At 41.7% G+C, this 1071191-nt stretch overlaps 6 protein-coding genes and 2 long non-coding RNA genes across 19 annotated transcripts; 5 read left to right on the forward strand and 3 right to left on the reverse strand.

Annotated features, from left to right (window-relative positions):
- Positions 1-32270: 32270 nt before the first annotated feature.
- Positions 32271-60001, reverse strand: MTMR6 (myotubularin related protein 6). The gene is made up of 14 exons (XM_067562888.1): positions 59925-60001; positions 53687-53803; positions 50468-50630; positions 49205-49362; positions 47460-47588; positions 46193-46327; positions 44417-44549; positions 42788-42897; positions 39843-39968; positions 38210-38259; positions 36368-36568; positions 35245-35379; positions 35027-35153; positions 32271-33473 (listed from the first exon to the last, which is right to left on the reverse strand). Exons 1-14 carry the CDS (start codon positions 59946-59948, stop codon positions 33213-33215), a joined length of 1869 nt encoding a protein of 622 aa, XP_067418989.1. The 5' UTR covers positions 59949-60001; the 3' UTR covers positions 32271-33212.
- Positions 60002-69043: 9042 nt separating this feature from the next.
- On the forward strand, positions 69044-126318 carry NUP58 (nucleoporin 58). 3 transcript variants are annotated; one of them, XM_067562889.1, is made up of 16 exons: positions 69044-69339; positions 71019-71158; positions 73043-73078; positions 78408-78560; positions 79735-79866; positions 81360-81470; positions 83545-83569; positions 84328-84393; positions 84786-84960; positions 94623-94702; positions 95310-95428; positions 96369-96451; positions 99082-99283; positions 104976-105074; positions 108362-108457; positions 124199-126318. In XM_067562889.1, exons 1-16 carry the CDS (start codon positions 69227-69229, stop codon positions 124366-124368), a joined length of 1800 nt encoding a protein of 599 aa, XP_067418990.1. In that variant the 5' UTR covers positions 69044-69226; the 3' UTR covers positions 124369-126318. The 3 variants fall into 3 exon arrangements, with proteins under 3 accessions (XP_067418990.1, XP_067418991.1, XP_067418992.1); XM_067562890.1 differs by lacking the exon at positions 108362-108457; XM_067562891.1 differs by lacking the exons at positions 104976-105074; positions 108362-108457.
- A 21111-nt stretch (positions 126319-147429) lies between these two features.
- SHISA2 (shisa family member 2) lies at positions 147430-155454 on the forward strand. Its single transcript, XM_067562892.1, has 2 exons — positions 147430-148913; positions 151455-155454. The coding sequence occupies exons 1-2, from the start codon at positions 148610-148612 to the stop codon at positions 152006-152008; spliced, it is 858 nt and encodes a 285-aa protein (XP_067418993.1). The 5' UTR covers positions 147430-148609; the 3' UTR covers positions 152009-155454.
- Positions 155455-182160: 26706 nt separating this feature from the next.
- Positions 182161-705525, reverse strand: ATP8A2 (ATPase phospholipid transporting 8A2). Of its 2 annotated transcripts, XM_067562893.1 has the most exons (36): positions 705389-705504; positions 671442-671541; positions 670331-670429; positions 666940-666985; positions 663079-663119; positions 660602-660675; positions 656233-656302; positions 653394-653521; positions 651623-651734; positions 650146-650311; positions 643165-643292; positions 635619-635696; positions 632823-632911; positions 631655-631699; positions 629198-629273; positions 616579-616684; positions 614951-615033; positions 612885-612934; positions 609216-609285; positions 607078-607162; positions 604666-604805; positions 603595-603733; positions 582585-582649; positions 495636-495808; positions 378961-379144; positions 374420-374530; positions 321719-321793; positions 310748-310870; positions 309486-309564; positions 305384-305445; positions 304995-305051; positions 299755-299862; positions 214752-214840; positions 207683-207787; positions 193298-193389; positions 182161-183560 (listed from the first exon to the last, which is right to left on the reverse strand). In XM_067562893.1, the coding sequence occupies exons 1-36, from the start codon at positions 705487-705489 to the stop codon at positions 183463-183465; spliced, it is 3447 nt and encodes a 1148-aa protein (XP_067418994.1). In that variant the 5' UTR covers positions 705490-705504; the 3' UTR covers positions 182161-183462. The 2 variants fall into 2 exon arrangements, with proteins under 2 accessions (XP_067418994.1, XP_067418995.1); XM_067562894.1 differs by lacking the exon at positions 321719-321793 and having other exon boundaries at positions 705389-705525.
- Positions 705526-748917: 43392 nt separating this feature from the next.
- On the forward strand, positions 748918-751780 carry LOC137162811 (uncharacterized). The gene is made up of 3 exons (XR_010922507.1): positions 748918-749021; positions 749861-750045; positions 750832-751780. It is a non-coding gene; the product is annotated as an uncharacterized lncRNA (long non-coding RNA).
- Positions 751781-760326: 8546 nt separating this feature from the next.
- Positions 760327-769311, forward strand: LOC137162810 (uncharacterized). The gene is made up of 5 exons (XR_010922506.1): positions 760327-760533; positions 760621-760715; positions 767008-767298; positions 767616-767749; positions 769175-769311. It is a non-coding gene; the product is annotated as an uncharacterized lncRNA (long non-coding RNA).
- Positions 769312-785556: 16245 nt separating this feature from the next.
- On the reverse strand, positions 785557-826909 carry RNF6 (ring finger protein 6). Of its 4 annotated transcripts, XR_010922584.1 has the most exons (11): positions 826789-826831; positions 825505-825561; positions 824681-824802; positions 823056-823090; positions 818753-819214; positions 812144-812356; positions 811352-811459; positions 808386-808504; positions 802320-802418; positions 789041-789149; positions 785557-785790 (listed from the first exon to the last, which is right to left on the reverse strand). XR_010922584.1 is itself a non-coding variant. In XM_067562895.1 (8 exons), exons 6-8 carry the CDS (start codon positions 812334-812336, stop codon positions 806739-806741), a joined length of 2067 nt encoding a protein of 688 aa, XP_067418996.1. In that variant the 5' UTR covers positions 812337-812356; positions 818753-819214; positions 823056-823090; positions 824681-824802; positions 825505-825561; positions 826789-826831; the 3' UTR covers positions 805538-806738. The 4 variants fall into 4 exon arrangements, 3 of the variants coding, with proteins under 3 accessions (XP_067418996.1, XP_067418997.1, XP_067418998.1); XM_067562895.1 differs by lacking the exons at positions 785557-785790; positions 789041-789149; positions 802320-802418 and having other exon boundaries at positions 805538-808504; XM_067562896.1 differs by lacking the exons at positions 785557-785790; positions 789041-789149; positions 802320-802418; positions 825505-825561 and having other exon boundaries at positions 805538-808504; positions 826789-826909.
- A 6968-nt stretch (positions 826910-833877) lies between these two features.
- CDK8 (cyclin dependent kinase 8) lies at positions 833878-1005507 on the forward strand. 6 transcript variants are annotated; one of them, XM_067562900.1, is made up of 14 exons: positions 834280-834404; positions 847257-847371; positions 900521-900596; positions 916524-916634; positions 919343-919483; positions 966522-966579; positions 969490-969621; positions 979133-979276; positions 982389-982458; positions 983605-983677; positions 998036-998133; positions 999419-999497; positions 999619-999777; positions 1004227-1005507. In XM_067562900.1, the coding sequence occupies exons 3-14, from the start codon at positions 900573-900575 to the stop codon at positions 1004350-1004352; spliced, it is 1215 nt and encodes a 404-aa protein (XP_067419001.1). In that variant the 5' UTR covers positions 834280-834404; positions 847257-847371; positions 900521-900572; the 3' UTR covers positions 1004353-1005507. The 6 variants fall into 6 exon arrangements, with proteins under 6 accessions (XP_067419000.1, XP_067418999.1, XP_067419001.1 ...); XM_067562899.1 differs by lacking the exon at positions 847257-847371 and having other exon boundaries at positions 833878-834404; positions 999622-999777; XM_067562898.1 differs by lacking the exon at positions 847257-847371 and having other exon boundaries at positions 833881-834404.
- The last annotated feature ends 65684 nt before the right edge of the window (positions 1005508-1071191 follow it).

Here is a 1071191-nt window from a genome sequence, read left to right on the forward strand (position 1 = left end):
GAATTTATTTGACTTGGTTAATGAAATTTGTGTTTTGTTGCTTCCCCAATGTGATCTTGTGTATTTACATGGTAAGTTCTCCAACTCTCTCTTAACAGGAAACACTGAACAAAACAGATAAATGTCAAGGCTTTTGATTTATATTCCCATTTTTCCCACTGATGATATGCGACGTTAGGCAAACCACTTAACTTTCCCATGCCTCAGTTTCTCCAGCTGTAAAATAGAATAGTAACAATGCTTAATTAATGCTTGCAAAGGATTTTAAATTCTTTATGTTAAAAGGTGTTATACAAGTGATGAGTGTAATTAGTATGAAAACACTTTACGCAGACAAACTTTACTGAAATTGTGTGTATAGATTTTTTTTGCATTTTCCTTTAGCATTTCTGAAAACTCAGCCTGCCTGAAAGAGACAGCACCCATGTTGTTCTCAGAATTGTTGCAGTCTATTACAGAAGGACACATGCAGCCAGTGCTTTCTCCTGGAAGTATATTTTTGTTCTTTCTTGTTGCCATTTCTTTAATCTAAAACAAAAGCCATTTTAGACTGAAGTGTGTGTGTGTGTGTATATATATATTTCTCTCTCTTTAATGAGCATGTATTTCCCACTCTGTGTTTGCAAATATAATACCTGCTGTTGCCACAACTTTCATATTCTGAAGGTTTGATATGACAACCAGCTCATTTGTTCACTGATTTATATGTGATTAGTTAGGGCTCAGAATATTCTATAAACAAGCTGTGAAATGGAAAATAATCCTCATTATGAAACTCAATTTACTGGTATGTTTTTTCTTCATAAAAAGAGCTAGGACACAGGCATCCATTCTTAATTTATTGTTATCTTAACCCTACATGTTGTCCCTCTGTTCCAATTACTCCCTCAAATACTCTCTACCTATATCTATTCAAAAGGCTGGGCAAACAGAAGGAAAACTGTTCAAAGCACTCAGAAATGGGTTGGATTTTCTTTCTGCATTATTAGCCATCTGGGAAGGGTCACCCCTAGAAAAATCTCCCCTCTGTCACAGGGTCTCCTGCATGCCCTTCACTTCCATTGAAGTAAAAGAAAAAGCTGCATGCTTGCTCTGCTGCTGATTTTCTTCTTTCCACCCCAGCTCCCAGCTTCAGTGTGCTCTGTCTGGGCTGCTGCTTTGATGTTGCATCAGGCAGCTTTGAAACAGTAAATTCAAGACGGAATTAAGTCCAGCCAAGGGTAAAACATACAGCGGATACAGCCGAGTTATATCGGCACATGATATGACTACTTGTGGACATTGCACAAATGTTTGGGATTCTGAATGAGAGGACCAAATTCTGCTGGTCTTACTCTCATGGGTAGTCTCATGAAAGCCAATGGGTAAGATAAGCAGGATTTGGCCATTTTGTAAGTTGGCTTTCATAGTTATGGCTCTCTAATAAAATGATGTTTGTGTATCCCAGATGAAACCTGAATGAGTAGTATCGTTTTGACTATGGATTGATATTTATTTGGCTTCCCCTACTATAGGAGTTAATTTAGTTTACCCCCAGATATACTCACAGTGGCTCTTACACTGTGTTCATTTTCCTTGTTTCCCTCTGCTGACTTTGGTTTTCCCACACTGACTTTGCCCTGTTTTTGACTTACAGTTTTGGGCTGTTTAGTTCTCATAGCTCAAATGAGTCAGAAACAGCCCTGCCAGAGTTGTAGTCATATGTTATTTTTGAGCAATGGAGGATTGAGAGAAAACCATGGATTGTGTGTGTATGTCAGTAAGGAAGCTTAAATTGAGGATGAGATGTGAGCACTGGTGAGGTACACAAAAGGAATAAGTGCAGCAGATTTCTGGGTGAAATCTGTTTAGTGTTCATGCAAAAGGTTGGGGAGAGGGAGATTTTCTGAAGCACAAATAGAAGTTAGTCTTTAGATACCAAGCTCCTATTGATTTCCATTGTGAAATGGATGCCCAACTATCCTTTGTACTTTTGAAAAATCTCCCCCTAAATTCTGGAGGTACTGGAAGAGGAGAGAGATCCAAAGGAGACAGACAGAAGGGAAGTGACTGTAACGAATGTCATCCAGTGCTAACATGAGGGTCCGTAACCTCTAGAAACATAAAACACCTGGTTCTCCACTGCCTTGCACCTTGTGTCATCATTCACAGCTGTACAAAGTGGATATAAGACACAATGGTCCTGAGTCCCCTCACATTTACCCTGTTACAAATCAATAGTAACCCTAATGAAGTCACTAGAGTCACACAGGTGTAAAACTGGGGGTGAGATCACAACCAGATCCTATCAGTTCAGTGTGGTAGCATTTTACACAGGTACAATCAACTACATGGGACACAAGGCAATGGAGAATCAGCCACCAGTATGTGGAAATGTGATATTGATCATTGATATGGTTAGAGAAAAGAGGGTGCTAGACAGGATAGTTTTAACTATGTTGTGAAATGGAGAAGCTATAAATCTTACTAAATGCTGGTTATTACTCCATAACACCTTTTGTTTGTTTTTTCACAGACAGTAAAAAAATAGGTCACTATTTTATTTGCCAGGGGCTATGATTAAGGACATTAAGGAAAGGTTGTACGGTGTATGCTAAGCTGTTCATAAGGCTGCTGAGGATTCAACATTCAGGACACAAAGGGAAAAAAGACCGGAGTGTTGAACATGAAGTGTAGGTATCTCATCTGTATGCTGAAAGACGAGGAGATGTTATGTAGACTGAGATGTCAGATTTGCTGAATACGTGAGCAGAGTTCTAGGGAGACATGATTTGTTAATTAGATGGTATCAAACTGAAGATGTCAGACACACAAACTGGAGGATGAAGTAGAAGGGGATGGGCTGCCACAGAAGACAAGAGGAGGCAATAGACCTTTGCTAACTTTAAACAAATGTGGTCTGATTTGAGGTGTTAGGCACTCACAAATTCTATTGAAGTCAATAGGATGTCAGTGCATTTGGAAATCAGGCCAATCAGCTCTTTAAAATAATGAATGGAGCGTTCAGAGAACAGCCTCTATAAATTCATATTCATTGGGTGTAACAAGCATTGTCTTATCCTCAATACATGGGGCATTTTGCCTATATCGCTCCACACACTGAAATGATAATTATACACACTAAACAGTTCAGGCATTTCTATTCCAAGAAGAAAGGAGGGAACATTATTTAAGATTAGTCCTGTTAAAATTGGCAGGAAAATAAGACAATGGAAAAATGCTCATTCACTATGCCAAATGAGGAGATTAAGGAGATTTTCACTGAAGATAAATCAGTTAGTTAATTAATGTATGCACAAATTATACAGTGCATCTGCACAGTGCATGGAGAACTTGTACACAACTCTCATTAGCATAAATAGGAATTACATAGGTAAATGAAAGATGGTTATAGAAATCTGGGAAGTTCATTCTTCTCTCCCCCCAGTAAATATTTTTTTATGAATTTGGTTCTTATAAAGGTGAGCGAACAGTAGCCTTGGCTAGAAACACTGAGCCACAGCTGTGCAAGCTTCCCCACATAGGTTTGTCAACAGATCTCTGCATCATCCCTGCTCTTCCAGATGGGGCCTCTCATGGCCACAGGCTGCCAATTGTGTCAAAAAGAGAGTGAAGCTTGTGTGAATGGTCAGTAGGCGGGGAGGTCAAAATAGAAATGAGTTTGGTGGTCTAAGTGAGGATTTAAAGATTAGAAGTTCTTAAAATGCATAATGCCTCAGGACCAGACAAGGAAGTGAGGACAAAGACTGGAGAATATTTAACTGAGATTTATTTTTTTTAAATCCCATTTGTTTCACTATTTCAAGAAAGACTCCTGGAAGCTGGGGAATGGCTAATCTTTTGCTGAAAGGCGTTTGGGATATACCCGAATTTAATTAACCAGTTTAATTGCATATAACTGGCTGGCATTGTTTGCCTGAATTTCCTTTCCCTATTAGCTGGTATTGATGCTGCTGGGTTATTCTAAATAGGTTCACAGAGGAAGATGGCTTGTTGCTTCAGTTGGATGCGTGTATGTGAGAGAGAGCTGTGATATCAATATTATTAAAAACAAACCTTTCAAAATGGTCAGGAGCAGATCAGGGAGCTCCAATCTCCTCCACTATCAGATGGTCTTCCCTTTTGTCTACGTAGAAAGTTCCTCATGAATCAATAGTAAATATATGTCCCTCAGATTAGTTGTATACAGTGTTAGTGTAGCCATGTCAGTCCTAGGATATTAGAGAGACAAGGCAGGTGAGGTACTATCTTTTATTGGACCAACAGAAGTTGGTGAGAGAGATAAGCTTTCAAGCTTACACAGAGCTCTTCTGCAGGTCTGGGAAACTAGCTCAGAGTGTTACAACTAAATACAAGGTGGAACTGATTGTTTAGCATAAGTAGTTAACACATATTTCAATGGACCATTCAAACTGAGATGGCCTGTTAACATCCCTCCAGTCATAAGGAGCAAAGACGTAGGGGGAGGGAAGAAAGCAGCTAGGGCAAAAGGAGCAAAATGCAAGTGCACCACGAAACCATGATATACCGGAGATATATCGATGTTATTTTTATCCTTTGGACAGATGGCTTAAACTCCCACACAGACTTCCACCAGAACTTCAACAGCCACCATCCCTCCATTAAACTCTCTCTGGAACACTCTCACACAAGCATCAACTTCCTGGACACCACAATCAGCTTCAGCAATGGAAACCTACAGACAGCTAGCTATATGCAAGAAATCCATGGATCACCACACCTATCTTCACAGATCCAATAACCATCCCGAATATACCAAGAAATCTATTATCTACAGCCAGGCATTCATAACTTTTCTAGACACTAAAAATCATGGACAAATAGACACACTAGATTTATGGCTTATTACAATGATCTATAACCTACTAACAATGTCCGTCTCCCCCAGCTGCTTTCCACCTTCCCCCAATGCCTTTGCTCCTTATGACTGGAGGGGTGTTAATGGACCACTAACGGAATGGTCCCTTGAAATATGTGTTAACTACTTATGCTAAACCATGTGTTTGACCTTGTATTGACCTTGTGAAACTCTGAGTTAGTTTCTGAGACCTGAAGAAGAGCTCCATGTAAGTTCGAAAGCTTGTCTCTCTCACCAACAGAAGCTGGTGCAATAAAAGATATAACCTCATGCATCTTGTCCCTCAAAATAGCAGCAGCTCCCATGTATAGTGTCAGAGGTAGTGAAAGAAGCCTCAGTACCTACTACAACAAAGGATGAGACAATCAAACTTCCAGAGGTCAAAGGCATAAGTCATCCTTCAGTAGTTAACATACGGTTGAAAGTGATGTTAAACAGATTCATGACAAGTTTTTCCCTCTCATCAATTGGTGTTTAATTTTGACATTTAGGTGTTTTTGTTTTTTCTGCCTAGATCTCTGAATGGAACAATCTAAATCTTTCTTGATTAAAAAAAAACAACTTACTGTGTTAAAAATAATTAATTGGCTTTCCAGCCACGTTCATTTTTTCATTTTATGTTAGGTAGTTTTTATTGCATAAGACAGAAACTTTCACTGGAAGAGAAAGGACCAGTAAATATTTCATCTTTATTGTTTTTCTTACTGATTAGTTTCAGCTGGTACATGTAATACCTTAGAACATAAACTGACTTTTTCCCTATAATCTCCTTTAAGACATAATGCAACACAACAAATTCACAGCTACTCCTAGTAAGAAATAGTGCTCCAACATTTCTAAATTCTGATTGTGTAGATATGGAAACAATAGTCTGCCAGGTGCATAGTACTGTTCCCAGTTAATCTACATAAATGCTTTAATTCCACAGGAATAATATTCATTGTGAATGTTATGTTTTCATTTAATAATTTTTAATTATCCAAACTGTACTATAGCACTGCCTACCCCCATCAAAATCAGGACCGGTCTGGTATGAGCACTGTACACAAACATGAAAGGTAATCCCAGCTCTGAAGAGCTTTCAGTCTAAACAAACAAGACAAATAATAGGTGGCAGATATGAAATATCATCCCCATTTTACACATGGGGATGTGAGGCATGTCACTTAAAGCCTGTAGCTGGCCTAGCAATTTAAATAGATCTTTTGAGTCCAGTGCCTTAGCCATGAGACCATTCTCCCTCATACAATTATAGAAAAGAATTAAAGATGATAAAGGACTATAGAATTAACTCTTGCTATAATCTGGGAACTACTATATTGCTGCTGAAAGAACCTGCAAATCTTCCTCTAAGCCAGACATTACATGATAATATAACAGCTTTCCGGAGAGCAGGGGTTACTAATAAAGTATACTCAATCTAAAGGCTCTGATATAAAGGAATATTTATGAACTACTTAAGACACTTTGTTGAAAGTGAGGCACATAGGTCATAAGCATTGTCATCATCTGCTTTATTAGACCGGCCATATATCGTGCTACATAAAGAGGAAATACCACTTTGTGTACTGTTCATTACATTATTCCACAATTATCTTGAAGCGAGTCTCTTTCATGATAGCCACAAATGAGGCTGAAATTAATGTATAACAAATTAAAATCTCATGTACCTTGCATTATTGCTGATCATCAAAGAAATGTTGATTTATATCTGCATGCTTCAGAATCTGTACGTGGACAGCAAAGAGGGTTGTTTCTTATTTGCTCAAGGGAATAAAAATCACCCTCATTTTCTATAGCAGAAGAGGCCTTTTCATAGCTGAGGGAACACAAGAATACATCAGGAGCTTATTATATATTCTAATGGATTCAGCACCTCAACGGAGTCTCATTTAGCTGCTCTATTACAAAATACAAACCCTGCTTTTCCACTTCCCAGTGGAATTTATTTAAATACCAGAGTAATTTCCTAGACACGGATCTTGTTTGTATTAAGTCACATTTATCTTGGCAACTTGCTGAAAATACTAAAGTGCCAGGTCTCACTGGCAGACCCCAAACCCCTCCACAGGCAAGAAGTTTGCCAAAAGATTGCTGAGGGTGTGACAGGGTCCCATCCCAGAGCAGACCTCCTCATGGCACAACGTGGCCCTGGAGCACTGGACAGGGCAGCCTGCCCTCAGTTTCCTCCTGGTTCTCCCTATAACTCATTCATAGCCCAGAATACTTACAGTAACATTCCACTTCTTGAGGTCCAATTTGTAAAGTCTTTATAAAATGCAGACTTCTTTGGCCCTTCAGGTCCAAATTCTTCTCCTGTGGGGCTTCTGATTCACCCTTGTTCCAAAACTTTGGGTGCCCAGTTTCCTTCCAGTTTCCTCTGACTCAGGAAACTTTCCTTGTCCCACTGTAGACCCTGGCCTGTCTGGAAAGTTCTTCCGACAAAGGTATCAAGGGTATTTAGGCACCTAAATCCCATTGAAATCAATGGGGATGAAACTTAAATACCTCTAAGGATCTGGGCCCTCCTGCCACGGTCTCAGAACTCCTTCCCCTTGATTAAGAGCTTTGTACAGTGTTTTCACTCCTGGGTGGGGGAGGGTCCTCTCATGGCCCTCTGGTCTGGAGTTATATGGAGGTCTCAGCTGGCTCTTGGTAACCATTGCCAGGTAGGATTTCTGCCACTCTGGACACTGGTGTCTGCAGGGCTGGAATTGCCTGACCCACGCACTAGCTCCCACAGCAGTTCAAAAACTCTCTTATTGTAGAGTGGGAGTTAATCAGAAACTCCCTGAGCTGTTCTGCCTCTCTCTCACCTTCAGTTTAAACTGAAACTAAACCTTCTCTCTCAGTCAAGCTGTACCCTCCCACTGAGGGACTGAGAAGCCCCAGCTCATCATTGGCCCAGCAAATTGTTTGGCCATATCACCCCATGCGGAAGCCTCCCTGTTGTAGGACCAGGAGTTACTAATCCATTCTGCTCCACCCCTCACTCCAGTAATGCAGTGAAATGGTGTCAGAGGATTCTGCTAGCCGTTATTGTTGTAGTCTATATAGTAGGACCTCCTAAAGGCTCATTGCAGAGTTCTCGGAGCTGGCAAACTCCAAGCTGGGGATGGGGTGGTTACACAACTTTAGGATGCTCTCCCGAAGAAAGACCCAAAAGAAAGGTGATCGTGTGGTCCCCCAGTCCCAATACATGCAGCAGTTCCACCAAGCACCCAGGAATGAAAGCTGCATTTACATGCCCTTGAACTAGCAAGGGCAAATGGAGCCCTAGGCATATACAGTCTTACAACACAACTTTTAAAATCAGTTATAAGTAACTTGTTAAGTGAATGGCTATTACCGCTCTCAGTGGATGTGAACCAGCAGTACAGGACACAGCCCAACCATTTTAATCTTGAGAGCCAGATTCTCCATCACACTGCACCTCCTGTAGTCATTTACACCACTGCAAATGACTTTTACACCCATGTTCAGGATCTGTGAATCAGAAAATCAAGGTAGATTCTTTATAGACTAAAATCCAAAATGGCTTTTTGAAGTGTCAGTTACAGTAACTGAATCTAAATTGGACATCAGTTTTTACCTAGATACAAAAAGTCAAACTCTCAGACTTTGACCCCCAAAATTTGGAATTTAGGAACAACCAACCTGCAGTTATTGGTGGGAATGTGGATAAATTCCTAGAACAGATGGGTTATGATTTGTTTCAAATTTTGAACTTGTTTTCAAATCCTTTGTTTTAATCTGTTTTCTCTCTTTTGATAACTGCCACTGAGTGCCTCAATGAACTCTAAAAATTGGGATTTTGCCATCAGCAAAATGGAAATTTAATCTCAGATGTTTATTAAAAATATCCTCCTGTGGTTGCTGTATGAACTGGAGGGAGTTCAATCAATTGTATTGCTCCAGTTGCTCCACCACATATACAAATTATTGCCTAGATACACTCAAATGTAAGTTTCAAAATGTACTGCACATATGAATTATTCCCTTTTCTTCTGTGTAAATTTTTTGTGTGGTAGTGGGTGTTTTGAAATAAACAAGCCACATTTTTGCACAGTACCATGGAGTAGACCTCAGAGCAATAACATTAAATTAAGAATGGAAAAGTTTAAGATGAATTTCAGGAAAAAATAGTGATAGCAAAATTTACATATTAGGGCATAGAACAGTCTCCCAAAAGAAGTGATGAATGCTCCATCAAATTGAATATTTAAAATAAAATTTGACAAAAAACACAAGTTAATCTACAATAGGGAACAACTTTAATCTGGCCCCCTTATATATGTGCATTATGATACAGTCTTTAATTACAGAACCACCTACTAGTTTTTCCAGGGTAACCCTGCCTCATTCAGTGCACAGAACGTACTCCTCATTGTTCATGTGGCTCTAGGCCTTATTTACTCTATACTATTCAAAGCCTGCTCTGAAGACGGAATTATTAATTTCCTCATGGGTTTTTCTATGACGCGCATCGCTATAGTACCTGAGTGCTTCACAAACATGAATGAATTTATTTCACGCCACTTCTGTGAGGTGAGGTAGTGTGTCACAGGCTGGCTGGCCCACTAAGGCAAGCCAGGCTCAGCCTTGTCTGTGACCAGACAGCTATCACCCCCAGCTGAATGTGATGGAGACTTAATGATAGTGGCTGATGCCAGCTGCAGGTAAGCAGAGAGATGACTACACAAACAGAGCTGTGAACTCAGTCTGGGGGAGAAGAGAAGACCCAAAAGAGAGTCCATCCTCACTGGGAAGGGTCTGGTGAAGCAAAGGTATGCTGAAGAGACACACAGGAAGCAGTCAGGTTCCTTTCGGGGGCCCTTAGAGACATAGGCATTGGAAGTAGGGGTGCTGCTGCTGCATCCCCTGACTTGAAGTGGTTTTCATTATATACAGGGTGTACAGTTTGTTTCAATGGCTCTCTGCACCTCTACTATAGAAATTGTTCCAGCTCCTCTGCTTAGATAGGACTTGTAAGGAGCAGCAAGATCCCTGAAGGAAGCTGTCAGAGTTCCTGGGGAGAGAAGATAGTGGGAGAAACTTTCTGGGAGGAAGCAGCTTAGAAGAATTTGCCATGGCCCAGGAGTAGGGGCAAACTGCAGAGAACATCAGTGTAGCCCAAGAGGGGCAGAAGAATTATTGGTTTGGATATTTATCTGGATTTACAGCTGGACTTTTGTTGCCCCTGAAGGGGGCTGAACTTAGGAGGTGGGTTGGCCATAGGACTGGCACACAGAAGACCTAGACAGAGACAAGCGAGGGACAAGGACCAAAGAAGTGGCTCTAGTGGGGTATTAGAAGGGAAGCCCCCCTACAACAACCTCCTGCTCTGATGCCAGGGAGTACTACAGCACTGAGTGCAACTGCTTATATGGGGTGGTATTTCCATTTTACAGATGGGGGATCTGAGGCACATACAGATTAAGGTCTAAAGTATGCACTAATTTGGGGTATGCAATTTGAGACAAGTAGGACCTGATTTTTCACTTAGCACTTTATATTCAAAACACAGCTTCCCCGTTGACCTCAGTTGCAGCTGTGAATACTCAGTGTCATTCTCCCACTCTCAGACCAAGCCCAAATCTACCCCCAATAAGTGCCCTAAAACATCCCAAATAAAATAGTGAGATATGCATAAAAATAGAAGGGTGTAGGAGGAGATTTTTCCCAGAAAGAAAAAGTGGGATGGGATATAGCTCACTGGAATGTAATGTTTCTGTTCCACAGAATAATTCTAGTGTAAGAGTGATTTGATTTATTGGTACTTTAAACATTACAGTTGAAAAGTGATATTCCAGCAGCAGCGTAACTATACTATGTATGTATCCTCAGGCTTTTTCCACAGCTCTTTTCGCAGTTAGGACAGTACTTGAAAGCTCATCTGACCATGACAACAGTGCGTGTGCCTTCAATTACACTGTCATTTGAGCGGCAGTAGAATAAGAAACTAAGTACAGTACAATAAAGCCCCCACCCCAAGTCAGACTACCAGCAAATATATTCCTTTACTATGTCATTTTAAAGAGTGGCTAGCAGTACTGTATGTTCCAGTAATGATGTAAATCTAGTTAGCAGATCTGACAGTGATACCTGTTTTAAAAACTTGGATTGCACTCATGTAAGTTTCATTCCTTTGTAAAGATGTTTCTACAAATGTAAAAGTTCTCTTTTTCACTTCTGCTCCACTTAGATTTATGATAAGAAAACCAAGGCACATAGAAAAGTGATATTCAATACAGTTAATGCCACTTTAATTCATTAAATACACTGATCCTCCTACAATCAGTGTTGAGAAGTGAGAGCAGATCCAGGTTTTTTTTTTAGCCTGAGCAGGCATATAAAAGAAAAACAAGACAGCATGGTCTCAACCAACCTTCTATGAATTAGAATATTCCAACTGAGACTGTACAGTGAAAATACGGTGCAGTGTCTTTAGTTTAAGAAAGCATCTGTCCAAGAACAGAATCTAACAGAAATATAGCTAACCAAAAAAATATAAACTTGAAAAACAAGTCAATAAAAAAATCACTCCTCTCACCCAAAAGGAGTAGTACCCCATAGCAACACATCTCATCTACCTATCACTATGTACATTTTATTACCAATATCTGGTAGCGACAAAGTCTTGTTTTGGCAATGTTGTAAGATGGCATTTGGTCATTTCCATGATTAAATTCCTATACTAACATGGAGCTATGGTTGGGAGTATGTATCTGTAATTTAGAGTAAAACATTACTGGGATGTTTTCATTATCCCCAAAACAATGGTTGTAACTTGGTTTCATTCCTATTGAGAACAAGGAGAAATCACAGTCATTCTGCAAGAGAGCAGTTCTTCACTTGATTGTCTGTAGAAGATCATTATTTGTCAGGCCTCAGTGAAAGAGAATGTCAATTATAAAAACAAGGCCAACAAATTGCTATTAATCCTATTTTAAAAAATAACACCTAAGATATAGCTAATGCATGAGTCTTAACCATATAGGAAGTTTTGAGTTTGTGTTTTGTTATTAAAATCATTGGAACAAAAATATGGTCTCATAACGAGTGCTAAATTTCTTAACGCACCTATGTAAACTAATTGTAACTGACAAACAAGTTACAAGATTTACTTAAATTCTCAAATTCTTTCTGTCCCCAAAGAGGAAGTACTGCAATACTGGGGAGGATATACAACCAAGGGAATCCTTACTTTAAGTACAAAACTCAATGTAACCTCTGTGGATCCACAAGCAGCTCTTCCATAAATTGGGGCTGGAGTTACCATTGAAAAGTTATATAATGAGATGAGCGTGATGAGATTAAAAGGAGACAAGACTTAACCATGACTAGATGTCCTTACCAAGTTGGCATGGACTCACTCGACAATACAGCTGAGGTGCTGTTAAATGGCCTAATCCCTCCAGAGACTGGGCATCTTCAACTCTCATTGACTTTTCCTGCAGATCAAAGTTGCTCAGCACTTTGGGGCCGTGACTAAGTCCCCCATGAAAGTCCCAGTCCTCTAAGGAAGACAGTATATCAGCCTCTATTACACCCCTTTGGGTCACACTAAGGAAACCCCATTTCCAGTTATGCTAGTGAAGCTGCAAGGGGACTACTCAACTAAAAACGTCAAAGATTGAGTTTCAGGCACCTTGGAAGCAAATCAGAGTATTTTTATGAATCCCTTTCACTTGTACCATATTCACAATTACAAACAGGGCCATTACATCGGTTCATTTAATCTAGTGCATATCTTAGTCTATAGCAAGTCTCCCTCTCCTGGAATTTCATCCAAAAGCAGGGGCTCCCCCAGCTAAGTTAAAGAAGAATCTCCAACAGCTGGCACTCATCCTGGCCCTTCTATCCTCTTTGTGGGCCTCTCACCACTCCAAGGCAAGACCATCACAATTTCCTGCAGATTGAGTCTGAGTAGCAAAATTTCAGCTCACTAATTTCAATATTAGTTTTAATTAAAATAAATTCCAGCAGCACTTTAGTAATCATAGGACCAATGGATCAGTGTTTAATCAGTGCCTTGCCAGACTCACCATATTCACAAAACTTTCAAGAGTGCTTTTCCAGCACTTGTCAGGACCTAGCAAACAGTCCTTGCTAGAAAGGAGTCTGGTTTTTTAGCTTTTTTGCAGTCCCATCACAGCAAACATCTCCAACCTTTTTGACCCTGATGGGACCTAGGACAAATGTGGTGTACTATTTGTGGAAACACTGATTGTTTCACTGTTTTTCAGACTCCTTTTAGGGGCTCTGGAGATGACTAACTCCCTGTACTCCATTGCTCCCTCACTTGCCTCTACAACTATTCTGGTAACTCCCTTTTCCTGGCTCAGCTGTCTCATACCTCACAGAAAGTGTCATGCATTCCCTCACAAGTATTATTGCTTGTCAAGCTATTCAAAATTCAGGTGGTTAGAGAGCAAGGCAGCCAAGGAAGCAGAGATGGATTGAAACTAGGAAATCAGAAAACCTTAGCCACTGGGAAGAATATGGGGTCTGAATGAAGTCTTCAGAAAGGAGATCCTACTTTTCTGAGCACAGGGCTACACTGTGATAACCATTCTATTTGGGTGAGGGATTATACTCTATGGGCCAAATCCTCCACCCTATGTAAGGGTCATGCAAGGCACTGAAGTAGCTGAGCAGAATTTTACCAGTGCCCTCTATCTATGTATTAGGCCAGTGTTTCTCAACCTGGGGGTCGCGACCCCTCAAGAGAGTGGTGGGATGGATTTGGGGGAGTTGCAAGTGAAGGTAAAAAAAAGTGTGCCAGATCAAAGTTTATTTTTACACAGAAACAAACTAAGTTCACTTTTTACAAATTACGAGTCTTACGGAGTCCTTCAATGAGACACTTGTGCTTGTTTTGTACCAGCTAATTTTTTTATGTTGGGTTGAATTGAGAAAACACTCACTCAGCAGCAGGTTTTTCTTATTTTGTTTTGTTTCTATCACAGCCATTGATGAGAATCCCAATTCACATAAGTATGACGTTGCGAACAGGATTAAATCTTTCCAAGCTTCAGTTACAAGTTCGGGATACTCACGTTTCTGCGCCATCCAAAACGTGCACACGTCTTCTGGAGGAAATGAACACTAAAGCATTTTATTAGATGAAAGCTTGATTCCTTTATCTTCCAGGCATCCTGTAAGTTCGGCAGATTTGACTACTCTTTTGTTGAATGGATTAATTATCTATCTCTTGCCAAGTTCTTCAGTGTCAGGCGGGAACTAATCTTGGAGCTGCTTTTTAAGTTCAAGCATATGTTCAAATCATAATGTTTTTAATTGTTTAATGTCCACACTCTTGTCATCAGCAATCAATTTCATGAATTTGAAATTCAGAGGAAATTACTTGAAGTTTCCACTCTGAAGCCAAGCAGACCAGGCTCCAAGCTTCTTTCCAAAGCCTCTCACTTTGTCTCCCAACACAATTATGTTTTTGTATCATCCTTGAAAACTCATATTCGACTCATTCGTATGACTGAAGACATCTGCTAAGTAAGTCAACTGAAGAAGCCATGATGGGTCGCTGAACGATATAGCAAAAGGAGATCCTTGATCCTGTAGAAACATAAGTACTTCAGCTCACAACTCAAAAGATCTGCTTAACACTTTTCCCCAAGAGAACCACCTCACATCAGTGTGCAAGAGAAGACTTTTATGAAGTGCGTCCATTTCATCACATAAAGCTGCAAACATGCAAGCTAAGAAGGGCTGGCTCTTTATGAAATTCACAACTTTTACAGACTCATCAAGCACCTGATGCTGCAAAAGGAATGCCTTCTGAGTTGCAAGTGCTTGCCAATGTAAGAAGCAATAGATCCAAATTGCATGCAGCATAATTCTTTTTGCAACAAGCCTGCTGTTCTTGCCAGTCCATTGCTTTGGCACAGTCATTGCATACAGCAATACATTTTCCCCCAATAGATATCAAAATATTCGGCAGTTTCAATAAACATATTAAATAGACATTCACCAATCACATGGCTAGGCAGCGCTTTACAGAAGAGCATGTTTTCTTCAGCTGTAGCAACTGAATTATATTAAATGAAAGCTAAGAACTATGCTGAGCCTGAAACATCTCTTGATTCATCAAACTGAACAGCTAGGAATTCACACCATTTTAACTTTTCTTTCAACTACTCACAAAGGTCATCAGCCATTTCATTAATACGCCTCAAAACTGTATTGTCTGATAAAGGAATAGCTTTAAGCCTATTTACCTCTTCATGGCCAAGCATGCTTGTAACATTCATCTAATGCTGCAGGAAATATGAGATTCTCAGCTATTGTGTGCTTTACATGTTTGGGCAATACGAAGTGACACGAGATATGAAGCTTCAAGAGCATTCTTACTGGCATTACTTGTATTCGACATTAGTATTTGCTGGCTATTCAAGCTGTTCAGTTTTCTCTTAAAGAACTCAAGAGGCTTGTTCTTTAACTGTGTTACTTTCCAAATGTCAAATTGATTTTGAAGTTTTCAGCACTTAGCACTTCACCACACACAAGGGAGATTTATTTTCGATTACTGTAAAATCATACATTAAATAGCTGCAATAGTATTTTCTGCACTTTGCCTTCTTCACTCCTTCATTCTGTGAAGTATTTGGCTGAGATCTCTTTAAAAGTGTATTCATTGCACAAAAAGACCTCGCTGTAAAATGCACATACACATTTCCTAGCCGTGAAGAACAGCAACACTATCTGGACAGGAAGCAACAGCCAAGTCAAGTGGTTGGGTGAAGCCTGCTACTATTAATGGCACAGCATATTTTTTGGGGTAAGAAAAGTATAGGAACTGAAATTACTCACTATATTTGCGTAGGTTTGAAGTATTAGTTTATCAGTGCCAGTGGGCCTGTATTATTCATAATTTAATTAATGATATTTAAGGTAGGAGATAGAAATTTTTTCAAGTCTTAATGGGGGGGGGGAGAGGAGTCACAATTTTTTAAGTCCAAAGAGGATCACCAGCACAAAAAGGTTGAGAAACACTGTATTGGGCCAAACCAAACCCAGGCCTTCATGTCCCTGCACTTTGGGGGTGTTCTTAATCTGAATTCAAAATCTGCAGTTCGTAAAGAAAACTAGATCGGGTGGAAGCAAAAATCTTTTCGCATCTCAAAAAAGATATTTCCACCTCCATCTGATTCTCATTTTGTCTGAACTCATTTGCCAATTCCTAATTAGTAGTGCTAAACATTTCCAGGTGAATTATGCTCAGAGCACATATAATTCTGAATAACTACATTGCAGGAGGTTGGACTAAATGACCTCCTGAAATCCCTTCCAACCCTAATCTTCTATGATTCAGTGACAGACCAAGACCACCACCTCTATATTCAAGGGTCAGATCATGCACTGCACTTTCCTTCTGCTTTCAACACTGGATACTATACCAACGTGTATCCTATGTTATCTTTATCAGCAGGTCAGTGCTGGCTATCATGCCTTCAAAAAAGTGTGCTGCCAAATCTAACCATCCAGATTGAGATCTTGCATGGGATTTTCTCCAGGTTACCTCTCATCATTAAGGTTAATGATACAGTGCTATAAGTGTGCATGGCACTGTACAGACACAGCTCCCTGCCCTGTGGAGTTTGCAGTCTAGATTACACAAGGAGGAATGATACTGAACAAAGAGCTAGAAGGATCTTTGTGGGGATTATATACCCTCCTTGCAAGTCCCTCCCACTCCAACCTGCAGAATCAGAGAAGATTAGGGTTGGAAGGTGTGACCCTTCCCTTGCCCAGGGCAGCCACCTGATGATGCCAAGGTCAGGGCAGGCTGCCAACGGAGAGCAGATTCTCCCAGCGCTGGTGGGAGACACTGAAGTCAGGCTTCCCAACCAGCCACAAACTGCGCTTCTGAATCCCCACAGAAGCCAGTACACAAATGCACACAGCCCCCTTTACTGCATTTCAGCCTCTGGCTCCCAGTCAGCCACTAGGTCCAGTAAAGAGAAGTTATTTAAACTCTATTCTCTTTACTAAAAAGGTTCCCTCTGACCCCAAAGGGTCAGCCACAGTACCAGACCAATATAAGTTTGGATCTTACCGAAAATACCACGCTGTCAGCCAATCCTTTAGTAAATAAAACTAAAGGTTTATTGTAAACAGAAAGAAATAAACCATAAGAGAAATGCTAAAGGGTCAAAGCAAAGCAAATACAATCATTTGTATGCAAGTCCATATACATCAACTTTCTGGGAGAATTGTGGAGTTGCAAGCTTGAACAATTCCTCTGATATACATCCAACACTTGGATAGGTCTAAGTCCTTCGGTTCAGTTGCAAAATGAATTGATCCAGAGGCAGGTATGTGTCTGTAGCTGAACAGGAACAAAGACAAAATGGTTTCTGTGGCTTAGCCTTATATACCCTCTGGCCTTGGCCATGCGGTCTTGTGGAATGTTACAAGAACTAAATGGAGTCCAGAGTCACATGGGCCAATCCTGGTAACTCTTCAAGTATGCCTTTAGTTTCTTCCTGGGCCCCTTGCATCTGTGAGTGTCTTCATGGGCCATTAAACGGGCTATCGTCCGGCCGCCATGCTATCTGGGGTGCTGCCCAGGCAGCACAATTTGAAATACAGATATCTCAAATATATCTATAAACTTCCATTTCACATATTACACATGAACCTAAGTATTATCATCTGACTTAGCATATTATAACCTTTCGAACAGCCCCTGACATGGCATATCTCACATGAATTATTATGATTTTGACACACTGATGTTAACCAATATGACAAATGCTCTGCCGCCCCACCCCCATCTACCCAGCATGACACCCCCAATGAAAGACTGGTGTAGAAAGGAGTAATCAGAGCTCCTGAATACACCTCAAGGTCCCCCTTATTCAGACAGAATGACAGAAGGTATCTCAGGAGGTCATCTAGTCCAACTCCCTGCTCAAAGTACGACCAAGCCCAACTAAATCGTCCCGGCCAGGGCTTTGTCAATCTGGACCTTAAAAACCTCTAAGGACAGAGATGTAGTTTAGAATGTCCTGTCTCCACAGGAGAAGGAAGACAGAGAGTATTCTCTTGTGCTTCCTGTTAGCTAGTATGGAGACAGGGCACTCTAGAGAGCATACTCAGGAATGCTTGGAAGAAACAGCAGGAGGGGAGATGGGCATTATCTATCTATAAAAGCATGAGTTCATTGTCACTTTGATTTGTTAAAAAAAATTAATAGAAAAAAAACCCAGGAGAATTTAACTATTCCACCTGTGAATACTTTCACCATCATCCTCAGATTCCCAGGCAACAACCTCCTCTCTAAATAAATAAATAAAAATCCAGGATTTTAAACCATTCCCCACCCCCTTATGCACCCTACTAATCCAAAAACACTAGCAGTTCAAATTTAACGAGCCCCTAAACAACCCTCATCCATCCCCCATCCCTGAATTCCCATTGATCAACCCCACTCCAGCAACCAACCCACCAGGCAAAATTCATCCTCTGAGCATCCAGGGTGGGATTCACAAAGGGGATTTAGGGGCCTAACTCCTGTTTTAGGCACTTCGGTCCAAAATTTAGATTCTCAAACTCCCCACTCAACTTCCATCTGACACTGTAGACACCTGAACTCCCTAGATGCTTAGGTTTTCACTGGTAAAGTGCCCATGGTGCCTAAATTTCTGCTGGTAGGCATGTGCATAGCCACCCCAGTCCTGACACCGCTGAGCAGTTTGGCTCCTAACTCACCTACTAAGTCCTAGCAGGAATCACAAACCAGGCATTCCCCCTGCCTCTCTCATCAGCAGGGCCTGATCTGGTAGACATGCTCAGAGTCTGCCTAAGAGCCTGTCTACCTAATCAGGCTGCACACAAAACACAGCTGTTGGTGCCACCTCACCCCTTTTTTATGCAGTATTTTAGTGGCTAGAGCACACATCCAAGATGTAGGGGACCCACTTTCAAGTCTCCTTTCAGCTTGACATAGAGCAAGGACTTGGACTTGGGGCACTCACCTAGGTTGTTCCTAAATGTGTAACTTCATATTCGGTTAAGTTAAAAAAACATTGAATGGGCCCAGGTTACCAATTCATCTAGATAGCTCTATATGCCTGCCTTATCCTCATCCTTATTTACCACTCCACCAATCTTTGTGTTGTCCACAAATTTTATCAGACTGGTTTTATATTTACATCCAGATCACTGATGAAATGTTGAATAGCATCTGGCCTACCACCGATCCATGCAGAACCCTACTAGTAACATCCGCATTCAATGATGATTCCCTATTGATAACTGCTTTTTGAGATCTGTCAGTAAACCAGTCCTTAATCCATTTATCATGTGCTTTGCTGATACTCTAGAATGCCAATTTTGTAATCAGAATGTTGTGTGGTATTAAATCAAACACCTTACCAAAGTTTAAGTATATTTAATCTATGCAGTTACCTTTATCAACGAAACTTGTATTCTTATCAAAAGGACAAAATCAGGTTTGACAGGACCTATTTTCCATAAAACTATGTTGACCATCTGGCATTAATTATATTCCTACCTTTAATTCTTTAACAATTGAATTCCTATCAGTTTTTCCATTAGTTCTCCCACATTTGATGTCAGGCTAACCAGGCTAGAGTTACCCAAGTCATTCCACTTGCCTTTATTGAATATTGGCACAAGATTAGCACTCACTTAGTCATCTGGAATTTCCTTGGTATTCCAAGATTTGTTAAACATGAACATCAGTGGACTGGAGATAGTCTCAGCCAACTCTGAATTACACTGACCTGTGTTGTTCTGACAGCATGGGGAGGTCTGAAGAAGCAAATCAGAGATCTGATCCTCACCTGCATGTGTTCTTCATGAAATCCACATTATTGGAAAGCTGAAACTGAACACAAGCCTTCCAGCAAATGAGATACCGATGGCCCATTGTACAGAATATAATGTATAGTGCGACAAGAGCAGGATTCTCATTCACAGATTTTGTTTTTTAAAGTGAGACCAAGTGCCCCAGCTTTTAATTAGTAGAATGAAAAACTGATACATCCCACAGCTGCAACTCCTCTGGCTGTAATTTTATAAAATCTTACAAATTAAGCAGCGGTTATACCTGGATGGGAGAACCCCAAAGAAAATCCAGTACTGCAGGAAAAGTTATGATTCATTAAGTGATAACTTGGACAGAGTATGTACTCAAACATGCCACTTTGTGGACAATTTACGGTGCTGGCAACTTGGGCTTAAAAACAACAAAGCACTTTTTTCTATATTGGTAGGTGTTAATTTTGAAGTAGATATAGTACGTGTGACTTCCTGCCTTCATTATTGTATAGTGTTACTGGGCACTTCTGAACAGTTTGCATTGTTCAGTGGTGAGAGAAATAATTGCTGCATGGACAGTTTGCAAAGCACTTCAGGATCCTTCAAAATGAAAAACTGCTAAAATCAAAGAGATTTTATCAGCAAGGTGCATAATGATGGCATGAGTGCTAGATTTGCTTGCAAACATGCTTTTTCAATATAGCTGTTATTGGATAAAACTTTCACAATGTCAATTCCTCATGTAAGTTCTTTGCGACAGGAAGCATTCTTTTGTTCTGAGTTGGTACAACAGATACGACCCTGGGACCCTGGTCTATAACTGGGGCTCCTTGGTGCTACCAAAATCCAAATAAATAATACCAGTAAATATATTAAATATACATGATGTTAAGGGAAAGTATGGCCCAGTAGATATGGCATCAGTTTCTGAATCAGGAAACTTGGTTCTATTCCCATCTCTGGCATTGACTAGCTTTGTGACCTCTGGCAAGTTACTTAACCACCACTTTTGTTCTTAGTTCCCTCTGTAAACTGACACTGATAGTACTTACCCACCCTTCTGTACAGCACTTTGAGATCGGTAGCTTAAAAGTGCTACATATCATCATCACTAAAACAGGATGTCAAGCTGTTCCCCATGGCTTGTTATTAGGCTTTACTTCCATCCTCATTTTAAAAACCATTTTTAGATACCATTGTGATTACCATTCTGTCTGAGAACTGGCATTTAGCAAGCAGAGCCAACTAAGAAATAATGTTTCCAATGAATTTGAACATTTATTTTAATTGTTTAAAAGACCAATTGGGTTAACACTCTTGGGAATATCTTAGTAAAGAAACACGCATGCTGCTAACATAACGAACTTGCTGCAGGTATATTTTGAGACAACACTGGTGGGTGTTTATATATATTTATGACTGCATGTAATACTTTTCATGCTGCTTATGAAACAGAATTCCTGAATAAAAATCCTCCCTTATGTATAAATAGAAGCCATTTTTCCTTCACTAAACATTTACTTTTCAGCATGCCTTCATACAAGCTGTCAACAGTCTCCTTTGAAATCCCTTCCTACACTCATAATGAGCATTTAAAGTCATTCACATAAATATTTTAAGTACTAACTGGTCCATTTTTCTTGTTCATATGCAGTCCTTACAGCATTCAAGATCTTAAAATAACCAGTTATTAAACATCCTACACCAGCCTGATAATTACACATTAACTCCTCTCTGTGATCTCTCTGTTAAGTTTACTGCAGACCAATGCTGCATTTACCTGTGGGCCAGATGAGCCAAGGAATGGGGTCACAGTAAATGAGTTTGCTGTATCCAGAAGCAGTCAAGAAACAAAACAAATATTCCATTTACACAGTAAAATCTCCTCTTCCACCACTGCATAATTAAAGTAATAACACAATACTGAAACAGATTAAAAGCTAAATAATATGGGACCAAAGTAAGGGAAGAGGAAGGTGTGATGCTGTGTGATTGAATATGACCATTTATATCACTGACATTGCCACTGTTATACAACTGCAACAAATCTTGTAAAGTATATCATGTAAGCTGCAATGCTGTGTTCCTGGGTAATGCCCACCAGATAAAATTTACATTAGAACCAGATAGCCATGTGTTACTAGCCCATTAAGGACACTTTATTCTAACAATGGGCCATAGAAGAAACTCATCCCAGCCATATAGCTCTTCCTGAGGACACCTCAGGCTCCGAGGGGCCAATGCCCCCCCATGAGTCATCAAAGCATGTAAGGACATGTGATATACTCATGCGACCCTGGATGCCATCTTGGGACAGTAACTTTCCACAAACAGAGGCTGTGAGCTTTGTTTGAGACAGTAAAATTCCATTCACATAGCAAAGGATTTAAAGACTTCTGGGATATCTCCATTTTTGCCTCTTTCCTGCTCTGATTCTCTGGACTGTGGATTTACAACTAAAAGGAACATTTTCAGCTATGGACTGAGGACCTGCCAATCTTTCGAAAGTTACCAGCTAACAGTTTATTCCATCACTGCTACAAACCTGAGATAAGGACTTATACGTACAAATACTTGCAATGAACTATTAACCATTATTAACTGCCTTCTTTTCTTATTAAACCTTTAGATTTTGTTATTAAAGGATTGACATCTGCGTGATTATTGGGTAAGATCTGAGTTATATATTGACCTGGCTAAGTGGCTGATGTCATGGGATTAGCAGGACCCTATATCTAATGAAATTGGTTTTCAGCGACCACCCATCTTAAAGCCTAGTGTCTTGGTATAATCTAATGATAGAATAAACACCAGACTTGAGGTGAATCTGCCCTATTTCTCAGCAATTTGTCCTGAATTTGACATTTGCAGCTGTGACCCACTGAAGCACAGTGACGGAAGAATCATAGATTAACAGTGGAAATGGCTCTGACATGTGTTAGAGGCACAAGGTGAGTGAGGGAATATCTTGTATTGGACCAACTTCTGCTGGTGAGACACAAACTTTTGAGCCACACAGAGCTCTTCTTCAGGTCTGAAGAGCTCTGCGTGGCTCAAAAGCTTCTCTCTCTCTCACCAACAGAAGTTGGTCCAGTACAAGATATTACCTCACCACCTTGTCTCTCTCAGATCCTGGGACCAACATGGCTATAACTACACTGCTTCTAACAAGCGTTCCTAGATGCTTTTCCAAAGCAGGCAGAGAGGGAGGGAGGTGATGCAGATGGCCCCCAGGGCAGGGTGTTCCAAACTCTATTAGACTCTACAGCAAATGTACAATCACACTCTGACCTAACCAGGATAGCAGAACTCAATGATGATAGCGGGTAGCAAAGCAAGAATAGCACAAAGACAAGGCTCTAGGAAGTAGTCTGCAACACAGCCAGGGCTTACACTGGTTCAGACTTGTACAAAAACAGGGCCATCTTAAAAATCAAGTCTGCCATATTACATATGGGCAGCTAGTTTTCCCACAGGGAGTGCAGAAAGAACACAGGATGGGTGGAATGTTGTTATGACTGCTCAATCCTGTGAGAATATCCATTGAATTCTACATGAGCTGCATGTGGTATCAAAGCCCTGAAAGTGAGTTGCAGCATCAGACCTCATGGGCACAAGGTACCACTGCGGAACAGGTGGGGCAGAAGGGATGTGTAGATTTTCATAAAATGTCTCTCTCCATTGTTGTCTTGATGGAATTGGGGCATGTGTTTTATGTCCCACTCATGGTGTCCAAATGTATTCACACACCTGGTTGAAATTTGGTCTTTTTACCATATTTAGCACAGATGCCCTAGGCAATTTCAGGTATGGGACATGTATATTATTTCCTAAAGGTAGGCAGTTTGCAGCTCAGGCAATCATTCTAGTCTTGGTCCAGGCCAATCAAATAAACTAATCCAGCCCAGACCAAAATGAAACAAATATTGGAAATGTTTTTCCTTTCCCATCATTTGCATAGTTAGCATTGGACTATAACAGTGAAATACAGCATTAATTTTGAAGTGAGAACTATTTCTCCACATCTGAGTAGAGAAACTTCGCTGGATAACCACTAAAACCAATTTCCCCTCCATGCATTATTGAATTTGATCCAATTGTAGATAAATGTACTGATGCAATAGTCTGTTCCCAGATCAAGACTAGTGGACATGTGCTTTAACTCCAGAAATCAATGAATGTGCTCATTTATTTTACTATTCGGTTCGGTTCCCCAGTTACTGTTGCTACACAGAGAATTCAATCAATGCCTATTACATTTATTTTGTAACCTTCAGTAGAAACTATTAAGTTTTTATTTTTAAAATGAGTCGCCATAGCATTATCTCCTGCAAAGCAGGATGGGACATGATAGACAAGCTTAGGAATTAGCATTTTCCTGGGACTCTACCACAACAAAACTGCCACCCTACAATCTGTCAATCCAAGGGTGAGGCAGGGGAAATGCTCAAATAAGTATTTTATAACAAAACACCACCTTTAATGCTTCAAAACTGGCCATAGAAAATCTCTTTGTGACCCATCTATGCTGCAACTATGATGCTGACTATGGGCTGGTTAAAACAGAGTTCAATTTTGTATTATAGCTTAGGACATTAATTGTGTCACTAAAGCCTTGGATTCTTCAAGGCTGCAGCATATTAGGTTCCCCGTCTGCACTACAAAAATCAAATCACGTTGTAAATAGGTCCCTTAGGGATGTAGATGGGGTTTAAGAAAGAGGGAATTATATGGGCTATGAGCAAATGCAAACAGCTGCTACTGCCAGAAGTCTGTCTGAGCACTGCCAAACAAATAAAATGGTTATCAAGTGTGGAGTTGCACTTAAATTGCCTCAACAACAAAAAACCACCACATTCAACTATGTTCACAAAATGGACAACAAAATTTGCACTTCTATATAGCCTCAAAGCCCTGTACAAACATTTAATGAACTAATTCTCACAACACTGGAAGTAAATATTCTAAGGAGCAAGGCTTACACTTTCAGAAGTGGCCTCTGACAAGCAAACTCTAGGTGTCTAAATTTGAAATTTGAAACAGAGAAAATTCAGGCTCAATTGATACACAGAGTCACAGTGTGATGTTTGGTATGCAGGTAGAAGCTGTCCCTTTCTGACCTTGTGTTTGACTCGCTAGATTAAACTGCTTCTCCATAGTCGACTTGATCAAGATCACACTACCAATCTGTGACAGACCCGGTAATACAAATGTGGTCTCCAGAAGCGAAAAGTTATTGAGAACTGGCCAATATAATGAATGGGTAGCCTACATGATGGTTTATGTTCTAATGTTCTCTATCAGCATCTGGTACAAGATTTTTCCATTAAAAAGTACTTTTTAATCAACAATTAAAAAGGGATATTCACCACCAGTATGGGTGTAGATCTGGAAGTAAATTAACTCAATCCCAGTCAGATTTAAAGATACATTTTTTAAAATTATTTTAGACCTTGTTTGTGATTTTCAAAACATGTACAAATAAAATACTCATAACAAAATTCTGCTTGCTAAAATGTTTCCAGTGGTCTACATCAAAGCATGATTCCAGGACAGATGTATAAGTGACTTTTATAGGATGTGATACATAGAGCAATAAATGGTTAAAGTAGCCAGTCTGTTTGCATGGGACGCTACATATGAAAACAGTTTTCTTCTCAATCACACACAGTATTTGTTGAATATTTTCTCTTTAATTAGTTGTGTCTAAAATTAAAGTGTGTTTTATTCAAGAGAAAGTCTAGAGGCATTAGCGCCTTTAAACTCCAAGCCCTGAATAGAAAGGACAAACTAAAGCAATGTTTTTCAAGTTCATGGTTCAGAGTAAGATCCCTGAGGACTGGAAAATAGAAATGAAGTCAAGTTTTCTTAGAGGGGAACATGTTTGTTAAAGAAGTTACAAGCCAACTGTTGAAAAGGATCAGACAGATAAAGCAAACAAGCAAGTCTGAGTTGCTGTTCTTGAAGAATGTAAGTGCTTTTACCAAGAAAATAAAACAAAACATTTACCAACATTATGTGCTGGGAGGGGAGGGAGAAGATCCATATGGAGATACGGGGTGGGGGGGGTAAATACAAATCATGTGGCTGGAAACTTAGCTCAAGATTAGAATACATTATATAAAAGGCACCTTTGTCAAAATGGAAAAGGCTTTTACAGCAGGTATCAAAATTGTAATCCCCAGTGCTTATAAATGTTGCAGAAGTGACCAGGATAGTGAAACAAAGCAAGATTTCAGAAAATACTATACTTGATTTTGAATGCTGCCACCACCAGAAAAATACCAAAAGATTTAAGTCATTTTCTACCTGAAGCTAGTAGATAAAGTAGGTCCATATAAACTTGGAATATAAAGTACTCAACCTCGAGGATTCCTGAAATGCTCTGGAGTCCAGTTTGGACCTCAAAAGTGTTGTCTTAACCCATTCTCTTCCACCCCCAGCTATAGGTTGTGGTGGATGTTTAAGTAGTGTTGTCCCTTGCTCACATTACAAGTAAGGTCCCAGCATATTCCTGCTCCCTTATTATGTGACTAGGGGGTGTAACAAGTGCCCTGGACAAGCCTCTTTATTTAAGTCTGGTCTTCTATGAAGAGGTGATGGCTCTGTGGATGTGGGAAAAGCAGTGGACGTGATATACCTTGACTTTAGCAAAGCTTTTGATACAGTCTCTCACAGCATTCTTATCAGCAAGTTAAAGTATAGGTTGGATGAATGGTCTATAAAATGGATAGAGAGCTGGCTAGATCATCAGGCTCAACAGGTAGTGATCAATGGTTCCATGTCTAGCTGGCAGTCAGTCACAAGCAAAGTGCCCCAGGGGTCGGTCCTGGGGCTGGTTTTGTTCAAGGTCTTCATTAATGATCTGGAGAATGGGGTAGACTGCATTCTCAGCAAGTTTGCAGATGACACTAAGCTAGGGGGAGTGATAGATACCCTGGAAGGTAGGGATACGATACAGAGTGACCTAAACAAATTGGAGGATTAGGCCAAAATAAATCGGATGAGGTTCAACAAGGACAAGTGCAGAGTCCTCCACTTAGGACAGAAGAATCCCACTCACTGCTACAGACTAGGGACCGACAAGGTAGGCAGCAGTTCTGCAGAAAAGGACTTGGGGGTTACAGTAGATAAGAAGCTGGATGAGTCAGCAGTGCACCCTGGTTGCCAAGAAGGCTAACAGCATATTGGGCTGCATTAGTAGAAGCATTCCTCGCAGATAGAGTGAAGTGATTATTCCCCTCCATTCGGCATTGGTGAGGCCGCATTTGGAGTTCTGTGTCCAGTTTTGAGCCCTCCACTACAAAAGGGATGTGGACAAGTTGGGGAGAGTCCAGCGGAGGGCAACAAAAATGATTAGGGGGCTGGAGCACAAGATTTATGAGGAGAGGCTGAGGGAACTAGGCTTGTTCAGTCTGCAAAAGAGAAGAATGAGGGGGGATTTGATAGCAGCCTTTAACTACCTGAAAGGGGGTTCCAGGGAGGATGGAGCTAGACTGTTCTCAGTGGTGGCAGATGACAGAACAAGGAGCAACGGTCTCAAGTTGCAGTGGGGAAGGTCTAGGTTGGACATTAGGAAAAAGTTTTTCACTAGGAGGGTGGTGAAGCACTGGAATGGGTTACCTAGGGAGATGGTGGAATCTGCATCTTAATAGGTTTTTAAGCAGCTGCTTGACAAAGCCCTGGCTGGGATGATTTAGCTGAGGTTAGTCCTGATCTGAGCAGGGGGTTGGACTAGATCAGTGTTTCTCAATTGGTGTTCTGTTAGGGTGTTCTGTTAGGGTTCCGCGAGTAGCTGTTCTCCGCGCCGCCGAAAAAGGGAAGATGTCCCAGATTTTTCAGCGGAGGGTATCGAGTGTAAGTGTAATTTAATTGAGAAACGCTGACCTAGTTGTTTGTATATAATTTGCTTATTTCGATGTTTTTTTGGCCCCGTATGTAAAAATACTGTTAAGTGTTTGGGGGGTTCCGCAATTATTTATCGAGTTCAAAAGGGTTCCGTGGCCAAATTTAATTGAGAAACACTGGACTAGATGACTTCCTGAGGTCCCTTCCAACTCTAATATTCTATGATTCTACACACAAAAGTGCCATGGATTTAACTAAAGTGATGTTGCACTGATTTAACTAAACTGGTGCAGCTCTGTGTGTAGATCCTAACTGAACAGTCAAGCTACAAAGATAAAGCCAGGCTTAAACATATTAGAGTGCCCACACAGTTTAAATCGGTGCAATTGTGTGTTTAGAGAAGCCTTCAGATTGCTAGAGGATACAACTGCAGTGCTTCTGTGCCAAGCCCCAATGGGATGCCTGTTGTGTTTGAATGATACACAAGTACTGAGCACTGCAGTAAGTTATGCTTGGGCAACATTCTACTCCCTCTTTTACCAGTCATGTTATGGGTCAAGGTAGGATTCAGCAAGACATTAGGACCCAGCCCCGAAAGCTGAAATAAAGCAAGAAGAACACTCTTGGTCCACGATCTTCCATTTGTGCAAATCTGAATGACAGCATAGAAGTTCCTTAAAGCCCCATCTGCCTAAGCACTCAGACCATGACAGCGCTTTAGTCACGTTAACATTCAAGAGAGCAACTATCCACTTTTAAAATAAAAATCTGAATAATTTAATAGAAACCCCATGTGTTTTTTTCCTATGCGTAGCTCTGCTGCTCATCCTATTCTTGTTCTGTGGCGCGGTCCAGTCCCACACTTAGGACCAGTCCCACACTTTCCAAAAGCATTCACTTAAAAAAAACAACACAAAACAAAAAGAAAAAGAAAAACAAAAAACAAAAAACAACACACCAAGCACATGGCATTTCTTCAGATTATTTATGGCACTTTTCGTAAAAGGATAGTGAATGAGGCTTGGTATCCTGGCCTCATTCCCTCTCTTGATAAGACAGCTGTGGGGTCTTTTGTTAAGTCCATAATGGATGATCAGTTGTTGGAATGTACCAGGGTCAGAGTAATGAGTTATCTCAGAGCTTTACAGATGTGAGTACTACTGTGAGAATGTGATAAAAAGGCCTTTGAAAATTGCTGCAGAAAGGATACATAGCCTTTTCTTACAATTGCTTTCTACCATGTAGTATCTTGTGCAGTTAAAACAATAACGTATCTCCTGCTTTAATTTTAGTTTTTCATCTGAAAAGACATTTACATTAGGATGATTGTTCTATAGAAAATACAGGGATGAGCAGCTTGGTAGAAGGTTTGCTTTTGTATATTTTTCTCTGTAAATTGACATGCTAGACTTCAGGCTGCTTTTCCCCCTAGATTTAGGTCACTAGTAATTGGACATGTGTGGAAAATGCACAAGCTCAGCTCAGTGTTGCTTAATTAATTTCTTAGTATGCGGATTTGGCAGCTGTCCTACAAAACAGAACAGTTGGATATTTAAAATGGCAATAAAAAGGACACCACCACTACAATTAACTCCCCCCATAAACCCAGCTCTTTTTGTACAACTACATCTTGCACCCAAGATCACTTTAAAGTTAAACCCAGTTTTTCATGACAGAAAGCATTTCCTTTAAGGGATTTTCAAAGTGGAATTTTTAAGTAACAAGCGTTAACAGAAAGGACGCTACAGGTCAGTCACTCTCAGTTCATCTATCATTATTCTACAAACAGCCAAAAAGTGTGACCCAAAATTTAAAAAAATTAAAAACCACCACACTCCACTTCTTAGAGAGTCCTTATTAATCACTTCCCAAATTGGAACACAGACTTGACAGACTCCAGTTGCAGTAGCTCTATGACAGATGAAGCAGGACCTGCCAGAGTACCCTTACAGTTCATGGGACATGTTAAAGCATGCATCTGAATTGCTCTGTGCACCAACCCATAGGACCAGAGACCAAAAAAGGAGAGATCCAGGGCTCTCTATTCTGAAGTGTATTATGATCATTTCCTGTTGGAGCAGCACTTCTACATAAGCAACTCTTAAATACTGTAGGGGTACGTCTACACTAACGGCAGCAAAGTCACTGCCGTCTGGATCAATTGAGTGGTCAGTGAAGACCTGCTCAATCGATCCAGAAGCCACCAGAAGTCAATGCAGTAAAACCACCCCCTCAAGTGGCGTAGTGCTGCGTCGACGAGAACGCAGTTCCCGTCAGCACAGTATAGTGAAGATGTCATGAAGAAGGGAAGCACAGCAGTCAATGGGAGTTACGCAAGCTACTCTGTGTAGCTTGCGTAACACTCCTGCCGACTGCTGCCAAATCACCAGGTAAGTGTAAACAAGGGCTAGGATCGTTAAAAATCCTTTCCCCTGATCCCTCCAAGAGACTTCCACCATAGCTCTTCACACCACCAGTTCCCTTAATTCCTTTGCTAACCTTCCTGAAGGACAGACACTGCATAGCCCCACCAGGCTAACTATCTAGATCATGGGAGTAGTGCCAAGGTCATACTGCAGTTTACTTTGTCATATTCTGCTTACTTCACCACAGGTACTACGTGCTTTAGGTGGTTTTGGCACAAATGTTCATGATGAGAGGTGGAGGAGACAGCTGCCTCCCTCCATGAGCTTCTTCATTGGTGACTCTGGAGGCTGAACTGGCAGGCCTTCAGAAGAGCTATCTGGACTGAGCAACAAGCCTCTGTTCAAAACGGCATCATAAAATTCTATTCATCTACTCATTTGAGGACAGCCATTTTTGTTTTGGACAGGAAAGTAAAATATCATTAGTCTTCATCAAGAAAGTGGTCAAGCATGTTTTGTGCCTGAGTATATGTATTTTTAAATGATATTTTAAAGGCTGGCTAAAGATGCCTAACACAACATCTAAAATACAGTGGGATATACCAATCCCTTCAGTTCCAGAAGGAGCCGCTTCAACAACAAAAGGGCAAGAATTGGTAACAGGCTGATTTTAGCTTCACCAAAAGGAAACAGGTTTGCTCCATGACAGCCATATCAGTATACGTGTATTTAAAGATCCTAAGGAAAACAAAAACAAAAAACAAACAAAACCACCTCTCATCCCACAATACTTTGCAAAACAAAAAAGATTAGTAAAATATAACCTTTAGAGTCCATTAACTCTAAACAATAACTATGAAAAGCAATGTATGTGGCACACCACCATAAAAGCTAAAAGTAAAGAAAAACACTTACCCTGGTTATTTTCTAGGTCTCTGTTTTGTGAATGTGATAAGAAACAAGGTTAATACAGGAGATCTCCTGTAATGGGAAACTACAAATCCAAGAGGCTATAGCAAATGGGGCTGACCAATAAGGCACAAAAGCCTTCCTTTACACATTGCATCTAACAAACTCAACCAATGCTTGAAATGGGGGTGAGGGGGGAAATGCAATCTTTATGCAGAGGGATGAATAATTTTTTTCCCTTTTACTGATAAATGATGGACATCAGGAAGGTATGTGAGTGATAAAGAGATTCTGACAAATCTTCATTTACATGCCAAGTTTTCGGGGTTTTTTTTTAATGCAGTGAGTGACATGGGCAGCTGATTAATACTCTGGCTAGACGCACAGGCAGACACTGTCACATTTCCCCCATACAGCTTTGCCAATGCTATTTGATCATGATCTGCATTGTCCTTGTTATTACAGTCCTGGATCTCATTTGGAGTGGAGAGAGAGACTGCCAATTGTGGCAAGTTGTGTGTGATGTACTGGCAATTTTAACAAAATAGACTTTTGGAATTAGGATAAGACTAAACTCATTTTCAATTATAGCCAAAAGGGATTTGAACCCAGAAGTACAAAGCTAGTGGCATTAACCTGCTATGCCATCTAGGGAGTTTAATACCCTGGCTTTGTACGTTTATACCTCTAAAGACCTGGCACTCACATTTCTTTTACTACAGTTTTCAAAGTTAATTACCTCTCCTGACCTGGGCAGTAGAAACAATTGAGAAAGTGTTGCAAACAACAGAGCAATAGACCCAGGCAAAGCCTCTTAATTCAGTGGAAGTTAACATGAAAGGCAATCTAGGGACACATTTTATTCTACCTATGCGAGAAACACAGTACATTCCTTCTTACCAACCTTCCTGTTAACTAAAGTTCAGTTATGTCCCAAGGCTTGTATCCTCTGGATGAAACTGTTAAGTGGCTTTCCAAAGCAAGTGGCTTCAAAAGAGACTGTGCTCCAAATGCCATGACCTCTTTAAAGCCAGCTGGTTTGTGAACCTGGCACTTTCTCCTGTGCTCCTTACTCATGGGCCAAGAGCACAGCTTTCTGACTTTCCCTCCATAATCATCCAAAACTGAATATCTGCAGATTTAGGATAAGTGGGATTGTGTCATCTTGTAAAGTTAAGTCTCATTAAAAGGGACTCTCACTAATTAAAAAAACCTGATTGAAATGAAAGACAATTTAATACAAAAATATCTCAATTTCTCATGAGATACGTATGCCGGAATACTGATAAAAATCAGCCATTTTGTTTAAAAACTATGGAGATTGCTAAGTGCTGCTCCTGGAACTTTCCCTTTTGCCACTGAGATCCAGAGAATTTTATGCAGTTGCAAACTCCATAACAGGAGTAATAGCTAAACAGCCTGAAAAGAACATGACTATTTTTCAGTTATTAGCAAAGTGCTAGTTTAATAAAACTTCTCCAAATTTTTAATCCTTTGTACTGGTGCCCACGTTACAAACTTTGCCACAAACCAACATTTTAAAAACTGTACACATGAATCAGTTTCAATTATGCTGTGTCAATCCATTAATCCTCTAGGCTGACAAAAATTAGCTAATCTATTATATTATAAACAATAAAGGAATAGGAAATATAAGAATAATATTCAGTTGTTACTGATGTAAGAGTTAACATTCTTATAACTTCATTTACTAATAGCATAACTGTTTAGGCTTTTTACATTTCCTAAATCTGATCCCATTTTAAGGAGCAAGAACCATTCAAGCAAATACAAATGTAAACAGAGTCATATTACAAGCTGCAATAGTCAAGGACAAGAAGGCAATCCGTCTGACAAATTTAAGGCCAGCTATTTCTAGTTTGAAATATACTGTACTTTTTCATGGCACTTAAAACACCAAAGTTAGCAGTGTAAGACAAATTAAATAGGAGTATACATATTTATACTGTATACTATATATACATACTTAACTGGTTTCTAAAATAGAATGTTCATCAAGTTTTTCTGCCCAGCTAAAATTAGGTTTGAAAGACCATTTGTGTTTGGCTGCCATGCACACATCTTAAAGTAATGTCACTGTTTTACTTAGTCTAGTGCAAACTGTGACTTATTAAATCCAAAACAGACTGCTCCTTAATTTGTTAAGTCACTAAGGATCACTGAATGCCCAGTTTTTTTCTTAAATATAACTAAATTCAATTATTTCTCAAGAGAACAGCAAACATTTTCCTTAACAATTAGCATGCTGTTCTACTTTACAGAAACAAAGCTCACCATTATACAAATCAGTTTTTGGTCATGCAGCAACAAACCATCTTCACAATAATCTGTCTTGTATTTCAGTCACTAGAAAAAAAATGAACCATTCAAGGTTTCAACTAACAGGTCATCCTGGTCACTCCATACTCCAAGCTGACAACAGCAGGCTCAGTTTTTGACAACTCCTCCATATATTCACTGTAGCGATTGTCTGCTGTGTTGCTGCCCTCTATAGTTCGAATGGAGTCATTCATAGGTAACAGAGACTGATCCTTCTTAAAGCACAGAGAAGACTTAAGTGCTGGTGATGCAGGATGGACAGACTGCAATGGTTCTTTAGTGAGGAGTGCTTCTGATTGCCTGGTTCTCTGTTTCATTTTCTGAAATATAACAAGATCCATTAAAATTTTTGTTCTTAGTACCCATCATCTCCTGGGATAAAAATAAAAGCCAAGCTAATTAGACCACTTTCAACACACTTGTCCAAAGCCATATCCTGACGGGTGGGTTTGGCCTTTTGAACAATATCAGAAGAGAACAACTCCCAGCTACACAGAACAGAATTTTAAAAGTAGCTAGAGACAGATTAGGTATTTAGCAGGCTTTTTACACAAAAAACCAAAAACCCACACTTCTCAACATTCAATCCAAGAATTGGGTCATATAAGGAAGCCAAACACTCCCTTTCAGAGCAGAGTATTATAAATAATTAAAAAGGGTCAAGAGTCAGATGAAAGTTTCCATGCAACTATGGATAATTACAAAAAACCCAAGGTGTTAGAAGACAGAATATCAAAAATTTTAGATTCTCAAATACTTTAACACATTAAATTACAGGTTTTAAAAAGGAGGTTTTCAGATCACTTAATTTGGATCTGTGACATTATGATGGGATTAGCCTAACAGAATCCCTCATTTCCCACCCTTGCAGACACAGGAGGAGAGAAACTTCAATTTAGCATTTCAAGATTTTTGCCACAAACAACAAAACTGATTTGTTCACTTTAAAATGTCATTAACCCTCCAAAGTTCTCTAATTTCAAGTTTTCAGCAGCTTAATTGATCTCTATAAAAAAATTGAGTAAAATACAACTTTCAATCAACTCTAAATCTTGCTTCACGAGTTTGTACTAGAATAAGTGACAATATTGCCGTTACAGTAGACTTGCCAAATACCAAATTACAGGGCTGCACAAAAGGCGAGATAGTGATGGTCACACACTAGTCCTGTTGTGGCCTGTGGTAGGTTGACCCATCTCCAGTTGGATCTAGTCCTTACAAATCCTAGTTGTATTTTGAAGAGATCTTTCCAGAGACACCCTTCCCCCCAAGTCTTCATGTTACTGTTATGATGGATATGGAGGAACTAAAGAAGAGAAAGACCAATAAAAGACAGGGGGTTGGGCCTGATATAGATTATCCGGTTGCAAGATCAGGAGAGAATGGTGTACAGGGGAGAGAAGGAAAGGAGCCTGGATCACATTAACAATGGTTCGGGTAATTAAAAAAGACTTCTGTCCTCCTTGGTTGGTATTAGAGAGAAAGAGTGCACAATTGTAACATTGGGTGTCTAGCCATATAATATATAGCTACTTGGGAGATAATTTAACCAGTATTAAACAAAAACACTGCTCTTCCGGTGTGAAGCTTTTCCTGCTACCAAAGACAATACACAGTACAACAGGAGGATAGAATGATTTCAGTTTAAGAGCAAAATATTTCAAGTCTACATAATCCAGTATGACTACACAATGCCAGACACAACAAAAAAATCAATGCAAACTAAACTTTACTTTAAAACAACCTACACATAATAAGTGCTGTGTCATACAACAATGAAACTGATAGCCTTAATATAAGATTAAGAAAATGAATTTGTCCTTCAGGTTACAGCTCAGAGTAAAGTTTATTTCTTAAGTTTCACAATACTCACAGCTTCCAGTTCTTTGAAGTCTTTCTCCAGTTCTTTATTTTGTTCACTCATGGTCATGATGAGATTAAATACAGATTGCCTGGGGTGCATAGTTCGGTCAAACTGATGGTACATATTTCTCCAAAATCTGTGTGTACCAAAATAAAAACAAAAAAACACTTAACAAGCAAGTCTAACAATGAAAGTGAAGCAAAGATAACGTACCTAATTAAACTTACTTAAAATTGAAGGACACTGTGTTAGGCTCCAAGAGGGCAAGTTTCTGAGAAAAGCCTGGATTGTATAGAGGATTTAGATACTTCTTTTGTTCATCCAGAAGGAACGGCCATAAAGAATAAGTCTTCTCTTTCAATCTTAAGGTAAACAGAAATAAAAGTCAAGAGACTAACTGTAAGTGAAAAGCAGTAATACTAGCTCTCAGTCTTACAGTTCACATCAGTCAAAACAATAAATCCAAACTAGATTGTTGCTTTTCACCCCCAAAATTGGCAGACATGTAGTCATGAATTTAGAATGAGATAGACTACCCAGTTCTATCCATCAATCCAGCTTATGAATTTATAAAAGTTTCCTTTCATCCTGGTGGGCAAGTATCAAATATTCTTGGCGTAACGGAATTTCTGAAACAGTTCTCATGTCACCAGCTACTTCAAGAACATTTTAACTTGCTGTATACAATATAGATAATAAATCTGAGCCTGATTATTTTTGCCAGCACCACATTCTCTGAGACTTACAGTAACACGATACACTCTGTAAAATAAGCTTCCCCCCTTTTAAAAGAAGATTTCTGTCATATCAACTGATATGATATCACTGATATCAACACCTCAGTTTTAGCCATATCCCAGGAATAAACAAAAATACTCATTTTATTATTGGATTTAGAGCTAAATACTGCTTTAGGAAACAATGCTTTGCATAATTGCACTAAGGGCTCTGAAGTCAAAAAACACAAAAAACTTGGGCACTTCACATTACTTAACAAAACATCAGAATTATTCCTCAAATTTTATGAAACAGAAGCAGAATGGACTCTAACTTAAATTCCCCCCTCAAACTTAAATCATTTTTGGAAAAAATGTTGGGCTAGGAAGTCTAAAAAAAATGCCTTGATTTTCTCCTTTATGAAATATGGTTATATGATTTTTTTTCTTCAAAATTAGGAAGAAGATTTTTAGTATCAGAAAGCGTGAGAATCATTGCTGCTTTCCAATGCAGTTGAGCTACTTTTTCCCCATTACAGATCATGTCTCATTGCTTTTATTGAGAGGCCCAGCTGAAGATTTATAGAAGTTCTTAGTTTACTGGATGAAGAACATTTGCAATAAGTCAGCTTACTTTAGTTCTTCTCGCTCTTTTTGGCAGTTTCCAAGGAAGTTTCCAAACTGGCATGAATGGACGTGTTCATGGATCTGAAGGAGAAAAGCTTCATTGTATTCAAAGGCTTGTGGAAATTGCTCTGTGAGATGCCACACACCTTCCAAAAACTGAGTGAACACTGGAGAGATTTCCTTTGGGTCACCATCCAATTGACCACATCTACAAAAAGTTCCACAAAGACAGAGAAATCCAGAAGTTGTTTTTTAAATGTGAAAAAGCTTTAAAAAAAAACAAAACCTCCATAAAATCCCCTGCATTTATTTTAACTGGACAGTCAGGAAGTAAATTCATTTCAATAGGTACATATTTAAGATCTGTAGCACAACTCCATTCCAGACATGATGTGGAAGGGCACTTCAGGACAACACACCATGGTCTTAGACCTATAAGGCTAGAACAGTACAGCCACAAAAGAAGTTTCACCACAAACCTGAGACAATTTTGTTTTCAGTTTTTAATTTAATAAATGGGCTCAGTTTATGCATCTCAAGAGAAACTAGCCTGGTTTTAGAGGGGAAAATGGTGTCTTAAATTTGGCTTCTAAATCCATGTTGAGATAATCCTTCTGCTTCATCCTGAGTTTTCAGCATCACATTATACACATACAATTATATTTGTAGTGAATAATATATAACAGGAGGCTAGTTAAGTAGCACATTAACATCTCTTATTGTAATAGGCCTCAGTACTGCACATTCAGAATCTACCAACGTGAAATAATTGGCACTCATCACTATCTTGCTAGGGTGCATCTACACTGCATCTGGGAGTGAGCTTCCCAGCCAGGCTCCACTGACATGTGCTAGTGGGGCCCGTGCTAGTATGCTAAAAATAGCTGTGTAGCCGGTGCTTTAACATTGTGGCTCAGGCTCTGAAGCCTAGGGTGGTTACGGAGGTTTCAGAGCATGAACTCCAACCCAAGCCACAACATCAAAGCACAGGGCCCAATAGCACAAGGCAATGGACTGGCTGGGAGGCTCACTCCCAGATGCAGTGTAGACATACCAGAAGTTTACTATTTGAACTACCACTGCAAGCAGTACTTTGCTCCAAAGCACTAAGGATAAAAGATGACCAAAAAGATTCGGGAATTTACAGAACTGATAGTAAGTTATTAAAATGTATACTATAGACATTTCTATGGAGCTCATCACTAGAATATCTGAGTACTAACAGAAATCATTTTAAGTGGTATTTTCAAATTCATTCATATATTTTTAAAGAAAACACATTGCAACAAACTCATCAGCTTCCTTAACCTACAGCACAAACTTAGTTTCATATACTCTGAATGGCTGAAGAAAAGTTATGAATCAGTGCTGCAGTCTCCACACACAGGCAGCTCCAAGCCATTGAGCTCAATGAGATTTAGGTGCCCAATGACTGCAGGATTCACAATCATAGGGCAACCCAGTGATAGCAAATGAGGCTTTTAGAGTGTCTAACTTTTATCTGTTTTCTCTATTGTCATCCAGTTCTTGGTAGCCCTGAAGCTTACACTTGCCACATGGAAACAATTTTCCCATGGGCACTTGACTAAGCAGCAGGAAACAAAAACACAGTTGCAGAGCTGGGTTACTCAGCATCACAGAACTCTACCAATACTGCAAACAGAATTAAAGTATTAAATATTCTTTTACTTACTAGGTCCCATAAAACACAGATGTGCATCAATGAAATATTAATATAGAATGTTAAGCCCTATTTAATAGCATATGTAAAACTCAGCTGACTGTGTGATACCTTTGCACTAACTGGCAAATCTGTAAAATTCTGCTTTAGTTGAAAAATGTTGTCTACCTGTCAGAAAATTTGTGTCCAAAAGAGATCCAGTCCTTCTCTATCAAAACCTAGAAGAAAGAGGCATCAGATGAAAAGAAATTATGAACTTTTATATCTGTGCATTTTTCCTGACAGACCATTTATCTATATACTTTGTTTTGGTTTGAATTTTTCACTGTGTGTTACTGCACTTTGCATTACTTTGCATTTCTTTTGGTTTCTTGACATAGTCTTCAATACCTACAAGTATTCTCTCAAAGTGCAGCTGAACTAGAACATTTGTAACAATTCTGAAAGCTTTGTTTACTTTACATTTTTTTTAAAAATGTTTAATTGTTAGTTGACAACTGTCTGCCAGACAGACATTACAGTGGCTATGTTAAACCAACTCCACTTTTTAGAGTAAAATAGAGCCTCATTAATTCACATATATGACTGGGAGACAGATTGATAATGACGGACTTTTGCAAATTGGTGAGTAGGTGAACAAAAATGCAAGATGAATGCATTACCATATGTACTTTGCCAACAGTAATTGTAATTTATAATGTATAACAGTATCATAGTAAAATGTAATTAATCACATTTCATAATAAAATCTTGGTAACATTAGGAATGTAGCAACTGCTCCCCATCAGATCAGACTGACATCCTGCCTCATGGTGGCCAGTACCAAATACTTCAGACAAAAAAAACCAAACCACTATACCATAATTGTGCTTTATGAAATAATACATCCATTGCAGAAGTTCCTCCCTAGCCCCAAGCATTTATTAGCAGTTTTATATCCCCCACCTTTTCATCCTTACTAACTGACTACAGATGTTCACATTAGCCATATAAATAGCTATTCCTTTTCTGAATCTGACTGAACTCTTGGCCTTAGTGATATTTGTGGCTGAGTTCCACATATTATTCATGTTCTACTAATTTTAAAAGTTGACTTTTCAAATTCACTGTATCCCCTGTATTAAGAGCACATAAATAGGAGTGTGATTTTTCCTACTCTTTTTTTATGCCCTCGTTGCATCTCCTCTCTAGATCGTCCGTATCTTGTCATTCATATTGCAGTCTCTCCATGCATCTAATCATGTGTCACTCATTTAATCTTTTTTGAGAAAGAGCGACCAGAACTGAACAGTGTTCAAAGTCATCTCACTACAGTATCTGCTACAAAAATCTATGCTGAAAGATCCCAACAATTTTTTGGCCAGATTTTAAAGCATATGATTTAGTGTGCTGCGGATTAGCAAATTACTACTATAGTTTAAGCACTTTAGAATTGTTACATTTAATAGGTAATACTTTGGAATCCTGGTGACTATACTTCAATTCCTCGATATTTATTTTTCTTGCAGGTGCCTAAAGGTTCCCTGTAGTGTTGCTGTTTATAATTAGGTTCAGTACATAATTACTTTAAATACACACTTGAATGCACAGAAATCTTAGTTCTTTTCTGTACAGTTTAATGCATTTCTAAAGAAGAGACATATGCCCTTAAACAAAATAGTGAGTGAATAGCAATCTAATTTTTTTGTTTTGTTTTTTTACAAAAAGCATCAGTTTATGCTGTTACAGTGCACACTGGTATTCTTAGATTTAGGGTGTGAAAATAAAAAGAGACTATCCAGCTACACGAGTAGATGCTCACCATGAATCCTTTGATTGTTCTATAATACGAATCCAACAAGAGAGAGCCAAGGGAACAAACTTGGGAAGTCCTGTCCCAGCCATCTGAGCAATGAACTAGCACAGTAGCATTTTCAACTGCTATTGCCTGTGAAGTGAAAAACAGAGCCTAGTAATGTGTTTCAGAAAGAGGTATGTTCCTAGGTAAATTCAAAACCTCATTTTATTCCAAACCTACAGCACAGTCCATTTTTAATGACAGCACTTGAAGCTCATCTGGCAATACATACAGAAATTATTGCGTGTGTGTAAAAGTGCTGTATTCCATCAAAGCTGGAATCTCCCCTTTGCAATGCTATAATGCTCCCCATAAAGATCACAAGGTCCAGTTTCCTGCTTGCTCATGGAAGGGATCTGAACTACTAAGGTGATTTCTCATTTTATTTCCCTATCTTCCACCATTTCCAAGAAGAAGGTAAAGTACCCAACAGCATCTACAGTGTCAATGGGCTGCTAGGAAAAAGCCTTACTACACGCCCCAGAAATCAAAAGCAAATAAGGGCTACTGGGCATTTTTTTTAAAAGCCCAGTGTCTACTCCACCCCTCAAGAATTTGGAAGCATGGGGAGCAACAGGCTTGGACTCAGGACACTACAGGCTATGTTGGTATAATTTATGTTGCTCAAGGGTGTGAATAAGTTACCCCCTTGAGCAACATAAGTTGCACTGACCTAAGCGCCAGCGTACACAGTACTGTGTCGGTGGGAAAGCTTCTCCTGCCAACATAGCTACCGCCTCTCATGGAGGTGGTTTTATTGTGCCGACAGGAGAGCTCCTTCCCATCAGCAGAGTATTCTTCACCAGATGCAGTGCAGCTGCATTGCTGCAGCATTTCTAGTGTAGACTACCATCAGTCAAATAGGAATTTACACCTCATTCATCTAATAATTTGCAGGTCACATTTAAGAGATATGCCAGCTTTTTAACCTTGAAGAGCCCCAAGCCTCAAGTACAACTTCAGTTAGTAGAAAGTTTTGAGGCAAGAATTAGTGCTTCACAAAATATAAAGGTTTTTCTACTTTTTATGAGCCTGGTATATATGTGATTGTGCCAGATTCACAAGCACTGAGATGTTTTTCCACAAAGCTCTATAAGCAGTATCCCATGGTAGAAATATTTGATTCCAAAATGACAAAAAAAAAAAAAGTATACATATAGTGATTTCATCCACAGATGAAGACGTGCATGTTAGATTTAGCAAATAAGAGACAAAACAGCATATGGTAAAGAGTGCCTCGAGGTCATAAAAGTTGCAAGGCAAATCCGCTTCAAAAAAGTACCAGTGTGATGGGGCATCTGCTCCACACTGGCAGAGAAAGTATTAATAGAGCCCTGGGAGGCTGAGCAGGAAGCAGCCAATAGGAGTGGGGCTGCGAGGAACAGCCAATCATGGCCAGGCAGAGCCATATAAAAGGGAGCTGCAGGCACAGAAGTTCAGTGGCTGCTGGGAGCCCAGGGAGTAAGGACTGTGTCCCTGGCAGACTGAGAGAGCTGTAAGCACCTTGGATAGAGCAGTGGTTGGCTCCTTGGACTGTGCAGTTGAGGCCCTGAGATAAGCGTGAAGAAGGTGCTGGGGCAATGGGGAAGTGGCCCACGGAAAAAAAGCAGCACTGACAGCTGTTACAGCGGCATAGTGGGCAGGCCAGAGTCCCCCTACTCACCACTGGGGAAGTGGCTGGACTATTGGAGAGAGATTTCCCCCAGCCCCAGAAGGCAGGGGGGGAAAACATAGATGATGACTTAGGAAGAGGGCTGAGTAGAGAAGAGGACGCTGCAATCTCGGGAGCTGAGAGAGGAGCCATAGGTGGAAGCAGAGACAGAGTGCCAGCATACAGACCACGGACATCAGCATCACCTTGGAGCTAATCCCCAGCATGAGAAGGAGGAGGCGTGAGTCTGGCGATGAGGTCTGCACCCAGTGACAAGTATATTAAGAGCCTTAACACACCAACATCCCTACTTACAAATTGATACCCCTTTTAAAATGTGACCTGCAAATATTTAGATGTTAAAGAGAGCAGCATACATATAGATGTGTTCTAATAAACAAGGTCATTCAACATACAACCACTTGAACCTGCCTTTTCCCACCCACTAATTCAGGTCCCCCAAAAGTCACAATCAGCTATCTACTCCATGTCACCCTAACATGTTGTTCTGTGACAAAGTTACCACAGAACATCACATGTAGCAGCCTATGAATGAGTTAGGGTTTTAATTATTATATGATGTGGATTTGCAGAGACTTTATATCTCAAGAGATATAACAAAAATAGTTGTTTTAAAACTGCAAACTATGCCATATAATACAAAAGTTGCTTTCCCTATAGGTGAGTGCCAGTACAGTTCTTTGCTAGCTGCGTGTCAGAGTATGTGGGGGGACTGAGTAGGAACTGGCTGATTTGACTCTGAAAAGACTTAAACTAAAAGGAAAAAAAGAAGTAAAGTTAGAGTTACAGGACTGGTCCCCTGCTCGCCCCTAGTATGTGGGGCACTGGTCCCCTATTCGCCCCTACTATGTGGGGCACTCAGAACACTTCCTCCATCCCCCTCTTCAAATATTTGCAGGTCAAGTAATCTCTAAACTACAGCTACTTAACACAAAACTTGGGCAACCTAACATCTTTCCTCACACTGATAGGTGGGGCAGCCTTCAAAGAAACCTAAGATATTAGAAGGTACATGTTCTCTCTAAATACACAAAAACATGTGTGCATGCTGATGTAGTTGGTGTGTAGTTCTGCTTCAAATAGGTTAGAAATAATTAAGATTAATAAGGAAGCAAAACATCAACCACTGATATTATAGCAGCAGCCTCCGCCAGTTTACAACACACAGAATGAGAGGTATGGTTCTGCCAGTCACAAATCACCATCCCTCCCCCAGAGAAAGGAACATATGAATTACTTTGGCTAAGACGATAGCAGCATCCAACACAGCTTTGATATGACGTAGCCAGCCTGAGTTCTCCAAACCAGACAAGAAATTGTTGACAGACAGAGCTTTTGTACCATTGACTGAAAAAGAAAGAAAAAAGGCATTAGAAGTTTCCATGGAGCTGTAGCTCTCTAGGTGGAGAAAAATAAAATAATTACAGAATAGGTTGATATTCCCCCAAGTTTAAAAATCTATTTGAATTATTATTTTCTTTTGGTAAAAGTGTCAGATTCCTAATGTTTCAGAAATGCAAATACAAGTAATAAATAAAAAAATTCTTCATCTAAAATAGATTTTACAAGTATTTGATCACAAGTTACAGAAGTGAAGAGATACTAGTCACCAGTGTGGTCAAAAAGGTAACGACAACATTCAAGGAAATGGGATTAGTGGCTCCCTGTAGGAAGAGCTACTTAACCTCACAGAGGAAGAATAGCACGCCACAATCCCAATAGGCTATCAGAAATATTTACCCAGGGAGTAACTCACATAACCAGACAATATTTACAGTACTGAACACTTTTTTAATAATAAAGTAAATGTAGTGCTTGTACAGTGTGAGGAACTGAGAACCTTGAAGAGTGAAGCCCTTCGTGTATCTGCAGAACAGATGCATTGCTGCTTCCTTACTGTAAGCTCCACCATACTGGCTCATTAACATACCTCTGATGTGATACTGGCGACAGTGGGGAAGGGAAATGAAGGGGAAATCATTAATAGGAGAGGATAGTTCACCCTCATTCTAATTTCTCCCTCACCCTCTGAAAGTATCAACAAGAGTGCTTCATTGCTGTTGAATGTGAAGGGTTTTTGTGATGTGGACAATTGTTAGTCCACAAGAAAAGGTTACTTGGTGCCCTAAGTCCTATCAGACGGTAATAGTTTTTGGCCTGTAATACACTTTGAAACACACATATTGGTAGCTTGGCAGTCAGAGTAATATGTCTTGAACCAGGTCATGTAAACCAAAATAGTTTTGCACTATTGATCCTTGCTGATTGAAAGGTCTGGACATCAAAAAAGATGAAACCGCTATCCACTTGGCTTACACAGGATCACGACCATGTGAGCTAAGAGACGTTTTAGTAGAAAGCGAGTGAAGATTCAACACAGTTAGTGCAAAAAACAAAATCCTTTTAGAACTGCTCTGTTTTCTGAGAGTGAAAGGACATATTATAGCATTCAGATGTCAATGTTTTATTTGTGAGTGCAATTGAGATTTCAACATCTAAGTCCTATTGAAAAAAAATCATGGGTAATGAATGTTATAAACCCTAATGGCTTTCTCCTGTAAATCATCTGACATGCTAACAGAATTTGCCCACTTCCACTCAAGGTAAAGGAAAATATATTACATGTTAAACTAAGACAAATTACTGACAATTCATCAGAGCTCATTGGCCCAGGAATTGTGATTAAAACCAGCACCTGCCCATCAGAAGTCCATAACAAACACTAAATTCAGTGCTCTCAATAACAACATTTGGAAGTTCCTTGGTGTTTTGCACAGATTAATAGTAAAAGACCAATGACCTGAGAAGGTCACTTATGCTATTTTTAATCATACTCTGTTACAGCAGAGTTAGAACAAAAACATACCTTCTAAAAGTTTCTGCAGGCTGGATCTCATTACGTGAATATTTTCAATTCCAACAAACTGGAATCTAATGTTAGCATAGTTGTCTTCATTTTCATAGCCTTTACCTGCTGCTCTGTTTGCCATTGCATTGAGCTTAGTGAAAGAAAATGCAAATATTTTACACCAAAAATTGTAAAATCAAAATACGGATTAAGTAACCAAGGAACTTCAGCATGACACAGTTAAAAAACACAAAACTAAAACATGCATACCATAAGCATCCTTATGGATATCAGATTTGTGGCAGACTAATTTGAAAATATTACTCTGACATGAGAATGACAAGGTGGGAGGGATGTGATATATAGAAGATTATGTAGAGTGAAAACAAGCAGATCAAGTTGAGAGCTGACAATTCTGAATACCATATATCCCAATTCTCCTTTCCCTAAACCATAATCACTTATTTGAAAGACGCCACACACTACTTAGCCTAAAAGAAGAGTCACTACTATAAAGTATTAGGATGCCTGAAACATGTAATTTGAAGGAAACATTATTTAGGATATTGATATCTACAAAATTATGAGGTACCAAAAACAAATGAAACTGAGCCAGCCCAGTTGAATCTAAAAAGCAAGTACTTTTTCTGGAAGCTCCTTCTTGTGTTCCAGCATCAAAACTTTAATTGTAGAACATTAAACTTCTACTCCTTATGGTCACAAAGAAATTTAAAAATAAGAACTTTTGAGTGGAAACAACAAATATATCTGCCAAAGTCTGCAGAAAGCCTGAAACAATGGCTCCAGTAAGTATCAGCTGCACCACTCTATTCAATGGAGAGCTAATGCTGAGCCCTAATTAGTGAATTGTTAATGTCTGGTCAATTTTTTATTGCTGACCAAAACATTCAAAAACAAAGAGGGAGATCTACAGGCTACTTTAAGTGGCATCTCACTCTGGTATCACACGTGTGCAGCTTGGTTATTACAGAGTTTAGGAAATCACCACAACCCAATATGCCCACCCCCCCACAATCTGACAATTGACCAAAGTAGTAAAAATGTAGTAACGTGAAACCACTCATTAAAATGTGGTATCTGAACAAACTCAAGGGCTTGAACATGATCCTGCAGATGCTCTCTCTGTTTTACAATTTCTGTCACTTAATCTCTCCATGCTCACTATAATTCAATCAGTGCATGCTTGGGTTTTTAAAAACAGACTCCAGCTCTGCATCCAATCTATAATAATGTTATGCATTTCATCCCAGTTAGAGAGATAAAAGAGGTCTCAAAACTCAGGGTCCAAAAAATGGGTGCCTAAATTTGATTACTAAATTTATTTTAGGCACCTAAATAAGTAACCTAATTTTCAAAAGTGCTGAATACCCAACAGCTCCCATTGACTTAAATGGGAGTTGCTGGGTGCTCAGCACCTTTAAAAATAACATCTATTGCTTGAATATGGAGTCTTACACTTTAGGCACCCATTTTTTAAAATCTTCACCCAAGTTCCTAGGTGAAATGTGTATTTAATTTTGGTTAGCTGCCTGAAGAAGAAGAGCTACCAAACTCATCTCACATAGACCATGCAACATCATATGAAACAGTAATACTTTTGGTCATTGACCTGGGACAATTCTGAATCCATGATCTAGAGATTAAACAGCCTGATACAGTATATTCCCAACACCCGAGCCATACAGTATCCTCATAGCCCTTCCTAATGTATAAAGTGATCAAGAAAATGAAGTTAAGCTGACGACTAAAATTCTTCCTGATAAAGGTACGTACCTTAGGTCTGGTGTCCATGACATACATGTAGTGATGAGCAGGATTGGCTTCACTGATTGCTTGCAGCATGTGTTCATCCTCTAGACACCTGGCACTGAAACCTGAGAGAGGTTGACTGCATCTGCAAATGGCAGCCTAGTACAGAGAACAAAGAACCGGAAAGCAGCAGCATATTAAACATCTCTAGAAGAATGCTGCAGACACATGTCTTCTATAAGGCTGAAATGTTACAGTGACTCCTTTCATTCTATACATTACGAAGTGAAAGATAAGATGAAGAACTAATGCAAAGATGCTCTGACTTTTTACAAATCAAAGTACCATTTTATAGTAGACCTTAAATTTAAGTCCCTGACTACTGTTCATGGACATTGAAGATATGCTCAAAGATCTTAGATATCCCAGTTTACTGGCTAAAAAAAAAAAAATTAAGTTTATAAAACACACAGTGCCCTTTTTCCTTAAAATAAATGCTTCTCATGTCTCTACACTCTCAGGATGTTTTGAATTATTCCTCTCCCTAAATACAAGATGAAGTCATATTTGTAATGAAGATAGTCATTTTGTGCTTTTCTACACATCACTTTATCTCCAGCCTGGCCAATATTAAAACCGTAGCAGCACTCTCCTTGACAGCAGTGTTCCCTGAAGGGTTTAGCACACATTTCCTAAGAGGTAACACACACAAATGTATCCACAGAGTGGATGTAACAGGCAGTCATCTATGTGTAGCTTAATACTTTGTAATGTATGAATAATACTTAATAACGGCCCTTCAGAAACTGCTGAACTCACAGGAGCAGTTGACAGAATTGCTATTTCCTCAAATATACATCAGAGTTGAGATGGACTATTGCTACTCCATACAAACACCCCTCTATGGAATCTCACAGGGCTCAATTTTCTTTCTTCCTGCCCTCCAACCCTGTTCAACAAATTACCACAGTTTATAGCACTGTGGAACAAAAGGATTTTATTCTTGACATTCCAACAAGTACAAAAACAGAGATTTGTTAGTCAGCTGATTTTAAAGGACCTATTTTTTGGAAGCTTTTTAGAGATTCAATTGTCTAGAGAAGAATTTTACAGTTGGGCAAGCATGACCTAAGCATCTTGTTAGCCATCACCAGTGCTTGAGATTAAGCAACTAGGAATGTTCTATGGACTTGGGTTATTACACACTTACCTTTTTATCTTTCCTGGACCAGCGACATCTGTTGAGAAATAGTTTTTAACCCACTTGCATTGAAAGGAAATCAGACTGTACCTCTTTATCTCTATGATAATATGACAACACCGGGAATCTTCCTTTGCTTCTAAATTTGGAGCTACCAACAATTACGGGCTTGCTTGCAGTTTTGGGAACATAAAGTTCTCTAGGATAGGTTTCACAAATCTGTAAGACACAATATATGTAAATGTTTCATCTATAGACTATATCAAATCTGGTACAAGACTTCTAACAGGGGGCTGTCCTTGCATGAATCATGATAGCTCTGTGGGTAAGAAAGTGGTTAGTCAGAACAGGGCTAGACAACGCAGACATAAAAACACCTGCAGCATCTGACATACACAAATATGCCCACCAGGGATGTAAAATAACAAACCGGTAATTATTAGTCACACTATTTACAAATTGTGTTAATCATTTAACCGTTCACTGCATGGGGAGGCTGTGCACGTGGGGGGTGAGTGGGGACAGGGTGTTGCAGGAAGGGATGATGGGGGCGGGAGGGCAACTGGAACTTGCAGATGTGCAGGGGTCCTAGGGAGAGCCCTGGCAGCTCAGGAGTTTGGTGCCAGCGGTGGCGCCAGCTGAGCAGGCAGCAGAGTGAGTGAGTAAGCTGGGAGGCAGCAGCTGAGGTGAAGGGTCTGGGGGCTGGTTCGGGAAAGGGTCGGGTAGGCACAGGGAGTGTCCCCAGTCCTGGGGCTGGGTGCAGAAGTGCTTTATTGTCCCCTCCTGAGGGCTGGGGGGACAGCGGGCCCCGTGCACCCAGGGCAAAGAGTGGGAAGCCAGGGCGGAGGCACCTCCTCACGCCAGCCAGCACAGCTAAGGCCCCATCCCTCCTTGCCCCCGGCACCCACCTCGCCAGACAAAGCCCACCCCGGCAGTTGTAGCGTGGCCCAGGCAGGGCAGAAAATGCCTGCCCTCCGCACCCCCGTGTGTTGCTGCACTGGCTGAACAGCCCCTCCACTCCCCGAAACACAGCGGAGAAGCACTGGCCGCAGGCATGCACTCTGGGGACCCCCTCACCCTTCCCCAGGTGGTGCAGCGTCCGCACAACATATTCAGCAGAGGGGATCCCGCTGTCCTCCTCCCACGCTACAATCCAGGCCGGCACCACTCACCGGGGAAGCACACAGCATATTGGAGCTAGGGATGTAAAATATTATATCATTTAAATGTTTAGTTAAACAATATTTTACATCTCTAATGCTCACAATCCTTCCTAATGTACACCCACCAGAAGTGATACATGGATTAAAGGATATGAAAGAATGATGAAATCAAGCTCATAAGCTATGGAAGGGGACTAAGACAGCAGCATACAGTTTTATCAAAATTGAGACCACATAGAATAATTCTGCAGCAGAAGTAGTAGTATAGAGAGATCATACCCCTTGCACCTATACCCAACTTCACTAATGCAAGGGCAGGCTACTTCCCCACTGAAAGAGTAGTTCTGCTGCTCCTTTACAAGAGGATTTCCATGGCTAAATTTCAAAACAGGATTGTCATTGAGGGAAAATGAGAAAAAAACATGATACCCAAAGACTATCCAAACATCAAAAAACCCAAAAGGGGAGGGAGAAGGTGTTTCAGCTTGTCACAAGGAGGCTCTCCCATTAGCCACATCCTTTCACTTTATGCAGCAAATTCAGTATTCAAAGGCTGTGTGGTTTGCAAGGCACTGCAGGTATTGTGTTGGACCGGAATCAGAAGTTATAAAATAAAACAAGCACAAAGCAAACATTTTCCTCCAGTGCAACAGATTCTCCATCATCCCTTACCTTATAATCACGATTTGCATCAGACAACTGCCAGCTGGAATTTGGCACTCCCATCCGCTTGTATTCTTCTGCTAGGTCAATGAGCTGCCAGTCTTGCAGCCGCTTAGACTCATTTTGTTTTGGATTGTAAGAAAAGGCATACAGTTCATCGTAGCTTGCTAAAGGCAACAGAAAATAAGATATTATGGATAGATTCAGATCCCAGTGTCTTTTTAGGCAGAAAGACATCATCTGATGATTATCCTTGTAGTTCTGTAACTGGGCAAGATATTTTATAAATATTCATGGTGGGTAAACTTTTAAAAAATGCCTAAGTCACTTAGACTATGCCACTTAGGTGCTTTTGAAATATTTTACTCAGTATGTAACTTCTGCCCCAAAGAGTTTACAATTTGAAGTCAGATAGACACAATACAGTTAAACTGACAAAGAGGGGTGAATGGACGTTAGCACAAGTAAGCTTGGTGGGATGTAGGTTTTTTGAACAACAAGGAAGTTCCCAGTCATATATCAACTGGGACATATTCAAGGTTTAAGGGACAACAATAAGAGTAGTACAATGTTAGGAGTGGATTAGAGACAAAGGGTAGTCAGTAGAAAGCTTGGTAGGAGCTCAAAGAATGGGAAGAAGTTTAAAAGATGAAGGCAGAAATTAATGCAAAATTGAGGTCCGAAATTGTGGCAGTCTTAAGAAGCCAAAAAAATCATACATGTTTTCTAGTGGAACAAGACAACTTTTTGATAATGATTGATTTAATATTTAGAACTTTTATAGACAAAAAAAATAGCAGAAGTTTTTGGAGAGACCAGATATGAAGATGACGAAATCAGTTATAAAACTGCAAGGATCCCTATCATGTTATTCTCAAAATGTCATAATTGGTTTTGAAAGTGTATCCAATTTGTTGCTAGTTTCATAAAGCTTCACTGTATACTGAATACTGTGGAACTTAACATTTACTGAAAAGAGATTAAAAATATTTTTGTTCACACCAACAGTGACTCCTATAAATGCAGGGTTTCACAATCACTTAAGATCTCATCTTCTCCCATACCCATTTATCAGCACACTCAAAACTACACGTAGGAGTAACAGTTACCAAAACTATGCACAGCAGATCAATGGCATCTTCTGTGTTTATGCAGCTCAATCTCAGAGACTTTCCAGAAGCCTCATGTTTAATAACAGAAATAGCACAAAGCCCAGAGCTGTTTTGTGGCTCAAATACATGCTTCAAGTTCTTGTGCACTTGGAAGTCATACCTGGTCTTGACAGCTGCAGCAAAGAATTGTAAATGTCATGACAATCCCTTTCTCTGGGAACAATAAAGTGAACTACCCTGAAGTTCTTGCACTGGATCACAAGCGGGCAGCCTGAAGTAGTCAAAGCAAGCTTCTCCACAGCAGCAATATGATGATGTAATATCTATGGCACAGAAGAATTCATAATTCAACTCTCACTATAAAGGTGTTGATCAACAGCACTTGAAAATATACTCTTGAAAACAAAGTATTTTGTTAAATATAGCTCAGAAAACTACTTAAAAATCCTTATATAATAGGTTTAATTTGTTAAAGAAATCCCTCACACTGGCATTTTGGTCAGGCTATCCTAACCATTTATTTGAAACTATACTCCTTCTCTTCCCCCAAACTTCAGAGGATTATCAGTATGTCAGACTTTAACTGAATCCCTTTCTTTACACAAAGTGCAGAGGTAAATCTTCAAAAAGGCAGGTCAATCACTTTCTATAAAGCTATACTGGCTGACAAGCTGTATTCATTTAGATGCTGAGAAGATATTTGGTTGGTTGTTTTTAAATGTCTGGAAGTGCTCTTAAGTTTAAAACATCAAAAAGAGCAACCAAACAAAACAGTAAAAAGTATAAAAAATTATTTTAATTAACATCTTAACTAGAGATGATTGGAAATTTTTCATCAGAATGATTTTCTGATAAAGTATCTTTTTTGCAAAAGTGAAATTTTTGCCAAAGATTTTTCACTTTTCTGTCAGGAAAATCAAAATGAGCATTCCCCAGCTGCCTGTCTGGAAGGCTCTTGTCAATTTCACTTTCCCTCTGTAGGCTGTGAAATTGACAGAAGTTTTCCAGGAGGACTGCTTCCCTTGAACACCCTGGCTTTCTGCCTTTTCAACCCCAGAGCTGGAGGGGGTGAGGGAGAGACAGGGAGGCTAAGCACCCTGCTCTCTGACAGCAGGCCTTAGAGGCTCTTGTCAATTTCATTTTCTGCCAGAGCATTCCAGGTGGCAGCTGAGAAAGTTTGTTTTTTTTGTTGTTTTTTTTTTTTTTTTTTTGGGGGGGGGGGGGGGGAGAGAAAGAGTTAATCAGTTTTGGTTCTCCAGAAACAGAACTTTTTCTTAATCCTTGTTTGTGGGGGAAAAAATACAGCATTTCATCCCAGTTCAGGAGGAAAACATTTTCTAAAATGTGAACTCTTTTGCAGGAAGGGATTTCCACTATCCGCCAGTTCTAGTCTTAACACAACTCAGTTTACTGTCCTCACAATTTTAGTTTTAAGCAGCTGGACAACTACTTGATATGCAGAAGATGAACTTTCTAATCAAGGGTCTGAAGTTTAAGTTACATTTATGCCTATAACTGGTCTGTTAGTGTTCTTTACTTTAGACATCAGTTCCTAGAATCAGCCTCTCAGTACCCAGACAGGCGTGAGCTAGGAGTACTATGGAGGCAGCATAATCTGCTCATAGGGAGGGGGATGAAAAGAAAAGGCTCTCTCATGAATTATTCTACAGCTACCCATCTGGCTGATCCAGATGTTATACTCAAACTCCAAAGTCAGTTTCATACAACTTCTCCCCCACCAAATTACCACCTCAACCATAATACATGTCTTTTGAAGGAAGAAAGAATTAACATAGGAATTTTAAAGTTATTTTATACAGACATGTAACATGATAGACCAAATATGGAAAAATGCATACGTGATTTAATAGCTGTTTCCCTATGCAGGAAAGCCACAGATGCACTCTGCTTCATCTGAACCACAGAAAGGAGTATATTGTTCAGTCACCTTACTAACACAGTTCTTTTCTCCTCTTAAGACTCAACTAAAATCAGATAGGAGTTTGAGAAAGCATTTTGCAAGGAATTTTGAGAGGAAGGGACTTGATTTCAACAAGAGAATCTTATACAGTGGAACCCTGTTTATCCAGTCTAATTCGGACAGGGGTCAGATAGGCTTATCAAAAATCCAGATAATCCGGAGAATAGGTGAAGAGCTTCAGTCCTGGGTGGCGGGGCTCAAACTTCAGCAGGAGCCTGAGCCCACATGCCCAGGCTGTCAGCCCCAATTCAGTTAACAGAGAGAGCTGGATAATGGAGGCTTGGATAAACAGGGTTCTTACAATGATAAAGGTGCTCTTAGATGAAAAGTTCCAGAGGGGTAGCCGTGTTAGTCTGTATACAGCAAAAACAACGAGAGTCCTGTAGCACCTTAAAGACTAACAAATTTCTGCGGGCATAAGCTTTTGTGGGTTGCAGCCCATGAAAGCTTATGCCTGCAGAAATTTGTTAGCCTTTAAGGTGCTACAGGACTCTCGTCGTTGGTGCTCTTAGAGATACTCTTTCTATAAACTTAGTTCAATACAAGTTGCACTGTGGATATAACAGGATTGACTTCAAGGACATTAAAATGAAATAATGCACAATGGGAACAAACAGTGCTTTTGAATAACAAAATATTTTTTACATATAGAGCACCCTTCACCCTGAAGGATTCCAAAGCTTTTTACAAAACTATACACTGTATCCACAGAAACACTGAAATACAGAATCCTCCGAGACAGAGGGCAGCAACTAGCCAAGCAGTAACCAGGATACAGGACTAAGGTCATAGCCGAGATGTTCATACCTTTTTGGAAAACCTGAACAATCTTCAGTGTTCATGTAGAATTGAGACCCTTGGGTTTTGTAGTCTCATTTAAGGATACCAGGATTTGAACCTGGAGTTCAAGGAAATCTAGATATGTTAAACCTGATGCTTAGATCACTAACCAATCTCCTTCCATCTCAGAAAACCAAAGAAGTAGAGATCTAACCAAAGTCACCATATGCACACTAATGTAGAACTAATTGACCTGACCATCTCTGAACAGATGAGGAATGGGAATGACTTGATTTGCAGAGATGCTAAGTACCCACAGCTCCCACCTTTGAAAAAATCAGGCAGCTATTTAAGTGCTTAAACAGTATGGATTTACTTTAGGCATCCAGGTTTGAAAATATTAGTGATCTAGACAAGAAGCGGCACTTAAGCCCGGTCACTGGTGAACAGTAACACATAGTTTGTGCATCTATTACTTAGTGTTTGTGTGTATCATGAAGTAGGGAAAAAATATTTGAGAAATTATACCTGGTTAATTTAATTTTACGGAAACGAAAAAACACCTTCGGAGAAACTGTGCATTTTCAGGCTATACACTAGTGCATTTGATATACTTACCCAAGTCTCCTTCTGGCTAACATCTATAAACAACAGATGAGTTGCTGTAAGGTACAGAGTTCCCGTTAATGATTTGTTGCTGGTGCTGAAACGGTCTATTAATTTCACTTGCTCTACCTGTAAGAAGAAAAGAACCAAACATTTTATAGGAAGTAAAAAATGACTGAACATCAGGGGAAAAATCCTTTCCTGACAGTGAGATCTATCAGCCTATGGAATAATCTTGTAAGTGGTGGAAGCTCATATGTGTTGCATATTTAAAACTACACAGGACATATACTAGGAAGTGAGCAATAGCGAACCAACCTGATTTGCCAGGAAGACCAACTAGATGAATGGGATTATCTAGATTAAGACAATGCCCAATAAAAGACACAAGACTAGGATCATAAATAGATTCAGTTCACATCTGTAAAGTTAAAACTTATCAAATAAAGAGTCACCTTCTGTTCTGCTATTTGTCAAGGATTGTTTTCCGCTGGTGTCCACCAGCGCACTTAAGAACAGTTTTGACAGCAAGAGGTATAATTTGCAAAAGTAGAAAACACGTAGCATCCAAGTCTATCTGAAGAGTAGTAGCAAATCCCCAGAACAGTAATAAGTATATTACCCTGTTATTTAGAAGTCTCAAGTATTGAATTAATGTATTTTTCTTCTCAGAGGTTTTCTGTATCTTGGTCAGAGCCCATGGGCCAACTTGTTCCAAGTTCATTTTTACCCCTGCTTTGAACTGTTCCCAGCCTCCAAAACATAGGTCATGGTGTAATGACTTGCTCTCTGATGGCTCAACTGGAAACTCCCAGTAAAATGGAAACAAGTGCTACTATCAGCAAAAAGACATTCTTCTAAAATGGCAGAGTTGTTGTTTTTAGAACAGAAAGCCCTTGCAGTGAGAGATCTCTCACACTTGCACCCAACCAACCTTCTTCCCATCCTTAACCCCAATAAAGGAATATTTCAGAAAAAGGGGTTTTAGGTGGCACATAATTCAGCTGGAGTGAACAAAGCTCTTTACAAACTCCACAGAGTTTGTTTTACATGAAACAAAAAATATTATATGATCCTATATGTGAAACAACACAAAAGGACTGCAGTGAAAGGCTGGTCTGTGCAATCCTCATTATTTCTTGGCAGGACTGTCTCATTAGTGCCAAGTTAGAGCTCTGTTGCCCAATGCTGCTTCTATTAAAGTCAATAGCACAACTTCCAATAATTTCTATGGCAGCAGGATCAGCACCCCCAAGAGAGGTAGCTGTGACAGTATAGAGCCCTGGATCAGCACTGCAGGCATCTGCAGTTCTTAGATACTACCATGATAATTCAGGCACAGATAACTGTATCTAGCTGACCCCAAATAGGAACGGATTTGGTTATTAAACCACTAAAGCAATTTTTTAAAAAGTCAAATGCAATGGGAAGGATGGGTTGTGTGCATATTGTTCTAATGAAGCATTAACAGTGTGTCACACCTCAAGGGGGAAAAATTAAAACAACAAGCCATAGTTTTCTTAGTTTCATAGAGAATGGGATTTTAAAAAGGAGACAATATAAAAGATGGCTTGCACTTTCAAAATAGATAAGATTATAACAAATCTACTAAGAATAAATAGCAAAGAAAATAAAAGGGGGCATCACTGTAAGTAGTTTGGAAGCCATATTTTGACAAAAGATAACCTTGTCTCTAAGAATTTGAGGGAGCTTTCAATAGCAAGATGTAAAACAGAAACCCCAACAATAAAAAACATATTTACAGTGAACAGAGTCACAGGAGGGGACAGGGTAATTGACTGGTAGTGATGATCAAAGACTGTCTAACAAAGGAGATGTCTGAACATTCTCTAATAAGGTGGTTAGTACACTATAAAAGAAAAACAATCTTAAGTCTTGCCTTGAAAGTGTTTAAAGATGATTAAACTCTGAGGAGTAACTAAAATGGGTATGATGTCATTCCAGGTTTATTGTCTCACCGTGACTCCCATCAAATTTGCTCAGGTTACAAACAAACATATTTCTCACCCCCAACACTCCTACTAAATACCATGACTGCAAACTCATCCTGAGAGCCAACAGCCATGCTGTATTCCTTCTGATAGGTCTTTTACTGGTAATACTTTTTTTCAATTGGAATTTAGTTAGAAATATTGATGATCTTTGAACCGGAACTGAATCCAGCTCAGTCTCCCATAGCTGTATTGGTTCTGCAGTAGTAAATAACAAAAAGTAATTCAATTGAATTATTTCACTAAAATAAGATGAGTTGGAAAGCACATAAGAAACAGATCTGTTGATAGAGTGGTACTTTTTCCTTGTTTGTTTTAAACAGTTTCTTTTCTGACCATAACCACACTATTTCTTTAGTCTTTGGGCTTAAAAAAACCAAAGATCGATAACTGTCACTCCTGTACAAGGCACGTATCTAAGTATATTACAGAAGCTTGGCCAGACACTTGTAGGGCTCATTTTAGATTTGTTTTAAAAAGTTAAGAGCACCATAAAATGGAAAGTCTGTCCACAGTCTGAACACAGCTATACGTATAGCTTTATAGATTAAAGAGTCAGTGATAAGAAGCAGATTAGATGCATTCATCAAGAGTTCTCATTGGTAGAATACTTGGCCCAAACAGTCACTGGTCTTTAAATATTCTCTGGCTGTGTGCTGGCTTGGGCCCCAGAGCACTGCCGTGTGTCACTGGGCACTAAAGGCAGCACTACCAGAGGAATGGAGGCAGCAGTACAGGGACTGGGCTCCCCTATCCCAACTTCACATAGCATTAATTTCACTTGCACTGTCCTTTAGCTTTATTTTGCATGTTTAGTTCAAATAGGAACAATGGATAAAATTTTCAAAAGCATGTAAGGTATTTAAGAGCTTAAATCCCATTTTCAAATGCAATTTAAAGCACATCCAAACCTAAATCTCATTGGAAGACAATGGGATTTACATTCCCAAATCAATTAAGTGCTTTTGAAAACTGCACCCAATATGTGCTGTGACAGCAATGAACACTAAGAGCAACTCCACAGTTCCTAAAAGAATTTACAGTTACAAACTCAATCTACTACAAGATAGCCTCTTTACCGGGGCTGGAAATGGAAGAAACCACATGAATACCTCTTCAGGTTAATGTTCTCACTGCCAGTCCATTGGTCTAGAACTGTATGTCACTGCATAATTGCCCCTAAACTCCCTCTAAATTCTGCCTTCAAGCCAGGATTCCATCTGCAGCATCCATAATTTGTTTAGGCACTTATTATACTATCCACATAGTGGGGGGAAAAGAAAAAAAACTTCAAAGAACAGTCAGATTAAAAAAGTAAATATGCCTCCCATAACAAAGTCCAACCCAAACTATTATGCAGAAGGGATTTGCAAGATACTTTCAAACTTTGATGCAGGCTATTTATATTTTAATTGCCCCACTTCCCATGACTGATCTTCTTACATTTATTACCAATTTGGAACATGCCTGCTTTCCCCCACTCCCACACACATTATATCCTCCAAAGTTTATCTGAAAAAAACCCCAAACAAACCACACACACCAAAGCAAGCACATTGGTGGACATGTTTCATAACTGAACAGAGTCCTTTCAAAACCAATTTTGGTCATTCCCGCCAATTAAATCTCACATTTTAACATGAATTATTTTAGCAGGAATTATTTCAAAATACTAGACTCTGATCAAGCACCCTTTAAATGATGTCCTGATTTTTTTAAAATTCCTTTAAAAAAATTCTGTTTCTCTCTTCATCTGATTAGATTTACAGATAAAGGTTTTTTGACGAGAGAGAAACTGAGGCGCATTTCCTGCAATTGACACTGCACTATCAAATCTTGTGTCCACATTGAGCCTCATTGATTCCAATGGGATTGGGCCTACACAGATCCAGGTGAAGGTTTGGTACTAAAATAACTATTTGGAAATCAGTAAAACTGGCTAAATCAGAATTTGCTGTCAAATGTAAAGTTAAAAGTGTGTTTACATATATATACATTCTAAATTGCTACTTTCATTTTCAGGCTTTAAAATTAATTATAGTAAATACAAAATTCTCAGACATGACTTTCAAATTGACAGTGTTCCTGTCAGTCTGTTCACTGGTCTCCAATGTTAGTTTTGTGTAGCATACACCATGTAATAAACTAACTCTTAACTTATGTAGCTGAGTTGGCAAGTAGCTAACTGATCAGATTCTCTCCAGCCATAATGAGTTTTATACTGATGCCTAAAGAAAATTAAAAACTAATAACTTGCTCCCTTAATTAGATATTGGCTATAACTACAGCACTTTAAAACTGGAATATGACATCATCTCCTTTCTCCATAGGTCTATAAATCCAATTTATGGTAAAACTGCCAGATTATTAAATGAGTAGCTTCTGGGGAACAGCAGATAATGTAGAGTCTTCAGCAGCCTTTGCAGACAACAGCATCCAGTAAGAAGAGAGGGAGTGTTGAACTGCAACTCATTCTCATGTCAGAAAACACCAGACACCACAGAAACACAGACATCAAGTAGTTCCAACCCAGGATCATGTTTGCTTCTGCTTGTTCTTGCTTCTTTACAGTAACATGTAAAATGGGCCTAAAATAAACAAAACTTTCAAAACTACCTTGCTTCTTTTCTTTGCCATAGGAAAAATATCAGCAATGTCAACTCTGGTCATAGTGTTTTTTCTGTCACAGAGGATGCATTCTATTAGTGCTCAGACAAACTGAAGGAGGCAGGGGTGATGAATCTTTAACAAAGGCATCTTTTCTCAAAAATATTACATACTGAAGTTAGAAAATAGATGCACACAAGTTTTAAACAGTTACTAAAAATCCTCCTTCTCACTCATCCTTCATTCTTTTGGTACATGATATCAGTGAAGTAGTTTTCCAGACATGATGTCCCTAGTGTAGACAGGGGCTATTTTCAAAACATTTCCCACTATTGATAATAGCAGTTCATGTCAATTTGTGCTTGCAGGGTTAGAAACACCAGGGTAGACTAGAAGTCAACACTGCATTCTCATTAACTTTGCTCAGAACAGGTCTAACTGACATGGTAAAGATTCTGGCAGTCTGTCTACACAAGGGCCCTGATCTAGCATAGGTAGTCCTTTATGCCCATGTAAAGCTCTACTGAAGTCAATTGGACTCTGCACTGATGCAGGGATCAGCTTTTGAAGGATGACTGCCTATGGTTCCCAGTGGATCTAGAACACATCTGACAGAGCCTGTAAAGAATTAAAAATGGGTTCAACTCCAGTTTTTTCCCCTTTGCAGGTCATCTTTACAGAGGCATCATCAATTTAAATATTACACTTTTATATGATTTTTTTCCCAGATATTCATATAAAGTAAAACATAACACCAGAAGGGGGAAGAGGGTTTCCATTTCTCTGCTTGTTCACTTTGTGCATCTGACGACATGTTGTGCACAATCACTTTCATCATTTCCTCTGCATGACTTCTGTTTGGGTCTTTCACCCATTAAGAAAACATTTTTTAAAAAAATAAGATTTGATTGTAAAACAGGAGCTGGCAGAGAAACACACTCCAGGGAAACTACTGACAACTATTTTTAACTCCATTCGAACATGATTAGACTTCCAGCTGACAGGTCCCTTTAATGCTGTGCACACTGAATATTTTCCATTGGTGGGGATACATCCTGCCCTGGCTGGGGAAGAGAGGGGATGACTTGATCTGGAACGTCTGCTGCATCGTGTGACCCTTCCCATCAGAAACCGTGTCAGCGCAGAGGCGGGGGGAGACACAGGCACGGAGGGGAGGCGGCGGCGGCTTTGCAGAGCCAGGCTTGCATCACCATCCGTCCACTCCCTGTTTTGGTTGCATTTCACGAACCTGCTGCACCGCGCCGGCCGCGACAGGGGAAAGGAACCGGCCAGCAGAGAGCAGCCCCGGCCCCCTGTGCCAGTACCCACGGTCCCCCACAGTCCTCCCGAGTCCCAAGACAGCAGAGACCCACCCACCAGCCAGCCAAGGACTAGGAGCGGAGCGGGGCCGGACGGCTTCAGTTCACCACCCCCCGCCCTCGCTGGAGTATCTCCCCCAGGGTCCCCTCCCCTCTCACCCCGCCGCGCCTCCCCCACAACCGAACTGCCCCAACCCCTACGGCCCGCCCCCGCCCTGCAGCGCCCTCCCACACCGGCCCCCATAGTCTCCCCTGTCCGCAGAGGCGGCCCCGATCCAGCGCGGGGAGGGGCCGGGCCGGGCCGGCGGGTACCTTGGTGGTGCGGATGTGCTCCATGCTAGCTGCCCGGGCCGCTCCCAGCTGCGGCTGCCACTGCCGCCACGCTCGTGTGAGGCCCCGCCCCGCCCCGCCCCGCCGGAGCCGCAGTCCGTCACCTGGAGACACTTCCTGGAGCGGAGGGGTGGGGGGGGCTGCGAGAAAGAAGAGTCGGCGTCGGGAGCGGCCCAGAACGAGCCGGGAAGAGCTCGCGCAGCGCCCCCTGCCGGCTGGGAGACTCGTCCGGCGCTTACAACCTCCCTACCCAAGGGCTGCGGGTAGGAAGGTGGATACAACGGGTGTGGAATGAACTGAACCCGCCGCCGTGCTTTAAAGGCCGACCGCATCCCAATGCCTGTGACCCCAGCCCTGCCCAGCAGCAGCAGCACCACCTCAGGCACAGGGGGAGCCATCCCCGCCTGTCATTCCCTCCCGGGCAGCTAGCAGAGGGGGGGAGGATAGATTAGCGCCCTGGGCAGGGACGCCAGGCAGTGCATTCACAACTATGCAGGGCCAGGCCCAGCCTCTAGTAAACCCCACTTCAGACTGGGGTCACTAACAGACCTGATCCCCAACATACATTAGCCACCTAGGTGAAATAACCCAGCCTGACAGAGGCTAGCACCAGGTCAAGAAAGATGTCTGGTTCCTCAACTCTTGAGTAAAGGGGCGGAGTAGGCAATGCTCAAGGGCTAAGAACTATAAGGCTAAGACTAACACTACAAATAATACTAAGTATAAACGAAGAACAAAATCTTAACACGAACTAAAAGGAGCTTCAAGCTTCCTTCGATTGTCCCAATTAATACGATTTGCCCCTTCTCATACCCTGAGCACTATGGGTCCTCCTTCTAAGTCCAAACTTGGATTCTTCACCCCCAAATTATTAGGATACACTTATTCTATAGACTGGCAGGTTTGTGCGTATTCATGACATATCCTCATCCTTTCCAGATGGTTCCAGACTGTTCATTTATCTCACCTTTGTTATTTCTGGCTCTTTTGTGGGTTCTGTGGTGCATCTGTGAAGTTTACTTGGGACATAACCTGAGACAGCGCCCCCTGTTTTGATGCCTCCTGACTTATCTAGGACAAAGGTTATAACCATATATGTCTTATCCTTTAACTCATCATTACTTATCTGGGCCAAAGGTCCTGACCATATGTATGCTAACTGCCTTAGCTTTCATATAGGATGTGGCCTGTAGGGTACCTTGCATTACAGCTAAAATACTTTAATATAAATCTATGACTCTATTATAATCAAACAACCATACTTAAATCTATAATATATGCAAGCAAGCAGGCTAGTCTTATAGGCTACAGTACACAAAATGTACTATACCCATATATATACAAACAATATAGAAATATATATTTTTGATGCTTTGGAAGATGTGAGGGGAAGAGCCACCAGTGGGTTTCCCCAAAGATCCTCTTAACTTAAAGGAATATATGGGCCATCAGCAGCCTCCTTCTGAAGATCCCACTATCTCTGCAAGAGGTTGTTAAGGTTGCCAATGTCATCCATCTTACAGATCTTTTTGTGCATACTGAGAGAAGAGGGACACTGGACAAAAGGGACATCATCATCTCTTTGGAAGGAAGACTGATCTACTGCTGTGCATTCTGTAAAAGTCCCGGCATCCCCAAGGGGAAGTGACCTGCCAGAAATCTCCTCCAGAGTTCCTGCTTCAGGAGGAGGAACCAGGCTATCAACAGTTGTCCACCAAAGATCGTGCTGCTCTGTTTGGGGGCCAGGACACCAGAAACTACTAAAATGTACTTGTTTAGGGATTTTCACCAGTTCACTAGTAGTCATCCAGCTACTGAACACAGCAGCTACCTAAGCTCTTTCCATACTGTGGTTGAAACCAAGGACCTCCTGGGTCCTCAAGTCCCATCCCCTGCTATCAGAGGCAACCCCAACATAATCCCCATCATAAATTTATCAAGCTACATTTTAGGACTAGTCAGGTTGTTTTTGCCCCCACTACTACAACTGGAATGCTGTCATAGAACGTACTCCTCTGATGGTTAGAAACCTTCTAATCTCTGGCCTAAATTTATTCAAGGCCAGTTTATACCTATTTGTCCTTGTGTCAACATTGTCCTTTATCATAAATAGCTCTTCTCCCACTCCCTGGTCCCTTCCTTCCCTCCTTTTCCTATTTAGGAAGCTCTTTTCCTATTTTATTACTATAACCATCTCCCTCTAATATGTTATGCCTATGCAGTATTGTCTGGTAATGTACTATTTGATCTTGCAGCTTTGATGAGTTGTAAAACTGCATAATTGCATAATTTTATTGGAGAGCATGTGAAGTGTGCTGTGTTAGGAAACATACACCAGCTAGAAGTCATTTACTTGTTTGTATTTTTCATTGTTTCTTTCTTTATAACAATTAATCACAAAAATAGCTCTTCTCCCTCCCTGGTGTTTACTCCCTGATGCATTTACAGAAAGCAATCAGATTTCCTCTCAACCTTCATTTTGCTAAACAAGCCAAATGCTTTTAGTCTCCTATTGTAAAATACACTCTCCATTTCCCTGATCATCCTAACAGCCCTTCTCTACAACCTTCACCTTTGTTGAATTCTGAATTCACCTCTGAATTCACCTTTGTTGAACATGAGTCGTCAGAACTGTACACAGTATTCCAGGTGAGGTTGTTGGAATTATTAATATTTATGCAGGGTATTACCACAACACTAATTTAACCATAAATTCCTTTATTAAATCCAAAGGCCAAATGGTATTCATACAATTGCTCTAAACAAGCCTAAATAATGAGCAATTTACTACTCCCAATGCAGTAACAAAACATTTATAAGCATTTGATCAAGATACAAATGGGCTAAATCCAGTGGTGCTTAGACCCATTTTCGTCAGCTCTAACGTGGTCAGGCAGGTATTAGCAATGGGCCCTTTAAGAGTTTACTTTTTATACCCTTCAACAAGCGATGTCATTGCCAATTACTGACTTCACCTAAAAACCATTTTGAGACAGTTCACCCTTATTTCCAGTTTTAATCCAGATAAAATGTACAACCTTCCTTGTGCCCTAGGCCTTTCCTCCTCTTCTTCTTGCAGACTAGCAGTTTTTCCATTGCACCTGGATTCACAGAGGCTTTAACACTGGTGTGTGGGTTGGGAAGGGCCATTTTGGCTCATTTTAAAACAGATTCTCTTTGTTTTATTTAAAACCATCTGCAGTCATCCCTGTCATTCAGAGGCCTTCTTTTTAGAAACTTCCCCTTATCTGATCAGTTATTCTTTGAACCAGACTTCCTCCCTACTTCATTCCTTCTGGCCTTATAACTCATTATTTTCAAGGTCTTCCATTCTACTTTCCTAGTCGGGGCCTTTCTTTACAACACATATATATATATTTCCTTGACCAAACTTAAACTAACTCTCATTATATATACATTTATATTTATCCAGCAGAGTTCTGACCAGTGCCTTGAGCAATGGCATTAATACTTCCCTATCTCTACTGGATATACCTAACCTGATACATCCTTGGATTATATTTCTTTTTCACAACTGCATTACATTGGTAGTTCATATGTGATCAATTTATACACTTAGCTCTTTCTCCTCTGTTATTTCCAACTGATGAAGCCACAGCTTATATCAGAATGTCTTGTTATTAGTCTCTAAGTGCAATGTCCTTTCACTTTATACTATTTAATTTCATCCCCTTTCTATTACTCCACTCCTTAAGGTCATCCAATTTTTCCTGTATAATACTCCAATTCTCTGTATTGACAATGATTCCCAACTTTATGTCATCAGCAAATTTTATGAGCGTACTCCTACTTTTGTGCCAAAGTCATTAATTAAAACACAAATAAGATCAGTCTCAAAATAAATCTTTGAGGAAATCCACTAGTAACTTCCCTCCTATCTGATAGTTCTCTTTTCTGCACAGCCATTGTCATCCCCGTTAGCCAGTTCCTAACCCACATTACAATTCTTGTTCTAATCCCCATCTTCTCCATTTTAACTAATAATTTCCCACGTAGCGCCATATCTAATGCTTGAAGTCCAGATAGATCAGATCAACTGCATTTCATAGAATCATAGAATATTAGAGTTGGAAGGGACCTCAGGAGGTCATCTAGTCCAACCCCCTGCTCAAGGCAGAACTAACCTCAGCTAAATCATCCCAGCCAGGGCTTTGTCAAGCCGCAGCTTAAAAACCTCTAAAGATGGAGGTTCCACCACTTCCCTAGGTAACCCATTCCAGTGCTTCACCCCCTCCTAGTGAAAAACATTTTCCTAATATCCAACCTAGACCTTCCCCACTGCAACTTGAGACCATTGCTCCTTGTTCTGTCATCTACTACCATTGAGAACAGCTTAGCTCCATCCTCCCTGGAACCCCCTTTCAAGTAGTTAAAGCTTGCTTTCAAATCCCCCCTCATTCTTCTCTTTTGCAGACTAAACAAGCCCAATTCCCTCAGCCTCTCCTCATAAGTCTTGTGCTCCAGCCCCCTAATCATTTTTGTTGCCCTCTGCTGGACTCTCCCCAACTTGTCCACATCCTTTTTGTAGTGGGGGACCCAAAACTGGACACAATACTCCAAATGCGGCCTCACCAATGCCGAATAGAGGGAAATAATCACTTCCCTCGATCTGTTGGCAATACTCCTACTAATGCAGCGCAATATACTATTAGCCTTCTTGGCAACCAGGGCACACTGCTGACTCATATCCAGCTTCTTATCCACTATAGCCCCCAGGTCCTTTTCTGCAGAACTGCTGCCTAGCTCGTCAGTCCCCAGTCTGTAGCTGTGCATGAGATTCTTCCGTCCTACATGGAGGACTCTGCACTTGTCCTTGTTGAACCTCATCAGATTTATTTTGGCCCAATCCTCCAATTTGTCTAGGTCCCTCAGAATCCTATCCCTACCTTCCAGGGTATCTACCACTCCCCCTAGCTTAGTGTCATTAGCAAACTTGCTGAGGGTGTAATCTACCCCATCCTCCAGATCATTAATGAAGATGTTGAACAAAACAGGCCCCAGGACTGACCCCTGAGGCACTCCGCTTGTGACCGGCTGCCAGCTAGACATGGAGCCATTGATCACTACCCGTTGAGCCTGATGATCTAGCCAGTTCTCTATCCATTTTATAGACCATTCATCCAACCTATACTTCTTTAACTTGCTGATAAGAATACAGTGGGAGACTGTATCAAAAGCTTTGTTAAAGTCAAGATATCTCATGTCCACCGCTTTCCCCTCATCTACAGAACCAGTCACCTCTTCATAGAAGGCAATCAGGTTGGTCAGGCATGACTTGCCCTTGATGAATCCATGTTGACTGTTCCTGATCACCTTTCTCTCTTCCAAGTGTCTTAAAATGGATTCCTTGAGGACCTGCTCCATGATTTTTCCAGGGATTGAGGTGAGGCTGACCGGTCTGTAGTTCCCTGGATCCTCTTTTTTCCCTTTTTTGAAGATGGGCAATATATTTGTCTTTTTCCAATCATCAGGGACCTCCCCCAGTTGCCACGAACTTTCAAAGATAATAGCCAATGGCTCTGAAATCACATCAGCTAACTCCCTCAGCACCCCAGGATGCATTGCATCTGGCCCCATGGACTTGTGTATGTCCAATCTTTCTAATAGTCTTGAACTTGTTCCTTCAGCACTGAGGGATGTTCACCTCCTCCCCATTCTGTGCTGCCCAGTGTAGTAGTCTGGGAGCTGACATTGTCTGTGAAGACACAGGCAAAAAAAGCATTGATTATCTCAGCTTTCTCCACATCCTCTGTCACTAGGTTGCCTCCCCCAATCTGTAAGGGCCCACACTTTCTCTAATCTTCCTCTTGTTGGTAACATACCTGTAGAAACCTTTCTTGTTTCCTTTCACGTCCCTTGCTAGCTGCAGCTCCAATTGCACTTTGGCCTTCCTGATTTAATTCCTGCATGTTCGAGCAGTATTTTTATAATCCTCCCTAGTCATCTGACCAAGCTTCCACTTCTTGTAAGCTTCTTTTTTTGCATTTAAGCTCACCAAAAACTTTTTTGTTAAGCCAAGCTGGACGCCTACCATATTTGCTATTCTTTCTTCACATCGGGATGGTTTGTTCCTGCACCCTCAATAAGGTTTCTTTAAAATACAGCCATCTCTTGGATTCCTTTCCCCCTCATATTAGTCTCCCAGGGGATCCTGCCCATCAGCTTCCTGAGGGAGTCAAAGTCTGCTTTTCTGAAGTCTATGGTCTGTATCCTGCTGTTCTCCTTTCTTCCTTTTGTCAGGATCCTGAACTCGACCATCTCATGGTCACTGCTGCCTAGGTTGCCACCCACTTCTACTTCCCCTACCAAATCTTTCCTGTTTGTGAGCAGCAGGTCAAGAGGAGCACATCCCCTAGTTGGTTGCTCCAGCACTTGCACCAGGAAGTTATCCGCAACACTCTCCAAAAACTCCCTGGATTTTTTGTGCTCTGCTGTATTGCTCTTCCAGCAGATGTCAGGGTGATTGAAGTCTCCCATGAGAAACAGGTCCTGTGAACTGAAAACTTTCCCAAGTTGACTGAAGAAAGCCTCATATACTTCATCCTCCTGGGCTGGTGGTCTATAACAGACACCCACCACGACATCACCCTTATTGTTCTTGCTTCCCATGTCTAAAAGATCAGTTATCTTATCATAGAAAGGTATTAGGTTAGTCTGGCACAATCTACCTTCAGGAAACCCATGTTTCATTGTATCCCATTTTCCATTTACCTCTATGTCTTTAATTATTGTTTCTATCAAAATTTGTTCAATGCCTTGCATACTAAGGTCAGACTGATGCATCTGTAGTTGCCTGGATCAGTTTTTACCCCTTTCTTAAATATAGGTACAATGTTTGTTATTCTCCAGTCATACAGCACCATCCTTGATTTGACAGATTTATTAAAATCATTGCTACTGGACTTTCCATTTCATGTACCAGTTCTTTCCATATTCCGGGATGGAGATTGTTCAGTTTTCCTGACTTGAGCACGTTAAGTTTTGCTTCTGTGCAGTTTTCCTGACCAGTGTGCACTGGATTTTCCCTCTGAGGATCATTATTATAAAATTGTACTACAGATTATTTGGAATGCCTATATTGGTGTCTATAGCAGGATTTCTCAACCTTTTTGATACCAGGGACTGGCTTGCTGCCTTCCTAAATTGTGTCAGGGAGATCTCACTAGTCAAGAAAACAGTTCTAGATTACAGCCATGTCCAAGTCTGGTGATTGCTAGCACAGTAAATCATAGCGCAGCTAGAACTTTAACATGAAGCTTCCCTGAAATTTGGATTTTGTGCTGATATGCTGCTTACTGACTGGTCAGTACAAATGCAATGTTTGTGACATCATGATCCAGTTGCTGAGTCAACAAGTGAATTTCAAACAACAGAGATGCTTGGAGGCATCATCATGTCATCTAGACCAAGCAAGGAAAACAAGAGGTAAAGGTTAAAAGGCTGACGGGACAACACAGAACCTTTACAAAACAGCTAGCCTTGTCAAAATCCAGGCAGATAAGAATTCCATCTGCACTACTTGTGGTGACGACTGGGTCACATCAGTTGTCATGTCAAGAAAGAAAGATCTTTTTTGTCTGGGGTTATTTTGTAAGAGTGTTCCTCACACTGATTCCACGACTAGGTAAGAAACATTGCTTCAAAATCCATTATCATGAAGAACTTAACATAAGGCCAGGGCATTTTGCCTTCTTGTGACACTGACCAGTCTTGTTCAGGCCTCTTCGGTTAGATGCCCTATGGAGGGTCATAATAAGGGAGAACACTCTATTGAGCTTAGATATTGGACAGCATCTAGGTAAAGGAAAAGGCTACCTTCTTTGTCCATAGGTAGTCTCTTGGATTCCAGAGGTTATGGAGCTACAGGCAGAGCCCCTGAAAGCTGGTGTCTCAGGGACCATAAAAAGGCTCTCCCTCAAGCATTCAGGTGTAAATATAAACACAGGCCAAACAAAACCCAACCTAGCGTAATAACCTAGTACTCTCTGCTTTGCACCACATAAAGACTTTGCAGCAGACAGGGAATCTTCAGCTGTTTGTTTGATGCATGTTTAAGCCCCCTTTCCACAAGAATTCAGCAATTCTAGCCAAGGATCTGGCTTCTGCCTTGTATGCCTATAGAATCTCAGCCCTAACATTGCATTAATGTATTTTTTTTTCAAAGGGAACATGGTTGTTGATTGCACAGTACTTTTTTCAATGTGTAATTTTTGCAATAATTCATATTATGGACCTATAGATGTACATGATCAAAAACTAATATACATACATGTACATATGTGGAGCACCATGTCTGTGAACTATGAAAAAATGGATACCTCCGCTCTGGGCTCCAATACTGGAAGTAGGCATCTCTGTGTTTACAGGATTAGAGTGATTGTTAAGGCTGCAATCTAAGGCTGACTTTCACTCCCATTGTAACTCAAAGTAATAAATAAATATTGTTTTCAACATCTGAAAGTTTGCTGTAAGGTGAATTTTCATATGTAGACTTTTGCATGAACTGCAAGATTATTATGGAGTGGTTTAGGCCCAGGCCCCAATCCTGCAAACACTTATGCATGTGCATAACTGTAAACTTGGGACTAGTTCCAATTGGCTTCAGTGGAACTCCTCCTATGCTGAGAACCTGTGCGGTCCGGATTGGGACCGCCTCGGCCTGAGTACAAGGACAGGATAGCAGCACCGCTGCTATTAGTAGGATTAAGATTCCGGAAACCCGGGGACAGAAGAAACCAAGGTGCCAGTCACACCCTGGAACATTGTCACAGCAGTGCCTGATTCTGGCATCGCGCTTGTGAGAACCCCTGGCGCAAATCAGGGCATCCTCACCGGGATGCTGCAAAATCCGCGGGGGAGGGCGGCGATCTTCCCCCACCCCCCGCACTATTACCCCTAGGGCAGAATAGCGCTGGGGGGGGGGTGGAGCCCCGGCGGCCGGGAGCGAGGAGAACAACAGCTGCCTGCCCGCGTTACTGTCCCTTTAAGGGGAGGGGAGGAGTCAGCGGCGCGCGGGTCGGTTCCTGCCGCTATCCCGTGATGCATTGCGGCAGGGGCGGCTGACGGACGGGGCCGCTGCGTGCGCGCGGGACAATAGGGAGCTCGTGGCCGCGCCTACCCCACGCGCTGCTGCTGCTGCCGCCGCCCCTTCCCCCCCCACCGGTCTGAAGAGCGCGGCGCGCCCGGCGGGAGCGATGCGGCGCTGAGCAGGAGGCGGAGGACGCACAGGCCGCCGCGCCCCGCGCAGGGCCCCGCTCGCCGCCATGTCTGCGGGATTCTCCTTCGGGGCCGGCACGCTGGGCTCCGCCGCCGCCGCTGCTGGGGCGGGAGGCGGCGGCGGCGGCGGGGGCTTCTCCTTTGGAGCCAGCCAGGCGAGGTAACTGCGCCCTCCGGTCGGGTCCCCGGCTGGGTCCCGCCCTGCCCAGGCCCGGTCCTTGTCTGCCCGTCCCCTGCCTCCCTCCCCGGCCGCGTCCCTGGGTCGGAGCCGGCGGCCGGCACGTGTGTGACTGGGGAGCTCGGGGGCGTTTCTCCACCCGCTGCGGCAGCGCGCTCGGGAGCAAACCCGCAGCTCGGGGCTTGGATGGGCTGAAACGCCCCTTTCTGCCCAGTCGCCGTCAGGGTCCGCCTGGGCCCGAGACACTAACGGGCCTCCATCGAAAGTGGTGTCTGCAAGCGCGAGTGTGGTGCTGCATTGGGGGGGGTGGAGGGGTGACGTGCTGTTTGTGTTGTGTTGTGTGTGGCGAGGGCCCGTCCAGCCGTGTGCCCCAGCATTTACAAAGGGCTCCATGGGGATCACTAACCTAAGTGTTGTAGCACCTTAAAGACTAACACATTTCTGCGGGCATAAGCTTTCTTGGGCTGCAACCCACTTCCTCAGATGCATGAAGTGGAAATCACAGATAGAGGCTATATAAGTGTATGTGCATTGCCAGAAAGCCCCTTTCTGCGTCTACTGCGTACCCTGCTACCACACCAAACAAACAAATCCTCCTCCCAAAGGCCTAGGTTTGGCATTTAAAATCCAAGATCTGAATTTTATGCTTCTCCAGACTGAAAATAAATATTGCATGTTTTTAAAGAGAGTTGAATTATTAGTCTGATGGGTCTCCACAGGTGCCACGTGCAGTAGAAATGAGGGGTTGGCTATGGAAAGGTTTATACCTGCAATTGGAAACCTTGTTTTGTTTTGTTATGAACTGGTGCAGCTTCATTCCCTCCGGTTTAGAGAACATTACAGCTTATGTTGCTGGGAATGCAGGTGGAGCTGGACTGCTACAGAAATGTGTTTCCAGACCATCCTGGTGTAGACAAGGATTCAGTGAGAACATGATAGTCAAATTTCGTTATTAATATGCTTAAATTGTGTGGGACACCAAAAAAACTGTCAGAAGGTAGCACTGTAGAACCAAACAGTGCTACCTTCTCACAGTTTTTTTGATATCCCGTACAATTTAAGCATATTAATAATAATCACTCATGTCCCAGCTAGTGCTCCAAAGATGTAACACGTCATTATATGCTATTAATGATGTATTGAAATAGCCTGTGCTTACTGGTGCTTTTGACATCTACTACTGCAGTTTATTATTTTACAAGAAGGATTTTTTGCTCATCAGAATACACTGTCTAAAGTATAAATAGTGTAAAAAAAAAAAAAAAAAACCAAAAAAACACACTTGGTATTTTGTTATGCTTATTAGGGCCTGATTTTCAGACTGAGGCTTTGTTGACTCTGAATATTCCCACAAGTGGTGATGTGCAGTAAATTGTCAGAAAAAACATGAATGAAATACAAGTACAGTTCATAGTGGAATTGGACTTGCAGAGATGGAGACTTAATTTAGAAGTGAGGTCGTTTGAGTTTAAGAATCCATGAATGATGATAAATTGAAAGTAAATTCACACTTGTGGTGAAAAGAGAGCTGAGTGTGTTGATGGCTGAGATTTGTTCGTTGTGCTTGGGGAAGAACGGATGATGAAATAATTACAAACATGAACTTGTGAAATGGGTTAGTTTGCAAAATAATTGATGCTAATAGTTTTATTTTGTAATAGCTCAACAGGAGGGCTTAATTTTGGAACCTTGGGCTCCTCAACTGCTACAGCAACTACATCAGCTCCATCAGTAGGCTTTGCAAGTGGACTCTTTGGTTCAAAATCTACGACTGGGCTTGCTCTAGGTGGCATTAATACAGGTAGGAAATGCATTCCTTTAATATAATAGAAATTTGGATAATCACTAAGGGTACAATTCTGTCATGGAGGTCACGGATTCTGTTACTTTCCAGGACCTCCAGGACTACTACTTGGGTGGGGCGGGGCTGGAGCAGCAGCAGCCAGTCCCAGGAGCAGTGGAGAGCGGGGCTGGAGCAGCTGCAAGCACCAGCAATGCTTTTTGTCCCACCTCCATTAGGGTATTTTTAGTAAAAGTCTGAGACAGGTCACAGGCTTCCATGAATTTTTGTTTCCTGCCATCTGTCCCTGACTTTTACTAAAAATACCCATGACAGAATCTTCACCTTAATAATCACTGAGTGTATCATGAATTAGTAAATGAACAAACACAAAAAGGAAGACTAATGCATTGCGAAGTGTGCTGAAATTATTTTAACTGTAGCTTTATACATTGCTAGCAGATATGATCTCTTTGTAAAAATGAGATCTTAGTAATGCATTACAGCATTAAAACCTGATACAGAAAACCCTGATAACTGAACCTTTAACAGATTAATGTACTTGCAATTCGAAATTTGTATCTGGTCTTATGTATGAATTTTGTATAAAGTTGGAATTTTATACCATGAAATACTGATTTTTATGAAGGCTTTGGTCATTCCCTGAAGATTTCCCTAAAATGAGGGTTTGCCTGCATATCTCCTGGAGATTGGGAGAGGCCACTAAAATTTTGTGTGGATTATAGCATGAAGTTGAGTGCAATATGGGGTTCAATGCAGTGTGGGTTTAAGGTTATGCTGTACTTAGCTTTTAAGAATTTTCTGAAAATCATTGCTAAGAGATGCTATAAACAAATTCATTTTCTATTATATTGTTATTTGCAATGCTATAGTTCTTATAAGCACTTCAAATTAGCCATTAATAATTGGGCCCAAATGTCCTTTTGAAGCTTGGGCAGTTGTGTATGCTTTCTCAGACAAAAAAGATCTTTTCAGTCATGTACAAGCAATTCTGTAGGTAGTTTAACAGGGATACAGAAGAAAAATTGTACCATTTTCAAGTCAGGCCTTGCACGTATACAATAGCTAATATTAGTGAATTGTACATTGGCTCTATTGGTTATAGAGAATGCTCTCTCTTTCATACACTAATGTGACTGGCTAAAGTTATCTCTTACAGGGAGTATTTGTAGCATTGTTACATCATTAGATATAGATTGCTTTATCTCCTTAGCTTGCTTCTGTTTGAGTGATCCATTAGTTATATTCCTGTCATTGATTTAGAGGTAAGTTTCTTAGAAGCTGAAATGGCATAGCTTTGTAATGAGTGATCAATTATGATTTTAAATTTCTATGGTGAAGAAACTAATTTGAGACCCAAGATTCTGACTAGACCTTGGACTCTGTAATCATCTCCACTATAACACAAAACCACACTATTGTGCATAGTGGCATTCCTGACAGGATGTAAATATGGAATTAAGCCATTTAAACTCTTCAGTGTTTTTAGTGGCTTTCAATTAATTTAAATTGTAGTGTACTGCTTAACTGGTATTTTCATTGCATACTTACTATTGTGTTGAAGAGACATTGGTCAAATGAATTATGTACGTTTTTTACAAGTTAATTGTACTTTGCCAGGCAGATTTGTACTGCTGATGCTAATTTGAAACCTATGATTATTTTGTGTTTAAGGGTCTAAACCAGGGTAAATCTTATGTTCAAAAATACTTTACAAAACTTATTCCAATTTATCTTGTATCATTGTAGAGACTGTGGCGTTGTATAATTTTAGCATTTTACTGGTACTAATAAACCATAAACAGCCACTTAATTCTGTGTATACAAAGCTTGGTAAAATATGGTTTAAATGACAATGGATTTTTATTCTGTTTTTCTTGGCAGGAACAGCTACAACTATTGCAACAGGATTAACACTGGGTAAGAGCCACATATTTAGAAGCTGTTAGTATTTGCAGACAAGTAAATGTGCTCTAGACCAGTATTCTTGTACTGTAAGCATTTGCTGAGGCAGAGACCTGCTGGTCACATGGCATGGATTCTCCTCATATTAAAGACAGCTAAAAGTACATTGATACTTCTCCATGTAAGGAATTATTGTAGTTGCCACAGGTTTAATGCCACCACTGATGGGAAGTCAGGTACACATTATTACGAGGAAATTATTGGATCTTTCTATGGTAGCATGCTTAGAGTAGTTTTGAAGGATTGCTATTCTATTGTTTGAGACTAATGAGGCCGTGGAACATATATGTGGTTTTGGAAACAAAATGCACTGAACTGAAGAACATGAGTGCTTTGTCTAATTCAGATTTGCTTACCCTTAAATTTCTGGAGGGTGCTGAGCTTTAAGGGCCATGTTTAATGATGTTCCAGATACATATATATTTTAAATTGAACATTTTCTGGGAAGCATCCATGTTTTTACACTGAGATTCTTTTAGCAGTGGTCTCTTCCTATGCCAAAGTTTTTCAACCTCTAAGATGACAATATCCACTCTAGTGTTCTGCATCAGAACTGCTATCTCTACACAGTTGAGGGAGTACGTAACCCTTTCACTACCTAAAATTGTTGACTTCCTGTATGAATAAACCATTTATTGTCTAATGCAGTGTTTCTCAACCTTTTAAGTAGCAAGTACCCCCTAACTTCTGAAAATGTTAATAAGTACCCCAGCACTCCATTTTCCACTCTGAGAAATACAATCTTTTCCCCCTTTACCACTGGATGACTATATTTCTCATAAAGCAGGAGAATTCTGAGTTCTGCAGTTCAGTGTGACAAATCACAAAAACCCCTGCTGTTTCTCCCCTCCTTCCTCCATATAGGAGCAAAGGTCAACACCAGCCAATCAGTATGGCCTGATTGCAGGGTCATGTGGTGTTCTCACACAGGCGGGCACTTGTGAGGTATGAGCAGGCACAAGTGGCCCACCAGTGTGGATAGCGGCGCTCCCCATGGCCGTCCTTGGGGCCGGGGCCTGGGGTAAATCACACTGCGTGGGCTGCTCTTAAGATTTTTATACTGGTAAAATCTGGGGCTGTCATAGTTGTCAATTTCACTGTTCAGTTAGAGCAGTCAAATTGACAAGTAAGCCTGTGGGTAGAGTCTGGCTCCAGGACCGGGCAAGTGGCTGGGCTCTCCGCCTGGCTTTCTGGGCACCGGACTTTGAACTGGGAAGGAGAGCTGCCACCTGGGCAAGATGAAGGTGACTGCACTTGGCTGCCAGCCCTGGAGGTGCACAACTGTGACACCTGCTCCGAGCTGGGGTGGAAGAGGCTTCCGTGCAGGCTAGGACCCAGGGATGTGGGCAGACAACAGGCAGCTGCTGTCCATCTTCAAGCCAGAGTGTGGGAGGCTGTCTCTCAGCTCAGAGCCGGGGCATGGGTGGCAGCCCCCCAGCTGTGAGCCCAGCTTGTAGGGTGCAGGAGGCTGCCGCTGAGCTCCCACCTGGGAGCTGGGACGGGGCAGGATGCGGGCGGTGCCACCTGGCTTTCTGAAAAGCCAGTGGCTGCTGTCCAAGCTGGGTTGCTGCCACCTCCCGGTGTCCCCGGATGCCGGGCGGCTGCTTTCGGTGGTTTTTTCACTGCGTACCCCCTGCCTGTGTTTTCTGTACCCCCAGGGGTACACATACCACAGGTTGAGAAACTACGGTCTAATGTTTGTGAGTGCACATAGGCAATATGGGTCATGCACAAAGAGAGCATGGTCTCATTCCGTGTTCCTTCATTCACAATGTCAAGATCCATTTGGCTGTGGGAGGTGGAAAACTGTCTTTTGGCTTTCATTCAGTATTAAAATACTGTAAAATGTGTTAGCTTGTTCACCTCAAGTAATGTTACTGTCTTAGGTGGTGAACTTGCATTGGTGAACTCAAATCAACAAATATCGTTATCATTTGTGTCAGGTTGGGGCCCATTGTTCTAGGCACGGTACACTTTCTGCCCCAAAGAGCTTATTGTCTAAATAGACAACATAGACAAAGGGTGGGAAAGAAAAGGTGAAATTACACTGGATTTAAAGTTGGTAGGTTCGTACCCCCATGTGGAGTCTCCAATAGACAGACAAGTGGATTTGTTGTAAAGAAAGAACTTTGCTGCCTGCCCCTTCACTTGAGTGAGCCTGATATAGGCAGAATTGTTCTTTAACTCCTTCTTATGGATGGAGAAAAAGCGTTGAGCTGGAAGGAGCCTTTGGAAGATACTTCTACTTTCATTGTTTCTCTGATGCTTCTTTAAATATTCATATTTTTCATCTGTGGCTATGATGTATGCAGGTGTAAATGTACCTGTTTCTGAAAAGCAGACAGCAAAGCAAAACAGCTCCTGGCCCAAAACAACAGGCTTTTCTAGGGGAAATTGAAATAAGCTATGCTACCATTGCAAGGCAGCATAAAACAGGGTACAAGATCTAATACAGCATCAGACGGTTTTGAGGCTGTTCTGTGAACATGTAAAATGAAAGCGGTGAAGAGAAGGGCTAGAAGGATGATCTGAGGAATGGAAAACCTGTCATATGAGAGGACACTCAGAGCTTGGCTTGTTTAGCCTAACCAAAAGAAGGCTGGTGGGAGATACGCTTGCTCTCTATAAATACATTGGAGGGATAAATACCAGGGAGGGAGAGGAATTATTTAAGTTCGGCACCAATGTGGACACTAGAACAAATGGATACAAACTGGCCGTCAGAAAGTTTAGACTTGAAATTAGACAAAGGTTTCTAACCATCAGGAGAGTGAAGTTCTGGAACAGCCTTCCAAAGGGAGCAGTGGAGGCAAGAAACCTAGTTGGCTTTGAGTCTGAGCTTGATAAGTTTATGCAGAGGATGGTATGATGAGACAGCCTAATTTGGCAATTGACTGATCTTTGATTTCTAGCAGTAAATATGCCCAATGGCCTGTGATGGGATGGATTCTGAGTTACTACAGAGAATTCTTTCTTGGTGTCTGGCTGGTGAGTCTTGCCCACGTGCTCAGGGTTTAACTGATCACCATATTTGGGGTCAAGAAGGAATTTTCCCCATGGGCAGGTTGGCATAGGCCCTGGGGTTTTTTCACCTTCCTCTGCAGCATGGGACATGGGTCACTTGCTGGTGAGTTCTCTGTACCTTGAAGTCTTTAAATCATATTTGAGAACTTCAGTAACTCAGTCTTAGGTTAAGGGTCTATTACAGGAATGGGTGGGTGAAGTTCTGTGGCTTGCCTTTTGCAGGAGGTCAGACTAGATGATCATAATGGTCCCTTCTGACCTTTATAGTCTGAGTAATTGAGAAAGATAGAACAAATCCAGGGAAAATCACCCCAGAACACATTGCGTGACCCCTAGAACACCTGTTTGGAAGTGGTATCCTCTCCTGTACAGGCAAATAGTCACTCGTTTCATTGGGCAAAAGAGCAGTTACCCAGATTAGCTTTCTTAGTCCTGGTCAAACATTCTCTATGCCTTCTTACCATTAGAGTTTCTATACAAAAAACACAATTAAGGAGAGAGCTGTCATGATTCTGGTGGCATCATACTGGCTGCAGAGAGTATGATTGTCAGACCTAACAACATGATACAAGAACCTGGTATGACAAGCACGAATGTCCCTGCTGTCCAAAAGGGCCTATATACATAGGGTCCCATCATGCTGTCTAATAAAGCTGGGTGCCTGGCATTTGGAAAGAAGCAACTGAAGGAATTATATTTGGGCAGGAAATCTCTATTCTTATAGCTTCAAAATAAATTCACCAATTTAGTGAACTCCATAATCTGACTAAAACATAAGAGCTGGTGTATAGTAAGTAGTTACACCAAGTTCGACAAATATAGGGAACCTACTAGAGTTCCATAAACACTTTCACTATGAGTTTAAAGGTGCCCAAGTGAAGGCACACATTAAATATATCCCATTTAGGAGGTGGCCAGAGGGAAGTGATGCCATCTAGATACCAAAATTTCTTCAGTCAGCCTCTCAGGTAAACCTCATTAGAACCTTGACCTAGTGCTGTATGCCCTACATGACAACCTTTGCGGAACACTTTGTGGACCTTACTTACCAAGTCATTCTTTCAGCCAGGCAAATATTACATTTGGGAGGTTAGTCTGTGAAAGACAGGCACTGTGTTTTTCATGCTAGTAATTTTTTAGTGTGATCTTGACATTCATCCTTAAAGTCTGCTTCTTGTGTTATTCTACTACAATACACGCATACAATCTGCATGACCAATGGAAGAACTATGGCACATCTTTTCATTCTCCATAGGCTTTAATATCCTGATATTCATAAAGCACTAAAACATATAGACAAAACTGAAGCATTCAGGAAATTAAGCTAATTATGCATTCTAACTGTAAGGGACAATAAGACATACAAGACAAAGAACTTATCTTCTCTGTGTTGAGCACACTTGAAAAGGTGTAGCAGTTTCCTAGGTGGATTCATAAATTAAAGAAATCTGCCACATAGATTCCTGGCCTTCTTTGTATTCTTTAACAAAATATGTCAAAGCTGGTGTACAGGTCTCACTCAGTGCAGTATTTGGGATTATGATGGTGCAGGATATAATGAATAAGTCTGTCAGTAAATCAAGGCAATCTATTGCATATTTGAGTTTGCTTATATGTTAGATTAATTTCTCTTTGTAGCTACACACTGATGGATTACCATTGTGGGATTTGGTAGACCTTCCTTTTATGAAGAATAGGAAAATTTCCTTTCTTCAAGTAGTAATGACCACAGATCCAAACCATCCTGATTTGAGAGAGAGATCACTACTCAAGAGAGAAATGAATAACATAGTTCTTGTACTCTGCTGTAGCTATAGTCATAATTTGTTTTACTCTCAATTTAATGTAGGACACAGTTTTCATTATAGCACTGGCAGTTGTAAGCTAGTTCTTTCTTCAGCAGAAGGATTTATTCCTTCAGCCAGTGACTGAAAGGTCTTGGTTTTGACTGTAAAGATACAAATAAACAAGGCCAACTGTAAAATCTGTGGACCTTATTTGAAGAGAGGAAATGTTGTGATAAGCTTCTGTACATAATATTGTTTTTGTGTAGAAAGGAACCAAACCAAAATGTGGGATGCCTTCTAGGTTCTTGTCATAGCATTTTCATTAATATTTTAATTGGTAAAATTCATTTTGAGGGTGATATTTTTACTTCAAAATTTGGTGTTTTAGAATGCATGACAGCTGAGGGGGAAAATGTTAACATGAGCATTTACGCTTCAGGAAAATGTCTTAAGAGTTGTGTTCATTATTGTAGGAGCTCCTGCCACTACATCAGCCTCTACCACAGGTTTTGGTTTAGGGTTCAACAAACCTGCAGGATCAGCCACACCATTTGCTTTGCCTATTACTTCTACCTCAGCAGGAGGCCTCTCGCTTTCTTCTGCTCTTACATCAACTCCTGCAGCAGGTAAGGATATACTATTTTCCTCTCAGTGCTGCATTTTGCATTCAAACATATCAAAGTGCTTTACAAGCACTCTGAAATAGATGGGCATCCTTACTACTAATATGGTCATTGCCTGCCTTTTATATGAGACTAATCTGACAGACAGAATTTAAGTGACAGGTTGAGCTTCACTGATGTTAATGTTAGGAGTCCTAGCATAGTTAGGCATGCAGCTACTATCTTTGTTCTAAGCCCAGTGTTGATTAAATGTACTCAGTTTCTTTTAAGCACTGCACTATCTGGTAGTGATAGGTGATGGCTTGTCTACCCCAGGGTTCCCAATGTTGCCACCACTAATGGATGTCAACTGGTATTGGCAGTGGTGGGAGATGTTCTTTAAAATATTTCCTAAGTGTGGAAAGGGCCATCATAATGTTGAAAATGGTTAATGTCTAGTGTCAGTGAGACAAATGGTTTTGGTACTGCTAAAGAATGATGCACAATATGTACCTAAGGCATCCCGTTCTTGACATACTAATATATGCATGACACCTTCTCCAGATGTGCAGTCTACACAATCATATTCAAGTTTTCATTGAAAAGCCAGCTACATCAGCTAACTGTGTGTATACCAAAACTATGCAGCACACTTTCCCACATTCTCATTAGTTCAGATGCCACAGTATTTCACCTCTTATTCTCTGCCTGCCCAAAAAACTCAAATCATCCATTCAGGTAGAAGCTTTAAAATCACAATTACTATGAAAAGTAAAGTCACTATTACTACTATGTGAGAGACTTTGATGTTCAGCTGGACCTAGCCATCCTTACCTGCGTACAGATCGAAGACCAAGATTCCACTTAGTTTGCAGCAGCCAGTATCCAAATTCTGTGGTAGATCAGTAGACTCTGCAGCGTTCTAGTGGAGAGTCTTAAAATTCTTTGGCAGCTTCAGATAAACTTGAATACAGGAAGTTTTGGTTGAATTAAATTTTTAAATGAAAACTACAGTCAGTACAGTTGCCCTTGTTGATGGTGATATTAAATTTAGATTATTGCTGCAGATTTTCATTCCACGTTAACTCTCCATTGTGATTAATAAAGCAGTTCATGCCTCTGAGCAATTGTTTTAGGCTGTCTGCAGATTGTATAGTCTGTGTATTAAGGATGGCTTCATTTTTTCTTTTAATTTCAGGTTCTACTGGCTTTACGTTAAATTTGGGTGCGACAGCTGCCCCAACTACAACTGCATCCACCGGCCTGACACTGGGAGGAGCCTTAGCTGGTTTGGGAGGTACACTCTTCCAGAATGCAGGCACAGCAACAGGTGAAAATTAGTTTCTTTTCCCACTTCTGTTTCACAATGCTGAAACACAGGTAATACTCTGTGGCTACTGTAAAACTTAAATAATCCTCTCTGAACTTTTTCTGTTTCCCTGAATGTTACTAGTCTTAGCAAGTTATAAAATACCAGACAATACAACTGCCTTCTAAACAGTCTATCTCTTCCTCTATAAAATTATTTGATTTTGGGAGTTTTCTGCGAGAATATAAGTACATAAAGTATATATACTCCTTCCATGAAGCAGTTGCATAGCTGCCATAGCAGTGTTGTGATCATAAATGGAAAGGGAGGTGTTTTCAGAAATAATCTCTTCATTAAGATGTGGTTTGCACTATGAAATGCCTTGAGAACCCTTGGTATAAAATGGTCAGTGGCCCATTGTTTTACCAGTGATTTTTGAGAGTGAATTTAGCAAACCTTTTGAGCTCCAGTAGTGTAACTTTAAATCTCCGTTGTTAGATGGGAACTCCCTCCGGCCCCAGTGCTCAGGGACAATACCTTAGAGAGAAATGTAATACATATCTTCTGCTGCTAAGAGCGAGGGTGCTGTTCCTGGATCCAGTGTGGGGTGGAGTGAGGAGCACTCCAATCTTTCATGTTGGCCTTAGGTGTCTAAAACATATGATATTTTTCCTCTTATTATATTGCAGTAGTGCCCTGTGACCTTAGCCAAACTCAGGCCTTCATTGTGTAGGGCTGTAAAAACAGAGAAACTCATTTTCTTTACTCTTGAAAAACTTTGTGTAGTTGCTATATGGAATAGAGAGCTTTACTTTCTCCCTTTTGCTGACATGTGGAGGTGAGATCTCTTCATACCGTTTCCTAGCTACTGGGAGAAATGTCTCAAATCATTTCTTTCCCTAAAAACTTCTAGAAAAGATGGTGAGAGATTCCCACTGTCCACCCTCCTGTTCACGCTCCCCCAAAATAACCCTAATACTCAGCTATGGGAAGTGGCTAGTTGCCAAGTGACATTTTATAAGAATTTTGTTCACTGCTTCTCGAGTGCTGGAGGGCAGCCTCCATGAAACTGACAAGATCTTGTAAACTCTGATCTGTTGCTGTCAGTTGGCTACTGGCCATATGCAAGACTAATGGCTCAAATTTTCAGTGCTGGCTTCTTGCTATCTTGTATATAAACTGCCATTACATGGATATTGAGCACTACTTTCACTGTGTGGAAGTATTGTTTAAAATAGTATATTAATCCTCAGTGAGGCAATATGATACAATATGCAGTGATAATGCAACTGATGAGGTATGTAAAGGTGTTAAAATTAGAGATTTAGAACATTTAGCTTATTGAAGAAATTGTTTTTCTTCTTCCCTTTTGTGTTATTTTCCCCCAAACTTCTTGACCCAAATCTACCTAAACAAACCCTGAAAACAAGATGGCATAAATAAATCTAATCGCAATATATTGAAGTTAAAATACTAAATAGGTATTACTGAAACATTTTTTGGGTTACTTGTAGGACTTGGACAGAATGCTTTGAGTTTGACTCTGGGGACGACTTCAGCTCCTTCAACTACTGTTAATGAAGGTCTTGGTGGCATAGATTTTAGTAGTTCTTCAGACAAAAAGAGTAAGTTGTTGATACAATATTGCCTTTCTGAAGTGTTTATGAAAAATTGGAAAATGCTTACTATAAAATTTGTTTGAAAGCACATAATTGAAATGCTAGAGAGGAGGGAAGCATTGATAGCTTGGTTCTTCTGACTCTTTAAAGGGTCACAGTAAAAATGAAGCATTTTAAAAAGTCTTTACTAATCTTAAAACAACCTTTGTTTGTTAAAGCTAAAAGAGAAATTATGCAGTATAGTTGTAGCCGTGTTGGTCCCAGCATGCTAGAGAGACAAGGTGGGTGAGGTAATACGTTTTATTGGACCAACTTCTTTTGGTGATGAACCATTCAAGGTAGCATGGCCTGTTAACCTCTGCAATCATAGGACAAAAAGAGGGGGTTAGTTGGTTCAGATTATTGTAATAATTCACAAATCTAGTATCTGTTCAGTCCATGATTTTTAGAGTCTAGCAAAGTAATGAATTTAAGCTCCCTGGCTCATTTTTTGTACAGTTCCTTATAATATGTGCTAACTATATATGCTAAACAATCGGTTACATCTTGCAATTTGCTGTGACCCTGGGAGTGCCTTTCCAAGAAGACGTGAAGAGCTCTGGGTGGCTCAAAAGCTTGTGTCTCACCAACAGAAATTGGTCCAATACAAAATATTACCTCACCCACTTTGTTTCCCTAAAAGAAAAATAGTAATTTTACTCTTTGCACTTCTCTAACTGGGGCAATTTGATCAAATGTTAAGCTATTTTAACTTTTAGATTCTTCTGAATAAAGTACAGAGCAACAATATTTTGTTGCAAACTTGGCGTAATGCAATGCCTTTGGATGGCTTGTCAGCAGCAGGGATCAAACCTGGGACCTCTAGATCTAAAAGCATGAGTCTCTACAAGTCTGTTATTTCAAAGGCTATGGCAGGCTTGCAAATGTCTACATATATCCTGACCACCTGTGAGGGGGAGGGGGAACAGAGCCTGACAATAAGTGTGAGTTACAAAATCAAAGAATTTGTTTGAAAGCAACTTTTTTCCATTGCAATTAATTTAAAAAATGCCAGAAGCATGTCTAATCATGGGCCTATTTATCTAACTTTCTCCTTCAAAATTGATTAAAATAGTCTGTAAATCTTCTTACTGTTTTTATACTATTTACTTTTTAAATAAATAACCCCTTAATAAAATATTACATCAAAAGCAATTACAGAAAAGTACTTTTGTGGTTACAGTACACTTTTTGCCAAAGTATTTAAATTAGTAAGTAACAATGAGTGTGTTGTTATGGGCATACATTAAGGGGGTTTGGGCTTCCACTTCCAGTGTCAGAGGCTAGCTTAACTAGTTATTCCCAGAGTTTTAAAACAGAGATGATGCATTTTCTTCAGTGTCAGCGTTATGGTTGAGTGATCTCTTCATTTGGGGGATGAGGAAGGGAGAGTGAGCAGTTGTTGTTCAGAGCAGGAGTTTTATATTGTTGAGGCAGTGCTCTGGAATACTGGTGGAGGATACGTATTGCATGTTTTACACCCTGCTAAAGAAGTGTACTGGTACTGTGAGGGATGTGGAGGAGGCCTATCACTTAAAAGCCATATAAATATCTAATAATTCTGAGGCACTCAGATATTATGGTAATAGAGTTCATCCTCTCAGCACCACTGTGTGGTTGGGAAGTATCTCCTTTTTATCGATGGGGAACTGAGGCACAGAGACTAAGTAACTTGCCCAAAGTCACATAGGAGGTCTGTGTTGGAGTGAAGAATTGGACCATAGGGCACTAGTTTGGGACTCTGGAAGCTACCTGCTGAACCATCCTTCCTGTTCAGGAGATACTTGTCTGTAAACTGCCATGCACCCCAGTGATGCTATCTAAATAAGATATAGACTGTAAGTGGGGAAAATAGAAACCCATTATGAAGGAGAAGGGGGAGGATCAATTAAAATCTTCTTCCAACTGGGGCTGACCTAATACCCTGAGTCAATATGCACTTGAATGAGTGATAGTTGTCAGTCCTTCCCCCAAAAAACTTCTTAAGGTTTATTTTGTTTGATAGTTGTTCAGACTACCAATTCTTATCTGTACCTTCTAGGTGACAAAACAGGAACAAGACCAGAGTAAGTATGTTTAGCATTCCTCTTTACATTCTACAGATTCTTAGAAAATAGTGAAGCTTTAAAATGTTTCTTCCATTTAGTGTGTGTTTCCTATTACTTTGCCCTTTAAAAATGCCTATATACTGGGAAGATGTAATTATCATTGTTATATAGGTTATGGGAGTTGACCGTGTTTCGATGAAATTTTATAGGACTCAAGTAAGTGGAGAAGGGATCACTGTCCCATAAACCACAGAATGTAGATCCATTGTTCCTGGTTATCACTAATTAGTTTGCAATAGTATGAAAAATGTGCTAAATGCTTTCCGAACACGGGGAGGGGGGGCATAGTCTCTGTCTTGAGGAGCATACAACCTTCAATTTGCTTAGTTTAGCTTCATGTAGAAGATGTATTTAGTAGCTGGGTTTCAGAACAGAGAGATGGGACTCCTGTAGTCCATTCCTGGCTCTGTTGCAGACTCACTGTGGTTTTTGGAAAATCTCATCTTACCCATTTTACAAATTGGTAAATTAAACACTTGCATAATAGTGAAAAAGTTGGTTCAATAAGATATTACCTCATCCATCTTGTCTCCATGAAGAATTAATAAGTTGGTGCATTTCATCTCAATTGGTTTTATAAAAGATAGCATTCATAAATTAAATTCAAACTTGCAAAGCAGAATGAATCTTTACAGATCTTTCACTCTGTTTAGTAAAGGGGTAAAGTTGTTTAGAAGTACTGTGTGTCTATGAATGCCTATGTTATCTTTTGGCAGAGATAGTAAAGCACTAAAGGATGAAAATCTACCTCTAATAATCTGTCAAGATGTAGAAAATCTTCAGTAAGTATTTTCCTTATACTAGTTGGGATAACCAAATAATTATACATTGTCATGCTTTGAAGCAACAAGTGTTTTAATCACATTTTTAAAAATTGTTTTAGATAGTGAGGGTACACTGCTTCACTTTCGAAGATACAGGATAACCCATCTAAATAACTTCAGTTGAAGCTCCAATTTTAGAATGTTGGGATAAAGGTGGTGATGAGGGAATTATAGCATACAGTAATTCTGTGAAAGAGGCAAGAGCTAAAATTATCACTCAATATTGGTGGTTTGGAATTTTGTGAAGATCAGTTTTATTTTTATTAAAACAATACTCTTAAGAGGTAGAATATTTGTGTGCTTTAAGTGTAACAAGTTAAACTTTTTTTTTTTTTTTTTTTCCCCCCCAGAAAATTTGTGAAGGAACAAAAACAAGTGCAGGAAGAAATTAGTAGAATGTCTTCCAAAGCAATGCTTAAAGTACAGGAAGATATTAAAGCTTTGAAACAGCTTTTGTCAGTCGCTGCCAGTGGGCTACAGAGAAACACTCTTAATATTGACAAATTGAAAATGGAAACTGCCCAGGTATATGTTGACAAATGAGTATCATTTTATTATCTCAAATCAGTAAGCATATGGTTTTACATAAGGTCAGAGGCTTTCAATGCTGTCAGTCACTAACAGGAGCTCAAATTACTTGTATATTGACCAGTAAATAATCATACAGGTGAAAGTTGGGTCACGTCTCATAAATCTTACAGGTATGTCCACACAGCAAAGAAAAACCCTTGGCTGGCCCGTGCCAGCTGACTTGAGCTTGCCAGGCTTAGTCTGTGGGGCTGTTTCATTGCTGTGTAGATTTCTGGGCCGAGGGATCCTGCAGGGTGGGAGGGTTCCAGGACTCCAGTCTGAGCCTGGAAGTCTACACAGCAATGAAACAGCCCTGCAGCCTGAGCCCCACGAACCCAAGTCAGCTGGCATGGGGTAGCCACAGGTTTTTCTTTGCTGTGTAGCTGTGCCTTGAGACTCCCAAGAGAAGACCACTTAAAACAGAAATCTTATTACTTCTATAGTCAGATTTAGGTATATTAACTCCAAAATCAGTACAGCAGCAGTAAAAATTGAATTTTCATTATTAAAAGCCTGACACTTAAGTCTGGATCAAGTTTGTGTCATCTTTACTCCTTATATTGCTACCTGTGAAATATTTCTACAGGACAGTGCCTCTTAGTAAAGAAGCAGATTAGAGATCATGCTCTCATTATCCTAAATGGAAGCAAACAAAATGAACTGAATCTGCATTTTCTTCCTTTCACTCCCATATTCTTAATTTGACATGATTTTCATAAAATCTAATCACTATAAATGTTACTTTAATAAATTTGGCATTTTCAAATCAGTCTAGAACGACAATTACATTATCTCCAGTTTGTTAGCAGTCATGAGTAGCAAGAGCTAAGTCTTTCTTGCTGTCAAGTTAGTGTGTGGTCTGCTCAGTCCCTGTTAGCAATGTCTGTTGTTTTCAGTCACTTTGAAGGTTCTAGGTCAGGGGTGTCAAACTTGCTGACAGTGACGGGCCAAATTCGCAGAACCTGTACTTCAAAGGGGCCATGCAATACCCTCCACTGAAAAATTCGGGCCATCTTGGTGCGATTTCACGGTGGACCCTGCTGCCGGACTGACTGCATTGCCGCTTTAAGGGATTTCTAGGAGCAATACCCTCCGCCGAAAAATTCAGGGTGTCTTCTGCTTTTCGGCAGTAGGCTTCTGCAGAGGAAGGTATTGCCACTTTAAGACTCTCTTAAAGTGGCAATGCCCTCTGCCCAGAAATCTCTTAAAGTGGAAATGCAGAGAAACTTTCAGCAGCAGCACTACTTACTTTAATTGCCCAAACGCGGGCCAGATCAAAAAGGTTCATGGGACAGATGCAGCCCGGGGGCCGTATGTTTGACACCTCTGTTCTAGGTGTAGGAAAACAATGAAGTGAACAAATGAAAGTGTTTAGGTCGTTTTCACTGTGTCTGACAATTGGTAGTGTTTTGTACTACTTGAATTTGTTATGTAGCTAACTCTAAGTGGGATGTTTATCAGTCTAGTTCTTCATCTGGATGGATAAAAGCAAGGCAAATGCTGCTTGCCTCCAAAGCACTTTATTAAATTCAGAATTAAAGGACCTGTAGCACTTCATTTTCCACCACACTCTTCAGGATTTTGCTTTCTTAAGTTACATTCCAGTTAGTAGTAGCAATCATTTAAATCAGCCTGTGTACCAGATGACAGGAAGATAGCTAATGTAATGCTGACTTTTTATTTATTTATTTATTAAAAGGCTCCGGAGGAAATACCAGCAATTACAGGCCGGTAAACCTAATTTCAGTATCTGGCAAATTTGTTCAAACTGTAACAGAAATATCAGTTGTATAGATGAACGCAATATATTGGGGAAGAGTCAATATGGCTTTTGTAAAGGCAAATGGCCAATCTATTAGATGCGTGGCCAATGTATTAGAGATTTTTTGAGTGTGCCAACAAACGTGGACAAGGTTGATGCAGTGGATATAGTGTACTTGAACTTTTAGGATGCCTTTGATAAGGTCCCTCACATAAGGCTCTTAAGCAAAGTAAGCAGTCATGGGATTAGAGGGAAGATTGTTTCCTGTATCAGTAAGTGGTTAAAAGATAGGAAACAAAGGGTAGAAATAAATGGTCAGTTTTCAGACTGGAGAGAGGTATATAGCTGAGTCATCTTCCTCCTCCCCTCCCCCTCCTCCCCTCCCCCCCACACACACAACGAGGATCTGTAATGGGACCGGTGCTGTTCAACATAGAATCAGAGTTGGAAGGGACCTCAGGAGGTCATGTAGGCCTGGTCTAAACTGGTGGCTTAATTCACATTAAAGTCCCTTAATTCGAATTAATTACTTCCACGTCTACACTTGCGCATTTTTAATTCGAATTGAGCCTTTAAAATCAAAGTAATAAAACCACCTCTGCAAGTGGATTAGCGCCTGAAGCGCATCAGTTAATTCGCATTAGTGTGAGTGTGGATGCAATGGGACTTAATTCGAATTAATCGGCCTCCAGACTGTATCCCATAATGCCCCATTTCAGTACCCTCCCCCAAAGCAGCCCCGGGAAGATTTAAATCTTCATTTCCTGCGGTGAATGGGTTTAAAATCCAAGCTGTCCCTTTCCCCCCCCCCCCACCACCACCACCACACACACACACACAACAAGCCCTTTGCAGTTTGTCTCTTTAAGGGATTGAAAGATTTCACCACCCACCCTACTCCCGGAGTGGTGAATGTCTTTTAAATGGCAGCAGTGAGAGGAAATTCTTTGCTACATCATTTCAGTGGCCAATCATGGAAATTGATACTTTCTTAAGAGTTTATTCACAGTGCTACATTTGGATACATTATATCATGCTTTCCATCAGTGAAATGGAAATATTTGTATCACTGTATTAATATTCTAACTGACTCCTTTGTTATTTATCTTACATTCTACAGACACCTGTAGAATCAAAATCAAAGGCAAGCAATATACAGGGGATGGTAGGGGGAGCATAAAAGGCAAACAGCATACAGTTCTAAAGTAATCCAGGATAAGCTGTGATATATTTGTCACAGTCAAAATGAGAGCATAGTTCAGCTGGCTCCATGTGCCTGCAGCAATGGCGATGGGGGGAGTGAAAAAACAGCATGAAAATCTTTTTCCTGTTTGGGGGTGGGGGAAGAGGGTGGGGGAAGCAGCACTGCATCCTGGGATGATGCCTCTATGGTTAGTTGCACTGTGGGATAGCTTTCCACATTGTGCTGCTTTCTAATTCGAATTAAGGCTGGCCAGTGTGGACGCAAGAAACCAGCACAAACACTGTAGTGTGGACAGTCTGCAGTGCTTTCTATAAATCGCTTTCTGTAATTCGAATTAAGCTAATTCGAATTAGTGCTGCAATGTAGACATAGCCTTAGACCAACCCCCTGCACAAAGCAGGACTAACCTCAGCTAAATCATCCCAGCCAGGGCTTTGTCAAGCCTCAGCTTAAATGCCTCTAAAGATGGAGGTTCCACCACTTCCCTAGGTAACCCATTCCAGTGCTTCACCACCCTCCTAGTGAAAAACTTTTTCCTAATATCCAACCTAGACCTTCCCCACTGCAACTTGAGACCATTGCTCCTTGTTCTGTCATCTACTACCATTGAGAACAGCTTAGCTCCATCCTCCCTGGAACCCCCTTTCAAGTAGTTAAAGCTTGCTTTCAAATCCCCCCTCATTCTTCTCTTTTGCAGACTAAACAAGCCCAGTTCCCTCAATGTCTCCTCATAAGTCTTGTGCTCCAGCCCCCTAATCATTTTTGTTGCCCTCTGCTGTACTATCTCCAACTTGTCCACATCCCTTTTGTAGTGGGGGGGCCCAAACCTGAACACAATACTCCAAATGCGGCCTCACCAATGCTGAATAGAAGGGAATAATCACTTCCCTTGATCTGCTGGCAATGCTCCTACTAATGCAGCCCAATATGCTATTAGCCTTCTTGGCAACCAGGACACATTGCTGACTCATATCCTGTTTCTTATCCACTCTTACCCCCAGGTCCTTTTCTGCAGAACTGCTGCCTAGCTCGTCGGTCCCCAGTCTGTAGCTGTACATGGGATTCTTCCGTCCTAAGTGCAGGACTCTGCACTTGTCTTTGTTGAACCTCATCAGATTTCCTTTGGCCCAATCCTCCAATTTGTCTATGTCCCTCTGTATCCTATTCCTACCTTCTAGGGTATCTACCACTCCCCCTAGCTTAGTGTCCTCTGCAAACTTGCTGACGGTACAATCTACCCCATCCTCCAGATCATTAATGAAGATGTTGAACAAAAACATATTCATAAATGTCATCTCACTGTTCACCCCTTTCTCCAAATCAAAGTTTGCAGATGATACAAAATTACACAGTCAGCTTTGAACTTAACTCTCTTGAGAAGATGTACAAAGGGGTTTCACAAAATTGGATGATTAAACAACAAAATGACAGATGAAATTCAGTGTTGATAAATATGAAGTAATGCACAGTGGGGGGTGGGAGAAAATTCCCAACTGTACATACTAAATGATGGGGTCTTAATTAGCTGTTTCCAGTCAAGAAAGATATTTTGGAGTCATCGTGGGTAGTTCTCTGAAAACATCTGCTCAATGTGCAGTAGTAGTCATAAAAGCTAACTGAATGTTAGGAACCTTTAGGAAAGGGATAGATAAGACTAAAAATATCATAATGCCACTATATAGATTCACGATGCACCCACACCACTTCTGGTAGCCCCGTCACAAAAAAGATACCTTGGAATTGGAAAAAATACAAAGAGAAGCAACAAAAATGATTAGGGGAATGGAACAACTGCCATATTAGGAGAAATTAAAGACTGGGACTGTTCAGCTTGTAAAAGAGACCACTGAGGGGGGATATTATAAAGTCTATAAAATCGTGAATGATGTGGAGAAAGTGAATAGGCAAGTGTTAATTACGCCTTCACATAACACAAGAAGAACCGGGGTCACCCAAAGAATTTAATAGGCAAGAAGTTTAAAACAAAAGGAAATATGTTGTTGCACAGTCAACCTGGGATCCTTGTCGTCATGGGATGTTGTAAAGGCCAGAAAGTTCTGGGTTCAAAAAAGAATTAGATAAGTTCCTGTAGGATAGGTCCATCAATGACTATTAGCCAAGATGGTCAGGGATGCAACCCCATGCTCTTGGTGTCCGTAAGCCTCTGGCTGCCAGAAGTGGGGACTAGATGGTGGGATGAATTACTCAATAATTGTCCTGTTTTGTTCATTCCCTGTAAGGCATTGGCATTGGCCACTGTCAGAAGACATGATACTGGGCTAGATGGACCGTTGGTCTGATGCAGTATGGCTGTTCTTATGAAACCAGTCTACATGCAATTTATACTCTAAAATGAAAATGTTGGCAATCCTATGTTTTGTAATAAAGTACTTCAAGTTTAAAATAATTGGTTACTAGAAGTTGAGCGACGTGTTCCCATGGAAGAATACAGTAAATACAATTTTTTTCTTCTGCTTCCACAAGGATGTGTTTTCATATGTTGACTAGCCAACATAGCTAAGAATAAACAAATAAGAACTAGATAATGAGAAATTCTTAATACTACAGCCAAATCACAGAAAAGTGTATCTTGTGATTTTAATACTCTGGGAAGGCTGTGAGGAAGGCTTTAGTGGAAATATTAATTAAAAAACAAACAAACCAACACTGTCAACTGTTGGCTATGATCTTTTAAAAATAGACAATGAGGTAATCTGTTCTCTTGTTTCTTTTAGGTGTGCTATTTCCTCCCATTCCCCTAACATTCCCTATTTATTATTAAAGTCTAGGAAAAAAATCTAAAATTATTTTTGGTGAAGTAGAAATTAAAGTTGAGTGAGATAGTTTAGTACAGCATTTTCTAAACTTTTGAAAACTGAATCTCCTTTCAGGAAAGTGAAACCAATTGTTCCCTCTTCAATTTTGCTATGTAATGTGTTCGACTCAGACACAGAAGGGACCAATATGATCATCTGGTCTGACCTCCTGCACAACGCAGGCCCCAGAACCTCACCCATCCACCCCTGTAATAGACTCCTGACCTATAACTGAGTTATTAAAGTCCTCAAATCATGGCTTAAAGACTTTAAGGTACAGAGAATCCATCAGTCTATGCTATAGAGGAAGGTGAAAAAAACCCAGAGCCTTTGCCAATCTGCCCAGGGGGAAAATTCCTTCCTGACCCCAAATATGGCGATCAGTTAAACCGTGAGCATGTGGGCAAGACTCACCAACCAGACACCCAAGAAAGAATTCTCTGTAATAACTCAGGACCCACCCCATCTAACATCCCTTCACAGGCCATTGGTATATCTACCACCAGTAGTCAAATATCAGTAAATTGCCAAATGAGGCTGTCCTATCATACCATCTCCTTCATAAATGTATCAAGCTCAGTTTTGAAGCCAGCTAGATTTTTTCTTTTTTGGCCCCCACTGCTCCCCTTGGAAGGCTATTCCAGAACTTCACTCCTCTAATGGTTAGAAACCTCCGTCTAATTTTAAGTCTAAACTTCCTGATAGCCAGTTTATATCCACTATTTCTTGTCTCCACGTTGGCACTGAACTTTAATTCCTCTCCCTCTCTGGTATTTATCCTTCTGATGTATTTATAGAGAGCAATCCTATCTCCACTCAACCTTCTTTTGGTTAGGCTAAACAAGCCACGCTCTTTGAGTCTCCTCTCATACGGCAGGTTTTCCATTCCATGGATCATCCTAGTAGCCCTTCTCTGCACCTGTTCCAGTTTGAATTCATCTTTCTTAAACATTGGGGACCAGAACTGCACACTATTCCAGATGAGATCTCACCAGCACCTTGTTATAACGGTACTAACACCTCCCTATCTCTTTTGGAAATACCTCGTGTGATGCGTCCAAGGACTGCATTAGCTTTTTTTCATGGCCACATCACGTTGGCGGCTCATGGTCATCCTGTGATCAACCAGTACGCCAAGGTCTTTCTCCTCTGTCACTTCCAACTGATGTGTCCCCAGCTTTAATAGCAGAAATTCTTGTTATTAGTCTCTAAATGCATGACCTTGCACTTTCCACTATTAAATTTCATCTTATTTGTATTACTCTAGCTTACAAGGTCATCCAGATTTTCCTGTATGATATCCCAATCCTTCTCTGATCAGCAGTACCTCCTAACTTTGTGTCATCTGCAAACTTTATTAGTACATTCCCACTTTTTGTGCCAAGGTCAGTAATAAAAATGTTAAATAAGACTGGTCCCAAGATCGATCCCTGAGGAACTCCACTAGTGAATTCCCTCCAGCCTGACAGTTCACCTTTCAGTATGACCTGTTGTAGTCTCCCCTTTAACCAGTTCCTTATGCACCTTTCAATTTTCAAATTAATCACCATCTTTTCCAATTTAACTAATAATTCTCCATATAGAAACGTATCAAATGCCTTACTGAAATGTAGGTAAATTAGATCCACTGCATTCCTTTTGTCTAAGAAGTCTGTTATCTTCTCAAAGACGGAGATCAGGTTGGTCTGGCACAATCTACCTTTTGTAAAGCGATGTTGTATTTTATCCCAATTACCGTTAACCTTGATATCCTTAACTTCTTTCTCTTTCAGTTTTTTTTCCAAGACCTTGCGTACTACAGAGGTCAAACTAACAGGCCTGTAGTTATCTGGATCACTTTTTTCCCCTTTTTTAAAAATAGAAACTTAGCAATTCTCCAGTCGTACAGTACAGCCCCTGAGTTTGCAGATTCATTAAAAATCCTTGCTAATTGGCTTGCAATTTCATGTGCTACTTCCTTTAATATTCTTGGATGGAGATTATCCGGCCCAGCCTGACACTGGGTGCCGCACCCCCTGATTTGGTCCCATTAAGCTGTTGGCTTTTGGCTTCTACCTCAGATGTGGTAATTTTTACCTCCATATCCTCATTCCCATTAGCTACCCTACCTCTATCCCCAAGCTCATCCTTCGCCTCATTAAAAACAGAGGCGAAGTATTTGTTTAGATATTTGGCCATGCCTAGATTATCTTTAACTTCCACCCCATCCTCAATGCTTAGCGGTCCCACTTCTTCCTTCTTTGTTTTCTTCCTATTTATATGGATACAGAACCTTTTACTATTGGTTTTAATTCCCTTTGCAAGGTCTATCTCTAAAGGAGTGGTTCTCAACCTGTTTATCGTTGTGGGCCACACATGCAGCTCTCTGTGTAATGTGGGCAGCATCAATGCAATATATGTACCACCCTGCCTGCTGTGCCTGTCTGGTCTGGCCCATTTCCCTTGATGCCTGCTCCCAGACAGTCAGGAGCAGGGGTGATCCCACCCATTGAGCCCGGGTGGGGGGATCATATCTGAGAATCTGCCCATGGGACAAATGTCCATCCCACACCAGCTCTTCCCTCACAGACAGGACTTTCAGGGCAGCCTCCTGCTCTGGCTGTGAACTCCAGGTCTGGAAATGGCCAGCAGGTGACAGGCAGGCGGGCGCTGGCTGCTGCAGGCAATCCAGGGCATGCTATGGCCTGGAGCATGCTCATCTCCCCCCGCCCTCTCCCCAGAAGTGATAAGTAGCTGTGGTTAATGGGGGGCACATGCCCCCCATTTTGCCAAACACCTTGGATGTGGACACCCAAAACCAAGGAAGCAGCGTTCCCCCTGGCGGTGACACTTAGTCATGCCCTTCTCTTCCCCCTACCTTATCCCATCCTTCTTCCTTCCCCTGAGCCGCTGCCGCCCCCCCCAAGGCATTCACTGCTGTATAGAAACAGGACCCAGCACATATAGAAGAGGACGATGACATGCACTAGGACCTAGGAGGCACTGCCCCGGAGCTGCCAGCCTCAGTCAGTGAGAGGGGCCGAGCCAGCACAGCATGGGAAGCATAGACGCCTCCCCCACCCCCCGCCATGACATGCTGAGTGGAGCAAGCCCTGCTTGGAGCTCTCAGAAATCAGAGGTGGGGGATAGTGAGGGGGCAGTGCCCCTTCCCCCTGCCCCCCAAAACTGCACCCATGGCTGGTGCAGTTTGATGACCTGGCGCCTCCCCCGCCTGTGGCAACCAGACTTTGAGTGTCCGGTCAACACTGCTGACTGGACACTGTTGGGTTCCCTTTTCTCCCGGACTTTACAGTTAAAAATTGGACACCTGGCAACCCTATACAGTGCATTTCTGCAGCACAGGGAGGGAGAAAGCAGTAGGCTACTGGCTGAACTCCTTCCCTGCCACCAGGGGCTGCTTCGCCCTCCCTGCTGGTTGAGAGCGCTCCAGCAGGGCTCATGGTGAAGTCTCAAGCCAGTCTCACCTCTGCTGGGACCTGGGAGTGATGCAATCAGTGCAGCAAACTCCTGAATTTTTTTTGCATACACCCGGGTTGCTGCTGTGTGCTATTGGGGCCACAAGCAGGCCGCTGGTTGAGAATCACTGTATTAAAGACCTGTCCATCTTAATATATATGTTTTTGACATCCCCGTCCCCTAGCATTCCATGCTTTGAAAATACCTTGGTTAGCAGATTTACATGTGGGTCCCTGAAAGTTTAACATTAATTAAACCCTATATGCTAAAAATGCACGCAAGGAAAGAGCTCTCTGTGAACAAGTAGTAATGTTGGATTTTTTTCCTTCAGGATTCACCTTTCTTGTAGAATATTTATTCACTTCTTTCACTTATTTAGGAACTAAAGAATGCAGAAATAGCATTAAGAACACAGAAAACTCCTCCTGGTCTTCAGCATGAAAATACTGCCCCAGCAGAGTAAGTTACTGTATATAACAAACTTGAATTTACCATCAAAAATACATTAATAACTGTCTTATAAATAGACTTGTACATTGCAATGTGTAATCTATTACTCAGCTCATAAATATTCTTATCCGATGCCTCTAACTATACTGATAAAAGCATAACACGTTAAATAACTAAACTCACCAACTGACCCAATGTCAGAGGATTCAAACATGGCATCTGACCAGGGTCCTCTAATCAGGTATCCTATTCCCTACGTTGACCAACAGTGTAGAGGAAATGGTCTTTTTTCAGTACTCTTTATCTCCCTTTAAAATGTGAACTGTAAACACTTCTATAAATGCTAACCTGTTTTAGCTTTTTGTTCTATAATTCTTTATTGCATGTCCTGCAAGCTTTACTGAACAAATATAACAGTAAAAAATCAATCTTAGCAGATTCATACATTCTTTCTCTATCATTGGAAGAAGAGTAATATAAACTATACCTAACTGGAGTACTGACCACTGCTTAAAATGATACTGATAAGTCCTACAGTTGGTGTAGACCTAAGAAGGAAAAATGAAGTTACAAAGGAGGGAAGTTCAACAAGTGCAATCTGATTCTTATATTGTAGCTACTTCAGGATCTTGGTTGAACAGTTTGAAGTACAGCTGCAGCAGTACAGACAGCAAATTGAGGAACTGGAAAATCATCTTGCCACACAAGCAAACAATTCACATATAACTCCACAAGGTACAAATTTCAATTTTAATATTTTTTTACAGAAATCCTTAAATATTGAGTATGTGTAGGAAATGCACATTAGTTACTTTAATCTTCAACTATCAGGTTAGTTGAACTATTAGTTAACTTTCAGAAATCATCGTTCATATGCATATTGAAGTCACCCAGTAAAGTAAGTTTTAAAGGGACTTAAGCACCAGCTCAGACAACTTTGACAGGAAGTCTGGGGCCTGAATTCCCACTTTAATCCTATTTTAGGATTTGCACCAGATGAATACACTCAAAGCAATTTAGTATTTAGGAAGATACCTGCATCTGAAGTGTTATGCAAAAAGCACAGCTCTCCTACCTATCTGACCTTTTTGGAGTATTGAGAAGAGTGCCACTGTGGACAGAGCTAGATTAACAATGGTCCAGTGGTGTCATCTAGTCATGTCTTGAAATATATACAGAATTCAGGGCCTCCACTGTGGCTACATCATGGATGATTGGCTTTTACTAAAAGCCAACTTTGAATATTCAGAGACATGAAATTTTGGGGTTTTTAGATAAGCATTCACAAATACAAGAAAATTTGGCTCATTTTGCTATATCTTGTACTAGTACTGACAAGACATACTCGTCCAATAGAGCTAAAAATGACTTCAAAGCACTAGAAAATATTGCAGGAAATAGTCCTGTACAATTGGCAGGAAAAATAACGCTTGTATTTGCCATTTTCTGTTTACACTTATAGGCTCCTCATTGACTAGAGAACATTACTTTATTCCCACACAGCTCCTTTTGTTTTACAGGAAAAGTAGTGCTTTTTTCTTCATATATTTTCAGCAAATTACCTAACCTAACCGTATTGGTGGTTTTACCGTTGTTGCAATATAAATACTAAATCAATTCATCTCAATATTGTAGTAAGACTATGAATTTATTTGCTGATCTACATGTTTTACAGATTTGTCTATGGCTATGCAGAAAATTTATCAAACATTTGTTGCTCTAGCTGCACAACTTCAATCAATACATGAAAATGTAAAGGTAGGTTATACTTCAAGTTTAATATTCCATGTGTATTTCATTACTCAAAACCACTGCAGACTTCTTCTTTCTGTTTTTAAACAGTTGATTTAAACTATTCATTTAAGCCTCTTAAAGTGATGCTCCTAAAGGAAAAAGCTCATTGTCTGATGTGGGAGATGCAGCATATCTTGTTTAAGCAGTGGGATGGCTTGGCTTCAACTATTTGTTATAAACATAGCATAAGCAGTGACCACTGTATTTAAGGTTGCATAATAATTCCCATTTTAATCCCTTGTCTTTTCAATTGCTTATAACTTTCTAAAATTTTCAGCTTTTGGGGGGGCTGACATTTTCCATACTTACTCTTTGCCCAATAAATCTTTTTTGACAATTCAAGCAAAAATTAGTTAGTCGTTTGAGTAAGAGCAGAATCAGGGGAAGATATAGATTTCTAGTTATAAAGTAATGTTGCAAAATAGCCCTTGAATATTCTGGTGAAAACAGCATTCTGGCTTCCTTATTTGTTTCCTCTCCCCAGTGCTCTTGTAATTTCATTTAGATATGGTATACGTACTACTATGAAAAAGGACTATAGTAGTAGAACATCAGGAAAGAATTCCATGCTTATATTTTCTTAAACTTTCACAGATTTGAACAGAACTGTAGGCTTTGGCCTACGATGCGCAATGATAATCTGGATGTGTTGATGAAACTTTTTGTTCATAAAAAGCCTGTGCTTTTTACACCAGTGGCCTTCCTGGCTGGTAAAGACCTGTAAGGAAGTTCTGGGTTTGTTGCTGGTTGAGATTCATTGGTGTCTTTAAGGAGGGTTCTAATACAGTCTCTGCAAAAAGCAACAAAAATTATATGGCCTATTCTCTACAGATCTAAAAATCTTTTTTCTGGGTGAGATTGAGAAGTCTGCAGTAAGACCATTCTCGCTTTGTGTAAAGTCCTCAAATTTCCCATATCCTTGTGATGAATTGGGGCCATGTCTGTACAACTTCTGAATTCGCTGAAATTTTGAACTCATGTGCATGTCAGCTGTAAATTCCATTTTGAACATTTGAACATGCAGCCCTTTATCTTCTCTATGATCTGTTTGCCTGCATGTTGGGTTGAGGTTCTGGAGGCCAGTGGTAAAAGCATAACAAAAATAGTCATTGGGCTGAATTGCTCTTAACTGAAATATAATTGCTTTAGACAATAGGCTCCTACCCAGAAGAACTTGTTTGTCAAAGGAAATGTTGCCATGGCAATGAAATCCAGTGGCAGGGGTTTGTGGTCATGTGGGGGTACTGCAGGGATATCATGTGATAGAGGAGGGGCTAAAAGATTTAAAAGGGCAGAAGCTGGTCTGCTCAGGAGCTATTTTCTCTAGTCCATGAGGGAGAGACCACCCAGCATGTAGCAGCCTCATGGGGCAGAGGTTCTGCCTGCTTTCTTGAGCCCAGATTGCCTGAAGGACTCAGGACAACCCACTGGACTCTGACCCTAGCCCAAAGAATGCGCTACAGTGGTGAGGAAGCTGAGCCAGGGACGTGTGTGTAATTTTCTTTGTTTGTATGATCTGTACTCTCCTGTGCTTTGTATGATTAAGTAATAGAGTGTAAAGGTAGGTATGAGAGAGAGAGTATCTGTGTGAAGCAGTTACATGCTCCTGAGAGAGTTAAACTGCAACAAAAAATTCCCCACTTTTGCAAGGACTGGAGGGGAGAGAGAACGACTTCTATCTGTACGAGCACTAAGATACTATGATGATGGGGGATTTTTTTTTTTTTTTTAAATTGGGTAAAATGTGACTTTTGTTTTACATATAATCCCCTTCAGTAAAGTATCCAGTACAGTATTGTCTAACATCTGACCTGCTTGAGCTATTTGATTTATGTAAAATCTAGACTTTCCTTTTAGATTTTAAAATCAAAATATTTTCATGTTCATAGTTGCAAAGGTAATTTTCCAAATGTAAACCAGTGCATGTCTTCCAAAACAGACTGGAACAAGACTTAGCTGTGCACTTTTCTACTGTACCATTACTCTTAATTTGGGGAAGTAAAGCCTAAAACGTCAGCATTAATTACCTAGTTGCAGATAAAATGAGGTAGAGGTGGGAGTGAATCTCAGCAGGGTTAGGAAATGGGAGATGCTGTATTTCTTCTTAGGAAAGACCTAGACAGGTAAGAGGGAGAAAATCAAAGAGCAAGATGGGGAAAGAATGGAAGCAACAGATGGTTCTAAAGTTCAGCATGTTTTCCCCCTGGATGATACTGAATGCTAAAATAAGATATTTCAGTTTTGTTATTGCATAAAGATTAATTCTACCCCTAAAACCAAATCCTCTGCTGATGTAAATCAAGTGGAGCTATATGAATTTACACCAGTTGAGGATTTGGCCTTGATATGTGTGAAAGCCTATGAGTGACATCAGTGGGGGATAGCTCCAGATTGATGATCGTATGTAGTAATAAATAGAAAATTAATTCAATCCTCTCCAAACAACGAGTTTGACATCCCTAAACTAATATGAAAAATGTTTCCTTACCAGTTAAATACATTTTTAATATAAGTAACTCGCCCCATGACTAAACTAGTCAGTTCTTACCTCAGATGTACTGAACTAAAATGCCTTCCCTCTCCTTCTCTTTCAGATGCTCAAAGATCAATACCTTGGCTACAGGAAAACCTTTCTGGGAGATGCTATGGATGTGTTTGAGGCAAGACGGGCAGAAGCTAAGAAGTGGCAGAGTGCCCCACGTGTTACTACTGGACCAACCCCTTTCAGCAACATACCAAATGCAGCAGCCGTTGCCATGGCTGCCACACTTACTCAGCAGCAACAGCCTGCTACAGGTCTGAATGCATTCAAGTTATAGATTATTAGAGTTACAACAATAGTCAGTTTGTGTAAACTTTTATATAAGGTCTTCCTTTGTGTTAGCTTAAAAATAAAAAAAAATTGTAAGTTATCAATACATAGCTAATAGAAAATGCAGGGTAGACTTTAGCAATAATTATACACCAGATAGATAAATATTTAATCTTGTGAATTTATTTGTATTGGTGATATTTACTGTATTCCTCTAATTACCCCTTGGAATGTGAGTCTTCATTCTTAAATGACATCTCTGAATATGCGTAATAGAGCATCTTTCCAAAATTGTATGATTGTATAGTGAACTATTTTCAAATTCTGGGGAGGTGGTAATGAATCCAAATGCATATTCCATTTTTCTTATGTAAAATGAATGATGCATTTTATATAGCACTTTGAAATTGTAAATTGAAATATGCTACAGAACAGAGAGGATAATGGAGCTTAAGTATGTAGACTAGAAGGAAAGAATACTTGGCCCATTGCTTCTTGTTTTTTCTAACTTCTTTGGAAGGATGGTACTAAAGCAGTTGCTTAACAGACCATCTGCTGTTGTCACTGAACAAGAACAGAAAAGGTGAGTGTGAGTGAGTGTGAATGAGTGAAACATACATATCAAGGAAAGCTAAGACCAAAATGGAGAAGGTTTTGGCCCAATGTACACATGAGGTGTCTGGGCGGGAAAGGAAGCCATTTAGGCTGTTTTACTTGACATTGGCAAAGTGCATGCCTAGTCATAGTAACCAAAATTTTCAAAGATGGGTGCCTGAAGATAGGCACCTTAATAAAAGTGGCCTGATTGTTTTAGAAAGAAAGAAAAGAAAAAAAAAAGTGTCCACCTCATATTTGTCACACTTGAAAAATCCAGCCATGTTAATGGAAGATGCATGTACTTTTGACAAATTGGGCACTTTTGTTAAGGTGCCTGAACACAGATTTAGGTGTCTAACTTCAGACAGCCAGTTTGCAAATTTTGGCTATATCTTTATTTTACCACTTTATTTCCTCCTGAAATGTTCTTCTTCCTAGATGTGCTAATCACGTCAGCACCTTTTTCCCCTTGTCTGCACTCTGCCTTTGCTTTCTTTGCCCACAAAGCCTTCAGTGTTGGCATCTGGCCAAACAGAGGAATATATGGCTTTGCCCAGAGAGCCTTTCAAAAATCGTTTGAAGGGATTGCTCTCAAGTAATGAGGCACTCCCTCCCTTATCTGTAGGTAGAAAGCTCTGTATACTTCCAGCCCTGTCCCCTCTAAGGAGTGAGGAACCAGGTCCAATTACATTTAAGCCAGAATACATGCATCACAACAAAAGGGAAATAATGATTGATCTAAATTTCCACTGTAATCCACCAAGAGTGTTTATACTGGCTGGCTATCACTTAAACTTGTGGAATTGTTCTCTAGATGCATTGACACATACAGTAAACTTTGTTTAAGCATATAACAATCTGAAATGACTTCCAATTATCTTTTTTTTTTAAATAGAGAGGGATGTGTGGGTTGTGCAGTCCTAATAGTTACCAAAAACTGCACTTCTCCACTCATCCTTTTCCTGTCATTTGTTTAGGATCTTTTCACTAGTCATTAGAGGATTAATTGTGCATGGTAGTCACACTACTTAAGATGTCCTAATCAGTGTGTTCTTATCAGCTCTGGTGAGGGATTTGAATATCTTTTCTCTGCTCCAGAGACAGAAGAACTACCAATTAAGCTATCACATCAATGTCATCTATAGCAATTTTTCAGCATGAATGTCCTTTCAGCAGTATGGGTGAGAGCATTGAAAAGTTGAGCTATTCCAACACCATATGATAAAGCAATTTCTATTTTAAGAGGTACCCTGTAACTTTTTTGCGATTAGTAACAAAGTCTCTCAGCTCATATTTTGTTGGGTATCTTGGAAATGCTAAGTATGCCAACTGCAGATGGACTGAAGCCATCAACCTTTTTCAAATATGCCACCAAAGAGGAGTAGGTGGCAGTGACTTTAGGTTACCACTAATGAGGTCAGACTATTATCAAATGCAGTCATTGTCTCCCCATAAAACACACTATAGAGGATGTGGCTATAAACATTTGAAGTGAATAGATGCTTAGCTCACTCTTTGAGGAATAGCAGCAGAGGAAAAGATGTCATTTGGCCATCTGCTGCAATAAGATCCCAGTCTTTCAAAGATTTAAGCATTCACTTAACTTTACACACCACAAGTAATCTCATTGACTTCAGTGACTACCCACAGTGCATAAAGTTGAGCAAATGCCTAAATTTTTGCAATTTTGGGGCCCGAAAGAGCAGGAATATAAGGGATGAGAGGAGGCCATTACAAGTAAGAGAGGTGTGTGTGAGTGTGTGAGAGAGAGAATACCTAATCTACTGTTCTTCCCTATGATCTCTTCACAAAGACTTGTGTAAAACAAGAAAATTAATCTGGGCTTTTAAAGTTTGGCTAAAAAAGTAGTAATATACAGTATTCTAAACTTTAATAGGAGGGGATTTTGTTCTTATGTCTAAAAATATATTTGATGTTTACATAGTATAAGGCTGTTCCTTAAAGTTAATTTAGATTTAGCAAGCTACTCTTCTTTCTCCGAAGGAAGGCAGAGGCCATAATTTATTTTTAGTTCACATTCAGAAGTCAAGATTTAGAGTTAACAAAACTATGCTTAAGCCATGTCTGCACTAAATTTCTCTTAATTTCACACTGTTACTCTTAGTGCAGCATTGCTGTTGGTGGAGTGCTGGTTGTGCTAGTTAGACCAACAGCAAGAGCTTTTACTACCACCTTTCATAGACGTCCAATGAGCAGTCTTTAACAGCATGGTAGTTAAAATGCTAGGGAGAGTTTACTCTTAGTGCTACCCGTGGCAGTAGTAATTGTGAGACAAGTCAAGGGAAAATAAAGCCTAATGTTATTACAGCCTTACAAGGAACAGGGTGGAACTGATCTAACATTCTTCTGGTAAGACTAAGTTTGCTTAACCAAAGGAATAATTTCCTTCATTCCCCCTTCAGTTCTCAAAATCCACTTAATTATTCTTGATTTAGCTGGGGGGAAACTAAATTTCACATTGAGAAGTCAAAACTTAAGTGATAATGGGATACTTTAATAAAATTTTTACAGCACTTAAAATCTCATTGTATAATTTGATCTTGACATAGGTAAAATGTCAGTGTATTACTCGGTCAGAATGAAATCAGAGTTGTGACACTAAACTTGGTCTTGTTTGAACCAATTATGTGGTGAATTTTGTAAAATGTCACTTAAAAATTAAACTGAGGTATCACTTTGGTAGGGAATCTTGTTGGCCTACTGTCTAACTGAGTTCTTAGTAGTGAGTCTTATTTATTAAACTAAATATGCTCTACAGGGCAAAAAATAGCAGGTTTTAAAATATTGTTGAAATAATTGTTTTAAGGATTTGTCTCATAACTTATAATAGCCAAAAGTGATAATCTTTGCTAGTACTTTTAGCATGGAGGATCTTTATCACTAGTCTTTTGCTATTGAAAATTATGTGTTTACCTAATAATAGGTTTATAAATTATGACAATGCCTTCAGAATTTTATGGTACAAACTGAACAAATATATCACAGGCCTGTTCAATGAAAAGCTTGTCTGTCAGCTTTAGGAATGAAATCCTGTTTTATATAACTTGAATATAGGTGTTTGAGAATAACACTGTTTTACTGATCTAAAAAGCATGTTGCATTTGAAAACAAGCTTGTCTTGGGGGACTGTGGTGTCTTCATTCTATTCTAAGGTCTTCCACCAACAGTGCCTCCTATTAAGGTAGAAAATTGATGCACTCCCTTTAAATGAGAAGGAACTGGACACATTTTCCTGTTTTTTAGTTTGAGGTCTAACTGACGTGTTTTTGTTTGTTAAAATTTCCTTTGTACTGATAACATTTCTATATGAGCTGCTAGGTAGATATTTCAGTATTTAAAATAAACTGGATGTAAACAAATTTGTTGAATTAAACTCAAACTTTTATTTTCAAAAAATACTTTAAGGGCCCTAGCTGGTATGAAAATACAGTGCATACTTCTTACTTAGAACAATGACAGAGCCTGACTTCCCAAATAGATACTAATCAGACTGAAAATTCACAGCTTTAGTTGCCCTTATAACATTTAGTTTAACACTACTTGGAGTACAGACCTTATTCTGCATTGGATCACTTAAGGGCTTTGATGTGTTCCTTGCAAAAGTGTTACCACTTCATACAGTGCCTTCTACTTAATTCAAACACTAGTTGATTCTCCATTTGATTTTATCAATCTCAGAACCAAATAATTTGTATTGAAAATACTACCAGACTTTTTTCTCTCTTTTAAATCGCTTTCGATGGAAATCTCTGGTTATAGGAACTTTAAACTAAAAGTAAGGCAAAAATTCTGAATAAGAACTCAAAGACGACAAAAAAACAAAATGACTACTAGAACTCACTTATTCCGACATTGTTGTAAAATATACTACCATGTACACTGCATTCTGTGCTATGTATGCTGGTGACCATTGGCTTACAGTATTGCTATTTTAAATTTATAAGAATGTCCTTAACTTGGGTTAAGAGGTAGGCACTGTATATTTTATCTTGACAACCCCTTCATCTTTCTAACTAATGCACTTATGACTGTGTTTGAAAAAGACAGGAATATGAAGATTGAACTGTGAAAACTGTCGTCATTTTTATAAATTATTTATCGGAGTTAATGCCTTTTAGATTTTTGTAATGTCTTAGTAACAGGAGGGTCTAGCAAGCTGATTCTATCCTCCACAAGAAAAACATACTAAGGCTATAAATTTAAGCTTGGCAGACTGAAAATGGGTTTTTTGATAATCCTGCATTTTAGTGTGAACGTGCAGGGTAATTGCTGTCTCTCAAATTTTTTAAATGATGGGACAAACTTCTGAATTTGAAATTTTGAATGTATCTAATTAGTTAAGGTACACAAAATTGTGCCTTTGTAAATGTTTATTTAAACAGGTGGTTGGAATGGTGTAATGTAGCAAAGCTTAACAGAACTCAGTTATTTTGTGTGGAAAAAATTTGAATTGTCATGTTGTGTAATTGACTTGCTTTAAAATGAACAATAAATTTAATAAAATAAAGTCATTGTCTTGTTTTTTATCTACTTAATGTTTAAATTTGGAAAAATACTCAAATGAGTAGCTTTGAAGGTTTCTAGTTATTAAATATATTGACTATTGGTAACATGATGGTTTTTAGTCATGTTAGTGTTTATTTTCTTTTAGTTGGAACTTGATATTAACAAAGTGTTAATGGTTTTAAAAAAGATTCTCCCTCTGCTTTCATTAAAATGTGTGGCAAAATATTGTCACATTTAAGTGTAGTTCTTAAAAGATTTTAATTATTGAAATAGGTTTATACGGTTAAACTGAATTTGTAATAAAAATACTTCACTCTATTATTGTAACTAGCTAGTTTTAGATAGCTTCACCTTACATTGTGTTCAGTATTTTCTTAGATTACCAGGTGGACATAGAGGCAATTTGGGGAGGAATTTTGAAGAGGTAAAGATTTGGGGGCTTTAATAGAATTTGTTAAAAGCAATAATGTTCACTTTAATCAAATAATTACATAAAGGATCTCTTTATCGTGAAAGAGTAAGGCAAGTTTGTTTTCATTTTTTTTATACCAGGGCCACAGCCGTCTCTGGGAGTTAGTTTTGGAACGCCATTCGGCTCAGGTATTGGCACTGGCTTGCAATCAAGTGGCTTAGGTTCTTCAAACCTTGGAGGTACACTTTAACTTTTCTAATGTTTCATTGACTTATTATACAACACATCTGAATTATTACAAACCTTAAACGTCACTAAGAGGATGATCTGTTCCAGAAGTAAATCTTCAGTTTGGCAAAAGTAAGGAGTTTGGAAGGGAAAGTCATTCTTTTTATAGAGCCAAGATTAAGATAAGGCACAAAGGTTAAATTTAGTGTTGACATTGGCAGTGAATCCAAAGATGCAAGGGAGATGGGCATAAAATAAGCATGTTGGGGTTGATTTTTTTGAAACCAGGAAAGTGTGTTATGTACAAGTTTTTTGTAACTAGGAGTTGAATTTATTTCTTGTTTACTCAGGGCTTTAAAAGTCGGTACCCAGAGTCTTAAGGACAATCACATCTGATTTGAAATAGCAGCTAGGAGAAAATTTCTCCTGTGTATAGTTGAGTTCTAACTCTTAAACAAGCTGAAATGTGTTCTGTCAGTTCAAGGCTTTAATAAGAAACTATACTGGAAAGCATCTAATTTGCATTTGTTCTGGGAACCTATTTGTCAAAGCATAATTATGTTCTGCTACATAGCTTTCTAGTACAGACTCAAGCTCTGTAAAGTGTTTTGGTCTCAATGCTGAGATTCAAAGTACATTTTTGTCAAGCTGTTCAACTTCTGAAAATGAGAAAAATCCTCTTGTGCAAATCAAAACTTTTTTGATTGACTGGAGGGAGGGGGAGAAGGAGGAGAACCTCAAGGAGAGGAGCTGTGCCTTTAAAAGTTGGTGAAAAGACCTTAAAATTTAATGAAGATTGCTTTCTCACTTGAAACATAGGATTGTTATCAACAGCTGAACAGTTAACTAAAAAGTGATGATCAACATGTAAACTTCACAAAACTCTATAGATATTAAAATTCACTTGCTGCTAATGTTATCTAGTACAGCGTATGTATAGTAGTTTGAGAAAAATCTTTAAAATGAGCCATTTAGTTTTTTAACATGAACAACTTGACTTATCCTTGGAATTAATTACATTATTTATAAATTCCCAAATGGTCCTTATCAGCCAAATTGCAAATTTGACAGTCTATGAAATAGATTTTCTGTTTGCCTAAAGCAGGAAAAATAACTAATATTCATGAGTGGACTAAAAGAAGAATATATTTAAATTACTTGTTTTGGGTAGCTCCCATAACGTTAGGTGCTGTATAAACAGAAAGGGAACGCCCGATCCCTTCCTCAAACAGCTTGTAAACTACACTTTTTTCAGATACACTCTTTAGACATTTTGCTGAGGCAAGTTGCAGAAAAATAAGAAGTAGGAATCAGTTACAGGTTAGATCTTAAAGTCTTATTTTTTTATGCTTTTTTTTAGTAGTCCTTGGCTTAAGGAGGCAATTTTTTAATAGCTTTTTGCCATAATTGTATATTACCTTGTAAAAATCCCAACTGCTTTTGTTTGGGTTTCTAATCTATTCTGCAACATATTGACTTATGAAAGATGGTGAAGAATAATTTAATAAAGAGAACCTAGTGTAGCAGCGGGAGGAAAGAAAAAACATCCTGAAATGGGGTTTCTGGAAACAAATGGACAAAGTGAACACTCCAAGGATTCAGAAAATTAAATACTTTAAATCAAGTAAAGTAATCATAATGGGTTTTTAGACACACACTCTCCAAATTACATTCTTCACTGGCAAAACTTCTTCATTTGCTTGGCATTTTACTGATCATGTTCACAAGTTAGCTTAACAGTTGCATTTATAGTTAGTATTCCTGGTGTGTAGATGCATGCTCCTTCATGAATTAAAACAATTTTCCTGTACTAATGGCACTGACACCTACCTGGTAACCCGTTTATATTTAGATTAGACAAAGACCTGGGAAATGTTATTCCACTGAGCAATCTTACACTCATACAATATTTGACATTTGTTCACCTGGAAGATGAGATATTTCTTTGGTGTGAAAGTCCTCTTGTCTATAGAATCAATATTTTTAAACCTTACATGTCCCAAATTACTACAGTTATAAAACTTAAAATTTGTATTTGTAAATTAAGACTAGTAGATTTTAGTTCTGCTAAAAATATGAATATTTTTCATAGCATTTTAACTAAATTTTGATGAGTATAATTTAACAAGTTTGAACCTTATTCTTTTATGTAATTGTTAAATCTTTTTAAAAATACATTCAGTAGCTTTAACTGATTATTTTTAATCTTTCCTATCCCATCACTTCTTCCTCAGACGTCAGATATGTGCTTACTTTCCCCGTATATGTTTATAGTGGCCAATATTTTAAAAATTACATTCTAAACAAATTTGAATGGTCTGTTCTCAGAATATAAACATCTCAGAACTACTAAATCAAATTGCTCCTACGTTCATTGTGATTACATAACTATAGAATAAAAGATGACTGCCTTTTTTCTGCAAGGATATAGTTTTGAGTGGTTCTGATTAAATCCTATTTCATAAAAACTTAGTAGTTATAAGGTCCTAACAGCCAGGTGACCAAACTAATTTCATTTATTTGTTTTCCTATTACAGTGGTATACCACTGAGTGCTAGAGACTTTATTATCTTTATTAGAGATTTTTACCTCATACTTTTAGTCTCAACTAAAGTCTTGTCTACACAAGGAAGTTGCAATGAACGTGTGGCTTATTTTGATTTAGCTTAAACTGATCCCTAATCAATTTAAGCTTAATTGAAATAAGTAGGGTTTAAACCAAAGTAAGTGTCCATGTGACCTTTGGCATCCATTTAACTAAATTTGGTTTTAAACAACACCTTTAGTTAAAATAGGGCAACCATGTAGACATGGCCTAAGGTTACTGGAGCTACAATTCCTAGGTTAGTCATGTAACTTGTCTGAATTTGATCTGTTGGTGGTGGAGTGACATGATGTCATTGAACTCCCTGTTTGTATTTTAATAGCTATAGAATAACATGTCTGTGACCACAGACATTTCCATTTAACTGCAGTCCTTGTTTATAGCTTCATACTTATAATTCAGTATCTTATTTTTAAATAAAACTACTAATAGTTTTCTCAGCTGCTTTTTTTGTTTGAGCAGTACTAGAGGTGGGTGTGGGTTTTTTTTGTTTTGTTTTTGTTTTTTGCAGGATACAGGTAGTGCTACTCTAAATGCAGGACACTTTCAGTAGTGATACAGATTTACTGAAAATAATTCTTAGGATTAAATATTCTTTTAAATTACATGTTTAAAAACTATGCATTTTAAATTGCAGTGTCATGTGTTACCAGTTTTTTATGTTATTGCATGTCTTTACTACTATTCCACTAGGATTTGGAAGTACCTCTGCTTTTGGAAGTACTGCCACAGGCACCCCATCGTTTGGATTTGGACCTACAAATAAACCCTCAGGAAGTCTTAGTGCAGGTTTGCTTTTCTCTGAATTCAAATTTGTCTTAAAAGTACAAGTGCATAATCTAATTTCAGGTTTCACTTTAAAAACAAAAAACAAAACAAAAAAAAACCTCATTGGAAGAAAAAATCATGTATATGCTTAAAGTTGCCTTTACAATAAAACTGTTGAAAAATGTTATTTTAACTAAAGAAATATTTGCTTATACTAAACTGATTTTTCGAAAAAGAAATTAAAATACCCCTTATTGGATGCTGTCTCCCTAAGAGAAAACTGTTGATATCAATAAATGATAGCTCCCATTTTACTAATTTACAGTAAAACACAAAAATCAGATCAAGTGTTGTATGAGTCACATGAGACACAGCTCAGTATTTGAATACAAGGGAAAAGTAAGGAGACTTTCTAAGATTATTTTAAGTTTTTTGTTGTTTTCTAAAATGTGTTCTGCTTAATTTACCAATAGTTAAATGTTCTTATTTTTTTAGTCAGAATTTACTTTACAATAACTTTAAGGATACTTTTGCAAAATTAAATGCCTGCATTTTGTATGCAGAAAGACAAATTATACATGCAGTTGACAGTTTGTACATCAATAATTCACATATACAAATTAAGGTCTTTATTTTGGACACTTGTCTCATTCTGAGGCCTCTCATGTAGTTCAGCATTTGTATACGTTTTTTTCTCATACTGCTGTCCGTTTGACAACTTCCTACTTACTACTCATTCCATTCTTCTTCTTCTTCTTCTTCTTCTTCTGTTAGTGATAAAAGGGAAATAGTCTTGGACCCATTGTTCCCAGCTTTGGGTATTTGAAATCTGATTCTTGAATTTGGCCCCCATCTCTAATTTTGTAATTGGTTTTAGTTATTAGAACATATATTTATCATAACTTTTGTTTACTAGACAATTTAAGTAGATGCCGGTCTTCCAGGATTGGTTCATGGCAGTAATTTTTTTTAACTTTTGTTTTTCTAATTACAACTGTTTCTAAAAACTAAAGGTTTTCAGTAACAATGAAATAATGTTGCTGTGGAGTCCTGGCTTATTATCATTTATTTAATACATCAAATACATACTGCATTAATTTTAGTTAGTGTAGCATTCATACTTTTTCTTTTTGTTGATGATTCTTCTTTCAAATGAGGCCTGAAGAATGCTTTAGTTTAAAACAGCACAAATGTGCTGCACAAACAAAACAGCACAAAATGAAAATGTTTTCTTGATTTGTATGGCTAATGGCTCATGAATGCTTAAGGCTCTGGTAAAGTACATGTTGTGTCTGTTGGTAGAATCTGCATATTGCAAAACTGAAACTCTAGCATTCTTCTTGTTTAGTAACAAATGCATATTACATAATGCTTCAATGTGTGTACATTTTTAATAACATAATTTTCTTGCATTCCTGCTGCTTGAACTATATTAAGCCAAAATAAGATATTTACTAATTTTTCATATATTAATGATGACACTGTCAAGTTCTTTTACAAGTGATTGGACTTGTGCATTCCACTCTAGGTGTGTGCATGCCTGAGCACAGTCGCTGGAAACTTTTCCCTCAGTGGTAGCCATCAGGGTGGCTTGAGTACCCTCTGGTGCTGCACATCTATAGCTCTGGTATAAAGTGCCCAACTGACCCTTCACCCCCCCTCAGTTCCTTCTTACCACATGTGACAGTTGCTGAAACTGCTATCCTTGCTTTGGCAAGCTCTGTGGTGGTCTTTTGTATATTTGTACATAGTTAGTTGTAATTAGTTTTAGTCAGTTTTAGTGAAATTTTGTAACTTTGTGATTTAGTGGAGGAGTTGTCCGTTCCTCAGTACAGAGGCTTGCCTCGGTCACCAGGCTTCAAGCCCTGTGCCTCCTGCAACAAGGCTATGCCCCTGAACAACCTGCACTCACACTGGCTGAAATGTCTGGGGGAAGCTTGCATTGGGAGCTGCTGCCAGATCTGCAGAGACTTTAAGCCTCGCATAAAGAAGGACTGGAAGGTCAGGCTGAAGTTTTTGCTCCTGAAAGCAGCACTGAGACCAGCCTGGTTCAGATCGAGGTCTGACTTGGCACCAGTAAGGAGTGCTTCTCTTATCATACCAGAGTCCCAGCACTGATCACCATTCCCGGTGCCTAGGAAAAGGCACAAGAAATAGTTAGCTGAAAGGGGATGATCCCTGGCATCGAAGATAACCGAGCCTGAAGATCAAAGTAGAGTGCAATCAAAATCAGAGCAAAAAGACAGAACTGTCTTTGTACCGCAGAAGTTGGCACTGTTGACTACGCAGGCACCATTGAGTTCAGTATTGGATTGGATGAGCCATCTACATCTGTGACACAGCACAATACTGACACTATCTTGGTACCAGCCATGCCCGAGGCATTTGCCACTGCCAGAAACCTTTTATTGCCATTGGGACTGGAATCAATGGCAGTACGGGAGTCAGCAGTATTAGTGCTGGTGGTCAGGAGGGAACCCATTGGTTCCACTCATCATTTGGTACCATGCCCTTTGGTACCATCAAAGGGAAACTGCTATGCTGCCCTCAGTGGAAGCATCTCCATCACATCACCAATCTGGTCTGCACCATTGTGGTCACTGGACAAAATCTCTTACTGTCTTCTGAATCTGTGGTTGAGCCTTACTTCTCCAGTTGAGGAGGAGTCATTCCCAGTACTTCCCCAGGCACCTCCTACCCTTTTGTGGACTTAGGCATAGAGGTACCATCAAGTTCATGGCCAGGAGTTCACTCGGGACCTTTGCTGGTCCAGGGGCCGTTTTGGAACCAGTTTCCAGAGAATATTCCAGGCATGCTTATTCAGTGGCATGGAAAGAAGGGCACCACCATTTTATTGGGCAGCACCTGGTCTGGACTCTGGTACTGAGCCCGGTACTGAGCTACAGGAGCCAACTCAACAGGATCCTGCTGAGGCAGAAAGGAAGTGTTCACAGCCCATGCTGGCCTTCTCCTTCCCTGACTAGGCTGTTTCAGGGGTGGGTGTGTCACCTGCCCGATGATGATAAGGCTCACCAAGAGTTGTTGAAGAGGGTGGCTTTAAATCTGGGCATATAGGTGGAGATAATGAGTCCTACCATAGCCTAGTCAACATTTTAGCCACTGCAGGCCTATCAAAAGTAGCCCTGCCTCTCAATGAGGCCCTTATGGACTCTGTTAAAAACTTGCAGCAGACCCCCGTATCCCTTCCCCCATCTCAAAGGGCTGAGAAATCATGGTTTCTGCCCAGGGTTATGAGTTCTTGTACACCCATCTACCTGGGATCCCTGGTGGTACTGCTGCCAATGAGAGAGAGAAAGGCAAGGTCATCAGGATGCGACTCCAAGAACTGGACTTGTTCAATAGGAAACTTTATTCTACCAGAGGGTTACATCTCAGAATTACAAACCAGCCGGCATGAATTTAACACATGGGACTCCATGCAGAAGTTCAGGGACTGGCTCTCATGAAAGGCCCAGGAAGATTTCTCTTTGGTGGTGGACAAGGGAGAATCGGTAGCGAGGGCCTCATTGCAAGCTGCTTTGGATGCAGATGAGTTGGCAGCCAGGTCCATGGCTTCAGCAGTGGACATGTTCAGGAATTCATAGCTATAGTCCTTGGATCTCCCACAGGAAGTCCAGCAAACCTATCAGGACCTACCTTTCAAAGGAGCTTCGTTCTTTTCAGAACACACTAATGCAAAGTTTCAGGGTTAAGACTCCAGGGAAACCCTTAAATCTCTTGGATTATACACCCCAGCACCTTCAAGGAAGCACTACAGGCCCCAACAGCCCACTCGGTACTTTGCCCCAGCTGTCCATCAGGATTCGCAGCAAAAAAGAAGCTGGGGTTTTACACATAAGTCACTGCTCCCTTCTACCTCGACATCAATGCCTATCCCACCCAGACATCCGAAGGGTTCTAAGCAGGCTTTTTGGCAGGACACTCAAGGACACCATATCCGTTCCCATTATTCTCCTTTGTTTACAAACCGCCTCTCCCACTTCCATAGTGCATGGTCCCATATCACCTCGGACTGTTGGGTGTTGAGCATGGTGGAAGTGGGATACACCCTCCGTTTATTTCTACCCCTCCTTCCCTGTCCTTCATGGACCCCTCTCACAAAGAAGTTCTGGCCCAAGAGGTTCATTCTCTCCTTTGGGTGGGAGCTGTGAAAGAAGTTCCACAGAACTGAAGAGGGGAAGGGGTTCTTCTTCCGTTATTTCCTCATCCCAAAAGCCAAGGGAGGTCTCAGACTGATTCTAGATCTGTGTCAGCTCAACGGCTATCTCAAGGAAATTAAGTTCCATGTAATCACCCTGGCATCCATTCTCCCCTCTCTGGAACAAAGGGGACTGGTAAGCCACCTTCAATTTAAGGTCATAGAAGATTCCTCATATTCGTTGTGAACTATTCACACTACCAATTCATGGTCCTCCCATTCAGCCTGTCTGCAGCTCCACAGGTGTTTACAAAATGTGCGACAGTCTTCCAGAGGAGGTTAGGGGTGCAGGTCTGCCCTTGTCTAGACCCTTGGCTAGTCAAGGGCCAGTCCACGGCTCAAGTAGCGTCCAGTGTTCGGCTCATCCAATCAGTGTTCAAGGCTCTAATGTTCAAGGGGTCAATGCCTCTCCCCCCTCAGCTACAGCTGGGAGCAGGGCCATGGTCACAGCTGGGAGCGGGGCCATGGTCACAGCTGGGAGCGGGGCCATGGTCACAGCTGGGAGCAGGGCCATGGTCACAGCTGGGAGCGGGGCCATGGTCACAGCTGGGAGCAGGACTGACCCCTGAGTCAGGAGCAACAGCCAGGGGCTGAGGCCGAGACAGGGAGCAGGGCTGCGGTGGTTGGGGGCTGAGCGGCCATGGGCTGAGGCCATGAGTGGGGCTGCAGGGGCTGAGGCCTGGAGCGGGGACAGGTGAGCCAAGCCAGGGAACCGCAGCCAGGGGTGGGACCAGGAGCCATGTTTGGGAGGTGGGGCTGAAACAGATTTTGGGGCAGAGCGAGGTGGGGTGGTGCTCCCTTCCTGCCCCCCATGGGGGCTGGCCCGGACCCTGCTGCACCCCCTCTAACATCCCTGTGTTCCCTGGGTGTGCCCCATAAGTTGAACACCTCTGGTCTAAGCCTTCTGATAAATATAGAGAAGTCGACCCTTATTCTGGCACAGAGGATAGAGTTTTTTGGAGTGGTGTTCGACTTTTACTCAGACCAGAGCTTACCGCCAAGAAGGTCATTTGAAGACCATCTCATCGCAGATAATGCACCATCTGGACTCTATACTTTGTAGTATCTCCTCAGATCCTTGTCTCCCTCAATTGGTGGTTGGATCCGTTTGCTGTTTATATGAGTGTTCCCTTTATACGGCCTCAACCATCAATGACCCTGGTCTCAGATGCATCAGCACTAGGTGGGGAACTCACGTGGGCCCCTCAGAACTCAAGGCCTTTGGTCTCCAGAGGAACTTTCACTCCACATCAATGTCCAGGCAGTCAGAGCAGTTCCCTGGCTTGTCAGGCCTTCCTGCCACATATTACAAGCAGAAACTTGTTTGTTCTTCTGGACATCACTGCAGCCATGTTTTATCTCAACAGGTAAGGAAGAGCTTACTATGTCAGGAAGAGATTCAGCTATGGGAACTTTGCATAGCCCACCCAATCAACCTCAAGGCCTCGTCCCTTCTGGGAATGCAAAACAAGCTGGTAGATCGCCTCAGCCGGACTTTGTCCAGTCACCGCAACTGGTACTTTCACCCAGATGTGGTGAGAGATGTTTTCCAGCCCCGGAGGATTCCCCAGAAAGACCTATTTGCAATCCGGTACAACAGAAAGTATCACCAATTCTACTTCCTATGCAGCCATAGTCCGGGTTCTTCAGGAATGCCTTTCTGCTACCATGGATGGGACATATTTACTACGCTTTTTCCCCATGTCCTGCTCGTGCACAGAGTACTACTAAAGATCAAGCAGGACCAGGCCTGGGTTGTTCTTAAAGCCCCAGCATGGTCCTGTCAACACTGATTCTCCACTCTGCTTAGCTTTTCAGTGGCAACCCCAATCCTACTTCCGTTACACCCGAACCTGATCTCTCAGGACCACGGTCAGCTGCTCCACCTGAACCTGAGCTCCCTGCACCTAATAGCCTGGAAGCTCCATGGTTAAATCCCAGAGAACAGGCTTGCTCGGAGCACGTTCATCAGGTCCTATTAGGTAATAGGAAGCCCTCCACCAGGGCTACTTATCTTTCAAAGCAGTTGTGTGTGTGGGCATTCCAATGTGGAGTCTCACCCACATGGTCATCCTTACAAGAAATACTCGAGTATCAAGGCTTTGCTGTCTCCTCTGTTAAGGTTCATCGTGCAGCAGTATTGGCTTTCCACCTCTGGGTGGATAACTGGTCCATATTTTCAAATGACATGTCTGTCCAATATCTCAAGGGCCTAGAAAGCTTATACCTGCATGGCAATCTACCTACTTGTCTTCTACCCAAAGCCACATGCAAATACAGAGGAACAACATCTTCACTCATTGAACGTTAGACGAGCCCTAGCTTTCTACATGGGTAGACTGTCCGAATGCTTTAGTCCTTTCTAAATCTTCTTAGCTGTAGCTGACAGGATGAAGGGTCTCCCAGTCTCTCTTCACAGACCTTCATCCTGAATTATTACCTCATTGATTTGTATTTGTTATGATCAGGCAAATCTTCTGCTATCAGCTAACCTGACTGCTCATTCCACGAGGTCGAAAGCATCATCATCAGCATTCCTAGCACAGATCCAGATTGAGGATATTTGTAAAGCAGCAACCTGGCCATCGGTACACACGTACTCCTCTCATTACGCTGTCACTCAACGGTCCAGAAGTGATGCCAAATTTAGTCAAGCTGTCCTGCAGTCAGTGTATCCATGAACTCCAATCCTTCCACCTATTCAGCTCTTTGGGAGTCACCAAGAGTGGAATGCATGTGTGCAATCATTCAAAGAAGAAAAAGCTATTACTAACTTTCTGTAACTGTTGTTCAACATGTGCATTCCACAACCCACCTTCCTGCCCGTCTACATTGGAGTTTCCCAGAAAAAAGGAATTGGGCCTGTGCGGGCTTGGCTGGGAGCATTATACCAATGCTATAGGTGCGTGGCACCTCAAGGCGCTCAAGCTGCCCCAACAGATACCACTGAGGGAAAAATTTCCAGCAACTGTACTCAGGGCACATACACACCTGGAGTGGAATGGACATGTGCAACACATCTTGAAGAACAACAGTTACAGAAGGTTAGTAACCGGTTTTTTGTTGTTGGTTTTTTTTTTTTTTTTTTTTTCAATTGAAGTACTATGAAGTAGAGAATTTGCTTAATCTTTATAAGCAACTTTGTTCCTCTAGTATTAAACATTTTTAAATGAATGGTAGAGAAGGCTTAAGGTATGCAATACTTTAAGTTTTGTGTTTACGAAGTGACTGTGTTCATTAAAACCCTGATTTGGCAAGGAATTGAAACATATGCCTAACTGTAAGCATGTGCTCAAAAGCGTCTCTGAATTGGGATATTGATAAGAAAATGTTATGAATCACTTAAATGATATTGTTTAGCTTTGAAGTGTGGTTTTAAATTGAAGATACTATGGAAATCAAACCTTTGATAGTCTATAAATACATTCATTAATCCTTGCCTGTGTGTGTGCATTTCTGTGTCAATGGTCTCTGGATTGAATATGATTTTATAGTATAGATTTACTTTATGGAGTAATTGGGCTTGGATACACTTACTTAAAGAAAAAATTCAACCTGTCATTTAAAACAGTCCTCTTCCCGAAGCACTGTTTACAGTAGCTCAGCACTGAGACCATTGTTTTGTAGAACCTTGTGATTGTCTTTGATAATGAGAATTGTATTTTGTTTCTGCAGCATGCATGCATGCACCATTATTACAGCTCTAAGGTTTAGATCTGACTCTTCTTCCCTTAAGTGTATTACCATAAATTTCTTGTCTGCCCATCTCTCTACAATTCACAGATAATTCCCAACTTTTGATCTATCCTATGTCCAATTTTTTAATTGTAGCATTTACACTGTTTGTCAGAATAAAAAACTTAGTCCCCAAGTTGATCCTTTTTGGGCCCCAATAACAACCTTCCCTCACCTTTTTCTTTTTTTAAAGATACATTGTTTAATAATTATTCACTGCTTCCAATAGCAGCCAACTTTTTATCCATACAACAGTATTTCTAGTAATGCAGCTTCTTCTTAACTTATTTACATTTTATGTGGTATTGTATCAACAGATTCTTCTTTAAGTATGTGTCCATGTGAATCCTACTTCGTGCATGTATGCACTTGATGTGCACGAGATCAAAGCTTTGGAATAGTCATATCCATTAAGCTATTCCTGTACTACGCATATCCTCCTGCCCTCCATCTCAGGGCATAAAGGGCAGAGCAGCTGCAACCATTCTTCAGTTTCTTCTTACTGTCCCGGCAATGAGATGGAAGAAATGGTGTCTGCCCGCTGCTACTTAGTGATTATTCCCTTCAAATTCCCCCTCTTTTCTTTTTTACAGTTGTCAAAAAGGGAAGAGGGGAAAAAAAGCAACTAACTTTTTTCTGTCCACTTTGTGCTTAAAGTGGCAGATTCAAAGCCCTCAGGCTTCAGAGCATGCCCACCTTGTGAAACTCATTCCACTTACAGATGGCCAGAACCGCTGTCTTTTTTTGTCTTTGTGGGAGCCATGTTCCAGGCTGCTGCTTGGTATACTCTTCCTTTTTGACCAAGATAAGAAAATCCAGGGACAGTTGGCTAAAGTTATACCTCCTTGAACAATCAATGAGAGGGACTTCAGACCCTGAGAAGAGATTGGTTCAATCTTGGGGTTGATCCTTGTTCCTAAGGTCCACTCATCCAGTGCCCCTGCCAGCAGCACTCAGAACCCAAGGTCAGTACTGGCAAGAAGTACACAGCACTGTCAGGTGAAGATCTGGGACTGTTGAAGACTGCCTCACTACTGGTTACCACCCTGCACTGAAGACTGGTATTGCCTTCTCTAGACAATGAATATCTAAATAGAAGAATAAACATTACTCCCTGCACCAATCCCCCTCTCTCCACAAGAAGTTCAAAAACTCATTCACTGGGAATGGAGGACTATGCACAGGGACAAATGACACCAACTCAATATCTGGCTTAGTACTGAAACGACACAGGGCGCCTTCCATGCTGACAACCATTGACTCTGGCACTCACAATAAAAACCTTAATGATACAAACCAGTTTAATGTTAAAGGTAGCAGCTAAGTCTCTGGCACCACATTCAACATTGATGTCACTGTAGTCGGCACTGGTACTGACTTCTCAAGATCATGCCACCTCTAGAGAAAGTTTTCTCTTCATCTCCTTCGCTGGGAGACACTTTCCACTGTCTAGCAGTTTGTCACATAGATCGGGAGAAGGCCTTGGTCTACAAACCAGGGACACTCACTTCAGAGCCTTGACTCATCAACCTCAGGCTTGGCAATGGCCTGGTCAACCTTACCAGAGCTAGTTGAGATCCCTGTTGGCCCTATTGGGCATACTGGGGACATCCATCTAGAGTATCCAGCAGCTGGTCTCCATCTTACCACTCAAGAAAACACAGGTGGTCTTGCTGCCTTTCTTTACCAGTTGCCACACCCTCCATTTGTAGACAGAGCGGAGCAAGAACAGCATTCAAAGGAAGTCCAGAGCAGTCTTTTTGGTTCCTGATGATTTTAGAATCTTCCAAAGGCTGCTGTCTCATACAGCTGAGATCCTTGAAGTAGAGACTTTAATAATTGAAGAAAAAGTTCACAAGCTTTCTGATATGCTGCATTTTATCTGCTCTTGCCAGAATAACACTGCCAATTAACGAGGGCATCTTAGAACCTGCTAAGACTGTGTCACTTTGCTTCAAACTGTTTAAAAATGGAAAAGGAGTATCAGTTACCCCAAACTGGGTTTGAGCAATTTTATCCCCACCAAATCCCAGGTTCATTAATGGTCTCTGCAGCCCACAAGAAATCTAAACAGTCTAAAAGTCCTCCAAAAGACAAAAACCCAGAGAAATTAAACCTCTTTGGAATAAAGGCTCATTTGTCAACTTCACTTCAGCTACAAATATGAACCTATCACCTTGTTTGCAAAACCCTGTCCCAAGTCAGATACGTGTATCCCCTTTGTGGCCAAACTTCTGATGACTCCAGAGAAGAGTTGAAAGCCATCATTGCTGAAGGTCACCAGTGATGGATGCATTACACTCCCTAAAGGACTCCAGAGTCATCTTTTGCTCAGTGAGTATCCTATACCTCAGCCACAAATGACAGGCTCTTTAAGATATCAAGGGCAATCCAGATAAAAGCCTTACTTACCCTCAGTAACTGTCTTCCAAGTATCCACCCAGTAAGAAGCCACAGTTCTCTGAGGAGCTCAGCTTTCTTGGTCTTTGATCAGTCTTCATCTGCTTCCAGACAGCAGATTTTACACGAGGGTTGAGACCCACAAGAGAATCATACAAGAGCCATCCCTAGATCTTGCCTTCAGATACTGGCTTGCTTTCTTCCATCAGACTTGTACTGCAACAACAACTGATTGATGGGTGCTGGAAGTGGTCTCATGATTCTTTCGTCCAATTTGATTCCTTGCCCCACTACTCTTCCCCATTCCTTTTCATGGATCCTTCTTACAAAAAGCTAAAATGTGGCTTCATTGCTTTGCCTGCGAGCCAAAAGAGGAGGTACCTCTAGAGTAAAGGAGAAAAGGTTTCTTGCTCCTGATGTTTCCTTGTTTCAAAACAAAAAGGATGTCTTTGTTCTATTCTAGACCCAAGAAGACTGAACAATATATTCACTGTCTCAGATTTAGGATAGTAATACTTAACTTCATCATCCCTTCCCTAGACTAAAAATGGATTTGTCTCAAAACTGGCTCTCAACCCTCCAAGATTCATCCTTCCACATTGTGATTCATCGGGCCCATAGGAAATATCCAAAATTTGCAGTAAGTCCCAGTCATTACCAATAGAATGTTCTACCGTTTGGTCTTTCCACAGCAGTGAGTTTTTACCAAGTGCCTGGGAATGGTGGCAGCACATCTGAGGAGGCATTCACATCTTCTTATATCTAGATGATTGGTTGATCAAAGGCAGGTCTCATCAGGAAGTCACCACAGCCTGGATCTATGTCCTTCCCCTTTTCAGACAGTTGGGCCTCATGGAGAATTATGGGAAGTACTCTTATCCCATCACAGACAATAAAATTTACAGGTGCCTTAGTCAATTATAAATCATTAAAAGCACATCTTCCAACAACAGAGTTCTGTCTATCCAAATTATCATTACCAGTATCAATGCAAGTCTATCAACAGCAATAAGAAATTGCCTCAAACTTGGCCATATATCAGTTTAGCATGTATGAGACACCACTAGCCAGGTTTTACCTATGTCCATTACAAGGCTGGCTGAAGTCTGTGTTATCGCCCCATGATAAATCAAATGAGTATGTAAATTGTGGTCCCAGCTCACATTGTATTAGTACTGAACTGAAGGTCAGACCTTAAGAACATTCCACCATGCTCCTACAAAGACGCTGATCGCAGATGCGTCAAAAACAGGTGGGGACACAAGTCTTGGCCACTTTCAGATACAAGGAACTTGGTCCCTAAAAAAGTGTGATTCCACACACATGCATTCTAGAATTACAAGCAATCAGATTAGCTTGCATTGCATTTGTATCTGTTCTACAGAATTCCACAGTTCAGGTTCTCAAAGACTGTACATCAACAATATACATAAGCAAGCAAAGAGGTGCTTGCTGTTCACTCCTGTGGCAGGAGGTGTAGTGAAAGTTATGGACATAGTACCAACAAGGGATAACCCAAGTAGCTCTTCATCTTCCAGGAGTTGGCAATGATTTCAGAGACCTCCTAATCAGCCAATCCATTAAAATCCACAAATGGTCTCTGAAGAACTCATCATGCCAATATTTCACTAATGGGGATACCCCATTATAGACTTGTCACCAAGCAACACACTGTATCTAGCCTTTTCCTCCAAGGGGACATGAGCCCAGGATTCTTGTAAGACACTTTTCTCATACCATACGATCAAAGACTCACCTTTGATTATATTCTGTATTTGAAACACTTTGGACTCTTAGTTCAATTAAGGCCCATCTTACAATGATCTTGCCATTCTCCAGTACAGTCATGTTTACTTTCTCTCTCTGAATGCTTTCCACATCACCACCTGTCAAAATGCCCTTTGATTGCCATTTCATCAGCCAAGAGAGTAGGCAAAATAAACTTTCATGGTCAGCCCTCCTTACACAACATTAAACAGAGGTTAGATGGTGTTGAGGATTTCTCCCAGATTTATTCTCAAAGTTGTGTCAGACTTTCATTTGAATCAATCTGTTAATCTTTCCATTTTCTTTTCTTTCCAAAAGCCATTGTTGGCCATTCAGGAAGTGAAGAAACTCAATACCTTGGATGTTTCAAGGGCAGTGTTTATATTATCGTGATAGGAAAAAGTTCTTTGGGTAGACTCCCCAATATTTTTTTGTTGCCATAAGAGCACTTTTGTAAGAGGTAAACTACTTCTTCACAGAGGATATCTAAATGGATTAACCGGTTTATTTCATTCTCTCATGTGGCTGATATACCTCTTCCTCTAAATATCACAGCTCATTTCACTAGAGCACATGCTGCATCTTCTGCATTCTTCAGAAACATCTGAAACCTGCAAGACAACTATTTGTGTAGTCCCTTTACTTTTGTTATGCTACTATGCCATTGACCTGGTCACAAGATCAAATGACACATCTGACAGGAAAGTGATACAATTACTTTTTAGTCAGAGTTCAGTCAGAACTCCCCTATCTCACCTTCCGGACGGGACACCTAAAGTGAGATCCACGCGGACACATACTTGAAGAAATAAGGGTTACTTACCCTACAGTAACTGGATTATTTGTGTTGGTGTCATCCATGTACATCCCAGGACCTGCCCTTCATCGCCACTCTTAAGAGTCCTTATTACCTAATTCTGAAAGAATCCCAGGTAATGGCAACTATGGGTGGCTGCTTTGCCTATGATGCTCTTGGATGGGGGGCATGAGGACATTGCACATTGTAGCGTTGCTCAACAAGCATTGCTATTCAGAGATTGTGATCTCATGTCCAGAAAGCATATGCTCATCCTAGAGTGGGATCGACATGCCTGACATCTCAAAGAACTACGGTTACTATAAAGTAAGTAACCATTCTTTTCTTAAAAGAAAGATCAGTTGTGCGCACAATGAAGGTTTTCCCCCAAATCTGTAATTATAGCAGAAAGAGAGCTATCTGGTTCATCTGATAAGGTTTTTAATACATTTTGCATATGGCTTAATCCTTTTGGCAATGTTAAATCAAATAAAAGTTTTACTGAACACATTATTAAATTCTAATCATATTCATGACATTTCCTTGGTTATACTTATAATTGATATGAGAAAGCAGTTGAATTAGGGATTAGTACTTCACTAGATCTGACTTTCCATATATGCAGAGATGTTTAAGGCCAGAAGGGACCATTATGATCACCTAGTCTGCCCTCCTGTATAAGAATTTCTGCATCAAGAAGCAAGTAAATGAAATATTGGAACATATGGAAATTTAAAAAATAAAATCATAGTCAAGAGAAGTATCTCAAGAGTGAGGATCTGCATTGCCCAGGGGTAGTCAATAGGTGGCCCGTGGTCCAAATCTGGACTGCTGGAGGCATTTCACTGAACAGCGGAAGGTGTGCCAAGCTCGGGGCTTCAGCCCCGCCTGAGGTGTGCCTGGGATTCAGTTACCTGTCAGCCCACCTTGTCTGCATGCAGCCAGTCACTCCTGTACCTGCACTAGCCTCTTCTCATGCATGAACTGCCCATGGCTCCCCAGAGTTTCATGGTCCGTTCAAAAGCCTCAGGCGGCCTGGATTTGGCCCACGGTTCACCTACCGACTACCCCTGCAATAGGCCCTGGGTACATTACACAGCATTGTATGTGTTCGTTGAACAGGGGCACTTGCAATGAGAAAATTGTTTCTCTGGAGTCCAAACCTTAACCATACCTTGACCAAGAAATTTGGACTTTGACCAAAAAAAAAAAAAATAGACTATTGAAATAGGCAATAACTGAATTATAATAATGGGTTACAATCAAGGTGCGAGATATGAGTTTTACTTTTGTGTCACTCTTGAAGAGGCCAGTATAGCATTTGTATCTATGTATATTTCTCTTTGGCAAGAAGCACCCAGGTGATGCACAAAGGTCCAAACTGAGGTGTTCACACTGTTGGTTATGCACAAGTCTTAAAGTGCTGTGGGATTCATTCCTTTAGTGTAAATAACTTGGAACTGGGTTTCATGATGCTTTATTTCTGATGTAAATAACTTTCAATAATAGAAGGGAGAGGACATCAAATTTGTGTGGAACATAGATAAGTTTGGGATTCAAATGAGGAATACTTTGGAGGTAAATTAGGGTGTATGTCTTTCCAAGCCTATAAACATTTTTTTTATATCACTGTAGCAGAGATACTGAATTTGATTAAGGAGATGCTTTCATTTTATGGCTCTGTTTTATACTTTTAACTAGAGCTAGTTGAACTACTTATCAGAAATAATGTTCGTTAAGGGTTTAGCTCCTTTTCTGCCTGTGACTAGCTTGTGAACCAATCCTAATTTATGTTAATGTGTCAATTATTTGTGTTCAGGATAAAAATCATTTATTTGTGATTGTTAAATAGTTTAGATCACATTCATTAACGTGACCAATCACACACAATAATAGTCTCCCTGAAAGTTGTTAAACAGGAGAAGGATGAATTATGAATTGCAGTTACACATCTATGCTAACCTTTCAGAAACTCTTAGAATTCTCTGACACTGATAAATATCCAGACAAATCCGAGTGAACTGAACTTGGTGTTTTTATTTGCTAATTATTGCAAAACCATTTGTGTTTGACCAGTTCTATTTTGTAGACTCCTGAACAAAAGTACCTTTTGTGGATGAAATTTCTCATGTTCATTTTCAATCTAAAGGAATATTGGTGGAATTTGTTTACTTTAGCAAAATCTGAGCTATTCGTTTTTTCCAAAGCTCACTCATTTCAAATGCTGTCTTTTGTGCACTAATTCAAAAGGGCTTTTTTAAAATCCTAAAACTTGGCATGGGTTTTTAGTGTTTGCTTATTTTCCATTCAGGTTAGGCTCTGTGTCACATGTATTAGGAATATAGTGTGGTCTAGTTAAAAGGGTGCAAGACTGGGAGCTCTCTTCCAGCTATGCCAGTGATCTGCTGTGATACCCATAGGCCAGTCACTTCCCCTCTCTGTGCCTCTGCTTCTCCCACACTTTGTTTGGCTTGTTTATGTAGATTGTAAGCACTCAGAGACCGGACTGTGTCCGCACAATTCCTTGCACAGTAGGGCCCCAGTCTCAGTTGGGACCTCTAGGTACTACTGTGATATAAATTATAACAATAAAAATAACTATTACGCTATAAGGTATAGTAACTTACAAGTCTTGAGGCATACAGTGCTTGCACTCTAACCTCTGATTCAGTGTAGCAAATCCAAAACACTGTATTAGCAATGTGACATAGTATTGTGGGTCCATTTTGATATCTTATTACTGGTCATTCGGTAAGTAGCTGTCCCCCATACGTTGGAGGGAAGCAAATCTGAAGTTATGATTTAACTGACTTCTGATTCAAAATATTTTTTCCTCCCTTATAAGGCTTTGGCAGCTCAAGTACATCTGGGTTTAACTTCAGCAATCCTGGCATCACAGCATCGGCTGGCTTGACATTCGGGGTGTCTAATCCTGCGTCTACAGGTTTTGGGACAGGAGGGCAACTTCTTCAGCTGAAGAAACCTCCAGCTGGAAACAAGAGAGGGAAAAGATAGACACAGTTGGGGAAGGGAGAAGTGAATCAGCTTTGTTCATCCTAAAAGTCTATTTTTCTAAATGGATGCAGTAATTAAATTGCATCCCAGGAGATTTATAACATTTTGCTACTTTTCCCAATTCTGGAATATGAAATGTAATCATACTGAACAACTATTTTCCTGTGAATAGAAGCCCATTTATGTATTTTTATTTTGGTCCTAGTTATAGAGATGATCTATACTGCATTATTAAAGAATCTTGTAAAACCATCTATTTATCCTAATGTTAGTAGCAGAATATTTTTTGTTAATAAGCTTTATACCATATGAATATATACATATTTGGTTTTTTGTACAGATAAAATATATTCTAGTACAAATACTAGAGTTCATATCTTCTGTTCCTGGATATGGCCTTTAAATCTACTTCAGGGTGTTTCGTTGTGTATATGTATGTAAATATATATATATATATACACACACACAGTACAGTGCACACATTTGTGTGTATGTATTTGTATATATAATAAAAACATGTGAACTCTGCCCCATAGACAAAACTCTCCAAGTTCCTTTGCTTTGTGTGTTCCCTTCTCCATGTTTTAGGCTCCCACATCTTGATGCTCAGCTGTAATATTTTTGCAGCTTTTTTTTTTTTTTTTTTTTAAAGACCAGCTAAAATACTGTTCACTATCTCATAATCCTGGTAAATAGCGCTTAATTGTCAGTTTGTCCTCAACGTTTTCCTTTCCTTAGTTAGCAATCACTCCAAAGAAGAATCTGGAGAGACTTTCAAACCAAGGTGTTGTCTCAGCTGATGTTCCCAAACTGGTCTTTCCTGGTTTTTTGCTTCATTTCTGAGGCTGCTATGTGCTTCAGGAGCAAGTTCAGGATTCCAGGAGATAGCTTGGGGGCAGAGCTGTGAAGCCAGTGGTCTCTTCTCTCTGCAGGTGGTTGATACAGACTGTGCCACTCCTAATGAAAATTGTAGCTAACCATTCCAAAACAGAGTTGATTCACATAGGGCTACTAGCATTGACTCCAAAAATAGTTGCTTACCTGCCCTTAACACCTGTAGCTGATAAGGAATAGAGCAAAACAAATATACTTTGAAGGTAAGCTATTGTAACAATAGAAATAGCACCAGTCTTACAGGTTCAGCAAACTTCATATTATGGTATGTTAGCCCATTGGGCTGCATCTCCAGCTTAGAGTGTGTTAAAACAGAAACAGCAGAAAAACCTCTTACAGAGGGACTGCCTTATGTGAGATAAATACGTCATTCTGATTATCTGATCTTTGCAAATAAAGGGTGTGTATATGGAGTTTTGGCGATAAGTGTAGCTTTTTATATAGAGGATGTTTTGTATATAATGTGCATTCAAGTGAATATTCACAGTCACTTTCACCAAGGCACCTTTTTTCTAAAACCGGTATTATGCATAATTTTCTAGTATGAAGTCAGTTGCTTTCAATTGTAAAAGTGTTGTCATGTACCGTTTTATATGTTCTGGAAGTAATGTCTGCATACCGCAATGACTGGTCTTTGGCAAACATGGGGTTTTCTCTTGTTTGTGTTCAGAAATAAGGATATCAGTTTTGAGCACTGAACTTTTCACTTTTGTACACTTGTATGTTACTGCATCTAAGAGGTGAGCCTTTTTTTGGGGGGGGTGTAAGGGGGCGAAATTAATAGTGTGAGTTTTTTGTTTTGTTTTTTAAGACAATTAAAAGCTTAAAGTCCATTTCAACCTAAACCTTTTTCAAAACTTGCATTGGGCTGCAGTCAAAATCCTGATATTTGTATTTCTTTGTTACTGCTTTTTTTTAAAAAGTGAAATTTAAAATGTTGAACCATTGGACTTTCTTGTAATGTATTAATTTGTGAAACTAATTTTTTAAAATGTGTGCTGTCTTTGTCCACATGTGCAACCTACCATTGTGCAAAACAATAAAAAATTAATGCTGTGATCCTGGTCATAATTATTAGTCTGTCTATTTGCAGAATCTGGTCCTATCACCTTAGTTCTCGTGTATGTCATATTTACAAAAAAAATCTGGTGCAAAATCATGTTGATTTATTTTGAATAGTGTATACTTGCTCTTACTAAAAATAGTTTTGATCTCTAAATTAAAATCTTACGACTTTTATCCATAATCTCTTACCTTCTGCTATATTATGTGAACCTGGATGGTACTGGAAGAGCACACATTGTGCTGCATTATCTTCTTATGGTGGGTTTTGCACTATGTTTAATTTCAGAGCAAAGCATTAATTTGTAGTCTGCAATAATTTTCCACCATAAATCTTTTGTCAGCATAGTTTAAAAAACAAAATAACAAAAAAAAACTTGCAGCAAAACATCTCACTTCATGTAAAGAGTAAAAAACCAACTCATGCTGAATGAATGTTGTTAGAGAACTCTTTCACAGCAATAACTTAACTGTAAAATTACCTTTTAAGTGGAAAAGGGAGATATGGTTGAATGATAGATGGCAAGTTGAAGTGCACAATCTTTGGAGTCAAAAGGGCTATGTAAATGTTTAAATGTATTTTTCAGTCCATGCAGATCATTGCAGTTCTGTAATTTGGCCACATTTTTCACAGATCAGTATGGCTGCAAATGAAAGCTATAGAATTTTTGGACCACACTATGCAAATAAATTGCATCATTGGCTACATTACCACATTTGCTACTAACATATCACTCAACAAGCAGCTGTGCCTGAGTGTCTTAAAATTAAATAAAGTTTGAACATTTGTTGTAATCAATTTCTTTATAAAAAAAAAAAAAAAAAAGCCTACCAGAGGTAGGGAATATATATAACTTTAACTGATTGAGATCTCTGACTATATAGGGCTTGATTTGCATTTACATCAAGGCTCCTTTACAACCACTTTAAAGCCCATTTACACTACCAGAGACAACCATTTATTTTCATGTAGCTCTTGTTACCATATAGTTAGCCGCCATAGATTAATAGAGCTACCACTAGACTGGCCACCTACTCAGTGTCCTGCAACCCTTCCATACTCCGTTTCTATCCCCCGTCCAGTTACCTGCAAGTCCTGCACCATGCCTGCCAAAGAGCTTTCTTACAAACTCTCCTGTTCGCTTGTGCTCCTTCCAAGCTGGCTTTTTCCACCCTACCAGTTTTTGTGCTCCCTTGGAATTGGGGTAGAAGAGGTTGGAAGGAGTGAGGTAGCCAGATGGGGCTCTGCACATCTTCCTTCCCACAGGGCCCTTTAGGAGCTAAGTCCAACCCTTTACATATACATGTAAATTAAATATTTATAAAAAAACTAAAGTTGTGTTTTGAAACTAAATTACTTTCATATTATGTTTTTTAAAATGAGGTTAGGTTATGATGATTACCACAGTAGCTTTACTTTTTTATGCTTGTTTCATCAGGGACAACTCTTGTGCTGTTAATTTATTCTCAACCTTTCATCATCACCACCCTAGCAATATAAATAATCCAGCATCAATAATGCTAGCTTTACCTAGGATTAGTTCTAATATCTCTATATTGAATGGCTAAATAGGAGCATTGAGAGAAGCAGCTTCTAGGTTTTTACCTGGGAATTAAGGGCATTTACCTCCCCAGTGTATTTCTATCTGTATTTATAGAGTGGGAATCATCATGACTTGGATCATGCATTATATGCAGACCCAACATAGAATAAGAGCCAGCCTAGCCCTTCTCTTCCAAAGCTCCACTTCAAATTGATAAGAACCAAAGAATTCACCACTGGGACCAGATCATTTGGTTTTTTTTGGTGGGGGGGGGGGGAGGGAGTTAGTTAATCATAGTTGAGGAATGCAAAGCAAGTGATAGATATCCTTATTCTGGGACCATTTTTTCTATGAAGATCTTAGGAACTGCCTTCAAGGTTTGCAGCAGTTTTGCAGTAGAATACTTCTTTCACCAGGTGGCAGTAGCCTACTATTTTTCACTGCCAAAGATGTCATTTTAAAGCCCTGTATGGCTTAAGGTTAAGATTTTGTCATGGTTATTTTTAGTAAATGTCAGGGCCAGGTCACGGGCAGTAAACAAAAATTCATGGAAGCCTGTGACCAGTCCCTGACTTTTACTAAAAGTAACTGTGACAGAATGGGGCTGATGGGAGGTGTGGGCGGGGGAGAGCCCAAGCCCTGCTGTGTGTGGAGGGGTGGGTCTCAGCTGTTGTGGCTGACAGTTCCAAGGTCTCCCCACAGCAGCTGGGAGCTCTGGGGCTGGCAGCTCAGAGTTCTGGGGCCCTGCAGCGGCTGGGAGCTGCGGGGAGGACCCCTCACCACCAATGGCAGCTTGGAGCTCCAGGTTCTTCCCCCCCACTTTGGCCCACAGCAGCTGAGAGCTCGCGGTCTGCTGGCTCAAAACTGTGGGTCTCCCACTGCCTGCAGTGGCTGAGGGTTGGGGAGGGCCCCTGTCGCTAGTGGTGGCTCAGAGCTCCAGGGCCAGCTGATAGCTCCAGTCCTGCTGCCTTGGGACTGAAGTAGAAAATGTCACAGAGCTCTCAAAGCAACAGAATCCATGACCTCCATGATCTAATCTTATTCTTAAGAATTATTGCTGCCACATAGTACATTAATTTTTGTTTGCAGATCATTTACGCAAATTGTTTCTTTAAATAGTTTTATTGTACAATGGAATTCTGGTAATTTTCTACCAGTCATGGAGGCCTGAATCAAGCTGCCTATCTGAATCCAGTATGGGCTGCCTTTTACTGAGAGAGCCCTCTCCCTGCCCCACCTCTAAAAGTTCAACCCTGTTAGCCAATCACAATTACTATGAAAGGGCACAGAGAGAGACACTGTTTGGATGTATAATTTAGAGACCTGAGACAATATATTTGAGAGCTTTTTAGTGATCAACAGCACAAATCCCATTGACTTTCAGTTGAACTTGTGCTCCTAAGTCACTTAGAGGCAAAATTTTCAAAAGAGCCTATCTATGAAACGCAGCCTACCATTTTGAGGTAGTTTTAATCATTTTCCAAAGATCAAAGCAATACAGGTATGTTTTTCCTGTGTTGGCTTTTATGATTTGTAGATTCCTGTTGGACTTGAAGGCGGTATTTATGCAGTATTTCTAGAAAGGTTTTTGGTTGAGAAATTTACAGGCAAGTCTGTAACGTGCTCTGGTGTTGATACTGTTCTCTGACCAACCACAAGAATTTTTTTCTACTATTGTACTAAAATCTCACAATCTGAATTGTTTTCTTTTTTTCTTTTCACCTCAGGCATCCCTGTACGGCTTTTACTTGGACAGCACAAGCACAGCAACATCTTAGAAAGTAGTGAAATTACATCCAGACTCCAGTTCTGATCAGGGACTAGTATCTATCTGATGTGCAAGAAACTCCCTGTTTCTTACATCTGTATGTCTAATATAGCATTGTATTGTGACAGCAAGACCTGCTTCTGAATTGCTTATCCTTTATAATGGTTATGAAAGCAAGCAAGGATGAATGGATTTTGATGACTCATTATAGTATTAACCCTAATTAAGCAGGAAAGGAAACAAGGACCCAGACAGCACTTTTTCAAGAATTAAATAGCTAGTAAATAAAACTATTAAAACACTGAAAAATTACATATCCTGGAGATTATAAGTAATTGGGTAAATTCCAAACATTGTAAAACTGCAGTTTGAATAATTCACAATTGGATAGGATCCCTAATAATAAAATTGGCCAAAGGTTACAAGCCTGAGTGCCCAAAGCTAGCTCCGTGTTTCGATGCCTAAGTAAAAGGTGCCTGACTTTGAGCGATGTGGAGTCCGTCTAGCTGTCATTGACATCAGTGGGATTTGTTGGGTAGAAATCAGGTCACCTTCAGTGCCTAAATATGGATTTAGGACTCAAATTTAGGCATTCATGTTTGAAAGTTTTTGCTACTACCATTAACATCAAAATAAGGATACATTCTCTGTAGGGAGCTTTATTAAAGGTGGACTTTCTAAGCTTTGGTATCTATACTGTTGTTTTCTGCCACTATTGCAAATGTGGACCATGGCCCTGCCATTGGATCTGTAAGGGCAGAGCCTGGTTCCTGCATGGAATCCCAGTGAATTAACATCAGCGGGCTTCTGTGAGAGCACAAGGGTCTGTCCACCCTGATCCAATTGCAGGGTTTCACTTAATGTTCTGTTTAAATTATCAAAACAGTCTTTAATGGCTGCATTTCACATTTAGAACCTCAAGATTATCAGCTACTCTCACTGGTAAAGCCCTGGATGGATACAAAATTGTATCCACATCTGATCCACAAAAATGATCCGCAGATATCCATGGATTTGCAGGGCTTTAAATATAAAATTTGGATCCGCATCCATACACGATCTGCATAAATGGTCCGTGGATATCCGCATCCAATGTGAATGTCTGCGGATATGAAGCAGATATCTGTGGATTTGCAAGGTTACTCATTGGAACTGAAGCATGAGATAGGAAAACATTTCTGCCTAGAACTATAAGCCTCTGCTAACTGTATAGGCCGATATTTACAAACGAGTGCTTAAAGTTAGGCATGTGGTAGAGATTTTCAAAAGCACTGAAGGAATTGAGCACATGGCCTATTGACTTTCAGTGATGCTTATGCTCCTCAGTTTCGTAGGTGTTTTTGAAAGTCTCTTCCTAATTCCTTACCTAAGCACCTACAAAAGGGTACTGAGTGCCTTTGAAAATCAGGCTACTTTTTAAGTATTAGCTTAATTTTAGGACCCCAGATTTTAAAATTCTGGCATGTACGTCCGATAGCTTGTATGTATTCAAAAGTAATTTTTAGTTTCTAAATATACCACCCATACAATATTCTCATTCCTGGTCTCACCCTAACGGAAGACAGATGGAACTGATCCTACTTTAAATGTTTTTTGATCTTTAAATACAGCAGAATTAGATAGGGAGAGAGACCAGGAGTGAGAATTCTGCAAGGTGATCACCTTGGAGAAGCAGAATTACAGGTAAGTAACTTTCCCTTATGGACACATTTATTCTTCGGTGTAATGCTGGCTAATTTATTAAATAATTGTATCTGGCAGGGAGCTTTTAAATTAGTTAGAAGCAGAGGTAAATTTCTGTGGTGTTAATTGCAAACATTTTAAGGCACAGTTCATATTAGTTTATTACCTGTACTGTATCTATTCTGTGGGTAGATTACTTTATTTTTCAGTGCCCTCAATTTGACACTTTCCATAAATACTGTGGTCACTTAAAACAAATTACTGACCTTATTTTTTCCTCTCCAGGTCCCTAATCACATCTGCAATCCATGATATAATGATTGCCATTGAAAATTAATTAATGCATTATAGGGATAGAGTTAAAGCTAACATGCCAGGTATTAAAATGTAATATCTCCATTGCAATAATAAATAAAATAAAATTTAGTTCCCCTAGAAATGACTTTCTTCACAAAAATTGTTTTAAATGTATTAATAGCTGCACTTTCTCAGTGGATTTTTTTAAAAACCAGTTAATATTACTGCCCCACCTCACCTTTATCTCCATTTCACAGTTGGGTCAATTTAGGCAGAGAGAGCGAGATTAAGGGCCAAGGGTGTAATCCTGTCCTATTGAAGTCAGTGGCAAAACTCGTATTGACTTAAGTGAGGCCAGGATTTTGTAAATTTGCAAAAGAGCCTTTAACTTTGGATACCTCAATTACGGGTTTCCTGACTTTAGAAATCTTGTGCCTGACTTTGAGAAGTAATGAGCACCTGTTGCTCCCATTAACTTTGGAGTGGAAGGTGCACATATGAAAATCAAACTATAGATGTGTGAAGTTGAGCTCTTAAAAACTGATGCATCCTGTAATGAAGTCAGGCTGGACAGCTGCAAGAGGGTGGTTGTATTGGGTTCTGGAATGTGAGCAGGCTTGTGCTTGAAGGCCTGTCGCCCAGCCTAAGGGGACGAGCTACTGAGCCCGGGCTCAAATAATTACAGGGGGGCAACAAAAGGAACAGGAACAGGTGTGAGGGTCAAAGGGAACCTGAAGGGGGACGCTGAGCAGAGAACCTCGGACAGCGCTTACTGCTCCTCAAAGGTGTCTAGGGAGCCATTGGATGTGGCCCAGAGGAACTCTGCCCGGATACGTGAACAGAGAGAGGAATGGAAATAGGCCCCACGGTCGCAGAACACCCCCTTGGCCAACATCCTCTCCCTGCAGATATGTTAGCCCTAGAATGAGAGAGGCCCTTTTTCCTACAAACTGAGCAGGGGTTACCTCAGGTCAATTAGGGACACCTGAGTCCAATTAAGGGCTGCCTGAAACCTTTTAAAACCCCTCCTCGGGGGAGAGGGGAGACAAGCTGCTGCAAGGTTAGTGGCAGCAAGGAGATAGGCTTCTCCAGTGGGGCGGCTGCTCTTCTCCCCTTAGGGGAAGCAACTAAAACTGAGTGTCTGTTTAGGGGAAGGACTGACACTCCTCCCCCACAGTGAGGGGGCAGGGAATGTTATCCCCCTTTGTTTTGTCTTTGCAAATTTGTTTCTTTTCTTTGGTGGAGGAACCCTTCTTAGGCCTGCCTCGAGACCTACCTTGAAAACACTGTCCAAGGCGCGGCTGATTTACCACAGGCCCCATCACTGCCAGAGGGGAAAGTTTCAGTCTGGCGAGATGGAGGAGGTGTCTTGCCACTTATGGTGTCAGGTGGGATTTGTTGGCTCTGCAAACCATCCTGGAGCAAGGTAAATCATCCCCAGAATGGATGACATACTGAAGGGCACTGGTGCAGGCCACAGCAACACACGAGGCTACCCAGGTCCAGATGGTTGCCCAACAGAAGTTGGTATGTCTACAGCAGGAAATGAGTCAACTGCTGATGAGCCGGGCAGCCCTGAACTAAGCCACCCTGCAGAAGTTTGTGAGATCACAGTTGTTTGACCTGATCCATCTAACGCAGAAGTGGCTGTACCCCAAGATCCACAGAATAGAGAAGATTATAGAAGTCATAGTGTTGGACAGGTTCATGAGTGGATTACCATCAGACCTATAAGGATGGGTCAGCCAGAATGATCCCTCTTCTTATGATGATTTAGTCGCCCTCATATCGAAGTAGTTAATGGCCAACGAACTTTCTCAGACTACCGACGAAGAGATGCGCTGTATCAAGAGGCCATTCTCCGCCCTGAAGGCCCGGACTTCTGAAGCGTCTGGCAGAACTCTGCTGGGGAGAAAGGATGCTGAAGACTAGCCTGAGGCTGCAAAAGGAATTAGGGAAGTGGGAAAAGAGAGTTGTGTGGTAAGACCCAATAGCCCAAAGAATAGGGGGATGGCCCGAATGGGATATAGGTGTGGGGAAGGTAGGGACTATAGCAGCTCAATGTCCTAATATTGAGGAGCCCATGTAGTGCAGTCTGGGTGATCATGAAGATGCATGTGGCTTGATCAACCTCGTGGGAGTCCCGATGACCCCACATAGTACACAGAGCCGGTTGTGATGAGTGGCATAAAGACCATTGCATTAGTAGACTCTGGAAGTGCCGACACGCTGGTCTCAGAGAAACTAGTGACTTGTTTATAGCCACACAGTAAGTCAGTGGAAAAGTCAGGAATAAAACCCAGGTGTTAGAGTCCCCAGTTCTAACCACGAGGTTGGAATCTTCCCAATTTAAATTCAAATTATTCTTAATTTATTGATAACATAAAAATATGTTAAATCTATAGGACCAGATTCTCAACTACAACTGAGGGATGCACAGTGCAACTCAGGAGATGGAGTGTGCTCCCTGTTGTTGGGCTGGATCTGCACTTGTCTAGCTCTCCAACATAAATTAGTGCACCCTCAAAGTTGCTCTAAATGTATGCCAGCTGCCAGTGGCTAAAGGGGCAATAGTGTAGCTGAAGTGTTCAGCAAGACATAGGCAGGGCCCAAGCATAATTTTTTCAGGCCCAGTACAAACTTGTAACATGGGCCCCCCTCCCACACACATACCACAATCCCTTATCCTGTAGATACAATCTCATGAGCCACGAAAAAAGTTTGAACTCTGAAATTACTGTTACATGTTCTACATTTCTGAAAAGTGCCCCTCCCCCCCTTTGCTATTTTTGTTTAACATAATACCCAGCCTGAGAGTCCTACAAGTTTGCTGACTATTTTGTAGCTTTTTGGTCATTATAAAGGTATTATATCCTGTCAATGTCTTGATTTTTTTATTTTAAGGGACCAATGTGACTGCGAACATTTTATAATGAGGCCAATTAACTTTAAAGCTTTATTTTTCTGGCCTTTTCATTTCAAAATCATGAATTAGCCCCCCAAAGCTGTAATCTCAAGAGTTCCAAGAAAGTTACCATTGTGTGGGTCACTTATCAGATTATCATCTCTTTGGAATGCTAAACCTCGGGAAGCAAAAAATAAGGTAACATCCAACAATCTTTCCAATATTTCTTTCTTCCATCTTGTAGCGTCTGTTAATATTTGTTTTTGAATCTCACTGTCCACTCCATGTCCACCTGATAGTGACAGCTGTAATTGATTCCACTGGCAGTAGCAAGTTTTATGTTCTATGCTCTTTTCACGTTCAGGAAGTTTAGTATATAGTTTATGCCATTTTTTCACAATTGGTAAATACCCTTCATTTTTTGCCAGCACACTGCGTTGTTTAAGCCTCCCTTCAGGAAACGGCTGACATGGAAAACAATACAGTGCTTGGTTGGTAGCACTCCAGACAAGCCAGTCTCTTGGTATCTTTTCTGTCTCATTGGAAGTCTCACATTTGAGAAGAAATTCAGGAAAATTATGCCTATCAACATCTTTTGGCATTGACTTTGCTAGCTTCCGGATTTCTTCAAAAGTCAGGACATCAGATAGAACAATTTTTTATGGATAGAATCTGTTATGTTTTCAGGCCACAAGCCTGGATCTTTGAAAATACAAGAATCAGATAGTGTAGCACTACTCTTTCCTGCTTCTTGTAAACCTTCTGAATGTGGTGGTGCTAATGTGACACTACCTAACTATCTTCAAGCATTAGATTGGAGTCACGATGCATATTCTGGCAGCTTTCCTTTGTCATCAATTGCCAGTGTCACAGATAGTCTTTATATTGAAATCATTTTCATCTTGATTTTGTTCATCTGCTTCCATAGTTAGTATATTGCCTGACTGCAGAAAGGCCTTGTCTGATTTGAAAAACTGGAGGATAGATTGGTGTCCTTTAGCTTCTTTTAGTTCCCTTTCTTTTACCTCCTTACATTTCTGGCTGCCTGATTTGTATTTATAGCTACCACCAGACATGGCAGTATGGGGTGTGTGTGTGACTGTGAGTGAATTAGACAATTATCACACATATTTTGGGCCTGCAAATCCTACCAGAAGAAGCAGCAGCACTGGCTCCCCCTGTCTTATGGTGCAGTGCTTTGCTTTGCCCTTCCCACCAGCTGTCCCTTCCTCCTGCCTATGCACAAGGAACTTTGGGACTGGTAGTTCTTGATCTTGATGTGCTAGACCATGTCACAGAGAGGAGCACAAATCTCTCTGTGTCTCAGTCTCAAACAACAAGTCCTAGGTTTAGCTGCACAAGCACACACTCTATTCTAGAGAAGGGCCTGGGCTGGGCCAGCCGGCCCAACAGCTCACTGTTCAGAATGTTGCTTGAGACTGCTCTAACGCTGCTTCTGATTGGCTCCAGCAAATCTCACAAGATCTGGACGATAGATATATAGATACAAGGAAATAAGTTTCTATAAATATCCTCAGGCATGATCTACAATTTAGCTTCAATTTTTCCTCATGGTAATGGGGGTTGCAGCCTGGGCCGGGCTCCCCAGGGCCTCTGGGCCTGGGTAAAGTGTACCCTCCCCCCCATGTGGGGGCCCTGGACATGGGGAGCCCATGGCCATGCCTGCCTTCCTTCCAGAAGTGCCTCCTATGCCAGCAACAGGGAGGTCGTAGGGGCTATGTTGATTTTGTGCCGCCGCAGGCTTCCCTTACACTGGGATGATTCTCTGTGGCCTGCTATGCCAGCTTTAGGGCATCCACCAGCAATATGACACAAAGCGGCTGCATGCCACATCTGAGGATGGACTGTAGAATGAAAGTCTGTATTCTAAAAAGTAACTCCTTTGTTCTCTCTTAAAGCTTACGGTTAGTAGAGCACAGCTCCCAGATATGTTGCTTTCTTTTCAGAGTCAGCAACAACACCTAAGATGGTTCTAATTTAGCACTCGCAGGGAACAGAACAAAATGCAAGGGATAAGAGACAGCGCAAGGAATGCCCAGTTTTATTGAGATGTAAATTAGTTTTAGCAATATGTATTATTCAAATCCATTTCAAATAAGAAAAGCCTAACTGGCTGATTGCATATTTTACCTTTAGCAGTGGCTGCAGACTGAAACCATTGGCTGTTGGGAAGAAATAATCAAAACATAAATATTGTAGAGAAACAATTATTATTATAATGCTGCTGTTGCTAGTTCCTGTTGTGCCTATTGTTGTGGCAGACAGAGATTAAACCACAAGTGGAGAATTCAGCAAAGCAGTCTGTGCTCAGCACCTTTGGCAATCGAGCCAAGAGCAGACCTTGGCTACAGTAGGAATGAAACCCAATTTCTGCCATAAGCGTGCAGCCCCCAAGGCTAAAATTCCCATTGATTAGAGTGGGAGCAGAGTGAACCTGCCATGAGCACTTTTGAAAAATCCCACTCCTAGGGCAGATTTTTACACCAGCACAGTTTAGCCTGGTTTACAGCAGGGATACTCTACCAGGGCAAATCGCAGCTTTCTTGGCTATATTTGAGATTTGCAACTGGTGGCTAAAATCATACAAAGGGCCATAGGCTCTGACCATTAGCATCCTGCAGCCATTCTTATTTGCCATGATGGGCTGCAGGGTGAGGCCTGGTAGTTGAGAGTATTATCATCAGTGAAGGTCGGTTGCTGTGCAGGTCAGCAAACTCCCCATTAGCTTTAATCTAGCTCTAGCTGCTTCAGGTAGCAGTATGAATGCGGTCATGATGGTGCGAGCTGGCCACCCCAGTACAAGCCTGCTGGGGATGCTGGGTCCCACAGGAACGGTGCTCTGGAACCACTTGGGGTGAAGCCAGACAGGACTCTAGTGGAGTGGTTCTCCCCTCAGGGCTCCTTACCAGTGCAGCCGCCTCCCAATCTGGCCTCGCAGCGTTCAGCACCCTTGTTCCATCGTGAGCTCCCTCCATGAGTCCCCCTGGATGGGATGCCTGGGGAGCCCTTATGTGCCCCCCTCACCCCCCACCCCAAAGGGGCCATGCACCTAGCCTTGCAGTCAGAAGCGATTCACAGCCAGTGTGGAAATCAAACATCATTAGCTCTCAGGAACACAGTGTAGAACAGACTTTGTTAGCAGATGAATCAGAAAGTTACAGCAATGACCATCTGGGGAAGTTCCAGAGCCCCATTCTTGGGCTCTGCTCCCGGAGGTCCCCCACAGGGGACTGACCCTTCCTCCACCAGCCTCAGACACGCCTCCTTGCACCTCCCCAGTCTTTTGTCTCTTTTTCAGACAGGGTGGTTACCTCTCCTTGTTTCTGTCTGCTGCAACCTGTCGCCCAACAGAAGAGGAGTCCTGACCATTGTCTGTGTACATGCAGTTAGAGGAAGGCCATCTGCCTTCTAGTTGTCTCTGCAATGATCACACATCCTGGTCCCATCACCGAAATACATGAGTAACACAGGGGAAACTGAGGCACATGCACAGTATTCAGAGAAAACTTTAAAAATAACTCCACTTTGTCACATCTCTCCCCCCTTCGAGACTGAACTGAGTGGGGTCACTTCAGCCGATGACAAGTTCAGGCCCCCCTCTCCAGGCCAAAGCGTCAGCTATAACATTGGCACTCCCCTTAACGTGGACCACCTTCATATCATAATCCTGGAGGATCAGACTCCATCTCAGGAGCTTGGCATTAGCCCCCCTCATTTGGTGTTGCCACATCAGAGGTGAGTGTTCCGTATATACAGTGAAGCGCTGATCAAACAGGTATGGCTGCAGTTTCTTAAGAGCCCACACCATGGCCAGCCACGCCTTCTCTATGGTAGCATAGTTCTGCTCCCAGGCAGTATCTTCTTGCTCAGGTGTGTTCTTGGGTAGCTAGCCCATGCCAGCGTCTGTGCTGCTACATCTTCACTGCTATTGTTACCCGCCCTAGTTCCTAGGCTACGTATGGCTCGCTGTGCTGCAATCACACCCCAGACTGCAATGTAAATATACTCTCTGAGAACTGGGACTTGGTGCTACTGCCTTTTTTAAAAAACAGTTTTGTGCTCTTCCTTATTTGTAATAATGTCTGTTTGGAAGCTTAAAAATGGTTTCCCTACTAATTTTGTTCTTTTCAGTTTAAGAATATCACTCTCCTCCCCACCCACCTTATTTCTAGTGCAACAGCATCCAGCGTGACTGTTGGCTTCTTTATTTATGCACCTATTTTACTTCAGTGTTTGTTAGCTAGATATGGCTTCAGAGCCAGCAGGGGGAGTGCAAGAGCAGAAAAAGTCTAGTTAAATTCAGTTGATCATTCAGATAGTTAGCAATGGAATTCCAGCTCCAATTCAAATAGTGATGTTAAAAAACTCCATTATGGAATGGTGGATTTCTTTTTAAAGTCAACATTGAGAATGCAAGGAATATTCCTTGCAAGATTATACCATTTTTAAGGTAAATCAAATTTGGGTCTATGCTATTGATATTAAGTAAAATAGCAGTGCTGAGAACGCAAGGCATTTTTGTCTGTTTCAGCTAATATTTTCTTCTATTAACGTTAGGTAGATGACCATATATGCGGGATTTTTGTTTGCTTTCAAAGTAAAATAATGGAAGTGATTTGATTTAGCAGAGAGTTACCCCGTAATAAAAGCTGTGTTAATCGGTGGTACTCCGCTTTACACTGCTGAAGAGATACTTGGCCTTCCAGGAGAGCTAATTGCAGCAGGAAGTTCTGATGTTGCATAGTGATATTTGCGTCAAGATGTTATACTGTAAATCCTCAACATCATTGTCTCATGTTGTAATGTTTCAGTGTAAGCATGGGTAAGACACTGAACTGTAATTATTTTGTAGCCCCCACTCAATACATTTGATACAAAGATATTGACTGTGATCTCACATCAATGTAAAATTGAATGCATATCTCTGCTTGAAACTAGAGAGGAAGGCTTGTGTCCAGTGGATAGAGCATTAGCCTAGACCTTGGGAGACCCACATTCAATTCCTTGCTCTGCCACAAACTTCCTCCGTGACTGAGCAAGTCACTTAGGGCTAGGTCCACAAAGGGATTTAGGTGCCTAACTGTAATTTAAGGAGCCTAAATCCAAAATTTAGATGTTCAAAAACCTCTCCTCATTTGCCATTTAACCCTGTAGGCACCTACATTTCTGACAGTAAAGTCCCCTATAATTTCTACTAGTGCACATAGAACCATAGCAATGTAGGGCTGTAAGGACCTGACCAGATCCTCTAGTCCATCCATCCATGTGCTAAGACAGGAGACTATCGCTGAGAGGTATCTGTCTAATGTGTTCTTAAAAGCCTCCAGTGAGAGGGATTCCACAACCTCCTCAGGTAATGTGTTCCAGTGCTTAACTATCCTTAGAGTTAGAAAGCTTTTTTAATATCTAACCTAAATCTCCCTTGCTGCAAGCTAAGCTGATTATTTCTTGTCCTGCCCTTGGTAGACATGAAAACATTTGATCACTATCCTCTTTGTAACACCCTTTTACATATTTGAAGACTGTTGTATCCTTCTCCAGTCTTCTCTTGACTAAATATGCCCAATTCTTTCAACTTTTCCTCATAGGTCATGCTTTCTAAATCTCTTATTTTTATAGCTTTCCTCGGGACTCTCTCCACTTCCTTCACATCTTTCTTCAAGTGTGGTGCCCGAAACTGGATACAGTACTCCAGCTGAGCCTCTCCAGGGCCCAGTAAGGACTGGAACCTGGGTTTCCCAATCAAGTGTGCTAACCGGCAGGCTATAGAGTCATTCTTGCTCTTTCTTTAATCCAATGAATATTTAAGTATTTCATACAAAGTGGAGCAGCTTCAAGAGTTCAAATTCCTGCTCTGAATCAGGCAGAGTGGGGATCTGAACCTGCCTCTCCCACATCCCAGATGAATGCTCTAATAACCAGTGAGTTATTGAGTATAAGGGAATGAAGGATAGCAGCACCTCATCCTCCTTGGGGTGGCTTAGGCACCTAACTCTGGAAAAGGCCTCCCAAGCAGAGATGGGTGCATCCCTTTGACTCAGGCATCTCATTCCCCTTGAGGGTCAGGGTTCTAGGCCACCCATTTCCTATTGGCTAATTTAGGCAGCTCCCACTGAACATTCTGGCCTCTGCAAATCTGATTCTGAGGCATCTAACACTCCCTGCGCCTTGTCTAGGGAGGCTAGCCCCCTAACACTCAGTTGGAGATTCCACTTGGCAGCAGGGTACCTAATTTTAGCACTGAGCCTAACTCATCTGTGTGGACCTAGCCTCAGCTCCCCATTTGTAAAGTGGAGATAATTCCCCCCTCACAGGGGTGTTGTGAGGAGAAATCCATTAAAGATTGTGAGGTGCTCACCAGAGTATGATAATGGGGGCTTTGATAGGTAGAAAGTGTAAAAATTATTTACAGTACTTTTGTTAATGTGCTTTTTTTTGTTGGCTGAGGAACACAGCAAATTAATTATTAGAGCCAAATGAAACCTCTTTTGTATAATAGTAGAGAACCTAATTGTGCAGTCTCTTTGGACTGTAGAAATAGGCACCTACTTAGTAATTTTTCCTCTTCTCCATTAGAGTCTAAAAGATGCTCAGATGGCTCCCTAATTTACTGTTGTTTAGAATCATTCGATATAGCAGAAATAGTTATTGGATTAGGAAGGTGCAACTCTCCTACTTTGAAAACAAACATTTTAACTCTGCTTGTCTGTTCTTACACTGTAGCAGGCGTCTGCTGTGTCCTCAGTTACTAAGAGCACTTTAAATCAATGCACTGTGACTCAGTCGTGAAGCACATAACTATGAGCTTTATTAATCACATCTACACTGTCTGTGTATTTACAACCCACTAACAAATTGCCAGAGCCCTGTCCCAACATGCACTGGTCTCAGCGCAGAAATTGGAAAGGATTCTTTGGGGTACAGTCCTTTCCTTAGTTGTTCCAAAGTCATCTTCCTGAATCTAGAAGGAGATATCTCCAAGAGTTTACAGAGACCATTGTCCTATCACATCATTCTCTTCAACTTACATTTCTTAAGCCCCTTATTTGATACTGGAGATGTCTGCATTTACTGTGATAAGGGAATGCCACTACTAACTACTGGGTGTCACTCTTCTGTCGCACATATACACATGATGTGCTGTTTTATTAGAAGCTGAGCATTAGTATGTTATGCTGATCTCTGCCCATTTCAGCCCTTGAAAATAGAAGAGCACCATTATTGTTATCTCTGGACTCACAATAACTTTGTCTCTCCATATTGTTTTACAGCCTGTTGACTTTTTGTGGGATTTGTTTTGGATCATTTAGTTTTGAATCTTTTCCAGCCAATTTGAATCAATCAAAATGCAAGAAAACATTCAGTTGTGTAACAAAAAATGTATATATTTAAAATACACCTTTGCAGAGAGCCCATGCTCTGCTTATTAGAATGCTGTTCTATCCCCTATATGAACCCCCTAGCAGCAGTTAGGGCTTGTCTACACACACACCAGTTGTCAGGCTTTAAATATACCAGTATAGTTAAAGCAGTACAACCTCCAAATGAGGATGTAGTTATGTCATAAAGGTACTTTATATCAGTATAGTTATTCCCATACAGGAAGGAGAATAAGCTATGCCAGTGTAAGACACCTTCATCCTGGCATAACTGTGTCCACACTAGGAATTGTACCAGTATAGCTATTTAGGTAAAAATGATACCCTTGCCTGAAATAATTATCCATATGAACACTCTATACCAGTTCTTAGTAACTCTATTCTTCAGACAAACTTCACATAGGGGGCAGCAACTCCTTGTGATATCAGTGTTAAAGTACAGTTCTATTTTGAAAAGTGACTTTGGAAAATGAATGCTTGTTGCCTCAATGATTTTCATGTCTAATCTGCTCAGTTCACAAGTAAAAATAAAAATACTTTTCTCACTGCCATCCCTGCCAACTCAACCTGTAATCTGAAAGCCAAACTGGATTCTTTCTGCCTCATGCATCACCAACAACAAATATTCAGCAAGAGGAATTTAGTTAATAATTGTGTTGATAATGTCCAAACTGGAACAGAACCTAGCTGTTGTGTTAAACATTGCCCTGAGTTTTTTTTAATTGTCCACATAAAGATATGGCAATTAATAATACCTTCCTCTTGTTCAGCTAGTAGTGGGTGAAAGGTGTCAGGATTGTTGTTTTACCCTATAAATGTGTTCTGAAGCATGGTATTGAAAAAAAGCAGAGGGCAAAGAAATATGCTGAGTTTGAACTAAAAGATTTTTAAGGCTTCTGGTGAGATTACAAATTTGTTTTAAGAACAGAATATACTCTGGAGAAGAGAGGAAGAGGCATATATGGACTATATGAAATTTGTCTTGAATAGATCAAATTTGATGGGTATAAGGCTGACACCTATTTTGATATTTCTTTTCTATGGAGCACTTGGCAATTTACTGAGAGTGAACTTTAAGTGTGGGAGAGAGAGCATCATTAGCAGCAAAACCACATTGATCAGCGTCCCCACGTACTGGATCGTACGGATCACGCTATTGGGCTTTCCTTTTTCTGATCCCAAAAGATGTTCTGACCAGACCAGACGAGAACGTAGAACCAGATGACCCTACCACTAGCATGGCTGTGTCCTGAGCAGCTTCTAAGATGTAACCCAAAGGTTTTTGTTCCCTTGTTATCGATTTCTAGCCTCATTTATTCATTCTATTTTTCTGATTTTTGCTTCCTGTCTAATAACAGTCTGGCTTATCCAACCAGGAAAATTATATTTTTATGATACTTCCCTTGCACCAGTTTTGCAAGCTAAAAGCAATGTTGTGTGCTGTACTCTTGGTTTTCCTGCAAATAAACAGCAGGTACTGGAGACAAAAGTTGCATTTTCCTGTCTTCTCTCCCCTTTGTCTGTGTGTTCATCATGTTTTGTCTTAAGAAGAAACAGGATTGGATTTGGGATGAGATTTTTAAAAGACTCTAAGCAACTCAAAGAGCACAAATGCCACTGATTTTTAAAGGGACTTTGTGCTTCTAAGTCACTTGGATACATTTGAAAATTCTACCTTTAAACAACAGAACCTGATAGGTACCATCTAAAATCGACTCCCTTTTTTCTCAGCAAGGACATTTAATAGAATTGGAAAGCTATTTAGCTACAGTAGTCCTCTTGGAAGGATTCCCATTGTCTTCTGTGGGCATTGGATCAGGCCCAAAACTCATCCTTCGTGTCTTTAATGTTTTTATTCGTAGAGTGTGTTTGGTACTCTTCATCTCCCAAATGCTTTTATAGCCATTAAGGAGTTTATTCCTCCCCGTCAGGTAAAATGGTATTATTCTTCTCATTTTTACAGACTGAAGCTAGTATAGGCTTGAACTTGCAAAGTGGTGAGCACCTAATGGATCAAACTCAAAGTGGTTTGCCAAAGGTCAGTACCAGTATAACAGCCAAGATTAGAACTCAAGAGGTCCTACGACTTAGTCATGTTTGGACCACTAGAGCCATCTCTACACGTGATTTGAAGCTGGAAAATACTTATTGTTTTGCTATGACTAAAGATTATCACCATGAATGTACAGGGGCTTAATTCCCTAAGAACAAGTAGAAATTTATGCAACAAAATTATATTACTGCTATTTAAAGAGATGCACCTTACTGATCATCAACATGACAAACTAGTTAAGAGGATGAGCTGGAGAAATATTTTACTCGCCATATATGTGAGAGTGAAGGGGTGTTACGGTTCTTATTAAGAAGAGACTATAATTTCAACTTGGATTAAAGACAGTGGACATGCAGGGAGAAGGTAAATGAATTCAGGGCATGACAGATGCTATTCTCTCACTCCCGGCTGTCAGGATGACATTGGCACCAGTTACTGATATGAACCCTCAGATCTTGAGTCTGTCTCTAGACAGTTCACCTTCCCTTACTGTGCCTCAAGGCTAGTTATCTTGCATTAGCTCCACTGTAGTCTTTCACACACAGTTGACCTGGGTAATGCTGACTCTGACTGATGTGGACTGCTTGTGTAAAGAGGAAAGCAGTGTCTCTCACTAGAGAGTGCAAATGCTAAAGAATTTATTAAGAGCTACAGGGATGTGCTGATCAGTCTTTGAGATAAAACTAACAACCCTCATAATTGAAATCCACACAAATTTTTTCTCTTTCAGCTGTACAATTTTAATGCAATTTGGTTACTACGGATGACCATAGAATCTGTCCTACAGGCACTGCAATTCTACCAAATAACTACCAGCGCTTTGCAAATGTTGACTGATGCATAATACCCCAGTGAGGTAGGTTAGGGATAGGGCAACTTCTGGAGTGGAGCATTGCTATTTAAGAGAACACAGCAATACTAAACAGTGGGGCAGGAAGTAAGGAAGAATACTGTAGCCAACGGACACCTCAGAAGTAATGTGGGTAGATGGGATGTAACTACCTGAAGTGGAATTTGATTAGGACACTAGGACTAACACTCATATGGGAGGGTGCATGAGAACTGTTGAAAGTGAATGGAGACCTGAAGGACAGAGGGACTGAAAATGGAGAGAATAAAGCTAGTATGGTACCTTGTTTGATAGTTAGAGAAAAATAACTTTAGCTGGAAAAGTACTAAGAAAAGGGGAGACTTGAAATTGCTCAATATCTGAGAGATATGTATAAAACTTTGCAATCAACTTCATTGTAGTGAGATTGCAGACCCATAGGAAGACTTCAAAAAGAACTAAAATGATCACAGTTGATTTATTTCTTTCCTTCCAATAAAGAAAATATTTTTTACTTAAACTAAGGTCATCTCATAATCAAAATGCAGACTGATAATATTCACGCCAATATTCTAAAAAAATGAAAGAATTAACTTCATGGTACATTGTGTTTTCTGATATGTTACCCATGATGTGATCCTAGTGGCTGATCTCCTGACTGCAGCTGACTCTGGTTTAAACAGGTAGTGATTTTGTCTGTTACAATTGAAAGATAAAATAAATATCTGATTATATTATTTGCATCTCTTTCATTTTGTTAAAAAGCTTATAACTGTTATTTGAGCTCTTTCCACTAAAGCTCCAGTCACAGAAACTGCTGTGCAGGGATGGACCATTTACCACATGCTGAGCATCTGGCAGCACTGGGGCCTAACTACAACAATCTTCATCACAATTCTTTCTTTTCAGGGATTACTTATTACTTTTTGTCATGTATTCCTTGAGACTTCATTTGAAAACCACAAGGACAAATAACATAGAAAACTCAAAGTGTACTTTTGGGGCATAAAAAAAAAAAGAAAAGAAAAATCATCATAATACAGTCATACCCAGATAAAAATATAGATTTTTTGCCATAAAGATTTCCTTCCATCTGAAACTTGTTTTACACTCTCACCTGAGGAACAAGTGTCTTTAAAATTGAGGGTAGAAACCACTGAATATGAGGGAAATTACCAATGTCAGGTGCTGTTTTGTATGACTGCAGTTAACTCCTTATGAACTAATAAACCCTCTGAAATACAAAGTACACCTTCTTTAAAGCTTCTCTAGGTATGCTGCATCTCAAGTTGTCATCTGCTCAGTTTGTGCAGGGTTGTACTGGATGGCTCAGTTTTTGGATGGGAAGACTTCCAGAAAAAAATGACAAACTAAAATAAAAAGATGCTTAGAAAATAGTATAAGTGTTTTGGTAGGTGGCATTTCTCCTGTATTAGCACTGGACTGAAGTCCCTGCATAGTATTATGGGGTATTGTAGTGTTCATCTTTCAAAGGAAACATAAAACTGGCACCTCCACTACTTTTGTTCATTAGAAGTTCCATGGCACTTTTTGCAAGAATAGGAGTATCAGTCCCAGTTTCCCAGCCAAATTCCAATGTAATTTTCATTCTACCTATTTAAATTTTCCTGCAGTTTCAACCTGTTAATGGTTGTATTTTATGCAGTGTTGTATACTTGCCAGCAGTTGTCCTGTTGCACCACAAAGGTGGCTGTTTTTCAGAAGTAAAGTTTGGAAAGCATTTTGAAAAGGGATAATTCTCATCACACACACTTAGCTGTGGCCGGATGGAGATATTACAGTTAATTGTGGAAATAACATGCAGGCTGAGATGTTATGGTTATGGTCCATTGTGTTAATGCTCATATAGCTCCTGTGAGATTTTTAATAAAAATAACAAGGAAATAAAACAAAAAGGTAAAAAATACTTCAGTAAACAACAAAAGCTGATTTTCTTTGACTCCTGCCTAAGGCCCGTAAGTTATGAGAGGACAGGCAGGTAGCAACATGCACTGATGAGCGCTCTGCAGTAGGTAGACACAAAGGCTGGGTAAGTACAGTGCCACTCTTTGAGTTTTACACTGTCACTTTCCCTCTTCTCAGACTTTTACATTCATTTTAAGCTTTTGTGGGGGCTTAGTGTAAATGCCATTTGCTTTAAAAGCAGATTCTCGTTTAACTACGTGAGCTAGTTTCTTCCCAAACCAGAAGCCGCTAATGTCTTTTTCAGCTAGGCTGGGAGGCAGTTATCTTCCCATGGATTTTGCTGCCTCGTTTTTAACCTTATTTTCGCTTGCTCTGGGGTGGCCTGGCACTGAAGTGCTCTCCGGTTTAGCAGACCTGCCAGAGACCCTGCCTTGCAAATTCAGCTCGGTTCCCCCAGCCGCTCGCTTTCCCTCATCAGATGGACCACGTCTGAGGTGAACTAGGAAAATCAAACACCGCTGTCTCCCCCAGCCTCCCCCCCACCGCCCCGCGCCCCCTTTCAGGAGGATAAGGCGAGGGGGTGGCTGTGATAAGACGCATGCGCGCCTAGGGGCTGTTGAGTGCCTATAATAACGCTGAGAAAGCAAGTGCAGGCGAGACGACCGAGCCCCAGTGGCTGCTTGTCTCGCCAGCAGAGAGCGACACGCGCACGGCCCGGGCGCCGGCGGCTGCCGCTTGGGCCTCTCTGCAGCGCCGCCTGAGGAGCGAGGCCGGGGGCAGGGCGCCGCGGGGGTGGCGAGCCAGGAGGCAGCCCCGCGCCCCCGACCAGCCTGCAGCCGGGAGGGCGCCGCGCGCTCGCAGCTCCCGCGGCCGGCGGCTCCGCGCTGCGCCCAGGGGGGGTGTCGCCGCGCAGCGGAGGGATGTAACTTTGTGGTGCCAAGGCGGCGGCTCGGGCGGACGCGGCTCGGTGAAGGAGGAGTCGGACCAGGGAGCCGCGCGGGCCGGGGTCGGGGAGGAGACCGAGACCGGCGACGTTCCCCACTTCGGATGTGGCTTCGAATCATGAGAGGAAAGTTTGAGCGGGATGTCCGGGCCGAGGAAGCGGAGTAAGAGCCGCCGCCCGTGCAGCGTGGCTGCCCCCGCGGGGCCCGGCTCGGCTGGGGAGCCCGGGGCAGCCTTCCGCGCCCCCGCGGGCTCGGTTGTGTGATCCGGGCGGGCGGACTGAACTCTGCAGCGCGCCGCCTGGGACAGTCCCGCCCCCGATGCCCTTGGAATTGCCTGCAGCTTCTCTGCCCCTCCGGCGTGCGGATCAGCCGGGCCGGCGCGGCGCCTCGGGCTGGGGGGAGCTGCCCCTGCCCCGCCCGCGCTCCCGCCAGCTCTTGCCGCTGGCCGCTCCCATCACCGCCCAGTCGCAGCCGCACCGAGGGAGGCCGCCGGCGGTAGCGATGGCGAGGGAAGCCCTGGCTCTGTGAAGCGCTTCGCCGGAGTCGCTACCCCCGCAGCTGAGCGCAGGAGAGGGGCAGGGGCCCGCCGCGGTGACCGCAACTCCGGCCGCTGCCTCCCCGCCCTTGGCGGTGGATTTCCTCCGGGCTGAGCAAGGCGGGAGCTCAGAGCGCGCCGGGCACTTCGGGGGGCGCCTGTGTGACTCCCCCCTTCCTGGCGTGGGACTGGCTGGAGAGCCCCGGGGTCTCCCCCCCTCGTCCGGCTGCTTCACCCCGCTCCGCAGATCCGTGTTAGTAGGAGACACCCCCCCCCCTGTAGTGGGTGCTGCGTGCCTACCCCGTGGGGAGGGCGCTAGCAGAGGAGCCCGCTGAGGACTCCCCTCCCCCCCCCGTGTCTGCCGGGCGCTGCTGCCCCCGACGCCGCCGCTGAGCGGTGCCATGTGGAGCGGGCGCTGCTGGCTGCTGTTGGCGGCGCTGGGCTGGCTGCTGCCGGCGGGGGCCGGGGCCAGCGGCGAGTACTGCCACGGCTGGTTGGACGCGCAGGGCGCCTGGCGGGACGGCTTCCAGTGCCCGGAGCGCTTCGACGGCGGGGACGCCACCATCTGCTGCGGCAGCTGCGCCTTGCGCTACTGCTGCTCCAGCGCCGAGGCCAGGCTGGACCAGGGCGTGTGCGACAACGACCGGCAGCAGGGGGGAGGCGAGCTGGGCCGGCCAGACAAGGACGGCCCGGATGGCGCAGCAGGTACACGGCTCCCCTCACCCGGGACAGGGGGGCGCTTCAGGCGGGAGGTCGTCGGCCCCCTGCGCCGCCCCGCATTGCAAAAGGCCCCGGTGGGAGGAGAGATCCCGCTCCCCCCCGCCCGGGCGCCTTGGCGGCTCTCTGCAGCATGGCCATCCCGACGCGCTGGGCGGGGAGTTGGACAGCTGGGCGCCAGGGGCGGGTGGCAACCAGGGGACCTCGCCGGCCCAGCAGGGAGTTCAGCCCCTTTTGGGACGGTACTTATGGGACAGTCAGGCGCAGCCATTCAGCCCCCCAACCTCCCGAACGCCCTCGGAAAAGGAGGCTCTGGCACTGCCAGCCCAGAGCGCCCTCAGCCAGCCTGACTGCCAAGCTGCTTGGGGTCATAGTGGCTTCAGGCTCTCCCTTCACAGAGCTTATCAGTGGTGACCTGGCTGAACAATGTGAAGTCTGAGAGCACCTGCGGTCGAAAGAAAGGGCTAAGAAATGCCGATCTAGGGCACCTAGCCCGTCTGCCTGCCCCGGGCATGCAGGGTTTGTCAGCCTATTGTCTGGTGAGCTGGGTACAAGCCATGTGGGTAGAGAGAAACTTCTTGGGAGCAGGGTTTAAATGACAAACATTCCTACATCTCTGACACATCGTTTAACAGGAGGGAGCTGCACCAACCCCTCATTTTCAGCCCTGCCTAGGACTGCTGAGCCGATAACTGCTACCTGGGATCTTGTTAATAGACCTGTAGGGAGTTTTGCCATTGACTTCACAGGGACCAGGATTTGGCTAGTAATGGTGAATCCACACCTAATAATTATGGGTTATGCCCCTTAGTTTTATAGCACACACGTCCTATTACTAATACTTCTGGCAGTAGGATCAGTTTAAAAGTGAGGCCAAAAAACCAGAAAATTTTGCTGCTGTAAATGTAAATCAAAATGTAAACCCCTTTTTATAACAACAGAAAGACATACACACAAATATCGTTAGTGTGTTGTTAGAAGCATAATAAAAGTAGGACAAAAATACAAATGTCAAATCTTTGGGCACTAAATGAGAAACTCTTCAATTAGTCCATCATTTGCAACTATTAAAATTGGAAACATGGAAAAAGTTAAGTTACTGTCATGGAGTCTGGATGCTTTACAAATGACAAAACCTTTGATAGTCTTTTAAGTTTTACTGCACTTATTTAAATGTTCCAGACAACACTACTTGTTTCCCAAATGTCTCGAACAAGTTATGTCAGACCTGTATAGTAGCAGTATACCTAATCATTCCTTCAGCCTTGTTTGCAATTCCAATTAAAAAAGGGGAAAGAAGCTTTGAAAGGGAACAATTGTTTCAGGAAAAGAAATGTATTACATGAAATTTCAAAATGACTTTTAACCAGTCACCATAGTCTAAGTGTATAATTTCTTCATGCCTAGATACCACCTTTTAAGACTATATTTATGATTAAATGTCAAGGATGAACTTGAGTCTTTCTGCCTCTGTTTGAGAAAAGCCTCAGTTGCTCTCTTGCACATTTGCTGCCATGCACAAATACTGAACACACTGGAACTAGCCCGAAGTGATGTTATAATTAGGACAGACTTGGAAAACTTGTGTGTTGCAGACTGTAGCAACTGCAGGCACCTGTTAACGGGCTACAGGATTTGCCCAATGCAGAAATAAAGTTATACTAGAAACTGTTAAAAGGTGTTAAAATTACAAAAAAAAAAAAAAAAGAAAAGGCGGGGGATTGTATGTATGTAAGTTATTCTAATATTAGCTATTCCAGTTTCAGTGAAGTTATGACTCCATTTACACATGACTTTTTCTAAAAAATAAGTTTTTAGATTTATTTGCTTCTCACCACGATCTGTGAGCTGTCAGTGGTTTTTATGCATGCACTTGTTAGCCTTTGAGAAGTACAGCCTTGTTCTCTTGACCTTGTGTCCTGCACATCTCATTAGTAATGGCTCCAGTAGAGTTGGTTGCTATGGTCAGGTAATGCCATCTCAAATACTTGAGTCTTGGTCTGACAGATTAAATGGAAAGGATGAGTCCAACTAGTTGGCTGGGCTTTCAAAAGTGCAAGGGAGATTTGGCCCCCGTTATTGTAGCATCTCACTGTCTTTAAGACAACCTGTGAGAAAGTAGAGTAGCGCAGTGAGGCACAGAGAGACTAAGTGAATTTCCTGAGATCGCACAGGAAGTATATGGTAAAACAAACAAATGAACTTGGTCATGTAAGTCCCCCTACTAACCTAACCTCTGGGCCATCCTTTCTCTCTGGACATAGCTCCAATTTAAGCTCCTTTGAAAATCCCAACCATTAGTTTTTGCTGCAGCTGTATTTTCTTTAGTCCTTTTTAATTTTTATTAAAAATAGCAAGTGGCATGTTTAGTTTCCAGAATACTTTCTCCCTGGAGGACTTGAATATATTAATGCTGTGTGTTAGAAAGAAATAAGTAGTGGATCCTCTTGTTCTTTTGTTTAACTTTTGTTTTTTAGGTTTGGCCTTTGTAGCAATTCCTAATAACAGTGTTTTTGTTTCTTTTTGTAGTGCCCATTTATGTGCCATTTCTTATAGTTGGATCTGTTTTTGTTGCCTTTATCATCTTGGGGTCTCTAGTGGCAGCTTGTTGCTGCAGATGCCTGCGACCCAAGCAGGAGCCACAGCAGAGCCGAGCGCCTGGAGGTAATCGGCTGATGGAGACTATTCCCATGATTCCAAGTGCCAGTACCTCTCGTGGTTCCTCTTCTCGTCAATCAAGTACTGCTGCCAGCTCCAGTTCCAGTGCCAATTCAGGTGCCAGAGCCCCCCCTACCAGGTCACAGACCAACTGCTGTTTGCCAGAAGGGACCATGAATAATGTCTACGTCAACATGCCTACTAATTTCTCAGTACTGAACTGCCAGCAGGCTACCCAGATTGTGCCACACCAAGGGCAGTATCTGCACCCACAGTATGTAGGTTATGCTGTTCAACATGACTCTATGCCTATCACCCCGGTGCCACCTTTCCTGGATGGTCTGCAAAGTGGATACAGGCAGATTCAGTCTCCCTATCCCCATGCCAGTAGTGAACAGAAGATGTACCCAGCAGTGACTGTGTAATTTAAAAAAAAAAAAAAAAAAACCAACAGATTTTTAACACCTAAGCCAAGCAGAGGAGAAATACTTTTGGAATGAAGCTTATAGAACATCATTTGTAAATAGTTTTGAAAGATTCGTGCATGTCAGACAGTGTTTATAAACCATTTCTTCACATTGGATTCAGTTGCCAAAAACTATATGATGATATTTTTGAATGACTATTTCCAGATATGCTTCCATTCCAGTTCATGATTAACAGTGGCAAAGGATTATGCTGAAGATGCATATGCATTTCAGATAACCATGTGTGCAAGATAAATGCCTGAGCCATTAAGTGCCCATCAGGTATGGTCAAAAGTATTTGGTTACTTGATAGTTTTGTTACACTGTATAAGATCACAGTATTTAAGAAACCTCTTTTCTTCTCTCCCCCAACTCCTTTACCACATTTCATATTGCTTTACAGACAATCACATTGACAATGGAAGACTAAACAGTGCAATCATGTAAGTTAGAAATTTGCTACCATGTCCTATGATTTCTTACCCACCTTAGGTTCAAGGTGGAATGATGTGTTTTTCACAGGATTATTTTCTTTGTCCATTTATATTTATGTAGGAATTAGAAGTGTGCAAAATATTCAGCTCTAACTTCCAGTGCACTTGGAATCATTCTCTGTGTGAGTTTGACTCATATTCAGGAACCAATTGGGGTTTGCACAATCCTTGTTTATCTCAGTGAATGTTAATAAAAACAGATATGAGATTCTTGCTTTGATCAAAATCTTTGATACTGCTGTTGTCCTGTGCATTTCAAGTTTAAACTGTGCTTGCAGAGAAAGGTCATGTAGTATCTTCAAATATGGCTACTAATCCCACTTCCTGTGAAACATAAACCTGTGTGAATGTACACAAACTTGTCAAACCCACATCTCGCCCATGGGTTTGTAATGCAATTCAGCCATGGGAAAATGGGATTCATTCTAACCAAAACCTTTCTGAACACCCACGGCCTGCTGACCAGTTCTGATGGCAAAATATTGTCAATCCAAATTGAACTTGGAAGGATTTGCACAACTAGGAGTCAGTTTCTGCAAGTACTATTTATTTGCATTGAAAGTAAGAAGAAAAAATAAATAAAAAACCCCCAAAACACTCAAGTCCTAATAGGTTTTCATTTTGTGTAATTGCTTTATAAATGAAATATTTCTGCACAACGTAGAAATCTTTAGACCTTCAAACAGATGGCATGTTGCAGAGGGTGACTTTGAACTAAAACTTTTGATTCCATTTGTGATCAGATAGATAATCTCCTGAGTTTAAAGAAGCAACCAATATACAAGGAATAATCTGTTTGTGTTAATTGTAACATGAATTTAATCCTTTTTAAAAAAAAACAAACCCAACATTGTCTTTAAGACTTTTTAAAATCTTTTAAAAATAAATCTGTGCATTTCAACCAATTTGTTCTTTAGGTATGGAATGTCAGTATATTATTGAGGGCATACTGAAAACATTAAATTACTTTAAGCAGATTAGAACTGAAAAAAGGTTTCTTATTGTCTGAGACTGTATTATTATGTTGCAATGAATCTGATGCTAACAATTTTGTTACATGGACTATATGCCACCTCTAATAGTTTATTTGTAAACACACAACACAAAAAAGCAAAAGGAAGAGATGTTCTTTTCCACTGAAATAAGAAAACAAGTAGGTATTTTACATCAACTCTGCTACTCGTGGCTGATCCCATAACAATAGTACAGTATGTATAACTTTTAAAAAAGAGGCGTCCTTGAAGCCGCTCTATTTCTTTTGACTAGACAAGACTGGGTCTGATCTTGAGAAGTGCTGGATACCTCCTACAAAGCATTGAAGCCCAGATTTTTAAAGGTAATTAGATACTGCTCTGCTCAACAGTGCAAGTCTTAAGGATATTAGGCACCTAGTGGGATTTTCAAAAACACCTACGCACCGAATTCCTATGGGAAATAGGCATCTAAATACTCTTGAGGAACTGGGTGTTCCTTCGGCCTTTCAGTGCTGAGCAGAGCAATGTCTAAATACCTGTAAAGAACTAGCTGTTGTTGGCTGCAAGAGGCGTTAAAGGTTCTCAGCACCTCACAAGATCAGCTCCATTGTTTCGTTTCCAGAATACAGGTTCGCACAATCTGGTATTAGCTTTTTCAACTGTGAATAAAGTTAGCTCTCTATTTCTCTCTCTCAGAATGCCCTGCATTCATTGCACATGCCCTGTGAAGGACACCTGCTCTGATTTATGAAATTCAGGTGAATTTCTTTGTACATTGTTTACTTGTTTTAAAAATATTAATAAGTTAAATTGAAGTATGTAGAAATTAATTTACAGCTGTTGGGGAAAAAACCCCCAAGTTGTAATAAAAGGAAGTTTGTGAGATGTGGTGTTTTATATCTCGTGTATAATAATGTAAAATCAATGTTAATGTTTGGTAAAGTTTTTAAATCTCCTAAAGGGCACTTGACATAAAGTGTTTCTGACAAGTGAAGAAAAAACCCTTTGCTTCTTAATAAATATTTTATGGTGTGATTTATTTTTTTATTGCGGTCAAACTAAACATTCTTCCGTTGTTGACATAGTATTCTGCATTAAACACAACTATATAGCTCTCTAATCATGTACCTGAATAGCTAAATGCTGCATATTTTAGCAAAAAATAAGATTAGATCCTTAGATTTGATTTAAAAGAGTAAAAAAAGTGTTAGGGCTAGAAAATGCCATTCTTCCTCATGCTCGCACCTTAAAGACACCCAAGCTATAACTGAATTGATGTGGCAGAATCTGGTCCATAATACATGCATTCTGTTACAGAGCAGCTTTAAATCTGAGAGAACCTCCGACCCCAGGTAGTCTATAGAACCTATAAATCAAAGGACAGTTTTTGGGCTTTGAATTAATTTGAAAATAGTGCTCTCTTGCCCTCAGCATGTGAGTAGTCCTTCTGGTTTCAGTTGGTCTGCTCAGATACTTAAACTTAAGCACTTGCATAAGTACGTTCTTGAACTGGGGCTTGAGCTGCCTGTTGTGGAATGGTATTGCAAGTCTAAAAATCTTTCATGTTATAATCTACACCTGGCAGTATCACACACTGGACCAGTCCTGCCCCTGTTGAATTCACTGGGCTTTTTGCCATTAACTATATCTGTAGCTGAAACAGAGCCAGTACTTTCCTCTCAACGGGGGAAAAAAGTGTTATAAAGTGATATCTTCAGTTGACATTTTGACGGATTCTTAAACTTAGTACTTGTTTGCATGCCCAGTCATGATGAAGAGACAATAGCTGTTGGTGATATTAATCCTATAATAATGGTAGTTTTTGAGATTATTTAAATCTACAGATTTTCATTAAAATGACATGTAAAGTAATCATGTGTAAATGATGCAGGAGTGCCCACAATTCTTTTCTGTAATTTACCAGCTCGGAGTTAAAGGGTGGAATTACAACACTACCTGGTTCTTGATGGTCTAAAGTTACCAAAAGGTGGAATAAAAAAGCTTTAACTTTTGGTTATTACAGTGGAAATGTTTTTAAAGATGACTTTTTAAAAATTATATGTTAATACTTCATGGTAAAATTTTATGCCTTCCCCCCCTTCCTTCTAAATTTAGATGAAGCTTTTCACTCAAATCAGTAATCCTTTGCCAGTTAAAATATTTTTTCCTAAATAAAACAAAAACTCCACTGTGATAAAGTGGAACATTTCAGTACAGTGGTACTCCAATGTCTGAGACTAAAACTAGGATTTTGAATTCCTGGTGCTTGCTACTTCATTCAGTTTCCAAATGTTGGTTACACTGGCAGAGACATTATTGACATTTTTGGGAAGAAGCAGGGCAGAAGTTCTGCTGGAAGCAAAGGAGGAAAAAACAATTAATAGGAGATTGGACCCTGTCACTTATAACTGCTTTTTACTCAGAAATGGGAAAGAACAACCTGGGAAAATTTACACAACCTTGGTTGAGTGGGGTTAAAACATACCTGAAATATAAAAGCATTCAGAATTCCTCGGGGCATGTAGGTACAGGGGTAAAAACATTGTGCCTAAGGCAGTGTTTCTCAATTATATTTCGCCACGGCACCCTGCGCGGCCATGCGATACCCTCCGCCGACAAGTCCAGGAAATCTTCCCCTTTTCGGTGGTGCAGTGTAGGCTGGTTTCAGCGGTGCGCTCTGTAAGCAGTTTTCGGCGGCGCAATCAGCTGTTCGGCGGCGTGTGATTTGTGTTGGTTTCGGCGGCGCGGTTCCGCTTTTTCGCGGAACTCTTCAACTCAGCCCACGGAACCCCACAGTTCTGCGGAACACTATTTGAGAAACACTGGCCTAAGGTGTTACAAAAAGCTGGGAGGGAGTGGTTCATGGTTTTTTGGGACCATGCTAGCTTGGAGAATGCCCAGTAGTAAGGTTGAATACTTTCCATCATGACTTTTTCTATAGAAAACTGGGTTTTTGACTAAACAAAAACATCTGATTTCTTTGGAAATTTTTAATTCTTCATTTAAAAAAAAAAGTGCCTGAAAGCCAAAATATTCCATTTTTGGCCAAAAAACTTTTTGGTATTCAAATTCCGGCTGAAAAAAATCAAAATGTTTCATGAAATTTTTTGTTTTGTTTTTTTCACAATTTTCTCCGGAAAAAGAAATCCCTTATTTTTAACTGACTCTACCCAGAACAACAAAGTAGAAACCAATTAACATTTAAATAATTTTTCTGATGTGTAAATAGGATCTTTTCTTGCAGGTAAGAAGTGATAGCGGAGCAGATGTAAAGTGTTTTCAGAATGAGGAGGAGTGGGAGCACAAATTATTACACTTTTTACTGAAGTTGGAGAGGTAAGGGAGACAACTTCATTTAATAGTGCTAAGCTGGGTTTGTTTACTGATTTAGAGCATATTAGATATTTATGTAGTAAGAGTTTGTGGGATGTTTCTAGTACAGCTCAGAAATAAAAGCCTTTGCAACATGGTAACTTGAAAGAATTTAGAGGATTATAGTAGCTATCAGATATAGATGCAACACATTTCTAGGAATGCACGTATGTGTGTGTGTGTGTGATATTTCCACACACACACACTGCTCTGTTTAGCTAACACCGTCATATGTAAATATGTAACAGTAGTAAAATATCTCAGCTTTGTGTGTTGTTTTAACCATGTTGCTCCCTTTACCTCTAGCAAGCCAAGCATCGCAAATCATATTCACACTGAAGGCTGTGACAAAAACCAACAGGGACTAATGCTCTGTCTTTCTCTCTTGTAGGCCTGTGATGGTGCGGATAGACTCCACACTAAATCAGAGCAAGATGTGGAGGAATTCTGGACTAGTGAGGTCCTGTTCCTCAGCAACTGTAGGGCATGCTCCAGCTGGAGGGACAGTTTAAAAGGACTCTGGTAGCCCAGGCGAAGGGAGATATAGGCTGCAGCAGGAAGGGAGGCTGATGCTTGGAGCTGTAGGACAAGTGATTACAGCTTTGCTAAGGCTGCTCTGGAAGCACCGATCCATATCCCTCCTGGATGTTTTGGAGTTGGGAACCCACAAGAGGCTCTGAACAATGGGACATTGTCCCCCTGGCAGACTGAGCTGATACTGCTAAAACTGTGACCATGACCTAAATGGGGGAGTGATAGCCTGGTAGGAATTGACTGGGGAGAGAAAGGGGGAATAGGGGTGGACCAACAAATGGTCTGGACAATGCAACAACCCCTTAGGGCCCTGTGTCAGGATCCGGTGGAGTGGGAGGGCCTGGGTCCCCCTACCCTACTCCTTTTCTTCCCCCCAGGGGAGAAGAAGGAACACACAGGAAGGACTAAGGCCTGCCAATGACCTGTCAGGGTCACCCCCTCCAGAACAAACAGACTGAAGAGAACTGGGGAGCCACTAGGCCAGCTGGTTATCAGACTGACCAGCTACAAGGCCCAGTCCAATTCCTACTGAAGTCAATGGAAAGATTCCTATTGGGTTGAAATGGGCCCATCGTAAAGATAAAGTGGGCCCATTGGCTTGACTTAAGGTTGAAACATAAGCCCTTAACTTCAAATGTTACAGATTGATGTCTGGTTTACCTATTTTGTGTTGAGAAAGAATAAATGATTAGACTTTAAATACAACAGCTATTCTAAACCAACTGTAAAGTAGCCACACAGACTCATAAAAAAATCAAGAGATGGTAAAGACCATTAGCTCGTTTTTTCCCTCCTCCTGCCAGTGCAAGATTGCTCCCTACAGTGTATGCCAAAGCATTTGGTTTGGTCTAGTTTTAAATGACTCACTGTTCAGGAAACGTTCTCTGAAAAGCAGGCTGCACTTTTGTTTGTTCAGTTTGACCTCATTACTCAGTTTCACCTTCTGAGACCACCCTAAATAATTCCTCTTTCTTTTATATTTACACCCTTCAGATTTATGTCCTCACTTAGTCATAGCTCCCAGAGCTATGCTGACTTAATTCTTTTAATCCTTTCTTTGTAAATAAATTGCTACTAATTTATGTTGCTTTTCTCTGAAATTTTCTGTGGCATGACCTGCTTTCTGGGAGTGCAGAGATACCAGGTACTATAAACAGTATTCTAGATGTGGTCTCCCCAGAGATGCACAGGAAGGGACTTTCACTTGGTTGATCTATGGCATGATGCCTCTTTATATTCAGTCTAGAATTGTTTTGGCTTTTTGAACTGCTACATATCATTGCAAATTCATATAGTAATATTTTGGTATAGCCTCTTGAAGGATCTTAAAGCATTTTGCAATCGTTAATGAAGTGACCTTATAATACCCAATGGTATAGTTAAATACTAAAGCAGCATTGTGAAGATGTTAGGGATTCCGCATATGCACCTGACACAAAGCCACAAAAGCAAAGAAATCAAGAGTTACACCACCTAACAGCACATATTCTCTATTCCACCACTCACAGGCCCACACCTGACCATACCCCAACAACTGTACACCACAGACACATACCACAGCCTTAACTCTGTCCCCCTTTTGCCTTTCTGCACATACCACTTTACTAGATTGTTTGTCAACCTTAGCAGTGATGGCTATTTGGTGTAGTGATTGCATCGAGAGAGGGTAGTTTGTTAAAAGGTATGTCAAGGACAGTGAAAGGGGGTGCTGGAAGGCTGCCCCTCAGGGGGTTACTAGACACATGGGGAGAGTGAATAAAACAAAGATCTAGGCCCTACAACTCTCTCAGAGCCAGTGGGTCTATGCCTCCCAACTCGACCAGCAGGTCCAAATTTATTTTAAGGACCCTTGGAGGTTTGTCCCTTTATGGCATCTGTCAGCTGTGGACTCATATGCAAGGAAATTGTAGACAGTTTAAGATAAAAAATAACAGTTTATTTAACAATAAACATGGACACAAACCAGATACCCAATGGGCCTAAAGCCAGGGACCCAAACCAGAGTGTCCAAGGGAAAAGGTAGAGATAATAGTAATCAACAATTAATGTTCATAACTCACGCCCTTTGGACATTTTCAACAGAGGTGGATGACACAGGATGACGGGTGAACACAGGACTGGATACAGGAGACAACCAGGAACAGATGACAGGAACCACAGCAGGTGACGGAGGAGATGGGAACAGGCGATAGGAACAGGAACACATAAGCAGGTAAGGCCACTCTCTCTCAGTCCGACTTAACAGGGAAAAACACGGGCTGCCACTTGGAAGGACAGCACCTGGTTTGGGCTGCCCATAGTCTTATATACCAACAGCTCATCCAATAGGGTAGCTCCATTTTCCCACTTAGTGCACTTGGCACTCAAGTTTGCACACGGCACCTTAGCATGGTGCACATGGCACCACACATTTTGCACATGTTACCAAATGTTTGCACTCAACACTACATCCATTCATAACGATAGTTCCTACTCCATATTTACAAATGTTTCCCGCCATCCACTAAGCACATGCTATGCCCTGTATCATGTCTCCTAAAAAATAATAAAAATCTAAAATAGGGGCAGCAGGGGGGGGCTGAGTTATGGTTGTGGTGTGTGATCTGTGGTGTATGGTAGTTGTGGTATGGTCAGGTGTGGGCTTGTGCGTGGAGGAAAGGAGGGTATGTACTGTTAGGTGGCGTAACTCTTGATTTCTTTGCTTTTGGGGCTTGTGTCAGGTGTGCTTGTGTGCACCAACACTATCTGCTTCACAACAAAGATTTTGTGTGTGTGTGTGTTAATTTCCTAGACTTTTTAAAGGCTTAATTATTGGTGGTATTTTTAGTGGGAGTGGAAGTGATGTTAAAAATGATTTTATCTATCAGGAGCTACATATAAATCCTTCTTTCCTGGAATAAAATCTGGCAGAAAAATACAGCTCTTCACACATCAGTTGGGCTGGCATGTGCACAGCATGCCTGCCACCAGTCAACCAATCAGGCGTGCAAGCACACAGTCTCAATTAATCAGAAGTAGAGCATATAAACTTTCAGTTATAATCACAGAATATGAAAAGACAGAGGTTGAAAGGGACCTCATCTAGTCCAACCCCACTGCTCAAAGCAGGACAAACCCCAACTAAATCATTCCAGCCAGGCCTTTGTCAAGCTGCACTATAAAAATCTCTAAGAATGGTGATTCCACCACCTCTAGGTCACGCATTCCAGTGCTTCAGCTCTCTCCTAGTGAAAAAGCTGTTCCTAATATCCAACCTAGACCTCCCCCACAGCAACTTGAGACCATTGCTCCTTGTTCTGTCATCTGCCACCACTGAGAACAGCCTAGTTCCATCCGCCCTAGAACCCCCTTTCAGGTAGTTAAAGGCTGTTATCAAATGCCCCCTCATTATTCTCTTCTGTAGACTAAACAAGCCTAGTTCCCTCAACCTCTCCTCATAAGTCTCGTGCTCCAGCCCCCTAATCATTTTCATTGCCCTCCGCTGGACTCTTTCCAATATGTCCACATCCTTTCTGTAGTGGGGGGCCCAAAACTGGACACACTACTCCAAATGAGGCCTCACCAGTGATTAATAGAGGGGAATAATCAATTTCCTCGATCTGTGAATAACAGCTAAAAAGCTAAGAATGCTAAAATCCAACATAAAAGAGAACCTCCCCATTGGACCAGATCTGGTCACCTGTCGATGAAGTTTTGCATAGATACAGAACACTTGTTAAGAGATATCAGACAGCAGTGAAAAATGGGTCTGCCAAGAACAAATTTCAGCCAGAACCCAACACAAAGACTAGCTATTAAAAATGTATCTTGAGAAATAAAAAACTACATAGAAAATTCAAAAGACATAAAAACTAAACCTGTGTGATATTTCACATTGATTAGCCACTTACTTTTACAGAAGAAGAAGAATATATGCCCCATTTTAAGCCTATATAATAATACAACTATGCAGTTGTTATCAGACATCTCCATATGTTTCATGGGAAACTGAGGCTCAAAGACACTAGGTATATTGCTTAAGGTTTCTCCAAGAAGCCTGTTGGAGAGTCAGGAATAAGCCAGATTTCCACTTCGAGGCATGTACTCTAACCACAGCATCCCTGTACCTTTCAAAATAGCCAGTTTGCTGTTCACTCTGAGGGTGTGTCTACACTATGGAGCCTATAGCAGCCTACACTGGCAGAAAGGGTTTTTCTGTCTCAGTAAGAACGCCACCTCCCAGAGCGATGGTAGCTATGTTCATGGAAGCATTCTTTGTCGACCTAGCTGCACCTAAACCAGGGGTTAGGTTAGCATAGGTATGTCGCTCAAGGATGTGAATTTTTCTGTTGTAGCTATGTTGGATCTATGTTTTTAAGTGTAGACCATGCTTTAGTTCTTTTTCAGAATTCCTGCTGTCCAAGTATCTTCCTCCCACTGAATATTTGTTATTAAATATTACTCCCCATGTGTATTCACTTGTATTTTTCCAAGCTGAATCTCAGTATTTCTGGTTCAGAGTTCTCACTTCCCTGTAGGTCCCTTTGTATTATTTCTCTGTCCTCGACGGGAATTGCAACACTTCTCTGTTCAGCATCACTTGCCAATTGAATACTGTGCTATTTAACCCTTCCTCTAGATCACTACAGTTCTGTGCCTAATAAAACCAGGCCTACCACCTGTCACTCTGCTAACTGCCCACCCTCACACAATTTGGCATGGTGCTGTTGGTCAATGACTGCTGTTTACAATCCTTCAGTCTGTTTTCAATCCATGTGACAGTGCTTCTGCCTAAGGCAAATGGAAATAATTGTTCAAGTACAATTGTGTGAGGCACTGTATCAAATGTCTGACAGCAGAGACTCATTGATGCACACTTACAGGGAAGCCCCATTGTAGGCTAGGAAGGTCTGTGATTTGGGAAGTGTTGGATTGAGGCTAGGGGGTCATGCCATTTGGGGGACCGCCCCGTCACCCCGGATCCCAGGAATGGCAGCAGCCAGGGCTTAAATTCAGCTGGAGCTGCCCAGAGTGGAGGTTGGATAAATATTTTCAACCCCACTGGAGTTTTCATAGCATGTTGGAGGGGTGGGGGGGGTGGAGGGCTCCAGGATATACTCTATGAGAATTTAAGCCCTGGCTGTGGCCCTGACCCAGGCAATTTACTGTGCTCTTCCTTCTCTGGCATTCTGGTGCTGAGTGGGGAGGAAGCTGAGTCACTGAAGCTGCTGATGGAACTCAGCAGCCACAATGAAGTTATCAGGAATGAGAGAGGCCATTAGAACGGCGGCCTCCATTGCCCCTCCTCCTCTTCAACAGCAGCTCTTAAGGGAGCCACCAGCATCTGGGATCTCCAGGCCATTCAGGCCAGCTGTGGAGGTCAAGTAAAACTGGCCACCACTTACTCCACACAGAAGGGAGAGGCTATCCTCACCTCTGAGCCCTCTTAAGCTTCATTAAGAGGGGAAGGTGAGGTGGCATAAATGGGTTAAGGTCCTTCCCCTCAGGCAAGGGGTGATAGCCATCTTTATAATATAATATAATATAATTAATTATAATTAATATATAAAAGAGTCATAGAGTTTAAGGCTAGAAGTGACCACCAGATCATCTATCTGACCTTCTATATATTACAGGCCACCAACACCCACACACTAAACCCAACAACCAAAATTAGACCAAAGTATCACAGCCCACAAGAGCCTAAATTATTATGTGCCACAGGTTGAGAATAGGAGGGACCGAGGTGCACCACAATTCCCACAATGGCAGAGAAATGATTATGTGAGAAATACTCAGATAATCATGCCATATGACTTGCCCCCACACAGTGCAGAGGAAGGCGAAACCCAGTCCCCCAAGGTCACTGCCAATCTGACCTGGGGAGGAAATTCCTTCTTGACCCCCTGTAACATTCCGCCGGTGCAATCTGGACTGGTGAAGTGCTGTGTCACCCTAACCTCCCATTCCTGGAGCCTGTTTTACTCTGCTCTGCTGTGAGAACCCCCACTCCTGGGCTGTTCACGCACAATCTCCAGCATGTAAACTGCTCCCAACTAAGTGAGTGAGTACTTCTAGCCAGCCCCTCTTTGGATTATGCAACAGAATGACCCCAGCTATTACCCCCAGTCCCTGATGAAAATCTAGGAACCTCTGTTTTACGATGTTCAGTTATGGCCACTGAACAATGTAAACTCATATAAGTTCATCCGTTTAACAAAGAAGTTGATATGCACCAGCCTCATTACGCCAAGTGGAGTCTCCAACACACTTCAAACCAAAGGCAATGCTTTAGGTAAAACAAACAAACAAATGTATTAACTACAGAAGGACTTTAAGTGATTATAAGTCCAAAGCATAACAAGTCAAATTTGGTCAAGAGAAACACAAGCAAAACACATTCTAAACTAAGCTTAACACTTTCAGCAACCTTACCAACGTGGGTGATTCTCACCACAGGCTGGCTGGTTCCCCTTCAGCCAGACTCTCCCCTTTGGTCAGCACTCCAGTTGCTTGGTAATGTTTGTAGATGGAGGTGCTAGAGAGAGAGCATGTGGCAGATGTCTCCCTTTTTCATAAAGTTCCTTCTCCCCTCTGGGTCTTGGCCCCCCGCCACCCCCCGCTAAGGTCAGGTGACAAACAATGTCCTTATATGGACTCATCCATGTCCTGAGTCACTGAGCATCACCTCCTCCTGGTTCCAAGCTGGCCAAGGGAAGGGAGGTGACTCACTTGAGAGTCCAATTGATCCTCTGTTGATGCCCAGGCCGGTTCTTTGTTCCTGGAAAGCTGAGCTGGGTTGGTCCTATTCACTCCTTGATGAGGTGTGAACTGCTCCTCTGCTCCTGGAACATCTTGTCTGGATATGTTTCAAGTCATGAGGACACATCTTTGGGACTATTACATAGTGAAGTCTCCTATATTGCAACAAACATGTTACTATAACAATAATTACCAGTACATCATGAGCATTCCAAAGACATCTGCCATGACATACTTTGCATTAGACAATACACCATTACACTATAAGAGTGACAATGGGGTGCAAGACGTCACCCCCCACATACGGTGATGAGTTAGACCCTGAGCATGTGAGTAAGAACCAGCCAGCCACATGAGAGAGAGAATGGTCAGTGCCACCTTAGAACCCTGGCCCATGCCGTACAATGTCCTGTCTCCAAGTGTGGCCATCTCTGATGCTTCAGAGGAAGGAGACAATAATAATAACAAAATACACCCTCCATGGGTGTTCTGAATGACAGAGAAAGGCAGTGGCTGCCTTCAAAGCAGCATCTCTTAAGGAAACAAATGAGGCAGCAGAGATGGCCTTTTCTATTCCTGTGAGGAGCCTGATCCCTTCAGCTCAGCAGTGGCAGTAAGGTAAGTAATCTCATCTCAGGACTTCAACCAGTGGCAGGGCAGGGTTGGAGTGACATGTCACTCTTCCATTGGCCCACAGAGAGCATGGAGGCACGTGAACTGTCCTAGTTCCTAGACCAGCCATAGAATTCTGTTGAATTTATGTTAAAGGAAACTGCAAACCTGAAAATCTGTTTCCACTGCAGACTTACCACAGCATGGATTAGTGAGGTGTTAATGTACATCCACTGCCTTCCCTGCACCCACAGATCTTGTAATTTGATCACAAAAAAAGCTATCATGTTTGCCTGTCTCAATTTGTTCTTTATATCCAGAAAATCTCCCACACACTGATCCCGGGCTTCTTTTCATGTTGCTTGTTAGTGGTGCTTAGGGGCATGCACTCCTTATGTCCTTCTGCTCCTCTACACTGGCTTGTTTGTAGATGTTGTCTCTGAGCATCGTTTATTTTCTTCTTAAGCTCTTGTTTTCCCATGTTAACCAGACACTTGCTTCCACAGGGTCCTTTGGACATTTGTCTGTTTTGCATTACATAAAACTTTCCAGATCGTTCTCCTTAGAAAGCAAGGGAGCTAGCTACAGAGCTGGATGCACTGCAGCTCAGCTGAGGGGTTCTGCTGATATATGCATCTCTTTCATGTAGCTGCTCCATTAACTAACCCTAAATTAAACAAATGAGGCAGGGGTATTGGTTGGTCATGTCCTGCTTTGGGGACATATGGAAGCTGCCTAAAAAGCGTGGTCTCCTGTACAGGTTTCACTTCATTGTAAAAGTACATGCAGCCATTCAATACATTAAAATTGTACTTTTTACTGTCAAGATTTTCCAGATTTTATTAGCCAAAAACTAACAGCAAAAAGGCAAAGTTTCACTTGCAATGGCAGAAAACTTAGCAAGTGTGTCCCTGGCTTAGTCTCCTGCTACTTCTACTTTCCATTTAAAAAAGATTTTCCGTCTGTACTATCACCACAGCTGACGAATAGCCAAGAGACAAAGTGCCTGCAGGACTGTGCTGGAGTGGCCAGAGGCATTGGTTAATTTTATTTACTCTTAGTATTTGCCAGTTCCCTTCAGGCTTCTTGATTATGTTTTCCAATGTTCAGACAACATTCCTAACAGCAACTTTTAGGATGTTGCCTGCTAAAGCTTTTTGCATGGTCCAGTGGCTAAAGGTGACCTTCAAACGAAAAAGTTTTTTTTCCCTTTTTTGCTTCTTTAGAATGTGTAATGAAGGAAGGCCTGCAAGGAAAGCTGTTGTTTTAAAAAAAAAAAAAAAATCTAATTTTTTGTACATCAGGTTTTTTCTACCCCATTTTTCATGGGTGCCCGGAATACTAGTAGGATAACATCAGCAGGCAAAGAAAGTGAAGCTTGGTTACATAAAATGGTAGGTTTATTTTATTCAGATTTAAAGATCTGTGTTTTGTTTTGTTTTTAGTTCCTATTTAATCCAGGTGCCCAACAGAGTGGGAATAAAAGTCCTCTTTGTTAAAGAAGATACTTCTTCAATTAAAGGCTGAGAAAACTCACTCCTTTTCTCTGGGCTCCAAGGAAATCTTCAGCAAAACTAAGGAAGTAAAGACTTGTATCTCTAAGGTAAAAACCAAGTAGAAAAATAAATATTAAAAAACCAAAACACCAACCAACCTTTCAGGCCCTTCTGTATAGTTACTAAAGAAACATGTAAGAGCACAACCCCAATTATTTTTCCTTTGTAGGTCACCTTCAAAACACTGCAATGGGAATAAAGAAATCTGTCTTTCATACCTGGCTGTCTGACTTTAGGCAAATCACTTCACCTTACTGGACCTGTGTTTGCCCATCCATAAAACAGTGATGAAAATGCTTATCTGCTTCCCAAGATGTTAGGAGGCTTACTTCATTAATGTTTGTCAAGTGCTTTGAGATCTGAGGGACGGAACTAGTGAAGTGTTTGAGATTGTTAGACACAGAGCCAAATTCACCTGGGCAACAAACTCCATTGACATCAATGGAATTGTGCCCACTTACGCCAGGGTTGAAGCTGGCCGATAATTTACAGGATGTAATTGAGGGGACTGATTTATTTTGAAGTCACTAATAAGATTTATTACCCTAAAGGTAAATATTGTCTTAAGCAGCTGCTAATTCCCTCAGTATTTACTCTGAGAGAATGACTCTTATTGACTTGAAACACTAGACTGTGTATTGTTCTGCACCTTCAGTTCCAGAAGATAATAGCTTGATTCTTCTCTCACTTGCACCAGTGCAATTCAAGAGCAACTCTGTTAAAGTCAATGGAATTTTAAAGGTGTAAATATAGTATAAGGTCAGAATTAGGCTTTAAGTTTTAAAGTTAAATAGCCACCTTCCCTAGGTATACATAATATTATATATTCATTGTATATATATATATATATATATACATATTCATTTTCAATGGCATAGGCACAAGATATTCCAAGAGATTATGAATCAGGCATAATGACCTGCAATGGTGATGCCATTTGGTATCAAGCTGTCCTTCAGCTTGTCCTATCAGCTGCATTCAGATATTGGTCTTTGCGTCTAAATTAATTGAAAAGTAGGATCACATTAATTTTTTTCAGGGCTAAAATACTAAATTAATTTGCTTGGAGTTAGCTTCTTTTCAAGAGTAGCAAGGGTTTTTTCAGCCCAATTATAAATCCAATATATATATATTTCTTTTTTAAAAGTTCCTTTTCCGCCAATGTCCTTCCTCCCTTAAAAGATTTGCAGGCAGTTGCTGTTCTCCACGCTGAGGTCTTGTCTACACTTGAAACGCTACAGCAGCACAACTGCAGCTGTGCCTCTGTAGCACTTCAGTGTAGACCAGGGGTCGGCAATCTATGGCACGCATGCCAAAGGTGGCGCATGAAATGATTTTGAGCGGCACTCACACTCACACTGGGCCCAACTCACGTGGGAGGGGGTGGGACTTGGGGGGGGGAAGCGGCCACCACGTGGCGCTGCTTGGGACTGGGAGCGGCTCCTAGCCGGGTGGGGAGGAGGGAAGGGGCTGGGCTGGAAGCAGGGAATGAAAATTTGGCACACCACTAACGAAAGATTGCTGCCCCCAGTATAGACACTACCTATGCCAATGGGAGGGTTTTCCAGTCGGCATAGTTAATCCACTTCTCAGAGAGGCAGTAGGTAGGTTGACCTAGCGCTGTCTACAGGGGTGTTAGGTCAGCGTAACTATGTCGCTCGGGGGTGTGGATTTTTCACATCCCTGAATGAAGTAGCTGGATTGACCTAAGGGATTGTCTACACTTGCGCTTATGCCGGCAAAACTTTGTTGCTCTGGGTTGTGAAAAATCCACCCCTCCGAGCAACATAAATTTTGCTGACATAAGCACGAGTGTGGACAGCACTATGTCGCAGGGGATGCTCTCTGCTGACATAGAGGCCGCTGCTTGTTTTGGTTGTTTAATTGTATCAATTGGCGAGCTCTCTCCTGCTGATGTAACATGGCTATACTCGCATGTATTCCGGCAAAATTTATATCATTTGGGTGGTGTTTTTTTCACACCCCTGAGCAACAAAGTTTTGCCAGCATAACTGCGAGTGTAGACAAACGTTTTAGTGTAAACCAGGCCCGAGTGACAGAGGGAGGAATAGTTAGCTCAACAGCTTTGTTGGAGACTAATGAACTGTTCTCATTCAATTGACAGTGGGAGCCAACACTCACCATTCAAGATCCATTTGTAGATCAATTCCAGCAGTTCCCCACGACTGCAGTTTGCCCGGTAGGTAGCTCCATGTGCAGTTATGTGTTAGATGTTACAAAAGAATCTTTAATCAGATAAATGTAATTTATGCACAACAGGCTACTTTGGAATTTGGAAGAAAAAGCTGCTTGACATCAGGGGTGATCTGTCTACATCATAAAATGATAACCTCAATCACTGGATTGCAACCCAGCAGCATTCAGAAAAACAACCCCAACAGAAGCCCACAGAGCAGACCAATTTTGGGGGCTGGTCATTCAAATACTATACACAACATTTCCAAAGGTGCCCAAGTCCCATCTTCTAAAATTATTCAGGGCCTGAGTTCACACACAGTGGTGCAGCTGCACTGCTGTAGTGCTTTAGGCCTTGTCTACACTGGCATTTATGCCGGCAAAACGTTACCCCCGAGTGACATAAATTTTGCTGACATAAGCGACTCTCCTGCCGGCATAGCTACTGCTGCTCATTTAGGTGGTTTTATGATGTCAGCAGGATGCAAACACATAAGCACTCTTACAGCGGCACAGCTATAAATGGATACAGCTGTGCTGCTGTTAGTTTTAAGTGTAAACTAGCCCTTAGTGAAGACGCTACTAAGGCCTGGTCTACACTACAGAGTTTCGTCGACCAAAGTCAACTTTTGGTGACAAAACAGTGGTGGTGTACACACTACAGTGCTCCCCCCACAGACAAAACTCCCGGCTTTGCCGACAAAATAAAGCCACCTCGATGAGAGGTGTAGAGCTTTGTGTGGCAAAGTCAGCGCGACAGAGCGTCAGTGCAGAAGCTGTGTGCCGTAACTGGGCCCCAGGAGCTAACCCACAATGCCCAATGTGACCGCTCCGCTCACCGTTTTGAACTCCGCTGCCCTACATCCAGCAAATAGGCATGCGTCCCTCCCCTTTCAAAGCCCCAGGAAGTTTTGAAATTGCTCAGCCTGGAGAGCTCACACAGCTAAGCATGCTGGCTCCCGGCAGCAAACGCACTTCTGCCTGCCTACTGTGGGGTGGGTGGGAATCTCCTGGGTCTGTGGGAGAACGCAGGGGGAATCAATCCTGCTCCCCAGAACTAAGACTGCAGCGGCTGGCAGGCAGGGTGGGCTGCTGCTGGGGGCAAGGGGAGAGAGACTCCTGATATGCTGTGCAGAACCAGGGTGGGAGGCGAGGGCTGATGTCAGGGTGTCCCCGTCCCCTTGCCGGTGTACCAGTCTCCCCCGAGCTGGAGTTGGGGGGACACCAGCTGTCTGTGCACCAGCTTCTGCCTCAGGATTGGTTGCTTCCAGTTGCTGTCTGTACTTAAAGGGCCAGCATGCAGACACAGTCTCTGTCCTTCAACACACACACTGTCTCTCGCTCTCACACACACTCACTCCCTGTCACATGCTCTCCCCTCTGCCTCACACACGTCTGTGGGCTTCTCGTGTTGGTGTTCAGCAATGTCACTTTGGCTGACAGGGCAGTAGAAAAGCGGCTGTCAATCTAGCAGGATGCCCATGGAACGATGGGATTCAGAAACCTTCCTCGTGATGCTGGGCCTGTACCGTGAGGCATTGCAAACCCTTCCCAAATCACCCTGCGTGCAGTTGCACAGTGGGTTATCCCCCCACTCACACACGGAGCATAGTGAGGACATGCAACAGCCATTTAATTACAACGGTGGTTATATGCTGGCATAATTTGTGTCGCCAAAACTCTGTCGTGTAGACAAGGCCTAAATCAATGGGAGAGTTTCGCCTATCAGCATAGTTAATCCACCTCCCCAAGAGGTGGTAGTTAAGTTGATGGGAGAAGTTGTTCCCTCAGCATAGCACTGTCTGTACAGGGGGTTAGGGCGGTATAACTACATCACTCAGAGGCGGGGATTTTTCACACTGCTGCATGACATACGTATACTGATATAGGTCTGTAGTGTAGCCCTGGCTTTAGGCGATGTCTACACGACAGAGCTATGCTGATAGCCCTCTTCTGTCAGCATAGCGGTGTCTGCACTGGGGGTTTTGCTGACATAACTATGTTTTTCACTGACACAGCTATGCTGGTATAAGTTTTAAATGTGGGCTAGGCTCAGGCACGTATGCCCAAATTCTTAAAGGTATTTCTCACCTAAATCACTTTTGAAAATGAGATTTGGGCGCCTAAATCAGTTGAACATTTCAACACTGAATGCAGCAACACCTCAATACCATTCAAAACCTGTGCCTTAGGGCTTAAGTCTACGTTCCTAGCTCCCGTTGAAATCAATGGACATCTAGGTGCTAGGCATTTTTGAAAATCCCGGTAGGTGCCTGTTTGCATCTTTAGGTGCTGAAGTATCTTTAAAAATCTGGTCCTCAGGCGCCTAAGTCTTGTTTATTTTTAATAACACTTAGGCCTGGTATACCCTTAAAAGTTAGATTGACCTAGCTATGTCACCCAGGGCTGTGAGAAATGTAGTACCCTGTGCAACGTAATTAGGTCTACCTAACCCCCTATCTAGACACAGCTAAGTTGACCAAAGCCCTATCTACTGCCACTCAGAGAGGTGGATTAACTCCATCGACAGATCAGCCACTAACGTTGATATAGGAAGCGTCTACGCTATAGTTCTACAGTGGCGTAGCTGTGATGCCATAGCATAGCTGTACCCTTAGGCGTCTATGTCATTTAGGTGCCCTTGGCAATTTTACCTTACTTTCTTGTGTTACATTTGGCTGTAGTTCCTTTGTTTCTGTCAACTGTGTAGCATTATGGAACCCACCACCTCTTGCAAATCTTGTTGGTTTGCATTCAATATTCCCACCATGTTTTAGTGCAAAGCAGAAGGAAGGGAGAAGACTGTATCCAGCTAAAAGTCTCTGAGAAGACAAGGTTATAGGATGGTAAGATACAGTAGAAATGGATATCAGTGGCAAGGATTTTTGTTTCTGAAATCTTCTTCCTTAACATGCCTAAACTGGATGTTTCTAAGTCATACTTTTTTCATGCGCATGTTTGAGGTTGAGCATGAAGCTGAGGGTGTCGTTTTTGATTCCATTTCGGTCTGGTATGAGGCATTGCGAAACACCAGCAATGAGACTTAACAGCTGCTCCAGCAAATATTTGGCTCCAAGATGTGAATATTCAACACTGACAAACTTGCAAGTGGAGCAGTTTAGGAAATGAGCAGAGAGTCTCAGCTGATAAAAGTTGAAAAGTGAAGAAAATATCCACTCGATTTACCATTTCAGCTTAAAATTTTTTTTATTTAGTTTCTTAAAAGTGGCACTTCTGGACTAATACCCCATGTGAGAAATGGAAATGCAAAGAATAGGGTTTACTAAGAATCAAGCTTTAACAGCAACCTTGTTCAAGTTTTGCTATTAATACTGTGTATTATTAATAATAACTGAGCTGGCACCCAGATGCATGCCAGCCATTTTACAGATAGTAAGCGTGAGGAGATCCCTGCTTGAAAGGTTTACAATCTAAACAGACTACATGCATTGGCGGGCGGGGGGGGACGGGGACGGGGACACAGAGGGCATGTACTAAAAAGCAGTGTGAATGAATCAGAGCTGAGCACATGACTTTAGTGCTGTAACTTCTGTTTAGTGTTTTTCTATGTTTGTTTCTTTGAGCGGGAAAGCAGGGGCTAGAGTATTTGGCCTCTTGAATAAAAATATTTTAAAGCAGTGTGTTCCACACTGGGGTTGTGGGCCTGGTGTGGAGGGGAGGCCTCTGAGGCAGGTGGAGAGTAAGCCTGCCCTGTACTCACCCCACAGCAGCAGTTCCTGTCCCACTAGGCTGGGCCCAGCTCCCCTCTCCAGGTGTTGCAACCTGGCACATGAGGGCCCAGTGTCACTCAAGTTTGACCTGGCCACTCTTCCATGAAGGGGTGGAGAGGCCAAACCTGAGTGGCACTGTGATCACTGTGCCCCAGGTCACAATGCCCGGTGTGGGAAGCTGGATTCAGTCCCACAGGTCAGCGGCGACCACTATTGGGTGAGGGTGGGGTGGGCTTGCTCTCCACCTCCCCTCCTCAAAGGCTTCCCTTCTGCCTGGGACTGGGGTTAGGGTTGTGGTGCAAGGGTGCTACTGTGGGTGGTCAGTGCCCCTCAGTGGGGTGAGAAGGATGAGGTGCCAGCAGTGGAGAAGGATGCCAGTCTATGATCTTGGGGGCTCCCCCATGAATTTGGATGTGAGGTGGGTCACAAAGAAGACAAAATGCAATTTGGTGGGTCACTTTAAGCAGTGGTTCCCAAAGTTTTTACCAAAGTGCTTTAGAAGGTGACCTGGGGAATTGGTCTTGTGTCCTTTTTTGCTTCTTTATAAAGAAGTCCAGAGAGATTGTGGTTTCTTTTTTAAATCTGCTGAGGTTTTGGGTTTTTTTTTTTAAATTAAAATTGTACATTTTTGCCAACCCTGGGAAAATCTATCGTGACTAGAGCATTATTTACATCATGACATTCCATGTGACTGAACGCTGAGCAAGTCAGAGGGGCAGGGGATTTTTAGTCAGACTCTTTACAAATCTTTTGTTTTGTTTTTGTGAACACCTATTTTCACTCTGCTGTTAAATTATAGTTGGGCGGTAGCATGACTTGTTAAAAATCAAACACCATCACCCTTCTAGGAAGGGTTGAGAGCTCACAATGTGCACTCATGGAGCCCTCCCCAAGGAGCCCTTTATTAAAACTTGGGACATTCTGGTCTTCACTGCAAAGTTAACTCAACCGTTGACTCTAACTCAAATCCATCTACACACACAAACCCTTAACTGAAGTGCGCTGGTGCTTTTAACTCACACTGGCTGGCCCGTCCGGGGTGGGCGGTGGGGAAAGGAGAGGTTTACAAGCTAAAGGTTAAACAACGAGAGTTCTGTGGCACTTTAAAGACTAACAAATTTAATATTTGCAGGCATAAGCTTTTGAGAGACTTCAGCTCTCTTCTTCAGATGCAGTAATACAGAAAATAGGTTGTTAGCACAACTCATCCACTGCTAACACAACCACTCTGCTGTGTGGATGCAGGCTAGTGCTACTGAAGTGCTGAAAGTCCTTCACTGCCGTCCCACAGTTCCCTCTGTGCGTCCAGAAAGGCTAGACAAGTTTCCCCACAATTCACTGAAAAAAAATGCATGGTGTGGCTCAGCTTACTGCAGCACAAAGAACCATGGGATAGGCCCCCAGAAGCCTTACTAGTGCCACATACAAGTGAGCGCAGTGCTGGTGCACTGGACTCAGCAGCAAGAGCGTTACTTCATTGCATGCCCACTCTCACACACGTTAGGCTAACTCGAGTGCAGACAATTTGAGTTAATGGTGCACTGAAGTCACACCTGCGGAAGACCAGCCTTGATAGTCCTGAGCAGAAAAAAACAACAAATTGTAGCTGGAAAGACCCGCTCTGGCCTTCTTTCCACATCATAAAAAAGCAAGAAAGGGCACAAGCCCAATGTTTAAAAGTCCTTTGCAACTCCACTGGTGGGAAGAGACTGAAGGAGGCATTAGGCTTTAGTTTTCCCCTTGCTGGTGCATGGCTGTCATGCCGGCTTCTCCGTGTGGGTTTGCATATTCTGATAGGCCAATAGAGTTCCTGTTCGTCACAGACACAGCTGTCCTTTAGTCAATGAAAGCAAATGCAGTGGTATGAGAAAACATCAGGGCTCCACCTCATTTTGTAAAAGGCAGGTTTGCCCTCTGGCTACATGCAGAGGCCATTTGAATAACAGGTGCAAGCTGGAAAGGAAGTCTGTGCCATTCTTATTTTAATTAGCTAATGCTGACTTTGGGGCCTGATTCCCCCTCACACTGAAACAAGCAGGAGTTTTGTCATTGATGTCAATGGAAGCAGGAGCAGCCCTTAAAAATCACCCAGTAAGTAATTAACGAGAGAGAACACAGCGGATTTGTGGATTAAAACGTGATTGCATTTAATACGGAACTTCTTTGCTGTAACACTCAGAGTGGAGAGGAACCAAAAAATAAAAATATCCCCCAATTCATTAATGTGCTGTAATAAAAGGTGTATTGGAAATCTTTGTATACATACACCAATCAACAATATTGTTCAAAGCTACACATTTGTGAAGTTTTCCAAACCGTCTAACTGCACAAGTAAATGACCTTCATTTGTATTCACTTTGGGAGGGAAACAAACTCCGCTGTAATGCACTGCTGTATTTAAACTACCAGAGGACATTAATAGAATGTGAAAATGGTACCACTTCTAGAAGGAAAAAAACCCACACATCAGCATAGCTCCTGTTTCTCTGCTGGGAGCCAATTAAACATTCCCCCACAGCGTTGCTCCACTCTGCATATCCAGCTTAAAACCTGCCCATCTGAAACAATGTTTAAGCAATTCGAGCACAGATATGACAGACGAAGACACATGCCTTTGCTCACTGATGAAAAAGATGGTGTTAAGGATCCTGTCACTCAAATGGCTGAATATTTGACCTCCAGGAACAATGGGCTACAGGTAGGTTGCAGAGAGACAGGATATGGTTTCAAACAGAATGGAATATCCCCCCTTCTTTCGCTCTCTCTCTCACACACACACACACACACACACCGCCTCTGTACAAGTGTCATGAGGCCTAATAGACTGGAAAAGCTGTTCAGAGTTATCCTCATCTCTTTTAAAACAGGATTCCAGCTCATGCAAAACAATTAGTCAAATACCTGCTGCTGGTGAAAGCTGTAAACATTCACACCCATTTCCTGAACAAAGATACAGAGCAGCGGGGGAAAACAAGTGCACAAAACAGCTGCTGAATTCTGTGTTTTCTCACCATCCCTGCAGATGTTTTGGAATTGCTTCATTAATGCCAAAATGATGCTTGGCACAGGGTCTCAATGAAACCACCCAGCCAGGTAATCAGGCTTTAAAACAATCACACCCCAGTGTTAATGTTGGCTTTTTTCCCCTTTATCTTCATCACTTTATAGTTGTAAGTTTGCTGCTGATGCCCTTGGCCAAGTAGACTGACAGACTGCCTTAAGTACACCTCTATCATTGACACCTGGGTTTTCACAGGAGTCTCCATAGTCAGGCAGCGCCATATGGAGGCTGTCACTTGTCTGCCTTTTATTTCCAGCTTTCTTCCATAAAATCCCCTCTGGCCTGACATTATTGTCTAGCTAGCAAACCTGTTCCCTCCTGCCTCCCAGAGACAGCCCTGTAACACAGCTATAGCTTCCAGGCTCTGCTTAGGTGATCTGCAAGTGTCTCTCCCGGGCATAGGTAGGGCTTCAGCATTAACTTGGGTGGTTGGACAAACTCCAGTGTGGCCGTTTTTGACTGAGTCCACAGTGGGGCTGGACTTGCTCATACGCGGGGCACGTCCCATGGTCCTTAGCGCTGCTATAAACTGAGCTGTTTTATGAACCTTTCCCAGAAAACTGTGAGAACGCTTCTTGTTCGGCCTTCTGGGCAGGTGGTTTGGGGGAAGCGGATTGTGAGTAAGTTTTGGCAGCCGCAATTGGCCTGTGTCCACAGTGCCAAAACCCACCATGTCAGAGGCCAAGTTGATGCTGCAGTGAAGACAGATCTCTGTTGGCTTCATTATGCCATCGCTCAGGTGTGTGCAACTGTTTGGTGTCCACAGTAGAAACACAGGCCAAGAAACTGTTCTGTGCCCTATCCGGTCCCAGTGAATGGTGAGATTTAAATTCCCAGGTAGAACCAAGGGGAGGATTTCATGTGCTGGGGGGTGGGGGTGGCTGGTTGAGGCTACTGCTGCAGTGAGGGGGTGCTGGTGGTGCTCCGGCATGGCGCTCCGCTTCCTTTCCCCAGCCCATCTGCACAGTGCTCAGCTCTGGAGCGCCATTTGTTCACGAGGCAGTGAAGCCAGCTCCACAGCCTCTGGGAGCAGCACATCCCCATCCCAGAGCTAGCACTGTGTACCTGTGGAAATGAGCAGAAGGGAATGAGGGTGTCCTTGTGACTGTTGGAGGCAGGCGGGAGGGACTCACTCCTCCCCTTGCTCCCATCTGCAATAATCTGCCCATTTTTTCAGACTCTTGACCAAGTCGGGGAATGTGCCCCAGTGGGTCCTCCTGGCTGCCATCTTGAGAGCACACTATGGGCTGAGAGACACTGAGGCTGGAACCTGTTAGGTGTGACGCATGGGTGGTGGGTAAAGCTTCCCTTCGGGGACGCTAGCTCCCTGTCCTGCCTCTTCCGCCCACGGCCCCTGTCCACGCTCCACCCCCGCTCAGCCCTGGAGGGACAATGCTCAAGGATAAGCTTTGTCTAACTACGGGCACATGTAAGGAACTGGGTAGTGTGCTGGGCTTGATCCTGCAAGAGGCAGAGTCCGCTAGTCCTGATCCAATGATGCAAAGGTTCTCAACCCTTTTCTTTCTCAGGACCGCCTCCCCCAACATGCTCCAGGGCCTGGGGGGGGGGGAGGGACAGACTCAGGGCTCCAGCCGCTAGGTGGGGGAGGGGGGGGTCCCTCTGACATAGGCATAGTTTGACTTCTATTTTGGGGGTGTGGTGTGTGTGCAGGACCTGGTGGGTCTTGGGCCAGGAGCACAATGGGGCCTGGGGAGGGAGCGCCACCTCCATTTCCCGCCCCCCCCCCGACTCACCTCAGCAGGCCACCCAGTTTGTTGGGGGGGGGTGCACCAAAAATTGTAACTCTAAGTGGGGGGCAGGGGGATAGACTCAGCTCAAAAAGTTGCAGGGAGAGAGAGCGGTAGCTAGGAGCTGTGCGTCAGGAGGAAGAGGGGGAGGCGCTCCCCCCATGATCACTGCGTCACGAGGGCTCTGCTGCACCCAAAGCTGGGTTCCCCCCCCGGCCCAGGCAGCACTTACCAGCAATCAGAGGGGCCTAGGAGCTGAGGAGCAGTCGCAGCCCCGAACAGCAGGAGAAGGGGAAGCGCAGGGCTGGGTCCTCCATAGCACCAGCCAGAGGAGCAGCCACCCCGCACTGCCTGACTCCAGCTTCTGGCCTGGCCAGGGGACGGGGCCTTGGGAGAGGGGGGCACTGGAGGAGCGAGGGAGTGTGAAGCTACCCCTGAGCCTGCCTCATTATGGACAAGGCACTGCAGTTTGGGAGGGCAATGTCCCCCGTGTGCCCAACTCTGCCCAGGGGCTCGGGGCTTCCGCCCCACGGGGAGCGCCAGGTCTTTGGGCTTTAGCCCGTGGGAGCACCAAGGCTTGAGCCCCACGGCGGCACCGAAACTCAGGGCGCTGGGATTCAGCCCCGTGGCTCCCGCCTTTAGCCCTGTGGGGGGATGCTGAGGCTCGGGGCTCCAGACTTTAGCCGTGGGGACCCCCGGTTCCCCTGAAACAACTCTCAGCCCCTGGCCCTCCAGGTGAGAACCACTGCAGTGATGTACTCACAGAGGTGCTGAACTTAAATATAGTCCACTGAAGACAATGGAATTGCTCACATGCTTGAAAGTTAAGCTAGTGCATTTCTGAATCCGAGTCAGAATGCTCAGCGCGTTCAGGAGTGAGCCCTTCCACTGCTTTCCATACTGGCTAGACTCAGATCTGCCTCATTGTAAATCAGAAAAAAGCCCTATTCTGCTGATGGTGAGTCTCAAGGAATTAGGGTTCCCGGAGCAGGATGGTCTAGCTCCGCTCTTTCTGTGAACACTCACGTGATCATGGTTTGCAGCATAGTAACAATCCAATTTCTACGTGGCCACAGACTTATTCAAACTCAGTATATCATAAGCCAGTTACCTGATGGTTCACTGACTCCCAGGAGCTGCCTTCCAGCTAAGCTCACTTTGGAAAGCCCATATTTCAAGAAGCTAAATATGGTTCTTGGTCAAAGGGCGCTTGAGGGAAGTGAGTGAGGGGCTAGCAGGCTAACGAACAATTTAGGCACTGACTCCATTGGCTTAAGGACCCACAAAAAAAAAAAAAAAAAAAAAAAAAAAGGTGTGCACCGCACCCATGAGTCACAGCATGGGCAGAAGGTATAAGAGGTTTGGAGAGGCTAAGACAAATGGGCAAGAAATGTCAGATGCAGTGTACCTCCCTTTGGGGGACCGCCAGCCTACCGCCTTTGAAGTGCCACCCCTGCCCAGAAGCTCCCGAGACATGGGGGAAATCCACCGGCACCTGGACCATGGCCCTGCCCACGCTCTGCCCTGTGGCCTTGCTCCCACTCGGCCTTCTTTCCCCAAGGCCCCATCCTTGAGCTGTCTCTTCCCTCCCTTACTGCACCCTTCCTCCCTAGATAGCCCCCCCCTCCCCCCACTCATGTCTCTCCACCCCAATTGCTCGCCTTTAAGGCACGAGGGGACAGAGAGCAGGAGCAAAAACAAAGGTCAGTGCCTCACTGCTTTGCATTCATTCCTTGGGCAAGGGCATATGCGCTCTTGTAGGGTGGTCCTTGCACTACACAAGGGGGACTGAACTGATGGAGCACTGTTAATAAACCCAGCAGTCATTTTCATAATTAGCAGCCAGTCTCTTCCCATCTCTGACTTTGACTTTGAAAAAGGCTGTTGTGCACAATAGTAGTTGTTAGTGAGGATTGGGATCCAGCATCTGGCGTTGCATTTACAACCCTTCTTTATTTGCACATAAGCGTGAGGGGTACTGCCCTGCTTAGAGCTTTTTCTCAAGCACTGTATGTATTATTTTTAGGGTCATCAGCAGATGACGGCCTCATTACATCAGCTGAGTTTTAAACTACTGCGCAAATTACCTCAGGCCGTTGACCTCGCACAAAGAGTCAAAACTAGGCTAAAACATTTTGCTATGCTTCAAGACTAGGAGAGTGCTCAGCTAAAGCCACAGGGTTTCTTGGGCGTTAACTCCCAATAAAGTAAATGTTTCCCGTTAAATCCCTGAGTGCTAGGCATAAGGACAAGAGCACATTCTCCAGAGCAGTTTAAAAATGAAAATAAAAGGCTTATTAGTGCCATCCATGTCAGTGATAAAGCCATGGCTGCTTGCAGACTGTACACCAAAACTTCACTGCTTCATGTTGAAGAACCAATGCAAATTACTGCATTTTGTGAATTAGCCAGTAAGGGAAAAATTAACCCCTGTGAATAGGGCCAGCACCAGACTTACGCCCCACTTAATTCTTGTGCTGGCCTTTGGTACAGGGCTGAATTTCACCCTAAGTAAATAAGCACGAAGCAGGCACCACAACACAGACTTTTCACTGATTTTGCCCACCTTAGTTTAGCTTTCATTATTTATGATAATTGATAGGCTCCTAGCACATGTTGTTATATGTGCTGTAAAAATAATGTAATCGGAGATGTCACTGCAGCATCTGCTATTAGCTGAGAGGTGGAGAGAGATTGCACATTTTTGGAAAACATTAAAAAGTGTGTGGTCGAGTGACTTAGTGAGGTTTGACTGTTATCTTTATTTACAGCCCAGATAGTTTAACACCACACACATTTTTAGATACATTAGCAACTTAGTTTGACTCGGCTACTTTCGTTAGTTATTGCTTGTTCCTCCTTGACAAGGTATTACTGATTTCTCCTGCTTGGTCCCTACAGCAAGCCATGCAGCTCTGTCAAGGAAAATAAAAAGTCAACAGACGTCTCAGCAGTGCTCGGCTCAAATCCTAGTTCACCGGTTTTAATTTGTTACTAGGCACTTTGTTAAAGAAACAGTATTTTCCATGCACCCACCCCTGGATCATGTATTATACTGAGCCGAAGGGACAAATGATGTCTGTTGTTAATGAAGGCCAATAGGCAGAGACACATCAGCTGTTCCACAGAACTGGCAGATTGGTCAATGCAGAGAGCTGCCAGCAAATCCATTTTCTGGTCAGCATTGAAGCGTTAATACAGACTGTCAAGCCAAAATCTTTAGCTTATTCTGCTCTGCTACCCTGTCTAGTTGATAACATTTTCACAGTGCGGTTTCAAAGGTTGCTTCTGCTGCTATAAGCAGCTCTGCGATTGAACATGGAATTTTGTTGATACAGAGCTGCTGCCCTTCTCTTTTTTGCTGATACATGCTGGAATACACCTAATCATTGTCCACAAAGGCAAGGAACTAAAACAGCCAGGCTATAGCTTACTACAATAGATCAGTGCTTGTAATGACTCCAAAGGACAGAAAGAATGCCAGGTCTTGACCTGGGTGGGTTCTACAGGATTAATGCAGATCCACATTAAGGTCCTACAGTGCTGATAAAATTTGACCTACCAGTGCCCATGTCACATACTGTATAGCTGTGTGACCAGGCTCATGTATAGTTTCCACTGAGCTGACATCAACACATGTATCTCAGTTCAATCCACTATTCACTCTGGGGTGGGTTTGTGTGTGACACTCGCTGACCTCCATTTAGAGCTAGGTCAAAATGATACAGCCCCTAGTCTGTGCTAGTAAAATAAATCACACCAGCTGACAGCTGCTCCTCCACAGCAGCCTCATTTTGCCACACCAAACTTTCTTGCACTAAGCAAATAACTGAAGAGAGTAGAGGTCATTCTGTGCGCCCCTCAGTGTGCATGCTTAACTTGCATCGTTGTTTGTAAGATGTTTATGTACTTTTTCATGCACTTTTAAAAAACCCTCTGACAGTACTTAACTATTAACATTTGAGATGCGGTTTGGAGTACAAAGGCTTAATTGATCTCATTTTTGTCCCTCTAGGAAATTAATTTTATTAGGTGGCACTGGAAAACGCAGAAACAGCAGCTTTGTCCAAGTACAGCCTGACCTCATGTAATTCCTAAGTAGGACAAGTTTCTGAATAAAAGAAAATGTTTAATGTGGTAGATTGGCACAAAAAGGGTCTAATACTCCTGAGATCAGGTTTTTGTCTTTTGTTTGTTTATTCTCCCTCTCTGGCACTCTCTCCTTTATGCCTCATCCATCTCTCTCTCACCCACACATACACTTGGACCCTTGACATTCATGCCTGTGGCAAATTACTTGCAAGTTTCCCTCATTGCATAATTCTCTCATTAGCACCACAACTAGAAGGTGATGACTTTTCCCTCCAAATCATCACCCTAATCCAAGACCAATCCTGCCTGGTGCTGTAGGATCAGAAAATTTACTGTCCCACATGAGAGAATTCTAGGCTGTAGGGGTAGCTCTGGGAATTGAACCGTGGTGTTCATGTGCTGGAGATCAGTCAAGATCCTTAAGTCAGTGAGCCAGGCTAGTGTTTTTCTTTTGCTTGCTGAGCATAAATATTCATATTTGAATTACTTTCACATAGACTTAAATCAATAAACGTTCTGGATGATGGTCAGTAGGGCAAAAAACAGTGTCAGCTTTTTAAGTGCACATGTATAGTATATACAATCACCGAGAAAGTTGGCTGAACACAAACTGCACAGCAATATTTACTTTATGCTGTTCAAAAACATGGTTTGGTGACAAAAATTAATAGAACTCATCTGGAGGACAGTGTTAGCTTTCTAAGAGCTCGATTCAGCTCTTACTTCTGCCCCACTTCTTCCAGATTTCAGCATAATTCCAACATACGCAATAGCATGCCTGTTCCATTCAGAAAGTAAGCCGGTAAAACCAGCATTCCTTCCAGCTTGCTGGATTCAGAACGTATCTCAGGAAATCTGGGGAGTACGCCATTGGATCAGATCTAGGAACGGAGCTGGCCCAACTGAACCCACAAAGAGCAGGTCGTCTCTTTCCATCGTGTCTAGTAATGCTTTTATGTGACAACATTAACTGGTGCACTCATTCCTCACTAACTCTAATAAATAACTCTAAAGCAGCTGTGGCAGTGCTCTGGGGTCAGCTTTTCAAAGGGATGAAATGTCCTCAAACAATTTCTCCAAAGCATTGGGCAGAAAGAGGCTTTTCTTTACCATCTTGTTTGAGTTTCCAAGTCAGCTTTTTTTGGGTAGGAATTCCTTTCAGACTCCATTGCCATAGAGGATTTAGTAATGCTAACTGATCTTTTCCACAGCAGTTCGCTTCTTGCACATACATTATGCACATCTTGTCACGTGACAGTCCAAGATGTACTCTCATCCCATGCGTTCACATAGAATATAATAGCAGAGGATGTAAAGGCACCATATTTTCAGACATTAGAAAGGAGAATGTGAACATCAGCATTGGGAGACAATGTTGAAGCAGTTTCTGGCCCTGCCCACTTCCTATGAATCCCAAGAGTCTTTGCACTACCCAACTCATTGCTGGAGGTTGCTTCTTTGTTGCAAAATAACATGGAAGATACAACAAACATTTCAGTTCTTGATGTTTTGTAATATAGTTTAAAAAGGGATGTCTCCCACCCAGATTTGATTTAAGTACAACGCACAAACCCGTTGGAAAAGAGTTGTATATTTTTGGATGTGCCTTGTGCAGAATGCCATGCAAACAAAGCCCCTGTCCTGCCATGCAATCTGAGGGACTTATAGATACTGTCCATGTGAATAGATTTTTTTTAAAGCTAAGATAAAGCCCTAAAGAATCCTGTAAAAGGATGTGAAATATTTTATATACTTAATTGCCATCCTGTGTTAATTTGTCATGACTAGGTAGACAAAATAAGCACTTAGCTTTACCTACCATATACTGCGTTGTTTTGTTCAATCAAAAAGTTTATGCCAAATTTGTCCATTTAAAAATTCAATCAACTAAAGTAAACAGTGAATGTAACAGAGTAAGGCTTACATTCAGCTCTGTGTACTTAATCGATGCATAACAAAACAGGAAATGTCAGTACCCCTAGTCCAATTAAGCAAGGCCAATTTCTCATGGGACATAAATTCTTTACTTTTCTCCCAGAACAATTTATGCTGATGTTTTAAATAGTGGTAAAACATAATGTTTTTAATTTCACACCTCACATAGCACAGTCAAATGCTTCATAACAACATAAACAAAAGTTAGGCAGAGCACTGCGATTGATTTAAAACAATGATTTCCCCACAATGTGTGCTCAAGGTCTGCAGGGGGAATACATAACAAACTTGTTGGCTAAGGCCACAGAAATGAGTGTTTCGTTGTTTTGGTGGCCGCTGCCAACCTTCGTCAAGGAAAGAATTGTGTTATTCTACGCCAGCTCTCTGTTTGGTAGTGTCGTAGGAGCGAACGACTTCAGACTGAGAAACAACTCCGTGTTCTTCTTGAGAAAATGCATACCCATCTGAAAAAAAAAGCACAAAGAGTTAAAGACGATAATCTAGTTTTTAATCCCAGTTAGACATTACTATCTATTACAGGCGCTGCATGGGAAGAGCACATTTGGTTTTACCAGCGAATTAGGTTTCTGTGTCGTGTCTCCCCTATTCTGGAACATGTCACCACCGATGTGATTTAGGAAGGACAATCTGCTTTAGAGCAGCCAACTCTAACCAGGCAATAACTCTCTTCATATGACAATCTAATTAATAATCTACATCTGTAAAATGGGGTGAATGATTCTGACCTCTTTTGTTTGAAAAGCATTATATCAGAGCCTAGGTATTAATTATTACTGAGAACAAGACAATGAGTCGGCTTGTTGGCAGAGAATTTGTAAAGACTTCACAGAAACAGAATCCACTGGTAAGTACAAATTTGCTTTTCTGCTCAAGTCTCCCACTGTCTGTAGTATCATACCTAGAACTTGAGAAATCCAGACTGTGTGAGATGCTAAATCCGAGTGGGGCTTATGATTAGTGGTCCCAGAGGACTGCACCTAGCATATTATAGCCAGCTGCAACATCTGTGGACTCTCCTTCATTTACCCTAGAGAGATGGGTGACTGTATATTTACAGGTGACAGCCTGGCAAACCTTACTGATTTTTTTCAGTCAAGAGGTTAATGTATCCTGAGTAAAGCAAGCTTTAATATTCTGGGGGTAAGTCTCCTAGATGCATATTCTTTTGGCTAGCAGAGAATGGGAATCCTTCTGACAAAACAAACTTGATTTTTTTTTAAACTCTCAAGTTCTGTCAACAGGGCTCTGACAACACCTGGAAAATGCCAAATTACTGGTAGCGTAAAAGGGAAGGCTAAAGAATTGCCTCCTGTGAAACTTGGACCTATTTTAAAACTAGCCTTGCCTCTGTGGAATATTATGAATGGGAATTTGCAGCACAGTGCAGCAATCTCCTTGACACAATGGGCACAGGCAATGGACACTAAAGAAGACAACCTTAATTGAAAATCAGAACAGTTACATACAATGAGGAGTACAAAAGGTGGGCTGCACATTCTATTTAGAACCAGATTCAGGTGCCACATGAGGAAGTTAGGTCTAAATCTAGTGGATATGTTTCCTACTGCCTGCAAGAATTCAGAGCTAGAGCATGAGTCCGAACTGGGTAGCCCACAACTGCCTCAGAGTGGCTTCCCAAGCAGAATCTTCAGAGTTCTGAGAGCCCATTCCCCAACTACTCCAGCCTGAAAGGCGTAATTAAATCCTGACAATGACGTACCGGGGGTCTCCGGAGTCCTGGGGGCCAAGCCTGCATTTGCCTGCATTCTGCCTCATGTGCCTCCCCTGTGCAGGGCAGGAGGGGTCCCTGACTCCCACCAGATGGCGCTACCCGCAAGCTGCCCCCGGGGGTCTGTACCTCTGTGGGGGTGCGGCTTACCTCCTCCTGCATGGGGCACATTCTGGTGCTCACCCACTTCTCCCGCTCCAGCCTTGCAGACCGGCGCCAGCTTGGGTGGCCTCACCCCCCAGCAAGCGGGTAGCCGGGGAGGGAGCTCCTCTTGGTCAGCCACAGCTCCCCGCCCACCTCTGGGCTCCATCCAGCCACCCCTCAGAGCCCCCTGCGACTCCCACCCCCTGTGCGTCATGAAGGGCTGGCCTGGTGCCCCCCCAGACCGGCATCTGGGGACTTGGCCCTCCCACCCCCCTCTGTACACCACTGAATCCTGGGCAAGAGGGAGTTGAAGACAGTGTAGGTGGAGCAGGAAATGGAGTTTACTTACTATAAGTGATGGTTCTTCAAGACATGTGGTCCCTATCTTTATTCCTCACATGGGTGCTCATGTGCGCCATGTGCCCGAGTCCAGAAATTCTTCAAAGCTGTGTCCATTGACCCGCACATGCACAGAAGCCTGCCGCATGCTCCCAGCCCAGGGTATAGGAGGCAGTGCGGGTGGACGCCTCTCCAGTTCCTCTTCTTACTGCAATCCAACATGATCCAACGCAGAGGGGAAGGAGGGCGGGTAGTGGAATGCAGCTAGGGACCACACATCTTGAAGAACCTCCAGTTACAGCAAGGGTTGGTCTACACTACAGTTAGATCGACATAAGGTAGCTCACGTCGACCTAACTATGTAAGTGTCTACACAAGAATTGTGCTCCAACCGATGTTAAGTTGCCCGCTACATTGACCTAATAACTCTACCTCTGGGAGAGGTGCAGCGCTTCGGCCGATATAGTGAGGACTATGCAGCGTCTGTGTAGATGCTGCGTTACTTACATCACTTGTTGGCTGTCAGCCCTGCACGGGGCTCATAGCTGGAGCCTTGCTGGGCTGACGGCTTCTGCTGGAGCTGACAGCTTGTAGCTCTGCTGCCAGGGCTGACAGCCTGGAGCCATGTTGCTGCCTTCCGGTGAGGGATTGGGCATGGGGAAGGAGTATTTGAGGTTGTCCATTTAGGAGATTCTCTCCATACCATTCATTATTCTATAGACCTCTGTCATAACTCATCTTCATCATCACTTTTCTGTGAAGAACAGTCCCAGTCTTTTTAATCTCTCTTCTCATGAAAGCTGTTTCATACCCTTTAATCATTTTCATTGCCCTTCTCTGAATCTTTTCCAGGTCTACTATATCCTTTTTGAGAGGGGCGACCAGAATCTAGCAGAAATATTTATTCCAGAATTTGTTTTTTTATTTACATTAAGTTTGAGAATAGACCTCTTCACATTGGGGTAATTCCTTGATCCAGGTCCAGTATGATAATATGACTCAGACCTGCACTGTGCTTTAACATAAGCATGGCTACATGCTAATGACATGATGTACAGAATACAAGGCGGGCTTCTCTGTCTGTAGCTGACGGTGCACAGACTAATTTACAAAGTTCAAAACAGCTTTTAGCAAAGAATACAGGATTTACAAAACATGTTTACAAGGGCGGATTCACACTTGCAAACAAATGCTTTAAGTGGGCTTGTTCTACTTTAAGGGCCATAATCCTGCAATCTTTAGGCAAAAATCTCAGTGAAATCAATGGAAAGTCAGCTTGGATAAAGACTGCAAGATTGGCCTTAAATAACTGAAGGCAGTGGCCCATATCCTCCTCCAAATTAGGGCAGCTTTGCATTGCGCCCTGGAGCTGTCTTCATCAACTGCAGGATTATCCCATATAGCAGGATCCTCAGCTGGTATCCAGTTGTTATAGCTACTGCCAAGCCCCTTCACGCCCAAGGCAATTATCTCTCAAAACCCTAGGACTATTTAAATGACATTGAATAGGGCCTCTAGTTACTTTTCAATACCTGACTTTTTAAGATGTGTATTAATATGGATATGGAACCAATGGCAACAAAGTCCTATCCTGCTGCAAAGTCAGACAATACAGGACAAAAGAGATGCCCATTTAAACTGTTTCATGGGAGGTTAATGCTTGTGGGATAACACCTTGCCTTGGGAACTCCCTTTACTGTGTTTAAGAGAACAAATGGTAGACATCATAGGGCCCTTGAGCCACTCATTGGCATGTCAGTCTTTCTGTGTGCAGTGCAGAGCATGGGCAGGGCATATCCCCTAGTATTGCTGATATTGCTGATATTAGCATGACTTTTTTATATTGCTAATATATAATATATATTTTTTATATTGCTGATATTAGCATGACTTTTGTCTACATGACACGTTTGGCAGTGTGTAGGGTACAGGCTGCACTCACACTGCAGCGTGCGGCTGCATGTCAGTGAAGGGCTCTGGCAGCAAGGAAAGGTTTAAACAGCTCCCTGCTGCAGGAGGCTTTCACGGCAGCGAGAACAGGCTCTGATAGGGAGACGTAGATGGGAAAGGCTGGGCAGGGTCCCAGAACCTGGGCTCCAGTTCAAGCCCGAACATCTCCACTGCAATTAACCAGCCCCAGAGCCTGAGTCCCATGAGCCCGATCCAGCTGACACGGGCCAGCCATGGGCGTTGAACTGCAGTGTAGACATAGCTTAGGAGGCACGGCTCAGGAAAGTCACGCACAGTATTTACACAAGCACACCCTTCAGGTGTGTCTTTACTCGCCATGCTTCACCATCTGCACTGCTATTTATACCTGTGCTGCGTGGGTAGGGCGCTACACAGATGTACACACTACATGCCACCGAAAGAAGTGTGCAGTGTAGACGCACTTATTCTTTCTGCTCAGCCTGGGCTCAACATTTGACAGTTTACTTTTACTGTTGATCTCAATAAGAGATGCTTATTTCACACTATGCAGTTCTTTAATCAACTAGTTAAAACTGTTCAGGCAGCTAATTATGCCTCTTGCAGAATCAGAATGTGATTAAATGCTGTTGGTTCTCACAGACCTGGCTAATTGGATCTTTCCACTATTTTCAGACACCACGCGAAACAATAAAAGTTTCCATGTACCAGTTACAATGGGACTTTTCGAAAGTCTGACCTTGTCCCCAGCTCTGGCTTTTAAAACCAACCCTATCATTCTGGGTCAGGAACAAGGCTCTCATTGTTCAGATCTTTTCCAGCAATCCTAGCAGAGTGCTTCTTTGGAATTTTCAGAGCAGAATCTAGTCTATACTGTTTCAGAAGTCAGACCCATCATATTCCACACTCTGAGCCTTTCAATTATTTGAGACGCTAGGTCAGGAGGATTTTAAACTATCTGATGGCTTGGTTCATTTGGTAGGAAGAGGGGTTCACATTCTAATCAAATATAAAGTTTCACAGATTCCGGATATTATCAGGCTACCTATTGAATTTTAAAAGCATCTTGTTTGTTAGCTTTCACGTTCTGCTGTTAGGAGATCAGAATCTAGTCTCCCATTACTAGGTTTCTAGTTTAACGGTATCTTTTTCAGTATACTCAGCTGATTATTTTGTTCTATACAATGCTGTATTAGAGACATAAAGAACTGTAGTCCACATATAGATCCCATATGTGTTCCTTGTGGATGCAGGGGTCCACCCACATATAACATCTTGCAGAATCAGAGCCTGAGGAAGTCCTGAGTGATCTGTTTATTTCAGGAAATCCATTAAGGAAGTTGCATTGTTATGTATTTAAGGGGTTTACTTTAGTGACCACTGCTCCTCACGCTCTCTTATTTGACTGTTGAGCTTAGGTCAATTGGAAAAGGATGTTTGTGCTGAGAGTTCATGGATTTGTTTGGCCAACAGCTGGGGGCAAAGCAGCTCTCAGTGGAAGCCTATCAACTCTGGAACTTGCTTCCATGCTTTGGTCTGACATACCCCAATAGTACGGACTTTCAGAGAATGTTGCAAAGCCTCTCTCCAGTTACTGTTAAACACATGTAATGTCTCATCAATGGACATTCTTCACATACCTCTTTGGGTCTGTCTACACTGGGAAAATGAGTAGTGTTTTAAATCATGTTAAGTAGAACATTTTAATTAACCTGTACTAAAACACCACTTTTTCCCCAATGCTGACAAATTGTATATTTTAAAAAGGACCCAAGAGGGAAAAAAATGATGAATGTTCAGGTTTCTGTCCCTTTAGAAACCAAACTATTCACATTCAGGAAGCATGGAACCAGATATAACATCATTTAAGCCAATCTTCCTCTTGTTATTCCTTTTCTTTTGAAGTTAATTTTAAAAGATCACAACAGCTTCATATTCAACAAATACATATACATACGTCTTTGCTGTATGGAATTTGGTCAGAAAAAGTGCTGAAGCCTTGATACCCAAAGAAAGAAGGTAATGGATTAATTAAAAAAAAAATCCCATGAAGTAACCTGATAATTTTTCGATCAACATGTATCAAGAGGAAAATAACGGGAAGGCAGCCTCTTTCAGGACACAATAAATGGCAGGATTAGTGCCTTCAGCATGAACACCTTATTATTATTTATTATTCTCCGACCCCCATGCTGTGAAACCAACTTGAGATGACAGCTGCTGTTTCTCTATTGATTAATAAAGTGTAAAACGTACTCTCTCTGTTAAGATTTACTCGGCGCAGTTACCTTACACTGTCAAAGGCAGGGGCTATTTCCTCTGCCAGCATAGGAAATCTGGGCCAAATTCTATAATCCCTAGTCAGGCACAGATCCTCTTGATTTTAGTGGGAGCTCTGCTGGGGGAAGGATTAAGGAAAGCAGGATTCAGCCCTCTATTTTTAAGTACGTGCTAGGTCAAACGACAGCCTAATATTGACAGGAGGTAGACGAGGAGTGTTTTGAATTATGTCAGCCAGCACACTTGTGCGATCATATGGAATGATCCATGTCGCCTCCAGGGGTTGAGGGGACAGTAGTTCAGTGGATTCCCTGAGCATGTGGGGAGTGCCGCCTCTAACACTGTTCTCCCTTTTTTCTCTAGAAGCTGCTTGGGGGGATTCTGAGGGAGTTGGGGATGGGGGGAGGAGGGGGAGGGAAGGTAACCTGGAATTAGGGAGGAGAGCTACTTTTCGCAGCTGTGGGGCCTCCATGAGTTCTTGGGTAACTGGCCAGGAGACAATCCTCCACACTGTTATCAAAGCTACAAGAGAGTTGTGCTACCTGGGGGTCAGAAGAGGGCCAGAAGAGGCAGGGGCCAGAGTGGGTGAAGGCTCAGGAGCCCCGTGGAAAGCCCTGTTACCAGCAGATTCCCTGTAATCCATGAGTTTTAGGAGCCAAATACTTCTCCTTCCACGGAAAGGCAAATCCCCCTACACACACTTGAGAGAATGATAATAAGCAACATTTGTGAGAGGAACTTTGCAGCATTTCCTGCTCTTTCTGAAAGCTATTCCCACTTGTGGCCAAGCTCTCCTCTTAATTAGGGGGATTTGGTGCTTTTCTTATTGCTGGGGTTTTAGAAAGCAGATGGGAATGGGAAATCCATCCACAAAGGTTATGCTGAGCTCACCAGCACTGATTTCATACAGGTGTCTCAGACAGGAACTGCATCAGTTCCTAGAGGCTAATGCTGTAATCACTGCACCATCTACTCATTCCCACTAAATCTTTTCGGGCTGCAGAAATCTTCAGCACATAAGCTTGACAAAAGGCACAAAGCTCTTCTACTAAAAGCCACAGGATAATGAAATCCTAACTGGCATTTGCATCAAAATCTGAAGCTGAGTGGAGAATCTTAGTTAATTTTCATAAATCTTTCAGAAAGCTGCGTCAGTCAGAAAAGAACAATGTGAATCTTGAGAGCATAGTTAAACTATAAAACATTTCTGGCCTTTTATCTGATGCTTCCAATTCGTGAAAACAAACCCATGGCCATAAACAAAGAAAAATGGCCATTAGAGGCTAAAACATCCAAGCTTCCTCCACCCGCCCCAAAGCCATTAGAAGTAGCCCCAAAATTATTGTTTTTGTGTGTGTTATCCTAGAGCTAATGTCATTCCCATGTGCTTTGAGACCAAAGGGTTTTAATGCAGCTTTATAGCAGGGAATCTTGGACCAGTTTTTGGCCACCCCCCCGCTACCCCCCAAAAAAAGTTACAGTATTGATTCTGGAGTTACTTTACAACTTCTGATGGGAAATTGCCCTTATTCTCCCCCTCTCATTAACAGGGCAACAGGTTTGTCTCAGCCTTGTGCACCAGAACAAAATTAATGATCTTTGCTGTTTTAAATGCAACTGTCCCAGCCGGAATTGAAGTCACATGATCAAGTTTTGGGATAGGCTGAACTCTTGGGGTGGGAATTTGGAAGCCCAGTGGAATCACATAAATGGCTCTACAGAGCCAGATTCAAAATACATAACCACCACGACAAACCTACAGCCTTATCCATCAACTGCTTGCTTTGACAATTTTCAGTATTTATACAACATTTGTGCAATTTAGTTCCGTGAAAACAGCACTCATGTTCACATGGCCTTGCACATTTAGCAGCTGTGCAACGTTTGAAAACAGTGTTTGACAAGGGATGACAGAAGTTTTAGAGAATCATGGATCTGCCATAAAAGCCTCTTTTAGTCTTAACAACTTCACAATGAAAATTTACATTCATGTGAAAAACAAACATATGATTGGAACTTGTCCTGGCTGGACTGTCTCCTTTAGCACTTAATCATTTGTATTTATGCGGCGCCAGTTAACTGAATCAAAGTTTATTTTGATATCTTATTCTTGTTTCCCAAAAGCATATTAGTCTATTAAAAACACAAAGGATGCATTCTAAAAATTGTGAGCATGTAATTCAGATCTGACGGGTAACACAAGCATGCCAATTTTCTGCACTGTCTGCAGGTTGGTTGGTTGGTAGGTTTCCCTTAGCAGGTTTCCCTGATTCTTTTTACAGGCTCGTTCTGCCAGTCACCTCCTCTGGAATTGCTTCAAAGAGTGATGCATGCATGTGTGTCTCCATAGGTGCATGAAAGAGAGATCTAAAACCTGCACCCTTTACATCTGAACACAAAGAACCAAATCCCGTAAGCAGAGCACAGCCAAGCTGAGCATGTCTGTGGGGGTAAAGGAGAAAATGAATCCTTTCTTTCCAGGCCTCACAATGGCAGTGGAGCTGGTCTGCAGAAGTTACTGCACCCTCAAGGCTGCTCTAGCCCCTGCAGTCAGTGCACTTTCCCCTCTGTGGAGAATGACTAGTGGATCTGAACAGTAAGGGATCCATCAGCCTTGCTCCTGTCCTGCCCTGAATCTCTCCTGGGGTTCTGTAGAGGATCCTGGCACCCCAGGTATGGGATCCTCGAATCCTACCCCTATATCTGCAGCAGAAACACACCAGTTCTACTGGGTGAGGGCCTTCTGAATGGTTATGGTTCTGCTGAAGAAATGGGTACAGAGAAGAGATGAAATTTAGCTGTACCCCAACTGCTGAAATCCTGACAAGATCCAGATCTCACCTTCAAAAGCTCTCATCATGTTAAATGGATGATATGGAGTCAAATCCTTTTGTTTTAGTGCTGTCCTGCAACCAGCACCATTGCAGCTGATGGGACTATTTCCCTTAGTAAGGTGAGCATGTTGTTGATCAATAATTTGACTGTAAAAGACAATCCACCCCCATCACTAGCAAGTCCAAATTTTTCTCTCAACTCTTATTGGCTCTTGGTTCCTTGGGGTTTCTGGTCTGTGGAGTTCTCACATTCTTTTTAATGCTGGGGAAGCCCTGATGAAAATCCAAAGGCAGCAAATAGAGGTGCCAAAGACACAAGGCCTGTCTCATGGCTGTATGCAGTAGAAAAAAGTGATGATCTCAGACTCAGTGACGGATGCTGTTCCTTTCCTTTAGCGGCAGCAGGAAGGCTGGGGTTGCACTTAGCTTCCCCAGAAAAAGCAAAGAAGAGGAGTATGAGAATGGTAGCTAAGAAGACCACCGCCTGCTTATTAAAAACATGTAGAACTTTTCTCAAATGGCACCAGTGAGCTATTTCTGTATTTTAAAAACCACAGTTAATAGCTGATATTCGAAAACAGTCACCATTTAAAGCAGAGCTCTATTTCAACATTTTTTTGCCCTGTTAAGCTTTTGATTTTATAAGATGTTGAGAATATCAGGATTTTAAATTTAAGGAATTTCTGCATTGGGATTTTGTCACTGGGTCACTTGATTGGGTTCTAGGGAATTATCTACATGCAAACTCTACAAGCCTGGGGCCAAATACACTAATTCCCTTTCCAAATGCATGGCTCTTGATTGGCAGTTTAGCCTCTATACCAGATTATCTCTACCTAAAATGTAATTTAAAAAATCATCGTATTCCCCTTCATTCTTCTGGGACAGACTGTTGAGAAACACACACGTCTGGTCCATTACTTACGTGATACACCTTGCTGAACAGAATGAGCTCGGAAAAGGCTCGGAGGAGTTTTTCTGCCGAGCCTTTTTAACAAATGATCACGTTCGTTCACGCTGGAAAAAACAAACAAACACAGTGAGTCCCTAGATAATTTCACTGCATCTCAAGTGTATTTAACTAAGTACCTTTGCTTTTGAAATAAAACAGTTACACTGTGAAAAAAACAATTATTTTAAATTTCTTTACAATGGACACCACCATCAGGGTTCTAGGATGACAGAACTCCTTCTTTTTAAGGCATACTTGTATACGTGTACACCTACTCTATCTTTCTCTGTGGTGCCCATCATTGTGGTATCTGGGTGCCCGATATCTTGACCTTGGACATAACTGTACTGAACATGGCATCCCATTTTAGTTGAGATATATAATAAAAACTTCCTTCATGTGATGTGCCCAATTCTTGGCTCCCAGAACCTGCCTCAGAGAGAAGGAGCAATGTGTTTTTACTTAAGTGTAAGTTAGAGGCTTCTATCATACCTGTAGCATAGCTTGAAACAACCATAGAAGAACCACACCATAATTCTTTCATGAATACAGCTCAGTTTTTTTCCCAGTGGAAAGTAAAAATTACATCCAGTTTTTGACAAAACAACAATAAAAACAACAACATTAAAAAAAAGGTCTTCAGTTTCCATAATTCAATTCTAGTCCTGTGTAGTCTAAAATTAGTTTTTTAAAAGTTATTCACTTTTTACACATGCAAATACAAACTAGTGGAGAAAAACAAACACACTGACCAACCAAAAGAGACAGAGATGAGGGAATAGCTACAGTGAATCTGTTTAAAGTTATATGTGGGATTAATAGCTACTATTTACCACGGATATTTTCATGAACCTATTGTTAATTTCAGTGTGAGTTTTGTGCACGGAATAAAAGGAAAATACTGACCCTGTGGCCCTTATCCAGCAGAACACTTAAACATGTACATAACTTTAAGCACATGAGTAGTTTCATTGACATCAGTGGGATTTCTTACAAATCTAAAATTATGCACGTTTATGTGTTTTGCTGGACTAGGGCCTTAATGATATATTAAATATATCACAACATATATTTCTTCTCCTTTCACACCTCCACTGACTTTAGAGACTGACACTGGTTACACAGAGATCAGAATCAGGCCACGTATACTAATGAATGTGCAAACATATCTGGAGTGAGGACCTAGGTATCTTTTCTTCATGACACTTTGGATTTCACATTCATGAAGTATGTGAAATTTGGACTCCAAGGAGCACTGCTGCGACTGCTGTATACAAGTCTATTGCTGATTTAGCAGACTCCTCTCTTTCACTGAAGTAGTTAACTAGTTTAAACAAGAAGATGCCAGCCAGAATTTCTGAATTGTCTGCAATGTGCAATGCAACTTTGTCGACTTTCATGCCACCTAGAATTTCATTAGATTCATCTCAAGAGTCAAATCCTTTCACACCTGCCTTAACAGTGGGGACATCCATAGAGGACAAGGGAATAATCCTTCCCCTCAAGTCACTTTGTGGCCACTGCTTCAGTCATGTGACGTGGGGGTCAAATAGCAACTGGATCGTTTCCTAAATCCCTACAGTGTAAAGAGGGCTCAGACTCCAGTACGTAGGATCTCAGACTCCTCCTCTTGAACAGTGGAATTACCCATGATGCATTACAAGACAGTCCTCTGCATCCACAAAGGAGGAGGCAGGATTGGTTTCCAAGGACAGAAGACTGTGCAATGTATGAATATTAGTCTTGATCTCACTTTCTTTTCCCTGAGGGGGGGATGGAGAATGCTACAGAGGCAAGATGCTCAGCCCCTGTGGGGAAAGTGAGCCAAGTATCTCCTTCTCTGGAGTCCCCTCTGGCAGCTGAATGGAGCTTTGACAATGGGCAAAAAAGTGAGGCACCTCCAGCCATTTTCTGTCAGATGGAAAGTTCCAGCATCATGAGGCTTTGAAGAGAGGAGGCAAAGAGGAAAAAGAGAAAATATAGGGGGAAACCTTGGGGCTGTAAGAACTCTTGAAATTACAGCTCCCCTGAGAAGGGCATTGTTTGAAGTACTTCTTTAGACAATGCAGTCAACCTGTGGAACTCACTGCCAGATGTTGTGAAGTCAGAACTATAACAGGGGTTCAAAAAAGAATTAGAAAGTTCATGTAGGACAGGGCCATCAATGGCTATTAGCCAAAATGGTCAGGGACACAAACCCATGCTCTGGGTGTCCATAGCCTCTGACTGCCAGAAGCTGGGAGTGGATGACAGGGGATAGACCCCTTGATGATTGCCTGTTCTGTTCATTCCCTCCAAAGCATCTGGCGTTGGCCACTGTCAGAAGACAGGATACTGGGCTAGATGGACCATTGGTCTGACCCAATATGGCTGTTCTGATTTATTTTTTCCTACTGCTCACACATTAGATGTATTTAAACTATAGGTTTTCTATGTCTCTATCAGTGCCTCACCATTATCAAGTACAGCAAGCACTGAGCAAAGCTAGCATGAGGGCAAAATACTTTCTGCACTGCCCTTTGTTTGAATAAAAATGTTTTCTTATGTCAGACTGGAAATAAGGTGCAAATTTTTAAGTGACAATAATTAGCCATTGGAACAACTTATCAAGGGCTGTGGTGGATTTCCTATCATTGGCAATTTTTAAATCAAGACAATGTTTTTCTAAAAGATATGCTCTAGTTCAAACAGGAATTATTTCTGGGAAGTTCTCTGGCTGGTATTGTTCAGGACAGACACAGTGATCCCTTCTGGCCTTAGATTCTATGAATTAACAATAAAGGATATATTATATAGGTATTTTCCCACACTGGCAGCCTGAAATGGTCAAGACAACCTATTAGGTCTTTACCATTTCCAATTTCTACGACTCTTCTTGGACTGTATCAATAACATTGCCCTTTTTTGTTAACTCTAATAAGGAATTGAAAGGACAGACGTAAGGTGATATGTTATCATTTCAAATGGTGACGTTTTCTATCCCATGCACAAAATCATTCTTGCATCCTGGGTCTTAATTGTTCTAAGATGTCAGCTAAGACACTAATTAACTGTGCTAAAAAGTTTTTTTTGGTCCCTTTTTTTCCTCCAACAAAAGCAAAGAGGAACTAAGTCTGGGCAACAAACATCTGGCTTTACACATTCAAATGAGGAGCATCAAAACAAGCAGAATAATTCACAGCTGACCACAAGGTCCCGCTGGCTCATTTGTTTGAGTAATTAAAAAAAGATGAGCTTCACCACCAATTAACCTATTGAGCACTAATTAGCGTTAATGAGGATTTGAGGTATTTGGTAAAGCTTGACCCAGATTGTCCTCCAGAGTTCACTAATTGGCTGGTGGCAAAAGCAGGGCTAACAAAGAAGTGAAGGTTAAAGTGGCTGCAGATGTCTCACTTAAAACAGAATTTCCCTGGAAAATATACACACCAGTTGGGTTAAAAAATTTTTTTTTTCAGAATTGCATTTTAAAATTTATTCTCAGTTGTAATTTGTTAGCAGAGCTGCAGAATATAGGCAGGTTATTTATAATGGACAAGATGATTTGGAATTTTTTTCTTAATTTTCTGTGCCTGAATTATTTAAAAATTTTAGACCAATACAAACACGATTATACAAGATGTTTTGCTTGTTCCTGCCCCTGTTGTATCCTGCAGGAAGAAATGTAATATTAGCAATTAAAGTATTGACAGAGCCATAAAATCTGCAAACAAATTGTAAAAATTAAAAAATGTGTGTGTGTACTGGCTGCTATCCCTCTTCCCTGTGAATATATAGTAAATACAAGGCAGAACTTGCAGAAGTATGACCCCACAGACTCCTAAACCTCATAAAATATAGAGGATTACACACAGAAGTTTGAGCCAACAGGACAGGAAAATGAACAGCTGTTTTTCCTGTCACTTGAATAATTTTGAATCCCATTACCCTTCTATCTGCAGGTGCAGCATCACAATTTCTTCTATTCAATGCAGTAGCAACATTTAAATCATGGTAAGGCTGAGATATAAACCAGAAAAACCTCATAGTTCAAGCTGAAATTCATCCCCCTTTAAATGGACTAGTAAATGGGCCCTGATTTAGTATGTTTCTTTCTGCTGTCACGCATCTTGTTACATATCTTCCTTGTAACTCTCCTAAAGCCAGTGGTGGTACACTAGTGCAAAGCAGGCGTGAGAAGAGAATCAGATCCCCTTGACTTTAGTTAACCGAAGACTTTCTTGTGAGTCCCATAGTTTCCCTTTGTATATTTTCTAAAGTTCAAAAGTAATTTGAAAAGTATCTAGTCATTTCTGTTGCTATAAACTTTTGCTATAGGTTGCATGATTTTGGGGGAGACAAATTAAACCCCTTCTAACCAATAATTTAGCCAGGATTTTGTTGTTTCTATGTTGACATCAATTCTGTCACTGACAAATAATATTTCAATACATTATTAAGAGAAGGAGAAAAGAACAAAGCCTCAATTTGAAAAACTCAAGTTTTACCTCCAGCTTTGGTCCCCTCTAACATTATTTACATGTAGATTATTGTTTTTCATAGGTCCTCTTCCTCCCCTGAAGCAGCTCATTTTCTAAGAGCAATTTCTACTAAAGGTTAATCAGAGGATTAGACATAGTGAATTTTACAGAAGCATGACCATGGAACAGGGGGTTGGTTAATAGAGTCCTATCTGGCTGTTAGAATATACCAATTATTTTGGAGGATTCTTTCACTTCTTCAACACACTCATCCCCTCACTCCCACCCCTCTAATCTATATATGGTTTTGCTATGTCATCCAGCACCTACCGCTGGATCATATCCCCATTCAGAGCCCATCAACACAGCTTCATAACTGGATATAGGAGACTGAGTCACACGAGGGTCCCTCCCACATATATCCCTGATGTTTGAGTGCACTCCCTTTAGGCCATAAACGCTAATTTAAGTTGTTTTCCTTTTATAGAATCATAGAATATTACAGTTGGAGGGACCACAGGAGGTCATCTAGTCCAACCCCCTGCTCAAAGCAGGACTAACCTCAGCTAAATCATCCCAGCCCGGGCTTTGTTAAGCTACAGCTTAAAAAACCTCTAAAGATGAAGATTCCACCACCTCCCTAGGTAACCCATTCCAGTGCTTCACCATCCTCCTAGTGAAAACGTTTTTCCTAATATCCAACTTAGACCTCCCCCACAGCAACTTGAGACCATTGCTCCTTGTTTTGTCATCTACTACCATTGAGAACAGCCTAGCTCCATCCTCCCTGGAACCCCCTTTCAGGTAGTTAAATGCTGCTATCAAATCCCCCCTCATTCTTCTCTTCTGCAGGCTTGTTTAGTCTAGTTCCCTCAGCCTCTCCTCGTAAGTCTTGTGCCCAGCCCCCTAATCATTTTTGTTGCCCTCCGCTGGACTCTCTCCAACTTGTCCACATCCTTTTTGTAGTGGGGGGCCCAAAACTGGACACAATACTCCAAATGCAGCCTCACCAATGCCAAATAGAGGGGAATAATCACTTCCCTCAATCTGCTAAGAAAGATTTTTAATAAAGATTAAAAATCATTTTGCTGAGTTTTTTTTAAAAACAGTGTGTTATTTGAGGGGAACAGTTAAGATGGAGCTATGCATTAGCAAGAGAAGGCTGAAGAAATGGGGCCTAAAGTGATGTCAGCATGAGTAGAATGAAAAGTAAGATTCTCATGGATTGGGAATCTAGTTAGGTTAAGCAAATAATGTAAAATTATTTCAAAGTGAAATTTACCCTGGTACTCAGGACTCACCAAGACCCTGTGCATTAATTAAGTCCCACTTAAGCCAACAACACAGATCTTAAGAGGAGTTGTAAATGGTTCTCATTTGTGAGAGAGCCCTGTACAGGCATGAATTTCACTCTCAGTGAATAGGTGAATGGGTATTCGAGTACTGATGAGCTGGGTTTTTGGGGTGTCAAGAAAGACAATTACCCTTACATGTCATGATGAAACACACAAGTAGCCAGGGGCTTGTGTTGGTTTGTCTCTCAGTCACAGTATGAAGGGGAGGTGTTGTTTTTGCTTATCTGGCATCAGGCTGATGGAATGTTTTACTCTGTGAGATCAATCAGGGTAGGAGGTTTTTTAATTTTAAAAGCAAGCAAACAGACTTTACTGATAATGAAGCCACTATGTAATCAGCAGAGATCTCCAGAGAGCTTCTTAAGGAAGTCATCTATGGCAGGGGTGTTTAATACCAATACTTGAAGTGTATAAACAGTAATACGAAATCAGCCTTTTCTTTGCAAAGTCAGCATCTAGGCACATATTCAATAAGTCACTCAAGTAGGGAAACTGAAATAAAAAAAATCCAAGAGTTTTCTGTTTCTTCCTGTAAATATGTAATGAATCATCAACAAATATTAAGGACCAGATTATGGTTGGGGCACAAAGTGCAACTGGGGAGTGAAGGGAAGTCATGCCCTAGATCAGTATATGAGTGATCTAGAAGCTGGGCATTTTTTCTTCTTTACAATTCTAGTAGATTTTTCAAGATTCTCTGAGAATTGAATGACTAGTTAATTGAGACACAAAACAAATATTTATCAGTAGTCTGAGAGTCTGCGTTTAACAGACTGATTGTAGTTTTGTCCTCTCCCTCTTTCTATGTAAATTAGAGACAATGACAGTGGAATAGTTAGGTTTCTAGATGTTAAACATATGATGCCTGGGTCAGCTCAGTTCACATATAGCTTTAACATCTGTTTATCCTCATTGGACGTTACAAAGGTTCAGAATATCACACAATTTACATGATGGTGTCGCAGTAGCAATGCTATTGTTATGGTTTATGAAATAGCTTGGTAGCAGGAGGCCTTTGTTTCACTGTATTTCATATGCTTGACAGTTCCTTTTGCATTATACATAACAGTTCACACAGAAATTGTATTATATGGAACTTTGGACCAAATTCTTCTCTCTTTTCTAGCCATGCAACCACACTCAGGACAGTCAGCAAGGTTGCATGAGTATAAGTGAGGCAGAATTTATCCCACTGCTTCCATCCCAAAGGCTTCATTTTTTGGCTTCAAATTATGCCTTGATGAAGATAATACTTTCCTACTCATGGCCTTGAAAAGGCCACTTGGACCATCCAGTCTGACCTTCATTTTGCAGGTTGTTAGAACTGGAATTGTTTTGTAACTTAATTATAAAGGGTATTGCCAAGCATCTGCTCTAATACATGTAAATTACCCACCTAGGAAAAAGAAATAGTCGGCACAGATATAAAACTAGGTATGGTGAGCTGAAAAGCAATAAGTCTGAGATAGTCATAGCACCTTTCATTCCAAAATGCGTCAAATATTTTATATACTCATGTGTGTGCGCATAGGTTTGCGCATGTGTATTACTATTTAACTGTCCCAAAACTTCATCAACAGAGTTAAGATTTCCCAGTGCTGCTTCAGCTAAACTGAAACCTTTGAAAATCAGGAAATGAAGTGTGATTTATATTGCTTTCCAACCATCCTCACTTTAGTATCTGTGCTGTTTATTTCTTCTCCTTAAGTGCATCACTTTGCACTTACTATAGTGGGTGCTGGCAGTATCCTTTATAGATAAGGTTGCAATACAGTTCCAATTATAACATTCTTTTCCTACACATTCATACTTTTCGGACACAGTCACCTTTGAGGTTGAAATTTTCCATGCTTGGTCTCTGCCCAAAGGTGATTTGTTATTGGAAAGTATGAGCAAGATCCATTCAGTCATTTTTAACTTTGGCAAGGGTAGGAAATATACTTTTCTTATGTTAACTGCCTCCCACTCCCAATAATCTCTTTTCCCAGATTTATTTTTGGGAAAGCCAGACCACTGTAAAAATGGCTGAATTCTGAAACTTTGTCTGGACAGAGTTCTCAAGGCAGGCTAGGACATTTGCCTGGTTTGGAAAAAAATAACTAGTTTGATTAAGTTCTATGACTGTTTGGTAACTGCCTACTGAGTATGTATACAGTGTCGTTGTAGCCATGTGGGTCCCAGGATATGAGAAAGACAAGGTGGGTGGAAAGCTTGTCTCTCTCATCAACAGAAGTTAGTCCAATAAAAGATATTCCCTCACCCCCTTGCTGCTCTACTGAGTATGTAGAATTTTCTATTTAGCCTTCCCTTGTTAAATGCAACCCTTAATATATTACTTTTTGTTACTAATGTATATCATAAAACAAAGGATGCAAATTCCTTTCCCTCTCTCCTGGGGGTGGGGGTGGGAAAAGGAGGAACTTAGGCCAAAGATACTGCTCAAGCCATTAGGCTGGAGCTGTTGTGATGGAGCAGTTCTCCTGCTGTGCAGCCTGGAGGGAGGATTCCTTCCCCTTCCCCCGGCAAGATCCCTAGAGCCTACCCCAGTAACTCAGGATTAAGCACTGAGGAGAAGACTAGCCCCTTAATCAGTACCAATTCTCATTTTGTTATGTTCCCACTTTTCCATTTCAATTTGCAGCTTAATTTTGTCTTCTGTGTTTGTTCCTCCTTCAGCTCTGAGGTAGTCAGCAGATTTGATCAAAGCGTTAAACCTCATGCTTTAACTGTATTTGGTTTTGGGTTTTTTAGGATAATTATTTGATAGGAATGATCAGGATGTGATGTGAACCTACTTCTCTGTAGAGGGATCAAGTGCAATTCTATTAGTTTCATCTATAAGCTTGATCTAGCAAATTGTTACTTGGAAAAAACTGATTACTGTGTTTATCTTTGCAAGTGCTATTGCTGATTTGCTGGGATGCTTCCCAACTGAGAGCAGCATCAAGGCCTATGATTCTAAATGCCTCATGCAGCGGGGTTGAAGCACCAGAAACTAATAATACATATTAAAATGAGGAAAAACCTGTCATATCTCTTTACCTACATCCAGATAAAATAGGATAGCATAAAATAAAACAAAATGAATCATTTTCCATGTAGTATGGATGAACATTTACCAAATGGAATGTGAAAGAATTGATATATATATATACGAGAGAGAAAGCGCAAAAGTGTTGATATAATTTTGTATGTATGTTGCTAGTAAAAAGAATCTAATATCTTTTTAGTAGAAAAAAACCATAAATATGCCAGTCACTTTGTTGTATACATTGATGGAGAAATCTTGTCTTTCCTTCCCTGAAATGGTTTGAAGAACATCTGGAAAAATTGATAAAAACCTAAACCTCAAAAAGAAAATATACCTCTCTCAACTGCAACCTAATTTTATGCTCAGCTGCACTAGATGGGCCAGAGTCCGATCTCAGTCATGTAAATCTTGAGTAAAACCACAGACATCAACATGTAAATGAGATCAGAATTTGGCATACAGTATACGATGCAGTTTACCAGCTTACAAGACAGGAGTGTGTTTGTGTTTAATAAGGCGAAGACCATTCAGTGGTACCTGCTGATCTGAAGTGCCTTATTGAAATGGCCTCCCTCTCTCTCTCAGTTGTATGCTAACTGAAATGCATCAATATAAAACGACAAAAAGCTAGTACTCGGAAATATAATGAGCCCAAACCTTGATGTTAATGGAAAAATTCTCACTGACTTCAATGGCAGCAGGACCAAGCCCTTAATTTATGTAGAGGCTTGTTTTAAAATATGGTTTAGCAATTCTATTTTTGCCTCTGTGAGGCTGGTAGGTCGACACATTAGGCTACAGCACACAGTTAGGGGACTGAGTCAGATTTCCCTGACTCTACTCTCTCTTCTCTCAAGGGGCCTATTGAGCGAGCAAGTCTTCATGAGTTCCTGTGTCAGCTGACTGAGCACTGATGGGGTCCTACGGCTATGAAATGACTAAAGAGGCATCTGCGTTCATGGACCAAGTAAAGCAGAAGAGAAGATAAACAAGATAGCTTGCTCTAAGAAGAGAAGATTAGTCCGTTTTACCAAAGCAACAGAAGAATTTGGACTCAGCCAAAAGCACTTACATGAAAGAGAATCTCAACCACAACGTGGCTATTTGTTGGGCAGAGACACTACAGAGAATGTGAGGATCTGCTCTTTAAACTGAACTAAAAGTCAGTGTTGGTTTTTCTTACCTGATGATAAAAGTAGCTGTCTTTTAATGTGACTTTAAAGAGAGTTTAAATGATAGAGCCAAAGAAACAAAGTGTATTGAAAAATCCTGCAGAAAACTACACTCACAGAACAGGGCTACACTGAGTTGGTTCAGAAAACTGATGTTACCTATTTCTGTTACTTTACACAGGGCAAAGGTAATGTTGCATCACAAAGCACAGTTCCAAATGATTTCGGGAAATTCTTTCACTTTTCTAAATGATGTGGACACCTTGCAGTTACAACACAGACAAGCCCTTCAGATCCTTGTAAAGGAGGAGTAAACTGTTAAAACAGGAATGCTATTCAGTATAAAATAAAAATCTAACTCCTCAATAAATAATCCCCAAAAAGAGTTCTCTGTTCAGTTCTGAGACATAGAAACCCTCTTAAATAGCAAAATTCACCTTCACAAAGCAAAGTACTGCACTGCTTTATTAACTACTATGATTGGATATTGTGATAATAAACGGACATGGATTTTCAAGCTAAAGGTCATTTTGGTTCCTAATCAGTCTTTCCTCACACTAATCTCCCACTGATTTCAAGGAGAGGTTAGAGTGAGAAAAAACTAAATAAGACCTTCTAGATTTGGCCCTTTATGAGCCATGATTTGGATATTAAAAAGTTTTAATTAAAAATGTCTCCCCAGTTATTTTCAGAGTCACTCATGTATGTGTACTCGTAAAAAATGTGTTTGTTTTCTTCATGCAAATCTCACATAGCTCCTTTGGTCAGGTGTCTCCCCCATGTCCGTGTTTGCTTTGGCATGTAAATTGCCCCCTCATCTCTCCAAGTTCATGTAAATGTAGTGCTAAATCCTGCCCTTTGTTACATGAGTGAGCCAGGGAGACTGTTTTGTTCCGGGACCAAAGCTCACTCAGATTGCAACTGCACTGGATTCCAGCCCAGCAGTTTCTTGAGTGACAAATTAGGGAGTAGCTAATGAGCCTCCGGATCCTCCACAGGTAGCTTGCTGACTTGGGGGCATGGCAAAGCATCCACCCCCACTGCATGCCCAGAGGGCTGTGAGGGCTAGGATGCAGAATATGTTGTGCTCCTTCCCCTGAGCTGTCTACTTCCCTGCACAGGCAGAATGGCTCACTGAACCACAATGCTGCCCTTAATATTAGGTCATGAATAAAAGTGATTTAGTCTCTAAACTAATCAGATGGGGTTAAGATTAAGACGCGTTTAATTTAATCAGTGAAGGGGAGATTGTTTCTTTTTCATTCACCTTAAAAATTACGACTGCAAGTCTGCTTGGTACCAAATGGAGTCACTAGGGACACAGATATTCTGATTTTTGACACACGTGCAAGGCTTGCACTGACGACAGTCAGAGCCTAGTGCTCCTACCCAAGGGCAAAGTGTGGCCCATGGGCCTACCCTACCCAGCTTTTATAAACTCAAACAAACCAACTGCAAACCAGAAGATCATTTGTGCCCCACGGTGTAATGCCATGGCTTTGGAATCCCTGAAAGCTGAAAAGTTTGTAACATCCAGAACTTGCACCTCATTCTTGCATAAGTGTTCATAAGTCTCTCTCTTATCTTTAATTGGGTGTGAAGTATTTTCTGATACTTTTCTGTGGAAGACACTATACAAAAATAGTGTACACCGCATGGAACAGGAAAGCAGATCCTGATGACAGCCAGCTTATCTTCCAGCACTGCCTGAACAAAGCAAACATCTAGTGGCTATGTTTTCAGAAATACTTCCTACCAGGGCTAACATTTACTTAGAGGGAACTGGCAGTCCTGCGCAGTTTTAATATAGCTTTACCCATCCCACCAGAAACAAGTGGACTCTAGTTACTCACTTTCCTTCCTAGGTAGTTTCAGGGTAAACAGAAATTCATAGCCATCAGCGGGGGCACCCAGCAGGAGCAAGCAAAAGAGCACACATCACAGCATTCCTGATTCTCAGCAACCCACAAGAAATTAAAAAAACTCCAAAATGTATAGCCAAATGAGATAGACTGCAGCTCAGGAAAATTCCCAGTAAGCCACTTGCCCATCCCCCACCCTTCCCAAAGAACCAGCACATGATTTCAAGCAGGTGTGAAAGAGCCAGGAGACAAACAAAGGAGATAAAAGACATAACAATTCCGAGAAGCACTCAGGAGGCCACATCATAAGCATGACACACCAACCTCTAGCAGACTGAGGCACTCCCCCATTATCTACTTCACAGATGGACCACCCAGAAAATCTGGGAGCAATTAGAAGGGAGAAAAACATGCACTGGGAGGGAGGAATGGGAAGGAAGGCAAGGAGGATTCTTTACATCATCTCCATGCAAGCGTTTTGAGAATGAAGTGAATCTTACATGGAGAAGGAATGCAGATGAAAGTGTTTGCAGTGAGAATGCAATAAAATAAAAGGCTAAGAAATCATGCAACATCTGAATGAATTACAACACAGATGTTAAATTTACAGAAAGCCACAACAATGTGTAAACATAAATGGGGAAGCCGATCAAGTTTTAGGAGACACATGTGCATATAAACAGTTTAAACTACAACTGCCTCTTGATGACTATTAGTGGTATTTCATCCTGGTTTCACAACCCAGAGATGCATTATGCAAAGACAACAGTTTTACTTTCCTCGCTGTAGTGGTGTCAATTACAGACAGTTAATACTGTCAGTGAAATGCAAACAAACTTAAATACAGAAATACAACTGCATGTTCTGTACAAATACATGAATCATCCCAACAGAAGATTCCTTAACTAACAGTTTAGGAGTCTCTAGATCTGAACGTCTGGGAGCTGGCGACTGTGTGTTCTCAGAGGAGTGCTTTGGACCCAATTTGTTTCCATTGGTCCAAAAGGATTTGAGAGCATTTTCAGTGGTGCTAAGTACCTTCAGCTCTCATTGACTTCAAGGTGTCTGCTCAGCCCCACGAAAATTAGGCCATTTTTATTTAGGCATCTAATTTTAGGCCCTCACGTTTCAAAATTGTGGTCTGAGCCTTTTATTTTTGTTGACTTTGCTCATTAAAGTTGCTTATTCATTTTAAATGATTCTAGGTGCAACCAAGCATCTTTGCATGTGGATGCAATTTATAAATAAAACCATACATTTATAGTACTCAAAAGCCATAAGGCAGAAAGTGACTCACTGTTAATTAAAATGACCCCTACACATTTTGGGTTTTCTTTTTTTGTTTTGTACTCTTTTTCCTTGGATCTTGATCCCTGAGAGTGAGATCTGGGCACTAAGGGCATATTATACAAACATATTAAAATTCATACTAGGGAATCTCTAAAGCTTTTTAGTGTATTAGTCCTGGTAGCAAATTCACTTCTTGGCAACTTGTGACTTGGCAGGCACTATCTATAAAGAAATTAAGCTGCAAATTTATTATCCAGCTTGCCACAGCAGCAGCTACAATATGGCAATTAGTTTACCTTAGAATAGACATCAAAGACTCAAAGGATGACCTTGCCCTGGAAGAATGAAATCTTTTTAAAAGCCCCATTCCACTCAGTTTGCTAGTTTATAAGGTTTGCTAAAATCCAGTTTAATGATCATGTAGTTTCTTAGCAGGTCATATGGTGCCATATTGTTTAAGGAACACAAGAATTAGTTATAAACCCTTTTTGAACTCAGGAAGCTTTCTGATTTGCTGAGCCAGAGCCACTTTCTAAAGAGGTAAATGAAACTGTCTGAAGCAAAAGCTTCACTATGATTTTCTTTAGCTGCTTTCACACCATACAAAAGTTCCCACACAACATATACGCTCCCTTACAATGAAGCATTTAATAACAGCAATACGTTCAGTCCATATGGTGTGGCTAGAAGGGAGAAGCACAAGAGACTATGCTGAGAAGCCTGTAATCACAGCCCTATAAATTACAGATGAAAAATGAGAGCACAAAAGCTGCGAGGTGAGACTAAGTGGGCCAGGTAGCAACGCAGAGCTTATTTTCCCTTTTCCATTCTTCCTTTTAATGCTGGCCTAAAACTCTTCATGTCCTGAGTCATAGTCAACATTTTTTCTCATCTGACATCAGCCAATATACAACAAACTTAGTTTTAAAATGGCCTGGCCTGGCAGCTAAGTGGTAGCGGAACATGCCATCATGAAGGAGATTTGAGCTGGAGTCTCAGATTTGGCCTCATGCAGCAACAAGACAGGAGAGATGAAGTGGAAAAGATGGATTTAAAAAAAGAAATGGGTGAATAAAAAAGAGGGGGATAGTTAGGACCCCATCTAGAATTAGGTATGAATTAAAAAAGAAACTTGGGAGGTGAAGGAAGAGAAATGTCTGTTCTTTAAATTAGGATGGATTGCCCCACCTCTTTCCATTACTATCACGAAGCATAGCTTTTCCCAGTTCTTTGGATTTAGTTTCCAACTCCTGAACCTGCTCCAGCAAAGTTTTATGGTAGGTATGCTTGGCCCTGTATCACAAGGAAAAGACAAAAAAAACAAAAACAAATAACACATAAACATTCAGATGGCTGTAAAAGACCAAATTTCCTTCTCAGACAAAAAAGGCACAAAGCCTTTGCTTTGGAAAGATTTGGGAAATAGGGCAATGCAAGAGTGTACAAGCATGGCAATTAGTCCAGATTCAAAATGTCAGGGTAATGTTACATGAAAAGGGCAGAACTGAAAGACTATAAACTCAGTATAGTTAGTCTGCTTTAACTGCACACTCTGTCTGTGTTAAACTGTGCAGAACTGCTGGACTACAGAGACCTGACACCACTGCCATGGGACTGCTCAAGACCCGGTCATTCAAACAAAAGAGCAGGGTTTTAATGAATATTCATAGAAGTAAAACATGATTCCATTTTGTCCTTTGAGCCATATATCGCGGTGCACTGATTGCAGTCTTAGACAATCATTGCCATTCAAACCTTCTAATTTTCATTTATGAGTATTTCCAATTTAGCTAGACTTGTAAAGATGCTTCCTTCTCCACTCAGCTTCCAAAAATAAAGTAACAGGGCTGGCAGTGTCCTATTTTCTTAGTTTTGGCATGCAAAGAACAATTTAGTTTTGTACCACTGGCACAACTAAATTTACACAGGCAATGCTTGTGTCTCTGGAGGAAAGAAACTTGGGCCTTGTTTCAGGTTTCACATCATCATTCACGGACTTCAGTGGCATCACTCCTGAATTATGCTAGTGTAAGTGAGGGGAGAATCTAGCCCTCTATCTGCATATTCACAAAGTAATTTTAAATTATCTAGGAATATCTTTCTTAAATGGACAGTTTCAGCCTCCTCATTTATGTCACTTAACAGAGGAAGAGTATCCCATGAGATAATATTGATTTACATGTGACTGCAAAATGGACTGGAAACAAAATGGAGTCGTGTTACGTGAGACACCAGTATAGACTTGAAAAGATAAAGTATTTGCCTCTCAGTATTAAAATGATATGTTCCAATTCCAGAAATGGCAAAGACATCCTAGGCAGACAGAGAAATGTAATTTCACACAATAATCCAAAATGCAATTTTAATGTCTCTATTCTGGGGAGGTATTGACTGATGTACACATCATTAAAAATGTTATCAAGATACATTCGTATTATTAATTCCATAATATTCATTATTCCTCCTCCTAAAAACCACCATTACTGTGGACACAAAGTCCTTGCTGATATTACAGGTACTGTTATTTATTTACTTATTTTTAAGGACAGCATTTTCAAAAGTGACTTGTAATTTTGCAGACCCAATTTTAGACACCCACAGCTTGACTAAGCATTCACAGCTCTCAGTAACATAAATGGTGCAGGATCAGGCCCCAAGTGTCAAAAGTGGAGGCACCCCAAATTAATGGCCACTTTTGTAAATGTGGATCTACACATTCAGCTGAACATAAAAGAAAAGGCAGCTAGAGAACGAAGGGTTAGAGAGGAGGAATCTGAGAGGCTGTAAGGAAAAGGAGACTCACATAGTATTAAAGAATACATGCCTACCAACATACATCAGCAATATGCTTAAAAACAGAAATAAATACACACAAATCAAATGAAGAGAGGTAGCCCAGATATATACTGATGGGGAATGAAAATAGAGTAACAGGACATTTAAAAATGTCTATAGTTTCATGAATATTAGAACTGCACAAAAATTAATTAGATTCAAGTTACTGTAGCTACTTGGACTAATGATTAGACTCATCCTCCTCTTTGAGAACTGGAAGTTTAGACAGTTTTTAGGAGATAAAGCCTGCTTTAAGCTTTGGGCTATTAACTCTTATAATCTTTCCAATTGACTTTGCTTTCACATTCCTCTTAATTTGACGAAATACGTTAAAACATTGACCTTGAATTTATACTCTGCCTTTAAAAGAGACGATATCGAGTACTGTGGACTTGAGGAGTTTTAAAGTCTGAATAAGTTTGGAATTAAAAAATCCTTCAGAAACTGTTTTCAAATAGAGGGAAATCTGGAAAAGTACACATTATCCAATCTCTCCTAAGACTCCATGTTCATCTTCAAGTTTCCAGGCAGCATAAGAGATTAGAGAGATGCTTTTCTTTTCCATTCCCAGAGTGAATACTGAATCCAGAATGTAAACATAACAGGATCTCAGCAACAGAGAGTCCAATTAGTGAAGTACAGCAAAAGCAAGCAATGCATTGAGAAATTTCACCCATGTGGATAAAATATTGTTGCCTTGCCATCTAGGAGCATCAAAGTTACTTTTAAGTAATACAAAATGATGGACTATGTGGGTACTGCATCCTGGCTGGATATCTAGAAAGTACTGATACCAAGCCATGTCATTGTCATATTATTGGATAACTTCTTGGAGTAAGGACCTCATTAAAAGAGACAGTAATGTTGGGTAATTTAGTATTTGTAAAAGAGGCTAACGATAATTTATCCATGTGTTTCTAAACAATAGTTGCTACAAAATGAAACTCATTCTTCAAGGCCTTACCCTGCTCCCACTGGAGTCAATGGCAAACTTCCCATGGACTTCAGTGGGGGCAGGAACAGGCACTTTCCCCAACTGCTTTGTTTCAGAATGGCAGAAATTAACTTTTGAAACAGGAAAAGAAAGGGCCGGGTCCTAGCTGTGCCTCACACTTCACAAAATATCCTAGATCTGTGATCATTTCTCATTAACATGAAATCCCCTGTTCTATATTATTGGTTAGAAGGAAGTGGAAGTGCTGTAGAAAGACAGATTTTCCTCAAGAAAACCTGTCTCATACCCATAGTAGAACAGAAAAGCATGGAGGGGTTAACTGCGCCTTTTAGACATCCCCCATGCTGGGGGTGGTGCAGAGCCTCGTTACCATAGGGGAAGAGCTGAGAGGAATTTTGGCGGCATGTGCCTGCAGATGCACCCCGGTGATGGGTGTTTCATATTCTCTTTCTGAACACCATGCCAGTTCTGCCATGGCCACCACCTTCCTCCTTTCTGAGGCGTTTTGTGCCCCAGGGGCTCATAGAGCATTTTGTGCATCCCAGGAATTTTATCTGTGCCCAGCTGTGGCAGCACAGGGCTGCAAGGAAGGAGGATGTGGAGGGCTCTTTAGGGCCTCCCCTCATCTTCTCCATTGGCAGAGCAGATGGGCACAACCTGGCCTTTAGAAGGCCTAGATCTTTTATGCATTTCAAGATTTATTAATTATCGGGTGACGCCTGGAAACTCTGACAACATCACTATGAGACACGTTTCAAGAGCAATATTAATCACTTTGGTCCCCTTGTCCCAATTCACTACAACAAATTGTTTCATCGGATAATATGAGCCAGATTCTGCCACCCTAACTACAGAGCAGCACTTACTCCCACAAGTAGTCCCATTGACTTCAGTGGACCACTCAACTTAGGCTACATATACACTACGGCTTCCGTCACTATAAGTTATGTTGCTCAGGGGTGTGAATAAGCCAGCCCTCTGAGCAATGTAAGTTACAGCGACTTACGCGCCTATGTGGACAGCACTGTCAGCGGGAGAGCTTCTCCTGCCGACGTAGTTACTGCCACTTGCGGGGGCTGGAGTAATTAAGTCGACGGGAGAGCTCTCGCCCCTGTAAACGCTGTAGTGTAACTGTACCCTTAGTAAGTGCTTCTTATTGGAAGAGTTGCAGAAATGGGCTTTTGTAAGAAAGAAACAACCCCTGTATATTTTCCAAAGTTGAAATTAGGAAATTGGGGCCAGAGTTAACAATGTGGTATTGGAGCCAAGTACTTAATAGTAAGCTTCCTCTTCTTTCTGAAAAGAAAGGAAAGTTTTCCACATTTTACTGGTTCAGTAAAGGGGTTTCAGGCACAGAGCTGCAGGGAACATGGGAGATAAGAGGTATGTTGACAACTGTAGGCTACATAACAAAGGAAATATAAAACTAGCTGAACTTGCCAACATTACAAATTTCTAGAATGGGATATAGTGTCCCAGTTTAGAAATAAAAAGAAGTGCCTGGGTCTGGAAATATACTTGTTCTTGTCCCTTTCAGTATTCTACCAGATGTAATCTGTACTCTGCACTTACTCCATTCTGGCAGCATTCCGTATTGAAATTTAGCATATGTCTTTTGGGTCACAGGAATGCCCTTTCTGTGGACATATGCTTCATGTCCTAAAGGAAATGAAAGGGGTAAATTCCATAACCATGAAAAGCCAGAGCTTCTGGAATTTTATGTCTGACAATGGATTCTGCTGAATTATAGACAGCAGCATGTAGCCACTGCTGCAGAAAAATGCTGTCTTAGTTCTTCTGATTTCCAGGGGCTTTGGTCATATCTCAAATTTTGCATGGCAAGTCTCTTGGAAAGGAAACAGACCTTTACTCCTTACATATGGTAGTGCTGATAGCTGTGTCATTTAATTTATTCTAGTTTAAATGTTAATGGTGTTAATTTTACAGTGACGACTAAAATATCTCGTTTGGGAGAACAGATTTCTTGCTGAACATTGATAGGGGTCTCCTGTTTAAAATCTATTGGACAATACCCAGTAAATCAATCTATATTTATCTAGTGAGCTTCACAATCTATGTACAATCCTGGTATGAACCAGTGAAAAGACACTGTTGCTGAAATCTCACTAAGAAATATTAAAAAAAAGAATTATTCAGACTGTCAGGAACAGACATTTTAATGACTAATAGTTTCTCACAATCAGCTCTTTACGAGATTTTACAACTTTTTAGTCATTATTACTGAACACTGATGAGAAAAGAAGGCAACTTGAGGAGACAAGTTTGACCCGCACTAACCATCTAGACAAACATTTTCAAAATCAGATGGCTAACGTTAGACACCTACATCCATATTTAAGCCCTATTCCTGCAAACAGTTACACATATATGTACCTTTAATCACAAGAATAGTCCCACTGACTTCAAAGTAGGTAAAGTTAAGTAATGCATAATAACTCTGTGCAGGACTGGGGCCTTAGTCACACTAATTAACTGAGGTGAAAATCAGGCCACTTAGAAGCCTTACTTTAGGTTACCCAAGTTTGACATTGTGGCCTCAGTAATTGTTGGACTTGTTCTATTATTTTCAACAAAGAAGTCTCACTGAATACAACAAAACACTGTAGTACAAAACACTGTAGTCCTTGCATCCGATGAAGTGGATTTCTGCTCACGAAAGCTATGCCTAAATAAATTTGTTAGTCTTTAAGGTGCCACAGGACTCTTGCTGTTTTACTGTAGTACAGTGGCCATATTAAATCATATCAGGCTCCAATGGAAATGTTACATTACTGATGTTAAAGCTACGGATTGCAATGCAGCTCATGAAAGTTAACCCAATGAACTTTAATGGAGGGAAGGGAAATATTTTAAAAAATTGTTACTGATTTTTGTTAGGAAAGTACAACAATTTAATTTTGCTGTACTATCGAGCCAGAAAAACAAATGTACACCATCTATACATGTAGCCTGACTTATCCTTTTATGCTGACATTTGAGATGTGTGTGTGTGTTTTGGGGAGGTTGTCTTACTTTCTACTGTATTTTCTTGATTACTTCTGTCCTTCTGCTCTTTCTCTAAAGAAGAGACTACCCCAGCTGGCCGAGAATTTGATCCAGGGTGGACAGATTACAGGTTCTGAGGCTTTCACCTTATGGCTTTGTGACAAATCACATATTAACCTTGCTATCCTCCTACTCCATTCTAGGGTGACCAGATGTCCCGATATTATCGAGACTGTCTCAATATTAGGGGATGTATCTTATATAGGCAACTGTACACCCCCACCTAAAAAAAAAAAGTGTCCGAATTTTTCTAACTTGCTATCTATCTGGTCACCTTACTCCACTTCAGTGAAGATCTGCAATACTACTGCCAATCCTGGAAAATCCCTGGGCCTTCCTCTGTAGAAGGTAGTGAAACATGGCAGTACCTTTAATGTGGAACATAATGGTAATGCTTTCTTCAGATCATCACTCTTCTTCTTCAAAGAGAAAGGCACAGCTAATACAGTGATACAAAACTCTCTCTATTCTGAGTACATGAGAATCACTTACTTTAGGCTGAATATCAAGAAAAAAATTTCTGACTGTTAAAATCTGTTAGGTCACTTTTCCAAGACAAGGAGTGGAAACCTTATGGGTTGAGACATTTAAAACTAAACTAGACAAAACACCAATAATTCTACAATAAAGAACAATCCTTCTTTGCAAGGAGTTGGAGTAGATGATGAAGTCTGTCTCTTTTATCTCTAAGTTCTGTGAGACTTACTTTCCTCAATGCTTCCAACTCAGGAAGCATATGCTTTTCAGCTGAACTTGATCTTCCTTGTGTGAGAGAAGGAGTCATTAGGACTTTCCTCCAGCAGTCAAGTCTCAGCACTATCATCCTCTGTGCCAAGTGTGTCCAGAAAGCCTCACTGTGGAAGGAGAGGCCTAAGAGTAGCTGACAAGCCATAGGGCAAACAGGCTTAAAATGAAATGGCCAGACAAAGTACAAAATAATTACCTATACAGAAAGAGACTGTTTTTCTGTCTACAAATTAATGTACGATTACGCTCTACTTTATGGATACTAGTCAAAACGAATAAAGTTTTGTCTCCCACTAATGCAGACAGGACATCTTTGGGGCCTGAATCAATTGGCCCACAGTAAGAAGCATACAATGCAAATAATCACAAGAAGAAAGAACTTTCTTGACCATAGTAAAGCATGTACCCTTGGAAACACTTCACTTCATGGATATCTTGGCTATTAATCCATTTATATTGCTTGTGTTATTACAGATGATGAAATCACACAGCTTTGAGACAGATGCTGTAAGTACTTCCGCAGAAATGTCACCATAATTTAGCATTCAGATAAAGTGTTGGTACTTGTGCGATTGAAAAAAACTGAACTGAATGAACTATACACTAAGATTGATTTCTGCAACAAATATAATTAGTTGTATCTTTTAAACTTACGCTCTCCATGCCACGTCTTTAATAAGGCATGCAGTGGGCACCAGAAATAAACCAAGCCAGAAGTATCCACATCTCAGCACCATTCCTGCCTATGAAGAAACAGAAATAATTAAGGCATGAATCATCTTCCTATCATAGTGAGTAGGTGGTGGGTTGAAAAGAACAGGTAGATGACATTATTAAATAGGCATACAGGACCGGATCCAAAGCCTATTGAAGTCAGTGGAAAGAATCTCATTGACTTTGCTGGGATTTGGATCAGGCCTATAATAAATAAATGGTAATGATACTTTATACTGGTATCATCTCTTTTATTCCAAAGGATGTCAGAATGTTTTACATATACACACACAAATCATACCTTATTGCTATGCCCTCTGTTGATACAAATCTGTGACTCCACATATCCACACATGAATATAGCCACATATCCAGAGCCATGTGATGTATACATTTAGCATGTACTGTCAACCACTTTTCTTGTCCGCTGCCTACTAATCCCTTCAGGACTCATTTGAACATTCCAGACCTCTCAGCAGCTTCAAATAGCCGTCATTTAAAAAATTCATCAGTCTGCCACAGAAATGTGTCAGCCTTCTCCCACTTAAATATGGAATTTCCTCCCAAAATTTCTCCTACCTGAGATCCAGGATGGGCAAAGTTCACGTCTATCCCTGTTACAAATTTTCCACACACTTTGGAACGTCTAATATCTCACATCCTTGCAGGGTTAGGAACAAAAGCTTTATCATTTGGACAGAATTATTTCTAGAATTCAGTGGAGCCCAGCACTCACATCTAGCCCTGGAAGGCCCCAAGGTAAATTTACTTGAAGGCATAACAGTGCTATTTATAGAAAATTTATGTTAGGCAATTTTTAGAGGGGTTTTTTATGTCTCCCCTCTGAACCAGGTACATTTAGACTAATGGTAACCAGGGGACCTCACTACAGGGGGAGGGATAAAAAAAATAGCTCCTATAAAAATGTTTAACTAAATTTTGTTTTCTAGAAATGTGACATATATAGGGAATGTGATGGTGAGGTGTTCTGTGAATGCTTCTTTGGGATGAACTGTGTAACTCATTTATTCTGTCAGTGTTCGTGAATGATGTTTCTGTGCCATATTTAATCTTATAAATTTTTATTCCACATTATCTTGTATTCCATGCAAAGTACACACACACACCCAAAGACACACATCCTCTTAATTATATACATCTTTAAGGCATCCAAAGGCACCTGTCAGGATAGGATCTTGATTTTCACAGATTCACACAAATGGATCAGCTGGCCCACCAATGAAAGGCAGGGATATTTGATTTAACAGTGCAACACCACTGCTCAACAATTTTGGAAAGATGTGAAAAAGAACATTGTGGGGAATTTCAGGGGAATTTAGGTAGACAGAGAGAGTGAACGTAGGTACCCATAGAGTGTAAAAAGAATATACACACTTTTGAATTTGAATATAAACACAAATTTGAATTTGTGATAAGTACTGCAGGATTTTCAATTACACATGGTGGTGAGGACCTTCACATTTTACACTTCAGGAGAAAAAAGCCCTCACATCATGCAGAGGCACTGCTTCAGTATTGATTCAGCCACATGTTCAACTGCCAGTACATCTTCCTGCAACATCGGGAGTTCTCCTTGGTCTCTCATTATTCGATTTGTTTATAAGTACCCATATCACAGTGAAATTCCTCTGCCCCTATCACTTTGTCACTGATCCTAACTTCATACATCCTAGCCTCTCATACAATTGCGTGCATGCCACATAGTCCCCTCTGCTTGGTACAACCTCTATGAGCCTGTCTGTAAGGCCCCTTCCTTGTCCACATTTACGTTCCTCCTGGGGTACATCTACATTGAAATAAAAAGCCCTCAGCACAGCTTTGGCTGGCCCAGGTCAGCTGATTCAGGCTTGTGGGCTTTTTATTGCAGTGCAGACATCCCCCTAAATACCCATTTCTGCCATTCTGTTGATTAAATGGAATCAAGTGAATCAAGTTAACTTATATATACATCATCTATTGTTGTTCTCCTTCTCCTAAACCAGTGATCCCCAAACTTTTGGGGTTGTGTCCCCCCTTACCTGGTCCATGCCCCCCTAGGAGCCATAGTTGGGAGCCCAGGGCTGGGATGGGGGCTGGAGCTGCAGCCCCGGGGCCTAGGCCTGGGAACGGGGCCACAGGTGCTGGGCCACAGACAGGTCCGGGAGCCAGGGCCTGGGCTGGAAGCAGGGTCGCAGCCGGGGGTGGAGGGGTCTGGAGCAAAGAGGGGAGTAGTGCTTCCTCCCTGCCCTTGTGGGGGCTGGCCCAGGCCCCACCGAGCCCCCCTGAAGGTTCCTCCATGGCCCCCTAGGGGGTGCACCCCATAGTTTGGCGACTTTTGCCCTAAACTCTATTTGTCTGTCTGTCCTTAGGCTGCACGCACCTCAGAGAAGGGATCAACTTCTCTTAAAGATTTGGAAAACACCAAGCATGTTGTGGGCACTCCCATAAACAATCAATAAACAACAGCATTGTTAGGATCTTCTACAAAGTGAGATAAGAGACCGAACTGTGCTCTGCCATTAGAGAAGTTGCAAATTGACAAACCAAAAACTGATAAAAACAATAACAGAAATATTGTGTATCATAGTAAAGACACCTAAGGTTTCATAGTTGTCACCATCCAGCACACCAGCTACTAGGAATTTCATGGCAGTAGTGGAGATAGCACTCAGATCCAACTTCACCAACAGCACAGCACCCAACCACTTCAGCAAGAGGTTATACCCACTAGTTATCAGAAGTAGAGCCAGTAAAAAAACAGGGGTGAAATATCACAATTATTTTTCTTGAAATTCAAAAATTGAACCATTTTGACCAGCTCTGCCTACCTGCATAGACCTCATGATACACAATTGGGTGGCTTTTGTTCTGTGGGCAATGGTAAACATCAGTTTGTACTTAGATGCTAAAGAGATTTGCATATTAGAAATACTGAACAGGGAAGTTAAAAAATAGCATAATAGGGATTTTATTTAAACCGGAACAAATGAAACCAGATTCCACCTACTTAATATAACATTAAATAGATGAAGAATATATATAATGAAAAAAATTATAATGATTCAAATAACACTCACAAAAATGACTTACTGCTAAGTGTACTTAACTAAATATAACCATTCTAAAAATAAATATATCTATATCTCTCTGTGTATACACAGGCTTATCTTATAGGTTATTATTTTTATTTAGTTCAAGGTTTCCCTTTCCCCAGATATCTCACTGGGTTCTGTCTAATGCCCGAGTCAGCCAAGAGCCTCTCATGACTTCCTGAAGAGATGGACTCAACTGCCATGAAGCTTGCTCACAGATCCTCTGGAGCTGACAGATCCTGTTCTGAATCTCTGGGACCGCGTGAATCAATGACAGGAGATAACTGGAACCAGTGATCAGGAAAAAAGAGGAACTTATGCTTAGGAATACGCCATCAAACATGGCCTGACAACTAGCCAACTATGAATTACAGAGACGTTCTTCTGCACATCCGTCTGTCCTGCTCAATTTCAGTCTTTCAATTTAGGCCTGGTCTACACTGTCGGTGGCAGTCGACGGGAGATACGCAAGCTATGTAGTGTAGCTTTATGCAGGGCTGGATTTACAGCGTTGACGGGAGAGCACTTCCGGGAATGACTGAGTAGGTCTCCGCTACCCGCTCAGTTGATCTCGCGGCATCAATCTGGCAGTGCCGACACACCTAGAGAAGTATAGACATACCCTTACTTTTGATTTCTCTCAGTCCCAGTTTCCTTCCATTCCTCTCTCTGTCCTTTCCCTCTTCCTATTTCTCTCAGCTGACACACAGACTCTCTGTTTCTCCCTGTCTCTCTATCTGGCTCCTCACTGCCTGCCTTTGTCCCTCCACCACCCCCTTCTTCTCCTCCAACAATCACTTCACTCTGAGGGGAAGGGCCACATCCTCTCACTTTCTCAGAGGGAGGAGCTACCTCCTCTCCATAGAAAAATGACAGTACATTCATCCTAAACACACCCTAAATCATATAGCCTCATACAGGGGGAAGTCCCTTTACTATATTTACATCATGAAGGATTTGAGAGTCCAACTCCCATTCATAGTCCTGGGAGAAATGTCTCCAGAGCATATCAGCTGTGATGTTCTGACTTCCAAGAAGGTAAATGGCTGAGATCTGAACCTGATAGGTCATAAACCAGTTTCATAACTTACAGTTTCAGCATACAGGAAGGGAGATCTTGCTCCTCTCTGTTTCTTGATATGGAACATGCAAGCAACATTGTCCTTCATGATCCTGCTTGACTTTCCCTTGGTGCGGGGTAGGAACTGAAAGCAGGCATTCCTGACTGCCCTGCCTTCATTATATTCTGCCTTTATTATATTTAGCATTATTATTATATTCAAGGAACCGGTAGACCTGTCTCCTGTGAGACATTATCTTTGGCTGTTAGCATAAGGCTTGAGGCCTATGAACTTTGTCACAGACAAATGAGCTAATGGTCACCCTTGAGTTTTGGGGAACTGGAAATAGAGTATGAGAGGGAATTTTGTCCATAATGACATCAGCCAAACATGGAAACATGAGCTAATACCAGCTTCTGGAAAGTTTTTGAAAGAATATCCAATCACAAGAATGCCATGGCAACTAATTGTGGTATATGATAATAAGTTGAGATTATTAATATACTAACCTATAGAAGAAGAACACCCCAACATTAGTAGGGGGAGGAAATATAAATAAGAAAGAAGGGAGAAACCCCTACTGAATATGCATTAGATGTAGCAGTGTCAGCGTAACATATTATGAAAGTTGCATCCCAACCTGTGGGCAGGTGAAGAGAAATTTGTAGCCCTTGGGAGGTGCCAGAATGATGGCCGCTGGTGATGATGAGGAAGGTGATGATGATGAGGAAGACGTTACCAAGGCAGGTGATGGAATCTCCATCCTTAGAGGTTTTTAAGATCCGGCTTGAAAAAGCCCTTGCTGGGATGATTTAGTTGGGTTGGTCCTGCTTTGAGCAGGGGGTTGGACTAGATGACCTCTTGAGGTCCCTTCCAACCCTAATCTTCTATGATTTTAAGAGAATAGCTCAAGTGTGGGCATGTCCCTCACATCCTCTGCAGTGCAGACTGATGCAAAGAATTCATTTAGCTTTTCCACAATGGCCTTGTCTTCCCTGAGTGCTCCTTTAACATCTCAATCATCCAGAGGCCCACTGATTGTTTGGCAAACTTCCTGCTTCTGATGTACTTAAAAAAATTTTGCTGTTGGTTTTTGTGTCTTTCTTTTGCCAGTTGCTCTTCATATTTCTTTTTTGGCCTTCCTAATTATACTTTTACACTTGACTTGCCAGAGTTTATGCTCCTTTCTATCTTCCTCAGTAGGATGTGACTTCTGATTTTTAAAGGATGTCTTTTTGTCTGTAACTGCCTCTTTTTTTAGGGTTTTGCAATGAAGATGCTCACACCTTGGCTAGGTAAACCTGGGTGCTCAGACCAGGGTGCCAATTACCCAGGTTAACTGTTCAGTGTAGACATACCTCAGTTTCTCTGTGACTTTGTTTCCTATCTGCAGTAACTCATATGGGTGTTGTGAGGATAAATCCATTGATAATCGTGAGGTGCTCACATGCTACAAAGATGAGAGCCACCTTCCACACAGATAAGTGTGATGATTTTGCAAACCAACATGAACGGCTTTACAAAGCGCTGCATGGTTTAATTTAGTGAACTATACAGCTAGTAAGAATTTCGGATTTGATTTCAAGCAAAGGGAATTAATGGTAGCTTATGTACAAGTGAGCATGACTTGATCACATTTCTAATATGCAAGCAGAATAAAATCCAGACCAGTAATATATATACTTGGTGCTTAAAAAGAGCCAATTTCACAAAGCTGAAAACAATTATAAGCCAAATCAGCTGGGAGAATTTAATACGAAAAATGTGAATGATAATTGGGCATTGTTTAAAAACACTTCACTAGATGCCCAAAAATCTGGAATCCCATAATTGAGGAAGAAGGCCGTATTGGTTAAAAAACTACTTTGTTTAGAAAGGAACTGAAAGCAATGATAAAAAAATAATATATAACAAATGGAAGAAAGAGGAGGTTGATAGCAATGAATATAAGTCAGAAGTTAGGAATTGTAGAAAATTGATAAGAGTAGCCAAGGGACACCAGGAGAATTTTCTGGCCAGCAGAGTTGAGGACAATAATTAATTTTTAAAGTATATTAGGAACAAAAAGAATCGTGAGAATGGTATTAGTCCATTAGTATCTGAAAATCGTGGAATTATCAATAATAATGCAGAAAAGGCAGAAGTATTCAATAAATATTTCTGTTCTATATTCGGGGAAAAACATATGATGTAGTCTCATCATATGATGATAACACTCTTTCCATTACATTAGTATCTCAGTAGGATGTTAAACATTAACTATTAAAATTAGACATTTTTAAATCAGAAAGCCCAGATAATTTGCATCTAAGAATTTCAAAAGAGCTAGCTGAGGAGCTCTCTGGACTGTTAATGTTGATTTTCAATAAGTCTTGGAACACTAGGGAAGTTCCAGAAGACTGGAAGGAAGCTAATGTTGTGCCAATATTTAAAAAGTATAAACAGTATGAGCCGGTATTTATAGGCCTGTCATTCTGACATTGATCTAAGGAAAGATAATGGAGAAGCTGATAGAAGAGTCAATTAATAAAGAATTAAAGAAGGGTAATATAATTAATGCCAGTCAACATGGATTTATGGAAAATAGATCTTGTCAAACTAACTTGATATCTTTTTTTGATGATATTACAAGTTTGGTTGTATGTCTACACTGGACAGTTAACCCGCGTGATTTGCACCCTGAGCATATAGCAGCCAGTGAAATAAGTTGTGGGAGCAGGACTGCAGAATCCCCCTCTGGAAAAGGGGGGAACATGGACTGTGGCTTGGCCGGAGGGCTGAGCCTCAAAGACGGCGGAGAGCCCTGATGACAACAAGAAGGGAAGAGTGACGGAGCACAGGCCACGGATTCCCAGAACATCAGCAGGAGGCACCCGTTGGGCGGTGAGTGACAGACAGTCCATCACACCCATTTGCATACAAAGTCAAATGTTAATGAAGAGATGTGAAATCAACAGGAAATAAAAGCCATAGGGAGTTATTCCATCTATGGTACAGACAATAAACTTTGGTGGTATTTTTTAAGGCAAAGGAGACACCCCATTATCCTGCACGCAGGAAGTAAATGGACGGCTTATTTACATTTATGAAAACAGGATCTCAGAAAACGCTGCAGAGGACTTTAGGTGAGATAAACTTTCTTTAGACAGGAGGTTAAGCTGTTAGTGAAGTTTAGTTGCTAGAAAGCATATTATGATTTGTTTTATATGTAAGTGAAGTATACTTACTGTAACTGGAGGTTCTTCGCGATGTGTGGTCCCTATCTGTATTCCAAATGTTCCAAATATGGATGCGCATGTGCACCATGCACTGGAACTGTTCATAGTAGTGTTCATCGACCCTCATGTGTGTTGTGCATTGGCCACGTGGTGTGTTTGAGGTCTTATGAGGCTGTGCGGGTTGACACCTCTCCAGGTCCCTCCTACCAATAGGCACGGAGCCTGTAGCAGAGGGGGAAGGAGGGTGGGACTGGAATCCAGATAGGAACCACACATCTTCAAGAACCTCCAGTTACAGCAAATAACCTTCATTTCTTCTTCGAGTGCTGGTCCCTATGTGGATTCCAAATGTGGGTAGTGTTGTGAGCAGTACTCAGGATGGAGGTGGGAGTGAGGGCTCACCAGAAGTGAGTTTCAAGGACTACATGGCCAACTGCCGCATCCGCTGCTGCCGATGGGGCTATAGCGTAGTGAGTGGTGAAAGTGTGGATAGAGAACCATGTCCTGCCACGGAACATCTGTGAGGAGGGCGGACGTGGTTGCTTGAGCCTATGTGGAATGAGAAGCGATTCCAGGAGGCGGAGAGACTTGAGAATGGCAGTAGCACTTCTCGATGCAATGAGAAATCCACTTGGAAAGATATTGAGAAGAAAGGGCGTGGCCCCTGCAACTTTCTGTAATGGCGAGAAAAAGCTTGGACGAGGTAAAAAAGTTGCGCGTGCTCTGGAGGTAGAAAGCCAGCGCACGACGGACGTCAAGGGAGTGCAGAGTGCACTCTTTCTGTGAGGTATGCAGTTTTGCATAGAAGGTTGGGAGATGAATGGATTTGTTGAGATGAAACAGAGAGAACTTGAGATGGAGTCGTAAGGACACCTTGTCCTTATGGAAGACTGTGAAGGACAGGTCCGCCATCATAGTTGCTAGTTCACTAACCTGTCGAGTGGATATGATTGCTACCAAAATTATCTACATGGAAAGGTGGGCAAGGGAGCAACTAGGTAGTGGTTCGAAGGGCAGCTTGGTGAGTGTCAAGAGGATCAGGTTCAGGTTCCAGGCATGCCGGTGAGTTTTCGGACCAATGGGAAGGTGTTAAGGAGACCATGGAGGAAATGGGTTGAGGTAGGGTGGCTAAAGACAGAGAACCCATCCACTGTTGGAAGGAAGGTGCTATGTACCGCTAGGTGGACCCAGATGGAAGAATGTACAAGACCTGACTGTCGAAGGTGAAGAAGGGGAGGGAAGGGGAAGGTTGATGGGAAATGTCAGTTATGAGTATAACTGTCTGTTATGGCTAAAAAGATTGAGGGGGAGGGAGGGGCGGTGGGAGTGATGGGCCATCCACACAGTGAAGCGTTTCCACTTTGCCTGATAACATGCTCTAGTGGATGGGTGCCTGCTATGTGAAAGGATGTTGTGTACTGGTGTTGAGAACACGTTGTCTACTTTTGAGCCACATCCAAATACCAGGCCATATGGTGAAGTGGTTCTCAATTGGGGTGTCGGAGCAGGGCGTGTTGCTGGGTAAGAGAATCTGGGAGAAGAGGAAGGCGAATTGGCGGGTAAACCAAGAGAGAAAGCGGATAGCTGAACCAGTACTGGAGAAGCCAGAAGGGGAGGATAAGGACTGCATGATCTTGTTGTATTTTGTGGAGAATCTGTGAAGGAGTGATATAGGTGGGAAGGCATATCGGAAGTCAGGCGACCAAGGGAGGTGAAGCACATCCCCCTGAAAGCCTCATCCGAAAGTGCCCCTGGAGCAGAAAAGGAGGAGCTTGCAGTTGGCAGGAGTCGCAAAGAGGTCCCAGTGTGGTGTGCTCCACTTGAGGAAAATGGACCGGAGAGTGGGGTCATGGAGCTCCCACTCATGGTTGTTGTGGAAGGAGTGACTGAGAGCGTCTGCAAGGGTATCGTCAGTGCCCGGAAGATGGATCATATGAAGCGTTATGTCATGCCTGAGGTACCAGTTCCACAAATTAATGGCTTCCACGCAAAGGGTTGGGGACTAGGCTCTGCCCTGTTTGTTTATGTAGATGACGGCCATCATGTTGTCTGAGAGGAACTGCACATGACAGGATTGGAGGAAGGGTAGGAACACCTGACAAGTGAGGTGGACTGCTCATAATTCCAGGACACTGATGTGCAACCTGGCCTCTCTGGGAGACCATAGTCCTTGGGTAGCCATCCAGATGAGCGTCCCAGCCTACAAGCGAAGCATCCATGGTGAGGGTGGTACTGGACATGAAAGGATTGAAGGGAGTGCTGGCCAGCACCTTGGTTGGGTCGCACCACCATGCAAATCAAGACTGGGGGGAGGGGGGAGAAGTACTCTTTCGTGGAGGTGGTCTACTTGTGGGTCATAGATGGTACACAATTGGAGACATAGCATGTGCAGGCATGCATGCGGGGTGACAGAGGTGAAGGCCTTCATATGGCCCAGGAGGGAGAGGCACTGTTGGAGAAGTGTGCAAGGGCGGTGGCGGAGTTGTGCAATGAGGGAAGTGAGGGCTGTGAAGCGGTCCGATGGCAGAAAAGCTTGTGCTGCAAATGAGTTTAGCTGAGCTCCTATGAAAGTAAGCTTGCGGGTAGGTCCGAAGGTTGACTTGACCTCATTGACGCAGATCCCCAGACCCACGAGGAGGATTTGTAGTTGCAGATGATAGTCAGGAGACATTCCTGGGATGATGTGACTAGTAGCTAGTTGTCCAGAAATGGGAACGAGTGGCTGAGACATCTCAAATAGACCGCGAAGACCTTCATGAAGATGTGTGGAGCAGTGGTTATTCTGAATGGCAGAACTCAGAACTGACAGTGTGAGTAGCTTACCATGAAGCAAAAGAATTTGCAATGGGTGGGATGTATGTCTACATGAAAATAGGCATCTTTCACATAGACAGCCGCGAACCAGGCTTCAGGGAGAAGGAGAGGACAATTTGGGGAAGGGTGGCCATGCGGAATCGGAATTTGTGAATTAAGTGGTTCAGAGCCTCAAGGTCTAAAATGGGGCAACTGGCTGCCCCTTTCTTTGATATGAGAAAATAGGGGAAGTAAAAAACACGGCCATGATATTGACGTGGAACGTTTTCTATTGAGGCTTTTTGGAGGAGGGAGTTTGCTTCCTCTTGGAGGAGATTGTATTGTGATGGGTTTCCCATTGCCTGTAGTGGTAATGAGAGGGAAAGGAAAGAAACTCTATGAAATACTTCTGGTTTATGATATCCAACACCCAGTGATCGGTGGTAAACTTGCTCCAGTTGAGGACGAATTGAGCAAGACAGACTCCAAAGATAACCAGACTGCATGATAAGGGGAGGGTGGTTCGTGGGTCTCGTGAGAGGAGTCAAAATGGGTGCTTGGATGGGTGTTGCGGAAAAGAAGAGGAAGTAGACGAGGTACTGGTAGTAGTGTATTGTGGCCGTTGCAAGCATTGATGTTGACACGATTGATCCTGCTGGCATGGGGGTAAGGTTGGTTGGCAGGGCGGGAAGGGCACCGGGAGCAGAAAGAGGACCAATACTGGCAGAGAGTTGGGGCTGGTGTATAAAGGCCCAATGACTGCAGAGTGGCGTGAGAGTGCTAAGCGAGTGTAGACTCATCAGTTTTATCACTAAAGAGTTTTTGGTTATCAAGCATGTTCTGGACCTCCTCTGGGATCCCCATTATCTGTAACCAAGAGTCCCTGCATAGTACCATCCCCAAGGCCAAGGAGCTGGATGCTGTGTCTGCCACATCTACTGTGGACTGGGGGGTGACTTTGGCCACCAACCTGCCTTCCTCGACCAGAGATTAAAACTTGGCCTGTTTATCCTCCAGGAGAGAGACCTGAAACTCTGCCAGTTTGGCATATGTTCGGAAGTCATATTTCATCAGTATAGCCTGGTAACTGGCTATGCGGAATTGCAGGCCCGCTGAGGTGTAGACCTTACAGCCAAATAGGTCAAGTTTCTTGACTGCATGATCTGAAGGGGTGGACTTGAAGTACTGTTGTCTAGCATGCTCTGTTGACACCTGAACCACTAACAAATTTGGTGGTGGTGTGTAAACAGAAAGTCCATATCAACTGCCCAAACTGGTTGAAGACGCACACTGTGTATGGTATGGGAAGAACGGTGCGCGAGGGTCCTGTCGGCTATAGGATATCCAGGAACTCAGGCTGGGTGTCCTTTACGTATTCTGCTGGTAGGTTAAGGTCCTTCACCATATCCTGAAGCAGGTCTTGGTATTGACCATGGTCATCTGGGGGAGAAAGGGATGGCAGAAGAAGTGCCTCGTCCAGGGAAGAAGATGCTTTCGTAGGGATTGGTGGTTCCATTGGTTCCGGTGGTGCCGACGGTGTGGCATTTTGGGGTTCCTCATAAACCGAGAGAGGAGCTGCATAAACTGGGGAAAGGCAACGATGAGGCGGTGCCAGTGCACCACAGCCATTATAAGGGTCACAATGGTGCCAGTAGGTCTAAGCATACGGATCTGCCAGAGTCAGTGGAGCACGATGGTACTGGAACCATGCATCAGTGGGAGGTCTATATGCTGGTGCATAGGGCAGATACCATTGTTCCAGACTGTAGGATTGTGCTGGTGAAAAGGCGGGCTCCTGTTCCGAATCCCACTCTAAGTTGGAAGGTTGGTCTGGAAATGGCAATGCCATTGGGATGGCTAGAACTGACAAGGAGCAGCTTTGCAAAGACATGCTCGTTTGCTGCTCTGACTGTGCAAAGAGAAGTGGCTCGGGGCAGTGGCTTAACAGAAGTGGTTCATCTTCTGGTGATGGAGGGCATATGGTTTATGGCAATCTGGAATGCGATGGAGAACTGGCATACAGAAGAAGAAGCCTGGTTGTAGGTGTCAATGGAGATAGGCGGCCAGGTGTGCGTGGCACCTGGTGTGGGATTCTCAACAGCCCTGGAAGTGTGGATGGAGCCAGGGGAAGAGGCAGCGGTTCCGCAATGGAAGTCGAGAATGATGCTGGTTGGTCTCTAAGGTGTTTAGACTTGTGTTCTGTCCAAGACTTTTTGAGTGGAGGGACAGCCAAGTCTTTGCGCAACTTCTCACCCAACCTGGCGTGGTTTGGGGAGGCAACACAGCATTTTGAAGCAGTCCCTCTTGAGGAGCCACCCTTGTAGTCATGCGTGTGCTTCTTATGAGTGTGGTGCTGCTTCGATGAGGCTCCCAGGACGGAGCCGGCGAAGCACTCAACGCTCCAGTGGATCCACCGGTGTGCCAGCTAAGTGCACATGTGGGCGCATTCTCTTCCTCCAAGAGATGTCTGTGGAATCAGAGTTCCCGAGCCTCATGAGTCTGCAGTGGGACGGAACAACAGATGGAGCAGCAGGCGACAACGTGGGTTCACCCAAGCAATAATGGCAAAAATACTGTTTGTCGCTCACAGAGGAGCATGGACATGACACACAGCTTTTAAAGCCGGCTTGCCAGGGCAGAGTTCCCTGAGCAGATGGGATGCCTCGCAGGGGTAAATGGATAACTACTACTAAATTCTTAATTGCTGACTACTAAAACTACACTTAACTGTGTAACTATATACAACAATGCTAAGAAGGCTACTAATGTGGAGATAGGAAGAGAGTTCTGACTCTGGTGATGCAGTAGTAAGAGGGAACTAAAGAGGCATCGACCAACACAGCCTCTTAAGACCTCAGACGCCCACTGTGGCCGACGCACGAAGCACATGCAGGTCGAGGAACACTGCTACAAACAGCTCCAGCTCCGGCACACTCACACAAATACTAGGCCTGCTGTCCCCAGAGGAAGCAGGCCTGGTATTTCTGTGAATGGTCAGTGAACAAGGGAATGCTTAGAGAGGGCTCAGGGGCCGCTCACTAACATGCATGGAGGAAGCGAAGCCTGCAGGGGCCTGGAAGGTAGTGCTTGTGTTGCCAGAGGCTGGTGGATTTAGGGAGCTGATTCACAACAGGCACAGATAAGGCTGGTTCATTCTAAGGCAGGTGAGGTGCCACACAACCCTGGCTTCCCCTGGGAGCGTCACACCAGTGCCTGCGGGAGCACAAACTATACTAGCCACAGTCACATTACAAATTGGTTCTCAAACATGACTGTATTTAAGAATTGTTTTCTACTATTATTGTAGTTAGCTCCATGATGGACAGATTTACTAGCTTCAGGGCTGACAGGTTTGATGGGTACATTTACTAGCTCCTCTCTCAAACAGATGTGTAAGCAGAGTATGTCCCTGTAGACTCACTGGCTAGGGTTAGTAATGAAGCAGTAAAAAATACGAGGCAGGGTACCTGATTTTCCTCCTCCTTACACCAGTGTAAATCAGAAGTGATGCCATTGAAATCAGTGGAGTTAGGGTGGGCCACAGTGTTTCAGAGTCTGAAACAAATATGTGCAACTTTTTCAGTAACATAAGAGCTTCAATTATAAAATGACACAGATGAAGAAAATGATCTCTGGCTGGCTGGCTGCTTTTACACGACACACCAGTCCCTGCTCCATAGAGTACTAGTTCTGATTGAGCTAGCGTACCAAAGATAGAGTGTAGCTGGGGTGGCACGAGGGGTTAGCTGTCCTACCTACATACCTGTCCCAGATGTTAGGCATGTCTTCTGGATGGCTAACCCCTCTCACCACTTGAATCACTGTGGTTATCCTCTATTTTTAGCACACTAGCTCAATCAGAGCTAGCGCAAGTATGTCTCCTTGAGCTGGAATTTATTTCTCCAGCTCCAAGTATAGACATACCCTAAGCCACATTAACATCCCCTTCCTCCAATGTAACCACACATCCATGAGAGCAGGAAAGTAATAGGGGAAAATATCTGTAAGATTTTTCTCTGCTATTTTTTCTTTTAATTTTGCCAATTATAACTAAAACACCACAGTAGGCTAAAACAAGTAGGATTTTTTTCCCATCTCGGGCTTTTTTCTTTATCCCCAAGGGCTCCTTTCTTCATTGCTGTGGATTTTGTTTTCCATTTATAAAGCTACATAACAGGCATGGAGCATACCCCCGTCTAATTCTTGTGATAAAGAGGTAATGTTGTAATTGGCCCACCTATGGGTGATTCTCATATGAAACACTGCAGGGAGAGGGGTTCTGAACAGGACCAGGAGAAAGCTAGAAAGGGGAACAATATTACTAGTGTTATCAAGTCTCATGATTTTCTCTCAAGTCTCATGATACTTGTGGTTTTCATAAAGCCCCAGCTCCTGTATGCATGTGATTAGATGAGAATCTCAGTCTTTCTTTTAAAAAGTGAGTTTTTAGCTCTCCTGGCTAGAGGAAAGCTAGAAAACATAACAAATGCACCCTAATGGCTCAAAAACCAGAAAGCAAATAAAAAACACCCACAATTATTATTTAATAAAATTTCATGAACTCATGACTTGTTGGGGCCTGAGTCATGATTTTTGAATTCATGTGTCTGGCAACAGTGCAATACAAAGAGCAATTAAGAAATCTCAGATATCGTCAGGAAAAACACACAGACACAGGCCTCATTTACACTAGTGAAATGCCAATTAAATAGTTACTTCTGATTTATACCAGGGTGAGAGCAGAATGAGGCCTTTAGATCTTCTCTTTCCTCTTATTCCATTATTATGACATATTTTTCACAGTGGTAGGCTATATTTTACTGACATAACATCATTTTTATTTTATTTTTAGCTGCAATTTAAATATCAAGTATTAATTTTAAAATCACAGTATCTTGGATATACATTGTTGGGTAAATGCACCTCTGTTTTGTGTTAACTAGACACATCCTCATGCATGATTACACAAGAAAATACAGACACTGCTAAGTCTCACTTTTAAATTAATAAAAGGCTTGGTCTACACTGAGAAGCTAGGTCAACGGAAGCCGCCTTCTGTCGACTGTATAATGTATGCATCTCCACTGCCAGTTCCGTTCTGCCAACTTTACTCGCTGGAAACATCGACTTAATAAAACCACCTCCACGAGATGCGTAGCACTAAAATCGAAGTGGATGCGTCTAATGAGCAGCAGTGTAGGTGGAGCATTGCGTAAATCGACATCATTAGCCTCCGGGAGGTGTCCCACAGTGATCCGCTGTGATTGCTCCGGACATCGTTTTTAACTCGGCTGCACTGCGGCCATGTACACAGGAAATAGCCCCTCCCCTGGTCAAGCCCCAGGAAATTCTGAATTCTGATTTCCTGTTTGGTCAATGTGGAGAGTTCGCCAACACAACTGATTATGGTGACTGCAAGCCCCAAACGCACTCCAGCCTGGAGTAGACCCGAGGTGTTGGATCTCATCCTTCTGTGGGGAGAAGAGTCTGTTCTGGCTCAGCTCTGATCCAGCAGAAGAAATGTTGATATCTACAAAAAGATATTGTGGGGCATGTTGGAGAAGGGGCGCAACAAGGACACACAGCAGTGCTGCATTAAAATCAAAGAGCTGAGGCAGGCGTATCAAAAACACAGGAGATGAACAGTCTTTCTGGCTCGTCACCAAAGACATGCCGCTTCTACAAGGAGTGGAATGCGAATCCCGGTGGTGACTCCCCCACTGCCTTGTTTGTTCTATGGCTTGTAGCAGGGCAGCTTGAGTAACGTCACAATTTTCCATGCTGCAGCTCCTCTCTCGGCCTTGGAAATACTGCAGGATAAGTCATGAGGTGTTTGTGATGCTCACAATGATAGTGCAGAGCTGAGCGGGTTCCAAGAGTCTCCAGCAATGGCGTTCGCACGGCAGAGCCGGAGTTTCGAAAAAAGGCATAAAAAGGTGTTTGTCTCTTTGTTGTTGACATCAAGAGAGGGAAAGGGGGCAGGGGGAGGGAGGACATTGCATCATGGGAGGCCAAAGACTCACAAAAGCCCCTGCAGCTAGTTGTACTGTGGGATAGATATCCATGGTGCATTGTTCTGCTTATCGATACAAGTGCGGCTGGTGGGGACGCATTCCCCCGACACAATGAGTGTGGTGTGATCACGCCCGACCAACTTCATTAATTCGGCAGGTGAATGTCGACTGAAATTAAATCGACTTCACTTCGCAGCGTAGCCCTACCCTGAGATACAGAAGCTGCTCTGTGTTACTTTCCTATTATTACTCAAATGGCATAGAATTAAGAATGTTAATCAGATTGTGTTTTAATTTGATTTCATGATTCATTGATAGCATACACAACAATGTAATCTGATGCAGAGAATACAATGTAGAAACAAAACAATTAGTTTACAAAGTCATTGAGAGGACACTGCTAGGTTACAATCACTTTCTTCTTTCGCTTGGACTCATTAGCAGTGATCAGCAGTTCAGACCCATATGGCATGTGTGATTGGCACAACTTTTACAAACCAGCTGACTAGGCCTGACATTCTTGATTTGAAATCAGAGTTTTCCTTCCCCGATGTGAACTGCCAGTTAACAAGCCCCACCTGCCTGACAGAGGCACAGAGAGGTGAAGTGATTTGCCAAAGTACACCCAGCAGGTCAGTGCCAAAACCAGGACTAGACTGCAGGTATCCTGAGTTCCAGTCCTGTACCACACTGCCTCCTGCAGGAGACAACCATGCCTACAGTACAATCACATTCCATGTAAACTGGCATCAGTGATTTTTCAAAGATTTCTTTGCAGCATGTCTCTTGAGTATATTACAAGAGACCCTTCTCCCTACACTGGATGAGAATCCACCATGTTTCTAGGTAAACTGGCCCAACCTCACTGTTAAAAATTGGCACCTTATTTCTAGTCCAAATTTGTCTGGCTTCAGCTTCCAACTATTGTATCTCATTATGCCTTTTATAGAAAGACTAAAGAATCCACCTATTGTTAGGTATTTCTTTCTGATGTAGGTACTTGTAGACCGTGATCAACTAATCTCTTAACTGTCTCTTGGATAAACTATAAGGCAGGTTTTCCAGACCATGACTCATTCTTGTAGCTGTTTTCTAAAACTTTTCCAATTTTTCAACCCTTTTCAATTCTTTTTATCATCAATACTAAAATTATAATAATGCAGACACAAATACAAAGAACATTTTGCAAATCGGAAACAGTAATTTTGATACAACTGACAATGAGGCAGAGACACTTGTCTTGTTCACACTTTTGTTTGCACACTTGGGTATGAACTGCTACATTGCATATGATAGTTACACCATATATTGTGCATCTTCTGTTAGAAGCCACCTTCAGTTAGTAACTATTCTTGTTTGGTATCCACACACACCTTTTTCTAAGCAGTTTTTAATAGTAGCCACTCCTGCATAGTAGCTGCCCTTGTTTAATAGCTGGGTCTTTATCATCTAAGCTGCAGGGGAAAAATTAAATTTTACAGAACCTATCTTTGAATTAAAGGCTCAGAGGGAGTAATTATGTTTGGCAGAAACCATTGCTGCCCAATGAAGATATACGCTACAGCAATACAAACCACTACATATGCACAAATGCTCTGACTTACAATTACAGAGGGAGCCCATAACCTTCTCATTTCCTGACTTTTGTATGTATATATTTTCAACTGTATCACTGCATTAATATTTTTTTTATGCAGCGCAAATCTGTGTTTCAGGATGTCGTCCCTTCCCCACCTCCCCCCAGGCCGAATGAGTTTAGTTGTATTAGTGAGTGATAATATGATTTACAGGGAAGAGCATAAGGTTTGTAGCCAGGAACTGAGTTACAGTCCCAGCTCTTCCATTGATTCATTATGTGGCACTGGACATCCTACCTAACTTCTTTGCCTCTACATCCCTTTATCTGTGAAATGGGGGAGATAAATACTTCTCAATCTTACACAAAAGTGTTGTGAAAATGAACTTGTTATAATATTTGCATAGTGCTTTGAAAATTTAATTTGCTACATCAGTGCTAAGCAATATCATTTCCCCAGTTTCCTAAAATTCATTTTTTGGTATTCTACCCTTTTCTTTAATATCTTTAAGTCCATTTTTATTTTTCCCCTCTCTTCCAAAGTCTTTTCCATTCACCGTACTATTGTATCATCTCTATATTTAAATGTATGTGCTTTTGTACTGATTAAAATGTTTTCCATAGATTCCAAGAACAGAAGGACCATTGTGATCATCTAGTCTGAGCTCCTGTAGAACACAGGCCATAGAACTTCCCGAAATAATACCTAGAGCAGATCTTTTAGAAAAGCATCCAATCTTGATTTAAAAATTGTCTGTGATGGAGAAGCCTCTATGCCCCTTGATGTTCCAATGGCTAATAACTCTCACTGTTAAAATTTTAAATCTTATTTCCAGTCTGAATTTGTCTAGTTTCAACTTCAAACCATTGGATCGTGTTATACGTTTCTCTGCCAGATTGATGATCTTATTCTTAAAAATCTGTTCCTCATGTAGATACTTATAGACTGTAATCACTTCATACCTTAACCTTCTCTTTCCTAAGCGAAAATGATTGAGCTCTTTCAGTCTATCAATATAAGGCATGTTTTCTAATCCTTTTATCATTCTCATGGCTCTTCTCTGAAACCTTTCCAATTTATCAACAACCTTCTTAAACTGTGGACATCAGAACCGGACACAGTATTCCAGCAGTGATCGTATCAGAGGCAAACACAGAGGTAAAATAATCTCTCTATTCTTATTTGAGATTCCCCTATTTATGGATCCCAGGTCGCATTAGACATTTTGGCCACAGCATTATCTTGGGAGATCACATTCAGCTGATTATCCACCACAACCCTCAAATCTTTTTCAGAGTCACTGCTTCCCAGGATAGAGTCTGTAAGCATGGCCTAGATTCTTTGTTTCTAGAAATACATTTACATTTAGATATATTAAAACACATATTGTTTACTTGTGCCCTATTTACTAAGCATTCCAGATCACTCGGAATCAGTGGTCTCTCCAGTTCATTATTTTCCACTCCCCCGACTGTTGGGCTTCATCAGCAACAATTTTACATTTTCTTCCAGGTCATTGATAAAAATGTTAAATAGTGTGGGGCCAAGGTCCGATCCCTGAGGGACCCACCGTAAACATATCAGCTTGATGATGATTGCCTGTTTACAATTACATTTTGAGACGTGTACTTAGCCAGTTTTTAATGCATTTTGTGTGTGCCAAGTTAATTTTATATTGTTCTAGTTTTTTAATCAAAATGTTTTGTGGTGCCAAGTCAAAAGTCTTATAGAAGTCTAAGTATTTTACGTCAAAACTATTACCTGTACCAACCAAACTTGTAATCTCATAAAAAAAATCAAGTTAATTTGACAGTATCTATTTTCCATAAACCCATGTTGATTTGCACTAATTACATTACCCTCCTTTAATGCTTTATTAACTAAGTCCTGTTTCAGTTCTCCATTGTCTTGCCTGCTACTGATGTCAGGCTGACAGGCTATAATTACCCAGAAAATCTTGGTTATCATTTGTATAACATCACTACCTGTGCAACCCAATTTCACTGAATTTATCTATAAAAGTGGCACTGTGTCTAATACTTTATTGAAGTACAAATAGTGTATGGGCACTCTTCCAGTGCAAACTAGTCTTGTATTTAGATTGAAAATTGTGATCTAGGATCCTATATTACAGCCCTTATATAGCAGAGATCTGGGATGAAATACTGACTCCCCAGAAGTTAATGGCAAAATTTCCAACGTTGATCCTTCAATTTGCCCAGTATAAGCTATTTTTAATGATGCAATTGCTCTCTAGGGCCTTGAACCTGTAATTTAGGCAGTGTGTGCAGATACCTGAGTTTGCACAGAGCCCCACTGAGGTCTTTGGACCATGCATATGCACAGAGATCCACCTGCATAGAACAAGTTGCAGGATCAGGGCCTAAGGCCCAGACCCACAATTGTACTTAGGTACTCAAGTCCCAGTTTTAGGATCCACAAACCTCCCACTTAACTCTGTAGGTGCCTAAACTCACGTGGCACATACATTTTCACTGTAAACATTCCCTAAGCGGCTACATTTCACTCATGGGCATGCACACTTCTGCCTCACTCTAGGCATCCCAATGCTTATCTCCCATCTAAGCCCCAGAGCTATTAATGAATTAGACAAAATAGGTATTTGCCTGCCTGGTATAAAATAGGTATTTGCCTGCAGGGCCTGATCTTCTAGGCATGCTCAGAGGCTGCCGACTGGATCGGGTCTCATTCAAAATCTAGTAGAAGTAAATGGTGCCACCCACCTAATAACTTCTAGTCCAGTGGTTAGAGCACTCGTGTGGGAGACCCAGGTTCAATCCCCTCCCCCCCGCCTCAGGAGGAGAAAGGATTTGAAGAGCGGTATCCCCCATTCGCAGGTATGTGCTCTAACCACTGAGCTACAGGGTATTCTGATGTGGGGAATCCCTCAGTCTCTCCTGTTGAAGCTGTTCCACTTCATATAACTCTTTCAAGAGTCATTGGAGCACAGGGCCTGGGTCTCCCACCTCCTGGGTGGGGTGTACGAACTACTAAACTGTTGAGTCATCTTCACTCTCTCTGTGGTTCCCAAAGTGGAACAGCTTCAACAAAAGAGATTGAGGTCATCTCACACCTGAATATCACCCAGCTCAGTTGTTACAGCACTCTCCTGAGCGAGAGGATTTGAACAAGAGTCTCCCTTCTCTCTTTCAGGCAGAGAAGGAAATTGAACCTGGGTCTCCTACATCTGATGTGAATGCTGTAACCACTGGGTTAAAAGTTACAAGGTGAGTGGCAGCAGCACCTCTTTCTTAAGGCTATTTTGTGTGCAACCAGGCAGGTACCTAATTTATTCTTATAAGAAATGACATAGACACCTCAGCTGCCTGACTTCTGGAGAGGGGTTCCCGGCTGTGGGAGCTAGCAGAGATAGGCACCTAAATCCATGCTGCAGGGAAATGCCTATCTGTCTGAGAGGAGTGGGATTTAGGAGACACCCCTTTTGTCAATCTCTCCCATCGGCTAGCTCAGGTGGCTCCCCGCCTAGAGCTGGCTTTTGTAGATTGCTTTCTAAAGTACCTATCTCTTGCCATTGTACCGAGAGTCTAGGTGCCTAACTCAGACCTCATGGATCGCAGTGTTGTTCCCATGATTTTCTGAAAGTTAGACATTGCAATAGTGACCATTGTAATGCCTCCATTCCTTTGAAGATCCAGGCCTAAGTGTATAGAGATATTTTTGCCTCCCATATGCTGCATTATTTTTCTGAGGATTGAGATTACATTTCCAGGATAATAACCCGAAGGATACTATTCTCTGTTTGTTAAAGGTCAGGGCTTCCCTAATTGTTCATTACTTTCTGACAGTGATTGATAATCATAGAATCATAGGGCTGGGAGGGACCTCGAGAGGTCGTCTAATCCAGTCCCCTGCACTCATGGCAGGACTAAGTAATGGCACAGCATACATCTCTTTTAATATCCATAAGGCTCTGAGATATATATTATTTTGACCTGCTAATTTGGGCCTAATCCTTGAAGTTGCTCAGCAGCCTCAACTCCTACTGCAGCCAATGGGACTTGACACAACTCTGTACTTCAGACGAGGTGCTTAGCATCTTGCAGGACTGGGTCCTATATACTTAATTTTCTAAGCAGTTCTTTACCAGTTATTGATCCTTGTGATCTAGATCATCATTAATATAATAGCCATTTCCTTGCACCATATATTTCTTCGTTAACTCAGTCACTATAAAATTCTCATTAGTTTGCCCACCCTCTTCATTTACCAATGGATCTACAATGTCTCTACTATTTTATTTGACCTTTTCCTACTGCTGCTAACCCAGAAAAAACTTAATTTGTTCTGTTGGCTCCCTTCTCTCTCTCTCCTGATTGACTCCCTTCTCTCTCTCTTTAACATTGTGCCAAATGTACGATCATTGTGAGTGCAACTCCACTGACATCAATGGAAGTTGTACCTACTTATGCCAGAAGTGAATTTTTGCCTTGTGGACAGTCTTCTTGCTTGATTCCCTCCCCATAGGTCCATGTTTATTCTTTGCTTGAGCAGTCCCTTGCAAAGCCACCTTGGCTTTTTTGCTTCTTGCAATTTTCTTGGAAGATCTTTATTTATAAAGTAAATACACAGAAGACTCTCCTTTCCCAGATGTTTTGTCATATGCTTTAGTTTTTCCTAAATACACCTTCAAAAATGGCAGTCCAATAATTTACAGTTTGCTGTGTGATGTGCACCAATAACTTATGATAGTCACAGCTGGAGAGAGTTATTCTAAACCAATAAATAGGTAAATAAAATAAAAACAATAAAAAATTAACTTCCCTCTAAATCCAGCCCATGGTTAGACCCCTCATGGGCTTGCTGTGATATGGTCATATGTGGTGTCTGTAAAGTACATCTGGTTCCCTATAGCAAAACCCCTATGTTTCTCATGGTCCCATTGATCTGCTACCCTCCCAACTGTTTCATGGTTTGCTGATTTCTGAGCTGCCCAGCTTCTTGCTGCATCTGATACCCAACAGAGGAGAGACTGGGAGATCAATGAAACAGCTAAGCAAAGAGATGCCCAAGGAAATGATCTGCTAATCATAAAACAGCTATGAAGGTGTGTGTGTATATATATATATATATATATATATATATATATATATATATAAAGAAGGCTACGAGGCCTACTCAAAGTTGAAGAAGCTCTCCTGGGTATCCAATCCCTCTACCTGGAAATGTTCTTTGCTTTCTTAAAACCTTCCCTCCTTCCTAGAAAGTCCACCAAGGTGGGAGTTACAAAACCTATACTTTTGGAGGTTGAAAGCTATTGTGGCTCTAAATAATGAATATTTTCAAGCCTCGGTTAAGAAGAATATTACAGAAATATGATAAGATTTTTGCTCAACTTAGCTTTATTTTACTGTATTGATTTATGTTTTCCATTTAATTAAAGCTATTAGGAAAACATTTCTTTTGCGTTCTGATATGCAACTCCACTGAGGCCTATTTCACAGAACTCCCCCGTGAAGGTTCAGCAGGCCCTATCAGTGTCTCCACAATGAATTGTTTCCGCAAACACACAGGCCTAAAGCCTCTCTCAATCCTTCCCCATAATCCCTAACATCTGTTCTGTGTCCAATCCAGGCCAACTGTGGGAATCTGCAAGTATCTGCTGTCAGCATTAGCACAGATGAGTAAACATACAAGCGCCTGTGTCAGACTGCCATGTGATTTCAGCTGAAAACACGGGACAAAAAGCAAGTTTCCCATTTAAACCATTTGTAATGTAAAGGAAACACCTGTTAAGAAACTATCCAAAATAAATTTGCCATGAGTCTTAAAAAAAAAAGTGTGATTGACAACAGCAGTTCAAGATACAACAGTAGAAGTCAAAGCACTGTTACAAACTTTCGGCTGTAAGTAATACAAAGGCAGCTATCTTCTATCCCAATGATAACAGTTGCTACTTCATTTCTCATCTTTCATTTAAAGGGACATCAGAATGTTGGCAAGCCCAAATTTGACCTAGCATTCCCCCCTCTCCCTTAACTGTATGTAATATCCATGTAATGCTCTGTGTGTGTGTGTGTATGTTTTTAACTTCAAAACAAATGTTTCAGTGCTATTACTCTTTAAAGTAATTAATGCCAGCAGTCCAGCACCCGTGAGCAATTTTAAAAAAACCAGCATTGGCAAAAAGGAGTATGATGAAGGAGTTCACGCTTGTAAGGTGTTGGCAGCAGTAAGAACAAAGAGTATTTTCAAAATTATTTACAAAGATGTCTCATGAGAATGTTTTTTTAAATATACAAAGATTAAAGGGGTGGGACTTTCAAAACCATCAAAATGACATAGAAGCACAAGTCCCATTGGGCTCAGAACTAGTGTTTAAATGTCTAGTGTTTAACTAGTGTTTAAGTGTCTAACTCCTATTGGTTTCATTAGAAGTTGGGTGCCTAAATACCTTTGAAGATCTGAACCTTGGTTCTTTTGAAAATCCCACCCTTAATCTTTGTATATTAAAAATATTGTATTTTAAAAAATATTTTCTCCTTTGAAGATTCCTGGAGATCTAAGGGGCTGTATCTTGCTTTCCTAGTCATTTCTCTTTAATGATCAAACTGCAGATGGTTTGCTAATGACACATTACAGTACAGTTAGGATGGGTTTTCAAATTGGTTTTATGTAATTTAGGAGCACAAGTCCCACTGACTTTCAATTAGAAAACTGGTAATTAAAATATTAGTAACAGTTTCTATTTCTATAACACTTTATATCTGAGGATCTCAAAGCACTGTTCTACCATTCATTAACTGGTACATTACACCAGGCCTGTGAGGTAGGCAAGTATTATTATTCCCATTTTACAGATGGAGAAATTAATGTACCCAGCAGCTAAGCACTTTGCCCATGGTCACATAGTAGTTCTGGAATGAAGACAGCTACAGACATCAGATGTCCAGGCCCTCAGTCATCTATTTTACCAACAATATTTATTTCTCAACACAATTCTAGTAAACTGCATCTAATCTGTGCACTCTTCCAAGGTGCTGGACATACACAAGGTTTTTTGGAATCTTGAGTGATGTTAAAATGAAAACCTTTGATTAACTAAAAATGATGATGGTGTGTCTGATTTACTCTTTTTTTCCTGGCTGCTGCTAACTGGCAAAGACTATAAGACATGTGCACGTCAGGAACAGGGATTTGCCTTTCTTAACTAATCTTTCACCAACGCTAGACAGCTGCCTGTCTCAGTGACACTTCAGTCAACATCAGGAGATCTTCAAAGCTTTTAGTTTTGCTTAGTAGACAGCTTACCTAAACAAAATTGATAGCACAGCAAAATCCATTTCAATCAAGAACTAAAAGGGAGAGTGTGTAGATAGATCTCAGTTTGGGCACTATCTATACTGCTGCTTAAAGAACAACTCACTACAGGAAAGTAAATGTCCCAGTGGCAAACGTCAGGGTGGAAGTCCCTCAAAATTCACAATCTTTCAGCTCACAGACTCACATGTTATGGCCATGCTGAATGCTTGCATTAGAAGTGAAGCTTTACCAAAAAAAAAAAAAAAAAAGCTCAGTGAGCTAATTCTATTTTACAAAGCACAGACGCCAGTGGAGCTGCAGAGCTATACTCTATGGTAATGCTCAAAAGGATATCAGTGCATCTGCACTTTTTGTGAGCACGCTTTTTCTTGTTAAGGGCATGTCAGATGAAGAACGTGGACTGAGCCCAAGAAACAAAATCTAAAATCCTTTCCTTCTCCGGAGAGCAGCCAACAGACAGAGAGAAGGGATGGGAGAGAGCTGGACTGAGCAGGAGACTGCACACAAAACAAATCCCACAACCATACATAATTGAATAATCCAGATTTTGACTTATTCAGGTTTTATGAGAATAAAAACAGCATTTTATATGCTTATTTTTGCTCTCCTTTAACTTTAATTAGAGTTGCCCTAGGCTCACAAGCCTATCGAATTTGGGGAACTTTTTTTTAAGTAAGGCAGCTGCTAGCTCTGGTGAGTTTTCCCACTAGGTCTATCCTTAAAGTTTGCCCCAAGCTTTATCCGTTTTTATTGTTTACCACAGGCTTATAAGCAATATGGAAATAAAATAAACCAGGGGAAATGATTCTTTTTTTTACTTGTTGAAAAATTTTAGCCACGAAATACATTCAGTCTCCTTTGTAGACTTCTCCTATGATGTTCAAAATTAACTGAGGTAAGAGTCTCGGTTTTTTTAACTGTATGTTGTGATATCCTGTTTCATCCTTAGATCCGACATCAGTTTTTCTGAAGGACTTTTGGCTCACACAGTAAGCCCATTTGCTACAGGCAACCAAGGCATTATCAAAGCCTTCATTACACTTGTCAAGTTGGAGCGATTCTGCAACTGACAGGAAAAATGTGGGTTTACAATACCAACAAATGCATCCAATATCTTCCTCCAATTTTTAGAAGGGTTAGACATTCACCAAGAGAAATAATCCAGAATGTTTATGTAAAAAGATATAAAATCGTTAAGTCTTTAGGAAATTTTGTTGAGGTGAAAATGTTGCAAAAAACTGAATACCAACAAGATAATACTGAACAAAGGGAGTAATTCTGCTATTGCACCAAAAGGCATACATACAGTGCAAAGTTATCTATGAAGCAGAGAAAAGGCAAATTACATAAATATGATTCTGAATCAAACCAAACCCCTGAAGCAGAGATGATTCCAAACTTTATCTTGTGCTTTTGTTACATTCTACGTTGTAAGAATCAACCCAAGAAAGAAAGAAAAAACATTTATCTGAGGGCACTGCAGTATGGAAAAGAAGGAAATAGCTCATGGAAGATTTCAAGTACCAATTCCCTATTAAAGGTTAAAATTCATTCAGATTGGACATGATCCTAAAGCTCTAGGGATTTACACATCCCTGCCTCAATTCAAGTAACTAATAACCAATCAGTAGTTTAGATAAGACCCTATAAATATTTAAAAATTTTAATCTTTTGAGTGCCAAGAATAACATTTCTCATCTTGTCCTCGCCTTTCCCACAGTGACAATGATGAGATTTCTCATCTGGCATTGCTGGCACCAAAATGCTATCAGAGCGTTTTAGTAGTGGCAGTCAGTTAACTTAGAAAGTTACTTCTAATTGATCCATTTCCTTCTCAGATAAAAAAACCTGTAAACAAATACTTTTCTTAAGAAGGACTTTGTTAAAAAAAAAAAGAAAAAGAAAGGGGCTGTTTGACTAATCCTAGTCATGGCTGTGTCAAAGGTTTTATTATAAATACTGTTTTTAGGGCCTTAACTGGACAATGTAAAATTAAATATAATGGCCAAATCCATCAGTGGTTTAAAACTTCAGTGGGTTGAATTTGGCCCATCATATTTGTAAAGGCTAAACTTACCTCCCTGAATAACTAAAAGCACCTTATACAGTACTAGTAAAGCTGAACTAATGTTGAAAATATAATGCTTTTTACCATCTATTTTGTTTTAATATTTTTTCCATTTCACTGAGCCTTGGATCAGGAAGATAGATTAGCCTGTTTTCCTTTTATTTCTAGTCAGTTTCAATGCCTGGTTCTCATACACTAGCACAAAGCTGCGATGTTTGGGTTACAATACTGCACCAAAAAATGAAAAAAAAACCCCAAAACATTTTCACTGATTTCTTTTAAATCATGAAAACATTTCTATTTATATTAATTTTTGCAATCCTCAGCCTCCTACACTTTAAAACACAAATGTCATATTAAACTCCATGACAAATATTCCTCACTGGCTGACACTGGATATAGGGGAATTTAATATCAGTCTTTGTTTGAGATAAGCAACAAAATAATGTGGGAGACTTGGGTTCAAATCCCTGTTCCAAATCAGGCAGAGCAGGGATTAAACCGTTGTGTCCCACATCCTAAGCAAGTGCTCTAACTATCAGACTATTGGCTATTCCACGGGCTCTTGTCCTGCATTTTTCACAAAAATATTCCCAGAGGTTTCAGTTTTATCCTTATGCAGAATGGTTAAAAAAAAAAAAAAAATTGAAATCACAAAATTTTTCCCAAGATGGGAACAGTGTTTCCTGCCCAGCTCTAATATTCACATAATGCTTCAACAGAGAAATCAAGTTATTTAAGAAAAAGAACATTAAGAGTTCTTTCTCACTGTCTGTTGCTATGGTTATTATGACAGATCCATGGGACTTACATATTCATTTTCTCTGACAAATATAGGCATGTACAGTCTATTGCAACAAGTATCATGACCATACAGTTACTGAAAATGAGCCTGTGCCCATATACAGCTCGTTTTTGCCTATTATGTTCTTTGCATTTGTCCAGTCCAGGATGGGCATTCTAGCCATCTTTACTCTGACAATTTTAAATGTAGGTATCAAGTTACTAGTCTGGTAGTGAAAATGCAAATTAAACAAATGATGTAATGGTAGTGGCTATGCTGTTAAACTTCTGGGCATGCTCAGATGAACTAGGTCTTTTCCCTAAGCCCGAGAAGACATAAGTTTGAGCAGAGTACTTGAACGGTTAATAAAAGGCTGAGAAAAATGGTTTTGAGAGCTTTACTAAAGACTGCAACAAAATATTAACCACTAAGACTAGCATTATCTGACAAATACAAAATCTTGGTGAACCAAACAGCAGGCTCCAAACATCTTATCCAAACCAAGTATGAACAAGAAATATAATAGCTGCTGCTAAAACAAGAGGTTGGCTTAATTTTAATCTCTGCAACATGTGGTGTGGCATGGTAAATGAAGAGGTAGAAGATAAAAAAGCCAAACCAGATCAAATCCACAAAATTAAGCCCCAAATATGACTAATCACCAATAGAGAAAGCTTTTGAAGTATGAAAAGGAAAATGAAGATAGAACGAGAGCTGGCAGATCCCAGGGCCCACAGAGCAGCCTGTGGGTGAGAAAATCTAGCAATAAAATCCAGTGCCATTATACTAAGTAATAGATATATTTCTGTAGGGTTATAGTGATAAAGGGATATAACTAAATATAATTAAATGGAAGTTGGGCTATGTCGCACCCAGAAAACTTCATATAGATACAATAAACTTAATGGGTTTATACTTACAGTTAATTTAATGTTGTGGTTTATAGGATTTTTTCCCCCCAAACCTGCAAATGTATGCAGAATTGATTACATGCTGGTCTCACCATCTGTGGTAGCAGATATTACAGACTGTGATATCATACCCCAAGTATGGACAAACTGCACAATGATTATAACTCTATGTAAAATCACCAATGATGGTCTTAAAGAAAAGACTTAGAGGCTAAATAACTCCCTAATTAAACATTCAGATACTATGGATGCTATCAAAACAAAAACTAAGTTCTATTTTGATACTAATGATAAAGGTCAAACATCTAAAAACATTGTCTGGGATGCATATAAAATTGTAATAAGACGGAAATTAATTAGTCTAGCATCCCAGAGGAAAAAACAAAAGAGAAACAGAATAAGCAAAATTAACACAGGAGATTGGAAAACTGCAAGCTTTGCATAAAACAGATGGTCTAGAAGCATATTTAAATGCTTCTCCTTTCTCAGAGAGCAATTAAATACTATACTTAAAGAGAAAACCGAAAAAGCCCTCAGTTGGCTGAAACAGAAGTGCTATGAGAGGAGGATAAAAGTAATAAACTCCTCATCTATATTAGGAAAAGAGAAGGAAGAGAGTCAAATACAGGTAATAAAAAATGCAAAAACAGAAGTAAAATTTAAGACCAGAAAAATTGTTGTAGCATTCATGAGGTTTCATCCAGAGATGGATATAGTAGTAATACCAAGGCCACAAAAAGACAAGCTGCTATGTGGCTCATACAGGACAATCTTGCTTATAATGTAGATAAGAAAATATTTTAGGAGACTCCAGAAGAATAGAAGCAGTCCTTCCTCAGTTACCACACATTGATTAAACAGATTTCATGATTAATACACAACAGATTGACAACATTAGGCGAATCATAGGAGTAATTCATAATATGAAGAATAAACAAAAATAAAGGTTTATTGCAATCCTTGGGTGCCAATAATGCTTTTGATAAAGTAGAGTGGCCTTTCCTAAAAACACTACTATCAGAGATGGGGTTTGGAGGCAATATGAAAACTTGGATAAATATAATTATATGACTGTCCTTCCCCTAGGAAAAAAGTTAATGGGGTACACTCCAGAGGACTTCAACTACAAAGAGGAATTAGATATGGCTGTCTTTTATCTCCATTGTTCTTGACCCGCTTTACTGAACCCTAGCATGTCCACACACACACACAAACAAAGGTCAGAACAACAGGAGTTACAATTAATAAAATGAAACATAATTGTGCTGTGTGCAGACAATGTGATACTAACAGTTACCGATCCAATACAATCTATGACTTACATTCTGAAATAAATTAATGAGTTCAGTGATATATCAGGCTTAAAGTTAATTATACTAAATCTGAAATATTAACTATAGGGCTGGAGAAATCTCTGCAAGGTATATTTGAGTTTGTGTGGTCTAAACAAATAAAATACTGAGAGTCCATATTGCTTCCAACTTCAACTGGCTACATGAAATAAATTTCCCACCTATTATTTCAAACCTGAAAAATGATTTGTTGAATTGGAAAAAGTGATATTTGTCTTGGCTTAGTCATATAGTAGGGGTTAAAATGAACTGGCTGCCAAAAATTAATTTCCTATTTCAGGACCTATCAACATGGATATCAAAAAAGAACTCTAGAGGAAATTTCAAACAAGAATTATTAGATTTGAATGGAACAATAAGTTCCCAAGAGTAAATAAGAAAACTCTCTACAGATCCATCCTGGAAGAGGGATTGGCAGCTCCAAATGTACTAAATTATTATTGGCCAGCTCAGATAAGATCACTATCAACTTGGTATCACAGTGACTCCAGTAAACATGGGATGGAACTTGAATAGCAGGATTTTAAATATAAATTTAATGCATTGATATTTTTACCTAAAATACTTAGACCAACAAAAAGGAAAACAACAACCTATATTTCAGTATGGGACTTCAAATATGGAATTCCATACAGCTAGGAGGTAGCTCCTTTTCATCCCTGATTACAGCATTAGAGACATTACAAAATTTCAATCAGGCATATCTAATCCAGTATATAATGCAAGGGAGGGAAACGGTATACAACCATTGGGTAGCTATTCTGTAATGATAAAATTATGGAAACTTACAATATCAAAGAACACATAGGGAATATTAATATACCTGTTTTGACTTATTTGCAACAAAAGCATTCTATTAAATCCCATGTAGCAAGACCAAGCTTCAGGAGACCATTAACAAGGTTAGAAATACTAGTTATGGGAAAGGCTAAGACATGACTGATCTCCATGTGGTATAATGAATTGTTACTAATGGATCTAGAAGTTAAGACTATCCTTATGGCTAGGGAAAAAGGAAAAAATTGGAAAAGAACCTAAAACAGATTTCAATTTTGACCAAAGCGAAAATATCTGGAGGAAGCCCAAAACCTCATCTATAGAACCATAGCAGGATAGGACTGGAAAGGATCTCGAATAGTCTTCTAGTCAAGTCCCTTGCATTCAAGACAGGACTAAGTATTATCTAGATCATCCCTGGCAGGTGTTTGCCCGACCTGCTCTTAAAATTCTCCAATGACGGAGATTCCACAACCTCCCTACTCAATTTATTCCAGTGCTTGACTACGCTGACGGGTGGGACATTTTTCCAATGTCCAACCTAAACCTCCCTTGCTGAAATTTAAGTCCATTGCTTCTTGTCCTATCCACAGAGGTTAACGAGAATAATTTTTCTCCTTCTTCCTAGTGATAATCTTTTAATGTACTTGAAAACTGTTATCATGCCCCTCTCAGTCTTCTCTTCTCCAGACTAAAAAGCCAGTTTTTTCAATCTTCCCTCATAGATCATACTTTCTAGATCTTTAATAATTTTTGTTGCTCTTCTCTGGACTTTCTTCAATTTGTCCACATCTTTCCTGAAACGTGGCACCCAGAACTGGACACAATACTCCAGTTGAGGTCTAATCAGCATGGAGTAGAGTGGAGGAATTACTTCTCATGTCTTACTTACAACACTCCTGCTAATACATCCCAGAATCATGTTTGCTTTTTTTGCAACAACGTTACACTGTTGACTCATATTTAGCTTGTGATCCACTATGACTAGGGGCCTACCAAATTCACGGTCCATTTTTGGTCAATGTTATGGCTAAGGGGTTTTTAAAAATTAGTCAATTTCATGTTTTCAGATGTTTACATCTGAAATTTCATAGTGTTGTAATGGTGGGGGTCCCAACACAAAAGGCAGTCAGGTTGTGGGGATCGCAAGGCTATTGTGGGGGAGGGGTCATGGGATTGCCACCCTTACTTCTGCCATGCTGATGCAGGGGCACTACCTTCAGAGCTGAGCAGCCAGAGAGGAAGGCTGCTGGCCGGGCACCCAGCTCTAAATCCAGTGCCATCACCAGCAGCAGCACAGAAGTGAGGGTTGCAGGGTATGGGGTTTTATATATATATATATATATATATCTATATATATATATATATATCTGTTTTTCCCGGCAGTCTTCCGCGTGAATGGGGTGCTGACATCTGGACTGCAGCCTTCCCATGTGTGGGGGGGGTGGTGGTGACAGCTGGAGCTGCAGCCTCCCTGTGTGGTGTGGTGGTGGTGACAACTGGATCCGCAGCCTCTCTGCACGGGGGGAAAAGAGGGCAGTGTATGACAGCTAGAGCCGCAGCCTGTCCTCATGGAGGATTGACATCTGGAGCCTCAGCCTCCTTGTGCCCGGGGGGTGCGGCAGCTGGAGCTGCAGCTTCTCCACATGGGAGGAAACAGCTGGAGCCATAGCCATCTGCTCAGGTTGGGGGGCTGATATCTGGAGCTGCAGAGCTTTCTGCAGCTGGGGGGAGGTTCCTGGAGGTGGATCTGACCCGCCCCAGGAGTGGCTCCTGCAGGGGAAGAGGAAGTGCCATCCCTCCCCATCCCCAGCCAGGACTAGCAGCTGGAGCCCCGCACAAGGTAGGAGCCCCCAGCTGGGTGCCAGATTTCACGAGGAAGATCAGATTTCACAGTCTGTGATGGGGTTTTTTCACAGCTGTGAATTCGGTAAGGCTCTAACTATGGCCCCCAGATCCCTTTCCGCAGTAACCCTTCTCAAGCAGTCATTTCCCATTTTGTATGTGTGCAACTGATTGTTCCTTCCTAAGTGCAGTACTTCGCATTTGTCCTTACTGGAACACTTCCATAAAAAATAATTAACCTGTGGAACTCATTGTCACAAGACATCACAGAGGCCAAAAGCTTAGCAGGTATTCAAAAAAAGGAATATTCAATTATAGATCATTAGAACATCCATAGGTACATTAGAAAGAATAGGGGTTGTCAAACTTCTTAATAGGGAGGACTATGTTTTAGCAGATTGACTGTCTCCTGGATGCTCCCCCTTCAATTTGCATCTGCACAACTATGCAGTCGCTTTCAAGGCAATGTAATATGAGGAAAGTATTTCCTCATATTTCTTGATGTATTTTTAGCTGCTTTTATTGCAATTTAGCAGCTGGAAACAAGAAGGCAAGACAGCATCATGTGACCAAATAGCTCTCTGTGGCCACCAGCAAATGCTCCATCAATCATAGCTTGGGAATCTGTAAAAGAGGAAGGAGGGGGAATTTTTTTTTTCCAGACAGCTATAAAGCCTCATGTCTCAGGGCACAAGCCAACCTCTAACTGACAGGGGTTGGGAAGAAACTTCCCCTATGAGCAAGTTATTCCATAATTGTCTGATACAAGGCTTCTCTCACACATCTGGTACTAGCCACTGTCAAAGATGGGACACAGAATTAGATGTATGACAGGTCTGACCTAGTATGGCAATTCCTTCAACTTTACTAGTGACAAAACTACCTTGATAGTGTCCTATCCATGATGAACTATTAGCTGTTTGGACAAACAGTAACCAAGGATTCTCCTGCCCTCCTGGCCTGGCCTGTTGTGGTGACCAGAGAAAATCAACTGTTCTGGACTGTGTCTGTGAATATGTTAGAGATGTTACTGTAGCTTTGTTTTGCAGGTTTGTGAGGATACAGAAGAAAACAGCACTGCATAGTTTTTGATGGAAATTTAAGCTGTGCTGGTGATGTTACCAAACTGTTGTAATCTTTGACTTAAAGTTATGTGTTTCCATATATTAACATACTTTCCACACTTGCTGACATCTGACCAAATAAGCTATGAAATAAATATTTTCCACACTGTAAATATAGTACATATTTCTCATGCTCAGAGATACATCACATAATCAATCCACAGGGTGTGAGCCAGTTTCTGCGACTAAACCTTTCATGGTACTGCTTGGCTTGTGGGCAAGTGAGCAAATTAAATAAATTTTGCAGACAGACAGTTTACTTTCCTTTCAGTTTATATTTCTTTTGTACACATAAAATTTGTTTAAACTATTTTTTTTTTTTAAATAAGCAGCATCTACAGTAAAACAGAGTAACTAAAACATCATTCTGCCTCCAGAGGAAGGATTGCAATAATAAAGGATGCTTCCTCCTTTTTATCTGTGTGCACTACTCTGTAAATATTGATAGCCTGTACAGCCCACAGAGGTTGGTGAGCTAAGGTGGTAGTATAAAGGATGCCCTGCAAAATATTTTTTTAAAATTGCTTGGTTTGTTTCTTTATGTTGTATAAAGAAAGCCTGCACTTAAAAAAAATTCACATTTTAAAAGTAACAGTAACGTCATTGTCTGTTCTTCCCTAGTTTTAGTAGATACTTGGATGTTTATTGTAGTGAATCTTTAACAAAGACATCCTTTCTTCAAAGAGTTCATTATGCGATGGAATTAAATAGGTGTTAAAAACAAACAGAAAAAGCTTTAAACAGTCTGATTAAAAATCCCTTCTACTCCTGTTTGCTCAGCTTTCTTTCTCTTAGTTTGCCATCATTTCATTTGTTCTCCAGTCATCACAGAATCTACCAGGGTAGACACGATGTGTATTTATAATATAAAAACAAACAGAAACCATTTTTAATACAAAAAACCTTTCAGACCTTCTTTTTTCATCACAGAGAACCAACAAATGGCATGAGCCAAATTCTTTTTCCTTTGCAGGTTATCTTTAAAACAAAATGGAAGAAGTAAAGAATGCTAATCAGTTAATATCTACATTGGGGGGAAAAATCAGTTTTGTGTTATAATGGGTGCCAGTAGCAATTATTATAGGCTGCAAAACCATTTCAGTTCTAGTTCCCTTTCTTATCATACTCACCCATTGTAACACAAAACTGATTAAACTTACAAGGTTAAACTTGTAACCACACCAGTTTGAAAGAGGCTACCACAAAAGTAGCTGAAGTTTGAAACTTGGCCTGGGAGTTGTCCTCAGTGAGAACTGGCATATTGATGTGACTTGGGGAAAAAAAAGTTGTTGAGTTTATTACTATTTGAAAATTGGCCGGAAGAAACTGTATATTGATAGGCAGGAGTGGGGCTTTCCTGTGCCCCACCTGCTTAAGTATAATCAAAAGACAGCAACATTCCAGGAGTGCTATAAACCATAAATGCAAACCAACTGCAGCATACAACACTATGAAGTAATATCAGAACAACAGAGTTAATCCTTTAACTGAGGTTATGAAATACCCTTCTGCAGCCTTCCAGGGCAGAGCAAGTATTCAATCTATCTGGAATTCACATCCTGAGAAGTTGCCTCAGCCAGAGTTAACAAATGTCCCAGTTTTACTATAATAGTCCCAGTTTCACTGGAAACTGCAAGGCAGCATTATTAAATTCTCATGACCCCACTCCCTAAAAGCAACAAGGAAAATGTTTCCCTGAAGGAGAAATAATGATGATTGTAGAGTTATTGTGCAACATCTGAAGGAAAATAAAAGGAAAATAAAAGAGGCAAAGGATCTGTGATGAAAAATTCTTAATAAAATTACTCTTAATTTTAGCAACTTAGAATCATAGAACCATAGAAGATTAAGGTTGGAAGGAACCTCAGGAGGTCATTTAGTCCAACCTCCTACTCAAAGCAGGACCAACACCAATTAAATCATCCCAGCCAGGGCTTTATCAAGCCGCACCTTAAAAACCTCTAAGGATGGAGATTCCACCAACTCCCTAGGTAACCCATTCCAGTGCTTCACCACCCTCCTAGTGAAAAAGTTTTTCCTAATATCCAACTTAGACCTCTCCCATTGCAACTTGAGACCATTGCTCCTTGTTCTGTCATTTACTACCACTGAGAGCAGCCTAGCTCCATCCTCCCTGGAATGCTCTTTCAGGTAATTAAAGGCTGCTATCAAATCCCCCCTCATTCTTCTCTTCTGAAGACTAAACAAGCCTAGTTCCCTCAGCCTCTCCTCTTAAGTCATGTGATCCAGCCCCCTAATAATTTTTCTTGTCCTCTGCTGGACTCTCTCCAATTTGTCCACATCCTTCCTGTAGTGGGGGACCCAAAACTGGACACAACACTCCAAATGAGGCCTCCTCAATGCCAAATAGAGGGGAATAATCATTGCTCTCTATCTGCTGGCAATGCTCCTACTAATGCAGCCCAATGTGACGTTCACCTTCTTGGCAATTAGGGCACTCGATTAGACCTTTGGGCCATGCCTCCTGGTATCTTTCCTCTCACAGTGGTCACTATTAGAGGTGGGGAAATTTTTTCAGACAAATAGTTTAATTTGCTGAAAAATGCTGTTTCAGTCTACCCAAATCTATTCGTGAATTCGACATGAATTCACAAATAGTTTGGGCTAAAATATTTTTCAGGATAGATTCACACGGGGACACAGGCACCATTCGGGGAGGAAGAGGAGGAGGTGCCAGTGCCCCTTCCCACCAACTTGTAACCATTAGTCTACTGGCTGGAGCACTGACCTGGGATATTGGAGACCCAGCTTCAAATCCCAGCCCTGTTTTACAATTTATGCCTCTCCCAGTTGAGTGTTCTAATGACAAGGCTATTCTGGGATGGGTATCTCAGCTGCTGAAACTATTCCACTTTGCACAAACAATTAAATAGTCATTGGAATAGGGACTTGACATTGGCTCTCTTACATCCCAGTGGAGTGCCCTAACCACCTATGAACTCATTCACACACATTGCCTAGAGTCCCATGACTAGCCAAGTATTTAATGCAAAGTCAAACAGCTTCAAAAGGGGAGACTGAAAAATCTCTATGCTGGAATACCCTATAGGCTGGTGGTTAGGGACTATCTAGAAGGGGAAAGACTGGTGTTCAGATACATGTTCTAGAGCAGGGATTCTCAGATGAATACCCTAACTAATGGCTTAATGGGGTATGGCCCCCTCCTGCTCCAGCAATTTTGTGAATCTAGCTCTTTAAAAATGTAAAATGTAAATTTTGTATAAATGGGTGGGAGATGGTGTGTGTGTGTAGGTGGCCTCTGAACGCCCTAAACCATGCCTTAAACCATGATATTTGATTACCTTATCTTAGTTTGCACGGCTACAAACATTTAATGGTTATACAATTACCTAGTGGATGGCCTCCTGCTGCAGAGAATTACTCAGGATGATTACACACTCTAAAGAAGCAAGGTTCTTTTATTAGATCTAAACTTACTACCCATTAATTTCACCAAGTAGCCCCTTGTTCCTGCAGTACTGGACAGGATACAAAGGTAGCACTGGTCAATTTTCCCTGTGCTTTTCAACATTTTGAAATGTTTCAGTCGAGTCCCCTTGAAATCTTCTTCATTCCAGGCTAAATAATCCTTATCTCCCAAACAATCCTTCAATCCCCCAGATCCAGCTACCATGTTTATGGTACAAATCCCAAGTCTACTTCTCCACCTTGGATCTGTCTACTTTTGTTCAATCTCACATCTCTGCCTGCCCGTCCAACATCTCATCCTGGAAGTCTCATTGCCAACTGCTCATCATACTTCTCTCCCAAACATCTCTGCCACCCATGACATCACCACCACTCTCTCTGTCACACAGGTTCATAAATATGATGTGACCTTTGCCTCTGCTCTCTCCTTCATGAAAATCCACTCCTTGGGGTTTTCTCTCTATACCGTTCGCAAAATCCATCTTTTCCTGCTTGATGCAATTCTTGTCCATACCCAGGTAATTTCTCATTATTTTAGCCTCCTACTTTAGCCTCTACTTCTTAAACTTCTGCACTGGCTCCACATTTTCTTCCACATTTTCATCCTTCATCCCAAGCTCTCAGCCTTACCTTTAAAGCACTGTACTGTTGTGTTCAGGCCCACTTCCCTGACCTCATCTCATCCTGCTCCCTTTGTTTCCAATTGCTTGAGCAGTTTTTAATTGACACTAGGATTTTGTCCTGCATCACATGGTTATTTATTTTCCTTAATAGTGTTCTATGAAGGTCCTTTTCTTCAGGTGCTTTAGGAAAATCCAAGGAATTTATGCCAGCCAGGCATAATGGAAGTTATCTTCCATTAACTTTTTCAAGAACTCCATAGTTTAGAAAGCTACAGTTTCCCTTACCAAAGCCATGTTGAGTTGTCTTATATTACACTTAACTTATTATCCACCTACTCTGCTCATACTTATACCTTGAGGATCAAATGTTTCTCTCAGTTATGCCAGTGTATATCTGAAGTAATTTCTGGATTTTCTGGAAAGCCGATAGAGTTATGCTGGATTTTCGCAGGTGTAACTAATAGCAGAATTTGGCCCTCAGTCTGTTTCCCGAAGAACTGAGGTTAGGTTCACTGGTTTCTAATTCTTGGGCACTAACTTGGCTACTTTTATGCTGATAGGCACCACATTAATGACTAAACTTTTTAAGAACACTTGCTGTTTTAAAAAGCATAGGGTAGGATTTTCAAAAGAGTCTTAGCATTGGTCTAATTCTGCTCCCACTGAAGTCACTGGCAGCTTTACCACTAACTTCACTGGGAGTAGAGTTAGGCTACTGTGGAGTGCTTTTAAAAATCCCACTCATATTGTGCCACCCTGTCAATATCTCCACTATCTCAATGCCTTGGTGATTTACTAAACTTGAACTTTGCAAGTGTCTCCAAACTTCCTCCTTAGACATTTCAAGATTTGTTAAGGTCACACAGTAATTTTGATGAAAAATGGCCTTGGAATAATAGTTTTCCCATCATCCTCTGTGAAGAAAATAGATGTAAAAATATTCATAGCTTTTCCATCTCATCATCTTCTTTAACTTCCCTCATCTCTTGATGCTCTAAAGGGCCTACCCTTCCAGTCACACATGAAAGAGAGACAATGATCAGCAGAGCACACAAGAAGAAAGATACACTTCATAATATAGTTCTTCATTATCTATTGTGAGCGACATCTCATTTGGCATCAGATGGGAGGGGCTTGGTTTATTGGCAAGGCTTGGATATACCACCACTTCCCCCCAGCTCTGAGCCCTATGGAGAGGGGAAAGGGGTCAGACAGAGCCAAGAGGGAGACAGGAATGAATGAGGTGGAAGAACCATGAAAAATGAAGGAATAGGGAGCAAAAGAGAGTGTGACGGAGTCAGGAGGATGCAAATCAGGGAATGGGCAGGATGACAAGAAGGTAGGGCACAGACAATGGGGAAAAGGAGATCAAGAGGGTGAGAGGTCAGCCGTGCAGGGGGAGAGGAGAAACAGAGACGCCATTGTTCAGGCAGGCTAAAAATACCTAACAGCAAAAATACAAGAACATTTCCGCTTTGTAGTGCCTATTAAATGCTTAAAATGCAAGCGCTTCTATGGGTTTTGCCCCTTGATTCCCTCTGGGGTTCTTGGCAGTGTCTAGAACCCCAACCATGATTTGTCCCACAAGGTCTCTCTGAAAACTTCTAAGGTACATAAGGTACTAGGTCAGAAACTTGGGTCACGCTGTACAAATCTGGAGAGCTTCACTGGGGCCTGGTGACATCTTAAAAGCAGGACTGAAACTTGATTCATAGGTAAGAAAATAACTACACTGGTGATCATGTGACAAAAAGTGTAATCAGCTTCCCATACCATGTGTGCTGCTGTGGTGAAAGCCTTTCTTCATATGAATGACTCCTCAGAGGGAAACAAAGGGAACTTAAAAAGAAAAAGCTTGGGCTTTTTACAGAGAATTCATCCTCAGACCTGCTGAGCTCTCACTCTCTGGAAACCTGACCAAATTCAGAATATTTCTAAGACTGGCACCGGGGAGCCGATTGCAGGAATAGAACGGAGCAAATTTAAATGAAAGAGTTTAAGATGATTTATGTGAAATTAATCTGTAACATTTTCTCTCCATTCATGCTCACCTTATCAGCAAATTACTCAAATACTTCCTCTGCTATGCTAAATCTCTGTTGGATGGCCATAGTTCTTGTTAAAAACCATGCAAAACAGAAAATATCTACATAAAAATATCTGCCAGTGTGCTACTCCCTTAGATTGAACAAAGACAGGTGTATTTTTGTACAAAAGGCTGAACAAAAATAATAATGTTAATATTCTTACAATACACTTATGTATGGTATCCTTACAAATAATATTCTCTTATTACAGAGAATAATGAATGGAATGAAATGAAATTCAGTGCAAGAAAATAATTCCTTCAGGTTTTTATGGTGACCTTATAAACAAGAGAGAAATTATTGTTATTCTTATATCATCTAACCCACATCAATATCTTTTTGCTTTGTGCATTTTTTTGCAGGTCTGACCTTAGTGATCATGAAAGTGATGAACTAAAAAGGACTGGTTAGATCCAAGAAGAGTTTGGCAGGTGCAGGCTTCTCCACATAGCTGTGCCCACACACCTCAAGCCAAACCTGAAGTATCCTGACCTACAGGGATGAGAACTCTATTATAAATGAAACTGCAAACACATTTCCCCTGGGGACATGCTGTATGCAAAGCTTGTTTGCATGATCAGAGGGGGAAGGGAAGGGATTTTCCATGTCTGCATATGTTTTCCATATATATCTGCCAATAGTTGCTAAATTATCCCTAGAGCCTAACCTGAGTATTGGTATAACTACTCTGTTGTACATCATATTTTCTTTATAGATGCTGAGTAAAATGTGCAGGTTATGGGCTAAAGTCTGGCCTCTGAGTAATTCCACTGACATCAACTGCGTAACTAACACCCTTTGGACAGTAGTGTAACTGAACAGAATTGGCCTCTTATGCTTGCAACCTCTCTTGGGAAATAAGAGTCAAAAGAAAACATAAATATTAGAGAAGTAGATAATATAAAGTGGTTTAGGATTAGTTTCTTTAAACAGGTTAGTGGAAATTTTATTTATGTTAATGACTCAGTATTCCTAAAATTAATAATTTACAGTAATAAAATGTGAGATATCAGGAGACCGGTGTAGGGAAGAGACAAATATATATAAAAAGAAGGCTGTCACCAGAAACACCCCACCACGCACACATACTTCTTCACGTACAGAAGCAAAAATTTTTAAAAAAATCAAAAACTCCAGTACAACGAAACTAACAGCACTGTCTACTGTACGAATGACAGAGCCTCTGTTTGTAAGCTGCCAAACTACTAACTCAATCTCTTTTATTTCCTGCTTTGTCATTCTGTGGATAAGTCTAAAAGCTTTCAGTGCATTTCTTCCCAGTTAAACTCAAATTAGTCCCCTCTACTGGACTCCTACTGGGATGCCTTGGTACATCACAGAACCCTCACTGAGAAAATCTCTTTTCAGTCCAGCAAATCACCTCAGTACCTGCTACTCTGACAAGGCCTGTGCCATTATTTATTACATAATAAGCTCTTGCTGTTGAGGGTCAATTATTCCACTGACGAGGCATTACAATAATTCTTCGTAATTAAAAGAAGTACTTATGTGAATCTGGATGCATATTGAAAGAAACATTAGTTCTTTTGTTATCTTGGCAAGTCCATTGTTCCTAGCCAGGCCCAACCAATTAGCATCTTTTGCCAATCCCTGTCAGCTGGGGTTTGGAAAGAGTGAAAAGAGGGTCACTCAGATGCTAATTTAGATACAATTGTGACAGCACAGTTTAGAGGGAGTTGCTCCAAAGGCGCCATCAGGGTTTAATGAAGCAAACAGCTTGGGTCCCAGTGACCCTGCAGGGGTAATTAAAAAAGACTGCTCTGTGTTGCTGTGCCAAGTAGGAGAGTGGCATCATGAAGCCCTTCCACAAAAACATTTTTAAAGGACATATAATCATCCATTTAATCTGCTCATTAAACAAGCCTCTCATGCGGACTTAACATGAATTAACACTTTCTAAACGGCGAAATTTGACATAAAGCAGACGGTTCAAATGATTCTAAAGGTCATGATTCAAAATGGTTTTTCATTATTATTATAAGCTCAGTTAATGCTAACATATTAATATTTAGGGATATCCACATTTAAGGAAGCCCATCACTTTAACACTGCTTTTATACAAAAATACAAACAGCCAGTTTTGAAAAGCGAAGCGTGTGTGCTATTGGCATTGGTTTTGTTCACACACAAGGACCCTGATTTTGGGTAGACCCTTACTCGTGCACTATATGCACATCATCCCACTTAAGTGAGTGGGCCACATTCTGAGTGGTGTCTGGCATCTGCATTTCCCACTGGACTTCTCCGGGAATTGTGGGTGCTCAGCGCCTTTCAGGATTTGGCCCAACAATGTTACTCTTATGAGCATGTGCAGGATCAGTCTCTAAAACTTAAGCAATAATATAATTCTTTACATTATAGTCTATCTAACTATTTATAGAGAGACACCTCTCCACCAAGAACTTTCCCTGTTCCTGCCCAGCAGGAGGCCGCCAGGCTTTGAAGGGCTAGAATCCCCTGATTGCCACCATGTCCCCACTCCTGGCACAGGCAGCAGCAAAGCACCTCCCACTGCTTCACAAGAGAATGACATCAGAGATTTTAAAAAATCCCTCCCCATTCAGGTCTGGAAACTGTCAAGAACAGACTGAAATGAAAGAGGTGTAGCCTATAGGGCATTGGACAAGGAGTCAATAGACCAGAGTTCTGTTCCTGACTATGCCACTAACATCCTGTGTCACCTTGGGCAAGTCATTTCACTTCTCTATGCTTCTGTTTCCCCTTCCACACTTTGTCTATATCTTGTCTATTTAGCCTGTAAGGCAGGGACTGTCTCTCACTATGTTTGAATAGTGCCTATCACAACAAAGCCTTGATCTCACTTGTGGTCTATAGGCACTATTGTAATACAAATAAGCAAGAAGAAGAAAAAAGGAGGGGGGAAGAAAATGGAGTAGGGGAAGAAGAATGGGGGGAGAGGAAACGCCACCTGCCTTCCACCATCACATTTCAAAATTGAAAAGCTGATCTCCACCAGCTGTGTCTTTTTCCAGGACTTTGTATAAAGAGTCCACAGAGGGCAAGCAATTATGCTGCTCCCTGGATATTTAGCACCCTGCTACATTCCATGCAAAGCAGCCTCCCCCAGCATCAGTCCCAGAGTACTAACTAGAAGAATGAAACATCACAAAATGTCAGCTTGCACCTAGAAAGAAAACCATGGGATATCTACATCCACGCAGCACACTCAGCTTATAAACCTCCCCTCATAGCCACTAACCTGATCTCAAACACCTGCTGTTCAATACTAGATCTCTGGTCCACAAGCAATTCATCATCCACAACCCGATGAAAAACTGCAAGCCCAGTGCTAGCCCACCTTTTCTTTCTAGATATATGACATGCACCACACCTGCCAGAATGCACCTATTCTTCGAGATGTGTGTATCCCTATGGGTGCGCCACTGTAGGTGTATCTGTGTCCCTGCGCGGCTGATAGAGACCTTCGGTAGCAGTGTCCATTGGGCCCGTACATGCGCTGTGTCTCCTCTTGCTGTACCATGAGGCTAGCCAGCGTGTGCAGACTAACCGTCCTCAGTTCCTTCTCTACTGCAGAGTTATAAACGAGAACTCTGAATTAGAGGGGAGGAGGGCGGATTGTGGAGCACCCATAGGGGCACACATCTCAAAGAACCACAGTTACTGCACAAGGTGAGTAAACCTCTCTTCTTCTTCTTCTTCTTCGTCTTCGTCTTCGTCTTTGAGTTGTGTCCCTATGGGTGCTCCACTGTAGGTAACTCCTGAGCAGTACCACTTCTGCAGGGCTGGGACTTCGGAGTCAGGTCAGTGACAGATCACAGTACAGTGGAGACAAAGATGACATCGGAGGCAGAGTCCCCAGTGCTTGCACAGTGATCTGCGAAAGGGTGGACTGATGCCCACCTCGCCACTCTGCTGATCTCTGAGACAGGGACATCTTTAAAGAAGGCAATAGATGAGGAGATCGATCTTCTGGAGTGCGTACGGATCAAGTCTGGAGGGGTCATGTTACAGATCTGGTAGCACTGTCTGATGCAATTCGAGACCCATTTAGAGAGTCTTTGGGCATATATTGCTGAGCCTTTACATTTTTCTACCATAAAGAAGAACAGCCTTGGGAACTTCCTAAAGGCTTTTGTCCTATCAAGATAGAATGCTAGGGCTCTCCTAACATCTAAGGTATGTAGTATGGCCTCCCTAATGTCTTGGTGAGGCTTGAGGTAGAAGATAGGAAGGTGAATTGACTGATTCATGTGAAAGGAGGAGGTTACCTTAAGGATGAATTTAAGAGGAGGTCTGAGTGTAACCTTATCTGGGAAGAACACTATTTAAGGGGGATGCGCCATCAGAGCTACTATCTCAACTATTCTTCTAGCCAAGGTAATTGCTATCAGAAAAGATGTTTTCATTGACAGATATGTTAGTGAACAGGTGGCCATAGGTTCGAAGGGGGGGCCTGGTCAGCCCTTTAAGCAGCAGGTTTAAGTCCCATGAAGGAGTCGGAAGTTGAGGTTGAGGGAAGAGGTTTGTTAAACCCTTAAGGAATCTTTCGGTGGTTGGGTGCAATAGTACTGAGTACCCTTCTGTCGGATGGTGAAACGCTGGGATGGCTACGAGGCGGACTCTGAAAGAGCTTAGAGATAACTCTGATTTTTTAAGGGTCAGGGCATATTCCAAAATATGTTGAAGAGTTGTTGACATAGGAGAGCTTTGTTGGGACTTGCACCAAATTTGAAATCTGGACCATTTTTGTAGGTAAATGCATCATGTGGAGGATTTTCTACTGTGTAATAGAACCTCTTGTACTTCCTTCAAGTGTGAGCTTTCTAAATGCTGGAACCACGTAGGAGCCATGCTTTCAGGCAGAGAATCCCCAATTTGGGATGTAGGGTACGTCCTTTGTCCTGTGAGAGGAGGTGTGGAGAGGTTGGGAGATCGGCAGGCACATTGCGAGCTAAATCAGGTAAGGGTACCAGGTCTGTCTTGTTCTTTGGCTAAGCTAAGGCCTTGTTCTTTGGCTAAGCAGCAGCAGCCACAATCGGAAAGACAGCAGCCATAACTAAGCTGCAGGTAGTCATATCCTCACCCGATCTAAATTACGTCAAAACCAATGTAATATTGGGCTGTTAAGAAGGTGCTACTATCCTAATAGTATCTACCACCACCAGATAAAGAAACAGACTACTGCACTGCACAGCACAGAACGGGGAAGAGATCAGCAGCCCTCAGTGGTGAAAGAACAGGTTCAGGACTATTTAGAAAAGCTGGACATACACAAGTCCATGGGGACGGATGCAGTGCATCTGAGGGTGCTGAAGGAGTTGGCTGATGAATGGACTATAAGGTGGATAGAAAGCTAGCTAGATCATCAGGCTCAACGGGTAATGATCAATGGCTCGATGTCTTGTTTTGTTCAACATCTTCATTAATGATCTGGAGGATGGAGTGGATTGCACCTGCAGCAACTCTGTCTTTGACATACACCTCCCCTAAACACTTTAAACAACTGGCATGGGGATCATTAAGTGGAAAAGGCTTGAAACAAACAGAACACGGTTTGAAGCACAGGGACCAGGGTACGCCTCATCTCTGGGCAAACATTTCTGAAGGGACCACTATACCTAACTTATTCAACTATAAACTAAATACAAGAACTATATACAACAGTTACCAAGAGACAGTCACTAATGTACTTGCAATCGGAAGAGAGAAAAGGCGTTCCAGCAACCATCACAGGTGGAAAGAAGGAACTGAGGGGGTGCAGGGCCGGTGGCGCCTTATATACTGGTGCATGAGGCCAAGGCTAGAGAGAGTGACAGACCAGGCCCTATGGATACCACTAAGGCAAAAATCTCTGGCAGCCATGCACCTGGGCATGCACACACCTAACATAGAATCAACATGAGCCAGCACTCGAAGAACAGAAGGAACAGCAAGAGAAGAGAGAGGGAGAAGGAAATAAATTATCATTAAAAATAATTATATCCCTAAACTGCCGAAGAGGAAGTAGGGAGGAAAATTAGACAATTAGACCACTGGTCTACTGTGAGTTTGTTTATTATCTCTTGGGAGGCATTCAGATATTATGGTGATGGTCACCACTATATGAACATATATATACACGTGTGTATAAATAAAATAAATAAAATACCCCATATGTTGTATTATACTAATGAACAGTATCCCAAGCAGCTTGGCAATAAATGGGGAGTATTTTATTAATAAAATTCTGATTCTGATTGTTAGTATTAAATTGTAGTTTGGTACCACTGTTTGGAAATAGCTTTGTTTAGCTTTTATTTTTTTAACTATAGATTCCCACTGTGCCCCTACCACCCAGTACATTTCTTAACACACTTGAGGCAGTAATTTAATAGCTGGGCTAGTTACAACTAAACTTTTAGCTCTATTTAAAACCGCAAAAACAATGTGTTCTTTCTCTTGGGAGGGCTACACTACCATTTGGTCATATAGCAACACATTTTGGACATACTTCTAAAGTAGCTGCCTGCATCATGAAGATTTATGATTGCAAGGGGGATGAGGGTACAATTCCCTGAAAAACATTGAAAGCTATGTCCATATGGGAAAAAAGTTCACACATGTAACTTCCTAAACAATTCTATGGTTCAAGAAGGGGGTGAAATTTTGTCATGGAACTTAGGTTTTTCTCAATTATAGGTATATGCTGCAAATGGCTCTGTAATTGTACTGTGATATACAATACTATTAGCAGTGTTTACCTCCAGTGCTTCACCAGCATATGTGATAGTTATTCCAGACATTCCAACCCTTCCTTTTTGAGTTTTAGGGTAATTTCAGGACGCTTTTTTTTGGCCCTAAAAATCTTTATTTATGTTTTAAAAATCTAATAATCTTAGATGTCTCATCAATACAAGAAATGCTAAAATCAAATACAGATACATAATAAATAGTAAAAGATTATCATGAGAAAATATTTTAGTAATGCCATTCTAGTTTCTAAAGTCATATGAGCCTGACTCTACTCTGGAATTTTAACAGTTTTATTACAAAATAAAGTGTGCTGAATGTCTTTTTTTAACAGAATGACTTTTAATCAGTAATCCATATTTCATTCAAAAATGGATTGCAGTATCAAACATATGAATTACTAATATGAACACATTAACTTACTAAAGCTATTCTTTGGGTAAAACCCATTATGTACACTATTTTCTAATAATAATTAGAGAGTATATTCCAGCTCATATCACCTTAGTAACTATATTTACAAACATATCAATAAGGTGCACATCTCATTATGTTCCTAACAAAGAATGACTATCCATGACATATCTGTTCAGTCAATAAAAGAGTTCTTTTATTTAGCCATTAAGGTGGTAGAAGGCCTAAAAAACGATTGGGTTCTTCATGTTTTCAAGCACATGATCTCACTACAATGGCTAAATGAAATTTAAAAGCAGACTGAACAGGGATAAAACTAGATTAAAAACTCACTCTCAGAATGTTTATTTCCCTTTAGCTACACAACAGGGTCAACTGGCATTTGAAATGTTTTCTTTATTTAGAGCTTGTAGCCTGAACAATAAGCCATGACAGCTCTGGCTCAGCCCTCTTGAGGCTTGTACCAAGTGAAGCCTAAACTCACCATTCAGCAACTGCATCAGCCATGGGATGTCTGGAATTTGTTGTGTGCACTCATCCTTAAAATGGAACAGCTGTTGTGAAAGGCCGTTACAAGACACCTATAGGGGCATAAGGCTCCAGTGACACCCTTATCTACAACTTGATATGAAGAGCATTTGCTGCTACACCGCTCCCATCTCCAGGTGTAAAGTTACAAGATATACAGTCCCAGAATACTCAGCTTAGTAAAGTGGAAATAAGTAAAGTTTCAGTGTTTCTTTTGGTGCCAATAACTGTGCAAGATTTCTGAACAGATTAAATTGTCTATAGTAATTATTTAGTACAATACATCAGTACGCCCATTTTACAAACACAGGTCTGTAAACTGACTGCATTGTTCCCGCACATGCCTGTAAATGCCACAAAACAGCCACGCTCCTTGGGCCAAGTCCTGCTTGTCTTACTCTGTCAGTCTGACTGATTACAATGGGACTGCTCCCATGAGTGAGGCAAGCAGGATTTGGCAGAGAACAATAGCAATATAGTAAATAGCTCACAGGAGAACGAAACTGCCAGAAAGTATATTTTTGTAAAAACAACGAGAGTCCTGTAGCACTTTAAAGACTAACTATTTTAATTTCTGCATGCATATGGTTTCATGGGCTGCAACCCACTTTGTCAGATGCAAGAAATAGAAATCAGAGAGGGGGTATCTATATACATCCAAGGGTAAGGAATAACAATGGGGAGAGTAAGTGTTAGCAAAGTCCATTCAGTTAGAGTAGATGAGGCCTATTCACAACCATTGATTAGAAGGTGAGAATGTGTGAACAGTGACAATTACTTCATATTTGTATAATTTTATTAGCAAAACAAAAGAGGAGAAACGATCAGCGGTATAAGGACCCAAAGTCCTGAGCATGCTCCCACTGGAGACAATGGCAGATTTCCTACTGATTTAATTGACTGCAGGATCAAGATCTAATGTCAAAAACCTAACAGATCAATTGTCAGAGAGGAGGCTCTTGCTTTCAGGCACATTTTGTATCTGCAAAATTTGTAGATCAATCAATTGAATTGTGGGCATGAATAAGATTATTTATACCTCTAAATAGCAGACAGTTGGTGCCTAAACCAGGCTAAAAATAGAATCCTAAATGTTTGGCCCAGCAAGTTCTCTTTTTACCCTTTCTACAGTATAAATTTTAACCAAGTTTGTACCCAGTTAGGGACATGATTGACTCTAAACATTTTTGTCCCTCCCACCCCACATTATTAATATTCAGTTAATAGCTATGGAAGCTAATCACTGTACCATTCTGTCCAAAGACCTGGTCTGGCATCTAGGAGTCTTCTTTTAACCAAGTCATAACATTGCTATTTTGATATGTGGCTGAGACCCCGTAAATGTGCCTGGGTTGATTGAGATGATTGATCCTTCTCCTTCTCAGCTCTTTGTAAGCTACAACCTTCCCAGAGTGCACTGTCCAACATGCTGCTGCTGCTCTATGTACATGTCCTCGGTGACCCTATCCCCTGTTGAGGCACTATACAATAGCTGCCCACATTTTTCCAGAATGCACTAAGGCAAGCACATTCAGGAAGCCTGGTAGGTTTGCATGCCCCACAAACATAGACAGCACATGGAAAATGCTGCTAAGTGGACATAATTCAACATCATTTGTTGCAACTGGGTCAGCTGAGAGCATCAGGACCAGATTGGATAAACACAATTGCACATATAGAGGGCCCACCTCTTTGCTTTATTGTTATAATCTTCAAACGTCTCCAAAGTGATTTATTGTAGGGAGCAAGTAGAGAAATTCTCACTATAAAGTATCTGTTTGTTGTCTCTTGTGGCTTATAAAAGCCTTGGCCTCAGAGTCAGTTGGATGGGACTCTACACCAGCTGCACCATCTGGATTCATTCCAGATGCTTCAATCCTGAGGGAGGCAGAATGTCCCCAGAAGCCAGGGCTGGGCTTACAGGTGGGTGATGTGGGCACCTGCCCAGGGGCCGTGGTCAGGTGGGCACCATGATCAAAAGGCAAGGAGCAGGGCAGGCCTGGGGTGCGAGGCCGCGGAAGGGAGCTTTGGGACAATGGGGGTGGGAGGCAGCAGGGCCCAGGAGTGATGGAGCCTGGGGAAGCAGCGGGTGCCAGCAGCGATGAGGGGATGGGTGGGGAGTCAGGGGCAATGGGGGAATGGGCGGATGGCCTGGGGAGTTAGCAGGGGCTGGGAAGTGGGTGTGGAGCCCAGGGAGGCAGCAGGGGCAGGGGTGATGAGGGGAGGAGTCTGGGGAAGCAGCAGGGGTCGGGGCGCCAAAATACAAGTTTGCCCAGGGCGCTATTTTCCCTTAGGCTGGCCCTGCCAGGAGTGCTGAGAGAGTGCAGAGTAGCAGCTTCTACACCCTTTGAAAGGGTGCAGCATGTGCTCTCCATGACAATCCAGCAGCTGATATAGAAGAGGGACAGAGACAAGACTTTACTCCAGCCCATTTGGAAAGTCTAGTTATGCTTGTGAAGCTCTTACTCTCCCAACCGCCTCCTTGGTTCCTTCAAGATCCACGTAACATCTCAGTTATATTATTACTTTGAGATAGTCTCTGTCAGTGTCCAGGCATTTCAGCCTCTAATTCTAAGAGGTCTCTTGGGGACTTCTCCATTGCTCACAGTTAGCTCACTCACAAACCTTTATAATGGCCTCAGCTCCATCTCCCTGTTAACAAAAATGGCTTACAAGTCCCCAGCTGCTCATTCAGCCCCAACATATTGAAATCGAAGGACTTCACATCTCTCATGACACAGGATCCTACAGACAGTTCCCATTTTCAATCACTCACCACCACTCTATCCAGAATTTGTTGTTTCTGTAATCATATTGGAATCAGTCCCTGGGAACCCCACTGTTATCTTCTTTTATCCAGTTCTATGATCCAGCAATACATTGTTCAATAATAATACTGCTTCCTTTGATTTGTACTGGATTTTATCCCTTTGTTGATGCTTCCTGGTATTATTCATTTATTTTTAAATGCAGAGCTATGGTTTCAAATGCATACAGTAACCCTCAATCTTATTCCTGGTCAGTGAACTTCATGACTGTTTCATTTATGTATTTTCTATTTTTTCATAGTTACCACTAGATCTATTGTTTTACATCTGTTTGCATTAAAGTGCATTTTCCATTTAGTGATCTAATCACTTAAAAAACCTCAAATCCCTCTGAATCTGACTGCATAAATTCTGAAGTATTTGTCATTCTGTACCTCCAACTTTGGTATCATCAGAATATGATCTTACATTTGATATTCTCATCCAAATTATTTATATATGTATTATTAAAAAGTGTACTCCCCTAGAGTATGCCACTGGTAACCTATTTCCAGCAAAAGAACCTACCATTTGCAGACATTTGCTGCATCCCGTTTTGAGCTAGTTTTCAAGCCAACACGCTTTTTTCACTCTCTCTACCATGATTCTTTGGCTTAACCAGTAAGCTTGGCTGTGAAACCTTATCAGTTGTTTAATTGAAAATGCCAGTAATACATCCTCTAAAATTCCCTTGTCATCGGTGGCAGTACAAGGAGTATCTATTTACTCCATATAATGGCAAATAAAACACTAGCATGGTGCATCTGGAAATTCTGAATTCCAGTTGCAAAAATATATTTGTTTTCACAGATGGTCCTGATTTTCTATTAAAAAGTCTTTGTTTTTCTCCTCCTTGACTTAAACAGCAATAAAAGAATACATACAAACAACAGCCCTTCAAGTCTAATTAAAAAAAATGATATAGACATTTAAATAATTATTTCTTGTCCATTTTGTCTCACTTTTCCTGCTTTTTGGTCCTTTGTCACTTTTTTCTTTCAGAGTCATCTCCAGTTTCTATTTCAGACAGCTGAGAGGTAGGAAGGGAAATGGTTTTAAAGATCAAAATTAAACAAACCTGACTGCACACTTCAAATTTGCCATGGGACTCAATTATTTCTATTAGAAGCCCTTATTTTTCACAAGTAAGAAGTTATTTTCCTCAGCATCCTAATAATTATTTCTTATAATTTTGCAAATGCTGTTTCCTGAGGGTTTACTAGTTAACTCTTTCACTTTCAGAAACAATGATACAGACATGCCAAAAATAGGATTCCAGTGAAATGGAGACCTGATGCTTTCCATTTCGCTCCGGAAAAAACAGGACATAGAGTGCTTTGAAATTTACAGATAGAAAGTGCCCTAGACAAGCTCAATATCGTTATTCAGTCTATCCATAATACTTCACAATGGAATCACTTAAAGTGGACTCAAGTCTCCCTACACTAACAAGTTCACTGATGAGAGAAATTCACCCAGTTGCAGAGGGCTCATACAGAGATGTGCCAGGCCAGTGTAACAGCTGTGTGGGCAGGGTCTCTGCATCCCTGCATACTTATCTTTGCAACAGCCCTACATAGACCAGTGTGGAGTGACAATGGGGATAAGCTGGGGGTAAGGCCAAAGTATCTCCACCTGGATTGATCCAGGACTCTAATACAATGGACCTGATCCAGTAAAGTGCTGCATGCTCTGAACTGCCATTGCACCAGGCAGGAGTTGCTCAGCACCTTTCAGAATTGGGCCAATCCTGCATATATGGGGCCTAAATCTTCAAGGTGCTGAGCTTCCTCAACTCCCCCTGACTTGGAGGATTGGGACTAGCATGTATAGGAAGCCTGACTCCTGTTACAGCTCAAAGACTAAAAGTAGTGCCTTAGGAGGGGGGCAGATGGGGTGGAATGGAAGGCTGTAGTGGAGCTCTAGCCATTTCACACACGAGGTTCTGCATCTTGGCAGGGAGTTAGACTAGATGACCCTTGCAGTCCCTTTTAACCCTATGGTTCTATGTTTTTATTACAGTGGGGTCGTGTAATTTACTATAGCGGGATCGTGTACAGTGGGGTCGTGTAGACAAGTCATGGATCGAAGGGTAGATCTCACTTTCCCAGTCCACCCACGCTTCCCTCACGTAAAGCCTGATTACTTGCCCTTTATACACAACAGGAGGTTTGTCATAACTGGAATTCCAATTAACACATTCACAGACTCAGAAATGTAGGGCTGGAAGGGATCTCAAAAGGTCATCAAGCCCATCTCTCGGCGCTGAGGCAGGACCAAGTATACCTAGAGTAGACCATCCCAAACAGGTGTTTGTCTAACCTGTTCTTAAAATGACAGGGATTCTACAATCTCCCTATTGTAATGGATTGGAACAATTTTTTACTTTCTTTCCCTGCTACTGTAAGGAGAATTTCATTGTATCAAAGCTCGCTATAAGCTGGTTTCATTTCATTTTTTATTTGCTAGATAAAATTTGTATCTTTTAACTTAATAGTCCCTTATTATGGATGACTCAGCAAAATACCTGAGCAGAAGCTTCCTTGCAATGGCAGAGACTTTCAGCTATACCCTGACCTTAATACACTAGATTTTGATTTTTTAGTGTGTGGGTTATTTTGTTTTGTTTGGTGCTTTGTTTTGAGGTTCTTTTCCATTTTGGAAGGAGATATGTATTAGACAATGCAAAAGTATCTGGAAAGTTAGAATGTAGGACAGGGTATGGAGCTGAATGGGTTAGCTGCTAAGCAATCAATAGGCCTGTGTCCTTTACAATATGCCAGTTAAATCTTTTCATTGTCAGCTCTTTGCATTTATTCAGAGGATAGTTATAACAAGAGTCTTCAGATGACTTTAATTATATTTTGCCTGCAGTAGCATCAGGCAGAAATAAGGTTATGGGATAATTTTTTAGTAGAAGCATGATCATTTTCTAAGTACATTGGAAAATATTCTCAGTTTTTTCAAAGAAAAAAATGATAAAACTAAGCATATGATGTTTTTCTGAGAAGATCCTTGAAAGAAAGAGTAACACAAAATTAATGTAGACCAGGGTGTACTGATTTAAATCAAAATAATTTAATCATGCTTTGCCTTTGAGCTTTTTAGTTGTTTTCCTAAAGGAAGGTTGATTCTTGTTAGTGGGTAACCATGAAAACATTATGATTTGCAACTAAATATAGCCTTTACACTAAATGTGGTTCTTCTTTTTGCTAATCAGGAGGACACACTATATCTACACACATTTATTTAAGCACTTACATAACTTAACAAATGTTTATTCAGATTAGTAACTTTTACATATTTTAATGTTTGAAAATGGTGAATGATGCATTTCTTATTTACTAAGTGATTAATTTTTTATTTAGAGAGACAAGGTGGGTGAAGTAATATTTTTCATTGGACCAACTTCTGTTTGAAATAGATTGATCCACTGGAGATACATTATCGTTTTCCTGTTTGAGTTCATTCAAGAGCATAGCGATTGCCTGGTTTCACCCACACAGTTGTTATTGAGGCATTTAGGATATGTCTACACAGGAACTAGATGCCTGTGGCTGGCCCCTGACAGCCAACTTGGGCTTTCAGGGCTCTGGCTGCGGGGCTGTTTCACTGCTGTGTAAACTTCTCAGCTTGAGCTAGAGCCCAGGCTCTAGTACCCTGCGAGATGGGAGGGCGCCAGAGGTCAGGCTGCAGTCCACGCCAGAAGTCACCACAGCAGTGAAACAGCCCCACAGCCCGAGCTCCGCAAACCCAAGTCAGCTGGTACAGGCCAGCTATGGGTGTCTAATTGCTGTGTAGACATACCCGCTAGTACACTGGATGAGGTACACCACATGTTGTGATAAGCATGTGTGGATCCCAGGGATCTCAAAAGCTGTGTTGGGGGGGAGGGGGGAAGGTGTCTGTTGATCATTGTAGCAGGGGAGATATGTCTGCAGGTTTTCCATCTGTTATTCTGGCAGGGTCTGATGCTGCTTTGAACTGGGGTGCCCTGGTCTGTGGGAATCTTGCTTCTGGTGATGAGCTTGAGAGGTTGGGGGGTTGTTAGAAGGCCAGAAGAGGGGGTTCAGGAAAGATTTCTTTCAGGATGGGTTCCCTGTTAAGTATGGTTTGTAGCTGCTTGATGATAATATGTATGGGTTCCAGTGTGGAGTGTCAGGTGACAACAAGGCATGTGCGTCGGAGGGGATTTTATTTCCGTTGAAGTGTTGTTGAAGCTGATTGTGGTGTCCAGGAAGTTGATGCTAGTGTGGGAGTGTTCCAGAAAGTTTAATGGATGGGTGTTGGTTGCTGAAGTTGTGGTGGAAATCTATGAGGGAGTTTAAGGCCAGGTCTACATTGTAAATTTACATTGATATAACTATGTCACTCAGGAAAGTGAAAAACCCACACCCCTGAGCGATTCAGTTATAGTGACCTAAGCCCTGGCGTAGACAGCTCTATATCAACGGAAATGCTTCTCCCATCAACACAGCTACTACCTCTCGGAGAGGTGGATTAACTATGCTGACAGGAGAAGCTCTCCTGTCGGCATAGTAGTGTCTTCATTGAAGCACTACAGTGGTGCAGGTGCACAGGTACAACTGCGTTGCTGCATCATTTAAAGTGTAGACCTGCACTTGGTCATCTCTCCAGAGAATGAAAATATTACTTATGTATTGCAGATATATCATTGGTTTCATGGTGCATTTGTCCAGAAATTCTGCTTCCAGGTAGCCCATGAAGAGGTTGCCGTATTGGGAAGCCAACCGAGTAACCCTGGCTGTTCCTATGGTTTGGACAAAGTGTTTGTTGTACAATGTAAAATTGTTATGAGTGAAGATGAAAGGATAAGTTTGACAATGTGTTTGGGGTGGATATCTGAGGGTTGTCCATTGTATTGTAAATATTTGAGACAGGCAGCTATAAAGTCATCATGAGGGAAGTTGGTGTATAGAGAAGTGACATCCATGGTGGCAAGGATGGTGTTCTGAGGGAGGTTGTTAATATCGTGGAGTTTGTGGAGGAAGTCGGTTGTGTCCTGGAGGAAGCTGGCCCTGTGTGTGGTGAGTGGATAGAGGATAGCGTCAGGAGACCGGGTGGTAGGCGATCAGGCCTAGTGGTCGGAGCAGGAGTCAGGCCTAGTAGACAGAGTGCAAATGCCAATGCCAGGGGTCAAGATAGGGCCAAAACCAGGAAGCAGGGATGAAGATCAGAACTGGAATCAGAGTCCAAATGCCAGAGCAGAGATGAGACAGAGCTGGAGTTGAAACAGAGTTAGAGTCACGAATCAGAGCCAAGCATCGGAACTGGATTATCAGGAGCCAGGGAGGGCAGGAGCAGGGCTCGGCCAGGATGGGAACAAGACTGGGTGCAGGCAGGATCTGGGCTGGAGCTGTGGAGGGGCAAAGCAGGAGCAGGGCTTGGTGAGAGATGAGCACAGGGAGGCAGAGAGTCCATAAGCGTGTGTGTTGAGCAGCCAACGAGCTACTGCTGTTGCTGAGGTTAAGAATGGGCCTGCTAGTTTCCTCAACTAATCAGGCAGGGCTGACATCAGGCAGCCTAGCAGGGTGGTTTGGGTGTCAAGAGTACTGAGTAGGTGCAGCTGAAGGGCTTTACTCTTGACAGATAGTTTCTATGAGTCCCGATATTCCTTCAGTGAGAGTGTTGATGGGTCTGCCTGGGTTCCCTTGTTCGTGTATCTTGGGAAGCATGTAGAAGGTCCTTGGGGGTGGGTTCATGGGAAATAAGTTTGTAGAGTTGCTCTTGGAGTTGTTTGGGGAAGGATTTGATGATATCCTAAATTCCTGGGTAAATTGTGGTGCAGGGTCTTCTTTGAGTTCTTTATAGTAGGTGATGTTGGAGAGTTGGCCTTGTTAATGTAGGCATCACGGTTGAGGATTTATGGCTAATTACAACAATCTGTAACCCACTGACCACCCCTTTTTGACCTATGGCTACAGGGGTGTTAACTGGCCACTTCACTTTGAATGGTCCCTAAGAATATGTGCTAACTACTTATGCTAATCTATCTGTTTGGCCATGTATTTAGCTATGACGCTTTGAGTACCTTTCCCAGACCTGAAGAAGAGCTGCTTGTAGCTCGAAGGCTTATCTCTCTGACTAACAGAAGTTGGTCCAAGAAAAGATAGTACCTCACGCACCCTGCCTCTCTAATATTCTGGGACCAAAATGGCTACAACACTGCACACAATTTTTTACTTGTGAACTGTATCAAGCTCTATCTGGCCAGAAACTCAAATTCAATTAAAAATGCACAAAGCCAGCATTTAAAAAAAAAAATTAAATAAAATTCCTTAAAATTACTGGATACATAAGAAAAAAGTTTATGAAAACATATTTTACATTTAAAACTAACTGGTTTATTAAAAAAGAAAGTATTATGGGTCAATTAATTCAACTGATTGCTTCTGTGACCACATAGTAAAAACACAGCAAAGCTGACAGTGTCTGTTCAGAAGAGGCCAAAGACTGGATAACAACAGGGAAGCCACACACAAAGCCAGTGCTATACTGAGAGCTGCAGAGGGAAGCTTGCCTGGTGCCTGCATACACAAAGTCTGGCAGCATACCATGTAGATACGTATCTACATGCCTAGATCAAAAATCTAATGGCTGTATTCAATTAAAAATAGGTCTGATTTCATTAACACGTGTGGTTTCTTTTTTCTTTGACTAAATCTCATGTCTAAGGACTAGACTCTTGGGTCTGGCCAAAATGTGCAGTATGCAAATCAGGGGGTTCAACAAAGGTGGCTGAAGATTCTGCTTTGCACTGTTCTGACTCTTGTGCTGCTCTGTCCATGGCTGAACCTCCCCCCACTCCCCACGCACGTGCGCGTGTGCACACACACACCTGATGGCTACTCCAATTTACTCTTGCCTAAAACAGTGACAAGGGGCTGAGAATGCTTTTCAAGGTCAGCGTAATGTAGGGGCATTGTGATCACACACCCTTTTCTGCACCCTCCTCACCACTACACCAGTAGCAGGGAAGGTGTGTGAAGTATGAGCCATTACCGTGCACGTAGTTTGGGGGAGGTGGGGAGACTGTCCCTCTCAAACTACAAGCCTCTGGCAGGCATGAAATTTACCCCTCTACGTGCAGGGATGCTATTTAGGGAGGGCGGAGAGGGGAGTGTGCCTGCCTGCCCCAATTTACATACCAGAGGTCTGCTTGTGGTGCATACCCCAGGTGTAGGTGGAGCTCTTAGCTGCAGTGCAGTGCAGCCACGTCCTTCCTCCAGGAGCTGGAGTTCTTCTGATCAGTTTCCTCCACTGTGCTAGCTTACCCACCCCACCCCCTCATCTGCCTACACCAATCTGAGACTATTCAGACTATCTTCCTAACCAATAGAAGTGGGGCAGTGAGCAGGGCCTCGGGGGGTGGGACAGGCAAGGAGGTGGTCAGTCTGGTGGGGAGGGGGGTGCACAAGGTCCCCAGTGGTAGTGGGGGTAGCATAGGGTACCCATGGTGGGATGGGTAGGAGGGGGGAGCACAGGGGTCCCTATGGTGGTGGGGCAAGGACAAAGCAGAGGGTCCCCAGGCACCATACAAACCATTAAGAAGGTCCAATTCCTGCCCCACAGATCTCAATCTAACCCTTATAATTCCATATGGCAGGCATCCAGTATTATTATTCCCATGTTACAGCAATGAGGTACAGTCTCCAAACACAGAATGGCACTTTAAAAAAACATGTATACAAACTAACTAGTCAACAAGATTCAGGCTTTTTCCTCAACTTTAAAATGTGGAGTTTTCTTGGTGTTTGGTTTTAAATATTCTCCTTTGAGAACAGCACCTCAGTCACTGCAGTGTTATGTTTAAGAGCTTTCTGGAAAATAACTAGCCTTTAAACAGAAATGAAAGTGACTAGAAAGTGTCAGTTTCACTTCTGTTTAAAGTCAGTTTCTAGTCTATTATTATTTGTAGTAGGGTAACATCCCCAGAGCCCCAAGCAGGTGCAGTGTAAACTCATGGTGCCTTGGCCTGATAGGATGTTTCCAAAAGTTAAATGATCTATTCCAAGCTTGGTGAACTGCAAAAAGTAACTAGACTAAATGATAGAAAGTAATCTAGATTTTTCTACAATTGTTTCAATTGTTGTATTCAAGAGTTAGTAACAAAGTAAGAACATACATTAAAATTTTAAACCTAACCAGTGTCTCTTAAGGGACTTGCCACAAGATGTCAGAACATGTTAGTATTAGAGCTGAGTGGGTCAAATATTTATTTAATTTTCTTTCTTTATTGTGACAGGGCCAGACCTGATGGCTACAGGAGAGTAGTAGAGGAGGTCTATATTAGCCCCAGAATGAACAAATCCCTGTTCCCTGGGTGATCCAGCTGGGGCTACTCCAGGGCACTTAGGCCAGTTAGGCCAACTGAGGCCAATCAAAGAGCTTGCCCCAGCAGTTAAAAGCCTCCCTGTTAGGCAGCTGGAAGGGAGTTAGGAGAAGAAGCAGAGTGGAGAAGAACTGCTACAGGACTTGGAGCAACCATTGCCACATATTACAACCCCAAAGGTACCAGAGACAATAGGGAGGCACCTGTCTGGCTATGGCCAGGGACCCAAGTCACAGGCCTGAGGGAGAACCCCTCCCCACCCAGTTCCAGGAAGCAGACTGTGAGCAGTGGGGCCAAAGACAGGTGACCCAGGGAAGGGAGTAAGTCATGGACTGGGCAGTTTGAAGACTACTCCACACAGGGTCTCTGGGTTGGGGCCTGGGGCTGCCCCTGCTCCCACCCAGGCATGCCATAGTTGTAGCCGAAGAGGGCACAGTACCCACGAGAGGGCTAAACTAGCTGCCTGCGCCACATTATATAGGAATTACATACTGTGCTCCTGTCAGCTAATAAGTTATCATCTGCAAAAAAGCTAGAGTTTTTGAGTGCCTGTGTAGCCCCTGGAATCATGGTTAAAGTTGCCCCACCACCACCTCCAAAATCTGAAATGGCCCCCCTTCCTGTGCACAACCCACTGGCCTGAGTGGAGCTGCCCTCCTCCCCTGCAAATATAGAAGTCAAACTATGCCCATGGCCATTAAATGAACTGTGTATCACTATAGGCTCACCTTGATGCTGAGTTGGGTTGGTTAAACTGGTTTACAGTGGGACTATACCAGTAACATTTCACATAGTTACTCCTGTATTGAGCTCAATAACTTGCGTCTGGCTAAAGCATATCTTTCAGAAAGTCAACTAGTCTTGATTTGAAGACATCATGAGAATCCACTACTTCCCCTGGTAGTTTGTTAATCACCCTCACTGTTAAACATCTGTGTCAAATTTCTAATTTGAACTTGTCTGGCTTTAACTTTCAGCCACTGGTTCTTGTTATGCCTTGCTCTGCTAAAGAGCCCTTTAGTACCCACTATTTTGTCCCTATGAAGGTACTTACTCACTGTAATCAAGTCACTCATCAATCTTCTTTCCGAAAAGTTAAATGGATTGAGCTCTTTAGGTCAGTCACTGTAAAGCATTTTTATAGCCCTCTTTTGTGGCTCTTTTCTGCACCCTCTCCAACTTTTCAAATTTTAAAATAACTTTAAAAATGTGGATGCCGGAAGTGGATGTAATATTCCAGTATCAATTAAATTTCTGCCCTCTAACACAAGTAAGATCACTTCCCTATTCTTACTCACTACTCCTGATTATGCACCCACAGCCCACATTAGCCCTATTTTTGCCACAGCATCACATTGGGATCTTATGTTCAGTTGTTTACTTTCTAGGACAGAACCCCCCATTCTATAAGTATGGTCCACACTCCTTGTTCCTAGATGTATGACATTACACTTATCTGTATTAAAATCCATTGTGTTTGAATGGGGCCTGCATATCAAGCAATCCAGCTCACTGTGACTACCCCCATCTTCAACATTTTTACTATTCTGTCAATTTTTGTTTCATCTGCAAATTATATTAGCAATGATATGTTTACTACCATATCATTGATGAAAATATTGTATAGCATCAGCCTAATACCGACCCCTATGGAACCACACCAGCAACACCCCCATTTGATGATGATTCCCCATTGATGACTATTTTTTTTAAGGTCTATTAGTTCTTAATCCATTTAAAACTTGCTTTATTGATATCAAATAGTTCTTATTGTATTGTTTAATCAGAATGTTGTGCAATACTGTCAAACACCTGCTTGTTTCAATTCCTGGATCGAGGAGGAATGCATAGACTAGTGATTACAAGTAGCATAGCCAACTATAAACACAACCTGTTTGGGTCATCTGGGAGGGTCGGGGGTAATCCAGGACCTCTGGATGGAAAAGGCAAAACCTTGGTGACTTGAGTTTATGGTATGTTAGCATGAAAGCAGTAGTGGAGTCTTAACTCGTTATGTGTTCTAGCCACTAGAGGTTGACACAAATCTATATGTGTTAGTGTGGGTTACACAAGCACATAATTTGGCATATTCCATCTAAAAGGCAGTATGACAAAGAGCTGAAACTTGGGTCTGTTGTATTAGAAACCTGGTTTCCATTCCCAGCTTTGCTTAGTCTTCTTGTGCAAGCTCTGTTACCTTATGTGTACAATGTGTTCCCTCCCCAAAGTGGCAGTGGTTAATACAGGCTGAGAAGAGCACAGAAATATTAATAGGAGTCCGTGGAAGAGATGGGGCTACAACTAACGGTATTTTGGCTTGAAGCTCAGTACAATTTCACTTACGCTGTAGGGCAATGCGTGGGGAGGCTCTCTTTTTTTCCTCAATCATGAGAAGGCAGGATTTTATTGCAATTTCACAAGAGCATCTGCAGCGGAGGCCAAATTCACATTGTTTCCAATAAATTTGTGAGAGTTGGGAACATTGAAATGGATGCAGTGCACAAGGAGAAGCCTGTGGAGGGATATGAGAAGTGGTATTGTCTGGTCAATAGGCTGGGAAGATCGTATTAACTGCTGTATCTTGGGAAGACTGAAGGAGAATGACTTAAGAACTAGGGATACCAGACAGGAGGAGGTGGAGTAATTGAGGGGGAGATGATTAGCACAGAATGAGCATATTTTTAAAGCAGCAGATGCTGGATCATATGAAAAATATTTTTCTGCTGACAAAGGACTAAGGTATTTAGGCCCCAGTGGGATTTTCAAAAGTACCTAAGACATTAGACATTTAACTCTCATGGAAAGTCAATATAAATTAGTGTGACAGACTGTATACCTGTATTCACCCTTTGCACACTATTGTTGTAATCTTTGTACCAAGTATGCCCTGTGAATTTTCAAATGAAACCTCACAATTTGCCGGGCATTTTTGTAGTCATAAAATGTGTGGCAACAATGTATGTGAAGTTTTAAGATTGCACTGTATGGTGTCACTAACACAGGTTCCAAGTCCGGGGAATGGCCAAACCAGTTCCTCAAAGGGCAAGCTGATGCCTCAGCCAGGTGTAAACAAGGTCCATGGGCCATTACCTGCTAAGTGGCCATTCTCTGGGAGGAAAGGGGGCATGGGTGAAAAACTTACATTTTAGCAAAGAAACAGCATGGAATTCCCATCCACATAGCCTGCCTGTCGCCATACTCCCAGCTCAAAGGGGGGAGAGGATTATAAAAAGGAAGAGGAGACACCACAAGAGCACTCCTTTCTTTTTCTTTCTTTCTTTCTGCCCTTGTATTCACAGTACCTGAAGGACAAAGGAAGCAGCATTGGACTGGGGGAGGGGTCCTGATCTACGAGTTTGGCCAGTAATCTGCTAAAGCATGTGGCGGTGTGGTGAGAAAACCTAGCTTCGAATTTAACATAGATTTAAGTTAGGCATGAGTCAAGTTTTATCTTTATTTTACTTGTAACCATTTCTGACTTATGCCTCATTACTTGTACTCACTTCAAATCTCTCTCTGTAGTTAATAAAATTGTTTTATTTAATCCAATGTGTTTGAACTGAAGTGTCTGGGAAACTCCATTTGGGGTAACTGAACATGTGCATATCATTTCAATTAATTAAACGATGGACTTTATATACACTTGTATTGTTGGGAGACGGCTGGACAGTACAGGATATACAGAAAATCTGGGCCTGGGGTGGGTTGGGGTCACCCTGCAATATAACCAAGGCTGATAAGAGCCAGTTGGCTGGCTGGCTGGCTGGCTGCAGATCACACACAAACAAGCTGGGCATGACTTACATGCTAGAGGCTGTTTGTGAGCAGTCCAGGACTGAAGGCTACAGCAGCAAAGCAGTGTAAAGGGCACCCCGGGTTAGAGGGCAGGTGGACACAGCTACTTGCCAGTCTGGATTGTGCCCTGGGTATGCCACTGAGTTAAGTGCCTCACTCACTTAAGTGCTTTTGGAAATTCCACTAGGGGCTTCTCTGCATCGTTAGGTGCTAGCTACCTTTGTACATCTAGCTCAATGTTACCACAAATCACTGGGTCTAAGAGGGCAAATTAAGGTCAGTCCCTGCCTCTGAATCCACTTGCCTTTGTAGGCTTAAGTTCTATTACTACCACTAAACACTGACAATAAGTTTGGCACTGTACAAGACACAAATTACAGACAGTAAAAATCCAAACTACAATGATGTAAGTGATACAAAGGCAGTCTCGACTGCACACTTGGATGTTAGAAAGGTCCAGCACGTGACAGCTAGCTTGATTTAAAAACTGACCGGGGGATATGAGTGAGCTTGTCTTTAGGGGATGATGAGGCTAAGCCTCACCCCTAATGTCACAACAGTGTTGTGTGGCTGATGTCCTGTAGGGTGCAGTAGCACCAACTGTCACTGGAGGCCTCCTGGTGGGTATTAGGAGGCTAAAGTCTGTAAAATCCATTAATCTCCTTAGATAGAGGGTTCTATAGTAGTGTAAGGTAATATTAATGTGTACATGCCCATTAATGTATTTCACATAAGCCACCGAATGGCTGCCAGATGGTAGTTGCTATCCCCTAGATCTGGATTCAAACTCATTACCCTAAAGCATATCGACCAATGCCCCTTATTTTTCTTGTTTTTATTTTCCACATCAGTATCTTCTGCACTTTCCATAAAGAGGCATTCATATAGGTGTACAAGGAGTACTGTATGCTGCATGTTCTACTAGCATGCTGAACTTAATACCCTGTCTATAAAAAGGCATGATCCTAGACTTGCAGTGGAGACAAGACGTCCAAAGGGGTAGCCAATGAAATGGTACTAAAAGGGATTACAAATAAAATCCAAAAGAAGTGCTCAGACAGAGCAAAATGCTCTCTTCAAAAGATATTTACTAACTTCTGGACTGGAACCTGATTCAGTTTAAAAAAAAAAAAAAAAAAAAAAAAACCCTCACAATGCTATCTTTTCTCTTCTCCTCTTTTGATTGTGCGGTTAATAACAATTTGGAAAACTTTCTGGGCATTCCTGAGTGGTTACAGATATGTACGGATGCACACTGCAGTCCACTTCATCAAGAGGATGATATAACACTGCATGCCAGTTTCAAAAGTAGCTCACTTAATATTGAACTGGCAGAGATGACTGTCTCAGCCCCACTGTGCACTCGTTTAAATTGATGGGATTATAACAGCAGCTGGCAGCATTTTGTTCCAAGAAAGCCCACAGCATTATCCAGTCTTGATTTTCCCCTTCCTCTTTGGAAGCATTTGATCCATAATCTTTTAACCCTTTTGATGTACTTATCACTCCACTATATATATATATATATATATATATATATATATATATATACACTAAATAAATAAATAAATACAATTTGATACTAAACTATATGGATGAGATTGTTTAAAAAGTGACACCTGGGGCCACATGCAGTTGCATGTCTAGTTTTCATATGTAACTGCAGTCAATGTGTGCAAATCAAATATTTGCACCAAAAAATGTCCAACTATGTATCATATGGAAATATGAAATTTGTATTTACATTTGCCATTAAAATACAATTAAGTGTTATAGATAAGCACTCAAATTCAAGAAATGACTAAATTAGGGTGATACATCTTAACTCTGGCCCTTTGTGGTTATGCATGTCTGTTAGAATAGAGTAGTAGCCATACCCTGTTATATGCTCTCCTAACAGAGTAACACAACTCCTGCCCCCAAAGAGCTCATAATCTCATAAAACCATCAACAGACTGAGAGACAGTATGGTCTAGTGGACAGAGCACTGGATTGGGAGTCAAAAGATCTCACTTCTTTTTCCTGGTCTTCTATGGTCCTGTGTTGGGACCTTGGACAAATCACCTCAACTAGCAGTCATGGTTTTAGGATAACTATATCTGTATTTCCCCCTCTGTGGTCCCTTGAGAGCGCCCACTTACAGATTCTGACTCCCAACCAACATCTCTCTCCTTACTGACCGGGGCTTTAAGGCTGCACAGCTGCCTGCCTTACATTGCAATAGCCCCAGCAAGCCAGTCTGTCTAACAGCGAGTACCTGAGCTTTGCTTTCTTGCTGAGTACTATGGACCATGTATCACCAGCATCTACAAGTTATCTCACAGCTCTCTCTATGCAAGTACATTTACTTTTAAGACAAAAGCATTTCAGAGAAAACTCATACAAAACCCAACAAATAGATTTAAATGTACACCAACCATACCAGGAGTCACTCAACAGTCTCATGGGGCCCTAGAAACCAAAGTCTTTCCAACCCTTCTGCTAGGATTGGGGCCTCCTTGGACAGAAAGTCCTGTTTGTTGAATCAGAAAAAAGGCCCAGAAACAGTTTAAATGCACCTTTTTAAAGCCACAAGCCCTTTCTTTGTGTTCCTAGTCTCGAGTCTAAACCAATATATGTGAGCCACCCTTGGGGGTGGTACCTCTCTGGAGGTGTTTCCAGAGTCAGTGATTCACCTTAATCAACCCTCCACTGTTTTAGTTCCCAAAGGAGCTGTGGTAACTTTCCCCTATGAAGTAGAACACAGTCATACTTGCAATCCCTGGCCCACTTAATACAGCCTCTTCCCCCAAAGATACAGCATGCAGTTACAATATCTGTCATATGGGGTACCTCAGTGTCTCTTTGTCTCTGTCTTTTCTAATCAGATTGTAAGCTCTTCAAGGCAGGGAGTATGTCTCACTGTGTGTGCTGCCTCAGTTAGTAGGATGGGGCCCTGATCTCGGTTAGGTCCCTGAGGATCTACTGTAATACAAATAGCAAAAGTAACTGATACTGTTATCACTGGCAGAGCAGAAGGGGCATAGTTTGAGACAAGAGCAGATAAGAAGAGAATGTCGGAGCTGTGAAGGGCCTTAAACTTGATTCAATTGAAAATGGATAGACAGATGGACTCAAAGAGGGGGATGAACTTAACCCCCACGTTTGTAAGGACTGGAAGGGGAGATGTGAGCATCAAGAAAACCAAGCAGGAGGGTTACTGTGTTCAGATAACAAAGATTGTGGCTGTATGTGTGGGTGGGGGGAGAGGTCATATTTCAGAAGAGTTTAGGAGAAAAAATGGCAAGATTTTGACACAGTCACAACCTACAGGGCAAAGGAAAAGACATGAGCTTGAGTGACCAGGAAGATAGTGGTGTTGTGAAATGAGCCATATGATAATGGGAGTGGAGACAGCTCAGGATCAGAGGTAACAAGTTCAGTTTTGGCCACGTTAAGTTTAAGATGACAGCGATATATTCAGAAGGAAGCACCAGAGACACAGGCCACGAGGTGGGACTCAGGAACGGTCAGGAATGGAGCAGTAGATTTGTGAGTCTGGTGGTTGAACCATGTGAGTGGATGAGATCACGCAAGGAGATGATGTGAAGAGGAGGAGCCAAATATAGGGGTTTGAGAGTTCCCTGAAGAGGAGTGGGACCCGCCAAAAAGTGGTCAGAGAGAAGATGAGCTCAAGAGCAGATGGCGTAACGAAAGCAAGGTAGGGAATGATTTCAAGGAGGGTATGATTAACAGTGTCAAAAAGGGCACAGAAGTCAAGAAGCACGGAGCCAGGGGGGAGAGGAAGGCAAGGAAGGTTAGGAGGCAGTAGAGGTTTCTGGACCAGGTGGAAGCACTGGAGGAGAGTGTTGTCAACAGGAAAGAAGTACTAGAGGGAATTAAGAGGAGAAGGAGGGAGCATCAGATCTTGTCACTCTTATGAAAAGTTGGTAAGAACTTATATAGAGAGGGATGAGGGTGTGGGAGTCCAAAGTGGCAAAGAGGTGACTGAATTTGTGAGTAGGGGAGTCAATAAGGATGGAAAAGTAGTGCTGGTTGTGCAGGAATATTGCAGAACCAGAGAAAGAGAATATGATAGCTCTGATTCAGCAATGAGGTCCACGGACAGCAGTGCAGGACCAGGCCCTGAATTTATCATGGAGGAAGTCTACTGCCTGCATTTCCATGCTATCTTTAATTATGTGATCATACACCATTTCTCAGATGATATACCATAACATGCAGTTTTCTACAACCTGAGATTCATGTGTAGCCTCTCGTGATTTTTTTCATTCTTGTCTATTTACACTATTCTCACTGTCAGAATGGTCCAGTATATTTTTACTGAGTTAGACGTCTTATATTAAATATTCTCTTCTCTCTTAGGTACGTATTTTAATAATTTAGGCAGCACTTCTGGACTGCATAATTTCTTTAAATTCATGGGATGATGCAGTTAACTACAAAGCTAATTCAGCTGCAAATTTAGGTGGCTGTAAAATGACAGCAAATTTTCACCATTGTCCTTTAATCTATGTTATGTTGTATATTAATGTTACCATGTATTTTTCATATAAAAGATATCAAGGGATTCCTTGTCTGGCATACACTGCAGTCAATAGCACTGTAAGGTATTAATCTGAAGTATTACACTGTATCCAATGTTGATTGTAGAAGAAATTGTATGACATTACAATGTATTATTTGAGAGGTAGTATATGATCAAGTTACAGACTATATCATAAGGCATATACATAGAGACAGATTTAAGGTGGTGCATGCAAATTCATACAGCCTGAGACCTAGAATGGGTAATATTCAGTCTTGCACCAGGGACAGATTTAATACCTTCCCCTGGTCCAGGACTGAATATTATTTGGTATCTCATGACTTTGCAGAGCTAGAAATGGGAAATTTAAACCATTAGACTGGGGGAAGAGTCCCATCCTTCTAACAGGACACACAGTCCTGAAAGGTTTCCAGATATTAGAACTTACATTCATGTCATTATGATGTGTGGAAAAGCTATTTTTGCTTAGTTTTAGAGGTTTGTGAAATATACTAGTCACCTCCATCTCCCTCTGAGCACTGCACAATTGGTCTTCTGGTAACAAAAGCCTCTGTCTTTACAGGCAGACAGATACAAAACCCATGCCTAATAAAAACGTTTCTTTAAAAATTTTGCAAAAACTTCTGTAACATATGTGGCACATACAGAATATCTGATGATGTGGGCTGGTTAAAGGTTGTTTCAGCTTAAGTGTGAGATCAGCTGCTGGGAATCTCCCCTTTCTCCAATGCTATAAACTCCTGTTTCTAGCTCTACAGTCAAGAGATATCAGACCTCACACCTGTCATGGCCCACGACTGAACAAAGCCTGTTCTGGGACTCTGTCCAGTGTAATTTTGGGCAGGACATTTCACATTTGGGAGCAATGGTGGGGAGGGGGCATTCTTCTCTGGTAGGTTGATTCTAGAAAAATAGCATTTGAAAGCTGGTCATGGATTTTGAACATTACAATAAGTCCTGGCAGGGATAAATTAAAAGGCAGAGGGGAAAGTGTGATGGCCAGTGCATGCTAAATTCAACTTATTAAATGGCTCTGCAAATTCTTACACAATTATCATCACATATGTGGCATATTGATATAGACACATATCGATTTTTAAAATCACAGTTTTTTCATTTAAAAAACTAAAAACATCTCAATGCTACACTTCCAAGCTGTGGCAAAAAGATTTGAAAGTTTAAAACTGTTGTAACAGATTACACAAAAGGCCAACAGTAGTGAAACAGGAAAAGATGGCTCTGGCTCAGTTATGTATTCTACTGTGATAAAATTCTTTTTAGCGAGGCTGTGACTCTTGTCCTAGCTGAGTCCCTTTGGTGGAAAATAGAACATAATGCAAAGAACTGGCTGAAATCTACTGTTCAGGGTATTCCCTGCGGTGTTGGCTCTAGGTCAAAATTGTACCTGGGCTACAGTAATACTCCTTAGCTGCACAGGCGCTCATTAATTAAGGGCACTTTGGAAAATGCCCTTCACTTGTGTGCTGTGACCACTGGCCTTCTCACAGAATTTCAGGTTTCTCCCCACAGTCCTGCTACTCTTTTGAAGCCCTGCTGGAATGTGTGCTGCACTGAGGTTGCTTTCTGTAGATTGCATAGAGACTAGGAAGGAAGCCGGGGTGTAACTACCACTGCTGCGGCACTTGGGAGCCCTGCAAAGCGTCTGTGCCAGAGAAAAGGAGCCAAACTCAAGCCACGCGTGCTGCTCCTCACCCTGTCTCTCATGGGCAAGTGAGGGATAACTCCAAAAGGAGGTGTACGTGAGGGGGAAGGTGGGGTGAATTCCACAGCATGCTTGTGTGAGGAGGAAAAAGCCCCCAGCGGTGTGAGTATGGGTGAGAGAGAGAAAAAGAGGATGAAGAACCCAATGGTGTGTGTCAGAGGAAGAGAATAGTGAATGCCCAAGCTCTGTGAGAGGAGGAAAGGGACAGAAGTGAACATGTAAGGAGGAAAGGGGGGATTAACCCCCAAAGGTAAAGGTGGAGTGGTGTGTGTGGGGAGCAGGTGGTGGGGGGTGATGATTGTAGTACATATTTTACAATGGGGCAATCTCTTTTCTGTGCCATTTACAGGAGGGGAACGAACATAAGGCAGCATGAAAATTATAACTAAATTTTATTGCAGACAAGGCTAATGGCAACCCTAAATGCCAGAGTACTTGTATGAATTTGAGATGTCTCACTGCACTGCTGCTCAGAGGAAGGAACGCTCTGTCTTGTGAAGAACAGGGTAAAGAATTATTAAAATTAAAATTCTCCCATATTGGTAAAGCCAGCCAGAGGGTACTGAACAAGAGGTAGCTATTGAAGAACAGCAGGTGTGCACAGACCTTGCAATTATTCTACCGCTAAATCTCCCATTAGGTGTTGTTACAAGCTAGTAGTGTTGAAGGGGAGCTGGGCTGAAAGGAGGAAAGAAACTGGATATAAACAATAGCTTAAATAAAGGAGAGTGAGAAATGAAATTGTAGGCAACTTGCTTTGAGTTTTGACACACTCATCTAGATCCTAGATCTTTCCATCCTAGGATAAAAGAAACTTATGACAAATTTGACATTAAAGTTTCTCAAGAATTAGTAAACTCTCTGTTGTGTACAGGCCTGACACATTCATGCCACTTTCAACAATGTTAATGGGAGTTTTGTGTATGCATCAAAACACACGTATGTAACAAGTTGGGCCCATTTTCTCAGCTCTCAGCATTAGCAGCTTCCACCTCCATGCACTCATTAGTGCTCCAGCTTCCACTGAGCAAAATCCTGGCTCTGTTCAAGAACTCAAGCCTCTTTTCTTATAGTGAGAAGGAGAACACTGATAATGTTGCATAAGGTGGTAAATAGCTTTCCTGTTGCCGCTCTTATGTTTCCACTATACAGTAGAAGAAAAATATAAGCAATTATGAAATTTAAAACAAGGTCACCCTAAGACTCTATGGAATTCACTGATCTGCTATTCATGACTTTACATGTGCATAGGATCTTTGTATCATACCCAACAAGAAATATTATTGAAAAGTTGTACTGCATGCATGTTTCAAAGTGTTACATAGGAGGCCTACTTTAATTTTTAAAAGTGCCTGAATTACATTATAGATGAATGAATTCTTACACTACATTCTTACATTATATTATTGGAACATTTGATTTAAAATAAATGGATAACATACACACACAGAGGATATATGTTTTTATATAGGTATAAAAATAGATACCAACAAGACACATATGTACTAAACAATCCAAGTAATAGTACATATTTATTAATACTAACAGTGATAAACTCATCTTTTATGTCTATTAGTCTTCCTACCCACTTCGTCCTGTTTTAACTTCACTGTCATGACACATGTTTGTTTGGCCCCATCCTGCAAATACCTACACACATGCTTAACTTTAAGCATGCAAATATGCTCACTGAAGTCAATGGAACTACACACATGCTTAAAGTTAACAGTTGACTGTTTGCAGGATGGGAGCCTTATGCTACAAGTTATTCAAGGGAGGGACCTTGTCTTTTATATGTTTGTAAAGCACCTACTGTGTTTCAGGTGTTATATAAATTATAAATAGTAACTAATGACCTATAATATCCCCTTTAAAAATGCATTCTTAGCTTTGAGTCTTAGAAGAGCAAGAGCATCAAAAATATTTTATTTATAGTCTCCATAGCTTAAAGCCAGCCAAAACAAAGGTTTGTTTTATTTATTTCTTTTATAAAACTCATCTTGGGGTTGAGAACTTGTAGGCCAAGCTCAGGCCCTGAATAATTTTGAACAATAACGTGTTGATAAATAAAGTGTGCATACAAAGATCATGGTACAGTAAGTCACAAGGCACATCCCACTTGTTTTTGGTTGCAGCCCAGTCCTCCTTCCCTCATCACTATTGTCCATTAAGCAGTAGAGATGCTGGCTGCCCAGATTCCCAGCCCCTCAGGCCCTACCTCAGGAGGCACAGCGACCCTGATGACCCTTGTGATGCTGCTCCGCCTCACCAACATGGGGCCAGAGGACAATCCGGAGGCTTCTTAATAACTTTTGAGCATGTTGCCTTAGCTGCAGGGTGGATCCCGATCTAATCCCTGTCCTGCAATCTGAGCGGAGTTTGTGGATCCCCCGTGCCTATGCAAAGCAATCAAAGACTCTCATGGGTGCAGGGATCCTCCTAGATGGATCTAATTTCAGGAACAGGGACACATTGTAAATTCTTTGGGGAGGGGACATGGTTCTCTTGTTTAACTATAAAACAACCCATGTAAATTGATGCTATGTAAATAATAAAATAATGATAATGATTTATAATCCTACAAACAGAGACTTCTAGGAAAATACCAACTGATAATTAACTATAATGGCACTGCATAGGTACTGCTATAATACATTGTTAAAGGATTACAGTCCAGGTACCATACAGTCATTTGGAACTCAAACAATGCTTGTAATACAGGGGAAATCAGGTAAGCCCAGTGTTTTTCAATAATTTAGTTCTGGTCTATGCTATTTTGCCTCCAGTTCTACATGTCTGGCACTCAGCACAGTTTTCAAATCTGCTTAAAATGATTACATCTTTTCAGTAAGTATCTCTATGATTGTTTCTTCTCCTGGCTGCATAGCTGTCTGCCTGTAATTTCTCAAAGAGAGCCAGGTTTTCATGTCCATTGGCCCCTACATTCCTGCCAAAGCCCTGCAGAAATGAGAGCTGCTGCAGCTGCCGGGGTTTATTTACACACATTCCTGCCTCAAATTGAATTAATGAGCATAATTTAACTCAGGCAATGTCCTCTCTGGCTCTTGTTTCTCTTTGCCCCACTTGACATTTTGTTCTCTCTCTCTCACAACTGCTAATGTAGTCTTAAGGGGTAGTCTAACGTGACACTGGTGTAACGTTGTAATTACAAATGCACTGCAAGACCCACTTGAGTCACATAAAATAAGTTTACGGAGCTCTGCTGAGGGTATGTTTTATGAAACATCTAGGAGTCCCTTAATGAATACCCAGATGGCTAACTAGAATGTACCTGCTCTATCTGATCAGTGTTTCCTGGTTTAATGATTAGCTTCCATCAAGCTAATCAATTAGATATAAAATATCAACTCCTGTCATCTTGGAAGGCATCCTGGTCCAGCACAACACACCTATCAAATATAATTAAGCTTCTGGTGCACTTGATAAATCCTCTCCATGTACATCTCTCAGTCCATTCCGTTCTCTAAACAAGCATTTGAAACCCTAGATTCAGGATTTTGAGACTCAACTTTGCATGAGCAAACCAAGTGGATTCAGCAAGGACTTGGTTATATGTGTGATGTCTGTTTATTGCACTGAACACACCTATGAGGAATTTCCTGCATGTGATGTCAAAGGAAGAGTGCAAGACAGTTTCTCTGAATTCTTTACAATGAAATCAACGGATCTCCTGTGTATTATCACACTGTACCTTTGCTTGAAACCTTGGAACAAAGTCAGTGTGATTCTACCAAGGGAGGAAGGGAGAAGGAGAAAAGAAATTGTTCTTATAAAGAGCAGTGTACTAGCTGATGTCAACATTTCACAGACTATACTCATCATGGACAAGAATGCTCCAGTAATATGCTTAAACTTTAGATCCAGAAAGAAAACACTTGCTCAGCACATGGCAGTTTGGCAGCTGAGCCCCCTGAGAAGAGAATGCCAAATGGGTCCAATCATGCTGAATCATGTAGAGGCTTTTCTTTCCCCCACACCATATTACTATGACCATTAAACAAATTTCACAGAGATCTCCATACAATCAAACGATGCGTTTAAAGCATGGAAAACACTGGGGGGCCCTGAGTCTGCACCCTAATTCATAACAAATATCATTGACCCATTCAAGTGGTCCTAATAAAGTCAAAGGGATTGCCTGAGTGAGAAAGAGCTGCTAACCATAACTAGGGGTTTGCAAACTCTGGGCCTGGTGAGCATATCTTTGGGACACTCTTGAAAGGCTCTGTTAGAAAACTTGGTTCCAGATGGAAACGAGGAGAGGTGTTTAAGATGGATTACAGTACACTTTTTCCACTTCAATGCACACAATATATAATAGTGTTACCCCTTTTGATTTCAGCAGTTAGCAAAAATTTGGGGTCTTGCAGGTTGTTTCTATTAGCAGGAGAAACGGATGATAGAGTCAGGTATTTCTTTGTTGCAATCCAGTTTATTTACATAAAGTCCTAGTTCCCTGAACACAGTAAGAACAAGCAACAGGAGACAGTTTCTTTGTTCACATTTCCAAATCTCTTTCCCAGGCAGCACTTTACCCAAAACCTATCTGTTTTCTCAGTTTTTTCTCAGGGTCACACTATAAGTCCTTCACTGGCTGTCTTTGGCTTTCTGCTGCCCTCTCTCTCTCTCTCTCTCTCTCTCACATACACACAGCTGCAATCCAGACAATCCCCTGCCCCTTATGTTTTTTGCTGGACCCCAGGGAATACCCCTCAGACTGCATGACTCAACTCCTACTCCAGCCTGGCTTGTGGCCTGTGTTTTGGGAGGAGGCCCATATTGTTTAGATATCTATTTTATAAAGCAGCTCAATTGCTTTTTACATTTATCCTGAATGAAGAGCAGTTGTTCATCCACCAGCTTCAATGAGCTTTTGCCCAATCACTCCCCCATCACAACAATAGCATTTCTCCCAAGTAGAAGAGGAAAACAATTTGACAGAGCCAGGTTTTAATTTTCTGTTATTCTACCAGATGTGACCTCGGTACTTCACATGCCCACATTTTTTATCTATGTGGAGTTTTACACAGTCATACGGAAAATTAATCAATCTATCTATCTATCCATAAAAAAACTAAACAGGGTTTTCAGTATCTTCACCAATGTTTCATCTAACATTTACATCATTATATTGTTGAAAAACCTGCCTTGAATCTTTAGTGAATGCAGCTTCTGTGCAAGCAATGTTCAATATGGTTATTCTTCATGTTTCATTGAAATCATGTAGTGCAGAAACTGAAAAATATTTTTCTTAGTTCATCCCTTTATTACAAAACAAACTCAAATCACTAGAGCAATGATGTTTCCTTCATGTGACAAAATGACATATGTCAGATACATCAGGCTGCTCCATTTTTATATATACATGTATCTATCTATCTATCTATCGTATTATAAAACAAACTAACAGCATCAACAGAAATGTATTGGCCACTGATGTTTATTTGTGTTACACATTTAAAGGAATTTTACTGCTGAATTGTTTGTTTGCAAAAATGGATGCAATGTGGAAATAAGCGTCCTTCATGTCGAGGGTGGTGTACCAGTCACCTGGATCCAGAGAGGGGATGATGGAGGCCAAGGAGACCATGCAGATCTTCAGCTTCTTCATGAATTTGTTGAGGTTTCACAGTTGCATAATTGGTCTGAAACCTCCATTGGCTTTCAGGATTAGGTAATAGTGTCAGTAGAACCCCAGGCCCCTCAGCTCCAGTGGAACCTCTTCCACTGCTTCCACCCTTAGGAGCAACTGCAACTCTTGGGGTAGAAGCTGCTTGTGAGAAGGATCCCTGCAAAGGGTCAGGGAGGGGGTGGAAAGGAGAGGAACAACAAAACTGAAGGAGGTATCCCAGTGCTATTGTATGTAATACCCATTGGTCTGAGGTAATACGGGCCCAGGCCCAACAGCAGTGGGATAATCAGTCCACAAAAAACAGGGAATTTGGATCCACAAACTGTCCTGGCATGCCGTCTCTGGGCATCCCATCAAAAAGGCTGCTTTGACCCCGCCGACTGTCTGGGGGGTGTAGGCGCGGATGCAGACAAAGACTGTGGTGGAGGCCTCCTCCTACAGCCCCTGCTTCTCCTCCTGCTATAGTCTTGTAAATCAGGCGTCAGGAAGAAGCAAGCCATTGGCTGGGGCCTATAGTGCTTCCTCGCAGGGGTTGGTGTGTGAAGACCTAAGGACTTAAGTGTGGCCCTTGAGTCCTTCAAACTGTGTAGTTTGGAGTCTGTCTGCTCAGCATAGCCCCAAAAAGGTCTGCAATGTTTGTTGGACCTGACAATTGAAGCCATGAGCTTCTCTGCATAGTCACAACATGAAGCCATGGATTGGACTGCCAAGTCCACCACATCCAGGGCTGCCTGCAGGGATGCCTTTGCTATGGCCTTGCCTTCCTCTACAAGAGCCTCAAACTCTATTGTGGATTCCTGCGGTAGCAACTTCTTAAATTTTTGCATAGAGTCCCAGGAATTGAAATCGTACCTGCTCCGGAGTGCCTGATGATTGGCAGTCTTGAGCTGGAGACCCCATGAAATAGACCTTCTTCCCAGAAAGATCTAACTTATTGGCATCCTTGGCTTTGGGTGTTGGTCCCTGTCTGCCCTGCCTTTCTTGCTCGTTGACTGCCTACACCACCAAAGAGCCCTGTGGTGGGTGAGTGTACAGGAACTCAAACCCTTTAGCCGGGACAAAGTATTTCCTTTCGGTTTTCTTTGCTGTCAGCTGAAGGGATGCTGGGGTCTGCCAGAATACCCTGATGGGGTCCATGATGGCATCATTCAGGGGCAATGCCAATCTTGCAGGCTCTGTTGCTATCAAAAGGTCTATAGGGGAATGGGAGGACTCTCTGATTTCCTCCACCTTGATGCCCAGGTTCTGATCTACCCTCCTTGGAGCTCTTGATGTGCCCTGTAATCCTTCTGTGAGGGCGCCATGTCAATTCCCACAATGCCTCATCTGGGGAAGAGGCAGAGGATGCATGGGCCGGCAGCGGGCCCTGCTCTTCGCCCTCGGTGCCAACTCTTGATACACGGCACCAACCTCTGTACCGGAGCCTGTATCATGTTCTGGGGGTGGTGGAGGTGGTCTGTGCTCTGAAGCCAACAAATATGACCTTCTGGAATGGGAACCTGGCTGTGATGGGAAAACCCAGGAGTTCCGGAAAGGCCACTGTACAGGGAACTGCCCTAGTGGCACGCCACAGGTGGGACTCCCTGGCTCGGGTCCACAGCGGGACAGTGCCAGCTGAAATGGCTGTTTTGGCTCCTTTGTGAGACATAAGACTCTGCCTCCAACATCGGTCACACCCTGGCTGTGTCCCTCTGTCCCGCTGACCTTGGTGTTGGCGACGGTGAACAGTTCCAAGGATCTTTCGTTGGCATGTCTTTCTTCGGCACTGGGGATGTTTGACGGTGCTGCAGATCCTTAGATGACTCGTTTCAGTGCCGGAGATGGGGAACAACAGCGGGTGTCTCTAAGTGTAACTGGGGTGCTCCTTATTGAGGCTGAGGTGCTCGGTGCCAAGTCCGAGTGACGCGGCTCAGAGGGAGGTTGGAGTGCTGCCTCCAGGAGGACAGACCGGAGTCTAATGTGTCTATCCTTTTTGCTGTGGGTCTTGAAGTCCCTACAAATCCTGCAATGCTCCTGCATGTGAGCTTCCCCCTGACACTTGAGGCAGCTGGAATGGGGGTCAATCACAGACATAGGCTTGTGACAAGACTCAAGGCTTAAAACCCAGAGACCAAGGGATGCCCTGGTGCCAGGCAGGCTAACCCCGCTTAAGGAGTGTCACTAACTCTTAACCAACTATTAATAACCAAAATCTAACTACTAAATTCAATGAACTATATACAATAAGACAGAAAAGTCCCCTGAGGAACACTTGCAGAAGCAAGAACAAGTTGTCATTCCAGTGACCATCACGGGTGGGAAGAAGGAACTGAGGGGACAGTGGGTTGACAGAGTCCTTTATACTGGTGCTATTAGAGCATGACTCCAGGGGGCACGAGAGCAGACCCAACAGATACCACTGAGGGAAAAACTTTCCAGCGACATTGCTCGGGGTGAGCACATGCCTACCCTGGAACGGACATGAGCAAGCACTTGAAGAAGAACTAAACTTTTTCTGACTGTCTATTCTCTAGTGCAGTGGTTATCAATCTGTGGTCTACAGACCCCCTTATGTCTAAGGAATCCACAAAAAGCTGTCGTTACCATTGAACAATGGTTTTCAATCTGTGGTCCACAGTCTATGTCTAAGATTTCCAAAGGGCTCCACACCTCCATTCAAAATTCAAAATGAAAAAAAGGTTGAAAACCACTGCTCTAGTGCAGTCTTCTCACCACTAGCCAATAGCAGCTACAGTTTATTTGTTTAGAATCCTCCTTACATGTAGATTGATGAAAATAGATCATAATGGCTCCTCATGAAAAATTCTAAGAAACTGAAAAGTGGCAAAATCAAAACTGATAAAAGAAAATGCTTTTTCACACAATGAACAATTTTTCACAAACCACACATTAGCCCATGGAATTAATCACCACAAAATGTCATTGAGTTTGGCGGGATTCATAAAAAACTGGACAGCTGATATCTGGAGTTATAGTATTAAATATTAAACAAACAAGAGTTTTGGAAGGGCTGTTTAAATCTTCTTGCTTCAGGGCATAAACCACGCACTAACTATTGGGGATTAGGCAGAAATTTCCATGGGGACAACTGCCTACTGCAGTAGTGTTTGCATCTTCTTCAGAAGCGGTTGGATCTGGGTCATTCTTTGATATAGGATACTAGACTAGCTGGACCATTGCCGGGCAATTCCTGTGTTCCTAAGTTCCTTTCCTGTCATGATGGTTCAAAATGCTGACAGTTTTTGTAGGCAATAGTGTCAATGCACATTGCCTTCAGTACACTACAATACAGTAACTACTTTTCTAAGTTTAAAAGGTCAGTTGGTTTTAATTAAGAAAACACTTAATAGGACACCTTCAAACCAACTTTCGAAGAACATGCAATAAGCTTGGCAGCTGACAAAGAGAAACTTCTAAAAACAAGCATAAATAATCTGGAGAAATCTAAAAAGGACTTTAAGTAACCTCATATTCCAAACTGTGAATAATGATGTGATTTTTAGCATATTCCTTTACCATAGGACTATAATTTATTTCTCAGGGAAAGGGCTGGTTTCTCTGTTTTCATGAACAGAGCTATATACTACTTTGAAGGCAACAAATCCGGATATTCTGCCAATTATCTATAGGTGTAAAAGATCTTTATGTATGCTGCTTTTCAAATTAAGTTACTGTTATCTGGTTTCTAACCATAGTTTGGCCAAACAATGTGGACAGGGCCAGTCCATATTGGAACAATGTTAAAAACCATGGTAAAAGCCCCACTGGCTTGCCAGACTCTGTTAGAAATAGATTTACCTGCAATCAAGTTACATTTTATTAATTGCATGTCTGTTTAATATGCTAATCCTGTAGCTAGAGTTCTTGCAAATGAGATCCTTGATTTGGGACTTTGTAAGCTCCCTTTCTTCCATATTATTTTTCATAGCTCCAATTAGCCATTTCCATCAAATATTCTAATGACCTTAAACACATCAAAATAGGAGAAAGATACTCTATATTCCCTGTATACTAGCAACATATTGATTTACATAATTGGTCTGAAATCTTCCCTTCATTATCTTTTTCTACGGTTCCTCTTTGTCATGACACTAACATTTATTTAAAAAAAAAAAAAACAACCCTTTCTATCCTGCTGAACTTTTTCAAATTTTATTTTTAAGAAAAGTTGCTTCTGGTAGAGCAAGTGAGCCACATTTTCAAAAAGTGGCCTTTGATTTTGCACTTGTGAAATTGAGCAAGGAAAATTTGCACAAGTAAAATTCAAAGGCTGGTTAAGACTGACTTAATATTTGGCTGTATATTGCCAGTTCTGAGACCAACGTGAATTTTTATGGCCAAGGTTTAAACCCGTGAAAACAGGGGTTTATATGGGAAATGCTGACACAACCTTTGGTACAGCTGCATGAATATAACAGCTTTAGATCTCCACAAGGATTAAATTCATATGAGTAACAAATTTATTGTACAACTTTAAGAAATAGCCAGGAGAGATTTGCTGATGAGTTGCCAATGGGAGAGAGGTGTTCCTGTTTATAGGAAGCATCTTCAAGGTGTGCATGTTTATTCAGATAATTTCATATTCAGAATATGGCCTTTAAAAAAGATATTGCAGTGTCATTTTATTGATCTCTTTTGTTTTTGGCCTGTCCTGCGGCATGACAACATCAGAGATCTACAATGGCATATTCGTTTATGAAAGTCATTAATGGATCACAAAAATAACTAAACCATTTCCTAAGCAGATGTTTAAAAGAAGCATGCATACTTCATTACTCTACTTTAATTTGTCTGCTCAAAGCACAGGCCAAAGCTCTACAAAAAAAGTAAGTTACAAAACCCCATCAAGTGCAATGGAGACCTTTGCACATAATTATAAAAACAAACAAGATCAGCAGGCATGTGGACTTCAGTCTGCAGGCAGAAGTCTGATTTCTGACTAACATCTGAATGAAGAGTTTCCACAGACTGAAACAATGACACCACAATGTAATGTGCGAGTGATTGTAGACAAACAAACCACAATCAGAACAACCCATTTTCTAACCAGCACCAAACTCTGGAAACGAGAAGCCAAAAGTACAACAGAAACCTCTGGAAAAAATGTAAAAACTGAAAAGAGAAAAGTAAAAATACCCGTGAAAATAGGAAAATATACACTGAGCTGTAGATGTTGTCAACAGTTGAGTTAAGAATTAAAAGAGTAGTAATGTGAAGCCTGTTTAACACGAACACTGAAATATAGCAGATTATACTGCACTGGAAAAAGGATTGCTCTTTTGTGCAGGCTCCTCTTCTCACACTCCTTAACATGAATACAACAAACTCCCTCCAAATAGCCAGGAGATATAATCAGACTAGATTTTAGCCAGATGACTGGTCACATGACCAATGGGTTCTTCTAAAACTGTACAGTCCTGGCCAGCCAAACCATTTTTTTTGACAAAAGTTAGAGGACTGATGAAAGAGCTGGAGATAGGTATGTCATGCTCAGAGATCATGAACAGGAAAGGAAAAGAAGCTCCTTGCAAAGCAGAAGAACCTCTTTTGGCATGAATAAATAGATCTACCAAAGCAGCACCACGGAGGTGAGGAGTCTTCACTATTGATTCAAAACACATTCCTAATAGCACTCAAAGTAAAAACAGAGATGCTGTGATGGGGCGTCCATCCCACACAGGACTGGAAGGGGTTAAGGTGGCCTGGTAGGCCTATTAACTCCACAGGCTGCACCTGGTGGGAGAGCCAGGGAGCAGGGAATTGATTCCAAGCAGGTGCAGCTGTGCAGGTATAGGTGGGGCCTATAAAGACAGGAAGCTGGTAATAGACAGGGGCTACTGTTGAGAAAGGGTATTCACACCCTGGGAGGGGGAGGAAGGTTTGGAGCTAGTACTCCCTGGGAGGGGGGTACCAGAAGAGAAGGAAGCTCCAAGGAAGGAGCACTGAGGGCTGGAAGAGTAAAGCCCAAAACTGCTGGGTTGCAGGTCCCTGGACTGGAACCTGGAATAGAAGACAGGCCAGGGTTCCCTTACCAGCCACTGAAGGAGTGGCGCCCGAGGTAGTGAATGGGAAGAACTTGAAGGTACTTTGTCAACTTTGGCCCTTCCAACCACTGGGACGGCAAAAGGCCTTAAATGTGGAAGACATAAGTAATGTTGACCTGTAATCAAAATATTGTGGTCTAAGTCAAAACAATACCGAAATCATAAGTTTTAGACATGACTGCATACAATGTCACCTGGCAAAAAAAAAACCTCACTGTCACTAAGCGCCTAACACTTCAAACAAACCACAGCAGAGGAATTTTTTATTTTATTTAAGAAAAACAAGAATAAACAAAAATGGACAATGAGGTTTATGTATGATACAAATTACCTCTGAGTCTCAGGAACAAAATAAATGAGGCAAAGACCCATACAAGATGCTTATATAGAGAGGGGGGAAACAGGAACTGTCAGACCAGAACAGATCAACAATATCCTGTCTCTAACAATGGTTAATTCCAGATGCTTCAGAGAAAAGCATAAACCTCCCATAAAGCATTTAACAATACAATATTATAACATAGGAAGAGAGGGTAGGGGGATTAGTTTTCAGCCCAGCTGCTACTCAGATTAAGACATGAGGCTTGATATATTTTGATGATAGTGAGTGCAATCACATAAGTTATTCTTATTTACATAGGGCCAATGCCTGCCTTGACTTTATGTCTGGGACTCAATGAGGCGAGAAGGGCAAAAGCAGTCTTCTTTCACCCCACCCCCATTTATGTGGCCCAGGTAAGGGACAGGCAGAATAAAAAGGGGTAGAAAATAGGCTATGTATGGCCATACACCCTGATGCACTAGCCAACAGATTAGGCTGGCCACACAGAGTATTTAGCTCAAAAAGGAGTTCAGTAGAAGACAAGCCGCCTCAGCATATCTGGGAACGTATAGTATTCTCCCTGGGAGAACATGTCTCTGTAACAGACCTTTCTTAATGGCACCATCAAGCCTGTAATATGTACATTATAATGTACATATTCATATATTGATGTACAAAGCTACTGGTTTCAATGTTACCTTGAAGCAATGAGTTCCACATACTAAAAAGGAGGAGGCTCAGACAGGTACTCAGTGCGTGCAGTATGCTGTTTGCAGAAATTTTCATTATAAAAATAGCTAGTCCAAACTGGCACATGTGCACAACTCAGACCATGCAGAGGCAAGGATTGTAGATCCCTTTCTTTCCTCGATAAAACTTCCCTGTGCAAACACCAACCAAACAGAAAACCCAAAGAGGCTCAAGAAAACAAGGGGACCATGCTGAGGACACTCCTGTCATACATAAATCTAATTGGAGGTGTAGATTTGGAGGTGTAGATTTCCATTGCTACTTCTAGTACTGTTTAGGGAAAGAATGTGTGGGTTTAAAAAAAGACAACCAAAAAGCTACCAAAAATTTCCTACTTAATTTCCAAAGTGTCAAATGTCTTTTGTTATTGGAAAATTTCCATTAAGTTCCACTGGGATTTCATCACTGCTTTGACTTCTTATTACTATGTTTCATTTATTGTATTATGAAATGTATTAAGTGAAACAAAAGAAATATGTTGTCTCTGACAGCAGAGAATAACACTTTAATTCCAGTAGTTACTTCCCTTTGCCTCAAGGAAAAACCTGCATTTTTTCCTCATGTGAGAATGCTCCAAACATAATGTACAAGAGAAAGAAATACTTAGTCATTAATAATAAACCCCAGAAGAAACAATACATCTTTTCAGATGCTTAAATATCTGAGACCCTCCATGCAGATATTTGGTGAATCGATGGAATAAAATGCTTTGCACGTCATGTATATCTTACTTGTGGTGGGAAGCGCTTGTTGTTACAGGCACTAGCTAAGCATTATAGCCATAAGGAACTAGGTTGCTTTCAAGTGCTATAGTATAGCATTTTGTGTAGTAGAAGTGCTTAATGATTTTTGAAAATGAATTTATTTAAATAACTAGAAACACTCTAATGAAGGAGAGATTCAAAAACAAACCATGAACTCTTCACTGTGTCACTTTGCTTTTAACATATCTTGATTACTTACAATTGGAAAAAGGAAAAGAGCTTGAAGAAAGGAATAACGTAAATAGTCTGGAGAAGAGAGGCAATCCATTTTACAGACTGTAGTCTAGCTTGGTCCCAAGCTCATTTGACCATTGTTTGGTATTATGCAGCAAATTATTTCTCGAGAGCTGCTGTACAAGTTAATGTAAGTTCTATAGAAGTTTCCTCTACCTTAAGGGTCCTCCATCATTTTCAAAAACTCTCCCCTCTCCTCCCCTCAAAGTATATAAACCAGGGAGCAAAAATATGATGATACTACAATAGAATGGTACAGTTTAAACTAATTTTTATGCTGAAACGGTATATTATATTACACATAACTCCCTTTCCCCCAAAGGCTCTTGTACTCTTGCTAAGATGATGAACAACTCCATAATGTCTTTGATAGCTGATTACTGATCCAGGAACAGCTATGCAAGTATTGGACTACATTAATGCTCTCACTCAATCACTCACAATGTAAATGTTGTGCTTTCCATGAGAATAATCTACAGTATTGTTTTACCCTCAGCAAGATAATAATGTCATATCTCAAGACATCATTTGTTCTGGAAAACCAAAGAGTATAAAATAACATGGCTTAAGTACAAAAACATTTTCTAGAAAGTACTCAGGCAAAAAAAAAAATGCTATTTAACATCAGTCACTTTGCTCTGGGGCTTATGAGTTACACTGTGGTTAACATCCACTCCAGTCATTGGTGCTTTTTGGGGGTTTTTGTTTGTTTGTTTGTTATTGCAATAAAAAAAAGTTCTAAAGACCACTGTATTCTAGAACTGAACTCTATAGTCTGAACCATCTAATACATGGGACTAGTTTACCTTAACATTTGTTCATTAATAGGAACATTAAGAGTCTGCGGTTATGGACTGCAAACACGATTCATGGCTGCGTATGAGACAATCAAATTTCAGCCTAATTTATGGAAATGTGAATTAGAGCTGCTCATACAAATATGCACTGTGAAACACACTGAGGACATTATGAAATACTATCAAAGGAATTCGGTGTTGTCTCTGTCAGTCATATGATGGCTGACCCCATCCTGTCAGCTGTCATTCTCTCTCCTTGCTTTAGAAAGCTGTCCATTACAATCTACTATAATCTCCATTATCCTCTGCATTGTACCACAATATAATGAAATATTTATTAGACCAGAACCACACTGAAGCAGAATGATGCCAGAATTAGTCTGGTTTACTATATGAAATTATGTGATAAGTAACCTTACAAAGCATTAATTAAGTTCTTGGGTGCTTTGCTTTTCTTATTTTCTGATGTGCAAAGATGACATTTTATAAAAATTAATGTGCTTAGTTTCACTATTATAACCATTCTCATTTTGCTTTTTCCTCTTTCCTATACACACAATAGCATATTTACAACTTTAAAGGTAACTCCAAACTTCCTGGAAGAGCATCTTTTCAAGTAACTGACTCTGATGGCATTGGAGTGTGCTTGGAGTAGATTTTACTGTATATTTACTAACCCCTCATTTCCTAGGAATCTTCTATTCTAAATACTCTGACTGGGCTCTTAGGGAGTTTTGACAGGCTCATTTTTCTCTCTGTTCACCACAGATTGAAAAAATGACACCGAAGGGTGAATTTCACCACCTGCAAGAACTGACATTGAAGGAACAAATCCAGAACTCCACTAACATTGTCAAGGGACCTATAACGTATAAGCTTCCCTTCTATTTCTGACCATCCCATAAATTGTTTTCAGGAATATTCTCTGTTCACTTTTAACAAGTCAGGGGAAAGGAATAGTAGAAAGCCAAGTATACGAACAGAGGAAGTACACAACCCAAATTTTTTAAAATATCAAATTTTTCTCTGGCATTTTGTCAAACTTTTGTTACCAAGAAAATCTCCCAACAGCAGTGTTAATGACAAGCCTAGCCCCATTCCCATCCAAGTCAGTGGGAAAACTCCAGAGAGTATCTACAGCATGTGCAGTGAATAACATTGTGAATAACTTTGAGAACCAAGCTCTTAGGTCTTAATTACTATTGTAAAACTTCAACACTTGTAGAAATGTTTTACACAAAGCTTATGTGCACTCACTGCAGGCATTTCCTTTCCAAGCATCATCCTGTTGCTGTATTGGCACTGCAGGTAATATTACTTTCCAAAGGCACTGAAGACAAAATGCTGCAGTTAGAAAACACACTCACCAATCTTTCCCATATCCAAGCATGAAAACTAACCTGTCCAAGCATGTCTGGTGCAATGGGTATGGCAGGCCATATGGCAGAGTAGACTCCGAAGAACACCAACCAGAGTAGCATGCTTCCCCAAACAGCCAGGTGACTAAACTGTAGAAGTGAAAAAAAACAAAACACAATACAGCTCTCTTTCCACTTAATATCCACACTTTTATTTTTCTCCTAAGAGTCTTTTTCTGTCCAGATCTCTGTCAGTCTCTCTCACAGCTGTCTACTGTACTTGGTTTTAGGCCAGTGGCACAGATTGGTTTAAACAGCACAGAAAGCTCCACTCTTTAATCTTTTCTCCATGACACAGCAGATAGACAGCCTTTTCAGCCAGTCTGTCTTACTTATAGCTTCAGAAACACAGATTTTCCTTAGAACGCTGATGTGGCTCTCTGACTCCTGGTTCCTGTTTTACTCATGCTGCGTTACATGATGCACTAACGTGGAAGTTTTCAAAGGTATGGCTTAGAGATCACACCCACAAAAATTTTATGCTATTGCATGTATATATATATATAAGCCATGTGCATCACTAACATACCCATCACTGTAAGAATCAAATAGTGTGTTATACACAATGACTACAAGAATAATCACCATCTATTATGTACTGATTATTTTTAAAATGTGTACTAGGTGATTTATGGATATGCAAGACAATCCATGCCCTGAAAAGTCTACAGTCTAAACAACTAAATGGAACGGATGAGGAAAAAGGAAGCAACATAACTGCAAAGTGAGCAAGGAGTTGTGTTGCATATGTTGAATACAAAGTGTGAGGTCATAAATGACTGTATTCTGTACATACACACTATTGCCAGAGGGTTTTGAAACTTGAGGTGGAAAGCTGAGTTTACCTTTAATATTGAAAGAGTGAATGCTATTTTATTTGGGCTCACACACATCATCGTCATTGGATTTCTATAAAAGGAGAGAATGTTATCTAGCAGTTAGAGAACGGGAACTATAAGCCAGGACTCCTAGCTTCTGCTGCAGAAACTGTCACTGATTTTGCATGGTGGCAAATCACTTCAACTTCCGGTGCTGCAATTTACTCATCTGTCAAACAAGTAAAATAATTCCTGCTTTACATGGGTATTGTAAGGCTTAATTAATGCTAGAAAAGTGCTGTGGGGTCCTGAAGAAAGGTACTACAGATGCAGAGTATTGTTCTTAATAATAAATACATATATATATTTTTAAATGCCGATCACAGACATATATTGAACTTCCTGATTATGTGTTGAGAGAATCTTACTAATCCATATTCTGAGATATGAATGTTGATCATCTTTCATCATGGATCATCAAGTCATTTAACAAGGTCCCATCTTATCAGTTTGCATTCTCATGCATGTATATTTTGACAGCTTGTAGATGATTAAATATCAAAACCAATAAAGGAAGTTTAAAAATATTTAGAATACATACTAAACCAGAATTTTTAAACTAATAATTTTAATAATAACAATCTTACTACTAACAACTCTTGGCATTTACATGGCTAAATGTGTTAAAATTGCTTTATAATATGAACATATTAATCCTCAAAACAGCCTGATGGGGGTGATTTGGAAATATTAGTCCCTCAATTTTACAGATGGCAACATGCGAGGCAGAACGCTGGAATGATTTATTTGCTTCAGGCAAAGTCTAGAACTCAAAACCGTTCCACACCCTCACCTGTGTTCATTCCTCCAGACCACATCGCCTCCTAGAGAGGCTGCTTGTAAATAAGTCATTTTATTTCCTATTTTAAAAGTATTTCTTACAATTTTTAATGTTTATTTCATTTGAAATGAATGTAAGTAATACAGGGGCTGTTGTTTCTGTTAGCGCCACGAGGAACCGCTTAACAACTCACTATGAGTTCAATCTTACAAGGTACTAGTGTCCTCTTCTCCCACTGCCTTCAGTTCTGATTGAGAAAAGCACTTAAAACACGTGCTTAGGTCCTCTCCTAAATAGGGATGGAGTTAAGCACATACTTAAGTGCTCTCCTGAATCACAGCCTTCAGTGGTAGCTGAGGGCGCTGAACACCTCCTAGCGTTCAGCTCTTACAGAGTTGCTGCAGGAATTCATATTTCAAGGAAAAATGGGATGGCATGAGGAAAAACCTGTAAAAAGTCATATTTTCAGAACAGACTACTGCTCCCTCTGAGCTGCAGCAATTTCAAGCAATAAGCCAGCAGACTCAGCACGCTTCAGGTTGAAGCTTCTGCTACAAGTCGCTAGAGTCGCTAAGATTAAAAGAGACAAAGATAAACAAAGGAAGACCTATAGGCCCTTTTTTTTGGCTTTTTAATAGGTGTGTTTATACAGAATGAGGGTGAAATAGCATCTTCCTCTACCTTGGCTCTACCCTCTCTTCAATACCTTCACTAGATACCTCTCTAATTCTGCAACAGCTTTAAGCTCTGCAGACTTACTTTCATGGCATGATGCTGCCCCTACTTACATCTCTTCTCTCATGTCCACCCCATTTTCCTTCTTGTGGTCATTTTAAATCACTTCTCCCACCCTCTCAGATGTATTCTTTTCCAGTTTTCAGCCTTGTGCCTTCTTTCATGATCCTGATGCTTGGAACAGCCTCCTACTCCACGAATGCCATGTGTCCTTTCTCTCCTGCTTGCAATAATTCCTTAAACACAACTTGTGTGTTGCCTCACATTGTTGCTTTCACACCAGTATGAACTGGCTGATTTTTCTGATTCACACAGGTGTTAACCAGAAGTAACTGATGAAGATATAAAATCGATGTAAATCAAGGGAAAATCAGGCGCATAGTGTCTTCAGTTTTCTCATGTTATTCTGTGTATCCTATCAATCTAAATTAATTTGTAATTCTTCTGAGGCAGGAAGCTAAGCTACTGTAAGTGTTTTGTGAAAAGCCTTTTGTAATGCTACAAATATACTATATACAACAATAAGTCATTCTGAACTATGCCACTCTAAAGTTTTAACTTTACATCATGGAACTGCCATTGGTCATACCATTCCCTCTATCCTGCTTACTGGGTAAGTCAGGATAAGAACTTCTGTGCATCTGTGTTAGTTCTTTATTTAGAGCTTTCAGGTGTACCTATCACATTCTCTCATGTGGCCAAGTGTATCTCTCACTCTTGAGAATAAACCTGCATGTAACCAATCCACTCGATGATGGAGAAGAAGCTTAGAGTCATACATTTAATACTCTTCAAGTAATATGAATGTTCTTCATGCATTGATTCACTCACAGCTGAAACAATAAGTATTACCAACACAAGGCTTCCAAGGAGAAACAAATCACCATGGGGCCCAAGCAAGCGAGTGAGGAGTTAGAAGGAACTTTTCTTTATATTATTTTTATATCAGAAAAACTCATGCGACTAATTTATAAAAGAAAGGAGTTTCCCTGTGTTTCTGACAGGGAAGATTTTTTGCACATGCTGACATTTTATTAATAAAATTCTAGTATTAAAAAAATGGGATTTATTGACCTGTATAAGTGCATTTTTTGGCTAAATTCAGAAAGCAGGAAGGTCAGTAATTGGTATCTTTTCAGTCACATGGGGATAATTATTCAGGGAAGAGGGATAAGAAACATCAACTTATTCTGAATGTAACAGGATTTGAAGAGGCCCCATATGGCTAGGGAGCAGATTTGGATATGTCAACTTACAGTGTATGTGGGGTTCATTTGTTTTTAATAAATGATTTTATATTTCAAAATGGCACTGAACTACACATCATAAAAAAATCTCTGAACAAACAACCACAGAAATAGCACAAATGTTCTTTGATATGTTTCCCATGAAGGAATGAGGCACCACTTTCAAAATAATAAAGTAAAACAAAATAATCCACTTTTTCATCTTCAAAACGTTGGACAAACATTAGCTAACTAATTCTCATGAGTCCTCGGTAAGGTATGTAAGTATTATTACATTTTAAAGCTGGAGGAGTGGAGGCGGTGAGATTAAAGGACTTGGCCAAGTCCATTAAGGGAGTCAGTGGGGTCCTGATGGGATACGAATGCAGGAGCCCCTGGATCACATGCTTGTGCTCAGAATATTAGACCACATCACTCCATTTTTTCTAGTAATTCCACTGGGTTAAATCTTTATTGTTACAATGCAAATAAGAATAAATGATTTGTGAGGCACTTTACAGACATAATAGTCCCTATTCCAAAGAGTTTAGTATAGTTAACAGATACAAAAAGAAAATTATTTGCAGCTGAACTATATATAGTATGTAGAGTACTCTGTGGCCTACATTTTCAAGTGATTAATGATTTTGGAAGCCTTGATTCTTACGTATCCAACTTGAGACACCTCAAACTCCTATAAGATGTTTCAAATTGGATGCCCAAAAATTGAAGCGCCCAAAAATCACTAGTCATTTTGGAAAAGTTAAGTCTTAATATTTCTGAAAAGTTCTGTTAAGGAGGCATCAAGGTAAAAAATCATTGGATTTCTAGGAGGCTGTTACCCTAGATCTGCCACCTATGGCATGCTTACCCATTAGACAGCAAGTAATAGCCAACCATTGCAGTGAAATACTTAAGAATCTGAGGTTCAGAGAATGTGTACGGTTTTCAATTATCCTTAAATCTAACACAATTCTCTGGTTCAGAAAATGCAACTGTGTTTGGAAACACAGAGAGAACAAGTATATAAAAGACTCGATGGACTTGAAAGATAAAGAATTGCCAAAAGAAGGGTCTGACCGAAAGCCAACTGAAGTCAATGGAGGTCAAGCCCTAATTTCATACTGATTGCTGGACATCTTTTGTTTGGTACTGTATGCATTACTTTCAAGGTGGCTATGTAGTGGATCAGGTAATGGAAAAAACGTAAATTACAGGCCAATTCACTAATTTTTACAGTGTTACTCTAATGATGGCCATATCCAATACATTATATTCAGACTATTTACAGGAGCCAGGCAAGTAGAACATTTTTCTCCTTCCCCAGTTCAAGGTTTTGATGGCATGTCCTTGTTATTATACTATGCACCTGCCATCTGGAGTTATCGCCTAACACAAACATACTCTAAGAAGTGAAAAGCAAGGAAAATACTGATGTAACTCCAGATGTGAGATAATTCTAACCCAGAAGAAAACACACCTCCATTTCTTCCACTTCAAACCTAAATACAAAAAATATTCATTTCTATATTAAAATATAACATACAATGGGAAGAAAGATGTGGGCAAGAAAGATATAAAAAAAGATTGAGGAACACTTACTTTAGTCCATGCTGTGGTTTCTAAACCAGCTTTCAAACAAACAGTAACCACAACATACTGTGGAAAGAAAGAAATGGAGGAAATAGATTATATTCAGTATGTATATCCCACTCCTAGCTGTTTAAACCTTCCCCCTTCTAAAATAACAATACTTTTATTTATATGCAGGCTTTTGAATACCTAAAAGTATAATTTTTAGGCAACATCATTCAGTACATTTCTGAAGGAGGGAATGAAAAGAAAAAGACAAAACATTTACACACACACAGAGACACAAACAGGGTCTAATTCTGATCTCACTCATATATCTACTGATTTATACCAGTGTCTGATTGGAAGCAACTCTTCTATTCAGGAAAATGGCTAAGATATAAATGCTAAGAACTTACTGTATAAACAATGTTTCCAACAAATAAATAGTCTGATCCTTGGCCATTTGTGAACACTGCATCTGAAAGAGAGATAACAAAGCTTATCATCATATTTGATAATCAGTGTATCAACTGAATCAAATAAAAGGGGAGATTTTCAAAGGCAAAGCTTTTCAATAACGTGCTTGGAAAAATCTCTCCCAAATTTGTCTTTGTAGAGTGCCTTTCATACCCTAAGCTTCTCAAAGCACTTTAAAAACCAATACGTTAGAAACCGGTGATGTGATGTGTTAGCCAGGGCTTCAACCATTATATGCTCAGAAGTATCACAGTCACAACCTCGGTTGTTAAAAGCTGTTTTAGTGAGAGAATGAACACTAACAAACAAATTGTCTAGAAGAGCTGCAGAATTTTCTGTGTCACTCTGTGCTGCTTAAAGATGCCTCTAATATTTTTTTTAATTTGATATTCCTTGGAAGTAACGCAGTTTTTAAACATCAGGTGATTTATAGCCAAATGAGGTTGGTATAAAAAAAAAAAGCAGCAGCAAGAGATCTGTAGTGGATAGTGGATACATGTAATGCCTAAAACCTCTTAACGGGTGTTAATGTATCAACTGACTGGCATTCAGTCTTAGACACACCCTTTCTCCTGTCAGAAAGCGTGCAGAAGGGTGAGCACATGTTGATCTATCATCTGAAAGTGCCAGCCTTGGCAATACTTCAAATATCCATTTAGTCATTCTTAGCACTTGCCAACTTAAAATAGAGGCCCATGAAAAAACATGACAGCCACACGAATGCCAAATGAACTCATAGTCACTGGAACCTTGAAGCATTACCAAAGCAGGATCACCATTTATGTTTTTATAGGTTTCAAGATGTCTGCTAGAGAAGTATACAACACTGGAGTTAAAACAGACCTATAATAAAACCTTGGGCCTGATCCTATAAACACTTATTGTCTTGGCCTAGTGCTTATGACCTTGAGCGATTTCACTTTATTGACTTTATGTGCAGGACTGGACATCATATCAGTAAACTGGGATCATTTACTGATATGGCTTGTAGTCTTAGATTGATCATGGATCTTCATTCAAGCACCAGCAGCAGCTCTTTTCTGCTTCCTGACAGAGTTCTGCTGATGCAGTTCTGTCCTGCTCTTCAACAGCCTCAATTTCCAAACCTTGGCCCACTCCCGAGTAGCAGCTGGCAATCATGCCTACTTTAATTATTCCAAATTTTAGTTAGGTAGAGAAAAGTCCATTGAAGGCCTGTTTTCACTTGTGAACTAAACAGCATTTGAACTTAGATATTTGTAGGTAAAAAGACATTTGCAACCACCTGTTATCCAATCAGAGTAGTTACACTGACTACCTAATTTGGATTTGCTGCTCAATCATTGCATGGAAGTGGTACTGGACAAATGATGGGGATCAGAACTGTAACTTACTTCCCCCCCTCTGAATCCTTTAGCCTAGGACTTGCCAGTTTGGCATCCCTGGCTGCTGAGAGAGAGAAAAGGTATTTACTGAAAGTGCTGTGTGATTTCAAACTGCTTCCTAGCCAGTATGGATGGGAGCTTGTTTGGTTTCTTGTCTCCTTAACTCTTCTTACTGAATACAGTGGTCCTGATCTCAACTGCCTTTCATGTTGTGTAGTCCTTGACACCAGTGTAAGCTGGCTGTAAAATGTAGCAAATCAGAATGGGAGGACTCTAACTCCACTTTGTGATACCTTTGCACTGGTGTTAATGAAAACAAAGGCGCAGAGCAATGGAGAATAAGGTCTATTATCTCTAGTGCATCTTCTTGATGGCAAGAGCTGCTTGTTTTAGTGTCTGATTGTTTAGGTTTGTAGTGAAATTTGTCTGTGTATGGCAGTGGTCCCCAAACTTTTTGGGTCACACCTTCCCTTTACCTGGTCCACATCCTACCCCCTCCCCCCCTCCACCCTGGAGCTACAGTCGGGAGCCGGGGCCGGGGCCAGAGCTGTGGTCGGGGGGCTGCAATTAGGGCTGGGAGCTGGGGCCTGAGCTGAAGTTGGGCTGGGGCTGCGGTGGGCGCCGTAACTGCAGCCCTGGGGCCGGGAGCAGGGCCAGGAATGAGGCCAGGCCACAGCTAGGAGTGGGGCCAGGAATGGGGTCGGAGCCTAGGTCAGGAGTGGGGCTTGGGACCTCAGGGTCCATGAGTTGGGACCTGGAGCCAGGAACAGGCCGGAAGCCAGGGCCAGCCAGGAGCAGAGTTGGGGCCTTGGCTGTGGCCTGGAGTCGGGGTTGGCCAGGAGTGGGAATGGAGCCAGGGATGGCCAGGAGCAGGCCTAGAGCCAGGAATAGAGCTGGGAGCTGGGGCTGGCCTGGAGTACGGTTGGGGCTAGGGACCTGGCCCGGGGCCACAGCCATGAGTGGGGCCAGGTCCAGAGCTGCAGTCCTGGGGCCGGTGCCATGGCCAGGAATGGGACTGGGAGCCAGGGCTTCAGCTGGGGGTGGGGCCAAAGTGAAAATGGGGGCATAGTGGGACTGGGTGGCGCTTCCTCACCGCCCCCCGGGGGGGCTGATCAAGGCCCCACCACGCTCCCCCAAAGGTTCCTCCACACGCCCTTGGGGGAGTGTGCCCCACAGTTTGGGGACCTCTGGTGTATGGCCATTTTGGTTGTCAGGGATCTAGTGTAAGCTCGCCCAGTTACTTTGACTATATGCTACTTATTGTCTACTGCCATGAGAAACCATTAAGTTCAGATATTAGTTTTCTATGTAATATTCTAACATTATAGTGCATTTCATGACCTCACTCTTTGGGAACTCAGTGGCCCTGCAGTGAAAGACCTTTCTCTTAATAAGAAAGAACCTGAAGAGGTTCAGCAAAAATCTACCTGGAAGGCTATACAAGCACCCATTCACTGAACATATGCACTCTGTATTTTAAGGAACTCAAGAGGGTAGAGAACATCCCAGTGTGAATGAAATATTTTTATCTGAAGCTTTAAAAACACTTTTTACTCAAACAAAATAAAGTTGGAAACTTTATATTCATCCCTCTTTGAAGAATAAAAGGAACTGTCTGTTCTCACATTTAGCATAATTTTTCAGAGATGAAATTATTAATATTGGAGAAGAATGTGCATCCTAATCTATTTCAGTTGTTGACACCTAAAAGGCACTTTAAGAGGATATTTTTATTTAAAATAATATTTAGGGACAGATCAAGAAGTTAAGGAAATATATATATAAACAAACAAATGTTCCTTATTTGTAACCTATGGACATTTCAATCTAAAACTGAACTTAGAGAGGACCTGTTTAATTTAACCCAATAATAGCACAGATTGTTATTCATGATAAGATATGAGTAATCCTATCTCTTGAGTCAAGTAATAAGTAGATAGATTGCAAGGGTTTGTACTGTTCATGTACAAGATATACAACTGGCCAGGTACAGGGTGGGATTTCTTGTCTTTCTGTAAAGTACCAGGCAGTTGCCATTGGCAATTGCAGGATACCAGATTTGAGGATGTCACGGTCTCATTTGATAGAAACATTAGGAAAACAAGATTTGCCGTATCTCTGGACCTGATCCAGCTTCCGTTGAAGTCAACGAAAGCCTTTCCATCAACTTCAGTGGGACTTGTCTGGTAGACTCCAGGAATTATCCTGTATTTTTTAGGCAATTTGGGAAGAGACTACTGTAGAATTTAAATGGCCTGACAAAATATAAAGCAAAAGGTTACCCTAGTAAGGATATAAAAGTCATTACATGAACACTATACAAGCATGAGAGTTGGGGAATGAAAATATTAGAAAAGGAAAGAAAACTGAAGATATTTTTTGTGCATGAACCTGTTTTTTATCAGAATCTTCAGAGGACATAAATATGTGACTGAAGGAGGCTTACTAAAAATTAAGTATGGAAGTCACTATAAAGAAGATATCCATGTCAAATGCAAGGAGAGTGGCTTCCAAAGATCAGCACTGATAAATGGTCAAGCCTAGAAGCTATAACCTGCACAACAGTCTACCCTCATTCGTTTTCTTAGAACCTGCTGCAACCTCCAGCTCTGGAAACACATTGGCACCGGGAAGACTGAACACTACTTGCTGACATTTGAAATAATGAAGCAGTTACCATGTTCCAGCGTTTTCAGTGGAAACCAGAAAAGAATGATGGAGTGGATCAAGGCGTTGATGCAGTGACCCCAGAAAACCTGAGGGAAAACAAACCAAGAAAGTCAGGAGTCCGCCAAAACTCTTGATCTCTCTCTAACTCCCAACAAATGCTTCATTGTGAAGTTTACTGGCAGTGTGTAACGTTTCTCCTAAGCTGCAATACTTGAACTTTTCTAAATGTATTGCCTCATCCACTTTTTACGTAATTTCTGTGCTACAACTGGACAACACTGCATCAATTGAAGGATTTTTTAAAATACAGTATGTCAGATTATACTAGGGCAAACATATTATCACCTAAAATCATCACCAAAATATAAAGAGCGGGTGGATTCACCTCAGTTTAATCATTCAAGTTATCATGATGATAGACAGGACTACCAGTACAATGAAATAGTTACTTTATTTTCTTTTAATGGACAAATGTACTTTTTTGTACCCCACAATGTTCCACATAAAAGTCTTTTGTTTCTCCTGTGTCAGAGGTTTGCGTATTCTGCAGTTTTGTTCTTTGAAATCTTAGAAACCCTCTGACAAAACAAATCCAGAACCTTGCTTTGTTTCAAGAGTATATTTAATTACTCATAAAAAACCAAACAGAACCCCAAATGCTGAAGTTTCTTAGCATGAAGAGGTCAGTAAATCAATGAAACAGAAAATGTAGAATATTCTCCAAAATATGAAAAGAAAATACGAAAGTGTAATTTTATCTGCATATTTCTCAAACCTCTGCAATGACAGGAAGAATAAAGTCATCCTAACCTAAGATAAATTTCAAAAGGGTGCTTAGCAAGCCTAATAAGTAGGACTATGGCAGCATTTCAATATGAAACTCAAAACCAGGCACAGCTCCATCTAGGTTCTTTGAAAGTTGCAGACAGGCCATATATTGCTAGGTAGAGTTAGCTATGAGTTGCAAATTTCATATTCAGATATGGATCCTAGTCTGAATTTCCTCAAAATTTGGATGGACTTCAGGACTATTATTCTAGTTCAGCCCTCTCTTCTAATCAGTATTCAGAAACAGCAAATTATTTTAAAAAGAACACAAAATTCATGGAAAGACTAGGAAGCAAGAACAACCCTGATTTCAATGTAGTTATGCTGGCATAAAACTGAAGTAAAACTGAATGAGGCCTTTTAAAAAAACATAGGACTTGAAAATATAATGTTAGTATTTTTCTTTTTAAAACATTTAAAAAACAAAACATTTCCTGTTACCCTCGTGTTGAACCCATCTGCATTCTGAGTAATTTTGTAGAGCTGGGGAAATCTAAGCATGCTGTCTTGAGTACATGATCGTTCAAAAATTCCCAGAGTGAAGGGTGGCAATGCTGTGAAAATCTACAAAGAAAACAAACACTAATTAAAAAACACCTGTTAACTTTATAAGTAGGTCCAAGATAATGTTTGAGATCTAGGGTGAAATTCTGGTGCCACTGAAGTCAATGGCAACACTCCCATTGAGTTCAGTCAGGACAGAACCTCACCCCGCGAGTGTAATTTGATGTACTTTTCAGTCAACTTCAAACCTGAGATTTAGTGATTCATAACTCTCATTATTGATTGTACTTAACTGAATCACAAAAAGAAGCCATAAAGGGTAATTCTTACTCTTACTGTTAACTAATAAGCTTAAAAGAAACAAGCTGAGCATCAGTATTTCATGTCATATTATTAGCCAACTAATCTAGTTACATTAAAATGTAACTAAAACCTGAAAAAGAAAGGCTGGCATGTACTTTATAGATAGGATGTGAGGTAAGTTGGTTCAAACATAGCTGCAAATGGAAAAGTGATAAAGTACTTCATTTGTTTTACAAAAGCAAAGGTTATAACGTCATTAGTACAAATAAATGTAGAAATTAGATGAAAACCTCTCCTAAAAAACAAAGAACATTCTGGATTCTGTTATTTCTGGCATTCTTTAGTCTCTAAGCAAAGACCTTGATAGGAGTATGCCAACTCAAACTGAATTCAGACAAGAAAGAAGTGATCTACTAGGTCAGAGGAACATCTAGAGAAATAAACAGAGACCAGTATTTTGTTTCTCTTTCTTTTCTGCTTTTTCAGGTGAGTTTTTGGAGGGAAGATCTATTTAGGAGATTTTTGGAGTTCAGAACTTTGTCTAGTAATTACTGTTCTGCATGTATATACTTTTGTTATAGTAGCTGCAGAAAATGTTTACACTGTCAATGAAATCATAGAATCATTAGAAGATTAGGGTTGGTATGGACTTCAGGGGCTCATCTAGCCCAACTCCCCGCTCAGAGCAGGACCAACCCCAACTAAACCATCCCAGCAAGGCTTTGTCAAGTCGGGCCTTAAAAACCTGTAAGGATGGAGATTCCACCACTTCCCTAGGTAATCCATTCCACTGCTTCACCATCCTCCTAGTGAAAATGTTTTTCCTAATATCCAACCTAGACCTCCCCAACTGCAACTTGAGACCATTGTTCCTTGTTCTGTCATCTGCCACCACTGAGAACAGCCTAGCTCCAGCCTCTTTGGAACCCCCCTTCAGGTAGTTAAAGGCTACCATCAAATCTCTGCCCACCCGCCACCTTCTCTTCTGCAGACTAAGTAAGCTCAGTTCCCTCAGCCTCTCCTTATAAGTCACGTGCACCAGCCCCCTAATCATTTTCATTGCCCTCTGTTGGACTCTTTCCAATTTGTCCACATCCCTTCTGTAGTGGGGGGCCCAAAACTGGACACAGTACTAGAGATGTGGCCTCACCAGTGCTGAATAGAGGGGAATAATCACTTCCCTCGATCTGCTGGCGATGCTCCTACTAATGCAGCCTTCTTGGCAACAAGACCATGCTGTTGACTCATATCCAGCTGCTTGTTCACTGTAACCCCAAGATGGTTTTCTGCAAAACTGCTGCTGAGCCAGTCGATCCCCAGTCTGTAGCAGTACATGGGATTCTTCCATCCTAAGTGCAGGACTCTGAACTTGTCCTTGTTGAATCTTATCACATTTCTTTTGGCCAAATCCTCCAATTTGTTTAGGTCAGTCTGTATCCTATCCCTACCCTCCAGCCTATCTACCACTCCCCCCAACTTAGCGTCATTCACAAGCTTGCTGAGGGTGCAATCCACCCCATCATCCAGATCATTAATGAGGAATTGGAAGTCCTGGTACAGTCAAAAAACTATGATATGATTGGAATAATGGAGACTTAGTGGGGTAACTCACACGACTGGAGCGCTGTCAAGGATGGGTATAAACTGTTCAGGAAGAACAGGCAGGGGCGAAAGGGTGGAGGAGTTGCACTTTATGTAAGAGAGCACTATCATTGCTCTGAGCTCCAGCATGAAACTGGAGATAAGCCAGTTGAGAGTCTCTGGGTAAAGCTTAGAAACAAGAACAATAAGGATAACGTCGTGGTGGGTGTCTGTTATAGACCATCAGACCAGGAAGACAAGGTAGATGAGGCTTTCTTAAGTCAACTAGGGAAAGTTTCCAGTTCACAGGACCTGGTTCTCATGGGGGACTTCAATCACCCTGACATCTGCTGGAAGAGCAATACAGCAGAACACAAACAATCCAGGAAGCTTTTGGAGCGTGTTGCGGACAACTTCCTGGTGCAAGTGCTGGAGCAACCAACTAGGGGCCATGCTCCTCTTGACAGGCTGCTCACAAACCGGGAAGATTTGGTAGGGGAAGTAGAAGTGGGTGACAACCTAGGCAGCAGTGACCATGAGATGGTTGAGTTCAGGATCCTGACAAAAGGAAGAAAGGAGAACAGCAGGATACGGACCACGAACTTCAGAAAAGCGGACTTTGACTCCCTCAGGGAGCTGATGGGCAGGATCCCCTGGGAGGCTAATATGAGGGGGAAAGGAATCCAAGAGAGCTGGCTGTATTTTAAAGAAACCTTATTGAGGGCGCAGGAACAAACCATCCCGATATGCAGAAAGAATAGCAAATATGGTAGGCGCCCAGCTTGGCTTAACAAAGAAGTCTTTGGCGAACTTAAACACAAAAAAGAAGCTTACAAGAAGTGGAAGCTTGGTCAGATGACTAGGGAGGATTATAAAAATACTGCTCGAACATGCAGGAATGAAATCAGGAAGGCCAAAGCGCAATTGGAGTTGCAGCTAGCAAGGGACGTGAAAGGGAACAAGAAAGGTTTCTACAGTTATGTGACCAACAAGAGGAAGATTAGAGAAAGTGTGGGCCCCTTACAGAATGGGGGAGGCAACCTAGTGACAGAGGATGTGGAGAACGCTGAGGTACTCGATGTCTTTTTTGCCTCTGTCTTCACAGGCAAGGTCAGCTCCCAGACTACTGCACTGGGCAGCACAGAACGGGGAGGAGGTGAACATGCCGCAGTGCTGAAGGAACAGGTTCAGGACTATTTAGAAAGATTGGACATACACAAGTCCATGGGGCCAGATGCAATGCACTTGAGGGTGCTGAGGGAGTTGGCCGATGTGATTTCAGAGCCATTGGCTATTATCTTTGAAAGCTCATGGCAACTGGGGGAGGTCCCTGATGATTGGAAAAAGGCAAATATAGTGCGCATCTTCATGAAAGGGAAAACAGAGGATCCAGGGAACTACAGACCGGTCAGCCTCACCTCAATCCCTGGAAAAATCATGGAGCAGGTCCTCAAGGAATCCATTTTAAGGCACTTGGAAGAGAGGAAAGTGATCAGGAACAGTCAACATGGATTCACCAAGGACAAGTCATGCCTGACCAACCTGATTGCCTTCTATGAAGAGGTTACTGGCTCTGTGGATGTGGGGAAAGCGGTGGACATGATATACTTTGACTTTAGCAAAGTTTTTGATACAGTCTCCCACAGTATTTTTATCAGTAAGTTAAAGAAGTATGGGTTGGATGAATGCACTATAAAATGGATAGAAAGCTGGCTAGATCATTGGGCTCAACGGGTAGTGATCATTTCTGTGTGATCTGGAAAAAGTCAGTTAGGGTACATCTGCAGTGCAATTAAACATCTGTGGCTGGCCAGTGCCAGCTGACTTGGGCTTGCGGGGCTCAGGATACAGGGCTGTTTAATTGCAGTGTAGACTTTGGGCATGGGATAGAGACCGGGCTCTGAGACCCTATGAGGGGGTGGGTCTCAAAGCCGGGGCTCTAGCCCAAACTGGAAAATCTACACAATTAAACAGCCCCGTAGTCAAATTAGTTGCATATGTTTAACTGCAGTGTAGACATGCCTCTAGGGTCAGATCTTAAAGGTATTTAGGCCTAGGAGGCCAGACTAGATGATCTGGTGGTCCCTTCTGGTCTTAAACTCTATGATTCTGTGACCTAAAAATGCAGATAACCCAGTGGGGCTTTCGAAAATGCCAAGGTTCTTAACTTCCACTGGAAGTTAGGCACCTAGTGGGATTTTTTTAAAATAGCTAATTCCTGATAATGGGAGTTAGGTACCTAGGAGGTTTTTAAAATCCACCATGGCAGCTATCTGCATCTTTAGGCACCTAAATACCTTTCAAAATCCAGCCCTTCAGATTTCTGTGCCTCAATTCTCCAACTCTAAAATGGAACAACAGTGCATGAGGTGATGAGTCATCCCTGACCTAGAGCCTGATTAAACCACATTAGAATGGCCACACTGGGAGTGACCAATGGTCCATCTAGCTCAGTATACTGTTTTATGACAGTGGCCAGTGCCAGGTGCTTCAGAGGGAGTGAGCAAAACAGGACTATTTATCAAGTGATCCACCCTTTATTGTCCAGTCCCACCTTCTGGCAATCAGAGGTTTGAGTCCCTGACCCTCTTGACTAATAGTCACTAATCCTCCATGAACGTAACTAATTCTTTTCTGAACCCAGTTATACTTTTGGCCTTCAGGACAACCCCTGGCAACAAGTTCCACATCTTGATTATGTGCTGTGTGAAGAAGTACTTCATTGTGTTTATTTTAAATCTGCTGCTTATTAATTTCATTGGGTGACCTCTGGTTCTTGTGTTATGTGAAGGGGTAAATAACACTTCCCTACTGATTTTCTCCAGACCATTCATGATTTTATAGAATTCAACCATATCCCCCAGGTCATTCCTGTGCTAGGCTTCAGCCAATCCATAATCCAGGAGCCAGTCTGGTGATTGTCAGGGCAGATATACAAGCCTCACAGGAAAAACAGCAGTTCAGTCTGCCCAACATCAGTTCATGGCTTGGAAGTCTCCCCTGCCTGAAAATGGTGACTGACTCCCCATGCCTTAGCCTGCTCCAGCCCCGCCCTTGCTCCAGACTAGCTCCTAGACCTACTTTTGCTTTGTTTTTAACCTGCTCTTGACTCCTGAGTCTGGCTCCGACCTTTGGCTCCGGTTCCTAGCCTGGCTGACATCGCACTGACCAGTAGGCCCAACTGCCTCTGCTCCAGCCACTAGGCCTGACCCTCCACATCTCAGTTTCTAAGTTTGGGCAGACTGCCCTATCAGGCCCAGTAGCCAACATGGATTTGCTATGCTTGCAAGTGCCCCTTACAATCAAAATGAAATCTCTAGGCCCTCCTGCCATTCAGATGGAAAAGCTAGTTCAAGCCCACAGAACCAACTGGCCTAGCTACAATGGGAAAATGCCTTCCTGCACTCACATGTTCCAGCAGCCCTGGGCTCCTCCGCACCCTTAGTCATGATAGCCCAAGACCTAGGCCTGAGGATCCTGCTAGCAGGGAGATCTGATAGGAACTATCAGAACTTTTGGGAGTTTCTCAATCAATGTCACCTATTGCTCCTGTTGTACCCAGTGAGGTACTTGAATGACCGAACCAAATGACCAACTGTGCTGGTGAGGAGGATGAAAGTCTTGGGGAAGGAGAACATCAAGCTGGAGCAGAGGAAAACGATTCTGTAGCTAGGACCCTCCTTCCAGGTGATGTCACGGTGTCCTCTCAACTGAGGGTACCTCTCTGGAGGAGGGATCCCTGTTATAAGTAAGACACAGATAACTGTAATGAGGGATTCAATTATTAGACATGTAGATAATTGGTTTGTAATGACTGGGATATCTGCAGGGTGAATTGCCTGCTGGGTGTGAAGATTTCAGACCTCTCGACACCAAGACAGACTTATGGGCAGTGCTGGGGAGAAGCCAGTGGTCGCGGTACATGTAGGTTCCAGTGACATAAGGAAAAGTATAAGAGAGGTTCTGGAGGTCAAATTTAGGCTGCTAGGTAAGAAACTGAAGTCCAGGATGGGCTCCACCTAAATCAAAACGGAACCAGATTGCTGGTATGTAAAATTAAAAAGGTCACAGAGGAATTTTTCAACTAGGGGTGGAGGAAAGCTGACAGGTGAAGAGGAGCACATGGTTCAGACAGACACATCCCTTAGGGGAGGATTTATTAAAGGGAATACTCTATATCCTGGTAAAGAGGAGAGGATAGTAGCTGATAAAGTAGAGGTAGGAACTGAAGAGAAAGAAATAAAAAAGAGTCCCATTCAATTACATCACATGAAGGCAAGCAACTAAATACTGCCAAATTTTATAAGTGCTTGCATACAAATGCAAGAAGTCTAAATGCTAAGATGGGTGAACTTAACTGCCTTGTATTAAATGAGGATATTGATATAATATGTATCACAGAAATTTGGTGGAAAAATGATAATCAATCAATGACACATGGTCATATGAGGATATAAGATGTATAGGAATGACAGAGTAAGTTGCATTGGTCGGGGAGTGGCACTATGTGACAAAAAGCATAGAGTTCAAATATAGTAAAAATCTTACAGTGAATCAATCTGTACTACAGAATCTATATGTACAGACATTCTGTGCTTGAATAATAAGAGTATAGCATAGGAATACTTGACCAGAACAGTTACTATAATTATGAAATGCTCAGGGATATTAGAGGAGCTACAAAAACAGAAAACTCAGTAATAATTGGGGGATTTCAATTGTCCTCATATTGACTGGAAACATGTCTAGATACCAATAATGACTGCTTCTTGGAGCAGCGAGTCCTGGAACCCACAAGGAGAGAGGCAATTCTTAATTTAGTCCTAAGTGGAGCACAGGATCTGGTCCAAGAGGTGAATATAGCTGAAGCACTCAGTAATAGGGACCATAATATACATTAAATTCACATCCTTTTAGGGGGGAAATACCAGAGCAGCAGAATTTAACTTCAAAAGGGGAACTACACAAAAATAATGAGTTTAGTTAAGTGGAAATTAAAAGGAACAGTCACAAGAGTGATAGCCTGCAAGCTGCACACAAACTTTAAAAAACATCATGATAGAGGCTCAAACTATACATATACCCCTATCCCCTGCCAAAAAAAAGTAAGAGGACCAAAAAAACACCACCAAGACTAAACAAAGTAAAAGAGGCAGTTAAAAACAAAAAGACAGCCTTTGAAGTTAAATCCTTGTGAGGAAAATAGAAAGGAACAAATTCTGGCAAGCCAAGTGTAAAAGTATAATTAGGCAGGCTGAAAAAGAATTTGAAGAGCAACTGGCAAAAGACACTAAAACTAACAGTAACACTTTTTAAAGGACATCAGAAGCAGGAAGCCTGCCAAACATTCAGTGGGACCACGGGATGATCGAGGTGCTAAAGGAGCACTCAGGAAAGACAAGGCCGTTGCGGAGAGGCTAAATTAATTCTTGGAACTCTCCCCTGCCTGATAGTGGTGACCAGACTCCAACAAGCCTTAGCCTGCTCCAGCCCTGCCCTGACTCCAGCCTAGCTCCCAAGCCTAGCCTACCTCTGGCTTCAGATCCTGGCCCAGGTGCCACCACACCAAGCACTACTCCTGACTGTCAATGCTTTAACCACTAGGTCCGACCTTCCACATCCTGGATTTTGACAAATAGAACCTCACTGTGGTGTTGTGAGGAAAAATACATTAAAGATTGCAAGGTGTTTAGACACTGTGGTTATGGGGAGCATATAAGTACCTTAGATAGAGTAGATATGGTCTCTTATGTACCAAAGAGTTTGAAATCTAATTAAAGACAAGACTCAGCTGAGTGGAGGAGGGAAGCAGGGAATGTAACTGTAACATGGTCACATAGTTCCCTAAGCTAATAATGTACAGCACCCAATTCTTCTGAAGCGTTTAAAGTATTGAGTATTTTTAATGATCACTTTTTAAAATTCCCTATTAAGCCACAGTCCTATTGTGCAGTTCCCTTAATATTTGCTTCCACCACTACCCCGGCTGAAAAAGGTGACCCAGATTTTGCCTACTGTTTGATTTATTTATTTTGAAGGGCTTTATACGGTCTATCCTAAGCACCCCTCTATCTAGCACTGTTAGTGCCTTTTAAAAACTACAAACTCTCCCCCATTCTCCTTAGGACAACACCCCCCTTCACATTTTTATTTATTTATTTCCATTTCTAGAAATCATTAAAAAAAATCCCTCTAGGGTTATCCCACTCTCCTTGCTGCATCCAAGAGCAGAGATGGGTCAATGCAGCAGTAAACTACAAGAAGGGAGAAAATCCTATTCCCCTGATCAGTTAATTACCCCCACCTCCCGCACACAACAGCCAATCTCCCAACACCACGGAACAGCTCTGAGAGAACAGAATTGCTGACATGATTGGGTTCTTGATGCTGCTGGGAGCAGGGGGCTTCTCAGGGCATGTGCCCTCAAAGTTTTGGCTCTGTGGGGTTGGGAGTTAGATTGGCTCAGCTAGCACCCATGCCCAACACCTTGTGCTACTGACAGCGGTGGCTGTGGGCATTGATGCTGGGCCTCTCCTTTTGGAAAGATGCTGTGGTCTTCTCAAAGGAACACTCACCTCCAGAAATACTGTGTGGAGCTCAAACCCCCATTGTGTTCCTGAGATGAGAGAGATTGCTAGGGACATGTTCCTTCACATCCTGGCCCATGTCAGAGGGGAGAAAATGAAAAGGGAGATTCTTAAGCACCTTCGGCAAGTCACTTTGCGCTTAATTCTACAACCTTTACTCACAATGAATGCATGTGAGCAGTTTCATTGATGTCAAAAGGATGACTACCATGACTAACTGCTAACCAATGTGGGTAAGTGTTGCAGAATTGGACCCTTCATCAATCACTCTGTGCCTTAGCCTCCTCATCTGTACCATCGTTGTGACAATCATGCCTACTTTCCAGGGGTCCTGAGAGACTTAATTCATTAATATTTCTTAAGTGTGTTGAAAGCCTGGGATGGAAGACACTATACATTCAAAGTATTATTATAATGTAGCCTAAAACTATATTCTCCCTCCCTCACCTTCATTCATCTTCTACGCTGACAGTTTCATGCTAGGGAATTCATTTCTAATCCAATTCTCTACAGTTTGACTATCATTTAGGTAACAACCTCTGATTAGATGCAGTTTTATTTGTCTTTATTTATTTATCTTTACAAAATCTTTTGTTTGCATGTTGGGCTGTGATTTCTGCCAGCAATGTATACTACATCTGGAGAGTGCAGGTGAAGATTCAGCTCTACATAGGAGTGGATATTAGCAGGGATCAGTAATTGCAAGCACATTTTCTGCTTGAATGATGTAATCTTTTAAATTAGTCATAAAGCAACAGGCCAGACGGCTGCAATGGAAGCATCCTTATATGGGAGATGAAAGCTAAAACTAAGGCCACTAGACTAACGTGCTCCATGAAGATTCCACGCTATAGGATGGATTTAGGGTGTCTCCAGGAATTTCTGGTATTTCCCAAGTTTTCTGCAGTATTTAAGGTTTCATTTAAAAAAAACATCTTTTAGCTCATCTGGTTGTGAAGATAACCTTACAAGGTGAACCAATGCAATGCCAGAATTCTGATTCTACCAATCTTACCCACTCTAAGTAATATTGTAATGGGACTACTTATGAAGAAGTAAAGGATTATTCAGCATTGGTAAGAGTGGCAGAATTGGGTCCCCTCAATGATCTCCTAAAGCCTAATCCCTTTGAGTTACTGAACACCTTCAGCACTCTGCAGGATTCGATCGTTAGTGCTTCTGGAATATACAGACATAATGAAACAATAGCTTTAAGATTATACTGAACTGCCTTATTCATCTGAAGAGAACTAACCAAAATGTTATTTCTGAGACCTAATAACTAATTAAAGGCAACATGGTTAACTACTTCTTCATTGCTTTCAGCAGCAGTAGCCAGTTAAAGTGCTTTAATTCAAGGTAGCTGGATTCATCTGAAAAGAAATAATGTTAAAAGATATATAGATACAAATATGTAATGAAAGTGATAGAGGGGGGTGCTTTAAGAAAACTGCAAGATATCTGGGTGAAGCGCATGCAAAGCACTGAGAGACTGTAAAATCTCTGGCCTAAAATCTCCAGAGAGGAAAATAAGATCTCATTCGACATTGGGTTGTGTGGGATTATAATTATTATTATATTTTTTAAATTTTAAAACAAGTCCTGGTAAAATAAAAAGTAAACCTCACTAAAACCATTAATTAATTATATAAATAGTTTATTTGGTGACTTTTTGAGTTTTCACATATTTGGAATAAATTTGTTTAAAAATATCCCAAAGATTTCCAAAAAAAACTCACAACTCACAGCACACAATGGGAAATTTCACACATGTTTGCAGAAGTTCCTGCAGCTTCCCACTTGCCTTAGTCAAGGCTTGTGGGTCCAGGCACCAGACTAGATGTAAATAATAATGTCGCCAGTAGATGTCAATTAATTGATAGACCAAGTTTCCATAAGACCCAGGAACAGAATAAATCTTTAGTATTAATTGTGGAAGATAAATGCCTAAAAACAGCCTCCCTTATAAGAAAATGATGAGGGGCTTTAGGAGCTACCATAATACAATAATGAATAAAGGACAAAAAGTCCAAAATCATGATACAACATAAATATTTATATTTATGTTGACTAGGAAAAAAGCAGAAAAATAAAAATCTTTAAATATAAAAAATAGTCCTAGATACTTTCTGAATAGAAAGCAATGAACAATTTGAATTGCCTAAACATACAGACATTTAATGAGAGCATATTATTAAGATAAATGTGCTCATATTTTCAAGGCACTATTCCAAATATATTTGCTGTGATTAAAAATAAACCTTCAGGGTCTTTTGCATCTACAGTCCAGGGTAGATCAACAAAAGGCCCTAAAAATGTATTTGTACTTCATGATATGTATGCAGATGGATGGCTGAGATAAACTGCACAGACATAAACAACAATGGAATGTCACTGAGGTTCTGCATGCCATCAAGCAGAGACGTGGAATACTTACCACATTGTACAGGCCGATGCACCATCGCTCAAATAATATCTGCCCAGAAAATCCATTAACAAATGCAAACCAAAGCTGAAACAGAAGAAAGTTACACAAAACTTTAGATCAATATTGCTCTAAATGTTTCCATATATTGAAGAGGACAGAAGGGCGTGGAATGTGGACCACCATCTGGAGACAGCTGCTTAGTGTGCTCTAAAAATAATTATCAGCAGTGTCACACAGTTGTTCTCTTTTAAAGTCCTGTATTTTAAATAGTGCTACAGTACTGCTTATTTATATTAGATCACTAAGGTGATGGAGCAATTTGTAGTATTAGCATCATTACACTTAAAAAAAAAAGATTCCTAAAACTATTTAAAGACACTTTACTACTGACAAATTGTTAACATACTCAAAGTTAGAAGCTAACCTGGTTTCCATCACAGCCTGGCAAGTGTTAGAAATTTCATGGTAATCATGTTCTGAAGTTTTGTTTGTAATGTCCCATTTGACACAATCTGGATAAAAACAGCACCGCTGTAATTCTAGGAAAATCTTAGAAACTATTGCAACCAGAATGCTATGCTGCTTTGCAAGTTCTACCTAGAAATGATGAGGCGCCAGCTTCCTTGACTTTACTTCTTATATTGCTTAACCAACTTCTTGACGTGTTTAAGCACACATACCAGGTGCAATGCACAGTGCAGATGAGGGGAGAGAAAAGAGAGAGATGAAGCAGCATTCAAATCCCCTAATTTCCATAAGCAACACCTCCATTCCAACAGGACATCCACTAGACAATATCCTCCTGGCCTCACCTCGAGAACCCACCCTGCACAAAACCAGCAGAAACCTGCCTCTCCAATAGCACCCCGGCATCAGAACCCAGCCACTGATTTCTTGACTAAAGGATTGTGGTAGAATTGCAAACGATTGAGATGAGAAATCATAGCTGGTTTGGGGGTCTCAGATGGAAAAAGTCTGAGAACCTCTTCTCTTGAGATGAAACAAGTACGGCTAATTTACTGAAACATATTCCCAGATCTTTGGCAATGGTGATCCAGGAATTTGTGACCTTCAGGCTTCTTTTCTATAATTCACTTTAGTTTTGAACCAAAATGCTGACCCCAGAGACAATCAGTTCAGAATATAGCAGTCCATCTGTCTACTCAGCAACAACAGCCCAATATTCAGCTCAGTTTTCTGGAACCCCAATGAACGGAGTCAACTTCAAGGGTTTGGTTGCAAGACTCAAAGCTCTCCATGACACTGGCCCAAGCTACTTAAGGAATCATCACTGACTCTGAGACCTCCCATGGCAGCTACAGTGCTGTGTGAAAAGGGAAATGTCAGCCCCTTGGGCATAGGTGAGACAGGGCTTTTTCTGTAGCTGGCCCTTGACTAAGACACTCATTTTGGACAAAAGAAAAAAAAACTGCATAGCTCATTTCTTTGATTTAGATTTCCCACAATAAAAGAATTCTTACCAGTAAAGTGAGGAAAGAAAACATAAAATCCTGTGGAATATTTAACTTACATGATACTACGATACAATGAAGAGCAACACAGGATAGACAGACAGACGAACAAAAAGTAACAGCTTTACCTTCTGAAGAACAGCACCTCACCTCTATTACCAACTGCTTCTTACCTAGCAATACTGGTCCATGCAAGACTTTTTAAAATCTTCACTGAAAGGTTTACATAGTATCACTTAGTAGACAAGTTAGTAGAAAACTGAGGTGGGGTGTTTCTGACTCTTCCAACCCTTGAAAAGGTTGGCTCTGACTTTGCTATACAAATATAATTTGTAGCATTTTATTAAGTTTCTTGGACTTACGTTATCAGTTGCAGGTGCTGGAAGTTTTATGAGAAAAATCAAAATCTTTTCAAACCTCATCCAAGCCTAAAAAGCATCTTTTATTGAAATAATCATGTGTTGGATAATCAAATGCACTTGTTTCAAGGGAAATACTATTTAGATGGGCAAGAACGAACAAAAACACAGATTAAAAAAATATTTTGGTACTTTAAAGTCCAAACTTGACTGAATTTTCCTTTTAGCAGGATCCACACAGGTAAAACTGAATCAAAATGAGAACATGCTGTATTTTCAATGCTTACACAAACTTACTTGCATTACACTCTTTCTAAACATGAGCCGGAGTTGTATGCTTATGACACACTATAAAATAATGGTCATGCTTGTCTTTTGCAGGGTTTCACACTAGCAAATGCCAATCAACACAACGAAGAATTCATGGTCCATTTCCTTAATATCTTATGTCAAGGACCACATATCATGGAGTCTCAGTGTAAAATAATATACACATATATTTATTCTGAAGCTGACATAAGCCATACATTGTCACGTGTAGTTTGTTAAATACTATTTGTTTTTACAGACTATGTATTACTTTTTGAGGTTATGGAAAAAAATCCTCCTTCTTAATGTTCTTGTTAACAAGAAATACTAAATACAGCTGAAGCCGTGCAAGCTACAACTAGCCATGCTTGACTCAGACTTGGTGAGTCGCTAGGAAAACTTGCCAAGTCTGCCTGGATTGCCAAGCTCCTGGGGTTTGCAGTGCTTGGGTATAGTCCTGCTATGAGCAAATGGACCCAATGTTATTAAATGGCTTTTCTGAATGGGAAAAGAACCGTTCTTTTCAATTTAACTGTTGCCTGACTGCCAAAAAAAGTTGAAACACATTATTTATAATTCAGCTATAAAAAAAATACATTCAAGGAACACAAGAAGTCTGACTTTAATGCAAGGAAATTCAGACCTAAGACTGAAAATCCAGGCTGACACACTATTATTACCTTACCTTATTATGACTAATATTGCAGAGATCTGAGATCTCTAGGTAATGTTACGTATCATATTTTCTGCAATACCCAAAAATGAAGCGTGTTTGGAAAAATGGAGCACATTAAAGACAAAGACACAGTATATATTTTCAGGCTGCATCTTCATATGTAATGACTCTCACTTTTGAAAAACTCTGTGCCAACTGTACGTGGGCACTTGCACACTAAAAAGTTGGACCAACTCTTCATTGTACCATTGACAGATGGTAACAACTTTGTCAATACTGATTTGAGCTGGATGCAAGCTGGTGATTTAAAGGGGAAAAGCTCAATATTCCATTACCAATATCCGGAGCCACACAGTCCATCCAGTTGCTTGGGAGTGTATTTTAAGGCTTGGTCTACACTTACCTCTGCGATTCGGCGGCAGTCAACGGGAGTTACGCAAAGTATGCAAAGACTGCTGTGCTTCTCTTCTGCGCACCGTCTTCACTGCACTGCGCCGATGGGAACTGCGTTCCCATTGACGCAGCACTATGCCACTTGCGGGAGTGGATTAATAACATCGATTTCTGAATCAACTGAGCGGGTCTTCACTGACCGTTCAGTCAATCCAGATAAGTCAATCTGATGGTGGCATCTTTGTCGCCGTCAGTGTAGACATAGCCCAAGAAAAGAGCAAGTGATATTTTCAGAAAATGTTCTCACTCCAGTAAGTTTGAAGGCAATTCAAATTGCATTTTATTGCCTTATATGCATAATTATTACTTCAACATTAATGCTTGAAATAGTAGGAACTAATTTATTTAAGCGCTTTAAGGCAAGGGGATAGCAAATCATCTATTCTAAATGTGTATATTTATGATGTCTTGATAATAGACAGCTTAACGAGTACTAGAAATGTTTTCCCAATCCTGCTAAAGGGCATGGAAAGCTAATATAGTCAAGGTATCAACAATTGCTACAGGCACCAATTACAGCCAGATGCCTTTACCATATAGAGATGAGTAAAATTCTCAAAATATCCTCTCTTAACACACACATTTTGCATGCTCTTACCAAATAAGCTCATTTACAGTTTGCCTAATAAAGCAGGTTTATGTATCTCATATGCAATTCATTAATAATGTATCCTGATTAAAATCCTCTTTGTTCCAGATGTATCTCTCAATGCAAGGCTCTAATTCCTGCTCAAGTGTGCACAGCCCTATTATAATCCCTTCATTAGAGTATGTATGGCACCAATTTTATAATATAAGTCTTTTTAATGCGAGCTGACAGTGTAGGCATGGCTTCCTGAGATTCACTTGAATTGCCAAGGAATATTTTCTTGCTATTTTTCTTTGCTTCTTAACTGTTAAAAAGAGAAATAAAATTGTTTTTCTTTCAACAGTTGTTAAACAATTTTTTTCTGACCCAACCCACGCTAAGCAGATATCATTTAAAATTAAAGCCATCTCTAACTTTTTCTGCCAATTTCCCAATTATTCCAAGTTTTAATCTGCTTTTTTCTTATATATGACTAGGAATTATACAGCAAGAGTTGGTCAGATAAATAACTTATAAGGATATAGAAGCAATCTCAATAGTAGATATTTCTTAATTTTTAACACTAATATATTAAAAAATATCCTGAACAGATATTATTCCTTCTATTGCTGACTTAATTTTAAGACTATAGTTGATATCTTAGTATACTGGAATACAGAGATGCACCATTTTGGTGTTTCATCCCTCTCTGCTTATACAGAGAGAGACACTCAGAAATCTACTATTTTTCTCTCAATCATATTGCTTATATGCCTTCTCTTCTAAACATGAGCACTGAACACTGTAAATATCTGGGTCCCTCTCATCATGGAAGACATGCACTCACCAGCAAAACCCAACAGAAGTCAATGGGAGTTATGTCTCACATGCAAGGCAAGCCCCTGAAGGATCTGTTACTCACCTGTGCTATTACGACTCAGTTGGCCTCATTATCATCATATTGTTAGAGTGCCTAAAAGCACGGTCAGGATCAGGGCCTCATTGTATTGGGCACAGTATGAAAACATGAGACATGGAATGGTATTTGGGATACGTACTGCTAGAGAATCCTTTTCTGTGGTGAAATCTGCTTAGGGGTCTTGCGGCATTGCATTGCTAAGTGGAGGAAGAAAATAACAGTAGGGGAAATCTGATATAGTTCAACATCTGTGAGAAATCCTCTAAGAAATGTTACTTACTGTAACTGTGGTTCTTCAAGATGTGATGTAGATATATATTCCACTTAGGTGTGTGTGTGCCCAGCGTACCAGAACTGGAGAATTTTGCCTAGCAGTACCCATAGGGCTGGTTCACACTGACGGCGCGGTACGGCGGCATTCGACGGGAGTTACGCAAACTACACAGAGTAGTTTGTGTAACTGATGTCGACTGCTCAGCTTCCCTTCTGCGTGTTGTTCACACTGTGCTGAGCCGACAGGAACAGCGTTCCCGTCAACTCAGCGCTACTTGAGGGGGTGGACTCACTCAGTCGATTTCCTGATCGATTGAGCAGGTCTCACTGACCGCTCAATCGAACCTGAAAGATCGATCTGGCGGTGGCGATTTTGCCTCTGTCAGTGTAAACGTAGCCACAGAGGGGAGGCACTTGTGCCTTATGACTGGAGCCCTTCCCCAAACTATCTGAGGCAGTGCCGCCCTGATCCCCCTCAGTTCAGTCACGTCAATAGCCCAGGGACCAGACTCTGATGCAGAAGGGATGGAGGGTGGGTCATGCAACATACATCTGCATCACATCTCGAAGAAGCCGAGTTACAGTAAGTAACTGTTTCTTCTTCTTTGAGTAGATGCATCCATGTATTCCACTTAGGTGACTCACAACCAGTACCCCAGGGAGCGAGGCTCAGTGTCTATTTAAACAAGCACCGCAGAACCACTTTCCCAACGTTTGCATCTTGCTCTGGATGCCGCAGTAATGGCATAATGGTTCGTAAACATATGTATCGATGACCATGTGGCAGCCCTGCAAATATCCAACACTGAGATGTCACTTAACAATGCTACTGACATAGCTTGAGCACTCATAGAATGAGCCTGCATGAGAGGGCATAGTTGAAGCTACTTCATTTGCAATCTGGATGCAGGAATTTATCAACTTGAGAGTGTCTGCGAGGAGACTGCTTGTCCCTTCATATGGTCTGTATATGACATAGATGAGGTGAAGCCCAAAAGGGTTTAGTTCTCTCCAGATAAAAGGCCAGACATCTTCTGACATCCAGTGTGTGAAGATGTTGCTCCCCTGGCAATGAACGCAGCTTAGAGAAAACAGAGGCATGTATTTTTAAATGAAACTGAAAGACCACTTTAGACACAAATTTAGGTGCAATTGCAGCATCACATTGTCTTTGAAGAATTATGTGTAGGGAAACACTGCCATCAAATGCAACCCATGCTCCATACACTCTCCTTGCAGATGTTATCGCCATGAAGATTGTGTTATTGACATAAGAAAGGAATGGGCCAGATGCCAGAGTATCGAACTGAGATCCCATGAGAGCTGCTAAGACCATGCTGAGGTCTCACAAGGGAACTGGTTCCCACCCCAGCGGATGGAGACCAAGGTTTCCTTTGAAGAATCTTGTCACCATGGTATTGGAAAATGGAAAACACTGATCTTCCATGAATGGGTAGATGAAAGGCTGAGATCAGTGCTAGGTGTGCCCTCAACAAGCTAAGCGTAACGCCTAACAATTGAAGATGCAGCAAATTCTCCAAGATGTCTTGGATACTAGTCAGGGTTGGCTGAACTCCAAAGGCCAATAACCACATTGAAAAAAATACTTCTGCTCTACTGAATGGGCCACCCAGGGAGAGGTTTTCTGCTACTGAATAGGACCTGAAGAACAGCCAACGAGCATTGCTCTTCCTCCTCATTCAATCATAGAACAGCTATGCTGTGAGATGCAGAGAGCTGAGTGCGGGATGCAGAGTGCAACCGAGATTCTGTGTGAGCAGGTCAGAGTGAAGAGGAAGGGATATAGGAGGCTGAATTGACAGAGAGAGAAGGTCATAAAACAAGTACTGCCTCGGCTATGCTGGGGCAATGAGGATAAGCTTGGCCCAATCCGTTTTCACCTTGAGGATGACCTGTGGAATTGTTGAGATAGGAGGAAAAGCATACAGGAGAGCCAACTGCCTGCTGAGATGGAAGATGTCAGTCAGGGAGTGTGGACTGAGGCCCCCTCAAGAGCAGAACAGGTGGTACCCTGTAGTGAACAGGTCAATGACTGGGATGTCCCATGTTGCAAAAAAAGATGACTTGCAGAACACTGGGTTTCAGCGACCACTCGTGATTCAAGGAAAAATTCCTGATGAGATGGTCTGTGAGATGTGATCAGCTATTGGAGTGAGACTCTAATTGATGCAGAACTGCCATAACCTGATCTCCTCTTGGTGGAGCACCCTGGAGAGTGCTCCCCCTTGTCTATTCACATAATATATTGTGGTGGTATTTTTGGTAAGTTTATGAACTACCAAATCCTTGATATGGTCTAGGAAAATGAGACAAGCATTGTAGATGGCCCAAACCTCCAAGACATTGATATGCAGTGGAGTATCCTACTCTGACCACAGGCCTTGAACCTTCAGCAACCCCAAATGTTTTGCCCCACCTATCAGGGAGGCGTCAGCAACAACAGCCCTGGTTGATAAGAGCCAGATGAAGGGAATGACTTGACACACATTTCCCTGAACTGTCCACTGCTGCAAGGAGTACAGGATTGACAGAAAGAGGTGGACCAACTTGTCCAGGAGGTGAAGGGCTGGATGGTAAACAGTCCTGAGCCACATTTGCAAAGGGTGAAGGCACAACCATGCAAACTAACCATCTGCATGCATGCAAACATGGGGCCTAAGACACATCCAAACTGTGGTGGAAAGTTGAGACTGCAGACCGAGACAAAGGTGGCGAATTGTCTGGAAATGGTCCATCAGCAGAAATGCTCTCAAACTCAGTGTCTATTAGGAACCCAATGAACTCTATCTTCTGAGTGGGAACCAATGTTGACTTTCCTGTGGTTAGAATGAGACTGAGACAGTCGAGAAAGCACAGTGTAATGTGTATATGAGAAAGGATTTCCTCCCTGGACTGGCCCCTGAGCAGCCAATCATACAGATATGGGAAGACATGGATTCTCTTCTTCATGAGGCATGCTTTCACCATGGCCATACATTTGCTAAAAATCCTATAGGTGGAAGTCAGCCCAAAAGGAAGGATTGTGTACTGAAAATGGCAGTGAAATTTTTCAGCTGAATAGTTCGTCCACTGAAAAATGCAGTTTGTTCAACCTCAAAATATTTGTGAATTTGACACTGAAACTTTGACACTACTCAGAAATATGAATGACAACAAATTTCTAATATGAATGCCAACGAATAGTCAATGCTAAGGAAACCATGTCTGAATGATTCTGTTGCCTGGTGGCTAGGGCACTCACCTTGTCTATAGCAGACCCAAGTTCAAGTTCCTACTCAGATGACTACTTACTTATTTATATACAGTGAAACAGATTCCACAGAAGCTACCACCCACCCGCGCTGGGCTCCGCACCTCTCCCACCCCCCTTGCGCAGAACTGAGCCCAGATGCTTCTCGCCCACCGGTGCTGGGCTCTGTGCCTCCCCCTGCTCCCGGGGAGCGGAGCCCAGCTGTGACTACCCCCATGCTAGGCTCTGCGCTTCCCCGCCAGCCAGAGCTGCCCAACTGCTCTCACTGGTGGGGATCCAGCCTAGCTGCGGCTACCCACCCCGGCACTGGGCTCTGTGCCTCCCTCACCCACCTTGTGAGCCTCCTTCGCCCACCTGAGCCCAGCGGCAGCTCGCCCCCCAGCGCTTGGCTCCGCACCTCTCCCCATTCCTGCCTCGGTGTCGAAGCAGGATGCATGGCCTATTTGATCAGGTGCTGTATCAGGCGAAGGTCCCTAGCCACTCGAGTCCATATCATAAACGATCTATAGCTCAAACATCGCTCCTTAATGTAGGCCTCATACAACCACAGGAAGCACCGCGTATGGGGATTGTTGTTGGGGATTGCTCCCCAACACAATGTACAATACTAAAACTCCAGTTAGGGCATCACAGGGGAATATTTACCTAAATGCAACTAACACTAATCTAAGGGTACTACTAACTATATACATCTAGAAAAAATGCTCAACTAGTGAGAGAATATGAGGTTAAGACCACACAGAGCTCCCACGAGCCGTAAGAAGGAACTGAGGGAGGTCAGGATGGCACCACCTAATATAGCCAGGGGAGGAGCTGTGGCAGCAAGGCATGAGCACAGCCCCTCTATATGTATTGCTAGGCAAAATTCTACGCTAGGCAAACACACACTTAAGCGTAATACACGGCTGCATTTACTCAAAGAAGAACTATTGGTGATCAGAGACAGCATTTAGTGGATGAGTCAGACAAAACAAATACATTGATAAAATAATAAAGAAGCCACTTTTCTATCAAAACACTCTGCATGTCCAAATCCCGAAGAGGGCCAATTCATGCCTTTGTTCTTCTGCACCAAGTAAACTGAATTCTATGGAGTTTACTGGTAACATCTGTCAGATAAGATACTAAAAACATAGGTCCTTTGTGTTCTGAATGGCTGTCAAAGACCCTAAGACATGTTTTGTAAAAGGATGGATTTGGCCTAGTGTCCTTGGGCAAAATTTTCCCATTGGGAAGCATGCCAGTTGGTGGCTGCCAGCCAGCCAGATATAACTGCAATTAGAGATGGGCAAATCATTGATTTTTCTGTTTGCTGGCAGTTCTTGGGGGAAAAAAATGTGTTCAGGTGGAACTGAATCCAAAAATCAGTTTCAGGTTGAACAAATCAATCAGAAAACACATTGTTCTGGGAGGCAGTGGACTCCATTATAATTTTCAGCCCAGTGCTGAGGGCACTTACCTGGAATGTAGAAGAACTCATTTCAATCCCCCTCTCTCCCACCGATGTGGAAAAGGCATTTGAACTTGGATCTCCTACACAGCAAGATAGAGCCCTAGCCAATGGGCTATTCTAATATAGGCCTCTCTCAATTTCCTGAGGAAGCTGTTTCACTATACATAAATAAGTAAATAGTTACAGCAGGATCTTTGAATGTGGGACTCCTATAGATAAGGTGAGGTACAGAATCATTTGTTAACAATCTACAGCTTGAACATCACTCTTTGATGTAGGCCTCAGACAACCACAGGAAGCACTGCGTGTGCGGATCAGAATCATTAAGACATGCTTTTTTTAGCCCAATGACTATTCATTGGCATTCATAGTGGCAATTTGTAGTCATTCATATTTGTGAATAGTGTCAAAGTCTCAGTGTCAAATTCACAAATAGTTTTAGGTTGACCAAACCGCATTTTTTGGTGAATAAATTAGCTGAAAAATTTCACTCTGAAATTAGCAATTAGGTGGTGAGAGAATTATTTCTCATATGTATGCAAGCATATATTTGTATGCACCTGTATACGTCCTAAAGTGCTTTGGGATATTTTGGGATGAAAAGTGACCTTTAAATGCAAGATTAATATTAATTTAATATGTCTAGACCAAAAATCAACAAAGACGACAAACTGTTGTATTTTTTGCATAACTTTAAATCTAGGCAATACATTATATTAATGGAGACTGATGTTTAATTTTTAACTTTATAAATAAATACAAACTACTGGTATCATTTCAGGCAACTCACTGAGGAATCTGATAGCAAGCGAAAGTCTGCTGCAGTCCAGCCACCCATTTCATCTAAACAGAACTCTTAAATCATATCTCTCTTCTGCTTTATTTGCAGAAGTCCCTCACATTACTGTTATAAATCCAAATTCACAGCATTCATTTTTCTTGTCATCATATAAAGGAATCCTTCAGTAGTGCTGTTGAGTTAAGTCTATAGGAGCAGTTCTGTAGCAAGGTCATGTTAGGTCTGGAACAGTTGTCCCCTCAGGATTACCTATTATGGCAAAGTGAACTGTCAGTTCCCCCTTGCAAGTCTCAGCTTTTTTTTTTATTAAATAAAATAAAGTAAAATTCAATTTGTATAAGACCTTGGATTTAGGAACTTTTACAGAAAATTTATATAAAGTTACTTTGACAGCTTGGAACCAGTGAAAATAGCAAAATTAGCAACAGATAAGCCAAACCACTACAGTGAGCCGCAGTTAGGCTCTTCTGTCACACTTGACAATAATAAACCCTACAGTGGTAATCTCAAGAACAGCCTATAATTCTCATTACCTACAGTTCTATTAACATCACAACATCGAAACTCAACAGTCTGGTTCAGAACCACAAGGACACACAATCTGATTTAAAGGATCACTAGCAACTCTTTTATCTACTATGTTGTAGTTTTGTTTATGAATACAGTACAATTTTCTTGGTAGCTGGAATGTAGTACAGTACAGGCAAGTCTCTCCTTTGTAACAGTTGTTTAAGAACTGGCAATTTCTTCCCTACCAGCACCAAAGCTCATTCATGAAATGCACCTCTTTCCTGCTCTCCCCACACTCCTCCCCATCTGAAAAATATTCCAATGCAACGCTGGTAAAATACACTTATGTATATTTGAATATACACTGGCAAACCTAAAAGGATAGATCCTAAACAAATCTTCTGCCAAAATACACAGTACACTGAAAGCACATGTAGTTATTTCACTGGCAAAATATTTATTAATGTACTTTTCACTATACAAATTTATCCGTTTGAACTTGTTTTTGGAAAATGATTAGCTTTTTTTTGCTGCAACATATAAAAGGAAATTCTTAGTGGCCTGAACATTCCTTTTTATGTGTGTGGTGTTTTCCAAAGGAATTGAGTTAAATAAATTAGGCAAAATTCTTCAGAGAAACAAAAGAAGAAAGCTAGAAGTTCAGATACATGATAAACACATTCACACACTTCCTGAACTCACTGAAACCTGGCAGATTTGTGCTGAATGTGGGTTTTGGAGGAGAATATTCAGTATAGTATACTCTAAGCAAAGAAAATAGTATAGGTGCTGTTTAATATTTTTAAATGAATAAATTCCATCAAGAAGTCAGGGCTAATTATTAACTAATTACAGAATGACATAATATTAATTTCCTACAGCCAGTTGTCCTAGTCTCACAGCATTTTTCAAGCAAGTTTTTACCATATTTTTAGTTTACTTATGCAAAAGCCTCTGCATATGTGCTGTGTGTGTAGAATCTGTCAGTCAGAGGGAGAAATACCTCACAGTAAATGACCAACAAATTGCCTTAGAACCTAGGTCAGGAATATGCCCTCTGGTTTCCATAGCTTTTCACCAGGTTCTGTAGGAATATATTAGACTGAGTGATTATTCATAATGAAAACCTGAGATGGCATCTGAGTTTAGAAGGAATAGGCTATTCAGAGAATGTTATTACCTAATCTCAAATCTCAGTAATTACTGTGACTGAGAATAAAGAGTCATTTAATGTTCTTTTTTTAGGTGATACCACGATATAAAGCAAAAATCAGCCAACAGATGCTTACTTTTGATTTGATTTTAATTTTGGCACATGCACCTATAACTAGATGGATGTATATCTATCTGTGTATGAACTATTAAATATCCAGAGCTATATTAAAAAGGTAAACTAAAAAAGATTTGTGTGCTATGGTGAATTTATATACTGGATAGTGTGTTACATATGGATTGGAACACGTACAAAGCGCTAGATTCTGGCCACCCCTTAAAACTACTCTCTGCCTTTGTGAGGCCTGAATAAGTGTTTCCAGAATTGCACCCCTGCAGTTGAGGAAGATCAGAAATGGCCCCCATGGAACGAACAGTCCCCTTAAGGATGCAAGGAGGGGTAGGTAGCTGTAGCTCAGTTTTCCCACCTGCTAGCCCGCTGAGCTGATTGATAGTGCTGAAGAGCCAGGAGGAGATGGGAAACATGCTACACCTCTTAAAAGGTACATAGGGAGCTCTACAAGACATTCTGGTTCTCTGAAGAAGTGCTCTCAACAGGGTGGTGTGCCTCCACAGCACCCCCAATGCAAGGCTGTACCTTTAAAGCATTATCCAGCCCAAAATGTTCCCACAAATTTTAGCCCTTATTGGTGAAAGAAATACCACATACAATTTTACTTTAGTGTTAGGGAATAGTCAGATATATTCATGTTACATTATCATCATGTTTCCAGCTGGAGTCTGCAGATGAGTTCTGCCACTTTGCTGCTAAACATAATCACAATAAATTATTTTTCACTGATGCTTCAAATCAAATACAGTAAATTTACAGAAAATACAGATTTACAGAGAATGTTTCTAGCGCTGCACAATTTTACCAGCACTCTGCAGTGTTGCCTACTTTGGAATCCCCTGTTATGAAACCTTATGTGCTAACGATGTGTAAGCATACTTTGATATCTTAGAAAATGTCCAGTCTGAGTGGAAACAATCAGAATAGCAAGCCCAATAACACTAATTATTAGTATGTTTATACAGGGGGGAAAAAGAGACTCGCATTTCACTTTGGTGGCACTACCCACACAGTTGTAACTTCTATGAGTACTAGGCAATTAATAATGCACTTACTGAACCCTCATAAGACCCTCCTAAACTTAAAATCAAAAGATGTTTAAATTTAAAATAACAAAATAATTACAGTTAAATTACAATTACATACCTTTATCATACATTACTTCCAGATGAATACTCAAATTAATAATTAATAACATAAATATAGCCATTGTAATATAAATAAATAATTATTGACTTTATTTTGAAGTGCAATTTGATATTTTGCTGTAATTGATTGTATTCAGGTTTTCTTAAATTAAAATGTCCAATTTGTTAGGAAAACAGATCTAATTACAAGTGTATGCAATGTAGTTGTAGCCATGTTGGGGCCAGGACATTAGAGAGACAAGGTGGGTGAGGTAATATCTTTTATTGAACCAACTTTTGTTGGTGTGAGAGAGAAAGAAGATTTTGAGCCACAGAGAGCTCACCAATAAAAGTTGGTCCAATAAAAGATATTTACCCATCTTGTCTTATTAAAATTGTGTATTTGTACACAATATGAATGATGTCTACAAACATACAATGTGTGTATGTATGTATTATTGAGGGTGAAGATACCCTTTGAAAGCTAGTATTGGCATGCTGGATTTCAGAGGTCAGATCTAAGCCAATCTCAGCCAGATCTTTAAACAAAGCAGCAATAAAAGAAATATTTTCTTTGTATGTTTATGCTTATTAGCAAGATTTGTTACATATACATTGACCTCTGAATTTGTCCCTAAAGTAAGCACAGTGATATTTTAGTTGATTTAACTTTCACCTTCTTTTTCACCTTTCTTTTCTTCAATGAGTATTTCACACCAACTTAAACTACCTTTGACTGAGGCCTGTTCTACACTGACAATGTAGGTCAATAGAATGCGGCTTCCATCGACCACATAAAGTTTGCGTCTCCACTGGCATGTCAGTTCTGCCGACCTAAATCGCGGTAAAATGCGACTTAATAAAACCACCTCTGCAAGTGGCATAGCACTGAAGTCGAATTGTATGGATTGAATGAGCGTCAGTGCAGGCAGAGCGCAACCTAAATTGACATCATTAGACTTCCAGGAGGTATCCCATCATGCTCTGCTGTGACCAGTCTGGACATTCACACTCTGCTGCACTGCAGCCACATGTACAGGAAACAACCTCTCCCCATAAACCCTGGGAAATTTTGAATTCCCATTTACTGTTTGGGCAGCATGGAGAGAGCTTTTTAGCTGAACTGCTCATGGCGACTGCATGTCCCAAATGTCCTCCAGCCTGGAGTCGACCTGAGGTCTTGGATCTCATCAGCCTGTGGGGCGAAGAATCTGTTTTGGCTCAGCAAAAGAAATTTGAATATCTATGAGGAGATATCGGGTGGTATAGTGGAGAAGGGCCACAACAGGGACACACAGCAGTGCAGCATTAAAATCAAAGAGCTGAGGCAGGCATATCAGAAAAATAGGGAGGCAAACAGTCGTTCTGGCTCATCACCAAAGACATGCTGCTTTTATGAGCAGTTGCATGTGATTCTCGGTGGTGACCCCACCACTGTACCATCACACACATTCTACGGAGGAATCTCAGTCCAGGATGAATGAGGAAGACTCTGTGGATGATGATAATGAGGAGAACAGGGGGCAGGAGTGGGTATCCATTCTCCCTGAGAGCTAGGACCTGTTTGTTACCCCAGAGCAGCCTAGCTGGTGCAGGACAGTGTGACTGACCGAGATGCCAGGGAAGGCACATCTGGTGAATGTGAATAGCAAATCATATTTCTGTGGTTATGGCCCCAGTCCAGCTTCTTATTTTCTGCGAAAAAAGGAGTCTGTGTGTTTGTGGGGATGGGCTTCCTAGGTGCTGACCCACTAAGCAGAGGGTTACCCCACAGAACAGACTATTTATGTGCACAGGGATGCTCCAAAAATCCTCCATGGATATCTCCAGGAAACGTTCATGAAAGTACTCTACAATCCTTTGCAGAAGGTTTCTGGGGAAGGCAACCTTATTTCTTCCGCCACAGTAGGACACTTTCCCCCACCACTCTGTTATTAAATGAGCAGGCATCATTGTGGTACACAGCATAGCAGCATAAGGACCAGGCATGTACCCAGATGCTTGCAGCAAAACTTCCCTTTCTACCTGTGTTACCCTCAGAAGACTGATATCACCCATGGTCACCTAGGGAAGATGGCGCAAATTTACAGTACCCAACCAATATAGTCACTGTGTGTTATTCCCCTGACATGGACGGTGTCCTGGGCCCCAATACAGACAATTCCTAGCCAGGACATTGTTGTCCTGGGTATTAGGGGTCCAAGAATGGGTGCCCCTAAGTTTTCTCCAATGACATTTCACCCACACCCTCCTCCAATCCTTTTGGACCACCTCCTCTCAAACCGGTCTTTGGGATGGTAAAGGGGAGCTCAATGATCATGCTCCATGGTTAAGTGTGGATTGGGGAATTTAGTGCTACAGAGACTTCCCTATAATGGATGCAAGGGCCCCTTACCTACCATGGCTGGAACGCCACTCTGACCCATGCAATACATGCAGATTGGTATGCAGGTCTGGCAGTGCCTTGTGAATATGAAGGGGAGTTCTTTTTACCTTGTAACATTGCTTTTCGTCCATGGGACCAGCTAACAATGGAAACTTTGTGCTTTGCTTGCCTTACAGTGGACAGCTCGGCCTTCACCCCAGTTTCTACTCCTGCAGAGCGCCTTTCCCAGATTAGAAGGCGAAAAAAAAATTGGGATGACATGTTCAATGAACTAATAAAAGCCTCCACGACTGCTGACACAGAACTCAGAGCCTGGAGGATGTCATTGTCAGAAAAACTGAACATGGACATGGAAAACAGAAAATCAGCCCAGGAGCAGGAGCATGCAACACAACAAGAGATGTTGCATATTATGAGGGACCTGACATGCTGACATATTGAGGCATCTGGTAGAGCTCCAAGAAGAGCCGTGGCAGGACAGACTCCCTTTAAAACCCCTCCAAAACGCTCAGCTGACAAGTTGTTTCCCAGCCTCCATCTCCCAGTGCTGTAGGAGGAGGTTGAGCAGGGTGCAGTACATACTCCTTTCCACACCAGTGGAGGGGAGCAGAAAGAGGCAATGGACCCTTTAAGAACTGGGAATGTGCATGCTTTGCTGTTTGCACAGTCACACTTTGCACTGGATCCCCTAACAGCCTTATGAGAATGTTAAACTATCTTTCTTTCCCCCCATTTTAACAGATCACCAATAAAACTTTACTGCTTTAAAAACATTATTCTTTATTCATTGAGAGCTCGTGGATTGTCGGTAGGAGATGAGGGGGGGAACAATGGTGCGAGGATGGGGGATGGGAAGGGAAGGCACAGGACTGATAGAGACGTACATTACTGTGGCTCATTGCAAAAATGGGTTTCAATGCTTCCCTGAGGCGCAGCACTCCGTGGTGGCTCTCAGCATTGCACTGGGATCTGGCTGCTCAAAATTAGCAGCCATCCTATCAGCCTCCACAACCCAACCCAGCGGGAACTTTTCCCCCTTTCTTTCACACACATTATGGAGCACACAGCAGGCAGAGATAACAGTTGGGATGTTGCATTCACTGAGGTCTAATCTAGTGAGTAAATTGCGCCATTGGGCCTTTAAACGGCCAAATGCACATTCCACCACCTTTCTACACTTGCTGAGCCTATTATTGAAACGCTTCTTCTCGCTGTCCAGGTGCCCGCTGTAGGGCTTCATTAGCCAGGGGAGCAAGAGGTAGGCAGTATCTCCCAGGATCACTATTGGCATTTTAACATCACCAACATTTATTTTTTGGTCAGGAAAGAAAGTGCCCACCCGCATCTTTTTTAACACACGTGGGTTCCTAAAGATGTGTGCATCATGCACCTTGCCAGATCACCCCACACTGATGTCGGTGAAGCATTACCTGTCATCCATGAGAGCCTGAAATATCATTGAGAAGTATCCCTTTCAGTTTATGTACTCTGAGGCAAGGTGGTCCAGTGTTAAGATAGGGATATGTGTGCCATCAATCGCCCCGCCACACTTTGGGAACCCCATTGCAGCAAACCCGTCCATTCTGTCCTGCACGTTTCCCAAAGTCACTACCCTTCTTAGCAGAAGTCTATTAATGGTCCTGGACACTTGCATCACAGCAGCTCCAATGGTGGATTTACCGACTCCGAATTGATTCTCAACTGACCGGTAGCAGTCTGGGGTTGTTAGCTTCCACACAGAGATGGCCACTCACTTCTCCACTGTCCAAGCAGGTCTCAAACAAGTATTCATGTGTTTCAGGGCTGGGGACAGCTCTGCGCAAAGTTCAAGGAAAGTGGCCTTTTGCATACGAAAGTTCTGCAGCCACTGCTCATTATCCCACACCTTCATAATGATGTGATCCCACCAGTCAGTGCTTGTTTCCCAGGACTAAAAGTGGCGCTCCACCAACTGAAGATGATGCATGACAGCACGCAGGAAACGGGAATTGTTTTGTTCTGTGATTTGTAGCAGGGCGGCTTCAGTAACTTTGCAATTTTCTGCGCTGCGGCTCCTGTCTTGGCCTTGAATAAGGCAGGATAAGTCGTGAGGTGTTTGTGATGCTCACAATGATTGTGCACAGCTGAGCGGGCTCCATGCCTCTCCGGCAATGGCATGCACACAGGAGAGACAGAATTGGAAAAATGGCATGAAAAAATATGCATCTGTTTGTTTTGGACAAGAGGGGAGGGAACACGTTGCATCATGGCAGGATGACAACCTTCCCAAAAGGCACTGCGGGTAGTTGCACTGTGGGATAGCTACCCACGGTGCACTGCTTTGATTATCAATGCAAGCACAGCTGTTGTGGACGCAAACCCCTGATGCAATGTGCGTGGTGTGATCACGCTCCTCCAACTTCATAAGTTCGGCGGGTGAAAATTGACTGAAATTAAATCGACTTCACTCCACAGTGTAGACATACCCTTATTTACACTCAGGGATTAATTAAGCTCTCAGAGATGCATAAACATTGCCCACTAGCTAACCAGAGTTATGCAGGTTTATGTGCGTGGGAGGCTGGGATGGGGGGCGAGTCAGCTCTTAATACTCAAATCATCATACCCATGTGGAACTTATTATTTAAATATTTATATTACAGTAGCACCCAAAGATCCCGATCAGGTTCAGGATGACAAGCTCTGCACCAAAGAAACTAAGAGTTTGCAACCTAAGGATTTACAACCTTTACTCACTTGTACATCACTTCTGAAATTGGTTCCCCTAGTTTAAATCAGTGGCGAGAGGGGAGGAGTGTAGTAACCAAAAGCAATTCACTGCGCCATTTTACACATCACCTTTTCACTTAACTCATATTCTGCAGTTACATAATTCTGTTGTTCTTATTAAGGCACTGAGAGCTTGTATCTCATACTTACGTTTTTTATACATGTTACATAATACAGCAATGCATGCCTGTTGGAAATTGCAGTCAGCACTGTCTATGCTTCCACCAGCAGGCCAGAGCCCCACCTTCTAAAATGGCAGATGACTTTTGGTCTCTGCAGGCACCTGCCACATCCTTACATAACACTGACAGCTGCTCCATACAATTATGACATCCCATATATTTTATAATGTGGAAATCCAGATAAGGTTAGAATTTACATCAAGAAATAAAGGCTATTAAAAAAAACAAACCCATTTTGAATGGGAAATGGTGGCAACTTCCAAGATAACTGCATTACCCACTTGACTGAAGCAGAAGTGCTGAACGAAAGAGAACACACTTTTACATAGCCCCATTCATACCCAAAGGTATCACCAAATGTATTTCGACAATGAATAAGAAAACAATAGCAGATGAAAGGTCCTGTAAAGAACAGGGTTTACAACAATGGACTCTATCCTTTTACATTATTTGCTAGCAGACTGGTGAGGTAACTGATTTGGCTGCATCCCTCTTTGTGCATACTGGATTGAGCTGGTTTTTGTTTATCCATGCTGATAAATAATAGTGTTGCAAGGCAGTCATTTATATAATGTCATAGGCTTACACAGGGCTTCATACACACAGAGACATGCTGTCCTGAAATGAAGAAAGCACAGGCTACCAGTCAGAAGTCAAACCACAGACAGCCATCCAATACTGAGATCCCTTGAGCCCACCATTTAACAAGACAAAGAAAAGTTTACATGAAGCGAGACACAGAGGAGGCAGAATACAAAACATGGAACCTCAAGTCTAGGGAAAGACTCCAGACTATGCTATTCCTGTGATAGAATCAGAAAAAGTGTTGCAGTCCATAAAATCAATTCACTTACAAATTGCTTCTGAAACCTGGGAATACCCACCGAGAATACCACTTCTCTAGGAAGAAGAGCAACAGAGGAGTAACTCAGAGAGACATTATGGACCAAATTATGCCTCTCCAGTGGCTGAGCCACGTTCAGGATGGGGAGGGAGTACACTTCTGGAGAACATATTCCTGGAGGCATTCTATTGTGAAAACTTCTTGTGGGTGCCGAGAAGAGGAAAGTTAGACATGCCTCTTGCTACACTTTTAAAGAGGTGTAGCAAGTGCTCCCCACAGTACAGTGGGAGCATAAGTTCATGGCTCCACCTGAGTCTCATCCAGAAAAATTCCCTCTGAGGCTGGTCAGCACCAAAGGCAGCACTAGTTTACCTTCCCACACTGGAGTGTTGAGTGACAGCTTATGATTGTTCTGTGCAAGTGCTTCACAAGGGAGAGAAAGGGCTTCTTACATTCTCTTCCCCCCCTACCATTTCTGTGCAGGAGAAGGAATACCACAGCCATTAGCTAACTTCGCAAAAGACTAAAATTCTGTTGACCCAAAAGATTTCAGGGAAACAATTTAATGTCCAAGCCAAAATAAAAACCAGGGCCTTTTCCAGCAAATAGAAGGGCAACGTAGCATGTAGCAGGAACAGGAGTGACTTAGCCAGACCCTTGGGAAAATACAAGGAGGAAAAAAAAAAGAAAAAAGTCTGTCAGTTGAATTTGGATAAGTGACGAAACAAACAACCAAGAGAGAAAGGAGCTGCACTGGGGGAAAGCACCAGAATACATCAGATGGAACTTAGCTAATGTGTCCTACCACAGTGGTAGTTGAAGAAGCCCATCAAAATTCTAGTTACATAATCAAGAAAGAAACTGGAAATGCTACTCCTAGAGTTCACGTAGAATTGCTCTTACTAAACCAGCTTTTATGCAGCATAGAAAAATACTACAGTCATGCACAAACAGCCTTGGACGTTGAAGGTTATTTTATTCTTGCGGTCAAACCCTCATTCCAGTCTTTCATTACCAGGACTGGCAGAGGCAGGGAAAACTGTGAAAAAACAGAACCTAACGCATCACTAGGGAGGGCTGAGGGAATGCCTTACATCCCCATTGAAATGACCCCTCTAGATGATTAACAAGCAGTAGTATGGGATTGGAAAAGGAGCTCCATTAGCACCAGGTAGATCAGAGGGTTAATGGTGCCATAAATGTAAGAGACAGCCAAGGTGGCACTACATCTGATAACAGCTTACAAATATCTGACAGGAACCAACAGCAAGGAGGGAGAAGAATTATAGAGTGGTACAAAAGATAGAAATAGGAGATATGAGATGAAGTTAAGAAAGTAAGTTTAGGCTAAACATCATGAAAATTTCTCTCACAGGAACTTTTATGCTGTGAAGTGTCTCTCAAGGAGAGCACTGGAAGCCTAGGGACAAATGAAGCTAGCACACAAAACTACATTGGATGGGGGATGGATTGAACAACCTAACAGGTATTCTCCATCTCTGACTCATTGATCCTTATAGATGGAGATATAAAGTGGACAGAACTGAGGCACTGTAAAGACTTATAATGGGACGTGGAGGACTAACTGTAAATAAAGAACCTCATTACTGCGAGATGGACAATTAGTCAACACATAGGGGTTTTTCCGCAATTATTTCAAATAGTGCCAAGGAATCATTATATTTCCAGATAGAACTGGTTTAATTATTTTATCTGATAATACCTTTAGTATTGTAGCATAAATACTGGGTATAAACCCAAATCCTGGATTTTAAACTAATTTAGTTAAGCCAGTGGGAAAGGTTGTGTGGACTATTATTTCAATATCAAACAGTTTCATTTTTAACCAAAATAAGAGTGTTCATAGAGCCTTTTGAACCAGTTTCACTAAATCGATTTAAAATCCTATCTTAAACCACTGTAACTTTCCCATGTAAACAAACACCGAGTATGGCAGGCAAGTGAACATCTGTTCACATTTGTTCTGGACCAATACAGAAAGAGAAAAGAGGTCAGAAGGAGCCTTTGCTCTGCTGCTTGGGAACTTCAGCCTAGAGATTAAAAAAGTGGGGAAAATGCTCTATTATTTTTTAATTATATACTCAGTTTAAAATATTAGAAAGCATTTAAATCCTCTTTATCCTAGTCTCTGCTCCAGTCACTTAATACAAATAAACAATGGACAACACTGAATATGTAGGTTCCAATAACATCTTGGGGACAAATAGAACTTGGTTTCCATGAAACTGTATCCAGTACTTATATGTGGGTTATTTCACCCTTTGTAATTTCCATCCATACATTTGAGGAAAATTAAACTATCAAATACAGTTAACAGTTTTCATCTCTCTAAAATTTTTTGCTCCAGTCTAGCTAAATTTCTCCTAATCCCTAAAGGCACTAGCCAATTCACTTTTGCTGTCACTGTACTAACTACTCAGATAATTTAAAAAAGATGTCAAGCGCTTGCTTGCATTAGTCATCTTGTCAGTCAAATGTTTTCCTTCTGCCACTGATGTAAATAACATGCAGGGTGTGACCTCTAGCCTTTGAGTTGCCAAATATATGGTATAGCTAATCTCAGGACTTCAGTAGGCTGAAAGTTCACTGCAAGAAACTGACCCTAGAGAGTTGAATCCTTAGATCCTTCACTTCATTCCCATGGAGCTATTCTCCACCTTATTTGTCTTATTAATGACATGCTCTAAAATTCCACAAGTTCCTTTTGTTCAGATACTATAATGTCCTATTTGAGAGCTACTAAATATTTTTATAGAAGGAAAGAATGATACAGATCACTCCTTTTCTGACAATTTAAGAAATATTTTCGAGAATGAAAGTTATAGTAGCTGTATTGTAATTGTTTTATTGATAGCAAAGGTATTTGTATATTCATGGTCAGCTCTCTGTTGTGGCCAAAATATTTTGCATGTTGTCAGTGTAAACAGCATGCATCTTTTTAAACTACATTTAAAATACTTCTTTCCATAGGAAAAAAGTGCAAACATTTTACGTCTCCAGATTGCAAGCTCGGATACCTAAGATGTAGACTAAATGATTTAAAAAAATAAAAACCTTATTACATTATGTAAAAGTTTCTAATTTCAGTCCTTTTGTTATTGGTACATTGTAATGAATGTTGACACTTGAAGATTAAAAGTGATGTATTTCCAAAATTACTCTTGCATAACTTCTTTCATAAAATAGGGTATCTATCTATCTAATCTATCTATCTTTTGTTTATCTATGTTAAGTATCTTTAGAACAGATTAACTGCATGGCAAATAAAAGAGATAACTGAATTTCATTCAGGAAGCTCATTGTGCGAAACAGAAGATTTCATAAAAATAAGATATCAACTAGTGATTATTCTTGTGGACAAATCTACAGTTTAAATTGAGAAAAAGTTGTCATACCAAAAACACTTTTTTTTGTTAAAAAAGTAACTTGTTTCCAAAATTACTGGAAGAATATGAAAAAATGAATTTTATTAGTTGTACTTTTAATGTGCATACTTAAAAATGAGGTCACTCTTTCTTTGGAAATATAACATGCAGTCTATGAACAAGTTTCCTTTATCTCATTATGGCCATTCAGACTTTTAAAGGCAAAAATTAAAAACATATTTAAAGGTCATTTCCACTGTAGCATGATGGCTTCTGCTCTGAGTGCTAAATGAAGAGCAACTACAAATAATTTCACTATTTTACAAAGATTAATCGTGTATCTTTCAGTAAAGCTGGACTCTGTAAAATTACTAATACCTCGGCTAGTTTAAAACCAGAAGTATTTCAACCAGAAGAAAGCTTGCTGCAAGCTATTTTTGTGTGACTGACAATGTTCCTGTCATGCCTTCCTGCCAGTGGCCATTACAGAAATATTCCTTGTTTAGATTGCTGTATGCCTTGCAATCAGGTTGTCAGAACCATAAATACTACAGTCAAACCAGCTACATCTCAGCATTCCAAGAAGCCACAAAAAAGAAACTGGCAAAATGGAGTGAGAAATTCTTCTTTTCACAACCTTTCTTGTATTTTTACAGGAATCCTCCACATATCTGAGCCATTTTATTTTATATTTTGCAGAAACGACACAGATCTCTCTCTCAGAGTTGATAAATGATTTATTGGGTGGTAACATTTCAGTTTTCGCCTTCTTCAGTCCACAATATAATAGTGACTGTTTTTCTTATATTTCTGGAATTCTTAAAATACACTGTACCAACAGAGAAGGCAATTGTAGCATAAGAAGGTAAATTTAACTCACTTGAGAAAGCCCTAATATAAGAAAGAAATAATTTGCCTTCCTTGATAGCCAAAAATTATATTCATTTAACTTACTTAAAGTTGCCACCAACACTGCCTCCATCCAGGATACCATAATACAACAGATACTATGACACAATGGATAGGACACCAGATTGGGGCCTTGTTTTCACTGCTAAAAAAAGTGTATTTTATACCACAGGGTAACTAACACACCTGAGCTGTCCTGCGGTAAGAATGCAGTGAAGACAAGGCACTCTAGTTTTACCACAAAGACAAATAGACAAGGTCAACGCTGGAGAGGGGTGAGGGGTATAATGATGACCTCACCTAGTTTACCTCACGTAAAAACAAAGTGCCTTGTTTTCACTGTGTTTTTATCTTGGGAATGTTCATGAATGTTAGTCACCCAAATGTTTAAAAAATAAATTTTTTTTTAGCAGGGATGACAAAGCCCGGGACTCACTAATGGTTTCTACTGAACTGCTATGGGACTTTGGGTAAGTCACTTAACGTCTCTGTATCTCTGTTTTCCCATCTGTAAAATGGGAGATAATCATTCTTAACTCATCTTTATAAAGTGCTTTGAGATCTATTGATGAAACTTTTCTGAAGTGCTAAATATTACTCTTAACTTTGCAAAAAGGTAGTTTTCTAATTCAGTTAATTATATTATTGTATTAACTGCATGCATCACAGGTTATCACCGGAAAACTGAACAGAGGACCAGATGTCTGGTTTAATACCATTTATATCCCCTGAATTTTCAAAACATTGCATGGGGTTTCAGCTGCATGACTCCAATTGACTTTAATGGGAGTCATGCAGCTATATCTGTGAGTGTCACTTTGAAAATATAGAGGTGCTGTATTTGTTTTTGTTTTACTGATGCACTTTGTGGAGTGAGTTGAAGCTACTTTTTCCTCTCAATCTTTTTTCTAAACATCTACACTTCAAATTATCACCATGTTTGCCATAGAAAGATAGCTGAAAGAACTTCAGTAGTTTTCAATCCAGTCAGTTATATGTCCAAATGCCCTTGAACATTCAACAAACTTCTGGTGATGCCATAATTTTTTTTAAATTAGCAGAATTGAAAAAAAAACCCAATCCTTAACATTTTTAGTACAGGACGCATATGTGCTCAATTTAACAGTCTGCAGCACAGTACTAGATGGTTGGAACAGGTTTCTCCAAATCACATTACCAAACTACTGTGCATGATTATCTGGATTACAACTCTATATCAGCATATCATACTCATTATGACTGATTACCTCTTACTGTAAACCACTTTAATACCCAGATGTGATTACAAGGAGTATAGGTGATTCAGGTCTGAATCAAAACTTCAGAATGTATAATGAAGTATACACCACACTGTAGCCAGGAGGGTTGGTCCCCCGCTGAGGAGGACCCAGAGAGGGAGCCAGACCCACCCTGGCTGACAGAGGCCTGCCCCAGGAGAAACCCCGACCGGAAGCAAGGGGGCGGGTCTAGGCCTTTAAAGGCCCCAGTGGCCCCACCTGACTGGAAGCAGGGGGGCGGAGCTAGGCCTTTAAGAGCCAGGCCGGTGAGCTCAGTTGGGGAGAAATGGCCGAAGGGGAAGGATGTGTCTCCTCCTAAGCTCCTAGCTAAGGCTGGGCTGGGGAGCTGTGCTGAGAGGGAGCGACCGGCCTTAAACCCAGCCTGGGGATTGACAGAGGCCTCCCCCAGGTACCCTACGGCCTGGGAGTTGGAGGAGGGCCCACCAGAGGCCCCCACGGCCTGGGAGCCAGAAGAAGGCCCAACGGGGCTCCCGGCTGACTACGAGCCTGAAGAGAACCCCCCGGAGACACCCGGGGCCTGGGAGCCGGAGGTGGATCTGCCAGAGCAATACCGAGCCTGGGACCCCGAGAACCTACCGGCCCTGCCCAAGGCCTGGGGACCGCAGGACCTGGAAGAGCTACCCTCCGAAGATGAGCCCATGGAGCTGCCTGAGCTGCCGCCTGTGGACGAGGAGGGCCTAGCAGGTCTACCACAACTCAGCGACCCAGAGGAGGCAGGTACCGGGGGTTTCGAGGAGGAAGAAGCCCAGGGATAGCCGCACGTTAGCGGCTGAGTCAGGGGCAACCCGGGCGGCGTGTTGCAGCCGGAGCCCCGCCGACCCCGTGGCAACCGCCGTTGCCACTACCAGGGCCCTGGGCTGGGACGCAGTGGAGACGGGCGGCCCTGCGTCCCCCTCCCCCCTTCCCTGTCCTCCGTGAGAAACCCTTCCCTGCCGTGCCGTTCCAGAGAGTGGCTTGCTTGCCTTGCCCGCCCGGCCTGAGGGCCTGGCCCTAGACTGCTTGCCCTGAGAAGGGCACAAGACTGCTCCCGGTGAGAGGTAGCCGGGAGGGGTGGTCCCCCTCTGAGGAGGACCCAGAGAGGGAGCCAGACCCGGACGCTGCTCCCCGATCCCAGGGGCACGTCCACACACGCACATACAAAAGCTGTTTAGGAAAGCATTGTGATAACTTCAGTAATTTAAAGAGGGGGCAAGTAACACACACACACACAAAAGGAAATATATATATGTACACCTATTTATAAACATGTGCCACATACAATAGCCAATTAGTCTGGACTCTATTTAAAGACCTATTTAGCAGTTTCTGTACTGAAGTAACTGCAGAAAATTTTAAGAATACATTCTTAGCTTTCTCTCTCATCTTTAAAAGAAGATGTTAAAAAGATTTCTTCTCATTCTCTTAAAAAGGGAGGAGTAATCTTTCCCTTTCAAAACATCTGAATCTCACATGGTCTGAAAAGCCCACATAGTCAGATAGCGATTAGCAACAATACCTTCCGCTCCAAACCACAACTCAGAACGAAAGAGGCTGGACTTGAATTTAGTCCTGGAATACTACAATAATTCTGTAGGGATAGCCAAAGAGTCATTATGCCTGAAAAGGAACAAAGGGATAGAAAGTGCTTATATGCTACACTTACCTACTCTCAGTGCTTACTATGCAGAAAAACGTAAAACAGATTAGATTGAGAGAAAAGAAAGTGGGGGCTGCACAGATCCAGGAGCTATTCATACAAGGTAACAGTGAAACATTGATATGGCAACAAAACTTCCTTCCATGCCAAGCTGCTATGAGTGACTTTAATAAAACACAAAACAAAAACAAAAAAACAAACAACCGCGCCCCCCCCCCCCCCCACCCCCCTCCAATTCCACACAAAGTGATCCTTCCTTTAGCAGGAGAGCACAAAGATGAGATGGGTGGGAGAATTATTTTGAATGGATGTGCACTGCTGTTGCTAACTATACTGCTCATAATTATTATAGTGATAATTAATGGATGTCACAAGTTACAGTCAAATGCCCTGCTGCAGTTTCTGAAGAGTCTCATGATTCTGAGAGTAAGTAAAGCAATAAGAGTTTGCCACTATCGAGAATGAGACAATATGCTGCATCCCTGTAGGGTTTAGCCATCACATCAGTTTCGTCTCACATTTCCTGCATTTCTTAAGAACCATGGACTCAAAAGGGACTCAGTTCTAACTAAAAATACACACACGACACATCCTCTGTCACTCTGCTGACAACCTGTCATCCTGAAGGCACTCCCCAGCTGTCAGTTTTGAATGGTATTAAAAAGGAATTGGCTAAATGCTCTGTGCATGGGCATACACAGCAGGATAAGATCTTCTCACATTCAAATACATTAGTTTGCATGCTTTGTTGTTGAAGAAAAGTTTCTTTAAAGACAAATATTTAAGAATGGGGTAGAAACAGAAAAGGGCTCTACATTTTCTTAGACTGTAAGCTTTTTGAGGCATTAACTACATCTTACAGTGTGTGAACTGCACCTAGCACATTGCAGATGCTAGTGGAAAACAAACAAAGTAATAAAAACATTGTCTTCCTGCATTAGCTTGCACTGCATTTCAGTAGAGATTGTTCAGCAACATTCCCAAGATTTTTTTGCAGCTCTTTGTTATAGTTACAATTTTTTTATTTTATGTCTAGAACAGATATGGGCTAAAAAAAGAACCACATTTCTGAGCACTCTTGAAACTGGGAACTGCAGCATGGGACTTTGCACTATCTCTACAATGGGACCAAACCAGAATTAGGGCCAAGTTTTTCGAAAGTGACTAGTAATTTTGTATGCCTCAGTTTGAGTCACCAACTTAAGACACGTTAAAGGGGCCTGATTTTCAGAGGGAGAATGCTCATTTTGTGAAAATCAAGTCCCTTGAAGGTTCTCAAGTTGAAAACTAGAAAACGGAATCATGTAAAGGCACTTGTTTCATTTGAAAATCTGGACTTAAGTACCTAAACATTCCTCACCATGGAGAAATTTTGTCTGGGTCTGAATTTCATGGCTCAGACCTACCTCTCATCTGAGAGGAATCTCTCTATTTATTCAAGGTATAAACGACATATTACATTATCTAATGTAACTATCCAGGCACTTATACAATGCTCATCACACATTTAAGCAGTTGTATTTATGTAATGTACAAAAAAAAGACCAGTACATTGGGCATTAGGGAATACATTTTGGAGCAGAGTGGTCATCCTTACAGTATTCCATGGTTTGAATGGTGGGCATAGCCTGAGGTTTCTATGTTGTGCCAGCTGTCATGAGCAGAGTACTGTCAATTTTAGACATGCTGGAGATTCCTGGGTTGCGTACTAAGTCTAGGTCTCCAATGCTTTCAGCAGGAAGTATTAAATAGAACTGTCAAGAAATCAGCTAGTGGGCTTCTCATATGAACAGCTGGACTTCTTCAAGGCTTGACAGGAGCATTAGCAGCACTTGCTTATAACTTGTGACTCCAAGTCAGAGAGTTAGTCCTCTCAGTAACTTTATCTTGGCTGCCACAGATCTATCAAAGAGTGAGACAGTGATGGCACTAGCTATCATTTTCAGCATACACTAGTGGATCCGGAACACAGCTTTCATAGACAGGGCCCCCGTAAAGAACTTGACTTGTTTCTGATCTCCTTCGCTAGTTGTAAGAATGAAGATGAACACAAATAAACTCCCAGTACATGTGTAAATTAGCAGTAGAGGACAAACTATTTAAGAGTTTTGTTAATTGTGACTGTAGTCTCTTAAGCAACACTTGCCCAGATGATGCTATCCTGGTTCCTATAGTGGTAGGGTATGAATCCCTATTAGTATGCATTGCAGTGACTACTGAACAGCTTTCACGATATCAGCTGCAGGCATTGTTAGGTCATTTATATTTACACACAGTATCTCCTGGCACAGCCATTTGCAGATGGTTGGCAGGGGACCATTTCTAAGGTTAATAAGCCACATCATTCTGTGATTCTGTCAGTTGAGCTCAAGGAAGACCTCAGGGTATGGAAGTGATTCCTGGATCCCAATAATGGGGTGCAACTGCAGCATTCTGACGGTGCAGCCTTTTGATTTGTATCTCATTTCTGCTAAAGTATGTGGATGATTTTATTTATTTTGAAGGGTCTTGATGTCTAGCCTAGTGGTCTCAGTCATGGACACAATGGGTAGAATTTTGGGGGAAAAAATTGGTTTTGTTTTTGTTTTTAGAATTTATCACTTTATAGCAATTTTGGTTTGAGGGCATTTGCAAGTAAATAAACAGACTGTTTTACTCAAGCAAACATACATAACTTAGTTCAAAGAAAGTCTCTAGTCACAAATGGAAGACTGCTTCATGCCTACAGGACGTACAATGGATGCGTATATGAGGCATATGCGTATTTCTTTTAAAAGCTCCATACTAGCAACTATAGTTGTGTGGTGACTGCAGAATTTTCTGTTTCAGTATTTAAACAGAGTATATTCCAAGGTCACTCTCTCCTTGTTCAGGAGTTGCTGTATGTGTGTACAAGATTTAGAGAAGCCCTAGTGGAAGTAATAGGTGAGAGAAAAGAACTTTTCTATATGTTAAGGCTACAGGCTGGCACAGCAAGAATGCCTTTTAAGGCACAATATGATTTTTATTTGTTTGAAGGTTACAATATGTTATTACCTATAAGCCCTGTTACTGAAGTTAAAGCAATAACCTGTTCGTAATAAAATTGGGGTTGCAGTCAATTAATAGGTATCTTAATCTGCCTCTTTTTGTCTTATATAAACTAGACAGAAGCCTGATTGGCTACTATCAATTAGACTTGGTAAAAAGCATACAGAACTTAATAAATCAAGGTCACTAAAAGTTGCCTATTGCACAGATTCCTGCCAAGCACATTCTACATATAGATCCTTAGACCCAGATTTTTAAAGGTATTCAGGAGTTGCTGCGCTCAGTGTTGTAACACCTTATGATTTAGGGACCTAAATATTGTCAAAAGTGATTTAAGCACTCAGGAGCCTCAATCCCAGCAAGTGTCAATAGGATTTTGGCTCACTAGTTAGGTCTGGGCCTAAGTGACTGTTTATGGATACAGTTTAAGGTTCCAGAACTGCAGTTGTAATGTATGATTCCATTGCCCTGAATGTAATCTGAGTTATTGTAGTTGTCATTGCTGTGAAGGCTACTGTGAAAATAATGCTTGGCTAAATTATTAACACTCTTCTGAGGCAAGGGAGATGGACCAGCATGAAGGGCCAAAATCTGTTCTCAGTTACACCACCTACTTCCAGGGAGTTACTCTGGATATAAATGGTGTCATTGGAAGTAGAGTTTGGCTCTAAGAATGGTTGAATGAAGAAGGATTTGGAAGATGACTGGAGGCCACCTAATGTGCAAGCTATGGCTGGCCATTTTATTGTGAATGCACCAAGTCACAGGACAAGCTGAGGCACCTCGTGCCTAGCCAGCTCCAGACTGCCTTTCTAAGGGCTGTTCTGTGGGAAGTTTAAGAGTGGTTACAGTAAGGGCGGGCACTTGGGGCATACGTTCTAACATACAGGTAAGGCCTTTCTCAATGCTATCAGTACTAATTTGAGGCCATTTTTCCACTTTCTCTAAGAAAGGAGTATGATTCATCATTCTTGCTCTTAATGTTTAATTACAGCTTTAAGTGGTAACATTATGTACCAAAAGCTACAGAAACTTACTAACTCTGTTGTGTGCCAGAGATTAGGCTTCCCACTTCTGTTATGAACAAATCTCAACTGTCCCTACAAGATGAATGGTACAGTAACCTAGACTTATTCAAGAGCTGGTATGAGATACACGTTTCCATTACCACTGACATATACAAAGTCTCTAACACACTGTAATAAGGTAACGACAAAAAGACAAGTTTTGGTACAAGACTTAGCATTGGCCAATACAAATATTTTAAAATTAATTTCAAGGTAAAATACTAACACCATTATATTAGGGAAATGGTTAAAAATGGGTTTCCTGGAGCAAAAGAATTTGTCATTCCAGAAAAAAAGGAATAATAAAGCAAGATGGTTTCTCTTAATTCCTTATTTATTTTATGTGCCATTTATTTTCTTACATGTAGTTGCAAAGCCAGCTGAGCTGTAACCCTATGAACACATTCTTAGAAATTACTCTATTGCAAAAGTCTAGAATTAGGTGTAGGGTTAGATCCTGCCTTTTGTTTATGGGACATAACAACCACAAACGCAACACTGAGCACATTATCAACTGAGCACATTATCACAGATCATATCCTTTATAACTTTTAATAATGATAAACTCTCCTAACTTATCTCAAGATGAGAGATACATTAATGTAGCTAGTAAACCCCAAGTATGTAGCCTCTGCATTGTATAAAAAAAAACAAAACCAAAACACAAATACAAATCTCAAAATAATCTGGGAAACAGGCTTAGCCCAGAGTATCATTGAGAGCAAAACACCTCCTGTGTGCAGCAATGTATCAAGGACGCAGATGGATAAAGGGTATGAATAAATCAGCACAAAATTCTGCACAGGAAATACTTGAGCTCTTAAATGTTTTGGATGAAATTAATTCCCACTGACCATTGCTAGATATGTAATATGAGAATTAATAGCTTAACATAACTGCCCTAAAATTAGAGCAGTTTGGAATACTGTTGAGAAATCTATTACATCTCATTGTGTTTTGGTACTGGTGCTATTTTTGTCCATTTTCACCCCTACAAAACAGACAGAACTTTTAAAGAGAATTATGACTGGTAAAATGTTTGTTACCGCCTACTTGGAAACTGAACTTCTCTCTTTAGTGTACATTAGGCAGTTGCTTTACTGATGCCTGAAAATGTTAACAAAATGACACAAATTCCAACTTATTTACACAGTGTTGTAGCCGTGTTGGTACCAGGATATTAGAGAGACAAGGTGGGTGAAGTAATACATGGTACTGGAATAACTTTTCTTGGTGACAGAGACAAGCTTTTGAGCTTATGTAGAACTCTTCTTCAGTCTGGGAAACTTACTCAAATTCAAACTTACACATTTGATGTAATATGGAGCCTTGACTGGTTATTGAAAAACACCACAGATGCCATAGAGAAATTCTATATTTCTAGGATAATGGACTAGCCTATCTATATCTAACCCAGTGAGAGTTAAGTCATCTCAGATATTACAGTAATGGGCACTTTAGCAATGCTTAGATACTAGATCAGGGGAAGTCAACTATTTTTTGTTAAGGTTCAAATTTCTTGGTCCAGGTATAGTCAAGGTTCAGACTCCAGAGAGAAATTAAAAAAACCCAAACAATAATGATAAGAAGTAAATAAAAAGATTTTGGGGTCCGTTCCAAAGAGTCTGGCGGTCTGGATTTGGCCTGTGGTCTGCCTATTGACAACCCCTGTACTAGACAGACAGACCTACCTATCTCTCAGGGTATGTCTACACAGCAATGGAAGCCCAGGCTTGAGGCTGGGTTCAGGCCTAACCCCCCTTGCGTCCACAAACTAATTGTGTTAACCTAGGGCTCAAACCTAGGGTCCCAGAGCCCTGCAGGACTGGAGGATTCGAGCCAGTGTTAATCTGCGACCTAGGGTCCAAACCCTATTGCTTTCCTGTGTGCACGTGGCCCTGGCTTGACTTGGATCCCAGAAGTCCTCCATATGTATCCCAGAGTTCCTTGGGGCAACTTCCTTAGTTCTCTCTATGCCAACAATCTGTGGTGCAGTCAATTGCATTGTACTGCAAACAGAAGCCACACCTTTTGCAAACAGCAGGAGCTCAGATCTGCGTTAACCCCTTGTCTACAGTAAACCAGTCTGCAAGCACAGTATCAGAGAGCAAGCAGGGTTTTCAATGGAGACTGATCAGAAAGAGAGCTGCTGCCTGGTCACAAGAGCACAGCCAGATGTTGGTGCATGCTACCCGGGCACCCCTGCACACGCAGCACCAGGGAAGTCAGGGGGGTTCCAGGAGCAAGGGCCAGAGAGTGGAGTGGGACTAAGTGGCTACCTTGCAGGGAGTGGAAGTGGCAGAGCTCCCAGCTCAGCGTGGCCAGTGGAGAATGATCCCCAACACCCTGGCCACTCCCCCTCACTGCAGGGCAGCTGCTTGGTCCCCCCTCCTCTCTCTGGCAGCCCTGCCCTCCCTGGAGCTGCGTGTGCAGAGGTGCCCAGGCAGTGTGCATTGTGAGGGCAGTGAGTGGGAGCCAGCCCCAAAACTTACCCACAGCCTCCTAGGGATCCCTTATCCTAGTCTTCCGGGGTGCGGCAGAGGCAAGGATGAGGGATTCCTGTGGGGTGCTGGAGCACGCTGCATCTCAAGCCCTGAGGATGCACATCACCGCTCCGCAGCCAGCAGCAGCCAGGCTGGGGCATGTGTTTTTCCTCTGAAACCTACATTTTATGTCAAACTTGAAAATAGACAAAAATAAATAAAAAGCCAACCAAACAAAAACACCTTCATTGAACAGCCCATTTTAAACAAAGCTTCATTTTAATAGTTTGACAGCGCTGGAGACGGATGTCCTAATTATCCTCAGAACAGGTGCACATGGGCATTTTCCTGCCAGTGGGACTCATCTTAGAGGTGGAGAGCCCAATCCTCAGGTTGGATGGTAATTCAGTATAAAGTCTTCTCAAACTGCAGTCATTCTCCTGAGACAGTCACCAAAGGAGCTAATTCTGCAGTGTATGTGCTCATGTGTTCCTCAATGGCACCCGAGTCCCATCAATAGCATTGTCACAGGTAGGAAATGGGTGGGCCATTGAGTTTTCCCACAGTACAACATATTCATAAGGCTAGCCTGTTGACACTGGGATGGGTGGGGGAAGCTAGGCACTCTGGGATAGATTACTTTGATTTGGGTCTGTGCACTGCAGTTAGGGTGACCAGATGTCCCAATTTTATAGGGACCGTCCCGAAATTCGGGGCTTTGTCTTCTATGGGTGCCTATTACTCCCCACCCCCGTCCTGATTTTTCACACTTGCTGTCTGGTCACCCTAACTGCAGTGTGGATGCCAGAGCCTGAGGTTTGAGCACAGGTCAGAAAATTCTTAACCTTGGTTTAAAGTGCCATGTAGGTGCTCAACCTCAGGGTTCCCAGATAAGGGTCCTCTGACTTGAGTCCCCCTAACCCTAGGCTTACATTGCTGTGTAGACATACCCTCAGGGATCACCCTAGTGTAGACTAGATGGATAGGTTAATTTTTATGGGTACATTTTAGATCATCTTGATTTTTTTTAAAAAAAAGGATAGATTTGCTTTTTATTAAAGAAGGTGATTATTCTACCCTTATTTCTGATTAACATATGTCATTTCAATTTTTATTTTATTTCTGAAAAACCAACACCATAAAGGTTTACCAAATCCTGTGATCAGATGCATGTGCACAGCTCCCACTGACATCAAGGGCATGACTATAACTAGGTTTTAACTGGGTGCTTAAGAGGAGCTGAGGGTGCCTAGCACCTACCTGCACAGGGGCCAGTCACGTCATTGGTCCTTGCATTTAGGGAGTGCAAAGACTTCAAAAGGATGCCACTGCTGTTGGATTTAGCCCCTCTAGAAGGGGAGGGGACTTTGGCCCTCATTTCTGCACTAGTCCCAACAGAATTAGTTACGTACTGAGGGAAATGGACACTGCACTCGATAAAATAGCACCTTAAAGATTTGATCCCTTGATACTCAATAAAGAAATATGAAACTATTGATACCTACCAGTATTTTTGATTTATGAATTAAACAGGGACTATCTAAATAGAACAGAAAAGAATTTACTTTGACATTCTATAGAGTATCATTCTTCATATCCTGCTAAATGTAGGTAGTTAGCCATGGAAATCCATTTTGGGGTGGGCTACATAACCACATCAGGAATTACCTGTGACCATCCCAAAAGAAATGTGTTCATTTGTGTGCCAGGCAGGTAAAACTCTGTCTTGGCCTGTTCACTAGAATTATTTAATAATTGCTTCTTTTTAACCTGTGATAGTCACAGCACAGATATATGCTGCTCTGCAGATTCCTGCCTACCACAATGACGTCTAGCTATTTCTCTGAAGGGGGCATATAATATTTATTTAAAGTTACAGCTATCTTCATTATTTTTAATATGACAGCAGTTGTTGGCCAGGAGATGCTGTTTTTGTATTATTAAAGCTACAGTGCTGCACCTTGGCTTGGAAAAGGGAAATCAAATCAGATATCTGATCACAGACGCAAGATTAATTCATGTTATTCACTGTAAAACAGTTCTATATTTATTGCTGATGTGCTGCTATAATAGAAAGCTGTAAATGCACTTCTTCACAGGGAAAAAGAGACAGCACTAACCTATGTACCTAATAGACTGTCAATGGTCTGGTAGAAAAAAAATCTGGAATCCTTTGCTGGCAGGTTTTTACTTTGGCTACTCTCAGAAAAACTAAGCGCCAGCAAAACAAATACAAGGCAACATCCCAACATTCTTACTAACGCTAAACTCCCATTAACGTCAGTCAGAGTTATGAGTAATGACCACAGGTACTGACCCACGCTGAATTTCTGAAAAACAGTGCTCTTAGGAGAAAACGACTCCCTGACCCTACAACCTACTTTAGGGAGATAAAAATTGTCATAAAATGAGAGAACTTTTACCATATTTAGGTCAAAGCAAAAATTAAACCGTCATGGCAGGAATACCTTCATATTTTTGTGCACTTTTCTCACTCAAGGTGAACGTGCTTCTGTGAGTAAGTGGAAGAAAACTAAATTATGGGACTGAATAACAATGCCATGAACCAGAGAGAGATTCCTGGGACCAGGAATTTTTGAGCCAGCTAGAGACTCCAGCTAGCAGGAGCAGAAGCAGCCAAAGCAGGGACCTCTGGACATTCAAAGAACTTCCTAGAGTTTTAGTGGACTTTATCTACCCTGTGCTGATTATGGCCATTTGCTACAACAACCCCTCCGGCCTTAGCAGCTTCACTCCACACTTGCCGCTCTTGCTCTCTTTTTCCTCTCCACCCGCCACCCGCCCTCCTCACCCCCCTTCCCTTCCCTTTTCATTTAGCTGTCTCCTCCTAAGTAAACCTTACATACTCACACACCCAGAAATGGAAGTAACCTGATGTTTGTTGCCATCACAGTGTTTACTCTACTTGTTTTATACCCATGTGTGTTATATACACATCATGTGTCTGTCTTGTCTATTTAGATTATAAATTTGCCAGGGTAGGGATCATCACTGTACAGTGCCTAGCACAATGAGGTCCCAATCTTGTCTGGACCTTGGACACTACCCTAATAAACATGACTAATGAACAATGAACTAGAGAATCTATTTAAGTTTCAGAAACTGGAACTTAACGTTCCCATAAAGTTAGTATTTGGCCAGTTTCTACATAATACATAGATGCTGCAACAGAGAAAATATATTTTACTACAGTTCCCCAACTGGACCCCTATTCCATTACACGGGCTGTGAAAAAACGAATGCCAATTCACCCATTTCATCTACTTCCAGACTCTTGGCCATTTCTGTAGTCACGTGGGCAAAAACCTGCTCTAATAGTACTTGTCATACTGCACAGAGTTTGGGGATTTGCCTTCTTTTGGAACAAACCTCACATACAGATTTTGCAAACTTCACACGTGCACAAAAAACAGTTATTGCTCTCACAACTGTAACTTGGCTGCATTCCTCCTACAAAATCTATGTTACTATATAGGCTTCCTGTATGCAAATGCAGCTTAATTATAGTTGCTGTGGAAACCACACCTTTCTTGACTTAGAGGATTTAAATTTTCAATCATAACACTGCATCAAAAATAAAGAAAAAGACGGAAGAGTGCAAAAGGAAGACATTGTTTAATCAGGTGTCTACCCTACCCATGGACCCGCAGATGCTAACAGGTACACAATGTTTCTCAGTGGTGTAAAACCATATGTAGTTTATGACTTTTTTTTTAAATGAATGCCAGTTGAAGCAAAGCAGAGACTGCTGACTAGTCAGGCTAGAAATTCTTTGGCAACTAAAGGCTGGTGATGTCACGGTATTGTTAGCAAAGTCCATCTCCTCTTTGAGTTTACTATCACGACTGATCCAACAGGAACTGTCATCACCAATAAAAATAACAAATGACCCTCTCAGTATTAAGGACTTGTACTTTAACCACCACTAAACTGACTACATGTATTGGTATTACTGACTTGAACTATACTTGTTTGACTTGTTCACACTGACCCGCTGACTGAGAAATAGAGTCTGAGGTTTCTGGGTGAGTATATATGGTATCAGAATAAACAAAACAAATAGAAACTAAATTTTTGAAGCCCCCCGAAAAGGCTTTAACCCAATGTCATTAAAATAAAATACCAAATTACCACCACTTCACCCCACTTCCTGATCTTCCAGCCTCTTGACTGTTTCTACAGGTATGTGGGAAAAAGTCAATGGGAATATACAGTACACTGCACCCTCACTATCATGTCCTTCGTAATAACGAACCTCTGGCTATAATGAACCTGGTCCCGGAATCCCACCTCCAGCTGCAGTGGTGAGGGCTGGAGAAGCCGGCAGCCACCTCCCCTGCCTTCTGTGCAGCGGCACTCTTTCAGTATAACAAACCCCTGGCTATAATGAACAAATGGCTTGGAACCCGACGGGTTTGTTAAAGCAAGGGTGTACTGTACTGGAATAAAGAAAACAGGTGAGAGGAAACATTTACTCTTTCTTTTAGGGCCAGATCCTGCTCCTAATGATGTCAGTGGCAAAGCTCCCATTGAGTTTGATGTGCAGGACAGGTTTTTAAGTCAAAGGACACTAAAAATAGGTCAAAAACACTAGTCTGAATCTGAACCAGATCCAAACTTTTCCAAAGTATGAATATGTACGAATCTGGGGTTTTGGCTTGGTCCTACCTCTGGGGACTTCATGAAAGTTACCTATACTGTACTTGGAATCATAGAATCATAGAGTTGGAAGGGACCTCAGGAGATCATCTAGTCCAATCCCCTGCTCAAAGCAGGACTAACCAGGACTAACCTCAACTAAATAATCCCAGCCAGGGCTTTGTCAAACTGCAGCTTAAAAACCTCCAAAGATGGAGATTCCACCACCTCTCTAGGTAACCCATTCCAGTGCTTCACCACCCTCCTAGTGTAAAACTTTTTCCTAATGTCCAATCTAGACCTCCCCAACTGCAACTTGAGACCGTTGCTCCTTGTACTGTCATCTGCCACCACTGAGAACAGCCTAGCTCCATCCTCCCTGGAACCCCCTTTCAGGTAGTTAAAGGCTGGTATCAAATCCCCCCTCATTCTTCTCTTCTGCAGGCTTGTTTAGTCTAGTTCCCTCAGCCTCTCCTCATAAATCTTGTGCTCCAGCCCCCTAATCATTTTTGTTGCCCTCCGCTGGACTCGCTTCAACTTCTCCACATCCTTTTTGTAGTGGGGGGCCCAAAACTGGACACAATACTCCAAATGCAACCTCACCAATGCCGAATAGAGGGGAATAATCACTTCCCTCGATCTGTTGGCAATGCCCTATTATGAGGAGAGGCTAAGAAAACTGGGCTTGTTTAGTCTGCAAAAGAGAAGAATGAGGGGGGATTTGATAGCAGCCCTTTAACTACCTGAAAGGGGGTTCCAGGGAGGATGGGGCTAGGCTGTTCTCGGTGGTGGCAGATGACAGAACAAGGAGCAACTGTCTCAAGTTGCAGTTGGGGAGGTCTAGGTTGGACATTAGGAAAAATTTTTCACTAGGAGGGTGGTGAAGCACTGGACTGGGTTACCTAGGGAGGTGGTGGAATCTCCATCTTTAGAGGTTTTTAAGTTGAGGCTTGACAAAGCCCTGGCTGGGATGATATAGCTGAGGTTAGTCCTGCTTTGAGCAGGGGGTTGGACTAGATGACCTCCTGAGGTCCCTTCCAACCCTAATATTCTATGATTCTATGATTATAATCAATATATCATTGACATTAATGAAACAGAGCCATGTGTATAAGAGGGCTATCAGAATTCTTAATGTTTAGGGGAAGAGCTGGAGTGGTATCCTGGTTTATCTGCAATGTGTTTTATAAATTTGTTTTGTGAGGCATTGTTTCCATATGTTGTCTCTAATTTTTGTACTTTGTTACTTGTATTTGCACTTTATTAAAGATTTTAAGATAATATTAAAGAGCAGTTTGTTGCTTTTAAAGATAATTAGATGAACTCTAGCCTGTTTATAAGCCCTGATTCTGCAAGGGGCTGAGCCCCACATAGGAGGCGCTGGACACCCTCAGCGCACACTAAATGCAAGGAGTGCCCAGTGCCTCACAAGATCAAGTGACCTGTCTAGTTCCCAAAGCTCCTATCTTCAGAATAAATGCAGATTTGGGGCTAGCTCCTTGGTCTCACTACAACTACTTTGCATAGTTCTGGCAGTGAAAAGCATTCATAATTCCATTTTAACTGGCTAGTGCAGGATTTGCCCAGATTGGAAATATGCCTTGAAGATGCAGAGCTGTCATTGATCCCTACTTCCCTGCCCAATCTCAGTTCCTTGCATGGGTGTCCCTATGTCCCAGCACTCTTTGGCTGCTGAAGTAGCTGGTTAGGGCAACAGGTTGCCAGCATAGCTTAAAGCAACCCTAAGACTGCTCTAACTTACAGTGGGGACCTGTCTGGTGTGCAGTTGGTCCCAGTATGAAAGAGGAGGATTGTAAAGGTGGCATAAGCCATCTTTTCCCCCTCACCCTTGTAAGCTGAAGCAAACACAGCTCCACCCAGGGAGCTAATATGAAAACTGTACACTGAAACCCATACCCCAAATTCTGCCTCTGTACATATGTTATGTATTTTCTTCTAAATTCCGTAATACATGTAGAAACTGGGTTATCAATGCCTATTATAAATCCCCAAATAAAATAAATCTCTCCAGTGGTTAATTAGTGAGACTGGGTAGAAGTCTTTTATTGTAGTGTTCAATCAAGTGAATTGGAAAAACTGTTTTTCAGTGGTACAGAAAAGCTATCAGTATTTGCTCAGCAGGTTAATTCACTGTCCTACCCACTTTGTGTCATGATCCTGACAGGTCTCACAAGCTAAGCTGGGCCTTATAAATTCACTACTTGGATGGGAGATATATAAAGAACTCCTAGATACAGTAAGTCTTGTTGGCCAGCTAAAGAGCCAGGTTTTTTGCCTCTGAGTCCTAATCATATCATTAAAAATCTATTGTCACTTTCTATCTATTACAAAGATTAAGGCATCGGCATGCCTGCTATATTCCAACATTCACAACTGCAGTTTGCTTTCCAACGTTTCCTCTATGGTTTCTGATGGATAACAAACTCTTAATTTATGTTCTAACATTCTTGAGCCTGGGCCAGTATATCTGTCTAGAAAATTGGTATAATACCTATTTATTGTACTTTGCAGAGGTGTTGTGAGAAAGTTTGTAAAGCACTTGGAGAACTTTCAATGAAAGGTACAATGCTCGAGAAGTTCAAAATGTATTATTAGATGGTCAGTATTCAAGTAACATCAATGGGCTGATCCTGCAATATCTTATTACAGGCCATACAGCTTCCAACCAGGAGTAGTCCCAATGACTTCAATTCAGACACCAATGAAATGCAACCACAGGTGGGCTGAAATATCATACAGCACTACTCCATCACACAATTTTTTAGGGAATAAATTAAGACTATTTTGTCCAAAGAAGCTGCAAAGAGAAGCAGAGTAGGATTACTTAGTTTGCTGTATACATTGGCTTCAATGAGACTGCTCATGGCAGCATTACACTCATGGGTGTATATATTTCCAGGACTGGTTCCCAAGACACATTTCACACAAGACACAGAATATGCATTTGAGTCAGGAAAGAAAATTGGGGCAGTCCTTATTGACCTGACAACAGCCTACAACACTGTGTGGCATGCTGGACTGCATGCCAAGTTGCTGCAAGTCATTCCTTGTAGGCTGATGGTGCAGTTCATCCAAGAAATTATTAGTAACCAAAGCTTCATCCTGCATGTCAGAGAGAAATGAGGTGCCTTAAATGTCTTCCTAACAGCCTTCCACAAGGGTCAACTGACAAGTATGTGTATGTTGATTACATCTGTATTGCTGACACTGGAAAAAACTTCCACAGGATTGAAGTGAATTCTCAATGAAGACATGGATATTTTGACCATTTTCTTCCAGCAATGGAGACTAATTCTCAATGAAACCAATAAAGAGGCAACTATTTTCCACCTAAACAATCATCTTGCCAGTCAACCCAACCGTGTCCAAGAAAGACCACTGCCACTCCATCCAGTTGTCACATACTTAGGAGTAAAACTTGACAGTAACCTGACATCCAGGTAAAGCAGGTAACACCTGAAAATGAAGAGCTCTTCCTATACCACCTGGATACAAAACTATCGGACACCTCCTGGGAAGCAGACCCTTCTGTCCTTCATACATCTCTATTGGCCCTGGTGTTTGCTCCAACTGAATACCTCTCTGAGGTCTAGGGGTGCAGCCACCACACTCAGCTCATTGACATGGAGCTGAATTCAGCCACTTGTATTATTAGTGGCTGTTTTAACTATACACCAACCTCCAGTCTGTATGTGCTAGCACATATAGCTCTCCCACACCTCTGATGATATGCCATTACAGTTAAGTCTGTTTAGAGAACTGCAGACCGATGAAACCAACCTATTACATCTCTGGATGACTGATGCCCCGTTTTCACACTGGGAACAAACACTGCGCTGACTTGCAGGTCTATTCCTATTCAGGGGAGGAATCGCACTCTGTGGAGGTGGTTAAACCATGGCTGATCTCTTGACACCTCTGCAACAGCAGCTCATACACCCTTGGACAAGAGCGCTACTGGCCTTTTACCATGCACAGATGATCAGCGCCACCAGGGAGCCGAATATTATGTCCTTACAGAGTGGAAGCTTTGGTGGAGAAAAAGAGTCTAACATGCTAAGTAAATCCAGGAATCCATCACTGCACCTTCCTTCTTGTCCAACTGATCGCAGATCCTGGACCAGCTCTACAGGCTACTTTCTGATTAGATCAGAGTTGCTGCAACCATGCACCAGCAGGGCCTGGGCTCCTTCCTGTGCTGTGACTGCAGAGCAACATCATAGACAATAACTCATATGGCAGAAGAGTGCCCAACCTGGCATCTGGAGGGCTGTCTACATTGCTTAGCCTTCTCAGAGTCCATCCTCAGGTCATGGAACCTAGACACTGAGCTCTGACATCTGCATACAAGAGACCCTCTTATCATCATTGTTAAAAAACCCACTTTATTAAAAAGTCAAACATAGAAAATTGCTTCAAAACCCATATTTAGTCTTAGTTTTGTATTTAAATGCTACCTCTGCTCCTGTATGTTTAACTCTCCCATCCATGTAAACGGCAGCTGATGCAACACATTGAGCCAATAAATGTAATGAAAATAGCTGGATTTTTTTTCCCCCTAAAGAGCTAAAATCTTCCAACTTTCACTGAATTTTAAAACACATATGCTTACATGGCAGTTTTTCATATCTTGGATTCAACAAAGAGCTTCTAAACTTAAGTAAAATCACACACTAATTGATCCACTATGCCAGCGAGTCCTTTTGGCAGGAGTCTGTCACCAAATGCTCTGTCAGACAGTAATTTCATGGACAGTGGTTTACATTACAACTTTCCGAGGGAAGGAAGTTACTTTACAAATACATTTTTAAAATAACTATGCTAACTAATGAATCACAGAGTGAAAAAAGACATTCCCCCTCCCCTCCCAAATACCAATCTCATTGCTTGAATCTACGGTAAGAAGGAAAAACACTGGTGTAAAAACACTTCCTCATGAACAAGAACCATACAAGAGCATCTGGTTGTGCTCTGAGTTACTTCAGTGTAAATCAGGAATAACTCTACTACAATCAATGGAGTTCTACCACTATAAACCTGGTGTAAATGAAACTGATGTTTGGGCCAAAGGATATATTTGTAACAGGCTATATTACTAGACATAGCACTGGATTTTAAAGTAGCTTTGTTACAATTAGCCCCTGTCACAGGGTGGCTGGCCCTGGTAAATGAAGTAGGTCCAGCTCACCTGTGCCAGAACAAGTGCTCCCATTTGGCCAGTTAAGGGGGTGGAAAAACCCCTGGTGTCTATGGAGTACAAGGGAGGACCTGAAGGGGGAGACACAGCAACACAGAGTGCTCTTCACTCGTCTCTGGAGCGCCTCCTTCTGGCTGCATCTGGGGATTAGCTCTGCCAGGTCAATGCCCGTTCCTGTAGTTAATCACTCTCTCAGTCTGGCTATCTTGGGACTCTCCTGCTCCTGCTTTGTGGCTTAGCCCTCCAGCCAGGTCACTATAGTTCTCCTGTCCAGGGAGTGGGTGTGTATCCAAGTGTCCGGGGACCCACTGACCCAGGAATTCTCCCCTTTCACCACCCCTAACTGTGCCACTTCCCCAGTGGCTGGTAGGGGAACCCAGGCCCGCCCTTGACACTGGGTTCCAGCCCAGGGACCCCACTACTAGCAGCCAAGGTCTCCACAGTCCTATCCCTTAATGATGTATCCCTGGGCTACTTCCTACTTTGCCTTATCTTAGCCCAACAGCAACTGCCGCCAGCCAGCCAGCCAGTCAGTCAGTCAGTCAGTCAGCCAGCCAGCCCCCCTCTCTCTGTAGCCCCCTTCTGCTCTCAGCCACTAAGATTTATATAGGCCCCCATTTCTGTCCAGCTGCGCTTTCTCTTCAATTAACTCTCACTGCTCCCTGGCTCCTCCTCCAGGTGCAGCCTATGCAATTAATGAGCCCACCTAGCCACCTTAACCTCTTGGGGACTTGTGAGAAGTGGATACCCCATCACACTCTGGGAGGGGAAACCAGTAAGCCAGGGTCTGGGTTTGTCAGGAGAAGAGGAGGCAGCGAGCACAGCCAAAGCTGGGAGACTGATTGTGGTTCTTGGGAGAAGGCAGAAGGCAGGAGAGCAGCAAGAGGGGTTTGTTGGCTGCCAGCCCCAACCCAGAGACCCAAATGCAGAGGGCTGAAGCCAAGGAGTAGCAGAGGCAGTGCCCTGCTGTCTCTAAACAGGACAGTCAGAGTCAAAGGACAGAGGGAGCTGAAGGTAGGAGAGCAATGGAGGAGCTTACCTGCTGACATCCCCAGGGCTGGAAAGCTGAACCCAAATGAACAGTGAGAGGGCCCGGGGGAGTGAAAGCTGATGTCCTGGTGGGGATGATCTCCTGGCAGGGAGGCTATGGGGTTCCCATTTGGAAGGACAGAGTTGCATTCCAGCTAGAAGGGCTGGACTGGAAGTCCTAGCAGAGGGACGGAAGAGGTCCAACAAGGAGCCTCAGTGGGGCGGAAGACACCAGAGTGTGGTATGGGAGGACTCCCCACAGACAGCCTGGTGGGGTGCCCACTGGGAAGAGCAGGGTATTAAGGACTATATACATGGGGTTTGGAAAATGGACTATGTTTATGACTTGTTAGAGAATATTTGAACTATGTTTTGGTAATAAACTATGTTGAAGGACCACAGAATAAGCTTGCATGCAGCAATTGGAGACTCTGAAAAGGGAAACTGAGGCATGTGTGCCTGTCATGCCATGGCCTGCCACAGAGGGCACTTTAGGCTGGGCCATCCTATGACAATCCCTTTGGTGTAGTAGGATGGGTGTAGCTAAATTCAGCATGGACTCATTGAATACAGGTTATTCCCTGATCAGGCTTATTTACATTTTCTAATGTTGATACGAATTTACTATCGATTGTCCTCTGCATCCTTAGTAATTCCACTATAGTCACTGAATTTACATTGGTATAAGTGAGAGCAGATTCTACCCCCTCTTCCTTTTGTTTTTACTGAAAAAAGAAGATAAGCTAAAATTATTGAATTGTTTAAAAATAATTCTAAATGAACAAAAATAGTTTTAAATTAACTGTAACTTGTAGTGTCAGGAAACAAAACCCAGACTGGAGTCAGTTATAATGTGACCTGAAATTTAAAAATATACTTTTGCTATATACTAAAGGCCCGATTCTGATCTCATTTTCACACATATCAGAACATTGTCATTAATTTTTTAACATAACAAAAGCACACCATTTCTACATGACTGGGCTTCACTTCTCTTCAGGATGATTCTTCATGATCAGAGTTTATCTAGTCTCCATAATATGTTCTTCCTTTCCAACATTAAAATGCATTTCCATTGGTGACAAGGATTAATAAGAGGCTGGAAATGTGTATTTATTTACTATACAGAATTCCTGCTTTGATAAAGCCACAGCTGAAGAGATTACCAATATATTTCATACACAATGAAAACACCAATTTTACAGGACAGCATCAACATTTTTCTTTTCTTATTAGCCTCCATGTGGGAATCTATGCATTTCATACAGAATAAAGCAAAAACTTCACACAAAAGACCCACTCATCGTATTTGTCACATTCACCATGTTCTACCATGGTATAAAAAATCTAAGGGATCTTTTAGCTCCTGGCATAATACCTCCCACAAATAAAATATCAGAAGAGATTCTTTACTGCAATCCTTTTGCAATACGTTCTGGTACTTGCAGATGTTGCACGAGACACTCAGAGATTTTGGGACCTAGCCATGAAGTCTAATTTGTCATTCATAATAATGGTACTTTGTTGAAGAATTATCAACTATGCCTTCTGTAGGACGTATTACAGAGTATGTTCAGAAGAAACAAACAAGCAAGCAAGCAAAAAAGGTATGTGTTTGATCACTGATCATTTTCTATGATTAGTGGTAGAACATTTGAAAAATATTAAATACATCCATCTAGCACTTGAGGCAAAATCCTTTAATAAAGATGGACTCTCTAATGATTCATGTGCAGCATACATTACTGCAAGGAAAGGAAAAAGAGTATGGATTTATCTTGGTGACTGACTCCTTCAAAACTAGTGGGATTAACACACTAAATTAGGAATCCAAAAACAAGAAGTCAATCATGGATTAAAATTGAGGAAGGAACTAGTTTAAGAGCAATTCAAACAATTTATTTACACAATGGGGGGTTGAAATATGGAATAAACTGTCAGCACCAGCAATAGCGACTAGCAGTTGTAAACTGGTTCAAGAGGAATTTGGATACATTTTCAAAGAAAGAAAAAACAAAGGGTATATAGTCACTTCCTAGCTATCTTTGGAATAGGGTTATGTGATATGCATAAACCATATCTTGTTTTATTTGAAACAACAATTTGGCAGGCCATTTTAAGGATCTGCTTTATGGCCTCCATAATAATTAATAATATTTTTCCTGAATTGGAGTATATACAATACATATTTTCTGGGTATTTGTTTGGCTGTGTTTTATGCTGACCTAGATCGTCCAGCAAATATTTTCTGTTACTGTTACTCATGAGTATGAAACTGATAAAAAGGTTCCACACAGAAAAGGAAGATTCTGAAATAAGGGTTCTTTTTCTGAAAAAAAGTATAAAAATACAAACTACTGAATTTTATCTATATAGGTTCTTCTACTGCATCCATCACCTTGGTATCTGAGCTCCTTATGAGGATATGCTGCTCTAGTTAAAGTCTGATTCATATTTATTTGGATGGCTTACTAATATAGCCAGGACCCTGAGCTGTATAGTGCAATTATCCATTGAGAATAACTTCTTTTCAACACATGGCCGTTTATCTAAATGAAGACATTTAGAGGCCAGATTTTCAAAACCCCCAAAAGTCCAAAGATGTATGCAAAAAATGTGTGTGTATGATTTATGCCTAATTAGTAGGCAGAACTGCTGCTACGACTATATGCGCCGACTGTGTATTTGCACATTCAAATACCTATTTCAATTTCCAATCTGGCTATATGCATGGGTAAATAACTAATTTCTATGCCCAATCATGATAAGAAACTCAATTGCCTGCACACCTTTGTGCGTAGCCCTATGTTTTTAGAGATTTTGAAAGTCTGGCCCTATAATTGCATAGCCTGAGTATATCGGTATTTTGGATTCCTGATAAAATTATATATTATATTATAGTCCTGGTAATTTTATTATATTATATTATAATAAATTATTATATTAACTATTATAAACTATTATAAACAATTATATTATATTATATTAGTCCTGCTTTGAGCAGGGGGTTGGACTAGATGACCTCCTGAGGTCCCTTCCAACTCTATGATTCTATGATTATTTAGAAAACAATTTGCTACAAAACAGCTTCCTATAATGTCAGTTACTACACCTAGCACCTGGAAGTGTCAGACCTGGGTATGTCTTATGGATATGCTGAATCCTCTCCGCCATTTTAGATTCCAACGATGAAATCCTTATGGCTGCTTCTGATAAAAATGAAGTTTTTAAAGTATTTTTACGTCAAAAACAGCATTTTAAAAACAAAATGAAGCTCTAACTATTTCAAAAGTGGTTTCAGGCAACATTTTCTATTGGACAAGTCCAAAATGGTGGTCACAAGGAGCATATGGAGGACTTTACAGGTCACGCATAACCCAGTCTTGTGAGACTCACAAATATGATACATTTTTTAAAGTATGTTTATCTAAGCAGTAATAAGTCTACTTAGACTTTTTTTGAGGGTCTAATTGAGTTCCAAATGGGAAAACTATGAGGCTGACGGTCTTGTTCTTCTCTAGCACCTTTGTGCTCTTTCTCCCATGCGGGCCTTACAATATAGGAAAAACTCCCTATTAAAATCTATAAAGCCATCAGCTTCAAATCTTGCCTTAAGGTTTATCTCTGTCATGTCGACTAGGAAATCTGGCCATCTGACAATGGCTAGGCAGATGGTGAGCTGAGAAAACTGCTATTTATAACATATTCCTCTTACTGATGCCTCATCCTCTCATCATTCCGAGTACCCCTTTGTCAGTTCCTTCCACCTGTTGAGTCTTGTCATAGTCCTAGATTGTGAGACCTCTGATGCAAGGACTATTGTTTTTACTTGTTTGTACAGTACCTAGTACAAGGGGGCCTTGATCCTTACTTGGATCTATTAGGCTTTATTGTACTAACTAATTTAACTACCTAACTTTTTCCAGTGAAGAAACCTGCACTCCTTTCCTGTGTAATTCTCTTTAACTTGAACACTGCCTTCCATATACTGATCACAGTATCATTCCCAAATGGTTTGAACTTCTTCCTGGCATTTCTGGTATCCCATTTGATCTCGCCATGTTTTAACTTCTCTAAGCATGACATGAAAGAAAGGTTCTTGTGTCCTTTTCCTTTTGAAATCAGCTATATATCATAGCTCTGATATCATCAGAGAGATTTATGTCATTGATAGTGAAATATCTGTTTCACATCTGTTTGATAGATCTATTTCACCAGTTGCAATAAAGCCAGATAAATAAATAGCTCAATGGGATGGAGACTTGTAATGATACCCTGCTATTTGTCTGTGGAGTCTATGTTTGATGACTTCATGTTTCAGGGGTGATTCTGGGATGGCACAGAAGTGCAGTGTGAAGACTTAAGTAATCTGCTCCTGCAGACAGACAACAAGACTCTAGGAGTGAAAAGCTGGCAAAAGGGCATTTTATTTGGGTCCAGCTTCTCTAGCCATCTTGGCAAACAGAATTCCCTCCCACAGTTCAGTGCCAGGCAGCACAGGGAAGCCTGTACTGCTGATTTTGCTGAACCTGCTCTGTGGATAAAGGGGCCCGATTCTCATTTACAGAAAGATCTCTTTGCACTATATTGGCAGCATAACTGGGCCTTAAGTGAGCAAAAATTACATTTACATCTTCTTTAAGGCACCTTTATACCACCAGAATGGCACAGAGGGGCCTTGGGGCAAAGGAGAATCAGGTCCAAAGGACTTTAAGTTCCAGGGCTGTAATTCTTGGGAGTTTCAAAAGCATTAATATTTCATTTAAAAACAACAACAACAACAACAAAAGAACAAATATTAAATGGGCTGCAATCTAAATCTGTAGAGTGTGAAGATTTAGTTTTTTCATGACATTTTCCTGCATTCTCTTGAATCTAAGAGCTGTCTTCTGCTCCACCATTTTAGCCCCCTTGTCACAGGAAACAGTCTCTATGGGGCCATACATTCCAGCAGCAATGAATGTAGCTAAACAGCAAGCTTGTGTATTTAAAGAACTTCATACAACCCCACCCCCCATTCACAAAAATACCATTACACACCCGTTGAACAAAAAGTGACCAGTGTCAGCTCAGTAGACTCTAGTACAAGTAACATCCACAGCACAAAGAGGGTGAGTGCATTGGATATTGAGGCCCATAATTTTGTTTTTTGAATAATACCTTTCCAAGAAGTTGGAGAAAATTAGTCACAAAAGCATAGAAAGTCACAGCATGTGAGATGATATTGCTGGATTCCTCCTGGTTCTCTCACTAGATGCATTTCTGGGACCAATTTTTAAATTTTCTACAGTTTTGAGCTATATGATGATCTACGCATCCAGAGATGTTGGGAGAAAGGGGGCAGAAGATAAGTTCTTCTCAGACATTTTTTCATTGCTTGTTTAACCGAAGTTTGTTCCCTCCTAACTGTAGCTCTTTGTGACTTTCATGTCTGGCTGTACTCAGGCTTCCTCAATGAGAACAATCTCTCATTTCTAGTCTGCGGCTTGTGTGATGCAGCAGGACAAAAAGAATTACAGTGAGATCCAGCATTGCATGTCTGGGAAATTCAGGTACATAAAGCTTACTTCAGGTGTTAAACCTTCAGTGATATAAAACACATACAGTAGCGAGAGCATAACTGATGACCCTGTCACACTGACAGACATGCTGTTCAGTTCAACTCTACAACTATTTACTCAGCAGAGGCTTCTGAAAATTAGCTTGGATTGTAATTCAGGTACAAACTCTGGTTTCCCTGTGATGTCAAAGAAAAATATCTCTGCACATGGCAGATCAAAAGAGACAGTGGCAGGTAAAGACCAAGCTTGTTCAGAGTGTTGGGGAATAAACAATAATACCGCAGCAGATACTCAAGGGGCTGCGCCACTGCCATGGAAGGTGGGAATCTCATGAGCCGTGGGTTTTGTTTCACAGTGGAGCTTCTCTTTTCTGTGATCACCAACCCCCAGAAAAAGTGAATGGCACTCCAAGGCCTCATGCTAGAAATACAAAACATTATGGTCTTCTTTGTGTAAAGCTAAAGAAAGGTTTAATTGTAGTCTGGAAAGTGACTCCAAGAATAACAGCCTGGGCTTCCATATTTGTTGTGTCTTTACAGTTTCCAGATCAATTTTGTTAAGTTCATAAATACATTTTTTTCCCAAACTGCCTGTGCTGAAAATTCAATGTGGGAACTGAAAATCAAAAATGAGTGCTCTTAAGCTTGGGATCACCACAAGTATCAATTCCGTAGGTTAGTTCCTGCCCTCAGTTACACAGGTGCAATCCCACAGACTTCAAATTCTGCCCTCACCTTTACCCCATTGCCAGCAAAAGCTTCCTTGTGGGTGAACCTTTCTAACATATATGCAGTGCAGATGTACAAGTGTAACCAAGGGCATAACTTGGCCACTGCAATAGAAACTACTGTCATTAACAACTTTGTTATGCTGATGCATGAACCGGAATGGAATCCAGCTCATTCTTATCTGTCCTGGCTCTGCAGTGCCACAGAACTAAAAATGAGTAAAAGCTAATTTCTGTTAGTGAAGCAAGCAGACAGGACTCTGAATACACAAGGAAGCAGATGAGGATAGAAAGAAGAGGCCATCTTTACACCATGTATTTTCAGAGTAGACCTGCATTTTAAGCATTATCTTGGGACATCTTATGGTTAGGAAGACCTCTCCCCACAAGAAGATGATTTAACAGAACAACTCAGGCTTGAGGCCACAAAGATCTTCACCAATCTTCAGCCCTTCCCTGAGGGGGCTTCTCAGCCTTTTCACATGTGGGGTGTTATAATTTAGCCCTATAATATTATTATACAATGTTTTTATTATGCTGTAACTAGTAATTATTGAAGCAGAGCCATGACATACAATAATCTATAAGAAACACAGGATTTAAAAAAAGTCTATGACATGGAAATAGAACTCCTAAAGAAAGAAAAATAATTGCGAAGCTGCTAAGGGTATTCCAAACAAAGAAGAGACAGAAAAAAAACCCTATCTTAAAAAAACCTTGGCAATGCCCCTTTAATTATTCATATTTTGCTTCAGCAATAATGAATAAAATTATTCTCATCTCCAGCAACACTTACAGCCTCTTATTGAAAACTGTTTTGTAATTATGAGCCAAAAAACTGGCTAGAAAAATATTCAAGAAGTGAGATCAGCTCATATTGAAACCCTCCAATCTCCCAAATGCCTTGTCTGATTTGTCTGAAAACGTTATGAAAAATTCTACACTATGATAAAACCATACCTGTCAAATATCGGGTACATGGCTTTTAAATTTTAGCAAAGACAGAGGCTAACCAGGTTCTGGCTTATAATGAAGGAGAATTTATAACCTTAACTAGGAGAAACTAGTGTCTGTCCATATTATTCTAAAAAACTGAAATTGCTGTATATCTCTCTTAGCTAGGTTGCCCTCTCACAATGAAACTGAGTGCTATGGTGTTGGTGGGCTGAATGCATTTCTGACATAGGAGCACTTGGAAAGGACACAGTTTGACTCTTCAGTACTATGGTAACTGTCCACATGTAGTAAATAGACTTTGAACTATGTTGCAAATGATAAACTCCAAAGCAAAGGTCATTTAGACACATTTAAGAAAAAAAATGGAACATGTTTGTGGAAAACTCCTGTTCTCCATGAGAATAATACATGCATAAAAGATGATCAGACCCTGAGGGAGTCAGATATATACACCGACCATGGTATGATTTATTGAACAGTAAAATATTTCTGACCCACTGTCTCTTGAAAGCTACTCTTAATGGCTGACTAATTATAAGGTTCTCATTTTCTTGTTTATTGTCCCTCCTTCTTAGCATCTGTTTATTGAGAAGAACAAAGAAAAACATTCAACTATTTTTTTAAAAACAGATTTTGAGCACTGGTACATCACCATAGAATTTGCCATACTAGATCAGATGATTGGTCCATCAAATTTGGTGCCCTCGTAATGTACATGGCTAAATGTGCAATAATGTGCATTAGGGAATTATGCCTTCCTGACCCTTGCTACAATCATTTTATACTCTGAAAAATGATATTTGATTTTTCCTATCATCTTAGTAGGCATAACTACACATATTATCAAAGGTCATAAATGTATCCAACTCCTTTTAAAATCCAGCTTCACTATGTGACATCTTCTGATAGTGAATTCCACAAAATAAATACGTCATGTGAGGAGAGTATTTTTTTTTTGTTTCAAAATTAAATGTCATTAATTTAATCATGTAACTCTGACTAATTTAATTCATTTTCTAATTGAAACTGTTACTATTGTCAAATCAATGTATCCATTGTCAAGTTCAAGAAGTTCATCTTCTTGGCTGTTCTTACCTCAATAATATACAAGACCACATTCTTGTAGAAGCAGTACAATATGCATTTGGTCACTCGATTGTAACTCCAGGCTCCATGGACTAATAATAGTTTCTCCAAGTAGGAAAACTAGAGAAAGACAAATGGACATAAGTAAAATAGCCTCACATTTTACAACTCTCTATATAAAGTAAAAGAAATTTAGACCAGCTATTAGATCTGTTCCAAGAACTTCCTTTCCATGAGAGTAATTTTGACAGATTATTACCACAAACAAAAGGTTAAAATAATTACAGCAAAACATTCCATTTTTGCAGTAAATCATTTAAACAGGATTCCATAAATTTCGTCCTCCCTTGCTTTAAGTAGCAAGAAGCTTTCAATTATTATTACTATCCTGATAGCAAATGAGGATAGGTTAACATAACAGGGCCTATTGGATTAAATATAAATGTGAACTCTTCATCTCATGGCAAGAGAAGATTACTGTGTTTGACGGTTTAATAATAAGTGTACAAGGCTCTTCTCTGTGTATTAAAAGGAGCAATGTGGTAATTAGAAATGTTATGGGCTAAAATGGAAACTTTAAGAGACAGACTGCTCAAAAGAAAATTAAAAAACCACTACCAGCTTTTGAAAGAAGATGGGAACAAATTCATTTATATTAACATTTTCAGTCCATTAGATTATAATAAGGAAGGTTAAGAAAAATATGGTCACAATACCAGCATCTAAAAATGTTGTATGGAAATGTTTATGGAAATTGGTGCCTAATAATACTGGCTTGAACCACTAAGATGAGTCATTTCTACTCCTATTTAATTCAATGGGATTTCACACCTTGATTTCAACAGGAGAAGGATCAAACCCACATTGTGCACAGGAAATGTGCAAGCTCTATTAAGGAACCCACTTGTGACTTGCAACATTCCTTTTAGTTCAGCCCCAGGTTTCCCATGAGCAGAGACTGAATTTCATAGTTTTGTGTGGTAGTATCATGAGAACTAAAGAGATGCCAAAGAACTCATTTTCACTTTGGGGCTGGTGATATGTCACCTCATATGGTTTGGAGTTCAAGTTTCAAATTCTGGTTCAAATTTATTATTCATCCAAAGCCCATTTGAAACTCTGGGATCTTCAAACATGAGCTAGAAATTTCATGACATATAGACTCTCTCCAAAGATCTCCAGCACTTAATGCATGCTGCAAATACCACAAGAACAGGCTCTCTGATGGTATTTCAGCAAAATAATAGAAAACAAAGTGAACCAAACTATAATTCAGTTTCGGTTCAATCTCTATCCAGCTTGCATCAGGATTGGAAAGCAGATAAAAGTGAATGGCTAATAAGTGTACTAATCCATGAACGACCAACCAACCCACCCTCTCTCTTCAGTCCTGCTACAACTTTAATGCTTCCCAAGATTCATCCTTTGACAGTGTGACATATAGTGTAAACTCCAGCAAGGCTGGCATGCATTCCATTGACATATAGTAGAATAACCCAAAGAGGAAAAACTGCACAAGTGGTGTAGCCATCGCTCATATGATTTTAACAATAATTTAGTTACTATAATGCTACTCATTGGATTTGTAATTTCTCAAGAAAATGCAAAAAGTGCTTCCTAAAAGAGCTGGGGAAATGATGTAACTCAGAAAGAATAAGTTTCTGATCATTTAAATACACATGTGAGTAGTCCAACTGAACTGTGACAAAGAATTACATGAAACAGAGCCAATGTTTTATTTTAACAGAGCTCAATGGAGCTACTGACATGCACTGAGTTACTTACATGTGTAAGTGTTTGCAGGAGTGGGGTCTAATAATAAATGAGATATGGGGCAGGCGTGGGTTCCAGGAGATTTATGGATTGTAAGCCCAAAAGGGCCTTATGATCATCTGCTTTGACCTCCTGCATAACACAGCCCATAGAACTTCCCCCAGCAATCTGTGCAACAAACCATAACTTAGTTTTGAGCTATAACATATCCTTTAGAAAGATATCCAGTCTTGATCTAAAAAATGAGAGGTGTGCTACAAAAAAGAGATGTTTTTAGAGTACCAATACTTATTATTTAATACAACTAGTGAAATGTAGGAAAAAGAAAACATCTAGAATACAACCTAGGCTTTCCCTGAGCAATTTTCCCCTTTAAGGATTCAAAAAAGCAATGGTTCCTAGACACACCAGATTCCTTCTCTGGATAAAAAGTATATTTTTTCAATAAAAAGCTTTATTAAATTTTAGAACCATCTAAAGAACCTCAATATTTTGGTTTGCGAATTCTTTGAAAATGAATTGCTGGGACAATAACATTTCAAGAAAAAAGGATGATTCACACAGATGCTTTCTGTACTGATGGAAGTTATTTTTGGGGGCATTGGGTCAGATGCAAACTTCCTTTTTATTTGTTTAGTTTATGTTATGATTCCCCATGGAATCCTTAATGAGTCTTTATATAGAGCTTTATTTTTCCATATGTGCCTACTTCTGGAATCACAGCGGTCTACTTAAATTACTCAGAAGAACATATTCTCCCTTCAAGGCGTAGGTTTAATTTCCACTAAATTGTTACTGTATATGTCTGCATTGAGGAAGAATATACCATATGAAGCTCAAGTTTTCCTTTTGAAAACTATTTAGTGTTACTTTAGCCTAGTATTTCTCCTATTGCAAAGAACTACATCTTATTTTAGTAATCAGCACACAACATAGAGTTGATTCACCATAACACAGCAATATATTGCAATCTTTCAGGTAATAAAAACACTCTTCTCTCCCCTAAAATGAATAGTTCCATATTATTTTAAATTTTGTTTCCAAAATTAAAACTGCATGTTATTGTTGCCAGCAACTTACATAAAAGCATTAATTATAACATCATCACTATTACTATTGTCAATAATCCCAAACCAGAATTAAACTGAGCACAACCCATTTGCACCATGTTTATATTAACCCCAAAACCACGTCTTTTTTTTAAACGTGAAAGTAACACATGAATGTCAAATGACTTCATCAGGTTTAATGTTATTAGAATAAATGCCAAAGGCATTAATAAAATGTGAAAGGCCATCTATGGACAAAACTCTGACTACTTACTTATTCTTTTACACTGTCATTTAAATAAATACATTTAATCTTATGAAGTCTCTCTAAATATGGATTTTTTAAATAAATTGCTCCTCAAAAGCAATATATAGTACATGGTACAAAGGTTAATAATGCAGAGGTCACTACTAGACAGTGTAACCATTATTATCAAGGCAGTTAAAGATTGTCCTGCTGTATTACTTTTTTGGTGTAATACTATATAAGTGTATTTGCTGTATACTAATGTCTATTAGTGAACAAATGTCTGATGAGACTTAACCTGAAATTTTAAAAGTGTATGTATAGTGCTTGTGAAAGTCCTCTGCCTGACCACAGAACACATACATCATGGCAGCAGCAGTGCAAGTTTCCCTTATTGCTCTGTCAATGTGTCAACCTGTTCAGGAACAACTACCTCTAGGAGTAATAGAGGAATCTCCCTTTTTACCCTTGCAATCCTTGGGCTTTCTGCTGAAATTTCCAAGGAGGATGCCAATTAGTATCAATTGTAAAGGAAGACCATCACTTGAAGAAGAAAGGAAGATTTCATGGTGAGTTCATCTGACGGCTGCTTACATGCTGAGGGCCTGAAATCCCAATTCATTTCTCACAGGCCACGAAAGAGCCAACAGACTGTAATTACTTTTGGTCATTACCCCTGTTCTAGATTTGAATCTATTACCTCCTTATACTATTATCAAACTACTGAGCCACACAGATATTGAAGATTTTTATATCACAAGTGATAAGTGAACGTATCTGATATCTTAGCTGTAAATAAACAATATTCACAGTACATGTACATCAGCAAAAGTCTCTTTTATTTCTGGTGCTGCTTTTAATGTTTATATTTTGATTTGTTCAATAAAACAAAGAGCTGGTGTAATTTGCATGACTTCTTCCCGCTACTGCCTACAGGTAGAGTAATCGGTGCTCAATCTGGTGGGATGAGTTGGGAGGATGCCCCCTCGTCACTGTCACTGCCTGAATTAGTATTTTAATGACTGATTCTTTAGTAGTTTAAGAAAAATGGGTTAGAGAGACTTCAAAATAAAAGGAGTGTCCCACCATCATCTACCTCTTCTGGACATTAATATAGTTCACCAACAGGTGTCACTGACAAGAGCACACACTGAGGAAGATAAATTATAATTAGAAGGGCATTAAATGTAACTGTCATGAATGGCGCCTCGCCTTGATTACTGAACGGTTTGAATGTTCCACAGCTGGCAAGAAGAAACCTAAGCCTTTAGGAGAGGGTAGATCATTGCCCCAAAGGGTACAACAAGATCAAAACTAAAATGATCCCAAATACATCTGATGTATCAGTTTTAGATGGCAGCCTCAAAGAGTATATGAACAAAGATTCTCTTGGCTTGAAAGCCAGCAATCAAGTGCTTATGCTGTCACACAGCTGATATCTCTGTCAACAGGACATGGCAGCTGCTTTTAGTGCCTCTGACCTGTGCTATGGAGTAATCAGAGGAGTTGGTTGCCTGCATGCCCTCATTCCCACTGATTCCGACTCCCACATGCGCCGTCTGGATCATTCCCACGTCGTTGGCACCGTCCCCGATGGCTAGTGTGATGGCATTTACATGTTTCTTTACCATGTCTACTATTTCAGACTTCTGCAGAGGAGACACTCTGGAAAGGAAAAGAGAAAATGTCAGTCAGTTTCCCACATGCTGAGTTATGTATGCCTTTCCAAGAGGACAGCTGTAATCTAGATTTAGATATGTTGGAAGGGAGTTACTGGAAAGTTGCCTAATTCACCATTTAAAGTTTAGAACATGTGTCAAATGTTTTCAAAAAAAGAAGCATTTTCAAATATTTTCCATTTTTATAAGCTAAAATGAATAGAGATCATAAACAAGATTAAATTGATTTTAAGGATTTTACTACTCTTTTCTTTTAATATATTGTGTGTGTGAATTTAATGGTCATGGGAGATGCCAGATTTAAAGCCTTGAAGACTGAAGTCCATATCAGCTACACCATATGCATCAGCAGTGCAAGCTTCCCCAACTAGACCGGCCACTCTTAGGTTGGGAGCATAAGTCAGTCTCTAGCATGCTTTCAATACTCAACCTCTTTGCAGAGACTTCAACCTTGGGGTCAATTGGTGCAAACTGGGGTGGTGGTTTCTGAGTTGAAGGACAGGGTTGTAGTAGGAGAAACAACTAACAAGAAGAAATAAGAAGGTATGGAAAAGCCCCTTCTTCCCACTTATCTTACACCTGCTTACTCCCTGCTGTGGGTAGCTTTTCCTCTTGCAACCCCTTCTTTGAACCCCCTCAGTTGGCAAGTTACACCACCTTAATGCTATCTTATGCTGGTTATTTACATGTATGCAATCCACATCAACATTAAGATCATCTCAGAACTTGATCTAATACATCACTCTTGGAACCTGACAGCCCATAGTTACTGCTGTACCAATATGCTGCAAATATAGGCCACTAAATCAAATACGAGTCTTCTCTGTACAGGATGAAGACCTTCAGGCTGCAGCTGCTCTGCTTGTAAAACAGCCATAGACACCAATAGGATTTCTGCATGTGGGCAGCTAAAGGATCTGGCCCAAAGAGTTGAATAAGGGCTTCACTCTGATGTCACTTACTCCACTTTGACACTTGTATAACACCATTGACTTCAGTTGAGTTATGCTACTTTCTACACCGGTATAACTGAGAGCAGAACGTGGCCCTATGGTTCCAGAACGTGGCCCTATGGTTCCAGAACATATTTATCCTCATGTACGCTCATATCTATTTTATATGTAGATATTTTGAACTTGATTCTTCTCCCTTACATCTGTTTCAACTTGACATGCCTTCACAAAATTCAGCGGAGATACTCCTGATTTACATGGGTTTAATTCAGAGAAGACTCAGAATCTTTCTGTATTAAACTGGACAATCACACACTTGAATCACTTTTTATTCAGATACAATACCCAGATCATTGAAGAGGATTTTGGCAATACCCACAAGTGGACAGTTTGAGTATTTCAATTCTAGATGCATCTGTACAAACAACCTTAATTCCTTTTCACGTCACTTTTAGTCAAATGAACTCTCAAAACTATTCTACATACCTTTCCATAAAGCTTTAGACAAAGCTGTTTCACATCTGAAGCAGGCACATGCACTCACAAACAAAATATAATTGATACCCAAAGGCTTTACTATTAACATAAGGATTTTTATACACTATTTTTTCAGACCTCTTCACCGCAGTGGGAGTGACTTATATTTATCCCTTTTATACATCTGGCTGGATTATAGCTCATCAGGAAAAAGAACATATGGCTTTTGGTCAGCCTTTCACTTTAAGGGCTTGATCCTGCCTAGTGTTGAGCACCTTTTAGTATCAGGCCTGATGAATAGTTTGAAAGAAAGTTATTTATAAAAACCAGTTACTATGGCTGATCTTCCTATGTTAACAAAAACATTTAGAAGAGCTAGCAGCTGTTGAGTTCGAAAAAACTGAAAGCAGAGAAAAAGTTGACTAGGCCATAAAAACCACTTAATCCCAATGATTTTGTGCACGAAATTCTCTTTGGACATATTTATGAAACCCTCAGTTGTACAGAAATGTAAAACAGTACTGTAGCACTCCAGGGGCTCAACTGTACTGCCAACAGAAAATACAGACCATATTACTAATTTATCTTGTATATCAGTTGTTAGATTATAAATCATTATAAAACATCTCTGAACCTAATTTGAGTCAAATTCTAACTTTTATATATGTTCATGGTGTAAAATACTATAGAGAATGTGCTCTATCTTGATCTCTTGAGAGAGAGGAGAGTATATGGGGGGGGGGGGGGACATCATTTACTTGCCTCATGTGTATTGGAGGCAAGATGCAAAGCCAAGGACCTGTAATCACATGAGGATCTTTCTCCACAACTGCACACCCTGTTGTAGATCTTTTTGCTTACTTTTAAAATGGCTTTGGTTTGTTTAATTTTTTTAAACTGATGTTAATATTTCTATTTACAAATTTATCTGAATTGCCTCACAGTGCGAAAAAAAATAGCTAAAAACAGGACTCAGTTATTTAAAATACTGTGTTTAAAAGTAATTGGAAAAATATGTTTTCACATATGTAGACCCTTTCGCGTATTGGAATCTACTAGAGCAGGACCCTCTGTCCATTCAAGGTCTTGCTGACATCAGTGAGACTCCAAACAGATGCAGAGATCCATGTTAGAGAATCCCGATGGACGATCAGGGCCATTAATACATTCTTCTAAAGAGTCCAGATACTGCAATTATAACTAAGATTCTCTCAGGGCTTCCTTTGCAACCCCATTTGAGATGTTTATAATGTGCTAGTTTGTAATTTCTCTCAGGGGCTAAGAACTAGCATCTAAGTTTTTCTTTCAAAATTAATTCCAATCTTGATAACAGTTTGTATGTCAAAGCAGGGCAATAAAAGTAGCAAAACCATATGACAACTAATTAAAAAAAATCTGACTGATGGTTGCATTCTTTGTCAAGTAATATACACTTACATGCAAAATCAATATTAGTTCAGTTTTGTCAGTTAATCTCTCAAAAAATTAGGAAAGATTTTTTTCTAGGTTGAACACAAAGCCCCAGATTATCTGGTCCAACCAGGTAGGACAGGATAAGGGCTGGGGTTCACTTGATCCTGGAGATAGCTGAGAGCTGGGCCAGCTTCATCATAAATTAGAGCAGTCTGAAGGCTGCATACTTGGTTACCCATGGCTGCCCAGGACTGTTCTCTCATTTCCACTGGCCATGCCTTCTACTCCACCAGCCATACTTCTGGGCTGAGAGGAGGAACAAGTCCCATAATCTTAGCTCCTTATAACTATGAAACAGGACTCAGTTTTTAATTGAAGCTTAATGGGGTTACTCACAAAAGTAAAGTTAAGTACATGCATAAATACTTGCAGGATTGGGGTTAAATTTCCACAAGTATTGTTTTAACATTTAATGATATATTACTTGTCAATCAATATTGCATGTACCAATGCTGTACTATTCAGTTAAGTTTGTCAATGAATAATTAACACCCAAAGGTGAAACACAATTTTTTCTTATTACCTTACAAGCACTTATCACCTTCCAATTCCAGAAAAGTGGTTTTATCACATCCCTAGTAATATTTACCTGCAGTAGATACAAATAGATTATACCCACAGCTAACGTATTAAACTGTACTGCACTCTAGTTTAAGATACAAGTTAGGCTTTAATAAGACTTTCTTCATTCTTAAGATAGATGTATTCAATTTCAAACTAAGGTCAATAATAAATGTATGCTTTATAAAATGCACCTTTTTTCCTGAAAAGTACATTCCCTGGCTCCATAGAATATTTCTGCTGCATACGGTATATTAGCTGTAGAAGTTACAACTTGAGATGGCCACTGATTTCCTGGGGGATTTTGTATTTTTTAAAACTTTTTTTCTTCTCAGCTTCCAAACTACCTCTCATTCCCTTTAATCTATTTTGCTCAGTGTGCTGTGCTAGATAGCATTAATTCCCTGAGATTACCAGAACTGTGGTTCATTTCTGCACTTTCGATAGGCTATCTACGTGAATAAGTGGAAGATTACAGCACAAACCATGCTACTAACTTGAAGGTGGCATCTTGGTCACTTTACCCCCTTTTCCAAGTTCACAAAAATTCCTGGACAAATGAGTAGTTCCAAATGTACTGGAAAAGAACCGACTGCTTTGGAGCAAAATTCTGCAATGGCATGTAACAATCCAAAACTGCCATCTGGCAGAATGTCTCTGCTTTCAGTACTTGGCTTACGCTAAAAATAAAACCAGGAAGGAAACTATGCCCCGAGACATATCCATGCACATGGAGAATAAGAGAAGTAGTGGTGAACAAAATGGCATGTTCATTAAAACCCACCAGCTCAGGTGTTCTGAAACTAGCAAAACTGGAGTGCATCTATAAAGGTTCTCAGTGTGCCTGTCTAGAAGAATATAACCCCAAAAATGGGACTGACCAAAAGTGTTATTTATAGTGAAATATTTCCCACTGATTATTTATTAATAATAGGCTCCTACATGATCTGACCAGTAACTGTGAATTTGGCTGTAAGAGAAGACAGGATTTGGACCAGACTCTTATCAAAATATATCTTTCGTCAAGGGAAGGAGGGTTATGATTCCACTGCACTTAATGGCCAAATCTTCTACTATCTGCTTATGCACATACTACTTTTATAAGTAAACCCAGGCATATGAATTAGACTGTATGCTCTTCGGGGCCAAGACTCGGTCTTCCTCTGTCTTTGTAAAACTTCTAGCACATTTTGAGTGCTAATGCAATATAACATATGAATCAGTGTTTTTCAATCTTTTTGATACCAGGGACCGGCTTGCTGCCTTCTTAAACTGTGTCAGTGAGATCTCAGAAACATGGATATGAATAACAATATCCAAGTGTGTGTGTTTGCAGAACGGTGAATGCTAGCCCAGAGAGAAGAGAAAACAGGGTGACTGGGGAAGAAGTGGGACCAGGACTGTAGCTTTTCTAAGCAAGGCATCCTCAATGAAGCCAGATGGCTGATTATTCAAACCTCACTTGTCTTAAAGCCAATGGGGGACAGAACCCTTTGGCATGTAAGAGGCGACTGGGGATAAGTGAGTTTCAGATGTTTTATTGTATGCATACTATCACCATCTTGTGAATTTTCCACTAAGTAGGAAAACTGCACAAGGCAGGCTGAAGGGTTACATGACTTGTTTATACTAAGCACCTTAGAAATGGATTCCTATTGACTTCTCTAGCTCAGCATCTGCAATTGTCATGAAAGTTAATTGGAATTGTGGATGCTCAGCACCTCTCAGAATCAGCCCCTTAATTGGTAATGAATTTGATAGTCCTAGATATGCGTCTTGACTACAAACTTCCTTAATTTAAACTATGTTTTGCCTTTTCAGGAAAAGGTTTTAGGATTTATTCAAAAAAATATGAACTTTGGGGTAGTTTTGCTGAGGTTCAGCTAATCTTTCAGCTAAAATTGACATCTAGGGCAATTGCGGCTGCTCTTACTAGCACTTCTAAGTGCCCTAGAAGTCAGTGGGAATTGTGGATGCTCAGGTTCCGGTCCCAAGACTGCAATTACAGAGTAATTATGGCTGCATTGTGTGAGGCATCCAGTGTCTGAAAGTCAAGCATTGAAATGCAATTCCATTATGGAAGACTAATTTTTTTTGTTTATATTACATTGGAGCCTAAAGTCCCAACTAAGACTAGGGCCTCATTAGACCAGGCACTTTAAAACAGTCCCTGCCTCAAAGAGCTAAATAGACAAGACAAAGGGCAAGATACATTAAGTATTGATAGACCCATTTTACAGGTGGAGGAGTGAATTAAGTGACTTGGCCAAGGGTATGCAAGAAGTGTGGGGTAGAGTCAGAAACTGAACACTGATCGCCAGATTCTGAAGCCATGAACTGAATGTCAAGGCTATCCTTCCTTGCTAGAGTTCACTAAATAGACCAGTCACACAAAGCCTTATGCACGTCACGCTTTGCTGGTTCTGGCTCTAGCCGTGAATTCCTTTCATTTATTCGTAAGAAGCAGGCATGAAAACAGAAGGAAATGTTACTCACTCTGTGCAGTAACTTTAGGTCTTCGAGATGTGTATCGCTATAGGTGCTCCACTTCAGGTGTGCATGAGCCTCTCAAGCCTTTGATTGAGATTTCTAGCTAGAAGTGCCCGTTTGACCCATGCATGAGCCCTTAGCCTCTTCATGGCAGACACCGAGGCTATACAGAGATATGCAGGCGAACTGCACTCAGTTCCTTCTTTAGTCAGTCAGTCCCTAGGGAAAAACCGAAGCAGAGGAAAGGAGGGGAAGTAGTGGAACACCCATAAGGACACACATCTTGAAGAGCTACAGTGACTGTACAGGGTGAGTAACATTTCCTTCTTCTTTGAGTACTGTCCCTATGGGTGCTCCTATACTTTGGCCTCTTACAGAAACTTAGTGGAGTTTTCTGATTGGCCCTCTCCCAGTACCAAAAGAAAGGGGAAGGGTCGATGACAAATCAAGATCCTGAGACTGACAACCCCCAGGACCAGATGTGGAGAGGCCAATGCACCAGGTCAGCCCGATTGACAGGGCAGGTGGGCCAATGAGGGAGTCAGGAGCCTGGGGTCCCAGCCTCCAGGTGAGCTGGAGCTGCCCGCTCCAAACAGAGCAGAGCGAAGGAGAAAGCATCCACCCAAGCTGGGCTGGAGGCAGAGCCAGAACCAGATGAGCCAGGGAAGCAGTCCAGGGAGCAGGAGTGAGCTGGGAGCAAAGCTGCAGCAACGCTAAGGCAAAGTGGGGCTGGTGTTAGGGCAGTCCAGCGCCAGAACCTGGAGCAGCGCCAGCCACACCGATGGGAGCCAGGGCTGAACTACAGCAGGGAATTGAGGGCCCAGAGCTGGGGAGTGGATGTCAGCTGCGCCACAAGTAACATCGGAGCTGAGGGCGGTGAGCAGCTGGAGAGAGTGAGGGGGTACACAGGGCAGCGAGGGGCCTGCGCAGGGAGACTCCATCAGACAAGAGGTCTTGCAGGCCGGATTCAGAGGGGATCATAACTCCAATGGGAGGGCTGATGCTGGGAAGAAGGGTCCTATCACCTAAAGTCTGAGGGCATGTGGCCACCGCCAGAGCAAATGTCTGACCCACAGTATCACCGCAACACAGCCATCACCTGGGAGGGAGGCCTGGGACATGCAAGAAACAGATTGTTAACTTTCCTTATGCCTCAGAGACTGCTGTTTGTGGTTTCCCTGTGCCGACAGGGCAGGGTTACTTGTTTCCTTTAATCTTTTCCATTTTTTCCTTATTTTTTTCAGTTATTTAATAAATTGTCTTTGTTGCGAACTATATGTAATGATCAGTGGGTCAGAGAAGCACCTGATGCGAACAGAGTATCCTGGAGTGGGACACCCTAACCCCTGTCCTAACTGACTAGGACAAGACTGGGAGTTAAGCCGCCCAGGAATCCTAGGTTCAGCCTTGTTGGGGTTACGAGGACTCTGCCGTATGGGAGAGTGGAAGGGGAGCCCTCGAGGTCAGGCAGGCTTCCGGGGGGTAAAGGGAGTGGGAGCAAGGACTCAGACCTTTCACTAGCCAGTGCCACTGGGGTAGTGTATAAGCCAGGAAAGTTCCCCACAATAGCGGGACCATTCCCATGCTTACACTCCACTTCAGATGACTTCCGAGCAGCATCCTTATATGAAGGGGGCTTCAGAACAGAATCCAGAACTGAAGACAGTACCGATGGCATGGAGCAGGGCATAATACTTTGAAAATATATGGACTGAAGACCAGGTAGCAGCTCTATGTATCTCAGACACCGGAACATTCTTCAAAAATGCAGCAGATATCACTTGCAATCTGACTGAATGATCTCTTGCCTCCTCAGGGGGGTGGGGGAGAGGTGATCACCTGTAGACTCATAAGAAGTCTAGATACAACCCGATATCCTTTTCGAAAGTCTGTGAGCAGAAATGGGAGACCCCTTAGATCTGTCTGCGAAGGATATGAAGAGTCTAGGTGATCTTCTAAAGTACTTAGTTTTATCCAGGTAGAAAGATAAGGTCATGCTAATGTCCAAGGTAAGGAAATAGGATTCTGGCTGGGAACTGTCAGGTTTTGGAAAAAGAATAGTGGTAGATGGATAAATTGGTTAAAATGAAAATCCAAAGTAACCTTGGGTAGGAACCTTGGATGTGGACATAAAAAGACCTTATCACAAAAGAACATGGTATTGGGGGTGAGGAGGAGGAATCTGCCATCAAGGCTCCAATCTCCCTGACCCTACAGCCAGACATAATGGCTACTAGGAAGGCCATCTTCATAGATAAATGGGAGAAGGTAGCCATTGGTTCAAATGGAGGTCTCAAGAGGTGATTGAGAACCAGGTTGAGGTCCCAGGATGGAGTGGGGTTTCTAATGTGGGGGAAGAAATTACTCAGACCCTTAATAAATCTGGACGATACCAGGTGAGCAAAAATGGAGAATTCCTTGTCTGGGGGATGAAAGGCTGACAGGTGTACCTTGACCGAACTGATGGTTAACCTGGAAGTCTTTAGATCCGGCAAGTCTTTAGATCCGGATGAGGGAAAGGAGAACCAATACAGGCCAGCGATAATGACAACCACACCAACGCGTGAATCTCTTCCATTTCTGCAGGTATGTAATGATGGTTTATGTTTTTCTATGGTGTAATAACACCTGCTTCACCTCCACTCAGGAGCCAGGTTCTGAGATGTAGAACTGCCAGGTTGGGGAGAAGCACATGATTCACATCCTGAGGCAAGAGATAAGAAATCGTCAGGAGCTTGATCAGCGGTTGGATGTAGAGCTGAAGCAGGTAAGGGTACCAAGCTTGTTCTGGCCAGGTAGCTACTGTAATAGACTAGACTAGACTAGACATAGACTAGACATAGACTAGAACCCAAGTCTGGACGGATGGCTGATGTTCCCAAGTGCCACCAGGAAGCCATGCAGAGCACTGTGGAGAGTAAGCAGCACAGGAAATGCCATCCAAAGGAGCCAGCATAACAGTACCCTGTGGCCCTCTGAACTGGTCAAGTGCCCTATTTAACTCAAAAGGTTTCTCCAGGAAGTTGTCTGGGAAAACACAGACTTCAGCTTGCTGTGATTCCAGATTTCACCTTGGCTCTTCAGCTCTATTCTCCAGTCTCAGCTGGACTCTTGAACTTCAGCCTGGTCCTATTTGTGATCTCTGGTCTCCGACTTCAGCCTGACTTTGATCCTCATTCCTGCCTCCTGATTCCAGCCTGTTACTACCTCTGATCTCTGCTCTCTGACCATGGCCTGACTCTGACCCCAGCTCTTGCTTACTGGACCTAGCTCTTAGGATTCTTCCGACTCCGGCTCAGCAACCATTGTCCTTGACATGCAGACTGCAGCCCAGCTGTGACTGCTAGGTCAGACCACCTATGCCCCAGTCCCTTACAGCTACTATGAGAATAACTCTGGCCTTGGTCCGCCTGATCTCATTCACCAACCTTAGAAATAGGGGTCTAGGGGAGGCATAGAACAGACTCATCTTCCATGGTAGAACGAAGGCATTCCCCAGGCAGCAGTAACCCAGACACCCTCTACCCCCTTAAACAGAAGAGAGGACACTTCCTGTTCTCAGAAGTGGCGAAAAGATTGATCTCAGGCTAACAGAAATCGAGGAGACTGACTGGGGGGAGTCTTCTTCCTCCACATCTTCCAAAGCCAGGGGAAAGGGGAGCAGCCAATAAGGACAGAGGAGAGTTGCGTGACAGCATGGCCACTCAGAGACTGAGGTCTCAGTTCTGAGAGACACTAGTTACCTGACAGAAAACAGGGACTTTGGTTCATCTGACACCAAGAGGTCCCTCAAGAATTGGAACTCCTGCGGCACCAGAAAGGACCATAGTCGAGGTCGCCATGGCTGGAGCCGATGGTACCAATAACGATAAGTGTACCACAGACTTTGTGGATGTCACATACCAATGCTTGCTTGGTACTGAGGGTACCGCTTGTACAGGCACCTCCGACTGAGCTACTTACAACAGTACCAATGGATGGATTAAGGTGCGCAATGGCTTCAGTGCTGATGATGGGGCTGAGCTCAATGGTACCCTGTGCTTACTCTCCTTACTAGTGGAAGGTGCAGGTCCCCTTGCAGAGCCATGCTTGCTCTCCTTGGAAATCCGGGGGTTCACAGGCCCGCTAGTACCAGAGGAAGTGTCCTTGGCCTCAATGGTACCTTCTGAGATTGAGGACCCTCGACCTGAGGGACCTGGTCTTTTTTGGATCTGGCACTTCAGATGTAGAGTCCACACTCCTTTTCTTGGCTGTCTTCCCAGTGTGCTTCAAAGGCTTCTTAGGAGAAACATGCTCTGAGGTGACCGGGTGCTGGATCTGTCCAGGGACAGATGTGTGAAGGGTGGGGAGGAGGGGTGTCTCCTGACCTGGCTCAGAGGGTGGCTGCAGGCAACATTCCATTGCCAACAGTCTGAGCTTTATCTCCCTGTTCTTCTTAGCCCTGGACTTAAGGGCTAAACAAAAGGAGCACTTCTGGAAGATGTGGGACTCCCCCAGGCAACGGATACACTTGGAATGCATCTCAGCACATTCTCAACAAGAGAGGCAGCATCTGAAACCTGGCAAACAAGTCTCCCGGTGGACAAGAGGGAAAACCTAAAACTAACTATACTAACACTAACAACAACTCTAAGATAACTAACTTTGATAGAAAAAAGGTGAAGAGAAAAGGCCAAGTATGTTAGGCAGACCCGCTAGTGTTCCATCTGGGGCCAAGGCAGTAGAGAAGAAACTGAGGGTAGTTCACCCGCGTACCACTATATAGCCTCAGTGTCTGGGATGAGAAGGCACAGGGCCGATGCGTGGTTGAATGTGCACTGAAATCTTGAGAGGTGCATGCACACCTGAAATGGAGCACCATAGACACTCTGTTCAAAGAAGAAAGAAGCATTTCTGTTATGATTTATGCAGTTTCCCTCTTCAGTGACTTCTACTTATTTTAGTATATTTTCACTCATGCTGTGTAGTCTTTAAAAGTTCTCCTGTGAAAAGAAGGAAACGGCAAGAGAGGAAGCTATGTTTTAAAAAAGTGATACTATATCTTTGTTTCCATGCTGCAACAGGGATTAAAATAACACATTTAAATACCTTAATGTCTTTAACACGAAACACATTAATTTGATACTCTGCTTCCTTGAAATGCTTTGTTAACACATTGAAGAGCCTCTTAGGAGCCTATCTTTCTTGAAATTAACATAGATTTATCCTGTTCTACCACAAAGTACACTGGTATTTCAAAATGCCATGCCTGATCTCATCTGCAGAAAAGGTAGATGGGAAACAGCCCAGAAGGAAAGCTGAGACATATTAAGGTTACTGACATTTAAGAGCATTCTATGGCCCCTAGAGAACCATGCAAGATGAACTAATATATCACTGAAGTTAATGTTCAAAAACTTGACAAGTGGTGCTACCAAAACATCATACTTAACAGCTTTTTAATTAGACTTAGGCCTCCCTTGATACATGCCCTGGAAATCAAAGCAACTAGCCATCTGACTACCAGTTCCAAAGAAAAGCTAGACTTTTATTACACACAGTAATACAAAGACTGCTCTAAACCACATCTTATCACAGATCTACAGCCAAACAAAGGCCTCCACAGCAAACTAACTGACAGGAGTAATTGGATAAAATATGGATCTGTCTTGTTGAACCAAAGTATGCATTGTGTCCAATGTATTCTATGGAGTAAATCTCTTTATATGTCATCTGATGACAACAACTACCACCATTAAATATACACTGGGCTCTGATGCAGTACTTTAAAAGCTTTGCAAGCAGCATTGAATCATCTGTTGATGATCTGTATTATATCTGCAATGAGTGCTGTGTTCTTTAAACAAATAAAGAAATAGCCCCTCATGTTCCAGAGCAGAAAAAGACCAAGTAGAGAATAAGAAAATGTTTTTCTCCTTATAAATGTTTGTTTATTATTAATGATGATTCAAGCTGCGGTGGAGTAACTCCACCTTTCCTCTCTTCTCTGGTGGATGGTTTTGAGTGAATCTTTCTCCATCCCCATCCTTCAGGACAATGCTATCAATTACATCTACAGTACATGTCCAAACTATACACAATTCTTGTTGTGTCTTCCTCCATAACATATTCACGAATAGCTTCTTCTCTACACCCACACAGCTAAAACTCTTACCCCAGACATTACCATCTACTGTAACCTCCCTCTTCTCTGGCCATTCCAACACCCACCCACTCTCTATACACCTTCCTTGTCCACATCTTTCCCACCCTTCAGTCAGACCATGTCACCCCTTTACGAGTCCCTTCACTAAATCACCTTTATTCAACACATAAAATACAAATTTCTTGTTTTCCTTTACACCAGATTTAAAAAAAAAAAAATCCGGTTCAGTTTCTTAGCCATTGTAGCCTCACCATTAATTTCATCTCCTTTTTCATTTTATTAGTGGCCTCAATTTGCCTTCATGGCATAACTGTGAAGACCCCTTTATCCACTCTGACTAGCTGGTAATCTGTTCTGCTTTTTTGCATTGCTTTTCTGCTTGAAGATTCAGCTCACCCTGTATAGTCTAGTTCGATGTGCCTACCCCATTGGCTGGGCTTTCTTTATAATGGGAAACAATATATACAATAAAATCGTTAATTACTTCCTGCCTCCGCCATTTCCAGTGCACGACATTACAAGTTTCTGCTTAAAGATCCCCTAACAAGAACTGCCAATTATGAACCGACTGTACCCCGTCTCCTGAACAGGAAACCCTACATTCCAATTAGACATTTTTCATCACACAAATCAATGCAAATCTCTGTGAATTCAACACTGTCCTCTGTACACCACTGCAGCGCCCATCATTTGACAACAGTATCAGTCAATCACCTCTCATCACTCCTGTTTAGTGGGTCTCAAACTTCACTGCGCAGCAAAAATTACTACACGACCCTGGGAGGGGGGACGGAAGACTGAGCCCCAGCCCAAGCCCTGCTGCCCTAGGTGGGGGGGTGAAGCCAAAGCCTGAGGGCTTCAGCCCAAGGCTGGGGGGACGACTATAACCTGAGCCCCACCGCCCAGGGCTGAAGTTCTCAGGCTCCGGCTTCAGCCCTAGACAGTGGGGGGGCTTGGGCTTCGGCTTCAGCCCCAGGTCCCAGCAAGTCTAACGCCAGCCTTGGCGACCCCATTCAAATTGGGACCCAACCCACAGTTTGAGAACCACTGCTCTAATTGCCACTGGAAGGATCTTCACAGGATGAAAATCTGTGTCCTGGACTCAGTGCAGTAGGCAGATGGGACCAGGTGCTGGGGCACAACCTGTTTCTGGGTGAACAAAGAGTTAATCTGAAATGAGCTTTCTCTCCCTCCTGCAAAGCTGAAGAGTTTTTGCTTAGAATCCCCACCTCCAGCTCCAGCCTCCCCAAAATGCATTTTGGGCAGAGAGCAAGCATTAAAAACGTGAATCTTTTGAAAAGCAATGAGTGTGTGTAAATAAGGTGCTATACTGGAGAACATTTTGCATATTTATCAATAACAGTTGCTAGTGGCAACTGCTAGAATACTTTTTAAAAATTGAAATTAATGTATCAAGTTAATTTTGAGCTTCCCTCACCCCAAGCTGATTAATGCACATTCGTTTCTATGCTAATCAGCCTGAATAGTTTGCATGCAATACAGATCTCTATCACTTTCAATGACTGAGCCAAAAAATATTTTACGCTATTTACACAATGTACAAATCCGTATATTTACAGTATGAAAACACACAGTATAGTATATATGTGACTATGTTTTATATAGCCAAGTAGCTTATAGAATTTTGAAGCACATGGTGAAATTAGGTTACAACTGAAATTGTGGCCATTAATGAGCATTTTAACTCACTTAGAGTGGTTCTGCCCTGGGGTGAAGCTGAAGGCTAAAATAGGATATCCATGATGAACACCTGCCTCTGAACTCTGAATAACAATACTATCATAGTTTCTACCACATCATCTGAGTTGTGTTATCATATAGCAAGCACACTGTTCTCCACACCAAAATGCAGTCCAAAAAATACAGTAATTGTAACATGTTAACATTTTGCAGCTATTCCATAGAACATTCCTATTCAGCTCAAACCACGCAACAAAAAAACAAAACAAAAAATAGTGCGGAAGGTATGCTTTTAACGTAATAAATAAATTTCAGATTTTATTTGCCCAAAGCAACTATCTTCTCATTCAAGCAGTACTGAAAGTAGATGTCTTATTTCTAGATTCCATTTGAGCACTAACAATACATAAATATTTTTCTGTCTCTTTTCTCTCTGAAAAAAAACTTTCGTAGTTTAAATGAATCATAGAATCATGGAAGATTAGGGTTAGAAGGGACCTCAGGAAGTCTTCTACTCCAACAACTTGCTCAAAGCAAGACTAACACTGACTAAATCATCCCAGCCAGGGCTTTGTCCACCACTTCCCTAGGTAACCCATTCCAATGCTTCACCATTATCCTAGAGAAAAAGCTTTTCATAATATCCAACCTAGACCTCCTCCACTGCAACTTGAGACCATTGCTCCTAGTTCTGTCAGCTACCACCACTGAGAACAGCCTGGCTCCATCCTCTTTGGAACCCATGTTCAGGTAGTTGAAGGCTGCTCTCAAATCCCCCCTCACTTTTCTCTTCTGCAGACTAAATAAGCCAGTTCCATCAGCCTCTCCTCACAAGTCATGTGCCTCAGCCCCCTAATTATTTTCGATGCCCTCCACTGGACTCTCTCCAATTTGTCCACATTCTTTCTGTAGTGGAGGGCCCAAAACTAGACACGGTTCTCCAGATGTGGCCTCACCGGTGCCGAATAGAGGGGAATAATCACTTCCCTGGATCTGCTGGCAATGCTCCTCCTAATGCAGCCCAATATGGCATTAGCCTTCTTGGCAACAAGGACACATTGTTAACTCATATCCAGCTTCTTGTGCACCATAACCCGCAGGTCCTTTTCTGCAGAACTGCTGCTTAGCTGGTCAGTCCCCAATCTGTAGTAGTGTGTGGGATTCTTTTGTCCTAAATGCAGGAATCTGCATTTGTCCTTCTTGAACCTCATCAGATTTCTTTTGGTCCAATCCTCCAATTGTCTTCGTCATTCTGTATCCTATCCCTATCCTCCAGCATATCTACCACTCCCCCCAGCTTAGTGTTATCAACGCACTTGCTGAGGGTGCAATTCACCCCTTTGTCAGGTTATTAATGAAGATGTTGAACAAAACCGTCCACAGGACCGACCCCTGCAGCACTCTGCTTATTACCGGCTGCCATTTAGACATCGAGCACTACCTGTTGAGCCTAATGATCTAGCCAGCTTTCTATCCACCTTATAGTCCATTTATCCAACCCATACTTTAACTTACTGGCAGGAATACTGTGGGTGACCGTATCGAAAGATTTGCTAAAATCAAGATATATCACGTCCACCACTTTCCCCACATCCACAGAGCCAGTCATCTCATCACTGCAGGCAATCAGGTTGGTCAGGCATGACTTGCCCTTGGTGAATCCATGTTGACTGTTCCTGATCACTTTCCTGTCCCCTAAATGCTTCAAAATGGAGTCCTTGAGAACCTGCTCCATGATTTTTCTGGGGACTGAGGTGAGGATGACTGGTCTGTAGTTCCCCAGCCACTCCTTTTTCCCTATTTTTAAAGATGGGCACTATATTTGCCTTTTTCCAATCATCCAGGACCTCCCCCAATCACCACGTGTTTTCAAAGATAATGGCCAGAGGCTCTGCAATCATATCAGCCAACTCCCTCAGAAGCCTCGATGAAGAAAACAAATGAATGAGCGAACTCTTCCTAATAGTAGAATGTAATCAATATAATATCTGATGTGACATATTCCATAAAGAGATATACCTTCGCAGGTGAGTTAAGCATAAACCGTAATTACCATCAAAGGGCTGTACTGTTTGACAGCATATCATACCGACCATGACGCTAATTAACAGGAATGCCCAATTTAGAAGAAACGAAATTTTAAAATTTTGAAGTAGATTAAACAATACTGGCCAATATAGGTTGATATAGTGTCATTGGGATAAAATGACATTAAAATCTATTGCATTTCATAGCTGATTTGAGCAAGCAGAACAGTTTTTAAAAAATCAGAAATCTCCAAAGACTATGTTTTTTTAAAAAAATGGGTGCCTAAATTTATGATCCTAATAGGAATTGGTCTGAACTTCAAAGTTTTAAGCATACATCAGTTTCTGTATGTTAATGGGTACTCAGCACTTGTAAAAATCAGGCCACTTATTTAGATGTCTTAATATGGAATTAGGAGTCTGAACTTGGGCAGACATTTTAAAAAATATTAACCAATGTGTCCAATTTGTGCACAACTGATAAGTGGCAGGTTTTAATTATTAATAATACATATTCTATCAGCACCTACAGTGTGGTGTAAACATTACAAAGCCAATGGTAGAATGGGATGGATACCCCTGAAGTGTTTGCACTCTAAACTTTACATATGATTCAGGTAGCAAAGGTAACACACAGTATGGAGGGGATGGGAAGAGGAAAGGTGAAGGTCCTAGCAACAAGGTCACAGTTACTTAGTTTAGGTACATGAATATCTAGAATCATTAAAATGAACTGTTTTGGGGCATGTTTTTCTCACGTTCAATTATCACTTTTCCTGTGAGTCATATGTGAGGTAATATACCTCAGACATCATAACTTGTAATTTACCTTTGTGATTTTAGTGCAACATTAACAGCCAATATAGCAATACTAATGATCTATTCACTACCTGATAATATGCTTTGAAAAAAACCGGAGGCTAAGGCTATGTCTACACTGACGGCTGCAAAGTCGCCGTTGTCAGATCGACTTATCTGGATTGACTGAGCGGTCAGTGAAGACCCGCTCAGTCGATTCAGAAATCGACGTTATTAATCCACTCCCGCAAGTGGCGCAGCACTGCATCGATGGGAATGCAGTTCCCGTTGGCGCAGTGCAGTGAGAACGGCGCACAGAAGAGAAGCACAGCAGTCGACGGGAGTTACGCAAGTTCTTTGCATACTTTGCATAACTCCCATCGACTACCAATGAATTGCGGAGGTAAGTGTAGACCAAACCTAATATATTGAATAGCCACAGCCTAGAAACATGATATAAGTTAATTGGAAACTATTTCCCTTATTCTCCATCAATTAGAAGGCATGGGCTGCATTGTCCTGGGGGTGGCGGTTCTACGACCACCACTCCCAAGAGAAGGAGACAGATGGTGGTGGTTGGGGACTCCCTCCAAGGGGGGATGGAGTCATCCATCTGCCATCCTGACTGGGAAATTCGAGAAGTGTGCTGCTTGCCTGAACTAGAATTCAGGATGTTGTGGAGAGTCTGCTGAGACTCATCAAGCCCTCAGACAGCTACCCCTTCCTATCTCTCCACGTGGGTGTCAATGACACTGCCTAGAATGACCTTGAGCAGATCACTGCAGACTATGTGGCTCTGGAAAGAAGGATAAAGGAGTTGGAGGCACAAGTGTTGTTCTCATCCATCCTCCCTGTTGAAGGAAAAGGCCCAGATAGGGACCATCAAATTGCAAAAGTAAATGTGTAGTTATGCAGGTGGTGTCAGAGAGAGGGCTTTGGATTCTTCAACCATGGGATCTTGTTCCAGAAAGGAAGATTGCTAGGAAGAGACGGGATCTAACAAAGAGAGGGAAGAGCATCTTGGCAGACAGGCTTGTTAACCTTGTGAGGAGGGCTTTGGACTGGGTTCGCCAGGGGACGGGGACCTAAGCCTGGAGGTAAGTGGGGAAGTGGGACACCATGAGGAAGCAAAAGGAGGAGGGTGCAACAGGGGATGCCTCCTGATTCATACTGAGAAAGTAGGACAATCAGCTAGTTATCTTAGCTGCCTGTGCATGAATGCAAGAAGCCTGGGAAACAAGCAGGAGGAATTGGAAGTCCTGGCAGTCAAGCAACTGTGACGTGATTGGAATAACCAAGACTTTGTGGGGTAACTCACATGATTGGAGCACTGTCACGGATGGATATAAACTAATCAGGAAAGACAGGCAGGGAAATAAAGGCGGAGAAGTTGCACTATATGTAAGAGAGCTATATGACTGCTCTGAGTTCCAGTATGAAACTGGAGAAAAGCCTGTTGAGAGACTCTGGGTTAAGTTTAGAGGTGAAAGCAATAAGGGTGATGTTGTAGTAGGAGTCTGTTATAGACCACTAGACCAGGAGAATGAGGTAGATGAGGCTTTCTTCAGACAACTAATGAAAGTTTCCAGATCACAGGACCTGGTTCTCATGAGGGACTTCAATCACCCTGACATTTGCTCGGAGAGCAATACAGCAGTGCACAGACAATCCAGGAAGTTTTTGGAGAGTGTTGCGGACAACTTCCTGGTGCAAGTGCTGGAGGAACCAACTACAGGCCGTGCTCCTCTTGACCTGCTGCTCACAAACAAGGAAGAATTGGTAGGGGAAGAAGTGGGTGGCAACCTGGGCAGCAGTGACCATGGGATGGTCGAGTTCAGCATGTGGACAAAAGGAAGAAAGGAGAGCAGCAGAATATGGACCATGGACTTCAGAAGAGCAGATTTTGACACCCTCAGAGAGCTGATGGGCAGGATCCCCTGAGAGGCTAATATGAAGGGGAAAGGAGTCCAAGAGAACTGGCTGTATTTTAAAAAAAGAAAGTAAGAAACCTTATTGAGGATGCAAATACCTTATTGAGGGAATAAACCACCCCGCCACCCTGCCAAAAAGAATATCAAATATGGCAGGCAACCAGCTTGGCTTAACAAACAAATCTTCGATGAGCTTAAACACAAAAAGGAAGCTTACAAGTAGTGGAAGCTTGGTCAAATGACTAGGGAGAAGTATAAATATACTGCTTGAGCATGCAGGAGTGAAAACAGGAAGGCCAAAGCACAATTGGAGTAGCAGCTAGCAAGGGACGTGAAGGGTAACAAGAAGGGTTTCTACAGGTATGTTAGCAACAAGAAGAAAGTCAGGGAAAGTGTGGGTCCCTTACTGCATGGGGGAGGCAACATAGTGACAGATGATGTGGAAAAAGCTGAAGTACTCAATGCATTTTTTGGCCTCTGTCTTCACAAGATCAGCTCCCAGACTACCACAGTGGGCAGCACAGAATGGGGAGGAGGTGAGCAGTCCACAGTGCTGAAGGAACAGGTTCAGGACTACAGAATTTAGAAAAGCTGGACATGGACAAGTCCATGGGGCCAGATGCAGTGCATCTGAGGGTGCTGAGGGAGTTGGCTGATGTGATTGCAGAGCCATTGGCCATTATCTTTGAAGACTTGTGGCGACTGGGGGAGATACCAGATGATTGGAGAAAGGCAAATATAGTGCCAAACTTCAAAAAAGGGAAGGAGGAGGATCTGGAGAACTACAGACTGGTCAGCCTCACCTCAGTCCCTGGAAAAATCATGGAGCAGTTCCTCAAGGAATCCATTTTGAAGCACTTGGAAGAAAGGAGGATGATCAGAAACAGTCAGCATGGATTCACCAAGAGCAAGTCATGCCTGACCAATCTGATTGCCTTCCATGATAAGATGACTGGCTCAGTGGATGTGGGGAAAACGGTGGATGAGAGACACGTTGACTTTAGCAAAGCTTTCAATACGGTCTCCCACATTATTTGTGCCAGCAAGTTAAGTAAGTATTGGTTGGTTGAATGGACTATAAGGTGTATAGAAAGCTGGCTAGATCATTGGGCTTAACTAGTAATGATCAACGGCTTGATGTCTAGTTGGCAGCCGGTAATAAGCAGAGAGCCCCAGGGGGTCAGTCCTGGGGCCAGTTTTTTTCAATATAATCATTAATGATCTGGACAAAAGAAATCTGATGATGTTCACAAGGACAAGTGCAGAGTCCTGCACTTAAGACGGAAGAATCCCATGCACTGCTACAGCCTAGGTACTGACTAGTTAGGCAGCAGTTCTACAGAAAAGGACCTGGAGGCTACAGTGGACAAGAAGCTGGATATGAATCAACAGTGTGCCCTTATTGCTAAGAAGACTAATGACATGCTGAGCTGCATTAGTAGGAGCACTGCCAGCAGATCAAGGGAAATGATTATTCCCCTTTATTTGGCACTGGTGAGGCCACATTTGGAGTACTGTGTCCAGTTTTGGGCCCTCCACCACAGGAAGGATGTTGAGAAATTTCAGAGAATCCAGCAGAGGGCAATGAAGTGATTAGGGGACTGGAGCACATGATTTATGAGGAGAGGCTGAAGGAACTAGGCTTGTTTAGTCTGCAGAACAGAAAAGTGAGGGGGGGATTTGATAATCAGCCTTCAACTAACTGAAGGGGGGAGGTTCCAAAGAGGATGGAGGTAGGCTGTTCTCAATGGTAGTAGATGACAGAACAAGAAACAATGGTCTCAAGTTGCAGTGGGGGAGGCCAAGGTTGGAGATTAGGAAAACTTTTTCACTAGGAGGTAGTGAAGCACTGGAATGGGTTACCTAGGGAGATGGTGGAATTTCCATCCTTAGCGGTTTTTAAGGTGCGGCTTGAGTAAGCCCAGACTGGGAAGATTTTGTTGGGGTTGGCCCTGCTTTGAACAAGGAATTAGACTAGATGACTTCCTGAGGTCCCTTGCAACCCAAATATTTTATGATTATCCATGGAATGGTTTACCCAGTTCTGTTTAGGGCTTTGTCTACATACAAAAGTTGTACAACTTTAATCCCCCATTGTGGACACAGTTACATCAGCATAAAGGTGCATATGCTGTTCTGGTTTAGTCCTAAATTTATTCCTGAACAGGAAGATAAATTAGCACTTTAAAACCAGTATAACTGCATCCACACTAGGAGATGTATCAGTATGACTACATCAATACAAAAAAAATTTTTTAATTAAAAAAAAAAATCACACTCCTAATTGAAATAGTTATAGCGATACAAAATCTATATGTAGACAAGGCCTAAGTTTGAACAAAAGCAGCTCCTGGAAGAAATGGAACAGTTACCCCCTTTACAAAGGTAGGTGATCAGTGAAATATATTTGATGTGGTAGAAACACTTTAGTCAATAATAACAGAATTTTAATAGTTCAAGAAAAATAAATAGCTAAAAATTCAATCCTGCAACTTGTTCTGCATGGCAGTTGGGACCCTGCACCTGTGTGAAGTCCCAGTGATTTGGATTTAGGAAACCAGGGCCAGATTTTTAAAGGTATTTAGATGCCTAAGTGCAGACAGGCACCTAGTAAGATTTTTTTAAAGTGCCTAATAAGGTTAAAGCACCTAACACCTGTGCTTCTACTTCACTTTGGTGATTTTGAAAATTTTACCCATAAACCTTGTTTGCCCTTTCCTATGTTTATCCTTTACCTGCAACATCCATCTTCCTTTTTCATGTATAAGTCTATCATTTCAAGTTGCTTAGTCACATCCGTATTTTTCCTTGTAGTAGCAGTATTTTACTGATGCTTGATCACGCAAAACTCCCATTAACTTCACTTGGAGCAGGATGGTGTCCTTGGTGTATCAGAAGAATGTTTAATGCTCTGTTTATAAGATAATCATCAGTAAAATATATATTGTCTTAGAAATCCTTAAAATGCTTTCAGATTTTTATAAAATGTTCCAGTTTTATCAAAACCTACCAACCTGCTAAGATTTAATAACGCTAAACAGGGATGTGCCTTTTAATTTCATTGAAATTAACTGAAAAGGAGCACTTTTAAGTGTGACAGCTGAAAAATCAAATGTTTTGATAAAATCCAACCCATAATTATCCTTCCTAAATAGGGATGATTGGGATGTTCACATCTAGGAGCTGATTCTTCACTGTCTCGCCCTTTGCATAGTTGATTTTATATTGATACAAAGAGGCTGTAAAACGTTGAAATTCTGATTTGGTAACTTTTTGAACATACATTTCACAGATGTAAATAATAGTGCATGGTGCAAAGCAATGGAGAATCAGGCCACACAGTTTTCACTATCATTTAAATAGTGTTTTTTAAAGTGAAGATGAAACAAGATCTAGCAGACTTCTGAGAATTTTGCTGCAGCCCAATTAAGTCAAAACAGTACTAATATTGTTATATATTGGGATTTTTCAGGAACAAAGAAGATGGTTGGGTATATTTTTAAAAAGTTAACCTTTTCCTAAAGGCTGACAAAAGGATATTCCCTGAAGCACCCTGTGTCCTGGAGAGAAACTGGCTTTGAAAAGTTTCAGCAGGCAGCATGGAAATGAGCCCATTTCTATTGACTTGTTATCTTCAAAGGACAACTCTTGGGCAGCAAAGAGGCAGCATTCAGCACCAGCCTGTTACTGTGAAAAAGTCCTCCTTATCCATTTTCATACCAGGGTGATTTATAATATCAGACAGTCAAACCTATTACTGCCACAGTGATTTAAAGCACCAGACAGTACAGACTGTTAGCACCAAAGTGATTTAAAATTTCAGAGTTCAGGTTATTAGCACAAGGGTAATTTAAAATACCATCCATTGTATCTTATTGATGCCAAGATAATTTAAAATACCCATCAGCCTAGACTACTGGCAAATGGAGGTGAAAGAGCTAGGACATGGAAGCAGTTTCATATAGACATTACAGAAAATGAAAAAAAGGATTGCTGGAAGTTTTACTGCATTCGTTGATACTCTTCATGACTCAGGCAAGTTTATAGGTAGCAACCCTATGAGGAAAAGGTATGACTTGCACATTGCTGAAATATTCATTAACTTAGTGGGATCAGGGTTTGGGCTTTGAGGGATTTTTACATAAGGTACCTTAGGCATGTGGCAGGACATACTGATACGATCCAATAGGTTGTTGTTGGGTTTTTTGTATCCAGTTATGAGAAACAGTCGGCTCACAGGATTATGTCTATTAAATATATATACACTCTTCCCAGGTTATTAAATGACTACTGAAGCAACACGTAGATTTCTATAAACCAACAAACTGAATGTTACCAATAACTTAGGTTTGCTTTAAATGTACAATTTAATTTTGTCAAGATAAGATATTAATAAGCCAACACTTACAAAAGAACATGCACAGAGAAAATCAGTATGCATTCAGCCCAAAAGCACAGATCATTAATCAGGTATAAAATATATGAGCCCCACATTCAAATACCACCATCTCTTTGCCTTCTAGGCACACCATAAATCCTTGGGAGTGTTGCAAAATATGCTCTGGAAAACTCCCTTGGAATGATATGTGCTGCACTGTTAAAATGCTAAGTGATATGGACAGAACTTCTCTTGAGCAGCTGTAAAAGTTAATTTACAAGGCAAAACACAAATCCTGTTAGGAGTAACCCCAATCTGAAACTTGGCTATGAACAGAACATAGCTCAGCAGCAAGGAGGAGCAGCTGCCTCAGATTACAGTTACTAAAATCATACTCACAGAAGCCATACTGGTTCCAGCACTGATTAATTCTGTCATGTCTGCTCAATATATGCAAAAACAACGAGAGTCCTGCAGCACTTTAAAGACTAACACATTTCTGCAGGCATAAGCTTTCGTGGGCTGCATCTGACGAAGTGGGTTGCAAAGTGAAAACTTATGCCTGCAGAAATTTGTTAGTCTTTAAAGTGCTACAGGACTCTCGTTGTTTTTGCTGTATACAGACTAACACGGCTACCCCCCTGGAACTTTTCAGCTCAATATATGGTTTCACAGCTAGGTCTCTAACTGGCACATTCTCTTTCTGCCCCAAGACATGGGCAGTCTGTAATACTGTCAATCTGGCATCTTTAAAGAGCACTGAATTCTCTTTAAAAATAAATTAAAGTGCCTTACTTTACCTACTCCCATACAGTCTGCTATAATCCACTTGGCAGCATTTTATAATTTCTCCAAACAGAGTTAATAAAGAAGGCTAAAAATGCTAGAAATTGCACTGACAGTGATGTGAAAAGTGTAGTAATGGGTTTACTACTGAAGAGTTCCATTAGGGTTAGAAATATTAACATAAAAGTGGTCAAAACACTAAATTCACAAAGATGGGGAAATATATGAGCAGCTCTTCCAAGTGCATTGGAAAACAATAAGATTACAGTCTACAAATAGCACTTTACACTTCGATTTTTAGTAATAATAAAATGCAAGCTAAACACATTGCAGTTTCAAAAATTCAGTGAAAGATAGGCTGAAGGCATCCAAAAAAGTAAATAATCAATCTTCTGTGTAAAAAAATCTAAACAATTTACATGATACTAATATCTGTTTATTCTCTAAATGCTCTTGGGCCCCAACAACATTGGTGCTTTGCAGGCTGATCTTTCTTTTCAGGAATATGGATCTGATTCTTATTTGCACCCTTTTTACTGCGAGTTTTCATGACACCATATTACAAGTTTACATGCCCACAGCAGTGTAAACGAGTCTTAATGTACATGAGAATCAGGCCACATGAATTTATTTTTGGAGTCAAATAAACTCCCAATTTCTTTTAAACGCATATAGGACAAAATTCTCCCCAATTTTGGGTGAGAAGGCTAGAGGTAAAAAAAAAGAGTACAGGAAGTCATGTGCCCTTACAGGGGCTGATCTAAATTGTAAGGCGGCCATGTTGAGATACAGCTATGTCGGCAAAGCGCCCTAGTGCACATGCAACATTAACGGGCAGTTCTTCTTCCAGCATAGCTGCCCCATTTCCCCATCATCATTAACTTTCCTGACAGAAACACTGTTTGCCAGCACAACTGTATCTACTATGTGGGCTTTGTCAGCATAGCTATGTAGGCTAAGGGTGTTATTTTTTCCCACACTCCTACATGACATAGCTATGGTGGCAAAACTGTGTAGTGTAAACTAGACCTCACTAGGCAATGGACCTATCTGTGGTTTATCTATGCTGGATTTGATGGAGACTGTGCCCTCCTTAGTGTGGAGTCATACTCCACACATAGTGAGGTAGACCATGATTGGTCTGCTGTGGGAAAGAGGCCAGGGCATAGATCCTTCCATTCCCCTTACTCTGTGTGTGTGTGATGTCTATGCATTGGAAAGTATAGTCACTAGACTCCACAGCTGCTCTGCAGCTTGCGTGAGAAGATTCCTCCCTCCAGTCTTGCCCTGCCAGCCCACTCCTCAGGCATGATACTCAGGGTCAGAACTGCTTCCCATAACCTTCATTTGTCATGTCCTTAGTGTGTAATGTTTGTTTTTATTTTAGCGATGTATGTAATGGCAAATCTCGATTGGAATTGCATGTGGTAACCTTAATGATAACTTAATGTGTTTGTGTAGGAATAATTATACATTTCTTACTGTTTTGCTTTTTCAAACAGTTGTAGGATAAAAATAAGTATGACTGTACCCAATCCATTATAACTGTACGCCACTTAGCTAAGTACGCCACCTGAGAACAATATAAAGCCAATGTAGACTCAACAGAAATGTAGTGGTCTCATCCTGTGATCCATACACAAGCTAAACTCCCTCTCTAGATAATAGTTTTGCCTATAAAGAGAATGAAAGATTAGTCCTATGTGTACATTTCTAATCTATTTTTAAAAAAGCACTTCCAACAATTAACAAAGAATCTTTCAAATCTATCAAAAATGCGTATTTTTAACCCTATCACTAGTGCATAAATGCTGAACACGTCTCTTTTTAATTCAAGAGGAAATCAAAATTTGTTGAACACGTTAACACATTTTTAGCTTCCTTTCTTTACCACTGCTGGAGAAAGGTTTAGCTCTCAATTTCCCAAATTCTCCTAATTAAGGAAAATCAATCAGGAACAGCAGAAAACAATTTCAGGAAATTGACCATTGGTCTCATTTCTATTTCACAGTTTCTGAGAGAGAAAGAGATACAAATAAGAAAGTGGAATGTTTTAAAACAATTTCATGATCTGACTTTCTTAAATGCCCAAAACAAGAGAAGATTTGATCAACATGAGAAGATAAGGCGCTAGTAATAAATAAAAATAGACCCATTTTTAGGCATGTGCTATCATAAATATGATGAATATTACTGAATTCTATAGTTGGGATTCTCAGGATTCCATACTGTGAAACATATCTTGGTACCCAGATTGTTCCATGAACCTCTCCCCTCCTCTTCATGATCTCACATTATCCTTGTGGCATATACCGTGATGGCTTATATGGAAAAGTAATATTAGGAAAGCATTAGATATCATTTATGTAATTTAGCAGCTGAAAAACAAAAAGCTCCCACCACCTGCCTGACCCAGAGCCCACTGATGTCAATGGGAGTCCACTAACTTCAGTGGGCTTGAATCAGGCAAATCTGACTAGCCTGTACAGACCACAAGTTGAGAACCCCTGTTCTACAGATATATTATGTGTAAGAAACAGTTTCCAAGGGAAGTCATTTCTGAAGGTCATATGAGCACACTTTGCACACTTGCAATTAGCAACATAAAACTTTCTCATTACATTACTATTCCCAGCACACAATGTGGCAGCTGAGAAAGAAATCAACTCAATTATGTGTGTTGGACAATGAATGAAACAAATCTATAGCAGCCTTTTTATAACAAAGAAGTCTGAGTAATGAGATACTTGCCTGAACTATCAACGAAAGAGGTAAAAGGGGAAGTGGTCTTCTGTTTCTTAAGCAACCTTCTAAGTGCTGCTCACCCAAGAGAAATCTGTATAGAACTCTGATTAATTTTTTTAATCTTTAGCTTTCAGTGGCACATAAAAGGGCACTGGCCCAAAGTGCAAGCTTTGTAATAAACAAACAAACAAAGCCTACAACTATATCAAAGCCTACAACTACATAAATGGCTCCATCATTTTTCTATTATTTTATTTTCTAATACAGTTTCTTTAATCAAACAAACCTCTCTCTCTCTCTGCATTTGCAGCCTAAACTTTGCTGCTTTGTGTTAGAGCATGAGACTCAAAGTGAAATTGACTAGAAAATCTAATCTTGACCAATATTGAGAGAAATGTAAAGAATTAGTAGCTCTGGCCGCAGCATATTCCACTCAATCCCTGCATAACTAAAGTACTTATATTATGCTCATTATTATAGTATCTGAGTGCCTCACAATCTTTAATTTATTCATCCTCATAACACCCCTAAGTAGTAAGGAAGTACTGTTTATCCCTATTTTACAGATAGGGAACGGACTTCCAGAAAGGCTAAATCAGGCTCACTCATGGTCACACAGGAAGTCTGTGGGTGGCACTTGAATGCAGGTCTTCCAAGTCCTAGACTAATATCCTCGTCACTGGACTATCCTTCTTTTTACTGAAGACTTTCTATCAGCAACTCTTCTGGCTACAGCTCGCCCCAAGTAGAGGTCTCCATAGATAAGATAATACAGCCCTAGGATGTGCATTATCCCTGTTCTGCCTACTCCTTCCCCTGGTCTGTCCAGTCTCCAACCCTTAACTCAGTGCAAATTCCAGACACTTTGAGCACCTTCTGGAGGGTCTGAAGGAGAGAGGGACAGTGCCACAGGAGAAATTTAGCCAGCTTCTCATAGAAGGGGGAAATCTGAGCACTGCACAGGTTTTAGGTGGGATGGGGGAAGCAACCTGGACTTGTGGTGTTTAGAGGTTGGGAGCTAAAAACCAAAGTAACATACGATCAACAATATGTGTACTTGAGAGGACTGATAAAGCAAATGAGCTTCATTAATCAGGAGTTAACAGTAACAAGTTCCTTGGAGCCAGTTTTAGAACCTTTCCATAAATGTATTTTAATTGACTTTTTAGACAGAGAGAGCAGTGCACTATTTTTTTAAAATGCAGTGGTCTGGCAGACTCCATTCTCAAACCACACCTTGACTTCCTAGGCTGGGCTATAGGTAATGTCCAGTGGCAGGAGTGAAACATGTTAACTCAGGAAAAACAGGGTTACTTATCAGTAACTGTTGTTCTTCGAGATGTGTTGCTCATATCCATTCCAATATAGGTGAGTGCGCGCCCCGTGCACGAGCCTGCGGAAGCTTTTCTGCCCTAGCAACCCCGGCGGTCGGCCCCGGCATCCCCTGGAGTGGCACGCGTATAGCGCGGCATATAGGGCACTGCCGACCGCGCGGGCCCCCAGTCCCTTCTTTCTGCCGACTCCGACAGCGGGGACGGAAGGTGGGTTTGGAATGGATATGAGCAACACATCTCGAAGAACAACAGTTACTGGTAAGTAACCCTGTTTTCTCTCTTCGAGAGTTGCTCATATGCATTCCAATATAGGTGATTATATAGCCATACCTTTGGTGGTGGGAAGGAGTCAGTTACGAGAAGCCCTTCTCAGCACGGCTCTGCCTACTGCTGCGTCCTCTCTTGCCTGTTGCATGATGGCGTAATGGGAGGTGAAGGTATGGACCGATGACCAGGTTGCTGCTCTGCAGATATCTTGCAGGGGCACTCGTTCCAGGAAGGCCGCCGAGGTGGCTTGGGCTCTGGTTGAGTGCGCCGTAATCGGTCCCGGGAGTGGTACCTTTGCCATCTCATAACAGGTGCGGATGCAGGTGGTGATCCAGGAGGAGATGCACTGGGTGGAGACAGGTGAGCCCTTCATGCGGTCCGTGACTGCGACAAAGAGTTGCGTGGACTTTCGGAACGGCCTGGTCCGGTCTATGTAGAAAGCTAAGGCTCGCCTGACGTCCAATGAGTGCCATCTCCGCTCCTCCTCCGACCCGTGTGGTTTGGGAAAAAACACGGGGAGGAAGATATCCTGGTTATAATGAAACTGGGACACCACCTTAGGCAAGGAGGCCGGGTGCGGTCTCAGTTGTACTTTATCCTTATAGAAGACCGTGTAAGGAGGGTTTGACGTCAACGCTCTTAACTCGGAGACCCTCCTAGCCGATGTAATGGCTACCAGGAAGGCTACCTTCCATGAGAGGACCAGGAGTGGGCATGTAGCCATGGGCTCAAAGGGGGGACCTGTGAGAATAGTGAGAACTAGATTTAAGTCCCAGAGAGGCAATGGTTCACGAACCTGTGGGAACAGCCTCTCTATGCCCTTGAGAAACCTGATGGACATTGGGTTAGAGAAGATAGACCTCCCCTCCACTGGGCAATGGAAGGCCGAAATGGCCGCCAGATGTACCCTCAGGGAGGCCAGGGCTAGGCCCTGCATTTTTAGGTGTAGTAGGTAGTCTAAAATGGCCTGGATGGTGGAGTCCAGCGGCAAGATGCCATGTGACTGCGCCCAGTAACTGAAACGTCTCCACTTTGCGCGGTATACAACCTGGGTGGAAGGCTTCCTGCTTCCCAACAGGACGCGCTAGACTTGCTCCGAACAAGCTCTTTCTCCCTCTGCTAACCATGGAGCCTCCATGCCATCAGGTGGAGGGAGTCCAGGTCTGGGTGGAGCAGGCGACCCTGGTCCTGGGAGAGGAGATCGTAGCATCTCGGGAGCGGGATCGGTGTGGCGATGGAGAGGTCGAGCAGCATACTGTACCAGTGCTGCCTCGGCCATGCCGGTGCGATCAGTATGATATCCGCTCTGTCCCTCTTGATTTTCAAGAGGACCTTGAGAAGCAGTGGGATTGGGGGAAAAGCATATAGTAGTGGCCCCGACCAATGTATCAGGAACGTGTCCGAAATGGAGTTCTGTTCGCGCCCGCGCGGGGAGCAGAACAGTGGGCATTTCTTGTTCTGTAGCGTGGCAAAGAGGTCCAGAGGGGGAACTCCCCACTTGTGGAAGAGAAACGCTGTAACCTCCCCATGGAGTGACCATTCGTGGCGGGGTAAGAACGACCTGCTGAGGCGGTCCGCCTCGTCGTTCCTCACCCCTGGGAGGTGAGAGGCAACCAGATGGAAGTCGTACCTCACCGCAAGGTCCCATAGCTGCATCGCCTCGTGGCACAAGGACGAAGAGCGTGCTCCCCCTTGTCTGTTGATGTAAAACATTGTTGCGGTGTTGTCGGTGAGGACTTGCACCACCCTTCCCTTCAGAAAGCGGAGAAAAACCTTGCAGGCTAGAAGTACTGCACGGAGCTCTCGAATGTTTATGTGGAGCATTCTTTCCTGTATTGACCATCGACCTTGTGTACTGAGGTCGTGTGTCATGTGGGCCCCCCAACCAATGTCGGAAGCATCTGTAATCAGTGTTACAGAGGGGACAATGTCTGCAAATGGGACTCCTTCCATTATGTGTCTCGGGTCTGTCCACCAGTTCAGGGACGCTAGGACCTGGGGCGGGACAGTGACTACCTTGCTCAAAGAGTGTCTGGCTGGGGCATAAACTGAGGCTAACCACCCTTGAAGGGGCCTGAGTCTGAGGCGAGCCAGCCTCACCACATATGTACATGCCGCCATGTGCCCCAACAGCTGGAGGCAGTGCCTGGCTGTCGTCGTGGGGGATCTCTCCAACTCGGAAATGATGGCAGTCATGGTTTGGAATCGAGGTAGTGGGAGGAAGGCCCTGGCCTGTACTGCATCTAGGGTGGCCCCAATGAATTCTATGCGCTGTACTGGGGTCAGCGTGGATTTCTGCTCATTTATGAGCAGCCCCAATCTGTTGCATGTTGTGCACGTCAGGGTTAAGCTGTTTGCCACATGATTCCTGGACTTCCCCCGAAGTAACCAATCATCTAAGTAGGGGAAGATTTGAACACCTCTGCGCCGGAGGTAGGCTGCTACCACCGCTATGCACTTGGTGAAGACCCTGGGGGCTGAGGAAAGGCCAAAGGGGAGGGCTGAAAATTGGTAGTGGCCACCAGCTACCATGAACCGTAGGAAACGTCTGTGGCCAGGGAGGATAGAGACATGAAAATATGTGTCTTTTAAGTCGAGAGCAGCATACCAATCCCCTGGATCTAGTGTGGGAATGATGGAGGCTAGGGAGACCATGTGGAACTTGAGCCGCCTGATGAACTTGTTGAGACGGCGAAGATCCAGAATAGGCCGGAGGCCTCCCTTTGCCTTGGGGATAAGGAAATACCGGGAATAAAACCCCCTGCCCCTTTCCGTAGGGGGGACTTCCTCTACTGCCCCTAGGTGGAGCAAGGAGTGGACCTCCTGTAGAAGGAGTTGCTCGTGAGAGGGGTCCCTGAAGAGGGACAGGGTAGGGGGGGAATCCGGTGGGAAGGCCGAAAGCTGCAGGGCGTAACCTCTCCACACCACACTTAGCACCCAGCGGTCTGAGGTTATGCCCTGCCACTCTCAGAGGAAAGGCCAAAGCCTGTCTCTGAAGGGCAGGGTGTGATCCTGATTGGCTACGAGGGCCATGGGAATGGCAGAGGTGCCGCTCTCGAGCATCCCATCAAAGAGGGCGCTTGTTGTTTTTACGCGGCCCTGATTGGGAGCCTTTGGCAGGGCCTGGGCGGTCTCGGTGGTTGGTTTGTCTGAACCGGTCCCGACCTTTCCTGGGTTGTGGTGGACGGGGAGGTAGCCTGGGAGCGGTCTGTTGCTGCCTCTGAGGTTGTTGTTTCCCTTGGCGCCTCATGGCTTGAGGTACATATAGGCCTAATGACCTCAGAGTGGCCCTCGAGTCCTTCAGAGCATGTAGTTTACTGTCCGTTTTGTCTGAGAACAGGCCTATGCCGTCAAAAGGCAGATCTTGAATTGCCTGCTGTACCTCGGTTGAGAGGCCTGAGGATTGTAGCCAGGACGATCGGCGCATGACTATGCCGGATGCCATGGCTCTGCCCGCCGTGTCTGTAGCGTCGCTGGCAGACTGCAGCGTAGCTCCTCCAATGGTTGACCCCTCCTGGAGCAGGGTGGTAAAATCCAGTGCGAGGTCATGGGGCAGGGCCGATGTAAATCTCTGGAGAGATGACCAGAGGTTTAGATTATAACGCCCCAAAAGAGCCTGGTGGTTGGCTATACGGAGCTGGAGAGCAGCGGTCGAGTACACCTTCCTCCCAAAAAGGTCTAATTTTTTATACTCTTTGTTTTTGGGAGTATTAGCCTGGGCACCTTGCCGTTCACGCTGATTAACAGCGTCCACTACCAGCGTGCCCGGGGCTGGGTGGTTATACAGGTACTCGAACCCCTGCTGCGGGACATAGTATTTCTGCTCCGCCGTTTTTGAAGTGGGAGCTACCGAGGCGGGGGTCTCCCAAATAGGCCTGACCAATTTCAGTACCCGGTCATGCACTGGAAGCGCTACTCTAGAAGGGCCCGCAGAGGCCGGAGTGCCAAATATGGGGTCCTCCTCCTCCGAGAGCTCCTTAAGGTCTATTTTTAGGTTTTCAGCCAACCTTTTCAGGAGCTCTTGGTGCGCCTTAAAATCAGGCAGCGGGGTCCTCTGGTCCCTGGATGTTGTATCAGGGGGAGAAGAGGAGGAGGACTGCAGTAGGGGACCCGTGGAGGGCCCCTCCATAGGGTCGGACTCATACTCCGACGACTGGTCATCCCCTTGTGGGCTCTTAGGTGGAGGAGGAGGTTGAGGCTTTGATGACGAGGGGAGTGATCCTGTCCCCTGTACTGTCTGTGGTGGCCAGGGTCCCCAGTAGGGCCATTGCCATGGGCCTTGCCCCCATGTCGGTACCGGGCCCGGTGCCGGGTATGGTGCCATGCTTGTGTGAGCCGGGCTTGAAGATCTCCGGCTCCTTTTGCGCTGCCCTTTAGCTGGAGATGGGCTGCGCGACGAGGGGGAGCGATGTCGGCGCTTGCTGTGCCGGCGTGATGGAGAGCCGCTGGAGGAAGATGAGTACCTCCGAGTCCTGCGGCGATGTTTCCAGGTATGGCCCCTGGGACTCCGTGAATGTCGTCTCTCCGGGCTAACATGCAGTACCGGAGAGACCCTCGGTGCTGAGATGCCCGGTGCCGGGGCTCGTGTCGGGCTGCGGGAACGGGGTTGAGAGACCCTTCGGTGCTGATGATGCTGCACTGGGCTGCCTGAGAGAGACCTTGAGCGTCGGCAGTAAAGCCCCTCTCTTGGTACCAAGGATTCAGAACGCCGACGCGGTGCCGTGTCCTCCCTCGGTACCGTACGTCGCGTCGGAGAACGCGTTGGCGACCGCGATCTATATCGGTACCGAGGGCTGTCCCTGGGTACCGGGGACTGAGAGTGTTGATGGTGTCCCGGTGTTTTCCTCGGTGCCGCCAACTGTACCGGACTAGCTGTCCTGGATCGCGAATGGCGGTACCGATCTCGTCTCAGTGCCGGATGGTGGTGCTGGCTCGATGCATGAGCATCCCGTGCCGAAGGGCGGGACGGGCTCGGAGTCCGAGACTGTGACCGAGCCCGGCGTGTTGGTATGTCCCGCCGCCCACTGTCCGAGCGGGAGTGGCGCCTGTCTCTGCGCACAGCCGGGGATCTAGACCGATGCCGGGTTTGTATCTGGGGCACCGGGATCCGCACCGGACTGTGCTCCAAGGATCGGGAGCGACGGACTCTTGCCAGCACCGAGTCGCCCAGCACCGGTGATGGTTAGTGCCGGGAACCGGAAGATGAGCGGGAGCGGTGCCGTGTGTCTTTTGGCCGGGTTTCTCCCGGCAGCGATGACCGGCGCTGTGGCTCCGAAGATCTTAATTTGGATACGGAGCTCTCCCGGGAACCTCCAGAGCACGCCCGGTGCCATGACTTGGAGGAGCTCGACGACTCATGGTCGGAGCTGGGAGGGGAGGATGTTGCTCTCCCTCTTCCCGACCGTCTGGGGGGAGACACCGTGCCGCTGCAAACGCCTCCGGCGTCGACTGCCCTTGTAGGGGCGCTCCCCCACCCCCCGGGGTCGGGGGAGGCTCCCTACGAGGAGATGCCGGTGCCGGGACAGCCTCAACGGCACATGGCTGGGGCATCTCCTGTATCACCTCCTGCTGTACCGGTCGCAGGGGGGAGTCCATGGTTACGGCCACCTGCCGTTTTTTCTTCTTCGGTGCCGATGTCGGTGCCGGAGGAACGCTGCACACCGACAAGATGCTCGGTGCCGTTGGTGACCTGGAGGGCTCCGAGTCGGGACGCAGTGCCGACTCCATCAGGATCGCCCGGAGGCGAGCATCTCTGTCCTTTTGAGTGCGAGGTTTAAATGACTTGCAAATGCGGCACTTATCTTTACGGTGTTGTTCCCCGAGGCATCTAAGGCAGCGATCATGCGGGTCACTGGCGGAGAACACCTTGGAGCAGGCCGCACATGGCTTGAACCCCGTGGAGCCCGGCATGGCTCCTAAGGAGGAGCCCTTAAGGGCTAACTATTTACACTATTTCTATCTAAATAACACTAATGACTATGCTAACTAAGAAAAACAAGAAAACTTATCTACAAGATGAGAGGTTGCTACTTGCGAAAAGGCAAGGGGCAGACGTTCCACTGACTGTCACGGGCGGAAAGAAGGAACTGGGGGCCCGCGCGGTCGGCAGTGCCCTATATGCCGCGCTATACGCGCGCCACTCCAGGGGGCGCCGGGGCCGACCGCCGGGGTTGCTAGGGCAGAAAAGCTTCCGCAGGCTCGTGCACGGGGCGCGCACTCACCTCTATTGGAATGCATATGAGCAACTCTCGAAGAGAGAACAATGACATTATTTGCTGATTGTGGCTGTCGAGGATCACTAGCTGACTATAGCGCTTTTTAAAGGGAAAAAGTAAATTTCCATTTTTTAGTTTTACTTGTAATCAAAGTTCACCATAAAAGCTACTAAAATTTCTCTCACCATCTCTACTGCTCTCTTGGTTGCTGAAGATACTAAAGGCACAGGATTAAAATAAAAAGGGGAGGAAGAAAAAGACTTTCAGAACTATATAATCTAAATTATAATAATTGCTAACACAAACAGGCTCATTTCCAAAGGTATGTGGGTGAGAAGTAACAGTCCAACTCAAAGCAGCTGCAGCCATATCACTTAATCTCTTTTTTGGCTTACAAGCATTTTACTCTGAGCAGATCCTGAAGCAGAAACATCTAAATGTATGCTAATGCCAGCAGAGCAATAGTTTCTGTTGATTGATTCAAAAGTACTGAAAGATCAAACCACTTATTATACAAACAACCAATGTCTTCAATATGGTACATGTCTGCATGAAAGCTAGAAGGAACTGAACAAGCTAGTTACTAATGTCTTACATAGACCTGAAAGTGACAACATTTTTAAATGCTTACAGATAAAATTGTGTTTTTCTTAAATTGTCACATCAAGCCATAAAGTTCTGGAAAACATGTCATTCTGTTGTTATAGGAAAGAGCCTGTAAGATTTATGAAGGGAAAGCACCTCTAGGAACTTCAGGAAAACCATGAGAGTTTAAAATAAACACAGAATAATTAGGTAATTTTTCAGTCACTTTCCTGAAACAGGGTTCAACCCATAATGTAAAGTTACAGAAATTCATAAGAAGTTAATGAGTGTCTGCTGCTGGAACTAAATGACTAAGGCCCTTAGCTGTAACAGATGTATTAGCCTCTTATATGGACTTGTCACTTGGGGGGAACAGAGATCCAGGGCCGGATTTACACTTTATGTGTCCCTAGGGCCAGTATCTTCAGCACCTCCCCTGCCTACAGCCGACCTTTGTGTTTTCCATGCAGGAGAATGGAGAGAAGGGAAAGAGAGGCTGGCTGGGGCAGCTCCCTGCACAGTGGTGAGGGGGAAGAGGGGCTGAGGCGATCGGCTTGGCCAGCTCTGGGTGAGAGGAATATGCTCATCCCCGGGATCCAGCTTCCAGGCTGGCCAGGGGGCAGAGCCTCTGGGGGAAGGGGAGAAGCAGGGGGCGGGGCCAGAGTTCCGACACTGGTACAAGGCCCCCAAATTGACCGGGGCTCCAGGGCATGGGCCCCATTGGCCTGTGCAGTAATCTGCCACTAGGCGCCCCTAGACTGCAGGTGCCCCAGGTACGTGCCCTCTGTGCCTAACTGGAAATCCAGCCCTGCAAAGATCCACACTGGAATAACATGGAAACGTCCTACCAAAACTACAATACTGAATATCCCAATAAGGAAAAGCTGAAATGCAGTTCAGGTATTTATCTTCTAGAATTCAGTAGAATCTACTGCTGTCTTCACACTGGCACTGCAGGATCATGGGACATTGTGCAGCCAAGTGCGATGAAAGGGTCCCCGTAAAGCTTTGCAAACGAATCTAAATCCTGACAGCAGTATTCCTACTCATGGGCTCCTGAGCACAGACTGTCAATTGCTCTGAATTATAATGCTCTGTGATGTGGACAAAGTCCACCAAGGAATGAATGAAACCATCAAACTCGTTTTCATTTGTGTTCTAATTATTTGAACCCTGATTTCAGGTGGCAAACAGCAATTGCATTAACACACAATCACATACCTCCAGCAATTTTTTTTTTTTTTAAATGTGTGCTGGAATATATTATTTTTCATCTAACAATACATTTATTTGCTATAAAATTGTGCAATAAGTGGGATATATCGTACTGAAGTATCTTTATGATTATACATTCTTATCTCACACAGGTTTCAGTAATTTCTAGGGCTGTCAATTAATTGCAGCTAACTCAAGCATTTAACTCAAAAAAAATAGCTCAATTAAAAAAATTAATCACGATTAATTGCAGTTTTAATCGCGCTGTTAAACAATAATAGAATACCAATTTAAATGTGTTATACATATTTTAGATGTTTTTCTACATTTTAAAATATATTGATTGCACTACAGTACTGGTATGAGGTGGACTGAAATATACTATTTCTTTGTTTATCCTTTTTACAGTGCATGTATGTATAATAAAAATAATATAAAGTGAGCAGTGTACATTTTGTATTCTGTGTTGTAACTGCAATCTCTGTATCGTGAAAGTGCATTTTACAAATGTAGATTTTTTGTTACATAACTGCGCTCAAAAACAAAACAAGGTACAGCTTTAGAGCCTACAAATCCACTCAGTCCTACTTATTATTCAGCAAATCGCTAAGACAAACATGTTTTTTACATTTACGGGAGATAGTGCTGCCCACTTTTTATTTACTTCTTATTTCTTAATCTGAACAGGGCTCCTCATGTTTAGCATAGGGATTATCAAAGAATAACAAGATCCAATGGCTGAAAGGTGAAGCTAAAAAATTGTGCCTTGTGCCTAAATTTGTCAACAGTGAGGGTGATTAACCACTAGAACAATTTACGAAGGATTGTGCTAGATTCACCATCATGGGAAATATTTAAATCAAAAGTTGATGTTTTTCTAAAAGGTATGCTATAGCTCAAACATATCTGTTGGAGTTGAAACAGGAATGAATTCATCAAAGGCTTATGGTCCATGTTATGCAGTAGATCAGATAGATCATCACAGTGATCTCTTCTGGCCATAAAAATCTATGAATACATGGCGTTGTAGTGGGCACAACATGAAAATACTGATATGGGCAGTGTTGACATTAATTTACAATGCATTTTTAATTGTGATGCTAGGTACCCCTGTATTCATAGCCTACGCACTACTGCAATAATATTTGTATGAAATATGCCTTCTGAGGTATCATATGAATGCTAATACCATACTGATTATTAGCATTATTGTAATATCCATGTGTTAACATTATATGTGAAGTTATGAATTCCCTCTGTATGATGTTACTAAAACATGTTTAAGGCTGGAAAGCCTCGTCTAGGTAAAGGTGATAAATAGGTCCATCCTAGACAAAGGAATGTGGACTTATCTCAATTTACATATTTGTTGTAAACAGAGCTATCAAGCTAAACCAGCTTGGGTTATTCTGAGCCTGAACTCAAGAGACAAATTAATGTGGCTCCTGCACCTGAGAGAGATAAAGGGACTGAATCCCCAGGAGGCTTTGTAAGACAAAGACATCCCTTTGGGAACATAAGGAAAGGAGAGAGACTCCATCTTTATCCTACATCTTAAGGAAACAAAGAAACCAAGTGATCTGATCTCTGTGATGGGTCCCAGCCAGTAAGAAGCTGGAAAGGAGACAAAGTGAGAGAAACCATCTTGAACAATGACTGTATAATGCTAGATTAAGTTTTAGACTTTCAGATGTGTGGTTTCACTTTTATTTGCTTGTAACTGTCATGTACTTCTGTACCAGAGATGGACTGGTCACAGCTTGCTTATATACACCAGATGTGTTCACAGTAAGATCCTTTAATGTTCAGCCAGGTATAGCTGAGGTTAGCTCAAATGAGGTATTTTACACAGTGCCACCTAGCGGCTGAACAGTATAATACAGTTTAGCATCCCATTACAGTAACCGTCTCTACCCGTAGCTCCTTCATTTGGTATCATTGATCTATGCTCTCTTGTCAATAAACTTGTTTTACTTTTACTATAAACCAATTCAGTGATGTGTTCGAAGGGAAGGATACGTTTACCTCAGTTAAACGTACTGACTCTGATAGAGCGGCACACTTAATATCTTCTGTGAATGCACAGTGGTAGGGGCTGTGCAGAACAGCTCAGGGACTGGATTTCACTGACTGTTACCGGCAAGGCGAGGTCTAAGCCTTGAAGAGTTTGCAGATGAGGAAAACAGACTGGAGTGGCAGGCAGTTCACACAGTCTAATTGCCAGCAAAACTCATTAAGTGCGACAGAGAGGTACAGGCTCCAAGCTCTAGGTAACCCAAGCAGCCTGTTACACTAAATGCAAGACATGGGAGGATGTCTGGAAGCAGATCTGACTGCAGCAGAAGTCATAGGGGTCTATATTACTTGTGGTCTAGGAATGGCAACTACATTCACCATGTACCCATTTGCTCTCAGAATCCATCGCCTTGAATCAGATCCATGGGGATGCTCTGTGCAGTGGATTTGTGATTCTGCTGTTCCTCTCTAGGCTTTTACTATAGGAATCATCAACCATCCCCCATTTCATCTGTGCAGGAAGGTAAATCCCATTCTCACAATGGCATGATGACTTGGGATGACCTCCAGGTCTTCAGACTTGCAGTTTTCTGATTTATCTTTTGCCGGGAATGAAATGGCATCTTTATTTATTTTAAATATCAGATCTAATTCTCCCTCTCTTCTTGCCCCTAACTGCTATCCAGTGTCAAGCACTCATTCCTCTTATCTCCATTTTGTAGTCCAGTACTGCATTAGTAGTGAGGTTACCAGTTGTTAACCAGTTGAGGTTACCAGTTAAGTCCAATTTTTCAGTTTAAGTCCATGCTACTTTTTGTCATGTTTGCTATATTTCCTTTGTGATCACTGCCTAAGCTTTGCTATGAAAGATACATTAAAAATGGAAAATGTTTAAGTGTACTTGTCATTTAATGGCCACTGATATGCCATCATCAGGCATTATGAGCTGCATTCCGCCTTTTGTGGCACAAGTTTACTAGAGGGGCAGAGAAATCACAGGAAATTCTTTCTCTCTCAGTGCAGTGATATGGGAACCAGGTGGAATGCTGACCTAGTACTTAGAATCATAGAATCACAGAAGATTAGGGTTGGAAGGGACCTCAGGAGGTCATCTAGACCAACCCTCTGCTCAAAGCAGGACCAATCCCAATTAAACCATCCCAGCCAGAGCTTTGTCAAGCCGAACCTTATAAACCTCTAAGGATGGAGATTCCACCACCTCCCTAAGTAACTGATTCCAGTGCTTCACCACTATCCTAGTGAAAACATTTTTCCTAATATCCAACCTAGACCTCCCCCACCACAACTTGAGACCATTGCCCCTAGTTCTGTCATCTACTACCACTGAGAACAGCCTAGCTCCATCCTCCCTGGGACCCCCTTTCAGGTAGTTAAAGGCTGCTATCAAATGCCCCCTTATTCTTCTCTTTTGCAGACTAAAGAAACCCAGTTTCCTCAGCCTCTCCTCACAAGTCATGTGCTCCAGCCCTCTAATTATTTTTGTTGCCTCTGCTGGACTGTCTCCAATTTGTCCACATCCTTTTTGTAGTGGGGGGCCCAAAACTGGTCACAATACTGCAAATGTGGCCTCACCAATGCCAAATAGAAGGGAATAGTAAATTCCCTCGATCTGCTGACAATGTTCCTACTAATGCAGCCCAATATGCCATTATCCTTCTTGGCAATAAGGGCACATTGTTGACTTATATCCAACTTCCTTTCCACTGCAACCCCCAAGCCCTTTTCTGCAGAACTGCTGCCTAGCCAGTTGGCCCGCAGTCTCTGGCAATGCATGGGATTCTTCCATCCTAAGTGCAGGATTTTGCACTTGTCCTTGTTGAACCCTCATCAGATTTATTTTGGTCCAATCCTCCCATTTGTCGAGGTCACACTGTATCCTATCCCTACCCTCCAGTATATCTCCCCCCAGCTTAGTATCATCTGCAAACTTGCTGAGGGTACAATCCACTCCATACGCCAGATCATTAATGAAGATGTTGAACAAAACTGGCCACAGTACCGACCCCTGGGGCACTCCGCTTGTGACCGGTTGCCAGCTAGACATGGAGCCATTGATCACTACTCGTTGAGCCCTATGCTCTAGCCAGTTCTCTATCCATTTTATAGTCCATTCATCCAACCCATACTTCTTTAACTTGCTGATAAGAATACTGTGTGAGACAGTATCAAAAGCTTTGCTAAAGTCAAGGTATATCACATCCACCGCCTTCCCTACATCCACAGAGTGACGATTTGATAGATACCCTGGAGGGTAGGGATAGGATACAGAGTGACCTAAACAAACTGGAGGATTGGGCCAAAAGAAATCTAATGAGGTTCAACAAGGACAAGTGCAGAGTCCTCCACTTAGGAAGGAAGAATCCCATGCACAGCTATAGACTGGGGACCGACGAGCTGGGCAGCAGCTCTGCAGAAAAGGACCTGGGGGTAACGGTGGATAAAAAGCTGGATATGAGTCAGCAGTGTGCCCTGGTTGTCAAGAAGGCTAATGGCATATTGGGCTGCATTAGGAGGGGCATTGCCAGCAGGTCACGGGAAGTGATTATTCCCCTCTATTCGGCATTTGTGAGGCCGCATTTAGAATATTGTGTCCAGTTTTGGGCCCCCCACTACAAAAAGGATGTGGACAAGTTGGAGAGAGTGCAGCGGAGGGCAACCAAAATGATTAGGGGGCTGGAGCACAGGACTTATGAGGAGAGGCTGAGGGAACTGGGCTTGTTTAGTCTGCAAAAGAGAAGAGTGAGGGGGGATTTGATAGCAGCCTTTAACTACCTGAAAGGGGGTTCCAGGGAGGATGGGGCTAGGCTGTTCTCGGTGGTGGCAGATGACCGAACAAGGAGCAACGGTCTCAAGTTGCAGGGCGGGAGGTCTAAGTTGGACATTAGGAAAAAGTTTTTTACTAGGAGGGTGGTGAAGCACTGGAATAGGTTACCTAGGGAGGTGGTGGAATCTCCATCCTTAGAGGTTTTTAAGGTGAGGCTTGACAAAGCCCTGGTTGGGATGATATAGCTGAGGTTAGTCCTGCTTTGAGCAGGGGGTTGGACTAGATGACCTCCTGAGGTCCCTTCCAACTCTAATATTCTATGATTCTATGATTCTATGTACCAACAGGAGATCATACAGTTTTAGACTTGATTTTAGTAAGTAGTGAGGACATCGTGGAAGCACTGAAAGGCCATAGGAAATAACCTTGGATTGCATGATCATGAATTGATTCAGATTAAATTAAATGGAAGGATAATCAAAACCAGGTAGTCAGCTATGATTTTTTATTTCAAAAGGGCAGATTTTGGGAAATTAAGGGAATTCGTTAAAAAAAAGTCAGCTAGACTGAAGAGCTCAAGGACTTAAATAAAGAGGCCTGGAATTTCTTCAGTTCAATTATACAAAAACTATCTAAAATTTGCATCCCAAGTAAGGGGAAGAAACTGATAGGGAAAAGATCCAGACCCAGCATGAATATCCACCTCAAAAAGGTTATTATGGGTACGCAGAGAGCCTATAGGGAATAAAAAAGGGAGTTGATCAGCAAAGAAAGCTACATAGTGGAGGTTAAAAATGTAGGAATAAAGTGATAATTGCTAAAAATCAAACTGAGTTAGCTCTTGCCAAGGAAATTAAAAAATAGAGTTTTTTTAGTTATACAAATAAAAAGAGAGTAAGGAAAGATGAGGTTGGGCTACTATTCAATGTGGATAGGAAGGAGATTAAAGATAATCTAGATATGGTCCAAAAACTAAATGAAAACTTTGCCTCGGTTTTCAGTTACGATGATAATATGGAACATGTGAATGAAGGCAATCTGGCTCATGGAAATGTGTCTAAAAATGGAAGTTACCAAATCTGAGGTGGAAGAAAAACTTAAGGAGCTTAATGTGCTCAAATCAGGGGTGCGCTAATTAAATTTGCTGATGCTACTAAATTGGGAGGCATCATATATACAGAGGAGGATCAAAACATTATACAGGAAGATCTGAATGACCTTGAAGACTGGAGTGACAGAAATGAGATAGAATTCAATAGTACAAAGTGCAAGGTCATGCACTCAGCATCTAAGAAGTAGAATTTCAGCTACAAGCTGGGGGCTTATCTGTGGGAAGTGACAAAGGAGAAAGAGTTGGGTGCATGAATTGATCAGAGGATGATTATGAGCCGCCACGTGATGTGGATATTAAAAAGGTAAACATGATCCTAGGATGCATTAGGCAAGACATTTCCAATAAAGGTAGAGACGTGTTAATGGCATTGTATAAGGCATCAGTAAGACCTCATTTGGAATACAGTGTGCAATTCTGGTCACCCATGTTCAAGAACGATCATTTAAATTGGAACAAACAAAAAGAACAGCTACTAGGATGATCATGGGAATGGAGGGCATATCTTATAAAAGGATACTGGAAGAGCTTGGCCTGTTTAGTCCAGCAAAAAGAAGGCTGGTGGGATATGATTGCTCTCTATAAATACCTTAGGGGGTATACACCAGGGAGGGTGAAGACCTGTTTAAGCTAAATGACAATGTTGGCAAAAGAACAAATGAATATAAACTGGTTGTGAACAAATTCAGGCTGGAAAATAGAAGGTTTCTAACCATCAGAGGAGTGAGGTTCCAGAACAGCCTCCCAAAAGGAGTTATGGGGGCAAACAACAGTCAGTTTTAAGAGACAGTTGGACAAATTTATAAGTGCAATTTTATGTTGTTTGTGATGGTAGGGGCAGAGCTCAACAACCCTGGGGCTCACTTCTGATATAAGTCCTGTATTCTTAAAGCTCATGCTTCAGGGTTTCAGCTGGCCACTGGCATGGGTCAGGAAGGGATACCGCCCAGTGTATTCTGAGAGGGTTTGGTTTTTTTTAAATTTCCTTCCTCTGAAGTATCAGAAGATGGCCCCAACTGGAGATGGGACATTGGGGAGAAGAGGGAGTAAGGCTATGAGATGGCACCAAATATTCTCTCTCAGATGCTTGGTTGGCTGGTTCTTGCTCAAGTGCTGAGGGTCTAACTAACTCTCTTATATGAGACTGGGAAGGAATTTCCCCCCAGGCCGGATTGGCAGTGACCTTAGGGGGTTTTTCATCTTCCTCTGGAGCATGAGGGTGTGGGTCACTTGACAGAATTATCTGTATATATCTCACAATCATTTCCCTCCCATTTCAGGGGCCTCAGGCGCCGGTGCATCTCAGTCCCTCCTACTCTCTGCCTGGGGCACACAATAGTTCAGGTTCCTGAGGCCATAATACTTTGGTCTCATTTTGGTTGTTGGGCGGTGTTGATGGCCTGTGTTATACAGGAGGTCAGACTAGATGATCTAGTGATCCCTTCTGGCCTTAAATCTTATGACTCTTAGAAGAAGTGATTATTCCACTATATGCTATTTAACACCACATTTCTGTCTAGCTTATGCCAGTGTCACTTTAATTCATTAACTATAACTCTATCCATATAAATATTAAGTGTTGGAGTCTGGATTGTCTGTCGCTGAGATTCCTCAAGAATTAAAGGGTGTTTTACAATGGGTCACTGAGAAAGAATGAGAAGTCTTCTCCGCCAGCCAGTGGAATCTCAAAAGCGGCAGGGTTCGGTGAGAATGACCTAGCCTGCAAGCACGTTAATATACAGTCAACTTCCTTCTCAGCATCCTGTCAAATACCACAGGGGTCTGTCTGATCTTATTTCATTTACATATGCCATAAAATCTTTCCCAAAGAAAGATATTGTATTACAGTATGCAGATTTTCAAACAGGAAACTGAACTTGAGGACAACACTCAGGAGAATCAGCTTTAAAAAATCCAAATCTTGTAGGCAAGAAACAAGAAGCAGTTAAGCTGGCATTAATTCTTCTGCTGAATTTTCACTTGTTTATTCATAAAGAACTACCGAAAATCTGCATTGAGGGCAGAAAAAAATTACTTAGAAATCTAGGACTGGACTCTTTTTAGTTTGGTAAATGAATAAGCACAATCAACACTAAAGTTCTTCCCTGAATCATAGTCTTGTCATGCAGATAGCAGCCCTGCTAGTAATCTCAGCTCTGAGTGGATGTGAAAATTAAACTCGATATCCTGGCTAGTTCAGTCCTGGGACCATGCCTAACAGACCCCCACAATTATGCCAAGTTTTGCTAAATTCTATGCAGTGTTCTTTTGATGTGTGTCCCCTCAGCTAAGAGTAATAGCTCTCCAATACTACTTCTTGGTGAGAACTCCAAATGAAACAATTGAAAAACCAAGAGAGCAACTATGTGTCTCCCTATCCCTTCTGGAATAGATTCAACAATGCTGAATAGAATTCCTTAAAGAAGAAATATGTGTTTCCCATTTCCTAATGTGCAGTACCTTTGGACACCAAGACTGTATGTTTGGACAGCAGGATTAGTCTCCCATACACCACTGCCACTCAAATCAGTCTTCTGGAACAGTGATTTATACTGCAAGTGTCAGGAAGTTCATTATTCCAACAGATGGGGCAGAGAGAGGTAATCTTAATAGAGGCCTACTCTAGGGCACGAGTGGATGCAAAAAGAAGCTAAACAGAGATGGAAAATAAAACATGGTAAGAAAGGGGAAAGGAAGTGAGGGAAAAGGCCAAAGAGATAGTAGCCTGTGCAAATACATACGAAGCAAAAACAGACATCTACAATTCCAGTATATTTAAACAACAAGAATGAGAGACATAGGGTCCTATGCGAAAAGAAAAGTAGCAAGATACTAAAAGGTCATGCCATGAGGCACTGCAGTGTGTAAACACAGACCAAAGCTATTTCCAATTTGAAAATGAAGATAAAGTATTGACTAGGAGCAAGGAGTCTGATTTATGGTAACGTATATAATCAAATTCTGTTTTCAAGGGTTGGAATGCTGGGGTTGTTCCAGCATTTGTTACACTATTTTCACTGGGGTTGGTGTTTTTAGTAGCTTATTTACATATCTAGTCTCAGATGCCAGTCTTGGTCCCCCAGACATAAATTCCTCCACATTTGCTCTGCTCTATTTGAAAGTCCACACTGCTGCTTTGATAGCTCTTAAACTTGCCAGTCCCCACCAGCTAATTTCCAGAATTTTGCTCAGGTCACAAAGAGTGCTGCATCAGAAAGGAGCGTGAGTCTGAGGCCACCAGGAGACAGGACCAAGGTGGTGAGACTGTTGCTTGCAGTAAGTCCATCCTAAGCCCCTCTCCCCCTTCTCTCTCAGCAAGAGCTTCCTCCTCATGCTGCCAGGTTCCGTCTTCTCCACCCTAAGAAGCAGTAGATAAGGTCAGCATCTGCCTATTTCAAAGACTGGAAGGCAGGGACATCCTAGCACAGAGGTCAAAGCAGTTCCATGCTAAAGAGCAGAATAGATGCTAAAGAATGAGAAGAAAGCAAGGCTTTCAGCATGCTTGGAGTTGGACGTCCTTAATAGGCAGCGTGAAAGACTGGGAAAGACAAAGTGCTACAGACCTTGATTTGAGAAGTCTAACACAGCTTCCAAGAGGCACAGCACATGTTTAATGATCTTTGGGGTCCTGAAGGATAATAGTGTGTTTCCAATGATATGATGGTCACGGTCCCTGACAAATAAACTTCAGAGTTAGCATTCCATTGTTCTGAGTGCAAAAGCTCACAGTCCTGCAGGTGGTACTATATGTCTGTCTGCAGACACTATGGTAGGAAACAATGATTATTAAGGACCTGAAACTGAGATTCCCACAAAATGCAATACAGGGGAAATTAATAATCAAGTTGGGGTTTTTTTGCTAATGATTTGCAAAACAAGACCGGAGTTCGAATGAAAAAGTCTCTGAAAACCTATGTTTAGAGAAGACTAAGAAAATATTGACATTTTAAGGTCATGCCTTCCTGCCATGTGTGTATGATAATACACACATATTGAATTATGATAATGAAATATAAAGATGAAGAATTGCTAAATAATAAGATTAGGAGCTGTGTTACTTATCCTTTAATAATTTACAAGTATGGATAGTGAATTAATTTAGATGAGGTAAATGGAGCACAGGATCTGGTCCAAGAAGTGAATACAGTTGAACCCCTTGATAATAGTGACCATAAAGTATTAAAATGTAACATCCCTGGGGGGGGGGAGGGAAGGCAACATCAAAGCAGCCCACCACAATAGCATTTAATTTCAGAAAGGGGAACTACACAAAAACAAGGAAGTTAGTTAAACAGAAATTAAAAGATACAGTGCCAAAAGTGAAATCACTGCAAGCTGCATGGAAACTTTTTAAAGATACCATAATCAAGGCTCAATTTAAATGTATACCCCAAATTTAAAAAAACATAGTAAGAGAACAAAAAAGTGCTACTGTGGCTAAACAACAAAGTAAAAGAAGCAGTTAGATGTAAAAAGACATCCTTTAAAAAATGCAACTTAAATCCTACTGAGGAAAATCGAAAGGAGCATAAACTCTGGCATGTGAAGTGCAAAAATATAATGAGGAAGGCCAAAAAAGAATTTGAAGAACAGCTAGCCAAAGAAAGCAAAAACATTTTTAAGTACATCAGAAACAGAAAACCTGCTAAACAACCAGTGGGGCCACTGGACGATTGAGATACTAAAGGAGGCACTCAAGGAAGATAAGACTATGCGGACAAACTAAACGGCTGAGAATGTGAAGGAGATTCCCAAACCTGGGCCATTCTTTTTAGGTGACAAATCTGAGGAACTGTCCCATATTCAGGTGACATTAGAGGAGGTTTTGGAGCAAACTGATAAATTAAACAGTAATAAGTCACCAGGAGCAGATGGTGTTCATCCAAGAGTTCTGAAGGGACTCAAATGTGAAATTGCAGATCTATTGTTGGAGGCCCAGTGCAATTTGAGTTGCCTGACCACTGTCCTACAGGCCTAGCATAGCTTCAGTTGCTTGCTTGGCTATTCTGACCCCTGTAGCATGACATCTTCCGGTTGGCAGAGATGAATAGGACTACTGAGTAACCTTGTAGATGTCTCAGTTTCTGCATACTACGGCACATAACAAGACAAAATACACAACATCTATGCTTGCAGCTGCACATAGAAAACGGTGATGGGAACAACAAGTTATCCTTGACCGTCTGGGAATACACTTTTTCATTGCCAAAGGGCATATTTTTACACTGCCCCTCCTATCATCAGATGTTGTTTTGACGACCCCAATTATCATGGTGAGAATGTAATGTAGTTAAGGGTGAAAATCCAATGTAGGTAATTAGCATATATGATAATGAGTAGAGAGATAATTAGGTGAAAATTGTTTATGGAAGGGTATAAGAAGTCACTACTTAGACAAAGGCGCGCACTCCATCAACACCTGACTCCGTGGGAGGTGCTGCTGGTCGGACCAGAGGCTACTGACTCCCTGGCAGGGCCCCTGAAGAAAGCCATTCCTGTATTCAGCCTTCTGAGTGACCGCTTAGCTCTCCAGGCTTAGTGAGTATGATATATTGTAGTTAATTTTAGGCTTTGTATTTAACTAGTATATCTATAGAAAACCTTGCACATTAAACCTTATTGATCTGCAAATTGGGTGTACCATGTCTCACTGGTATTCACACTGATCACTAAGCATCCAGTATCAACAACTACTAACTGTGGTATATAACAGTCATTTAAATCAGCTTCTGTACCAGATGACTGGAGGATAGCTAATAAAAATCGGAGGACACCAATTTTTAAAAAAGGCTCCAGAGGCAATCCTGGCAATTGTAGGCTGGTAAGCCTAACTTCAGTATTAGCCAAATTGTTTGAAACTATAGTAAAGAACAGAATTATCAGACACATAGATGAATACAATTCATTGGAGAAGAGTCAACATGGTTTTTGTAAAGGGAAATCATGCCTCACCAATCTACTAGAATTCTCTGAGTGGTCAACAAGCATGTGGACAAGGGTGATCCAGTAGATACAGTGTACTTAGATTTTCAGAAAGCCTTTGACAAGGACCCTCACCAAAGGCTCTTAAGAAAAGAAAGTGGTTATGGGATAAGAGGGAAGGACCTCTTCTGCATCAGTAATTGGTTAAAAGATAGGAAACAATGGGTAGGACTAAACAATTAGTTTTCAGAATTGAGAGAGGTAAATAGTGCTGTCCCTCAGGGGCCTGTACTGGGACCAGTACTGTTCAACATATTCTTAAATGATATGGAAAAAGGGGTAAACAATGAGGTGGCAAAATTTGCAGAGGATACAAAACTACTCAAGATAGTTAAGTACAAAGTAGGCTGCAAAGAGTTACAAAGGGATCTCACAAAACTGGATGACGGGGCAACAAAATGGCAGATGAAACACAATGCTGATAAATGCAAAGTAATGCACTTTGGAAAACACAATCCCAACTATACATAGAAAATGATGGGGTCTAAATTAGCTGTTACCACTCAAGAAAGAGATCTTGGAGTCATTGTGGATAGTTCTCTGAAAACATCCACTCAATGTGCAGTGGGTGTCAAAAAAGCCAACAGAATGTTGGGAATCATTAGGAAATGGATAGATAATAAGACAGAAAATATCATATTGGATCTTTATAAATCCATGATTTGCCCACATCTTGAATACTGTGTGCAGATCTGGTCGCCCCATCTTAAAAAAAGATATATTGAAATAGGAAAAGGTACAGAAAAGGGCAGAAAAATTATTAGAGGTATGGAAAAGCTTCCATATAAGGAGAAATTAATAAGACTAGGACTTCTCAGTTTAGAAAAGAGACGACTAAGGGGGAAATGAGAGAGGTCTACAAAATCATGACTGGTGTCGAGAAAGTAAATAAGAAAGTGTTATTTGCTCCTTCTCAGAACACAAGAACTAGGGGTCATCAAATGAAATTAATAGGTAGCAGGTTTAAAACGAACAAAAGGAAGTATTTTTTTCACACAAGGCACAGTCAACCTTGGGAGTTACTTCCCAGAGGATGTTGTGAAGGCCAGGACTATAACACGGTTTAAAAAAGAACTAGATAAATTCATGGAGGATAGGTCCATCAATGGCTATTAGCCAGCACAGGCAAGGATTGGTGTCTGCCAGGAACTGGGAATGGGTGACGGGATGAATCAGCTGATGATTACCTGTTGTGTTCATTCTCTCTGAAGCACCTGGCATTGGCCACTGTCAGAAGACAACATACTGGGCTAGATGGACCATTGGTCTGACCCAGTATGTTCTTATGTTGTTAGGCCAAGGTCTCAGCCTACTTTGACTTGAGTGTTTTGCCAATTCTCCTCTTATACAGAATTGCTGGTTTGCTTAAAATGATGTTATTGTAACAGGACAAAGGTAACATGTTTTGCTAGAAGATTTTAGAAAAAAAGTACAAAAAATTTGTAATGACAAAAAGCCCCTTTACTGGGAAAACTCCGGAGCAGGATTGGTTAAAAGGAGTTAAAAAGTCCTGGAGACAGTTAAAAGTACACAACAAAGATTTTAAGGCAAAACATGAGGACAGAAAGAAAAAATTGAGAGTCATTCAAGAAAAAAATAAATTAAAAAAAATCTTTGCCTCCTGTATGAATTTCAGCTAAAAGTCCAGTTATTAACTCAAGCAGTTTTTTCTTTTAGGAATCAACTGTTTGTTATAGTCAGCTTGTAAATCCTTTTCCCAACTGATTAACTCCAATAACCTTTTCTACACTCCTCACTCAGCTTAGTACAACAAATGGCTCATTGTTTGTGCTCTGGGACACTCTAGTTCTACCTGTCTATCCTTATTCCTTTTATATGTTCTGTGTCACTTGACCTTTATTTTTATTTTTCCTTTTAACTTTTCTTTTGGGTTTTATTTTTATTGCAACAAAAATTAATTTTGTGCATAACTATAAAAATATTTGTCTTGTGATATCACAAATTTTCAGCTAATGATAAAAAGACATTTATTAAGTTAATTGTTGGGTCATAATAAGTTTATAAATTCTAAGGTTATTATATATATATCAAAGGTGCCTATATATATAATATAATATAATATAATATAATATAATATAATATAATAATTGCTAAAACAAAGGTTTTGATTTCTTAAAACAAAGGTGCCTATATATATATAAGAAATCAAAACCTTTGTTTTGGCAATTATTATTATAAATGCAAAATATATATATATAAAAAAACCTTAGCAATCCTGATATCCAATAGTCACATCATCAGGAAGTACACCAAATACAAGGAACCCCACTGAGGGTAATATAATCCTCCTCAGGAAAAGTTCAGATAGCTCACCCCTCAAACCAAATTTTATATAGTTTATATACACGTCATAACTTGCCAACTGAGGGGCATCAAGAAACCTAAAAATCCATATTCATCAGTTAAGTGTTAAAAGCATAATATTGTTATTGGTATTTTGCAAAATGTTTTTAATATAAATATTTTCTAAAATGCTTGTTAAATTATTAATTTAAACTGTATTGAAACAGACAGTGCAATTTCTGGAAATGCCAGGATTTTCTCGGGCATTTATACCTAAATACGCAGAAATAACTGCTCCTCTCTATATACTTTTCTAAGTAAAGGGAGCCATTGGAAATGAAGTCTACAATTGACTGAAGTAGTCACTAAATTGAAACAGACATTAGCCTCAGCTGCTATATTGTTTCAACTCGATTATTTATAACCATTTGTGTTGGAACTAGCTACCCCAGTACAATTCTTGTTATCAAGACAAATAAAGGGGAGAAGTGTATCCAATGCAAGATGAACCCACTGGGCATTGTTCTTACAAGATGTTAGAGTAAAGTGGATATCTGGCACATGGACTATTGAGTGAGGCACGTTGACACTATTGGTAAATGGATTACTGATTGAAGGAAAACCATATAAATGTTCTTGGCCAGATACCTAATACAGCAAGTCTTCATTCAGAGCTATTACTTGACAATAGGCAGGAACACAGCCAGGTGCTATAGTTTTCATAGATGGATCAAAAAGCCAGTCTCAAAGCAGGGTTTGCTATAGCAAGTCCCAACTTGAAACAAGCAGTTCAGTTCACTGTGGAAACCAAATCAGCCCAATTTGTAGAATTAGCAGCATTAGCCTGAGTGCTAGAAATTTTCCTTGATAATCTTGCTCAGCTATCATTTATTCATATTCACAATGAGTGTGTGGCATATTGACTGAGTTATTACCATGCTGGATTTAACACAGATTTTGCTTTGGGGATGGTAAACATTTAGCTTTTGCTTGCCAACTACAGTATATTTATGATCTGGCAAATAAGAGAGCTGAAGGTGTCCTGTTGGCCATACTAAAGGTAAAAACACAAACAAGAAATTCCTCTAGAGCAGGTTGGAACAGACAGTCACTTGGCAACCAACATAGCAGTTATGAGTGCCCTTGTATGGAAACTGCCACAGTCTCAGGATCCCATTGCAGCTTTTGCACCCAAATGGGAGAACAATGATTTGGCTAGTTTGCAGAAGTAGGACTCCACAATAGCTGAATTGAATCCAGATAGTGGTGCAACAGAATATAAGGGAGTCTCCTTAAATACTATACAAATGTCTAATTGAGAATCAATCCAGGTAGCCAAACCCAATGATCAATGGGGTTTGGATAGGACCTCAGCAACATATTTGTGTGTGTCATGATCTACCCAAAGATGGGCACCGAGATGTTAAAAATACACTGTCAAGATTATGGCAAATTGATCGGTGGGTACAAATGAAATAGAATGTTAAATGATATGTAGAAAATTGTCTGGTATATGCAAAAGTGAATTCTGAACCTCTAAAAGAAAAGGCAAATTGGCACACCAATGAATTGAAGGTCCATGGATATAATCAAATACATTGGACCACTGCCTAAATAGCCTGAGGAAATCTATACACCTTGGTCATTGTGGATGCTTTCTCCAAATGGGTAGAAGCAATCTCTATGAGAAACAATAAGACTGCTGCTACAGCTAAGTTTCTACTTGAGCAGATCTTTACTAGATGGGGATTTCCACAGGTAAATGATTCAGTCCAGGGAATACATTTTTCTGGTGATATAATGCACAACACCATGAGAACGCTGGGAATATAGCAGAAATGTATCAGCTATCATCCACAGTCATCAGGACTGGTAGAAAGAAGTCATTCAACCTTAAAGGGTAGATTACTAAATATCTTAAAGAAAACAAAAGAGATTAGGATACCAAACTGCCCTTAGTACAGATGGCAGTTTGAGCTACTAAAGCAGAGCAATGGGGTAGCCCCATTTGAAATCATGACATGACATAAAATGGTGGTGTGTGAAAACATCACACCACATCTGCTTGGTGCTATGCCAGCCTGGGTACACACTGTTGTAGTTATTACAGTTAGAGGAGCATTGGAGAGAAGCAAATTGAAGAGCAGCCAAAAATAAAGGTGTGAGACAAAGAGATTGCTGATACTCTGATGCCACAACAAAGTTGCAAAAGTGGCAGACAGGAGATCAAGTAATGATAAAAACCTACAGCAAAAAAGGGAAACCCTTGACAACCTGGTTGGGATGGGCCCTGCTGCATTATAGAAAAAGCCAGTCCAGTGTTTATTTGGTGCGAATGGATAAAGGCAAGCAAAAATGGGACCATCTGTTTCATATTAATTATATGAATTTTTTTAAATGGTAAACCTAATACTGCTTAATTTTGTTATCTATGCAGAATTATTCTATTATTTGGATATGTGCTGTTTAATGAACTATGGACTCGGACTTATCCTATGTATATGAAAATCAAACCAATTTAAATGCACAATCCATGAATGCCTCCTGATAAACTGCATATGTGCCTCAACTTACCTACAATTGGTCCATAGGACAACACAGAGGACAACAAGAATTTCAGCATGTGCCATGTATCAACTGAACAATTGGAGGTTAGATGTGGTCCAAAGCATACAGCAGCAGAGATTCAAAAGAATTATGCTAGAAAATAGTGGAATATTGGAAGTGAGAGTACTTGAAATGTGAAAATGAGGTGTAAAATGTTATCTGTTTTGTTTGCACACATGCACACACCATACTCCCTGAATACTGCAGAAGACAACTAAAACTTCTTTTAGATAAAATATTGGATATAATACTAAGCAATTCTACATGTAAGCTGATGAAAAGGACCCAGCAGTCAAATGTAAGAGTCCTATTTAAGTATAATACATGAAGGCAAGCAACTGAATACTGACAATATGTACAGGTGCTTACATACAAATGCTAGAAGTCTAAATCCTATGATGGGTGAACTTGAGTGCCTGGCATTAAATGGACAACATTGATGCAATAGGCATTGCAGAAACTTGGGGCAATGATGATAATCTGTGGGACATGGTAATACCAGGGAACAAAATATATAACAATGTACTGGTGGGAGTGGTATTATGTGAAAAAAAAGAATCAAATAAAGTAAAAATCTTAAATGAATTAAGCTGTACCACAGAATCTCTATGGATAGAAATGCCATCTTGAGCAATAAGAGTATAGCAGTAGGAATATACTACTAACCAACTGACCAGGATGGTAATGGTGACTGAAATGCTCAGGGACATTAGAGAGATTACAAAGATGGAAATGAAATAATAATGGGGGATTTCAACGATCCCCATATTGACTGGCTACATGTCACCTCAGGAAGGGATGCAGAGAAAAAATTTCTGGACACCACAGATGATTGCTTTTTGGAGTAGCTTCTTCTGGAACCCACAAAGGAAGAGGCAATTCTTGATTTAGTGCTACATGAAGCACAGAATCTGATCCAAGAAGTGAATACTATTGAACCACTCCATAATAGCAACCATAAAATAATTAAATTTAACATCCTTGTAAGGTGAAAATGCCAAAGAAGCCCACCACAGTAACACTGAACTTCAAAAAGGGGAACTCCATAAAAATGAGGAAGCTCATTAAACAGAAATTAAAAGGAATAGTCACAAGAGTGAAATGCCTACAAACTGCATGGAGTCTAATTAAAAACACTATAATAGAGGCTCAACCAAATGCATATCCCAAATACATGTTTATTAAAACACACACACTGAAAAAAACCAATGAGGACCAAAATATATATAAGAAAGACTACCATGACTATACAGTAGAGTGAAAGAGGCAGTTAGAGGCAAAAAGGCATCTTTTAAACACTGGAAGTCAAATTCCACTGAGGAAAATAGAAGCATAAAGTCTGGCAAGTCAAATATAAAAGTATAATCAGGCAGGCCAAAAAATAATTTGAAGAGCAACTAGCAAGAGGCACAAAAACTAACAGCAATTTTTTTTTTAAGAACATCAGAAGCAGGAAGCCTGCCAAAAACAGTCAGTGGGTCCACTGGATGATCGAGGTGCTAAAGAGCACTAAAGGAAGACAAAACCATTGTAGAGAAGCTAAATGAATTCTTTGCATCAGTCTACACTGCAGAGGATGTGAGGGAGTTTTCCACACCCAAGCCTTCCTTTTAGGTAACAATTCTGAGGAACTGTCCCAGACTGAGATATCAATAGAGGAAGTTTTGGAACAAACTGATAAATTAAATAGTAATAAGTCACCAGGACCAGATGGTATCCATCCAAGAGTTCTGAAGGAACTCAAATGTGAAATTGCAGAACTTCCAAATGAGGTACGTAACTTATAGCTTAAAACAGCCTCTGTACCAGATGACTAGAGGGCAACTAACATGACACTGATTTTTTAAAAAGGCTCCAGAGGCAATCTTGTCAAATGCTCACCGGTAAGCCCAACTTGAGTACCAGTTAAAGTGATTAAAATTATAGTAAAGAACAGAATAATCAGACATAGATGAACATGATATTTTGAGGAAGAGTCAAAACGGCTTTTGTAAAGGGAAATCATGCCTTACCAATCTATTAGAATTCTTTGAGAGGCAGGAGCAGATACAGTGTACCTGGACTTTCAGAAAGCCTTTGACAAGTCCTATACCAAAGACACTTAAGAAAAGTAAGGAGTCACAGTATAAGATGGAAGATCTTCTCATGGATCAGTAACAGGTTAAAAGATAGGAAACAAAGGGTAGAAAAAAATGATCATTTTTCTCAATAGAGGGAGGTAAATACCAGGATTATCTCAAGGATCTGTATGGGATCTGTGCTTTTCAGACCATTCATAAATTGTCTGGAAAAGGGAGAGAACAGGGAGGAGGCAAAATTTGCAGATGACACAAAATTACTCAAGATTGTTAAATCCAAAGATGATTGTGAAGAGTTACAATTGGATCTTACTAAACTGGCTGACTGGGTAACAAAATGGCAGATGAAATTCAAAGCACAAAGTAATGGGCATTGGAAAAAATAATCCCAGTTATACATACAACATGATGGGGTCTAAACTGACCGTTACTACTCAAAAAAGATCTGGGAGTCATCGTGGATAGTTCTCTGAAAACATCCATTCAATGTGCAGCGGTAGTCAAAAAAGCAAAAAGGATGTTGCAAGCCATTAGGAAAGGGATAGAGAATAGAATATAAAATGTTGTAATGCCACTATATAAATCTATAGTAAACCCAGACCAGTTCTGGGTGCCCAACCTCAAAAGAAAAAAGATATTAGAACTGGAAAAGTTGCAGAGAAGGGAAACAAAAATGTTTAAGGGTATGGATTAGCTGCCCTATGAGAAAAGATTAATATAACTGTGACTGTTCATCTCAGAAGAGAGAAAACTAAGGGGGAAATCTGATAGAGGTCTAAACAATCAGGAATGGTATAAAGAAAGTGAATAGTTATTTACCCCTTCACATAACACAGGAATTAGGGGTCACCTGATGAAATTAATAGCCAGCAGGTTTAAAACAAACAAAAGAAAGTACTTCTTCAAGTAATGCACAGTCAACCTGTGGAACTTGTTGCCATGGAATGGTGTAAAGGTCAAAAGTATAACCAGTTTAAAAAAAAAAATTAGACAAGATCACCAGGGGGACAATTAACATGGCATCAACTCAACCAAATCATCAACTCAATGGGGGTACTGGGGCTGAACCCCAGCAGTGGCTCTGGCCACTAGGACAATGAAAAAGATATGGGTTATCCATGTCTCGAGGGAACAAAGAAAATAACACTTTGATTCTGTGGGGGTTGGATCCTGGCTGGAACACCCAATCACACAGGAGAAGTGCTCTAAGCAAGGAAACTACCTTGAACAAGAACTGTAACTTGTTAAGTTAGGGTTTAGGCAATAGAAAGCATGGTTTTAGTTTTGTTTGTTTGTAACCATTCCTATCACTATTTCTCTTGCTTAGTATCACTTACATCTTTGTTCTTTATTCATAAACTTATTCTTGCTTTTATTATAAATTATCTCAGTGCTATGTATTCTAGTGGAGTGTATAACTGCTGCTGAACTAAAAGGCTGTTGTATGTAGTGTCTCTTTGGAAGCAGCGAACTTGGTGTCATGTCTGAGTGTCCAGTGACAGGGACTGGTTACTGCAGGAGAAAGGGTTTTGGGGAGACTTGGGACCAGAGGGATTGTTGGGGTCATTCTGCAAGAAGTAACTAGGCTTGTTGAAGCCAGGGTGAGACCTTTGTGCTGTGGGAATGCTGCTGGTGTCACAGCTCTGAGCCAAAGCTGCACACCACAGAGGCACCCAGGATCATAAGGCAGGTCGTGACTGAACCCCTTGCTGGTCTGGGTGAAACTCCAAAATATCCCAGGCTGATTTTAACTCCCCAGTATGGTTGGGTACCTGGAATGGACATCAAACATGTGCCACACATATGGGAAATGGAGAACAGTGTGTGGTCACACAACAATTAAAATCCCTAAATTTGAAACTATAGTTGGAACAGTCAAAATCATACTTATATCGAAATATGTTGAACCAGTAGTAATAAAAACCAAAAACCAAAAGAAAACACCAGGCTTTGGTCCTGAGGCTGTATGGTTCCTCCTTAGCTTCGCAGTACCTTCATTGCTAAATTAAATTTGCACTTGAAGTCTTCGTTAAAACAAAATACCAAACATTTAATACACATGCAGGAAAAATTAAATATTGTAAATAATCAAATAGAACAAGTGTTAATACCAGTTAACTGGGATCAAATGGATACAATTGAGGAACATTTATCTGTGGCATTTAGTTTGAAGTTTGTTGCAGATGCAAGTGTTAACAATTGTAACAATGCTTATAATGTGTTGTAAGATAAGGTGTATGTTAAAGGACTATAAAAAGAAGCAGGAAAGAAAACAATCAGTGGAGTATACCACCTTACTCCATCATGTAAAATAAGTGGCACCCTTGAAAATATTATAAGGTAACAAAGGAGGAACTGTTGGGAAACTATGATTATTAAGGCCCTAAAATTGAGACACCCCACAAAATGCAACACAGGGAAAATTACTAATCAAGTTTTTTTGGGTAATGATTTGCAAAGACCAGGTTGGACTTTGAATCAAAAAGTGTCTGAAAACCTATACTTAAAGCATTTTGAGGTCATTTCTCCCCCCACCCTCCCATTTATGATAATACACACATACTGAATTATGATATTGAAATATAAAGATGGAAAATTGCTAAATGGTAAGTGTAATGCCCAGTGGCTGAAGTGAGCTATGGGCAGTCCAGAACCGTGGTCAAACAGTGTGTGGGTGGACTGGAAGTCACGAGATCAATCAGTATTAGCGGCACTCTGGGGCAGTGGTCAATTCTCCCAGTGAGTCAGTAGCCAAAAGAACCAATCCAAGGGGACAGATTGGTGGAATAGGTAAGCAAGGTGGCAAGGCAGGTCAGGGAAGACAGCAGGGCAGCAAGGCAGTGAGGTTTAGGAAGAAACCCAATAGGCAATGGCCTACAACTCAGACAGGTTCCTATTCCTGTTAGGGTCTTTATATACTACAGTTATCTCATGGGAATGCTGTCTGTCCAGCCAATTCAGGATTAGGATATGGCTGAGCTGGAACTGTACTGTAGACCTTAGCGCTAAGGCCATTAGTCAGAGCCTGTGGTTCAATATTATCACCACTGCACAGAGACTAGTGAGGCCATATAGGGACCCAGTGGGCCTGAGTTTGATGCTGGAGTCCTCACAGTAAGATTAGGAGCTTTCTTAGTTATATTTTAATACATTTACAATTATGGTGAGTGAATGAGTTTAGATAGGATAACGCTTAGGCCAAGGCCTCAGTCTATTTTGCCTGGCATGAATGTTGTTTTGCCAATTCTCCTTTTATACAAAATTGCTAATTTGCTTAAAATGATGTTATTGCTGACATGAAAAAGGTAACGTTGTGCTGGAAGATTTTAGATGAAAAGTACACAAGCCTGTCATGACAAGAAGCCCCTTTACTGGGAAAACCCAGGAGCAAGGTGACACAAATAAAATGAAACAGCAAGAATTGTGTAAACTGAAGCTTGTGAATGCACACTGTAAAGGTAACCTCAAACAAATGCTTAATGTGTTCAGTGCTGATTGGAGAAAGGTTTAAAAAATACATAATGAGTTGATGTATAAAAAGACCCAAGTGGACACGGCCCAAATTGGAGAAACACCAGACCAGAAACTGAAAGAACAAGACAGAAGGACCAGACCAAAGATCAGAAGTGGTGACAACCCTCATGAAGTACAGGAGAACTTTCCGGTGTCCCGGAACGGGGTAAGTTGGGCCCCCTACCCATTCCATCTTATCTGTTTGTCGTCTGGCATAAATAAATGTTCAGATGCTTTAAGTGACAATAATTCTGTCTGAAATTGTATAAATAAAAAGGCAAAAATTGATTAAGCCTAAAAATTGGGTGGACTTGTGATTCAGCTTCCTACCTTACACTTCCCGTACTACCAGGCAACTTTGCTTCCATTTATATTGTCAAAGTTATCTTTGCAACCAGAAGGGGGGAAAAACTTCACTTTTTTGAAAGGCTTAGATTCTAGAGAATACAACAAAATCCATCTGCATGCCCTAATTCCATGAGTCTATCCATGTTTCCATGAACACAGAGAATCTATGTCCCTCATTATCATGTACATTTTTTTATCAGTTTTATAGGCAAGAATATTAAGTGTCACTTTAAAGAAAAATATTCCAGACTCCATTCAGTTGAAGAGGTTATCCATGCTTAAGGAAGACAACTGGATAAAATATTGCATCTCAATAATTTATTTGAAGTAAAAATGTTCTTAACAGTACAATAAGAAGATTGGCTTAAAGACCTCAATATAAAGTAAGCACAAGTTCAAATACTGTATGACAACTAACTAGATTTACAGAATATTGGATGCCACCACAACTCGGAAGTGTAACTGGTGATGTCCCTGTCCTGATCTTCATTATTTCTGTCTAATTATCATAGCACAGAGCAAAATACCAATGATTTGTTGTTTCTTCCTTCCCCTCCCCTAAATAGTCCCTATTCTATACCACACAATTGTTTGAAAAATTTGCAGTTATTCCAAATATGTTGCTATTTAGGGGGAAAATAACTATATTACACATAGCTATATATATTATATATAATTAACTATTTGTAATAAAACTAGAGCAAAATTTGCAGAACTAAAGCAGCTTTTAATTTGGTAGTGTAAATACCAGGAGAATCAATGGAGCAACTAACTTATTGCCACTAAGCTTTTCAGAGAATCTATTAGAAATAGGGCAGTAGCTGGCCTAGCAAATAAACAAAACTGGAAGAGACCATTTTTCACCTCCTCTCCTTGCATTATGTTGACCTAAGTGTGAGGTTTTTAGTTTTCAACATTGTTATCCACATTTGTCACTAGCCACTATTATACCATAACATTCCCCTTGCTAAATCCTACAGAATCTTGCTGTGTGTGTCAATGTGTTTGAAGATAATTGTCTTAGACAGATGTCGGTTCTCACATTTCTCAAAAATTTCAGCTGGCACTGAGCACCTCTCCCCCTCTCTCTGTTGTGTTTCTCCCCACCAGTGGCTGACTGAAAAAAAAGCCTAGACAGAACCTCCCATGTCTGAGAATGTGAATGTCAGAACCAGGGCAGAAGACAGACTTTAGGTTGTTTTGTGGCAAATTGATCAAATTAGTAAGTAAAAAATTTCTGCTGGGGGTTGTTTCCATAAAGGTAACAGCACAACTTCCACATTCCAAAAATAGTTTTAATCTCTCTTGACCACATCTAAAACAGACAGAGAAACTGTTCCATTGTTATAAACTCATACTGGAATGCTTGTTTTCTTGGATTAAAAGAGAAGAACTGTCTAGAATTTCAGTTTCTGGTGTACACTCCAAATTGCAACGTCAATTAAAAAAGAAAATTATTCTCTCCCATCCAAGTCACTGATGCAATAAAATTCAATTGAGCGTTCTACATTTCATTAGAGTGCAGCAGTCAGCTGTCCCTACTGCATATAAATGGAATTCAATGTCTTCCTTCCCACAGAATCCAGATATGTTTTAAGAATGACAGATATTCTAAGTATATAGTTGGTTCAGTAAAAGATATTACCTCACCCACCTTGTTTCTCAGATATTCTAAGTGCTAACTGAAATATTACTACAACAAATCTACAATATGTGAATTTAGTGAAGAGCCCTGATTTTTTTCTTTATATTAAAAGAAGATGGCTTATATTTGCTCTGTCCTTACAAAAGAACTGTGCTCTCCAGGCATGATTAATTTACAGTATATTATAAAACACTGCAAAAACTCTTGTAATGTGATGCAATACAACTTAGCCAATTTCAACATTGAATAAATCAACTACTAAAAATGAAGCATGATTCCTGCAGTATCACACTCCACCTCATTAGTTAATACAGGTTTTCATAACTAGTTAACATAGTTATTGGTAAAGAAATCAAGCAACAGGTGAGACTGATCAATCCATTATAGAAAATTGCAGAGCAAAATCATTCTGAATGGACCTATGATGTTCTCAAGTCACTTATGCACAACATTTCTCTCACCACCTCAGTCAAGCCAAGCACATTCTGTGCTACAATTTATGAACATTTACAAAAAGTGATGAAAAGTGTAAGTACTAAAAGCCCATTTACAAAGAAAAACCCATTAACTAGATGTGTTTGCTTCAATTTGTAGGTATTATTTCACCATTTCATTACAATAGTAGTAAATCTGGGGAATTAACTGATGAAAATAATTTTGGGATGAAAAGCAATTATGTGGTATCTAATAGGGAATATTTTCAATCATGTATGTTTTTACAGCAGTGACCACAATGCAGGTCTGAAGCACTTGGTCTCTAGCTGCTAAGACAATTTAAAAGTTAAATAAATAAATAAATAAAGTGGATGCAATGTGTTGAAAGTAGAGGAAAGTCAGTCCTGCTGTGGGCTGGATATTCATCTTTTATATCAAGCTTTACATGGAAATTTTCTATGTTCCAGAGACTCTGAATGTAACCTATTTTCAATTATACCACACAGAACCTTGTTCAGATCAAGTTAGACTGTTGGATGTCTTTATTTAATAATAACTGTATAAGACTGTCCCAATCAGAAACAATTTCTTTGATGAGACTTTAAAACTGTAACTGTTGACACAACTGACGCTTCCTCATGGTCTGTCAATGTCATCTCCATTTCCAAAATACATACATCTATTTTCTTTATTTTTATGTATAAACTCCATTTAATAGCAGTTAGACATTAAAAGCACTGCCTCTCATGGAGATTACTACACTTGGGTGGTTGCAGTCCCTTGGCCTTTGGCCTAGTCTCTTATAATACCACCTGGGGCATGCTATAATTGCGCAGAAATGCTATGCCTGTCTTACTTGTATACTTACTTACGCAGCACGTAAAAAAACTCTGTACTTTTATGGATGGGTGGCTTTCAGTTGGACTGAATCATACAAGAAGCCTATTCTTTAGGCCAATTAAAGTGAAGATATTCAATAATGGTGAATTGAGGAACTCCACTGTTCAGACAAAATGACTACAGCTAAACCAACCCTTTGATTGAGAAACAATGGGTCCAATCCTGCTAGGTGTTAAGCAGCCCACTGAAGTCAGTGGATATTGAAGATGCTCCACGCCTTTCAGAAGGTACTCAGCACCATGCCCAATGTCACTAGACTAGAATGATATCATACATAGCAGCAACGTCTCAGGCATTTTCTAAATACACATCAGGGATTTCTTTCTATGTTGTGTTTTTGATACATGCCTTGGCTTTTCTCAGACTTTTACCCAGAAGACCTCAATTGTGGTCTCAATATCCCATGATGCAATAATTTCCATCCATCATTCCATGGGTTTTTGATTGTGTTTCCCAGCACTTTTCAACTGCCCCACTTTCCTGTGTGCCTGCCATCTCTATCTGAAAGGATGGATCCTGCACTGCTCTCCACTGTTGTTGTCAGTGTTCTGAACACATTGCGGCTGGTCATGTAGTATATCATGAGCTCCCAACTGGAAAAGGAATTCGAGGTGCCTGACCTGCCGTGTGCCATGCAAACAAACAATGCCGGATTACTGTTTGCATTCATGGAGCATCTGCACACGGTTGACCACAGTTGTTGGGAACATGAACCAAGCACTGAGTGGTGGGATCACATCGTTACGCAGGTCCGGGATAACAAGCATTGGCTGCAGAACTTCCGAATGCGCAAAGCCACCTTCACGGAACTCTGTGCAGAGCTCAACCATGTCCTGTGGCGCAACAAGACCAGAATGAGAGCTGCCTTCTCAGTGGAGAAGTGTGTGGCAATCACCGTGTGAAAGCTGGCAGCTCCAGACTGCTACTGGTTGGTCACTAATCAGTTTGGAGTCGGGAAGTCCACCATTGGTGCTGTGTTATCACAAGTGTGCAGGGCCATTGATCGCATTCTGCTACAAAGTACTGAGAGTCTGGGGAATATGTGTGAAATAGTGGATGGCTTTGCAATGATGGAATTCCCTAACTGTGGCGGGGCGATAGATGGCACACATATCCCAATTTTGGCCCCAGACCATCTTGCGACTGAGTACATCAATAGAAAGGGGTACTTTTCTATGGTACTGCAGGTGCTTGTGGTTCACTGACAGCGTTTCACTGACATCAACGCGGATTGCTCAAGGAAGGTACATGACACATGTGCACCTCCAGGAACATTGGCCTGTACAGAAAGTTGCAAGCAGGGACTTTCTTTCCAGACCAAAAGATTCCATGGGGGATGTTGAAATACCTATTGTGATCCTGGGAGACCCAGCATACCCCTTACTGCCATGGCTCAAGAAACCTTGTATGGGCAACCTGGATAGGAAAAAGAAGCGCTTCAATAAAAGCTTGAGCAGGTGCTGAATGACTGTTGAATGTGTGTTTGGCAGTTTAAAAGCTCACTGGCGGTGCCTTTATGGCAGGTTAGACCTAAATGAGGAAAATATTCCCATGGTTATAGCCGCATGCTATGTGCTCCATAATATTTGTGAAGCTAAGGGTGAAAAATTTCCCCCTGGATGGAGCACAGACATGGATCCTGTTGCAGCTGACTATGAACAACTGGTTGTTAGGACTATTAGAGGGGCACAACAGGGAGCCATTTGAATCAGGGAGGCCTGGAGGAGCCATTTTGACAATAAACAACTATAAGGTGTCTTAGTAAACAGCACTGTGCTATGCTATGACTGCTAGCCAGCTTGCACTGTGTATCAATGTGAAGTGCAACCACTATGTGCAATAGACAAATAAAGATTGTTTATCGCTCACAAAGTATGTCTTTATTAAATAACAATTATTCACAACACACACAAAAACTGGGCTGGAGGGGAGAAAGCAGTGAGGGGCAGTGTGAACTATGACAGCTGGGTGTAAGTCCAGCTATCATTCTGGAAGCTGTCTGAAGGGTAGAGTGAACAGGGTACTGAGATGAGCCAGGAGTTTGGTAGGAATGTGTGGGTGGAGTTTGGGGAGGACATGGAAAGCAGTTCTGTATTGGCTGCAAGGAGGGGGGAGCATGCATGAATTCAGTCTGCAGCATTATAAGTGACTTTAGCAGCTCCGTTTGCTTCTCCATGGTTTTATCATGCACTCGTGACTTGCTGTCACTCACTCCTGGTTTTCCCTCCTCTCCTGCCTATTCAATTTTTCATTTTTGCACACACTGTGTCTCCATGCCCTTTTTTCTTTTTTTCCACCTTAGAGGACTAGAGGAGTTCTTGGAACATCTCCTCTTTGCTTCTCCATTGTTATTTTCTTATTAGTTGCAGGCGCTCGACAGATGTGGGCGGGTTTCCCCTCAAGGGCACATCTGTAGACGCACAAGAAACAATGAACAGAAGCATTATTGCGAGTGCAATAACAGCATTGATTCATTACTGTAAAATACACCTCTTTCTCTCTGTCCCCTCGCAAGTGCACAGCTCGACAATCAACTAGGGCACGGTGAGTTGTGCCCGGGTGGGCGGAGGGGAGCACTCAAGCTGGGGAAAAGATTCTGGATGATTGTTTGGGGTATTGATGCAGGTAGATAGGGACAAAATTTCAAATTGTGCCATCCTTTTCCACAGGCGGGGGCCATAGAAGCTGATATCTTACTCCTGAGAGTAAGCAGGGATGCTAGGATGCATCTCCTCCACACGAACAGCTTCAAACCAGGTCCCTACGCTGCTTGCCTGTGTGCTGCTTTGGTGATTGCTGATTGGTGCGGAAAGTTTCCTACAACTGGGGAAGAGACAAAGCAGCTCTGCCAAGGAATCTCTGGCAGAAGATTGGCAAGTACCTCCAGGAATGTTTCCTAGAGATCTCTCTGGAGGATTCCCGTGAAATCTCAGTGTTCATTAACACACTTTTCCACCAACTGCCTAGCTGAACAGGGGAATGGGAAGCACATAAGAACCCAACTACCGTTGTACATTTCTATCCCTTCAACCACTTGTAAAATGCAACAAAGCAAAGGACGGCTGTACCTCATGTAACTGAGCAACATCAGACCAAAAAAATCACTTACTTGAGCTCCCCTCTCCTGCATCCTGCACCCTCCTGGGTTAAGAAGAGGTCCTGGCTCCCCATGTCACAAAACGACACAGTCTCCTGCTCCTGATCGTCCTCCAACTCGACCTCCTCATCCACAACATTTTTGTCAGGGTTTACTCCAGCAGCTGCTGTCCCTGGCCCATGGAGGTATCCATGGGTCTCCTGGCAGTGGAGGTGGGGTCGCCACCAAGGATGGTTTCCAGCTCCTTATGGAAGCATCAGGTCTTTGGCTCTGCATCAGAGTGAAGGTTTGACTCCCTAGCTTTTTGGTACCGGTGCCACAGCTCCTTGATTTTTGCATAACACCGCAGTGTGTTCTGTTCATAGCTCTTCTCCGTCATTAAATGAGAAATTTGACCTTAAGTATCGAAGTTCCTTCAGCTGGAGAGGAGCTGGACTGCACAGCCTCCTCTCCCTAAATGCCGATCAGATTCAGAAGCTCCAAGCAAGACAGCATTTGGTGCGCAGAGCCACCATGCTCAGCTGGGAAGATGAAATGTGAGCTCTTAGTGCTGACCAAGCAGGAAGTGGAATTTCAAAAACTCCCAGGACATTAAAGGGAAAGTGGTGGATGTCTGCAGGGCAGTGGAATTCAAACTGATGGCCAGAGTGGTCAGGAGGGGCATTGTGGGACACTTCCTGGAAGCCATTTACCATGACGGAAAAAAGTGCGGTATCTACACTGATACTCTGTCACTAAAAGTTTGGTGCAAAAAGTTCTAGTCCTCTCGTTGAGGTGGTTTTCTTTTGTCACAAAATCAAGGGAGCTGGGTCGGTTGGGGGGAAGGATTGCAGTGTTTACAGCACCACTATTTTTGTGCAAAAAGCTGACTTTGGTCGACAAAAGTCTGTAGTGTAAACCAGACCTACATATAATACAAAATTTATGCTTGTATGCTCTTGTTGTTGGCTCCTGGAATTGAACTTCCAAGGAACAGTGGCATGGTGTATTCATTAGAGGTCCCTAGCTTGTGGAAACTGGTCCCTCTGATTACTTGCCAGAGCCAGAATCTGTAATTCTTCAGGCCATGCTGGGAGACTCATGGCTCTAAAACAACCACTGCAGCAAGGTATGGGTTACATACAGTATTATGTAGCCCCATTTGGGAAATTCATATCTGTTGATTGTAAATGATTACAGCAGGAAGGTAAGGGGTTCTTGCAATGCTGAACTTTTTCTAAAACTGATGTTGGAAACTAAGTGAACCAAGGAAACAAGGAGCAGATGAAAGACGATCCTGTCCTGCTACCACTCAGAGCCAGCAATAAGAGGGAGCGCCCATTCTGTGATGTTTGAGGGTATTGTTTCCTTCAGATAAAGGAATCAAGCAGAGTTGCCCAGCAATTAATTACTTGCATTCAAAAAGATCCAATTCTCTGTAACTTAAAGCTTTATACAATCCTCACAATCAACTTTTCAAGCAAACAAATGCAGACAACAGTAAAGAGGACTCAGATAAAGACAGTGAGCCAAAGGCTTAGACAGATTTCATTTTAGAAAGAAAAGAAATTAGAGTCCTGACAATTACAGGTGAGAAGCATACAAAGCAAATTAACTTTTCCTTGTGGAGCTAACTGAGGAAGCTCCTTGTCTGTCTGGCACCTGTGCAAACTTCGGCCAATTTATAAAAATTGGGGTGACTAAAGTTAGACACTTAAATTCATGGCCTGATTTTCAGACATGCTGGTAACTCACAACTCCCACTAAGGGTCAGTAAACTCTTCACAGCAGGGACGACTGTCCCTGTGTTTTGTGTTCCCTATGGGTTTGGGCCTCTAGACAGTACTGCAATACAAGTAAATAATAAACCGCATACGTCTGTTAGCCATCAGCTTAACCAAAACAGAGCTCTTAACCTCCGTGATTCTGTCCGGCCCCTGAATGCACATGCAAGACACCATTTTGTAGAACAAAGAGGTGTCCTCTGAATAGCATAACCTTTCTCACCATACATGCAAGGTCACACCACATGGAGGATGACATTTTGTGGAACATCAATAAAAAGGCATGCAAGTGTGGAATTGAATACACCAGGTTTTAATGGGGGACTTGCCATTATGTAAGTAAAGAAGGAAACATCTCTCTTTGCATGACTCAGTGATTCAATAATTGTTACCAAGACGCCTTTGAACATTTCTGCCAGATGGTTAGAACAAGTGCATTACAGAAGTTTAACATAGCTCTTTGAGGTTTGCATTCTGATACCAAAACTTCACACAAGCAGATAAGATCAGTTAGATTATATCTGTAGGAAACACTGAGTTCTTCAGGTGAATCCATCTAGTACATTTCAGCATGGAGGACTAAAAAGGCATGCAAGTGTAGAACTGAATCATCTGTGACAGAACAAAACTAGCAGCACAAACACTTCATTGGGATGGCAAGTTTAGTGCAAAATTTGTTCATTAATTCATTTAGTGAAAGAGACTATATATTTGGTGTATTAATTGCTACGCGCATCTTAGATAAAAAGATTTTTTTAATCTGTCACCTAAAAAGTTGTTGCATGCCTTACTAAAGATGTCACTGCACGCCACTGCTTTATTGCCTCCCTTACTCCACTGCATCAAACACAAACTTCTTCACTTTTAAGGCCTTTCATGGCCTATCCCCATACTACTTCTTATCTCCCTCATTTTCAAGATATCAACTTCCACCTTCACTCTGCCAATAATGTCAACCTTTATCATCCACTTGGCAAATTTTCTAACAGGCAACTTTTGCCCTTTCTCCCATATCACCTTCTACACATACATGGGGTCGGAATGAGCCTTCGCCTGACATCTAGTGACAAACTGGGGGAAAACACTTTAGGAGCAGACACACCTCCTCTGCCTAGGTGTTCAACAGACAGCGTTGATGTGCCAAAGTGATCAATTTGAGCTGGTTTTGGGTTACAATTCCTTTTAGTATTGAATGAGGGGGTAATGAAATGGTATCCTTATTGTATGAGTAAAGAGGCAGCAGAACTGTACCTAGTGCACCCTGATTGAGAGGATCACCCTACTTAACCTCCCTTGCTAAGCAGTGGGTGGGGATGCCAAATCCCAGTGAAAGAGAGGAGGTGGGGACAGGTGTACTGACCTGGTGGTGTGGACTCTGCTTAAAAAGAACCCTAGATTCCATTTCACCATCTCCTCTCCAGGGTTTAAAGACTGAGCTGATTGGACTTAATAGAGCATCCTTGTTTCTGTTCAGTGATTATTAGAGCTAAAATGATTGATAAGGGGATAGTGTTGCAGTAGAAAACAATGCAGAGTGCACAAGCAGCGAGGTTCCTTGCTACCCAATCAAATCACTAAGAGCCATGCCAAATGGCAGAACCTAAGAACGCTGCAACTCACAAGTGGCAGTAAGCGGCCAGCAGCAGAGCGGAGCTGTGGCACACGATGGCAGGGGGCGGCAGAGCTAACAGCGACAGCAAGCGGCCAGTGGTGGCAGAATAAAGTGGCAGAGGCACCAAGGACAACCAACTGTGAGTGGAATGCAGTAGCGGAAAAGGGGAATGGTGCATTAAGACATTCATTCATTGGACTTTCACACCACAAGGTGAGAAACTGAGGCAACGAACATTGTCCAATGTACTGTAGGGTGGGTGTTTGCTTATGGTTACATGCTTTTGAATTATGGTTGTGGTGTTTTTCCAAGGTAATGCTGGGTTCCATCTCAACAAAAGTTTTATTTTGTTATACGCAGATGCAGTGCTTGTGAGTGAGGAAGTATTGCCTCTTAGAGGTGCTCAGTGGTGGTGTTTAATTTTCCCAGATTACCAGGTGGGAACTCAAACCAGTTCTGTTTTGTATTGTTAAGAGGAACCCCTAGATATTGAACCTGGCCCTTGCTGCTGCTGACACTACCTGGCAGAAGGATTACATGCGCAGGGAAGGAGCTCTCTGTAAACACCCACAAAGCCATTCCGTTGCCTCTTAAAACTTCCATATGCCGTGATACCTACAAAAAACTTGACAATGGTTAAGCAGCTGGTGTACTGTGACCACTGCCTATTTTTACATTGTGCTTCCCACAACTGTTCATTGCATCCAATGGTTTTGTCTCTTCTTATAAATAGATAGTGAGCTATTTGGGTCAGGGACCCTTTTTTGTTATATGATTGTACAATGCCTAGAACAAGGGATCCCGATATGGAACCCCTTGGCACTATCCTCCATTCAATTAATAAATAACTGAACAACTCTCACATTTTCTCCATCTGCAAAATTAGAGCAATAACTCCTTTCCTAAAAGGAGTGTTGTGAAGATTAGATAGTTTGGATGGAAAGTGTTAAATATTATGTATTACTATTTGATGGACATTCCATTTAAAACTGCTAGAAGCACTTGCATCAGCAAGAAACGGGTTAAGAATTACTTCAAATCAGATATGTATTTTAAAAGTTTACTGTACTTTGCATTCCTGTCAAACACATTAGCTTTGTTACTTGATGACAGTTGGAAGGTTTGAAAAATTCCTTAAAAGCATCTTTAAAAGAGGAAAGAAATGGAAAATTTTGTGCCTCTCTGCTACACACTGCCTAAAAAAAGGCAATATTAAAGTTCAAGCCAAAAACATCAATGGGAAATTTGGATAAAACTTGGTGTCTGAGATTTTTCCATTAGAGAACTTCAGAGTAATTGGTTTTCTTTACAATGCACACAACTGATACTTAACATTTTGTAAAATAAGAACCCTTCATAGTTACATATGTTATTAATGCAATTTGTAAAACAATGTTTTCCCCAAATTGTAATAATATATATCAAGCACTGGTTACAGCAATATCTAGTAAAACAGTTTTGGCAGTGCTTTTGAATATAGCACTTTCAGACCCAGAACTGCTCCGCTCCCTGCAAGCTAATGAAGTTTTGAATAATATATCTATTCAAAGAATATCATAGCAGTGAGGTTTACTCAAAGCAGTGCTATAGCAGAAAGGATGTTGATGTCACCTACTTCTTACCTACACAGCTAAAAAAAACGTTTTAATGTAAAAATACACTGGCCATCATTCACTTGCTTCTCCCTGAAATACGCCATAGGCAGCAGCACACACCACATTAAAACATTGATTTCTGGGGAGAAGTTGAGGAGATACAAGTGAAGTTTCAATCTTTCCCCGTGAGTGCTCTACATACTGAGTTGGAGAAGCTTCTCCTATTGACTGAGTTGCTATTGAACATTTTGAGAGACAGTAGTTTGGATACATACCATTTAGCAATAGTTTGTACTGGAGTATAGCTCAGAGCATTTCAACTGTGTGATAGCTGTAGGTCTGTACTGTGAGACCCTTTTAAAAACAGTTTGTTTGATGTTCTGAAGTGCTGAGTGCCCTCGTCTCTCGTATTTCCTGGGAGCTGAGGTCTCTCAGCACCTAACAGAACCAGACACATTGAGGAGGAAGAGGGAGAATGCAGTTTTAAAATTGCATGGGAAAGAAATCTTCTTATTTGTTACTGGCCTTGCCATGCACTAATTTGAATACTTTCCCTGGATCTTTAACAAGAATAAAAATTCAGCAGTAACTCTGGCTCCAAAAACATGCCCATTAATATTCCACAGTGCACAAGGAAGGGAGCCACCAGCCCCAGTTTTCTGTCAGACCTCATTGCTGGGAAATACACTCAGACTAAATATACTTTTGCTCAGTTTCATCCCATTACTTCTCCTTTCTTGGATCACCCCAAACAATTCTTCTCCCTTGAACCTTATTTTGACATTCATTCCGTATATCTCTAACCTCTTCGAAATATTTCTCTCTTCAATCACATTTGCAGCACCTCTCAATTTAGTGTTATTTGTAAATTTAATTGATGAGCCATTTTCCTCCTCTTTCAGATAATTGATATAGCAGATCTTTCTGCTATAAAACCACACCTAACACTTAACCATATGGACACTGTTTCCTCCCCACTGCAGTTGCAATTGAAAACACTGTCATTTACCATTACTTCAGCAAATTTTCAACTCATTTGGCATATAAGACAATAAAAATTGATTTTTTAAGTAAAATTTCATGTGCCGCTTTTTAAAGTAGCTTTCTAAAGTCTAACTATCGTATATCTACAGTATCATCTACTAATACAGTAAATTAATTACAAAAAAGGAAATGGAGTCTGTTTTTGCTGATTTATTCTTTACAAATCCATGTTTAATGCTTATGGTTCCATTATCTTCTAGACAATTACCAATCTTTCTTCTAACATTAGTGCCATTGTTTTACAAAGAACTGAAGTTAGAACTATTGTTCAGTAACTTCCATGACTGTCCTTTTCTAAACATTGGTGCCACATTTTCTTAATTCCTGACCTTTATTAGAGACCCAGTTCTCCATGAGTTTTCAAAAATTGGTAACAGTTTTCTAAATTCACTGGCTAATCCCTTTATGATGCCAGAATATAAACAACCTTCATTTTTATAATAATTTTTTACTCTTACGCTGCAGAGTAAATGATTCCCCAACCCCAGCTTGTGCACAGAGCCACCTCAATGTGAATGAGAAAATCTAAATATTGATGTTGTCCCTCTCAATGTAATATCTGACTGTCTCACAAACATTAATGAATCTATTCTCATAGCTCCTGTGTATTATTATCCCTATTTTACAGATGGAGAACTAAGGTACAGAGAGGTCAAGTGGTCCAAAGTTACAGAGGAAGTCTCTATCAGAGTGAGGAAATGAACCCAGATATCCTGAGTCTCTATCCAGTGCCTGACACACAAGGCACAACTTTCCTTCTTTTGAGTGCTCCTCAGAAAATCGCCTGCAATGTATGAAAGGCCTACTGCCCAAAAATGTCTCAAAACTGATTCCCTTGCAGGATAACAGCTTTCATTACCTAAAGCCAGCTCAGCTTGATCAAGGCCCAGACACTTGCTGCAATAAAACTTCCCGGGTTTCAAATTTGTATGTCTAACTTAAGTGCTCAAATGTCATCGTCCAAATGTAATCCTCATTTACATAAAGAATAACTCCACAGCTTTCAACACATTTACTTTAGACTAGTGTAACTAAGGGCAATACATGGGCCCCACATTTGGGTATACCCATTAGTAATCAGAAATACAAATTCCTGTTTTAGGTGCCTAAATGTAGAGTTAAGTGCCAAAATAAAAGATTTAAAGGCCTAATTTAAGAAGTCTAGTTTGAAAATTGAGGTTTCCTGATTAAATTCCTTCTGGGAACTCATACCGCATATAGAGCAGAGTAATGAGAGTCAGTGTTTAACCCACAATGTGGAGGCCGCGCCAAATAAAAAGACAAGAGTCTGCTACAGCTACTAGCTATTGGAGACACTCCTGGAGTTCAAGTGTTATAAGCCCCTACTTAGCACAGAACATCCAGGGCTCAAACCCCACTGAATACTGAGTCAGGGGGTGTCATAAATGCAGTAAAATATGAGGCCTTTGGTTCAGATTTCTGATCTCATTTATATCTGCATTAATACGGAGTAACTCCATTTATTTCAAGGATATTACACTGGATTTACATTTGTGTAACTGAGATCAGACTTTAGCCATTAGTAAGATGAATCGCATGGTAGCCTCCTTTTACTTGAATATTCTTCACCTTTTGTTTGTTTCATAGTTGAGGGGAAAGTATTTACCCATTAGTAAACAAAGCCTAGATTTTATTCTTGGATTCACACTAGGATATCAAGATGGATCATGGGGATCTAAAATCTTAACTAAGTATGTAGATAAACAGGACTCAGAGAAATTGATCCTTATGTGGTGCTATCTAAGCTGTAATTTAAAGAGACTGAGACAGTCAAAAGTCTCATTTATTTTAATCACTAAAATGTACAGTAACCAAAGTCCTCTTTTGTTCTGCAGCTTTCCATTCGATAAAATTCCCTATTTGTCTCCCCTCTCCTCCATCCCTGCCCTCCTTGCTAATCAGTGGCAGCTGCCAATTAGGACTGACAATACAAGAAAGTCTTACGGTCTTCAGTCATCACTATATAAAACAAACACTATACAGTTCCTTCCTATTCATTTTTTTTTAACAGCAACTTAAAATAATTTGCTGGTGTTTTAATCTCATTGTTGGGCCCAAAAAACCTCTTTCCAGTTTCTCCTTTTCTGGGCTCAGTCTCTGAATGCTGAGCGTGTACATTTGTCTAGTTGGCTCCAGCCTCTGCTAAATTGCTGCTGCTGTTGTTACTGCTCTCTACCATCTAGTAAAATATTGATTTCTACAGCACACATTAGAAAAAAATCAATGTTTCCCTAGACACAGCAAATTGGCAACAACATAACAGAGATCATTCTGTCAGCCTGGTGTGCAAAACTAGCATCCAAAAATGATGTGAAGCAGCAAAAGGGGGGGGATGAAAACAGAAAATGCAAGCGATGTGGTAATGTGGGGAGAGAGACTATGGGGGATGGTGAAAAGGAATAAAACAGTGATTGTGAAAAGGAGACTAAATGCGGGGTTTGATGTGCTTTTTAATATTGTTGTTACAGAGCTTCGTATTGCACCTCCATAGTCCATTAGAACTTCCCTACAACATTCAATGATCAAGTATATATAATTCAGCCACACATCTGCTGGGAGCATGCAAGGCTCCGCCCGGTGTCTTTTTGTTGCTTTTTCAAATACTGATTTAAGCTGATCTAGCTGTTTCACACATGAAGAGAAAGAAAAAAGCAAATTTCAGAGCTTTGGATCCTTTTTACTCTTAGAAATTTCTTTAATTTAAAACACTGAAGTGTGACAAGAAGTGAGTGTGTAATGCAAGTATTTGTATAATTATGGCAGGGGGATTGCAGTGTGTGTCAATGTGTATTAGTGACTCAAAGATTCCTACCAGAAATCCATAAAATGCAGACTACTGTTCAAAAACACTTGTCTACAAGCACATGCTGTGGGGCCAGCTTGATAGCCACCGCCATGTGAAAGAGGGGTGCCCTATGCTAGTGACAGTGACCTGAAACAGTAGATGTGTGAAAAATCACGACATTTTAATAAAAGATTATATTGTGTTTTTGATTTTGGAAGTTCCCCTGTCCATCCCCAAGGTGTGCGCAGGTGACAATTAGTGTTGCCCACTCTTCCACATTTACTGGGTAAGATGATTTTTTTGGCTCCTGCTGCAGGAGCTCTCACCCGCACATCTGCCCATCTTCTGCCCAACAATTAATCCAGCCCCCAGTCCCCCATCATCACCACCCCATCAATTCAGCCCCTCCCCCCACCACATCGACCCCCATCGCCCTCAGTTCACTTTTCCGGGACTCACCGCGTTTCCTCAGATCCCTCCATCAATACAGCCCCCCCCCCCATCCCATGAGCCCACATCCTCCTCATTTCAGTCCCTCTGTAGCCCCCCTCATCTCTTCTCCTTCAGGTTCTTCACTCTCCCCAGGCCTGAGGGGCTGCAGCGGAGTCACCTCTCACTTCCAAGGTTGGCAGTGGAGCAGCCACCTGGGACTGACAGATTTCTAAGCAAAATTAAGCACTTTGAGAATTCTCCAATATCAGGGTTTTTTTGTTGTTGTTTTTCCCCCCAGCTGATTCAATTAATAGAATCATAGAAGATTAGGGTTGGAAGGGACCTCAGGAGGTCATCTAGACCAACCCCCTCCTCCAAGCAGAACCAAACCCAACTAAATCATCCCAGGCAGGGCTTTGACAAACTGGGCCTTAAAAAGCTCTAAGGATGGAGATTCCACCACTTCCCTGAGTAACCCCAGTAATTCCAGTGCTTCACCACCCTCCTAGTGAAAAAGTTTTTCATAATATCCAACCTAAACCTCCTGCACGGACCACTGCTCCTAGTTCTGTCATCTGCCACCACTGAGAACAGCCTGGTTCCAGCCTCTTTGGAACCCACATTCAGGTAGTTGAATGCTGCTATCAAATCCCCCCTCACTTTCCTCTTCTGCAGACTAAATAAGCCAGTACTCTCAGCCTCTCCTCATAAATCACGTACCTCTGACCCCTAATCATTTTTGTTGCCCTCCGCTGGACTCTTTCCAGTTTGTCTACATTCTTTCTGTAGTGGAGGGCACAAAACTGGACATAATAATCCAAATAGGGCCTCACCAGTGCCAAATAGAGGGGAATAATCACTTCCCTAGATCTGCAGGCAATGCTCCTACTAATGCAGCCCAATATGTTGACTCATATCCAGTTTCTTGTCCACTGTAACCTCCAGGTCCTTTTCTGCAGAACTGCCGTTTAGCCAGTCTGTAGCAGTGCATGGGATTCTTCTATTCTAAAGGGCAGGACTCTGCACTTGTCCTTGTTGAACCTCATCAGATTTCTTTTGGCCCAATCCTCCAATTTGTCTAGGTCACTCTGTATCCTATCCCTACCCTCCAGGGTACCTTCCACTCCCCCCAACTTACTGTCATCTGTAAACTTGCTGAGGGTGCAATCCACCCCATCCTCCAGATCATTAATGAAGATGTTGAACAAAACCAGTCCCATGACCTGTATCCTTCTTCCTTTTTTTGAAGATGGGCACTATAGTTGCCTTTTTCCAATCATCCGGGACCTCCCCCGATTGCCACAAGTTTTCAAAGATAATGGCTCTGCAATCACATCAGCCAACTCCCTCAGCACCCTCAGATGCATTGAATCCAGTCCCATGGACTTGTGCATGTCCAGCTTTTCTAAATAGTCCAGAACCTGTTTTTTCACCACTGAGGGCTGCTCACCTCCCCCCATACTGTGCTGCCCAGTGCAGCAGTCTGGGAGCTGACCCCGTCTGTTAAGACAGAGGCAAAAAAAGCACTGAGTACTTCAGCTTTTTCCACATCATCTGTCACTAGGATGACTCCCCCATTCTGTAAGGGGCCTACATAAAAATAAATACATACATACATACATACATATTATTATTTGTATTGCTTTAACACCCGAAGGTCCCAGTCAGGATCAGGGTCCTGTTTGTGCTATGAAGTGTACGAGTTCACAAATTATCATCCACTACAGACATTTATTTCTCTGTGAGCTGGAGCAAGTCACCTAGGGTATGTCTACACTGCAATTAAACATCCCTGGCTGCGGTGTAGCCACCTGTTAGCTTGACAGCTTTATTTATCTGGTATGTAAATGAACACTCATTGCCTGTCAAAGTACTTTGGAATTAACTGCCCAGAGAGAAGCCGCATTCCTTTGTGTAGGGTGGGGTTACTCTTGTTTGACGGGAAACACATTGGACTATAACACAGCTGAAAAAAAATAAAATCCTGACATCTGAGAATTTTATTGAGAGACCATGAATGAGGCTTGATTTTACTTAGAAATCGTGACTCTTGCGATCAATTCATGAGAGTTGTCATGTCTGTGAAAGATACAATCAATGTACAAAGAAGCAGCAACTGCTATTCCCTTTAAAAGGTGCTTTGCTTTTTCTAGACTACCAGCCATTGAAGAGAAAGTAGGGCCCTTGCTCCTGTCCCCATTAGGATGTCTAGGATTACTAACCCCTGGAACTGAGAGAATACAAAAAATTCATACTGATTGCCTCCTACAAAGGGGCATGTGGCAGGATAGCTGCCTGAATGCTCTTCCCCTTGCACACCCAGGAACCAGCAGCCAGAAACTGACCCTTCGATAGTCACACATCAACTAGCATGAACGTGTGTTAACAATTGGGTTCCAAATCAGTGGGCCTTTGCACAGATTGTAACAGGTCCCAACTGTATAAAAATATAGTGTACTACTGAGCTCCTACAGCTGTGCAGTGCTGAGGATATCTAAAGGATATGGCATTGGTTCCAGAATACGTATTTTTAAAAGGGCCCTAAATACACTTTCATATAATAAACCACAGATGCTCCAAATAGCTGTTACCATCTGTTCTGTTGACTTTCTGCCACTTCTGTAAGAATCTCCCCCTCACCTATATCCACTTTCTTTTCCTCTTTTTCCTAAAATACTGTGATACAAGGTGAGGGGAGAGGAAAAGAGAAGGAAATGAAAATGCAAGAGCTGAAGTGGACACAACACTATGCCTGGGTATTGTAGAGACTTATAAAGAGTGGGTAACCTTTCGAGTCATATGTGCAGCAATAAAAAAGTGGGTTGTGGACAGAGTTTCAGCCCTAACTTAAATTTCCTCGCTTTTACCATATAAGTCAGACCCATAACTTTTTTGTATGCAGTTATTTTATGGTTTAATATACATTCATTTATTACTTCTAATTTGAAACAGACTTTATATTCCTGTTTTAAAACTAAATTGTTGGGTTTTTTTAAAGTGTCTGGCTATATTTCCTTTAAATTGTTCCTCAGCTCTTCAATTAACAGACACAACAATGGTGTACAGTCACCCTGCTCACCCTGTATCCCCCCAGATCCCAAAACATCACAATGTTCCATGCGGTACTATTCCAAGTTGAGGTTTAATTAATTTCTATTCTGTACTAGCAGGGACAAGTACACACAGTGCAGTTTAACAGAACGGACCGTAACTGTGAGGATTCATTTATAGAATTAAATGGTTTTCAAGCAGCTTCCATTAACTCCAGAAAACATTTGGATTCATTCTTTAGAACTTAAATCTGAAGGCAAAGGGGTGGAAGGAGGTGGTGGTGAGGGAACAGGTAGTAGTTTCAAACTTTCCACCCTCTTTGAAGAAACTGAGATGCTAAATGGATGCTTTACAAGCTCAATTCTGAGGTACTCAGACAATGTTTATTCAGAGCCAGACTGTGGCTGACCCATATGTAGCTGTATTGTGGGTGAGGAAGGAGGAAGAAGAGTACCTTAAGGGTACCTTAAGGGTATGGTGCAAATCACTTTTTCTCAGCTTAACCAGGAGTTCTGGGAAGAATTGTGCTTCTCTGAGGCACAATGCCTCTTGCTGTTGTTCCTAGGGTGGAAAAGCTCCACACTATCCCTAACTATAGGCTGTGGCTAAATGCCACATCTAGCCTTCAGTGCTTACACAGGCAAATTCCCATATAAGTTAAATGGAGTTTGTCTGAGTAATCAGTGATTTTCAGGATAGGTTTAAATCTTAGATTGGGCCAAACAGTTTAAAGGGAACTGGGAAACTGTTCTAACCTATGTTTTAAAATGGGCCACTAAAGCTAGTTCCTGACCCACTGCAGATGGGACCCAAGTCAATCAAATCAAGTTGCACAACCCAACCCATATAATATTTTTTCTTTTCTGTAGCTTTATATCACTTAATATTCCAGGAGACAAGTGGCTAAACTGGAATTTTGAGTAAGAAGCCTCTGTTGTTCAATTCTTTTGACTGAGACAACAGACATTTGAAAGTAGGGGACTGGCTGATGGAAACTTGAGGAGCCAGGAGTTGCCTTATAATGTGCTATGGCCCAATAAAACTATTATATTTTCTTGGAATAAGAAGTAATGAGATAGACCAACAAGTTCTGAGTTGTGCTCATCAATTTTGAAAACAAGGCACAACAAAAGATTTGTGAGTGTAATTTTAGACAAACAGACAGGGTACTAGTTTTTAACAGGGGAAATGAGGAGTCCCCATTCAGCATAGGTAGATATTTTGATACTTACATTACATTTAGGGATAACTTTTGAAGAAGTTAGGTGAGCAAAAGGCACAAATAATTATGCACATAGTTAACCCTGAACGTGCATACAAATCAGGTAATTGTATGCAAATGAATATAATTAGCCCAGAGTTTGCAGTCACAGAAGTTAGGCATGTAATTTTGGCAGACCAATATATATCTAATTTTTAAAAATGGACATTAAATGTACTAAGCACAAGTATAAAAATGTTCACCCTACAATGCATGGGAAGCTCTTATCCCAACTCTACAAACGTATGTGCAATTGCACACCAAACCTTTCTGAAAATCTGAACCTTACTGTGTGGCCATTTCAGCCTGGATAGCAGCCTCTGTGCAAATAACTTTACAATATCTGTATGATACAGTATCTGCAACAGTAAGGTACTGCTCATCATCCTTCGAAGTATTGCACCAGGATCTAGCGGTGATCCTTCTGGAAAGGATGTTAGCAGGTTGCCAGGCATTCTTCAGATGCCTGTGGTTAGATGTGGGTATTGACTAATATAATAGCTACTTCTGCCTTTGTAAGCACAGCTTTTTGACTTCTAGCAAAATAATTAAATAGGATGCTACCTGAACAAGTGTGATAGCCCCAGGGTTGCCAACCTTGCATTTTAGTTTTTACTTACATGAAGATCTGAAGTTGATTTTTTTTTACTGACATCATTAAAATACCATAAACAATACAATAATGTCACAAAAGTGTGTATTCACTAGTGACATTCTGTACACAGGAATTTGGAATTATGCAGTTGTTTTAGCTGCAGTTAATTGATCAATCAGGTTCTTTGGGCGTGTGCAATTATAGAAAACAGGAAATTGATAAAGTTATGGTCAGTATAGTTTTATGATACAAGAAGTGATTCTGAACAACAATTAATATAAAAATATAGTGTGCTTTATTTCTACCCAATTTCATGTACATTTTCATTTATTTATGGGTTTATGGACAGTGTTAAACTTGTACGTTTTTTTACTGACTGTCTATACATTTACAGCCGGTTGGCAACCCTCTGCGGAGTCACCCAAGTATCAATTACCTCTCCAGTGCTATTCAACATCTACATGCAAGCATCAGGTAAACTGGTCAGATGACACGGACTCAAGTACAAGCTACATGAAAATGATACACAGCTCTACCCATCCACCAACATATACAACCGTATGATTACCATCAACATAGCCTGATGCTTGGATGAGATCAGCTTATGAATGAACAGCTGGTTGAAGCTGATCCTGAGCAAGATGGAGATTATGCTGGTGGGGAGTGGTGTGGTAGTGGGCATTTTGAAGAGTTTATCGTCAACCAAAGATGACCTCACTGTGGCTGCCTACACCCACAATTGGTCAAGTCAGGCCGTAGGTTAGGAGTGCCTCTGGATTCCTGGCTGATGCTAAGCTCACACATAGCAGTATCCACAAGCAACACTTCCCATCATCTCTGCTTCACCAGGAGACTCTGTCCCATCCTGGTGAACGATGAACAGGCCTCAGTTATTCATTCCTTTGACACCTCTCAAGTGGGCTACAGAAATGCAACATGCCTGAGCATGAAGCCTTCAGCACTTAGGAAACACCGAGTAAAAAATGCTGCATCATTTCCCCTCTGTAGCCCATTGGGCTAGCTTGCCTTTATTATATTCACTGCCATGCCTTTTTTATAATAAGTTTATCAATATTATTATATTCAGCAGTAATGCAAGGAACCTACAGGCCTGCATCCTGTAAGACATTCACTTGAGCAGTTAGCATAAGGCCTGAAGCCTATGAACTTTGGCACAGATAAACAGCAACCCCTAAGTTTTGGGGAACTGGAAATGGAGTGTGAGGGGGAATTTTGTCCATAATGACATCAGCCAACCACAGAAACATGAGCTAACACAAGCTTTTGGAAAGTTTTGGAAAGAACATCCAACCACAAGAGTTCCGTGCCAACAAACTGACAGAATGATAACAAGTTGAGATGATTCATATACTAACCTACAGAAGGACAGCTCAACATTAGTAAGGTGAGAAAATACAAATATGGAAGAGGGGAGAAACCACTACTGAATATGCATTAGACATGGTAACGTCAGTGTAATGTATTATCAAAGTGACATCCCAGCCTGTGGGCAGGAGGAGAGATATAGCCCGGGGGAGGTGTCAGAATGATGGCCACAGGTGATGAGGAGGAAGATGATGGTGAAGAGACAATAGATAACTTTTCAGGTTGTTCTGCAAGGGATGGTGAGAGTATATGGACGTTCAGATGTACATTTTGTAGTATCCTCATCTATCTTACTTGGTTGGGGTGTCTGTGACTGTTTGAAATGTATTAATAAATTATCATAAATATAGAAGAGTCCTAAAGTGTGAGTGTTGCAACTGTGCATATTGGGGTTCCAATTATATAATAATTCGAATAATGCTGGGCCTGAACTTGGGACAAGAACCTGTCCATCCTCAAAGTGATAACTGGGAATTCTTAAGTAATCAATATATATATATAATCTATAGATCAGATTACACCTCAGCAATGCAGACTACCATAAACACATCACATCTGTTTTCCATTCCCTACACTGGTTTCCCATCGAATACTGAATCAGCTCAAGGTGTCAGTCCTTATCTTCAGGATACTCAATGGTCTGGGCCCCCAGGATATCTAAAAGACATGAATGACAGCTTCACTCCTCTGGCACAATGGAACTCTACAATGAGGTTAAAGATTGTATTGTGGGGGAGACAGCATCCTCAGGGCCAGCCCCAGACCATGGAATGAACTCCTAAAGGAACTAAGAACTATCACAAACATTACCTCTGCTCCAAGTGCATGGTGAATTTTTCACCTTGCCTACTTCTGTAATATAGACATAACACTACATGTATTACATAAACTCTACCAACACAAAACACTTCATTGCATGTACTTCTCCCCCTAGCAAGAGAATGAGAGAATTAACAACATATGACAGATGTTAGTCACGTCACTTAATGAACTACTGGAAGGGGCTTACTAGGGTGAGAAGCCTGGTATAGAAACCTACCTAGAATTGAACTGCAACCTTTCCTTGGGGCTGAGGCTATTGCTCTCCAGCAGTATACACAACATTCAGAACAGATGGCACCTTACTGCAGCCCAAGCTCAGTTTCCACTTATACCTCACAAGTTCACACAGATGGTTAGCTGTCTAAATTCTATTTAGCCCCTTATTTCTATTTATAGTTGATTGTTCTTGCAAAAACATATATACTGGGAAATAATTGCTGGTGAAGTGTTAGTGCTGTTTAAAGGAACTTTTTGAAAAGTTCTCAGTAGGAACTTTTGCAGTGCATATGTTGCATATAAATCACACACACACACACACACACACTCACTCACTCACTCACTCACAATGTGAGTCACCTGCAGGCTCTTCCATCTCACAGATCTCCTGACAATCTAAATGTTGGATATGGAACAATAAGAATGAGAGAGAAATACTAGGGAAGGGAAAGAGCGAGGAAGGAGAAGGACAGCAGTATTACAATCATGTAGTTATTCAGTACAGTCATGTTCAAGTTGGTAGATCATCAGGTTTTATCAGAAAAATAAACATCTGAATTAGTGACCACATAAAATGATTCAGTGTAGGCATCACAGGAGAAGTGAGTTTCCAGGACGGTTTTTAAATTAGAGGATAGTGACTTACATGAGGTCTCTTTGCTTAATAGCTTTGAATATTCTATCACTTCCTTTATAATTTTCAGCACTCAAAGAAAATTTATTATTCTCATAATTAAAAGTAGAAAACACCTAAGGCACGCATGCAGGCAGTGAAAAGTTACAATATAAGATCAGTTTCTCTGGGCCATACCATAGCTAGGAGGGAGTGCTAAAATTAAATTTTCAGACAAGGCACCAGAAAGGCCTAAGGCCAACACCGAAACTCACAGCCACCAGTTCATAAATTCTTACTCTTTTTACCCTAATGGTTTTGGGTTTTTTTTGTTTGTTTGTTTTTTTTTACAGATATTTCCTTAGAATGCTGCCCTGCCTTCAGCTGAATGATAGCTTGACAGAGTGCACCGCTCACACCATAACTCTTCCGTATATCCTAGAATGCATCTCTGAACCTACTTTAGGAGATAATTCAAAGAACATTTGTTGCCATATGTCTCCTGGAGAAGGAAGAGGGGTATGTTTTTGTGGGCAGAAGCGCCTCAGTATCACCAGCAAAAGGGTGTTTTTCAGTGGATGGCCTGAGCCTTACTCTTCATGAACATGGGCGCAGGCACTCCCTATTAAGTGCTGTCAGCTGTTGCCAGACTTTGCATAATCCAGAACCCTGCTTACACATGAAAAATGTCACACTCCCACTCCCTTAAGCAAGTACAGGACAGCCGAGAAAAGGAATCCATTTTCTAACCGAGTTACCACATAACTGCTGCTGACTTCACACAATCAAATAAGGAATGGTAATGATTTAGTAAAATGACTGATTAGCGAATGCACAATAATCCTACCCAAACTGCCCTGCAGAATGTGTGGTGGGGTAAAAGGGTGTGTCTTATATTTTAGCTGTCAGAAGAGCTGCATTTAAAAAAAAGAAGGCAAATCCCTACATCTCACCACATTCCAGGCATATGGGAAATCTGCCAACCACATCACAGCATATCACTGTGGTTAGAACACTGGCGATCATGAGATTCAGCTGTCTCGCCTCAGAGAGGTGGCAGAGGTCCAGGGGAATTGCTAAAATGGTTTGAGTCCTTCCTTCCAATAGTAGTGATGGGAAACTGCACCTTCACCTCTAGACCCCTCACTTGTGGAGTGTCACAAGGATCAATTCTCTTTCCAGTCTTTTTCAACATCTACATGCAGCCTGTAGGTGAACTGGTCAAACAACACTCAGGTGCTAGCAATAAGCAGACAATACACAGTGGTACCTATCCTTTACCACATATGATCACACTACTACCCACCAAGACAGCTCAATGCTTGGCTGAGAGCAGGCCTTGGATGAAGAACAGCTAGCTGAAGCTAACCCTGAGCAAGACAGAGGGGATGCTGGTTAGCAGAGGAAATTATTTTGAAAAGTTTGCAGCCACAGTGCAGTTTCTGTTGGTTGAAGATACACACCCAGAGCTGGTCAATTCAGTCCTGAGTCCCAGAGTACTCTTGGATTCTTCGATGACACTGAGCTTGCACAGAGGGGAATCTGTGAGTAACATTTTCTATCATCTCTGCTTGACTAGGAAACTTCATCTCATCCTGGCAGACAAAGATCTGGCCTGTTATTCATGTCTTCATCACACCTCAGTTCGATTACAGCAGTGTAATGGACATAAAGCCTTCAACACTTCTGAAACTGCAACTATTCCAGAACGCTGTAGAGTGTCTCTTAAGCAATGCAGGCTACCATGAACAAATCCAACATGTTCTCAGTTCTCTTCACTGGCTTCCCATAAAATTTCCAACCAAGGTCAAGATTTGAGTCTTTATTTTCAAAGCACTCCGTTGCCTGGGCCCAGGGTATCTAAAAGACTGACTAAAGCTCCAGGACAAAGATGGTGGCTGATAACTACACTCTTCTGGCACAATGGAACTCTCATCAATATATGAGTAAAGCTCATCTGTGCGGGAGACAGAACTTTCTTCAGCAGCAGTCCAAGAATGTGGAATGAACTCTTCCAGGAACTAAGGACCATCACAAACCTCATCACTTTCTGCTCTAAGTGCAAGGCACATGTCTTTGACTTTGCCTTCCCTAACATAATCAGATAGCAATCATCTTTTTTTTAAAATAAAGATACACACTACCAAAACAAGACACCCAATTACAAACGCTTCTCTCTCTGGGGACAGGATGAGAGAACACACACACCACATTACTGGAAGGCACTCAGACACTACATTGATGAGTGTGGTATCAAAACCTGAATAGAATAGAAGTTTTGAGGGGGGCAGTTAATGGAGCCACCTCCATGATCCCTATGACAGAAAGAAACTAGAAGCTCATTTTAACAAATTAAGCCTTGTTCTGCATGCTAAATACTATGAGCGCTGAGGTGCTTTCCATGTCTTAAGGTGCAGTGAAGGATCTGACCCACCAAAGGCCGGGTTATTGGCATATACAGTATATTTATAATCAGACTCACCGCAAACCTGGGAAAAGCTGGTCACCAAATCAGCACTTAAACTACCTGACACTTATACTTCCACAAATACCTTGGTAACTGTCAACATAAAACCTTTTTCTCCACACAGGGTATCTATTTCCACCCTCGGACATTAATTTATGCTGCAACCACAAATTAACGAGAAAATTCTCAATCTGTTTTTCCTCCCTATGGTATGTTAGTGTCCTAAATGCCTAGGATATTAAGTTATTTAGTCAAGGAGACATTATTAAATAAACAGATTTTAAAACTGGATGAAACTATTATAATCATCCACTTTAACATAGGCTGTAGATTTTCATCCAGTGATTCCTGCATGTGGCCCAGTGACTTGTGGTTCAACTACAGAAAGTTACCTATAGGTAGGGCTTCTGATTTTTGGTATTAACCAATAATCACTCCCAATATAAAACAAAAAGAAATAGTTTTTTATCCAGTTAACACCAGAAAAACACCAGAAGTGATTACTTATATCTAAGGCTTTGTTTATACAGAGCAGTAATGCAGACTATGGGGGTATGACTTCTAAAGAACAGTCTCACGTGTTGATTACTAATTGGTCTGTGTAGACCATGCTAGTGCACACTAAAGATGATATACAGGTTGTCTTTTGTTTTGGTACAGCTATTAGCACAATGGTGCCTGGACCCTGGTTGGATTTACTGTAATAAAATATTTACACTTCCGTAGTATCTTCCATTGGAAGATCTCAAAGCCGCTTTATAAACACAATGAATTAAGCCTCCCAATGTACCTTTGAGGCTCTCTCCTTCTATAAACAAAGGGCAAGACACTTAAATTCTCTTTGCCACAGTCATATAGCAAGCCTGCAGTAGAACCAAAAATAAACCTTGGATGTCTTGATTTCCAGGCCTACTACTTAATTGCTAGACATTGTTTTTATTTGTAGATGGTTTGTAGTTTCCTTATAAAAAGTAGTAAAATGCTGAAAGGAAATTTGAAGAAAAAAAAAATCCCCAAACATTTGAGCTGAATGCATCTCATTTTTAGTTGGTCTGCTTTGGCAAATACAGATTCTGGAGACTTAAAAATGTGTAACAACGCATGAATGTGCAAAAGCATGGAAAACCAATATATAACCTTTGCATGAGCCAAGAGGTTGGATAAGCAGAAAGCAGGCTTTGTACAATTATTTGATTTACATTTAGATTGTTTGCATTCAACATCTGCTTGACTATTTACATTGTAAGTCTTTGAAGCCATGTCTGGCCAGGTACTTAAAGTGTTTGACAAGCAAATCATATAAAAATGTAGTTGAAGTTATATTTATGTAATTTACAGACCCAAATTAGCATATCAAAAATAAGAATCTCAGTTTCAAGGCACAAAAGATTCTGTAGCTGAGACAACAAATTGCATCATTGTTCAAGCCTGGATCATGCAATGAGGATCCCCTCCACTGACAACCAAGAAGAATTCAGAAAGATCTCTTAACTTGCCCTGAATTTATTACAAAGCCAGACACAAGTGATTTTGTTTGAGGGCCATCTAGGCAGTGGGGAAAATGGGGACAACATCAACTGCTGCTTCAAAACACCTATAAAAGGGTGGTACCTGACACACTGTTCTCTTTTGTCCACTTAAGTGTGTGATAGCCAGAAACAGAACACCCTCATGTATCACCCTCAAAGTATACAGGACACAGAGACAGAGAAGCAGTAAATGAATGGTGTGTGAGAAGTAACAAACTCCAAGGACAAGCTACACTAAAAACTTAAGTCAACCTATGTTAGGTCGACTTACAGACTCTGCAGCTGATACCCACTCTATCCTCGGTCTGTCTGTGGTATGCATCCTCACCAGGTGTGCTTCCACTGACTTAAGAGGGGCAGTTCCCTTCTAGGAGCCAGGCTGCTTCGAGACCCTTCATTCCCCGCTGGGAACCAGGTGCTGCCCTGAGACTCCCTGCCATGTGCTGGGAGCATAGTGGCTGCTCCCTCACCCCCCACAGCTCTCAGCTCCCTCATCCCATGGGGAGCATGGCTGCCCCCCATCTCTGAGCTCCCCACTTCCTGTTGGGAAACCCACCCTCCCCAGCTCTCAACTCCCCACTTACTAGCGGGAGCACAGCTGCCCCCACCAGCCTCTTGGCTCCTTGCTGGGAGAGCAGCAGCTGTCCAGCAGGAGCCAAGAGCCCAGTGGAGCACCTGGGCTCCCAGCATGGAGTGGGGAGCCCAGGGGCAGATGGGCTTTAGCTGGAGCCCCCGACTCACCCAGCTTTTTGGTCAATTTCACAACTCTAGCATGGAGCTGTGAAACTGACAAGAATGTTACAGCATATGTAAGTATCCTGCAGTGTCTACATGGACACTGCATCACCCTAACTACACCAACATAAGCCCTACATCTCTGGTGGAGGTGGAGTTATGATGTTGCTGTGGTAGGGCACTTACATCAGTGGGAGGGAGACTGTAGTGTGTACACTGCCATAATTAGGTCGACATAATATGCCTTATGCTGTAATGTAGACCAGGCCTAAATCACAGTTACCTTAGGAGCAGGCCACTTGAAAATAATCATCTTTTGCTCCTATAAAGTACTTCATATTATCGGATGGGTGGATGGGCGAGGTTCTGTGGCCTGCGTTGTGCAGGAGGTCAGACTAGACGATCATATTGGTGGTCCCTTCTGACCTTAGAGTCTATGAGTGCTGCAAACAGTCCAACTGAAATAACTAACTGCATGCAAGCATACAAATGCCATACAACAGATATTCTCAGGCAAAGCTCATAACACACACACAGAGAGTTAAACAGATAAGAAGGTTAAATAAGAAAGCAAAAGACCTTTTTTATTATATTGGGGGGAAACGGTTATGCATACTGATGTGTTGTATCACATGACAATCCGCTGGATTTTAAGAAATTTATTTCAGTTTAGAGTAACTTTCTTATAACTTCCTTGTTATCAAGTTTTCTGTCTGTTACTCAGCCAGACAGAGAATAAATAACTCCAGCTGCTGATGCTTCACCTCCATCTTTCTGCCCTCTTCCCCCATTATCCCAACACAAACTCCAACTCCTATTCAGTAACAGATACGAGTCAAATGTTGTGCACTAGATTCTTTCAGGCACTGTATTTTTTTAAATGACTATGATTTGAAAAAGATAAACAGTGGGAAAACACTAGTGGGAAAACATTTAAACAACCAGTTTGTGAATTATGTAGGGTGGGATTTTTAAAAGTGTTAAGCGTTGGCCTAACTGTTAGGGTTACTGTTCATCTGGGTTTCCCGGACACAGCCTCCTTTCTCTGCCCAGGGGGATTTTTCAAACAACAGGACATGTCCAGAGTTTTTGCAGAACAGACAAGCTACAGCTCAGAACGAGCCCTGATTGGTCTGCTTCCCGATTAATCCCTCCCCTGCATCTGCAGCTGACTGGTCCATTCCTCTGCAAGCCACAGCTGCCGGATCCCGTCCACCCATGCTCCAGCTTGCACCAGCCACCATGACAGAGAGCAGCACTGCCCCCCACCTTCAGTGAGTATCCCCACCACAGGTACCCCTCCAGCATCTCCCCAGCTCCCCCTCCCCTTTGGCAGTGTCCTCTTTTTGGGAACCTGAAACACGGTTAACTCTATTCAATGTAAGCAGAGTGAGGCCATAGAACCAACTCTTCAGTCGAATGCCTTACATACTAGTTAAGATTTTGTCACGGTTATTTTTAGTAAAAGTCACGGACAGGTTGCGGGCAATAAACAAAAATTCACAGAAGCCCGCAACCGGTGCAGGGAGGTGGGTAGGGCTGAAGCCCGAGCCATGCCAGGGAAGAGGATGAACTGACAGCCTGAGCCCCGCTGCCATGGGGAGGGCTGACAGCTCCAGTCCCACCATACGGCTGAAGCCAAAGAAGTCATGGAGGGCCGCTGAAGTCACAGAATTCATGATGAAATTGTATCCTTAATTATTATTAGTTAGCTGCATTGCACTAGTGCCCAGTGGCCCCACTGGGATCAGAGACCAGGAGTCATGCTAACCCATAGATTTACATTGACCCGGCCCCAGAGAGTTTACTCTCGGGGCTTCTGGATTTAAGTACAGCAGTGAGAAATACAATACTGCAAAGCTGGCAATGTGAGACAGTGCAGGATTTGCTGGATCCTGCCAAAGGAATGAAATTTCAGCTATTTTGAATGTACTGCTTCTGAATGAAACTCAGCAGGCACTGTTAAACCTTTAAAAGCCCTCTTTTTCTTTGCAATGGCATATTTGAACATAGGCAATTTTAAAATATGAATTTGTAAGCAAAAACAAATCCTGAAAGCTTAAAAGAGAGTTATGGGTGCTATTTTGGATTCATACCTTCTGAGGAAAGTTTTAAAAGTCTTCTTAAGAGCTTTCTTATCAGAAGAGGCAAATTCAAAATGGTAGCTTCAAGCTGGGCTGCCAAGATTTTTCTACTTTCTCTACACCTTATAGCACTCTTTCCAAGCATCAGAACTCAAAGAAGAGGGAAAAAACATAGGAATGAACATTGGTGTTCAGAGGATTAAAATCCTTCTCTGTGTAGCCAGAAGCCCCTATAGCCAGTACCAGGATAGCAGAGCATAGGCAACACTGGGGTTCACTCCAACCTAAGTATACAAAGGGAAGGGCGCGGCAGCGGCTCCATGAGGCAAACACTGGAGTCCAACTGGCAGCTACACTTGTTCTTAGAGCTTGTGGGTGGTTTGGATGGGATATAAACAAACAGCAGGGAAGAAGCCAAAGGAAGATGGGAATAGCAGGCTGGAGGAAGACACTTGTGTATTAAGGGTCTGACGGGAACTGTCACTGAAGAAAATGTTAATACTCCATTAACTTCAACAGTGCAGCATTAGGCCGTAAAGCTGTTTGGCTGAGAAAAGTTTCATCTTTAATTTTGGCTCTTGGCTGAGACACAGGACAGAGTGCACTTCTTTAATGGGTAAACTAAGGTGAGCATCAGTATATATTATCATAGCACAATCTCATACCCAACCAGCTCAGGCCTGAGTAGAACTCCCAGCTTATCTGATTTAACTGGCATGTTTGGAAATAGTGTGATCATACCAGACACTGACACATAGTATGCACACAAGGTGATGTTTTCATTTTTTCCTGTTAGTGATTACATAACGTTAAATATATATAGCAAAATTCATCTTGACGGAACTCAAGGCACTTTAATGATATACAAGGTACATCATGTCACAGGCACTTTAGGGGTAACTTTAGGGGTAACTGCACCTGTATTTCCCCCTCTATAGTCAGTCACAGGCACTCACTTAAAGGCTTCCAGCCATCACTGCTGTTGGGCAGAGACCTGCACCTGACTCACTCCTGATGGCAGGAGGTATTAAGGCTACACAGTTCCCTGAGATATCCCCAGCAAGCCAGACTGCCTAAAAAGGCCAGTGCCTGTGCTTTGCTTCCTCTCTGGGAGCTATGAACAGCATAATTAGCAGCAGTTACAAGATACCACACAGCCCTTTTAAACAAGCATATTTTCTTCAGGTAAAAGGATTACAGAGAAAAGACAGAAAGCAGTAAGTGTTCTTATATACATGCTAACAGCTTACCAGAGGTCACCCATAAGTCTTCTGGGGCCCCAGCAAGCCGAAGTCTTTCCTCCCCTTCCATAAGGGTTGGTATACCCCCTTGGACCAAAGGTCTTGTCCATTTGCTGGATCAGACAGAAGGCCTTGAGTCAATTTAAATTAGGCTATTTATTCAAAAGACTTTTCTTTGTCTGTTGGTCTCCAGAGAATCCAGTTTGAACTAGTACCTGTGAGCTTCTCCAAGTGGTGATACTTCTCTGAAGGAGTTACAATCTGAGTTAGTTTGCCTAGTCACCCCCCAGCAGTCTCAGTTCCTGGGAGCTATGCTTACCCTCCCCCATGGAATTACGTACAATCCCTGCCCCATAATGGTACTTAAACCTAATACAGCAAAATCTCCCAAAGATTTTGCAGAAATTGCCAGATCTGTCACACACTATTCAGAGAAATTACTTCATCCACCTCATTCATGAGCTGAAGAGGACTCATGTAAACCCCTTGATAACAGTATAACCTTTGGGCACCAGGAAGGAGAAATTTTCATTTAAAATATAAACTATGTTTCCAGCCTTTTGACTTGCAGTGATAACCTTGAAAACTTAAGCCATAGGTAAAAGCTGAAAGGAACAAGCAGCTAGGTGCGTGGTGTGTGTGAGAGAGAGAGAGGGAGGGAGAGACACTTACCTAAAACACCCACATCCAAACACATTGTTTGGGTAAAACGAGTCAGTTAAGCTGGTGGTGTCCCAAAGAACCCTCTGATAACCCTTCCCCAAAGCCTTAGGTCAGGCCTGTGCACTGTGATGTGAGAACAAGAAATGAATATGTTGCACAGGAAAGCCAGCACTGGATGGGAAAGGTTCAGCGGTTGTGACAGGGCATGCATACAGCATGCCCACCTCTTGCACAAACAGACCACTCTGAGACCTATTGTTAAAAGGACCAGGCTGTGGATGGTTTTACCTAATGGTTAGGGCAGGAGACTTGCCTAGTGGTTGGAGCAAAGATGACCAGACCTAGTGGTCAGAGCCCTAATCAGGTGCTGAGTTACTAAGTCCAGAGAGTGAGCCAGCACCAAGAATCAGGAGCCACACCCAGAAGCTGAATGCCAGAGCCAGAGCAGAAACAGACGTTGGACACCAGGAACTGGAGCCAGGGGACAGGAGTGAGACCAGAAACAGCTGTAGGCACGCAACAATATTGAGGAGCCAGAGACCCAGGCTTGCTGCAGGGTTTCAGAATATGCCTGTTGGAGTCTTCAGCCAATGTGGGGACCAGGTTCATTAGCTGAATGAGCTGAGGGCAATGAACTGCATCTGGACTCATCTGAGGGTCCCTGACACCATCTTGCTTGTAAACACCAGCACGTACTTTATTTACAATGTCTCAAGCTCTCTACCAATTCTTATCAATGAATCCACACCTTTGCAGTCTTTTCCAACTTTCTGGCCCCTTACCCCAGGGAGGTGGGGTTGAGGTGTCTCCACTCACAGAGCTCCAAGGGCCAGGCAACCACTCATCCCTTCCTCCCTGTGCTCTTTTTAAGTCCCTTGCCTGTTAATTGGCTACTTAACTCATTAATTCCTAACCCTGGTCTGGCCTGGTAATCCGATACACCCTTAACCAATTAGGCCTTCTCAAGGGGAACCTAATTAGTACTACTAGTGACCAGAGTGCCGGCTCAGGTTCCATTTCTCAGCACTGTCACAGAGGCCTACACCAAAACGTTGAGGCTGCCTCTGCTTGTTCAAATTTTCAAGGGGAATTCAGGTGGGAAGAATGTAATTGTCCAAACTAGAATTTGGCCAGCACACTGAGATAAACACACTTTCTCTTGTGAATTACCTCACCCAGCACCAGGGGATTTTCAGTTATCAGAAGGGATCCCAAACCACTGCTTTATATCTCTTCTGAAATACAGCACATCCAACAGCACTGTATGCCCAATGTCAGATTTGAGAAAACAATACAAGTTTTACTTTAGATACAACCTGGGAATACAATCCTGAAGATAGATATTCAATGGAAGGCAAAGCATTAATACTGAAAAACAGATAGGGGTGACTGTGTACAGCAAACTGGATATGAAATCATGATGTTATGAAATATGAAGAATAAAAAATGAATACTATTTTAAACTGCATGGGCAGGGGTTGCGCATAATTGCCCAAGGAGGTGACAGACCCATTATATAAAGCACTAGTGAGAACATCCTTAAAATACTGCTCAAAATTTTGAGCACTTCAGTACCGGAAAGATGATGACAAATTCTAGGGAATTCAAAGAAGAGCAACAAAATAACTAACTGGATGGATGAAGTGATTTATAAAGGAAGCTTTAAAAAATAACATAGCTTGCTTACATGATACATAACTGGAATATTGGTTCAGAAAGGTATAGCTTCCTCAGGAAGGACAGGCAGGGAAAAAAGGGAGGATGTGTTGCCTTATATATTAAAAATGTATATATGGACTGAGCTTGAGTGGAAATAGGAGACAGACTTGGATAAGGTCCTGGTTGCCAAGAAGGCTAATAGCATATTGGGCTGCATTAGTAGGAGCATTGCCAGCAGATTGGGGGAAGTGATTATTCCCCTCTATACGGCATTGGTGAGGCTGCATTTGGAGTATTGTACCCAGTTTTGGGCCCCCCACTACAAAAAGGATGTGGACAAATTGAAGAGAGTCCAGCGGAGGGCAACAAAAATGATTAGGGGGCTGGAGCACAAGACTTATGAGGAGGGGCTGAGGGAACTAGACTTGTTTAGTCTGCAAAAGAGAAGAATGAGGGGGGGATTTGATAGCAGCCTTTAACTACCTGAAAGGGAGCTCCAGGGAAAATGGAGCTAGGCTGTTCTCAATGGTAGTATATGACAGACCAAGGAGCAATGATCTCAAGTTGCAGTGGGGGAGGTCTAGGTTGGATATTAGGGAAAGGTTTTTCATTAGGAGGGTGGTGAAGCACTGGAATGGGTTACCTAGGGAGGTGGTGGAATCTCCATCTTTAGAGGTTTTTAAGCTGCAGCTTGACAAAGCCCTGGCTGGGATGATTTAGCTGAGGTTAGTCCTGCTTTGAGCAGGGGGTGGCACTAGATGACCTCTTGCAGTCCCTTCCGACTCTAATCTTCTATGATTCTATGATAAGAAATGAAAAGATAGTTAGTATGGCAAGAGCCAACCCTAGCTTAACCAGGAGATCTTCAATGATCTGAAACTCAAAAAAAAAAAAAGAGTCCTATAAAAAGTGGAAACTAGGTCAAATTACAAAGGGTGAATATAAACAAATAACATAAGTATGTAGGGACAAAATTAGAAAGGCCCAGGCATAAAATGAGATTAAATTAGTTAGAAACATAAAGGGTAACAATAAAACACTCTACAAATACATTAGAAGCAAGAGGAAGTCCCAGGACAGGATAGGTCCATTACTATCCTATGGGGGTATCCTATGGGGGAGGGAGGAGAAGTAACAGAAAATATGGAAATGGCAGAAATGCTGAAATACTTTTTTGTTTCAATTTTCACCAAGTAGGTTAGTAGTGATTGGATGTCTAATATAGTGAAGGCCAGTGAAAATGGGGTAGGATATGAGATTAACATAGGAAAAGAACAAGTTAAAAATAACTTAGACAAGTTAGATGTCTTCATGTCAACAGGGCCTCATAAAATACATCCTAAAATATTCAAGGAGCTGACTGAGCCATTAGCGATTATCTTCAAAAAGTCATAGAAGACATGAGTGATTCCAGAGGACTGGAAAAGGGCAAATATAGTGCCAATCTATGAAAAGGGAAATAAAGACAATCCGGGGAATTACAGATCAGTTGGCTTCACTTCAGTACCCGGAAAGATAATGGAGCAAATAATTAAGCAACCAATTTGCAAACACCTAGAAGATAATAAGGTGATTAATAACAATCAGCATGGATTTGTCAACAACAAAGCATGTCAAACCAAACTGATAATTTTCTTTGACAGGGTAACAAGCCATGTGGATGGGGGGAAGCAGTAGATGTGGTATATCTTGACTTTAGTAAAGCTTTTGATATTGTTTCACATGACCTTCTCATAAACAAACTAGGGAAATACAACCTAGATGGCACTATTATAAAATGGGTGCATAACTGGTTAGAAAATCGTTTCCAGTGGTTCACAGTCAGTTTAGAAGGTCATATTGAGTAGGGTCCTGCAGAGATCAGTTCTGGGTCTGGTTCTGTTCAATATCTTCATCAATTATTTAGATAATGGCATAGAGAGTATATTTATAAAGTTTGTGAGCGATACCAACCTGGGAGGGGTTGCAAGTGCTTTGGAGAATAGGATTAAAATTCAAAATGATCTGGACAAACTGGAGAAATGGTCTAAAGTAAACAGGATGAAATTCAATGAGGACAAATGCAAAGTATTCCACTTAGGAAGGAAGAATCAGTTGCACACATATAAAATGGGAAATGACTCCCTAGGAAAGAGTACTGCAGAAAGGGATCGGTGAGTCATAGTGGATCACAAGTTAAATATGAGTCAACAGTGTAACACTGTTGCAAAAAAAGCAAACATCATTCTGGGATGTATTAGCAGGAATGTTGTAAGCAAGACATGAGAAGTAATTCTTCTGCTCTACTCTGCACTGATTAGGCCTCAACTGGAGTATTGTGTCCAGTTTCGGAGCCACATTTCAGGAAAGAACACCAAAGAAGGGGAGGAATTATTAGAAGTATATTTATGGCTATACTAATGGGATGAAATTAAGCAAAGGAAACATTCGACCAAATGTCAGGAAATATTTCCCATAAGTGTGATTTATTAGACTGTAGAATAGTTATCCAAGGGAAGTAGTGAAAACCTCTTTGCTTGAGTAATTAAAAAACCGAATTAGACAAATCACTTGACAATATGCTGTAGTGAACAATTGCTTCACAGAGAGATGGACAATATCATCTACTAGGTATTTTCTCTAATTTCTTTTAATTCCTAGGAATGTGTGGATCAGGTATGTGTTATACTGCATATAAAGCCTGTTTATTGATCTATTGTTTTGGTTGCATAGTACTGTTTTTAGGGTAATATGGATAAGACACTCTGAGATCAGACAAGAACTTTGAGGATATTTACTTCTTATAATCTCTAAGAAATAATGAGTTAACACTATTCAACTCTTCTAGATTTTCAAAGACTTTCTGGGTTCTAACCTTACTTTTACAGCCATCTCAGATTCTTTCATTTAAATATAAGAACTGTTCAGCTCCAGTAAGTAAGCTAATCAGGCTGTATTTCCCAGATTTAAGAGAAGAGAATAAAGGCTTCATTCCCATTAGTTTTAATAGGGGATACTTGAGTACACCCACAACTGTGTGCTGGTATTTTTTGATGCAAAGACTGCAGTTGTAAAATACATTTAAAAATACTGTAGTGTTCAGTTGTGTAAGAATTGTGTGTAAATATACTTTTGTGTCTTTAAACAATGTTTTTTTCAGTAAAACTGTAAAAATAAATCCTAGAAAAGTGAACAAATGAATCACAGATGTTTTTGACTCCATAAAGCATGTATTTCTTTATAAAAGGATTATTCTAAAACTGCGATGTTTACCTTGGCCTTCAGTGGTTAACACATCCAAATGATACAGCAACATCTTTGAGAACCATCAATACCACATACCATGAGAATAAATGTTCACTCGCTGGGTTCTCAGATGACTCAGACAGGTGACTGGAATTAATCGTAATTTTTTTCTTTAAACACTATTGTGGTAGAATGATCTATACCACTTGAGACAGAGAGGCTCTGGAACTCTGTCATAGCTCAGGAAGCTGATTAACAAGAATGAACACAAACCAGATAATTCACCAGAAACTCACTCTCTCTGCTGATCCTGCAAAGCTCTGCAGATGACAAGAATAATGAAGTTTAGAAATCACCAATCATAAAACTCAAAACACAAACCCCGCTTTTTCCTAGAGATTAGCCATTTGGATTTCAAACAGAATATTCTCTGTTTTTCAACTTTACCTATATCTCTGAAAAGCAATCAATAGAGCTTCTAAAAATGACTTTAAAATATAAACTGCTGGAATGGTCTCTCTCTCTCTCTCTCTCTCTCTCTCTCTCTCTCACACACACACACACACACACACACACACACACACACACACAGGACAGATCTGTTTGGATGGCTATTTCCAATGGCGTGTCTATGCATTCACACAAGCATGAGTACTCGGATGTTCCAAGTATGACTGCAACCCCAAACCTTCCTCCCACTTTAATTATCTGCAAACATTAAAGCTGCCAGAATGAAAACCATAAGGGGAGAATCAAAGCCATGAGATGAGTGCTGAGCTGTCATGAGTTGTCAGAGGTAGAACAAGAGAATATGCATTGATAATTCAGTAGGTGATAGATGAGGGAAAATGTCAGATGTGTATACAGGAAAATGGAGCACATACATAATTTTCTTTGGGACCAATTAATGTTAGAACTGGTTTGCATATTCTTAAATCAGATATGTGTTGTAATTTTCTTGTCAAGGGAATGGGAATCTTTTCTAATGAAAGTCAACAAGACACTTTTTTTGTTTTAATAAATAAATACATTCTGAAGTACACCACAGTATAATCACTTTGTCAAGTACTAACACCAGCAACAATATGGGACTTAAAGGCATAAATATTTAAGATCTGTTCCAGATGTTCATTTTGTGAGCTGTATTATTGATGTTTCTTCTGTGTGGTGACAGACGACCAGAAGCATCAAATTATGGTCATGTACCTGGGCCACCTGAGCTACTTCCCCCCGCATCTACGCTCCCATTATTTAGATGACAAAATCATACCACAGATTAGCAAGCAGAAGGAAGGAAATAGAAGAAGAGCAGAAAAAAAGCAATTTCTGTAGAGTGGTGTTGCTAAAACTCTCCTCCCGACACTGCAACACACCAACCTGATTACCTGTCCATATTACAACATTTAATATCTGTTTTCTAGGAAAAGTGTCAATACACTTCAGGCATTTTTATCATCCTATTATGAATTCCTCACTTGAAGTCGCAACACTGTTGGAAAACATGTATTATTTACACACACACACACACACACACACGTCTGTATATTAAATGCAAGATAGTTTAGCCACCATGGACTTGTACCCTAGATTATTTTATTCTTAAAATGTTTCACCATTGGTACCACAGGTACACAGGGGCCTTGGTGGTAACAGCTGTTGGCAGCCACCAGCTTTCCAGTAGCTATGTTATCTGGACCTGTTCGGAACAGGTTTAGATGATGGAATCATGACTGAGATGATGCAATGGTTAGTCTACATTAGCACTCCAACCATTTCTACTGCTGGTGGAGCTGCACTGGTAGTAGCAACAGTGTCTATTTTATGTGAAAAATAGCATAGTTGTTCAACTGATATCAACAGAATGATTGGGAATGCCTGGATTTATTTATCTTCTGTTCATGCTGCAATGCCCACATTTTTTACAGGCCTCTGGCAGAATAAGAAGATTGATGGGATGGGTATATGGTGGTTTGTTGAGGGGTTTACTGTTAATGAGAAGGCAGTTTTAGAACTCTTGGGTGAATACCATCTGGTCCTGGAGACTTATTACTGTTTCATTTATCAGTTTGCTCCAAAACCTCCTCTGACACCTCAATCTGGGACAGTTCCTTGGATTTGTTACCTAAAAAGAATGGCTCAGATGTGAGAATCTCCCTCACATCCTCCACAGTGTACATTGATGCAAAGAATTCATTTAGCTTTTTCCTCAACAGCCTTTGTCTTCCTTGCGTGCTCCTTTAGCACCTTGATTGTCCAGTGGCCTGACTGATTGTTTGACAGGCTTCTTGATTCTGATGTACTAAAACATTTTTTTGCTGTTAGTTCTGGTGTCTTTTGCTAGTTGCTCCTCAAATTCTTTCTTGGCCTGCCCAAGTATACTTTTACATTTGGCTTGCTAGAGTTTATGCTCCTTTCTATTTTCCTCAGTAGAATCTGACCTCCATTTTTTAAAGAATGTCTTTTTGCCTCTAAACACCTCTTTTACTCTGCTGTTTAGCCATGGTAGTGTTTTTCTGGTCCTCTTACTGTTTTTTTTTTTTTTTTTAATTTAGGGTATACATATAATTTGGGCCTCTTCTATAGTGTTTTTAAAAAGTTTGCACTCAGCTTGCAGGCATTTCACTTGTAACTTTTCCTTTTAATTTCCACTTTACTAGCCTCTTCATTTTTGTGTAGTTCCCCTTTTTTGAAGTCAAATGCAACTGTGTTGGGTTTCTTTGGTATTATCCCCCTACCAGGAAATTAACTTTAATTACATTATGGTCACTATTACTGAATACTTCAGCTATATTCACCTCTTGGACTGCATCCTGTGCGGAACTTAGGACTAAATCAAGAATTGCCTGTCCCCCTTCCAAGACTAGCTACTCCAACAAGCAGTCATTAATGGTGCCTAGAAATTTTATCTCTGCATCCCATCCTGAGGTGACATGATAGTTGAAATCCCCCATTATTATTGGCTTTTCTGTTTTTGTAACCTCTCTAATCTCCCTGAGCATTTCACAATCACCATCATCATTCTGGTAAAGTGGTCAGTAGTATATTCCTACTCCTATACTCTTATTATTCACGCATGGAATTTCTATCCATAGAGATTCTACAGATCTGTTTGATTCATTTAAGATTTTTACTATATGCCTTATTTCACATATAGTGCTACTTCCCCACCAACACTATCTACTCTGTCATACCTATATATTTTGTACACTGGTATTACCATGTCCCATTGCTTATAATTGTTCCACCAAGTTTCTATGATGCCTATTATATCAATATGCTTATTGAATACCAGGCAGTCAAGTTCACCCATTTTTGTATTTAGACTTCTTGCATTTCTAAACAAGCACTTATAAAATTTGTCAGTATTTAGTTGTCTGCCTTGCCTTCATGTGATGTAATTAAATAGGACTCTTCAGTGCCCACCAGTACTTTATCAATTTCCATCCTCTCCTCTTTAGCAGGACATGGGAGTATTCCCCTTTAATAAATCCTCTGCACTCCTCTCTGACCTTTTTTTATTTTACATGCCAGCAATCTGATTCCATTCTGGTTTAGATGGAGCCCATCCTTCCTGTGCAGACTCCCCCTTTCCCAAAAGGTTTCCCAGTTCCTGATAAACCTAAACCCCTCCTACAAACACCATCATCTCATCCATGCATTGAGACCCTGCGGTTCTGCCTGCCTAACTGGCCTTGCACATGGAACTAGAAACATTTCAGAGAATGCTACCATGAGGGTCCTGGGCTTTAAGCTCTTTCCTAGAAGACTACATTTGGCCTCCAGGATCTGTCTCTTACCTTTTCCTATGTCGTTGGTACCTACATGTACATGACCACCAGCTCCTCCCCAGCACTGCACATAAGTCTGTCTAGATGTCTTGAGAAGTCCACTATCTTCACACCTGGCAGGCAAGTCACCAGGCAGTTCTCCTAGTCATCACAAACCCAGCTATCTATATTTCTAATAATTGAATCCCCATTGCTATTCCCTGTCCCTTGCTAATAAATGGGGTTACATTCCCCAGAGAGGTATCCACAGTGTGGGAGGACACCATAACGTCATCTGGAAGGAGGGTCCAAACTGTGGAATTGTTTCCCTCCACTCCAGCTTGATGTTCTCTTTCGTCCTCAACAACACAGAGGCTGTCAGACTGGTGGTAGGACCACTTTACTGTGTTGCAGGAAGTCTCATCTATGACTTTTTGTTTCCTTTAGCTCCTCCAATTCAGCCACTCTCGTCTCTAGAGCCTGTACTCTGTTTCTGGGGACCATAAGCTGCTTGCACCAAATGCACACCGTCTGTCCACAAGGCAAGTAATCATACATGTTTCATTCAGTGCAATAAACTGGACAGCCCCCACTCTGCTGCTGGACTTTTTTGTGCATGCTTTATTTTTAATCCTGCTGGAATTTTTTGTTTGTTTGTTGCGCTTTTTTTTGGGAGGAGGGGTGGCAATTATTGGGCTAAGTTTAGAGAATATTTATTAGGTGCATCTGGCTCTCATGCTCCCTTTCTAAACTCCATCACAAAACTTCCCTGTTTGCTGTTCCTGTTTGCTAGCTTAAATAAATCTGACACCAGCAGGCACTTTTCATTGTGGAATGCAGGACAGCCTTGAATAGTAGCTATGAAGGTGAAAGGCCAGTTTTTTTGGCTGCAGGACCACCAAAGCCCTTTCCTACTAAGGCCCTGTGCCTTGTGTAGTCATTTATACTAGTACAGAGTAAGTGCAAAATGAGGATTGTGGTTTCACACCCCAGAATGTACTGGGCTCCAGTATGTCTCTACAGTGCCAGAGCCTTCCTGGATAGAGGAAGGAGGTGCACTGCCCAAACAATGTTCCTGGCACTGCTGTCTCCTGTTATGCTGTAAGAATGCACTGCGCAGGGAAGCTTTCTACATCTGTACAATAAGCCTAGTCAGCACTCAACCTCGCACAGCCCAGCAGGCATTCATCGGGGGGGAGGCTCATGGCCCCACCTTCAACATGCCAAGATCAGCCCCTTCAGAGCCACTTGTGCTGCCAGCAGCTGCAGACAAATTACAGATTCACCCAGCAGAGATACACGGGAAGGTTCACAGGAAGTGTTCATTGTGTTCTCTAACATGCCCCCCCCCCCCCCCCCCTTCCCTGGGCACCTATGCTAGAGCACTGATAAGTTATTCAGAAAATGACTTCATCTTAAAAATGCTACAGAAGCAGCTTTCTTTAGTGGGAGCAGTTTCAATGTAAATTCAAGTTCTGCTAAACAAACAACAACGCAGAATCCTCTCAAATTGCACAAGTCTGATTTCAAACCCGTGAAGTATGTATGATGCCTGTGCATCATGGTGTCCTTGTATAACAAATACCTTTGTACTTGTTAGCAATGCAGTATGTTTAATGGCTCTCACCAAGTACATTACATCGTTCCATCTGCCATTTTCATATTCAAAGCATACCACATGTTCATCTTTCCCACAGATTAGTTTGCAACAGTAGGGGTAACATCAGAGTAGTCAGACAAACCTTACAGAACAAACCCTGACAGAAGAAAATGCATCTGTAGGAGGAACCACCGCTAAAAAACTCACTTTTTCTGCCAAACCCAGAAATGTTAACTCATGATAATAGTAAACATTGTCACTTACTCATCCCCTCCCCCCCAAAATATAATGTTCTTCTGGCAAAATTTGTCCTATAGTTAAAAATAACTATAATCACTAAAAGTCATGGAAATATAGTCTACCCAGTGATGAATTTCTGTTGGACACCTCTCCAACTCATTTCTGAACAAATTGTACTCCCACTGAATAGCCCTTGCTCCATGAGTAACCCCATTTACTTCAATGGACAACCTGTTGAGCAGCGTGTGAATAAGGGTATCAGGTTCTGACCCTAAATCTGCAGAATGGTATTTCTTACCAAGCCTGTTCTTTAAGCTTAGGCTATGGCTACAGCAGTATAGCTGCAGACGCTAAGCTGATGGGAGATAGCTCTCCAGTTGACTCAATTGCTCCAGCTCCAGCGGACAGCGGTAGCTATGTCAGCAGAAGAAGCTCTCCCGCCAACAGAGCGCTGGCCATACTGGCACTTAGGTTGGTATAACTTACATTGCTGAAGGGGGGTGGCTTATTTACACCTCTGAGTGAGGTAAATTATACTGACATAAGTGGTAGTGTGTATATAGCCTTAGAGTTGCCAGCACTAGACTTTTAAGATTACAAAGTGGTAGTAATCCCAACTCTCCTCTATGGTTGCGGGAGTTCAGTGACCTACAGAAAACACCTGAAAAACCTGGAATGCCAACACCAGCATTTTCTCCAAAAAATCCTCAACATAAAGTGGGAGGATCGCCATTCTAATGTCAGTGTCCTCATGAAGGCCAACATCTTCAGTATTGAAGCACTGATTATCCAGCACCAGCTGAAGTAGAGTGGGCACTGCGTGAGCATGTCTGGTGCAAGCCTACAAAAACAACTGCTGTACACCCAACTCATCAAAGGAGAAAGGAAACAGGGAGGCCAAAAGAAATGTTTCAAAGACATCCCCAAGATAAACATCAAGAGATGTGGCATTGATATTACACACTGGAAGACAGTAGCCAAGATAGGACTAACTGGCAATGACTTGTCAGTGAAGGAGCAACTACTTTTGAGAAAAATCGTCTCATCGTGGTCACATAAAAACGCCAGAAAAGAAAGGACAGACAACTGTCATGCAGTAATCATAGCCCAACCCTGCCTCCCAACACCACCTGCAATATCTGCCAACGAGTCTGAGGCTCAAGGATCGGACTCTTTAGTCACCAAAGGATCCATATAAAATAAAACCCCTGAAAGAAATCATCCTCAATTCGAGGAATCATCAACAACGACGAGAGCTGTTAACTCTCTGGTTTTGCAAGTTTTACCCAGTCTGGAGGGGTGTATTTTACAACTAATCCTCTTGTTGAAAATTCCAATAGTGCAACAATTTAGCTTGTCAGATGATACCATCTTCCTCTTTCTTACTATGAAATGGGGGCAAATTTACTACAGTTCCATTTTAAAAGATTATTCCTGATAGCCAAGTTCAACTACAGTTTATGTCTAAAGCCTAGCAAATGAATATACAGTATATCTTAAGTATGTTTTAAAAAATGTCATTGAATGGCAAATGCATCTGAAATGCCCCAGTGGGGATGAAAAGCTTATTCTGAATTTATGTTACATTAAGTCCCATGAATTTATGCTATGTTAAGTTGACAATACCAATGTAACTCCTTCTAGAGTGTACCATCAGGTTAAAAAAAAAAACACAACCAAAAAAACCAGATCCCCTCTCAGTTAATGTTTTTGTTTGAAGGCTGTAACTCTATTTAATTTGAAATTTCCTCTTACTGTGCCAATTACATTTTAAACTTCTTCCTGTGAAGTTTTAAAGTACACTGTCTTATTTGACACACAGAGTACTATTAAAACAGCCCAGAGTGGGATAAAAATGTTTTTCTTTCTTTAGTATCAAGCACCTGGCAAGTAAATGGAACGTTTCTGTAAAGCTTTAAAGGCTATTAAAGGCATTCCTCTTTTTCCCTAGGGATTCAAAACCCACTTATTTTTATTTCCTGTTTTAAACCTATGAAATTACATCACTTTTTTCCTTTGATTTAACATTTTGAAGTATTTTTCCACATTGTTCCTCAGCTTTTTAACCCACTAATAATTAAAACTGCTGTTCTGCTAGACCACCAGAGATAGTGGGAGAGGAGATGACTAATATTAAGTTAGTCTTGGCAATGGGGGAAGAGCATTGACTATTTGCAGTAAGTCACATGACTTAGGGTAGTTTAAATTAAGGTTTTGCTGATGTGAATTGCTATACAGGCCTTGGGTCTAGCCCTCCCAAACCTTGGGGTGTGTGGTGAAGGAGCAATCAGGGTTGGATTGTGGGTTTATAGGATCCATGTGTTAAAAATATTGTGGCAAGTATCTGAAATGAATAACTTTATTGAAATAAATTCTAATGTGGGACCCCAACAAAGGGCTTAACAGCTACTGCACATATACTTAATTCAAAAGTAAGAGGAGTATTTAAGGGGAAATAATATATGTCATCAAAATGGATGGGCCGTAAACACCTAGCGGACACATGAGATCTTGGGTCCCTGGTGTAACTCCACTGGCTTCATGATGAATTTGGTCCATTGTGTTTAAGACACAGGATCATTGCATTTGAGTGGGCTTCCTACTGTGTTTTCAAAACATCTAGAAACAAAAAGGACAATCCACTTCCCCACCTCCAAGAACCATATGGCCAAAGCATGCTCAGCATTTAGAAGAACTACAAAAAACATCATGTGATGCAGAAGGGATGGTTTAAGACTCAAAGCTTTTACAATTGAGAACCATTTGGAATAGCATTTGGGAGAAGCACAAAGAAAATATCGTCTGGCTGGAAAACTCAGAAGTTCTGTTGTCTGCAGTCCTCAGAGTTAGCTGCACTTGGAATAAGAATCAAATCACAGATGGAAAAGACCTATAGGTCCATCTCAACCAATGCAGGACTTCTACTTCTTTTGCCACCTAATACTTCTATACAAATGTATATGTATCTGTAGATAAATTAGACTAAACTATATTGTTCTGGCATCTGGGAGCATTTATTTCTCTTACCAAGCAAATCTCACTCCTGGAGTCCAAATAAATCTTCTTGTCCGCTCAGAAACTGTCACGATATCTTTTGCACCCTCACCTTCCCCCATAGGCCAAAATATGCCAAAAAATATATATATATGTATATGCCCTTAAGGTTACATAATCTTTTTGAATGTCTAAAAATGATGCAACCGTACTGCTATGCAAAACAAGCCTGACTAGTCTTTATATTTTACTTTCTTGGGGCTCCTATTTTCCTTCATTCCTGATAAGTCATGAATGGGGACATGTTTGTAAGGCTAGATACACACATGGACCAAATTCTGCTGTGAAGTAATGAAATAAATAGTGTGTAAGTCTTGCAGAATCATAGAATCATAGCAGATTATGGTTGAAAGAGACCTCAGGAGGTCATCTAGTCCAACCGCCTGCTCAAAGCAGGACCAACCCCAAAATAAATCATCCCTGCCAGGGCGTTGTCAAGCTGGGCCTTATAACCTCTAAGGATGGAGATTCCACCACCTCCCTGGGTAACCCATTTCAGTGCTTCACCACCCACCTAAAGAAGAAGTTTTTCCTAATATATCTGATATAAAATGGTCACAAAATGGATATAAGAGGTAAAGTAGTATAATTTGCGCTGATTTGGTTGTAGAGGTGCAAAATGAATGCTTCTGACCAACAAACATCAGATGTGTAACTAAAAACACTAATTATGTCCACACAGAATTTATCCCAGGAACATTTATACAGCTGCAGCAGGTCAGGATTTGTCCTGTGTGACAATCATACCAAAAAACCAACTAATTCTATCTTTAAAAGATTATAACAAAGAGGGCTCTTATTGTGACTAGAGGACGAGAGGACTATTGTGACTAGAGGACTTATTGTGACTAGAGGACGGCATTAATTTGAGACATCTGAGGCAGTAATCGAAGATTACTCCATTGGTGACCTGGTTTTGTACATAAGGTTACTTTTGTAACTGTCTTTACATGGAAGGGTTTGAAAGTTTATTGTGAGGAAAGGCAAAGGAATGGTTTAAGAGTGATATTCATGGTCTCAAAAATGCATTATTATTTTTACCTGCAAAATGAACTAGGTGCCGCACAGAAATGTAAAATGCTGCGTTGTAAGTGCTAAGTATTATATCAGGAGGGAACAGTATTGTGACAATCACAGTCCACAATGATATCTGGAATATCAATGTCACAGAGTGGGTTCACTAGTCTATCGTGATCCTGCATGCTATGGGCAAGTTTCCAGCATGAGTCAGTTAGGACTAAATTTCACACCCACTACTTCATACACTTTGTAATACTGCAATTTTCTGCCTTACACAATATAAAGCCATGAAACAGTGGTAAGAAAAACCTAAAGAAAACAAACATAATGATTAGTGTAATTCTTAAGTGCCACCCAGAGACATGAAATTCATAGGCGTTTGAAATATGAGGCATTTGAAATATGAGTCTATTCTCAGGTCTTCAAAAAGAATATCAAATAATTATAGAAATAGATACTTATCTGCATTTCAAAATTAAAAAAATAAGATTTCAGTTTCTACTTGATTAGACAGAGCAAACAAGAAAGCTCCAACCTAAAGGTCTGCTCTACATACAGTCTTTGTACTGGTATAAAAATGTTATTTAGATGGCGTGATTTTTAACTGAAAAAGTTATATCGGTATAACCCCTAGACCATAGATGACTCATGACTCCTGATAATGGGGGGCAGGTGGGGGGGGGAACGACAATGTAAAGGGGGGGACATGTGACCATCCCAACCCCACCTCCCTGGACCAGGGCAGCCAATCACACCAGTTCCTGGGGGGCTGAGGCCACAGGAATCGGGAGCACATGCCTCTGGGCCTGGCTGGGGCCAGTCCTGGCCTGGGCAGACTCACAGCACCAGTGTCTCCCCGCAGCTCATGGACACCTCAACAGGAGAGGCGCAGGGCCTACCTTTGGCTGAGCAGAAGGCATGGAATCTGCTCCTGGCGCCTTCCCCAGCAACCCCCCATCCTGCGCCCAGCCCATGGACCGCCGTGTTCTCCCCACCCCACCAGAGTTACCTGCAGGACGGAGCTCTATCCTTCTCCCGTTGTGCCTCCCTCCAGCATGTTTCCGGCTTGCTCGGCCACTCTACCTGGCAGCTGGGCCCAGGTGGGGAGGGGAAGGGGCAGGTCAGAGCTGCTTCTCACACTAGCTGAGTGTGGCCGCTCCATGTCACTGCCTTTGTGCAGCATGACAACTGCCTGAGAGACAGCCCAGCCCCTATGTTCCCTGGCCAGGTCCGCTGCCGGGGGGCAGGCACAGCGGGAGAAGGACAGAGCCATTCTCTCTACACCCCAAACAGGCCAAGCAGAAATCTGGGGAAGCACCTGACCCCACATGCCCCCCCACGTGTTGCCTATGCCCTAGACCAATGCACTTATAGACCAATGGCATTTTTTACCAGTACAGCTTATTCCCCTTCCAATGTAAGAATAAACTATACCAGTATAGCTGAATCCACACTAGGAAAGTTTTACCATTTTAACAATATTCAGAGTTAAAGTGGAACAACTTTAGTGTGCAGACTAGAACTGAGCAGTTCTTTAACAAATAGCTACCACAAACACCATGGTTGTGGTTTTCACAATGCTTTGCACATGCTTTACAGTACTCTCATGAGAGACATGAGGCAGTCTTAAGCTCTTGGTGCAGTAGGCTGGGTTTTCCAGGCTCTTATGGCTTATCAGTTGTTTCTACAAAACAAGCAGTTGTAAAATGCTAGTGGCCATATGTTTTCACACACAGTATTTTTGAAGATGGAGACATCAGCTCCTTATCAACACATGGCAATAAGCCACTTTTCATTTATTTAAAATCCAGCCCTACATATCTGAAATTAGTTATTCTGCCCTGTGTAGAAATGTGCTTTGTTCAGCTTTTACAAGAGGCAGAGTTAGCAACAAAACCTATGGGTGCCCTGATACTTTCTATTATAACATTCTGTTTTCATTTGCTTACAACTTTGCCCAACTATTTGGGCTGAAATTTTCCATTTGGGGTGTCTGCCTCAAACTGAATTTTTTGGACAATTTTAGCAAAAACAGTTTAGCCATTTCCAAAAACAAGGCTAGGAAAAATACATTGTTTTACCAATGTTTAAAACTTCTTAAAATTTTATCACTGAGTAGCTTCGGGTCCTCTATGATTTGGAGCAGGAACTTGATGTTTGGCAGGAGTGTTTCCCTAGGGTGAGAGAGATGCCTTTTGCTGTCCCTGTGAAAATCTATCCAAAGTGGTTGCATTGTAAGCCTCTGAAAATCACCATTTGTATATGCTCAGTAGAAAGTTGCTACAGGGTGGCAGCAAAATTTGCACTGAGCATGCTTCATTTCCACAGCGCTCCATATAAACCATAACAAACGTACTCCAGTCTGTTTTTGAGCAGGGCTTTTCCTGCAATTGCTCCTCTTGGATGATGGATGTCACTCTGGCACCAGATATCAAAACCAAGGACAGGGAGACAGTCTCTTCTGTACTCTCAGTTCTCCGCTACCACGTGCCCATAGTGTGGAAAAGAAGGGAGAAGCATCCTGATTGGAATTCTGAGGTGTGAACAGTATGGGGAGGACCAAGGACAAACTGGGAGAGGTGGAAGTATAGGGATGTAGGTATAGGTTAGCAAGGCGGGGAATAGGGACAGAAATGGCCAGCCTGACTCAGGCCATACTAGGGTACAGGGATAGAAGGGAACCCTATAGACTACTTCCATTAGAATCTGGAATAAAATCCAGGATTCCCAAGTCTCAATATTCTGCTGTCAGAAAATAGCTATGAAACTTCTGGCACAGTGTGTGTCTCATCCTCCTTTTGTGACTGCTCCACAGAGAATAAGTGTGTATAGCTGCTACCAGTTACTCTGTTGGCTAAAGTGGTAGAAGTCTATGTTGTGGATCTAAAGTTCCAACCCTGTTGATGACCTGAATAGGGGGTCAGTATGGTTCCACATGATGGAATTTCTGTTATTCAGTTTGCTTTTTAAAAAGCTAGGAAATTTCATGCAAACAAGATTGTAAAAGAGCATTAAGTTTGCAAGAATCGATTCAGAAAGTTGAGGAAACAACTAAGGGGTCATCCATTTTGGATCCGGTGTTGACCAACAGGGATGTATTAGTTGCGAAAGCTAAGGTGATTGGGAACTTGGGAGGAAGTGATCATGATCTGATAGAATTCAAGACCCTAAGGAAAAGAGGACATTAGAACAGCAGAAAAAGGACACTGGACTTCAGAAAGGCAGATTTCAACCAACCCAAAGAAATAGTTGGAAAGGCCCCGTGGAAAGACCAATTAAGAAGAAAAAGGAGTCAAAAGGGGCTGGCAGTTCCTAAAAGATGTAAATACTAGAGACTCAACATCAAGCTATTCCAATGCAGAGGAAAGTTAAGAAGAGCCACAGGTGGCCAGTGTGGCTGCACAATGGGCTTTTTAACGATCTAAAATCCAAAAGGGATACATACAGGAAATGGAAGAAGAGGCATATCACCATGGAAATAGCATGAGCATGTAGGGACAAAATTAGAAAAGCCAAGGCAAGGAATGTGTTACAGCTGGCAAGAAACGTTAGAGACAAGAAGGGGTTCTTTAAATATGTCAGACAAAAAAGAAAACTCAAGGACGGTGGGAGTCCGTTGCTCAATGAAGAAGGTAAGCTGCTAACAGAAGATGATACAAAGGCAGAGCTGCTCAATGCCTACTTTGCTTCAGTCTTCTCACAAAAAATAACATGTGAACAGACGACTAGTGAAGTTATCATAGACAATAAAGGGGAAGGGATGGAGATCAGGATAAGTAAAGAACACATCGTAGATCTTCTGACAAATATGAATGAATTCAAGTCAGCAGGGCCTGATGCTATTTACCCCAGGGTACTGAAGGAATGAATTTGCTGAAGAAATCTCAGAGCTACTGGCTATAATATTTGCAAACTTATGGATGACAGGTGAGGTCCTGGAAGACTGGAGAAGGACTAACATACTGCCCATCTTTAAAAAGGGGAAAAAAGAGGAGCCGGGGAACTATAGACAGTCAGCCTGACTTTGCTACCTGGGAAGCTACTAAAGCAATGTATAAAACATTCAAATAGCAAATACCTGGATGATGAAGGGATAATCACTAGCAGCCAGCATGGATTTACTAAGAACAAATCATGCCAAACTATCTCGATTTACTTCTTTTACAGGGTAACTGGTTTGGTGGATGGGGGAATAGGGTGGATATAGTATACCAGGACTTTAGCAAGGCTTTTGACACCATCCTACATGACATTCTCATAAGTAAGCTACAGAAATGCAGGCATGGCGGAACTACCATTAAGCAGATACATAATTGATTAAATAACCACAAACAAAGAGTAGCTGCTAATGGAATGGTTTCAGATTGGAAAGAGGTCTCAAGTTGGGGTTCCACAGGGATCTGTTTTGGGTCTAGTGTTATTTAACATCTTTATTAATGACCTGGACATAGGATAGAGAGCATACTGATGAAATTTGCAGATGACACTAGCCAAGGAGGGGTTGCAAACACTTTGGAGGAAAGAGCTAAACATCAGAGGGATCTTGATAAATTGGAGAACTGGGCTATAGACAACAAAATGAAATTCAATAAAGACAAATATATGGAGCTACGCTTAGGGAAGAAAATCCAAATGCACAAATACAGAATGGGGGATTAATGGCTTGGCAGCAGCATTGCTAAGAAGAATATGGGAGTTGTGGTGGATCACAACCTCAACATGAGTCAGCAATGTGATGCTGTTGCAACAAAAGCAAATGCAATTTTAGGTTGCATTAGCAGAGGCATAGCATGCAAGTCATGGGAAGTGATATTACCGCTTTATTCGGTGCTATTTATCCTTAGATGGAATACTGTGTCCAATTTTAGTCATCAATGTATAGAAAGGATGTAGAGAAAATGGAAAGGATCCAGAGGTGACTGACAGAGATGATCAAAGGGATCATGGAATACAAGCCATATGAGCAAAGGCTGAAGAAACTGAATATGTTTAGTTTGGAAAAGAGGAGATTAAGGGGGGAAGGCTTGAAAGGCTGCCATAAAAAAGATGGAGAAAAGTTGTTCTCTTTTGCCACAGATGGCAGGACAAGAGGCAATGGGTTCAAACTACAGTATACCAGATTTAGATTAAATCTCAGGAAAAACTTCCTAACTGTAAGATCCGTAGAACAATGGAACAGACTGCCTAGGAAGGTTGTGGAAGCTCCTTCACTGAAGGTTTTCAAAAAGAGGCTGGACAGCCATCTGTCTTGGATGGTTTAGATACAACAAGTCCTGCATCTTGGCAGGAAGTTAGACTAGATGACCCCTAAAGTCCCTTCTAGCCTTATGGTTCTATGATTCTCGAACTCAAAAGTCAAGTAATAGCAGAATTAAGATTACCAGTGCAACCTTAGCTGAGCCTCTGTGTATGCATTATGATACAGTCTAATTATACAACCATGTACTGTACTATTTTTCCACAGGATCCCCTGCCTCATTCAGTGCACACACTAGATGATGCTCAGGAAATGAATCAGGGATGTCTAGTGAATGAGGGTGTTATCAGTAGGATTCCTGCTTCATTTGTTGCACAAGTTGGAAGGTGTGTAGTGAATGAGACAGGGGACTACAGCAAGAGAAAAGATGGTCTCATGGTTTTGGCAGTTAAATGCCTTCCTGGAGAACTGGATTCTATCCCTGCCTCTGCCATAGAGTTCTGTATGATCCTGGGCAAGTTACTTAAACCAAACTTTTGACAGGTGATCATGAACTGTGTCTTCTTCATCTTCTGGGTGTCCATCTGGAGACACGCAGGGCCTGATTTTCTGAAGCACTGAGCACTCACAACTCCAACTGAGCCAAGCGGGATCTGTGCTGTGAACATAAAGTGCTATAAAAATGCCAAGTATTCTGAGAAATCAGGCCCATAGCATCTCAACTTGGGCACTCAAAATTAGTGGACAGTTATGGCATTTTGGACTCAATTTTTCATGCCTCAGTTACACATCTGTATAATGGGAATAATTCTACTCTGCCTCATAGGAGTGTTGTGAACATAAAATATTACAGTGAAGAGCAACATAAAAAATCCCATGAGCAAACTAATTTTTCTGTGTTCAGTGCAAGGTTGGGATGGTGTGCAGTAAATGAGGCTTAGGGCAAGACACTGAATAATGAGTATATAAAAAATATTGAACAATGACCCTTTCAGTGAGGACCATCCAAACTGTGCACTGAATGAGGGGTTCTGTGACAGCATGTAAACATGTAATTAAGAACTGTATCATAATGCATACGCACAAAAGGGGTGAATTAAGGTTGCCTGAGCAGCCTTAACTCTAAAAAGTCCTAACATCTGAGTGCTTGATTTTGCAACCTTAATGTTCTTTTAAATGCGGGGCGGGGGGTTGGGGGGGTGGTTCTTTTTTTTTTTTTTTTGGTATGTAATCATCTATGTAATGTGCCCAACTGACCTGTTTAAAGAGCCTGTTAGAAGCAAGGCAGTTTGGTCCACTGGACTGAGCTAATCACCAAGAAGGCCTGAGTTCTAGTCCCAGCCCAGTGGCCTTGGGTGAATCACTACATGGAAAATTTTGTAAAGTGTGCCTAATTTTGTGTGCATCAGTTTTGAATGTTCATATTTAAACAGCTATTGGCTAGATCCATGAAGAGGACTTAGGTTCAGCATGGCAACATTTAATTTAGGGTATGTCTACACTGCACACTTCTTCTGGCAGCATATAGTATACATACAGGCAGAGCTCCCCTAGGGCAGGTATAAACAGCTGTGTAGACAATGAGGCACTTCATAGACAAGTAGAATAAAGACAGAGCTGGAGGGTATGTATGTATATACCCAAATACATACTCTACATAGCTCTCTACTCACCCAAGCCATACATCCCCATCTACACTGCTATTTTTAGCAGTGTAGCGTCCCATTACTTCCTTTCTGCTGGAGTGCTTCCTCGCTGCAATGAAAGACTATGACAGCAGGGAAATGCCTTTCCCCACTGCCTCCTCCACCAGAGCCTTTCTTGTTCACAATAAAAGGCACTGGCAGTGGGGGAGCTGCTGGAGCCTTTCCCCACTGCCTCTCTTCTGCCAAAGCCTTTCACTGATGTGTGTAGCTACATGCCATAGTGTGGATGCAGCCTTCTTTTCATTGAAGCACATAGCTACATGCACACTGCATGCCAGCAGTGGTAGCATGTAGTGCAGATGTAGCCTTAAAGGCACCCTGCTGCTGAGGGAAATCTTCAGTCCTAAATTAGGTAGCCTCCCTCCCTCCCTGTACAATGTATAGGGGAGAGTTAGGTGCCTAAAAACGGGATCCCAAAGCCAACAGGAAATGCCGAGGAGATGGGTGGGACCTAAAACGTATCCCTCAAAAGGAATTAGGCACCTTAGTCTGGGCTGAAGGGAGGCACTTCCCTCTATTCAGGATTCTCAGACATAAATCCTCTCCTTGAATTAGGCACCTCTGCAGTTCTGCAGAAAAGGACCTGGGGTTTAAAGTGGGTAGGAAGCTGGATATGAACCAACAGTGCCCTTATTGCCAAGAAGGCTAACGGCATATTGGGCTGCATTAGTAGGAGCATTGCCAGCGGATCAGGGGAAGTGATTATTCCCCTCTATTCGGCACTGGTGAGGCCACATTTGGAGTACTGTGTCCAGTTTTGGGCCCTCCACTACAGAAAGGAAGTGGACAAATTAGACAGAGTCCAGTGGAGGGCAAAGAAAATGATTAGGGGGCTGGAGCACATGACTTATGAGGAGAGGCTGAGGGAACTGGGCTTATTTAGTCTGTAGAAGAGAAGAGTGAGGGAGCATTTAATAGCAGCCTTCAACTATCTGAAGGGGGGTTCAAAAGCGGATGGAGCTAGGCTATTCTCAGTGGTGACAGATGACAGAACAAGGAGCAATGGTTTCAAGTTACAATGGGGGAGGTCTAGGCTGGGTATTAGGAAAACTTTTTCATGAGGAGGATGGTGAAGCACTGGAATTGGTTACCAAGGGAGGTGGTGGACTCTCCATCCTTAGAGGTTTTTAAGGCCTGACTTGATAAAGCTCTGGCTGGGATGATTTAGTTGGGGTTGGTCCTGCTTTGTGCAGTGGGTTGGACTAGATGACCTCCTGAGGTCCCTTCCAACCCTAACCTTCTATGATTCTATGACCTAAGTCAACTCAGCCCTTTCCTTGCAAAAAAGGAAGGGGAAGGTGCCGCCACCCTATTCCAACAGCCAAGAGCTTGGAGCACTTACCTGGAATGTAAAACACCTGGGTTTAAATCACCACTCTGCCTGATTCAGAGCAGGGACTTGAACCCAGGTCTCTCATGTGGGTGGCCTAACCACTCAGCTATTCTGGAGCAGGTCTCGCTCAATATCTCCTATTGAAGCTGTTCCACTTTGTATATAATGCTTAAAAGCCACTGAGCTAGAGAGACAATGACTCTGTAATCTAGTGGCTAGCACACTCTCCTGAGAGACCTAGGTTCCAGTCCCTGCTTCAATTAATATGCAAGTGTTTTATACAAAGTGGAACAGTTTCAACAGGAGAGACAGAGTCCCACTTGAGAATATTCATAGCCCAGCAGTTAGGACATGCACCTGTAAGGTAGAAGACCTGTGTTCAAGTCCCTGCTCCAAGTCAGGCAGAGTGGGGATTTGAACCTGGGCCTCCTACATTACCGGTTGGTTACTAACCCCTAGGCAGAAGGAAAGCACAGCTATCCCTCCCCACCCAACCTGTGAAGGCCTGGTCTGGTAGACATGTTCGAAGAGGGCCTCTGAGAATGCCATTAGATTGGACCACTGGCTCTTAGGCATGAGCTAGGTGCTACACAGCTCAGTGGTATGTATGTGCACCAGCAGAAATCCAGGTGCCTGGGGGACTTTACCAGTGGAAACAGGTGCCTACAGGGTTAGGCAGAAACTGAGCAGAGGTTCTGAGGATCTACATTTTGGACTTAGGCCCTTAAATCCCTTTGTAGATCGCCCTGTGTGTCTAAGGTTAGGCACTCAGAAACCAAAGCATTCCAAATTAGAGGCCTCTTCTGAAATACAGATTTTAAATTTGCTGTTTCTTTCTCCATCTATAAAATGGGAAAACACTTTCCTAGTTACCAATGGCATTGTGGGAATTAATTAGCTAGTAGACTCATAGACTCTAAGGTCAGAAGGGACCAATATGATCATCTAGTCTGACCTCCTGCACAACGCAGGCCACAGAACCTCACCCACCCACTCCTGTAATAAACCTCTAACCTATGACTGAGTTACTGAAGTCCTCAAATCATGGTTTAAAGACTTTAAGGTGCAGAGAATCCACCAGCAAGTGAGCCATGCCCCATGCCACAGAGGAAGGTGAAAAACCCCCAGAGCCTTTGCCAATCTGCCCAGGGGGAAAATTCCTTCCCGACCCCAAATATGGCGATCCATTAAACCCTGTGCATGTGGGCAAGACTCACCACCCAGACACCCAGGAAAGAATTCTCTGTAGTAACTCAGAACCCACCCATCTAACATCCCTTCACAGGCCATTGGCATATCTACCACCACTAGTCAAAGATCAGTCAATTGCCAAACTAGGCGGTCCCATCATACTATCCCCTCCATAAATTTAGCAAGCTCAATTTTGAAGCCAGCTAGATTTTTTGCCCCTACTGCTCCCCTTGGAAGGCTATTTCAGAACTTCACTCCTCTGATGGTAAGAAACCTGCATTTAATTTCAAGTCTAAATATTTGTAGATTGCTTTAAATACATGTGTGAAAAACTTTGCACAATAATTCCTACCATGCGGTCAGACTCTGCCCCCCCACTTATAGCAAAAATATTATAAAATATTACCTTTCCTACTTCTATAAGGTATTAATTGAAGTATTCTGTGTATGAACCTTCAAAACAATAAGGAGGGAAATTTCTTTCATTACTCAGTCTTCTGAGTTCCTTTTTATTTCCAAAAAAAAGACACAGTGAAAACAACCTCATAGTACAAACACTCATCTCCTCAACTTTTCTATTTTCATCAAAAGATTTAAACACAGCAATGTAATTTTCACAGCGCTCTGTGATTACAATGCAGAAAAATGCTGAACACTAAACCATGTCAGAGCTCTCAACCATGACAGGAGAATACTCAGCAATAGAACATTATATACAGCTACCATCTAGGGAAGGCCACACAAACATATTACAATATAATAACATATACTATTGGGGTTTCTGTGCCTGCTAAGATATTTCATATTGTTTCCTAGCCTCTCTGTGCAGTTCTGCTTAATGAAGAGCTGCCACACCAAGTGGAGGCAACCTCTGGCTATTTAATTCCCACTGCTTAAGCATGATCACAGGTGTAACATCACAGATCCTATTCTTCAATGTCTACTATAATCAAGGGTCAGGGAGGCCAGTTTCCTCATTATTGCCTATCGCTTTATAAAAAGCTATAAGGCTCAATTTGGGGGGAAATCTGCATAACTGAAAAGCACTTCTATTTTTAAATAGGGGAGAATCCTGCCTGTTCATCAGTAGTCATGACATTCTTTATCTATCTTTTAATACCATGCTCATCACCATAGTACGGTTTCGAGTTCCATTGCTGGGGGACATGTAAGACACAGAGAGTCCATGAAAAAGGTGTGCATCTCTGGGCATTGAACAGGGGTTCTCTCTGTCTTCTGACTGCACGGTTTGGGGTTAGTAGAGGAGAGAAGTAAAATCCAAGACTACACTGATCTGCCAGTCACTCGCACACTCCTGCAGAGTGGGGGATGACGGGGGCATAGCTCTGGAAGCTACAGCAGCTGCAGCAACCACAGAGCAGCCATTAGAGGGGAAATATTCCTCCCACACAGCCCTTGCGGGATTCCCAATGTGCAACTCTGCTTCCCAATAATTGTCCCATAACAGATAACTCACAACCGTGTTTGAATAAGCAAGTGACTTACAGCAGACAGCTCACCTCCTTCTTAAATATTAACCTGCAAGCTTCGTTCTTTTGTATTTCCTGCCTGTGCTGTAAACCAGAAGGGGATAATGGCAGGGGAAGAGGAAAAGTTACACCAACTCCATGCCAATTCCTCCCTGGAGAAAATCTTGACATTTCTTACCTGCAACAGATGACTGCCTTACAGGACAGTGCTAGATCGAGGAAGCACCGCCTGACTTCAAACGAGAGGGCATACTTCAGAGTCTGGCCATCAATAATGAGAGCAGTATCATTTTCTTTGCCCAGTGAATCTCCCAGGTTTGTACAGTGATGGGTCAGGGTGGCTCTTGTTGCCTAAAGTACAAACACACACACAAAAAAAGAAAAAAATGTTTCTTTCTACTGTACTCCAACTGTCTCTCTGAACCAGAGTTAGCATCCTTGACACATTCTCGGACTCAAAGGTGGGTTAGAATAAATGAGGTCTGGTGCTTCCATAGCTTTTGCCACTGCTCCCCCCCGAAAATATCATGGATTCTTTCAACTTCCCTCCCAGCGCCTACTCCAGAAAAACTTAAGTTTGGAAAATGCTTTATCTATTGTTGAAAAGGTCTAGGTATTATTATTGTTTCACCATCTCCCCAAATGACTCAATCTTCAACTCTCAACCTTTCCTCAGACTCTTAGGTAGGAATTGCAAAAGTGCTTACGCTGGTCTCTCTTCCCACTGAAGCCAGAGTTTTACCATTGACTTCAATGGAAGCAGAGTTAGGCCAATGCTGAACATTTTTGAAAATTAGTTTCTCAGTTACCACATTTTCAAACAGGGGCATGTAAATTATGAGTATTCTTGTGTGTGGGCAAAGGAGTATGCATCCTTTTTAAAATGCAGCAATTCGTTCCTGCTTCAGGCTCTCTCAGGCCACCAGACTTAGATAACAAAGACTTTAATTACCCCCTGCTCAAGCATGGCACTTTGATGAAGAAGATATTCAACAACTGACATCTTATTATTCTGCTACCAGATTCACAGTTTTCTTGCATATTTTTTAAATCAATGGCTATGTATTGAAATTCACAGCATGTTGTTTCACCAAATTTACTCTAACAAAAAAGCTCTTCAAAAGTGTGTCTACATTAATGACTTTGTTTATTCAGGTTTTTGGGGAGGGGCTTTTCTGACATGTTTGTAAAGTAAAGGGGAAAAAAATCCCACGGATCCTGGAAATCTCTGGAGGAAGGTCTTTTCAGAGGCAGAGGCAGTCCACTGGAATGGTGCTTGCCTGCATGTTTCTCCACTAGGCTCTCCTTTAGAAGCAAAGTTGCTTCCCCCCGCTTCCTGGTAGAACAGCTCACTCCATACTTGATCTATCCAGGTCCCCAACTGATGCAGTGATCTGATAAAGGACACAGAAGGCAAAGCTGAGTGCCTTAGTATGCAGCACTGTTCTTGCTTTTTTGAAGATAGGGTGGGGCTTCACTAGAGTGACCAGATGTCCTGATTTATCATGATATTTGGGGCTTTTTCTTAAAGAGATGCCTAATGACTCCCATCCCCCTGTCCTGATTTTTTACAGTTGCTGTCTGGCTACCCTAGGCTTCATTCCCACTCTGTGGCCTAGAAGGGAGGACTGCTGCTTCTATTGCTTCCATGGGAATTTCCAGCACCCGCCCCATCTCACGTTTTCCATAAGCAATTTTCCATTCTGGTATATCTCCAACACACAATGTTGCAAAACAAAGCATCATTTTTTGCTCATCCCAGCACTATGAAGTTTTAAAAACTCATGCCAACTTAACTATCAAATATGTGTCTTGGTGTATTCATGCTTAGATGTTCTTGCTTTCTTTGTGTGCTGGTCTACCGGACAAATTTATCTTTATCTAATATGAACAACACTGGAGCAGGATTATATCTGTCAAATGAAAATACTATATTTATGTCTCATTGTAATCCATTCATTGTTTTATGAACCCACATTTCTCCAGGGAGAGCTAGAAATCCACAAGTTGTTGCTGTGTGCTGCATTTTCAATTTGCATCTCTGATTTAACAGACAGATGTAAAAAAATAAATGTAGCCAAACTACTCCCTACAGACTACACATCTGCTGGTACTGAAGAGTACAAACTATTCCAGTTAAGTTTAGCATTAACATACAGTCAGGATTTTCCCTCCACATTCACCTTATGGGATAATATGGCTTTTGTTTGGGGTTAAATCAAACCATCCAAAACATATGGAGACCAGAACATGCACACCTTTGGGAAGATGGAGACATACCAGCAGACCAACTTTCTACAACAGGAGGTAAAATCAGTAAGGCTCCATTTACACAACAAATTCAACTGACGGTATGTCTACACTGCAATCAGAGGAGTGATTGCAGCACATGTAAACATATGCAAACTAGCTTTGGTCTAGTTACCTCAAATAACAATAGCAGTGAAGCCACAGCAGCATGGGCACCAGCATTGTCTGGCCGCTTGAGTACATGCCCAAGGTCCTGGGCTGGCTTGCATAAACTGCACTAGTGCCTATGCAGTGTGCTGCCACAGCTACAGTGCTATTATTATTCAAGCTATGTAGATCAACACAGCTTGGTATGTCTACGTGGGCTAGAATTACACCTCTGATTGTAGTGTAAACATTCTCTGAGTTAGGGGCCCAGGTACACCATGGAACACCACTGAAATCAATGAGATTGCCTAAATGTAAATAAGGGTAATATTGTCTTCTATCCCTATTGTATATGCTGCAATGTTTTCTCATGCATCTGCCATCAAATAAATACAAAACAAAGACAGAAGTATGTGGGTTTTTTTTAATGTATGATGGAGTCTTCACTTCCTGTCCTAAACTGGTGCTAAGCTTCTATGCACTGTGAAAACAAGTTGACAAGTTTCACCCTAGAGGCTGTTGTATTTTAGAGATGAATGAAGTGATCCATGTGTACAATGTATACATTATTTGTTGTAGAATGCTTGGAGATCCTCTTGGATAAAAGGTGAAGGATACATGTAAGAGAGTCATCATTACATGCATACTGGCAACCTCTATGATCCTCTGTGGGATTGCTGAGTTCTTAAAGTTCCCAGCTAAACAAATAGATTGCAAATATAAATTTCTTTGATATTCTGAAATATCACACAAATCACTTTCTATAGGGATTTCATGTTCCAACTGAAAGCCATTCAATATATATATAAACACACCCATTCCCACACAGCTTGCCAGACTGCTAACAATCCTGCAGAAAAGAGAAATTGCACTTTAGAATAGTTTGATGTGAAAAGGGGACATCTTCTATTTCACGGATCTTGCCATACAGTCAAATATGCCCGTAATATAATTATTTTTCTTTTGGGGCTGGTGTAGGATTCACATAATTCAATTCTGAGATTAAGTGAACAGGACAACAGTTATTTCCACAGCAATCTAAAACAGAAACAGCCATGTTACCATAACTAGTGAACATGTATTCTGGGGTTCGGGGGGTGGGGGGTGGGAGAGGGGTTGGGTTTTTTTTTTTTTTTTAAACATTTGCCACCACACTTTGAAGTATACAGTTCTCTGGGCTGAAACTGATGTGATGACATTTTTGTAGTGTAGCAATATCATGATAGATATCATGTTGCAACACTACATTTCAGGACTTTGGGTTTGACACAATTTGTAGCTAAATCCTGAACCATTTTGGGCTTAAGTCACTTCTAATATATTTACACTAAAAAGATTAAATGTAATAACAATGGGAAAAGTGAGCATTTTGTTTATTTACCTGTGGATCTCTTTACTATTTACAATCTGTTATTTTGAGTTAAAGTGTTTACACATTATTAATAGTTTCCATTACAGCACCTTCTATTCAAAGGTCTCCCAGTACTTTTAAGAATACATCTGTGATTTCAGAAGAGAAAAACTTGCTGTTCATTCTATATTAAATAACGTTGGCCTTCATTAAACAGAATAAAATACATCAAGGTTTCAAGTTCTCTACTTTCACCTCCTGATTATTTTCATTCACAACGCTGTGTGACCTTGATTTGACCTTCTATGGAGACAGATAGCAACTACACTATATTTAGTAGCAAGAGAGGCATGGATGCTACTTAACTCTTGCTTGCCTTATGAGTAATCTTTCCAGTAGAGTAGATAAGAAATGCATGAAGAAAGTTATCAAACTTTCAGAACTGCCTGAAAACTAAGGCAGTACTTTGAGTGCCCTCAGCATGGATGGTAGCATCAGGGCTGTCAAACTCTGGTGGCTCTCTCTTGGTGGAGAGTCCAAAGGTGCCAGACTCAAAGGCGCCCTTCCCAGGGCCAGAATCAACAGTACCGTATGCACGGCTGGTGTCTCCGACTGGCCCGGTTTGGGTCTCACTCCGTCAGTGTCTCTCTGCCCCGCAGAGCTTGGGGTTGGGGATCACCCCGAGTCAGTTTTTCTCTGCTTCTTTCTCAGCACAGGCAATGGAAAGCGCTGCCAAGAGTCCTGTGCCAGAGTTGTCTTCCTTGGCACTGGGGAGGAACATCAGTGCCAGGAGTCCCGGGCCATAGACGCAGAGTCCTTCCTCAGTGCCAGAGAAGCAGAATGGTGCTGCATTGCCTTTACAGATGTAGGGGCACTTCTTACTGAACCTGAAGTATTTGGTGCCGAGTCCACGTGACACAGCTCCAAAGAGGGACGAAACGCTGCCTCAATAAGAAGAAACTTGAGTCTGGTGTCCCTGCCCTTCTTCATTCTGAGTGTGAAGCCCTTGTGTGATGAGGTGTACAAACCCCCACAGGGCAACAAGTGGCTAAAGTTTTATATTGGGCCCAGGAAGCCCTGCCCCACCACACCTGCAGCAAGGGTGACCAGCTAGCAAGTGTGAAAAATTGGTACAGAGGGTGGGGAGGAAATAGGCATCTATATAAGGAAAAAGCCCCAAATAGCAGGACTGTCTCTATAAAATCGGGACATCTGGTCACCCTACCTGCAGCAAATGCTCCACTGGGTGGAGAATTTAAAAGAGAGAGAAACAGCTCATTAGGGTGGCAGAGCTGCAAGAGAACAGACCTGAAGCCCACAGCTTCTGCAGAGCAGAGCAGAGGGAAGCCTAGAGTCTCTGACACAGCTTCCCCAAAAGGACCCTCCCTGAGGGAAGGGAGGACCCACCACAGAAGTAATCAGAGAAGATAACTATTTCCCCCCTCTGTTCTGCCTGTGGACCCTGGACAGTGGTAATCCCCTCCTCACAACCCTCCTGCCAGTCATGGGTTGCGGCTTTGACCATGAGGCCACACTTCCCTACCAAATCCCAAGGGAGGACCATTACACCTTGCAAATCCTGCAACACTCCCACCTCTGGGCCTCCCCCAGACACTTGAGGGAGCTGTAATCTGAATCACTAACCAGCATCAGGTTATGACATGACACACACAGCTTGACCCTGGAGACCAAGGCGTACCCTGGTACTGAGGAAGGGCTAATCCCGCTAAGTGGGGTCCGCTACTAACTAACTAACTGAAATGTAAACTCTAAGAAAAGAACTATTTACAGATAACGAATAAAGTTCACTGCGAGAGGTTCTTGCGGGAAACTGCAAGGACAAGCAGCACTTTCAGTGACCATCACAGGTAGTAAGAAGGAACTGACAGGGTGGGTGGGGTCCTATATACCAGCGCTATGAGGGCATGACTTCAGGGAGCACCAGAGCCAACCCAATGGATACCACTGAGGGAAAAACTTTCTGGTTGGAATGGTTTCTATGTTGGAATGGACATGAGCAAGCACTCAAAGAAGAACAGTCTGTGACTCAAAGACAGCGGCGGGTATAATAGTTTGGAGAAGGTTAAGCCTTCTCAAGCAGAAGCTCCTGCTCCGTCCCTCGTCCTACCCAAGCTCCACCTCCGCTGCACCCCAGGCTTTGGCCCATCCCCCAACCCCAGCCAGCCACAGCACCGAATCTCCTCCCAGCAGCAGCCGGGGGCTCACCTGGGCTTAGTCCCCAGGCGGTTGGGGGATCCCAGGAAACTCCCCCCTCTATCCTGAAAAGAAAGTTGTGCAGAGGGCCACACCTGCCCCAAGGGGGAAAGGAGCTGTGGGGCAAAGAGAGGCTCTTCATGTGGGCAGCGCATCCCACCCCACCAGGGAGAAGGGGAAGAGCCGCCCCCTCTGCTCTGCATTCCCAGGCCCCTGCCAGGCGGTAAGTCATGGGCAGACCAGGACCACATGGGGCAGGGGGAGCCAATGGCGGCTACCAGCTGAATTACCACTGGAAGCATTGGCCACAGGAGCGGGAGAGGCGCCGAGGGGAGCGCTCAGCACTGGCCAGCACCTCTACCTCCAAGTGAACTGAGGGAGCAGGGCTATGGGACCACCCCACAACAGCGTGATGTCGCCCCCTCTCCCGAGGCTCCACCCCTGCCCATCATGCACAGGTCTTCATGGGGGGATCTGGAGAGAGGAGGCAAAACCACCTGGAGGCAACGCCGCTGCTGGGCTGGGCGGGGGTGGCTGCAGCCCTGCTACCAGGGACATAGCCAGAACTCATTTTTTGGCAGGACCTGCGGCTGACTCAGGTGGGCCTAGCAGAAAAACAAGCACTTCCAGCTTCCAGTCACGTGACCGGAAGCCAGAAGTTCAGGAAAGCGACTGGCTGAGAAATTAAAGCTGCCCGACGCTCCAGTTGCCAAAGTAGCAAGTTATGCGGAGCATCAGCAGCAGAAGCAACCAGTTGGGTGGGCCTGCTTTCAAAGTGAGTGGGCCATGGCCCACCCATAGCTATGCCCCTGCCTGCTGCTCCCCCAAATCACCTGGAGGCAGAGGCACTGGCCAGAGCTGAGTGCTTCCCTCAGTGCCTCTCCCACTCCTATGGCTGCTGCTCCCAGCAGTAACTTGGCCTCGGCTCCCACATGGCAGCAAAACTGGCCCTATACTGGGAAGAACCATGATCTGGTTTTCCAACAAGGGGATGTGAAAAAAAGACAATCTACTCTCCCAGTTGTCTGGGAGAATTTATTCTCTTGCTCGTGATTTAATAAAAGGAATTGGGGGAGGGGGTGTGTTAGAAGGTAAAAGCAGCTGGGATGTGCAAGCTAACAGCGAGAATGGATGTTTATGCTCCTGAATAGTGAGCTAAACAGGGTGGAGAATAATGGCAGGAGAGATGTGCAGGGAGGAATACATTGGAGGGCATGGCACAGCAGAGAACAAGCAATGCACTGTTGGAAGAAGCAGGAGAAGAAAGGAGGGAGGATAAGTGGAAGGTGAGCAGGGGGAGTCAGGTGGGCAGAATGCTGACTGTCTTAAAGAGCTTACAATGCCATGCCAGTCAGCTGGGAGGATTGAAGAGATACTTAAAGGCAGCAAGAAGGAAGGAGCTGCTTCCCAACCAGCTTTCTATAATCCAAGGTGTGCAGCTCTTCTGGGAATTAATACGGCCAAAAAGGAGCCAATTCCAAACTGGAAACAAAACCACCCATTATGCTAACTGTGTTTAATGTGCTGAGTTATTCTTACTGTACGGAGTAACTGCTAGCATGATGGATATGGATTACTATGCTCTATGCCTTCTTCATTACTATTACCGAATAAAGAACTTCCTCCATGAAACTGTAAGGAATTAGCTTTAAGACCTCGGGGTATCATGTGTTTACACTATACCAGGTAACACACTGGGGAACAGCTTAGGGTATTCAAACTACAACAAACTCAATCCAGGAAAAATGAGGACGTTTGGGTGAAGAATTAGCAATTTTGTCTACTATAAAAATTGTAGCATGCAATTATAACAAGTTACAGTAATTCAGTGCACACAGTGTGGGTCTATTTTTGATGACTGATTCACCTCATATATGCAATAGCAAGAACAGGAAGTAGTGTTAACTCTAAGAACCCTTATCATTAAGATTCTAAGGAGATGAGCATCAGCTGAGAAAGGTCATTCCTAAACATTTGCTTTTTCCGTATTTCGAACGCATCAGAACATCCAAATCCTGAGCTTATAAATAAATATTTGAGAAGAGCGAAACTACCTCAGATCTCAGAGGATGATGTGGCAGCTCCTGGTAGGTAAATTGCTGCACAGGAAGTTGAAGTGCTGGTCCCTCTTTTAATTAAATTAATGGCATACTTCAGGGGAACAAGATTCCAGATTCACGGAAAGAGGGAAAAATTGTGATCACATTCTTGAAGAAGGAAAAGATCTTATCAACTGTACATCATACAGACCTATTTCTTTAATTAATGTGGATGCTAAAATGTATGCCAAGGTGCTAGCAACCAGACTGTCCTCTTGTTCACCCTGACCAACCTGAGTTCGTTGCTGGCAGGCATTCTCTGATAATATCAGAAAAACTCTGAATTTGATCTATAATGTTAATTCCAGCAACTTTTCCTTGCACTGTTTTCTTGGGATGTTTAGAAAGCCTTTGACTGGTGGGAGTAGGAGTAGTTTAGACAGATTTTGGTAAGGTTTGGTTTGGGAAATCAGTCTTCTATGGGCATATTGGCCATGTATACCCATCTTCGTGTGTCTGATTTGGTTAACAGTTCCCTCCTTTTAATTTATTTAAGGGTATGAGACAAGGCTGCCCTTCAGGCCTTCTGTTTGATTTGGTAATGGGGCCATTTGCAATAAATGTGAGAAACATAGGGTGACCATATTTCCCAAAGAGAAAACGGGACACCGCAAGCCACTCGCCCAAGCCCTGCTCCTCCCTCCCTGCGTGGGACTGGCCCAAGCCACTCGCGCAATCCCTGCTTGCCTGCCTTCCACACGAGGCTGGGATCGGCGTCACTGCTCACCCAAGCCCCTGCCCAAGCCCTGTCTCTCCCCCTGCACAGGCTGGCATCACAACTCGCTCTCCCCCCACATGTTCCTCCACACCGCACTTTTTGACAAAAGTGAGCATTTGTCATGTTTGCTCTTGCCGACTGATCAAGTTGGCAAGAGAAAACAGGACAAAACACTGTTGCCAAAAAAGTCAGGACGGTCAGGACAGGGCTTAAAAAGGGACTGTCCCGGCCAAAACAGGACATATGATCACCCTAGGGAAACAACCCCTTGGAAAAAGACATCAAAATGTCTTCTGGATTAACTCAAAATAGCTTTGCTTATTGACGACATCCTGTTATATTTGCAGGATCCAGAAGCCTCATTAAAAATTGTGGAACAACTGACTTTGGCATTTGAACAGGTATCAGATTTCAAAATAAATTACAATAAATCTAAAATTTTAGGAATTAATATTCCTGCAAGGATCGAAACAAACTATCAGCTACATAAGTTTAAAGGAGTAAAGGAATCTTTAAAATATTTAGTAATAAATATTGTGAAGAAACAAGTATCTTTTTAAGGCAAGCTGTCCTTCACTGTGGAATAAAATAAGACTTGGAGGAATGGAACAAATATGAAATTTCTTGGCTAGGTAGGGTAGCATTGGTAAAGATGAATGTCCTCCCAAAGTTATTATTTTTGTTTCAGTGCGTCCCTTTTGGTATCCCTGACATGACATTAAAAACATGGCACGATGCACTATTAACATTCATATGGAACCATAAAAGACAAAGGACGAGTTCTAAATTCTGTTTAAGTCAACCAAGTGGGATGGACTAGCTTTCCCTAATGTGACTTCTTCTTCTTCTGCACCACAATTAAAAGATGTGATCAACTGAGTTAACAATGGACCATCCAAATACTGGGTAAAACTTGAACAGGACTGGCGCCCAAATATAGCTATTTATAGTAACTGTTAGGTTAAAAAGAAATTTAGGTCATCAAAAATAAATAATCTATTCATCCAGGCCACTTTTGCAGTTCTGGACAAATTTTTCAAATTCCTGATGCTGACCCCATCTCCCTTAGCTACTTTAATTAATAATCAGGAATTTATCCCTAGGAAATATCAAAGTGACTAGTCATTGTGGGTAAGAGCTGAGATTATTCAGTTTGGACAGCTATTCCTTGGTCTTGATCTGAAATCATATCAAGGGATATGTAATAATGTAAATAATATAAAGCTCCCATATTTTCAATATTTACAAGTCAAACATTTTATTGTGAAATCTGGATACTCTATCTAGACCTTTAGCCATGTTTGAGGAGTTGACCCAGGGGCAAGCTGGATCAAAGGGTTTAATTTCTAAGATATACACAATTTTGACTGAAAAAGATGTTGATAAGACAACTCAGATGAAAAGATGGGCGAGAGAAACTTGGACAAAGAAATTGATCTGGATAAGTGGGTCTCTATATTGAAAAGTGGATATACAGTTTCAATTTGTGTAGCTCATGAAGAATATTTGTATAAGTTACTTTATAGATGGCATATGACTTTAGTAAATATTCATCATATTTTTGCTACTAGGGAGGCGCTCTGTTGGAGGGTTTGTGGGGAAAAAGGAACATACTTGCACATGTCGTGGTTGTAACCAGGAATAAGATGGCTTGAGGAAGAAATTATCAAAGAGATTCTTCTTATGACAAAATGCCAGCTTCCTAGAAATCCCCTGACCTGCTTATTTAATGCTTCAGTAAAGGATCTACATTTTAAACAGAATGACAAATTAATTTATTTTTACTGTTAGGAGCAAGATTTTGTATTGCACATAATTGGAAAAATGTGACTCTTTCTCCTATGAATTGTGATATAGTAAAATATGAACTGTCCTTTTAACAGAAAAGGTTTCATACTAAGTACGTACACAAGCGACAGAGAAGTGCCAAAATGAGGATACAATTCAGAAATTTGGTCACCGCTTTTTTTTAAAAGCAAACTCAGAGTAGGAGGACTCCCAAGCCAGCAAGCCATTATCTTTATCTTTATCATTATCTAATATTCTTTTAATATTAACCTGATCCTGAATAAGTAATAAGCAACATATGATGCTGTATTTTAAGGTTTTATTGTAACTTTGACGTAATAAGAAGTTTCAATATAAAATACAAGAAAAGAAAGATAATTCCTCCTCTCTCTCTCTTCCCATCTCCTCCCTTGCCCCACCTCCCTTTAAGGTTTCTCTTGATCCCAAATACAGAATATGACCTCTTCCACCCACTTGACCCACCTGAAGGGTTGAAACTGATTCCTACTCCCCTAAATGGATGGAGACAACTGCATGCCCCTGCCCATTGCCTGGTTCTGTGCCAAGAAGTCCTCTTTTCCTGCCCTCTGCAGTCTCCTGAAGCCACCAGTACCCTGCTGCTTCTCTGCATCAGGCAAGGAAGAGCTCCAGAAATAATGGGAAGCAGGTAGAGCTGGTCAAAATGCTTTAATCAAAAACATTTGACAAAAAATGGCTTTTGAACCAAGATATGCATTTTGTTCACATTTGTTTGTTTTGCTTTACAATGACAAATTTTGAAAGGAAATATTTGGAATTTTTTCAAAATGTTTCATTTTGGTGAGGAAAAAATTCCCATTTCCTTTCAGTTTTTTACTCTCCCCACATCCCCCCCCTTTTTTTTTTGTTTACACAACTAGACAAAAGAAGAAGAGAGAAAAAAAGTGGAGGGGAATGAAGAAAAAATCAGAGGCTACGAGACAGTGGGGGTGATTTTGTATAAAAATGAAATGATTTTTTTATTTCAAGAATTTCATTTCAAAATGTTTTGTCAAAAACCAAACAAAATTCATAAAAATGTTTGACCATAACAAAAAACCCGTTTTGTTTGAAATGTTTTACAAAATATATTTTCCATTTTTGACCAGCTCTAGAAGCAGGACTAGGAGGTCAATAGGAGAGGCAGCAAGTACCAGCCAGACCTGCCTACAGTGAAAAGTCTCAGAATGATACACAGAACATTTACTTATGTGTGTTCATATTCCAAAAGTGGACACCCTCTACACAGCTCCCCCCAAATAACTCTTATGTACCCTCACACAAATACATCACACAACTATGTCCCATCAGTTCACGTCTTCCACCCTAGTACATCCATTCCACCTTTCCCCTTGCCTCATCAACTCTCTGCCCTTACTACAGTCCATCAATTCTCCATGCCCCACTGATGTTCTCCCCATCAATTCTTTCTTCTACTTTCTTCTCTTTCCCTCCTTGCTCCTATCAATTTTCTCCTGCTCTCTCATCCTCCGTAGTTCTCTATCTCACCCAGCCAGCTTCTTCCTCCTCTTCATTCCATTAGCGTTTTCTCTTGCTCCCTCACCCAGCCACCTTCATCCATTATTTTCCCCTTTTTCTAACTCCATCACCACAAACACAGACTCGTCTTCTGAAGACTTTGTATTTTTTCTGTTCTTGGTAGCACAGCAGCAGCTACAGTGACTGCAGGGTTGATACTGTGACTCCCTGGCTCCCTTTCCTTTGCCAGCTAGTCAGTGCTCCCTCCTATCTGCTCTTCTCTTCCTCTCCCCCCTCTGTCTCTCTTATTGGGAAAGGAGGACCTGAGTACAGGTAGGGTGTTAATTGGCTAGTCAGTGAAGATGAGAGGTGAGACTCAGTCACTAACTTGGGTCAAAAGATGGAGAAATCAACAGCGTTAATGCTTGAAAAGTGGAGTCTCATGTCAAAAGCAACTAATTAGCAGGATTAGTAATAGCCATCAAGAGACACCACTTAGGACTCCTACGCAACATTTCAATCCCTGGCCATAGAGTCTCTTTCCTCTCCTGTGCAGCAAGACCTATAGCCAAAGTTCAATGAACTAGTGTCCTATATCACAAGAGGCCATAAATCAGAGACATCTTCTAAAGAATGTTTCAGGAAACATTTCATGTGGTATATCCATCTAATGATAGATTTATGTAGTATATTCATCTAATGATTCAGCTAACATCTAATGATAATCCTTAATCCAGCAATTTACACAGCAAAGTGACGCGAATTCTCACAGCAGATAAACACACACCCTGGAAAGCGGTTTATTTCTTTGTAAACAATTTGTCACTGATGTTAAAAAAAAGTACAGGTGACTCCACTCACATATCCTGCTTTTATTCTATACTCACCATCCAGAGACTGTTCTCCTATTCCTGCTTAATACTTTTTTTAAAGGGCCAATATTACAAAGCTGAAAACAATTATGAGCCAAATCAGTCAGGAGGAAGAATTTAAACTGAAAAACATGAATGATAATTGGGAATTGTTTAAGAACATTTTACTAGATGTCCTGAATGTCACAATCTTACAACTGAGAAAGAAGGCTGTGCTGTTTAAAAAACCAACCTGGCTTAGAGGGGAAGTAAATGCAGCTTTAAAAAAATAAATATAACAAATGAAAAAAGGGTAAGTTGATAGTAAAGAATATAAATCAGAAGCTACGAATTGCAGAAAATTGATAAGGGAAGCAAAAAGACCCACAGAGAAATCTATGGCCAGCAAAGTTAAGGGAAACAAGGAGTTTTTTTAAGTATATAAGGAACAAAAAGAAACCTAACAACGGTATTGGTCCATTACTAGATGGAAATGGTAGAATAATTCAGAAAAGGCAGAAGCATTCAATAAATATTTCTATTCTGCATATGAGGGGAAAAAGATGATGTAATCCTATCATATGATGATGAAACACTTTTCAGGCGATCTGGATTGCTTGGTAAATGGGGATCAAACAAAAATGTGTTCTAACATGGCTAAATGTAAAGACATACATCTAGAAACAAAAAAACTATGGGCCAAACTTACAGGATGGGGACTCTTTCCTTGAAACCAGTGCTTCTGAAAAGGACTTGGAAGTCATGGAGGATAATCAGATGAACATGAGCTCCCAGTGCAGTACTATGGCCAAAAGAGATAATGTGACCCTTGGATACATAAACAGGAGAATCTGAGTAGGAGTAAGGAAATGATATTACCTCTGTATCTGGCACTGATGCAACCACTACTGGAATACCATGTCCAGTTTTGATGTCCATAATTCAAAAAGGATGTTGATAAATTGGAGAGGGATCCACAAGAATATTGGAAAGGATGGGAAAACATGCCTTATTGTGATAAGCTAAATAGATTGAGCTCCCTGAGTCTAACAAAGAGAAGTCTACGGGATGACTTGATTACAATCTATAAGAACCTACACAAGGAACACATATTTCTCAGTGGGTTCTTCAGTTGAGCCAACAAAGGTATAACAAGATCCAATGGCTGGAAGTTGAAGCTAGACAATTTCAGACTGGAAATAAGGTGTAAACTTTTCATAGTTCAGAGGCATAGAGAGTAATTAACCATTGGAACAATTTACTGAAGGCTGTGTTTGATTCTCCAACACTGGCAATTTTTAAATTAAGATTGGATGTTTTCCTAAAAGACATTTTGTAGTTCAAAGAGGATTCAGGCAAGGCCTGTGACCTGTGTAACACAGGAGGTCTGACTAGATGACCACAATGGTCCCCTTTTGGCTTTATAATCTATGAATCACTGACTCGGTTGGAAAGTCACAATCCTTGGCTAGAATTAACTCATTATTGTTAACATGATGGAGCAGCAAGTAAGAGGAATTGCAAGAAGATATTTGACCTGAAAACATAAGCCTGAACATCTTGAATAATTTCAGTGCCATCTTTACAGTTCATCCAGAAAGAGGGAAGGCGCTAAGGGTGGATCTGTAGAAGGAATATATTCAGAGCTCTCCACCTCTCAGTCACCAACCGAGTTTTTCTCCTTCGTGAAATTGCCTGCACAGATCCCCACTCCTAGAATTTAACTATCAACCTATCATATGAGGAGAGCTGAGGATGGGATGCTATAACAAAGTATCCCTGAAATGGACATCAGACCTAATGTTCAAATTAAGGCCCAGATCCACACAATTTGTGTAGTTGGGACTGTTTCATTCATAGACTACTACTGAAGTCAATAGGACAGCACATAAAAGTCAGGGTTCCCTCTCTCCACAAGGTCCTGATTCAGCAAAGCACTTAAGCTGCTGATTTTCAATGGGACATAAGGAAATTCTTAAGTGTTTTGTTAAATCAGGGCCAAAGTTTCATTGTTTTAAATAGGACTTTATGTGAGCATAAGAATCCACCCATGCAATTCCCTTTGTTGGTTAAGGCCTGAGATTAAAACTCATAAAGGTGTACATTAAGCTACCAGGAGTACATCTGCAAATCTCAGAGATAGACAAGTTATACACATATGGCTGTGGAAGCTAACTTTGGTGGAATTATCTTCTTTATTATTATTATTATTATTATTTATTTTTTATTCTGCTTCTACATGTTCGGTGCATGCACATATAAAAGAAGATTTTAAAATCTAAATCATTTGGACCAAAACAATACATAAGTTTCTGGTTTTAGTTTCAATCCTGGGAATTTATGTGTGTGATTTCAATAATTTCTCCTGTGGACTATTCTCTTCCATAACAAGTCTACCCTGCAAACATTTTCCCACTGTTTTAGTTTTCTTACTCCTGTTCCTCATTTTAACAAGTGACATGCTCAAACTCTTGGTAGACCATTTAGTTGTAATATTGTTCTTAACATTTTATTTACAAAGAAGAAACTTCCTGATTTTTGTACACTGTGTAACTGTAGTTTCATTCTGCAGATCACCATATGTTAAGGAACACTAGGGTACAGTTATAAATCTTAGCAGCAGAGTATAATTTATTGACAGGCAGAGAATTAGAATATCCTGAAGCAGAGTTCATGTGTGGTCTTCACTCTAGACCACACCCAGCCGTTCTGTATGAAACCTGTAATGGCTTGTTCGTATTCTATCACTTTCTAAAGCCTCACAGAAGAACCCTGCCTAACCAGCCTCACTCAGTATCTGAAGGATGAAGCTGACACATTAACAACCCATATGGTCTACACAGATTATTAAAAAGAAAATGGCATTTCATTTTGGAATTTAGCACAGAAAGGAATGCTATATAAAATTTCACACAAAACTCCTCCATGGACCAAATTCAGACTTGATATAAGTGGGTACAGCTCCATTGATTTCAATGGAGTTATACGTCCTTATACCAAATTTGAAGTTGGCTCATTACTTATAATTTTAAAAAAGCCCCCAAAAATTTAAAAAGACTAATAAGTTTCAAAAAGGGAGTGCTGTGGACTTTTTGGCATGAGAATTTTTAGCAGCAGCATTTTGTGTAGCATGAATGGCAGTAGAAAAACCTGCCCCTGTCTTCATGGAGATTACATTCATGTTTCACATGCAGTAAGACTAACCATTGTCCCAGGTGAAGCAAAAAATCTGAGAAAGAACACCAATATTGAAACAGACTGATTAAGGTGGCTATCAGACAAACAATATTCTTTTTCTAGCTAAGAAGGACAAAGAAAACACTGAGAGCTGGGATCTGTGGTCTTCATCAGGCACTCTTATTTACTAAACATGAGAACAACTTTACTATAGGCTTCATTTTGGCCACCTCTGCTTTAATATTTTGGATACCATTATCACGTTTCTTTTTGGATCTCAACAGAGTTAATGTCAGAGTGATCCTCCAAGATGAACCTCTGTAATAGCTATTAAACTAGATTATAGTTCCTAAAGGGAACTGTTTATAACTCTATCTGTTTACATACCATATCTATTATAAATCTTTTAGGTGCTCTTAAATACCTGTAGTAAGAAGATTAAATGGTTTCCAAGTTCTAATGAATTCTTCTATGACCAGATAATTCACCACCAGAACCATTGTCATTTTTTGTGTGATCGTATAAATCACACAGAATCTGCTAGCTCATTGTTCTGAAGTACACTAAACTGCCAGCTGGATATTTTTGACCAATATGAGGTATTTATTTTTTACTGCGTTTGCTATTTCCTTTGTATATTTGGATAGTGTGAACAGTTAAATGTGATAGAATTGTTTGAATTTATTGGAAAAGTGCAGTGTTTTGGTTTGGTTTTTTTAAATGAAATGAGTCTTCCACAGAGTGCTGTGAAGAACAGAGAATTTAACTGCAGAACTATATTCAGGGAGACACTTGGCAACCAGGTTTGAAACACTTTCCACTATACCTTAACCATTGTTTAGAGGGTTCACCATCTGTTTGGTGAAGAGCATTTCAATTGAAGCTGTCTAGTTCCTGAGCCCATGGGACCTGTAAGGACATCTGGCATAACGGCGTGCACAGTTGAGAAGGGATAACGAAAATAACAAAGGCAAGACTAAATAATGTTTAAAACAAAGCTAGCTGAAACAGAATATAAATGTTCAGGGCAGCACCTGTTGTACTGAGGATGCAGGGGATATATTTCTTACAATTAACAGCACATGTCCCAATATCAGCCCAGAAATATCACCTCCACAAAACTGAAGCACAACTAACTGCAGGCACAAATGACACTACCTGATTTGTAAGAGTAATCAAACTGTTAGATGTCTACATTCTATAATTCATGCCTGCATTTTAGCACCTACAATTGTATTTGGCATCTAAAATTTGCTTGTGAAAACAAAATTGCAAGTTCAAAATTGCAGGCAACTTTCAAAAGCGTAGTCTTAAATTATGATCAATAAAACAAATTCACATCTCTGCAAAGCCTGAATAATTTCAGGGATTGCAAAGAAGAGACCTCTCCCACATTCCTGAACACAGGCCACAAAGTCCATTGGCCATGCTTTTCTGCACCCCTTCCAAAGCGTCTTATTACAACCTACTTATGATCTCTCACAGAATAAGCCACCTCACAGCTTGATTCTCCAAATGGTGGTTCTTTTGCATTTAAGTTTTTCTGCCAAACTCAGGTTCCCTGAAGACAGGAGACCCTCTGTAACATATATGTAACAAGTTCTACTGCACTGGTCTTACATAAGTATTCCTGTTATCTTTCTACTTGACCTGTAAGGTAAGGAAATCCTGCCTACCTTATTCTAACTTCACAAGTCTGGACCGGTAAACGAGTTTAAAAATTCTGGTGCATGAATAAAATTATTACTCAATAAACAATACTATATTTTAAAATATGCCATTTCTACTGTTACTTAACTTTGAATTTAAAGTTGTGTTTTCTGTCACACTAAATGCAAGCTCTGAACAGATAGAAAATATATCAGTAGAATTTGCTATATACTGGAAATGGTGAATCTACCTTTTAATCTATATACATCACTATGGTATCCAACTACCATCTGCACCTTCCTTTCATCTCTAAGCTCTACACACTTTTCACAATCACTCTCTGAAGTTCCTCTCTCCAACTCCATCCATTCCTTTCCACTCCAGCTTCTGCCCCTTGCACTCCACTGAAACCATTCTTGCCAAAGTCTTTAGTGATCTTTTCCTAGCCAAAGCTCAGAATCAGTGATCCATCGTCATCCTGTCAACGACCCTCCACACAGTTGGCCATGCTCTTCTGGAAATCTTCTCCCTTGGCTTCCGTGATTCTTTCCCCTCATGGTTCTCCTCCTACGTCTCTAATTGCTCTAACAGCATATGTTTAGGAGGATCCTCCTGGTCTCCTCCTCCAGCTTTCTGTGGGGATCCCTCAGAACTCTGTCTTTGGTCCCCTTCTCTTCTCCCTTTACACCTTATCTCTGAGTCATCTCATCCACAAATATTAATTTAACCACTATCTCTATACAGATGATTCACAGATCTACTTCTATATGCCAGATCAATCTTCTTCTATCCAAACTAGAATCTTGGCCTGTCTCTGACATTTCCTCAGAGATGTCTAGCCATCAGCTCAAATTCAATACGGCCAAAATAGAGCGCTCAATCTTCCCCAACAAGCCCTCCCCACTACCTCTTTTCTTGATTAATGGACACCACCACCACCCTGGCTGCCTGCCAGTCAGTTCCATGTCAACATGCCATTTTCATCTCTGACTTCTCTCTAGGTCCTCATATCCAGGCTGTGTCAAAATCTTGCTGATTCTTTCAGCACAACGTATCTGAACTATTGCTTTCCCATCTGTCCACATAGCAAAAACTCCCTTTCAGGCTCTCATCATCATGCATCTTGATTATTGCAACATCTTTTTCTCTGGTCTTGACAAATGCAATCATCTATTCAGAATGCTGTTACTTTCCTAGTCCATCTCTTTGACCATATCATGCATCCCATTGTTTCCCTCCCTTTCTCTATCACATCAAACATAAGCTACTTGTCTTCACTTTCAAGACCCTTCAAAGCTAATCTCTCACTATCAACATGTCAACCTCTGCCTCCCATCAGTCCATGATGCCAGCCTCCATTGTCCATTTGTTAAATTTTCAAACAAGCATCTTCATGCTTTCTTTCATGCTGCCCCTCATACTTGGGAAGAGCTCCCCTAATCATCCGCAAAGCTACCTCATTATCCTCCTTCAAAACTATTCTTAAAATTCTCCTTTTCCTTGATGCCTACAAAATGCTTGACAATAGTAATACTACTAGTGTGCTGAGACCACTCCCTATCATGTTGCCCAATAATCATTGTTGTTTTGTAATCAGTTGTCAGCCCATCTGTATCCATCTGTTCTCTCTTTTTTTATACTTAGACTGTAAGCTCTTTGGGACAGGAACTGTCTTTTTGTACAGCACCTAACACATTAGGGTCTTGGTCCATGACAAGGGCTTCTAGGTTCTGCAATAATACAAATAATAACAAATAAAAAAATAGTATCTGAATGCTACTTTAAATACTAAAAGCACATAAAGGATCTCTATGTTTTCTCCTCCATCCCAAAGTTATCCAGAATTTTCCCAACCATATAAGATACACACTAATTATCAGTAATAATTTTCAGTGATGACTGTATTGCACTAACATCCAGAAGCACCAATCGGGATAAAAGCCTCCATTGTGATGGGCTCTGCTAATGTCCAACAAAAGACATTCCCTGCTCCGAAGAGATTAAAGTGAAAAACTTCAGTCCTGGAAAGATTTATGCTGACTGGAGAGAAGTCAGAGATGAATAACCTATCAACTTTAGTGTTCCCATGAGATCCTTAAAGTTAAAAAGGTTCCAGTTTTCAGATTTCTCTTTCATAAGCAGTGCTTTCAAACTGTGACAATTTAAATGGGTGAGTGAAAAGAATTTGGAGTCAGATTTTAAATGTCTCATTGAAACATACTGCAAAACCCCTTAGCACGAGAGAGAGAGAGAGAGAGAGAGAGAGAATGAAAATTTCTAACCGATAATTTTCTTTCTGCTGGCAGCATCTCCTACAATTCTTGACCTCTGGGCTGCTTGCCTGACTCTGTAGTTTCATGGTGGTGGATCAGTGTTTTTGTGCCATCGCTTTGGAATAGACGAAGCAGTGTATCTTGATCCTTTTAGGTGTGGGGGTGCATGAGGCAGTGGTGTGCCAGATCACTCTGGCTGTCTCCATGGTGACATGATTAACCAGGAGTGCCACCTTCCTGGGACCAGCAGGCTGCAGAATATCCAGGAGCCAATATTGGGAGTCCTGGTCCTCCTCCAGAGGTATTAGAGGTCATTGGCAATTCTCTGAAGCAGTTCCTGGTACTCCCTATAGTCATCCATTGGAGATGGTGAGAATGGAGAAATACGTGGACACAGGAATTCCAACTCAGGCCATGTGGCAGTAAGAAGGAACTGGAGAGGCGTCAGCCTGCACTGCCTCTTTTGCTCTTGGTCTGGACATGAAGTGAATTACCATGCATGTGTGGGCCAATGATCACTGCTTGTTAGAATTTCCAGACTCATGCGCCTGGCATGCATGCGCACCCACATGTGGAATACACAATAGGACCAGTACTCAAAGAAGAACCTGCGATGGAGCAGTCTGATTGGGATGTGGAGGTATCCATCTGCCAGACCCACTGACATCAGAAAGTACCCCTGGGACAGGGATGAAACTGTAGAGGTTAGGGTCACCATCTCTTTTCTTCATCCACTTGTTGAGGCTTTTGAGATCTAGAAAGGCTCAGATTCCCCTGTACGCTTCTGAATGATAAAGAAAATGGAGTAGAACCCTAAGAATCTTTCTTCCGAGGGATCACTCTCTATTACTCTCATATCCAGTTGGTGAGAAATATTCTGAATTAGACCATACCTTATGTGGTCGTTCGAGAGAAGGACTGGATGAAAATATGGCTGGGGTGGGGTCTGTAACTCCAAGGAGTATCCCTTACTCACTATCTCCCTGACCCACTAATTGGTGGTTGAAGCAACCCATTCCTCCAGGAAATGGGAAATTATGCCCCTAACCTTCAGCTCCAGGTGAAAACCTATGCAGTCTTTGTGGCAGAGTTCCCTCAGGACTTTCCTCCTGAGTCATGGTTCCATGACGTTTCTCTGGAGAACATGTTGTCCCTTTGCTGGTGTTTCTGCAAGGATGAGGGCTGAAAGGAGCGTCTTTGTCGTAAGGTCATCCTTTACTCTCTTTTAAAGGCATGGTGTGGCATTGGAAGGACTATTTAGATTTTGCAGCACTGTCCATCACTATTTTGTTTAGCTTCTCTTCGAAAAGCAGGGCTCCTGTGAATTTGACAGAGCACAGCATCTGCTTTGAGTGGCTATCCACCTCCCAGGAACAGACCCATAGGTGATGCCTGGTCATTAAGCTGGAGGCTGTGGCTTTGCCTGAGAATCTTATCACATTCACTGAGGGGTCAGCAATGAACACTGCTGCCAGGAAAACATTATTTAAAATAGAGCCAAAGTCAGAATGATCTCTATTCTTGAGATTTCTGAGATCTTACAGTCAGAAGAGAGATGCCCTTGCAAAGCAAGTAGCTGTGAGGGACACTTTGAGAGAGGCTGAGGAGGCCTCAAAGTCTTTTTTGAGAGTGGTCTCTGTTTTTCTATTTGTGGGGTCTTTAGGATAGAACTCCCCTTTCTCAGGGGATAACCACATCTTTAGCCAGGAACACGACAGCAGAATCAACCTTCGGTATCTTCGTAAACGGGACCTTTGGTTCCTGTATCATATAGAACCTAAGATCATTTCTGTTAATTGCTTGTCCTTATTTGGCTTATCCCATTCATCCCTGGTTTGTCCTTGAAGGAGGAGTGTGGAGGAATCATTGCCTCAGCGGAGGGTTTTGAGGAAAAAAATGTGCTCATAGGCTTACTCTTGGGGTTCTGTTCAGGTTGAATCTGAATAGCGGATACAACCTTGTTGCATGTGCCCTTAAATTTCTCAGACCTTTGCTGAGTCTTTCACAGGACCGGATTGGAGTCAGAGGCCAACAATTCACCATCCTCTGTGGAGGAGGAAAAGGAGTCAGAGGATTCCGACCTCCTACAGCTTTTTTTGCGTTTACTTCCCCTTTTTTGCTTTCTTTGATTTGGAGGAGATTTTTTTGCTTGCTTAGAGAGTGTACAAACTCCCACATGGCTCTGATGAGCACTTTTGCAGCTAGGCTTGCTAAGGGCCTGAAATCCTTTGAGATCTCTTTCTGAGTCCTCGCTTGCTGGATTCCATTTCTCTATGGACTGGGAAAGGGAAATACTTCCAGGGCCCGCCTGGTCAAATTGGGAACAAAGGGGCTGTTTATGAACTCTGTTTCTTTTTCCAAGGTGCACAGGACCTATTTTAGGATGGGAGGAGTGGGTGAGGGAGATTTGTGACCCCGCAAGTCTGCCTTCTGTTTTCCAGGAGCCCCTTGGGACGTATCCCCTGACTCGACTGACCAGCATTCTCCTTGTCCTTGGAGCCTTTCACTGCTCCGCCCATAGACTCCTGGTTCATTGTTCCCACATCAGAGTCACGGCTGCTCTGGTGGGTAGAGGATCCCACATGATTGTCTGATTCAGTGATGGACAGAACGCTGAGTGCAGGCTGGGCTCATATATGCCACCATATGCCAAACCTGGGAGGGCAGTCTCACAGATGAAGCACCGTTTGGATTTTGTTCAGGGCTTTTTACGCTGCTCTGCCATACCAGAGGTGCAAGCCAGGAGGCAAGGTGGCTGAGGCTCCAAGGATTCCAATAACCAGCTAAAACTGGTCTGGTGGGAGGTGGGGCTCGGGGGGAGATGACCGCTTACCACTTAGCCCAAATTTTAACAATAAAAACCCTTAAGCAGATGAAGGCAGGAGCATTCACACTGCTGTCCGCATGCTGCCATGCAGGCAGAGAAAACTGGCTACAAGCAGGAGAAGAGAGGGTGTGGCCAGAATGGCGGTGCCAAAACGCTGATCTGCCTCTGTGAAGCCTCAGATCGAGGAGAGCAGCCCAGATGTCAAGAACTGTGGCAGACGCTGGGCTGCAGAAAGAGAAAGAGACTTTAACAATGTCTTAAAATTAATCCTAAATGAGTGAGTTTCATATTCCATATATGGGACTTAGCAGATCTGAAATGAGGATAAATATTTTTTTAATTCTTCTTTCCAGGTGAAAACATTTTCCAGAGTAGTTTAATGTTTAATTGCTCTTCCAATTGTTTTATTTATGCAACACTACCTATCCAAGGTGTTTTGCAATAAAAAAGTGCAAGAACAAAACAATCACAGACCACAAATGAAGCTCAAAGTGCTGTGCAAAGACCTTTGGAAATAAAATGATTTTGAAACCTGATTTTTAAAAGATGTTGTCATCCTTAGGCAAAACAAAACAAAAAAACAAAAAACAAAAAAACAAAACCCAGGAAATTCCCCAGCTCCAAGACTACAGCAAGATACAAGGAGCTCCCTTCTCTCTGAAAGCTGCACACTCCCAACAAACTCTTTGGGCTTGAGAGAGCTCCCGTAGATGGTGCACAGACAGAAGCTTGAACCCTGTCTCTTAAGGGCCTTATAAGATAAAAATCAACATGTTCAACTCACTCCATATGCACAGAGGCAGCCAGTGAAGGGAACATAGTAGTAGGAAGGTACTACCCCTTTGTCCATCCTCAACAGTATTCAAGCTGTGACATTCTGTACTAGCTGCAAGCAATGAGTAAGTCTTTTGGGTAGCTACAAATGGAAGACCGTATTACAATACTCAACTTATGTGTCACATGCATCAGTGTTGTCAGATGTGCATGTGAGCAATATGGGAGCACTCTGGTGACATTTTTAAGATGATAAAAACCAGCTCTGATCAATACTGATACTTGATTCAGCCCCAATCAAGAGCTCCACCTAAACTCTAGCACTTTTAAGTGATTCTCCATCAAAGATTGGAAGGCCTACCAAAATGTCTTATTCTCTCTTTTATATAATCAGCATAATTTTGGTCTCACTTCAACCTCAGCTGGTTTTCAGCCATCCAGCCTCAGAGTTCTACGACAGCAGTGCCAAGACAATTTAATGTCTTCAGAAAACAGTGAGGTCATAAATTTGTACATATAATAGCTTGGGATAACCTAAACCAAATCTTTCACAAAACTCTCCTAGAGGCAACATATAAGCATTTTAGAACATCTGAGCCCACACTGACCAATGAAAAACTCTTCACATAGTCCCATCAAGGCCCAATTGAAATTCACCCAGTGACAAGAGCTTAATTAATAGATTTTGAGGCCAGAATTATGTTAATCTAGTCCGGTCTCCTGCACAATATACCCCACAGATCCTCACTCAGTAGTGTCTGCATTTTCATCAGGTAAGAATGACACAAATTCAAATATTTCCAGTCTCACACAACCAAGCCAGTAAGTTATCCAGTGATCCAAACATACTCAATTACAAAGACAGTCTCACTACTGTGTTCACCTGAAACAAATTGAAATGGATAACCAATGCTATGCAAGTGTTACCATAGCTGTGTTGTTAGGACTGTCTCCAGAGCCTTAGCTAAAAATGTAATTCCTAAAAGTAAGTAAGTAATTCCTAAAAACATATGCATTGAGCAAAGAGAACTTTTTAACAGAGGCTTCACTGTCAGCTTTTCAAAACAATATGAATACGTATATTTAATAACATTTCAATTATGCCTGAAAAGACAGGCATCCAACATCCCAGCACTCCAAGACAGACATTATGACATAAGGACATGCAGATATCAGATAAGCTTGCGCAAACTATTTTCACAGCTTTGAATCTGAAACTACCCTGAAATTTCTTCCCAGAAAGCCAAGTTATCTGAGAACTCAAGATGTAGCAAAAACTCTTTAACCTGAGACATACTATGCAGATTATCACATATGGACTAAATCTTGCCTTCAAAAATCAGATAAATAGATCATATTTTTATCCTGATGTTGTCTGCAGTGGCAGCTGAAAGTCCAGATGAATTAGACCATCAAAAAAAATAATGAGAGCTGGGGACAATTATTCAAGGATGCTTTATCAGTCCTGCAACATAAGATCATTATGCAGAGGTCATAGTATTCTATGATAGAAAAAAATATACCCTCAAGACAAATACGCAATGTATTTATCTGCACCTGTGTTCTAATCCAGTTTAAGTTAAAATAAACTACAAAATACACATACAGTAAAATTCCATAAAAACCTATGGAAAAATGAATTTTCTTTTATTACAGCATTTGAAATATCATCTGAAAAAATAACAGTCCAGGTACCCACACTGATCTCTGGCAGACAGTTTGTAAAGTTATAAAGGTCACTTTAAAGAACTACTTTTGATAGATGAAATTTCAACCAAAAAAGAGGAGATTACTTGCCTGTAACTGGATGTTCTTTGAGATGTGTGGTACCTATCTGTATTCCACTGTGGTTACACATGCGCACCATGCACCCAGAGTCAAAGAATTTGAAAGTAATGTACATTGGTCCGCATTTGTGCCTTGCCTCATGCTTTCCATCTGAGGTGATAAAGGGTAGGGCAGTATGACTCCATCTCCAGCTCCTTCTTTATCATGAATCTGACAGATTTGAAGCAAAGAGAAAGGAGGACAGGTAGTGGAATACATACATGGACCATACATCTTGAAGACCCTTCAGTTACAGGCAAGTAACCTCCTCTTCTTCTTCGAGTGTTGGTCCCTATTGTATTCCACTGTGGGTGATTGACAAGCAATACCTAAGTAGGAAGAGGGTGCAAGGATGAGGACAGAAGGGTTGTGTGGAGAACCATCATACCAAAGGAGGCATCCACCATCAAGTCCTGAACCAGGGCGTAGTGTGTTGCAAACATTTGGCCAAAACTCAATGCAGCCACTCTACATATGTCTAGAAGAGGCATATCTTGAAGATATACTATGGTCATTGCTTGAGCTCTAGTGGAGTAAGCCCGCATCCCAGTGCAGGGAGGTAGGTTCAACAGCTGGTAGCAGAGTTTAATGCAGCCGGAAATCCATTTGGAAATTCTGTAGGTGGAGACTGCATGTCCCCTGATTCTCTCTGCTACTGCAATAAACAGTCTTGGGGACTTCCTGATTGTTTTGGTTCTCTGCAGGTAAAAAGCCAAGGATTGTCAGACATTGAAAGAATGGAGTCTATGTTCTTCTGGAGACACATGTGTTTTAGGAAGAAAAGAGGTAAGTGAATAGATTGGTTAAAATGAAACTATGAAACTACCTTTGGTAAAAAAAATTTGTGTAGGCATAAGGAAACCTTATCCTTGTGGAATACTGTAATGAGGGATCTGCCATCATAGCTCCGAGTTCACCAACCTTTATTGCTGAAGTGCTGACTACAAGAAAGGCAACTTTCATGGAGAGGAGGGACATAAAGGAGGTCACCAGTGGTTTGTAGGGGGTTTGGTTAATACTGACAGTACCAGATTCAGATCACATTGGGCGTGATCTTTTGAAGAGGTGCCTTTCCAAAATCTAGCAGTTAGCAGGTGTGTAAAAATGGAATAACTCTCCATAGGAAGATGGAACTTGTTAATCGCTGCTAGGTGGACCCACAAAGATGTGAGGGCGAGACCCGATGCTTCAAAGATAGAATGTAGTCCAGGAGGAAGGGAATTTCCACAGTTTCTGGTATAACTCCTTTTTGTTGTGCCCAAGAGGAAAAGCTTTTCCACTTAGCCCAGTAACATTGCCTAGTGGAGTCTCTCCTACTGTTAGAGAGAATGTTCTGGATGTTAGAGGAACATGCCCATTCTAGGGTTGACACCCATCCAAATACCACTGTCTGAGGTGGAGTAGTCATGGATTGGGATGTTTGATCCTGTCGTTGTACTGGCTCAGAAAACTGGGGAAGTTCGGGATGGTAATCAGTGGATAGGATGACATGTGAAGTAGGTTGGGGAACCAGAACTGTCTGGGCCAGAAGGGGGAAATCATGATGACCGTCCCTTTGTCTCATTGGATCTTATGTAGCACTCGAGGTAGAAGCAGTAGTGGGAGGGAGAGCACAGTTGAGCTGGTCTGACCAGAAGAGAAGGAGACTATCGTCCTGAGAGCAGTAACCGAGGGCTCCTTGGAGCAATATGTGGCACACTTATTGTTGGCCTAAAAAGTGAATAGGTCTCTGATTGGATTTCCCTGCTATGTGAAGATATTGTGTAGTACTCCGTCATGAAGTTTACACTTATGGTCCATTGCAAAGTGCCTGCTGAGTGAGATCATGAGCACAGTCTGCGTCCCCAGAAGGTAGGATGTGGCTAGTGTGATCTGATTGCTGAAGCACCAGTTCCAAATATTGACCGCTTCTGCTGCATAGGGCAGTGGATTTCGCTCCTCCCTGTTTTTTGATGTACTAAACAACGGTGGTGTTGTCTAACATAATCAGACCATAATGGGAGCAAATGAGTGGAAGAAAGAACACACTTTCCTTTCTGCTTGAAGTTCCAGGACATTGATGTTCATCCTGGATTCTCGAGGTATCCATGTCCCTCGTGTTGTGCAGTTGTCCGTATGGGCTCCCCAGGCTAGCAGGGATGCATCGGTGATGATAGTTTTGTCTTGAAAAGAGAGAAACCCACATGTACGTGATGTGGGTTTGTCCACCATAGAAGAGAGGACAGTACCTTGGCTGGGACTCATAGTTCATAGAGTGGCAGCTAGGTGAGAACATAGACTGTAACCATGTCTGAAGACAACAAAGATGGTCTCATGAAAGGGGTCATATAGATGCATGAGGCCATGTGGCCAAGTAGGGACAGACAAGTGTTGACTGGTTCACAAGGGGTGTTTGTGATGCAACCTAGGACATCATTCTTTGTCTGAAATCTGTCTGTGGGCAGGTATGCCCATGCTGTGATAGAGTTTAGGGTTGCCTTGATGAAGTCCAAGGATCGCGTAGGACTGAGGATCAACTTTTTTATATTGACACTGACTCCTAGTGAAGAAATGAGATTGAGCATCATAGAAGTCAATGCATGGGCTTCCTGGTGGGACCTGGCAGTGAGAAGTCAGTCATTGAGGTATGGAAAAATAATGAGACCATAATGCCTGATGTAAGCTGCTACTACAGACAATACCTTGGTGAAGACTCTGGGAGAAGTAGCTAACTCAAAAGGTAGTACTCTGTATTGGAAATGGTCAAAGCCCACCATAAATCTGAGAAAACATCTGTGGGTGGGATGAATGTCAACGTGAAAGAAAGTTTCTTTAATATCAAGAGCTGTGACCCACATGCCTTTTCCTAAGGATGGAATTATCACTGCCAACATGACCATATGAAATTTGAATATGCAGATGAAGCGGTTCAGGTGACAAAGGTTGAGAATTGATCTACACCTGTCTTTCTTCTTGGGAAGTAAGAAGCAAGTCGAGTAGAACCCTGTTCCTTGATATTGGGAAGGAACACGTTCTATTGCCCCTTGCTGTAATAAGGAGTTCACCTCTTGGGCAAGAATACTGTTGTGAGAGTGGTCCCTGAAGGGGGACAGAAAGGGGGGGTTTTGGAGGAGGTAGCATGACAAAATTGATCATGTAGCCATGTAGAATGACATTCAGCATCCATTTGTCCATTGTTATCACATGGGTAGGTGTGGAAAAAGAATGCTAAGTGACCCCCAAATGGAGTAGAAGGGTTGTGAGGCATTAGTTTCAGTGGTTGGCAGTTCTCAAGCTTTTGTCAAAAATATCTCTTGGCTGATGGTTGGGTTTGAGATGTCAAAACCTGAGCAGGGGGCCTGGGGAAACGGGACTATTGAAGCTTTTGTCATTTGCATGGTGCTTCTTTGTTGGTAGAAATGTTGAGACCTGTACCTCTGTGTGGATGACTGGTGGTAGAACTTCCTCTTTAAGACTGATGTGTAGATGTCCAATGAGCGAAGGGTAGCTCTGGAGTCCTTTAGAGCAGTGTTTCTCAACCTTTTTGATACCAGGGACCAGCTTCCTATACTGTGTCAGGGAGATCTCAAGCTTCCTATACAATGTCAGGGAGATCTCAGAAACTGGTGCCAGTCCATGGACCGGTCGTTGAGAAACACTGTTTTAGGGTATGTAGAGACTCATCCATCTTCTGATTGAAGAAGGGAGATTCATCAAAAGGGAGGTCCTCCCTGGTGTTCTGGACCTCTCCGGGAAAGCCTGAAGCATGAAGCCAGGATTTCCTTCACATCATGATGGCAGTAGCCATAGCTCTACAGGAAGCATCATAGAATCATAGATTAGGGTTGGAAGGGACCTCAGGAGGTCATCTAGTCCAACCCCCTGCTCAAAGTAGGACCAACCCCAACTAAATCATCAGCCGCATCTACTGCAGATTGGAAGGCAATTCTGGCTATCAGTTTCCCTTTCTTGACGAGGAGCCTGAAAGCGGGAACAGTCTTGCTGTGGGAAGCTATTAGCAAATTCCTCGGACTTGGTGTAATTCAGGAAATCATATTTAGCCAGCATTGTTTGATAATTGGCTATCCAGAATTGCAAACTGGAGGACAAGAAGTCTTTTCTCCCCAGTAGTTCTAGATGTTTCCCTTCCTTATCTGCTGATGTGGATCAAAGGTGTTGCTGTTTAGACCTTCCCGCAGCACCCTGAACCACCAGTGAGTTAGGAGCTGGTCATGAGAATAAGAATTCTGAGCCTTTGGCTGGGATGTGGTAGCATCTCTCTGCTCCTTAAGAGGTGGCAGCACATGTGGCAGGAATATGCCACACTGTCCTGGCTGGCTCCAGTATAGCTTCATTGATCAGTAGTGCCATTCTCATTGGTCCACAGATGTGGAGAATGTCCAGAAGCTTATGTTGGGAGTCTTGGATCTCCTGTAGTGGAATCTGGAGTTTCCCCGCAACTCTACATGGAAGATCTTGAAACTGCCTGAAGTCATCCAGTGAGGAAGGGAATGATACAGTAACAGCTTCGTCTGATAATTTTCCCAAAGACCCTCAAGCTCTGCTCCATTCTAAACTAAACTACTAAAACTAGTAAAAGAAGTAAAACTATTAAAAACTACAACTAAATATGATAAAATTATGTATGATTATAATTATTAGAACTGCATCAGAGACAAGGACACTGAAGGTTCTGACCCGGACCATGCAGCGGTAAGAAGGAAATAGAGACATGGTCAGTCTGCTCCGTCGTTTATCACCTCAGGTGGAAGCTTGAGACAAGTCAGGCGCATGTGTGGACCAACAGACACTATTTTCAAATTGTCTGACTCCAGGCGCATGGTGCACATCTTTAACCACAGTGGAATTACAACAGGGGCCATCACTCGAAGAATGTACCTGTTTAAGGGCTTGTTTAAAACTGATGGCCTGAGTCCAGGTTATTTTGGGAAAATGTAATATGTCTAGCACGTAAGTGTAAAGGGCCCAATGCAGCACTTCTTTCACACCCAAAATTTCTTCTGAAGCAGTCATTTGGCTTTTTGGGACCATAAAGAATGTAGGACTGCCTCCAAAGTGAAAGATTCTTCTTTCCTCCCTCAATTCTTCTGGAAATGCTAATTTGTCCATTTTTTCATTAACAAATCACTGTTCCACTTAGCAATACTGAACCCAGTGATGATGTAATTTCCAGAAACTGTTCACTCACTATAAAGCTATTTAGGGTACAGAACATGAAGTATAGGTACAAAATTAGTTTGACAGTACCTCTGTTTTTTAAGAACTAAGGAAAACAGATTAAGAGAGTAAAAGACAGGAGTCCACTACTCAGTTTGAAAGAGCCACTCTCCATTGTGAAAACTCAACTGCAATGCTTCAGATTGGGGCTAACCTCAGTGTTTACTGCTCCAGATTACCAAACCAATCTTGGCAACTTTGAATGCACATTAGAAGTTTGACCACAGAACAATTTATGATGCATACCATGGAATATTTTACAATATATATCAAGGAATGAGCATTAAAAAAAAATCACTCTTTCTGGAAGCATTAACATGGCTATGCAATTATAGAAAGCAATGGTACTATAGCCAAGAGGAAATGGTCCACTTTAGTTTTGCTAACGAGCTGGAATGCCTCAACATATTTAGATTTGATTATATAAACACAATTAGTTTTGGTTTGGTTTTTAATCCTCCCTGCTTTTGTCAAAAAAACAAAAATTCAAAATGCAGTTCTCACTTCTTTCGAATACTGTAGTTTGACTTCATTCAATACTGTATTATTGACATGGTACACCAGCCTGCCTGCAGTGGAAGCAAATCATCGCTTAGAACTCCATGGTGATTTTACATCTCTGCCAATTAATTTCCCCAACTAGAAATAAAAATAACATTTCAGCCATCTGACTGGAATGTTGGCACGGTACCCTCTGTGTGAGGCCAGGAATAACATCAGGGATCTTTATTACTCTAGCTCATGGATATTTAGGTTCCTGCTTATCAATATTTTATTTACTCATATGTATCTTTCTAGTTAAGAAATTTAGCACATCCAGATGGCCATGTAATCTGGATGATAGGAAAAAGGAAATTCTGCAGGTGGTCACACACTGGTTTATTCAGATGGTAAGTTCTCTGAAGCAGAAATTATCTCTTATTATGCATTTATATGGTGCTTTTAGGATCCTGATCTTGGTTAGGGCTCCCATAATATAAATAATTGCCCAGATTCAAGAAAACACTTAAACATATGCTTTCTTTTTAAGCATATATTTAGATCTCATTGACTTTAATAGAAGTTAATCACATGCTTAAGTGTCTTCCTAGAGAGAGGTACTTTCCTGAACAACAAAAGCAGCCACGAACAACAAGACAGGCAATTGCATATTTGCAGAAGTTCATCAGTGCTAACAGGTAAACACATTTCCTTGGTTTAATAAAGTAACTGCAGAAGAAGTTAAGACTAACCACTGTGATGAGTGCAGTATAAATTAGTCAGTGCATCATTTCTCAAAATAAAAAAAACTGCCTAGGAAACATGTATGCCAGAGAGCAACAGGAGTGCCTCAACATGGATTCCTCATGCTGCAGTACTCTAATAATACTGTGATGAGCACTTTAAAAATTCAAAACAGAAAACTTCATTTGAAAAAAGCAGTTAAGGTTGCTAAGTAAAAACAGTGTAATCACCTATTGCACCATTTGTAAAACTTAGGCACTCAAAAGCAAGGAAATAGCTCGCTGGGACATTGTAACAGGGTTTACAAACCCCATCCTGAGCACAGGCAGCAAGAAGAGGAGAGGCTTCCCTACTTACAGGCAATCAAGCTGACCACACCCCAGCACTGCCACCCGAACTGCCAATCATGAAGACTGTGCACCCACAGCTGAGATCAATAAGAAAACAAGCCCCAACTATAAAGGAAGGAGAACAGAGCACAAAGGAGCTAGAAAGATTGGGGACAGCAAAAAAAGTAATAGCCCAGCACCAGACTGCCTCTAAGAAACTGATAGGGAGACTACAAACCATGGAGTTTAAAGGCTGTATGGTGAAGCAGAGCAGCAGCCAACCAGCACATCAGGGTTTAAAGAGAGCCTTTAGCCCTGCCCTGTTATACCTGCAGCTACTGCCATGCCTGGATGGAAGAGAATAGAAAAGAGCGTGGCTCAGTTTAGGGCTGGTTGGTGAAGGGACAGGAACTAGCTGCCCCTCTCAGGGGAAGGATCACTAACCTGTCAGCCAAGGCATCCACCTGGGAGTAAGCACAGGCTCCTCAGTCAAGGGAGATGAGGAGACTAGTAGCCGCTGGCAGTGGAGGCAACTGAGTTGGCAAACCCCACAGATATTGTGGGGTTGGCCTCCCCAATTTGCAGCTGCCCACCTAATGGAGCCTGGGATCATGACAGGGTGCCACTCAAGACCCATGACAAGGACGCTATGGGAAGCAGGTTGCCCAGCTAAGTGGATTAGAGAGGGCCATGCCCCACACCCAATGGACTGGTAGGGTTGCCCCTCTTCAGGGGTTGACAAACACAAGGCCCTGGGCTGGATCCCCCTCTAGCCTTAAAGATTGAGGACCCACAACCAAAGAGGGGAGGGGGAGCCACATGCTCTAACCACCAGGCTATCTGCATCCTGCCCCCCTCCACCCTCACTCCCAGACTGCCCGTTATAGGCTGATTGACTCCTTTTAGGTAAAATTAATGGAGTGGGCTAATTGGAAAGGAATAGAGGGAGATCTGTTAGAAGAAAGCTGGGACCACTAGAGAGACTGCCCCAAGAGCAGTTGACAAACCCCATAAATCCTAGAGTGCTCACATAATGAATGCACATATTTTACCTTTATATATTCTTGCAAATATTAAGGGTTGAAGTTAAGTTTGGATAAACAGGATTTTCCCCTTCTGAACATATCTATATTTTGAATGGATATTTGCAGGTCAGCTTTGGCCCAAAAACAATAAAAATTATTCAATTTACATTTTTTCTCAATTTTCATGAAGAATCATTTTCCCCAAAACAAATACTCTCCTGCTAGTGTTTGCAACTCAAAAATTACAGCAAGTATGCTAGTGTAACAAACTGGAGTGGCATAAACAGGCACTGCAGTTGTCAGCAGGGAATTAAACCTAGGATCTTGATAGCCAAAAAGACAGATTCTACTACTTGAGAAAAAGAAACTGCTTTTAGCAATGAGCTAACAGCAGGCTAAAATCCCACTGGGGCAAGTCACTGGTGGGAGAAACAATCACTTGCACTAAGCCAGTGTTTTGAGCTAGTACATGAGAATCTGAGAGGGAAACTAACAAGGCTTAGCTGAGAGAATTGCAGAGTAACTGATCAGTGAAAAGTAAATATTTTCAAATTATTAACATTCATATTATGTTATTAATAACTTACTGTACATAAGGAAAATGGCTTTTTAAAGTGAGTTTTATTTTTGATTGGTCAGGTTTGCTTAAAAATTCTAGTTCTGGATGCGAGACCTAACTACTGTAGAGTAGTAATAAACAGCCCGCAGTTCCTGGAATTCTTAAGATTTTGTTGTCTTTTAAAAGCAGGATATAAGCACCAAAAGCTACTTTTGCCCCTTAGACTACATTTTTTTTTTTTACTCATAGCAGTATTAAATGCTAAAGTACGTTTTCAGGAGGATTTTATGTCTGAGTTGTTTTGCATGACCTTACCTCCATTTTTTAACGGCATCATGGGGATACAGGTGATATCTGTACTTGCCAACTGTCCTGGTCCAGCAGGGACAGTTCCGGTGTTAATCCTGTCTCCCAGGTGTTCTGAAGTCCAACTAAAATCCCAGGCAGCTGACTTGGCTCATTTAAAAAAAAAAAAAAAAAAAACCAGGGGCTTCTCCTGGCATTAGTAGCTTCTACAGGGAAGGAATAGGATGCCAGTGGCTACCTAAACAGCCTTCTCCCCCTCTCATCCACATCTCTGCACTCTGCCATGCCCAGCTTCTCTGGTGAATGGCGAGAATGGGTGGCTCAATTCTGACGCCATTCTTCTTATTTTTTTTTTTTGGGATGATTCAGTATCACAGTACTTGAACTGTATAATTTAGCTGGGGACAGAGGGGAAGACACAAAGCACTTTGTGGGACATGGGTGAAGAGAATGTGGGGAACACACGTGATGATGGAACACTTCCAGACACTGAGGGATGGGGAACACACAGTGGGTGGAGAGGAAACGGGGGCATTAGAAAAACCCCAAATCTTCCCAATAACCAGAAGTGATCATAAAAGCTATAGGTATCCATGAAAAATCAATAGCCAGTAAAGAACAAATGTCTTAAATACACCAGGAATAAAAGAAATTCTAGCCACGGCCCATTAATAGATGGAGATGTTAAAATAGTCAATAACCATGCAGAAAAGGCAGAAGTGTTCAATAAATATTTCTGTTCTGTATGTAGAAAATATGTGGATGATGCATTCACATTCTTACAGCCATAACAAAATACTTATATACCAACAGTAGCTAGGGAGGTATTAAACAGTGTCTAGTGAAGACAGACCTTTTTAAATTTGCAGGACCAGATATCTTGCATTCAAGAATTTTAAAAGAATTGGAAGAGGACTTCTATGAACCACTGGTGTTGAATATTAATAAATCTTGTAATGAGTAAATTCCAGAGGCCTGGAAAAAGCTAATGTGTAAATTTAAAGTGAGTAAATTGGGTGGTGGGAGGTATGGAGAATCTAGACAGCTATAGTCTAATCAGCCTGACAATGATCCTGGGCACAATGACTTGTATGTGATTCAATCAATAAGGAATTAAAGAATGACAGCACAATCAATGCCAATCAACATGGTTATTTTATGGAAAATAGGTCTATCAAATTAACTTGATATAATTTTTTGATGAGATGATAACTTTGGTCAATAAAAGTAACTGTTGACATAACAGACTTCTGTAGGGCATTTGCTTTGAAACACAGGATATTCTGATTTAAAAAATTAGCACTATACAGAATTAATTTAGCACACACAGTAAATGGATTAAACTGCCTCACTGATCTTAGAATGTGTTTGTTAATGAAAGGCTTCTGTTTCTAGTGCAGTGCCTCTCCAGCTGGATGGAGAGATGTGAACATGACACAGAAGACCATTGGTTCACTACTCTGTGTGAGCAACCCCTGACAGGCCTGACAAACTCAGTATACCCAAGACACTGCTTTCATAATATGTATCCAAAGAGGGTCAGGCTTATGTCATACTGATCTTCATAACTGTGAGATGTATATATGAATGATATTTAAGAAGCTGTGTACATGTACTGAAAATGTTTTTTTAAAAGTCTGCATCAAAGTGGACCTGGCAAACAGCTTTCCTGCCAGACCAGAGATGTTTCTCCATCTTTCTGTCAAACATAACTTAAGCATTGTAAGCCAGCACAAATAGAAGCCCCATCTACATACCAAGTCAGAGACATGTGAAGTCAACAGGAAAGGAGCGCACAGGAAAAAGAATCAACAGGAGAGAAGTCTTATCTGGGAGTGCACTTAAAAGATTTACTGGACTGTAACTGGGGTACAAGTAAGGCACCCTGTTATCCATTCACTGAGGAAACCTCTTGAAGAGTGAAGAGTGTTCATGAATGCTTGGATCTTGGTTTGACTAAAAACCAGCTAGCTCTGTAAAAGAGTGAATCCCTGAGGGAAAATCTACTGTAAAAAAATAGAAAAGGTGACCACCAAAAAGTGTAGACCGAGGTTTGTGTTTGCATTTTATGGTTTTGTTTTATATGTATCCATTCTCTTTCCATTATCCTTATTAACTATCTCTTAAATCTCAGCCTTTGGTAATAAACTTATGATTGGCATAGCTCCAATATATCGCCACAGCACTGAGATACATTTATAATTAAACCAAACAAGCTGATTTGCACCCTTTTCCTTTGGAGACAGCTTCCCTGGTAATTTTTAGGTCCAGTAGTTTAGGGCTAGACACTGTAGGGAGTGCTCCGAGGACTCGGATGCTGCTGTGTGCCTATCACTAGCCTGCACAGACAGAGCAAAGTCTGCAGAGACCTGGAAAGCAGTGCTTGTGTAGCCCGAGGCAGCTGGTTTCAGGGAGCTGAGCTCCAGAAGGCACAAACAAGACTGCTTCACACTAAGGGCAGGTAGTGATGAGGTGCCTCACAACCCTGCATACCTCTGCGAAATGTCAGAGTGAAAGTAACTAACAGCCCTGAAGCACATTAGCACTACCATTTCAGAGGTGGTTAAATGACTCCTATGCTTGCTCCCTTCTGCTGTGGGGCAGGGGAGAAACAAAGCAGGTGGAGGAAGGAGCAAGGAGTGCCCCACTCATCGCTGTTGCTTATCTTCATTTAACACATCAGCATGCAAATCTCACTGGGTTGTGGAACAATGGGAGCTGAAGAGAGACAGGGGCAGCAGCACCAGCTGATGAGAAGCCACAAGAAGGCAAGCAGGTGGAAGATGGTGAATAACAAAAGTAGACAAGTGAGAAAAACAGAATAAAGACAAAGATAGAAAGAGGCAGGAAAGCTATGATGGAGAAGAAGGACCAAGTGTGCTTCAGGGAGGAGGAGGAGGACTGGCATCAGCAAGGGGGTTAAAATGACAAAAGGAAACCATTTTTTCCTATAATAAAGATGTTATACATTTTAAATGAAACATGAAACCATATTTGTAATAAACATAACCTCAACAATTCAGCACTTTATAAATGAAAAAATTTACAATATGAAGAAGCTGCTCATGCTGAAATCAACAGCTTTGTCACAGACTTTAAGGCTACCCATTGAATACAAAACAATTGTCTAAATATTAAATTTGTAATGGTGAATTTTGTAGCTGTGTGTGCAGTGCATGGAGAATTTTGTAATTGTGGGGTGCCTGACTGTAATATCACTATTTTCCCCACCCTCAGCTGTACTAAATATCTCCTATAATTTAATCATCTGACCATTCTACTGGAAGATTTATAACTATTTAAAAATCTATAAGAATCCACAGGTTTAAAAGGCAGCACCCTAAAGATTTGCAGTTTTGAGTAATACACAATTAAGGAAAGTCACTCATCACAAATTCAGGAATAAATTATTCACCTTTACATCATATAGGCTGCCTCTTCTTACTATGTGAACTGAAATCCCATCAGTTGGGAGTTAGGGATTCAACCATGAACTGAACATGGAAATTAGCTATTGCAGAACCTTGACCTTTAGAAGTTCCTGACCCAGCACTGATGAGTAGCAGAGCTCCTGGCCTTACATGAAATGTAACAGTCATATATAATCAGTAGCTTGGCCAGTGGTCCTCATTTCTGCAGTTACTGCATCTGTACTTTTCTGCCCTGAGCTTCCTTCAGGCCCTAGTTAACCTTTGCTCATAAAGCATCATGTGCTCCAGAACTGTTTAATGGGAAAGTATCTTGTAGCCAGCAGTTGGTACATGGGAACCCAAACTGCAGGAGGTTACTGAAACCTCACTTATTAGGCAGTAGACAGCTTAAAAACACACTGCCAACTTTTCAGCAACAGTTTTTGTTTCCTCAGTTTTAAGACACTTGATACGATAGCTAAACTTTGATTGTTTTAATCTATTTCCTTTTAAATCTGGCCTTCTGAAATGCAAATTTATGTGCCAAACTTCCCACTAATTTAAACTGCTGCAGTAATATAGGTAGGAACATAAATTACCATAATTTATAATTTATAGTAGAGTAGCATTCAGAGGCCCAGTCAGGATTAGGCCCCTCTGTGCTTGACACTACAAACCCAGAGGCAGACAGTATCTGAAAAGTTTATGAGTCCACTGGTTAGCTAAAATTCAGGAACTAATTGTGTTATTGCGTTAATGTTTATACAAATGTCACAGCTGAGTATTTATCTTCTTTACACTTCAATGTTAAGGTATTTAGGATTCTTCTGAAATCCAATTTTAATTGCAGGTTCAGCTGCATTGTGAAATAACTAGAATGCCTGACACGTAGGCAACCATGAAAACAAACTGTATTATGAGACAGAGAGCGTTATGGACTCTACTAATAAAGAAACATCTTCTACATGACTTTCGCTTTGCTCATGGTGAGCCCATCTTGCTATGACGGTGCATTGGTTACAGCAACAGCAGACCTACTTGAATTCCTTGAGCTCAGCTGTCTCATGACACAATACGAAATAACTGCTATTGACTTTAAGTTGAATTACTCATATTCTTGGAAGACAAGGACCCTTAATCTTTTCCCCAGGATTAGCCCTCAGTTTTGCAGGCTTGTTTGTATTTTTTTTATCTCTCTTTTTGGCCCAATGATTCTTTCATTATTTTATCCAAAATGGAACAGCTTCAACAGAAGAGTCTGAGAGAGCCCCATATCAGGTGTTACAGCCCAGTGGTTGAGCATTCACCTCAGAGATGGTAAAGCCCTGTACAAAACCCTTCTCCCCTCAGTTGAAGCAGAGACTTGAACTGGGGAGTCTCCTACAACCCAGGTGAGTACACTAACCATTGGGCTAAAATAGATGAGAGTTTTTCTTTCATCTTGGCTCCTTCACCAGCCATTTTGTGTAAACTCATCAAGGCCCAATCTGGTAGGTGAGCTGGGTACGCCTACTGGATTAGGCCCCGCAGGTGAGTTAGGGGAAGGAATGCCTACCCTTCCCTGGTTCATGAATTGCTCTGTGACTCAGGCTTCCAAACCACTGGCATGGGGCAGCAGAGTGCATGCTCAGAGGCAGAAGCATAGTCATCTAGGACTATGTCCTCTACATAGTCATGTATTTTACCACAAAAATTTACATGCTTAGTGAGTTTAGGCACCTATAGGGTTTGGTGGCAGCTGAGTAGGGGTTTTCTGAATCCAAGTGCAGCCTGATTCTGGGATTTAGGTGCCTAAAGTGGCAGTTAGGCACTTTCAATCCCTTTGTGAATCTAGCCCATTGGCTCTTCCCCTTGGTTATTCCTCACATGTCCCCCACAAGTCTCTGTCTCCTCCTCCATACATTCCACTCCCCCAAGACTCTCGGTCTTACACCTTCCATTCCCTCCTCATGCAATAGATTTCTTCACCCCCTCCTTCCTGGACACAGGCTAAGAACAAACAAAAGTACAAAGGTTAACAAGATATTACAGTAAATATACCAATTGTTAAGTGCCACCCATTGATGACTTACCAATAATGCCAAGCTAGTTTGTATAATACCGACAAAGGGTATAATGGAGGAAATAACTAATAGTTCTTGTTCTTTAGTTATGCTTGATTATTTCACATTAAAAGGATTACAAGTGAGTTTACAAAAATGGGTTGGAATGTTGGAGGATCTGGGATAAAGTAGCATGGATCCTCTTGCTTATGCTATGCCTAAAATCTTAGAATGGTTTTCATGTCCCACCATGGAGCAGACACAAAGTGGCATTTAAGCCTAACACACTTGAAGGAAGGGGAAGCTGTGTTAAACGTATGGATTGATAGCTCTGTACTGTAGGTCTATTTGTTTGTTGACTGTGTTTGCCTCTGATAGTGTCTTTTTAGTAGAAACCTTCAGACAACTATTTAGATAACAAACTCATTAGGCAACTATTCTGGATTTTCAGAAAGAACTCACTGGGATTATAGAACAGTTTCATAGAAAGGGGATGGACTTGCTTTTCTCCCATCCTTAAAATGTCCTGTATTTTCTGGCCAAGAATAATGGGATATTTATGTTAGCTTTCAAAACAGTACATCCTGAAAATCTAACTTCCCTTTTGCAGTCAAATAAATGCATTACTTGACATGGTCCCTAGCTTTTAGAAAGCCTTTTATTATAGAATAAAACAGAAACATTTAGTTTCATATCAATTTACTTAAATGTGGCCATCTCTCTAGAATGGTTTTATTAAAGTTTATCTAATAAATGTGATACCCACATCAATTACTGACAAATAATTTTAATAAGAAAAAACAAAACCACCAAGATCAAATTTAATTTAAAAATTAAACTATTGAAGTAATTTCCCTAAAGACCACAGCTTTACAATAGCTTTATTTTATTAATATTTACTAAACCTATTAACTCCATCCACTGATCTGCTAAGTTCTATAGTTTCTTCACCAATAGCATGACCACATAACTCCTTGGAACTAGATAATATTACAGTTCTTGGGTGTAATAAATCTAATAGACCTGGCAATTAAATTCTAATACTCTAAAAGCTCAGTGGAAGTTTTCCAAAACCAACCTCTTATACCTTTGACCCAAGTCTGCCTTCCTTATTATATTAATGGATATTTCTCAATTTATCTGTGAAATAATCATTACATAGTATTTTTCATTACAGTACAAACATGATTTACTAAAAAACCCATCTAACCAATTGCTTTTATATACCCAAGTTGCACTGGCTACAGCTTTGCTCCTACAAAGCTACTAAACTCCACAGTAGAAATTAAATGCCCTGATTACCCCCCTCCCTTCCACTGAAACAGGTGAATTGTTGAAGCCAAACAACTTTGGTTACAATTAGCTAGTAATATGAATGACCCCTTGTGTTACTGGGGAATTGGATAGTTTGGGTTTCTATCAAAGATGAAGTTTTATAACTCCACACTTCAACTATGAGATCATAATTAACAACATGGGCCAAATTCTGCTGTCCTGAATCCTACAAAACTCCCTGTGACTTAAATGGGAGTTCTGCATAATTATGGACCACAGAAATGACCTGTGTATTTACTTCAGTCAGATAGGTATGCATCACAACAATAGAAACTTTCCAGTATTTACAGATATTTAAGTGGGTCTTCTAAAACATTACCACCTCTTGTAGAAATGATGCCTAAACATTATTTTCTAAGCAAAACAGGGATTGTAAAAGAAACTTATTCACATAGAATCATGCAAATGTAGGGCTGGAAGGGTTCTTGAGAGGTCATCAAGTCCAGCCCCCTATGCTGAGGCAGGATCAAGTAAACCTAGACTTTCTCTGATAGATGCTTGTCCAACCTGTTTTTAAAAACCTCCAGTGCTGGGGATTCCACAATCTTCCATGAAAACCTATGCCAGTACTTAACTATCCTTATAGTTAGAAAGTGTTTCTTGATATCTAACCTAATTCTCCCTTGCTGCATATAAAACCTATCACTTCTTGGCCTACCTTCATTGGACATGCAGCACAAGCCTCTAGGCCCAAATTGGAGGCAACTTTTTTTAAGGAGTTCCTGGTGAGCCCGAAAGTTGTCTGGCAGGATTGGGGGATCCGGGCCGGCAACCGCCTCGTCTGGGGGTGATAAGGATGACAGTAGCGCCAGGGGAGGGAGTGGCATTTCCTCCTCTTGTAGGGGGGCTGTCCCTGTCACCAGCTCTTCTGGTGTGGTGCCAGGGTTGGAAGCCAAATCTTGACTCTGCACCAGAGCAGTCGGTGATGCAGACTGCTTCTCAGGTAATTGGTACGAGTAGGGTCCTGATACCATGGGGATCACCCACAGATTCCAGTATGGCCACTGGACCGGCCATTGTCCCTGCGGCTAGCCTGCCACCATGGAACTTGCACCACAAACTTGTTCACCCGATGGTTGGTGCTCTCGGGGTTGGCGGTGGGGTTCCCCTTCTGAGTCCGAGGAGGATGGATCTTCCCTCTGTGACCAAGGCAGAGCAGATGGTGCTTCCACCCAGCTACAATGTGGTACCAGAGAATGGTGCCATGGGGAGGGAGCTCTGCGCTGGGCTTCCCAGGAGCAGTGCCTCTCTGGTGAGGTGCGCTGATAGTATGGCAAATGGTGACACATCGGGGAACAGGGAGCTGGGGATCATTGCTGGAAATCCTGTGCCAATTGCCACGTCACTGGCAACCAGTATCGAGAGGAAAAAGACCAGTGCCCAGGGTGACTGAGATTGGCGATGCCCCGCCAGAGACGTGTGGCTTGGCGCCAGAGATCAGTGCCACAAAGGGGAAGACCTTCGCCAAGCGGGGGGCCAGGGGCAGGGTGTTATGGACCAGCGCTGGGATTCAGGGGAGCAGCATCTGTTGAATGTCCACTGTGGTGGTCCCATCGTGGGTTTTCCCCTGGAGATAGGAGCTTTCACTGACTCCAGTGCCAAGGAAACGTCCCGTGGAGTGGGGGGCATTGGTAGGACCATAAGGCCCCTGGTTGCCTGAAAGGCCTCTGGCATCAATGGCACCACTAACTGAACAGGCTCCCTTCCGCTCCCAGGAGTCAGTGATGGTTCCTTCAATGGCCTTGAAGCTCTAGGTGGAGAAGCCAGCTCCTGCTGTTCCAATGCAGGCAACTGGCCAAACAAGGGTCCTTTGCCCAACCCCACTTTCTTGGGTGCAGGGGACCAACCTCTGTCTGCACGCAGCTTCTTCTGCCGTTTCTTCGGTATGGGCAAAGTCAAACGGCGCCAAGAAGGGCCGGGTGCCAGTGGCGTGTTCTGGACTGACACTGATGTACTTGGCACTTGAGTCAGAGCAGGATGGTTCTGAGGTCAGTCTAAGTGCCACCTCCATCAACAGGGCTTTCAGGCAAATGTCCCTATCTTTCTTAGGGTATGTCTTTACTGATGGTGGCAAATTCGCTGTCATCAGATCGATTCTTCAGGATCAATTGAGCGGAAGTGGAGACCCACTCAATCGATCTGGAAGTTAACTGAATAAAGCCACCCACAGAAAAAGAGTAATGCTGCGATGACGGGAAGGCATTTCCCATCGGTGCAGTATAGTGGGGACGCCGTGCTATTTAGAATTTAAGAAGTCGACGGGAGATACGCAGGCTAGTCTACATAGCTTACGTATCTCCCGTCAACTGCTGCCGAATTTCAAGGTAAGTGTAGACCAGGTCTGTGGCTTGAAACCCTTACAGATCTTGCACATATCCTTTCTGTGCATCTCCCCTAAACACTTCAAACAAGTATTGTGGAGATCATTAAGCATGAAGAGCTTGTGGCAGACAGAACACAGCTTGAAGTCTGGGGAACAGGGCATGCCGCATCCCAAGGCGACTGTCCCTAGTGGGACCAATAATATCTAATTTTCTCACTATTAACTATATACAACAAACTACTTTACAACAACTATAAGGCAACTACGAAGCACTTGCAACCGCAAGAGAGAGAGAGGGAGTTCCAGTAACTGTCACAGGTGGAAAGAAGGAACTGAGTGGGTGCAGGGCTGGTGGCGTCTCACATACTGGCACATGAGCACAAGACTCCAGAGGGTGCCAGAGCCAGCCCTACAGATACTACTAAGGTAAAAATCTCTGGTAGCCGTGCACACACCTAACATGGAATTGACATAGCAAGCACTTGAAGAAGTACTATTATCCCAATCTTGTAGATGGGAAATGTGGCACAGAAAATTTAGGTGGTGCCCAGGTCACTTGTGCCAGAGTAAGGAATTAATCCCAGGTCTCCTACATCCCAGGCTTCAGCTCTATCCCCTGGACCATCTTCCCTCTCTTAATTTACTTCTCTCACTCCACCACTGATATGATCCAGAGCAGAAAACATTAGCTTGTACATTTCATAAAATATTGCTTTCTCCTTGGAGTCACTTTGAATCACAATTGAATGCAGGCTATACTTCGGAAGCCTCAAAGAAAGCTGACACCCTCTCCTTCTGTCAGAGTAACAGTTAAGTTAAAAGTTTACATCCTTATAATATCTCCATATATCTGTATGAGCTAAATTTCTTACTCTACAACTATCATAATTTATTAGTATTACAGTGGTAACCAGAGGCCTTCGTCCTGACTGAGAGAAGGCTGGACCGAGCCGCACTACCCCTTCCACTGGAAGCATCAGACTCACCCAATTGGGCCCTCCAGCTCCAGGTGGATAATCACGCTCTGCAGGCCCCAGTCGCACAGCTGATTGGGGAAAATCAGAAGCAAGTGAGGCAGCTCAGTGCTGAGAACACCGTTCTGGAGCAACATCTGCTGTGCCTTTCCCTGAACAGGGTCCTGTGATACCTTTGCCTGAAAAGTTCAATGACAACAACTGGTGGTTCTGGGGCTTCAAGAACCAATGCAGGCTTCTGTTTCTGATGCACCACAGAATTTATACCTCTGACCAGTCCAAGGTGGCTTTGGTAATCTGTTTGCTGATGGGAGATGCATTAGAGTAGGCCTCTCCCTTGCAGGAAGGCCATGGTCCAATGCTGTTGAACTGGGAGGCCTTCTTCTGGTTGATATCAAACATCTTCCATGACTGAACTTGAATAGCCGATGCCACCCTGAAGAGACTCTGGCAGGGATCAGGCACAGTTGCCTCCTATGCAGCCCAATTCCACTGCCTCACAGCAGATACTGAGTGGAATGAAGTAGCACAATGATATCAGTTCTGGAGGGGCACGCAGGAAGAGATCAAAGATAAACTGGCCCATGTAGAGATGCCTACAGCCCCAGATGGCCTTGTGGACCTTGCAATCAGCATTGATGATCGGCTACGAGAGTGAAGAGAGGAGAAAAGAGGTTCCCTACAGTCCTGCTGCCCGTGTACTTGGACCTCAGCTCCTGCATCACACAACAAAGCCACACAAAGCCAAACTGCCTCATCAGTGGCTCACCCTTGAAGAAAAGAATGGGGCTGTCAGCTCCACCTGTGCTTCTATTGTGGCGAACCTGGCCATGCCATCTCAACCTGCCCAGTTCAAAGGCCAAGGAGCTTGGGGAACCAAGCCATTTCAAATGTGCGGGGGGGCGGAGGGGAGGGGAAACAGCCTGATCCTTGAGGAGAGAGAGGAGTTTCCCCATACTCTAGTCCTCACTGAGACAGACCCTGAGCCCCATCCAGGGGCTTCCCATTTGCTGTCCAGCTGCACATCCTAGGGGACCCCGGCAGATCCCCCTCCAACAGCCCCTCATAGATTCAGGAACAGTGCATAATTTTATGGATGCTGCTATCGCTCTGCCCCATAGATTCCCCTGCAACACAAGGCCACACTGGACATGACTGAAACTACCGATTGCTCCCCACTATCTTCAGGTCCATTTGTAGAGGAGACTGTTCCCCTGAAGGTCATTATTCAGGCACACAGAGAGATGATTCATTTTGGTGTGATCCATTCCTGGTATTTTCCCCTGCTTCTTGGCATCTCCTGGCTAACCTTTCATGGCCCCTTCATTCAGTGACGAAAACAGAAGATCACTTTCCCATCGGAATTCTGCCAACGGCATGACCAGGGACCAGTGAGGGTTGCACCCAGGCTCAAGGAGAGCCAAGTAGGTCTAGTCATCCACATTGAAACCCCTACCAAGGGGACTATCGAACTCCTCTCCCCCCAAGTTCTGTGAATATGTGTATATCTTCAAAAATAAAAAGAATACAAAGAGCCCCTCCTGACATCGGGACTATGATTGCCCCATAGAACTCCAGCCAGAGGCGAAGATACTGTTTGGGCAGATCTACACAATGTCAGAACCTAAACTGGCATGTTGTTGGAATACCTTTAGGAGAACCTGGCCCATGGGTTCATCCGCAGGTTGAGCTAACCAGTCAGTGCCTCAGTCCTTTTCACAAAAAAGAAAGCCTCCATCTCTGTGTCGATTACTGAGCTATAAACCAGGAAACAATTCCCAAGTTGTTGGACAGTGTGGGGGCCGCCTGTATATTCACTGAACTGGACCCCCCAGGGAACTTACAATCTCATCTGTATCCAAGATGGGGATGAGTGCAAGGCTGCCTTCTGAACCTGCTATGGCCATTTTGAACATTTAGTCATGCCATTCAAATTGACCAATGCCCCAGTAACATTCCAGCACTTCATTAACAAAATACTATGAGACCTAGTGAATCAATTTGTAGTGGAATACTTGGACGATATATTGATCTTCTTGGATGACCTGGACCAACACACCATTTATGTCTGCACAGTCCTGGAGAGACAACAACAACACAGTCTCTACGATAAACATGAAAAGTGCACATGTGATCAGACCTCGACTGAATTCCTGGGTTTCATCCTGCTCCTGGAAGGAATCAAGATACATCAGCACAATATCCAGGCTGTCTGTGACTTGGCAGCCCCCTGCAATGTGCACAATCTACAATGCTTTCTAGGTTTTGCAAATTTTTATCAGAGGTTCATTTCAAATTTTTCAAAACAAATCAAGCCACCCATTGCCCTACTCTGTGAGAACGCACAATTCCACTGGTCACTCAAGCCCCAGCATTCATTCAAACAACTAAAGCTTGCCGTCATCACTGCTCCAGTACTGTCCCACCCAAACATGACGCAAGTTTTCATCGTGGAGTCTGAAGCCTCTAGCACAGCAATCAGGGTGGTCCTCTCCAAGAGGCACAGAAACAAGCAAGTACTGCAGCCCATCACCTACTACTCGAGGAAGCTTATCCCTGCCAAGCAAAACTATAAAATCTTGGACAAAGATCTCTTTGCAATCAAGATTGCCTTTGAAGAATGGCAACACTACTTCAAATGGGCCCATCAACCAGTCCAAATAATATGGAGTACCTTCGTAGGGTCAAGACTCTAAATCAACAACCATTTTGATGGGGCCTGTTCTTCTCCCGGTTTCACTTTATCTTGACCTACTGTCCTAGAACTAGAAATGGCAAGTCTGACACCTTGTCCTGAAGGTATAGCCCTTATCCATGGGGCCTCAGGCCGGAACCAGCCCACATTCTCAAGTCCCAAAACTTTCTCAGTTCAACCCACCATCATGACCTGCTCACACTCACCTGCTCTGCCTCTGTCTCCTGAATTCCACCTGATGAGATGGCCATTATCAACCAAGAACCACACGATACTTGCGAGGGGATCACATTCATAGGGAACTACATCTATGCTCTCCCCTGACCTGTGAAAGTGGCAGTTCTTCAACTGTGCCACAACTCCATCCTGGCAGGACACTTGGGGCAACGTAATACCTGACAACTAACGTTCTTGTACTTCTGGTAGCACTGTATGTGCTCTACAATAAAGACTTTTGTTACTTCCTGCCAGGTGCGTGCTTGCACCAAGACCCCACGCCAAAAACACTGCGGCCTTCTCCAAATACTGGATATCCCATCTCGGCCACAGGAAGCCATTTCCTTGGACTTTGTGGTGGAAGTACCAGAATCCAGTGACTTCATGACCATCATACAGTGGTGGATTCCTTTTCAAGGATGGCCCACTTCATTCCCTGCATGGGTCTACTCTCTGCAGGGGAAACTGCCAGCTCTAGATAAACAACATAGTCTATTTTCATGGCCTCAAGGATCACATCACCTCTGACTGGGGGCCCCAATTCACAGCCCGCTTCTGGCATGAGGTCCTATGCTTGTTAGGAGTCTCTGTGCACCTGTCCTCTGCTTACCATACCCAGTCAAATGGGCAATACACAAAAATTCATGGAAGCCTGTGACCTGTCCATAAAAATAACAGAGTAGCAGCTGGGAGCTATTGAGGGGGGGACGAGAGGGCACAGCAGCTAGGAGCTGGGGAAGACAGGCACAGGAGTTGGAAGCTGAGGGGTCTGCCGCCTGCTCCAGGGTCCCTCTGTGGTGGCTTGAAGCTGTGGGGTCCCTCCCACTGCCCACCAGAGCTGGGAGGAGCAGGGTTCCCGTACAGTGGTGTGGAGCTGCAGAGTTCCCGTATGGTGGCTGAGAGCTCCAGAGACCCACACCATCAATTGCTGCGGATGGCGGAAGGACCCCAGAGCTCATAGCTGCTCATAGCTCATAGCTGCTGCACGTGGTGGAGGGAACCTGGAGCTCAGAGCTGCCGCAGCCAGCAGAGGGACCCTGGAGCTCAGAGGTCCCCCCACTGCCCACAACTCAGAGCTGCAGGGCCTGCCACCTGCACCGGCTTGGGGCTCCAGGCTCCACCTGCGGTGGCTCGAGGCAGCGGGGTCCCCCCACCTTCTGCCAAGGCTGGGGGCAGCTGCCATGAGATGCAGGGCCCCCGCTGTTAGCTGCCATGGGTGGTGAGGACCCTGGAGCTCAGAGCGACCACGGGTGGCAGAGGAATCCAAGAGCTCCAAGGTCCCTCTGCTGCTCAGAGCTCAGAGCCGCGGGGTATCTACTGCTGCCAGCGGCTCAAAGCTCAAGATCCCATCACCCATCCTGGCGGACAGCAGCAGGAATCCCTATCACCTGCAGCAGCTTGGAGCCATGGGATCTCTGCTACCCACCCTGCCAGGGATTACCACTGCGTGGTCTGGCAGACAGCAGCAGGGCTCCTGCACCACACGGTGGCATGGAGCTATGGGTTCCCGCCATGGCTGAGAGCTGCTACCCTTTGTATTCCTCCCCAAGCTATGGGACCCTTGCCACCTGTGGCAGGTGACAGCTCTGGTCACCGCTGCCCCAAGAAGCTGAAAAGGATAATTTCACAGAGGTTTCTGGAAGTCACAGAATCCATTACCTCTGTGACAAAATCTTATCCTTAATAATAATGCAGATCATGCATCCACGCCCCTTCTTTGTTAACTATGGGTACCACCTCCAATTTCACCCACAACTACCCACATCCTCCCCCAAACAATTCGCCTTGAACGTAGACCAGCATATCCATCACATCCAGGAAGAGATGAAGAAACACCTTGAGAAGGCACGGAGAACTACAAAAAGAATGTGGACAAGCATAGGCAAAAAGGCCCAGCCTGCTCTGTGGGACAAAAGGGGTGGCTCTCTATGGAACATCTCCACACGGGCAGACCCTCTTGGAAACTAAACTACTGGTTTCTTATCTCATATTAAATTAAGTGACAGACCAAATCAGTCACCTTTGAACTCCAGCTCCCTTGTTCCATCCTGTATTCCATATCTCACTCCTACAACCCTACACTAAGAACATAGTTCCCCACAAAGCCCAATCTCCACCCCCACCACTACAAGCACAAAGTCAGGAAGAATACATTGTCCACAAAGTCCTCAATTCCAAGGTCAGATGGGGTAAATTGTGGTACCTGATTAACTGACTGGGAAAGTTACGGCCCAGAGAAATGCTCTTGGGAGCCAGCAGAAAACATTCATGCTCCCACCTTGGTTTGAGACTTCCATAGGAGCTATCCCAAGAAATCTGAACCCAAGTCACCCAGAGGGTGCCCCTGGGGGGAGGGGAGAGTGTCATGATCCACAGGCCTGGCAGCCTGCTGACAACAGCTGACTCAGAACCCATGAAGCACAGCCCCAGTTTGAGGCTCCGCTCCTGACATCCCATTAGCGGAGTCCCAGAGCAGCCAATGGGCCCGCTGGCCCAATTTAAATCAACAACAGGAACATGAAGCTGTCCAAACTACTGGGAATCACCCTGCTCTGGACTGTCTACCTTGTGCCTCCCGCTTCCCTGGCCTGACATTTCGGCATCTTGACCTGGTTTGGCTCCAGACCTCTGACCTATGGTTTTGATCTGTGGTTTGTCTTCTGCTTTTGACCTCCCAGTATCCTGACCTAGTCGACTCCTGACTGAGGACTCCAGCTTTCACCAGTAGGTCTGGCTGTCCACAACCCAGCCCTGTCACACACCTTTCAAGGTCTACAAGTCCTACGCATGCTTATCACAACATGTGGTGTACCTCAGCCAGTGTATCAAATGCTGCAACAGCAACTACGTGGGGAAAAACAATCACTGTACTTCCAAATGAACTCACACAGAAAAATGATAAAAGGCAAAAACACCCCCATCACCTACTTTTCACAAAGCAATTACTCCATATCTGATTTCTCAGTCCTCATCCTTGAAGGAAATCTGCACATCATTTTCAAAAGGCAACCCCAGGAACTTCAATTTATAACTCTGCTGGATACTAAAAATCATGGATTTAACAAGGACGCTGATTTTATGGCTTATTCCAACAATCTGTAATACAACCAACTGCCTGCTAGCCCTTAAATGCCATCTTCACTTTAAGTGGTCTCCTACAGCATGGGTGAATCCCTTAGGCTTAACAATCAGTCCCACCTTCTATTTAGGTTGGACACACGGTTACCTTCTCCAGACCGAAGGAAGAGCTCTATGAAGTTCAAAAGCTCGTCCCTTCCACCAACAGAAGTTGGTCTAATAAAACATATTACCTCACCTACCTTGTCTCTCTCTATGGACATTAGCAAGACAGCATTCATTTGGGTTTATGAAGACATGTAGTATGCCCTTGGTGTCTCCTGAATTTAATTTTGACATATTAAAATCGCTTAGCCAAAGGGTGAGAACAACTGTAAATTGAAATACTCAAAGGGGTTAATTCACTTAAAATAACTTATTCAAAATAAGTTTAAATCCAAGACTGTAGACCTCAATTCCCAGATTCTGGCTACATTTATAAGATCTAGATCTGCATTGTGTTGAATGCCTTCATCTTCCTCTGAAATCTGTGGGAGATAAAATTGTTTAGCACCTTTGAAAATCAGGACATTATTGGACAACTGAAGCAAGGTCCTCCACTCAACTTGATGCCATTTCTCTGTTTGTCTGTAACACAATAACTTTTTAATCATTTCCAAAATGTCAGGAATGTTCCAGGCCCCAATGGGCAGACCCCTATTGATTTTGGTGATATTCAGAAAACTAGAAGGGTAAAATGGGAGACATAGAGCCTCTTGCATATGGGAGAAGGAAGGACCAGGACATGGGGGACACAGACACTCGGGCATGTGGCTGAATGGGGGGACACACAGAGTCCCTGGAATGAAGGAGAGGTGAGGGCTGGAGGGAGTCCTGAAGTAGAGGATGATGTGAGGGTGCTACACAGGGAGTTTGTGGGGGAAGTGGAGAGCTGCAAGGAGCCCATGTGTGCAATGAGCCTGGCCTACAGAAGCTATTAAGTGTGCGACCCCCTAGTTTAAGTATCTAAACATGGATTTGGATGCCTAACAAACCACATGAGTTTTGAAATTTTGGCCTATGTATTTAAGACTCACAATCTACCATCTTGACCTACTACACACAAATTCCACTCACTTAGATGATAGTTGTATGAGTCTATAAGGGCAGAATTGGCCTGTATTGTTGTATATTATAGGCCAAATTCCACTTTACAACTGGCTATAGCTGCATAATTTCTATTAATTTCAGTGGAATTACTCTGGATTACAAGGAAAAGAATTTGGCCCAGTGTCTTAACCCTTGAAGTGAGGAATTGCTGTTCAACTTTAATAAAAGAGACTGATGTTTTTGTGTAGTTCTAATGACTTACACTAAGCAGTTGTGCTCTCAAGTATCAGAAGGTACCAATGGATTAGCATGAATCTATCATCCAAAAGAGTACCTTAATGGAGCAGCATCATTACAGGTGTTTCACATATTTTAGGCTTATGTGTCTTGTTATGAACAGTAAAGAATTAACCACAATGGACAAAAAGAAACAACGAGAATGTTCCAGATTCATCCAGGGCTTAACTCCCCTGGCGAGCTGACCCATTATATACACCTACCATCCAGTCTGAATATGTTACCACCTGCACAATCTACCACAGCACCTTTTTCTTGTGCAGTAAAATCTTCCTTACAGACCACCTCTGAAGAGAGACCACCTATCACAAGCAACCACTTGCAGAGGCCCCGCAACACCAGCACTCTCTGATGTGCAAATCTTTGAAGAGAGACCACCTCTTACAAATGACCACTTTTGCTAACTCTCATGAGTGGTCACTCTTGGCAGGTTTTACTGTACCTTATTCATATTCCATTTTCTATGGCCCTGTCCTGCTCCCACTGAAGTTGACAGCAAAAATCTTATTCTTAGAAACTTTTGAAGTTAACTCTGTGAAGACAATTCTTATTGTGATTTACAAGCAGTTGCCTAAAATTGACAAATAGTTGAGTTATTACATATATATAATAAGATCTGTTGTACTTATCTGTATACTCAAATTAAACATAATTTAAAAAAATAATCAGTTAAAGAAATTAACTTTCCTTTTCGCTGATCAATATTTCTTAAAAGGAAAATTTTATACCACCCAGCAACAAGAACCAATATTACGTGTGTGTATAATGCTGAAGTTTTAAGTCGTCAATCCCCAAAAGTCCAATAAGAGGCCTGGATGAATCGTTTTCTGACGCATTTCACTTCTAGATGAAAATATTTGTTTCTAGAAATTAACAAAAATGCCTGTGTTCCAATGGTACTCACTATATGTGTCTGAAAAGCTACCAACAGCCTCCTATCAAAACAGTGGTTGTACTGGCATTCTGCAACTCTCCAAAAGGTCCATTGTGGTATGGCCTGCATGTACTGTATCTTGTGTGCATGAAAAGGGATTGTGGTTTAAAAAGTTTTAGCCCTACACCCCAATTATTTCCCTAATCCTGTCTGAAACTAGAACATCTGGGTCACATTCCAAGAGCATAATATAGTCTGTGTACTTGCTCAAATAAACAATTTGCATGAGCTGCCTCCAAAATATATTCAATAGGGAGCAGTCTGCCTACGTGTGATTTTTACCCTTCCTTCAAAAAAAGGCAGAAGTTAAAATGCAAAATCCAGAAATCCCAGACATGTGAGTTATTTCTGTTATTTTTGGAGTACTGCAAGCTCATAAAATAATGGGTGGATTACACTCTTCCACACAGATAGTCTTCCACCTACAGTTGTGAGAAACACAACATGAATAACAGTTTTTATTTATAACAAGTAACCCAAAGGTAAATTCATCACAAGTCGCCAAAAAAACATTAGAACAGTTCTTCATTTGATGCAACTGTTTCACTACATCATGTTTAGGAGAACACAAATAAATGAAAATTACCCATAAAAAATGGTGGGTGGGGCTGACCCATTTGGAACACGGTGCATGTCTCATGGCAAAGTGAAAAGAAGGAAACAGGACACACTGGCTTTGTGACTGAAGCATGCTGCCCAGGCTGTAGAGTGTCAGGTCCAAGAATCCATTTTATAATGTGCCTTTCACTTCACTGAGAGGCATGTCATGAAATGCTGATGCCCTCACAGCAATATATTTGCAGTACACATTAGTGAGGTGTATATATCACCGCTTGGTTGTAAGAGTTTACGGTATATTCTTTCCATATGAAAAAACACAGGAAATGAAGAAGCAGTCAGGAATGTTTCAGGACATATGAGCCACAGAAATCCTGGCAGATTCTTTCTTTTGGGAGGTGAAGTTAGTGGGGATAAGGGTGTGGCTCTCTAAATTAGCACTCTTCTAACCAGATTATACCGATCCCAAAGGTCTGGTGGAGAAAAGTGTCTATTTTAAGACTAGGCAGATGGTGCTGTCTGGCTACTCCACTGAGGGAGCATGGAGACCAAAAAAAGGGGAAAGAAGGACAGCGAGTAGTTGAGTTCTGCCACCACCCTGATATGCTGGCTAGCAAAGCTGGCTGGCTGCCCAAGGAAGAAATTTATTTGACAAGGAGTACAGCAGCACACATACTTATTTCCCCTGTACCGTGGGGAAGCTTCAGAAGGCCTTCGGTCTCCGTGAGTTCCCTTGTGACACTCCAGACACAATGTTGTGGCTAAAAGGCACTACTGAGGCCTTATGTCATCTGCAGAATATGCCCCCTTTTAAGAAGGCTGAGGTATTGTTTAATCATATTTTATAACAACAGCAACTCCAACAGGCTAAGAAGCCTCTGGAAACCTGATGGGACATTTTTCTGGTTTCCAAACAGGATTAAAATGCCAGTTTGTTCTTCTAAATTCCTGTGTGTAAAGAAAATGAATTCCTTCCCTGGCTGCTAGACAAGGAGGCTTGAAGGCATAATCAGCTTTTAGCTAAGGGAGAAAGGTGATCCCACTCTAAGATTTGAGAAATTCCTCCTCAAAAAGGAAAATACAGGTCTGATTTGCCAGAAACAGAGAGCACACTAAGATACGCATATCTCCGTTTTTGTCTTTCTGAAAGTCCAGACGAGCTCAAATCCTGCAAGACTTTATGGCTCCAAATCACATGCCAAATCCCACAGTATCTCAAGCCTACCCATGAAGTACTGTGGGAGCAAGATATCTTGAAGGACCTGGCCCTTCCTGTCCTATTTGCCCTCTCCCATCGCAGACGCCACCAAGCTAGGCATACGGCCCTCAATTCTTACCAAGTTGCACCAGTTTTCTGCTGATTAAAGCGCTCTAACAGACCAAATGAATAACACAGCAGCTTAGCTTCTGATTGGACTAGATAGGCCTGAAGCTAAGAAACATTGTGAAATTCAAGCCACCACCCCCAGCAAAGTTAAATTCTCAAACAGGCTTTTGTACAATTTGCAGAAACAACCCTAATGAATGCCAAGGAATCAGGTATCAGAATAAAGCTATCCTAATATAATGAAAAGTCATTAGTCAGTGTGTCTGTGGTTTCTTCCCTTCCCTGAAGAACAAATATTTGAGTTGTTACACATCAGCTGTAAAAGCAATTAAGCTTCAACCAATAGGTGATGTACCCATAATTCAGTAGGTACTCTGATCGTACAGGCAAACAGACATTCTCTTGGTTATGTTTCAATAGATGTGATTTTCCAAAAGCAACAACATTTAAGAGCATGCATTTCTGGGATGCCATTTTTACTGAAGGAGAACCAACTTTAACTTAGTTATATGTCCCAAGTATCTTTTCCATGTGCCTACTGGGGTTCTTTGTGATACTAAAACTAATACGTTGCTTGTCACCTACTAGCAATGCAAAAGGGCATCTTCTTTTTTGTCCAGTTAGAGACCTTTTTATTTTTGTTAGTTATACGAAGTAAAAGAAACCTGTATCATGCCCAAGGCAATCTATTAAATTTAAGCCTTCATGTACGTCAGTATTGCTTACATTTCTTATAGAGAAACTGAACTAATTTTTGTTTGTTTCCTCAGAAGTATCAATTATTCTACTTTGGCATATCAGATTTCTTACAAAACACAGCAGATTTCAAATGGAATTTAAACAATGCAAACCATTGATTTCTATTTCCTTGATATGATCGATTCAGTCACACAAATTGGTGAAAGAGGAAAATGGGATTGATGTTTTAGTCAAATGAGATAGAAATCGATGACATAAATCTGAAGAAATCTTGCAGTCAATGGGTGGTCTTTTCCTAAATTTGATCACTGATGTTAAAGCTAAAGCAATAAAGGCAACAAAAAAACCCTCATAATAATGTCTTTGTCTCCATGTTTATATTACCATTTTTATTTTGCTGTACTCTCCTGTGACAGAAATCTAAGTTCTTTGGAGAGGTAAACTTTTGAACTGCTAGAAGTCTTTGCTTTCAGAAGACCTCTGACCCCCCCTCCTCTACCCAAACAAATGTTGAAATCTGTATTGCCATCTTGCATAGAAGTACAGTAGCTACAGAACACTGGAGGTACAAAAGCATGAATAAGACAAACAAACAAAAAACTCAAACAAAAACTAACCCATCCATCGTCCACAGCTCAAATCCATTAATATTACTCCCTCAAAGAAACGGTAACTTAATAATACTCAAATTATCCAGTCCACTGTATATTTAAACCTGGAGGCCAATTAGCAGCTGGAATTCAATCAGCATACTTTTGCGCATGTAATTTAGACAATGGCTTCAGACTGAGAAGAAACTATCTGATGTAGAGAGTGGTGTATTTTATTTCAGATTTGCACTACTACTTTCCTTTACACTTTATTGAGTAGCTAACTAATACTCTGAAAGGCTACATTTGTTACACAAAAAGAGAGTAACAAAAGAAAGGATTTCCTTCTATTTAACAACACTTCTTGCGTTTCATCTGATTATTGAACACAGCATCTTCTGCAACTACTCATTAGCCTGATATCTCTGAGTCTCTATATGACTACGGAAAACTAAAATCTTAGAGTAATAAAAACTGACAATGAATTTGACCCCAAATGTATTTTCTCTCCCCCAGTTTTCCTAATTAGCTTCCTTTGCCAACTCCCACTACTGCATGCAATAATGGATCACAGTTCCTGTCTGGCTGATGATTAAGATAACTACTCAGCCATAAAATAATGTTAGAACAGTCTGGCTGCCTTGCCTCTCTTAAGGAGAAAGTTGAAGGCTTTTAAAAGCTGAACCTGTATCCTATTTTTCTCATGTATTTATATCACCATTTTCCAAATCACATTCTTTGTATGTTAAAATGTTTCTGCAGGTTATGGAAGGTGGGGGAGAATCACATTATTTGCCTTCTACATACAAAACACATGATATCAGCACTAACGTTATTTCATACATAACAAGTCACTAAGCTGCTAAATGGTTACAGTTAGCAAGGCTGAGAAGCAAAAGAAGACTAGAGGGGGAAAAACAGATCTAGTATAACTGCACAAACCACAGTTCATGAATAAAACAAACTAAAGCATTTTCTGAAAAGTTGGCTGTACAAGGCAAACTAGCCATTGGCCAAATGTAATTTAAACAATCAGAAGTCGCTCAACAGATATACAAACCTTTCACTGATTTGATAAAGAGAACTATGCATAGAACTGAATGCATGTAAATTTTGAGGACAAAGAATACAGCTAAGATAAACACCTTTATTGTGGTCAATGCAAGGAAATAGCCTTTCTCCACTTGTGGTTACATTTCTCCTGGCCCTTTTACTGTATATCATCATAGGGCTTTAAAGTAATTATAAAACCATAGAAGATTAGGGTTGAAAGGGACGTCAGGAGGTCATCTAGTCTAACCCCCTGATAATGGACAACCCTCACATATCCATCCCAAACACTCCATCAAACTATCCATTTCATCCTCACCCATTATAATTTTACATTCAACAACAAACACTTTTTCAAAACCATGGGAACAGCATGAGTATATAACTCCCCTTCCCTCCCTGGGTTACTCAGGAGCAGGAAACACACACCCGTGCCCCTGGCACCTGATGTTGTTGACAGTAAAGAAGATCATGAGTATCCCAGTGATGATATTGGATAGGTGGGAATCCTCTATCCACCCCTCCCCTGCAGCATTTTACTTGTAAAGGAAATTAAAATTCTCCACCTGGCTGGGCCCTGTACACACTCAATGGTGTGCTTTCAGAGCCTCCAGGAATAAACCTAAGCAAATCTAACTCAAAAATACCAATTATAAACAATATACATCAACTATACTTAAATTAGAGTTAACACACCTTTACTCAACAACTTAAGGAAACATGGTATAACAGACTGAGATTAAATGTCACCACTAAATTAAATCAGCAAGGGTCAGTTTGATAAATCAATTAACAAGTACAATTTACAGTAGTAACTGAAACTTATCTAAATTCTGTTCTACACTATAGACTTAGTTTTGTCAACAAAAGTCAGCTTTCATCGACAAAACAGTAGAGATACACACACTACAATACTCCTCCTGCCAACAAAAATCTCATGCTTTGCCAAGAGCGGTAGAGCTTTTTGCGACAAAGTTATGTTGACAAAGTGTCAGTGTAGACACTGCGCTTGGTTATGTTGGCCGTAAATGGCCTCCAGGAGGTGTCCCCGAATGCCTATCCTGACCGCTCTGGTCCACAGCTCGAACTCCGCTGTCCTGTACCCAGGTACACAGGCATCCATCCCTCCCCCTTTAAAGACCTAGAATTTTTGAAATTCCACTTCCTGTTTGCTTGGCGTGGAGAGCTTGCATCACATTTTCCCAGATGACCATGGTGGCTCCAAACAGCAAATGCTCTCCCGCTTGGAGCACATCAGAGCTGCTGGATCTGCTGAGTATATGGGGAGAGGAGTCTGTGCAGTAGAATCCCAGCTGCGCAACCATAGGAACTTTGATACCTATGGTCAGATTTCCCGAGGCATGTTGGAGAAGAGCTACAAATGGGACATGCATCAGTGCTATGCAAAGATCAAGGAGCTGAGGCAAGCGTATCAGAAGGCTAGGGAGTCAAACCGTCGCTCTGGTGCTGCACCGAAGATCTGCCACTTCTATAAAGAGCTGGAAGCCATTCTTGGTAGTGACCCCACCTCCATCACCAAAACCTCCATGGATACTTCATGGGTGCTGGAGACAGCGGATACCAGACTCAATTCCAAGAATGATGTCATGGACAAGAAGGTCGAGTTGGAGGAGGAGATGGGACAGGCAACAGGGTCGTCTGGTACCGGGGGAGCCACAACCTCTTCTCGACCCCAGAGGGTTCGAGCCAGTCCCAGCACTCCACTTCTGGCAGGCATGATGCAGGAGAGGGGAGCTCTGATAAGTGATCTTTTTCAGTTGATGCTGCTTGGTTAGATGAGGTTGAGCTGTCCTTTACTTTGTTATATTCTACAAGTGGGTGAAGGGTTAGAAATGTACAAGAGTAGCTGTGTTTGCGTGTGCTTCATATTCCCCTGTGTAGCTAAGCAGTGTGGCAGAAAAGTGTGTTAATGCACACCGAGATTTCATGGGAATCCTCCAGAGAGAGATCTCTAGGAAACTTTCCTGCAGGTACTTGCCAATCCTCTGCCAAAGGTTTCTTGGCAGAGTTCCTTTTGTTCTTTTCCCCATTGTCGGAAACTTTCCCGCACCAATCGGCAATCACTTGTGCAGGGACCAAAACAGCACACAGGCAAACAGCATATGGACCTGGTCTCAAGCCACTGGCATGCAGGAGATGCACCCTTGCATCCTCACTTACCCTCAGGAGTGATATATTGGCTTCTAGGACCTCGCCTGTGGAAAACAGTGGCAGAATTTACAATTTTGTCCCTAGTTGCTGCAGTGATCTCTTTAGAAAACCACCAAGATCCTTTTCCCCATATTGAGCACACATACCCCAGCCGAACCTTACCATGTTTGGGGTGTTCACTGACCTGTGTGCTTGCCAGGGGACGGTGAGAAAAAGGTGTATTTTACTATAATGATTCGATGCTGTGAGTGCCCTAACAATCACGATTCTGTTTATTGTTTCTTGTGCTTCTGTAGATGTGGAGGAATCCCCTACACACTGGTGGAGTGCCTCCACCTGATAAGGAAGCGACCAAGGAAGAGCAAGAGGGCATGTTTCAAGAGATGTTCCATTCCTCAGAGGCCAAAAAACAAGAACACAGGGCATTGAGAGACACTTTAAATGAAAAATGGACAGGCAGGACAGAAAGGGGAGCCAGGAGCGAATTTTAATGGGCCAGGAGTGGATGATAAAAGTGTTGAAGTCCCTAATTACGCTGCAGACAGAATTCATGCATGCTCACCCACTCCCGCAGCTGATAAAGAACTGCTTGCCAAGTCCTTCCCAAACTCCTCCCACACATTCCTTCCAACCTTCTGACCCATCTCGGTAACCCATTCACGCCTCCCTTTCGGACAGCTTCCAAAATGATAGCTGGATTTACACACAACTATTAGAGCTTACACTACCCTTCAATGTTTTCTCCCTTCCCACCAAGAGTTTTGTGTGTGTTGTTAACTGGTATTTAATAAAAACCTACTCTCTGAAAGATAATCTTTATTTGTCTCCTACACATGATGGCTGCTGTTGAAATTAATAAAGAATGGCAATTGGATCATTCACAGAGTACAAATCACGGTCAGGAATCATCCAAATTTTCATGCAGGGCAGCAAGTTATCAAAGTAAGGGACAGTGCTGTATAGAAAGACACATTACTGGTGTTCATTGCCAAAATGGTGCCTCAATGCCTGTCTGATTCGAACAGCTCCCAAATAGTGCCCTTCTAATAGTCCTGACATCTGGTTGCTCAAAATCAGCCGCCAGGCAATCCTCCTCCACACTCCACTTTGGGGGAAAATTGTCACCCTTAACCTCACAAATGTTATGGAGCACACAGCAGGCCGTTATGACCATGGAAATATTTTCCTCATTTAGATCTAATCTGCCATAAAGGCAACGAGTTTTTAATCTGCCAAATGCATATTCTACAGTCATTCGGCACCTTCTCAGCCTATTGCTGAAGTGCTCATTACTGCCCTCCAGGTTGCCCATATAAGGCTTCATGAGCCATGGGAGTAAGGGGTAGGCTGGGCCTCTCGGGATCACTATGGACATTTCAACATCCCCCACTGGAATCTTCTGGTCTGGAAAGAAAGTCCCTGCTTGCAGCTTTCTGTACAAGCCAGTGTTCCTAAAGAGGCATGCGTCTTGCACCTTTCCTGACCACCCTGCATTATCAGTGAAATGCCCATGGTGATCCACAAGCACCTGCAATACCATAGACAAGTACCCCTTTCTATTGATGTACTCCATGGCAAGATGGTCCGGGACCAAAATTGGGATATCCGTGCCATCTATCGCCCCACCACAGTTAGGGGGATCCCATTGCTGCAGAGCCATCTACTATTACACGCACATTTCCAAGAGTCACAGTCCTTCGTAGCAGAATGCAATTAATGGCCCTGCACACTTGTGTTAATGCAGCCCTAACGGGGACTTCCCGACTCCAAACTGATTTGTGACCGACCAGCAGCAGTCTGGAGTTGCCAGCTTCCATTTAGTAATCTCTACACGCTTCGCCACCGAGAAGGCAGATCTCATTTTGGTGTTCTTGCGCACAGTGCTCGGACGAGCTCCACACATAGTTCCAAGGCTTTCTGCATCTAAAAATTCTACTGCCACTGCTCTTCAATCTAGACCTGCATAATGATGCAACAATCCCATCACTCAGTGCTTGTTTCCACACCCAAAAGTAACAGTCCCCTGTGTGCAGCTATTCCATGAATGCCAAAAGTAATTTGGTGTTGTTTCTTTCCATGGCACACAATAGGCAGCTCTGATGCCTGTTCAGATTGGGAGTTCATGATATACTGCATGACCATCTGTGATGTGTTCAGAACAGTGGCCACAACAGTGGAGAGCAGTGCAGGGTCCATTCTTTCAGACAGAGATGGCAGGTGTGCAGTAAACAGGGGCTGCTGAAAAATGCTGCGAAATGCATTCAGAAACCCATGAAATGATGAGATGGAATAAAATGCATCATGGGACATTGAGCCTGCACCCATGATGCGCTGCGATCCATTCTGCCTTCCCACAACTCCTAGCTGCAGAAGGTGGCAAGTTGCACAGTGGGATAGCTACCCACAGTACACTGCTCACTTTTGAAGCTAGAGCACCATGGACGCGCTCAGCCGAAAGAAGGAACATTGTGAGAACATGCACAAATGATGTAATTATAGTGCTTTTTGATCGTCAGTGTAACTTGTGTCAACGAAATTCTGTAGTGTAGACAAGGCCTAACTTGCATTTACACTGTCACCATTTACCCAACCCCTCAGTGTACACTCCTCTGGATTTCAGAGTTCTAAATGCTTGCGTGGGTACGCTTGAAGATCTTGAAGCTGAGGACAGCACTCTGTTGGTTCAGTGAATCAGTGCAGACAAGGCAACAAGGGACGGAATAATTCTAATTTGGGATCATGCCAAACTGCATAACCCCTCTGAAGACTGGAGTTATGTTAACCAGATGTCAGCAATCCTGGGTTCTGGTTAGATGATAAGACCACTCTGCCTCCTCTCAGACTCAGACAACCCCTTCAAATCTCTTTACTGTCTTCCTTCACTTGAAAGCACTTTCTGAAACAAAGGTGGTAGTTACTCACACTGCCTTCAACGCAGGCCTACCTCAGTCAGCTCTGGGCACAGCAACAGTCTCTGTCCTGGCTCCGGTGAAGTCACCAACAGCCTCTGAGCCTCACTGCTTGATCAAAGCCCCAGAAGGCTCTCAGCAGCAGCTTCTGGCTTTCTAGCAGCAAGCAATCTGAGCTCCTCCCCAAAATGGAGCCCACTGCATGCTCTTCCTGCATTCCCTGGAAGTCTCTCTCTTCCCCAAGGCATCATGGGAATTGTAGTCACCAAGGCTGGATTGTAGCACACAGGATTTTCCCAACTGTAACACTCCCAATTAAGTTCAGAGGACCCTCTAGTAAAGGATGCCACAGGCACTAGAACGGCTCCCCAATATGCCAACCTCCCCATGGGCCATGTTGAAAAAGAATTTCTGGACAAAAATGCGCCACAAAACCAATGACATACCTGAGATACATGGATGATATTTTCATCCTCTGGACAGAAAACAAACTCCCTTATAGATTTCAACCACAACTTCAACAACCACTACCCATCCACTCTCTAGAACACTTCCACACTAGCATTAACTTCCTGGACACCACAATCAGCTTCAGCAATGGAACCCAACAGACAACTATATACAATAAATCCACAGATCACCACACCTACCTTCACAGATACAGTAACCACCCCAAATACACTGAGAAATCTGTTATCTACAACCAGGCACTCAGATACCACAGAAAATGCTCCAAGGAAAAAGTCTAGGATATACACCTAAACACACTCAAGACCGTCTACACCAAACAAGGACACTCCACCAGAGAAGTAGATCACATCATGGAACAGGCCAACCAAATATCCTAATAGAACCTGCCTCAATGCAGAAATAAAATTCCCTCTGGCCACACATCTCTAGTTGTCACCTACCACCTCACCCTGGAACCCATACAGCAGTGGTTCCCAACCTGTGGCCCAGAGGGGTCTTTCAAAGTGGCCCGCAGAAGGGAGCTGCTGCCTAAGGACTCAGGCGGAGTGTGTTTCTGCGAGGCTACAAGCCAAGTGCAGGCTCCTTGCTACAGCCAAGGGGACGGGAGATCAACACTCCCCTCCCCCTGGCTGTTGCAGGGAGCACAGCAAAGTGCTCCTCCTGGGTCCACAGGCGCTGGAGTCCCTGCTGGAGCCAGAGGAAGGGAAGCACTGATTTCCCATCCCCCTGGCTACAGAAGGGAGCCACAGCCTAGGGACCCAGGTGGAGTGCACGGGGCTACAGGACAAGTGCGGTTTCCCTGCTGCAGCCAGAGGGACGGGAGATCAGCGAGGAGCAGCCTCCTTGCTGAATTCCTTCCAACTGGATGCAGTGGGGGTGGGAAGGTGCGCTGCTGGTGAAGCAGCCAGGACCTATCATGCTTGAAGAGGAAGACTCTAAAAATCAGTGCCTTGCAGTTTGGCCTGCACTTAGCAGGCCACCCACCATGACTTACCTGCCAGGCCACATGCTTCCGAGTGTAATGACAGTCACTCTTCTACACCAGTGCTTTGTCCGTGAGTGTGTGACGTACTGTGAGTAATTTGTAGATGTAAAACAGTTAATGCAAAAATGAGCACAGTAGCATCAAAATGTTTACTTTAAATATGTAGTGATTTAATGGTGCATTCGTCGATACATTTTTTATGAGTTGATAGACTGGTGGCCCTTCAGGGTTGTAAATACGGGGTATCATCAAACAGTCACATCTCATACTCAATGGGGACCACATCCTGAAAGAAATCTTTCCCAACCCCCTTCTTCTGTCCTCTCAAACAACCCCCACCCCCCAAGCTCATCATCAGAAACAAACTCCCCACAGACCAGGACACTAACTCAAAGTGGCACCAGACCTTGCCAGAACAACAGATGCAATATCTGTAGACATATCTCTAATGGCACGATGATCAAAACCCCCCATTACACACCTTTCAACATCCATGGGTCCTACACAGGCCTATCACAACATGTGGTGTACTTCAGCCAGCGCACTAATACCCCTATAACAACTATGTGGGTGAAACCAAACAATCAGTGCACTTTCAAATGAACTCACACAGAAAGACGATAAGACAAAAACACCCCATTAACTGTGGGTGAACACTTTTCACAAAGCGATCACTCTATTTTTGACCTCTCAGACCTCGTCCTTAAAGGAAACCTGCACAACACCTTCAAAATACAAGGCTGGGAGCTTAAATTCATAACTTTGCTAGATACTAAAAGTCATGGACTGATTAGGGACACTGGATATACAGTTTATTACAACAATCTATAACCCAATTAATGCACTCTCAGCTTCCCCTCCCTCTTCCCCCTCAAGATTGGAGAGGTGTTAACGGGGCACTTCACCTTGAATGGTCCCTTGAAATATGCATTAGCTACTTATGCTAAACAATCTGTTCCACCTTGTATTTAGCTGTGATACTCTGAATACATTTCCCAGACATGAAGAGCTCAAAAGCTTGTCTTTCTCACCAACGTAAATTGGTCCATTAAAAGATATTACATCACCCACCTTGCCTCACCAGCAATTCATAGTTATTAACCCATATTGGACAGTTTCTTTATAGTTTATGAAAAACTGGAAAAACTTTCTACCTATTTCTCGTATCTATGCAGTGATGCCAACAAATGATGGAAGCCTCATTTTTTTACGCAGTAGAAGTTGGACAGCAGAAGTATCAGTCTAGTAAAGCAACTTACCCTATGTTCCCTCAGGACTTACTTGCTATTATGCACAGCAACTAATACAGTCACAGTGAAGTATTTGAAATGCATACTTAAATGAAGACATTTAAATACTATGCAGACGATTGCCAAAGAAATGCCTATAGTAAACCTGATACACACCTTTTGGAAACCTTAAGCAGACAAGAATGTAGCACATAATTCAGATTCTGTGCTATCAGAAGAGTATCCTTGAATGGAGGACCTCTATAGAATTTACTTTCAAACCGGGACCAACTGAGAAGAAATAAAATTTAGTTAGCTTTTAAATTGACTCATTTTGCAATTTCCCTCCTCTCTGCAATTTCACTTAGTTTCTCCAATAGTCATGAGCACAGAAGGCTTTAGGCTCCAATCCAGAAAAGCATGTGCTCAGTTTTCACCAGGTGAGTTCAGTAGGAATGCTGGATTAGAGCCTTAAAACCTATTTTGATTCTTTTAAAAGCTGAGGCATGACCACATGATATGGATCCTTAAATCATTTAGTGGTTAAGTAAAATGGTGTTGTAGATGTTAAAATATGGCCTAGTTAGTGACACCTATTCTTCTGCTCAAAAGACTACAATGTGAACCAGAGGCATAATCAGCACTAGTTATATGTGATAATAATAACATTCGACTTTCAAAGCTCTTGCCACAGGGTAGATGACCTCCCTAATACTACACTACAGAATAAATTAACAAAACAATAGAGAAAATCAGATAACTAAATTTTCCAACTTCTTATTCATTACTGAAATGTGAAAATAACATAAAAGAATAATCCCTTTTTAATATTATTCCTGCAGAATGATGTGAGCAAGTTTAGGATAGCAACACACTGATTATAAGCTCAGAATGCACCTTTTAAATTGGCTATTTTACAATCTTGATGCTGCCAAGAACCAGCAAAGTGCATTTGAAGGACACACTGGTGATGTAAACAAACATTACTACTAGTATTAGCACAGCATGGCCAACCTGAAACAAAGACATGATACCACAGTTTGCTCAGACTGCAGAACACAAGCAAAACAAGTCAATAAATAAAGCAAGAACAGTAAAATGAAGCATGTCAATCCCTATTTGCATTCCTTCGAAGACAGACTATAGACAAGGATTAGAAGTGGTTTGTTTAAAAAATGGTTGCCGGTTTGTTGTTTATACACACATCTATATTGCCCATATTAATATATGTACCTACAAACACACGTACATATATATGCACTTGCCTGTGGTCATGGTATATTACTGATACCAGTGATGTAGAGATGTGTAAGAAAGGGATCCTGGAAACTCAGTTTAGATAACTGAGGAAAGAAAACATGAAAAGTGGGGAAACTGAATGCAACATGCAAGCAAAGTACTCAGTGTGAAGACACTTGTTATGAGTTTGATTGTTTTATATACTTTTAAAAAATCCTTAGTGCAAACTGTACCATTTTTGCACATTAGTTTGGCATAAACAAGCTAAGTGTTTTCGTGCAGATTTTTATAACAAAAATGCTACTAGTAGTGGTGAATTCTGGTACCCAAAATAACTGGTAGGGCAGTTTCCTCTATATACATCTAACCTGGGGTCAAATTCTGACCAGCTAGGATCTAAAAGCGCTAAACTGCATCTACTATAGATTCTAAGTGATGTTTATAATGGGGATAGCTAACACAATATTTGTGGTATCACATACTCACTTCCTGCACAACCAACCAGCCGTCTCAGCTTTGTCTCCACCCAGTCTCTGCACTTCCCTACCAGCTGTAGGTCTCAGTTCAGCCCCAGGCAAGTATGGAGGGAGCAGTCTCTGCCTCTTCTTCAAACACATACTGCAAGGATTAGGATCAGATTTCCCGCCAAAGTTTAGAGATTTATGCCAGTTTCACAATAAATAAATCAGTAGCAGGACCATCCTCCAAAAATACTTCCCAAAAGGGAAGTGGGAGGTAGACCTATTCTTCACTGTTTAGAGGCCTGAGAAGCCTCTCTGTACTTTTCATAAGTCTGCCATTCTTGATTATAATGGAATATGCTGTGCTGATTAAAAGACCTGAAGTCTTAACATCGTAATGAAAATACTGAGAAATTTAAAATCAGTCAAGATGTCAAAACATTCAACTTCTAAAAACAACAAATCTAATATCCTGTTTCATTCAAATTCATTTGACTAATTTAATGAAAATACACAAGAAAAATTAAACAATGAAATGATTATAAAGAAAGTGTATACAGCCACTAAACAAACAATTTAAACTAGTATAAAAATGAATTTCAAGTAAACTGTACTAGCTTTGTGCATTCACCTTGGCATAAAGGAGTTAGTTGCTTTCACAAGAAAACTGCTAACCTTTTTGTCATACAGTAATTGAGCCTATCATTTTAGAACTTTACCTTACTGGTTTAACATAGTTTGTCTTTTGTTAAAACTATAATTAAAATATTCCATAAACCAGTTTTATGTCCACAGTAATTTCCGATTGGGGATCTTCCCCTGTCCTTAGCTTTGTTTTGCAAAACCAAGTTCTATTATTTTATTTAAATTTTACATCATGTTTTGACTTACAAACATACAACATCAAGGCTCTGATTCTCCTCAGCTATGCTCAGATGTAGTGCAGAGCAGTGGCCCCAGGCAATTCTCAGCCTCTGGCCTCTTGTAAATTACAGCAGACCCCCTGCTCACCTTACACCAGGGGTGGCAGAGCTTCCATTGCCAGCTTTCCTCCAATGGAGAGCTCCCCTAGGCAAGGGGAATTCTCCACTGATTATTTCTGGCCATTATAAGGTTGCTTATGCAGCACAAAATAGTATTAGCAGATCACAAAATGTGGTGCTGAGAACCATATTCTGCCCTTGGAAGAAGGCATGCGTTTTCCAAGTGCCAAGGCACAACCATCCTTTTTGAGGAAGCAATTTGCAGACACAAAATTTGTAAAGACATTTTGTAACTGCAAATCATGAATTACAGGTGCTTATCAGAGTAGTAGCACCTGTAATTGCACTCAGAGACTAAAGTGCTTGGATTTGTACCTACAGTTAGTTTGCAGAATAAGATGCAGGTGCAAATTTTAAAAATTTGGCCCAAATGTGCACAATCTATTGACAGCAAAGAGAACTGTAAATGAGTATCATAGATATATGTTGAGGTTCATCTTATATCCACAAATCAAAAAGGAAAGCAGTAGAGATTGAATGACTGCCCCAAAAAGAGAAAATGCCAGCCCAAATTCTGCCCAAATTTTGAAACGAACATAAAACCAGTTATTAGGTTCATAAATGTTGAGTCTAGTCCCCTATTTTCACTGAAATCCATCTCAGGATCTCAAGTTTGACAAGCTGTTCTCTTCAAATTTAGAGAGCTCTAGGGTTAAATGGTATTTAACCCCTCCAAATGGGAATTATATGCAGAAAGACAGCATATGGAGCTAACACAGGGCATGATGGTCCTGTATGGTGAATTCCAGATCCAGCTCTGCCCTGCTTCCAGTTTCCATCCAGAACTGAGGGATTCTAAGACATAATCCTGAGGAACCATGGGAGTTTCATAGAGTTTAAGACAAGAAGACACCATCAGATCATCTATTCTGTCTCTCTGTGAAACACAGACCATTTCACCCACCTACCTCTATATTGAGCCCAATAGCTTGTCCTCAGGAGACTAACAGATGATCCACATGCCATGCTGAGAAGGAAGGTGAAAAACCCTCAAAGGTCCCTGCCAACCTGGGGGAAAATTCCTTCTTAACCTCAAATCTGGCCAATTAAGCACTGGGAAGAAGAATCCTCCTTGGTTCCTTCAGGTGACCAACTGAAGCATGAGATTTAATTATAGTTATTATCATAATGAAGAGCTACAAGAGTTACGAGTATGCTGAGGACAATGCAGAGCTTCCTGTTTTCCCCGTGGTCCATGAAGGAAGGGAACGAATAGGAGGATTCATAAATTCAGACTTCAAAACCAAAAGGGACCGGTACGACTGTCCAACCCAACCCTCTACAGGCTGTAGACATTCTCCCAGAAACTGGATTAAAGCCTATTTTTAAAAGATATCTTTAAAGCAGTGGTTCTCAACCTATTTACCATTGTGGGCTGCATATGTGGCCCTTCAATTTAGCAGAGGAAGGTGTAGCCCTACCCAATGGCTGGAAATTGAAGCTGAACAAATTCAGACTACAAATAAGATGTAAATTTGTAACAGTCAGAGCAATTAACCATTGGAACAATTTACCAAGAGTTGTGGTAGATTTTCCATCAAGACTGGATGTTTTTCTAAAATATACACTAGGAATTATTGTGGGGATATTCTATATTGTGGAGATGTTCTATAGCCCATGCTATACAGGAGGTCACACTGGATGGTCACAACGGCCCCTTCTGGCACTGGAATCTATTAATTGCCCCTCAGGGTTTTGCCTTAGCCCTTTTGCCCAGAAGTTCACACTCCATATAATGCTTCTTTCAAGGGTTCACAGCCCAGCTCAGGCTCATCCCCTTCTTGTTCCAGCTCCCTGGAGATGTCTTCTTTTCTGGCCTGACAGGTGCCGAGAGCCGCCTCCCAGGTCCTTCCCTGCCTCTGGGTTTCTCCAGTCTGCATCTCTTGCCTAACAGACAGGATGCAATTTCTTATAAAACACATGAGTATGAGCAGGCCTGTAACCTACAACAACAGATCCTAGTTTTCAAAGGCCCCAAAACCAAATAGGTGCAATGGGACATGCATTTGTACCACAAGGCCTAAGGCTTGCGAGACATATTGCCCACTATGCTACTAATTAATCCCGAATTCGGTGCCACAACACTTACTAACTCAAAAATGAACAATAAAGAGCACCAATCTGAAAACAAACAAGTTTTAGAATATTCACTTAACAGTATTAAACTGAACCACTCCACAAATATGCAGCATGTATCAGTGGTCCCTCATATGCATGAGAAAATAAGCATGTATTGCTACACAGGTCAACCTAAAGTTGTTTGCTCTTCACTCACCTGTCAATATCATAATGAATCTACAAAACTTTATACATGTGAATAATCTTTACTTGCATGAGTTGCCCCACTGAGGCTACTCGAATTAATGGCATGAGAAAGGTCTACTCACATGAATTACAGTTGAAGAATTGAGCTACTCAAATTTGTTCCTCCAATTATTGTTCCTTCCTTTCTTTAACTCTCAACATTTTAATATATTACCTCAAATTAATATGTAACCTCCTATCCTCTAGTCCTCAAACAGGCAATGCTATTGAAATCAAGGGGAATTCTGCCTGAAAAAGGAGTGCAAGACTGGGCCCCAAATACCTTTATGCCCTATAAAAGAAAACATTACTTCATTCATACCTAATTATATACTCCCTAACCCAAGAACTGATAGATGTTATTTCCCAGCTCTCCCTTCTGCAGCTTTTAAAAGTGGAAAACTATGCTGAATTTCTTAACCATGATCTCATATGCCCATACCAGGGGTTCTTCACAGTCTTTACTTTGGTCATCTGATAGTTTTCTTTTACCGTTTGCCCTATTCACCCACCCAATTCAAGGTCTACAATGAGACATCGACGAAAGAGATTTATCCAGGTCAAATGCAGCAAAATAAGATTATTTTACAGTGAATTTCCAACCTGATTTTAAAAAGAGAAATGGAATCTAAATGTTATTGTAAGTGATATCAGTGCCTGAAGTATTTCAAGTTGAAAAACTCCATTAGGAGAATGTGAGAGAAAATGAGATAGCAAGTATGAGTATGTATCTGTATGTAGTCTTCAATCTATAAGGGATAAATATTTGTAGATTTCTATGATAAATTTCTGGAATTTAGTTAAATTAAGTAAAGGATTATTCTCTGCAGAGAACTGCTGGAAATGGAAAAGAACAGAAGTGATTGGTGGTTTTTTCCCCCTCAAGTGTATGATTTAAAAAAAAATGCAACCACTCAACAAGTAAAGACAGTTATTCACTCACATCTCACCTACTGCTTCATGCCAAAGAATATAATAGAAAATCACACAAGGAAAAAGTGTATCACTTTTTAAAAACTCTAAGCTCGAATCTTGTATGGATTCATTTTTAAATTAATGATTTTGAAGGTAGAATACATGAAATATACTTCCAACTCATAGGATTTCAATATAAGATAAAAACACATTGATACTAGATTCAATAGGCTGAACTTAAAAAGTATCCATATGTTTAAACCATTTCTACGACTGATACAATAGACACAAATAATTAATATTGTTTCTGTTAAAAAACTGTTAAATTTAAAAGAAAATTAGGGATAAACTATTAGCCAGTCAAGAAGAAAACAATGGAACTTATTTTCAGAATAAAGGAAGTGACGATATTTATTATTAGTCAAATATACATAAAGTTTTTGTTTTGGATGCATTTCAATAGCCCTTCTCTACTAAAAATACAACCAGGTCACTAGAAATGTTTAATGTATAAAGAACCTAACTCACTGATAGCTGTTCTTGGAACCTTGATCACAGAATAAACCTTACTGATGAAGAAATTCAACTGACTTCAGCCTCTGATGTAACGATGACTTCTTTGATATACTGCTTCAGTAGCTCTGCAACAATAAACTTGCTAGCTTGTTATGGTGGAGAAGCTTGTTATCTGAGCTCAAGCATCACAATCACCAAAGATATTAGATATTTCTCATGGCATACATTCATGACGTACCATGTAATCACCAATTTTCTTCACTTAGGAGGCCAACGGTTATAAATCAACAAGTTCTTGGGTTGTCTGACGAGCTATGGATCTTTCTCATTTTATCTCACTGTATGCTCTTAATGTTTTCAGGGTTCCCATTAGTTCTGGTGTTTATGAAAGATGTCTGATGCTCCTGTATCACTTTTTCCTCTATGTATCACTACATAGCTGGATTTTATAACCATAAAAAATCTGCTATACATAAAATCCATTGAATCTGAATCAAATTTTTACTATATGTGGGGGCAACAGTGGAAAACTGAACACTGCATGCTGTCATTAGCAAAAGCATTTTTGTATTTACAAAAAATTCTAAATAAAAGAGGAATAATATAAAGTATTAGATTTACGTACTGATTTCAAGGTTGTTAGTAGAAAATGCCTGCTCTCATTAAGCAGATTCTTAGTGAGGAATACTCATTGCTTTAAAATTATCAACAGGGGGTACATTTTGTGGTTTCTTCAAAGTATAAAACTTGCACTTAATGCTGAAATACTCTGAGAATACTAATGAGTGGAATCTCAGAACTAAATTCTTCACTAATCATGGTGAATGTTTGACAGAAATGACTATCATCCTCCAAACTTTAATCACTCAGAGAGCTATTACAACCCTATTCTTAGGATCTGGACCAAAGACATCTATGGCTGAAGATTTAGTTTGTCATTTCTAAGTCTGATTTATCTAAAGTTACAGGCCAGGAAAAGATAAAGGTTAATCACATCAGCTAAAATGTGTAATTATAAAGAATTATTTTAAAGCAGCGAGGCTAGGGGAAAGAAAAGCACAAAGGATGAAGGCACTGATCTTTCACACCTTTAAAATTGCAGTAGTCTCTTTGTCCATATATATTTTTAAATCTCATGAAAGTGTGAGCTGGCAGAACTAGCTGAAACCAGTAGAAGGTTAGCAGGCTTTCTCAAATTACTCCTCCATTGCTCTGACATTGAAAGGCATAAATGGACACCTCTTGCTATGAATTTAACCTTTCCAGGTGATTTTTTTTTTTACCTAGGCCTAATCACCTAGGACTGGATTTTGCAAAGTGTTTCTGGATTCTGCAAAGTTATGTGAGGTGCAAAGGGTCTTCAAATTCAATGGGACTGGAGGTCATTCAGCATTTTGCAAGATCAAATCCTTAACCAAGATCACTGCTATCAGAGCAATCTATGTCAAAAGTCAAAGACTCACACCTTCTTTCAATGGGTTGAGGCCAATAATTGTAGTTTTCCAAACTTTCTCTTCCATCTGAGATAATTGGGCTAAAGGAAAATCAGCCCACCTTACAATCGTTTCTCTCTTATCAGCTTACATTTTAATTAATCACAAACTAATGACCAAGTGTAATATAGAGGATTTAAGACAGCCAAAAGATCACCATACATTTCAGTGTTTATTCCATTCTTCTGTAATTTTATTTACAGATTTATTTCAGTATAATTTACAAAAAACAAGGTTACTTACCAGTAACTGATGTTCTTTGAGATGTGTTGCTCATGTCCATTCCACTATAGGTGAATGAATGCCTCCATGCATGGTTCCCAGGACATTTTTCCCCTTAGCAGATCCCGTAGGGCCGGCTCCAGCACCCCCTGGAGCCCTGCGTACATGCTGCAGTATATGAGGCACTGCCAGCCCTACGCCCCCTCAATCCCTTCTTTCTGCCAACTCCGGCAGTGGGGATGGGGGATGGGTTGTGGAATGAACATGAGCAACACATCTCGAAGAACATCAGTTACTGGTAAGTAACCTTGTTTTCTTCTTCGAGTGCTTGTTCATGTCCATTCCACTATAGGTGACTAAAAAGCAATATCTTGGAGGTCGGTAGGGGTTACTGATAAGCTGCCCTCAGCACCACTCTGCCGAATCCCGTGGCCTCTCTCGCCTTCTGAATGATGGCGTAGTGCGAAGTGAAGGTATGCACCGATGACCAGGTGGCAGCTTTGCAGATGTTCTGCAGCGGCACTCTCTCCAGGAAGGCTGTAGATGAGGCTTGAGCTCTGGTTGAGTGCGCTGTGATGGTTCCTGGAAGCGGCACCCTCGCCTGCTCATAGCAAAACTTGATGCAAGATGTAATCCACAAGGAGATGCGCTGGGTGGAGACAGGTGAGCCTTTCATCTGGTCAACCACTGCGACGAAGAGCTGCGTCAATTTTTGGAACAGCTTTGTACGTTCGATGTAGAAGTCAAGGGCTCGTCTCACATCCAGCGAATGCCATCTCCTCTCCTCCTCCGAGCCATGAGGTTTGGGAAAAACACGGGGAGAAAAATATCTTGGTTACAATGAAATTGAGAAACCACCTTGGATAGCAAGGCCGGATGCAGCCTCAGCTGGACCTTGTCCTTATAGAATACTATATAAGGGGCTCCAAGGTCAAGACCCTAATCTCGGAGACTCTCCTGGCTGAGGTAATGGCCACCAGGAAGGCTACCTTCCATGAAAGCATGAGCAGAGGGCATGAAGCTATGAGTTCAAAGGGCGGCCCTGTGAGTCACGAGAGGACCAGGTTGAGATCCCAGGGAGGCACCGGGTCACAGACCTGAGGATAAAACCTCTCCACACCCTTGACGAACCTGACCAACATGGGATAGAGAACAGGTATCTCCCCTCTAGCGGCTGATGGAAGGCCAAAATGGTCGCCAGGTGAAACTTCATTGAGGCCAGACCCTGGAGGTTTAGCTGAAGCAGGTACTCCAGGATCGCCTGTACAGGTGAAAGGCTGGGTGAGATGCCCTGGGACTCCGCCCAAGCAGTAAACCATTTCCACTTAGCCCAGTACACGACCAGTGAGGAAGGTTTCCTGCTGCCAAGCAGCACTTGTTGGACCTGCACTGAGCAGGCTCTCTCTCCCTTCATCAGCCATAGAGCCTCCAGGCTGTGAGGTGCAGGGAGTCCAGGTCCGGGTGCAACAGGCGACCATGGTCCTGGGAGAGAAGGTCGTGTCGCCTCGGGAGCTCCAGGGGTGGGGCAATCGAGAGGTCCAGCAGCATGTTGAACCAGTGCTGTCTTGGGCAGGCTGGAGCAATGAGTATAACTTTCACCCTCTCCCTCTTTATTTTCAGCAGGACCTTGAGCAGGAGTGGAATGGGTAGGAACGCGTACGTGAGCGTCCCCGTCAAGTTGATGAGGAACACGTCGAAAATTGACCGAATCTCACGACCCCGGAGTGAGCAGTACCTCAGGCACTTCACATTCCAGGCCAACGTGAATAGGTTCAGTTGGGGAACACCACACTTCTGGAAGATCATAGCCACCACCTCTGCGTGCAACGACCAGTCGTGGTGAGGTAGAAACGACCTGCTGAGGCGATCTGCCTCATCGTTCCTCACTCCCGGGAGGTGAGAGGCAGTTAAGCAGAAATCATGCCTCACAGTAAAGTCCCACAGATGGATAGCTTCCTCACAGAGGGCTGAGGAGCGTGCTCCCTGCTGCCTGTTTATGTAAAACATGGATGTGGTGTTGTCTGTCAGGACCTGCACCACTCTGCCTGTCAGGAATCGGAGAAACATCTTGCATTCTAGGCAAATGGCCCTGAGTTCCTTCATGTTGATGTACAGGAGCGTCTCCTCCTCCGACCAGAGACCCTGAGTGCCTAAGTTGGCGCTGATGTGGGCTCCCCATCCTACATCCGAAGCATCGAAAATTAGGGTGACCGACGGAACCAGTTCCCTGAATGGAACGCCCTCCGTCACTACCCTAAGAGTCCACCACCAGTTTAGTGAGGCTAGGACGGGCGGGGGAACTGTGACCTCCTGAACCAATGGGTGTCTGCTCGGCACATATAGTGAGGCCAACCATGCCTGGAGTGGTCTGAGCCTCAGGCAAGTTAGTGTCACTACGTACGTGCAGGCCACCATATGGCCTAACAGCTGTAGGCAGTGCCTGGCTGTTGTCGTGGGGCATCGGTGCAGCTGGGAGATGGTAGAGACCATCGCCTCGAAACGTGGCTGAGCCAGGAACACTCTGGTCTGGGAAGCGTCCAGGGTGGCCCCAATTAATTCTATGCATTCCACTGGAGTTACTGTGGACTTCTGCTCGTTTGTGAGCTGTCCCAGCCTGCTGCACGTGGAGCAAGTGAGGGTCATGCTCTCCTGCACTTGGGACCTGGACCTGCCCCTGAACAGCTAATCGTCCAGGTAAGGAAAAATTTGCACACCCTTTTGTCTCAGGTGGGCAGCCACTACCGCCATACATTTGGTGAACACCCTTGGAGCCGAGGATAGGCCAAAGGGTAGGGCTGTAAACTGGAGCCAGCCACCGTGAAACAGAGAAAACGCCTGTGGCTGGGGAAGATAGACACATGAAAGTATGCGTTCTTGAGATCAAGGACGGCATACCAGTCTCCTGGATCCAGTGAAGGGATTATGGAGGTTAGGGAGACCATGCGAAACCTGAGTCATTTGACATATTTGTTTAGATGACACAGGGCTAATATGGGTCTCAGACCACCCTTCGCCTTTGGGATGAGGAAGTACCTCAAATAGAACCCCTTCTCCCTTCTGCTTTGAGGGACCATTTCCACCACTCCTATGTTGAGGAGGGAGTCCACCTCCTGTAAGAGGAGTTGCTCATGAGATGAATCCCTGACGAGTGACAGAGGGGGAGGGTTGTTGGGGCGGGGGGTAGAAGCAAACTGTAGGGTATAGCTCCCTGAGACTATCCCAAGGACCCAGTGGTCCGACGTGATCTTTGCCCATTCGGGATAGAAGGGTCTTAACCTGTTTAGGAAGGGGTGGGGCGGATCCAGGAGAGCAGTAGGGGTACCACCCTCGGGCGCACCACCAAAACTGTCTGCTCTGGTTGCCCAACCTCCTGGAGGGCCCCTACTGGGGGGCTGAGGACAAGCTGGGGGGCTGATTCCTCCCTCTAAACCCCGTATTCCTGTGCCTATTTCTATAGGGCTGAAAGGGCCTAGGTGGAGGCCTTGGCTGCTGCTGCGCTAGGGATCTAGAACGGGAGCTGTCCAAGCGCCGCCTGGCAGACCTTGACCGGTGCCGCCTCTTGGCATGCGCTGCCTCCAGTGCCAGGAATCGATGTCGGTGCTGAGAGGGAGACTCCACGTCCTGAGTCAAAGTAGACGCTGGCCTGACGCGACTGCTGGAGGAGGGTCTCTGCTCTACCCCCGGTGGCTGTCTGGTGGGAGATCTTCCTCCCCGTACCGGGGATCTCCACCGCCCTTCAGGGGGACCCAACGTGGGTTTCCTCCATGACACCAGCCCCTTCTCCCTCAGCGGAGGGAGGGGCGGAGGTGGCGTAGGCAAGGCAACAAGGCTCTTGCTGCCTGGAAAGCCTCCGGTGTCGACGGCATCAGCAGGGGCACTCTCCCACTCCCAGGAGTAGGGGGAGGCTCCCTGACCAGAGATGCAGGCACTGGAGAAGACTCAACGGGCCAGGGCTGGTGCATCTCCGAGCTCGACCCTGCCCATACTGACAGCGCAGGGGAGTGTCCGTTCTCCGCGCACGCCTTCTTCCTCCTCGGTAACGGCAATGTTGCGTGATGCTGAGTCGAGGCCGATGCTGGCAATGTTGCGCAGTGCCGAGTCGAGACCGGTGTTGGCGGTGCGCTCTGCACAGAGGTCACGCTCAGTGCCAAGGTGGAGTGGGCCGGCTCGGACGGTGGGCAGAGCACTGCCTCCACCAGAAGGGCTTTTAACCGGATCTCTCGGTCCTTCTGAGTCCTCAGTTTAAAAGCCCTGCAGATCTCGCACTTTTCTTTTATGTGTGCCTGCCCCAAGCATTTAAGGTGGTGGTCGTGGGGGTCGCTGAGCGGGAAGGCCTTCCTGCAGGAGGCACACGGCTTGAATCCCAGTGACCAGGGCATAGCCCGACTGCTGTAAATCCCTGCAGGGACTTGCTTTATCTCTAACTACTCTTTTTAACAACACTTAACAACTACTTAACTAACTAAACTATTTAGAATAAGAAACAAATTCAAAGAAGGAGAATAGTACTCGCTGAGAGCAAGGCTAGTTCCAGCAACCGTCACGGGCGGAAAGAAGGAACTAAGGAGGCGTAGGGCCGGCAGCGCCTCATATACTGCGGCATGTGCGCAGGGCTCCAGGGGGCGCTGGAGCCGGCCCTATGGGATCTGCTAAGGGGAAAAATGTTCCGGGAACCAGGCACGGAGGTGTGCACTCACCTATAGTGGAATGGACATGAGCAAGCACTTGAAGAATAACAATAATGCTCCCGAGACACTTTCTCCCAAAAAATACTCAATAACCTTTAAGCAAAACAGCCACGGCAGCACGTCTGCAAGGTCAACAAATGCATGTCATGACAGAGCAGTGGAGGAGGGGGATGATCATATGTCTGGGTATTTATCCAGTACCAAGCTCATCGCCAGTATCTTTGCACCCTACAAAATTATAACATTTAAATTGCGATAGGAAGTCTTTTTTTCCTCTCCCCCTCCTATCCTAGCACATGTAGAGACTTTTGTTTTTATTGTTAGAGTTATAGTGAAAAAGCCACATTGTAGAGATGAGTCTTGTACTCTGTCCTGAAAGAGCTAATGTTTGTGATCTGGAATAAATTCCAGAATTGACTGCTCCTCATGAAAAGTGCCCTATTATGACCTTCCTAGTGTTCATATCTGGACCTTGACTTTCACAGTACAACAAAAGGAGAGAGGCAGTCTTTATGTTAGCCAGGACGCAAACCATTCAGAGCTAAATAGACCCAAAACAACTCCTTGAAGTTGCTGTTTCACTCCTGAAAATGAAATGGAAGCCAGTGCAGACACAGATGTCATGCTCTTTGTAAAAAGCACTGTTAACAAAGCTGGCCACTGTATTTTGCGCTAGCTGCAATCTCCAAGTAGTTTTCAGGTGTACAGTGCATTATAACAATCCAATTACAAGGTGACAAAGGCAAGCATACCACAGAGGAAATCTACATCTGAAAAACAGTTGCAATCTCCTTCCCAAGTGTAGATGGAATAAAAGGCAGCAGAGGATCTAATATGACCTCAAGATTGCCAGGATTTTTTTAATTGATATTTATAAGTTGATAAAATTGGAAAAAAATTGCTTCTTTTCCCTGGTGTAGAGGAAAAAATACCAAGGTAAGACAAGCCCCACAAATGTTCTATTAAATAAAACAAAAGTGTTAAAATTTGTAAGCATGTTTCTCTTTCTCAATCACAAAAAGGCATATGTTGTGCAAATGAAATGCTTTCAAATTCTGTATGTAAAACAAGAACATAGTCATCAAGTCCATGGTTTATTAACTAGTTAGGTCTACAATGCTTGTTTTTGCCCTTAAACAGTAATACGCATTTACTTGCTCAACTTTTTCAGTCTATTATGAAGTTTTGACCAAACCAATCCACTACAATGATGTCTTACTGTCAGTGACCTGGCTAGAAAGGAGTGCAGAATTTATAAAATGTGACACATTCTGAATTAAATTATCTTGCTTTTTGTGATTTTTATTCTAGAATTTACTGCTATTTTAAAGCAAAAAACTGTGACATCACCCCCTTTGTAAAGCACAGATTTGGGATCAAAGTCTGCATCTTCAATTTTACATGCTAAAAGAGATGAAGGGGAACTCAAGACATCTCTCTTTTTCTACTGTGGCCAGACCTTTGTATCTGGCATCAGTCATGTTGCTTAAGTAACAGGAAAGTTCCATAGCTTTTCTGAATCATTGTTTGTTTGTTTTTATTTTATCCTTGTGTGGTTCCAGTTCATGTTGAATTACATTGACCCAACATTCCACAGAGACTGGTGTACAGAGCTGGATTTAGGGGCCGGCGACCGGCCTGGGGTGGCAGGCTTGGAGGGCGCTGGGCTTGGAGTGCTGTTCTTGTAATTGGTGACAAAAGGGAAAATTGAATGTTTGAAGTAAAATGTTTCAGATATTCCATTTGTGGAATCATTTTTCACTATTCTCCTGGAATGTTCTGGACTTTTGCAGAATCTTGTGGAACCTTCCAGACTTACTGAGAACTACATTTTCCTTGAACCTCTTAGAATGTTGTCAGCCATGCTCTTGTGAGTACATCAAGGGTGGGACATCGCAAGTCAGTTAGAAGAACGAAGTGAAGTGAGAGCCCAGCTGCGATACCACAAACCTTGCTTTATTGTGTAACTGTGAAAGTCTATTTGTGTTTTAAGACTTGAAGAGTGTAAGTAGTGACTAATAAAGGACATATTTAATGAGATTCCAGAGATATCTGTTGAATGCCTATCCATGCAACAATAACAAAGAAATACTGTTACTTTTTTGCCATGCTTAACATGTAATGTTTGATGACTTTCTAAGACTGCAGAATATACACTTTTGTTCTCCCTAATACAGTCTGTTTGCCCCAGTAGAAAATACAAGATGCCCCCCAAGAAGCCTTCAGGAACTCAATATCGGAAGCGAAAAGCTAAATTGAAATCTAGTTTGCAGCAAGGGGCAAATTTGATGGGAAAATATCTGAAACAGAACAACACAGACCAGGCTTTAGGCAGTAGCGGTCGTCCCAGTGCAGAAGAAATTGAGGAGTGATGTATAAATGATGGCAGTCCTATTAGTAAGGAATTAGCAGATTTACCTGAAGATACAGAATGGAAATGTGAGGAAAGCGATGGAGAATCATCCAGTTTTCCTTGCGGCATAAAAAAGATTATAATGAAGAATGAGGCTCACATGAAAATGAGACTAATGACAAAGAAAAATGTGGTTTACATTAGGGACATAAGCGGCTAAACGTTTAAATGTTTACACGGTAAGCAGTGGTCTTACCATTTAGTAATTAGTTTAAACATTGTCCTCAGGGGAGCTTCCCCGCTGAGCGAGCGCTGCCCAGCTGTGACTGTGCAACCGCGTGCCCAGAACCTACTGGACAGGCCACCTCTGCCTCCGCCCTCCTCCAGCAGCCTCTGCCAGAGCTAGACCACTGACTCTGCCAGCACCCAGCCAGCAGAGCCGGTAACTCCACGGCAGTTCAGTGTGCTTGAGCCAGCTGGAGGAGAAGCTCGTCACTGCCTAATGTCTCCCCCCACTCCCCGCCTCTACCTACATCTGCAACTGCAGGGTAAGTTAATGTTTCAACGTTTAAATGTTCTATATTTAGACATTTAAACGGATACTTAATTAAACCAATTTTTACATCCTTAGTTTACATGAAAAGGAGAGAAACGATAATAAGAATCAGCAGCGAGAAAAACTGCACACCACAAATTGATACATCATATCCTGCATTATGGCTGGCGATCCTAAACTCTGCTGATATTGGTTGTACAATTTTGAAAGGGCCAGGCAAAATCGAGGATATGACATTTCCAGTAAATGAGCAGAAGCAACACTTCTCCAAGTCACGCTGCGAAAGACATGAACATGAAACAACATGAAAAACTGCTCAAGAATGGTGAGAAACTGAATCGGCGTTGGCTAGTTTACTCAAAATCAACTGACACAGTGTTCCGGTTTTGTTGCAAAATATTTTACAAGAATGCCAAATTGTTGCTTGTGCTTTCCAAGTACAATTACTGTCATAACTTAGCTGATGCTCTGAAGCAACATGAAAAGTCACCTGGCCATTTTATGGCCTACTCTAAATGGATGGAGGTGGAGTCCAGGCTCAAGCTGAATAAATGCATAGATGCAGAAAACCAGTGCATTGTTAATGTAGAATCCCATCATTGGAGGAACATGCTCAAGCATCTGATCTCAATTACTCTCTTCCTTGCAAAGAATAATTTGGCTTTCTATGGCTCATCGGATAAGTTGTTCACTGAATATAATGGTAATTACCTTGGTTTGGTAGAGCTTCTTGGGAAATACAACGATGTCATGCGTGAGCACCTATGACAAGTAGTTCATAGAGAAGCTATGAACCATTACTGCATCAAAACAATTCAAAACAAATTGACCTTATGGCAAGGAAGGAACTTCATAACATATTGATGTGGCTCAACAAAGCAAAGTAATAATGGACTTCATTCAAAGAATTACACAATTCCGTCTACCACACCCAGACCGATGAACTGGTCAAGCATTTCAGTCAAATATTAAAACAAATGCTGTGCAAATTCCCCCTGGGAGAGCTGTACCAATGGGACCAGCAGATTCTGCCCCTGGTGCTGGCCATGAAGGCGGTGCCACAGGCCTCCACAAAGTTCTCCCCATTTGAGGATGCCAACCCTGTGGACTGCGAGACCTTATGCGTGAGACCTGGGAGCTCTTGCCGTCTCTTGGCCAGGGACTCCTGCAGCATGTCTTCCAACTCCAGGACACCTTACCCATGGCTGGGACTCTGGAGAAGGAGAATCTTCAGACTCCCTAAGGGGCTCAGGAGCAAACCTACAAACTTCGGTCTTTGAACCCGTGACCAGATCCTGTTCCTGCTATCCTCAGTGAGTCCAACCATCTGGCCCGCTGGTAGGGGCTGTATGAAGAGACCATTGGGTGGGATCTGTAATGTATGAAATTCAACAGCCAGATTGACAGAAGACGAGGCAGTTATACCATATCAACTTCCTGAAGCCATGGTGAAAGCGGGAGGGTCTACTGATTGCCCCATACTCCTCTAAACCAGAGCTGGGGCCTTAGGTCCTAGTGGCGGCTGGCCCTAAGGAACTACATATTGGGGACACCCTCACCAAGGAACAATGGAAGCAGACTCAGAGACTGTTTAAGGCCTTCCCTCAGACCTTCACCGCCGTACCCAGCCAGATCTCCTTGGTCCACCATCCCATCCTGGCTGACCCTGAGGTGGTAGTCCATGAGATGACACAGACCCTCCCACAACGAATGCAGGCAGTTGTCAAGAAGGAGGCGCAGTTGATGCTGGAACTGGATGTCATAGAGAGGTCCCAAAGCAAGTAGCGCAGTCCCATTGTGTTAGTGCCAAAACCCAACCAAACCCTGTGATTCTGCATTGACTTCTGAAGGGTCAACACTATCCTTAACTTGATGCATACCCAATGCCTTAGAGAAATGAATTACTTGACAACCTGGGGGAAGCTCGCTTAATCATCACCCTTGACCTCACAAAGGGATACTGGCAAATCCCCCTCGACCCAAGCTTGAGGGAGAAGGTCACTTTTGCCATGCCAATGGGGCTCTACCGATTTACTCAGATGCCCTTTGGTCTTCATGGGGCCTCTTCGACTTTCCAAAGGCTGATGGATCACCTCCTACAGCCCCATGGTTCCTATATTGCAGCATACCTCGACAACATGGTTTTACACAGTCAGCACTGGGAAGACCATCTCAACCATGCGGTGGCCCTCCTATGGGCCCTGTGGATCGCGGGCCTAACCACCAACCCAAAGAAGTGCCAGATTAGGTGGCACCCTGGGCCAAGGACAGGTTCACCCCATTGCAGGCCTGTGAACCATCCACAACAAAGCAACAAGTGCACCAGTTCCTGGGGCTAGTTGGTTATGACTGTTGGTTTGTCCCCCAGTTTGCCTCCATTGCGACTTCCCTGACTGAACTCCTGACTAAAGACAGCCCGTGGCATGTACGCTGGATGGCTGAGTGTGAGGAGGCCTTCCAAACCCTCAAGGCCCGCCTTGAGGAGCTGGTGTTATGCAGCCCTGATTTCACCCGTGGATTCACTGTCCAGACAGACGCCTCCGAAGTGGAACTTGGAGCTATCCTCTCCCAAGAGATCAACGGGAAGGCATACCCCATCCTGTAGATCAGCCAAAAGCTGTTCCGCTGCAAGAGGAATTACTCAGTCATCAAGAAGGAGGCCCTTATGGTTAAATGGGCATTGGACGCTCTCCAGTATTAGCTCCTGGGCAATCCCTTTGTGCTCATGACTGACCTTGTTCCCCTGAAATGGCTAAATATGATGAAAGAAGCCAACAACCGATTGATAAACTGTTACCTTACCCTCCAGCTGTATGCATTCACTGTACAACACGGAGCAGGTAAGGACAATGCGAACATGGACTTTCTATCATGCCTGGGGGAGCGGGAGTCAACCAGCTTCAGGGCCTGGGAGCTGGACTTGAGGGGGGTAGGGTGTGTAGTGAGGCGGAGTGGCCTCCCTCTGATGCTGACAGGGAGGAGCCACTTCTCACCCCCTGGTGGGTGGAGCCAGGCCAGGCCCACCCCTTGCGCCAGAAGCAGAGGGGCGGAACAGATAATATAAAAGTCAGGGCCTCCAGCTCAGTTGGGGGAGAGCCAAGGAAGGAGCTGGACACTGCTGCCTTGCTGCTGGCCCCAACTCAGGGACCGAGCTGTATCAATCCCAGCCTCTGGAGGAATATCTGGAGGAGCTGCCGCCAGGAGAATACCCTCAGGGGCTGCTAGAATTGCAGGCTGCTTAGTATCCCAAGAATCCTGAGGACCCATGAGCGATGGAATCCTATGAACAGGTAGGAGCAGGAAGTAGCCCAGGGAAACTAGACATAAGTCCGGTTATGTTGCTGAAACTCTGGTCAACATGTTTCAGCAGGATCCCTGCTGACCCAGTGGCAGGATTCCCCACCACTGTTAGGGCCCTGGGCTAGGACCCAGTGGAGTAGAGTGGACCTGGGTCCTCCTACCCCAATGCCAACCCCACCCCACCTTACCCGCCTTAGGCTGGACAGCCTGTGTTTGTTTGCTGTCTGCCCCAGAGAGGGAGCTGGGCCGCATACTGCTTTTGCTGTGCCCTGCCCAGAGGGTTTGAGCCTGACTGTTCACTATTGCTCTGCCCCACACAGAAAGCTGAGCCTGACTATACTAATCCCGTTTATCGGCTCTCAGCCATTAGGTGGCAAAGCGACGCAGGGTGGCCTCCCTCTGATGCTGACAGGGAGGAACCACCGGAAACCACTACACCAGATCTCTGGAAATATTCAGGCGGCCTGTTCCATGATGTGATCTACTTCTCTGGTGTAGTGTCCTTGTTTGGTGAAGGTGGTTTTAAGTGTGTTAAGGTTTGTATCCCTGACTTTCTCCTGGGAGCATACTGTATTGTAATTTGCAGAATCATCCATTTTATCACTGATCTGATCTATTTTCTGATTCTGCACTTCAGATGAGCACAAATCCTCTCTCTCTTGCTACTTAGCAACTCTTGATAATGTTTACATTTTACTGCAGAAGAATTATCTACTTTCATTACTTCAGTCTATTCAGTTCTTTGTTTCCTACTTCGTTCAGTATGAGGCTGAGTCATAATAATTCATACACTGAATCTTCTTGGCATTATTGTTCAGTAGCTTTCACATTTACAACAGTTAGAAGGAGAAACAGCCACCTAGTGAATTCAACACTGTAAAAGAGATGTTAGCCAATCTTATCAAGAAGCACATTATCAAATACCTTGTCTACCTTCCAGAAGTCTGTAAATGGTAGCAAACCAACTTCCGTAAGAGTTAAGAACTCCACCCACTCTCCTCTTCAAATCAAGTGACAGTTGATTCTATATATGCATCTCTCTCCAGTCATCAATGACTCCACCCATTTCTCCTTCAGGCTTCTAGACAGATCTATAAACGTTCTGACTATTTTCAAAAGGCATGATAAAAACTTTAGTAGTCTTATCATTTTTCTTTTCACATTTAGAATACTTAAAAAGGTGTCATTCACAGCTTGAAATTAGAGACTTGTCTTTCTAGGACCAACAACTTTCAAATATTTGTATTGTTCATGTAACTACTTCAGAGTGACTCAGAAGTTTAAAAAAAAAAACAAAAAAAACAAAAAAAAAACCTTTTATCTCACCAGGATTGAAAATTTTCTCATAAAAAAATTTAAAATGTTGAAGACTTTCTCACAACCCTGGACTGTATACCTAACTGTCAACTGTGGGTAAACACCCTATATCGAAGAGGCATGCAACTGTTATTTCCTCCAGATGTTTCCCCCTCCCTTCTCTGGCTTGAACCCCAGCCATCGAGCCCTCGACAGTCATCATTTTCAGTTAGTCAGTGGGAAAGCCAAGAGAGTGCACCATTTAGTTCTAATGAAAAGGAAACAGAGCACTCAAAGGCTCCAGGGGTTTAGTCTGTAATTTTGATGGGCTGGGAGTCTTGTAGGTTGACATCACGCTGATCTGAATCTTTTTGTCTGTAATTAAATAAGTAATTGTATATGTACATGGAGTCTAAAATAGGCACATTCTATGCATTTAATAAAGAAATAAAATCAAAACTCTGTAAATTATTTTTCCTTGGACAGACAGGATGATTCAAACATTATACCCCCTAATAATGCAGTCTGACAGGGTGCAATGCTTCCCACAAGAGATATTTTACCAAAAAAGATAATGTAACCAGGAGAAGTAATAAAAACATATGTGACCTTTATTGTTGCAACCCATACATTAGTGATGACTAGAAAGCATAATGTACTCTGATCACAATAGAAGCAACAGCAGAATTCAGACAAATAACCCAGCCTTTTTTTTCTCCGTCAGGGACCTCATCCTTTGTCATCAATAGGAATTATTTGTTCTCTGTAAGGCAAAAGTGGGCCACAGATTGCCACAGCTGTATAAAAAGATTTACCGAGTCTGACCCGAACACAATGCAGTCACATGGGTGGAGGATCATAACTTAATCCACATAGCAGCAACAGCAGAACTGATATAGATAAGATGACCTTTTTGCTAAAAGTCTCCCTCTTCTAATCACCTTACCCTACCTGCCAACCCTTCAGAAAGGAAATAATTATTCTGGTACACACAAGCAAATGCAAGCTTTGCATCTCTGCCATGCAGTCAGAAAGGGTGAATTACCCATTCCCAAAGCCACAAATCAATAAAAGCGTAGGTGGGAATGAAACCATCTCTCTGGCCTTGTGTACACTGGTGGCATGTAGGATACATGTGGCTATACACCAGAGTGAAAAGCAGGCTGCATCCACACTGCAGAGTGTAGCAACATGCAGCAGTGAAAGGCTCGGACAGGGGGGAGGCAGCAGAGAAATTCTTTCCCTTCCGGCAGGACAAAAAACTGCTAAAAATAGCAGTGTAGACATAGGATGCACTGCTCCGATGTGTAGAGAGCCATGCAGGATACATATTGTAAGGCTCTGCAGTGTCTTTACTCACCTAAACAGTGCCTCACCATCTACACTGCTATTCATAGCCATACCCAGTACTCTACATGCCATCATCAGTGTAGACAGAGCCTCTATTAGAGATCTGTACACCTCTCCTGGCTGGCTCCTTTTGGAGGTGCTCTCTTGGGCTGTTTGGCAATACCAAGTACTGATACTGACGTTGAAGCCACAGGGGAGCTGTTTTTGGAATTGGAGAGAAAGCACAGGCATCAGCATTTCAGAAGGAGACAAGATCTGTAGATCACCTCAGCACATAACTAGTTATTCAGGTACTATCAGAGGAAAATTCCATTCACTATGCATGGTCCAAGTACAGAGGACATGAACAACCACAATGTCTTTCTAATGTTGCTTACATCTCAAGTGATCTACCCTGCACAGTGAATTGACATATGTGTATTTGCCCAGGCTAATTCCAACCATCTTAGAGGTTGCCCAAAACATCTAATGTCAGATACAGCTTTAAGAGAACGAGAAACATTTTGATTATCTTGCTTTTCCCTTAGCAGGAAGGCTACTCCTAGCGGAATTGAGATGTGCACAATAAACGTTATTTAAAGCCAAGCCCTGTTCCTACTGTTGAATGTTGTACCAATCCGGACAGTATCATAGCAAAAATAAAGCTACCGACACAATGAGCCAGTGATCATGAGCTCCATGTTTTGATAGTTTAATGAAATAATTCTACAGCTCTATGGTGAAAGACCACAGCAACACAGCTTAGTACATCCCAACCCTCTTTCACTTAGCTGAAAGTTTCTGATTGGTAGCTTTCTAAAATGAGCTCCATTTTTAAACAGTCCCTGAAGCAGAATGAGAAAATAAAACAGATACAACCCAAATAAAGGATTACATCAAGAACTTCCATGGAAAGAATTACTTACATCCAACGAATCTTCATTCACTAGGATGAGAGACATATTCTGAGAAACAAGCCTGCAGGAGTACCCTGTAAAAGATAAAAACAAGTGTTTCCTTGTAAAGATTACAAATATTTTAATTTGACTTTTGATATATCATCTTTTGTTTGAGGATCTCTAAGGGCCAGATTTTGAGCCTCATGGTAAACAGTTACTCACACGAGTCGTCTGTTGTGAGTAACTGATCAGCAATGTGAAAAATGCATGGACTGGAGTTTTTTGTTTGTTCTTGTAGAAGTGGCATATAGAGGAGACACATTAACAGCAATGTAAGTCATTTAGTCAGACAAGATTTTTATCTTGTGCTAGTATGTTTTATGGGAATTATTGAGGGCTGACATATGTGAAAGAATCATTTTAACCAACAACTGAAATACAGCCTCCTCTTGGGTGGAAAACAGCAGCTGTTTAACAGCATACAGATATACTATACAACATTGAGGACAGTAAGTAAAGAAGCATTTTGAAAATTGTGATTATTTTTGTCAAGCATGTTTCTACCTGATGCTCTTCATGACTTAAGTTAAGTATAATTATGGATCCATAATAATATAGCTTTGTAATAAGATTTTGGGCAATATTTTGCAATAAACACATTTGTGTTGACTCTAGATAAGGATTACTTTCTACAAAGAAGAGAGGATAGGGGCCAGCAGTAAGACTGTACACATCTGTTGAGAAAATGATGAAATATAACTAGTAAAACACAGTTCAAAATATGAAAGCTGCACAGTCCATGATTTTCTATGCTATTCCACTCAAAGAGACTCACTATCAAAAAGAGTAATTAAATCTTTTAGTAGGTAATGACAAACAAAAAACAGACTTCATAAGAAAAAACACATACAGATTCTTTCGGCTCTATTGTAATTCCAGACTACTACTTCCATTGGGAAGGGGGAGAAATTCCCACATGCTGGATTTAAGGGGGAAAAAATGGAATTCTTAAATTAGCTCCAGACAGAAGAGCTACATTTTTTATTTTCACTGGAAAAAAATGGGATATTACAACTTTAATCATTTCCCTCCATGTCAGGCTTATTCTTTCCCCAGGGAACGGCAGCAGCTTTATGCAGTAGACTGTTACAAATTCAGTATAACTAATTCAAAAGGATTTTCTAGTAGTTTTTGATTGGAACAACAGCTGCAACAGTGAGCAGTAATTTTGAAACTGCTGCTCGCTGTTTTATTTTACATCTTTCATATCAAGCAAGACGCCATTTGACAGCTGGAGCAGGACGAACAAGTTCTGGAGAAAACGTTAAGCAGTTCTGCTGTATTTCTTGGCAATTATGAAGTCAAGAGGGTCCAATCCTGCGACCAGTGAAATCAATTGGTGTTTCATCATTGAGTTAAATAGGAATAGGACAGGACTCAGAAAGAGGGTGCATAACACCAACCTATCACCATTTTATAAGATAGTTACATATTATGCACAATTTCAGAATTCTAATATCTTAAAATATAACATCAGTGTGTTAAAGTATAGTAATTGGCACTTAAAGTTGCTAATGACGTTTATAACTATATATTCTATATAAATGGTTAATATAGTTACTTCTGGCAGTGCTAATATGACAAATTAAAACTAAAAGTTCAGACACTCCAGTTTGGTAAAATGAGATAAACTTCTGGATCAAAGCTAGGTCCGAAATGTCAATCCACACTTGTAAATTGGCGTCTAGATTCTTAATCCAAAAATATAACTAAGTCTATAAAGTGGCTGAGACTGGCACCTCTTGGACTTTTATTTACCAGAAATTAACAGCGAAGTTCAAACGAGAAGGGTGTCAGAAGTTATGCACAGTGACTGTAAACCTTTGTACTTACAAGGGAACTTTAAAATGTAATTTAAAAATCATTTTACAGACATGATTCAAACTGTACACAAAATGTTACTGCTGAACATTAGACTAACTACAGTGATCATTTAAAGGCAGTTTTTAAAAAGGTATCCCTCTTCATTCCAACATTTGCTTTATTTTGAGCATATGTGCAAATTTCAAAAATATATTAATTAGTGGAAATCAATGCCCTTCTCTTTAAGGCCTGATATAGCTGAGCCTGTCACAAAACAAGACTATTTAAACCATATGATTTCACTAATTAACCTAGACGCTATTCTGAAAGGTCTGTACTGAAATCCATTGCTGTATTTTACTAACTGTGCCAAATAAAAAAGAAGTCCTTTTGTTACTGTTGACTATTGTCCTTTGATAACCAAGCTGAAATTAACAAACTGATTTTACATAAGATTCAAACCAGATGCAGTGGTAAATGACCCTTAAAATCTTTAAATATTAAGCTACCCACTCTATCTCCACTAGAAATACTATCAGTTCAGAAAATTCTGTTTAATCCATTTTACTGCCTTTAAATTCTACAGGTACATTGAGATCTTACACAATTCAAGTAAGCAAACAATAACTACATGAATCATGAAGACTGCATCTGAAATTTCACTTAGACTAACTGAAGTCAATTTTAAAGCTAAATAATGAAAATTACCACGTGCCTGAAAATTTGCTAAAATAATGCAAGTTTGATCACAGGGTTCTTCCCTGCCACCAGACAGATCCTCCTCCTCCCTCCCCCTCCTTCCCAGGCAAGATGTTACAACCTACCCTAACTGATTTGACCTAGGAGGCAGAGGGGGAGTCTGCCCATTGTCTGCGTATGTGTGGTTGGGGAAGGCTCAACCACCCTCTAGTGATCTCTTTAATGATCACACACCAGGTCCCATCACCAAAATATATGAGTAACACATGGAGGGAAACTGAGGCGCACACACAGCACTCAAAGAAAACATTAGGGCATCTCCACTTCGTCACACTTTACCAAAAAATAATTCAAGATCTGGAGAGATGGTGTTCCACTTGTTCCATAGGCCATATTTTCAAAGAAGTCTCTAAAAATACACCTAAAATATTTGCACTGCAAAACAAATCCAGATTTGCAACGCAAAACAAATCAGAAAGACAGCTACTCCTTTTATATTATTACTGATCACTATTTGTATTGCGGTAGCAGCTGGGGCTCTACTCTGGACCAGGATCCCACTGTACTAGGTGCTGTACAAGCACAGAAAAGGCACTTATGCCTGCTTGCTCATATAACTGAAGGGTTTTTTTCATAAGCAAGCTGTTGCACTTGCATATAGTGCAGGCACTTTTTCTAGATGGTCATTGAAAACTTGGCCTCCTATACCACAGCATTAGGAATGAGATGGGCTTTTGAACCTATTACTAATAATCAGTTGTTTATTTCTGCTGGAGACTTTCCCTTCTTTTATCTCATTAGAGAGCAGTGCAACATTTGAAAATGCAGTCACAACATGATGGGTGAAATAGAAGATGGCATCCAGACAGTTCCTGTAACATCCCCTGATGGGTGTCAGTGGCACGAAGCAAGGCCAACTCCTGCTCCCTCTTATGGACATTAAATTGTGAAGGGGTCAATCTACCTTGATTGCACACCTGTAGGCAAAGACAACCTTGTCACACAGCACACAAACTAGCATTTTCACATAGGTGAAGCCATACAGGGCTGAGTTGGATAGGCCCTTCCTAAGGACTGTGTTGGTGTAGTCAGTTTGGCTCTCCTGGCATAGTGGCAAAGGGCTAAGGAAGAAGTGACTCAAGAGATGAGGCACTTTGTAGTGTATGCTGAAGTACAAGGGTACCTTGGCCAGTTGCCCCTACCTGTTCAAACCAGACATATTCCACTGGCTTAAAATTGGCAGTGATGTATTCAGCATCAATCTCCAGAGTCAGCTGAATTCCAGCCAAAAAGCACATGTGACTATGGAAAGTTATAGACAGAGATGGAAAAGACTCCCTATGGCCCATCCCCCTATCTGTACAGTATTGACCTTACGGTGGTATTTTATCTGGTCTTAAATGTCTCAAGGAGGGCGCCACCTCCACTTCCCTTAGGCTTGGTCTACACTAGGAATTTATATCGGTATAACTACGCCACTCAACAGTGTGGAAAATCCACACCCCTGAGTGACACAGTTATCTAATCCCTGGTGTAGACAGTGCTCTTTCGACAGGAGGGCTTCTCTCATTGACATAGCTACCACCTCTCATGGAGGTGAGTATCTACGCTGACAGGAGAAGCTCTCCCGTCATCGTAGGTAGTGTCTTCACTACTCACTACAGCAGTGCAACTGCACTGGTGCAGCTGCGCTGATGCAGCACTGTAAGTGTACACAAGTCCTTAGAATGCTTACTCCACCATTTAATATGTCTCACTGCAGAAAGTTTCTCCTGATATTTATCCTATATTCTCCTTTCTCTAATTTCATACCATTACTTCAAGTAATTCCCCTTTGAATCATGCTGAAAAATTCCTCTCCCTCCTTGGTGTACATACTCTTAAAATTTGTAGACAGTTATGTCCCACGTTAGTCATTACTTAGCCAAGATACAGAGATTTAGGGTGAAATCCTGGCTCGACTGAAGTCAATGGCAAAATTCCCACGGTCTTCAGTGGGGCCAGGATTTAACTCATTGCTCCTTTAATCTTTCCTCATATGTCAGTCCTTCAGACACTTAATCATTTTTTTTTTTTTGGCTCTTCTCTGAACTCTCTCATTTGTCTATATCTTTCTGGAAATGAGATACGCAGGACTGAATGATATATTCCACAGCAGACTTTCCTCAGTAGAAGTCAATATGATATTTATATATACACTGCACAGAAAAAAACTGCAATAAAGGAACATTCAAGTTGCAAAGCCAAGCATTCAGATGTTAGGAAATGAGAGAATGAAGGTTCCCTGTGCCACTTTAATTCAGTCCCAATTGTTCATACGCATTATCAAACAGTCTTCGAGTATTTTATCATATCTCATTTTTTCACGACCTGCTGTTGGCTGTGCAGACACAACCTCATTGACTACTGTGAAAAGCTTGACTTAAGTGACTTGACTAGCATCACATAGGAATTCTGTGGCAGGAATAGAATCTAATGCTCCAGGGCAGCTTTCAACTGCCTTCTCTTCCTAGAATCCCCTGGCACATTCACTACACATCTCCCAACCTATACAAAAAATTAAGCAACTGCTCAACAAGTCTCCTTCACTCCACAACCCTGATTCATCCCCAAAGCAGGTCTGTCCTATGCACTGAATAACGCAGGTGTTCTGTGGAAGAAATTGTATATGATCATGTAATTGAAGACTGTATCATAATGCATATGCATCTGGGTCTGAATTAAACTTGACACTTGAGCTGTGACTGTCCAAGGATGGGTGCTGCTTTCTAGTTATTTCACGGTGGCACTTACACGTCACAGTGTGGATTATTGAATGTTTGCATGATCAATTCAGCCACTTCCCCAGCCTTAGTTTTTCTGCAGGATGCATGCCCCTAGGCAAAGTGTAGAGGAGGCACTTGTGTGCTCGGATTATACTCCCTCCCTTTGCCACTCCATCCAAGCCCGGCAGGGTTATGGAAGTGACTTCCAGGCCTCTTCCTTTGTTCTGCAGCTAGGGCCTGGATTGCTGAAGTCAGCAACACCGCCCAATGGTAGGTGAAAATAAACCTCCTGGATTTCCCACCTCCAATCTTCTTGCGCAGCCATTCCCAGTTCCTACCTCCTCCCCTCTATCTCCCTGTCCCTATTCTTTGCCCAGCCAGTCCCCGTCCCCACCCCGTTTCCAGTTCCTCATCTGCTCTGTCTCTCTTCCCTCCATTCTCTGGCCTCACCCCACATCCCCATGTTCTGTATCCCCACCAGCTCCCAGTCCAACCTCCATTCCCAGACTCCTTGTCTCCTTGCACAGGAACCTTAATTGTGCTATTTCCTAAGTTTTAAGTGCTCGACTTTGCAACTTTGATAATGTTCTTTTAACAGATTTTTGTGTAAAAAAAACAAACTCCATCATGTGGCATTATATGGATCGCCAGCAGGATCAAGGCCTTTACATCCACAGCACAGCTCCCTGCCACTTGAGCTAATGGAGTAGCTGACAGTGGAAATAGGTTGTCATCCTCTCTGTGAACAAGCACTAAATAGCAATGAGTCACACACTTTGCCAGTGGGTTTAAAAGATATTTGCTGACAGCTGCGGAACGGTGAAACTCAGGAATCTTGGATTGCAGGGGAGTGAGCTCTAGTGCAGCGGTTCCCAACTTGTGGTCTGCGAGGCTACTACAGCGGGTCCGCAGAAAAGAAAAACAACAACATACTTACCAAGGAAATGTACAATTTCAAATAAACAATAATTTCATATGAGGTGTGTACATCACAAATTATTACTGGGTGCTTATTATTTCTTTGTTATTGTTAGATTTCCACAGAAAACGGAGTGTAAAAAGCAGCTAGTAGCATGTGGTGGTTCGCGAAATGTTTGGACGTTGAAAAGAGGTCCGCACACTCAAAAAGGTTGGGAACCGCTGCTCCGGTTGACACAGGTTCTCCTGCTTGTGGCCTTCCCCCCTGCACTTGACCCTTTCTGCTGTACCCCCTTTAAACTGTCCCTGTCCCAGTCCTGTCTCTTCCCCATCTCTGGCTACTCATCCCAGTCCCATTCTCCATTCCTCAGGCTCCTCATCCCAAACCAAATCTACTTTGACCAGTAAATCCTTGTCTCACCCACTGAATTTCCCAATCCCAGTCTTCTTGCCCAACCATTCCCAGTTCTTATCCCCTCCCCTCTATCTCCTTGTCCCTATTCTTTGCCAAGCCAGTACCAGTCCCCACCCCACTCCCAGTTCCTCATCTGCTCTGTCTCTCTTCCCTCCATTCTCTGGCCTCACCCCAAATCCTCATGTTCAGTATCCCTACCAGCTCCCAGTCCAATCTCAATTCCAACCTTTCCCCTCTGGACTCCTTGTTGAAGTCTCTTTGCTCCAGCAACCACAGTTCTTCCCTCACACCCTGACTACTCAACAGATCAGTCACCGCCCACTGCCTCTCTCCCCCTTCTTCTCACAGTTCCTCTTGTTCCCAGTCCAGTCTCCCATGCCAGGCTCCTTGTCTCAACCTATTCCCCGCCAGATCCAATTATTGCCCCTCTGCCTTCGAATCAGGCAGCTTCCTCCTGCACACTGCCGGGGCCCAGGAGGGGCATTAGAAAGACAAGAGAGCATGTGCCTGCCTGACTCTGGCTCAACCCACAGGTCCCCAGAGCTGCAATTGCAGGTAAAATCCTGATTAGCCCTGGGCTGTACCATGCCCGGCGTGGATAGAATCTTTGGGGAACATAGCTCCAAAACTCTAACAAATCTCTGAACTTATGCAAACTGACTATTTAAAGGCTGGTCTACACTAGAAACTTACATCGGCAGAGCTACGTCTCTCAGTGATGTAAAATCCACACCTGGCATAGAAAACTTTTAGCCCTAATGGTTAAAGTTTGGCCAAGTTATAAGCAACTGGAAACAAGGTCTTACCATAGTGTCTTACCATAGGGTCAGGCAACCTTAATAACAGATGATGCTACCAGCCTATAATGAAAATCACATTACATATGTGTGTGCATGTGTGTGACAGAGACAACATATATAAATTCTGTCATCTTGCCATTTAGTGGGGCTTTTGTCTTCTTGTTTCCTTTTTGTTTAGGTATAAATATGCCATCTGTGATTCACACAGTTAACTCTCTTAAGGTACATGTGCATCATAATAGAACAATTTCAATTAAAAAAAAAAAAAAACCAGTTCCACAATGCTATATTTTTAAAATTGTTTATAAGTCTAACAAGTCATTGCATGAGTCACAGTTGACATATATGCCTGTGAAGAAAGAGGAGGCAAGAATGTAAGAAAAAACCACTGGTTAAAAAGCAAAAATTCAAGAAGTTATTTGAGCCAAAAGGGCATCCTTCAGAAAAAAGAAATTCAGTCCCAGAGAAGCAGTAAGAAAGGAAAACACATTTTAGGCTACATGTAAGATGGAAATTAGGAGGGCTTTGTAGAACAGTCAGACGTAAGATTTTTTTTGTAAAGTATATCAGAAGAAAGAATTGGTGAGCTCACGAGACTTCCAGGCAATAAACAGACTAATTAAGGTAGATGACAACCATTTCAAAGAAGCTAAATACTTCCTTAACAATCTTTACAGGAAACAAACCTTAACAAACCTACACTTTACAGGTAATACAGATGTGGCACTTACACCTAAGCAACCAGAGGAGCTAGTGAACAGGTGAAGCTAACGGGAGTTTTGCGAGAAAATTCTCCAGGTGAAGGAGAAGCGACTACGTGACCCTTGGGGTGAGTCTGTTGTCTGTAATGCGTATGTTTATGGTGTGCTTGCTGCTTGACTGAAGTATATCATGTGGTCTGTTTGTTTGGGGGACCATGTGGCAAGGCTGAGAGCGTCTTAACGAGGCTTTGATCCCCACGCTCTTTAGCACCCACCAGCCCTTAACCAGGGGTCAGGGCTACCCAGTGAAAACCCGGGTTTAAAAAGTCCACTCCTAAGCGACCAAAGGAGCAAGCGAACAGGGACAGCTTACAGGGGGGTTTTGCGAGGGAGCTCTCCAAATGAAGGAGGAGCAAGTACATGACCCTTGGGGTGAGTCTGTTGTCCATAGTATGTGTGTTTGTGGTGTGCTTGTTGCCTGACTGAAGCATATTGTGTGGTCTGTTGGTTTGGGGGACTGTGTATTGATCCTAGTGGCCTGCTAGGCAAGCCTGAGAGCTTCTTAATGAGGCTTTGATCCCCAAGCCCTTTAGCACCCATCAACCCTTAACCAGGGGGTAGGGCTACTCAGGGAGAACCAGGGTTTAAAACACCCACTCCTAAGTGACAATGGGGGGTAGTGTATGTGTGCTTTCGGTGCAAGGAGCTCCTGCCCCTCAGAGACCACATATGGGCTGTGGAGACAAGGGTGGCTGAACTGGAGGAGCAAAGGGAGACAAAGAGTTACACAGATGAGACTTTCCGGGACACAGTAGAACAGTCCCACCCCCGGTATGACAGCCTCTGTACTACTGAGGAGGATGAAAGTCTCAGGGAAGGAGAACATCAAACTGGAGCAGAGGGAAACGATCCCATAGCGGGGACCCTCCTTCCAGATGATGTCATGGTATCCTCTCGCACTGAAGATACCTCTCCGGGAGAGAGAACTCCAGTTATTAGGAAAAGACAGGTAATAGTAATGAGAGACTTGATCATTAGAAACATAGGCAGCTGGGTTTGTGATGACTGGGATAATCACATGGTGACTTGCCTGCCGGGTGCAAAGGTTGCAGATCTCCTGAGACAGCCTGACAGATTTATGTGTAGTGCTGCAGAGGAGCCAGTGGTCGAGATACACGTAGGTACCAATAATATAGGGAAGGATAGCAGAGAGGTCCTGGAGGCCAAATTTAGGCTGCTAGGTAAGACATGGGAATCCAGGACCTCCGTGGTAGCATTCTCTGAAATGCTTCCAGTTCCACATGCAGGGTCAGTTAGACAGGCAGAACTGCAGGGGCTCAAAGCGTGGATGAGATGATGGTGCATGGAGGAGGAATTTAGATTTATTAGGAACTGGGGAATGTTTTGGGAAAGTGGGAGCTATAAAAGAAGGATGGGCTCCATCTAAACCAAAATGGAACCAGATTTCTGGCACATAAAATTTAAAAGATTGTAGAGCTGTTTTTAAACTAAGAGTTGGGGAAAGCTGACAGGTGCAGAGGAAACTATGGTTCAGACAGAGAGATCCCTTGTGGAGGATCTATTAATGGAGATACTCTATATCCTAGTAAGAAGGAGAGGATGGAAGAGGATAACATATGGGCAGGATCTGATGAGAAACAGTCAAATGAAAAAGAGTCCCATTCAATTACATCACATAATAGCCGACAGCTAAAAAGTGACAATTTTTTTCTATGCTTATGTACAATGCTAGAAGTCTAAATACTAAGATGGGTGAACTTGAGGACCTCTTATTAAATGAGGATATTGATATAATAGGCATCACAGAAACTTGGTGGAATAGGACACAGTAACACCAAGGTACAAAATATATTGGAAGGACAGAATAGGTTGTACTGGTGGGCGAATGGCACTACATGTGAAAGACAGCATAGAGTCAAATGAAATAAAAATATTAAATGAATCAAACTGTGCCATAGAATCTCTATGAATAGTAATTCTATTCTTGAATAATAAGAATATAGCAATATGATATACTACCAACCACCTGACCAGGATGATGATAGTGACTGTGAAATGCTCAGGAAGACAAGAGAGACTATAAAAATAAAAAACTCATTTATAATGAGGGATTTCAACTATCCCCATATTGACTGGGTACGTCACCTGAGGACATGATGCAGAGCTAACGTTTCTTGACACCTTAAATGACTGCTTTTTGGAGCAGTTAGTCCTGATACCCAGCAGAAGAGAGGCAATTCTTGATTTAGTCCTAAGCGGAGCTCAGGATCTGGTCCAAGGGGTGAATATAGCTGAGCCGCTTGGTAATAGTGACCATAACGTAATAGAATTTAACATCCCGGGGGACAGAAATGAGAGGGGACACCAAAGCAGCCCACCACGGTAGCATTTAATTTCAGAAAGGGGAACTATATAAGAATGAGGAAGTTAGTTAAATAGAAATTAAAAGGAACAGTGCCAAAAGTGAAATCCCTGAAAGCTGCATGGAACCTTTTTAAAGACACCATAATAGAGGCTCAATTTAAATGTATACTCCAAATTAAAAAACAGTAAAAGGACTTAAAAAGTGCAAGTTAAATTCTATGGAGGAAAATAGAAAGTAGCATAAACTCTGGAAAATGAAGTGTAAAAATATAATTAGGAAGGCCAAAAAAGAATTTGAAGAACAGCTAGTCAAAGACTCAAAAAGTAACAGACATTTTTTTTTAAATACATTAGAAGCAGGAAGCCTGCTAAACAACCAGAGGGGCAACTGGACAATCAAGATGCTAAAGGAGCACTCAAGGAAGATAATGTTATTAAACAGAGAAACTAAATGAATTCTTTGCATCAGTCTTCATGTCTGAGGATGTGAGGGAGATTCCCAAACCTGGGCCTTTCTTTTTAGATGACAAATATGAGGAACTGTCCCAGATCGAAGTGTCATTAGAGGAGGTTTTGGAACAAACTGATAAATTAAACAGTGAGAAGTCACCAGGAGCAGATGGTATCTACCCAAGGGTTCTGAAGAAACTCAAATGTGAAATTGCACAAGTACTAACGGTGGTATTTAACCTATCATTTAAATCAGCTTCTGTACAGGATGACTGGAGAATGGCTAATGTGACACCAATTATTTTAAAAGGCTCCAGAGGCACCCTGGCAATTACAGGCTGGTAAGCCTAATTTCAGTACCAGGCAAATTGGTTAAAACTATAACAAAGAACAGAATTATCAGATACATAGATGAATACGATTTTTTGGGGAAGAGTCCATTTGTTTTTTGTAAAGGGAAAACATGCCTCAACTATCTACTACTAGCGTTCTTTAAAGGGGTCAACAAGCATGTGTACAAGGGTGATCCAGTGGATATAGTGTACTTGGATTTTCAGAAAGCCTCTGATAAAGTTCCTCACCACAGGCTCTTAAGTAAAGTAAACTGTCATGAGATAAGAGGGAAGGTCCTCTCCTGGATCAGTAACTAGTTAATAGATAGGAAACAAAGGGTCGGAATAAATGGTTAGCATTCAGAATGGAAAGAGGTAAATAATGGTGTCCCTACAAAAGTCTGTCCTGGGACCAGTACTGTTTAAAATATTCACAAATAATCTGGAAAAAGCGATAAAGGGATAAACAGTGAGGTGGCAAAATTTGCAGGTGATACAAAACTACTTAAGGTAGTTAAGTCCAAAGCAGACTGTGAAGAGTTACAAAGAGATCTCACAAAACTGGGTGACTGGGCAACAAAATAGCATATGAAATTCAATATTGATAAATTCAAATGAATGCACACTGGAAAACATAATCCCAACTATACATATAAAATAATGGGTATAATTAGCTGTTACCACTCAAGAAAAAGAGCTTGGAGTCATTCTGGATAGTTCTCTGAAAACATCCATTCAAAGTGCAGCGACAATCAAAAAAGCTCACAGAACGTTAGGAATCATTAAGAAAAGGAAAGATAAAAAGACAGAAAAACAAGGTTACTTACCAGTAATTGATGTTCTTCGAGATGTGTTGCTCATGTCCATTCCAATATAGGTGAGTGCACGCCTCCGTGCACGGTTCCCGGAACTTTTTTCCCCTTAGCAGAGCCCGTAGGGCCGGCTCCGGCGCCCCCTGGAGCCCCGTGCACATCCCGCGGTATATGAGGCACTGCCGGCCCTACGCCACCTCAGTCCCTTCTTTCTGCCAACTTCGGCAGCGGGGACGGGGGTGGGTTGTGGAATGGACATGAGCAACACATCTCGAAGAACATAATTTACTGGTAAGTAACCTTGTTTTCTTCTTTGAGTGCTTGCTCATGTCCATTCCACTATAGGTGATTAACAAGCAATACCTTGGAGGTGGGTAGGAGTTACAGGTGAACTGCCCTCAGCACCACTCTGCTGAATCCCACGTCTTCTCTCGCCGGCTGAATGATGGCGTGGTGGGACATGAAGGTATGCACCGACGACCAGGTGGCAGCTTTGCAGATGTCCTGCAGAGACACTCTCTCCAGGAAGGCTGTAGACGGGGTTTGAGCTCTGGTTGAGTGCACTTTGATGGTTCCCGGAAGCGGCACCCTTGCTTGCTTGTAGCAGAACTTGATGCAAGATGTAATCCACGAGGAGAGGCGCTGGGTGGAGACAGGTGAGCCTTTCATCCGATCAGCCACTGCGACGAAGAGCTGTGTCGATTTCCGGAACGGCTTTGTACTCTCGATGTAGAAAGCCAGGGCTCGTCTCACTTCCAGCGAATGCCATCTCCTCTCCTCCTCCGAACTGTGCGGTTTGGGAAAAAACACGGGGAGAAAAATATCTTGGTTACAATGAAATTGGGAAACCACCTTGGGCAGGAAGGCTGGATGCGCCCTCAACTACACCTTATCTTTAAAGAATACTGTATAAGGGGTCTCTGAGTTCAAGGCCCTAATCTCGGAGACCCTCCTAGCTGAGGTACTGGCCACCAGGAAGGCTACCTTCCATGAAAGCATGAGCAGAGGGCATGAAACATGGGTTCAAAGGGGGGCCCCATGAGTCTCCAGAGGACCAGGTTGAGATCCCAGGGAGGCACCGGCCACGGACCCGTGCATAAAGCCTCTCTACCTCCTTGAGGAACCTGACTGACATGGGATGGGAGAACAGGGATCTCCCGTCTAGCGGCTGATAGAAGGCTGAAATGGCCGCCAGGTGAACCTCAGCGAGGCCAGCGCCAGACCCTGGAGCTTTAGCTGAAGCAGGTACTCCAGGATCACCTGTACAAGTGAGAAGCTCGGCGGAATGCCCCGGGACTCTGCCCAGGAGGTAAACCGTTTCCACTTAGCCCAATACATGACCTGTGTGGAAGGTTTCCTGCTGACAAGCAGGACTTGTTTGGGCCTGCTTCGAGCAGGCTCTCTCTCCCTTCGTCAGCCACAGAGCCTCCAGGTTTATGAGCAGTCCCAGCCTGCTGCACGTGGAGCAAGTGAGGGTCATGCTCTCCTGCACTTGGGACCTGGACCTGCCCCTAATCAGCCAGTCGTCCAGGTAAGAAAATATTTGAACACCCTTTTGTCTCAGGTGGGCAGCCACTACCAGCACTTGGTGAACACCCTTGGAGCCGAAGATAGGCCAAAGGGTAGGGCTGTAAATTGGTAGTGGGAGCCAGTCACCGTGAAACGGAGGAAATGCCTGTGGCTGGGGAGGATGGACACATGAAAGTATGTGTCCTTGAGGTCGAGGGCGGCACACCAGTCTCCTGGATCCAGGGAAGGGATTATTGAGGTTAGGGAGACCATGCGAAACCTGAGTCATTTGACATATTTGTTTAGATGACACAGGGCTAATATGGGTCTCAGACCACCCTTCGCCTTTGGGATGAGGACGTGCCTCAAATAGAACCCCTTCTCCCTTCTGCTTTGAGGGACCATTTCCACCACTCCTATGTTGAGGAGGGAGTCCACCTCCTGTAAGAGGAGTTGCTCGTGAGAGGGATCCCTGAAGAGCGACAGAGGGGGAGGTTTGTTGGGGTGGGGAGTAGAAGTAAACTGTAGGGTATAGCTCCCCGAGACTATCCCAAGGACCCAGCGGTCCGACATGATCTTTGCCCATTCGGGATAGAAGGGTCGTAACTTGTTTAGGGAGGGGCGGGGCAGATCCAGGAGAGCAGTAGGGGCATCACCCTTGGGCGCACCATCAAAATTGTCTGCTCTGGTTGCCCGACCTCCTGGGGGGCCCCTGATGGGGGGGCTGATTTCATCTTCTACACCCCCTATTTCTGTCCCTATTTCTGTAAGGTTAAAAGGGCCTAGGCAGAGGCCTTGGTTGCTGCTGTTCCTGGTGCCGTGACTGCCGCCTGGAAGCCTGGGGTGTACAGGCCCAGGAAGCGAAGAGTGGCCCTGGAGTCCTTCAGACTGTGCAGCTTCACATCGGTCTGATTGGAGAATGGGGCCGACCCATCAAAGGGGAGGTCCTGAATCGATTGCTGCACCTACTGGGACAGGCCCAAGGATTGCAGCCACGAGCACCTTCTCATGGAGATGGCAGAGGCTATGGCCCTGCCCGCCTAGTCATCAGTGTCACAGGATGTCTGGAGTGCTGCCCTAGCCACCGTAGTTCCTTCCTCCATGATGGTATTAAAGTCTGCGGCCTGGTTCTGGGGCAGGGCCTCAGCAAACCACCTGAGGGAGTCGCACAGGTTGAAATTATATCTACCCAGGAGGGCCTGATGGTTGGCAATCCTGAACTGCAGGCTTGCCATGGAATAAACCTTTCTCCCAAACAAGTCCAGCTTTTTGTTGTCTTTGTTCTTGGGAGTGGACCCTGGCTGACCTTGCCTGTCATGCTGGTTAGCCACATCTACCAGCAGGGCTCCCGGGGCAGGGTGAATGAACAAATACTCAAATCCTTCAGCTGGGACATAATACTTTCTCCCAGCCACCTTTGACATAGGGGCAACTGAGGAAGGGGTTTGCCACAGGGCCTTTACAATTTTAAGGACCCTTTCGTGGACTGGGAGGACCATTCTTGCTGGAGCAGCCGCCGCCAGCACATTAAAGAGGCTATCTTCGGCCTCTTCTAACTCTTTCACCTCCAGTCCCAAGTTTTAGGCCACCCTCTTCAGCAGCTCCTGGTGCGTTCTGAAATCCTCCAGTGGCGCCGAGTGGTCCCGGGAGACTGCCTTGTCCGGTGAGGAGGAAGAGGACTGCCGAGGCACGTCCTGCGGTGCTCCTGGCGAAGGGTTGCACCAGTTGAGGGTCCCTCCATGGGGTCCGACTCCTCGTCCTTGGAGTGGTGTTTATGGGCTCTCTCCTGTGCCGGAGGCACGGACTGCACCCCCGATGACAGGATGGATTGGGGCCTCGGCCCCATCTGGATGCCCCATGGGACCCAGTAGGGCCATTGCTGGGGCCACTGACCCTGGGGCCAACTCGGGGCTGACTGCACCATGGGCTGTGATGCTTTGTGGGGGCGTTGGCTCTTCCAACAGCTGAACCCCCCAGGAGACCCCGAGTCACTGGCCCGGGGTGCTGTGCACATCCTCGGTCCCAGGCGTCCTTCCGTGCTGGGGACCGCCCTCGACACCTCCGACCTGGAGGACGACGAGGACTGCCTCCGTTGCCATGAACGGTGCCGACGAACGGAGGTGCGCTCCGAAGTGCTAGATGTACCAGAGCGTCGTCTCGGTACCGATGACTTCCAGTGCCGCTTGTCATGCGGCCCTGCAGACCCTTTTGGTGATTGAGGTCGGCACCACTTCGAGCTCCTCGGTGCCAAGCCGGACTCTGGCCACCGGGTTCTGCGTCATGGACTGCACAGTGCCGGATCCTCCGATGGGGACCAGGTTCTGTGCCACCTTGGTGCAGGTGAACTCCTTGGTGCCAGGTCCTCCAACGGCGACCGGGTTCTGCGCCATGTGGGCACGGGCCATCTCCTTGGTGCTGGGGATCTTGGACAGGAGCTGTCCAAGCGCCGCCTGGCAGACCTCGACCAGTGCCGCCTCCTGGCCTGCGCTGCCTCCAGTGCCGGGGATCGACGTCAGCGCCGAGAGGGAGACTCCGCATCCTGAGTCAAAGCAGGCTGGCTTGACAATGCTGACCTGGAGCGACTGCTGGGGGAGTGTCTCTGTTCTACCCCCGGTGGCTGTCCGATGGGAGATCTTTCTCCCCATACCTTGGATCTCCACCGCCCTTCAGGGGGACCCAACACGGGTTTTCCCCTGTGACACTGGCCCCTTCTCCTTCGGCGGAGGGGAGGCAGAGGTGGCATAGGCAAGGCCAAACAAGGCTCTTGCCGCCTGAAAAGCCTCCGGTGTTGACGGCGTCGGCAGGGGAACTCTCCCACACCAAGGAGTCAGGGGAGGCTCCCTGATCGGAGGTGCAGGCACCGGAGAAGACTCAACGGGCTGGGTCCGGTGCATCTCTATACTCCCTGCCCGTACCGATACCCAGGGAAGTGTCCATGCTCCACACGCTGCTTCTTTCTCTTCAGTACCGGTGATGTTGTGCGGTGCTGAGTCAAGGCCGGTGCCGGCAGTGCACTCTGTACTGAGGTCATGCTCAGTGCTGAGGAGGAATGGGCCAGCTCGGACGCTGGGCGGAGCACTGTCTCCATCAGCAAGGTTTTAATCGGATCTCTCGGTCCTTCTGAGTCCTCAATTTAAAAGCCCTCCAGATCTTGCACTTTTCTGTTCTGTGTGCCTCCCCTAAGCACTTAAGGCGGTGGTCGTGAGGGTCACTGAGCAGGAAGGTCTTCCTGCAGGAGGCACTCGGCTTGACCGCTTGGCCGCTTTAAGTCCCCGCAGGGACTTGCCTTATATCTAATTACTCTTTTTAACAACACTTAACAACTACTTACCTAACTAAACTACTTAGAATGACGAACAAGTTCAAAGAAGGGAAATAGTACTTGCTGAGAACAAGGCTAGTTCCAGAAACCGTCACGGGTGGAAAGAAGAAACTGAGGGGATGTAGGGTCGGCAGTGCCTCATATACCGTGGGATATGTGTGGGGCTCCAGGGGGAGCCGGAGCCAGCCCTACGGGATCTGCTAAGGGAAAAAAAGTTCCGGGAACCATGCATGGAGACGTGCACTCACCTATAGTGGAATACTCGAAGAAGAAATATCCTATTGCCTCTTTATAAATCCATGGTATACCCACATCTTGAATAATGCCTGCAGATCCAGACATCCCAGCTCAAAAAAGATATACTGGATTTGGAAAAGGTAGAGAAAAGGTAAAATAAATTTGTGACTTTTCAGCTTGGAAAAGAGATGACTAAGTGGGGAGATAATAGTAGTCTATAAAATCATGACTGGTGTGGAAAAAGTAAATAAGGAAGTGTTATTTACTCCTTCTCCTAACACAAAGAATAGGGGTCACCAAATGAAATTAATAGACAAATTAAAACAAACAAAAGGAAGTATTTCTTCACACAATGCACGGTCAACCTGTGGAACTCCTAGCCAGAGGATTTGTGAAGGCGAAGATTATAATGGGGTTCAAAAAAGAACTGGATAGGTTCATGGAGAATAGGTCCATCAATGGCTATTAGCTAGGATAGGCAGGGATTGCTGCTTGTGTGAGGCTGGGAATGGCTGACAGGATGGATCACTTGATGATTACCTGTTCTATTCATTCCCTCTGAAGCACATGGCATTCACCATTGTTGGAAGACAGGATACTGAGCTAGATGGACCATTGGTCTGATCCAGTATGTCCGTTTTTATGTTCTTATGGCACAATCTGATACTGAGATGCAGGAGCAGATGTAGCTTCCTGATTCAGTGGATGCACTATACTAAAGTGCTGAAGGGACATCAACCACCTGCAGTAGCACAGTCTGCCCCAGCACTGCAACCCTAAGCCCAGCCTGGTATGGAGGGGAGGCCCTGAGGAAAGTGGGGGAAGCTAGAGAGTGAGCTCACTCGGCATTCACCCTGCAGGTCCACTCATGTCCCATGGGGCTGGGCCAAGTCCCCAGCCTGAGCATTGTGACTGGCACAGAGGGGTGTAGAGTCACTCAGGTTTGGCCCAGGCGTCCCTCCATCATGATAGCAGCCGCCACTGTGGCGTGAGTGTGATGCAGGCTTGCTCTCCAACTTCTTCCCTGGGGTCTCCCTTCCATACCGGGTGGGAGAAGTGCATGTTTGACAGATTTTGCACCCTTCCTTACATGATTTCTGTGGGTGAAATTGAACCCATGAACCCAATAAAGTTGCCCCTGCTGAGACATCAAAAGAAAGGAGAAATGAAAATGTCAGAGGGGCCAGATGGAATGAATACAAGAGTTTTGAAGGACCTCAAGAATTAGGTGGCTGAGCAGCTCTCAAAAATATGGAAAGGCTCATTAAAACCAGCTGCAGTTTTTACCCAGTTCCCATTACTACCCATCTGTGATGGAGTGCACAAACTCCACACTGGGCTTGAAGGGGTTCAAGGACAGTAATGGGTCCACATAGCCCCACTCCTCCAGACCAGCTGGAGAAGAAGTTGAAAAGGGAGGAACTTGACTTTAGCAAAGCTTTTGATACTGTCTCTCACAGTATTCTTATCAGCAAGTTAAGGAAGTATGGGTTGGGTGAATGGACTATAAAATGGATAGAGAACTGGCTAGAGCATAGGGCTCAACGAGTAGTGATCAATGGTTCCATGTCTAGCTGGCAGCCGGTCACAAGCGGAATGTCCCAGGGGTCGGTCCTGGGGCCGGTTTTGTTCAACATCTTCATTAATGATCTGGAGGATGGGGCAGATTGCACCCTCAGCAAGTTTGCAGATGACACTAAGCTGTGGGGAGTGGTAGATACCCTGGAAGATATGGATAGGATACAGAAGGACCTAAACAAACTGGAGGATTGGGCCAAAAGAAATCTGATGAGGTTCAACAAGGACAAGTGCAGAGTCCTGCACTTAGGACGGAAGAATCCCATGCACAGCTACAGACTGGGGACCGACGAGCTAAGCAGCAGTTCTGCAGAAAAGGACCTGGGGGTAACAGTGGATAAGAAGCTGGATATGAGTCAGCAGTGTGCCCTGATTGCCAAGAAGGCTAATAGCATATTGGGCTGCATTAGTAGGAGCATTGCCAGCAGATCACGGGAAGTGATCATTCCCCTCTATTTGGCATTGGTGAGGCTGCATTTGGAGTATTGTGTCCAGTTTTGGGCCCCCCACTACAACAAGGATGTGGAGAAGTTAGAGAGAGTCCAGCGGAGGACAACAAAAATGATTAGGGGGCTGGAGCACAAGACTTATGAGGAGAGGCTGAGGGAACTAGGCTTGTTTAGTCTGCAGAAGAGAAGAATGAAGGGGGATTTGATAGCAGCCTTTAACTACCTGAAAGGGGGTTCCAGGGAGGATGGAGCTAGGCTGTTCTCGGTGGTGGCAGATGACAGAACAAGGAGCAACGGTCTCAAGTTGCAGCAGGGGAGGTCTAGGTTGGACATTAGGAAAAAAATTTTCACTAGGAGTGTGGTGAAGCACTGGAATGGGTTACCTAGGGAGGTGGTGGAATCTCCATCTTTAGAGGTTTTTAAGCTGCAGCTTGATAAAACCCTTGCTGGGATTATTTAGCTGAGGTTAGTCCTGCTCTGAGCAGGGGGTTGGACTAGATGACCTACTGAGGTCCCTTCCAACTCTATGATTCTATGAACTCAGCTCAGAAGGCGGAAGGCTGGGGCAGGAGACAGACATACCCTGAGGGTTCCCGGACAAGAGCACTGGAGAAGCCTCCCTGAGAGGAGTAAGACGGCATGCTGAGCCCGGTTGAGACCTAATGTTTAGTTATCTTTTCTTTTTACCTTACATTGGACTTGGAGCTGGGGGAGAGAAGCAGATGGTAGGAAATGACCCAGGCAGGATAACTCAGAGGGCACTCTAGGTGCCAGACATTGTTGACCCTCTTAGTGCCCTGAGTGGGAGACCAGCAGAGTGCAAGGGTCCGGGCTCCCATACCAACTGCACCTGGTGCAGGAGGGGCATAAGCTTCATGCCCACTTCATTCCCCCTCTGGTAAGAAGGAGGACTGGACTGAAAGACCTTCCCGCTGGGAGGGGGCCCTAGGTGTGCTACCCACGAGGCCACCTACACCACTGAGATCTATTACACGATCATTACTGAAGATGCTAAAGGAAGAGCTAGTCCTTGCTGAGATGGAGGTATTCAGAGGAATACCTGGTTTGAATGACTCAATTCCTAACATGTATCCATAACAGCAAAAGAGTTCACAGGAGAACCTCTTAATTTCAACAGAAGAGAGGTCACAATTTTGTACAGCTGTTTCCTAGGGGACTGGGCTCTATGAATCTGTCACAAAAAGAGACTTACGTATTCTAGAAAAATGGGTTAAAGTTGGGATTAGGGTATGTAACCTTGGCCTTGTTCCTACAGTAATGCCTTTTACCTTGATTAAGCAGGTTTAAGTGTACCTATGTTCTCCATAGTTCCTTTCTAGGGTGCCTTTCTCTGCAATTTTTTTTTCATATCTATGGGCAGACTCTTTTTGCTCAATATTGAGCAGCATGTGTTATGGAGCAGATATACCATTATAACCTAAAGGGCCAAATTCTCCTCAAATATATTTCATGGATGTCAGTCCAGATATTCTGCTCTCCCTCTCCATGCACTTACATGCAGAATCAAGAGAAGATTTTTGCTGTGAAAAATTATAATATAGCCCTAAAGCTATTAACTTCAAGAACTTTTTCATACAAGCTGATTTCTCCGATCTACTGGGATACTTCTTTCACCTGGAAATATATGAACCAGACTACACCTTAAACTCCAATTAACATTTTTCATCCAATGTTAATCACTAACACCAGTTACCTAAGTGCACACATTTGCTATATATATTCACAGTTCCTGTATCAGGTCAATTCAAAGCAAAATAAAATATGAAGGTTGCTGTTGCTACCTATGTTGAGAGCTGTTTCCTGTTTGTCCCCAGTCAGGATCCATATCTTGATTTCTGCTTTCATTAGCGTTGCTATAGTTTCTGGAACACCTGCTTGAAGGCGGTCCTCAATGGCTGTAGCTCCAAGAAGCAGTAAATCCTGAAACAAACATCAGAATTTGAAAGGTTGTTTTATTTAGGCCAATATCAACTTGGAACACATTAAAAAAGGAAATTAATGACTGCATGATGTGCCTCATCACTAATACAGTGTTTTGACAAGAGATATACAGTATGGTAATTTCCCTGTGTGTCTTTTCTATTTCCTCTGAATACAATACACATTTCAGAGGTGTATAATGGAACCAAATGTTTCTGATCAGAAAGGTGGCAACATTTCAAAACAATGAATTGAAGTTACACAACTTTAAAGCTAGCCGGTGGATGAACATACATGTTGGTGCATTCACTCATCACCATAGCAACATGCTTGAATGGTCACAATCTATATTTTTTAAGCTCACAAAACAGAAATCACCTGGCGTCATGTTATTTTAACTACTTTCCTTCCCATAAAATATATATACAGACTGCATAGAAACACTCAAGGCTAAAATTATTGCAATTATTTATGGACATAATCACATTATATGTCACAAATGCAATTAAAATTGAACAATCCAAGTATCAGTACTGTATCTACATATGCCATATTCTTGGAAAGAAAAAAAATGTCCCATACAACCAGTTAGTGCTACAGAACTGTGAATATTTTTCTGAAATTCTAGGATAATTGCAGGAAAGGATTTGGCCATATTACAGAAAACATGGCAGACAAAATACTACAGAAGTTAAAGCAGCAAACAATGCCAAATAAAGTCAGAGTCCTCTCTACCAGTTTTAACCCTGAAAGCACTTTAGTAACTCATTAACCAAAGGAGAGGTATTCTACTGTATTCCAGTAGATTTATTTATTAATTCAATACATGATACATTTAGCAAAATAATCCTGCTTGAAGCCTATGCAACTTTTCACATGAATAAGATAAACAGGATTTGGCCCTCAGCAGCATAAATGTCTGTAGTTATTACCTTTTCAATGATCTCATAGCACTCCTCCATCTTTTGACTTCTGTCTTTCAAAATTGTGCTGGCTTCATTATAAACATTTAACCACTCTCGATAAGAATTTTCTGACAGGTCCGCATATGCAATGCACAGAGTCCTCAAACCTACAAAACAGAATATAGATGTTGCACACATTTACCTAGTGATGGGGAGGATCATATCATTAAAATCCTTCTATTGAATGAATCAGCTGGTGCTAAATACCTAGCCCCTTCATCAGAGTCAATGAGAGTTTTGCATACATAAGTAATGCAACGTGGAGCTCTAGAAAGGCAAGACAATCTCCCAGTACAGTTTGGAAACATTTGGGCTTTTCCTCCAACTTAAACCAAATGGAACAAATTGTGAATTTACTTACACTGGTGTAAATCTAACCTATTCCATTGACTATGCTGGATTTACACCAACGTAGCCAAGATCAGTAGCTAGCCTAACATGCACAAACCTCTTCCTAATTTCCAATACTGCAATCTAGTAACACTGGAGCAACAACAGTGTCATCTTTAATCTAATTTTCCATATGAGGCGGAAAGCAATTTGTTTTAAATGTTAACTACTGTAAATCACACAACCCCAATGAGGCTGGTATGCATTATCATTAGGGCTGTCAATTAATTGCAGTTAATGCATGCAATTAATTTAAAAAATTAACTAGATTTTTAAAAAGTCATGATTAATCACAGTTTTAATCGCACTATTAAACAATAATAGAATACCAATTTAAATTTATGATAAATATTTTTGGATGTTTTTCTACATTTTCAAATATATTGATTTCAATTACAACACAGAATACAAAGTGTATAGTGTTTACTTTATATTATTTTTATTACAAAAATTTGTGCTATAAAAAAGATAAACAAAAGAAATAGTATTTCTTAATTCACCTCAAAAAATCCACTCAGTCCTATTTCTTGTTCAGCCAATCACTAAGACAAACAAGTTTGTTTACATTTACGGGAGACAATGCTGCCCGTCTTACTTATAACATCACCTGAAAGTGAGCATGGGTGTTCATATGGCACTGTTGTAGCTAGTGTTGCAAAGTATTTACATGCCAGATATGCTAAACATTCATATGCCCCTTCATGCTTCAACTTGTAGGCTCTAAAGTTTTACATTTTTTTTTTGAATGCAGTGATGTAAAAAAAAAAAAATCTACATTTGTAAGTTGCATTTTCACAATAAAGAGATTGCACTACAGTACTTGTATGAGGTGAATTGAAAAAGGGAGGGAGGGAGTTACTTACACCTGCACAATAAATGAAGAATAGGCTTCATGGAGTATGAAAGAGATCATTTTATTAGATGGCTGATAAAGTTTAACATATATGAGACCATGTCTACACTACAAAATTAGTTGACCTAACTTATATTAGCATACTGCCACTGCAATTATTACATTGCTTGTAAGCACAGACTTGGCTCCTTGTGTTGGTAGTGCGTGTCCTCACTAGGAGCACTTGTATTGATTGTACAGTCAGTGTGGGGCATTGCTCCTGAAAGCCCGTAACAGTCTAAATAAGCGTCAGCCTAATTACAGCAACTGTGACTCTATGCCACCCAGGGAGGTGGTGTTACTAAATTGGTGTAGAGAGGCACTTACATTGGCAGAAGCCAAATTTAAGTGAAGACTCTTCCACAGTTAAGTTGACACAAGGCAGCTTACGTTGATTTAACCATGTAGTGCAGACTAGGCGTAAGTAATTATTTTTATTCTGGCATGCATCAGCCAGCAAAAGGAGGTAGCATGCCATATAAACTAGAAACGCTTTATTACTGGTGTTATGGGAGTTCATAGAACAAACTGGAAAAATATTTAAAGTCTGAACAAATAAGAGTTTCTGATTTAGGAAAAAATAACCAACAATTCATTTTTTACAGTAATAAAGTAAAAGGTATAAAAAAGGAACAAAGCCCATATCCCTTATAGCACTTCTTTGTAAATGAATGTGTTATGAATTTGTCACCAGTAAAATAAAAAGTTGGCATGTTTGATTTTAGATTGTAAGCTCCACAGGTGAGCCAGATTCAGACACAAATCTACATGAGTTGAAGTTTTAATATAAAAATGAGATCAGAATCAAGTCTGTACTCTCCCTTATTCTTACGCAATGCTCAGTACTATTTCCACTGAAACCAGTTTCACTCTTGATTTCTGCTGAAGCACGAACAGCTAGTAGACTCCTTTTTTAGACTTACACATGGGGAAGTGAGTTTATTTTACACATACTACACATCAGCTCTGAATTTGTCTCTGGGTCTTTATCTTGTCTTGTTCAGCACTGAACAATTTGACAGCATTTAAAAATTAATACATAAAATACTACTACTAATCTGAAAATTTGGTTCATACTTGCATGCTGTTTCACTTACCTTCTGTGGCAAAGTATTCAAGATGCAATAGAGTTTGCTCCATATACTGGGAATCTTTTGAAAGTCTCTCAAAAATAACATTATCCTATCAAAACCAAATTAAATATTAAGAGTAAATTCAAGTAAACTTTCCATTCATGTACCTACAACGCACAAGTGTTCAACCCCTCTAGATCTAACAGATGTGAGGTGCCTTACGTGGATATGATAATATCTGCAAAGAAAATATATACAGTAATGAATTTTGGTTTACCTATGAAGTGGATCTAGCTCCACTTAGAAAACCAAAGCTGAAATGCTACAGTATCTGCCACCATATATGAACTCTAAGCAGAAGAAAGTGAAAAGGGTTGGGAAACTGTAATTGCTTTGCAAATACAAAAACACACACATTGTTTCTGTAGGGTTTTTCTTAAGTTACCCCAAACTTGTTCCACTGTTATTTAAATCTAGAATACAGAATAGCACAGACTGAATGTTCCATTCTGAATGACTGAAGTGACTGCATTTTCCAAGAACAGAAGAGCCCTGAACAATGAAAAACACAGTTCAAGCACATATCCATACTTAAGATCTTATCTTTCAATTCTTACTCAGGCAAGACTCCCATTTATGTCAATGATAGTTTTGCCTAATTAAGAACTGTAGTCAGAAAAATTAGCAACATAGGTTGGATTCCATTGCTAGCAATTGCATTAGATGCACTATCTATTACTGCCAATGGGTATTTCTGTGACTGACAAAGGTTTGGGGGGAGGGTTGCCTGAGAGATCAGGAACCTAAAAAAGGTTCTAAAAGACATAAAAGAAAAGAAACTTCATCTCAATGAACTTCAAATATAGTTGTACCTAAATAAATAATTTATAATTTCACCTTCATTATTTTATGAGAGCAAGACAGGAATACATTCAGGGTTCTGCCCAATAAATACAAACTCACTTTCAAAAATTATGGCAACTTTCCTTCTTAAAACAAACAAAAAAAAGGTGATTTTCTGGCATCATTCTTGTCTCCTCTAATCTGTCAGTTGTTATGGCCCCTTTGCTGCTGTTACAGGGCCTGATCCTGTTCCCACTGAAGTCAATGGCAAAACTTCCACTAACTTCAATGGAACAAAGATCAGACTCACAATACCTCTCCCCTCTCTTCCTCCCAATGCTAGTTCTGTGATGTGTAACAGCTGTAACACTCAGCCACACAAAACTGACAATGAGAGGAAGAAAGAGCACAGCAGTGTGAAAACAGAAGTGGTAAGAACAGTGATGGGGCTGGAAATGCAGAGGTCAGACATGGTAAGTTCTGCTGGGTCCAGATTTGTGTATGACTTTCAGTAGCTCTAAGTAATGTATGGTTACAGTGGGCTTGATTCATCTCTGCTACTTCAGTTTCATGCTGGCATAACTCCTCTGAAATCAGTACAGTAGAGATGCACCAGCTGTATTTTAAATGATTTTTAAAAGTGCCTTCCCACACACTGTAATAAATCAGAGCCTTACTGTAAAGAGTCACAGAAGTAGCATTGTTAAAATAAACAGAGATTTAATTCCACATGATAAAACTGGGCCACGCTCCATCACTTTCCACTGAATTTCAAGCCACACCTTGCTGTGGTTGCCGATGCTTCATTTTTTTACAGTCATTGCATTTTGGTGCATTATCCCTCCTGTTGGTGAAAGCAGCAGCACAGCACATTATGAGTAGGGACAACTAGTAGCAGCAGATGCAGAGATGGGAGAAAGGGGACGATCAAGAGACAGACAGGGCTAAATGGTTGAGAATAGACTTCAGTTTTGAAGATTCAAACCACAGTGTTTAGATGTCTAACTTCCTGACTGCATATGAATATCAGGGGAGAAATCCTGCCTGCATTGAAGTCAATGGCAAATCTCCCGTTAACTTCAATGTAGGCAGGATTTCAGCTCAGGTATTGAGAGGCCTAAATGCTATTTGTGGCTGCAAACAAAATCAGAGAACAGGTTGAGGCTCCTTTAAACATTCCGCCCCTAATATGTACAGCTAACAGATATTAACTAGAAGAGACAAAATGTCAACATTTTACAAACAACAGGGCTGCAGCAGCAGCAGCAGCAGCAGGTGATATTTCCACCATTCTCCGTTAGTCGTAGCTGATTACTTACAGCCCCTTTGCAGTAGAGTCGTAGTCGCCCCGTTGGAGTTCGAACTATTACGGACATTCTCTTTCTGTTACTATGAGGAAACAAACAAAGTCATTTTTAGTAGTTTTCTAATCAGATATATGGTTCTAGGAGTAAAAATATAGTCCGTGAGTTTTCTTCCATATGGGTGGCACATTTAGAACCAGGTCATATAAAACACTAATAAATGTACAATACATAACAATCCTACACTTGCAGGGAATAGTCTTTCCATCTTCCGATCCCATGGTTCTTTAAATCAATGTAAAAATAAATGGCCTGATTTATAGAAGTTTATGGTGTACAGATGCACACCCAGACTGCACATGCATTTGGATGCCTAATGTACACATGCAATTACTGATACTGCCTAAACTACTCTGGTATTCCTAAAATTGATAATCTGCATGCACAGATAGTGGCTCGTGCAATTAATGTAATTACACACCACAAATCAGGCATGAATTACTTGTGAATTTCTATACCTAAAACTTTTGAAAATCTTGCCCCAAATAATTTACCATAACTTTTTAAAAGCAAAGATAAACCCACTGAACACTCTAGTTCAAAAATACCAGTGATTAGCATACACAGTCTACAAATGAAATGTGTACTTTGTTGAATCCAGTACTTTGCTCCCAATGCTAACACACTTCAAGACTGCAGGGGCAGAGTGCTCATCCCCTGAAACAGAGGGAATGCTTTGTACTGCTTAACTACCACTCCTTTGGATCTTTCTTAAGGAACAAAACTAATGGGCTCCCATCAGGGTCCCAACTAATCCTCAAACAGAAGGATGGTAGCTAAGAAGTGTGTCCTGGAAGTTCAAGGGAAATGACACAAGCCTGGAGGCAATATCACTGTTGTATATGCAAGAAAATGCTTTTAACTCTGGACAGCAAAAGATACTAGAAAAACATCAACAATGTGGAGTGACTGAATGCAGAGAAGAGCAACAAAATTATTTTAAAGATTGACTTCCAAGAAAAGAATAAAAGCTTGTGAGGAAACAGTTACATTATCATGGATATGTTAACCCTCTACATTATATATTTTTTACCCCAAGAAGGAAAAAGAATTGGTTACAGTTATTTAAACAGGTCATTTAAACATTAGGAGTAATGAGATAAAAATGAAAAAAAAATTACGCTGAATGTTAGGGAAAATGTCCTAAGTATGGGGTATATTAAATGATAGAACAGTCTCCCATAGGAAGTGAATCATTTCTAACTGGACACTCAAGAATATACTGTAGGGAACAATCCTGCATTGGCAAGGGTATCAACTAGATGAATTAATGGGTGTTTTTTACTTCTAAATTTTATGCATGTTATTAAGGGACCTAGGCACTGTTCCCACAGAGGAAGCAAGAGAGCTGATTTTATAAATCCTGGTGAAATGCCAATAAAAAGAATACTATCAACACACTAGAAACGATGCAAACAAACCTCCTGCTTTAGGAGAAATTATGCAACAAATGAATGCATGATTCTTCAGAACATACAAGGGGTGAACAATGGGGACTTTCATGATCCTCTTAAAACATTAATTTTGCCTTATATTAGTAAATTACTTTTGTGAGTTTTCCCCCAATTTCCAAAAAATAGGTTAGTTCATCTGACACTCTCTAAAGCTAGGCAGAATCTCCCTCAGATGGAGTTTTGGGTCCCTTCCCAGAAGCCATCCGTGCACAAAAGATTCAGTCAAACTTTCCTAGGAAATAATTAACTATATACTCACATACCAAACAAAATAAAACTATGAAAAAGAACACCATGATTGCAAAGTAAAGCATACAAAAGCCATGAAATGTCAAAGTTAAGATTGCTCATACAACCTTAACTCTCCCCCTACAATTTCAACTCTGCCCCTTGGCACACACATTCAGTAATGAGTTTGAGTCTCCACTTCTCTAAAAGAATTTTATATCAGTCTAACCCCACTGAAATCAAGAGTTAGACTGGCATAAAACAGAGTGGAGAGCTGGGTCCTGTGAAGGAAGAAGGTACATAATGAATGAGATCTGGGTCCTAGCTCAGTGTCTCATTTTTGTTGAAATTCTGAGGTTATTTTGGAAGTAACAGAATTCAGTGATGGAATTAAAGTATATTGTAAATACACAGGCACAAGTGGACAGAGGAAAGAGTTTTTGAGCAATCTTAGCCTTGACATTTCCTGCCTTTTCAGTACTTCACTTTACAACTTCCCCTCCTTTTTAAAAAAAAAACAGGCTTTGCTTCCTTCTGTGTGCACCTTCAGTCATCACATGGAATGAGGCAGGAGCCCTGGTAAGTCTGATAAGACAGAGTATATGGGAGAGTATTTGTCTTCCTTATCTCTTGGTCTGAAGTTTCTCCTGACAGGCTTTGCCCTGCTGAGTCTCCTACTCTTAGCAGATAGGTAGGACAATCTTTTATCAAAAAGAGTCCAAAAGCTTCACAGCAAACTAATGGGCCAGGGGAGCTTCCATCTCCACCTGGGCCCTAGAATTGTGTGAGCACCCTCCTCACCCTCTTTGCTGGAGTAGGATGCTACTAAAGATAATGGAGGGACAGGATAACAACATGAGAGCCTTCTATCTGTGGGCCCAAAGAAAATCCATGAAGGGCCAGAAAAAGACGCAAGCAATACCTGTGGACAGAAACCCTTCTGCTCCCAGTGCTTGGGTCCCTACATGATGACTCCACTCCCTTTATGGAGGTCCCAAGCAAGTCCAGATATCCACAAGACCCAGAGTGAGGGGCATGGGAACACATCTGAGGATCATTCAGAGGAGACAAGGAAGAGGGAAACACAACCTCCCCAAACCTTACCCCTCACCATCCTCTACCTCTTCAGCAGATCAAGTCAGCTTGCCACAGAGGTAGGCCACAAAGAAGGTCCAAGCAACAGCTGAGTCAAACCCAGCCTTGGACCACAGCACTGTGGAGGGACCAGGCAGAATAAGTGACAGAAAAGCCCAGTCTGATTGGTACAACCCAAACCTAGATGCAAAGGACCTCTTCTTTTTTACCTTCTCTTCTCTGAGGGAGAAACCACGTCCATCTTCTCAGCAGAGGAAGAATCTATGGGCATGACCCTCTGGTCAGGTGACCTAAGGTTCTCTAACACACCCAGAGTGGTGCAAAGGAACCTTAGTATAATGGAGAATTAGGCCTGAAGTCTCTCCTATTGGGAAGCAGAAGTGAGACTGGAACTTGGGTGGTCAGACTTCTCTCAAAAAAGGAAACAAAAATTCCCTCAAGTGGAAGATTCCATCTACCTGTGTGGAAAATATGGATTATACCCTGCGCTTATACAGTGTGTTTTATTTGACAATCTCATAGTATTTTACTAAGGCAAGGTAAGGAAATTTAAGTGCAGAGAAGTGACGTGATCTGCTCAAGGTCACACAACAAGTCTGTGACAGAGCTAGAACTAGAAAAGATGTTTCTTGACTTACTTGCATATCTGACCGCTAGACCTCTGCTTCCCATTTGTAAAGAGGAGCAACCTATTCACTCCAGATTGGGGAAAAGGCAAGTTTAAAGGAAAATGGATGATTTAAGTAGCAACTACAATTTCTTTAGATTCCAGTGAATCTGATGAATTGTAATGTTACTAACACTTTTTCTCTCTTATTTGCTACTTGCATTTATTTAAGTAACTTACCTAGAAAACTCCAGCACATTAAGAATTTCAAAAGCTTCCTCCTTCCCCAGCTGCAGAAAAATACATTGTACAGAAAATTAAGATGATGTGAAGGATGCATATATACATATATATATATATATATATATATATATACACACACACAGAAGCATCATATTTTCAAAAGCCCATATTTCAAATGTGATGTGATGCTAGCTCCCTCTCCTGGTTAAAGTGGTATATTGTCCTATGTCAGTCTGTCTATGAAGTGGCAAATTCTGCCTTCATTTGCACTTGTACAAATCCAGTGACTTTCAGTTTCTCCATTACCTTATGAGCCTGCAGTCACTGATTTTAGTGGGGTTGCATCTATAAAACAAAGGAAATTCTGGCTCCCAAATCTTTGCAAGCACATAACTATGCTTTAAAAAAATACTAGCCGTTTAAACCTGCTAAGTAAAGGACCATTGACATAAGGAGAGGGTTAGAATATTGTCACAGACATATTAGATAAACAGTGCACCACCTGGACACAAATTTACCCAGCAAAAGCAGAGATGCTACTGTGGTAGCAAATCTGAACTGGCCTAATAAGCAGGACTCCCCAAAAAGTGTGCACATTTCATGTATTAGACTGCAATGAGTGGGACCAATATGCAAAAGAGACTAAGATTTTTCTGGTGAAAATTGGTGCATTTTTAGGAGCGAACCCGCTATTACCAACAACCCCCTCCTGCACAAGTACAACGTGTCAGAGATGCAGTGAAACCTCTTTGATTCTACTGCACTGGGAAGCAAGTGCTGTGGGATTTAATGAAGAGACTAGAGGGGTTCAGTGTAGGTGGGCTAAGGGAAGAGAAGGGAAGGGTTTATGGATCCACAACCAATCTTGTAGCAGAGCAGAGGTCCAGGAGCTGAAGGTACAGTAGCTGCAGAGCTGCACTGACAGCTGCAGAGGTTGGCCTGGGGAGGGAGAATTCCCTATCAGTGCTACATGGAAGTAGCATCACATAGCCCAGATTCAATACACAAGGTGTGTGCAGGAGGCAGGATTTGTCTTGTGAAGCTCAGATGGGTTTAGCTGTATTAGCGATAGCCCCAGGTGCAGAGCAGGTGGGAATGGCCAGTGCAGTTCCAGACAACACTGCACATCCAGGACCTACAGCATGCTCTTTAAACCTAATAACAGTGTTTTGAAGTGTTCTAACAACTTTCAAGACGTCCTCTAAATAATGCTGAGAAAAGGTGGTGCTGCTAGGAAAAAATCTATACTGAAGCCTGGCCTGAAAATGTATCAGATTGTTGGCTGTGCCTCCCACACACTCTGAGAGTGTATTCATCCTTTGTTATACCGTAACTAGCAGTGGTGATTTACAAAACAAACACACATCCAGAACAGCACACAACAGGGACACATTAAACAAGCAAAACCCAAAAGTCCCTTAATGTATCCCATGGATCAAGTTCTTCTCAGTTGCTCCTGTAAATCCAGAGTAACTCATATGAAGTCAATGGAGCTACTCAGATATACATGGCTGTGTATACTATATACTGGATCAGAATGTGGTCCCATGTCAATGGAATTATCCACATTTATTAACCTTAATCTGTGAAATATACTGCACACACCCAAAGCACATCTTCAGGAGAATATATATTCAGTGAAGAATAGAGATTCAGCTCTAGCATACGTCAGAATTTAGGAGTTAAAGGTGCAGTTACGTACATAATTACAGTAAAATATATATTTGTTCCCAGCCAGGTATTTTCTGTTCTCTTTGGGAGAAATTTTCTCCCCAATGCCCAGCTCAAGTTATTGTGCTTCCCAGAGCAAAGAGCAACTCCATAGTAGCAGCTTCATTTTGCTGCCGGATTAGGCTCTGTTGCTCTTTCCCTGCTGCACTGAGGAGGTACCCAGAGATTCACCTCTAGACAGATCCTTGGCTCTGCCCATCCCACTCTGCCAAAGCCTGTCTGCACATGTCTCCAAGGGAGCTCTGCAAAGCTGCCCTTGGAACTATACGAAGGGTGTGTTTCCCTTGCACATATCTCTGAAAGCTACTGTACACTTCACATGCTCTACTTACCGCATCAATGATAACTGAATGTGGAGTTCTTCCTGTGAAGATATAGCCAAGTTTTTTTGCTCCTTTCACTAAAGCCCCTTCATCTGTCAATAAAAAGAGCTTTTACTGGGGATTAATCAGAAATACAATCAGATCTCAATGGAAAAAAACTTCTCCCATGAGCATTGCATTGCTAGGATATGAGCAAAGGGCAGCTACAGAATCAGAGATGTCCAAAATCTGTTACCAAGATGAGCTATATCAGCAGCAGTTAAAAAGTTTCCATCATAACCCTTAGACCAAAGCATGCTTACATTGACATTCCTCCTATAAAACTGCACAGAGATTAGCAGGGCTGCACAAGTACTTTATACTTGGAATTTTGTATAAACTGCATTGTATTTACTGAAGCATTAGTATCTCTTCCTGTTGAAGAGCCATAGTTTTCTTTAAACTTCTCTGGAAAATTAGGAAGATCCAAGTAACTCAGTATTAATGCAACAGACATTTAATCCAACTTCTGCTGGAATGACAACAAAATTCTTGCCACAAAGAAATTCACCATATTCTGTTGGAGACTGGGGAATGTAATGAAGAGCTCAAATAACTCTGCAAGTTAGAACTCAGAGGCAGTGCCCCAGGCAGTCAGATGATTAGAGAAAGCCAAGTGGCAAGATCTGAATTCCCCATGTATTGGTGGGGTTTGCAACATACAACTCCATATATCTTGGTATACCCATAAAGAGAGCCTTCCCACAACCTAGAAGCAGAGCTCACAGCTGAACCTTCCTGTTGTTCGCTCTTCACCCCACTCCTGTACCTACCCTCCATGAAGAGAAGTAAGAGGTACAGACAGGAATTCATGCTTCTTGGACCATATTAAGCACTGAACAAATCTCCACGTGGTAGGATAAAAAAAAATCAAGTTATATAAAAAATCTCAAGTCATTGAGGGGAGCTTGCCACAGAGCTATTCCTTCCCCCTCCCACAATCTGCGGGGCACATCTGTCCCTTCTGGTGCTCCTTTGTTCCCCTCAACAGCACAGAATGGAAAGGAATATGGGCCCCAATAAATTCTGGACCCAATTCTTCACTGCCTCATGTCCTGTGTAGTCATTTACACCTGCATAAAATGGGTGCAGGGTGCTGCCAAAGCAGAACGGTGTCAGATGTTTTACACTCATTTCATACAGGCATAAAGGACTATACAAAGGGCAAAGCAGTGGACAATCAGATACTGCTATGTCATTGACCAGGCTAGATTGTGATTGGCTGCTGCAAGGATATATAAAGGGGGTTTAGGGGGAGTAAAAAATGGAATTTCACCTTGCTAATTTCCTCAAAGCACTGGCAAAGGTCTTGGGTCGTGCCCCCACCCCTCTCTACACAAGCCAGTAGAAACAGCTGGTAGCAGCAGGGATCACCTCTGAAGGAATCAACAGTGCTCTCTCTGTACAATGGGGAGCTCTGGGAGATAGTGTGCCCTCTATGCAAGTTGGTTTCTTGAAGGTGCCATCAAGCCCATAATTAGTAATACAGGAAAGGAGATTTTGTTTGGTTTTAAACATACTTTTTAATCTAAGAGAATCGTTTTAAAAGCTCTTGGCTCACCATCCCCACCTCACAAAAGAAAGAGAAAATGACCAACCTGGTGAGGAGGCCTGGTAGATTATTGTATTTCCATCTCTCTCAGGAACAACAGTGTGACACACCGCCAGCAGAGTGAGGAACTCCTGTATATGAGCAGCTGTGGGCTACAAGGAACATTGCCAAGTTAGTCTGGTAATTTCATTGCATGTAGACAAAATGTATAATGAAAATAGTCACGTTCTGAATTTTAAAACAGAGCTCAGTCTGTTTAGATCTCAACACCCACCTCTCTAACTCAGTGTATTGCCTCTTTCATCTCTCAGCCATGCCAGCACACTGGAGATATCAAGAGCCAGTGCTAATGAACACATGTACTGTGCACCGCACTCAATCTACAGATAAATTACACACACACACACACACAGTCGGGAAGCCAGAACCATTGTCCTTGTGCTTGCATTGTCCTTGCATTTTGTGTAGTCATTTACGTCTGTGCAAGGTGAAAGCAAATAAAGTATGTAAAATGCTACCACTGGTCTAGACACTGGACAAATTGAGATTTGGTAGCATTTACATCAGATTTACACAGGTACAAACGACCACGTAAGGAGCAATTTAATACAGAATTAGGCCCAGGTGCTCTGCTAATAAGATTTGTGGAGACAAAACAGCTTAATTAGTTCTAAGAGAGCTGCACAAACTTACAAGTGGGGTTATATGACGTGGCTGCTTGTGATGGTGGAGGGCAGGGCTCGGCACTCCTGGGGCTCACTTCTGGTTTATGTTTTGTGTTCCTAAAAATCTCACACTTTGGGGCTGCAGCTGGTCATCTGCAAAGGTCTGGACTTGCCCCATGTATTCTGAGGGGGGGTGGGTGGGGGGGGTGTTAGGTTTTTGTTTCCTTATTCGTTTTGTTTTTCTGTCTCCTTCCTCCACAGGGCCACAGCTGGAGATGGGATACTGGTTCAGGTCGACTGGTACTCTGAGGTCACGCTGAGCATTCTCTGTTTCTCAGGTGCTTGACTGGCTAGTTCTTGCTCACATGTTGAGGGTCTAACTTATTGCCACATGTCGGGCTGAGAAGGAATTTTCCTTGACGTCAGATTGGCTGTGACCTAGGCAGGGGTTTGCCTTCCCTTGCAATGTGTAAGTGTGGGTTACTTGCTGGGAACATCTGTGTAACTCAGTTAATTTCCTGCCCTTACAGGGGCCTTGGGCATTGGTTCGACTTGGTCGTTCCTATTCGCTGCCTGTGATCTAATTTCTTTTGTTGGGATTAGTGTGTGGGTCCTGTGTGGTGTTGATGGCCTGTGATACACGGGAGATCAGACTAAATGATCCGGCAGTCCCTTCTGGCTTCAGACTCTATGACTCTTGAGCTAAAGGTGAAATCTTGAAGCTGACAGAAAGAGTACAGTAGAACCTCAGAGTTACAAACTGACCCGTCAATCACATGGAACAAGAAGAACGCAATCAGGCAGCAGCAGAGACCAAAAAAACCCCCAAAAAACAGCACAGTACTGCGTTAAATGTAAACTACTAAAAAAATAAAGGGAAAGCAGCATTTTTCTGCTGCACAGTAAAGTTTCAAAGCTATATTAAGTCCATGTTCAGCTGTAAATTTTTGAAAGAACCACCATGATGTTTTGTTCCGTTACCAACATTTCAGAGTTACGAACAACCTCCATTACCGAGGACTTCATAACTCTGAGGTTCTACTGTAAGTTCCTTGTCCTCTCTATGGGCTATCCAGTAGAGGACAATGTCAACTCATATTGTAAACTAAAGTCTGAATTTTACACAGCAAAAAATGCACAATCAGCTACTACATTGTCCTTCTAGCATAGTAACCGGCCTTGTTGAATAACAGCTGGTCGTATAAAAAAATGACCTGAGATTTTTTTTAAAATTAGCCAAGATTTGCAGTAGATACTCATAGATTCTCAGTCTAGAATGATCACTGTGATCATCTGCTCTGACCTCCTGTATAGCACAAGCCATAGAAACAATTCCTAGAGCAGAGCTTTAGAAAAACATCCAGTCTGGATTTACAAATTGTCAGTGATAGAGAATCCACCACAACTTTTGGTAATTTTTTCCAATGGTCAATTACCCTCACAGTTAAAAATTTACACCTTAGATCCAGTCTGAATTTATCTAGCTTCAACTTCCTGCTATTGGATCAGGGGATAACTTTCTCAGCTACACGAAAGAGCCCATTATCAAATATTTGTTCCCCATGTAGGTACTAATAGATGGTAATCAAGTCACCCTTCGACCATCTCTTTGTTAAACTAAACAGATTGAGCTTCTTGATTCTAATCACTATAAGCCATGTTTTCTAATCACTTAATCATTTTTATGGCTCTTTTCTGAACCCCCTCCAATTTATCAACATCCTTCTTGACTTGTGGGCACCAGAATAGACACAGTATTCCACCAGAGGTAGCACCAGTGCTGAATACAGAGGTGAAAATCTCTATCCCTTCTCAAGATTTCCCTGTTTATGCATCTAAGGATCACATTAGTTCTTTTACCCACAATGTCACACTGCGAGCTTATGTTCAGCTGATTATCCATCATGACCCCCCCATCTTTTTCCATCACTGCTTGCCAGGATAGAGTCCTCCATCATGTAAGTATGGCCTACATTCTTTGTTGCCAGATGCATACATTTACATTCAGCCATATTAAAATTCATATTGCTTGCTTGTGCCTTGTTTCCCAAGCATTCCAGATTGTTCTGGATCAGTGACTTGTCCCCTTCCTTATTTAACACTCCACCAATATTTGTGTCATCTGCAAACTTTATCAGTGATGGTTTTATGTTTTCCTTCAAGTCATTGATAAAAATGTTAAATAGCATAGGGCCAAGAACCGATCCATGCGGAACCCCATTAGATGACTATTCCCCATTTATATAGTTACATGTTGAGACCTATCAGTTAGCCAGTTTTTAATCCATTTAATGTGTGCTATGTTAATTTTATATCATTCTAGTTTTTTAATGAAAATGTTGTGAAGTGCCAAGTCAAACACTTTTCAGAACTCACAGTATGTTATGTCAACACTATTACCTTTATCAACCAAAATTGTAATTTTATTAAAAAAGATTATAAGTGTTTTGACAGGATCTATTTTCCATAAACTCATGTTGATTTGCATTAATTACATTACACTTCTTTAGTCTTTATTAATATAATCTCTTATCATCCACTCCATTATCTTGTCTGGAACTGATGTCAGGCTGACAGGCCTATATATACCCGGGTCATCCTGTTTACCCTTTTTTAAAAACTGGCACAATATTAGCTTTCTTCAAGTCTTCTGGGACTTCCCCATTGTTCCAAGACTTATTGAAAATTAACACTCACCATCCAGGGAGCTCCTCAGCCAGCTCTTTTAAAATTCTTGGATTCAAGTTATCTGAATCTGCTGATTTTAAAATGTCTAACTTTAATACCTTTTATTTAACATCCTCCAGAAATAGTAGTGGAATGAAAAGAGCATTATAATCCAGCATCATCTGTTCTTTACCCCAAATACAGAACAGAAATATTTCTTAAATACTTCTGACTTTTTTGCATTATTATTGATAAGTCTACCATTTCCAGCTAGTAATGAACCAGTACTATTGTCAACATTCTTTTTGTTCCTAATACATTTTAAGAACTCCTTATTGTCCTTAACTCTGCTGGCCATAAATTTCTACTTATATCCCTTGGCTTAACTTATTAATTTTCTACAATTCCTAACTTTTGATTTATACCATCAACTTCTCCTTTCTTCCATTTGTTGTATCTTCTCAGCTGCCTTCACTTCCCCTCTAATTCTGGTTGGTTTTTAACCAGTATAGCATTCTTCCTCAATTGGGGGATTGTGGCTTTTTGGGCATCTAATAAGGTGTTCTTAAAACAATTCTCAATTAGTCACATTTTTCTGATTAAATTCTTCCTTCCTGCTGCTTTGGCTAATAATTGTTTTCAGCTTTGTGAAATTGGCCCTATTATAGGACCAGATCTAATATAGAATTCCTCTGTGTTGGTTGTAACACTTTTTTGAGTTAGGAAATGTTCATCTATAATGTTTAGAAATTCCAACGATGATTTAGTACTGATATCATGAGACCTCCAGCATATGTCACTGAAATTGAAGTCCTCCCCTGTACATTCACAGGCCACCAGACGTGGTTAAGGAAAAAGTCCTTTTGGCATTAGTCACAGATTCAAATTTTAAGATGGAGAAACCTATTACGCCACACCACAAAAATGCAGAAGACAAGCACTTCCGAAGGGAGTTGAGTGACTAAGGATGAGATAGTCAAAAGTGTCCAACTAGTTTTAGGAGCACAAACTCTCACTGAAAGTCTCCCTTACTCACTGATTTTCAATGGCACTTGTGCTTCTAAGTCACTTAGGTGACTCTGACAATCCAACCTCAACTCGCTACATATTAAAGATTATTAAAGTGTGTATTTGCATACATTCTGCCCTGACCCCAGGCCCATACAACCTCAGTGTAGTCAGTAGGGTTGCAAAAGAAGTCTTTAAAAAATCTGGCTCAAAACACACTAACAATATACTATGTCTTCATAAGGATAACATTAAATAAAAAACAGAGACAATCCCGCATTATGCTTATTATATAAGATTTGACCTAAGTCTGTGTAATTCTAGTGATGCAAGAATTTGATATTCTCTTTACTCATGAAGTTAATAAATGCCAAACAATCTATTGTGTATATACTATAATAGTTTTCAGAACAAAAAAATAAAGGTTACAGACATGGAAACACGTCATTTTCAAATGAAAATGGACCGTTTCTCTTTGCAGAATCCCTGCTACCAAACAATTCTTTTATGTGACAAGTGATTTATTATTTCATTCCAAACACTATTTTAAAATATTGAACATCTCACACTGAGACAATAATACTTAGCATCATGTGGTGTATTTTATAAATAAAGTGCTTTACATATATTAACTAATAAATCATCATTACAAAGTTTTAGCAACCCCACTTTCCAGGTGGGGAAACTGAAGTAAAACTTAAGCAAGAGACACTCCCACCTTGCTCCTCACACAGTACGTACACACACACACACACACACACACACACACACACAAAATACAAAAGAATGGGTCCAAACTAGGATTACTTTCTGAAAAATCCTCTGTCCCTGTCCCTAGTTCTCCCTGCCTCAGAGACACTGAAACTCTTTTCTGTACTGGAATGGAGCTAATAGGACACATCTGGTCTATCTGCTGGGATGAGTCTGCATCTCGAGACAGAATCCCAGAGCCTGGCACTCTATTACAAAAAATGAGAGTGGCCTGCCCAAGTCCACAAATGGAGTCAGTGACAGAACCAAAATTAAAACTCTGGAGTTCCTCTCTCCTGAGTCCTGTGCTTCAACTACTATAATTTCTCCTCATCTCACTTATTTGCCCCTTTTTACCATAAAAAATTAAATTTTGTGCAGCTTCAATCCAATTGCAGAGGTAAGTTAAAAAGCATTCTGCAGCAAACTGCAGTTCTACAGTAAAGACAACCTATATAATAACATTCTAGGATTGTCACTCTGAAGCCTAGAATGTCTGTTGAGTCAGCGTGAAGCAGCTACAGTCGTTATTGAGAGCTCTTTTTGTTTAGCACATCACCAGGTTGCATAATCCTGGGATTCACTGTTTGTTACCATCCAATGTTTATGTTCTCAGCCATTTTGACTTTACAAATGACAAACCATACAATAGCAAAGCATGCCATGTCAAGAGTCCTAGACCACTGTGATATCAGAGGTAACTCAACCAATCACCATCCTTACTCTACAGCTAATTTGAATGCAATAATTTCATTGGTTGTATGAGGGAGACTGCACAGATGGTGGTATACTTGGCCCAACTGCCACAATTCTTCAAAACTACCCAAACACCACCTCCAACAGTACACACAATAACCCCAAACACACAGAGCCCCTGATGTCAGCACACATCGCTCAATCACCACCCACATAATTCATCACAAATCTCCCAGCACCTGACAGTCCACATACAAATCAACACAACCATCCACTCACAATACAACCAGCACACATAATAACTGCAAACTTCTCTGAAACCCAAAATGTCATGAGTCAATGTGAAGCAATGGAAACTGCTACAAGCATGGCTGTGAGTTCTTTTCGTTTAGGATATCACCAGATTCAAACCTCACTGGGATTCACAGTCTGTGACTATCCAACTTTTAAATTCTCAGCCATTTTTAGCTTTCTTTCTTTTTTTTTTTTTTAAAAAGCCACACATGACTTTACTTATTATATCCATGCAACAGCTACTAGTAATGTGTAATGGCCCACATCATGCTTCAGCTGTAAAATCCATTGGCAGAGTTTCAGATTAACTGTTTTTTCACAATACTAAGGCCACAACATCCTGCAGCATCTACTGCATGACACTTTAATTAAAAACAAAGCTAAAAAATTGGTGGGAAGCAGCTGAAAAAGAAAACAGCAGACCTAGTACATATATATGTATATACTTTGCATATTTGTTTTATTCTAAGACTATTTTAGTATCCCATGTACAATGAAGAGTGGAATTTGACTCCCATATTAAACACCAATGGGATTGCATGCGTACATCTTGAGCAGAATTTGGGTACATCCTGAGCAACTAATCATCTTATTTATTATTACACCAAAGAGCAGAGGCTACATTCAAGGACATGAACAGATGGCATATAATCAGAAAGAAATGTGAGAAATGGAAATGTTATTGTCCAGGAGCTTACATGCAGTTGCTGTGTTATTTCTAATGAAAGCAGTGAAACTTATACCCCCATCTCCACAAAATACGCAGCCTGCTGGATTCTCATTTCAGCATCTGTTGCTGCAGGCCTTTGTTGTCCATAAAACAAATATATCACCTAGCCTATTATGCACTTTCACAATTCCTTTCCAGCTGAACCTGCCTTCCCCCGCACCATAGGTTTTAAGTGCCACCCGCTCCTTTATTTGTCTTATATGAAGCCAACAATGTAATCTGTTGCTGTCTTTATGTTTTCACACTTTACAATGGATAACATGGCAACCTCCCAATTCTATAGCAACAAATCACCAAACAATGAGGCCCGGCCTATCACTTCAGCTCTTTCACACAGCTGTCATTTGTTTCCTTGCTAGATTGTTCCAGCACTGACACAATAAATATTGTCAGTGAAGACTGAGACAGAATGTTTAAAATTCTACATCAGAATTATGTGCAAGGTCCTCAAGTTTGTTAATGACTTCTGTGGTTATAATTCTGCATCTCCATTTGAAGTTTATCCCCCGCCCCCTTCATGTCGCCACAGACTATCTGATTCTGCTTTATTAGTTATGGTTTTCATTTAATAGAGCAGAACCCAACTGTTGAAATTCTAACAGTGGAGTATCCCTTGTCTAGCTTCCGGGCCATGCCCCAGCACAGATGCCACCACCACTTTCCATCCTTCTAGTCCCATTTTTCTTTTTTGTGTATCTGTGGGGTTTCCTACTTTTTAATTTTGCTCTTTATCTTGTTTTGCTCCCCATCTGCTCACTAGCAGCTCCCACTCCTACAAGCGCCACTGCTTACAATCTTCTCCCAGGCACCAGTGATTCCCATCCAATCGGGTTAACCCTAATTTTGAATGTTTGTGTTTAGAAGTAGAAATCTGTTTCTTTTCAAGTTTCCCTCTAAAAAGAGAGCCCCTATGATATATTTAATCCTTACCAAAAGCACACCTTGCTCAGATCCTCAAAACCATATACTTTGCATCCAATGCACTCATGCCAGTCTGGATTATTAACAACATGTAGAAACATCCAAATTTGCAAGTATGATGATGCCTTGATAGGGTTATGTGATGCTGTCTGGATTACGGGTGCCCATTTATAATATTATTGAATATCTATATTGCAAAATTACAATAATTCGGACAAGATATTCCATGTCAGCTACCATTGGAAAGGTTATAATTCCCTAAAATTGATAAGCACATTTATATATATGTATCAGTGTTATAAATTCTAAATATGTGTGATACAACTTGTGCTGTATTTCTGGATGACACCCCAGACAGCATGGCAGCAGCACTAAGCCTGCTTAATGGCCCATCAAATGTCTCCAAGATACTCAAAGGTAGTGAGAGAATCCAGGGGCTACAGCTTATGAGTCACCAGGGCATGTAAGAACATGCCTAGGAAGAGGGGACTCTACGGCTTTTCCGTGTCATGTGTTGTGTGGCTGTGTTTGGGACAAGCCATCTGACGAAGGCACATAAAAGACAGCTGTACCATCCCCATCTTGTCTTCATTTCTGTTTCTTACTTCTGGATCAACTCATCTACAACTGAAGCTATGAAACAAAGGACTGAGACCCATCCAGGTACTGGATGTATACCAGAAGAACTGTACAAGCCTGCAAACTCCACAATTCTACTGAGAATCTGATATATATGTACTTTAATGTCACTTGTATGTAACTGATTGCTTTGACCATTTAACATTTCTTTTATCATTTATTTCTTTCCTTCTACAATAAACTTTAGTTTAGTTACTAAAGGATTGGCTGGCAGCGAAGTATTTTGGGTAAGATCCAAACTTGTATTGATCTGGCAATATGGCTGACCCTTTGAGATCAGGAGAACATTTTGGTAAAGGGAATAGAGTTTTAAATAACTTATCTCCTTACTGGACCTAGTTGCTGACTGGGAGCCAGAGACTGAAATGCAGTAAAGGGGGCTGTGTAATTTTTTGTTTTAGCTTCTTGATAGCCTGTGTGGGGAATCAGAAGCACTATTTGTGACTGGTTGGTGAATCTAATTGCAGGGTTAGACACCAGTTTGGGAGAATTTGCTTTCTTTTTTGCAGTCTGCCCTGACATTGGCATTTTCACGCGGATTACCCTAGGCACAGCTGGGTCACAGGTTATCTGAATCGAGGACCACATGATATAAAAACTTGAGCCTTTACCACTTGAGATAAAGGGAAGGGTCTGTTAAATCAGGAGGCAATGGCAGACATATAAAACATCATGTAGCCTAGCCTCTAGAGGGGGAACAAAGATTCATGCTTGGTTAACAATAGGTTCTCTGTGCCAACACAGTGGATAAATGCACAAACACAAGTACATGATTTAATTGTTATGGATTTGGAAATCTGCACCTGTGTGCCACTGTAGGTACAGCAACATTGTTTATATCCCCAAGAATCTCCACACAGATACAATGACAAAAAATATACTAGAAAAAATACTTTAAAATGCATCTCTAACTTGGTAGTGACATTTCATGTTAGATCAGCTCCTTGGTTCATAACATTTCCAGAAAGAAACTGCATTGAGTGTTACTTTCAGTCGGTTTGCTCAGTTATCTCCTGAAAAGTATCACAACCCCTGTAGCCTCTCATAGACTCCTAAAACCTGCAGTATATTCACACCTGTGTATTTTATTGAGATGAAAGTCTAGAAGTGTAGAAAATTATGCAGGAAATTTTCTGTCCTGTTTTATCACAGGCATAGTCAGAGTAAGGGGGCTAGTTCTCAACTTATTGTTGTGGGTATTTACTGTGCATGTACAGCTTTGAAGTTCCATCAATCCACTTTACCCAGTTTATAAACAGTTTAACATATTCAGCAAACATTCTTTTCAGTCCTTGAAAAGTCAGCTACTTCCATTCTAATAAGAATTTAGGGCTTTCTTCCTAAGGATACAGCCTGTATAATGTCCTTGCCTCTGCTGCACAAAATATCCAATGGAAGCAGCTGTGAAAGGCAAATATGGGCATTCTTTCTTCCCCCAAAACCTAATGAAGAGGTCATGAGGATCACTCCATATATGTCAAATGATGTGCATTATTGCTCCTGGAAAACTTTCTGTGGCATAATATCTCCTTGACTGACAGTCAAAATTGGATTTGTCCATCAGTTAATATTTAGAGTTAACAACGTACTGAAAGAGCTGAGACGTTTAGAGAAGATGCAGGTGGACAACAATATCCCCAGCAGATGGAAAACATTCTCCTGGGAAATAAGCTAGACATATTTAATTTCTGAACTGTCACAATGCTGAATAGACACTTGCAATCTTGGGCTGGGAAGTTTGTTTGAAATCATGGGCTATGCTAATGAGTGAGCATGTGTGTATAATTAGTGTTTGTGAAAAGCAATCACAAATTGCTGTAGAGATCATGGTCCTCTATTTATGCACAAAATACATACAGCACAGGCAGACAGTAGAAGCTTCCCCACAATGCTCCACCAATGTTCCTCAATCCTTAGTTTAAAGGATCACCTCTAGGGATAACAGGGACAGTCTCCACCGTCCATTTGAGTTGGCCTTTTCTCTGAGACTACTAACGAAAGCACCAATTAGTGTAAATTGTAGCATCCACCAAGCAGCACATTTCTCATAGACCATTGAGCAGCTATCAGATATTAACTTACACTCATTCGAGATGTAGGCCATGTCTATGCTACAAAATTAAGTCAATCTAACTTCCATCGGCATACAGCTGCCATAGTAATTACATTGCATGTGCGTGTCTACACTTTGCTCCCTGTGTCAGTGTGCGCGTCCCCACCAAGAGCGGTTGTATCGATTGTACTGTCAGTATGGGACATTGTGGGACACCTCCTGAAAGCCAGTAACAGTCGACATCAGCAATGCAGCATCCACACTGACACTGTGTTGACTTAACTACATTGATCCTGACTCTATGCTACTCATGAAGATGGAGTTAAGTTGGTGTAGTGGGGCAGTTATGTTCCTGAGAGCAAAATTTAAGTGTAGAGACTTCCATAGGTAGGTCGACATAAGCTGCCTTGCGTCAACCTAACTGTAGTGTAGACCAGACCCTAATCTGTTTTTAAACCAGTGACCTCTAAGTGAAAGGCTCTATAATCCAGTACTAATGCCCAGAGTCAATCATCACCAAACAAACAACACTTGTTACTATCTAACTCTATGGGTTTCAACCTTTTTTCATTTATAGACCCCTAAAAATTTTGAGTGGAGGTGCAGACCCTTTTGGAAATTCAACCTGTGGTCCGCAAACTCCTGCCACAGAAGTCTTAGACTGAAAACTGACTGAACAGTATTCAACTATAAACGTTACACATGCTCAGCCTGGTATTTGATGCAGTGTCAGAAAGGACACTAAACTGTGGGCTTCTATGGTAACAACAACACTTCCAAGTTTTGGCCTGTAGGTGGGGGTATTCAAATACTTTTGACTGATCAGAAAAACGGAATGCTTTTTCTGGGATCTAACACTTTATTTTCATAGTCACCTTTCGTGGACCCCTTAGACATAGTCAGCGGACCCCTAGGGGACTGCGAACCACAGGTTGAAAACAACTGATCTAATAAATAAAAATCAGAAGAATGTTAAAATATCCAAACTGGTCTGTAGTGATGTGTATGGGACAGGAGCTCTTCTTGATGCAGTTTACTAAAATGCAGGGTCATGTAAAAGAATAAAATGTACTCTGTTGGCTGGACTACCTCTCTGATGAATAGATGGAAACTGAAATCCACAAACATCTGCAGATTTCATGACCTTGAGCAGTACATTATGCCATTGATCATTATTAATTCATTAATCCTTCAGGCATTCATATTATGTTGTAATTATAGTTCTGAAGTATTAGAAAGTATAAAATAGAAAGCCATACAATTGTGCATAATGGCTCCTTAAAGTGTCTTTTAATAAAAAGATTCCTTGCCAAATAGTACTTTAAATACTGTAATTGTATAATTACTAATGGTTAATCTATTTTTCTTTTTTCTTTTTTTTTAAGCTTAACCAAACTGAGTTAGAGTGGTAGCAGTCTATAAGATATTAAAGAGAAAGGCAAGATTTTCAAAAGTGAATTTAGGTACATCAGTTTTTGGGTGTCCAACTTGAGATATTTTATATTTCAGAAAGTGCTGAGCTTCCATCTGAGGGAAAAAAGGCCCATTTAAAACACTTCCATTTGGGCACGCAAACCTGGGCCACCTAAAATAATCACTAGTCACTTTTAAAAGAAGTCTTACACTAGGTTTGTTTTGTTATAAAACTTCCTCTCACACAGATCCATATAAATTAATTCCAGAGTCTGCCTCTGGGATAGTGCAGCATTTAATCAGACCTTATGCAGAATGCACCATGCTGCCAATATCAAGGACCAATGTTACAAGGATCAATACCTCTTTCAAATGAAGTAAATTCCAAATTATCTATGGACTGTCTCTGAAAAGCCTAGTATTATTGAATCTATAGAAGCTCAATAAAGAGTTTCTCTCTCTCAGTGGTTAGGATTCTTATCATCCCATGTTATAAAACTACATCTGTTAACAGAAACTAGCTGGTACCCATATAAAAGTCACCACTTGGTCAGAGTTCAACATCAGAGGTAGCACTCCCTCCTCCTTTTTTTCTCTTCCCCTTTAGTTCTCCATTTCTTCTCCCTTCTCATCTCTACTCCACTGCTTTTCTCCCCCACTTCCTTTCTTTAGTACTTCTATCCTCTGTAGAATGCACCAGTAGTAGGTGACATGATCATATGTATTTGAGCAAATCTGCTTTGACCTTCCATCCAGCGAGAGCAGAGAGAAAGATCTAGCATATTTTTTGAAAGACATAGGTTCAGTAATGTTTGAGAACTAGCCTTACATGGTCGTTTTCAATATTCCGCAACAGCCGTGGGTCATCAAATTCACATGATTCACTGGTGGAAGGAGGCAGCTGGCTGTGGAGCAAGAAAAGGGCTCATTACATTTAACACTATAATGGCAACATTTTCCTTTCCATTATTCATATATACTGTCTCAGGAAATATTAAAGGGACAGCATCAACTAAAAAAAAGAAAACCACATTTCTGTCTAAAAACATATTACCTATTATCGTTACAAGTAGCACCTAAGATTACTGTAAGTGAAAGGGACAAGCAAGGAAAAATACTTCTCTTTATTTTCAGTTTATTTTGTTCATTTTACAGCAATTTGTGTATCAGCATTTTCACTATTTCTCCTGTAATAGTCAGTGCTCTCTATTTGTGGGTCTTTCATGCATCAACAGAAGAAAGAAAAATGTTTTTAAAAAACAGAAAAAATGTGGTTATAAAACCACAGAAATTGGTGGGAGACCTAGGGCATGTGTAGTATCAAAAATTACTTTTACATTTGTTTGATATTACTAGATTTTGTTTGAAACGGACTAGATTTCAAGTTGACTGTGTCCCTTTAAATGAGGTTGCTCTATTTAATTTAAAAGTTTTGATTCTGACCGTCTTAAAATTTATCATACCTTTTTCTCTTAATGTCTACTCCTCTACATCTATCTTTCCTACAATCCGTTTCTTTTTGGATCTTTTGTATCAATAAAACCTGCCTGAACTTTTCAGTTGTCCTGTACGCTCATGCTTATGCAATTGAAAGATGCTAAGATAGTATAGCACTGTCCAGTGAAGAACCTTCAGTGAAGAACCCTTCATGCTACTGTAAAGCAGAGGCTGGGAAGCACTGTGTTGAGTCAAGATGCAGCATTTCCTCCTCTCCTGTAGGTGTGTACTGTGTCCCGTGTACTACAGTATCTCCAAGACGGCACATCAGAGAGAAGGAAGTGAGCAATAGGAAGGGGGAGAGGAGAAAAGTGTAAAAAGGTGATGGAGGGAAAAAACTTGTAGAGAAAGGGGGAAAAAAAGAGGAAAAAATGCAAGAGGAAGCTAGGAAGGAAGAGCAGTGGAGAGGGCGACCATGAGGGAGCAGAAAAGAAATAGGTAGTGAGAAAGGAGACAAGAGATATAGGGGAAATGAAAGAAAGAAAAGAAAAAGGAGATGCAGAGACAGAAAATCCACTCCCTCCCCCAAAAGCAGCACCTCATGTCAGTGCTTCTTACTTCCATAAAGGCCACTTTAGGAACTGGATAGAGGCACAATCAATAGGGAACCTCAACTCACTTGGCCACAGGTAAGAAAAATGAAACTAAAATAAAACAAAAATACAAGTAAAGAAAGAGGGAAGAGGCTCAACATTTTTGGCAGAAAGATGCTTCCAAATTGCTCCAGTTTTCAACTGTTTCCTGGGACAGAAACTCCATGGCGCACCTTCCTCATCTCTAACCTACATTTGTCATTCAGACCCTTCTTCTGGCATCTCTTCTTTCCTCCCTCATTTCAATCTGAATGAGTTACCATGGCAGTAGCAGTGACAGTTCCTGCCTACAGCTCCCTGCCAGGGCTTTGCCACGGAGCCACTCTGGGGGCCTATGCAGTCTCCTTCCCCCTATTTTTTTTCTTATTTTTGAATTTAAAAAACCTGCTGTTTTAAACAAGAGACACCTCCATGTCGTCTGCATAGATATTTCCATTCAGAAGGTTCCTGATCAGATTGCAAGTTACATATCACTTACAATTTATAATACATGTGCCCATCACAAAGCTTTGGGGGCCATTCAGAAATTAAAAAATACAATTAGTTTGGAAACATGTCAGCTATAACGGCCAGCAGTTTAAGCACTCCCCTAAATTAGCAGCAGAAAGGCTGAACGAAGGCTCTTCCCTCCTCAAGCAGAGAACTGAAACAAAGTGAGGGTTTTGTACCATGCTCTGAAGGACAAGCTCTTTCCCACTAGTTTGCGATTCCTCTTAAGAATTATTTAAATCCCACTCAGACACTACATTTTATAACAGAAGCCACCTCTTTCTTATCCCCGCTGCAATCCCTAAATTTAAACCTCAGGGCAAGGTTCCCTGCTCCTGCACCTATGGAGGCAGCTGTACTATAAGGAAGCTTCACCCCAATTGTGGCTGTGGCTTCACAGGCCACATGGGAGTAGCACCGAGTTAACATCTCCCACCAGTTTGTCCCCACTTACTCCCAGGTTAGTCCTACCCACTTTGAGGGCTGTACTGACTGGCCACAGGGCCTCAGGCAAAACCTAAGTTCCACCTCTGCACCCCAGCTGTAAATGGACAGAGCCATTAGGGGCAGACAACCTAGGAGTGAATACATCTCTTGGGCTTTTCCATTCTGGCTCTGAAATTTGGACAAACAATAATCTTTCATTTATATGTGTTAGCTCTCTTCCTCTGTATAGTCCCACACTAGTTCCAGTCAATGATTATTACCTGAAGTCTTCTGATGAGCGTTCTCTTTCCAACTCTGGAAAGTGACTAAAAGAAAGAAAAAAAAAAGATATAATTATTGGATAGTGTGATCAAAAGGAAGGGAGTACATGACAACATGGAGCTAAGTGGTTAAAAAAAAAATCAGGTTTGAAACACCAATACCCTGGAAACATGTTCAGGAACCTGTAGCGCTGATTTAACCTTCCTCCTTCTAAAGACTTAAATTAAATACCATGTAACTTACCCTGAAAGGATATTTTGGATGGGACCTTAAACACTGAGGACTCTTTCTGCTTTCATGGACATTATAGGATAGATTTTTAAGGAATCAGAAGACTAGGCCATCGCCCAAAATACACTAATAACGGTGGGTCTAATTTGTACAAGCAATTATCAGGACTACATGTGCAAATGTCCAAATAGAACGATTGATTTCAAATGGCGCAATTCATATACTTTCACAACAGCGTCACAAACTGGTAGACCATATAAAATATAACCAATTTTTAGGAGAGGCAAATATAGAAGAAATTAATGACATACATTATTTATGTTATAAAACTTGGCCATGGAAGATTCCATACTGGGGATTATGCACTCTGCACAGGTTTCCAGGAGCTAGAAATCAAATTGATTTCTTGTTATTAAAATTTTTTAAAAAACAACAATTTAAAGCAGAGAGCACAAAAATAAGAAGTGATTACCCTTTCTGGGGGGTCTTTTACCAGACAAAAGAATTGGTCACTTAATATGAACTATGCGCTAAATCCTAGTTCAACTGAAGTCAATTACTTTAATCGGATAGGGACTTGACCCAACATTTGGTTCCCCTAAGGAAAGTCTTATCATGAAAGGCCTGAAACTCATTTAGCACCACTTGTTTCATTCTAACCATGATCGCCTGTGACCAGTTAGGTAAGAGGAAGAGAAGAACATTGTATTCAAACAAATACTTCCACCATCACATTTAAATTATTTCCAGCTTTGCATTCTCTAATTCAAGCTGCATGAGAAACTAACAATTTATTTTATGGGCACAGTAGAACTTTGAAATTCTATTAAAACAACCAAAAAGTTAAATTTAATTTTGTTATAGAACAGAACAAACAATTTGCAGAAATTATACAATTAATTATTAAGCTATGGAGTTCATAGAAATAGCACCTACCCGTATGTCACTCCAGCAATACTGCATTTCTTGAAGTTCATAATATTGCATGTTAGAGTGCCTGTTTTATCAGAAAACAGGTATTTTACCTAGAATATAAATGAAACATTTATAGCAAGTTCACAAGATTAACTTGCATAGAAATACAGTCCAAACAAAATGAATACACACTTTAAATTAGAAAAAAAATAATCACAAGAAAGTATGCACATTTAGGAAATACAGCAGTACAGGCCAATGCAAACTGAAGCTCGATTGGTGGAGTCCCAGAGCAACTGACCGGCCTGCTGACCCTAGGTAAGCCAGCAGCAGGACCAGGAAGCCATCTGAACAAGTGGGCTCTGCTCGGCAGGCTGTGGCCTTGTGCTTCCTGCTATCAGTCTTACTACCTGCTTCTGCTTCCCTGGCTTGATTCGTGGCATCTAACTTGTGGTTCCTGACCTCCAGTTTGTTGCCTACTTCTGAACCACTGGTATCCTGACCCGGCCTGTCTCTTCTTCCAAACTCCAGTTTGTCTCCTGCTTCTGACCTCCCAGTATCCCAACCCAACTGACTCTTAACTCCTGCTCATGACTGTGGAATCTGGCTATTAGGTTTGGCTGCCCATGACCCGACCATGACAGTGACTTGCTCTTCATTCAGTTCAGGAATGACTGAATTGGCTGAAGGGTGAGTCACTGCAGATCCACTAATGTCTTTCTATTTTCCTTGCTGCAGAATAAAGAGCACAACATTTTCACCTGGTGTTATAGGGAGTTGGAAGCAGGCTAGGATTTAATAAACAATTTAGTTAGAAGTCCAGAATGCTGAATTAGAATGAAAGCTTTGGGATAAAATCATGCATCTACTGACCTGAGATAAAAAGTCACCATCTTTCTAAAAAGATACGTTGTTGTTCAACTGTAAGTTATGGTGTTTGACGCAACAATTACTAGGTGAAATTCTATGGTCTGTGTTACACAGAAGGTAGGAGGACTAGATGAGCAGAATAGTCCCTTCTGGCATTAAATCTGTGAATCTCCCATCTCTGGCAAACACTCTGTGCTGAGGTCAGTGAGGTAAGAAACAGCTCGCCCCTCAAACTGAGAGACATTAACCACACTGGCCAGTGTTCAATGTCTCATATCTCAATAAACTGCATGCAACCTGTGTGTCTGTAGGACAATGAGGGCACATGTGCAAGCCTAGCAGACTAAGACCGAGTTTATGATTTTTTAAAAAGACATTAATAAAAACTGAGGCAAAACTTTAGACCAAACTGTGCCCTCAAATGCACTCAAGAAGCTCCAACAGAAATTAACGGGAGGAATATTGTGATTGAATGTACATCTGTACTAAAACCCTACACGCTGCTGTAATAATCTTTGTACAAAATATGCCTTATGAGGTATCATTTGAAAATTAATAATTCACTGGTCAGTATCGTGGTGAAATGTGTGTAGCAACATTATATGTAAAGTTATGAACATAAACTGAAATTATGACAGAAATATGTTTACCAGACAAATCTGGGGAGTAGGTAAACTTGTTTATCAAAGACAAAGGACAAGCTGGCACCTCTAGCCAGATGTCAAAGTTAATCACCTGTTAAGTGGCCATTCTTTGGCAACAAAGGGAGGCAGAAAAGATCAATCTGCATTTTAAAAAACAAAAACGTGGAACCTCTTTCACCACGAGAGTCCAGGTCTCCGTCCTCATAATGGGAAGGGACTTTATCTAGCCTTCAGGAAAATGCATTTCAAAAGATGAATGGACTATAAAAGTGAGGGCCAAAAACACCCCAAGTATTCTCTCTGTTTTCCCCTCTCTCTTTCACCTAAGACAACAAAAGCACCAGCCGTTTGACTTCGGGAGGGATTCTGACATGAAAATTTGGTTAGCAGTGTTACTGGGAACATAGGGGACAGATTTTACCTTGAACCAAGTCTAGCTTGTTAAGTTTTAGTTACTAGAAAGCATTTTACCTTTTTTCGTCTTATAACCATTACTGACTAATACTTTATACTTTTTACATACTTAAAACCTATCGTTCTGAAGTTAAATAAATGAGTTTTAATCCAAACTAATCCAGTGTTCTGTTTAAACTGAACTGTTTGTGTAACTCCAGTTAAAAAGCAAACTGTTGAAAACTGATGCCTTGTAAGGGCAACAGACCTCTAATATCTGAACTGTCCAGGAGAGGGCTGGACAGTGCATAACACTGTTTTTGGGGAAATTCTGGACTGAGTGTGTGTTGGGGTCACCCTGCAAGTGGTAACCAAGACTGGTGGAAGCCAGAGTGTGACTAGAGTATTGCTGGCAGGCTGCAGCTAAACAGACACAGACACACTCAGGGTGTGACCTGCATGCTGTTTGTGAGGGGCCCAGGTTGGGAGCTACAGCAGCAAAGCACTGAGAGGCACCCAAGGTTGCAGGGCAGGTGGTGACAATCCCTCACTAGTCTTGATTGCACCCCAAATGGGACAAACATACAAATTAGATTGTAAAATTTGGCCCCTTAGAGGAGGAAAAATGGTCTTTTGGTTCAGGCACTGAACTGGGACACAGGAGATTTGGGTTCAAATAGTTTAAAGCAGAACCAGGAATTAAGTGACCTTGGACAAGTCACTTAATCTTGCTGTGCATCTCAGTTCTCTACCTGCAAAATGGAGCTTCTCTATCTCAGGGTCAGATATGACACTGAAGTGGACCAGAGGAAAGCCTACAATTATTATAACAAAATAGCTTCCTTTGTATGGTACCTTTTCATGTGTGTTTCTCCTAAGTTTTATGACATTCCCAAAGAGGTTCTCTCACCTGCCCAAGCTCCTCATTAAGGTTTGAAGTTCTGGCCATTGCAGGGGTATCAGTTTCTTGATAGTACATATCTATGTCCTGAAAGGAGAGTGAAAACAAATCTAAACTGTACAGTTTAATCGACAGTTTAGGTATATTCAGGCAACATACTGCGTTTGCAGCTCACATGACTTCTAACAACAACAGTGGCAGTGCTGCTGCAGAGCAAAAGCCGAATAGGGTTCTTTGGACAATAGCAGTTTGTCTCACAATGTACCTGTCTACTAGACATCTTGAAAATGACACTTCTTAAAAGAAAAAACACTGGTATTTCCTTTGCTGCATGCTCAGCCCAATGCACAAAACGGATTAAGAGTCTCAACATAGGGAAAATACTTTTACAGGACATCAATAATTCTTCCCAGAAGACAAAAAGTTAAAAGTCACTAAACTACTATAGTCCAATCTTCACATCTAAACAGAAAGAAAAACTGCTCACCTGTACTACAACTCGTTCTGTTTATATCATTGCATTTAATTGGAATGCATTACAAAAATAGCTACTGCATGTGCCAGTAATCCAAGAAGCAATTTCCCAGATGACTCAGCTTGGAAATGATTCAGTTACACTCATGTAAAAATCTCATGGGAAAAATAAATGTAACTTCAGCGGGAGTTATCTTTTTTAGAGGTCTTCTTCTACAGCCCTGCTGAAGCCCTGAGGTTATATATATGCACACACCAGACAGATGCACATGAGACATTTTCCACAACTTTATACACTCCACCCTCAAGGCATATCACAGACATCATCTTTATGGCCAGGGGGACTGAATGAGAATCCATAGGAAAACCACCACTTCAGTTCCTTACCTGACCAGAGAAGTCACTATTTAGTGACATGAGCCATCCCCCACCCTGCACTCTATTGATAAACATTGCAGCTCAAGCATCAGCAGAGTGGAAATGACCTAACCATGTTTTAATAATGATTCTGGTCATTTTTCACTCTGTTGCATCTTAGGAAACTTATGAGTTACAGAAGTCACTAGAGCTGTTTGTCAAAAGGATCAGGAAGATGACATTACCCATTTATACTCATTTCATGTTCTGCAGCTTTCCTAGAAACCAAAACAGCTAAAAGCTATTTTTTTTTTTTCTAATGGAAACTTAGAAACTGCAGAAGTGGATGGCACTCATAAAGGAAAGTTTCTCCAGGCAAGTGGTGTTTTCAAGCTCTGGTAGCATGGACCAGTAAACTAGTATGGAACAGATTCACTGAACTATTAATTGGTCTTGCCAAGGGCAATAAAACAAGGTTACGTACCAGTAACTGATGTTCTTCAAGATGTGTTGCTCATGTCCATTCCACTATAGGTGAGTGCACGCCACCGTGCATGGTTCCCGGAATTTTTTTCCCCTTAGCAGATCCCGTAGGGCTGGCTCCAGCACCCCCTGGAGTCCCGTGCACATGCCACAGTATATGAGGAACTGCCGGCTATGCCCCCTCAGTCCCTTCTTTCTGCCAACTCCGGCGGCAGGGACGGGGGCTGGGTTGTGGAATGGACATGAGCAACACAACTCGAAGAACATCAGTTACTGGTAAGTAACCTTGTTTTCTTCTTCGAGTGCTTCCTCATGTCCATTCCACTATAGGTGATTAACAAGCAATACCTTTGGGGGTGGGTAGGAGTTACCGGTGAGCTGCCCTCAGCACCGCTCTGCCGAATCCCGCGTTCTCTCTCGCCTGCTGGACAATGGCGTAGTGGGACGTGAAGGTATGCACTGATGACCAGGTGGCAGCTTTGCAAATGTCCTGCAGGGGCACTCTTTCCAGGAAAGCTGTAGATGAGGCTTGAGCTCTGGTTGAGTGCGCTGTGATGGTTCCCGGAAGCGGCACCCTCGCCTGCTCGTAGCAGAACCTGATGCATGATGAAATCCACGAGGAGATGCACTGAGTGGGCACAGGTGAGCCTTTCATCCTGTCAGCCACTGTGACGAAGAGCTGTGTCGATTTCCAGAACAGCTTTGTATGCTCGATGTAGAAGGCCAGGGCTCATCTCACGTCCAGCAAATGCCATCTCCTCTCCTCCTCCAAACCATGAAGTTTGGGAAAAAACACGGGGAGAAAAATACCTTGGTTAAAATGAAATTGGGAAACCACCTTGGGCAGGAAGGCAGGATGCGGTCTTAACTGTACCTTAGCCTTATAAAATACAGTATAAGGGGGCTCCGAGGTTAAGGCCCTAATCTCGAAGGCCCTCCTGGCTGAGGTAATGGCCACGAGGAAGGCTACCTTCCATGAAAGCATGAGCAGAGGGCATGAAACCATGAGTTCGAAGGGGGGCCCCGTGAGTCTCAAGAGGACCAGGTTGAGATCCCAGAGAGGCACCGGGTCACAGACCTGCGGATAGAGTCTCCACACCCTTGAGGAACCTGATCAACATGGGATGGGAGAACAGGGATCCCCCCTCTAGCGGCTGATAGAAGGCCGAAATGGCCGCCAGGTGAACCTTCAGCAAGGCCAGCGCCAGACCCTGGAGCTTTAGCTGGAGCAGGTACTCCAGGATCGCCTGAATAGGCGAGAGGCTGGGCGGAATACCCCAGGACTCCGTCCAACAGGTAAACCACCTCCACTTAGCCCAATACATGACCTGTGTAGGTTTCCTGCTACCCAGCAGGACTTGTTGGACCTGCACCGAGCAGGCTCTCTGTCCCTCTGTCAGCCACAGAGCCTCCAGAACATGAGGTGCAGAGAGTCCAGGTGCGGGTGCAACAGGAGGCCATGGTCATGGGAGAGAAGGTCATGCTGTCTCAGGAGCTCCAGGGGCAGGGCGATTAAAAGGTCCAACAGCATGCTGAACCAATCCTGTCTTGGCCAGGCCAGAGTGATGAGTATAACATCCGCCCTGTCCCTCTTCATTTTCAGCAGGACCTTCAGCAGGAGCGCAATGGGCGGGAATGCGTACATGAGGGTCCCCAACCAGTTGATGAGGAACACGTCGTAAATCGACCCAGTCTTGCGACCCCGGGGCGAGCAGAACCTCGGGCCCTTCGTGTTCCAGGCCGACACGAATAGGTCCAGTTCGGAAACACCCCACTTCTGGAAGATTGTAGTCACAACCTCACGGTGCAACGACCAGTCGTGGTGGGGTAGAAACGACCTGCTGAGGCGATCCCCCTCATCGTTCCTCACTCCCAGGAGGTGAGAGGCAGTCAACTGGAAATCGTGCCGCATGGCAAAGTCCCACAGACGGGTAGCTTCCTCGCAGAGGGCCAAGGAGAGGGTCCCCCCCCCCCGTTTATTTATGTAGAACATGGCTACAGTGTTGTCCGTCAGCACCTGCACCACTCTGCCTGCTCAGATCTGGAGGAACACCTTGCACGCTAGGCGAATAGCCCTCAGCTCCTTCACATTGATGTACAGGCGCCTCTCCTCCCCCGACCAGAGTCCCTGAGTGCCTAGGTTGGCGCTGATGTGGGCTCCCCATCCTACATCTGAAGCATTGGAGATTAGGGTGACCGACAGGACCAGTTCCCTGAACGGAACACCTTTCATCACTGCCCTGGGAATCTGCCACCAGTTTAGGGAGGCTAGAACTGGAGGGGGAACTGTGACCACCCGGTCCAATGGGTGTCTGCTTGGCACATATACCAAGGCCAACCACGCTTAAAGCGGTCTGAGCCTCAAGCGAGCTAGTCTCACTGTGTACGTGCAGGCCACCATGTGGCCTAACAGCTGTAGGCAGTGCCTGGCTGTTGTCATGGGGCATCAGAGCAGCTGGGAGATGATAGAGACCATCGCCTTGAAATGTGGCTGAGGCAGAAAGGCTCTGGCCTGGGAAGGTCCAGGGTGGCCCCAATTAATTCTATGTGTTGCACTGGGGTTAGTGTGGACTTTTGCTTTTTTATGAGCAGTCGCAGCCTGCTGCATGTGGAGGAAGTCCTACACTTGGGACCTGGACCTGCCCCTGATCAGCCAATCGTCCAGGTAAGGAAAGATTTTCACACCCTTTTGTTTCAGGTGGGCAGCCACTACCGCCATGCATTTGGTGAACACCCTTGGAGCAGAAGATAGGACAAAAGGTAGGGCTGTAAATTAGTAGTGGGAGCCAGCCACCATGAAACGGAGGAAATGCCTGTGGCTGGGGAGGATGGACACATGAAAGTATGTGTCCTTGAGGTCGAGGGCGGCACACCAGTCTCCTGGATCCAGGGAAGGGATTATGGAGGCTAGGAAAACCTTGCGAAACCTGAGTCATTTGACATATTTGTTTAGACAATGCAGATCTAATATGGGTCTCAGACCCCCCTTTGCCTTGGGGATGAGGAAGTACCTGAAATAGAACCCCTTCCCCTTCTGCCTTGAGGGACCATTTCCACTGCTTCTATGTTGAGGAGGGTGTCCATCTCCTGTAAGAGAAGTTGCTCATGAGAGGGGTCCCTGAAGAGGGACAGAGGGGGAGGGTTTTTTGGGGGGTAGAAGTAAACTGTAGGGCAGGGGTGTCAAACTCGCTGATGGTGACGGGCCAAATTCACGTGACATGCCCTTCACAGGGGCCATGCAATACCCACCGCTGAAAAATTGGGGCTATCTTCCATTTTTGGCGGCGGGAGGAAGGTATTGCCACTTTATGACTCTCTTAAAGTGGGCCCTCCGCCGACAAATCTCTTAAAGGGATAATGCCATATGTAGAGAAACTTTCAGCGGAAGCACGACTCACTGAAACACTGGCCGAACATGGGCCGGATCAAAAAGGTTCGCAGGCCAAATGGGGCCTGCGGGCCGTACGTTTGACACCCCTGCTGTAGGGCATAGTCCCCTGAGGATTGCAGCCAGAAGCACCTTCTCATGGAAATGGCAGAGGCGACGGTCCTACCCACCGAGTCAGTAGCGTCACTGGATGTGTGGAGTGCTGCCCTAGCCACCGTGGTTCCTTCGTCCAGGATGGTGGTAAAGTCTGCCTGGATGGTGGCCTGGTCCTGGGGCAGGGCCTCAGTGAACCGCCTGAGGGAGTCCCACAAGTTAAAATTATATCTACCCTGGAGGGCCTGATGGTTGGCAATCCTGAACTGCAGGCTTGCCGTGGAATAAACCTTTCTCCCAAACAAATCCAGCTTTTTGTTGTCTTTGGTCTTGGGAATGGACCCTGGCTGACTCTGCCTGTCATGCTGGTTGGCTGCATCTACCACCAGGGTTCCCAGGGCCGGGTGAGTGAACAAGTACTCGAACCCTTTGGCTGGGACATAATACTTTTTCTTGGCCACCTTTGACATAGGGGCAACCAAGGAAGGAGTTTGCCACAGGGCATTTACAATCTTAAGGACCCTTTCGTGGACTGGTAAGGCCACTCTCGCTGGGGAAGCCACTGCCAGCACGTTGAAGAGAGTATCATTGGCCTCCTCTAACTCCTTCACCTCCAGCCCCAAGTTAGAGGCCACCCTCTTCAGCAGCTCCTGGTGCGCCCTGAAATCCTCCAGTGGCGCTGAGTGGTCCCAGGAGACTGCCTTGTCCGGTGAGGGGGAAGAGGACTGCCAAGGCGCGTCCTCAGGTGCTCCCCCACCTGACTAAGGGATGCGCCCTTAAAGGGTCCCTCCATGGGGTCCGACTCCTCATCTGAGGAGTGGTGTCTATGGACCTTCTCCTGTGCTGGGAGCACAGACTGAAACCCCGATGACGGGTGGATTGGGGTCCCGGCCCCATCTGGATGCCCCCTGGGGCCCAATAAGGCCATTGTTGTGGCCATTGTCCCTGGGGCAAACCTGGGGCTGACTGCGCCACCAGCTGTGATGCTGTTTGGGGGCATCAGCTGTCCTGACGATTGTCCCCCCTGTGGAAATTCGAGCCACTGGACCGGCGGTGCTCTGCACGTCCTTGGTCCTGGGTGCCCCTCCATGCCGGGGACCATCCTCTCGACGCCTGTAAACTGGAGGACGACGAGGACCGCCTATGTCACCACAAGCGGTGACAGCGAGCAGAGGTGCGCTCTGAAGAGCTCGAGGTACTGGAGCGTCGTCTCGGTACTGATGACTTGCGGTGCCGCTTGCCCTTAGATGACCGAGACCGGCGCCGCTCCAAACTCTGTGGTGCCGAGACGGACTCCGGCAACTGGGTTCCACATTGGGGGCTGCGCGGTGCTGGGCCCTCTGATAGCAACCGGGTTCTGCACCGCCTCAGTGCAAGCGAACTCCCCGGTGCTGGGTCCTCCGACGGTGACCGGGTTCTGCACCGCCTCAGTGCGGGTGAACTCCTTGGTGCTGGAGATCTGGAACAGGAGCTGTCCAAGCACCGCCTGGCAGACCTTGACCGGTGCCGCCTCTTGGCCTGCACTACCTCTGGTGCCGGGGACTGACGTCGGCACCAAGAGGGAGACTCCGCATCCTGAGTCGAAGCAGGCTGGCTCGACAACACCGACCTGGAGCGACTGCTGAGGGAGCGTCTCTGCTCTACCCCCAGTGGCCGTCCGGCGGGAGATCTTCTTCCCCATATCAGGGATCTCCACTGCCCTTCAAGGGGACGCAACGTGAGTTAGCCCCGGGACACCGGCCCCTTCTCCCTCGGCGGGGGGGAGGGTGGAGGTGGCGTAGGCAAGGGCAACAAGGCTCTTGCTGCCTGAAAAGCCTCCGATGTCAACGGCGTCAGCAAGGGCACTCTCCCACTCCCAGGAGTTGGGGGAGGCTCCCTGCGCGGAGATGCAGGAACGGGAGAAGACTCGATGGGCTGAGTTCGGTGCATCTCTGCACTCGACCCTGCCCATACCGACGGCGCAGGGGAGCGTCCACACTCTACGCACTGTTTCTTCTTCTTCGGCACCGGGTATGTTGCTCGGTGCAGAGTCAAGCCTGGTGCTGGCGGTGCACTCTGCACCAAGGTTACGCTCGGTGCTGAGATGGAGTGATACGGCTCGGACGCTGGGCGGAGCGCTGCCTCCATGAGCAGGGCTTTTAACTGGATCTCTCGGTCCTTCTGAATCCGCGGTTTAAAAGCCCTGCAGATCTTGCACTTATCTTTTCTGTGCTCTTCCACCAAGCACTTAAGGTGGTGGTCATGGGGGTCGCTGAGCGGGAAGGCCTTCCTGCAGGAGGCACACAGCTTAAATCCCGGCGACTGGGGCACAGCCCGGCCGCTCCAAGTTTCCGCAGGGATTTACTTATCTAACCACACTTAACAACTACTTAAAGCTAACTAAACTACTTTGAATAACAAACAGTTCAAAGAAGGGGACTAGAACTTGGAGAGAGCAAGGCTAGTTCCAGCAACCGTCATGGGCGGAAGGAAGAAACTGAGGGGGCGTAGGGCCAGCAGTGCCTCATATACCATGGCATGTGCATGGGACTCCAGGGGGCACCAGAGCCGACCCTACGGGATCAGCTAAGGGGAAAAACGTTCTGGGAATCATGCACAGTGGCGTGCACTCACCTATAGTGGAATGGACATGAGCAATCACTCGAAGAAGAACTAAAGAGATAGTGATAAAAAAGTGACAAATTTAATTTTAAAGTTTGTACACCAATGCAACCTTCAAAATAAGAATTTATTAATCAACTTTTTGTGCTTGCTACTTACCCAGTTTATAAAAAGAGCCTGAGTAAACTTGACGACTTCCAGGGTCACCAGCAGACTAATGGGAATGAGATTGTTGTACAAGATTATGAATGTCAGCAGATTGTATCCAAAATTGACAGAGACCTCTTCTGTGGACCAAAAAGTACAGGATAAGGTCACTAACAAGCCATGTGTTCATATTCAAACATCTATGTGTTTTTACAGTGTTACTACTGTGGACAGTTCCCATTTTAAACCAACGGCACACACACATGAACATCTATTTTCTATCCACAAAACAGACCTTTTCAATTTATCATGTGGATAAGTGAGCATTCAAGGAACTTTCCTTCCACCTTGTGCCTCTGCACAGGAACCAGGCAAAATCTTGCTTTTCTTTCTTTCCTGGAACACAAGGTTCCAAGGCAGAAAGCAATGCTAGCAATGGGTAGGGCAAAACTAAATCAAGATCATGGCCCTGCCGACTCCATTCTTGCCAGCACATTTCATTCTGTTAAAGGATGTAGAGGATGCTATATGCGTGTACTCCAGGACACCGGTGTCCTTATCCTGATCTCACTGACACCAGTACAAATTCAGGAGAAACTCCAATGAACTCTTTGCAAAATAACTTTAAAAAAATGTACAATGGAGAATCAAGCCCATCATGACTACTTCAGACAAAAAGCCCCCAGGAGCTGCACGGTGCATAGGTGCTCTTTATCCCATTCCCCTCCCATAATAGGTGCTCTGATAGCATAGTGATGGGCATGGTGCAAGAACCTGAACAGAATAAAATAGAACAGAAAAGTGAAAACCTCACCCAATGTGTTGTTTTTAAAGATGATAAACAAAAGTGGCTGAAGTGGAGGAGCTAAGGGAGACACACAGGTACATAATAGATGAGACTTTCAGAGACACAGTAGAGCGGTCCCACCCCAGTATAACAGCCTCTTTCCTGTTGAGGAGGATGAAAGTCTCAGAGAAGGAGAACATCAAATTGGAGTGGACGGAAACGATCCCATAGTGGGGACCCTTTTTCCAGATGCTGTCATGGTCTCCTCTCACACTGAGGATACCTCTCCAGAGGAGGGAACTCCAGTTACTAGCAAAAGACAGAGACTCGATCATTAGAAACATAGGCAGCTGGGTTTGCAATCACTGGGAGAACTGCATGGTGACTTGCCTGCCGGGTGTGAAGGTTGCAGATCTCCCAAGACATCTAGACAGACATATGTGTAGTTCTGGTGAGATACATGTAGGCATCACTGATGTAGGGAAGGATAGCAGAGAGGTCCTGGAGGCCAAATTTAGGCTGCTAGGTAAGACATGGGAGTCCAGGACCTCCATCGTATCATTCTCTGAAATGCTTCCAGTTCTACACGCAGGACCAATTAGACAGGTGGATCAGCAGGGTCTCAATGCATGGATGAGACGATGGTGTAGGAAGGAGGGGTTTAGATTTATTAGGAACTGATGAACCTTTTGGGAAAGGGGGAGCCTATATAGGAAGGACTGGCTCCACCTAAACCAAAATGGAACTGGATTGTTCACAGATAAAATTAAAAAGATCATAGAGTAGTTTTTAAACTAAGGACTGGGGGAAAGCCAACAGGTGGAAAGGAGCACATGGTTCAGACAGAGACGTCCATTAGGGGAGGATCTATTAATGGAGATCTCTAAATCCTAGTAAGAAGGAGAGGATGGAAGAGGATAAAATACAGGTAGGATCTGATGAGAAATAGTCAAATGAAAAAGAATCCCATTCAATCATATCACATAATAGCAGACACCTAAAAAGTGATGTTTTTAAGTGCTTATATACAAGAGCTAGAAGTCTAAATATTAAGATGGGTGAACTTGAGTGCCTCATATTAAATGAGGATATTGCTATAACAGGCATCACAGAAACTTGGTGGAATGAGGATATCAATGGGACACAATAATACCAGGGTACAAAATATATTGGAAGGACAGAATAGGTGGGGAAGTGACACTCTGTGTGAAAGACAGCATAGAGTCAAATGAAGTAAAAATCTTTAATGAACCAAACTGTACCACAGAATCTCTATGGATAGTAATTCTGTGCTTGAATAATAAGAACATAGCAGTAGGGATATACTACTGACCACATGACCAGGATGGTGACAGTGACTGTGAAATACTCAGGGAGATTAGAGAGGCTATAAAATAAAAAGCTCAATGATAATGGGGGATTTCAACTATCCCAATATTGGCTGGGTACATGTCACCTCAGGACGGGATGCAGAGCCAACATTTCTTGACACCTTAAATGACTGATGCTTAAACAGTTAGTCTTAGAATCCACAAGAGGAGAGGCAATTCTTGATTTAGTCCTAAGCAGGGCACAGGATCTGGTCCAAAATATGAATATAGCTGAACCACTTAGTAAGAGTGACCACAACATAATAAAACTTAACATTCCTGTGGGGGACAGGGAGGGGACACCAAAGCAGCCTACCACAGTAGCATTTAATTTCAGAAAGGGAAACTACACAAAAATGAGGAAGTTAGTTAAACAGAAATTAAAAGGTACAGTGCCAAAAGTGAAATCTCTGCAAGCTGCATGGAAACTTTTTAAAGACACCATAATAGAGGCTCAATTTAAATTTATACCCCAAATTAAAAAACATAGTAAGAGGATGAAAAGAGTGCCACAGTGGAGAAACAACAAAGTAAAAGAAGCAGCAAGAGGCAAAAAGGCATCCTTTAAAAAGTGGAAGTTAAATCCTACTGAGGAAAATAGAAAGGAGCATAAACTCTGGCAAATGAAGTGTAAAAATATAATTAGGAAGCCCAAAAAAGAATTTGAAGAGCTAGCCAAAGTCTTAAAAATTAACAGCAAAAAATTTTAGGTACATCAAAAGCAGGATACCTGCTAAACAACCAGTGGGGCCACAGGGTGATCGAGATGCTAAAGGAACACTCAAGGAAGATAAAGCTATTAAACAGAGAAACTAAATTAATTATTTGCATCAGTCTTCATGGCTGAGGATGTGAGTGAGATTCCCAAACCTGGTGACAAATCTGAGGAACTGTCCCAGACTGAGGTGTCATTAGAGGAGGTTTTGGAACAAACTGATAAATTAGACAGTAATATATCACCAGGACCAGATGGCATTCACCCAAGAGCTCTGAAGGAACTCAAATATGAAATTGTAGAACTACTAACGGTGGTATTTAACCTATCATTTAAATACCAGCTTCTATTTCAGATGACTGGAGGATAGCTAATGTGATGCCAATTTTTAAAAAATGTTACAGAGGCAATCCCGGCAATTACAGGTCAGTAAGCCTAACTTCAGTACCAGGCAAATTGGTGAAACTATAGTAAAGAACAGAATTATCAGACACGAAAATGAATACAAATACATGGTTTTTGGAAAGAGAAATCATGCCTCACCGATCTACTAGAATTCTTTCAGGGGGTCAACAAGCATGTGGACAAGGGTGATCCAGTGGATGTAGTGTACTTAGATTTTCAGAAAGCGTTTGACAAGGCCCCTCACCAAATTCTCTTAAGCAAAGTAAGTTGTCATGAGATAAGAGATAAGATCCCCTCCTGGATCAGTAAGTAGTTAAAAGATAGGAAACACAGGGTAGGAATAAATAGTCCATTTTCAGAATGGAAAGAGGTAAATAGTGGTGTTCTCCAGGGGTCTGTAGTGGGATCAGCACTGTTCCACATATTCATGAATGATCTGGAAAATGGGTTAAACAGTGACGTGGCAAAATCTGCAGATGATACAAAACTACTCAAGATACTTAAGTACAAAGCAGACTGCGAAGAGTTACAAAGAGATCTCACAAAACTGGGTGACTGGACGACAAAATGGCAGATGAAATTCAATGTTGATAAATGCAAAGTAATGCACATTGGAAAACATAATCCCAACTATACATATAAAATGATGCAGTCTGAATTAGCTGTCACCACTCAAGAAAGAGATATTGGAGTCATTGTGGATAGTTCTCTGAAAACATCCACTCAATGCACAGCAGCAGTCAAATAGTGTTGCGAATCATTAGGAAAAGAATAGATAATAAGACTGAAAGTATCATATTTCTTCTTTAAACATCCATAGCACACCCACATCTTGAATACTGCATGCAGATCTTGTCACCCCATCTAAAAAAAGATACACTGGAATTGGAAAAGGTACAGAAAAGGGCAACAAAAATGATTAGGGGTATGGAACAGCTTCCATATGAGGAGCGATTAATAAGACTGGGACTTTTCAGCTTGGAAAAGAGACAACTAAGGGGAGATATGACAGAGGTCTATAAAATCATGACTGGCGTGGAGAAAGTAAATAAGGAAGCGTTATTTACTCCTTCTCATAACACAAGAACCAGAGGTCACCCAATGCAATTAATAGGCAACAGGTCTAAAACAAAAGGAAGTATTTCTTCACACAACACACAGTCAACCTCTGGAACTCTTTGCCAGAGGATGTTGTGAAGGGCAAGAATATAACAAGATTCAAAATAGATAAATAGATAAATTCATGGAGGATAGGTCCATCAATGACTATTAGCCAGGATGGTCAGGGATGCAAAACCATGCTCTGAAATGTCCCTAATCTCTGATTGCCAGAAGCTGGGAATGGGCGACAGGGGAAGGATCACTTGATGATTACCTATTCTATTCATTCACTCTGAAGCACCTGGCATTGGGCACTGCCAGGAGACAGGATACTGACTAGATGGAGCATTGGTCTGATATAGCATGGCCACTCTTTATGTTTTTAAGATTTTTTACCTAAAACATCTAAACATGGGAGAGAAGTTATTTTCTATACCAATAAAAGATCAGAGTGGGTTTGAAATTCTCCCAATTTTGTAATGAAGTCTATATCAGGGGGCTGCTGGCAGGGCATCTGTTGTGAAGTCTCTGGAATTTGCTCCATCCACTTGGTCCAAAATAGCCTGAATTTGGTGACCTTCCAGTCACACTGTAAAACACTTCTGTTTGAGGGCTCAGACTAGTCTTCCCAGAGTAACAAAGGGGTGAAAAAGAGCTTTTTTTGTCTGGCTGCCAAAGTTCCTTGTTGAATGATTATTCTAGTGTTGCTTGGGTTTTACTGTAGTATTAGGATGCCTGGAGCTTGTATAGATGCTTTTTTATTTTATAAAATTTATATATACATACACATATTACATGCACATTCAAAAAAGGGGAAAGGCTAGCTGTGCTACGTGCACACTGGGTGAAACATGAGATTTAGGTTTACGAGTAACAGTTTATTCTCAATTTTGTAAACAGGTTACTAGAAGTGCAATATTCCATATTATAGTCCAAAGGGATCGGATAATGCTGTATACATGCCCACTGACCTCACTGAAGAGCTACAGCTATTATATCTAGCAGCACATTTTCACTGTGCCTCTCCAAAAAGCTGTTTTTATTCCATAGATTTCAATAGCGTTAGAAGGTGTGTCCCAATTATTTTCACCAAATGTCCCTATTTGTAGGTTACAAGTTCCAGATCTGGGTAAGAATTTTGTGCAGCTTGGATCAGTCTCAAAGGAAAACCAAGAGGCAAGCTAAATGGGCGAAGAAGCCTTTTCCTACCCAGACATTTGTGAGAATTAGGCGCTCTGGTTAGGCACTCGGGTTTGAAGTTTTGCTTCTGAAAGAAAAAAAGTGTACTCCCCTTTTCTGACAATAACAAAGAATGACTGGATTTCTATGTGTAACTCATGAGACTGCTTTGAAAATGCACCTCCCTATATGAGACAACACTTGTGGGCCATATTTTGACTTCAGTAACACCTGTTTTTCAGGAATGATACTACAGTGATTTCAGCAGAGTTAGTCTCAATTTACCCCAATTTCTGAAATCAGATCCTGTAACTCTTGAGTTTTCTCCATTACAAATCATGTTCCATTTTTTTCTCTTCATCACTGCTTCCTCCAGTTATTTACATACTTTGTGTTTCATATTTTTCCTGTCTAGAATTTTTATTATTAAATCTGGCAATACTACTTTTATAAAAAAAAATCCTCTAGTAGCAGTAATAGTGATTAATATGGAAAGAACATAACTGCCATAAGCTGAAGTCAAAGCTGGTTCAGTGAAGAAGTCTTGAGATCTATAGCCTGCTATCAACACCACCGCACTCCTCCTCTAAGATTGAATCTTTTTCAGAAAGACTACCATAAATGAAGTTCATCTGAAACAGATGACAGCTCAGCCATGGCGAGCAGTTTTACCACTACTAGTGAGATTCACACAATTCCAGTGACATTTATTTATTTAGGTCTGCATCCCAAGATAGTGTCAGTAACACAATAGCCAATGTCTAACACATTTTGTAGCTGATTAAAATATAAATTGAAATGCCAAAAATCTCTCTCCTGCAGAATGACTTATATTCTATCTTGAAATGTTTTCACAATATCCGTATCTTTTTGTTACTATTCAATCTCATAAGTAAATACAGGTAGCCAAAAGGAAGCAAAATGGAGCCCTTAAATAAAACACACACACTATACAGGATCCGAGTTTTGCAATTGCAAAATGACCCTTGAATATTGTAAGCTAGAACAGCCTGGTCCAGCAAATACAAAGACAGCAATAATATTTAGTGTGTGAACGTTAATCTTCAGGATATCCATGTAAGGGAGATCATCATACAGTGCACCTGGCATTTGACTCTCCATCTTGTTGTCTCACATCCCCCCTTATTTTTGGCCAAGTGTCTGGCAGCATTCTCATCCCTTCAGAGGGAGGAGCATCTTGCAATGCTCAATAGAACACGCGCAGGCAAGCTGGGCTCCATTGTTACTGCAGTCTGTTTCTAGAATATATTGTCAAATAAAGTTAGCTGCTGGCTTTGATTTTTATTTATGGGTCTATTTTATGCATTTATTTGGCAAAGATAAATGCCCTGGCATGCTCTGTAGAATCCTTGAATTTTATTATCTCTAACGGTTTTAATACATGGACCATATGCCACCTGCAATCAAACTCTCACCATTTGTGCCAAGGTACCAGATGACTTCGCCATGCGTTCTGTTCCATAGAAAGGCACCCACAGAACTCACAAGGGCCATGACCAGAAGGATGCAGAACAAAACCAGAATCTGCATGTTGGTCACCTTCTCCACATTTGATCTCTTCAAAGGTGCTTTGGTTGAATTCTGAACAAAAGAAGAAACAGCCTTGAGAATTGGTTTAAGTACGGCAACAACAGTAGAAATTGGTGAGAAAAACTGCTAAATAATATTTCAATAACTACAAAGGCGAGGACTGTTTTGTTTAGTTCTTCTGTGCACAGTTAATTTTCAGAGACTTAAATCTGTAGACTTCACTATTTTGTTCTCAAACTCCATCCCTATCCAGTTAAATATTTTATTTATGCAAAGTCTACACCTAGAGCCCCTCGGTACCACACACACCACACACACACAAACACAGACACACAAACTACTGTTGTGAGTCAGAAATAGGAGACATGTGTACTATGCTCACTCACTTCTGGAGGCTCAGCATACTCTGATGGCCAAAGCAGGTAAAGAACAAGGCCATCTCCCTGAATATGGTCCCTCTGAGGGTTTAGCTCCCAGGGGAACACTAGCAGAGAGCAGCAGTTACTGCCCTCAAGAGAACGTAGGGATTGCAGTTTTCCATAGTTTCTGCACAGAGCCCTAAGGGAGAAAATTCTCCTTAAACTCTTCCCCTCAGCCTCCCCCTCAGCTCTTGTGCACTGCAAGTTTTTAGACGCAGTTCAAGGATATTTGTCCTTTACATTCTTAAAACAGCCAAACTAAAAACTGGTGTAACCTGGTTAGAGTCAGTGGAGATACACCTGGGACAAGTTAGGCTCATATTACTTAAGTGGAGGTAATACAAATTTTTAGGCAGAATATCTTGATAGGTTTACTCTACTTCACATCTGGATTAATATTGAGTTTTGACATCTATGTCTTGCAGGTCTGGGGTCATTTTGCACAGGTAGCCACCCAATGAAGTCAATCGGGCACTGGGCATAAGGGACTGCCTAAACAGAACTACTTGCAAGATCAGGGCGCATATTAATGCATGGAAAGGTTTTAACTGGATTTATTGTTTTAGAAGTAGACAATTTCTTCCTAGATTACAGCCCACAGAAGATTTGTTGTTCCAGAAAGTGAACAGGTGTATATTTGCAGAAACATAGTTGACATTACTTTTACGTGTTCCATTACTTCTCTATTCTGTGTGAAAGTTATGGAAAAGGTATATCATGTTTGTATAAAATGTATGCTGTAAGCTCTTCCTGACAGTTACTAAGTGTACATACTGCACCTAGAACTATCTAACTCGAAGCTTCTGGATGCTACTGCATTGTGAATATAATGGCCCATGCTTTAATTTGAATAATCAATTCATAAGGAGAGGCAGAATACAGAAATGGAGAATACCGGTTTTCATCAAAACACCAACTAGACATTATTTCCAATCCATTTTACCTGCATGAGTTTTGTGTCATGCCCTGTGTATACAACTATTCCCAGGACCCATTGAGTGTTTCTAAGCTGTGCACCTCTCAGCAAGATCTGATCAGGTCCAATGGGAACTGGACTGGAAACCAAGAACAAAAGAAAAATATAAGTACAAATATTTTAAATTATTCTGAAGATACTCTAACCATTCAAGAAAGTTATTTTTCATTATATGAACACATATTTCTTTTCTTAGTTACTTGCCTGTCACATCAATTATAAAACCCAAGTACTTAGAAGGAAATGAATAGTTAGGGACATCCAATATAAATCTGCCACTGTCTACCCATAAATAAATACGTTGAGTTCACTTCTCGGCTGCGTGCCCAGTCTCCGCACAGTGCAGCAAAGTGGGGGAGCTGCAAAGGAGCTGGATACAATTTCCCGATCCTTAGGGCAGGTGTGGGCCAGTTTGGCACCCAGCATAGTATAGAACAGCCTCAAGACTGCTCTAAATAACACCCCAGCTAACCTGATTTCTGTTGAGCAAATGGAGGGACGTAGACAGCACTAGATAATTGGCAAACTTTTAAAAAATGAGCTACTATGAAGACTTTTAATCTCAAAAAGTACGTAGGCAATGTAATCAACATTTTCAGAAAGCAGCAGGATCTAGTGGACTGTTAGGGGGAGTCAGACACTATTCTGAGCTCTGCCACAAGCCAGCTGTATTACCTGGGCAAGGCACTTCATCTCTCTGCACCTGAGGGCATCTACACTTGAAATGCTACAGTGGCACAGCTGCATCGCTGTGCTTCAGTGCAGACACTACTTGTGACAATGGGAGGGGTTCTCCCATGGCTGTAGGTAATCCACCTCCCTCAGAGGCCATAGCTAGGGGCTTGTCTACACTTACAGCACTGTGGCGTTGCAGCAGACACTACCTATCCTGACAGGACGGCTTCTCCCATTGGCGTAGGTACTCTGTCTCCCCAAGAGGCGGTAGCTATGTCAATGGCAGAAGACCTCCCATCGACATAAAGCTGTCTACACCGGGGGTGGGACAACTAGGTCGGTAAAACTACATTACTTAAGGATGTGGATTTTCCACACCCCTCAGTGACGTAGTTATACTGACATAAGTTCCTAGTGTAGACTAAGCCTCAGTCCATGAAAAAATTCTTCCATCAACCTAGCACTGTCTACGCTAGGCGTTAGGTCGGCTTAACTATGCTCTTCGGGTGGGGGGTGGATTTTTCACATCCCTGCACAACATAGTTAAACTGACAATTTTCTAGTGTAGACCAGGCCTCAGTTTCCCCATCTATAAAATGATCACTATGATACCTACCGTCCTTTTTAAAGCACTTTAATTTCTATGGATTATAACACTTGAATGTAGACATATGAAGCATGAATTTTTTTCGTTTTAAAGTTACACGAAAGGGATCTAAATCACCCTTAAAAAGGAACTGTGGTTGCAAGCCCTACTACGAAGAGACTATTATTTCTCCCCACAATAAACAAACATCACTACGTAAAGGTGGGAGTGGAACCCTGGTCCTCTAGTTCCAGAAGTCACAGGCCTCTACCACTTAAGGCAAAGAATTTCCATTGAACTCAATAGAGCTACATCATTTTAAACTAGCTAATGATCTTGCCCATGCACCAGTTAGCAGTCACCCATAGAAATACCTTTATGTTCTTTCAAAGTTGTCAGAGAGGGCAAGGTGAACACCTACACATAAGACATATTTCTTAACAGAAGACAATTGTAGTTTTGCAGTAAAGTTGATACCTTTGGCCATCTAAGCGCAAGTTTCCAATGAAGTCATAGAGGTGACGGTTAGGTCCTTCACATTCTATCTTCCCAGTCACTTTCATCAAGTCTTCTCTCGATTGCAGATTTGCAGTTTGAGTCAACCCCTGCAAGAGACCAAGCCACAGAAGATGACTGTCAAATCAACTTCTCTTGTTAGTTTAATTTTCCACATATTGTTTTACAATGTATCCCAACAAATGACAGACAGACATAGCTTAGTACATTGACTTAGTGCACAGGTGTCTTCCGCTGCTTATGGGATTCAGGGGCTCTGTGAGCCCCACAGAAATTGTTTTCTTAATAAGGACCAGATTGTGCTCTAGCTTGCATGGTCACTCTGCTCTTGCCCAGGTCTGATTGTTAACTCACCACAGATTAATAGATTCCAAGGCCAGAAGGGAACATTGTGATCTAGTCTGACTCCCTATATAATACAGGCCATAGAACCTCCCCAAAATAATTCCTAGAGCATCTCTTTTATAAAAACATCCAATTTTGACTTAAACTATGCTGGGTGCCAAACTGATCCACTCTTGTCCCTAGGTTTGGGGAACTGCATTCAGCTCCTTTTCAGCTCCCCCATCCTATTGCATTCAGTGCAGACTGCACACACAGCCAAGAATTTAACCCAATGTATTACTTTATTGGGGGGGGGGGGGGAGGTAAGATTTATTATAGGTATCCCTTGCCATCTAGCCAGAACCTAACATGCAGTTTTCTGAAAATTAGAAACCGCATACCTGATTCTTCACTGCTTTTTTACCTAGTGTCATAAAAGTTACCTTTGAGTGAAGGGAATGGAAAGTGAGTGTAAATCACTGCCATATACCCATTTTCCATCCTGTTTGCTCAAATGAGACTCCACATTCCAACAAAGGTGGAGAATCGGGTCCACATTTTTTAAATGAAGTGACTAACATATAAATAAAATCTGCTGAGAATTTTGCCCCAGACCACTGTACTTGGTATCAGACGTGTAGATGCAATCACATTTTCCTCAAACAAAATTATAATGCAGGCAAATGTAAGTGTTTTCAAATATTAATTGTAAGTTACAATGATATTTTAACATTCGGAACCAGATTTGTTTCTATTAACTCTATATCTTGGGGAAAAACTAGTATTTTATCAAAACTCTTTCTGAACATCCACCCACAGCTGTGCTATTCAAGAGAAATTTCAAAAGAAACACGTGACTTCCATGATCTGAAAAGACAATTTCTTAAGCAATGTTGGAAATAGTAGGCTGAACTCAGATGCCTGCCATAGGGAAAGGGCAACCTAAATGAAGGAGTCCAGAGTGTTCAAGAAGGAGCCCTGTACCTCTTATAAATGGAGAGCAGTGTCAACAAAAGTGGGCCTCCACTTTAGGCAGCTAAATTTCAACTCTGACCACAAGCACAGTGTGTAATCATCAAATCATGGCATTTCAAATACACTTGTCATGGCTTGAAACTCTTGAACTTGAACACTTGAAACCCAGCACTTTCCTACCTTTAATAGTTCCTTTTAATAAAACCATTTTTTTTTTGATTTGTTAAGAATTTGGCAGTGAAGTGCATAGGTTTCCAAGTGCTGCTTTGATACTATTAGGGGTTATGCTGCAATCACAGGCAACTGCATCTTAATGTGCTCAATGCCCTGATCCTCCTTGCACACTAGTTTTATATTTGAGCAGCTCCAGTGACTAACCGGAGCTACTCACAATTGACACTGAGGTAAGTATGAGGAGAATCTATAACTCCCCATCTCTGATGACTTTACATATCCCAAACATTTAAAATACAAACTTATCTTCTCACAGCTAAACATTCTCTTATATTTTACAGATATATTTGCTTAAAATAAAATGTGTCCTTCTGGGTGATGTTTACCATGGGCACAGAGGGACTGAAGCTGCCTGGCACAGAACAGCCACTGCATCCAGGCTGCACAGGCTATGGAGAAGGGATTCCAAACTGAAAGGGTTCTGCATCAGCTCTGATAAATCACTGCAGGAAATGTTGGGGAGGGGCAGGAGGATGATGGGAGCTTGGCCTCCGGCTCTGTGATTATGGGGATCCTCTTAAGCAAGGTGTGCATAAGAGTCTCAGTTAATTCTTTTAAAACCTCACACAAAAGTACCAATCTCAATACCATGCTTCTCCCAGCGCAAAGAATAAGGTGCTCATACTTAGGACTTGGAGAAATCATGGGTGAATACACAGGGCCTGATTCCCCTTTACACCTCTCTAGCAGTGTAAAGGAGCCTTTAAATGGATATGTCTAATTCACACTCTTTAAAGGTCTGTTTACACTGCCAGAGTTGTATAAAGTGGCCTCAATGTAAATGAGAATCAGGCCCATACGCTTTGCAACATGACCTGAAAGTCAACAAATGCAGGTCCTGTCAGATGGAGAGAGAGTAAATTCATGTCTAAAGCACTTAACAAGCATAATTACAGCAGCCCTGGGAATAATACTGCTGCTATTAGAGAGGGGGAAAGTGAGGCAGAGCAGTGAAGTATTTGTTGAAGGCCACACTAAGTGTCAGCATCACAGCCATGATCTACCTGATATCCATTCCCATGTTTAAACCACTGGACCACACCTCTCTTTAATTTAGTCTCTCAACAAATCTGTACCGCAAGTACAATTACCTCGGTTCAACAGATGCAGAAACAGGCAGAGAGCGCATATGCAACTAGTCAAGAATTATGCAGCTGCATTTAGAAACCAGATCTCCTCATCCTCAAGTCCCTTTCCTAACTACTAGACAGGGTTCCCTGCCCTTCGAGGTTAACATTACACACTAACAAAATAAATATGATTTTACCTGTCGTATTTTAAGATTAGTCTCCCCATCAAGATTAGATGTTTCAATATAGCACATTGCCTGAGGTTCACTGCAAAAAGCACAATACAGTTTTCAGTATTAAACATTTCATAAAACAATTACACTGAGCACTACTTGTGCTTTGAAAGTACCCAACTATAACTATTCTCAGTACTGTACATTACATGGCAAAAAGTTAAATTCTGAAGGTGTATGACACTGAGTGCCATTTTTAAAAAGTCCTTTTGAAAATTACTTCTCTTACAAATGACTTAAAAACCACTTCTATTTGAAGTAGTATATACAATATCCAGCAAAAGCAAAGAGGTTTCATATACACACATCAAATTCAGAAAATATTTTAAAAAGCCTCTGCTTCTGTGCTGCATTTATTTAATAACTCAACTGTTTCACTTTTGACAAGTTCTCCTTCTAGAATGCATTTTTAAAATGCTTCAGCTCATTAATTTTCTTCCCCAAATTTGTTCAGCAAGAATGCTGGAAAACAATGAGCAACATGAGAATATAAAGGGAGATTTTCAAAGGTATTAAGGGCAGTTAGGCACCAGCTCCCTTCATACCTTTGTAAATTTTCCCCAGAAAGCCAAATCTAGCTATATGCAGCTCATACCATCCACCCAAAAGCCATGGTTGTAAGGGCAGCAGAGGGTATTAATGTTCTACCTCCCTGACTCTAGTTCCCCGCCCAAACTTGCAGAGGCTATTCTGCAGTTGTCCTGTGATTGGAGCCACAGGGGGCATTCTGGAAAAGGGATTAGACTCAAGGGCTGTGATCTACATCTTTTAGAGTGTTTGTGTCCTTACATACACCCTAAACACTGACTTACAGAAATTACTCCTCTTCCTGGCTGGAATAGTCTGTCCAAGGGGGAGAAGGAGCTAAGCATGGGTTGAATTCAGGTGTACAATGATTCTGCTTTCACAGAGTGCCTACTTTCAGGGCACACCTGAAGAGTATTAGAATCTGGCCCAGTTTGTATCCATTTATCATGGCCTATAGTTAATAAATTCATAGATTTCAAGGTCTGATGGGACCACTGTGATCATCTAGACTGATCCCTTGTATCACACAAGAAATAGAACTCCACCAAAATGATTCCTTTTGAATTAGAGTGTATCTTTTTATGGTACAACACGGCTATGCATTACAACGAAAGAATCTACATTCCATCTGAATCCACATATGCATTTCATCTTCCATGCTTTGCAGACTACTTTCTATACATTGAGACACTGTCCTATACCTCCTGAGGCAATCAGATTTAAATTAACCCTTGTATTGCTGCCATTTTCCTGACTGCTAGGCACCTGAATGCCAGACAGATGTAGGTATGCAGATACAGGCATACACACAGATCTATATGTGGTCTCCAGAGAAATACGTTTTCTTTCAGAAGTCAGACAATGGTATCACACAGGTTCCCAGTTTCCCACATCTAATCAAACTAACAGATCAAATCCAATGGACACTACCGACTAACACATAAACCACAATTGTCCACATTTTTGGTTGTGTTTTAAACAGCAAGTTCACTGTAATCTAGATAGTGGAGCAGGGGCAGCACTTTTATCATATGCCAAGAAAGTTTTATACATAGTTCTTCACATGTCTTCACATTTGTCTATATAAATTAGATCCAAATATGATCTTTAATTGCTTTTGGTCTTTTTTTCCGCCTTAAGAATCTCTTCTGTCTGTAAGATCCCTAAAATGTCATTTTTCTGTGAACAATCATAAAATAATAGACAATGACTCCTTAGTTTATTTTTAACAGTCAAAACAATATACCAGTACAATGTACACACAAGTATGTAATACAGCACATATCATACATAAATCAAACAGACAATCCTTTCAGAGCATGCAAAGCTTTCCGGTGAACTGAGGGCTTTTTAATTGGTATTACCATCTCAAAGAAGCATCATGAACATAACAAAGCAACCCTGGTAAAAACAAAACCACAACAGAAATGGCCAGTACTAAAAGCAAAGTTTTTTGTAAATTAAGCAGCATATACAGGGCCAAATTCTGCCCTCAATTACACCAGTGTAACCTTACTGAAACCAGTGGGGTTATTTTGGGTGGTATTGAGAACATAATTTGGCCTATGCAGCTTGAGATCTAAACCCAATGAAGCAGATAAGTGGGAGAGAACATTTAAATATAAAATATTGAGGCAGAATACCATTTTGATGAGAGTGTGGTTATATCCCCCTATCTGCACTTAAATACAGGAGCCTCCTGGCTGGCAATAAATAATCAATAATAATTTGTAGCTTTTATTTAAATAAATCTTATTATAAAATTTTGACCTAAACCTTGAAAATAACTAGGTATTTGTGGTACCTCTGTTTTTGGGTGCTCAACCTAAGTCATGATTAAGGGGACAATATTTTCCAGACTTACTGAGCACCTTCAGGGCACCTTATAGAATTTCAATTGGGCACCCTAAAGCTGCAGCACCCCAAATCTCTAGTCACTTTTGAAATTTTAGATCTTCATTTTGACCGTTTGATATCTATCTCCACCAGGGAGATGCCACTTCTGTTGGTGACATAGGAATGAGACAGAAGTGAAGGCAGAGCAGAAAATAACTCAGAAAAGACATTTTTCAGAAGGTTAGTCATCAATTTCCCTCTCCAGGAGAGAATTTCAGGCCCTGGGGATTAGGGCAACCAGTGGCCATTGCTAGTTAGACAGAAGGAGAAGAATACCCACAAGGTCCCTGGTTTGATGTTTAGGTGGTAAAGAGAAGACTTGCAGTCTTAGGGTTTGTCTTCACTGCAGAGTTAACTCAAAATTATAACTGAAGTGTTGTGGTGCTTTTAAACACAAGTTGACTGACCCATCGGGGGGATACAGGCTAAAACTTCAGAGAGCATAATTCATCAGCTGCTAGTAGCATGACCACTCTACAGTGTGGGCGTAAGCTAGCTCCACTGAAGTGCTGATAGCCCTCCAACGCCTTCTTACAATTCCCTCCCATGCATCCAAAAAGGACAGACAAGTTTTCCCATAAGTCACTAACAAAGAATGTACTCAGCAGCTCACCTAACTGCAGTGTAAAGACCCATAAGATATGCCCCTAAAAGTCTTAGGACTTGTCTACACTCACAGCACTGCAGAGGCACAGCTGCACTAGCACTTGGTGAAGACACTACCTACGTCGACAGAAGTGATTCTCCCATCAGCGGAGGTGCTCCACGAGAGGCAATAGCTATGTTAATGGTCAAATTATCAATGATCAAAGCCCTCCCACTATCTACACCAGGGGTTAGATCAGTATAATTACATTGCTATGGGGTGTGGATTTTCCACACCCCCGAGTGACGTAGTTATAATGACATACATTTGAGTGTAGACCAAACTTTAGTGACAATCATGAGTAAGTGAAGCACCAGTTCAGTGGACACAGCAGCTCAAATATTATTTGGCAGTGTGGCTGCTCTCACTCAAGCGAGGCTAATTCAAGAGAAGTAACTTTAGCTTACATAACTCGAGTGAACTCTGCAGTGAAAAGCTACCCTTAGAAGAAGGCCCAATACAGGGGGAGGGCACTAAGTGTGGGGAGAATCTGCTGGAATTTTTTCAATTAAATTAATAAAAGGAAACGGAACTAAAGATAAGTTATTTTGATCACCACCAAAAATCATTTAGCTGCAAAATTCTCTGAAGGCTTGTTTTCACTGCTAAAAAGGGTAGAGCTATTACCTTGGTGTGAATAACATGTAGGAGCAGTCCTGAAGTAAAAAACACAGGAGGACAAGACGCCTTAGTTTTATTATGAACTGAACAGATCTATATCCTCTTGACCTCAGTGAGTTTATCTCACAGTAAAACTGAAGTGCCTGATCTTTCACTGTGCTTTTACCGCAGGACAGCTCATGCATGTTAGTTACCTTGAGGTAAAAAAAATGCACTTTTTTTTTTTAAAGCAGTGAAGACAAGTCCTGAGAGGCCTTTCAAAAACCACTGAGTAATCTGACTGCACTCAGCTTTTGTCATACCAAATCCCCTCCCTCCAAATCTGACAAAGCCAATTCTCCATAGTGCTACAGTGAGCTCAGTTTCAAGCACCACCAATTTGAACCCCATCTTATCTGGCTGATCTTGAGACATTATTCACAATGCAAATAAAATGAGAATGGTACTGAATAGGATCATTTCTTTCTCTGAGAAGGCAAACACATCTTTGTGATGTAGAAATGTTATCCAGTTCACACTGTGAAGAAGAGAGGGAAACCGCATCGAAGATATTTAAGTTTATACTTCCTAATAATAAAAACAATATCTTTAAAACCTCAGTTCAGCAGAAGCATCATGCCACAGCCATTCAGTGTATCTGACCTGGAAGATATAATGATCATGTCTGCTGGAAGATGCTGACCATTGGTGACCTTCACAATATCTCCTACTGCCACCTATTGATACAGGGGCAGGAGTGCAGCAGCAGGGAAGAAGAAAAAATGAACACAAGTTTGTTCATCTGGATTATTAATTTGTTAACTATTCCCTTCACAGAGATAGGAAGAGTTCTCTATTTTACAAAGAGCATTTACAGTGATGCTTTGAATTCAATCTGGTTACATATCATTGAGAAGATGAAAGTTCAACCTCTGGGTTAATTTCAAACATTTAATGAAAGGAAAGTATCCCACCACAGACAAAAAATACAAGTCATAACTTCAGAAGTAAGGTTCAAGTCTCATTTTTTTCTTACTTTAGATAAGGTGATTTAGCCCTTCTCTATCAATCTTTCCACTGCCTGAACTAGCTTGTCTGTATGCAGTGGCTCTTCTCGATAGCTGATAAGAGATGCTTTCCCTGGTGGGACAAGTTTTCTTATCTTTACTTTTGTCTCTACTGCATTTGTTTAATGTATCCTCTGTTTTACTCTTTCTCTGACCTCTTCTCTCCCCTTTTCTTTCTTCTCCATGTTTTCTCACTACTCACCAACTTCCTACTCTCCTCTTACTTCAACTCTTTGTTGGTCTTCTCCCATTAGATGCTTTTCATTTTAAGCACTTGTAGCATTGAACATCAGCAGGCACTCTAGTATGTACTGACAGAAACCAGGGGCAGATGCTGTGAACACTACCAGCAAATATGTTCCAATTCTCACATCTCACCTGATTACATGGTCCTAGAGATACTGAGCAGCCACAACTCCAATTACCTTCAGGGAGTTGCAGGCACTCAACAGTTCTCATGCCTAGGCACAATGGAATCATTTAGGGGCCAGCATGTCATCTGTCTTTGTTCATAAAAACTATGAATTGCTGGATTGAGATTGAACATCAAAACATAATCCTACTGGAAATCCTGGAAGTGTCAAGCAGTTTTCAAAAGCAGATGGCAAGCTTGTTTATTATAATAGTAAGTTTCATTAGAGAAGATGAGCCTGACCTTATTCCCATTGAAGTCACTAGCAAAATTTCTGTGGACTTTAATGATAGCAAGATCGGGTCTAATAACTTCTAACAGAATCAGCTCTGATATTCTAAAAGAATGATATGCTAAATGCAGCTGAGTAATTATGACAAAATAATGGATAAACTGGAATCCTTGTGACTCAAAATGAAACACTTATATTCAAGAATCTTTGTTTAAATAATGTGAAAGTTGTAACACAACGTAAGAACATTCCGTGTTCAGCCTTATATGCCCTTTCTAATTCACAATCTGGTAGAAAAAGTAAGATACAATGGCACATCTCAGCCTCAGCTTTACATTTCCTAGCATTCATTGGTTTCCATCACAGCCTTAGTGTTGTTTAAACATAACTTTAGTGTTGTTTAAACATAACTTTATGGGTTTAATTTCCTGGTTTGGTTTTTGAAGTCCTTCTCAGAAAGCTACAAAGGATGTGCATTATTTATCACTTTCCAGAATGACACTCAAAGAGCTATTCTGCACTTTCTGGTAAATACAGATTTATAGTAAATTCTCTAAGAGCCACAGGCCTGACCAGAAAAATCTGTACTCTCGTGAATAACCTCATTAACTACAATCAGAATATTCACCTGGGGTGAAATTCACCCCATGCAGAGAGTAAGGACCAGGCTTATGCATCACTTAAGTCCACTTAAGTCATAAAGAAAAATAAAGTTTAAGTGAGATTTACATGACCATGCATATGGCTTGTGCTGACTCTCTTCACAGTGTTTCATTATACCTGTCCAGATTATCCTTGTGACTGAGGGTTTCTAGAACCTGGCCTCGAAAATCTGAACGCAGTATAGTGCAAAGTTCTCTTTGATAGGGCCCTAGAAGCTACCAAGTTAAATAAGTATTTATCTTAGGCCCAGATCTTCAAAGATATTTAGGCTCCTAACTTTGAAAGTTAGAAGCCTAAATACCTTCAAAGATCTGGGCCTTAGTCTTCTGGAAAAAAAATGCCCATAGGCCTGCAGGGAACATACAAAGTTGGTAAACAACATTAATAAAGTGTGCCATTGCAGTGAAACTAATTTAACTTTTTATGGAATAAAAACAATGTGCTACTGAGGTGCAAACAGCACTGGAGTTCTTGTCTCTACAGAAATATCAATAATAAATAAATAATTGTTATTATAAAAGTAACAAATGGATAACTGTTATTGGAAAAACAGATGAAGGGGACACAATCCTGAGGCCCAGATCTGAGAGCTCTGCATTGCTACAACAGTTCAACGCAGTCAGAAAAAAGCTGCCCTAAACAGGATTCCCCCATCACAGGGGAATGGTTAGATGGTATAAATTCAGTGTAGCTGGCTCTGCACCATCCTTGAATCATCACATCAAAAGCAATTCTTTTCAAAACTACTTAAAAATTGGTTTTTTACCTCTTTCCACATAATGTTCTGCCACATCCCATTTCTTAAAACTGAAATGAAAATCACCAACTTTAATTAATTTTTATTTATTAGAAATGCATATCAAAGATCAAGATGACTTACATTATCCAAACAACCTAAAGTACAGGAAGCATATATGCCAAGGTCCAAATTAATTAACATGCAGGGAAACAACCCTAAATATTTTTCAAAAGTTGGGATCAAATTTCATCCTCAAATATATGCAAGTGCACACATGAATGGAGCCCAGGCATACACGTCCCAGGGCAGAATCTGGCTCTAAGAACATATTATTTCGAAGAAATCACTAGTAGGTCACATTCTAATGTTGGTTAAACAGCCAGAAATACTGCTGGGACTTGCATACATGTTACAAAGAGCATTAGGTGGCCCACTTTCATTCATTTCCATTATTTTAAACTATAACATAGTCTTATCTCCCATTTGTGATATGAAAATGATCATTCCTGAAACACATTATGTTGTACATTACTGGGTAATAGCAAAGAAGTTACAAATGACGTCGTCACACCAAATTATTTATCTAGAATTTTCTCATTCACTCTTTTGTACTTCACTCATCCCAGAGGAAGCCAACATAAGAAGCAAGCTACTACCTCCATGGGGAGAAAAAAAAGTCAGGTTAAGATTCACACACTGTGTTCATAGGTTTAAAAAAAATAAAAATAAAAATTGATGTCACTTCTACCCTAAAACCAATCTCAATATAGTGCTACCTTGACTTTCCTAAATTCATTTAGCTGAAAATATCCCAGTTAACCAAAAGTCACTTCTGTCAACAGAGGTTACTAGCTGAAGTTCCACTCCTGCAGACCTCTACAGAGGGGGTAATTCAGTTTTACAGAGTTTTAAGTTCCACAAGGCTAAAGCTAAGCTCTGGTACAGCTACTAAACCCCACATGACTAGGTAGCTTAGCTTCAGGCTTTCGTGCCATGACGTTCCTAAATTCTCAGGGGTGATATTAAATTCCTATAGAACTTAAGAGCTCTGGTAGGTTTGAAGATACTGGTTATCTGAAGCCCCACTTTTATGTAACTTTTTGGGTTTCCTCCATGATCTTAAAAATAAAAAAAAGAGATCAGGGTTCTATTGTGTTGAGGTTCTGAGTTAGGTCATCCCTGTAGGGAAGAGACCTCAATAGTGATGCAAAAATGGTTATTAATAATTTTATTATAATTGTATACAGTTTTAGGTTATTACATACTTGCCTTCACCTTAATGAAGGTAAGGAGATATTTCCATAAGTTTCATACATGATGAGTGAAGAATGGTCATTCACATGCTTATTGAAAATTGATTTGGTTACTAACTTAAATGTTCAAGCTAATTAAGGAAATTCCTAGGGAAACAGAGAATTATCACCAAAAGTGTCAAAGAAGATGACATTTGTTTGGGCATAAAATCATATTTATTACTTCCACGCATGTTTACACAGCTTCTTTATCTCATGAAAACATTTTTAGGGTATTTATGATTTAGAAAGAGACCTGGTTGTGTAAAAGAACATGGGGATGTTCTTTATTCAGGATATTCTACAGAAAAGTGATGCCAATGATGTGTTATCAGAGCTCTAAACTAAGTTACAGAAGTGGGCCTTTTTACTCCTCCTCTTTGTAAAGAGGAAAGGCTTAGTTTAAACTCACAGAAAGAATTCTGAAAAATATCCTTACTGAAACAGATTACTTTTACAGTCACTATGAAGTTTCATTCTTCAATCTTTAAGGGGGAAAAATTTTGGTTTGGAAATGTTTTACAGACAATACCAGTTACTTCTATCTAACTCAGGTTTTGTCTTAAAGGTTGTCCCTCAAATGTTTAAGATGGTATAAGCTTCCTCTGAGATGTTTATTTGCAAATATTTTCTATCTAAATGTAAACTCTTCATATAACAACAACAACTGCCAGATACCATTGTCATGTGAATAGTCAGATGTTTTATGTACAAATATAGCAAGGTCTTTTTATGCTATAACTGGTTACTAATACAGAAAGTTATTTAAGTAGAAAATAGTTATATTTATTGGGGAAATAATTAGTTATCTCATAATTAATCAGCAACTCCTTATTTAGAAAACCTCATGGACATTTGTGCTGACAAGGTCAGCATTAACTCTTGCCAAGTCCCTTTCCCATACTGCTGACCTCCCCTTGAAGGGTTGGAGGTAGGAGGATGCAGGTATGGGGAAGACACTTTCAGTTTGGCTGCTGCAAGGGAAAAAAGTTGGGGAGCAGCAGAGAGAAGCTGTCCAACGTATGAACACTCTGAAATCCACTGGATTTCCCTGTAGATCCTGGGACATTCATGCTGTTGAAGGAGGAGAACTCCTCTTGACCGACAGGGCAGTAAATCCACCCTCCCAAAAAGGATTCTTGGGTGTCTTTGTGAGTGTCAACTCTTGGAATTTTCCATGTAACTTTTCTATTATTGTTATTTTTCCGAAAATTACTAACAATTTATAGTCTACAGAAACAAGAAATGGTAGGCCAAATCTTAACTGCCACTCAATGCTAATTCAGGGATGTGACAACCACTATTTTAGTGACTGTGCCTTACAGACATAATACTTATTTTATTAATTGATAAATTGATATCATTTAATCATTTATCACTTTTATAACTAAAGAAAGGAAAATAAAACAAAAACAGAACACTAGCTAGTAGTGAATAATGGTTACTTCAAATATAATCTCTACTGTATGTCTTTCTAAGGAGAGCTTTCAACAGATTATATCTTAGAGTGGGCTCATTTTTCTCTAGGTAAAATAGGGCTGAAGTTATTAATCCCAAAATAAGTAGTAAATCCTGCCTCTGTGCATCTGAAGTGGTATTTTCACTGCACATTTGGTCTGGGTAACACATTGCTTAGAGATCAAAACCCTAATATGCAGGCAAGCCGGAGTGTTATATTTTAAACTGCACTTAGGTCACACAAACACCTGCAAAGATCACACACTAGTAAATCTTCAGAATTATAGCAATTCACCCTCCAAAGGGGTTTTTCTGGAGACTAAGTTATTTTTTTCAAAGAGTAATGAAATTATACTTTAAGACACAATGATTTCTCTTAAAACATTTCTTCCATTTGAAAGATTCTAAGTGCAATCAAAGTACTGCTCATATTTTTTTCATTTTAAAAAATAAGTTATGGATGAACTAATTATAATGACAGTAAGGCTTACATTAACAAAAAGCAATGCCTCCATGCAGTTATTCAATAGGACTGGTGTCTTAGGCCTGGTCTACACTGCTGGCGAATTTTGGCAGCAATCGTTGGGAGATACGCAAGCTACTCTGTGTAGCTTGCGTATCTCCTGTCGACTTCCTAACTTCTACTTACTGCAGCGTCCCCACTGCACTGTGCTGACAGGAAATGCCCTCCAGTCGACACAATGTTACTCTTGTTGCGGGGGTGGATTAAGGGCTTCGACTTCCGAATCAATTGAGCAGGTCTCCACTGCCGCTCAATCAATCCCACAGAATTGATCCTGCACGGCCGACAATGACACCAGCAGTGCAGACATACCCTTAGGGTTAAAAAAAGCAGAGGTCTCTATATCCCAGGACCTCACATCCTTTATGCCCACCAAGTTCTTCATATCATCATTCATAATGACAGACAAAAAATTGATGACAATTAATTATCAGCACCTAACATTCAATTAGTCATGCATGTACATTTTCCTCTAGTTCTTTAGAGTTTATGGAATCAGAAGATATTACATGATTACGATTAAACAATGATTCATCTTCACAATATATTTGCATCTGGCCATTCCTACTGCATGATATTTAGTTAAAGAAAAATGAAACTCCATTAGGAACTTACCTATTGTTTTCTTTTTATTTACTGTACTATCTGCCTTGTGTCGTTTCTGTCATGAAACAAAAAAACATTTAATTACACTCAGGAAGATTCCACATTAGTAACCCATGTGCGGAATGAACAAGGCAAAAACAGAAAATGCACAGGACAAGGCAGAGAGCTCTCTTTTGTCAATTAAATTAGATAATCTATTCTGCTTTATGCACCTTTTTACTTAGAATCACAAAAGACCAATATTGACTTTTTGCATCTAAATTAGGAGGTGGTATTCGCTATGCTGAAAATGTGACACTTATACTTTTCTCAATAGCAACAGATAACAAAGCAACTTAAAAGTTGCCTCCAGAAATGCCATGAGAACAGGTGAATAAATCTATATGACGAGAACTAGAGAGTGTTGCCTACACATATTCTACACGTAATTTGTCCTCACATTATGATTTCAAAGCTTCTCAACATCTGGGAAAAAACTGACATAATTACTTCAAGGCCTGACAAGAGACGGAGATCTTTTGACTACAATAACCCTACGTTCTTGGAATCTGTCATACATATTTTACAAAACAGACTGCTCACCTTAGCAGGAATTTCTCTCCTCTCTTTGTGTTCGTTAATGTGTTCCTCTACACTTGCCACGTGTCAGAATTTGACTGAAAGGCCTTGTCTTAAGTTACCTTATAATCTTAGTGTGCTGAGTACACTTATACCTAACTAAGAAAGCAAATTAGGGTGCTTTTTGAGGTACGGAGTGTGGATAAGAATGTTAGGAAATAATATTTTGAGAAAGAATGGAACAAAATCCTCTTCCTTCCATTTTTTATTTTTTCCTATTTTTTCCTTGTTTACCATATGTCTGGAATGGACACTTTTCCTAATTTAGCAGAGTTACCTGCAGGACCTTTAGTTGAGTCAGCAGCTTTGAATGTCAATTAAAATAGTTGATATTGTTTTGTCTAAGCCTGTCTGATGTAAGAATATACAGCTTGTGCAGTGAGAACACCTACTACTGAATAGAATGAGATGCACAGCTTTTGTTGCATCTTAAATTTTTTTTACCACCCTGGTCACTGTCACAGGGTAGCTTGTCTCTGTGGATTGACTAAACCCAGCTCCCCCTGGATTGGAGCAGGTGAGACTAATCCAGTTACTTAAAGAAGACTGGACTACACTTGGGGCCTATAAAGGGCTGCTAGTAGGCAGTGAGGGGAAAGAAGGATTGAAATAGGCTGAGCTCTGGGAGCAAAGCCATGCTGGAGTGGAGCTAACGCCGGTAGAGGAGTGCAGCAAGGCGCCAGGAGTTCAGGGAAGCAATCTAGCAGCTGCAGTTTCAGCAGGTACATCTACACAGCAAAGAAAAACCCGTGGCTGGCCCGTGCTAGCCAACTCAGGCTGCGGGGCTGTTTCATTGATGTGTAGATGCCTGAGCCTGGCCTCCAGGACCGCGTGGGATAGGAGGGTCCCATTGCTTGGGCTCCAGCCAGAGCCCAGAAATCTACACAGCAATGAAACAGCCCCACAAGCCTGAATTGGCTGACCCAGGCCTACCATGAGTTTTTCTTTGCTGTGTAGATATACCCAAGAGGGGAGCGGAGCTGGCTGAGGAGGAAGCTGCCAGGAGCTGGAGTGCCAGAGCCCCCTGGGATAGATGTCCCTAAAATCTGGGGGCCAGGTATTGAGTTAAGACAGCATTCTGTTTGCTTGGTAACCTTTGTTATAAAAGAATTATAAACCCCTTTGGCTGAGACTGTGCACGGCAGCGCATGCTTGGAGCCGGGGAGCAGCGGCAGCCCCCGGTGACGCAGTCATCCTTCACATTATCTCCCAATATGCCTCTTAGGAAAGGTCTCTTGGTGACTGGGTTTACCTACGTTTCAAAGGCAAAGGCATAGGAAATTATGCTGGCTTTGTACAAAAGAAAATCAGTTCTGATTATAAATGTCTTTTATTTTTGTCAAATGAAAAAGGAATGTTGATTGTTCCTTTTCGTTTTCCTTTCTTTTTGGCAGAGATTATTGCTAAACAAAATGCTGTTTTGCCGAAGAAGAATCTAAATTCCACTGAGGGGGCAGCTTTAAAAGATTCAAAGGTTCTGTTCAGAGAAAAATCCAAAATTTGGATGTGTAACCAAAGTTCCTTAGTGATCTCTCTGTCATGTGCAAACGGCCTCAATATCTTCCTTCTGATATTCATCAACCATTGCTAACAAACTGGGCATTTTAATCTCTTTGATAATTAAGTGTCCAACTATACCTTCTCCTTTCTTAAAAAAAGTGCAGAATTAAAGGCTCTAGCATTTTGTGTTTTAGAGACCAGACCTAAGATACTGTTCAGGATGCCAAAATCTAACTTTTAACTACATCAAGATAATATACTACAGTTGAGTTGAGAGGAAAAGAAAACAGATAAAACAGTTTTTTTTACTACCATATGTAATTAAAGATTTAGTTTCTTGACCATAAGTAAGCAATTTTGTTTCTATTCAGAGAAGCCTTAGGGCCAAATTTTACAAAGCAGCAACTAAATTTGTGCAAACAGAACTGTACATCATTCTTTTTACACATGTAATTTTAGGCAATGATTTTTTTGCACCCTGATCCTGTTGGATACAAATGTGCAAACTTGGTTACTAGATAGCTAATTGCTCTACTTGTGCAGGAAATATGGAGTTTTGGAGTGTGCAAAACAAAACACTGCAAGCTAAAATTTGGGCATGCAAATTTACATTCTCTCTGGTAACCAGTCTGAAAGTTTGCCCCTTTATGTTCAATTATTTTGCTACATGTATTAGAAGGTGAAAGGAGATGTGATTCAGTGAGTGTGATTATTTTTACAAGTACAGAAAGATATTTATATTTCTCATGCATCAAATTAAAAATATATAGCCTCTTTAAAATTTCCTTTCCTCAATATGTTTTAAACTTAGGAATTCTCCTGATAAAATAAATTAAAATATTTCTATTGCTATACTATTGGGCAGATTCTCAGCTGATATAAATAGGTGCAGCTCCATTTGTTTTCATATTGTATTTTTGTTACCCAGATCAAAGTTCATCTGTATTTCCTATTTTACATAAGCTTTCACATCAACCCACCAGCCAAGATCCATTCAATTATTTAAAACAGACTGAACATCTAGTGCAAATATACATATGTTAAATAAAGTACTATAACATAATGATAATGGGCTAGCTCCTGAGGTCCTGTCTCAGGCAAACTCCTGTTAAAGCCAATGGACTACTCACCTGACTAGGGCTAAATAACAATTAAGCAAGGACTTCAGGATTTGTTCCAACAACAGTTACTGGGTCACTCTTAAAGATGCATTTGCTAAAGCTGTATGTGTTTCATTGGTATGAAGCCAATCTGTTTCCCAAATTAAACAAATTATACTCACGTAGTCTTCTATAATCTCCTTGATGCCTGCAACAGTTAGGATAAATAGCAATGGCACCAAGGTGGTATATCTTCCTGTTGGAGAGACATCTGGAATTTGCTGTAAAGGAAGAAAAAAATAAAAAACTTTTATGCAGCAAATCTATGTTTTATATAAGGTAAAGTTTAGAATTTTATGAGTTTAGCAAATGAGAAGTAGGACTAGAGCAGCAGCCATAAGGGGTGGAACCTTAACCATTTCATCTGCACTGTGCACACTACCCCATGTGGACTGGAGCTTACTCTGACATCATAAACTTTGAGACGATTCAGACAGATGCCATTAAAAACAATCTTTCAGAGGAATATTTCCTTCTTCCCCTCCCACCCAAGTTCGCAAATTTGCCCTAAAAACATGTTGCTCAGAGGTGCAGGATGGATCATATTCAGTCCTGCATCACTGAGAGATCTAAGATCCAGGACCCTGCAGGACCAGAAGTGGAAGCCTTATCAAGAGTAGAAAGGGAGATTCCCAGCTTCTCAATGGTTTCTATAGCACTTGCTTAAAGCTCTGAAGCACCCTGAGGTACCAGACCCTTAAATCACATTATTTCGCAAAGGAAAGTTAATCATAGGTCAGTTTCTATAATTGTATTACTTATACATTTCTCTTTCCCTCTCAGGCCTAGACAATCAAACTCATTCAAGTGATATAAATCAGCACATTTCTGTTGTCTTTATGTACAACAGATGAGAATCTGGCCCATAGTAACTAAGACAACCTGGCTTTACAAGCACATGTATACAAAAAAGGAAGCTATTTTTAAAAATTTCTTGGTTAGTTTAATAGTGATTTATGGTGAAATTAGCAAAAAGACTTCTTAAAAAATTGAAATTTACTTTGCAAACAGCTTTCAAAATCTCCAATTACCCTTTAAATTCCTTTGTTCAAAGTTACACACTTAATGTTGTGATAATGGTGACTACATCTTTGTCAGCTATTCTATTTTATTATATCTGAGGCACATAATTTTTTTTCTTTAGTTTCCTTTTAATTAAGTGTAGTGATTGGGATATCTATTAGATTACATTGTAGTTTCTCTTGAATCAAAGGTAAAACAATATAACTATACCTGCAGTAAGGCAATGAAGAGGAAGAAAGCATTAGCAGCTTTTCTAATCTGCTCATACAGGAATCGAGGTAGAAATGTCACCACGCTGTACTTGGCTGTGCTGTGGATTCCAAAAAACCCTTGGTTAAAGTACAGTACTGTAACAAAAAAACAAACCTGCAGAAATATGATGGCATAGTAATACTGGAAGTTGTAGGTAAACATTAAGGAGACATACAATGTATATAAATATAACATAGTTCTCCCTTTTGAGGGAGTGTGTATAGGACCCTGAAGGCTCATTGAAAGGTAGGATCTCTGATTATTACAACAAATATCACCTGATGGTTCAGTCAGAAGACAAAAATTATCTATTTAAAATATCTGTCCAAACTCCAGTACTATGGGCAGCTCTCTCTAACACACTTACATTTGTACTTCATTAGGAACTCTGTTCAGAAAAGCACTTAAGCATGTGCTTATCCTTAAGCATGTGGCTAAGTCCAATTAATGTCAACTCTGTTAGTGTTTGAAAGGCTATAACCTGAAAACTCCACAGTGCCATTTTTTCAAATTAATTTTTCAAAGTACAACCACATGTTAAAGAATTATCGTAACAGCTATTGTAATTATGGAAATGTGCTACACAATTTACAATCTGCCTTTTATTTTGTACTCTGAGTCACTTCTTGGCTCACAGCAGAACTAGTATGCTGAACTTAAAGTCCTCATTGTGAGCACTAAGCTACCAAAAAAAAAAAAAAACCCAAACAATTTTAGAATTATCCTGGCTGATCATTTTGTGTAGAAATAGCTGGAGGTAATTATACTATAGGAAGAGTAATGCGAAAGGTGAAATACATCTAGCCATACCTACAGATTAAGAAGAAAACTCATTTCTCAGATAAATTTTGTAGTTTTCTAGCTCTATAACGCACAGCACAATCAACAATAGACATTGTGAGACAATAAAAACATTTCAACTTCGGGAGAAAAATCTATAAAGTCCAGGACATTATACTGTTCAGGGTTGTAGTGAGCCATAACAACATAAAAGTGGTTGACAGGTGATCGGTGCAAGCATAAACATGAGTTCCAAAAATAATTCTTAGGCTCATGAACCTCTACAACATATAAAGACCTGGAATGGAAATATTTTGGCACAGATTCTGCAGTATGCTGCATTCACTTTGTGCTGTTCAGCAGGACAGACTGGTTGGGTTCTGCCCTTAAGTGGCCAGCGAAGAATTATCCTTAGAGAAGGGACTTCTCTGTTGGCACAACGCTAGTGAAAGAGGGAGAGCTGGCTCCCATACCTACTACCCTTTCATTCTACCTCAGCAGAGCTCTACTACACTAATCCTCCACTGGAAAAAGATACCTAGCCCTGGTCTACACTTACCGGGCGATTCAGCAGCAGTCAACGGGAGTTACGGAAGCTACAGAGAGTAGCCTGCGTAACTCCCATCGACTGCTATGCTTCCCTTCTGCGCGGCGTCTTCACTGAACTGCACCGATGGGAATCGCATTCCCGTCGACGCAGCACTACGCCACTTGACAGGGTGGTTTTACTGCATTGATTCCTGGACTGACTGAGCAGGTCTTCACTGGCTGCTCAGTCAATCCAGATAGGTCGATCTGATGGCGGCGACTTTGACATACCCCTAGTAGTATAAATTAGAGCATCATGTGGCCTCCTCTAATGAATGCCAGGGCTAGATTGGGGCTGAATGAGAGGGCTAGCTGTAACTGGCTCTCTGATGGCCTCCTCCTTCCTACCACACCAAGCATACCTTTGTATGCAGGGGAGAATTCAGCCCTTCGTTTTTGAGAAGTAAATTGCGGTAGAGAGACCTCAATATTAATGCGAAAATGATATTAATACTTTATTTTAATGTCAGGTAATTAAACCTCCCTGTGCCTTTTCTGAAAGGTAGGATATATTTATCATTACTCTCATACATATGGTGAAAAGTACCTCACATGCATATATTTTTGTTTTTTTCAATTATATAAAATATTCAGGCTAATGAGAGGAATCCCAAGAGGCTTCTGCTTTCTCTCTCCCCAGAGACAAACCAAACAGGACACCTCCCTTTTTATAAAATACCAATTTGGTAGAAATGTAATCTTTATCTCAAGAAAACAAACCATGTAAAATACAAACATTCACCTTTTAGGAAAAAAACTGATTTGCGAAAAGGGATGTAGGATTGCGTTATTAAAAAATAAATCTAGGTATAAAGTGGGCTTTTTCACCTTCCCCAAAAAAACTTGTGAGTAAATCCCCACAAATAATTCTAGAAATATCCTCATTGAAATACATTTTATAATTTCTCTGAAAACTTCACTCAAAAGCCTCTAGGAAAACCATGTGAATTGGAAATGCTTTAAACCTTTGTTTATTTCTTCAGTGTTGAAATGACAAATCATTTTGAATGACATTTTTGCAAGTATTTTAACTAAATGCAAAGCATCTAAAGTAATTTCCTAATATCATTGCTATGTAAATGGTAAAGTGCTTATGTACCAACAAAGAATCTAATGATCTTGCTAAACTAATTATTGATGTAAAAAACTATTTAAGTATAGAATATTAATTAATTAATTAATTAATTAATTAATTATATTTATATGGGGAATTAATTAAATTGCATGCTTAAACAACTCCCTCATCCAACTCAGGATGACAAGAAAAATCATCCCTCCAAAAAATTTAAATAATTATTCAAGAAGTTTTGATCCTTCAGGTAAAAAAGTTAAGTATTATTTAATATTACAAGACTGTTTTAAAAACTAAGACGTTTTATATAAAGAACAGGAGTGTTTGGACTTTTTGAAAACAATTTCATTTCCTCTTGAACTCTAATCAAAATTGAAAGAATATGTCAGACAATGGACTGAATAAAAAGAAAAAGTTAAACTCTAACTTCAAAAGGTTATCTGGGATTTTCCCAACACAAGAACAAAGGCAATTAGAAATGTTGCATATTCATTAAATTAAGAGACTCCTAAGGACAACCCATACAGATACTGAGCCAGCGGGAGGAGGATAGTAACCAGCTTTCAATAGAAACAAGCCTAAAAGAGGTGTGGTTTCCTATAACTTCATGAAAATAGGAAGGAGAAGGATATAAAACTCAGGATTGTGCACCCTTCATACACACACACACCTTTGCTCCCTTGTTTAAACAGCAAGCACTTCACAATTCATCCTGTCCATCTCTACAAGCAAGCTGCCACAGACAGATAAGAAAAACAGAGATGCCTCAAAAGGAAAGCAACACAGGGAAACCTCCCCAAGACTTCAACATGGATTGGTGAGAAGAAGTTAACCAAGACACTGCCAATGGATTAAATTAAAATTCTTGTGATGATTTTATTGAGATATGGAAATACTACTGTATCTCAAAAATATTAACTGTTTCTCCTGTTAATCACCAAATGGTTAAACCATGTATTTCTGAAGAGGAGACAGGGTCTAACCTTTGGTAAACAAAAAACACTGTGAGATATTCAATTGTATTTAAAATTCTTAATATTCAAAAATCTCCTGTCTCAAGACAGCTCCTTAAATGGCTCCTTCTAAGTAACTGATTTAAATATTTCTTTGATTTCACAGGATTTAAGATTTACTTTGCCCAATGATCACCTGTTGAGGTTACCAATGATTACCAAACAGGAGCCACCTGCGTTCAAATTCTTTTGCCCAATTATAAACAGTTTCAGTATCTATGCGACACTACGCTCGGCTCACAATAAATTTGAGAAACAATATACTTTGGTCTTAACTTACCAAATGAAGAACATGCCCAGACGCAATCAACTATCAAAGGTGTAATCTCTGCTAAAAGCTCTCCCCAGAGAGGCATACAGAAGAGATTGTAACTAAAACAACAAGTTAATCACCTGTATTCTGTCATTTGTGTTATTTTGTTTAACATTTTATTTTATTTTCCTTACTTTAATAATAAAATAGCCCTAGTGAATAACTGATTATTTTGCTTGGCTTTAATCATGGTGTCCCCGAAGGTATGTAAAAGAACCCCTGTGACTAAAATAGTGGGAGTCACTTCACCTGAAATAGTTGCATGAAGAGCCTGTATCAATAAAATTCCATCTTTTTATTTCAGTTTTCCCTGATTTGGCAGTAAGAGAAACAAGTAGTAAGGGCTGACCTACCATTTCTTGTTTCTCTGGACTAAATATTTCTAGTAAGTTTTAACATAAAATTGCTTGTCGTCCAACAATTTAAAATTAGTCCTTTCTACAACACAAAATCAATTTGTGTGTGTGTGTTTTTTTTCTTACCTGCAGCTTTCACCATGACATATAATTTCAGCTGCCTCCGGAAATGCTAGTATTATTCTTTGATCAGCCTACCTGCAGCTGTACTCATAATGCAGTACTCAGAGTGCAGCTACCATCCCCCGACCCCTTGAAGATTGAGAACATAATCTTCAAAAGAGCCAACAGAGTATCTGGGACAAACGGATTATTTTTAACCAGCTGTTTTCCAAGGAAACCAGCCTCTCTAGATCTCTTAATCTAAAGGCATTAGATTGTTTCTCCAATCTCCTGCCTTAGGATCCACACCACCATAGCAGGACCTAGGGCATCACCGCACCTGAACTGCCCTATACAAACAGGGAAGGTGAAGACTGTAGCATGCCGGTATGCCCAGCCTTCTCTGTGGGATGCACCAAGTGAGCATTTCCAGTGCCCCCCAAGGCACGGTCTTTCAGCCAATTTCACTAAACGACAGCACTGATATCCCAACTAAAAGCAAGGTTCAGAGTAAGATTGAGACACACATAATCAAATGTTCTACTAAAATCAAAATACATTACAACTACTGTGTGCCCTTCATTCACTAGTATATGTTGCCATATTAAAATAGGTATTCACAAAAAAATAAATCTGCTTTTTCCATTTAATCAATTGCCATGCATAATGATTAACTAATAAAATATAGCTCTTGTTATGTCCCCGATCCTGCAAATACTTATGAACATATTACCTGTACTTACAGAGTGAATGGGACTTCACATGTGAGAAAATTTAAGCATACGTATAAGTGTCCAGGATTAGGAATCTGTTTTCCTTCTCCCTCTTTTTTCCAAACTGTGAATGGGATTTTGCTTTACCTAAGTATGAATAACGAGAGATGGTACCAGCATATTTTGGTGTTTGGGGCTTGACTCTACACCACTGAAGACAAGAAGATCTGCCATTCACTGCAATGGCAGTAGGATCCGACCTTTAGTGAGGCACATAAAATTAAAACGAAGTTAAATAAAAAGTTAATTTTAAAACTGTTTCCTGTACACAATTGTTAAAAGTGATATTATGAAATTAATTTGTCATTTCATTTTTACAGCTCCATTTAATTTAGTTTGCTTGTTTACTTTGTGTAATTAGAGCCTCTTGGTGCATGGGTGTATAGCTGAACATCCTCTCTCTAGCGCAGATAATGTTCTTTACAGTCATACACAGTATATAGACGTCATCTTCTCCGGGGATCATCACCTTGCAGTGGTGGAGAGGTTTGCATGTTCCAATGATCCTGAGAGCAAGGCTGTCTGGAGCTTCATGCTCCTGGCAGGGTCACCCATGGCGGCAAGGTTGAGGGGGAGTTTCCTGACTAAGAGCAATCCAAGAAGACCTCAACGACAGACCAGGCAGAAGAAAAGTGGAATCTCCTTTCCAACAGCTGTGAAGGCAGATGAAGGCTACAGCAGATTAAGGGTCTCCAATCATCTTAGATCCCATGCCATTGTACTCAGATCCCTTATCTGTCAAGGACCATGTGTTTGTTGGTGTGTGACAACATCCGCTTGCTAAAAGAAATCACGCACAGGCTTCTTCCATATGGAAATCAACATCTTCTCTGCACAACAGGAAAGTCCTACAGCGATCGACAAGTGGCAAGGGGGGCAGGATTGTGAGATGTGGAAGTTCCTAGTCACAGACCGACATATAGGCAGTTGGTGTTTGTCTTCAGTCATCTTGCTCAAGAACAGAGGCAGTAAGAGCAGTTCGGCAGCTGCACCCACGACTGAGCAATCCTATTTAGGATCCACTCTGCTCACTCTACATGGGAAGGGAGCTAGAAAAGGTGCCCTAAACATAATCTGTCTCGATCAATTCCTGACTGGATAACCCACGTACAATGGGATCACCTCTATGTGGTCACAAAGGAACAAAGATGATTTTCAAAACCTGGAATGTATGAACTTTAATGGACAATGCAAATAGTGATTGCCCTGAGCAAAGGACAGCAATTGTCTCTCGTGAACTGAGGAAGTTCAACATCGAGATTGCTGCTCTATCTGAAACTCAATGTGCTGGAGAAGGACATCTGAAAGAAGAAGGTGGAGGATACACTTTCTTTTGGAGAGGGAGAGCAGAAGAAGAGACACAGATACTTGGAATTCGTTTTGACGTCAAAACCAAACTTGTGAACCAACTCTCAAAACTCCCAATTGGTGTCAATGAACGCCTCATGACTCTCCATCTGAAACTCACCAAAAACCAACAGGCGAGAATTGTGAGTGCATATGTCCCAACTCTCGACGCTGATGAGATCATGAAGGAAAACATCTACTTGCAGTTTGACATCATCCTCTTAAATATCCCAAGGGAAGAGAAAATCATCCTTCCTGGAGATTTCAATTCCAGAGTGAGAAGAGACTCATCACTTTGGAATGGTGCTATCAGAAAAGAAGGCATTGGAAATTTAAATGCTAATGGGGTCCTTGTCCTGACGAAGTGTGCAGAACATGGACTTGTCATCATAAATATCCTGTTCCATCAAAAGAACAAGTTCAAGACATCCTGGAAGCATCCTAGATCAAAACATTGGCATTTGATCAATTACGTGATTGTTCGGACTCGTGATCGCCAGGATGTCCTGATTACGAGAGCCGGGACTAGCGCTGATGACTGTTGTACTGACCACCACCTCATCCGTTCATGCATGTCCATCAGGATTGCTCCCAAATGTAGAATGCAAAGGAAACAGATCAGGCGCAAGATAAACATCAAGTGCTTGAAGGACCCACTCAAGCAAAGAAAATTCCAGCAACTCCTGAATGAAATATTACCAACAGAGAACCCAGAAGACATCGAGGAGCACTGGACAGGACTCATGAAAGCTGTTTTCTTATCCTGTGAAAATACCATAGGATACAAGACCAGGAAACATCAAGACTGGTTTGACGAAAATGACACTGAAATTCAAGGAGCCATCGACAGAAAACAGAAAGCTTTCTGTGCCTGGCAGAATGACATCAATTCTGCCATTAAGAAAAATGCACATCAACAAGCAAAGTCAGAGGTGCAGAGAAGAATGCGGGAACTGAAGAATGAGTGGTGGATTCAGAAATCAAAGGAAATCCAACATTTTGCTGACATCCGTGACACTTGTGGCTTCATCTGTGCTACCAAAGCTGTCTATGGCCCTAGCACTGAAGGCCTCAATCCTCTAAGATCAAAGGATGAAGAATCAATCAATGCTCGCTGGAAAGAACATTTCCAGGATCTCCTGAACCATGACATGACTGTTGATGAAGATAAGATAAATACCATCCCGCAGAAAGCAATCAGAGAAGACCTTAGTTTGTGGCCTACCTTGGCAGAAGTCAGGAGTGCCATCAGGCAAATGAAGAACAATAAAGCAGCCAGTGTTGATGGAATACCTGCACAGATTTTCAAAGAAAGAGAACAACTTACATATCAACTTCATGTCCTCAACTTAAAATTTGGATTAAGGAAGAAATCACAGCCAACCTAAAGGATGCCTTCATTACTATCATTTTCAAGAAGGGGTTCAGAGCTGATTGAGGAAATTACCGAGGCATCTCCATGTTGGCCACTGCTGGGAAGGTCATTGCCCTTATCCTCACCAACCGCCTCCTTCCACTTGTGGAAGAAATTCTTCCAGAATCTCAAAGCAGTTTCAGACCATCTTGAGGAACTATGGACATGATCTTTACAGCACGTCAAATTCAGAAGAAGTGTTGTGAGCAAAATCAACCTCTTTACATGGCCTTTATCGATCCCTCCAAAGCCTTCAATTGTAAACCATGAAGCCCTATAGAAAATCTGTCTAGAACTGGCTGCCCAAACAAGTTCGTCAGTGTTCTGATACTTCTCCACAACAACATGTCAGCAATGGTTGTCAGCAATGAGAATCAAACAGAACCATTTGAGTTGAAAACTGGCATGAAGCAAGGCTGTGTCAATGCTCCAACACTGTTTTCCATCTTCCTCTCACCATAATGCACCTCGTCGACAGAGAGCTCCCTCCTGGAATTGAAATTGTGTATAGGATGGACGGAAGACTCTTTAACCTCAACAGACTCAAGTCCAAAACAAAGTCCACAACAACATTCCTAATAGAGCTCCAGTATGCGGATGACAATGCAATTGTTGCTCAATCTGAAATGGATCTCCAAACCATTCTCAATGCATTTTCAGAAGCCTACGAGAGTACTGGCCTAACTTTAAACATCAGTCAAACACAAGTTCTTTATCAATCTGCTCCAAATCGAGAAATAAACTCGCCTTCATTCAAATCAATGGAGAAATGCTGGAGAATGTGGATCATTTCTCCTATTTTGGAAGCTATCTTTCATCAAAGGTAGACATCAATGTGGAAATACAAAACTGCTTGAAATGTGTGAGTGCAGCTTTTGGAAATCTGAGTAAGAGAGTCTTCTTAAATCACACCATCATTGCTGAAACGAAGCTCCTGGTCTACTGTGACATTTTTATCCCAACTCTGCTGTACGGCTCAGAAATCTGGACCACATAAAGAAGACATCACAAGAGTTTGGAAAAGTACTACCAACGGTGCCTTCGAAAGATCCTTCGAATTAGCTGGGAGGATAGACATACAAACATCAGCGTCTTGGCTGAAACAAATTCTACCAGCATTGAGGCCATGATTATTCAAAGCCAACTTCGCTGGATAGGTCATGTTGTTCGCATGCCTGACTCCTGCTTCCCCAAAAGAATCCTTTTCTCATAGCTGAAAGAAGGCCAGCGAAGTCACAGAGGTGAAGAAAGCACTTCAAAGACACCCTAAAGGCAAATATGAAGAGGTCCAACATTGACATCAATACTTGGGAGATCCTCGCTCAGGACCGTCCAAAATGGAGGAAGGCCCTGTTGGAGGAATCTCAACACTTTGAAACAGCTCATTGACAGGTAGAATAGGAAAAGAGAAACAGGCAGAAAGAATATCAGAACATTCAGTGCAGCAACACTGTGCCTATCCCTCCTAGAAACACCTGTCCTTACTGTGACAAGACATGTCGATCTAGGATTGGGCTCTGGAGCTGTACGAGAAGATTTTGATAGACCAGTAAAAGGGCCAGAGACCCCATGATAGCAACAAATATAATAACCAATATTACACTAACAGCAACCAAAATTGGTAGGCCTTTCTGCAGGCCTGTGCAGCCTTGGCATGACTTAGCCAGAAGGGGAGGGAAGCCTCTTGCTCAACCTTTGCATGACCCTGCATCCCTCCCTGATGCTCTGGTGGATGTGCTAGGATCGGTGTTATTCAGGAAAAAGACCAATAAGCTTATTTATGCATGCCCTTTGGGAAATGTTTGTCCAGGCCTCAAGATATGCAGATTCTGTAGGAACACTTCTAGTTAATTAAGAACTCTGGCGACCTTAGGTCTAGCTTTTGAAACTTTTTTTCTCTTTCTTGACCTATTATTGTCTACTAACAAGGATAAATAGGGCAGGGAGAGGCTTGGACTCTTTGGGATCTCTTCTTAGACACAGCTTCTTCATCTTCCAATGGCAGCTGGAAGATCAGGCCAATCGGAAAGCCATTGCTGTTTCCACTTGAAAGCCACCCCAGACTCGGTAATTATTAAGGGTTGAGGGTTGGGATGTTTTACTAACCTGTTGCGGACGTGTGTAAGTGCTTGAATCTAAGTAAAGTATAGCTTTGTAGTAAGAGCACTTTTGTGTTATCCTGTTTCTACCAGTCCATCTATTGGCTGGATGACAGTGTCTCCATTTGGCTTATTTCCTGACACCACCTCGCACAAAGTAAAGTTACCCTTAACTTTGGGTTGGCAGAACCCTAGGTAACAGAGCCACCTGCAGACCTACTACTGAGATCCCTGGAAGACAATTTTACTCGTTCCTGAGTGATCGCCGATAATGATGATAGATATTTAATGAATCATGACAATTAACAGGATTTAGATTTATTACTGTATTTTCATATATTCATGCTTTCAATATAATTAAGACATCCCTGAAATGTGACTGAATTTTCAAGAAATTATTGAATTATTTAACCCCTCAGTTTAATGTTACTTTAGTTGCCATCAACTGTGATTACTTGAAAGGATTCTTATTTAGTTTTCATTCACATTTCTATAATCCCAAGTGCAGCACAATACTCCTATAATGCAGATAATTAAATGCACAGATTTCTCTATGGTTTTCACATACCTTAAAGCAGTGAGGAAAAATTAATGGTGTAGCCAAGTCAACATTTTAGACTATTGCAGTCACCTTTGTAACAAAGAGATTCCCCACACCAACTACTGTTTTATTTATAATTATATGTATACATTGACAAATGAATGCTTTCTAAATATGCCACAGGATCACCACAGAGTGCTGGTACTAAAATCATCTTGAATTCCATGTTTCTTTGTACTAAAAAAATACAAAGCATCTCACATATACACTTTCATAATACCTGAACTCTAGGGGAAGGGACATAACTAAGAAGGAAAAGCAAAGTTTTACTATAATAATATTAAGTATTTGTATTAACTGTAGTATCTAGGGACCCATTGTGCTATGTACTGTACAAACACAGAACAAAAAGACAACACCTGGCCTTTACAATCTAAGCATAAGACATGAGACCACAGATGGATACAGACAAGCTGAAGGGAGTGTACAAGGAAATAGTGGGACAATACTGGTCAGCATGATAGGCAGTGGTATCAGCACACCAACAGACCTGTCTAGCTAGTCAGTTCTGCAAGATTAAATCATGGAATAACAATATCCTCACATAAAAAACTGCATTAAAACTCTGAAATATGTAAAAGGTAACTACTGCCACAATCCTGAAACATATTCCACTGCCCCATTGTTTCTGAGCTCTAGTCAGGCTTTAAATACAGTATTCTTGTTCCAGTTATTGTACAGTACTATGTCTCATAGAGAGCTCATGCCACAAAGCTTCTCCCAAACAAACTTTACGTGCTCCAAATCCCACTGGTTAAGCATGTCATCACCTCAAAAATGTGTATCTAAGCTGACATCAGAATGGCTCTATGCACAAAGGGGCAAATCCAACCCCTACCCCTGCAGCCATGGAGGTCTCCCTGGAAGTGGAAACCAGGAGATTCCATGGGATAAGGAAGGATGTTGGATTTGAGAGGAGAGGATTCTCATTTAAGGAGTTGCATACTGCCTGTCCAGAGTGAGGCCTAGCTCTGTAGTGACTCCCTGAACGGCAGCCCTCAGGATAGGAGCTGTAATATATACAGGTCAGGAAGTCCTTTTGTGCTCTCCCTCCAACAGAGGAGGATGATGGAGGATTCTTCCTCTTTCCTCTATGCATCTATTTGGATGTGGCAATAAGGATTAAATTTCTTTAAATCCAAGCGTAGGCAGGCGCTGTGGCCTTCCTCAGAGCCTGGGCCCGAGGAAGGGTCGCAACGCCCTGGCCGTTCGCTCCCAGGCCCGGCCGGCCAATCTGCCTGGCAACAGAGGGGGGAGCTTCCACAGGAACAGGAAATATAAAAGACAGGCGCTGCAGCTCAGTAAGGGGAAGGCTGCCACCGGAGACAGCCGTGCCTTCCCGCCGGCTGCGACCTAGGCCTAACCCGAACTGAGCAGCCGCCTCCCAGAGCGGAGGCCCCAGAAATTGCTCAACTTGCCAGGCCCCAGGGACTGGATAGGGCCACCGGGCCCAAGCGATGGGACCAGGCTACCAGGCCCAAGTGACAGGACTGGGCCGCCGAGCCCTAGGAGCTGGACCGAGCCCCCCCAGACCCCTGGGTGGGAAATACCCCAGGGCCGGCACTGACCTGGAGGAGCTGCCTGATGCCGGGAAACCCTGGGAGCCCTGTGACCTGGAGGAGCTGCCCTCTGCTGAGGAGTCCCCAGACTTACCACCACCGATGAGGAGGGACTGGTGGGTCTGCCGCGAGCAGAGTACCCCAGCGACCCCGGGGAAATGGAGGACACAAGTACCTGGGGACCAGGGGGAGGAAGTGGCCCAGGGACAGCCATGGCAAGTGGCTGAGTCAGGGGCAAGACCCCGTCAGCGTGTTGCGGCGGGAGCCCCGCTGACTCAGTGGCAAAGGCGTTTGCCACTGATAGGGCCCTGAGCTGGGACGCAGTGGAGACGGGTGGACCTGCATCCCCCTCCTCCCTGCCCTAGCCACCCTGGAGAAAGTGCTCTCCCCTGCCGCTACAGACAGCGGATCCACTGCTTCCCTGTCTCACCCTGCCTGAGGGTTGTAGGCAATAGACTGCTTACCTGGCTCACCCTGCCTGAGGGTTGGAGACCACAGAGGGCTTCTCTGCCTTGCCCTGCTTGAGGGCTGGGGGCATCAGACTGAGGTAATCACCCCGCCTGTGAGAAGGCTGGAGGCTACAGACTGTTAAACAGGCACTGCTTATTCCCCTAAAGGAAGGCGCCATGGCCTTCCTCAGAGCCTGGGCCCGAGGAAGGGTCTCAACGCCCCGGCCAGACCGTGCCACCGGCCTACACCAAGTATATGGCATTTAGTACCCAGCTTTGCCATCCTTATCCATGCTATGTAGGACTTTCTCACCCAATATTCTCATTGATTTTGGATATCAGGGGAAAAGGTTTAAGGGGGAAAAACAGTGCAGAGTTATATCTTGCCTTTGTAAGTGGCAAATCCTTGACTTCTCTGGGACTACTCAGGTGAGTAAGAGTGGCAGAATCCCAGTGTCACCAATTTGGTGCCACTAAGGGACAAACGTTACGTAATTTAATACTACTTTTTGATCAGTGACACCACATACAGCGAAAATGAGGAATGCTGAGTATTTACATGAACCATTTCCTGCATAGATATTGCTTGGTCAGGGACAGAGAGACATATTCTGGGGTAATTTCATCAGTGGCATTAGCTCAGATTTACAATGGCATAAGTGAGTATAATTTGGTCCATGATGTTTTGAGAGAATACAAAAAAGCATTTTTCTTTTTCCACCCATCATGATATTTTCTGAATCACAACCTTTTTAAGTAGCTGCTGGAAAAACCTGTTGAAACTGTGTCAATAAAGCACAAGAAAGTAGACAGGAATTTTGTGGTTGAGGTTTTGCCACAAACAAACTTTTTAAATAATACAGATTCACATTTGCAAGGGCTAAGCTCTGCCCGGTCTTCAACCGTGCAATCCCATTGTCTTCAATGAAGTGCCATGACATGTAAGACAGACCGAAATTTAAGCTTTGCAGTTCAACAGAGAAAACCAAAGACCATTTTAGAAAACACTAACTTGATGTCCGTGCCTGCTACAACTTAAACTACCATGTGGATCAGTGGTCAACAGCATTTGAACAGGTGTTCAAACAGTACCCCAGAAGAGATCTGACTCTTTAACATCTGCTACATAATTTAGGATCAATTATGCTCTGAATTATACCACTGAAAATCTGGAGAAACTCCACCAAACCTAATGGAATTACTTTGAATATACTTCAGTGCAGCTGAAAAGAAAGTCTGGCCCACTGTCTCCACAACAATGCATTAAGATTTTCTAAAAGCAACTACTGTATAATTTGAAAAAATTATTTTCATTCATTCAGTTCCATTCATTACCATGCTACTCCAAGCACTAATGATGAGTCGTCATTTTGATAATATTCATATAGATACCAGCAAACATTGTAAACTGAGATACTTAACTAACAGTTTTTGCACACAAGAATGATTTTCATTTTCCAATCTCAGGCCTGGTCTGCACTGGCTGCAGATTTCGGCGGCAGTCGACGGGAGATACGCAAGCTACATACAATAACTCGCGTATCTCCCGTCGACTTCCTAATGTCTACTTACCACAGTGTCTCCACTGCATTGCACCGATGGGAAATGCCCTCCCGTTGATGGAGCACTACGCTACTTGCCAGAGTGGATTTACAGAGTCAACTTCCAGGTTCGACTGAACAAGTCTTTACTGCCGCTCAATCAAACCCACAAAAATGATCCTGCACTGCCGGCTGTGCCGCTGGCAGTGTAGACATAGTCTCAGTATATTTTTTGTATAATTAAACAAACTTCTGTTCCCGTATTTCCCCACACCTCTTCCTTCCCCACAAAATACACACCCTGTGCCAATGTATTACAAAACTTGGCTGCATTGAATTATCCTGCAACTGGCTAGGAATGTTCCCAACAACAAAGCTAATGCATGAACATTGCTCCTCTCATTTCAGGTAAGAGGATCTAGAGGTAGAAGAGGCTTGGTTTTTTTAAAAACTAAATAATCATATTTACAATGGCTGGGACATCTGGGATCGATCTTTCTCCCTCATTGGTTGGAGGAATTTTATTTAAAATATGGGTTATTCTGGGCCTGAATGTTCTTTAAATTTGTCTTCTACAGGCTTCTCTGGAAGAAAATTAAATAAGAGCCATACTGGGACACATGTGTTCATACCCACCCGGTACTGATTAGCAATGACATATCAATCTCTTGTCATAGGCATTCACCCCACTGCTATCTAATCAATATTTCAGGGTCTGTTCTTGTACTTGAAAATAGTATTTTTTTATGTTAAATGTAATACTTTGTGCCTGTAAATTAAATCAGTATTGGGGTACAGCGGTGGCAGTGCGCAGCACTGTCATTCAGAAGACCTGGGTTTGATTTATGTTGGCCTCCCTCCCATGGAAAACTGAGATCCAGGTTTTAGCCTCCAGGCTCAGTCCCCTTGTTTCTGAAGTCCAGTGTCAGAACAGCAACTCCTGCACCCTGGTACACAACCAAAAGCACCGGCATGCTTAATGCTTGGCTTCCTCTCTCATTAGGGGTTCTATTCTGAAAGGCGAATTTGGTACAAGTTCTTTATTCATTGAAGACTATGTAAGGCCTGGGCAGTAGTACAGATTTCCCCACTCTCATCGCTCAACCAGTACACCTTAGTAGAACTGGAGAGACAGCTTCGAAGGATGAGAGGATAATTCAGTCTCTATGCTCATTTAGTCTTTAACCTCATTGCTGAAACTTGGCATTGGATTGATCCAGAAACCACATTCACACAGGCCAACAGACAATCATGAGATAATGATATTAAGTAACTACTAACTGCGGTAGGGTATAAACAAGTGACCCAGAGGTGGGAAGCTCTGTATTTCATTAGCAGACCTAAGGCACAGTCCTGGCGGGCACAAAAATCTATGACTGTTTTGTTTTTCCAATTGTGTCACAGATGGCTACCTCTGCTCTGTGCTGCTCCCCTAAGGCCTTGTCTGACAATAGGGTTATCATCTGTTTTATGGTAGCACCTGAAGGTCTAACAGATCATGTCCTGACTGTGCTAGATGCTGTACAAACACACAGTAAGAGAGACCACACAACTTACATTCTAAACAGGCAATATAGGCCTAGGGTGGGAGGGGAAAGAGGCACAGAGAGGTGAAGTGACTTGCCCAATATCATACAACAGTTCCATTGCAGAGCCGGGAACAGCATGCAGGTCTTCCAAGTTCCCATAAAGTACTCTACCCACTGACCTGTACTATCTCTCTGATTTGCAAACCAGGCAAGTCACATCAGGGCCTCATATATCCCTGTGTCAAAGAGAAGAATGAGGGCATGCCACGAACAGCAGCCCCACGTCCCTTCCCATTTCACCCCTTGTAACTCTGAAGGAAAACTCCATGACAAAGCCTCAGCCTTGCCTATTATTACCAATCACTTGTTCTCAAGCAGCGAACAGGAGCAGTGAGAACTCAAAATATTTTTTAAGGAAGGAGAAAAGCAGAGGTTGCAGAATCATTACAAAAATTAGTTCTTGTTTAGTCACGGTAGCCAGGGCTGATAAAATAGCAAAAGTAATTAATCTAAAATGCTGGCTCCATATTCCAAATGTGCTTTACTAAATGATGCCTCCACTGTATATACAGTAAGGGCTCTAAAGAGCACATAAAGCAACTTTGGGGGCGGGGGGAGAATCATTCAGACAGAATTTATAGTTAGGAGGGTACTAAATATTACTGTTTATCTTTAAATCGAACACAAACTTAAGCAAGAAAGATTTCATTTTAAGACCATTTACCTGCACTGCCCAAATTGCTATTTGGGGCAATGCTTATTTTGCATTTTCTTTATATTTGTCATGTTATTTTTCATTTGATATAGCGCTGATCAAATATAGCAATGAAGAAGGCACTGCAGTAAAAAGGACTCCAGGATCCAATATTTGTTTGAAACATCTGCACTCACATCAAGACAGTCAGTTGCTAGTTGGTATTTTGGGGATGGGGACAATTTTGGTGGCCACAATTTGGAGAGACTAGTGGTAGGGTAAGGAGAGACTAGTGGTAGGGTAAGGAGAGGACTGTGGATTGGATTAGGAGGCTGCAGTGATCAAGATGAGCAATGAAGGCCTAGAACATTTTTTTGTTTTTTGGTCCACGCCAGACAAGCATTTTTGACATTGGGACAGATTGAAGGGTCAAATTTTCAAAATGTTGTGAAGAAAGTATCAGCAAGATTCTGGGAATCTTCCTTTTCCAAGAAATGTTGAGAATATTGTGGTGAGGCAGCTCTGGCATTATCTGGGATCTTGGGATGCTTTATTTCAGCTTCTCCATTTATATCAACTGCTTCAAACTAACACATTCTTCACAATCATTTCCCCTAAGCAGCACTACCTCAGAACAGATACCTCTACTATCCCCTTTCCTTCAAGCAGCTGATCCCTCATTTGGGAATCTGTCTCTGCTCCGGACACCTCTTCTGCATTTCTCTTGGTGGCCCAACCATCCAAATTTGGCTGTCCACTGTGTGAGCAAGTTTCATTCCCGGTGTCAACCTACTGAACTCAGTGGCGTTATTAATATCAGAGAATGAATTTATAACTGACAAGGTGTGAGAATATCTTGTATTATGACTCTGTGTTGCGATTTTCAGTGCTTGGTCCTGAAATTATGACTATGAGTCCAACCCCATACTCCTTATGAAAGAAAAATTCCCACTAAAATCAATAGGGGTTTTCTTTTGTAAAGAGCATGTAATTAGGCCCCTTCTCCTGTGAATAAACATGTTATTTAAAAGGAAGGAAGCACAAGATCAATGATAACTCAATTGTAGAATGAATTAAACATACATTTTTTAAAATAGCTCAGTGATAGGCAAGATCATTTTGCAGAGAGCCCTCCCAGGACATGGGGCTGTCCATTTTAATGGAATTATAACTGAATATCATTAGTCACCAACAAAAAAACTATAGAGAGCTAAAGTTAAAGATGTGTTTCAATGGAACCCATCTAATAACAACACTACACTTTAAAAAAAATTACACCTTTTAAAAAAAACCATAAGCAAGTCTTGAAGTGAACAGATAAAGGATCCAGCTAGTTCCCTGCTGCAGTATGCTAACTTTCATCACTTACTATTACTCCACCCAGCTTGCACCATTTGTCCCCTTTCACTGATCGTTCAATGGAAATATGCTGTTGAATGTACACTATTGATTTTATACACAGCTCATTATTATATATATTGTTGACTAAATGTGTAGTAAACATTTCCAAAAAAGTGGCAATTTTAAAAATTTTTAAAGGGTGGCAATTGGATGTCTAAAATAGTGAATGCCAGTGAAAATGAGGCAGGATCAGAAGCTAAAATAGGGAAAGAACAAGTTAAAAATTACTTAGACAAGTTAGATGTCTTCAAGTCACCAGGGCCTGATGAAATGCATCCTAGAATACTCAAGGAGCTGACTGAGTAGATATCTGAGCCATTAGCGATTATCTTTGAAAAGTCTTGGAAGACAGGAGAGATTCCAGAGGACTGGAAAAGGGCAAATATAGTTCCCATCTACAAAAAAAGAAATAATGACAACCTGGGGAATAACAGACCAGTCCGCTTAATTTCTGTACCCAGAAAGATAATTGAGCAAATAATTAAGCAATCAATTTGCAAACATCTATAAGATAATAAGGTAATAAGTAACAGTCAGCATGGATTTGTCAAGAACAAATCATGTCAAGCCAGCCTGATAGGTTTCTTTGACAGGGTAATAAGCCTCGTGGATAGGGCGAGGTGGTAGACGTGGTATATCTTGACTTTAGTAAGGCTTTTGATACTGTCCCACATGACCTTCTTTTAAACAAACTAGGGAAATACAGCCTAGATGGAGCTACTATAAGGTGGGTGCAAAACTGGTTGGAAAACCATTCCTAGAGAGTAATTATCAATGATTCACAGTCATGCTGGAAGGGCATAACGAGTGGGGTTCCGCAGGGATCAGTTCTGGGTCCCGTTCTGTTCAATATTTTCATCAGTGATTTACATAATGGCATAGAGAGTACACTTATTAAGTTTGCAGACGATACCAAGCTGGGAGGGGTTGCAAGTGCTTTGGAGAATAGGATTATAATTCAAAATGATCTGGACAAACTGGAAAATCAGTCTGAGGTAAAGAGGATGAAATTCAATAAGCACAAATGCAAAGTACTCCACTTAGGAAGGAACAATCAGCTGCGCACACACAAAATGAGAAATGACTGCCGAGGAAGGAGTACTGCGGAAAGGGATCTGGGGGTCATAGTGAACCACAAGCTAAATATGAGTTAACAGTGTAATGCTGTTGCAAAAAAAGCTAACATGATTCTGGGAGTATTAGCAGGCATGTTGTAAGTAAGACATGAGTAGTAATTCTTCCGCTCTGCTCCACGCTGATTAGGCCTCAACTGGAGTATTGTGTCCAGTTCTGGGCACCACATTTCAGGAAAGATGTGGATAAACTGGAGAAAGTCCAGAGAAGAGCAACAGAAATGATTAAAGGTCTAGAAAACAGGACCTATGAAGCAAGACTGAAAGAACTGGGTTTGTTTAGCCTGGAGAAGAGAAGACAGAGGGGACATGATAAAAGCTTTCAAGTACATAAAAGGTTGTTACAAGGAGGAGAGAGAAAAATTGTTCTTCTTAACTTCTGAGGAGAGGACAAGAAGCAATGGGCTTAAACTGCAGCAAAGGAGGTTTAGGTTGGACATTAGGAAAAACTTCCTAACTGTCAGGGTGGTTAATCACTGGAATAAATTGCCTAAGGAGGTTGTGGAATCTCCGTCATTGGAGATTTTTAAGAGCAGGTTAGACAAAACAACTGTCAGGGATGGTCTAGATATTACTTAGTCCTGCCATGAGTGCAGGGGACTGGATTAGATGACCTCTCGAAGTCCCTTCCAACTCTATGATTCTATGATTCTAATGCTGTATGCATATGCAAGTTAAGGATACCACAGTTAAGAATGTATTTATTAAATATTGTTCCTGCAGAACTCCTAAACTGTGCAAGACTGCAGTTCTGGTCTAGATCAAAGCAATGCACGAAGAATTTGAAAATTTCCCATGCTGAATAGCTCCAGATTTCTTTTTTCATTTTTCTTAACCCCATCTATTCCACAGCTCCCCGCTCAAAAAATTAAATGCAAAGAAAAAAATACAAAGCAAAACCTAGTATCTGTGCAATACTAAGGATTGAGAAATCTCACACTCAAAAGACAGGAAACTCCAAAAGCTGACATTGCTCCTGAAACTGTAAATTAGCCAAATTGCATCTATGTGGTATTTTCTATTCTTCCTTCCTATGTTCAATTTAACCTTTAATGTATTGCATGTATCATAAATATGCATACCATAACACATATAGAAGATACAATGTGGCAATGTTAACTATGCCACACTTAGCATTAACTTCTGACCTAACCAATTTCATTTCCCATCATTAATGATGCATAAACCATAGTTATTTGTGAATACGATAACTATCTTTTGCTTTCCTAAAGCACCTTTTTATCTAAGGATCTCAAAGTAGTTTAAAAACACTGAACTTTATTTACACCCTCTGGTGCAAGATGGTGCAATATGCAGTGGGGGGCACCATGCCCTGGAGCAATTCATGTTCAGAGAAGTTTAAAGCTACCTCGGTGGTACAGAGGGAAAGAACATCAACTCCACCTCAATTCAAAGCTCCTCCATAGGGCCCCGCTTGCCACATCTCTTCCCTAACAATGCCCGTCTTTTGAAGCCACATTGGCCAGCTCCAGGCTTCCCAGCAGAGCAAGTGTTTTAGGTACCATGAGCCACTGCAATTCCCTTCAAGGTGGGCTTGCCACCAGGGCAGCCTGCACCCTGAACAGAAACAGTCATGGCCCAGCGCTGAATGCAGTTCATTAATAAATTAAGCCACACCATGCCCCTATGAGGTGCTGTGATAACAATTTACTATGAGTTAAGATGAGACATAGAAAGTTAAGGTCAGACAGATAATTAGGAATGGAGTTGGGAACAGAATCTAGGAGTCCCAGTCTCTTAATGTAAATCACCAGAGGCAGTGAGTCTGATTCTCTTTTTCAGCTACAGGAATAGGGGAGGGGCTATCCTCAAGTTATCTAGTTCTGTCTGCTTAAGCTGCCTTTTTGCTTCCCCTATCCTCATGTTAGCTGGACCCCCATTTAATCTGCCCTAATTTATGTCTAGCTGTTCATAGCCCTCTGGTTCTGAATAGCAGAGCAGAGCAGCTCCATGATGGGGTGTAATGGCAGGCCCAGGACATCCTGGTGCTTCCACTGGTGGAAAGAGTCAGCTCCTTGCCTCCCTCAAGGCAGGGATGTGCTTTTACAGGCGAGTTCATGCCCCATAAAGGCAGACGCCAGCTCAAAGCCCAAAATATGAAACTACCAAAGATGCTTCAAGACATAAGGTCCCATACAGCAAATCCTTTTATTCAAGTGAGGTGTCCTGCTGAAGGCAGTGGAAATAAAAGCCAAGGAGAAAAAAGACAAAAATTCCTATACAAACATATCTACCAATTCTCAAATTTAACATATGGGCCAGATTCCACTCTCAGACAGTGGCGTTGGAACAATTTTTATAGTGGGGGTGCTGAAAGCCATTGAACAAAACTGTAAACCCTGTACATAACGGAAAAAACTTCAAGCCAGAGAGTGCTCCTACACCCCCAGAATCCCTAGTTCCACCACCCGTGCTCTCAGATAGCCTGAAGTAAGTCTAGGGTACTGAAACTCCACTGATTTTATTATTTAGCTGTAATACATTTCCCTTCTCACTCCACATGCTTTGCTTTTAACAATAGTCCTCCTTCTGACAAGGATGAATTGAGCTCCCTGGGAAGTTCACCTAATGCTAATCAGTAAGCAAGTATCACTTTAGAGTATCCCAAGGTTAATCTCTCTATTATCCCACAAATGGAGCATGCCATTTTCATAGCATTCAAAGCTCCCATTCTATGTCAGTTTAGGGAGGAAAAAGTTGGAATGCATAATTCCTACATGTCCGCATCAAACAGAATGAATGAAACTGGGAGTTCCACTCGGGATAAATCTGGCCCAGAATGGTTATGTTTGTATATGCTGAAATTTTAAATGACAAATTCTAGTGCAGAGAATTTTTTTTTTTTTGTGAGTGAGACTTAACACTCTTTTCCCATCAACATTTTAAAACAGATGAATGGGCAGGTGGCACTGTCATATATACAAATAAGAATTCATGTTTATCCCACTTAAGCACAGCATTTCATACAGAGAAATTTAATGTAGAGTGTGATAAATTAATACTGATAAGATCATATGAACTATTTCCTTCATATTACAAAGGTAATGCACCAATTAAATATAAATACAAGCTACATGGAATCCCATTAGACTGTGAAAATGAAGAAACAATTACTACCTAATTTACTGATTACCTTTTAATTTTTATTGAAGTATATTATTTGTCAAATAAATAGACAACAAGCTTAATTTCACAAATAGAACACCGTAAAGTTTATAGGCCAAATTCATCCCTGGTCTATGTCCATTTCTCAGTGAAGTTACACCAGGAATGTTCTTGTATCTTTTTATTGTTACATCTTAATCAACTTTTCTTACTGTTAAATGTTATCTGCCATTGCTAAGATAATGGTATGAAGGTGTAACATGGAAAAATGTACTTATACGGGCTATCATACACTGAAAGCAAATGCTAATTCTATAAATAATCCATATATTAAGAGGAAAATTAATCCCTTTAACAAATAATGGCTCCCTCCACAGGGCCTAATGCTGCACTCTTTACTTCAGGCAAAACTCCCACTGACTGCAATGGGAGTTTTGCTTAAATGTGGATCACAGGGTTTTGCCCATATTTAGGAATAAATTATAGAATTTAGAAACTGTAACATTACTACAGAAATAAAAAGTCTCTCATGGAAGTAATTTCAACCGCAAAGCTTCCTCTGGTAATGTCTAAGGAGAGTTACAAAATAAAAAGGGCTATACTGAATATATACTCAAGACTAATGTGTACCTAGGCATCATGGGTATGATGTTTTTGAGAAAGAAATGACAGTATTTTTATTCCTAACCTTGTGTATTCTGGAAATTTGGTAAATATCCTACCATCCAAACAACAGAAGAATCCTTGCTGTTTGTTCTCTTTATTTGCACAAACCCTCTAGAAAACACAGACATGTAGCCGATTAGTATTTTCAATTATGAATTTATTGACAGCTAATTTAGTTAATGAACCAGAACAATCAGGAAAAGCTGCACAAACTGCACAGGAACATGGTATTGTTTTTAAACACAACCCCATGTTAGCAATGTTTCACTACAAAATGTCATTGCCACAGTAACACAAACATCTTCTCGCTTCCAACAGAAGTAGTGACTATGTACCTAACCCTGCAGTTAGCTGGAAGCTTTTAATAAGAAAATCAAATATAATAAATGGTTGTGGTAGTTAACTTGGAAATACTAACTGTCCAAGAAAGGAAGGGCAGCAGTAACTGAAGACAAAGGATACACCCCCCCGCTCACCCAACTGGGTTCCAGAAGTAAATTCTCAGTTTCTTGCAAATGCTTCTGTGTATCAGACCCTTATTATAATGAAGGTAAAAGAGCCACATCAAGGCTAATTAATACAAGACAGCTAACTAAAAATACAGGGAGCATTCCACCTTTAAAAATAGCCTAGTATAGCGCAGCATCTTCATTTTAAAGTGATTAGAAACAAACTTCTGATTTTTTTAAAGTTAAATTTCTCATCATTAGAACTACATGTGTTCAGGCTCTGATGAGAAAAAACCAAACTTTATTCATAATCCATTTTTATAGCACACTTTTCAAGGTGTTACTGCTAAGCAATGTATAAAAACAGCCATAATTCTGTCAAAAGCCTGGTTAAAAAAAAAGCCCTGATCTCCTCCTACACCACTCAAATATGCTACATTTCAGTCCACAGAACTCTTTGGTTTGTCTACACTAGGAAATTTTCCCTCCATTACCATTGGTTCACCTTCACCAGAGGTAGAAACAGTGGAGGCAGATGTGTACATAAGGCACCACAGACAGCCTTTTAATCCCTATATTGTGTGGATCTGCTCTCAGCCAGGTGTCAATTTATACCATCAGAAATCTGGTCTGTGATGCTTAAGATATCGGTGGACTGCTCCCATAGCTGGTCTAATTAGTAAAGCTGAACTGGTGATATAAACAGTGGAAGACTTCATGGAAAAAAAGTATTCTATTGTACACACAACACGTATGGGCCAAATGCTGATGGATTTGCTCAGTTTTGACTCAGTTTTTATTCAGGCAAATTCTCCACTTCAGCAAATGGGTGTTTGTTTATGTAAGGACTGAGTCAAAACTGATTAAACCCTTCTGCAGTTGGGCCAATGTTTGTTGTATATGTTAGTGGAAAAAACAGCTTTGTTTGTATGAAGCCAGGCTGTACTTTTTAAGCATTGGCTTCTGAGGCTGAAAGTCCTCGCTCTTGATCAGAAATATTATATTCATTATGCACAACAGAAAATCATCAGCTAGGTCCCAGTGATTCGCCTTTCTAGCTTTTCTTTCCTTGCTTTATGCCCAGATCAGGACATGGACAGATGGAGACATTAGCCTCTCGGAGAAACTGTGCAGGGTTCCAGGGACTAATATCGTCCTCTCACCCTCTCAGACTCATTCTATACTATGAAATCACTAGAAAGGTCCAGATGTGGAAAATTTAAAGGTTGGTGGCCATATTCTACCCTCCTTTCATAAAGCTACCAATTAGGGACAGGGCCCCTGGAAATGCCACAAGGTTCACCTCAGGGTTTCCTTTAAGGCTGGAGAGAATGGAGATAATGGCCTGAGAGAAACAAAGGATGTGGCTTCCCATGCCATGGATCATAGGGATCCACAGGGAAAGGGAACTGCAGCTGGCTGATCTCCCCTCAGTGACTGCTCCATCCACAAAGGACCAGCAACTTCCGAAGCTGTGCTACTTTTAACTCCTCTTCATGAGTAAACCACTGCTCTTTGCCTGTGGGGGATGCACAGCGAGTTTGACTGCTACCTGGGGTACATTAACTACCAAGCAGACTTGGAGAGGAGTATATTATGCAGTGATGATACCCTTTCCCAATCAGCAGCAGCATCTCAACACTACAAAGATGGGGTACAGGGGATTTTGTAGGTTCATGATAGGTGAGAGTATATCTATACCACAAGCAACTATTCCCCACATGCCATCCCCCAACTCTACCTGCATCAGCTGAGGAGCTTGGTGGGCCATAAAGGCCTACACATGCATCAACTTAACACAGCTAATGTCCTCTAATTGTTGTGCACTTTAAAGCTGTGACCTAAACCTATGAAAACCAAAGTTGGCCTGACAATTTATCCTTAAGTCTCCTCTTTGCACCAATGGGTTGAGAAATATCTAGTATAACGGTACCAGATCGTGAAGGAGAGTTGACACAGAAAATCACATCATCTCTGTCCTGTAAATATGTATTTACGAGTTTTTGATCAGATGACGTTAACAGAGAACACTCACCTCTTGAGCATCTCCTGCTGCTGCATGATGCACTACAGTCCTTTTCCCATTCTTGGCACCCTCTGTGGCTTATCAACCTCACTTGATGGTCTTGAGCAGCTCAGCCCTCTGACCGGATCACACAATAAAAGGAACCCCTTCCAGGATAACAAAAGTCCCACGAAACTATCTATCTGCCCTCACTGGAGTCTTTAGCTCCAGCTCTTGGCCCTTTAAATTCATCCCTTCATTCAAGTTTCCAAATGAGGCATGTCACCCTTGTTGGGATTTACACCACTTCACCAGTGGTTGGTTGGGGACCCTATAAACAGCAGTCATGTCTGCTCACTTCAATTCATTGTTGCTACTTGCCTGAGCCTCTTCCCATCTGGCCCCTTTATCTTCACCCCTTATCTCTGGTTAAAGTTCTTAGGACCTCTATCTCCAAACTTTAGTAACTGCAGTCAAAACCAGATTCTGGGATACCCTCAAACTCTTGTGGCCAGAGAGGAGCACCCTGCCTGGCCCCTCTGGTCTCAGACAGGAAGTGACCTGCTAAGGCCCTTCAGCTCCTTTTATCTGAGCCTGCTAGCTCTGATCCGCTGCTTCCATGAAGCCTTTCTAGGCAGGCCTGGAGGACCCACCTTTGTGGCTCCTTTCCTGTAGGCAACCACAAAGGCCAGGTACACCCCATCACAACAGATTATAGCCATAATAGACCCAAACAATTTCTTGGGCACCATTATAAGGTTGGACTACTTGCATGAGTAATGATTTGTAGGAAAGGACTCTAATCATTATGCATCCACTGAGGGAATTATTTTTAAAATGTGTATTAACTGACTAGCTCATGTTGGTTGTAGACTGCATAAATCCTATTGGCTCACAGATCAGGAGCACTCTGAGATGTACTGACAAAAAGGGCTTTCAGAGCAGGGGCTGTCATTCCAATGTGTTTGTAGAGTGTACAGCCCTGAGTTGATTGAGGCATCTAGTCACCAATGCAACATAAATATCAGATAAATAAATAAGTGCAGTCATGTTTAAAATGACCCAATAAAACAAAGGATTTTAGCATTAAAAGGGAGTAGTCATAAAGAGATTGTGTACTGTACACACAGCTGCTTCTCTATATGAGTCAGGTTAATTTTACCTAAAGAGCTCACCATAAGAATGTAGTAGCTCATTTCTTCCTCTATTTTTTGGAAAAATATAAAAATGATATATAAAATATAAATAAATAAAATAAATAAATAAAATAGAATAAAAATATGAAAAAACTGCAAGAGTCAGAATGCCCTCCAAGACACTATATTTTTAATTTGGTTTATTTAAAAATAATTTACATTATTTTAGCACCTTTCATCCCGAAGCATCCTCCATGGCAGACTGGATGATTAATGTATGGGCTTGGGGTGGCATGATTGCTTTCTATGATGAGGTGACTGGTTCTGTGGATGTGGGGAAGGCGGTGGATGTGATATAATTCTTATCAGCAAGTTAAAGAAGTATGGGTTGGATGAATGGACTATAAAATGGATAGTGAACTGGCTAGAGCATAGGGCTCCGAGTAGATCAATGGCTCCATGTCTAGCTGGCATGCAGACTGAGATGATTGGGGACCGACGAGCTGGGTAGCAGCTCTGCAGAAAAGGACCTGGGGGTAACGGTGGATAAAAAGCTGGATATGAGTCAGCAGTGTGCCCTGGTTGGCAAGAAGGCCAATGGCATATGATTATTCCCCTCTATTCGGCATTGGTGAGGCCGCATTTAGAATATTGTGTCCAGTTTTGGGCCCCCCAATACAAAAAGGATGTGGGCTAGGGGGCTGGAGCACAGGACTTATGAGGAGAGGCTGAGGGAACTGGGCTTGTTTAGTCTGGGTGACGGCCTTTAACTACCTGAAAGGGGGTTCTAGGGAGGATGGGGCTAGGCTGTTCTCGGTGGTGGCAGATGACAGAACAAGGAGCAACGGTCTCAAGTTGCAGGGAGGGAGGTCTAGGTTGGCATTGAAGCTTCAACATCTCCAGAGACTTGACAAAGCCCTGGTTTGGCATGCAAGAGTAGAGAACACTGCTCCGCACAGCATGCCTGGCTACCTCTGCAGACCCATGCAGAGAAAAGTCGAATCGTGGTTCCATCTCCTCCTTACCCATTTTGGGATGGATTATGCTGCTAAGAGCAGTAGCACTGGGACTTGTGTCCTGTCTCTATGCAGAAGTCAACAATGAGAAGGAAGGCTCCTCACACACTCCTTCTCTGCCATTAACTTGAATACAGGACTTGCAGATGTACTGGGTGAAATTCACCCTAGTACAAAAGTCCTGCACAAGGTACTATGCCCCACTTAAGAAGTGTGTTAAAACTAGGGTGACCAGGTGTCCCAATTTTATAGGGACAGTCCCGATATTCAGGGCTTTGTCTTAGATAGACGCCTATTACCCCCTACCGCCATCCTGATTTTTCACACTTGCTATCTGGTCACCCTATATCTGGTCATCCTAGTTAAGAGCTAGAGTGATACCGTATAGCCTTCTGCAGGCTCTCTTTCATCCTGGATGAAATTCACCCATAATAAGAGTGATCATTTCACCCACCACTAAAATGTTGCCACCTCTAGAGTGAAATGTAGCAAGTGTTTATTAACAATAATAATATATAAGCAAAAAGCATTGAGGAATATTTCTTTCTTCCGTGAGGGATGTCAATATCTACATACCACTCTGAAGTAGATTAAACACCTCAGCATAGTTTTTGGTAGTGTATTACATTTATATCACATGTGCCTTTCAGAATCCCAGAGTCTCTCTAAAAAAAGCAGCACTGTAATATTTCAACATGTAATGTTCTGAACTCCAATAGGTGCTCTGTTCTCATATACTTGCTTGGCTTTATTGTTCTCAGCAGTACAAAAACAATACAACTGGCTAGTGTTTCTAACAGTGACCCAACAATATTATTCTTTTATTGGAAGCTCAAAAACAAAGTCACACGTACATGCACAAAGTCACACGTACATGCATGTTGATCAACAGGACATAGAGTACTGCACATTTTCAACCACAAATCCAGAGCACTCTGCTAGATCAGTATTGGTACAACATGGAAAATACATAAAGCTACGGACTAGAGATTTTGAAACATTTTGAGAGTATGGACCACAATTTAATACACAGATTGTCTTGATGACCATCGCCCACTTATTCACAATCACAAAAATCACTTCCTCCCACTTGCAAGTGCATAACATCTCTGTAGCAACTACAGCTCTTGTTTATATGGAAAAAATATACTGTAAGTATTTAATATATGTTTTACTTCTTTTAGGGAAGTTTAGCCACTGAAGACTAAACAAGAAGGAGGAGTCAGCACCATATGACCAATCTGCTCTCTGTCCATCACCAGCAAGTGCTCTGCACACCACAATTTGAGAACCTCTCTAGGACTATAGAAATATGGATGGCCTTATGGCTGAAGCATAGCACTTGTAGTAACAAGATCTCTATCTCCATCTGTGCCACAGCCTTCCTGTGGGAAAATGACTTCACCTCTCTGTACGCCAGTGTGCACACCTGTAAAAAGAGAATAATACTTCCCTACCTCACAGAGGCTTAAGTCATTGTTTGTAAAGCACATTTTTAAGGTAAAACTGAAGGTCCCGGCTCTATCTCCTTCTTTTCTTGGATGATTTACCTTCCGTCTGTTCAGAAGATGACAGTTAATCTCAGCACATAAACAAAATCTCATCTGTAGAATACCAAAGAAGTCCCATAAGATTCATGTTCCAAGACTGTAAGCCCAAAATTCTGCTCTCAGAGTTGTTGATGGGAGATTTTTGCAGACAGAATGAGCAAAATATTGGAATCAAGACCCACCATACGTATTTAAGAGCACAATTCAGCCCTTATTGATTATGCCTTTTTTAAACATCTGCATGAGAGACTGAACCTGCAATCCTGACACAGGCAAAATCATGGGACTGTGTCCAGGCTGCAGGATCAGGCCCATAGTTTGTAATCAACTTGTTATCAGCTTGTTAGCATCTGGCAGCAGATGTGCGAGGGGGTGGGGGTGATTGCTTCTGTCTGAGTTGTATCAATTAAACACAGACAGAACCAGTTATAATAGCCGTTATAATCTGTGAGCTATTTTGCTGAAATTACAACATGACACTGAGAATATACAGAGACTGTTGTGGATAATTTTAAATATGGAAATAACTTCAATACTGTTAGATTCTCCAGATCAAGACACCAAGAGAACTTCAAGTTGTTTTTTCATGACAAACACTCACATAAGGGAGATGGTGAATTAAGTACCTGAAGAAATGGCCAGATTCTCCTACCTTATCTCCTCCATACAAATTGTTGAAAACTATTCTATGTGTGGTTGGGCCAGATCCTCAGCTAGTGTAAATCAGTGCAACTCCACTAAAATCAACATTTAACCCAGAGTTCTTCACTGAAACAAGAACAAGGGATTAATTCCTAGTGTAATTCCACTGCACTCAGTTACCCCAAAAATGAATGTGGCCCAGTCTTGTTATGATCTTGGGAAAAAAGCCATCTCTCACATCCCTCTGCCAATTTTATACTACAAAATATTTATTTGTTTGCAATACATCCTACTAATATCTCAAAAGGACTGAGATTGTCTACAATAGTGTGTCATCATGTCCTTTCAGTACTCCAGTATCATTTTGTGATGCAGTGGACAGGTTTCTTTTGCACTGTAGAAGATCAACGCATAGGAAAAAATGTCTATGTGATAAATAATCACTTATTTGTTCCAACAATTGCAAACTTCGGAAAACAGGTAAAGTCTCAGGTCAAAGCAGTGAAAAGTGAATTGTGTTTTGTCCTTTCAGATAGTTTGGAAGGAAAAGATTGTAATGGAAACCTTTTCCCCAACCCTAGCACACCTGTGCAAGACCAAGGCAGGATACTGACCAAGATCCCTCAGCAGGAGAGCCTGGTGATGCTCTGTAAGCCCAAGAGACCATCAGACAAGCAAGGTCAGCTGTAAAGGGGATGTGGCTGGGCCTCACCCCCTATGTACTTGTTAGCATCTGGCAGCAGATGTGCGAGGGGGTGGGTGGATTGCTTCTGCCTGAGTTGCCTTTTTCTGAAGCAGTGAGGACAGCTATAATATTTCTGCCCCATCCCACCACGAGCCATTATGTCCTGGATAGGCACAATGATTCAGGGATTCTGCTTAGAAACTACATCTCTACTTCCTTACCGCTAAAATGCCAGACAAAAGCAAAATCAGAAGTTAGTACTACAACTTACAACCAGATCCATAAATATGGCTTTGATTATCTGTTATTCAATTGTCTGGCCGCATCATGGCATTGTTACCTAATCTCTGCAAGAAGTACCGTTAATTGCAAACCGTCAAAAATTGCATTATCTAAAGAACTGGGAACTCAGCACAACTGCTTATTATATTTATTTCTTCTCACTTCAGAGACAGTGGATCCATAGCATTGCTTCTTCCTTTTGCTGCTCCCAGGACACACTTGGAAATAAGATCTTTCATCTCTATGAGTTTATCCTGGTAAATTACTCAAATAAATCATTAAAACAGACAAAGTGGTTTTGATTTTATTTTTGTAAGAACAAAAGAGCATGCCCTTCCTGTGACTTTACTCAGTCCTCACTCAAACTCTCACTATTAGCCCTTAGATTGGCCATCCTCTAGGACAGTTTTTTCAACCTTTTTCATTTGTGGACCCTTAAAAATTTTCAAATGGTGGTGCGGACCCCTTTGGAAATCTTAGACATAGTCTGTGGACCCCCAGGGTTCCACGGACCACAGGTTGAAAACCGCTGCACTAGGAGGCCCAATGGGGCTATGGGGTAATACTGAGCAAGGCTTCCTCAAGCCGAGATCTTAGGTGAACAAATGAAGTGGGACTGTGCACCACCACTCAGCATGATGCAGCAGGCTCCCCTGCTTTTGTATTTTGCCAGCTCTGCCCCATTCTCTTCACTGCCATTGTGCGCCTGTGCTACGGTGACCAGATGTTCCAATTTTATAGGGACAGTCCCAATATTCGGGGATTTTTCTTATATAGACACCTATTACCCCCTGCACCCATCCCAATTTTTCATACTTGGTAGCTGGGCACCCTATCCTGTTCAAGGGTGGGGCACAATCTAATTTCTCCTTACACGTCCCCCAAACTCCTGTTTCAACTATAGAGGAGGAGGCTTCAAACCCAGAAGGCAACAAGGAATGTGCCAACCCCTGGTGTGTTTGTAGAAAAGGTAACAAACAGTGGATGTAGGAGTTCTCCTAAACAGGGGAAAGAACCTACAACATGCCTCAGCCAGGTCTGTGACAAAGAGGGGTACAACCTGAATCCTAGGCTGCTCAAGTTATCACAACAGAATTCCAGTCAGTCAATGTGTGGCAGGCACCTCATGGAAAGGGAGCATGAGCCGAAAACATCATGCCAGCATTTTGAACTTTCTCTAGTGGGGGTGGTCCCTATAGCCCAGGAGCTCCCTGTGTCTGAAGCAAATAAAGAAAGAGACAGAACTGCTAAATACAAATCTCTCTGGATAGTATTGTGCCTAAACTAACTTTTCATCAAATAAGGAATGGCTCTCAAAAGGCAACTATGGGTGTGCAACAGCTCCCCAACTATCTGTAACATAGTGAACAGAAACTGACCTCTTATTAATTATTTTAATCAACATCCCTCCACACACATATTTCCTTTTTGCATGCCATTTAAGACAGCCTAGGATGACAGAATCTGCCTCTCAGAAACTTGCCACCCAGCTCTTCTCTGTCCCCAGCCCCAGCTGCAGCTCCGGCCTCGACCTTGGCTCCCAGTGCCAACTCCCGGCTGTGACTCCTGGGTAGGAGGGGGGCGGAGTGGATAACGGAAAGCATGACCAAAAAAGCTTGTGAACCACTGCTCTAAGGCAGTGGTTCTCAATCAAGGCTATGCATACCCCGGGGGGTACACAGAGGTCTTCCAGGAGCTACATCAACTCATCTAGATATTTCCCTAGATTTACAAAGTGAGTACAAACTAAAATTTCATACAGACAATGGCTTGTTTATACTGCTCTATATATTATACACTAAAATATAAGTAAAATACTTATATTCCAATTTATTTATTTTATAATTATATGGTAAAAATGAAAAAGTAAGCAATTTTTCAGTGGCTTTTGTATTTTTATGTCTGATTTGGTAAGAAAGTAGCTTGCAAGTAAGTAAACTTGGGAGCATGCAAGGCAAAGCAAGCTCCTGAAAGGGGTACAGTAGTTTGGAAAGGTTGAGAGCCACTGGTCGAAGGGAAACAGAAAGGAGCACAAGTACTCTAGATAGATAAAAGCAAAATTCTCTCAGCCTACAAACAGGTATCTAGCAACAAGGAAACAGTGAAGTGGAGAAAGTTATAGAAAAGCTAAAAATCTGCAACATTCTACACAAGTTCATCAGAAAGCCTGTAGGAAAAATTATCCATTGAAAATATTCCAAAAGGAGGGATTTCATGCAAGGGAAAATTTTACCAGGACATTTAACCCATAGAAGCTTCTTTTAGGATACAATGTACAGCTGTGGATAAGTCCAATATAAGCATTGTCCTGTCCTGTTCAAAACATCAACATTCTCAAAACAATTACCATTGGTAACAGACATACTAAAACAGCAAATGGAAAATGCCATTCTAGGTGTGCTTTGAAAGTCTTTTTTCTTCACAAAGGCATTAATAATTATTGTATAACAAACTAATCTCTGATCAATAAACCAAATGTCAAGTTTTAAACTTCAGAGCGCCCGCTAGATAAAAGGATTCCTTAATAATGACAGAAAGCATCTCTCTCTGATATTCAGCATCATTCCTACTATCCACCCTGGTAAAATCACTCTGAAACTAGCCTGTGTCTCATAACTCCCACGTGCACTATTTCACACATAGTACTTAGGTCGCCAGACTCAATAGCGTGGTAGGTATTAATCTTTTCCACAGAAGATTGTTAAAATAATACAGAAAGCATTTTACACAATTACTGTAACAATTCCTTCAAAGATGCACAATAATTCATTGGCCATAATCTTTTTATTATTTGGGCTTATGTCTCACACAAACTAGTATGCTAGGTAGTAAACATGTATTACTTCCTACCTATTACTACTATGTCACTTTAAAAAAAAATCTATAAAGAAGATATATCTTTGAAAACAGTAACAAAACGCAAAGATGTAGACTCTGCGAGGCCCCTTTCAAACAGCGGCCCTAATTCTGACCTCTCTCAAACCAGTTTCACTCCCGTGTCACTCCACTGGACTTACTCCTATTTTACATCAGTACAAGTGAGATCTGAATTAGGCCTACTATCTCTATATCTTCTGTTATTGCCTCTCATTACTGGGGCTGCAAACAGGATCCTTGGGTTATCACTTGTTCTTAGCTTTCACAACTGTCCTCCCAGGGGAGTCTTGTCTCTCACTACTGGGCTCCTACGAGGATCTGTGTTTGTCACCTGGCGCTGAGTCTCTCATTTGTGTGCCGCAAAACGCTTCTATTGTCCACCACCTGCGACTGACTCGTTCACTCTCCTCTGCCTCTAGGGTTGGACTCCCCGCCGAGTGCGCTCCCGCTGCCCGAGATGGGTGTGCAAGGGGCAGAACTTCCCCGGCAGAGAGCCGGCGGGAGCGCTGCATCGGCCCCAGGCTGCAAAACAAACGCCTCGCCGTCCCGAGAGGCGGCGGCAGCAGCGACTGAGGGAGCAGCGTGGGGAGGGTTTCCCCGGGCTAAACCCCTTCCTTGGCGCCAGCGCCGCTTTGCCTGGGGCTGAGCCGGCTGCTAGGGCAGGTGGAGGCAGGTGTGCCCGGTGCTAGGCGGCCGCCTTCTCTTACCTGACCCGGTTGTCGCGGAACTTGCTCTGCTGGGGCTGGTTCAGGTAAATGGTGCGGGCTGCCGCCTCCGCCTGATCCGCTGAGGACGTGGCTCCGGACATCTCATCATCCGCCTTCTTATAGCCCGAAGGGGAACAAACGGGTCCTGCAAGGAGCAGCAGCAGAGAGAGCCCGAGTCAGTAACCAGAGGGGGGAGAGACTCCGAGAGCGGCCGGGGGATGCTGCAATGTGCACAGATTCCCCCCGCCCGCCGTGCATCTATCTGTCCCTGCTGGGCGGCAGCAGCTTCCCCTGCCGCTGCCTCTGGCGGCCGCGCGCCAGTTCCTGCAAGTGGCCCCGGGGAAGCTGGGTAGCAGCAGCAGTTCGGCTGTTGCACGGGTCTGTGTCCCCCCAGCCCTGGGCGTGCAGAGCCGCCCGCAGCGCAGCGCGGCTAGGGAAGCTGCTGACTGAGCGAAGGAGGCACGCACAGACCTTGCCCTGCTCTTACCGAGGCCGCTGATCATAAACAATCAAAGTAACAGCAACAAAAGGAGACAGGCCCTGCCCTCCCCTCCCCATCCCCGCCAGCTAAACCCACCCACTACGGATTGTCAGCTGCAGCCTGTGCAAATCCCCAGCGTCCAGGCACATGATGACGACTCCGGGGACCTGGGGTGGGCTTTTGCGGGGGGGTGGGTTTTTTACTGGGTGGGCGGATTGGGTGCGAGTGAGAATAAATGAGCTGGGATTGTCCCTGGCAACAGGAACGTCTATGAAACAAAAACACCGTCGGGATTAACAGAGAGATGATCCACTGAAGCGATCTTGCCTTTAGGAGTTTCCTCCCTGGTGTTTAGCCAAAGCAATGGCTGATGAATAATACAAGAGCCAGTGGAAAAAGCACTCACAAGTCCTAGTGTAAAGGAGGATAACCTAAGGCGATGTGGAGTGGAGAGGCTTTAGCAGCATGTTTCTGTCAGAGAACAGGGCTTCCCAAGCATAAGCTTCCTGTTGACATTCATACCTTGTAGGAAGAACTGCTGGGTACCTATGCCTGACGCTGGCCTCCCAAAGCAAGTCCTCTTCTCTCAGTTAAGTCAGGGAAGAAGGGCTTGCGGAGGGCAGTGGAAACGCTTCAAAGACAAATGCTTTAAAAAGGGTGGTATCAAGCCAACAAACTGGGAGGACTGGGCGCCGGACAGAACACTGTGGCACCATACAATACACCCAGCTACAGCCCATTTTGAGAAGAACGGATGTGCTCATGAGACAGAGAAGTAATAAAGGAGGAAAGAAAGGACACAACACTCTAGCTATCAACTGTGTCGCCTCCATGATTACACCTGTTACCACTGTGGGAAAATCTGCAGGGCACGAATTGGGCTCTTTAGCCACCTAAAAATCCACCAATGAACCCTGTGTGCAGACATCAGCCTCGTATCAAGGGACAGCCAAAGAAGAAGTAGGAAGAGCCACAAACATGAGGGGGAGGATGGCCCTGGGGCTGGAGCAGAGTAGTGAGTGTCAGAACATCTGGGTTCTGTTCTTGTCTCTTGCCACAGATTCCCTCTGATGTCAGAAAGTAACTGACCCTCGGGATAACTACGCTCCCCCCTTTCTTAAAAAAAAAAAAAAAAGAAAAACAAAAAGGTGTCATAAACCCATCTCTCTCACAGGAAGGTTGTGAGGTTTAATGTTTGCAATGGGCTTTGGGAACCTTGGGTGGGAAGTGATACAGGTATAGAAAGTATTTTATATCATATTTTACCATTAAAATAATAACTTTTCACCCACATAGTGCCTTAAATACCAAAAGCGGAGAGCACTTTCACAAAGGTGGGAATTATTGCCCCATTTTACAAATTTCATTCAGTCTGCACTGGGCTGATTTTTTTCCATTTCTCTTGATTACAACTGTGTCAATTCAACCTGGTTCTCCAAAAGGTGGCATAGCCTTGTATAGATGAGCATTCATGCAACTTTGCTGGTGGTAGCTAAAATTCACTACGGTAGGCAAAGTCATTGACTTCAATAAGAGCAAGTTCAGCTCTCATAAAGGGGAAAGGTTTTCAAACACACAAAGATAGAAAAATTACAGGTAAGGTACAGATAGCCACAATGTCAGCTGCAGTATGCAGCTCTGCCAGTCAAACTAGCCCTTTTAGCTAAAAGATTCTTTGCCAGATAGTGAGAATTTATTTGTTGAGACACCATGGCTTCCTTGCGCAGAGTCTGATCTATCCAACACATGCCAGCTTGAGCATTGTAAGCCTGATCCAAAGCCCACTTCAGTCAATGGAAAGATACTCAATGACTTTAATGACTTTTGATAAGGCTGCATTTATGCCTTGATCCTGCAAAAAATTACCTATGATTAGTTATAGATATGTGAGTAGTCCATCAGTGAGATGTTGTTCTGTCAATGGGACTATTCACAGGGGTGAAGGTAAGCATATCCATACGTTTTCAGAGGATATGGGTTGAATTGTAAAGATGAGGATTTTGTAAACTGGGTTGATGCACATGAACAATGTTACAATTCAAACTCAAATCAGATTTAAAACAAAAATGAATCTCCACGTGCTTTATGTTCTGAACTTCATAATCAACATCCTTAGCTTAATTCTATGATTTTGAAACTTGAAAAAGGTTTTACCATTTTGATCTGTAATTACAGAAACATTTCATACCACAACTGTATTTTCCATAAAAATTCTTATAAGTCTCTGTGTGTTAATTACAGATAAAACAAACAAACAAAAATTGTAAGGCAACAATTAATTTATCTGTTCTGTCACACCTCAAACCTGATGTATAGTAAAAAAATGGGGTGTATAGATGTGTATGTTTTTTAAGCTGTTTTTGGTGATAACATTTTAATTTTTGCTCCAATATGGTGGGGAAAAAGAAAAAGATATTTTGTATTAATGTATTGCTAGGGTTGTAAATAAAATGTAATGAAAAAGATAATCTCTCTCTATTTTGTTGTTTATATCGTCATAAAAATGAATTACCTATACATTTGGAACCCAGCTGTAGGTAGGTGGCTGTATAAATCATGGAAAAAAGATTACATGTTTCATTAGCAGAACACAGTAAAAATGTCATACATCATGGTTCTTTAAGAATTAATAGTAAAATAAATTAAGAGAACTGATTACTGTTCAAGTCATTCCTATGTGTCTCTATTAGTGTAAGTAACCTAATGAAAGTCACAAGGTGATTAGGATTTGAAATGTTATTATATACTCTGAATGAACCAAATACCATTTCAAAATACTGCATGTTTAATATAAACTTTAATAAAAAAACAAGTACAATAGCCATTTAAGAATTCAGTACATACAATATAAAAAATTCAAAATTAAGAACATGTAATAAATCTTTGTTTTGCAGACATGGACACAATTATTGTGCAAGGACCCACTGAGGACAATAGGAAAATTCCCACAGATGTCAGTGTTGCAGGATCAGGATTATAAACATAGTCACAGATGGGGACAGAACTCCCACCCTAGGTCCCAATCCTGCCACCACTTCAGCATGTGCACAACTTTACTACATGAGTGGTCTTACAAAAGTCATTGTGCTTAGGATCCAGATCCACACAGATATGTAGGAACTATGTCTATTCAGGATTATCACCTATAAACCTAAGCCAGGTCAGCTCTTCTCACAGGAGGGAGAATGATCGAACAAACACACGCACACACATGGCCAACAGCCCAGTGGTTCGGGGTGTAGTAGACACAGATTCAAATTCCTGCTCTGCCTGATTCATAGAAGGGACTTTAAACCCAAGTCTCCCACTATTCAAGACAATGCCTAAGAGGCTATTGGATTTTCTGATGCTGGGGGAGGCGGGGTCTTTCAAGCTTGCCTGTTGAAGTTGTTCCACTTCACATAAATAATTATTCACTGGAGCAGTAACATGAATGTGACGTTCCCACATCCAAGGTGAGTGCCTTACCCATTCAGCTACAGAGTTAATCTCTATCTGGCCCAATAACTATTGTATACACAGTGGAACAGCTCCGCCAGGAGAGACTGAGAGAGACCCATCTCAGAATACCCCAGTGGTTAGGGCAGTCTCCTATGATGTGGAAAATCTGGATTCAATTCCCTGATCCAAATCAGGCAGAGCAGAGATTTGAGTCTGGATTTCCCACTTCTCAAGTGTCATAACGAGTTAAATTCATCGTATTGTGTGTGTGCTCCGAGTCCATGTTGAGAAAGGAATAAGTAATTGATTTATATGTGATGAATGGGAAAGTTCATTGAAGCTTGTTTATTATATTGTAAGGTTTTGTAACTATCTGTTCTTGTAATTGTTCCTAGTTATTTTTGTAGTAGATAAGGGGATGTTGTTAGCCTTGAGAATGGATAAAGAGGTACAAGTTGTAAGCCCCATGGGAGAGGAGCTCAGAGGCAGCAAAAACCTTGACCGAAAAGTAACCGGTTGAACTTGAAACAGGGGTAACTTGCAAGCACAGCAGTTCCTAGGCCCAAATTTGGAAATTTGCAGTTGCTGCAACTTTTATTTGGTAAGTTACACCTAGAATCATAGAATCATAGAATATTAGAGTTGGAAGGGACCTCAGGAGGTCATCTAGTCCAACCCCCTGCTCAAAGCAGGACTAACCTCAGCTATATCATCCCAACCAGGGCTTTGTCAAGCCTCAGCTTAAAAACCTGTAAGGATGGAGATTCCACCACCTCCCTAGGTAACCCATTCCAATGCTTCACCACCCTCCTAGTGAAAAACTTTTTCCTAATGTCCAACCTAGACCTCCCCCCTGCAACTTGAGACCGTTGCTCCTTGTTCTGTCATCTGCCACCACCGAGAACAGCCTAGCCCCATCCTCCCTAGAACCCCCTTTCAGGTAGTTAAAAGCCGCTATCAAATCCCCCCTCACTCTTCTCTTTTGCAGACTAAACAAGCCCAGTTCCCTCAGCCTCTCCTCATAAGTCCTGTGCTCCAGCCCCCTAATCATTTTTGTTGCCCTCCGCTGCACTCTCTCCAAATTGTCCACATCTTTTTTGTAGTGGGGGGCCCAAAACTGGACACAGTATTCTAAATGCGGCCTCACCAATGCCGAATAGAGGGGAATAATCACTTCCCGTGACCTGCTGGCAATGCCCCTCCTAATGCAGCCCAATATTCCATTAGCCTTCTTGACAACCAGGGCACACTGCTGACTCATATCCAGCTTTTTATCCACCGTTACCCCCAGGTCCTTTTCTGCAGAGCTGCTGCCCAGCTCGTCGGTCCCCAGTCTATAGCTGTGCATGGGATTCTTCCTTCCTAAGTGGAGGACTCTGCACTTGTCCTTGTTGAACCTCATTAGATTTCTTTTGGCCCAATCCTCCAGTTTGTTTAGGTCACTCTGTATCCTATCCCTACCTTGCAGGGTATCTACCACTCCCCCCAGCTTAGTGTCGTCCGCAAACTTGCTGAGGGTGCAATCTACCCCATCCTCCAGATCATTAATAAAGATGTTGAACAAAACCGGCCCCAGGACCGACCCCTGGGGAACTCCGCTTGTGACCGGTTGCCAGCTAGACATGGAGCCATTGATCACTACTCGTTGAGCCCTATGCTCTAGCCAGTTCTCTATCCATTTTATAGTCCATTCATCCAACCCATACTTCTTTAACTTGCTGATAAGAATACTGTGAGAAACCGTATCAAAAGCTTTGCTAAAGTCAAGGTATATCACATCCACCGCCTTCCCCACATCCACAGAGCCAGTCACCTCATCATAGAAAGCAATCAGGTTGGTCAGGCATGACTTTCCCTTGGTGAATCCGTGTTGACTGTTCCTGATCACCTTCCTCTCTTCCAAGTGCCTTAAAATGGATTCCTTAAGGACCTGCTCCATGATCTTTCCAGGGATTGAGGTGAGGCTGACCGGTCTGTAGTTCCCAGGTGTCTGTAGTTGACACCTGGTCAAGAATAAACTTCTGGCCTGGGGACTTCCCAAGGAGGGACCGACAAAGTGACGTAGGAATACTCATAATTGGTCTGGCGGATGTATAGGTTGGAGTGGAGATAAAAGGGTTGTCAGACAAAGCAAAAATTAGAGAGCCTTGTCGTGAGGACCACTGAGCCTTTCCAAGGGGTACACCAGAATCGTGCCTGCAAGAGGGTCTGATCAGCCGCCGTGCCTCTCTCCAGCCCATTGCCTTTACATTACCTTAGAATAGACAGGTAACTGAGCTGATAACCTGTTGGGACTTGTCCTGCGGATGAAAATACCCTAGGTGTGAATACGATAGAGGTTCCACCTGGATGAAAATACCTTAGGTGTGGATATGATAGAGGTCCCACCTGGATGAAAAATTAGAATTCTAAATAAAAAGACCTGGTCATGAAACATCTGTTAATTTTGCTGCTACTGAGTTCATCTCTACGTGTGGTGAGTAGTCAATGTCAATGTTTGTTTAGGTATACCAGTTCTACTTGTGTTCCAGGAACTATTGTAAGTGTAACAGTAATAGTAATTGTTGTTAGTGTTGCATGCATAAGTTTTTTTTGCTTTTTAAGTTTTGTTTGTGTTCTAAGAATTTGTAATAGAATAAGGGAACAAGATTTGTGGTAAAATAAATTGTTTAAGTTACTAGTTGTTGTATTAGTAAGTTGTGTCTAAAATCTAATTATTGTAATTAATTTTTGTTGTTTGTAATTATATACCAAGTGAATTAGTAAGAGAAAGGTTTAATTCAAGTAGTTGTATTAGTAAGTTGTTAAATAAAGACTATTAAGTGGTTAAGAATTTGAGTAATTTGCCAAGTTTTTCCAAGTAGTTTGCCAAGTTTTTCTGAGATAGCATTTCCAAGCCTCACACTGTCTTAAAAGGGAATATATACGAACCGCCTTAGTGTCTTGAGGCACCCTTCAAACCGCTCCTGTAATTTGGGGGGCCGTTTGTTCCTGGTAACCTTATCACAACACAGCACTTAGGCACCTCACCAAGTAAGTGCCCTAGCCTCTGGGTATTCTGGACACACACACACACCCCAAAATTCCCAACCTGCCCCCCTGACTGCTTTGTGTGGGAAGTCCCATGTGACAGGTAAGCTCTGAAAATACCTGCCAGATCAGGTCCCACTGAGACAGACACAGGAATGTCTAATCTGACAACACTACCAGAGTTTAGGCATGAGCAAGGGCTCCGCACTGCTTGTTAGCTGTGGGGCGGCACCAAAAGTTATGCAGCTTTGCACATGCCCACTGGGAGAAAGAGGCACCTACAGGGGTAGGTAGCAGCTAAATGGTGGTTTTAAGGATCTCGATGATGTTTCAGTTTTGGATGTAGACACCTAAGGAGGCACTTAGGCACCTGAATACCTTTGTGGATCTAACTAAAACCAATGAATTATAATGTGAAAGAAATATATCATAAACAAACTAAAAATATACAACCTACATGGAGCTACTATACTATGGGTGCGCAAATGGTTGGAAAACTGTTCCCAGAGAGTAGTTATAAGTGGTACACAGTCAAGTTGGAAGGGCATATTGAGGGGGATCAGTTCTGGGTCCAGTTCTATTCAATATCTTCATAGGTGATTTAGATAATGGCATAGAGAGTACACTTATAAAGTTTGTGGATGATACCAAGCTGGGAGGGGTTGCACGTGCTTTGGAGGAGAGGATTAAAATTCAAAATTATGTGGACAAACTGGAAAAATGGTCTGAAGTCAACAGGATGAATTTAATACAGACAAATGCAAAGTACTCCAGTTAGGAAGGAACAATGTGTTGCACACATACAAAATGGGAAATGACTCCCTAGAAAAGAGTACTGCAGAAAGGGATGTGGGGGTCATAGTAGATCACAAGCTAAATATGAGTCAACCAGGGTAACACTGTTGCAAAAAAGCAAACATCATTCTGGAATGTATTAGCAGGAGTGTTGTATGAATGACATGAGAAGTAATTCTTCCACTCTATTCTGTGCTCATTGGGTCTCAACTGCAGTATTGTGTCCAGTTCTGGGCATCAGATTTCGGGAAAGATGTGAACAAATTGGAGAAAGTCCAGAGAAGAGCAACAAAAGGTCTAGAAAATATGACCTATGAGGGAAGAGTGAAAAAATTGGGTTTCTTTAGTCTGGAGAAGAGAAGACTGAGGGGGGATGGGGATGGGACATGATAAGAGTTTTCAAGTACACAAAAGGAAGAGGGAGAAAAATTGTTCTCATTTATCTCTGAGGATAGGACAAGAAGCAATCGTCTTAAATTGCAGCAAGGGATGTTTAGGCTGGATATTGGGAAAAACTTCCTGTCATGGTAGTTAAGCACTGGAATAAATTGCCTAGGGAGGCTGCAGAATCTCCGTCATTGGATGTCAGGGATGGTCTAGATAATGCTTAGTCCTGCCTTGAATGCAGGGGACTGGACTAGATGACCTCGTGAGGTCCTATGATTCTATACTGCAATATTGTTAACTGATTAACAGAATTAGTTTGAAAGCCCACCATAGTTTTCCAACAATATATTACTACTTTAATGGCAGAACCATTTGCCTTCATTTATTGTAGAATTTAGAGTTATTAAGTTTTGCTATGTATATGTTACTGAAATATGTTGTGTGGTTGGGAACACCCACAACCAACCTTTCAGTTATAACAAAGAAGTAGCCATCAATAGCCACATGGGAGATTAATGGCTCATCAACACCAATCCCCTATCCCCCCAGACTTCTTAGAGAGAGCATGTAAGTAACAGAGACTGCCTGTCCAATGGGGCTGCCTGACCCCCACGTCACAGAAAAGATCTTTCTAGCAGCTGGGAGAAGGTGTAAGAAGAGAAACAGTGACATCACTTGGCCGCCTTTCCCCCTCATCTCAACACCTGCAGAGATGTCTGGAAGACAAAGGGCTATTCTACACTTAAAACTTACAGCAGCATAGCTGTATCAGTACAGCTGTATCGCTGTAAGACCACTTGTGTAGCCAGCGTTATGTCAATGGGAGAGAGCTTTCCCATCGACACAATAAAACCACCTAAACAAGCAGCAGTAGCTATGTCAGTGGGAGCGTGTCTCCTGCCAACATAGTGCTGTCCACACAAGCTCTTATGCCGGCAAAATTTATGTCACAGTGGGGAGAGGTTTTTTAACACTCCTGAGGGACAAAAGTTTTCCTGGCAAAAGTGCTAGTATAGACAAAGCCAAAGACTTTGAACTGGGGAAAGGTGGTCACAGCCCAGTCTGGAAGGTAATCCCAGCCTGCATACTGAGGAACAGAAGCCTGCTTGTACCATCCATTAGGTGAGACACTGATTGATTCAAATCCTGCTTAATTTGTAGAACTTAGACTGTTAATTTATTTGTTTCTTAAGTAACCAACTCTGATCTGTTCTGCCTGCTATTTATAATCACTTAAAATCTTTCTGTAGTTAATAAACTTGTTTTATATTTTACTTAAAACAGTGTGTTTTGGTTGAAGTGCTTGGGAAATCTCAGCTCAGTTTACAGCAGCTAGTGTGTCCATTCCACAATGAAGGAGTGGCAACCTACTTAATGAACTTACACTGGCCAGCCTCCTGACTAGTGCAAGATGGTACAGTTCTGGGATGCAAGGCTGGGGAGCTGGGAGGAATCAGCTGGCGCCTCCCTATTGATGGTTCATGAGAGGCTGGGAGATCATTCATGTAAGACAGTTGGGTGTGCCCTGTTTGCGAATGTCTGTGGAAGTGCAGTGCCTTTCAGAGGGTTGTAGCTTGACATCAACATCACAGTGTGAGAGGCAGCCCAGGCTGGTTGGTTTGAAGGGCTCAGAGGTCCCACTGTCCAGGTTGCACCTCCGGGACCCCATCACAGTATCATTTTATTCCCTTTTTGTTTATAAATATCAGTGCCATAAAGCACAGGTGTACAAATAACAGTTAATTAAGCAGATTGATATTTCCAGGATATTGTCAAATTTTACAAATATTTTATAAATATTACACATTGTTGTAATGAGCCACAAAACCAATGTCTCTGGGACCATGATATTTAGTATCTAGCAGAGGTATGAATTTAAGTTCCAAAGCTCATCTTTTGAAGATGTTATGTAGGTTTCCTTTGAGGATGAGGATTGACAGGTCAAATGTGGAGTGACTGCTTGTGAAAAGTGTTCGCCCAGGGTTGATAGGGTGTTTTTGTCTTTTAGCATCATTTTCTCAACAGACACTAATTTTATGACTCATTACAATTTGTAACTCCTAACCCTCCTTTGTCCTATCACTGCAGAGGTGCTGATTGCCTCCTTCATTTTAAGTGGTTTCTTACAACATGTGTGAACCCCTTATGCTTATCAATCTCTCCCACTGTGTATTTACTTGTGACACTGTGGCTATCCTTTCCAGACGTGAAGAAGAGCTCTGTGAAGCTTGAGAACTTGTTTTTTCCACCAACAGAAGCTGGTCCACCTCACCCATCTTGTCTCTCTCATCTCCTGGGACTAACATGGCTATAACGATACTGCAACTTACAAAAAAAACCAGACATCCAGTACTGTCTCCAATGATGTGCTAGAGGAAGATCCCAGGGGTTTCAAAGAGCCTCTTGTTAACTTTTCAACAGCAAATTCAAAGAAAGGTTGGGCTGATTTCTTTGCCTGTGATGGCATTTACTCTTGGCTCAAAGGTACTCTTGTGGAATATTTTCAGGTCTTTGGAATGGAGCAAACTGCTTCAAATGGCAATTATTTTCAGCAAAGTGCCCAGGAAAGGATACTACACTGGTCCCCTCTAGTTTTTGGAGATTTTTTAAAATCCTCAAACCCATTTCAAATTATACAAGTATAGATTTTTCTGATTAGGTTTCAGGTCAATTAAAACTCCTTAAGAGAAAAAAAAGTGAGAATATTAAGGGCTAGTCTATCCACTCAGGAGACCAGAGACAGGCAGCTGAAGCCTCTCTGAAAGACTGCAGTGCTAACAACCTAATGCATCTCAATAGAAGCTAATATTGAGGCCCTGATAAAAAGATCCCAACACAGATATTAACGTTAGGATAAAAAGGTGTTATTTATTAACTTGAATAGCTGAGATAATCAATATTCAAACAAAGTTCATAGTAATGAAATTGAACTCATAAAGCACATGTAGGCAGCCTCAGATGCATACAACAAACTGTAATAAATCATCAGAAAAGAATGGAGAAGCACTTATATTAAGAACACAGTTCAGTACATGTCCCTCATTAAATATTCAGTTTTTCTTGAAGTCATCTTGATTCGTGTTCAGAGCACATTCCTCAAGCTATAAATGAAAGTAGTATGTGTTCCCAAATCCAACAACACTAGATTGCAGCATATATGGCACTTCTTCAACTTTACTGCAAAGGCTGCTAATGTCCCATTTTTAGTTTTATTACTTTATAAATTCAACACATACCAAAAACAGAGCTTAAATACTTTACAATATTTCACTCATTTAACAGCATAATTCTCCCTCACTTATTCTGCAAGGGTCACTGTGAGGGGAGGTACTCCATCATTTAAGTAAAAAAAAAAATTGATAGAGAGAAGAGTAACTACTGTCTGGCTTAGAGCTCAGGTGTTCATTAAGTTGCCACCTGGATAAGTGCTCAGCCTAAAACTAGTAAGCATTTCATTAAAGACAGAAGAGATGTGTACCATGATAACTAAACTTAAAGACAACTTAAAGAGATGTGTACCATGATAACTAAACTTAAAGACTTAAAGACAGATATTCCCTTGCGGAGAATATGAGCAGTACATAGTCACTGAAGAAATGTTGTAGTTGTTCATTTTGTAATTCACTTTCTTTTTGGGGTAGCTGTTGCAAACATCAGGAGTGTTTGCTCTCTGCATCTGTCTCTCTAACTAGAGTGCTTGGTGTACAGTTGATTTTTGGGAGCTAAGCACTGGTGCAGAGATTTCAGAAAGAGAGGTTGTAACAGGGCACGCCTTCACTCCTGCCTTCTTGCCCCACTGAAACTGTGCAGACTCCACTAATTGTGCATTCACAGTGCCATTTATTTTCAGTTCCCTCCACCAATACCACTACAATCCCTGTGCAATAATCTATTTACAATATCTTCTGTGATTCTGGCCCTCTCACAGGACTTGAGGGGACCAGAGGTCCCTGCTCCTGGAGGCCTCCATGTGACTGGGCTCAACTAGCCCTGCTCCCCTCTCGCCCCCCAGGGGCTTCCTGCCTGCCTCTCTTTATCAAATTTGGGCTGATGAGCTAATTGGCTCCTTATCCCACCCAGCCCATCAGTCTGATTATTTAAGTACCTCAATCAGCTTTCTGTGGGGAACTAATTGGCATATAAGTGATCAGAATGCAGGCACACCTCTTCATTCTCTACACTCTGTCACAGGGATTTACCTACATGACATTTGTAACCACCCCTGTTCAAGGATTGGTGTATGCATGTACAAAGGGATTCCATTCACCACAGGTGCATCTCCTCATGTCTGGGTCTGGGAATTAGCTCTCATCCCATCTGGTGCCCCCGTGGTACTCGGTGTGTTGGTCACCAGTGTTTATCAGTGTAGGCTGCGTGCGTGTGTTCCTGTGTAGTTGCTCATGCTGTGACCCCTATCTTTCTCTCCCCTGACCCAGGCCTCCAACCAGGTCACTATATAGTCCTCCTCTTCCGGCAGCAGTGATGTGTGTGGGGGGGAGGGGTCATGTGGGGTCACATGCTGCCACGCCCCCCGATTTCTCAGTCACATGGTGAAGTGGGGCACCCTCCCTGCAAGGCAGTTGGACATCATCCAGGGAGAGACAGAGGCAAGAGGAACAGCTGGAAACTGCAGGGAGGGGCCACTGCTTTAACTCTGCCAGGAGAGGTAGGAGGAACCGCTGGGAGCTGCAGGGAAAGGCTGCTTTCGGGAAGGTGAAGCCTACCTGAAGGAGGTGTGTCTCAAGCTGTTCCAGGGTTGTGTCCCCCCCACTATCAGCATGCATGGGTCATCTCTGCCTTCTAGGGTAACAAAGTCCCACTGGACAAGTTGTCAGTATACCATTTCAGGCAGTTTTCTGTTCCAACTCCAGGTCCTGTACCACTTTCCCAGTGGCTGGTAAGGCTACCCAGGCCCAGCTGCTATTCCAGTTCCAGCCCAGGGACCCTATGACTAGGGATCCAGGTCTGCTCAGACTCAATCCCTGTTATAGTTTCCCTGGGCTCCTTCCCACCCCACATCACTATCGCCATGCCTATCGCTATATAGGCCACTAGAGCTTCCTCCTCTGCACCTCATGGATATTTCACCCCTCTTGATCACTCATCAAATTCCCTAATCCAGAGCAAGACCCCATGGTCTATTCTCCCCCTGGCCAAGTCCCTTTCCTTCTAGGGAGTGAATGCAGACCTCATCCTTGAAATCTCTCTGCCTGTTCTCATTTCCTGGCTTTTACATTCCTATCTCAGCTTCTCCCCCAGCTGGGCTTCATCTCCCCTTCGAGAACCGCACCCCGGCGCTCCTGACAGCTCGCACCAACAAAGAAGAGAAGTACGCACCCTTGGACGACACCCTACGCGAGCAGGGCTACTTGGTCCAAGTGCACGCCCTGATCGTTGGGGCGCTGGGCGCCTGGGACCCCCGCAACGAGCCCGTGCTCTGGGCCTGCGGTGTGGGTCGGCGCTACGCCCAACTCATGCGACGCCTCATGGTGTCAGACGCCATCGGGTGGTCGAGGGACATATACGTTGAACACATCACCGGGCACCGGCAGTACCAGGAGGAGCAGGCCGAAGAGCCCCCCCTGGAGCCAGCCGGCCCTGTTGACTCCTCCGACCCGAGCGGCCTCGTCGAGGGGCACACCACCAGAGGCCGCGGTGGGCGTGCCACCCGAGGCCGCGGTCGTGGCGGACGCAGCTACAGACGCCGCAAAGACCACCGCGAGAGAAGTCGGGACCGGCCCGCCAACCGACCGTGAGAGGCACCGGACTACCGAGAGACATTTCACCCCGTACGGACCTATGTATTCTCCTTACTGAACCATACCCCCAATGTCCCCACTGTACACTGAAATGCTCCCTCATGCCCATATATCTCCCTCTGTAACCCTTAAGCCCAACATCACCACGCCCCATCCGGGATACTGCAGCCCACCCCACCCCATCACTGCCCTCCCCAGGCCCCCATTCCCACCCCCACGCATGGACTCACTCGCCGCGGAAGATGACGGGATGGACCTGCCAGTCGACCATAAGGAACACTGGACTAATGAGAGTCATTTCACCCCATATGGACCTATATATTCTCTTTCCTGCTGGAGCCTGCCCCCAATGACTTTACTATGCATTGCATTGAAATGTGCCCTCATGCCCACATATGTATCTCCTATCGCCTCTCCCCCGACCTCCACTCTCACCCCCACACAGGGACTCACTCGCCCTCCCTAGCAAACGCCTCCCAGGGACCCCCCCTCACGGTGGCATGTCACTGTACCCCCAGACCTCCACCCCCACACATGGACCACTTACCTTCCCTGACAAATACCCCCCAGGGACCCTCCCTCCTCAACCTCCCAGGGATCCCCTCCACCATGGATAGCGTCCCCCAACCCACATATCCTCCCATACGCCACGGTACTCCCCAGACCTCCACCCCCATGCATGGACTCACTCGCCTTCCCTGGCAATGCCTCCCAGAGACGCTCCCTCCACGCTGGATAGCATTCCCCCCCCACACCCTCCTGCAACCCTCAAGCCCCACACCCCCAACCCCTCCCACGGGCCACAGCTCATCCTCGATCAGCCCCCATTCCCCCCCACTGCGTGTCATCCCCGGATGCTGTATTGCTATGCTTTTTGAACCTTGACTATCGCTTTATTGTTTTGTGCTTAAACATTTGCTAATAAAACGTTTTCATCAATCCCTAGCTTCCCTCCAGGTGCATCATAAGGTTAAGAAGGTACATATTAACCCACTCAGGGCTTGTGTGGGATGGATACCATACCAGCATGGGTAAATAAAACAAGTTTCAGTAAGCAAAATACCTAAATTCTGTGTCACTGATTTCTCTCCGACAGGAAACCAACCTGCAAGGCCCTGAAATCTACTACAGCTTAGCAGAGGGGTGAGAGAATATACAAACTAGCTACTTTCCAGAATATATCAGAAACAGAAGAGATCCACAAAATGTAAACAATTGCATTTTTGTAACAGTGTGTATTCACAGTTGATCTAAAGTCAGCTGACTAACAACCAGAACCTTCCCCTCTATTTTCTATCCCCAGTATTTTGAAACACCACCTGTGTTTCAGCAATGTTTAGGAACTGCACTAGTCAACTAGAAAGAATCATTTCAGCCCTGATCAACTTAGATTACAGTCATAGGTGTCATAAGAACTGAGGTAACTAGAATGCCAGGATTTACAGTGCAGTTACATTCTGAACAACAACATTGTGGGGTTCCATGCTTAAATCTTCCTTACTGACTCTTACAACCTGCCCAGTCCCTCTCTGGAGGGTTACCAATATCTGTTGTAAATAGACTGAAAATATTGGGTCATACATGCTTTCAAGTCAACTGGATCTGGGTCTAGTCACTGTTTCTAGCTTTGGGTTTCTAGGACCAGCCCCAAATTCAACCTTCTTGTCTGAGCCCTTCCTTGGGACTCTGCAGTCCAGCTGCCGTAGTCCCCAAAACAGAACCTCAGACCTCCCAAGCCCCCTATTTGCTACCAATGCTCCCTCAGAGTTCCACCTAGCTGTGGACACACTGGCTTCTGGTTTAACCCCTTTGGAAGCAATATCCTTCTGGGTGCGAGGCTTGAAAGCCTTGCAGATCCGACATTTATCCCTCCGATGCTGCTCCCCGAGGCAACGGAGGCAGCGGTCGTGGGGGTCGCTGATAGGAAAGGTCTTGCTGCAGGCAGCACAGGCCTTGAAACCGGTCAAGCCAGGCATGGCTCAACGTAAAGCCCTGAAAGGCAAGATCTTATCTCTAACTGCTAACTATGCTACTAAATACTGTACTTAACCAAACAACAAACTCTAACAACTAACACTGGAAGAACTACAGGGATTGTTGCTTGCTTAGAAAGCAAGGGGCAGACGTTCCAGCTACCGTCAACGGGCGGAAAGAAGGAACTGGGGGCCCGCGGGGTCGGCGGCACCCTATGTACCACGGCATGAGCACGGTACTCCAGGGGGTGCCTGAGCCGACCCTACGGGGCTTGCTAAGGGCAAAAAAGTTCTGGGAACCAGTGCACGGGGCTCGCACTCACCTATATTGGAATGGATATGAGCATCACTCGAAGAGAGAAGCAAGGAACACAAGCTTAGTACTGCATTTTTTAACTACAGTTAAGTCTCTCTTAAAAAGCAACAGAATTGTATAGATCTTTGCAAAGTAAAGGTCGTGAGCTGCACCCTTCCCATGTCTGAACTCACTCCTTCTACAAGTCTGAGGTTTGTCAGCATTACACACTAGGAGGAGTCTCTCCTACAGTATCTCTCTCCAGCCAGTCCTTCTTACATGAGGCAATGTTTGGCCTTTCCTACTCAGAGAAGCACTCTGTTAAAAGGTCTCTTTTTGCTACACGTCTTGGCTGAAAGGCTGCAGATCCACCAGCCACACTGGGTCCCCTGTATAGAAAAACCATTGTTCCAAGGGGTTGGGCCAGTAGTTGAGAAAAATCAAAACGGATGGCTCCAGATTGTTTTGTGATGGCTTCTCAGTGTTAGTCCTTCAAGGAGTCTTTCCAAGGCAAGGAAGCTGTCTGGACTACATCAATAGGTTTGTTTTGGGGAAAGTTAGACATGTGTTCAACATAAAATATAAAATGGAGGTCCTAATATAAAATAGAGTTTACAATTTCATATAAATATATCACACCCTGTCACAGATTCCCTACCAAATTTGATCAGTTTACACCAGACTATTTTTCCAATTGCTTACCATGCAAACTCAACTTGGGATCTGAAAATTAAGCTATATTCTTTCAAATTCCTACATCATCGTCAGTAACAAAGATTCCTCAATAAAAAACTCGCCAATTTTGTTGATGAGGAACAAGGAACAGAATCCAACTCATTCCTCCATAGCTGTACTGGCTCTCTACTGCTAACAGCAGTAAAAACTTCCCTGTGTCAGTAAAGTGAGCAGCTATGGCTCAAAGACACACAAGGGAGCCAACCTGGTGAATAATGTGTTGCCAGCTATATCGCGCGCACACACACACACACAGAGATCATAGCAGTTTAGGGCCTGAACCTGTTCCATTCAAGTCAGCAGTAAAACTCTCACTGACATCCACAATGCTATGTAAGGCCTAAGTGGTTTAGAACTGCAATTCTATTGTTTTGCAGATTCCATGCATACAGTGTGACACATCAGGATACCGGGACTTAAAGAAAACATACAAAAGGGGGGAAACATGACATGATATATCATGAGGTATATGGGAGTTGAATTTGTGCCCTTTTGTGTTTCTTTATGTTTTTTGCTCTGCTTTTTTATATTAGAAATATCATGAATATCAAATCTCATCTTCCCTAGTTTGTTAGAGGACTTCTTGGAGGTTTCAAATGTGTATTGTGTTCTTTCTCAATCCAAAAGTGAAAAAAGTGTGGTGGGGGAGGGGAATCTTTAATAAAACCATATTATCTCCCATATGTTTATAGGCATTTGAGTTCAATAGACATTAACACACTCACACACACAAAAACAAGTTTTAAGAACAATCTAACAAATACTTATTTTGGCAGAGAATCTGACTCTTAGAGTCTAACTGTGCAAATTGTGTAGCACCTTCTGAGAAATCCTGTGTGCCCTCAGTTCCCACTGACTTAGTAAGTGCTTTAAGGGCCCAAGATTGTAGAGTGCCCTTTAAGGCCCAAACAAAATCTTTGCCTTGAAATATTTCCTTTAAATACTACACAAATAAATAAAAGGCACATTGGAAGGACAACAGATAGGGTGGCTTTCAGGTAGAGGTCAAAGTGGGGATACATAGGAAGTTGTTTCTCAAGAGATCATTAAAGTGCTTTGGGTTACAATACTGATTTATATTTCTGTCCATAGTCTAGCTCAACTGCATCTTACAGAGCTTCTATTATTGTATATCTCCACCTTACCTCAAATTGCTTGAAGTTCCTACAGCATTTACAATTCTTTGGAGTGAGTGCTTTTCTTGACTTTGCTTTTCAACTAACTCATTCCTAGTTTCCATCCACACACAGGATTCCTTTGTCTAAAATACATACTATCCACAGTCTTAAATTTTTTAAATTAGTTTTGCTTGTTACTCAGTTCATTTTCTTTTTAATTACTTTGGCCTGCCAATTTTAGATTTGAGACTTAAGTCATGTTGTGTAAAGATTAGAATAAAGTTGCATGCAGAAAATGTTCAATATTTCTCTGAAATTCAAATTTAAGGAAAATATATCTGATCCTTTCTATCTTCAAACATGTTGTACATAGACCACCTCTATGATGACTAAACAGGTGACAGATGTATTGTTAAAGCACAATAAAAAGCAAACTGCACCCCTCACATCCACCCGAGTCTCATCCTAGATGGTAGTGGCTTTGGTCCATAGATCATTCTGTTCTAAATGTTAAGCTCTAGGCATCTTCCCACTCATCATCCGATTTATAATGGTAACTGTATACTTTTCAAACATCACGCTTTAAAGCCTTTCCTCCTTCCCTTTTACTAGTTCTGATTTCAGAATTTTATTAAATTGATCAAAAACATGTAAATAAATCCATACCTCCTGTGTCATCGCATGTTCATGCTTCAAATCACTAAGAGCCAGATTCGGATGCCCTTATTCATAATGAGTATTTTCTTACTCCAAGAGTGGTTCCACTGATTTCAAATAAGTTACTGTTCAAGGTGAGTGAAGGTATTAGAATCTGGCTCTACATAACAACAGACCAATAATGTCTAATTTGCTAGTTAGTTATTCCTGTCATTTATGAGCCAGGGAGGTAAAATTAACAAATGACATCCATAGAATAGATTTAATAGGCTGAATAAAGAGAAATATTTGAAAAGATAGTTATCAGACATTTCCCCAAAACAACAGCCAGAAAGAACTAATCTTTAAAAGAGATGAGCAATAATGTTTCTTTCTGTGTCTTGTTTCTCTTTATTAATATTGGCTGAGATTAAAAATATCCTTGGCTCATAGTATCTCTTTATTAGTAATCCAGCACACAACTGCTATTTTTTTCTTATTGCAATATATCCATTCCTGTGGCAATTCATTAACAGCTCTCATATTTATCAGACTATGGTATAAGAAACTATGATCTTGATTTCTAGAAAGCTAACACTTCAACCAGAAAAAGAAAAAAACAAAATACCAACACTATCATTCTGTATACCTAAATTTAAAAATATCTGTATTCTTGTGCCTGTTCTATAAAAGCTGAGGCCTACAACCTGCTAGTGGTGGATTAAAGATTTACTGAATACCAACTGACTTTCTGCTCCGAAAACATTGATCTGGTTATTTCTAAATTCACCCACGCCTACAAGACATGCACAACAAAAGCAGCTGACAACTGTACAATTACCTATAGAGACACATCTCTTCTAGCGGTGGAATATCAGAGGCACGGTGTTCAGTCTTTTTGCACCGGCTGCATGACGATGAAAACAGCAGCAGTGCTTCAAAGGTTTCTACAGCATTAGTGGGGCTCAAAGCTGATTAAAATGATCCCCATGGTAAATCTGTGAAATATATGTTTTTCACTTTCAAACTGCTAAGTGTTTGATTTACAGAAGGAAGTTGTACAGTATGTGTGTACATAAAGAGAATGCTGTAGTTCTGACTGGAACATCCTGATATGTTTCAGCTTTACAAAAAGTTACAGACACCACTTCAATTCTTAAAATAACAATCTGGACCATTTACTCCTTCTCCCACCCCACCTCCCAGTTGAAAGCAGCATAATTCTCTAATAAAAAGGAAATCCAAACAGAATTTAAGCACAGGCCTTTGACAATCTCCACCCACTGTTTTGCCAAAGAAGGGATGCAACTGTATATTTTAAGAGTTCTGACATTTGTTTAACTGGGGGTGGGGAAAGTAAAATGTACACTTTTATTCTTTTTTACCTAGATTTTTTCCTCATTTCAGTTTTGAAAAGGCTTAATTGATACCACACAGCAAAGTAAGTAAACAAACCAACAAGCTGAAAAAGCCAAAACATTCAGCTGAGACAAGGTGGGTGAGGTAATATCTTTTATTAGAACAACATCTGTTGATAAGAGAGACGGAAGTTGGTCCAATAAAAGATATTACCTCACCCACTTTGTCTCTCTAATTCAGTGGTGTGCAAACTTTTCCAGTCAAGCCTCCCCACCAGTAACAGAATCTGTCTGCGCACAGGCCCTCCACCACCACCATTACCGCATGGACAAGGCTTCCTCAGCAGTGCAGGTCGGGCTGAAGGTGGAGCTGTGGGGTGGAACTGAGGATGGGGGATGAGCTGGGCTGAGGGTGGAGAGGCAATGAGGGTAGAGCAGGTGGCAGAATGGATCTAGGGCTGGGGGTGGAGCAAGTTTTGGGGTGGAGTGGCACTAGGGGTAGATCTAGTCTGGAGGCAGAGCTGGACCTGGAGGTAGAGTAAGAATGGGGGCTGAATGGGGTTGGGGGAAAAGCTGGCTTGGGGGAAGAGCATGGCTGAAAGTGTGGAGTTCCCTCTATGCCCCCACGGGAGCTGGCCCAGGCCCCACCACACACACCCCTGAAGATTCCTCCGCACCTTCTTAGTGGAGCACGCACCACAGTTTGGGGACCACTGCTCTAATATCCTGGGACCAACATGGCTACAACAACACTGTACAAAACATTCAGCTATCATTTGAATTTAACCAAATCTTTTCTTTTGAGGCCAGAATGGATGGGAGAAGGTCCTGCCCCCCTTCCTTGCTTCCACTGCTTCCTTCTTCCCCAAGACCAGTGATAACTGCCTACTCCATTGTAAGCTCCATTACTATAGTAGCTGAATTCCTCACAATCTTTTCAATATATGTATTCTCCCAACACCCCTATAAGGTAATATTAGGAGTTAGTACCCCCATTTTATAGAACAGGAATTTAGGTAAAGAGCAGTTAAGTAACTTGCCCAAGGTCACAGAGGAAATATCTAGAACATTAGTGACTCAAACTCAGATCTTCTGACTTCCAGGCTACCACTCGATCATCCTTCCTCCTACTCTCCCGTCCAAAGGATTCACTGAGGGAGGTGGAAGTATTTCAAGCATTTCAACAAGCAGCTGAACTTTTAGATGCTTATCCAAAGTATACCTCCAGATCTTTGCAGGTTTTCCCTTTAGCGGGATAAATTAAAGCAGGATCCCTGGGATCCAGTCCCCACTGTCAGAGGGAGACTGAATGGAGCAGTGAGTCGAAGGTACAGCAGACTACTGGCTGACTGCTAAGGTGGAGTGAGTACGGTTGCCTGACATGAGAGTAAGATCAAAGATTCAGGAGTGAAAAGATGAGAAGAGTTGTGGGAGGGGGCAAAATTTTAAGGAAGAACCTGCTGGAAGCAGGCAACAAAAGGTGTCCCTGAACGTGAAGAAGCCTGAGATTTTAATCGCACCAGCACCCATATAGCCTTAATTCACTTCTGCCCATCACTAAGGCTACGTTTACACTGATGGCAGCAAAATCGCCACCGCTAGATCTATCTTTCAGGATCGACTGAGCAGTCAGTGAGATCCGCTCAATTGATCAGGAAGTCAACTGAGTAAATCCACCCCCTCAAGTAGCGTAGCGCTGCGTCGACGGGAACGCTGTTCCCATCGGCTCAGCACAGTGTGAACAGCACGCAGAAGGGAAGCTGAGCAGTCGACGTCAGTTGCACAAACTACTCTGCATAGTTTGTGTAACTCCCGTTGACTGTCGCCGAATCGCGGGATAAGTGTGAACCAGCCCTAAGAAACATTACTACTGCATAATGCATGAGGGAGATCCTAGTGCAAATATGAGGAACTCTCAAGTTCTCAGGAAGATTATCCATCCTGTACAGATTAATCCATAAGCACAATAAAATATAGTCATTTGTGCGTGCTTTCAGTAATGCTGTTGGCAACAATCCTCACATTAAAGCTAGCAAGAGCCAGCCCATCCAATGCTCTGGTTGTAGTATCCTGCTATTGATCATGTAGGAGACCTGGCTTTGATTCAGAGATTCCAAGCCCAGAAGGGACTATTATGCCCATCTAGTCTGATCTCCTGTATAGCACAGGCCATAGAACTCCCCTGAAATAATTCCTACAGCAGATCTTTTAGAAAAACATCCAATCTTCATTTAAATATTCTCAGTGCTTGAGAATTCACCATCACCCTTGGTAAATTGCTCCCAGTTAATTACTCTGGCCATTAAAAACGTTACTCCTTATTTCCAGTCTGAATTTGTCTAACTCCAGCCATTGGATCGTGTTATTTCTTTCTCGGCTAGATTGAAGAACCCATTATTAAATATTTGCTCCCCACGTAGATACCTGTAGACTGTAATCAAGTCACCCCTTGACCTTCTCCCTGTCTCTCACTTGCCAGACCAACAGCACCTGAGATTACTGTTTGTGGAGGCAGCCTTTGTCACACCTGGTGAGGCGTAAGCCAGTGAGCTAACTCATCGGCCTCTGCACCAAAGAACACACTGTTGCCACTGCATTTCAGTCCCTTTCTCTTAAGAGCTTCAGCTTTATTTCTTCAAAATAACACAAATTCAACATATCAATCACGTGCCTTCCCTGAAACAGAGGCTTCTGCAGGGGCCTATCTACGCACTACAGGATTACGCTCTGCAGATCATCTTCCTAGAAGCCAGGAAAATCTCTCTGCTCTCTTCTACTTCATTACATGCTCCCTGCAGAATCACACTCAGCAGGCTGTCTGCTTGAGAATCGCATATAAACTGGAGCCCAGATCCACAAAGGGACTGAGGTGCCTAAATCCCACTGCAATCCACAAAACCCTTGCTGAGAGTTGGTGAGAGCTGCCTGAGCCCATGAAAGAGTCAGTTAGGAAAGGGGCAGAGAGAGCAGAGGTAGGGCAGTCACTGCGTAAGAGAGGACTCTGGAGCAAGAGGAAGTCCCAGGGGAGTATCCTGTGTCCACTATCCTGTACAAGGGGCCGGGAGTTGGGAAAAGCCCTGGAGGATGTGAGATTTTTGTTATGTAAGCTGATTTTTAGTTGCTTGACTACAGTTACTTTATTTTAGCTAGCCCCTCTGTTTTTAGAAACAGGCAAGGCCATTCCACTCTGTGCACAGATCATGGAAAGTTCTTAGGAATGCAAAAAAAGATAAGCCTCGGCTGGATTCAGCAAGCTATGCAACCTTGATAAATAAGCTGTAATTAGCTGCAAAATATCTAAAAAAGTATCTTATAAATAATGTATGCCAAATAATATAGACCAATAGTTATAAAAAATATAGGTTTGTGCCCTTGTAAGGAAAATATGTATGCTTTTGTCATTTGTGTTTAAGTAGTAATAAAGTATAAAACTGTCTGTAACTCTGAATTCGGGGTCTTTTTCCACTGTCCACTTGTGGGCTTAAAGATTGACCTTCTGCAGAATAAACTCTTTTGGAGACTCTCCAGCCTGAAATCCTGTGTGGGTCTCTTATCGGTGCAGGGTAACGAACCACACTTGGAATCTTTTTCCAACAATTTGGTGGCAAAGGTGGGATACCTTGCATGCCAACCGCGAGTTCCTGCGCCAGCCAACGCCTCAGCCGGCACTGGGTGAGATCATCCTGAAGGGTTTTGGACGGAGGATGGAACTCGGTGGAAGGCTGTAAAGCATCGAGACCCTTTGTGTCTCACAGTCTCCAGGGATTTCAGGTACCGTATGTTATGTGTATGTTGTCTGTTTTTTATGTCTGAAAGGCTGTTCTCTAAGGAGATTCCAAAACGGGCATCCTAGCACTGTCTCTGACGGTGGCCATGCGTTGAGCCTAGGGGCTCATTTACACAGAAGTCCTGGGTGGCACAAGGTTCTTTCGTGCACGGAATCTCCTTACCCTTTTCTATTTTGTTTGTCATTGAGATATGCATATGTTCCCCATTGTTCTGTGCACAGGTTGTCCACAGGGTGTGATTGGGAGAAATGTCTGCTAGTATTGAGTACTAGAATAAGGGCTCGGATCAGATTGTCTGACCTGTCTCTATAAGGGACAAAGCCGAGGCTGTGTTAACACAGGGTGCGCTTGGTGTGCGGGTGTGTGTGTCAGTGGTGTTGTGGACGGGAGATATGGGGTCTGGAGGAAGTAAACCCTCCAGGACAGTCCCTTAGGGACGGTGTTAGCAGCATGATCTGTGGGAAAGTTACCGGTACAAAAAGGAATGAAAAAAGCTTGAGCTAAAGAACTTAGCACGGAATAGTAAAAATATTATAGCAACGGTACCCAAATTTGGCCCTCACAGGGTACCTTTAATTATTGTCGGTTAAAGTAACTGAGGCTTAAGCTAGAAGATGTGGCACCTAGGCAAATGAATTATTGGTATTGTTGGGTGGCTCTTTCTGACGAAGACTGCTCCACAGTAACAATGCCTGTTACCGAGGAAGGAATTCCGCCCCCGTACAACCCAAACTCTTTTAAAAACTGTCCAGCCTAAAATCCTATGTAAGTCTCTTATCAATGCAAAGTAACAAACCACACTTAAAATCTTTTTCCAACAGTTAAGACCAGGACGGGTGGACACTGTTTGTATTATTGTTTCCTTTGAGCTCCAGATTCTAGCAGGGGAATCTGGTGATAAGCACAACCGCCCTCCAGTCTGAAGGATAATTGGACTGGTGTCAAAAGGTAGCAGAGCCAGAATCCTTTCAGTTCTGGTACTGAACTTTATTTCGTGATTTGAGGCATCCATATTAATAAATTAACCCATTGTACTTTGCAGTCTGTGTCGGAGCAGTATTCTGGAGCAGCCCTGAGAAGGGAAATAGGGTAGGGCACCTACCGGGTCACCTTACGCCAGAAGAGGGCACTCCAAAATGGCGACCCTTTGACAATAGAGTAGAGACTGAATGATGGCTTTGATTACTAAATTTTGTTGGCATATTGTCAGAATCTCAAGTTAAGTGTGTATTTTTCTTACATCTCATTTGCTTGAATGGGGAGTTCTTCCATGTAATTGGCTCTCTAACACCCCATCATTCAGATTAATTTCTGGGTGCTTATGAGCAGGGTGCCTTTCCTAAACTGCTCTAAAATAAAATCCACACTTAGATAAATCTCACTGCTCCCCACTCCCATCCTGGGGGAGTGATCTTCTTACAAAACTAGCTGTAAGGCTCAGATCCACAAAGCTCCTTAGGCATTGTGACATGGAGCATTGCAATGCCTATCTTTTAGGTTCCCTACAGCAACAAAACCTGAGTTAGGCACCGAGGTTCCCTGTATGGGAAGAGTGGGGCACTTAAGAATGCAATCCATAAAAGCCAGCATGGTAGGTGGGGCGCTACCTAAACTAGCCAATGGGAAATGCTGGTGAGAGGGGTGTGTGCTAAGCTCCGCCCCATCACAAAGATAGGCACCTAAATCTGGGCTGCAGGAGCTGCCTAGTTCAGTTTATGATTCACGAACCAGGGGATGATGGGGGAGAAGGAGAGAGAGGAAGATGAGGTGCTCCCTTATAATCTTTAGTCCAGTGGTTCGGGTTCTCACCTGGGATGTGGGAGACCCCCAGTTCAAGTTCCTTTTCTGTCTGATGCGAAGGGAGTTGAACAGGGATCTGCCACCTCCCAGATAAGTGATCTAACCACTACGCTATAAAATTATTCTCATTTTCTCTGGGCTATGTAATATTTAATTCAAGTGGAACTGTAGGAATAAAATTATAATTGTAACCCTGTAGCTTAATTCATAGCTTTAATTCATACCCTTATTTGTATCAACCTCTATATAGTTATTATTGAAATCATGTAACATTTGAACTTCTCTCAGTCATACTCCATATTGTGAATGTAAGACCCCATTTTGACCTATGTACTCCATCTTGTGTAAAAACCCCATTTTGACCCTATGTACTCCATCTTGTGTCAAACCCTTTCTAAACCTTTAGATGAATAAGATAGTTATCTGAACAAGGTATGAATGGAGGGTGTATGTGTGTGTGAGTCAGACCCAAACTGCCAGCTTGTCTTGATGAAGTTGTCCTGATGAAGTGTGAAGTCCATCCTAGGCTGAAGAGTGTGAACATAGCCCCAAAAAGCAAAGAAGGATCCACCCCAGAAAAACTTAATCAAACTTAATCAAAGACATCAAAGAACAAGCTGAAAGTCACGTCTGCTATTGTACCAGCAATCAAGGGTCACAGAGAAGCGACGTGACACAGCAGAACTGAAAAACCTGTAAAAGACTGGGTGAGATTTCAAGGCTTTGGGGGGAAAAACAGCGTTCTACACATCATCTAAAGAAGAGCGTCGGTGCGCGCCCGACAAGGACCCTGCTCTCCTCGTGCCCAGCTTCCCTGGCCAGGTAGCTGCCACGAGCCACGAACTCCAGCAACGGACCCTAGCTACGATCTCAAGCCACAACCAGGACTGGTAGCTATATATAACTATAGAACGCTTTCTGGTATGTTTGGGCGCGCATGTGTGTGTGTGTGTGTGTGTGTAGGTTTAAGTTAGTTATTACTTTAGTTTTTGTCAATAAATGCGGCATACTGCCTTTTCCCCTTGAAAAAGTCCCGAGTGCTTAATTTTGCACAACAGAACAACTTATTTGGAAGGATTGGGGAGCCTCATATCAGAGTATCCTATTGTCCAGAGCACACACCTGAGAGGTGGCAGATCCTGTTCAAATCCCTTCTCATCAGGGGCTGGGAGCTTCCACATCCCAGGGAAGTACCCTAATCACTGGGCTAAAGGCTGTAAGGGAGGGCCTTCCTCCCTCTCCACCCACTATTTTGTGTGGAACTAGGGGACTTCTAAGCATGCCTACTGGATCAGCCCCATACTCAAGTTAGGCAGAGGAGTGACTGTCTTTCCTGGTTTGTGTGTAGCTTACATGGGAGATAGGCATCCTGGTGCCTAAACTAGGGCAGGAGCGCACATGCTCTGAGGCAGGACATAGGTACCTAGAGAACTTCTGATACCAAAACTTAGGCACTGAGTGAGATTAGGCACCTACTGCGTTAGGCAGCAGGTGAGCTGAAGGTTTGTTGATTGCAGTGGTGCCTAAAAACAGGATTTAGGTATCTAAATCTGGGACTTAGGCACACAGATGGTGGGTGAAGCTTCCCCTTGGGGAGGCTAGCTATCTGGCCTGCTCCACCCCTGCTCCACCCCAGGCCCCGCCTCCTCTCTGCCCCAGGCCCTGCCCCCTCCCCGTTCGGTGCGTGCGTCCCTCCTCTTCTTCCCCCCTCCTCCCTAGTATGCCCCCTCCGCCACCGCTAGCTGTGTGTGTCCCTCCTCTACTCCTCCCCGCCGCTGCTAACCACATCCCTCCTCCCCCCATCCCCACTTGGCCCCTGACTGCCGCTTGCCAGATCCCTCCTCCTCCCCTGCTCAGCCTCCCCTCTCCTCCCCTCCCCCAAGCCAAGCTTATTATGCACCATGCTGGTTCCCAAGCAGCTGAGGATGTGGTATCTGCTACTCAGCTTTCTGGATCCATCAGTAATCTCCCTGGGAGTCCAAGGGACCCGGGGAGCTGAGTAGCATATACTGCCCCCTCAATTGCCCAGGAACCTGCATGGCGCATAATAAATAAGCAAATCTTCTGGCGAAAGCCCACTCCCAGCACGGAGGGGAAGAGGCAGGGCCTCCACAGGCCAGGCGTCCAGCAGCGGCACGGCAACAGCTGCACCAAGGAGACAGCCTGCCCTGGCCTATTATACCTGCTGCCAATGGTTAGACACCTTAATACCTTTGCAGATCCAGGCCTCAGGTAACAAAAATTCAGCTCAAGCCTTCGCCCAGCTTGACTGGTCCTAGGGTTTCTCTCTCCAGCCTTCCACACTTTAGAAGTTCTAGTCCAGATCCACAAAAGTATTTAGACTTTAGGCCTAAATATGTTTCAGAATCTGGCTCTCTCACCCTAAAAACTACTCCAACCTCACTTACTTCCAGGTAGGGTAATGAGCCATCTGTCTCAGAATCAGCAGAACCCATGTAAGCCATTCCCACAAGGACCAACACCTGTTCGCAGGAAGAGGTGTTTCAGACAAACACTGGCAGCCTGTTACAGTGCCATTGTATACCTTCGTTATGAATATAGTCTGTGGCCCGCAAAAGAATAAAGGGTTCTCTCACCCAATTTCTAAGTTCTGTAAATGGGAAGTTATGCCACACAGTCTATGGAATTGCTTCCTGGTAGGTCTACCTCTCTGCGTTACCTTGGCCAGATATAAAAGTAAATTACTTGTGGCGTGCCCTGACTGCAGTTAGTACTGATTGACAGAGTCACAATGGCCAACTCATCTGTCAAAGTCCAAAAAAAAAGCTCATCTTTACTCATCCTTCTCTGCTTTTAGGTCTCTTACCAGATATGATTTATTAAGATCTAACTGTGCCAGAAGTCTGATTGCAGGCTTAGATGTCCAAAACATTAAGTTGCAGCTCTCAAGCAGTTATTTTTTGTATACAAGCTATTAAATGCAAAAAAAAAGTGTTTGCAAAGTTGCACAAATGGCACAAAAACAAAATCCTGTTTACCCAAGCAATCACAAACAGTTGTGTGTTGGAACAAACGGAGAACCAAGGATGCATAATAAACCTACATTTCCTTAGAGGATCTCTTGTTTGACTAATACTAATAAATGTATATTTATTTTTATGCTGCACTTTTTAATCTGGGAATTTTACAAACATCAATGAATTAAGCCTCCAATACCCCTATCAGATAGATATTGTTATCCTCATTTTGCAGATGCAGATCAGAGGCACAGATGGGGTTTAAGTGAATTGTCCAAAGTTATAGCAGTTCAGTGGCATAGCTTGTAATAGAACTCATGTGTCCTCCAGATTCCCAGACCCCTGCCTCTATTCTCTAGACTCCACTCCCTCTCTTTCATTACTGAAAGCCTAATAGAGAGGTGGGTATCACAATATCCCAATTTGAGATTTTTGTCAGAGATATTTTAAAAATGCTCTGTATACAACTTAGTAGGGAATCACTAAACACATCAGAATTTGGCCAACTGTGACCAACACAGCATTGTAGTGAATTTCTACTGTTCCTTTTCCAGAGTACAGGAGTTCTGGGAAAGCATCCAAGAATATATTAGAGAAATCATTGACCTTTCCCTGGCCTTGATTCCTTTTCATAGCTACCCATATGCCATATTCCCCTGAGGAATAATTACTGTGAGCTGTGTTCCCTTTTGTTAAAAACTGCCAAGCAGTTAATTGCCTGAAAGAGGAAACTTCAAGAAGATATAAATATGCAGATTACGTAGATCCTGCTTCACATGAAGAGAGCAAGGTCTAGAATGGAAAAGCCAAAGTATCTTTCTTCAATGTATATACAATATGTTCTTTTGGTCCCTTCCCTCCTATCTTCTAACTATATTTAACTACTAATACACACTTGCAAAAAATACAATATGATTTGTGCATGGGCTCATAAATGCTACTAGCCCATTCTTTACCATGAAAAAAACCCAATGATTTACTCATCCTTCCAAAAAAAAAATAATTGTCCCAGGACAAGTGGATGAGGAGAATTTTGTAAGCCTGCATTAATAAGTGACGGTGATAGATCATGATGCCTTGAGAGCGTAAGTGGGCCACCACTACCAAGAAGACCTTGGAGAATACTCTGGGGGTCAATGAGAGGCCAAAAGGGAGTACTCTGTAGTGGTAATGGTCTTGGCCTAGCATGAACCTGAGGTAACGTCTGTGGCTCAGTATGATCAAGATGTTAAAATACACATCTTCAAGGTCAAGGGCCAAGAAACAGTCTCCTTTTTCTAACGCTAGAATGATCATTGATAACATGACCATCTTGAACTTCTGAGCCTTGACAAACTTGTTGAGTGCTCTGAGGTCCAGTATGGATCTCCAACCTCCTGTTTTCTTCGGAATCAAGAAGTAACAAGAGTAAAAGACTCTGCTCCTTAGATGTGTGGGCACTGGCTCTATGACACCTATACTGAGGTGGTTTATCTCCCGACATAACAGATTCTCATGAGAAGGGTCCCTGAAGAGAGACAGAGAAGAGGAGTGGGAGGGGAAGGAGAAATGGATGGAATATCCATGATGGATGATCTCCAGCACCCATTGTCAGAGGTTATCCATTCCCAGATGCTGTGGAATGGATGAGATGGTCTCTGAAAGGATAGGTGACGTTTTCCAGCGTGAAGTGAGAAGAGTGTTCCACGAGCACCTTGTCCAAGCCATCAAAACTGCCTCTTTGAGGTGGAGGGCTGAGAGGAAATTTGCTGAGATCCTGATGTCTTCTGCCTGAGGAACCTGGTTTCTTCCTCTCGGGTTCATATGATTTCTGAGCATATTGAGATGGATATTGGGATGACTATTGTGAGCAAGGCTTGAATGGTGGCTGAGGGCTGTACTTTCTTTTATACACAGGTATATAGATCCTGAGGGATCGAAGGGTGGACCTTGAATATCTTAACGTGTGGAGAGAGGCATCAGTCTTTTCAGCAAAGAATTTCATCCCCTCAAAGAGGAGGTCCTCCACCGTTGTTTGGACCTTCTTGGGGAAGCCAGAGAGATGAAGCCACAAGGCCCATCTCATCACAATAGCAGTTGAAATAGAATGTGCTGCCATGCCAGCTGCATCAAGTGCAGACTGGAGAGATGTTTTCACCACCAGCTGGCCCTCATTAACTAAGGTTTTAAATTGGTCCTTGTGAGAATCCTTGTGTTTAATAAAAGAACTAAGTTTCACATAGCTCAGATAGTCATACTTAGCACACAAGGCTTGATCGTTCACCACTCTGTATTGGAGGGTGGCCAAGAAGTAGGCCTTCCTGCCAAACAGGTCCAGATGCTTCCAGTCCCGGTCATAAGGGGTGGACTCAAAGTGGTGTTGGTGGGCTTTAGCATTAACTGTGTCCACAATGATCAAATTGGGTGGCAGGTGTGAGAACAGGAATTCCGTATTCTTTGCTGGCACATAATATTTCTTGTTCGTCTTCTTACAGGTTGGTGGGACATATGCTGTAATCTGCCATATCAATTTGGCGGGGTCCAGTAGAGCCTCATTAATAAGGAGGGCCACTCTGCAGGAGATGGAGGAATGTAAAATATCTACCAGCTTGTGGTGTAACTCTGACACCTCTTGTAAAAAGGTATTTGGAGTGCCTCTGCCACCCTCTGTGCCAAGTCCTAGGGCCGTTTAAAGTCATCCACCATAGATGGCGGAGGAGGCATACAGTCTTGTCTGATGACGATGATGAGAAATGGGCTGGAGGAGTGACTTCCTCCTCATCTTTAACCTCCAATTCCTCATTTGGCTGCCTGGGAAATTCAAAAGCCCTTGAAGCAGCAGCTGAATGGTACTTCCTCAGCTGTTGGTATGCCATACTAGAAATGATGGAGGTCTGTTGTCTTTGGGCCTGCCAGGGGTCCCAGTATCACCATTGTGGTGGGAAAGGGCCCAGTGGTTGGTATCATGGTTGCCCAAACCAGGGAGGCTGTGGGTCAGAGGGGTAGTATGCCCAGTGTCCATAGTGAAGCAGGGCTCCGTATGGTGGGTGAGAGAAGCATTGGAAAGCTAGGTCCTCTTGCTCACTTTCTGATTCTGATGACGAAAAGGGTGGTGTGTGGCAGGAAGCTGTCAATAAGCCAAGGGCTTTGGGTGAACTCAGTACCAGGGCCACAGTACTAAGCAGAGAAGAGTCCAGTGCGTCGGACACCAAAAGAGCCGTTGCGCACCGAAAATCTGTCGATGCAGAGGGTGTCAGTACTGGCAGAGGCTGTTGGTGCCGAAAGGTTTGTGCCAACTGTATTAGAGATGCAGACCTGATAGCAGGGTCCATCATTGCCTAGCATATGGTTGGCAGTACTGATATTGATGACCGTACTGACAGAGCCTTCCCTGGAGCAGATCTTCTGTTTCTCACAACCTTGCGGTACCGATGCTGCTTTGTCTGTGCCCATCAGGTCTTTAGGCATTCTGACTTGCCATGTCGGTTTGGTACCATGCATGTCCTAGGTACCGATTTAGACGGTTTCGGTGCTATTGGTATTGATGATACTGACCGAGCTGGATATTGTTTTTGGCTCAGTCATCGCTTGCTATGGGGATTCCAACCTTTTCTTAGAGGCCTTACATGAGTGGCTTGCAGGCGTCTGTCTGAGCTCACCTCCCTTCGAAGTGGAGGATTGCAGTGAAGGCTCCCGCTTGGATTCCACAGTTTGAAAAGCTACCTCCATGAGTAAGAGTTTGAGCCTCTGTTCTCTGTCCTTCCTGGCTCTGGGCTTCAGTTGCTGACACAAGCCACACGGCTTTGGAATGTGCTTCTCTCTCAGGCAGCGAACACACTGCAAGTGACCATCAGCTATTGGGATAGACTCCTTGCAACTGAGGCACATTTTGAAGCCTGGGGAGCTGGGCATACCCTTGTCCAGGGGGTCACCCCCCCACACACAGGGTGTTGATGGAAGACAAAGTCCTCTTTTCTTAGGCAACAGCCAAAATAAAATATAAATGATGCAAAGAAAGAAAAGGGGCTTCAAAGGAAGCTAATATGAGCAATTCTAAGAGAGTTAATGATCCATGAATGGACAGCTCTAGCTCCGTCTCTAGCCAGCGTTGGGTGAGAAAGAACTGAAGAGGGACTGCCCGCGCGTGCTGCCATGCGGGCAGTTCTCTGATCAGCACCACAGGGACACAGACACATCTACAGTGCACCACCCATAGGGGCTCTTGAAGAAGAACTACTGGAAGAAGAACTGTAAATTAAAAAAATTAAGACATGAGTTTCAGGCCCCACCCATACACTGTACTTTGAGGAAGCCTGTCTTAGCTGATCACAGTTGCCATGATATTGCCCTGAGAGAGAGGCAGTTTCACCAGTTCCCAAACCATTTACTATATTTTGAAAAAAGTACTTTTGCAAGTCTACTTCCCGGGAAGCGAATCTCTTCCTATATAATCACAGAAGTTATTCTATGCATAGCAGGCTTCTCTCAGGGATCAGCAGACCTAGTGGTCAGGCTGTAGCCAAACAGTTTCTCTGAGCCTTGAGGTGGCTCTTCCAGGCAACCCAGAGATCTGAGGACCAAGCCACAGTTCATCACCCCCTCCTGCAGTCCTCCAGGACATCTTAGGAGGTCAGAGAAGAGGGAAGGATCAGGGAACCCAGGCCCTTCCTCTCCACCAGGTCCCAGCCCAGGATCCAAGGAGAAAGGTCCCAAGGAAAAGGGTGGCTCAGCCCCTTCTGGCTGCCACTCCAAATCAGCCTCCCCTGGGCCGCTTCCTACCTTTTCTTTTTTCCTTCAGTTTGGGATATGGCCCAAGCCTTCTGCTTACACAGTCGTGTTAGTTCATGGCTTCAGTGGGCAGAGGGCAAATGCTTCCCAGCTCAACCTCAGCTTCCAGTTGTCCCAACTTCATCAGGGGAAAGAGGATCCCAGCTGAGTCTTACTCACAGTCCCAGTCCTTCCCTTTACTCTGCCTCAGCAGCTGCAGGCTCACTGCCTTCTTGCAGCCAGTCTCTTCTCTACACTCCCACTTGGCAGACTGCCAGAGGTGCCTGTTAAGCAGGCCCTCAATAGGAAGCATCCCGGCAACTGCTGAGGGGCAGGACTTTATTGGCCCAACATTGTTCCACCGCTCCTTTTGCCTCAGCCTGGAGTCTGTAAACCCCATCACACCATGGAGGAGACTGGTACTGCCCAGTGTAGTGCAGTATTGTCTTCCTTTTGTGTTTATTTAAAAATACTGTAGAGTACTATAAAATGACGGAAGGCCATGTGACTGGCACTCAGGAGATATAGGTTCTGGCCCCACCTCTGACAGTGTCCTGTTGTTGGGTATTATAAACTCTTCAGAGCAGGGGTTATTTTTCACTGTGAAACAAGAGTTCAGTATATTTAATAATGGAAAATATGCCTACAGATCCAAATCTGGAGATCCAAATATGCCTACAGATCCAAATCCAAATATGCCTACAGATCCAAATTTTAAGACAGCCCAAAGGATTTGATAACACTCAAACCCTTTATAGTGTATCTGCTCAAACTGGAACCATTAAAGGGAATTATGTTACTGATATTATGGTGAGCATTAAGATGTTATTGTATCAGAGTATAACAAGGTTATATTGGTAAAACTTTTGTATATGCAAATTAGTACAAATTAGGATTTCTGGGATGATCTCTTAGGTTTCTCATTTTAGACCCAAATTTACCTCCATCTCTCCCTTTCACAATCATACACTCAGGCCATTTCCCCACTTTATGTTATATAAATTGGAAATGCCTGAAAATGAGGTTCGAAAAACTGTTTATGCCAGAGAGAAGACTTATTAAATCATATTAATCATATTATTAGACTTATTAAGTCATATTAAGACTTTACATCTAATCTGACTCTGTTGCATCACTGCAGAGTCTAGGTACCACATACAAAACAAAGATTTACATTGAATTTATCTAATAAGTATAAATTATGTTTCAGGTGTCTTGGGTCCTTGTACCACCCAAATTATGTTCTACATTTGAGCAGACTGGATGTTCTATTTCTAGCAAGATGTGTGTTGTCTTACTTTCTGGAGACTTCAACCAGCAAAGAAGTGTTACCTAGACATAGGTCCAGATCTTGCACCACTTAAGTCAATGAGATTTTGGTCATGCTTTTCATTTATGTGCTGATACAATACCAACTGTACAGACAGTTAATATTTACAGAGGATTCTAAACATTATTTGTTAAACTCCATTCTGGGAACAAATGTTACAAGCAAATTGCACTGAGAGATCAATGTATGATGTTGCATTATATATAGGTTTGCAAGGATTAGGTTTTTATTGGTAAACGTCAGTAAACATCAATTTCACCATCCACACACAAACAGGAGAAAAATATCTCCACCAGTAATAACTGAAATTTATTGAAAAGGCTGCTTGACAACTTATTAGGGTTTGATTTAAGGATATTTCCTTGAATATTTTGAGATGTGATGTTGACAATTTGTGATATTAAGCTTTCACTTTTTGAATATCAACATCTGCTGTCATTAAATAATTGTCTGACCCTCCCCCTCCCCCCATCTGACCTCTCCATAATTTCCAACTGTGAAAATGTAAATAGATAAAATAAAAAAAGTTTAAAAATAATCAATATTATCCAATGATAATAAAAATAAAATTATAGACAAGTTCTAAGCACAATAGAGCAAATTAAATACGGAATATCATTTAAAGGACAAATTCTGCCCTCAGTTACACCTGTGTAACATTGTCAAAGTCCATGAGGCAGAGACTGCAAATATGGTGCAGAGGAAAGACTTCATCCCACTGCCCAAACACTTAGCATTTTAGGAGGGCTCACTTAAACTAAAGGGACATATCTGGTAAAGTCAACATTCTGTCAGCATTCATTCTTCCACCCAGCTAAGCATTAGCTCCTTCCATCCAGTCATGCTGTGAACTCAAATTTACAGTATATATCTGGAAAGGGCTGTGAAAAATATTCAGGTGTACATGTGGCAATTCCATCTATGGCAGACAAAACAGGTATCTTTTATTCTTGATTTCATGTAATTTTTTATGAAGACAGGTGTGACAGATCACACATCAGAATGGAAATTGCTTATACAAAATACTGCAGTACAGTGAATAAGGTCAGGTATATCATACTGGGTCATATGTATTCTAAGACTGGAAAAGTCAGAGCTGGATCATGACCAGGACTGTTCACCCCACTGGGGGATAAGAATAAATAAAATTCTCCCTTACTTCCCTCCATAGACTAACTGAACCTCATATCTAAGCCCGAAGGGATAAGTGAATACAGGACATCCACTATTCCCCTCTGATCCCAGGCAGGTGGAACCTATGTTTTACTTCCAATGTACTAAACAACATAGTTTGGTACAAAAGGGGTAATAACTTGCTGCTCAATAGGGAATTACCACCACTCTGGAGCCAGGTGGGAGCAGGGAGGAAATTGTGGTATCCCATGTCACATTCCTTCCCTGAGATGCTCCAGGGAGACATGACAATGTGCCAACCTTACTATGGGCTATGTCCTTGTGGACAATTCTAGCCCATAATTAGACTAGAGCGGTAACAGATAGAAAGCTCCAACTCCCTATTTTTGTCACTTCTCATTCCCCCCCCTTCTTTTTTTTTTTTTTTTTTTTTTAACACTATGTACATTTTACTGTCTTTCAAAGAGGGAACCTACCTCCATTGTCATCTGCAAAGCATCTAGCAACTTACTAATTCAATTATTATTGTAACATATATCATAGGGCCAGATCCTGCCAACTATACTCATGTGAAGTAGTAGCTTATTTCTTGAGTAGATCTACTGGAAGAGTGGCACACGAGTAAAGGTGTTACAATCTGGCCCATAAAACTGCAGTTTGTTTTATGTCTGAATCCCCTCTGTTCACACATCCTTGTTCAAAACAGATTTTTTCCCTCTTAATTTCCTTTCTTTTAGAATGATCTTTCGTCTGTTTCACAGTCCTGATAGTTTTCTTATCTCCCCTCGGCCTTGCCAGCACACGAGTGCCCCTTCTGCTCAGCACCGCCTCTCCCATTGTAATAAACTCCATTTCTTCCAAAACATTTCACAATGCTCTATAAACATTAAAAACCTGTGAACTGCAAAAGTTTTCCAGACTTATTTTCAGGTTTCCAATCTGCCTGTTTACCAGACTCTACAGCAGTGGTCCCCAAACTGTGGGGCGTGCCCCCCAAGGGGGCATGGAGAAATGTTTGGGGGGGGCAGTGCACGGCAGGACCATGCCAGCCCCCACGGGAGACAAGGATGGAGCACCACCCAGACCCGCTCTGTCCCCAGTCCAGCTTCGGTCACAGTTGCAGCTCCACTCTGCCCACATCCCAGCTCTGAGTCTGCCTCATTCCCTCTCTGCCACCAGGCCAGCTCCTCCTCTAGCCCCAGCTTCTTCCCATCCCCAAGTTCTGCCCCCAACTCCACCTTCAGCCCTAGTTCCTCTGCTGAGCCAACAGTGCAGTAATGGGGGCGGGGTGCAGACAGATTCCATTATTGATGGGTGGGGGGAGAGGTGCAATAGGAAAAGTTTGGGCACCACTGCTCTACAGTGTGTCTAGTTAGTAATTTGGGAGGAAACTACACTCAAAACCCTGCCCAAAGATTTCTTTCATAATTGTTTATGTGCATGGTCCTGTTCCAAATGAAGTCAGAGCAGATTTGAGCCTTAAATCTGGTCTGCAAGATCTCCAGTCTAACTCTACTCTCCAATTCTCCAATCTGCACACAAGAAGTCGACCAATTACAAATTATTATTAAAAATAACAAAATAACCAAGCATCTACTTTTTACCCTCGTCATACAAAATCCACAAAATTCTACAATATATAGACAAATAGACTAAGGACAGAAAAATTGTTAAGAGGCAAAAAGACTTTGAAAAGAGTAGAACGGGAGACCAGTCATGCATTCAGGAAGATTTGAAGTAACTGAAATAGAAGAGATTGCAGATACTAAAGGTGAGATAGAATCATCATGGCTCAAATTTAGGTGCAATAAATAAGCAAGTTGGTGCTAAAAAAAGTTTACTGAACACTTATCAGAAGGAACATGTTGAAAAATCATTAAAGGTCGTTAGAAAACAAGTCAGCTCTTAGGAAATCAAAATCAGCCTGTCACTTATGCAACAGTCCCTTCAAATCATTCTTAACCGCAGTAAGTGCATGTTCTTTGATGAATTATCCGACCTTGGTTTGGTTTCCATTTATAAAAAGCAAGTAATCTACTGTGCATCAAGAACTTTTTCTTGTCTCCTTCTTTAGCAGATTACAGTATAAGAATAACACATCTTTGTAGTGCAGCCCCTTTTGAGGTAAGGAAGTGGCAATTGTTTAGCAGCAAACACAACACTGGTTGATAGTTTAGGTCAGGAAATGATGAAGAATAGTAAATCCAAATTAAACTGTAAATGGAGTTTAGGCAAACATATATAATTACACAAACTGCAGTTAGCACTCCTTTTCTTGCAAAAATCCACTGGGATCTCTGACAATTACATGCAGTCAGGATCTTGGTTCAACTCTCATCCAAGGACAGCACACACCTTTAACAATATAGTGCCTCCATCATCATACATGGACAGTGGGCCTGTACTGACTCAAAAGGAAACTGAAACCTACTGAATCACCAGTAACACACTATAGGCTTTTCTAGGAGATCAATTACTAACAAGGCCTGACCCTGCTTAGTATGAACATTCTGAGCACCACCTCCTTCCCCCACATTCGAGTCTGGGTGAAGACTCAGACATGTTCAATGTACTTGCACAGGTCTTTGGGTATTTTTCAGTTAATTTCAGATTTTCTAACTGCTTCATTACTGTATCTGGATGACATGTTGATTTATGCTTGAGTGCAACTGGATTTTACTGATGACAAAAACAATTTTCTTACTGAATATTTATTTTGCATCACATTAATGCTTAGAACAGCAGCTTGGCCTATTATCTGGGCTTCCATTTATAAGAAATTCAACAAAATTGTTAGCAGAGATCTCTTAGGTAAACGCCCTATTACAAATCTATCTTATTTGCAAATCATTTTCCAGCTTTTTCATACTGTATAGATTTTGAGAAGTGCTCAGCATACATAGTCAGCATCAGATTTTCAAAAGAGAATCAGCGTGCTGACAACTTCTGAAAACCTGGCCCCGAGAGCGTGTACTGAGCATTTGAAAATCTGATCCTGACTGAGCATTTGAAAATCTGATCCTGTATCCCTGATCATCAGCTTCCCCAATAGGTAATCGACAAGAAGAAATACAGAGTATCATTTGCAGAACAGTAGATATCTCATGGAGTGCAGAGCTTTGTTTGAGTTATATAAAATTTTAATTTTCAAAATATCACTGGTTAAGTTTTTACCTTCATTTCAGGAGGGTTTCACTAAAGTAGTAAATAATAATAGCAGGCACTTTAATACTTTATACTTTGCTCAAAATAGTCTGAAGCTCGGAGTCAGTCTGGTGATGTAAACCAGAAATCAATGAAGAACCACCCCCCTAAAGAAAAAGGAAAGCAATTGCACATAGTGTGACATTTATTTCTTATCTGGGTCTGATTTAATTTGAGGAGGGCACAAACCTTATCCTGTATTAGCAGGATTACTCCAAGGGACCATGTGGTCTGAAATAAAGTTCATTGTTCTGCATAATGTAACAATGTAGACTTTTGCAGTAATAAATGAATTCATAAAAAAGACAAAATGATTTAGCAGGTACTTTATAGGAAGATAATGTGCATTTACATACTAACTTTTAGGGCTGGATCCTGCACTAGTGAAGTCAATGGGAATTTTACCATTTACTTCAATGGAAGAAGAACCATCCCTCAGATAAATTCCATCTAGCTGTTTATAAAACATGTAATTGCAGAGAAACAAATACAAATATAAGGATCCCAATACAGTTTCAATAAAGGACTCTGCTTTCTAACGCTTGCTATAACTGCATATATTTAGAGTTCTAGGTTGGCTGGTTTTGTTTTTTTCCCCTCCACTATTTTCCCCTCTATTATCAATGTTTTTTTTCCTCTTTGGCTATGTCTACACCATCAGATCAACTTATCTGGATCAACTGAGCGGTCAGTGAAGACCCGCTCAGTCGATCCAGAAGTCGACGTTATTAATCCACCCCCGCAAGTGGCGTAGCGCTACGTCAATGGGAATGTGTTGGTGCAGTGCAGTGAAGATGGTGCACAGAAGAGAAGCACAGCAGTCGATGGGAGTTACGCACGTTCTTTGCGTACTTTGCGTAACTCCCATCAACTGCCGCTGAATCACGGAGGTAAGTGTAGACCAAGCCTTTGTCTTCTTTCTCTCAACAAGATGAGAGAAACAACAAGTATCTGCTTAGCCTGAAACTTTAACACACAAGTGAAATCAACTACTACAGTTTGGCCCTATACTGAAGGGAGAGTGGCCTAGTAAGAACAAGGCCCCATACACTGTGTGGCAAGCTGGGCTTATGTTCTAGAATACAGTCCCTGGGTTCTGCAGGCTCTGGTAGAAATTCTGGAAATTATGTGGCAGTTTCAGTTAAAATTTAAACAATTGAGATTTTTAATTAATTAAATATAAAAAAAACAAACAGGAACATAGGAATTGCCAGAGTGAAACAGTCTCATATTCCATCTAGTCCAGTATCCTGTCTCTTTCAGGAGACAGCCCCAGAAGCTTCAGAGGAAGATATATGAACCTCGCAGTAGCTGATGTGGGCTGATCTCTCTTCCACATCAGGTCTCATCCTGAACTTTAACAGAGGTTGGCTTAAACCCTGCTGTCTAAGGTATAGTATACCTTCCAGAATTCTTTTTGTCATCATAACAACTCTGGATACTCTTATTATTCACATACATGTTCAATCCCTTTTTAATTATACAACTGTTAGAGTAGCCCTTTCATTACTTATTTTATGTTGTCCTCATATTTTATGTGTTAAATATACCACAGATTTTTGCATTGACAATGCCTAAGTGCATCATAGAAGTTGTCAGAAGGAAGCTGAGGTTTTGGCAACTAGGTTGAGACTGACATTTGGGAAGCACAGGAGATAGTTTGAGATGAGATAAAAGACTGGCAGGGTATGTCTGCTAAAAGGATGAGCCTTGAAACTGTGAACAGTTGGGATTCAGCCTGCCATCTTTAGGTTTCAGAGTGAACAACACATTTCAATGAATGGGGCAACTCACATCTCTGAGAGCCATTGTTTCACACTGAAGATTCAGGAAGACAACACTGCATCAGTTAAGCCTTCATTTACTTTTTCAGCATTATCTTCACAATCATGAGGGCTACAAAATAAATTCATAATCTGAAGCACAAAACTGCACCCAGGGTTAAATCCACAGCAAATTCTGCAGCCCGTGGAATCCACATAGGCCCTGATTAAGAGCCCTAGCAATTTTGGTTACATTCTGTTCAAAACACTTTTTAATAAAAATGTTTATTGATTTGATGTTAATAACTTAATTCCAGCTAGAAACCATCAATGTCTACTAAAACGGATTCTCTCAATCTCCGTTATGCATTTTAAGTCAGAAAAAAATTGCTTTCCATACTCTTGTTACTGTGCTTTTATGTTATTTGTTGAAGGTAAAACAGTCAAAGACTCCCTGTTTATGGAAAGATTTTGTATAACTAACAACAACTGTGCATCAAAGCCATATTGCCACAACATCTAAATAGAGGACTTAGCAGCTGCAGAACAAATAATCATGTTATGTGTTTCTAAGATCAGCAGAACGTGCTGAATCTTTTATAAGGGAGGCCTTATCTTCACTCATACTTTTAACCTCTTTCCCCTCATAGCTCATTTTCTCTTAGCATTACCGGTTTTCTTCTCTACAAAAGCCTAAAATTACAGCAACGACTGCCAGATCTTGCAAGTTAAGCAGTGTCAGTGCTGGCATGGGAGAACCCCCAAGAATACACAGGGACCACACAAAGGGGTGTTGGTGATTCAGTAGGTAGCACTCCTCCCAAAACTTTCCCTCTGTCAGTACTGAGCTAGCCAGCCCTGCACATTGTTACATAATACACTGTGCTTTTGGAGCTATATTGAAAAGGAAGCAATGCATAATTTAAAAACATTTCTCCCTATCTTAGCAGATTGATTTCCTCCACAATCAGGACCATAATTTCAGTCTAGAAAATGACACTCAAAAATAAAACCTGCAATCTGAGAACTGAGCTAGTCAGATAGTGATGTAATCTTGAACGTAAAATGAATTTTCTGCAGGTACCTTTCTTCAGTCTTATTTTAAATGTACTTTCACTAAGATTAGCTATTTGGAAACAAGCCATGTGACAGTAGAAGTTTCTTCTCTTTTTGGGTGTTATCCTGTAGTGCCACATCTAAATCTTAGACCTTTCTATACAATAACACCTTTGATTACTAGCATTTAAAAGACTAGATAAATGAAGATTAAGAAAGAAGTTATGTTCTCCTGAACCCAACCCTGCCAAGTTTCAGCTGCAGGAAGATTTGCATATTGCTGAGGAAGATTGGGAGTTTGTCTCATTCTTCACTTCTCCCCTCTTGGGGTCTCCATCTTTGCTCTCACCATTGTTTTTGTTTTACCATTTAATCTCGCTCCCTCCTGCCCTACCTATCTTCCCCCTTCAGCCATTGATCATCAGCTCTCCTCTACTGCCTCAATGAAGTGGGCAGACCAGGGATCTGAGTGCTGAGCAGAGGAGCCGTAGCATGTGTTAAACTGAGTGAAGCATTCCTCTCAGCTATATAAGAGCTAAGTGTTATTATGTCTCAAAATACGACATTACATACAGTATTATACAGGCCTATTCACACACCATCACAAACCTGATTTCCCAGCAGGAGTGCAACCTATCTGCAAAACTATAAACTTCAAAATAGGTACATGAAATGTGCAAAGACTGGGAAGGTCTGTTAACCAGTATGAGACAGCTTGATTGAGGTCACAGCTATCTCCTATAATGTATCGGGTCAACACCCCACTTCCTGAAAAAGGTCTTACGATTTACTGGTAATTGATCCATGGTTTCAAATGTATTAAATTAGTCGTAATGGCTCTAGACAATATGGCACACTAACAGCTCAGTCCTGCAAGCCTGACTCACATGAGCAGTCCCTTTGACTTTTATGGGTTGCAGGACCTGGACAAGTGGGATTAGCAATACCCATACCAAAATACCCCACTCCTGGGATAAGATTATTCAAAACAATGTGTCAAGACATAATTATTCAATCCTGGGATATCTTTGTATAGCTACTCTCATACATCTTCATAAAACACTGGATACTTTTAAAAGCTTTTAAAATAACAACCGGTCTTTGATACAAACCAATAAGAGCCAAGGAATTCAGGGTAGGCAGAAACAACATCTTTTACCAGTCCTGTTGTGCCTAGAAGATCCAGCAAATAAGATATGTGAGGTCACTTGATGCTTGGAGGTTTCTGCAATACCTAGACAAAACCGAATGGATTCAGGAGGGCTTTCAGCCCCAACTCTGAATTTCCTTGCTTTCATCAGTATATTTTTCCACACAAACATTTTCTCCCTTGACTAATTTTTCCCCCATGTATTTACTCATCACAAAATAAAATAACTAAGAATATATCCTTGTAAAAACACTGGGGAAATTAAATTGGGACTATCATGCACAGTGGTTGCATCAAGCATGAAGTTTCTGTATGTGGATTTAGTGTTTGTGAAAGCTGCCAGACAGCCAACCCTGGAGAGGGGAGGGAAGTACTTTGTTTATACAAACAGGTACAGTCTGGACAGCAACAGTGGAGCATTTCCTCATTGTCATGGCAACATGGTCAAACATTAATAAAGGTAGGAAAACTTACCTGGTAGGAAAACCTCTAGATATGTTCAGTCTCCAGATCCTTTCAGTTCTTGCCTTCTCTGCTGAACTGCTAAGTACACAGTCAGTGCCAATTGGGGTGGACTTGTGATGTGGCTGCCTCTTCAATGGGAACTAGACTACCTACCATTGTTATATACAGTGGTGTTGTAGCTGTGTTGGTCCCGAGATATTAAAAAGGCAAGGTGAGTGAAGTGATATCTTTTATTGGACCTACTTCTATTTGTTGAAAGAGACACCTTCAAGCTTTCACAGAGCTCTTCTTCAGGTCTGGAAAACCTACCATCTCATTCATGAGACTAATAACTTTACTACTCCTGAGTTATGAGAAGGAACTTTTCCCCAGGTCAGATTGGCAGGGATCTTGCTGTTTTTCACCTCTCTGCAGCCTGGGGCATAGGTCACTTGCTAAGATTATTGGAGTATAATTCACTAAAAGAATTCCCAGTCATTGCTGGGGCCTCAGGCTTTGGTGTACCTTAATCCCTCCTCTTCTCTGCCTAAGGCACATAGTCTCCTGAGGGCTGTAATACTTGGATCTAATTCTGAATGCTGGGCTTGGTGTGGGATGGCTGAGTGGCATTTAGTGGCCTGTCATATACAGGAAGTTCAACTTGTCCCTTCTGACCTTGAATTCTGACTCTGTGATCTGTCCATAATAATGTCATATCAGAAGTAAACTGCTGGGTATTCTGTGTGTGAAATTCACTGCGGCACAGAGCTCCTGCAAAGTATGTGGTGAAGCTGCCAGTATCATACCAGTGAGGGGCTGTGCAGCAGGTTTGCAGCCCTACTTCTGCATCACTTAGGTCTCCACATCAGCCTCACATAAGCTGGCATGGAGGGTAATGTTTGAGGGTCGGTCAAAAGATAATTATGGGATCCATGATTATGCAAACCTGGTGGTCTCAGAATACTGGCCAAGCAGCACAAGCCTGGGAGGTCTATGGTACTACCCCATCTCGCAGGCTTGAGTACCGGGTGTAAGTGGTCTAAAAGAGCCCTTTTATTTGGCCCTGTGTAGGAGAAGTGCATGTGGATTGGAGGAGCACAGCCTGTTTGAGCACACACTTCATCCAGCTAAAATTCAATCATTCAGACTAAAGTAAAATGGGCTTCACTTTAAACACTTTCCATGTTTTAAGAGCTTGATGAGGATTCTGGCCCCAATCCAGCAAGGCACTTAAGCAGGCGATTAGCTTCAAGCAGGTGAGTAGTCTCACTGTCATCCAGACTTGACGCCAATCTGAAGTTTGTGAATGTATCATGTCTTTATATTCTGGAAATCTTGTGAGAACTGACTTTGCCATGACATTGTCAGTACATCTTGATTTAAGTTAGGTAGCGTATATGTCAAGAACAGCATTTTTATGGTAATATAGTTCTGCTTCTGGTCTGATAGAATTAGCTGTGCCAAGAGCGGGGGGAAAAAAGCAAAGCAAAAAAGTAAATACTAATTCAAAGACTGCCTTTGTCAAAGTATATATAGGCCTCAGTTACCCCTCTGGGATATTTGCTCTGGCATGTAACTGGAGGTAGAAGTAGTTTGCTTTGTTTTTGAAAGCTGGCACCATAGTTAAGGACATTTTGTGGCAATAGGTAATGAGGAAAAAAAAACACACATAAAAAGACAATAAAAGATATATTGCGGTATGAAAAGCTTTTCCCCATAGTTCACACTATTCAAGTTTAAGCAATTCAGTGTTAGTATCCCAGTCATTCTATCCTATTGAAAAAGAAAGAATTCATTCTGCTGCCTCTTGTCTTAGATTGTAAGCTCTTGGGGGAAGGACTATCCTTTTATTTGGTGTTTGTACAACACCTAGCAAAATGGGGTCATGGTCTGTGAGTGGGAGCTATAGTAATATAAATAATAGCTAACAATTAATAATTAAGAAATTAAAGCAAAAAAAAAAAACCCCAAACATCAATTTGATGTTAAATTCACTGGTTTGGGGCTTTGACCTGTGTTTTTTTTTAATCTCTGTCTTACAGAAAAGAAAAGCCATATCCATGATCCTGGCTGACAAGACCAAATTTGGCAACAAGTCAGTCATATCATAGGGCCCTATCCTGCATTTATCACCTACCAGAACAGCCTTCAACCAGAGTTTTATTTATTGAAGTAATGCAAAATCAGGCCCATTGTTAGTAATTTTAACAGTGAGATTCAGATACTTGTAGGACTCAACTAGCCTGGCCAAAGGCATCTGGATGTCTTGTCCTCATCCCCAACCAAAAGTGGCCCTCATTTGCACAATTTAGAATGAATGGGGCAATTCTGGCCTCACTTACATCCATTTGATTTTTAGCCCTGTATTTTCATTGTCTGGGGGTCGCATGGCTATAACAGAGAGTGGAATCCGACCCCACACATAGCACTACATTGCTAACTCTCAACACTTTATCATGAGTCTTGAGATATTTGGTGTTTTACTTAAAAGCCCAGCTGCTGAGCCTTCATTAAGGAGAAAAGCTTAAAAATGTGATCTCTAAATGCTTCAAAACTAGGAGGCAAACAAAGTTCAAAGTTTTAAATCTTATTTTTTGGGACCCGACTTGTGATTTTTGACTGTTTGGGGATGGCAGTATTGGGTATATTTGTGCTCCAGTTTTATAGACCATAAAATACCACACCACACTAAAGTCTACCTTCAGCTCCATCACTGCAACTCCAGTGAGTTCACAGAAGTTGCAGGGGTAAAAGAGAGGAAAACTGGACCCTTAAATAAGAATTCTGGGTGCAGTTAAGTTATCAATGCTTTCATATCCCAAAATGATGTAATTTATTATTTTAATGTGGAAAAGCCTTTTCATTTTCATCTACATCAACACATTAGTCTTTGAAAAGGAAGAAGTATCGACAAAAGATGAAAAATTACCAATAAATGAATTCTCTTTGCTCCATGAGACACTAAAACGGAAGGACAGAAGACACTATGTAGACAACTCAGAAATATTAATAAAGTTAAAATCTCCGGTTGGGTTATTTTAAGTGGTTTGTGGCCATTACAGCATTTTGTGCTTTTACTGATGTTTTTTTTAGCCTAATAGTGGCAATAATAGTACAATGCTAATGTTTCAAAGTTGATTTGGTTGATTATTTAATTTTAAAGACAAAGATCTTAAGGTTTCTGTAAAGAAAATGAACATTTAAGATAGCAAAATCTATGCAGGATCAAATCACATGCCATGTAAGTTTGCTGTCCAATGGACAATATAGACCAAAGATCTCCAAGGGCCAATAGGAGGAGGTCTCTAGCTAGCCAATGCAGAACTTTTATCCAGTAAGTGAGAAATAAATTTCAGCACATCCTGTCTATTAATGCTGAATAGCCCTGTAGTGAGGCGATGCAGCCTCCCTCTGAACCAGAGAAGGAGGGCCACTCTTTGTGCCAAGGTGGGCAGAGCCAGGCCAAGCCTACCCCTCAAAAAGTTGAGAGGCAGGACAGGAAGCATAAAAGGTTGAGGCCTCTAACTCAGTTGTGACAGGGAGACAATGAAGGAGAGATGTGTCTCCCTGACTACAGGCCCTCAGCCTCATTACCGAGTTGGGTGGTGTCCTGACCCGAACTCCAGGGAAAAGACAGCATTTGCCACCCCCTTTGGACTATACCACTTCACGCAGCTGCCCTTCAGAACCCCAGAGATGTTCCAGAGGCTGATGGACTGCCTTCTACAACCCAACACTATGTATCCAGCAGTCTATTTGGATAATGTTGTGGTATACAGCCATGGCCTGGAACACCATCTAAACCAGGTGGTGGCCGTCCTCCGTACCCTGAGCACCACCAGACTCACCACAAACTTAAAAAACAACATGCCAGAAAGGGTGGCAAGAAACCACCTACCTCAGATACCTGGACCAAGATCAGGTACACTTCCTGGTCAGTAAGGTCCAAGCGCTACAGGACTATCCAGACCTAACCAAAAAGAGGCAGGTGCGGCAATTCTTGGGTTTCGTCGGCTACTACCAACCATTCATACCCCACTTTGTGACAATTGCGGCCCCCCCACCCCCGCAACCAAATTTCTGACCAAAGCCAGCCATTGGGTATGATGGTCGGCAGAGCACGACAAAGATTTCAGGACCCTTAAGGAGCATCTGTGTCGAAAGCCAGTACTCTACAGCACCAACTTCAACCACAAATTCATTCTCCAAAACCAATGTCTCACCAGTGGGACTCAGGGCTGTCCTGTCTCAAGACGAAGGGGGTAAAGAACATTATTGTGTAACTCAGTTGGAAGCGGTTCGCAAGAGAGTGGAACAACTCAGTCATCAAGAAGGAGGCCTTGCCAACAAAGGGGCAGTAGACGCTCTCATGTACTACCTCCTTGGCACTCCCTTTGTGTTAGTTACCGACTATGCCCCCCTGAAATGGCTGAATACAATGAAAAACACCAATGCCAGACTGATGCATTGGTACCTCTCCCTACAACCCTATGCCTTCACCATTTGACATCGGGCAGAAAGGGACAACACCAGCACAGACTTTGTCCCGCTTGCGGGACAGTGAGGATGCCAGCCCCAAAAGTCTGGGGCCAGACCTGAGGAGGTGATGTGGCCTCCCTCTGAACCAGAGAGGGAGGGGCCACTCTCTTTGCCAGGGTGGGTGGAGCCAGGCTGAGCCTGCCCCTCAAACCAAAAGTTGAGAGACAGGGCCTCCAGCTCACTTGCGAGGGAGGCAGATGTGTCTCCCTGGCTACAGGCCCCTCAGCCCTGCTACTGAGCTGGGTGGTGTTCTGGCCCCGAAGGAGACAGACTGGAGAGGAGCTGCTGGTGGCTGAATACTCCAACAAGGAAGAAGGCCCTTGGACCACAGAGCCTGTCCTAGGATTGTAGTAGGAAGTAGCCCAAGGGAACCAGGCTTTAGCCCAGTTCTTGCCGTGGGCACTTGTGTCAGTGTGTTTCAGTAGGATCTCTGCTGACCCAGTGGTGGAGCCCTTTGCCACCATTAGGGCATATAAAGGCTGGAACCCTGTAAGTAGAGTGGGCCTGGGTCTCCCTATCTGCTCCTGCCACCCACCTCTAGGGTGGCAACCTTCCCACCTGTGGCCGAATGGCCTGTGCTTACTTGCCCTGCCTTGCCTGAGGGCCAGGGGCCATAGACTGCTTGCTTACCCTGCCCAAGGGCCAGAGTTCTCCTAGACTGCTTATTGGCTTATTCCCCCTGTCAAACGGTGATCTGAGTGATGCAATGAAGCGGTGTGGCCCCGCTTGGAACCAGAAGGGGAGGGGCAACCACCACCACACTACACACCCCAAAAAAAGAATGATTATATCACTTAGCGACAGTTCTCCTGCCTGACAATGCTATGTGGTAATGTTTCTATTCTTTATTATAAAGTTAGCATAGTAGATTAAAGATCAAATATTGTAACTCCTGAAGAACACATACATATGCAAGACCCAATCCGATATCCTTTAAGAGTTCCCAAACCGTGGAGATTCAGTACACACATATATGCTTAACCTCAAATGGAGTCGTGTATCAGGCCCCACATAAAAATATGACAGATTCACAAACAGAGAAAGATCTCAACTGGGCAAAAATTATAGACACTATTAAATCTGCCACAGCTACATTGTGGTGATTGTGAATTATCAGTTTTCTCCAGAGATGAAGGGCCAGACCCTAACCTAAGCAGTGTAAATCTGGAGTAATTTGATTGAAATCCAGATTCTCATCTGAGTAAGAATCTGGCTTTACACATCCTTCAACATCTCAGTAAAGCTGCAGAAGGAATCTTCTCATCTGCTACTGGTTAGGCATATGAGAAATACACATGCCCTGCTTGTTAATTATTTACAGAGCACACCTGTTGTACATGACCTTACTCTGTCAGGACCTGACGTTATCAGGCATATTCACAATGTAATGAACATGTGAACTGACAAGAGAAGGAAATGGAGAGAGATCAAATGCAACAAGAAAAACAAACATAATACTAATATTATGCTGTTAACCAGACAAACTGGGCTACCTTGTCATTTATTTACTTCATTGGTTTTGTTAGTCAGATTACACCAGCCATTTGTTCAGTAGGTAATCCTGGAGGAAAAGCCATGATTTTCCTAATGAAATTCCTAGATGGAATTGCTTCTGCCTTTGGAGCATTGCAGTGCAAGCTACATATAATGTGTATGATCAATAAAAAGTCACTACTTCCCATCAGCCAGCCAATGAGAATCTAGGATTCTGCAAATAAGAGAATCATTCCAAGAAGCTCTCAGAAAGCTGGGCAATCCTGATTAGTTGGCAAGGTCAGTTTTCCTCATAAAGGAACATTTCCTTATTAGAGGGGTGTTTTCTCCTCAACAAAATGTCTTATGATATTGATACCAGGACCTTGCATTTTGGCTTTACATTTCTTTTATGCACACTGCTTGTGAGAGGTCACTCCTATATCATAAGAGATGTTAACTTCAAGTATGCTCTTCATAGTCCAAAATAATTCGCACAACAGGAGGCATTAGTTTATAATAACTGCATTTTACCAACCAACATTGCTGCTTTCCAGGGCCCTGGCCCCACTGGAAGCAGAGCTGCACTGGTGGCTGAATTATGTCACTTTAGGGCCCTAAGCACACCTCACATGGAACCCTCATTGGCCTCCCTCCCCAAGCCATGGCCCCAACCTTTCTTGAAGTGGCAGCGAATTTCAGAGTTAAGATAGGTAGGGCAATTCAGTCTTCTTGATGCTATCATTTCAGGCTGTCCCCAGACTCAGAGGCATCACTTTATGCCTGGGTCTTGTTTTTAAACTTTTCTATCCTTCATGCATCAAAGAAATGTGCTGGGAAGACTTTTTTTAAATAAAAATGGAGATTCTGATGTCACATGACTCCAGAAGCAGGGACCTAGCCACAGTTTAAGACACATCTAGGCCCTGGAAAGATCTGTCAGGTGGCAGTTCTAGCTATCACTGTCACCATCTGAGACTTCTAGCAATCTGCTACACAGTAAAATTAGTTTAAGCCAAACCACGTGGGAAGAACAGAAGTGTCTCAGCCAAGCCTCTCACAAGTGACCAAGAAAAGAAAATGTTTACAATGTTTGAAAATTCCCAAATCCTGTCAGCCTGGCTCTTCTTCATCCTCCCCCACCCACCGCCCCCTCTGTGTCATCCTCTCAAAGATCCATAGACTCAATGACACTTTCCCCTATCTTTGTTGGTTTCTGCATGCCCATTCTCATACCAAGGAAAAGAAACAATATTGTGTGATCAACATGGCCAATTGTGTGACCAAAGTGGGCCAATTTCAAAGCTAAAAATAACTATGAGCCAAATCAGCTGGGAGAAGCCACTGGCCTGGCACCCCACTCCCTCCAGCAGTTGAAGCCCAGAGGCCCCCACCCTCAACCCTGGTATTTTTAATATGTTGGGAAGGGGAGGGGCTCAGAAAGAAAAAGGTTGAGAACCCCTCCTTTACTACGTGCCCAAAAAGCCACATTCAAGGAAGAATATATTGGTTAAAAAAAAAATCTGGTTTGAAGGGGAAGTGAAGGCAGCTTTTAAAAAAAGAAAAAGATATAACAAATGGAAAAGGGGGAAGTTGATAGTCATGAATATAAATATGAAGCTAGGAATTATAGAACATTGATAAGGGAAAGGAAAGGACACAAGGAGAAATCTATGGCTAGCAGAGTTAAGGACAATAAGGCTTTTTAAGTACATTAGGAACAAAAAGAATCCTGACAGTGGTATTGGATCATTACTAGATGGAAATGGTAGAATGATCAATAGTAATGCAGAAAAAGGCAGCAATGTTCAATAAATATTTCCGTTCTGAACAAGTGATGGAGTCATATCCTATGCTGATGATGGTAACACTCTTTCCATTCCATTAGAATCTTGGAAACATGTTAAATTAGCAGCTTAGCAGCTACTGAAGTTAGACATTTTTAAATCAGCAAGTCCAAATAACTTGCATTCAAGAGTTTTAAAGAGCTGGATGAGCTCACTAAACCATTAATGCTGATTTTCAAAACATCTTGCAACACCAGCAAAGTTCCAGAAGGCTGGAAGAAAACTAAGTCTAAATGGGATAAAATGGGTAATTAAAGGCCTGTCAGCCTGACATCAACCCCAGACAAGATAATGGAGTGGATGATACAGGACTTGAATAATTAAAGGAGGGTAATATAATTAATGGTAATCAACATGGGTGTATGGAAAACAGATCCTGTCAAACTAACTTTATATCCTTTTTGAGAAGATTATAAGTTTGGTTGATAAAGATAATAGTGTTAATATAATGTACTTACACTTCTGTAAGGCATTGACATGGTACTGCAAAACACTTCGATTAAAAAACACTAGAATGATATCAAAATTAACATGTCACACTGTGGCCAAAAGAGCTAACGCAATCCTTGGATGTATAAACGGGAATCTTGAGTAGGTGTAAAGAAGTACCTCTGTATTTGGCACTGGTGGAATCACTGCTGGAATACTATGTCCAGTTCTGGTGTCAACAATTCAAAAAGGATGTTGAAAAATTAGAGAGGGTTCAGAGAAGAGTCATGAGAATGATAAAAGGATTAGAAAACATGCCTTATAGTGATAACCTCAAGGAGCACAATCTATTTACCTTAAGAAAGAGAAGGTTAAGGAGTGATTTGATTACAGACTATAAGTACCTATTTGGAACACAAATATTTGATAATGGGCTCTTTTAATCTAGCAGAGTACAACTTGATCCAATGACTGAAAATTGAAGATAGACTAATTCATACTCGAAATAAGGCATACATTTTTAACAGTAAGGGTAATCAACCATTGGACCAGTTTGACAAGGGTTGTGGTGGATTCTTCATTACTGCCAAATTTTAAATCAAGACTGGATGTTTATCTAAAAGATCTGCTCTTGGAATTATTTTGGAGAAGTTCTATTGTCTGTTCTACATCAGGTCAGACTAGATCACAATGATCCCTTCTGGCCTTAGAATCTACAAATCATACAGTGGTTATAATGAAAGGCAAAGTCTGCAAACAACCCATACAATTAATTTGCTTATATAGTCTATTTGTCAAATAAGTATGAATATTGAACAGCTGGTAGATTGTGGCCCTAATGCCACTGTAACTGGTCACTGGAGGATCTCCTCCATGTAGGAAGATCAACCGATGGCATAGTGTCTCCCATCTACTGTCAGCAGAAAGGGCATGGTCAGCATGAAGAAAGTATACCTGAGGTTTCTCTGCACTCCACTGATCCCCTGCTGCCATATCTGCTCGTTGGGGACACTGGTAGCCAGGGTTGGCAATTTTGGTTAGAGGTATTCCTGGGTGTTTCATCACATGACAATTTTTAATTAAAGATTAATCTTTAATTCCTGGAGACTCCAGGATAATCCTAGAGGGTTGGCAACCCAACTGGTAGCCAAGGTAGCCTAAATCAGTTTTCAGGATGTTGTTTTATGTCACATTGTGCAAGAGTGGGCTCACAATTGAGCTGTATTCTGCATTTTTTGTTGGCTCTAGTCGAAGAACTAGGCTCAGAAGAGACTAATAAAATAGCCAGAACAGATATTGCAGCAGAGTGCTTTGCCAGTCTGCACGTAGCCTTGACGATTTCCAGAAATTAGTATGTGGAGGAAAGGAGAGTTTGTGGGGAAGCAACCTCGGAATACAGGAGAAAAAGCAGTAAGATATCATGAGCAAAGGAGAGAAGGGAAGATTAAATGAGAAAAATACAAAGAGACTAGAAAAAAGGAGAGATTAGTAGAGAAGAATGGCAAAGGAAGTCAGAATATATGGGACTTTGAAGACACTAAAGTTTTAGATTATGCAGTTAAAAGAAACCAGACCACAAAAAAGCATGTCTAGTTATGTTCTCTAAAGATGGCACCAAAAAGAAATCAAACCAAAATGCACTCCAATTACCTTGGCCCTGATTCTTAGCAGTGGCTGAGCTGAAAGGTGAGATAAACTAAGATCTAGTGAAATGGAGCTGCATGACATCTTTGGGGACATATTTCCCATATTTTGGGCCAAGCCAGTGATCTTAGGGTGCTCTAATTTGTGCTCTGTGGCAAGAAGCTGCTTTGGCAGCTAAGAATAGCTGGAGCACAGAAGCATTCCATCCATACGCCTGCACTAGTGTTCAGCCAGCTCTCTACTACTGTTGGCTGTACAATCTTTTAATGCCAGTAGAGTTGTCATAAAGGCGCTATAGCAGAGGCCAGAACAGAGGCGGTGGTCTCCTCCCCCTTCCCTCCACATAGTGGCAGCCTTCAATGTTTGCAGTTGCTTAGGGCTCTGGACTGCTGCTGAAGACAGCTAACAGATGGCTCTAGAAACAATCCACAGAGAATGTTTGCTTTCTCAATGCCCAGCCACTTCTTTGTTGTTCTGCTTCTGTTTCCTTTTAAATCACCTACAATCCAGTTCCATAGGCTAGCACAGACCTTTCCTACAGGTGTCCCTCCCCATTTCTCCTGATTAGCCTTTATATGCCCCAGCAGCCTTTGTGTGTGCTTAGCAACCATGGCATAGAGTATGCAGAGGATGGGGACATGGAGCAATCATGTGTGACAAAAGATGAATGGGACCCTGCTCATCTTACATTGGCTAGGCCTTTACAAAAATTAGGGCTGTCTCTACTTCCATGTAGTCTTGCTACTGTGGGAGTAAGAGCCACAGCATCTCTTCACTTTGTCATCTAAAAGGTGTGGGATGGAGACTGAACATGGGTCTGGCAGGCAGGAACTCCCAGCTTCCAATCCTGGCTGAGATACTGACAAGCTCCATGGCCTTCAGCAAAGCACTTGGGCTCCATTTCCTGATCGGTAAAATAGGGACAATACATGTCTTGCTCATAGATGAGTTCTGGAGAATGTGCAAAGAGCTCTGAAGATGAAGTGTATCATTATTCATTTCCAATCTCACCTGAAAACAGTTCATTATTCCCCTACCTACACCTCTTAATTTTGCTTTCCCTCGGTGTTTATTCATTATTTAACTCAAGCTCTGTATAATTTAACTCTCCAAAATGTTTTAAGATACAGTGTATATGAAAGATCTGTACAAAAGAGTGGAGCTGTATACAATACTTACACATGCTCACAATAGCCTCTCACCTTTTTATAGAAAAAAATTCTTTGATTTCATAAGTGATTGGGAGAAGTAGCATATAAAGAGATTAAATAAATTACTATATCACACCTCTACAGTAAGTGCCATATTCTGATTTATACCAGCTTATGCAGAATGTAGCTATTGGCTCACCAGTTTAGTTAAAAGTTCATAATAAACAGAATGTTAATATGGACATCATTTTGGAGAAAGGAAATTGACAATTAATCTCCACTAATTGCAACACATTTTCAATTATCTTGTCCAACAGTCAAATGCAAGGGGAAAACCAATGACTTATCAGTGGCCTAAAATAGTTATTTGAAAAAAATAGCCTTTACTTTAGAAGCAAGATTTTCAGCATATTTGATATTACACCTTTCATATTTATTTTTAAATTCAAATAGCTGGTCACTGTGTTGGATGATATAGACCTTTTCCAGCACCTGGCAGGGAGAGGATTAACGCTTTCTACAGAACACCACAGCTGCCTGCCCTACCTGGCTCAGCTGGAGTAATATACTGAATCCCAGAGGAATAAGCACTGTCTGCAGAGATTTATTGACCTGCTCCCTGAGAAGACTTTGGGTGAAAGAAGTTCCATCCTCAATTTAGGTATTTATGTAGCTGTCATCACCACCTATCTGATTACCGCACCAGTATTTAAAACTAAAAACAAGCTTTTTTTTTTTTCTTTCCCAGGCTGTAGGAGAAATAGCTTGTTTACTGCAGCAATTTGGTGGTAGACGGAGGTGTGACTTTGCTGCCCCTTTGCCTCCTTCAAAGCAGTGCTACAAGTTTGTACAAATTCTTTGTATCTGTATTATATATTGTTTTCTGCCATCTAATATTTTCTTCCTTCCTGTTTGTCTCTCTCATATCATTGGAGGATGGGAGAGGATGCTTTGGTTCAAGTATCAATAGCAGTAGCCTAGGCCTTGGCCCCTGATATGGGCCTTCTATGAGTTTTACAGTGTGGCAGGTCTGGGCTGTAGAGGGCAGCGTGATGTTTGTTTTGCAAAGAAAAGTTTTTAGGCCTAAAGAAGGAGTAGTGAGTATGAAAATGTTCTGCAGTGGCTCAAGGCATGAGTACCAATCTCAAGGCAAACTGCTAAAAACCATGGCACAAATCTCAAACTGGTTGGGAGTTCTATACTTAGATTTCATCAACCAATTATTTTGTCAGGCAGAATATAACACCTTCTATTTGGGACTAGCACTTCACACTAGTTAATGTGTCCGATTTATGCAGTCACAGGGGCTCACAAGGCAAATTGCTCAAATATTACCTTAAAATATAGGATACAGAGGTTTGAATGAGATTAATGCATGCAGCAACTCACAAGCATCCAACAAACACTAAACACATTCATAGAATTTTAATACTCATTTTAACAATACCAACACACAGGTGAGCCAGATTGGTTCCAGCTATGTATTTGTCAGTATTCAGGGAAGACATGGAGATCCTGACATGAGCTGGCACCTGGTCTGCCAGCATCACATGGGGAATTGTTCTTGCATTTCTTATGTCTGTCTACAGACAGAGGATCCAGTGCAAGACATGGCTGGTGCTGTGTATGGATCTGCAGATTACCTGGGAGCAAACCAAGGCGGAGAGTTCTGATAGCCCCAAGCCTCCTATCTTATTGGAGACACATTTCTGTAGTTGAAGTTTCCCAAGAAGTTGACTCTTGTGAACTTCATCACTATGAAGAGTTGAGTGTCTGAACTTGGCTGTAGCTTAGCAAAATGCCCAGGTTATTCTGCAGTCAGAGATTAATGAGAACACACTCCAAGGATTTTGACTCAATGGTATTTTTCCTGAATTTGAGCCTGAATTTACTACTGCACTTCTAGGTCCCTCTTCCCTGAGCCTGCGATAAATAAAAGTACCTTGGTCAAACAAGATGAGAACACCAGGCCTGCAGTATCAATCAGCCTAGTTTCTTCAATGCAGACCACGTCAGGAGACATGTCAGAGATAAAACAAGGATTGTGGATGGTGGAGGGCTTATTGACCCAAGATCTCAAACTGACCCTTCCCTCCTAATGCCACAGTGTATCCAGGATATGGTTATATTACAGTAGAACCTCAGTTATGAACACCAGAGTTAGAAACTGACCAGTCAACCACACACTTTGTTTGGAACTGGAAATATGCCATGAGGCAGTGCAGCAGCAGAGACAAAAAAGCAAATACTACACAGTAAAGAACCATGTTAAACATAAGCTACTAAAAAAATTAAAGGGAAAGTTTTTAAAAAGAGACTTGACAAGGTAAGGAAACAGTTTCTTTGCTTGTTTCATTTAAAAGCAAGATGGTTAAAAGCAGTATTTTTCTTCTGCATACTAAAGTTTCAAAGCTCTTAAGTCAATGTTCAGTTGTAAACTTTTGAAAGAACAACTATAATGTTTTGTTCAGAGTTACAAACAGCCTCCATTCTTGAGGTGTTCGTAATTGAGGTTCTACTATAGTTCTTTTTAAAAATTGAAACACCTGATAGCCCTCCACCTGGCAACCTTATCTGTTGCAACCACATGCTGTAAGTATGGAGAAACAGTGCAATATCTCTTTTATCAAAGCACTGGTTTAATCAGTGGGGCCAAGTCACATAATTCAGATCTGGGTCTCAAATTCCTCAAAGTTTATAGATGTTTATGTATCAGCGACGGACATCCCGTTGTCAGTAGGCAGGATCAAACCTAGTATCTCTGAAGCTTATAGTGTATGAGCCTCTACTGCATAAACTAAAAAAAAATCACATGGCCTTTAGCTAAGGTTGTAGCAGACTCATTCTCTAGCTGGGCTAAGAGTGCCACACCAAGCAGGCCTGAGTTACATTTAGAACCAGGATTTTGGTATGATTCAACATAGATATAGGGGCCAAGTGCTTATTTCAGATTAAGATCCAGATTTTCTTAAAGTTTGGGTGATGCAGAGCTATCTATACTGTAGTTCTAATACAAGTGATTTGAGTTTCCACTCAAGCCTGACAGCATAGAGTAATCCTTTGAGTGTGGGCATCATTCAGACACTGATAGCCCCCTGGGTATAATTTTCGTAGTAGTATTAAATTGAATGATGGAACACTGACCATTATTCACTAACCCAGAGACGGCACTTATTTTGGCTTCAGTGTTTTGTGAGGCCCTCGATATGCCACGGGGAGGGGAGGGGACTTTCATTCAAAGCTTCTGTATTCAAATGCATATAACTTTGTGAACACACCTTTTTAGGCTGAAATATTTCATGAGAATTCTCTACAGAAAGATGAAAGTTTCTTGTTTTTTCTTTTCCTCGTTTTGTAGCTCCTGTCTAGCTATCGAGTTACTCACCTTCATTTGAATACCCTTCCCTTCTTCCTTTCCAGGAAACTGTCATAGCACAGAAATAAAACTGCAGGCATCAACATTTTGAGACTATGTCCTAAGGGATCTCTTAACTTGTTATAACTGCACTTTCCGGTCTTGAAAGTTCATGGGCCAAATCCTCAGTAGGTGTAAATTGGCAAAGCTCCATTGAAGTTAATGGAGCTATGCTGACTCAAATCGGCTACGGATTTGGCCCTGTAAGCAGTTGTGAGCATTAATGTAATGTTTATCTTCTTAGTACAAGTGGTGTGTACCTGCTGTTTTGTTTTAAAATTCTATCATCTTAAATATCAAGCAAATGACTTCAGTTATCATCAGCAAGGATTAAGTACATCCACACTGTCTCAGTCTGAGTTTCATCATATTATCACTCCCCCTCTATAACAGCAACATTGCTCTAGTGGAGCTGCTCCCAGTCTTAGTTATTCTGGTACAAGAGGACTCTTTAATACAGTGTTCTCTGCCATTCCACAGGCTACAGAGGATTAGATGAAATGCCACTTTTCTACTTTACTGCTGCCGTAGGAGTCAGTCCATCAATGCAAGCAAGCACAGAACAATGGGAAATTATTTCTTGAAATTACAGTGTCCTCCCCTATTTGCCCTGGTCACATTATATCGTATGTGTTCTTTCAGTGTGGGGCCTCCTGCTGTTACATTTCATAGAAATAGCTGGCTGATTCTGTTTTCAATCTTCTTTTCTTGAATACCAGAGACAGGTGGACTGCAAAGTTTAATTTTCCCAATTTTCAGGGATGGTCAGACACGGGAGGAGGAAAAGGGGCTTGAGTTGGGCTAATCATCACTGGATACAGCCACACTCCCACACAAAATGTGAATTGCTCCTCTCTAAATGAGAGCAATATGCAGTCCTTTGTAAAAGGAATAATTTGAGGAGTGCACCTGTGCCAAATGAGTTCCTTCCTGTATTAATTCAAAGCAAACAGGATCTTGTTATTGGTACCTTTGTTTGCATGTTTTATTTCAGTCTTGATGTCTACAGACATATCTATTTTCTTTATTGATGAGCACACCTAGATGAATCAACCTACATTTAAAACCTGTATTAAGGATACTACCCAGAAGGCACTTTAAGCAACCATTTTAAAGATTTCAGTACAATTTTGTTCAATCTTTAAATAAAGACTAGGTATTAGGCAACCAGTCTTCATGGTCTCTTGGGTAATTGCTTATTATAGGTTTCCCTGTAATAATGACTCTGCACCCTTGAAAGCCCAGCTAGTTGTCTTTATTATTATCCTCAGTCCACTGTGATAGTTTCCTATGGTCACAGGACCTGGGTGGGCTGCCCACTGAGACCCTTTTCCAGTCCCCCAAGAGCACCCTTTTCAAGTGACTGGCCTGTGCCTCCACTTCCCTGTGGGGTGGGATCCAACAATCCAACCACTTTCTGACTGGGTTTTTGAGTTACATCCTGTTGCCAACCAGGTTACTTAGCAAGTCCAGTGGATTTGGCACCTGCAAGAGTTTCCCTCCAGGAACCAGTAGACAGGAACCATTTGCAATGATACAGAAGCAGCATCTCCAAAACAAAATAGGATTTATTTTGCCAGAAGATGCATGGCCATTTGAGAAATGGATTTAAAAAAGCAAAGAGATCTAAGCACATACAGTCTTACCCACACTTGGCATTCCCCTTGATCCCTAAAGGGTTCATCTACGCAACGGCACAAAACAAGCCAGCCAACCTACTGCAACAAGTCTCAGAGCATGGGTCAACTGACTTGGGTTGAGGGGCTCAGGCTATGGAGCTAAAAATAGCAGTGATGTTTCTGCTTGGGTTCTGAAACTGGGGTGCTGACTGGGAATGTCTACACTGCTGTTTTTAGCCAGTAGCATTAGCCCAAATCAGTTGATCTGGGCTCTGAGACTCACTGCTGCAGGACTTTTTTTGTAGGTTAGACATACTATAGGTGACATGACAGCCTCGGTGCCTCTCCATTCTCCCTGAGCACCAAGCTACAGCTTGTCTGCTGCAAACTCTGACCTTCAGTCTGCCTCTATGTCAGGTCCACAGCATGCTGACCACTCTCTTCCCTCCCTCCCCCCACACTCTCTGTAGGTCAAAGTGTTTTGATCTTGCAATTCTCAGCCTTGGCAAACAGCCATCCTCGGGATTGGGGCTGAGTAGTCCCTCTTTACAGCTACATACCCAGCTACCTTTGAGGGAAAGCTCCTTATCTAGGCCATTGTTTTACCTTTCCTGCCTGGTTTCTTTCAACAGCCCCTTTTGATCTAAGGATGCATTCAGGTAAGGTAATATCACAGAGATATACTATGTGGTACATGATATTTATAAAAAACAAACAATACAAATATTTTCCATTTCTCACCCATTATTTCCTCACATACACATCTCCATATAATTCTAAACTTCAATTATCCATCTACTACACGCCCAGAGAATTTCCTTTAGTACCCCCTTCCTACGTAAGTCTTCCATTCCCTACTCACTAAGACTATGTAATAAAGATATTCATTCTAAATATCACTCCAGTTGTGCATGATTTCCAGATGTTTCTTTATTGACAGGAAGTTAAACTCCTAACCCCCCCGGGTGAGCATCACCTTTCCCAACTACCCCTTAGCAACTCTACTGCTAACTTGGAAAGAAAAACGCTGGAGTAACTATGTACCTCATAGGTTTCCCCCTTACAATTAACTTGTTGCTTTCATCCATACAACTATGTACCTGCCTTTCTTCTCTGCCAAAATGCTTATATACACTCCATGGTGTGCTATACAATGAAGGGACGCACACACCCATAAGATGGAATCCATTACTTTTACATCATCCACCTTTTAACAAGAAATAGAATATACAGCCTCATGTACATGTTTCCCATAACCCCAAAACATGCTCATTCACTCCATGTTGACAGAATTTTTTTCTTATTGTGCTCATTCTAGGAAGTGTCCAGTTATAGGTAGCTGGATGCTCTTTTGGGTAAGGTACTGAACAGGAAGTCAGGAGGCCTGGTATTTATTCCTGGCTCTGCCACAGACTCCCTGTGTGACCTTGAAGAAGTCACTTTACTTTTTTCGTGCCTCACTTTCTCCCTCTGTAAACTGGGGCTAACTATGGATGCTTAACGGACTGTTGTGAGGTTTAGCTCATTCATGTTTGTAATGTGCTTGAAGATCTTAAGGAGGAAGATACTACAAGTTTAAAATTTGACATCAGCTAAGGATCTGCCCCCAAATTTCTAGACATCTTCTGCCAAACAGTTGAAACATGACATGTTCAGCTCCAGAGATTCTTGTGTTCTCTTGGCTGTTTTCTTGAACCGTTCACTCATCTTTTATTTATTTTCTTTTTACTCTCATTGTTCCTAGTTTTATTGTATTTTGCTGTCACGCTTCTCCCTCCCGCCTCCTGATAATTTCTGTGTAGTCTCTCTCTAATCCTTCCTAGCTGCCTATAATTCTCTTTCATATTTCAGAGCTTGGTCCTTGATCCCTTAATTGGCTTTTTACTTTTTGATCCCTTTGTATCTTTCTCTGTCAATCCATTTTCCATTTCATAGGTAGACAATAAACAAACTCTTTCAATTTATAGCTTCCTCTATATTATTTATTTTGCCCATTAATCCTTTCCAGATTGTTCCCCTTGTCTCTCCTTGGACTTTATTCCTGATTATTTACTTCCCAAGTTCTGTTCTCTCTTACTAATCCAGTTCTATTTTTGGGTAGGAGCTCATGGCTGAAGCATCACCAATCTTCTTAATGAAGTCTCCCTGCAGTTAATTTATTAACAAGTACAAGGATGAGAAGAAAGGTCACTTCTGCTCACCTCACCATGCCAGAATATCCACAATGGACCTGATTCACCTCTCATTTACACTCGATTTGTATGAGTGTAACTCCACTGAAGTCCATGAAATTACAGTAGCATCACAAAGAGAAGAATTAGTCTTAAGAGCTTTCCATATCCACAGCACTGCACAGACATGAACTAATCCACACAGCACCTTTGTGAAGCAGGTAAGTATGTATTATTCCCATATTATAGAGAGGGAAACGGAGGCAGAGAAGTGACATAACCTGCCTAAAGCCACACTGCAAACCAGTACCAAAGCTGTGATAATTAAACAGCTCATTTTCTGCAGCCCACACTGCCTATCAAAGAGATGATAGAAACTAGCCTGTCACCATCTTCTTTCCTTTCTGTGATTCACCAGTTATTGTGACCTGTGGTTTAGAGCCTTAATCTTTTATCACTGTGAGCCCTGCTACACGCACAGGTTCTGGTCACAATTGAAAGTAAGTATACTGCTCTCATGCTGGTCTCTGTTTGGCAGAAAGTGAATTGAAGAATGTTGTGATGGTGCAGAATGGCTGCAACACCCTTTCTGCTAGGCCCCACAGGGGCCAGCACAGTCCCAAAGGTTGGCAACGCTGGCTGGGTACAGGATGAAGATGGAGAAGTTTGGAGGTTTGTTACTTAAGTGCATCCCCTGAGCAGCCTCCATCAAGAAGGTTCCCCTTTCACAACTTAAAGCTGCTCCTCCTAAAATAAATCAATGGGTGTATGAACTCCAGCAACACACTTCCCCTCCCCTGGATTGAATTTGCTTTGGAGACATAACTTACACTTCCCAGTTCCACATTGGGCAAAACTACCCCAGCAATCTACAAAGCACAAGAGTGTAAAAATGTGAAAGTTCTTCTGAACTTTGCAAGAGAAGGAAGTAGAGATCTGGGAAGGTGCTGAAGGCAATGGGAGTGAGGCATACTCAGCACCTCCCAAAAGAGGCTGAGGATCTGAGGATCAGGCCATGTAGGTCTCCAGGTTCAATAGCAGAGTAGCTATTCATTGGGGGTGTACTGTAACCAAAAGGATGATTAATATACTTCTGTGTTAGACTTAAGACTATTAAATGGATTGTAGGAATGTAAAGACACTGGACCACATTCTGCTCTCAAAAACCCTGGTATAAATCAAAGTAATTCCACTGCCTTCAGTGGAGAAACTCAGGATTTATCCCAGTGAAACAGATTGTAATCTGGCCCACATAGCTAAATTCTTCAGTTAAAACAATCAGTCAGAAGTTAACCATAATGCATGAGGTGTGAAAGAAGAACTTAGCCCATCCACAGGGCTGAAAAAAACCTGGAGAGGGATAACACGAGACTATAATGCAGGGGTGGCCACACAGTGGCTCATGAGCCTCATGTGGTTCTTTTACAGTTAAAGTGCAGCTCACGGAGCCCCCTGTACCCTCCCATTCTCTGCCTATCAGACGGGGGGGTGAGGAGTGGGGAGCGTGGAGCTTCTGCCCTGTGGCAGGGTGGCGAGGCTAGAGGATTCTGTCCAATGGGGGAGGGCTTAGAGGGGGGAGGAGGGTCAGTAAGTTTGGCCACCCCTGCTATAGTGCAATGCTGCTTTCTGACCTAAGAGCTGCTCTAACCAATGCTGGTTCTGACAGTCTCTAGGAGCTGTTCTGTAGGCCAGGGGATTACCAAAGCAAAATGCACTCTGCCCACACTCCCTCCTACTCCTGCCATGGCCCCCACAACCCTCTACACAAGCACCATGTAAGAAGGTGTAGAGCTGGCTATTCCAGCTCTTCACCTGTTAAAGTTCCCCTACATAAGGAAATCCACAGTTCTCTGGCCCCTTTACACAAGACAAATCAGGGCACTAAGAGGCCAGAGAGGGAGTGAGGATCTGGCCAACAAACTGCTGAGACAGCAGTACAAGGAGCCTGCAGTTGTTTCTCAGGGGCAAGTTAACCCATGTGCAGTCCTCCACCCAGCACAAAGTTGCATTGTATTTTCCAAAGCTTCATCATGTCAGATTTATTGTCGCTGCTATTCTAATTCTATGTCATTTTCATTGTTTTTGCTATCCTCCCAGAAAATACTCTAAACTTCAGCTGGGTCAGAATGCCACAATCCCTGTCCGGTGCTCAAGCCTACAGAATCATTCTTCTAGGAGCCTAGGTTTGTTTTCTGATAGTGGAAGCTATTTAGCACTGTTGAGATCATGACCTAAAATACAAGTCTAAAATGTTTGTGGCTTTATCCTGCTATGGGCCCAAATCCTGGGTCTGTACTAAACTCCCAAAGCCAGTTTTAACTGAGTAAATCTGATTAAGGTCCCAAGCTGAGGGACCATTGTGGAGGCTGGGCATATGGAGCTTTTCTCCCATGGTTGGCCCACACTGTTTCTGGAAGAGGGTCGATGCTGTACCAGAACTGTAGAGGCAAAGATTTGGGGGACACTTTAATGTTTTTGGAATCAGCTGATTTTAGCTTTTCCATTCCCCCCTTTTATAAAACTGACGGGCACTAAGCTGAACAGAGTTCATGAGATATACAAAATACCGTTTGTTACATACAATAGGGGGCCCAGTGCATCTCCTCCCAGAGAAGCACGAGGGAGGAAGAAACTTCCATGAGGATCTCTGTATCAGCTCCAGGACTCCCCATAACTCCCCTCAGCTCCCTAGCTGCTCTGCTGTAAAGCAGCTGTGTTACATAGCCTTCCCTGGTTGTGAATCCCTGCAGGATTCCCCACTTACAAGGTGCAGCAGCTCGCAGCACCAAGGGGTCCATGAGGAGAATAATCCAGCCTGGACAACACCTTTTGTGGACCCCTCAAACCTCTACACTCCCTGTGGAGATCCTGGAACTAAAGAGCCCTCCTGTTCTTCTGTAGGGTCCCAAGAAGAGGATGTGGTGCCACAGAAGCAACTAGCACCACTTCCACATAGGGCAAGGGAGATCTATGTAGTGAGAACCTCCTCTGCACACAGCTGTCGAGTGCATTAGCTAGAGTATTAGATGGGCAATGTGCACTAAGAATTACAGCAGAGGAGCACTCAATAATAATCAGATACACATTCGGAGGATTGCAGGGCTTGAGGAAGCATAAGAAACTCACATTTCTAGTCATTAATCATCAGCTACATCATAAGGTTTAGGAACCTGCCTACACCCCAAGAAACAGTGAATAACCTACTTATGTTTCAGGGTCTGAAAGGGGGTGCACTCACAGCTCACAAGCATCCCCTGGTCAAATGTGTGCATGCCTGCACTTTCTCTCCCTGTAGCCCTCTTTGGGCTTAGGTTCTTAATTAGTCCAATAATCTATAAGTGGTCCCAGCCCTGGTAACAAGCCATATGCCAGAGCTTCCCTCCTGAAGGCAATGTCCTCATCCTCTCTGGGCCTTTCAAGACCCACCTCTTCTATTGGGCCACTAAAGAGTTCAGTTCCCCCTTCTAGGGTTCCTCAAAATCCAGGCCACTTCCCCCAGTGGCTAATGGGGGGTTGGTGAGACCCAGGCCCATCCACTACTCCAGGCCCCAGCCCATGGACCCTGTAGATAGCAGCCATTCACTGTTTCCTTTATCTAAGGCTATGGCTACACTGATGGTGACAAAGTCACAGCCATCAGATCAATTTCTCTGGATCGACTGAGCGGTCAGTGAAGACCCAACTCAGTTGATCCAGAAATCGACATACTAAGACCACCTTCGCAAGTGGCGTAGTGCTGCATCGTCGGCACAATGCAGTGAAGATGGCACACAGAAGAGGAGCCTAGAAGTCGACGGGAGTTACACAAGTTTTTTGCGTAGCTTGCATAACTCCCGTTGACTGCTGCCGAATCCCAGAAGTAAGTGTAGACAGGGTCTAAGCTACATTGCTGCTCTGATTCCCTGGGCCACTTTCCCTCACTCCCATGCTTTCTTCACCCTTATCTCAGGTTCTTGTCTTGATGGAGTCCCAACAGCCAGCCCAGAGCTCCTTCTCACTCCCTCCAGTTTCAGCCAGTGCTGTTCTGTCCAAGGTCCTGTAAGCACCCTCTGCCAGCCAGGCACACTATCCACACTCCTCCAGCTCCAGCAAGGAACTGCCCTCCCACTGGGCTCTGGCCCTGCAGCTCTTTTTATATTAGCCTGCTGGGCCCTGATTGGCTGTGTCCCACAAAGCCATTCTAGGCAACTTGGAGGACCTGCTCCACTGCCTTTCTCTGGGGTTGGGTGTCGCAGGGCCACAGGCCTCCAGCAGGGTGCCTCAGAGGGTCTGGTACACCACATCAAAGTGTCAAATGGAGCATTCCAGACAGCAGCACACTATGCTTTCTTCTGCACACACTGTCATTATCAAAAACAGAAAAGAGGTGGACTCCCCGTTAGCTCTTGGACTGAGTGAAGTACACCTGGCAGGGATGTAGAAATGTTCCTTTGTCAGCCTGGACCAATTCTTCAGATACACTAAATTGTAGTTACTGTCATAGTTTTCAAGAAGAAAATGAGTTGCCCATCACTAGGACATATGCCAGCCAGAGGCTGAGATTATACAACACAATCTTCACCTTCTTACAATTTTTGGAGTAAGATTTATCCCTATGTAATCCCGCATAAGGCCCTACATCTGCACTTCAGAACTATGATGCCTACTGCATTTTGGTATTCTGTCTCTCTTTTGTTACTGCTTGTATTTTAAAGTTATCACAAGGTGACATTGATTTTGGGTGGAGTCTTTGAACACAAACACACACACAATATCCCTAAAGCTTTTGTTTCAAATGCTCTTTGTAAATAAGATCCAGGCCTGAACCGTTAGAGGGGTCAGATGCACACTTTATAAGATTTATGTGCCTCCAGAGAGTTTGAGGTGAATGAGTGGATGAACACTGGGTTAGCAGGAGATAAAACCTGAACACTCCTACCATTTGAGGCACAGTGAATGAGTAAGGCCATTGTTATTTAACAAGCTGCATTCGATAGATTAGGAATTTAAAAACGGAGTTGCACAGGTCAATTTTCTCTACAGTGTTACAGGGCCTTATTCTCCTCTCCCTTTCACTAGTTAACACTGACTTCAGTGGAGTTAATCCTGATATACACAAGTGTAAATGAGAGCCAGATCCACTGAGCCAGATTATCAACTAGTGTAAATTAGCATAGGATCATTGAAGTCAATGGAGCTATGCTCAATTAGCACCAGCCAAGGATCTGACCCAGTGTCTTGAACATCAATAGCAAGAGTCCAAAGCAGAGTCGGGACTTATCCAAGTGGGAGGTAAGGTTCCATTCACCTGTACTTCACTGTGACATCCTGATCCAATGGTTTCCATGCTCTTACAACTGGACATTAAAAAAAAATTTTTTTTTTTTTAAGTCTTGAAAACGTAGTATGTGAAGGAGGGGAGAGTGGGCAGGAGGAATGGATATATAAAAATAATCTACAGTCTTTTTTGCTATTGAACCCATCATGAGTTGATGGTGTTGAGACTGTTCTCAGTAGCCGTGCAGCAGTCCACCATTTCTTCTTGCTTTAGATGTTGTTATTGCTTAAGGCAGGAGTTACTACACTTCAACACCAAGGGTCACCTAAGAAAGTTTCTAGGAGCCAGTGGCCTCATCTAAGTGGCATACATATGTACACTGAACATTAAATAGATTGTTTCCTCCTTCCCTGAGAAATTAATATATTGTTGTCTCAGTTACTCAACAATAAAAGCTGTATTCGATCAGCTTTGTCTTCAGCCTGTAGTTACAACCACAGGCCACATTTTAGGACAGAGCACACTGCATTTCATACTGACTTCAGTAGAACACTTGTTTGCTGTACCCGCTTCCCTGAACTAAACACTAGATCTCATTATTTAAAAAATACAAACAAAATCTTGCTGGGGCAACATTTACTTATTTAAATAAAGCCTGGGTCCTAAACCTGGGGGATCATGACCACCTGGGGTTTTCAAACAAGTCCAGGAAATGGGGACGGCCCTCCCTTTGTTCACAGCTGAGTAAGAGGAGGTATCCTTTTGTGACATGGGGGGCACAGTACGAAGAAGGCTGAGAACAGGGCTGGCTGTAAACTCCAAAAATAGTTTTACCAAAAAAAGTAGAAATGTCGAACTTGTTTTCACACAGAAGTATTCAACGCTGAAAGATTTTATTTTCTCAGTTTTTCTGGGAATCTTTTTGCAAATTTTAACAAAAGCCTTATCAAATGACTAGGCAATAATTTATTTACAGAAAATCAAAAAAACTGATTACCTCATTGATTATGTTTTCAAAGATTATTTTTAACTATTGAAAAAAGGCAAAACATTTCACATCAGCAATTTTTCACAGAAAATTGTCTTTGAAAAAAGGCCATTTTTCAACAAAACAAACTGAAAAGTTTCAACCAACTCTAGTTAAGAACCACTGATCTAAAGCTTTCAGCAGTCTCATGCTCTCACATAAATTATCATCTGCAATTCCTCCAAAAGGCTCAGCTAGGTAAGAAATAGATTATGCAGTAACTGTAAGATGAAAGGAAAACACTTTATATATGTTGATCAAACAGACAGGTCACATCTAATTAATGGATGACCCTGGAGAAGAAAGCTATTGCTGCTGCAGAGATGCCCAACTGACTTTTCAATGCCTTTGCTAGATCAATCACTCAACTTTATCAACTACATTTTTAGTGCTGCTGAGAGGATCAGTGACTAACCATTCATTCATAGAGGTAACGCACCACAGCAACCATTCAAGTTTTGCAGATACCATCAGTAATTGGTATTCTAACATTTGTATTATCAGATATTAGTGAAAATTAACTCAAATACGCCACAATGCAACATGATGCATGAAAAAAACAAACATCAAACACAAATTATTATTATGACAATGCAACTGTCCTAGGAGCTTAAGACATTACTGCAAATTAGCAGGTTGGCAGCAATAAAAATTACCTGGAGAGTGCCATTTGGAATGGTAGTTCACAGGAGAAAGGCCAAAGGGAAAACAGACTTGGCTAAGAGTGCCAACTTGCACAGGCTGCACAGAGTACAGCTTTAGCTAAACTCTTCAGCTTGCCAGATGCACAGAAGGAGGTTTCTCATCTTCAGTGGCCTGAAAATACTGTTATGGCGGTTCAGTGAACCATAGTGTCTCAGCAAATTTAAACCAAGCGCAAAGATCTTGTGCAAAAGCTGCAATTTCAGACATGGTTACTAATTCTGAGTGCTTCAGTTTCTGGATGCTCAACTTGAGGCCCCTTGGGCCAATTTTTAGAAGTACTGAGCACCCAAAATTCCAGCTGAAGCCAGTGTGAGTTGCAGGAACTCAGAACCTCTGAAAAAATCAAACCCAAAATGTTTCAGGTTGGACAGCCAAAACAAATTAAGCACACTGGATTTTTTGAAACGTTGGGCCTTTACGTACAAAATCCTCACTCTATTGACAGCTAGGGCGAGTACAACTTATTTCAAACCTGCTTACAACAAAAAAGCTTACAACAGTGCTACAATTAAAACTTCCTTACCATAGTTTGCTATTCTCCTAAGAACTTCCTCTAGGAAAGACAATGCTTTTCCATTACAGAAAATGAATTGTTATCTGGCAGTTTTAAATGGCTGACATCATAGGTACTTATACAGAGACGCAGGGCTCCTTGGAACCATCCTACTTGAACCGTGCACAAAAATAAACTCCTAAGTCATACCAGCAAGTGAGACTTGCTAGCTCCAACCAGCACTGAATTATCAAGATGGGCATAAGAAACTAGTGCCTGGGACCAAGAGGTCCTGCAGGAAAAACAAATCCTAGGAACAGCAAATCTTAGGGAAAAAGCTTAGATGGTGATACATCTGGCTGTTATATTTGAGTTACTAATAAAGCCAAAGGAGAGGAAGCTACATAAGGTGTCTATATATTCTATTCAAAGCTGTGTGGAAATTATACCTGCTTGTCTATGTATAGTACTTATATGGCACCCATCATCACAGTATCTGAGGACTTCATAGTCTTGAATATAATTAACCTCTCAACACCCATGTGAGGTAGGGAAGAACTACCACCCCCATTTTACCGATGAGGAATTGAAGCACAGAAAGACTAACCCAAGGTCATGCAAGAAGACTACGGTGGAATTAGGAGTTGAACCCAACTCTCCTAAATCTTAGGTTGGTGCCTTAATCACTAGACCAACCTTCCTCTCCTTATAGTGTACAACTGTTTAAGATTGCACCTTGCATGAGAATGGACTGCATTGTGTTACCCTTTATGATATTATAAGACAAGACACTAGTGAACATCATTACACCACCATAAGCAATATATCATATGTTAATTTACCACCAGTTATTGCTGAAAGGAGTTCAATAACACTTATATAATTGCCACCAGACAACTTGAGCGTACATGTGCTCATGTGTATGTGTGTACTGTAGTTTGGTGGCATTATTTGTCTTTGAATCGCCTTGCCAAATTATCTGTCATCTCTAATTATTTTTACTGAACGTCTGACTGTAATAGGTAAGCAACATGGGTACAAATTCTTCTCTGGATGTGCATGGGTAACTTTCATTAATGCTAAGGGAAACACCAGAGACTACACCTGTTGATAGTGGTGGGGGGGCAGAGTGAGGGCAGTAGCTTTAGCAGATGTTACTGAGCATGCTCAATCTGTGTGAGCATGCTCAGTACAAGCCAACCAGCAACTCTGGGGAGATAAGTGACCCCATGTGCCCCCACCCCAGTGCATTGCCTCTGGAAAATGCACACCTCTAAATTTGGACCCAGTGGTCACAAAAACCAGCTGTTAATGTTCAGTCACAAACTAAAGCAATGCCTTTACCTTTGGTTAGGAGTTTAAAATGCTAACATTTTAAGATCCTGTTCCTGTGATCGGTCCATACATGAAATTCTCATTGAACTGTTCACTTGAATAGCAGTGAAGTTCACACTCCCACTCTGCAAGGATTTGCAGACCCATTCCGTAAGTTTTTGTCCATGCTGCAGTTAACTCGAATTATAACCTGAGTCTCACCCACACACAAAAATCTTTACTTCAAGCATGCTGGTGCCTTTAACTGGAGCTGGCTAGCCCCACCAGGGGATACAGGCAACAGCTCAAAAGAGCATAACCTGTCGGCTGCTAACACAATCACTCCAGGCAGCTAGAGTGTTATTTCACACTGGATATGTCTACACTGCATAGTTAACTTGGGTGATTGCCACCAGGGTTAGTCTATCCCAGGTATAAGTGTTCCCACAGCAAAGCCCTACCCTCATCACTGTGTCCTCACCATTTCTGCACTTGGCTGTGTGCATCTGGAGTGGGGAGAGGCCTAGCCCATGGTTCTTAGTGCCAAATTGCTCCAGGAATCTTGTATCAATTACAAAAGAAATTGTCCTTCCTTCAGGGGGAATCATGGGAAGGACATTAGAAGACTATCAACACTCAAGTAATTTTACCTGTGTCCTCTCTGCAAGGTGGATGGTTTCCAGCCCACATTAAAGTGGAGTCCAGGGTCTACCCAAACCTCCAGCTAGCCCAAGCTTAAGGTTACCTCCAAACCAGGGTTACCTGTGCAGTGTGCACAAACGTAGTGTGGCCAGAAAAGTAAAGTAAAGTGTAGATAACTTGTTACCTCTGCTGTAAAACCTAGCCTCAGACTTCATTGTGCTTATTTCACAAACTGAAGCTGATCTTCACAATAAAAAGAACTAATAAGGTCATTTCCTAGAAGGAACAGCATCAAGCTAAATATAACACTCCTGTCTGAAAATATTTTACTTACTAGATTTATAAGTAACCTGTGAAAATAACCATAAATGAAAGCAATTAGAGGGGGGAAATGTTTCTCTATTTCAGCCTTTTACTATGTGTATTTAGCAGTCCTTTGTGCATAATTAGAATTAATTATTTGTATTATGGCAGTGCCTAAGAGCCTTAGTTGTGGACTAGGATCCTACTATTCTAGGCGCTGTACAAACACAGAAAAAGATAGTCCCCCAGCCCAAAAGAGATTACATTATAAGTATAATCAATCTTAGCATTTCTCTTGTGAAGTAAAGAGCTGCAACCTTTACCAATCAGAATGTAATAGGTTTCTGGAAGAGATTCACTTATTAACAAGGACTAAATTCTTAACATGAGCAAATTAAATAAATATTTAGAAATGAAATCTAGGAAGAAGGCGAAAAGTATTTTCAGTAAGTGTGATGGTTTTGTGCTACAAATCCAAGATTCATAGTTCAGTTCTCAAAATCTTGAGAAGAGATACTGTAAGTACTTCTGTATACAAGTATATACCAACCTTGGTCATACCCTCTAAAGATTGTGGGGACAGACCATAGTGGATGATAACAGGATATATATTTTTAATACATTTTAATGGTGTTTACATTTGATCTCTACATTTTTACTGACCTAAAAATAAAAATCCAAAACCCTGTTTTTCAACCACCTAGTGCATTATTGACAATGGCTTATTTTTAGTGAACTTAAGGAGCCAGGAAGGAAAGAAAGAGTTACATCTTTTGATGTCTGTGGCTCCAAAAGCAAAGCGTTAGAAGCTTCTTAGAGAATAATTTAAATCTAATCAATCTGATCTAACTGGTACAGCATCATTGCAATTAAGGATTTAGATATGCAAAGTAAAAATAAATAAATAAAACAATCAATGGAGAAATGCATATAGCTGGCCAAGAGGACTAATTGCTTGAGTAGCAGGAGGGCTATGCACTCAAAGGGCCTGACTCTCCACTGCCTGGCACTCTCTCTGTTTATTTTTATCTGTGCTACTCCTGCTACCAAATACATTGGTTGTGCTTTACATCCACTTTACACTGGTGCAAATGACTAGACAAAATACAAGGCAACAAAGATTCAAGACCTAGTTGTTTCAATTTAGTATGGTAAGGGCACTTTCTGTTAATTCAAAGTACGTATACTGCTTGATCCTGACTGTGAAATCGCATAGCTGGTTCCATTCAGCATAGTTAACTTTTCCTGGGCATATTGTCTAGTCCATTTAGTGAAGAAGAGATGAATGTGGCTACCCAAAGTTTTCTGTCATCCTCCAAATAATATTCTAAATAAAGTCATTGACCAGTCCACCAAGCAATTATGATAGTAATGCTTTGCAGCTCTTCAGCAAGCAATCTTTGTGTCACTTTTCTAAATAGCATCTAATTCTGCTCTCATACCAATGTAAAGCCTTGTCTATGCACAAAAGTTGCACCAGTTTAAACCTGGATGTAGACAAGGCCTAAATCAGAAGTAACTCCACTGAGGCTATTGAAGTTATATAATACATGTAAGACTGGCAGAATGAGAGTTTTTTCATTGATTTCACTGGAACCAGATTTTTCACCCCCATATTATTCTATTTCCTCTACTTTCTTATAAAACAGATTAAAGGAATTTACCTACATGGACATTTTAGGAAACTTTATAATCAACCTCTAGGCAATCCTACAGTCAAATAAAAATGGTATATGCAATAAAATTGGCTTCCATCATATGCAGATGAATTGCTCAATTAGAGGCTTGAGTGAAGTTCCAATAACTGCTGTCCTTTTATTGACCAGTACTGCATTAAGTATTCCCCAGGCTCCTCATGATCAGAGTTTCAATGCAAGCACATTCATTTATTAATGTGCCTGCAGGTTTCTCTCTAGTTACCTCATCTTTGCCCCTCTTCAGACCCCCTGAAATAAAACAATTTTATATGTATATAAGGAAATTCCTCTGCCAAAAACAGAGGGGACACTGATTAGCTTTTGAACCTAGAGAACTAGTGTAGAGTGGTTCTCAGCCAGGGGTATGTATACCTCTGGGGGATACACAGAGGTCTTCCAGCTACATCAACTCATCTAAATATTTGCCAAATTTTACAACAGGCTACATAAAAAGCACTAGGGAAGTCAGTACAAACGAAAATTTCATATAGACAATGACTTGTTTATACTGCTCTATATACTATACACTGATATGTAAGTACAATATTTATATTCCAATGAATTGATTTGATAACTATATGGTAAAAATGAGAAAATAAGCAAATTTTCAGTAATAGTGTGCTGTGACACGTTTGTATTTTTATGTCTGATTGTATAAGCAAGTAGTTTTTAAGTGAGATGAAACTTGGGGGTATGCAAGACAAATCAGATTCCTGAAAGGGGTGCAGTAATCTGGAAAGGTTGAGAGCACTGCTCCTCACTGCTTAACTCACACTTCATGTTGTACATGTGGTTCATCGCATGACAGACAATTCAGGTTACCAAAGCTCATATGCATCATGTCTTGGTGTGTTGGTGCAAGGGTGTTGCTTGTATGATTTTCTGTTTGTATATCTGAGTTACAAGTTCTCAGTGCGCGAGCACGAGTGTAGTGTTTGTGTTAGGTGTGCGTGTGTGTGCTGTGCAGATCTGTCGGAGTGTGCGTATTTGTACTGTGTGCAGCGGGGAGGATATTGCACACGCCAGAACCTGCAGCGCTGTGGCCTGCTCCTAGCTCTGCAGCAAGCCCTTGCACAAGTCCCATATGCAGCAACACAACATCAGACCAGACAAAAGCATCCAGCCGGGAGAGAGCATTAAGCGCAAACCAGGAAACAGCTCGCTCCGGAGAGAGAACTATGGCTTCTCCCATCCTTCCTCCCAACCAGAGGCGAGAGGATGGTACCCAAATGCCCTCAACGGCTGCGCGGGGGGAGGGTGGGGGAGGGTTATCACGAAGCCTGAACACGATTCCCGCTGCTCCTGTGCCATTACATGTGCAGCCGCTATAAATTAGCTTGGCAGCTCACGTCAAGCGGCAGAATGTCCAGAGAAGCCATCGGCCAAGAGCCCAGCCGCGACAAGAGAAGCAGGGCTGGGCACGGCAGCCCCAGTAAGCGCGATGGGGAGAGACGGGTTAGGTAACAGGGGGAGGTTCCCCCCCCCATGCCCATCCCCCAGAGCTGGCCCCCCAGGCTGCCGAGCATCATTCCTCCCCGCCCCCGCTCCTCCCCCCCCTTACCAGCCGAGGAATGGATCCTTGACTTCCTCTGCAGAGACATCCTCAGCGCCTTGCCCAGGCCAGCCCTGCTCGGCATGCTGCCGGCGGGCAGCGCGCGGGGGACACGCACCGCCGCGCGGGGGGCCGGGGGGCGACACGCGCGGCGCGCGGCGCTGCTGCGGCGGCTCCCGCCACCTCTGGCCTCGCGGCAGGGGAGGGGAGCCCTGGCTCGAGCCGGGCCCGCTGCTCAGCTCGGCTCCCTGCTGCGGGGACTGCGGGCGGGGGAGCTGAGCTGGAGACGCGCGAGCCCGCCGCTGCAGGACGCGGGGCGACAGATGCCTTTGCACGGCGGCTGGGGGTGGGTTTTTTTTTTGCGGGGGGAGGGGGCGAGTTCCTGCCTGGTGTCAATGGGTGGCAGGCACTGGCCGGTGCTCTAGGCTGGGCTGCAGCCCCCAGTGGCGGCCACTTTGTAGTGTGGACCCGATCCTGTCCCCATGCATAGGTGCTGCTGCACCCCCTGGCTTGAAGTAGTAATAACAACCCAAATACATGGTTTCTGCCTCCAGCACCCCTGCTGTAAAAGCTATTCCAGCAACACGGCCCCCAGGCACTTCAGTGGGGGCAAGAGCAGGCCTGTAACTTGGGTACAAGCAAGGCTCTTGTCCACACACTCTGTGGCTGGGCACTCAGCTGAAGCAAGGCACTCACAAACTGAAAGCAGCCCCCTGGAGAGGCCTGCTCTTGGCAGTGAGATAATTCCTACCAAATGCCTGGATGCACCAACCCCCTTGCTGTGCATGACTCACAGAGCTAATGCAACAGAGCTATTTGTACTATTTTAACGGGATATTTTTTTCAAAATATAAGTGCTGCTGCATTATCACAACCAACACTTTGCTGTTCACCAAGGTCATTCTGCCCAACTCAAGAGGAGCTTTGTGGAAAAGTCAAAGGCAGGATATGAAGCCAAATCTTTACAAGCACGTTATTGCTATTAATAAAAATAACATATAGCACCTGGCAGAAGAAGCTCAGGATGCTTTGTAAAAAGACCCAAATACTGGGCTCATCACCATGGTAGAATCAAATGCCTCACAGCACTACAAGGAAGTATATATACATGCTTCCGACAAAGTGGGTTTCTGCCCACAAAAGCTTATGCCCAAATAAATTTGTTAGTCTTTAAGGTGCCACAGAACTCTTGCTGTCTTTTATATATACATTATTGACTCATTTTACAGATAATAAACAGGAATCTGATTCTATATGTCTTGCACCTCAAAGCACTACTGTTGTGCTCTCATTTTGTCTTACAACTTAATTTTAACAAGGTTCAGTTCAGTGGAGAATTATTCCCCCACAGATATGACTGGCCCAAGGTTGTACAGGAAAATCTGTAGCAAAGCCTACAACCAAGATCTTCTGACTCCTTAGTCTGTGCTTCAGTCATAAGACCATCTTTCTCCTGTGCAGGAAACTTCACACTTCGTTCCAGTTTATAAAGAGAGTTTATGCAAAATATACAGTTCTTACACAGGTTGTAGCCACTAGGTAAACCAGGGATAAATAAGAAATTAAGAAAATATTCATCCTAATATCACTTACCTATTATCGTATGTAACATTTTATTTCTTCAGTATGCTGTGCAAATGTTTACAGTAATGATACTGAAGTACCAAAGATAGCTAAAGCCAGAAGGAAAGTAAAAAACCAGCAATAAACCAAAAAGAGGCATTCCAATCTTTATACATACTAGGCTTGATTAGCATAAACCGGGAATGATTGTTACTTCTCACATAACTTGTCTTGCCTAGCAAGTGAGCTTTTCCAACGTTATATATGCTGCCAGTTCTGGTAACCAGGCTGGTAATGAGAGGAAAACATATCTTAGGTAAAAAGAGATTGTATTTGAGGGGGACTTCTTGCATAAGCATTAGGATTCGAGTACCTAAGCATCCCTGAAGAATTAAATGCAGTCTTGTCCGTAAAGCAGCTGATGGGTAACAGTGGAGGTGGTGTTACTTGGTGTTTAAAATAGCAGGGAGTTAGAAGGGTTGGGTTCTTCTGGGATCTGTTATGAGACTAAATCAGTAAATCTCTGATCAGTAAATCAGTAAAGTTTCCTCTTCTGTACTATGGAGAGGCTATACGTAGACAACAGGCTAAAACTAATAAGTTCATTAATATTTGTAAATCACTCTGAGCTCCTGAAATGCAAGGTGCTATAGAAGTGAAATCTGTTTTACTGGCTTCACAGGTTTAATCCATCTGGAAAAACTAACTCTTAGTTCAATACTCCTGATATAAATTCTCAGCCTGTGAGAAGCATTTTCTTTTACTGAATTTGACACTCCTGTGAAGCGCCAGCCTGAGCTCTCAGGAGAATGAAATAATGTGATTATCCTCAGAACAGGAACAGAACAAGCTATGGCAGTGCAAGCTTCTCCACCTCACCCCCACCAATGCCCTCAGCCCTGACCTGGAGGAACTGTTTTAAAGGGCAAGAGGGCAGTTTACACTCATTGCCCTCTCTTTTGCCTTTCTGCAGACTGTGTCAGTTGTTGTCAGTTGAAGCAGGCTATTCTATATCCAGTAGGAACTATATTGAGGACACAAAACCATTTCATATAGGCTACCAGATAGCTAGAAAAATAGATTAAAAATTGGGTCATTTAGGATTTGAGCTGAAAACGTAGAGGTATGAAAAGTTTAGTCTCCCATTCCCGGTCACTAAATTGTCTTTATACTGCAATTGTACTCTGAAAAACAACAAAGTAAAAATGGCTGCAATAGGTTCCATGTGTTTTTTTTTTTCCAATTAAAAAATGTCCTGCATTTACAAGTAAAAGCATGGCCTTTCAAACCACTAACCTTGCAAGCTGATCTCAGAATCTGAGAGTTAAGTTGGATTCTTTCTTCCTTCTACACCATCATCAGTAGAAAAGGTTCCGCAGGACAACTGTACCCTCAGTGACACCCGTATAACTCCATTGTCTTCAAATGATGCCCACAGTAACACCTGTGCAATCCCAGGCTTTCAGCTGGTTTGCACAGGCATGCAACTATTCTCAAGATAGTTAGCGAGTCTTTTATTGGTGCCCAAAGAGGAACAGAAACCAGCCCCTTCATCTTGGCTCTGCATGACTAGCAGGAATAAGACGTTATTTAATGACTGTTTGCTGCTTCATTAACTATTAACTTTATTAGAAAATATGATCTTCCTTTTAGTCTTCTTGTGTATGATACCAATGCTCTAGGTGTCTGGGGAATAATTCTAAAGTGAGTGTTTAATTAATCAGAAACAAATATACTGTAGTGTCAGAAGGCATGAAAATATGGCACGATAACACAATAGTTTCTGTATTGCAATTGTTTTTTAATGGACAGACTTTCAGCAGGACTTTTTGATCTCTGCATGTCTCCATTTGCTACAGTGCTCACCTCTGAAAGAGACTAGGAGTCTGAAGATGAGTACAATCTCTTTTCAAGGTAATTGTAAATTAATATCTGTGCAGCAAGGCTTACTTTATGGAAACATTAAGGACATATATATAAACAGTAATAAAATCAATGAATTGTGTTCCCTTAAAAAGAAAGGAACAGTTTCCAGTTGAGCTGGGATCAAGCCTAAAAAATCAGATCCAATTTCAAACATCCCCAAGCTTGAGAGAGGGAAATTTAAATCTGAAGTTTTGTTTTAATTAATAAAGATAGGAGCCAACCATAAAATTCAGATCCAGGTTTGGATTTCAAATACCTCAGAAATTCAGGGGGTGTTCAGATCTGGAGTTTTGGTTTAGGCCCATCACTGGCAAAAACAAGCTCTCCTTCCTTCATGTGGCATATTTGACAACTGTATCTAAAGTAATGCCCTAGTGATTCTATTGCATAATGATGTTCTCTACAGCATTCTGTGCTCTCAACATTCAGCATCACTACTGCAGCATTCCTGAAATTCTTCCAAAACTCTGACTTCCATATAAGACCATTCACTTCAATGGAGAGTCATGGTCAGAAAGGAAAAAGCAGTGTTCACGTCCCTTCTAAGAAAGCAAAACTATTTTTTCCCTTACATCACTACATTTAATGAATACATAACTGTGATGAATTAACCCAAAGATCAGTACTGGGACTAGTTATTTACCTTTCTTGAAAGTCAGCCCTGTGCAAAGGGCCCCATCTAAGGATTTGATGGGAAGTTAAGTGTACAAGCCTCTGTCTGGGGTGAATTTCAGATGACTTACAGAGTGTTGTGTTTCTGAAGACTCATTCCCATGTTCATTAGTTAGGAACTACACTGGAAGGGAAGGGGAGCGCTAACATGTTTGGTTGCTTTTTATCATGATAAAATCGGTAGGAGGTTATCTGAAAATAAAAGCAATGCATCATTCTCTTATACAGGTCATGTCTATGTCATTCTGCTGACCTGTGCTAAAGTGTATTATATATTAAGGAACCATGAGTCATGACAGTATTAATCTCTGAGGCCTGTCATAATGGCTTCATGGTATGAATTATGTACTACAAAAAAAACCCATTAAGAAAGTAGCCTTTCTTTTTACACTCTACCCAGTTTTCTAACATTTATAGCAGAGTACTTTCAAACAGAGAGTTCAATATACATTGTGGGCTGCTTGTAATATTTCAATGTAATAAATACTGCAAGGGCAGCATGGTCTTGTGATCAGACACAAGACGGAGTGAGAATTTTAGTTTTATTCTTGTCTCTGCTACAGATGTCCTCTGTGCCTGTAGGCAAGTCACTTAGGCCAAAATTTTCAAACTAGGCACTTAAATCCATATTTAGTCATCTAATCAGTAGCCTGATTTTGGGGGGTGCAGAGACCACACGACTCCCATTGGAGTGCCTCATTCTCCTCAGTGCTCAGAGATAGTGACTGTCAGCAGCAGTGTTCAACAGAATATACATTGTAGGGCCAAATTTTACTTTCAGTTACAGGGGGGAGTTCAAAAACAACATGTAAAGGATATGTTGGAGTAAACAGGAGGTACCTGTGAAATCATTCATCACCCACTTTAAAGAGATCAAAAAAGCAGCATTTGCTAGTTGTAGCATCCTAGAGAAAACTACTTCAAGATTGTTTATTGGAGGCATATTTAGCCCGGTTAAACAAACAAATATATAAAATAACTATGGTCTCATTTAGAGGAACATGGAATCTTTATACACTGATGGTATGCATGCCCAAAGGTATGCAATTTCTGGGCATCAGTAAAATATTAGCGCACAAACACTAATATATATATGCACCAAATGCACTCTCTCATTTGATCCTCGTAGATTTGCCTATGCAGGAAGAGGTCTTTGATTCCACAATATATCAATTTCATAGTTATTGGTAGCTGAGAAACTGATCCCATCTTGAAGCTTGAAACAAAGATGTTATGCTACTATGGTAATATGTGAGCTGTAGGGGAAATGGAAAAACTAAAACACCACATTTGAACTAAATGATGGAGACATAAAAAATAGACAAACATTTGGAAACTTAGAGGCCTTTTTAATTTTTTGCATAGGGCCTATTCAAAGCCTATTGAAGTCAATGGAACTCTTTCAAAGGACTCCAGTCACGCTGATAGAAAGCATTCATCAGTAGTCGAACCAAGACTTTTCAGATAATTTTTGAATAATGAAGAATAGACATGTGGAGAAAAGTATAGTGAATATAATAAATTTGAAACAGTGGAAGAATAAGAATCTATGCCTGGAAAACCTGAAAGAAAATAGGGACAATGCTTAGGGATAAGGTTAAATTTAACAGGTAGAAATTATTAATTACATATATAGAGAGGGGAAATACAGAAGGAGATCTACATGAATTGAGATATAGAGTTGCTAGATTGTATACTGCAATTAATGGAATTTTGGGAAATACACAGTGTGACGCTCGCAAAGCAGGTGCCAGGTCTTGCCAAGACTTTAGGCCTCAGCCAAGTACTGACAAATTAATTGCTGGAAACCAGTCCAGCTCACCTGTGTTAAGATAGGTATTGAACTTATGACAATGTGTTTAGACTATGAAATGCTTGTAAGTTGCTGCATGCATTAATCTGACTTATAACATCTTTATCACATACTAGGTAATATTTAAGTTTTTTGCTTTATGACTGTAAAAAATGTTTGCTCTGAACCTGTGAACCCAGTCAGGAGGGATCGTCTAACCATGAAGAAGGCCAGTCAAAACTAAATGGGCCATTGTGGGATATCACAATACTAAGACTTTGCTAATTGCCCCACACACCCATAAAGAGGCTATGTGCAAAAGGGCTCATTCCATCAGCTTGAACTCTGGAAGAAGGAAATAAAGATGGGGTACAGGTTTATTTGTCATATCTTTTGCTATTTGGACTCTCACAGGCCTGGAGCTACAAAACAGAAGTAGAAATCCCCAGGGTCAGTCTGGGTTAGCCCTAAAAGACATTTTGTGCTGACAGATTGCTACAGCTCTGTCACCTTTTGGACGGTAACTCATTTGTGTATATATGTTTGCCTGTTTTAACCTGTAAATAGCTAATTTATTTTCCTTATTGTAAGGCCAGTGTGCCCCGTCCCCTTTTGGGGGCATGGTGAGGGTAGCTATTGGCCTGCAGCTGAGTTGGTTCGGATGTCCTTAGTCCCCAGGCGGTGTTGCTCAATGGATGGAGTCAGTATGGCATCCTCAGGCCCGCAGGTAGCCACCAAAAAGCCACCAATAGTGTAGGGGCTCAGGTCCTCAGGCAGGGCAAGGCAACAAATAGTTTAAGAGCTCAGGCCCTCAGGCAGGGCTGAGTTATAGACAGTCTAGGGGCTCAGGCAAGGCTGAGCTACCAGCAGTCTAGATGTAAGGTCTGAGGCCCTGTTTTGACAAAGCTTAGGTCTTGTTCTTAGGCTAAGCAGTAGCAGCCATATTTGGAGCAGCAGCAGCCATAAGCGAAATGGCATGTAGTCACATCTTCACATTCCTGAAACTACTTCAAAACAACGTAATATCAGGCTGTTAAGAAAGTGCTACTGTCTTCATAGTACCTACCACCACCAGATTAAAAAAACGATCTTAAGATGCTGAAAAGAAAACTTTGCTTGATACCATTCTATCTGGAAAGGAATCACTTAACAGTTGTGGTTGTAAAATCCACACTTCTTGTTGTTTTGTCTTTATGGCACCCAATTCTCTATTGTTTATCTGAATGATTTCCATCTCATTCTTTGATTGTTCCTGTCTGTTGCATAACTAAGTGTGCACTATTCAAATCAATTAAGGTGGTGGGATATGATTGGTTAAATAACTGTTTCATAATGGGCTAGGACTGGTGTTTTGTAGTACCTTCGTTTAAATGATTGGTTAAGGTACAGCTCAGCAGGACCCAAGTTTCAACTATATAAACTTAGGTCCAAAAGGAAGTGCTTTGGAACCTAACTCCAGGACACAGCCCAAGAAGATCAGAGCTGCCAGACCTCAACTCCTTGCCAACCACACTGTGCAGAAGCCGGAGTCCCCAGATGATTTAATCCTGATTGGCCACCAGGAGAAGTTTGTCTGCCTTATTGGGAGTGGTGAGCATTGTATGCTTAGTGTGTGTATTCTGTTTTGGCAGTTGTTAATAAATAGAGAACAAGGAGATTACTGTGTAAGGCTCCTTCACTGGTAAAAGATTCTGCAAACCCACAGTAGCATACACCCGGAGCCCTACGAATTTGGGAAAGGGTGTGGGTACTTATATTAACCAGGTTAGTTTCACCTGGAGCCCTACAGACTGGGAATGGGTGACCCTGAGCCCTAACGTGTGAATTGAATAAGGGTAGGTGCCTTCTCTCCCTGGAGCCCTATGGATTGGGAAAGGGTGGAGGGGTACCTTTGAGCCTTAAGGTGTGAATTGGTAAAGGGTGGGAGCGCCTAAATTAACCAGGTTATGCCTTGAGCCCTACGGATTGGGGTAAAGGTGGGGTGTCCTAGTGTGTGGGTAACAGAGAAGCTCAGGCCCACAAATGGGATGGGGCAACAAACAGTCTAAGAACTCAGGGCTTTGGGCAGGGTGGAGCTACAGACAGTCTAGGGACTCTGGCCCTCAGGCAGGGCTGAGCTACAAGCCGTTTAGAGGCTCAGGCCCTTGGGTGGGGCTGAACACCAGACAGTTTAGGGGATCTGGCCCTCAGGCAGGGCAGACCTGCAATCACAGGCCATCCAGCCTAAGGTGGGGAGGCTGCCACCCTTGGTTTGGGTTGGCAGCAGAAGGGTAGGGGGACCTGAGCCCTCCCTACTGCACCAAGTCCCAGTCCAGAGCCCTATCAATAGCAGAGGGTTCCGCCCCTGGGTTAGCGGGGATCCCACCTCAACACACTGACAGCGCCCAACCCAATGAGTCTCCCCCCTCAGTAACTTCATACCCCATCCCCTCAGGTGGCAGTCTGAGTATCCCTGGCATCTTTAGGTCCCCCCCAGTTTGAGTGGCTCTGAACCCTCTCAAGCATCATCCATCGTTCTGTCATACACCTTGGTCTCGGCATGGCTGGCTGCTGTGGTCTGGAGTTACAGTGGCTCTCAGGCTGGATACAGCAACCTGCATCCCTCCCTTCAGCAGTCAGCCCTGGCTGAGCTGATTAGCTCCCTTTTATACATTGGTTCCAGCCAGAGCATGCCCAACAAGATGAAATTAACCCCTGCATGGCCAGTGCACCCCATCACACTCCTAGTTAATAAATCCTTAGTTTACTCTACGATGGACTACAAGTGCTGTCTTTGGTGTGAGATCTGAGGTACAAACTGATCAGGAGTAAGTTACTGGTCCCTTGGGACTGTAAGCAACCTGAATCTTTTGTGATCTTTGGTGTATAGCAACCAACTATCACTACGTCCAGCTAGCCTGGGTGGAAAGACAGACTGGAGTGCCGAAGGGCACTGTCTGTGACTCCATGGAAAGACTATTATAGTGCTTCAGGAGTTCACATTTATTGCTGGGTTGGTGAAATTTAATTATAGAACTTACCATGAGTTTGGGGTGTCTGTCCTGCTATTTGACAGTCTGCCTGGCACCTGAAGTTGGCATTCATGATCATGAACCACTCCAGATAGCATGACACAGTTGTACCAGTTATCTATTAAATAAGTAAGATATAAAAAAAAGAGTTACATTTAAATGCAATAAAAACCCCAGAATATGTCTGCTTATGTAAAAAAGCTAAGTCAATGTAATGAATGGCTCACTAGACTTTTCTTTTTACTGATGTCAGCAGTAACAAAGAAATGCTTTTAATGGATAGATTACATGATGTATTTTCCAAGACAGAGCTATAAAGAATGTCCATAGTCATACATATTTAGGCTTGGAAGAGTTACATTATCGTTAGTAAATGTTGATTTCATCATACACACACAAACTGAAGAAAAAATATTTCCTCTGATAACAGTTGAAATTTACACATAGGCAAAGAAAGAAAAATGCTGCTTGAAAACTTAGTTTGATTTATGGATATTTACTGTGACGTGACATATTATGACATGTGATGTTGACAGTTTGTGTTGTACCAGTTATAAAGTTTAATTTTATGAATCTCAACATCTGTCATCAAATAATTATCTGACTCCCCATAATTTCCTGCAAATGTGAACATTTAAATTGCTAAAAATAGGGAAAAAATGCTTAAAACATATAATTTTGCATAACTGTGAAAAATTTAAATAAATAAAAAGCAGGAAAAAATGCTTTAAAATACATTATTCAACAACAGTTGAACTGCAAATTTTTATGACATGTGCAAAAACCACCAAACCCCTGACCCACTTCTACTCTAACACTTAAAAGAATAGTGCAACTGCACCACTGTTGAAAAATAGGTATTATTTTTTCTAGTGTAGTCAGGACCTTAGACTGTGGTGGTGACTCCATCGAGGCTTGTCTACACAAGAAGGTTAATTTGGATTAAGTTGGGATATGAATTTAAGACACATTAGCTACTCCTGAATAACTCCATGCGTAGACAAGCCCTTAGAAATGCTTTATGCAGAGAGCTATATATAATACTGAGTAAGAACTGCAGGAGGTGCCCTCTAGGGGGCAAGATTCTGAATTGTGCATATAATTTTATTTTTAAAATGTTTATGTTGAAGGATGTTAATGACTTGTTTTTAAATGTTTTTATAAATAGTACGGAATATAAACTTGGGACGTTAAAAAGCATAAGGACTGAGTAGTACTGAAGAAAAAATGAGTTACCTGAGACAAAAGAGAAAAGGATTAAATAATTGAAGAATTTAAGGAAAATAATGTTCCAAAGTCGTTTGGATTTTGTTAGATAACGATGGTGCATAGATGTGTTTTCACCATTTCTAGTCACTTTTTAGATCCCTATTAAAATGCAAATTTGAGACTGCCTTGTATGTTGTATTGTCATTGACAGCAGTGTAAAGGGAGTGCAGAGCAGGTACAAAATGCACCCATTCTGATCGGTTAGGCATTGTTGTAGAGATCTATACAATAAACAAGGCAGAGGAAAAGTTAGGGCCTTCATGTATTACATGCTTAAGAGTGACTATAAAGCAAATAATGCTAGAAATGCAAGTGTCACTATATAAAAATCTGATATGATCAGACATTATAAACATGTTTTAATGAGTGACTAATTTTTAAATACAGACACACATTCAGGGGAAACTGTATACTGCAATAAATGTAATAGCTCTTCTCAAACTGTATGTTCAGAATTATTCAGAGCTGTCAGGTTGTTGGCACTAGAGGTCAGTATAAGTTAAGAGTCAAACTATTAGTTACCATTATTTTAAAAATGTATGAGCATTGGAAAATTAAAAATGCGGTGTTCCACATAAGTTGGTTTATCAAAAAGCATTTTATAAACCACTAGCCTAATAATGGTTTTAATACAACTAAGAGGCTTTTCCCCCCAAATTCTACCAGTTTATTGAACTGCCTCTCATATTGCTCTCCCTCATCACTGCTATGTGGGAAACCGTTACAAAGTCTCTCTCTCTCTCTCTATATATATATATATAGATATATGTCAGAGAGATTATTTTCATGTTTGAGCTGTCTACTGCAGAACAGAAGTGTGTTTGTTAGGCATAGAGAGAATACTACTCTCATCATAGGCTTAGCATTCATAGACTCACAATGCTTTACAAAGAAGGTAGGTATCATTACCCCCCTTTTGCAGTTGGGGGAAAAAAGGCACAGAGAAAGAAAGTGGCTTGCCCTTGGTTGCCCAGAGGGCCAAACACACAGCTGACAGTAGAACCCAGATGTCCTGAATCCCAGTATGGTATTTAATCCCCTGGGCTACTCTGTGTCTCTTGTAGTAACCATTATTGCTTTTATGAGTGATATCAGGATGAACTTATGCCCATACAATGCATAGGCACAAAGGCCTGGTCTACCCTTAATATTCAGGTCAACATAGCTGGGACGCACAGGAGTGGGAAAAAATCTACAGCCCTGGGTAACACAGCTATGCCAGCCTAACTCCTGTATAGATGCAGACAGATCAATTGAAACGTGTTTCTGTCAATTTAACTACTGTCACTCAGGGAGGTGGTATTCTTACACTGACAAAAAAGTTGCTTCTGTCACTGCCGTATGCATCTATGCTACAGATTCATAGACTTTAAGGTCAGGAGGGACCATTATGATCATCTAGTCTGACCTCCTGCACAACTCAAGCCACAGAACCTCACCCATCCACGCCTGTAAGACCCCTAACCTATCACTGAGTTATTGAAGTCCTCAAATAATGGTTTAAAGACTTCAAGATACAGAGAATCCACCAGAGAATCCACCAGTAAGTGACCTGTGCACCATGCTGCAGAGGAAGGCGAAAAGCCCCCAGGGCTTCTGCTAATCTGACCTGGGGGAAAATTCCTTCTTGAGGACTCATATACAGGGCTATGCTGCTATAGTCCTCATAGCGTAGACATGGAAGAAAACAGAAACACCAGTCTATATAGAATCTACATGTCTTCTGTATGAAAACCAAGAGAAACTGCAGCACCATGGATAGTTCCACACTGTACCTACTCACATACTCCCTCCCTCTGTATTCCCCCAGTACCAGCTGCGGATCTGATTATGCAGCCACAGCATTTGAGTGCTTCCTGAGTAAAGTACAAGTGAATCTGAACCAGGACCTTGCAATCTGGTCCAATAGTTGTCAAGCATGAAGAGTATAAAGTTTTTGGAAAAATCAATACATTGTGCACATCCAAACGTTTCAGAATTCTGATAAGTGGGAAGAATGAGGGAGTGAAAAGAAAAAGATATGGTCAGTTTTGTTTGCACTTACAATTTATGTATAAGTTACAAAATAATATAATTTTCCATCCAACTGATTTTAATGTGCATTTCTCTAAAGAAATGGAAGGGGGTGGGGAATCCAGTTACCTAAATCCTGAAATTCTTACTCAGACTTCGGTCAGGCAAACCCTCATAAGCATCAATAAAAGCATCTGCTTGATGATGGGTTAAGTAAAATATTACTAAGGACTTCAGCTTTGGCCCACTGACTTCATTGGGAAGGCAAGTGCTTAGCACCCATTTGGATTAGCCCTTTTACTTCAGGTGAGAGTTTTGCCTGAGCAGTGAAATCAGGATTTAGTCCTATGTTAGTCCAATACAAAAGTAGTGCAGCGAAGGATGCAAATCAGGAAATACAAAAGTTAAGGCTGAACAAGCACCATTAACCCTTGGACTATGATACAATTCTTGTAATTACATACCTTTCCCTACATAATCCAATGCAATAACATGCTATTTTTCAACAATATTAGATACACATACAATGAAATCCTGTATTTAAAGAGTGTATCATAATACATACACCCAAGTTAAAGCTGCTTGTTCAAACATTACGTTTGTATTTTCTGTCCCTTGAGTGCTTATATATGCAGCCTTAGTGTTACCCTAACTCAGGAATTTACAAACAAAATTGCTTTTGTGGTGTTTTCTTTTTCTTTCTTTCTTTAAGGCAACCAAGCTGTCCTATCTGTGCATCAATTGTCAGATAAAGGGCAGGACTCCCACACTGAAATAGCAGCACAGTACACTTTCCTGAATATCCATGCCTAAGGTTAAAGGGATGAGCCACCATTAATCTATCTCAGAGCTGGATTAAATTCAAAAATATCTTACATGGCTGTATCAGAGATGTTTTGGGAGTGATTAGCAAAGTAGAATGAATGTTGCAAAGGGAGAGAGAAATTATACTGAGGATTGTCATGGATAAAGGCTTAATAGAGTAGGGGAGCAGGCTAGACCTAGAAAGGGAGGACCTTTGGATAAAAATTTATGGGTTTTTGTACCATTTCTCTCTCAATCTACTGAGAACAAGTACTGGCTGTTCTACATGCTTAAAAAATAATAGGCCAGATTAATCCCATTCATCCATTGTTGATAAAGATGTAGAAGAAAATTGATTTGGAGTTTTTTGAATGAAAAACATGCTTTGTACTTGCCTTTCAACCATTTGGCATTGAGGGCAAAATTCAGCAGTAAAGCAAGTGATGTTGTAAACTACTCAGAGAATGGGTAGAAATGGCAAAGTAGTGTTACTTACACGTATTTGGAACACAAGGGGTCTCATTCTGGGCTCATTCAGACTTGTCTAAATCCAGTGAGGTCAATGGAATTACACTTGTAAAATCAGTTCAAATGAGATTTGAATCAGATCTGAGCTGTTCTTAGCACAAGACCTGAGAGGTTGGTGGGAAAGTGGCTTTAAGGCACCTTTGTGCTCCTCTGATCCTGGGTCCAGTGCCAATTCTTTGAAAATTAAAGCAGCCTGAAGGAGCTTCAGTAGTTGCAGGGAGAGATCACAGCAATGTAGCCATCATGTAATGCGTTTTGCTTTGCATCGGTTCCCTTATAACAGTTGGGAATGCAAACTGAATCCAGAGTAGTAGCGTGGTATATGGGGAAGAGCTTAGCTAAGTAAATGAAATGAAGTGAAATGTTATATATTAAATGTAATGGGCTCAACTGAGTCTTCTTTCACTTACACTGGTGTGAATCCACTGAAGCCAATAGAGCAGCTCTGGTGTTCTTTCTGTGCACTCAAGAGGAGAATTAGTGTCCTCATCCTTTAAAACCTATGCGCAGAACCTAATCTCATTAATGCCAGTGACTTCACCCCGCAAATGGCAGATGTCTGAAAGAAACAATAACCTTGAATCTTGGACTGCTGTTACTCCCAGAGATTTCGGAGACCTCTCTGGATCAATAGTTCATTTCAAAGGGCACTATGCTTGAAAAATAGGTCTTATAATAGAAAGGAAGTAGGATGACCTACAGCAGAAATAGGGTAGATAATAATGCTATAGGGTCATCCTCCGTGGTGCTGAGTGTCCTCTGCTCCTACTAAATCAATCTGCATTTGAGGGTGCTCAATAATTTGGAGGATCCAGGATTTGTAATCTCTCCCCCCCTTCCCATGCATATATGTAAAATCAAAGCAAGAAAGCACAATACAAATACTTCTGTTACAAATACAATCTCACTATGGTATGATACACCATAGCCTTGTCACAACACAAAACAATACAATACAATGCCATTATATTGGGCTAAAAGATATTATGGGACACTTTCAGGGTTTAACAACCCTTGAGATTAGAACTGAACCGTGAAGATCAGGATAAGGAACTGTCTTAGTTCCCAAGGTAACTGCATCTCTGACCCCTTCATGGCCTCTTTAAGAGCACCCCTACCTAGGTTTCCAGATTCTAGCAGTCACCTTTCTCAGGATGGGATCACATGATCCACTTCCTCCAGACCAGGGATTTAGGCAGCAGCCTCCTGCAATTCATTGTGATTACCACACCAAGTCTGACTTTAATTCAGCACCAGCTGTCTCGTTCTCTCAGGGGCAATAGCAGAGTTAACCCCAGTTAGCAGCCAGCCTTCATATAGCACAGTATTTCTTATTAGGAAAAAAAGCATGATAGAGAAAACATATTTTGAAAACCACAAACAGCCTATATGCATGCCTGGCTTCCCAGCTGTCTCCCCATCTTCCACCTGGCAACCCTCCAAGGTTCAAAGTACTTCAGGTCCTCTCACAGGGTCTCTCTCTCTTGGTCATGGTGGCAAACTTACTTCTCCCAAACATCTTCTTCCCTCCATACACACAGCGGATGCCATTTCATCTGAAGTTATTTGGCAGCGCTAGAAGAAGATATTTTCTGGAACACAGTATGCTTCTAGGGTGAAGGGGGTGAATGCTGCTGTTAGAAGCATGACAAGGCTTACAATGGCAGCAGGGATGGAAATTTGGTGGTTTAGAGACAGGAGGAGCAAAGAGGCTGTGGAGCTGAAAGAAGCTGTAAGATTTCTGTCCATGTTGTGGTTATGTGACTATCTCAGACACCAGGAATCTATTTCTGGGTTACACAAGACATCAAGAAACCATTAGAGAGAAATATATGACAAGTAGACCACTTAGTCAGTGATAGACAGAGATGGAAAAAGGCCTATTAAATCATCTAGTCCATCTCACTGAGAGCACAAGATGGTTCTATGTATTTTCTAGTGTTCTGAAAATCTAGATTTCTAGGTCTGTTTCTGCATTACAGCTTCCCAAGTTTGTCCCTCTCTTTTAATATGTTAGTTTGGATTAGTTTTCCCCAGATGACTTAGCTTGCATTTTCCAAATGGAATTTAATTTTATTTTCTGCCCACATTTCTAACCTCTAAGATCTTTTATGTTACATGTTGGTTTGGAATGGTGCTCACAGCTCTTTAGTGTAACATTTCTGCAAATTTAATCAACATGCTATTTACTTGTTCTCCCAAATCACTAATGAAGATGTTAAGGCTGATATCAATACCAATCCCTTCACCCACCCTATTAGATACCATCTCCAACTTGATGATATGTTGCAGTTTAATCAACATTTATTATTTAGCAAATTTTCAATTCATGCAGTTTTGCTTATAGCTTACACTTATGTAAGCCACTTTGAATTAGTTGTCTAAGTAGAAGATATATCACAATACCACTATATAAATCCATGGTATACCCACATCTGGAATACTGCATGCAGTTCTTGTCACCCCCTCTCAAAAAAAGATATCTGACAAACAGAAGGACAAAGAAGGACAACAAAAATTATTAGGAGTATGGAACAACTTCCATATGAGAAGAGATTAAAAAGACTGGGACTGTTCAGTTTGGAAAAGAGATAACTAAGGGGGAATATGATAGAGGTCTGTATGATCATGAATGGTGTGGAGAATGTGAATAGGGAAGTGTTATTTACCCCTTCACATAACACAAGAACGAGAGGTCACCCAATGCACCCAATAGGCAGCAGATTTAAAATAAACAAAACAAAGTACTTCTTCACACAACACAGTGTCAACCCATGGAACTTGTTGCCAGGGGATGTTGTGAAGGCCAAAAATATAACTGGGTTAAAAAAAGAATTAGATAAGTTCACAGAGGATGTGTCTATCAACAGCTATTAGCCAAGGTGATCAGGCACGCAAACCCCATGCTGTGGATGTCCCTACATCTCTGACTGCCAGAAGCTGGGATTGGACAATGGGGTGGATCATTCGATAATTGCCCTGTTCTGTTCATTCCCTCTGAAACCTCTGGCATTGGCCACTGTCAGAAGACAGGATACTGGGCTAGATGGACTATTGATGTGACCTAGTATGGCCATTCTTAAGCTCAGATACTATGATGATAGACATTGATAGGTACAAAACCCCAAGATACATAAATAATAAGATTTCAATACCTTTATTAAATTTAAAAATATGAAATTTACTGTCTTTTAGTTTAATATCAGATATTTAATTTCTCTTTTGGCATTTTTCCTTTATCATTTTAACAACAGAAGTTAGATTTATGGTATAATTACCAAGACTTGTTTGAAAATTGATACCATATTTGCTTTCTCCATAATTTCAGTACTTTGCTCCCTTAGCCATGAGTTTTAAAAATAATTGTCAGTAATATGGTACATTAATTTCTTTAATGCTCTCTGACATGCTGTTAACCTTAAAACCTTGTCTACACTGGTAGCTTTAGGGAAATCTCACACTAATGCAATGCACCAAGGCACCTCCATCAGTGGGCTAATATAAGCCTGCTATTTGTGTTTTCACCACTGCTTTGTACAGACTGGCTCAGAGCTTGTCAGTATTTTGTCCGTTTTTATGGCTTCTTCCTTTGCTCTATTGGATCCTCCCATGAATTTCCTGATGTTCAAGCCTCTTGTACCATTACATCCTGAAAGGAAGCCACATATAGTTAATTCAAACGTATCCCGCCTGGTCTTCGTTTGGGGAAAATTAACTTTTGCACAACTTCAGCATCCAAAAGGTTCAGTCAGGATCCGGGTCTCGCTGTGCTAAGTGCACTATAAACACACAGAAAGACATGGACCCTGCCCTGAAATACTTCCAACCAATGGCCCCACTCCCACAGATGAGTGCAGGGGGTGCCTGTGTAGAGACCCAGGGCTAGATCCACAAAGGGGACTTAAGCTCAACATTGCAACAGCTTAATTTAGGCAGCCTGCCACTTAATGGCATCCTCAATCCCAAGTTAGGGACCGAGTCTCCCTCTACAATGCATGGGGGGAGTTAGGCCCCTAAGAAGGGATCCACAAAAGCCAGCATGCCGAGGAGCGGGGGAGGGGGACTACCTAAATTTGCCAATAGACTACACCTCTGTCCTTACCATTTCCTAAACACCTCTTCTCCAAGGAACATCAGTGCTTAAGTCCAGGTCAGAGGAAGTGGTGCTGCCCCCCTTAGAGCATTCACTCACCAGGTGGGAAACCCAGGTTCAATTCCCTCCCTCTGACTGATGTACAGCATGGATTTAAACCTATGCCTTCCACTTCTCAGGAGAGTGCTCTAAACTATGGGGTATTCTGGAGTGGGTCTTACTCTGTCCTATTGAAGCCTGCCACTTGAAACAGACATTGGAATAGGGATTTGAAATGTGCGTCTCCTCCCACATCCCACTGCATCTCCTAACCATCAGCCTACAGCATCAGTCTTGCTTTACTTAGCCATTCACTAAGTACTTATACAAAGTGGAACTGCTTCAAAAGGAGAGATCAAGACACCCCACCCCCACCCCCACATAGCCCAGGGGTTAGGGCAGTCTTTGGAGAAGTGAGTCCAGCTCCTTGCTCTGCATCAGGCAGAGGGGGGAATTGAATCTGAGTCTCCAACAGTCTATGTGAATGCTGTAACCACAGGGCCAGAGGTGGGTTACAAGAAAAGCAGGAGGGGAGAATTTACCATGAGTGTTTTGTGCAGGGCCTGATGGGCTAGATAGCCTCAGAGAATACCTACCAGATCAGACCCTGCAGGTGAGACAGGCAGGGAAACACCTAGTTTGAGGACACCTAAGCCCAGCAGGGTGAGATAGGTGGTGGGTGATGCTCATTGGTAGTGTTGAGTTTAGGCACCTACAGAGTTAGGCAGCAGCTGAGCAGGAGGTTTGAGAATCTATATTTTGGATTTAGGCACCTAAAATGGCAGGTAGGCACCTAAATTCCTTTGAGGATCTAGCATCCATTGAATTCAGTGGGACTCCACCTGGCAGGTGAGACACAACCATAAAGTAACTAATCTCAGAGGCAAGAGGAGAGAAGACAAGGGTGACTTTACATATGAGAGTTCAGGAAGGGCATTCCCCACATAAGGGGTGGCATGAAAGAAGTATCCTGGCCTTGTTGTACCTTCAAGGGAGTTTCTTCTCCTTTTCCTTTATGGACTGTTAGCGCCCCGTCGATTCCTCAGGAATGCCATCAGAACTAGTTTTCTGCTCATAGTGGTCACTGATTCATAGACCATTTTTCCTGCCTCAGCTACATCTGCTCATCAAGAACATGTCCCAAATAGTGGTGCCCACAGCCATATACGTTACAGATGGTGCATACTATTGGCAGGAGCACCAATTGGGGGATAAGGCTGCTTTGCCCCAGGCTCTCTGTTTGAGAGGGCCCCCAAACTGAATGGTGCTGTAATCTCGTGTGTCAGGTTGCACTGTGACTCATTGAAATTTGGCCTACCAGCCCCTTTGTTGAGATGGAGGGGTGGCTAGGCCAAATCTGAACAATGCTGTCCCTGCAGAGACAGTGAGAGTGGTTTCAGTTGTGCATACCATGTGAAAAATTTCTGGGGAAGCCCCTGTCCCCAACTGCTCCTTAGTCCTCCACATACAGCTTTCAAACCAAGAATACAGAATCCTAGGAACCCTCATTTTCAGATACTTAAAATCCAGGCTTTGCTGTTCGACTCCTATTCTCAACATTCCCTGTGCAACACTGGCTGTAACCTTCCCTCTTCTCCATTTCAAAGCCAGAATTTGTTATACATACATAACTCTTTTGCAATAGAGAAGTGCACAGACAGATGGTGGTAAGTACAGTAGAGAACTAGAGCAAGGTAATAATTCTACCTTGTAAATTGTGCCATTCCAAGCAATGCAGCTGAATTTATAGAATTGACTCATTAGAAAATTTTAAAGAAAAATGACAAACATATGTATAATTAATTTAAAAACACACCAAGTCTCACTTTACAAACACAAGGCTAGACAAGGTCAACACAACATGCGATTCTGAGAAAACCAAGTTTGCATTAAAATTATTCTGATTGCATGAAAAGCCTATGATTGCCACAAAATTTCTTTCTGCTGCTAGACAACCAGTAAACAAGCCTAAGCAATTTTGCACACAGCTTTATTCAGATAGGGTCTGATACTGGAATGTACTTGGCTCTCCTGAATCAATGTCCCATTGCTTGCAACTGAGGACATTCAGTACCACTCAGAAGGCCTTTTGCAAGATCAGTGCAATGATATACTCTGGGCCCAATCCTGCCCACTGGGTGTTCCCATTAACAGCAGTGGAAACCTCACAGGGACCTTTTCTGTATGTCTCAGATCTAATCAAGCTCCCCTCCCCCCAGCAGCCCACCAGATTGCAACAGAGGAACCCAGCCTCCAGATCCTCTGGTTTTTTGAACTTTTGGAGTCTGAACAGAGCCCAGGCAGCCTTGGTCCCTGTCTTGGGATCCCTAGGCACTCTCTCAGAGCACATCCCTAGGTTTAACACTCCCTCCTGAGAGCTGTAACCTCCCAGTTCCCTGTCCAGACCCCAGAACCAGTATTGACTTCTCAAACTGTAGCTTAGTCATATCCTTTCCTAAAGTCCACCCCCAAAACACGAGCTTTTCAGGATTAGTTTAACTCTCTCAAGAGACACATGGTAGGTCTAGTATTTAACACAGCAAGACATTTTTCCCAGAGTTGTACAATACTGTTGCTCTTGTGTGAAACAGTAAAGAAATACACAGATCCATACAAAAATAAACTCTACATGCATTTCTCTGCCTTAGTTGCCTCTTCACTCGCAGACATTGTTTGGGTTAGGGTCAGGGTCCTCTAGGACCCTCTGGGTTCTTCAGCTACAGATACTTTCAGGTTCTGAACTATGAAGTCTTCCCCTAGCTCCCTTCCTGTCCTTAGCTAATCCATGCCCTTCCTTCCTAAACTTTTTAGTGTCCATCTCTCTCTTCTACCCTGTGAATCCTTATTTAAGACACAAATTGGACTCACCTGGCTTCCTTTGTTCTGCTCCTGGTAAACTTCCTCTGTCCACTTCCTGCTTCCCCTCAGAGGAAGGTAAAAGTGCTTTTTTCTGTAGGCCTAAATTCACTCATTGTTCCAAGATGTTATCACCTGAATAGGGTCATTGAGTTCTAATTATCCTTCACTTGTATGTGATCTAAGTTGGACTACGTGACACAGCCTTGCTAGCCCATGGTGGATACTAGTTGGAGGAGCATTCATGATACAATTGCCACAGTAACTTCATATCATCTAGAACTCACAGCTTGTGCAGACAGAACCCCCAAATCATCCCAGAATATATTTCATAATTCCCTAGACACCAGACCCAAGAACTTCCTTGGGTTTTTCTTTTCCCCCCTTTTTCATTGATCCACTTTCCCTACAGCAACAATTCAGTTCCTTTGACCATATTTGTGCAAGTTTCTAGAGATGCAACCAAAACTGTTTAAAAAAAACACCTGAGCATTTTAATGGCACTAATAACTAAACCCATTGGGAAACCTAAACTAATTTATGTTCATCCTTTCTGTAGAGTAACTAAATGTTCAAGGTCTGTTAATTACTGTTTGACAATTTAAGTTCAGCTATTCTGCATGCTCTGTTACTGATCTGATGAAGTTTAGGAGCAGCCACAGCCTGAATTAATTTATGAGGCTATTTCTTTCTAGGTATAGTTGGTCTAGCCTGAGCTGAGGGGATGGACTAGATGAGCTCTTGAGGCCCCTTCCAGCCCTACATTTCTAGGATTCTGGACTGGTGATGAAACTGCCAAGACTCATACAATTAATTCACGTACAATATGGAAGCATAGCAATAAATCTTCAGGGAAGGGTGATTATATTTAGCTGTCCATTTACTTATTTTATGCACTGCAGGCATTTTAGGCACCAGTATAAGTCTGATATTTCTAGGTTTCAGTACTTGTTTGGCAGTCATATTTTGTACTAGCCTGACAACAGCAGCGTATTTAACTGGCAGCTATTGTATTTGACTTCCTGCCTCACTGTGTACCCAACATGTGTCAAGGGTTCAGTCTTACTCATCACATTCTTGTGTAAGACCCTCCTCCACTTTTTAACCTTTATAATGAGATGAGCTAAGAAGGCTGCATATCAGGCTTGAAAAACCTTGGCTATCAGGCTTTGGTTTTATAGAAGGAAATCATCCTTGGTTGGATCCACACACCCAAAATATAAGTTGGAGCAGAGGGCGCCGGGGGGGGAGGAGGGTCGTCAAACCTTTTTTTATCCGACCCGCATACCTTTTTGATGTGTCCTGCGGCGCCATCTCGTTGCATTTCTTGCCGGTGGGTACAGCTGCCGCCGAAAAAGAAGCAGCCACGAGATTTTGCAGTGGACACTAGGACGCAACTCACCCCTAAATTCTTCTGAAGATGTACAAGGAGCTTTCTGATCAGTACAGGCTGCCCAATTCTAACTTACATAAAAAATTGAACACTAAAACCATGATTTTACATACACAGAGCAGCTCTATTCATTAAGACGGCATAGTTTCTGAAGTCACTTTAATCAGTTCTGTGATTTTTTTAAGACCCACTGAAAGATCATATTTCATGTGTACCTATGGAAATTCAAGCTTGTAATAACAATAAAAGAAATACATATTAGTCTTAGCCTATGATTGATGGAAAGCCCTCACCTGCATTTTGGCATGTGCATGAAGAGCAGCTCAGTCATAGACACACATTTGTTTTCTAGGGACGCATAATAATTTTTGCTCTCTCACTGTGGCAAAATCCTGCAAGGGGAAAAGGTACAATGAATCCCTCTTCACTCCTACTGCATCCATGCACAGCAGCTGGCCAGGATTCCAACCTAGTGCTCGAGCAGTAAGCTGAGTGGAGCAGCTAGCATGATTGCTAATGTCACCCTATCCCAAGGGACATGTAGCTAGGCCTCTCCCTCTTCCTACTCCACCCAGACATATGTTGCTTTTGGCAACACAAATGGGGCTGCGAGGGTGAGCAGTACAGTATGCTAGTGTGTTCTGTGAACTCCCACAAACCATAAGTCATCCTGCCCTGTGCTGACAGGATGGCTGTGAAAACCTCCACATGGTCTGGTCTGCTCTATGATATGCCCCCATACAATGAGAACTCTAGTTTAAGAATGAAACTTGAAAGCACTCTGATTAACAGCACTGCACCTGCAGACTTTCCCAGGACAGATCTCCTCTCCAAATTTGCCACTTGGCTCACTAGTGAGGCTGCTTTCAAGTTTAATCTTTAATTTAAAAGTTCTTATTGCACAAGAGTTTCATGAGTAGACAAAGGAGAGGTAGTAGGCACACAATATTTAGCTGCTGAAGTGGATAGCATTTTAACAGAAATTAAGGGACGGGAAATACAATCCAGTGCTGACAGTCATATTTAAATCCCAAAACATTTTAGTAGGACTAGGATGGCACCAAGGAAAAACAGTAAGCATTGCTTTCAATAATTAGTGTCCAAAACCATATTATGGCAGATTATATCACATCCTTATTAGGGTAAAACACTTCTATATTTCATAAGGGTTTTACAGAAAGGACTATTTATGGGAATAAAATAGAATAGCTTCAGTTTAATTTGTGAAAACCAACATTCTAGCTCTTGGCAATTATTAGAAATGTCTTCTCTTGTAAAATTATAGCAGTTATATTACAGCTCTTAACACACAGTATGGAAGGCAACCTGTCTGTTTGTCTCAGAAGATGGTTGTGTAAGCACCAAAGCAACTCAATTACTGTGTGTCGGATTGCAGCACTGTGAGCAGCTAAAAAGTCCAATTCTTGAGACACTGTTCAGGCCACAAAAAATGCAAGCATAAAGCGCATGGTCAGAGATGGAGCCAGTGCACTACTGGCAATTGAGACCTGCTGTGCTTTCCTCCTCACTTCTCTCTCTCAACCACTTCTCGTCTGCCTCTCACTCACTGGTGCTGTGCAGCCCTCCAGTATAGCCCATTGCTAGCTACATCTTCCCAGCTTGTGGTGTCAATGCTGAATGCGTTCAAGTTCCTCGTGCAAACATCCTTGAACCTGAGCCTAGGTCAGCCCAATGGCTTTGGAACATCTGCAAGTTCTCCAATGTCAGTTTCTTGTTATTCCACATGAGCTTACTCAATTGGCCAAATGTAGGAACTGAATGTAGCGGCCAAATTAAGCTCCTCTTCCAGAAATTATGAAGAGTTTTCCATCTGATCTTGTATGGAGATGTACACTCTTGGTGCTAGATGAGAAAATATGACAAAGCTGCCAAGAGAAGCATATATTGAAGAGTACTGGTGCCAAAAACCACATCTGTTTGACACCGAGGGTTTTGAAAGCTGTCAGACTGAGCATAATCATACTGGACTGCAGCAGCCTTCATTCAATCCTTCAATGATGACGACATCAGACTGAGAAGGACTGGGGGGCAACCAATTCTCCCTAGCAACCAGAAAAGGCCCTTTCCACTGATCAGGTCAAAAGCCTTTTTAAAATCTATGAAGACCATGTAGAGATATTTTCTGTGTTCTTCACACTCTTCATGCAGTTGTGTTAGTGTGAAGACCATGTTGATAACTACCCACATGAAAGCCATACTGTCTGGATACCCATGTTCAGCAAGAACTTGCAGTCTTTTGAGAATGACCCATGCAAATGCCTTGCCAGCAACATTAAGGAGAGACACTTCATTGTAGTGGTTGCAGTCACTTCCATCTCCTTTGTTTTTATACAACCGTATGAAGTTGGCATCCTTCACATCTTGTGGTACCCTTTCTTTCCTCTGTTTCATCCTCAAACAGACGTGCAGATGTTTAAACACAACCTGTCGTCTTTGTTTCAGTACTTCAGCTGAAATTCCATCTTTTCCTATAGCCTTTCCTGGTACTAGGGAGAGGATTGCCTTTTCAAGATCATTTATCAATGGTGCTATATCAAGCTTTTTGACAGTCTGGAGCCCGGAGGGGAGATGGTCACATGTAGCACTATTTCAGAAGCAGTGGTTTCACATTAACAGAGTTTGAGATAACGTTGCTCCCAGCGTTTCATCTGTTTGCTTCTGTCAGCCATGACATCTCCAACTAAGAGAGATTTCAGTGGGGTATAGTCTTCTTGGCTGAAGGACCGACAGCTTTTTTGATTCCATCATACTACTTCTTAGATCTCCATTCTCAAAGACAATTGTACCTTCTCGCACTGTTCGAGCCAGCATGACTGAGCTCATTGCCTTGGTGTGCACTGCAGTGCGCCCTTTTGGCCAATGTGAGGTTAGCACACATCTCAGGAGTGAAATTCATTTTGTGGCAGAGACATTCTGTGCATTTTGCTTCATAACTGGAAGCATTTCTTCAGCATATGCTGCAAACAATGTTTTAACCTGTACAATCTTTTGGTAAAAAGCTAAGGTTGTTGTAGCTTCATGGATATTCATTCTGATTGTGTTCCATGCTACATCAGCATTCAGGGAAGCCTTATTTTGCAGCATAGAAGTGCATGGTCTGTGTTACAGTTTGCACTGTGAAAATGCCAAGTATGGAGAACATCGTGTAGGTATTTTCTGCAGATGACAATTAAATCCAGTTGGTGCCAGTATCCAGATCTGGGATGTCTCCATGAGACCTTCTGGCAGTAATCTCCTTCGAAGTAGGTATTGGTAATGCACACTCCTCCGTGGGTAAAGAGCTCCAGTAGTCTTTGCCCATTGTCATTCATTGACCATCCTGGAGTGGGAAAAATGTGTCATGGCCATATCTCGTGATCTGAGTCAACTCTAGAGTACACTTGTAAGAATTTCAGAAATAAGCCGGACCTGCTTTTAGATGCCCATTAAAGCTCCCATTAAAGTCAATGTACACATATGCATACACACCTGGAACAAAGGGAGCTAGGCTTAACTTTAGTTTAATGATCTTACATTAGGAATGACATCTTTCTCCCAACCTATCGAATATAGTGTAATAGTAATTCACATGACGTCTTCATTTTGGTTTTTTTTGCAATTTTATGACTTTATTAGTTATTGATATAAATTTTAAAGTCCGATTATACAGAAATTTTGGAGAGGAAGCATAGTTTACTTTTTACCTGCCATTTGGTCATCAGAATGAGTTAACTTTAAGAGGACTAATACTGTAAATCTTTGTTTTTATACAAAAACAATAAATCTGTACTTTCAAGTAGGATTCAGATATCATGCATATTATATAAAGTATGGTGTTCAAGAAATTCTTTCCATCTTCAAATTAAAATGACTTAAAAAGAAACATGAACTGGGATTAAATAATTTCAAGTTACATAAAAGCTTTTTAAATGTTTATTATTTTTAACACGTTTATGTTCAAATGAGGCAGGCATTTTTAGAATTGTCATTTTGACTGATTTGACTGCGGTCTATTGAAAGACAGCGACTGTCAGAGACTGCATTGAATTACGTACATTTCATAATGTCACTAATCCAATCCACTTTCAAATAAGAACTTGTCATCATTAAGCAATGTGTAAAACCACATGCAAAAACTGCTATAAAGAAGCTTAAATAGAACCAAACTTGCAGGTTTTCAGAAAGGATATTTCAATATTAAAAAAATATATACTGTATATTAAATTGAGCATTTCAAGTAACTTAAATATCTTTAGCAAACATGTCCAGCAAGATACCCTTCTGTAAAATAAATTGTTCTTAGAACAAAAAGCTAATGAATGGCTATTTAGATACCGATTTCTCAACACAGTCAAGTCTGTGTGAAACAATGTGTAGTCTAAATAAAGTGAATCACTGTTGAAAACATACATACATTAAGCAGAACTGATTAACTATTGCATTTCTATATTTACAAAAGTGCTTAGCATAAAAACATTACCTAAAAAAATATAAATTTTATTAAGATATTTGGTTCTACATATGCTATTCTGCGCTTTGGAAGGAGAAACATAGTATTTACACTACGTTTAGGCAACTTTCCTATATCTTTAAACAAGTCTAACAAAAATCCCCACCCAAATGTACCCTTATCCAAATTATGATTCATCCTATTTGGCTCACCATAAATATAGCATAAGTAAATCCTTGAATATTAAACAATATAAATAACTTTATCCATTGTCTGCTGTGTTAGTCCCTAATACAGGCTGCCGACAAATGGGGCAAGTAGAATTTTCAGAAAGCCAGCGATCAATACAATGAATATGAAACTCATGCATGCATGGTAACTGCCTTAGCTTGTTTCCTGTTACATATTCATTGATACAAACACTACACGTTTTACTTATTTCACTCTCTGTGTTGCTGTCCTCATAGTTCCGGGTAGACAGATTGTCAATTTGCTCTTTGGTTAAACCTCTCAAGTGCTCGTTGTCATCATCTTCATTTAGCAAGAAGAAATGTGCAAGACGAAGAATGGGCAATGTTCCATTTTCAACCAAGTTGTTTGCTTCTTGAGACTGTCTGGTCTCCCGATTTTCATTATTGAGACTATAATGTTGAGTACCATCATTCTCTCCATTTGTTTCACTGCTGCCTTCTTCAACATATCTATGCCTAACTGAAGTCTCTCTTAGTTCACTATTGTCATTTACTGTGTGTGAGTTATTCAACTCTGACTCTATATTTGATAAGTGCTGATTGCCACTCTGAATTTCTGAATTCGATTCAGTCTCCATTAAGGAGCTCAGTTCTCCAAAGCCAGTCATAATTTGCCTTAGAATTGACCGAAGAGCCACTGATGAAGGTTCACCAAGCCCAGTTTCTGAAATCCTACGAAGAGGTATCCGTATAGTGCTAACATAGGTTCGTATACCTGCACGTTCTGATCGGGAAATTGTACGGCGAAATCCCCCACTATCACTTTCAAAAGTAACTGTGTTTTCTGCCATTCCTGCTCTAGAGCGCGTTCTACTAGCAATACTATCCCGATCTCTATTTTCTCCAGGGCGAATTCTTCTCACCTGAAGATCTAGTGTAATAGTTGGATGTCTTCTAACTGCTGCTGTTGGTCTACTCGATTCCTCCTCTTCCAACATTATGCCCAATGATGGGGTTGAATTAAAAAATTGTGGCGTCTGTGGGCTACCTATTGTTTGTTCATCTGGCTCAGAGGGAGGCTGAACTGTATGTCTCCTAGTAGACCTTCTATATGTTTGTTGTGAACTCCTACCTTGCCTCTGACTATGCTCCTCAGAATTTGTAGAGCCATCTTGACTTGGCAATGGAGAACGGCTTCGACTACTCAAAGTAGATCTTAACCTTAGAATTTCTAGTCTTTGGCTTGTACTCATCTGAGCATTAGCTCTAGTTCTACCTCTCTGAAGCCCAGTGGATGTAACTCTTTCTTGTATTTCCCTTCGCCTAACAACATTGTGTTCACCAGTGTCTGAAGAACTATTACGTGCAGTGCTTCTTGTTCTGCGAAGACCTGTTGACTCCCTAATTCTGCTTCTCAACCTTCCCAAGACAGGAGAAGAGGTTTCTTCAGTGCTTTGTGCCACAGAACTTCTCATAATTCTGGTCCTTGCAATGTTAGGAGTGTCTCCACGAGACTCTCTTGAGGTCCTGCTCCTAGTTCGTGTGGCTATTGGACTAATTGGTCTTTGCTGTCTAGTGTCTATATGCATTGTGCTAGTATCCAAGTGTGAAATGCCCATATATTCTTCACCAGAAGCTTCAAAACTATTATGTTCATGATTTATGTTGATTTCAAGACTAAACCGGAATTCCCCACTATTTGGATTTGTCCGACTCACAGCTCTCCAAGTTTGGTTCCCACTCTGTCCACTGCGAGTAGCATTTCCTGTGCGACGAAATGTGTTCAGCCACTCCAGCAGAGAATCACCGTTTGAATTTTCCCCAAGAACCCCTGAATCTGTAAGAAGCAGATAAAGAACCCTATTATTTTTCTAATTTTTAAAACTACACATTTTGAATCCCATGATGCAGTTCAAATCATATATTACCTACAAGCCTTTTTAAAACTGTCTTCCTGATTTACACTGTTTCAGTAGTATGTGAGATACCTAGCTATATTGATGCTGTTTTGCTGAAAGCAAAGATTTAATAGTTTCCAAAGGTCAGAAGGGACCATTGTAATCATATAGCTGACCACCTGTTTAACACCAGCCATAGAATTCAGCCAAAATAATTTTTAGAGCATATATTTTAGAAAAACATCCAATCTTGATTTAAAAATTGCCAGTAATTGAAAATCCACAACTGTTCATAAATTGTACCAATGGCTAATGACCATCACTGTTAAAAATTTACTCATTGCCCGTCTGAATTTATCTAGCTTCAATTTCCAGCTACTGGCTCATGTTATACATTTTCTCTGCTAGACTGAAAATATTTGTTCCCCATGTAGGTACTTATAGACTCTAATCAAGTCATCCCTTCACCTTCTCATTCTTAAGATAAATAGACTAAGCAACCTGAAGGGCATGTTTTCTAATCCTTTAATCATTCTCATGAGTCTTCTTTGAACCCTCCCCAATTTATCAACATCCAAGCTGAAGAAAGATAATTGAGGAAGACCGGAATTTTAGTGATTTACAAAAGGTTTAGTCATTATCAGATGTCACAAAATGCATTCTAGTTCCATTCATACAATGCTGCAGATGCAATGTAATCATGGTTTTCAACAGCTTTTGAAGATTTAAATGACATCCATAGAGATGCTCCACATTGGATTTATTTGTAGCATTTTTTAAAGTCCAAGTTATAATTATAGGTAAGGAGAAAAAGGCACTATATTTTCTGCTTTACCAAGAAGTATTTCCATTTGCTACAGTTTAGTATATGTGTAGTGCTATAGAGAAGGGTTCCCAACTCGTCCTTACCCATTGATTAAGCTGTTTAAAAAAAGCGGAGGAAGAAATAACATGAAATCATCAAGCCCACATAAGTGCATTGGGGGTTATATACAGATAGTTCAATGTGATTAATTAAAACTATTTTATTTTGTTTCATAAAATCATGGCTATAAATATCAACAAAACAATTAACTGCAAATAGTTTAATTAGATTATAAAACATCACTTAGCCTTTGATTATCCAGTCATAAGACAGGATGAAAACTTATGGAGTATAAATCTTCATGCTTCCAGGGACAGGCCAGCCACTAATTGCCTGGAGTTAGGGAAAAAAGTTTCCACTTGGACAGGTTATTTAATAACTCGGTATTATGAATTTTCTTGAACTTTCCTCTAAGGTATTGAATACTGGCCATTGTTAGAAACAAAAACTCTGAATTACAAGGACTAGTGGTCTGACTGACAGTATGGCTAAGTACGATAAGCAAACATGGAAGATATGCCCCACAATATCTCTGATTTTGCTTTCCTAATCAGTTACACACTGACTAAGTCAAGGTTTTTCTCCTAAAGGCTGGGAGGGACTAAAGATACAGTACTTTTATTTTTAGTTTGGTTTAGAAAGCATTCATATGCAATAGGAATTGAGGCAATACAAGTGTTTGTTTTCTGATTATGTGACTTTATTCTACTTGACAGCTGTTATGCTGAGACAACTGCCTGTTATATATTATATCATCTTATTTCTTTATGCTTCCCTCATCTGTCTGTAACTACTTGTTGTCTTGTCTTACCTTTAGATTGTCTATAGTTTTATTATGCATTTGTACAGTGCCTAGCACAATAGGATTCTAAATCCAGGAGAGGGGCTCCTGGCTGCTACCACACTAGAAATACTAGTGTTACTGAAGCCACTACATTATAGTCTTCATCAAGAAAAACTGGCTAATCATTCAGCGTTCTCTCAATGGTTAATGAGGTCACAGACAAGATATCTATTTTCAAGGGCCACATTTTTACTCGCTACTTAGAATTATCCCTTGGACACGGAAAATTAAGTTTGTTTCCCTATCCAACTCTTTTCTTCCACCCATTTATATGTACAGGTTTCCTTCCTGCCCAGAGAAGGATATTAAGTTTTGGCATGATTTTTTTTTTTAACAGAAAAACAACTCCCCACTCTGAAAAATAAACACCCCTCTTCGTCATACAGATGAAGCAAGATTTCAGCCCTGTCAGATTCATGCAAGAATAGGGGGCTACCCACACGGATCTGATTTCAGGAAGAACTGCTCAGAATTAGATGGATTTTTCAAAGAAATAAAGACAACTACAAAGGGAAGAAGTCAATCAACTTTTTGGGCTATTAATTTGAGAATATCCACTTAACTACTGATGGTCTTTTTAACCTAAACATCTATCTAGGGAGAGAATATCAATTTCAACATAGAATTTACCTTGTTTTAAAGAAGGGAAAGTTTGTTGTTTTTTTTAAAAAGATTAATTTTAGTTTTTCAGATGGATACAACTTCTCTCCTTATGTTAGCTGTTTTCTATAGCTGTTTCCAACTTCTATAATAAATAAGAAAATAGTTTAATCTGTCCTTATTTTTAAGAGGCAGAAACAAATAAGTTATTTTTGTGCAAATATTGCTTTTTGGAGGGGAAGGGTCAGGATGAGTAATTTATTGCAAATCTAAATCAGTTACTGTAAAGTACTACAAGTTAATTTACTTTCACATCATTATGATGTGCATTCTGTCCTTTCTACTTCTTGGAGAAAAAGAGCTACATAGAACAAAGAAGAGACAGACTTAGCATGGACATCACTTGAATAGACTAAAGTTTTTTGTATATTAAAATACTAAATGCTTTATGTATAGAAGTAAGTGAGGAAAGCTTACCTCCTGCACTTTCTGCTTCACCTTCCCTATTTTCTACATCAGTTTGGGATGCTAGCTGCTCCTTTGCCCCCTGTAAACGTTGCTGTAGCTCTTCCGCCGTTATTTCTCCTGAAATAGTTCACATATTTAGGTAATAAATGCTGTCAGCCTTTTAGTAATATGTTTTGATTGGCTCAAGAACATTTGCATATTACTTGTTTATACAAGCGTAACAATGAAACAGTTTCCTATATTTCTTTTGTTACTGACAATTTTCAAAAATAAAGTACAAATAACAAGACACACGAGAGACACCAGCATGATTATAAAATTACAATCAATACAAATACAGATAATAGAATAAAAGAAGTAGGCACCAGAAACAAAGAGGCTAAATGTACGTAAGCAGAAGACTGCATAATAACTTGCCAACCTATTGGCATCAGTATGTTCTAAGAATTCAGAGGCTGAAGACATTCTCTTCTATACCAGATGTACTTTAAGTATGATATTTGTAAATGAATATTTTAACTATTGCATATGTGCCCAGAAGTTATAACTTGGATGTAAAACCAAACATTAAGCTGTGAGGATGAAATTTTGTTTTACAAGCTTTAATACCCATTTAAAATTGTTGATTTTTTTTTTTTTTTTTTGAGAGCGAGGCCATCAACTTTAAAAAAAAAACTCACTTTTCAGTCATTCCTCAGACACAGACCAATTGTACTTTCAATTACACTGGTGTAACACCACTTGTTACTCCAGATTTATACTGGTATACTGTCTCATCTGCTGTAACCATCCATATCTTACCAGGAGTGCCAAGAAGATTGCGGTCTCTCATCAACCTGTAGTCTTCATCACTGAGTTCATTAATGAATTGGTAATAGGCCTCCTCTCTGCTAAGGCGCTCCTGCTGCCACTGTCTTTCATCTTCACCATGACTGTGTTCTAGAGGAGAGGCTTGCTCATTACCTCCCCCCAAACGAGACCTAGATCGATCCATGCTGAGATAACCAGGCTGTTCTGAACAAAACCAAAGATCAGTACGGTGAAGTGTAACTCTAGGTTGTCAGTTGCTCAGTTTCTCATTTAAAACTAGTTTACCCATTAATATTAGCTCAACATGACCTAGGCTCTATGTCCTTATTTATCAGGTCAATTCATCAAGGAAGTTTATTGGGCAAATATCTTGCTTCTTGGCTGTTTAAAACAATAATGAAAGTCACCCTCTCAGTGAAAAGACATAAGTTGGCACATCAAATTCTTAAAGAAGAATTAAACCATTACTGTTTTATTCTTAGCTCTGTAAGAATACCGTAAAAATATTCAGAAAAACACAAATGCTCGTTTCCTTCCTCTCACTGCAATGGATTCACTCCGAGGTGAATCACGGCAGTGGTTCAGGAGTAAGGTGAAACAGCATGGAAAATTTTGGTAAATCAAATGTAATTACCCAGCATAGAATTCTGATGAGATAACAGAGTTAGAGAAGAGTACTATCCATTGGATTTTTAATGACAAATAGTTAGAAAGTTAGGACTAAAGTTTTACATCACATGTAAGGGATACCACTTCCAGCAACATAAGTCACACAGAACAACACCAGGGAATTGTTTCACTTCTGATAGTGCTTTTAGGTTTTTCTTGTAAATCTCTCATCCAAGTTTCAGACTGACAAAGAGATGCGTAACTGTGCCAAACTCATAATCCGAGAGGAAAGACTGAACTCTCATCCACACTCTTTGCTCCTACTGCTGCCAAGAAAGACAGGAAATCAAGGATACATTGATTGCAAACCTTATTATCAAAACATGAGCAAGCCCCTTTGTACTGACAGATCTGAAGGAATCAGCATATTTAATAGTCCATTTTTACTAGTTACAAGTAAATTAATATTCCCTTCTCTCACTCTCTGGTGGGGGATGCCATATGTCCCATCCCTGATCTCCTCACTTTACACTCTTTCCTTTTGGCAATTTCATTTAATTGTTTCAGCTATCTTTCCAATCACTTCCAAATCTACCCTCCCACTGACCTGTCTTTCTTTATCCAGTCCTGCATCTCAACTTGTTTAACATCTTCTCCTGGATGTCTCATCAACTTAAACTAAATGTGGTCAAAACTGAATTTCTTTCTTTGTCTTCAAACACTGCCCAATGAGCCCCTTTTACCTGCCTCTTTTGACTGAAATACCATTCTTTCTATCACTCACGCTCATACACTGGGAATCATCACTGACTTAACTTTCCTTCATCCAGGCTGTAGCCAAATTTTGTTGCTTCTTTCTCCACAATATTTTTAAGATTAATCACTTTATTTCTATCCAGAACCAAAATCTTAGTCCAGGCCCTCATCTTCCCCACCTTGATTTTATTACATCTCAAACAATATACATTGTCCTTTTCAGTCTGTTAAAAAAACAGCTATTAAGTCAATATTCCTGACCATGTCACCACTTCTAAGTGCCTGATCCAACTTCCACTAAGATAAGGGGAAAGGTCTCCCCCACTGACTTGCAAGGGAGTTGGATTGGGCTGTAAATTCCTCCTCCCTTTTGTCTACAACATCAAGTTCAAACTTTTTGTTATCAAGATCCTTCACAGCTCTACCTCCCTCTACTTATCTTATTTCTTTTCACATTCACCCACATCTGTCCACTTGCACTGATGCAGACATGATGGAGGAGTGAAAGCTAGCTTCTCCCACAACTGTCTTTGCACCTTTTTCCATGCTAATTGTTTGGCAACTACTGCTATACTAAGGCCTAATCAGGTTTGGAGCCCACTGTGCTCTGCACTGCACAAAAACCTAGTCAGAGGCATAATCTCTGCCCCAAAGGATTTATAATCTAAGACAACAAAACATATATAGAATGGGAAGGGACCTCCTGGGTCACTGAGTCCAGTCCCCTATTAACACAGGCAATCTGGTCATATAATCCCATATTTTAAATTTATCAAGTTCCATCTTAAAAACTAGGTAGCTTGTTTGTCACCACTACTCCTATTGGAAAGCTGTTCCAGAACCTCACTCTTCCAATGGTTAGAAACCTCTTTCTAATTTCCACCTGAAATTTACTCATGGCTAGTTTATGCCCATCTGTTCTTGTGCCAACATTCTCCTTTACCCTAAGTGGCTCTTCTCCCTACATGGTGATTACCAACCTGATGTATTTACAGAGAACAATCATATGCTCTCTCAGCCTGCATTCTGCTAAGCTAAACAACCCAAGCTCTTTTGATCTCGTCTACTAAGATAGACTCTCCATTCCCCTGATCATCTTAGTAGTCCCTCCTCTGCACTTTTTCCAGTTTGAAAACATTTTTCTTGAATGTGTGTAACCAGAATTGTACATAGTATTCCAGCTGAGATTCTACTAGTGCTGTGCACAATGGTATTATGTCTTACCTATCTCTCCTGGAAATAGCTTACCTGATACATCCCAGGATCATATTTGACTTTTTCACAGACACATTATACTGCTATTACTTATCCTATGATCAACTAATGCACCTGAGTCTTTCTCCTCTGCTGTTTCCACTGAGACCCAAGTTTAAAGCAAAAATTCTTATCATCATTCCCTGAATGCATGACCCTCTACTTTGTATTATTAAATTTCATCCCATTTCCATTACTTCCATCCTCTAGATCACCCAATTCCTCATGTATAATATTCCATTCTTCCTCTGCACTGATGATGCCTCCAAACTTTGTGTCATCGGCAAATTTCATTAGCACACTTCCACTTTTTGTGGCAATGTCACAAATGAAATATATTAAAGATCAGTCCCCAAATAGATCCTTGAGGAACTTCACTAGTAATCTCCCACCAGATGGATAGTTCTCCTTTCAGCACAGCCTTCTGTCTTCCTGTGATGGGGTGTACCAAGCCGTTTGAAGCCTCCTGCTGGATGCCTTGTGGTCCTATCACACCCTGCCCCAGAAAAGGAGCAGTGAAGGTGGGTCCTCCAGGCCTGTCTAGAGAGGCTGAGGTGAAGCAGCCAATCATCACACAGCAGGCCCAGTTAAAAGGAGCTCCAGGGCCTGACCAGATCAGTTATTAGCTGGGACCAGGGGAGTGAGGAAGATGTTTGTTACTGGCCGTGGGAACTCAGGTGAGATCATCAGTCTTGAGGTAAGGGTGAAGTGGAGGGGGCTGCATGGGAAGTGGCCTAGGGAATAGCAGCAGCCACTACCACAAGCAGCAGCAAGTGGCTGCTATTTATAGGGTCCCTGACTTGGGACCTGGAGTAATGGGTAAGCCCAGGTATGGCTCCTGGCAGAGTGTCCAAAGTCTGGATAAGGGGACAAGTGCTACTTGGAGGTCCCAGTAAGGGGTAGGACTCAGTCTTCAGGGAGAAGGCCCTGGAGCATGGCTCTATAACAGGGCAGGGACAGAACTGTAGGCTAGCCCAGAAAGGGCTGAAAACTGAGCCCAGAGACAGGGCTAAAGACAATCCAAGGGCACTGTGTCAGGCCCTGTTGGACCTTTTACCCACAAGGCGTTTCTACATTCAGGCATATAGACTATTTGTGGTTTAGCTGGAGGGCTGAGCCCCTGAAGACCTGCCTGACAAGGTTAACTGATAGGAGGCATCACAAGCAGAGTGGGCAGGTCCACATGTACCTGAGGTGGGTGGCCTCATTACATTCCCAATAGTCAGTTCTTTACCCAGTTACAATTCTTGTTCTAATCCTCATCATCTGCATTTTAACTGTCATGTGTGGGAGGATGTCAAATGCTTTTCTAAAGTCCAGACAGATTAGCTCTACTATATTTCCCTTGTCTAAAACATCAGGATCTAATCACAGTAGCACCTGATCCCTACCTTTTTTATTTGATCTCCCAAACATTGCTTTCTTTTATGACCATCCCTTTTTCCATTCCCAGTAGGCTCTCAATATCCATTTTGAGGTGGTTTATTCATCCAATAAGGTCTGAAGTCAATCCCTATAAATTTTCTCCGTCCTCCCCCTCCCATAGTTTGGATGTGAATTCCAGATGGAATTTCTTAAAGTAAAGGTGCAAAAACTAAACTTTTCACATTTAAGTCCCTGAGCTCTTCAATCCAGGTGACTTTACTAACTAGTTCCCTTAGTTTTCCAAAGCCTTCCCTTTTTAAATAAAAAAACCTTAAATATGATCTGTTTTTTGACTATCCTCCCATTTAATTTAAGATGAATCAGCTAGGGATCACTCGATCCAGGTTATTTTTCTATGGCCCACTCTTCTATAACTTCATTACTCATGAAACCAAATCCAAAACATCACCACCTCTTCTTGGTTCAGTGACTATTTGCTGAAGAAATCTGGTCTGTTCTCCAAAAATAACTAGCGCCTAACATTATTAATAGCATTTGTTCTCCAATTTATTAACTGGGAAGCTGAAGTCTCACACAAAGAATTCCAGATAGTATTTATCTCACTAATATTAAAGAGATCTCCAAACATCCACAAATGTGAACCCATCTACAACACAGGTTGAGAAAGTCAAATAGTTTTCATATAAATTTAGTTTATCTAAAACGAGAAAAACCAACTACTATGCCTGCCTGTCCCTCAACTTTATTATATAATTGACTTATTTAATGTATTCTCATAATGCATTTGTAAATCTTTATTCATTAAGATGAGACTGTCAAATGCCAGCTAATCTTTTTCATTTAAGCTTTTAAAAAGAGGACTCTTGCTCTCTTAGTATTATTGTAGAAGTATGGAATAAGAGCGCTCTTTCTTGAAAGCATGTAAGTGGTAGAAGGAAAGACTTTCCAAATAGCAGTTTATGGGAGGATGGTTAATCCCAGCCTCTAAATGACTCACTTAGGAACATGCAGTGTTGTAACTATTGGTCCCAGGATATTAGAGACAAGATGGATGAAAATCTGTTATTGGACTAACCTCTGTTGGTGAGAGAGAAGCTTTTGAGTTTACCCAGACCTGAAGAGCTCTGTGTAAATTCAAAAGCTTGGCGCTCTCACCAACAGAAGTTGGTCCAATAACAGATTCTCCCCTTACTTTGTCTCTCACTTGAACAGTAAGAAGTATGGATTACTAAATATTTCAGTCTGTTTAAAATAAATCGCCTGGATGTCAAATCACTATCACATTTAACATTACTGACTACCTCAGTAGTATTTGAAAGCACTACACTCCAAGGGCTAGCCAACACTAGAAAATTAGAGAGAGGCGGCTGTATTGGGGGGTCTGAAAAATCCACACCCCCAAGCAATGTAGTTAAACCAACCTAAACCCCTGTATAGACAGTGCTACAGTCACAGAATAATTCTTCTGTTAACCTACCTACCACCTGTGTGAGGTGGATTACCTACGCTGACCAGAGAACTCCTCCCAGCGGTGCAGCTACTGTCTACACTGACGTGCTACAGTGGCTCAGCCCCAGCATTAAGTATAGACAAACCCTAAATTAAGGGGGTTTAACTATTAAACAGAAAAAACTAACAAATGGCCAGAATAATCCAGGCATAACTCAGGATTCCTCTTCACTTGCAATTTTTGCCACAGTAGTGTATGTCAGATAGAAATTACACATGCCAAGGTGATTTTTATTCTGTACATTTCTAAATTTGGAACCAATCCCCTCACCCTTCCTTCCATCAAAAAACTTGCACTCACTTTAATCAAAGCTCTATATAGCTTATGGTTTTTCCTCTTGGCCTCTTTCCACTCATTTGTATCCAGGATTCAAATAAGTGATTATTTTCTGAAAGGCCCGGGCCACAAGCAGCAGGGCGAGGGTTGAGTTTAGAGAAGGCCGCCTCCTCCTCTGACCGGCACACACGGCATTGCAGCCACAGCTGACCAACCCCCCGGGCGAGACCAGGTCCCCGACTTTGGAAGAACACCTGAAAACAAGGTACGCATCCCCTGGTAACTAAACACGGCCATAACACCTGACGCAGCACCGAGAGCTGGGCCCCCTGGCCTCTCCCCACGCCAGCCCCAGTGAAGCTCACCCGGACACCCCGGCCAGGGCCTGCCGGCCCGTCCCCGCACCCACCCCAGGGCAGGGGAGGGAAGCGACCGCTCCATCGGGCCAGCCTGCGGCGAGCTCCCCCGGGGCTCTCTGCCCGCCGCAGGCAGCCGCCGCCTGTTCGCCGACACGGCGCTGGGGGTGACGGACATCGCTCCCCCCCCAATCACGACTCAGCGCCGCGACCAGCGACCAATCGTGGCAGGCCGAGGTGGGCCCTGTCTCTACTCCCCAGCCCCCCTTGCGGATCCTGCTGGCCTGCCCGCGCCGGGGCCTCCTCACGCGTTACCCCTGCCGGGGCGACACCCCCCGCCTCCCTCCGCGCGGAGCTGCCCTCAGAGCCGGGGGGCAGGGAGCCCGGCCGGAGGAGCCGGGGGCCTAGCGTGGGGCTGCGACTCACAGCGGCCCTGCTCACGCCTCGCCTCACCTGCCTCCCCTCCGAGCAGCCCAGCAGCAGCCGCCGCCGTCGCCACAGCACCGGAAAGACGCCGAGTGGGCCGGGCCGACTCAGATTCCCCCGCCCCGCGCTGCCGGCGGCGACGCGGCGAGTCCAGTCCGGCCTGCTGCACCGGGCCATGAGCAAAGGGTTCCGCATTCACAAGGGGCCCGCCCTGCGCATGCGCACTGGTGAGGCTGTGAATTCTCTGGTCGCTGGTCTCCCGCGGAGGCACCTAACGAACTTTGAGCCTCGGAAAGGAGGAGGGGCGGCCTGGCGCCGGGGGGGGGGGTCAGTGCGCTGCCGCCTCTGGCCCAAGTCCTAGCGCGTGCGAAGGAGCCTGGAGGGCCGGTGCCGCAGGCTCGCGCGGGTTTCGTTCCTCTGCTCTTCTCACTGCAGTGTTTCCAACCCTCTCCAGAGGCGACAGGTGGCGAGTCCCATATTTGTGGGCGCCTCGGGGAAACAAAAAGGAGATCGACACAGAAGTTGTCTTTGGCACGGCAGGCAGCTGCACAGGTTTTCGTTACAAATTTAAAGTTGCAGCTGGAGGTGGCTGCCTGACTAGGGTACCAGCAATGGTAGCCTTAGCCCGCAAAAAGAATGCACAAGCGTACATGAGATATAAAAAGTACCAATAAAACACTGGGTAAAAACAGCTAACAAAAGCAAGAGCCATGTGCTGCTCCCACTGAAAGGGAACCTTCACCTCATATCAACTACCAGGGCTTGAATTCAATTTTTATATGAAATTGGGTTGATTTAAAATGGTTTAAAAATAAATACGAAAAACTAACATTTTATTTACAGCATCATTCATAATAGTCTTGCTTTAGATAATAGCTATATTTACATAAAAAGTATTAACATGAACAAAAACAAAACCACATCATGGTGTAATTTTTAAAAAGGTAGCACCAAATTCTTAACACACACACACACACATTCTCTATTGAAATTGGGGCTGTCAAGCAATTAAAAAATTAATTGCACTGTTTAAACTCCTGTTAGATTCCTTTTAACTGAGCTAGGTGGGCTCCCTTCAGCTGAACAAGCCCTTGAAGTTATGTAAATTGGGAAGCCAATAATTAGTGTATAAATTTCAGATCTTTGCTATATGCATGGGAATTCATAATTTAAAATGTTTAATATAAATCTCTTTCCCATTGTGAATTCATACACTGCCACAATTATAAAATGCATAGGAAAACCGGTGTTTCAAATACATATCCTCTCTGGTAGAAAAAAAGCTGTAGTTTGGGAGATAGCTCAGTTAATCTCAATATCATTATAAATGTCTTAAATCTCTAAAGTAATTAAATATGAATAAAGTAGTACAAGGAGAAAACTGGTAAATTATTCTTCTACTTTAAAATCTGTTAATCCTGCAAAGATACGGTATTAAATACAAAATCAGAACAACATAAAATATAGAGGACCACCTGTTTGGTCACTTAGTCCATTCCTTTGCCAGGCAGTTATCCCTTACAAAGGAAAAAATTCCTGGAGGCAGGGCCCAAGCATAATTTTTTCAGCCCCAGTACAAACTTGTAACATGGGCCCCCTCCCACACACATACCCATGGGGGTTGCAGCCTGGGCCAGGTCCCCCAGACCCCAGTAAAGTGGACCCTTTTTCACCCTAATGTGGGGGCCCTGCCTGGAGGCAGAGCATATTAAGAACAGAACTGACTATAAACTCTTAACTACAATATAATTCCATTGGAGTCAGTACAGTGCATTGCCTCACACTGCACAAACAGATTGTAGACTATAGGATTATTTTTGATTAGGTGTCACTGTCATTCATACTTTCACTTTTTATTCAGTCTGTATTCTCGAATTGTTTTACCATTTTTTCTTTGACCAGTTGATTGTGTTAATGTAGTATTACCATCCTAAGGGTGTCACAGCTGCTATAAAAACACTACTTTGAATGTCCTGACTTCTGTATATGTAAAATTTTTAGCATACTTCTACAGTAAACTGTGATCTGGGGGGGGGGGTCAGTCCTCAGAGCCAGCTCTTCCCCACCTGTGCCTTGCTGCATCTCCAGGGCTTGTCCTTGAACCAGATCCCAGGTAGAGGAGAAGTCCCAAGGCAGTGGGAGGCAGGTAAGTGTTGTTGCTAAGTCCAGCACCCCAGATCCAGCAGCAGCTTTTCCCTCCTTGACTTCCTTCTCCACTGCCCCAGAACTCTCATTGCTAATGGGCCATATGCTGAAGAAAGGGCTCTGTAGCAGCACAGGTCTCTCAGATATAGGTCTGCCCAGCCCTGAAAATTGCACGATTGGAGGACCTTCTAGCACTATTGCAACAGATCCTCCTGCAGAGGCCAAAATCCTGTAATGCACAATCAATTTGTGAGAGGCTGCAGCACAGTCTTCCCATGGCTGCCCCGAGGGAATTCCCCATACCCACCAGACCTCTGTGCTGGGGGGCTGACATTCAATCTCTCCATTTCCTATGACTGTCCTCTGTACCCCACACAGTTGTCTTCTACCCCTTATAATCCTGCCTCCTGCTCCCCCTCATTCTCCCCATCCACCTTAAGAGTGACTGTTGCTCCTTACAGTCCCTCTCTAGCCTCTAACTATAGAGTGGTGACAGCCATTTTGCCTGTGGACATGGCTTCAATCCCACTGAAAACAATGGGAGGTGGCAGCCAACTTTATTAAGGTCAGCTTCACTTCCACAGGCAGACTGTGGAGAAATAGTGGCCAGCTTGTTGATTTCAGCCCCATTGACAGTAATAGGAGATGGTAGCCTTTTTGAATAAGAAAAAATGTGAGTTGGCACCCTTTCATCATGTTTTCATGAGAGAGGTGAAAAACACCCCCAAAGTCACTGGAGTTGCAATAAAAATTGAGAGCTGGTACTACACTACCTTGTCCCTGGCTGCTAGTCCTGACCTACCAGCCAGCTGGTGCAGGCAGATCATTGCATCATCCCCCCTGCACTGATTTCCCAGTATGGCCCCAGCACCGATGTCATTGCACCATTAGGTTTTATGCAGTTAGCTCCCAGTATTAGAAGGCAAATTTTTGTGCCCCTGTGAAGCCACAGTGAGGTCAGTGGGGTGTGGTAGGGACACAAGAGACTGATCATGTGGAGTTGATTGGAGATTGAGATCTTAGTGTTTTGGACCCTGTCTGATTCTGTGCCTTCAGCTTTTGGACTTCCACCTTTTCTGCCCTTTATTCCTCTTCCTTCCCCACAACTGGTTTTCTGTTTCTCTATTTTCCCTGTCTGAGTTCTCTTCTATTTCCTTTGTAGGCCAAGACTAATTTGTCTTGTTACCAGTATTCAGGAGGCAGCAGTAATTGTAACATCCTGGGACTCTATTGCTATAATTATGTTTACATGTGTTTGGGAACATTCTGCTTGTAACATCTCGCAGTTCTGTTTGCATTTTGCCTGTAATATCTCACAGTTCAGTCTGCTGTTTAGAAATATTTTGAGGCCTTTTGTTACACAAGCAACTGTCTGTCCCATATCTACGAACATTTACTGGGACTGTACTTTCTTATTCTAGGTCAGTGGAATAATCCATATTGATGGCTAATTCCACTTTAGCATTTTTAGAATTGTAATAAAACTTTTACTCCCCTCTTTATGAAAGTATATATTTAGCTGAAATGTAGTTTTAATTGGAAATTGTAATTTTTGTTTATTTTTCTTTGAAGTAGAAGTTAGTTAGCATGACTGAGGAATGAATGGTGTGTGTGATAATGAAGTAAAAAGGTTGCAACTCTGAGTCTCCCTGATAACAAAAGGCAGTGAAGCAAGACTTTGTTGCAACAACTTTTACGATCCAGATGGCCGAAGAGCGTGAATCAAGATAACCCCAAGTTCAGAGGAGTCCACCCCAAAGACAGGAACAAGACAAAGTGTAAGAGAACATGGAAACAGTCATGCTTGCAACAACAGATGGGTGATTGGTGATCACACCAGGATGCAAAAGCAACATGACACAGCAAGACCCATAAATCTATATGGGGAGGATCTCTATAAAAATGGGGTGAAGACATGGAGACTTTGGGTTCATTCTGCAAACATCTAGGAACATCAGATTCGTGACTGACAGAGCCCAGCTCCATCCTCGTTCAGCCCACCTGGCCAGTAGGCTGGCTCAAGCAACTCATAGGCTGGTAATTATACTCTGCCTGTAGAATGTGTGTGGGGGGAACTTTTTTGAAACTTCTGTATTCACAATAAATGTGGCGTATTGCCTTGTCCCCCTGAATAAGACACTTATGAATGAAAAACAGCAGGATAACACCTTTTGCCTTTCCATACCTGCAGTAACTCCACTTCCTTCTCCATTCCAGCTGCTAAGAAGATAAATGACATGGTTAATGCTAACCTTTAAAGTAGCATCAATATATTTTCAAGTGAACACACTGAGTTCAGAGTCGGGTAAATGACACTACATAAATTCACATTTAGAAGGTTGCCTTCTGAGCAAAAGGATTTTTCCCAACCTTATCAGTTTTCCTTGTTCTAACAAGATTCCTTGTTTAGTATTAGAAGAAAGCAATTATTTGTGATTAGCATTGTCACATGACAAGATGGCCTCTTCCTGCATCTGCCTGATGCATCACATTAAAGCAATTTAAAATACACTAAATACTTTCCTCCTATTACTGTCCAAGTGAGAACACCGACTTGAGGCCAGGAAGGGAGACAGACCCCCAGCAATGGCCAGTGGTGAGATGTATGCTGGATGATGGCCAATGAGTAAGGAAATAGGGCCCACCTGTTAGACAAGTCTCCAGGATTAGTTTATTCTCTTGTGGGAGAACTAGTGAGTTTACAAAAACAGAGGGGATGATATCTCCCTTTGCAGGGGGACTCCTTTTTGCATTGAGGCTCTCAGACCACTTCTCCTCCCACCAAGGGGATCTACTGGTAGCAAATAGGGTGTAGAACCTTTATAGTCAATTGAGATGCTGGCAGACCAAGTGCCAACTCTTGCCAAAACTGTAGGTGTCAGCAGAGTACTGACAAATTCATAGCTAGAAACCAGACCAGCTCACCTGTATGTTAGTATTGTTCTATATATGTATTAGACTTAAAAATGTGTTCATTCTCTACAGAATGCTTGTAAGTTGCTTCATACATTAATTTCACTTGTAATGTCTGTATTGCATGCTATAAGGTGATGTGTAAGTTGAGGTTTTCTTTTTGCTTTATAACTGTAAAAATGCTTGCTCTGAGCCTGTGAACCCAGTCAGGAGGAATGGTCCTCTGCCCATTACTCCAGGGAAATTCTGCACCACTGCACAGCACAGTATTAATGTTCCCCCCGGATTCCCTCTTGAATAATTGATTGACAGGGAGGCGAAGGGAAGCAGCAAGAGCTGTTAGAGTGCAATTACACCTTTTGCCCACCAAGGGCTGACATGGTGCCAGAAGAGAGGGTAGTTGATTCACAGGCTGGAGCAGCCAACTGCCGAGAGGGAGAGGGTAGAGGCTGCCCTCCTCACAGCACCCTGCCTGCAAGGCCAGGTGAGGAGGCATAGGATATTGAGGGGGGAGGGTTGGGACAGAACAAGGCATACAGAGCTGCTGGGGGGTCCACAGATTGGGGTTCAGAAGGGCTAGTGGGGGAATGACAAATTGGGTGTGGACACAGGAGCGAGTGGTTCAAAAACATTGAGCCAGGTGTTATCTTGCACACTACCTTTACCCCAATCCACAGGGCTCAAGGCATAACCCAGTTAAGGCACCTCCACCATTTCCCAATTCATACAATTCTGTGGGGAAAAGCACCTACCCATACCCAATTCACACACTAGGATTCAGGACCACGCTTTCCCAGTTTGTAGGGCTCTGGGTGTATTCTTTTCCTGAGGGCTTGTGGGGTCTTTTACCAGTGAAGGAACAGAGAATAAGGATATTATTGTGTATACAATGCTTACCACTCCAATAAGGCAGACAAACTTCTCCTGGTGGCCAGTCAGGATTAGATCATCTGGGGATCCAGCTGCATGATATGGTTGGCAGGGGTTGAGGTCTGGCAGCTCTGATCTTGGGCTGTGTCCTGGAGTTAGGTTCCAGAAAACTTCCTTTTGGACTTCAGTTTATATAGTTAACTTGGGTCCTGCTTAGCTGTACCTTAATCAATCATTTTAACTAAAGTACTGCCAAACACCAATCCTCTTAGTCCATTATGAAACGGGTTCTTTAACGAATCATACCCCATCACCTTAGTTGATTTAAATATTGCACCATTAATTATGCAACAGACAAACAAGGAACCAGAGAGAAGTCATTCAGATAGAGAAGTGGGTACCATAAAAACAAAACGAGTATAGATATTACAACCATAACTGTTAAGTGATTCCTTGCCACACAGAATGCAATAAAAAAAAAAGTTCTCTTTAAACATTTTAAGATCCGTTTCTTTATCTGGTGGTGGTAGGTACTATTACGATAGTAGCACCTTCTAAACAGCCCCATATTACATTGTTTAATGTAACTTCAGGAATGTAGGATATGACTATCTGCTACGTGGCTCACGGCTGCTAATGTGGCTGCAGTTGCTTAGCCAAAGAACAAGGTTTCAGCCCTTACACCAGGGCTACATAGGGGAAGGGGGTGCAGGGACACAAAGGCTAGGCATCAGCCAGGGTCTGTAGGGAGGAAGTAACAGACCCCCCACCCCAAAAAACTGTGCCATTCTTCTCCCACACCCACCCAACAACCCTCCAACTTCATTCCCAGGCTCCATCCCAGCACTTACTTCCCTCTCCCTCAGCTCCTCCATTACCCCTGATTCCTCCAAGCCTTCGCATTGCTTCTGTGGGGTGTGGGAAATACCGTTTCTGTATAGCAGTTTAAATGAATTACTCAACGTTCTATATTAATGTGCCTAGCAAGGAATCTATTTGTCAGACATTTCCTTTATATTTTTGTTAAGACATATTTGCTGACATTTTAAAATAAATTACCAAAATAATTGAAATTGGCATTATATTTTCAGAAATATGCCAAATTCTAAAATCATGCACAGGATTTTTTTTGGGCCCCCCCTGCAGGGCATAAAATTCCCCTAGGAGTAGTCCATCAAGACTACATGGGCTATTGTTGAAGCTCACGATACAAAGATTTGGTTTACAGCCCTCACACCCATTAAGGTGCTACTTGCAAGAAAGCACCTCCTTTCATCTTGGATGCTGGAAGAGGGGATAAAACATGGACAAAAAAATTTTCTTGCTTTTTAGACTCTCAGAAGGCTGGGACTATGAAATAGAAGAGATCCCCAGGATCAAACTGGGTTAGTCTTAAGACATTCAGTGCTGATAGCTTACTACCACTGTCTTCTTTAAAAACCATAGATTGAACTCATTTTGCCTTCTTTAACCTATGATTCATTTTTTCCTACTTAATAAATCCTTAGTTTACTATGAATTGGCTACAAGTGGTGTCTTTGGTGTGACATGAGGTACAAACTGACTTGGGGTAAGTGACTGCTTTCTTGGGAATGGCAGCAACCTGAGTCTTGTGGTCTTCTGTGTATAGCAACCAGCTATCACTAAGTCCAACTTGCCTGCATGGCAAGATAGACTGGAATACCCGAGGGGACTGTCAGTGTGCAGCCCTCATCACCCAACTATCATCTCCTCCTGGTCGTGCTCAGTATTAGCTCCAGGCCAATGTCCAGATTTGTGGTCTGCACAGCCGATCTGTCTTCATTCCCACCTACAGCTGTTCTCAGCTCCCTGAAGCACAGCATCCTCTTCTCAACTCAGCCATACAACTGTGTTTCCCCCTTCTGGGGTAAGGGGAATATCTCTGTCCAACAGTCCAGCCACTTCACCCATGCCAAGTGTGTGTGTGTGTGTGTGTGTGTGGGGGGGGGGGGGGGGGGGGAGAGAAGAGGAGAACTTGGGCCCACCCCTTACTCAAAGCCCCAACCCAGGGATCCTGTAAATAGCAGACTCCTGCTACTCTTCTGTAATCTCTGTCAATACTGCTCTGTCCTTGGGCCATTTGCCCATGGCCCCAGCACCTTCTTCTTCCTCACCCCATGAGTACTCAGTTGCTCACTCCCAAAAGCCAGCCAGCCAGCCAGCCAACTCTCTATTCAAGATGTTTACTGTTCTCTCAGCCCTCCCCTAATACAGTCCTTCTTCTTTGGTCTCCCAGCAGCTACTGATCTAGTCTGTCCTGCAGCTCCCTTTTATATGGACCTGCTGGGTCCTGATTGGCTGCTCCTCAGAGCCCCTCTCCTATTGGTTGCTTCCAGTGCAGCCTCCCTAATGCTCTATTAACCCTCTGCATGCCAGTGTAGGGCAGATACCCCATCACAGGGACAGTCTGTGACACCATGGTAAGATTATTATAGTGCTTCAGGAGTTCACATTTGTTACTGGGTGGATGAAATCTAATTATAGAACATACCACAAGTTTGGGTGTCTGCCCTGCTATTTGACACTACTCTGAGGTAGTCGTGACCCACTCCAGACAGTATGACACTTTCCCTTTCACCAAGAAAATCTACTGGCAGCAGATTGGGTGTGGAACTTCATAGTTAACATTCACTTTTCTCACCATGTTCAATAGCAAATTGCCAACCTCTCACAATTTCTTGCACCCCTAGACAAACTAAAATGTATTGTTCATAAGAATCAATTTTCCCCTCCAGAATAAAAATCAATTTACCTGTCTCAACATACATAATTGCTCTCTGAAAAAAATCAGTCAATTTCCTCCTAGTGTGACTCAATTCTACTTGAAATTCATTAAAATACATTTTCCTCACAATCAATTTTTCCATATATCAATTTCCCTTAGTTAACTCAAAATGTCACCTTCCCTCAAATGTACCCAGGGGCTGCTCCTCTAGAAGATGTGGGAGGCATGTTAGAAGGGTACCATGAGGAATCTTAAACTGTATCTATTCTGTGCTCATTCCTGCTTCTTTTCCTTATACAAAGCTCATATTGAAGTAGAAAAGAAAAAGCTACTGGGAAAATTAGTTCAATTACCACAGTTCTATCCCCAAATTACTGCACACTTTTCAATTAATTTCTTACTCGGATTGATCTCTCCAACAATACAGGAAAATTATTTACAATAGGTGTTCACTTCCAGTATGTTAACAATTAATATAACTCTGCATATGTATTTATTGTTGTTGTGGCTGTGTTGGTCCCAGATTATGAGAAAGACAAAGCGGGTGACAAAGTGGGTGAGGTAATATCTTTTATTGGACCAACTTCTGTTTGTGAGAGAGACAAGCTTTCAAGTTTACACAGAGCTCTTCTTCAGGTTACAAATATTGTAAATAATTTTCCTGTATTGTTGGAGTGATCAGTCTAAGTAAGAAATTAATTGAAAATTGTGCAGTAAATTTGGGGCTAGAACTGTGATAATTGAACTAATTTTCCTACTAATAGCTTTTTCTTTTATACTTCAATGTGAGGTACTTTGTAGAGAAAGGAAGCAGGAATGAGCCCAGGACAGAGACAGAAACAATTTAAGCATCTTCTGGTCACTGAAGAAGAGCTCTGAGTAAGCTCGAAAGCTTCTCTCTCTCACCAACAGAAGTTGGTCCAATAAACAATATTATCTCACCCACCTTGTCTCTCTAATAAATCCACACTCTTTTCTCAGATATTTACTTTACAATAGAACCTCAATTTTATGAACCAGTTATACTAACCATTTTTCCGGTTGGAAAAAAGTCACATAATGAAAGTTATATTGACGTAGAACAAATAGACATCCCTTCCCATTCCAATGCCTTCAGTGTATTGTACATTACTTTGAAGTACAAGGAAGTGATGCAGTGCAGCATACTGCAACTTCTATGCCATGCCTATTGTAATTTTGAGATGTTCCATTTTACAAACTTCTAAATCCCCAATAAGTTAATAAAATAGGGGTTCTACTGCACTTGAAAAAATAATAAGAGTAGACTACAGAGGGCAACAAAACTCAGATAAATATTGTAACTATAAGTCTGATATTGATTTCACCCTATACCCACTGAAGTTATTCAGAAAATAAATTTACTGTAGCATATTTTATTATTTGATGTTATTACAAATACAGCAAATGTACCTTTTCAATCAATAGACAGACAGGATGTATTTATGAGGGGTAATATGAAGATATTCTTTAGTTTTAGCTTTTTTCCAAATAAAGACTTTTTCAATAAGAAAAATTGCCAGTTTTCACAGGCAAAATTGTTATGGAACCATAAAAACCCTTTGAATATGATTTTGTGAGTTATCATTCCAATCCCAAAGTGATGTATCCTTCCTATAGACTGAATACCACCTAGATTGATCTTTAGTTAGGGCCTTAAGGTGGATATTCAGTTTATGACCATCACTGGCAATTGTATCATACCAAAAGGTTTTGGTGACTACATGATCACCAGACAAGTAGCAACATTCCTTCTTCAGAATTCATTGCTCTTCCATCCTAATATGTCTATACCAAGAAAGCAACTGAAACCAGTGCTGATGGAGGCAGTTGCGGGGTTCAGCTTTGAGTATCCTAATTTCCGATCTTTATCTTGCCACTTAATGCGCAGCAACTGATGAAGATGACAAAAATCAAGATCAATCCAGTGTTCTTCAGATTTTTTCAGTGCCCGTGTTTCACTGCCATTCAATAGATTTGGTATAACTGTGCTTCTATAGATCTGCAGCTTCATAGCAAGCTTGAGGTCTTGACATCCTCTCAGAGGGCACTGAAGGTTGTGGCTTCTGTAGAGTGCTAAAATAGACCAATCAGATCCAAAGTCTTCAACACCTTACAAGACCAAGCCCATCAGTAGTCCCATCAACTTTAATGGGACTACTCATACCTGTAAAGTGAAGCACATGCATATGTTCTTGCAGGATCCGGGCCCAAGGCTTTAAGTCAATAGCATTGTTAAATGTTGTTAGTATTCAACAGTAGTATTTCTAGAAAGATGCTGATCATATACAAATATCAGTTTGATATGAAATGCAATATTGATTTTCTTTACACATAAAAATAAGCAGAATGAATTGATCGACTGAGTGCCCTCAATTCCCACTGACGTCAGTAGGAGTTGGATTGATCCAAATAAACTAAAAAAATCTGTGTGTTCTTTCTCTCTGCTTTTCTCCATCTGTAAAAATTGCAAAATATTTAGAGAAAATAACTTGTATAAAGCTAAAAGTTGGGGCATGGTTGGTTGTCCAATGAACTATTTGCTCTATACTTAAGCACATCAAACATCATACTTTGTTTCAAAATTTGCATTTCCAATAGTGTTACAATTCAGGTAATGCAGATCCCTCTTTGTTGAGTGTCCTGCTCCAATAGTTAGTAGGTGCATGCTGCTAGCACTCAGCCAGGCTCTCTTGTACACTTCAGGACTTTCACTTGTAAACACAATTCCCTACATTCAGGCCTTTAATGATGACAATTTCTCTTGACTTCCATGCTCTCACAACAGAAACTATTTACTTTGGTACCTGTCTCCAATGATACACTTAATTCCATGATGAATTCTAAGATTAGTCAGTTCTATTTGATAACAGTGGCTTTATTTAGAGGTGTTGGCTTTTCAAGCAAGGTAATAGGAAGAGATTTACAAAAGGAATGTGGGGACAAAAAACACAGCACAAGCCTGGAGTAAAAGGATCTTGATAAGGAGGATATGAAGAATGGCAAAGGATGGGAGTAGGAGAAAAAGAGAATGAGAATATGTCTGAAGCTCTGAATTGAGCAAAACATTTAAGCGCTGTGGTTAGTGCTTTGCTGAATCAATCTATGAATGACAGTAGGGAGGAGGGAAGACAAAGACACAGAAGTGGTAAAGACAAAATAGAAACTTTTATCCTACCATCAAAAGCATAAGAAGCGCTGTCCTCTAGAAAAAACATTTTAGGCATTGATTTTCAGGAGTGGTAAGTGAGGGCATAGTCATCTCTCTCTTTAAAAAATGGTGCCAAACACTGATTTTTTTCATCATTGATAGAACTCTGTTGCACTTGACAGATTTTCTGAAATAAACCACAGAAAAATATTTCTTTTCCATGATATATTTACTGAAATATAATTGAAAGGTGGTCCTGAAATGTCAGTAGCAATTTTTTTTATCATTAAAAAGATTAAGATGTTCTTTCTAACCTAACTCTCTACTGGTATCATTAGCTCCATTTTACATATGAGAAAACTGAGGCACAGAGCAGTGAAGGGAGTTGCCCATGATCACCCATCAGATCTGGGAACAGAACCCAGCTTTTATGAGTCTTACTCTAGTGCTCTGTTCTCTAACCCATTTGTTGACAAGCACTATGTGGTACCCATTCTGAACACCTGGAGTGAAAACCACCCCAAAGAGCCCTAAGATTATAGTGTTGTTGGGGCAATTTGGATGCAAATATTCCAAATATTGACAAACTCATGGAAGAGAAACATTTGAAGAAAGACAATCTTCTAAGCATTCTGACAAAAGGGTTAAAATCCAAAAGAGAAAATAGACTTTTGTTTTTAACATAGTTTTGAATTTTCAGATGTTGTTTGGCTAATCATGAAAGCTTTTCCAGGTTTAGTGTAAACATGTAAAACATAGTGCAGGTCCCCAGAAATCTATTCTTCATTCTATATCTTTACATGCCTTCATGTCCTTCTGTAATATGCATAGTTTAGGCCAGGTCTACACTACAAATTTACATCAGTATAAAATATGTCGCTTGGGGAGTGTAAAATCCACACCCCTGAGTAATGTAGTTATACCGACCTAACCCCTGGTGTAGACAGCCCCATGTCAACAGGCGTTTTTTTAAGTGCAGACTTGTCCTAACTCGTTTCCCTTCACAGCTCCTTAATTTTCAGAAACCCATCTTTTTGCTTAGATAACTTAAATATGAAGGGTTTCAGAAGGTTCCAGAACTAATGACCTTTTTGTTTTAAATGGTAGACTTCAGTGTTATCATTGATTTTTTGGGCTCTCTAGAGCAGTGGTTTTCAACCTATTTACTATTGTAGGCCACATACGCAGCTCTCTATGTGTCATGTGGGCCGCATCCACACAATATATATATATACAACCTGTATGGCTCTAAGGATGTCACATGGGCTGCAGCTGTGTGCTGATTTGGCTGCATGTGACCCATGGGCCACAGGCTGAGAACCACAGCTCTAGAGTTATGTACTTCAGAGTGCATTATAACCAGCATAGTATACCAAACATGAAATGTGGGGGACAGTATTACATGTGTGACCGGTAGAAATGGCAGAAGAATGTCTGGACTGTTTCTAGTGCCTATTTGCCTGATTCTGATATCCTTACTGAAGTTAGGTAGCACCTAATTCTACAAACAATCCTATTGGCTTTGAGAGGATTATTTATGAAGTAAATTACTATTCAACATGAGTAAAGGAAACAGGAAGAGACCCTTTATTAGCTGAAACTGCACAGATTTGCCATTAAGCATATTGCTACCTTTTTTTGGTTGAAACCATAGAGACTGAGGTCCAAATTTACCCATACATTTACACATAGTGCTTGTCTTCACTAAAAAATTGTGTTGTGTTAGAATACAGTCTTGAGGAACTGTATTAATGAAAATGATGTTAAATGTGAATTTATGGTTACTATAGACTGGAACTGTCATGTCTGAGATCTTCTCAGCTGGTCCTGTTGGGTAGATACTACTGAAACCATGGGGTTAACCATAACCAAACTGATATAACATTAAATATGATGGCCCCATCCTGTCTATACTGACTGCAAAGTCAAATTTAGCATCGTGCTAGTTAATATGACTCCTCAAGGTCATATTCTAACACAATCTAATTTTACAGGGAAGACAAGTCCTTAGAGCAGTGTTTCCCAACTGGTGTGCTATGGCACACTGATGTGCCGTCAGGCCTCAGCAGGTGTGCCACGGAATTTTTTGAAAAACTATTTGAAGAATTCTGAATTGTCTCATGAATATTCATGAGTTCATTTGGAGACTATATGCTGGTGTGCCTCAAAATAATTAAAGGTATCAAGGCGTGCCATGGGAGAGAAAAGGTTGGGAACCACTGCCTTAGAGCCTGATCCTGCTCATAACATTACTCATGAGCAGTCCTATTGCCCCTAGCCTGCAGCGCTCTTTCAGTTCTTTCCAGACCCAGACCCTCACATCCCCAAGCTGTAGGGGCTGGCAAACTAGGAAATGTCCCAATCCACCAAATCCCAGAGTTTTGACTCTGCCTCTGCAGACCCTCTTCCCCCACTTTGAGGCCCCCATGGGCTCTGCCTTGCAGACCACAGCTTTCAGTAGAAATGAGATGTACATGTGGGCACCACTGCCCATCCACTCTCTATTGGCCTGGGCTCTGCCAGAGGAGTGCTCTGTGCCTCACACGCCTGCCGCCACACAGGCAGCAAACCCAAGTGAGTTACAACAGGCTGCAAGCCCAGCAGAGATCTGCTATGAATCCTGCACTCCAATGCTTGGTTTCACTCTCAAGACTTCAGAGCCCTGCCTACACATCTCAGTTAGGTCCTTGGACTACACCCCCCAGCACGCAACTCCTCACCATGACCCCCCTACAAACTACAGCCCCCCAGCACACAGTGCCCCATCATATCCCGCCTTCCAAAGTACACTACAGCCCCGTGTGCAAGTGTGCCCCACCATGAACCCCCCAAAGTAAACTATAGCCCCCAGCATGCAGCATCCCACGTAGACTCCCCCCTGTCAAATTGCAGGGCCTAACCACAGTCCTATCTGCCAACTACAGTCCCCAGTGCCTCACTGTGACACTCCCTCCCCTCCAAACTACAGCTCCCAGCAAGGATGACCAGATGTCCCGATATTCAGGGCTTGATCTTATATAGGTGCCTTTTACTCCCCACCCCTCTGTCCTGATTTTTCACACTTGTTATCTGGTCACCCTACCCCCAGCATACAGCGCTGGTCACCCCTCCCCCCAAACTACAGCCTCCCTGCACCACAAAGTGCTCCTCCCCACTCCAATTACATCTCCTGGCATAATTCAAGCGCCAGACTACAACTCCCAGCATGCAACGCTCTAACATTAGCTCAGCCCAGACTACAACTCCCAGCATGCAAAACGGGCCCTTTACACCACTCTGTACTACAACTCCCAGCATGCAAAGGACTTCCTCCGACACCCGGTGGCGCAATGCATGCCGGCTAGGAGCTGGAGTGGGGCTCTCAGCCGGCGACAATTTCCCTAGATTCCACGTGGTGCGTTAGTCGCCGCGGCTGGGGAGGCGTCGCTGTGAGAGCGGCTTGCGACGCTTTGCAACAGTGCCGTGAAGCGGGGCTGCCGTATTCCGGGTGAAATACCGGCTGTTGTGCCGTGCCCGTGCGTTGCCTGGCTGAGTGAGGTGGGGAGGGAGCGGCAGGAGGACGGGGCGGGAGAGAGACGAGAACAGCCCCTCGCCCGCTGGCTTTCCCCTGGATGGTCCGTGTCGCTGGTGCGGAGCCTCCTCCTCCTCCCTGGTCCCTGCGGTGTCCGGCGGGGGCGGCGCGGTGAGGCGAGGCGGCGGGCGCTGAAGATGGACTATGACTTCAAGGTGAAGCTGACCGGGGAGCGGGAGCGGGTGGAGGACCTGTTCGAGTACGAGGGCTGCAAGGTGGGGAGAGGCACCTACGGGCATGTCTACAAAGCCAAGCGGAAAGACGGGTGAGTGAGGGGGGGGGGGGCTCCCCGTGGGTCTGTTCCCGGCGCGTCTGTAACCGGCTCCTCCGGTTAGTGCGGCCCCCGGGCCGTGCCTGCTGCCCCCGCCCGCCTCCCCTTGGCCTTCCTGCCCCGTCCCTGCTGCCTCATTCACCCCCGCCGCCACCGGCTCTGTGTCTGCGGCGCGCCCTCCTCGTTCCTGCTTCCGTGTTATCCCCCCTCCGCCACTCCGGTGACGGCGCCCTGCCCCCACCCCCACCCCTGCTGCTATCTTATCTGCAGCCCGCCTCGTGCCCCCCCCGTCACCTCCCCTGTGTCTGCAGCCCGCCTCGTGCCCCCCCCGTCACCTCCCCTGTGTCTGCAGCCCGCCTCGTGCCCCCCCCGTCACCTCCCCTGTGTCTGCAGCCCGCCTCGTGCCCCCCCCCCCCTTCACCTCCCCTGTGTCTGCAGCCCGCCTCGTGCCCCCCCCCGTCACCTCCCCTGTGTCTGCAGCCCGCCTCGTGCCCCCCCCCGTCACCTCCCCTGTGTCTGCAGCCCGCCTCGTGCCCCCCGTCACCGCCCCTGGGTCTGCAGCCCGCCTCGTGCCCCCCCCCGTCACCTCCCCTGTGTCTGCAGCCCGCCTCGTGCCCCCCGTCACCTCCCCTGTGTCTGCAGCCCGCCTCGTGCCCCCCCCGTCACCTCCCCTGTGTCTGCAGCCCGCCTCGTGCCCCCCCCGTCACCTCCCCTGTGTCTGCAGCCCGCCTCGTGCCCCCCCCCCCCCGTCACCTCCCCTGTGTCTGCAGCCCGCCTCGTGCCCCCCCTCCCCTGTCACCTCCCCTGTGTCTGCAGCCCGCCTCGTGCCGTGCCCCCCCCCCCCGTCACCTCCCCTGTGTCTGCAGCCCGCCTCGTGCCCCCCCCCCCCGTCACCTCCCCTGTGTCTGCAGCCCGCCTCGTGCCCCCCCCGTCACCTCCCCTGTGTCTGCAGCCCGCCTCGTGCCCCCCGTCACCTCCCCTGTGTCTGCAGCCCGCCTCGTGCCCCCCCCCCGTCACCTCCCCTGTGTCTGCAGCCCGCCTCGTGCCCCCCGTCACCCCCTGTGTCTGCAGCCCGCCTCGTGCCCCCCCGTCACCCCGCCTCGTGCCCCCCGTCACCTCCCCTGTGTCTGCAGCCCGCCTCGTGCCCCCCCCGTCACCTCCCCTGTGTCTGCAGCCCGCCTCGTGCCCCCCCCGTCACCTCCCCTGTGTCTGCAGCCCGCCTCGTGCCCCCCCCCCGTCACCTCCCCTGTGTCTGCAGCCCGCCTCGTGCCCCCCCCGTCACCTCCCCTGTGTCTGCAGCCCGCCTCGTGCCCCCCCCGTCACCTCCCCTGTGTCTGCAGCCCGCCTCGTGCCCCCCCCGTCACCTCCCCTGTGTCTGCAGCCCGCCTCGTGCCCCCCCCCGTCACCTCCCCTGTGTCTGCAGCCCGCCTCCCCCCCGTCACCTCCCCTGTGTCTGCAGCCCGCCTCGTGTCACCTCCCCCCCCCCCGTCACCTCCCCTGTGTCTGCAGCCCGCCTCGTGCCCCCCCCCCCCGTCCCCCTCCCCTGTGTCTGCAGCCCGCCTCGTGCCCCCCCCCCGTCACCTCCCCTGTGTCTGCAGCCCGCCTCGTGCCCCCCCCCCGTCACCTCCCCTGTGTCTGCAGCCCGCCTCGTGCCCCCCCCCCCCCGTCACCTCACCCCCTGTGTCTGCAGCCCGTCACCTCTGTGTCTGCCCCCCCGTCACCTCCCCTGTGTCTGCAGCCCGTCACCTCCCCTGTGTCTGCCCGCCCCCCCCCCGTCACCTCCCCTGTGTCTGCAGCCCGCCTCGTGCCCCCCCCCCGTCACCTCCCCTGTGTCTGCAGCCCAGCCCGCCTCGTGCCCCCCCCCGTCACCTCCCCTGTGTCTGCAGCCCGCCTCGTGTCCCCCCCGTCACCTCCCCTGTGTCTGCAGCCCGCCCCGTGCCCCCCCCGTCACCTCCCCTGTGTCTGCAGCCCGCCCGTGCCCCCCCGTCACCTCCCCTGTGTCTGCAGCCCGCCTCGTGCCCCCCCCGTCACCTCCCCTGTGTCTGCAGCCCGCCTCGTGCCCCCCCCCCCCCCCGTCACCTCCCCTGGGTCTGGAGCCCGCCTCGGGCCCCCCCCCGTCACCTCCCCTGTGTCTGCAGCCCGCCTCGTGCCCCCCCCGTCACCTCCCCTGTGTCTGCAGCCCGCCTCGTGCCCCCCCCCCCGTCACCTCCCCTGTGTCTGCAGCCCGCCTCGTGCCCCCCCCGTCACCTCCCCTGTGTCTGCAGCCCGCCTCGTGCCCCCCCCGTCACCTCCCCTGTGTCTGCAGCCCGCCTCGTGCCCCCCCCCCCCCGTGCACCTCCCTGTGTCTGCAGCCCGCCTCGTGCCCCCCCCCCCTCCCGTCACCTCCCCTGTGTCTGCAGCCCGCCTCGTGTCACCCCCCCCCCCCCGTCACCTCCCCTGTGTCTGCAGCCCGCCTCGGGCCCCCCCCCCGTCACCTCCCCTGTGTCTGCAGCCCGCCTCGTGCCCCCCCCCCCGTCACCTCCCCTGTGTCTGCAGCCCGCCTCGTGTCACCTCCCCTGTGTCTGCAGCCCGCCCCCCCCCGTCACCTCCCCTGTGTCTGCAGCCCGCCTCGTGCCTCCCCCCCCGTCACCTCCCCTGTGTCTGCAGCCCTGTCCCAATCCCATGCTGCCTCTCTCCAGTTCATCGAAGCCCACTCTGGCTCTCTGTGTCTGTGCCCTTTCGTATACAGTCTCCTATTGCATTGATCCCTACTCTTCCTCTATCACATCTTCTCTGTCCTTTCCCCCCACTGCCTCTGTCCCATGCTGCCTCACTGTCTCCCTTATATTGTCCCCCACTCAGATTCCCCACCCCCATGACTGTGCCTTATCCCGACGGCCCTGTTTGTGCCCTATCCCCTGCCTTACATCCATTAATATTGTTTCCTCTCACACTGTTCCTCTGTGGTTGTATCGTTTTCCTTTAGCCTTAACCATCTCCTTGTCCCTTACTCTGTCTGTCTCCACTTGTCATTGTTAGAAACAGTCACAGATGTAAATACACTTTCTCTTCACCTTAATGATGGTGTCTCATATTAGTACTGGCAGCTTTAGAATGGAAAATTTTCTTTGCTTGAAAAAATCCATATAACTTTGAGGTCTTTACTTCTGGGTAAATGGTTGTACGTTAGAAAAGCCTCAGCCTGCCAGCATCTCTTTTGTGGGGTTAGATTTAATTTTCATGGTGGGTTTGTGTCTGATTTATTATTGCTAGTCACCATTTTGAGTTTCTGCTGGTTGCTCCTGTGACTGAAATCTTAGTCCTTGGAGGGTGTTAAAGGATTTTTGAAGATGATCTATTTTTATGGCCAATTCATAGTACAGTTTTTGGGAAATGGAGATACAGGAAAATTTAGCGCTCTAAACATTGTTGAAAGAACACATGTAGCAAACTGTCATTTAAATTTATTAATCCACAGCAAAGCATCACTTTTTCAGTGATAGGAGTAGGAAGTGTGGAGCAGGAGATATGGAAACGCAAAGCTCAGTATTCTGACTGTTTCCCTAAATTTTAGTGATGTTTGGGTTATTCCCTTTATCTTAATTCTCCTCTAGGATTTTCTTTTTCCTCCCTCCACTCCTTTGGGATAACTTTATTAGTTTGTTGCTAGAAATTTTCCCATGAATGTTAGGATGGTGTATTTTAACCGTTTAGTTTATTGAATATAAAAACATTGTCACTTTAATTTATAAAAAAAAACAAACCCTCATTTGCCAGTTATAGGTGAATATTTTTTAAGCTTGATTTTTATGTACTTGTACACTTATCTAAACGCTCGTGTCATTATGTAGAGAATCTTGCGTAAAAGAGACTGCTCACACTTGAATATTTAAGTTTAAAGATAATTTTAAGCATGTTTAGTAATGTCATGCCAAGGTCACTATAAGATTAAGACGCTGTCACGGGTATTTTTAGTAAAAGTCAGGGACAGGTTGTGGGCAATAAATTCACAGAAGCTGGTGACTTGTCCCTGATATTTACAAAAAAATACCCTGGGGAGGCTGCTGGTGCTTGCTGCTCCTCTTGCAGCAGGGGTTGATCTCAGTTGCTTCAATCTCTAGGGGCTGACCCAACCTGACTGCTGCTTCAGGGAGGTGGGCCCAGGAGGCTGCCTGCTGGTCAGCTGTTTGAGCAGGCCCTGGCTGGTTGCCTGCTGGTCAGCTGTTTGAGCAGGGGCTGAGGGGGACTGACAACTGCTCTAGCTCTGCCCAGAAGAAGTCATGGAATCTGTGACCTCTTGACAGAATCATATCCTTAATCATTACAATATCCGTTTTGTTTGCTAGTGTGGACCAGTTAATGAGTTGGTTATTATTTTAATTAAGTCTGATCCTGCAACCCTATATTACTCGCAAAAGCAATCCTTTCTTGTGGTGTTAGTCTTACTGAATTTAGGAAATAAGGGTCAGGAGGATCATACTCTGAGTCCGTAATTCTCTAAATGTGCACATGCTTAATGTTACTAATGTGAGTAACTGTTAATTTCAGTGAAGTTAAGAATTAGGGCCTAGAAATACGTGATGAAAATTCTACTATGAAGATGATTTTGGAAACATTCAAATCCAGAAACAGTGCAAAATTTTGACAGCTTTAGTGGAAATATAGGCGGAAAGTATTTAACAAAGTTTTGCACAGCTAATCCAATGTTTTGGATATGTATTATTTGACAAACATTTCTCAAGTTGGTTCTTTTCATTGATATGTCAAAAGGAATACCAGTCTGTAGCCTCAAGAACAGAGCCTCTGGTGTTGAAGGTTAATTTCTGTGTTTACTTTGGACTTTGTTTTTTGCAGTCTTTAAGCATATTTGACCTCTGCAGTGTATAGAGAATTCAAAATTTGATACTAGTGATATGTGTTTTTTAAAGTAATATTTTCAGCAGAATCATCAGTCTGTGTGATGACATTTAAGAGGTAACTGTCTGGAATTATTGCTGGTGTAATATCATTGCCTAATTAGATTTGTCCTGAAATATGACTCAGAATAAATACACATTTTAAAATATGTCTAGCTAGTTTTATGCAAACATGGTCTTTAAAACAGGATTTTCTTTCTTCATGACTGTTGTTGTGCATGTATACACTTTAAAATCTCTTGTCCTTGGAGGAAAAATATAAAGGTATTTGACACATTGCTTTATACATTTTCTGGCTTGTTCTGTTGCTGCCTTTTTTCCTTTCTTTCCTTCCTTACCCCTTTAAAAAAAAGAAAAAGCCTCTGAAGTGGCTCGTTGGTTTGAATATTTCTAATTGTATCATGTAGTAGGCAACTAAAGTAAATCAATGTGTAATCAATGTTCTCCTTGAATGTGTGCTTAAAAAAATCTAACTCTTTTTTTGCTGGGATTGGGCAGAGGCAAGGATTCGTTTAAATATGAATCATGATTTTTTTTGTTTCTGTAACTTAATAAAAGGAACATGGTTTTACTGGCATAAATCTGCAGTTGTAAGGATCTCAGTATTTTTAATGCTGGGCATTTTCTGAAAATAAGAAAACTAACTAAATATTTTGGAGCTGATTTTTTTTAGATGTCCAAGTTCTCTGCATATAGATGCTCAGTATTTTCACAAGTACTTTTATAAAAAACTGCACGAACACACTAAACAGAGCTAATTTTAATAAGCCAACATATGCTAATATACATTTGAAAACTCTGGCTGGTTTTTTTTACGTCAGTCTAGTAGTAGCAAAAATGATCTGTTATATTTAGGATGCCTTTCTTCTAAAATGCTATGACAGTTGCTTCACCCAGTAAATCTCACTGACTGTTTCATAGTCACCTCTGAGGTGAAATGTACCAGTTTAAGCAGAAATATATCACAACTATAGGAAAGAAAAAAAGCTATCTAGTTGAATATACAAAGGAATATTTTTAGGTAGGCAGAATGTAATAACCTTGATGTCCTAACCAAATGCTGAACTTCTCTACTCCTTGAAGAGTGTCATGGGTTCTGTAATGACTTGATGAGGTCATGAGTTAGGTTTTATGACACATCCCAGAGACAGCTTCTAGCTTGCTGTGACCCTGGCACAATGTGTGTGGGCTTTTGTTCAGGACTGAGTCAATCAAAAGATTATCACTTATTGAATCACCAGCATCTCGTTCCATGGAGATTTCTTACATAAGCAGGTACAGGTTGTGTCAGTACTTATCTTGATATAATCTGAATAGCAGTCTATGGTGGTACAGCCAGAGTTCCATATAGTTTACAAATATGCTATGGAATTCACTGCCTGCTACATAAAGGTGCTGAAATCTTAAACTTTCATATTAAAAAACAAGTTTGCAGTCTTTGTAGTTGCAAAGAAGCTTATGAACATAAAGCAAAGCAGTGTTGTCTTCTTGAATTTGCAAAGAGCTACGACCAGTTGCAAGGGAAGTGTGAACTATCCCAGTTTATATTTGTGTTAACTCTGAAACCCAATGATGTCAATCCCAATGTCACATTGTTTCATTGATAATATCTTAGCAGAAACATCAAAGTAACATGTTCATTTGTAACTGTTCAAGTTACAAATATTGGGATAAGAAGTATTGGGGCAGTTGATTGAAGTTTGTTCACCAATTCAGCAGGCCCCCAAAATTTAGTCAGCTCTATCTTTGCTCATTGTATGTATGTGTCTGTGGGGGCGGGGGTCAGGGGGAAAGGAAAGGAGCGGCAGCGGATCCTTTTCTGTATTCTAAAAGTCTCAACTGTTTCCTGGATGGGAAACTGCTTGGCATACCGCCTTTGGTGCCAAAACTTCCAGCTTCTAAAATTACTTACTTATCTCCTGACAATTTTGAAAATGCAGTGGCATGTTTTCAGCGTGCTGGCATCACAAAATAACACTAACACTGTTTAATTCATTATCTTCATGTTCAGTAAAAATCTTTTTTTAATTCACTTTAATCAGCTGCCAAATCATGTTTGTTGCATAAAAATACTGCAGAAACTAAGGGCCTTCCTGCATAAATTAGGTATAATCTGGAATACAGTACATTGATTACAGCTATTGGGCCATCATTTCTTGGTTTGTTTGCGCAAAATGTGATAGTGTCATTTTAACCACTTTAAAACAAAAAAAAGCAACTGACAACTGGATTTAAGGGGACTGGTGATTTTGCGCTAAGCAGTTTGTCTCCCACAAATTTGATTTAATCATCAAAATAAAAGATAAAAATACAGGGAGTGTTTAGGTACAGTTAAACATGCTGGAGGCAAAGGTTGTTTCTTTACCCGGAAACTTTCATATATTTGAAATGCATCTGAATGTTCTCTGCTAATTGAGGAATGACTGGAAATGTAAACTGAACACAAGAATGGCCATACTGGGTCCATTTAGCCCAGTATCCTGTCCTTTGACAATGGCTTGTGCCAGATATTTCAGCAGAAATGAACAGAACAGGGCAATTTATCGAGTGATCAATCCCCCGTCGCTCAATCCCAGCTTCTGACAGTCAGAGGTTTAGGGACACCTAGGGCACGGGGTTGCATCTCTTACTATCTTGGCTAATAACTTTTGATGGACTTCTCTCCACCATAAGAACTGGTAATTTATTCCTATCATTTGTTTCCTAGCATTTAACCAGTTACTGATCCATGAGAGGATCTTCCTTCTTATCCCATGACTGCTTGCTTTGCTTAAGAGCCTTTGATAAGGGACCTTGTCAAAGGTTTTCTGAATGTCCAAGTACACTATACCTATTGAATCACCCTTGTCCATAAGTTTGACTCCCTCAAAGAATTCCAGTAGATTGGTGAGGCATGATTTTCCGTTACAAAAGCTGTGTTGACTTTTCCCCAACATATCATGTCCATCTACATGTCTAATAATTCTGTTCTTTACCATAGTTTCAACCAATTTGCCTGGTACTGAAGTTAGATTTACTGATCTGTAATTGCTAGATTGTCTCTGGAGCCTTTTAAAAAAAATCAGCATCACATTAGCTACTCTCTAGTCATCTGGCACACAGACTGATTTAAGTGATAGGTTAGCTGTGCAATTTCATATTTCAGTTTCTTCAGAACTCTTGCATGAATGCCATCTGATCCTGGTGATTGACTACTGTTTCATTTATCAATATGTTCCAAAACATCCTTTGACACCTCACTATAGAACAGTTCCTCAGATTTCTCATCTAAAAAGAATGGCTCAGGTATGGGAATGTCCCTCACATGCTTTGCAGAGAAGACAGATGCAAAGAATTCATTTAGCTCCTTTATCTTCCTTGAGTGCTCTTTAATACCTCAATCATTCAATGGCACCACTGATTGTTTGGCAGGCTTCCTGCTTCTGATGTACTTAAACATTTTGCTGTTACTATGTGTCTCTTTTTGGTTTGTCTTCAAAATTTATTTTGGCCTTCCTAATTATGCTTTTACACTCAACTTGCCAGTTATACTTCTTTGTTTTCCTCACTAGGATTTCACTTCCAATTTTTAAAAGATGTCTTTGTCTCTCATCACCTTTTATTTTGTTTAGCTTCGGTGGCATTTTTTTGATTCTGTTACTCTTTTATTAATTTTTTTTGTGGGGGGGGAGTATACATTTAATTTGAGCCTCTATTATGGTGGTGGTAAAAGTTTCCATGCAGCTTGCAGCCATTTCACTCATTTGAGTGTTCCTTTTATTTTCCATTTAACTAGACTCCACATTTTGTGTAATTTCCCTTTTTGAAGCTAAATGCTAGTGTGGCATGTTTCTTTGGTGTTTTCCTCACTACAAAGATGTTCAATTTAATTACATTATCGTCACTATTACTGAGTGGTTCAGCTATATTCACCGCTTAGATCAGATCCTGTGTACCACTTAAGACTAAATCAAGAATTGCCTCTCCCATTGTGGATTCCAGGCCAAGCTGCTTATAGAAGCAATCATTAATGGTGTCTAGGAATTTTATCTCTGCATCCCATCCTGAGGTGGACATGTACCCAGTCAATATGGGGGTAGTTGAAATCCCCCACTCTTACTGAGTTTTCTATTTTTGTAGTCTCTCTAATCTCCTTGAGCATTTCAGTCACCATCACCATCCTGGTGTGGTGGTCAGTAGTATATTCTTACTATTATATTCTTATTATTCAAACATGGGAATTTCTATCCACAGAGCTTGTATGGCACTGTTTGAGTCATGAAGATTTTTACTATATTTGACTCTGCATTCTTTCACATACAGTGCCACTTCCCCACCAGTATGGCCTACTGCCATTTTTATGTATTTCATATCCTGGTATTATCACGTCCCATGGATGATCATTGTTCCACTGATTTTTTGGAATATCTATTATATCAATATCCTCATTTAATACCTAGCATTCAAGTTCACCCATCTTAGTATTAAGACTTCTTGCATTTGTATACAAGTACTTATAAAATTTGTCAATATTTAGTTGCCTGCCTTCATGTGATGTAATTGAATGGGACTCTTTTTTGTTTGACTGTTTCTCTTCAATTCCTACTTGTTCTGTCAAGCCTCAGCCCGTTTTGAAGAGACTTTCCTCCTCTGCCATTTCTCAGCTTCTTGAGCAAGGCAGGAAACTATACAGCATCCTGGCCAGCAGTTGTGTTCTCTCCAAGCAACCACCTGTTATGTGGAAGAATGTGTAGAGCACGAGTTGGACACCTCAGCCAACTTAAGTCTCATCAATGACTTCCCCCTGGCAGACATCATCCTTGTATTGAGAGAGAGCTGTTGATGACCTGTTCTTTATGAACTTGTATCTTCTTCTCTTTACTGGAATATAGAGTATCCCCTTCAATAAATCTTCCTGGAAGGAGTTTGTCCAGTCTGGGTGCTCCTCTGCACCTGCTGGCTTTTCCCCAACCCTTAGCTGACAAACCTCTTCTGTGACCTTTTTAATTTTACATGCCAGCAATCTCATTCCATTATGTGGGTGGAGCATTCTTCCTGTGCAGACTCCTCCTTTTCTGAAAGTTTCCACAGTTCCTAATAAACCTAAATCCCTCCTCTGATCACCATCTCTCATCCATGCATTGAGAGAAGGGCAGAACTGCAGGATATCTGTCCCTGCAACTGGAAGCAGTTCAGAGAATGCTAGAATGAAGGTCCTGGATTTTAAGTTTATTACCAATAGCCTGAATCTGGCTTTCGTCCTCTCTTCTGACCTATGTGTACCATGACCACTGACCCTTCCCAGCACTGCACATCTGCCTAGATGTTTCAAGAGGTCTGCAACCTTCACACCCGATAGGCAATTCACCATGGAGTTCCCCTGATCATCACAAACCCAACTATCTATATCTCTAATAATCAAATACCCAATTACTACTATCTCTCTCTTCCTAATTGGGATTTCCTCTGTCAGAGGGGTATCCTCAGTGTGAAAGGATATGACATCATCTAAAAGGAGTGTATCAGCTATGGGTTTGTTTTTCCTCTGTTCCAGCTTGATGTTCTCCTTCCCTCAGACTTTCATCCTCCTTAGCAGCCTAGAGGCTGTCAGACTGGGAGTAGGACCTCTCTGTTGTTTCACTGAAAGTCTCGTCTATGTGCCTCTGTCTTTCCTTAGCTCCTACAGTTCAGCCACTCTGGTCTGAAGAGCTCATACTCAGTCTCTGAGGATCATGAGCTACTTGCACCAAATGAACTCATATGCCCACAAGGCAGATAATCATAACTCTGCATTCAGCGCAATAAACTGGTTAGAATTCTGCTGCTGGAATTCTGCTTACTTGAATTAAACTGTTTTTCCCCCCCCTCCTTTTCCTCAATTTTTAAGGCTCTTATATTATATGTATGTGCCTTTCAGGACTCTGAAAATTTCTGAAAGCCTGTTCTATATGGCAAGGCACAATTTTGTTTATGTAGCGCTTAATGAAAATGTTTCTAAATAGTCTATTTACAAAGAGAAAATTTGTTTATTTGGGTAAGAATAGAAAATTATGAAGTATTGCCACTAGGCAACATGTAGTAATTACCTATTTAAGTGTAACAGCAATGAGATCTATTTAAGGCAATCTTGAAATGTAGCAAAATAGTGTTTTTATTAAATGCTTCCTTTATTCCTCTCTTCCTGAGGAAGAGATAGATGTGGTGAGTTGAGTTAAGCAACCTAACATTTTCTTAATGGTTCTAATTTGGGACCTGTGGTGCTACTTTTTTTTAATAGGCAGCATAGCTATGGACTTATTTTATTTTATTTTATTTTTTTGGTAATAAAGTTTCAGCAGCTGTAACTGCCAATGCGTTAGGTGTCATTTATCTTAGGGGTATTAATTTAACTAAAGTTGGAGAATATCTTATCTGGGTATACCAAACTTTGAAAATATTACAAATTGTTATTTGGAAAGATTTGAAGAAACAATCAAATTCAATATAAAACTTCTTCCTAAAGGTCTGTATGAATTGCATAAGGAATGAGATGGTGAATAATATAAAAGGTTTATTAGATTCTTTGTATAAATCATTGGTGTGGCCTCATTTGTAATGCTGTGTGGACCAGAGTTATCCCATCTCCAAAAGGATGTGGGGAACTAGAGGGAATGCAGAGAAAAGCAGGAATGATGGAAAGCATGGAAAAACCCTCTTGTATGAAAGAGTGAAAAGATAGAGATGAATGAGGGGATATTATAAAAATATATAAAAGAATGAATGGTATAGAGAATGTTAATTGCCCTCACTGTGACAAGTTTGCACCTTATTTCCGGTCTGAATCTGTTTAGCTTCACCTTTTGTCTGTACTGCGAAGGTGAAGATTTATTTTGAAAGTATAATTGATGATAGTGAACAAGAATTCTTACACACACTGCTAGAAAACAGGTTCAATTTTCAGTTAAGTGCTTCATATACAGCATCTGTGGTGCTTGAACTGGAGCAGTTGAGACTACATGTTATAAATTTCAAACAATACATGGAAATTACAAAGCCAGCAGGCAAACCTGCAGTACTTATAACTCCTGTAAACCATAGTATAGAATTTACAAATGCCACTTGCTTTGCCTACTGCATATGTAAGATGTGCATAGCTTCTAATTAAAATTGGAATATTTGTCCTGGGTTTTTCTGTAGTTTCCATTATCATACTAGCTAAACACTTCCCAGTAAAACTAGATTTTCATAATGAGAATCCTAGTATATTTCATGGAGCCTTCTGCTCTCTCTAGTAAGAGGCTGTATGCATGATGCATCTTTCTTCATCCTCACGCCATTTATTCTGTTTACAGAGCTTTCTCAAGGAGGACCCTAAAGGCACTCACTCAAGATTAGTCTGATCTTGTCTAGAAACTTGCCTATGGCCTAGCTTCTTTACCAAGAATGCTTATCTTTGTCCCTCATGTGGTTCATTTTGGCCTTTTTTGGTCTGTTGTTCTAGAGGAGTAAAACTGTACATTTGAAATGTTACTTCTGGATTAGGGAGGGTTTTTTAAATTAGAGTTTAATAAAACTTAATATCCAAAATCAAACACAGCTTTTTCAATCCTGTTGCTGTTGAGTCATAGGATAATAGAATATTACAGTTGGAAGGGACTTCAGGAGGTCATCTAGTCCAACCCCCTTATCAAAGCAGGACTAACCTCCGCTAAATCATCCCAGCCAGGGCTTTGTCAAGTCACAGCTTAAAAACCTCTAAAGATGGAGATTCCATCACTTCCCTAGGTAACCCATTCCAGTGCTTCACCACCCTCCTAGTGAAAAACTTTTTCCTAATATCCAACCTAGACTTCCCCCACTGCAACTTGAGACCATTGCTCCTTGTTCTGTCTTCTACTACTGTTGAGAATAGCTTAGCTTTATCCTCCCTGGAACTCCCTTTCAGGTAGTTAAAGGCTGCTATCAAATCCCCCCTCATTCTTCTCTTTTGCAGACTAAAGAGTCCTTTTGGAACACCCCAAACTCTGCTGCTGCAAACATACCCCACTGTCTGGGGCTGTTCTTTGACCTCTTCAGCAGACCTTCAGTCCTTAAGGGACAAGGCACAGGTAAACATAACCCTGTCATTCCCTTATGAGTGCTACATGTATAGGTGGAAGGGCTATTGATGCATCTTGGTTCTGATGTGTCACCATATTTTTAGTTCATGATCAAGTCCTTTATCAGCAATGGAAGCCAATACAGAGCAGCTCTTCTCTGAAGGCTCTCACCTGTGGGGTTCCATAGGGATCCATACTATCCCTACTTTTCTATATCTATATGGGGCTACTTGGAGAGAGGGAGAGACTGCATGGGCTGTGCTGCTAACATTATGCCGATGATTGTTAACCGATGCAACCATAGCCACTATTAAAAGGTTAATGTTTGCAAGAAATGAGCTCTTGGATGAAGAGTAGCTAGCTTAAGCTGAACTTGGGTAAGACTGAAGTGATGCTGATTGGAAAGAGGAAATACTTTGAACTAGCTAAGATGTCTCCAACTTCCACTGAAGGCATATGGCCCCCCTTTGTCAGTGGTATGAAGCCTTGAGGTCCTGTCTGACACTCCTCACTAAGTGTGGGTGACTAGGTAGCATCAATATCTTTCAAAAAATGCCTTTTTCCACCACCAGGTTGATAGGGAACTTTGTTCCTTCCTCCCAATGAAGAGCGGGCATCAGTGATCCATGCATTCATCATCTCCAGGCTAGATTACAGAAATTTACTGTATCTGAAGTTGAATATAAGGACTAAGCACAGGCTTCGGCTGGTACAGGATGCAGTTGCCCACCTTCTTCATAGTTTATGCTGCTGTGAGCATATGAGGCCTGTGCTCAAATTTTTGCACTGGCTGCCAATCAGCTTTTGTTACTGGTATAAGGCTTTGATTCTAATTGTCAAAGCAACTAATGGATCAAGCCCCAGCTACATCAAAGATGGAATTTTGATCTATGAAACTCTGCAACAGCTGTGCTCCTCAAGAATGTTGCAAATGTAAAGCTCAGGACAAAACTCAAGAGCCAGGGGTAAAACATTCTCAGGTGAACTGTGGCTATGGAGGAAACTTCCAGAGGTGTTTAGGTGAATCCAGTGTCTGACAATCTTCAGGAAATGCTGAAAAATCTTTTTGAAAAAGCCTTTCTATAATAATAATAACTCCTACCAGCCTTCACCCCTTCCCCACCCCCCAGCTAAAAAATTAACAATCAGTTTTACCCCAAACACATATTTTACCCTTAAAAGGGAGTGGCAGAGACTTCAGGACATCCATTAGGAACTTTGTTATTGCTATTGATTTTTATGTGGAAGTTGCTCAGCTACTGCAGTGAGTGGCAGTATAAAATGCAGAGAAGATAATTGTCCAGATGGAGATGATCTTCTGGAAAAACCAAATATATTAAAAAATGAGGTAGGAGACTAACTACGACTCCAGTAGGCTTCAGGGTTTGCTGTCATTAATCTTTTATTCAGTGGCATCAAGAGCACAGTACCTATTTATGGTACTTTGGAAAATGTTAGCTTCCAAATTCTTGGCTTCAGAATCAGAGCATTAAATTAGACTGTAATAAGCACTGGACAGCAGGATCATGAGTATAGAGTATCTTGTCTACTGCAAATATTGGCGAGTCAGTAACTCGTTTGAAAATCATCTAAATTAAATATGAATTAGGCTAATGTGTCAGTACTCAAGTGGGTGATATTATATTTGCAAAACAAAGTATAAATTAAGTTCTGTGCATAGAAAAAGATGGGACCTCACTTGTACAAACCCCATATAAAAACTTCCAGATCACATTGTCATTATCTTGCAATGTCTGACTAACACCAGTGTCTTGTAGTTATTTTGAAGTGTTGCACATGAGCCCTGTGTACAGTAAGGAAATGAACCATTGCTGGCAATATTTTTAGCAGTAATTTTTTGCCAAAGGAGGAAACAACTGCTAATGTTAAACAAAATGGTCTTAAACAGTTAAAAATATACTTTGATATTCTCAATAGCCAACAGATATTTTATAAGGCTTCAACTGATGATTATTGATATAGTACTTGAGAACTTCAAACATTAATGAATTTATTCTTTAGGGGTATTACACTTATTTTACAGAGAGGGAACTCAAGTGCAGAGAGTAGTGAGATGTCCAAGATCAAACAAAGTCTCTGGTAGAGCTGGGAATTGAACTAGTATATCCTGAGTCCTAATGCCTTAAGTGGAAGACCATCCCTCCCCATTGGGGGAATCCATTGCTAGATGTTTTTTAAATATAGACCAGATTCTCATCTGTTCTGTAGTCTATTCAAGTTACAAATTATTCAACAAGCTATTTGACGGAGGACACAGACAAATCAGTGGTGCAGTTATTTCAACGAAAATCCTTTCAGAAGGCAACATGCCTAAAAGATTTTAAGTAAGAATAAGAAATGGAGAACTCCGTCATAGAGGTTGCCCAAGGAAGTCTAACTAGTAGTGGTGTCCTGAAAAGTATATGGCAAACTCAGGTTAGACTAAAAGGGAAACATTTTGCTAATAAGAGGAATTAAATAGAACATTTTGGCATCATTAGACACATTGAGAGAGAATATTATTCAGGGAAATTGTGATCAGAACTTGCACTGGGTGAAGAGCTTTTGTTCATGATCTATCAGTAGTTTCCAATCTCTGTTCTGCAGAGCACTTGCTGGCAGTCTTCACAGTTGGCAGGTCATGGGTTATTCACTGTTTTTGTTACTAGCTGCTTAATTTTATTAAGAGGCCTAAAGTACACTAAACTTCCTTCCATGTGAGCAATTGCTGTAGTAGCTTCCACAGCAGTATTCGTGCAAATGAGAAGGTAGGTGTCACGAGATAATCTCTTAAAATATGGCTTATGCCGGTGGAAATTTTTCAACTCCTAATCTGAGTTATGATATCCCTAATTCTGACCCCATGAAATACTGATTCAAAAAAAAAAGTTGTTAATCATGCAGACTTTTTGATAACCACACTAAAGCAACTGAAATTTAAAAAGTAGTTCCTTCCTGGGTTCTTCGTAGTTCTGTCTTAGTTTCCGCTTTCTCCTATTTTAGCCTGATATTCACTCTGTCTTTTCCTGGTGCAATCTTTGCTTCGGTTGCTTCCTTCATGTCATGAGCAAAGCAACCTTCCTTTCTTTCACATACTTCAATAAAACCCAGTTTTTAGGCTTCGTTTTACAACCCTTAGTTCCCTAATCCTTGAATAGCTCCCTTGCCTGCCCCTGCTGTTGGTTCATAGCTTTCCCAATCAGCATGCTAGTGAAGTTAATTATGTTCGTTTCACTGCTGCCTACAGTATCTGAATAATATCACTGACTCAAGTTTTGTAATTCTATTTTGCTGCTGCTTTTGAGAGGTATCAGAAGCACTACTACTGTCTATCTGCTGATGCAGGAGTGCCCAGATACTACAGTGATGGAAGGCCATATAAAGAGATGGATGCCACTGCATTAGTTCACAGTTGGAAAGTGCTTTTGAAACCAAGGGCTAGAATTACTTAAACTAACCCACAGGAAGAAGTGGGGGAGAGAGGCACAGGCTTCCCAGGGCATCAGTCACTGACCTGGATGGGCCTAAAGGCTCCTGTACAGTGACTTTTGTGGGGAGGATTCCCCTTGGGCAAGGGATCTCAGAATGAGCTTTTAAGAGGCAGCATGGCTGGATGCCCTGGCTGAACCTTCCTTCCTAGAACGGGGGGGTGGGACAGGAAGAACAAGGGGAGAATTAGAGACTTTCCTGGAGCTGAAATCATTGATTTTTGTGTGTGGGAGGGAATGAGCGATGGCACAGAAGGTCTCTTCTCCGGGAACTTGAGTAGTGGTACACCTGTGGTGCTCAAAAGTTTTCTATTAGGCAGGGGGCTTAGGTGTCCACACACATGGACTGAATGTTGAAGTGTTCCCCTTCTTCCCTGGATTCTCCAGGAGCTGGCAACAGCTTGGAGTGCAGGTTCTAGTTGGTGCCAACAGCTGGACTGCCAGATTAGGATGGGATAGTAGTTTTCCTGGTCTTTGTCCAGACACTGGGGGGCAAGCATAGCAGGCCCCCTGAAGTGGAATTGAGGCATTGACCACACCCTACAGGCTGTATATGGGTCAGGACTGGTGTAAAATGGTTAGTATCCAACAGAGCAGGGATACTTCCAGCAATTGAACTTTACACAACAAACCTTATCAAATCCACTCAGAGGGAATGTAGGGACATGGGTCAATGCCGTTGGGGCTGCTTCCACTGTATGTGGGGGAGTCTGGCGTAGCGAGTGCTACTGAAGCTAGCAGTCCTAATCTTTCAGTGAGGCAAGCTTAACCATAAGTAGCTGCTCCAATCATAGTGTACCTTCTCAATACCAATTATGTTTATAGGGCAATATATAGAAAGCCACACACTATGTTTAGGGGTATCGAGCCATTTGGAGGAACTTAGATTGATGGCTGCACTGTGCATGGGAATGAAGTGGGAACAGGCTGACCTTGAAATAAAGTTAGAATAGATGACTGGCTTGTCTGGTGTAATCTTTTATGGGTTTATAAGTTTCACAGCAGGCAAGCTGGAGATCTGATCTTAGTAACTAACTATGATGAGCCTTCATAGAGAGAGAGAGAGAAAAATTGGAGCCCACAGAGCTCACATTTGCCTCAGTGGAGAGTGATATCCTCTAAACAGTGTGGGAGTTAGTTGGATGATCCCTATTTAGGCTCAGGACTGGTACCAGGAGTATGAGAATGATCTCATCTACAGATGACCTCCAGATACTATGGGTTTTTCTGTAGGATTGCTCACCCTTGTCATGACATAGTGGAGAAATGTGCTTACTGGGACTAAAGATATTGGAGGTAGACCTGATAGACTCATTCCTAACTTGAAGTACTTAAGAAAATTTGCATCTCATGGTCAGAGAGTAGATTGTTTTTAAAGCGCTTGGCTTTTTAGGGTAGTAGATCTATGAGCTTCTCTTTTGACCCAAAAAGGTATCTGTGGAATATTACCTTCATATGAGGAAGCTAGTAAAAGATGGGAAGGACCAGCAATAATTCTCATTTTTCTTTAGTCCTGCTGTAAACATGATGAGGGTTTGCAGATTGGGAGTAAAGTTCACATTAGGTAGCTTTCTGGTTACTCTAAATATCATAGGGACTTTAATCTTCTGATTTTTATTACGAAGGTCAGATTATTTTGATAGACAAAACTCATGGATGCTTGTGATCTTGCTCAGCCTTTAAAGGTCCAGTACAGTGTCAGAGTGGATAGTGGCATGCAGGTCCGGTTGGCAGCTCACAGGTGGTGGGCCACCAGGTTATATTTCTGTTTGCAGCAAGAGTGTGCCCTTGGGGGGTAAACTATTTGGGGATTTAGTAAAAGGGTGAAATAAAGGATTAGGACAAAGATTAGAGGTGGAACCAGGTCCTTTTTCCTGCGGTAACTGTAACCTGGTTTTTGGTCTGGCAGGGGAGCTACAGGATCTTTGTAGGTGGAGGAGGCCAAGAGAGGAAAAGCAGCTAGCTGGTGGCTAAATTATGTGAGCAGGTAATGTTGATTATTCATCATGAAATTGCATACTCAGTACCTGTTCAGGGAAGAGGTGGTACACCTCTCTGACAGGGGAGTGGATATAATTTCTAACCATTATTAGGGAAGGAAGAATTAACAATCTAGGAATCTAGCAGGAGGAAGAGAGGCAGCCAAGAAAATTGCTGGTGCCTTCTGTTGGTAGGTAATCGTTCAATTGTGGAGGGAGGAGGGGAGTCTGGTTTCCAGATAAACTGGAATTGGAAGCAGAGAAGGCATGTCCTCAAGAGGGTGGAGAGTAGCATTGGAGCTCCTAATGTTGGTACAGTGAAGACAACACCCTCTTCCCTCCCCACCCTCTCCATCACCTAATATGAGGGGAGGGTGATGGGGTCCTAACAGTAGTGCTGGTGCCAGGTGGAACAGAGGTGGGGTTAGAGGCTGAGGCAGCCCTCCACCAGTTGGAATGTCTTACAAAGGAAAGACCACCTGCAATGGATGAGTTATTGCTGGATAGTTCCCACATGTTATAGTTGTGGCCTTGTTGAAACACATTCCTGGCATCTTGTCTGTCTTCCTGCAGAGCAATAACTGTACTGTGAAATTGGTATTTAGTGGTATTCCTACAGAGAAACTAAAAACAAACTGATCTTTAGGTAAAAGACATCCAGTCTAGCATAGGTAAGGAGAATAGAGGAATTTTAAAGCTCAATATAAAAGTGAAAATGTTCTAAACATTTATGGAATACATAATTTGCTGTTGCTCTATAGAGTGCTCAAGATGAGGGATTGTAAAAATAAAATTATTCTAGAGGCTTGAAATTGCAACTCTGTGATCAGAAGTTGTTGCTCAAAAGATTTGTTAGGCTGAAGGCTTCTGCCCACCCACTGGTATTCTGAACAATCTCATAAATTTGGTGGCCACCTGCCCAAAGTAATTGAAAGGTAGTAATAAATCTTGTCGTTCCAGAGCATGTTAGTTAGAACTTGCTATATATTGACTAAGGGAGGAAGTTACCTTTCTGCAGAGTTTACATGTTGCAAATATAATGTGCACTACATTGCCAATCTCACGCAGTTTTGAAACTAAACATTCTTGTAATAAGATCATATTAGTTTAGTGACTGAATATTTCTTATTATAGTTTCCAATCAAGTCTGCTAAAACTATTAAAAATTAAAGCCATAATTATTCCTGTTTTGTTCTTGTATTTTATAGATATATAATTTTGCATAAACTGACTTGTCTTTATACATAGCCACTAATAAAACGAGCAAATGCTACCTTCTGTGCCAATTTAATTTGCAGTTCTAGAAAGACTCCGGATAAAATACTACGGCTATGAATTTGTTCCTCTTGAGAAATACTGATGAGTTTGAATAGTGAGTTCTATCATTTATTGGGCAGTCAAATAAAAACTACATGAAGAAATACAGTAAAATATATTTATGCAAATATATTAAATGTTCCATTAATCCACACCATTGAATATTCTTGACTATATTCTGTCCGTTTAGCTTGTCTTTCAGGGAAGACATTTAGTCTTCTGTTTTATCCAAATTCTTTCATGTCTTTAAGATATTGAAACTTGAACCTTGCCACAATGCTGGCTTAAAGTTAAGTACTTTGCACTTCCAAGCAAGAGACCAGTTATTAGATTTCTAGACTTCTAGGGTATGTCCATGCAGGGGTAAAAGACCCACAGCTGGTCTGGGTCAGCTGACTCAGGCTTGCAGGGCTCAGGCTGTGGGACTAAAAATTGCTGCGAGGATGTTTGGGCTCAGACTCGAGCCTGAGCTCTGGGACCCTTCACCATCGCAGGGTCCTAGCTGAACACCTACACAACATTTTTTTCAGCCTTGAAGCCTGATTCAGCTGACTAAGGCCAGACATGGGATTTTTATCCCTGTGTGGACATACCCTTAGTCAGTCTCTCTCTGAACTAGCAGGTTGCCATTGGGTGTCCACTCACGGCTAGTCTGGCATATGCTCCTGTGTGTTCTGGGGATTAGCTCATCAGATTAACTCCCCTTCCTGCTTTTGTACACTGTCTCACTCTCATTCCAGGACCTGCAGCCACCTCTTCACGACTCAGCCCTCTAGCCAGGTCACTCGGAGTTCCCCTCCTTCTGGGGTATATCAGTCTTTCCTTCAGCAGTCCTGGGCAGTCTTCCCATTCATTGCCTCCAGGTGCCACTCCTTCAGTGGCCAGCAGGGGAGCTTGGGCCTGTCATCTACTCCAGGTTCAAGTCCAGGGACCCTCAGCTCAGCAGTTCTGGGCTTTACTCTTCCAGCCTCCATTGCTCCTTCCCTGGACTGATTCCTACTCTTCTGGTATCTCCCCCCCACTTTTCTGGGAGTACCAGCTCCAAACCCTCCTTGCTCTTCCCAGTGAGTGATTGCTGCGCCAGTCTATTTCCAGCTTCCTGGCTTTATAGGCACCACCTCTTGCTTCCCAGCTGAGCCTGCTTGCAATCCAATCCCATCCCTGCTCCCTGGCTCTTCCTCCAGGTGCAGTCTATGAAGTTAATAGTCCTACCTGGCCATCTTAATCCCTTCCAGTCCTGTGTGTGGTGGACACCCTATCACACAGATGTACGAGGAATCTTCAGAAGTAATATGTAATACTTAGCACAGAAGAGGCCTATTCTTAGTCACCCATCTCCATCAAATTGCATCTTAAGCAGCTTGCACATCAAGTGGTGGTAGAGCAAAATACATTACATAGCTCCTGAACTCTAGAGTTATTTTCCAAGCAAAAAATGTTAAGCCAGAGTTAAGGCTGTTAATATCAATTATTGAAAGGGTCAAATCATTGAAAACATAGTAGCTTTATCAAACAACAAATGATAGTCTAAACATTCAAAGCTAAGGTTTGGCTTGAAAAAACCACATGCACACCCTTTGAAGAACATGAAAATGCACAGTTAAAGTCACCCAAACAAATGTGTTCTCTCTTCCAAAAACATTACACCCTGTGTAATTTTCATACCTTATGTGCAGAATAGTGGCCTTAGAATAAAGTAGTGATAAGAACAAGTTAATTTAGTGAATTTTATTTGTATAACTTGTAGAATTAAGGAAATCCAGAGTACTAAAATATCTGATACTCAAATGATACCACCTAGTGCCCCCTGTTGCATTGCTATCTTTCTTTTGCTCTTTCAAAGTTTTCAGCCCTAGCCACTTATGTCTAAGCTAAGGCTCAGAGTCTGCCAGCACTCTTACGTTTGAAACCATTTATGCCTTTGAGAAATTGTGCTGACTGCACCAGAAGTATGACTGCAGTAAATTATGCCCTCAGTGATACCTTTGCAATGACACTGTCTTTGATGTCTTAGAGCTAATTACACCTGTGCCAATTCGAACTGTACTAACAACTGAGGTACACAAACAGGTACAGAATATGTTAGTGATGTAAAAGTCTGCCTTTTAAAAAAATCTGGGAGTTGTCTTAAAGTGTGATTGTATTCTGAAAAATAGCATATTCTTTACGTAGAGAACCATCTACTGGTTATCTGGCCATATCTGCTTATAATAGTAAGACTTTTTTTGCTGCAGTTAGTTGTCATCCCTGCAATAGTGAGACTGAACCAGATTCTGTTCCTTCTTGTGTACCATAATTATTTACAAATATCCAGTTAGAACTAGTTACACCTGTGCAAACTCATTAGAAACAATGAGATTGCAGAAGTATTACTGAGAGCAAAATTTTTAGACATTGGGGTTGCAACAAGTGTGAGAAGAGAATTTGGCCTACAGAACCTGTTTGTGATACATAGTAAGGAAGGAAGCTTAACTGTGATTTTTTTTTTAAACAGTATGTTTGCAGGGCTAGCAGATATGCCAAAAGCCAGAATTTTTTTGAATTTTTTTCACAGTCCAAGTCATTTGGGCTGCAGTTCTCTTCCTGCAAGTACCCTAAGTGATTGTTAAGACTTATCCACAAGGCTTGTCCACACCCTTTGGCCTTTGCCAGATTCAGTATCTGGCAGAATGAGATGCATAAGGCAGGACTGATAAACTGGAACAACAGCTTAACACTTCTTTTTAAGGCGGGGGAGGGCAGCACAGTGCAGGGGGGAGGCATGTATATCAAATAATCTTTCCCCTACTTTCTCACCAGAGTGTTATCTCCAGGGATATTTCTAGAACTACAAGGTCTGTGGAAGTGACATTAATAATTGGAGAAAGGATGCATTAGAAGACCTCCATAGTAATAGTACTGAATTCTGGATACGTTCTCCAGAAGGTGATATTCCTTTTTGTATGAGCTCTGATGAAGTTGGGCTAACTCTATCACAAGCTGAATGTAACGTCTATACAAAGAAGAGTAGATTTGCCACTTAAAAGCAAGTGATTATTTTTTTTAAAATAGCTGGGATCTTACAGAAAACTTTTAATTTTCTGTATGAAGCTCTAATTCCTCCAACCCTGTCTTCGCCCCCTCCCCCCTTGAAGGATACCTAAATACTGATAAAAGTTAACTGTATCTCTTCCATCACTGCATCCCATATATTTTCTGTTCTTTCCCTGCTGAACTAAAAAGAGTGAGACATTATTTCTTTCATTGGGTTTCTGGTAATAGCTAACCACACTGGAGTTCCAGCATTGTGAAAGTAGTTGGCTTTTTTATATTTGTAAACGAGTGCATTCTGTGTTTAGTCTTCTAACTCATTGCTCTCAAAACTTATTCAAATTATCAGGTGTTCATTCATGTAACCAAATCTTAAGTTCCACTTTTTAAAAGAACTTAGACAAACTTCCAGGGGGTAATTGTTCAGACAGTATGTTGATAAGGGTCGTAGATAGATAGATGGCTGTTTGTTTGGATGCACTTCATGCACTCTTACTGCAAAGATAACTCTTTCCTTCTTTTTGTGGGAAGGGAGAGACCATGTGGGTCTCCTTCCTTTGGGCGCAGCAGTGAGGTTCCCTCCTCCCAACCCAACCCGCTGGGGATGGAAGTGACTAGGAGCATACCTTTGGACAGTTTTGGCAGACTTTTAAAAATTCTAGACCCACAGTGAGGCTCCACAGTGGTGGAATGGGAGGGTGATTGGGGGGTGAATTAGGACTGTGAAGTGGGTTAACAGCCATCTGGGCAGATGGGACTGGAGGAGCGGGAAGTTATGATCGGGGTAAGTATGGTGAAATTGTTCAGTAACTTCTAACTGGCTGCTAATGTTTGTCTCTTTAGATGGCAAGCCCTTCAGCACAGGAATTGCCTTCTGCTCTACAGTGTCCATTCTTGATTGGGTACTATTGTAATAAACATTACTAAAGGTGAATGAAATTTAAAATTATGCAGTATTAGCTTTCTGAGTCTGTAGACAACTTGAAACAATAACTTAGAAGATATTGTCCATCTTTTTTAATCTACAGTAATTGATTCCGCAACTTAATGAAATTTGAAATGTCAATATTGACTGCTTCATGGGTGATCGTTTTAGCAGAAACATCTAGCAGATGTGCTTATCCCATAACTCCAAACTGTCTTCCTGGGTGCTAAAAATTCAAACTGTCCTGTACTTGGCTGCATATGAAGGTATCTGGGACACAATCTGCATGTTTAGGGGCAGAGTAAAAAAAAATTAGTTTTAATATCAAAACAAATGCGCATAGATCATTAGTACTGATGGTATTTTTCACTTTCACAGTAACTTCAGTTTAAAAAATTTACCTGAAACTTCAGTAAATACCACAAAAACAGCAGGGTAAAGCATAGCAATCCATCATTACAACACTCCTTGTTCCTGTGGGAGTTTTATATTGGTCAATAGAAACGTCTCTTGACCAATAAGGAGCAAAAATCAAATTGCCCAGGTTTTCTGGCCAATGATAGTGTGTGGCATATTTACAGAGGGAGAGAGAAAAAGGGATTATATAAAATAAGCAGGAGAGAAAATTATTCTGTGCATGCAATTCCCATGGGTATCAATGGCAAGTTCCTCTGTGTATCAAGTGTATGTGGAATTATGAATGCAGCTACACTTGCAAGTCTCATGAATTAAAAAAAAAATAGGGGAGGGGGGGATACTTTGTCAAATAACTGGGGCAAGCTTCTGCTTTGAGAGCATTAAAATGAACAGTAGCATGTTAGCAGAATAACGTTTTTAAAATTTGTGATTTTAAAATTGACTAAGAACCCCCCCTTTTTTTTTTTTTTTTTAAAAGCAACATAAGCTTGCAGTTTTCTCCAATATGAGCAACACACAAGATAGATAAAATGGGTTTGGAAATTACTAATGAGAAATGTATTTAAAATACACATAACTTGATAAATGTGTAGTTTCTAAATCTTTTTCCCAATACTTTTATCCTTTTATTAGATGTGAATTTTTAGTAGCTTGCCTTTCTTTCTGAACCAGCATCTTTAAGCTTGGTACAATCCTTATTCAACTTTTATTTATATTCTTTTCCAAGTTTCTAGAGTGACTGCTATAAACATGTAATGTTTTTTCAATTTATAAGGTACTTGAGGAAGAAAAACTGAAACCACTAATTAAACAGCAGTACTTTCTCCTTATGAAAGGCATATCGTTATGTAAGGTAGTTACATAATCCATTTTAAGGCACTTGGAAGAGAGGAAGTGATCAGGAACAGTCAACATGGATTCACCAAGGGCAAGTCATACCTGACCAACCTGATTGCCTTCCATGAAGAGGTGACTGACTCTGTGAATGTGGGGAAAGCAGTGGACGTGATATACCTTGACTTTAGCAAAGCTTTTGATTCAATCTCCCACAGTATTCTATGCTAGCAAGTTAAAGAAATATAGGTTGGATGAATAGACTAACTATAAAATGGATAGAGAGCTGGCTAGATCATCAGGCTCAATGGGTAGTGATCAATGTCTCTGTCTAGCTGGCAACCGGTCACAAGCGGAGTGCCCCAGGGGTCGGTCCTGGGGCTGGTTTTGTTCAACCTCTTCATTAATGATCTGGAGGATGGGGTAGATTGCACCCTCAGCAAGTTTGCAGATGACACTAAGCTGTGGGAATGGTAGATACCCTGGAGGGCAGGATAGGATACAGAGTGACCTAAACAAATTGGAGGATTGGACCAAAGGAAATCTGATGAGGTTCAACAAGGACAAGTGCATGTGGAAACGGAGAGAAAAACTGTTGGATAGGTTCGGTTTGGGATACGGGAGGTCGGCGAGACAGTGATGATTCTAGAGGTTTGCTTAATCAATAAACCTTTTATTCTACAATAAGCAATTCTTCTCTTATAATAAACAGTTTGACTTCTCTAATAAACAGTTCCACAGCAAGCAATTGCACAGCAAACAGTGATAGCAAAGGGCAGGGGAACTCCGTGCGCGAAAGGACAAAGTGCGCCACCCAAGACTTTTGCCTTCGTGATCTCTCCGGATCAACGCATGGCTGCCAGCGTGAGACACTAGGGTGCCCATTTTTGGAGCTCCTTGAAGGAGTTACAAGACAAACACAACAGAGAACACTTAATCCATACTCACAAACACTATGTACAAGTATACCATGTTGGCCAAATTCAGTTGCCGTTTGCTTTATATCCTGCAGACAGGAGAGAGCCGCTCCGAGTGATCAGTTCACAGTGAAGCGGGCTGGGCAAGATGCGTCAGCCTGCTGAACCGACACGACCAGGAGATATGCGGGGTGCCGGGTAGATCCATTTCCTCTCTGCTCTCTGCTACCAGAGTTTGAACTTTTATAGTTTCCCGTGGTCAGCAGAGGCTAAGCCCCATTGGTTGCTATTTGCTGCATGACCTTTTAAGGTCATGGCTTGGCGTTTAGCCAACCAGGTGCTCATGATTTTCCCGGGCAGGTACTGACCAGCCAACCAGGTATTTACAGTTTTCCTGGGCAGTTGCTGACCACGCACCAGCAGGTGAGGTCGCTTCATCCCCTTATAAAGTGGCAGGTACGTGTGGTTCGTGCTGCTGAGTCAACCCTCCCTAGGATGCTTCTTTATCCGCGTGGGGGGCAGTGCACGTGGCGCTGCAGACACCACTATGCAATTTTGTCTCCACAGTGCAGAGTCCTGCACTTAGGACGGAAGAATCCCATGCACAGCTACAGACTGGGGACTGACAGGTTTTTAAGCTGCGGCTTGACCAGCCCTGGCTGGGATGATTTAGCTGAGGTTAGTCCTGCTTTGAGCAGGGGGTTGGACTAGATGACCTCCTAAGGTCCCTTCCAACTCTAATATTCTATAATTCTTTTATTTGAATGAAAATAGTGCTAAAACTGTTGTGTGATTTAATAAAGCAACCTGGTGCTTGTCTTATCTAGTAATCCAGTGAAATACTCAAATTATGCCCAAATAATTTAATACTTTATTTGGAAAATATTTTCAGTGGTAGTTTTTTTCATTAAAAGAACAACGAAGTGGGCTGTTTTCAAAAAGTCAAGTATATCTGAAGCTAAATCTTCTTTATGCTATATTTAAAAATAGTAACTAAGTGCAAGTGAAATAAAAAAATAACAAATTAGTCTCAGGCCCTCACAATAGGTTGATTGTCCTGGTCCAGGCCCAATAACCCTGCTGGCTCCTTGTGTTTGGGGTCTTCTGGCTAGTCTTCCTGGTGAGGCTGTAGGGCAGTGGTTCTCAATCTGTTATGTGGGCTGCATCCACACAATATATATACTACATCTGTGGCCCTGAGGATGTCACATGAGCTGCAGCTGTGTGCTGATCGGGTCATAAGTGGCCCATGGGCCGCCGGTTCAGAACCACTGTTGAAGGGGAACTCTGTCACTCCCTCTACTCTGGGTTCTAGCCCAGGGACCCTTATGGCAAGGTAAGGTCTGTCTGGTAAGACTTCGCGTTTCCTAAAATGCAACCACCTTTCCCACAGGGAGCTCGTATTCTCAGTTGGAGGGGTAGTGGTCCTACTGGCTTGGTTCTCTGTTGCGTTCCTCTCTGGGAGCTGAAGATAAGAGGTCCACCCCTCTAGGCTGGGCCTTTCTGAAGTGAGCATCTCCCTTTTAAAAATTCCTCCAGGATTGGCAAGCCTCTCAGATGGGGCTGTCTGGGCCCAAAGCTGCTCCTTAACCTCTTCTTGCCTAGTGGGGGGCTTTGTACACATTGTCACAGAAGGTGTTTATTTGCTCTAAGAGAATCAAAGCTGATAGTGTGTGTTTGTCCTCAAATACATGGAATTAGAGCTGTCTCTAAAGGGTTAATAAATGCCAGTTTATCCTCAAAATTTATCAACTGTGGCTATGTATCAGACATGCTCACTGCTTTGTTGTTGTAGTGGTATTTCTCATCTGCTGTAGGCATCTACCTTTTCTTTTTGCATAGAGAGAAGAACACTAAAGAATTTGATTTGAAGGAAAAATACTCTAGTTACTACAGACCTTGCAACCTGATGAGGAGAAAAATAGATTCAGTTTTAGCATGTCAGCCTTAACGATCCTCTGAAAGTATCCTTTATCTAAGAAAAACTTGAATTTCTTGTTCTTGACCTTTAATTTTTTGGTGAATTGACAATTCATTTAACTTTGGCCTGGTCTACATTACAAACTTAGGTTGGAAGCCACGTTATGTCGACTTAATAATGTATGTCTATGCTACCAGGTCCCTTACGCCGATCTAACTTGCCTGTAATGTCAACTTAATTACTCCAGCTCTGTGAGAGACATAGCGCTTACATTGATGTTGATGGATCAACAGAGCGGCAGTGTAGACGCAGCATTGTGTAAGTCAATTGAATTGGCCTTCAGGAAGTGTCCCAAAATGCTCTGCTGTGACCGCTCTGGAGATCGTTTTCAAATCTGCTGCACAGTAGCAGGTACACAGGAAACAACCCCTCCCCTGTTAAAGCCCTGGGAACGTTTGAATTCCCATTTCCAGTTTGATCAGCGTGGAGAGCTTGCCAGCCCCGCTGATCAGGGCGACTGAATGCTCCAAATGCGCTCCAACCTGGATTACACAGGAAATGGTGGATCTTATTGGCCTGGGGGGAGAATAGTCTGTTCAGGCACAGCTCTGATTCAACTGAAGAAACAAACATCTACAAAAAAAATCACATGGGACATGATGGAAAAAGGGTACATCAGGGACACACAGCAGTGCCGCGTGGAAATTGAAGAACTTTGGCAAGCATACCAGAAAGGAGGTGAGACAAATAGTTGTTCTGGTTCTGCACTGCAGACGTGCTGCGTCTACAATGAGTTGCATGTGATTCTTAGTGGCAACCCCACCACTACCCCCGAATACAGCAAGGATACCTCCCAGGATTCTGAGTCCTGGGCCACCTCAGGTCAGGCAACAATGATAAGGACATTCTGGATGAGGAAGAGAAGGAAAACTGGAGACAGGTGAGTGGGGGATCTATTCTCCTTGAAAGCCAGGAACTATTTTTAACCCTGGAGCAGTCCAGCCAGTCACAGGACAGCATTGTGGCTGAGTGTGATGCTGGGTAAAGTACCTCTAGTGAGGTATGCAATTCCAATCAAACTGTAGGGGGGTAACATGTTCTTAACTTTTTTTCTTTATATTAAACATAAAATATAAGTGTAGTGGGTAACTGCTTCCCAATGGCTGCTCCAGCAATGCAGAGGGTGCTCCCCCCGGAAAAGACTGTTTATGTGCACACTGATGGCATGGGAATGCTCCATGGAGATCTCCAGGAAACCTACATGGAGGTTATCCGCAATCCTTTGCAGAAGGCTTCTGGGGAAGACTGTCTTATTTCTTCCCCCATGGTAGGACACTTTCCCATGCCATTTGAGTATTAACTCTCTTGGCATCATTGCGGTATATAACATAGCAGAATAAGGATTAGGTCTGTACCCTGATGCTTGCACCATCTGCTCCCTTGCCACATCTGTTACACTCAGGAGACTAATATCACATAGCGTCACCTAGGGGAAATGGTGGAAGTTTTCATTAAAAGTGCTCATACCACAAACAATAGAGCATGTGATTCCCCCATCCATAGTGATTTCTGGGTCCCTCAACCACGGTTCCCCTAACATGCTGGTGGTTTGGTTGACAGGGATCTGCATTGACCTCAGAATCTGCAAGCCCAGGGAGACTCACTAGCAGCATTAAGGGAAGGTGTGGCTACCTGGATTCTCTCATGGCTGCAACCCTCCCGAAGGCGTCTCGGACAAAGACCGCAATTTGGGAGACTTGATGCTGGTCCTTGGTCTCAAAGCAACATTCATGTTGCTAAGGGGCAGAGGCATTTTCTGCTAGCCTCTCTGTGCTCCCAACATGGATTTCCCACAAGTTGCAGCACAAGTGCTGTTGCCCATGGCACTGGGTCCTAATCATCATGGCTGGAACAGCAAACTGGTTCATTGAATAGCTAGCGGTTCTGATTATGTTCTGGCTTGCACTTGCGTATAACAAGGGGAATGATTTTTTAAATAGCAACCTTGCACTAGACCCAGGGTATGCACTGACAATGGTTGCCTTGTGCTTTGTATACCTTACAGTGGAAAGCTTGGCCTTCAGTGCATCCCCCACATTGGCAGAGAGGCTTTCGCAGATTAGAAGGCAGAAGAAAACACATGACATGTTCAACAAGATAATGAATGCCTCTGGAACAGCTGACATGGAGCTAAGAGCCTGTAGAATTTCATTGTCCAAAAAACTGGACATGGACATGAAAAGCAGCCTAGAAACATGAGTGTGCCATGCAGGATGTGATGCTGGAATTCTGAAGAACTAATCAGACATGTTGAGGAGTCTGGTTGAGCTTCAAGAAAAACAGCTTGAGGCTGAGTCTCTCTGCAGCCCCTGCAGAATGGCCTGTAAACATTGCCCTGTTCCCAATCTCCCTCCCACAAAAGTTCCAGGAGGTGGGCCAGAGGAAAGATGCAGCATCCCTTCCGCTCAACACCAGGGGAGGGCAATAAGAACAAAAGGCGGCCATTTGAAGACAATGAGCAAGACTTGTGTGCATTCAAAGACAAACTGCATTTGTTTCTCCCCTCCGAATTTTATCACAATGTTTGGCCAAGGTTAAACTATTTTCCTGTTCTTTTTCTTTATGGTTGTGCAATAAAAGTCAAGGTTTCAAGAAAGTATTCTTTCTTTATTCAAGCATGGAGGCTTGGAGTGAAGGGGAAGGGGAGGTACGTGAAACTGATGCAGTGGAGATAATGGTATGGGAAGGCACAACACAGATAAATGGCGCACATTCCTGTGGCTCATTACTGAAACAGGGCATCAAAGTCTCCTGGAGATGTAGTGCTCCTCGCTGGGCTCTTATTGCTCTGGTATCAGGCTGGCAGCTAATTTTGAGCAGCCAATCTACCTCCACGCCTCACCCCTGCGGAAACATCTCTCCCTTTGCCTCACAGATATTATGGAGCACACAGCATGCAGTGATAACAGTGGGGATATTGCTTTGACTGAGATCTAACCTCGTAAGCAAACTGTGCCAGTGACCCTTTAAACGTCCAAACACACATTCTACCACCATTCTGTACTTACTCAGCCTATTGTTGAACCACTTCTTACTGCTGTCCAGATGGCCAGTGTACGGCTTCATGAGCCATGGGAGCAAGGGGTATGCTGGGTCTCCTGAGATCACTGCTGGCATTTCAACATAACCAGTGGTTATTTTGCAATCTGGAAAGAAAGTCCCTGATTGCAGCTTTCTGAACAGACCTATGTTCCTAAAGATGTGCGTGTCATGCATCTTTCTTGACCATCCCACACTGATGTCAGTGAAACACCCCTTGTGATCCACCAGTGCTTGCAACACTGTTGAATTTATGTACTCTTTGGCAAGGTGGTCTGATGCCAAGATAGAGATATGCATGCCATCTATCACCCAACTCAGTTAGGGAACCCTATCATGGCAAAACCATCAACTATGTCCTGCATGTTGCTTGGAGTCACTACCCTTCTTAGCAGAAGTCGATTTAATGGCCCTGCACACTTGGATCACAACAGCTCCCATGGTGGATTTACCAACTGTGAATTGATTCCCCACTGACCGGTAGCTGTCTGGTGTTGCAAGCATCCGCAGAGTGATTTCTACTTGCTTCTCCATTGTCAGAGCAGCTCTCATTTTAGTTTTGCTGTGCTGCAGGGCTGGGGAAAACTCTGCACAAAGTTCTTGGAAAATGACCTTCCACATTGGAAATTTCTGCAGCCACTGCTCGTCATCCTATAGCTGCATAACGATGTGATCCCTCCAGTCAGTGCTTTTTTCCTGGGACCAGAAACGGTGCTCTACTGTGTTCAACTGCTGCACAACTGCTAGCAGCAACAAGGAATTGTTTCATTCTATGGCTTGCAGCAGCGTTACTTGACTGATATCTCAAGATTCTGCAGGGTGGGTCTAGTCTTGGCTCTAGAAAATACTGCAGGATAAGGGATGAAGTGTTTGTAATGCTCACAACAAGAGTGCACAGCTGAGTGGGGTCCATGCTGCTTGAGTTATGGCATATGTGTGGCTGAGCAAGGCTTTCAAAACAAGGTGCCAAAAGGTTTGGGTTATTTGCTGTTATCAGGGGAAGGAAGGAGAAACTGCATCATGAGAGGTTGAGGCCATGTTTCCATTCCCCTTTTGACAATGTTTTGGATTCATGAGGCATTGCAAGCCTTTCCCAAAACTCCTTGCAGCTAGTTGCACTGTGGGATAGCTACCCACGGTGCACTGCTCTGTGTATCGATGCAGACGCTGCTAGTGAGGTTGCACTCCAATGATGACGAACATGGTGTGGACACACCCAACCAACTTAATTATTGCAGCAGCTGGGTGTCGATTTAACTTTGTAGTGTAGACATGCCTTTTGTCTTAATGTGGTTTTTTAGGCTCTTTATTCTTACGAGTCATGTTAGCAGTTCTTTTACTGTCATTTACAGAAATGACCACTTGAAATAACTTATAGTTTTATGAGCAAACATGTTTCATTCCTTTCTTTAGTTTTTCAAAATTAAGTTTTGTTTTAAAAAATTAAGGATTTTATGCTACTTTTATCTAAAATCTGAGTTATATTGGAAGAGAAGCCTTTGCATAACACTCTGATCTGAAGATCAAAGTTTCTTTGTGTTAAATTTGAAAGCTACTTCATCTCTTGTAAGATGCTCAGCCAGAGATTGAATGAGCCAAGAACCTGCTTTTTTCAGTTGTCCATTGAATTCATGACTCCTTTTGCTGGCAGAGCTGATAATGCACTCCCGTCTCTCGCTAGATGAACAACTGTGGACCGCTATTCTGCTGATCATGTCCAGGATGTTTCATATTTTCTATTTAAGAAACATTAAACTTGAGTGCTTTAGTAATTTCCTGTGTGGGAAGGGGTAGTTTTAAAAGAAGCAAGCAAACCCCTCATCCTATTGCATGCCTGTCTAACATAGTTCAGACAGCTTGTTTATCTATTACTATCAGTCAGTTGTTGTCCAGGTAACTTCTGAAATTCCCTCTGGAATGGCTCAATTATCTTCCTAGTTCAGGTTTATCTCAATTTCACTCTGACCAGTGTATCAAATTCTTATTAGCAAGTTTAAAGCAAAGTTCTTACACTAAAATTTAAATGCACTGATGTTAGAAACAAAAAATTTCCTGCATTGTGTAACAGACTATAATTTCTTCTTCTTTCTTTTCTTTTATGCCACTTTTCCTGGTGAAGGTCATGGTGGCAGCATGAGAATAGGGAGGATCAGACCTCCCTTTCTTCCACAACAAGTTCCAGCTCTTCCTGAGGGAATCCCAGTCGTTGGGAGATATCTTCCCCAGTTGGAAGATATAATCCCTCCAATGTGTCCTGGGTCAGCCTCAGAGCGTCCTCCCAGTGGGACATGCCCGGTATAGTTCCAAAGGAAGCCTACCAGGTGGCATCCATATTAGGTGTCCAAACCACCTCAGCTGACTTCTCTCTGTTTGGAGGAGTAGCGGCTCTACTCTGAGTAGCTGAATAGCTGAGCTTCCTCCCTCCCCCCACCATATCTGAGAGTCAGCCCAGTGACCCTGCGGAGAAACCTCATTTCCACTACTTGCACCCTTGATCTCGTCCTTTCAGTCTTTATCCAAAGTTAATGACCATAGATCAGGATGGGAACGTAGATTGATCTGTAAAACGAGAACTTTTTCCAAAAACTTAGCTCCCACTTCACCACCACAGATTGGTACAGCGCCCGCATCACTGCTGCTACCACACTAATCCCCGATCACTTGTGAACAAGATCCTTAGATACTTAAACTCTTCCACTAAGGACAGCTTCTCCCTCTTCACCTAGCAAGAACACTCCACTTTCTTCTGGGAAAGAACTATCACCTCTGATTTGGAGGTGCTGATTCTCATCCCAGGTGCTTCACACTCTGCAGCAAAGTGTTCAAGTGCACATCGAAGATCACAGTCTGAAGAAGCAAGAAGGACATCATCATCTTCAAACAGCAGAGATACTACCTCCAAGTCCATGTATCGGATACACTTCCCAACATGGCTGCACCTTGATATCCTGTTCATGAATATCACAAACAGGAATGGGGACAGGGCACACCCTTGGAGTCCAATGCCCACCTTGAATGAACTCTTAATACTAAGAATATGGACACAACTCTCACCCTGGGAATAGAAGTACCGGATAGCATGCAGCAGTGGCACCAGTGCTTCATGCTCCTGCAACACTTCCCACAGTACATCTCGAGGAACACGGTCATAAGTTTTCTCCACAAAACAAAGGTATACCGGATTAGCAAATTCCCACAACCCCTTGAGTATCTGTGAGAGAGTGAAAATCTGGTCCATTGTTCCACATCCGTGATGGAAACCTCATTGTTCCTCCTGAATTCAAGATTCAACTAATGGGTGTAGCCTCGTTTCCAACACGCTGGCATCGGCTTTGCTGGGGAGGCTGAGAACTGTGATTTCCCCCTGTAGTTGGAACACACCCTCAGGTCTCCTTTCTTAGAGATCGAGACCACCACTCTGGTTAGCCAATCCTGAGATATTGCATCTGCCTTCCATGCAACACTGAAGAAGCACTTTAACCACAACACCCTTATTTGTCCTGTGATTTCACCATATCCGGGCAAATCTTGTCCACCTCTGCTACCTTACCGCTGCGAAGGCACTTTACTGCCACAGTGACCACATCAACAGAAATAAAATCCGATCCCACTGGGGTTTCTGTCACTGCCTTCTGAAAGGAGGGCATGTCTACCTGATTGAGGATTTCTACAGAGTGCTCCTTCCACCTCTCAACAACCTGCTCTGTTGCAGTCAGCATTTCACCACCCTTGCTGAGAAAAACCTGGACAACATCCTGCCAACTCCTCTTAAGGCAATGAATGGTTTGCCAGAATACCTTTTGAGACTGTCCAGTAGTCATTCTCTGTTCTTTCCAAATTCCTTCCTGGCCCGGGTTTTTGCTTCAGTGACCGCCACAGCCCTCCTAACCTGCCGGTTCCTCTCAGTCATATCAGAAGTCTGATTCATGAGCATTTCTCGGAAGGCCTCCTTCCTTGCCTTGACGGCTTCCCTCACCACTGGTGTTCACCAGTGGGTCCTAAGCTTGCTACCATGACAGCACCAACTGCCTTCAGACTATAATTTTGTATTCGTATATCTGAAATTCTTGTGTTCACTGGACTCTGACAATTTAAATGGTATTGTAAACTGATTTTATCATATTCCAAGTTGAAGTACTAAAAACTGAATATTTCAATAATCTACTTCTCAATATTTTTGATATTTGAGCATGCAGAGGAAAAGGTAAAAAGTAAACAAAGAAATTTCACTTGTTTTACTCTGAGGTTTCTAATGATAAAATACTTGGCTGCAATTACTTTACAGAAATGTTTGTTTAAAATATTCAGCTGAAATTTAAGTTCCAGAGGGGTAGCCGTATTAATCTGTATACAGCAAAAACAATGAGTCCTGTAGCACCTTAAAGACTAACACATTTCTGTGGGCATAAGCTTTTGTGGGCTGCAACCCACTTCGTCAGATGCACTTTGTCATGCAGATGCAGAACAGTGATCCTGCGCTCCATGCCTGGATACATTTTTCAACACACTATAATGCTCCTTTGATTCTGGTTTGTTTTCTAAATTTCTTTAAATCCAGGTGGACAAAGTCTGTGTGTGAAGTCATTTGAGGGGAGAAAGTAGGCAGTGTAGATTTGATTTTGACAAACGGAGGAACTGGTTGAGAATTTAAAAATGGAAGGCAACTTGGGCAAAAGTGATCATGAAATGATAGAGTTCATGGTTCTGAGGAATGGTAAGAGGGAGAACAGCAAAACGAAGACAATGGATTTCAAGAAGGCAGACTTTAGCAAACTGAGGGAGTTGGTAGGTAAGATCCCATGGGATGCAAGTCTAAGAGGAAAAACAAACTATCCCATTGTGTAAGAAAGATAGGAAGTATGGCAAGAGACCACCCTGGCTTAACCAGGAGATCTTAAGTGATCTAAAAGTCAAGAGTCCTACAAAAAGTGGAAACTAGGTCAAATTACAAAAGATGAATATAAACAACACAAGTATGCAGGGACAAAATTAGAAAGGCCAGGATACAAAACGAGATTAAACTAGCTAGAGACATAAAGGGTAACAAGCAAACATTCTACAAATCCTCTTGCTTCTAATGTAAGACCAAGGACAGGGTAGGCCCAGTACTCAATAAGGGGGGAAAAACAATAACAGAAAGAAAATGCAGAAATGGCAGAGGTGCTAAATGACTTCTGTTTTTATTTTTACCAAGAAGATTGGTAGCAATTGGACATATAAACATAGTGAATGCCGGTGAAAATGGGGCTGGATCAGAAGCTAAAATAGGGAAAGAACAAGTTAAAATTATTTAGACAAGTTAGATGTCTTCAAGTCACCAGGGCCTGATGAAATGCATCCTAGAATGCTCAAGGAACTGACTGAGGAGATATCTGACCCATTAGCGATTATCTTTGAAAAGTCTTGGAAGACAGGAGAGATTCCAGAAGACTGGAAAAATTGCAAATGTAATGCCCATCTACAAAAAGGGAAGTAAGGACAATCCGGGGAATTACAGATCAGTCAGCTTAACTTCAGTACCCAGAAAGATAATTGAGCAAATAATTGAGCAATCGGTTTGCAAACATCTAGAAAATAATAAGGTGGTAATTAACAGTGAGCATGGATTTGTCAAGAACAAATCATGTCAAACCAACCTGTTAGCTTTCTTTGACAGAGTAATAAGCCTTGTGGATAGGGCGAGGTGGTAGACGTGGTATATCTTGACTTTAGTAAGGCTTTTGATACTGTCCCACATGACTTTCTCTTAAACAAACTAGAAAAATACAACCTAGATGGAGTTACTATAAGGTGGGTGCAAAACTGGTTGGAAAACCGTTCCTAGAGAGTAGTTATCAATGGTTCACAGTCATGCTGGAAGGGCATAACAAGTGGGGTTCTGTTCAATATTTTCATCAATGATTTAGATAACGGCATAAAGAGTACACAGAAAGTTTGCGGACGATATGAAGCTGGGAGGGGTTGCAAGTGCTTTGGAGGAAAGGATTATAATTCAGAATGATCTGGACAAACTGGAGATTGGTCTGAGGTAAATAGGATGAAATTCAATAAGGACAAATGCAAAGTACTCCACTTAGGAAGGAACAATCAATTGCACACATACAAAATGGGAAACAACTACCTAGAAAGAGACTGCTGAAAGAGATCTGGAGGTCATAGTGGACCTCTAGCTAAATGAGTCAACAGTGTAATGCTGTTGCAAAAAAAGCAAACATGATTCTGGGATGTATTAGCAGGAGTGTTGTAAGTAAGACACAAATAGTAATTCTTCCACTCTAGTCCATGCTGATTAGGCCTCAACTGGAGTATTGTGTCCTGTTCTGGGCGCCACATTTCAGGAAAGATGTGGAGAAATTCAAGCAAGTCCAGAGAAGAGCAATAAAAATGATTAAAAGTCTAGAAAACATGACCTATGAGGCAAGACTGAAAGAATTGGATTTGTTTAGCCTGGAGAAGAGAAGACTGAGGGGGGACATTAGAGCTATCAAGTACATAAAAAAATTGTTACAAGGAGGAGAGAGAAAAACTGTTCTTAGCCTCTGAGGAGAGGACAAGAAGCAATGGGCTTAAACTGCAGCAAGGGAGGTTTATGTTGGACATTAGGAAAAACTTCCTAACTGTCAGGGTGGTTAGTCACTGGAATAAATTACCTAAGGAGGTTGTGGAATCTCCATTACTGGAGATTTTAAAGAGCAGGTTAGATAAACACCTGTCAGGAATGGTCTAGCTATTACTTATTCTTGCCATGAGTGCAAGGGACTGGACTAGATGACCTCTCGAGCGCCCTTCCAGCTCTGATTCATTTTCTGTACTTTAAAATGGAAGGATTATTGAGAGAGCCAATCCCATGAAATTTCCCCTGAGGAGTGAGCAGAGCTTTACAGCTTCAGGAGCCCCATTAGTCTTGTCTGCACTATTAAAAATTACCCAGTGCTGACAACTGCAGCTGAATGGGTGCCAAACGCCATTTAATGGCACTGTGGGCACTGGTAAAGTGTTCACCACCATTTCAGGAAGTGGGTTGATTCTTGTCTACATATGTTAAATGTTGGTTCATCTTCACCTGTTGCTGACAAGTTTTCAGCAAGAAATGATGTTTTCATCGAGTAGACAAAGCTTGCAATTTCTCTTTGGTATGGAGGCAAATAGGAAAAAACTTTGAATTTCAAACCAAAATTGTTTTTGGTTTTCTCAAAGCACAAAACTAAATACATTTTGTTGGGTCAAAACAAAATATTTTCCATGCCAAATTGAATCACCATTTCTAAATTTTGTCTTCAGGTTTTTTGGCCAAAACCATCGACCACATTTGACTGAAATTTATTAATAGTTTTGTGTCCTGAAAAGAGAATTTTTCAGCAAACTCACTATTTACTGAAAGAATTTCATCCTGATTGACTTACGGTGTTAGTGCTGTCTGAGCTGTTTTGGGGGAGATTATGGGGTTAAGTGAGGAAACTGGCAGTTTCCCTTAAAGATGGAAACTTTTGCAAGTTTTTTTTCTGTTAATTTTTCTTCCTATCTGCATTGGTTGTCACTATTCATTATTATACATTTCTTTTTATTAGCACATCAGATATGAGAATAGGTTTCCTTGTGAATGACTGCTGTTTTCACAGATGTTTTGTATGAAGAGAGGAAACAACAATTTGACATAAATCTAAGTGATTTTAAATATAATCAACTACAATGGTAGTAGATAATATGAAATTTGAATTAAATACCCTCTTAGCAACATGGATGACAGTTATGAAAGTCTTGCTTTAAAATAGGACCCCAATTTTTTTCCATAAACAATATACGTAGAAGTTAATCCATGCTTTGCCATTTTAAAATTGTTGTTCTAGCCCACTTTAGGGGTATGTCTTCATTGATAGCAGCAAATTCGCTGCCATCAGATCGCTTCTTCGGGATTGATCTGAATAAGTGGGGACCCGCTCAATTGATCCAGAAATTGACTTAATATATCCACTCCCAGAAAAAGAGTAACTCTGCATAAATGGTTGGGCATTTCCTGTCAGTGCAGCGTAGTGGGGACGTTGCGCTCATTAGAATTTAGGAAGTCGACAGGAGATACGCAAACTATGTAACTTGCGTATCTTCTGTCAACTGCTACTGAATTTCACGGTAAGTGTAGACCAGGCCTAAGTCTCAGTTAAACCAACAAGAATCAGGGATTTGTGCTAATGCTCAATACAACACACATTGTGGATTTCCCCCAAATAAACTTAGATGTAGTGTCTCAGCCAACTTGACCTGAACCTCTAGCAATAAGAATAGCAGTCCTTTGTTCACTTTTTAATTGTAATTTTATGGTATATACTTTATTATAATACTCTAATATATACTACTATATTATTGTAGCCTAGCCTTTCAGAATTAAATTGTAGTAGTAATGTATGTCACTGTAGCATTTGTACCAATTCTTTGTTTGCCACACCACTGACTTTAACAGAATAAAATTTTGGATTATAATTTATGCCACCGTAGAAAATCTGAAATATTTCAAATCTCTCTGAAGCCACAGGTTCAAAACTAGTTAGGATTGGTTCAGCTATTGTCATCAAGATAGATTGGAGAAGTTGTATACAGCTGTCTGCATACATTTTTATAGTAAGACGTTAAAACTTGAAACTGCTTCCATGTGAAAGTTAGTGTATATTATGTCTTTTGTAAGACTTGCAATTTGAATTAGTGTTCCTTTATTAAAATTTCCTCTCCCTACTCATGTACCGCATGTATGCCACTTGGATGTTACACTCCATTCTATAGACTTGTTATATCTACCAGTATTCCTAAGGAGATGCATGTTTTTAGGTGCCTGCTGCATAGCTATCAATATTTGTACAACTGTCACTTTTTTCAAGTTATTCAATGAGTTTATTTGCAGCTTCAGCTAACTTGTATTTAACCATAAACTCCACCTTTATTTATTTTTTAAATGTGTCTTTAGAGTATGTGCAGCCCTGGTGAATGAAGCCCCTGTTGATCTACAGCGCAGCAAATGAGGAGGCTTCCCACACACTGCAATGTCAACAGGCAATAGTTCTGATCTATAGAGCCCATGTATGGATACAAAAATGTGGATCCGCATCTGCTAGAATCAGTTGACATCTGATCCACCATCCACTGTCTGTGTTCTAGGTTATCCACACCTGCACGTACCCGCAGCTCTGGCCCCCCAGTCAACTGTTTGGAGGCCAGCCCTGCTGCAGCTGCTACCAATAATCAGCTGTTCGGGGACCAGCTCCTCCAAGCAGCTGCCAAACAGTTGTATGGTGGCTGGCAGGGAGAGCCCCTATCCCCGGATCTCAAAGGCGGGGAAGAGCATGAAAGGCTATGAACTGCAGATAGCTGCTTCCCTGCTTTTGAGATCCACATCCAATCTGCCATTCACAAAAAATGGTCCACAGATGCGGTTATCAAGCGATATCTGTGAATTTGCAGGGCGCTGCTGATCTTAGGCAACTTCCCGTGCGGTAACAAGGGTTATTCAAGCTCCATGGTTTATGAAGCTCTTGGCCTCTCTTCAGAGTCTGCCAGTTAGGACAAAGCATGGTGATGAATTTGTGATGTGGGAGCTGGACCCAACATCGACCAAACTCATCTCCTATAGGGACCACCGAATAACCCTTAGATAGGTATAGCTTTTAGTCCCTACTTAGGTGGGCTGGATCCATACATATGACCTGCTGGGAAAAGGCTCTGAAGCTTATTTGTAGTGCTTTGAGGCGTTCAGTGTTCTAAAATATGAATGTTACTGTGCCAGTGAAGCATATTTTCTGGAACAATAAACTTATTTATATCAAATTCTGACCGTTTTGGAGTTTACATAGGCAAGGTCTTCTTGGAAGAGGCTCTTGGAAGAGGCTGTGTCTCTTCCAAACAAAATGTATAATGTGCTCCCTTCTCTTCTTGAAGGGACAGCTCCAATTAACCAAATGACAATAAAAATACAATAAAACATATTGCCTACCATAACATCCAAATTTAACTCTGAACATCACAATTTAACATAAAATGGTTTTGTTTCAACAGTTACTCCAGGGTTCTCACTAACTTGCATATATTTTTATCCTTCACGTGGGTCATTTGCCATGTTTGAACCCAGACCTTTTAGCTGTAAAGCACAGACTTCTGTCACATCAGAGGTTGAAGTAATTGGTTGGAGAGGCATGCAGTTATCTCCTATAACAGGGGTCTCAAACTTTTTTGCTGGGATCCCCTTTGAAAATGTCAAACTCTGATGACCCTCCCAAAAGTGATGACCGCCCCCCATGCCATTCCACCCTCCCTCATGTCATGCCACCCTTACTTCTGCACTGCTACTGTGGGAGGCACTGGCTTCAGAGCACCTGGCCAGCAGCTGCTGTTCTCTGGCCACCCAGCTCTGAAGGGTTCTGGCTGTCAGCTATGCACAGCATTTACAGTTGCAGCCCCATCATGTGCAGGGGCTGACAGCTTGCGACACCCCTCTCTCCCACAATAATAACCTCGTGATCCCTTGAGGGGTCCCAACCCTCAGTTTGAGAACCCCTGTCCTATAAGGAGCAGACCATAAATGGGGAGACACTATCATTGGGTTATACAACTGTTTGTGAACTAGCTCTAGAATATTGAGTTTTGGGGTTCCTGAATTCTATTCCTGGCTCGGAGAAGAGTATGGTACAACAGTTAGAGACAGTATAGCCAAGTGTAATATGTAGGTGGAGGTTCTGTCTGCAGGGGCTTAACCTGGTGTTTCTAGATACAAATGCACAAGCTTCTACCACTTGCATGAAAGGACAGTGCACATTAACATGGAGGCAGTAGAAGACAAAAAAAAATCTCTGGTCTAGCAGCTAGAAAGGGCCAAAGATCCATACTGCTATCATGAGTTAGCCAAGCACATAATTTGGCCGCTGCTTTTAAAGGCAGCATAGCAAAGTGTGTGCAGCTTGTGTCTGTCATATGGTAGACTTGGGTTCTAGTCCCAGGTCTGTTTGCAGTGATCTTGTGACCTTATCTGTAAAGTAGGTGAATGATAGGTGCCTCCCTGAAGGTAGGGGCATTAGGCCTTTGTTAATAAGGGTTTTGAAAGGCATAGAAATATTAAGAAGTCAGAGTTTGGGATTAGAATTCATGGGCTTTTGACTTGAAGTTCAGTGCGCCTTCTCCCAGGCTACAGGGCATTGTGTGTGGAACATATGATCATGCTTCTGGCTCCCCAATTAAAAGGGCCTGATTTTTTTCAGAAGGTGGGTGGTTGGTACTTTTTTTTTTTTTTTTTGAAAATCAGGACCCTTTAAGATGTCTCCACCTGAAAGACCAAAAACTGAGACTCTTAAAATTGCTAGTCACATCTGAAAATATTTAGTCTTTAGTTTTGTGATCATGTATTATTTTTCTGCAGGATTCCTGTCTCAGTCAGTGTTCAGAATGGTTGATGCTTAGTGAATGCAACAATATTTTTATTATCTTTTGTTCAGTGTGTGGCCCATCCCTCGTCTAGTTCACACTATCCAACCATTGCATTGAATACAAAGTAAAATAAATTCTGTAAGCTTTTCTGGAGGTTGCAGGGGCTGTATCAGCACACATGAGCTTCTCACCTAGGTTAGCCTATCCTCACATCTTCCTCATGTTACAACTGTAAAACTGAGGCACAGAGATTAAATAACTTGCCCAATGTTGCAGAGGAAATCTGCTGCAGGGGGAAGAACAGAGCCTAGCTCTCCTGGGCCAATCAGTGCCTTAATCACAATACCATTTTTCCTCTTCCAGCATATATTAGCTAATTCCTGATGAAAGAACTTTGAAGAAGCGATTCTGTCCCTCGTGGGCTACATCACTTGGGGCGCCTGCTATTTTCTCCTATCTGCTGGAGGAGGGGCTGTTGGTGTCTGTTTTGCCCTACCTCCAATAATAAAGGATTTTGGAAGGGAACATTAAATGAATTGGATTTTCAGTAACTAGAACGTATTGGACTAACTCTTTAGGGTAACCAACAAATTGTTTGCTGTATCTTCCTTCCTTCTGGCTTCTTCAGAGTGTCTGTGTGGCTTAGTCTAACCTGTCATTTTATCACATCATCTTATAGCTTCCTTCAGTAATGCAGTCAAGTGGTTTAGCTTGCAATTTCTGTCAGTGGATGTCTGTATTCTTGGCAGCTCTCAAAATATGTCATGGTGGCCAAACTGGTTATTTTTACCATACCTTGAATGAGAGAAGGTCCAAAAAAGCCTAAGCGACTTTCTTTTGGAATTAAGTCTAACCTAGTGGGTGCCCTCCATTTTTATATATATTGATAAAATAATACGGCTAAAGAAACTAATTTACTGTTAGTTCATTTCAAACATTTATCACTATTAAAATATAACAATGCTGTTTTTATAGGACCCCAGCAGATTTGGGGACACCATTGTGGTAGGTGCTGTACAGACATACAGCATAAGACTATCCCCATCCCACAGAGCTTACAGTTTTAGTTTAACTAGATGTACCAGATGGGTGATGGGGTAATGGTAATACAAGCCTGTTTTAACGTAAGAACTGCCATACTGGGTCAGACCTGTGGTCCATCTAGCCCAGTATCTTGTCTTCTGATAGTGGTTGGTGCCAGATGCTTCAGAGGTAATGAACAGAACAGGGCAATTTATCGAGTGAGCCATCTGTCATCCAGTCCCAGCCTCTGGCAGTAAGAGGTTGGGGACACCCAGGGCATGGGTTGTATCCCTGACCATCTTTGCTAATAGCCATTGCTGGACCTATCCTCTATACTTACCTAATTTTTTTTTTTTTTTAAACCAGTTTTAGTTTTGGCCGTTAGAGCACTCTCTGGCAACAAGTTCCACAGGTTGACTGTGCATTGTGTGAAATACTTTCTTATATTAGGTTTAAACCTATATATTAATTTCATTGAATGACCCCTGGTTCTTGTATTATGTGAAGTAGGAAATAGCTCTTCCTTATTCACGATCTCCACACCATTCATGATTTTATAACCTCTCTTGTATCCCCCCCCCTTAATTGTCTCTTTTCTAAGCTGAACAATCCCAGGGTTTTTAATACTTCCTAATATGGAAGTTCTCCCATATCCATAATAACTGTTGTTGCCCTTCTCTGTACTTTTCAATTCTAAAATACCTTTTTTGAGATGAGGCAGCCAGAACTGCATGCAGTGTTCAAGGTATGGGCATACCATGGATTTATATAGTGGCATTATGATATTTTCTGTCGTCTTAGCTATCCCTTTCCTAATGATTTCTAACACTATTAGTTTTTTTTTTTTTTGACCGCTCCTGTATATTTAGCAGATGTTTTCAGAGAACTACACAATGACTCCAAGATCTTTCCCGAATGGTAATAAGTAATTCTTTGAATGTTTGTTCATGTTCATTCCAATGTAGGTGTGCGCCTGCCACGTGCACTGTTCCCGGAAGCTTTTTCCTGGTGGTATCTGCTGGGTTGGCTCTGATGCTCCCTGGAGTAACACCTTCATGGTGCGGTACATAGTCAGCTGCCGCCCCCTCAGTTCCTTTTTTTCCGTCCGTGACAATTGCTAGAACACGGTCTCTTGCTTTGCAAGTGATACTTCTCAATGATTGTTTTTTCCTGTAAATAGTTAATAGAGTGTAAATAGTTAATTAGATTGATCATTAGTCAAAGTACTTAGGCTATCCACCTGGGGCCCCAGGACATGCCTCATTCTCAAGATTTCAAAGAGTGTGCAACTTAGCTGAAGAACATACCACTAAGTGACCCACATGACAGCTGCCTTGGAGAGGAGCATGTCCAGGCAAAATGCTGGATTTGTAAGAACTTCAGACCCAGAACCAAAAGAGACAGACAGTAGGCTCAAATTCCTCCTAATGGAGGCCACACTTTGCCCCGCATTGGAGCAACAACCAGTCCTGGCACTAAGTAACTACTCCAGTAGGAGTACCCTGGCCTCAGTCAGAGAGTCTCAGTGGAGCTGGCCATCCCAGGTACCAACGACCACCTGGCACTATAGCACTTTCCTGGAGCCCAGAAAATCAGCACTGCCGGTGCAGCACTGCTTCCCATAGTTGGTGCCAAAGAAGAAAATGAAGAAATCTGACTGGGGATGTTTGCTAACAAGGAAGACCTCAGAGAGAATGAGATCTATGCCTGACTACACTTAGATGGCTGTCAGCCAACCAGCACCATTGATGCTGAACCTAGAGGGGGAACCATTGAGTTTGGTGTGTCTGGATTCCCTGCTGAGGGTGAGCCATGAAGGAGCCTTGACCCTGGCAGCACCATCGACACCAGAGGTGTAAGAGGCAGTGAGGAGTCTTTTGACCCTCCCAGTGCCTCTATCTCCTTTGGGCCGCAGCCCACAAGGCACAGTTCTGGCACTGCAAGAGGCCACCTTATATAAACTGGTTCCTACTTTGGGAACCAGAAATGATGGTGAGGCATAGACCACCATCTTGCCTGACCGTGCAAGCCTCGATGCCACGGCAGCGAATACTGGGATGGCGCAGGCTGTGTTTCTGGCACCGGTCATTGTCCCAGCAGTGCTTGCAGTCCCGATGCTGCTTGCCATCGCAACACGGATATATGGCACAGCGGGGCACGGCACCCCGTTGGTCACCCAGGAGTGATTCCTTTGGCTCAGAATCCTAGGCTTAATCCTATGGGTCATGAAGGAGTACACATTGAGCAGACCAGAAATTTGTGGCTGCAACTCAGCCCACAAGTGAGAAAGGCAGGGGCAACAAGGTAATTGGACAGGAAATTGGATCTGTTAGGGAGGAAAGTGTATTCCACCAGGGGCCTCCAATTGAGGATTTCAAACCACCAAGTTGTCTTAAATCAGTATAACTTGGACAGCTGAGATCGCAGCATTGGTGGAGGAAGGCAGGCCATAGCCAAGGCATCCCTCCAGACTGCCTTGGATGCTGCAGATGCAGCAGTTCACGCCATGATCACAGCAGTGGTGATGAGATGCAGCTCTTGGCTTCAATCCTCAGGCCTGCCCTATGAAGTACAACAAACGATGCAAGACCTGCTGTTTGAGGGTAAATCCATCTTCTCTGATGAAATGGGCTTGCGGCTTCATAGTTTAAAGGATTCTTGAACCACTCTAAAGTCTCTGGGCCTCCATTCTCTGGTCCTATCCTGAAGGTACTTCAAGCCCCAGCCTTTGGGCAATTTCTACCCACCACAGAACCAGCAGAGGCAGAACTTTGGGCAGTGGCAAAACAAGGGCTTTAGAAGGAGGCACTCCCATCATTCTTCGTTTGGCCCTGTGGCTGTGAGGCAACCTTCAGGTCCTAGGCAGAACTTTTGAAGGTGTCCCAGGGGTGATGCACTGGACCAGAACCTGGATCTTACCCTTATGTGTGGGAACCGTTTATCCGACTTTTACTGGGTGTGGGTCAGCAACACCTCCGACCACTGGGTGCTCACACAGTAGAAGTGGGATACACCCTTCAGTTTATTTCTTCCCCTCCTTCCCACCTTCACTTCCCGTCCCTCTTCAGGGACCCTTCTCATGAAAGACTTCTAACCCAGGAGATACAGTTGCTTCTAAAGGTGGGAGCAGTGGAGGAGGTTCCCACAGAAGTAAGAGGGACAGAGTTCTACTCACTTTACTTCCTGATCCTGAAGTCCAACAGAGTCCTCAGACCTATGTTAGACCTGTGAAACCTCAACAAGTTCATGAAGAAACTGAAATTTTGCATGCTCTCCCTGTCCTCAATCATGTAAGACTTGTTCAGTCCACTTTCTCGAATCTAGGGCTCTTAATAAACCAGCAAAAGTCAATGTTATCACCAATACAGATAATAGACTTTATAGGGATGGTCTTTGACTTGATCTGGGCCAGAACCTCCCTCCCAGAGTTCTTTCATAGCCATCGAAGTTCTCCTAAATGGTCTCAGAGCCTTTCCTGTCAGCACAGCAAGAAACTTCCTGAAACTTCTGGATCACAGGTCCTCTTGTACTTACATGGGGCAGCACACTCAACTCCAGCTGAGACCCCTCCAATCCTGGCTGGCATCGGTGTATATATGCCAGGCCGTCACCAATTAGACAAGGTGACTACAATCCCACCGGCGGTGATCCTTGCCCTGCAATGGTGGCTGGACTGGGACATGGTGTGCGGGGACATCCCCTTTATGAGGCCAGTCCCTTCAATATTGTTGGTGACCAATGCCTCAGACATGGGATGGGGAGCTCATTTGGAGCCATTCAGGACTCAGGGCCTATGAACACCAGGTGAACTGACCCTACACATTGTCAGGGAGTTGGGAGGAGTACACTTAGCTTGTCAGGCGTTTCAATCCCATCTGCGGACCAAATGCATCTCTGTACTCATGAACGATACAAGGGCAATGTTCTGTATAAACAAACAGGGCGGAGCTTGCCCCCCAGGACGCGTTGAGTCTGTGGGATTACTGCATAGCCCAGTTTATTCATCTGGAGGTGTTTTACCTATCAGACTCGCAGAACAAGCTGAGCAGATCCTTCGTCAACCATCACAAGTGGTCCATTCTCCCAGATGTCTTGAATGTTATTTTCCAGAAATGGGGGTTTCCCCAACTAGACTTGCTTGCAACCAGGCTCAACAGATTATGTCCCTAGTTCTGCTCATATCTGGGGCATCACCCAGGCTCCCTCTTAAATGCTTTTTCTCCTTCCCTGTAGAGGGAGTCTGCTTTACGCTTTCCCTCCCACAGCCCTGATCCATAGGGTGTTGCTCAAAGTCCGGAGGGACAAATCAAGGATGATCCTCAAAGGCCCAACATGGCCACTACAACATTGGTTTTCAACCCTCTGCACCTGTCAGTGGACAAGTCTATCAGCCTTCCGATGCTGCCGGACTGATCTTGTACAAGTATGGCTGCCTGCTCCACCCTAACATCGAGGTGCTGCATTTGATGGCGTGGAAGCTTCATGGTTGAGTGAGGTAAAGCGGGGCCGCTTGGCACTTGTGCAGGCCGTCCTTATGAGTAGCAAGAAGCTGTCAACCAGATCAGCGTATCTGGAGAAATGGAAGAGGTTCACATTATGGGCATTGTGGAAAAGGGTCTGGCAAATGAGACATCCCTGCCTCTTATCCTGGACTACTTGCTCCACCTGAAAAAGGAAGGCCTTGTCGTATCATCCATACAAGTTTACTTGCCCACGATTTTGGCTTTCCACCCACTGGTAAATGGCCGGTTAGTGTTTTCTAACCTGATTTGCTCTCAGTTTTTGAAGGGGCTGGAGTGTTTATATCCCTAGGTGCATCAACTGCTGCCTCCCTGGGACTGCAGGCTGATGCTGTCACAAGGCTCATGGGGAGTCCCCATTCGAGCCTATGGCGACATGCTTCTTGCTCCATCTACCTTGGAAAGTAGTTTTCTTCTTAGTAAGCCATTACTTCAGCTAGTAGGGTTTCAGAAATCAGTATAAACTGCCATATACTGTTTTATTTAAGGACAAGGTGCGAGTTAAACCACATCAGTCCTTCCTTCCTAAGGTGGTCTCGCACTTTCACAGTAGCCAGGATGTTTTTCTCCTGGTATTTTATCCTAAGCTGTACACTACCAGGGAAGAGCAAAGGCTCCATTCTGTAGATGTCAGGCATGCCCTGGCTTTCTACATAGAGAGGACAAAACCATTTTGAAAGACCACTCAACTCATTGTAGCAATTGCAGACAGAATGAAAGGGGATCCATTCTCTGCCCAGAGATTCTCCTCATGGTCTACATCATTCATACACACATGCTATGATTTGGCAAAAGTATCACCTCACCTAATGGCACACTCCATGAGGTTGCAGGCTTCATTAGTGGCTTTTGTGGAACAGGTTCCGGTTCTGGACATCTGCAAAGTGGCAACCTGGTCATCTATCCACATGTTTACTGCACGCTCTGCCATCATGCATTAAACTAGGAGCGATTCAACCTTCGAATGAGCAGTCCTCCAGTCCATATCAAAATGAAACTCTGATCCCACCTCCTAACTCATGTCTTGGGAATCACCTATAGGGGTAGGTGAGTGGGTCTTAGAATGGACATGAGCAAGTACTTGAAGAAAAATGGTTACTAACTTTTCCGTAATTGTTATTCTTTGAGGTGTGTTGCTTTCATGTCCATTCCAAAACCCACCCACCTGCCCATCTATTGCAGTAGCTGGCAAGAAGGAATTGAGGGGGCAGAGGTGTCAGCAGCTACCTATATACCACACCATGAGGTCGCCACTCCAGGAGGCACCAGAGCCGACCCAGTAGGTACCACCAGGAGAAAGCGTCTGACGATGGTGCATGTGGTGCGTGCACACCTACATTGGAATGGACATAAGCAACACATCTCAAAGAACAACACTTATGGAAAGGTTAGTAACTTTTTTAGACTTCATCATTATGTGTATATAGTTGGAATTATGTTTTCCACTGTGCGTAGGCCAGCTATGTTCATAACTTGTAGGTATAGTTTGGGGGATTTTCTTGGTTATTGTAAGTGAAGACAATTAAGCAGATCAGCTCTTTCTGCTTGACACTGCCGCTGCTGGCATTCTGTTAACATTTTATCAAGTTACTCTTGCATATTTCTAACCTTAACTCTGTTTCAGATGTTTTTTTTGTCTGGGACTTTACAAAAGCTTATTTATTTTGCTTTTGTAGCTGTCAAGGACTTTTATGCTTAGACATTAGGGGAAGAAAATACCCCAAGAGTTACTATTTTTAAAATATTGGTAGTTTTTAAAATATGGGTAATTTTTATTTTTAAGAACCTCATATAAAAGATTGGGTTACTTATGCATACTGTGTTTTGTTTTCCTGTGTGGGGTTCGAATGTGTTAGCTGTCTATCTTCACTGACTTTCTACTTCTGCATTCCATGTTCCCATTTGTTACAGGATTTGGGGTTTGCAATCTGGTTCCAAAGTACATGCTTTGTGTGCTTTGGGGTGAGTCTGATTGTGGCATTGAGTAACATATTTTTCCTGCAGTCTAGACTGTTCTGTATTTCCTTATGGAATTAAGCCATTTTTGTAGCAGTTAGCAATTTGTATTGAAAGATTTTTTTTGTCACTAATGTTTTAAACGTCTTCCATTTCTTGTTCAGACTTCTAGAGTGTTACCTGCATAATCAGTTCAAAAAATTCATGACTTGCAAGGGGAATGTAAACTGTTCTCTTCTGGGAGTTCAGTATTCTATGGCATTATCCCTGAAAATGGATTTTCAAATTACATTTAATATAAAAATGCTGAATAAATAAGAAAGACCTAACTTCAACCCACAGAAAGCAGGGTAATTCAGCATTCAAGATATCATCATGTTAAGCCCACTAAGGGAAAGTAAGACCACAGCCCCTCACTAAAATACAACTAGATAAGCAAAACAGCACACTTTGAAATTTTGAATGAAAATAATCAGCTTCTATCACCTTTTCCCCCTTCTCTTTCCACCCTTAAAGCATAGTGGATTGGGATGGGCTTGTTTTCTGTAACTCATTATTGTGGGTGCTGTCTTCCATTGCCCAATCTTATTTTATCTGTCCTTCATACCAGCAGGCACAATTCTTGCATTTATTTTAAGGCGGAAAAAGTCCTTGGACAGCAATCATATTCATTGTATACCAGCAGTTCCCAGTATGTGCAGCAATGCAATATACACTCACAATATCTACCTCTTTCCAGCCAAGTTCAAGAAATGTGGCTGAGATTTCCAAAGTAGTATATGGAATTTAGCCACATATCTTCAAGATGTGTGGTTCAGTCTCCCTACACAGCTTTGAAAATCTCAGGCCAACCCTCTAATTCATTCTGATACCAGATCAACCACATTACTATTATACTTTGGGTTAACATTTAATAAAATTAAACAAAGTTTTATTTTGTAACTAAAAAGAACCTCGGATACATTTTTCATTTAGTTTCTGAGTTGTCTTTACATCAAGCCATATAGTGTAACACATTTTACTAGAAAGAAGAAATTCCATTGTACCTTTTGCTGAATGGCATTCAAGTGATGAACAAACTTGGGTACTGAATTGCAGAAACGTCTCCATGTTCTCTAAGAAAGCTGCTATGTGTTAGTCTGATACGTGTTAACTTGTGAGGTTTTTCAAATGTGCAGGTAATATTTTTGTTTATATCCGAATGATGTGTTACTTTAGCACTACGTGAGTTAGGAATCTGCTATCCATAGCTGAATCTCTCTGCACATATGCTTGACATATGTAATTGCTGCACTTGGCCTCTGGAACATAAATATTGCCGTAATGGGTCAGACGAGGTCCATCTAGTCCAGTATCCATTCTCTGACAATGGCTGACAACAGATGCTTCAGAGGAAGGTGTAAGAATCCCACAACAAGTAGATGTGGGACAGTCTGTCCTGCACATTAGGTCTTATTCTGATCTCTAGTATTCAGCTGTTGGTTTAAGCCCTGAAGTATGAGGTTTAATCTTTTCCAAAATTTGTTACAAGAATATCCAGAGTTATAATTAATGGTATCCATGTAAGTGTCCAATGCCTTTTTGAATTTTAAGTTCTTGGCTTCAATAACTTTGTGACAGTGAGTTCCACAGTTTAGTTACAAATTGTGTGGAAGTTTCTCTTTGAAGTCTGTTTTTGGAGTTTTTTTGGAGAAGTACGGCGACTTTCAGGTCAGTGACAGTGTGCCCTGGGAGATTAAAGTGTTCTCCCACTGGTTTATGGATGTTATTTTTTACGTCTGCTTTGTATCCATTTATCCTTTTGCGTAGTAATAGTCCAGTTTGGCCCGATGTACATTGCAGAGGGGCGTTGCTGGCATATGATGGCATATATAACATTAGCGGATGTACAGGTGAATGAGCCCCTTATGGTGTGATTGATGTGGTTAGGACCAGTGATGTTGTCACTAGAGTTGATGTGTGGGCAGAGCTGACAATGGGGTTTGTTGCAGGGATAGGTTCCTGGGTTGGACTTTTTGTAGGATGTATGGTTGCTGGTGAGTATTTGCTTCAGGTTGGGGGCTGTCTGTAAGCCAGGATGGGTCTGTCGCCCACAGTCTGAGCGAGAGACTGATCATCTGCTAGGATAGGTTGTAGATCTTTAATGATATGCTGGAGAGATTTCAGTTGGGGACTTTAGGTGATGACCAGTGGGGTTTTGTTGGGTCTGTCCTGTAGTAGGTGACTTCTGGGTACCCGTCTGGCTCTGTCAATTTGTTTCTTTACTTTCGCCGTACTTCTCCAAAAAAACCTCAAAAAACAGACTTCAAAGAGAAACTGCTGTGTTAGAAATGATCTGCAAACTTGACACATTCAAACTGGGTTTTAACAGAGATTTGGAATGGCTCTCTCATTACAAGAGGTAATTGCTTTGCTCACCCATTCTCACCTCCTGATCAATGACTGTCATTAGCCCTCAAGTACCTGGCTTTAATCCACCTCCCCCATTGTTCTCTATGAATTTGTATATCTGTTTCCTATTTACTGTATCATTCTATCTCTGCATCTGAGGAAGTGAGCTGAGTCTCATGAAAGCTTATGCCTACAAAAATTAAATTTGTTAGTCTTTAAAGTGCCACAGAACTCTCGTTGTTTTTACACTTGATTTAGATTCTTGTGAGGTGAATGAGTAGCTGAAATTTTCCACAAAGTGCACTACTTTGCATTTATCAACATTGAATTTAATTTGTTAGTGTGTTACCAAAACAAATTAGATATACAGGTATCTCTGGAATTTCTCAGTTCTCTCTGGTCTTCACTAACCTAAATTACATGGCCATCTGCCAATTTTGCTACCTCACTACTGTGCAATCCACTTTCCAGAACACATGTGATGGTTTATCAAGCTGCCTCCCTTTCTCTGCTGTCTGTTTTTTAGGCTTTGATCTTGGAAACTGATTCATAAGAGTAGATCTCTGCAGGTATGCATTTCTGCTTGTACAGATCAGATTTCAGGATTTGGGGTCTTGGATTATAAAATGTTTGAGGCAGGAAATGTTATTTTGTGTCTTGTACAATGCTGAGTACACTGTTGGCACATGAATAATTACAGGAGTTTTCTGTAGGTTGTATCCTTGGTTAGCTTGTTTGGTTTTTTTTTTAGTTTAGAACTTTTAAAATTACTAAAGCAGTTTGTTTCAATTTTTTTGTTTTGTGCTTAACTTGTTCCAATTTTTTCTTCAGGGATTTAATGACCTGTTGAGGGCTGCGTTACCTCACCCTCCCACACTTTGCAATTGCATTTAACTAGTTTACTCTTTAATTTACAAAAGAGGTAGTGATGCCATCCTAACCTTGGACGCTTGAAGTGTTGGATTTAGTTTTAAAATAGTAAAAGGATAATGCAATTTAGTCGTGGACCTGAGTTTGTATACATGTGTAAAAGTTTTTGGTTTAAAGTAAACAATGTGGTACTAAAATTAATTCCATTTATACATAACTCAGTATAACAATAAATTAAAGCTAAAAGTTATTCAGAACTATTACATCAGATTGTACCTTTATTTTACTGAATAATTGTACACTTCTTTAAGATTTCTGTTCAAATCTTCAAGGTTTCTCTTGTTTTTTCTCACCAGTGAAAATTCATAAGCTCTGTTCCGTTGCGGATTGTGGAGTGTTGCTGGTTTGATCACATATCTTCCCCACCCACTTCTGTCCTGTCCTCAATTTTGTCATAAGTGATTCTCCCTCTCACACTGCAGCATGTTTAGACTTCTTGCCCTCTCCTTGAAGCCACACAGAGCCCTGATTCTACCTGTATCTGGACTGTATCAAATCATTTTGTCTTGTTTTTCTATGCTACCCCTCATTTGATCCTCCCACTCCAGTCTCTCTGCTTTATTCCATGCTCCCCTGCAGATGATACAACTTTTCATCCCAATTCACCAAACTACCATTTTCCTCTCATAGTTTTCTAAAAACTTTCTGCTTCTGCATGCCCACAAGAAATGAGTTTGTTGATTAAAAATGTTTGTTCCGTGTTCTTCCCATTCTGGAGTTCCCATTGAATCCTGCCTTCAGTCTGACTCTTTTAAAGTGTAAGCCCTTTGGTTTTATGTCCTGTGTAATAGTAAAGCAGTCAGTGATTAACAAGGAAATATGTGGTCCTACCACTTTTGTACATAAGAGAGTGAGCCAGTGGCATTCTGTACATACTAGACTCGAGAGAGTTGGAAATTTGGTAAAGTTTTATGAAAAAGGAAGTTGCAGTGGATAGAACTACAGAAGATGAAGGTTTGAATTAAGACTTCAGCAGGAGACAATAATGGCATATAGGAAATTCTGCAAAGTAGGTTTGTAGCAAAATATGTGGGAAGAAGAGGAGTGAAGAGGCAAGAATGAGGCCAGGATTCTGTACATTGAAGGCACATGGAGTCAAGGGAGTTGCAGAGCATGGATATGTGTCTGAGTGAAGAATGTGGCAAGAGAAGAAATTCTTATAGATGTTGCTAAAGGAAGGTGAAAGCAAACTACAAGTTACGTGACTACTGAAGTGGATTGTGTTAGATTCCCTCTTATAGCCATTTTCATTGTTATAATTTTGAGTTATGTAAGTAATAGGTGACAATGGGATATTAATTTTATATTTGCTAGTGCTTCAGTGAGGGTCATAGATTTACATCTCCATTAACTAGATCTTCCTTTCAGTAGTGAACTAGAGAAGCTAAATTTTTCTTCTGGCACATGTTAAGTGATAAAATTACACCATTACTAAAAGAAAGCAACTTGTCAAATAATAAAATACTAAGTGTTAAAAATGAAAGCATTTTTGTTTTTTAATGAGTTTTCTTCTGTTTCCTGCTCTTGGTTTAAAAGTCATAGTTACTCTGAAAACAAATACAGGTGTGATTGGATATATGCTCAGTTGTGAGCATGGTTTCAGTTTTGTGTCAAGTGAGAGGTGTAGTAAAGGTCAGACTTATTTCTTTCTTACAAATAAAAGACCTCAGTTTTGAGTACATGGCAGATTGCTTAAGAATGAATCTGAAGGAAGTAAAAAGAGCAGCTGTCTTCAGCAAGTGGTCTATAATTAATATTGGTGTTCTAAATGAAATACCTCTTTAGAAAGCTGAGGACTTTTTATCTAATGGTGTATTTTGTAGTGTTGAAAAATATGCATATCAACAAGCACTGTTGGACATAAGTGTTCAGGTGACGTTTAGACTCTTGAGAGGCAGTGCCCAAGGTGGGGGTGTTACATGCACATGTAAATCAGGATAACCATTTCCACTCTGTTTTCTTGGGGGTATATTTAACGCACATACTGAAAATAACTAATCAGACTTGTACTTGTTCAGTGAGGAAGGAGTATAGCTCATAGTTCCTAACTTGAAATATTAATTCATGCTAGCTAAATTAGGACTCCTATAATTATACACATTCCACGTGTTATAGTGCCATAGCTGCTATTAGTGGAAATAAAATAAAGCTCAAAATAAAGCTTCCTTTTTTTTTCTTTAAAAGAGAGGGGCTACTGACAGAGCATCTTATGCAAGGAAAGCCAGTCTTTGGAATTCTCACCCCCTTTTCCCCCAGGTGCAAAATAGACCAACTCTCAATCTTTAGTATATACTACTAGGTGGGGGGTGGGGATGGTGATGAGCTATGTGTGTTGGGGCAGAGATTTGTGGCTCGACTAAATTTTTTTTTTGAGCTTTGTAGATACTGCTACATTTATTTGTATTCTTAAATATCTGAAGATGCTTTGGATAAGTACCTTTAATTTTTTTTATGTAGATGGTATCCTGTTTTCAGTTGCTTATAACTTTGCCATATTTTACCGTTTTGGTTGCATGCTGGATGTCTGCTTCAGGCTGAAGCTTTTTTGTTTATGCTGTCTTTGAAAATGAGGTTAGGTAAAAATATTTTGCTTTGCAGTGTTAAAATAATTCAGGTTACTTTATTTAAAAAACAAACAAAAAAACCTCATGTTTTGGAGCAGGGACTTGATATTTGTCTAGAGAGGTGGCATTATGTCAAGGATGTACCTTTTGCTATTCTTAAAAGCCTTTGGAAAAAATCTATTTGCACATGTATGACGCCCCCCCCCCCCCCCCTCTTGCAGTCTGGACTGGTGGGTAGGTGTCACCCCAATTCCTCACTCCTGGGCCCCTATTTACTCCGCTTTGCTGTGTGAACTACCCACTCCTGGGTCAGCCCATGCCCAGCTTCCAGGGAGTAATCAATCCCTGACCTAGTGAAGGAGCACTTCTGGCCAGCCACTCATGGGATGGATTCTCAGCAAACACCTCTGTTCCCAGATGCAACCCCAGGAACTGCTGTTTTACAGGGTTCAGTGCTGTATACTGCATCCTGCAAGCTCATTTACATTTGTCCATCAGTTTATCAAAGAAATTGATATGCACCAGCTCTGCCACTCTAAGTGAGGTCTCTGCACACATTCAATCCACGTGCACTGTTTTAGATAAAACAAACAAGTAAGTTTATTGACTACAGCAAGATTTTAAGTGAATATAAATCAGATTAATATAAATCAAGAGATTAATAATGAGTCAAGGAGCTGGTCTAAATTAACTAAAAGGTAACTTACATCCTAAACTAATATTAATATGTCAGTAGCTTTCAGTCTATGACATTAGCTTATCATACAGGCTGGTTGCGATGCCTCTAGCAACCAGGCTCCCCCCTGTGGGCAAATTCTCAGTTTTTGGTGTTGCTTAGAAGATAGAATCCAAGGGAGAGCCATGAGACAAAGATACCTCTTTCTTTTAACAAGTTTCCTTGACACCCCCTTGGGTCAGGTGACGATCCATGTCCAGCAATGGGCATGATTTTTCTCTCTTGAGCCAAAGTGCTCAAAGGTGCTTAAGCCAGTCCATTGTTCCTGTATGCATGCCTCTGCGGGGCGTGGTACCTTCAGCTTTGTTTGTCTGCATCTATTCAAGCCATGTGAGAGACACATTTTAGGGATATGACCTAGCAGAGTTTCATATCTGTACATATGTATGACATTGCAGGAAACATGGTACCATAACAGTAATGTTCAGTATGTCATGAGCATTCCAAAAACACCTTACATGACATACTTTGCATCAGACAATACACAGTTATACTGTAAGGGTGAACATGAATGAATATACAAATCACACCATAAGGGTGTACATGGGCTACAGCATGTCACAATATGCTCACTAGAGATCTGAGAGTTTTGCAGCTAAAATTTCTGTAGATTGTCCTTGCTGAGCCAGCTTCCATTGCTGACCTGACCAGACTCTGTGCCTTCCCCACAGAGTAACCGAACATGCAGCCTAGGGTTGTGGGTGGGGTCAAAGCTGAACTTTTTCTATAAATTGCTTTCCTTCTTCGTTCAATTCTCAGAGTGCTTGGGGGGGGGGAAATGGCGGATGAATCAGGATTATGCAGTGAAGGATGCTGTTGTTTGTAGGACCAGTGCTTCTTTTGTCTCTGATGTTGGAGGTGTATTGTGAATGAGATAGGAGATTACAGGAAAAAAATGTGTGATCTCCTAGTTAAACATGGTTCCAGAAAATAGGATTCTATTTATTCAGCTGACTTGCTGTTTATTCACCTCCACCTTCTGTTGTAAATGCAAAGCACATTTCTTTGACCTTGCCTTCTCTAACATAAACATGTAGCAATGTGTTTGTGTGTGTGTATATATATTATACACAAGTTCCAAAACAAAATACTCCACTGCATGCATTTCTCTCCCTGGGGAGAGGATGAGAGAACAAATACTTGACAGTTATTAGTCATGTTGCTTAATGCACTACTGGAATGTGCTCAGATACTATGGTGATGAGCATGACAAAAGAACCTATACAGAATAGAATAGAGTTTGCAGAATCAGACTTCCCCTCCTGGGAAGTCTTGTAGGCTTGTAGTTCCTGTGAAAAGGGTTTTCTCAGTGTGACTCCTCAGGCTCTTCATCAGTAAGTGCCGTTGTCTACTATAGGTGCTTGATCTGCATCCTATACTAGGCTAAGACTTTGAAAAGTCTAACTAGCCTGTTTTTGGTTACTTTTAAGCATAATAAAGGTATTTGCCCTGACCTGTGGGTAGCACAAAATAGAAATGCCAAAAATGGACTGTCGCTGTTAATGATTTACAGAAATCTTTTGTTCGTCTAAAATCCACAGCCACTTTCTCTCCTCCCCATTCCCCTCCGCCCTCACCTGTGCATATTCACCATTAAGCACACATGATCAGAAGTGCCATGAGTTTGCAGGTGCTTTATTTCAACATGCTACTATGGGGAATACCAGTAGGAATGCGGCAGTTTAATTCTGTTTAACTTATCCATCATTGTATTGAAGAGTTAATCTTTAGCATTCAGATGTATTTTGATAATGCCATAAATAAAATATAATATTAAACAAAATACCATTTGTCTCCAGTTTTATTATTCAAAGTTATATGTTTTTTCAGTGTTTAGAGGAACACACTGCTATTAATTTTTTCCCTTGTCTGGTTTCTCAGTGTATCTGAAAATTAAAATCCCTCATAATTACTAATTTACTTGTAGTACTTGGTGTTAATATTTCATTGTTAATAATTAAACTGACTGCTATTGATTATACAGTTTTTGGGGAGGGAGTGTGCTGCATTAGTCTGAGCTAGTCATGCAAAGATCAGATAGCTTGTAGCAGAGATTCATTTATAATTGGATGAGTAAAATCAAAGTTACAGTATCTGACATACTTTAGAGTGAAGCTAGATATGGAAAATTTTAAATTAGTGCCCCTGAGACAAAATTATTTTGGCATTAATAGTTGTATTTATTCTTAATATTTTCATTCTAATACTGTTTGTTAGTGGTGTACTCAAGAATAGAATTAAAATATATATACTATATAATTGGAACATTTATCTTTTAATTATCAAGATTTCTCTGTTCTTTAGGGGAATGAGCACATTAGACAATTAAATACTTCGTTAGAGTTGCTGTAGTGCAGACACTTCAGAGGGAAATGAGAATGAAGTCCCTTTGATGGGTTTAAGACAGATGAGTATTCTTCTCTCAGATATGTAGTTGAAACTGCATATGGCTCTTTTCTAAGAATCTGTTCTTAAAATGTGACACATTTAATTTAAATTCCAAGAATACTTTTAACTGTAACTTAATATATGTTCTAGTTGAAATAACCAACATGCTACTGATACTTTTAAAGCTTCAGCACAATATTTTGTCTCTTGCTCTTTTATGGCTGAACTTAATTTGACAAGGATGATCAGATAATTTGAATAAAGTCCACCTAGTAATACAATACCAAGGGTCCCAATCAGGATTGGGGCCCCATGTGCTGGGCATTGCACATACATATAGAAGAACACAGAATCTAATATACAAAATGCTAGATCCTACACGATTCTAAGCAATTCCCAGAGGTGTTAAGTGCTCAATTCCTATTTACTGCAGTGGGAGTTGGGAGGTGCTTAGCACCACCTGACAAGACAGAATTGTACCTACAAGATGAATATGTGGATGTGTACGAAAATACCTTGGGCACTGATGAGAAATAGTTTTGTAGATTCCTACATGTACAACTTTCAGCTTTGTAGGCTTTTAAGTAAGTACTTTAATGAATCTCTTAACAGGCTACCTATGTAACAGTTAGCAATAAGTTGTTGGTACATTTTAATTCACTCTTTTCCTCAGGGTTTTCCAGGGTATGGCAACTATTTTGGTTACTTAACATTCTTTAGAAATATACGTTATGTTCTTATGCCTTTGGTAAAATGTTTACACAATAATTTAATATACAACACAAAATACATTAACATTAGTGATGGGTGGATTGATTTAAATCAATCTACCCATTTAAATAATTGATTTAAATCATGATTTAAATCACCAAGAGAAAATCATTGATTTAAATCAAGTTTCCCACTGATACTTCTTCACATATTTCTTAAATAATGGTGCAGATCTGATCACTAAAACATGTTAATTTACAACTCAATACAGCATTTTACAAAATCTAGAAGGGTATACTTTGTGTAATTTTTTAAATAACTTGATTTTTATTAATTTAGGAAATAGTACATAATACTCATTACCTGTGTCAAGTTGCAGATGCAGCAGCAGTACATTAGGAACAGTAAGAACTAAATCTCTCTCTCACTCACTCACTCACTCACTCACACTAGCACTTATATTTTATTAAACTAGATCTTAAATATTACATAAATGTTTCATATTTGCAGTTGCAGCAGTCTCCTGAGTTACCGGCTGATGGCTATCTTTAAACTTTCTTTCAAATTTTATTAACTCTAACAGACAAGTAATCACAACACTAAACATACTGTCCTTAAAACTTCTACAGCTAGCTCTCATCTTCCCCACTCCCACTGTCATTTTTATTATAGACTGAATCAGAAATATGAGTTTTCCTGCTTTTTCAATTCCCGGTTGATTTTTTTTTTTTTTTTTTTTTTAAGCTTTGAGTGACTAATACCAAATGATGAAAATATTCTCTCTGCCTGCAGAGGAAGCTACTGCGGTGAAAAGTTGGCTTAGCAACTGAAGGAACTCTGTTTCAAGGTGCCTGGCTAATCATTTCCACCAATTCAGGGAAGTGACTTTGTTCAAAACATCATCAGTAAACATGTACTGTTTAAATGATTCCGCTCCAGCCCTGAAATTTATTATGATTGACATTCTTAAGTCTTCATCTAAAAGATGCATTAAATGGGCACTGCAACCATATGCTATTAAGGAGCATCCTTCCGTTTTTTCTTCTAAGTATCTTCTCATCTTTACCATGTTTGCAGCATTGTCTGTGACAAAACTGCGCACGTGACAGTTGAATTTTTGTTCACCGTTTATTACAGCTTTCACTGTCGCTTCTTTTAAATATTCTGTTGTGTGGGCATTTCCTGCTGTATCTATTGTTTCTGAAAAATATGCAACCCCATCTTCTGTTGTCACACAGGCACATATTACTGGATCATTGTGTACATTATTCCACCCATCAAGGTTTAAACTGGCAAATTTCCCCTAAGTATTTCTTTCACACTGTCAAAGTTCCTTCTCATACATTGTATCTAGCAACCTTCCACCAATGTCTGCTCTACCAAGTGGAGTGTAGGTGTCAAATGAGCCTTTAAATGACAACACTGTGAAAACCAGGCTTTCAACTTTTTTTTGTTCAGGGGTCTGTTTCTGCTGCTGCTTTTTTTTTTACTTCAGTGGATAGACTGAATAATCTGTTTCATTTAATGATGTGCTAAAGTTCTCATTAATTTTGCCTTTCAAAACACAGTTAATATTTGTATAACATTGTCATGACAAAGTCCATCTAAAATTTGTTACTCTTCTTTGAGTACCTACCCTAGAGGTAGGGTGCTCCACTGTAGGGTGTGTCTGTGCTCTCATGCTGCTGATCAGAGAGCTTTGATAGTAGTCCACCCTGCCTGCACACACGCTGCTTCCCACCTGCCATGAGGCTAGCCAGCATATGCAAGCATTCCCTCCTCAGTTCCACCCCTGGCTAGAGATGGAGCTCAGAGCTGTCCGTTCATAGGATTGTTAACTCCCTTTAGTTCTGTTAATTTTAGCTTCCTTTGAAACTTTTTTCTTTTATCTCATTTGTTTTTTGTTGGCTGTGCCAAAAAAAAAGGGAAGAAAAGAAAAAAAAGAAGAAAAGGTTTGCTTTCCGCCACCCTTGCGTGGGGGAAAGCACCCTGGACAAGAGTGTACCTGGTTTTCCAGGCTTCAAAAAGTACCTCAGTTGCAAGGAATCTATCCCAGTGACTGACAGGCACTTGTAGTGTGTTTGCTGCCTAGGAGACAAGCTCAATCCAGCAACTAAAACCCGGGTCCAGGAAAGATATAGAGTCAAGGCTCAAACCTGCCCATGGAGTCAGTCCTTCAACCCTGGGAATCCTGGCGTGAGAAGTCTCACGGCAACCTTCTGCTTTGAAGACAGGTGATCCCAAAGAGATGAACCACTCGCATAAAACTGCTAAGAAACTGTGTGTGTCTGCAGCGAGCCCCTAGTGAGTAAGAAACTATCTTTGATTCCATTGGTATCATCGGTACTCACACTGCTGAAGCTGCCTAATGCTGGTACTCTGGGCACATGCCTACACAGCAAGTTTGTCTGCCCAAAGACTCTATGGGCATGGGCAAAGAAGTACCCAGTACTGCAGAGGCATGAAAGGCATAGAAGATTGGCCCCCAGGATGGCTACATCGGCGCAAATGTCAGCACCAGCACTGATGCCAGTGCCCATGGCACCAACGGACCATACAGCCAGGTCCTCATATCTGACTCCATCAGTGCAAGCCTTTTGGTTCTGACATTCTCCACCAATACTGACACTATCCACACCTCTGGATTTCCAGTGCGTGATGGATCTCTGTGTCCGACACACCGGATTCGCCCCTACTCAGTACAGAAGCCCTGGCACTGAGTTCTTCCAGAGCACTGGACTCAGCGACATCTCCCTACCATGCACAGTCTTTCTCATTGTCTGAGTCAGAAAGTGAGCAAGAGGACTTGGGTTCCCACCACTTTTTTTATTCGCCAATCTCACTTTTGGCATTAGGCATATTGTCCATCCAACCCTCATCTTCCATGATTTGGCCAACTGTGGTGCCAGCCACCAGCCCCCTACCCTCAGTGACTGTACTGAGACCTTTGGCAGGCTCAGAAACAGCAAACCTCCCAGGCCCCTGGAAAGGAGGCACCTTCCTTCAGCTATGGCTTCAGAACCTCATGAATAGCGGGGGGAGGAAGTTGAGGTGGAGGCAGAGGAAGAAGATACTTCTCAAGCTGATGTCTTGTCATTCTCACCAGAGGAGGTAGTGATGACCTTTCCACCATCCATGGTTGATTTTTAAATCATTCCAGGACCTAGCTCAGAGAGTGGCAGAAGCCCTGCCAATACAGATGCAGGAAGTGACTGAGCTTCACAACAAATTGGTGGACACTTTATAATCTTCTAACTCTGCCAGAGTGGCCTTCCCAATTACTGAGGCACTCTTGGACCCTGCCCAAGTCATATGGCAGACCCCTGTGTCTGTCCTGCCAACATGCAAGGGGCGGACAAAAGGTATTACATGTTGGTAAAGGGGGATAGAATTTCTATTTTTCCATATGCCTCCCAATTCCTTCATTGTGGATGTGGTAATTCTGGGGGCTGCCAGGACCAATTTAAATCCACCACTGTGGCTGATACGGGAAACGTCTGGACCTATTCGACCAGGAACACATATTCATCAGCCACCCTCTAGTTCTGTGTAGCAAATTACCATGCCTTGCTAGCAAAATATAACTACTAGAATTATACAAAACTCGGTCCCTTTTATTCAACAGCTCCTGGAATCCCATAAAGACTAATTCAAGGCCATAATCAAGAGGGCCAGCTGGTGGCTAAAACAACTCTTCTGTCCATATTAGATGTGACCAACATGGCAGCATGTTTGATTTCCATGGCCACTGTTATGAGACAGGCTTCATGGCTGCATTCATCTGGCTTCCTGAAAGAGGTCCAAACCACGGTGGAGGACCTTCATTTTGAAGGGACTAAGTTTATTCACTGAGAAGACCAATGCGTGTCTTCATGCGTTGAAGGACTCACAGGCGACTCTTCAATCCCTAGGAATATACACGCCAGCCTACAAGAGAAATACAGCCCTCAGCCACTGTTTTAACCCCACTCATCACAACACACATCCCAGTACTCATCACAAAGAGCTTATGAGCCACAGAGGAAGAAACTTAGGTTCCCTAGGCGAAAGCAATCAGGACCCCAACTGACTGCATCTCAGCCTTCCACCTGGAAGTGATAGTTTTGATAGGGTGGTCGAGGTGCTGGTAGAACAGTCTCCTTGCAACCTCATGCTGGAAGACCTTACCCATCCTTTCAGAGATCACCGTACCCTGCTCCGCAGCATCTGGGACGGATAACCTCTGACAAGTGTTGGAGATTATCCAGAACGAATGACATCCATTTCTCCTCTCCTTCCTCTCCTCCCCCCCCTTCCTCCCCTCCGAACACACTTCCCCATCCCTCGTCAGGGACCCATCTCATGAGAGAGTCTATTATATCAAGAGGTAAAACATATTCTCCGTTGTGACATTCCTCTCTGCATCTGGACTGGTGTATAGTTGTGTCATCCTAATCCCTCACTCTTGGAGCCCGTCACACTCTGCTCTGCTGTGTAAACACCTTCTCCTGGGTGGTTCACATACAGCCTCCTGCAAGCTAGCTGTTCTCAATTCAGTGAGTGAGTGTTTTTGACCAGCCACTCATGAGACTATGCAACAGAATGACCCCAGCAAACATCCCCAGTCCCTGATACAACCCTAGGAACTTCCATTTTATAATCAGTCTGTCAGTTTATAAAAGAAATTGATATGCATCAGCCTCGTCATTTTAAATGGAGTCTCTAACACATCTTAAGCCAAATGCACTATTTTAGGTAAAATAAACAAACAAATTTAAGTACAGAAAGATTTTAAATGATTGTAAGTCAGAGGAAAGCAGGTCAGATTTGATCAAAAGTAAGTAAAAGGCAAATCGCATTCTAAACTAAGTGTAACACTTTCAGCAACCTTACAGTCTTCAATGATTCTCACCACAAGCAGGCTGGTCCGCCTCCAACCAGGCTCTCCCCCTGTGATCAGTGCTTCAGTTGCTTGATGTTGTTCGTAGATGGGAGTGGAAGAGCTAGCTAGCAGCCAAAATATCCCCCTTTTTAACATGTTCCTGGGTAAGACAACCTTGAATATTGCCCTTTCTATGTACTGAATGAGTACAGGTCCTGTGGAAATAACAGTATACACTAGTGTAGTGTAATTAAAGCCTGTTTATGAACAAGGGGGCAAATTAAGGTTTCACAGCTCTTTGCAGCAGTTGAGGAATGTTGAGACTCGTGAATCCTGGATTCTATTCCAGGTTTGAGAGGGGAGTGTTCTGTAGTGGTTATAGACCTTCTCTTCCTTCCTTCCTTCAGCATTTCCTACTTTTGTCTTTATCCCCTTGTTGTCCCTCCTCAGTCTGTTCTCTTCTGCTGCTTTCCCTCCTCCTCTGTCTTGCTTTAGCATGCTGTTATCTACCCCCATCCTGCCTTTGTCTTTGCCATCCCCAAACCCTCTGTTTTGAAACAAGTCCGGTTACTCTCTCCTTCTCTGTATTGCTTGGGAGCATTGACAGCACAGGAGAGACAATCTGTTTGTTGTCAGTTCCAGTTCCTAGAGCTACAGTGGCCCTGGCTGTTGGGAGGAGCGGTTGAACAAAAAGTCATACTTGAGTCCTGCAGTTCTGAGTGGAGCATGCTTACTAGCTCTGTGAAGGTGGAGCATACTTGGTATAGACAGAATCTTCAGAGAATAATACTCTAGCCTGTTACAAACCCTTATGGAGCATGTGTGAACAGATTGGAAACATTGTTTTACTAAAGAGCCACATCCTTTGGAAGTGTCACGGGTTCTACTTCGTAGTGCTTCTGGGATAGGAGAAGACAGTTTGGTGGTGTGTGTGCTGCTAAAGAGCTGGCTTTCCGTTGTCTGGGACAGCAAGCCCTTTCCCCGTGTTGCTCCTGGTAGCTGCAACTGCTAACAGGCTTTAACACCAAATGTAAAAATAAAATAAAATAGCCCCCTCTGCTGCCCCCACAACTTCCAGTTTCAGGTATTTCACATTTATTAATGGTGAACTAGAAGAGTCTTTAGTTTGCCAGGCTGAACAAAATACTGAAGGTTACCACTGGATTTGAAACTGCTTTGAGGATTTGATTGGTAGGAACAGGTTTTCAGCATAAAATTTTAGTTCTTGAAGTTTGGAGGAAAGGGTAAATTAAGTTTCTTACACATGAGTTTAATGAATGTAATGAACCTTTTGGGGTATACAAATATTCATGATTGTTCAAAATCTGTTGCGGTAAGAGTTACTATTAGTGTTCCAGAGTAATATATTTTATTTCTATGTAAGCTGATGTACTTGTAATTTTATCATATAACACATTGTTTATACCCCCCAGACTTCTTCCTTGAAAGACTAACTTCTAATATGTGGTAAATGTAAAATTATGTATCCTTGATGCCATTGTATTGAATAGGACCTAAAAATGTTTTCTAATATAATGACTATTTGTATTTTAGGTTATCAACCCAGGTGTTGCTAGTTAATACAGCTTAGCTCTTATTTCTACGACAGCAGGGCATTAAAAACTACCACAGGATCAAAAGACCACAATATGCAGAACTCAAATTGATTAGAAGCTATAATCTGAGTAGTGTATAGGTTCACTATGAATGCACATAGCAATGTTTTAAAAACTTCTTTTCTTCTTTCACAGGAAAGATGATAAAGATTATGCTTTAAAACAAATAGAAGGTACTGGAATTTCTATGTCTGCATGCAGAGAAATAGCAGTAAGTAACCATCTCTTTTTATCAGTAAGATATTAATAAAATATTAATTTTTAAGGTGAATGCATCTTAAATTCATGTTTCAATTACAATGAATCATCTATCTACGCACAGAAGGAAATTTTAGATTTGAAATTTAAAGTAAACTTAATTCCCTTATACAAAAATTTGTCAAATTTTGCTGAAGAATGGTAGAATTCCTAAGTTACATGTTGTTGTTCATATTTCAGTATAATAAATCACAGTTTTCTGTACCTCTGAATGCATATTGATCGGTACTGGATATAAATTTGAGTTTCTCTGTATTATATAGTGACTGTCTAAACTTTATTATATTTGTCAGCACTGTTCATTACATTAAGTTTGGGTATAATAGCTTAATTTTAGTTTACAATTTATTTCCTTTCCCATTTAAAGAACTTGTGCCTGGAAAGTAAAGAACCATATCTGATTGCAAAGGAAGAGCTTAAAACAAATTTGGAATAATATTTATGGTTAACATATCAAATACAATATTACCTTTGCATATTATATCTGTTCTGTGATTTTTCTAATATTTAAAAAGGGAAATTATAGAAATACATTTTAATACAAATAATTAAGTTCACTCTGAGACCAAATATATGCATCCTGTAAATATTCCATTATTCATATAAAACATGGATTATTTTTAGATTGGCCAGTGCCCCAGATCCACTTGGTGAAATTAAGACCTGTAATTGTTTAAATTTCAAGAATTTGGTGATTCACTAATGCTCTTAAATAAACATTTTTTCTTTCGCTAAATATGAGTTATCACTTCTTGAAATACAAACTCATGAATCTTTAAATATATGTTTGTTCAAGATCATATTTGTGTGGATCATTTAAATTCTTATGTTGTACTCAAACGATTTCTTAAGAGTTCAGAAACGTGTTTGTGGATGCAGATAATTGACAGTTACGGTAGAAACATCTTCCTGAGATTAAGGCTTAGAATTTCTTATGAAAAGTTGATATAAGAGGGGTGAAGTGTGATGCTTTCAATTTGGATAATTTTATTACATTTAGTCCTTTGCTAATAAAGTAAGGCCTGGTCTACACTGGCGATGGAAATCGACATAACACCGCTTACGTAGACCCCCTAAAGTATGAGTCTCCACTGGCGCATAAGTTCCGTCGATTTTAAAGCGCGGTAAAAGTCAACCTAATAAAACAACCTCTGCAAGTGTCGTAGCGCTGAATTTGAATTCCATGGGTCGAATTTGCATCAGTGTAGGCAGAGCGCAACATAAATTGATGCCATTGGCCTCTGGGAGGTATCCCATAAAGCCCCATTGTGACCGCTCTAGACATTCACGCTCTGCTGTAATGTGCCACACACACAAGAAATAGCTCCTCCCCTCAAGCCCTGGGAAATTTTGAATTTCCATTTCCAGTTTAGACAGCATGGAGAGAGCTTTGTAGCTGAACTGCTGATGGCGACTGCATGGCTCAAATGTGCTCCAGCTTGGAGTCGACCCAAGGTCTTGGATCACATCAGTCTGTGGAGCGAAGAGTCTGTTCTGGCTCATTACCCCAGAGCAGTCCAACCACACACAAGACAATGGGGCTGATCAAGATGCAGGGGAAGGCACATCTAGTGAGTGTGTGTGGTAAATTTTTTTTTTTTTTTTTTTTTTTTTTTTTTTTTTTGCATTTTTTTCCCCAGTTCAACTTCCTAAAAGAAGTTTGTATTGTTGAGGGGAGGGTCTTACGCTGTGGTAGCAAACTTCAGTGGAAGGTTGCACATAATAGTCTGTTCCAGGAGTAGAGGTATGCTCTGAGAATCTTCTGTGGATATCTCAAGGAAATTTTCATGTAGGTAATCTGTTAACCTTCGCAGAAGGTTTCTGGGGAGGGCAGCCTTATTTCTTCTGCCACAGTAGGATACTTTTCCCCACCATTCTGCTATTAAATGAGCAGGCATCATCGCGGAACACAGCATAGCAGCAGAAGGGCCAGGCCTGTACCCTGATGTTTGCAGAAAATCTTCTCTTTCCACCTGCATTACCCTCAGGAGATTGATATCACACATGGTCACCTAGGAATGATGGCACAAATTAAAGTACCTGACCAATACAGTCACTCCATTTTATTCCTCTTCCATGGACGGGGTCCCTGGGTGCCTCCCCAAGACCATTCCTAGTACTGTTGCAATGGACATTATGGGTCGAGACACTAGTTGCCTTATGTTTTCTGCCGCTACAACTCACCCTCAATGTCCTCTAATCTGTTCTGCTCACCTCCTCCCAAACCGGTCTTTGCCATGTTACAGGGGAGCCTGGTGAACCCTTTCCTTACTCAAGTGTGGATAGTGGACTTTGGTGCTAATGAAGCCCCTCTATAACAGATGCAAGGGCCCCTTGCTTACCATATCTGTAACGCCAGTCGGACCCTTCCGCGATGTACAGAATGGAAGGTAGGTCTGACTTAGCCTTGTGAACATGAAGGGGAGTACTTCTTACATTGTAACATTTCCTTTACTACTTTGGTCAGCTAACAATGGCAACTTGGTGCTTTGCTTATCTTACAGTAGACACCTCGGCCTTCGGCCCCCCCTTGCCAAACTCCAGCTGTGAAAGACTTTCCCAGATTAGGAAGGGTGCGGTGGGGGGAAGTGGGATGACATGTTCAGTGAACTAATGAACTCCTCCGTGGCTGCTGACACAGAGCTCAGAGCCTGGAGGATGTCCTTGTCTGAAAAACTAGACATGGACATAGAACACAGAAGAGCTGCACAGCAGCAGGAGCATGATATGCAACAGGAGATGTTGCATATTCTGAGGGATCAGTCCAACATGTTGAGACGTCTGGTAGAGCTCCAGGAAGAGCAGCGGCAGGACAGACTTCGCTCTGCAGCCCCTCCAAAACGCTCTGCTGTCTACTGCTTTATCAGCCCCCACCCTCCAAGAGGTCTTGGAGGAGATTGAGCAGGGTGCAGTCTGTGTTTTGCTCCACACCAGTGAAAGCGAGCAGAAGAATTCGACGGCCCCTTTAAGAACTGCGCGCAACCACAGTTGCTTGCACAGTGACACTTTACAATGTTAAGTTATCCTTCTTTCTCCCCATTAAAACAGGTCACAAATAAAACTTTGTAGCATTAAAAAACATCTGTTTTTATTCATTCATAGATTGTGTGGGGATAGAAAGGGAGGGGGCCACTGGAGCAAGAGTGGGGAATGAGAAATAAAGGCACAGCACAGACATACGTTACTGCAGTTCATTGCATAACCGGTTTTTCAATGCTTCCTGAAGCTGAAGTGCTCCGCAGTTGGCTCTGAGTGTAGCGCTGGAATCTGGCTGACAGAGCCATCCCTATGGTACAACGAATCAGGGCAACCACCCTCGGCCCCTTGCTTTGGAGGGCCCTGCCCTTCAACATCTTGGTGTCATGTTACATCTCTTCGCCCGCACCCATCAGCGACCCTCCCCCCCCCCCCCATTCCCACCCTGCGGAAAGGAGAGGAATGGTCTGTGCCACAGTGTGCCTGTACTGCACCCCAGCACACGTGACTGATGGTTCAACATCTGGCCACCGCACGCTTCCCTTGCTCGCCCAGACCCAGCCGCAGGAGCACCCTGGCTTGTCAGTGATTCGCAGCTTCCAGGATCAGGGCCTGTGGTGCGTGGCTGCCAGTTAGTCATCCCCGGCAGAAGTGTGTGTGTGGGGGGGGGTGAGTGGGGAGATGTGATTTGCCCCGGGCCACACCCACCTCTAGGGATGGCCCTGGATCCAAATATCTGAGCTAAAGACAGGATTGATAGGGACTATCTGAAAAAAAAATTGCTATTGTGCCTTGGATACAGGAAAGAGTTATGAAGTGGGGTGGAGTCCTGAGCTGGAATGTAGGCTGAGTCCATTGCTGTGTACTCTCAAGTAATTTATCTTTCAGGCTTGCATGTAAGCATTTCTTATATTCTTCCTCAACTTGAGGACCTTGACTGAAGAAGTCTGTTTTGATCAAACCAGCTTCCCCATTTAGAACCATTGTGGTTAGAACTTTCCCACTGGTAGAACAATTTCCATACTTATGTGAAATTAAATTGTTAAATCACCTTAATTGAAATCTTTACCCTAGTAAGAAATACTATTGAAATATTCTACTCTTTCTCTTTTGCTGTCTCTTTCCCTCCTTCCTTCCCACCCCACAGTTCTCCAACAGGAATAACATTTGTGAAGCCTACTTCTTACATAACATAACATTCAGCCAAAATTACATATATTTTTTGATCCTGTAATTGAACATTATTCTGTATAATTATCCAGGGGTGTACACTGCCTTGCTTTTTCTTATTTTTTTTCCCCCTGTTGAATTTACTTAGATTTTTAAAAATGGAGGGGGATATGAAGAAGGAAGAAAAAACCTGGTTTGTTTAAAATAAGATTTCCTGTTCTGAAATATCAGTTTCTAATAATATTTTGCATTTATATAGAACTTTACCTGAGAGGATTCAAATCCATATTACAGATATGAATGAACTGAACCTTTCCTCAGCCCTATGAGGCATAGAGTTTAGAGAAGTGAAGTGTCTTGCTTAAGGTTACAGAGGAAATCAACTCAAAACTCCTCACCCCTAGTCCTGTAACTTAAACACAAGAAAAACCTTCCTTCCTTTCTAGATGAGGTACTGCAGGAAGCTGTATCAGGTGACACTTCAGAGTACTTGAGGAGTAAAGGAACTTTGGGGAGGAAATAGGGGGCTAGACCTGCCCTTCAGTTATTGGATTGAGTGTGTGTCAGTTTAGGCAAGGTTTTGTATATGAGTCCTATCAACAGGTTAAAAAAACAAAACAAAAACCTAGATTACATTGACTATTGGCTTGGAGCCAGCTGGTGCAGTGAGTTAAAGGATCAATAATAGAGGTACCACTGTGCTACACACTGTCCAAAAATATAGGAAGACAGTTCCTCCCCCTATCCCTCATTAGAGCAGTTTGTTTTAGTGCGTTATTTGATTTATTCACTGTTTGTTGCCTAACATTTTGTTTTTGACTTTAGCTTTGTCATTAGGAGGTCTCTTGTCCTTATACTTCCTTTGTAATATTTGCCCAGCACTTCAGTATAAAAGGCTCTATATAATGTACTGTAGCCTAATTCCCTCTGGAATTTTATATGCACTATAACCCCCAGCGTTTGCTATGGGTGCAAAATCCTTGTTCTCTGAATATGCAGTCTGTCCACTTTTTAATACAAGATCAGATTAGGAACGCTCCTTAGATGAAATTCAGAGTAATTAAACTACCACATTGCTACAAGAGACCCAAACCTACCCATTGAAGTATAATGGTCAATGATTATTTCAACTTTCAGCTCTTTTTCTTTGTCTGGAGAGGAGTATTTTGCTATCAGGAAAGTTTTTTTGTGAAGTTTAGCTTTGCAGTGAAATGGGGACTTCTGTGAATTAGCATGGTGGTTTTATATCTGCTCAGGACTGAGGTGGATGGGCAGAAATGTGTGGAGAAAACTTGTTTTGCATCTGGGTGCTCCATTTGTACATTATACCTAGTATTTCTGGTGCAGTTCCTTTTCTTTTGGGGTATGACTCTGGGGTAAGTTGGATTGATTTTAAACCATGGATTAAATATCTGATTTAAATAATAACTTAAATCGGGATGCAGGAAACCTTGATTTAAGTAATCTATTTTAATTGTTTTGCATTTATACTTATTTTCCTAAAGAAAGGTTCATTCTCATTGTTTGAAGGTAACTATTAAAACATGTTGTTGCTTTGCAACTAGACATAGCTGCTACACTAAATCTGGTATCTTTCTGTTAACTAGGAGGATACACTATATCTAGACACACTTATTTAAGCAATTTTATAGTTTAATATAGCTTTATTCAGATTCTTAGTTCTTACTTTTTCATGTTAGACAATGGTGACTGACACATTTCTTGGTTTTTTAACCTGTGGTTTGTGTCAAGCTGCATTTGAATGGAAATTGGAATACAGTCAAATGCACAACAGCATTTTAAATTGATTTTTATTAGTTAAATAAAACTAAGTTGAATGTGCTAGATCCACAATTGATCAAAGTATATTTTGCATTTAAAACTAACTTATTAAACGAAGTAAGTATTATATGTAGATAGTGAACTTTAACTAGTACCTTCTGGCCACTAAATCCTTCAGTTTTTGAGAACTCTTAGGTCTCATCCTCTCCTACCTTGTTTTTATTAATAAATTGGAAGAGGAAAAACAGGCTTTGCTTTTTCAACTCCCATTTGGTGTCTCAATTTGGAATGAACTAATCCAAGCTAAGAAAATATTTTCTCAGCACCTGCAGAAAAGGCTACTGCTGCCAAAAGCTGTTTAGTGCTTCTTTAACAAATGCTGGTTCCAGAGGCTTAGCCAGTGATTTCCACTAATTCAGTGGTTTGCCTTCCTTAAAAGCTTTGGCAGCAAACTTATACTGCTCGCATGTTTCACCTCCAGCCCTGAAATTCATTGTGGTTGGCATGATTATTATATGCCCATGTTATAGCAGCATTTTTTTCAATGTTAATATTCTCGGCAAAGTACTACCCTGCTATTGTGTTGAGAATATTGGCATGAATATGAGGCAGAGTAATTGCTGCTGCTTTGACTGCAATTTTAACTTCTCTTGGTTTTTCTACAGTTTTTTGAAGTTCTTTCCAAATTTCAACAATATCAGCAGTAGAGTAGCTATCTTTTTGTAATTTGTCCAATGCTATGGAAATAGGTTTCAGTATGTTTAGAATACCTTCTGCATTGCTCTTCAGTCCAGTGTTGACTGGTGTAGCATATTATTTTATTTAAATGGTTTTAATATATTGTAATAAGTTTAGACGTTAACATAGGTTGTCATAATTGCACATTTAATTTTATACAGGTTTATTTTGAAATAAAATGTGTTTTTAATCAAAAAGACCTAATCTAATCTTTTTTTAATCTGTTCTTTTATCCACTGAGCTCTGGGGAGGAGTCCGTCAAAATCATGGTAGAAACTATTCTAAGTCATGAAAGTAATAGGTTCTTTCCCCTGAATAAGATAACTTCCTGGCAAACTGCTTTTCTTAAGAATGATTAATCGGTCAAACCAAGGGTTCAAGTTGGTAAGGTTATTTCTTAAACCCCATTGGTTGGGTGAAGGAAACCTTTCCCACAGTAATTAATTCTTGTCTGCGTGGTTAGGAAGACCACGTTAACACCTTCCATACAAATTGTTCTAATGGTTCTTGTCAGAATGTACTGACCTCATTTTCTTAACAAAGGCAGTCAGAAACGGTTTGATTCTGGCCATCTAGAGAGTCTAGAGCAGTGGAGTTGGACTTCCTTAGCCTGAGCATTGAACATGCATCATAAAAATCATGGGGCCATAAACATAATTGTAATACTTTGGGGCATATTTTCTGTACTGTTGCACTTCTTTGGGTCACCTGCACAGCATATAGGGAGCAGAAACCACATGCTCCCAGAGCAAGACTATCTAAGCAGCAGACTATATATCTGACTCCTCTGCATCCCTCCCCATAGCTTCACATGGGGTGAGGAGGGGAGTGGCTGAACTTTGGTCATCATCAGTGGTGTAGATCCTTAGAGGGCCATAGCCAGCTGCTTCAAGCAAGACTAGCACCCATACTGCTCTGTCTATGGTGACACTGGAACAAGAAATCAGGGAGCCATAACTGGTTGATTTCTGATTTTGCACTCTGTTGTGCTGCCCTGAATGAAGCGGAGCTGTCCTTTGCTAGGCACTTTCCTAGACTCAGAGCCAACTGAGCTCCTATCCTGCTCTCCTGAGGGCTTCCATAGGCTGTCGGAGAGAATAAGCAATGAGTTACTACTTCGCTTCCTTCCCAGTGGTGTAGTAGGCAGATGTATTAGAGCCACTGCAGTGTTGCTCAGAGCACTCCAGTCCATGTTAGAGTTGCTTCTGGGACTGCAAAAGACAATAGGAAGCAGCTGGGAAGGCGGTGCCGCCTACCTGGTCTCTATAGCAATGGGCTGATTCAAAATACTTCCGTTTAAAAATTGCAGTGTTTGACTCATTTTCAGTTTGTGACCAAGTATACATTTTCTTTGCAGTTATGTTCAAGGACCACAAAATATAGGCATGGGAATAGACAGCTTTTTTTTTTTTTTTTTATTTGGTGGGGACCAGAGTTGGGGGAGGAGGGAGCATGCCTGGCTTCAGATGCCATCTTTTTATATTATCTTTCCTTTTCAGTGTCTTTGAATGAGAGAGGTACCCAGGTGGTTACATAAGCAAAGCATAAAAGTAATTGTTTTCTAGTGTAATCAACAGATCAGATGTTGCCTTTCTTCATCCTGCCACAATAGTGTTCTACAAAAGAACTCAGTGACTTTGTAAAACTAAGAAGTCAAGTAAGGCCTGGTCTACACTGACGGATAAATTCGGCAGCAGTCAACAGCATCTTCCGTTGACTGCCTAACTTTTACTTACCGCAGAGTCTTCATTTTGCTGTGCTGACAGCATTACTTCGCTGTCCCGTTGGCACAATGTTACTCTTTTTCTGGGGAGTTGTTTCTTAAATTGACTTTCGGATCGATTGAGCAGATCTTCACTTCCAGTCAATTGATCCGGAAGAATCGATCTGACGACGGTGAATTTGCCGCCGTAAGTGAAGACATATCGTAAATGTTTCCAGAGTTTGCCAGAGAGAACAGTGTTTTTTAATTCTGCAATTTAATTCTACGCCACTCTTACTGAGTAGTGAGTGAGTGAAGTACAAAAATATATTTTCAAGTGTATTGCTAAAATAAAATCACTTAAAACATGACTGCTTCAAAAAGGAGGAAACTCCACTTCCAACAAGTGAATCAACTTCTGCTGGTTGAAGTGTACGGCACTGTCTGCCATTACCTGCAACAGGAACTAAATGCCAGTTGCTTGATACAGTTATCATTTTTGAGACACCTCAACAATCATGACTTAAATGTTTTCTCTTTGTGTAACTTTGTGGAACAAGGCTGTTTTTTCTGCTTATCCAGTTTTGATGGTTTTCAGTGGCTGTTATTCTAAAGCCAGTGACAGCGTACTTTGTTTCTACTGTTGTACAGCTTTTAGGGACACACTACTTTTGACTAAGTACACAGATGAAGCTTTCACATTGTGTGGATTGTCTTAATCTGAAAAAGACAAGAAAAATTTAAGAGGCATCAAGCTTCTTCATGTCACTACAAAGCAATTGTGTTTTTCAAAAGACCGAAAAGAATTTAGCATGTCACCAACGTTTTCAGTACTCTTGGAAGAAAAAAGAAATCAGGAAGATCCTAGTGACAATACTAAGTTATATACATTATTTTGCCAGACAAAGACTTGTATTGCAAGGCAGTTATAATGAACAAGCTGAAAATATGCCCATATTTAAGGGTGGCTGAAAGAGTCAAAACAAATTCACAAGTCCAGTTATTCACAACGAGGTAACTGAAATCATGGCTCTTAAAATCATGAGGGATATTTCTGGAGAGTGAATTACGCTTGAGGAAACAGACTTCTCCAACAAAACGGGTGTTTTTATGCCTGCAATATGTGAATGATAACATGAAAGTTCATGAAGAGTTCATTGGATTGCACAATATCGCTTGTACATCAGCAGAAGAAATCGTATCCGTTAAGAAGATATATTATTGCATATAAATCTGAGAATCAACAATTGTAGACAATGCTATGATGGTGCCACTGATATGGCAGGCTTAGTATCAAATGATCAATATTTCTCAACCTTTTTCTGATGGCGACCCCCTCCAAATAAATAAATAAATTGTGACCCCCATTACTCTGAGTGGAAAAAATTGTGACCCTCTATCTTAAATATCATTAAGTAGATTATGAATAATACAGGCCCACCAGCATTAATAAACTAATATTTCAAACCTACGCAAATATATTGAGTAATTTCAATTCCTATACTTTTTTTATGCTAGCAGAGAGATTTCTTACCTCCCAAAATATTCTGACATTAATAGTAGCAAGCTTCACATAGCCACATGACTTCGCTGCTGCTTCCTGTTCAGATGGTGGTGGTCTTTGCAGCTAGCAAATTGTGTGTGCGCATTTTTCAGCAGGTCTTTTTGTGCAATGAATATATTTTTAAACAGAGTTCAACCAAATACTTCACAGAATGAAGGAGTGAAGAAGGCAAAGTGCAGAAAATACTATTGCAGCTATTTAATGTAGGGCTTTACAGCAATCGAAAATAAACCTCCATTGTGTGTGGTGAAGTGCTAAGTGCTGAAAGCAGGAAACCTTCAAAATTAATTTGGCATTTGGAAAGTAAACACACACAGTTAAAGAACAAGCCTTTTGAGTTCTTTAAGAGAAAATTTAACAGTTTGAATACCCAGCGAACACTGATGTCAAATACAAGTAATGTCAATAAGAATTCTCTCAAAGCTTCATATCTCGTGTCACTTCATATTGCCCAAACATGTAAAGCACACAACAGCTGAGAATCTCATATTTCCTGCAGCATTAGATGATGGTTACAAGCATGCTCAGCCATGAAGAGGCAAATAAGCTTAAAGCTATTGCTTTATCAAATGATAGTTTTGAGGCGTATTAATAAAATAAATGGCTGATGACATTTGTGAGCAGTTGAAAGAAAAAGTGAAAATGATGTGAATTCCTAGCTGTTCAGTTTGATGAATCAACAGATGTTTCAGTCTCTGTGCAGTTCTTAGTTTTTGTTTGATGTAGATCAGATACTACTGTCAAGGAAAATATGCTCTTCTGTAAAGCACTGCCTAGCCACACAACTGGTGAATGTCTATTTAACATGTTTGTTGAAGATACTGGATATTTTTAAATCTATTGGGGGAAAAATTGTATAGCTGTATGCAGTGATGATGCCAAAGCAATGGACTGGCAAGAACAGTGGGCTTGTTGTAAGATTAAAAACAGTTATGCTGCATGCAGTTTGGAGCCAACGCTTCTTACATCAGCAAGCATTTGCTGCAAAAGAATTGCCTTCTGAGTTGCATCAGGTACTTGATGAATCTGTAAAAGTTGTGAATTTTGTAAAAAGCCAGCCTCTATCAGGTTATCTATTTTCAGCTTTATGTGATGAAATCGGTGCACTTCAAAAAAGTCTTCTCTTGCGCATTGAAGTTGGCTGTCATGGGGAAAAGTGTTAAGCAGACTTTTTGAATTGTGAGCTGAAGTACTTATGTTCCTACAGGATCATGGGTCTCCTTTTGCTAAATTGTTCAGCTACTGATCATGTCTTCTTCAGTTGGCTTACTTAGCAGATGTCTTCAGTCATCTGAATGAGTTGAATCAGTTTTCAAGGACAACAGGAAAACATCATTGTGGTGGGAGACAAAGTGTGAGAACCTTTGGAAAGAAGCTTGGAGCCTAGTCTGCTCGGCTTCAGAGTGGAAACTTGGAGTAATTTCCTCTGAGTTGCAAGTTCTTGAAATTGATTGCTGATGACAAGAGCGTGAAACAATTAAACATTGATTGAATATATATTTGAATTTAAAAAGCAACTTCAGGATTACTTCCTGCCTGATGAATTTGGCAAGAGGTGGATAATTAAACTGTTCAACAAAAGAGTAGTAGAGTCTGCCGAATTTACAGGAAGTGTGCAAGATAAACTGTGATTGAGCTTTCATCTGATAAAATGCTTGTGGTCATTTTTTCTTCAGAAGACGTGTGCACATTTTGGATGATGTAGAAGCATGAGTATCCCAAACTTGTAACTAAGGCTTTGAAAGTTTTTAATTCTGTTCACAGCATCATGCGTATGTGAATTGGGATTCTCATTGATGGTTGTAATAAAACAAAGCAACGAAAGAAATTATCTGTGCAGAGTGACCTGCTGCTGAGAGTTTACTCAGTTCAGTGCAACATAAAAAAAATTATTGATACAAAACAAGCACAAGTGTCTCATTGAAGGACTCTGTAAGACTTGTAATTTGTAAAAATGAAATTATAGAATGGTTCTTTGTAAAAATAAACTTTGATCTGGTACACAAATGTTTTTTGTTACCTTCACTTGCAACTCCTCCCAACCTCTCCTGCAACACCTTCCCCCCTCAGCGGGTCATGACTCCCACATTGAAAATCATTGAAATGTAGCAACAGATTACAGTAGGAGGAACCGTGAGCTATATATACTTATTGCTATAGGCATGCCTTTAAGTTGGTATGTCCAGGATGCTGTTAAAAATAACGCTAACCTCAGAGATACTCATGAAACTGTTTATGAAATCACAAAATTAATTAAAACATCACCCAAATGAGATGCTGTGTTTCAGGACATTAGACATGAAGTGTTGAGTACATTACTAGGCATCTGTGTCCTCTGTTCAACAAGATCTGTGCAGTAGGTTTATCAATCCGTGCAGTAGCATTGGCTTCAATTTCTGAGAATTACCTTGCACCATTTGCAGCTTGGGAGGTTACAAAGGATGAGATGAAGAATCCTGAAAGGAGAGCTCAAATTGATGGCACTGCAGCTAAAATGGAGAAAGGTTTAACGTCCTTGATGTTGTGTGAAGTTGAAAAATGCTAAATATGGCAGACTATCTGTCCAACCCTCTGCAAGGTCAGACATTTCAGTAACTGAAGGGGAATTTCTTATGAAAATGACATTTAATTCACTTCAGTCCATATGATCAAATGAAAGTCACAACTTTATTCTGGGAGAAGAGTTTAAAGATAATGACATGCTTGAGCTTGCAAGGAACAGAAAAGTTCTCAAGGAAATACAAATAGTAGGTACAGGTGAAGTCAGCTACCCAAATACAGCAAATGTATTTTTTAGAAATATATCTACTTTGAAGTAATTGATTTTTACAGTGTTCAAGATTCAGTCAAGATTTGAAAAGCAACTACAAAATTATTCAGCCTTGAAACTCTTATAACGGAAAACATGAAAAATGCAGGTGCAAGACGTTCTTTGTTTTGTTCCGATTTCAACGAGGATCAGCTGATTACTCAGCTTTATCTATTGCAAACCAACTGTCAGCTTACAAAAAAATAGTTTAAAGTCAGTTCAAAAATATGTTTGCTCAGCCAGACTGAATGTCAAAGTGGTGAAACTAATTTAAAAAAAATATATTTTGGTGGTACTGGCAACCAATGCTGTATATGAGCATAGTTTCAGTACTCACCATTGTTTTAAAACATGTCTTTGATTCATAATGGGACAATCACATCTGAACTAATGTATGATTTTATATGTACACAAGAACATAACCCATCACAGCTTACATATGTTGCAAAAGAGTTCATTTAATGAAAGTCAAGGTGAAGATTATTGTCTGGAACTGTCCAATTTGTAAGTATTTGTTTTTTAAATTGTATTTCAAAATAATGCTTCAAATGAGTAGTTTTGTGCCAGAACTGAATTTGTCCACCTTTAATAAAGATAAATGAACTTTGGTTTTCAAACTCACTATTTCCTTTATTTATTAATGCAAACTCTATGTATTTTGGGGGGTCAGGAGGATGCTAAAGACCCTCCCCCCATTATCTATGCCCATAGTTAGTCTAGAGTAAGTCTTTGGGTAGGTAGGAGAGTATTATGTTTTGTTTTTGTCAAAGTAAACTGTTTCTAACTTCAAGTGTTTATAAAAAAAAAAAAAAAAGAGACTTAAAAATAATGAAACTTTAAAATAAAAAGACCCAGAATGTTTGGGGAAGGTTTCTGGTTTGAGTGTTTAGATTTAATGTTTTTAACTTTTTTACTTTTCTTTTAACTTTCTTTTACTTTTCTTTTAACTTTTCTCTTTCCCTGTACCCGCACCACCAATCATTAGGGTAGAAATTTCCTCTTCTAAAAAATGAAAGTTGAGATTCTCATAATTACCCAACTCTAGGACAGGGGCTTTAGGAAATGTATCAAATATTGTAAGGCTTGCAATAAAATCATGAGCGTTGGCAACATTGTTGTAATCTTTCTTTATTATGTTGTTTTTTTGTTGCAAGTTTCCTTTGTAGAACACTTTCAAATAATAAAGCAGTACATCTGTTTTCATCATATCTTTGCATTTTGGTTTCCACTTTTAGGGTATGTCTACACGCTGGCGGCGTGGTTGGCAGTGCAGGATTGATTCTGCGGGATCGATTGAGCGGCAGTGGAGACCCGCTCAATCCATCCCGGAAGTCAATGCCATTAATCCACCCTGCAAGAAGAGTAATGTTGCGTTGACTGGAGGGCATTTCCTATAGGCGCAGTACAGTGGGGCGCCGTGGTAAGTAGAGGTTAGTAAGTTGATGGGAGATATGCAAGCTACTCTACGTAGAGTAGCTTGCGTATCTCCCGTCAACTGCCACCGAAATCTGCCAGCAGTGTAGACCAGGCCTTAGTGGCCTTGTGAAGCTGAATATTTGGTTCATAAGAATACACAACTTTAATAAAGTATATTTACATAAAACCAAGGTTGGAATGGAAAATCTGATATAATTCAGAAAATTTGTGAATTGAGAACCTGTGTATTAAAATGTTTCTGTTTTTGTCAGATTTGCACTATGTACTTAAAATCAACTTTCAGTTAAAAAAAAAGTCACACCAGTTTTTTTGGATTGAGCTAAGTGATAATGATTTGAAAGGTGGTTTGAAAATTTCTGTGCTATATGAAGCATCTGTTATAAGACCGGGTATGTGTTTTTTAAAATAGCACACAGATTTATTCGAATATCTATTCTTCTATCACTATCTCAGTAGGAGCTAGAATTGTCATTGTACTTGACTAATAAAGGACTAATAAAGTGGAATGGAGCTGGCTGGCATAAGTTATAATTTTCCCTTTGTTATTTAAGTAGTGTATTTCCAGTTACTTCAGAATCTTTCCATTGAACTCCCACTTGAAGGGAAGACGATTTATTGGAAGCAGGTTTAATTTTAGAAATGGAAAATGTTAATCTGTGGTTTTTCTTCCATATTTTATATTCAAATACTACTTCCATTAACTGTGTTTATGTTTGTTAAATTAGCTAGATATTGTTTTTTTATTTTATTTTTTTAAAGTGTGATCTTCTCTGGCAGACTTAATGTATTATCTTGTAATTAGATTTCTTAAATATGTGCTGAAAATGAAATCTAAAGTTAACTAATGCTTTTCTACCATGAGGTCTTGTTAATAAGTGTTCCATTTGCAGTCTTCAACCTGGCAACACATCCCTCCGTTTTACTTTCTTAATAATAAGCAACATTTCTTAATGAAACATTGGAGCAAAATATTTTAAAGTAGTGTCTTTACAAACCATATGGATTTAGAATGTGCCTTACTTGGAGAATTGTTGACATGAATGATAGAGCCCCAACGGGCTTGTTCTGCCTACGGCTCTGGTCCTGTAGACATAAGTCTCATGCTTTTTTTCACCTAAACTCATCTGGTAGTTGCTTACTTCTGCCAGTTGATTGTTATTAATAAACAAAAGGAGTACCATCCTTAAATGACTGTAAGAATAGTGACCAAGATGCAGGGCTTTGGGGTGGTTAGACATTAGTGAGGAAGGAATTGAGTAATCACAAAGTCTTTTATCAAGTACAGGAGCTGATGGGGAGGGAAAAGAAGAAAATGCTTTTTGGTATATGAACTGTGAGATTGTATGTTTATAGAGAACTGTGTTGATCTTCTGGAAAAAAATTATAAAATTTTAAGTCAGTAACTTCGTTGTTCAGTTGAGGTATGTGCTCAAAAAAAATTATACTTAAAATGGGGCCATCTATATCCTAAGGGAAATGGGCGATGCAGTTTCAATCTGATTTAAAGTTCATAACCTATTCCTATGGAAAAATATGCTGTTTTTCTGTGGATTAAAGGCCTCAGTGATTAATTTTTTTAAAATAGGCTTTTTTACAGGGTCTTAAATTACAAATAAGAAATTATTTGGCCAATCCCATCCCACTCTGTTGCAGTCTCTGGTTGCATAGATGTATCTGTAATGGATTTTCTTTTGTTTTGCAGCTGCTGAGAGAGCTCAAGCATCCAAACGTCATTTCTCTGCAAAAGGTGTTTCTGTCTCATGCTGACAGGAAAGTGTGGCTTCTCTTTGACTATGCTGAACATGACCTCTGGGTAAGGTGAATTGCTTGTAGATAATGAGTTTTGGGTTTCAGTCAGGTACAGATAAACAATATACTGTACCACAACTGACAAACAATGTGGCGGAGGAGGAAGGTGTCTCATATTTTACATAGTTTGCTACATTATTATTCTCTATTTTTGGAAAAGGATTTAGACCTCATTGAAGTCTAAATCAATGAATTTTACAATCTGCTGTAATTCAAATAGTAAAGCAGGAAAGAAAATATAAAACATGATTGTTAGTGGATTCATTCTGAAAAACTACATGTACTTTTTAGTGCTCTTTACAAAATTGATTATTGCAATTGTAACATTTGTTCAGATATAGTGTACATCTTTCTAATCATAATTTTGTACATAAGAGTTTTGGTATTTTAGTTGGATTACCGTAGTTTTTGTCAGAAAATACTGTTTGACATCCTTTGGAACATAAAGCAAGGGTCCTGGACACACAGCATGTATCACAAACTCAGATCAGTAGTGAAATGCACTGGCTGAATGGGGTAGCGTGGAACATGCCACATGCTAACCTACACTGCATTTGACCTGTGAATAAACCAAATAGTGTTAATCAAAATGTACAGGCATCAAAAGTTCATTGATTTATTTCAGAGTTGGGGTCTTCTCACTGATCTCATTTTTCCCTGTAAAGCATCATTTTTTGTAAAATGTCTAGCCTTTTTCATTGTGAATTAGTTTTTTTTAAATATAAATAAATGTACTGCATTCAGAGAAAATAAAAATGCCAACAGAAATGCCAGTCTCCCCTGTCCTACTTTCATGTCATCAACTAGAAAATTTAACTGTAATGTTGGTAAACGAGTACTCAGAACAGTGTATTCAAGCTGAATAATAGTGAAGTTTAATTTTAAGGGACAAAATCTATTTTGTTTTGGATTCTGAGCATAGCTGTCAAACCCTTCAAGCCCTATTTTGATATTAATCAAAAGTGTTATAAGGATTCAAAAGGATTCACAATGAAAATATCAAAGTTTGAAATGAGATTGGATTTACTTATATATACATATAAATATTTCTATAACCCCTTTCATGATTTAGCATTTCTGCCATCTTTAACTTTATAATAATGGATAGTGAGATGAGAATAGATATATCTTGGATGGAAGTATATTTTAATCTAAAAAGTGTAATGTGCCTTATAATTAGGTACAGTTCAGTAGGCTATGACTAAGGACTAGTGCAAAGAGAAACCATTCTCAACTATAACTGGACACAGATGTTCTATTCCACTTTAGTACTTTTTATATTGATGGTACTGAAAGTTTTAAACTTTAGGCTTACCTTTTACATCGGTAAAAAAGTGCTGAAATCATGCCATTTATCTTAGACTGCCAAATTCTGAAATGTATAGAGCATGAGGCTGATGTGTCCCCCTTTTTATGCTTTGCCCATGTTTATGAAATGATGAAGTACTGATGTTTAGGAATACATCAGTAACTTTTCATTATGATTTTGAAGGATAGAAAAGGTGGGCATTTAAAAAACAAAACCAAAAAACTTTAAAGTTCTGAATTAGCTCAGGGGGTTCTGATGGACACTTATACCTAGGAGAAACTGATCCACATATCAGCAGCCACATGAGTAACACATAGCTTTAGGTCTCTTACATTAGATGTAAGAATCCAAATTCCCTAGCTGTTTTGGCTCCTGGATGATGACAGTACCTGAATGAAAACAGTCTGGCTGTGTTGCAGTAGTGCCTAGGAGACCAAGCCATGTATCAGGCTCTCCTGTGCTAGACACTGTACAAAAACATAACAGATATAATCCTTGCCCCTCGGATACTCATATAAAGGAGAAAATACTTGAAATGGTAGCTAATGCTGTGGCACATCCTCTTCTATTGAAGGTGGTAGCATCTGATCTTCAAGCATCACAGTATACCATCTAGGAGTCCTGTTGGACTGCGTTGCTTCTGGATATGCAAATAGTCAGAGCCATAATAAACACTTTCTACCTATGACTCACCAGATAAGTAACTTTTGGGTGGATGAATTGTGAACCTGACAATGTGGATGGTTTCTTCCAACAATTACTTATTAATTTTGGGGTCTGCTTTTTCAGAAGGTTGGAAGCAAACAGTTGTACACACATGCATTTGCATTTCCTGGTCAAACTACTTTAAAAGAGTTTTTAAAATTCCAAAGGAATAAGTTTGATGCAAATATTCCCTTGCAGTGATTGCAACCCAAATACTGCATTGTGCTAGTGCAAGAGAATCTGAAAGTGACATGGACTATAAATTGACTGATTTATTATTGTGCTGAGATGCAAAAAATAAAAAGCATTTCAGAGAGTTGTGTTCTTAGTTTTAATAAGCTACGGTGTTAATGAGGGGTGAAAATTTGTTTTGAAAACTGACTTTTAAACTGGTAATAACTGTAACATTTTTATTGCGGTAGTTTTACATGAAAAACTTCCCAGGGATAATGTCTATCATTTTAATTTCCTTATTAGTTCTTATCAAAAAACTGTTTTGTATCATAATATTTTAGATACTATTATTCTTGTAATAAATAATTTTTAAATTATATAGCTTCAAACATGTATAGCAATAAAAAAGGTTAAAAGAGCAACTGGCAAGCCTACACAAGGAATCATTGGAAGTTTCTCTTTTTTGTAAAACATAGATCAAAGCATTAAATTTTTTCTGTTACTATTGATATTTTCTCTTCCAGCACATAATCAAGTTTCACAGAGCATCTAAAGCAAACAAGAAACCAGTTCAGTTACCTCGGGGAATGGTGAAGTCGCTATTATATCAGATCCTAGATGGTATTCACTACCTGCATGCTAACTGGGTGTTACACAGGGATTTGGTAAGTTGATCTGCAGTGGGGATTAGCATGGGGCAGAAGATTTCAGAGCAAAGATGGTTGTCTTTATGAGCAGTCATTAACAAATAGACCTTTATGTGCCAAGACCATAAATTAGTAACTATAACTAGTAAACTAGTAACTATTCATTAAGGTTTAGTGGAGTAAATCTATTTTATATTATTTTACTCCACTAAACCTTAATGAATAGTCATATACTATGTGTATAAAGCCTGCTATTATTTGACATGGTTCCATTCTTATAAAAATGACACACATCTGATTGGTTTTTATTTTTTTAAGTCATTAGGAATTGCATATGTATGTAACTGGCAGTTGATATTTGGCTGTAAGCAATTTTTAAAGTAAAAAGGCATGCGCACAATTTAAAAAAAAAAGAAAAGTACCTATTAAAAATGTAAGAGAAGATACTAATATGTATATTTTAATACATTGGGATATAAAACATAAAAGGTTATTCAAAGGCTTACCGATGTTGTTGCTCTGTAGATTTCTTTGAAGGCCTTTTGCAAATAGCCCTTGTTTATCATAAATACATTACAAGCAAAACTTTGACTGCCTGAAGTAGAGTTTATTAAAAATCGAAGCAAATTGCAGTTAACATTTAAACATGATTAAAAATGTTATTCTGTTTACTATATATTTAGTAGCCCCTAGAACATAAACTCGTGACTTTTTGCATAGAATAATAATAGATGGTGTATCTGACTGCTCCCATTTTCAGAGTTAAATCCTAAATTGCCCTTTCTTACTGCACAATTATCTGTAGCTTTCATTCCTTTCTTCTAAAAGCCAGTAAATACGAGGGTTTTAATAGCACATTCTTTTCAGACAGTCTCTGAACACAATGCTGTAAATGATCATTTAGCTCCTAATCACTAAAATTTCAGTAATGCATAGAAATAGCATATATAGCTTCTGATGTAGAGCTAGTCTGACCATTCACACGCGCACACCTGCAGTGCTAATGTTGATTTATATTTAAGCATTAAAGCCTATATTAGCTACTACAGTGTCACAGTTTTAAGACTTTCATCTAGTTTTAATAAACCTCTTTGAAATGTAGTTAATGATGGTTATTTTATCTTTCATTCCCATGCCTAGCAAATGTTTAAAATAGTGCCAATGGTATTGTGTAAATGGATGAAACAGCTTTATCCTCTATATAAAATTGAATTTTCAGAGAACTGAAAATGTCAAGAAACTTTTTGTTCATGAAAGTAATTATACTGCATGGATATTACATATTGCCAATTTTATAAACTTGAAAAAAGAAGTCTCAACACTCAAAGGAAAAGACTTCTTTGTAAAATTTGTAGTTAATATCTTTTCATTACTTTTTTTTATGAACTAAAAGAGTAAAACTCAAAAGTGTGTAGAAATTCTAGTAATTGGTTAGAAACCTTGTTTCAAACCAAAATATACTGTTTTATTGCAACTTTGTCTGCTCCTTTATCTTTCAGTGTATTTGTTAGAGTGGTAAAGAAATCAAAAGAGAACAGTCCTGAAGAAGTTAAATTTTGTTGCTGTTTCATTTTCTACAGTTTCAGAAAGTTTATAAACATCTTTTTTTAAAAAAACCTTGTTAGAATCAGAGTGCAAAAACTAATCATACGTTGTGAACTGGATGGCTCGGGAGATTGGTAATTTATGACAGAGCCTTTCACATCTGTGGTTTGAATATAGTCTAAGTTGGTAGTTGCCAAAAGTTACAGCATGGCTATTTGGTGACCTGTGTGAAGTGATTGGTGGTTTCAATCCACCATGCAGGTTTTCCTATTGCAAAAATCACAATTGCAACTGGCAGCTTCCTTTTAGTGGTTTGAGCAAAGAGGCCAAGAATGGACATGGAGACTGAGCTGCCCTTTCATGCCAAGAAGCAGTCCCAACAGAACACAGTTGAGGTTTGTTTGCCAGAAAGTTATTACTTAATATGTTTATTACAGTGGTGCTAACGACCTAACGAACCTTGGGTCATATTGTGCTAGGCAATATACAAACAAAGAGTAGTAGACAGTTGCTGCCCTGAATAGCTTACAAGTTAAATAGATGAGACTTGGTGGGGAAAGGGATATAACACATAAGCAGAATGAACAATGTGAGGCAGCAAATGTCATATTAGGGCCATTATTTTTGTGTGTGTGTATTTAATTCAGAGGGTATAAGTTAAATGAAAAGAAAAGGAGGGGAATGGGAGGAACAATATAGGGGAGAAGAGGAGCAGGTGTGGAGTGAAGCTGAGGTGAAGAGACTGAGAGAATGGGAGCAGCAGCGGGATGGTAGGTGCAAATAGCCAGTCAGCGCAGGGCACAGAAAGTGCAGTTAAAACTTTAGAAAGTTGCCCAATGGACCAAAGGTCCCTGCTTTGGTAGCATTTGCCCCTACCAGCTGGAGTCTCTGCCTGGCTCCTCTCTGTAGTTTTCTTCCAAGCTCATGTGATAGGGGGAGGGGAAGCATCACCTGGGTCCAAATGCCCCCAGAATTGATGGATCTCCTCTACTCCGTTTTTGGACCAGGAGGATGCTTGCTGTAGGCGTGCCTGTGTTTGTACCCCATTTTACCTTCTCTGCTCCAATACAGAAGCTTGTGCTGCGGCTGTCTGTAAATCTGTAATTTTTACTGCACTTGCAGTTTTCTCCACTCTTGAATCTTCTTTTAGAGGGGTGACACATAGGGTTTGGGCAATAACCTAACTTCCGTTTATGCAGTAATGCGCTGAGAAAATTGCTTTTTATTTTTGCTGGTTGTGTTGGAGCCAAACAGTTAATCCACAACAATCACTGGGAGTCCAAAAATGACTGTCTATTTCCCACTGGACTCAAGCGAGAGTGAGAATTTGCATTTAGAATACAATTCGCATGCATACACGTACAATCTTATTATAATAGGTTTACCAAATCTGTGAAATTATAAAACCCTTGTTTTTATTCCTTTTTTTTTTCCCCCTTCACTTTAATGTATAGCTTCTTAAGGTCTCATCTTAATCTTTCAATGTCTGTTTTATCTAACTTTTTTCTTTGAACACTTCTTGTGTTTTTGACTGTCCTTTTATATCTCATCTCAAACACTTCTCTGATTTTGCCTTGTTTTAATTTTCCTTCTGCTGTCTCTTCCCAGGTTACTATTTTCTCTTCATTCCATTCCTCCTCTCTCCTCTTATTTTCTTTACCTTTGTCTTCACTTCTTTCTCAGCATTCTGTTCAGCTGTCCCTTATCTCTTTCCCATTCTTACCATAACCCCATTGTCTTTTTTTCCCTTTCTTCCACAGTACAATGGAGGGGGGATAGAGGATCTTGAAGTGGGAGGGGAGCAGTCTTAAGGTTTTCTTTCCTTCTGAAAGGAGAAGGAACAGCTGTTCCTTTTCTTCCTTCTCATGGGAGTGGACAAGAAGCAGGCAAAGCCAATAGTGGCTTGAAGGATGCCAGATTGCCATACTAACAGCATGAGTCAACTGTCCCTTCTTTCTACTGAGAAACTGAGCACTGACCCCAGCAGTGTAGCAGACTGACCAGCAATGAACTGCTGCTCCTGTACGCTGCAGTTCAGGCGTAGCTACTAAAACCCCAAATGAGTTCAGGAGCACATCCTTGGAGCTGACTGTTCCCCGTCTGCCTCTTTCAGGGGCACTCCTGAATTTTGATGCTGTATCCTGTTACAAGGATGCATCACTAATTTGCCTCTCAGATATAAAAATGGAAAATTTCTTTTCATAGAACTCTACTGAAGAGGAGAAATTAGTGATCTACTGTATCTCTTCTTTGTAAAGGGATGCTTAATTATAAATTAGTGAAAGATGGCTACATTTTCTCCAAACCCATATATTGATACATAATGGTTCCTATATAAAATACAATGTATAAAAGTATTTTGAGTCTTCAGTAGTCTGAAGTTTGAACACTTATTTTTTAAAAGAGTAAGATCAACTTAAAGTAATTGGCATGCTGAAAAATACAGTACACTTACTTACATTGGCTACAGATTAAACTTGGAGTAAAACATTTTAGTGAATCTAAGCAATTCACTCAAGGGTATTTAAATGGCATGCTTGATATTGCCTGCAACCTAATCATAATAGAGCTCAGGTAGTTTACAAAAGTAAAATTTTAGTAGTTTTAAACTTAAGTACAATTCAGTATGTGAGAAAAAAAGAATAAGGAGAGTGGACTTCCAAAAAGTAGATTTTAACAAACTCAGTGAACTGGTAGGTAAGGTCCCATGGAAAGAAAATCTAAGGGAAAAAGAAGCTGAGAGATTGTATGTGGTGCTGTAGCTATGGTGATCCCAGAATATTAGACCAAGGTGTGACCTGAAGGAAGAGCTCGGTGTAAGCCCAGAAGCTTCTCTCTCACCAATGGAAGTTGGTCCTATTAAGATGTTACCTCACCCACCTTGTCTCTTATGAGAGCTGGAAGTTTCCCAGATGCGGTATTGAAGGCACACTAGCGAACTATTCTGATGTGAAGAAAAGCTAAGAAGACTAATTAAGAGGTCAGTATGGCTCCAGCAGGAGCTCTTTAATGACCTGAAAATTGAAATGGAATCCTTTTTTTTAAAAAAAAAAAAAAGTGCAAACATGAATAAATTGCTAAGGTTGAGTGCAAAAGGATAGCACAAGCATATAGGGACAGAATCAGAAAGGCTAAAGCACTAAGTGAGTTACACCTAGCAAGGGACATAAAAGGCAATAAATAAATGTATTAGGAGCAAGAGAAAAACAAAGGAAAGTGTAGGGTTACTACTTAATGGGGAAGAAGAGTTAATGATGATGGATGACATCAAGAAGGCTGAGGTGTGTCTGGTTTTTGCCTCAGTCTTCACTAAAAAGGTTTATTGTGACCAGATTAACACAATTAATATTAACAAGAGGAAAGGAACACAATCCAGAATAGGGAAAGAACAGGTTAAAGAATTTTTAGATAAGATAGGTGTATTCAAGTCAGCACCCTGGGGTACTTAAAGAATTAGCTGAAGCAGTCTCAGAATTATTAGTGATTTATCTTCAAGGACTCACAAAGGGTGAATGAGATCCCAGAGGACTGGAGAAGGGCAAACATAATATGTATCTTTAAAAGGGGAGCAAAGAAGACTCATGAAATTATAGATCAGTCAGTCTGACTTTGATACCTGGAAAAAAACTGGAACAAATTTATTAAATCATCCATTTGTAAGAACCTAGAGGATAATAGGATAATAAGTAATAGCCATCATGGATTTATCAAGAACAAATCATGCCAAACTAACCTAATTATCTTTTCTGACATGATTATTGGCCTAGTGGATAGAGTGGAAGCAGTAGATGTGATATATCTTTTAGTAAGGCTTAAGTAACCCATGACATTCTCATAAGAAACCAGGGAAATGTGGTATAGTTGAAATTTCTATAAGTGGTGAACAATTGATTGAAAAACTTTGTGGGCTGTCTCTGTACTATGAGCTAAAGTTGTGATTCTCCTGTTGTGTACATATATCTAGTGGGGTTTCACAGGAGTCAGTCCTGGGTTAGGTGCTAGTCAATGTTTTCATTAATGATTTGGATAATAGAGTGGAAAATATGAAAAATATAAAATTTGTGGGGAATGACAAGCTGGGAAGGGTCGCTAGCACTTTGGAGGACAGGATTAGATTTCAAAACACCCTTGATAAATTGGAGAGTTGGTCTGAAATCAATAATGTAAAATTCAGAAAAGACAAGTGCGGCATACTACAGTTAGGAAGGAAAAAATCCACTGACCAAATACAAAATGGGGAATAACTGGATAAGCAATAGTAAAGCAGTAAAGTATCTGGGAATTATAATGAATCACAAATTTAATATGAGCCAACAATGTGATGTGGTTGTGAAAAAAGCTAATATTCTGAGGTATATTAACAGGAGTGTTATGTAAGACACGAGATAATTGTCCCACTCTCCTTTGCACTGGTAAGGCCTCAGCTGGAGTAGTGTCCAGTTTGGGGTGCTACACTTTAAGAAAGATATGGACAAATTGGAGGGGGTCCAGAAGAGAACAAAAAGGATAAGATTTAGAAATCGTGCGCTGTGAGGAAAGGTTGAAAAACTGGGAATGTTTATTCTTGAGAAAAGACGACATGGGGGACAGGAGATCTGATAAGTCTACAAATATATTAAGGGTTGTTGAAAGACTATGGTAATTGATTGTTCTTCATGTCCACTGAAGTTGGGACAAGCAGTAATGGGCTTAATCTGCAGCAAGAGAGGTTTAGGTTAGATATTAGGAAGTTTTTCTTAAGTATAAGGACACAGTAGAATCTCAGAGTTACGAACACCAGAGTTACGAACTGAAAAGTCAACCACACACCTCATTTGGAACAGAAGTACACAGTCAGGCAGCTGCGGGGGGTGGGGAGGAAGCAAATACAGTACAGTACTGTGTTAAATGTAAACTACTAAAAAAAAGGGGGGGAAAGCAGCATTTTTCTTCTGCATAGTAGTGTCTGTATTAAGTTAATGTTCAGTTGTAAACTTTTAAAAGAACAACCATAACGTTTTGTTCAGAGTTAGACATTTGTGTTACAAACAACCTCCATTCCCGAGGTGTTCGTAACTCTGAGGTTCTACTATTAAGTTCTCAAATGGGTTATGTTGTGGAATCCCCATTATTGGAGTTTTTAAGAACAGGTTAGACAGACAACTGTCAGGGATGGTCTAAGTATACTTGGTCCTGCCTGGCTGGATTAGGTGACCACTCAAGGTCCCTTCCAGCCCTACATTCTGTGTCTGTGATTTTATGTGGATGTGTACTTTAAATGGTGTAGTGTTGGGTTCTTTTCTAGGACACTAATGACAGAAATTCAGAAAGTCAAAACATATGTTTGTAATGGCATTCTTTAATTCTCTCTGTCGTATAGAATCCATGTATGGGGTAATTGGAAGAAGCAGCTGATGTGAGGAAGATGACTGCTACCTGTGGAAAAGTATTTTTGAAAGAACGTTAATGTAGTTTCAGCTTTTTGTAAATTTTTGATACATACCTCTAAATCATTTCAGCAAATGAATGCCAAAGTACACTTAGATATAAACTCTTTATATGTTGATTTGTACACTCTGCTTTTGATGACATGACTGACAACAATTCAAAGATAATTGGTGTACTATTGCTCTATCTGTAACGTGAAGAGGAATAGGAACTGTTTTTAATTCTCAGTGAACTTGCCTTAAAGTACCTATTTTCATTTTAATAGCATATTGCATTTAAATTTGATGATTAAGAGCACATTTATTATAACAATGCTATTGGATGGCTTAAGATATCTAATATATAATAGGTGCCAATCCTGTGCTCAAAGAGCTAATCCCACACTTTAAAATCACAAAGTAGGGAAAGAACTGTCCATAGATATACCTATTCCAGCCTATACCTTCCTTAACAGCCTTAGAGAGGAGAGACAAAAGATGGGTTTTGCAGCATGCTTTGAATACAAACATTCTGGACTCCGATAGACCACAAGAGGTGGAAGGTGGAATGAGTTCCAAAACAGGAGCCCCTCGCCCCCATCCCTACCACACACATAGAGAACGCTCTGCTAACATCTCTTACTTATATTAAGGGAGCTTGAGCTCAAGTGTCCCTTGGTGATCTCAACTATCACTGTATGTTTTGGAAAGAGATGAATTCTCAGGTAACCAGGTCTCAAACAAGTTAGGTCTTTATGGTTTAAAAGCAGCACCCTGAATTCCACCCAGCAGTTTATTGGAAATGCATGCAGGTCACAGTGCACTCATCTAATGTGCATTTGCTGTAACCTACAAATGCACAGTTTGTAAAGAAAACTGGAGGAGGCTTGTGTATTTTTAATTTGTGAAACGACAAAAAAATGGAAGTGTTAGCTTTAATTGTCAAGTAGTGTATAGATTCCAAGGTATTTTAATTATATTAACAGTTACCTTCCTATCTGTGTCCTTGTAAGAATTCATGAATGTGTTTAGTAAAGCTTTGTTTTCTTCTTTGGTATGTTAGATCCTTTGTTTCCCTTTGTGTTAGAATTAATTATGATTTTCAAAACACTAATTGTCAAAATAATATCTAGTGAATCGCTTTTTAATGTTGTTGTCTTTAGGGAGCAGAACCTTGTTTGCTGCTTATCTTACATTTCTGGAATGCTTGTTTCACTTTTCTTTTTGGAATGAATTTAATGTTCACAAGGTTGGTGTGGTTCTACACTGAAAAATAACTGTAAAAATGACTTGATAGCATTCCATCTTTGTGTCTTATTTTTTAAAAAATATATTGCTTTTGCAAGTAAACACTTCCCCTCCTCCCCAAATACCAGCCCTATAGCTCAATCAGAGATTTAAGTCAAACTATTTCCTTTCTTCTTGCATAACCCCAATAATAGTTCTGTAGGTCAAACCCTGCTCTCAGTAATAACTGTGCAACCCTGTTTCAACTGTAGCTGATTAGAAGCTAATAACACATTCTGTTGATGAACAGGAAGGAATAAGATCTAGCTGAGTGGTCTCTATAATGTGAATAGGAGCAAAGATTTTCATGAGAATTTATATAAATGCAAATCCCAAGTAATAAGTATACTATAGTAGAATTCCTATTTTATAATTGGAGATTGAGTTAATAAAAGTGAACATCTCAATTACATGAGGTGTGGTGTATAATTTGCAGTGTAGTACACTACATCACTTTCTTCTTGTCCTTCAAACCACTACAAAGAAATTTCTAATATATTCAGTGCATCAGAATGAGGGGATTTTGACTTGTTCTTCATAGGCATCATTTTTGTTATGTGATTTTTATTTTTCTCCTCCTCAGGAAAAATCGTATAACTGATTGTAAGATTATTGTTTGTAAAATCAAGGCTCTACTATATTGCAATACTACCAGCCTTCAGATAAGCAAAACGAATGTGTGCACAATACTTAAAAATATCAGAGGTAACAATTGTATATAAAAATTATAAAGGGTGATTTCAAGTAAATGCATGCAAACAGATTAAATGGTTGAGAAAGTTTGACAACTTAATCTCAGTTCCAAGAATCAATCATTTTAACTGAATCAGAGGAGACTTTCAAAAATTGGAAAGCCAGCCCATGATATTCCAATAGAAAGTAACAGAAATTATGGCAAGTGGATATTAAAATTGAAATTAGGTGGGATAAATGGAAGTTGGAAGTGCAAATAACCAGACGTAATAAAATGTAAAAAGGGAGCAACTGAGGATAAGAACATTGCAAAGAAGACTAACAACTTCTTTGCTTCTGTCTTCTCCACAGGACCATTCTTTCTAAGTAATAACAAAGGCAGGGCTCCCCAAGAGGCTGTTATGGAAGCTAAATGGTCAGGAGGTGAGAGAAATTTCTCTTTTGGATTATAAAAAGAACAGTTAAATGAAGTAGAGTAAGTATTTAATGAGAAGGAAAGAGTTCCACCTACTGAATCAGTGATACTTTCTTTGATTCAGCCTGGTCATACTTAATGGCAGATGGTTGCTCACAGCACAGAATGAAGTGCTTGAGTCCAGAGCTGTAAGATTAACAGCATGTAGAAACTATCCTATATCTTCCCCTGTAGGACACCAAGAGTATTTAGTAGAGGCATCAGAATAGTTTAACTTTCAAGGTTTTTGTCGAACTGGATGCAACATTGCATCTTTCTGTAGCTACTCACCTCTGTATTTTCTCCGGCCTCAGAGATGGGGCACTTTCATAACCACATTACATCTGAAAGGACATGTATTTGAGCTTGCACATATTGAAAATGGGCTATATCACCTGAAATGTTACCTCTCTCACATTTTTTGTACCCCCATTGAATTAGGACGGGGTTCAGTGCTACTGCCTGTCGATTTCGTTAGCTAAAATTCTTGGAAGTGATATTTTCCAGTTGTGATTTCAGTGTAGACTGACTTTAACTCTGTGAAAGATAAATGAAAAACTATTATTCTGATTTACTTCTTCAGACATAATCAGGACTTATAGTATTTTATTTCATAGCCTTCTGATGACTTGCAGATTAATTTAATCTTAAAAATAAAATTAATATGATAGGTGTCCCTAAACCTCCAGCTGCCTGAAGTTGGGACTGGATGATGGGATGGATCACTTGAAATTGCCCTGTTCTGTTCATTCCTTCTGAAGCATCTGGCACTGACCATGATGAGAAGACAGGATACTGGGCTAGATGGACCATTGGTCTGACCCAGTATGGATGTTCTTACGTTCTTATTTAGCGGAAAGAGAAAAGTTAATATCTGAAAAGCATATTTTAAGTCTTCACTGACCATAGTTAGAAATCTTTCATAAAGATTTTTGCATTTGATCACTGTAACTCTGAACTTCCTCTATGCAAATGAAAAAGCATAGTGTGTGGTGGTGGGAAGGAGCACAAGTTTTAGGAGTAAATAGATAACTATGGGGAATGGCAGAGTAAAATTTCTGGTATAGACAATGTCACATGGAGCAACTGAGGCAAGCAGGCCTACCAGGGAGTCTTGTTTCACCACAAGCAATGGATAAATAGGGCTTCACAGCCACAGGAAACAAAGCCAAGAAGCTCAGTAAATGCAATATTTTTATGATCTAATGTTGTTTAATAATTGATTGACCTTTATGAATTGGTGGTATCTTAGGCAAGGGAACAATACTCATTCAGGAAGGACTCAATTAACAGAGCTTACTCCAAGATGGGCTCAAGTTTAAGCATTGCTGCAGAGGAAAGTAAATAAATTAAATCTTTCAAAGAATAATTTCCATGCTGGCATCTCAGTGGGATGAACTCTTTTTTTGTTCCAAACCACACTTGCTTATGGTCCAAGACTTATCCAATGCTGAATCCTGTGTCTGCATCAGTAAGGAAGCCCTGGACAATATGGATCACTTCTTCTATCTTGGCTTAACTTTAACCAGCTCACTTAGCCTTGATACAGAACTTGATGCGAGTATCGGCAAAGCCTCTGTCACCTTTGGCAAACTTACCTCACGTGTCTGGAATAACAAGCTGCTAACCCTGAATACAAAGGTGTCTGTTTTATCAGGCTTGTGTCCTCAGTATCCTCCTTTATAACTGTGAAAGCTGGGTCACATACTCCAAGCAGGATCGGAGATTGAACAGCTTCCACCTTCGCTGTCTCAGAAAAATCCTTGGAGTCACTTGGGATCACTAACAAGAAGATCCTTGAGCGAATGACCTACAGTCTATGCAGATTATGCTGGATGCATGCAGGCTTTGCTGGCTGAGACATGTGGAGTGCATTAATCAAATAGTCTGTCAAAAGTTGTGCTCTATGGCCAACTCAAGAACTACCCACGATGCAGAGGAAGTCCAAAGCATTGATACAGCGACACAAACAGGAAAAAGTCAAACTGATTATCTTACATTTTCCCCAGAAAGTACAGTTTCTGAACAGAATAACAGAAGAACCATTCTTACTTAAACTAAGCTTTCTCTTAGCAAGATTAAAATCTGGTCAACCACTGAGGCTAGAAAAAGAACAAAATATTCTAGCACAGCACTTGCCCAAATATTTTAACAAAAATTTACTTGTGAAAGTCAGCTTTATATCATCCAAATCCTCATTTTTATGAACACGGGATTTTAAAAATCACATGCTTTCTGCCATATTTAATATCCCTAGAGAAATGGATTTCAGTTGGAGAAAAAGCAAGTATTGGTGTCATCAAATCATCCTTCTGCAGATATCTTTATTTCTGAAAATGCTCGACCAAGTTTTATTTTTTTGATCACATGGACAACTAGATACTAATACTTTTCCCAATCAAATTTCTCCTTACTTAACCCTGAAGATTTACTGTATTATCTTTTAGAAACAATCTAATATTTCCCTCCAAATTATCCATGAAATGTTCACAACAGCAACAGAGATGGCTGCAGTACAAGACTGCTACTATACATATTTGAATGGTTGATTATACATAACTTTTGTAAGTACAGAATTATTCAGTATAGTCCTAATACACTAAAACTACTCATCTACTTATTTTACAATTGTAAAAGTACTCTAATGGGATCTCATTAGCTATCAGGCAACTATATGCAATTAATTTAAAACTTGAAGAACTATATACTTTGGAAACAGTTTTTCAAGTGAAAACCTCTTAAGTAACTATTTAACACAGTCTGCATGTATATTCCCGCTAGGCAAACAACGAGGCCAACTTTCAAGGGAGGCTCTAATTTCTTCCAAGGGAGACTCAAGTAAACCCCTGCAACCTCCCAATCATTTAATTATGCTTCTTTTACACAAAGATTTAGCAAAAGGCATAGCCACTTATATCCAAATACTCTAGAAGTGGTTTTTCTTTTGCAAGCAATGACATGAAAAAATCCAACACTTCCCATTTTAGCACTTCCCATCTTTCTTATGCATTCCATTTTAAAAATATGTATATCAGAAGAACTCTTCATGTTTTCTTTGTAAGTTAGGGGAGAAATATGGTAACATCAGGGAAACTGTTTAATCAATGACGCTCTCACATGTCTGTATCTAATTTGTGGCATGTTCTGTATTCAAAATATGCTAAATAAAGTGAACCTCCACTAAGGGGCACCTCCAACAGGCAATACCTTCCCTTCTTAAAGATGACCCGCAAACGATTTTTTTTTTAAATGGGGCTTCTTTTTGGCTTCTTTATGATTTCCAAAGAAGTTCTAGAATGCTTTTAAAAGTTTTTTTTTTTAACCTTAGACATATTGGAATGTTATGGTCTGGTCTGGGTTTTTTGGAAGATTTCCAGAAGGTCAAAAAGACATTTGTGATCTTTTAACACCTTAATTGAAAGGCAAATATATGGAATATTTAATAAAGGCTTCTTTTATACAAAATGTTACTCATTGAGTTTAAACAGGTAGTAACAAAAAATCCAACTTTGTTTTAAACAATGACTAAAAATAAATTTCTTAGAATCATAAAATCGTAGAAGATTAGGGTTAGAAGGGATCTCAGGAGGTCATCTACTCCAACCCCCTGTTCAAAGCAGGACCAATCCCAGCTAAATCATCCCAGCCAGGGCTTTGTCAAGCCACACCTTAAAAACCTCTTAAGGATGGAGATTCCATCACCTCCCTAGATAACCCATTCCAGTGGGTCTTAATTCAACTTTCATTCTCAGTGATGTTACCATGTCACTTATTCTCCAGTTATTGTAGAGTCTTCCAGTCTAGACAGAACCTGAATTTCTAATGGAGAAAAAAAATAAACAGAATTTAAAAAACAAATGCAAAATAGAACACTTTTCTGGCATTTTATCATAAAGCAGCAAAAAATATAAGCGAAAGTTTGTTTCCTCTGCAGGTCACTTTTTAAGAGATCACTGATATAATTACCAAAATTTCAGTACAATTTTGTTGTCCTTTTAAAGAATCAGCCTTTAATAAAAAATAAATGTTCACTTGCCCCTTGCATAGTTACTTCAGATAGGTTTCACTGTGTGTGGTAAAAGATGAAGTGCTTTAAAGCTAATCCAGGCAAGTTATTTTGATTCTGTAGTGGGTTTTTTTCTTTAAGAATATACTTTGAGTTTCTGTCTGCAAGATGACATAGGCCACAAGTCATTATCAAGGTCATTTCTCTGAGACATACACTGCAAAAACTGAGTCATCTGCTGATTACAGGAAAAACTGAAAATGCAAAACAAGGTTCCTTGCAGCAGTGTGTTTCTCAACCATATAAAAGGATTATAGTGATGCACAAATTTTCAGGAGAGAGAATATTTTTGACTAGCTCGTTTCTTCTCCAGTTCTTCCTTCTGCCAGTATTACAGTGAGTACATACAAAAGTGCAGGTCTCAGGGTGAAAATATTGTGCATTATATAAATCTCATGTTGAAAAGAAATTTAATAATAATCAAACCAGTACACACAACACTCTTTGCTCAAAAAGTACACCAAATGAAATTTCCAAGCCTCACTTGTAGTGGCTTAAAAATGGATGAACTAGCTACTTCACTTCAGCTTCTCTTCAGAAGACATTTTTTCTGCCCATTTAGCAAAGTGACCTCTAACATTTTTCAGAGACTCTTGCCTTTCACTTTATAGGCCTCTGGAAAATTTGATTTACTTGGTTGCTCAGAGTTTAGAAGCCTTCTCTCCTTGTGCTATTAAGCAATAATGAATGAACAGGAAACTTAATTTTCTGACTGGTTACATCCTTGCTAAGTAAATTTATAATATTCTTTTGGCATCTAGGTTATGCTGCTCTCACTCTTTCGGGCTTCAGGCAGATATAGTAAAGCTATGTCTTGCAATCTATCAAAAACATCGTGAATGAAGGTTCGCAGTACCAACTTGTCATTGTAAAACAGAGTATTTGAGCAACACAAACATTGTTCCTACTTCAGAAATACTTCAAGGATACAACTGTTTTGAGACTATCCACATTTATGGAAAGGAAATAGCACTTAAAATTTTAAGTACTTTTCCATATACTTTCTCATACCTGGCAGTCATACCCCGACCAGTCCATATCTATGCTCAGTATGTCCATTAGGGAGGAGATTATGGCTGCTTGTTCTCCTGTGTCCTAATGTTGTGTCTGAGTTTCACAAATCAGATCCCCTTTGAGATGTACAGTCAAATTCCCTTCTCTGTTAAATCCTGTATGGTCTACCCACTGTGAAGCAAAAACATAAGCAGCTAAATCATAAGCAAATAGTCAAATACACCAAAAAATACAAATAATTTAAGTATGTTAGAAGCAAGTAGCCTGTCAGGGAACTGCTGGTTCTACTGGACAACTAGTGGGTAAAGAGAGCAATTAATGCGGATAAGCAGAACAAAAAAAGCAACAATTTTTCATCAGTCTTCACCCCGATAATGTTGGTAGGATACATAACCTTTCAAGTAATAATATTACCAGGTATCTAATCATGGTGCTGGAACAAACTGATACATTAAAGCAAGAAGTCTTCAACTAATCTGAAGAAATAAGAATGAAGTGACTATAAAATAATCTATTTTACCAAGAAACTGGGCATTAGCCCACATACTCTTACAGAGCTATTGGAGTGATCCTGGGTATTAAACTACTGTGCTTCAGTTCAGTGCCAGGTAAACTGGTTAAATAGTTATTTATGAAATACCTAAATGATCATGAGAGCGAGACTAACAAGCAAGGCTTCCATAAAGGAAACTTTAGAGATAACATCAGTTTGAGTCTCAATTCCAGATTCTCACGACTGGCCTCTGAACAGAGGTAACAGGCCATAAGAACTGGAGATGCATCAGTTAGAACAATATCCGCTCCTGTTGTGAGTCAACTATGGTTAGAAAATAAATGTCTGGAAAGTTCCTAAGCTACTTGTGGTAGAGCATGCTCTGTAAAACATAGCCCTAGAGAATGCCTTTAAATCCCTCAGCAGATAAAAATCTTAAGAGGTAGTGTAATTTCCTACATGACTGTCATTGGAATTAAGAGATCCAGGAGTGAGAATCCTATATGAAGATAATGAGTACACTTAATTTTGCTTTCAATCTACTAGAACTGTTTCAACAAAATATTGGATTTGATAGATAAAATTTTATTTTTGAACTTCAAAGAGACCTTTGAAGAGGCTATTAAGAGGCTAAAAAGTCACTGTGTAAGAAGTAAAAGTATTATCATGGAGCAGAAACCAGCTAAGAGACAGGAAACATTTGGAGTAAATGGTCAGCTTTCCACCTTTCAAAAGATTAATGGTGGGGTGTCCAAGGGCTTTGTACCAGAGCTACTGTTTGTGATCTGGAAAAGACCATGAAAAACAGGGTGGCAAAATGTGCAGGTGACAATTATTTAGAAATTTTGGATCTGTGGTTGCTTTACCTTACAGTAGTGCAGTTTGATGTCTCTCTCTCACTCACTCACACACACATCCCCCCCTTTGGTGTAAAGCCACTTCTGGTGCCACTTCCTCTCTTACCCCTCCAGGCTTCCTCTCTTAGGATGAAGAGCATACAACCTAGCCTCTGGGGCATCACTGTGAACAGGACATGTGTCTTCTACTCAGTGCTTAGTGGTGGTCCAGAAAACAAACAAAAGTTAAGATTTATAAAGAACAATGTAGAAACTACTGAAAATATTATAGAACCATTAGAAAATTGGATGGAATGCCCTTACTTTGAACCTTATTCAATTCTAGTCATGCAATCTGCAGGAAAATATTTTGTCTCATAAATTGAATGACCCAGATATGAGCAGTGAAAATGACTTGGAGGCATGAAATGATGTCCATATGATGGAGGAATGAAAGTTAGGATTGTTTTAAAAGGCAGGTGGAGTGTGGGGAGGGGAAGGAAAGAGACATGACAGCAGTATATAAAATGAATGGTAAATTGGGCATTCCTATATGCCCTTTTTTGTAATACAAGAGCAGTTGATGAAACTGAATGGCAACAAATTTAAATCTGGTAAAAGAAAACGTTACTATACAGGTTGTGTAGAAGTCAGTGTCACAAAAACCTATACGTTAGAAACCTGGCTTCAAAACTAGTTAGACATTTTAATGGGTTATAAACTGCCACAGTTTCGTTAAGTAAAATGATAAATATAGAGGGATAATAAGCCCTTCTGCTTCAGGGCATAAACCAAGTCAACCACTAATTGCCTGGAATTAGGAAGAAATTTCCCTTTTAAGCAGGTTATTCCATTAGAGTTTCTTGCACCTGCTTCTGAAGTCTCTGGTACTGGCCACAATCAGAGACAAAGTACTAAATTACATGGACAGTTGGTCTGATTAAAATATGGCGATTCCTATATTTTTATGATTTCTAGGCATAAAAGAGGGTAGTTCTGCTTGATGCAGTCTTCATCAAGGCAGATGCCCTTTGGTCCTGTTGGGGGAAAAAAGATATAATGATTAGGTTTTGGACCTTGAAATCATTGACTCTTAATCTTGAAAAAGGTCTATAAATGATCTTCAGACAGTGTCTAGGCTGGCTGGACTACCTCCTTATTTGCTCTATACAGATATAGTTGAATCATACAGTGTCTGCTAAAGCCTTCTCTTTTCCTTTTTAACATTTTGTCCTCATTCTAGCACCACAGCAGTCAGGATTAGCTTCCTCTGAACCTAGGTCTAGCAAAATCAGCAAGGACAACTGTAGCAAACTGTGCAGAAAATACTTTTGAGCAAGACTAGAGCCCCAAACTGTTGCATTTAAAAAGCTTGTATCTTTTCAGATGCTGAATTTGTCTGACTATATAGTCAATATGGTGAAAAACTCCAAGCTGTTGTATGTTTCAAGATTCACTCCCAAATATTTATCAATTATTGAATTTAACAATCACTTTTCAGCTGTAATAAATTTAATTTTCATCACATTTTTAGAACATTTTAGTGTGTGTGTGTGTGGGGGGGGGGGGGTTAAATACCCTGGAGGGTAGGGATAGGATACAGAGTGACCTAGACAAACTGGAGGATTGAGCCAAAAGAAATCTGATGGGGTTCAACAAGGACAAGTGCAGAGTCCTGCACTCTAGGACGGAAGAATCCCATGCACTGCTACAGACTGGGGACCGACTGGCTAGGCAGCAGTTCTGCAGAAAAGGACCTGGCGGTTATAGTGGACAAGAAGCTGGATATAATTTAACAGTGTGTCCTTATTACCAAGAAGGCTAATGGCATATTGGGCTGCATTAGTAGGAGCATTGCCAGTTGATCGAGGGAAGTGATTATTCCTCTGTATTTAACACTGGAGAGACCACATTTGGAGTATTGTGTCCTGTTTTGGGCCCCCTACTACAGAAAGGATGTGGACAAATTGGAAAGAATCCAACGAAGGGCAACACAAATGATCAGGGGGCTGGAGCACATGACTTATGAGGAGAGGCTGAGGGAACTAGGCTTGTTTAGTCTGCAAAAGAGAAGAACGAGGGAGCATTTGATAGCAACCTTTAACTACCTGAAAGGGGGTTCCGGGGAGGATGGAGCTAGGTTGTTCAGTGGTAGTAGATGACAGAACCAGGAGCAATGGTCTCAAGTTGCAGTGGGGAAGGTCTAAGTTGGATATTAGAAAAACTTTTTCTCTAGGAGGGTGGTGAAGCACTGGAATAGGTTACCTAGGGAGGTGTTTCTCTTACTGCTAACTCAGGGGTGTGGTTCCTACTATTTAATCCCTGGGGTTCTTTTACCTACCTTAGGGGACACCATGATCAAGGTGAAGCAGAGTAATCAGTTAACAAGGACTATCTTATTAAAGAAACGAAAAGAAAACCGTGAACAAAACGACACAAATGATAAACTTCTTACTTCCTACAATTTCTTTTGTATGTCTCTCTGTGGAAAGCTTTTAACAGAGATTACACCTTTGACAGTGAATCTGCCTTTCATGGGTCACTTTTCTCTTGGTAAATTGTGATTAAAGCATATTTCTTAAAATTATTGTGAATTCAGTATTAGTATTTTATTTGGTACTTAAAACTATGTATGGGCAAAATAATTTAAGGGCAAGTGAAGCCTGTTTAGTTAATAATAACCTAAACAGTTTATAATTGGGCAAAGTAAGTAATCTTAACTAACTCTTATGAAATCAAGGAAAATATTTAAACTAGTTATTGAAAAGATGCCATTTAAAGAGCTATCTTAAATTTGAATATTAAGAGTCTATTTAAGTTCCACTGTGTCTCCATTTGCCAGTGTTTAGCCCGTCTTCTTTCCAGGAATATGTGGTTTAGCCTTCTGGAGATTAACTGAAAAAATGGTTAGTAATTTGTTACATCATCTTCATATCCGAATAAAATGATTACAAGAGTTTACCTTGGCATTGTATTAGTTAATGTCCTCTCACCAATTCATGTTGAACTTTTTGGGGTGGCTTTTCTTCATTCAAGAAGAAATGAACCTTTCTCTATTTTTCTTATCTGTGGCAGCTTTCCTTAAAGATTGAGAGGAGATGTTGTGGAATGATTGCTTTCTAATCAGAGTAGGTGTGGGGTTGGGGGGCAATAGGATGCTCAATTCAGAGTCTTTATCTTCTCCTTCCTATTTTCATGAAATTATAGGAAAACTGCTCTTTCAGATTTGTTCAGATTCAAATGGGTTGCTCTTTCATTAGCTCTATGCCTTAGTGGATAGTCCTTAGGAGCCTCTTCATCTTATGAATATGTAGTTTATTAATGAACACGCAACATTTAATTGCCTTTGTTCTTGTCGCAGGAAAGCATCAGAATTAAAACTAGCTTTGAAAGACCTTTTATGCTGTACATTCTCTGCAATATTTGTTCAAGTTTATTATGGTTTGACAGGAAATGAAATTCTATTTTCAAAAAGTCCAAACACTCCTGTTCTTTTATATAAAAACCCTCAAAACAGTCTTTTAAAATTAAATAACTTTTAGGGAGTCTTTAGCTTCAGTTTCACGGTCAACCAATGAAATAAATAGGCAGCAGATTTATAAGTAATATAAAAAAGTACTTCTTCCCATAACACACAACTTGTGTAACTTGTTGCCAGGGCATGCTGTAAAGGCCAAAAGTATAACTGGGTTCAAAAAAGAATTAGATGAGTTCCTGGAGGATAGGTCCATCAATGAGTGTTAGCCAAGATGATCAGGGATGCAATCCTGTGCTCTGGGTGTCCCTAACCCTCTGACTGCTGTAAACTGGGACTGGATGACAAGGGATAGAGCACTTGGAAAAATTGTCCTGTTCTGTTCACTCACTCTGGGTGTGTCTACATTGCAATTAAAGGCTTGTGGGTGGCCCATGCCAGCTGACTTCAGTTCGCAGCGCTTGGGCTCGTGGGGCTGTTTAATTGCAGTGTAGACATTCAGGATGGAGCCCTAGGACCCTGTGAGGTAAAAGGATCCCAAAGCTTGGGTTGCAGCCCCAGCCTGAATGTCTACACTGCAATTAAACCGCTCCTTAGCCTGAGCCCCATGAGCCTAAGTCAGCTGGCACAGGTGAGCCACAGATGTCTAACTACAGTGTAGACCTATCCTCTGAAGCATCAGGTGCTGGCCGTTGTCAGAAGATAAGATAGCTGTTCTTATGTAAGTTGTTGAATCTTCATGACGACTTTTGGAAATACGATTTGTCTTGTTTTTCTGACATGGATTAGAGTTTGCTTTTGCATTGCCAGTAATTAATTAATTCTCCAGAATAGTTTATATTAATTATCTTTAAATGGCTTCTTATAGTAATTTAGCAAAGTCATTAGGTTCATATAGTTTACATTAAAGCATTTTACCACTTACATAGCAATGATATTTGGAGCTATATTAAGAGCTTTGCATTTTGCAAGTCTCCATTTCACAAAGTTTTTTGCCACCTTAGAATTTTAAGACATAAACAGAAGCTTTAAACATTTCCAAGTACACATTTTCCTTTAAAGTTTAAGAACACGAGCAGGTTTACTTGCAAGAGGGTGGAGATTGGTCGATTTATTGTTGTGATAATACACCCTACATACCTTTCATAGACAGACCTCTTCCTAAAACATGGATGTTTTACATGGTTTGTCATCTTGATGTTTGCTTGCCTGGGAGATGGAAGCAGAAACCTTCTGGAGTTCTTTGATTATCTTTAACATTTTGTAACACAACTAGCTAAATGTATGTGTTATTTCCAAGTATCCGGGATATAACAGACTTGTAGCTATATTTTAATGTTCATAAAAGGCAAAAAAACAAGTTTGTAACAACTTAGTAAAAAAATAAGTTGCAATAATTTTATTAATCATTTTTCATCATTATTGAGGTCTGTCCTCTACGGTTATGTGATGGTAGTTTTTCCCATGAAACTGATAATATAAAGATGTATTTATGGTTATTGGAATCAACTCCTTGCCTCCTTACATATATTTAATATAGAAAAGCAATTTTTCTGACTTAGGTCTTGCTTTAATATTATTTTTCAGGCCTGAAGTGTTTAATTACCTAGTATATTCATGTTTTGACCTATTTCCTTTCAACTATAATCCAGCCCAGATCAAAGTGACAGAAAGCCTTGCATATTAGACCATGTGCTGGTTTTAATACTTTATATTGCCCCAAGTTGTCAGTAATTGAGTGACAATAGTGCAAAGAAGCTATAGGACTGTGTTTGGAGCATAAATATGTAATATTGAAGCCAAAAGCTTCCATATGGATGAAGCAGAGGTGCAATAGGCTGGTGGTAACTAGCAGAAAACTGTCCTGAATTGGCAAAGATGTGCATTCTTGCACTTCCTCTCTTTCCTGAAATCAAAATCCTTTGAAAACGTTGTTAAACTTAGTTTGTTTTATACTTGAATAATGACTTTGTATTTTGGTTTTGGTAGACTTCAAAGATTGTTTTAAATGGGAATTTTAATTAGACCCCTGAGATTCTTTGACTTAACCTGTAATTTTATGCTAGATGGTCATTATGGAAAAAATAACCAATAGAAAATATTTTATTAGTCTAAAATGTATTGTTAATTTTCTGTATTAAGCAGAATTGCTAATTTAAATATTAAAAATCCAAATATTTATGTATTAATATTCAGATTTAAAATATAGTTGGGTAGTGGGGTGAGGTGGACACATGTTTTAAATGCTTAAGATCCTTTCATTTGGTCACTATACATTTTTTTTTTTTGCCTTTTCTTGGTATTTAACCAAAAACAGTGTCCATTTTAATAGGCCTATGTCTGGTGGTTTCTTTTTCATAGGTAACATTTTAAAATTTGGAAGTCTGCTGACCTAATATACTGGTGTAGTAGTCCTGACAATGGTAGATAACCATTATTCTACATTTCTATCAAATTTCTTCTATCACTCTAATCACTATCTAATCACTATTTCTTCAAAGTTGAAAGCTTCATGTTGAACTACTTTTTAAAACAAAAAGTTTGTTCAAAACAGCCATTTCTGGGATCTTTAATAAAGACATAAAGGTTGATCTATATTATGTTTACTTGAGGATTAAGAGTTAACGGTTTTTCACAAACAAATTTACTTTATTTATAGGCTTTGTGATTGAGTATGAAATTGGTTGTGAATTTCTAAAGGCTAGTTCAAGGCTAATCCGTTTTTTTGCTGTATGCAGTTTCCCTTGTCATTGGAACTAGATGTGAAACGATGAAGCACATTAATATTTTAGATTTGTACACGTTTGATAGACAAGTATTTTTCCAAATATGTTACAACTTAAAGAATAACAGACCTTTAAACTTTCCACTGATCTTTCTGAAACTTTGATTTTTTTTCTCCACTGTGAAGGAAAAAATTGCTTGCTCATGCAAAATTTTCAGTTTATATACAATCCTAATTTCTCAACAGACGTTAACATACAACTAAAGACGATGTATTTTGTATGTATTCATGGTTGTGAATTTGGATATGTTCCTGTGTTGCCTGTCGGTGCTAACATGTTTAAGTTCACAAACTAAAACTGTTGTTAACTCTAAGGTTAGGCCTACTGGCTTTAACAGCGCAATGTTTAAGGCAATGAAGCGACAAAAACAAAATTATTTTATGGAAAAGTAAAACAGCTTGTGTAGTATTTTCTTTTAATTAAAAAAACCCAGCTTCAAAAAGCAAAAGTTCACTATAATATTTGCAAAATCTCTTGGCTCATCAGAGCTGATGATTGGTATTTTTGTTGAAATTTTGTTTCAAAATTTTTTTTGTTTCAACCTGTTAAATTAACTTTGATGCATCCCTTTTGTTGTCCTTGGTATATAATCAACATATACTTTAGTACCTGTACCCTTTGGAATGTAGGATTTTTTTGCAATCAAAAATTTAGTTTAGGGAGGTTACTAAAAAGGCATATGGTAAAATGAATCTAAAATACAGGTATAAAGAAGGCAAATCTAATGCTCATGTTTATCCTTTTCCATAATAAAAGAAGGTGAAACACGTTTACATTTAAAGACACACTTAATTGATAAAGAATTTTTTTTTACACAACTCATAATTCAGCATGTGGAACATTATTGCCACAATACAAAAAGGATTAGATGTTTAAATGGATAACTGTCTTTACAGTACCCTAGATAATGCATATGGGATATTGGGTACCACAGTGATGGATGTGTTAGAATCAGTCCTCATATTTCAGGTCAGAAGTGCACCACTAGCCAGCCAAACATGTATGTTGGGACCTTTGTTTCCACTGGTTTGATCCTGCACTAAAGATCAATACCATTGACAGTGACCATATTGGTTAACCTTTCTGACTGTGTAGCTTTTTTTTACTGACTGCTTGGATGATTGACCCCCATTACGAGCAAACATCTACACATCATCCCTTTTTAAAAATTGGTGGAGCAAGAAATTGCCAGATCATTCTTTGACTTCCAGCCACCAACCATGTGGGCTTGAAGTTATGAAAAATTAGGTCCCATATCATGGACTCATTGAAGCTATGGAGACTCATTATTTAAATGTAGGCCTGCAATAAGCAAATGTTCCTCAGTAACATCTTCCTGTTGATAATTAGTTATTGGTTAACAAGATGAGAAACATTTAAACCATATAACAACATAAACAATGATTTGGTGTTAATATGCGAAATACAAAAGAAAAATCAGCTCTCAATTGTGTGAATCTGTCCTGTGAATGAATTTAACAATTTCACTGTGTGTTGTTTAGTCACATTAAGGAGCAGTTGTTCGTATGTGTTATTAAGCATTGTTTCTTGTGCATATGTTCAGGTCAAGTTATTGGTACTTCTCTGAATGGATGGGCCAGAAATGCTAAATCCCAGAACATGTTGTTTTGTTGTTTGCATCATATGTGAGCAAAACAACCTGCAAACTGTGTTAGCATGGTATTAGGTAGGGCTTGAAGAATTTACCATGTTCCACCAGCTAGAGGTTAAAATCCCACCTGGCTAGAGAGTGATATGAAAGAAGAATGTAGTGGTGAGAAGACCAGACTCTTGTTATCCCAAGTACTGGGAACTTGGGTAGTTCTGTGGACCAACTTCTGTTAGTGAGAGAGAGAAGCTTACACAGAACTTGTCAATTTTTACTGGCTTGTCATCAATCTTCCACTGCAAGGCAAATTGAGAAATCAAGTCACTTCCAAGAACTCAGCATGTGTAAATATTTTATTTATAAAACACGTGTGTCTATACTGAAATTAAGATACGAGCCAAAACTATACTTAAAGGAAGTATCATTTGTACATGAACCACTGTCCAAAGATGAAAAATCTAGTATCTATTACACAATTGTGCTGCAGTACTGTAAGTGGATCGTACCACAATCCAACATGAAGTTAAACCTTCCAACTGTGCTTTTTATAAAGCAAACCTCAGATTTAGTAGATTTTATTATTATGGCCATGATATACCAAGTTTCAGAAGGTTTAATCTGATGTCTCATATGGCACTGGAGAAATGACCCTGGAAAGTGACTATTTAAAATGGACTGATTTGAATTTCAGTTCTATGCTTGCCTTTGCCAATAGATGCCACTGCCAGTGATAGGAATTTTAATGATGCTGGATGATTTGTTCATTCTTTCCAATCAAACCTTCCAAAGAACTTGCATTTTCTATGAAACCTGTTACTCTCATGCACACACTCAGAGACTCTGTCAACAAAGGTGAAATTTGAGAGTCCCATCTTAAAAAAAAAAAAAAAAAAAATAAGATCTGATGACTACAATTTAATGGCACATATGAACAAGAAGAGATGACAAGTTTCTCACTTAGTCCATAAACTATTGAGAGATTTTTAAGAAAATAAGGAAAAAATAATCCCCCCTTTCTTTAACTCAGCTATATGCTAGCCATCTACCCACTTGGTAGTGTAACCTAGTGGAAAGAGCACACAACTGAAACTCTGGAGACCAGAGTGCTATTCCCAGGTCTGCCAATTGTGTGCTGGGTGGCTTTGGGCAAGTTACTTCACCTTTCTGTGCCTCAGTTTCCCAATATGTAAAATGGGGATAATGACTCTGACTTCCTTTGTAAAGCACTTTGAGATCTACTGATAAAAAGTGCTACGTATGAGTTAGGTATTATTATTACATTCAAATTTTCCACTATTTGTCACCCAGAAATGCAACCCTGGTTATGATGGACCAACTATATCTGCAATTGTGAAATAAAAGAAAGTTAACTCCCTCTCTAAAGTTCATTAGTACAGTATTTCTCTCTTTTAAACTCCTAGCAATATTTGTCTTAAATTCATTTGGCAGTACTTTTCAGTATTGCTTTGAGCCATGTGTATTTTAAATGGCCCAATATTTCCGTGGGACTTGGACCACATATTTCAGACCCAGATTCTGAACTTGTATTATTTCTCAAAGGTGACGTTCCCAAGGTGATTTACTGACTTAGTGCCAGAAGAGCACATTTCTCTCTCTGGTTCAAACAAGCTATTTTAAAATAAGACGTTTGTCCTGATTTACTCCTACCGGCACTGAAGAAAAAAAAAATCATAGATTCTGCTCTGAGACACACAGGCATAGATTGCTGAGTGACTAGGAAACTTGAGCACATGTGTAAGTGCAGGAGCTGATTTTACAAAGCACAGCAGTAAAGGCCCTTTGTATTTAACTCAAAGGGCCAGTAGTGAATATAGCCCTTATCTTGGTGTAAGTTTCAAACAGAAGATATTTATGGAAGGCTCCTGGACCCCAATTTTTACAGCAATACTAAGTTTAGTATAGAATGAATCATAGCTGAGAAAATGAAAGCCTTTCCCACAGATTACAATTAAATACAAGTGTATGATTTTTAGATTTTTTTTCTCCCCCTCCGTATTAGATCAGCCACAGGAATTTAGTTTCACAAGTGTGTTTGGGGTGGAGGGACAGAGAGGGGAAGTGAAAAAGATTGGGGGTGGGAAGGATTTCTGAGTTTCTTTCTAGTAACTGGACAGATAGCCAAATCTCAAGTAAGCTTCACATCCCCACACCACCTCTGTCCCTCCTTCGTTATCTGTTGGCAGAAAGAGAACCAAAAGGAGCTTGAAAATAATTCAAATGCCCTGACTAGGGCTCTACCAAATTCAGGATCCATTTAGGTCAATTTCATGGTCATAGGATTTTAAAAATTGTAAATTTCATTGTTTCAGATATTTACATCTGAAATTTCAGGGTGTTGGAACCCTGGGGATCCTGACTCAAAACGGAGTTATGGGGGATCACAAGGCTATTGCTGGGAGGTCGTGGTATTGCCTCCCTTATTTCTGTGCTGCTGTTGGTGGGGTGCTCCCTTCAGAGCTGGATGCCCAGTCAGCAGCCACCGCTTTCCGGCCGCCCAGCTTTGAAGTACACAAAAGGCCAGATTTCACAGGGGAGACCAGATTTCATGGTCCATGATGGTAGGACCCTAGTCATGACTGCAAAGAAATCTTTCCTATGCATTCTTCACCAGGATATCTAGGCTCCATTTCTCAGGGAGAGGAAAAGGAAAAAAAAAAAAAAAAAAAAAAAAGGCAAGCCAAAATCTTTGTGGGAAGTTACAACTCCATATAGGCAATTGTAGTTTGATTACTAGAGCCTTAAGAACAGCCATACTGGAGGGTCAGATCAATGGTCAATTTAGCCCAGTATCCTGTCTTCCAACAGTGGCCAAAGTCAGGTGCTTCAGAAGGAATGAACAGAACAGGTAACCATCAAGTGATCCATCCCGTCAGTCATTCCCAGCCTCTGGCAAACAGCAATCCCTGCCTACCCTGGCTAGTAGCTATTGGTGAACCTACCCCTACATGAATTTATCTAGTTCTTTTTTGAACCACGTTATAGTCTTGGCCTTCACAACATCCCCTGGCAAGGAGTTCCACAGGTTGACTGTGCGTTGTGTGAAGAGATACTTCCTTTTGTTCGTTTTAAACCTGCTGCCTATTAATTTCATTTGGTGACCACCCCTAGTTTTTAATGTTATGAGGAGTAAATAACACTTCCTTATTTACTTCCTCCACACCAGTCATGACTTTATAGACCTCTATCATATCCCCCCTTAGTCGTCTCTTTTCCAAGCTGTAAAGTCCCAGTCTTATTAATCTCTCCTCATATGGAAGCTGTTCCATATTCCTGATCATTTCTGTTGCCCTTTTCTGTACCTTTTCCAATTCCAATATATCTTATTTGAGATGGGGTGACCAGATCTGCACGCAGTATTCCAGATGTGGTAGTACCATGGATTTATAAAGACGCAATATGATATTTTCTGTCTTATCAATCCCTTTCCTAACAGTGCCCAACATTCTGTTAGCTTTATTGACTGCTGCTGCACATTGAGTGGATGTTTTCAGAGAACTATTAGCAATGATTCCAAGGTCTCTTTCTTGAGTGGTAACAGCTAAGGTCTTGTCTACACTATAAAGACGACCTATGTTAGACTTTAATTAGTTAGCATTAATTAGTGTGATGGCTGATGCCCACACTACCCTCCGAGGTCGGTGGTACGCGTTCTCACCAGGAATGCTTCTACCTACCTAAGAGGGGCAGTATGGGAAGCTGAGAGCCCCACAAGTTCCCAGCAGGTTGCCCCCCTTCTACATCTTGTTTCCTGCTGGGAGCCAGGGGAAGCAGCCTGGGGCTTCTCCCTGCCAGGAACCCGGGGAGGCCACATGGAGCTTCTCCCCTCCCCGTTCCCCCGCTGGGAGCAGTTGCCTGAGGCTTCTCACCTCTGGGGAGTGGAGTCCAGCTGCCAGCTTCATGTCCCTTCTCCCCTGCTCCCTCTCTGCAGAAGCCCGGCAGCCTTGTCTATTTAACAGCTAGGGGCCCAGGGCTTTTCCAGGAGTGGGTCCAGCAGCTCAGCTCTCCAGGGAAGTGGGAAGCAGCTGGGCTCTAGCTGCCCAGCTTGCTGGAGCCTTGAAATTTACAAGAATGACAGCCAATGTAAGGAATGCATTGACACTATGTCGCCCTAATTACACTGACATAAGCCCTCCACTTTTCAGTGAGGTGATTTTATTATGTCTGCATAGCAGGGGAGTTACATTGGGGAGCATTTCAGTGTGTACACCTCCACTGTTTTGTCGACAAAAGCTAACCTTTGTTCACAAAAATCTGTAGGGTAGACCAGCCCTAATTTGGACCCCATCATTTTATATATATAGTTGGGATTTTGTTTTTCAATGTGCATTATTTTGCATTAAAATGTATGACTGTTCCAAAAATTATGAAAATTTTGAAAAGCTTCTTATGTGACAGGTCTGGGAAACTCTCTCCTTCAGGTCTCCTTCAGGTCTGGGAAACTAACTCAAAATGTCACTGCTAAATACAAGATTTGAGCAGATTGTTTAGCATAAATAGTTAACACATTTCAAGGGACCATTCAAGATGAGGTGGCCCTTTAACACCTCTCCAGTCATAAGGAGGGGGGTTGCAGATTGTTGTAATAAGCCATAAATCCAGTGTCTCTATTCAGTACATGATTTTTAGTGTCTAGCAAAGTTATGAATTTAAGCTCCCAGGCTTGTGTTTTAAAAGTGTTGTACAGGTTTCTTTTGAGGATGAGGACTGATAGTCAGGTATAGAGTGATTGCTGTGTAGAAAGTGTTGACTCATAAAGGATACATATACAATATTTTAATACTGTCTCTCTAAGAACATTCTTTCAGACCTTGTATTCCATGGTGGTGAGCATGGTGTAAATGCCTAGCTAGAGTATGGAGAACTGCACCAAAAAGGAGGAGATAACATTTTTCCATAAAAGATCAAGCTCCCATTGCCTCGTTGACATACCCATTCTGTCCTATTGATATATTATAATTCCTTGTTTTATGAAGAGCACTGTTTGGAGGTAGTTTGTTTCTTTTAAAATGTAGTATTTACTATTCTTGCCTTTTTAACAATTGCATTTCTATAGCCCTTTCCTGGGTGTCTTTCAAAACTCTCTGTTAACATTGATAAATTTTGCATTACAAAATACTTTTTTATGAGAGACTGTTATCCCTGTTTTATGGGGATGCACCTGATGATGTGATTTGCTCAAAGATTAGGCAAGAAGTCTGAGACTGTCAGGAATAAGACCCAGATGTGATTTAGTCATGTGCCTTAAACATAAAGCCATCCTTCCATTGGAATGAATTAATCCTGTAGGACGGGTTTTGTTTAATTTTTTAAAAATATCTTCTTTCTCTATGCATCTATTTGTTAACGTTTATTGCTCTATAAGTCTTTGTGGAGTATTTAGTTATGCATTATTGTACAGTTCTACTTGTTCTCATTTGGTAGATGTAAATCTTAACAGCATTGCACAGTTACAAATTGTTCAGGGGATAAGGGAACCATGTTTTTACTGGAAACCAATAAAAGGTATATAACCACTGCCCAGTGATTTTTTTTATAAATGTGGCAGTTTTGCAAGATAGTAGGGTGTTTAGCACACAATCTGCAATACTAATGAAACACTCTGCTTTGCTTCACTTCTGTACTCTATATGCAGTTGTTACTGTCTTTATTTGATGGTATTGAAAGAGCTTGTTTCAAGGAACATAATGCTTAAGCCTAAGGTCTGTCTGGATCTCTCCCTTATCTCCAGTAGGTGTCCATTTTTTTTCATTTCAGAAAGAATTGCAATTGCTCAGATAAACAAATACAAAAGACAGCTTCTCTCCAGGAGGCAGATTTGATTCAGAAAACCATGTAGCCAGACTTCCTTGTTGTTGTTTATAATTGCTAGACTTCTCTGGGTCAACAGCTTAAAATTACTTTTCTGGACATGTTTATTAAGAACAATAATACCTCCCTTGAGTTTATCTTTTTATTGACATATACTCTCCCATAGGAATTAAATATTGATGTGTAATCCCTTTTGGGAAATTCTTTGAAACCAATTAAAGATTTCCAAGCCACACATCAATGATTTACGAATAGGAAATTTCAGAGTGAACATTCTTATTCTTTAATGTACTTTAAACTTGGATATTATGATACCTTTTTAAAGTGGTAGGACAGTTATGCATGTAGATACTACAGCCTGTATTTAATATATATATGCTCAGTGAAGAGCCTTTGTATCTAAAAAAGCATCTCTGTATGTGTATGGTCTACATCAGCCTCTCTGTATATTACAGCCTTCTCCTATTGTGACTTACTGAATCCTGTATCTTGTGAGGTTGGGAGAATACTTTTTGGGATACTAAATCTTTTGTATTTGACTTTAAACCTTTCTGTATGTAACCCTTCTGCCAGGTGGAGTTTGCAGCAACAAGGATCAGATTCAATATCTATGGGTTCCTCTTAAGAATACAAAACAGAACCAGTTTGAGCCCCTACCCAGAAATCTAGGAAAATTCACCACAACCCCTGGGCGCCTCTAAGAGCCAATACTTCCTCTCTCTCAAGCATTCAGTCTGTGTATAACAAAAGAGAACTTTTAATAAAAGGGAAAGGGCGTCAAGCCCTAGTTTGCGAAAAAAAACACAATTACATTCAAAAGTATGTGACCATAAGCAAAACCTGACCACACAATGTGTTGAGCAGTGTCCTTTACCTCAGTTTCCCACCTTGTCGTTGGAAAGTCTGATGAATGAATGTCCATTTTAACACATCACTTCCCTCTCTGCCACTAGTTGTACCCCACTCACAGTTGGCTGTCTGTGGTTAGTGAAGACCCAGAGTTCAGAGGTGTGTTCACAGGGGTTCACCTCCAACCTTAGAAAGATGGGGGAGCACATCAAGCAATGACTCTGTGGTTGCTGTGTGACCCTACAACTGGCTGGTTGCTGCTGCCTCTGCTGCTTTTCTCTGTGCTGCTGGTTGCTTGCTGCCGTTGCTTTACTCTGCTGCTGTTGGACATTCGCTGCCACTTCTTTGATGACACCTTCTGAGGTTCCACTACTTAAACCAGGTCTTCAGTGATTTCACTGTGTTAGCAGAGACCCTCACTGCCAGTACACCCTCTGAATTGTCTTTCCTTTCACCATTGTCCCTACACCAGGTCTAAGATGTAGCCCTTAGGCCTGTTTATCAGTGATTTAGCTGTGGTAATCACTAAATAGAAACAATGACTCTAACGTTAGTGTAATTAGCTTTGTCTTTAAACACTGGAGAGGAAAATGTCAAATGAAGTCTAGAACTCTTTGGAAAGACTCCACACCAGAAGGTAGAAACACCTGTCCATACCCAGTCTTTCTCTTACTAGGATTTGGCATCCCTACGTCCTGCTTTTACTGAGCAAGGTTCAATTTAGGGTGACCTCTTCCATCAGGCAGACTAAGTACAGTTCTGCCACCCTTAACTTATACAAAAAGTATAACATTTAATTAACCTTGCACTCAGATTTGTAATCCAGCAGCAGCCAAAAGTGTGCATTTTGGCAAAATAGATCCATCCTGTTGCATGGCTAGGCAGAGTAGGCATGTTTGAGCAAACAATCTATTCCTGAAGTCTTTTCCCCCAGCTCATCACTAGATGTCAGGGGAAAGCTCATTCAGACCTGCTTACATGTAAATACCCAGACAAAAAAGCTGAGTGGTTCCCAACCTTTTTGAGTGAAAGCCCCACTAGTTAACACTAGGTAGAACATGCGCCTGCGTGCCCCAACCGCTTACTGGCCATAAACACACACACTCTACAAACACATATAATAATAATAACAAATTATGTAATAATAAATTACTCTTACCGGAGTTAGAAGCTAAGCCTTCCCTGGCACAGCCACTGCCACTGCATGCCCCTTGTGGCCCTGCCTCTTCTCATCCCTCATGGACTGAGGGTAATGAAGGCGGGCTCTGCTGGGGCTGCTGCTTGGGGCTGCTCCTCTCCAGCCTGGTGCCCAGCCAGTGCAGGGCTGGGGGGGAGAGGGGGCTGCTCCTCCATTCTGGCCGGAGTGGAGCTCGGGGCTGCTCATCCCTTGCGGGGACTGCTCCTCTGCTCCGGCCAGTGCAGCTGTTGAGGCTGCTGCGCCCAGCCTGGAGCTTGAGGGCCTAAATAACTTCAATATTACTTAAACCTCATGGACCCCCTGAAATCTTTGGTGCTCCCCCAAGAGGGTCCCGCCCCCCAGGTTGGGAACTGTTGGTATATAACGCTAATTGAGAGTAAAAACATTAAAGGGATGTTGTAACTATTTCAAAAACAAGCATTATAAACCTAGGAAAATTTAGAGTTAAGGTTACTCTGAAAAGAAAACTCTAACCCGTTAAGATATAGAAATCAGGGTAGATACAAATAATTTTAAATGCAATAAAAATGTGAATTGTATTTAAATTAAATACATTTTTCTTTTTCAAAATAAACTTATTTAAAATTATGACAACCATTGTTAAGGCCTAAATTTACTAGTCTATTAACTTAAATTAAATTAAATTAAAAAAAATTTAAGCAATACATTTTTTTCCTTAACTTTTAAGGATGGCCAAACCACTGTACTAGTGGAAGTCACTGGCATAGTACCTGGAACTGGAGTTTGTTGAAGTGCTTAACCAGCTTTTGACAGCAGTAGCTTCTGCTTCAGGGACAGGGAATATTTTCTTCATTTCAGTTCATTTAACTAGTTCAGCTCAATGACTAGTTCATTTGAAGTTGAAAAATTGATTGGGAGTTGAAAAAGCAGTATAGCTTGTTTTTTCCTTTTCCAGTCTCAATAAAAATGAGGTGCAAGAGGATAAGAGCTACTACTTCTAAAGTCTTGAAGCACACTGTGATCAGAAACAATCAGTTCAATTCACTAACTACAGATAATACTTCATTTGTTGAATTAATTAGTTAGCTTTAAATGAAAAACATATTTTGATAAGAAATTTTTTATGTATCCAGCACATTTTAAATAGTTCTATTTCATTAATAAACAATTTTGAAAAGCTTTTGTGCATTTTAAATTGAATTCCAATTTCCATCCAAATGCAGCTTGACACAAATCACTAGTAAAAAAAAAAAAAATCATAATCTAGTAAATGAGAGATGTCATTCACTATTTTCTAACACAAAGTAAAAATTAAGAATCTAAATACAAGTATGTTAAGCTACATAATTGCTTAAATAAATGTATATAGATACATTATTCCTGAGGAGCAAAAAAACCCCACATTTGATTTAAATCAATCCATCCTGATGGAAATGCACAGTTCAGACACCCAAACAACCTTAAATCAGCTATGTAGAGACATCATACAATAACTATACAATTGTGATAGCGTATGAATGCTGATGAGCCCAGATTAGATTAAACTGATTTTTAAAGACATTAGATTTCTCTCTTTTCTTAACACAAGGCATAGTTAAAATGGTTTTGGGTGTCTTAATTGTGCATTTCCATACATAACATGTTTGGATTGCTTTTTAAGTGTAACCTTAGCTCTGAATTTTCCTGGGATCATGGAATTATAAAATTGTAGGACTGAAAGGGACCTCGAGTGGTTTTCTAGTCCAGTCCCATTTGCAGGACTAAGTATTATATAGACCATCCCTGACAGGTGTTTGTCTGACCTGCTCTTAATAATCTCCAATTCCACAACCTCTCTACACTATTTATTCCAGTGCTTAATTACCCTGACAGGAAGGTTTTCCTAATGTCCTGCCTAAATTGCCCTTGCTGCAATTTAAGCCCATTTTTTCTTATACTATCATCAGAGGGTAACGAGAACAATTTTACTCACTCCTTGTAACAACCTTTTATGTATTTGAAAACTGTTGTCATGTCCCCCTTCAGTCTTCTCCAGACAAAACAAACCCCATTTTTTCAATCTTCCCTCATATGTCATGTTTTCTTTTTAATGTTAAACCTTTTTTTTTTTTTTTTTTTTGGCTCTTCTCTAGACTTACTCCAGTTTGTCCACATCTTTCCTGAAATGTGGCACCCAGAACTGGACACAATACTCCAGCTGAGACCGTATCAGCGTGGAGCAGAGTGGAAGAATTACTTCTCGTGTCTTGCTTACAACACTCCTGCTAATACATTGCAGAATGTTTGTTTCCCCCCCCCCCCCCAAACAATGTGACAGCATTGACCCTCATTTAGCTTGTGATCCACTGTGACCCTCAGATCCCTTCTGCAGTACTCCTTCTCCGGCAGTCATTTCCCATTTTATATGCATGCAACAGATTGTTCCTTCCTAAGTGGAGTACTTTGCATGTGTCCTTACTGAATTTCATCCTGTTTACTTCAGACCATTTCTCCAGTTTGTCCAGATCATTTTGAAATTTAATCCTGTCCTCCAAAGCACTTTCAACCCCTCCCAACTTGGTATTATCTGCAAACTTTGTAAGTGTACTCTCTATGCTGTTATCTAAATCATTGATGAACATATTGAACAGAATGAGATCCAAAACTGATCCCTGCTGGACCCCACTCGACATGCCCTTCCAACTGTGAATCATGGATAACTACTCCCTGGAAATGTTTTTCCAACCAGTTATGCACCCACCTTATAGTAGCTCCATATCAGTTGTATTTCCTTAATTTGTTTATGAGAAGGTCATGCATCAAAAGCCTTACTGAAGTCAAGATATACCACCTCTACTGCTTACCCTTTTCCACAAGGCTTGTTACCCTGTCAAATAAATCTATTAGGTTGGTTTGATATGATTTGTTCTTGACAAATCCATGCTGACTGTTACTTATCACCTTATTATCGTCTAGATTTTTTAATTGATTGCTTAATTAATTGCTCCATTATCTTTCTGGGTACTGAAGTTAAGGTGACTGGTCTGTAAATCCCCAGATTGTCCTTATTCCCCTTTTTTATAGACAGGCATTATATTGCCCTTTTCCAGTCCTCTGGAATCTCTCCTGTCTTCCATGACTTTTCAGAGATAATCACTAATGGCTCAGATATCTCCTCATTCAGCTCCTTGTGTATTCTAGGATGTATTTCATCAGACCTTGGTGACTTGAAGACATCTAACTTGTCTAAGTAATTTTAACTTGTTCTTTCCCTATTTTAGCCTCTGGTCCTACCACATTTTCACTGGCATTCACTATGTTAGCTGTCCAATCACTAATAATCTGTTTTGTGAAAACTGAAACAAAGTTGTTTAGCATTTCTGCCATTTCCACATTTTTTATTATTGTTTTTCTCCCCTCATTAGATAATGGGCCTACTTAGTCCTTGGTCTTCCTCTTGCTACTAATGGAGTTTTAGAATGTTTTCTTATTACCCTTTATATCTCTAGCTAGTTTAATCTCATTCTATGCTTGGGCCTTTCTAATTTTGTCCCTACATACTTGTGCTGTTTGTTTATTTTCATCCTTTGTAAGTTGACCTAGTTTCCACTGTTTGTTTTCAGATCATTGAAGATCTCCTGGGTAAGTCAGGGTGGCCTCTTACCATGCTTCCTATTTTTCCTACACGGAAAAGGTACACCTCAGTAGCTTTCTCCACCTTCTGAAATAAAAAATTGTCTCCAATGCATTCCAAGAACTTGTTGGATAATCTGTGCCCTGCTATATTATTTTCCCTAGAAATGTCTGGGTAGTTGAAGTCTCCCATCACCACCAAGTCCTATGCTTTGAATGGTTTTGTTAGTTTAAAAAAACCTCATCCACCTCTTCTTACTGGTTAGGTGGTCTCTGGTACACCCTTACTGTGACATCACCCTTGTTTTTTACCCCTTTTATCTTTATCCAGAAACATTCAACAAGTCTGTCTCCTATTTCCATCTCAACCACAGTCCGTGTATACATTTTTTATATATAAGGCAACACCACCTCCCTTTTTTCCCTGCCTAACTTTACTGAACAATCTGTACCCTTCTATACCAATATTCCAGTCATATGTATTCTTTGAGTGCTTGCTCATGTCTTTCATGCTAGATGTGTGTGCTCCACATGCGCAGTTACCGGAGATTTTTCCCTAAGTGGTTTCCATTGGGCTAACTCTAGCACCCTTTGGAGCCACACACATATAAGCCGATATAAAAAGCGCCGCCAGCCCTGCACCCAATTCCTTCTTGCCACCCATGACAATTGTTGGAACAACCATTTCTTGCTCTGGGAAGGCTTCTTCCCAGTGGTTTCAGTCTCTTTTCTTCATTTGCAGTGTTAATGGTTTAGTGTATATACATTTGCAAGTACTGTTAGTGTATATAGTTAATGCATATAGTTCCTGTCACCAAGGGACTTATCGCCCAAGGGCTGGGCATGCCTTGGCCCCAGGATTCAAACCTTATGCCTCCTGTGGCAAACCCTATGCCTGTGAGCGAGCTGCATTCTAGTCGCCTAAAGTACTTGAGGGAAACTCACATAAAAGACAAGTGCCAAATCTGCCAGGACTTCAGACTCCCCACTAAAAAGGATCAGGACATCAGGCTAAAGGCTATCCTCATGGAAACCACCCTCAGACCTGTCTCAGAGCCGAGTCACTCCGCTTCAGGGCTGAGCACTTTGGCATTGGTGCAAAGCACTACCCTGACACTAAGCTCTGGCAATATTTTCCGGCAGGTTTGCAAGGCCTTGTACCAGTGAAATAGCCTTACAGAGTAATATTCTTATTCTGTATTTATTAACAATTACCAAAACAGAATACACACACTAAGCATACAATGCTCACCACTCCCAATAAGGCAGACGAACTTCTCCTGGTGGCCAATCAGGATTAGATCATCTTGGGACTCCAGCTGTATGATGTGGTTGGCAGGGGGTTGAGGGCCAGCACCTCTGATCTTGGGCTGTGTCCTGGATTTAGGTTCCCTTTTGGACCCCAGTTATATAGTTAAAACTTGGGTCCTGCTCAGCTATACCTTAACCAATTATTTTAAACTGAAGTAGTACAAAACACCAATCCTAGCCTGTTATGAAATAGCTCTTTAACGAGTCATGCTCTGCTACTTTAGTTGATTTAAATATTGCACAATTAGTTATGCAACAGAAAGAAACAATCAAAGAACCAGACAGAAATAATTCAGATAAACAATAGAGAAATGGGAACTATAAGACAAAACAATAAGGAAGTGTAGATTCTACAGCCACAACTGTTAATAAACGATCCCTTGCCAGAATGCTATCAAACAAAGTTTTCTTTAAACATCTTAAGATCTATTTCTTTTTCTGTGATGTTAGGTACTGTTAAGGACAGGAACCGCTTTAACAGCCCAATATTACATTGTTTGATGTACTTTATTTGGAATATGAGGATGTGACCACATGTTTCTTAGCTCATGGCTGCTTCAGTTCTAATATGGCTGCAGCAACTTAGCCAAAGAACAAGGCCTCAGACCTTTCATCAGAGTTTGAAGGGGAATCCTATGTACCACCATTGGTACTCAGCCTAAGCCCCACTGAGCTTCAGTGCTGATACCCAGCTAGTGCTTGACCAGCAGTTCAACCTCTGGAGTTTTCCCCCTGTCCTGTTCCTTATTCCCTTCCTTCTTTGTGGTCTCCAAGACACAGGCTACCGTTCCTTCCTTCTCGGCACCGGGCCCAGACTCTACTACTGACCCTAGTATCGAAGTCCAGGAGATGCCTCCAGTGAATATAGTCGAGGCAAGGATGAGGAAGGATCCTCTCCTCCTGTGAAAGCCACCTCCTTGTCCTCTCCAGATGAGGCTGTTGCAGGTCCCAGAAGCTTATTTCCTCAGGATGATTTCAGGACTTGTCAGGACTGTCTGAAGCGGGTCACTTCAAACCTGAGCTTGGTGATGGAGGAACTCAGAGAGACATCGAACAGCCTTTTCAATATCCTGAATGCAGCAGCACCATCCAAATGGCCCTGCCCATCAATGAGGCAGTGATGAGACCAGTTAAGGCCCTATAGCAAACTCCTTTTCCTTTGGCCCCTGCTTTAAAGAGGGCAGAGAAAAAGTATTATGTGCCAGCAAGCGGGGTCGATTACCTGTACTCGCACCTCCTCCCTCACACCCCCGAGGTCCCTGGTGGTGTCTTCTGTGAATGAAAGGGACAGGCAGGGCCAGTTGAGTGCTATCCCGAAACAAAAAGACACTAAAACTGGACCTTTTCAGAATAAAGGTTTATTCCACAGGTAGCCTCCACGTGTGTATTGCCAATCAGCAAGCTTTGCTGGGGAGATATGATTTTAATCTGTGGGACTCCCTGTATAAATTCAAAGACTTGCTGCCCCAAGAGCCAAGACAGGAGTTTGCGGCCCTTTTGCAAGAGGGTACGAACATGACCAGAACTTCTTTCCAGGTGGCTCTGGGTGCTGCTGGCTTGGCGGCCTGGACAGTGACCTTTGTGATCACCATGAGGTTCTGTTCCTGGCTTCAGTCCTCCGGCCTTCCCCATGAGGTCCACAGTCCATCCAGGACCTCCCATTTGAAGGCTCCTTCCTTTTCTCAGAGCAGACAGACATGAGACTTCGTGGACTGAATGATTCAAGGGCCACCCTATGATCCTTAGGCCTGTATGTGCCATCTGTCTCCAGAAAGCACTTTAGGCCCCTGCAGCCTCCTCAGTTCTTGGGGTCTCCAAGACAGGAACCTTACATATGGAAAGGCAGAGGTTATAAATGGTGGCAGCCACTCCCATCCACCTCAGTCTCCCAATCAGGGACCCAGAGATACTCTTGCAGACTTTTTGAAGCTGTGCCTGAGGGTGCTGTACTAGTCACCATTTCAGATCCACCCACTTCCCCTTTCATTTTTGGATCCTCTTTTGCTCTTCAGCATCCATAACATCTACAGGCATCCATAACATCAGACTGTTGGGTCCTGAGTACAGTGAGAGTCGGATATACCCTCCAGTTTTTATCCACTTCTCCCTTCCACCTCACATCCCTGTCCCTCCTTAGGAACCCTTCTCATGAGCAACTCCTCATGCAGGAGGTGCAATCCTTGCTATGTATGGGGTTTATAGAGGAAGTTCCTCAAGACTTGAGAGGAAAGGGGTTTTACTCCAGGTACTTCCTAATCCCAAAGGCCAAAGGGGGGCTCTGGCCCATCTTAGACCTTCATCACCTCAACAAATATCTGAAGAAACTGAGGTTCCACATGGTCTCCCTGACTTCCATCATTCCCTCCCTTGATCCAAGGAACTGGTACATTGCCCTCGACTTAAAGGATGCATACTTTCACATTTCTGTCTTCCAGGGCCACGGAAGTTTTTTCAGATTTGTGGTGGATCATTGCCATTTACAATTCAGGGCTCTTCGCTTCATGAAAACCCTCAGGGCTGCGATAGGTTGAAGTATGTGGTGGTTGTGGCAGCCTTCCTCAAGTGGTGAAGCGTACAGGTCTACCCATATCTTGACAACTAGTTGATCAAAGGTTGGTTACGGGCTCAAGTGCAGAACAGCATCAACATGGTCTAAACAACTTTCAGGATGCTAGGCCTGCTGATAAATGAGCAGAAGTCATCTCTTGTCCCAGTTCGGAGAATAGAATTTACTTGACTCAACCCAAGCCAGTGCCTTCCTGCCAGAGGCCTGCTTCTAGATCACGTCAGACTTGATATCCAGGGTCATGGCCCACCTAAGCACAACAGCTAAGGTGTGCCTCAAGCTGCTGGATCATATGACTGCTTGTACTTGTGGTTCGATATGCAAGGTTGTGCTTCAGACCCTTTCAGATGTGGCTAGCGTCGATATGCTCTCTGAGCAGACACCACTTGGACTCAATACTCACAGTCCCTCCCCGGTCCTTGCCTCCCTGGGCTGGTGGAAAGAACCAAGGTCGGTGATGATGGGGTGCCCTTTGTTATCCCATAATCATTGGTGTCTTTAGTCTCGGATGTGTCAAACCTAGGGTGGGACCCACCTCAACAACCTTAGGACTCAGGCCTGTGGTCCCAGGAAGAGCTCTCCCTGCACGTAAATGTCAGGGAACTCAGGGCAGTGTGCTTGGCATGCCAGATGTTCCCTCTCTAGGTCACAGGCAAGGTAATACAAGACCTGACAGACAATATGGCGGCCATGTTCTATATCAACAAGCAAGGAGGGGCTAAATCCTCTGCCCTGTGTCAGGAAGCTGTCAGTCTATGGGACTTCGGTGCAAGACACTTTATTCACCTCAAGGCATCTCCTCTTCTGATAGTCTGGAACATATTTACGGACCACCTCAGCAAGCCCTTCTCCTCTCCCCGCGAGTGGTCTCTTCACCCAGAAGTCATCAGTGTCACCTTCCAAAAGTGGGGACCTCCCCAGGTGAACCTGTTCGCCACCAGATAGACCAGAAAGTGCCATCAATTCTGTTTTCTCCGTGGGCTCAGCCTGGGCTCCCTCTCCGATGCCTTCTTGTGGGCTGACCGCTTACTCTACGCTTTTTCCCTGATCTTCTTGGTTCACAAGGGTCTTCTGAAAAATCAAACAGGACAAGGTGAGAATTATCCTGATAACGCTGGCATGACCATGCCAGCATTGGTTCAGCATGCTTCTGGACTTCTCAGTGGCAGCTCCACTCTTGTTCCCACTCTTCCCAGACTTAATTTCACAAGACCATGGCCAATTACTTCACCAAACCTTGCCTTCCTGCATCTAACTGCATGGAGGCTGCATGGCTGAACCCTGAAGAACAGACCTTCTTGGAACAGGTTCAACAAGTTTTGCTAGGAAGCAGAAAGCCTTTCATCAGAGTTACCTACTTGGCCAAGTGGAAATGTTTTACTACTTGGGCTTCTGAACAAGGTCTCTGTCCATCTCGATCTTCTCTTCAGTCTGTCTTGGACTATTTGTTCTACCTAAACCAGCAAGGTCTAGCACTTTCTTCTACTAAGGTTCATTTGGCAGCCTTCCACCTCCCCAGTGAATGGCAGGTCAGTGTTCTCCCATGAAATGATGGTCTGGTTTCTCAAAGAGTTGGAAAGGTTTTATCCTCAGGTTCACAAATTGACATTCCTTCATGGGATTTAAACCTGGTCCTGTCAAGCCTTATGGGCTGCCCATATGAGCCATTAACATTGTGCTTCCATCTATTCTTTCCTGTAAGGTTGCCTTCTTGATAGTGATCAACTCAGCCAAAAGGGTCTCTGAGATCAAGGCCGTTATGTCAGAACCACCTTACACTGTTTTTTCAAGGACAAGGTCCAACTGCGTTCCCTTCTAGCCAAAGGTGGTGTCACAATTTGATAACAATCAGGAAATTTTTCTATCTGCCTTCCCAAAACCTCACAAAAGCTCTGAAGAACGACAACTTCATGTGTTGGATATTAAGTGGGCCCTCATATTTTATATTGCGAGAACTAAGCCCTTCTGCAAATCCATGCAACTCTGTAGCAATAGCAGCAAGGATGAGAAAACTACTGTGTCAACCCAAAGAATTTCATCTTGGATAACCGCCTGCATTCAGGCTTTCTATGAGCAGGCGAATCTCTCATATCCAGCCATCATGACCCCAAGAGCCCAGGCTTTGTCAGTAGTGTTCCTCGTGGAGGTACTAAACCAGGACATTTGCAGAGTCACAATCTGGTCATCGGTTCATACCTTTGTGTCCCACTGTGCCATTACCCAACAGGCCCATGATAATGTCAGTTTCGGAAGAGCAGCATTGCAGTCAGCACATCCATGAACTCTGAGCTCACCTCCTGGAGTACTGCTTGTGAGTCACCTAGCATGGAATGGACATGAGCAAGCACTCAAAGAAAAAATAGTTACTAACCTTTCATAACTGTTGTCCTTCAAGATGTGTTGCTCATGTCTATTCCACGACCCACCCTCCTACTACTCTGTTGGTTACCTCCAAGAAGGAATCAAGAGGGTGCAGGGCTGGTAGTGCCCCGAATACTGGCACATATGTGCGCAGCTCCAGAGGACATTAGAGTCAAACCAACGGATACCACTAAGGGAAAAATCTCTGGCAACTGTGCAGCGATGTGCTCACTCCTAGCATGGAATGGATATGATCAACACGTCTTGAAGAGCAACAGTTAACAAAAGGTTAGTAACTGTTTTTTTCCCACCACGGCTTTGTGATGCCAACTATGTCATAGTTGTGTTTATTAACTAGCGTTTCTAGTTCTTCCTGCTTATTCTCCATACTTCTCGCATTAGTAGAAAAACATTTAAGATACTGATTTGATTTCCCCGCTATGTTCTCTCTTGTCTTGCCCTTATATCTGCTATAATAGCCCATGCTCTTCCCAGATTCTGACCCTTGTCCTAGGTCTCCACATTTTTTACTTACCTGTGGGCTTTTGTCTCGTGCTCCCATCAAACCTAGTTTAAAAACCTCCTCACTGGGTTAGCAGGTCTGTATCCAAATATGCTCGTCCCCTTCCTTGATAGGTGCACCCCATCTCTGCTTATAAGTCCTTTTTCCCAGAACAACATCCCATGGTCAAAGAAGCCGAAGCCCTCCTGGTGACACCATTCTCGCAGCCAGGCATTCATCTCCAGGGTGCATCTGTCTCTGTTGGGCCCATCCTTCACTGGAAGGACCAAAGAGAACACCACCTATGCCCCCAGTTCTTTCTCCCTTACTCCCAGAGCCCTGTAGTGACTTCTGATTTGCTCAGTATCATATCTTCCAGTATCACCTGGATGATAATATACAATAATGCTTGTTTGTAGAATAATTGAAACATTCATATATTTTCCCTTATGTACAAACCCACTCATTTTCCCCTCCTCCACATTCCCTTACGCACATGCATACAAATACCAGTTCATTTCTCCAGTCCTTCACGCTCCTGTGTCTACATTTACAAACCAATTCTCTTTCTTTTGCCCTCTGTGTTTAGTAGATCAGGTGCAGTGGAGAGTTTATGGTGTTTTTCTGTCCTTCATAATGAAGGTTTCTTTTTCAGTAGAGGCTGGCACATAAAATCTTCTCCTTCAGAGAAAGTTATGAAGAATTGCCCTTTTTGAAAGTGTTCATCTGTCATTGTTCTCACTGAGACTGAAGCCTTAGGCTGAAGGATGGCAAATTCTTCACATTATTCCCAATCAAAGGGAAACAAAACTGTCCTTGGAAGATGTCTCTTATGTGCCAGGTGGTAGAGATGGGCATTGTGAGAAGTTACTGAATGGAGACAGTGTCCATCTTTACTTACGGCAGTTTGTAGTCTGAGTTCCATTGAGAACAGTGGAAGATGGCAGTCATTTTGAAAGAGAGTAATTCCTTGAGAGTTTCTCTGAAGGCCTTTCTTTACCTTCTGCTGCAGGAGAAACTTTCATTTGTGAAGAACCATGGAAAAATTGATCATTAAATTGAAAAATTGACCATAATCTTAAAATTATATCGAAAACTGCCCATTGTACCGAATTTACTGAAGATTAATCTTTTTGCCAGTTTTTGTATAAATAACGGTACTTAACTTTTCCTGGGATCATTTGTGTATGTATGGGCCCAGGGGTAGAAGGTAGAGAATGGTCTGATGCAATGGTCTGACAATTTCTTAAATGATCCATTCTAAAATCATTAACTCAGACTTATTGACTTGTAAATTCTCAAAAAAATTCATTTGATACTCATTAAGTATATAGCTTTGGGAAGGATAGATACTGTATTCTTTATACATAGCAAAGTGGCTAAATCCTTGTTTTAATGCAAAACAAACTCAGTGTTAATTATTCAGCTGTGGTTGGATCATCCTTAAGATTCTAGAGCTATGATCAGATTTAGATATGAAAGATGAAGACCAGAGGTTTACCAATGCACACTCCCTGCAATCCTAAGAATTCAGTCCTGTGAGTTTAACTGTCTTGCACACCTGGATGATGGAGGGCCCTCACCATAAACTCTCCAACACCAAACTGATTTCCCACCAACTGATAGCAATCTGGGTTTGCAAGCTTACCGATTGTGATTGACACCCATTTCTCCACTGTAAAAGCAACTCTTATCTTGGTGTCTGTACACTTCTGGGATGAGCTTGGCATACAACTCCAGGAAAATGGCCTTCTGCACCAAAAAATTCAAGAGCTACTACTGATGGTTCCACATTTGCATTGCAGTCTGGTTCCACCACTTGGTGCTTGTGGTACAGTCCCAGAACTGCTGCTCCACCATGTACGGTTTCTCCGTGATTACTTGCAGCATTTGGTTAGCTTCATTTGTTGTCTATCATCCATTCATCCTCAGTAGATCCCTGCTGTATGTCTGGGTGATATGATTTTGCAAAAGAATGATTTACCCTACCCTTTAAATGAACAAGAGCACCACTGATCTGTGTATATTCATGTATTTTGGTGACAAGATGGAAAAATGGCATGAAAGAGTAATTATGGGATGGAAGAGAAGGTTTTATGGGAATTTGACCCCAAATTGTGGTGGTATCTCACAAAACATAGCAAAAATTTCCTACTAGGTAGTGTGCCAGATGGTAGCATGGAGGATACCAGGAGGCCTACCCACAGCGCCACGTCTTCTGCTGATACAACCTGATGCTGTGAGGACATGCTACATAGCAAAGGCAGCCAAATATGAATGCACTCCACTGAAATAGCTATAGTGATAACAGTATGCTGGCAGAACTTTTGACCGTAAAACTTTCTGGTGCAGATGTGGCCTTACGCTTACCTAGTCTTAATACATGATCTCTGATCAGTGATCCACGGAAACACTCTTGTATCTCTGCCAGTGTATCGAGGGGTGAAATTCCTTACTTGAGAGAGTTAATGGGTTAGCCCTTTGTGTGTGTGCAAGAATCACCATGGGTGTCTTTGTGATAGAAGGACTGGTAGTTCTCGTTAAGAGATACTTATGGGGGCAAATTATGGGGAAAACTGAGTCATGGATGTCTGTAAATTACTTTTCTAATCCCAGACAAAGAGGTGGAACAGAACTCACCTAATAAATGAACTCTGTGCCTGAGTCAGGAAGTGAAGTGTTTGAAAATGAGGTTATTTAACAACACTAAAAGGACCTTCCCCATCCCAGATAATATCCTTGAAGGTGGGGGAGAAGGCAAATATTTACCAACACCTTTGGTATTAAAAGAAGTGCTTGGGGATAAGGTGGAAAATGGAAGGTGGGAAAGCTGGAATGATAATGGATCCCCATCTTCCTTATAACAGAGATAATCTAGATCAAGGGACTTGGTAAGCAGGTTTGGAGGAGATGGAAGAGGAACCTTTGAGGCAGCAAGGAAAAGGCTGTGGCAGGCTGACTAGTGAGCTGTCAGAGGGGAACATTGCTTTTGAGCAATGTAAGAGATGTGCTTTGCTTTTTCCTGTAACTAAACTGAGAAGGCCTTATGTAGTTTAGTTTAAAAGGAGTGTAAATCTAGATGCAAGCCATTTGAAAACAGTTTTTGGTTTTACCACCACTTTCTCTTTATTAAAAAACTTTATTTTTAAGAAATGTACTTGTAATATGGGTGATCTCATGCAGTCTGCCCTAAAGAGCATGAACTAGCGCACACACCTCTAAGAGGAATGGTGGAAAATTGGGGTCTCTAGCCTTAACCCCTGCTTCAGTTCTGTCAATCAGAATAGATCGAGGTCCTTTCTCATTGAGGTCTGTCATGTAGGACTGCAGTCAGTCTTGCATAAGGGGAGAAGCCTAAGGGATAAAGAGGATATCCATGCTAATGGGGACACAGAACAAGTGTGTTCAAGATGTAGTACCATTTTCCTATTTTGCTTTGAATCCTGAGATAATGGATTATGCCACAGAAAATTCCAAAAAGGAATAAAAGCATTTGCTAAAGCTTTATTTTTTTTATTGGGTTATGTGTGGGGTTTTGTTGCTGTAGTCCTGGAGCCTTATATTTCCATGTGTTCTAAAGAGGATTTTTGCTCTACACGATGAATTCCTTTAGTCTTTTTTATTTAAAAAAAAAAACTTTTAGCATGATGGGATGATTTTAAAGTTCCAGAACTGTACTTGGGGGGGGGGGGGGGGGGGGATGTGAGTAGTATTGAATACCCCTTTTGAGGTATTTATACATTGCAGAAATGTTCCCCACATACCTTCTCCTTATGCAAATTGTATACATTTTTATGCATATCGTTATACTAGTACAGCACTAGTGTGATTTATAGTGTAAAGTTGCTCTTGATGTTAGAAAGATAATGGAATATACCTCATGTCATTGAAAATACACAGCTTTATTGCATTCCTCTAAGAATCTCTTTTTTTAACCTGATCATGGAAAAAAAGATGTAGCCACTCATTCCTGCAGTATGCTCATACTTTATGTATGATTACTATGCTGTAACACTAATAAAGCTGTGCTGGAGCCTTTCATAGGAAATAATTATTAATCCAGCAAAGAAATTGCCTTGAGTTACTTATATTTTTAATGTGCCTTATTTTATATTATACTAATCTTTTTACGAGATGCTACTCAAATACGTTTTTTTTTAAATTCCTAAATATGTGCTTACACAATAGCATGATGGCACCAAATTCTCAATAATGCTTATTTTAAAACTTGCCTAAATGCATATTTATGTGATAATTGTAGTCCCCTCTTCAGAGGTATTGGGATCTACTGTATTAACTCTTACATAGCTAAGATTCCCTGTTGGTGTAAGTGCGGGGGGAAAAGTAGCAAAATAACTAATAATCTTCCTCTTTGCTTTGGCTTAAACCAGGAAATTCAAAGCTACAGCTGTAACTGTTACACTCGACTGCATTACTTTCTAGTATTGTATTTTAACTCATTTCCTTAGTATAGGGAAAAGGAAGAGTAGATTCCTACTTCTAAATATTTGGTAGTCACTACAGCAGTGGAAGAAGCATTTAGACAATATTTTTAAGGATATGCTTTTATTTTAAGTTTTAAAGATGGCTGAATTAGTGTACTCTATCTAATTGGGATAATACATTTAGCTGATGGGTTATGTAGATTTTCTGTGGAATATATTTTTATATAGTGACTGATATTCAACTTGTATCTTGGGGTTTTTCTTGTTCATATAAAATGTCTGTCTGAAGATGTGCCTAATGACCATTGGCAAAACATATGTTGCAGAGATGACATCCTGTATCTGGGTTCTTTGTTGGGTTTTTTTTAAGTGGGATGGGGAAGAAGCTGTGAAGTAACAGATGTGCACCTGGTGAGCTGACCAGTTCGTAGAGTGATGTTGGTGGAAGTCTTGAAGGCACACACTTGCTTGCTATTGCAGGTGGAAGAAAGACACCACAATGGCAGTTAGCCTGGGGAATATAGTTTTAAAAGCCCTGGAAAAAAGAGATTGTGAGGGAAAACCTGAGAGACAGAGGTAGCAAAGGAAAGCCTGTGTTTTGGATACTTCCACAGTTTTACCACAAAGTAAACATCTATCACTTTATCATGCTGCATTTGGTTTAAAACTGGTGAAACAAAGTTAATTTATTGTTTCAGAGACAAATGTTATTTAGGTTTATCTTGGTATATGTATTGTATATTTATTTTTTTTCCACAGAAACCTGCTAATATTTTAGTTATGGGTGAAGGTCCTGAGCGAGGAAGAGTAAAAATTGGTATGTTATATCTTTGATAAGTCCCAGTGTAGCATTTAAGTTAGAATGTTCTGAAGGTGCCGTTGTATCACTTAAATTAGTTACTATAATACTAGTATGTGACTGGACACTTTTTCAAATACTATTTTGAGTGACTGGCTTTTTGATATCACACCTGTGCACCAGTTCCCAATGGTGCACAGCTACAGCCTCATCAACGAAAAGGGGGGGGAAATCCCTATGCCATTATATTACATGGGTGTGTGTGGGGAGAGGGATTAATATGGGACAAAGATAATAGGCAGCTTGGAAGAATGAAGGAGAATAAGTGAGATTTTAACTGACCTCCTTTTACCACCAAAGTGCCAAGACACTAATTTGCTTTGTATTTTAAAATCTAAATAGGGAACTGTTAATTATTCCAAATATTAAATTTTATAATAAAAAATGAGGGTGGCTGTTGGTCTACGAACTGCCCTTGGAAAGGTAGCCAGACTCCTAGGAGACACAGGAAGCAAAAGGGGTCTTAAAAAGTCCAGAAAACGTTAATTAAGAGAGAGACATTTAGTAATAACTAACACTAAATATATTCAGAATGGTGAGTGGGAAGTGGGGGGAGGGGAAAGAAACTGATACTTTCCCCACTATTTTATCTTCTGGTGTGAACCACTTTTCTCAGTGAAAGGATAATTTGCAGAATCTCCAAATCGTTCTATAAAGTCTTTTTTAAAAAGTTACTAAAAATAATCTAACCATAGTCTAACAGTAATGAGCCACACCATGGCATGCACTAGTATGGCATCGATGAACCAATAGCCTTGTAACGCACACCCTGTATTGTTATACTAATATAGTCAGGCAGTCCAGTTTGGCAGAATTTTTTTTTAACCAGTTTGTTTTTCACTTCCCTCTGACTTTTTCTTTTATGAGATGATTCTTCCGCATTATCACTCTGTATTCTGTGGTGGTTTTGTTTATCTGAAACACCAACTGTTAATCACTAATTTGCTAATTAAGGGTAGGATTTTCCTGAGGTGCTCAGCATTGTCCTAACTCCGCTCCCATTGAGAGCAATGGAAATTTTACCATTGACTTCAGTAGGAGCAGAATTAGATCAATGCTGATCACTTCAGAAAATCTCACCCTTTAAAATTTTAGCACCCTTAAGAGGTGTAAGATTGATGATAGAGACCAAGGTCTTCTATCTGCAAAACAGTTACAGCATGGACAGCAGAAGTGAACATTTCTTCCCATTACCTTATACTTCATGGAGCATGCACTTCCAAGAGTGAGAGTGTAGGTCAGTCTCCAGGCACATTCAGTGTCAATTGTGGTGATGGTTTTTGTGATGTAGACAATTATCCATTAGTATTTGCTTGTAGACCACCAGCTGATTTCGCAAGAGGTAGTTACGTGCGAAGTCATTTGGTAATAACCTTAGATCTCTACTAAATTTGGTCAGACGTTGTTGATGGACAGGTGAAAGATTCTGCATCCGACCACCAGTCCTCTGAGCCATCCAGTCCCAACAGTAGAAAAATCTTTATTTCTAAGTGTGTTATCAGTATGAAAAATTTTCAATTTTTTAACATGATTTTGCAACAACAAGGAAAAGAATGCAGAAGTATCCCTATACCAAGGGCTTCCACTCTTCCAGTATTAATAGTTTTTAAAAAAACACAACACTGGTATATTTAATATAAAATAGCTTTACAGACTTATGTCATTTTGAGTCATAAATCCACTTTTTACTGGGTATTTTTCCACATTTTTTTCATAGATACCTAAAAATTCTTGATATCTTGAGTTAGTTACCTTGATTTTTTTAATATAGAAAATTGTAAAATGTCTCTTTTTAAATGCAATAAAATAATTTTAAGTAGGGATGCACATAGAGGCAAATAGTTATTTCAGATTGTGGAGCAAAATTAGATATGAGTATTTACTCTGCAAGTTTTCCTCAGTAGCTGAGTTATTATGTGTGGCATGGGTTTAACCCATTCTCTCTCAAAACTGCTTTAGGCCTCTCACTCCTCCCCAGTCCTACTCAGCATATATAGGCCCCCACATCACCATACCAAATTTTTTGGTGCTTGGGACTTTAAAAAACCTAATTTAGTGGGAATACTCCCATTCTCTATCCTCTGTCCATCTTGTCCTGTATCATCTAAATTCTGGTCAATTCAGATAGCTCTGTGGGAAGCTGTCAATTACGAATCCCAACAAGCAGTTTAGACAGAATATTTTTCTTAAGGCTTTTATTAGAAAAGGGAAGTTATCCCAAAATGGAAGAAATTATAAAACCATAGTTTAAATGGTTTCGTCTTGGTACTGGTGATACTTTGTGACCAATTTAAATTGAGAGGAGGCTTTCAGGGAAGAAGATACCCTCATTGATGGAGTCACCTCATGTTTGGGGCGTGAAGGAAACCCTGCTTCAGCTGCAACCAGCTTTGCATAGGTAGTCCTTGTGTCATACATGTATGTATTATAAATCATTCTAACCTTTGCAGAATTACTATGTCACCCACTTTTTTCCCCTTTAACATTTCTTGAATGAACATCCCTGTGATAATGGAATATTCCACCAGGCTGAAAACTGACCCCCTCGCTGGCCAATAAGGACTTACCCAATGTTCTGACAGCTACACAAGTTGGCATGCTTTTTTCAGAACAGTGGTAAATTCTTGATTCTAAATGGCTTGCTTTAGTAATGATTTATAATGATATACTTCATATGTGATGGTGCTGAATAACTTCAACAAAAGCTATAAGGAAATGGTAAAGTTAGACTATCAGGATTCATATTTACTACAGCGTGTTTGCTTTTTAGCACAGTTTTGGTAGACCTAACAAATGAGCTCAATCATTTCATTTGATCAATGTGTAGTTTTCTTAACCTTTTAAAGCATCTTTTTTTCAATTTTGCAGCTGATATGGGCTTTGCCAGATTATTTAATTCACCTCTGAAGCCTTTAGCAGACTTGGATCCAGTAGTTGTAACATTCTGGTATCGAGCTCCAGAATTACTTCTTGGAGCAAGGCATTATACCAAAGCTATTGGTAAGTAAAATTAAGTATCAGCTTATTAATGTGTTACTTAGGCAAAATATACCTGAATTACTGAAACACTGGCATGTAGTGCAAGTATGGGAGAATATAACACAGGTAGAAAAGTACACCATTGAATTACTAGAGGAAACATTAATCACTGATATTGTATTTAGTTTAAAAACTGTTCTTAAAACAGTTTCCTGACTAGTAAACAAAATAAACTTGCTAATGTTTCTACTCTGACTTCAAATGCCATTGATGTATAATTTGTATATAGCTTCTTGTCATCCAGAAATTTCAAAAAGCATATTACTACTTGCAATATAATGAAATATTGACGCACCTCTTAAAATTGTCAAAATCCAGAAAATGATAGCAGGGCACAGAATACTTCAGTTTTATTACTTTTAGTTTTTACTACTTAGAGTTTAATGGGTACATAAAACAAAATTACAGTGTATGAAATGTATAGACTGGAGAAGGCATTAACTGCACTGAAACTATGTTGCAGCTGTCAGGATTGATGTGGCTTTGATACAGCTTTTATTTACTATTTTTTGTTTTCTTTTTCCCCAAGGAAACTATTGCTTTTTCTTGTGAAAAATGAGACTAGTTTAAACATGCTATTTAATGGGAGGGTTGCCACCCAAGACTTTTTAACTCAAGGCAGTTGCCAGTAAAGATAAGTTACTAGCAATAGAAAAATAGGTTCTCCCTCCATTTAAATCTATCTAGAAGAAGCACCAAAGTTGGGGAAAGTCACTTTCCTCCTGCTGCTGTCCTGCCGTATTGATCTGCTAACCAGTTCAAGCATGGCACTGCTGAATCTGCTCTGTCACACTTAGCATTTGCTGTCAGTCTGTGAAAAGTGCTGAATGTAAGAGAGAGGGACTCAGTGTGGCAGTAGTACAGACTATCACATGGGCAGGCTTGACCCAGTATGAGGTTGTCGTTAGTGTTTTTAATAGTTTTTCTGTGAGTGTGAGTGAGACAGAAGAGAAGACTGGGGGAGGAGGCGGGACTGCAGAATTCTCTCTTCCGTGTTGTCCTTGAATACTTGGCTTGGTAAAGATTGGAAACCCTCTTAAGAAGGACTTCTGCAAGTAATGTCCCCATAGGTGCTTCACTCTAGGTGTGTTTGCGCCCCATGTGCCTCAGAATGGAGATTTTAGGTGGCAATATCCATTCAGCTTGTGTATGTGTCCCCTACAGCCTTGTGCCCTGCACTGAGGCTATATAGAGCTGCGTGGGCGAACAATCCTCAGTTTTTTCTCAGCTGTCTCAACAGTATCTGAGTTGAGATTAGCTCAGCTGTATTTTTCTCACATTCTTACTAGTTAGAGTTAGTTCTTAGTTTCCTTTGAGTTAGTTAGCTGTAGTAATTTTATTGATTAAAAACAAAAAAGATTTTCCTTATACTTTTAGGATAAGGACTATTGTCCCTTCACCTATTTTTCTTTGTTTCTCCCCCTCAGGGGAACTTAAACCCTGGGAGGGGTATGCCTGGTTCTCCCAGGGTTAAACTCTGCCTTTTTGTACTAAGAGGCTGTCCCGGTCAGTGATGGACACTCCCAGTGTGTCCACTGCCTTGGGCAGTCACACGTTCCCCAAAAGTGTAATTTCTGTCTGCAGTTAAAATCAAGGGCAACTACATCTTCTCATGTTGGAGAGTTCGCTCCCACCAGCTTTTAACCTTAACCAGGGGACAATGCTCTCTGAATAGATCAACCACTTCGATGCAGCACTTCCCTAGAGCATTGAAGAGGAAATCTCAGGAATTCTCTCAAAAAGGCTCTAGAACAGTGGTTCTTAATCTTTCCAAACTACTGTGCCCCTGAAGCCTGAGTCCCACCCCCACGGGGCTGAGGCATGTAACTTAGTTTCATGGCGCCCCTGTGGTTCCAGGCAATTGCCTTTCTTGCCACCCCCAATACCAGCTCTGCACTTGCGACCCCTCTAAAACCCCAGGTTAAGAAACACTGCTCTAGAAAATGGTCTTCAAGTCTCTGAGTAGAGAATCTACCTAAGAGAGATGGTCTCTGTTTCAGACACCCACTTTGGCACCTGCTAATCTCTGACTCAATACACATGAGGCTGCAGGTTCCTCTGGTACTGTGACCACCAGCAAGCCTAAGGACTCTAAGGGTTCCGGCTCCAGAAGATTGTTACCGTCGGGTGATTGGAATGGCAGAGAGAAGATGACCAGCTCTTCTAAATTGGTACCGACAGAGTCTGTTAGGACCTCGGTACCCAGCACTTTGGCTCTGCAAAAGACCAGAATGACCACCTACTGGTCATTCATCTGAGCGTATAGGGCCTTCAATACCAATTGCACCTTTTGCCATAGATACCTGTGCCCATCTTACCTCATTGGTACCGTCCATTGTTCCAGTACCAAAAGAGTTGATTTCCTCGGGACTTGGCAGTAACAGAAATGCTTGAATCTCCCCTGTTCAGCAGTGACATTTTCTCAGTATTGAGCACCTGGAGATTTGCGTGGTACCGATGGAGTCTCTGCCTATCTCTCTGACTGATCCACCTTTACCAAGTTGAGTACGAGGAAGACGATGGGGACTTTTCATCAGTCGCTCACATTTCTGTCCAAGGCTCTCCTTTCCATTATCAAGGAACTTTCTATTCTGAGACTTCTAAGGAGTTGGATTATCCTTGTGAGAGAGACACTCCACACCGCAGGTATGGACACCTCAGGTGCCTCCACCCATGCCTTATGCACTACTTCAGTGGCCATACTGGGATTCTTGGATTGCTTACCACTAGCAATTCTCTGGGGCCGCTAGTGTTTCTCACTGGGAGAAGAGCAGACAGTCCCCACCTCTCTCTCTTTTTAGGGTTCCTGATCTGCAAGATCTTTTGTCCTTGGCTGATGATTTTAAACAGCTCCAGGACTTCATTAAAAGGATAGCGTATTCCTTGCAAATTCCACTGGAGGGTGTTAAGGAAGCAGCATAAATTACTTGACATTCTGTACACTTTATCATCTGCCCACATCATTTATGAGGCCTTGCTAGACACTGCAAAAATAATTTGGCATACCTCAGCCACAGTACCACAGAGGGTGGACAAAAAATATGTTTCCTTCAATGACTTTGAATTTTTATTTTCGCATCAAACTCCCTTGTGCTTGTTGCCATGAATGAATGTGGCAGACACCATTAGGCTAACTTGACTCCATACGACAGAGACCTAAAGTGTCTTGATTTATTTGGTCATAAGTCCTTCTCATTGGCTACCTTACAATTTAGGATCGCCAATTATCAAGCCCTCATGGTGAAATACAGCCACACTAACTACTCAAAGTTGAATACCTTTACTGAGCATCTTTCAACAGGCCAGGGGGAGCAATTCCAGGTAATCATCATGGAGGGCCAACTGCTTGCAAGAACATCTCTGCAGGCCTCTCTGGGCGCCACTGATACAGCTCCTCATTCTGTCTCCACAGTGGCAGTCATGAGGAGGTCCTCCTGGCTTTAGCTCTCGGTTTTTCTTAGGGAGCTCCAAAATATGGTTGAGAACCTTCATTTTGGTGGATCATAATTCTCTGCAGAAAAAACTGATGAATCTCTGCATACCTTAAGCCTGGTGTGTTGTGGGAATTTACACCTCTGCATAAAAAAGAAAGTTCAGTAAGGTCTAGATGGCACAGAGATCTCATCTCACCCAGCTTCCCACCTCCCAGAGACATTATGAACCCCAGCACAAGAGACAACAGTTCCAAAAGAGGAGACCAGCTGCTTCTCAGGCATCAGCCTCACAACCTACAACTTTTGAAACACCAATTTTGACTGGCTGGCTGAGGTGCTGAGTTACTATCCCCACTCTTATCTGCTGCAACCATCTGCATTCTCCTTTGCTTTGGTGACTGCCTTTCTTATCTCCATCAGAATTGGGAACATATCTCTGTGACATTTTCCAAGGTACAGTGTGGACTGTTGAACAGCTGTGTCCCCTCAGTACCTCAGCTTGGGATGCCTCTTACACTGCTTTGCTGTAAGAATGTTTACTTCTTGTCTGTTCACACACAACCTCTAACATGCTGCACAGTATTGAGTGCTGCTAGCTAGCCACTCGTGAATTAAACTGCAGAGCAACACCAGATGGCTGGTGTGCTGTTCAGCACGCTACTGAATGATGCAAGCTCATAGAAAGTCCATCATTTCATCAAAGGAAAATTACATGCACCCCTTGTTATCCCAAATAGTTTCCCACACACTTTAATCCAAACACACTGGTTAAGCTAAAACAATAAGACATGTTTGTTAACTACAGAAAGATAGATTTAAGTAATTATGAGTGATGATGTATAAAAGTCAAGAATGGTTACCAAACAGAAATAGTATATAGATAAAATGTAAGCTAATGGCTTACTTAAAAAGCTAACAGAATTAAAAGTGAAGCTTTTCCTCACCATACGCTGCAGTAAATTTCACAGGATGGGTCTCTTTTCAGCCTGAGACTCCTCTTCCATAGTTCAGTCCTTCAGATATTCATTGATGTCATGGAGGAGTGAAGTCAAGTTTTTCTTCCCCTCTTTATAATTCACTTTCTTATGCTAGAAACATCCTTGCTGAGTCATGGTCACACGCAGTCTTTTGTGGACATGAGGTTTGAACCATCCCTGTAATGTAATGGAAGTGTATGGTTTACACCTTTCCCCTGCTGAAGAATGGCTGCTTAAGCAGGGGATAGGCCTTTAACACCTGGCTGAGAGTTGGTCTGTCCTTTGTTCCTAAGGCCTTGTCTACACTGGGAAAATGAGTCGACCTAACATAGGTCGACTTACATCCACCTCAGTAAGGTCACTGATGTCCACACAACCCGCCTTGGGTCAGTGAAGTGTGTCCTCCCCAGGAGCACTTTCACTGACCTAAGAGGGGCAGTGTGGGGAGCTGAGAGCCCAGTCTCTGAGCTCCCTGCTAGGAGCCCCCACAGGCTCCCAGTCTCCTGGTGGGCTGCACTCTCTACCCCACTACCTGTTTCCCTCTGGGAGACAGCCCCAAGTTTCTCTCCTCCCTGTTCCCCACTGGGAGCCGTGATAAGCCCTTCTCACCCCTGAGGAGTGGGGTCCAGCTGCCCTGGCTTCTTGCCCCCTCCTGCTCCCTGCTGGAGCGGGGCAGCCTTGCCAATTTCATGGCTGAGGTGTGAAATTGACAAGGCTGTCCCAGCTCCTGGCAGGCAGCAGGTGCAGAAGCACCCAGGCTTCTCGCCCTGCTCCCAGCCTGGGCTTCTCATCCCACTTCTAGCTGGGAGTGGAGACTTGCTGCTCAATTCTCAGAGGCTTTCTTGTCAATTTGGAGTAGTGAAATTGACAAGAATGACAGCCCCACAGCTGATGTAAGGGAGGCAGTGTCTACATTAACACTTTGTCACCCTAACTAAGCTGATATATAAGCCCTTGTTGAGGTGGTTTTATGATACTGGCAGAGCATGAGGGTTACATTGGTGGGAAGAGCGTTTTAATCTATACACCTCCAGGTGTTTTGTCGACAAAAGCTGATTTTTTGTTGACAAAACTCTCTAGTGTAGACCAGTCCTGAGACTCTGGTTTGGGCCTGCTTTACTTAAACTTGGAGCATGTTACAGCATGATACATAGTAGACTCTTGTAACTTTACATACAATGTTGATACACACATTTTACCAGGACAGTAATGTTCAGCAGATTATGGTGTTTCAAATGATACCTCACACGGCATATTTAGTACAAAATTTATCATAATCTTATAAAAGTGGTGAACATAATAGTATAGATAGTCACAATCACTACGGGCAAGTGGGTGTTAGAGATTGTTTGTTTGTTTCAACAAGATACTCCATCCATTTTACCTCCTTCCCTGCATCCCACCCTCTTCACTGTCCCTCTTCAGGGAGCTCTCTGATGAGCACCTTTTGCAACAAGAAATAGACCCTGTCCTGAATCTGGACGCTATAGAACCAGTTCCCATGCAACACAGAGAGAAGAGATTTTATTCCAGGTATTTCCTGCCTCCAAAAAAGAGCGGTGATTGGAGACCTATTGTAGAGCTAAGATTACTCAACAGATTGTAAAGATTCAGAGGTTCAAAATGGTAACTCTTGCAGCAATAATTTCATCATTGGATCAAGGGGATTAGTTCTCTGCTCTTGACCTTCAAGACACTTATTTCCATATAGTGATCCACCCCTCCCAAAGAAGTTTCCTACATTTCACTCTGGGTCAAGAGCTCTTTCAGTCGATGGTGCTCCCATTTAGTCTCTTGTCTGCATCCAGAGTGTTCTCAAAAGTTCTCTCTATGGTAGCGCTCATCTTCACAGAAAATGAACTGATTTTCTCATACCTTGATGATTGCCTATTCAAAGGGTAGTCCTTCAACAAAGCTACGATGGCCACACAGAGGGCCCTAGACCTGTTTCTCAGACTGGGACTACAATTAAACATCTGAAGGTCCACCTTAACTCCTGTGCAAATTCTGGAGCTTGCCTTGATGGAGTAATAGCCAATACATTCCTCCCTTCATGCAGGTTCATAACTCTAACCAATTTAGTCACTACAGTCTAAGTCAGCTCTCAAATATTGACCAGAAATTATCTCCAGCTATTGGGACATATGGCGACTGGCACCTTTCTAATAAATCACACAAGACTTCACATGTACTGCCTCCAAAAGTGGTTCAGAACTGTTAATTCATGGAGCAAATACAGTTTAATCAAATTACTCTCCATGCCTTGGGTAGGAGGAAAAAAAAATCCCGCAACTGATGGAAGAACCCACACAATGTTTGTTTAGCCAATGTTTGTTGTTGCTCAGCCATCTCCAACATCAGTATAACAACAGATGCATTCATACTGGGATGGCAAGCTCACCTAGATGCTCACACTGTTCAAGGCAGGTGATCTTCTCTTGAATCCACCCTACACATCAACTCTGGATGTGTAGGAACTCAGACCAGTCAGGAATGCCTGTATCCATTTCCTCCAGCTGATTGGGGTAAATACCTAAAGATCATGACGGACAATATGTCATACATGTTTTACATAAACTGTCAAGGGGGAGTGAGACAGTCTTCCCTCTGCACTGAAGCAGTGAGGCTTTGGAATTGGTGCATACAAAACCAGATCACCCGGAAGGTAAGCTGCTGAGATGCTGTAGAAAACACCACAGAGGATGCTGTCAGCACGTGCTTCTTGTAAAATCATGAATAGGAGATAGATCCCACTATACTCCATCACATATTTCAATGTTTGGGCATCCCACAGATAGACCTGTTCGCCACAGCCAAGAACAAGAGGCTCTTGAGGCAGTCTGGGTCACCACTCTCCGGGAGATGCATTTCTCCTTTGTTTAGGTCCAGGCCTTCTGTATGCATTTCCCCCAACTCCCTTGATATCCAAGGTGCTGTTCAAGATAAGGAAAGGTAAACCCAAAGTTATTCTTGTCATTCAGACATGGTCAAGACTAACATGATTTCCTTACCTCTCTCAGCTCACTGTTTGTCAACTGATCATTCTCCAGACCAGTTGTTCTCAAGCAATGGGCCACTTGCAGCCCAGTCAGCACACAGCTGTGGCCCATGTAACATCCTCAAGGGCTGTACAGGTAGTGTATATATACTTGTGTGGATGTGGCCTGCATAACACACAGAGAGCTGCATATGTGTCCCACAGTGGTAAATAGGTTGAGAACCACTGTCCCGGACCATCCCCATCTCCTTTCTCAGGATGCTTGTCAAATCCATCACTCTGACCTCAAGGTTCTTCTGCTCAAGACAAGGCAACTAGATGGTTTGCTGGGTTAGAAACAACCTGTTCTGAGGATGTAAAGAGTGCTGTTACATAGCAGGAAACAATCTACTCGTGATACATATGTCCAAAGGTGGATGAGATTTAAGCACTGTTGTGACATAAAGTATCTTTCCCCGCCATTCTCTCTGTTATCATTTGTACTAGATTACATTTTAGAGCTAAAAATGACAGGGTTTTATCTTTAAATTACATAAAAATGCATTTGGCAGCTATTACAGCCTTCCGTCATATGGTAGGTGGTTTTTCCATCTTTGCTCATTCTATAGCAAGGAAGTTTCTCAAGGGACTGGAGAACCTCCACATGTGTTTTATTGTGGTATAAACATAACTTAAGACACGTGTATAAATTATTGCTCCTGTAAAGTACTTCTTTTATACCTCACCACTGTGTAATTACAATAGAAAATGTTAATTTTTTTACAACCTTTTTAGATTGAACACTTAAAAAAAAAAAAAAAAAAAAAAATTCCGCCACTCTTACTGTCACCTTTTTTACTAAAAATATTCTCACCAATAAATACTTTTCTTAACCTATTTAATGACCTCTCTTCTTTTTCTCTAAAACTTTGCTTGTCATCCTATTGTTTCCTCCTTCTACACAAATAATATCAGCTATTTTTTTTCTGCTCACAGCACATGGTAAACAGCTGCAGAGAAACTCATAGGCTTTAGCTCATAACTTTTTCCAATATATATGAAAACTCACTTTATATGAAACTTGAATGGTAGGATTATTCTGTGTACGTTATTTGGTTCCGTCCTTGTTCATGACCTTTTATTACTCATTCAAGGCTCTGCTTAGCACAATGGTGCAAAAGTTAGGTATCTCATAAATGCATACTACAGTAAATGTGATCTAGAAAATGCAATACGTCTATTGAATTTACAAACTAAGGCACATCAACAAAGATTAAAAGCTTTTCCTAAACACTTCTTGATTTTGGAAAGTGTCTTAAGTGTGTGTGGGTGTGTGTGTGGGTGTGTGGAGAGAGAGAGTGTGTATACACTCAAATTTAATACGCTTGAAAAGGGACAATGTGACATGACATTCTAATAGTAGTTCAAAAGGGGATTGTTCCTTATTTCAGTCATGTCTTTCAGTTTTAGTAGATTACATTTTGAAAGTGAGCTCTCTCGGAGCTTTTGTAGAGAAAAGCCAACATTTTTACCTAATACAAAAAATTCTGTTATACATGTATCTTTTTGGGAGTTTATTAATATTCAGTAGCACCTATGGGCCTTTGAAGTTTTGAAATGTAAAAGGATAGGGAAAAGGAATACAACATAAAAGTGAAGTGGCCAACGTGAAAAGTGATCAAAACTTGATTTTATTTATATATTTAGTTAAGATTTATAGACAATTCCCCAGTAGTCTCCCAACTTAGCTGTTATTAGTCAACTAACTCCTAGTTGCAGTAAGTAGTAGTTACAAATCTTTAAGCTATTGCATGTTTTTTCAGCTCTCATCATATAAATGTACTGTACATTCTGAAAAATGAATTACTGTGCTGTACATAAATGATTTCAGCTAAAGGTAAAATTTGAAGTGTTGCGATCTTATAATAGAAATTTCAAGTTCCACTTAAATACTTGAAATTCAGGAGCCTTATTTATTAGAGTTTATAAGCTATTTAAGAACTAATACTTCCACCTGACCAAGATCTGTGCTTTCTTTTGGAAAGATCCTTTTGATTTTACTTCTTTTCTCCTTTTTTAAAAAGATATTTGGGCGATAGGGTGTATATTTGCAGAGCTGCTAACATCAGAGCCAATATTCCACTGTCGACAAGAGGACATCAAAACTAGTAATCCTTATCACCATGACCAGCTGGACAGAATATTCAATGTAATGGGATTTCCTGCAGGTACATATTGTGGTTTTTTTATCACTGCTGTTCAAACCAAGATATGTGTATTTGAAATTATTACCATCTTTGCATATGAAGGTTGCAGCTGATGAATAAAGCTGTTCAAATATGATCGTTGTTTCATGAATTGCAAAATTGAGAGAGAGCCTAAACATAATGCTGCTACCAAGTGGAATATTATATTAATAATAATAGGAATGACTTTGTGACATTTGTATGTATATTCAATATCTTATCATATTTAAAAGGATTAAATTTAATACAGGGAAATCAAAACATTAGCAGTATTTCTGGGTGTCTCTTCAGTGTTGTTTCTTACATATTTTAAACTTTGCAGAGAACTGACACATAGGCAAAAAGTATTGCACTATTGGTAAATCTTTTAAACATGTTTAATTATTGCAAAAACAAACTACTTTTCATTTTCATTTTAAATTTTTTGTTGTGGCAGAAATATACTAGTCTGTCCTGATATGGAAAAACTCCTTTTACCTAATCAGAAAATTGAGGGTCAGGCCTAAGCTCAGATCTAAAGCAAATTCCAAACAGCGGGCTTCTTGTTAAGCCTTCCCCTCAACCCTTGGTAGTACCTTGCGTAAATGCCTCTGAACATCTGTTATGTTAATGGGATTTTTTTTGGTGTTTATGTGGCTACTGGTGTGTTGTCAAAATGATAGAGGCCTTATTTTAATATTTGATTCTCTCTCTCCTCATTGCCTGTATTCCTTCCATTATGCACAGTCCATTCAACAGGCTGCCACTAATAGTCTTGTTCTTTCACCAACTTGTTAGAATCTCTTCATGGGCCTCCTGCCTCTCATCACAAGAAGTTCAAACTCTTTGTCCCCACCTTCATATTCACTCCAGTCTGTTTTCTTTTTTTCTAAAAACTTAATTTCCACTTCCCACTTTTGGCTGGCTTCATGCCTTCTATCATGCTACTCCTCATTCATGGAACAGTCTTTGTTTCCCAATCTATCCAGTGTGCCTTCTCTTTCCTCCTTCAAAAATCTCTTTAAAGCCAATTTCTTTAAGTAATCCATTCTTCTCTCACTCCTAGACTATTTTTCTTGTCTTTATCTTACTTTATTTAGACTCTAAACTCTTTGGGGGCAGAGATTGTCTTTGTGAATTTTCATGTAAATCTATAGTACTGCATTAATATTTTGTAATAATTTTGGATTGTATTGTGTGATCAGTTAATCTTGATGTGAAGGTCCCCACTTCTTACCCAAGAATATAATTGTTTACCATTTTATTACTTTAAACCCTTTTCTCCTATCATTTGACATTTACCAATTAATCTGGTGTGAAATCAGACAAATATGAGAGGGAGGAAAAGGAAATACGGAGAAAAAGCAAAGAAGAAAACAGTTAGATAAATTCCCTCTGTAGTTGGTTCTAGATTTTCATTTACCTCATCTTCTATCAAGATGGACCAGCAGAGTTCTCAGTTTTTCAGGTTAATGATGTCCATTCTCTGTCATTAACGCCATGCAATTATAAACAGTTGTAAAGTTCTGCAGCTCATAAAGTTCCAGGAGTACTAGCCTAAATTAGACAGAGGGCTAGATTTTTCAAATCCAGAGCTACAGGAAAATATCATATAGTCTCTCAGCCAGAAACATGGTTCTTTGTCTAGAGGAAAATGCCATCCCGGAGAATAGGAAAAAAACTCAGTAGAAAAAGAAGCTAACAACTGGGAACTTTGGGATTAAATATATGCTTAAAAATTTCTTACAAAGTGAAAGATACATTACAAACTTCAGGGTCACATTAAAATAGTTCTAACAGTTATTTGGATTTTTTTTATATTTATATATATTAATAAAGAGAGGAATAGGTTCCTTATTTAAAGTCTCCCCCTCTGTGCTTGACATGTCTTAATTATTGCTGACATATCCTTTCATTACAGTGTGTGTCTGGGATATAATTGGCTAAAAATTTAATATTTGTTGAGGATGAATGCAGCTATAGTGACTGCTGCAAATTATGAGAAATGCCATCCCAGGAATCCCATTGGCAAAACAGATGATGTAGAACCACTCCATTAAGCCTTTAAGAATTTGGGGCTGTTAGAACAGGCAGGGCCAGTGAAGTTGTCATTTCCTCCCTCTTTATTATCTTTTGAGCCCTCTGATGTGGTGGTTGTGGTTGATGTTGGTGGGTTTGACGTGATGTGATTCACTTGTCCAAGGCAGCTTTTCAAGAAGAGTGGAATACCTTTGTGCTTCATTATCCATCTAAGGCCTGGTCTATGCTTACCTGGCGATTCGGCGGCAGTTGACAGGAGTTATGCAAGTTATGCAGAGTAGCTTGCGTAAGTCCTGTTGACTGTTGTACTTCCCTTCTGCACGCCATCTTCACTGCGCTGCGCTGACAGGAACCGCATTCCCATTGACGCAGTGCTATGCCACTTGAGGGGTGGATTAACAGCGTAGACTTTTGGATCGATTGAGCGGGTCTTCACTGACTGCTCAATTGATCCAGAAAGGTCGATCTGACAGTGATGACTTCGCCGCTGTCAGTATAGACATACCCTAAATGAGCAATGAAGATAGCTCCTGTGGGTTGAGACTGACTCAAGCTGGCTCGTCAGTGTGTCTTTGTGATTTCCTGTTAGGCCACATTGTCACCTTGATACAAACTCCTTAAAAATAAAAGAACCCTAATCAAACTCTTTTATTGCTACTTTCTGAACTACATTGAAGTCAGTATCATCTTTAAATAAATGAAGGAAACATAGTCTGGGAGGATGCATATTGGCACCTGCTCAGTGCCTGCTGTCATGTTAGTTTCCTGTAAAATCTTGTACATAGTATAGCAACTATTATTGCAGTTGGGAGTAGTATTTAAGGTTCTTAAAAAATTGAGGCGTTAATTGGCATGTTATCAGAACCTGTTCAACATGTTGAACAATTTATTGTCCACTGTGAAGAGATATTGAGAGCATTCAAGGAATGTAGACACTAGGACAAAGCCAGGTTAGGTAGGTGGGAAGGGAAAACTAAAATTAAAAGAAGACTTTGAATGATGTCTCTTCCTCTACATTTAAAAAAAATTTAAAAAAAGACACATGAGAAAGTACTAATGCATGTTGGTCTTGCAGATAAAGATTGGGAGGATATAAAAAAGATGCCTGAACATTCAACATTAATGAAAGATTTCAGAAGAAACACGTAAGTTAAATTTTGCTAAGGTTTTTTGAGAGATTAGTTATATATTTTACCTTAATTATAATCTTATTTTAATAAAACTTAGCTGTAGTAGGCACCATTTTATAGCCATATGGTAAAGATGAATATGAAATTATTATGGCTTACATGAGGGAGGAAATAAGTTATATTTAAATGAAATTTCTTAAATACTAGGATGCTTGAAATTTAGTGTACTGTGGTTGTTCAAATGTAGAAAAATTAAGAAGCGAGATACTGGTTATCCAGAAAGCACTGTACAATGAAATGCGAAGTAAGATGGCAGATGTCAAATTGGTGGTGTATGTAAGAGTGACTGGATGACTCTGAGTTACTAGTCACAGACTTTCATAGATGTTACCACTTCAGATTTGTACCAAATCTATAGTAATGAAAAATTGTTCCTTTGTGATAACTATGTGAAAAGAGTTGGTGGCCTGCCTCTACTTCCACACAAAGTGTCAGCACAATTTGCAGTCTCAGTACATAGGGCAAAGCAAAATGTGGCAGAGTTGTTTACCTTTCAGAATCTCCCAAAATTCAATTATTTTGGGATAGGTGCCCACAAGGCAATGCAACTGATGTTTCAAACATGGCAGTGTAGAAGCAAGGCAAAACTGCAACAAATCAAACCACAAATCTGTATGGTTATTGTGGACATATTAAGCCATTTGTATTAAATTGTTATTATCCAACAGGTTCAAATAGGAACAGTTCAGTTTTCTACTGCACACAAAGCCAATCAGTGCATTGTTAGGACAGTGTTGAAAGGGCTGACTAAGTATTTTAGCTCCATGCACACTGGCACTAAAATAGTACAGACTGATGAAATGGTATTTAAACTTGCTGAAAGGAAATCTAATCCAAATGGTACTTGGCACACATGTAAATCATTCAGAGCACAGATGTTTTACAAACATGCTAGGAAGACAAAACTGTTATTTCTCTAGTGTCAACAAGACCTTTTAAGGAAGCATCTGCTGCTGGTGCCTGTGCTTTACCTGTTCAATGTACAAAAGGGAGCTTTAGTTTCCAGGGTCGTCAGTCAGCACCTTTCATGAGCACTAGATTAACTTTCTCTAAAAATGCTTGACACTGATACTGATAAATACACTACTTTTTTTTTTCCAGGTATACCAACTGCAGCCTTATCAAATATATGGAAAAACATAAAGTTAAACCAGATAGTAAGGCATTCCACTTGGTAAGCTTCCGGTAGTAGTAATCAATTGAAAAAACTATATATAGGTCAGCAGTGGTCAAATATGGGACTAGGCCCCTGACGAGTGCTCTTTCACTGAATTTATTTGCAGCGTCCCCAGACTATCTAATACTTTGCAAATTGAAACACTGTAGAGTACTTCTCATTTATTGCTCTGACTAATAGAATGATTCCATGAAGTATTTAACTGGAGCAGGGTTTGAATAAAATACATCACAGGTTTTCTGTTTTTGATAATCATACATTTGTGGTTTTATTTGTGTTACTGTAGCTCTGTTTTTAATGCATTTTACTGCTTTTACATTTGTGTGTATTTTAAAAAAGCAAATTAAAATCTATTTTTGATAAATGCAAAAATCATTAATTCTAGAGGATGCATATTGATTTGAACATTTTACTTACTCAACATATCACATAAGTATGCTAGGAAATATTGTATTGAACTTTGAAAGTTTAGTTTATAAAATGTAAAGCGCCTGCTTCCTAGATGCACAACTTTTTTTAATGGCTTATTTATAGATACTTCCTAGTAGAAGGTTCTTCTTCTCATAAATTAAGTGATAGCTGCTTACCAAAACATTTCCTCACTAAGACTTTGATTCACCAGTGTACTTAAGCCTTTGAGTAACTATAAGGACATAATTCGTCATATTGCTTAAATAACTTGCTGAATTGGGGAATGATTATTTGTGTTTTGTTTTTGAGCTGTTTGATTGTAGATCTGTTGATACATCACTTATTTTTAATGAGCATTTAGGCAAATTTAAAAACCTAGATATAAAATACTACTGACCTCTGCAAGCAGGTTTAAAGAGAAACAAGTCTATCAATTTAACTGGGGATATATATATATATATATATATAGATAGTGATATAGTAAGGGCAGAGGGCTGCAGGAGCGTATGCGAAGGGAGGCATATAAGCCCCAGAATGATCAGGGCTTTATTCCCTGCAGCCTAGCCAGAGTCAGGAGCGGGCAATCAGGGGCAGGTGAGGCCAATTAAGGCCCTGCCAGCTGCCTGTTAAAAGCCCACTGCTCCAGAGAAACAGGGCACAAGCTGGAGGAAGTAGGTGTGCTGTGCTGTGCTACGAGGAGATGCGAAGCAGACTGGAGAGTAGAGGAAGTATGGAGGAGCCCCAAGAGAGGTACTGAGCCCAGGAGAGGGGGGAACCTGCCCCTGGCCAGACTGAAACCCTTCCCCAGGCACAGGGGCCTGAGTCAGGAAGCCCAGTTTGGGGCAACAAGGAAAACAGAGCCTGAGAGGGGGAAGTAGCCCAGGGGAAAAAGACTGCAGCTGCAAATACAGTGCCAGCAGCTCACAGCTGCTACTCACAGGACCCCTGGGCTGGGACCCAGAGAAGCAGGTGGGCCTGGCTCCCTATCCACCTCTCCAGGGAAGCCGGGGTGACAGGCAACTCCCTGGCCCACTATGAGGAGTAAAGCGTGAGACCCACTAGAGGGAAGCCAGCCGTCTGCCACTATATATATATATATATATATATATATATATATATATATATATATATATATATATATGGGAACAACAGTCTTCTTGACCTTGCAGGGAAGAGGAGGAGTTGAGATGGATGAAAGAGGAAGAAAGTGAGTCAAGAGGCCTGAGTGTCTCATAGGTTGCTTGCAACTCCCATTGAAGTTGCACTTACAGCTCATAGGATAATCAGGTCCAAGCATTCTTACACTTTTTGTTTTTAAACCAACACCCTTTTGGCAATTTCACAGCCTCACTTTCTTTGGTATTTTTTTTACTTTCATGTAAACTTTGGAATTTGTGTGCTTCAGCCAAAGGTAGACTGAATCCAACACACCATATTAGTTGTTGGCAAACAGCATGAAAATCGTGAGAACAGGAGTTAATTGCAGCAGATGGATTACAGCGCCCAATCTGAGTAGAGATGTATATATTCACAGAACAGTTAGTTTTTTTTTAAATACAGTGACTGTGCAAATCAGACCCTAATTAGAGTGCAAAGAACTACATAATTGAGACCTGTGTAGATATGCATTATTAACTGTAATTATTTCTACATTTCTGGAGTAGAATATCATTTTGATATAGTACCTGATAACAGTTCACAGTTGCAAGAGAACTGGTCTGTATTAGTACAGAAAGCAAGAAATTCATTGTCAGGTTGCTGAATTAGAGACCCACTTTTGAAGAAATGAATCAAGGTTCAAGTCACCTGTAGGTTCCTTGTATAGTGCACAGGCTGTAGTGTTATGCCAAATACTAGGGAATCTTTGTACATAAGCAAAGCAGCCAGTCCCCTTTCTCACTCTGCTCATAATAAAATCAACCTAATTTTTATCATATCAGGAATGAGGACAGAGCTTCATAAAATTTGGTGGTTCTGTTCATTAGGTGGTTTACATAGTATTTAAAATAAAATACATATTTGGCATTGCATGTAAATAAAATATTTTATAATTTGTTATGAAAACTATCTAATTTTTGGGAGCATGATACCAGTAAGTGATTCTATAATGACTAATGCTCCTTTGACACGTGCCGTTGGATATGAAGTTTTAAATGGTGAAACAGACAATACAACGTCACTTTTGTACTTGTCTGTGATTGTGATTTGAAGTGGAGAAAATTGTAATTTAGAGAATTTGGAAGCCTAAGATAGTTCCAATAATGCCAAATGCCTTTTTCTTTCTTTAGAACGGATGTGCTGCCTTTTGCCTGCAGATTTGACACTATTGTAGGCTAAAGATTTCACTGCTAGCGCCATATGCAATACAGAATCTTAAAACAGCACACAATTACTAGTTTAGAGTAACTGAAAAAATATCCTCCTTCCATCCCCCGCCCCCTCATTTTATCCTAATGTACAGAATGTAAAAAGAGATCACTTTGTCAAGTTTTCAGATCTCAGTTAGGCAATCTAATAGCAAATCTGATTATGCAAATTTTAGCACCAATCTTGGTAACTGTTTCATTGCTGATTACTTCTGCATCAGGTAATGTGCTTATCACATACACCCAAACTGCTTTTCATTCCTTGCCAGGAGCCAAAATCCTTCTTTCCCCTACTTAACTGCCAGAATCGCTAGTTTCCTTCTGATAGCTTCTATAGTTCAGTTAAGCATTTTCAATACAAAATTCTGGAACACACTGAAAATTAAGATTTAAAAATGTATGGGCAGCATTACATAAATTTAATATCAAATTAAATATCACTGGGAATACTGTAGTGATTATATTATTCATTTTCATATTTAATTCAATAACCTCAATTTTTTAAATTTATCTGAAGCTGCTGCATTTCCCGTCTGCTGCAGGGGTCTTGCTACAAAATGTAGGTCAAGCTTGCCATGTAGTACAATTCCTGATAATAAGCATTTTTGATACCCCCACAGTAAGACAATGGGTCACTTCGGTTCAGAGCAAATTAACTTCATTGAAGGGGGGTGAATGGTCTTGCCAGATTGGCCTGAAAACTTCTTTGTTTTCCAAATCTTGAAGGTCTGGAGATCAATTTTGCTACTCAGTGGAGACAGATCGCCACAAATTAATCATGGATAGCGTGCGCTAACAAAATGTTTTATATTTGTCCTTCCACTCCTTTCCCACATGGTATCACTATAGGGCAGCAGCAGTTTGGATACCTTAACTGTGTATTTCTTACCTTCATGTTTTTGGATTCCACCCCAGAAGAAGGGGTTAAATCAGGGAACAAGATCAGAGATATCTGTATTAATTCCACCAGAGCTTTTGTGACAAATCCCAGGGGAAAGATTGAGTCTGAAATGTTCATGAAATTGCACATTGATTTTTTTTTTTCCCCTCTTGAAGTTGGAATTTCTTTGGAATTGTTCCCCTGACTCACTCTCCCTTTGTTCCTCTTCAGCTTGATGCATTAAACTGAGGAACCTTTAGAGACAAAGAACTAGCTTTGGTCCCCCTACACAGTGTGGCTGCTCTGCTGCTGCTTGCTCTGGGGGCAGGCTCTCTTCCCTCTTTACAGCCAAGCTGTTGGTATGAATTGGCCACCAAAGGCTTAACCCTCCTTTCTAGTTTCAAAACAACAACTAGTACCAGTGAGAAACCTCCATCTGTTATCCCTTCATGTGGGGGTTTTACCCCCACTGAACTCAGTCCTTACCCGCTAGTCTTATTTGCAGTCTCTATTTTTGAGAGAGCATGGATTGTAAAGGAATTCTATGAGGTGTATAGTTATTGATTCCAATAAGAATCTTGTTCTTGTTTTCAGCTCATGCTAATTTTACTCAGTTGGAATTTAAATGGAATTGTTCTGCCTAATGTCTTATGTGGGTTTGAACATTGCTAGGGTCTATCTCTGCCACTCCCCCAAGATCTCTCTGTCTGATAGCTTCGTGGGGATGGAATCTAGTTCTTCAGGTTGGAAGGTGCCTAAATTTAATTCTTGTTCCAAAAGGTAAAAGGAAAATTGTCCCTTCGGGTTGAGAAGAGACATTGAAGAACACTTAGAAGACTCAGTCAATTCCCCAACATAGTCTGCAGCAAACTCATGAAATCAGACTCTATGGGATCCATGAAAATCCTCTGTTCCCACTGCACCAATCCCCTCCTAGATATACTCAAAACTCCTCATCTTTATTATGCACTCCGTCCCAGGCAAACTCCCAAGTACCTTCAAAGACCTCTCTCTCTCTCTCTCTCTCTCTCTCTCTCTCTCTCTCTCTCTCTACCAAAGCAGATGAAACACTTGCATAATTTTGTATATTGTTTTATTATACTGCTTTCTGGCATCCTAATGCAATTAGAAAGTATCCTAGAACTCAGATTCCCAGCAACAGTGAATTTCTGGGTTCTATGATGTTCCAAGCAACACTTTTCCAATTCTCAGCAATGGGACAAATTTTCATAGGTTCTCTGATTTCTCAAAGACATGCACGCACGCAGAATTTATCTGGGACTTCTCTAGATTCTGCATCCCATTTTGCCTGTTATCTCTTCTTTATAGTTTATTTTAATTTAATTTTTTTTTCTTTCCCTGAGTTTCTTTTGTGTGTCTGGTCATGAGCCAGTGCACCAAGCCACTCTGCTCTTATCATGCTGAACTGCTGAGTCCCTTCTGGAAAGTTAGGTAAAACCTCATCTCCTTCTCCAAATACAATGCTGATGGGCTTTGTGCTGACAGAATGACATCACAGTACAAACCTGAAATGCTCTCTGCACTGTCTTTCATTTCTCCCTGGGTTAGACAATTTTTACTCTTGCTTTTTGATTGGAAGTGTTTTACTAACAAATACTTCTGCATTCCCTGAATGGAGCAGAAAATGTCTGAGTTTCAATCTCTTCTCTAGAGTTCCAGAGTGGTAGCTGTGTTATTCTGTATACAGCAAAAACAACTTGAGTTATGTAGCACTTTAAAGACTAACAATCATCATAGTTGCAGTCATTCATCTCCAAATCTCCACTGTTTTCCATTTTCTCCTGCCAGTTTGTGATCCACTATGTTCACAGCTCATCAGCATCTTATTGATAGCATCATAACCTAATCACCATAATGCTATGTCAGTTTGTTGTTTGGTTGGTTAGTGCTGTGAAATGCCATTCAGCATATCGGCTCTCTCTCTTTCCTTCTTCTGTGCCTGAAGCAGTGCGAGAAGAATTCCATTCAAACTGATACTTCACAAAAGCCGCAGGCAGACCCTGAAGAACTGTTTTTGAATCTCATGCTGCAATCTGAGTATAACTATTTTAAAGACTTCCGCCAGTGACTAGGTGGGACTGGAACTTAATACACCATTATGTCAATGATGTACAAAACAAATAGTTGGTTCTGCAGTGCTAAAAGGAGTAAAAAGCAATTGAAAAAAACAATTTGTCACTAAAATAAACCAAATGCAAGGAGCAGACATTGAGTCAGAAGGTTCCATTTTTATATAGTCACTTTTTTCAAAGTAGATTCATACTTTAAAAAACAAACAAAAAAAAAACCCCAATTGGTTGAAAATACAGTAGCTCACATACTGAGCAACAGAAGTAATGAGAGCACATTGCCTGGCATGCCTTTCTCTGCATGGCCTCACAATTCAATAAAGCGTCAAGTTCAAAATTTTCATCTTTTATCTTCTAAGCCCTCTATGGGATGGGCCCAAGTACCTGAAGGACCATCTCATGACTTCCCTTGTCACAGCTACGTTCCACTATATTAATGGAACTGTCAGTGAAGGTGAAACGCATATGCATGAAAAGCAGGGTCCTGGTGTGTGGCACTTGGTCTTGAAACTACCACATATCTCACCATTCTAGATTGAATGGAAACCCCACTACTTTGACCTACTCTTCTCACAATAAAACAAAAAAATATCTGGGAGCTGGAGAGAATTTCTAGGCCTTGTCTAGAACTGTTACATCAGAGTAACTAGTTAGTTTGCCTTAAAGGGCGGTCTGTCCACACACAGCTTCTTTTTAAACCAAATTATTTGGTGTCTTAGATTGCAGTAAGCAATCTTTGGAATGAAGCAACTCTATTTAGCATTTAGTTTGTTCACTTTAAGGTTTGTGTGGATGCATTCCTAGCTAATCCACTTCTGGCAGTTGTCCAACTACTATCCCACACTGCATTGCTTCATTGCTGGATGAGCTTGTCTCTGTGCCCTACACTTCTCTGGTCATCTTGACTGGATGTCACCTCTTTCTTTAAAGGGTGGCAGGCAGCCAGAAGTACACCTTTTCAATATCAGTATTCAATAGTAATGAGTTCATACACCCAGCATACATATCCATTATAGCAGACATACTTCCCCTTTCCCTTGCTTCTCTGTGGACCCTTGCAGAAGTCCTGGACTTGACTGCTGCATATTCAGTCCCATCTGTAGAAGAGTCACTGGAACATATACATCTACAAGACACTGTCAGAGCAAATAAAGAAGGGCACTCCTGGAGCTGTCCCAATGCCTAGTCAAAACAAAGAAGCTCTGGCAAAAGTACCTAAGGCCAAGGGATCTCTGGTAATGCTCCCACTACCTGCCCATGTTATGAGGAACTTGACTGTGTTTTTGCAAGGAATGCCACCACTAAACCTGAGAATTATGTGGTGGACAGTTATCCACAAAAGACACCAGACAAAACAGCAAGCATCCAAGACAACGTGACAAGCCCTTCAAAAGCTTCCTGGACCCTATGTATCCCATGGGGTCCAACCAGGAGGAGATGTATCATGACAGCCAAAAACTCTGACCCAACAGATTTGGACATTACATGAGAACCTTTTGTGGACACCCAGATGAAACTGCTGTGGAGGAAAGCTCTACCAGCAGCCAAACTGAAATTGCTGCAAAGGGGAGTTCTGCCAGTAAATACTGTGTTCTGTATTGTAACATAACTGCATTGGGTGATTTAAACTACTTTTGCCTTCCTGACACCATATTGTTCAGAGATAGGAGCCCCTCTTTCCATCTACGTGGCCTTTAACATCCCCCACTACCAGCATGCTCTCTCAGGATTGCTCAAAATGGTATCCACACTGGAGACTTATAGCTTTTAAGATTTATTTATCTATAGTATGAAGTCCTACACTGCCAGTCATTCTTGCCACCTCCATAGCACCCTTTCCAAGCTGCTTCCTATTCCCTTTCCTCCATTCACCCCTGGTCAAAATGTCAGCTCTACAGGAGCTAAAAAAATCACACATTACAAGGAATCATGTTTATTTTAGAGGCAGATACAGAAAGAGGAAAAAATAATAGAAAAGTTACATTGGCTCGCTTTCATCACTGCATTCAGGTTTAGTAAAGTTGAGATTTGAGGAGGTATTTGGCCCAAATCAGGCGATAGAGATGTTTCAGAAAGATATTAAAGTATTACAAGGCATTTGGTTTTTAGAATAACTACTACAGAACTCTTTTGACTTGCAGTGTACTTTATGTAGGTGTTGTAAAAGAGAACTTAAGGTAAAGATAGTGCTGTGTTTTGTCATGCACCACATTGTAAGGTACAGAAGCTCTCAGAATTGCCCATATATCTAGTGTTTCTGTTCCAGTCCTGCACCAGCTGCAAGGGGGACACTATTCTGGTAAACAGCAGTGCTGCATATCTTCCTGGTTCACCCATTGCTTAGGGATTTGCCTCAGGGTAACATCTTTCAACTTGAGGATAGCCTGCAGGTGTGCATATGGAATAATTAGCCTTCTTACTGCTGCCCCACATCCCCCTCTTCCTGTAGTCATCCATCCACTTGAAACCATCGCAAGCAACCAACCATCCTCACACCTACTAAAACTAGCACAGCCCCCCAACTTTTGTTACAGAGGGCCTACACTAGAGGGAAATAATTTGGAAAATACCTTACCATTTCAGGGAACCTCTGAACGGTAAGCGAAGATGGGAATGACATTCCAAAATTGTGGGAAAGGAATATTTGATCATTGTTGGCCTGGAGAGGATTGGCACAATAAGTACTTGTGCTTTTTTTTTTTTTTTTTTTTTTTTTTTTTAAACTTCCCTTAGCACCTGTAATGCCATGGTGCACGCACAGCAGGGATGCATCACCCACAGAGAAGGTGACAAATCTCTGAATGGGCAGTGGAGGAGGCAGGGAGAAGAAGCGAGAGAGGATCCGTTCCAGGAATTATTGAATTCATCCCCAAAGAGAGCTATGAAGGCAGAGTTGTGGAGGGATGGTTTTCTTGGAGCATTCTGTAAGGATCAAAAGAGATCATGTGGCCCTGGAAAGGGACATGATGCAGACGATGTACAGGCAAACACCTGTGATAGAGCACCTTTTGTTACAAAGGTCAAGAATTGCACCCCAACCTTCCAATGTCCTCCAAAATAGTTACTTTGACTGAACTCATGGTTCTATCTAATTTTAGGCCCTTCCCACAAAAATCAACCGTCAGGAGATGGAGGGGAACCTATATGCGATGCTCTCAAAAGGGACTTTCTGAGCAGTCCTTTGGTTGACCATGCCTCCTTTCCATTGGTCTTAAATTTGCGCCACATTCTTGTTTAATTGTTTTTTGTTTTTATTCAAGATGCAATGTGTTAACAAAAAACATAGGTAACTCAATAAATTTGTTTTGGCTGAAAAATTTCATTGAAATGCATCTGCATCCATCAAGGGCATACTGTCAATTCCTAATAAAAACAAACATACATTTCCTTGGTTCTAGTACATTGATTGCCACAACTACTTCCTAACCTCGAAGTAGGAGCACAATGCACCCGTGACCCTGTTTTCCCTGACTACTTTGGGTGTATTGAGGATACCCCCTCTCCAGCTGTCTAAAATGATCAGAAAGTTTGTACACTTCCTGTTCTCACCCACCCTCCAAGATCATTCCCTTGCTTTCACCCATCCTGCGCAAAACACAGCAAACACTTATCACCTAGGGTTGTATAATTAGGAGAAACATTCAGTCATTTTATAAGACACTGCCACCTAACCTTCATTCTTCCAAAAGCACACTCCACTGACATTCTTCAACTACTCCATGCAAAGTTAAACTGCTCTTTTCTCTTGTCCAAGCATCCAGGGAAAGGCTCATAAGTCAGGGAAGTAGAGAATAACTGTCTCCAAGAATAACAAGAGGAACTGTAACTCCATTAATATCAACAGTAATCTACGGGAGCAAACATTCCCTTGCTCATTCCAGCGCACAGACCTGAGTTTCTAAAGATACTGGCATCATGGACCTTTACGGACCATCCCACATTAATATTGGTGAATCTTCCCTGGAGATCATCCAGGGTTTGGAGCTCCAGGGAGAAATATCCCTTCCTATTGGTTAAATCTTTGGCCTGGTGTGGGGGGACCAAAAATAGGCAATAGCCCCAATATAGTTTGGGAACTCCATCTGTGCAAATAAACTCTTGGTCCTTGCCAGGCTTTATGATGCAGCACAGCAGCACCTTCCCCATAGTATCGCAAACCTCCTTGAGAACAGCCCCGACAGTTGATCTACCAACACCAAACTGGTTAGCTACTAATCAGCAGGACTTAGGAGTAGCAAACTTCATGATGGTGCTGGCAGCCTACTTCTCCACACTGAGGGGAGTTCTCATGTTGGTGTTCCAACTCTGTGGCTCCAGGGTGAGCTCTGCACAGACTTACAGGAAAGTTACCTTTCTTATCTTGAAGTTCTGCTGCTACATCTGGTTGACCCTGTTGTGCATCGCTGCCCTGTGTTACCAGTCCCTGGTAGCTTTCTGAGCCCAGAAGTGGCACTTTACTTAGTAAAGCTGCTCTAGATAAAAGCTCTGCAGAAGTAACTGCTCAATTTCATCCTTCTCCTGCTCCTCCTCCTTTATTAATCGCATCACTCTGGCATCCAAAGCCCTATGAAACTGCAGAGCCAAATCCATCCACCCACAACTGCCACTGCACATGCATCCTGTTTGTATTAATGACTGCTATGATCATGGCGCTCAATAGCGTGTCCTCCATGATGCCTTACAGCAGATCGAAAATGGTGCTGGCAAAATTAATGATGCCAAGAGAGGAATCAAGGGAGTTTGTTAATTTGACCCCCTCCAAAATTCCTACAGTTTCCAGGAGGCATCCCACAGTCCACCACAAGAAAAGTCACAAAGCATAGATCTGTTTGGCGGAACAGTGCACCATGGGATATCTACCCAGAATCCTGAGCAGATAGTGCAGAGCTTTGTGGACATGATGATTGAGAGAGAGAGGTACCCTAGACTGGCAAAACAAAGCAGCATGGATGCACTTCAGTTCGTTTATTTGCTGCACTCACAGTGAACAAACCAATGTGACGTAACATCCCTGTGTAGACATGGCCCTAATGTGTTAACTTCAGAATTTTTAATTTGCTGAGGATACCACAGTGATGTAAATGCCCAGACAGTTTCTGCAACTTTAATATATTCCTCTCATAAAATCATACAGATTGACTTTAAGAACAGTACCACACTTGGATGATTTAAGAGTTATATCAGTTATTCCATCTTGGATTGAATTTACATCTAGAGTCTCTGCATCTCTTCCTGTATATTTTAAATTATACAACAGTCATCTTTGTGACCAATTTCTGCCTGCTGGCTAATCATTCCCTCATAGCATGTGACATACCTTTCTTAGGAGTATTGAAAATCCTCTTCACAAAAAATCTCTATTTTATTTAACTCTGAATAGGACAGTCTTGTTTTTTTCCATACTGTCTATATGAACTATTTTAGGATTTTGTACTGCCACCCATTATGTAAATATCTGAATGCCTTCTACATAAAATAGATTGACAATAGCAAATTCCCTAGAGGACTTCTTGGAGACATTTGCTCTACTATCTTTTCAGGTTATAGAAAGCTCTGGTTGGATTAGTGCTGTTTTGATTGGGAAGAGAAGGAAAGAAATGGGTTGGTTTTGAAAGTCAATATGGTTATGATGGAAAAACTATATCAAAGGGGAAGGTTTTGTAGTATTTCCTTAAAGTAGTCAAATTGAATTTCTCTGATCTCTAGAAATATTCTTATACTTTGCTTTGTCCTTGGTGTTCTCATGCTTTGTGATCTGCATTGTCCCAGTGGAGCACAACTTTCTTGGCAGGTCATGGAATGAAATGTGGTCTGTATTGCAGCTGATACCTGATCTATAAGTTAGTATGAAGATTAAGACCATGACCTTAAACTGGCTGTGGAAGTGGACTCACAGCCAGTGGAGAGCCTAAAGTACAGGCTTGATGTGCTCATGGGGGAGGCAGGCAGCTGCATTTTGTACCTGCTGGAGCCTTTGCATTGATTTCATTTGCAGCTTGAGAGGCAATAAATAAACTACGGCCTTGTCTACACTACAGAATTTTGTCAATGCAAGTTACGCCAATGATCATGAACTGCTATAATTTCATCACTTGTGCATGATTGCACAATGCGCCTGTCGGTGGAGCATGTCCACATTTGGTGCTCTAGCATCGACAGTAAAAGCGGAGCAGTGTGTGTAGCTATCCCACTGTGCAACTCTTCACCTTCTGCATCTAGGAGTTGTGGGAAGGCAGAGTGGATCGCAGTGCATCATGGGTACAGGTTTAATGTCCCTTGATACAGTTTTTTCTGTTCCCAGCATTCCATGGGCTTCAGACTACATTAAACATCATTTTACAGCAGCCTCTGTTGACTGCGCGCCTGCCATCTGTACCTGAGAGAATGGATCATGCACTGCTCTCTACTGTTGTGGTCAGTGTTATGAACACTATATAGCTGATCATGCTGTATATCATGAGCTCTGAATCTAAACAGGAATCCATGACACCTGCCCTGCTGTGCACCTCGGAAAGAAATAATGCCAGATTACTTTTGCCATTTAAGGAACAGCTTGCCAGGGTGGACTGTCTGTACTGGACTTGGGAAACAAGCACTGAGTGATGGGATCGCATCATGGTAAATGTATGGGATGATAAGCAGTAGCTGCAGAACTTCAGGATGCACATATCAACCTTCCTGGAACTGTGTGCGGCACTTGCTCCAGCACTAGAGATCCACAGATCCTAGAGATCTCTCTGAAGGATTCTCATGAAATCGCAATGTGCATTAACAAACTGCTCCACCCCCTGTGTAGCTGCCCAGGGAAATGTGAAGCAGATGCAAATATAGCTAGTCATGTACATTTCTATCCTTTAAGCCACTTCTAGCATATAACAAAGCAAAAGACATGTAACTGAGCAGAATCAACTCAAAATGATCACTTACCAGGGCATCTCTCTCCTGCATCATGCATGCCTGAGACGGAGTGCTGGGACTGGCTTGACCCCTCCGGGATCGAGAAGACATCCTGGCTCGCCATGGTATCGGACAACCCTGTCACCTGTTCCATCTCCTCCTCCAACTCTACTTCTTCATCCACCATTTCATCCTCCAGATTGAGTCCACTGTCTGTCCCCATGAAGTATCCAGGGGGCTCTTGGTGTGGAGGTGGTGTCACCGCTAAGGATGATGTGCAGCTCTTTATAGAAGCAGCAGGTCTTTTGGTGCAGCACCAGAGTAACAGTTTGATTCCCTTGCCTTCTGGTACACCTGCCTCAGCTCCTTTATCTTTGCACGGCACTTATGAGCATCCCATTTGTAGCCCTTATCCAACATGCCATGAGAAATCTGACCGTAGGTATTGAAGTTCCTGTATCTGGAGTGGAGCTGGGACTGCACAGCCTCCTCTCCCAGCAGATCCAATAACTCTAGTATGCTCCAAGTGGGAGAGCTTTTCCTGCATAGAGCCAACATAGTCAGCTGGAGAGATGCCAAACAAACAGGAAGTGGAATTTCAAAAATTCGTGGTCCTTTAAAGGGGGAGGGGCAGATGCTTGTGTACCTGGGTGTAGGGCAGCAAAGTTCAAACTGCTGACTAGACCGGTCAGGACGGGCATTGTGGGACATCTCCTGGAGGCCATTTACAGCGACATAACCAAGCGCAGAGTCTACACTGACTCTTTGTTAATCTAACTTTTTGCAAAAATCTCAGTGCCTCTCATTGAAGTGGTTTTATTTTGTTGGCAAAGCAGAAGAGTTTTGTCAGCAGGAGGAGCATCGCAGTGTGTACACCTCCACTGTTTTGTCAACGAAAGCTGACTTTTGTCAACAAAACTCTGTAGTATAGACAAGGCCTAAGATTTAAGATTTTGCTCATATCCCTCTTCTGAAAACCCTTCAAACATTTAAAATACAGCGAACCTACTATCCTCATAATTTAGTACATGCACATTGTGTGATGTGAGTTACTTGTGTATGTGGAGTTTCCTATCCCATACAGACATGCATTACATAATAATTGCCACTTTCTATGGTGGGTATTCAGTGCTGTATGTTTCACTCATTTATACTAAGCCCTTCAAGAGAGACTTTGTCTTATGTCTTTAAGATACCATCAGTGTTAATGGTGCTATATGAATAGTATTGATAATGGGCTGTAGAGAATGTGGGGCCTTGGTCAGAGCATTGGTTGTCTGTAATGGAAATTCCTTAGAGATAATTTCTGCCAACTAAATGTGCATGTCAGTGTGATATTAAAACTGAGTTAATGTGTATGAATTCACTTTAAAATAAAGCTTCTTCACAAAGAAAGGACAGACCAGCAAAATTATATTGATCCATGGGAATGGCGGGCGGGGAATTTCAAGGATTTTGTTGGTCGAGCACTTGTGACAAAATTAATTATTTGAGTGAGTTAGTTCTATATGTAGTAACAGGTGGTTATTCAATAACAAATTCAATTAATATTTAAAACATGGGGGAAGAATATGGCTCATATTTGCCATTAGTGATTGGGGTTTAAAAATTAGATCATACGAGTAGTAGTTTGTCATGTCAGAATACAATGGGGAGAAGGTTTTCATTACTGGTTTTCATAATATTGATTTTTTTTAAAAACTCTGCTTAGCTTCAGAAATTGCTTACTATGGACCCAATAAAGAGAATTACCTCAGAACAGGCTATGCAGGATCCCTATTTCTTAGAAGATCCACTTCCCACATCTGAGTAAGTGGTCAGTTTTTTAATCCATTAGCATGTTCAGAACATTTTAAAATGAATGCTCTTTGTTTACTTCTTACTATAAATATAAATCTGTGTGTGTGGATAATAAATTAAATACTTACTGTCTGACAAGCAAAGAAAAAGCTATAACAACTAAAATGCCATTTGAGGTTTTTAAAATTAAGTAGCGTTCCTATTAATATCTTGCTTTATGCAGTTTTGATCCGGTTAGTCACAGCACTAATCCTGTTATTCACTGACAGCTTGATTATGCATACTACAGATCTTTGTGGACAACTGCGAAGTGCCTGCAGGTCCAGTTCTCTGTTCTGGAATGCCAGATGATACTTACTAATTAGTTTACATTTTTCCATCTTATCCTTTTGTTCCCAATTCAATAGATAGGGGGAAAACAGTACTGTGTCTCTGTGCTTTCATACTTTGCAGCCTAAATTCATTTTCTGTAGACACTCTTTCTCTTCAACTGCACAGGGAGATTTCTAGGCAGAAAAAAGCTTAAGGACAAAAAGGGTGAACAGTATGATAAAGCAGCTTGAAATGACCAGCCAGTGCTTGAGTGGCCTTGTTTTAGAAAGGCCAGTTGCACATGCTGTGTATCATTCCTTTTTTCATTATTAAGGGAAGAATTTATAAAATGTGCTATGTATATTCATAACAGTTAATTAAAATGAAATTAAGTCAGCACAGCTTAGTGAAATATTTATAACTGCTCCTGACCTGTCTTTATATTCTAGTATTGTCATGGGAGTGGTTTGGTTTTGCAGAAACTGCTTAGGCCAATATTCTTTTCCCTCAACTTGAAATTGGTGACATTTTAATACAAAATTAATAGCATATTCACAGGCTAGTTATAAATAAAATTATCCACAGTTATTGATCTTTATTTAGTTCAACATTCTATGGATTTTTGTATAACGGGATGAAGGGAGGAAGTACATTGTGCACTTACAGGGGAATTGACTCTGATATGTAACAGGACTCGTCTGTCTCTCCAACTCCAATCTGGTCACCATATTATCTAGAAACACTGACAAATTGGTGGGAGTTGAGAGGCGGATAATAGACATGACCAGAAGGTTAAAACAAATAAGTGTGAATATCTAAGCTAAGTAAATGATGTTATTAAGAAGGGGTAAACATCTTGAGAGTGAGATGTATTCGTATGTGGCTCAGGAAATTTGAAACTAGATTGGACAAAATACTAGATCTATAACTAACCTCTCTGATTCTAGGTAGATAAACCAAGACTGGTAACTTGTTTTTGCAGTGTTTTTGCAGGTTGTCAGATCCCCTACCCAAAACGAGAATTTTTAACAGAAGAAGAACCTGATGATAAAGGAGACAAAGTAAGTATTGAAATATAGTGTTGTCTTGTCTCGTCTCATTGAGTTTTACCATAGTATTTTACATTTGCTGCTCTTGTACTGCTTCTGAGTTGAAATTTTTCTTTGTGTTTAACCAATTGAGAAGAACCAGCAGCAGCAGCAGGGCAATAACCATACTAATGGAACTGGTCATCCAGGGAACCAAGACAACAGTCATACACAGGGACCCCCACTGAAAAAAGTGAGAGTTGTTCCTCCTACCACTACCTCAGGTGGACTTATTATGACCTCAGACTATCAGGTATCTCAATTTCAATTTTTCATGTTATGTATTTGGCTGTTGTGTATTGTAATTTAAAAGAAACTACTTACAGTGCAGTTCTACTCTAAAAGCGATTCTGTATAATGGCCTGGTGGTTTTTTTTTATTATTGTATCTCAGCGAAAGTGTGCTTAGTTAACAAAGAAGGTTTTTTTTCTGTTAATCCTGCAACTTCAGCTTGTGAGATGAGTCAAGGAAACAATAACATGCAGTGATTATTATTATTATTACTTTAGTACCTAGGTGCCCTAGTCATGGAGCAGGACACCATTGTGCTAGGTACAGTGCAAACAGAGAAAAAAAAAAAGATGGTCCCTGGTTCAGAGAGCCTGCAATCTAAGTATAAAACAAGAGACAATAGATGGATACAGACTGATCAGGGAGTATAAGAAAATAATGAGACAATATTGGTCAGCATGATAGGCAGTGGTCTCAGGACATTGCAACCTATCTATTTTCAAGCTGGAAAAGAAGAGTTTTAAGGAGGGTTTGAAGACAGATAATATGGGCAGAGTGGGAGAAAGCATGAAGGTGCTTGTTTGAAAGTTTAAGCAGTGGGCCACGGAGGCAGGAGTTGACATATCGTTAGTGAATGACAGATAATAGCTAGGGTGGGGATGGGCGGCGAAGAGCCTTAAAAGTGAAGAAAAGCAACTTGTTTGTGATAGAGAAGAAGGAGCCAGTGGAGGGATGGCTAGGGGGTGGGTGACATGGTCAAAGTGACAGGCTGGGAAAATGATCTTTGAATTAGCATTCTGAATGGACATGAGTTGGGCAAAGCTGTATTTTTCAAGGCCTGAGAAAAGGATGTTGCAGTAATTGAGATATGAGATGAGAGCCTGGAAGAGAGTTTTAGTTGTGTGGCTGGATTAAAAAAGACCATACCTCAGAGAAGCTATGTAGAAAGAATTGGCTAGATTTAGGCATAGGTGAGGACCAAGAGAGATCAATGTGGTCAAAGATGAAGCCCAGATTATGGCCTGAGTCATAGGCAGGATGGTGGTGATATCCACAGTGATTGACAAATGAGGTAACGGAGGGCTTGAGGGGGAAATTTAAGAGCTCTGTTTTAGCCATGTTGAGCTTGAGCTGACAGCTAGACATCCACCTGGAGAAGTCCAGAAACAAGCAGAGATTTTAATTTGGACAAAAGTAGACCTGTCCGATGAAGAGTGGGAGATCTGTAAATCATCAGAACAGAGATGCAAGTTGGATTTGTGTTTGTAGAGGAGATTACCTAGAGACAAGACACAGAGGGAGAAGAGAAAGAAACCAAAGAGAGAGCCTTGTGAGTAGTGGAACTACCACAGAAAGTTGGAGGGAAGAGGCAGATGATTTTCCAAAGGACATGCTGAAGGAGTGATTAGAGAAATAGGAGACAACATAGTCATAGTGAGGGCAAGATTTCAAGAAGAGGAGCATGCTCATCAATGTCAAAGATGGCTGACCAGGATGGAGTACTGATTTTGAGCTTTGCCTAGAGAAGAGGTCATTAGAGACTTTGAGAATAGTTTAAGTGCACTGCAAGAGGCAGAAGCTGGATTGGAAGGGGTCTGCAATGGAATTAAGAGGCGATGAACTCCACACAGTGATTGTAGACAGGAAGGGGGGGATGGGTGGCTAGTTGGATAGGCCAATGGGGTCAAGAGTGGGTTTTTTAAAATGAGAGCTTAAGCATGTTTATATTGTGAAACCTATAACAACACTTGAGGAAATTGAGACGTTAGATCCTCTGTTTCTATAAGATAGCTGCTGTCAGTGTGCTTGCCACCCCTTTTGCGTACTACTACATAAAACAAGAATGAAAGTCCAGTAACTTTGAAATAATTGGATCTTAAAATTGGTTCTTGGGACCATTGACTAAATTCACTCAGGTAGCCCAGTGATAGGGCCCTGATTCTCATAAAACCTATATTTTTCCCCCTGCCTCTGCATACAAAAAGGTATAAGAACCTAAAAACATAAAGGCAGGTCATTTTGCAGGAGCTGATGTCATGAACTCCATGGCTAAATGACCCCAAATTATCTTCACTAACTACTCCAGGACTTTGGCTAATGTATCAATTTTCTGGTCCATTCCACTATGCATGGGGTTTTAGAGCACTTGAATAATCAGTTCTAAAGAGGAAGCTCTGTTCAGCCTTAATTACTGTGCAGCAAGGGCTGCCTCAGAATGTAACTATAATATTCTCTCTCTTAGTGGAGTGTGCATTCACAAAATATTTTCCAACACGAGGGTTGGTCCCTCTTAAACATGCAAGCAGCTAAGTCAGTAGTTGTCCAGAGACTGTTTTGGTATTATTCCTGCTGACTCCTTTCTGCCTGAGTCTCTGAAGAAGGCAGAGGCAGGGGAGCCTCTTTTATTACTCTTCCATGCTGACTGATACAGCTAAAGAAAAAAGATGTACAATATGTGTGTTGGGGCAGGAGAACTCCACTTGCTTGCACTATTCACATGCTGTTCACTCCATTCCAAGCTGCAGTTGATGAGAGCATGGGAATCAGAACAAACCTTTCTGTGAGCAGGGATTGAGGTGTACAAGCTGGGAAGTCAGGGGGCTCCGAATCACCCAGACATTGCTGTGCTTCTTTCTCAGCGTTCTCACTCTGCTGACATCCTTCCCAAGCTTATTACCTGAGGGGCAGCCTTTTTGAACAAGGGCCACATAGACAGATTTTTGCGTGGAGTACTGGTAATTGCTCCTTCACTGTCTAAGTAGCTCTTGCTTGTGCTTTGGCATTCTTGACTGCTTACCTTTATGCCGTGCCTTTGACAGGTATAATATTTGACTTTCAAAAATTCAGTCTGTTTTCCCTAGACTTATAAGAAGGCTAGGATGATACTGCAATCATGAGTTTACATATAGTAAATAAAAGCAATTAGATAAGGATTATCACAGGTGTAGAGACTTCCATGTCGCTTGGCTTCAGAAGTGTCATGTTGCACATTTAATGTGACAGCACTGAAATGAATTGGAGCAGTCCTGCTACCCTGAGGATGTAACAAGCTTCTGTCTATGATGAGAGGGTTAGGGTGTGTTTGGAAATAGAGCAAGGTGGGTTGTTTGGGATTTTTACTTTTGTTTCTAAAAGTCACTTGGTTTACGTGATGTAAATGCACTCTGAGTCATCTTGTAATTGGCCACATAAAATAAATAAGGAACACCTTTCAGTAGTCAGGATGTGGAAGCCTGTTCATTAAATATATTATAAATAAAACTTTCATGGCTAATTTTAAACGTCAAAGTTTTTTCAGTTTCCTGCACACTTGGGGCACATTTGGCCAAAAAGTACATCCAGAGATTTTTGCACTGTTAAACACATCCTTTATTAATTGTACAGAACTGGATCATATGATGTCAGAGTACCAGATCAGCCACTTCTGTTTGAGTGAGTAGTGTCTCTCTCGAGTGAAGATAAATGTCATAACTCGGCCATCATGTGAGCTATGATGTACAGCAATGCTGATTTATTTTTGCTGGCAGGAAGTACTAGTATAATCATTTCTTTTCCCCTCCCCACCACACACCTAGAGAATGACTCAGTCCTTAAATGCATGTGCACAGAGTATCCACCTACCTCGCTTTATAAAGGGCATCCCTTTATTTTTATTTTTATTTCCCCAGTATGTAGCCATCTCAACACATTTACTGACTCCAACTTAACTTCTGATCGAAATGAAGACTCATGAAAAGGAAGATTTTAGCTTAAAAACTTAAAGAAATAAATCCCACATCAATTACAGCTTTTTAAACTGTAACTATTAAACAATTACCTCTTCTTTTGTATCCCACATTTGGTCCTAGGCAGGTTATATAGGGACAAGATTTTGTCTTGTTTGTGAACTCTATGGGGCAGGGACTATCTCTTTTTGACTGTCTAGAAAACACCTAACCCATAGTGAATGCTCTAGTAAACTAAAATTAATCTCATATGCAAAGGTTTCCCAGATAAACTTCCTTGAAATATCATTGATATTAAATACACAACAAAACTCCCAAATACATGTGCTCTTGAAGGGGGGAAAATCAATGGAGAGCATCTAGGATATTGTTGGCTGTAATTTTTTTTAACACACTGATGTACCACAGCAGTGAACATAAGATGCCTGGGTAACTGAACAGACATTGGTGACATGAGAGAGATGAATTCAGAAGGAATAGTTCAGGGTGTGGGTAATCGAACAGCATTACTTGTTACTAACTGTCAACCAAATATTCCTGGGGTTCATATCCTTAGTTACTGTAGTCAAATTAAAATAAGTAGAAAGCACACTGTAAATATAAGTGGTTGAGAGAGTGTACTGTAGTATCTGTTAATTTATTGTCACACACAGCACAGAAACATCAAAACATGCATAGGTAGTACAATTTGTATTAGAAATGTATCCACCCTAGGGATCAATTCTCTTCTCCTTTACTATTTCCAGCGTTCCAATCCCCATGCTGCCTATCCCAACCCTGGACCAAGCACATCGCAGCCACAGAGCAGCATGGGATATTCAACTACCTCCCAGCAGCCTCCACAGTACTCGCATCAGACACACCGGTACTGAGCTGCACCTGAATAATGTCAATGCACTGTTGCTAATGCTGTAGGACTGGTCATGCAGCTGTCTGCCTGGAACCTGGCTCAGGCCGCAAGAATGTACTGTACAACCACACCTTCAAAATGTCTGATAGCCAAGTTCCACCACTTTTCACAGAATGGAGTAGTGGCTCCCAAATTGTATCTGTTTTTGGGTTAGACTTGAAAAGAAAGTGCTAGCACAGTTTGTGTTGTGGATATGCTACTTCCATAGTTTACTTGACATGGTTCAGACTGACCAATGCATTTTTTTCAGTGACAGTCTGTAGCAGTTGAAGCTGTGAAATGTGCTAGGGGCAAGCATTTTTGTTATTGTATGTGGTGAATTCTCTTGATGTAACAACATTATCTGACCAATAGTACACAAAATCCTTTAACTGGTACTTGAAGTATACAGTATATGTTAACATGGCAAAAAAGCAAAATAACCGTGACTCTAATTGAGATAATTTTGATATACATTTATTTTTAGTGACTTTTGTGGGTTGGTTCATTTTCCACATTGATCAATGTTTTATGACCAACAAAATTGCTACAATAAGATTTTTTAAGAAAATGAAGACATTTGCATTTTTCCAGCAGATTATAAGCCTCCCAAAGATTAATTTCCAACATAAAAGTTTGTTTTTGTTTTTAAATCTATGACTTGACTGGTATTAAAGCTGCTATTCGATAGTAAAATAAGTATGTTGTCATTGATATAAACATGTTTGGTTCAGCAAACAAACTAAAATGATTGTCATAGACAGTGTTTTATTTTTCCTATTAGTGTGGCTGATTTGTGAGCATGCTTTGGGATTAAAAAAGCATGAATGATATTTCCTAAAAAGGTGCGGCATCCATTCAGATATTTCGTCATGATTTTTGAGAGATGGCTTCGTGTAGTGGATTTTAAATTTTGTTCAGTTAATTATTTTAAAAATATTTTCGCACGTTATTAGGGATGCCCTTATTACAGCAACGGATAAGGTGTTAGGAGAGCCTTAGAATTTGAGGAAAAACTATAACATACAATGTACTGTATCAAACTATTTTACATGAATGACGCAAGTATTCTGAATAAAAAAACTGAACATTGTTAAAAACAAGGTGTTATGTAATAAATTTATTTTTCATAAATCTGCATATGAATTTTGCTTGTGTTCCTTTTTATCAATAGACATGAAATACTTTAATGCACTAGCATCCATATAGACGCTGTCTGAATAAATCAATTCAATTTCTTAATTTAACAGTAATTTCTATTGCAAATAGGGAGGTTTTTCTTAACTGCTGTGTGTCATCTATTTAAGTATTATAAGAATGACAGTTACCCTCTTAAAACTTGATTACCCTTTTATAACAGTGTGCAGATAATCAGCTATGTTGTGCTGAAAGATATGCTCTATAGATATTATTATGGTGAAGTTCTATGGCCTGTGCTATACGGGAGATCAGACTAGATGATCACAGTGGTTCCTTCCAGTATTGGAATCTATGAATCTAGAATTTGTTTAAATACCGTTTCTTTACATTGAATTTAGATCTGATGCCAAGCCCTCTTCTTTGTAAGGGAATTTAGATAAGTAAAATAAGTAGCTTTCCCTGATATTTGGAATAAAAACAAATATAGTTTATAGAACATCCTAAACTTAGCTAATTTTTCTTTTCATTCATATATGAATGGGAGAGGCTTTGAGGCTATTACACTTTTTTTTTCATTCTCTACACTTCTAACCTAGATTGAAACTGCAGTAAGATGATTAATTTCAACAGAAGTTTTATATTACCCAGAATTCTGCTGACCTAGCCTTTTGGTTTATTTAGCAGTTTTTAAAAAACTAATGCAGGTTGTATTTGATGTCAGTATAGTGTGGAAATTCCCCAAACTTCAAATGTTTAAAGTATTGGGTTAAATTAAAAGTAATAAATTCTCTAACGAGAAATAATTTTTTCCAGCTAACAAAAAAAATTGATGTTAATTTGCACTTCAATTTAATTTTCTTATTAACAAAAGTGTCTGAGATGAAGAATTTCAGCTTTCATCAGCTGATTATAATATAAAATTATATCATATTCTTATGTAACTTTATAGTGGTTTCATTATTGCCTTCTACTTTGAGTAGATATAGTGCAATTTACGTCAACAACGTAGGATCCTACAAGGGAATGAAATCTTAATAGCTTAACTTATTTTGACATTTTATTCAGTTAGTTTTTGGGGGGTGAGGGTTTGCACTAGGTCTTTTCTTGCAACTTGAGGAAAACAAGAATGCTTTATGTAACCTTTGATATCCAGTAATATTGAGTTTATTTTATTGTGGGTCAAACTAATTTTAGTCTTATCCCTGACAGGCATAAATGATATGTACCCTATCAAATATAAGGCTGTTATTTTCACTTTAAAAATATTGAGGCTCTAAAGTATTCATTTCAAATTATAAATTTGTTCACTGCTTTTGTCATACTTGAAATATTAAAAAAAAACTTTGATTAGATACATTTTTAGTTGGAAAAAATGAGTATGATGATTAATTTTTCTGAAAACAATGACCCAAATTCACCACTTCATAACACCGTGGGAGTCAGTGGAGTAGTGCATACTCACTGGGACCAGGATTTTACCATATACGTTGCCTTGACACATTTCTATCCCTAATGAACATCTTTTCTTTTCAAGATTGTTTATTTTTCAGATTCCCAATACATACCTCAGGCAGATAACCTGATAAATAATAGCTATGAATTGATCAGTCTTGTTTCCTTATTTTTCAGCCAGGTGTATGGTATATATTTTAAGAAAAAAAGCTCTGAGCATGCTGACTAGAACACTTAAAAATAAATTCAGAATATTGTTTGAGAGAGATTGTGTTGATTCAGAAGATAAACTTAACAAATTGCACCCCCACAAGGTATTTTTTCTTGTAACGTAGCGCCTTGGCACTAGGGACAGACATTTCAAAGCTGTTTACTTTTCAGCAGATAATTATCTGGGCCAGTCTGAGCTTATTCCTAAGAGCTGACTTCATGGAGGTTAGTCTTATTGTAGAAATTATTCTTGCTTTAAAGTCCTGCTCAAAATGGGCCATAAGCTTATAGCCCTGATCACCATTTAAATATATTATTTTCACTTTAACCGTGATTGGGGAGCAAGGGGGATATTCTATGGCAAGGTGACAACATTTTCCATAGCGGAGACAGTGCTATATCTGAATGTAGCACACATGGCAGGGTGCCGAGTGGTGCCAGGAGACTGCCTCGTCTGGTGAGGAGGAAGAGGACTGCTGAGGCGCGTCCTGGGGGTGTGCCACCTCCTGGCGAAGGGTTCCACCCGTTGAGGGTCCCTCCATGGGGTCCGACTCCTCATCTGAGGAGTTGTGTCTATGGGCCTTCTCCTGTGCAGGAGGCACGGGCTGCACCCCCGATGACATAATAGATTGGGGCCCCGGCCCCATCTGGATACCCCATGGGATCCAATAAGGCCATTGTTGTGGCCATTGACCCTGGGGCCAACCCAGGGCTGACTGCGCCACAGGCTGTGATGCTTTGTGGGGGCGTCGGCTCTCCCGATGACTGTCCCCCCTGGGAGACCCCAAATCACTGGACCAGCGGTGCCGTGTATGTCCTCAGTCCTGGGCGCCCTTCCATTCAGAGCCCGGTGGCTGATTAGCAACTACTTTACTTTGTCAGATCTCAGCAACCCTCTGCCAGATCAATAATTCTGCTTGAGTGATGATGCTGTCATTTACAATCATGCGCTTTTCCAGTTCACAAGGAAGCATACAAATTGTTGATCAGTTCAGAAGACAGGAAGAAGAAAAACACCTAAAATGAAGAGCTGCTAATCAACCGACCAGGTGAGTCTGCATACCAGCCTCCGTGCTGCTCCTGCAATGGTGGCCATGAAGGAAATTATTTTGAACACTGCGTGAGTCAGGTGTCATACCAACCTATTTGTGAAGGAACCCGTTCCATCCTGCTTTGAGAAATTGGAGAGTCAGATAATAAAAGATTCAGAGCACTTGTGAGGATGGATACTGGCGACAGATCTAATTGGCTAAGCTGAGATGAGAGAGGGAGGCAGATGTATGTAGCACATATACCTGGTATAGCACACAATCATCTGTCTCATTGCATTCTGAATACTTGCTGGGTAGAGTAGTTTTCAGCCCTCTAGGGTTTTATTGTTACCCTGTTGCCCTGGGGATTTTGAAGAGTACAACACTACAAATTTATAGTATAGTGAAATGAAACGCAGTTACTTGGCACTTGCTATAATTCACTTCAAGGATTACTTGGTGGACTGTATTCCCAGCCACTGACTGGATTTAATGGCATTGTTTATTTATACCTATGGGTCTACAGCTTTGACCATCAGATTACAGAGCTGTGTACGGCCTTTACTCTGGCTATAATAGCAATTTGGTATGAGCTTAGTATATGACCTGAATACTTTGTGAAGTGTAATTTTATTCCCCAAAACAAAAGAAAATATATTCTGAAAACAGACTTGAAAATCAGTTCCTTGTCTCCTAATATATTGTTTACCGGTGTCTTTCCTAGCCAGAAAAGGTGTTATAGTACTTTGTGAAGAGCTACTCTAAACAAAATTGCCTTCCAGTTATAAAGATCAAGCACCCTCACTCTCTCTAGTTTGCCTGGTTTTTCTGAGTGCTTTCCTAATGGTAGCACCTGGACTCAATCCACATGGAGTCAGGCTTTGAAGGTGTAGGGAAAGAGGAGGTAAGTTTCTTTAGCTTGATAAAAACAATAAACTCTCCAGCACCACTGAAAAGATAGGTAGTAAGCAAAGAGCATTTATGCAGAGATTTCTGATGTATCTCTCAGTAAGCAGTTCTGTGAAATTCCTGAGAAACTAAAACGAGTACTGCTTCCCTTACAATTGCAGGTTCAGGGTCACAGGACATTGATACTTACCATAAGTTACATACTCAGAAGAGGCAAACAAAAATGCACAAAATGGATGGATTGTGCAAAAGTTTGATGCATATTTTTCACCTTAAAGAATGGCTACAAGAAATATTTGTCACTTCAGAACAAAGCCACAAGGGGAGAGAGATTATGCCTTTACCTCACAGATTTTAGGCTTAATGCTCTGTCATGCAATTATGGTGAATTTACAACACCAGTGACTCAGAATCAAACACTGTTTGGAGTTAAGCTACCAAAAAATAAAACAAATCAGACTGCCAAGCAAAATGATGCAATAGTAAAAATGGTCAGAGAATCATTGGTGTCTGAACAGGTGTTGCAGAACCAGTTGATGAAAGGGGTACGGATTAAATAATTGTAGTAGGAGTTGAGAGAAATACTAGAACGAAATGGCCAGAGGCAGTAGGGCAGCCCTTTTGTCAGGGCAGCGTGGTTCATGGCTGGAGTTAATAGATTGATCCGCTCAGTAAAGGCTGTGTGGCTTTGTGATACGTTGGGAAGTGGGGTGCCACATAGGGGTATGAAGTGCCCGGGTTAGGGGGACTCAGGCCCTCCCTGCTCCTCTGAGTTCCAGCCCAAGGTCCTGGCAGTAGTGAGGATGCTCGCCACCGTGTCAGCGGCGATCCTCCTGTAACATACTGACCGGTTCCCCGATTCCCCCACTGTAGCACAGTTTAAGTCCCCTGGACTACTTCCTACCCCTGTCCCTGGTGGCCAAGTCCATAGCTTTCCCGTGTCCCTGGGGTCATCAGCTGCTGCAGCTCCCAGTAACTCTGTTCCCTGTGGACCTCCTTCAGGCAGTGTGGCGTCTGCCTGGGTTGTGGGGCTCTTGGCCTGTGTGGTCGGGGCTCTGGCCACTCCAGGGCTGGAGCCTGCACAGTGCATCCTCTCTCCTCAGCAGCCTGCCACAATTGACCTGGGCTACCCCTTTTTGCATTGGTGCTGCAGGTTGAGCATGTCCAGTAGAGTCGAGAGGGCGTGGCCTCCTCAGACAACAGCATGGGATTAACCCTGTTCGGACCAGTGTGGGGCTTGTACACCCAGTCGGAATGGTCTTGAACAAATCTGTTGTAAGTCTATTTGTTGTAGTCAGAGGAGTACCCTAACGATGATTTGGGCCTGTGTTTCAAATATGGGAGTCTGAGACTGGAGTTTCTCGCAGCTGAAGTTCCATTGTGGATATCTAAAGGGGAGGTGAGCAGGCCAGGATGACATCAGGCCCAGCAGAGAGGCTGGCCCCTCCTTCATGGTTAAGACAGGAATATTACAAAGATGGAAAGACAGGTGACTAATAGGAGTGGAGTTCAGGAAGGTTGGACTCCTCCTCCCCACCTTATTCCCTAGAAGCCACCTAAATTTTCATACTAGTTGCTCATCTACACTGGCAACTCTCTTGCATGGGGTGGCTCAGAACTGTCTTCAGTCACTCTTGCTGAATGTGTATGTGAGACCACTTGGAAAAGTGAGGCACTTTGGCTGCCATGGCACCAGGCACACAGGTGATACTTAGCCCTATGTCTCCTGTCATTAGACACGCATTGAAAGGTATCCTTGTGTTTCCAGCATCCAGCTGAGACAGCAGCTTGGATAAGAGTGTGTTGGCTGAAGCAAAGTCTGAACACATACTGAGGTGATACTATTGGACTTGGGGAGCCATTTACAGGTCATGGTGTGTGTACTCTCTTCCCTCTACTAGGAGGTGTTGTCCACCTCTTGTTAACGAGGCTCTTGATGGATCTTGCCACAGTTATTCATGCTCCTGTTACTTCCACGCTGCTTTACACTGCAATGTGCTCTACTCCAGGTTACCTGTGAAGACCACTCAGAACGTGCAGAACCCAGTGGCCTGCTTGCTTAGTGGTGGTCCACATACACAGAGCATATTACACCAGGACAGCTACTAATTTGTTCCTAGATGCAATTCAAGGTGTGTGTTTGATTCAGTGAAGCCTTGTACGGTTTGGGTCCTGCCTGTCTTAAAGAGACAGTCTCTCTTTGCGCCATCCTGGCAGTTGAGTTCATCTGGGATACTCTGGCTAATTGCCCCAAGACTTGACCTCCAGAGGACTGCAGACAGGGAATCCTCAAAGGCATGAGGGGATGGAAAGGGAATGAGGCAGTCCCAAACTCTGGAATTTGCATCCCCTGCTGCTCCAGCAAAGCTGGAACATATAGTCATCCATGGCACATTGCATGTTATCTAGTCATATCAGGCATTGCTGGAGTGAGTGGAGTGAATAGGGTGAGTTTCTTCTGTGGCTGGGAAGTTATATTTTAAATGGATTTAGTCAGTATGCCTACTTCTGTTTTAAGGCGTTTCTGCATGTGTGGGTGTTCCCAGAGATTATCAACATAATAGATACAATAAATAGTATGAGAATAATCTATGAATTTTAATATTCTCATCTTGCTTTTCATTTCCCTTTTTTCAATTTTTTTAATTCCCTTTTTCCTCTTCTTCCTTTTCCCGCTTTCACTTTCTTACATTTATTTTTTTCTCTCTTTTTCATTATTTTTGTTTTGCTTGTACTATCCTCAGTCCTCTGCTCTGGTGTGTTTCTGATGTCATTGTCCTAGCTATTGGGTTAGTCAAATCCTACTGAGAAAAATAGAGAGGAGCATAAACTCTAGCAAGGCAAGTGCAAATGTATTATTAGGCAGGCCAAAAAAAAATTTGAAGAGCAACTAGCAAAAGACACATAATTTATCTGAAATTTTATTTTAACTACATTAGAAGCAGGAAGACTGCCAAACAATCACTGGGCCACTGGTTGATCAAGGTGCTAAAAGAGCACTCAAGAAAGACAAGGTCATTGCAGAGAAGCTCAAGGAATTCTTTGCATCGGTCTATGCTGCAGAGGATAAGAGGGAGATCCCCACACCTGAGCTATTCTTTTTAGGTGACAAAGCTGAGGAACTGTCCCAGATTGAGGTGTCAATAGAGGAAGCTTTGATAAACAATAATAATTGTAATAAACAATAATAACAATAATAAACAAATAATAAACAAATTGATAAACAATAAGTCACCAGGACCAAAAGGTATTCCCCCAAGAATTCTGAAAGAACTCGACTATGAAATTGCAGAACTAACAGCTGTGATGTATTGCTTAAATCAACCTCTGCACCTGATGACAGGTGGCTAGCTAATGTGACACCAATTATTAAAAGAGGCTCCAGAGGTGATCCTGGTAATTACAGACCAGTGAGCATAACTTCAGTAGCAGGCAAACTAGTTGATACTATAGTAAAGAACAGAATTTTCAGACACAGATAAACATGATATGTTGGGGAAAAGTCAACACAGCTTTTGTAAAGGGAAATTATGCCTCACCAATCTACTAGAATTCTTTGAGGGGGTCAACAAACATGTGGATAAGGGTGATGCAATACATATAGTTGACCTGGACTTTCAGAAAGCTTTTGACAAGGTCATTCACCGTAGGCTCTTAAGCAAAGTAAGGAGTCATGGAATACGAGGGCAGGTCCTCTCATGGATTAGTAACTGGTTCAAAGATAGGAAACAAAGGGTAGGAATAAATGGACAGTTTTCAAAATGAGAGAGGTAAATAGTGGTGTCTCCCAGGGATCTGTACTGGGACTAGTGGTGTTCAACATATTCATAAATGGTCTGGAAAAAGGGGTAAACAGTGAGGTGGTAAAGTTTGGAGATGATACAAAACTACTCAAGGTAGTTAAGTCCAAAGCAGACTGTGAAGAGTTACAGAGGGATCCCACAAAACTGGGTGACTGGGCAACAAAATTACAGATTAAATTTAACGTTGATAAATGCAATGTAATGCACTGGAAAAAATAATCTCTACTGTACATACCAAACACTGGGGTCTAAATTAGCTGTTACCCCTCAGGAAAGAGATCTTGGAGTCATTGTGGAGAGGTCTATGAAAACATCTGCTTAAGGTGAAGCGGAAGTCAAAAAAAGCTAACAATGTTAGGAACCATTAGGAAAAGGATAGATAATAAGACAGAAAATATAATGCCATTATATGAATCCATGGTATATCCATATCTTGAATATTTCATGTATTTCTGGTTGCCCCATCTCAAAAAGATACCTTAGAATTGGAAAAAGTAGGGAAGGACAACAAAAATGATTAGGGGTATGGAACTGCTTCCATATGAGGAGAGATTAAAAAGACTGGGACTGTTCATTTTGGAAAAGAGATGACTCAGGGTGGGGGGGATATGATATAGGTCTATAAAATCATGAATGGTGTGGGGAAACTGAATAAACAGGTATTAGTTACCCCTTCATGTAACACAAGAACCAGAGGTCACCCAATAGGCAGCAGGTTTAAAACAAATATAGGTAATATTTCTTCACACAATGCACAGTCAACCTGTGGAACTCATTGCCAGGGGATGTGAAGGCCAAAAGTGGGTTAAAAATAATTAGATAAGCTCATGGAGGATAGCTATTGGCTATTAGCCAAGGTGGTCAAGGATTCAGCCCCAGGCTCAGGGTGTCCCTAAACCTCTGATTGCCAGAAGCTGGAATTTGATGACAGAGAATGGATCACTTGATAAATTGCCCTATTGTATTCACTCCTTCTGTGGCATCTGGCACTGGTCATTTTTGGAAGACAGGATAGTGGGCTAGATGGATCGTTGGTCTCACCCAATATGGCTGTTTGTACGCTTCCCATTCTTATCTCATGTCTTGGAATTCTTTCCTTACTCTCCCTTCCCTGCCAGTATCTCTCCTCAATTCCTTTTTGCCTATGCTTGTCCCTCCTCTTCCCACCATCTCTCATCTCATCCCACGAGTCCCAGACCTCCATAGACATCTGTCTCTCTGTCACCACTCATGTCTTCCCCTCCTCAGCTTCTTCCTCTCTAATTTATGTTAATTCATTTCTTTCCATCATCTCTTTCTGCACCACACACCTGAGGCCTATGTGGGAGTGAGACTTATTCTGGAGCGATATGCTGCGTGCACCAGCACTCTGATAACTGGCTCTCCGATTAAATTGCCCCAGAATAAACCTGAAAGGCAAAACTGGCCTAATTAAAATATTGGGATGGACTGAGGAGAGCCCAAAAGCTAATTAACCCATTATGCAAGAAAGTAGAAAAGGCGAAGCGGGGGTTGGGGGGGTAGAAGAGAGAGACAGCCTGACTAAAACTGATTGGCGGGCTTTTGAGAGGTGGAGCCAGCGACAGCTTTCAGGGGGAAGTTACTTTCCATCTCCCCTGCTTCTTGGCTGAATAAGCCAAGGACTGTGTGCTTGTAGCTATGGAGCTGGACAGGTTTGTAAAGGTGGCGGGAGCATACTGGAAACGAATTGCACCAGGTGTTTCACCAGAGGAAGTTCTCCGATCAGTGTGTGGCGAGCAAAGAGACAGGAGGGGGATGGTGCCCTGTCACATGCTGCTGGCGCCTAGCTCCTGAAATCACAGAAGTGGGGGATTGCAGGTAGCAAGGGGAGGTGGGGTGCTGAGCTCAGCAATTCTCTGCAGAAGCCTACCCCCCCGGCTGGGCTCCTGGGAATGCAGGAAGGAGAGCCTCAGTTCAGCAGGCCCTGCCAAACTCCCAAGACTCCATGATTCCTGAGAGTGGAGCAGAAGGATGTGTGGCAGAGCCCTGCAGGGTCCTCACCTCTTGCAATGGGGTTGTCAGGAGCCTGGGGCTTGCTTGAGCTGGTGGACTTCTGCAGAGTCTCATGTCTCTGGCAACTGGCCCCTGCAGGCAAACCCCACATTACTCAATGTAATGTCCTGGTGAGGTCCCAACAGACTTTGGAGCAGCTATAGAAGAGTCTGCCCCACTGAGCCCAGCATGTGCTGGGACAGGACTGGAGGGAGGGCTGGTAGCCGGCATGTGGTGCGCAAATGCAATCAATAAAGCCCTTTATTAGGTACCTCATTATTAGAGCTCAGTTTTGATTTAAGGAGCTTGCCAGGAATCTGGAACAATCATGCAGATTCATTTGTTTCCGATCCACCCCTGCTCCAAATGGTCCATGCAAAGGGAAATTAAGCTGTAGCTGTCAGGAATGTGAATGTTCCTGTAAAACTTGGAAACAACTAAAATAATATCAGCTCCCTTTCCCTTGTCACAGTTACATTCGTTCCCCAACAGGGAACACGTAAAGCAGATTTTGCATGAGAGAAGGACCCCTACTGTCATGATACATTTTTAGCTCCATTCAAAGTACAAGCTGGCCATTTAATATTGCGCTGCATGAAAAAGAATCTGATATGCAAAAATGTATCTGAAAACCTGTCTCGGGCTTTTAACTTTGAAAAATCACATAAAGAATCTTATTACTAATAAATATTTTAGACACTTGCACTCCAGCGATGGTTGCTGTACTGCTGTGCAGTGTTTTCTAGCTGCAAGAAACCAGCTTAGATATCCATACAGTTGATATATAGTATCTGTCACAAGGAAAAATGCCTCAGGATGAAATGTCTTTCATAGAGGGTGGTTAATGTGTTAGTGATTTATCTCTTTTTGGTAAAATTATGCTTGTAACTCAGTAATCCCAGGAGCTACATTTAACAGTATTCAGTAAAGATGATCTAAAGGAGCTGTTCGTGCCGGTGAAAGACTTGAGAATTGGAGGAGAGAATAAGGAAACGTCGAGTAAACAGGGAACTCAGAGAGAACACTTTCCTGCAGAGGGTGATAATCATGTTGAACTGGGGCAGTCATTAAAATAGAGTATAATTAGCTTTGTGAGATGCCCAGATTTATTTCTAGGAAAGGGAGTGGGAGATTTTGTTTATTAAAAAAAATACTACATTATGCTACAGTAATAACTCAAAGCTTGCAGCAATACTGTTGTAAGCTTCACCTTTGGGACCGTTCCTGGAGAACAGTATAGTATAATAATAAAATAAGGGAAAGGGAAATAAGAAGGTTCGTTTGACAGCAGCCAGAATGAACAGGCATGATAGGCCCAATGACTTTTCCTTGTGCCTGATTTGGAAATACTTTAGGCATGCAGTTGCACTTGCAAATGCCTGTCTAATTTGTACAAGTAACGGCGCATGCCAATTGTATAATTACAGCTAAGTTGAACATTGAACTGGCCAGATGCATCTGCAATTACCTGAATTGAATGCAACATTCCAGTAATTGCACTGACAAATTAGGCACACAATTGTAGGCTTTAGAGTGTTCCAAAATCAGGCCCCAAATGTCTTAAAAAGTTCTTTACCTTATTTTAAAACAAACAAAACAAATTCTTCCATTATTGACAACAGTTGTCCAAAACTAAGCAGCTTGCAATAGTGTGACTACAGTGCTCTAGATCACTGCTTGCAGAGTTCTGTAATTCTTTCTTTTTTAAAATAAGGGTTTACATGTAGGGGAAAAGCATTGGACCCAGATCCCCAGCCAGTGTAAACTGGAGTATTATTACTTGATGTTTGTATTGTGGTAGTACCCAGAGACCCTAACTGAGATCAGGGTGCTGTACAACCTTGTGCAAGGTCCTGTACAAACACATAGTAAATGCAGCTGAATAGAGCTGCACCAATTTAAACCCATCATGTCATATCATAGCATCATTGTTTTAATAAGTTTAGACAAACAAGCAGCCCTCAGCCAGGGATAAGGCTGAAGAATGTATTTCAAAGTCCACAGGGAAGACTGTTCATTTGAGGGTAAAGGAATATTAATAAAGGTGCAGCAGTAGGGCCAGTGGAAATGAGGGTGTAGATGTCTTGCCTGAAAATGAAATGCAAATGCTGCTATTCTTCTTGGCCACCTCTGCCAGGATTAACAGATAACGGAGACATTTAAAATCCCTCGTTTAAGCCTTGGATTACTCTTATTGCAGACAAGCTCCATGCCACGAGAGCACAGCCAGCCAAAGCCTTCCAGATTGCAGAAGGTGCAGTTTCTGAATAAATGGTACTGAGCTGCTCACTAGGGGCCTGATTCAAAGCACATAGAAACCATTTGAAAGACTCCCATTGGTTTCACTGGGCTTTGGAGCAGGGCTTTCTCCAGGATTTAGTAATGAAATGGAAATTTTTTATTGAATTTATTTGAGTACTTCATGACTCAGAATCACAATAGAGATCCCAAAGTACTCGTTCCTTCAAGAGAGGGGCACTTGAGTGTCCATCTAACACTTCATTTTTGGATCACTTTTCTCCCTCTTCACCCATAAATAACCCTCCTGTTTCCCATGCATAAGGCCTGATCTGACTCCCACTGAAGTCCTTCCACTGACTTTAACGAGAGTTGAATCAGCCCAAAGGTAGTTGTGATCACTGCATTCACCCAGGGGCTTGGAAAACATACAACCTATTCTAAAGCAGCAGAATTGCTCTGTGGTCATGCTACCAAAAGGTGCTAAAGCTTGAGATGTGCTCCATCATCCCATAGAGGATCAGAGAATTGCTTTAGGATGTGCCCAGCTCAGCAAATGAATTGGCAAAATAGTGTTGGGCTGATGTCCCCTGCCCAGTGTTTATTTTTATGTGTTTGTTTAAGGTGCCTATTTAGTTAAGGTGTCCATTGCTGTAGTACTTGGGCACATTTTACATTTATAAGACCAAACATTATCCTCAAAACAAGGGGTCAGGTGTTTGCACAAAGCAGTATACTCTATAAGGAATCATCTTTCCACTTACGACAGGGTGTTGGGATTGAAGACTTGACCACTGATAACATCCACTGCTCCTGAAGTATCCGGTGAAGAAGTAAAACTGAACTTGAGTCGATATGAATGATGTGAGGAAAAGGGCAAGGCTTGCTCTAGCACTGAGAAAACCAACCCTTATAAATATTCAGAGTAATAAAACTGTTAATGCAGCATGATTAAATAGTTATGGTTCCCCCAGCAACCAGAACTCCCCACACTGCACATGTGTAAGATGTGATATTACTGGACATGCTGTTAAATTTATGCCTTCATATGTATCTGTACAGTGTGGCTGAGTGAGGGTTGCCATGGGAATCCGAGGTCAGATTATGCCCTGTTACATTGGTGTGAATGTGGCGTAACTCTATTGACTGCCTTGTCACCATAATGTAGCATTTTAGTGTGGTTGCTCTCCATTGCCGTGACTGCTGTAACTTCCTCTGCTTCAGCCTCTCTACTCTCCCTGTGCCTGTCTGTTCAAAAGGCGGCAGCTAAGATCATCAACCCCTCCTCTTGCTCCAGTCGTGGCTCTCCCATCCCCAGATCCCAGGCTTCCTTCCACAACAGTTTAAAGTTCCTTATCTTCATAGGAGTGAAATTGTAACCCCACCGATGTCACTGGCAAAACTCCCATTGACTTCAGCACCACCAGGATATAGTGTGACCTTCCCACATCTCAGTCCCCATTTCCTGGATTGTCCCCCTCACACCCTGTGCTTTGTCCAGTCCTGTATTTAAGGTACCCATGGTCCATTCCCCTCTTTCGTGCTTTCTTTCACTCTGACTCCTTCACATGATACAACATCCTTCATCTGGGAGTTAAGCATCCCCTCTTTCTCTCTTCCCTTTATATTAGGGCTGAGCCAATAATTTGCAACAAAATTATTTATCTGATGTATTCCGCCTTTATTCCTGTTAGCAAATTCTGCCCCAGAGATGGGAATATTTTCCTATTTATTATTCAAAATTATTTGTGAATATCTTCAGCAAATCATTTTTATTATGCTCTCGCTGCAAGATATTGGATTTGATGCTGAAATAACTAGGTGAAATAATACGGCCAGTGTTATGCAGGAGGTCAGACTAGATTATCACAATAGTACTAGATGGCCTTAAAATCTATGAATTTCAAACTGTATATTCAATTGTAATTTTGCAATTTGCTCTGTGTTGGTAAATTAAATGTCATCCAATTAGTGATCAGAAATGATGCCATGATGTGACTTGTATAACTAATCAACAAAACAGGAATTGTAAACTTTGAATTTTGCCATCAAATATATAACCCATAATTTTCTTTAAGCAGTGCATAGATTCATAGACTTTAAGGCTGGAAGGGATCATTGTGATCATTTAGTCTGATCTCCTGCCACAGCACCTCGCTCACCCACTCCTGTAACAGACCCATAACCTCTGTCTGAGTTACTGAAGTCTTCAAATCATGAATTAATGACTTTAAGTTTCAGAGAATCCGCCCTTTACTCTACTTTAAACCTGCAAGTGACCCAGGCCGCATGCTCCAGAGGAAGTCAAAAACCCCTCAGGGACTCTGCCAATCTGATCTGGGGTAAAATGCCTTCCTGACCCTAAATATGGTGATAAGTTGGATCATGAGCATGTGGGCAAGACCCACCAGCTAGACCACCTGGGAAAGAATTCTCTGTAGCAACTCAGAGTCCTCCACATCTGGTGTCCCATCTCTTGCTGTTGGGTTTATTTGTTATTAACAGTCACAGGTGGGTCACATGCCAGTGTAGGCAATCGCATTATATCCTGCCTCCATACATTTATCAAGCTCAGTCTTGAAGCCAGTTAGGTTTTTTGCCTTGTACTGGCCAGGAGGTGTGGCTTCCCTCAGAGATTGACAGTGAGGGAGGGCCAACTCTCCTCGGGGGTGGGGGGAGGGCAGAACCCAGAAGTCCACACCCACCTGACCAAAGCCAAGAGATGGGACAGGAAAGGGAAATGTAAAGGGCGGGCCTTCCAGCTCAGTCAGGGGAGAGCAGCCGAAGGAGAAGAACGTCTTTCCCTTGGTACCGGGACCGGAGCCTGACTGCTTCCCTGAGGAGAGGCTGCCATCGCTGCCTCCTGGTTGGAGCCCCGGGGACCCGCCAGAACTGCCTGGGTCTGGTGATCCGGAGGAATTACCTGTGACCTGGAGGAGTTGCCAGAGCAACCTTCCCCCTGTGAACCGGGCGCCTGGGACCTGGAGGAGTTACCCAACGCCAGTGACGGCGAGGGCCTGCTGGGGCTGCCCCTCGCGTATTACCCCAAGGAACTGGACTGCGACCTGGAACACAGGTACACGGACACGAGTGGAGGAAGCAGCTCAAGGATAGCCAACCTCAGTCCGGCTGCGCTCAAGCCTGAGCACCGCTCAGCAAGTTTCGGCTGGAGCCCCACTAACCCAGAGACGGGACGCCCCACCACTGCTAGGGCCCTGGGCTGGGATGCAGTAGAGTCGGATGGGCCTGCGTCCCACCCCCCACCTTTGTCACCCCTCAGCCTGCAAAGCCTTGATCGCCCATAGCTGATTTACTTTGCCGGCCCCGCCCTGCCTGAGGGCCTGGGCCAGAGACTGTGTGCTCGCCTGGCCTAGGGCAAGAGACTGATCATGTTGCCGGCCCCGCCCTGCCTGAGGGCCTGGGCTAGAAACTGCTGGCTTGCCCTGACCAGGCTAGAGCCTGCTTACTGTGCCTACGCTGCCCTGACTGCAGGTCCGGGCCACAGACTTCTTGCTCGCCCCTCTTGAGGGTTGGGGCCCAGGGTTTTGGTGATTTCCCAGATAGGCTGGAGTGGCCCAGAAACTGCTAATTTCCCCCTATAGCTGAAGCCTCTCCACAGGACATAGCAGCTGGGAAGCATGGCCTCCCTCAGAGATTGACAGCAAGGGATGGCCACCACCCCCTGCCCACGCCGGGGATCGTTTACAGCCCCCACTGATCCCGTTGGAAGGCTGGTCCAGAACTTCACTCCTCTGATGGCTAGAAAACTTCGTCTAGTTACTGTTTGATCATTACATTTAAAAATCCACACGTAATGAATAATTCACACAAGCAAAGCTTGAAAGTTCAAATGTTCTTTGAAAAGTAATACACAGTGGTCTCTGTCACAGTTAACCTGAAATTCACTTTAAAATTTGAATGAATATTTGTGGTCATCTTTTTTTCTTAGCTCTCCTTAAAAAAAAATAACTTGTCACGTCCCTTTCCATTGCTGATATCTTTTGGCTCTGTCCATCTGTCATGCCTCTCTCTTTAATTTTGTTTTGCATCTTTCCAAATGAGATTATAAACTCCTTTTAAGCAGGGATTATTTCCAATTCCACTGGCAAAGTGCAACCTGTGATGCTATAAGAGCAATTATTAATACAGTTCAATAACAAATGTGTTGCATAAAAGCACTTGCAAGAACATTAGGAACCACAAAAGCAAAATCCAGCTTTCAAACAGCCCTACGACTGTGAGAGAGTTTGGATATGTATTTTGCAATACAGGCACAATACAAGAAAGTTTTCAACAGCCCCTTTTGTTCATTTAAGTGCTCAGATTCTGAGCAAAGCTTTTGAAATATCTCTTTGGTAAAATACCTCATTTTAAAAATCTTTATATATATAGGCAACCATTTTCTAGGAAGTGTTACTTGACTCAATTTTTGTCCACCAAATTCCTTCAAGAGTTACTCTTAGAATTACTTTATTTTTTTCATCTAACTTGAATGTGATCTCAGCTGTATTGATGTTTTAGGCTAGCGGAAAGCAAATTAATTGGGTCTGTTTAAATTTCACCAAAAAGGCTGGGGAAAACATGCTGCTATGAATGCTGAAAATTCTATTGATCTGAATATGAAGTCCTGAGATTTCTTTACAGATGAGGAACTCAGGGTTTGAAAAATAATTCTTACATTTTTTCTACCTTGTTTTTCTAGTGGCAGATGTGCCTGTGTGATCAGATATTTCACATACCAGACAAGGATGCTACTACTGTCCTGTTACTTTTTTACAAGCACAAATCCAGTACACCATCTGCAATTTCTCCTGAAACCACTAGAGGGCGAACGGTAAGACCATTTTTAAAAAGAGTATTTTTCAACATCTTTATCTTTTCTAAATGGAAGTTTTAGGAAGTTGACCCCCTAAATTTAATACCGAAGAGTAGGTAGTTGATGGAAGCTTACTGTTTCTGTGGTAGTGGTGTTTCACTGTGCAAGTTAAGTGGTGGGTGTAGCTTGTTTGTGAACTCTCAACAGAATTGACTTCAGCATCAGTAAAACACATAATCGTTTACATTAGAGTTATTTATTATTTGTGTTGCAGTAGCACCAAAAGACCCCATATCAGTAGAGAATGCAGATACATACCTAGATATTCCATTCAGATTGTCTAAACTTTCTGATTTCCTAAAATCTTTCTTAAAAATTGGATGACAATGAAGAATTTTAAGTACAGGGCATATGAACTAGATATATCATATCAGCCTTTGGTCATTCAACATATATAGACATGTTGATATACAGCTGTTGTAATTAGCTACATATTAAAAATAGTTGCAAGGTAACTAAACCAAGTTAGCTATCCCCCAGGACAAGTTTAGAATAAGATACAAAAGTTATGAGTGCATCTAAGGAGAAGGAACAGTTCAAATGTGAGTTATAATTTCACTTTGTAGGCTAATTTTGTTGGTACAGTTGGAGTGTTGGGATAGTATGTGCACGCGCCCCTGTCATGCATCTGGAAAAGTGGTGCAGCGGCCCAAGCTTGTGTGTGTGTGATTTTTTTTTTCTCCTTTTCTTTGCCCTAGTGTGTGTTTGTTTTATGTTCAGTTTGTCATTCTCTTAAAATCTATGAAGACATAACATAAAAGGAGAAGAAAAATGTTGGCCAGTGTTCAAGCAGCACAGTTTCAGGCACGTCTTGTCCCCAGAGAGTCATCCACAGTAGAGTTCTGATAATATGCAATAGTATGTGCAGCTAGCAGCAGGTGGTTTACTAGCATCCAAATCCATTTTGATAGCCCAGGAGTAACGTGTGTGGGTTCATTGGGCTCTAAAGCCCAGTAATTCCTGTAGTAGGAAGTGCCAGGAGCTAGAGAAGTCCGGTTCTGTGCAGCTTTTTTTAGGCTGTGCATATAGACCCTTTATGCAGGTCTAAGATTATTTTCCCAACTTCATAAACAAACTAGGGAAATGCAATGTAATAAAAACATCCTAATTGGCTAATAATTAAATAACGCAGTGTTTTAATATCATGCAGCAAAGAGCCACAGGAGAAACAGTAAAGAGCCACTTGCAGCTTGCGAGCCTCAGGCTGGGTATCACTGGTCCTCGGGAGGGATGAGAAGGGATGCGGTGAGTGGTGGATGGCGGGCCTTGTGGGGATGAGAGTGGGTGAGAAGGGATGCAGGCAGCGGATTGGAGTCTTGTGGGGGAGGGTGTAGGAAGGAATGCAGTGGGTAGGGGGGTGTCTTTGGGGAGGAGCAGAGCAGGGAGGGGAAGGGATGGGGTCACCACAGCCCAGGGGGCTGGCGGCAGGTCGGTGGCAGCTGCACCAGAGAAAGCTTAGCGTCCCCTGGCCCATTATACCCGTCACCCATGGTCCTGCCTTGAGTGCAGGGGACTGGACTAGAAGACCTCTCGAAGTCGATTCCAGTCCTACATGTCTATGGTTGATTTTTCTAACCTGTTGTTCCACCAGCAGACACCAGATGGAGATATAAAGAAAATAAATGTTGCTGGCTCTCCTTAGGAGGCAGATACCATGACATTACTGAGACGTACACTTTGTGCCTGGAGCTCAACAACAGGGATTAACTTTGAATGATTTGGGGATAGGGTTTAACAGAGTGATGATCAAGAAGGACATAGGTAGCCATTATCCCTCTTGTCCACAAAGCAAAATCTTTCCGGCTGTGAGAGTTGTGTCTAGAAGACAGAAAGAATTGCACCCTCAGCAAATTTGCAGATGACACTAAGCTGGGGGGGAGAGGTGATACGCTGGAGGGTAGGGATAGGATACAGAGTGACCTAGACAAATTGGAGGATTGGGCCAAAAGAAATCTGATGAGGTTCAACAAGGACAAGTGCAGAGTCCTGCACTTAGGATGGAAGAATCCCATGCACAGCTACAGACTGGTGACTGACTGGCTAAGCAGTGGACAAGAAGCTGGATGAGAGTCAACAGTGTCCCCTTATTGCCAAGAAGGCTAATGGCATACTGGGCTGCATTAGTAGGAGCACTGCCAGCAGATCGAGGGAAGTGATTATTCCCTTCTATTCAGCACTGGTGAGGCCACATTTGAAATATTGTGTCCAGTTTTGGGCCTCCCAACTCACAAAGGATGTGAACAAATTGGAAAGAGTCCAGCAGAGGGCAACAAAAATGATTAGAGGGATGGCGCACATGACTTATGAGGAGAGGCAGAGGGAACTAGGCTTGTTTAGTCTGCAGAAGAGAAGAATGAAGGAAGATTTGATAGCAGCCTTTAACTACCTGAAAGGAGGTTCTAGGGAGGATGGAGTTAGGCTGTTTTCAATGGTAGTAGATAACAGAATAAGGAGCAATGGTCTCAAGTTGCAGTGGGGGAGGTCTAGGTTGGACATTAGGAAAAACTTTTGCACCAGGAGGGTGGTGAAGCACTGGAACGGGTTACCTAGGGAAGTGGTGGAATCTCCATCCATAGAGGTTTTTAAGGTGTGGCTTGACAAAGTCCTGGCTGGGATGATTTAGTTGGGGTGGTCCTGCTTTTAGCCTGGGGTTGGACTAGGTGATCTCCTGAGGTCCCTAATCTTCTACGAGTCTATGAATCTTGTGATGACCAGGTGCAGAGGATGCCAAACCTCCTTACAGTAAAAGGACTTGGCAGAATTTAGAAAAACGTGATGCTGTAGGAAATGCATCCAGCTGTAGAACTAATGTCCATTTTGCATCCATGCACATTGTAGCAGGTTCACACAGGCCCCCCAGCTGGTCAGGTCCTCTGTGCCCACAAACCACGCACAGACATCAGCTTTGTGCTCCCACCAGTGCTCTCTAGTGACGGGCTTCCCCACCACCAACTATATACAGCAACAGTCCCCAACTAAGGCCGCACAGCCTCAGCCCCCTAATCAGGGCTGCTTGCCTCCAACTGCGGCTTCACCCTTGCAGGCTGAGCACTCGCCTCTTCCCTTGCGGCTCCCCCCTAGCGCCACGCTCCCCTGAGCCTTTATAGGGCTAGGCTGAGTGAGCCTACCAGCTGCTCCTCACTGGCCCCGCCCCTGTAAGCTCCCCCAGCTGGCTCCACTCCCCTCTTCATTAGGGGTCTGGTGGCAGCAGTCTGGCTTAACCCTCAGGGCTCAGCCAGTACCCTGTCACAACATGCTCATACTGCACAGGGGCAGAGAGATCCCAGCTGCCAGGGCTACCTTGCGGCTCACTTCCCTCAGCCAGAATCCACCTCCAGGGTATGGAAGCACATCAGAGAGGAGGAACCGTGTGCACTAACAGTGTCACAGTCAGCATGTACCTGGGGGAAAAACCACACCTGCCCATTTGAGTGAGGAAACAAGCCAACAAAGACTGTGGCTATCGGCTACCCTTTTCCAGCCAAGTCCTTCCATACCTGGCCAGCCCCTCTCTTCATCTGTGCACTGGATGACAAAATGAGCTGGATAAATTCATGGAGGGTGGTAGCCAAGATGGTCAGGAATGTAACCCCATTCTTTCAGCAATCCTAAACCTCTGACTGCCTGAAGCTGGGAGGGGAAGACAGGTGGATCACTGCAAAATTGCCCTGTTTTGTACACTCCCCTGAAGCTTTGGTACAGAGACAGCAGAGTGGGCTGGAAGGACCATTAGTTTGGCCCGATGTGGCTGTTCTTATTTTCTCACCCGGTGTCCCATTGACACCTGCGGTGGCTTCTGTGGGCTCAAGGACACAGGAAAGACAGGTTTGGCCCGTCCCCCCTAGAAGGTGCTGCACAGTGGGTGTTATTGTTTAGTGACAATGTAATGGGTGTTTATTACATTTTATATGATGGATGTGCTATTATGAATGATACAGCAAGCATGAACACCTTCTTGGCTATAAATTATAATCCACCTAGGTTAGAATCAGAATGTCGTTATAGTTGTTTAAAGGATTGTTTAAGTATTAGTGAATTCAGGAGCATTTTCTGTGGATATTGAAGGTGGGAGAACAGTGGGAGTTCAGTAAGAAGAGTAGGGAGCTTTATAAAAGCCGATCAGAATGACCAGCTGAGATTCTTTTATTTGCATTTAGGTACTATATAGCATCCATGGCTGTTTGGGGCCAAGAGGTTGATTTTTATATCTGGAGGCTTCTGCATGTAATGCACTAAAATTATATTCTCACTATTGGTGTTTCTGGATAGTGACATAAGTTTAATATGTTTTATAATAAATGTTAGAATAAAGAAAATAAAGATTACACAGTAGGTGTAGTACCAAATTGCCCCATTAGCTAATTTATTGTGGCTTCTCTGACAGGATTACAGCTCTCTCCCGGCCAGGGGGTATCAATGGTAAGAAGCTAGAAATCTGAATGCATGTGTCAACAGAGAACCTTAAAGGCAGGGAGAAGACCTAGCAATATAGAAGCACGCCCTAGATGACCCTCAACATAGCAGGGTCCCTCCACCGGGAAAAGCTTTCATTATGCAAAAAGACAGATGTGTTTCATAAGATGCCATCACTTTTGTTTTTTATATCTGTAAGAACTGTATAGGGGCAGGTCCACTTTCACATTAGTTCTCATGAGTCCCTACCTTTCATCTTTTGATTCATAAAGCAGCTAAGGGCACAGACCCTAAAAGGATTCAGAGTGAGCTGTGGTTCCTAAAGAGCTCTGGGAAACCATTGGACCTGAAAGGTAAAGGAAGGTGCAGCCAGGAGCCCCTCTGAGAAGCATAAGGGTGGGGATAAGAAGCCAAGAAATACTGGATAAAGAGAAGGGAGTGTATCCTGTTTAATTCCTCCTGCTTTACAGTCTTGTTCAGTTCTCCAAGGAACAGTTTTTGTGCCTACTTGTCCCTTCCCCTCCCTGTGTTTAAGAAGGCTGCGAAGACAGACTGATTGAGACTGTGAGAACTGTAAAAGGAATTCTAAAGAGAACTGGGAGCTGAGGAGACTGCTAAGAAGCTGGGGCTTGGAACAAGAGGGACTGTGTATATCCTGATTTGGCTTCAGGGAATTAAGAGCTTATCCTTTCCTGAATCTCAGAGGCCAGAGCTGGAGCTGCATGTGTGTCAGGAAGAAGGTGAAGGTGTTTATTATCTTCAGTCCCAGGAAAGCAATTATACCTGAAAAAAGACTTGGTGTGTTCTAAGGGAAAGAAACTGCAAATAATTTAGCCAAATCCTCTTCATCTAGAACTGTGTAAAGTTCTTCCTTTCAGCTGTTAACATTCAATTTTAAAACAGCACCTTCCTTTGCTTTTTAAATAACAATAACTAGACCTGTGCTAGCAGAAGATACCTATTTCTATCAGGTTCTATATTGGTACATCAGAAGCTGATAGAAATAGGTAACAATATACATGAGTGAACTTTTTACTACTTAACCCTGCAGGGTGATTCCACCCTGTTTTATTCCTCCTTCCATCTGTTTCTAGGGTGCTGGATTCTAGTGGCTGGTGTAGTGTGACCTCCCGCTTGCACAGACCTGCTGAAGTGCTTTGCACCAGCCCTCTGCACCACCATGAATTTCATCCAGAAATATAGCAGAAATGTACACAATTCTGATGCCAGGAAATTTTGAACCTTGCGGCCAAAATTTTCAAAAATAGAAGCCTAAAGATAGGAAGCCTAGGCTCCATTCACCATTCCCCTGCACCTTGTAGAGTCATTCACCCTGCAGCAAAATGGGTGTGAAATGGTACACTTCTGATTCCGTAGTGTTAGACTAGACTACTGCTTTGCCTTAGACAAGGACAAGTGCATTTAGGATGGAAGAATCCCATGCACTGCTACAGACTGGGGACCGACTGGCTAGGCAGCAGGTCTGCAGAAAAGGAACAGGGGGTTACAGTGAACAAGAAGCTGGATAGGAGTCAACAGTGTGCCCTTCTTGCCAAGAAGGCTAAACGGCATATTGAGCTGCATTAGTAGGAGCATTGCTGATTTAAATATGGCTTTGTGGATTGGACCACAATATCCAAATTTACAGATAAGTTGCCTGAGGATGCCAGGGAGGAGTTTAAAGCTTTCCTGCCAGAAAGTTGTCTTGGAGTTAAGAAGTCCACCACAGCAAGCGCTGAGTGTAGTGACATCTCATCCAGGATGATGGCTTCAGCCATAACAATGAGGAGAACTTCTTAATTGCAGAACTCTGGCATTGGCAAAGGATGTGTTGTTGATGCTGCAGTGCTGTTACTGCTGCCAGCATTGCTGTTCTTGGAGCTCTGATGTCAGTTGCACTAGCAGACAGTTCACCATGTTAATTCAGCAGACCTCAATGTTATTCGTAAGATGACAGGCTTGGTTCAGTGGCAAAGACCCTTTGTCAGGCCTATTGTCAGCCTATCATGGTACTAGTGCCCTGTCTAACAGGTCACAGGGACACTAACTCATGTATGCTTCTGACAAGCCAAAGGCTTAGTTAACATAACAGGATGCTATCCCATCAGCCAATACGAAGATGCCCCTCCTATCATGACTTCTCCTTTTACACATTGATACAAACAAGTTATGTATTACAATCCATATGCTTTTCTTTACTATCCTGTGCCTTGTACCTGCTACTTCAAACAAAACATCCTCATCCATTATCCTGTCATTTGCCGCTTATCTTACCGGGGCGGGGAGGAGGGGGAGTTGTGTGTCCCTGTACCATCTCCTAAGAATTGCAGGAGTCTCACTGGTGTGATCCTGATGTAGTGAGAAATGGAAGGAGATAGAAGGAAATGCTTAGGAAGCTCAGAAATGAAACCACAGGCATGGCATTGTGTACTGATGTGGCTTGAGAGAATTAAGAACTGATCTCTTTCCTACCCACAGACTGGTGTTCTTGGAACTGTATTATACAAAATTTCAATTAACCAAGGAAATTTACACTCATTTCTACTGTGTACATGTTGACCAGGGAACTTATTATATCTAAGGTAAAGATTTTGTAATGGACTCCAGTAGTTCTTGGATGAAGACCCCCAATAAACTCTAATAATAAATTGACATCAAGTTGCTGGCTTTTGTGTCAAGAGGTCACCTCCCAACTCGTCTCTCCATGGCTTTCCTCTGGCTGGTCTGACATACAGCTAGTGTAGAAGACAGCATATTCAATCTCTTGCTCACCAGTCTGGATTTCATAATCCACTTTTCAATTTATGAACCCTGGCCTGTGGCTCATATGGTGCTCCAGATCTGTGTTTCCAGCTCCAGCTGATTTTACTATGTTTCATGCCCAGATGAATGAAATGGTGCTTATGAGAATCATGGTCACACAAAAAAACATAGGGCCATGTCATGATCTTATTCTGCCCACAAACCTTCCACTGAAATCAATGGGAGTTGCATATGTGTCTCGTGTGCATGAGTGGGGCCTACATTCTTTTCAGCTTACCCAGGAACCTAGCATGCACCGCTTCATTCTGTTTGTGGTCATTGTGTTCACAAAAAGCAAGAGAGGAATGAACATGCTGCCATAGATTTATCTAACCACAACTGCACATGAAAGCTGGGTGCTCAATAGTCACTAGAATATTCTGCTGCACAAGTGAGGCCTTGTGTATTCTGTGGCAAACTGAACCTCTATTCTGCAAAAAGGTCCCCTGGTTTCTATGGCACCTGGGTGCTGAATTCTGCAGAAAACCAGAAACTATTCTAAAGGAGCCAGGCATTACAGTGATGAGGACCATATAAACACCTAGCTAAACACTTAGCTAGATAAACAGGAATTCAGTGGTAGATTCAAATAAAACCCAACTGGAGTTTTTTTTATTGAATGAAATGTGAAAAGACATGATGTAATCGGCACAGTATTCCTTGCACACTAATTTTGATATTCACTATATTTTATGCAGCTCCCCAATTTTCAATGTTCCCACAGCATTTTGGGTTGAAACTAACTATATTGCGAAAGCTGTCAGTAGGGCAGATGGAAGTTTTAGCAATGTGGAGTGTTGGAATATTTGGCTTTGGGAAGATGTGCGAGGAGGTTCGAGTTTTTGGCATCTAGAAGTCAGCATGCACTCTCACAGCACAACTGTGTTTAGGAATGGGACACCTGATTGCATTTGAAATACCCTTTAAGACTTTTATGCTAAAAACATCCCCCTCAGTCTTCTCAAGACTAAATAGGCCCAGTTTTTTTAATCTTTCCTTGTACAGCAGGTTTTCTAAGGCTTTGTCTGCACTACACGGTTTTGTCAGCATAAGGCAGCTTATGCTGACCTAACTCTGGAGGACTGTCCACTGCAATGCTCCTCCTGCTGCTTTAACTTGCCTGCTATGCAAACACAATAAAACCACCTCAACAAGAGGTGTAGAGCTTAGGGTGACATCATTAGAGTGTCGCAGGGTCAGTGTAAACACATTGCTTATGTTGTCCTAAATGGTCTCCAGGAGGTATCCCACAATGCCTTCTGGGACTGCTCTGAACTCTGCTGCCCTGCAGCCAGGTACACTGGTGTAAAAGTCCCAGGAAGTTTTGAACTTGCTCTTCCTGTTTGCTCTGTGTGGAGAGCTCACATAGCAAATGCCCAGCTGAGCAAGCTGGCTCCATGCAGCAAACACGCTCCGGCCTGGGGAACACAGGATGTGGTGGATCTCCTGGATCTGTGGGGAGAGAAGGCTATGCAGGCATAGCTCCAATTCAGCTGCAGGAGCTTGCTCGGGGCATGGAGGGGAAGGACTATGATAGGGACACATCACAGCAATGCCATGTAAAACTCAAAGAGCTGCAGCCGGCATAGCTGAAATCAACGGAGGCAAATAGTCGCCTCTGGTGTAGTGCTGCAGACATGCTGCTTCTACAAGGAGGGGGCTGGGGTCAAGATGGTGGTGAATAGCCCCCCTGTTGAGTTCTTATAGCCTTGTGTTCATAACGCACAGCACAGTACTGAAGAGCAGTGCTGGATCTGTGCTTTCTGACACAGATGGTTTGGTTCTCAGATTATCAGGGTAGTTGAAAAGCAGCTGGAAAACTAATCAGACACCCATGGAATGATGGGACTGAGAAATCTGCATCAGGTAATGCTGAACCTGCCCCTATAAGGCATTGCAAATCCTTCCCAAAACAGCCCTGAAGCCAGATGCATAATGGGATAGCTACCCCCAGTGCACTGCTTTGTGTCAAGGCAAGAACTGCTACTGTGGATGCGCTCTGCCTACACAAGGATGTGCAACAGCAGTTTAATTACAGCAGTGCCTGTACATCAGTGTAACTTAAGTCAACTTAATTTTAATGTAGACATAGATCAGGGAAAGCAACAAAAATGACAAAAGATTTCGGCTCTCTCCAGTTAGTTCATATCTTTGCTAAAAGTGGCACCCAGAATTGGACATAGTACTCCAGCAGAAGCCTAATCCCCTCCCATGTCTTACATACAACACTAGTAAATACACCCCAGAATGACATTAGCCTTTTTTGCAGTTGCATCACATTGTTGCCTGATATTCAACTGGTGATCCACTAAAACCCCCAGATTCTTTTCAGCAGTACTACTGCCTCAACCAGTTATTCCCCAGTTTGTAGTTGTGTATTTGATGTTTCCTTGCTAAGTGAAGCACTTTGCATTCATCTTTATTGAACTTCATTTTGTTGATTTCAGACCAATTCTCCAATTTGTCAAGGTCACTTTGAATTCTAATCCTGTCCTCCAAAGTGCTTGCAACCCCTCCCAGTTTGGAGTTTTCAGCAAATTTTACAATCACACTCTCCATTCCATTATCCAAGTCATATACGAACACTTCAGTGACATTGACTAGCAAAGCAGCTAAGTCCTTCTCCACCCAGTCATCAGAAGGGATAGTAAAGAACATAATTCCCACAGCAAAAAACAGGCCTAACTCGCCCTCCACAAGGCCTGGTAAAATGAGGCAGAAATCTCTGCAGGCTACTCAGCATAAAGGCAATTCACAGCCCAAATTGGGTCACCTTTGGCAAAATCTGGTCACCGACTGCATGTGGCACCATCTGAGACACTGAGATCAGAACATTTCACCTGATACTGACCTCTTGGTACTGACAATGCATTTAGTACAGATGATCCCAGCACGGACTCTTGTGGTGGACGTGTTCCTGGCACCAACTTTCTCAGCACTGAAGACAATCTCAGTGCTGACTGATCTTCTGGTGACTGCACAGCCCGAGTCAACATTGCTCTCCGCTGCCATTGGGGCATCTTTTACCTCTGTACCTATCTCTAATATTGCTGTGGTCCCATCAGCTCTCCAGCTCTGGGGATGGTGGGACTCAGACCACCTAAGACATCAGACAGAATAGTTCCACCCTTGGAAGAGGAGTATTCATTTTCTGCCTCCCATTTAGAGCACAGTAAGGAGGTGTCAGGAGTAGGTACCCCCATCTCCCTTTGGGGGTCGGATTGTCCAAGGGTGTGAGACAGTATGGCCCAATGGCCAGAGTCAGTATTACTGCCTCAGGGGTGTGCAAGGCAGAGTGGGCTAGACAAACAGTTTATAACCCTGACCCTCAGGCAGGGTGGGGCAAGCAAGCAGTCTGTAGCTACAGCAGGGGTTCATGCACCTCTGCAGTCTGATGCTCAGGTAGGGGTTTGCTGTCACCCCAAGGGGAGTGGCAGGGAGGTAGGGGGATGCGGGTCCACCTGTCTCCACCGTGTTCCAGCCCAGGGCCCTGTCTGTGACAGGGGTGGTCACCACCCTGGCAGTGAGGTTCCCTCCGCAACATGCTGACCTATATTGGGCAGGAGATTCCACTCACTCCATCTCCCTGGGCTACTTCATACCATGTCTCTCTATGCTGTTGTCCAGGTCTCATCAGGGCCTTTGGGTTCTCTACTGTTGGTAGCTCCCTGAGTGTCTGACTCCAGGCAGTCGGCTGTGGGTCTCCATTGGGGACTACGGGGCCTCTGGTTCCCCCTACTGGGCTGAAGTGTCTCCCTGCTTGGAGCCTCCACTAAGTGTCCTTCCTCTGTAGCAGTCAGTCTAGAATGAGCTGGGCTGCTCCCTTTTGTACTGAGATAGGAGTTGGAGCATGCCCAGCACGGTCTAAGGAGCGGGACTTCCTCAGCCCATAATGCTGGGTCAGCTCTCGCCTCTAGAGTGGGGTAGGTACATCCCGTCACAGGAGATATCTCCTGTGCATTGGGGAAAGTTCTGTAGGAAGTGTAGAGATGCCACACTTCTTGTACACGGTAGGTGCTTTCTGATTTCCTAGGATGCACTTCTGGCTGGGGCAGAAATGAGGAAGCCCAAGGCAAAGCAGTCACAGACTGCAATTACGCAGAGCAGTAGGAAGTTTGCTACCTTATTGCTGTACATAATTCCTGTTATAATAAAGGATTTATCTTGTCACTGCTTTGTTTGTCAGTAAGATACTACTAACAGTAGAAGGTGTTGGTTGATGAATGAGATCCACTCCAGTTTAGGTTTTAACAGTTGTGTAGCCTTCATTTTGTACATTTTAAGACAACGCTATCATTGCCTATGAATTACATATATTTGCAAAAATGATAAGGCAAGAAAATAGATCAAGTTATGTCTTCTGGGGACAGGGCAACTTTTTTCAAATCTCTGGTCTCTGCTATGGCCTTCCCCTCTGTTTTCTCCACTTTCCTATTCACCTAATTTTTTTACACCCTGCTCTGTAACTTTATGCCGACTCAGTTACCAAGTTACCATCCTTATCTCTATACCTCTCTATTCTAAACCAGACTAAACATTTTCATGCATAAATCACAATCACTAATGTAAATAAATACATTTGTTTCCCTACTAAAATCCTGTTTTTTTTTCCCCTACGTATACCGTCTATTCTCTGTGGTTAATCTCACTGGCTCCTTTCGATTGTTTTTAATCTTGCTGATCTGTTCTTGTGGCCTTGGGCTTTTGTTTGTTAATGTGTCTTGGGGGACACCTGAAGTTTACATTTCCCTGATGACACTATCACCTTGCTATGTACACACTTCAGGCTTACAAAGTAAGACACACATATACAAGGTTTCCTGGTTTACACATCCCTGAAGCTTTGTCAGTTAAATTCTGGAATGCTACGTTAGCAGGGACACACACAAAAGCAAAAATTCCTTTGTTTTGCTGTAATATATAACATCATTTCTCTAACATTGTTTAGTATATATATTTGACTAACACAACAGATTACAGTTTTCCAACAGAGGCACAGGCAGACCCAGTGAGAGGGGTGACATTGCAATGGCTGCTACAGAACTCCCCCACCTGGCCTGAGAATCAGAGGAATGCCGCATATATCTGGAAAAGGTTGCAACAGCAATTTGAATTGTATATAAAAGCAACAGAAGAAAAACTGGAGGATGAATGAAAGATTGCTCTGCTTTTAGCAGTGGCAAGCACAGAAGCCTTAGATGTATACAATGCATTTCATATAGATGGAGGTGAGGGGGAAAGGGAGAGAGAGGAAATCTTTGCAGAAATAATTAAAGTGTTTGAGGATCATTGTGTCCTTAGAAAAAAAGTGTTACTTAGGAGAGTTATATATTAAGGATGAGAGCACAGAATGAAGGGGGGACAATAGAACAGTTTGTCACAGGCTTAAGACTACAAAGTCAGTTCTGTGAATATGGAATATTTAAAGGCTCTTTCATTAAAAGTCCAGATTGTCTAAAAATGTCCCAATAAAAAAGTCCATGGAAGATTACCTGGGGGAGATGGCTGTAGAAAAGAAGATAGGTATATGCTAAGCACCAAAACAAAAACTCAAATAAAAAGCCTAGGGAAAGGCACAGAGCATGTGACTGAGTTCCATAGCTAAACCTGCAAGGAAAAAAATTCACAGAAATTAAGTTGGCCAATGACAGAAACATGGAAAGCAGGAAACCATCTCAGCGGTGCGACAACCAGCATGAACATAGGAAATCCCTAGCATTCAGGCAAATATGTAGAAACTGTAATAAACCTAATCATTATGCTAAATGTGCAGAGAAAGCAGGAAAGTGCATGTATTAAGTGCAGAAAAGGATTCTTCAAGTGAAGAGAAAGAACTGTTTTTAAACACAATAATGGAGGAGGCTGAAAACTCAAAAGATTGAATAATTAAAATGTGTGCAAATGGCACCTATGTGACATACAAAATAGTCACTGGGGTATAAGTCAAAGTAATAACAGAAACTGAAACAGAAATGTAAGGAGCATATAAAAATGGAAGAATCAAATGTGGCTGTGAAAGACAATAACGATGGAACAGTTTCAGTGTTGGGAGTGCGTATGCTGACACTTTATACAAAGGGAAAATGATAAAACAAGAATTGGTGCTAATACACAGAGGCAAGCAACCTGTTGTGGGCCTACACATGTTAGGTGATGTTCTCATTAAGAGATTAGAGAAAGACACTATAGAACCAGAAATAAAAGTATTAATAGCATCATATGAAGATTTATTCACCGGAAATGGGTGCCTCCCAGTTACATACAAGGTACGGGTTAAGAGAAGATGCAGAACCTGTGGAACATGCAACACACAAAGGTCCACAAGCCTTAAGAAAAAGGTTAGAAGAGCTACAAAACATGACAGCAAGTAATTAAAGAGATTCAGCGATTAGAAGAACCAACAGATTAGGTTCACTCCATAGTAATTGTAGAAAAAAACAGGGAGACAACAACTGTGCATGGACTTTAAGGTGCTGAACAAAAACATAAAAAGAGAACATTTCCACTTCTCCACAAAAAGTGAACTATTGTCTGAGATAGCAGGAGCCAAATTTTTCAGTAAATTAGATTCATTGGCAGGATTTTGGCAGATTCCTGTGGACACTGAGAACTCCAAGATCTGCACGCCATTTGGGTACTGCTTCTTAAGACTGCCGTTAGGAATATATTTGGCTCCAGAATTATTTCACTGTACAATGAACCAGATGCTAGAAGGTCTAGCAGGTGGTAAAGTGTACACTGATGACATAATTTGGGGAAACACTGCCACTGAACATCAGGAACTACTAAGGAGAGCCCTGGAAATTGCAAGAGATGATGGCCTTAAATGGAATAAGGCCAAATGTCAATTTCAAACAATAGAAATAACATACCTAAGAGAATAACATACTCCAAGGGAATCTTGCCCGATGAATCAAAGATTCAAGCAATACAAAACATGCTGATACCTGAAGGTAAAAAGGGAATTCAAATGCTGCTAGGCATGTTGAATTATGTCAGCAAATTCATACCTAACTATGCAGCTTGCATATCTCGCCTAAGACATCTCATCCACAAGGTCACCTAATGGGCATGGATGCTAGAGCATGAAAGAGAGTTCAATGATTTAAAGCACATTCTGACATCAGCTTCAAACACTCCCTAGATGCCTTAAAAGGAGGCCTGTGAGCAGTATTACTATGGTATCAAGGAATGGAGTGGTTGCCAGTTTCATATAAATCTAGGACTGACACCTATGGCAGAGATGTACACACAAATTGGAAAAAAAGACACTAGATTTCGACTATGGATGTGCAATATTTCATGGCTTTCTCTGTGGTTGAAGCTTCAGAGGAGAAACTGATCACAAATCACTCACTGCAATACACATCACCTTGCTGGTTCTTCTCACCAAGGATACACCAATTACTTTCAAACACTATAGAATTATGATGTGATCTTGGGCCTCAACTGACTGATGCATAGCTGGAAATCAGTGCGGCTCATCTGTGTGTTAGTATTGTTAAAATAGATATTAGATTTATAAGAATGTGTTTAAACTTTATGAAATGCTTGTAAGTTGCTGCATGTATTAATCTGACTTATAACATCTGTACCCCATGTTATAAGGTAATATTTAAGTGTTTGCTCGGTAACTGTCAACAAGCAGTCAGGAGAGAAGCATTAAAAAGTGTGAAATACTAGTTTGCCACAGGAGGGGTTATCTCCTGCCTGATAAAAGGCAGCCCATAGACACCAGGCAAACCATTGTGGAACATCAGAGGACAAAAGACTTTGTTGATTGCTTCCCCCCCTCCCCACCACCCATGAAGAATCACAGAACCACAGGGTTAGAAGGAACCACAAGGGTCATCTAGTCTTGCTGCCAAGATGTAGGATTTGCTGGGTCTAAACTATCCAAGACAGATGGCTATCCAGCCTCTTTTTGAAAACCTCCAGTGAAGGAGATTCCAAAATCTCTCCAGGCAGTCTGTTCCATTTTCCTACTGTTCTTACAGTTAGGAAGCTTTTCCTGAGATTTAATCTAAATCTGTTACGCTGTAGTTTGAACCCATTGCCTCTTGTCCTGCCCTCTGTGACTGCCTCTGCACAGTGCATAGATATTTTCAGAGAACTATCCACAATGACTCCAAGATCTCTTTCTTGAGTGGTAACAGCTAATTTAAACCCCATCATTTTATATGTATAGTTAGAATTATGTTTCCCAACGTGCATTACTTTGCATTTAACATTGCATTTCATCTGCTATTTTATTGCTCAGTCACCCAGTTTTGTGAGATCTCTTTGTAACTCTTTGCAGTCTGAAAACTGACCATTTGTTCTTACCTTTTGTTTCCTATCTTTTAACCAGTTACTGACAGAGAAGAGGACTGTCTCTCTTATCCCGTGACTGCTTACTTTGCTTAAGAGCCTTTGGTGAGGGACGCTGACAAAGGGTTTCTGAAAATCCAAGTACACTATATCCACTGGATCACCCTTGTTCATGTGCTTGTTTACACCCTCAAAGAATTCTAGTAGATTGGTGAGGCATGAATGCCCTATACAAAAACCATGTTGACTCTTCTCCAACAAATTGTATTCATCTTTGTGTCTGATAATTCTTTTCTTTACTGTAATTTCAATGAATTTGCCTGGTACTGAAGTTAAGTTTACCAGCCTGTAATTCTCAGGATCACCTCTGGAGCCTTTTAAAAAAATTGGCATCACAGTAGCTCTCCTTAAGTCATCTGGTACGGAAGCTGATTTAAGTAGTAATAGGTTACATACCACAGTTAGTAGTTCTGCAATTTCACATTTGAGTTCCTTCAGAACTCTTGGGTTAATATCATCTGGTCCTGGTGACTTATTACTCTTAAATTTATCAATTTCTTCCAAAACCTCCTCTAATGACACCTCAGTCTGGGACAGTTCCTCAGATTTGTCACATAAAAAAAAAAAACTAGCTCAGGTTTGGGAATCTCCCTCAAGTCCTTTTCAGTGAAGACCAATGCAAAGAATTCATATAGTTTCTCCGCAATAGCCTTATCTTCCCTAAGTGCTCCTTTAGCATTTCAATAGTTCCGTGGCCCTACTGGTTGGTTAGCAGGCTTCCTGCTTCTGATTTACTTAGAATTTTTTTGCTGTTACTTTTTGAGTCTTTGGCTAGCTGTTCTTCATATTCTTTTTTGGCCTTCCTGATTATATTTTGATACTTCACTTGCCAGAGCTTGTGCACCTTTCTATTTTCCTCAATAGGATTTAACTTTCAGTTTTTAAAGGATGCTTTTTTACTTCTAACTGATTTTTATTTTGTTGTTTAGCCACAGTGGCACTTTTTTGGTTCTCTTACTATGTTTTTAAATTTCATATACATTTAAATTGAGCCTCTATTATGGTGTCTTTAAAAAGTTTCCATGCAGCTTGCAGGGATTTCACTTTTGGCACTGTACCTTTTAATTTCTGTTTAACTAACTTCCTCATTTTTGTATAGTTCCCCTTTCTGCAATTAAATTTGGTGTCCCCACCTCCCCTCCCCGGGATGTTAAATTTTATTATGTTATGGTCACTATTACCAAGTCATTCAGCTATATTCACCTCTTGGACCAGATCCTGTGCTGCCCTTAGGACTAAATCAAGAATTGCCTCTCCTCTTGTGGGTTCCAGGACTAGCTGCTCCAAGAAGCAGTCATTTAAGGTGTCAAGAAATGTTAGCTCTGCATCCCATCCTGAGAGGATGTACCCAGTCAATATCGGGATAGTTAAAATCCCCCATTATAACTGAGTTTATTTTTATAGCCTCTCTAATCTCCCTGAGCATTTCACAGTCACTATCACCAGCCTGGTCAGGTGATCAGTAGTATATCCCTGCTGCTATATTGTTATTATTCAAGCATGGAATTACTATTCATAGAGATTCTATGGCACAGTTTGGTTCATTTAAGATTTTTATTTCCTTTGATTCTATGCTTTCTTTCACATATAGTGCTGCTCCTCCACCGGTATGAATTATTCTGTCCTTCTGATATATTTTGTACCCTGGTATTACTGTATCCCATTACTGTGGCCTCATTCCACCAAGTTTCTGTATGCCTATTATATCAACATCCTCATTTAATGTGAGGCACTCAAGTTCATCTTAGTATATAGACTCTAGTATTTGTATATAAAAACTTTAAAAAATTGTCACTTTTTAACTGTCTGCCATTATGTGATGTAATTGAACGGGACTCTTTTTCATTTGAGTGTTTCTCATCAGATCCTACCCATATTTTATCCTCTTCCAGCCTCTCCTCCTTACTAGGATATAGAGACTCTCCATTCATCTTCCCCTAAGGGATGTCTCTGTCTGAACCACGTACTCCTGCCCACCTGTTGTCTTTCCCCCAGCCTTTAGTTTAAAAACTGCTCTATGACATTTTTAATTTTGTGTGTCAGCAATCTGGTTCCATTTTGGTTTAGGTGGTTTATTTAACTGTGTAAATAACTCCTCTCTTTTTCTTAGTTAATAAATCTTTAGTTAATTTATAGGATTGACTACAAGTATTGTCTTTGGTGTAAAATCTAACGTTCAATTGACCTGGGGTAAATAACTGGTCCTTGGGGACTCTGAATAACCTGAATATTGTTCTAATTTTTTATGTAAGATCATCTGTCACAAAGGCAAGCTTGCCTATGTGACAGGATAGACTGAGCACCCAAGGGGACTGTTTGGGACTCCACAGTTAGGTTGTTACAGTGCCCGAGGAGTTTAGCTTTCACCAAGTATCAAGTGTAAGTATAGAATTCACAACCCCATTAGGGGTTTGTGCCCTATTTCTTAACAGTCTGCCCTGAGGTTGGTAGTCATGCTCTTGAGCGACTCCAGACAGCTTAACAGCCACGTGATCTGGAACAGCAGTAAACACACACGTGAACCTAAGTATCACCTGCTGCATCTCCAGGCTGATGGGATGAATTGGGAACAGAAACAACTAAAGATGAAATGCTGCAAGCAGTTGATGGAAGTGATAAGAAAAGGAGGGGAAAACACCACACTTCCACCTGTGTGTCCCCAATTTAAAAACGAGCTTTCAGTTGTTTCAGAAGTTCTTTTGAAGGGGACAGACATTGTGGCTACCGATGAGAAGGAAAATATTGAAACAAATACATGAAGGGCACCTACCAAATGACCAAAAAGGAGCACTAGAGAAGTTATATTATGGCCACAAGAGAGTAGTGACATTGAAGAAATGGTGTTAAACAATCAGAAATAGAGATTCCCAGCAGAAAGAACCAGTGATAAAGCATGAACAACTCACAGTTCCATGGGCAAAGTTGGAATTGACATGTGAGACTGGGAAGACGATCACCTGATAATAATGGACTACTTTACCAGTGTAGGCACCCTGTACTTCAGGGGCCTTGCAACTTAATTGTCTGTTTTACAGTTGGGAAGATCCTGGGAGACTACAACTCCCATGATGCCTTGGGGAAAAATTAGAGAGACTCTTCCCCTTCCAGGGAGTCAGAGAAAAGCATGTGGGGGACTCCATTTTGGTGCTAGGGTGGAGGCAGCTGAGGCTGGAAGCTGCTGGCTGGCTGCTGCTGGCTACTGCCTGGGTCTCGAAGCTGCTGCTGCCTGCTGCTAGAGTCCCAAAGCTGCTGCTGAGAGTCTGCTGGAGTTTGATGGAGCAGGGAGCTTTGGAGGTTGGTGGCATTGCCCAAGCCAGGGCAGGGACTGAGCCTGGAGCTGACTGAGGTGGGCCTGCAGTGAAGGTGGTGTGAGTGTCTCCCCACCCCCTTCCCCCCCCCGTTGTTTGGGGTAGGGCATGTAATGGAAGGGGCACTGCAGAGAGACTTTGACTGGGCCTGAGAAGAGGCAGAGAGAGAGTCCCTTCAAGCAGGACCAGGACTGCAGACATCTGGTTGGGCCAGCTCCCAATCTCCAGCTTGATAACGGGCTGAACTAGTACACTGAACCAACAGAATGCTGTCTCCTTCTTCAGATCTTCAAGCGCACTCACGCAAGCCAGGGGTTAGAGCTCTGAACTCTAGGGGAGTGTACACGCTAGAGGTGGGGTAAATAGAGGCAGTGTAGATGCCAGTTAGACACGTTTCATTTATTACTATATACTATTTTTATTAATTGATTTATTCAACTGTCCCTGTGGATTTAAAATAATAATGATGTTTAATTTCAGTCTGTTATGCCATATTTCTTTAATGTGTTAAGTAAAGGTGTGTTAACTCTAATTTAAGTATATTGGATGTTTAGTTTGCATAACTGCAATTGTTAAATTAGACCTATGTCTCAGATTATTATAATTATCAGACTAGGTTTAGTCCTGGAAGCTCCCAAGGCCCTCTATTGAGCGTGTGCAGGGGCCAGCCAGGTGGAGGCACCGCCAAGTTTAAATTCCTTTAGAAGTAAAGGGACTGCAGCAGAGGGGTGGATAGAGGATTCCCACCTATCCTACATCATCACTGGGATACTCAGGATCTCCTTTGTTGTTAACAACCTTAGGCGTCCTTGCACACAGGTGAGTGTTGCCAGCTCCCAAGTAACCCAGAAATAGAAGGGGGTTACACCAAATTTCCCAGAAATACTCACACTTTGAGATGCCACAGCAGCAATAGTTGTCAAGCATGTTACATTTATATTTGCACTTCATGGAATTCCAGGAACAGTAATAATTGACAATGACTACAGTACAAGAATAAGGAATTCCTGGACTTTGCTAAAATGTACAGCTTCCATCATGAGACTTCTAGTTCCAGATATCCTCAAGACAATGGATTAGCTGAATATAGAGTTCATACAGTGAAGAAATTGATCAACAAAGCAATGGATGCAAGAGAAGATCCATATTTAGTACTATTCAACAGTAGTAATGTGGAGAGTCACCTGCTGAATGCCTTTACAACAGACATAAAATGCTCAATTACCAAATATGGGACAAAAATAAGGGGATGACCAAGGAGGCTGTGATAGTGTGGAAAAGACTGGGAAAGTACAATCAGACGGAATATTACAATAAAGACCTCTTCCACAATTAGAAAACAAAGACTGAGAATTTTGCGAGATGGACATTGACCAGTCAAAGCTACAGTGATCAAAGATGAATCATCTTACTCATACTCAGTGATCACAAATGAAAGCAAAAATCTTACAAAGGAACCATAAGCCTTTGCTCAAGAAACTTGACATCTTAGCTGAGACAATTGAGAGCAGACGCACAAGTTGAAAACAATTCACAGACTGTGGCCTGCTGTAACTGTTAGGCCTACGAGGTGTACCCCTATTGTGAGCTCAAATATAAAAAGTATGTGAAAGTTCATAAGATGTTACAGTAAAACCAAGAAAATAGGTCTAGTTCTTTATGTTGTTGAATGTTGTAAAAAGCACAAAAGAACCAGACAAAGAAGCTTGATTAGTCTAAACCAAAAAGGCCATGTTGATATAATCCAAGATCTGTTGAAATTATGCTTGGTAAAAACAGAAGTTGTGGAACAGGAAGTTAATAGACCAAAATTGGTGTAACAGATATTAGGTCTATGTCACAGAATCCACTCACCAGCAGCACTTATCAGTGGTGCCCCCTTTTGGTCACTCTGAAGATTAGTTCTTCCAGGTGTTGCATCCTCCTCTGGCAGTCTCTCCAACCACGCTGTCTTGCCCTGTGTCTCCTCTTGTTCCAGGAAATGCATCTTCCTCTTTCTGACTTGGTTCTCCAGTCAGATCACTACATGATTCCCCCTTGCAGGGAGAGTAGCAAAGTCTTTCCAGAACAAAATGTCCCAGGCAATCCATGGTCCTTTGCCTGGTCTATGCCACATCCCCAGTGGCTGGTAGGGAAACCTGGTCCTGTCCTCTGCTCCAAGTTCCAACTCAGAGGTCCCCAAAAGCCCACACTGTCTTACCTTGCTGCTTTCCCCTTGAGTCTTTTCCTACTATTCTAGCTTTCCCTCCAACTCTGGGTTTGCCAGTCTCCCAACTCCCTCCTCCCGGGGAGTAACTGTAGACTATTCTCTATAGTCCCCACACGTCTCCCTTCACCCAGGGAGTGACTGCAGCCTCCTTCTACTGCCAGCTACCTGGCTTTATACAGGCCCCTTCTGTTCCTGTCCAGCTGAGCCTTGTGTCTGATTAATCAATCCCTGCTCCCTGACTCCTCCTCCAGGTGACACCTATAGGTTAATTGGGCCTAATTTACCCTCTCAGGGCCAGTGTGGGGAGTGCACCCCATCACTCTCTAACTGATGGACAAAATAATGAGGGAGATGAACTATGACAGCCCCCTTTTCTCTTTTTGGATTCCTTAAAAAGAGACTTTGAAAAAAGACATGATCAGTTCAGTTCAGCTCTCCCTCTCATCTCCTGTCCCATCTTGCATCCCAGCTCCCCTTCCCAGTACTGCAACTCATCTTAGCTCATCACAACTCATCTAAAGGACTTACTTCCTGAGAGGAAGGCTGGCTGGCCTTAATGTTGTTGAAGGAAATTTATTTTCACCTGTGAATGCTGAAAGTCATCATATTTTGATAATATCCAATCCTCAGCCCATCAGTGCTGATATCTAATTGTCAGTACAGAGGCACATAAGATCCTGCATTGTTTTCCCTTCCCTTATTTTATTTTCTGTCCCGTGCCCTCTTTCCTTCTGTCCTGTATCTCATTCTCTTGGATTTCATCAAATTCTGAAGTCAACTATGCTGCATTCATCCAAGTCTGCTTTGCATAAGAAGAAAATAACCAATCAGATGACGTCCCTGACCAGATTATTAACCTGGATCCCAGTTGCAGGTGTCATGGTTGACTTGCCAGCCAAAAAGCATCCACTCATAACTAACCAGTGGTCCAAAAACATCAATAAAAGTCATAGTACACCCGTCTTTACTATACTGTCTCTCCTCTATCTTGTGTCTCTTTGTTTGCTAAGAACAGGATAAGTAAATGCCCTCCACATCAGGGCTGAGAGTAAAATTAATCTTTTCCTTTTCATCAACAAAAAGTTGTTCTGTAAATAGACTTTGATATTTTGCCTACATAGATAATACATCTTTGACCCATTCACCTCATTCCTATTCATATAAGGTCTACTGATCTGATAGAGAATCCAGGAGTCCACCCATAAATATTGCCCCATGGCATCTCATGGGGAACACTCACCTTGGTACCCACCCCAATGGCCCTTTACCCCTTACCCCACAGTATATGATCTTAGCCCTAATGGGCCCTTTAGGGTATGCACCTGGTCAGGAAGCCTGGCTCTACTGCATTGCCCCCCTCCAGTTAATCTCCATCCCCTTCAAAACATCATAGGTCTATTCAAGAAGGGCAGCTTGTACTGTCCCACAGACTGTGCTAGGAGGAAAAGGGAGAGTGTGGAGAAACACTTTGGGACAGCCCCGGCATCTGTAGCAGCCATGTCGAAACAACTAGACTAGTTTGGCAGAAAGATTTATTCATCATCATGTTAGCAGATTCATATCTCAAATTACTGGGTGTTTCTGTCAGAATATCATTCCCTGTGTGAAAAAAAGTGTCACGGTTTATAGAGAAGCTGCCTTCAGAACATAGTGAGGAAAGCAATTTGCACAGGTGAAAATGCTGACATGAGGCGGAAGGCAGTTGGGAATCAGGACTATAGTGAATAGTGTTTATAAATTTAAAGCCTGGCTCTACAAAAAGGAAATGGCACATAAGGAGTTTCTGAAGGATCCGCAAATTATTTCTAAAGAGGAATGAGGGAGCAGGGAAGAAACGAGCTGGAGTAGAAGCAGAGCAAGGGAGGAGGAACAGGAATAGGAATAATTGATTTACGTAATGCTCTAGGTCATGTGCTATGTACTAGTTGATATGGTCCTGAAATTCCAGGAACAATCAAGGAGTCAAGTGGAATCTCAGAGATACTGAGCAATTGTCTGGGATCTGTGTTTAATAGCTCTGTACTGTAGCTGCATGCTTCTTTTTTCCCAAGGGGTTCTTGATAATTCAAAATGATTCTTGTAGGAGGATTCACTGATGGGAAAATCAGCAGTGTCCCTTCCGCAAGCCAAAGAAGCCTTGGATCTAACAAATTCAAATCCTCCCTGGATTTGCTCAGCTCTGTAATTAAACAGATGCATCCTCTCAGCCTCAGGCCCTACACAAACAGCAAAGCACTCTGCTTTATGTTCTGTTCCCTCTCTCTTTCTTGGGGATAAGAGAAGGTAAATTTCTTGACAGAGTAGTAAAGAGTGAATTCTTTAGCTGAGATTGAGTTAATGCCCTAGCTCAGACTTGGTCATGTGATCAATGCCTGGCATTGTGACAGCAACATTCTCCAGGTTCATTCAGTGGTGATGTGATTTATACCCTGGTGGATGAGTTGTAAACTGCTTTGTGCCAAGACCACCCATTTCATCCAAATTATTTTCAGATGGTTTTATCTGGACAATGCCCTGAGACCTGGAAAGGAAAGGTACATTCTGACACAGTGAATTGCTGGGCTTTCTTCTGTTCTAAACATTCTCCCCAAACCATTCCCTATGGTTATTTGAAAGATAGCACACAACAAATATCAAGCACTGATAGTCAGCTGAATTAGATAATGGCTAAACTAAAGGACTATCTGTGTGATGAGTTTATTATTAATAGTTTGCATTAGAAGCATTGTATTTTATATTTTAGCCTCATATAGGTGAAGATGATCTTTTTGGGCATTACCTTGAACACACTGTAGCTGGGGACTTAAAAAATAGCTACAATAATTACATTTTGAATATTCTTATTGTAATCTCTTGCTTGAGGGGCTAATGCTGCTAAACATGGAAAGCTTTGTAGAGCATTGTGTTTAATGAAGGATGAGGTACAAGAAAAGAATGAGAGTAACAATACCATTATCACAAATTACAAACCTCGTTAGAACCATGTTTGACAGTAAATTATAGACTGCAACTTCCTTTCTGCAGCTGTGAGTTGTTTACTGTTTGAATGCACAACCCTAAATTACCGGGCAGAGAGAAAAATGGGATATACAAACTGAATGCAAGCACTATATATGTAGGCACACACACTGTGAGTGTGTGGGGTTTATTGTGTGTGCTCATTGATCATCCTCTCCTTGTTCAAATGCTTCTTTAATTCACTTCTTCCACACAAAGGCTTTCATTGCTAATCCACCATTGAGAGATATTTTATTCATATATAAAAATTAAAAAGTTTCAAAAGTAACATGAAATTGAAGAAGCAAACAGCTTTTAAACTCTGTTCTCCATGGGAACCTGTATCCCCAAAGGGAGTTATCTCCTCATTTCATATATCATTATCCTCCCCACTCACGCGCAGCCTCTGTAGTTATCCTTTCATGGCTTGATTTTCAGAGGCACTGAACTCCCACAGCTCCCACTAGTGCCAATGAAAAGAAGTGGGAGCTGCAGGTAGTACCTCTGGAAAGCAGGCCACTTATTGAAGTCGCTATAGGGGTGGATGCTTAGCTTTTGGCACCCAAGTTTGCAAATTTCAGCTAAGGATTTGACATTTCTGCAGAGCAAATTTTGGAAGCACTAAGGGAGTGCTAGAACAATGAGGGGTAGGGAACAGGCAACAAAGTGGAATTATAAATTGCTCAAGGAACAATGGCCACAATTTTCCAAAGAGTGTAGGGTGAAATCTTCGTACTATTGGAATTAATAGCAAAAACTCCCATTGACTTCAGTAAGGCCAGGATTTCATCATAGATGCCCAAATCCCATTGAACTCCAATGAGCGTTTGGCACTAACACCATTCGAAAATCCAAGCCACTGGCCCCAGTCCTTGGCTGTGCTGTACCTGCTTCATTTCACTTTGCTGATGCAAAGCAACCTTAAAACTGGCACTGTCAGCCATAGGGATATAACTGCAGTGTCAGGGAATCCAGCATTGGCATAGAATTGGTGTAATGGCTCCTACACATCCGTGTGTGGCTGGGATTTCCTTGCATTCCACGAGTTTTGGCTGCTATCATGACTCTTTGGCTGAACATTTTTTTAGTTTACACTGGGGATGACCCTATATGCAGCTGGCCCAGGATATGGGGAGCGCAAAGGTGGAGCTTACAGCTACTTTGACTTCCACCCAGCTAAATTGTGCTCTGCACTCCTGGGCAACAGCTAAAGATCAGGGCCATTTAATGCATGCCCACAGACAGCTGTTGGTCACATTGAACTAAATATAGCAGAATAATAACAATGGAGATAATAAGGAAGACTACAGCAAAGAAATAATGAAGAACTAATAATTATACAAAGAAGAAAGAGGGAAATGCTTCTGAAAGGAATCAGTGAGTTAAAATTTTATAAGAAAATCAGAGAAAAATGAGAAATTGTTCAGTTCTTCAAGCATTGAAGGCATCATACAGACAGAAAGAGTAGGATAAAGGGCAGATTTAATGACAGGCTACTCAGGAAAAGCACACAATTGATAATGGGTTTTTGTTTTTATTTTTTGCCTATTTTGCCTATAGATTGCCATTTCTAAAGCACATAGCACCATAATATCTTGGTGCTCAGATTTTAGACGTGAGGATGGCAGATGTACCAGAGACAGCAAGATGATTGCTAGGAAGGGCAACAGAAGTGCCAAAGGGATTCAGAATCGTTAATGAAGTAATAAGGGTTCCTAGGAAATCCTCAGAGAACCAAGGTCAGACCAGTTTTTCTGCTGAGTGCTGAAAATAGCAGCAAAGGAGGAGAGGAAATTTCTGATTGAAATACAGCATTTAATAATTCTTTGGGCCTCAGCACTGGAAGGCGGTGAATGTTACACTCCAATTTTAGAAAGGATTTATGGAAAATCTGAGGTCTAGTGTGACATTTTTGCATTTTTGCTTACAAGAGCCTATCTTATTGATTAAAATGTACTGATTTATAATCTAGCATGGCTTGTGGCTCAGATGTCTTGCCTGGCCCCTCTTTCTCTCAGTGGCAGTTAAAGTTGTCATATATAGTGTCTCAGTTAACCAAACAAGATACATTTCATGAAAGTGCTGAAGGTAATGCAGGCATTAAAAATCCGGTGGGACTGGTACAAGGCTCAGTTCTTAGCATTCAGCACTGCCCCACATGAGAGCTGGTCTTGGTCTCTAACTCTTCGGACTGGTGAAGCTGGGAGCATTCCCAGTCTTGGTTGGGTGAGAGCACCTTGTGTCACTGTGCAGTGAACTCTGTGACTGGCCTAGGAGCAGTACTGGTGGAACTAACAATGACAGGGGAATCCCATCTAGTCTTTGAGTAAGGGTGATGGAATTAACAGAGGGCCTTTAAGGCGTGGGGAGTTCTTGGCTGAGTCTAAAAATAGGTATTGAAGGGGAAAGGTAATTATGCAGCTAAATTGGCAGGAATAATTTGGGTCTGTATAGAGCTTTCTTGGAAAACTTTCAAAGACTTTTAAAAGCAATTAATATGAACCCTCCTGCTGGCTGTGAGAATCCCCATAGGAACTCATCTCCCACTTGCGCTTTTATGAATATAATTTACCTTTCTAATGTGAGTTTTGAACTCATGAAAGATGGTGGCTTGCAGCTCTGGAAAATGACTTTTTCTTTTTGGAACAGGTGTACCCCCGGCAGCAGCAGTACTGGCTTCCCCCTCACTGCACTGCCTGTCTGCTCAACCCTGACTTGAAGAGACCACAGGTAGGGGTGAAAAGGTAGTTCATCTCCACGGCTCACCCAGCCTTTGGCCTCTCTACTGATCCTATCAACAAGTTTTAAAATAGTGTCAGTTGTCTTGGTGTTTTCTGATGCTGATACCTGTCCACAAGTAACTGCGCTGAGACCTAAGGTTAAGTTTTTAGAGACAGCAAGTAAAGATAATAAGTGGGTACAGAGATGGTTACACATATAAAATGCAATCCTATGTCTACACTTATTAATTACCTTTCCTATTTAATTAAGTAGATTTTCTCCCAGGGATTCAGTCTTTGACAGAGGTGTTGGTTTTCAGTCAAAAGCAAGATCCAAGTCTTCATAAATACCCTATGCCCATCAAGGGGTTTCCTCAGCCAGTGGATACCAAAATGACTTTTTTGGGCTTCTCCTTACATTTCCCCCAAATTGTTTTATCCCTAGAGTCAGAATGCCCCCCTTGGTTCCCTTCCTGATGTGGTGGTTCCAAATTGACTTCACATCCATATGCTGACTTGGAATATAAATTTAGCTCCCATAGTGTTTGGTTTACAATGCTTAATTTGCATCATAGACAGTGATAGATGAATAGACACGCTTTGTTTGGCAGAAAAACCTGTTTGTCAATACTGCCTTGTAACATCTTTTTATTGGTACCCACAGTTCTTTAAATATAATTGATAGCTACATTTCACAATTATATTAATGACCAGCATGATACCAGCTTTCATTTGATACCTAACAAGACACTATTTATAGTTAAATACCATAAAACAGGATGTTAGGTGTAGTGAGTTTGTCAGGCCTGTTAGACACAGAGTAAAGAACCCTTTGCAAGCTTGCACCAAAGAGCCTCTGTGTCACAACCAGCAACCCAGACCCTAATTCAGGAAGCACCCCTATACGGGACAGCATTTAAGTATGTGCTTATTAGTGACTCTAGGCAGCACTGTGCTGTTACCTGATTCCAACAATTTTAGGTCCCCCTTCTAGCAAGCCTGGTTGACCATCAAGTTCAGGGTGACATTCTATTATAGGCCTATGTATTTTGGTAGGCCATTGCATAGGACATTTTAATCCTTTGGTGCCGTGTGCCTAAAGGTTAGGTGGCGTGTGCACAAAAGTTGAGTGCCGTGTGCAAAACATCTGAGGGCCATGTGCAAAGCAGTGTGCGGTGTGCAGAGGCAGAAAAGGGAGACTCTCTGATTGGTTAAGAACTGTCATATTTAACTCTGGAGACTTTTGGAAGCTGCTGTCCTCCCAGGAGGCAGCCTGCAGACCATCGTATATTCTCTACCCTGTGTTGATCGAGACTTACCTATTCATCATTCCTGCTCCTGTTCCTGTCATGGTCGGTTTCCTCATCATGGTTCCTGTTCCCATTGTGAGTCTGTTCCTGTCCCTGGTCATCAGTTCCTGCGTCATCCCTGATTGTCCATCCAGTTCCTGAGTCCTCTCTTGTTCACCCAATCTTCCCTTCATGTCTCCACCTCTCCTGTAAATGGCCCCAGAGGTGTGAGTTAGAGACTTTTATTGTTTATTTTTTCATCAACCTATAACTGCCATTTTGTTGGGTTCCTGAGCTTAAGGCTCTTAAATCTCTGGTTCTGTGTTGTATCATAATAAATCATTCATTGTTTACTTTCCTCTGTCTCGTGGGTGCCTTTGGTGAGTCCCTGGCTGATAGATGCCAGTGAGGTCCATTAACTGTAAGAGGTCCATTAACACAAATTTGGATCTGTTGCTTATTTGAATTGGGAGGGAGCACAGGCTCATTGGCTCTGGAAGGGTGTCGGGATCCTGTCATTACTCTTCCTCCTCTGTCTTTAAGTAAGATGCGACATGGAGAAGGAAATCCCTTGAGTTCCAGAGCCATCTGCTAATATCCATTTTCATCAGGAGTCCAGGGCCCCTGACCAGACTCTGCCAGTAAAGGAACAAGTACCCCAAAATCTCTGAAATGTCAACAGGCAAAGATTTGTCAAGTGGCAGTTTTATTCCCAAAGCAGTTTTATTCCCGAAAACAAAGGAAAATGGAGGCACCCCACTCCCCTGAACAAGGTGGCTGCTACTGAGAAGACTGTGTCGCTGATGGCCCTACTGGAGAGAACTGCCGCAAATACGCAGATACCAAGTCCACAATGGTCACAATACAACTGACTGTTATCTCAATTAATTCCTTTCTGCAACCACTGACATATTCTCTGAAACAGGGAAAATATAATCAGTAGAATATCAGGTACAAGGGCGCTTTGCCCAGGTGCAGAGAAGCCACACACCGACTTACCTTCTCTTAAATCTAAAGTGGCAGACCTTGAGGGAAGGTCTCACTGAAATTTGAGAATTGTAGAGTACCTGAAGGAGCAGAGAAAGGCAATCCCCAGATCCTTTCAGAATTGCTCAACCTGATGGATGATTTTGAATTTGAGTTAGAGAAAGCCCATTTGTCCCTGGCTCCTACGGTGGTCTCAGATGCCAAACCTTGTGCTTTGGTTGTCAAATTTCTCAGATTGACTGTAAAAGAAAACATTATGCAGCTAGCTCATTGGGGGAGGGAGGAATTGTTTTGGGGGGTGCCACAAAATAAGATAATGATTTTTCAAAACATTGCAAAAGATGAGGCTGAATGGTGATAAGCCTTTAGAAGAGCAAGGGAACACACCAAGGACTCAAATATTTTTTATAAAATTTCCAATTCAGTTTCATGTCATGGTTGGTGAAGAAGAGTATCTGTAACAAAAGCCACAAGAAACAGAATGTTTTAAAAATAACCTACAATGAATTGAGTACATGTTCTGTTTTATACCAAGTTTATTTCCCAGTTGTTATGTCACCCTTACTGACACGTACAAATTTATCATACACTGGGTTTAACTCTAATGCAAATAATTTGGTTCTTGAGGGCTGCAATGATTACCAAGTGCATGATTTTACCAACATGGAGAAGTAGGCTTATGACCAGACTAGTGCAGTGGCATTTGGACATGTCTGAGTTAACAGTGAAAGAAAGAATAGCCTATAGATGTAGAGAGCAATTACAAGAATTTGAAGAAATTTACCAAAAGACCATTGTCTTTGTACGTTTCGATAAAGAATGCTAAGATAGCGCAAATAATGAACTAATGCCAAACTTCCATTTCATCAGACCTCTCTGCTTCTTCCCTCCCTCTTTCCTACCCACTCCAGGTCCCCTCCTGCTTCTTCCCTCCCTCTTTCCTACCCACTCCAGGTCCCCTCCTGCTCCTTCCCTTGTTTGTCTATTGGTGTATAGTTTGTTTCTTTGTTTTTGTTATCCCACCCTAACAGATAATGTCCATGTAATATCTGATTTTGTGTTGTCTGGTCTTGCAGCTTTGACATGTTGTGAGGTTGTGTGACTGCATAATGTTATATTGTTTACATTGTTTTATTTTTATTGTTTGTTTCTTTAACAAAATTAATAAAATTAATACAAAATTAATCACAGAAAAGTATGTGCTTAACTTTAAGCACATGTTTACATCCCATTGAAGCAAATGGGACTTAAGCCTGTGTTTAGGTACTGTCCTGAATAAGGATGGATTTAAATGGGTACATAAGCGTTTTCCTGAATCAGTGTCCTAGACATGAAATGCTTTGCACTGTTGTAGGGGCAAAAAGCATTTGGAAAGCTGGCTTAACCAGCTATATGAAGATTGCTCTGCCTAAAAAAGCATAGGGCCTATGAAGCAAGTCTTATACAAATGCTCTGCTGGCACCCTGGCACAGAAAGTGTGATGAGAGTATACCTAAACCTAGCACTCTTTTGTGCCAGATTAACACCTTGGGCCATAGGCAGCTGGGTATAAGTTAGAGCAGCCCTGAGGCTGCTCTGATGGGTTGAGCTAGCCCCAGGATAAGTGGGAAAATAAATGTGCCTTAAAGCAATCTGTGTGTTCGCCTCTGGTCTTGTGCAAACACAGCTTGGCCAGATCAGAGAATCTGGTCTTCTATATCCCATTATCAGTCCTTTGAGCTCTTCAGTTCTCTCTTTCTTTCTCTCTCTTTCAATTTAATTTAATTTTTTTATTATGCAAACATGAAGTATATAATTTGATGCATATGTTGCAGGGGTGGAGAATCAGTGTGACTGCCAAGTAGATCTAGAATAGTTTAGCATGTCATTTTTCATTGTTGTGATGCCATTAAGCATTTATATCCACACCTTAGAGGCAAAAAACCCATTGTGTGTATATATATATATAGTATAATTTAATTTGAGAAGCGGAGTTTGCATCTGAATTGCATAAATGCTGTTAAAGTTTAGGTCTGCTTTAGGCTAATCTGATTTTGCATTCCCAAGCTGTTTGTTTCCAAGCAACACTGCAGATTCTAGTATGTGTTTACTTATCACGAATTAGCTGCTATATCATAAGAGCTTTCAAAAATAGCCATGCAACTATCAGGCCTTATACACAAGTCAAAATTATTACTTTGATTTAAAAGGTATAATGTTTGTCCCCTTCCTGTATTCTGTTTAAAGAGTGGTTTGGTGGATGTGCAGGGTTACTTAGGGGTGATTTAAGAAGAAGAGAAATAGCCCATAATGCAAGTCAGTAACAATGTGCAATGCTTCAACATGACCTTTTAATTGAACATGCAGCTTTGAAAGCTTTCATGTAAAATGCTAACACTCTACTAAAGAATGGCCATACAAAGGGCCAAATCCTGCTTATGTTACTAATTAAAACTCCCTTAATGTGTTATGATGGAATGTAAGATTATATAACCACGTTTAATAAGTATCTTTCTGTAAAAAAAATTAGTATTTTTTAAATAAAACTCTCACACTTGCAGTTGAGTACACTAAGGAAATCTATAGATGACATCGATTTGATATTTTGTTTATATTCAAAACTGCCCAGATAATGTTGGGCTGATGAACTTCTACTAAGACCAGAACATTCTGAAGCAGGTGATTGGCAGGATATATGCAGAGTGTTTTTAACCCCGTTTACACTTGGTTGGTCCTTTTGATAACATCGTTGGAGAAATACAAGTTAGAAGCCAAGCCATTTTGTCTTTCAGGGTATGTCGACACTGCAATGTAAGCCCATGTTTGAACCTGGGCTCAAGCCTAACTCCCCTTGCATTTACACTGCAATTGTGTTAACCCAGGGCTCGGACCTAGGCTCCCAGGACCCTGCAGGGCTGAAGAGGCTGAGTTCCAGTCAAGCCACCACCCAGGGTCTGAGCCCCATTGCTTTCCAGTGTAGACTCAGCCCCACTTGATTCAGGTCCCAGGAGTCATCTAGAAATATCCTACAATTCCATGGGACAACTTCCTTAGTCCTCTCTATCCTAACAATCTGCAATCCATGCTATTGAAAATGGAAGCCACCTCCTGGGCGAATGGCAGCAGCTCAGATCAGTTTTAACCCATTCTCTTCTGATTACCAATCTGCAAGCCCACCTTCAGTAAGCATGCTGGATTCAAGTGGAGAGCGAACTGATTAAGCCATTTGCAAAGCGAGCTGCTTCCTAGTCATAGGAGCATGGCCAGATTTTGGTGAGTTTCTGGTGCGAGGCCAGAAAAACTATGGACTTCAGCAAAAGCACCAGGAATGGCCACATGTACCAGCACATAGCTAAAAAGCTGGCAGCTCTGCAGGTTTTCCGGACAGGTGATCAGTGCAGGGAGCATATGAAGAGGCTGAAGAGCAAGTACTGGAAGACCAGGGACAATAACTGCACATTGGACAACTCGCCAATGACATGCTCATTTTATGGTGTCTTTGACCAGATCCTGGACACTGTGCCTACCACCGAGACAACCATGCTTCATGACAACATGCTCAGCCGGGACAGTGCCCTGCTGGCCCCTGAATCCAGCACGGGGACTGCTGGGAGCCAACAGCAGGCTCCCAGTGAGGAGTTTGAAGTGACTCTCTTAATGAAACCAGTCCGAGAGCAGGCTGTGGATCAGCATGTTCTTGGTCTTTACTCAGAAGAGCTGTTTGATCCCCCCACCCTGCCAAATCTGCAGAGAACCCAGTGGAGACAGAAGCTGCCCCAGAGCCGCGTAATTTATTATTATGGTCATGGGAGGAATTTCTGCTGTAAGAAACAATGCAAAAATGATAAGCCCCAGCTACGGGCCACTAATGATGGATTGTATCACTGTGGCTAGGTGTCCCTCCTCCCTCTCCCCTGCACTATGTGGAGTTCAACATGGTGACTTGGAAATTTGAACACTCATGAACAGCTGTAAAGGTTATTTTAACTGTTAAGTCACAGAGGTTTGCTAGGGTCAGTCTTGTTTTCCTTCCAGAAATAAGAAATTTGCCACTCTGTAATCACTCCTCCTGGGTCTATGGTGCCATCTGCAAACAGTGAACTGAGTGTGTGTGTTTGGGAGACAGTATTCTATTTCCAAATCTAGTCCATTTCAGTGAGGGCTAGTCCCTGCAGTGTGCAGGTCACAAAATCATTTCTCCAAAGTACAAGTGTGGTGTTAGTTATTTCCCAGCATTATGCCGGGTGCAAGGTGGAGTAAAGCTGCAAATTTCAACGTGTTTGCATGCAACAGTAACAGTGTGAGCGCCATGTGTGAGCCAACCCAGCATCATGTTAATTCCCTCGTGGATCCTGACCCAATCTTGGCTGCTGATAGCTGCAAACTTTTCCTGAAGCGAAAACTCCAGATAGTTAGTTACATTGTGGGGAAGGGTATATTTTTTCAGGCCCCCTTTTATAGCTGACTGTTTCACTCCACTCACAAATGTACTGTGTGGTCACAATATATTTGAATACTTCAGCTGCATACACTACAAGTTTCCATCCCGCAGCTAGAATAACATCTCCCTCTGCCAACAGGGCATCACAAGAACAGTTATGTCTTCCAAAAAATGAAAAGCCTGAAGTGACAGAAAAAGCCTTTTGCAGCGAGGGCTCTATACTTACGTGCCCCCTCTCCACATGGCAATTAGTTATGAATTTTTATGAAACTGAATAGAGGTTATAATTTTAAACATACCCTTGTCTCTGCACTGTTGTAACCGCAATTAACAAGGCTGTGTCCAGAGACAATATGAGGACTGAAGCATCCCCTCCACACTATGTTTTGCTTCACTTTAGAAATGTTTCATTTTATGTCCTTGAGATTCCACAGTTATTAATTCTGTGCTCCTCCACAGAGCTACTTTAAACAATAGCCCTCTGTTTCTTGTCCTGTTTCGGGACCCTCACCCTATACTGCCTGCTGTTCTTCAGGAACTCCATCCTTGGCCCAGCATACCCTCAAGACTGTTCCAAAAGGAAGTGTTTCCATGACAAACTCCCAGTCGATGTTCTTGAGAGGGCAGACCAGCAGGTCCAGCGCCAGAAGAAGACAGATGAAAGACTGGAACACTGACATGGTGACAGGCAGGAGGAAAGGCTGAAGCTCATTGCCCAGCTGGAGGCAAGTGTTTCAGTGAGGGAAAAGGCACTGGCTCCTGCTGCCTCTCCCACAGCACGGCGAAAACATGTAAAGAAAGGAAAGGAGAGTGTGGGGTTAGGGGACACGTACTGGGACGGTGATTGTATTTGGTATTAAATATTTCCTGTCCTTTTTGGGGGGTGTGGGTGTGCAGTTTTGTAATGGCAGCTGCCTGCCCAGGCCTGTGTGAGTGGTTTACTGTTTTAAGACACGTTAACAAATACAGCATGTTATGTTTTCAAGGAAGTTTATTGCTATCACTGCATCACATCATACAATCATGATCTGAGATAATAAAGCTGAAAACACATTCAGGAGCAATTAAGCATTAGTAAGCAAACGACATTCCTCTAGTTAGCTAGGTACAGCAATTCAAATTTAAATAAATTCCATCTGTACAGCCATTGTGCCTTCCCTTCAAACCAAATACGTTATTCATCATGTCAGTCAGACTTACATTGCATGGCAATCAAGCCCACACCCCTCTCAAGCACTTCCACCCCCCAAAAATTAATAAGCCAGTTTTCCCTGCAAGCACGATAGTAGAGGTACTATTCCCCCTCTTCCACTGAGCCAAGGAAGTCCATAATGTGAGCACACAAAGCATCTCTGATTCCTGCTACCCAGGTACAACCAGCTCCCGCAGTGGTAGCTGCATTCTCTGGCTGAGAGTACTGATCCAGCATCCCCTCGCTGTCACGGGTCCATTCAGAGGGAGATGGCTTACCAGGCTGTTACGAGCACAGCAAGCCACAGTAATGTGGCCAGCATTGATGACACTGGCATCCAAATGGGTTTGCAGACACCTCCAACATGATTTTGATTTGCCAAGAGCACAGTCAACAACCATTCTACACCTGCTGAGAGTGTAATTAAACCTTTTTATTTCCAAAGCCTTTGAAATCAGGGTATGGCTTCATGAGCCAAGGCAAAAGGAGGTACATGGGGTTCCCCACAATAACAGCAACACTGTTCATGTCAATGTCATTTGGTGGGAATAGTGTCCCAGCCTGTCCATGAATGCAGATTCCTGAGTGGCAAAAAACCCTGGCATCATGAATACTTGGTGTATAGCCCACACTGACATCCATAAATCTGTCTCTGGCTTCCACTAGTGCCTGCATAACAATGCAGTAGTACCTGTTGTCATTTATGTACTCATATACATCCTGAGGAGAGCAAACTATGATCACATGAGTCCCATCAATTGCCCTGCCAGAAAGCCAGAAATTACCTTTGGAATATCTTTTATATCTGCCACTGTGGGGCAAGCACACGCCTGAGGACCTCAGAAACCTCCACCACCACTTTACCCACAGGTGACTTCCCAATCCCCAAATGGTTGGCAGTCTGGGGTAGCCAGCTTCCAGACCATTACAGCAACCTGCTTCTGGACTGGCAAGTGTGACGTCAGATGTGTCTCCTTATACTGGAAAGCTGCTCATAAAGCTCCAGAAATGTTTCTTTCTTCATGCGAAAGTTCTGGCCGCCCTGCTGGTCATTCCAGGTCTGCATGATCATGTGGCCCCAGCAGTTCTTGCTTGTGGCCCTGTGCCAGAAGCAGCAGTCTAGATCAGTGGCTTCAGTGACTATGCCAATTATACCGAGTAGCATCTGCCAGTGAGCGGCTGCGATGCCAGAGTACTCCACCTTCTCTACCACCTCCTCCTCCTCCTACAGCTCCAGCAGGATATCCGGCAGGTACCTTTGGTGGGACAGAAAATGCTGCCAAACTGTCCACCAGAACCTCACAGGTGCTCTGCCAGTTTCCTGTCACAGAAGTGAAAGCACAAGCAAGAGAGACTTCTCAAAAGGCACCTCTTCCAAGTTGCTGGCTTCAGTAGCTGGGAGTGCACAGACCAAAATGACCGCTCAGCAGGCTGTGTTGGTGGGAAGTTCAAACTTCCTGTAATGTGCAGGGAGAGGAGTAATGTTTTCCCACACTGCATGATGGTCCTAGGGCTAGAGGGGCCACATTTTGGAGGTGGAGCGAGGTGCTAGGGACTCTGGGATATGGCTGCTTTGATACAGGTCTGCACATTGCAGTGTGGATGCCAGAGCAGGGCCGGATTTCCAGTTCGGCACAATAGGCACGTGCCTAGCAGTGCCCGTGTTCTAGGGCCACATAAACAATGGTGGATTACTGCACGGGCCTGTGCCCAGGGGCCCCGGGGAACCTGGGGGCCTCACACGAGTTCTGGAATTCTGGCCCCACCTCTTGCACCTCCTACTCTCTCTTGGGGCCTCATGCCCTGCTCCTCCTCTTCCCATGAGGCTCTGCTCCCTGGCCTGGAAGCTGGAGCCCAGGGGTGAGTATATTCCCCCTGCCTGCAGCTGGCTGAGCCAGTTGCCCCAGCCCCTCTCCCCACCCACCCCCACACAGAGCTGGCCTGACCAGCCCCTCATTCCCCCATTACCCTCCGCATGAAGGTCAGCTGTAGGCAGGGTGGTGCTGAAGATGCTGTGCCTAGGGGCATGTAAGGTGTAGATCCGGCACTGTGCCAGAGCCCTGGGTTTGAGCATGGATTAGAAAAATCTTAATGTAGGGTTTAAAAGTCATGTAGATGCTCAAGCCTGGGCTCCCTAACAGGTGAAGTGACTTGAGTCTCACTGACCCTGGGCTTATATTACAGAGTAGACATCATGGTGGCCTATGTCTTGAACCCAAGGCTAGGTGACCTCAGACAGGTGCCCCATTCTGGCTGCCACCAATTGGCTACTGAAACCTGGGGTGCTGAGAAACTACTAGGGCTACAGCCTCAGCCAATGCACCACCCACAGTAGCTCTGGTTGGAGGATCACCCAGCTACGCTGATTGGTTCAACTATGCTATTTAAACCAGGAGGAGGCACAGGAAGTTTGTCTGAGCAACAAGGTAGTTTCTTTTTGTGGCTGCATTGGACCCTGCTTGTGTCTGCCTCCTGCACCTAACTCTGTTCCTGGCATACCCTCGCCTTTACTGCTGCGCTGTGCTTGATCCTTGCCTCTTCTCCTGCCTTTACACCTGACCTCCAATCCTCAGTGACCAGTCTTGGCTCTGTTCCTGGCCTCTGACTCCAGTTTCACTCTCAGCTTTGATTCCTGGTTCTGACCCTGGCTTGACCCCTGGCTCTGGTAACTGGCAGTTGATTCTGGTGCTGATCCTTGAATTCATTCTCCAACCTGGAAGTCTGCGCTGTCCACTTGACCTGACTCCTGCTCTGACTACTAGGCAAGACTGCCTACATTTTAGTCCTTAACAGCCATACCCTCAGAGAGGCTGCCAGAAGAACACAGTTGTTAAATGTCATTAATGCATTTTCTTTAGAGTAAGAGGAGTCTTGCATTTATAAGTAGTACTTTTCATACAATGGAGCCAAAAGTGCTTTATAAACTTTACTGACTATTGTAGGCCTATCTTGACATGAATAATTAAATTTGGGTGAGGCCTCATTTCTTGGAAGGCAGGATTAGGGAGGTAAATAGATCAGCAGGCTGACAACAGGACATTTGTGCTAACTAAGAATAGGTAACTAAGAATAGGTAAAGTGAGCTAAGCAACAGCTAGCTAAGATAAAGGGAGGAACACCCAGAAAACCATTTACAAAAACAAGAGAACAATGGACAAGATAAGTCAGGAATGTAAAGAGTAGGTCAAACATGGACAAAGCATGCTGTACAGGAATTGATTTCTACAAAGTAACCATCCCAATCCCAAAAATGTGTAATGCAATGTATAGTAAATCCAATATGATGTGTAAATGTATATAAAGGGAAAGGGTTTCTGTATAACTATGGATCTGTGATGTACCCTGGATCCATGGCCTGCATTTAAGTCTGGTCAACTCAGCATAGCATTGCTGTATGCCAAATAGAAATACCTGAGTGACCAAGTCTGGCGTCAAACCAAGTTCTTGGGAAGCAGAGTGGAAAGAGGTCTCAGAGGGACTTTCAACACAGTGGTGCTATGACTCGATCCAGATTCCATTTGTCTGAAGCAGATAACATATAGCTTATTATATGTGTAGCTTTTCTGTCAAGGATCACAAACCATCAGCTTAGCAATGCTCTTTCTCTTTTCTAGGAACTCATGGTCTTCTGTGTTCCTAAATTATGTAATGTAACTTCATGTACATAACTGAAAATCAGTCACCTCTGAAAAGAAATATATCATCTGTTTAACTGAGCATAGCAAAGTTACACAACATTTAGGAGTGGAAGTGAAAAATACTACAGCTGGAGGAATTCAGGAGAAATTTACTATGGCAGATTGTAATTACCCAGATAGTTGGGATGCTGTGATTTTAGACCTCTACTAATGAGAAAAGTGCCATGGGATTATTGATTACCAGTTCCATGTCTTACTCACGACAACAGTTCTAGTGACGCACAACAGCACTGTAATGTTCTGTCCCTTTCAAGTCACCTTATTACAGTAATGTGTGAACACCCATGTGACTAGCAGTTAGTCTAGTGATAGAGTTGTTAGGATATGGAGCAGATTGGTGCAACTCCATTATTATTTGTATTGCAATATTGCCTGGAGGCCTGAGACTGGGAGCAGGGTTTATTGTGCTGGACCAGTGGTTCTCAATCCGCGGGCCACTTGTGGCCAATCAGCACCAGAGCTGCGGTCCATGCGACATCCTCAAGGTCACACGAGTAGTATTGGATGCGGCCCACAATGGTAAATAGGTTGAGAACTGTTGTGCTAGATGCTGTACACACATGTAATGAAAAGATAGCCACTGCTCAAAGAGTTTATAATCAAAATATATGATGAGAGACAATAGATGGATACAACAGAGTGGCAGAAGTACAATGTAACACTGAGATAATGCTTCATATAGTAAGTACTATATAACGACAGTCCATCTACCTGGATCTTTAATAATCACATTTTAATTTAAAAATCGAGGAATTAAGAATACATATTAAACATTATTTTTATTACAGTAGCACCTTGGGGGCCAACTGAAGAACAGTAGACAGTCTCTGTCCCAAAGACCTTACATTCTGAGTAGACAAGAGACACAAAGGGGTCGAGAAAGGACTATACCATACAAGCACTGTGAACAATGTGATGGTTTTCAGATGTCATGTTAATTTATTTCCATAGGTATTTATGGGGTGTGGAAGGAGATTGTAGATTTATTTATTTTCATTTTTTAGATTATTTGGATGGGATTTAATTAGGAGGGTATTAGCTGAATGGAAAGACAAAGGAAGAGAAAAAGGACATAGAAGGGAGGCGAGCAAGGGGGAGATGGCAGAAGGGAGCATGTCAGGCAGGAGGAGTGAACCTCAAATGAAGAGACTGAGTGAGGGGGCAGGAAAAGATTGAAGGGCGCTACTGGGCAGTAATGTTCGGAGTGAAAACCTGTGCAAGCAGTATAATGACATCTTCAGTGACTGATGGTCCCTGAAAGCTGTCTCTTGTGTATTTCTGGAGCTGGTTCCACCCAATCTAAGTAATGGGATGTCACAACCATATGCCAAATTATCTTTTAACATGAGTCAATATTTTCTTATTGATTTTCACCATTTTAAAGAGGCTGATTTTTCTTTTAATGTACAGAAATATCAGGGTGGATTATCTGAGGTGCAAGTGTTTTTATCTCAGAATGCAAATGGCAGAACAGTAAAGTCACCAGGCCATAATCTGCTCTCAGGTACACTAATGTAAATCTGGAGTAGCTCCATTGATGTTAATAGAGTTACTCTGGATTTACATCATTGTAATTTAGAATAGAATTTGGCTCTTAGGATCCTGGCAACATGAATATGATATGTACCTTTCAGTGCAGTGATAATGAGGTTTTGATTAGCTGAGTGGTTGGAGTAGAGGAGACTGTATAACGAGACCCTCTTGACTCAGCCTCAATTTGTGTATCACATTGATTGGTCTGTGCTTTCTTTTCATAGGGCTTGGCTAAGGGTGCATTATTTGGTTTTCTTTTGGTGCCTTCCTCATATCCGCCTTAACATTGCCAACCCCCCAAATATCTAGCTTTTAAAAAGCATTTCACAATGCCCTTTTCAAAGGGCATGACAGCTGCAGCAAATAAGCCTGTAAATCTTATGCAGTAAATAAAGATACAAGCCCTAAAGTCTGCTGACCTTCATGGCATACTGCAAGACCTATCTGTTTCCCCAGGCTTGTGAGAAGGGAAGATTAGGAAGGTGCTTAGGGGCTTAAGGGGGATGGTTATTCATAGTATTGATGGGGCAATTGGATGAGGAAATTTTCCTTTTTCACTGGTTTATTTGGCAAGATTTGTAATTGTTTTCCCTATACATGTCCCTAGTGCAAATAGAGGGGCCCTACATGAATACATAAAAATAAAAAGTGTTGAAATAGGGCTTGTGGTGAGGAATTCATACAACAGAACATTGATAAGCTAACACCAGAGCTGCTAGGGAGTCACTCCTGCCAGTCAGCTCAATAGTCCACGGTAGATATTTAGTATTGCTTTTCATACATGTTAATAAGGGATTATGATTTATTTTTTTAAAAAAATGCTATGAGGATGGGGGGAACCTAAGGAAAGGAACAAGCTTTCCTGCCTTTCAAATTGGCAGTGATGCAAACTAACACCAAGGAAACCCTGACAGCAGTATAATAACTCCACTTTACCCACTGCAATCTGAAAGCATCCCCATGGTGCTATCAGAACTCTCCGACCTCGGCCAAACATAAGCACCTAGGGTCAGAGTCACCCCGAGCATGTAGTTTCCAACCCTGTGTTCCTGTGGGGGCGGCTGTGACCATGGCTTCACAGGAACTCCCCACTCAGGCTGTCCGTGAGTGGTGTTGACTCAGGGCTTCTCAGCCCGGGTGACACCACCCTTTGCCAGGCTCTGGGACTCCCAGCGCAGCACCACTATGCCCCCACTCCTGGAGGATTTCTCCTAGCTAGAGGGCTACAGCCTGTCTTGTGCCAGCTTCAGCCAGTGCAAGCCAGGAAGTGAATCGAGCCCACAAGCTATTTGTTTTGTCTAAATCTCCTTTAACTGATGGCACTAGCTACAAAAGACTCTCAGATCAGTGTGTTACGTTAGGACCCATATTTGCTTTCATATCACCAGCCATAATGCTAAGTTTTGTTCTGAGAGCCAGGTGAGTAAATAACAGAACAGAAGCATTATCTTTAAATTTACCTGGGTCCCTGTTATAACAATATCATGATGTACATACCATCTGCTAATGTATATGGGTGTGCTTTGTAAGGATTTTTTTAAAAATGGGCTGTTTTTTACTGCTAATCTATCTCAATTTGTACCGCAGTGTAGAGGCGTGAACTGTCCAGGGTGCTGACTACAGATTAACAAAGACATTGAATAATTAGCTGGTTAATAAAGAGCCAAAGAGCACTATATCAAAGAATCAGCGATAAAAGCACGTCCTGGAGCTGTTCTCAGCGTCCCTTAACTAACTGACCTTAGTGCTGTTTCTTTTTTAATCCTTTACAGGCCACCGTGTTACTGTAAACTGACGATTGCACAGCCCCTGTCTTATTTTGGTCATGGAGAGAGTACTTTTTAATTCCCTTCAAAAAAGAGCTGGATTAATATTCTGCCTCACTTATATGCTGTTACCTTGAATTACTATTCTAACAACTGTGCAACAGATGTTTTTCAATCTGGATTTTCTTGTTTTAGTCGTGCTAAGATTCAAATGAGATTAATTAAATCAGTGTCCTCAGCAGTGAAAGACTCCACACGTTTACAATGCCTATCACTTTTTCTGATTTAGCCTATCTACCTACCTAATAGTCTGTTCCCAAAATAGCTTGCAAACATGGAAATGCTACTTCTATTTAGTTTTTTTATTCAGTTTTAAAATCCTTAAGGTACTCGCAGAAATAATAATCAGCAGGGAGCGTGAGACTGATTGAGAGAGGATCATTTTGAACATTTGGCTTGTGGTGACCTTTGTGAGAGACATGAATTTTATTTTTACTGCTGGTTTAAAGACCACAGGCAAAGTCCTGATCTTTCTGATCCATGGTGGCCATTATGAGCATCCTACTGTGAATTAAATAGTGTGTCTGGAGTTGTTCTAAGAGGCGTTTATCCGACTACCAGAAACATGATAAAAACCTTCAGTATGCCCACTAGAAGGATGCTACTATAGAAACATTCCTTGGTGGCTTATGTGATGTTTCATGGAAGTCTAGACTTGTTTGTTTTTCATTTTGCCTATTCACTCATGAAATAAATTAGTGCAATGATTGATAAAAGAATACATACACTGATAGAAAATGTTGATGCTGGTGTTATGTTTTCCATAAAAACAACAGCCGTGTACTTTCAATCTAGATTACTTTTGTTTTAGAAGAACGGACAAACAACAAAACTAGAAAGAACAAAAATAAAGTGTCCATTAGAAAGAGCCGCGTGTGTCTCTTCTGTGATAGGTTGTTTCTGAATAGAAGACAAGATGGCAGCTCCTTCCAGCAGTCTCCTAGAAATTTAGAGGTCCAGTACACAAAACAAAATTAGAACAGTTACTAATTCCAGACACCACAGTAAGATATTAAACAAAGAACCAGGGATATTATCATGTTACCATACTTACAGCACCAGGGTGCTGGGCTATATTCGGAGATCTAGGAAGAGAGGGTCCCTACCCGAAAGAATAATTGATAGGCAATGAGAAGGAAATAGGCAAATTAGGCAGAACTATTTTGTACAATGACTTTATGGAATAAATACCAAGAGGAAGGCAATTGAAGGAGAAGGTATGAATAAAATAAAACAAACCTAGATTTGTCTTTGGAGAAGAAATTAACTGCGAATTATAATAAAAAATCAGAAATTTGGATTAATCTAAACAAAAGAGCAGCCATGTTACAGCAGATACAGCTTTTTTTTCTTCTGTTCTTAAAATGCCATAAAATAAATAAATAAATAAATAAATACTATGTAATGATAGCTGTTTCTAAATAGAATGTTTTTGTAATGTTTCCCATGAGGCATCAGTTGAAAGGAGAAACAAAAAAGACTCACAAAAGCAGACAATCTGTATTGAACTGTCTTGTTTCTTGAGTCCTAGGAAGTGGTTTGATGTATGGCAGAAAAACCATCTAGCTCAGATTAGGGGTGCTGAAACAACTTTCTCAGTGGGGGGTGCTGAGAGCCATCAAACTAAACGGTAAACCTGGATATAGTGGAAATCAATTCAAGACAGGGAGTGTGGCAGCACCCCTCTGCACCCCTAGTTCCAGCACCTAGGGCTCAGTTTCTAGTTAAAACTAAACAAGCAAATAGTCTTTTATTTCCCTTTTCAGTGTTTCCTCCTCCTCCTCCTCCTCCTCCTCCTCCTCCTCCTCTCTCTCTCTCTCTCTCAGGCAGAGATTTCCAATCTCCCTTTCTGCAGGTCCACTAATATTTCTATATTCTTTTTCTTGTTACAGGTTTTTGCTCTGCCTTGGTACACCTGTCAATTAATTCACTGCTTTACCAATTAACTCTTGCAATTATTTTATTAGCTAAATGACAGATCATCCTACAGCTGAAAATCGGTGGCTACCTAGGACTTGTTTAAATCTTTCCTTTATTCAGTTTGTACATTTTTTCCATAACAGAAATGGAGAGAGGAGAAACAGCATTTTCTATACAATGTAGGCTCATTTTTTCAGCAAGTCTTATTTGCACTTACAAGTTTTGTATTCATATTTGTTATATACACATAACTCCTGACTATCTGAGCACAAAACTTCTTGCATAGTCCAGTTTGCATGCCCATATGTAGGATTTGCTTATACAACTAGGAATTTGAAAATGAAAAATATGTATGTGGAACCCATAAATACTCATATGTCTTACAATTACATTTAAAATTCATTTAATTCAGGGCTCAATCATGCAAGGTGCCATTAACTTTAAGCACTATTGTATCCCTGTTGAAATCAATAGTAATCAATAGGATTACTCCGGTGCCTAAAATTTAGCATGTGCTTAAATGCTTTTGTATAAAACAATTGAAGAATAAGTTTAAAAACAAAAATCCATGCAATGTGATATTCTCAAACTGCATTACAAAAAGACATTCTGGTTTTTGAGCTTAAATGTAGATGTATATTTATTAGTGAAAAATCCCATTTCCACCCCAACCCCCTCATGTATTTTTAATCTATGTATTGTATGAACTTCATCTCACTCGTAGCTAATTTCACAGTGAGAAGCAATACAAGAGTATTGGTCGGGACATCTTATTGGAAGAAGCAATAATAAGTTGCTAACATATTCCTTGATAGATAAAAAGCTTTGCTTTATGTTTATTTTCTGAAAATTGCCCCCAGTGTGCTTTGACATATTAATTATGCATTAAGTTTTGCATTTTCAAAAATGTACTCATTTTTCAAAGAAGCTTACCTCCTCCTCCTTCTTCTTCTTCTTCTTAATAAGATGTTCCTCCCAGTTCAGGGGTATTTAAAATATTTTTATACTATTATGAAGAGGTGAATTATTTTTTCTTTATTTTTAAAAACTAAATCTGATGTTTGTGGTCAAAAACAGATTACTGAAGTTTCTAAAACAAGACCCTTCACTATTAATTATGGCCTATATTCAACTCTGGGTTAATCAGCCAGGTTAGCCCTGTGTGCAGAGCCTGCTCAGATGGGGACTTCAGCAGGTTATTTGGGTATCTGAAGCCTATTGTGAAATTATAAAACATCAACTTTAACTACTTCACTGCTGATATCTTAACAGAAATTTTCAGTGAATATGTCCATGCATTACTGATGGATACTGGATGAGAGTAGTGGGGTGGCAAAGAGCGGTGCTGGGGTGTGACACTATGGCTTCAAGTTTCCCTAAAATGTAAACTAACTTTCAGTCCTATTCATGTGGTGGAGGGAAAAGGAAACGCACCAACAGCTCAATGCCCAAAACTGCAACTGCCTTCTGAGTGCCAGAAATCCAAACTGCCTCCCATGTACCAAAATTCCATCTTTGCCTTCCCCTTGTCAAAAGCTCCAACTCTTATCTGACAATGCTACCATGTAGTGTTTATGTCACCAGTATAAATGCATGTGGCATGGTTTGTTTGGGGTCAGCCTAAAATTAAACAAATGTAATATACAAATAAATAATACAAGGGTATTCTACTGATCATAACATTAATTTTCATCTTTGCTTTAATAGAAACCTCTACTCACCTGGCATTTATATTATTAGTTTATATGGTGATAGCAGTCAAAGACCGCAGTCAGGATCAGACCCTCTTGTGCTAGTTGCTGTACAAACACATAGATAGCCCTGGTGCCAGTCCTGAAAAGGTTACAATCTAATAGTGTGATCCTGCGAATGCTTGTGCATATCACAGCAAACTAGAAAAATGTGGTCTAGATTAAATGACTTTAAAGTGGGTGCTCAATGGGTTGAAAGACAGTACTCAAAGAATAGTTATAAATACTTTGCTGTTAGAGTGGGAGGATGTATCTAATGAAGTCCTGCAGGGGTCTGTGTTGGGTCTGGTACTACTCAATATTTTCATTAATGATCTGGATAATGGAATGGAGAGTGTGCTTATAAAATTTATGGATGGCACCAAGCTGGGAAGGGTCGCATGCACTTTAAAGGACAAGATTATAATTCAAAATTACCTTGACAAATTGGGGAAGTGGTCTGAAATCAACAGGATGAAATTCACTATAGACAAGTGCCAAGTTCTTAGCTTAGGAAGGAAAAATCAAATGCACAACTACAAAATGAGAAAAACTGGCTAGGTAGTAGTACTATTGAAAAGCATCTGGGGGTTATAGTGGATCACAAACTGAATATGAGCCAACAATGGGATGCAGTTGCAAACAAGGCAAAAATCATTCTGGGATGTATTAGCAAGGGCATTGTAAGCAAGACACAAGAAGTAATTGTCCTGCGGTACTCAACACTGGTGAGGCCTCAGCTGGAGTACTGTGTTCAGTTTTGGGTGCCACACTTTAAGAAATATGGAGAGACTCCAGAGGAGAGCAACAAAAATGATAAAAGGTTTAGTAAACCAGAGCTAGGAGGAAAGGGAAAAAACCTGGGTATGTGTAGTCTTGAGAAAAGAAGACTGAGGGTGGACCTGATAACAGTCTTCAGATACATTTTATCTGTTATATGAGGATGGAGATCAAGTGTCTTCATGTCTACAGGCAAGGTAGGACAAGAAGTAATGGGCTTAATCTGCAGCAAGGAAGATCTAGGTTAGATATTAGGAAAAAACTTTCTAACAATAAGGATAGTTAAGTGCTGGAATAGGCTTCCAAGTTGTGGAATCACCATCACTGGAGGTTTTAAAGAATAGCTTAGACAAAAACCTGTCAGGGATGGTCTAGGTATACTAAGTCCTGCCTCAGCATGGAGAGATGGACTAGAAGATGACCTCTTGAGATCTCTTCCATTCGATTTCTCTGATTCTATATCTTTACTCAGATGAATCGTTCCACTGATGCCAATAATCAAACCTCACACTTGCTGGTGTTAATCAAGTAGTTATGGTGCTACTCTGGTGAGTAAAATTATGCATGTGGATATGTGTGTTTGCAAGATAAGAGCCTTATTTTGTTTAATCTTTTCTTCCTTTGCTTGTTTTTTTATTTATTTTCCATTTTATTCTTATTTAATTATTTTTGTTATAGAAACCATTATGCACTCACTCTTTGATTTACATCCTCTTTAACATTTTCTTAATAAAAGAAAGAAATCATTTAACCCAGCATCCTCATTGCACCTCCCGCACCATAGTCACCTTTCTTTCAACCAAATCCTATTTCCCAGACTATAGTAAAAGTCCAAATGAGTGTGGGCCCTACTATGACATTATAAGATTATGAATTGCAATGTCTGGCTTCAAGGACTTGAGGGGATCTTAGCCAGGGCATTTATACTCCCTTGCAGCTCCTGCAGCCACTGCTATGCCTTCCCAATGATCTTGTCCTATCCCCAGAAAGAGGATGCTGGGACTCCTGCTCCATGACAGTAGGGGACTAGTGCCATAACTACTTGATTAGCACCAGCAAGTCTGGATTTCGAGCATGTTAAAAAAATAATGGAAGCTTGTAAAAACTTGGGATAGCTCTGCATATTTATTACTAGTGAACTGCTACATAGAAAGTGAACAGGGAGAAGCAGCTTTGAGACTTGTATTTCTGCATTAGTTCCATACATACTAAAGCAAACCATTAAGGGTCAGGCATGGGGCAAGACCACATGATAGTGGCATATCATCTATTCACTGAATATTTGATCCTAACCCAAAGAGTGTCCTCTGCCCTGAAACCTTATCCAGACATTGTGATGAAATACAACAATAAGCTATGCACCAACAATCTGCCTTAGTACTCTAGTTTTTCAGTTGGTCAACCTCTCTTCCTCAGCAGCTCCCAGTATGGTTCTCTCTCTTCTTTCTCATCTTTTAGGTGGCTCACATTCTTATATTAACACCATAGAAGGTGTTCCCCAATGGTGTGCACTTTCTGTGCAGGCTGGCCCTTCCATGGTCTTCTGGGGTTCTTATACTTCCCATGAACAGATTGGTACTTTCTTGATCCACTGAGGATATTCTATTTGGTTTTATGGGCTCCCTGAGGAAGATTTTTAAAGACACAGTTAGTCACTTAACTGCCATTGCAAGTCAATGAATGCTAGGCATCTGTCATTTGTTCCTCCTCCACATTACTACGGAGATATTGACAAAGTGAATGGAGTTCAGAGAAGTACAACAATGATCAGTGGACTAGAGGGATTGATTTACAAGGAAAGATTAAAAGAGCTGAATATGCAGCACTCTATAAACACTAAGGAGGCAGATGATTTGGTGGCTGTGTTATGTGAGGTATAACTAAGACTAATGGGCTAAAACCAAGAAAGGAAAAATATAGGTTGAATATCTAGTCATTGAGATTTATTATGCTGGGGAATAGTCTGCCAAGGGAAGTAGTGGGACCCCAGTCACTTGGGACATTGAGAACTAGATTGGACAGAATACTAGAAAATGTACTGTACAGAGTAATCTTGCATTAGCAGGTGATGGACTAAATTATCTCTTTCTCCTCTCATTTTTATGAACCTCAGAGGTCCCAACTGGTGCATGTTTCCCATAGACAGTTGTCCTTTCCTGATCCTTCTGGGTCTTACTTTGTTTTGATGAACAATTTTGGGTGAAAGGAGGTTGCTACAATGTCAATGAATCCCTCCCTCCCAAATCTCTTACTAGGCAAAAGTGGGTTCTTTTTCTCCAAAAGAGAGAGTGAGTGACAGTAATGTGCTATTCAGTGTCAGATGGGCTTATAGTGGCAGAATTCTAAGAAGTCCCTAGTCACTTTTTCATTTCACAATGCCAATAATGCAAGTGAATATTTCAAGCACCATGATGAAAATGTATGATTTGTTAATAGTCTGATCTCTGATAGACCTTAATGAGTCTTTTTTAATTTGTCTCTTTTTGTTTTTCACCTTGCCAAAAGAAAGTGTACTAAACATCTGAAATTGCTATAGCTTGATGATTTCCCACAAGTGGACACATTATTAAAATGAATGGCACAATTATTCCCTTTTAAAGACACAGCAAAACTAGAATTACAGTTTAAATTGGACCTGTGAGGGCTGGTGCTCAGTAGGTCTCTGGGTTGGGCCCTATTTGAACTGTAGAATGTTAATCAATATTTTCTTCCTAAGAAAATGTTATCTCTCTGCCATTCTCCCATGTTTACTCAGGATGAATACCAAGCCTAAAATCTGCTTACATTTATATTTGGTGTTAGTTACTTTTTTGATAGCAAGACCATTCAGAGAGAGACTTCAGGCTTGATCCATCCTTGGTTTCTCCTAGTGAAATCTGGGCCATGCAGTCCAAAGCCACCTGCAACCCCTGCTCTGCCAAAGGACTGCAGTAGGTCAGCAGAGCCCCAAAAGTCG

The sequence above is a fragment of the Emydura macquarii genome, unplaced genomic scaffold, assembly GCF_026122565.2.
Source record: "Emydura macquarii macquarii isolate MOO-44397 ecotype Brisbane River unplaced genomic scaffold, CSIRO-AGI_Emac_v2 contig_2473, whole genome shotgun sequence".
In the NCBI taxonomy this organism is placed as follows: Eukaryota; Metazoa; Chordata; order Testudines; family Chelidae; genus Emydura; species Emydura macquarii.

Bases quoted from the DNA above. Each gene is read 5' to 3' on its own strand.
- NUP58 (XM_067562889.1), top strand. From the start codon at position 69,227: ATGTCTGCGGGATTCTCCTTCGGGGCCGGCACGCTGGGCTCCGCCGCC. The intron at 84,394-84,785 runs GTAAGTATTTTC...TTTCCCCCCCAG, and splicing joins CAAGATGTAGAAAATCTTCA to AAAATTTGTGAAGGAACAAA. The intron at 84,961-94,622 runs GTATATGTTGAC...TCACTTATTTAG, and splicing joins TGAAAATGGAAACTGCCCAG to GAACTAAAGAATGCAGAAAT.
- RNF6 (XM_067562896.1), bottom strand. From the start codon at position 812,336: ATGGATCGATCTAGGTCTCGTTTGGGGGGAGGTAATGAGCAAGCCTCT. The intron at 811,460-812,143 runs GTAAGATATGGA...GAACTATTTCAG, and splicing joins CAATCTTCTTGGCACTCCTG to GAGAAATAACGGCGGAAGAG. The intron at 808,505-811,351 runs GTAAGCTTTCCT...TGCTTCTTACAG, and splicing joins TGAAGCAGAAAGTGCAGGAG to ATTCAGGGGTTCTTGGGGAA.
- MTMR6 (XM_067562888.1), bottom strand. From the start codon at position 59,948: ATGGAGCACATCCGCACCACCAAG. The intron at 53,804-59,924 runs GTACCCGCCGGC...TTCTTCTTACAG, and splicing joins AGCACATCCGCACCACCAAG to GTAGAGCAAGTGAAATTAAT. The intron at 33,474-35,026 runs GTGAGTATTGTG...GTTATATTTCAG, and splicing joins ACTTCAAAGAACTGGAAGCT to AAAATGAAACAGAGAACCAG.
- CDK8 (XM_067562898.1), top strand. From the start codon at position 834,277: ATGGACTATGACTTCAAGGTGAAGCTGACCGGGGAGCGGGAGCGGGTG. The intron at 834,405-900,520 runs GTGAGTGAGGGG...CTTCTTTCACAG, and splicing joins AAAGCCAAGCGGAAAGACGG to GAAAGATGATAAAGATTATG. The intron at 919,484-966,521 runs GTAAGTTGATCT...TTTTTTCCACAG, and splicing joins GGGTGTTACACAGGGATTTG to AAACCTGCTAATATTTTAGT.
- ATP8A2 (XM_067562893.1), bottom strand. From the start codon at position 705,489: ATGTCCGGAGCCACGTCCTCAGCGGATCAGGCGGAGGCGGCAGCCCGC. The intron at 670,430-671,441 runs GTATAGTTATAT...CTTCCTTTACAG, and splicing joins TCTTCATTGCCTTACTGCAG to CAAATTCCAGATGTCTCTCC. The intron at 656,303-660,601 runs GTCAGATACACT...TGCTTTTTGCAG, and splicing joins ATGATCATTATATCTTCCAG to TGAACCTCAGGCAATGTGCT.
- SHISA2 (XM_067562892.1), top strand. From the start codon at position 148,610: ATGTGGAGCGGGCGCTGCTGGCTGCTGTTGGCGGCGCTGGGCTGGCTG. The intron at 148,914-151,454 runs GTACACGGCTCC...TTCTTTTTGTAG, and splicing joins CGGCCCGGATGGCGCAGCAG to TGCCCATTTATGTGCCATTT.